Source organism: Chiloscyllium plagiosum, unplaced genomic scaffold (assembly GCF_037043375.1).
Source record: "Chiloscyllium plagiosum isolate Xiang-an unplaced genomic scaffold, Cpla_swu_hap1 HiC_scaffold_23, whole genome shotgun sequence".
Lineage (NCBI taxonomy): Eukaryota > Metazoa > Chordata > Chondrichthyes > Orectolobiformes > Hemiscylliidae > Chiloscyllium > Chiloscyllium plagiosum.
Window position 1 is genome coordinate 16,020,572 of NW_028270161.1, and position 880,051 is coordinate 16,900,622.

General features: G+C 40.8%; 2 protein-coding genes across 3 annotated transcripts; one reads left to right on the forward strand and one right to left on the reverse strand.

Moving 5' to 3' along the window:
• Window positions 1–3,838: 3,838 nt before the first annotated feature.
• On the reverse strand, window positions 3,839–235,515 carry chchd3a (coiled-coil-helix-coiled-coil-helix domain containing 3a). 2 transcript variants are annotated; one of them, XM_043714036.2, is made up of 9 exons: window positions 235,298–235,515; window positions 226,846–226,969; window positions 186,663–186,744; window positions 157,906–158,050; window positions 79,217–79,300; window positions 51,441–51,511; window positions 11,235–11,370; window positions 10,596–10,661; window positions 3,839–4,223 (listed from the first exon to the last, which is right to left on the reverse strand). In XM_043714036.2, exons 1-8 carry the CDS (start codon window positions 235,376–235,378, stop codon window positions 10,602–10,604), a joined length of 783 nt encoding a protein of 260 aa, XP_043569971.2. In that variant the 5' UTR covers window positions 235,379–235,515; the 3' UTR covers window positions 3,839–4,223; window positions 10,596–10,601. The 2 variants fall into 2 exon arrangements, with proteins under 2 accessions (XP_043569971.2, XP_043569972.2); XM_043714037.2 differs by lacking the exon at window positions 10,596–10,661 and having other exon boundaries at window positions 235,298–235,513.
• Window positions 235,516–236,067: 552 nt separating this feature from the next.
• On the forward strand, window positions 236,068–840,114 carry exoc4 (exocyst complex component 4). The gene is made up of 17 exons (XM_043714034.2): window positions 236,068–236,196; window positions 246,966–247,350; window positions 270,813–270,997; window positions 291,833–291,942; window positions 327,569–327,812; window positions 332,573–332,750; window positions 361,595–361,740; window positions 364,254–364,342; window positions 468,801–468,897; window positions 599,587–599,806; window positions 703,694–703,830; window positions 747,541–747,696; window positions 766,143–766,321; window positions 790,167–790,308; window positions 796,087–796,265; window positions 799,968–800,127; window positions 838,383–840,114. Exons 1-17 carry the CDS (start codon window positions 236,117–236,119, stop codon window positions 838,618–838,620), a joined length of 2,925 nt encoding a protein of 974 aa, XP_043569969.2. The 5' UTR covers window positions 236,068–236,116; the 3' UTR covers window positions 838,621–840,114.
• Window positions 840,115–880,051: the final 39,937 nt, after the last annotated feature.

Sequence of the window (880,051 nt, forward strand, 5' to 3'; positions counted from 1 at the left end):
ATTCCCATTTTGAATGGGTGCTTTTTTTTGTTATCCATTCACAGGATGAGGGCATCACTGGCTAGGCCAGCATTTATTACCTATCATTAATTGCCCAGAGGGTAATTAAAGAGTCAACCACATTGCTGTGGTCTGGAGTCACATGTAGGCCAGACGAGGTAAGGAAGGCAGTTTCCTTCCCTAAAGGGCATTAGTGAACCAGATGTGTTTCTCTGACAATCAACAATGGATTCATAGTCACCATCAGACTTAATTTCTGATTTTTATTGAATTCAAATTCTACCATCTGCTGTGGCAGGATTTGAACCTGCATCCTCAGAACATTACCACTCGGCCATACCCTTAGTTCCTGTGCTCACAAATTCATATGTTAAAATGCTGTTTAAATTATTTGCAGCTTAGGTCAAATAAATTAACATGATTGTGATAAATACATAGTTTTAGCATGAAGTGATTGGACAGGTACTGAAGATTAAACAGCAGGACATTAGAACAATTAAAATCACCTAAACTGACCATCCTATTGCGAGGAAGTGACCATCCTATTGAATTGGATGCTTCACCAGAAATGTTGAACATAGGGCGATGTAAAAAGAGGGTCAACAACAGACAATAGATAAAAGCTCAGGGATTGGATATGTTCACAACTTTTTGGAAGATTGAAATTCTAAGAGGCACCAAGAATGCAGTTGAGGAAATTGAATCTTCATCACTTAAAGAATATAACCAATAAAGAATTAAATGGGCCTGTTTGTCTCCTGGTGTAAATTAGGTCCAGAGTTTTACAATCTTGAATTGATCTGCCAGAATTAAAAGTCATTAAATATCATGGATCAGCCCATTTGCACACTTATTTACAGACTGGTGAAAGGTAGTGTTCATATGACATCTGGGAGCAGACATGAGAGCAGAACTGGAAGCAAAAATGGTGAAGTGATGTGAGCATTAAAATCAAGTGTCAAAAAGAATAATAGGACCAGTAGAACCCTTTGGAAAGCACAAAATTCATTTCAATGCATTAGCAGCCTCTGCACAGGAAAAAAAATGCTAGAATCTTAAGAAATGAGACAAAACAATAAACGGAAAGAAACTTGATAGCTGCAGGCAACTTTAAGTTGCCCAGCATTAAATCTCCTGTTCAGTAGTAAAGCAACTGCAGGCTGCTAGATATTTTCAAATCAACCTTTTCAGAAATGTTATTACATGCCTTTGGAGTAAATGGGATGAGAGCTCAGGCCTCCTGGTTCAGCGTCACAAACACTACCATTGCACCACAGAAGCCATACCTGAGGTTGATGATGATTTTGGTTTGCTATTTGATGTTGTGACAGTACTATGCCTTTGAGAGGGGCTTGTTCTGCATTATTTCCCTTGAAGAGAGGTGTTGCCAGTGGTGATCGGATATCTGACTCAGATGCAATGGGTAAACATTTTTGAGCTACCGGACAGACCCAGGATTTTAATTTTGCTTTCAGGTGAAGTTCGGATTTTGGAGTTGAATATCGTAGTACAGGTCAGCAGCAAAAAGCTTGAGTTCACTCTCCGCTGCTAGATTGTTTTTTTTTCAGTGCTCCTTTCTTCTGGACTAGAGGAGATAGCAAGGTAGAAAACCTGTTTTACTGAATTTGCCTTTGCCAAGAGTGTGTTTACAGGATGTTGTTATATTGGAACAGTTGGTGATTAAAAGTTAATTAATTAAGTATTTGTTAAATAAAACTGCCAACTAAGAGCTATTCATTCTCCCGGGCTGATCATTATCCACTCCTTTGTCTGTCCAACTGTTCTTCTCTCTAGTTGGGCTCCATCTCAACCTATCATTCACTCCTTACCCCATCCTCTCCCACCCTATCTTCTGCATAAAAATCAACTTTTCCGAGTTCCTGTCGGTTCTGAGGAAGGGTCAGTGAACTTGAAATATTGACTCTGATGGCTCTCCACAGACTCTGCCAGACTTGCTAAGCCTTTCCAGCAATGTGTTTTTTTTACTTCTTTTGTTTGTACTTTATCTGTGTTGTAAGAATAAAGTATGTTTTGCTTATAAACTAATAGTGGACCACTCGAATCATTGCTGGAACATGGCACCTTACACTTGCCTTTAAATAAGAAAAAAAAAATTAGGATTGAGGCGATCTCTGATATACTTTGAGGAGTTTTGGTCTGGTCTAAAACAGCACCATAGCATAAATGATTATTACATCGTCTTAAAAGGACTTTGGAACACACTTGATACTGCAATTGCCTTGGTATACCAACTACCTTGCTGACTCTATTGTGCATGCTTGCCCTAAGAAGTAGTTTACCATTAAGTGTGAAAGAGCCTCCCATTATCAGGTAGCTGGGACAATGTTTGAAAAGTCAGGCAGAAGTGAAAGGGAATGCAGTGATGAGCAATCACTATGCGTTTATTCATTCAGCACGATGAAGAACAGGTATACTGGTTGCTTGCAACATCAAATAGTTACGTACTGAGCTCATCGTGTCTACACTATAATCAATCACAGAGCTGCACACAATCATGCTCACTGGTGTGCAGATGAAGGTAGCTGCACACGGGGCTGCTCAAGTTGTCTGCCATTCCTCTCCACATACATGGATCCCCATTGCAGAGAATGTTACCATCGAGGGAGAAATACAAACAAATGAAGACTGCTGGCTCAAAGGCTCATGGGAACAGAAGCAGCAGCAGTAAACAAAAAGGCAAGTGATCACAAATGATTCTTGAATGACTCTACTTTCCAGCTGCTCTGTTCATGCACTTAATATGGGTAGCTTTTCAGAATAACAAAGGTCAGGGAGAAATGAAAGCCATGCTATAATTTCACACTAACATGTTTGCACATTAGAATATTTCAGTGAATAACTCTCCTCTCCCTAGGAATCAATTATCATGCACAAACAGGGTAGAGACTCAGATATGCTGGACTTTGATTTTTTCCAATCTATTAAGCACCATGCAGTGTCAACTGTGGTTTAAGGAGTACTCTGAGTCAGAAGGTTATCAAATTGACAGTTAACACCCTGTTATTGCAATTGTGGTAAATGATCACTCCTCAAGAGCCTTCAAAATAGCAGAGTGAAGCAAGAGGAAGCAGAGTCCTTCTACTCCAATAACCTTCAGCAATGATTCTCAATTTACGAAAAAATTTCATGTAAGAATGAAGCCAAAACAGCTCTGTATTGATTAAAGGATGATCAAACATCCTTTGTGGTACTCTGGAGCAGGTAATTGGTTTCTTTCTTTGTCACTGGACCCATTCTACACACAGTACACAGAATTGAATAGCATGTATTTAGAGCAGCTCAGACACAGCCCAAGATTTAACAGACTTAATGGCCTTTTGGAGACTTAATGCACAAGCATGGCAGTACCACCACCTGATCAGAAGCTCTGGGTTTGAGCCCCATGCAGGAGCCTGTTGGGCATACAAAGTGCATTTGTAACATGGCCAAACAGGTTGATTATCAGCATGTAAACCCTTCCAATGTGCCTGATGGCAGTTGGCAGGAGCGGGAGAGTCTCCTCGTCAGCCTTTCCACAGAAGGTAATGGCAAACCACTGCTGTACTTTGCCTGTAAGTGTGGACCAATCCATAAGTTTACGGCCCAACTCTCAGAAATGAGGACAGAAGAAAAGACAATAGACAGAGTAGACTTTTTCTACTTCACTTCTGTAAAATCACAGGATCCAAAGATTGTTTGGCATGTTGATTGACAAGATTAAAAGAAAAGCCACTGAATTGGACTAGGAAATACATACAAAATAACTCAAGGCACTTTGTATAGCCAATGCCCAGATACACTTAGCAGAATCACAAAATTAAGGACAAGCATGCAGCACTTTGATCTTTTAAAGATAGATTTAATTGCATTATTGTTAGAACATTTTAAAGGCCTCATACGAAACAAAACAAAGAGATTCCACTTAATGTCATGGGTCAGATCAATTACAGAAAAGCTGAACATTTTCCTGGTAGGACTATAAGCATGACAGGTTGTTAAGACATTCACAACCCTGCTAAACATATCCCCACTGATTAAATTAGGGTGCTTGCTGCTGCTGTTGCCGTGGTGACAATGGCCTTTTGTTTCCTCTTTCCCATATTGTCCCGATGCTTTGCTGAGCTTCTTTGAGTGCTCCTGAAAGATGTTCTGTTATTGAAATTGACGATGAGGGCTTTTTGATGTGATGGTGGGTTGTTTTAACCTCCTTTGCTCAGCAGGCTCTAAAAGTGCAGAAAGACAAGATATTAAAACAGCAAAAGAATAAGCTATCAAAGATTTTGATGTAGTTTTGAATCAATTGTTTGGTTTTTCAGGAATATATTCACTTGCAGCTTATTGTTCTCTTTATGCTTCCATTAAGATAATAGATCTTAATCAATACATTCACTATTATGCCAATCAACGTAATAAGAACCAATACAAACCGTACTCCTTCAAAAGGAGAGTGTACTTCCTTGTGTGCTTTACAATGTGATGCAAAACCATAAAGCATTAGTGGAATATGGTGAAATTAAATTTAAAATAAATTTGTGTGCTATAATCACTGAGATGTCTTCAAGCATGGAAATGAAAATGGAATGATAAATTTTATGGACCAACTAACTTTTTTTTAAACTCAGATTTTCTTCTGCTTGTTGCATGAAGGCAACAGAGCAGGAGGTCTGGTGGCAAGAGAGAAAAATGACAACTACCTCTAGGCTGGTATGAGCTACTGTTAGATATCGAGCACTATTAACCACACAATTACTTCCCATTTTTCTGGACTTTAAATGCCTGTAGACTGAGACAGTCAGGGGAGACTGCAATTGGTCTGCACAAGCTGCAGGTTTCCTGGGTAGAATTTCTCATTTCCTGCTTTTTTTCTGTCCTTATACTTTATGTTGGAAATGTTTTATAATGTGAGGAAACTTCAAATGAAATTACTACAAAATATAAATCAACCAAGGGTGTGCTATTTGTCATCTTTCAGGAACCATCTTACACCCTGATTCCAATACTCTGTAATAGCATTCAGGGAGAAAGTCACACCATACACACAGCATGTCCACGATTTGGAAAGAGGTGAGTTTTGAGAAGATTTGTAGCTCAGGTTGAGGTTTTGGATGGAGGTTTGCTCACTGAGCTGAAAGGTTCATTTCCAGATGTTTCGTTATCTTACTCGGTAACATCTTCAGTGGACCTCATGCGAAGCAATGCTGAAAATTCCTGCTTTCTATTTATACGTTTGGGTTGGTGATGTCATTTCCTGTGGTGATGTTATTTCCTGGAAATTGCAAAGAGGTGTAATGCTGTGCCGAATGCCTAAAATAACAGGAATATTAAACAAAACAGAATGGATTATCTTCTTCCATTTTGGAAGCTCCACTTACAGAAAGGTATGGTTTTTGCCAAATCCTAGTGATGATTCATCAGTGTGATCCCATGGATGTTGGGATAATAACCCTTGTTATATCTGAGTAACATTTATTTCCGATGAGGAGATTAAGGAGTAATCTAATTCAGATATTTAAAATTAAGGCAACTAAAAAGGTATACCAGGAATAAATCTCAGTTCTCGATAAGCATGAATTAATTATGAATAAGGGAATAAGGTGGTTAAAAGAAACTTCAAGATATTGTTGTGGTTCTGTTCACCGAGCTGGGAATTTGTGTTGCAGATGTTTCGTCCCCTGTCTAGGTGACATCCTCAGTGCTTGGGAGCCTCCTGTGAAGTGCTTCTGTGATCTTTGCTCCGGCATTTGTATCTGCCGCTTCCAGTTGTCAGTTCCAGCTGTCCGTTGCAGTGGTTGGTATATTGGATCCAAGTCGATGTGCTTATTGATTGAATCTGTGGATGAGTGCCATGCCTCTAGGAATTTGCCTCAAGCCAAACAGAGAACAGCCAGGGAATTCCTAGAGGCATGGCACTCATCCACAGATTCAATCAATAAGCACATCGACCTGGACCCAATATACCAGCCACTGCAACGGACAGCTGGAACTGACAACCGGAAGTGGCAGATTCAAACCACTACAAATGCCGGAGCAAAGATCACAGAAGCACTTCACAGGAGGCTCCCAAGCACTGAGGATGTCACCTAGACAGGGGACGAAACGTCTGCAACACAAATTCCCAGCTCGGCGAACAGAACCACAACAACGAGCACCCGAGCTACAAATCTTCTCACAAACTTTGAACTTCAAGATATCCTTGTCTGGGTGAGTGTAGCTCCAGCAACATTCAACTAGCTAGACACCATCCAAGGTGAAGGCAGCAACTTTATTGGAATCAAAGTTCACTCCCTGACCACAAGCATACAGTTACTTTTATGCATTCTTGGGATGTTGACAGGGCTGGTTTAGTGAGCATTTATTGACCACTTCGAATTGCCCAGAGGGCAGTTAAGAGTCAACTGCATCGCTGTGGGTCTGGGGTCACATGTTGGCCAGAAGACGAAAGGATGACACTTTCCTTCCCTCAAGCAGATGGGTTTTTCCTTACAATCAACATCACTTATTCTTATTTCCACATTTTCTTTATATTGAATTCAAATGCCACCATCTGCTTTAGCAGGATCTGAGCATTATCTCAATCTCTGGATGAATAGTCTAATGATGATACCACTAAGATATCGCTTCCTCACTGTATACCATCTACTGTAGCAATTCTCAAATGGCCCCTTCCACAGCATTCTACACCTTGGAAGGACAAGGGGATTAAGTGCATGGCAGCACCATTGTCAGCATTTTTCCCTTCAAATTACACCATCCTAAATATGAACTATATGTTGTTCCTTTACTAATGCTGATCAAAACCTTGGGAGCTCCCATTTCAGCAATATTGTGGGTGTACCCACAGCATAACGGCAGCAGCAATTCAAGATGAAGGCTTGTCACCACCTTCTCAAAGGCAATTAAGTTGAAGCAGTAAATGCTGATGTTGCCAGGGATGCTTGTATTTCATGATGAATACAAAACAAAAGGTTGTAGAAATATCTAACATGCTGCCCAGGTAGCAAATGGGTTTACTGAAATGCTTAAAAGGTAAGTAAATAGAGTCATAGAGATGTACAACACGGAAGCAGACCCTTCGGTCCAACTCGACCATGCTGACCAGATATCCTAATCGAATCTAGCCCCATTTGCCAGCATTTGGCCCATATCCCTCTGAATACTTCCTATTCACGTACCCATCCAGATGTATTTTAAATGTTGTAATTGTACCAACCTCCACTGCTACCTCTGGCAGCTCATTCCATAGATGCACCACACTTTGCGTGAAAAAGTTGCCCCTAAGTCCCTTTTAACACTTTCCCCTCTCACCCTAAACGTATGCCTTCTAGTTTTGGACTCCCCTAACCCAGGGTAAAGATCTTGTCTATTTATCCGATCCATGCCTCTCACGATTTTATAAACCTCTACAAGGTCACCCCTTAGCCTCAAGGCTCCTTAGGAATAATAAAAAATGTTAGTGACTTGCTCTTACTCATGTCTTCCCAAACTACTTTAAGTCAATGTTCTTACAAGTAGTCACTGCTGCAGTACAGACACAAAACTGAGTAGACAGTCGAGTACTCAGCTTAGCATCTTATCTGAAAGTTAAGGTAGAAAGAGAAGAGAAAAAAGGGATTGAGCTAAACAGAGAGACAGCTACCATGACAACAAAGTGATAGAGTGATCTGCTGTACTAAATGACTTAAACAACATATTTTCAAGAGTAAGATTCATTGTTCCTTTCAGGAATAATTCTATTTATGCTCTTTCTCAAATGTATTGCTGCATTTAACCTGACGTATGCAGCCAGATATTCCACAGACCACCCTGTTTTGAATTTTTAAACATTTCACTGTCAGAAATAACATACAGACTGGGACAAAGCCAAATATAGTAACTGCCTGGATCTTGTGATCAACAGCAAATGAATGGCACCAGCTACTTTCTGTGGGCTTTTGCACTAGAACCTGCTGTTACAGTATTTGGGTTTGAGAACAGCAAGATTCCTGTACAAGAGCTGGTGACCCTCTTGCTCAAAGCATTGAATGATGCACCTCCTTAAGTCATGAGACTGAATAATCCTTCCTGAGACAGAGGGAAAGCAAGAGAGCACGAGCACCTCACTGTAATTTTTACTGCAAGATCTGGGCCAACAATAAATTTAATTATAATTTGTTCTCCTTTCACTTTCAGTTTTTGAAAAAAAAAATTGCCCAAAAGAAAAGCAGCATCTCTGACTGAAAAATGGCACAGATCCTTTACAGTTAACGACTAATGCACTCTACATTTCTGACTTACTGCTTTTGAGTAGTGAATGCCTTTTTTTCACTATGAATGGCTTCTCTAGTCTCTGACAGCAATTACATGTTGGCACATTCAGTTACTCAGGTCACCAGCAGTTCATTACTATACTTATACCTTTCCAGTGGCACTATACTCAATGCAATGAGTGATGTTGAATAGTTCTAAAATAATAGTCATAGAGATATACAGCACAGCAACAAACACTTTGGTCCAACACATCCATGCTGACCAGAAATCCTAAATAAATCTAATCCAGTTTGCCAGCATGTGGCCCATATCCCTCTAAACCCTTCGTATTCATTTGGACATCCAGATGCCTTTTAAATGCTGTATTTGTACCAGTCTCCACCGCTTCCTCTGGCAGCTCATTCCACATGCACACCACCCTTGTCATGCAAAAAGTTGCCCCTTAGATCACTTCTAAATTTTTCCACTCTCATCTTAAGTCTATGCCCTCTAGTTTTGGACTCTCACACCCCAGTGAAAAGACGCTGTCTCTGCCCCTCGTGATTTTATAAGCCTCTATAACGTTACCCCCCAGCCTCCAACGCTCTGGGGAAAATAGCTTCAGCTATTCAGCTTCTTCTTGTAGCTCAGATCCTCCAACCCTGGCAACATCCTTGTAAATGTTTTCTGAACCTTTTCAAGTTTCACAACATCCTTCCTACAACAGAGAGGCCAGAATTGAATGCAGTATTCCAATAGTGACCTAACCAATGTTCTGTACAGTCACATGACCTCCCAACGCCTAAACTCAATGCATTGACCACTAAAGGCAAGCATACCAAACGCCTTCTTCACTATCCTATTTACCTGTAACTCCACTTTCAAGGAACCATGAACCTGCGTTTCAAGGTGTCTTTGTGCAGCAACACTCTCTAGGGCCATACCATTAAGAGTTTAAGTCCTGCTAAGATTTGCCTTTCCAAAATGGAGCACCTCACATTTATCGAAATTAAACTCCATATGCTACTCCTTGGTCCATTGCCCCAACTGATCAAGTTCCTGTGTACTTTGTTGCTGTCCACTACATCTCCAATTTTGGTATCATATGCGAACTTAGTAACCGTACCTCCTATATTCTCATCCAAATCATTTGATGATCCAAATCACACCAATCCTTGAGGCACACCACTGGTCACAGGCCTCCAATGTGAAAAGCAACCCTCCAACGCCACCCTCTGTCTACTACCTTTGAGCCAGTTCTGTATCCAAATAGCTAGATCTCCCTCTATTCCAGGAGATCTAACCTTGCTAACCAGTCTACTATGAGGAACTCCTTACTGAAGTCCATATAGATCACATCTACCACTCTGCCTTCATCAATCCTCTTTGTTACTTCTTTAAAAAATTCATACAATAATGTTAATAAAAACTAGTTGAATGCAGTAATTGTCCTTCCTCAGCGTAGTGTTTTAGGCCTAACAATCTTCAGGTATTTCATCAATGCACTTCTACCATTATAAGGTCAGAAATGGGGATGTTCTCTGAAGATTATATAGTGTTCAGCACCATTTGTGACTCGCCTGAAGCAGTTGTTGTTCAAAACCTGGCAAACATCCAGGCTTGGGCTGATAAGTAATATGCATGTTGCTTTGCCAGGCTATAACCATCTCAGAAGAAAGGCACAATCTAATCATCTTGCCTTTCCCTTCAGTGGCATTATCATCACTGATTCCTCCACTATTAATATTGTGGGGGTTACCTTTGATCAGAAATTGAAATAGATGGGCTATATAAATACACAAGGGGTCAGAGGCTAGGATTTCTGCAGCAAATAACCCCCTCCTGACTCCCAAAGATTGCCCATCATCCACAATGTAAAAGCCAGGAGTGAAAGAATTCCTTCAACCTAAAACCTCAACATCATCCAATAAAAAGCTACCTATTTGATTGGCAATCCATCTCCCAGGTTCAACGTTCACCACTAATGCAGAGAGGCAGCAGTGTGCACCATCTACAATATTCCCTGTACTAACTCACCAACCCCTACAACCTGGAAAGAAAAGGGTAGAAGATGCAAAGAAGCACCGCCAGTTGCAAGCTCACCTCCAAGCCATGCACCATCCTTACTTGGAACTGTTCCTTCATCACCACTGGGTCAAAATCGTGGAGCTCCTTTCATAACAGCACGATGGGTATACAAACACCCCAATGTTTGCTGGGGTTTAAGAAGGTCGCTTGCCATCACCTTCTCAAGGGCAATAAATGCTGGCCTCGTCAGTAAAGCCCAGATTGCACAAATTAATTCAAACAAAATTATACATCATTGTCCTGCAAGCGTCCACAAAGGGGAGTGCATCTGTTCAACATACCTCTTATCACATTGAAATCACTGTTAAATATACTGGCACCAGTGCTGGGAGAGGAAGGTACTGCATCTGGACAAAGGAATAGCAGGACATACTTCTGGGGTTAGAGGAAATAAAGTAGGAAGCATATTCTAGGAATCACAAATACCAGCACAGACAAGTTGGACCAAATGGCCTGGTAATGAGCTGTAAATTATGTATAACAATATTTTTTTTATTTTCGGTCACAAAGACACTGATTCTTCCTCATTAAGAATCAGAATCCTCTGCTGCTCTTTTCATGAGGTTATTCTTCAAAGACAGAGTGAGCATCGGCAAAGCTACACCTTACCATCAAAAGTGGTACAGCCACACCAGATCTTATTCTGTAAATTTACACAGCAGGTCATCGGGGAAAACTCGCATGCTGACCTTTTTTTTTGTGTAAATTCAGGCTTATACAAAAGAATTTAAAAAAAAAGAGTGTTTTGAAGGTGAAGCAATAAAGCTAAAAGCTCTCGAGCCTTAAAGATAAATGAATATTTTTAAAAACTCAGAAAACTGAAGCTCAGTTCATTGAGCCTTAAATACCAGCCCTCCCCTCCACTGGTCCAATTCGTTCATGCCTGTGTGCAGTTTTGTGACTGACATTACAGCACTTACTTGTTTAGCATAGTTAATACAGTGAATGTACTGCTTGGCCAATGCAGAACAGCTGAGAGTCTGCTCTGGGTTCTTCTGATAGCAGCGGAGGACTTCCCCTTGGAGTTCAGCACAAATGGGTTGTGACTTGTACTTTCTGGGGAAAGAAATGAATGAAGGAGAGGTTAAAGCAAACAAAAGAATTAACACGTGTTTGAATGCCAGATCATGCAGAGGTTTCAAAATGAGTTGACATCTGTAAAGGCATGATATTCACTAAATGGAGTCTGGTATCAACCAATAAAGTGTACACTTGTCTAACTTTGCATTTGGGCACTGATTATTGTAAATAGCTAATGCCAGTTTAAAATTCAACACCTTGATAACGTGCTCCTGTGATCACAGTTAGGCACAGCGTTGCAGCGGTCTTCTCATGAGGATAAAATCTTAAAGCCAGGATGTGACATTTCTCTTTTTGTCCAGGCTTTTGAGCAAGCAATTATCACCTGATTAACATTTCTACTGTAAATAGCAGATTTGATCACGAGGCTGTTCTAAATGAGGAGGAAATCTCAAATTGTGATAAAAGGTAGGGATGATACAATTGATTTAGGCAGGGCCAGGAAAGAACACACCAGGGAAACAAAAATCAATCATTCCTCAAGCTCTTGATTCCAATAAGTAAGGCCCACACATGTATTTACTTATTTAACATGGTCTGACATCCTGCACTGATGTATAGTTCAATGGTCTCTTAGTCGAAAACAAAGGTCAGCAACAAACTATTGAAGTTGGTTTTATTATTTCATTGAAATCATGGATAGCAATTAATCTGTACATGAAATCATGTGAACTCATTGAGCAAGTTCTACTTTGTGATCTCTTTCATGCATAGAAAATAGGTGCAAATGGCCTTTTGAGCTGGCACCACCACTCAATATGATCATGCCATCTCAGTATTCCATTCCTGCTTTCTCTCCATATCTCTTGATCTCTTTAGCAATTTCCAGTTCTCTTCTGAATATACCTAATGAACTGGCCCCAATAGCTTCATGTGGTAGAGAATTCCACACATTCATAACACTGAGTGAAGAACTTCTTCCTAATCTCAGTCCTGAATGGCTTACCCTTTATTCTTAGACTGTGACCCCTAGTTATGGATTTCCCCAACATCAGGGAACATTGTTCCAACATCTGGCCTGTCCAGTCCCATCAGGATTTTCTGTTTCCATGAGATCCCCTTCATTATGCTAAATTCCATGGAGTATAAGCCCTGTCGATCCAGTCTTCCCTCATATGTCAGTCTTGCCAACCCTGGAATAGGTCTACTGAATTTTCACTGGACTCCCTCAATAGCAAGAGCTTCCGTCCTCAGACCAGAAGACCAAAACTGCACACAATACTCCAGGTATGGCCTCACCAAGGTATAAAAGCAACAAAACATCCTTACTCCAATACTCAAATCCTCTCGCTATGAAGGCCAGTATGCCATTAGATTTCCTCAGTGCCTGTTGTACCTGCATGATCTTCAGCAACTATTCCACCATGACACCCGGTCTCGTTACACCTCACCTTTTCCTAAACTGCCAACATTCAGCTATTAATCTGCCTTTTTGTGACCAAAATGGATAACCTCAGATTTATTCACACTATTTTGCATTTGAGAAGTATTTGCCAACTCAGCCAGTCTGTCCAAGTCACCCTGCAGCTTCTTGGCATTCTTCTCACAGCACATAGTATCCTTAACTTCAGTACAAACAACAGACAAACATCTCTCTCTCGTTTATAGTGATATCTGCAAATCAGAATTGGGCATTTCACCAGGCAATGCTAACTGTAATTAGTCCAATGCCAGTTGCCTGCTCTGCAGCCCCAAGAGAAAAAAAGAAAAGGTTGGAAAATTTAATCCAGGCAGAGAGAGTAGCATTCCCACTCTTCATACGTCTCTAGTTATTGCCATTAAGTTGCAATTTCAGCACAAATGTGAATTTACAGCTCCAGTTTAAATGCGGTATTAGGCACAAAATGCTTGAATTCCCACTGTGATGCTTAATGATAAATAGTTCCATCTGTTTGTCCACACGCGGAAACAAGTTCAATCCAGCAATGAGAACAAATGTCCAGAAACACCAAAATTGGAGTCAGTTCAGTCCCAGGTGGATGTGAACTACACGCATGCACGAGTCACTTATAGTTATCAGCTGTTTTCCAATATTCAAAAGTAGCAAGGCAATAAGCAAACAGACTCTGTCAATTCTCACTCATTAATCAACTGCTGCAAGAGTCAGCACTTCCAAAGCACTTTGAAAAGCAATATTTCTATAATGTCATCCTAAAAATAACCACTAGGGGACTTGACCAGTCGTATCCTTAAAACCTGTTGTATCATAATTCTTCATTTGGTGACTTCTGAAAAATTTAAACCTTGAATTTTACTTAATTTTTTTCTCCAGCTGTTGAAAACTGACTTGAAAAAAAAAGAGTTGAATGGGGAATAAAGATAAGATAAGATGGATTAATTTGATTTAAAGGAGAAAGAATGCAACACAACAAGCTGCAGCAGAATCCAGACAATAGTTTCAAAGGGAAGTGGATATGTATTTGGAAAGAAAAAGAGAAAAACTTGTTTTGAACTGCTCTGCAAGCCAGGTGTGGGTACCATGAATTTGTGGATGTTGCATGCTCTAAAACAGGCCTATGAGAGAATGCACAGCAAAGAAAGTGAAAACAATTGTCAGGGCATGAACAAAAATGAATTGGAGAAATGTGAGCCCTTGCTCAGAAGAAGACCCAAGAACATGCCTACCAAGGTGCAGGTTTAGATTATGGCAATCGGAGAAACCATGCTTTCGCCAGTTCGAAGTCTTAGCCACACTGGAAGAAAGCAGATAAAAATGGAGGGACAAATATCTTGTTTGAGAGATTAGACCTTTGGCTTTATCTCCATTTTTCCATATTCCTTGATTCCCTTAGATCAGAATTCTCTCCGTCTGAAAAATATTCAACGTCAAAACAACTCTACTTTCTGGTGTGAAGAGTTCCTACTCCTAACACTTTGGCTAAAGCAATTTCTCCTCATCCCAAATCTTAATTGTCGACATTATCAATTATCCTGAGACTGCGCCGTGTTTTAAATTTCTCAGCCAAGGGCAACTATTGTTGGACCCAGAACTCCAGCTATTTACAATCTATAGAGATTGTTAGAGAAACTCAGCAGATCTGTCAACATCCGTGGAGAGAAAGCAGAGTAAACATTTCAGGTCCAGTGACCCTTCTTCAGAACAGATAACTGGACTCGAAACATTAATTCTGCTTTCTTTCCACAGGTACTGTCAGACCTGCTAAGTGTTATCAGCAATTTCTGTTTTTGTTTCAGATCTTCACCATCTACAGCTCTTTTATTTACAATTCACATTGGCAATTTGGATGAAGAGAGAGAATTTGTTGACAGAGCACTTTTGGAGTTGTAATGGTTAATAAGACTGGCTCTCCTTTTAACTGCCCGGTATAGGGTCAGTTTACTCAGCATGTCATCATATAATAGCCCCTCATCACAAGGACTAATCAAATGAAGTTTTGCTGTACAGCTTCCAATTCAAGCCTCTCCTTCCTTAAATATGGAGAGCAAAACTGCATAAGCAGCATTATTTCTTGTGTAACTGCATGAAAAGAATTGTAGCAAGAATTCTTTATTTTTGCACCCCAGTCTATTTTTAATGAAGATAAATTTACTGTTTGCATTCCACATTGATTTGCTGTACCAGCATGCTAACTTTGTGCTATAGAAGTATAAAGGAGAAGGTGAGGACTGCAGATATTGGAGATCAGAGCTGAAAATGCACAGCAGGTCAGGCAGCATCCAAGGAGCAGGAGAATCGACGTTTCGGGCATGACCCTTTCTTCAGGAATGAGGAAGGTGTGACAAGCAGGCTAAGATAAAAGGTAGGGAGGAGGGACTTGGGGGAGGGGCGTTGGAAATGCGATAGGTGGAAGGAGGTAAACGTGAGAGTGATAGGCCGGAGTGGGGGCGGGGGCGGAGAGGTCAGGAAGAAGATTGCAGGTTAGGAAGGTGGTGCTGAGTTTGAGGGTTGGGACTGAGACAAGGTGGGGGGAGGGGAAATGAGGAAACTGGAGAAATCTGAGTTAATCCCTTGTGGTTGGAGGGTTCCTAGGCGGAAGATGAGGCGCTCTTCCTCCAGCCGTCGTGTTGCTATGGAGGAGTCCAAGGATCTGCATGTCCTTGGTGGAGTGGGAGGGGGAGTTGAAGTGTTGAGCCACGGGGCGGTTGGGTTGGTTGGTCCGGGTGTCCCAGAGGTGTTCTCTGAAAAGTTCCGCAAGTAGGCGGCCTGTCTCCCCAATATAGAGGAGGCCACATCGGGTGCAGCTGATGCAGTAAATGATGTGTGTGGAGGTGCAGGTGAATTTGTGGCAGATATGGAAGGATCCCTTGGGGCCTTGGAGGGAAGTAGCGGAGGGCATGAAAATTAAAAAGGGGGCATGAAAAAATAATGGCAGGTGAAATAGACAAAAATACTAAGTTATTACAAGTACAGCAGGGGATAATAAGGGAAATGTTAGACCCCGTTGAGGATTACAGTTGTAATTTGTGCAGAGAACGTAGGTAGGATTCTAAATGACTATCTTATGTTGGTGTTGACTCATGAGAGGAATGATATTGGTATAGGAATCAAGGATGAGTGCTATTGAGAGATATCTTTAAATCAACATGTTCAAAGATATTATTACACACCTCTGGAGCAGGTGGGACATGAAGCCAGGTCTCCTGGACAAGAGGTAGGGACATTACTACTGTATGGGATAAGATGCTTGTGACAGTAATTGGACATATAAATAGCAGAGGATGGATTGATCCATTGACCTCCAGATTATATGCTTAGCACACTGCTGTTGCCCCATGCTTGAAGAAATTAACTTACACAGAGAAGAGGTTTTGAGTGATCTGGTAGGCTTACAAGTAGGATTGGCTAAAATGTTACTGAGGCTGTAGAGTGAAGCAAGAGCAGAAATAGCAGGGATGCTTGCAATAATTGCCAGGGAACTGAAGAACAGCCAATGTGGTACCCATTATTCAAGAAACAACTCAGGAAACTACAGGCTAACCAGTCTAATCTCAGCAACTATTGGAAGCAATTCTGAGCGACCGAACTAATCTGTAATTAGCATGCTTTTGTTAAGGGGAGATCATGTCTGACCAACTTGACTCAATTTTTTGAAGAGGTGATCAAGTGAGAGAATACAGTCAGTTCTGCTATAACATGGTGGTTCCGTTCTCGTGCAATCCCGCTTTGTAAGAAAATTGCATAATACAGCACCATTTAAACTAATGGGGCTAGAACTGCATTGTAATCAATACGCGCTTTAAAACTGAGCGCTTTAGAAACAGTATCCCCAATTCGTCAATCATGTTATAACAAATTAATGTAAACAAAACATGCATTATAGCAGAATGACCTGTAGATAACAATAATACATTTGACATACTCCACTCAGATTTCAGCAAGGCTTTTGGTAAAGTCCCAGTTGGGAGACTGATAGTGATGGTAACAGCCCATTGGATCCAAAGAAATTTGTTAAATTGGATGCAGAATTGGCCAAGTGGCAGGAAGCAGGTGATGATGGTCAAGGGGAGTCTGTAGTATAAATAATGGATTTAGAGTTGAATGTAGGTGGTTTATCAATAAGTTTGTGGATGATATGAAAATTGGTGGTTCGGTATATGGTGAAGAGGATGTAGATGGGCAAATAGAATTCAATCCAAAGAAGTGTGAGGTGACGCACTTGAACAGGCAAAACAAGGCAAGGGAATGTATGATGAACAACAGGGCCCTGGGATGCAACAAGATTCAGAGGGACCTTAGTGTGCATGTCCACCTGCTCATTTAGGAAATGGGACAGGCAGGTAAAGTGGTTAAGGTATTTAGGACACTTGCTGTTTTTAGTTTAAGAGCAGGGAGATTATGCTGGAACTATCTAAAAAGTTAAGCACTGTATGCAGTTCTGGGATTCATGTTATAAGACAGCTGGTTCGAACTGCAGAGGGTGAAGAAAAAAGTTACCAGTATAATACCTGGGCTGGAAAATTTCAGCTGTGAAGACTTTTTTTTATTCATTCATGGGATGAGAGCAGTGCTGGCCAGGCCAGCATTTATTGCCCATCCCTAATTGCCCAGGGGCAGTTAAGAGTCAACCACACTGCTGAGGGTCTGGAGTCACATGATGGCAGTTTCCTTCCCTGCACGACATTAGTGTACCAGATGGTTTTTCCAACAATCGACAATGGATTCACTGTCAACATTAGACTCTTAATTCCAATTTTACTGAGCTCAAATTACACCATCTGCCATGGCGGGATTTCAATCCATGCCCCCAGAACATTACGTTGGTCTCTGGATTACCAGTCTAGCGATAATGCCTCTCGGCAGTTTGTTTTCTTTGGGGCTGAGGAGACATGTTTGAGAAGCATAATAATGAAGTGCAAATGCATAGACAAGAAGGTACTATTGCCCTTGATGGAGGGATCAATGACCAGGGGACATAGATTTAAGGTAAGATGCAGGAGGCTTAGAGAGGACATGAGGATTTTTTTCCCCACTCAGATGATGAGGAGTATCAGGAGGTTCCTGCCTGTAAGGCTGGCAGAGGTGGAAACCCTCACAACTTTTAAGTAGCATTTAGACTTACATTTGTGATGTCAAGGCAGACAAGGCTACAGGCCAAGTGCTGATAATGGAACTAGAATAATTAGGTTGCTTTTTCTGACTAATGAAAACCTGATTGGCTGATGGGCCTTTTTCTGTGCGATAGACTGCTATGACTCTATGAAGACACTGGCACTGTTGATTGTGAATTCTGGATCAGTGGTGCTGGAAGAGCACAGCAATTCAGGCAGCATCCGACGAGCAGCAAAATCGACATTTCGGGCAAAAGCCCTTCATCAGGAATAAAGGCAGAGAGAGAGGTTTTTACCTCTGTTGATGGTGAAGCCAAGATTGACAGTACAGGTAGACAATCCTTTATCTGAAATCTGAAGTTTTTTTCCCCTCTGTAACAAGTTTTTTTGGCATGCAAACAATTACCCCAACTCCACTCCCAATTGATCACTCAGGTTTGACATGGTGGCGTAGCCCAGCACTGGCAGGTGTTAATTCTGTCTCAGTACTTGTAGCAGTCACATGCATCTGCTGCTCGGTAACTTTTTTAAAATTTCACTGCAAAAACATCATTTATTCCAAAATCCGAAAACCAGCTAGCCCCATGGGTTTCGGATAAAGGATTGTCTAGCTGTATTTAGGATTAGTTCAATTTCAAGCTCCATTTTCCACTAAAGTGAAAAGGCATGCCTTTCCCCATCTCAGTGTTATCTTTTCCATTGTCCAATGTGTCAATGGCAGTTAAAAGATGCAGCAACGAATCTATTTCAATTCCCTTGGTTACTCTACAATGCCTTTCATCCTCCCATTAACCTAAATACTTGTGGGGAATTAGTGACTCCACATCCACTTCTTCCATGGCACACAGTCATGGTGAAGTGGTTAAAAAATACATTATCCCATTGTTCTTCCACCCTCATGTTACTACTCAATCTCCTGTGTTATCTAATTGGGCTCCAATGCATTACATCACCACCATGTTCAGCTTAATAACTGGCTTTTTCTTCTGAAATTCAATCTTGGATTCTCCCATCCCCAGCACTGCCCCAAGCTGATAAAATTAATTGCATTTATTTTGTTTCAGTAATTCAGAATTCATGGTGTAACTAATTTTTTTGTTTGTGCTGCTTATCAATTTACTTTTTTTTTACAAGAAAATGGGACTTCATATCAAAATGCATGTGTTAGGAATTAAAAACAATTACAATGAAATGCCAAGTCCAAGCATCAAAGGAAAATCCCGGAGGCTTAAATATTAGGCTGGACAGGATAATATCAATTGAAATGTTATATTCTGTAAATGAAGGGAATGAAGTGAAATCCCTCTTGAAAACAAAAGCAGAAAGAATTCCCCTAATATTTTTGATCATTTGCAATCAACATTACGGTGTGTTACTTTCCAATGAGTGATTTCACCCATAGATGTTGGTATTGCTGGCTGAGTGAGCATCTGTTGCTTATCCCCAGCCCTCGAAAAGCTGGTGGTGAGCTGACTTCTTGAATTACTGCTGCATGCTTACTATAGGTAGACCTACAATGCCATTAGGGAGGGAGTTCCAGGATTTTGACTCAATGACACTGAAGGAATAGTCAGTTCTGCTATAATGCAGTGATTCTGGTCTTGTGCAATCCTGTGGTATAAGGAAATTGTGTAATACAGCACCTTTTTAAGTAATGGAGCCAGAATCACGTTAACCAATACATGCTGTAAAACGTTGCACTTTAGAAAGTGCCTCCAATTCGTCAACTGTTATAGTTGATTCATGTTAATGAAACACACATTATAGCAGAACAACCTGTAGTAATATATTTATAAATCTGGATGGTAAATGACTTGGAGGGATTTTGCAGGCAGTGGTGTTCCTGAATATCTGCTTTCCTTTTCCTTTTAGATGAAAGTGACCATGTGTTTGCAAGGCACCGTCCAAGAAATCTTGGCATATTTCTGAAATGATCTTGTAAATGGTACACACTCTTCTACTGGTGATGGAGGAATGCATGTTTGTGGATATGTGCCAAACAATGAGGCTGCTTTGTCTTGAATGGTGTCAAGCTTCTTTAGTTGGTGGAGCTGCACCCATCCACGCAAGTATGGAGAGTGCCATCACACTCTTGACTTGTTCCTTGTCGATTGTGGACAGGCTTTGGGGAGTCAGGTGACTTGTTACGTGCTCAGGATTGCTAGAGTCTGACCTACTTTTGTAGCTACTGTATTTATATAGCGAGTCCAGTTGAATTTCTGGTCAATGAATTCCCCCTGTCAACATCCTGGGGGTTACAGTGACAGTTATACCATTGAAAATCAAGGGGCAGTGGTTAGATTATTTCTTATTGGAGGTGGTCATTTCCTGGCATTTGTGTAGAGCGACTGTTACTTGTCAGACCAAGCCTGAAAACTGTCCAAGTCTTGACATGGACTGCTTCAGTATCTGAGGAGTCTTTAGTGGTGCTGAACATTATGCTATTATTGACAAATATCCCCACTTCTGACCTAATGATGGAGGGAAGGTTGTTAATAAAGCAGCTAAAGATAAGTAGGCCGAGGACACTATCCCAAGGAACTTCTGCAGAGACATCCTGGAGCTCAGATGCCTGACTGCCAATAACCATGACCATCTTCCTTTGGTACAATGTCAACCAGCTGAGAGTTTACCTCTGATTCCCAATTACTCCAGTTTCACTGGACCTCTTGGTCAAATGCAGCATTGACGTCAAGGGCAGTCACTCTCAGCTCAGCTCTGGAGTTCAGCTATATTGTCCATGTTTGATTCAAGGCTGAATGAGGTCAAGAGCTGTGTGGCTCAGGATCACTTGACTAACCATAAGAACTTTGATTGCACTTTCATTAATTTAGAAGAATGAAAGACATTCCCCCCAAACTTGAATTAAGGATGTATTCAAGTCAGAATTGTTACAAAGGTCTTAGGGGTATTGTATCTTTAAGAGAGTTGAAGGACTTAGCAAGCACACAGAGTGCTGCAGAATTTACAATGTAACATTTGGTCGAGCCGCGAGCAGTACCTGGATTGCTGAGAAAAAAAATAAATTCAAATTCCGCCAGCTTAAATTCTGTCCCAATATACTAACCTCAAATCAAGTTTGAATTTAGTATTTTGACAATATTAAAACCAATGAAATAATGCAATGCTTTGGGGTATAAGACTGGGAAAAATTCTACAGTTGGAGAGCTGCCAAAAGACCAACAGATGTGGACTGCTAGTAAGAATTCTCTGAAAGGTACCTGTCTGGAGAAGGAGTTTGCACAGAGAAAAAAGATCGACACTGACCTGAGAGTGCAAATCTACAGAGGAAGATATCAAGAGAAGATTCGACAGCGGCTGGTTTTGAAATTTGAATTTTTCTGTAAAACTTAATCGGGGATTTTATTGGACTAGTATTGTAGAGGGGAAGGTAAAAGATAGGTTTAGATAAATGAGTTGTAAATAGTTGTTAGTTAATTATTCTGTTAGGCTTTAAAAAAAATAAAGTTGCTATAGTGACTTTTGGGATAGTTCTTTGCCTCTCGAATTTTAACAGATTACAGCATAGTTTTGTGTTGCAGGTTTAAATTAGAGGGGATGGGTTTACCCAGTGTTGTAAAGAATGGTGTGTAAAGCAATGGCAAAGAGGTGATTGCCCTCCCCTTTGGCAATTAGGTCTCAGCCTTTGTGTTAGATGCAGGAGTTACTATTGAAGTAATCTCACTGAGCTGTCACATCTCATTTTGTATACCTTGCAACTATTATATTCTGGTAATGGAGGGGTTGGATAAGAAACTGCTTTATATGCACAATGTTGAGCCTCAGTGTTATTGTGGCGGCACCCATCCAGACAAGGAGTGAGGTTCTCTCACATTCCTGACTCAAGGCCTTGTCAATGATGGGGAGGTTTTGAGGGGGGGGGGGGTCGAGGACAACCAGTGATCCCTGGGTATTTGATATCTGCCCCTGCTGTTGCAGGCAGTGTTCATATAGTTAATGCAGTTCAATGATAGGGTGAATCATTGTGGTGGTGCCACAGAATGTCAGTGGGTATTATGAGGACATTCTGCAGCTTGAAAATGACATTGTCTGCCCTTCATATGGTGGAAAAGATACTTCAGATATTCAAAATTGAATTCTATTCAATGCTGTTCTTTGGAATACTGTAGGTTAGATGGGCTTCAGATTGGTTTCACAGGTCGGTGCCACTTAGAGCTCAAAGGGCCTGTACCGCACTGTAATGTTCTATGTAGTGTTGTAGACTGGAATAAATTGTTTCATTAACTCAAGATGTGAATAGAGTTGAACATAATGAAATTATCAATGAACTGACTTGATAATGGAGGAATGTTGAAGAAGCAGATCAAAACGTTGGGCCAATAATGCGCTCCTCATGAACTCTGCTGTTAAATTCTGAGGCTTCAAAAACAGACTTCTCTTATGTCAGGACAGGATTACACGGAGTGAAGACTTTCCCCGAGATAGACATTTTCCACAGCTTTCCAGTGCAACTCAGAGTCATACTGTTGACTACCAGCCTCATATTAAGGCCAACTCTGAACCCCTCTCTATTGGTATTCAGCCCCTGATTCCATGTCTGGATCAAGGCTATGATGAGAAGTGGAGTCATGATCTTGTGTCTGAACTGCAGATTGGCAAGAAAACTGTTGCACATTGTCATTTGATGGTACAATTACTGCCACCTACCATTCCTTGGATATATTAGTTTGTTCTGTTTTTTTGCATAGGACGTACTTGGGTAAAATTTTAAAACTCTGGGTAAATGAGTGTTAAAGGAGTAAACCATCCAGTTGTTAACATCTTACCTACACCCAGTAAGAGCTGTCAGCATCTGGGTTCCTAGTTTGCAAAAGCTACAAAGGGTGATTGAATATCATTTGTTATTTGCTATCTCTACTCTTTTAAAGCATTTTTCCACCAATTCCACTCATGTCAATTGTCACTGTTGTTTTGCCTCTGTAACTTTCTACTGATGAGCCAAGTAAGTGGACTTCAATAGGCTATTTAACTGTTGTGGTCTTCACAACTGAGATGAATATTGACCTTGTTGGATGCCCACATAAGAACACTTTGAATAGACTTTGTTGAGATGTTGATCAAGAGTGGGCAAACCTTGACTAAGTTTCCATTGTCCTGACTGTACCACAGGAAGAAATCAATGAAGCAAACACTAACCAGAGATTGCAGATGGAATCTTGATAACGCTAGGCTCAGTTAGCGCTTGGATAACTTGCCGAAGCTCTGATGGGTGGGTGGGTGAAATGGGGAGGTTGAGGTGGGAGTGTGGGGGGCAGTGAGGAAGAGTTGGAAGTCTTCATTTAACTTCACTCATTATTTTAAGTGAAAGGATGTGATGCACTGTGCAGGAAAAGATGATGAATGGATTTTAGGCAAATCAGGAAATGGTGGCTGGGTGGCATCAAGTTTGGTTCAAAGATTGCAGGAGCAAGAGAAGTTTGAAATACTAATTCTTGTTCAACCGTCAGCAGAGATGTGCTTCAGCTCCTCAAATAGATTACATTTTCCTACTTCGTTATATAATGTTTTGCACAAGTTTGATTTCTTTTTCAGAAGGAACATTCTACTAACTAGCTAATTGTCAACTTCAGTTAATTTCTTTCAACTACATTCAGGATGTTCAATCACAGTGACACCAGAATAAATTCATGATATATTTCAGCTTGAAGCATTACAGTTTACCCCTCCCCCACTATCCATTCACAATCAATCTAAGCTATTCTCTATGAAGACCACCACCACCACCAGACTGTGATCACCACAGCCTTCCAAGTGAAGTTAACGTTCATAAAAAATGAAAAGTCTATTGGAATCAGACACTAACCAGAACTCAGGTCTGCAATAACAGGATTCGAGAAAATAGGAGTCACAATGTGCCATATATTCCCTTTGGACATGATTGACCCACTTATACTATGTGACCATAACCACGTTCCACTTTCAAACTCAAACCAATTATTGCTTAAAAAAAGTCAGTAAATAGTTCAATCTACACCTACTTCGAGCAAACTCCTCCATTATTCAGAAGAACGACACTAGGAAGACGAGGAGATATTGATCCCATCCACGTGCTATCCAAGTCCTAACGCGCAGGATAACTTGCAGCAAATTGGAAATGGATATTTCTGGTAAGAGCAATGTTTCAATAAACCGTCAGCACACTCTTATGCCTGGTTTTCTTCCAGAAAGGAATAGGAAAGGTTTGGAGGGATAGGCAGGCAGGTGGGACTAGATTAGTTTGGGATTATGCTCAACATTGACTGGTTAGACCAAGGGTCTGTTTTCATGCTGTATGACTCTATAAATGGAACTGATGCATTCCATTTTCAGTGCAAAGCAGCTCCAAATGTTTCAGTTTGCATGAATCATTAGACAGTACAAAGATCAGATCTGATTGCATTGGCAATCACTATACAGCATACACTGTACACCATTTGAAAGGCATTAACCTTTACTTCTGCATCAACAAAAACCATAAAGGAAAAGACACAGAATACAAAATAGGGATGTGGGATCCAGGACCATTTCAGATGCTGCAGTGCACATCGACAGACAGCTCTTAAAATTCCAGGATTCAAGGTTAAGTTATTTTTATTTACATGAGGTGCAGGTACATTCATGACAAATTCAATTTTAACAAGAGCAGTAAGAACGTGGACAACATACTGTAGATTACTTGTCAATCACTGAGACCAATCCTTTTAATTCAAAAGCTGTGTGGATATGGAAGGATATAATTGATGGTTTAGGAGTAAGTAACAAGGCTGTAATTTAATTAGGATATTCACATGATCTCAAAAATGGAAGGAATAATGCAGTAGTAGATTACAGCAGCATCTGAATGCAGCAATTGAATTATAGCCCTCATGTTCACTTACGGCCATCTGTGATTGAAACAATAAAGTAGATTTTTATCTGAGGGCTCCTATACTAGCAAGGAGAAAAGAGGAATTAGCTGCTCCTGAATAACATTAGCTAATAATAATCTCTAGTAATAATAATAATAGAAAGTCAATGCAATCAGACTCAGCTCTAATGCCTTTTGTGATTGAATGGTTACTTGCACATAGCATCAAGGCCCATGTGTAAACGACAGTCATTTGGGTGCGATACTAGAGCCAGTGAAGTGCAAGCAAAAACATAACATGAGCCAATCCTGAGAAGGGTGGGGTAGGCGTCAGAGGTGGAGAAGAGAATACAAAAAGAAAGTAATATACCCCTGGTTAAGTGTAAAAGACAGTTCAACATGATTTCATGTTTCGGATTTAGTACTTTAATATCTTAGCACAGAAGTCATTGTCATATCAACGCTACAACATGATTGTTACACGATTCACAGGATAATTCAGTTCTCAAAATTACTTTGCAGTCTCAAAAACTGTCAAGAAATGATGCATCTCAAACAGGATTTGCAATGATCTCCAGTTCTTGGCATGTTTGGTAGCACAAGTTTACAAGAAAAGAAAATCATGGCTGTCACAGCAGTATTAGTCGAAAATATGTGCAGAATGGCATTTTTTTCCCCTCAAGTCTCAATCTCAACCTAATTAGGTTCTGCTTTAATTTAGCTTCCTCCCCTCTCACATTGTCTCATCTGCATAACAATTGTGCATTTTGTGTACGCATCGCAGTCCAGACATCATTGATACAAAGCAATCTTCAAGAAAAAAAAGTATATAGGTGCTTTATCTCAAAGCCAAAAATTTACAAGCTACTTACTAACCTGTTGGATGTTAATTCCAATTACTTGGATTAACACAAACAACATTTAGTTTTAAAAAGCAGGATATATGAAAGAACTGTGATTGAAACCTCAGCTGCCTGTCAGTTGTTCTTCAATTGTTAAAGCAGGCAACTGACCTGCTTTTGAAACTCTCAAAGGGGTATTGCTGTGCTGCCATCTGAAAAAAATACCCACCATATCTTTTTCATTGAATTACAGAATTCCTACAATGTGGAAGCAGGCCATTTGGCCCAACAAGTTCACACCGACCCTCCAAAAAGCATCCCACCAAGACTCAGCCTATCCCTGTAACCCTGCATTTGCCATTGCTAATCCACCTAACCTACACGTCCCTGGATGCTATGGGCAATTTAGCACAGCCAGCTCACCGAACCTGCATATCTTTGGACTGTGGGAGGAAACCGAAGCACCTGGAGGAAACCCACGCAGACACAGAGTTGCCAGAGGCTGGAGTCAAACTCAGGAATTGAACCTGGGTCCCTGGCGCTGTGAGGCAGTGTTAACCACTGACCCTCTTGGTTTGAAAAGTATTATTTACTGAATTCTTCACTGGATTTGAGCTTGACTATCTTGTATTCATAGCACCCAGTTTTGGATTCATTAAGTGGAAATAACTTTTCTATATCCTCCCAGAGAAGCTGATATTGATAGATCCTAGACAGATCTCTTTGACAGATCTAGAAGCTCAGGTTCTTTTAAGTTACCTGCACTGCCTGAGAAATGGTGATGTTACATTAATCCTGTATGAACTTTGGTTATACAAAACATGGGAGTACCTGGCATACTTTTGGCTCCTATATTATAATAAAAATGAGGCACAAAAGGAGGTATAACAAATATTTCAAGGATGATACCGGAACTGAAATCTAGAAGAACAAGAGTGAGGAGTAAGCTAAATGATATCTTCAACATAGTTTTGGGAGCTTTTATTAGACTTGTTCATTGAATATGAGTGCAATGGCTAGGTCAGGAATGATTTCCCATCCCTAATTGTCCTTGAGAAGGTAAGCTACCTTCATGAACCACGACAGTCCATATGCAATGGTACACCCTCAGTCCTGTGAGGAAGGGAGGTCATTCCTTTTGACTTTGCAATGTTTGACACAACTGAGTGACTTTTCAAGCTTTTTCAGATGACATTTAAGTCAACCACAATGCTAAGAGTCTGGAGTCTCATGTAGACCAGCAGGGATATGGGTAGAGGATTTCCTCCTCGAAAGGGCATCAGTGACCAAATGGATTTTTATGACAATCACAATGATGGTTTCATGTTCACTATTATTGAGCCGAGCATTTAATTTCAGATTTATTCAACTTTTACTATTATTGCTCATAGGAGATAGACTTTGTGAGCTGTGCCATTCCTTTATTATGCTTGAACTAAGTAGGTTGTTAGGCCATTTTAGACAGCAGTTAAAACCACCACATTGTTGATGTCTGGAGTTACAAGTAAGCCAGACAAGGCAAGGTTTGCAGATTTCTTTCCCTCAAAGACATTTATGACAATTGATAGCGGTGGCATGGTTATAATTTAATGATGTTTTAATTCCAGATTTTTATTAAATTCAGATTTCAGCATCTGCCTTTGTGGGATTCAAACCTGTGTACCAGAACATGAACTTGGGAATACTAGTCCAGTGATATTACCCTGTGTCACTGTCTTCACTGAGGAAGATGTAGAAAAGGTATTTCCACTTGATGAAGAATCCAAAACTAGGTGCTATGAATACAAGATAATCAAGCTCAAACCCAAAAAGGAATTCAGAAAATCATTTTTTAAACTAAGGTCTTCATAATATGGAATTTACAATAACAGAGTGATTGAGAAGAATAATACGATGCTTTAAGGAAATCTAGGTCAACACCTGGGACAGGGAGAAAAAGCAAGATATATTGACTGGATTAAATGAACAATGATGGGGTAACGCTGGCAAGGAACATCAATATGGACATGTGTCAAATGGCATATTTCTATCTTGTTAATGCTAAGTAACACGATATAATAAATGCAAGCAACAGATGCTCGTGGAACTGCATCTCACCAGACATCACCCATAAAGGAGAAACCATAAAACATTGGAGCAGCAGGCTATTCAGCCCACTGACCCTGTTCCAACATTCAATGAGACCATGGTTGATCTGATAATCCTCAACTCCATTTTCCTGCCTTTTCTCAATAACCCTCTATTCCCTTATTAACCAGGAATCTATCTCAGCCTTAAATATACTTAATATCCCAGTCTCTGCAGAATTCTGCAATATAGAATGCCACCGATACCCCGAGAGAGAAGACTCTGTCATCCTTACCACTTGCTTCGCCACCTATCCTTGTGTCATCTCCAACATATTTGGCAACAGTACGTTTACTTTCCTCATGCAAGTCATTAATATTTTTGTAGATAACTATGGGCCAAAAGTGATCCCTGTGGCATTCCATTAGTTTACAGGCTGAAAATGTCCCCTTATCCCAATTCTCTAATTCCTATTAGTTAATCAATATTCTATCCATGTTAACATATTACCACAATACCATGGGCTCTTTTAAAGAAGCCGAACAAAGTCTTACTGCGTGGAAACAGACCCTTTGACTCAACTAATCTGCACAAGCTGGACATCCCAATCTGACTGAGTCCCATTTGCCAGCATTTGGCCCATACACTAATCTGTTCCTATTAGTGTACCCATTGAGATGTCTTTCAAATGGTACCTGCCTTACATGTGGAACCCTGTCAAATAAGGAGGCGAAGAAATTGGGATAGGAGGGGGAAAAAGAGAAAGGAGGTATTTGTGAGGAAGTTAAAACATAAGCAGGTTATTTTGACAAGGTTTTTATTTCTCTCAAATGTGGATTCTAATTATGGAGCTAACTCCTGTCGACTATACAATACAGGGCAACTTTTTTACGTTTCACTAGCACTTTCGGTTTTTATTTCAGATTTGCAGTACTTTGCATTTATTGAGCATTTTCCTGTATCCTATTCACGTCCGGAACACATTGTGAATCACCACACACAAAAAAAAAGGCACAAAGTTTCCCACGAGTTAACATAAATCACTTACATCAGCAGTTCAGGAAAGAAAACATGAAATCTAATCTGCATGACTCAGGTATTAGTATTTATAATGTTAAATAAATTAAATCATACAGGACAAAAATAGATAGCTTACAAAAAGATGCAAAAAAATCATTTGTCCTGCTAGTTTCTTAATAAGATTAGTGGGATTTACTGAACAGCATTAAGTGTTGCATTTAAAATGTAATGCTGTCTGTAGTTATTGATGTTGTGATGTATAATTTTACTACTGGTACTGGCTGATTGCGTGTCAGTTGACAGGCACAGTTTCACTTCCTTAGCAGAAAGAAAACATGTTTAAAAATAAAATCAAAATTATTCTAGCTTTCTGTATGGCTTGTGGATAAAACATTGCCTGGTGTTGAATTAAACATTATGGACCAGGAAAGTTAGAGGCTAATCAGACTGAACTGACAAATTAGGGGGCCTGAACTGGCCAGCGTTCAATAATTGGCCTTAGTTCCCCCAGGTTTGGTAGGATCAAGAATAAACAAGCCAGAATTCTTGCCACTGATTCCACCAAGTTCAACTGCTGGAATTGTGCTTACCAGTGGTAGCTGAATGGGTTGAGATTGGATTGGCTTCAACTCTGATGCTCTCCCATGATCATATAGATTACAGATATTTAGTAGCATAACACAATGTGAACACATGCTTCAACAAGCTACAAGCATGAGTGGGGAGTACCGACTTGTGCCCTGAAGAGTACAGTATGTGTGGGAAAGGTATACGTGTCAAGCTATTGGGAAGTAAGTTTCAAGATACAGTTAAAATGCAATGATATAGTTCTGAGACAGGAGTGTGGTGGGATGGGCAGCAGCTTGGAGGGGGAACTTGTAGGTTTGGTGCTCCCAAACATCTGCTGATCTCATCAGAGAGGTCACTGGTTTGCAAGGAGGCTTGATGAGCTGCTGCATATTACACACTGCAATGATGTAAGTGGTGGAGGGAGTGAATGGTAAAGGAATGGATTGGATGCAAATCAAGCATGCTGCCTTGACCTGAATGGTTTGGAATCAGTCACAGAATCATAGAGATGTACAGCACAGAAACAGACCCTTTGATCCAACTTGTCCATGCTGACCAGATATCCGAAACTAATCCAGTCCTATTTGCCAGTACTTGGCCCACATCCCTCTAAACCCTTCCTACTCATACACCCAAGCAAATGCCTTTTAAATACGATAATTGTACCATCACCACCACTTCTTCTGGCAGGTCATTCCATACACGTACCACCTTTGCGGGAAAAAGTTGCCCCTTAGGTCCCTTTTGAATCTTTCCCCTCTGAACCTATGCCCTCCACTTCTAGACTCCCCAAACCCAGGGTAAATACCTTGTTTATTTAACCTATTCATGCCCATCATGATTTTATAAATCTCTTTAAAGTCACCCCTCAGCCTCCAATGCTCCAGGGAAAACAGCCCCAGCCTATTCAGCGTCTCCCTATAGCTCAAACCCTCCAACCCTGGCAACATCCTTGTAAATCTTTGTTGAAGCCTTTCAAGTTTCACAACATCCTTTCTATAGGAGGGAGACCAGAATTGCACACAATATTCTAAAAGGGGCCTAACCAATGTCCTGTACAGCTACAACATTACCTTCCAACTCCTACACTCAATGCTCTGACCAATAAAGGAAAGCATACTAAATGCCTTCTTCACTATCACTCCACTTTCAAGGAACTATGAATCTGTACTCCAAGGTATCTGTTAGGCAACACCCCCCAGGATCTTACCACTAAGTGTACAAGTCCTGCCCTGATTTGCTTTTCCAAAATGCAGCACCTCACATTTATCTAAATGAAGCTCCATCTATTACTCCTCAGCCCATCTGATCAAGATCCTGTTGTTCTCTGATGTAACTTTCTTCACTGTCTACTACACCTCCAATTTTGGTGTCATCTGCAAACTTACTAACTATACCCCCTATGTTTACATGCAAATCATTTATATAAATGATAAATAGTAGTGGACCCAGCAGTGATCATTGTGGTACTCGACTGGTCACAGGCCTCCAGTCTAAAAAGCAACCCTCCACCATCATCCTCTATTTTCTACCTTTAAGCCAGTTTTGTATCCAAACGGCTAGTTCTCCCTGTATTCCATGTGATCTAACCTTGCTAACCAGTCTACCATGAGGAACCTTGTCGAATGCCTTACTGAAGTCCATACTGATGTCAACCGCTCTGCCCTCATTAATCCTCTTAGTTGCTTCTTCATAAAACTCAATCAAGTTAGTGAGACAAAACAGTGTTGACTATCCTTGATCAGTCCTTGCCTATCCAAATACATGTAAATCCTGTCCCTCAGGATTCCCTCCAACAATTTGCCCACCACTGATGTAAAGCTCACTGGTCTATAATTCCCAGGCATTTTCTTACCACCTTTCTTAAAATACTGGTACCACTTTAGCCAATCTCCAGTCTTCCAGCACCTCATCTGTGACTACCAAAGATTCAGTTATCTCAGTAAGAGGCCCAGCAATCACTTCCCTAGCTTCCCACAGAGTTCTTGGGTACATCTGATCAGGTCCTGGGGATTTATCCACCTTTATGCATTTCAAGACATCCAGCACTTCTTCCTCTGTAATCTGGACATTTTGCAAGACGTCACCATCTATTTCCCGACAGTCTATTTCTTCCATATCCTTTTCCACAGTAGATACTGATGCAAGATATTCATTTAGTATCTCCTCCATCTCCTGAGGTCCCACACATAGGCTGCCTTGCTAATCTTTGAGGGGTCCATTTCTCTCCCGAGTTACCCTTTTTGCTTAATATATTTATAAAATCCCTTGGGATTCTCCTTAATCCTATTTGCCAAAGCTGTCTCATGTCCCCTTTTTGCCCTCCAGATTTCCCTCATAAGTATACCCCTACTGCCTTTATACTCTAAGGATTCATTCGAATTCTGCTGTTTATAACCTGACATATTCTTCTTTCTTTACCTTGACGAAAACCCTCAATTTCTCTTATCATCCAGCATTCCCGACACCTACCAGCCTTGCCTTTCACCCTAACAGGAATATACTGTCTCTAGACTCATTTTTGAAGGCTTCCCATTTTCCAGCCATCCCTTTACCTGCGAATATCCGCATCCAATCAACTTTTGGAAGTTCTTGCCTAATACCGTCAAAATTGACCTTCCTCCAATTTAGAAATTAATCTTTTAGATCCTCTGTATCCTTTTCCATCACTATTTTAAAACTAATAGAATTATGGTCACTGTCCCCAAAGTGCTCCCCCCACTAACACATTAGTCACTTGCTCTGCCTTATTTCCCAAGAGTAGGTCAGGTTTCGCAGCTTCGCTCGTAGGTATATCGACATTCTGAATGTTTTCTTGTACACACTTAACGCTATGGCAGTCGCATTCTTTGTTTGGAAAGTTAAAATCCCCAACCATTACCACCCCATTATTCTTACAAATAACTGATATCCCCTGACAAATTTGTTTCTCAATTTCCCGCTGACTGACTGAGGGCAGGGTGAAGCTGGTGGTTTATAGTGCAATCCCAATAAGGTAATTATCCCTTTCTTATTTCTCAGTTCCACCCAAATAACTTCCCTGGATGTTTTCCCAGGAAAACCCTCCTTAAGTACAGCCATAATATTATCACTCATCAAAAATGCCACCCCTCCCCCCCACCCCCGTTTCCATCCTTCCTGTAGCATTTGTATCCTGGAACATTAAGCTGCCAGTCCTGTGCATCCCTGAACTAAGTCTCTGTAATTGCTATGACAGCCCAGTGCCATGTTCCTAACTATGCCTCGAGTTCATCTGTCTTCCCTATTAGGTTTATTCCATTCAAATAAATGCAATTTAATTTACTTCAGTCTCTGCTTTGTTCCTGCTGCCCAGTTTGACTTGTTCCCTTTCCCAAGTGTACCAGTCTCAGATTGATCTCTTTCTTCACTATTTCCCACCACTGGTTCCCACCACCCCCCCACTCTTATTAAGTTAAATGCTCCCAAATAGCTCAAGCAAATCTCCCTGCCACTGTATTAGGTGCAATTCAGGTGCAATCCATCCTTCTTATACAGGTCACTTTTACCTTGGAAGAGATTCCAATGATCCAAAAATGTGCACCTTTCTCCCCTGCATTAGCTCCTCTACCATTCAATCATCTGCTCTATCCTCCTATTACTAACCTCACTAGGGCGTAGCACTGGGAGTAATCCAGATATTACTACCCTTGAGGACCTCCTTTTTAAATTTCTGCCGAACTTCTAATATTCTCCCTTCAGAATCTCATCCTTTTTCCTTCCTATGTCATTAGTTCCAATATGTACAGTGACCTTGATGCTATTGCAGTTGTATTCACCTTGACAAGTTTCATTTCACTCGACCATTTGTGCTTGAAGGATGGTGGACAGACTTTGGAGAGTTGAGACATGAGCACTTATTCCTGAATTCCAAGCTTCTGACCTGTTCTGGTCAGTGTTCACACGGTTCGTCTATTTATGTTCCTACTCAACAGTAAACTGCATCATTTTGAGAATGAAGTTGCAGTCATGGTAATGCCTTTGAATATCAAAGTGGAACAGTTAAAATCTCAGAAATTGCTGAAGAAATACACCAGCTCTTTTGTCCGTACTTGAACAAAGGTTGTAGTGAGGTCAGGAGTTCAGTGGCCCTAGCAGAGTTCAGACCGGGCTTCAGTGAGCCATAATATTTTTTTTCCAAACTTGCATGGGATGAGCGTGTTTGCTGGCAAGATCAGGATTTGTTGCCCATCCCTAAATTCTCTTGGACTGAGGGAAATCAAGAGTCAACTGCATTTCTGTGTGTGTAGGTATGTGTATGCCTGACCAAGGATGATAGATTTCCTTCCCCACAAGCCTTTCGTGAACCAGATGAATTTTTACAAGAATTAACAACAGTTGCCATGGTCACCATGACTGAGATTAGCTTGCTGCTCATAATTCACTAGCCAAATTTAAACCTGCGTCTCAAAACCATTATGTTGAGCCTCTGAATTACTATCCCAGTGATATGACCCTTAAGTCAACCTCTTCTCCAATGAGATGGTACTGCAGATGCTGGAGATCAGAGTCAAGGTTAGAGTAGTACTGGAAAAGCACAGCAGGTCAGACAGCATCGAAGAGCAGGAAAAATAGACATTTCGGGCAAAAGCCCTTCAACAGGAAGGCCCTTCCGGATGAAGGGCTTTAGCCCAGAATGTCGATTTTCCCCGCTCCTTGGATGCTGCCTGACCTGCTGTGCTTTTCCAGCACCAATCTAATCTTGACTCTTCTCCAATGAAAAGGGAGAAGGGCCTGTGCCCGAAACGTCGAATCTCCTGTTCCCTGGATGCTGCCTGACCTGCTGTGCTGTTCCAGCAATAAAGTTTCAACTTTGATCTCCAGCATCTGCAGACCTCACTTTCTCCTCTTCTCCAATGAGTTGATGCTGGTGAGTCACTTTCTGACCATGTGCTATACGTACATACACATTGCTGATTGGGAAGGACTTCCAGGATTTTGACCCAGCGACAGTGAAAGAATGTTTGTGCTCTCATGTATCTGCTCCCTTTGTCCTTCTGGGTGGTTGAGATTGTGGTTTTGAAAAAGTGCTGGTGAAGGTGTCTTGAGCAGTCAAGAGGTGGCGGCATCAAGGTACAATTTAAACACAATTAATTACAATCTGGAATTTTAAAAAATTCTCACTGCGATTATTAAAACATGATTTCTGCAACATTGGGCAAATCTGGTTCCCTAATGTCCTTCAGAGGCAGAAATGTGCTATCTTTACCGGATCTGATTTACAGGTGATTCCCTTTTTGACCAATGTGGTTGGTTCACATCTGTTCTCTGAAGTGTTTTTCTCAGGGTAGGGGTGTCAAAACTAGATTGCATGGGTTTAAGGTGAGGGGAAAGATTTAAAACGGACCTCAGAGGCAATGTTTTCCACATAGAGGGGAGAGTGTGTATGAAATGAGTTACCAGAGGTGGTGATTGAGGCAGGTAAAATTGCAACATTTAAAAGGCATCTTGATGGTTACATGAATAGAAGGGTTTAGAGGGACATGGGCCAAATGCTGGCTCTTGGGACTAGATTAATTTCGCATATCTGGTCAGCATGGACAAGTTGGACCACTATGCAAAGCTGTTTCCATGCTGTGCATTGCTATGACTCTAAGTCAAGGGAATTGAATGGAATCACAACATGTTTGTGGACTTGCATAAGAATAAAGGCAGCCCTAAAAAAGTATAATTTACAAGTTTTACCTGATCGGCAAACATCATAGTAGTGATGGTTGTACTTTTATGAATGTGAACTTGCAAGATATTATACATCACATCTGGAAAAATCGAGAAAAGACCAATAGCAACTTTCATGGATTGTGATGGTTCATTAAAAACAGGAGAGCTCTTTAAAAGTGTTTGCTAATACCTGTCAAGCAGTAAAAGTCGGCTAAATTTCCTATGATTAGCCAACACTTCTTTGGGCTGTGAAAACATCAATAACATCCTCAGAGTTATGTTCTCAGAGTAGTTCAACAATCCCAAAGTGGCAGTGAAAGCGGTGGGAAGGGAGGAGAGATTAACATATTCACCTTTTCAAAATTCAAATATTAGCCAACTGTACATAACTTTTTTTAAGCATGCTCACATGTCTCTCTTGCACTCAATTCCAAATCCCTTAATCTACAATTTAATAGAACTTCAGAGTTCCCAGTATCTCGCTGAGGAATGCAATGTGAACATGTGATAAACATTAATATTATTGGCATCCCTCAGACCAATTGCCATAAAATGAAAAATCATTGGATTGGCTCATTGTTGCAGGCATTTTCTCGCGATCTCTGAAGACATAACACATCAATGGGGAGTCCAGAAGGAAGATGATTACGAACATGATGACAGTTATTACTTGATACTCTTATGGCTGTGTAATGTTTGTGGAAAACAGCAACAGGGCTAGCATGAAAATGTGCCATGGAGCAATCCTCTCAAATCATTGCTAAAACCAATATATAAGCATACTAATGCAGAATGTGACAGCAAAAAGTTAACACTGAACCTTGGTTATATCAATCTTCATAAGCTAGTTGTAATTTCATGGACATGTTTAACATTACAGCATGTTAGCCCCAAATGTACACAAAAAGTTGACCCTGGAGACTTGGTGTGGCTTTTTAAAATGGTCCGTTAAATGGATGGTATTATAACCAGTACAGGGAGGAAGGAATGACTGCAAACAGGGCTGCGTGTGCTAGCATTCTTTTGGTAGAGGATGAGGCCGAAATGAAAGTTAAATGGGAGCTGTAATGAATTTAAATCCAAGCTTCCTAATGCTTTGCAGCAGCTGTGTATGCACAATGGTGTGTAATGAGGTTCTGATGATGTACTGGCATCCTGTGTTGATCGCTTCATCATCTGTAGCTGTCTGCTGGGAAAACCTGGGGCTTGTGGAATGACCTTCTCCTAAAGGATTTGCTAATGTTTCGACACCAACTATTAAGATACTTAGTGGTTGGCTCCCCTCTTTTGTGAGGACATCTCAAAGTGAAGTCAAGTCAGTTATTATGATAAAGGCCCCTTTATTTCTTTTGCACTGTCCATTTGCCCTGTCTTGAAAGTCCTCAGGGGAAATCAGAGAGAACTGATTTATGTAGGATTTTTGTACTTTTTGTCACAAAGCTGGCTTGCAAAAGTATTGAATCTGAAGTGGCCCTGACAAGTTTATTGGTTATAGCCAGAAAAGAGCACTCCACACTTAGCTGGGTACGAGAAAAAAGGATCAATGCTATTTACTTAAATTTACACAGGATGATACCTTATTCAGGCTGTGTTTCTAGCTCTCAAAGAATTATATTGTTACATATAAACTATTAAGGGAGATTTCACCTTTTTAAGATTGAGAAAATAAAAGATGACTGATTTTTTTTGTCCTTGCTCAATAAAGCAAATCTATCTCAGTCAGGAATCACATAAAAACACCTAGATTTAGACTTGGACCAGACTTCTGTCTGTGACAAAAAAAGGAAAATTTTCAGCTTAGAGGAGGAAAGGAGGTTAACTTTGAGTTTCATGCCCCTGAAACTCAAGTGGTTTCCAGCATTATCATAGATATACCTCCCAGCAGATAAAGCTGATGGTGAACAGGTACTGAATTTCACAGGAACAGCTTAATTTCAGGGTTTCAACAAATTGATTTACCTGCATCCTGACTGTCTGTTATCAGTTCTAAAGTGTAAGCTAAATTTTGTCAGCAAATATTCTCTCACTGAAGTTATTTTATTCACTTCAGCAAATCTACCAAGCAGTTCTGACACCTGCTTGCAATGGTCTGAATAATGAAGTGCCAGGACAGGAGGAATTTATATCTCTTTACTGGCAGTTGCAGCGTTAGGTTTGTGCTACACCTATGCCACATGTTGTGCTATCCAATTCCAAAGACAAAAGAACTAAAACAAAGATCAGATCAGCCATGATCCATTGGCTGGAGAGTCAAGTTCTTATTTCTTACCTTATTAAACATGAAATAAGTATCCATGACTAACTCACTGGTTACTATCTAGCTTGATATTTATTATCTACAAAAACCTTACATCCGTATATTTTGCCTGCCAGTACTACCTAACTAGTCAGATATTTTGCTTCAATTTTTTGCCAAAGATTCCTCTGTAAACGTTTCTCATCATAATCATACCCCATCATCAGCCAGGATAAATCCTGTATATTCTAAATACGCATCAATTAAGATGTTGTCAAACAAGGATTGCAATAATTGACTTAAAAGGTGATGAAAATACTATACTCATGGCTCCTTTCAAAGCCATCATGGAATGGTCCTGCTATCACAGATCTGACAACTAACATGCTGTTAGATTAAAAAAGGCAGTATTCTGTCACATAAGGAATAATAGAAATCTCTGTATTTGATTAATCTTACCTGCTTTCTGAAGAGTTTGCCTGAGGAAAGCAAAGTTGCTGTGCACTCATTGTTCCTGCTTAACTACAATTATGTGTGGTAGCCATAGTGTCTGACAGTATTGGAGTTGCATTGGGCTTCTAGAACAGTAACTGAGTCAGTGGAGAATAGAACAAAGCCAAAGTACAAAGTACAAGAAATGCTTTGCAACATGTGTCAGGTTGCAAGGTGAACAATGACCCAATGACAAAACTGCATGGTAACACAAGTACTGAGACACCAAATTATGCTGTGTTTCAACGGTTCTGTAGCACAGACAGCAACTGTCAGTTATCTACTTGGTTCAAAGAACAACATGTTTACAACACAGACAGGAAGAGGTTCTACGGGCAACTGTATTATTTCTCAATTACTCTCCACACAGTCCCCGCAAATATCAGAATAATCAAGAGTGAATAATACTGCAAATCAAAAACAAATCTTAATATATCAACCATTAAATGATACCATACATTTGATAACTTTGATATCCATCAGTCTCCATTTCCTTAGCTCTGATCCTGGAACTTCTATTCTTCACTCTTCATAGACGCATTAGCTTTGTGACCCTATATAATATCTTTTCCCTTCTATGTTTTCTATTCCTATCAGCTTCCCATACAGATGTATGTGAACAGCTATTTTTGCCTTTCATTTCTCCAGATCACAGAATCATTCTTACTTCACTGCACAAGGATAGCAAACACGTTAACCTATCCAATCCCAATGAGACTCTTCAACAACTTACCACATGTGGACACATGTTGTTATACCAATTGAAACTAAGCATTCTGACCATAGCACACAAGTGTGGATCACAACTGAAACTGACACCTTGCTATATTCATGACTGAAACTACCATAATCTCTCTCTCCAGACCCTGAACAGCCGATTATAAAGAGAATCATGTATAATTTACTGTTTAGTCTATTGTAGCCATGCTTATTGCAAGCCAAAGAATGTAATTTGTTGTAAGGAATATTGTGCACAATGATACACCTTAATGGCAGCAGAATGTAATTTCACTCAGATAACCACAATCTTAATTGATAACAAAGCCTCAGTTCAAGCTTTTGGTAGTTTTCAACATATGAACACTTGCTGAACTTAATGTATTTGTAGCTCATAAGCTTTTCAGCCCCTTAGTCCTATCCCAGCAAACAAATAAAATCATGAATAACCTTCAACTTTCCAAATTGATTCTGTAACTCTCAAATACCTTGCCTTCGTGTGTCAGATAAAAGGGCCTGCTGCGCACACACAATGCCAATGAATGAACTTACTTACAAGCTTCATTGATCCCTGATGGTTGCAATGATCAATTTTTTGGTGCGGACGCATTAACTTGCAAAGCCTACTCTTCCTGCACCTGTTTGATACCGAAGACCATCTTGGCCATCATGTATTTCTCACAAACATGATGGCCTGAGCAAATACAATAAAGAAACATGGCATTAGTTGCCACATGCATGCTGATGATATTCAGTTCTGTTTCACTGCTGTCTCTCCTAACCTCTCTGCTGCCTCTCAAATTGTCAGGCTGCTGGTTCAACATCCAATACTGGGTGAGCAGACATTTCCTCTAAATAAATATTGAGAAAACTGAAGTCTTGGTTCCTGCCTAAAACCGTGCTCTCCCAGATACCAGACTCTTTCTCTCCTCTGCAACTATGAGGCTGAACTAGATGTTTTTGCATTTGTTTACTTGATCCCAAGATGAGCATCTGACCACACAGCCATGGCATCTTATAATTCAACCTATTTTCACCTCTAATAATATCACCTGACTCCACACTTAGAGGAGAAAGTGAGGTCTGCAGATGCTGGAGATCAGAGCTGGAAATGTGTTGCTGGAAAAGCGCAGCAGGTCAGGCAGCATCCAGGGAACAGGAGAATCGACGTTTCGGGCATAAGCTGAAGGGCTTATGCCCGAAACGTCGATTCTCCTGTTCCCTGGATGCTGCCTGACTTGCTGCGCTTTTCCAGCAACACATTTCCAGCTCTGACTCCACACTTACCTCACTTAATCTGTTGCTAAAACCTTCGTGTCAAATCAAAACATGACTCAATCTCCCACATTCTCCAATCTGTAAAATTCAAGCCATCCAACATGTACTGCCTGTCCTAACTCTCAATATATCTTTGTCACTATTAGCCTATGCTTTCTGATCTACACAGGTTCCTGTTTAAACAATGACTTTCTTTGTGCCTTTAGAGGAACTGTTAAACGCAGGTACAGTCATGACAGTTAAAAGTAATTTGGAGGAGTACATCAATAGGAAAGATTTGGAGAAATATGGACCAAACTTAGGCAAGTGGGACTAAGTTAGTTTGAAAACATGGTTGGTGTGGATCCATTGGACCAAATGGTGACTTATTTGAAACCTACCATTTTGATCAAGCTTTTGGCCATCTGGGCTAGTATGGCCATTGAGAATCAAGTTCTACTTTCCAATGTTGCTGTGAAGCAAGTTGAAACATTTCACTGTGTTAAAAGGTGCCACATGAACACAAGTGCTGTTAATGTTGAAAGTAGGTATGTGTGTGACAAGGGATTTCCCTTAACTTTACAATGCATTGCCAGAAGATTCATTAAATCAAAGGACAGGATTTCACTGGCCAATTCATTAAAAAGTGTGAAAAGTGCACTGCAAAGAAAAACTGAGCTAAACTAGTGGGAAAAATATAAATTGCCTAACATTTTACTGATACTGGTGTTGCTGTGTATTTACGCCATTTATTACTTCTATATCTGGTGCTTAGATTTACTATTTTCAATAAAAAGTGAGCCTGAATCTTGATAACATGTAGGTCATATGCCTCTAACTTATGATGGTGACTTTGTCTGAAGATGATGTTGACCGTCATCTGTCAACAGCAATATTATGCCATTCCTGTTAATGTTCGGGATCTTGCATATGATACACCAGGACTGGGAGGTGGCAGAAAAATTGGAATAGACCAGGTTTGTCCTTCATTCTGTCTTACTGCTACATCATGTAAATGTACCTCATAGGAACTCTAATCACATTTGTACCACCTCAGTTAGTTACCATGTATCTTCTGTGAAATCCTGAATGTGGACTTGTCTCAAATGTAACTGGCAATTCTGTACCTGCACTGTATCATGCACACTGGTCATCTTCTCTCGGAGTTTTACAAGCCACTTGAGTTTCAAAAACAGCAGTGAGACCATGAGTTGGTAAATTGCTAAGTACTGATCTGCCAAACAACAGCTATGCCAGTGAGGAAATCGTCGCATTGAGTTGCTACTCTTAAACGTAACAGACCGTTGAACCTGAGATAATGTGGAAAATCAGCAATTTGAATGTATCTTGAATAGTTTACAAATAAATTGAGGACCATTGTCTGTAATGATCTCTCTCGGGGCATTAAACTAATTAAAGATGGAGTTCAGAGTACATGCAACAGTTGTGCTTTATGTACTGTAAAATGATGTATGGTGGGGTACTTGGTAAACTGTCAAAGGTGATGATCCAGTTATTTCCATGGATACTGAGCCAGAGTCTTACAGCATGGGAAGAGTCCCGTCGGCCTGTTGTACCCACACTGGTCACTGAGCACCCATCTACTCTAGGCCTATCTTCCAGCACTTTGCCTGTTGACTTGAATTCTGTGTTTCAAATCATGAAATAATTCAGCAATTTTGCAACAGTTCTCATCTTTGTCACTCTTTCAGGCAATGAGTTCCAGATACCCAATCACTTTCTGGGTGAAAAGAAATCCCTTAAATCACCTCTAAATGTCCTGCCCTATACTTGCAATCTATACCCCCTACCCATGACCCCTCTACAAGGGGAAAGCTTTCTTCACTTAGACCATAAGACATAGGAGCAGAAATTTGGACATTCGGTCCATTGAGTTTGCTCCACTATTCAATCATGACTGATAACTTTCTCATCCCCGTTCTCCCACTTTCTCCCTGTAACCTTTGATCCCCTTGACAATCAAGAGGCTATCAATCTCAATCTTAAATATACTCAATGACCTAGCCTCCACAGCCTTCTGTGGCGATGAATTGCATGGAGTCACCACTCTCTGGCTGAAGGTGTTTCCCTCACCTCTGTTCTAAAGAGTCTCCTGTTTACTCTAAAGCAGTGCCCTCAGGTCCTGGTTTCTCCTGCTAATGGAAACATTTTCCCAACATCCACTCTGTCCAGACCATTCAGTACTTCCCCCCCACCCCATCCTTCTAAATTCCATTGAGTATAGACCCAGAGTCCTCAAACATTCCTCCAATGTTAAGCCTTTCATTCCAGTGATCATTCTCATGAACCTCCTCTGGACCTGCTCCAGGGCTACTTCTACTCTGTGCCTCTCATAATTTTGTACATTTTAATCAGATCACATCTCAGCATGCTCTGTTCTAGGGAAAGTAACCTGAGCCAAAATAATCTTTCTTCATAACTAAAATGCTCCAGCCAGGCAACATCCTGGTGAATCAGCTCTGCACCCTCTCTACTGACTACTGAGCAGTCTTTTACGTCTTCAAAGAAATCCTGCCTAATAAATCACCTGAAGAGGATTTGTTGAAACCTGCAACATTCGAATGGGACATGGAATGTGGTGAGTTCTTATTATTCACCGCAAAGTGTACTGATCAGTAACCACATTAACTAAGTGATTATTAAGGAAGTCACATGTCATTCAGGAGTAACAGTTTCTCAATCACTTTAAAAACAGTAACATTTTCATGTTTGGTATTTACGATTAAAGTCTATCTATGCATATAAACTTAATTTTATGAATATAATTGGAAGTAGTCATTACAAAGGCACAATATTGCAACAGTACAAAAAGTCAAATTTAAAAGAAGGTAAAAACTACATTACTTTATCATTTGTAAATAACAAGTATCACTCACAAATCATATTGACTATGATTGAACAAAGTTTGTTGCAACATTTAATTTAATGGGTGGTAGGGATCTTTTCAAAAGGCATCAGTAATTTAATTGTATCAAACAGATTCTTTCTGAAAAGCAATTATTAGAATGTTGCTAAGGTCTATGGTGCTACAAAAGCTTTAAATCAGCCTTCCTTTCTGGTAGCTGCCATTTCATCAATTACTCAAGGAAAAAAAAAGGTCAAGAACCTTGAATCTAATCAATCACTAAAAGCTGAAACGAGCACCAGCTCTGCCTTTCTTGTGCACCATTATGTTTTATCAAACACTGTGTGAACTTTCCAGTACATTTAGGAAATGTGACTATTTCAATCTAATACTTTTGCACTTAATCTAACTATGCAAATTTGATCATCATTACTACTGGATACCAAATAACAAGTTAATAAACATTAATGTTCAGAGATTAAAAAATAACCTTTTGGTTTACCATATAGTGGCTTAAACCAATTAAGTCTTTAAAGAATGGAAACATATAGACTATATAATGGAGTAGTCAAAAATGGTGGAATGCTTGATTTACCTCTCCCTCTGTTAAGTTATCAATCTTACAAAGTGCTAATCAAAGTGCTAATTAGGAACAGGAGGCTTTAACGCTGTAAACAATGTAACTGTGAAAAGCCCTGAAAGCTAATGGCCTTCCGAGCCCCATGGTTGCAAGAGGTCATGCACAAGCTGCACAAAGGTCTTACCAATGAAGAAAAGCAAGAAGCAAATTCAGCTAGAGGAAATGAAATTAGCTTTTTTTTAAAAAAATTCAGTGTAACAAGTTGTTAGAAAAAACAAATAACAGGCCAACAGAACGTGCATCTTGCAGTCATTTTTCTCAGAAACAACCTATTGGGACGAGTTCAGTTGGTCAGCTGTTAAAGGAGTGATGAGCTGAACCAAGCAGATTGTGGCACTGAGATTAGATGACAGGTCTGCTGATACAAATAAGCACAACGGAGGAATGGCACAACCAGTTAGGATTTCTGAGTCTGATTATTCCATTGCCGGATAGCCGAGAACAGAAACAGACAATTATCGTGTTACCACGATTGAATACACTTTTCAAAGCCTAAAGATAAAGATTAGCTTGGGATTGCCACCAACTGCATAGCTATCAGCAAGCCAACACTTTCAGTGGATAAGCATAAAATACTTGCCTCACAATTTGTCATTAATATATATTTGTTTTAAACATAAACCTTTCGACTTTAAACCTTCAAATAAACTTTCAGGTTACCACTGCCCATACTGAAGAAATTTGCTACCTTGTCCTTTTTTACTTACAATATCACTTTCATGCTTTACTGAATGCAATATTCTAAAGAGCTAAAGTAAGCTTAAAAACTGTACAAACTTAGTTGTAAACAAAAATAAAATTACAGTGAAAAAAATCCAGTGTCTGGATATTGAGAGATCCTTGCAAGTTGATAATGTAACATCACGGGCAGATACTTCTGAGGAGAAGCTCCATCTAGTTTTTGCACTGAGATGTAGTTCACTGCCTCACAATGACTCCCAGGTATTCACCATTCTGTATCTACTGGTTAATTCTGCTGCAGTTTAGGCAATGCTGATAATTATAATACACCTTAGCACTCCATCATTCATAGTGTATGAAACACAATGCACTTGACGATTTTATTCCCCTATAAAACAGAGCAATAAAGTGCAGGAAATGAAATCACAATGGCCTGTGTGCAGTAACAGCTCTCTCAGGATTCAAATGCCAGGATCCAGCACATTTTGCATCTACTCTCAGATTTGATGGCTTTTTTTGTTCATTAAGCTTCCTGCTGAAAGCTAGGGATTTTCACTGCAGTAGTGCATGGGGGTCATTGTTAAAAACCAATCCACAATTTCTATTGATCACAGCTCATTTTTAAATGGCCTCGGATCTTACAGACACATCAAATTTTAATAAACTGCACTAATAAATGATTGTAGAATACACTTAAGTTTTTCAGATACTCACCTGAACCCTTTCACAAAATAACCTGAAAACCTAGAGAAGAAAAACATCCCTTTGTTTCAATTAGCTTTGACTTATTAATTTAAGAAACAAATGCTGATACCAGAAGCATTGTTTCAGCAGTACTTGTAAGTTGAAGATATCTACTTTCCGTTAGTTGTGATTTTGACATCTGTGGAATGTCATTACCATTCGTGAGAAATTGTAATCAAACTAATAAGAAATCCACATTGCTTGTTCAAAATGGAGTGCATTAAAACCAGATAACTCTTGATGAAAATATTCAGGACCCTAAAATTGCTTTAATCACCATATGGAAGCTCAAATCTTCAGATAATTAGTTCAACTTTCACTATGTAAACCAAAATTATTTTAAAAAATCAGTTTTATATTAAGCTGATGCTTTTCAACTAATTGACTTCACAGGTATAGCATTTTATGTACAGGTAATCACAGTACCAAGAATGGCGTGATTACTCCAAATGCTGAAATGGCTCAAGTGATGTGGGCTGACCATGACAAGACAGAGGATGTCTTTGCATGCATTGCCACCATCATTGCACTCTGCGCATTCACAATAAACATAACCTTGAAACAATTGCAGCATTAAGCCAAAAGTATAAACTATACAGCCTTGTGCATACACAATTTTCTGACCACTTATTTTTATTCAAGGAAGAATAAGCAATGAATAGGAAGTTGAAAGCAACACACTTATCCATTATCTTTAAAAATATTTCCCTTCCATTATTTTAAATATGGAAACACTGAGTTCAATAAATAACTGATTTTTAATACCTGCATTATATTTGAGAGAAATAGTAGACAGTATGTTATATAATGTTAACTTACATTTAGTTGATCTCGTGACATTATTTTAAAATATCATTTATAAAATTGAATTGAATTGAATTGAATAGATCACGATGCTTGATGCCACTGACTGGGTTTGCTCACAATTTGACTCCATAATTGACTTGACTCAATGCAGGAGGAGTTACTATTTTATTTCTAACTTCAATCTTTGAATGGGTAGCGATTATTATAATTGGCATCAATTGTTTGCACATTGAAAGCTCGATGCATTCAAATTAAATTTATTCAAACTTCCAATTTCAGCTTCTGGCATGGTTGATCATGGTTACCTTCTGTATTTGTCATGGACTATGATTCTTGCATCTGATTGACAGCATCCTTTGCTAAATATGAAGTATTAAAAAAAAACTTTTTGTTTGAGGACAACTATTTTGCCAGAAATACTGAGGCAATATGCTTCCATTATTAATACTTCTTCTAAACCACAGGATTACGCAGCAATTCGGAGTGTCCATGCACATCAGTCAGCACACAAACGCATTAACTTCTAGTTCCTTAAGTCATTGCTGTGCCGGCTCTTGGGGGTCAACACAGCAGCGGGGAAAAATTAGAAGGAGCGTAGTCCATCATCTCATCCCCCATTCAATCTCCAGGAATTTCTGAAGCTGAAGACGTTTCTGAATGTTTCCTTTTTGATTTTGGAGAACACTTCTAAAAAGACCAAGGAAAAGACAGAAAAAATGCAAGACCATTCATGGCTGGAATCACGGGATCACTGTCCTGTGATCCAGTGGGAGTGGAGTCATACAGGATGAAATGAAGAAAAGTATTCATTCTTCACTAAGTGCTGATGTAACCAGCAGATCAAAATCTTTTGCTGTTGTCACGAGAGTACTCAGTTCCATTTACATATCCAGTGGATGCATCTGGCATTCAGACTAACTTTTACAGTTAATTTTCTGATTTTTATAGATATCATGAAGTATCTTCAAAATTAGGTGCCTAACCCACCCCTTCCACCTTCAAAACCAGCTGTTTTGCTTTGGAGTTGTAATAATTATACCTAAAACAAAGCTATGAGAATAGTTTGAGTTTTGCAAAAAATACAACAAGTAAAAACATGCAGATGTTCAATATCTGAAATAGAAAATGCTGAAAACACACAGGCCAAGCACTGCTGGCAGAGACAGCAGTCCGAACTCTTCAAAGATTTCTTTTTTGCTCGACTAGCTCTTCAATATTAGGAATCAGTATCTAGCTAGGGAATGCACAAATGACCCTTCAACATGTGTATGTCAGCTTCACCCTTTAAGTACCTGACCTTTACTCTGCAGATTAAATGGAAAGATGTACTCAACAGTGCACAGATAAGTACATTTAATACAAAATGATCTTTTCACAATTCAGTTTCACAAAACATTGCTGAAATGTACAACAATACATGCATTTATTTGAGATAGCTGCCATGTCCAATGTATTATTCTATACCGTTCCTCTGTATACTGTCTACTTCATAGAGCTATCATCCAGAGTTACATTTGGCAAAGACTGCTCTTTGTGAATTTTCAATGAAAACTGCTAGGATCACATCAGGAATATCTCTGGAAAGCCTAATAAATAACAAACATCAAAATTCCTAATGGTGCTTTTATTATTCAAAGAGTTGCAATGGTACATATTATCTCATAAAACAGAAGTCTAAATGGAATTAAAGAAGTTGGATTTACATTAAGGAGTTTACTTCAGACAGCTAGTCCAGACAGATAATTGACCTTTTATATAATGAAAATGTTTTCAGTGCACAAGAATGACCCACTTCGTTTCTGACTTCCGAAGATTGAAGTGCACATTATTGCTCGTGATAACTTACATTATATCAAATGCTGTCAATGTAGTCGTACTTAACTATTAAGTCCACTTCTCTGGACACATGATATAACCTTGATTTTTATATAAATATAATCACAGGCATTGTACATTTTACTCATTTCAGAGGAGGAAAAAGACAGAAGCACCATATTCAAGGAATATGAGAACATTGCTACTAATTGTGCGTTTTATAAATTTTCCTTGCTCTCTGGCTTCTCCTAAATTTCAAATACACCTCCTTACATGTTCTTGTTCCTCCTACTGGCTGATTATGTTAAAATCAAGATCCAATGCACTGGCTCTAACTCACTCTTTCTTTTTCTTGGACCTCAAGAAAGTGGAGCTCCGCATCTTTTTCAGTTTTTCCTTCCTCTTGCACTTCACAAGCTTTTGAAACCCAAACTGTTACCAGATTTAACTCATCTTCTCTCTTATATTTTTCAATCTTGCATGTGTCCTGCACTATAGACCTTGGTTCTTCAAGAGACTTAATACGGTAAGAATAAACACTGTGATTAGATTACTTAGATTAGATTAGATTACTTACAGTGTGGAAACAGACCCTTCGGCCCAACAGGTCCACACCGACCCTCCGAAGAGCAACCCAACCAGACCCATTCCCCTACATTTACCCCTTCACCGAACACTATGGGCAATTTAGCATGGCAAATTCACCTAACCTGCACACCTTTGGACTATGGGAGGAAACCGGAGCACCCGGAGGAAACCCACGCAGACATGGGGAGAATGTGCAAACTCCACACAGACAGTTGCCCGAGGCGGGAACTGAACCCGGGTGCTAACCACTGTGCCATCCCGTGCCACTGTGGCAGGTAGTTTGTAGTTCAATAGCTTAGTCTTGGGATCATGCTGACATTCACAAATGCTTCGGTTTTGCTCTCATAAATCAAGGTGCCATTAGAAGTCTTTGGCCTGTAAGATTCCCTATCCACATTTATTGTGTCCATATGTGCTTTCATTTTTCTCCCTTTCATCAGATAAAGTGCAAAGAGGTGCATGGCAGTTACTACTTTCTACTGTGCATCAACTGTGAGATGCATTTAAGATCAAGCCACATAAACAAATGAGGGAGAAAGGAATGGAAGAATATAGTGACAAGATGAAGGAGAAAGAGAGGTGCTCATATTCAGCATAAACACTAGCATGACTATTTGGGTTCAATTATGTTGTAGATTTTACAAGATAAGAACATTTTAAATTGTGTAGGATAGCCAACAGAGATGGTGGTGCACGGCACTAGTAATCCCTAACCCCTGACTCATGTTCTGGGAACATGTGAACTCCATTTTGGTGGATTGTGAAATCTGAATTTAATAAAATCTAGAATCAAAAACTTGTCTAATGGTGACCATCTAGTCACTGTTGATTGTCATAATAGCATTCCTGAAGGAAATCTGTCATTCTTACCTATTACACAAAAACACACAGAATTGATGGAGCAAGCCATTTGGTCCTTTCAGCTGACTCCACCATTCAATATGATCATGCTTGATCGTCTGACTCATAACCCTGTCCACACTTTCTCCACATACCCTTTGATCCCTTCAGCATTAAAAACTATATTCATCCCTTTCTTGAAAACATTCAATATTTTCACCCCAACCACTATCTGGTACAGACATCCAAAGACTTATCACTCTGTGGATGGAGAAATTTCTCATCTCAGTCCAAAATGGCCTACCTTGTATCCTTCAACTTTATTTTCTGGTTCTGGACTCCCCAGTCATTGGGTACACCCTTCCTACATTCACCTCGTCCTATTAGAATTGTGTGTGTTTCTGAGAGATTCTACTGCATTCTTCCACACCCCAGTAAATATAGTCTTAACCGATCCAGTCTCTTTTCACACATCTATCTTGACATTTTGGGTATCAGTCTGGTAAGTCATCATTTCATGCCCCTTCAATAACCTGAACATTCTTTCTCCGATAAAGAGACTAAAACTGGATGCAGTATTCTGGGTGGGGTCTCATTAAGTCCATATACATTTGCAGTAAGACATTACTGTTCCTGTTACTGAATCACTTTCCTATCATTAACTGCTGCACCTGCATGCTTACTTTCAGTGACTTGCATACATGGCCACCCATGTCTCATTGCAACTCCTTCCTTTACCAATCTATTGCCATTCAAATGATAACCCACCTTTGTTTTTGTACTTCATCTGCCATGTTTTTGCCTATTCACTCAACTTGTCCAAATTACCACAAAATACCTCTGTTCTCATACCTCAGTTGGCTACCCAGCTTTGTGACATCTGCAAACTTGAGACACATTACATTCAGTTCCCTCATTTAAATTAATACTACATTGTTGAGAAAAGCTACATCCCTTGCACCAATCCATGCTGTATTCCACTAGTCATTATCTACCACTCAGAAAAATACGTTTATTTCTACTCTTCGTTCCCTGCCACCCATTCTCTACCCATGTCAGTACACTATCCAAATCCAGTGAATTTTTAATTTTTCATGCTAATTTCTTACATGGTACCTCATCAAAGGCCTTCTGAAAGTCCAAGTAAACCACACTCACAAGCTCCCCTTTATCAACTCGACCAAGTACATCCTCAAAAATTCCAGTGGATTTCTTAAGCACGACTTTCCTGTCACAAATCCTGATTCTGCCTGATATTATGACTGCACTTGGAGTAATCTTTTACATCATTGTAGCATTTTTTTCAACTACTGATGTCAGGCTAACCGATCTATAATTCCCTTCTCTCAATCTCCTTGTTTAATTAGTGGGGTTGCATTAGTTCCCCTCCAATCTACACTGACTGTTCCAAAGTTCACAGCATCTTGAAAGATTATGACCAATGTAGGCACTATTTCTAGGGCCACTTTCTGAGGTACTCTGGGATATGGACTATTGAGCCTTGGGGATTTATGGTCCATTGATCCCATCAAGTTCCCCGACACTATTTCCTTGGCAATTCTGATTTCCTTCAGTTCTTCCCTCTCACTAGATACTGTGTTCCCAACATTCCTGGGATTTTGCAAAAACAGAACTAAAATATCATTTACTTGACCACCATCTATTTGTCACCAGTTCTAACTTCCTCGTTTCTGACTGTAATAGATCTATACGTCTTAACTAATCGTTTTATCTTCACAAAGCTACAGAAGCTTTCACAATCAGTTTGTATATTTCCTTCAAGCTTACACCTGTATTCTATTTTCAATCTCTTAATTAATCCCTTTGTCCTTTGCTGAAATTTAAAGTACTTCCAATCCTCATCTCTGCTGCCTTTCTTGGCAAATCTGTATACCACTTCATCAAATCAACTACTTTCTCTAATGTCCCTCATTGGCCATGCTTCGGTCACAATTCTTTGATTTTTGTGCTTGGCAAGAATGAACAAACAATTCTGGTCTGTATGCAAACCCAGACCCCTAGTATTTTGGGTGACACTTAACTGCTCTATGAAATGTCCAAAAAATCCACTTAGTTATATCAAACCGTGACAAGTCTATGACATTGACAGAATGTTATTTCTGAGAAGTAACACTCCAGTCAGTCAGCTTTAATCACCACTAGTTTTAGGCATAACTCAAAGTTGTTTCATCAATATATCACAACAGAATGACAAGGTTGTTTATTTGGATAAATTTCTCTAAAATATTAAGAGCAAAAGTGAATGCATGATGTTTAACATCAAAACAGACATTGCTGGAAACACACCAGACATCAGCCATGACACAAAAGATAGTAACGTCTTGGTGGGGTTGTGGAGGGGGAGGTGAGTGGGAGGATATTTCTGGGATTCATTCATAATGACTGCGATCATGCTCCTCACACTGAAGATGAATTCTCTCAGGCTGTTTAAGATGCTGAATGATCTGCAACATATTTCCAGCATTTCTGCTTTAACCTCAGAATTTTAAGTATCATTTTTCTGAATCATCACTGGAAAAGGAAATAAAATGATAGTGTGCTATTTAAGTTCTACCTCATTACCACCCCACGGTTCTACAGTGTGAGCAGCGAATCTCAGCAGCAGTGCACACTCCCATGCTGCTAACTGAGCTGCTTCATTTCAGATGAAAATGATCAATATAATGAGAAATGATGTAACTATCATGATATTTGTTGGATGAACTGAAATGCACAGATAACATTTAAAGGCACCATGAGATTGCTTCTGCTTTAAACAAAGAAGTGGTTCACCAAAAAAAAAGATAAATTACAATATGAGATCTTACTTGAACTTGGACTCCACTTCACTAACAGCTTTCTGATATTGCTCAGCAGTCAGCTTGTAGAATTGGGCACTCTAGGGGGAAAATGAAAACCATTAAAATGATAAAACTTATATTCAAATGAGCCTCTGTTCCCCACCCCCCTCCAACATAACAGCACAAAGTAGACTTAGGATGTCAATGATTGTCACTCCCAGGTTTGTGTTAATCACATCGATGGCAATGTGATTAAACAGGAGTGTAACTGGTTGGGGTGCATGGGTCATTGCGCAGGGTGATGAATGGCTCAAAACCAGTCTCACTGCCTGACGCACTGACGTACAGTAATCTCATTTGGGACCAGATTTATCTTTCTTTACTGAATCAATAAAGATGAACACAACAGTTGTAGGAATCAATAGCAATTTTTGATTGTTTCAGCTTGAAGGCTTATTTTTGTTTAGGCACGGTAGTTTGAGTAGTTTATTTTCTGTTTTGGTTGCTGTTCAACAGCTCAGTTGGGGTTTCAATATAAAGAAAGGCTTTTCTAATTTGATTGCAAGCCAACTTATCAAAAAGTCATTTGTCAGCAGAGATAGGATTCATCATTTGTTTTGTATATTCCTCTTCCACCATCATTTAGTCATTACACACTCAGCCCTGATGTTTGAAGACATTTATTACCACCTGCTTTTATTGTGATAGAAAAGGGAAATACAGAACGCGACACAGAGTCCCTCAGGCAGGCATGATCTTGCGTAAATTATCTGCTTCAAAAGAGCAAGCAACAGTGTTCAGAATCCATCATACTGGGCACAAACAATCATTTCAAAAGTGAATGCACTGTTCATTTTTTTCCAGCTATGCCTTATTACTAATGCAATCTAGCTTCACAGTATTTTGTAAATATATTTACAGTATGTATAGAATCAAACCATAATTCAGGATTTGGTTTAAAAAGGAAAAGAAACCTGTTGTAAATAATGCACAAAAAAGGTCACTAACTCCATTGAGGTTAGATCTTGGTTGTGTTGCACAAATTAGTAGCACAATTAAGAAATACTAACTGTTATGTTTATTCATCATATCTACCTCCACAATGTACCATTTTCCACTTCATGATAAGTTTCTGTCTTTGCATTTAGGAGCGACCAATTATATTAATGAAAATCATGACATTGAATATACAGGTGCGGATCAACCAATAGACAAAATGGTGTTGAATGAGGGCAGAATGGAGCTACTCATGGGCAGGTAGATAGGAAATGGCAAAGAGATATCTACAGGATGGGGTGAGAGGCAAGCTGAATGGGGTGATTGACAAGCTCTGGTTAGGTCACAACTGGAGTATTGTTTTCTAGTTGTCACATTTTAGGTAAGATGCTTGGATCCCTGAGAAGGTCAGGAGAAGAACCATTGTCAAATGGTTCCAGGGATGAGGGATTTTAAGTACAACGTTAGCTTGAAGAATCTGGGTTGTTCTCTTGACAGCAAAGGACATTGAAAAATGTGCACAAGATGATCACACATTTGATCAGGTAAATAAGGACCAAGTACTCTTGCTAGCTGACTGCACAAGGACTAGAAGACATAGATGTAACGTTCAATCAGGACATGTAATGGAGATTGGAGGAAGCATATTTTTAAACGCAACTGGTAATGATCTCAAACCTATTGCTCACAGGGTGATGGAAGCAAATATGAACAATTATTTCACAAGAAATCAAAATAGACACTTAGAAGAAATAAATTTGCACTGCAATAGGGATGGTAAGAAGAATAATGGAATAGAGGAACAGAACTGAACAATTTGCTGAACAGATAGCAAAATGAATTTGATGGGCTCAATGCCCTTCTTCTAAGTTGTAAATGACAAAAAGAGATACCAAATGTTAGTTACTGAAATGTGTTTCATTAGCACATGGAACAAATGACAAAGCAGTCCAATTGCATCAAAGTAGAATTATCCCATCAGTAAAGAGTCTTCTGCGTTGCCAACACTTTGAGACGTTATGAACAGATGTTAAGAAGAGATCATAAAATGGCATCTAATTCATATTGCTTTCTGAAAGATCTTGCTTCTGCTATTAAATTCTATGGAGTGGTTGCATAACTTTTATAGAAATGGATAGCATAAGTGTAAGCAGTTCTGTATTGCTCCTTTTGGTTACAGCAAAAGTGGATGGTAAATTATTTCAGACATGAGAATTTGCTGTGCTTTTAACTACTAATGGGGCAAGAGATGAAAAATATTAATTTTTTTCTGCTGGCTTGGATTTCCTTCCCCACACAAAACAAAGGATAGATACGTGGCCTCTTGGATTCACATCAGGGGACTAATCAAAGTCCAAAATTACAGGTCTGCAAATAATTGATTGTGGTTTTCTTTCAGAAGTCTCAGTAAATGGTGCTTCCCAAATGTTTTCTCCATAATTAAAGAATAGTTTTGATTTTTCGAGCCAAATAAGTTCTGTAGCAGATTCCTGAAATGAACATTTTAGAATATGTGCATCAATTGCGACATACTATCTGGTATTGAAGTAAACTAACTTGGATATCGCAGAGATACTACAATGGGAGGGAGGGGGTAAAATATCATAGTGGTGTGTATTTAGAATACACTATTTTTCAAAAAAGCAAAATTTTACGGCAGTCAAAGGTACAACCTCTGTTTCTTATAGACAAACCTATAAGGGAGGCTCAAATTAATGATGGAGCATATAATATATAAAGGCTTTATGTTCATCTGTATTTATCAAAACCAAAATAGCTATTCAGAAAATACTGGAATCATTAATGAAAGTGCACTCTTCAAATAAAGTAGATAGAAACCGAAGTTCTGAGGAGATCATCAACCAAGGTTTAAGCAGTGAGACAGATACAAGCGTGAAATTAGAAACATGCTTCATGGAAGCTTACAGCTGCAAGCTCTTTAACTGATGTTGCATCTTGGAGTACTTTCCATTCATTGAACAAGTATGTACATTGTTTTTTTATTTCTTCACTTTTTCAGCTTCTGTGCTTTCTTTATTTCTTCTCTTGTACAATCATGGAACAGTTCAGCACAAATGAAGTCCATTTAACTCATGACATCCCATTACTTCTTTCCAACAGCAATTCAGTTGGTCCCATTCTTCAACTCTTTCCGCACATCCCGACAATATTACCCCTGAGAGCTCCCACCCAAGCATTCATTCCATTCCCTTGAAGGCTATGGCTGAATTTACATTCACCAACCTATCAGGGCATGCATTTCAAATCTTGATCACTAAATGAGTGCTCACTAATTACCAACCATTCAGCCACTGGAAATGGGCACTCTTTATCTATTAAGTCCTTCCTGATTTTAAGCACCAAATCAAATTTCTGAAGTCCCGTCATTTTTCCAGGACTACAACTCACAGGTGCCAGAAACCTTCAAACACCTGCCCATATGGCCAGTTCTCAAAAACGAAAACAGAACATCCAAAGTCAAGATCAATCCTTTCCTCAGTAATATGTGCACTTTTAAAGGAGACTTCATACAAGGTTGTTACAGCAACAGAAACACCAAGAAACATCAACATGGCAAACCTGACAGAAGCCAGCCTGATACTGGCATTTGGTTGAGACAATAGAAATAATTTGCATCTTTGAAGCAATGGATAACCTCATTGGTCACGCATCACTCCTTCCCATCCTCACAACAATCTCCCATGCAGACAAACATCGATCTTTCAACAATATTATAAGACAATTGCATTGTTTCACAACCTTGAAACACTGCTGCAAAAGAACGCAACACTACTTCTTACTTTTTCTGTGGGAAATTACCAAGTAGCCCTAGGGTGCAGAGGTCCTTTAAATTTAAAAAAGATAGCAATCTTTACCTTCTGTCATTTATCAATTACATCCATTTCTAAAGCTTCTCTGGTCCAGTGATATTGGAGGATCACAAGTGAAATGAAGTGCATCTGTCACAATTTAGTCCCGAGCTGACAACATCCAAAGTGTTTTTCAAAAAAATACCTATTCTTGTGATCGGAGCTGCCTGAAAAACATGAACAACCCATATGCCTTTTGTTTGTTCAATGGGCGTATACGTCATCGGTAATGCCATTGTTTAATAATATCGCTCTTATCCAGGAGAGTAAAGAGTCAACCATATGGCTGTGGGTCTGGAGTCATATGCATGTTGGACTGGGTAAGGATGTCACACATTCTTCCCTGAAGTCAAACAGTACACCAGATGTTTATGATGGCAACTGGGTTGTTTCAGGGTTACCATTAGTGACATTAAAATCTTATTCCAGGTTTGCGACATAACTGGATTTAAATTCCTTAGCTGTTGTTTTGATACTTGAATTCACGTCTCTGGATTATCAGTTGTGGTCTGTGAAAATCAGCTGAATAATATAACTACACTGGCATTCTTCTTTGCAACTTAGTTTATATAGTATCGTTCAGGCAAAACAATTATCCAAAGACATTTTACAGTGGTGAGAAAGGAATTGAAGGATGAACTGTAGTGGGAAAGAATAAGGAGGCAGCAAGAAGCTTTGTTGAGAACATGGGCTTTATAAAGGTTTATGAAGGCAGAGAGAGAAATTGCTGAACTATTGAGACCAGGAGAATAGAGTCAGAGAGTAATGCTAAAGTGGCTAAAAGGTCCTCCACCAAAAATTGTTCAAAGTGAGGTCATGCTAATTACCACAGATCATCAAAGTCAGGATGATCTGTGGAAGGACTGCATGGTTGACGAGAAAGGCATAATTTCTGTGGGGTAAAATTAGAAAAGGTTTGAAGATAAGGAAAGCAATTTTCATTTTGTGTAATGGGGAGCTAGGTGTAAAGCAGGATACAGGACTGAAACAAAGGTAGTTTGAATTTTACATGTTAAGATCTGCTATAACAGGAACTGCTAATGTTGACACTACAACAACTTGGTGCATCAAAGGATACAAGTTCAAAGCTGAATTGAATGCTAATTTCTCAGATGGGTTGTGGAACATCACATTATAATATATTCTCGGTGCAAAACAAACAGCAATATTGGGGGCAAGGTGGTTTTTGGGAGATGGGACTGTGGGGGGGGGGGGAAAGAGAGGAAAGAAAAAATGAAATTTTAAAAACCTATTAAACTGGATCGACACAGCTGGAGTAGTCCAAAAAAACCTGCTTAATGCGATTAGGAATGAAGTCGGTTTACTCCATGTTGGTTCTCCACAGTTGAAACAGAATTTAATTTCTGGCAAATTGGATTTCTGTTAAATCCAAACATACAGTCATGCTAAAATCCAGTTTTCCACGGCAGGAATGTTGAATACAATAGCTTTACAGTCTAAAAAGCTTGCTTGTTGTCTGTGTTACAAATCATGCTTTCAACTTGTGATCTTGGCTCTTCCTTCCCAGGAGGGAAGAAAGTGGATTCACTACAATCTGTGCTTTAAATTATTAAAATATCATCTGACAGGAGATGTTTGTAATAATCTTTCTTCATAAAGAGCATATTGAGCTGCTACTAATCCAAAGTCAGTCAGTGACCTCAATACAAAGCTGATGTGTGTTTACTCAATCATCAAAAGATAGAACAGAAAATGAAAATCCTAACATTGAAGATACTGAAATAATCAGAAAGCCAATTAATCATACAGATGTCGGCCGACACGACTAAGGTCTGAGAAGAGATGGGAAGGGAAGGGAAAAGTGCCACCTACTATTGGTGACAATAGCAAATATTCACTTAATTTAGACAACTTCACAATTTACATGACACTATGATGCGTTTGATAAATTCCTTTAAATCAACAATTCCATTTATGTACATCAATGTTACAACTAATTCTGACTAACAGGGAACTAAAACATGCTTAGCAGAGGTAATATTTATTATTAACTCCATCACTGCTTTTCTAAGTCTTTAAAATTAGAACTCACATTAAAAAAGATGCACAAACACATTTCATTTTATGCATATTTAATCATTTACTGTATTTCAAAGTACAGCATATGCTTGGGAGGCTCAATTATCAAACATTCTTAATTGTATGCTATTCAATAACTCTCCTCCACCTGACAAGTCTAAGTGACTGGTGTTGAATCAGTTTCAAAACATGCCTAGCTCTGTCCTTTTTAAAAGAAATGCAAAAACAACTTATGTTCACCTGCAGACAGTGAAACATTCTATTTAATGAATGGGAAGATCATCATTTATGATCTAAAAGTTAAATGTTGGTATGGACAGAAGATTCTGTGCTCCTCTTCAAAACTTAATTTTAGATCATACCCATCAAAAGCAGGATAAGGCCATGGTTTAACAACTCATCTGATTGATTGTACCTCCAATGCAACACTACATTGAAGTATCAAGTTAAAAATCATACAACGCCAGGTTATAGTCCAACAAATTCACTTGGAAGCATGAGCTTTTGGAGCACTGCTCCTTCATCAGGTGGTTGTGGATTATAAGATCGTAAGACACAGAATTGAAAGCAAGCATTTAGTGTGATGTAAGTGAAATTATGTATTGAAAAAGAACTGATTGTTTGTTAAGTGTCTCATCTTAGAATGAACATGCTGGTTTCAAGAACTTTCATTCTAAAAGATGGGAGACTTAACATACAATCCAGGTCTTTTTCAACATATAATTTCAGTTACATCACACTGTCAAGTTTGGTGATAAATTCCCATGTCTTACGATCTTACACTCCACAACCACCTGATGAAGGCGCAGCACTCCGAAAGCTCCTGTTTCTAAATAAACCTGTTGCACTATAACCTGGTGTTGTGTAATTTTTTAAACTTTGCACACCTCAGTCCAACACTGGCATCTCCAAATCATTGAAGTATCAAGTTGCTCTAGTCCTAGAATGAGACTTGAAGCTACAATGTTCTGATGCAGATGCAAGTGTACTATCAATTGAACCAAACAGAAAGTTGAAGGATCATCAAGATCACAATAGTAAGTTAGACAAAAGAATTCCCAGGAATAACGGAGGCTGGTACAATTACAATATTTAAAAGGCATCTGAATGGGTGTAAGAATTGGAAGGGTTTAGAAAGATATGGACCAAGTGCTGGCAAATGGGACTAGATTAATTTAGGATATCTGATCAACGTGGACGAGTTGGACCGAACGGTCTGTTTCTGTGTTGTACATCTCTATGACTCTAACAAATCAGAATTTTGCCCAACAAACCTACAATGGTAATTTTAATATGCATGACATACTTCACACTCTCAGAAGTGATTCAAGATGGCAGTTGGCTGTGAACTTTGCAATGAAAATGAAAGGTAGGCAATAAATGCTGGCCTCAACAGTGGTATTAAACTTAAGGCAAACAAGTTTCGGGTCGACCTCTAATCAAGCAAGCACAGCATAACGTGACAGGAATAACTATATGCTATATGTGTAGGGCAAACCCATGTGTAAGTCCAATAATGCACTATGAAATGATAGATTGCTGTCACTGTGCACCATTTAGATCTTAAAAGCTTTGTAGTGGAGTGCAACTCGGTTCATCACTCATGTCAGAAGGATGAGTGATAAGGAGCAATTTGATCAACAAGCTTGGGAGAGAGTGGTCTAAAAGTAGGAACTTGGTAATCAGTATACATTTACAAGCAAGCAAATCTAAAAAAATATTTGCAAATATATTTCGACAGTTAAAAGAACATGTGCGAGGTTACGAAGTTAAGGTTTAGAATAGAAGTATCAATTTATGTAAAAGAAAATTAACAGTGAGAATGGTTTGCTAATAAATATAGTTCATTCAAGGACACTAGATTAGTTTTTGAAGCAGTTAGATGCTGCAATGGCAAGGTGATTAAGGTGGTCACTTCTACCAAACCTGTTGTGTAATCTTTTAGTCTTGCAAAATTATGGTCCAATAATAAGATGAAAACCCACTTCTTTGTTCAAATATGTTCTCTGATGCTGAAAAATCTCTGCCTATGTTCACTATTTTGTTTAGATTTCAACAAAGTCAAGAATGTTGTACTTACACCATTAATCTTATATCTTTAAATATGTGGTGTTTTGATCTTAAAAGGCATGGGAGAATTGGTAAAGATGAATTGGAATACAACCATCTGTGAATCAACTTTTTCATAAAAAGAAAGCATATTTGTTTCTTGAACATGCTCAGACAAATGTAAAACATAGATAATGATAAAATATCTCATTAGTTATCTATAGTTAGAACTAGCATAGACTCCTCTTGAAAATGTGAAGCTAATATTCAATTCAGACAGAATATGAAATTAACAGATAAATTAAATATAAACTTTCAATTAACCTTTATTTTGCTTACATAAATACACAAATACATTGTATTTAGACAGTGAGTCAAATTTAGAATAAAAAACCTGTGCTCTATTTTTCTAAATCAATCTAGAACATCGATCAAAACCAAATACAAACTATGGTTGATGAGGCAATTTGCTTTATGATACTTGTCAAAACCACTCTAATCTGCTGCCCATTTATTGTAATTTTTAAAAAATCAAAACATTTGCTACTCATTATGCTGCATGCCAAGCATTTTAAGAGTGCTGAGGCATTGTGGATTTAATTGATATATAGGGTCTGAAGATGCACCAAGCAACATTATAAGTAAGCCTCTAAATGGCAAGCAATTTGGCTCTGAGTAATCAACCACATGTTATCCATAGCATAGAACAAGATGGACCAAGGACCATTATGGAGTCAAGTGGACATTATTAATATGCAAATAACTGTTCTGAATTCAAGTTTAGGATTTATTAATTTGTAAAAAAAAGTGCTAAAATCTTGAATTCCACTGGTGTCAAACTGAAGGGGAAGTAAGTTGTCAGAGTCAAGAGGTAGGATTTCCAGAGTTCATAGGTTGTTGTTTGGAAGCCTCTCGAACTGCAGATGACTAATGATGGGGCACAAAGCAGCAAGTGAATCAAGGATTGTGATGCCATCATAAACTACCAAGATAAAATTATGAGCATACAATTTTGTGATGAGATGGTGCAGGTGGCATTTCAGTTCTGGTTTGGGAATATTGTATTAGCCCCATGAAATTTGCAAATTAAATCAATGTCACACAAAAAGATGTATCTAACCTAATCAAGTTTAAGATTGCAAAGCAATTAAAAAACAAACTGAAAATTTATTGGCAACAGCATACCTTATGATTTTTAATAGGAATTTCTCAGATTATTTTCAAAGAATAGACTCTGCTCTGGGAAACATTGATCTACATTTATGTTGGCACATTGACGAATATTCCATACCATTAATACAGTAATAACATCTCTATGTTGGAAATGAGTGTTAAACTAAAAGCCTATTATACCAAAGGATGTGTCACAGAAAAGGTATTTATGTGGGGTTCTACGGTATTCATTGAAATGTAAAACCTCATGTAAGATTTGGGGGCATTTTACACAAAGGCAACATGAAATGGAGTTTTATCAGTGTGATTGTGCATTTTAAGCAGTTTGTTTAAAAAAGCATATTTTTCGAGTAGCATACCAAACAGTGAGCGACCTGAGTGTGCCACAAAGCTCAAACACAAAGACTATAACATTTACAATTAAATTTTAGATACTATCTGTAATACATGGCTTAATCTCAACTGTCATTCAGAATATATGCAGTGCAGTGAATAAAGGGATCACTCAATGAAATACCTAACCAGAGACATTCCTGAATTCCTGGTTTATGCCAAATTATTTAGCTGAGATGGGGCAGTAGTTATAAGCTAGAATGATGTTAGTAACCCACCAATGTCTTTGCTACATGTGGATTGTGTGCACACTGTGGCAAACGAGGACAAGGCTAAGGTTAGGTACTGTTCATGGCCACACAACATTTAGATTCAATTGATCATCCACGAGGTACGACATGGCTTCTGGTACTTGAAAACTCAAATCTACAAATCTCAATAAGCATAAAGAGTGGAAAGAAATTTACTAACATTTAAGGGTCACCTCCAATTTGAGTCTGGATTGGTTGCGATTGCAGAAATATTTTTCTGCTCAGGCCTGTCTCTTCTGCAGCTATTATACAAGTGATCACAGTGAGACATCCATCATGTGAAAATGAACAAGGGTATTTTTTTGCGGTGCTTGTTCTTGAGATATTGAACCTCTTGTGTATATCAGCAATAGAATACACACTGATGAGCAGTGGTTTACAAAAAGATTCTGTTCATGACAAGGCTGTGAAAACTCAAGTGTGATTCAATATCGAGCTCAATGAGATACTTTTGTGAACTATGTTCACTGATATTGACTCTCTACGCCTTTGTACTCAGGAAGAGACAAAAGCGTGAACGTCTATCTCTCAGAAAGACTTACAGTTTCAAACAATGTAAAATTGATCATTTTAGTTGGATGAATTTCTTTTTTTAATATGACTAAATGGTATGTTTTATTTCTTTCCAGCATTTCAAACAAAATATTCATGGGCCATTAAACCCTTTGCTTCCAAAATTAATTGGCATATCTAACTCCTGTATTTTACTTGTTGTTCTGCTTTCCTCTTCTCACCTATTCAGCATGACGTATACACTTCTATATTTCATTTTCTAGTTCTGATGAAATAGTTCATTCCAAGTATTAACATTTCTTTGTAATTGGTGAGATTTACATTATATGCCTCGGAATTTGTATTTTTATTGCTGACTTTTGGCATATATGGCTTTTCCCTTTCACTAAGTTTAACACTTTTACAAATTATTTTATTACTGCTGCAACTTTTTTTTTTAAGTATTCTGACTTGCCAAAACATCAATGTTTTCCAAGAGAAATATCAGTAGTTAATTTAGTACAATAAAGCACTGATTCCTCATTCCAGAGTCTCCTGGAATTTTTTATGCTGAAAAAAGTGACTTTTGACCTAACATCTCAATAATGAAATGAAGCTCAATATGCTAACATACTGATTCCTGATGAAGGACTCTTGCTCCTTGGATTCTCCTGCTCCTCGAATGCTGCCTGACCTGCTATGCTTTTCCAGCACCACACTCTTGACTGATCTCCAACATCTGCAGTCCTCACTTTCGCCTCAATATGCTAACATCCAACATTGAACATCTGCAATGCTGCAGAATATTTCTTGGGCAATCAAAAACAAGAGTTCATTTACCAGAACCCTGCCTGTGGGGACTGCTTGAACCTGCATGTTTGAAAATTCTGGTCAACATTTTGCTGGATTTATCCAAAATCAGAACACCAGGACTCATGAATCTCAATCTCTTAAAATCAATGCAAAACTGTGGAAACATGAACTTAAGACATGATTTACGGTTCTTGTATTTCTGCAGCATGTTACACACTTACAGGGCATTTCAAAGTCCTTCACAGACAAAGCAATACGTTTGAAGTACATTTGCTACTGGTACTTAAATAACATCACCGAAATTGTACAAAGAAAAGTACCACAATGATGATTTTAATAACAAGCATGTTCTAGTTTGTTGATCGAGAAATGTATTTTAGCCAAGACATTGGGAGGACTCCTAGTATGCTGTTAAATAACCACAAGGAATCTTTAATACTCACCTGGTCAGGTAGAAAATTGATCTAACATACTCAGAAGACAGTATTCCCTTGGTACATTTAATTCGCTTTCTGGAATTTATATTCAAGTCCTTCAGTAAGGTGGGGTTCCATAAATGTAACATCCTATTAAGCTGTACGCATGCCTGACTGTGCAACAACCAGAAAACTACCTGGTAGGCCACTGATAAGCTATTTAATTTAAGACACTTGCCTGTGTGCAGCCAGACAAAAATAAAAGGCATTGTACTCTGAAATGAATAGGTTGTTCACAAAAAGATGAATGCATGCAGCTGCACAGTTTGCAAAGACAAAATAAAAACCTGCAACATAGCAATGCAGAGCTATACTTGACAGGACCTCTACCATAAAGCTACAAGGAGTGCTGGTTGTTAAGAACACTTAATCATGGAAGATGTTAGTAGCAGAGTGTAACTGCCACCAGAAAAAGAACCCAGGGGCCTCGGCTAATGCACTGGGACATGGGTTCAAATCCCACCACAGCAACTCAGGGCAGCTTAAGTTCAATTCATAAATCTGGAATTAAAATCTAATCTCAGTCATGAATTCCAATTGTCGTAGAAACCCAACTGGTTCACAGATGTCCTTCAGAGAAGGAAGTTTTGCCATCCTTCTCTGGTCTGTCCTGGACGTGATTTGAGGTTTATAGAAATGGGATTGGCTCTTAACTGCCTTCTAATGAAAGTGTCACTCACATCATTCTATTAAAGACTTGTTTTTAAATCGTATTTGTCCTCAACAAATCTCCCAGTGCAATTATAGTCATTGATGCCTTAGAAAATTACTACCATCAAGTAGTGGGATGGTTAGAAATATCGTTAGTTTTGGACTAATACACTTTGTAGTTTAAAGTATAGGATAGGCTTCACTTGAGCTGGTCTTGCATTGAAACCAATTCAGGTTGGGCAAAGAAAATACAAGTAGCTGTCATGCTGCCTTTCAGTTTACAATTGAACTTCTTTCCACAACCTTGTCAACTAATGTTTCTCATGAGAGTCTGCTGGTGGATTAGAATACACAATGTATCTTTATGGAAAGGACATCTTGCTTATCAATGATGAGCTGCAAAACAGTGTACCTCATGTTCTAAAACTAATAGAATACTTCACATAAATCACAGATTACAAAGTGAATCAATCAAAGTCACAGGCTCTCATTTTCTACTGGGTTGGAATATACTTCTTCAATAGGTCTTTTCTCATGAAATTGTCAGATATAAATAATTTTGGAATTATTACCCAAGGAAAACAAAATATTCCAAAAAGCGTAGCTTTTGCGAGTTAAACAGTCACTTTTATATCAGGAGGAAATTATACTTACATCATTCCAAAAGAACATTAATTCTTCAGAGTACGTCACAAGGGCAAAGGTGGATTATTAACAAGAAATGAAGGGGGAAGGTAAGAGATGCTGTGCCAAGGTTCAAAGCTTTTCCTTTTAATGGAGGATTTTAAAAGGAACAGAGAGCTGCAATAAGTAGAAGCTGAGGTCAGTATATTGTTATGTCAGGATATTTTCAAAGGACAGCTCTGATACTGGAGCCTACGGAGCATGAAGGTGTAATCCAGAGAGTGGACCAAAGGTACAAAAGCAGGGATAGTGTTGAAGACTATTTTCCACACAGGTTGGAGTGAGGCCACAGAATACAGGAAAACCGAGAAGAATTATATTCACTGTTGAACGTAGAGTTGCTGCGCTTGGGTAGATGGTTGAGCAATACAGAAGTTGCAGAGCTATGAATTGTTTGAGGTTTGTGATATATGGAAATAGGAAAAGCTGTAAGGCAAATATTTCAGTGGCTACACAAAACAATGGAAAAGAAGCAACAAGAGCTTGAGCAGCATTGACAGTCAAGTAACGAGTTTAGATTATATCAGATTCCCGACAGTGGGGAAACAGGCCCTTCGGCCCAACAAGTCCACACCGACCCTCCGAAGAGCAACCCACCCAGACCCATTCCCCTACACCTAACACTATGGTCAATTTAGCATGGTCAATTCACCTAACCTGCACATCTTTGGACTGTGGGAGGAAACCAGAGTATCCGGAGGAAACCCATGCAGACACGGGGAGAATGTGCAAACTCCACACAGACAGTTGCCCAAGGTGGGAATTGAACCCGGGTCCCTGGCACTGTGAGGCAGCAGTGCTAACCACTGAGCCACTGTGCTACCCTTGGTATTCTTGTCCATTTCAATGATAGAAGCCCAATGGAGGGAGGTTTTAATGCCTTCAGTACGTTGTATAAACCAGCAGCCAAGACCAGAGGTTATCAAGTCTCAAGCCCCAATAGTTATTGGAGGTCAGTCATCTCAGCTCCAGGACATCTCTGCTGGAGTTCCTTAACATAGGTATTTTTTAATCAACCTGTTCCAAGATGTTGTGACACCTCTGGAGCAGATGAGAATTGAATCCAGGTCTTCTAGTCCAGAGGTAGGGTCACCACCACTGTGCCATCTAGCCAAGACCAGTAGAAAATGGTTGATCAAGTCCCAAGCCCCAATGATATCCACATTCTACTGTAACCTAACTGGCTACTTCATTATCTGGGGCTGTGAATAGAGTTATACACTAATAATTAGCAGCCACAGCTCCACACTCAACTTTTGGTGAGTGGATGTAATTCAGAATTGAGCAGCTGAAGATGATTGAGTTGAGGAAACTTATGGCACCTTGCAGCGATAAACCAAGGGTACAATGACCACCTAACAAAGAACTGCATTTGCATCAAGTACAACTGCACTTACTGGACACTACCTTCACTCCAATTCATATTTGCCAATACTTCATTAACTTCCCCTACTTAAATACTGTCTTGCTGTCAAGGATACTTGCTACTCTTGCATTCCATTTGGTATACAACTCTTGGGTCCATATCTGCATCAAGACCAAGATTAGGCTGAAGCTAAGATGTTCTGTCAGAATTTGACTGTGCAGCTTAAGAGTTTAAAAGGATTATGTCTGCCATTGTGACACCACCTTCCAAACATGAACACAATCATGATGGTGGAAATCATGACCATTTCATCTGTGGTTCATCCATTGTTAAGAGAATTCATTCAAGCTCTTTCATGAGCAGTAAATAAACAACCACAAAAGGAGACCAAAAGTGTAAAGACTCTTTTGTCAAAACAAAAATCAGCAATATTAAATAGTTACAATTTCAGGAACGAAAGTGTAGGGTGTCCTAAATGGATTCTATTTGAGTACTGAACGAGGGAGATAGTTTGATAGATACATAAAACACCAAAAGCTCTTCTCCCAGCTCAACCCAAATCTTAGGACAAACCTGTTGGTCAAGAAAACATTGGACTGCAGAAGGTATGCAAAATAATTGAGACCACATGCCTCACATTTGACCAAAACAACGATATGCAGATCAAATTCTTTACTAGGATTAAATTCTAATTGTGTGGTCCAAGGTTCTATACCCTCAATTGCTTCTGCGCCAGGCTGGTCAGAGTATCCTTCAACTCCACAGTCCAAAAATGTGCAGGTTAGGTGAATTGGCCCATGCGAAATTGCCCGTAGTGTTAGGTGCAGGGGTAAATGTAGGGGAATGGGCCTGGGTGGGTTGAGCTTCAGCGGGTCGGTGTGGACTTGTTGGGTGGAAGGGCATGTTTCCACACTGTAAGTAATCTAAATCTAAATCCTGGGCCTACCAGGAACCAGGCTAAGGGTAGCAATTCCTGCAATCATTTGCGGGAAGGAGCCCAAGATGTTGGTGCCCTTTACACCAGCAGAAGTCAGGTTTTGCTCCAATGCTTGCCAATCAACTTTAATATTTGAGAACAAACTTCATATTCTTCAAAGTTTTGCTTTAATGTCAGGCAGTTTTTTTTGTTTTTCCCATTGGCAGAGCATGTTTAACCAACAACTTCAGTTTAAGGTCATATCTGAGTTTTGCATGTAATGAAAACTTGGGAGGAGTGTTGAAAGGCAACTGAGACTTGAAGAACTGGAATCCAGCAAACCTTTAGGAGATAAGGAGAAAAAAGGAAAGGAACTACTTTTTAGTTGCCAAGAGAAAGTTGAGAAAACAAAACTGGAGCAGTTAATTGCATCCCTTACCCTTTTGTGGTATAACAGCAACAGGTGTAATAATCCAAGTTCAAAATTTTTGAATGCATGCCAAATGAAATTTGAAATTGAATTGCAACTGTATGAGTAACATTGAATATACTGAATAGAGTAGCAGGAAAATAAATACTGGTTTAGTGACAAAAACAGGACCTGTTCAGGTAATTTTCATCTCTCGCATATCCAAACACCATTACCATTTGGCATTATTTCACTTTTGGTGGATTCTTTTAAATTTAGAAAAATAGCTGTCAACTTTCCTATTTTATTGATTGAGTTTGTTTTCATCAATAAGAGATATATATAAGAGAACTAAAATTTACATTTTAGACACTCACTAAGCACATCCAATCAGAAACAAGACTAGTGAAGCTCCTCTACTTCAGAAAATCTTGAGAGCTTCCTTGACTGCACTTGCATAGTGTTTTCACTTTACATATAGTGATCTCACTAATTATTTTATGCTGAACTGGAAGCAAATTATCACATGAACCTATTCCTACCAGAGATGGGTATCAACCTACAGATATTCACTTCAAGTGGATGCAGTAGAATAGTCATGTTCCAGGACGAGAGATGAGAACTAACATCACAACATGACAATTCAAACTCAGCTTTAGAAAATCTAGAAATTGTATCATGCAATTCTGTAACAGTTGTAATGAGTTTACGTATAATATTCTAGAGTAACTAGACCATTGTCAAATAATTTTGTTCAGCAAAATGAAAGTTAAGTTTCAGCTCATCTTGGAGTTGATGTAAGAGAAGCTGCCAAATAGTACTGCTTAAGACCAGCAGTGGGAGTGCAACTCTGTCATTGGCTTACATGTGGAAACTTGTTGTGGCAATGTTGTCATATTATGGGATACTTTGTGACATGTCAAACATTATTGTGAGAAGTGACGCTATCAACAAATTAGCCCATAAGGCATAGTGTCGTACAATTAGCCAATGTTTTCCTTTACTTTCTGGTTCTTCACTCACTCCTTTTCTAAAGGTTGTGAAATCGGCTAGGATACAATCTGAGGCAGGAGCAAGTTTGTTGGTATCTCACTGAATTGTTACATTGTATCAGACTGAAATTGGCATGTTTCATGATGCATGGCATTGGCATGATATCAGTATGCACATCATGAATGACCAATTAATTTAATGTTGACATAAAGGTTGCTGGATATCACTGACAAACAGAAATTGGTTAATATTTTCAATAATGCCAAAGGTGCAAGTGTTAATTTGTGATCCTCTCCTGTTCTGATTGAAATAAGCCCTCTCAGCTTTAGAAGTATTGAATCCATCACTAGTTTACCTGCATAGCTAAAGGCCGGGCCATCCAGTGAATAGTCACTTAGCTATCACAAGAGACTGAAGTTAATAAAGCCTTAAACGTGCAATCTGTGCTTGATTTTATTTCTATGCAATGAAATTCAGTATGAGATCATAAGATAATTAAATGTTTGAGATATCTGTGTTAGTTTACAAAATCTGCAAATAAAAAGTCGAACATTCAGCACTAAACATGGTGTACAATTAGCATTTGCTGTGTTCGTTAACTAAATTCTAAAAATACATGTGGAAATTTGAACCTACAATCTCTCATTTTGATCAATTATCCCCAAGGTATTTGCTTGGTTAGTTGATGAGTCACTCAACCAAATTTACTGAGAAATGTTGGTGGAAAGATATGCTGTTATCAGGAGCTAAGAAATCTGCAAGGGGATCCAGATCGGTTGAGTGAGTGAACAAAATCTTGGAAGATAGAGTTGAACAGTCACTGGAGGCAGTTCAAAAGACATTCAAAGGGCTGACTCCGAGGATGAAGGGATTGATCTATAAAGAATGATTGAACAAGTTATGCCTTTATTTGCGAGAGTTTACAGAATGAGGGGTGATCTCATTGAGATGTACAAGAATCAAAAGATGTTTCCTCAAGTTGGGGGGTCTTAAACTTGAGGACCTAGTTACAGAATCTAATTTCAAACCGAGATGGGAAAGAACTTTTTCTCCCAGAGGATAAAAAGTGTTGTGATGCTTTACCAGAGAGATGTGGAGGCAAAACAAGATATTTAAAAAGGTTAAGATTTTTGAAATATCGTGGAGTTAAGAGTTATGAGGAGCTGGCACCAAAAAGCATTTGAGCCTGGGGCAGATCAGCCATGATTTTGTTGAATGGTGGGCACGCTTGAGGAGCCAAATGGCCGATGTCTGCTCCTCTTTCCTGTATTCCTATGTTCACGCAGATTTGGGTCATCAAGGTTCCAGCCCCAAGACAGCACTTGGAGTACACACATTCTGGAGTGAAACATCTGTGCAGTGTGAAGGGAGCATTCATTAATATATGTGGACTTCTTGGGATGCAACTTACTTCAAAGCTTAATCCATCTTTATTTATTCGCTATTCAAAGTGAATTTGTCACATGAAATAAATATATATTTTTAGGACTAAATGTCCCAGCAATAATTTTGTGTCTTAATTCTAAATTAAGACTATGTAATCTAAAAAAAAATTCAGGTTGAGACAACTCATTTTCAGTACAAAAAACCCTTCAATTATTTACAGCAATCTGAATTTGATTGGTTCAGGTGGGTAGTTAGATTAGATTAGATTAGATTACTTACAGTGTGGAAACAGGCCCTTCGGCCAAACAAGTCCACACCGACCCGCCGAAGCGTAACCCACCCAGACCCATTCTCCTACATTTACCCCTTCATCTAACACTACGGGCAATTTAGCATGGCCAATTCACCTAACCTACACATTTTTGGATTGTGGGAGGAAACTGGAGAACCCGGATGAAACCCACGCAGACACGGGGAGAATGTGCAAACTCCACACAGAGAGTCGCCTGAGGCGGAAATTGAACCCGGGTCTCTGGCGCTGTGAGGCAGCAGTGCTAACCACTGCGCCACCGTGCCGCCCCAAAGTCTCATTAGAGTCTCATGATAATATCTGAAGCTGAGCAAAAGCTATCCCAGTTTCCTAGCCAGCATTCCTGCTTAAATCAACATCCTCAAATACAAATTACCTGGTCACTCCGCTCATTATTATTCGCGTTAATTGGTACGCCCAAAAAGACCGCTGCATAATCACTGAACTTGTTAAGTTAAAAACCAGTGTTAAAAGTCAAAATACAATAAAAAATATATGGGGTCATGATAGAAACAACAGGGCAGGTTCCAACGGTCTTTTCTTTTGGCAGAGCTGGATTTACACTATCAATAATTCTTGTAGATAATGGTCATGTTACAGATAAATATGTTCAGCAATGATCTCTAAGTTATGAAAAGATTGTCAGAAAACCTTGGAAGGTTTAGATATGCTCAAATTTAAAAGGACCAAACAAAAAATCCATTCAAGGATGATTTAAAACAAAGGTCTTTGTGATCCCGATCCCTGATGCTTCAATACTTGAATAGAATCGTGGCAATTTACTTAAAGCCAGCTCAAGAGACAAATCAAAACCAGGCTACCACAGGCCACTCAACCCAACATCCATTCTGAAAAGTTGCTCGAAGGAATCATAAGAGATGTCTTTTAGAAACAGGTGGGGCATGGAAGTGCACATTAGAAATTCACAGCATTTTCTGAAAATAAATTACGACAGCCAAATGAAAATTAACTCTTTTTTAATTGAAGCCATGAAGGCAATGGATAAGGGCAATCCAGGAAGCATTGGCTATATTGCTATTATCCTCATTGAGACCAGCAACATTTTGTTTTATTAAGTGACAGAGAAAACATCCCAGTTATTTACTGAAAGAATGAAGCCAGTATATTCCAGTTTAAAACAAATGAATTTTTACTGTGCAAGTGTCAAACAAAGCAAACATGAGATCCTATCCTAGTAACCAGGTTTACAACAAAACCAATAATTAACACATTTCAAATATGAACAGGCAAATTGCACTAATATAAATTATGCATTAAATGGCAGATAAAATGAGGGCAGGTCTTAGAAATTGGCTCGACAGACTATATAGCTTACGCATAATCAAAACCAATTATCAAGTCCTTCAAAGCTCATCTTCCTCACAAAGTGTTTCAACCCTTCTCTGAAAGGATTTAGCTGAATCCTGACAGCTGCACACAACTAACCAACTACTATGGTTACGGACTTTCCAAGTAAGGCACATTTTTACAAAACCTCATGAACTCTGCTGCTGTGGGCCAAGATGCATGAATGTTATCTTAAAGTAACAAACAACTGCAGCAAATATGTAATGGTCAATTCTCAGTTTGTGCGTCTTGACTGCCTCCTTCAGCATTTCTGTAATGTACCCCTGGGATTGTACAAGCTCTGATGGCTGTGTGTCCAAATATTTGGCATGAACCAGTTTCAGTTCCCAGAAATGCTGGTTTCCAAACTTGCTTCTTTTCTTGTTTTCCCTTTTCCATTAGTTGCGTCTTAAAAGTTCCAGTTTTGAAACCCTGGATTTTATTGTGACCTGCAATTCCAGAAAGCCACTGACAAAATACTTCACTTTAAGAGTCTTGAGTGAAATTTAGACAGGTTGAGTGAGTGGCCAAAAAATGACAGCTGCAGTATAACAAGTATGAAGTTGTCCACTTCAGTAAAAGAAATAGAATGGCAGAATATTACTTAGATGGTGATAGATTAGGCAAGGTTTAAGTAACAAGGAACCTGGATATTTTTATACACCAATAGGCAGATGCAGCAAGTGGTCTGGAAGGTGAAATAGAAATTTGGTCATCACTGCAAAAAGGTTTGAGTAAACTAACAACAAAGTCTTCCTGCAGCTGCACAAATCTTGATGAGACCACACCTGGAGTAATGTGTACAGTTTCTATATTTAAGTAAAGATTTTCTTGCTTTTGATACAGTGCACCTGTAAGGGACTAGGCCAGACCACTCAAAACATTATTGTTTCGGTAAATGTACAGTGAAAATTACCCGGAGTATGTTAGGTTGACTACCAGATTTTAAAACAGACAAAAATTTATTCACAAAATTACGGAATGAAACACAAAAAAAAAGAATATAGAACACCCACAGAATTCAGTCTATCCAGACTTAATTATGCTGTTTCAAAAATACACAACAGTTCCAATATGCAAACCCCTCAAACACAAAACAAGAAAAAAACAACAGGTCATTTCGATTTTCTTATGGAAGTTAATTCAATAATTCATCCAGATTTTTGACAATTTGCTCATTGTCGAATTTGATTTGAGTAATGTCCAATTCAGAATTCTCTGAACTTAGTTCTTCCTTCTGTGCTGTAATCATCAACACCTTCCCCTCTTACCTTCCTACCCTGTCAAAATACCTTTTGAGCATACTCACATGACACACTGAGATTTCTTCCTGTCTGGAGTCCCTATCAAGTAGTTCACCTCAGTCAATTTCTTTTTGATTTGATAAGGTCCACTAAACCTTGCTTTTAAAGGTTTATCTATTACTGGAACTAACACCAATGCCTTATCCACAATGGAAAAATTACAAATTTTTGATTTCTTATCCACTTCTTGTTATATTGCATGTGGTGATACTTTTAAACACTGTCTAGCCAACTCCCCAGCTCTATTTAGTTGTTCTGTAAAATTTGAGTCAAAAATTTTAGTCCAAATGGGTGATCTCTGAATTCTGACTTGCTAATTTCTGCTTAATCAATTTTAACAGTCCACTTACTTCATGCCCAGAAATTAATTCAAATGGACTAGACTTGGTCAATTCATTTGGTATATTCATTTTGAACTCCCTTACCCCAATCATATGAATAATCCTGACTATAAGCCCTCAACATGGTATGTGGTGTTTGATGCCACCTTGCTAGCGCTCCCTGCGATTCTGGATAGTACGCAGTAGATTTGAATTGTTTTATTCCCAAAGCTATCCATAACCTCCTTGAATAGCTTGGATGTGAAGTTTGACCCTTGATCTGATTGGATCTCGATTGGTAGCACGAATCTAGTACAAACTTTCAGTAATTCTTCGACAACCCTTTTAGCTGTGATATTATGTAATGAGATTGCCTCGGGAAATCGAGTCAATACTTCCATTATTGTCAATAAATAATGATTCTCACTTTTTGTTTGAGGTAGGGAACCTATGCAATCAATCAAGACTCTTGTGACAAGTTCCTCAAAGCTGGAATTGGTATTAAAGATGGAGGTTTTATTACTGCCTGTGGTTTTCCGAATAGCTGACATGTATCACATGTCTGGCAAAATTCAACCATCCTTGTCTTGTTTAGCCTGTGCTTTCCTCATTTCTAAATGACCTCCAAGTGGTAGCTCATGCGCCACTCGTAGCACCTCCTTTCTAAATGTTAGTGGCAAAACAATTTGATTAACTTATCCCCATTTCTCATGTGCTTGAATGTGTGATGGTCTCCGCTTCCTCATTAAGATATCATTTGTTAAGTAATAACACACAGGGATGCATTCACTCTCCTTTCATGTGTATGCCTTCTGATACAACTGGGAGAAAGTGAGGACTGCAGATGCTGGAGATCAGAGCTGAAAAATATGTTGCTGGAAAAATGTGTTTCTGCAAAAATGTGTTTCTGCTGCGCTTTTCTGATAGAACTGCTTAAAGTTCTCATCTTTCTGCTGTAACTCAATAAGCTTAGAAGAGCTATAGATACTTGCAGGTTTACCATTTTGATTCTTCTCTGTCCCACTTACCTGATCAAAAAAGTCTCAGAAAACGTTATGTCAGCTTTCTTATCTGTGCCTTTTCATCTCTCCTGCTTCAACTTGTGACTCTGTAATCTCATTTAGACACAATCTGGGAAGACTCCTGGATAAATATCCTGCATTTCTTTTGCCTGCATCTCCACTGGATTTTCAACTGGAGTAGGCATCATGCCACTTGTAATTCAGCTAAATCATTTGCAAGGACAAATTGTATTACTGGAGCTGAGAGTTTGCCCAGTGTTCCTACCACAAATTCTCCACTCTTCTCGGGACACTTTAGCCTCACTTTACATAATTAAGCGCTTTTTGACTCACCGTGAATTCCTGATACCAGTGTTTTTCTGGCAATAGTCCTTCAGGAGTACATATCTCCTCACCCTTCACCATCACAGACTGAGAGGATCCTGTGTCCCTTAATACTGTAACCTCTTTACCTGCTATTTCTGGACTGTGCGAATAAACTTTACCCTTGCATGTATATTTTTTAAGCAGATCAGGCAACCTCCGATCAACTTGTATACTCTGAGACAGTTGTCTAACTTCCCTTGTGCTTTTTATTACCAGTCCAACAAGACTTCCAAGCTTGTCCTGTTTTCTGACATCTGGCTTTCTCCTTGCCCACCAACACTGATTTCACATGGCCCACTTTATTACAATGAAAACACCAGAGTGGTTTTTACCTTTGTTCCCTTCAAGGGTTTCCTTTTTACCCTGTGGTAAGTTATCCTTATGATCTTCACTGAGATCTGACTTTCCCTTTCCACGTGAGGGTTTCTCTTTGCCCCAACTTCTATCCTTTATGGACTGAAATCGATTCTGGAAGCTAAACCGTATTTTATGGACCAGCTCATAAACGACCACTTCAACTGCTAACCTTGCCATTTTAACTTTCTGCTCTTCCATACTGGACATGCCTTCAACCTTCTTCTCCATCTATTTCTGCTGACTTCCCTTTATAAAAGTGTCAGTTTCTGAAGTTCAAACACGCTCTCTTATTCTTTCTCTTCCGCTAAAGCCCCTCATTCTTTCTCTTTCTCATCTGCTTCTAATCGTAACTCAAAATGTTTCATTTCTGCTGCCCTTACCTTCCCTCGCCTCTAAATCAAGCTGCTCCATTTGCAATTGAATTCTTGTGATCTCTGTAGAGCCTGATGGCGTTTCCAGCAAATTTAAATGCTGAGCTACTGCTGAAATTATCTCTCCTTTCCTCACAGAAGGAGGCAGCTCAGAATGCAGCTTGTCTGCTAACTCCTGCAGCTAGTTCTTATTCACCTCTGGTAAAACTTCCAAAGTCACCTCATCCACCTCCGGAAAACTCTTGGTGACTGAAAGAGCCATTGCTATCCCAAGCTTTGTCTACCCTACCAAACTAACACCCAAAACAAAGACATGAGCACCTACCACTTGCTGTTTAGACCCTGCAAAGAGCCATCAACCTGTTATGGACTTGGCCAGACCACTCAAAACGTTTTGAAGCTGGCAGCCCACACTGTAACTTTGCTATTTGTTTCGGTAAATGTACAGTTAAAAATTACCTGAACTAAGTTAGCTCGGGTGACTACCAGTTTTTAAAACAGAAAACTTTATTCATAACATTATGGAATCAAACACAAAGAACACAATAAAGAATACCCACGGAACTCTATACAAACTAGACTTAATTATGCTGTTTCGAAAATACACAACTCCCAATAAACAAAAATGATACAAAGGCTTACAGGTTGAAGTTAGAAGGACAGAAGGAGATAGAGTCCAGTAGCCTGTTTCCACACAGCCCACTGCTGAACTGACTAAAACAAGACTTCAGCTTTTAGGACTGACCACTCCGCTTTTATAATGCAGGTTACTTCTAAAACGTGAAAACTTTGGCCTAAAGTCTCATTTGTTTATGTATAAACAAAAAGGCCTCCCAATCACCCTTTTCATCTCCGTACCAAATCAGTCGATTCGGAGCCCGGATTGTTTTATGACTCCTCTGAGAAAAACCTAAGAGGCAACTTTTTCATGCAAGGGATGGTCCATGTTTGGAATGAGCTGCCAGAGTAAGTAGTGGAAACTGGTAGAATTACAACATTTAAAAGGCACCTGGATGGATTTATGAAGAGGGAAGGGTTTAGAGGGATATGGGCCAAGTGCTGGCAAATTGGATGAGATTAATTGAGGATATCTGGTTAGCACAGATGAGTTGGACTGAAAGGGTCTATTTCAGTGTTGTACATCTCTATGTCTCTATGACAGATCTTATGACTTGATGTATCGTAAGGGGCAAACTAATGGATCAGTCCATAGTTTAATTAAAGCAGCTGAATATTATCAATAACCTAAGTGACTTGTCTGAAAATGCCCACTCTCATCTGATCTTGGTAGCTAAGCACACTCAGGTTTGATTAGTATTTGGATGAGAAACCATCTGGGAATACATGGTGCAGTGGAACTTGGGTGCCGTCTTGTGACTCTGTGGTCATGTCTTGGTCCCGAGACAAAGATGCTCAGGTTCAAGTTCCACCTAGTAGAGAAATGTGTAATAACATCTCTGAACAGGTTGGTTAGAAAAATAGGTTCAATATTTCAAAAAATAGTGTTTAATCACAGGACTCTTGTGGCACAGTTGTATTATCCCTATCTCTGAGCCAGAAGAGTTGAAGTCTTATCTGCTCCCGAAGTGCGTAATAGCATTTCTGAACTGGTTGGTTAGTAAATAACTCTTGTGTAATCATTCATGAAAGGCAAGTTGTGAAGGGTCATCTGAATTGCTTTTGAATACATTTGACTAACATTGAAGATTGTGCTGCGCATCATAGATTTATTTGAGACTTAATAAAGTGTACGAGAAGTGATTTTTCCTTCTTGTAATTTGCTATTGTCAGTACATTTGAGAAAAGCATGGGAAACAAAGCCTGTTTTTTTTGCTACAGAGCACAAACTTTTCGTATTGTTTTGTTGTTATTCACCTTTGTATTTTAACTAATACCAATCTTCAGCAACAAACATATACAACATTATCTTCATTTATAAGGGGACAGCTTCAGCCTGACAATACTTGAGGCATCATTGACAAAACGGATAGTTGAGCTGTCCCTGGGCATATTGTAATGTTCATGACTTTTAGCATTGACTGTGCTGAGATTTTCTACCCCCACAGGTTGTGGCCAAGACACATTCAAGCTTGCATAATAACTGTTAAAAAACATGACAAACACTGCATGCTGATAAAAGAGAACAGTATGGAAGCAACGCACAAACATTAATATGCCTGGGAAAGGTGGAAATAGGGATTTAGGGACTGTCAATTGCAACACTTCAGTTATTCTTCTGGACTTTCATTGAAATGCTTATACCAAAATCCTGTAATTTGAAAAGCAATGCAAAACATGTCTGCAACACAGAGGCTTCACCTCCCAAAATGAAACTGAAATTCACTATGCACCACACTACTCTAGGAATCAACGTATAGATGGAAGTTCAAAATGCCTTGCCATGATGGATTGAGAACCCCTCGAGCCTAACTGCTCCAAAATGATTCACTAAGTTCGGGAGGGGAGCAGGCAAGGCAAGAGAAGTGGAAACAGTTAAAGGTTCTCTGTAAGGCATTCAAAAATCTTTATGGCCTTTTCTTTGAGCCATTTACAATTAGTACAGCTTAAACTTGTGATTGTAGCACATCGTAGATGAAAATAAGGTCAAGCCTTTTCAACAGGATTCACTTATATGAGATAATGAGCATGGCTCAATGCTCCTTGTTCTGTAAATACAAAACGTAGCAAGGGGAAAAAATGTACATACAATCAAGGCATGGTATTTTATACACCTTTTTAGGAGCAGGATACCCTAGCCATGTAATATGTTTGAGCACCTTGAGGCATCTTGATGAAAAGGCATTAAACAAATGCCAATTATTGATTGCATTCAGCTTTATGCAAATATTTTTTAAAAAATAAATGGCGATATGCAGATAAATCTGGGTATCCTTGCACATAAATCAAAACAGAAATTCAAGTACAGCATGTGTTTAGGAAAACAAATGGAACATCATCATTCATAACAATGTAATTATATAAGGCTTTGTAGAGGTAACATTTGGATAACAGAGTACATTTTTGATCATCTTACCTTAGGAATGAGACATTTTCCCAACAGAGAGTGGAGGAAAGTTCACTTGATTGATTTTTGGGATGGCGAAGGAGGAGCAAATGCCAAGGCACGAAAGATTGATTCGACTAGGCTTTTACTTTCCAGTTACGAAGAATAAAAGGTGCTTGTATTGAAGTGTCAAAAGTTCTTAAGCGGCTTGACAGGACTGCAAGGAGTATGTTTTGTCAGACTGTCATCTCAATCATTTAAGACTGAAACTAAGAGAAAGTTCTTCATTCAAAGGATTGATAACTTTTGGAATTTTCTACCTCCAGAGGCTGTGGATATTCAGTTACAAAGTACATTGAAGACTGAAATTTATAGATGTCAGCTCAGGAGTTGAATCAAAGGATACAGGGATAGTATGGGAAGCTAGAATTGAATAGGAAGATCACCATGCCATTAACGAATGGTGCAGCAGTTATGAATCGCCAACTCTTCGTATTTTTCATCACCTTAATTAATATTGCTATTTCGGAAAAAAAAATTAAGAGGCGACTGAAATCTCACTCCATCTCAAAAGGCAAGGTATGCCACCTGCACTTCACATGTGTGCATCCTGTGTGGTGCTCTCTATTGTTCCTTTAGCGCCTGATGAACAGAAATGAATGAAAAGTTTGGCCAAAATAGTATTTACCTTCCTGAAGTTTGTACAGAAAATGCAAATAGCAGAGTTTTTAAGTTGTCCACCAATAAAATAATTCAAGTCCTGGAATTATGCTATTTAAACATTCATTTCTGAACTATTTAGTGTAGTTATATTGAAGTATTCCCAGTTGTACTAAGTAGTTGTATGGTACCGAAGAACCAAGAGTGGAATTGCAGTCATACCACATCAAATGACTTTAAACACACTTTAACAAATGTAAGAATTTGAAAGACTAACAATTTGCTCGATTATTGGATAGTGTAATTTTACGATAATGTATCAAATGCTAATAGCTAACAGTATAATCCCAATGACAAAAGATTTGCGAATGCAAACATTTCCTTCAAAAATAAGCTGGTGTTCAAGTAGATAACAATTTAATGTCCTATGCATGTTTGGTATTGTTATCAAGTTTGTCCAAGAAAGAAAGTTGACTATCCATCAGCAGAGAGTGAGATTTGAAGAAGATAATATTCAATGCTATTTAGTCAGTGCTACTTTTGAAAATTGCTATTTTACATTCACCCCTCCACATTTCAATCAGTGAAAATGAGGTAGCTGGAAAGTTTACTTAGGTTAGATTTTAGGTAATCATGTGAATCATGAACAATTTATTCAAAAGGACAGAACTTAATAACATGCTTGGAGACAGCTTTTGACTGTTAGCATTAAGCTATATGGTTTGCTTTTCTTTCCCTCAACTTCAGTGAAAAAAGCATTTGTTAAAAACAATGTCCTTCTTACCCTATCTTCAAGTCTGGTCACTTGCTCCTTATAATAAGCATTGAGCTTTTGCAGTTCTTTTTCCTTTTCTTCCAACTGTTTTGTCTGAAAGTGGAAAGAAGATGGTTATTTGTAATTCAGCGAATAAACAAATTCATGCCTCTATTGTACAGTTAAAAAGCTTGGGTGCCTTTAAATTGCAGGAATAAAGTACGGTATATGCACATTTGTTGGTGGTGCAGATACACAAGGCTCACTGCAAAGTTTCACATTTACCACAATGAAGTTGATTGTTAATTTTCTGACACTCTCTCTTTTAAGGTTTGGATTTCACTGTCAGAGAACACAGTGAAGAGCTCTACTTTTCTGAGTAGAAAGTAGGAAACATTAACTCAATGCTATATGCCTGGACAAGTGTCACCCAGCACTTACATTCAAATTGAGTTATGAAAGGAAGATTACAGTCAGGACTCATTAAAATTATGCACAATGGAATGACAAATGAGAAACATTTTATGTTCAAGTGTCAAATTTGAAAGAATCTCTTTGCTCATCAAATAATGACAACACAGTTGGAGAAACAGACTGGACAAATGACTGAGCTTGATAGTGAAACACAAATGAGTTAACATCCACACAGATGCAGCCGGTAATCATTTAACTTACTTGTCGTTGAGCACAGTAACTTCTCCTAGTTAATTCTGACATTCACATAACATTCATATTTGATAAAACATGGCAAAATCAAAAATGATGGTAAGCACATCCCTCAAATACTGGACCCAAAACGGTTATTCTGATTTCTCTCCACAGATGCTGCCAGACCTGAGATTTTCCAGCAATTTGATTTTGTTTCCAAAAATAGGGCACTAATAAGAGCAATTCCATAGATCCCTTTGCAAAGAAATGGGTGAATAAATGACACAGGCAATGTTTAGGGAACAGCAAATTTCCAGTTACTTTCACCTCTTTTTGCCAGATCTCCATCAACTTTTCTTCATTCATCGAACGTGACTGTTGCTCACTGGGACAGTATTTATTGCCCATTCCAAATTGTCATTGAAAAAGCAATGATCATTTCTTGAACTGTTACAGTCCCTGGGGTGTAGGGAACCACAGAGCTTTCCAGTTGCTGTGACACTCAACCCCACATATCTTCTAGAACTAAAATACGAAACATAAATTGTTTCTGTTGGTACTGATGTCATACACAGACCTTGGGTATTTCTAGTATTCTCAGCTTTTCTGTTACATTAATAATAATGGCAGAAATTTGTCCTAAGGCTTTTGACCTTACTTTTTCACTATCTGACAGTGACACCAATGGACTGGCATTTAATCCAAGGATGGCAACACCTTGTAGCGCCTTCCTTTAAATGCTTATTCTGATGTACAACAAAGAGAATGGAATGAACAGGAAGAGAGTACAAAGCCCAACTCTGCACTCCGATGTACCTGATAGTTGATTAATTTTTCTTTGGATTACAATGAACAGGTCTTGTGCTTTCCATTTTTCTAGTCAGACATTTATGCAGCTAAGCTCAAATACTTCGCAAATGATAGTTTAAGAAATTCACCAAATGTAGATGACACTAGACAAAGTACATTTTTTGTCCACTTCAAATTGTCCTGAGGGAAAGATAAGATGGTTCTAAGATTTTAGAAGAATAACAGTGGATTTTATTGAAACACACAGGATTCTTAAGAGACTTGACAGGGTAATCTGAGAGGATGTTTCCACTCAGGGAAACATCTAGGGCTATAAAGCACAGGTTAAGGATAAGACTGCGACAAGGAGGAATTTCTTCTCAGAATTGAAAGTGTCTGAAACTTGCCAGAGACAGCTGTGGGGGCAATGCCTTAGTGTATATTTAAGGCTGAGATGGATAGATTCTTGATCAGTAGGGGAAATCAAGGGTTACAAGCAAAGAACAGGAAAATGGATGCAAAGAATATCGGATTCCGTCATTATCCTATCAAATGGCAGAGCACGCATGAGGAGCCAAATGGCTTCCTCCTGTTCTTATTTCTTTTGATCCTAAAGTCAACCACATATCACAAGAAAAGCGCAGTAGTTCAGCAGTTTTATGCTCTCAAATAATAAGCTGGCACTTATCTGACTTACTCAACTCTATTTCACAATGTGTCATGATGGGACTGGAACTTGGAACCACTGGGCTCCCAGCCTGTTGCCACAAAATTATCATATTATCCGACCTCAAATACTGGACATGAGGGGATGTAAAGCTGGAAGATTAAAGGGAGACATTGATGCAAACTAAAAGTAGTGATTAAAGTTGAGTGAGTGGGAAAATTCAAATCTAGTTTATAGATATACATGAAGTTGTAGAAACAGAGAAAAAGGAAATAAGAGAGTACTATTTAAAGGTTGATGAACAAAGAGACCTAGTCTGTCCTTGTGAATTAGTTATTGCAAGTATACATGCATTGCAGCAAGCAGTTCGGAAGGGAAAAAGAATGCTGGCCTTCATTGCAAGAGAATTTGAGTTCAAGATGTGTTGCTGGAAAAGCGCAGCAGGTCAGGCAGCATCCACGGAACAGGAGAATCGACGTTTCGGGCATAAGCCCTTCTTCAGGAATGGCTTTCCTGAAGAAGGGCTTATGCCCGAAACGTCGATTCTCCTGTTCCTTGGATGCTGCCTGACCTGCTGCGCTTTTCCAGCAACACATTTTCAGCTCTGATCTCCAGCATCTGCAGTCCTCACTTTCTCCCCAATTTGAGTTCAAGAGCAAGGATGTTGCAGTGCCGCTGTAGAGGGCTTTTGTGTGATCACATCTGCAGTATTATGTGCAGTTTTAGTCACCTTACCAATAAAAGGATGTACTTGAGAGAGAGTGAGTGCTGCAGAAGTTCACTGGACTTATTTCTGGGATGACAGATTTATTGTATAAGAGATAAGATTTGATCAACTGGATCTGTTTTAATTAGGGTTAAGAAGAGGAGGAGATCTCATTCTAACATGTGAGATTCTGACAGGCTGGACAGACTGGATGCTGTGATAAAGAGCGTCTGTGACATGATGATGTTTCCACTGGCCACAGGATGCACAACGATGGATGATGGTTCTGAATAAGTGATGGCCCATTTTGGATTGAGATGAGGAGCAATGTTTTCATACAGTGGTGAATTCATGGAATTCTCTACCACAGAAAAACTTGTGCAGGTTAAGTGAATGAATATGCTCACGAAAGAGATAGGCAGATTTCTCAAAGCTGAAGGTGACAAAGGTGTATGATAGAATGGGTGTGATGGGCCAAATGGCCTACCTTGGTCATGTTTTCTGTCTTTTTATCCTTATGCACAAAAAGGAGGGACAATCACCTTAACATTTTCTGAATGATCAGAAAAGGCAAAAAACTGTTTGAAGGTTTGGAATAAAACAAAGTAATGGAGAAGCTCATCAGAACTGACAGCATCTATCTCAACCACAGATGCAGCCCGATCTGCTGAATTTCTTCAGTACTTTGCTTCATTTCAGATTTCTAGCATCCTCAGTAATTTGTTTTTATTTAAATATCTGAAATTGTTTATAATGAACTTTTTCTAAATCTAGATCATCATTATGGGACAAAGACAAACCAAATAGTACAAAACCACTTAGCAAAGAGCAAAAACTTATTTAGTTCCTCATTTCTGTTATATTCCTGCTCTGAAAGCAACAATTGAGAGCCTGTCTTTTAAAAACAAAGTTTTGAGATGGAGCATATTAAGTAGGTCAAGATGGAAATTCAAAGCAAAGATGGAGTTTTCCAGTTCAGAGCTGAGAGCAATTTTATTATTCACTCACATGGCTACATTTCATCTGGTAACCGTTAAAGTGTGGCGTAAATTACAGTTAAACTTGAAGCTGTTCCCACCCGAGATTCACCTTTCCTAGCACCAGTCATTGGTTACTGATCAGAAATACAACTTGTATTTATTTGCCTCCCTAGCTTATGAAGCTCATTGAGATATTCCTCAAGACTTTGCTGGCTACCTCAGAATAATTTGGACCTTCTTTTGTTGAACAGCTCAGCATCATAGGTGGATCTACTCACCAAAATCAATTTTCCATCTCAATTTGAAGATAACAAATGCTGATCTTTAAAAAAAAGATACTGCAGTAGTTTTACTTCAGCATATAAAATCCAAATGTAAATGAAGCTCTTCAAGTGTTGACTTAATGAAAAGAATTCAAGCTTGATCACATTTTCCACAAATATAAACATGACTTCGAAAATAAATTAGCTAATACTGAGTGTTTAAATGATCTGAAACTGGCACTTCAGTTGTGAGCGTGAGTTTGCAATAAGAATTAAGTGCTACAGGATGAACCAACCAGAATTCAAGAAAATAATTTGTACTACCTTTTGTGAACTGGATGAATAAGCATGTTGAAAGCATAGCAAAGCTTGCAATCTGCCATTCCATTTACAGGGTGATTGTGTCTCAAAGCAACCAATTGGCCTAAATTACACTATTAAGCAAAAATGTTTTACTCAGCTACATGATGGGAAGCAAATCGATTTGAAGCACTGAAAGAAAAAGAAGTTTTATTATAAAGATAATACCATGTAATATCTTTATTCTTTAAATTTGTAGCGAATTCGTCAACCGCTTGTGCTCTATATTGCATTGAAGCAAGTATTCTTCAGTCTGGGAAATGTACTTGATATGGACCTGCTGATGAAGCTGGGAAAGAACAGTTCCATTTATACACTTATTGAACAGAATAGGTTCGTACAATTAATGTGACACAACATATATATTTTCAAACATGTATTTTCAGCATATGCTACCCCTGGGAAGTTCAGCAATTATTGCCCATTGCTAATTGCCCTGAAGTGACAGTGATGCTGGTTGTACAAAGCAAGTTAACGAATAGGACAGACTATTTTGTATATGTTGAGCATTGCATAGATTTATCTTAATTCAAAGTCCTGTTTAACTTAATGGAGTTAAAGAGTGATTTGAAAAACATTGTTCTGACATATCTTTCACACTTTTGCTTGTGAAGACCTTGGCTTGTTCCAGTATACTCAAAGCCCTACTGGAGTGTATGTTGTTGTTTATGAATTTGTGTTGAATTCCAACTGACTTTGGTCCATTTATGCAAAAAGCTCTTTTTTTCATTTTCTTCTTTGCTCTTCCTTATGGCCCGGTAATGTGCAACAATCTCATTTCGAAGGAGAACTGATAACTGCCAAATATCTGAAAACTCATTCTAAACTGAAAGGGAGGGAATTACTCTTGTTTTGGATTTTTCTTCCTTCTTTTCTATTTGCACTATTGCTTTGTAGCTGATCCTTTCTCTTGAAAATTCAAATAATTGGCAAGTTGTTTGCAACAGGATTTATTGTTAATACAAAAAATGCACAAAATGAAATAAGGGGTGAGAAAAATGACATTGATGGTTCATCTTAATTTTCATGACTTGTTTGACAAGGGATATTATTTACACTTGAAAAAAAAGACTTGCATTTATATCCCATCACTGATGACCACAGGATATACCAGTAGATTTCACAGTCAATTCCCCTTAATTGTTGTCCATATTTAGTCCAGTGGAAGTGAAAAGAGCTTCATTTTAGCTATACAGTAACAATCTCATTACTACTTAACACTGAAAATTGATGGCCAGATGAAATATTGACCAAAAACAATGATCAAATAAGGACATGATGCCTGGATCCTTTATGGCAATCAGTTATTTTCAATTTTTATATCTAGAATTCTTCAAGTGTTTGTGGGTTTCCTTGCGTAGCCCAAAGATGGGATGGGTTGGCTTGGCTAAATTGCCCTGTAGTGCCCCGGGTTGTTCAGATAAAGTGGATTAAGCATGCAAAATCCAAGATTACAGGGATGAGGTCGGGTAGGAGGTGGGCAGTGTGGACTCTATTAGCTGAATGGCCTGCTTCCACACTGTTGGGAGTCTATGAATGGTATTCGGAATAGGATACAGGTGGTAAAACACTCACGTCTCCCAAGGATTTATCCCTGTACCCTCTCATTTACATTTTGTCCGTCAGCAGAATTATCCAAAAGTAAAGTCTTAGTTTATACAGGTTTACTCACTATGCCTAATTCTACTTTACGACCATTTCTCGATTCCTCCACTCTTGCTAAATTATCAGACTACCTATCTGAGAGCTAGTATTGGAAATTTCCTCAAATTAATTATTTAAAAGGCAAAAGCCATTGTTTTGGTACCCACTTCAACTCCTATCCCTTGTAAACAAATCGCTCTCCCTAGCAATAATCTGTTTCCAGTCTGGCAATCATGTTGGATTCAGACAAAGTATTCCAACCTTACATATGCGCCATCACCATGACTCCCATTTCAGTCTATTAGCATTGGCACTTCAGTGACACATCAAGCATTATGTGTCACTGAAGTTCTGGGAAAATGTGGTTGCAGTGCAGCTGCAAAGACATTGCACACGAGGGCTTTACAAACAGACTGAACACTCAAAGAATTAAAACAAAAATCATTCTTAGCTGAGTACAGCAGAAGAATGTAATTCAGCAATCACTTTGCTTTGAAGCTCAAATGAGGGATATGATGCAAAGGCTTTGTACTGAAGAAATGACATCATTGCAAGATGGGATTTTTTTCAAGAAACCATGCCTCTAATTTTCCATCCATTATGTAGATTTAGTAGGCTCAGCATAAATTACTAGGAGAAAGTGAGGACTGCAGATGCTGGAGATCAGAACTGAAAATGTGTTGCTGGAAAAGCGCAGGTCAGGCAGCATCCAAGGAGCAGGAGAATCAACGTTTTGGGCATGATTCCTGAAGAAGGGCTCATGCCCGAAACGTCGATTCGCCTGCTCCTTGGATGCTGCCTGACCGGCTGCACTTTTCCAGCAACACATTTTCAGCTCCGCATGAATTACTGCTTGCTGTTACTAACTCAGAAGTTTGTTCTTCACAACTATCTGTTTGGTCCTTCCATTTTTACCTGCACATTTTAGCATTGTTGTGGGGAAAGCAGAGTTGAAACACTCAGAAGGCTGCAGTCACAATTCTACACTATGTATCACCCTATTGTCGCGATATGAATACAACTTTGACATTTCGTCTATGCAAATTAAGAAAAGCCAAATTAGGGTCATACATGATGAAAATAACTTAATCAATCTTAATTGATTTTCTCTCCAATGCATATATTCAGGAATGGTTATTTGGTTGAATAATTCTCCCACCTGTCACTGGTTCCTTCTGAAGCTTGTGATCTGTTCAAAAATGAAATGCTTTTCTGTTAGCACTAAGCTATACAGAAAGATGCTGGACTCCAATTTCCAGTCTGTGACAAGTTCACTCATGTCAGCAAGGGCACAGTAGTATAAGCATAATTGATCTGCCTCAGCTTGGGAGAGGAAAAAAAAACTACACGGTTTTGCTCCTTATTATTTACTGACACTGTTGGAAAAGAGCTGTTAGGTAAGAAGTTTGGACATAAGCTGTATGTCTCTTCTACATTCACTCTCCAGAATCACAAATAAAGAGTGGTCTCAAGCAAAGGTACCCAGAGGATTGCTAGAATTAATGAAATTCTACCCTAGCAAAAAAGAACAGCTATAAGAAAAAAAAGCAAATAATTCTTTCACTGACGACAAATGTTGAAAATTTAAATCTCTTTTTTTCAGTTAAATCAGGTCAAATTCAGTTGTTCAGATTACTCATGCTGTAGTATACATGTGCAAGTGTGTTATTGAAGGTTTGTTTAGTAATATCGACAAGGAAATAGCTTCCATTTCTTACTTTGCACATGTTTGATTCATCAAGACTACATCTCAAAGATGGTGCATATTGTATCTATTGCATACACAGAAGACAGAAAATATTTAAAACTGATTTTCTACCTCCAAGCTACATTATGACCTGTGTTTAAAAAAACGTATCAAAGTCGCGACAATTATGTAAAACTGAAACTGTATCAGTTTACTTGTCTTTTGCACAATATATTGTATTTTCATTTGCTTGATAACAAAATACAGTTTTGATGCATTTTACTATAAATTTGAGCTTTATGGTTAAGTCAGTGGAGTCCAAGACCCAGAGGTTTATTAATGTAGCTGAGCTCAGGAGTAGGAAGAATTACTTGCACAGGAATAATTGGCTGAATGCAGAAAGGCAGGCAATGTTTTCAATAGGCTATTTGTATTTTCTGGAAACTGAAGTCAAATTCTCACATCTTTGTTTTCGTGTTGCTTTGACATGCATTCTGATATTTCCCAATAGGTTTTGAGAATAATGGTGATGACTCATAGCATGACAATGTCATGCTTACATGAGATACTTGCTAATTACACACAGAAACAGGCTAGTTAGCCCACTCAGCCATTTTGAAGATTTGTAGCTCAGGTTGTAAGTTTGCTCGCTGAACTAGCAGATTTGTTCTCAGAAGTTTCGTCACCATGCCAGGTCAACATCCTGATGAAGGGTTTCTGCCCAAAACATCGATTTTCCTGCTCCTTAGATGCTGCCTGACCTGCTGTGCTTTTCCAGCACCCCACACTCAACCAACATCATCAACGAACCTCTAATGAAGTGCTGGTGTTCTGTCCCACTTGCTATTTATCTATCTTGATCTGTTGTTGATGATATCACGGCCAATTCTGAGAGGTTGGTAATACATCCATTTTGAGACACGAACGGGAATTCCTAGAGGTCTGGAACTTGATTAACAAACATATTGATTTGGACCCCATTTACCAACCCCTCAAAAATAGAACCGGAAGTGATATTACCCACCACAACAGACCAAGACAGATAAATGGCAAGCGGGACAAAACATCTGTGCTTCATTGCAGGCTTACTGATATATCTATATAACGAACTCCAATTTCTGATATACAGTAAAACAAATGGGATTCTCTTAAGTCATTCAATGTTACCACTCTATGGTAGGAAAGATCATGAGATGACTTCACATTCCCAAAAACACAGAATATAAACAAATGTTCTCATCAGCAGTGTAACACTCAAAATCCTGAGGACTCAGAATATTTATTTTTAAAAATGTAGAATATTTTGTAGACAATAAGGCTACTTTATGATTTTTATGAATGTAACACTATTTAAAGTAATAATAAAATAATAGTAAAATGATTTGTTACCCCAAATGCGAAAAAGCGCTTAATACAGCAAAATCCACAAAATAAATCTGCATTTTCTGGAAATTATGCACATCAATGCGTTGTATAGTAGTTGCAAAATGAATGAACTAAATGTTGGTCATTGATCATGAGTCTACTTTACAAGATGCCTGGTTTGAGGTTCTTGCTGTGTAAACCTCTTGCACCTGTATATAAGGATGTTAAGGAGAACAATCTTTGACCTAATAATTCTCCCAGTTGTACATGAGAGGACTGATACCTAAAAGATGCAAAAGCATATCACACAGATGTAGTACCTTACTTCAAAACAATGGTAACATTCACTTACAAAAATGAAAATCTCAGTGGATGCAGTAACCAACCAACTTAAAAACAAGATACTGCAGACATTGAAAATCCGAAATAAAAACAGTCGAAGTAAAAGTCTTCAATCTGAAACATTAACCCAGTTTTTGTTGCGACAAATGCTTCCCTGACTTGAGTATTTCCAGTTTTTTCCATTTCATATTAAACATCCTAATGCTGTAATCCTATGGTCCCAGGTACAAGTCCAGTCACCAATGAACATGTAGGAAATGTACCACATACCCAGATACTGTATTCATCATAGGACATAAACACGTACTAAAGGATGCACATAGGCAAAGTAACTTTGACACCTCAGGTGCTTGTCTATAATCACATGGCAGATTCCCAAAGCCGACATACCCATACCTTTCAACAATAAAGTCCAATTTGATGTACAATGTCATGCCTGCAGACAAAATGTGCATGGCACTCAAATTTATTGGAGAAACAAATTAAAAAAAAAAATTATATCCTGCTCATCTAGAACAACAAAATAGATAGACAGAGCCTTAATTTCATGTCTCATCTCAAGGATGAGACTTATCATTGTATATAAAGCACACTACTCTAAACATTTACACACCACTTATGCAACCAACTGATTTAGGAAGAGGATCACAACCACGAGTCATAAAAAAGGGAATCGAAAAAAAATCCATCAGAAATCCATGGGATGAGTAAGAACCAAATGATATGGAAAACATGGTTTATTCCACCACATACTAAAACTAAAGGCTGAATCCTGAAATTCCATTTTACTACACTTGCTTTTTCCTTCTAATCTGCTGTTAGCTGAACAATCTGATCAAATCTGGCAGCAAAAGCTGGCCTGTTTCACTCATGAAGGCAGTGAATTGTCAAACTGCCCATATTAAGGATCCCTGAACACTACAACAAAATCACTTTTTTTTAAAAAATGAGAGGCTGTCAATGTTTGTGAACTATAAGTACATTGTCAAGAGATTTAAAAAAAAAGAGTTCTATAGTTATTTGTCTCCAGCATGGTTTTATAATCACTATTTTACATTTATAAAGTTAAGAGTACCAATGGTCACCTTTTGGAATTCAATAGAATTATCCTAACGATGATCGCGGCAATTTCAGCAATAAAGGAACTCTTTCAGCCTTATTGCGTCTGTCAGTACAAGCTTAACAATGAATCGACTTCAATTTCAATATATTGCCATTTAACCATTATGAAGACAAAAAATTAAGTCCAATTTGCATAATAGCATGATGAGTGAATCAAAGAGCAAGATTGTTATCATGGGAGATAGAAAACATGAACAACAATTGAACTCAATGGGGGTGTGGGGGGGGAGAGAAAAGAGTCATTTAAACATGACGAACAACATTACCGCAAATATATTTTGCTTGTTTGATCATCCTTCCCTGTCTTTCATAAATTGTTAGATGCTATGTTTGAAGCATAGCTTCAAATTACTCGTTTGATCCTTACTTCATTCCCATTTGGCTCACTTTTCCCATCTCTCTTGATCTTCCAGATTACTACTTAGACTTGGCTAATTCCAGAAAACAGTTACGGATGGCAAGGCCAACATTTGTTGCTCATTTCCAATTGCTCTTGAGAAGGTGATTATGATCCACAACTGCTGGCCACACCTTCAACTGAAATCACCTACCTAAATCTTCTGGCCACTCTTCCTCTATTTCTGTTTTTGTTAGGAATTCACAGATTGAGGCTTAGCTCAAGGGACATGCGTTTATCCCATTATAGCAGACAGCAAAAAAAAATCCCCAAAAGATTGAAGATCATGGAAATCAGAAACAAAACAAATTGTTGGAGAAACCTGGCTGAGGAGCATCTGTAGAGAGAAAGTAGAGTTAATGTTTTGGGTGCAGTGATTCTTCCTCTGAATGGATTTTAGCGATGAAAATGTTGGCTGAAGATGGGATGGGGAGAGGAAAACAAATTGGTGGAGATGGACCTCAGAGAGAAAGAAAAACAATTGGGAAGACTGTTGGCAAGAAACAGGTGAAGATCAGCATGGAAGAATCAATAGCTACTAATGGGGACCATTATTGGCTGACAATAGGTTACAGTCCATATGATGCCAAGATCTTGTGATAGTGAAGTTGAATTCAAGGAATGAAACTGGAATTAAAAGCTAGTCTAATAGTAAAGACAAATCCATTGTCTACTGTTGGCAAACAAGACATGCAATTCACTAATGTCCCGTAGGCAAGGCAAATCTGTTCTCACTTTCTGGCTAGCATATAAATTCAGATTATAGCGAAATGGTTGGCTAATTGCTTTCTGAATGATCAAGCAAGCCTTCCAATTGCATCAGACTGCTAATCTAAGGATTGAAAGTACAATTTTCATTCATCTTTGGTGATCTAAGATTACGAAGACATCTTGATCAATTAGGTCAATCGGCTGAAGAGTGGCAGACGGAGTTTAATTTGGATAAATGTGAGACTTTGTATTTTAGCAAAATAAACAAGGGCAGAACTTATACAATTAAAATTAAAACCTTGGATAGCGCTGTCAAGAGGAGGGACGTAGTGGTTCAGGCACATAAATCTTTGACGTTTTGGTAACAAAGACAGGACAGTTATTAAAGCATTGCTTGCCTTCATTACTCAGACCTTTGAATCAAAGAGTTGGAACATCACGTTGAGGTTGCAGAGGACTTTGGAGAGGCTTTTTCTGGAGTACTGATGCAGTGAGAACTGCAGATGCTGGAGAGTCAGAGTGGATAAACAGTTGAGCTGGAATAAGCACAACAGGTCAAGCAGCATCAGAGGAAAAGGTGAGTTGACGTTTCATGTCATAAGCTTTCATCAGGAGTCCTCCTCTTCTCCTCTGATGCTGCTTGACTGCTGTGCTCTTTGCAGCTCAACGCTTTATCCACTCTGGAGTATTGTGTCCAGTTCAGGTTGTCCTATTATCGGAAGGAAATGACTAAACTGGAGAAGGTTCAGAAAAGATTCACTAGGATGTTGCTGAGAATGAAGGGTTTGAGTTATAAGGAAAGGCTGGGACTTCTTTCATTTGAGTGTAGGAGTTTGCAGGGTGATCTTACAGAGATGTATAAAATCATGATGGGCATAGATAAGGAGAATGGCAGGTGTCTTTATCCTAGGATGGGGGATTTCAAGACCAGGGGGCATATTTTTAAAGTGAGAGGAGAAAGATTTAAAAAAAGACATGGGGGCAACTGTTTTATTTAAAACAGAGTGGCTCATGCTTGGAATGAATGTCTCGAGGAAGTGGTGGATATGGGTACAGTTACAACGTTTAAAAGTCATTTGGATAACTACACAAATAAGATATACTTGCAGGGATATGGGCCAAGTACAGGCAGGTGGGACTAGTTTAATTTGGGGTTATGGTAGGAATGGAACGGTTGGATTGGAAGGTTCGTTACATGCTGTATGATTCTACGCTTTAGAAGATAGGTAATCTGGCACTGACCAACAAATTGGAAAGGTCAATGGTTAACACTGTCCTAGAACCCTGTAGAGTCGTCCATAGTTACACCTAAAAACTTGTGACAAAATTTGGAGTGTTGATTCACAGATCAGTCAAATAACAGGTGCAATTTCATGAGAATTACTATGGTTCAAGACACCATGTAAACCATCCCTTTAACAAGAGGACATACTGACCAGAGGTGTGGGCACGAGGGGAGACGTCAGGAGGCAGTTACTCTAGGAGTGCTCAACTCTACATCAGACCTCATGAAGTCACATCGACAAGGAATATTCTGCTTATGCTACTTGACCGAGCAGCAGTACAATTCACCATGCTGGTCAAGCCCTAAGAGGACATACCTGCTAGACTGAACATGCTGCACATTTTGAAGGACCCAAGATAATGAAAAAAAAATGTACTTTACCCTCTCCTTTCCATCTACCTGTTAAAAATGCAAGCATTCACAACAGTGCTTGGTGGAGTGACCACAGCACTGTTCTTGTGGAGATGAAGTTCCACTTTTGTACTGTGGATACCCTCCTTTTGAGGCACAAAACAGGCCAACAACAGCAGCAGAAATTTATTTAATCACAGTATGCAAACGTTTAGACCAGCATAAACCCCATTTTGCAATTACCACCAAGTTGGGGGATCAACACTGCAAGAACAGGAAGACATGGTAAGAGCAGCACCAGGCATAACTAACTGATAAAGCTGAAGCATTTGCAAACATCTTCAGTCAAACAAACCATTGAACTCAGCCTCCTTTCTAGGTGGCCAGCATTATATGTCAGCCTTCAGCCAATTCTATTCACTTTATGTGAAATGGCTGAAGGCATTGGACATATTAAAAGTCATCAGCCCTGACAACATTGTGACAATAGTACTTGGCTCTGGACCAAGCACACTCCCAGCTAAGTATTCCAAAACAGTATAACACAGACATCGAATCAACTATGTGCAAAACAGCTCATTGCTGTCATATATATAAATAGCAGAAAAAAATTCAACTGACAATAACTGCAACAAACTACCCTCAATCATCAAGGTGATGGGAAGCCTTGCTGGTGAAACTTTCAGGCAACACTTTGCCAACTTAATCTGTTCACTGGCATTCAGTTTGAATTACGCCAACCTCATGCAGCTGGACCTCATCACAGCCTGATCCAAACACAGATAAATGACCTGAACCAAAGAGGTGACATGAAGGAGCAAAACTGGAGTCAATGGGAAAAGGGGAAAACTCTCTGCTAAGTCACACAGAGAACAAAGGAAGATGGTTATGGTCAATAAAATCTAAAAGTGGAGAAACTCAGCAGATCTGGCAGCATCTGGGGTAAGACACAGCTCTGAAGGAGTCATCTCAGATTTGAAATATTGACTCTGTTCCTCTTCAGATCTATTGAGTTTCTCCAGCACTTGCTCCTTTCATGTTGCCAGCATCTGCGTTATTTTGTCTTTAAGATGATTACCATTGTTGGTGATCAATTATCTCAGCCCCATTAAGTCATCGTATTAGCTCCTCAGGATGGTATCCTAGGTTCAGCTAATTTCAGCTATTTCACCACTGATCGACCCTCCATGTCAGAAGTCTGGATGTTGTCGGATGATTCCATAATGACCACCTTAATTCGCAACTTCTAAACTATTGAAGCAATCTGTGCCCAAATGGCGTAGGAAGTGGACAATATTCAGGTTTGGGCTATTAATTAGCAAATAAATTTCATACTACACAAGGGGCAGGCAATGACCATCTTTAACAAAACAAAATCCACCAATCACTTGAGATTCAATGACATTATCATTGCTGAAATCCATACCATAAACACCCTGGGCTTTATCACTGTCCAGAAACTAGCACAGTCATATAAAGATGTGGATATCAGAAACTGGGAATTCTGTTGCGGCAATATGCACTGGAAGAGCTCACTAAGGTTCCTCAGTCAGCATCTTCCATCCCCCCTGAGCTTTATCATCTAGAAAGAGGAGCATAGCAGATGCATGGGAACATCACCATCTGCAAATATCTCAAGCTACACATCATCCTGATCAGAAACAATATGGCCATTCCTTGCAATCCTTACTTGACATAAACAGTACATAGACTGCATGAGTTCAAGAACGCAGCTCATTCCCTGGGGCAATGAAGGATGAACATTAAATGTCGGCCTCAGTAGTCACGTGCACATGCCAACGAATTTTATTTTTAAGAACTCCAAACTTTACTTCCAAATCCAAATGCAAGAAAGAGCGTCTCGTCAACCTTTTAGCACCATAACCAAAGCAGATTTTGTCCGAATAATATTCAGCATACTTTCCAAAAAGGATAACCAGATATGGATCAAGAGTGAGAAACTTGATTGATACTTGCCCATTATTATCCAAGACTGCTTGACGCAACTATAGACTCTATGAAGTGCATGAAGGCTGTGAAAAAAAGCGGAACCAAATTTGTCTTTCTTTCTCTGTACCACTCAGGACCGGTATCACACCAAATAATGGATCTGTCCAGCAAATCATCAGATTTCCTTCATAGAAATTAACATTTGAACAGGTACAAAATATAATCTTTGACTGACTGATAGTGAAATTCTTCCTGAGAGATCAACTAATGAGAAGTAATTTACTTTGGTACCAAGAATAGGAAATAGATTATGAGTAAATACTGCCAGAAACTGGTGACTGATCACTTTTATATTAAAAACATTCCCTGATGATTTCTGAGTTTATTACTTCTGTGTTAGAAGTAAAACGTAATTATAACAAGTTTGCTCACTGTTGGTCTAATATTTTGTATCTGCAAACAACCATTCTACACATAAAACAAGGCTTATTGAAATGGTTCACTGAGTGCTAACATAAGATACTTATTTACTTGCTATACTTCGACTCCAAATCATCACTTCATCATTTTTCTGAATGAACAAACGGAAAGGAAAGTATTTTAAAATATACATTATATGAATAAGTTCAGTTTTGACTTCAGTCAGAAATTGGAGGATTGAATCACACTGAGGAAATTGATTAGCCTAAGTGGAGCACGGAGTGATTTTTATTCAATGAAACATGAGATCTTAAACCTGATCAACCTGTACCAGTAGCATAAAGGACAAGTCATAATCCGATAATTGTATATAAACAGTGCTGTTACCTGTATTCCTCAGAGACCATTTCCCAAAAGAAACTGATAATTTCTATCACTAATACACAGAGCATCTTCCCACGTGCAAATTACTAATTTTTCCTCCCAAACAGTAGGCAATAATTCAAGACACAACATATGGAATTGCTTTGTGTTATTGGAGGGATAAAGCATGTGTGAAATGAAAGACAGCTTTTGTTAAATTATGAAGGACTGGTTATCAATCTTTTTTTTCCCAGAAGGCTCAGAGCATGCAAAGTTCCATTCTGACACTGAGGTCACCATGGCAAAAAGAGCCTATTTAAAAATCTGATATCGGCAGGTTCTCCTCAGTCTTTATCTGTGCTCAATGACCTCTGTGAATGTGTAGGTTTCAGCTGAGTACAACCTTCATGGTGGAGGTTTACTGCTGAGGTGTAGAGGAAAAACCATTTGTGGCAAGTACTGGAAAATATAAACAGCCTGCACATCTTGTGTGTACAGATGAGGAAAAGAGAGAATGAAGGTGGAGATGGGATAAAAGAGGTCTTTGAGAGAAATTTCCAACTATCAAGGTTCCCAAAGTTATTCTGCAACATATTATGAAATGACACAGTGAATAAGCTGATAATTTGACTAATTGTGCTTATGCTGGCTCTTTGGTCAAGTTGGCCAATTAATTCCATTAATTCTGCTGTTTCTCTACAACTCTATGGGTATTGAACCAATTCTCAACTGAATTGAAGTGATGAAATGATTTATACCAACTTCCAGCAATGCATTATAGGTTAGGTTTCTTCTTTGCTCATGCAAATCATCTTAAAGCTGTGTCCTCCAATTACCAATCTTTTACTAATGGAAGTAGTTTTTCCAAACTCTTTTGAAAACATTCATGCTTTGAACATTTCAATCCAATTTATCCTTAAGTATATCTGCTCTGAAAAGCACAACCCCAGCTTCTCCCTTCTTGCCACAAAAATAAAATTTCTTGCTCCAGGTCCCACTTAATGGGGAAATGGCATTATAACAGTAAAATCTGGACTCGTAATCCAGATGCCTTGTCTGGGGAATGAGTTCAAATCCCACAATGGTAGCTGAGGGGGATGAAATACAATCGTCAAATATGGATTTGAAATCTAAGCTCAGTGATGATAACTCAAAAGTCACCACAACATACAATACAATGGTTGACTCTTCACTGCCCTCTGAATTGTCCTAACAAGCCACTCAGTTCATGAGCAAATTATGGCTCAGTAAAGAACAAATACTTGCTAGCGATATCCACATCCCATGAAACCATGAAAAACAATACTAGCAATTATTTTATTCCAGTTACTCCAGTGCTTTGACAACTCTCAAATTACGATGTCCAGAAATGAGTGTAATACTCTAACTATGGCCAAAGGTTCAGTATCAACACTATTTTGTACTCTGTTCCTGTCTGAAATAAAACGGAGGATTCCCATAGCCAGCAGCCTTTAAATGTGTACACATATACCCCAGGTCTTTCTTTCCCTCTTTAAAAGCGTATCATTTCGTTCATGTGGCCTCTTCTAATCTTTCTTGCCACATCATATTTCCTTGCATCAAATGCAATCTGCCATCTGTCAGCCCATTTCACCAGCTTATGTCCTTCCAAAGTCTGTAATCATTCTCAGCACGATTGGCTACATTTTCATGTTCTTGTATTATCTACAAATTTTGTAATTCTTGTTATACTAGAAAGACAGAAAGCCAAATCAAATCAGTTTCCCTTATCCTTGCATTCACAATATAGTAAAATTAAAATTCTCAACGACCCTCAAAATTGTGCCAACGTTCCTAACCAGACATTTTAAATAATCAGCAGACTTTGTGAACAATTAAAACTGAACTTCAACTGGACTTGTTAAGCAGCGCTTAAACAAAAGAATGAACACTTTATTAATAATACAGCAACTTTGAAAAAGATAAAGAAGATCATTGAATTAATATAGATGACTTAAACCCTTGTCTTCTTGGATTTGAGCTCCCATTCACACAAAGACAGACAAGTTGTCACAGTTAAGGAATAACCAAAAGAAAAATTAAAGGAGCTGGAACTGGCCAGTTCACTTAAACAGTTTCCATTTTGTCATAGGCACATGGGATTGCACCTTGCTTGGTTTCCAAAGATAGCGGTGCATGCGTATAGCTTCTAGTAGGCTCGAAGGAATATTCATTTAATCCTTACAATCGAGATTCTATTCTCTGAATTTTCACTGAGTTGATATGAGAGGATAATCAAAGAGTAATCAAACCTTCTTCCTGGGATTTGTGTAACCACTATCCTTATGACAAAAAAGTACAAAAGCAGTGCAAAGTTTGGTTTTTCTTCCTGTTTTTTCAAACATTTTCTTTGCGAGATTGATTGGCACCCCCACGCTCTGTGGGGCTCCAATTAATATTCAAACATCTGCCACCTGTTTCAGTACAATGTATCTCCAGAACTGAAACATCTATAGAATACTTAGACTAAAAATCATCTTGCAATGAACGTCCAGACTGGGACTCAAACAAATATCAATTTATTTGTTCTCCTCTTTTAAAAAAATAACAAGCTGTTGCTCACAGCCCAAAGGTCATCTTCAGCTCTAACCAAAAAATGTTTGTAAAAAAAAAATCAGTAAGGGTTCTAACATTACAGCTATATACATTCCTGAGAACTCTTGCAGATGCACAGCTTATCAAATTAAGTTAAAATGCATAAAAGTATCAAAGATACATGATTTTTGCCCACTGATTTTTATTTTTATTCTTAATAATTAGACATGGTTTGATAACTTTGCGATTTCGTGGATACAAAGGATTTCCTATACATAAGTGACAAATCTCCTCAATAGACATTTTGGCTTCAATTTAAGTGTAAAATGACAAGGAACACAAATAAATATACAAGTGGAGTATGAAAGATCCCAATTATAATCATGTCAAGAGTACATAAATGGCTATATATTGGGTGTATGGCATCAGGCATACAACTCTAACAGGAGTTAAGAAAATAAAATGGTTAATGATGAAATTTTAGAGAAGAAAATCTACAGAAGCAGACAAAATGGAGTCAAGTCTGAAAACGTGCAAGTGGAATAGCTTCTCTAAGTTGAAGTTCATGAAGCATAACCTAAAGTAGCATTTTGACAACAAATACTTGTATCCTAGAACACAAATGTGCACAGGTTCTATTGCTACATAGTTAGGAACAATACAAGGCAGCTATAATTGAGAAAATAAGGAAAATCTGAGATTATAGCTGAGGCAAAGAAAGAAAATAAATTTGAGGTAAGATTCTATATTTGAGAGTTCGTTGCCAATGTCAGGGACTCTGTTTGACAGCTTCTATCAATTCTGAAGGATCATGAACATTCAAAGGATAATATCTTCGACAAACAAATGATTATGAATTCAGAAATAGGCAGAGAGAAATTCTTCCTCTGGGCCTACGACAGTAGACTTGAGACATGGAAACTTTTGATGTTCGATGGGTTGTGTGAACTGCAAATAAATTCAACTAAAATCTGAAAAAGATAAAATAATATTGATTACCCGCATGTCTTTTAATTTATTTAAAGTTGAACAACATGCGGCAAAGAGTGATAAATACATTTACATGTGCAAAAGAAAGATGGACAAGAATAAGAAAGTGGAACTAACAAGAGAAAGAAAATCAAACAACTTTTAGCCATTAATTCCAATATCAGGATATCCCAAAATGTTTCAGAGTGTGTGAAATGCACTTGAAGTGTGAGATTTCTGTTTATGAACAATACAAGAGCATGCCATGTATTGGAAGATATCATTGTTTTTGTGAAGTTCATCAATGACAGATGCTGTAGTTACTACAACACTGAAGAGTACAGCACAGGAACAAGCCCTTTGTTCCACCAAGTCTCACTGACGATGATGCCATTCTAAATTTATCCCATCTGTCTGCACATGGTCTGCATCTCTCTGTTCCCTGTCTGTTCATGTGTCTGTCCAAACACCTCTGAAACTTTCCAAATGTATCTGCTTCAACCACCTTCCCTGACAGCACGTTCTAGGCGACCACCACTCTCTGTAAAATAAAACTTGCCTCTCACATCTCCTTAAAAGCTTTCCTCCCCCTCAACTTAAAACAATGCCATCTCGTATTTGACATTTCCACCCTTTTAAAACTACCCACCCTATCCATGACTCTCAAAATTTAAGACTTCTGTTATGTTGCCCTCTTGGCTTCCAATGTTCTCGCAAAAACAATTAAAATTTTTCCAACTTCCCCTTACAGCTAATACACTCCAATCCTGGTAAACCTTTTCTTCACCATCTCCAAAGTCTCCACATCCTCCGTATACCGTGGCAACCAGAAGTGCACCTTTCTCCAAAACGTTGAGGAGTCTGAATAGTAGTTCTATTTCCAAATAAGCAATAGCAGCAATGCAGAGTCCTCTGGAAGTAACTTTATATAGCACTGCTCAGGTTTCCAACTTGTACCACTGTAGAAATTGGCATTCTGTTCAATAAATAAAATCAGTACCATAGCACTCCTTCTAATGCGATACCCACAGGACTGTTTTTTAAAGTTCTTTCAATACCGCCAATTAAAGAAAATAAACAATTAATGGTTGCTTGATGGATTTTGCACTCAAAAATTAAATCAGGTAAAAAGTCTCTTCATTCTACACAGCTTAATCTCTGAAACCCACTGGATTACTCTAAATATTTCCAATGTGCAAATGTATTTGACACAAACAGAAGATATTGAACTCAAGGAAATAAATATCTAAAACTGGTTTCAACTTTGATTTCTATGCATTAGTAATATGGACTAAATCTTTCTCAATATCATGTACATATAAAAATGCAGCTTTCAGCCAGTCAATTAAAGGCTATTAAAGATATTAAAACACTGACCATTGTGCAAGCTACCTGAATGAGCAAATACAAGTTGTCCAAAGGCTTGGTGTGTAGTTGCTGTTGTTACTTAAAAAGTACATCAGGGCAGGGGATCTCTCAGAGTTCTGCTGTTTTTATCAGGAAAGGAAATATAGTGTAGTAATAAAAATGCGGTTTCAAATTCATTGCACTTGGCAGGTATTCTAGATTTCATGTCAGCTGATAAGCCCCAACAAAATTACAATTTCAGGTTTCTGGTCAGGTCCCAGAGTTACTCTGTTGATGTCTATCAGAGGAGTGGCTCTACCGAAATGTCAGCATCAGTAGCAACCATTTTCATGTCAACTAAAGAAAAGTTACTGGATTATTACTTGGAACTCTACCAATAATCACAAGTGCTCAGTACAGCAGGCATCCTCATAAGACACAATGTGAGAAACTGTGATATGGTTCAAACTGAAAGAATACATTTTATTTGCCAAGGAATATTACAACCAATTTAGGGCTTCTGCATAATAGGAGAAAATGGGTAATGCATGTCATTTGATTTGTCTCTCTGCACTGGGCATGCTTGTCGTTCTGGAAGCCTCATTGCAATATGTGTGTATGGTAAATGGGCATTCAAAGAAAATCATAATTTCAAAAAACAAAATTTCCAACAGATCATGAACAAATTTACTGATTCTGTGAGTACTCACACAAGGTCACAATCATGCAATACCACAAATTAATCCATGGATATTATAAAAATACACTGTCCTTTATGTCCCCTTCAACAATCTGAAACACATCAGCAGAAAGCAGAGACACTAAAGATTTGGAAAAGGCTGAAATCTTATAATCTGTAATATCTCTCAAACACCTGCCTGTTTAAAGTAAGAAAACATCCCTTGTCAGGAATCCACTCAATTTGCAACAACCAGTCATCCAAATGCCACATGCAATGACAGAGATCTAAGGGAGATACACGACTGCAGTGAATTAATCCTGTTCCTATTATTTAAAAGGAAGAAGCTGAAATAGTGTGTGCGACGGTGGCGAAAGTGGCCTTTGATCTTCATTGTAACAGAAAAGCAATTTGACATGTTCAAATGAAAATCATTTATAATGGATGCAAGTGGCAGCTATGGTTCACCTTTTCTCGTGTGAATTACAGCAGCCAATGTATGGAGCTAATAGAATAAAGTAAGTCTGATAATGAAAAATACAAATGTAAGCCTCTTTCAGCTAGCCCTTCTGAGATTTTCTTCAGCCAACTGAAGTGATTTAAACCCAGATAATAATGGGGGGAAAATGAATACTTCAACTTCTGGGCAATAAATGTTTCACTGCATCCACTAAAATATTTGGCAGAAAGTTACAAATACCGAAGTTTATTTTGAAGAAAAATAGCAAAATAAACTTGTATGGAGTATTTTTCATTCGTATTATCAGAAATAAATCTGAAGAGACTTTGAAGAAAGTTACTACTGGTTCATGTTTTCAATGTAGTGCAATGGCCTGCATCAATGTACAACTCCTTGGCCACACTTCTTTACTTGAGTTGGATTCATTGTTGACTTTGAAAAAAATTAAATTCACAATGTAGGTGTCATTGGCTGGGCTAGCATTTATTGTCCATTCCTTTTAACTCTTGAAAAAGCCGAAATGAGCTGTGGTCCACATGACGTAGCTCGATGCAAAACATGGTTCGGAAGGGAGTTCCAGGAATTTCACCCAACGACACTGAAGGAATGGCAATGCATCTTCAACTCAGGTTGGTGAGTGGCTTGGAGGGAAATGAGTTGTCAACTTGGTATTTCCATTGGCAGCAAAATTTTACTGCTTAGTCAAATGAAAGAACTGTCATTGAGTGAAACACTATTTACATAAATAGAATATGGCTATTTTAAAGTTCACAGCACCTGAGACTTGCATCACAATCCAAACTGTAGGCATATGGAAAGGATAATATGAAGGGCAACAAATGTCTGGTCCTGTTTTGTATTTCACACAAAGATAACATTATCAATGGTTTTAAAAGAGCACAAGGGGTGGCATGGTGGTTCAGTGGTTAGCACTGCTGCTTCACAGCACCAGGGAACAGATTCGAATCCCGCCTTAGGCAACTGTGTGGAGTTTGCACATGGCTCCCATGTCTGCATGGGTTTCCTCCTGGTGCTCCGGTTTCCTCCCACAATCCAAAGAAATGTAGGTTAGGTGAATAGGCCATGCTAAATTGTTCATAGTGTTCAGGGACGTGTAGGTTGGGTGCTTTAGTCAGCGGTAAAAATGTAGAGTAATGGGGATTGGATTTGGGTGGGATACTCTTCGGAGGGTCGGTGTGACTTGTTATGTTCTATTTCCATACAGTAGGGATTCTAAGATTCTAAAAAATGCAAGGTTTATGTGAAATAAAAACAAAGTAGCTGTTTAAACTTACTAAGTCTGGCAGCATTGGTCAGAGGGAGATACAGACTAATATTTTGAGTTGGCTGTTCTTTGGAACTTACAAAAGAGATTATGATTGAGCAATAATCTAGTGAACTTAACTCTAGATACAATAAATTAAAGAATAAACGCGAAAAGTGCAAATTCAGCTCGAGATGGCTTTGGATTGGCCAACTCGACCATAATTATTACATCAGTCTAACATATATTTCAAAACTGAAGTTAATGATATAGAAGATGGTATTAGTAATAACATTAGCAAATTTGCTGATGATATTAAGCCGGATGGCAGGGTGAAATGTGAGGAGGATGTTAGGAGATTACAGGGTGACAGGTTAGGTGAGTGGTCAGATGCAGTTTAATGTGGATAAATGTATGGTTATCCACTTTAGTGGCAAGAACAGGAAGGCAGATTACTTCCTAAATGGAATCAATTTCGGTCAAGGGGCAGTACAAAGAGATCTGGGTGTTCTTGTGCACCAGTCAATGAAGGAAAGCATGCATGTACAGCAGGTAGTGAAGAAGGCTAATAGCATGCTGACCTTCATAACAAGAGGGATTGAGTATAGAAGCGAAGAAGTTCTTCTGCAGCTGTACAGGGCCCTGGTGAGACCACACCTGGAGCACTGTGTGCAGTTCTGGTCTCCAAATTTGAGGAAAGACATTCTGGCTATTGAGGGAGCGCAGCGCAGGCTCACGAGGTCAATTCCTGGAATGGCGGGACTACCTTATGATGAAAGACTGGAGCGACTGGGCTTGTATACCCTTGAGTTTCGAAGGCTGAGAGGGGATCTGATTGAGACATATAAGATTATTAAAGGATTGGACACTCTGGAGGCAGGAAACATGTTTCCGCTGATGGGTGAGTGCCGAACCAGAGGACACAGCTTAAAAATACGGGGTAGACCATTTAGGACAAAGATGAGGAGAAACTTCTTCACCCAGAGAGTGGTGGCTGTGTGGAATGCTCTGCCCCAGAGGGCAGTGGAGGCCCAGTCTCTGGATTCATTTAAGAAAGAGTTGGATAGAGCTCTCAAGGATAGTGGAATCAAGGGTTATGGAGATAAGGCAAGAACAGGATACTGATTAAGGATGATCAGCCATGATCATATTGAATGGTGGTTCAGGCTCGAAGGGCAGAATGGCCTACTCCTGCACCTATTGTCTACTTAAAATACCCTTCCGGGAAAACCAGTTTAAAACCCCAAATCTCCTTGTTGCTGGAAGCATTGCAGGCCTAAGACCCAATTCATAAAGTAAAGCCAGCACTAATTGAAACTTGTCTAATGAAATGAAATGTGTTTCCTTCACACAAAACTGGAAAGAACAGGGTCTCATTACTCGTGGACAAACAACTTGGATAAAGACTAATCTGTGGATTCTAAGAATTTTAGGACTCTCCTACTGCTCCTTTCTCCATTGGACTGAGATATTCCCCCCATGCCCTCCATCTCTTTTCAGTTTTGTACATTAGGGTAGATCAGATGTTATAACAGAGCTGGGAATTTATAACAATTTTTTATTGTGATCGCAGGATGTAAACAACTTTGGTGAGGACATATTTAAGATGCACTTCAGGTGCCTCTGATAGCATTCTAACAATGGCACTGGATAGAATTTTAAAGATTTTAAAGAATTCAAAGAATGAAACAGTAGTGATGTATGCCCAACTCATTGTGACTTATCATTTGGAGGTGGTGTTCCTGCCTTGTACATATTGCCCATATCCTTGGTTAGATGCTGTTGGTGAAGTAAGCTTGGCAACCATGCAGTCAGTGCTTAAGGGTGAAAAGGGTTAAGTACAAAGCAAGGAGTCAGATGAAAAAGACTCCTGAGCCTTGAACAGAGTTCAGGTTTGAATTGTTGTTGCAGCTTCACCCATCCAGGCAAGTGTTTCATATTTCATCATACTCGATAACAGCTGTCAATGTTGTTCTTTCAGAACAGTTCGAGTATGGAGAGAAACATAACTGTTAATCTTCTTCTGGATTACTTGCAGATGTGGTATTTATAGTAACAACAGATTTTCATTTGTTCACCACTTTTGACTTTTCAATTTCAAATAAGGAGATTTGGTTCATCTTGTATATTCAAACTATTGTTTAACTACATCTTAAAAGTGGTGTCACCAACAAAGAAACAACTGCTTGCAATGATATTTATCAAGTCACTGATGGCAAGAATGAATGCTGCCAAGCACAGATTCTTGAAGGGGATTTAATGAGCGTTTTGGGAAGTTGTAAAACATTAAAGCACTTGCAATCTTTGGATCGATCATTATCCAATGCGCAGCTTAACAAATACGCAGAAAAGGAACATGAATCAATGATATCCTGATTCTATTGAATGGCATAGCAGACTCTATTGGCTGAATAACCTACTTCTGTTCCTATGGCATATGGTCTTTCTCAGTTCATCTCAATTGGGTGCATTCTCACCCAAGTGAAGTCGACAATTTAAACTTCATTTCAGATGCCATCCTTTGGATATATCTTAAATTTGTGGTTCCACTCACTCATTCCAGTAGCTTAGATCCAGACTGAAGATTATGCAACACCATTTGAAGATTAGTAATTTATCTCAGTACTACGATTATTGTTCCTGGTTTAATCAATTTCAATTTAATAAAATTACTTGCACAACACCATGAGATATTTGTACCATTGATAGCCATGGTGAGGTGCCTGAAGACGGGAAGTTGACTAATGTGGTGCCATTGTTTAAGAAAGACTATAAGGAAAAGCCAGGGAACTACAGACCAGTGAGTCTTACATCAGTGGTGGTTAAGTTGTTGGAAGGGATAATGAGGGATGGGAATTATATGGATTTGAAAAGGCAAGGATTGATTAGGGCTAGTCATCATGGCTTTGTGCATGAGAAATCATGTCTCACGAACTTGCTTGAGTTTTTTGAAGACGAGACAAAAAAGCTCAATGAAGGCAGAGTGGTAGGCATTATCCATATGGACTTCAGTAAAGCATTCAGCAAGGTTGTGCGTGATAGACTGGTGAGTAGAGTTAGATTGCATGGTACCTGGGGGAGCTAGCCAATTGGGTATAAAATTGGCTTGAATGTAGAAGACAGAGATTGATGGTGGTGAAGAGTTTTTTTTGCCCTTAGATTGGAGGCCTGTGATCAGCAGTGTGCCACAAGGATCAGTGCTGGGTCCACTGCTTTTCATCATTTATATAAATGATTTGGATGTGAATAGACAATAGACAATAGGTGCAGGAGTAGGCCATTCTGCCCTTCGAGCCTGCACCACCATTCAATATGATCATGGCTGATCATCCTTAATCAGTATCCTGTTCCTGCCTTATCTCCATAACCCTTGATTCCACTATCCTTGAGAGCTCTATCCAACTCTTCCTTAAATGAATCCAGAGACTGGGCCTCCACTGCCCTCTGGGGCAGAGCATTCCACACAGCCACCACTCTCTGGGTGAAGACGTTTCTCCTCATCTCTGTCCTAAATGGTCTGCCCCGTATTTTTCAGCTGTGTCCTCTTGTTCGGCAGTTACCCATCAGTGGAAACAGGTTTCCTGTCTCCAGAGTGTCCAATCCTTTCATAATCTTATATGTCTCAATCAGATCCCCTCTCAGTCTTTGAAACTCAAGGGTATACAAGCCCAGTCGCTCCAGTCTTTCAGCGTAAGGTAGTCCTGCCATTCCAGGGATTGACCTCGTGAACCTACGCTGCGCTCCCTCAATAGCCAGAATATCTTTCCTCAAATTTGGAGACCAGAACTGCACACAATACTCCAGGTGTATAAGAGGTATGGTTAGTATGTTTTCAAATGACACCAGTTGAAACTTTATTGCTGGAACAGCACAGCAGGTCAGGCAGCATCCAGGGAACAGGAGATTCGACGTTTCGGGCACAGGCCCTTCTTCAGGAAGAAGGGCCTGTGCCCGAAACGTCGAATCTCCTGTTCCCTGGATGCTGCCTGACCTGCTGTGCTGTTCCAGCAATAAAGTTTCAACTTTGATCTCCAGCATCTGCAGACCTCACTTTCTCTTCAAATGACACCAATATATCTGGTGTAGTGATCAATGAAGAAAATGAATCTTCGAGTACGAAGGGATCTTGATCAGATGGGCCTATCAGCCGATGAGTGACAGATGAAGTTTAATTTAGCTAAATGTAAGGTGTTGCACTTTGGAAAGGCAAACCAGGGCAGGTCTTATACACTTAGTGGTAACATCCTGGAGAGTGTTGGTGAACAAAGAGTCCCAATGGTGCACAGTTCCTTGAAAGTGGAGTTGCAGGTACTGAGTGATGAATGTGGCATTTGGCACACTTGCCTTCATCTGTCATACATGGAGTGCAGGAGTTGGGATGTCACGTTGTGGCTGTACAGGACATTGGTGAGGCCACTTTTGGAATACGGTGTACATTTCTGGTTACTCTTCTATAGGAAGGATGTTGTTCAACTTGAGAGGATGCAGAAACCAATTTACAAGGATATTGCTGGGACTGGAGGATTTAATTTATACAGAGAGGGTGAATTGGCTGGGGCTACTTTCCCTCGAGCATTGGAAGCTCAGTGGGTGACCTTATAGAGGTTTATAAAATCATGAGGGGTACAGATAGGATGAATAACCGAGGTACTTTTTCTAGGGTGGGGGAGTCCAAAACTTGACAGCACAACTTTAAGCTGAATGAGGAAAAATTTAAAACGGATCTGAGGAGTAACTTTTTCATGCAGAGATTGGTGTGTGTCTGGAATGAGCTGCCAGAAGTAGTGATGGAGGTGAGTACAATTATAAAATTTAAAACACATCTGGATGGAAAGGACTTAGAGGGATATGGGCTTAATGCTGGAAAATGGGATGTCAGATTGGGATGCCTGGTCAACAGGGATGAGTGCGACCAAAGGGTGTGTTTCCATGCTGTATGGCACGATGACTCAATTTATGGGATCTTACTATGCATTAAAAGTGCACTGCATTTATTGACGAAAATTAATGGCACTTAATACTACTTTTGCACTTTTATAATGTCAAAGTGAAACTTACTTTGTGCATTACAGTTCTTAATACCTATTTAGGAATAAGAGTACAGTTGACATAAGAATGCAACAAAAGCCAGTGATAGTATGGATAGATATCACCTCAGGAAGGATAGCTGAAAATATCAATTACTGTACTACTTATAATTTGCTGGACTTTTGTTTTAATATCCCACAGATAGCCATGCCAAAGAAAGTCAAAACTGATGGAGAATTAAAATTGTATGATAATACAAGCCATATCATAACAATGTAGACCAAAAGGAACTTTTAAGGTTTGACAAATAGCCAAATGTCAAATGATAATGGCGGGGAAAAGATGAGGTGAGGAATTAACTCTATGAGTGAATGAACTGTGATATACTTAAATATTTTAATTTCTGCCCTGCCAAGTGTTTGTTTTTGTTATTACAAGAAACTATTTCAGCAAAAGAGATCTTAATGATATAAAGTAGTGTATAATTAATCAATATATCGATATCTGAAAGCTATGAATCCCATTCCACATCATCAGTGTTTTCTGTTTAACTACTGAAGACATTTGGTTTTGCTCATGTGTTTAACTGGAACTTGAGAGTACCTTCCTCAAATAAACAAATGCTGCCAAGCATGCGATTATAGGGAGACATCAAACCAAATTACATCCAATACCTACCTGAAAATCGTATCCATACGTATAGTAGGAGGCATGACAGTCAAGAACAAGAAACGTGGTCAATACTATTCCTGTTCTCAACTCCAGAAACAGAGACGTCAACTATGCACACAAATCCTGTCCCTGCTAAGGTCAGACAGCATGAACCCAACAGAAGACCTCTCATACATTAATGGATCACCTGGGGGTAATTACAGGAGCGACTGGAAAGTGCTGTCTAAGAAGCCTTGATGTGTTACTGCAGTGTACCTTGTAGGCAGTATACATTATCACTGCTGAGCATTGGTGGCCGAATGACTGCTTGAGGATGTGGCAACCTTCACACAAGTTGCTTTGCCCTGGATGGTGTCAAGTATTTTGAGTATTGTTAGAGTTGTACTCACCCAGGCAAATGGAGAGCATTCTATCATACTCCTAACTTGTGTCGTGTAGACGGCCGACAGGTTTTGGGGAGTCAGAAGGGGAGTTACTTGCTGCAGGATTCTTAGTGTCTGACCTGCTCTCATAGCCACATCATTTATATGGTTGGTCCAGTTCAGTTTCTAGAAATGGTAACTCCCAAGATATTGACTATGGAGGATCCAGTGATGATAATGCCATTGAATATCAAGAGGCGATGGTTAGTTCTCTCTTGTTCGAGACAAACACTGTCTGGCACGTGAGAAGTGAAAGTCACTTGCCAGCCCAAACCTGGATACTGTATTGGTCTTGCTGTATTTGGACTCAGACTCTTAGACTGCTTCAGTACCATATGAATGGTGCTGAACATGGCGCAATCAGCAAATATTCCCACTTATGGTCTTATGATTGGTGTCATGAGGTGAAGAGAGAGATAGCGCACCCGAAACCGAGCTCGCATAAGACGGAAAGTGTGTCATTGATGAAGCAATTGAAGCTAATTGGGCCAAGGATATTATTCGCAGGCATGTGTTGGAGTTAAGATAACTGATCTCCGACAACCACAGCCTACCTTCGTGTGAGGTACATTTCCAACCAGAGGTAAGCTTCCCAATTCCAGCTTTTCTCAGGCTCCTTCACACCACAGCCAAATGTTGGCATTATATCAAGGTCTGTCACTTGAACCAAGGCTGTAATGATACCAAGAGCTGAGAGGTCTTGGTGGAAACCAAATTTAGCATCAATGAACAGGTTATTGCTAAGCAAATGCTGCTTGATACTTACCATCACTTTACTGGTGGTTGCGAATATTGCCCTGGCAGATAGAGTATAATGAAGGAAAAGTGCAATTGTTCAGTTTGGCTGGAAGATGAAATACAGCAGAGAACTTAAATTCTGGCAAACGAGACTACATTAATTTAGAATATGTGCTCGGCATGGACAACTTGGACCAAAGAGTCCTTTTTGTGCTGTACAGTTCTATGACTTTGTGACTCTTTACTTGAATGCAAAGTGATCACAGAATTCTGAAGCGCACCAGGATATGGGAACTCTGGAACAAAAAGTGGGTAAGTATGCAGGCACTGCAAGTAATTAAGATAATTAACTGGATGCTATACTTCACTACAACAAAGTGAACAGAAAAATTAAATGACATTATGCTTATATTGTACTGTACAGTTCAAGTACAATAACAATACTGGCATCTACTCAACAATGTGGAAAATTGCCCAGGTCTGTTCTGCAGGACAGGACAAATCCAATCCAGCAAATTACTGCCTCATCATTCTATTCTCAAACATCAGTAAAGTGATAGAAGATGTCATCAACAGTGCTACCAAGCACCACCTGCTTACTGAAGACCAGTTTGGGTTCTGCCAGTGCGACTTAGCTCCTGACTTCATTACAGTCTTGGTTCAAACATGGACAAAAGAGCTGAAATACAAAGATGAGGGAAGTGTGACAGCTCCTGACATCAAGGTTGCATTCGACTGAGCATGGCATCAAGCAGCCCTAGCAAAACTGGAATCAATGGGAACCAGGGACAAAGAGTGGGCTGGATACAATCATACCTGGCACATTGGAACACATGGTTGTTGAAGGTCAGTCAGCTCCAGGACATCTCTGCACAAGTTGCTCAGGGTAGTGTCCCAGGTGCAACCATCTCCAGCTGATTCATACATGACCTTCCCTCCAACATAAAAGTAGAAATGGGGATGTTTTCTGATGATTGCACAATATTCAGCACCATTCGCGACTCCTCGATACTGAAGTAGTCAAAATGCAACAGAATCTGGACAATACCCAGACTTGGGCTGAGAAGTGGCAAGTAACATTCGCGCCACACAAATGCCAAGCAATGACCATCGCCAACAAGAGACATTCAAACCACGATATCTTGACATTCAATGTTGTTACCATCACCGAACCAAGAATATCAACTTCCTTGGGGTTACAGTTGACTAGGATCTGAACTGGACTCACCAGAAAAATACAGTTGCTATAAGAGCATGTTAGAAGCTAGGCGTACTCTAGCGAGTAACTCACCTCTTGACTCCCCACTTGCCTGAATGAGTGCAGTTCCAACAACACTCAAGAAGCTCGATACCATCCAGGATAAAGCAGCCTGCTTGATCGCCACTACATTTAGAAGAATTCATTCACTCCAAAACTCTCACACAGTAGTAGAAATGTATACTATCTACATGATCACTGCAGAAATTCACCAAGGCTCCGTAGACAGCACCTTCCAAACCCACAACGACTTCCATGTAGAAAAACAAGGGCAGCAGATACATGGGAACACCACCACCTGCAAGTTTGCTTCCAAGCTGACATGGAAATATATCGTTATTCCTTCACTACCACTGGGTCAAAATCTGGAATTCCCTCCCAAAAGACATTTTTGGTCAACCTATTGCATATGGACTGCAATGGTGTAAGAAGGCAATTCACCAACACCATCTCAAAGGCAACTCGGGAGAGCTCCATGCCCTATGAGTGAATAAAAACTGTTCTATGTTAGGTTATGCTTCATTCATAGTGCATTGATGAGACCACACGAAACAAAGCAAACAAAAATAAACAAATCAAGCTATTTAAATATTACATTTTGCAAGAGGGCAAATGAAAATCTGATCTATTACCCAATGTCATCACTTTACTGGTTAATCCAAATTCAAAAAGATTTCTTCCCTATTAAATCTGTATGTGTAATTTAATTGCTTATTCTCAGTTCCAGTCTGTGAGCAGTGAGGCCTTTTCTTGGGATTCGCCATACAACGGAGATCTCAGGCATTCTCAAAGTATTAATGAACTGCAGAGTTCAAAACAAACATGTCTGGTTTTGGAAGTTTCACAAACTGAACTCTTTCCCTGACAGCAATCATTTCCTTAATTAAGTTAACAAACTTCTTTTTTCTACAAGACCACATTTGAAACAGTCTCCGGTCAGCTTATCTTCAAAATGCTCCTGAAGCTTTTCTGAGCTCTGAGCTTATCTAAGTAGAATAGAATTGTAGAATAGTAATTTATTGTCTTGTACTTTTACAAAAAAATAGTGAAAAATGTTTAAGTTGCTATGCTCTGACACCTATGTTAAGAACACAAAGGCCAACCTCCCATCTATAGAATCTATCTACCAGGCCCGCTGTCAAGGAAAGGCCGCTAGCATTCTCAAAGAACCATCCCACCATGGTTTTTCTACAACCTCTACTATTGGGGAGAAGGTACAGAAGCCTGAACACATGAACCAGCCAGTTTCGTAACAGTTTCTATCCTACTGTTAGAATATTGAATTGACTTCAAATTCTTAACATTTCGCCTGTATCTGTGTTGTTGTTTTTGCTGCTGTTTACCTATTATTTACATATCTATGATACTTAACTCTGTGATCTGCCTGCATTGCTTGCAAGATAAAGCTTTTCACTGTGCCTCAGTACACGTGATAATAAATTCAATTCAATTCTATTCAACAGAAATCAAATATAAAATAAAACTAAGACAAAGTTCATCTTTGTTCAAATCATGACTCATGGGTTCCCAAGGTTGACAAAAAGGCAGGAATCACATTCTCCATAGCTGCAGAAAACTAACATCGAAGCCACCGAGTCTCAGGCTGTTGGAATCCCGGGCTGACCACCATGCCACCAAAGATGGAACTCAGAAATTGGAGACCAATCTCACTGTTGAATGCGGATTACAAAATTCTGTCAAAGGTAATCGCCAACCGGGTTAGGTCTGCTCTGGGGTCGGTGATTCACCCTGACCAAACCTGTGCTGTACCGGGCAGGAAGATTGCTGAGAGTCTCGCACTCCTCAGGGATACGATCACCTACGTGCAGGACAGAGCGTTGGACACCTGCCTGATCAGCCTGGACCAGGAGAAAGTCTTTGACAGGATATCACACAGGTATATGAGAGATGTTCTCTCCAAAATGGGCTTTGGGGAGGGAATCTGCAATTGAATCAGACTGCTCTACACCAACATTGTCAGTGCAGTCTCAATCAATGAGTGGGAATCAGATCTGGAGTCAGGCAGGGCTGCCCTCTCTCTCCTGCCTTGTTTGTGCGCTGCATAGAGCCATTTGCCGAGTCCAGCAGGAAGGATGCAAGCCTGAGAGGGGTGACTATTCCTGGCAGCGGGGGCCTGCAGGTTAAGGCCTCCCTGTACATGGATGACGTCGCCGTTTTCTGCTCCGATCCACTGTGCGCAGACTGATGTGCATATGTGACCAGTTCGAACGGGCCTCGGGGGCCAAGATAAACAGGGGCAAGAGCGAAGTCATGCTCTTCGGGAACTGGGCCGACCAATACTCGATCCCCTTCACCGTCAGGAACGACCACCTGAAGGTGCTGGATATTTGGTTCGGGGGTGGGGTGGCGGCTGGGGCGTGCACCAAGTCTTGGGAGGAGCGTATCAGCAAAGTGAGGCAGAAACTGGGCAGATGGAAGCTACGGTCGCTCTCCATCGTGGGAAAAAACCTGGTCATCAGGTGTGAGGCACTGTCATTGCTGTTATACGTGGCACAGGTCTGGCCTATTCCCAGAACCTGTGCCGCTGCAGTCACCCGGCCATCTTCCAATTGAGATGGAGGTCAAAGATAGACCGAGTCCGAAGGGATTCTATGTATAAAGATCTGGGCAAAGGGGGGAAAAATTACACCCAATGCCACCCTCACCCTGATGGCCACCTTTGTGTGGGGCTGCATCAAGCTGTGCGTGGATCCCCGGTAGTACACAAACACCAAGTGTCACTACGTACTGAGGTTCCACCTGTCCCCGGTGTTGCGAAGGATGGGCCTGGCCTCGCTGCCGCGGAACGCTCCGAGTAGTTAGACCGTTCCGTATCACCTGTCCTTCGTGGAGAAGTTTATGAAGAAAAACACCTTTGACCACAAGCCCATCAGGAAGTGGTCAGCACGTAGTGTCCTTGAGACCCTTCGGGAAAAGGAGAGGGCGGATCCTATCGAGCGGTTCCCTGAGCAGACTGTCAAAACCATTTGGCAGAATGCCTCATCGCCAGAACTTTCCAACAAGCACCAAGACATGGCTTGACTGGTGGTGAGAAGGGCTCTGCCTGCAAGATCCTTTATGCATGCCGGACTCTCAGCTGCACCGCACGCTGCCCGCGAAGCGACTGCGGGGGGGGGACGAGACTGTCACACACCTCCTTCTGGAATGTGCCTATGCAGAAGAAGTCTGGAGAGGAATGCAGTGGTGTTTGTCGAGGTTTGTCCCGAGGAGCGCCGTGACGCGGGACTCTGTGCTCTACGGTCTGTTCCCCAGGACGTACACCGAGATGAACATCAACTGTGCCTGGAGGATCATCAACTCGGTGAAGGACACTCTCTGCGTGGTCCGAAACCTGTCGATCTTCCAGCTGAAGGAGTTGACCCCGACGGAGTGTTGCAGACTGGCACATTCCAAGGTCCAGGACTACGTGTTGAGGGACGCGCTGAAGCTTGGGGCAGCTGCCGCCAAGGGGTGGTGGGGAAAGACCACCGTGTAACGTCTGCCTGCCTAAGCACAGGGGGCCGGCGCAGTAAAGGGGCTCCACTGACCCCCCAGCTAAACATGTGGACAGTAATTGTACAGACCTGCATATATGAATGATTACTTTGTCGCTGTATGCAAAGAAAATGGAATGTTTACGGATGTACGGCATGACCAATTGTACAGATCATCAACATATTTATGAATAAAGTATATTTTGGAAATAAAAAAAGACCATGCCACCAAAGATGCTGCTGAAGCAGTCCACCGCAGCAGGCCATTGGAATCTGGGCCAACAGATGCCACAGATACTACGTTGAGGAATCCTGGACCACTGTAATCCCAGGCTGGGCCACCATGCTGCTGAAGACCACTATACCAGGCTGCTGGAATCATGGGCTGGACACACCAGGCTGGCAAAGTTGAGGGTTACGTTGGCACCTCATGGGTTCTTTGTTCACTTTAGGACTTTACGACTTAGTGAGGTAGACAACTGCACCTCAAGCTCTTCGAGAAATTTGTAGACTGGGAGTTTTTTTTAAGCTTGGGGAAACAACCATTTGTTCAGGGGGAAAGATTTTTGTTTCAATTTTACCTTGAGCAGGTTAGTTCGATGAAACTGTTGCAAGGAGTTGCATTATAAAGCTGTGCTCCTGAGAAGGGAGAATATAGTGAAACAAGATTACCTCAGACTAAGGTGTTATTGATAGTCCTAGTTTGGAAGTGTTGAGGCAAAGGCCTCAAGACGACTTGAGGCCTTTGCCTCAATTTGATGAAACTCAGGTAAATGGTGATTCCAGTAATAAGCAATCAGAGGACTTAGCTCTCGGAGCTGAGGTCACAGGTACCATAAACCAACAGTGTTTGAGAAAGGATCCTGGTGTGAACACTGTACAAGGATTGCTGTTGCATATGACACAAGGGTTATGGTGTTTTTTTAAAAAAGGGGGCATTTTAAGATTAAATTATTTACAATCCTCCTGTATATTTAAAACTCTGAAATTTTAATATAAATATTGTTTATTCCATATTATTATTTCCGATGCTTCATAAATTTGTTTTATTGCTAAAAAATCTGCAAAACTGCTTATGTTTCATTTTATTAAAATCCTATCAAAACAAAACGTGATCCATAAGTCAGATTTCAATCCACGATCTATCTTGACCAGTAACATTAATTTGGATTATAACAAAACTAAGTCCAATCTTCAATTATTCTAAATCCTGAAGACAATTAATGTGCTTCAATCTTTTCTCTCTCCTGTTGTAAACACCCAAAATATGAACAAATATTCATTAATGCTCTAGGAGGCGCTGCTGTAAGCAGCCAGGACTAGATCTTCTGGTGAATCTGCCACAAGCAGAACTGGGTGTATAAGGGAGACAAGTTGTAGTATCAACAGTTGAAGTTGGATTCAGAGTGTAGAAGAATTTTGAATCAATATTGCGGGTTAGCCAAGGCCATACACAGCAGTTTAGCTGTTGGGAATAAAAAAAATTCACAGGAAATCCCAGGTGCAATACAGTGCCACAAAGTTGAATATCCAATGGTGATATGTGATCACAGGGCTGAAAACCACCGGAGATCATAACAGGGAACCGTTTTAAGTTCTAATTTCTTTTTAAGCAGTGAGCATGGAGACAAAGGCAAAAAACAAAATGGCAACAAAGTTTGGGGATGTTGCTTAGAAGATCAGTCCACAGTGCTGCCTCGTGGCCACTTATTGGAACTACATTTCAATTGGGCACATCAAAAATGCAGTATTCCCATCTGTAAATGCTGTTTGGAGAATTTTACCTGGTTAAGGAGATCACACTTGCAAAATAGCTCAATTCTTTCAGCAATAACATCTGATGGGCAAACAGAAATATCACTTTTTAATGCTGTTTTTAATCCTGAGCACCGCTCTAAAAGAAAACTGAACAATGCCAAAAAAAACCAATGAAAATAGGAAATTAAAATCTGCAATCAAGACTGTGAAGGAACAAACTAACTAGAGCCTCAGATATTATCAGAGAATTAAAGCAATATTATCTTTCCAAAAACAAACAAAATTCACACTTTCATTTGTTTCCATCAATTTAGTCTTTCAAATCAAACAGCACTATGACAGAATTATGCTGAACAAAACTGCCATAAAATTTAACCCCAGAGTACTAGTAAGAATTCCACAATCAAAATTTAATAAAAATGGAACTTCTCATTTAATTCACTGTAAATCATTTGGTCTGATGTTATCCCCAACATGGCATAAACATTACTTTTGACTCACTGTGAGCAATGCTGTAGATTTACTCATTTAAAAAAAATGCTGGTTTGATTGGAAAGGCAGCAATTGAAGCACTATTTGAGGGCCCTACATATTCTTCCAATACTGTAATGTGCAAGAGTTAACATTTGATATTTTCAGAACAGAACCTGGCCTGCTATTCAGTATTACTTAAATTGGAATAATGTCAAAAACAAAATTGGATGTTATGTAAATATTTGTCAGACATTAAATACTACCACTTATGAATGAAAAGTGATGCCATGTCATGTTGAGAAATCAATACATGAGAATAAGAAAAGTGCACAAGAAATAAGGGAATGTAGCGATGTTACAAGGACGGGGTTTCCATGGCAACTGCAATGGCTTCAATTCATAAAGACAGTTTGATTCACTGAGTCAACTGATTAAGTGTGTACCAGGCCAATCTTTTTAATTCATATTCCTACTAACTTAAAGATAGATTTGGACCAAATTTAAAAAAAAAAGAACCTTTCTGGTATTTAAGCCTTAACACACAAAGCAGTTAGTCCATACTAATCTGGAGCAAGAATTTGCTGAAGAATGAACAGAGTCCACTGTAAATTCCCACTGGAATGCTTTAGCTTTCTGGATATGCATTTGGAAATTGCAGGTAATAATCTGGGTCCTGAAATTATCCTAATGTAGACTTGGAAACTAATAGCAAGAAAAGGATGAATAATTCCTGCAAGGCACATTAACAATTGTTTGATCAGTTTGTTTCTAGCCAGACAAAGAAAGCAGCACTCTGGGTCCAGTTCTGGTGAACCATGTAACGTTCACACCACAGAACTGCCAGGCAGTAACCTTCTCCAAAAAGTGACAATGTAATCAACGCCCCTTGACATCTTATGGTGTTACTATCACTAAATTCCCACTAACATGCTTGGGGTTACCATGGACCAGAAACTTGATTGGACTTGCCACGTTAACACAGTGGCAACACCAGATCAGATGCGAGGAAAAATGCAGCGAGTAACTCACCTCTTGACTTCCCAAAGCCTGTCCAACAACTACAAGGCATAAATCAGGAGCGTGATGGAATAGTCTCCGCTTACATGGATGGGTACAGCTCCAGCACCACTCAGGAAGCTTGACACCATTCAGGACAAAGCAGCCGCTTGATTGGACCACATCCACAAACATCTAGTTCCTCCACCACCTACCTCAGTAACAGCGGTATGTACTATCTACAGGATTCACCAAAGATCCTCAGACAGCACCTTCCAAATCCATGATTACTTCCATCCAAAAGGACAAGAACAGGATATACATGGGAACACCATGTGCAAATTCGCCTCAAAGCCACATGCCATCCTGACTTGGAAATATATCACCATTCCTTCACTGTTGCTGGGTTAAAATCCTTGAATTCTCTTCCCAAGCATTTTGTGAGCCAACCGACAGCACATGGACTGCAGTGGTTCCAGAAGGCAGTTCACCAACACCTTCTCGAGGGAAACTACAGATGTGCAATAAATGCTGGCCAGCCTGTGATGCCCATGTCCCACAAAGAAACCAAAGAAATAGGACAAATGGGATCACATTTTAGTGGCACAACATCTGTGAAATGGGATCTTCAGTTTAAAACAGTTATGGAAAAGGAAACTCAACCATGAAAATACTCAATAAAGGAGAGCTAAATCCAGCGAGTTGAAAAGGAATCTGGGTCCAGGTATAAATGGAATCACACAATTGGCAGGTAAAGAAGTAAATGAGCAATAAGAGGCCTTCAGTGAAGAAATAATTTCATTACAGACAGCATGCAATTCTTTAAGTGGGAAGAAAAGCACCCAAAGCTTGAATTGCCCAAAACATTGAAATTAAAATGAAACAGCAAGTGAAAAATTAGGCTTGTCATAAATAAGAGAGAGATCCAAGGTAAACAAAAATACTGAAGAGAATTTGTGTTCTGTTTCAGTATACTTTGCAAAGACATTGTCATGATATCACCATTTTAACATGGCATGTGAGCAGAGGGACGAGTGACTGCAGATCTTATACACTATCTGCTGGAAGCATGCTCCTCCATTGCAATCTAATAGCTTCATACTCACTCAGATATTTACATGGAGACAGTGAGGTCTGCAGATGCTGGAGATCAGAGTTGTGTGTGTGTTGCTGGAAAAGCACAGCAGGTCAGGTAGCATCGAGGTGCAGGAAAATAAATGTTTTGGGCCGCAGCCTCCAACAGGAATCCTGATGTGCTGTTCCAGATATTTACATGCCTGAGCATTACACTGTGTGCACTTAACAGCTATAACAAACATGTCTTGAATTCTTCACACCACAATATTCACTTCCAGTTCCTTCTGTTATAGGAGATAACACAAGCATTGTCACAACTGGCAATGTGGTGAAAACAAGTGGATGAGAATACATTACAGGGCAAGACAATTAAACCAACAATTCATTTATCGACGTACAAAAAGTTTGTAGTTAAGGTAAGGGTAAGATTAATTAGGGACCTAAAAAAAGACCTTTACTTGGGAAAAAAAAAGCATTTAAGGTCCTGGGTGAATACTTTGCATAAATCTTCACGGAAGAAGAGGATCTGCTAACGAAGTAAAAATCAAACTAAGAAGGAAATTAAAAGCAGCTAGACAGGAGCAACTCAAATATTTGGCAGTGCCAGCATGTTTCTCTACATAGAAAAGCCATTAGTCAGATGCAAGAATGGAAAGTGCAGAGGCTCTGGGCATGGCCTTTCAGTTCCATAAGTGTTGGCGGGAACTGAAGGAATGCAAATATTATACCCCTATTTTAAGAAACAGATAGGTAAATAGCCCACACAATCTTCGGGAGGGGAAACTTTCAGAGACAATAATCCACTTGGAAAACTACAAATCAATAAAATGAAATTCAGTATCATTTACTAAAGGTGTGAAAACATTACTAAGGCTTGAACTTCAAACAAAGAAAACAATGTACACTTTTTCAGTGGAACACAAGCAGCTGGATACATTGCTGTCAAAAATGTGTTTCCAGCACAAACTCGGGACAGAGTCAACAATCTACAAATGCGCAATGATATATTGCAAATCTTTTAAGTGAATGAGATTTTCACAGTAAAATCAATATGGAATGCCAGGGACAACATAATTCCATCAAAGTACAATTTCAGAATCAATTTTCCAAAATACAATTACAACTTTAATAACTGAAGTGGAACAACACTGACAAAAGTATTAGTGCTCTCAACTATTCAAGTTAATATAGAAATAAGCCCAGAACTGACAAAGACCAAAGTGTGATTTATTTACTTAGTTGTATTTCAAATGACTGTAGTTGCATTTACCCTGTTTTGCATCTTTATGAAACATTCAGCTATACATCTCACTGAAAAATGTGTTGCTGGAAAAGCGCAGCAGTCAGGCAGCATCCAAGGAGCAGAAGAATCGACGTTTCGGGAATCCTCCAACCACAAGGGATGAATGCAGATTTCTCCAGCTTCCTCATTTCCCCTCCCCCCACCTTATCTCAGTCCCAACTCTCGGACTCAGCACCACCTTCTTGACCTGCAATCTTCTTCCCGACCTCTCCGCACTCACCCCCTCTCCGGCCTATCACCCTGACCTTAACCTCCTTCCACCTATCCTATTCCCAACACCACTCCCCCAAGTCCCTCCTCCCTACCTTTTATCTTAGCCTGCTTGGCACACCTTCCTCATTCCTGAAGAAGGGCTTAAGCCCGAAACGTCGATTCTCCTGCTCCTTGGATGCTATGCGTTTCCAGCAACACATTTTTCAGCTCTGATCTCCAGCATCTGCAGTCCTCACTTTCTCCTAGAGATCTCACTGCAGAGTCTGGGTCTTTCTTGCACAAATTATTACTGTATTTCCTACAACAAGAATTATACTTCAAAACAATTTCTTTGACTGTAACATAATTTGGAATAACCCTCGGTTGTAAAAAACATTGTATGCATCCAAACATTTATTTCCTTGGACTACTCTCAGTGAAGATTTTATCAGTTGTGTACCTCATGATGCAACAAGACGACTAACAAACTCACAGCAGTTGGTGCCACAAGCAGACCTCAGCCTTTAAATATTTTATAATCAACCTTACACATCTCTGAACCCAGATCTTCTAGAACATAGAAAAATACAGCGCAGTGCAGGCCCTTTGGCCCTCGATGTTGCGCCGATCCAAGCCCACCTAACCTACACTAGCCCACTATCCTCCATATGCCTATCCAATGCCCGTTTAAATGCCCATAAAGAGGGAGAGTCCACCATTTCTACTGGCAGGCCATTCCATGAACTCACGACTCGCTGAGTAAAGAATCAACCCCTAACATCTGTCCTATACCTACCACCCCTTAATTTAAAGCTATGCCCCCTCGTAATAGCGGACTCCCTACGTGGAAAAAGGTTCTCATGGTCAACCCTATCTAAACCCCTAATCATCTTGTACACCTCTATCAAGTCACCCCTCAACCTTCTTTTCTCCAATGAAAACAGCCCCAAGCGCCTCAGCCTTTCCTCATACGATCTTCCTACCATACCAGGCAACATCCTGGTAAACCTCCTCTGCACCCGTTCCAGTGCCTCCACATCCTTCCTATAGTATGGCGACCAAAACTGCACACAATACTCCAGATGCGGCCGCACCAGAGTCTTATACAACTGCAACATGACCTCAGGGCTCCGGAACTCAATTCCTCTACCAATAAAAGCCAGTACGGCATATGCCTTCTTCACCGCACTACTTACCTGGTGGCAACTTTCAGAGATCTGTGTACATGGACACCAAGATCCCTCTGCTCATCCACACTACCAAGTATCCGACCATTAGCCCAGTACCCCATCTTTTTGTTACTCTTACCAAAGTGAATCATCTCACACTTACCTACATTGAACTGCATTTGCCACCTTTCTGCTCAGCTCTGCAACTTATCTATATCCCGCTGTAACCCGACACATCCTTCCTCACTGTCAGCAACTCCACTGACTTTCGTATCATCCACAAACTTGCTCACCCAACCTTCTAGCCCCTTCTCCAGGTCATTTATAAAAATGACAAACAGCAATGGTCCCAAAACAGATCCTTGCGGAACACTGCTCGTAACTGCACTCCAAGATGAACCTTTACCATCAACTACTAACCTCTGTCTTCTTCCAGCCAGCCAATTCCTAATCCAGACCTCCAACTCACCCTCAATGCTATACCTCCGTATTGTTTGCAGTAGCCTACCATGGGGAACATTATCAAACGCCTTACTAAAATCCATATACACCACATCTACCGCTTTACCCTCATCTCGCTCCTTAGTCACCTTCTCAAAGAATTCAATAAGGTTTGTGAGGCACAACCTGCCCTTCACAAAACCATGCTGACTATCCTTGATCACATTATTCCTATCCAGATGTTCATAAATCCTATCCCTTAAAATTCTCTCTAAGACTTTGCCCACAACAGAAGTGAGACTCACTGGCCTGTAGTTACTAGGGTTATCCCTACTCCCCTTCTTGAACAAGGGAACCACATTGCTATCCTCCAGTCTTCTGGCACTATTCCTGTAGACAACGAGGACATAAAAATCAAGGCCAATGGCTCTGCAATCTCCTCCCTTGCTTCCCAGAGAATCCTAGGATAAATGCCATCAGGCCCAGGGGACTTATCTATTTTCACCCTTTCCAGAACTTCCAACACCTCTTCCCTACATACCTCAAAGCCATCCATTCGAATTAATTGTGACTCAATATTCACATCAGCAACAATGTCCTGTTCCTGAGTGAATACTAACGAAAAGTGTTCATTCAGTGTCTCCCCAATCTCTTCAGCCTCCACATGCAACTTCCCACTACTATCCTTGACTGGACCTATTCCTACCCTAGTCATTCTTTTATTCCTGACATACCTATAGAAAGCCTTAGGGTTTCCCTAATCCTACCAACTAAGGACTTTTCATGTCCACTCCTTGCTGCTCTTAGCTCTCTCTTCAGATCCTTCCTGGCTACCTTATAACTCTCAATCGCCCCAACTGAACCTTCACGCCTCATCTTTACATAGGCCGTCCTCTTCCATTTAACAAGGGATTCCAATTCCTTATTAAATTCTGGTTCAGAGGTCGAAGCACTGCTACTGTGCCTCAAGAACCCTTAAATTGATGTCAATATTGTAACTTGACATTTCATTTGCTGCCTTGCTCTGCATAATTCTTGTTACACAGTTGAAGCCGGGCTTGCTGACTCGAGAGGTACGGACACTTCCACCACACCACAAGAGTCCTGAAAGCTTCATGAACCTGATGTGACTGAACACGCAACGTTTGATATGGAGTCTGACAGGCTACCATTGTGTCACAAGCCCTATTTCAGTCTTGCAGAGCACAGAGCAGGAGCATTTTACATTTGCTAACTAATAGGATGTCTCAGAGAGAATACCGACTCAATGTTTTAAAAAATCTGGCTTCTCCAGAATAGATGCAAAAATCAAAAAAGTGCTTGCCAAAATAAATAAGGATGAATTAGCACTTCAGCAGGTTACTGAGAATTGTTGATACCTTTTGTGTTTGGACAAATGACTATAGCTTGTGAAAAGTATTATTAAAAATTTGTGAAAACTATATAGTCAGTAGCTTGAGTGAAGGTTTGCAATGTCTGTGATCAACAATCTGTAAAGTTATCAAATTCCCATTCCTGCAAATATAACCAACTGCAGGAAATTATAAACTCGAGTTCCACAGGTTTCTGAAAAGTGACAATGCTGCCAAGTGCCATTGTGCATATAATATGCGTGTCAGAACTGTCATTCAGTACACTGACGCTTGCATGCTCTTCATATGCAAATATATGCAGCACAGAATTATAAATGTTATTTTTGATGCACATCAGGTGGTTGAACAAATCAGTGCCATTTGGCAGTATATATCTCGATAAATTTAAAACCTTCAACAATAAAACTGACAGAACTTTGACTTAATGAAATGATTTCCCAAACAAATAAGGAGAGAGAAAGACTAAGTGTCAATTTGGAGACGAGAGTCATTTAGTTGGGCCAATACAGAAGAACCTTGATTATCTGGCATTTGATTGTCCAAATATGAAATTATCCAGCAACATCACAAGGCTCGATGCTCAGCTAAACTACATTAAGTGGCATTCGATTAACCAAATGAAATACTTCCCGCCAGTGTCCTTTGGATAATCAAGGTTTTTCTGTACATAGATCTAAACTGGATGAACCAACACATTCGATTATATTTTCATCTTTCTGCTTTTTTAAAGAAGAATGTTGACGTGAATGGAGGACAAACCAGAGAAAGGAGTTTAAAGCTACTTCACCATCCCATTTTACCAACTTTAAATTGGGTTAGAATAATCCAAGGTAATAGATACGCTACCTTTAAATTAGTTGAATTGCTATTGTACAAGCTGTGGTTGAAAGTAGGAGCAACTTCAACCTCTTCAGTGGGCCTTTAAGTAACGACTGGAAGGATCAATTGGCTCAATAGTAATGGACTCAGAGTTATGGTGCAGTGAAGGAACGTAGCTATTCAGTTACAAAGAAACATGAAAAAAGGTTGAATATGGACAAAATTAAGTCTAAATGACAAAGGCAATGCTGATTTACACTTGAACAGATTGAAATTTAAAAGTGAGCAGATGTCTCACTTGTACAGAGCTTGGTAAGACCCAAGATGGAGGGTTGATTTTAGATTTTGGACTCCCAATCTCAAAGATACAACAACAGTGGAGGGGCAGAGGGTTGCTCAGATTAATTAGAATTAGATCAGAGCTTAAAGCTTTATTTTTAATTCACCCACAGACTGTGGATCTTGCTGGCTGGGCCAAAATTTATTGCCCATTCCTGGTTACCCTTGAGGTGGTGGTGGTAAACTGCCTTCTTGATTGCATTCCATTTTGTATAGGTAGACTCACAATGGTGTTCGGGAGAGAATTCTAGGATTTTGGCACACTGACACTGAAGGAACAGTGATATAGTTTCAAGTCAAAGTCAGGATGTTGAGCAGTTTGGAGAACTTTTAGAAGGTGGTACTCCCATGTATTTGCTGCCCTTGTAGGCAAGACATTAGAGATCATGGATTTGGAACATGCTGTCAGAAGAGCTTTGGTGATTTGCTGCAGTACATCTCGTAGATTTGTTGAACGTGATCATTGCTTGACACTTGTGTGGCACACGTGCTGCTGGCAACTGGTCAGCCCAAGCTGGATATTGTCCAGATCTGGCTGCGTTTGGACATGGACTGCTTCATGACTACAAGTAATTGTTTGTATTCCCGTGTTCAGAAAGCTTAAGGTAGACTTAATCAAAGGTTTGAAAATGACAAAAGGAATTGATAACAAACTAGATCCAGAATAATAGGGTGTAACATTCAAATGAGTTGTCCACAAGCATTTTTCAAGCGAAGCATGGTTGAAATTTCTAGACTTCTGTAGATAATGCTATTATAAAGTAAAGTATAGCACAGGAATAGGAGTTAATGAATGGATTAGTCATGACCGAACTGGATGGAAGAGGAGGCCGAAGTGACTGAATGATTTACTACCATGTCAAGATTGCTGATGCTCCAAAGCACCACATTAGATTCTGTTATCATGATAATTAACACCTCTAATTCATTGCCAACTTTAAGTTTGAGCTGCATCACAATGAAGGTGCATGAATAGCAGTCTTACTCTTCTTTACTGGAGGCAATTATATTAAAGGTAAAATTCTCACTGAGGCATTGGGATATTACCTTTGCATGACAAGACTCAATGTAATATTTATACACTGGCAAAGTTTTAAACCTTTTCTATACAAACCAATACTAAGCATTAAGGACTTGACAATCACATTCAGAATTGAACAAATCTGCAGAAGATGTTAAAAATGGGGTACACTAGCTGACTACATAAGTTTTTTTTAACAAACATACCTATGAACGCGTTTTAGTATGGCTCGCTCACTGATAATACTGTTAATACAATTTGGAAGAAAGCAAAGTGTTGCTTAAAATTTGAGGTTCTCACTCAAACTGGGACCATTCCAAAATCAAAGGTTAATCAAATCAAAATCAAAGGGTCTGAACAAGGGTTACTTTTTCTTTACTGATGCTGTCTGAAGTACTCAGTTTCGCCAGCAATTTCTCTTTCGGTTTGTATCAAAGGGTAAAAGTTTGATTAAGTTGAAAAATCAATGCCAATGCAATGACTTTCCCAAACTTTGCATTGAAATTAGCTTTGCAAGTGATACACAAGCTGTCAGAGTTTGTGTGTCATTTTGGTCCACCATACTCAAAGTGACATGAATAGCCTGGAGGGTGGTCGAGGCAGATTCAATTCCAGTTTTTTTTTTTAAAAAGAAACTTCAGTAAGCACCTGAAGGAAAAGAATGTGCAAGGCTGCCACAATCAGTAAACCTATCATATTCCTAACTTTGATGACTCAGACTCTAGATCATATAGCCTGCTTGAAATAGACTTAAGAAAGTAGACAACCTATTGCTAACATGGCCAGAGGTTCAGGTGATTTTTTACCATTTCTGTTCAGATGATAAATTAAATCAAAACTCTGGCAAGTTCTTAAAATACAAATGACAAGGAGAGGAATGTTTTCCCTACATTGCTGGATATGCAATAACTTGCCAAGTTTCACCTCCTATTGCATATGCATTTATCAAAACTCAATTTCATTAATTTCTCCCTGCCCCTTGACAGTGTCTGCAAGCTTGAAAATTAGTAAAAAGATGCAGAAAGAGAGAGTTTTCAAAAGCGGTTGTCAACAGCCACCATTTATCACCAATGATTTTTAACTTTTTGCTTCAGTAAATTGTGTGAAAAGTTGAAGTACTGATCATGTGCTCATACAATCAAAGAGGCATAGAGATGTACAGCACGGACATAGCCCCTTCAGTCCAACTCATCTATGCCAACCAGATATCCCAAATTAATCCAGTCCCACCGGCCAGCACTTGCCCCATATCCCTCTCAACCCCTTCCTATTCATATTACCATTCAGATGCCTTTTAAATGTTGTCATTACACCATCTCCACCACTTCCTCATTCCATAGACGTACCACCCTCTGCGTGAAAACATTGTCCCTTAGGTCTCTAATATATTTCCCCTCTCATCTCAACCTATGCCCTCTCGTTTTGGACCCCCCTTGGCTTTCTCCTTAACCCTATTAGCTAAAGCTATCTCATGTTGCCTTTTTGCCATCCTGATTTCCCTCAAGTGTTCTCCTACTGCCTTTATACTCCAAAGATTCACTTGATCTATTCTGTCTATACCTGACATATACTTCTTTTTCTTAACCAAACCCTTGATTTCTCTAGTTATCCAGCGTTCCCTACACCTACCAGCCCTTTCCTTTCACCCTAACAGGAATATACCGAAACTGACTTCAGACAACATACCTCATTACTCCAAGAAACAGCTCGAGATATGTCAGTGCGGAGACCAACAGGACAGAATAACCTATTTGACCAGGAAGAACAGAACCCTGACCAAACAAGCAGCTAAATCAGGCAGTATGAGGAAGTCTAATTTGCCTTTACCTGCTGAGGTGGCTTTGCATAATCCTTCGTGGAAGAGCAGAGTAGTCTGAAATGCTCTGATGGCTGTGCAGCAAAATTTCACTCCATCAGTTATTATCTTTGCCAAATACTTGTAGTTCCACTAACCTATCAGAAAAGCTTAGAGACAAACAGGAAAATCTTCTTTGTCAAAATGAAATTTACATCTGCCCTCTGAACAACTGAGTAAACTGCTCTATTGAAGCATGATTAGGGATGGGCAACAAAGGCTGCCATTTCCAGCAAGGGCCTGAAGAAGGGCTTATGCCCGAAACGTCGATTCTCCTGTTCCCTGGATGCTGCCTGACCTGCTGCGCTTTTCCAGCAACACATTTTCAGCTCTGATCTCCAGCATCTGCAGTCCTCACTTTCTCCTCAAAGATTTCCAGCAATGTCCTCATCCAAAGAATAAAAGGAACAAGGCCAACAGAAATTAAGGCCATGAAGTAAACTATAGTGTGCAATTCAAACATAAATGCATTCAACACTTGAAACAACCAGCAACACAATGGATGAACAGCATTTGATAATGGCTTTTGCTGAATATTTTCAAAGGAGACCCATGTATTTTAAGAGTTGATGCTTCACAAACTATTGGACAGTAATGGAATGTCCCTGCACTTGTAACAATTCAAGTGTCGTAGATTTGACTGAACTTCAAATTCTGACTGTTTTGTCACAAGAGCGGGAGGAGAAATGTGTTCACAAACAGAAGTGTGAAAAAGAATTTATTCCAGCATATGTTCAAGTTTCCTAATTTTATGGAACAAAAGCTTGTTCCATAACAGGCAAAGTCTCCTGGTCTCAGAGAATATTGTTAGTTAAAGCTGGGATTATATCCGTGTCCACTAAAATAAATGGAGTGATTTTTTTTTACAATTTGGTTTTGCAACACCACTCACCAACATTGACAACCTTCCCTCAAGCAGATACCACACCTCTTCCTTTGTTTACATGAAAAAGTGCAGGTCCCATTTTGATTGCTCGGTTCTACAACTTTCTGCTTGGAAACTCAAGTCTATAGGCTGGATTTATTGGCCTCGAGATTCAAGCTCTCAAGCAGCATGCATGTTTTTGCCGTGTAACTCTCTGTTGCATCACAGTTCAGGTGCAAGATTCGTAGCAACAGGAAAATAGTATGAAATGTGACTAAACAAGCAGAATGTTAGATAAACCCAAGTAGGACTGCCAGCATTTGTGGAGAGAAATAGAACTAATATGTCGAGTCTGATATGACTCTTCTTCAGAACTCATTCATATCAGACTTGAAACCTTAATTCTGTTTCTCTCTCTGTAGGTGTTGTCAGACTTACTAAGTTTATCCAGCATTCTTCATTTGTTTCAGATTTTCAGCTTTTGCAGGATTTTGCCTTTACTAAACTGGACCAAGTAGCATGCAGACAGTGCCCATTTAATAAATCACAACTGAAACCCATAATTTTGATCGTGATCAAAAATCTATTCAATTAGATAGTAAACTATTGGTCTTTATTTCATTAATATTTGAGAATCAACCTGAAAACAATAGCATCATTGCAATGTCACTGAAGGATCATAGCCATTTCAATATATAAATTTTAACTCTATATAACACCTAATCTTTGAGATCACCACTCGTAGGATGAAGTGGATACCCAAATTTGAAGAGGAGAATGTTGCTGCAAACTCCCATGCCAGTAAACACTGGCCAGAACCTCAGTGGTCTTTTTGATGATTAAATCATTTCTTAAATTCCTAAAATCTACATCATATTAAAACACTCCTGTTCAATACATTCCCTAACATAACCTCACAATGTGCAACAGTCAAGTCTATAGAAGATCCTTTTTTATGGTTGATACAAAAACAATTTCAGTGGGAATACTGCTTTGTGCAGTGTGGTAATTAATTACCACAACTTACTCTCTTTCAACAAAACAACCTTCGAGATACTGCATAACACCTTTAACAGAAAATTTTCAGCATTGCCCCATCACAAATAAAAATGCATCATCCTTTCATTCTCAAATTTTGCAATCATTTTTGTGGGTGTCTCATTGCCAACCATGAGCCAAATTCTCAATAATTTATTCAAAAGCCACACATTTTGATTCCAAGAGGACTGAAACCTGATCTCAATCACAACTGGTGTCCGTATTTCAAATGCACAAAATCATTTGTTGCTGATGACAATATATAGTAGTATAGCAAACACCATATGGCCTTTAAACATATTTCGTGTGTAGTCAGTACATTTTATACTAGATACTATTCATCATTGCAATGGAAATATCCTCATGTTTCATTTTTTGCACAATCAATGGAAAGCCAGCTATTTAGTGCTAAACGAATTACAATGTTGGACAAATTGGATTGTTGCTACCTTGCATATATTATTTTACATATTAGCCAAATTTATGAACATAATTTTCCACAAACACACCAATGCAATCAAGTTGTAACATTGCTACTAAGACTTTTTCAGTGAGTGGCAAATATTGCATTTATTTGCAAAGCATTAATTAACTTCAAACAGCAACTGCACAGTGCACAATTACTTTTGTGCTGCTGAATTATACTAGAAATAAATCTACAGTGGCAACATGAAGTGTTCTATTGCTTATCTGCACTAAATCAGCTGATTTCAGCAGCAGTGGATCAGATGGAAATAAACAGTCTTGGTATGCACTTTTTATTGGTTGGTTAGGAAAAGAAACAATGGGCCAGGGTACTTAATCCTGATCATTAACCCGTTATTCCAGCTGAGAAGTGAAGTGCAGGCATGAGAAGGAAGGAGGGTGGTACAGTGGCGAGCACAGCTGCCTCACAGTACCAGCGGCCCAGCTATGATTCCAGCCTCTGACAACTGTCTGTGTGGAGTTTGCACATTGTCCCTCTGTCTGCATAGGTTTCCTCCAGGTGCTCCAGTTTCTTCCCACAAACCAAAGATGTGCAGGTTAGGTGAACTGGCCATGCTAAATTGCCCATTGTATTGAGGGATGTGTAGATTAGGTGTAATAGTTGGGGTAAATTGAGGATAGCAGGGGTCGGGGAATTGGTCTGGGTGTTTTACTCTTCAGAGGGTTGGTGTGGACTTGTTGGGCCAAAAGGCCTGTTCCCACACTGTAGGGATTATATGATTTGGACTTGCTTTGAAAACTTACATGATCAAATTTGCTTGAAAATGATTAATGCTGAAAAATATCCAGAGTCCAGCAATAGGCTAATTTTTAGCACATCTGTTATGACTTCAGGTGGGACCATTGGATTTTAGGTGGAAATTTGACAGATTATTTCAGAGGAGACAGTAAGGGACTGTAGATGCTGGAGGTTCAGAGTCAAAAGGTGTGGCACTGGAAAAGCTCAGCAGGTCAGGCAGCATCTGAGGAGCAGGAGACGATGATGTTTCAGACAGAAGGCCTTCAGACACTTGAACATGGAAGACTGCCATTACATTTCAGTTTAACACTGAGGCAGTGATCCCTTTCAGATGAGACATTAAAGTGAGGCCTCATCTACTCCTTTGGTGATGCAAAGGATAAGGGGGTGATCCTAAGTCTCTTGGCCGATATGTTGTTCTCAAACAGCATAATTGAGAAAAACTATCATAAAATGCCCATTGCAGGAAACAGCTATATGCAAATTGGCAGTTTATGTTTTGTATATGACAGGTAACTACATTTTAATCCACTTTGTTGACTGTAAAGCGCTTTGGTCTTCCTGATATTGTGAAAGGAGCTACAAAAATCGGAGTCTTTTTTCTTCAGGGAGAACGCACAAGAATCAAAATTACAAATAGGAAAAAGAAATGAATCTTAATAAAACCAAGCTTCCATCCTTGATCATAATCTGTACTTTTCATTTCCTTGCAACTGAATCTTTGAAACAGTCCTCAAATTTAGTTTAAGTTTTCCTTTCTTCTCTTAACACAACAGTCCTCAAGTTCACAGCATCGAATTTGAAAAGGCAAATACTGGCAGCATAAATAATTCAAGAAGAATCTTTTAACGGTGTTCTAAAAGGCTTCCCTTTTTGAATGGTTTTAGCTTTTTATAAATTGCTTTTCCTGACTGGCTTGTATCTTGGGTTTCATAATTGGCCAAATTCACCTTCTAGTTCCAAAATAATTCCATTATTCCTCTGAGGTATAACTACATATCATTGAAAAATACATGTGCTGAACATGGGAACATTTTATTGTTGAATGAGAAGTAAGCATCCAGAAACAAATACATCTGTGGGTTGGAGAAAGAGTTTCAAATGGCATATGTCAGTAGCAACATCCTTCAATAGGAAATAATAGCTCCATTAATTTAAATGGACTCAACAGGCTTTTGTGTCAGTATGACCCTGCACATCAAGATACTGCCAGAAGTTTCCAGTTAGCATATCAGCTATGCCCAAAATCTTTTCGATTTTGTATGAGACAGTACATTTTAATTGGAGCATCAATTTCAGCAAAGTTTCCAAAAACTGGTCAGTTCACCTCAATGGAAAATGATGGACTCTTCTTTTGTTTGAAGAAGTTTTCCAGACATAAATAACTTGTCACATCAGTTCAGGAGAACTCCAAAACAGAACAAAATGTTTAAAAGTCATCATGTTGGCACATGACCATGATTTGACTGGAGAATTATCCAGCTCAGAGTCTAATTGAATGTCACACGAAGACCTGATTTCTGGAATAAACCCAGAGAAGATGAAGAAACAAGTTTGGAATCATCTGTGGAGAAAAATCGAGTCAACATTTTAAGTGTGTTATGACATTCCTTCAGAACACAGCATCTGCAATCTGAAGAATGAAGTGTTCTGAAGATCTATCACTCGAAACGTTAACACTCCACAGATGCTTCCAGACCTGCTGAGTTTCTTAAGCAGAATATTCTCTATTACAAGATGAACTGAATACCAAAATAGAGAGGTTATGCTTCAGTTTTAAGCGACATTGGTAAGACCACATCTGAAACACTGTTTATTCCAGAAAGGATGCAATGATATTTGATGCAATTCAGGGAAAGTTAAAATTGACTAATGCTGCAAATTGTGTGATGCCTGATAAGGAAAAAATGGGCTGAATGGCTTGTATCTATTGGTGATAAGACTGAGATATGACTTGATGAAAACACTGAAGATCCTGTGGTCTTCACAGGAAACCTGTTGAAAGGATACTTCTTGGAGGAGAATTTAACACTTGGCATTATTGTTTCAAAAAAAGGTTCACACTTGAAAGTAGACCAACTTCGAGGCTTAGAATTGATTGGTTTTGAAACTGTTTTCCACCAAAGGTGGTGGAAGGAGAGTTCTTCAATATTTTTAATGCAAAGGTATATGAATTCTTGTGAAGGGGTGAAAGGTTATTGGGGTCGGCAGCAATGTGATCAAAATGGACCAGCTTGAATAACAAAACATGCTCAAAAGGGTTGAGTGCTAAACCAGCCTCTTAAGTATCCATTTTACTCTAAATATGGCCAAAGTCAGATCCTATGTGAAAAGCAATGATTTAACAGACACCAGTGTCTTTTAATAAAGCAACTTTCTCATCACTGATGTTTGGCTATCTTTTCCCAAGGAATACATCACTATACGTTGTGCATATGTGACCAATTGGCAACAAGATTGTTTATAAGTAACCATACTATAACAAACACAATAGTCGACCGAATTGGTATCATCTTCTCATCCTTGATGTCACAGCCCTCCCAAACTGAATTGTTTCCACTTGTCCCAGTCATTCATTCAGGTAATATACAGACTAAGCTGCCCGAAATGTGGATGCTCACCAATTCTTCTGAGGACATTTTGATTTTAGAAAAAAAAACAAGGTAACCAATGCTGTTTTCAGAGCAAATTAATTGTGAAACTGCAAAATTAGTATTAATATTATAGATTTTTTATAATGTCAAATATAGTTAGATTGCATTACAATAATGTGGAACATAAAATTTGCACATAGTGCTATCTTATGCTGTCCCATTTATTTACTTCTCTGAACCAATTTAGTTCTTCATTCCCAACATGAGATTCAACAAACTGTACTGCTTATCTTCAATCAAGAAATGTAAATTAATGTATTCGAAGTTACCAACAGTCTTTGCTTTGAAGGTCAACTCTAAAGGGAACAGGCATGAACTATTAGCCGTTATTCTCAAGCTACCATCCCCTTCAAAAACCCAGAAAACTCTGTAAATATTGTAACTTGACTGGAATTGATTTTTGGGGAATTGAAGATTCCAAAAATCCCTTCATATTGATTCAATGATCCTCTTTCAATGCTTTCATTCTTGAAATTCCTGGTTTTGCTTTATGAATGCATCATTCCTTTTTATTTGCGACAACATTGATAATTACAAATCAAATCTTCAAAAGGCTTCATTGGCTAAAGTAGAAAACATTTCGTGAAACCTAGAATTAAGATTTAAAGATTAACTTACACAGCAAAACATGGATCTCTGTGATAATTATATGGCACCATCATGATCTGTGAAGAACTCAAAATAATTCTCAAGCATCTCAATACATTAAATCTTAAAATTGCTTCCATACATCTTGCTGCACAAGTTGTTTGAGTTTAGTTGAATTCTTTGCTTCACTTTGTAATGCAAGTTATACTGTTCCATTTATTTACTTCTCTGAACCAATTTAATTCTTCATTCCCAACATGAGATTCAACAAACTGTACTCCAAAAAGCAGCTGTAATATCTTGGAACAAACTCAGTTTTAGGTAAAAAGCAGAGCGCTTTAGGGAACATCTCTGGGACACCCACACCGATCAACCACACCGCCCTGTGGCCCAACATTTCAACTCCCCCTCCCACTCAGCCGAGGACATGGAGGTCCTGGGCCTCCTTCACTGCCGCTCCCTCACCACCTGACGCCTGGAGGAAGAACGTCTCATCTTCTGCCTCGGACCACTTCAACCCCAGGACATCAATGTGGACTTCACCAGTTTCCTCATTTCCCCTTCCCCCATCTCACCCCAGTTCCAAACTTCCAGCTCAGCACTGTCCCCATGACCTGTCCTACCTGCCTATCTTTTCCACCTGTCCACTCCACCCTCCCCCCTAACCTATCACCTTCTTCCCCCCCATCCACCCATTGTACTCTTTGCTACCTTCCCCCACCCTCCTCCCTGACCTATCACCTTCATCCCCAACCCCACTCACCTATTGTACTCTATGCTACTTTCTCCCCACCCCCAACCTCCTCTCATTTATCTCTCCACCCTGCAGGCATTCTGCCTGTATTCCTGATGAAGGGCTTTTGCCTGAAACGTAGATTTTCCTGCTCCTCGGATGCTGCCTGAACTGCTGTGCTTTTCCAGCACCACTCTACTCCACAAACTCTGTTTTGTCAAACAAAAAAGTCTGCATCACCAATTACAAATTCTTCAAAGATGATAGAATGATCAAATAATTCAGCTCAGGAGACGATCATTGTGCCAATGTCTCTTAGGTAGATTTTATTAAACCCAGAGCCTTAGTCTTTCAATAGCTCGGCAAATCTTCTCTTCAAAGATTTTTCCAAGTCTCCTTTGAATATTGCTACAAAATCTACTCCTACTATCCTTCATGCAGTCCTTTGATGATTACAATTTACTCCCACATAGTGTGTGTTGCTGAGAATTGAACACAATATTCTAGCTGAGAACTAAGTGCTTTATAAGGTCTGATGCAATATTTTCCAGTCGGTAATACATCTTTTTTCTATACTGCCACATTTCATTTGTCCAATGATTATTACCAATGCACTGAATGACCACTCACAAATTTGTTAGAGTTCTTTGATGAAGTGACTAGGAAGATTGACGAGGGCAGGGCAGTGGATGTAGTCCATATGGATTTCATTAAAGCCTTTGATTAGTTTTCACATGGTAGGTGGTTCTGGAAGATTAGATCACATGGAATTTAGGGGGAGCTGGCAAATTGGGTACAAAATTGGCTCGATGACAGGAAGCAAAGGGTAAAAGTGGAAGAATGCTTGTTGGAATGGAGACCTGTGACTAGTGGAGTGCCTCAGGGGGTTGGTGCTGGGCCTATTACTGTTTGTTATCCATATCAATGATTTGGATGAGAATATAGAAGGCATGATTAATAAGTTTGTTGATGACACTAAAATACACAGTATCGTGGACAGTGAACAAGGTTGTCAGAAATTGCAGCAGGACCTTGATCAGTTGGGGAAAGTGGGCCGAGAAATGGCAAATGGAGTTTCATATAGAAAAGTGTAAGTTATTGCATTTTGGAAAGTCAAATCAAGGTAGTTGTTTCATGTTGAATGTTCGGTCCTTATGGAGTGCAGTGGAACAGAGAGATCTTGAAATTCAAGCGCATGGTTCTCTGAACGTGCAGTCACAGGGAGGAGGGCAGCGAAAAAGGCTTGTGGCACACTAGCCTTCATCATTTAGGGCATTCAAGATAAAAGTTGGGAAGTTATATTGCAGTTGTACAGAACGTTGATGAGTCTGCACTTGGAGTATAGTGTTCGATTTTGGTCATCTTGCTCTAGCAAGCATGTTATTAAACTGGAAAGAATGCAGAAGAAATTTACAAGGATGTTGCCAGGACTCAATGGTCTGAGATTTAGGGAGAGGCTAGACAAGCTCGCATTTCTTTTTAAGCTCAGAGGAGACTCAGAGGGTATATGGAAGCGTATAAGATCAGAAGCATGGAAAGGGTGAGTGCACTCAGTCTTTTTCCCAGGGTTGGGGAAATCGCGGACCGGAGGACATCAGTTTTAAGTTAGAGGTGACAGAATAAAAGGGAACCTGAGGGGCAACTTTTTTTTAAAAACACAGAGGGTGGTACACATATGGAATGAGCTGCTGGCAGATGGTGTGGAGGTTGGTATGTGAACAACGTTACAAAGGCGTTTGGACAAATACATGGATAGGAAAGGTTTAGAAGGATATAGGCCAAGTGCAGGGAAATGGTGTTAGCGTAAGTGGACGTTTCAGTTGACATGCATCAGTTTGGGCCAAAGGGCCTGTCCATGTGCTGTAGGACTTTATGCCTCTCTATTAATTTATCATTATCTGAAATTAACAATTGTTTCCTTCCCTGGTCTCCAGTAATGCGCTTTTTACTGTGGTATAGTTCCATAGAAGATGTGATATTTTGCAGAAGTGACTCATCTTTATGATTGAGACAGGATAGTAAAAAGCACCAGGGTAATTACCCATGGCACGTCACAGGAAATCCAAATTTGGCCTCATCTGATTTCTTAATGGACAAAACCTGATATCCATTTGGACCACAAACTGTGGCTGATGACTGCTGTTCCCTATTTTTTGTTAAATCGTTCATGGGATGAGGGCATCACTGTCGAGGCCAGCATTTATTGCCCATCTCTAATTGTCCAGATGGCAGTTTAGAGTTAACCACATTGTGGAGGGTCTGGAATTACATGCAAGGCAGACCAGGGAAGGATGGCAGTTTCCTTTCCAAAAGTACACTCGTGAACTAGATTAGTTTTTCTGACAGTCAATTCATTATCATTAGACTCGTTATTCCAGATATTTTGTTGAATTCAAATTCCACCAGCTGCCATGACGTGAACCCAGGGATCCAAAACTTTACCTGGGTTTATGGATCAACAGTCCAGCAATAATACGACTGGGCATTTTCTCTACTTACGAAGATTGAGCTTGATGGTTTGGCTGAAATCAGATTAGATTCCCTACAGTATGGAAACAGGCCCTTCGGCCCAATAAGTCCACACTGACCCTCTGAAGAGTAACCCACCTCCCTCTGATTAATGCACAATTATGGATTAGGGTGGTGCTGGAAAAGCACAGCAGTTCAGGCAGCATCTGGGGAACAGGAAAATCGACGCTTCGGGCATAAGTCCTTCATCAGGAATAAAGGTAGAGTACCTGAAGGGTGGAGAGATAAATGCCCTTCAGGTACTCTGCCTGTATTCCTGATGAATGGCTTTTGCCCGAAACATCGATTTTCCTGCTCCTAGGATGCTGCCTGAACTGCTGTGCTTTTCCAGGACCAATCTCATCCAGAATCTGGTTTCCAGCATCTGCAGTCATTGTTTTTAACCTAATGCGCAATTATGGTCAATTTAGCACGTCCAATTCACCTGACCTGCACATCTTTGAAATGTGGGAGGAAACCGGAATATCCTGAGGAAGCCCATGCAGACACAGCGAGGTGGTCTGTGTGGAGTTTTCACAGTCGCCAAAAGCTGGAATCAAACCCCGGTCCCTGGCGCTGTGAGGCAGCAGTGCTAACCACTGAGCCACCATGCTGTCCCTGTGCCACCGTGCCGTAATCACATGGTATTTGAACTTTTATTGTTAAGGCTACAGAATACAAAAGCATTGGAGTGGACTCGACAAATCATTGGGCATACTTGAAGTTTAAGAGACTTTGAGGTCCAAAACCATGACCGCAAAACTCATTTTCTCATTTATGTTTAACCTAATAAAAGTATGAACAGTCAACATTTACAAATCGAGTAAAATTTATGATGCAAGATTTTATAAATACCTAATGAACAATACAGTCATTTCTTACCTTTCAAGACTCAGGATTCCTTGAACGTTACTCTATTCTCTTGTCTCTGAGGTAATGTTACTTTGAATTGTGTACGTAAACTATGGTAAAACTGTCCAACAAAAGACTCACTCACCAACTCTTTTCCCTCATTCAGAGTCTTATTCCTCATAAGCAAATGGTTGAAATTAACTGCTTGCATTGGTGAAAGATGCAGGTCATCAGGCATCACTCCATTTGATAACTGGCGAGTTATTGCTTCTCAGACCTAGGATATCTATTGGTGAAGTGCTGTCCCTACTACCTGCCATAAGAGTTCACTTGTGCTATTCTGACAGCAGTTTACATCCCAGCCGACACAAAGGAAGAGTACATTTGATGAAATATACACCACAACAACATAGCCTCAAGACAGAATACCTTCAATTCGTGACCCACAAACTGCAATCAGTAAGGCAAGGCGATAACACCTCTTCAACATTAAGTCTCAACAGCGGTGCCCCACAAGGCTCAGCATTCAGCCCATTATAATACTCCTTATACACTGATGACTGTGTGGCTAAATTCTGCTCCAACTCTATTTACAAATTTGCTGATGACACCAGTAGTGGGTCGGACCTTAAAAACAACAACGAGACAAGAGTACAGGCAGGAGATTCACAGTTTAAGTGGCATGGCATAAAGACAACAATCTTTCTCTCCATGGCAGGAAAACAAAGAAGCTGGTCATCGACTTCAGGAAATGGAGTGGAGTATATGCCCCTGTCTGTATCAATGGTGCTGAGGTGGAGATGGTCGAGAGCTTATACCAATGATCTGTCCTGGTCCATTCTAGTTGGTGTATTAAAAATGAACACCAACACCTCTACTTCTCAGAAAGTGAAGGAAATTTGGCATGTCCACAATGGCTCATCTTTTTTATCGATGCACCATCGAAACCTAACTCTCAGATGGTATGACACTTGCTCTGCCCAAGACCATAAGTACTTCCGGAGTTGTGAAAGCAGCCCAGTCAATCATGCAAACCGGCCATGCATCCACTGACAATCTATATTTTCCCCACCTCACAAAAGCAGGCAACATAATCAAAGACCCCTCCCACCCCACTTATACACTCTTCTGCCCTCTTCCATCATGACGATACAAAAGTTTGAAAGCACTCACCAACAGATTTAAGAATAGCATCTTCTGTTATCAGACTTTTGAATGGATCTCTCATATAATACACTTGATCTCTCTTTGTACCTTCTCTGTTGGTGTAAAATTATATTCTGCATTCTGTTCTATTACTTAAATAAGAATGATTTGCCTGGATAGCATACAAAACAATACTTTTCACTGTTTCTCAGTACATGCAACTATTAAATCAAAGCAAATCAATTCATACTAGAGTTTTGTAGGCTAAATGAATACTCATCTCTTACTCTCCAGGCCTCAGGAACTAATTTTTCAGCCTGTGAATCAATGATACCGTTTTAGATTCAAAGATACAGGAGAAGCTGTGCAGTAATGTGAATATAAAATGATCCACTTAACTTTCCCAGGATTGTGAAGAACATATATTTCCAGTGGAATATCGGGTGGTCCTTATTGAAATATAAATGTTTGGTCCCAACTTTGAATTGTCTCATTAGCAGAAATTCAAACCAAACTTCAAAAAGAGAGCCAAGGCAAAAATCATATTTTGAGAATAGTTCAAGCTAATTGTACGTACAAACTCTCTGACTCTTAGAAAACTGAAGAACATTATGCCTTCTGTTTGGTGTCCTTTAGGAGAAACCAGAAATATGACATGAGATTTAGGCTGGTGAGAATACAATGTAATGTTCCAGTTATCAAGATTGAAGGTTAAGAAAACCAGAATTCTTTTAAACGGAATAGCTTATAGAACCATGCAAAATTATTAGGTGTCTTGATAATGACAAATAATGTGACACTATGTTCAATAATGAGTTAATTTGTAAGGAGAAAACAAGCTTAAGAGTGACTAGAAGAGAAAAAGGAGAGGTAATCTGTTTTTATTCAGAGGATAGATTGAAAATGGAATTCCCAAATACAAACAATACTGTGAAGGAATCGTCAAAAGCTTTTAAAAAGAGAAGTGACTGAACATATTTGAAAAGTGAAATTGAAAAGAGGTTTTCATGAACAGCCAGGGAATGGGGCATCACGTGTAGCTCCTTAGGAAGCTGGCACAGGGAATAGTTGTAAACATTTTACAATTGTGAAATCAGACATGTATTTCGTTATGAATGAGTTAAGTATTTGATCAGCCATAATAATTTTGTTCTGTAGGTTTACCCAGTCAGTCAATGTGTAATGCGCACAGAATTCTTATCACAACATAATCAATAGTTTCCCCAGTTATCCATGTGTGACTGACAACTACCAAATAACCCTGCAGTCCCCTACCACAGACGTTATAACTGCTAAAGGCGCCAAATATTTTCTGTATAAAGATTTCTGTCAACCCAAACATGTTTAATCCAACATGTGAATTGGCATCGTGTCATTCACAGGGACAGAACTTGACAGCTCTTCATTCAGCTGAGCTGTGTTGTGTTGCTTAATCAAATATTAGTTCTGAAGGTCCAAAAGGACAAAAAGAATTCTCTGACTTGAGTTTCAAAGGATAAATTTTATTCAAAATTTTCTTTCTAATGACTACTGGACACTGATAGATCTGTCTGGTTTAATGTCCCATGTCCCTCAAGTAAAACCACTGACATATATACAAGCAAAGTGATGAATCTGGATACTGCTCGTGAAGGACAGATGTTGGCTATAAAATTTGTTCACAGCTTTTCGTCAGTGTACAACCAGTGTACTACAGATTCCATTTTTAGATTCAAGTGATGAAGAGCACATTTGAATAAGAACTACTAAGGAAATACATGTCATGAATTTAATCAAGTTGATATCCTCTGACCCTCTCTCTTCTACATCATTCATTTCCTTATAGTTGCTCCTTTGGCCTCTTAGTGTTTATGGCAGGGAATGGTTAGGTCATTTGGCAGCTAAGAATTTTCTGTAGGAAGAACAGTAGGCCATTTAACCCCTGAAAGCCATTCTGAGAGGTTGAATGAAGGCGATGTGTCAACTCAATCTAGTTGTGAATGCGGACAGATAATAATGAAATCCTGATCATTTTCCTCCCTTGGTCTTTGGTTAAAGGAGTACAATCACATCCAGTAAACAACAAGTTAATTACTTTCCAAAACTATCTTGCATATTTTTTCCAAGTCAATGCTCTATGTGCCTTTATCATGGAAGATTTGCTGAACAATGTTGACATCTTAATGCAAACTTCATTATGAAGGCTGTTCTATTACTTTTTAAGAACTTGCAGTTGGAAAAAAAACTGGTTCATTTGACAGAGGAAGTACAGACTCGACCAGTTTCTTGAAAGATCACCCCAAAAAAAGCACCTTTTTAAAGACTTAGTTAAAGCCACATGCCATAGATACAAACCTCCAATTAGGCCATTAAAAAGAGTAATGCATTGTACTTTGCAGAAGACTGAGGTCCAAATCTTGGAATTTGACTCACCTGCCTACTGCAACTCCAGAGTTATATTCAGACTGTTGGTAGCTTAAAGGTTAGGAGCTGGTTGCACATACCCTTGCTCGGGGAATCCTTCCATGATCAGGGTGAACCTGTTTTGCAAAACAGCTTCACTGAATTAAGGAGGCAGGCAAGATACTCTTGATCTTGTGTCATTGGAAATGTTTGTAATGCAGAGTGCTTATATTCTGGTCAATGAGAAACGATTAATGATCAGTAAGAAATGTATCAAAGTGCTTTTAATTTTTAAAAGATAATTGCCTTCCCTTAGAAATGCACCTAGTGATTGCAGTTGCAAACATGTCTTAGCAATGAAAGGTGGAGTCTGGCTATTGCATGTATGCCATGAGGTTACGTCACTCAGTGATGAATGCTTGGATCTAACTTCATTTCCTTAAAAGTGAAATTGCTTCTTAGAATAATTGCAAAACTTGATAGTCCCACAAAGTTCGACTTGATTGGTATACCTGCACTTGTGAAATCAACCAGCTGTTTTCATCATTCAAGTAATTCTACTCTCAAAATACAGCTGTGGGTTGGAATGTAATATAGCTAATTAGAATCGGGGACCAGTATTAACTCATATCGTACATCTTTGATGAGCAGGCTTTTTAAAAAAAAACCTACATGGAGGCCTGTAACTGGAAATTAACAATTTAACTCAACATAACGCAATGAGAAGCAGCAGCTTCAATTTTTCTCTTCACTTAGGTGTCTACAAAGACAGGCTGTGCACGAAATATCAAAGAAAAATCCACTCTTTGTTCTAATTAGATCAAGTTAAGGCATGAATAGTATTGCTCAGAAACGTCATCTTTGATCTGGTATGAATTAGCTCAATAGTCATGAGTTACAGAGAGTTGGGAGAAATTCAGGCTGAGCTCCCGCTCTTCGAATTTATTCGATAATGCCTGTATGGAATTCATGCTCAGCTCTGACAACGGCCACAATAAAAAAAGTTTGCAGATATTATCTGTCTTAAAATATTAAGAACGGATGTTGAGGGAACTGAGGGGAACGCACGAGACAGAGAGAGAGCGCGCGCGAGCACGAGCCCAATAAAACGGCATGAAAAGCTGTAGAACTGAGTTTAACATTGAACTCACTCAAAGCCAAAACATTTTGAGGATCTACATTGCAATGTTGACAATTAGTTCATCAAAAGGCTACATTTTCCAAATTAATAGTCTGATGGTCCGATTTCTTAATTGTCTAAACTGACTAGATTTTCAATCAGAATGATGGGCTAAATGACGTACATAACAAATAGGTTGTAAACACTTCTCCCTTGGTACAGGGACTTAGTTTTCCCATCTGATCATGCTGTCTGCTCTGTGGCACTATAATTAAGCCATACTTAAACCATCCAGTTAGAAGGGGCTGAATGCTGTACAATTACAAAACTCGATGAAGAATGGCTGATCTAATAAGACCATAAGACATAGGAGCGGAAGTAAGGCCATTCAGCCCATCAAGTCCACTCCGCCATTCAATCATGAGCAACAGCTTGGAAACATTGAACGATTAAGCCTGTAGTCTTTCCCAGGATTTATATTGGAGGTGCTGGTGTTGGACTGGGGTGAATAAAGTTAAAAATCACACAACACACTGTTGTGAGAATTTTAACTGTTATGCATTAAATATCCTTGTTAGCACTCATTCAACAAGAATTCACCTCTGTACCAAAAACACGGGCACCATACTGTTCAGTCAGCCTTCATCTGAAACTCCAGCTGCAGTGATTTACTCAATCTGAGTCAATGGTTGTGTTGAAATTATAAAAACTAACTCGAGAGCTTCGATGTTAAAAAAAACCCTAAAGGCTCTCATGCAACATCCTGCAAATCCCTGACCTCTATCACCTACTGAGGGGAGTCTGTTAAATCAGGTGGCTGGTTTGTGATGCAGTGACGCCAACATGTGTTCAATTCCCGTACTCACCAAGAGATCACCACGAAAGTCCAGCCATTTAACTTCACCTCTTGCCTGAGGCTTGGTGACCTGCAGCTTAAATCACCACTCGCTGTCTCTCTACTAATCGGAGATCAGCTGTATGGTCCTCTGGGATGATGGCAACTTTACCTTTTGCCACATACAAGGGCAAGGACAGTAGATAAATGAGATGACCACCACTACAAATTTCATTCAAGCCATACATTATCCTGACTTGGAACCATATCACTGTTGCTTCCATATTGCTGTTGAAAATATATTGTCTCCATAACAGCACTGCACAGGTATCTACAGTTCATGAAGTGTAAAGGTTTAAGACTACAACACTAATTTATCAAGGTCAATTAGGGATGTGTAAGAAATGCTGGCCCAGCCAATGATGCTCATATCCTGTAATGAGCAAGAAAGTATCATAGAGATGCATGAAAAAAGCTGTGGTATTTCAATTTTGGCTTGAATGAATTTAATCTGATTAATAATGGAGTCTTGTTTTTTTAATCACTATACATTCCGTACCGCCTCAACTGGTTGTAATATACTTGCATCTACAGAACCACATTCAAAGGGTTACTGTTTCAGTTCAAGATTGGAGAAAAAGAAAAGCAACATTATGATCTTTTATGAAAATGACTTAAGACATGCACATTATGAATCAGGAACATAATGATCAAAAGATAGTTTTAATGCATGCACAAGAAAATATTAAATGTCACATTTTCAAGGCTGTAGTTAGAAGGTGTTAGGCAGAAACAATCACTCTGCAACATTGCAACACTGCTACTAGAAATCACAGCACTCAGCAGTTCAAAGAACATGATTTGATCATGTGCGCATGTGATCTTGGGACATGGCTCAGAGTGTGTCCAGTCAAAATGGGCTGAGTAAAACGTACAAAACCAAGCAAATGGTTGAATGAATGTGGAAAGCTTGGCAAAGGTGAACCAGAATACTTGTGTGCATTCAAATAAACTTATGTTTCCTCAAGTAGACTGTTCGGAGGTTATACTTTAATTGCCACTTCGACCACCTTGTTTTCAGTAAAGAAATCAGAAATCCAGTTCTTTTCAAGCGTGATCTTAAAATTTAAATCTCAATTACTAAAGACCAGTACTTGCCACAAGTATTATTTGACTCATATAAACATGTTGGTTTCAGTGTGCATTTTTTTTTGCCTTTATTTGGTTTTCCACTTACATTTGGAATTACAGTATGCTGCTAACAACCAAGTATTTTTTATACTCCTTCACAGGAGTCCAGGACTGAATGACATCTGTCATAAAACAAATGCTGAAGGCATGCTGTATTATGAGTGACAGTTGGAATTGCTGAGATTGCCCACAGGTAAAATAACAAATTCAAATAATAAAACCTATAAATCTCAATATGGAAAGGGATGGGTGGGGACTTGCATCTTATATCCTAGGAAATGGCAGGCAATGTTGCATCGAACATCAATTGTAAGCTAAACAGAAATTTTAACTTTTAAGAATACCACAAATTGAATGAGACTCTGCGATATCTATGTGGATACACTGATGCAAAAGTCTGCTCTAGTGTATGATCCTAATGTAAAATAAAAGGTATAGTTCCATATGTAGCTCATTGCTATAAGATACAAGAAAATGGGAATCTTGCATTCAAAGTACTGATGGCATTAATTAGTTGGACTCACACCAATTTCAAAGTTAATCATTTTAAAAGGAATGTTAATGTTTCAGAATAATTTTATTCACTATTTGAAAATTATAACAATCATGTCTGTCAAAACAAAATAAAGCCTCATACGGCAGACTGAGTGATACAGTGGGCCTGACACTCATCTTTGGGTCTGGATTCAAATCAGATCATAGAATGAAAGCCTTCTCTGTCCATTAATTATTTGGCTGCAGTCTAACAAAGTTCATTCAGTGAAAACATTTTGCTCACAGTTTTCTCAATCAACCTCTGATATTAAACTTTGATTGGACAAATCTCAGGTTTTGATCGATGAGTCAACAAATGGAGCATGAATCAGCTAATCTGCAGCTTTGCACAACATCTCTACTGTATTATGAAGTCAGTGAATCAGTATTCAGGAAACACTCAAGAAAGCAAGCTGATTGTCTTGACGAGATTTTTAAACAAAATGTACTCCCTGAATTGATCAATGGGTAATTACCACAAACCAGCAGCGAGATCTAAAAATTGCTGCATCTACCAAGTACTCAAGGGTAGCTGCAACCCATTGATTCACAAAGACAGAGAGTGAGGAGCAAGAAAATATTAGCAATTCGCAGAATGTTAACATGGTGCAGTGCATAGCGGTCGGATATTGGCATTGGGCGTCTGTTCAGTCATGCTCAAGTCTTTTTGTCTGTATCGTCTGTGATCCATATTGCCTTATTTTCTCAATACAGAAACATAAAACTCTGTACAGAAAAAAAAAGTAACTATTGGCTCTTGGAGATGCTGTTATCATCTCCAAGCTTTGGCCAAATTAATTTCATGTTGATTGATGCAAGTGAGAGAAACTTGGAATTTTTCATTGCACAGATTTAAACACAAATTCAAGTAGCAATCTTAGCAAAATAAAGAAAAAATATTGACAAGTTTAAAAGTTAAATAAAACTGAATGGAACTGTCAACACAGAAAGACATAGCACATGGGGACAGAGAACATTTAATTTTTAAATTGCTAAACCAAAGAATGGATCAAGCGAATTTAATTCTCAGCATACTACAGTGTTGGTTATGCATTTCAGTATTGCCGGGTCAATTAATGTCACCCTTCTGTTTTCATATTATAGTATCCTTATGAACAGGCCGACAATGAAGACATATTCAATATGATACTGTGAAAGACATGAAATTGGGCACAGGCATTGAGTTTTACATTTTGTTCAATGATGCTCTTTCAACAATGTTTTTTGCAGCACCTGCTCTACCTCAAGCCACGGTACAATCTTTCTGCCTTGCACATGTTATCAGAAGGTAGCTTTCCTAATATTAATAAATGCCTTTCCAGCATTATAAAGAACAAAGAAAACTTACAGCCCAAGAACAAGCCCTTGGGCCCTCCTGAAGAAGGGCTCATGCCCGAAACGTCGTTTCTCCTGCTCCTTGGATGCTGCCTGACCTGCTGTGCTTTTCCAGCAACACATTTTCAGCTCTGATCTCCAGCATCTGCAGTCCTCACTTTCTCCTTCGGCCCTCCAAGCCTGAGTCGATCCAAAGGTACTGTCTAAACCTGTCGGTCAATTCCTAAGCATCTGTTTCCCTCTACTTCCCACCTACTCATGCATCTGTCCAGATGCATCTTAAATGAATCTACCGTGCCTGCCTCTCCCACCTCTGCTGGCAACGCGTTCCAAACGTTCACCACCCTCTGTGTTAAGTACTTGCCACATGTATCCCCCTTAAACTTTCCACCTCTCACCTTGAAAGCATGACCTCTTGTTATTAAATCCTTCACCCTGGGAAAAAGCTTGTCTCTATCCACCCTGTCTGTATCTTTCATGATTTTGTAAACCTCAATCACGTCCCCCCTCAATCTTCTTTTTTTCTAGTGAAAATAAACCTAACCTACTCAACCTCTCTTCATAGCTCGCACCTTTCATACCAGGCAACATCCTCGTAAACCTTCTCTGCACCGTCTCCAAAACATCCACATCCTTTTGGTAATGTGGCGACCAGAACTGTACACAGTATTCTAAATGCGACCAAACCAACGTCTTGTACATTTTTAACATGACTTGCCAGCTCTTCTATTCAATACCCTGTCCAATGAAGGCAAGCATACTATATGCCTTGTTGACCACTCTGTCCACCTGTGCAGCAAACTTCAGGGTACAATGGACCTGCACTCCCAGATCTCTCTGCCCATCAACTTTTCCCAAAGCTCTTCCATTCATTGTATAATTCGCTCTAGAATTATTCTTGCCCAAATGCATCACCTCACATTTGTCTGGATTGAAAGCCATCTGCCACTTTTCCGCCCAACTCTCCAGTCTATCTATATCCTCCTGTATTCTTTGACAGTCCCCTATGCTTTCTGCTACTCCACTAATCTTTATGTCATCTGCAAACTTACTGATCATGCCAACAGTGCCCTCTTCCAGATCATTTATGTATATTACAAACAACAGTGGCCCCAATACTGACCCCTGTGGAACACCACTGATCACCTTTCTCCATTTCGAGGAACTCCCTTCAACTGCTACTCTCTGTCTCCTGTTGCTCAACCAGCTCTTTATTCACCGAGCTAGAACACCCTTCACACTATATTACTTCACATTCTCCATTAGTCTACAATGGGGAACCTTATCAAACGCCTCACTAAAGTCCATGTATATGACATCTACAGCCCTTCCTTCATCTAACAACTTGGTCACTTTCTCAAAGAACTCTATTAAGTTGGTAAGGCATGATCTCCCCCACACAAAACCATGTTGCCTATCACTGATAAGCTTATTCTTTTTTAAATATAAACAGATCCTCTCAGTACCCTCTCTCGCAACTTCCCCACCATTATGAGCAATTTGACTTGATAACCATTCGGTTTTTTTCAATGTTCACAGAACTTCAGGACAAAAAAAGGACCATCCCTTCCTTTGTGCATTGCTGGTTCCTAGAAAGAGTTCTCCAATTAATCTTATTCTCCCACTTCTTCTGCAGATCCCTGCAATTCTTTATGTTTCAAATATACAAAATCTGCCATTTCATGTCGTTCTGTGATCCGTTCAGGCAGGACATTACAAATCACAACAAGTCACCACCTTAAATAAAAAGTACTGTAGATGCAAAGGTGTGGAGACCTGTTAAAGACCAAGAGTAAGCAACACAATCTGATTTTCCTAAGTGTACCAAATCATTGCAGCTGGAATTAGTTCAAGGATCACCCAGTTAGAGCATGCCAAGTATTTACATGGTCCCTGCACCTTTTTACCCTTTGGTTGGAACTCCATGGCAGCCATGGTTGCATCAGAGCTCATGATGCAAAATTTTCACCACTCCCGATCTTGGAAACACTCCTTCAGTTCATTTACATGATGAAAGTTTCTCATTCCATACATCATTTGGACTAACTCCATTGCTCCCTCTCTGCAAACCACAGGAGAGCGCGAGATAGAGACAGAGATCGTGAGAGAGAGCGAGCGAGATCGTGAGAGAGAGCGAGCGAGATCGTGAGAGAGAGCGAGCGAGATCGTGAGAGAGAGCGAGCGAGATCGTGAGAGAGACTGTGTGTGAGTGAGTGTGAGTGTGAGAGTGTGAGTGTGAGTGTGAGTGTGAGAGTGAGAGTGTGTGAGTGAGAGTGAGAGTGAGAGTGAGAGAGGAGCGCGAAAGAAAGAAAGAAAGAGTGCGTAAGAGAGCGAGAAAGAGAGTGCGAGTGAGAGAGTACAAGAGTGAGACAGTGACAGGAAGAGAGCACCGGCATGATTAATAAAGAGCAGATCCGAACAAGCACATGGATCTCAGTGCACCTTGTGGAAAGGGGCCATTGAATTGCCTTTGTAACGTACTTTGTTTTTAATCTTTGTATGTGGGTTTAATGAAAATTTACTTCTTCCAAATGCTGTTGATAAGTGTTGCAAAGATGGGGTTAGTGTTTTGACAGCTCGAGTTACATACCAGTAATTCCCTTATTTTAACCTGTAGCAAGAACCTATTTATTTGGAACAAACGGAAATGTCTTTAGTGAAGAAACCTTGTCAGGGCTTTCCCTCAATCTGGGTCTAAAATGCCTGGTAAATTGGGGAATTTTGAGTACTTGATGAAATCTTTAGATCTTGTGACAGCTCTTGGAATAACAGGGCTTCATTTCCACCACATGACCCAAGGGAAGGATGATACAGGTACAATTCAAGCTCAGGACTGCACTTCACATTTGATAGCTTTTTCTTAATTTGTTCTCAAAACAAGTCAGCTCAAAACTTTCGCAACTCAAAGGTATTTTCCAACTTGCAGAGGTTTATTTCAACAAAATGCAGGATCATTACACAAGATATTAAATCTAAATTTTGCATTTTCCAGAATTATGCGTATCTTTTCACTTCATTTATTGAGTCTCAAGTGATGTAATGATAAGACAAAATTGCTTCTAAAATGGTTCTGCATTTGCTCAGATTCATTTGCAAAAGTTCAACTTGGTTTGGAAAGGAATAATTTTCATGGGGCATTGAAAACTGAAAGATCGTTGTTCTTTCTTTCCTCCTTACTCCTTCTATTCTTAAATTCTATTCAGCACTTAGTGAGATGCCTCTCACCTGAAATCAGGCAATGATACTCAAGTGATTTTGAAGTAGTTGAAACTTTATTGCTGGAACAGCACAGCAGGTCAGGCAGCATCCAGGGAACAGGAGATTCGACGTTTCGGGCACAGGCCCTTCTTCAGGAATGTCTTCAGCCTGATTTTGAAGTAGAACAGGACTGTCACTGAATTCAACAAAACTTCTTAATCTTTTGAAAATTTAATCAGTTAAATAAAATCAAGTTAAACTTGACAATCTAACTGAGGCATGAGAGAACTGGAATTAATTAACCCCTGGTTTCCTTTTGGCATTTAAATATGAATTGTCTCAGTGAGTGGCATTATTTAAGCATTGATTTCTAAAGTATTTGCCCTTCTCTGTTTTAGTCTTTTCAAGCTTGCCAGATTTTTGACTTGTGTGGTTTGACCCTTCAGATACACTTAATGAAAAGAGGAGAAGAATTACACATAAAACAGCACAATTTCTCTTTGCTTTTAGGGAGAGTGCATTTTGGGTGTGCTGTGGCTAAATGCAGTAGCCACAAATCACTTCAGGAATGGATTTCTCCAGGTACTGGCAGATCAGACAAGTAAACATTACAACCTCAAGCTCCAAGATTGTTTCAGAGCTCTGAAGATGGAAAATGTAACTTTGATTTTATGTATGTCAAAGATCTAAAGAACTCAGTACTGAAAACAAAAGAAATACACACTACTTCCAAAAACACCAATTTACAACACTTTGGATCATGTACACATTTGATAAAAATTCTTGATGCATTCAAATAGTTGCGTGATTTTCAATTAATCTGTTTTTCTCCTGACAAGGTAAAACAAACTCCACTATTCCATGCAAGTCTCTGAAGGATACAACAGATCAGCTCTTCAAAGAAAAATCATCATCACTTGTTACTCTAGATGCTTGGGGGAAGTTGTTGGTATGAGAGTAGGAGGAACAAGGTGGGAAAAGTAAAAGGACAATTTATGGACAAGTTGTGTCCAATAAATTTAACAAAAGGACCAGCTCGTGCAGAAATGTAAGACGGCCCAAAAATCTATGCAGCTACTCCAATACTTAATAAGGAAACACTTCCTTCACAACTTAAATTAAAAGTGCACTTGAAAGACAATTTTGCAAAAGTTTAAGCTTTTTTTTTCCAATTCTTGTGGGAATTTAAAATTTTTTGTGGGAAATGGCTGGCCAGCACTAATTGCCCATCCCTCACAGTCCTTGAGAAGGTGGTGGTGAGCTGCCTTCTTGATCTACTGTAGTCCATTTGCTGTGGGTTGACCCACAATACAGTTAAGGATCGAAGTCCAGGATTCTTACCCAGCAATAGTGAAGGAATGGTGACATATTTCCATCTCAGGATGGTGAGTGGCTTGGAGAACTTGAAGGTGTTGGTGTTCCCATATATCTACAGCCCTTGTCCTTCAAGATGGAAGGGATCATGAGTTTGTAAGGTGCTGTCTGAGGATCTTTAGTGAATTTCTGCAGTTCATCTTGCAAATAGTATACACTGCAGCTACTGAGCATCGATAGAGGGAGTGGATGATTGTGAATGTAGTGCCAAATAAGCAGGCGCTTTGTCCTGGATGATGTCAAGCTTAAGAGTGTTGTTAGAACTGCATCCAGGAGGAGAAAGTGAGGTCTGCAGACGCTGGAGATCAAAGCTGAAACTTTATTGCTGGAACAGCACAGCAGGTCAGGCAGCATATAGGGAACAGAAGATTCGACGTTTCGGGCACATGCCCTTCTTCAGGAATGAGCAGAGAGTGTTCAGCAGGAGAAGATAAAAGATAGGGAGGAGGGACTTGGAGGAGGGGCGTTGGAAATGTGATAGGTGGAAAGAGGTCAAGGTGAGGGTGATAGGTCGGAGTAGGGTGGAGACGGAGAGGTCAAGAAGAAGACTGCAGGTCAGGAAGGCGGTGCCGGGCTGGAGGGATTCGGCTGAGACAAGGTGGGGGGAGGGGAGATGAAGAAACTGGTGAAGTCCAAGTTCATCCCCTGTGGTTGGAGGGTTCCCAGTCGGAAGATAAGACGCTCCTCCTCCGACCGTCGCGTTGTTGTGGTTTGGCGGTGGATGAGTCCAATGACCTGCATATCCTCGGTGGAGTGGGAGGGGGAGTTGAAATGCTGTGCTACAGGGTGATTGGGTTGGTTCGTCCGGGTGGCCCAGAGGTGCTCTCTGAATCGCTCCGCAAGTAGGCGGCCTGTCTCCCCAATATAGAGGAGGCCACACCGGCTGCAGCGGATGCAGTAGATAATGTGGGTGGAGGTGCAGGTGAATCTGTGGCGGATATGGAAGTTTCCTTTGGGGCCTTGGAGAGAAGTGAGGGGGGAGGTGTGGGCGCAAGTGTTGCACCTCCTGCGGTTGCAAGGGAAGGTGCCGGGAGTGGAGGTTGGGTTGGTGGGGGGTATGGATCTGACAAGGGAGTCGCGGAGGGAGTGGTCTCTACAGAAAGCTGATAGAGGAGGGGAGGGAAATATATCCTTGGTGGTGGGGTCCGTTTGGAGGTGGCGGAAGTGACGGCGGATGATGCGTTGTACATGGAGATTGGTGGGGTGGTAGGTGAGGACCAGTGGGGTTCTGTCCTGGTGGCGGTTGGAGGGGCGGGGCTCAAGGGCGGAGGAGCGGGAAGTGGAGGAGATGTGGTGGAGGGCATCGTCTATCACGTCGGGGGGGAAATTGCGGTCCTTGAAGAAGGAGGCCGTCTGTGTTGTGCGTATTTTGAACTGGTCCTCCTGGGAGCAGATGCGGCGGAGACGAAGGAATTGGGAGAATGGGATGGCGTTTTTACAGGGGGCGGGGTGGGAGGAGGTGTAGTCCAGGTAGCTGTGGGAGTCGGTCGGTTTGTAGTAGATGTCCGTGTTGATTCGGTCGTCTGAGATAGAAACAGAAAGGTCTAGGAAGGGGAGGGAGGAGTCCGAGACTGTCCAGGTGAATTTGAGGTCGGGGTGGAAGGTGTTAGTGTAGTGGATGAACTGTTCAACCTCCTCGTGGGAGCACGAGGTAGCGCCGATACAGTCATCAATGTAGCGGAGGAAAAGATGGGGGGTGGGGCCAGTGTAGTTGCGGAAGATGGATTGTTCCACATACCCTACGAAGAGGCAGGCATAGCTGGGGCCCATGCGGGTGCCCATGGCTACTCCTTTTGTTTGGAGAAAGTGGGAGGATTGGAAAGAAAAGTTGTTCAGGGTGAGGACCAGTTCAGTCAGTCGAAGGAGGGTGTCGGTGGAAGGGTACTGGGTGGTACGGCGGGAAAGGAAGAAGCGGAGTGCTTTGAGTCCTTCGTGATGGGGGATGGAGGTGTACAGGGACTGGATGTCCATGGTGAAGATGAGGCGTTGGGGACCGGGGAAGCGGAAATCCTGGAGGAGGTGGAGGGCGTGGGTGGTGTCACGGACATAGGTGGGGAGTTCTTGGACTAATGGGGACAGGACCGTGTCGAGGTAGGAGGAGATGAGTTCGGTGGGGCAGGAGCAGGCTGAGACGATGGGTCGTCCGGGGCAGTCAGGTTTGTGGATTTTGGGCAGGAGGTAGAAGCGGGCGGTGCGGGGTTGTGGGACTATGAGGTTGGAGGCGGTGGATGGGAGGTCCCCTGAGGTGATGAGGTTATGGACGGTCTGGGAGATGATGGTTTGGTGGTGGGGGGTGTGGTCATGGTCAAGGGGGCAGTAGGAGGAGGTATCTGCGAGCTGGCGTTTGGCCTCAGCGGTGTAGAGGTCGGTGCGCCAAACTACTACTGCGCCTCCCTTGTCAGCTGGTTTGATGGTGAGGTTGGGGTTGGAACGGAGGGAGTGGAGGGCTGCGCGTTCCGATGGGGAGAGGTTGGAGTGGGTGGGAGGGGTGTGGGAGTTCAGGTAGCGGTTAATATCGCGGCGGCAGTTTGCAATAAAGAGGTCGAGGGCAGGTAGGAGGCCAGCACGGGGTGTCCAGGTGGACGGGGTGTGTTGGAGGTTGGAGAAGGGGTCGTCAGAGGGTGGGTGAGGGTCTTTATTGAAAAAGAAGACACGGAGGCGAAGGCGGCGGAAGAATCGTTCAATGTCACTCCGTGTATTGTATTCATTGACCCGAGAACGTGTGGGAACGAAGGTGAGACCCCTCATGAGGACTGATCTCTCATCCTCAGAGAGGGGCAGGTCCGGAGGGATGGTGAACCACGGCAGGGCGGGGAGCTAGGACCTGGTGTGGGACTGGAGCTGGATGTGGGGGCGGGGTTAGGCCTGGGGGCGGGGACAGAGGTCGGCGGGGGGCGGGGTTAGGCGCGGTGACGGAACTGGGCCGGGGGGCGGGGTTAGGCGCGGTGACGGAACTGGGCCGGGGGGCGGGGTTAGGCGCGGTGACGGAACTGGGCCGGGGGGCGGGGTTAGGCGCGGTGACGGAACTGGGCCGGGGGGCGGGGTTAGGCGCGGTGACGGAACTCGGCTGCATCCATCCAGGGAAATGGGGAGTATTCTATCACACTCCTGCCTTGTGCCAGTGATGGTGGAGAGACTTCGATGGTTGGGATGGGGGGGATGGATTTTAACTTCATTGAATGTCAAGAGGCGGCAGTTCAATTGTCTCTTACTGGATATAGTCATAGCCTAGTTTTGTGCAGTGTGAATGTTACTTGCCACTCATTGGCCCAAGCCTTGATATTGTCCAGGTCTTGCTGCATTTGAACATGGACTGTTTCAGTATCTGAGGAGTCATGAATGGTACTTAACATTGTGCAATCATGATTTCTGAATTATGATGCAGGGAAGGTCATTGATGAAGTAGTTGAAGGTGATTAGACGGAGGACACTACCGCAAGAAACTGAGGCAAAGGCAGAGATGTTCTGGAGTGGAGATGACTGATGTCTAACAATTACAACCACCTTTATATGTTCCAGTTGTGACTCCAACCACCAGGGAGTTTGCCCCGTAACCAAATGTTTCCAGTTCTGCTAGAGATCCTAACACCACACTTGGTTTAATGCAGCCTTGATGTCAACGGCTGTCACTCTTACCCCTCTTCTGAAATTCAGCTCTTTTGTCTATGCTTGAATCAAGACTGAATTGAGATCAAGAGCTGAGGGTTCCTGATGGAACCCAAACAGGATGTCACTGAGCAGGTTATTGCTGAGCAGAAATACTGCTTGATAGCATTGTTGATGACATCTTCCATCACTTTATGATGATAGAGAGTCAGCTGTTGGGGTGGTGATTGTCAGATTGGATTTGTCTTGCATTGTGTGTCCAGGTCATAGCTGGGCAATTTTCCACATTGTTGGGTAGCTGCCAGCGCTCTAACTGGATTGGAACAGCTTGGCAAAGGGAGTGGCAAGTTCTGGAACACAATTCTTGTTGGAATGTTAACAGGTCGATTGGCTTTGCAGTATCCTGTGCCTCCAACCATTTTTTCTTATCACGTGGAGCAAACTGAATTGGCTGAAGACTGATATCTTGAACAATGAGGACCACAGGAGGAGGCTGAGATGAATCATTCAATTGGCACTTCTGCCTGAAGATCACTGAGAATACTCCAGCTTTACTTTTTGCACTGAGCTCTTCCATCATTGAGGATGGGGATATTTGTGGAGCTTCCTCCTCCAGTGAGTTGTTTAGATGTCCACCACCATTCTGGAGTAGATGTGGCAGGAGTTCAGGACCTAGATCTCATCCAATGGTTGTTGGATCTCTTAGCTTTGTCTATCACTTGTTACTTAAGTCGTCCTGTTTGGTGGTTTCAGTAAAGTACAGTGAAAATGCTTAGCTTATGAACAGTACAGGCAGATCATACTAAGCAAGGACATGCAGATCATACGGTGCTTATAAGAATGAGAAATGTAGTTTACCCTGCACAAGAGGTGCACAAAGCAAGATCAACATTATTTAGAGTCCATATATCAGTCGAATAATGGTCGGAAAAAGCTGTTCTTCAACTTGTTGGTCTCTGTTCAAGCTTGTGTATCTTTGACCTGAAGGAAGGTTGTTGGAGAGCACTACCGGGGTGGGAGGAGGGGGTTTGATGATGTTGGCAGCCTTTCAGCACTCTCCACTGCACCAGGATTGATGGCATTGAGTGGGGGGAAATGCCAAGCCGTGAGGTTGCAGATTGTGAGAGAGTACAATTCTGCTGCTGTTGATGGCCCACAGCATCTTATTGCTGTCCCATCTTGAGTCACTCGGTCTCTTTGAAGTCTGTCCAATTTAACATGGTGGTAATGCTCCACAAGTGCAGTGGTCACTCTTATCGATATTTTAATGGACAAATGCATCTGCAGCTGGCAGATTTTACCTCTTGTTGGTTCCCTCACCACCTATCGCACACCAAGTCCAGCAACTATGTCCTTTCAGACCTGACCAGCTCTACCACTAATATTGCTGCTGAGGCACTCTTGGCGGAGGACAGTGAAATCCCCCACCCAGAGGACATTTTGTGCCTTGGCCATCCTCAGTGCCTCCTCCAAATATTGTTTGAAATAGAGTAGTATTGATTAATCAGCTGAGGGAGGTTGGTATGCGGTAATCAGTTGGCAGTTTACTTGTCTATGTTAACATGAAGCCACAAGACTTCTTGAGGTCCAGGGCTCCCAGGGCAACTCCCTTCTGACTTTATACGACCGCGCTACCACCTCTGCTGTGTCTGACCTACCAGGGATGACGGTAAAGGTGTCTGGGACATTGTCTGTAAAGTCTATCTTAAAATCCCTAGAGTGTGAAAGCAGGCCATTCTGCTCATGAAGTCCACCCACCCCTCGGAAGAGCATCCATCCAGACCCACCCAATTCCTCTAACTCTGCATTTCCCAAGGGTAATCCATCAAGCCTGCACATCCTTGGATAACATTGGCAATTGAGTATTAGCAATCCACAGAACCTGCACATCTTTGGACTGGAGGAAACCAGAGCACCTGGAGGAAACCCATGCAAACATGGGGAGAATGTTTGTGTGGAGTTTGCATAGTCACCCGAATCTGGAATCGAACCCGGGTCCCTGGCAGAGAGAGGCAGCAATGCTAATCACTGAGCTACTATGCCGCCTTTTGATTCTATGAGTATGACTATGTCAGTGCATGACTAGTTTGTGAGACATCGCCCCCAATTTTGCCAGATGTTAGTGAGGAGGACTTCGTGGGGTTGATAGGGCTGTTTCTGCAGTTGTCTTTTCCAGTATCTAGGTCAATGCCAAGTGATTTGTCCGGTTTCATTTCTTTGAGACTCTGTAGTGATTGATACAACGGAATGATTTACTAGGTTTGTGAAGGGCAATTGAGAATCAACCACATTGATGAGGGTCTGGTGTCACATGTAGGCTTGACCAGCTGAGGATGGCAGATTTTCTTCCCTCAAGGACATTAGTGAACCAGATGAGTTTTTCCGATATTTAACAACGGTTTCATAATCACCTGTAGATTCTTAATTTCAGATTTCTTTTTATGAATTCAAATTACATCACCTGCCACTGTGGGATTCTAACTCTGGTCCCAAAACATGAACTGAGTTTCCGGATTAATAGTCTAGTGATAATAGCACTATGCCATCGTCTCTGTGATGGCTATAGCTTCTAAAGCAATTTTTACCAGTGATCAGTTGAATGTCTAGTTGGTACAATTAATGTTTCAACTTGGCTGTGTGTACACAATGTTGTGAAGAAGTTGGATGACTAGAAGACTGGGGAAATAGTAGCACAGTAACTAGTAGTGCACAACAGCTACGACAACTGATATTGGTACAATGTATTGAATGTAACAGAATGCCCCAAGACAGATTACAAGAGCATTATAAAATAAAATGAGACTCAGTAACATCAAGAGATATTATAAGTGAGAACCAAAATCTTGCTCTTAAGGGTACACCTCAAGTGTCTTAAAAAAGAAAAGAAAAGCAGACAGACAAAAAAAGGGCTTAGGGAGATAATTACAAAGTTTAAGGCAGAGGCAATTGATAATACGGCTAAGAACAGTTGTACACTTGAAATCAAAAATATTCAAGAGAATTAGGGGTGCACAAATATTTTGGAGATTTGTGGGATTGACCAATTCACTTGCATGTCAAATGGTAGAAGCAACATGCAATAAAGCCAAACTCTGTGGACCATCAGCAGCAGAATTACACTTTACACAATCTACAAACCTCATGCATGATGTAACTCTCATTCTTCTCTTAAAATCACACTGGGAAATCAAACTCTTGCATTAAATGTGTTAACAGCAGTTCCAATTTTACCAAAAAAAAAGGAGAAGCTAACCTGGTAAAGCTATAACACAGGATAACATGCATGCTCAACAAAGGATGGAGTGTGAGAGAGCTGAGCAACCCCAAAACCAATGGTCAGATCAAAGCTCCGTGGTCCTGTTCCAACCAAATGTGAACAGCAGTGGACAATATTATGAACACTGTTACTTCTACCCAACCAACATGAAGATGTTAGTTAATCTCGAAAGACACACAAAACTGCAAATCAACTATTATCCCAAGGGAGGAACGTGATAAGGACAGCATGTTTACCAACATGGATACAGCAGCAAACAATACTACATTATAACCAATACTGGCAGACACAATACAAGCTTGAATAATGATCATTATACCTATCAATGCACGAAGATGATTTTCTGGGGACTCAATGGAATAGACTTGTTAACATGGTTGACTCCTGTTAAACATTCTTGAATAAATTAAACATTAGACTATGAGCATTGACAATCATCAGATGAGAATCATAATTTCAAAACCAAAAGGTACATCAGTAAGCAAAGGTTATCATTTTACTTACAGCATGCTTGGCTTTCACACGTTCCTCTTCAGTCAGTGCTCTCTCTCGCAAAATAGCTTTGATAAGATTGTCGCTTGCTGCATCTCGCTCACGTTGAAGAACCTTACTAATCTCATCGTGAACATACGGTTTATCATGTTCAAGCCTGTAGTTCAAAAGAAAAAAATGTATGACAACTTATAAAACTATATAAATATGAAGGTTATCCTGAGTCCCATTGCAGTTTCAGCACTGACCAAAACAACTTATCTATTTCAGTGATTTGGATGTGAACATAGGAGGTATCATCAAGTAAGATTGCAGATGACACAAAAATTGGAGGTGTAGTGGACAGTGAAGGAGATTACCTCAGAGTACAATGGGATCTTGATCAGATAGCCCAGTGGGCCGAGGAGTGGTAGATGGAATTTAATTTAATTTTGAGGTGCTAATTTTGGAAAGGCAAATCAGGGCAGGTCTCATACACTTAATGGCAAGGTCCTGGGGAAAATTGCTGAATAAAGAGACCTTTGGTGTGCAGTTTCATAGATCCTTGAAAATAGAGTTGCAGGTAGATAACATAGTGAAGAAAGTATTTCGAATGGTTTCCTTTATTGGTCAGAACATTAAGTATAGGAGTTGGGAGGTCATGCTGCAGCTATACATGACATTGGTTAGGCCACTTTTGGAATATTGTGTGCAATTCTGATCTCCACCTGATAGGAAGGATGTTATGAAACTTGAAAGGATTCAGAAAAGATTTACAGGGATTTTGCTAGGGTTGGCGGGTTTGAGCTATTGTGAGAGGCTATATAGGCTGGGGCTACTTTCCCTAAAGCAGAGGCTGAGGGGTGACCTTATCGAGGTTTATAAAATCATGAGTGGCATGGATAAGGTAAATAGACAAGGTCTTTTCCCTGGGGGGAGTGGGGAGTCCAGAAGTAGAGTGCATAGGTTTAAGGTGAGTGGGGAAAGATTTAAAAGGGACCCAAGGGGCAACTTTTCACAGAGGATGTTACATGTACGGAATGAGCTGACAGAGGAAGTGGTGGAGGCTGGTACAATTACAACACTTCAGACGCATCTGGATGGCTCTATGAATAGGAAGGATACACAGGGATATGGACCAAGTGCTGGTAAATGAGACTAGATTAATTTGGGATATCTGGTTGGCATGAACGAGTTGGATTGAAGCTTCTGTTGTGTGCTGTATATCTCCACGACTCTAAATAGAGAAACATTTGTGACCAGTTTCTGGCAAACAAGTGGGTAATTCTACTTGGGCTCATCCTGAAGACATCACCAACAATAGGTGTTGGCGTCCTTTTCTTAGGCATGGGCCACATACTAGTATTGGTTATTTGAACTGGACACCAAATTGCAGGCCTTACAAGTGCTGAAATATTTCATTAAATCTATTTCAGTGTCACCATGACACAGCTATAAAGGGTCTTCGCCAATTTGTCCTTGTGGCAAATAAGGATAAACAATACATGAGGCTTTCATAGCATTACATCAAAAAAAACTTTCAATCTGGGAAGTTAGAAATATTCTCTCCAACGCATCCAAAAAGGTGATTTTTTTGAAAAAAACTGTGTGGTTGTCTATGTTTTCAGATCAGTATATCTGGTGTGACAAAGCACAGAGACAGTATTTCATTTCACTGGGAACTAGGTGATGATTCTGAAGTGGGAGCAACATAAAAACTAAATTTATTATTCAAAGCTATCAAAACTGTGCATTTCAATTGAAGGGAAAACGTTGGTTGAATATGAGCAGAATACTTGCTTAAAAGGGACCAGTTGCCTGTTCCATTCCCCAGAGACTGAAAATAACAAATTTGACAATTTTTTCAACTTAAGAACAACTTCCAAAAGTAATATCTTGTTTAAATGGCTAAAACTGGAAATGTGTTTCACACACTTTGTGCTGTACTGTTGTCCTCTCATTCTCCGTGGATAGCTGTTTTTCTCAAGGGGTGGTGAAGTTTATCCTGTGTGAAGCTCTGCACTCGACTCGATAAAGGTGTATACCTGTTCCATGTTTTCGTCAAATCAAATTCCTACTTTGGAAATAGAACCAGTCTGCCTCAAGATCGGGATACAGACAGACTCTAACATCACACCTTTAATGCATTGTCTGAGCTGAAATGTCCTTTTTAAAAAATAAAACTTGAAATTATCCTGAGAATGCGACTGGAAAGTAGTTCTGGGATTTATGTATATGAAACCTGCAACCTATCCTAAAACATGAAAGACTTAACAGCAATCTAGGTTTGTTCAATACATCGCATCATTTGCATGACACTCTTATCAACCTGCTCCACAGCTGCCTGATGAAGGAGCAGTGCTCCGAAAGCTTGCACTTCCAAATAAACTTGTTGGACTACAACCTGGTATTGTGTTATTTTTAACTTTGCCCAGCACAGTCCAACTCTTTGTCCTTGACAAAGCAATGATGGGTTGCTTTCTAGACTGGCTGTTAAGGAAGGAATTCCAGGATTTTGATTCAACAACAGTGAAGAAACGACAATATATTTTCAAGTCAGGGTGGTGGATGGCATGGAGGGGAACTTACAGATCATTGCGTTCCTATGGATCTACTGCACTTATTTTTTTCTAAATGGTAGCGGTCAAAAGTTTGTCAAGTGCTGCCTAAGGACCTTTGATTTTTTTGAATTTTGAATTCTAAATTGAACAGAACTTACGTGCAGAGACTTGATCCTGTGCAAGGGGAAGAATTGCCAGATGAAAAAGGTTCCCAATCAATAAAAAAACATTTAAAAATTGCTGGAATGAGTTAAAGCCTGTAGTCGCACTTCAGAACAAAGATGCTTGAAAACTAGTGCTCAGAAATTAGATAATTGCCTTTGTCTCAATTCCATACATCTGTTATTCCTGATGGTTGCTAAGTTACTCTTTGACTGCTTTTCTGCTATTATAAGACCCTAAGATATAGAAACGGAAACAAGCCATTCAGCTTGCTCCACCAGTAGATCATAGCTCACCCATTTCTCAATGGCATTCTACTGGTTCTCTCCATAATCCTTGATCCCCTTTTGAATTATAATTCTTATAGTGTGGAAACAGGCCCTTTGGCTCAATAAATCCACACTGACCCTGTGAACAGTAACCCACCCAGACCCGCTTCCCTATCACTCTGCATTTCCCCTGACTAATGCGCCTAACCTACACATCCCTAAACACAATGGGCAATTTAGCATGGTCAATTCACCTAACCTGCACATCTTTGGATAGTGAGAGAAAACTGGAGCATGAGGAGGAAACCCACGCAGACATGGGGAGGATGTGCAAACTCCACACGGACAGTCGCCAGAGGTAGAAATTGAACCGGGACCCTGGTGCGGTGAGGCAGCAGTGCTAACCATTGAGCCTCCGTGCTGCCTCTTACTAAAGTAGAAAGTATCTCATGTGTTTTAAATAACTTGCCACCACAGCCTTCTGCAGCCATTAGTTTGACAGATTGATGGCTGAATTACTTCTCATCTTAGTTTGAAAGGGTGGCCTCTTTACTCTGAACCGGTGCTTTTCTTGGAGTGGAAACATCTTGTTTACATCCACGTGATCCAGGTCTCCCAGTAGTTTTGAAGTTGAAATCAGAATACCACTACTCCCCATCCTTTTCCACTTTACAGGGTACAGATCCAGAATTCTCAACCAGTCCTCATATGACAAGTCCTTCATCCCTAGGATCATTCTTGTGAACCACCTCTGGCCTTCCTCCAAGCTCAGCACATCCTTCCTGTGATACAGGGCTCACGATTTTCCAAACATGCTCTGGACAGAGCCTTAGACAGCCTCAGCAATACATCTCTGTTCTTGTAACTTACAGGTTGTTCACAAGAAGATGAAAACACTGAGTATGTAAGGAGTAAACAGTTTGAGGAATGCAGGGTTCTGTACCCTTCTTCCTACCAAAGGCGATCAATTTATCCCATCGTAATCCATCTGCCACTTCTTTGCCCACTCTCCCAGTGCATCCAAGTCCTTGTGCAGCCTCCCCGCTTCCTCAATACTACCGGTCCTTCCACCTACAACATAGCAACAATGCCTTCAGTTCCTTCATCTGGATTCTTAATGTATAACACTAATAGTTGCGTTCCCAACATTAACTCCTGCTGAACTCTTCAAGTCACTGGCTACCATCTTAAAAAAGGCCCCTTTATTATGAGTCTCTGCCTTCAACCAGTTAGCCGATCCTTTATCCTTGATAATATCTTGCCATTAACACCAGGGCTCATATCTTATTTAGCCACCTATGTTAGACCTTGTCGATGGCCTTCTGGAAATCCATATAAATCATGTCCACAGGCTTGACTTTATCTCACTTACTCATTTTTTGGGGAGGTACGACCTTCTCTTGATAAAACAGGCACATCTGTCAGGCACGACCTTCTCTTGATAAAACAGTGTCGACTTGGCTCTATTTTATGATGTACTTCCAAGTACTCCACAATCTCAGTCTTAAATTTTACTCTGAAATTTTACCAACAGAGGTCAGGCTAATCAGCTTAGTTTCCAGTCTTCCACCTCTCTCCCTTCAATAGCAGGGCTACATTAGCCATTTTTCAGTCTTCTGAGATCCTCATGACTCCTGTCATTCCTCTAAGATCACCATCAATGCCTTTACAATCTCCTCAGTTATTTCCTTTAGAACTCTGGGGTGTAGCCCATCTGGTCCAGGTGATTTACCCACCCTCAGACCTTTCAGCTTCTCGATGGCCTTCTTGATGATGGCCCATACACTCATCTCTGTCCTGACTCTGTTTAAATTCTGGTTTGTTGGTGTCTTCCAATGTGAAAATTGATACAAATTACCTCTTCAATTCTTGTTACTTATTTTTTGCTCCAAATGACTACTTCACCAGCCTCATTTTCAGTGCTCCTCTCTTAAGGCCTCTTACTTTGGAGTTGAAAAAACTTTTGCATTTTTTTGTATTACTAATGTGCTTACTCACATATTTTCTCCCCCCTGAATATATATATTTTTTAAAGTTATCCTCTGCTGGTCTTTAATGGCTTTCCAATAATCTTCACCATATTGAGAGCTTTTTCTTTTATCTGTATGCTGCCCTTGACTTACCTTGTCAGCACCACTTGCCTTATCTTCCCTTCCTGCGTTTCTTCCTTGGCATGAATTTCTGCTTTGTCTCCCAAATTACCTGCATAAACTTCAGATATTGCTGTTCCATCGTCTTCCATGCTAGGTTTCCCAACTCTGGCCATCTCCTCCCTCGTGTCTTTTTGGTTACTGTAACTCAATTGTAATACCGTTTCAACTGATTCCAATTTCAAACTGCAGGGTGAATTCTGTCATATTACAATTATGGTCATTATCTAATAATCACAAAAAAACACACATTTACCAAATGGTCCAAGATTCTTTTTGTAACCAACACGAGAAAAACGGATTTATCTGGCCTTTCATCTGATTTGCTGATTGTTGTAGCTTGCTGCACACAACTGTCTGCACTGAAAAATAAGTCAATCACCGTTTCTGGGAAATATTACCAATAGTTATGCCACTTAAGCAGTTCAATTTAGTTTAGCAAATACCAATAAAACAGAACAGGGTGGAACCTTATAGGAGTTGGAGAGATTTGTGGCAGAATCAGACGAAAACGTCAGAGAGGACGATCTTGAAGTCAGGAGCACGTTGCTCCATCTTTTATGCTTTTAAGGCAATTTATACTTTAATGGAGAGAAATGTCAAAGTGTTACAATGCAGATGAATCTGGGCATCCTTGTGTGTGTATGAACCAAAGAAAACGAGTATGCAAGTACAGCAGCTAATAGGAATGCAAATGGAATTTTGGCAATAATGCTAAAGGAATAGAGAATAAAAGGAGGGAATTGTTACTGCAACTGTAAGGTATTAGCAGGTGGATGCTGGAACGAACTAAATTTAAGAAGCAGGTCGACATATCTTCAATTAGTACTGGGTTGGAGGATTATGGGACCAGGCAGGAAAATGGAGTTGAAGCAGAGATGAGATCAGCCATGATTCTATTGAATGGTATTGCAGGTGCAAAGGGCTGAAATGCCTACTCCTGTTCCTCTTCCTTTTGCTGTGAAGCAGCATGGCTAGTTTCACACAAGGAAATGGCAAGTCACCAATTAAGACTGATCTTTTCTTCTGTTAATGCCCTCAATATGCCAGCCTCAAACAACCGTCATGATACACTTACAAGACACTTCTGAATTACAATATTGCATTGTTTAATTGTTATGCTGCTGTGAAGCCACTTCTGTATTCAGGGACACATGTCCAGCTCACAGACTGGACCAGTCTGCATCCCCAGAACCTTGACAACATCCTTGCCTTGCTTTTTGCACTTTGTCCCTTCAGCCAGAGACACGGGTAACACATTATTTTTGTCTTGACTTGCTATTTAATGCAGACACAATGCTAGCAAGCTTACCATGGCCGTCAGCAGGCCTCTGTCAAGTCAATGGGGATACCCTTCTGTCAGAAGGATCTGGACAAATAAGTCAAAACGCAGCCTCCAATGTCAGTCCAGGGGCTCAATATGGTCAGTCAGTCAATCACTTGGTGTGACAGAGTCAGCATGAGCTTCACACGTAAGGGTGAAGAGCTCAATGTGAACCAGAAACCACTGATTCTTTTAATATAATTAGCAGATGCTTCACTCCTGGAATGAGACAGGCAGCTATAATATCCGAAGGTGAAAATAAGTGTTACTGTCACTGTTGGTGCAAGCAGAGAGATGTTCTGAATAGTGGGTGAGAGCAACTAAGGCAAGATGTTTAAGACAACAGTGAGAATAGGTGAGTACAAGCCTTGGCAGAAGGTGGGTATAGCAGCAGAGAAAGCCACAGGGGCTGCGTTGGTAGTTAATGTGGTGAATTTGGTAAAAAACTCATATGGCCAAGCAGGAGGACCCCCTAAAAAGAAAAAAATGACTTCAACACATCTCAGACTTGGAGAAAACAAAATGATTCAGTTCATGAACAAACTGAGGAAGCAGCTCCCCATGATTAGAATCAGGTCTATGAAGGCAATTTTCAGATTAAGATGAAATTAAAATTTTGTCACAAAACTCCAAGTATACACACATTTCCTTTATCTATGTAATATGAGACATTTAAGTTCCAAACTGTTCAAGGACTATTAATTTAGTTCACATTTTTCAGTTAACATAATAGGATTTCTGGTAAATACATTCATATAAAAATCAATGAATGTTAATATTTCAAAGAGCATGGTTTAAAAAAAGGTCAAGCCATATCGATTCAAGAAAAAAAATCTCATTTTTACAAGTGTCCCCTGAGGGGGTTTCCTTTCTTAATGAGACTCATTTATCCCTTTTTTTTCTTTCGATTAAAAATAATTGAACAGAATGAACATTTGCATGCATGAATGAGAACCTTGTGTTATATATTGCCGCTATTGGCTATGTATTTTCATTTCAGATACAATTTAACTAAGTTTGGAGGAAATAAGTGCTAATAACAGAATCTCAATTCTGCTAAGCTTTGTTGTTATTCAGGCCAACACAGCTGTGAGCTTACTGCAATACTCCTGTAACATATGCCATTCAGCAAAACGGGCCAGAATGTCCATGGGTGCTAATTTGCAATCACAGTTATTCAGTCCAAAGGAGCCCAAAACTGAAGACGTAGCACGAACCAGGTAAAACTGTTATTTAGTTTGACAGAAGTAAAGCTAAACCTAAGTTGTGATTACAATTTTGCACGTCTTTGTTGGAAAAATTAGGGCAATGACAAAAATCTAATTCCTTGACTGTAAAACATTTTTGATATGATTTGCATGAAACAAACAATGCCAATGCAGTCTAAATGATCAAGGTGAAGACGAGGATGCAGACAATCTATCCTTTGGTCAACACATTAAGTGGCAGTTATTATGCCTGCACTGATCTGATTGGCCACTTGATGCCTAGCCTCCATGGATCCAAACCATATTTTGCATTCAACCTGGCAATTCATCCTGGAGGAAAGAAACATCCTCAACAGTGCTTTCAACGTACAGATTCAAAATAAATGTTGATTACTTTTCCAGCAACAATGCACGCAACCTCAGAAAAGCATCATTAGTTAAACTTTTATAATGCCATGTACAGAAATATGATCAGTTTGTAATGTATGTATTTATGTATAATCAAAGTTGTATCATTGTCAAAGGGTACAAATGTACAACATAAGTAATTATTTCATTTCCAATAATTTAGAAAGCCCATCAAAATGGGTTTCAAAATAGTGACGATGAACCACAACTTTTAAAAAGGGGCAAACAATAAATGCTCAATTCAGAGACCTATGATCTTTGGATAAATCAAATCTCTATTGAAGCTTTGATTGGTGTGAGTAACTAAAGATACCTGATGTGGGAGATAACCAGCAAGTTGGCTTGTCAGTGGATTTCACTAAGAGTTCATTTCATTAAAATATAATATTCACTACTGCTCAAACCTGTTCAAGAAGCTCATTTGAAGCTTTTGTTTGAAAGCATGAAAATAACAGGTTTCAATTCTTCAAGTACATGAAGGCCTGAATTAATTTAGTTACATGCGAGATTATGGCTCTTGACGACCGAATGGTAAAGTGACATGATAAAGAATTGGTGGTGCTGGTTAGGATGTCGGAGGATACTCAATCCTACCAGAAACTATGTTATGGGCTCTGAAATTTGAATTAATCATTTAAACATGCCCAGCCCCGAACTGACCAATGGGACTATCAGATTGCAGATAGATGGGATATTTTGTCCCAAGAATGACTCTTCTTTAAGTGTGCAAGTCAGTCTTTCCTTGAACCACTCAGACACAGGCTGCCTTTGTTACACAAAGTCAGAGTTGGGGGCAGCGTGGTTTCCCTGACCTCTGGCTTTCTCTCATTTTCCTAAAAAGGAGGTAATGCAATTAAAGTCCATTTGTGCTATTCCCATCATCTCCTGGCAGCAGGTAGTTTTAAGGAATGGGCAGTCAGCAGACTGCTGTTAAAGTTAATTGGAGATTCCTTTTTTGGTAGATTCAGATGGACATCTAACCTGGTTTGCTCAAATCCCACTCAATACTGCAACACTGGCATATTGTTTCTTGGCTTACCTGAGAAGATAAGGTGTGTGTGTGTGTGTGTGTGTGTGTGTGTGTGTGTGTGTGTGTGCACACGTGCGGTGAGAAACTATGAGAAAAACAAACTGATACAGAAGTCATACGACAGATTGAGAGAACTGGGTGTTGACTATGATGTTTTGTGAAATCCAAGTGCATTAATTCATGTCAACAGCTGCATTTGTGATTATCAGAAGGATATGATATTTGCTGCAGTCAGTCCCACTTAATTTCTCATAAAGCTAATCCATTTGACTCTATCACATGAGTCCATGAAACATGTCGACATGAGACAGAAAGCTTCAAAACTTCAAGACAAAAAAAAGAACTTACAAACCTTGAATCATTTCTTCCAACAATCAACATGGTGTTGCTCTCTCCTTAAATTTTTAAACTCTTCTCTGGTGTATGAAGTCTGAAACTAATTTGCAGTTTTCATCAACACTGATTGCCACCATCATTTATCATCGTTCTGATGTTTATTATTATGAATATCAGTCAGGAGCATCTAGTTGTTATATAGTTGATCCTTTCTAAATTCTGTTCCAGCAATTGCATTTTCCCTTATCCAACACATTACCTAAGGTTTCAGCCTGAAGAAGTCTTTGACTGAAATTGTCACACATTCATTTTTCTGGCATATTGAAATTGTAGCTTTGCTCATTTAATTAAATTAACCATAGTATCAACACCCAGCCTAAAAAACTTGGAATTGAGTGAATTCTATAGTTGAGATTTTGGAAAGTAATGCCACACTAATTGAGTGCTTGAGTATTCCACCTTATATTGCAACTGTGCTGAATTGGTTCTGTAAGAAACAAGCAGAAATGGGTCATCTAGTGGGAAGAGTTGCTGTTTCTATCAGTACAATGGATACAAAAAAACGTATCAAGCATAAAATTCTGCAAATAAGCATGTACCTCAGATCTCCATTTTCTAGGTTACTGAGACCTATCTAAGCTGTTTTGTGAAGTCCAGCTCACAAATTCATAACTTACAGCATCTATTCACAACTTGGATTTCACAAAACATCATAGTCAACACCCAGTTCTCTCAATCTGTCTTATGACTTCTGTATCAGTTTGTTTTTCTCATAGTTTCTCACCGCACGTGCACACACACACACACATCACAGCTTAAGCTTCCAATGAAGCTTGCCTAATGACTGGAATGAATACCTGATTTCACAGACATGCACTAGTAATGTCCAGTTAATATCTTATCCACGTCAACCAACTTCATAAAAGCTCAGATATTCATATTGATGGGATTTGACAATCATCCCAGGTATGCATGAGCTTTCCTTTCAAATATAGTTAATAACTGTTGTAATATGTCTGAAGTTTCTAATCAGCAATGAGGGAAGCCACATTTGAATGAAACTGAGCTCTCTCTATTTATGTTAGTGGAGAATAAAACTTACACAAGACTTGAACAAAACAACTAAAAACTATTCAAATGGCAAAATAATAAGGTTTTTTTTTAAATCAAACATCTCAAAGAATTAAGTGTTGCTCTCAATAAAACCTCATGTTAAAGTCATATCATGCTTCTTACCTTTCAGAGTTGAAACTATAACATCTGTCAATTTTGCATTCAGTAGCATTATGTTTCTTGCAAGAGCTGCACTTTTTAAATTTTGTGTTCACAGGTACAATTAGTAATGCAGATTAAAGCTTAATTAGATCTATGATCTCACTGAACAATGGAATAAGCTTGATGGACCAAATGGCCTAAACTTGTTCCAATTTTTTAATGATCCTATGCATACAGCTGTTAACACCCAATTCAAATCAACACACTATTACAATGAACACAAAACCGCAATGTACGGTTTCTCAATTGCATATTACACAGCATCAAATGGTCACTGAAAGACTTTTTGCTGCACTTCTTTTCATATTCTGAAATCTTGAAGCAATTTATTTTTTCTGTTTGGATTTTCAAGCATTCGCATGTCGCATGTCGCATGTAACACTTCACTGAAATCCTACTGGTAATACAATAATTGCTGACACTTGTTTCCTCTGCATGATTTTTTACTTTGTATACTTTTTAAAAAAAAATCTAAACTCAATAACATTTGCAATAACAGCCAATTGACAACAGTAGTTACTCAGTAAGGTGCCCCAATAATTAAGCACTCAGAACACATACCATTTACATTCTGACCAAGTTAATAGGACAGTTTGTGAAATTACTATGTAACAGTGGTGCTGATGAAGCTGGCAGCACATTCATCTCTCTGCTTGGCTGTGAATCATACTATTGGGTTTTAATTTGGTTTGAGCATTTAAGTAGGCTGACAATGTCAATAATGAGAGGGCATAATTTCGGTGTGAAGGGTCAGGAGTTCAGACAGAGTTTGAAGAAACTTTTTTTGAAACCCAGAATGCCTTGTTAAGAGCAATACAAGCACTTGGAGGAATACTTGAAATGTCTGAACATTCAACTTTATGGGCCATATGCTGGAAAGGGGGTCACATAGCACAGAAAAGGCCGATCAAGTCTGAGTTAACCTGTGATCTTACAGTGTAAAATTGAAGTATCTACGATGCTACCTATTGGGCCAGCTGTTAAATTCAAATCCTATTTGCGTGAATACAAGACTCCATAACTCAGTGTGGAATAGTAATAAGCCTACATGTTGTCCTTGAAAACACAATCTTTCTCAACCAAAAGACGAAGATGAACTGGCCACTGATTGGTGCTGTGCTCTTAATTTGGTAACGTGAACCGACATATTAATGACCACAACAACTCTGAATTTGAAGCGCATGAGAATGTCAGCTACACTACCTTTGCACATTGACATGACAGCAACATTTAAGAGGCATTTAGACAGATACATGAATAGACAGAATAGAGGGATACAGACCACGTGACTAGTTAGGAACATATCATGCTTGGTATAGACATGGGGAATAGAAAGGTCCTGTGCTGTTTTATGTTCTATTTCTATGTTAATCTCACTGTTTAAGGTCAAGTTGCTGTAATTCTAGAGGCCACAGGACTGCTCTCCAATCTGAAGGGCCAAAGGGCTGTGTTTAATCTGAGAACCACCATGTTTCAGGCAAGGGCAGGTTCAAAGAGCAGAATCTTTGTCTAACCTCAGCCACTGCAGAACGTGAACCCACACTGTTGGTGTCACTCCGCATCGAAAACCAACCATCAAGATATCTTACTAATAATTGTTCTTGAAGTGCAAACAGATGCAGAGTCATGTTAGGCCTAACTTTGAGTAGAACGCTCGAGATTGGAGATTTCAGAGAAACAAATTTCCTTGAGTGGTTATTTTGTAATAATCCAACATCTGAAATAGGACTGCTTGACTCATTAGAATATAGCATCTGTCACAAAAAGCTGTACAGGTTTCAAATTAAGAGTCTTACCTGAGATCTATATTGAGAATATATTGATTTCTTTTTGAGTAATATTTTTTAAGATGACAGAATGTCTTAGAGTGTAGTTCAGGATACTTATTGAACGATGAGCCACAGTACAGATTTGTGCTAAACACTGGTTCCTTGTGCCAGAAGGGGAGAATCTGGAGAAATAATGGCGATGCAAGATGAGTAACAGAAAACACAAAGGGGAATAGTTGAAACAAATCCAGTTTGTAAAAAAGAGAAAATGAGAGAAGGGAAGAGATGGAACAACATGTTTCACTGCAGAGAGAGACAGAGGCAGAAAATAAACAAAGTCAACCTTACAATAAGATTGCCAAATATACAACAATCAGGACAAAACCAGTAAAAAGCATGGTGTGTGAGAGTGTTTTGACAATGTAATTCCTGGGATACAAGAGTTCTCTTGTACCACAGCTTAGGGACCTTCACCACATGGCTTTTCTGAAACAAATAACTCATGCTCTCTCAGAACATAAATGTGCTCTTGGCTACTGTGAAGCTCTTGCTGAATAGTGACACACTATTTAAAATCAGTAATTTTCAAGCTTATCTGAGAAAGGGCAACTTGCAAAAGTTGACATGTGAGGACTTTGTTCATGAAGCAGTGAAATGTTGCACAGAGAAAATTTTAAATTAGAATTTTCTAAGGGTAAGATCAAATGATTCTTCAAAGATATCCTCTCCTTACTCAAAATAAATGGTTACCATTAAACAGGAGGCAATGGCCAAGTGGTATTACCGCTAGACTATTAATCCAGAAACTCAGCCACTGTTCTGGGAACCTGGGTTCAAATCTAATGATGATCTGGAAACGATTGCAGATTGTTCGAAAAACCCATTTGGTTAACTAATGTTCTTCAAGGAAGAAGTCATTCATCCTGACCTGGTTTGGCCAACACGTGGCTACAGACCCACAGTAATATGGTTAACTCTTGGCTGCCCTCTGCGCATTTAGGGATGGGCAATAAATGCTGGCCGAGACAACAATGCCCAGATCCCATGACTGAATGAAAACAAATGCAGAAAAGGTAAACAGTCCAGGATGTTTGCATCACTTCTTGTGACTGAGTGTATCTGGTTCCAGGCAAATTTAAATAACTAACATCACATTGCCTGTGGTGTTACAGCCAGCCAGTCAGACCATCTCACACATCTACATCTTAGAAAAGATCCTTTGACAGCATTTTGCAAACCCATGACTTCTCCCATCTGGAAGGACAAAGACAGCAGGTACATGGGAACACACCCCTTGCAAATTTCCCTCCAAACCATTCAACATCCTGACTCAGCAAGATATTGGGATCCTTTGTTCGAGCGCCTCATCTTCCACCTAGGAACCCTCCAACCACAAGGGATGAACTCAGATTTCTCCAGTTTCCTCATTTCCCCTCCCCCCACCTTGTCTCAGTCAAATCCCTCGAACTCAGCACTGCCTTCCTAACCTGCAAACTTCTTCCTGATCTCTCCACCCCCACCCCCACTCCGTCCTAACACCCTCACCATGACCTCCTTCCACCTATCGCATTTCCAACGCCCCTCCCCCAAGTCCCTCCTCCCTACCTTTTATCTTAGCCTGCTGGACACACTTTCCTCAATCCTGAAGACGGCCTCATGTCTGAAACGTCGATTCTCCTGCTCCTTGGATGCTGCCTGACCTACTGCGCTTTTCCAGCAACGCATTTTCAGCTCAGCAAGATATTGCCATTACTTTACAGGTGCTGGGTGATAATCCTGGAATTCGCCCACTAAGGGCATTGTGGATCTATCTACAGGATGTGAGCTGCAGCGGTTCAAGAAAGCAGTTCAGCATCACTTTCTCATGGGCAACAAATGCTAGCCAGCCAGCCACTGATGCCCATGTCCTATGAATTAATTTTAAAAAAATGCTTGAACAACATACTGACTCAAATGTTATCTCAAGAATAGTTTGGAATTTCAGAAGAACCACCAAATTACAGGCAAAACACTAAATTTTGTTGAGCCACATCGAAAACACCAAGTGATCAAGTCCCTCTTGTTGTTACAAGTGCCACTCACGTGAAAAGCAACTCAACTGCATGCTTTCTACAACAACATGTTCCATGAGATACGTGCTGCTCTCCTGGACTAGACAAGAGAGTTCTTTAGCAGAAATCAGAGCAGCCACAGTATCACAACGTCCAATAGACTCATCCTTAAGTTCATGAGGCACAGCAGTATCTTCCGCTATTAGTGACCACCTCCTCACGACGAAGATGAATGCCGTCGATTACAAAGAATCATTTACTGACACATTGACAGAGCAATACGTCCCTGGAAAATTTAATCCCTTCAGTATGTGGCCTGTTTCTGTTAACTGGGTTGTTCATCAAGGCAACGGAGCCTCTTCAATTCAGTGACACCTTGATCCTGGTGATGCCGGGATCTGTAGAATCACTTTGTTTTCGACCAGTGTCAATAAAGCGGCATCATTTCCTCAAGGTGGTTAGAGAGAACTGTGTGGCATTAAAAGCACAAGCTCCGAACAACTGGCTGAAATTAACTGTACCATTGAGTTTTTATGGGTGACAAGAGCCAAACTAATTATCAATGGCAATTTAGCACAGCTGTGGGGAAAATGCCAAAATTACTTAATGTGAAATATAAAATTGACTCCTTCAACTCCACTTTCCTCCAGGTCAATACTTGCTTTGAGGTTTTTACAAAAATATACTGAGACATAACTCAAAAGTCGCAAACAGCATTTTTAGAATGAAAGCTTTATTAGAATAAAGTATACCCCTCTAGCACAAACTTCATTTTGCTAAATTATGGCACTCACAGTATAAGGACAATGTGAGTTTCCTCATTTTGATAAGCATAACATTTCATGACATGTTGGGTTGCCTTAAGAATATTCAGGAACTAAAACTAGAATGAAAATGCCAATAAAATATACAAAAAAAGAGTGTATCCCCAAGTAGCACAGAGTTAAAGCAATGTTGAAATGGGCATTAAGAATAATGTTCAATTTTCGACACTTAATTATGCTTGAATAGTTGACAGTAAATTTTTATGAGCATACAATTAAAGACAGCAACTAAGAAGGTTGCTGCTATAAAATCCTGATGGACCATTAAAAAAAATTCACCACCCAAGAAGGGCCAATAATTGAAATGACCACAATGTATATTTAAGCAGGAGATTACCAACCACTGAACAGGATGAACAGACCAATCTTTATCATAGCAGTACTTTGTAGATTTGTGCTGAGCATTTTTTCAGTCTCAAGGACATGCAGCACAGCAGTTGGTGGTCACTTAAATTGAACTCCCGATCATTTAATAAAAATACTCATAGAATTGTAGAATTCCTACAATGTGGAAACTGGCCATGAAACCCATTGAGTCCACACGACCCTTCCAAGAGCATCCCACCTAGACCACCCATCTCTGTAACCCTACATTTCCCATGGCTCGTCCGTCTAACGTGGATATTCCTGGACAGTGGCAATTTAGCCTGGCCAGTCCACCGAACCTGCACATCTTTGGACTGTGGGAGCAAACCGGAGCACCTGGAGGAAGTTAAGGCAGACGTGGGGACAATGCGCGAGAATGGAATCAAACCCATTTCCCTGACTCTGAGGCAGCAATGCTAACAATGTGCTGACAAACTATTTTGGGTGAGTGATTGGAATTCAAGAAACTATTTGATCAGTTTTAAGTTCATTATGCCAGATTAAAAGTTTAAGAAAGTAATTTACAAAGTTGGTTAAAAATTGACTTCTCATTTGACCAAAGATTCCAAACATAACAAACATGGTCATCTGCCCTCAACAAATGCACCGTCTGAAGTTGAGAAGCATCCTAGATGCCCCAAAAAAGGCAAAATCAGGCAAAAACAGAAGATAAAGGAGACATAAAGAAGAGCGATCAAAAGCTAAAGACACAATTTAGTGTTGGGGCAATGAGGATGGGTGACGTAAGATGCCATTCTGTAGCTCATGAAGGTCTGGATTGGTCAGAGATAACTAGCTTTGATATCATTAAGGGTTTAAAAAAATTCAACTTTTAGATTGCAAGTACAGGATTGATGGATGAACATGAAAATACTGGAATCTAATCTGAAGGTGACAAAGCCATGGGAATGGATTTTTGCACACGGGTGCAGCAAGAAGTGGATGCACATGCCAGTATTTAGCTGGAAAATGTCAGCCTTTGTGACAGAGAAGCAATGGACAGCAATTTCAATTCATGGAATAATAGGATGCCAAGGTTGGAATCAGTGTCTGTATTGCTGTGAAATTAAATAGATGAAAACTTGCTCATCCTACCCTTGTGTGAAGAAGGGATCAATGGAGATGCAAGGCACTTCACTAAGTTAGGAGATGGTTACGACACACCAAAATATGCCATTCAAAATAGGTAGTCATGTTGTTTTTGCTGATTTTCAGCAGAGGAGCAGTACAGTCAACTGCAGTTAGTTAAACCTTTCTTAGTCCATGAAATGGTAAGGAAGCGTGTCTGAATGTGCTATCAGACAATGCCACTGTGAGAATAGGATCAAGGTTTGCTTTGATCTTTTATTCCTCAGTTGATCAGCCGACTAACGGGTTCAAAATGGACATAAAAGGAAAAGAAAACCTCTCGTACTGCCACCTCAAAGCATGATTTTTCTTTCAAAATATGAAGTTGGAGAGTTTAATGAGCTAGCAACTTGTGAGTCTTTTGCATACCACTAAATAGGGATATGGATTACCAGCTTTCACCAACTTATACTTGAAGGCCTATTTGCAAATTTTATTTCAATGATGAAATGTTGAGAAAAAATGCAGACAAATGGTGTAAAATTAAGGATAGCAACCATGGAAGGAAGTATAGAAAAAGTTTTTGATAAAAATAGGAGTGTTGCTTTTAGTTTCACGTAAACATTACAGCAGTTTTGGTTAAGGAGCAGTTGTGCTTTGCCATTAGTTTTAGATTAGATTAGATTACAGTGTGGAAACAGCCCTTCAGCCCAACAAGTCCACACCGACCCGCCGAAGCGAAACCCACCCATACCCCTACATTTACCCCCTTACCTAACACTATGGGCAATTTAGTACGGCCAATTCACCTGACCCTGCACATCTTTGGACTGTGGGAGGAAACCAGAGCACCCGGAGGAAACCCACGCAGACACGGGGAGAACGTGCAAACTCCACACAGTCAGTCGCCTGAGGCGGGAATTGAACCCGGGTCTCTGGCGCTGTGAGGCAGCAGTGCTAACCACTGTGCCACCGTGCCGCCCACATAACATAACATGGAAACATAACATTTCTCTCCCGACCTCATCACTGAATTATCATCCCAGCCTATGGTACTACTTGATAGGTGGCATCTCAGAATGGCATCAGACTTGCAAGATCATATATTATTTTTATTCTAGTTAAGATGATAGTGTGCATAGAAACATATTGCCATAAGGGTGTAGAGTTTATCAACATAATTGTACTGCACAAAAGATGACAATAATCAACAATTAACCAAGCTATCTAATGTGCAACACAGTTTATAAGATCTTCAAAAATTCTGAAAACTCAAGTTTCATTTTGTTTTCCTACACAATCCATTGGAGAAACCCGTAAAAGATCCCAATGGTATTAATAATCAAATTCAACGTATGTGATATTCCTTAGTCCTTTCCTGTGAACAGTCAATCTTTGAGTACTCTGATCCCCAAAACACACGAATAGTTTTCGATGTTTGCATCCCTTGTTGTAAGCGCAACATTCAAATCACATGCTAAGGGTCCCTACTCTTGGATACAAACCGGAAATGGTCATGGTTCCTCTGGAGCAGTCTGGACTAATTTTTAAAAAAAACCTTTCAGGAAAATAACCAACTCGTATGGCACTATTTTAAAATCCACAATTTGACCATGATATTCACTCATGTAATTCTCACATCTTTCATGACAATTGTTATGGAGTGAATAGCATGAATTACATGCATCTATGCTATGCATCTATCCACGATCAGGACACTGGTGGACTTTTGCAGTCTGCCACTGGCACTTGAGTAGGATCAAAAGATTGAAAATCAACCTGTTTGGCCACATTTTGACACACTTTGTTGGCATCAAGTCCTGAGGTGAGATTTGAACTGGGAACACTGGGTTCTCTGGTAGGTATTGTATCATTGCAGGACAGGACCTATTTTATGTTCCCTTTAGCATTAATTGCTGGAGATGGCTGATCTTAACAGAAGGAGAAAGTGAGGTCTGCAGCTGCTGGAGATCAGAGCTGGAAATGTGTTGCTGGAAAAGCGCAGCAGGTCAGGCAGCATCCAAGGAACAGGAGAATCGACGTTTCGGGCATAAGCCCTTCTTCAGGAATGAGGAAAGTTTGTCCAGCAGGCTAAGATAAAAGGTAGGGAGGAGGGACTTGGGGGAGGGGCGTCGGAAATGTGATAGGTGGAAAGAGGTCAAGGTGAGGGTGAAAGGTCAGACTGGGGTGGGGGCGGAGAGGTCGGGAAGAAGATTGCAGGTTAGGAAGGCGGTGCTGAACTCGATGGATTTGACTGAGACAGGGTGGGGGGAGGGGAAATGAGGAAACTGGTGAAATCCGAGTTCATCCCTTGTGGTTGGAGTGTTCCTAGGCGGAAGATGAGGCGTTCTTCATCACACCGTCGTTTTGTTGTGGTCTGACGATGGAGGAGTCCAAAGACCTGCATATCCTTGGTGGAGTGGGAGGGGGAATTGAAATGTTGAGCTACAGGGTGGTTGGGTTGGTTGGTCCGGGTGTCCCAGAGGTGTTCCCTGAAACGCTCCGCAAGTAGCTGGCCTGTCTCCCCAATATAGAGGAGGCCACATTGGGTGCAGAGGATGCAATAGATGATGTGTGTGGAGGTGCAGGTGAATCTGTGGCGGATATGGAAGTTTCCTTTGGGGCCTTGGAGGGAGGTGAGGGGGAAGGTGTGGGCGCAAGTCTTGCACCTCCTGCGGTTGCAGGGAAAAGTGCCTGGAGTGGAGGTTGGGTTGGTGGGGGGTGTGGATCTGACGAGGGAGTCACGGAGGGAGTGGTCTTTACGGAATGCTGATAGGGGAGGGGAGGGAAATATATCCTTGGTGGTGGGGTCCGTTTGGAGGTGGCGGAAATGATGGCGGATGATGCGCTGTACATGGAGATTGGTGGGGTGGTAGGTGAGGACCAGTGGGGTTCTGTCCTGGTGGCGGTTGGAGGGGCGGGGCTCAAGGGCAGAGGAGCGGGAAGTGGAAGAGATGCGGTGGAGGGCATCGTCGACCACGTCGGGGGGGAAATTGCGGTCCTTGAAGAAGGAGGCCATCTGGGTTGTGCGTTTTTGGAACTGGTCCTCCTGGGAGCAGATGCGGCGGAGTCAAAGGAATTGGGAGAATGGGATGGCGTTTTTACAGGGGGCAGGATGGGAGGAGGTGTAGTCCAGGTAGCTGTGGGAGTCGGTCGGTTTGTAGTAGATGTCCGTGTTGATTCGGTCGCCGGAGATAGAAATAGAAAGGTCGAGGAAGGGGAGGGAGGAATCTGAGACTGTCCAGGTGAATTTGAGGTCGGGGTGGAAGGTGTTGGTGAAGTGGATGAACTGTTCAACTTCCTCGTGGGAGCACGAGGCGGTGCCGATACAGTCACCGATGTAGCGGAGGAAAAGGTGGGGGGTGGGGCCAGTGTAGTTGCGGAAGATGGATTGTTCCACATATCCTACGAAGAGGCAGGCATAGCTGGGGCCCATGCGGGTGCCCATGGCTACTCCTTTCGTTTGGAGGAAGTGGGAGGGTTGGAAAGAGAAGTTGTTCAGGGTGAGGACCAGTTCAGTCAGTCGAAGGAGGGTGTCAGTGGAAGGGTACTGGTCGGTACGGTGGGAAAGAAAGAAGCGGAGGGCTTTGAGTCCTTCGTGATGGGGGATGGAGATGGATAGGGACTGGATGTCCATGGTGAAAATAAGGCGTTGGGGACCGGGGAAGCGAAAATCATGGAGCAGGTGGAGGGCATGGGTGGTGTCCCGAACGTAGGTGGGGAGTTCTTGGACTAAGGGGGACAGGACGGTGTCAAGGTATGCGGAGATGAGTTCGGTGGGGCAGGAGCAGGCGGAGACAATGGGTCGGCCGGGGCAGTCAGGTATGTGGATTTTGGGCAGGAGGTAGAAGCGGGAGGTGCGGGGTTGTGGGACTATGAGTTTGGAGGCAGTGGATGGGAGATCCCCCGAGGTGATGAGGTTATGGATGGTCTGGGAGATGATGGTTTGGTGGTGGGGGGTGTGGTCATGGTCAAGGGGGCAGTAGGAGGAGGTATCTGCGAGCTGGCGTTTGGCCTCAGCGGTGTAAAGGTCGGTGTGCCAAACTACTACCGTGCCTCCCTTGTCTGCTGGTTTGATAGTGAGGTTGGGGTTGCAACGGAGTGAGTGGAGAGCTGCGCGTTCCGAGGGTGAGAGGTTGGAGTGGGTGAGAGGGGTGGGGGAGTTCAGGTGGCGGTTAATATCGCGGCGGCAGTTGGCTATGAAGAGGTCGAGGGCAGGTAGGAGGCCAGCACGGGGTGTCCAGGTGGATGGGGTGTGTTGGAGGCGGGAGAAGGGGTCGTCAGAGGGTGGGCGAGAGTCTTGGTTAAAGAAGTAGGCACGGAGGCGAAGGCGGCGGAAGAATTGTTCGATGTCACGCCGCGTGTTGAACTCATTAATCTGGGAGCGTAGGGGAACAGAAGTCATTTTTCCCTTTGGTCTCTTTGGCTCTTGATCCAATCTTGCCTTCACAATTGTTCTCTTGGGGTGCCTCATTTCATATTGATTTAACTACCTAATTTATATTTCCATGCCAACAAATGAATTTGCACAAGTTGGCCATTCAGCCCTTCAAGTCTGCTCTTCCATTGAATAAAATCATGGCTGAAAGGATTCCGGAATTTGGAACACAAACCAATCTATCCTTTAGAATCTTTGATACCCTTGTCTCAGAACAATGCCTCCACCTGAAAAATATTCATGATCCTCAACTCTGTCTTCTGAGGCTTTCTTTGTCCAAATGTTGTTAATTTCTTAAAATTATTCAATTTGATTTATTCAAAAAAAATTAAACTGGTGGTCTTATTCACTCATGTCCTCAACACCTGATTCACTTGCTCCCATATGGCACCTCAAACTTTCAGTAGCTTAGTGAGAACACAAAGTTTGAGTCAAAGGATTCTGTGGTGAGTTGAATGAAAAACTCCATTCTCACATTCAAAACAAAAAAAATCCAATCTAAGGGTCAGAGACAGAAATCCACAATCAACAAGATAAACATTGTTAGTTTGATGTTATTTGTATACAGTGATTACTTAATTGAAGTGAGGCACAATTACAGTGCTTCGCAAATACGAAATCATGAAAAGTCATGCAAGATATGTAAAGATGCACGATGAGTGAGTAAAAACAATTAATTGGTGCTGAGTATGGCCTGAAGACTGTAACACATGTGGGGAATGGTATCCTATCAGTTATGCAACCTTAAATAAGGTTTTAAACATGGGTTACATGAGGTGGTAACTATTTGCCAGATTAAGAGAAAAGCAACTCTGTCAGATAAAGTTAATATTTCTCTTCATTAAGTTACTTTGAATTGTTTGAAAAAACTAGGGTAAAAACCTAGGTTTCCAATTTTGTTCAGTCATCACATTCATCAACTTCATTGGTTCCTGACATTGCACATAAAGTACGATAATTAGCATATTTTCAGTTTACTCTGAGAATTTCAACATTAAAATAACTGTTTGTTTCCATTTGCCACTATTCACAATAGAATTTGCACAAGCTTAGTGAAGTGCTAAATCATTTCTATTTTAGATATAGATCCTATTTAAAACTACTTATGTGAAAAGGTGCCATTTTTCCTGCTTTGACACAAACCAGGCTACTTATCTTGATGAAATGAAACATACCTTCTCATGATCACCAATCATTTTATCGAATTCTATTGCTCTGATCAAATCTTCAGAACAACTTCTAAAATTTGTTCCATTAACTGTCTATTTTCGAATGAATAATTTGAAACTTCCAATTTTTCAGTGGTTAGAACATAGAATTGTACAGCATAGAAACAGGCCCTTTGGGCCACAACATTGTGCTGAACATGACGCCAAATTAAACTGACTCCTTCTGCCTGTCCTTGGTCCATATCCCTCCATTCCATACGTATTCATGTGCTTATCTAAAGGTCCCTTAAACATCCCTAACATCTCTCCCTCCACCACCACCCCCAACAATGCATTGCAGATTCCTACCACTCTGACTAAGAAACCTTACCCTTTGCATTTCCTTTGAACATTCCCCCTCTCAACTTAAATGCATGGCCACTAGTTTGAGACATTTCTGCTCTGGGGAAAAGGATTCTGATCGTTAACACAGCTATGCACCTCAACTTTATGAACTTCGATCAAGTCTTCCCTCAGCCTCCGCCACTCCAGAGAAAACAACCTGGCTTTTTTTATCCTTCAGTTATCATTCATACCCTCAAACCCAGGCAGTATCCTGATAAACCTTTCCTACACCCTCTCCAAAGCCTCAGCATCCTTCCTGTAATGTGCTGACCAGAATTGAACTCAATATTCTAACCAAAGTTTTATAAAGTTACGACATGACTCTTACTCTTATATTCGATTTTCCAATTGATAAAGGCAAGCATATATATGCCTTCTTTACTACCCTTTCGAATTGCGTGGCTGCTTTCAGCAAGCTATGGACTTGAGCCACAAGATGCCTTTGCACATCAATGCTGTTCAGGGTCATGCCATTAACTGAATACTTTTCCTAAACATTTGATCTCCCAAAGTGCAACATATAACACTTACCTGGATTAAACTCCATGTGCCATTTCCCCACCCATACCTGCAACTGATCTATGTCCCGCTGTATCCTTTGACAACCTTCTACATGATCCATAAATTGACTGGTTATTGGACTCAAAGTTGCCTCTGGCAGGTTTATCTTTGGTAGAACATGAGTTGGGGTCAATTCTTGGGCATATTCATTTCTGAGTTAACATGTCAGGGTTTCATCCACACAACTACATAAATTTAACCTCACATCCCAGAGTGGTACACAGAGAGGTTACCGTTCTTGGAGATAATACCCGAGAAGAGATATCTTATTCTGCCTGTGCAGATGAAAGCAAAAGACGAATTGGCATTCCATACAGGAAAACACTAAATTAGATAATCTGGATTTGTACATGCAACAAAAACTTCAGCTCATCAAATCTGTGGCCAATTTTTTCTCTCCAAAACTACCTAATCCAGTCAACACCTATTGTACAAGATGAATATTGGAGGGCAAACAACAATTACTTTCCAGGCTGTAAGTAATCTAATCTAATCAATCTAATACCCTTTAATGTAACAGACCACTTCTAACATGTAGTGTTAAGAACTGGATCAGCTTCAGGCCAAACAAGTGTTTTAAGAACATTTAGCCACAACTTCCTTTCATTAATACTCTGTGCTTATATTAATAAACCCAGGATACAGTAGGCCATTTTAGCCACTTACTCAACCTGCTTTGCTACTTGCACCAATTTGAGCATCCATATACCAATCTCCATCACTTCCTGTGCTCTGTGTAGCAGCTTAATATTTAACTTACATTACCTCTCTTTGTTCAAAAATATTGCTGCATTACAAATTGTATGAACGTGCTCTGTGCAAAATGGCTCTTGAACCAAATTAATCCATTGAATTAGTTTGAGGGATTCTAATTCAAGTGCAAGTCTTCCTTTTATTACTATTAGTGCTTGTCACAAACTATAACCTAGCAATCAGAGTTTAATACGACTGGTCCACAGCAAAGTATACATCATGTGGATAGAAACAGCAAAATTGTATTCATTGAATGCCCTTTATAATCTCAAAACGTCCCAAAGAATGTTCCAGCCAAGAAAGCACTTTTGATTTACAGTCAATAAAGCAGGCAGCTTTTGTTCCTGCTCCTCAGATGCTGCCTGAACTGCTGTGCTTTTCCAGCACCACTCTAATCCAGAATCTGGTTACCAGAACCTGCAGTCTTTGTTTTTATCTACAGCTATTCCAAACAACATCTGATAGTGATCGGATTATCTGCTTTGGTAGTCATTGATGATAACAGCCTACTGATGAAAGACCAAGATATACAACCTAAGGCTAACGTCATAATGTCCCAGTAGCAGTGTTCCCGAAGATCCAATGTGCCCTGGACATTCTACAGCAGGCACCTTGAAGTCTAAAAGCAGTACTACCAGCAGTGCTTTCACAATGTCTTAAAATGTAGTGCAAGAAAAGGTAGCCCAAATGCAGTGTGTTTCCCAAAAATGTGTTCCATGTCGAGATGCTAATCACTCAAAACTAGTTCTACTGGGTAGGATAGGTAGTTTGTATGTCAGACCCCAGGCATTTGAATCAACTGCCCAACTCCAAACCTGTGGCAGGAGACTCCCAGGAGGGCAACGAAAACATTTCTGGACCGTTTATGAAGCATCTCTGAAGAGGTCAAACTTCACAGTGGCTCGTGGGAAAATTGGTAATTTATGGAATACCATGAACAGAAAGAGAGACTTGGTCACACACTCACACAGGCAAAATTAAGATATCAGAGTGTGTGCACAAACCTCGGAAGTCATTTATCTGTACTGCCAAACACTACCTGAACTGAATGCGTCAGAGTCTACAGACTTGGCACTGGACTTAACAGCCATTTCAAATCAAACCGAATGGAAGCAAATCATCCTCAATTGAGAGGGACTACCTAAGGAGATAATATAATGTCCAATATTCTATCAGTGAAAAAGACAACAGTATCATGGATTCTTCTACGAACATGAGCGTGCACAGATGGGGCCTTGGTTTAACCGATTATCTGAAATACATCATTCCATCAGTAAAGCACTGGAGTGGCAGCCAAACGTTTTGAGCTCAAATTTAAATAATGGGATCTTAACCCTAACCTTCTGATTCAGAAACAATTGCACCACTGTTGACACTGCTAAAACTATAAGTCACCCGTGCAAAGGTAATCAGCATTTGTGTTCTTTTACTCTCAAGTTTTGGACACTACCAATAAAAGATTGCTCCTGTTGGTGACCCAATTAATATGTATGTTGCCTTAACTGGATGCTCCTCCCTGTAAAATGACTGTATAATTCCTTAAAGAAACTGCTGTTCCAGACAGAAGACAGAAAACTTATGTCTCTCTCCCTCCAGGGCCTGGAATAAAGATAGAAGAGGTAAAACTATACTGTGTCTCTGAGTATTTTGCTTCAATTTAAGGCAGAAAAGGGACGACACCACCACCCTATCCCTGTAACCTTGCATTTTCTTAATCCACCAAGCTTGTGCATAACTGTGGGAGAAAACTAGAGCACCATAGCACTCAGGCAGCAGTGCTAACCACTGAGCCACCATGTCACCACATTGTATTGCTTCCTTTATTGTATAGCACCAATAAATGACGACAGCAACTCCTACTTGCTTATCCATTTGATTCCATTGTGTTCGAAATGGATCAATAAAAGACACCCCAATATTACTTTAAAATACAACTGGAATGATTTTAGAAAACAGAAGTGTTTCTGAGATAATGATAAATAAAAACATAAGAACGAGGAGCAGGAACAGGCCATTTGGCCCTTAGAGTCTACTCTGCACTCTAAGTTCATAGCTGATCTTTTTGTGGACTTAGCACCACTTATCTATGCTCTCACCGTATTCCTTAATTCCTTTATTATTCAAAAAATATCTACCTTAGCTTTAAAAAATGTTTACTGAAGTAGCGTCAACTACTTCACTGGGCAAGGAATTCCATAGATTAACAACCCTCCAGTGAAGAAATTCTTTCTCAATGGAGTCCTAAATCTGCTCCCCCAATTCAGGATATGCCTCCTTGTCCTTATTTCACCTGCCAGTGGAAACATCCTCTCTCCTTCTGTCTTACCTATTCCATTTATATGTTTCTATACGATCCTACCTCATTGTAAATTCTAATGAATATAATCCCAGTCTGCACAGTATCTCCTCATAGGCTAACCCCCTCAACTCTGGAATCAACCTCATGACCCTCGTCTGCACCCCCTCTCCATCCTTTTTAAAGTAAGGAGACCAAAACTGCAGGCAGTATTCTAGGTGTGGCCTGACCAGCACTTTGTACAACATAACCTTCCTGCTTTTAAACTCAATCCCTTTAGCAATGAAGGACAAAATTCCAAATTGCATTCTTAATTACTGTTGTGCCTGCGGACCAACCCTACTTGATTCAAGCACAAAGACACCCAGGTCCCTCAGCATAGCAGCATGCTGCAATAGTTTCCATACAAGTAATAATCCTTTTTACTGTTACTCCGACCAAAATGGGTGACTTCACATTTATTAACATTGTATTCCATCTGCCAGACCTTTGCCCACTCACTCCAAGTACCTATGTTCCTCTGCAAAGTTTCACAGTGCTTTGCACACTTTGCTCTGCCACTCAGCTTAGTGTCATCTGCAAACGTTGACACACTACACGTGAGCCCCAACTTCAAATCATCGAAATATGACAATAGGTTAAAATGCTTCATTTCTTAAAGTTTCATAAAACAAGAACTTGCTTTTATAATACTCTAACAATTTCAATGACAAATACGATTGCTATTGTTCATTCTTCTATGAAATGAGTATCAAGAGTAACCTCATGAAGCAGGGATAGTGAGGTTGGAATTGAATAAACATTAAAGCAAGATGTGAGTTGCTACTCTCGAATACAATGTTTTACTATACAAATCCAGTAATATGATGTCAGTAGTCATTTATCCCATGTGACTCAATGACAAATTACCAATCAGATTTGCATTCTATCAATTGGTCATGGATTTGTTGTTGCAAATCTAACCTCCATCGCCCACTGTACACTTTAAAAGCGCAATCCAAGCAAGGTCCACAAAACAAAGCAAATATATATCAACTGGACATCTCAAAACTAAGTTGTTTTATTTTCTCCCTGAACTGAAAAACAGCACAAACCCCTGGAGAGGTCCGTCGAAGCAATGACTCAGATGCACTTCCTATGGATTTTGAATGACAAAACAATTTCATGATTGAGGAGAAAGTGAGGACTGCAGATGCTGGAGATCAGAGATGAAATTGTGTTGCTGGAAAAGCGCAGCAGGTCAGGCAGCATCCAAGGAACAGGAGAATCGACGTTTCGGGCATGAGCCTTTCTTCAGGAATGAGGAAAGTGTGTCTAGCAGGCTAAGATAAAAGGTAAGGAGGAGGGACTTGGGGGAGGGGCGTTGGGAATGCGATAGGTGGAAGGAGGTCAAGGTGAGGGTGATAGGCCGGAGTGGGGGTGGGGGCGGAGAGGTCAGGAAGAAGATTGCAGGTTAGGCAGGTGGTGCTGAGTTCGAGGGTTGGGACTGAGACAAAGTGGGGGGGAGGGGAAATGAGGAAACCGGAGAAATCAGAGTTCATCCCTTGTGGTTGGAGGGTTCCTAGGCAGATGATGAGGCGCTCTTCCTCCAGCTGTCGTGTTGCTATGGTCTGGCGATGGAGGAGTCCAAGGACCTGCATGTCCTTGGTGGAGTGGGAGGGGGAGTTGAAGTGTTGAGCCACGGGGTGGTTGGTCCGGGTGTCCCAGAGGTGTTCTCTGAAACGCCTACTTGCGGAACGTCTCAGAGAACACCTCTGGGACACCCGGACCAACCAACCCAACCACCCCGTGGCTTAACACTTCAACTCCCCCTCCCACTCCATCGAGGACATGCAGGTCCTTGGACTCCTCCATCGCCAGACCATAGCAACATGACGGCTGGAGGAAGAGCGCCTCATCTTCTGCCTAGGAACCCTCCAACCACAAGGGATGAATTCAGATTTCTCCAGTTTCCTCATTTCCCCTCCCCCCACCTTGTCTCAGTCCCAACCCTCGAACTCCGCACCACCTGCCTAACCTGCAATCTTCTTCCTGACCTCTCTGCCCCCACCCCCACTCCGGCCTATCACCCTCACTTTAACCTCCTTCCACCTATCGCCCCTCCCCAAGTCGTTCCTCCCTACCTTTTATCTTAGCCTGCTAGACACACTTTCCTCATTCCTGAAGAAGGGCTCATACCCGAAACGTTGATTCTCCTGCTCCTTGGATGCTGCCTGAACCTTCTGCGCTTTTCCAGCAAAACATTTTCAGCTCAATTTCATGACTGGCAAGGGTAGAGTTCACAGTGGGACCAAGTAGTCAATATCATCACGGTAGAAAACAGGGGAGTATGCTGGAATGAAGAAAGCTTAATAATCCACACGTGCACACACACACACACACGCTGACCTCTTTTGCAGTCTCAAATCTTGCTCGTTCCGTTCTTGTGCCGACTCTTTGGACATTCGTTTTCTGACTTCGTCATCAGTAACTGTTGAAAAGGAAAGCAACATTTAGAGAAGTACACATGCCGTGAAGCTAACCCCTGTGGATCTCTGCTTGTGTTGAATGCACAAGTCAACCCAGGTTCACAAAATGTGGCCAACATACACCAACTGGATGTCTTGAAAACTAAAACATGTGATTTAACTCATCAACTGAAAAACAGCACAAACTCCTTGCACTGGTTCCTCTCAGCAATGATGGAGGCGCACTTCATAGATTTTGATTATCAATTTCATGATTGCCAGTATTTCACCATTAAGAACCCATTGTCTTGTGGGCTGCAGTATTACATTACCAAATTGAACAAATGGGTATTCAGAGTGTTAAGAGGAGAACAGACAAAGTTAAAATATTCTTAAAAACACCATGCAACAGAGATAGAATAAAGCACCCTTCATTTGTTTTGTTATAATCCCAAACGAGGCCACCAGACTTGTTTTGGTTAGGCTAGGGCCCAATAACCGCTGTCTCTGAAAATAGACAAAGTATGATTTCAGAGTTTTAAAAAAATAAACTTTACTATTCTAAGTTATAAAAGCAATACAGTCATTTAACTAACCTACATACATAGTGAGATTGAACGAGAGATCTGCTGAGCTGTTTGGCATAAGACCACCTCAGTGAATAGCAAGAGGCCTTGTGTTTTTTTTCCAAACCAGCCTGAATGGGTGTGGCCAGCTCTCAGATCAGGATTTCTTTGTTTTGGTTTTTCAGTAGCATTAAGAGGCTGTTGGGGTCTCAGAGTTGGAAGCATCAGTAAATCCTTCCCAGCTGCTTCCTTCTTTGCATTTTCCTCTTAATGTATTTTTCCTCCTGAATTGAAGAACTGCTTATGAGAATGTCTCTGAATTTTCCTTTTCGCTAACAGGTGTGTTTATGAGATATTACTATATTGAAATAGTTAATTAGTAATAATTACTGTATCTATTATTCACTCCAGCAGAGTTAAATTATTCTGAATTCTTCTCTCTACTGTTTGTATTTCAACTACACAGTTTTTAAAGAAATTGTGCTTTGCTTAACATCGAGTAGTTTGGCTAGTCATATTGCGCCTGGCACATCACATCCACCTTCAACATAAGAAAAAGTTAATGTCCAGGCTGCTTCCTTAAAATATTTTGAGGGGGTGTGGTCTGGTTCATGATAAGGTAAACATGGATAACAGGCAAACTATGGTTGAACATCCTGGAGCACATTAAATAAAGTCAAGGCCAATCCCAGAGATTTCTCAGCAAACCCCAGCAGTTAATGACATCATGGGTTTCAAATGTCATTAAAAATTGACAAAGGTTTCAAATTTTTCCCAGATCAACGTGTCACCATTTCTCTATCCCCATATCAGTTGGAGCAAAACACTCAGAGACACAGTATGGTTTTACCTCCAGTTAATAGTTCCTTGGCATTTCTTTACCACCTTTGTTCAATAGTAGCATCATGTTAGCACCCTCCAGTCTTCCACCACCTCACCTATGACTCTGATACAAATATCTCAGCAAAGGGCCCAGCAGTCATTTCCCTAGTTTCTCAGAGTTCTGATCAGGTCCTGGGATTTATCCACTTTGATGCATTTTAAGACATCCAGCACCACCTCCTCTGTAATATGGACATTTTTCAAAATAGGACCATCTATTTCCCCACATTCTATATCTACCATGTCCTTCTCCACAGTAAAAACTGATGCAAAATACTCGTTTACTATCTTCTCCATCTCCTGCGGTTCCACACAAAGGCGGCCTTGCTGATCTTTGAAGGGCCCTATTCTCTCCCGAGTTAGCCTTTTGTCCTTAATGTATTCATAGAATCCCTCAGGATTTTCCTTCACCCTATTTGCCAAAGCTATCTCATGCCCCCTTTTTGCCATTCTGATTTCCCTCAAGTATACTCCTACTGCCTTTAAACACTAAGGATTCACTTGATCTATCCGGTCTGTGCCTGACATATACTTACTTCCTTTTTCTGAACCAAACCCTCAATTTCTCGGACCATCTGGCATTCCCCACAGCTACTGCCTTTCACCCTAAAAGGAAGATATTGCCTCTGCACTCTCATTACCTCATGTTTGAAGACTTCTCATTTTCCAGATGTCCCTTTATCTGCAGACATCCGCAATCAATTAACTTTTGCAAGTTCTTGCCTAAAGTCAAAATTGGCCTTTTTCCAATTTAGAACTTCAACTTTTGGATCCTGTATCTTTTTCCATCACTATTTTAAAACTAATAGAATTATGGTCACTGGCCCCAAAGTGCTCCCACACTGATACCTCAGTCACCTGCCCTGCCTTATTTCCCCAAGAGTAGGTCCAGTTTTGCACTCTCTGTGGAAGGTATATCCACATACTGAATCTGAATGTTTTCTTGTACACACTTAAATTTTTCTCCATCTGAACCCTTAAAACTACTAGCAGTCGCAGTCAATGGTTGGGAAGTTAAAATCCCCCACCAAAACCACCATATTATTCTTACAGATAAGTCAGATCTCTTTACAAATTTGTTCCTCGATTTCCCACTGACTATTGAGCATTTATAATACAATTCCAATCAGGTGATCACCCCTTCCTGTTTCTCAGATTCAATTAACTCCCCTGGATGTATTCCCAGGAATATTTTCCCCCCAAGTACAGCCGTAATGCTATCCCTTATCAAAAACGCTACTCTCCCTCCTCATCCTCACTATAGCATTTGTATCATGGAACATTCTGTTGCCAGTCCTGTGCATTTCTGAGCCACATCACCATAACTGCTATGGTATCTCAGTCCCATGTTCCTTCCCATTCCCTGAGTTCATCTGCCTTCCCTGTTAGGCCTCTTACATTTAAATAAATGCCATCTTATTTATATTCTGCCTTGTTCTCAGCTTTGTTCTTGCCTGCCCCGACGCTTCGACTCACCCCTTTTCCCAACTGTACCATTTCTCAGATTGATCTCTTTCCTCACAATTTCCCTGGGTACCCCCTCCACTTTACTAGTTTAAATCTTCCCGAGCAGCTCTCAAATCTCCCAGCCAGTATATTAGCCCCCTTCCAATTCAGGTGCAATCTGTCCTTCCTGTACAGGTCACTTCTATCCCAGAAGAGATTCCAATGATCCAAAAACATGAACCCTTGTCCCTGCACCAGCTCCTCAGCCACACATTCAGCTGCTCTGTCCTCCTATTCCTACCCTCACAAGCTCATCGCAACAGGAGAAAATTAGCTGTCATTTCCTTTCAATTCAAGAATTGAACTTTTCAGGCTGGGATGAATTTTTGAGGCACACTCCTGCCAATTTCAAAGTTTGTATTTGCCAGCTCTCATATGTTGGCCAAGAAGTTATGATGAAATGTTACACAATCTTTTTTTTTCTTTCCATTGTAGAAAGACTCTGCTCTGAATCACTGGTTGAAAGTAAAAATCCCACAAACATTCGGTTTTGTCAATTATCTGAGATTTAACCATCATGGACTTGGAGAAAGATTTGTAAAAGTATCCCATTTAAAATGCATTTGATGAAACTTATGCCATGGCAGAGACAATTCATTTTTATCAATCATTTCAGGCAGTGAAATAAAATTCAAAAGTAAGTTGACTTCTGGATTAAATACTAATTGCTTCAGTGCGATGAAATGATGGGCAGTTCCATGAAGGGTCCAGTGGAACGATTCAATACCTTCAAAAACAAACAGCTTTTCTCCCCCTCCAGAGAATGAAGGTATTTGTGTTTTTCAAAAGCACAAAGGCATAAAGACCATAGGTTATCAAGTACTGTTCAGTAGCTTACAGAAGTATTTTCACTTCTTCATTACAACCAAAAGAATCAGATTATCTTCTATGTGACCTTCATGCAACCTACTTTGAAGGGAAAAAGCTTCAAAACAATGCTTCAGAACTAACGAATTCATTGGTTACCAGTTTAGTGCCTTGTTGCATGTTACTTACCAGAAAAATCACTATTCTGTTGTAAAACAAAGTAATACATGGTTGCTGTGTTTAAAATCATAATGCTTCAAGAGTTTTCACAAAATAACTAACTGTAAAACCATTGATGTGAATATGGGCTTTGAATACTCTTCACAAATAACCACACAAAGGATGACAGCCTTTAAAAAACAAAAGCCTGTGAGATTAGAGGAACAGTGTCAGTACAGTATAAAATTGGCTTAGTGCTGTCAAGTTGAGGGTGGTAGTGAACCAGACTATGGGGTCCCCTGGATTTGGTTTTGAGATGTTTTTATATGTCAATGACTTGGACTTGATATAAAAGTGAAAAATTCAAAGTTTTCAGATGACAAGAGCACACTTAAACTACTGGATACAGTTCTGATCTCTCTACTAAAGACAGGATATTTTTGTTTTGGAAGGTAAAAAGAATGAATGTTTCTGTAGATTAGACCATGGGATGAAAGGCTTGCCCTAGGAGGATAAATTGGCAATAATTCTCTCGAATTAAAGTTGATCCCATTGATATGCAAGGAAGAAACTCAGACCCTGAGTAAATTAGTTCTATATTAGATAAAAATACTAATATTACATTAGATAAGACACTAGTGATTGTCTCTTAGCATTCTGGAAAGTCATAAGCAATTCTGAATAGCCAGGGACCTGATAGAGAATCACAGAATAGAGATAAAGGTCATAAAAATTAGTCTCCCAGTACTCAAATCACATCTCCAGGTGGTGTTGAAGATTTGGCCAGTGTAACCATTTATCGGAGGAACTACGTTGAAACATCCAAAAAATGACCTTGAGCTGGAAAATAGACAGGGAGGGAGGTAATCATGGCATCATGGATACCTGTCCTGTTTTCATTGGATAGAAGGGTTCTGTGACAATGCTATGGCTTTAAGAGGTATATTTTTCCTGATTTTGCTGTGAAGAGAGGTTGAGACAGAGGTTGCGAATGGTCTGGCTGGCCAACAAAGTAAACAGCTTGTGGGACCTTCAGACTTGTTTTGAAGTTGGAACAATAAATGCAGCCTGAATGTGTGGGGCCAAGCTCTCATTGAATCAAGATTATTAGTTTAGCTTTCTGCAGTTGTTGGGGGTCTTGAAGCTTGATGTGGAAGCTGTTTTCCCTCTCTCTGCCACAGCTAAAAGCTGGGGGTCTTTTCCTGTTGCTAGAATTGCAAGAGAGATAATTAATTTTACTGACTTTGCCTCTGCTAAGGGTGTGCTTATGGGATGTTACGATATTGGAATAATTAATGAGTAGGGAATTAAGTTAAGTATTTTGATAGAGTTACATTTAAGCCAATGTTTTTCTAATTTTATTTCTTCCGTAGTTTAACTCTCATATGCGAATAAAGTGTGTTTTGCTTCAAGCCTAGTAATGTGACCAATTGAATTGCCTTCTTCAGGTGGAGGACCAACCAGAACACGCGGAGGGAGGTCGACCAGAACACACCGGGCGGTGTCAACCAAAATATGCGGGGGGGGCGGGGGGGGGGGGGAGCGACGGCAGAGCAACCACAATAAATGGAAGCAGACCAAGAGAACAGTCCTCTAAGCATCCTGCTGTAGGGCTAGAATGTTAGTTACTGAGAAAAACACACTCCATCAAGCTTCTATTCTCTTTTGAGTGAATAGCACTAAGCTGTTACAAGTTGAACACTTATGTCAATTTAGCTTAATGCATGTATTGAAATTGTTACTTCTTCAGACACTTGAAATTATAGTTATCTGTGGTCACTGAATTCGAAATCTTAAGATTTAAGATTTGGAGAGGATGTTTCCTCTGGTAGGAGAGCCCAAAATTAAGTAGAGGGATCGGTTACTGCCAAAATTAGACTTGGCCAAAATAAAAACACACTTAAACAGTTATATTCAAGCAACCTGTTTTTCAGGCAATCTGTTCAGGTTGTGATACAATGACATATGAGGCCAGTGGGACTTGAACTCACCAAGTACATTAGTTCGCCTTGATTCAGAAACAACTCTGAAGTTTATTCATTTTCTTGGTCACTTGGAGTCACATAGCACGGAAACAGATCCTTTGGTCCAATCAGTCCAGGCTGACCATAATCCCAAACTAAACTAGGCCTACCTGTCTTGCTTGGCCCTCATTCCTCCACACATTTCTTATTCATGTACTGAATCAAATGTATTTTAAATGTTTTAACTGTACCGACATCCATCACTTCCTCTTCAAGTTCACTCCACACATGAACCACTTTCTGTATAACAAAACTACCCCAGATAGCTTGGTTAATTCTTTCTTCTCTCAGCTTAAAAAATGCCACCAGTTTTTAAATCTCCTATCTGAGGGAAAAGATACCTGCCATTCACCTCAACTTAACCCTTCGTGATTTTATAAACCTCTATAAGGGAGCCCCTCCACCTCCTACGCTTTAGGGAAAGAAGTTCCAGCCTATTTCGTGTAACTGAAACTCTCCATTTCCAGCAACACCTTGGCAAATCTCTTCTGAACTATCTTCAACTTAATAATATCCTTCACCTAACAGGGAGACCAGAACTGGATACAGCACTCCAGAACAGGCCACACCAGCATCCCTTACAACCTTAACATAATATCCCAAATCCTGTACTTAAACGTCTCAGCAACAAAGGTAGGCATGCTAAACCTCTACACAATTATTCTTTGCATGCTACAAAGGTAAAGTCCATTAGAACTCTCGAGTTCCCTTTCAGAGTCTTTTCAACTCAATTACACCAATACCAACATTCCTGGTATTTCCTTCCAACTGTACCATACTGTAGTTGATAAACAATTTAAATGCAGCCACAAAGACTGGCCTTGGAAGAGGCATCATAAATTATTGCTGCAAGCTTAAGCAAACTTAACAGTATTCCGCATTCCGTTACCTCTCTGTAAATACACTTGTAAATCAAAGATTAGTCAACAGGATGCTTAAAAGACAGAAGTTGTCAGCACAGCAAAATTCTCAGAGCAGTTATTGCATTTGTTTACCTTGCTGCAGTGAATTCCCACTAATGGATGGGATCAAATGATGGACTGCTTTACATTAAAGACTTCCCAGTTCAGTACAATGCAGATAGGAATATAGTTTGACCACGAGTCACACTTCTGTCAGCAAACTGCAATCTCAAACTGAAATTCCTTCTTTTCGTTTCTGGCCACTTGAATAACTCAGTTTGAATGCTGAAAATTGGTATCAATAAGGAATCTGATGGAGTTATTCTCCCTAACAGAGTGGGAAGTTGTAAAGACATTATAAATAGCAATAGCAGTACCACTAAAATAGTCTAGAGTTTAAAAGAAAATCCCATGATGTTTGTCAAATTCCCTCAAACTATCATGTTCAATCAGCTCTTGCCAGTCAATTTTCTAATTTTGCACTCGAAAGCTTGATACAAGGAATTAACAGAAAAAGGAGTATGAACAGATGGTCAGAATCAATAGTTGATTGATAAGACTCATTTACAACAGCGGGGGTAATGACAGGAATCTGTTTAAGAACTTGATTAAACTGAACTTTTCAAACTGATCTCAGGACTTGCAACATTTATAATGCCCATGCCCCAAGGCTGTATTAAAAACCTTAAACCGACACTGTGTTAGACAATTTTACAAATGGAGAAAACAAACAGCACAACAAATTAAAGCTTGGTTTCTTACTCGTGTGTATATGGAAAGACTGCTTGGCAGACACACCCCAGGTCAATCAGCAGCAAAGATCAATCAATCCTGAGTTTCCAGTTGTCAGTCATTGAGATTCTCCACCTCATTTCCACTCTGACCCCTCTTTGATCATTGTCCTGCATTATTCCAATGAGAAACAGCAGCTCACCTCTGGATGACACAGCTTTTTAGACTTAATTTCGAGTGCAGAAGAAGGGTAACACCCAAACACTGACTTCTCCACCTCCTGATGCTGCCTGACTTGCTGTGTTCTTCCAGCACCCTGCCTGTCTAATTCACATGGAGTTCGGCAATTTCAGATCAGAACCTCTTTCCCCACTTTACAGATGAGAGTTATCAGTGATTCTGCTATTCCGTTGCAGATAACCTCTGGAGGTATCCTTTTTACCCTTTGTTTGTCTCATTATCATTTCTTTTAATCTTGCAATGATTTTGCAATTTAGCCTCCCACGGTGTCTGCATTAATTTGAACTTGTTTAATCTCTAACTTTCATTGACCTGCAAAAGTGATTTTTTTTTCCCTCACGGCACAAAGGCTGCCTGACTTGCTGAGTACTTGTAGCATTTTCTGGTTTTATTTTGGATTTCCATCAACTGTAGAATTTTGGTTTGGTATTGTGATAAATACCAATATTGAAAAGTTGGAATGCAATCAGAAAAGGACAATAGGTGGAAAGTTCACAACAATTTCAAAGGGAAAAATCAAAGTCATTTTAATTTGACAACTTCAAAGAGTTCAAAAAATTCAACAACAAAATACTGAGAATAATGGACTTATAGAGTCATAGAGATGTATAGCATGGAAACAGATCCTTGGTCCAACCGTCCAGATATCCCAAACCAATCTAGTCCCACTTGCCAGCACCCGGCCCATATCCCTCCAAACCCTTCCTATTCATATAAATGCGAGATGCTGCATTTTGGGAAAGCAAATCTTAGCAACACTTGTACACTTAATGGTAAGGTCCTAGGAAGTGTTGCTGAACAAAGACACCTTGGAATGCAGGTTCATAGCCCCTTGAAAGTGTTAGATAGGATAGTGAAGGCGGCGTTTGGTATGCTTTCCTTTATTGGTCAGAGTATTGAGTACAGGAGTTGGGATGTCATGTTGCGGCTGTACAGGACGTTAGTTAGGCCACTGATGGAATATTGTGTGCAATTCTGGTCTCCTTCCTATAGGAAAGATGTTGTGAAACTTGAAAGGGTTCAGAAAAGATTTACAAGGATGTTGCCAGGGTTGGAGGATTTGAGCAATAAGGAGAGGCTGAACAGGCTGGGGCTGTTTTCCCTGGAGCATCGGAGGACGAGGGGTCACCTTATAGAGGTTAACAAAATTATGAGGGGCATGGATAGGGTAAATAGGCAAAGTTATCTTCCCTGGGGTGGGGGAGTCCAGATGTAGAGGGCATAGGTTTAGGGTGAGAGGGGAAAGATATAAAAGAGATCGAAGGGGCACCTTTTCCACACAGAGGGTGGTACGTGTATGGAATGAGCTGCCAGAGGAAGTGGTGGAGGCTGGTACAATTGCAACATTTAGAGTAACAAAGAGGATTGATGAGGGCAGAGCGGTAAATGTGATCTACATGGACTTCAGTAAGGCATTCGACAAGGTTCCCCATGAGAGACTGGTTAGCAGGGTTAGATCTCTCGGAATACAGGGAGAACCAACAATTTGGATCCAGAACTGGCTCAAAGGTAGAAGACAGAGGATGGTGGTGGAGGGTTGCTTTTCAGACTGGAGGCCTGTACTAGTGGAGTGCCACAAGGATCGGTGCATTTACATAAATTATTTGGATGCAAGCATAAGAGGTATAGTTAGTAAGTTTGCGTATGACACCAAAATTGGAGGTGTGGTGGACAGCGAAGAGGGTTACCTCAGATTACAACAGGATCTTGATCAGATGGGGCAATGGGCTGAGAAGTGGCAGATTCTGAAATAGAAGTGCTGAAAGAAAAACAGCATTTCGAAAAGTATCTGTCCACACAAACGCAGAGTTAATGTTGAGTCCAACATGACTCTTCAATACAACTCAATTTCCTCAAGCACACAATGATTCAGGGCAAGATGAGAAGGTGGTAAGTAGTGGTGGCTTATGGTCCACTCCTGTTCCTGAAAATCCTCATGTTTTCAGTGGTGACAATGCACGTCTACCACACAATTCCAGCAAAACGCAAGACACAGATCCAAAGGCAGAACAGATAAACAGCTCCAGTCTCCAAAGGATATTCTGGGTGCACAGTAAAAAGCTACTTTGCAGGAATAATCTACTTCTTCATTGGGCCTGTTGCTGACAAAAAAGGGAAATGAAAAGATAAAATTAGTGACAATAATCTATTCAGACATACCTCATAATTAGACTTTTTCAACTGTTTCCACTCAAGAGAACTGTTAATGTACATTTAAAAGTAGACAGAAGTCTTCAATGAGGCAACAAAATGAAGCTGTCCAAATGTATTTCAGATGTTATCTTAAGTAGCACTGACAATGAGGAAGCATTAAATTAAGTCACCTGTGGAAAGTGAGTCAACATCATCATATTTTAAAGTCGTAAATACAAGCTGGTCAATGCAATTTAAAAGAACGAATGGTATTGACAGAGTGGAAATAATTCACATGATTGATCTTGGATTTAAGTAGATTCAAGCTCCGTTAATAAATAAAACTTCATTTAAGCAGCATCCCAAATGCTGCTTAAAAGCACTGGTGTCCCTTAAATTAATTTTATTCTATTTAGTTGCCCTCAGCAAAATGCAGGTTTGCTGAGAAAATGTGCAACAATTAGTTTTCATTTAAGGTATTGAAATAAAGAAGTCAACTGAACGTAATTTACACCTGTTGCTTTTCTTGAGCAAATCAGAACATGGTAATATTCTACTTCCAACCATGCATGCGATTTTGCATCTCTTCGTTGGCTATTATTTAATTTTAGTGTCGCTTTTCCTTCCTGTCCTTAATCTGAAACAACTCAATTTAATCCACATCATGCCAGTTGTAGAAGCCCTTTGAAAGTAAGAGACCATCAGAATCTTGGGAAGTGTAATTCATCCTCAATTCTTACATAATAAAAGGTTTCGAATGACAACTTGCCAAGTATTTGGCATAATGTAGTCGTACATGGAAAACAATTTCACCCAATTAGGTCTGGACGTTACAAATTAATAGTAACAAAAAAGCCTATTGGTCACAGAGGAATCAATGCTCATAATTTGCTGATTGCTATTACTCAGTCTTATAATACTACCCTACTGCCATTTGTTGTGAATCTCACTTTTAAACAGCTTTTTTAAATTCACAATTAGCACTGAGAGTTGATCTCAGTCCAGGGTGTTTGTCGAGAAATACTTGGAATAATGGTAGCACAAGTGTTAATTGATCATCCTGCAAAGACAAGGCTTCAACAGGCTTTACATGATGGGACATTGAGGTAACTGTCAATTTTTCTCTTTCATATAAAAAAAATTGGGCTGTAATTATTTCAGATCATCTGTATAGTCAGTTTCAGACTATACAGATGACTAATAAAATGGACAGTATTGTACTTTCCCATGTAAACTCTCTCAGTCACCATAAACATTTAAATAAACTTTAGAACAACAGGGTTGATCATTGTTGCAATTAAACCTGATATGAACGAACAGCAGCACATGAAAGACACAATGCTGATACGACTTTCCATGTCAAACAAATTCTGAAATGCAGTCCTAATATGAGATATTAAAAAGTTAATTTGCTCCGTTGACCTGCAAGAAATTGAATGCCCCGGGGACAGGATGTGATGTCTCTGTTCCGCAGGTACAATGTAAGTGAATTTACATTCCATCCCTTGCCATTCAGAGCCATTTACATGGCCATCTCCTATTTTTCAGAGAAAACTTACATTTGCATCATCATCCTATTCAAAATCACTAAGAACATTACGTTGGAATTTTGACAGTCTGTGGTGAAAAAAGCAATTTGCAACAGAATTGAACATTAAGGGATGATTTAACGTTATATTGTTTCTGGAAATGATGAGGTCACTGCGTTGTGTCTTCAGTGGCATCTGACCGTGAGGGGGTGGCTGGGGGTTATCTTTGGGCATTACTGACTGTGATGTCAAGATTTCATAGAAAGGAAGGACTGTTCCCTTTGTTCAGAGAGACCTCTTGTCATGCTTCGCAAGCATGGCAAAGAGTGGTAAGAGTTTCTTCACAGTTTCTATTGTTTTAGCTTAATAAAATTTGGTTGTTGTTCACACAGGTTGGTGTATTGCAGTTGCATGAAGTGTGTAAGACTCAAAATAAATCTAACACTAATAGTATTAAATTTATACCTTACATCAACGATCTCTTGAAACAACTTCATACAGCAGTATTTATATGCATGTCTAAGTATGTGAAGACACATTTAGCACAACTTTCACAAGTCCAAGGTGCATTCAGGTTTTTTGGCATTTGTTAGGGTCTGGAACTACCGTGATAGTGACAGAAAAATGGACCATTCATTTTCAAATACCATCACCTACTTTTATTGCTGGAACACTAATGGACTAAAATGGTTATTATCAAGGAAAAGATAAGACTAGAAATGGCCAGAGCAATCAGGTGACCACAGAGGTCAGCCAAACTTTGTGTAACCTACATGGAATAAATTAATTTTAATCTTTCTCTCAAAAGATCCTTAAAACTAGTCCAACCAGTCAGGCGTGAATAAACCAGTATGACCGATTTTGACTTACACCTGCATGATAATGTTTCGCATATTGAAGATGACAGACATCGCCTAAAATGATCAAACCTGGAAACAAGAAACTAATATCTGGATATACAAATCAGATATAACACAAGGAGCTGTTTTTGGTAGTGCAGACGATTTGAGACTGCAATGCACTGGAGAAAAGTGCCCCCTTAGTCTCTCAAAAGTAACATGAACTGGTGACAGACCAGATAAAAACACAATCGGAACACCAAGAGCTCAAAAGGCACTGAAATATTTGCTTTTGCTGAGGATACAAGACAGTTTAAAAACAAGGTCTTCTCGTAGGTCAAAACCTCTATGCTTTAGTGCTATCTGAATGTTAAATTGAATCCTGCTTTCATTTTTAAGATTATATATTTGACTTCACATATTGATTATTTTCTTGGGGTTTGCAGATAATAAAACTTATCTCACAAAAACTATATTATTAGCTCTTTATTCTTTCAATTGAACTCTTTATCTTCCTTTAAGTTAATAGAGGTAAAGCCTCAAACTATAAAGAACAATTGTCAGAATCTGATGAGGGCCTGAAGGAGGTGGGCTGTGCTAAGAATTGTGGCAGGATTACATGTGAAGTGCAGTGAGGCCCACCTTGACAAGTGCCTAGCCGAGTTTTTCACTTAGCAGTACAAGTTGCTAATTAAGGGGGTTTATAGACTATCAAATATGTTAGTAATACTACAACTCATCCCTGAAAATCAGCTCAGTGTCTTTCCAAAGCTGCTAAATGTCGAGAATTCTCACCACAAACATCAGAGCAGGTGCTTGGGGACCTCCGCTCACTGTTGGCTGAGCGATACCTCCATGTTTGCTCACCACACAGCATCTTAATGATCTTAAGGACTCTAGCTGCATGCACCCCTCATCCACTGTCCTGATACACCAGTCAATCAAAGTATGCAGGCAGATGCCGCAAACAATTAGGAAAACAACTGGTACACTGGTTTTCATTGCAAGAGAATTAGAGTTCAGAAGTAGGGATGTCTTACCGCAGTTATACAAGGCTGTGATAAGATCACAGCTGGAATATTACATGCAGTTTTGGTCTCCCTACCTAAGAATGTACTTGCCAAAGAATGCATGCTGCGGAGTCTCACTAGGCTGACACAAGAAATGGCAGGACTGTCTTCTGAGGAGAGATTGGTTCAAATGGGCATGTATTTATGAGAACTTATGAGCTTAGAGGATGAGAGGAGATCTGAATCAAATGTCCAAACAGGGCTGGACAGAGAATGTGCAGGGTGGATGTTTTCCCTTGTTGGGAAATAAAGAACAAGGAGGTACAGTCTCAGGAGATGGAGTGGACCATTCAGTAATGAGAGGAGACATACTTCTTCACTCAAAGGGTAGTGAATCAGTGAAATTGATAACTTTTTTAGCTTTTTAAGGCATCACGGAGTACAGGAAGAAAACAGAAATATGACAGAGATAGAGGATCAGCCACAATCATAATGAATGTGAAGCATCTTGAAAATGCCAAGTTCCTCCTCTCATTCCCACTTTACGTTTCTACTTTTCCAACTAGAAACCAACCTATTTAAGCCTATTGTTTCCTGTTAGCTTGCCAAACCTCCATCCAAACCAATGTGACATTCTAGATTAATAATTTTTAATATTTGTTCCAACATTTCATATGGCACCTTATTAAAGGCCTTCTCTCAACCTAAGTACAGTACATTTGCTGGATCCCCTTTATTCACAGAACATCTTAGTTTCTTCAAAGACTCCAATTATTTTGTTAAACATCATTTCCTTTCCACAAACCATGTTGAATCTCTGATTAATTGAATTTCTCCAAATGCCCGGTTTTAAATGTTTAATTATAGCTCCTAACATTTTCTACGGTCGGCATTAAGGAAACTAGCTTGCAGTTTTCTGCTTTCTACATTCTTCTCAATTTGAGTGAAGGAGTTACACTCATTCCTTTCCAACAAATGGAATCTTCTTCGCATCTGAGAAATTTTGGAACATTAAAATCAATAGATCAACTGTAGTTCTAGCCACTTCTTTTAAAATCAGGACCATGGGACTCATGAGGCTACAATTTCTTCAGTACCATTATCTAAGTGTAATTTTTCAACCCTAGTTGATGAAGCCTATCCAATTGTACTATCAAATTTTAGGAAGGATGGCATGGCTATGTCGAGGATACAGAAGAGATTTATTCAAATTGTTATAGAGATCAAAGATTAGTCATGTGGATAGCACAAATACTGAGTGACCAAAGAATGTGTGTAACTGCAGAGGTAAAAGGAATCAATTACCAAAGTACCAACTATCCATAATATTCCAGTTGAGGTCCAAAAAACACAAGTTCAGCATCACTTCCTTGCTACTGTAGTCTATGCCTCGATTAATATAGTTTTCTCCATCTGTCTGACCATTTTAAGGTCTGTGTAAGTATACACCAAGATCCCTTTGTTCTGGCATCCTCTTTGGAACTGTACTCCCACTTTTTTATTGCTTGTCTGGGTACTCCCAACCAACGTGAATCACCTCATACATCCCTGCACTGAAGAACGTCATCTGCTACACATCCACCCACTCTAGCTAAGTTGGAGTTACACACTGCCTTGATCACATTTGAAAATTCTTCCAAGTTTAATATCGTTGGCAAACTTTGAAGTTGCCCACTCGACACCAAGACCTGGATCATTGATATATAGTATGTAAAGCAAGGGTCCCAATACTGTCTCTGGAAAAGTACAGCCTAAAAGTTACTGCTGTTCCTTATCACTCAGCCAATTTTGTACCCACATTACCACTGTCCATTTTGTACCATTACCTATAACTTGCCTTTCAAGCCGATTGCGAGGAAACATGTCAAACACCTTCTGGAAACCCATGCTTATCACACCTACAGCATTACCTTATTGAACCTTTGCTTCCTCATGAAAAATACCTCAAGTCAGTTAAATATGATTTCACTTTAGAAATCTGTGCTACCTCTTCTGAATCAACCTACCTGCATCTGTATGACTATTAATTTATTCCATACTAATGGTTTGTGGGAGTTACCCCACCATTGAAGGTAAATCAACTGCTCTATTATTGTTGGGATTACCCTTCCAGTCTTTCTTGAACAAAGATGTAATGTTTGCAATCCACCTTCCCCCAAGTCCAGGCAAGACTCAAAGATTATAGCCAGTGCCCCCACAATTTCTACCCTTACTTCTTTCAAAGTCCTTGGAAGCATCTCATTCAGTGCTCACCAGGAAGTGCAAACATATATCAAACAATCGAACCATCATTTAGAACAGCTTTCGTGACAGATTTTCTTCCTGTCACCATGGCCTGGGCAACATTCTCTTTTGTAAAGACAAATACAAAGATTTCATTTAATATCTCAGTTAAGCGCCTTACATAAATTTCCTTTCAGCTTTATGCTTCGAGTCACTAGAAGACATTAGGATTTCCTTCCAAGTTAGTTGTGAATGTTTCCTTACAGTTCCTCTTTGCTTTCTAACCTCCCCGCTAAACCTTTGTTTTTCTTGTTCACTTTCAATTCTATTTTATGTCTTACATCTGTCGTGGGCACACTTTTGCTTTTCAATGGTAATTTCTACCACGTATATCTCCAGGGAACTCTATTTACTCTACCTTTCCCATTAAAGATAAATATACCTTGACTGCTCTTTGAAGATATCCCAAGGTTCAGTTATTGTTCTTCCCACCAATGTCCTATTCTAAACAATCCTGCTCAGCTCTATTCTTGCTCCAATCAAATCAGCCTTGCAACAACTGATTTTTCTTATTCTGTACTGCTGCGTGACATTCTCCAAACCCATCCTGAACTTTAGGATACAATGACTGCCATTTCCTAAACGTTAACTCATTTGATCCACCTGGTCCATTTCATTTCCAAGAACCAAGTATAACAATGGGACGGACACATACGTGCTGCACGAAACTCTATTGAACACAATCTGTGAATATAGCCCCTCTCTGCACGTTACACTATTTGTCTGTATTTGGCTAACTGAATTCCCTAGGCAATTAACATCACCGAATTTCCCCACTACCAACATCTCAGGTTTGACCCTTGAGCAGAATCTAAACTGGACTAACCAGATCAATTCTGTAGCTTTAAAAGCAGATTGGACATTAGGAATCTTGTCGTAAGAACTCACCTTGTGACTCCCCAAGCTTATCCACCGTTTATAAAAAAAATAAGTCGCGACTATGATGGAACACTCCCCATTCACCTGGATGAGAGCAGCTCCACCACTCAAAAAGTTTGAATATTACTTGCTACTTACCAGACCAATCCTAGACAGCTAGGTTCCTGTGGTGCAGCGGTGGTGTCACTATCTCTGAATCAGGATCCTGTATTCAAATTCTTCCTGTTGCCAGACATATGTGAATAGGTTGATTTAAAATCGACATGTTGTCGAGATCGCTTCAACACCTTAAGAGTGGTACTGCCACTGTGGAATAATCAACCAAAATCCCAAATTCTGACTTGATGATGGAAGGAAGACCATTTATGAATTAGCTGAAGATAATTGGGCTTAAGACTATCCTGAGAAACTTCTGCAGTGATATGCTGAAACTCTGATCATTGACATTCAAAAACAACAATGATCTTTTGTGCTCGCTATGACTCCAACCAACCACAGATTCATAGAATTACACAGCATGTGGAGTTTTCCTCAATTTCCATTGACTCCAGTGAAAAAAGCTACCATTTCGACTGGGACAACACATCTATCCTGGGACAGGCGAAGCAAAGACATGCCAGAGAATTCCTAGAGGCCTGGCACTCCAACCACAACGCCATAAACAAACACAGATCTGGATACCATCTATCAACCCCTCAGAAAACGAACAGGAAATGACATCACCACAAACACCAGGAACCCCATCCAGGAGAAAGATATAAATAGAAAGCAGGAGACAACAGCTTCGCTTCACTTGGAGGTCGCCACTGATGATGTTATCCAGCCAGATAATGAAACATCTGGATATCAAACCTACAGCTCAGCGAGCAAACCTACACCCTCAACCTGAGCTACAAACCTTCACAAACCTTGCAGTATTGTATCTATTATTCGATTAAATTTTCCAATACAGTTAAGTTATTCTGAATGCTTTTCTCTGGTTATATTTTAACTGCAGTGTTTAAAGAAATAGTGATTTGCTTAACGTCGAGTAGATTGACCAGTTGCATTGCATCTGTAACAGGCACTTCACATTTGCCTTTTAAAAATAACAAACTTAGGTCCCAGGCTATCTTTTTGAAATATTTTGAAGGGGGTCTGGTCTGGTCTGGTCTGTAACAAAAGGCAACTTTAAGTTGCCATATTCCCAATGCTTCAATTGGTCCACAACTAGACTATAAGCACAACAGACTTTATTCTTAGACTAGTTACACCTCTAACAAAACAAAAGTCAGCACAACTTGAAGTAATATTGTTTTAAGTCTTTTGATAATCATCAACTGGTCCAATATACCAGCATCCCATAAATACACCTCGGGCAAAGGCAAATTCAGCAAAACAGATCTCACTTGCTATCTCCTCCAGTCCAGCAGAAAGAAACAATCTAGCAGCAAAAAAAGAACTCGAGCGTTCTGCTGCAGCAGAGAAGAGGTGTATCTATTACTTTCATCTCCAAAAACCACAACTTGGACTCAAAGCAAAATTAAAATCCTGGGTCTATTTGAGCCTGATTCTACCCACTCATGCTGGTTTTGTGTAATTTACAAACACTCTGAGCTCAAACTTGTTTACCAACTGCTTCTGAAGTAGTCATTCCAGCACCACTGACAACACCATGCTGCAAGAGAGCACAGAATAAATCCCTCTTAAAGGCACAGTACCGTCACAATACCAAGTACAGAATCACAGGCTTGCAATACCATCCTATGTATATTTCTCTTTAAATGCAGGATACTTACACAAGATTAAAATGCCCATCAAAAACCTCTCAACCATTACTGAAATGTGTGGGGTTGCATTTGTTCAATTCTAGTCATATCTATTCAGTAACAAGCAGAGAACTACTTGCAAGGCAGCAGTATTCTTCTGCAGGTACCTCTGAAATTCCAAATGACTTATTCCTTGCCTCTTATTTCTGTCAATTATATCCAAGTCCTTAGCAATATTTTCCAAAGATCTATCAGTTTTCACTCATAAGCTGTCATCACATAACTGTCCCGCACCACCTTCTGCACCCTTCTCATTATCTCTAAACTGTTGAATGGCTTCTGTATTACTTTGAATTGGATGCAAACATGTCCTTCACTTAAAATATTGCAAACACCAAAGCCAATGACTTGGATACCACAGTAGAGTGTGTGGTGCTGGAAAAGCACAGCAGGTCAGGCAGCATCCGAAGAGCCGGAGAATCAATATTCGGGCAAGAGCCCTTCATCAGATTCTGTTTTGATCAAGAGCCTGGATGAAGGGCTCTTGCCCAAAACATTGATTCTCCTGCTCTTCAGATGCTGCGTGACCTGCTGTGCTTTTCCAGCACCACACTCTCGACTCTGATCTCCAGCATCTGCAGTCATCACTTTATCTCACTTGGACACCACACCCCATCCTTGGAATAAATACCTCTAGACTCGATGATTCCAATATAATCCTGGCCAGCCTCCAATATTATACCCTTATTAACTTGAGGTTACCCAAACCTCTGCTACACGTGCCCTAACTTGCACCAAGTCCTGATCACTCATCACCATGCATTCTGGATAAGCAACATCTTGTTTATCAAATTTTCAGTTTTCAAATGCTTCTGTAGTCTCCGAGTTCTGCCTCAGTCGTCTTGCATACTCCTCCAACTCTAACCTTTTGAGCAATTCCAATTTCCACAGTAACCATGTCTTCAGCTGCCAAGGTCTTATAGCTCTGCAATTCTCACAAATTTCCTTGCTTCTTTCTTGAAAAGCACTTAAAACCTATCCCTTCATTTTACCTGAATATCTCATTATTTGACTGTCAAATTTTGCTTGAATACAGCCTTGTGGAATACCTTGGACACTTAATTGAATTAAAGATCCTTAATAAAGACAAGCAGTTATTAAATATCTCATTTATATTACCAAACTGAGTGCCAAAACCCGATACAGATAATTCAATCTCATGGTAGCCAACTTTCTGCATAGTTGTGCTTCTCTTGTCAATCAACCGTACATGAATCCAATGATTAACTGCTTTGGAGATGCATCTTCTGATCAGACCAAAATCAATAACAACTTCACATGAACACGTCACTTTGAAACAGAAGCACAGCACGTTTTGTTTCGTCTTCATTGGTGAGCGACCATCTTTGTAGCTGAAAATGTGTTGCTGGAAAAGCGCAGCAGGTCAGGCAGCATCCAAGGAACAGGAGAACCGACGTTTCGGGCATAAGCCCTTCTTCAGGAATGAGGAAAGTGTGTCCAGCAGGCTAAGATAAAAGGTAGGGAGGAGGGGCGTTGGAAATGCGATAGGTGGAGGAAGGTCAAGATGAGGGTGATAGGCCGGAGTGGGTTGGGGGCGGAGAGGTCAGGAAGATGATTCCAGGTTAGGAAGGCTGTGCTGAGTTCGAGGGATTTGACTGAGACAAGGTGGGGGAGGGGAAATGAGGAAACTGGAGAAATCTGAGTTCATCCCTTGTGGTTGGAGGGTTCCCAGGCGGAAGATGAGGCGCTCCTCCTCCAACCGTCGTGTTGCCATGGTCTGGCGATGGAGGAGTCCAAGGACCTGCATGTCCTTGGTGGAGTGGGAGGGGGAGTTGAAGTGTTGAGCCACAGGGTGGTTGGGTTGGTTGGTCTGGGTGTCCCAGAGGTGTGCTCTGAAACGTTCCACAAGTAGGTGTTCTTGTGGAACGTTTCAGAGAACACCTCTGGGACACCCGGACCAACCAACCCAACCACCCTGTGGCTCAACACTTCAACTCCCCCTCCCACTCCACCAAGGACATGCAGGTCCTTGGACTCCTCCATCGCCAGACCATGGCAACACGACGGTTGGAGGAGGAGCGCCTCATCTTCCGCCTGGGAACCCTCCAACCACAAGGGATGAACTCAGATTTCACCAGTTTCCTCATTTCCCCTCCCCCCACCTTGTCTCAGTCAAATCCCTCGAACTCAGCACCACCTTCCTAACCTGCAATCTTCTTCCTGACCTCTCCGTCCCCACCCCACTGTGGTCTATCACCCTCACCTTGACCTCTTTCCACCTATCGCATTTCCAACGCCCCTCCCCCAAGTCCCTCCTCCCTACCTTTTATCTTAGCCTGTTGGACACACTTTCCTCATTCCTGAAGAAGGGCTTATGCCCGAAACGTCAATTCTCCTGTTCCTTGGATGCTGCCTGACCTGCTGCGCTTTTCCGGCAACACATTTTCAGCTCTGATCTCCAACATCTGCAATTCTCACTTTCTCCTCGACCATTCTTTGTACCCCCATTTCAGGTTTCCTGTCCCAACAGGTCACTATCTACATCAAACTCATCTCCCAGCTCAGCTCATGTTCTTCATTGATCCAAATTCTTCTGAACACAATTAACCTTCTCTGTCGTCATCAGATGATCAAACAGAAACGCTAATCTTGGGTGATTTGTGTGTTAGCATGGGTGGCAAGGGATCTGTAACAATTCTGTAGTCACTACTCTCCAGATAAACTCTTGTTCATTAATCAGACCTTCTACTTGCTATTGTGAAGTGAGGTTCTAGTTGACTTAACAGATTTTGTCAATTCCAGAGTTTAAGAGTCTCAAATTCCTTCTACATTCATATCAAAATGCTGAGCATCCTCAATTTAAAGCTTCTATCCTATGGATTATTTTCGTTATCCATTTTCTCCTGGTTCTTGCCGAAGAGTAAAAACTATTTGAAGGGTACATCAGAAAATGGCCCTGCAAACACTAAATAGACAGCGCTTATGCCAGGGAGAGGTGCAATATCACAAAAAGGTATGACTTAAGAGTTAATTTGGTACTCCAAGTAGAAGTTGTGTCGGGTGCCTCAATCTGTTTAGTTCTGATGCCATGGATGCCACTTGACTTTTGGGCAACATGCAAGAAATGCTGTCAACTGGAGGAGCTTTATGACCAGATATCAGCACTTGTAGAGCAGCAGCAAGGCTGAGAAGTACATGGATGGCATGTCAAGGACTGTTCAGACAGCAACTCAAGAGTATGCAAGGAGAGAAAAAATGGATGACTATTACATGGAGGACTGAGCAAGTAGCACAGGAATACGAGATTTAATAATTTATGTAATGGGCATATGATTGAGGTCACCAGGCAGACATGTTGCCTTCCAGAATGTCACAGCACTTGCAGAAAATTCTGAGGAGTGAAAACCGAAAGCTTGAGGTCATGGTCCATATCATACCAATTATGTAGTTAGAGAGGGGTTAGGTGCAGTGGGCCAAGTTGAGAGAATGAGCAAAGAAATAAATAAGCAAATCCTCAAATACAATTGTCTTTGGATGACTTCTGCAAGTGCAATAGGAGGATAGCTCAGATAATGCATGATGGAGAAAGGGTGCAAGAGGGAAGCCTTGTAATTCCTGAAGCAAGAACAATGGTTCTGGGGAGGTGGAAGATGGACTGTTATGATAGTATATCCTTTAATGCAAGGAGTCGAATAAATAAGGCAGAATGAATGGTTGAAGGCACAAGGAGAGAATTTGAAGTTTTCTATAGAGAATTTTAAACATGGATTAAAAGGAACCTCAGTTTAACCTCAAATAAAAACAAAGAACTGCAGATGCTGTAATGAGAATCAAACAGAAGTTGCTGCAAAATCTCAGCAGGTCTGACAGCATCTGTGAAGTGAAATCAGAGTTCATGTTTCAGGTCCGGTGACCCCTGCTGTTCTGAGGAACCCAAAATGTTAACTCTGATTTCTCTTCACAGATTCTACCAGACCTCCTGTGTTTGTTTCAGTTGAACCTTTCCGGTGACAGGTTTTTCAGACAGGATGGTGGGGATAAAGGAGGGAAGCTCTCAATATTGGTTAAGGAAGCAATCAGAGTTGCGAGGAAGATGACATGCTGGAAAGATCACCAGCTGAGAAATTTGGGTTGAAGTGAAGAAGGACATGGGACAATCACACTATTGTACCTGACCCAAATTGATCACTCTCAAACTGAACACCCCATTCTATCGTGCAATGTTAACTACTGTCTTAGGGATCATTTATTCTAAGATAATTTATTAAACCTGCTCCATTACACATGACCAGATCTAAAATAGCCTGACCCCTGATAAGATTCACAGCATGTCCCTGGAATCTATCCTGAATGCACTATGAATTCTTCCTCATGACTACCACTATACAGATTTGGAAAATCAAATTGGCAAAGATTAAATTATCCAACCTTAATGTCCTGCCTTTTCACGATTTATTCTCCGCCCTCCCAAAAGCTACTGTCAAGGGACCGACAGACTACTTGCGAGTGGCTTCTCTCCCTTCTTAATTCTCAGCTTCACCCATTTGGTGCTTCTACCTCAACACTGCTGCCAATGCCATATCAACTGAAAGCCATTTTTCTGACACCAATCCTTAAGCCATGCATTTAACTCCTTTAATTACCCAATGCCACTTGGCATACCACTCAGGTTATAAGCTAATTAGGAGCAGAATTAGGCTGTTCTACTGCCTCCTTTTGTAACTTTGAATCCCTTTACTAATCAAAAATCTACCTTTCTCTTAAATACACTCAATGATTTGGCCTCCACAGTTTCCAACTTTATAATCGCTGCTCGTTGTCAAGAAATTAAATTAAATTGATAACAACTCGCTCCCCCCACTCCATCCAGCTGCCTGTCCTTTGATTGAATGCATAACCTCGGCTTAGTTAAAAATCACACAACACCAGGTTATAGTCCAACAGGTTTAATTGGAAGCACACTAGCTTTCAGAGCGACGCTCCTTCATCAGGTGATTGTGGAGGGCTCGTTCGTAACACAGAATTTATAGCAAAAATTTGCAGTGTGATGTAACTGAAATTATACATTGAAGAATTGATTGTCTGTGAAGCCTTTCATCTGTTAGAATACAGTGTTAGTTTCACTTCTTTCATGTGTAAATCACAAAACCCTTCTTTTAAAGTTGCATTCTCGGGTTAGCTGTTAACAATGGTGATAGCTGGACAATATATTGAAGGTGTTAGCCCCCTGTGTTCTCCATCTATGACCTGATGTTTAGATTGATTCTAATCTAAAATGTGAGATAGCAGAATTTTACATAAATTCATACAGTTTTTGAGCTAAGTGCAATGTAACTCTGCAAGTACAAATTCACCACACAAAATATATGTGTGCATGTGGGTCTTTGCCTGTCTGTGTGTGTGTCTGTCTGTCTGGGGTGGGGGTTGAGAGTGTGAGAGAGAGTGTGTGTGTGTGTGTGTGTGTGTGTGTGTGTGTGTGTGTGTGTGTGTGTGTGTGTGTGTGTGTCGTGAGTGCAGAGTGTCTTAAGTATGTGAGGGGGTACATGTGAGAGTGTGGGAGTGTGTGTGTGTCTATAAGTGCTGAAAATGTGTTGCTGGAAAAGCGCAGGTCAGGCAGCATCCAAGGAACAGGAGAATCGACGTTTCGGGCATAAGCCCTTCTTCAGGATTCCTGAAGAAGGGCTTATGCCCGAAACGTCGATTCTCCTGTTCCTTGGATGCTGCCTGATCTGCTGCGCTTTTCCAGCAACATATTTTCAGCTCTGAACTCCAGCATCTGCAGTCCTCACTTTCTCCTGAGTGTCTATAAGGGTATGTGTGGGTGTCTGTGTGTACCTGTGTCTGTGTCCGTGTCCAAGAATGAGACAGACAGTCGAGAGTAGTCCATGGTGAGTTTGATGGTGGGATGAAACTTGGTGCTGTCACTGTGTAGTTTTATCAGTGACTCCTCGCCATGGGTCCAGAGGAAGAAAATGTCATCAATGTACCTGGTGTACAATGTTGGTGTACACTGATGACATTTTCTTCCTCTGGACCCATGGTGAGGAGTCACTGATAAAACTACACAGTGACATCAACAAGTTTCATCCCACCATCAAACTCACCATGGACTACTCTCGATTGTGTCTCATTCTTGGACACGTGCGTCTCCATCAAGGATGGACACCTCAGCACCACACTCTACCGCAAAGACACAGACAACCTCACAATGCTACACTTCTCCAGCTTCCACCGAAAACATTAAAACAGCCTTCCCTACGGACAAGCCCTACGCATACACCGGATCTGCTCAGATGAGGAGGAACGTGACAGACACCTGGCAAGTACTCAAGGATGCCCTCACAAGAATGGGGTACGATGCTCAACTCATCGACCGCCAGTTCCGACGTGCCACAGCAAGGAACCGTAATGGCCTCCTCAGGTGACAGACACGTGCTGCAACTGACAGGGTATCCTTCATTGTTCAGTACTTCCCACAGGCTGAAACATTACGCCATGTTCTTCGTGACCTGCAACACATTATCAATGAGGATGAGCACCTCACCAAGACCTTCCCCACACCTCCACTACTTGCCTTTAAACAACCGCCAAACCTCAAACAGATCATTGTTCGTAGCAAACTGCCCGGCTCTCAGGACAACTCCATACAACCCTGTCATGGTGGACGCTGCAAGATGTGTCAGATTGTGGACATAGATACTACTATTACATGTGGGAACACCTCCCACCTTGTACATGGCAGGTACTCATGTGACTCAGCCAATGTTGTCTATCTTATATGTTGCAGGCAAGGATGCCCGGAGGCATGGTACATTGGGGAAACCGAGCAAAGGCTACGACAACAGATGAATGGGCACCGCACAACAATCAACAGACAGGGGGTTCCCTCCCAGTTGGGGAACGCTTCAGTGGTCCAGGACATTCAGCCTCGGACCTTCAGGTGACCATCCCCCAAGGCGGACTTCGGGACAGGCAGCAGAGGAAAGTGGCCGAGCAGAGGCTGATAGTTAAGTTCGGTACCCAGAGGGAGGGCCTCAACCGGGACCTTGGGTTCATGTCACATTACAAGTGATCACCATTGCACTATACACACACACACAGATATTCCTATACACACACACACACTCTCACATACACACGGACACAGGTACACACAGACGCGCACACAGACACCCACACACACCCTTATAGACACATACACTCCCACATGCACCCCCTCACAGACTTAAGACACTGCACTCACTACACACACACACACTTTCTCACACTCTCAAGCCCCACCCCAGACAGACAGACACACACAGACAGACAAAGACCCACATGCACACCTCTATTTTGTGTGGTGAATTTGTACTTGCAGAGTTACATTGCACTTTGCTCAAAAACTGCATACATTCATGTAGAACTCTGAGCTCAAAAACTGCATGAATATATGTAAAACTCCATTATCTCACTTTTTAGATTAGAATCAATCTAAACATCAGATCATAGACGGAGAACACAGGGGGCTAACACCTTCAACATATTGTCCAGCTATCACCATTGTTAACAGCTAACCCGAGAAGGCAACTTTTAAAAAAAGGGTTTTGTGATTTACACATGAAAGAAGTGAAACTAATCACTGTATTCTAACAGATGAAAGGCTTAACAATCAATTTTTCAATGTATAATTTCAGTTACGTCACACTGCAAACTTTTGCTATAAATTCTGTGTTACGATCGAGCCCTCCACAATCACCTGACAAAAGAGCGTTGCTCTGAAAGCTAGTGCGCTTCCAATTAAACTTGATGGACTCTTACCTGGTGTTGTGTGATTTTTAACTTTGTATACCCCAGTCCAACACCGGCATCTCCAAATCATAACCTCGGCTATTTCGTTTGCTGCCCAATCCCCTGATGCCCAAAACATTGTACCTTTTAGTGGTTTAACGTCCTTGTGAACCTCAATTTCTCACATTATTCAAAATGCTTCATGCACTAAGATACAAAGCCTATAGGTTTTTCTATTATCAAGTTGCCCTACACTTTTATGGTTTCTTGGTACCATGGAAAACACACACATCCTTTATTTTCTGGTATCAACCCAGCCACTTACCAGCCTTCTCTTCTACTTTTCATTTCATGATTTTCCACAAAATTGAACCAATTCCCCAATGATACAGTTTAAAGCCCTATCAATAGCCGTAGTTTAGCGACTTGACAGGACTCTGGTCCCAGCATGATTCGTGGACAAAAACAAAAACAAAACCACAAACTACTGGAGAAACTCAAGAGGTCTGCCAGAATCTGTGGAGAGAAATCAGAGCTATTGTTTTGGGTCCAGTAACCCTTCAGCTCAGAACCTCGCGAGCATCCACAATTCTTTTTGTTCAGTGATTCCAGTGGAGCCCATTCCATCAGAACAGCTCCCTCCGTCCCTAGTACTGCTGCCAGTGTCCCATGAATTCAACTCTCACTAATCTTTGAGCCACATATTTACTTCTATAAACTTGCTGATGGTTCAGCTGGTAGTCCAGAGGTTATTACCTTTTTTGTTCTGCTCTTAGCTGCTCATAGTCCACCAGCAGAACTTCTTTCCTTCTTTTACCTGCATCAACATGGACATGACAGCTGGTACCCCCTCCACTCCAAGTTCCTCTGCAGCCCAGATGAGGCATCCTGAACCCTGGCACACAGCAGGCAACAAAGCTTGAGGGATTTACGATCCTGGCCACAGAAAAAAAAGTGTCTATTCCCCTGACAACCCTGTCTTCAAATTACAACTACATTTGTTTTTTTTCCCCCCCAGCTCCATAATGCTCCAGTCAGTTTCAAGCCCTTTGGCACGTAAAAGATAGTCATGGTTGTTGCAGGTCAGTCATCGCAGCTCCAGGACATCTCAATCAGCAGTTCCTTAGGATAGTGCACTAGGTCGAAGAATCTTCATCTGCTTCAATAAACTTCCCTTGTCAGAAGTGAGGATGGTCACCGATGACTGCATCGTGTTCAGCACCATTCTCATCTCCTCATATAGTGAAGCAGTCCATATTCAAATGGAACAGATTCTGGACAAAATCCAGATTGACAAGTGGAAAATAACATTTGCAACACCAAATGACAGGCAATGAACAAGTTCATTAACAAACAAACAAACCTAATCACCACGGCTTGACACTGCATTAATCAATCCCCCATTTTCAACATCCTTGGGGTTACTATTGACCAGAAACTCAAATGGACTCACCACTTCAACTCTGAGTAAGAACAGGTCAGAGGCTATAAATACGGCAGTGTGCAACTCACCTTGCGCTCCTGATCCTGAGCTTCAATTTATTGTTCAAAAATACCTTACAAACGCCAAGCCAAAATAACAAACAAAAAGCATCTCTTCCCCTCGATCAAACTTCCATGCTGCCTCCAAAAGGACCAAGCGATAACTCACTCGTATGGAGTCTCACCCCAGATGTGTTCTCTCCTGCCTGACATGCAAAGCCTACTGAGATATCAAAGATACGGAGTACCACTTTAAATGATCTGCACTTGAATTTAAGATCTAAATTGTTTGAAACCTTTCATAATGTAAGTTGTTCCAGTCCTGTCCATGTCACTGGTACTGAAAAAGGATGACAACAACTGGATTCCTACCCTCTCTTTCCAAGTTCTTCTTCAATCATGCCTGCATACAAAATGTTTCTTTTGCCTGGAAATCTAATGAAGCTGCAGAGATTTGAATACATGGCACAACAGTCAGCATGTGCCTCTATTGCAATTTGTAGACAAGGTAACAGATCTATCATTTCTATAGTGGTAAACACAAAGACTGGTGGACTAAGTCATGTAAATTTGGGTTCACAGATTTTGAACCAGCAACAAAATTCTCAATTGAGCATCAGGGTGAAGTGACAAATGACAAACATGTGAGAACTTAAAAATTACACTTGTGTAAAGTAACAGAAAATCCATTCAACAATGACTTTTGTCAAAGAAAGTATAAATAATTAGAGATAAAGTCAATCCAAGTTGCAAACAGCATCAGCATGAACAGTACATGTTAAAATCTTCTTAGAATGGTTGTCAGCAGAAGCACATGTTAATCCACAGATTCAAAACCCAAAAATACTTCCAACATTATAGAACAGGAGGAACACCAATCAGCTCTATTTTTTGCTCCCAGATAAATGCATTGCAAACCGGTAGGAAAATATTCATTAAAGATGTAGCGTTAGAAAAACAATACTGCCGAGACATAACATCACACCATTCTGGAGAGATTTCACATTTAATGAAATGATTTACTTTAAGAGACGACATGGTAAATGCAAGAGCAAAGAAAAGTAAAGTACTGTACATGGTGGGATAGCTTTCATAATACAACATAGATATCGGACTATAAAGGCACACAGTCTTCCCAAGTGCTGGGCACGAGGAATGAATTGTCAAGCTCTCAAAGTGGCAGAAGGCACTGATGATGAAACACCAAGTTCTTTGCACCCAAATGTGTTGAATGAATTGGAACCAGATGGGAAGGACTTAAGAATTCAGGAAATACATGTTTTGCAATCGGTACATGCATCGCTGAGTTAGGTTCACTGGCCAAAGTAGGTTCACCACTTAGTTTATCGGCTAGCATAGTCAGATGATTGAGGGTGGACACAATAGTGGGGATAAGCAGACAAGTCAACAGCAAAATATTTTTTTAAAAAGGCTCAGTATCCCAAGTGAGGGACAATAATGGAGAGCGAAACATTAGCAGTGGGCGTACGTGAGTGGAGAACTAGAAAATGCAATTCCAGTATTGACTGAGGGGACATATTTCAGAGGAAAGAGTAATGTCGAAATGATTTCCTCGCAGCCATTCTATGAGTTATAGTACAGAGATCTTAACAAGAAAAACAAAGCTACCATCAGACATAGTAACAGGGTAGCATGGTGATGGACAGCTTCCTAGGACAACAGATAAAAATACAACTCCCATAAAGAGAGGTCTTTGCGCCTACTAGTAGAATGGACGATACTGTGATAAATGGACGGCACGGTGGCACAGTGGTGAGCACTGCTGCCTCACAGTGCCAGAGACCCGGGTTCAATTTCCACCTCAGGCGACTGACTGTGCGAACTCCACACATTCTCCCCGTTTCTGCGTGGGTTTCCTCCCACAGTCCAAAGATGTGCAGGTCAGGTGAATTGGCCATGCTAAATTACCCGACGTGTTAGGTGAAGGGGTAAATGTAGTGGTATGGGTGGGTTGCGCTTCAGCAGGAAGGTGTAGACTTGTTGGGCCGAAGGGCCTGTTTCCACACTAAGTAATCTAATCTAGTAATCTAATCTAAAAAACTGATTAGAAGAATAATCGATCAGAAAAACATCAGAAGGTATTCTGAAGTTGATGATTGAGGTTAACAGACTTGGTCACACAAATGGGTGGATGTAGAAATGGTTCTATTGAGAGAGACCAAAACGACTAAAGCAGGGCTGTGAGCTAGCTTTGAGCAATGCTTGTGGGAGAAATAGATTAAGGGAGACTTTCTTATGGCTGAGACGTAATTTTGAAAATCATTTTAACTATTTCAACAATCTTATTTTTCAAAGTATAATTTTATGAATATCAAAACAATGTATCAAGGTAACATGCTCTCACTAGAGAATACTTGTATAGCCCCCAAAAGGAAGTGCCAGGATCAGAGCTGAAAACTCGAGAAATTGCGCAAATGCATGAATGGGTGAAGTGATGCTTCATGTGTATGATATCTTTTCAGTAAAGGTGCTCACAATTCAAGGTAGACTCAATGTTCTCTTCACAGTGCATCTTTATGATACATGTCGACAACTTTTGTAGGGGTGAGGAGGGACTAATAACTTTGATAGGGAGATGATCATTTGAATGAGGAAGCATTAAGAATAGGCAAACAAATCTCTGGAGCATTCAAGTACATGGGTGTCAAAATTAAGCAATGAGTCAAATCTAAACATATACAAAGAGGCATTATTGAAAACTCTAAATCTCTTGCAGTTCGTCACACCAGACTGAGATAGAAAGATGACGTTTCTGTTAAGGATTAGATGGAACAGCTGAGGAAATCTGTTGGCCAACTTCACTGGTGAAATCCAGAGACCAGGTCAAACAAAATTTTGATGTGCTGCAACTTATTCTGATCATGAAAAATACCCAGGTAGATGACATTTTCAGAGTAAATCGATTCTAAACAATTAAATAAAATGTATGAAAAAGTTCCCAAATTTTGATAGTTTCATGAATATGACAAAAAGATGATGTTTCATGATGCTCACATAAATCTCGGTGATGGACTTTCCAGTGCTGGGGATTTGATATTTCTCATGGAAGAAAAGGGAAAAATTGCTTCTTGATATGGGAGATGAAGCAATTAAGACTGGTGAAGAACACATTTGCTGCTGAAACTCTGGCTATCAAGTAAAAACAGGCCTACTTGTCAAGAACACACATTGGTTTTCAATTACAGATATTCAAACAAAGTTGGTTGAATTTAACCACTTCAATTATCCACAATACAGAGCATTAATCAGTGCCTCCATAGGTCAGCTGGTCAGAATCAACATTACCTTTCATAAATCATATAAACAGTATATTTGACATGATTTCCATGACAGACTCAAGCTGCTAGGGAGAAATCTAAAACACCATTCAACTTCAAGAAAAATCTTTTAACAAGTGCTTTGGTAACTTAAAAAAAAACGTTGAAGCAAGATTCAACAAACCAAGTTTAAAGTTGCACAATGCCTTTTAAATATTCGTGGCAAGCACAATGAAAAATTGCATCGAGTCTTAAAACATTTTCCAATTTTTCTTGCACCATCATGTCGACTGTGGAATCACTTTAGAGAAAATAAGCTGAAGACACTGCAAAGTATTCATTCGTACTCAGTCAAGGAAACTACATATCTGAAGGATGCAATGCTCTTCCACAGCTTTGGAATAACCATTGTATCACAACACTTAAATCATATTACTCCATCAAAAAGCCAGTACAGTTATACTACAAATATTTTATAAAGCTGACAGCATCAAAAAAGTGACAATAGAGTTCCAGAAATAGGTAGAATACATAGAGCTATGCTGGATGATTTGCAACATTTCAATTCATTTTCTTCACTTCATACTAGGAAATTACAAGAAACTAAGAGATCACCATAACAACACACGTAGAGGTGTTTCAGCAGCCACTGAACACAGCTCTCAGGCACTAGTCGGAAATAACATGCACAGCAAAAGTTATCTGCAACCAATTTCTGCACAGAGCATTGTTTATTTGGAGAAGTTTTGAAAAAGTGATAAAAAGACAAATGCATCATAGATAAATGTACGAAGAGGCAAATACCTAATAATTGAATTAAATGAAACAAAAATAAGATGGAATTCTGAAATTAATTACTGCATAAATATAATAGGTCCAGCAGCATCTGTGTACAGAAAGCAGAATTCACTGTTCCGGTCCAGTTACCCTTCTTCAGAATTCATCAGAGCTAGCAAAAGATGGGCATCAATGCTCAAGACGGGATGGGGAGGGGAGGGGAGGAGAGGAGTCATTGATCGGTAGAGAGAGAGATACAGACAGACAAAGACTCAGAGATGCCAAATTTTGCCTGTCTCTGAGGTCTGGGAAGCATTCTTTGTTCCAGCTGTACTTGGCTCCCTACCCCACAATTCTTGCTCTGGTCCAATGATAACATCCCTCTCTCACCCAGAATTGGAAAAATTTATCAATTTAATTGAACATTTCTGCCCTACTCTCTCCTTCACCTGGTCCACCTTTGACTCCTCCTTTACATTCTTTGACATCTTTTTCCACTTTTGAGGGTAGGATGGCAACCTTTCTCCAACACAAACCCCCCAACTCCAACAGTAAACTACATGAAATATCTTAACACTCCACTGCCTGTAAAGACTATGCTATTTTTCCAATTTCTCTGTCTCCATCAGATCTGTTCCAAAAATGCCAGCTTCCACAAGAGGTCTTTGAAAAGTCCATTTTTACTTCAGCAAAGGAATCTCCGTCACTGTGGTCGACAGGGCCTTCAGCCTTGTTTGACCCATCTCCCACACTTCTGCCCTCACCCCTTCTCCTCCTTCCCAGAACACCTGTCGTGTTTACCCATTTTCACTTGCAAACTATCAGCATTCACACAGAAAGCATCATAATCTGCCATTTCTGCCACTACCAGACACACATTCCCCTTGTCAGTGTTCCACAGGCACTATTCCCTTCAGGACATCTTGGTCCATTCCTCCTCCACCTGCAATTCTACCCCATACCCCCCCATGGCACTTCCCATGCAATTGCAGAAGTGTAACACTTGCTCATTTACTTCCTCCCTTTTCACTATCCAAGAACCCAGACACAAATTCCAGGTGAAACAGCAATTTACATACATTTTGCTCAATCTGGTCTCCTCCACACTGGGGAGATGAAATGCAGACTGGGCAGCTACTTGCAGAAAATCTTTGACCTGTCCACAAAAATACCCCTGAGCTTTCTGCTGCAGTGCTCCAGCGAAGTTCAATAAAAACTGGAAGAAAAGGAATTTATTTTTGGCTTGTATTCCCTCTTGCCTTCTGGACTCAATACTGAATTCAATAATTTTAGGGCCTGAGCATCTTCTTTCAAGTTCTTACCCCAACTGCCACACATTAGGCCTTGTCATCACAGGGGCTGCTACCACAACAAACTGTTAGCTTCTAATGGTCCCCATTAGAGCCTATTGATTCTCCCAGGCTGACGATTACCCATTCCTTTGCTCTCTCCTGGGCTCTATCTCCAGGTATTATATCCTACTCCTTGCTTGTCCCACTCCATCTTCAGCAGATGTGACAACCTGACAATTCATTGTCAGGTTACTGGACCAGAAATGCTTTCTCACCACAGATGTTGCTAAGCTATCACTCTGAGGAAACATTGTTTCCTCACCCACCTGGTCAAAACCTCTTAGGATCTTCAATTAATCCATTTCTCTGAAGGCTACAGGTTTAGTCTATTTCGCTCACACAACTCCTTACTCACTTCAGGGGTTAGTCTAGTCAACTTTGTCTGAGCAGCTTCCAATGCATTAACATTTTTCCTTAAGTTCAGTGATCAGCATTTTACACACCTCTCCAGATGGAGTCTCACCAATGAAGAAAGTAACAGAGTTACTATTGAGTCCAGTATGAGCTTTCTTTACAAGTTATAAGTTCTGAAAAGTTACACCGGACTCCTCGCGATAGATGCTGTCAGACTCAGACTTTTTGCAGCATTCTGTTTGTTTCAGGTGGCCAACATCTGTATTATATTCCTTCCACCTATTCCAACTCTCTGCTTCCTGTTAGCCAGCCAATCTTCCATCTATGCCAATATATTACCCAAAACACCAGGAGTGTTTGTTTCGTGCAACTGTATTTGATGCGGCATGTTATCAAATACCTTCTGGAAACTGCAACAGAATACATCTGTTGATTTTCCTGTATCCACTGCTCAAGCTACTTCTTCAAAGAATCCCAAGCCATTTGTTGAACATGATTTCCCTTGGACAAAACCTTTGCCAGATTATCTTGAACATTTCCAAGTGTCCTGTTATAATGTTGTGAATAATAACTTTGAACAAGATTCCAATTCCAGATGGAAAGCTAACTGGCGAGTAGTTTGTTACTGTCCATCTCCTTCCCTTTTTGAATAAATAAGTTATATTAGCCATTTTCCAATCCAAAGAAATGTTCCCTGAAACTAATAATTTTTATTATATTAAATACATCAACTATGTTACTCACTACTTCTTTTGAAGACCAATTTCCCAAATTTTAGGCCCTTGCTAACAAATAAAAAATCATCACAGCCAGGCATACTATGTCATTTGTACATAGTGTCAAGTTCTGCCTCAAATGTATTTATTTGTGCCAATCTTATTAATTTATCCCACTGCTGTGCACATCCATCTTCTGCACATATTAAAAATGCTTGTTTATCAATGTAAAAGTTTATATTGCATTTATGGAAAGTTGAATCATTTAGTTCAACTGAGAAACTTGAATCAATAGCCCAGAACACCATTTCAATTCCACTTTGAAAGTCATAAGTAAATTATTAAGTGTGGGTACTGGACAGGGCAACAGACTACATTCTTGGTAATTGATATGTAAGCAATATACTGTAGTGCTTTGGACCTCACCTACCAACAGTGAACCAATATTTTTAAATGCGACCAAAAAACTACAGTATAGAGGGAGAACGTACAGCAAAATATCACTTCACCACAAATAAGCCAACACTAAAATTATAACTCTGTTTCAAAAAAAAAGACCATGTTTTTGTTTGTCATTCATAAGATGACAGTGTCACTTGCTGGGTTAGTTTTCACTTCCATATTCCAACTGCCCTCAAAAGGACAAAAGTGAGGAACCTTTTTGAGCCACTACAGCCCATGTTGTGTACACATACCCATAGTACCATCTGTAAGGGAGTTCCAGGATTTTGACCCAATAACAGTTAAGGAATAGCAATTACGTTTGCAATCAGGTTTGTGCGTGGCTCGGGGGAAACTTCCAATGCATCTTGAACTTCTTGCGTCTTGCCAGAGATGCAATAATCTAGCCAAGTTGGGAACACTGCATCACAGATAGTGGACACCCTTTGAAAAATCAGGTGGCAAGTTACTCATTGCAGAATTCATAGCCTTTGCCTTGCCCCTGAAGCCACAGTACTTATTTGGTCAGGTCAGAGGCTAGAAATTATGCAAGTTATACAAACCAGAGTTTTATTTTTCCATAAAAACTGTGTCTCAATAGTCCACATTAATATGACATACTAACGTACTTTATGTGGGCCATTTCAAGACAGTCAACATACTTCATGTATTCTGTACTCATTTAGCAAGGCAGCAGGACTTTTGCAAATCCTATGATACACAGCTATTATACCATATGAAACATCCACATGGCAGCTCGTGAGTTAACTGTGGATGTAGTGGAGTGCATTGCACATCGCAGAGATGGAAGCCGTTCAAGACAGAATATATTTTTTACTGCAAGTAACTGCAAAACACAAACTTGATGCAGGAATTACAAAAATCAAAACATAATAAAACAACAGGATGAAATATGACAACACTCTTATGCAAGGAAGCACTAGCAGGATGCAACTTCAAGAATGAAAAGTCTCCTAATTCCTAAATATGCCTATGACTCAAACCACAGGTGCTGAGTGGCGATACAAATACTGAAGGAAAATGCGGATTATTGCAAGCAAACAGTCTCACTAAGGATTCATAGGATGTTTAACTTATACGAGCAATTACAGTTTATGCGCTGCATGTAACCTCCAGAAAATTTAGTGAAGCATTCTTTTAAACCACTGGCAAATATAGAGTTGATGGCTTCAACCATCCTGCTTATATTTCACATTTCAAAGAACCTGAAATTCAAAATGACAGAACTGTGCTAATGTCAAAAAGAAAAGGTTGCATTGGAATCATTTTGTAACATCTTTGAAACCCAACCAAGGGAATGCGTTGTCTCTTCAAAGGGCTCATAGACATGTTGAATTGATTTCTCAAGGTCCAATCTAAGCTCAATCCAGCACCCTCACTTGCCAGTGGGAATTCAATTGATTTATTGATGCACAGCATTGAAGTTAATGCAAACTTTAAAGTTTGAAGTGCACACTTCTATTCTTTCCTTTCAAAACACTAAACTGAGCTAAAGCCAATGTGATGCACTTTTAAATAAAATCTAATTAGGTCTGATGTGTAAGAAACACATCGAAGACCTCTTCAAAAGCAGCATAAATCTCTAACCATTCAGCTTTTCTTTAGTGTTAAATATGTCTGCTTAATTTCACAATACAATGAAGAAGAATACTCTGTATACCAGGAACCATTTAATCTTCAAGATACATAGTTCTTAAGTATTTTAATTGGTTACTCAGATCTCAAATCCATTAATTCTTATGGAGAGCATCATGACACTTCATTAATGAAGACAGTCTTACTGCTCACAACTGACAGCTGCAAGAAACATCTTTTGTCACTGATGTGAACAGGAGCCAAGATGGGCTGAATGGTCTATGTGATGTATATTGCCAAGAAAGTGTATATCCTGGCAGTATCTGGAATCTAGCGTGACCATGTGTTTTGATGCAGTTTAACTTACTACTCTCACAATCGAAGCCTCTGAACAGCCCCTGTCTGAATCTGTCTTTCAAACACTGGAACACAAAGAACACAGAGTCATGAAGTTTGTTTTACCACTCAATTCAATCACAAGTTATTTTTGATTTCAAACTGTATTTGTAGTTATTTTAATTAATATGTTTTAATTTTGTTAAAATATACCTCTGGGTAAGTGTGATTTGAGCAGACATCTGGACAAGAAAGAAGGACACTGCACTACCAGAGCCTTTTAAATCAAGATTATGTTGTGAGCATCTCCTGTGGCTCACATTAAACTGTTGATAGTTTTAAAATCAACCTGTCTGGACATGAGATTAGATTAGATTAGATTAGATTAGATTAGATTACATTACAGTGTGGAAACAGGCCCTTCGGCCCAAGAAGTCCACACCGACCCACCGAAGCGCAACCCACCCATATCCCTACATTTACCCCTTACCTAACACTACGGGCAATTTAGTATGGCCACTTCACCTGACCTGCACATATTTGGACTGTGAGAGGAAACCGGAGCAACCCGGAGGAAACCCATGCAGACACGGGGAGAATGTGTAAACTCCACACAGTCAGTTGCCTGAGGCGGGAATTGAACCCGGGTCTCTGGCGCTGTGAGGCGCAGTGAGGCAGCAGTTTGACATGTTATGACAAACTTCTGAATCAGGTACGACTTGAACGCAGGTCTGCGAGCTCAGAGGTATGGATGCTAATAGGGCTTGGATATTTAATACAACGCCCAAATAATTTCAGTTCTGAATGTTTCAACTACTCTAGCTTTATTAAGAAGAATTCTAGATTCCCTTCATGTATACAAAGCTTGACTGAATCAATGACCTCAAATTTCATTTTTTGGACATCCTGCACCATAGGTTTTCTCTGCCCATCCCAATATAAGGTTTCCCCCCAAATTTCTGATTTCCTACTCTCTCTGACCTGTTCTCAATTTATTCTTGAATCAAAACTTAAATCACTTTGACCGAGTTTTGAACCGGTCTACACTGACTCGGTCTCCCAAATTAAACTCGTCTCGCTTGCCTGCATTTGGCCTACAGCTCTCAACTTTTACTATTCACGTACCTGCCCAAATGTCTTTTAAATGTTCTAGCTGTGCCTGCACCTACCACTTCCCTCGGCAGTTAATTCTATATACGGACCTCCGTGAAAAAGTTGCCTCTCAGATCCTTTTTAAATCTTTTCCTCTCTCAATCTAAACCTAATTGTGAGCTCCCAAACTCTAGGAAAAAGACTTGGCTATTCACTTTCTCTGTACCCCTCATGATTTTATAAACCTCAATAAGGTCACCCCTCAACCTCCTGTACTGTCAGGGAAATAGTCCCAGCCGGCCAAGACTCTTGTTATAACTCAAAACCTTCTATTCCTGGCAACAATCTTCAAAGTTTGTTCTGTACCCTTTCCAATTTAATAATAGCAGGGTGACCAGAACTGTGCACAGAACTCCAAAAATGGCCTCAATGTCCTGTACAGCCTCAGCATGACATTCTGACTCTTACACTCAGTGCTGACTAACAAGGGCGAGTATGCCAAATGCTTTCTTCACCACCTTGTCTACCGGTGATGACACTGTGCCCAGGTCTCTCTTGCTCAACAAGTGACTTTCAACAACTTGTGTGCCACTACAGCTGAAACAAAACATCAAGGATAGTGAATTTTTGCAGAATCGAGAGGTTGATTTGGAGGAAGTTTTTTTCACAAAAGATGAAGCAAAGCTGAGTTCTGCTGTGAACATGTTGAGTATTCAAACTCAAAACTGGAAAAATAGCACAATATGAACTGAGAGGTGGAGGTGCAGGAAGTTGTGGATATGCTACATCCTAAGGATTAAGAATTAAGCAGAGGCATCTGAAACCAATTTGTTAGAATAATAAAAGTTGGTCGTGGTTGATCAAGGGAAAGGTAATTAGTATGCAAGATGTGAACTGTAGAAAGCAAACAGAACCAATTGCTAAACCAATCAAGTTATTGGATGATAAATCCACCAATGTACATCAAGTGGAGGTAAAGATAGACAGAATAAACAAGATAACAGATTTACTGACAGCTGGAAACAGATATGGAAATTTTTGTAAAGAAAATAAAGAGCAAATTTAACCTTGTCACTGATTTTTTTAATCACTTGGTCACGCACAAATGCACACAAAAGTAGCATTGAATTACTTGAATCCAGATTTACTCCCCACTATCGTGTTGGACGGCTTCAGATTCATAAATTAACAGAAATATAGGATCATAGAGATGCACAGCCCAGAGACAGACCCTTCCGTCGAACTTGTCCTTGCCAACCAGATATCGTAAGGTAATCTAGTCCCATTTCCAGCACTTGGGTCCATATCCCTCTAAACCCTTCCTATTCATACACCCATCCAGATGCCTTTTAAAGGCTCTAATTGGACCAGCCTCAACCACGTCCTCTGGCAGCTCATTCCATACATGCACCACCCTCTGCATGAAAACGTTGCCCCATCGGTCTCTTTCTATCTTCCCCCTCTCACCCTAAAGCGAAACCCTCTAGTTCTGGACTCCCCAACCCACAGCAAAGACCATGTCTAATTATCCTATCCATGCCCCTCATAATTTTGTAAACCTCTACAAGGTCGCCCCTCAGCTTCTGATGCTCGAGGGAAAACCCAGCCGATTCAGCCTCTCCTTCAAGCTCAAACCCTCCATCCCTGGCAACATCCTTGTTAATCTTTTCTGAACCCTTCCAAGTTTCACAGCATCCTTCCGATAGGAAGGAGACTTGAATTGCATGCAATATTCCCCAAGTGGCCCAACTAATGTCCTGCACAGTCACAACATGACCTCCCAACTCCTATACTCACTGCTCTGGCAATAAAGGAAAGCACATTCAATGCCTTCCTCACTATCCTCATCTGCGACTCCACTTTCAAGGAACTAGAAATCTGCACTCCAAGGTCTCTTGGTTCAGCAACCCTCCCCAGGATCTGACAATTAAGTGTATAAGTCCTGCCCTAATTTGTCTTTCTAAAATGCAGCACCTCACATTTATTTAAATTAAACTCCAGCTGCCACTCCTCAGCCCATTGGCCCATCTGATCAAGATCCCATTGTAATCTGAGGTAATCTTCTTCCCTGTCCACAACACCTTGGTGCCATCAACAAACTTACTAACTATACTTCCTATACTCAGGAGGATATCATAACAATCCAATGATTGCACATGATGAGACATCGATCAGCTACTCTCCGAGGCATGAGTTTTGACAGGGAATTAGCTTCTCCTTCTCCATTGCTGCTTCTTATTTAATCTCTCAATTAATCATCCAACCATATATACTTGTAAGCTGAAGAGTCCACTATGTTCAGAGGCTTCCTTCTAATATTCTCTAAATATTCTCTAAGATGCTCTAAACATCTAATATTCTTTCAGAGGCACGACTGAATAACAGCATTTGATTTCCTTGTGCTTCAAAAGATTGCACAATACACTACCTTGATATTTTGCAGAGTCATAATTTGTTTTTTCACTTGTCTTCCAAATTCCACCAACAATTTTTACCATTTAATTGCTGGTTTGCCACTCAAGCTTTCTCCTTACCTCTTATTTCTCCTCCTCCATTTAAACATGCAGAAAGTCCATTTAACACAATTATGCAAAGATGCACAGAATGGATGGTAGTTTCAACACCTGAACCAGACTTAACAGCATCATTAGAAATGCAGCAAGATAATACCTATTGGTTGGACTGGAGAAGGCGGACAAGTTCCAGTAGATGACGATGGTCCTGCAGGTGACGACTGGGATTTTTCAGCCGGTGAAGAAGCATCCCGCATACGGCTAATGACACTGTCGGAGAGCTGTTTAGATAAAGTAGTGGAAATCTGTTCATATTAAGTTCCCAAATCCAAGTACCTATTATTCATTAAGAATAGCAATTTTTTAAAACTTGTTTTTAGCATAAACCATACTTCAGAAAACTTTTTAAAGCTGTACACTGTTCCCAGAGACTTACTTCATTTCAGAATAATTTTTGTTGCAGAAATCTCATTTCATTCCGCACACATGTTCTGTGAAGTGTGGAAGATATTTTTCACATCTCCACACTTGAGACTCCTAATATAAAATTTTACACAGAATTTATGTTTTCAACATGTGATTAATATCGCTCTTTGAGAGGCTGGTTTTATCACTTTTATATTTTCCAGTTAGCCCCCCTTGCAGAGATACACTGTTACATTTCAGTAATACCTACATGATATTCAGTTACTCATGCTAACTTGCCACAAATGCTTTTCCACCTCTTGATATCAAGTGAACATTCAAGAGAGAAAACTTAAGATTAACTCTCAAATTCTAAAGAGATACACAAACTGTGCCACGTGGTTTGTAAAACTGGGCAAACATTAACAAGCAAATTACTGAAACTCTTCCCATATTGATATAATGAAAAGAAATTCAAAACTTACTGAAGTCTTATATAGTGTGATGACATGGGGTAAACCCTTCTGCTAATTAAATCAAACACACAGAAAAGCTCATCTCACCTCGTAATCTGTTCAAGTACGAGTGAGAACTACCCAAATTCCACTATTTAAAAAAAACTCCAAAAGAGAACACTAAATAACAAGTATTTACAATTCTAAGGCTCCTTTCTCTTAAAAACTGGTTATCTACCTCCCACTTTATAACAATATACTGATCCAATAAAGCCCCTATTAAATTTACAGCAAACCAATTTTCACAACCAGACAGCGGTTTTGATCTCCCTCGGTCACCTTTGGTCTTCTGCTGCAAAGAATTTTAATTTGAAAGGTGCGTTTTAGAGAGTGTGTTTGCGGGCAATCTTTGATGACAGTAGGTGCTCTTTCTTTGGCTAACTGCCCAAAATACCTGCTTTAATACCCCAAAACATTGGATCATCTCATTGAATTTTACTGTTTTGACAGCATGAAACCAAATTCAATTGGATTTTAGTATCTTAGGGTATAATTTAGATTGACTGGCTTAATTTGAATTATTGTGAAAACAACTCATTATCTGAGTTACAGCTCAAATGTTACATCTTCAAATTGTCCTGTACACTTTGTGCCTGCAGTCAGTCACATGACAGGTGCTTGCCAGCTTTTCAACTTTCACTCTTTCAAAGGTACAGTACATGCCTTCAACTTCATAACAATACCATATTGGTATTTGTAAGACAGCTTTTAATGGAGATGACTTACATAAAATGTGATATTAAAATAATATTATTTTAAAATTGAAATTAGCTTCAAAAATCTAATATGGAGGATAGGTGATTCACAAATTTCACAAGGAGTAAATTCATATCGAATGGTGCTGTTCGCAATCAGACCGCTTTTTGTACTTCAAGTCCAATTTGCACTAAGGGGAACAATCTGGCAAAAATTACTGCGAAAAATTGAAAAGGCATCACTTCAAAACATGGGGGTCCTTTGCTTTCAACCTCATTACGACAGACACCAGAAGAGTGCATCATTACTTTCATCCATTATTCTATGGGTCACAAAAAATTAACATACTTTTTTTCTGATTATCAAGATGACCATATCATATTAAACAAGATTTATTAACTAAGTTTAATACAGTCTTTGATAAAAACCAATAACTTAGTCAATAAAAATGCAATAGTTAATTTTATCATGTGTATGTTAACCAAAAGATAAATGCTTTTCAATTCAAATATCCTTGAAATGAACACATGCTATTCTCAGGAAAGGATGAGGAAAAAAAATTCTCAGCAGAGACTGACTTTCTGAAAACCTAAACTTTGGCCAATGAATTCATCTTGAAGGCAAAGGATAAAGTTTAAAACATAATAGAATCCATTGCTCTGACATTCTGGCATGTGTGATTAAGTCAATAATGATACACCGTTGTCTCTGGTGTCTTGCAGGCACAGTTTGCTCAAGAAATACAATTTCTAGTTTTCTTTTAAAAAAAAAACTCAAAAGAACAAACAACTTTACCCTGAACTCAGCACGAAGACTTTTTTCCCCCCCAGAAATGAGATGGATCAGCTGGGTAGCTTGTTCTTGGCAAACTTTCCTCCAAGCAGTTTGCTCTGAGCAAGTGCTTCTCCAATGAAGCAGATATAAGAAGAATGTTTCCAAGGAATCAATTTATCAAAACAGCCCAAGCAATGCTTTGCAGCAAAGCAGACAGCACCAGTCATATGATTTACAAGAGGTCTGGTTGAAAAAATCTATGTAAATAGTGAACTTTCAAGACTTCCTCCAGGTATTTCCACAACATTTGAAGGAAATGAATGTCATCAAATCCTTCAAAATCTAACTTTCCAAGCAAAAATGAATATAAAACATCTTTGTAAAAACCTGAGCTTGGGGAATCTGCAATGCTGCTACTCCGATATAGTCAACTTTATAGCTTAGACTTACAAGGAAAACTGCATATTATGCAGGACAGCACCGGAAAAGGTGAACAGTTCAGTATCTTTTGTGGGCTTTTGTCACTGGCATTTAAGCAGTAATTCAAAAAGAAATCGACAAACAGAAATTAATTTTGCATCCAGCCTACAGAATTTTGATTGATACACTGGCACTCACCAGTGACTGCATCAGTAGGATGATACCCAGTGTGAAGGGATTGTCTTTTGAGACAATGTTAAATCTCTTCTGAGCCCTCTCCAGCTTAATCATATCCTTCCTTTAACAGGGAGACCAGAACTGGACGCAGTACTCTATAAAAGAGGCCTCACAAACATCCTGTCCAACCTCAACATAATGACCCAATCCTATACTCAAATATCAGAGCACTCTACTATTCAGAAAAGGCTTGTTATCATTTGCTGGGAAAATACTGGAATTTGTTCAGAAAAAAACTTCATAACACTTGGTAAATGAAAAGATGATCAGACAATGTTAATGTCGTTTTACATAAGGAAACTAATGTTCAACAAATACATTGATTTATTTTGAGAATGGGGTACGTAGAGAAAAGTAGCAGTTGGATTTACAAGGGCCCATGGAGTTGGGGGTAAAATATGAGTATGAATAGAGAATTGGTTAATGGACAGAAAGCAGACTTTAGCTAAATAGAGTATTTTCAAGTTAGCAGTTGTAATTAGTGGAGTGCTGTGATGGACCCTCAGGTACTTATGATTACAGTGATTACAGAGACAAGTGTCTTATCAAGTTTGAGAAGATTTGCAGCTCAGATTCAGGTTCCGGATGTAGGTTTGCTCACTGAGCTGCAAGGTTCATTTCCAGAAGTTTCGTCATCCTACTAGGTAACATCTTCAGTGGGCTTCCGGGCGAAGCACTACTGATAATTCCTGCTTTCAATTTATACATTCGGGTTTCTTTGGGTTGATGATAACATTTCCAGTTCTTTTTCTCAGGGGGTGGTAGATGGGGTCTAATTCGATGTGTTTTTTGATAGAGTTCTGGTTGGAATGCCATTCTTCTAGGGATTCTCGTGCGTGTCTCTGTTTCGCTTGTCCTATGATGGATGCGTTGCCCATGTCGAAGTGGTGTCTTTCCTTATCTGTACGTAAGGATATTAGTGAGAAGATCATGTCCTTTTGTGGCCAGTTGATGTTCATGTATCCTGGTGGCTAGTTTGCTGCCTGTTTGTCCAATGTAGTGTTTGTTACAGTTCTTGCAAGGTATTTTGTAAATGACATTAGTTTTGCTTGTTGTCTGTAAAAGGTCTTTCAAGTTCATGTCTTTTTAAAAATCTTTCTCCTCTCATCTCAACAAATATGCCTCAGTTTTGAACTCCACCATCCTGGGGAAAAGACCTTCGCTGGTCAACTTATCCACACCCTCATGATTTTATAACCTTCCATTCCCAGCAACATCCGGGTAAACATTTACTAAACCTTCTCCTATTTAAAAAAAAATCCTTCTTATAACAGGGCAACTTACACAAAGGTCCAGAAGAGGCTTCACCAACATCCTGTACAACCTCAACACAACTTCCCATCTCCAAGATTCAAACGGTCTTAACAATGAAGGTAGGGTGGAAAATCGCCTTCTTAACCACCCTGTCCAAGTGATGCTACTTTCACAGAATTATGTATTTGAACTCCTACATCTCTGTTCTACAACACTACCCAAGGCCCTACAATTGTACAAGTCCTACATTTGTTAGTTTTACCGAAATACAATACCTCGCATTTATCCAAATTAAAAATCAATCTGCCATCCCTCATTCTATTGATGCAATTTACCAAGATCTCATTGTAATCAGCAATTTTCTTGACTGTCCTCTATACCACCAAACTTGTTGTCATCCACAAACTAACTGACCATGTCTCCTAAAATTAGAACAGGTATTGCAGGTAAGTGAATTTTATGCATATTGCAGGTTAAATGAATTGAAGTAATATGGCAGATTGAATATAATGCACTATTTCTGTCAAGTTGTAGTGAGGCACTTTACTGATATGCAATCCTTTAATAGAGATCCTTGGGGCCACCTGTTTTTTGGATTTCAGAAGTTTTTGCATTTCAGAATAAATGACATTTTCACAGTGAAATAAAAAAGATCTTGCCGCAAATCCACATGTGACTAGTACAAGCGCTGAGACACAGTGGACGCTGGCCAGTGCTGGGCCACGCCAGCGCCACGTCACATATGAGTGACGTAGGTTGAGTGGGTGTGGAGTTGGGTAACCTGTTGGCACAACAAACAACCTTGTTATACAGAAAAAACACTTGGGTTTTTGGAATTCCAGATAAAGGATTGTGTACTTGTCCAAATATCTGAGCAAGGGGCCCAGCAGTCACTTCCCCAGCTTCCCACAGAGTTCTTGGGTACACCTGATCAGGTACTGGGGATTTATCCACCTTAATGTGTTTCAAGACATCCAGAACCACCTCCTCTGCAATATGGACATTTTTCAAGATGTCAGCATCTATTTCCCCGCATTCTATACCTCCCATGTCCTTCTGCACAGGAAACACTGATGCAAAATACTTGTTTAGTGTCTCCCCCATCTCCTGCAGCTCCACACAGACTGCCTTGCTGATCTTTGAGAGGCCCTATTCTCTCCCTAGTTACTCTTTTGCCCTAAAATGTACTTATAAAAATCCTCTGGGTTTTCCTTAAGCCTATTTGCCAAAGCTATTTCATGTCCCCTTTTTGCCTTCCTGATTTCCCTCCTAAGTATACGCCTACTGCCTTTATATTTTCAGGATTCACGTTATCTCCCGTGTATACCTGTCATATGCTTCCTTCTTTTTCTTAACCGAAACCTCAATTTCTCTAGTCCTCCAGCATTCCTTACACCTACTAGCCTTTGCTTTGATGCTAACAGGAATATACTGTCTCTGGCCTCTCGCTATCTCATTTTTGAAGGCTTCCCATTGTCCAGTCGTCCCTTTACTTGTGAACATCTGATCCCAATCACTTTTGAAATATCTTGCTTAATACCTTTGAAATTAGCCTTCCTCCAATTTAGAACTTCAACCTTTAGATCCAGTCTATTCTTGTCCACCGCTATTATAAAGCTAATAGAATTATGGCCATTGGCCCCAAAATGCTCCCCCAATGACACCTCAATCAGCCTTATTTTCCAAGAATATGTCACATTTTGCACCTTCTTTCGTAGGTACATCCACATATTCAGAAAATGTTCTTGTACACACGAGAGAGGCAACACACCATTCTGGTTTGTCGTTTCTAGCTGCAGAAATCTATGTATGTGCCTCTATGATTAGAGGGTCCCCTACCACAATCAATCACTTGAAACCTGACATACTCTTCATTTCATTACAGCTAGTCTTGATATCAGAAACTTGGCCATTCGTACTACATTCCCCTTCGAGTCCATCACCCCCTACATTTTCCAAAACAGCAGACTTGTTTGAGATGGGGATAGCCACAGAAGACTCCTGTACTATCTGCCTCTCCCCCACTTTTCTTGGAGTTAACCCATCTACCTGAGTGTATCTGCAGCTTTTCTCCCTTGCTATAACTGCCGCCCATCAGCCCCAGCTCTTGTAAAGTTCTCATTGCCTCTGACTGCTGCTTCAACTGTTTCATGCGATTCGACTGGATTTGCAACCAAACACAGTTACTGTAGGCATTATCATCAGTAACATGGAAACTCTACCTAAACTCCCACATCTGACAGAAATAGCATATCACTCTATTAAAGGCCAACTTTGCTCCTTCACAATCTCCAGACACAGAAAATAGCACCATCTTTTTACCCTGAAAAACAGTGTTCTCGGCTAACTTTGTACATAGGATTCATATTTTTAAAGTTTGATGAAGATACAGATTTCAATTAAATGCCTATTGGAAGGATGTTGTGAAACTTGAAAGGGTTCAGAAAGATTTACAAAGATGTTGCCACAGTTGGAGAATTTGAGCTATTGGAAGAGGTTGAATAAGCAAGGGCTGTTTTCCCTCAGAGGCTGAGGGGTGATCTTATAGAAGTCTATAAAATCTTGAGGGGCATGGATAAGATAAATAGGCAAAATCTTTTCCCTGGGGTGGGAGAGTCCAGAACTAGAGGGCATAGGTTTAGGGTGAGAGGGGAAAAGATACAAAAGGGACCTAGGGGGCAACTTTTTCACGCAGAGGGTGGTTTGTGTATGGAATGAGCTGCCAGAGGATGTGGTGGGGTTTAGTACGATTGTAGATTAGAGTGGTTCTGGAAAAGCACAGCAGTTCAGGCAGCATCTGAAGAGCAGTAAAATCAACGTTTCAAGCAAAAGCCCTTCATCAGGAATACAGGCAGAGTGCCTGAAGAGTGGAGAGATAAATGAGAGGAGGGTGGGGGTGGGGAGAAAGTAGCATAGAGTACAATAGGTGAGTGGGGGAGGGGATGAAGGTGATAGGTCGGGGGGGGGGCGGGGGGGAGAGAGAGGGTGGAGTGGATAGGTGGAAAAGAAGATAGGCAGGTAGGACAAGTCATGGGGACAGTGATGAGCTGGAAGTTTCCCCTTCCTCCACCTCACCCCAGTTCCAAACTTCCAACTCAGCACTGTCCCCATGACTTGTCCTACCTGCCTATCTTTTCCACCTATCCACTCCACCCCCCCGACCTATCACCTTCATCCCCACCCCCACTCACCTATTGTACTCTCTGCTACTTTCTCCCCACCCTCACCCTCCTCTCATGTATCTCTCCACCCTTCAGGTACTCTGCCTGTATTCTGCTGAAGGGCTTTTGCCCGAAACGTCGACTTTACTGCTCCTCGGATGCTGCCTGAACTGCTGTGCTTTTCCAGCACCCCACTAATCTAGAATCTGGTTTCCAGCATCTGCAGTCCTTGTTTTTACCTTTTATTTAGTACGATTGCAACATTTAAAAGAGATCTGGGATGGGTATACAAATCAGAAGGGTTTGGAGGGATACAAGCCAGATGCTGGCAGGTGGGACTAGATTAGGTTGGGATATCTGGTTGGCATGGACGAGTTGGACTGAAGGGTCTGCTTCCGTGCTGTACATCTCTTGGACTGTACATAATCAAGAAGAACCCACTCTGTTCAGTACTGTAGACTTAACAACAAAGTTACACATTAAAAACTATCAACTCCTCTGTTATTGTGCTGGTTCCTCCAAAGACAGCTGTGAATTTCACTGTTTGTTAAGTTTTGCTGGATGCAATCTGATGTCCAGGATACATGAACTCAAACAGCAAGGCAGTAACTGTGCAGATTCAGTGCTGTGCCAGTTAGTAATTTTCTTTCTCCCTTCTGACCATGTGGTTGTTTTCTTTGCCTGCTTTTCCTCCTTTTAAAAGTCAGAGTGTGAAATCAAACCCAGGTCCTTGAAGCTGTGGAGCAGCAGCGCTAACCACTGTGCCACCTATGTCTTATGGTTTAACAGTAATAAGAGCCTTATGAAAGTTTGAATTTTACTCAGTGAAAGCCAAACAAAAACTAATTTATTGTAAATATTACAGGTCTGTTCTCCAGAAGGACCCTAATAATGCCAAACTGAGTATTCTGCGCTCAAAAACAACGGGTTACAGAATGAGTTCACTGTCTTTAAAAACTTTTACGTCATGGAAAGGCCTCAACCTGAACACTAAAAAGCCAAATTAAGTTTTCAAATACTTGAGCATTGAGTTAGAATGTCAGTTTATTGAGAAGAACCTGGCTATTGTGAAATATAACCAAAGCAATTTGTTAACAGAAGTTATAAAGGTTGTATTTCTCCAGTCTGCCGACAGTGACCCACTCACCCTAATGCCCTTCACGACAGTAATCTGATCATTCTCATCTGCTTCGAAGGAGACGCGTTTTGTACTCCCGCTACCTCCCATGCCGTCAGCATTAACTAAGAAAAAAACAAAAAGGAAACAGGGAACAAGTTCGCTGCCGAGAAAACTTTCCAAAACGTTGCAGTGACAAGTGAGACCATGCAAACCAGTCACACTTCCCCAACGGCCCACTCCATCACACCTCTGAGCACCACCCACCTCCCAGTAACAGCCGGTGCGATTGGTCAACCGCCCCGCTAACGCTGCCATTCCAGCTTGGCTTACGATTGACGTCGAGCGCTGATTGGCTTGCAGACACCACTGTGACGGAGTGGGCCGATCGAGGGGATGGTAAATACTAATATACTTCACAGTCACCTGATGATGGAGCAGCGCTCAGAAATCTAGTGCTTCCACATCAACCTGTTGGACGAAACCTGATGTTGGGTGGTTTTTAACTTTGTCCACCCCAGTCCAACACCGACACCTCCACATCACAGTCACTGATCGATTTCAAATAAAGTTCCGTTTGTTGTCAACTCCCAAGCGAAGATGGGAATTGTAGTTCTTTATCGTGAGCTTGTCCAAATATAAAACAGAAACAACTGCTGACCTTACATATGAAACAGCAGATATCGTTACTCTTATGAAATATTGCCTTCTACCTTCAAGTTGTTATTGGTGTATTTCACCAAATTTAATCGAGGCCCCGCCCTTTCTTAGCGCCGAGTGGTTTGAAAGGCTGTCATCAAACCATCAGTCAGTGCACGCGCAACGTCGCGGTTTAGTGACAACAAAAAAATGGCGAGCGAGGCCGGAAAGTATAGGAGTGCCATCAGTAAAAGTAAAGATCCTTCAGGCTTACTTATTTCTGTCATAAGGTAAGCGCTGTAGGAAAATACATATCCCATCGCTATGACATTAAACAGTTGTTTTGGGCATGATCTTTGATTTCAATGCAAACCTCTAAGTATTGTACTACACGATATGGTAGCCCAACCCAAAGAAACATGTTGGGAAAGTAAAGAAATCGACTATTATTTATGCTTTATCTTGAAATTTGCTAATAGCACTGTATATTCGACAAATTCCACTGATTGTTAAACATTATAACCATCGCCGTTTCATATTTTCTTTGCATTTATGTCGGTCTGACAGCTATATAAGGGGGTATCAGCTTTAGCTCAGTTGATAATATCGGCTCAGAGTAAGAAAGTTGACATCGATGTTTGGTAGGTGACACTACAACTGAAGTATTGCTTGCAGTTTTGGTCTCCCTATCTAAGGTTATGGGGGAATAGTAGGAGATTGGCACTAGATAATAGACCCAGTGATGTCATGATGGGCTGAATAAAATTTTGAGTTATCATACTTCTGTGATTTTGTGAGGATATACTTAACTACAGAGGGAGAGCAAAGAGAGTTCACGAGGCTGATCTTGGCAATGGGAGCACTGACATATGAGGACAGATTGATTTAACTTGGTGTGTACACTATTCATTAGGTCAGAAATCACAGGACACCAGATTATAGTCCAACAGGTTTATGTAAAATCACAAGTTTTCATCAAGTGAAGGAGCAGCGCTCTGAAACCTTGTGAATGCAAATAGACCTTTGAATAATAACCTGGTGTCATGTGACTTAAGACTTTGTACACTCCAGTCCAACATTGGGACCTTTATATCATGTATTCATTCCAGTTTATAAGGACGAGAAATTAAAACATATAATATTCAGGGCTGAATAACCTAGATATAGGGAGGATGCTTTCCCTGGTTGGGGAGTCTGCAACCTGGGGCCATTTAGTTTTATGATATAGGTAGGGCCGTTTCAGCCTGAGATAAGGAAACATTTCTTCATGTAAAGGTAGCGAACCTGTGGAATTCACAACCACAGAAGGCAGTGGATGCCGGATTCCTGAATATATTCAAGAAAGATATTAGTAAATTGTTTGATATTAAAGCCGTCATTGAATATGGGCAAAAGTGGGAATATGGCATTAAGAGAGTGCATTAGACATCATTATTTGGATAGTGGAACGGACTCAAAAGGCCGAACAGCAGCATCCTGTTCTCAGTTTGTGTTTACATCTCAGCCAGGAACACAGTCTGTCACCACAGTTCATTACTGAGGGCAATGTCTGATTCAAGGGGAGATCTGAGATTTCAGTTGTGAAAAAGAGCAGACCTGTTATCCCCTTGGCCTAGAGTGTTATTTCCACTATTAGTGTCACATATTTTTTTCAAAACAAGGTGACTGTTTACCATGTTTTGTAGCAGTATACTGTGCATAAATTGGCTGCTGCAGTGATAATGATGTCGTAGTTGTGGGTACGTTCACTGAGCAAGGAAGTTGACCCCGTCCAAGTGACATTTTCAGTGCTTTGGATCCTCCTGTGCTGCCTTACTGTGTCTTTTGGAATTTACTTGATTCCATTCCTGCTGCTTCTGGTTGCTGGTTCTGGTTCTTCGTTGTAGTGGCCATTATATTGGGTTGAGGTCCATGTACTTGTTGATGGAGTCTGTGGCTGAGTGCCATGCACCTAAAAATTCTCTGGCTGTCCTATGTTTTAGCTTGTCCTATGATCGTTGTGTTGTCCCAATCAAATTTGTGGTCCTTGTCATGTATGTTTATGGTTACTTGGGACAGCTGGTCATGGTGTATAGTGGCTAGTTGCTGTACGTGGATGAAGACTGCTAGTTGTCTGTCTGTTTGCCCTATATTGTGTTTTGTGCAATCTTTGCATGGAGTCCTGTAAATTATCTCAGTCTTGCACATGATGGGATTAGGGTTTTTTGTCCTTTTGTGAGTTGTCTGAGCGTGGGCTGTCATGAATCTGTGATTGGAAAAGTCTGGCAGTCAATTCCGAAATGTTTTTTGTGGAAGAGAGCATGGTCAGTGAGTTAGCTCATGGCATGTCCTCGTTGCATTCTTTGTTTGTTAGGCATCTGTGGATGAAGTTGCAGGGATATCCGTTCTTGGCGAATATTCTGCCAAGGTGTTCTTTTTTCACCCATTTGATTGGGACAATGTAATGATCATAGAACAAGCTAAACATAGGACAGCCAGAGAATTTCTTGAAGCATGGCATTGAGCAACAGACTCCATCAACAAGCAAGTGAATCTTGACCCAAAATACTGGCCACTGCAAAGCACTGAAAATGTCACTTAGACATGGGCCGAAATGTCTGCAAATCAGTTTCCCAGCTCAACAAACATTTCCACAACTAAGACAACTGCTACGCAAGCTACAAATCTTTACACAAACCTTGAGAGATAATGCTCTTTGCAGTTGTCTGTAAAGCACTTTTGGAACATGTTTATACACAAACTTTCATAGTTTATTTTCCTTAACTAAAACCTGTCTACTTCTCTTTTATTTTGGAATGGTAAATATCACATATTCTGGAGCTCTAATCTTACCATGTAATTCCCCAAGTTCTACTGTAATGTCATGTATTTGGAAAGGCAATGACTGATTAGACATCGTCAACATGGCTGTGTGTGTGGGGAAATCATGTTGCATTAACTTGTTTGAGTTTTTTGAACAAGTAACAAAGAGAATTGATGAAGGCAGAACAGTGAACGTGGTCTGTATGAACTTCAGTCAAGTGTTCGACAAGGTCCTGCATGGTAAACTGTTTAGCAAGGTTAGATCATGTGGAATTCAGGGAGAACTAGCCATTTGGATACAGAACTAGCTCAAAGGTAGGAGGCAGGGTGGGGATTGAGGGTTGTTTGTCAGATTGGAAGCCTGTGATCTGTTTTGTGCTACAAGGATCAGTGCTGGGCCCACAGCATTTTGTCATTTTTTATCAATGATTTGGATGTGAACATAGGAGTTGTGGTTCGTAAGATAACACCAAAATTGGTGGTGTAGTGGACAGCAAAGAAGGTTATCTCAGAGTACAAGAGGATCTTGATCAGCTGGGATAATGGGGTGAGGAATGGCAGATGGAGTTTAATTTAGATAAAGGTGAGGTGCTGTGTTTTGGAAAAGCAAATCAGGGCAGGACTTGTACAGTTAATGGCAAGGTCCTCGGGAATATTGCTGAATCAAGAGACCTTGGAGTGCAGGTTCATAGTTCCTTGAAAGTGGGTCGCACGTAGATAGGACAGTGAAGAAGGCGTTTAGTATGCTTACGTTTATTGGTCAGAGCATAGAGTACAGGAGTCGTGATGTCATGTTGCGGCTGTACAGAACATTGGTGAGACCACATTTTGGACAGTTCTTGTCCCTCTGCTGTCGGAAGGATGTTGTGAAACTTGAAAGGGTTCTGAAAAGACTTCAGGTTCTTGCTGGTTCGGAGGGTTTGAGCTATGAAACTTCTTATTAGAAAAACACTCCCTGTATGTTTTCCGTATAGAGGTTTGCAAAATTATGAGGCGCATGGATAGGATAAATAGATAAAGTCTTTTCCCTGGGGTCGGGGAGTCCAGAACTAGAGGACATAGGTTTAGGGTGAGAGGGGAAAGATATAAAAGAGACCTAAGAGGCAACGTTTTCTCACAGAGAGTGGTACGTGTATGGAATGAGCTGCCAGAGGAAGTGGTGGAGGCTGGTACAATTGCAACATTGAAGAGGCATTTGGATGGGTATATGAATAGGAAGGGTTTGGAGGGATCTGGGCCGGGTGCTGGCAGGTGGGACTAGATTGGGTTGGGATATCTGGTCGACATGGACGGGCTGGACCGAAGGGTCTGTTTCCATGCTGTACATCTCTATGACTTGGGACCTCCGTGAACTTCTGCAGTGCATGTTGTAAACATAACTGTGCGTGAGCATCAAAGGGAGTCGATGCCTGTGGATGTAGTGCCATGTAGGCCTGTTTCTATGCTGTACATCTCAATGACTCTATAGGTAGTTAGGTTAATTTGAAAGCTTTTTTGATGTGTATTTCCTCAAATGTATTGGAAATACTGCAGGTCTGAGAAGTGGTAAAGAGTCATTGAGATGTATAGAAATGTGTTCTATAATTCGAAATTACATTTTTTAGTCCAATTGTTTAAGGGCAAGTGTTTAAGGCTATAAACATTCTCATGACCACCCAACTCCTGTACTCACTGCTCTGACCAATAAAGGAAAGGATCCCAAATACCCTACTTCACTATCCTATCGATCTGCGACTCCACTTTCAAGGAACTATGAACCTGCACAGCAAGTTCTTTTGTTCCGCAACACTCCTCAGAACCTCACCAATAGGTGTATAAGACCTGCCCTGATTTGCCTTTCCAAAACACAGCACCTCACCTTTATCTAAATTAAACTCCATCTGCCATTCCTCAGCCCATTGGCCCATCTGATCAAGATCCTGTTGTAATCTGAGGTAACCTTCTTTGCTGCCCACTACACCTCCAATTTTGGTGTCATCTGCAAACTTGCTAACTATACCTTCTACGTTGACATGCAAATCATTTATATAAATGACAAAAAGCACTGGGCCCAGCACCGATCCTTTTGGCACTCCACTCGTCACACTCCTCCAGTCTGAAAAGCATTCTTCCACCATCACCCCCTGTCTTCGACCACCGAGCTGTATCCCACAGGATCTAACCTTGCTAACCAATCTACCATGAGGAACCTTGTCATATGCCTTCCTGAAGTCTGCACAGGTCATGTCAACCACTGTACCCTCATCAATCCTCTTCGTTACTTATTCAAAAAAACTCAATCAAGTTAGTGTGACATTTCCTGCTCACAAACCCATGTTGACTATCCCTCATCAGTCCTTGCCTTTTCAAATACATGATTAGATTAGATTTTCTACAGTGTGGAAACAGGCCCTTCGGCCCAATAAGTCCACACTGCCCCTCCGAAGAGAAACCTACCCAAACCCACTCCCCTATATTTACCCCTGACTAACGCACGTAATACTGTGGGCAATTTAGCATGGCCAGTTCACCTGGCCTGCACATCTTTAGATTGTGGGAGGAAACCAGAGCACCCGGAGGAAACCCACGCAGTCCCGGACGACGTGCAAACTCCACACACAGGCAGGAATCGAACTCAGGATCCTGGTGCTGTGAGGCAACAGTGCTAACCACTGAGCCACCGTGCCGCCCATGTAAATCCTTTCTGACAGGATTCCCTCCAACAGCCTGGCCAACACTGGTGTCAGGCTCACCGGTCTATAGTTCACTGGCCTTTCCTTAGCATCTTTCTTAAATAGTGGTACCACGTTAGCCAACCTCCGGTCTTCTAGCACTTCATCTGTGACTATTGATGATACAAGTGTCTGAGTAAGGGACCCAGCAATCACTTCCCTAGCTTTCCACAGAGTTCTAGGGAACACCTGATCAGGTCCTGGGGATTTATCCACCTTTATGCGTTTCAAGACATCCAGCACCACCACCTCTGTAATATGGACATTTTGCAAGACATCACCATCTGTTTTTTCACATTGTGTATCTGTCATGTCCATCTCCACAGTAAACATTAGTGCAAGATACTCATTTTGTATTTCCTCCATCTTCTGCAGTTCCACAAATAGACCACCTTGCTGATCTTTGAGGGGTCCTATTCTCTCCTTAGTTACCCTTTTGTCCTTCATGTATGTGTAAAATTGCTTGGGATTTCCCTTGACCTTACTTTCCAAAGCTGTCTCATGTATGTTATGGACTAGGCCAGACCCCATCAAAACATTTCAAGAAAGTAGCCTGGACCCTAACTTTGCATGTTCTTTTAAGCATGTGTGTTGTGGGTTTTCCAGAAGTGATGCGCCTGGCCCATCCACTTAAATTTCCTTTTGTTCAAAAAGAATGTGCAAAATTACTGAATAAAACAGAAGATAACAGAATATAAAATTATTTAACCTATCTGAAAACCCAACAGATTATCCAGTTTAATGATGTTGTTCCAAATTCCTGCAACAGTCCCAATAAACACCCCTTGGGGGGGGGAGGGGGCGAGTGGCGGCGGTGGTGGTGTTGGTGGGGAATAAAGGTAAATACAGAGCCAGGAGAGATGTCAGAGACCGTGAGAGGATCAGAATGGCACTGCTTCTTGGACCAGCAGCCTCAAAAAAGGATGAGCAGCTCTGAAAAGCCAGACTGCCAAAACTCAAATGAAACCAAACCATAGAAAAGCTGAGCTGGGAGAATTGGCCACTCCCCCTTGATTGTCCAACTTTGTTTTAAACACAACCTTGTTAAAGCAGCTGCACCATCACATGTCCCCTTTTTGCTCTCCTGATTTCTCTCTTTAAGTATACTCCTACTGCCTTTATACACTTCTAGGGATTCATTCGATTCTGCTGTCTATACCTGACATATGCTTCTTTCTTTTTCTTGACCCAAACCTCAAATTCTCTCATCGTTGAACGTTTCCTACACCTACCAGCCTTGCCTTTCACCCTAACAGGAATATACTTGTGTATATTCCTGTTAGGGTGACTCTCTATCTCATTTTTTTAACGTTTCCCATTTTCCAGCTGTCCCTTTACCTGTGAACATCCGCCCCCATCAACTTTTGAAAGTTCTTGCCTAATACTGTCAAAATTGACTTTCTTCCAATTTAGAACTTCAACTTTTAGATCTGGTCTATCCCTTTCCATCACTGTTTTAAAACTAATAAAATTTTGGTCACTGGCCACTGACACCTCAGTCAACTGTCCTGCTTTATTTCCTAAGAGTAGGTCAAGTTTTGCACCTTCCCTGGAACATACTTGCACATGTTGAATCAGAAAATTTTCTCGGACACACTTAACAAATTCCTCTCCATCTAAACCCTTAACACTGGCAGTCCCAGTCTGTGTTTTGAAAGTTAAAATCCCCTACCATAACCACCCCATTATTCTTGGAGATAACAGATCTCCTTAGAAATTTGTTTCTCAATTTCCCATTGACTGTTGCAGGTTATGCTGTATATTTCCAATAAAGTGATCATCCCTTTCTTATTTCTCAGTTCCACCCAAATAACCTCACTGGATGTATTCCCAGGAATGTTCTCCAAGTACAGCTGTAATGTTATCCCTTATCAAAAACGATACTCCCCCTCCTCTCTTGCCCCACTTTTTCTATTGTTCCTATAGCATTTGTACGCTAGAACATTTAAGCTGCCAGTCCTGTTCATCCCTGAGCCGAGTGCTTTTAGTCATTATGATATCCAAATCTCATGTTCGAAACCCCATGCCCTGAGTTCATAGAATCATAGAATTCCTACAGTGTGGAAACAAGTCATTCAGCCCATCAAGTCCACTCTGACCCTCTGAAGAGTAACCCACCCAGACCCATTCCCTACCTTTATTACTCTACAATTACCCCTGACTATTGCACCCAACCTACACATCCTTGAACACTGGACAATTTTAGAATGGCTAATTCCCCTAACCTGCTCATCTTTGGATTGTGGGAGGAAACTGGAGCACTCGGAGGAAATCCATGCAGACATGAGGCGAATGTGCAAACTTCACACAGACAGGCACCTGAGGCTGGAATTGATCCCGGGTCCCTGATTATGTGAGACGGCAGTGCTAACCACTGAGCGACCGTGCCTTGCCTGTTAGGCCTCATGGATTGAAATAAATGCAGTTTAATTTGTCAGTCCTACCTCGTTCTCTGCTTTGTTCCTGCCTGCCCTAACTGTTTGATTTGCTCCTTTTCCCAACTGTACCATTCTCAGGCTGATCTGTCCTCACTACCTTCCTGCCACCAACATCCCCCACTCCCAGCCTTCCAACTCCATCCAAGCCCACCTTAATGGTTTAAATCCTTCTAAGTGGCTCTGGCAAATCCCCCTTCCAGTATATTAGTCCCCTTCCAATTCAGGTGCAATGTGTCCTTCCAATACACTTCACTCTTACCTCATAAGAGATTCTAATGATCCAAAAATGTCAATCCTTCTCCCATGTACCAGCTCCTAAGCTACACATTCATCTGCTCTAACCTCCTATTCTCACCCTCAATAGCTCGTAGCACCAGGAGTAATTCTGATCTTAAAATCCTTGAGGATGTCCTTTTCAACTTCCTGCCAAACTTCCTATATTCTCCGTTCAGAATTCTCTTTCTATGTTGTTAGTTCCAATGTGTCCAATGACTTCCTGCCAGTCCCACTCCCCTTTTGAGAGTGTTCTGAACTCTCTGAGATATCCTTGATTCTGGCACTAGGGAGGCAATACCATTCTGATTTCTTGGTCACTGCTGGCCTCTGATTAGAGAGACCCCTATCACAATCAATCACTTGAAACCTGACATACCCTTCATTTCATTATAGCCAGTCTTGGTACCAGAAACTTGGCTGTTCGTTCTTCATTCCCCTGAGAGTCTATCACCCTCTACATTTTGCAAAATGGCATACTTGTTTGAGATAGGGATAGCCATTGGAGACTCCTGCACTGCCTTCTTCCCTCGCCTAACTTTTCTGGACGTAACCCATCTGACTGTATCTGCGGTTTTAGTCCCTTCCTATAACTGCCATCCACCACACCTGCTGGCTCTTGTACATTTCTCATTACTTGCCACTGCTGCTCCACCTGATCTATGTGATCTGATACTATTCGCAACCAAATAGCGGCACGGTGGCACAGTGGTTAGCAGTGCTGCCTCACCGTGCCAGAGACTCTGGTTCAATTCATGTCTCGAGCAACAATCTGTGTGGAGCTTGCACATTCTCCCCATGTCTGCGTGGATTTCCTTCGGGTGCTCCGTTTTCCTCCCACAGTCCAAAAATGTGCAGGTTAGGTGAATTGGCCATGCCAAATTGCCCGTAGTGTTAGGTGAAGGAAAATGTAGGGGAATGGGTCTGGGTGGGTTGTTCTGAGGAGGGTCGGTGTGGACTTGTTGGGCCGAAGGACTTGTTTCCACACTGTAAGTAATCTAATCTATGTAAACACCTTTACTGTAGACATAATCATCAGTAACAATAGAATCTCCCACATCTGACAGAAATAGCACTTGACTCTAACAAAGGCTGTTTTTGCACCTTCACAATCTACAGACCCAGAAAATAGGTCTTAGTACTCCAAAAATCACTTCTCCAGGCTAACCTCGTACCTGTTTTATGTTTTTAAAATTGTCAAGAAGACACATCTCAATAAAACATGTAATCAATAAGTACTCAGTCTACTCACTATTGTAGATTTACAAAAAAGAACCGCAAGGTTACATTTGAAAACTATGCACTTATCTGCTCTCGTGCTGTGAATTCCCCCACACTGGTTCCTTCAAGGTTAGCTGTGATTTTCGCTGTTTGTTCATTTTTCTTAAATGTACTCCAATGTCCAAAGATATTTGAACTCAAACCGCAAAGGCAGTAGCTGTACAGATTCACTACGGTGTCAGACAGCAATGGAGGATTGTTTTGTCGTTTGATTCACTGATTATGTGGTCTCTGCCTTTTGTCTCTTTCCCTCCTTTTTAAAGTGCCGTTGTTTTGGTCTTTTTTTCCTCTCAAAGTTCCAAACAAAAAACCAACAGGTTATAAAACAGTAATCGTTCCTCCTGGAACTCAAAGATGTCAGCACCAACATGTAAAATACCTCAAAAAAAAGGAGCAGCTCTTCAAGCAAGATTTTTTTTACTGCACTATTCCGAGCCTCTGACCTACTCTTGTTGTCTCTATTTATATGACGAGTCCAATTGTGTTTCTGGTCGATAGTAACCACCACTATGTTGATATTGGGGGTTTCAGTGATGGTAACACCATTAAATGCCAAGGGTCAATAGTTAATTTGTTAAGAAACCAAGACCTACAAATAGAGAGGTGGGACATACCACTAGCGCTTCTCCAGAGACTCTCACTGATGATGCTAACTAGTATGGTCATGAAACGTCTGATAACAAACCTTCAAGTTCAGTGAGCTAACTTACATACTTTATCATCAATCTGAGCTACAAATCTTCTCCAAAATAGTTAATTTGTTTCTGGAATTTGTGTGGTGTGAATGTCACTTACCATTTATGTGATCACGGAGTTCAATTTCTAACAGTATTTGATCATTGGATATGGTAGTTGATTACTAGGCAAGAGTCATTCTTCACCCTCTGCATCCAGTGAATAAAACAAAATAAAGTATTACAGTCCACTTTTGGGAATGGTCGGTATGATTGTTTCATGTGATATGCCTTTTTTGGCACCAGAAAATTGTAATTTGTATCTGAGCATGAAGTGCAAAATACACTGGAAGGCCTGTTTGATTTTCTGTTCAATTCAGTTAAAATATTAAAATTCAAAAAGCCCCTGTGCAATGGCAATATAGGTTACGTTACAAGCAGTTAATCAGCACACCATGGCAATTTTCTTATGCCAAAATCCATTAACGTCAAAGCTCCTGGTGATGATCATGCAAGTATCTAATATGATATCATCCTCTACAGCAAATTGGGATTGCAGAAATGTTCATTTTCCCCTTTATGTAATTCTTCATGAGTCTTTTAGAAATGGTTCATGCAGTGCAGTATGTTTGTCCTGTGGGTATACAGAGAAATAAAACCTTTAAAATTCTTTTTTCTTAAATCTTTTACTAACACTGCTTATCAAAAATAATTACAAACAAGGTCAATAGCAAAATTCAGCGTTTTGCGTTACCTAAAATGAAAATGTCCATTTATTATTTTGAAAGACTTCAGTCAGATTCAAGTGATGTTGGCAAGTATATTTTGTCATTCAAGTGAAATATCCTCTTAATTCTACTTTACCTATGTCTTTTTGTAGAACTCTGTCTATGAGTGATGATGTTCATGATCGAGAAGCTGAGAAGGGCCGCCTTGAGGAAGCTTATGAGAAATGCGACCGTGACTTAGATGAATTGATTGTACAGCACTACACAGAACTTACCACAGCCATCAGGACATACCAAAGTATCACAGAACGTATCACCAGCTCACGCAACAAAATCAAGCAGGTGAAGGAGAATCTGCTTTCATGCAAAATGCTGCTCCACTGCAAAAGGGATGAGCTGCGCAAACTTTGGATTGAAGGTATTGAACACAAGCATGTCCTCAATCTGCTTGATGAAATTGAGAACATCAAACAGGTGCCACAAAAGCTGGAACGATGCATGGCAAGCAAACATTATCTTCATGCCACAGATATGCTGGTAGGTACTGGCCGAAATGTGAATGGAGGTTTGTTCAAGCTGCTTAGTAATCTGTGCAGATTGAATGCTAGATAATCAAGAATTCTATGGATTGCTAACTGTTTTACGGAAGCATATTTATAGTAGATAAGAAATGAGCAGGAGTAGACCCCAGGACTCTTGAACTTGCTTTGTTTATTTGATTGGAAACAATTACTAATAAAGGTTTTAAAAAATGTAGTTTTGAAACCAAGGTAATGTTTGGTTATAAATGCACGTCATGTTTCTAGGATTCAGATAGACTTTTTTTTAAGAGTTTTACAGAATTAATTCTGATTTCATTGCTACCTGGAGAAATTTGGCCAGGTTTTATTTATACTTTCGTACAAGTTCAATCTTTCTTTTTCCAGGTCATTTTTTTTCAACTGCAAAGACTGATGAGGATGGGATGAATTGTATCAATGCCACCTCTAGGTGGCGCATGGGTTGCGCACACCCAAACATAAAGCTAACTCCCTTTGTAAGCGATTTTAAAACACCTGTTCTATTTAGATTTTCTATGGAGCCAGCAATTAGGGCCTGAGACCAGCTCTATTATTTGTGTACAGCCAGCCATCCTTCCAGGATTGAAAAGTTGAAGTGACTGCATCCCTCGAACTACACTGATCATTTGCCAGTCTTGTTCGAAATGTTTGTCATGTTGGTGATTACACCAGTGGCACCTACATATTTAGAGCTGGCTGATGCCTCAGTCTGCATATGTGCTGGCAGCCATTTGGTGCTCACAGTAATCACTCAGATGTTGGATACAATCTTCAAGTCATGTTAAAGACTAACGCAGAGCAATATATGCATATCTAAAGTTTATCCCTATTGTAATGATACTGTGGCTGAAAGAGATGTTTTTTTTCATTTCTTTTATGAAGAAAGCTTGAGATATTTCCCAAGTGGTCTGCTCATTGTGAGTCTGCGAGCTTGTGAGGCCTAGGGTTTTTTTTCACAGCTGGAATAATAGAAGCAGCCTGAATGGGTGGGGTGTAGGATTTTTAGTTTTAGCTTTCTGCAGTTGCTGGGGTTTTGAAGCTGGATGTCGAAGGTCATCTTTCTCTCTGTTTCAACTAAAAGCTAGGGTTCTCTTCCTGCTGCTGGAATTGCATGAGACACAACCAGTTTTACTGACTTTGTCTTTGCTATGGATGTATTTATGGGATAGGACTGTATATTGAAATAGTCACTTAGTAGTTAATATTATTTTATTATTATTTCAAGAGTTACAGTTAAGCCAGTTCTTTTTTATTTTATGTATTTTAACTGTAATGTAAAAGTAAAGTGTTTTTACAATTTAGATACTAGCCTTAAACTTACCAAACAAGCAAGTTAAGATTTTCTTTTTGCATTGGAAAGAAAGAAAATAAAGACTGACATTATTTTAAAAATGTGAAGGAGGACTGTGATTAAACAGTTATGGCCTTAAACTCGCAGAGTTGACATGTTAATGCTGAATGCAATGTAGATAAGTCCGGCAGCTAGAGTCAATGGACTGTCAAGTCGTTTGCATTTTATTTTCAAAATAAGATCAGTGCATTGACTTTAGGAGTTGGGAGGTCATGTTGTGGTTGTACAGGACTTTGGTTGGCCATTTTTGGAATACTGTGTTCAATTCTAATTTTCTTGCTGTAACAAAGATGTTGTGAAACTTGAAAGGGTTCAAAAAAGATGGACAAGGATATTGCCAGGGTTGGAGGGTTTGAGCTATAGGGAGATGCTGAATATACTGGGGCTGTTTTCTCTGGAGCGTCAGAGGCTGAGGTGTTACATCTTGAAACACATGGATAGGGTGAATAGGCAAGGTATTATTCCCAGGGTAGGGGAGTCCAAAACTAGAGGGCATAGTAGATTTGAGGTGGAGAGGGGAAAGATTTAAAAGGGACCTGAGGGGCAACTTGTTCATGCAACGGATGGTGCATGTATGGAAGGAGTAGTCAGATGAGTTGATAGAGGTTGGTACAATGTCAACATTTCAAAGGCACCTGGATGGGTATATGAGTAGGAAGGGTTTAGAGGGATATGGGCCAAGTGCTGGCAAATGGGACTAGATTAATTTAGGATATCTGGTTGGCATAGATGAGTTGGATCGAAGGGTCTCTTCCATATTGTGCATCTGTGTCTGTGACTCGAGGTGGTGGAGCAAATAAATCTCTGGGTGCAGAAAAATACATCATGAAAATGACAAGTGCAATTCAAATAGAAGCCATAAAATGTGCAAGTCAAGCATTCTGAAAGAAATCAAATCAATCAACAGAAGTTCCATTCACACAATTCATGCAAAAAAACATATTTTGTTAGAGCTTTTCATCATGCACTCATCAGGATGATTTGCAAGAATATTAATATAAAGGGGAAAGCCAGCATTCATCCTCTGTGAGGAGAGTGCTGATTGGTACAGGTATTGCTTTGGAGCATATGCCAGTTCATCTCGAAGGACAAAGACAAAGATGCATGGGACCGTCACTTGAATGTTTCTCTCAAAGCAATACCATTGAGTTGGAACTATATCATCTTTCCTTCACTGCTGCTGAGTCTAAATCCTTCCAAATAGCATTTTGGGTGTGCCTATGCTCCAACAATTGTAGCAGTTCAAGAAAGCAGTGGAATATCGCACTCTAGAGGGAGATTAACATTGGGCCAGCATCTATTGTCTAGTCAGTGACATTGACATGCCACAAATGATGATTAGAAAAAAAAAGCTTCCACTTTTAATTTAGAATATGGACGATAGGCGATACAGTGCTGATACCAGAACTGAGAGTATCGTTATCAAAGCATGCTGAACTGGTTGGCGTTTCTTTGGTGCGCCAAAGTTTGTGGACATTAGAAAACATGGAAGTTTTTGTAAACTGAGAGATGTAGAACTTAGTGTAGAGCTTCGTTGACAAATTGGTGGAATGGGTGGTTCTGTGGTGGCAGATCAAATTCAACGTGGAGGAGTTTGAGGTGATCAATTTTGGTACAAAGAAATGGTACTGTTCCACAGAGTGTCAGGAGCAATGAGACCTGTATGAATATATGTTCAAGTCACTAAAGCTGGGAGGCATGTCAAGACAGGTGTTCAAAAAAAAAGATCATTTGTCAGTTTCTTCAGGGGTAAGACATGGACAAAAGCAGGGAAGTTACATTGAATTTGTACAGGACGTTTGATTATACCTCGGCTGAGTATTATATATGGCTCTGGAGCACAGAACATCAAGAAGGATTTGAATGCCTTCGGGAGTGTAAAAGTTGTTGTCAAGAATGCTGCGAGAAATGATATACTTCAGTTATGAAGAAAGACTGGATAAGTTGAGACAGTTTTCCTTGGGAAAACTTTTCCAGTTCAGTGAAGAGTTTATTGCTTTGAAATGCCACTCTGTTTCTCTGCCCACAGAGCTTACCTGCTGAGAATTTCCAGCATTTGGTTTTTATTTATGGGGCTGATGGCAAAGCCCGAAGTCTTGATCCCAATCTAATCAAATAATTAATCCGTTCTGTGATGTAATGCACAATGGCCATTGTAAAGTTATCACTATTTTACCGAGTCTGATCAGTCCATCAAAGAAAAACTAAAGTTTGAACTAGTTTTGAATTGTGTTTTAAACAGAAGGATTGTGCCTGAAGTATGACTGAAAAAATGACTGAAGTATGACTTGGTTAACCTTCCATTATCAACTTAACAGATTGTATTCTCTCAACTTGCACGAAATATTAAATGAATATTCCTCATAATGTACTGTGCCTTCAGAAAGTAAGCAAGATACAATCCCATGTGTCTGTGATATTACGGATCGTGGAGACAGCTTTCGTGAATTGGCCATTCACAGCTAATTTTTTTTTTCATTTTGATTTATACCTTAACTGTGTCCATTTGTCTGTCTTTGTGTGAGTTGAGGGGAGAGGTTCTAAGGAGGTTAGGGTTTAAATCCTTGTTACAAATACAGGGACTGGTGAGCTGATTTTGATTTGGGTGACTGTCTTTGTGTCATAACACTGTTTCACAAAGCATCTCAAAAATATCAAGTACTTGATTTTCAGTTTGAAGAGCTTTCTTGATTTTTCCAGCTATAAAAGTTCGCCTTCAAATTCAGTTTATAGTTCCAAAAGAAAAACTCTCTTGCAAGGTATTCTAAATTTTTTTAATTGCTCTCACTGCATCAAATGCAGAACCGATAAGCTGCAGATTTTGAATTATATATGAGACTCTACCTGCTGAAAACAAACTTTTTTTTTGTTGCTTGTGCTTTTAATTCATATGTTGTTTTGAAGCCCAGACAGGAGCAAACTTGAAATAACATATTTTTTGTGAAGGGCTTGCGTATTTTGCATGTCATTGTACTCCCAAATTTGCATACGCCACAGCTAAGGATGAAACTGGAAGAGTGGGTAGGAAATCTTGCCAGGTTTTTAATAAGGCAGTTACCTTTTAGCAAACCTTTCTTCCTACGTGTGAACTAAGTTTCATACAGCCTTAATAACATCACTACTTCATTGCACTGTGCTTTATTACATGGCGTTTTCCACAAAGGTTGCTCAGAAATGATGTCAGTTAAGTTGTATTGCAGGGTTTGCACTGTAAATGTTTTAAAATGTTCTCAAATTGAAACAGATGGGAAAACAAAAATTGTGTTTTGGTATTTTTTCATGAATTTATTTACTTTTGTGAACAGCAAACTTTTTCCATGCAAAAATTACCTTGCTGCTTAAAAGTATTCAAGTAATTTATGCAAGCACATGAAGATTGCATCCTCTGTTTAATTTCCTTTCTTTTTCCCACTTAAATTAATTGGAGTAATTTTACCAGTGAAGCATGCTTCACATTTTGAAATTGAAATTGTAATTCCCATATTGTCTTCATAACATTGCAGATAGAATTTTATGACTTACTTTGTGAACTCCAATTTCTAGTTAAAATTTGATGAAAAGACCAATAGTAAGATGGAATCCAGGATGACAGTTTTCTTCCTTGAACATGAAATTAACAAAACTGTGGATGCTGGAAATCAGAAACAAAAACAGAAATATCTGGGAAAACCCAACAGGTCTGGCAGCATGTGTGGAGAGAAAGTCAAGTAAATGTTTCAGATCCAGAGATGCTTCACCAAGGTCTTTATGGAATTAACATCTTCTTCGATGCAGAGTCAAGTTCCCTCATTTTGTTTTATCTTGTTCAGTTGGGCACCCCTAAGGAGGGCCAGCAAGGGTAAAATATAATTTTTTTTTTCTACTCTCAGTCTTGGTTTAATGCTTCATTTACAGGATGACTGCTTTCTGGATCTTCTGTCACACATGAGCTGTTCACTTTTAATTTGTTTTGCACCATTTTGGTCATTTGAAGTTATCAGCATGCTGGAACATTGATCAGAGTTATTTCAACTGTTGTAATGTTTGTTGTTTAAGTATGACAGAGACAATATCGTAGCAGTAGTATTCTTGCAGATGCCCAGGTAATATTCTGGGCACCCAGGTTCAAATGGGCAGAGTTTTGGAATCAGTTTAAAAAGAAACGGACCTAAGGGTCTGCCGATGACCATGAATCAGCAGATTGTTGGGGGGAAAGACCCATTCTGTTCACTCCTGTCCTTTCTGGGAGGAAACTGCTGTTGTTATCTCGTAGTTGACCCTTAAATATTCACTGGACAATTAAGTGTTGGCAATGAATGCTGGCCTGGCCAACACACCCACAATTGCATGAATGAATAAACAAAAACAGTGTATGACTTTGAACCACTGTACCAGAAGGAAGTAAATTTATTCCTTTGTATTAACTATGTAATGAACGTGCCCAGAAACTGACAGTTTTTGAAGTTAATTCACAGAATGTGGGGCATTCCTGATGTTTGTTGCTCTTGAGAAGGTGAGCTAATCTTGATTGATTTGTGTTTTCATAAATTGCGATGCATATGTTTTAATTCACTCAAATAAGATATGGATATTGCTTGTTATCCCAGCATTTTTTTTTTTACTGATTCCTGTTGCACTCTTTAACTACCATGTCTGTATCATTTCCTTTGGGGAACACAAGCAAAGTCTTCACTTAAAAATCATGCTCACTTTTTTGTAGACTCCATACACATTGCTTACCTCTCTGATCTTGAGGGATCCAATTCACTCCATGGTTATCCTTTAGCTCTTCATGGATTTGTAAAACATTTTTGGATTTTCTTTGACTGGAAACAAGCATTCAATTTTAAATACTTTTCACGGCTTTTCTTTGGCATTGCACTTTGGGAAGAATAACGGGAAGGCAGAGTACCAGGTCAATGGAAAGATTCTTGGTGGTGTGGATGTGCAGAGGGATCTTGGAGTCCCATGTACATAGATTCCTGAAAGTTGCCACTCAGGTTGATTTTAGTGGTGTTAAGAAGACATACGATGTGTTAGGTTTCATTCGTAGAGGGATTGAGTTCCGGAGCCGCAATATCATGCTGCAACTATACACAATGCTAGTGTGGCTAGTGTGGAATATTGTGTACAGTTCTGGTCGCCATATTTCAGGAAGGATGTGGAATCATTGGAAAGGTGCAGAGGAGATTTACCAGGATGTTGCCTGGTCTGGAGGGAAGGTCTTATGAGGAAAGGCTGATAGATTTGGGTCTGTTCTCATTGGAAAGAAGAATGCTAAGAGGGGATTTGATAGAGACAGACAAGATGATCAGAGGATTAGATAGGGTAGACAGGATAATGACGTCAGCTTGTACGAGGGGGCATAGCTACAAATTGAGGGGTGATAGATTTAAGACAGATGTCAGAGGCAGGTTCTTTACTCAGTGATAAGGGTGTGGAATGCCTTACCTGCCAAGTAGTTAACTCAGCTGCATTAGGGAGATTTAAATAATCCTTGGATAAGCATGTGGGTGATGATGGGATAGTGTAGGGGGATAAGGAGAATAGTTCACAGGTTGGCGCAACATAGGGGGCGAAAGGGCCTGTTCTGCGCTGTATTGTTCTATGTTCTGTTGTGATTTGCTTTTTAATCTATCTGTACTTCCTGACCTTCCCACACTTAAAAGGTGGGGAAACAACTCCACTTGAATTGAATTGAATTTATTATCACGTGTACTGAGGCACAGTGAAAAGCCTTGCGAGCAGTACAGGCTTCCATTTTAGACCTTGTAATTATTGTGAATGTGTGGCAGTTTAGATTTATCCAAAAATGATTCCACACTCCTGCTTAATCCCCACACACTACACCTCAATACAGAACAAGGCAAACAATGTGGACACTTTTTTTTTCTATTTCCCTTAGGATCCGTTTGTTAGTTTAAAAAACGATTGTCATCATTTGTGGTTTGTCAGTGTTTTTTTTGTGTGTGGCTGCATGCATGCTGCCTGTGCTGCTGTGTATGTTTCCAAGTGTTCATGTCCTCTTGACATAATCTGAGGTTTATTTCGCAGTCTGGAATAGAACCAGCTGCTTTACTCCTCTGTAAAAGCCAGTGTGGGTGTGCTGAGTTACTTGAGCTATTTCCCCAGCGAAAGCCATTTTATGATGATTGATGACAATTTTAAGATGAGTTTGGTGTGGAAATGGAGACTCTAATGGCCTTTCCTTCCTACCTGGTATCTGTTATTTTACTACGTGGACTTTATACAAAACGTCCATTGGTTGTAAAGATCATCAAAATTTATTATGTCTGGCACACAAATTGGCCATCCCTATTTTCATGCAATGCAAGGTTAGTGAAGAAATCCATGCTACAAATCCCTCCCTGATGTGCTCAAAGCTTTCCATGCTCAGTTTGAACAGAATGCTAGCGGCGTACTGTCAGCTCCCTTCGTCACTGCTGCACACGTCAGATCGGTCTTCCTAAGAATGAACCCAAGGAAAGGGACAGGCTCAGACAGAGTCCCTGGCCATGCACTTGGATCCTGTGTGGACCAATTGGCAGAGGTATTCACTGACATTTTCAACCTCTCCCTTCTACAATTGAAGTCCCCACATGCCTCAAGAAGACCAGCATCATCCAAGTACCAAAGAAAACACTTTCAAACTGCCTTACTGGCTACTGCCAGTGGCTCTGACTTCCAGAATCATGAAGTGCTTCGAGAGGCTGGTCATGGCCCACATTAACTTTAACCTCCCAGCCTGCCCAGATCCCCTGCAATTTGACAACTAACAAAACAGGTCAAGAGCGGATGCCATTTCCCTCACCCTAAACTCATTTGTGGAACATCTGGATAACAAGCATGCCGACTGTGGCTCCACCTGAAACACCATAATCCCTTCCAGACTAACGTCAAAACTCCTGAGATTTCAGAATTGGCTCTTCACTGTGCCAACTGGATCCTCTGCTTCCAGATTGCCATCAGTGAAGATAGACAACAGCATCTCCTCCACAGTAACCCTCTACACTGGCACATTGCAAGAATGTGTATTCAGCCCCTTACTGTTCTCCCTGTACAACCACCACTGTGTAGCCAAATTCTGTATGAGTGCCATCTGCAAGTTTACTGACAACACCACTGTGGTAAAATGAATCTCAAATAACCATGAGTCAGAATGCAGGAAGCAGGTGGGGGACTTTGTTATTGTTGCCCTATAACGCTATCTCTCTTGATGTTGGCAAAACAAAAGAACTTGACATTTCTTTCATGAAGAAAGGAGGATGGCATCAATGGAGCTGGGGTGGAGAGGGTTGAGAGTGTCAACTTCCCAGCAGTGATGATAACCAACAATCTTTCCTGGACTTGTCACATCAATGTGCTGGTCAAGAAGGGACAACAACACCTGTTCTTACTTAGGTGGTTTTGGAAATTCAGCAGGTCCATAAGGACCCTGATCAAGTTTTTAACAGATGTACCAGAGAAAGCATTCTAACCAGCTCTTGATGGCTTGGTATGGCAACTGTTCTGCTCAGGACCGTAAGAAACCACAGAAGGCTGTATGTACAATCCAGGTCATTTGGAAACCAACTTCCCATCCATGGACTCTATTTATACTAGTTGCCGTGGAAAGGCTGCCAACATCAAAGACACCTCCCACCCTGGTAATGCTCTTATAACCTCTGCTATCAGGTATAAGATACAAAAGCTTGAACACAAGCACCAATCGGGTCAAGAACAGCTTTTTTCCTGCCATTGTTAGACAGATGAATGGACTCTATAACTTCAAATAATGTGGCTCTTGCTTTGTGCACCTCCTCACCCTGTCTAAGCACCCTATGATCGATGTAATGTAATACTTGCATACTGAGTTTTTACTGTACTTGGGTACATTTGACTACAACAAATCAAATCCAACTTAGTTTGGAATTTTTGGTTGCATATAGATGAAAAGGAGACTGTTGAAATATAATTTTAAAAAAATCCTTTGTCTATAGCTTGTTGTATTTTGTGAGCGACACTGGTGTGTAGAAATTGCTAGATTCCCAAAGTGGGACTATCCAATATGAGGTTCGATTTTCTTTGTTTTTTTAACTGTGATTTGCGTTATTCTTGCAAAAAGAAGGAAAATACTTTTTGACTTACATGGTGATTTTTGCACCTTTAGGATTCCTCAAGTACATCATGGTTAGCAGGAGTTTCAGCACACTGTAAAAGTGTAATTCTCTTGGATTCAGTCCAAGATCATTGTTCACTTATACCATTCACAACTTTAAGCATTATTATACATGGTGCAGTTTGATCTTCATGTTTTCCTTTTCTTTTTGTGATTTGTTGAAGATTCGCTATTACAGACTGAGTCTTTGTTTTCATAATTTTTATACTGCATCTGTTCTGACACCTGAGCTTGCATCATGAACTTGTAAGACAAGTTTTAATAATAGGGGATAAGAAGAGAAGGCTTTTTTTTAATTGAAAAGTGATACACACTCTCGTAGTTTGATAATATTGCTTCATTTTTATATGATAATAGCATAACCTTCTAATTGCTTTGTTAAAATGTCTTCAAAATCTCAAAATATCCAGTGTGCAATCTCAACATGCTAAAGATTATATGCTTGTAATTGTGGCTTTTGATCGGTGATGTTTACTGGGAGGTAATTTCCACTTCAGACACTTGATCTACTCTATAGTCTTGATAGTAAATGAGGTGGCAATATTTTTGAATGCATCAAATTATTATTGCTTATTTTTGACTCCGTTTCCACCATCTGCACTTGACCTTAAACCTCCGTCTGTCTGAGAAATTGCATTGAGTCAGAACGGATATTTCAGGGGTAATACCATTAGACATAATAACGACAAGGATTTGTTTATTTTGATAGCTAATTGAAGATTAATATAAAATCTTTGAGATGGTTGTTGAGCAATGCAATTACACGCAACTACTGTATGCACTGAAAATATGCAAATATATCCGTTAGGAGCAGCAGTAGGTTACTTGGCCTTTTGAAATTGTTCCACCTATCGATAAGATCAAGGCTGATCTGATTTGGAACCTCAATTCCATGTTGCGACCTACTCCTGAAAAAAATACTTTTCACACCCTTGCTTACCAAGAATCAGTCTGTTTCTGCCATTTAAGTGTATTTGAAGACTGCCTCCATTGTCTTCTGAACACTTCAACCCCAGGGCATCAATGTGGATTTCAACAGCTTCCTCATTTCCCCTTCCCTCACCTCATCCTAGTTTCAAACTTCCAGCTCAGCACTGTCCCCATGACTTGTCCGGACTTATCCGACCTGCCTAGCTCCTTTTCCACCTATCCACTCCACCCTCTCCTCCCTGACCTATCACCTTCATCTCCTCCCCCACTCACCCATTGTACTCTATGCTACTCTCTCCCCACCCCCACCCTCCCCTAGCTTATCTCTTCACGCTTCAGGCTCACTGCCTTTATACCTGATGAAGGGCTTTTGCCCGAAACGTCGATTTCAAAGCTCCTTGGATGCTGCTGTGCTCTTCCAGCACCACTAATCCAGATTCTGAGAAAGGGAGTTAGATTCACGACTAACTGAGAGAACAAAACACATCATCTCTGACTTAAATAGGTGACCTTTTGCTTTCAAACAGTGATCCCTCATTCTAGATGTTCTCACAGTAGGAAATCTTCTCTCTCCATTTTCAAGTTATCAAACCTTCCTACCTTTTTAGTTTCTGCTGTTCTAGACAAGACAACACACACTCTTCTATCTCGTATTTCCTCATTGGGAGCAATCAAGAATCAAACAGAAATTAAGTTTTGGTTTAACTTAGAAAAATCTAGAGATTGAAAATTATCTTTTCAGGCAGTTTTCCAAGAGACCTCGTTGGGGCCTGAAGAAAAGCTATTTTTCTCCCAGGAAGGAGTGCAGGGCAGTGTTATGAGCAAGACAAAACCTTCTCAAAGCATATCAAGGAGATAGCTTGGACCCTAACTTTTGTTTAAAGGTAAGTGTAAGGTGCTGCAATCCAGATGTGATTTGATTAGTCACATTACTCGGCTTGAAGTAACATACACTTTATTTTTACCCCACTGTTAAATTGCAAACAAAACAAGGAATTGGCACAACTTTGTCACAATACTTAAACTAACATATGATTTAATTACTATTCATCAAATCTTCCAGTATAGCAGTATGTGTGTGAGAGCGCGAGCGAGAGAGAGCGTGAGCGAGTGAGAGAGAGAGAGAGAGAGAGAGAGAGAGAGAGAGGGATATCGAGCAGCTTCAACTCCAAAACGTCAACTGAAAGCACATTGAAAACTCTGGGTCGGTGTGAACCTGATGCCTTCCCATCGTCTACAGATTTGTCTTTTCTTATCCACCATATGATTCCTACTGTATCCTTTCCAAACTCCTTAATAATTCACTTAGGCATCTAAATTATGGATGGATGTGCCAAAGCAAGGAACTAAAATTGAGACCTGTTGCACTGTACTGGAGACAGCATTCCATCACAGAAGCAGCTTCCTCATCAGTCAATTTTGCTTCCAACTTGTCACTTGCTCTTGAATTCCCTGACCGTTTTGGTGACCAGTCAATTTTTCTTCAGTTTGACTAATGTAACCTTGTTTAATGATATTTCCTCCAACTACATCATTCTCCTAATTGCTACAATCGCTTCTTCTTGCTTACTATGAAACCATCTGGATTGGAACTCTGACCAGAATGTGAAGCTTTCATTCCTGTCCTCCTTTCAACCCTACTTCCGCAACAGCTGTAATACCAAACTTTCACTTAAGATCCCTCATACATATAGGCATTATTTATCAATACATTGGCTAAAATGCATATAGATTACGACAAGTGCAGCATCCTGCTTGCATCTTTGTATATCTTGTATTAACAAAATCATGTTAGTCAGATGTGATGTTCCCTTAATAAATCTGTGGTGACTCTGTTGGAGTGAAATTTTGAATAGGAGGCTTGAGTCCCGTGTTCAGCTGCACAATCTATCTTTGTTCGTAGTCCCTTACCTTGCAGCGTCAGAGTATTCTCTCGGACATTCTGCCTTTCCCAATAAAGTGCAGGATATTTATACACTTGTGCTTTATAATGATTACATACAACATTGACATCAGTGCTTGTCACCTCTCCTCTGACTGTTATGCTCTTCCCCATACCTTTAGCAGCTGCATCATAATGAGTGGATATTTTTTGGTACCTTACGAAGCTGTAATCATTTTCCCAAGGTCACAGTGACTAAGTAATGTTTGACAATTGTCCCCTTACAATGCTGTTTTCTGGAGTCCTTTCTCAAGCTTCTCTGTTTATATATCATTTCGTCCTTGGTATTTGGATGACTTGACCTTCGTTCCCCACTGCTAATGGGATGGAGGCTTCTCTTTCCAACTTGCAACCTTTTGTCTAAAAAAGTTCACCTAAATTCTTTACCTTTTTGTGGTTGAATTATACTTTCAGAATACCCCCATATGTAATGGCAATTAATTAAAAAAGCCTTTGTTGAAGGTGGGATTAGACTTTCTCTTCTACACTTGATTAAAAACAGTTTTTTTTCCCACAGAGATTTCAATGAGGCACTTCATTATCTTATCTTGCTGCAATGAGCATGAAGACTATGAGTCTGACTGGGAACTGCTGCCACAACTAACAGTTCTCTTGAGCCATTGGTAACTCCAGTACTGTCCTTGTCTTTGATTACTCAGTGTCCTCCTCAGTGAAGATTTATCCTGTTCCTCTGAAATGTTTTCAGTAATTTTTCTTTCTTTAAGTAAGGCTGGCTGATGTGTGCTGCTTTATTCTATCCCTTTCTTCCTTTGACATATTCGTCCAGATTTCTGGCACCGAGTCTGTATCCAGAGAGAAATAGCACGTGATGGTCACGGCATGTGCTTTTTCTTCTCTTGCCTTCCTTTAGTAATTCAAGATACATTTTACTTGTACTTGTATATTTATCAACTTTGGGAAGTGTTAATATCATTTTTAATTTCTTCTGTCACAGTGTCGACTTCATGGAATTTTGCATTGCTCCTCTTTCACTGCCATGGCTGAATCATCCCATTTCTTATGAAAACCTAGATCCCAAGTATTCCTTACAAATTATATCACTCCTTTTTCCCCCATCCTGGTAGTACTTTTGGCTTATCCTCTGTTGATTAAGTATTTGAAAAAAAACTTGGCAATATTTTTTCATGCTGTGTTATGCTTTTGTTTCTGTTTTGAATTTCATACCAACCATTTTTCATATTCTAGGGTTTTTGGGAGTATTGAGCCCTCATCCTTTATCATAAGATTTTTCTCCATCTTTCGACTTCCAGAGGGCTGTGGAATTTTTAGTCCCTTTTTATTGTTGAAATCACCCACTGTTAGACTGCTGTTTTTGTCTTCATTTTTATTCTTTTATCTCCCTCTGATGATTTTAGGGTCGACAGTACACTCCTATTCCCACACTTTTTTCTTCAGTTTGACTGATATGGCCTCATTTTATGAACTTTTCTCCAACTATATCGTTCCTCTTCACAACTATAATTGCTTCTTTGAGCAACCTTTGGATCTGATTTGTAACAGGAAGTATTTAGCTTCTATTCCTGTCCTCATTCAACCAGATTTCTGTAACTGCTATAACTTTGAACTTTCACTTCAGTAATCTTTTTGAGTGTGAATGTTTGAATTTATAGTGTCCTTATATGAGAATTTCAAGGTCATTGAAGAAGATAATGTTGAAAACTGAAGTGCTTGGCTGGAATCCAGATTTGGTTTTCAAAAAAGAATGTTCGAATAAGCCAAACAAGAACTACTAACTGCTAAACTGTACAAGGTATATTGCATTTGTTATGTGAGATTCTAGTTAGAATGCCTATACTAAGTAAGGTGTTGTTGTTGAGCATTTTTTTATGTTGCTGGGTTCTGACTCTGAGACCAAACAAATAGTAATTCTGAATAATTACTTAAAAAAGCATTCAATTAATTTGCTGCTTTTTGATGCTGTTGGTGCTGTTGGCAGCCTGAACCATTTAATCTGAGCAAAACGGTAATTGCTTGAACAAACACTTTATTACTTCACTTGCAAGACCAAGAATATGCAAGTTTTGTGTATTTGTTGTTTAAAAAAAACTGCTTTTATCAAATCAAAACATTTTTAAAAATGCACCTCATGCAATGAATTAGTTTGGATTGCAGTACAGTGTAATTGTTGCATAGATAAACATGACATCAATTCTGCACAAGTGAGATTTTGGCTTGGGAGTGGACAAAGTTCACTTGTATATGACTTTTACAATGCTTTGGAAGCCTAATTTGCGCTCTCTCTCCGCTTTTCCAAAATGAATTTAAACATAAAAGAAGATTGCAAGAGTTTGTTTTAGATATGAATAGATAAGAAAGTGGAAAGAGGAGATTGGACCGCTTGAAAATGAGGATGGAGAAGTAGTAATGGGGAACCAAGAAATGGCGGAGGAGCTGAAAAAGTACTTGGCATGCCAGAACTTTGAGAGTCAGGGGGCAGAGATGAGTGTAGTGACCATCATGAAGGAGAAGATAGATAAATGACTTGAATTAGATTACATCCCGGAGTGAGAGGAGATTCTGGAGGCATTGGTGGTGATCTTTCAGGAATTCAGTGGAGTCGGAGAGGGTCCCAGAACAGTAGAAAATGGCTACTGTGACAGCCCTGTTGAAGGAAAGAGTGAAGCAGAAGATGTGAAACCAATTAGCCTGATCTCAGTCACTGGTAAAATATTAGAGCCTATTATAAAGGATGACAGTGCGGAGTACTTAGTGCAGTTTTCTTTTAAAGAGCTGAGTCAGCATGCCTGACAAATCTGTTTTCAATTCTTTGAGGAGGGAGTGAGCAAGTTAGACAAAGGAGAGTCAATGGATATGATCTATTTTGGATTTCCAGAAAGCATTTGACAGGATTCTGCACAGGATCGGACAGCAGGAAGTTATGTCAGGTAAGAGCCTATGGTGTGAGAGGCAAGATGCTGTTATGGATAGACGATTGGCTGATAAGAGTCAGAATAAAGTGTTTTTTTTCATGTGGCAGCCGCTGGCTCGTGGAGTTCTGCAGGGGTCAGTTTTGGGACCACAACTATTTACGTTACATATGAACAATCTGGATGAAGCAACTGAAGGCATGGGATATCTCTGATATCTTGGACTTGGGAGTCCTAATTCCAGTTTCTCTGAAGGTTAATGTACAAGTTCAGTTGGCAGTTCGGAAAGCAGGTGGAATGTTAGCATTCATTTTGAGATTGCAAGGATACGAGCAGGCATGTACTACTGAGATGAGAGAAGGCTCTGCGCAGACCACATTTAGAAAAATTGTGATCAGTTTTAAACCCCATATCTAAGGATGGATGTGCTGGCCTTGGAGGCAGTCGAGGAGAGGTTGACAAAAATGATGCTGGAGATGAAGGGCTTGTTATGAGATGTAGCTGAGGACTCGGAGTCTGTAATTGATTGAATTTAGACAGATTGGTTGGGGTGGGGGGGGCTGGATTTGATTGAAAATTACAGAATACTGAGAGGCCGGGATAGAGTCGATACGGAGAAGGTGTAGACGGGTCTCTGATCCAAGGGCACAACCTCAGAGTCAAGCAAAGAACTTGTAGAACTGAGCTGAGGAGTAACGATGATTCTGCGAAACTCGTTGTCGCAGAAGATTGTGGAGGCCCATGTAATTGAGTGTATTTAACATAGAGGTTATTGATGAGTAAGGGCATCAATGGTTTCAGAGCGAAGGCAGAGATTGGGTGTGAAAACCATATCAGCCATGATCGAATGGTGGAACAGACTCCTAATTCTGCAACTTTTTCTTGTGGCCTGAAATTCTCTCCACACTAATTTGATTCGCCAACACACAGGTCCCAGATGAAGTCCATCCCAAACCGTTCCTTTCTTCCAATTCAAATACTGTTGCCCCATAAATTAAAACTCATTTCACCCACTCCTATTTTGAACCATGCAATTTACTACATTTACACAATGCCAATTGGTCAGTGGCTCGGGTAGCAATTCTGGCACTATTACCTTGGAGGTTCTGTTTTTTAACTTTAGCTCCTAATTTTTAAAAATTCTGTCAGCAGAACCTCCTTTCAAGCCCAATCAGTGCTGTTAGACCCAGTGCAGCCAGACATGTGGATACTTCCCATCCCTTTTTACTTCTAAAAGGCTAGAAATACTTAGCCAACTGACCAGTCAGATGCTTTCCCTGCACTTTCTTCACATTGTATTTTGTGATGTCCCTCCGTTATTCATCTCCATGCCACAAGGCCTCTTGATCCACATTTATCCTGCCCCACTTGCATTGCGACTTTCAGGGTTGACCGTAAACATCGACTTTCATCACCTCTGTACCAAATTCCCACTTTAAACCAAATTCTGGTCTAATCATTTGACTGTTGTTAGAATCCTCATGTTTTCATTACTTGCAACCAACAATTATGTAAAAATAATGAGCTGAGAGTTGAAAGTGACCTTTGGGGATCTGTGATCAGGTTAGTGTTTTGTTTTTGGAAGAAGGAACAAACAACCTGGTACTTGCCCTGGAAGTTAATTACAGGTTGATTGTCATTCAGAGAGCACTGAAAATATTTAGGTTTTGGGGATACAAACTTGAGTATAGTGCATGTTAAGAGGGGGCATCCCAGGGAAGCTAGTCTTGGAACTTTTTTTTTGTCAGAAGGATTGTGTCTTCCAAAGCTCCAGGATGGAGGTGTTGGCTGTCCGATTATCTTGAGCAATTTATTGGAAGCTTAGCAAATAGAATCTCAGTTGTAAGAATTAAACGAATATTTCTCCAAGCTGACTGGAAGGTATTTGCATTGACCAGTGTCTTCAGAAATCAAGCAAAACCCAATCCTATGTGTCCTGTGATGTTGTGCATCATGGAAACTGGTTAAATGAACTTTTATTTGAAATTTTTTTTTCTTCAACTTATCCCTTAACAGTGTGTGTTTATGTCTGTCTGTGCTGGTTTGATGCTTCCTTTACTTTCCAGCCTCCTGATTTCTGCTAAACTTTGGCATGTAAGGCAAATGGCACTGGGTAGGCTTTGCAGAATCATGAATTACTTCTTGATCAACGTGTAATGTGGCCTTGCCCCTATGGATAGTCCCTCGTCCTACCCAGCCATTTATTAATCGAGAAATGTTGAGTTGAACAAATTAAATCTTTGTCAACCAATGTTGCTCGATCAAGCTTGGGCCCAATCCTTTTATTACAGTCACTGGTAACTGAACCAACTGCTACTCATAAGAGGCGAGAACTGAAGTTGCACTCTTAAATCTGTCGGGGTTCCCTGACAGCCTGGCTGAGGTAAAGTATGAACCTAACAGTTGGAATCCAAAGTGAATTTTTGTGAAGACTGATACAGCTGCAATGGCAATGACCTCCATTATAGCTGGGTAACCTTTTAACCAGATGTTTATTTTGGTTCTGATTTGGATGTTGCTAAGAAATTTAGCCCCCCACCCCCACCCCTACCCCACCGACCAAAAACCAGCTGAAGTTGGATTTTGCAGAGTGCACACTCTCCTGGATAATAGCCTATAAGTTCTCGTAGTGAATTCAGGCTGAGGTGGGACTTTTGAGTCTGCATTTTGGCAGCAACTACAATGGCCTGCTGGCCCAGATCCTCGCAAATTTTAATCGCTAGGCTGAGGCTTGGCTTCGATTTGAGGTTTGGCTGTGGCCTGACTTAGGGTGCTTCTGTTTGGCATATGCCTTGCTGAGGGTGTCCACTTCTATCAGTATATCATGTAATTCTTAAGCTCCACATTCTGCATTTTCTAACAGCAATGTCAGTTGTAATGTCTGTTAGAAGTTGAGTTGAGCTTCCGATAGTAGGTGCCTTTGCATTTTCGCATCATTAATCCCACAGTGTCTCAGCATCTCACTTCGGGTTAAACCAAAATCATGTGCTTCTGCCAGTCGTCTTAACCTCGTCAAAAAAAACCCGACATGCACTCCCTTTGTTCTTGAACTGCTGAATAAAACTGATTGTGTCTCCGAGTTAGAGGAATTATGTAATATTTTATCTGTCAACTATTGAAAGGTTTCACTATCTGGTGCCTCTGGGAAAGTTAGGCTTCTAATAATTGTAAAAACTGTGAGTCCACATGCTGTTCGGATAATTATTCATGGCTTTTCATCTGGCCCAATGTCATTTTTCTGGGGAAAAAAAAACCTCATTCATTCCACATGCTGGGCCCATGTCTGGCAGGATCAGGTCAAGCTTCCCAAATAGCACCAGAATACCAGAAATGTTTACCTGAACTCAAAGATGACTGGCATGAAAGAGTGTCTTCAGGGCTGTGTTATTCTCTCTGCTACTGGAATGACTCTGCGGAAGCCAATATTCCATTACCAAGTCATCATTTAATTACTGGCTCTTTGAGCAGTACCCCAACACTTCTGTTTATATTTGTCAGCCAGGACTCTCTGATTGCATCAGATTAATACCCCCAATCAGGGAGCTCCTATTCTGAGATCCATCTGCCTGACCTCATTCCAATCTTTACATTCATCGTGAATGTAAAGCGCTCAAGCACAGTTTCAGAAACATTGTTATTTTGGCTCACTTACTGCCAATTTGCACCAACAGAGAATCTAATCACCTCTGTTTGCCCATTAAATGACATTACCATCACTGAGTCTGTCACTGTGTACATCTTCAAGGACACCGTTGACAAGAGACTTAGTGCTTATATGGTTTCAAGAGTAAGTCAGAAAGGCTGAGAATTGTGAAGCAGGTAATTTGCCTCAATGAATGAAGATCATATATAATTCACAAGTCAGGCGTGTGATGGAATACTCAGCACTTGCCTGGATTAATGCAGCTTCAACAACACTCAAACCTGAGAGTCCAGGACACTGTAGGCTGCTTAATCAATAGTCTATCTATCCCTTTGATATTTTGTCCTACTCCCACTAGTGGACAGTGGCCACCATTTGTCTCAAAACAGAGGATGCATTGCGGCAACTTACCAGGGTACATTTGCAAGCACCTTCTGAATCCACAACCTCAACCACCTGAAAGGAAAGGGTAGCAGAGAACATCAAAATTTGTAAGTTCCTGTTCAAGCCACACAATCAAGCCAGACTTCATGCTATGTTGGTATTTGTTCAATGTCACTAATATCGTGGAGTTCACTTTCAGGTAGTACTGGGTGTATCTGTAGTTGGTGATGAGCGACAGTTATTCCAGAAGGCTGTTTCATACCACTTCTAAAAGGGCAATTTTGTATGTACAGAAACTGCTGGTCTTACTAGGAAGACTCCGATCCCACAAAAAAAATCAGAAAGGTCTCTCATTTTAAGAGTGAAATCAATTCGACAGTTTTCTTGGTAATGCATCAAAAACAGTATGAGAGCAGTAGTAGACTGCTCAGTGTTAACTGAAATTGTATCTAATCTTGGACTATCAATTCCACTTAGTCCCCGGCTCCCCAAACACTTGGATTTCCTGAGAGTCTAAAATTTTAACCAGGCCTTAAATATATTCAGTGATAGAATATCAATAATTCTCTCATGTTGACAATTGAAGATTCACTACGTTTCCTCTTCTCATATCTAAATGTTTCTTTGTATGGGAGGATGTAGATTAATTTTTGAAAAATAAGTTATATAGGCTCTTTAAAGAATAAACTTGTTTGACGTGTACCAAGTCCAAGCATGAGACTATTTAGATTGCTCCACACAGAGTTGCAATGGACTGATAGCCCTTTGGTGCAACAGTGCAATGAATTACTCTTGTCTGAGTTGCAGTTTACTTGGCCTCCCAGCACTGGATAACTCTCTCTAATTTTCTTTCTCACCATCACCCCTCCATCAGCATATGCAGCCTTGAAGATGGGTACGAGGACTTGAAAAATTAACATTTTTTTCCACAGATGCTGCCGGATGTGTATCCAATACATTTCCATGTTAAAAAAAAAAGTCCGGGAAAATCCGGTCTACTAGTTCACCTTTATCTACCTAACTACTACATCCATACCAAACTCTCATTGTTTGTAGTTCTGAGGAGAGGTTGTTGAAATTGATTTACTTCTGTTTTGGGTGCAAAGATAAGTACATATGTCATATATACTTAAGTTACATCGTTAACCATTAGCCTTATCTTGGTCGATATACTATGTTAAAATGGGGATAATTATGGAAGTTATTAGCTTGCAGCTGTATTACTCCACCAGGTGAGTTCCAGATGAACTGTAGTGTTGAAGACTTTGCTTTTCTAGTGTTTTATTGAAAGATTAGGAATTCACAGAACCTGATCAGAACTGGTCTTTGAATAGTTAGTTGTCAAATCATATATTTATGAAAGAAATATCTGCTGAGCTTCTTTGATTTGGCAATCTGATCACTTTGGAAAGACATCATTCAGCTAAAAGCCAGGCAATAACCATCTCCAAGAGGAGACCATGTCTGTGCTGCCCCTTGACATGTAATGGCATTACCATTTGTGAATCCCAGATTTCCAACATCTTGGGGGTTACCATGGAGCAGAAACTCAACTGGGCTCACGATATGAATACAGCGGCTACAAGAGCAGGTCAGAGGCTAGGAATACTGTTGTGAGTAAGTCACTACTTGACTCCCAAAACCCTGTCCACCATCGACAAAGCACGAGTCAGACCTCTGATAGGATACTCCCCACTTGCCTGGATGAGTGCAGATCCAACAACACTCAAGAAGCTTGATACCATTCAGGACAAAGCAGGCCGTTTGATGCACATCACATCCAGAAGCATCCACTCCCTCCACAACCATTGTAACAATGTGTACTGTCTACAAGATGCATTGCAGAAAATTCCCAAAGATGCTCCCACTGCACCTTCCAAACTCATTACAACTTCCATCTAGAAGGGCAAGGGCAGTAGCTATAAGGGAACACCACCAACTGCAAGTTCTCCTTAAAGCCACTCACCATCCTGACTTGGAACGTATCGTTATTGCTTCACTGTTGGGTCAAAATCCTGGAGTTCCCTAATGTAATCATGGGTCCACCTGCAGCATATGGACTGCAATGGTCAAGAAGGTAGTTCACATTGGCTTTCTCCAGGGCACCGAGGGGCAGGGAATAAATGCCAGCAAAGCCCAGGTCCCATGGGAGAATTAAAAAGAAAACCAACTTCATAGACTCGAACAATCCATTCCTCTTGGAAATAATTTATTTGACTGTGCTGTCTGTCTTGTCGGCCAGCTATGTGTGTCATGGAATTTTTTTTTAGAAGTAGTCATTTTAAATCATCTGTTTGTTACATGTGGTTAATGATAGATTGCATTAAACTACCTTATTTGTTATGGCAGAGAGGAAGCATGTTCAACTATACAGCCTTGCTGTCACTGGATTAGCGAAACAATAATATTAAAGCACACAATAAGCCTTAAATTTGTTCAGTTGTTCCAAACCAGACTTTGCAAATATTCCTGACCAGACTTTGCAAATAACAGATCTTGGACACCAAATGTATAACTTAAACATAAATAAACAATTTATTATTAACAATATAACTTCATCAGAACACAGATAAATGACATGGCAATCTATTTAGATTTATGATCTTGGCCCAATCTTCTTTATGAGAGACTGTTGGATTATATTTAGAGACACAGTTGAAAGATAATTTAAAAAAAAACGTATCATTTACCAGTTTGATAAACCCGTTTCAACACTGAATACCAGGTCTTGGATAATGAGTTCTATTATAGATAGATATGATTGTTTACCTTCCGTGAAATCCAAAGTTAATGATCAAAGTAAACAGCTTCTGCAGACCTCTGAAGATTTGTGCTTTTTTTTTACAGATTGGCATTCCTTTCTCAGAACTTTAAACAAGTCAATGACTGCAGAATAATTGGAGAATGATAATCCCAGTCAAGAAGCTTCCAAAACAAAACTGCCTCTTGTTCAGAACAGTCAAACAGTTCAACCAAATTTTTCCTGTTCTTTTTTGCTTGCATCATTCTTTGTGGATGGCTGCCCAACATCAGTCCTCCCTTCATTTGACCGATTTGAAATCCAACTAACTGCCAGTCCCTGACAACATTTCTATGTCAAATCGTCTGCAGTGCCCTTAGATCATTAACTGGGAACTAACTTAGATGATCTTTCCAGGCCAGTTCCCAAGAAACAATTTCTGCTTTTGTTCTCTTTTGTTTCAATATAACAGCAGACTGGTCAAAGTTCAATTCTCAACTTAAACTCTCAGTTCCACAACTGAGAAAACTACAAGAAAAATAGTGATGGTCTCAACATGTTGCAGAGGTAGGAATGTGTCAGTTGAAATTCTCACAAAAAAAGCTAATCTGGAACCCTACTTTACACTTTTTTTCGACATGTCTGAAAAGTTCATTTGATGGTTGTGGGAACGTTGAATATTGCAGTGTTCAGAACCTTGAATGAATGAGATATTGAAACAGCCTTTGCCTGTGTTCAGAAAAACAAAGCATTTGGACTTTGGCTGATCTATATGTGAATATCACACTTTTTTTTAATGCCAGTGAAAGACCAACAAGAGAGAATCCCGTCATCTCCCCATGACAGTCAAGACCATATTATCACTGTTCTTCCATCCTCAAAATGCTGAGGCTTAGTATTGACCAGAAGCCTAACTGCTGTTTCAGTACGCTGCTTACAAAGAAAAGGTCAGAGATTGGGAATTCTGCAGTGCATAACGCTTTCTTAGCTCTAAAGTTTGTTCACCATGTCCACGGTAGAATTTAGGAGTATGAGGGAATCCTCTGCACTTGCCTAAATGTTTGTAGCTCCAACAACTCTCAAGAAGCGATTTCTTAATATTATGTTGAGTGATTCAAATTGTTTGAAGACCACTATCTGTGATGCTAGTTGAAATAGATTATTCACCTGGTAAATGTGAGCAGATGTTTATCTTGCCTTCCCGTACCCAATATGTCTGATCAAACAAGGGACTGCATAGATCTTAACGAACATCACTACTTTTTACATGATGGGGAATTGAGTCAAGGCGATTGTCCAAGGGGAAATCAGATTTTTGCACTGTGCCATGGTGGCCCAGAGCCTTGGAGTATTAATGATCTTAATAATGGAACATAGGAATCAAAAATCACAGTTGTTGTTTGTCCTCTTGTTTTCTGTCTCAGGTCTCCGCAGTAGATTCTTTGGAGGGGCAGCTGCTGCAGGTCGAAGGATTGAGTGATCTGCGTCTAGAGCTCCACAGCAAGAAATTGAACATGCATTTGGTCCTGATTGACGAATTACACCGCCACCTGTATATTAAGTCTACGAGTCGTGTGGGCAATAAAAGCCGGGACAAAAATAAAATTGGGTCAGTATGAAATGCACTTAGGAAGGAATGAAATAGAAATGGGAACAGAAAAAAAGTCAACTGCATGACTTTTTTAAAATAAAATCAGGAATTGTTGGAAATGCACAGCAGGTGCATTTTGCAGATATCGATTTGTAGTTTTAGCATAATGGGATCAAAGTTGAAAAAAATTTACTTTTTCTGTTTTGATGCTAATTGACCTTTGTGTGTTTTGAAGTTGTGTTTTGAGGAGTTGCTGTGAATCTGATTTTTGTTTCATTTTGAGGATAGAAAAGTTATTTGAAAGATTGTCAATGTTTCAGTCATGTTTTTTCAAGAAATTATGTTAGAGTAGTTACAAGTGGTAAGCAGAATCATTCGTAGCTGACAATCTTCTCATAAGAGAATATGCCATCAGATTAGATGATCAACTAGTTCAAAATACTAAATATGTTGAATGTCATTTACACAATGCTCTGTATCTGGGAGGACATTTATACTCTTGATGATTTAATGCATTTTTCTTATACCAGACCAGCATTTCTTTGGACCTGTGCAGATTGTTATTAGATATCAGCCAACTGTTGAAAGCTTGAGTTGATCTTGATCTTTTTTTTCTTGGGAATGGATGTGCAAGGAGCTCCTTATAAGTTGCACATATGTTTTCTTCCAGTGGCGTATTAATGATTGTGTACTGGGCTAGCAATCTGGAGGCCCAAGCTAATGCTTTAGTAACATGCAATGCCTTGACATGCCCATTCCCAATCGGGATTGTCTCTGGGCTCTGTGCTTCTTCCTGGAAAAGAAATGACCTGAACCATTCCCAACCTTCACCACCTTTCTCCACCTTGCCAAACATGTCCTTACTTTGAACAACTTCTCCTTTAATGCATTTTACTTTCATCAGCTTGAATGTGTGTGTCCATGGTGGCCCAGTTATGCCTGGTCTTTTTACCAGGTATGTGGAGCATTGCTTATTCCAGTCTAACCTGGGCCTCTACACACAATTGTTTCTCCGGTACATGGATTACATCATGTGATACTCCTCTCTCTTGTCTGGAGTTGGAAAAGTTTATTAATTTCTGTTCCAAATTCTACCCTGTCCTTCACCTTCACCTGGTCCATCTCTTGCTCCTTCCTTCTCTTCCTCAACATCACTGTTTCCCTCTCTGGGGGTAAGCTAGTAACCAGTACAAATCCATGAACTCTGAGCTATCTTGCCTCTGTCAAAGACTTGATTAACTCTCCCAGTTTCTGTGTCTCCATTGCATCTGTTCCAATGATGCCTACTTTTACAAGGGGGCCTCTGAAATGTCCACATTCTTCCTCAATCAAGGGTTTCCCACCACTGTGGTTAATAGGGCCCTCCATAATCTCTCTCCCATCTTTTTCTGTACTTCAGCCGTCATCCTTTCTGTTTGGTTCAACAATGGCGATAAGATCCCCTGGTCCTTAAAGTCCCACCAGCTTCCCTGTCCAAAGGATCATGAGCTGCAATTTCCATCCTGTCCAATGGGAGGCCACCACATATTTCCTTCCCATGTTAGCAATCTGCAAGGACTGTCCTCAGGGACACCTTGATCCACTCCCAACACCATCTCATACTCCTTGGCAACTTCCCAGGAAATCACAAAAAGTGTAACATTTACTTACTCCCTTCTCACTATCCAAGGGTCCAGACATATCTTCCACATGAACCAATGATTTATCTGCACTTTGCTCAATCTAATTTATGATATTTGCTGCTTGCAGTGTGGTCTGCTTTATACTGGGGGGATGAAATGCAGACTGGTCAACTGCTTTGCAAAACAACTGCTTTCTGTCCTCAAATGACTCTGAGCTGCTTATTGTCTGCCATTTCAAGACATTACTATGTTCTCTGGCCAACGTCTTGACTCCAGAGCTGCACAGTGCTCCAGTGAAGCTCAGTGCAGGCTGGAAGAACAGCATTTCGTTTTCCACTTGCGGACCTTGCAACCTTCCGGATTGAAAATTGAATTCAAAAATTTTAGGGCCTGGAGCACCTTCTCCCATGTCCTGACACCAACTGCCACACACCAAACCTGTTGTCACATGGGCTTCTGCCAGAAAGAACCCATTGTCAGCCACTTATCATTCCCATTTACAGCTCTTGACTCTCCCAGTTTGACCTTTTGAATGCCCAATTTATTTTTTCTCTTCCCTCTCTCTTTCTGTCTGGGCACCATCTCCGCTGAGCATTTACTCTATTTCGCCCACCAACCCCCCCACCCCCACTGCCCATCTCACAACTCCAGCATATATATGAACCTTTTCTGAGCTTTAAGCAGATTGAAGGGTCATTGGACCTGAAATGTTAACTTTTCTTTCTCTGCACAGATGCTGCCAGACCTGCTGAGTTTCTTCAGCAATTTCTGTTTTTTGTGATTTTGAGCATCTGCTGTTCTGTTCTTTTTGGTTGAGTACTTGCAGGAGTTTTCAAATCCCACGACAGCATTTAATAAAATTTCATTTAATGTAATTTTAGAATTCAAAGCAAATCTCAGTCATAATCATGGAGTTCAGTGATTATCATTGAATGACATTGGTGAATGCATGAGTTTTCAGTAAAGGAAATCTGCTATCCTTACCTGGCCTGGCTTACAGGCAGCTCCAATTCCAGAAAATGGGTTGAATCAACTGCCTTCTGAAATGGCCAAGCAAGCCACTCTATAAAGTGCGTTAAAGTTGGGCAATAAATGCTCGCTGTACCAGTGATGCTGAAGTCCCTGCAAAGAATAAAGAAAATAACTAAGGACACTTAGGCAGGCTATCGGCTTGTCAGGGAATCGGGGATTTTGGAAGGTGGCTGAGAAATGGAGTTAATGCCCAAAGATTAGCACTGATTATCTTAGCGGATGGAGTAGACTTCAAGGTCTGTATTGGGGAGGGATTTTTAAAGAGGAATTGGAGTCTCTTGTTCAGTAATGCAAGTCAGTTTTTATTTTGAGCTCCTCTGCCACACTTGGGAGAGGCCAGAGATTGCTCTGAAACTAGTTTTCATGTGGGGCCCATTTACCCTCTTAATTAGAGCTCAATTGGAGGCTCGTGACACTCTTTCTTTGCAAATAAGGTAATGGATATTTATAGATACTACATTACAATGGTTCCATTCAACATTGACATTAGTCCTTGCCACATCCCTTCTGACTTGCACATCCTGTCCTGTGAATATATGATTAATGATTGACAGCTTCATGGTCCACCTTGGTCCGCCCATCTTCTTGTGATGTTTACTACGTCCCTTATCACCTGTCTTTGGGCTCTTTGGATTATTGACCATAGCCTAATACCGATTGTTATGTTCCTTTCTAGACATTTGTCAGATGCATCGTATATTTGCTTGTCACAAATGACTTCTCAAATTCAGTCATGTAATTCATATCCCATGCTGATCTTAGTACAGAAGATTAGAAAGGCTGTTAATTTCTTCTAATTTTTATAATATTTGTAATATCAGCTCTAAGGTTAAGTTAGAAATAGTTAAACCTAATATTCTGATTCTGTGACAAGGCTAACAATTTAAGGAACAGCTTACCTCTTACGTTACTGGTGAAGTTGTAGTTGTTTATTCTCTTTGTCATGGTGACCCTGTTTTAAAACTGTTTCTGTCTTCCCTTTGCTTGGTTGTTTGTCTCTTTGTACTCTTGAGGTTGTTTTGTTGATACCTTTTTGTTGTTCTAATCTTCTTGCTGAAGGAGAAGTTTCTTCAGTGGTGTTTATCAAAACTAGTCTCCGCAGCCAAGGCGAGCTGCCTTCAAAACATAAATTCCTTCGCATCTAATAAATATAAACTTCTTGTATGAATATGTACTCTAACATGTAATTATAATTACTTAAAAAGCCTCATCTCAGGTACGCCAAGCTTTCCCTTTATATTTCATACAGAAATCAGTAATCTTAAATCAGATAGTTTTCATCTGACTTGTCTTATCAGAGCCTTACTGTTCGCATTCTAGTCCCATCTTTCGAAGACTTAGGCATTTTGTTGTCTGGCTGAAGGCCAGGATTTGAGCAATATGAAATGCAACATCATCTAAAATGTCATGTTTCTGTGTTAGTTAAATAGCTATTTTATCATATTCAACCACTGGCAATTACAACAGACTGTATGGTCTAATCCTGGTCTTTTCTCATAGTCTTAAGTGAAGCTTTGCAACCCTCTCAAAGTCTGAGATCATGGAAAACCAAGCATGTGTTTGACTAGCACCCCATTCACTCCTTCCTGTACTGTTTGGCAATGGCAGTAGTGTGTACATTGCAGCATACCCTGTCAGCAACGGCCAAGGCTCCTTGCAGTGGTACCTCCCTATTATGGACCAGGCCTGACTCCCTTAAAACATTTTTAAGCAGGTAGCACACACTGTAACTTTACTATTTGTCTCAGTTAAGTGTACAGTGGATATTCCTGGAGTGAATTAGCTGGTCCAACTGCCACGTTTTAAGCAAATAGAATTTATTTACAAAATTATGGAATGAAGTTAATTGTTGTTTTAAGTCTGTCCAAGAGAAAGGCTGCAGTAGTGAGTATAGTGGATTCTTTCTTGATTATATGTTTTTGGAGATAAGTCTCTTGATTAAACTTAAATTAATAGCTATGGCTTATATTTTAACCTGGGGCAGTGTTTGTAGAGGAATAAGACAGTGTGACTTTCTGGGTCTGTAGATTGTGAAGGAGCAAAAATGGCCTTTGCAGTGATATGTACTTCTTGTCAGATGTGGAAGTTTAAAGAGAGTTGAAGGCTTACTGCAGATTATATCTGCCATAAATGTTGTTGGATGCGAATCTTATCAGATCGAGTGGATCGGTTGGAGAAACAGATAGAAGCGATGAGGAATTTGCAACAGCAACAGTATGTGATGGATGGCAGTTACAGGAAGGGGGGAAAGTCTCAGATACAGTCATATAGATGGGGTTAACTCAGGGAAGGGTAAGAGAGGTAGGCAGCTAGTGCAGGAGTCTTTTGTAGATGTCCCCATTTCAAACAGGTATGCTGTTTTGGAAAATGTAGGGGGTTATGGATTCTCAGGGGAAAGTAGCACCAACAGCCAATATTGTGGTATTGAGACTGGCTCTAATGCAACGAGGGGTACGTCGGCTTCCAAGAGATCAATTGTGTTAGGGGATTCTGTAATCAGAGGTACAGACAGACGTTTCTGTGGCCAGGAGAGAAAAAGCAGAATGGTGTGTTGTTTCCCTGGTGCCAGGATCAAGGATGTCTCAGAGGGTGCAGAATGTTCTCACGGGGGAGAGGGGCCAGTAGGAGGTCATTATCCACATTGGAACCAACGACATCGGAAGGGAAAAGGTTGAGATTCTGAAGGGAGATTACAGCGAATTAGGCAGAAATTTAAAAAGGAGGTTCTCGAGGGTAGTAATATCTGGATTACCCCCAGTGCTACGAGCTAGTGAGGGCAGGAATAGGAGGATAGAGCAGATGAATGCATGGCTGATGAGCTGGTGTATGGGAGAAGGATTCACATTTTTGGGTCATTGGAATCTCTTTTGGGGTAAGCGTGACCTGTACAAGAAGGACGGATTGCACCTAAATTGGAAGGGGACTAATATACTGGCAGGGAAATTTGCTAGAACTGCTTGGGAGGATTTAAACTAGCAAGGTGGCCGGGGGTGGGGGAAGCGGGGGGTGGGACCCAGGGAGATAGTGAGGAAAGAGATCGATCTGAGATGGGTCCAGTTGAGAACAGAAGTGAGTCAAACAGTCAGGGCAGGCAGGGACAAGGTAGGACTAATAAATTAAACTGCATTTATTTCAATGCAAGGGGCCTAATAGGGAAGGCAGATGAACTCCGGGCATGGTTAGGAACATGGGAGTGGGATATCATAATAATTACAGAAACATGGCTCAGTGATGGGCAGGACTGGCAGCTTAATGTTCCAGGATACAAATGCTACAGGAAGGATAGAAAGGGAAGCAAGAGAAGAGGGGGAGTGGCATTTTTGATAAGGGATAGCATTACAGCTGTGCTGAGGGAGGATATTCCCAGAAATACCTCTAGGGAAGTTATTTGGGTGGAACTGCGAAGTAAGAAAGGGATGATCACCATTTTGGGATTGTATTATAGACCCCCCAATCATCAGAGGGAAATTGAGAAACAAGCTTGTAAGGAGATCTCAGCTATCTGTAAGAATAATAGGGTAGTTATGGTAGGGGATTTTAACTTTCCAAACATCGACTGGGACTGCCATAGTGTTAAAGGTTTAGATGGAGAGGAATTTAAGTGTGTACAAGACAATTTTCTGATTCAGTATGTGGATGTACCTATTAGAGAAGGTGCAAAACTTGACCTACTCTTGGGCAATAAGGCAGGGCAGGTGACTGAGGTGTCAGTGGGGGAGCACTTTGGGGCCAGCGACCATAATTCCATTCGTTTTAAAATGGATGTGGAAAAGGATAGCCCAGATCTAAAAGTTGAAGTTCTAAATTGGAGAAAGGCCAATTTTGATGGTATTAGGCAAGAACTTTTGAAAGCTGATTGGAGGCAGATGTTCGAAGGTTAAGGGACGGCTGGAAAATGGGAAGCCTTCAGAAATGAGATAACAAGAATCCAGAGAAAGTATATTCCTGTCAGGGTGAAAGGGAAGGCTGGATGACTAAAGAAATTGAGAGTTTGGTTAAGAAAAAGAAGGAAGCATATGTTAGGTACAGATAGGATAGATAGAGTGAATCCTTAGAGTATAAAGAAAGTAGGAGGAGACTTAAGAAGGAAATCAGAAGGGCAAAACAGGGACATGAGATAGCTTTGGCAAATTAGAATTAAGGAGAATCCAAAGGGTTTTTACAAATATATTAAGGACAAAAGGATAATTAGGGAGAGAATAGGGCCCCTCAAAGATCAGCAAGGCAGCCTTTGTGTGGAGCCACAGAAAATGGGGGAGATACTAAATGAATACTTTGCATCAGTATTTAATGTGGAAAAGGATATGAAAGATATAGACTGTAGGGAAATAGATGGTGACATCTTGCAAAATGTCCAGTTTACAGAGGAGGAAGTGCTGGATGTCTTGAAACGATGAAAGGTGGATAAATCCCCAGGGCCTGATCAGGTGAACCCGAAAACTCTGGGAAGCTGGAGAAGTGATAGCTGGGCCTCTTGCTGAGATATTTGTATCATCGATAGTCACAGGTGAAGTGCCGGAAGACTGGAGGTTGGCAAACGTGGTGCCACTGTTTAAGAAGGGCGGTAAAGACAAGCCATGGAACTATAGACCGGTGAGCCTGACCTCAGTGGTGGGCAAGTTGTTGGAGGGAATCCTGAGGGACAGGATATACATGTATTTGGAAAGGCAAGGACTTATTCGGGATAGTCAGCATGGCTTTGTGCGTGGGAAATCATGTCTCACAAACTTGATTGAGTTTTTTGAAGAAGTAACAAAGAAGATTGATGAGGGCAGAGCAGTAGATGTGATCTATATGGACTTCAGTAAGGCGTTCGGCAAGGTTCCCCATGGGAGACTAATTAGCAAGGTTAGATCTCATGGGTTTTGAAACTTTATTGCTGGAACAGCACAGCAGGTCAGGCAGCATCCAGGGAACAGAAGATTCGACGTTTCGGGCACAGTCCTGAGGAAGGGCCTGTGCCCGAAACGTCGAATCTCCTGTTCCCTGGATGCTGCCTGACCTGCTGTGCTGTTCCAGCAATAAAGTTTCAACTTTGATCTCCAGCAACTGCAGACCTCACTTTCTCCTCGTAGATCTCATGGGATACATGGAAATCTTGCTATTTGGATACAGAACTGGCTCAAAGGTAGAAGACAGAGGGTGGTGGTGGAGGGTTGTTTTTCAGACTAAAGGCCTGTGACCAGTGGAGTGCCACAAGGATTGGTGCTGGGCCCTCTACTTTTTGTCATTTACATAAATGATTTGGATATAAGCATAAGAGGTACAGTTAGTAAGTTTGCAGATTACACCAAAATTGGAGGTGTAGAGGACAGCCAAGAGGGTTATTTCAGCTTACAACGGGATCTTGACCAGATGGGCCAATGAGCTGAGAAGTGGCAGATGGAGTTTAATTCGGATAAATGCGAGGTGCTGCATTTTGGGAAAGCAAATTTTAGCAGGACTTATACACTTAATGGTAAGGTCCTAGGGAGTGTTGCTGAACAAAGAGACCATGGAGTGCAGGTTCATAGTTCCTTGAAAGTGGAGTCGCAGGTAGATAGGATAGTGAAGAAGGTGTTTGCTATGCTTTCCTTTATTGGTCAGAGTATTGAGTATAGGAGTTGGGAGGTCGTGTTGCGGCTGTACAGGACATTGGTTAGACCACTGTTGGAATATTGCGTATAATTCTGGTCTCCTTCCTATTGGAAAGATGTTGTGAAACTTGAAAGGGTTCAGAAAAGATTTACAAGGATGTTGCCAGGGTTGGAGGATCTGAGCTACAGGGAGAGGCTGAACAGGCTGGGGTTGTTTTTTCCTGGAGCGTCGAAGGCTGAGGGGTGACCTTACAGAGGTTTACAAAATTATGAGGGGCATGGATAGGATAAATAGGCCAAGTCTTTTCCCTGGGGTCGGGGAGTCCAGAACTAAAGGGCATAGGTTTAGGGTGAGAGGGGGAAGATATAAAAGAGACCTCAGGGGCAACGTTTTCACGCAGAGGGTGGTACATGTATGGAATGAGCTGTCAGAGGATGTGGTGGAGGCTGGTACAATTGCAACATTTAAGAGGCGTTTGGATGGGTATATGAATAGGAAGGGTTTGGAGGGATCTGGGCTGGGTGCTGACAGGTGGGACTAGATTGGGTTGGGATATCTGGTCGGCATGGCCTGGTTGGACCCAAGTGTCTGCTTCCATGCTGTACATCTCTATGTTTGTATGATTCTATAAAACACCATGAACCAAAAATAGAATACACAAATAACTTAGCCTGCCAGATTTTTGGATAGGATATCCCAACTTAGTGATGCTGTTCTAAAATACTTGCACCAATCCCAATAAATAGACCCTTAGCAAAGAGAGTAAAAATGACACAAAAAGCTTCCAGGTTACCAAGTCAGAAGGGCAGAAAGAGGGAGAGAGCTTCCAGTTTCAAATGTGACCCTGACTCCACTAACCCCTGAACTGAACTGACATGCACAGGTAGAGTGCTGGCCACACCCCCTTGATTATACCAGTTTATGTTTAGACATGAAAGCCTTCACCCAGAGGTATTATCTGTTAGGGGGAAACAAAAAGGACCCAAAGAAATCTTTGAAACGCATCCTAATTGGAGCCTGGCCAATTACCCCCTCTCTGAAAAACATTCCAGGGCACAGTAATCTTGTCAAAGGACCTGCTTCGTGACACCTCTCTCTCCTTGCCTTTTTCAAAAAAATGAACCATCAATACCCAAAGATGGCTTCATTTTTCAAAACATCAGAAAATAGTGGTTAGTTCCCTAAAACACATACAACATGTACTGACCATGAACATGCAAACATGCAGAGCGACATTTGGATTCAGTCTGTGGTTCTCCTGTCACCGAACGCCTCCGTTTCTCGGTCGAGTCTCTACAAGGCGTTGGCAAACATGTTTTCTCATCCTGCCACGTGCACAATTTTCAAGTGAATGGCAGTAACAACAAGCTCCATCTAAACAGTTTGGCATTTTTGTCCTTAACTTTCTCCACAAAGCTCAATAGTTTATGAACAGTGTATGTGATTGTTTCAGATACATTGCCAGTAATATATAAACACTGAAATTTTGTAATGCCAACACAAAGCTCAAAGTCTCTTTCTTGACTGTCGAATATCTCTGCTGATGAACGTTCAATTTCCTGGAGATGTACCCAAAATGTGTTTCTATTTTCCAGTCGACTTTCTGCAGGAGCACAGCACTGACACCCACATCTCTCGTATCAATAGTCACCTTGAAAGGCTTTGCATAGTCAGGTGTGGCTAACACAGGGACAGTGGTTAACATGGTTTTAAGACTGTCAAATGTCTTCTGACAGACTGCTGTCCACTGAAACGTCTTCATTTTTTTTTTAGCCATTCATTGAGTGGAGCAGCCATGCTACTAAAATTCAGTACAAACATTGGATAAAATCCACTCAATCCCATGAACCATAGTACTGCTCTTTTCCTCGACGGAATGGCAAATTCCCCAATTACTTTTTTCTCGCATCCCGTGGGGCCATTTGTCTGTGTCCACTAGCATGTTTAGGAACATGACTTGGGCTTTAGCACATTTGCTTTTAGCCAAGTTTATCACCAAGCCTGCCTTCTGAAGTTGATCAAAGGAGTCCGAGAAAATGTTGTAAATGCTCCTTCCATGAATGATTAAAAATCACCACCAGGTCATCGATGTACACCACACGGTTGAGTAATCCGGCAATGACCTTATTAGTTAGTCACTGAAATGTGGCCAGAGCGTTTTTCATACTACATGGCATGACGTTCAATTCATAGTCCATTTGGCATTATGAAAGCAGAAATTGCCTTTGCTCTCTCTGACAAAGGTACTTGCCTGTAGCCTCTGAGCCAACTTAGAAGTTGCTTGTCTCATCTTTTTAACACTATCTTCCAAGAGCGGAATTGGATGTGCATCAGTCTTTGGAATTGCATTGATTTTGCGATAGTCCACACAACTGTTGGGTACCATCTGGCTTGGGCATCATTTAGTGTAGGTGAGCTCCAGTCACTGTAATTCGCTTTGATTCTGTTGTCTTGGAGCATACGTTCAATCCCGTTCCGAACCTGTGCCAATTTTTGACGGTTGTGTCTACAAGGATGTTGCTTAATCTGAACAGCATCTCCTATATCTACATCATGCACAATTAGGTTAGTACTTCCCAGTTTATTTCCACGTATCTCCCCAAGTGAAAGTAGTAACTCTTCCAGGTCTTTTTGATTTTTGTTTTAACAAGTTAACTCGATATATCTCAATTTTTGACAACTTCTTCATTGTCCCATTTGATTTGAGGACTGTCCAATTCAGAATCCTCTGAACTTGGAGAAAGTACAGGTGTTGTAATCATTAGCGCCTTCTTCTCTTGCTTATCTTTCCTGTCAAAGTGCCTTTTGACCATATTCATAGGACATACTCTGAGATTTCTTCCTGTGTTGAGTACCTCAAGTAGTTTACTTCACTCACTTTCCTTTCGATTTTATAAGGTCCACTAAACCTTGCTTTTAAAGGCTCATCTATTACTGGAAGTAACACTAATACCTTATCCCTGATAACAAAATTGTGAATTTTTGATTTGTTGTCTGCTTCCGGTTTCATTGCATGCTGCAATACTTTTAAATGCTGTCAAGCCAACTCCTCAGCTCTATTTAATTGTTCTCTAAAATTTGACACATAGTCCAAATGCATGGTCTCTGAATTCAGACTTAGGAATTTCCCCTTAATCGATTTTAATGAAACTCTTGCTTCATGCCCAAAAACTAATTCAAATGGACTGAATTTGATTGATTCATTTGGTGCATCTCTGATCCAAAAATGTCAAACGGAATTCTCTTAGCTCAATCATCTGGCTAGTACTGTATAAGTCCTCAACATGGTCTTTAATGTCCGATGCCACCTCTGTAGTGCTCCCTGTGATTCTGAATGGTAGGCAGTAAACTTGAATTGTTTTATGCCTAAGCTGTCCATAGCTACCTTGACTAATTTTGATGTGAAGTTTGACCCTTGATCTGACTGTATCTGTATTGGTAGCCTGTATCAAGTAAAAAAAAATTGAGTAATTCCTCTACAATCCTGTTAGCTATAGTATTATGTAATGGGACGGCCTCTGGAAATCTATTTGTTACATCCATTATTGTTAAAAATACTGATTTCCCACGTTTTGTTTGAGGTAGGGCACCTATGCAATCAGTCACGACTCTTGTGAAAGGTTCCTCAAATGCTGGAACAGGTATTAAAAGTGCAGGTTTTATTACCGCCTGTGGTTTTCCAATTACCTGACAAATTTTGCCAGATGTGTAATATATAACCACATCCTTGTGCAGTCCAGGCCAGTAAAAATATCAGTATTTTAACCTGTGTTTTGCTCACTCCTAAGTGATCTCCAAGTGGTAGCTGATGTGCCACTCGTAAAACCTCCTTTCTATATCCCACTGGCAGTATGATTTGATCAAGTATTGCCCATTTCTCATCTTCATGACGATGTGATGGTCTTCATTTCCTCATTATGATATCATTTTTCAGGTAACAACCTCGGGGATACATTCATATTCCTTCTCTGGCAATGCCTTTTGATACAACTGCTTTAAATTTTCATCTTTCTGCTGTAACTCAATTAGTTTAGCTGAGCTAAAAATATTTTCATGACCACCATATGCCTCCTGTTTTGTCTCAACTATCTGACTGAACACAATCTCTGCGAATACTGCTTCAGCTTCCTTAGCTCTAACCTTCGATCTGTCCTGTTTCAACTGGTGATTTTGTGACCTCGTTACCACATAATCAGGAAGGATTCCAGAATTAGAGTCCTGCATTGCTTCAGTTACCTGCGTTTCCACTGGCATTTCAACCACTGTAGGCAGCATGCCTACTTGTAAATCAGCTATATTATTCGCAAAGACAAATTGGATTCCTGCAGCTGAGAGTTTGTCCAGTACTCCTGCCACAAATTCTCTGCTCTTTTCTAGACTCTCTAGCCTCACTTTAATTGAGCACTTTTTGTCTTACTGTGATTTCCCATTACCAGTACCTTTTCTGGCAATAGTCCCTCAGGATTATGTACCTCTGTGTCCTTCAGCATCACAGACTGAATGGATCCTGTGTCCCTTAATATTGTTACCCCTCTACCTGCTACTCCTGGCCTATGTGATTAAACTCTACCTTTGCAGGTATGTTTTCTAAGCAAATCTGGCACTTACTCTGATCATCTTGTACACTCTGATGCAGCTTTCTAGCTTCCTTTATGCTTTCTTTTACCATTCCAACAAAAATCCCAGGCTTAACCGGTTTTCCTACATCTGGCTTTTTCCAAGCCCACGAACACTGTGATTTCTTGTGACCTATCTTATCGCAATGAAAACACCGGAGCTTTTTTACTTTCTTTATCCCTTCAAGTGTTTTCTTTTTACCCTGTGGTAAATTATCCTTATGATCCTTATGAGATCTACCTTTCCCTTTTCATGTGAGGTTTTCTGTTTGTCCCAGTTTTTATCCGTCATGGACTGAAGTTGATTCTGGAAGCCAAACAGTGTTTTATGGACCAATTCATAACCATCAGCAGCTTCAGCTGCTAACCTTGCTGTTTTAAATCTGTGCTCTTCCACACTTAGCCTACATTCAACCTTCATCTCCATCCTTTTTAAGCTGACTTTCCTTTTTAAGTGTCATTTTCTGAAGTTCAAACTCTCTCTTTTCTTTCTCTTCTGCTTTTAATTATAACTCAAGCTGTTTCATTTCTGCTGCCCTTTCCTTCCCTCTCACCTCTAACTCAAGCTGCTTCATTTGCAATTGAATTTTTGCCATCTCTACAGATCCTGATGGTGTTTCCAGCAGATTTAAATGCTGAGCTCTTGCTGTAATCATCTCATCTTTCCTAACGATCGTAGGTAGCTTCAACTCCATCTTGTTTACTAATTCCTGTAGTTTGGCCTTACCTACTTGTTCTAAAACTTCCAAGGTCACTTCTTCCACCTCCAGAAAACTCTTGGTGACTGAACGAGCCATTGCTATTCCAAGCACTGGTTACCCAACCAAATCAAACCTGAAATAAAAAGCACCAACATCTATTGCTCGCTGTCGGAGTCCAAACAATTCGAATCCCAATTTCTAAGTATAAACAAATCCTGCAAAGAGTGAATCAGGTGGTCTGACTGCCAAGTTTTAAACAAACAGAATGCATTTACAAAATTACAGAATGAAACACGATGAACCGAAAATAGAATACCTGAATAACTTATCCTGTCCAAAAATCCAACAGACTATCCCAACTTCATGATGCTGTTGGAAAATACTGCACCAGTCCCTTAACACGAAGAGTAAAATTGACATAAAAAGCTTACAGCCTTCTACAGGGCAGAAGGAGGGAGACAGCTTCCAGTTTCAACTGTGACCCTGACTCAACTAACCTCTGAACTGAACTGACCTGCGCAGCTGGAGAACTGGCCACGCCCCTTCATTATACCAGTTTGCTTTAAGACATGAAAGTGTTCGGCCGAATGTATTATCTGTTAGGGGTAAATGAAAAGGGCCCCAATAAATCTTTCAAACCCAGCCTAGTTGGAGCCTGGCCAATGACCCCCTCTCTGAACAATACTCCAGGGCACACTAACTGTGCAAAAGGACCAACTTTGCCACACTTCCAAACCCATGATCTTTATCAACTAAGTGAGCAAACTAAACAATACATTAACTGCAGGCTCCCCATGAAACAGAATCATCCTGATCAGAAACTTGTTCTGTACCTTGTTGTTACTGTCACTGAATCAAAAATTCAATGATGAATGGGCTGCCTTTTGATGGACGCAGTCTGATTTTTGACACTGGGAGGAGTCCTTCAGTCACTGGAGAGGACGATGAAGGAGGATTTTTGCAATGGTCCACCCTGAGGTAGATAGAAGGGATATCTCTGCACTAGCACAAAAGGTCTTCCCTCTTTTCTTGAGGATAATGTCAGTCTTGAAAAGAGAGCACTTGTTGGTTTTGTTCCCTTTTGTGTCATAAACACGTGTTCTGCTTTTTAAAAAAAAGTCTGCCACCTTCGTGAATGTTTTATAACTCGCTATCATGTTAACTAACTAACCTAAAAAGACTAAACGGTCCAACTTTGACTGTGAGATCTGACTTGTCCAATAGTATGATCAGCTAGGAGCAGAACAATTTGTACCTTCCAGTTGACAGAGATGATAATCTTTTGAAGGTCAGTTAAAGACCGTATGTTGGAGGTTGCTGCTGTGATGTACTTTTCTTTAATGGATCCTTTCTTGTATATGTGATCTCATCTCTCTCATCTGGAAAGCAGAACAGATGCTTATTTCATGAAAGAAATTAAACAAACAGGTTCTCTCTTTTCTCCTGATCTTCCCCACTCTTCCCCGCTGTTGAGCAGGTGACACTTGTGTTGGTGCCCAAATTCAACATTTGAAACATTCACGGAAGCATATGAGAGAATGGGCCTTCTGTCAAACACCTAGAAGACAAAAAGAAAAGTTGCCTGCATGCTTAGACTGCAGTTATCACATTGTGCTGATTACATGGAACGTTACTTTGCCAAGGGCATGATGAATGTTATGCCTAGAACTTTCAGCGTTAACCAATGATTAATTTACAAAAATGCTGATGGAAGCAATGAGAATTGGAAACAAAGTTCAACCAAACATAGAACATAGAAGAATACAGCGCAGTACAGGCCCTTTGGCCCTCGATGTTGCGCCGATCCAAGCCCACCTAACCTACACTAGCCCACTATCCTCCATATGCCTGTACAATGCCCGCTTAAATGCCCATAATGAGGGAGAGTCCACCACTGCTACTGGCAGGGTATTCCATGAACTCACGACTCGCTGAGTAAAGAACCTACCCCTAACATCTGTACTATACCTACCCCCCCTTAATTTAAAGCTATGCCCCCTTGTAATAGCTGACTCCATACGTGGAAAAAGATTCTCACTGTCGACCCTATCTAAACCTGAGAATCTCTAATACCAATAATGGACAATTCATCTTTGAACAGCTTTGAGCAACAAAAGTTGTCTTTTCACTTAAATTAGATTTAAAACAATAACACTCAAACATTTAATGTAAAGATGAAATCATAAAGCAGGATAGATCCTGATGTATTTCATGGGGTATGGTGATATTAATAACTGTCGTGAAAGCACACGAGTCGATATCTCATTCAAGGTACTTGGATTTCTCTCATACTGAAGTGTTATGTTGTTGGATATTTATGGCTCAGTTGCCTGAAGAAGAGTACTTTCAATCATTACAGGCACAGTGGATTGCTTCAACAAAAACAAAACTTGTTGATGCAACTCAGTAGATGTGCCATCGTTTGTGTGAAGAAAGCAGAGTTAGCTTTTTAAATCTGGTGACTCTTCATCAGAACTGCAGCAACATGAGCCGCTTAAAATCCCTATGTGATTTGCTTCTTTTTTTTAATTGCATGGAAATCTGTCAATCTGCTTATCTACTATTTCTTTCAAGTTCTGCATAACTGTCAAATACACTACTTCCTGAATGGAGAAAGGAAAATGACCTCCCTTCTGAAATTTGCCAGTTCTGTTCCAAAGTGCCAATCAGAAAGCATGCTTGAGTAGGCCTGATGAATACTTTGAAAATCTGTGCTCCCTTAACTTTCCCTAATGGTAGTGGTAGTTTTCTATGTTAAGTTTAAAATATGATTTCAAATACTGGCATTTCTGGAAAGTATTAAGTTTCAATCTAAAATAACTTCACTAGACATCCTTTGTAATAACTCAAGCAGATGACTGAAAAGCTGAGTTGCAATGAAAATATTCACGTGCATGAAGTGTTTTGGTGTGATTATTATGACTGTAGCCGATTGCAAATCAATGAGTTCTGTGGTGACATCCTGAATAAGAGAGCCAACAACACTATCTTGCAGGATGTTGAAGGAACACTTAATGGTAAGGTCTGGGGAATGTTGCTGAACAAAGAGACTTTGGAAGGCAGGTTCATAGTTTCTTGAAAGGAAAGTTGCTGGTAGATAGGATAGTGAAGAAGGTGTTTGGTATGCTTTCCTTTGGCCATATTGAGTATAGGAGCTGGGAGGTCACGTTGTAGCTGTACAGGACATTGGTTAGGCCACTTTTGGAATATTTTGTGCTATTCTGGTCTCCTTCCTCATAGAAGAATGTTTGTGAAACTTGAAAGGGTTCAGAAAAGATTTGCAAGGACGTTGCCAGGTTTGGAGGATTTGACCGAAAGGGAGAGGCACGTCTGAGGGGTGACCTCAGAGGTTTATAAAATCATGAGGGGCATGGATATCATAAATGGATATGGTCTTTTCCCTCGGTTGGGGGAGTCCAGAACTAAGAGGCATAGGTTTAGAGTCAGAGGGGAAAGATATAAAAGGGACTTGAGGGGCAACATTTTCAGAGGGTGTTGCGTGTGTGGAATGAGCTGCCAGACCAAATGGTGGAGGCTGGTACAGTTAGAGCTTTTAAAAGGTATCTGGATGTGTATATGCGTAGGAAAGGTTTAGAGGGATATGGGTCAAGTGCTGGCAAATGGGACTACATTAAGTTAGGATATCTGGTCAGCATGGATGAGTTGGTTTGAAGGGTCTGTTTTTGTGCTGTACATTTCTATGTTCTATGACTCTGTGTGTAACATGAACACCTGACGCATTTTGTCAGCTTTCGAATCTTTGAACTGTGTGTTTCAGTTCTTGGATATGGGAGCAGAATTCTGTCTCTCTGTGATTCAAAATCAATAATGAGAGCGAGCAAAGATGGCTGCAAATCTATCTCTCCATGCAGCTTTCTGACCGCTGAGATTACAGAAGATATTCTATGGTCCAATTTTCGATCTTGAGCAAATACGTTCTTGGCAGAATCAATCCGCTGTTGCAAGGAATTATTTTGGCTCCTGTCACCAAGACTGCATGCTTTGTTCTTTTTCATTATCAAGTTATCAACTGTTGTTGATTTGAAGATCTTTTTCTGGGTAGCCACGTGAACTAACGTCAACTCAACTCGATCTGGACATTCTGTTTTCTTAGTGATGCTTGCTACAAAGTTAAAAGTGTTCATTTTCAAAAGAAGCAAATCTAAAATCAAAACTTTGAACACAAATGAAAATTTAGGGGATTTGAGCATAAGTTTGATTCAATGAAGTGAGGTAAGTTCTTGTTTGCTCACAGTTGCATTTTCTCACTTTTCCTCCCACTAAGCTGGTCAGTATCTTGTCTCACTTTTCCATTTGGTGGGATTGAAAGATTGCTCGACATTTTGTGTATGCAGCCATTTCCAGTACGTCTTTTGTTTAAAAAAAATTGAAGTTGAACACCAGTTCATGAAGACCAGTGGTCAACTGAAAATAATTTATTGAGTGCTTTATGAGCAAACAAGCTGCAAGCATTGGGTAATATGTTGATGTGGTTTTGATATAGAACTATGTGCTTTTCAGTTTTAAAAATCTGGCTATTTGGATACAGAATTGGCTGGCCCATAGAAAACAGAGGGTGGTGGTAGATGTCAGGTATTCAGCCTGGAACTTGGTGACCAGTAGTGTTCTGCAGGGATAGGTTATGGCACCTCTGCTATTTGTGATTTTTATAAATGACTTGGATGAGGAAGTGGAAGGGTGGGTAAGTAAGTTTGCTGATGACACGAAGGTTGGTGGAGTGGTGGATAGTAGATATTGTTGACAGAATGCAGAACTGGGCTGATAAATGGCAGATGGAGTTCAACCTGGGTAAGTGTGAAGTGATTCACTTTGAAAGGTGGAATTTAAATGAAGAATACAGGGTTAAAGGCAGGATTCTTGGCAGTGTGGAGGAACAGAGATCTTGGGATCCATGTCCATAGATCCCTCCGAAGTTGCCACCCAAGTTGATAGAGTTGTTCAGAAAACGTGTCGTGTGTTGGTTTTCATTAGCAGGAGGATTGCGTTTAAGAGCCATAAGGTTATGCTGCAGCTCTATCGAGCCCTGGATGGACTACACTTGGAATATTGTGTTCGGGTCTAGTCACGTCATTCTTTGGAAGAATGTGGAAACTTTAGAGAAGGTGTACAGAGGACATTTACCAAGGTACTACTTGGAATGGAGGGCATGTCTTATGAATAAAGCTTGAGGGAGCCAGGGCTTTTCTCATTGGAGTGAAGAAGGATGAGAGGTTACTTGATAGAAGTGTACAAGATGATGAGAGGCATAGATAAGGTGAATAGCCAGACACTTTTTCTCATGGTGGAAAGGTCAATCGCAAGGAGGGGGGGCACAATTTTAAGGTGATTAGGGGAAGGTTTTGGGGATATGTCAGAGATAGGATCTTTTACACAGAGTGACGTGGTTCTAGTGGGTGTGGAATGCACTACAAACAGTGGTGGAGTCAGATACATTAAGGACATGTAAGCTACTCCTGGATAGGCACATGGACGATAGTACAATGAAGGGTAGTAGGTCAGTCTGATCTTAGAGTAGGATAAAAGGTCAGCACAACATCGAGGGCTGAAGGGCCTGTACAGTGGGATGTAAGTTTGCTCGCTGAGCTGCAAGGTTCGTTTTCAGACATTGTCTGAAAATGAACCTTACAGCTCAGCAAACAAACTTAATCCAGAACGTCAACCTGAGCCACAAATCTTCTCAAAACTTGCTAAGCCCTGTACTGTGCTGTACTGTTCAATGTTCTATTTATCAAGTTTATACCATAGTCCTAGTACATATTTGTGGAAACAATGTAGTAACAGGGCCGTTGTGTCCAGTGATAGTTGTGAACAGACAGGAAATCATTTTTGCTTTCAGTTTTCGCCTTGTATCTTTTGCTGTAAAATTCCAAATATGTTTAATTTCGGGCATACTAATGATTGGAGCTTGTCACACATGAATATGTATTTCTGTTGTGATAAACGATCAGATTAGAATTGTTGAATCACTTGAATTAGCATGATTGAATAGATACAACACAACAGGGTACCATTTGACCTTCATTGCCTGTAATAGCATTCTAGAGCTGTACAGCGCGGAAACGGACCTTTTTGGTCCAACTTGTCCATGCCTACCAGGTACCTAAATAAAGCTACTCCCATTTGCCAACACGTGGCCCATATCCCTCTAAACCCTTCCTATTCATGTAACCATCGAGATGCCTTTTAAATGTTGCAATTTTATCAGCCTCCACCACTTCCTCTGACAGCTCATTCTATACATGCTCCACCCTCTGCATGAGATTGTTGCCCCTTAGGTCCCTTTTTAAATCATTCCCCTCTGACTTTACCAATTAGTTGTACCCCCTATTTCCTTGTTACATGGAGCAGTATTTTCTGCCTTTGTCATATTTATCAAATATCTATTCTGTGTATGCTTTTCATTTTTAAAGTTGTGTGAACCCTCGATTTTCTTGTAGAGCTAATTTGGCGCACTAAACATAAATCCACTCCTGCATGGATTTGCTGTGAAAACCTGAATGATATTGACCTGCGTCACCACAGTACAGGTACACAATCCTTTTTCTGAAATCCTTTGGACCAGTCGTTTTTCGGATTTCGGAATAAATGACACTTTCACAGTGAAATTTTTTAGAAATCCTAACGACAGACACACAAGTGAATAATATAGGCACTGAGGCACAATTGACTACTGCCAATGCTGGACCATGTCACCATGTCACATCTGAGTGATGTGGTTCTAGTGGTTGTGGAATTGAGTCACTTGTTCGCACGCCAAAATGGCACTCCACACTCTGGGGGGGGAAAAAAAAAAATCAGATTTCAGAGCTTTTCGGATTTCAGAATTTTGGATCAAGGATTATGTACCTGCATTTTGATTGTGACTTCTTAAGGCTGTAATATTGTCCTGTCAGCCACAGCCATAGTGACCAGATTAGCTTGATGTTGACTCTACACTGATGATTTTGATTTTACGGTTAAAGAGACATACAGATAAAGCATTGGTGCTTTTCATGTAATAACTGTACTGTTGAAGTCTGTAGTTTGTCGAAGTTAGAACAGATTTCCCTTGGTATTTCAAATATATTCTGTTGATAGAACAGTGAGCAGAAATGTAAACACTTTATTGGCCCTCCAGAAATGCTGCCTAACCTGTTAACTATTTCCACGATTTTATCAGCCTCTGAGCTTCCAAAATTTATCTAGCTTCCAAAATTTTCTTGCGTTTGACATTTAGTTGACTTGATACTAAGCTGTGACCATTTGTGGCCAAATATTGACAGGGATGTGTTTGTTTTTGTACAGCTTACTTGGCAAAGATGCATCTTCTGTTCCTATTATTGATGTTAACTTGGGATCTACTTCCCGGAAATTTATGGATAACTCTCAGTACAACAATTCAGTGAGCACTGCTGGTGAGTCCTTGATCTCTTTTGCAAATTCATGATGGCTGTAGTTGAAGTTTTGCTTGTTGGGTAAAGAAAAGGTGATCTCCCTATAGCCGTACAGTCTTGGAATGTCCTCTTCAGCTGTTTGTAGGAACGTCCCATTTTACAGTTTGAGTAAATCGTGTGAATGGGGAAAAGAATGCATGAAATGGTTTCCTGTTTCCACTCAGTGCATGAGGAAGACATTTTAACTTGAGCTGAGACTAGTGAATTGGTTCGCCTTTTCTCCAACCTCTCTTGATTGTTTGCAACAAAGATTCAACTTCTTTTTAGCTGGAAGCAAAACCTTCTTCTACTTTATTATAATGTTAACAAAATAACTGTTGTCAACAAGTAACCAATTGCAAGATTTGCTTGAGTTAAAGGAAGAGTAATTTTTTTTTTGAATCTGCGAATGCCAAGGAAAAATAATAAAGTAGTAACATCAGATATGTGTCAACATTAAGTTGGTATCCAATCCAAAAAGAAAATATAAGAAGAAAATCAAGAGTCCTTTGCGTGGGTTGGGGACTGCAGTGTTGGTTACCAAGAGTAGCATGGCATCATCACTGGCACATCTAACTGGTTAAGCCATAGTGGACATAGTGGCAAGATTGGGTCTGTGTAGCAGGTTTTAAGATAACTAACATGCGAGGAAAAAAAAGTACTTAACCTTAACCTTAACCTTATCCTCACGAATCTGCCTGCTGAATGCATCTGTTTATGATGTATTATTAGGAATGGCTATGGCACAGTCCTTATGAGGATGAAGTTCAATCTTCATCTGAGGTCATGATTGGTTAATTCTATATAGAATCCTACAATGTGGAAACAAGCCCTTTGGCCCAACAAGTCCACACTGACCCTCCAAGGAGTAACGCACCCAGACCCACTCCCCTACCCTATTGTCCTCTATTTCCCCCTGCCTAATGCACCTAACCTACACATCCCTGAACACTGTGGGCAATTTAGCACAGCCATTTCACCTAACCTGCACATGTTTGGATTGTGGGAGGAAACCAGAGCAGCTGGAGGAAGCCCACACAGACATGGGAAGCATGTACAAACTCCACACAGACTGTCGCCCATGGTGCGAATTGAACCCGGGTCCCTGCCGCTGTGAGACAGTAGTGCTGCCCCAGTTAGTAGTTTTTTTGGCCATCAGCAGTCGTGCGTGTTAGTTATCTTTAAAGTTCACTGCTGTACAATTAGCATTTTCACACTATACTTTTCTTGAGACAGTGAGTGAACCTTCTCTCCTTGGTTCAGGTCTACATTTGCAGTTCCAATCTTTTATCTACTGCCATTGGAGCATTCTTTTTTGAACTAATAGCTGGCTTGTATATTGTATCTGCTGAAATTGATGTCTTTTTGGGTTTGTGATTTGTAGGTGATGTTTTATTTCCAACATATGGAGCTTTTCAAAATGGTTTAAATCAAATGGATGAGGACCTTGAGAAGGGTATTTTGAGTAGCTGGTTTTGTTTCCCTTGTGTTATAATATGTGATAATCAGTTTTTGAATTTGATTTTCATTGAGAAAAAAAGAATAAAAACAGGTGAGTTTTGTTCCTTCCAGTGAAGGCAGTTGTTTTTCTTAAAATAACATGGATGGCGATGGTGTTAATGCTGTTCTGGTAATTGAGAAACCCAGGAAATGCTTGAAGGACCTGAATTTGAGTCCCATCACGGCAGATTGTAGAATCTGAATTGGAGATCTGGAATTAAAAGGAATCTTTGGTCTTGAAACCCATTTGGTTTGTGAATATCCTCAATGAGGATCTTTGGTGGTTGAGCCTAATGTGTTGATACACACAACAGTGCTTTGGCTTAACTGCACTCTGAAAGAATCAAAGCCTAAAAAAGGAACTAAACCCGATGGATCATGTAGCATCGACCTAAGCATCAGAATTGATACCGGCAAACACTGCCATGATGCTCCTGCAAAATCCTCCTTTTCATTAATGGCTGGAGGCTGAAATAAGATTAAAACAGAGGTGCCCAGGGAGTCCTCAACATGAACTATGGGCATAGTAAGTTTTATGGCATCAGATCAACCATGGCTAAGGAACCTTCAGTTGTTTGCCACATAATCCTAACCCTCTTGAATGAACCAGTGCTACTCGATATTCATCTGCCTTTGGAAAAAACACTTATGCGGCAGAATGTATTTGGGTTGGGGATTGCAGTGTTGGTTATGATGCGTAGCTTGGCATCATCACTGGCACACGTCGCTGGTTAAGCTGTAGTGGACATAGTGGCAAGATTGCATCTATACAGAAGGTGTTAAGATCACCAGCATGATGGGAAGAAAATCCTTAAACATCTTCATGAATCTGCCTGCTGAAAATGCATCTGTTTGTGATATATTATTAGGAGGCACTGTAGCACAGTCGTTATGGGGATGAAGATCATTATTCACAGAGACCATATTATCAATCATTTCACCAAATGGGGTAAGTTTTGAACAGGTCTCTCAACTCTGTATTCAGCATCCTTGAGATGTTACAGGCATTGGCAGCACAATTATAGTCGAAAACAATCTGCAACCTCACAGCCTGATGCAAGCCCCACTTTACCATTTATAGTTGAGCCAGAAGACCAACCCTGGTTTAATGAAGAGTGCATGAGGGCATGTCAAGTGCAGTGCCAGGTATACCTAAAAATGAGGTGTCTACCTTGTGAAGCAACAAGATGGGACAGCTTGCATGCCAAACAACATCAGCAGCAAGTAATGTCAGGAATAAGTAATTCTTCAACCACTGGATCAGATCTAAGCCCTGCAGTCCTGCCAATCTGGTCACGAATGGTGGAAGATAATTAAACAATTCACTTGAGGTGGAATGTCTACAAATAAACCCATCCTCAACGATGAGGGAGCCGAGCACTTCATTGCAAAAAATGAGGTTGAAGCATTTAAAACAATCTTCAACCAGAAGAGTCAAGTGGGTGATCCAACCTCAGCAGATCGAGATCATCACAGATGCCAGTCTTCAACAAATTTAATTAATTTCATGTGATATCGAGAAGGCACTGGATACTGCAAAGGCTGTGGGTCTTGTCAACATTCTGTCACGAGTACTGAAGACCTGTGCTTTAGAATGTAATGTACAGCTCGTCTAGCTATTTTGGTACAGTTCCAACTCTTGCTTGAGAGAGAGAGAGAGAGAAAGAAATCTACACTGCTGTTTGACACAGCAGTGAATCTGCACAGCTACTTGGCTTTGTATTTGAGTTCAAGTATTTCTGGACATCCAAGTATGTCTAAGAAAAGCTAACGAACAGTGCAATTCACAGCTGATGTTTTGGAGCAACGTGTGTGGGAGAGCTCACAGCACAGAAGCCGATAAGTGTATGGTTTGTTGTCTTTGTTTTAATAGTGAATAGACTGGGTTCTTTTTGGTCATATGTTTTATTGAGATCTATCTCTTGATTAAAATTAAAACATACAAAACGCAGGTACTAAGTTAGCTTGGAGCAGGGTTTTATTTTTGGAGCAGTAAGACTGCTGCTTTCTGGGTCTGTAGATTGTTAAACTGCAAACATGGCCTTTAGGAGAGTGAATCCTATCAGATCAAATGGATTGGTTGGAGCAGCAGTTAGAGGGAATGAGGAACTTACAGGAGTTAGCGGGTGTGATGGATTGCAGTTAGAGGAAGGGAGAAAAGCTGCAGATACAGTCAGGTAGATGGGTTAACTACAGGAAAAGTAGGAGAGGAAAGAAGGTAGTGTAGCAGTCTCCTCTGGCTATCCCCTTCTCAAACAAATCTGCTGTTTTGGAAAATGTAGAGGGTGATGGGACTCTCTGGGGAAAATAGTACAAACAGCCAAGTTTCTGGTATCGAGACTGGCTTTAATGTAATGAAGACTATGTTGGGGTTTCAAGGAGTAACAAGGTTTCAAGTGATTGATTGTGATAGGGAATTCTCTAGTCAGAGACACAGACAGACGTTTCTGCGGCCAACAGTGGCAAATCAGATTGGTGTGTTGTCTCCATAGTGCCAGGATCAAGGATATCTCAGAGTGCAGAATATTCTCAAAAGGGAGTAGTACCAGCAAGAGGCCATTGTACACATTGGAATTAATGACATAGGAAGGAAAAAGATGAGATTCTAAATGGAGTATATAGGAAATTCGGCAGAAATTTAAAAAGGAGGTCCTCGAGGGTCGTAATAGCCTGAGTGTTTTGAACTAGTGTGGGAAGGAATAGAAGGATAAAGCAGATGAGTGTGTGGCTGAGGAGCTGGTGCAGGAGGTGAGGGTGACATTTTGGGATCATTGGAATCTCTTCTGGGGTAGAAGTGACCTGTACAGGAAGGACACGTTGCACCAAAATTGGAAGGGGACGAATACATTGGCAGGGAGTTTTGGTTGAGCTGCTTGGAAGGATTTAAACTAGTAAGGTGGGGGACTGGGACTCTGGGTGGTAGTGAGCAGAGATCATTCTAATACTGGCACAATTGGGAAAAGAAGCAAGTCAAACAGTCAGGGCAAGCAGGAACAAAAGAGTACGAGTTAAATTAAACTGAATTTATTTCAATGCATGAGGCCTAACCAGGAAGGCAGATGAACTCAGGGCATGGTTAGCAATATGAGAGTGGGATATCATAGCAATTACAGAGACACAAAATATGGAGGCATGGGATTGAGGGTAGGGATTCAGCAGAAATGTTTGGAGCTTCCAAGCCAGAAGAATGCGTATACAAGTCTTCAAGTTAGTGGAACTGAGTAAATTTATGCATCGGAACTGTGAAAGGTTCTTGCAAGAAGATTTGGAAAGGAATCATTGAGAACAACTTTCTCTGCTGTCAAAGATAAACCAACTGGAAGTTGAGTATCTGCAAGGGTAGTGTTGGCAAGTAGGTAGAAATTTTGTTCTGATGTTTGTATTAAGATCTTTCCAACTGTCCTCATTTTATAGCTTTATCTTTCTTGTGCAATAAATAAATGTTCTCTCATTATATATAACATCTACAGCTCTGTGAATGTTTGTGATCAACCTTTTGTTTATGAATGCAAAGATTCATGTATGAAGTAGTTTTCACTTTAGGTTCTGACCTGTTCACTGCTCTAATCAAGAGGATCATAACACTTGGGTTAAATGTTTTAGCTTAGACTGTCTTTGATATAACTTGGGTAAGATTTATGCCGGGAAAACTAAATGGATGAGGTGATTCTTGTGGCTGTTTTAAGTCTCTGTTTTGGTCTCCCTTTATAACTCTTACAATCTATAAAAATCCCAGGTAATAGAATGACCAATGGAATGCTGAGATCAATATCTAGTGTCGCATTGTGCTAACAGGAAACATTAGCCCTCTTCCAGAAGGATCCTCAGCTGTAAGTGTCCTTCATGTTCTAACTGTTCCACCACAACTACCAAATCTTTGCATGCGACCATTGTTGTATTCCCTGAATATTGGACCCCTACCTTGCCCTGTCAGAATTCACAAGCAGATTGAGTTTATCATCCCCCGACCGTTCAAATTGTTCTGAAGCTGCTATAAGGGATAGCCACAGTGAGAAATTGACTACACTGATTCAGGTTGACTCAAAAAATAATACTTGGTAAGAGAATACTTGGATGTATGTGGTTACCTTTGGATGGTGAATTAACTGGTCATTTAAAATATCCGACTCCACTGAAATTGCTGTACTTAAGATCTTGTCAGTTTCACCCATTTTGGCATGAGCAGCAGACCTAGTGTAATTGAAAAAGCCTGATCAGGAGGACCAATGTAGTGCGATTATTGTTTTAAAATATGATGTCACTCTACTTCATCCCATTGAATGAGAAGCCATGCAACTGTGAGACTGTCAAGTTGCTGTCTTGGTCAGTCATTATGCACCACACAATTTGAAACAATGAGTGTGCTGTCTTTTTTCTCGTTGAAGTACATTATTGACTTTATTTTCATCTTGTTATGCATTTGCTGAGATTTGGCTGGGAAGCACAATGTGAGAGTGTACTCTGTTTTAAAAAAGTACTTTAGAAAGGAGCTTGGTAAATTCATGAACAGCGCACGGTATAGCTATATTGAATGCATCTTTCTGTCACCACATCACAGAACAGACTGAAGATGTACCAGAAAGGAGTTGTCAGATGTCAACAATTTGGGTTGTTGCTGTATTGTATAAATCAGCCCAAGTAGGTAAATATTCCATGTAACCATGAACAGTTCTAAGAATTAATTCAATTTGGAACCTCTCCAAAGTGACATTGTGCACAGTTGAGTTATCCTGTTTCTCCTGTGTATCAAGGGTCAAGTTAGATATCCGTATTCACTTTATTCTGCATGTACAAACATAAGATTAGGAAGTACACATTGTACTTGGATAGACTTTCTTAGATTATTATAGTCTACAACTGTATAAACATATGAAAATGTATTACCGTAACACTTTTTTTTCTGCTGTATTAGCTGGGTTTCAGTTGGTGCAAAATTGTGATGTTCAGAATCCATGGTTTATGATATGATTTCTTGAAAAGGTATTAATTGACTAGATTGGAAACCTATTCCTAGATAAAATATTATTGTTATAATATAATATTAGTCAAATATAACTTCCGACAAGGTTGTTTCTTGATTTTGTACAATTTCAACCTTTTTCAAGTTGTTGGTATTGGACCAAACATAAACTCAGGGCACGTTTTGCTGAACATCTCAGCTGGGCCCGCAGTGGCCCCTCTGACCTCCCCAGTCACCGCCCATTTTAATTCCCCTTCCCACTCCCTTTCTGACATGACCATCCTTGGCTGCCTCCATTGCCACAGCGAATCACACCGCAAATTGGAGGAATAAGACCCCATCTTCCACTTGGACAGCCTACAGACTGGAGAACTCAACATTTGAGTTCTCAGAGTTCAAATTACCTCCTCATCCCTGACTCTCTTCCCAGCCCCTCCCCTCTTCCTTCCATTCCTCTGATTGACCCTTCCTTCCATTGATGGGTCGTATCCTCTACCTGTGCTCACCTACCACACCACCCAGTGCCTCTCCCCACCCAAAAAGCTCCCTGAACTCTCACCCTCCCCCCCCCCCCCCCCCCCCCCCCTCCTTATCTGCAGCACCCCTGCCACCTGCCCCCAGTCTTTTTTAAAAAAAAAGTTACACACAAAACATCAACTTCTCCACCTCCTGATGCTGCTTGGCTTGCTGTGTTCTCCCAGCCTCTTGCTTGTCTACCTAGTACTGGAACTGAGCAGATCTCTCTGCAGCTTTATCAGCCTTCTACTGATGCTTGTGATGACATCTGGGAATATCTGTTGGTTTGCATTTGACCTCTTTTAAAATGTTTGTTTCTTAGGAAAACGACAAATCATTCTGGCATGTTCAACCTTGAATGTGTTTGTTTGCATTTTTGGGCAGTAAATATTCTTTGGCTCTGCATCTATTTAGTTTTTATTACATCTTTTTGTGTGGTGCATTGGGATTTTTGCTGACATAAATGGTATTGCATAAATGCAACTTCTTGTGTTTTATCTGAAGAGATCCCAGATGTTCTTTGTCACTCCAGGCAACATGACCATTTCAGTCAGTGACCTTTGCAGCAGGACTTTGAACGTTATTTTAAGCAATGAAAACAACAATTTTGTGTTACGCTTGTGTGTTCTTTGCAGTTTGCCAGAGTTTTGATTTGTTTCATTTTCCTAGAATTAGAGTTGTATTCTTCAAATGATCTTGCAAGCCATTATTGCTATTGTTTTGTTGGATGTAAATCAAATCTTTGGTTTTTTTTGAGAGTTTGGTGCAGCATTAGGCGTCGTATCCTTGTAGCTCTGAGTCCACCAATTTGCTTAAGGTTTGAGATGGCTCCAGGACCAAAATGTATTCCATTTCTGTGATTGGAAGACACAAATGTCAATCAAACACTGTGAGCACTGTACTTGTTCTTTTTGAATATTGAGATGTCCAAATGTACAGCACTGTAACAATTTTATTCTGTTTTACAATCTACTTTATTTCTATAGTACACAACCATTTTGGCCCATATCCCTCTAAACTCTTCCTATTCATGTACTAATTCAGGTGTCTCTTAAACATTGCACTTGTACCTGCCTCCACCACTTTCTCTGGCAGTTTATCCGTACACACACTACCCTGTGCATGAAAATGTTGCCCCTTGGGTCCTTTTTTAAAACTTGCCCCTCTGACTTTTAAACCTATGCCTTCTCATTTTGGACTCCTCCACAACAGGAAAAAGACCTTGGCTATTCACCCTATCCATGATTTTGTAAGCTTCTATAAGGTCATCTCTCAGTCTCTGATGCTCTAGGAAAACAAACCCAGCCTATTCAGCTTCTCCCTATAATGCAAACCGCCAGTCCCAGCAACATCGTTGTAAATCTCTTCTGCACCCTCTCAAGTTTAACAATTTCCTCCCTATTGAAGGGTGACCAGAATTGTATACAGTATTCCAAAAGTGGCTTCAGCAATGTACTGTACGGTTGCAACATGACTTCCTGACTCCTCTACTCCATGCACTGACCAATCAAGGCAAGTGTGTCAAACACCTTTTTCACCACTCTGTCTACCTGTGACCCCACTTTAAAGGAAATACACACCTGCACCCCAAATCTCTTTGTTCAGCAACACTGTACAGAGCTCTACCATTAAATGTTTAAGTCCTGCCCTGGTTTGCAAACCAAAATGCAGCACCTCACATGTATCTAAATTAAACTTTGTCTTCCAGTCCTTGGCTTGTTGGCCCATTTGATCAAGGTCCCTTTGTACGTTGAGATAAGCTTCACTTGCTATGACAACAGCTATTTTGGTGTCGTCTGCAAATTTAACCGTACCTCCTATGTTGATGTTAAATTCAGTTTTGAGACAGCCCAGGGAATCCCTTGTGGACTCAGACCTGTAAGCCTCTCACAGTTCGTCCCGGAGATCATACTCTTTGGGCGTCTGGAATAAAAACCTCTTACAGTTTAGTTTAATTTTAGTTATCCCCTTTATTTACCAATTGCATCACTATTACAACATAACACTGATAACCAATAAGCTGAACTAACTAGGTTCTAATAACCTAGGAGAGTAGGAGTGCCCAGCAGGCTACTCTGATTTACTGATACAAAGTGGCTTCCTTTATACAAAAGTTTACAAAAGCATTGCATGTTCTTAATTAGACAGATAACAGTGAAAGACAATAATTCGTAAGGAAGAGAAGTTAATTGACAGGTCTGTGTACGCTTGACTAATCACTCCTACATGCCCTTAGCCATTCGTCAGGTGGGAAAAAGATACCCAGCCAGGTTAAGTGCCTGCTAGTGAGAAGATAAATTCCTATCATAAAGAGGTATCCGTCTGAATTAATTGGAGAGTTCATAAGGTAACCTTGCACAACTGACAAATCAGATACAATTGCTTTACAAAATGGCTTCTTAGAAAAGAGGGCAAACTTTTGACCATAAAATGGCTTCCTGACACATTGTGCCAGAATCTCTTCAGTGTTAAACCGAGATTAATTTCTAAGCTAGGAGCAGACTCCTGCTTTTGAAGCACTCTATCATTCTGTACCTGAGGCTGAGATATTAACCTAAGGTTGCATTTAAACTGATTCATTCGTCTTCGAATAAAACATCCCTTTTTTTTTCAGGTTTGTGATTCAAATTCAAATAAGTCATAAGGTCTGATTAGTTAGAATTGACAGTGGGGCAGTCTGGAAGGTCTGTAGAGTGGGCTGCAAGGGCAGCAATTAAGTTAAATCTTCATCAATATTACCTTTTACAGAATTTGTGTTTAATAACCGGTAATGGCTACTCAATATTATAACATCTCAAAAATACAACTAAATTCAATCCATAGCAGGTAAGCGCTAAGAGTTAATTTTCTACTGGCTTCAGCAGCCTCTGCACTAAAATGGTCTCCCTCCCTCGAGTGTCCTTTTGAACTCAAGTCAGGGATTGTAACAGCAAAGATGTTTTTTCCCTCTGTTTCTGCCGAGCTTGACTTCTCAATAAGTCAAATGCCTCCTCTGACTAACCATCGTTTGGTGAAGCAGAGTTTAAAAGATACTGGATTTCAGTATGGAAGTTTGGGCATGGCGGTACAGGGGTCGACGAGCCAATTAATCAGATTCCTCTTTGGCTTAGGCAAAAAGCAATATACAGTCCATTTCACGCATAAGCGGACGACAATGTATATTTCTAGGATGAGACCAAGGATTATCAGTATATCCACACGATCCAGCCGCACAGCGACCATAGCCAGCAAGTAAAACTCCATCCACATGAATTGGATGATAGTGGGGCAGGTATCTTTCCTGTATCTTGACCCGTTTTATTGGTAACATCTGTGTTGACCAAAATGTCTTTTGAGAAATCCTGGATGTAGGTGCAACATTGCAGGCCAATGTTTGAACAAGTGCCTTCTTCAGCGAGGAGGAAATCTAGCTCGAGCTGATTCTGAAGCATCATCATTCAGGTCTCCTGTAACTCTTTGTTCATCAGTTTCAAAGCGTGGGCAGTTCAGTTGACAAGTTTGTTGATATCATACACAATGTAAATGACGAAAAGCAGTGCATCGAGCACTGATCTTTGTGTCATAGGTCTCCAGTCCAATAAGCAACTCTCCACCATCACCTTCTGTCTCCTACGTTCAAAGCAATATTGTATACAATTGCCTCACAGCCCCGGACCCCATGTGATCTAACTTGACTAACCCATCTACCATGTGGAACCTCGTCAAATGCTTTGAGGTCCATGTGAACATCATTCACGACTCTGTCTTCATCAATTTTCGTTGCCACCTCATCAAAAGAAAACTTCAGTCAAGGTAGTGAAGCATGATTTCCTATGGACAAAACCAAACTGTCTGTACCTAATTTGTCTTTGCCTTTCCAAGTGCATGTAAATCCTGTCCCTCAAAATCCCCTCCAGACAACTTAGCCACCACTGACATAAAGCACACCAGTCTGTAGTTCCCTGGCTTTTCTTTACAGCCTTTGTTAAATAATGACACCACATTAGCTACCCTCAGCCTTTTGGCACTTCACCTGTGGCTATGGATAAGACAAATATCTCAGCGAGAGGCCTGTCCAAATTCTGGGAAACACCTGATCAGGCTGCTGGGACTTAGCTACCTTTTGTACACTTTAAAACTCCAGCACCTCTTGTGTAATATGAACACTTTTCAAGATGTCACTATTTATTTCTCCAAGTTCCTTAGTATTCATTTCCTTTGCTACAGCAAAATATTTGATTGGTATCTCGCCGATCTCGTGTCGCTCTACACATCGAGTTTACGCTGATCTTTAAGGGGCCCTGTTGTCTTTCTTGTTATTCTTTCTTTTGTTCTTAATTTGCTTCGAAAGTCTTCTTGGATTCTTTGTGACTTGATTTGCCAAAGCAATCTTCTTTCCCCCTTTTGCCCTCCTGATTATTTACTTAAGTATACTCCTACTGTCCTTACACTCTTCTTGAGATTTGCTTCATCCCCGCTGTCTATACTCAATATATGCTTCCTACCTTTTCTTGACGAAAATCTCAATTTCTCTAGTCATCCAGCCTTCCCTACACCTAGCAGCCTTGCTTTTAATCCTAACCGGAACATACTCTTTAAGCTCTCATCTTATTCTTCAAAGTCTCCCGCTTCTCAACTGTCCGTTTACTTGTGAATAGCTTCCTTCAGACAACTTTTGCAAGTTCCAATCTAATACCATCAAAATTTGCTTTATTCCAGTTTAGAAATTTAACTTTTCGATCATAGCTATCCTGTTCTGATGCTGTTTGAAAACTAGTCGAATTATAGTCACTTTCCCCAATGTGCTCCCCCACTGACGCCTCCATCACTTACCCTGCCTTATTTCTCAACAGAAGGTCAAGAATTGCTCGTTCTTCAGCCAGCACATCCACATTGTATCAGAACGTTTTCTTGGACAAACTTAACACATTTTCTCTCTATCCAAGTCCTTAACACTATAGTAATCCCAGTGTATGTTTGGTAAGTTAAAATCCCCTACCATTGTCATTCTGTTTTTTTTTTGTTTTGCAGCTATTTGAGATCTTCCTGCATATTTGCTTCTTAATTTCCCGCTGACTATTGGGGAGCCTCTAATACAATCCCAACAAGGTGATCATCCCTTATTTACTTGTCTCTTGCACCCATATAATTTCATTGGACAATCTTCCAGGAATAGTCTCATCAAGTGTAGTTGTAATGTTATCTGTAACAAACAACTCCAATGCCCCTCCTCTCTTGCCCCCCCTCTTTCTATCCTTTCTATACCATCTGTATCCTGGAATATTAAGCTGCCAGTCCTGTCCATCCTTGAGCCATGTTTCTATCATAGCTATGATATCCCAGTCTGATGTTCCCAACCATGCCCTGGGTTCATCTGCCTTTTGAAATTTTGAATTGCTCCCCTTTATCTTTTTTTTCCAGCCTTTTCTCATTTCTCACTGTTGCTCTGCATCCCCCCCTTCCCCCACCCCCAACAATTTACCTCAACCTTTACTAGTTTAAAGGCTCTTGAGTAGCACCAGGAAATTTCCCCGCAAGGATATTTGTCCCCTTCCAATTCAGGTGGAAGCCATCCCTTCCTTTCAGGTTATTTCTACCCCCTTAAGAGATGTCCTCAGCCACTCACTCATCTCGTCGATTCCTTCTATTCCTACTCGTAAGAGTATGTGGCACCAGTTTTTGTTCAGATATTACTACTCTCTCGGATCTACTTTTCTGACCACCTGCCTAGTTTCCTATATTTTTTTCTTCAGAACCTCATCCCTTTCTCTCCCTCCAGTGCCAATGACCCCCTGCTAGTCACTCTCCCCGTACAAATTTTCTGCACTCTCCGTGACGTCTTTGACTGTAGCACCTGGGAGGTAACACACCATCCTGATGTCTTGCTGATGGCTGCAGAAGAGTCTGTCTGAGCCCCACACTAGATAGTCCGCTGTAACTAACAATCGCTTGGAACCTGGAATAGCCCTTGTTGCAGGAGAGCCAGTCACTGTACCAGAAACTTTGCTATCAATGCTATACTACCCTGCAAGCCCCCGCAACCCCTTGTAAACACTATTCTAAACCATGTACCTCTTTGAGATTGGCATAACCACAACAAACTCCTGCACTGCATAGCCACCTCTCGTACCATTCCTAGTGACCAGCCATCTACCTGACCGTATCTGCAGTGTCTCTGCCTTCCGGAAACGCATTGACCCCTTTGCTCTTGTAAACACGTCATTGCTCCTAACTGCCACCTGGAGTACTGTAAGCAGTTTTGTTCCCCTTATTTAAGAAATATTGTTATTTTATTGGAGGCAATCCAGAGAAAGTCAACAAAGATATGATTCCTTGTATGGAGGAGTTGCCTTTTCAGCCAAGTCGAAACTGTTTGGAGAGTTGGCACTCGACTCGTTGGAGTTTAGAAAAATGAGAGGTGAACAGATTGAAAAAATAAAGGATTATTAAGGGATGTGACAGGATGAATGCTGAAGAGATGTTTCCCTCATGGGGGAGTCTTGGACCAGATGCTTGATTTGGTGAGGGAATCTAGGGTTATGCACAAGGATGGAAAATTGGACATGAAGAATGGCAGATTACCCATTCCTATTGAATCGCGAATCTGGTTCAAGGAGCTGAATGGGCTGCATCTGTTCCTATTTCTCGTGATCTTAAACTGATAAAATACTAAAAAGACAAATCAGTACAAATGCCAGAAAGTTACTGCTGATGTTTTCGGAATACAAGAAACTGAGTAGACCATTTGAGATTGTGGGGAGTTTTTTTATGTTTCATCCAGAGAATGGTGAGTGCATGGAATCCTTTGTCACAGAAAATGGTTGAGGCCAAAACATTGTTTTCACGAAAGATGTAATTATTAGTTCTGAGAACTGGAAGGAATCCAAGGGTATGGGAGAACACCAGTCAAGGTCACTGAGTGGGATGATCAATTAAGATAAAATGGAATGGCAGAGCAGGCTTGAGGTCTGAAAGGCCTACTCCTACTTTTATTTTGCTGACTGTATTCTGTATTCATAATTGCTAATGCCCTGTTCACACTTCATCTGGACACATCTTTTGTCTTTTTTCTACTACCACTCCCTTTGATTTCGAAATGTGAAGCCTTCTGTCAGTTAACCTGTCCTGCCCTTCACCCGAGCATTCCCTTTGTTCACCATCCCCCATGCCCATGTTAACTCGGCTTAGCCATTTACCCATTCAGAGTCCACAGCAGAGAAAGAGTCCATCGAGTCAACTTGACTCGAGTGAGTGTACGTCAATCAAACTATTCACGGCCAAAAATTTCAGAAATTGACTTTTTCTTTACATAAAACGTATGGTATCTATTTTAAATTTGAGATAATTACAATGCGGGTTATTTGGTTGGTGAACAGCTCAATCTGTATTGTTCTTTTGACATGATTAGATCCACTTTTTAAAATTGCTATCTTACAGTCTATTGCTGTTAATCGCAAACTGTAAATATATAACTTGTATCTTGTAATATACGATTTTAACAATTGGCCCTCAGCTAATTTAATAAACATGGACACTGCAGAGTGTTACAACAGATTGTTGCTTAAAGGGTGTAACGAGGTGCAACCAATTAGTGAACTATATTGTTATTTTAAAACGATAGCATGTTATTGCATGTGACAATGTTTTCTCATTTGTTAAAACAATTATTCGCAGTACACTACATATTTAAAATGTTTTGTTACTTGAGTAGTTCAGTAATTATGACTGGAAAAGTTCTCAGAAAAAAAAGAGTTGTTAACTACTTTCTACAAAGTCAGAAAAGAAAAAAAACATAATTTTTTGCAAACTTATGTTCCTCCCAATGAATTGCCTGTTGAACTACACTGCATATTTTGGAGAAAGATAGATGCCGGTTTTAGCTGGTGTTGTGCAACAGTGTGTCTCAAACCTAAGTTAACTGTGATTAAAAATAAAATCAGAAATTGCTGGCTACACTCAGCATCTGTGGAGAAGAAGCAGCAGAAACGTTGAGTTGTGACCTTCTTCAGAATTGGACTTGAACCTTTTCACTCTGCTTTCTCTCCACAAATGTTGCCTGACCTACTGAGTTCCTCTCACAAGTTCTGCTTTTTTTTCTCAGATTTCTGGAATCCAAAATTCTTTGTTTAATTATACTTATGATTCAAACTCTGTTTGGACTGAAGAGGTGCAATTTACCATTGAACATGGCAAATATAATGTCTGGAAGATACAGTATTTGTTAGTAAAAAAAGAATTATATGGCACTGAGGTAGTGTAATAACAGCAACACAATTTTTGTTTTTTGTAAAAATTCTTTTGTTCATATTCGTGGTTGATTGTGCCAGATTTATTGCCCATTCTTAGGTACCCTTGAAGGTGATGTTGAGCTGCATTCTTGAATCACTGTGGTCCATTTGCTGTAGATAGGCCATGGGGAAGGGAGCTGCAGGACTTTCACTCACCAACACTGGAGTCAGAATGGCTTGCAACTTGGAGGGGAACTTGTAAATAGTGGAGTACCCATTTATCTGCTGCCCTTATCCTCCAGATGGTAGTGGATGTCGGTTTGGAAGGTGTTGTCAAAGGAGAATTAAGTGATAAATTTCTGTAGTCCATGTTGTAAATAGTACAGATTGCTGCTACTAAGCATCAGTATTGAAGATAGTAGGTGATTGTGGATGTGGTGCCAAGGAAGCGGGCTGTTTTGTCCTGGCTGGTATCAAGCTTCTTGAGTGTTGTTGGAACTACACTCATCCAGGTAAGCCTGGAGTGTCTCATTATGCTCCAGACATGTGCCTAGTAGATGATGAGCAAGCATTGGCAAGTGAGGGGATGAGGTACTTGCTGCAGGAATCACAGTCTCTGACTTGCTGTTGTAGTCGGTAGTCAGAATGCATGTATGGCTACTTTGTTCAAGTTCTGGTCAATGGTAACTCCCAGAATGTTGACACTGGGGAATGTTGATAGGCTACTGGGCATTGTATGAAGCCAGCATTCCTAAAAACTTTGCATAATTCATGTGTACCCAGATAGTTTGAATCAAAATATTAGTTGAGGATCTTTTCACCTCACAACTGAAGGTTTTTTTGCTGTCACATTTGAAATTCTCCGTTCCATGACTGCTGACCCCAAAGCAGCACCAACCTGATATATTAATTTTGTTTCTCTTCACAGAGCTGCCTGATTGCTGAACATTCTGTTTTTGATTGCAAACTGTTTTGAGTTCGTACAATATAGTACAAGTCAGCAGTTTATTTGGTGGGTTCCAAATACCAGTACCCACTGTCAAGATTTTTAATCTTGCCACAAGATTAAAGGGAAGACAAATGAGCATTGCATAAATTAATTAAATATCTTAATTAATTAATTAAGATCTTAATTAATTAAGATAGGTTCTTCCCACCTTGAGCCCTCATTGGAACAAAATGCGAATTATTTAAGAGAAATAGTAAAATAAAACATTCTAGAACATGACAATAAAACTGATTAAAATTGCAGGCCACTGCTTCAGATAAGAGTGACTTCAGTTTTCCATTACTTTTGTGTAATCTGTCAGGTCTTGGTCAGCATTGACATATCTTTCAGTTAATAACACTCTAAGTGATTTATGTCTATTGATTAAATGTCAAGACTTGGCAGGATCAGTCTATATTATGGTAGATCTCTGTCATGGAAAAATAAACACAAACTCGAGATAGAATTTAGACCTGTATTCTTTTGTGTTGAGCTCAGAAAAAGTGACATGTTACTCCTTTGTAATGTATTCTAGTGCCACTGAGAAACTAAATCTATTGGTTTTTACTGACTGCCTCAAATTGATACTGTCAGTCCAATGGAAGGTAAAATGTGATGGTAAGTCTTTTCATTATAACGCATCTGACATGACCAGATTGATCAGAATAGGAGACTGCGAATAGTGCAGTATGTTTCTGTGTAATATTTCAGGCCTTCAATATCGGTAGCATGAAACAGCAGGATTACCTTATACATTCAGGAAGCTGAGCATTATTTTTTCCTTAGTTATTAATGGGATGTGAGGGAAATTGTAAGCCAGCATCTGTGTCTGTATTCTTTGCACAGATGGTTGTGAGCTCCCTCCATGAATTACTGCAGTCCATGTGGGACAGGTACATCCACACTGCAGTTAGCAAGGCGGTTTTCGATATTTGACCCATAACAATTGTTCCATGTCGGGATTGTGTCGGACTTATTGGGGAACCTGCCAAAGGTGATTTTCCCATGGAATTACTGTCTTTGTCCTGCTGTGGTGAGGATTGTGAATTTTGCAAGGTGCTGTCTAAGCGGTCGTGATGAGTTGCTGCAGCACATTTCATATGTGAGACAGTGCTACAGTGGAGGTGCAACAGCATCTAACTTTTTTTTAAATTGAAGGACATTAATTGCCAAGAAATGAATAACTGCTTTCTTAGTCTTTTAATCAGAGCCCACACAAACTTTGTAACTTTTTACAAAAGTGTAGCCGTGTCTAATTCAGCTACTTTGAAATAGTTTCAAATTAACAGCCAACGAAGATGGTGTAATAATGTTGACATCTCAACTTGTTCCACTTAAATTGAGGAGAAGTTAACTGGTACTTATATCCAGGTATTGAAATGGAGAGATGTATGACCTATGTCTAAAATTGAATAAATATTATTTTGATACAGAAGCAATACTGGAAGTAATCTCTCCCTACTGGCTGGTTGGACAGAAATACTGAAGTAGATGATGAACAAATTAGCATTTTTAAATGATCAAGTGCTGCAGCTGCCTTTCAAGCATTGCCTGGTCTGTCACTTAAATGGCCCAGAAAAAGTTTTTTGGTGTATATTGCACCAGAGCACTGTTGTAATTGTGAAAACTTACCGATGAGGTATCTTTCATGACAGCATTTCAGTTATTTACTTTCTTAATCCAAGAGCTGAAGCTATTGTTGTTTAGATCAGCCATTTTTTCACATCCCCAAATAGCCTCACAAGGTGATGGCAAGATGCCTCATGGAAATGCAGGATGCTATGAGTGTAGGGACATCCACAGTACTATTGGAGAGGGATTTTGAATGAGCAACAATGAAAAAGGTCAGGATAGTGTGTGTGGGTTGATGGGGAACTTGCAGGTGGTGACATTCCCACACACCTGATGGCCTTATCTTTGTCGGTGGCAGAGGTCATGAGTTTGGAATGTGCTGGCAAAGCAATTTTGGTGAGTTACTGCTCAGGTTTCCGTTGAATAGTTTTATCTGGGAGAATTCTAGTTGGCTGTCAGAAAACTGAAACAGGTTTTTGGCTGTTTGAAATTTGCCTGCAGGTATATCCATGATTCTTTTAGTTGCGAAGGATTTATTTTTGTGCCATATGGAAATCAGGGCATGTAGTCACTTCCTGAAGATTACTTTGATTGCAAGGATAATCTTGACTTGTAAGAGTCAAGTTATAATAAGTCAAGGCTCGGGAAATACCATTAACATAAAACTGGTGTTTTACCTTTTGCATTTAATTCCCAGCTTTGTTAAATGGTTGCGTTCAGAGATATTAGAATACCTTCTGGCATTTTACAATGGATGCAAAACATTTGACTGCAGTTAACTTTTATAAAAATAAATGTGCTTCCGCAACATCTTGTGTACTGTCTTCAATTATTCAATGTGTACATCCCCACTGCTAATAGTAACATTATTGACTGGATGCAGAACAACATTCGAAAGTGTGGTGCTGGAAAAGCATCGCCAGTCAAGCAGCATCGGAGGAGCAGGAAAATTGAAGTTTTGGGCAAAAGCCCTTCCTCAGGAATGAGGCTGGGAGCCTTGGGGGTGGAGAGATCAATGGGAAGAGGTGGGGCTGGGGGGGAAGACAGCTGAGAGTGCAGTAGGTGGATGGAAGTCTAGGTAATAGGTCAGAGGGAGGATGGAGTGGATAGGTCGGAAGGAAGATGGACAGGTGGGACAGGTCATGAGGGCAGTGCTAATCTGCAAGGTTCAGAACTGGGACAAGGTGTGGGGAAGGAAAATGAGGAAACTGATGAAATCCACATTGATGCCATGAGGTTAGAAGGTCCCAAGGCAGAAGATGAGGCGTTCTTCCTTCAGGCATCGGGTGGTAAGGGAGTGGCGATAGAGGAGACCCAGGACCTGTATGTCCTCGGCAGAGTGGGAGGGGGAGTTGAAATGTTTGGCCACAGGGCAGTGGAATTGGTTGGTGTGGGTGTCCCAGAGATGTTCTTAGGGCGCCTACTCGCAGAGTGCTTCAATCTCCCCAATGTAGAGGAGACCGCATTGGGAGCAATGGATATAGTAAATGACGTGTGGAAGTGCATGTGAAACGTTAATGGATGTGGAAGGCTCCTTTGGGGCCTTGAACAGAGGTGAGGTGGCAGGAGAAGGTGCCCGGAGGCGGGGGTGGAGGGAGGAGGTGAGGGGGGATTGGGTGGTGCATGGACACAACTAGCTAGTCGTGGAGGGAATGGTCTTTGTGGAAAGCAGATAGGGGTGGGGAGGGAAATATATCTCTGGTGGTGGGGTCCGTTTGTAGGTGGCGGAAATGGCAGAGGATGATGCCATGTTCTCCCCGTGTCTGCGTGGGTTTCCTCCGGGTGCTCCGGTTTCCTCCCACAGTCCAAAGATGTGCAGGTCAGGTGAATTGGCCATGCTAAATTGCCCATAGCGTTAGGTAAGGGGTAAATGTAGGGGTATGGGTGGGTTGCGCGTCGGCGGTCAGTGTGGACTTGTTGGGCTGAAGGGCCTATTTCCACACTGTAATGTAATGTAATGTATTTGGAGGTTGGTGGGGTGGAAGGTGAGGACTGGGGGGGGTTCTGTCCTTGTTGCAGTTGGAGGGGTGGGGTTCGAGGGCTGAGGTGTGGGAAGTGGATGAATTGCGCAGGAGGGCATCATCAACCATGTGGATGGGGAAATAGCAGTCTTTCAAGAAGATATGTTCTGGGGTGAAACTGGTCCTCCTGGGAGTTGGTCCCCTTACCAGTACCCTTCCACTGGCACTCTAATTCATTTGGTTGAACTGGTCCTCACCCTCAACAATTTCTCCTCCGAATCCTCCCACTTCATGCAGACAAAAGGGGTAGCCATTGGCCCTAGCAATGCCTGTCTTTTTGCCGGCTGCGTGGAACAGTCTTATCTTCTGCAGTTGCACGGGCACCACTCAGCACCTTTTCCTCTCCGACATTGATGACTGCATCGGTGTCATCTCATGCTCCCACAAGGAGGTTGAACAGTTAACCAACTTCAGCAACACATTCTACCCTGACCTTAAGTTCACCTGGACCATCTCTGACACCTCTCTCCCCTTTCTCTCCCCTTCCTGGACCTCTCCATCTCCCATCAACGGTGACTGACTGACTCAACACTGACATTTTCTGTGCATGCACTGATTCCCACAGGTACCTGGATTACAGGTCGTCCCAACTTGCCTTCTGCGAAAATGCTATCCCTTATTCCCAATGTCTCTTCCTCCACCGCATCTTCTCCCAGGAGGACCAATTCCACCACAGAAAACACCAGATGGCCTCCTTTTTTAAAGACTGCAATTTCCCCTCCCACGTGGTTGATGATGCCCTCTAGCACATCTCATCCACTTCCTGCACCTCTACCCTCTAACCCCATTCGTCCAACCACAACAAGCGCAGAACCCCCCTACCTGACCTGACCTTCCACCCCACCAACCTCCAAATACATTGCATCATCCTCCGCCATTTGCACCACCTACAAACGGACCCCACCATCAGAGATATGTTTCCCTCCCCACCCCATACACTTTTTGTAAAGCCCATTCTCTCAGTGATTCCCTTATCAGGTCCACGCATCCCATGCAACTTCCCCTGCCACCGCAGGAATTGCAAAACCTGCACCCACACGTCCCCCCTTAACTCCATCCAAGGCCCCAAAGCAGCCTTCCACATCCATCAAAGTTTCACCTGCGGTTCCACATATATTATTTACTGTATCCGTTGCTCCCAATGCAGTCTCCTTTACATTTGGCTGAGTGCTTCAGAGAACATCATCTCTGGGACATGCAGGTCCTGGGCCTCCTCCATCGCCACTCCCTTATCACCCAATGTCTGGAGGAAGAATGCCTCATCTTCCGCTTCGAGATCCTCCAACCTCATGTTATCAATGTGGATTTCACCAGTTTTCTCATTTCCCCTTCCTCCACCTTATCCCAGTTCCAATCTTGCAGATCAGCACCACCCTCATGACCTGTACCACCTGTCCATCTTCCTTCCCACTTACCCGCTCTACCCTCCTCTGACCTACCACCATTACCCCCACCTCCATTCACCTCATGCACTCTCAGTTAATTTCCCCCAGCCCACCCCCCTCCCGTTTATATCTCCACCCCCAAGGCTCTCAGCTTCACTCCTGATGAAGGGCTTTTGCCTGAAACGTCGATTTTCCTGTTCCTCGAATGCTGCTTGACCTGTTGTGCTTTTCCAGCACCTCACACTCGACTCTCATCTCCAGCATCTGCAGTCCTCACTTTTGCTGAGACAGGACAATAGCCTATATGCAATCTGACCACCTTTTAAGTGTCTGACTTCGTGAAAGTGAAATGTTTGTGTTATTTCTCAGTAATACTTTTTTTTTTATCAGCACTAACTAACTGAATATTAAACTATTCACAAATGAGAGATGCATTTACAATAGTGTTTTCATCACTGCAAGATATTCCGAAGTATTTAAAGCTCTATATGTCCTTCTGAAATGTTGCTTCTTTCACAAATCGAAGTTGTTTTTATTTAGAAAACCAACAAATGCATTTTGATAGTCTAAGCTTTTAACAGCTGACAACAAAATTGCCACAATAAATAAGAGAAAATTGGAAGCCAAACCTCTTGACTTTCATATGTATTCTTCACCAATTATTGACACACATTTTCAATAGCACAGAGAGTCATAGTGTTCCCTGCAAGTCAACATGAGCCATCTGTTTCATGGAAGTCTTCAATAAAACTTGTGAACAGTCAGTTGGGAAAAGAAGCAAGTCAAACAGTCAGGGCAGGCACGAACAAAACTGAGAAGTAGAGAAGATTGATAAATTAAGATGCATTTATTCCTAACAGATACGGCACGGTTCCAACATGGCACTGGGATATCAAAGCGATTATCAGGATGGACAGGACTGCAAGCTTTATGTTCTCGGGTGGAGATGCGAAAGGAAGGATAGAAAGTGGGGCAAGAGATGAGTGGGAGTAGCATTCTTGGTTAGGGCTAACATTGTGGCTGTACTTGGCGAAGATACGACCATAAGACATTGGAGCAGAAATTAAGTAATTCAGCCCATCGAGTCTGCTCCATGATCCAATTATGGCTGATCAGTTTCTCAACCCCATTCTCCCGCTCTCTTCCCTTAACCCTTGATCCCTTTGACAATCAAGAACATATCTATTTCTGTCTTAAATATATTTTGTGGCAGCAAATTCCGTCGATTCACCATTCTCTGGCAGAGGTTTCTCCTTAACTCAATTCTAAAGGGTCTTCCCTTTACTCTGAGGCAATGCCCTCTGATTTGATCTCTTCTACCAATGGAAACATCTTCCCAACATCCACTCTGTCCAGGCCATTCAGGATTCAGTATGGTTCAGTTAGATCCCAGCTCATCCTTCTAAACTGCCTTGAGTATAGACCCGGAATCCTCAAACGTTCTTCATATGTTATGAGCGGCACGGTGGCACAGTGGTTAGCACTGCTGCCTCACAGCGCCAGAGACCTGGGTTCAATTCCCGCCTCAGGCGACTGACTGTGTGGAGTTTGCACGTTCTCCCCGTGTCTGCGTGGGTTTCCTCCGGGTGCTCCGGTTTCCTCCCACAGTCCAAAGATGTGCAGGTCTGGTGAATTGGCCATGCTAAATTGCCCGTAGTGTTAGGTAAGGGGTAAATGTAGAGGTATGGGTGGGTTGTGCTTCGGCGGGGCGGTGTGGACTTGTTGGGCCGAAGGGCCTGTCTCCACACTGTAAGTAATCTAAATCTAATCTAATCTAATCTTTCTTTCCTGGGACCATTTCTCATAAATCTCCTTTGAACACTCCATCCTTCCTGAGATATGGGGCCCAAAACTGCGCACAGTACTCCAAAAGTGGTCCAACCAGAGCCTTAGAGTTTTTGAAATACATTCCTGCTTTTGTATTCTAGTCCTTTCAAAATAAATACTAACATTGCATTTGCTGTCCTAACTACTGACTCAACCTGCAAGTTTACCCGGAGAGAATCCTGGACTCGAACTCCAAAGTCTCTTTGCACGTCAGACTTGTGAATTTCCTCCCAATTAAGAAAATACTTCATGCTTCTATTGTTGCTACCAAAGCGCATAACCTTATACTTTCCAACATTGTACTCCATCTGCCACTTCTTTGTCCACTCTTAACCCGTCAAAATCCTTCTGCCGCCTCCCCACTTTCTCAATACTACCTATCCCTCTACCTATGATTGTACCATCTGCAAACTTAGACTGCCCTCAGTTCCTTCAACCAGATCGTTATGTATAAAGTGAAAAGTTGTGGTACCAACACTGACCCTTGCGGAATGCCACTTGTCACCGGCTGCCATCCTGAGAGAGACCTTTTTATCCCCACTCTCTGCTTTCTGCCAGAAAGCCAATCTTATAATCATGCTAGCACTTTGCTATGGCACCATGGGCCCTTCTCTTATTCAGCAGTCTCCTGTGGCACCTTGTCAAAAGCCTTCTTAAAATCCAGGTTGATGACATCCATTGGCTCTCCTTCGTCTAACCTTTTCGTTACTTCCTCAAAGAATGCAAGCAAATTTGGAAGGCATGATCTCCCCTCGATGAGACCATGCTGACTTTGCTCTATTTTACTATACACTTTGATGTCTGCAGAAATCTCATCCTTCACAAAGATTCCAAAATCTTATCCATGACCAAGTGCCTGTTTGGCCTGTAATTTTCTATCTTTTGCCTTACTCATTTTTAAAATAGGGGTGTCATATTAGCAATTTAATAGTCCTCTGGGACCCTAACCCTAGACATTGCTGAAAGATCGCAACTAACTCCTCCACCACCTCTTCAGCTATTTCCTTTAGAACTCTGGAGTGTAGTCCATCTGATCCAGGTGATATATCCACCTTTGTGTTGTTCAGTTTTTTTGTCACCTTCTCCTTGGTGGTGGGCACCATATTTAGCTCTGCTCCCAATACTCTTGAATGTTTGGGATATTTCTCAGGTCTTCCATTGTGAAGACTGCAGATTAATTATTCAGTTCCCCACTACTATCTCTCCAGTGTAATTTTCCAGCTGTCCAATGTTCATTTTTGCCCTTTTCTTTCTCTAAAGAAACTCTCTTCTTGTCTTCCTTTTTATATTTCTGGCTAGCTTACCTTCATTTAATCTTCTCTCTCCTTATTTCTTTTTATTTTACCCTCTGCTGGTCTTTGTAAGCTTCCTAATCCTCTGGTTTCCCACTGCTCTTTGCCACATTGTATGCTTTCTGTTTTGCTTTTATGCTATCCCTGACTTCCTTAATCAGCCATGGTTGCCTCATCCTGTACCATGCTTCCTTTTCCTTGTGATGAATTTTTGCTGTCTCCCCTACTCCCAGAAACTCCTGCCATTCCTGTTCTACTGTCTTTCCTGCTTGGCTCCTCTCCCAGTCAGTTCTGACCATCTCCTCCCTCATGCCTCTGTAATTACCTTTTATTCTGCTGTAATACTATTACCTCTGATTCTATCTTCTAACTCTCAAACTGCAGAGTAACTTCAATTGTGTTATGATCACTGCCTCCAAAGGGTTTCTTTACCTTAAGCTCCCTTATCAAGTCTGCCTCATTGCCCAGCATGAAATCCAGTATTGCCTGTTCCCTAATGAGCTCCACCACAAGCTGCAACAAAAAGCCATCTCGTAGACATTCTACAAATTCCTTTTCCTGCAGTCCACTACCATTCTGATTTTCCCTGTCCATCTGCATATTGAAATCCCCCATGATCACTGTAACTTTGCCTTTCTTATACCAGGAGATTGAAAAGGTGTGTATCTTGCACCCTATTTGGAGGACTGTACATGACTCCAACTATGATTTCTTTACTTTTTTGTGGTTCATCAATTCTACCCACCCAGATTAGAAATAGAATTATCTGTACTATCTGACCCTATTTCGTTTCTTACTGTTGACTTAATTGCATTTCTGACTTAGAAGGAAACCCCTCTCCCTCTGTCCACTTGCCTATCTTTTCAGTAGGATGATATCCTCAGATATTCAGCTCCCAATCCTGATCCCTTTGCAGCCATGTCCCCATGTAGCCCATCATGTTATACCTGCCAATTTTGATCTGCTCCATGAGCTCATTCATGTTATCTCTTCTTCGTGCATTCAGATCTAACACCTTCAGTCCAGTCCTGCATTAACCATCCCTTTTCTCGGTGTCATTCATGTGTCCAGTGTGCTTGAAGTTTGATTGCTGACCCTTTCCATTTGTGTCTGTGCTGGACACTTGAATTACCTCTCCTGAGTTCTCCTTCCCTGTCATTTATTGAGTTGTAGAGATGTACAGCATGGAAACAGAACCTTCGGTCCAACTCATCCATACCAATCAGATATCCTGAATTAATCTCATTCCATTTGCCAACATTTGGTCCATATTCCTCGAAACCCTTCCTATTCATGTACCCATCCAGGTGCCTTTTAAATGTTGTAATTGTACCAGCCTTCACAACTTTCTCTGGCAGTTTATTCCATACAGTCTCACCACCCTCTGCATGACAAGTTGCCCCTTTGGTCCCTTTTAAATCTTTGCCCTCTCACTCTAAACCTATGCCATCTAGTTCTGGACTCCCCCACTCCAGAGAAAAGACCATGTCTATTGCCCCTATCCATGCTCCTCATAATTTTATAAACCTCAATAAGGTCACGCCTTAGCCTCTGCTCCAGGGAAAACAACCCTAGCCTATTCAGTTTCTCACTATAGTTCAAACCCTCCAATGCTGGCAACATCTTTATAATTTTTTTCTGAACCTTTTCAAGTTTCACAACATCTTTGCTATAGCAGGGAGACCACAATTACACACAATATTCTAAAAGTGGTCTATCGAATGTTCTGGAAAACTGCATGTTGACCTCTGAACTCCGATACTCAATGCTTTGATCAGTAAAGGCAAGCACACCAAATGCTGCTTTTACTATATTATCTACCAGGGATTCCACTTCAAAGGAACTATGAACCTGCACTCAAAGGTCTCTTTTAGTTCAGCAACACTTCTCGGAATCTTAACGTTACATGTACAAGTCCTGCCCCGATTTGCCTTTCCAAAATGCAGCATCTCACATTTATCTAAATTAAGCTCCATCTGCCACTCCTCGGCCCATCTGATCAAACTCCTGTTGTACCTTGAGGTAACCTCCTTCGTGTCTACTCCACCTCTGATTTTGGTGTCATCTGCAAACTTACTAACTATACCTCCTATGTTTACATGCAGATCATTTATATAAATGATGAAAAGCATTTGACCCAGCACTGATCCATTGGCACACCACTGATCACAGGCCTCAACTCTTAAAAGCAACCCTCCATCACCACTCTCTGTCTCCTACCTTTTCAGCCAGTTCTTTATCCAAAAGGCTAGTTCTCCCCGTATTCCACATGATCCAACCTTGCTAACCAGTTTACAACAAGGAACCTTGTCAAACTCCTTACTAAAGTCCATATAGATTACAGCTGTAAATTGGCTTGCTGAGCTGGGAGGTTTGTTTTCAGACATTTCGTCACCATACGAGTTAACATTATCAGTGAGCCTCCGGATGACGCACTGGTGGTCTGGGCTGCTTGCTATTTGTGTTTAGGTTTCCTTGGGTTGGTGATGTAATTTCCTGTTCTTTGTCTCAGGGGGTGGTAAATGGAATCCAAGTCGATTAGATTTCCTTCGGCCCAGTTAGTCCACAATGACCCTCTGAAGAGTAACCCATCCAGGTCCATTCCCAAGAAATAATTCTACGGGCAATTAAGCATGACCAATTCACCTAACCTGCACATCTTTGGACACATCGATGTGTTTGTTGATTGAGTTCCAGTTTGATTGCCAGGCTTCTAGGAATTCTTGTGCATGTCTCTGTTTTGGTTTGTCCTAGGATGGATATGTTGTCCCAGTCGAAGTGGTGTCCTTCCTCATGTGTATGTCAGGATACTAGTGAGAGTGGGTCATGTCTTTTTGTGGCTAGTTAATGTTCATGTACCCTGGTGGCTAGTTTTCTGCCCGTTTGTAGTGTTTGTTACAGTTCTTGCAAGCTGTTTTGTAAATGACATTAGTTTTGCTTGTTGTCTGCATAGGGTTTTTCAAATTCATTTAGTGAATTTGTTTTAGTGTGTTGGTGGGTTTGTGGGCTACCATGATGCCAAGAAGTCTGAATGATCTGGCAGTCATTTCGAGATGAGAAAGGACACCATTTTGACCAGGATGACGGATCCATCCTAGGACAAGCCAAACAGAGAGATGCACAAGAATTCCTAGAAGCATGGCATTCTAACCGGAACTCGATCAACAAACACATTGACTTGGATCCCATTTCCCACTCCCTGAGAAAAAGAAATGACATCACCAACCCAAGGAAACCGAAACACATAAATAGAAAGTGGGCCATACTACCAGTGCTTCTTCCGGAGGCTCACTGATGATGTTACCTAGTATGGTGACGAAATGTCTGAAAATGAACCTTCCAGCTCAGCACGAAAACCTACATCCAGAACCTCAACGTGAGCTACAAATTTTCTCAAAACTCACTACCACATAGATTGCATCCACCACTCTGCCCTCATCAGTCCGCTTCGTTACTACTTGAAAAAATCATAGTTTTCCACACAGTTGAATCACCCTCTACAGATGTTAACCTGCTGCTTTGTTTCACCCTTCCCCACTGCCCCCCATCCCTCAATTCCCTCCTCACTTTCTAGTTTAAAGTCTTGTTGACCAGCGTATTTACCACTTCCACCAGAAATTGGTCCCAGCTCGGTTCAGGTGGAGACCATCCTATTAATACTGATCACTCCTGTTCCGACATTGATATCAGTGCCCCATGAAAAGGAATCCGTCTTTCCCACACCACTCATTTATCCACGTGTTTACTTTCCTTATTGTTGTGTCCTAATGCCAGTTTGCACATGGCTTAGGCAACAATCCAGAAATTAAAACCCCAAACTTGAGGACCTGCTCGTTAAGTTGGTTCCGAGCTCCTGATAATGTCAGAATAAGTCCTCCTTTCCTGGTCTTGCCTGTGTTGTTTAGTCGAGCATGGACCACAACAACTGGGTCCTCTTTCTCCCTCTCCAATATTCTTTCAAGCCGCTCAGAGATGTCCCTTACTCTGATACCAGGCAGGCAGCACACCACGTGGGATGCTCGATCCTGCTTACAAAAGATACTATCTATTCCTTTATCTATAGAATCTCCTACAACTGCCACTTCTCTTTTTGCTTCCCCCTCTTGAATGGCCTCCTGTACTATGGTGCAGTGTTTAGTTGGCTCATCCAATCTGCAGCCCTTTCCTCTTCCACACAGAGAGCAAGTACCTCATACATGTTTGACAAGGTCAAGAGCTGAGGCTCCTCTGTCCCTCACAGCAGCATCAGATTACTTGCTTTGATTGCATGTAGATTAGATTACTTAGTGTGGAAACAGGCCCTTCGGCCCAACAAGCCCACACCGACCCGCCGAAGCGTAACCCACCCATACCCCTACATTTACCCCTTACCTAACACTACGGGCAATTTAGCACGGCCAATTCACTTGACCTGCACATCTTTTGGACTGTGGGAGGAAACCGGAGCACCCGGAGGAAACCCACGCAGACACGGGGAGAATGTGCAAACTCCACACAGTCAGTCGCCTGAGGCAGGAATTGAACCCGGGTCTCTGGCGCTGTGAGGCAGCAGTGCTAACCACTGTGCCACCGTGCCGCCCACATTCCTGATGAAGAGCTTATGCCCGAAATGTCAATTCTTCTGCTCCTCGGATGCTGCCTGACCTGCTGTGCTTTTCCAGCACCACACTCTCGACTCTGATCTCCAGTATCTGCAGTGCTCACTTTCTCTTATTCCTGGGAGTATATCCAGGGAAGTTATTTGGGTGGAACTGAGAAATAAGAAAGGGATGATAATCTTATTGGGATTGTACTATTGAACCCCCAATAGTCAGTGGGAAATTGAAAAAAAACCTTTTATGGAGATCTTGGTTATCTGAAAGAATAATAGGGGAGTAAAGATAGTGGATTTTAATTTTCCAAACATAGACTGGGACTGCCATTGTCTTAAGAGTTCAAATGGAGCGAAGTTTGTCAAGATACATTTCTGATTCAGTGTGTGGGTGGACCTACTACCGAAGGTACAAAACTGGACCTACTGGGTAATCCAAGATGGAGGACGGGAAAAGTTTCTGGCTGTAAGAGCTGCTCCTTTTTTTTTTTGAGGTATTTTTGGTGTTGCCGCCGATTTAACCTGTGGCAGTGTTTGTAGAGGAATAAGACAGTATTATTTTCTGGGTCTGTAGATTTTGAAGGAGCAAAAATGGCCTTTACAGTGATATGTACTTCTTGTCAGATGTGGGAGTATAAAGAGAGTTTAAGGGTTACTGTGGATTATATCTGCTATAAATGCTGTTGGATGCGAATCTTATCGGATCGGTTGGCGAGATGGATAGAAGTGATGAGGAATTTGCAACAATATGTGATGGATGGCAGTTATAGGAAGGGGGGAAAGTCTCAGATACAGTCACATAGATGGGGTTAACTCCAGGAAGGGTAAGAGAGGTAGGCAACTAGAGCAGGAGTCTTTTGTGGATATCCCCATTTCAAACAGGTATGCTGTTTTGGAAAATGTAGGGGGTTATGGATTTTCAGGGGAACGTAGCACAAACAGCCAAGTTTCTGGTATTGAGACTGGCTCTAATGCAAATAGGGGTTCGTCGGCTTCCAAGAGATTAATTGTGTGAGGGCATTCTGTAATCAGAGGTACAGACAGACGTTTCTGTGGCCAGGAGAGAAAAAGCAGAATGGTGTGTTGTTTCCCTGGTGCCAGGATCAAGGATGTCTCAGAGAGGGTGCAGAATGTTCTCACGGGGGAGAGGGGCCAGCAGGAGGTCATTGTCCACATTGGAACCAACGACATCAGAAGGGAAAAGGTTGAGATTCTGAAGGGAGATTACAGAGAATTAGGTAAAAATTTAAAAAGGAGGTTCTCAAGTGTAGTAATATCTGGATTACTCCCATTGCTACGAGCTAGTGAGGGCAGGAATAGGAGGATAGAGCAGATGAATGCATGGCTGAGGAGCTGGTGTATGGGAGAAGGATTCACATTTTTGGGTCATTGGAATCTCTTTTGGGGTAGAAGTGACCTGTACAAGAAGGACGGATTGAACCTAAATTGGAAGGGACTAATATACTGGCAGGGAAATTTGCTAGAACTGCTTGGGAGGATTTAAACTAGTAAGGTGGGGGGAAAGAGATCGATCTGAGACGGGTACAGTTGAGAACAGACGTGAGTCAAACAGTCAAGGCAGGCAGGGACAAGGTAGGACGACTAAATTAAACTGCATTTATTTAAATACAAGGGGCCTAACAGGGAAGGCAGATGAACTCCGGGCATGGTTAGGAACATGGGAGTGGGATATCATAGCAATTATGGAAACATGGCTCAGTGATGGGCAGGACTGGCAGCTTAATGTTCCAGGATACAAATGCTACAGGAAGGATAGAAAGGGAGGCAGAAGAGGAGGGGAAGTGGCATTTTTGATAAGGGATAGTGTTTCAGCTGTGCTAAGGGAGGATATTCCTGGAAATGCATCCAGGGAAGTTATTTGGGTGGAACTGAGAAATAAGAAAGGGATGATCACCTTATTGGGATTGTATTATAGACCCCCCTCAATAGTCAGAGAGAAATTGAGAAACAAACTTGTAAGGAGATCTCCGCTATCTGTAAGAATAATATGGTGGTTATGGTAGGGGATTTTAACTTTCCAAACATCGACTGGGACTGCCATAGTGTTAAAGGTTTAGATGGAGAGGAATTTGTTCAGTGTGTGCAAGACAATTTTCTGATTCAGTATGTGGATGTACCTACTAGAGAAGGTGCAAAACTTGACCTACTCTTGGGAAGTAAGGCAGGGCAGGTGACTGAGGTGTCAATGGGGGAGCACTTTGGGGCCAGCGACCATAATTCCATTCGTTTTAAAATAGTGATGGAAAAGGATAGCCCAGATCTAAAAGTTGAAGTTCTAAATTGGAGAAAGGCCAACTTTGACGGTATTCGGCAAGAATTTTTGAAAGCTGATTGGAGGCAGATGTTCGCAGGTAAAGGGACTACTGGAAAATGAGAAGCCTTCAGAAATGAGAGAGCAAGAATCCAGAGAAAGTATATTCCTGTCAGGGTGAAAGGGAAGGCTGGTAGGTATAGGGAAAGCTGGATGACTAAAGAAATGGAGGGTTTGGTTAAGAAAAAGAAGGAAGCATATGTCAGGTACAGACAGCATCGATCGAGTGAATCCTTAGAGTATAAAGAAAGTAGGAGTATACTTAAGAGGGAATTCAGGAGTGCAAAACGGGGACATGAAATAGTTTTGGCAAATAGAATTAAGGAGAATCCAAAGGGTTTTTACAAATATATTAACGACAAAAGGGTAACTCGGGAGAGAATAGGGCCCCTCAAAGATTAGCAAGGCAACCTTTGTGTGGAGCCACAGAAAATGGGGGAGATACTAAATGAATATTTTGCATCAGTATTTACTGTGCAAAAGGATATGGAAGATATAGACTGTAGGGAAATAGATGGTGACATCTTGCAAAATGTCCAGATTACAGAGGAGGAAGTGCTGGATGTCTTGAAACGCATGAAGGTGAATAAATCCTCAGGATCTCATCAGTTGCAACCTAGAACTCTGTGGGAAGCTCGAGAAGTGATTGCTGGGCCTCTTGCTGAGATATTTGTATCATTGATAGTCACAGATGAAGTGCCGGAAGACTGGAGGTTGGCAAACGTGTTGCCACTGTTTAAGAAGGGCGGTAAAGACAAGCCAGGGAACTATAGACCAGTGAGCCTGACCTCGGTGGTGGGCAAGTTGTTGGAGGGAATCCTGAGGGACAGGATGTACATGTATTTGGAAAGGCAAGGACTGATTAGGGATAGTCAACATGGCTTTGTGTGTGGGAAATCATGTCTCACTAACTTGATTGAGTTTTTGAAGAAGTAACAAAGAAGATTGATGAGGGCAGAGCAGTAGATGTGATCTATATGGACTTCAGTAAGGCATTCGACAAGGTTCCCCATGGGAGACTGATTAGCAAGGTTAGATCTCCTGGAATACAGGGAGAACTAGCCATTTGGATACAGAACTGGCTCAAAGGTAGAAGACAGAGGGTGGTGGTGGAGGGTTGTCTTTCAGAGTGGAGGCCTGTGATCAGTGGAGTGCCACAAGGATCGATGCTGGGCCCTCTACTTTTTATCATTTACATAAATGATTTGGATGCGAGCATAAGAGGTACAGTTAGTAAGTTTGCAGATGACACCAAAATTGGAGGTGCAGTGCACAGCGAAGAGGGTTCCCTCAGCTTACAACAGGATCTTGACCAGATGGGCCAATGGGCTGAGAAGTGGCAGATGGAGTTTAATTCAGCTAAATGTGAGGTGCTGCATTTTGGGAAAGCAAATCTTAGCAGGACTTATACACTTTATGGTAAGGTCCTAGGGAGTGATGCTGAACAAAGAGACCATGGAGTGCAGGTTCATAACTCCTTGAAAGTGGAGTCGCAGATAGATAGGATAGTGAAGAAGGTGTTTGGTATGCTTTCCTTTATTGGTCAGAGTATTGAGTATAGGAGTTGGGAGGTCATGTTGCGGCTATACAGGACATTGGTTAGGCCACTGTTGGAATATTGCGTGCAATTCTGGTCTCCTTCCTATCGGAAAGATGTTGTGAAACTTAAAAGGTTTCAGAAAAGATTCACAAGGATGTTGCCAGGGTTGGAGGATCTGAGCTACAGGGAGAAGCTGAACAGACCTTATAGAGGTTTTTAAAATTATGAGGGGCATGGATAGGATAAGTAGGCAAAGTCTTTTCCCTGGGGTTGGGGAATCCAGAGCTAGAGGGCATAGGTTTAGGGTGAGAGGGGAAAGATATAAAAGGGACCTAAGAGGCAACAATTGTAACATTTAAGAGGCGTTTGGATGGGTATATGAATAGGAAGGGTGTGGAGGGATATGGGCCGGGTGCTGGCAGGTGGGACTAGATTGGGTTGGGATATCTGGTCGGCATGGACGGGTTGGACCGAAGGGTCTGTTTCCATGCTGTACACCTCTATGACTCTATGACTCTACTGTTGGCAAATAAGGCAAGGCAGGTGACTGAGGTGTGAATGGGGGAGCACTTTGGGGCCAGCAGCAATAATTCTGTTAGTTTTAAAATAGTGATGGAAAAGGATAGACAGCATCAAAACGTTGAAGTTCTAAATTGGAGCAAGGCCAATTTTGACGGTATTAGGCAAGAACTTGCAAAAGATAATTCTGGGCAGATATTCACAGAGGGACTGCTGGAAAATGGGAAGCTTTAAAAAATGAGATAACAAGAGTCCAGAGGCAATATGTTCTTGTTAGGATGAAGGGCAAGGTTGATAGGAGGAGGGAATGCTGGATGACTAGAGAAATTGAGGTTTTCTTCAAGAAAAAGAAAGAAGCATATGGCATGTTTCGCCAGCAAGAATCTAGTGATTCCCCAGAAGTGTCCAAAGCAGTAGAAGTGCACAAAAGAGGGAAGTCGGGTGGGCTAGCTTTAACAAATGAAGTAGAATCCAGAGAGATTTTATCAATACATTAAGGACAAAAGAGTAACTCAGGAGAGAATAGAGCCCCTTAAAGATCAATATGACTGCCTATGTGATAAGTTGGAGAAGACAGCAGAGTTTTTTTGCATCAGTGTTTACAGCGGTGAATGATATGCAAGATGGTGAGCATTGGGAAATAAATAGCGACATTTTCAAGAATGTCCATATTACAGAGGAGGTCGCGCTGGAAGTCTCAAATTACAAAACGTTGGATAAATCCCCGGGGTCTGATTGGTTATACGCTAGCATTCTGGGAAGCTTCTGTACCAACATTGTTGAGCTATTTTCTATTAAAATGCTACCTTCCAGCTGTTAAAGTCCACAATAAATGGAACATCAAAATGCAGTAATGATTGATTTTGAAATTGATAACTATGGAAGTGGTTCATGAGTTGCCTCGTTTTGGCCAATTGAAGTGAAATTGATAGAAGTGTCATGGAGGTGAATAGTTTGGAGGAACTTTTGTTTTGGGAAGTAAAATAGATAGGATAAAATTTGATTCAGTTGTGTATCTCTTGTTGAAGGATGGCTCTTGATAGGCTAAGTGTTTTCACGTATGCTTTGATATCAGTTGTTTACTCTTTACAATGTATCTTACGGCATATATGATTCCATTTACTTGTCCAACAGTTTTGTTTTTCAGTTTCTGTTTTGCTCTTTGCATCTTTATTGCATTCAAATGTGGTAAGGATTTACTAGTGTATTGTAGAACCTAAGGAGCTCTATCATCTTGGATTTTGTGCAGGAATTTTGTTATGAATGTTAGGTTGAGTTCCAGTGAAGAACGTCATCATTACTGTGGAGTGAGTGGAACTGCCAACTTATAAAGTTTGTTCATGCTTAGTTAAATGAGAGAGTCCCGTAATTGCTGTTGGGTCAGCCCGTTTCTCCATGTGCTGTATTTTCACATTTTGTCTGTTACGGTGCAAAGGTGCTGTCATAAACCATTAGTTAGCCACGAAATGTGCCACGTGAGGCTTGGACTGTTGTTTTCTGCTGTAACTGAACTGTTGCTGGAAATGCCGTCATAATCGCTACCAAGCAGATTCCCTCTTGCCCTTAAATTAGAAATGTTTGGAGTCTGATTCTTTCAGAATTGAATTCATATTGGAGTTTTGAACTTGAACGTTTTTATAAAAGTCTTTTCACTTATGCCAATCCTTAGTTTCCGGTCTTTTTATTGAACAGATGAGAACCAATGACCATTTTCTCAGAGAATTTTTCCACCACAGAAAAGAATTTTGGTCATTGTAGACCCTATTGCTTCTCTACCTCGCTTCATTTCTCTCATGGTGACAACAGGTGTTTTCAAAGCATTTCTGAACCACTCAGTCAGCATCCATTGGGTTGCTAAGACCATCCAAGCGGCAGCTCTGGTGCTTCTCATCAATGACTTTGATCGTAATTCACTGACTAAACTTGAAGTTGTGCATAAATAATTTCATTTATCTGTGGACAAGACTATTGTTTGGCTCTGTAATTAAGTACACACTGGGGGAAAAAAATCTTTCAGTTTGCTGTACATAATTTTACGATGGATTAAATCTATTTCCTAGTATCAACTTTGATTTAGGCTCCATTAGCCCCAATGAGGATGTTTTGATTTCTAGATGAGCCACTGTCTTGCTTGCCCGACCTGTGCACTGGACAGGTACCATGGAGAGGGTGTTCTAAAAATGGTCAACCACAAATAACTACTGTTAAGCCTATGAATACTCTGAGCAGCATCGGTGATGGCAAACACTATTTATTCACACTGGACTGCTAAGTCCAGGGAAATAACGTTCCTCTAAAGAAGCTCCAAACTGAATGTTGCATTTTGTTTTATTTAATTGACTTGTTTTGTTTTAACAGTGAAAGAGGTAAACCTCCAAGATATAAAAGAGGACCCAGAATGTGATCCAGAGGAGAACAGCATACTTTTTATGGGCATTCTGATAAAAGCCCTGGCAAAGCTGAAAAAGATTCCTGAAACAATCAAAGGTATTAAAGAACGCTTCAATCAAGAACTGGAACAGATTGTGAAAAGGTCCACAACCCAGGTCGCAGATCATGCTTATCAACGAGGTGAAGTTGTCTCACAAGAGAATCAACCCAGGTAATAGTGCGATAACTGAGAGATGGGAAGGGGCACAGAAATTTTGGCAGTAATCATACTAATACTTTGTGAAATCAATACACATTAGTCTGTGAAAATTTGCGGTCACCTTTTCAGCATATTTTGCAAACCATTGCTCAAATTATTTGTTTTACGTTCTAATCTTACTTTAATAAAAAAAACTGGTAGGGATTATTATTTGTGACTGTTATTTCTTTGACACAGTGACATGTTTGATCACAGTGCCTTATCATTTAGTACTTAAGTCATGATTGATCAAAAAATTTCCTGCTGCCAGCAACCTTTCAGGAAATGTTCTCAAATACCATGACAGTGTCAGAAAATTGCATTTCAAGTTTGCTTTGTGCTGGGACAACTTCTTGCTGTACTAAATCTGGCTTTGATTGCTCCAACACAACCAAATTGTGCATGGATCTGAGTTTAATTGATTTCTCCAGTTTCACATCTTCATTTTGAAGAGTTTCATCATGTGACTGATAGTCTCCACTCCCTTGAAATCAATTCACGTTCTCTTCAAGCTCTGAATTCGGGGCTCTTGTGGTGCAATGTCCTTCTCTCTGAGCCAGAAAGGCAGGTTTCAAGACTCACCTGTTCCAGAGGTGTATCATAACAACATCTCTGAACAGATTGATTAAAAAATTTGCGAGACAGTGATTGGAGACAGACAACCACAAGCTACCAGGTCGGTGTTGATAATGTGATGTATGACATGGTTCTTCGTAAAGGCACTTGTGGTGTTTGTAGTGGCAATCCAATATCTGAGCCAGGAAGCCCAGTTTCAACTCCCAAATAATCCATAAGTGAGTAGGAAACGTTGATTAGGAAAATGTCTGAAGTCCTAAATTCTGGTCAAAATCAAAAGATTTTGAAGATTGAAGTCAAAAATTGCATCCAGTATTGGAACTGATGTTGCAATGGTTTGTATCAGATTTGAAATATCTGCGATGAACTCCTGTGGACCAGAGATGAATTAAGAAGGCTGAAATTCATATTTCTTAAGTTTTTCTAATGTGTCCTGGAAAAGTGTACTGATTGGATTTTGGGAAAAGATAATATTACATGGGCTCCTCATTGCCCAAACTGATAGATGGAGAAGAGATAATTGATGAAGAAGACATATGGTGTGTTGGCGTTTATTGTTCAGGGGGTTAAGTTTCAGAGCCACGAGGTCATGCTTCAGCTGTACAAGACACTAGTAAGGCAGCACCTGGAGTATTGTGTACAGTTCTGATCACTACATTACCAGAAGGATGTGAAAGCTTTGGAATGGGTTCAGAGGAGATTTATTAGGGTGTTGCCTGGTATGGAGGGAAGGTCTTAGGAGGAAAGACTGAGGGACTTGAGGCTGTTTTCTTTCGAGAGAAGAGGTTGAGAGGTGACTTAATCGAGACGTATAAGATAATCAGAGGGTTAGATGGCGTGGATAGTGAGAGCCTTTTCCCTCTGATGGTGAAGGCTAACACAAGGGGACGTCGCTTTAAATTGAGGAGTGATAGATTTAGGGCAGATATCAGGTAGTTTCTTATGAGTAGTAGGGTCATGGAACTGCCTGCCTGCAACAGCAGTAGATTCACTGACATTAAGGGCATTTAAATGGACATTGGACATATATATGGATAATAATGGAACGGCATAGATTAGATGGGCATCAGATTACTTTCGCAGTTCGGCGCAGCATCAAAGGCTGAAGGGCCTGTACTGTGCTGTTTTGTTCTATGCTCTATATTTCAGAGGGTGGGATATGAGACTGTTGGCAGTTGCTTACCTGTCACAGAATGACTGCAGAGCAATTTTTATGTTGGTCAAGGGTGAAACACCAGAGGTTGTGGTCCACATTAGTGCTAATGTCACAAGTAAAAAGAGAGATATGGTTGTTGTAGGATTTTTGGGTGCGAGCATGAGACTGGCAAGCAGGACATAAGGCATGGACGAGTTGGACCGAAGGGTCTGTTGTACACCTCTGATTCTGTGACTCTATAATGCAGCGATCGCGGGATATTTCCAATGCTGTGTACCCGTTAGCATATAACTTGGCAAAATGAGCACATGAACACATGGTTAAATACATGATGCAAGGGGCAGGGCTTTGGATTTGTAGAAACCGAGAATAGGTAGAACCTGTATAAGGAAGATGAGCAAGACAGGCAGGGAAGCTTGCTCATGTTGTTGTGGGATTTAAATGAACCCGCCAGAAAATGGGGAACCTGAGAGCAACTTTAGATCGAATAAAAATAAAGCTGGTTATGAAAAGGAGGAAGCTCAAGAAACAAGGTTAGTGATTTAACAAAAGCAAAATTAAGAGCAGTCTATCTGACAGCACACAGCATTCGGAACAAAATGGGTCATTTGCTGGCACTGGTAGATGTTAAAAAAAGGCATAATTGAGCAGGACATGATCTCTGAGTAAGAGGTCTCCCATTAAAGGCAGAGATGAGGAAAAACATTTCTCAGGATAGTGAAGCTGTGGAATTCTGTATTATAGAGGACTGTACAAATGGGTTGTTCAGCATTTTCAAAGCTGATGCACAGATCTTAATCGTTTAGAAAATCAAGGATAATGGGGAAAGGCAGGAGAATGGGGGTGAGGATCATCAGATCAAACAAGATTTGATGGGTGGAATGCCAACTTCGGCTTGAACATTATTTGGTCATAATTTCAGTTAACCATGTTTTGCACACCACTGATTACTAATTCCCTATGTTTATAGAACCAAATTGTCACTTAATTATCCATGAATGAATCAATATATCACCTGTTCAATTAGCCTTTTGGCATTCCTGCAGACCTTCGTTCATAATAAGTGTTGACTCTAGTTTTTTATCAGGCTCCTGGATGCCACACTTTGCCCTTAGCATCAAGGTAGCATTTGACAATAGCCTTCACCTCCTGTCTCAAATTTAACTTTTCTGCCCATATTTGGATCAAGGCTGCCACAAGGCCAGGAGTTCAGTGGCTCTGGTAGAACCCAAATTGAGTGTCATTGAGCAAATTATTCCTTGTCAAGTGCCTCTTGATAGTATTGTTGACAACCCTTTCTGTCATTTTGATGAGCAATCATAGACTGATAAGGAAGTAATTGTCCAGTTTTGATTTTTTGGTTTTTGAGCTCAGAATATTATTCAACCATTTTTAACCTTTTCTGGTAAATTCTAGCAGAGCCAGATTGGAGCATTGCTGAAATGTTCCTAGGGTCAATAAGATTACAATTTGCTAAGATATAAGTGGACAAATTAATGCTTCACAGTCTTAATAAAATAGCGGTAGTGAAGAGGATATAAAGAACTTCATTAGCCTATTGTTTGGAAACTTGATGAGCTTTACAAATAGAACTGATACTTTATGCATACCTATACCCCAAAATTTAAATGGGCAGTGAATGGCTATTTCAGCATTTGGGAAAAATATTTTTTCTTGACAGATTGGATTAGAAGTCTTTATCTGTTTGTGTTCTGTGTGGAAATCTACATAGCATATATATTGTTGAAGGAATACCATTTACCAGTGATGGGGAATAAAATATTTTATAGTAAAATCTGATGATGCTATGTTTAAAGTGACTGTGTAATAGTGTGAGGAATTTTGCAAGCGAAGAATATATTGAATTTGATAAGGAAAAAAGTTTTTGAATATAAATTTTGCGATAGGATCTCACTTTGAAGAAGTCGACTGAAGAAGTACCCAACCTCGATTTTTCTCACTGTTTCGTCCCCAGACTCTTAAGTCTTACTGTTCTGATATTATTACATACTTAAGATGTTACTTCACAGGTGCAGAATTTGCTGAGTTCACTTGTAAAATTGTTAGACCAAGTCAGAAATGTTTGTAAGCAGGTTTGCAGTATGGTATGATATGATACAGGAACAGGGCTTGATTTCACTATCAGCACTTCTGGAGCTAATAGGTTAACTCTTTTCTCTCTTGGTTTGTGACTTTATTCAGTTCAGTGGTAAATTCAATTGTCATTGGTGTTCTGTGTCATTGTTGGCAAAAAGATTCACGTAATTGCATTAGTCATTAACGACAATAGTTATGACTTGTAAAGTTCTGCAAGTTTTCCTTTATAACTATTGATTACATGAATCAGGTGAACCCTGTGAAATATTTTTTGTTTATTAATTACTAACCTTCTGTTTACCTGTAGTAAGGCTAAGTTAATCTGATACGTGTATTTTATGGAAAGTATACTGCATACAGCAGAATGAAGTGCTCTGGCTTGTTTGTAACTGATGAAATATTTTCTGCATTTGCTAAATGGAATCTGTCTAGCTTTTTCAGTTAGGTGTTGACAATGTGATTTCCGTCATTTTTCTTGGAAAACAACCTTAATCAGTTAACCACTTTACGCCAGCTGTATTAACACCCATACAATGATAGAAGGAGGTTTAAAATTAATTTTCTAATAAATGTTGAAAATGCATATTTGGAGAGCATACCCTTGATGGTGCGGACATTATCAGCTAAATGACCTCTTTTTATATTTGTGTCATTGAGAGTTCAAATAGTTGGTCTATTTTAACCCATTTATTGAAACTGCCCAATATCCATTCGGGAAGGATTTCTTGTTTTAATCACCACTCTTTCAGAAAATATACTCCTGCAGCATTCAGATTTTATAACTGTATTAATGATGTTTGTAGCAAAAATGACCTGGGTTGGATAATATGCAAATGGAAAGTGGCTATTCGTACTTTATTAACAGCTAGCTTATTTATTAATTTTACATTGATTTTGTTTCTAGGTTGTTGCTGGAACTTCTCGAGTTATTGTTTGAAAAATTCTATGCTGTAGCTGCTGCCCACAAAATTGTTCTTGGCTATCTTCACCAAATGGTTCTATCGCCTTTGAGTACAAATGTGAGTGAGATCAAACTGTACGACATGGCAGAAGTCTGGGCGAGGATCCAGAGTGTGCTCCAGGTAAATCTAGGGCCATTGTGGTTCTCCTATTAAAGATGTACCATTAATCATTTTGCTGCAGTTTTCTTGAATCTTGCTTGAATGCTTCTGCTGCAGTGCATTCAGATTCTCCATGCCCCCAGATTCTCCATGTAACTCAGTATGTTCTTCCTGTTTTAGATATTAGTGGAATACCCTTCTGAATGCCTTGATTGAATCTGCCTTCACTGCACTCCCTTGGGCAGTGCATCGAGATGTTCACACTGTTTGTAATTTTTCTCTTTTTCTTGTCTCATTTGTTTCTTTGGGCAATTACTTTAAATCAGTGCTGTCTCATTTTTGATCATGTCAAATCACATTTTTATTCTGCTCCCTTACACGTAGCATTGCACTACTTCGCAGAAACATTATTGATGGCTTTTAAGTGAACTATTTTTAAAGAGGAACTGTCAATTTAATATATCTTCTAGTTCCTTTGTTGAATATTGTCTCATGTATTTGTAGATTAAATAAGAGATGTTACTTGGCAAGTACAAAAACCACTGTATACCAAACCATTGACCATGTATGTTGCAATATGGGAGTGGATAGAGCTTGAGACAAGTGGTGTGAAAAAACTTCGAATACCTTTGAGTGAATGGATATATTTCTTATGAGTGTCCCTCTATTCAAGTGCTATAGACTTCTATGCTTAATTAGAGTAACTAAGACATTGCACAGTAGGTGATTTGTTCAAACAGTGGCTAGAAGTTGAATTTGATTTCAGTATTTGCTGGAAAGGTCACTGTTACCTGGAATATATTTGGAACAAATATGCCAGTGAATATTGCTAATTTTATCTCCTTAAGTAGTGGTGAAATCTCTTTGCTCCTTCAGTACTGCATATGAAATGGATGCTTCAAAAGCTTAAGTTTTTGAACATTTATGCTGGGTGTCTGTATCTCTTGTGTTTTAAGATTGTCAGACAAAGCAGTGTGTAAAGGTCAGTCTGGCACAATGAATAGCTGCTAATGGGGACCCATTCAAGATGGCAGCGGGGTAGTAGGTAGCATTTGGACTCCTGAGGCCAGGACTCGTCCACTTTTAGTCCTTGATCCTTTTCTTTGTTATTTTTTAATGAGCTTACCTTCTGATTAAGAACGGTGGCAATGTGGGTCAAGCACAAACCTGTGATGAGTTTTTGGATTCCTGGCATTGGAGCCAAACCTGAGCCCAGTCTGAGATCTAATACCATACTTTGCTGCATCAGCAAAGTCAGGCGGCAGCGTAGACTCGAGTCAGCTGTATTGGAATTGAATTTGGGCCCGGTGCAGACCACTGGCATCAGTGGTGGTGGCATTAGCGAGGTTAGCCCAGTAAGGACTCTTGGTAGGCTCATGATGCCGAAGAATGGTGACTCTGTTTCAGCAGCAGCGGTGTGGTGAAGGAACTCAAAGCTGGCTGACTGCTTTGTGTCTGTGTTGGTCTCAGCATCTGAGTTGGGGAGCGCCTAGATCCAGGACCGTGGGTGAGCTTTCGAGCTGAGTTGAACTTTGTTTATTTTCTGCCTTTACTTTCTATGCTTGGATTTATTTTCTGTGTTTGAAGATGGCGCCAGAGAGTGACGACACTATACAACACTTTCACTGTATTTGCAACAAAATACATGTGACAATAATACATTGTATCAAATCAGAAACATAAAAAATGTTACTGGAAAATCTCAGCAGGTCTGGCAGCATCTGTGAAGAGAAAAAAAAGTTAACATTTCGGGTCTAGTGAGCCTTCCTGAAATCAAATCAGGCTGTGTCTGAAAAATTCCTTTACATTTTTATTGAACAAAGGGAAATATTCAACTTCTAACCAACTCTCAAGTTCTCCAATATAGGATCAGACACTTCACGAATGTGTTAGAAACTGAAACAATGCTTTTGACTACATTGATCACTTCGTGGAATTTGCTATTGATGTACATGGTTCTGGAAACCTTTGATTTTTATCCAACACAAAGAATGACTTAGCCCTGATAAGACCATAAGACATGGGCGCAGAATTGAGGCCATCAAGTCTGCTCTGCCATTCGATCATGGTTACAAAGTTTCTCAACCCCATTTTCCCGCTTTCTTCCTGTCACCTTTCATCCCCTTAACAATCAAGAACCTATCTATCTCAGTCTCAAATATACTCAATGACCTGGCCTCCATATTTTTCTGTGGAAATGAATCCCATAGATTCACCACTGTCTGATGAGATTGGATGAGATTACCCACAATATGGAAACAGGCCCTTCAGCCCAACCAGTCCACACCGACCCTCCGAAGAGTAACCCACCCAGACCCATTCCCCGACCCTATATTTACCCCTGACTAATCCACCTAACACTATGGGCAATTTAGCATGGTCAATTCACCCAACCTGCACATCTTTGGACTGTGGGAGGAAACTGGAGCACCTAGAGGAAATCCATGCAGACACTGGGAGCATGTGCAAACTCCACACAGACAGTTACCCGAGGCTGGAACCGAACCTGGGTCCCTCGTGCTGTGAGACCTCTACTAACCACTGAGCCACTGTGCTGCCCACTCTGGCTGAAGAAATTTCTCTTCATCTTCGTTCTAAAGGGTCTTTCCTTTCGTCTAAGGCTGTACGCTCAGGACCTAGTCTCTCTTGCTAATGGAAACATTTCCTCAACATTCACTCTGTCCAGGCCTTTCAGTATTCTATAAGTTTCAATTAGATCCCCCTTGATCCTTCTAAACTGATGGATATAGACCCAGAGTCCTCATATGTTCAGCCTTTCTTTCCTGGGATCATTCTTGTGAACCTCTTCTGGACCTGTTCCAAGGCCAGTACATCCTTAGTGAGATATGGGGCTCAAAATTGCTCACAATACTCCAAATGTGGTCTGACTACAGCCTCTTCAAGCCTCAGAAGTACATCCCTGCTTTTATATTATAGCCTTCTTGAAGTAAATGCCAACAATAACGACCGACTCAACCTGCAAGTTTACTTGACGAGCATTCCCAAGGTCCTTGCACTTCAGATTGCTGAATTTTCACCATATTTAGAAAATAGTCCATGCTTCTATTCTATGTACTAAAATGCATGACCTCACATTTTCCACATTTTATTCCATCTGCCACTTTTTTGCTCATTTCCTTAACCTGTCTAAATCCTTCTGCAGCCTCCCTACTTCCTCAGTACGACCTGTCCCTCCATCTTATCTTTGTATCATTTGCAAACTGAGTTAGAATGCCCTCAGTTCCTTTATCCAGATTGTTAATGTATAAAGTGAAAGTTGTGGTTCCAAAACCGACCCTTGCAGAACACTACCAGTCACCAGCTGCCATACTGAGAAAGACCCTTTTATCCCCAATCTCCGGTGATCTGACAGAAAGCAATCTTCTATCCATGCGAGTTCCTTGCCTCTGACGCCATGGGCTCTTATCTTATTCAACAGCTTCCTGTGCAACACCTTGTCAAAGGCCTTAGAGAAACAGAGAAGATTGGAGCTGCAAGAGGCCATTCGGCTCTTCAAGCCTGCTTTGCCGTCCATCACGATCATGACTGATCGTCCAATCTAATCTTGCTTTTGCCCCATAACCTTTGATTCCATTCGCCCTACATGCTATATCTGGCTGCCTCTTGAATACATTCAATGTTTTGGCATCAGCAACCTCCTGTGGTAATGAATTCCACAGGCTCTCACTTTTTGGGTGAAGAAATGTCCCCTCGACTCTGTCTTAAATGGTCTACCCTGAATCCTCAGACTGTGACCCGTGGATCTGGATGCACCCATCATCCTCCTTTCATCAACCCTGTCTAGTCCTGTTATAACTGTAAAAGTCTCTATGCCATGTCCCCCTTCCTTCATCTGAACTCCAGTGAAAACAGTCCTAACCTAGTCCATCTCTCCTCGTACGTCAGTCCCGTCATCCCCAGAATCAACCATGGCCCTGTATAACTGTAACAACATGTTCCTGGTCCTGTAAGTCCGAGTAGATAACACATTGACTCTCCTTGGTCTAACCTACTCCTCCAAGCATTCTAACAAATGTGTCGCGTTGACCTCCCCTTGAAAAAACCACGCTGACTTTGCCCTATTTTACCGTAAACTTACAAGCACTCAGAAATCTCATCTTCACAGTGGACTCAAATCTTACCAACGGTTGAGGTCAGGCTAATTAGCCTGTAATTTCCCATCTGATATTATTCCATGTTTGATGTTTTGCCTTAGATGTTTAGCAGTCTAGGATGGAGTGTGCGCTCAGTGAATGAGCAATAGATATACTTTGAGAAACATTATGGAATTCCCTCTGATGACTGGCTCTTTATATCTCAGGCTCAGTCTACCCATCAGTGCTATGAGATTGTTAAATTCAGAACTTTAATAATATTTGATGGATTGGAGTATTTCCTGACATGGAATTAAAATCAATTTGCCGATTAACCATACCTCACCATTACTGGGAAAAGGAGGAGTCGAAACTATATAAAACTGCTTGATAGCTGGCTGCCTTGTGCCAACAGATCAAATGATTGCCCTGCAGAAGTAGTTCAACGGTTAATGACAGGACACACCTGTTTCAAATGAACAGCTAACACCAAATATCATATGGAACAGTGAAAGTACTCCTAATCAGAAAACGAGCTGCAGACCTGCTGACTGCAGGAGTGAAATCGTGTCATGGATGAACGGATCTAAAGGGTCGTTAATAATGACACACCACAAGCTTAACAAACAGAAAACCCTCTGAGAATAGAACTTCTGGATTCTTCGACAACAGAAATCCAGAGAACCGCACTGCACAAGAATTGAATTCTGGACACATCCAGAGGCCGTTGTTATCGGTTGGAATTGTTACTAAATTCCATTATTAACCGAGCAATACCCAAGTTAGTTTTTGAGGTTAACTTGTGTACTTGAGATGTCTTATTTTGATTGCAACATGCAAGAAAGTTTAAATAACTGTTTCGGTATTGGAGTGTCTGTGATGTTTCTTAATAAATAGCTGAATTCAAGGTAGCTTGTATTACATTTAAATGTGGAGAGTGTATATTTCATTTGTTTATAATAAACACAGTGCTGTACTAACTCAGCAAGTCTACCAGCATCTTAATTCTATTTCAAACTGAAAAGAGATAAATATTACAGTGCTTTAAGCTGTTGAGAAGGGTGGTGAAAAATAAATAATGGTCAGAACTAAGTTAGAGGGTAAGAGGCACAAATTGACAAAGACTTTTGTTTTGCTTTTATAAACAGCTAATATTTATTCTGTATAAGCACCTGCTGTGGACCAGTCTTTATTACTACCATGGCCACTTCTTTTGCCTTTTGTTCCCATGACATCTCTGACATGCAATGATAAAGTTTTATATTCAGTTTGAACGGGAGAAATGTGGGTCTAAGAAATCTATTCTAAACTTAAATAATAGTAATTATAATGATATGAAGACAAACCTAGCTGAAGTGACCTTGGAAATTAAGTACGGCATAGTGATGCAGTGGTCTGCTTTTAAAGAAATATTTAAAGGCTTACAGCAAAGACTTATTCAAATAAGAAAGAAAGATGAAGTGTTTTTAGCCATGGATGATGCACTCTTCTCAAAGCAGAAGTAAATGGTTGGTATCAGATCGTAGGAAAGACTGTACAAATCGAATTTCGACTCTTATTTAAACAGGAAAATAATTACCAGTGAATCTTTAGAGGAACTGATGATGGAGAACAAAGAAGTGGTTGTAATGTTTATGGTAAGCCTCCTGTCTTCTCTCTTACCCCCCCCCCCCCCCCCCACCCCACCGAGTCACGTTTAACAATAGCCTGAAAATCACATCGAGAATTTGATGGCTTTTCATGGTCCTCTGGGTTTTTTGTGACTGAAATTGATTTGCTGACATCCAGAAACTGATGAGATTTTCCAGTATGAAAGGGCCATAAACCTCCAACTCTTACCACCTCTGACTCTGACTCTGCCTCGACAATCCTAAAAGCTTTGCTCAACGTTTAGCCAGTTATTTGAATTTCTGTAACCAGCTGATGTTAGATCTTATTTCTAGTGAGAGTTCAAGTCACAGATCGTGTCAGCTAGTCTTTATTGCAGTTTTATTTTTCAGTATAGCTTTATTTCTCAGAACAATGAGGCACACAAAAAGCTTCAGAATGTCTTAACTTATACAGTTTAAACTTAGACTACACATGTTTACCCCCCCCCCTCAATTTACTATTGATCAGTGGCACCAAGTTAACCTTTTGTGACTGGTTCTATGGTACAGCACCCTATACATTTCAAACTTGCTTCAGTAATTTCAATGTATTCTCAAGTAAGCTAATCATATCATTGAAGGACAAAGAGGTGGACAGTCCTGTGGTCCACCCCGGTCCTTTGTGATGTTTCCCACACTCTCTTTTCACAATGAATGCTGTATTTAAGTAACACTTGCCAGCTCCATCATGTTAACACTTCAGGAGCTTTTAAATTCCTTATTATAGGAAATACAAAAGAATATTCGTTTTTGATCAGTTCCAACAAAATTGTGTAGTTACAACTAATGTTAGAAATCTTTAGCTAACAACTTGTGTCTTGATGTGTTCATTCAATTCACATTCCTTTATAATTTCTGTAACTATGATTCATTTTTCCCTGTAATGATATTGGGGGGGTGGGTGGGGGTTGCTATTACTGACTGAAACTGTATCTTTTTTTCTAGTACTTTTTGTTGTATACCGATGGATCAGATTACTTCAGAATCTACATGTATGATTATCTGAAGAATCTGAACTAAAACCTGCTATTAGTGTTGTAACAGATTCATTAAATAATTCCAGAGAAACAATTCATTGATGTGAAATATTCTTATCTATGTCTTATGCTAAAGGAACTCCAGCCGCCCATCAACCTTGAATCTACAGTGCTCCTATTGTTCTACTTGGGAAGACTATATTAAGAGAACCTGGGAAAATATTTGCTTAACTACTGTCAGCCATATTCTGCTGCATTAGTCATGGGCAGCTATTGGTCATTTTATGCTGCCCAGTCATGGGCAGTCCTAACAGCAGATAAACCAGTTTTCATTAAACTGTTGACTTCATTTCTAAAGAAACCAAATGGTTAAAAGCTATTTTTATTCAGAAAGTGTCCAAACAATTCCATATCTCCCAGTTTTTCATATAGTCCACATATATAAATGTGCATTTCCAACAATGGAAAGAATGGAAGAGTAATGCATTAGTTAAATAGACAGAGAATGCTGAAAACAGTAATGCAGAGGAATCCACAAGTCGTGAGAAAGGAACCACTAAAGTTTTCTCCAGGTAAAGCAGGTGATTAGAAGGTAATTGAATGCTGTTTATATTTGCAATTGCAATTCAGAATCATAGAGATATACAGCATGACATCTGACCCAGTGGGCCAGCTAGTCCATGCCAATCATATATCCGAGATTAATCTTGTTCCATTTGGCTGATATCCCTCTAAACCCTTTCTATTCATATTCAAAAGACATCCAGATGCCTTTTAAATATTATAATTGTACCAGCCTCCACCACCACCTCTGGCAGCTCATTCCATACATGCACCACCCTCTACACAAAAAGTTGTCCCTTAGGTCCCTTTTTAAATTTTCCCCTTTCACCTTAAACTTATGCCCTCTAGTTTTGGATTCCCTCCACCCCAGGAAAAATGCTTAGCCTCTTTACCCTATTTATGCAACTCCTGGTTTTATTCACTGTAAGCTAAGAAAGTTTTGCCACAGTTCTATATGGCAGTGGTGAGACCACATTTTGAGTGCTGTGTACAGTTTTGGCACACTATTTAAGAAAAGAGTTGATTGCATTGGGTGCAGTCCAGAAAAGGTAATTATGCCTCCTGTAACAAAGGGAAAATGCCTGGAGTAGAACAATCAATGGGTATCCCATCCCAACAAACCAAAAGGACCATTTCAGTAGACCCTGTGAACAGGGGCCATTGAGCTATTTAACACCTTTGGAGAAAGGAGAGCTGAAGATTTGGAAAAACATTGTCTGCTTAACAGGCAGTCTGCCTTATTTTTGTAGCCCAGAAATTAATACGAAGGGTTTTTATGCTTTCCTGGGATATGAGCATTGCTGGCTGTGCCAACATGTATTTTCCATTACTAGATACCCTGGGAAGGTATTGGTGAGCTGCCTTTTTGAACCATTGCGGTCCATTTGGTTTTGGTAAACCCACAGTGCCATTGTAGAGAGAGTTCCAGTATTGCAGTTCTGTATTAGCAGCTTATTATAAATAAGTTTATTGTCGGTAGCTACCCCATGTCATTCTGCTAGCTTCCAGGTCTATTGTTGCTGTGTTTGTACAGAGACCCAAGGAAAGGAGAGAGTCTGTGTGTAGCAATCGCCTTGCAGTTGTTCCACTGGTGGCGGAATTGCATCGTATATTGCAGGTGGACGTAGTCAGGTTGGCAAAGAATAGAAAAGTTAAGCATTGCATGTTGGATGGAAAACGAATGCAAGTGTGAACTAAATGGAAAGCTGTTGATGTATTTGGAGAAAGGGAGGATGTAACTCATTGGAAGTGAGTGATTGCTGAACACAACTGTAGTTTTAGAGATGTTAATGCAGGATGAGCAGTGAAATACATCTGATTTCAAATCCCAACATATGAAGTTATGAAACTGGTATCAGTAGGTCTAGTAATTTCTAAATCAATACAAAATACAAGTGCTTCATCTGCTGAAGGAGAGAAATCTGCCACCCTTGCCTGGCCTGTCTGACACACAACTTGAGTTCGCTGATAGGTACAAAATATCCCAAGACTGTTCAAAGTGGTGCAAAGAATTCTGATATCATGTCCAACAGACATCTCTCAACCAGCATCTAGGCCAAGTAAATGCTAAATATTGCAGATGGTGGAAATCTGAAACAAACATAGAGAATGCTGGAGAAACTCAGCTTGTCTGGCAGTATCTGTGGAGAGAGAAACAGTTCTTGTCTGGTGTGATTTCTTCAGAACTAACAACCTAAAGCAAGTCATCTCGTCAGTTATTTCACTGCCGTTGATAAGAGCTTGCTGTGTTTCTGACCTTAAAATCAACTACATTTCAAGAGTATCTCATGCATTAGAAAACCATTTGGAGCGCTCCAAGATCATATAATGCAATATATGGAGACAGATGCTTTTTTCTAATTGTTTTTACCTGAGACCCATCACATTTATATTGGGCCAACTGTATTCCTTTTGTGTTAAACTTTCTGTGGTTCAAAAAATATGCTAATTACAGTACAAACCAATCACAGGATGCCTTTGTAACACATGAATCTGCGTTTAACTTCAGCTAACCGCTTCACACTTCATTAGGAATGAGTAATCTTGAGATCAGGGTGTTGAATGGCATCTAAGGAATAGATTTGCAAGTTCAGTTTAAGATGGACAAAGGAAAAGACCATTGAGGAAGCTGAAGAATACATATGAAAGCAAGGAAATGAACCTTGCCAAAGTAGTTGTTTACCCCATTGCCAACATAGAATCATAGAGTCATAGAGATGTACAGCATGGAAACAGACCCTTCGGTCCAACCCGTCCATGCCAACCAGATATCACAACCCAATCTAGTCCCACCTGCCAGCACCAGGCCCATATCCCTCCAAACCTCTCCACCCTTCTCACCCACTCCAACCTCTCAACCTCGGAACGAGCAGCCCTCCACTCCCCTGTTCCAACCCCAACCTCACTATCAAACTGGCAGACAAGGGAGGCGTGGTAGTAGTTTGGCGCACCGATCTTTACACCGCTGAGGCTAAACGCCAGCTCACGGACACCTCCTCCTACTGCCCCCTTGACCATGATCCCACCTCCCACTCCCAGACCATCCATAACCTCATCTCCTCAGGGGATCTCCCATCCACCGCCTCCAACCTGTAGTCCCACAACCCTGCACCGCCCGTTTCTCCTTCCTGCCCAAAATCCTCAAACCTGACTGCCCCGACCGACCCATTGTCTCAGCCTGCTCCTGCCCCACTGAACTCCTCTCTGCATACCTCGACACGGTCCTGTCCCCCTTAGTCCAAGAACTCCCCACCTACGTTCGGGACACGACCCACGCCTTCGACCTCCTCCATTGGTTTTTGCTTCCCCGGTGCCCAACGCCTTATCTTCACCATGGACATCCAGTCCCTATACACCTCCATCCCCCATCACGAAGGACTCAAAGCCCTCCGCTTCTTCCTTTCCTGCCGTACCAACCAGTACCCTTCCACTGACCCCCTCCTTCGACTGACTGAACTGGTCCTCACTCTGAACAACTTCTCTTTCCAATCCTCCCACTTCCTCCAAACCAAAGGAGTAGCCATGGGCCCCAGCTATGCCTGCCTCTTCGTAGGATATGTGGAACAGTCCATCTTCCGCAGCTACAATGGCACTACCCTCCACCTTTTCCTCCGCTACATCGATGACTGTATCGGTGCTGCCTCGTGCTCCCACGAGGAGGTTGAACAGTTCATCCACTTTACTCACACCTTCCACCCCAACCTCAAATTTACCAGCACCGTCTCAGACTCCTCCCTCCCCTGTCCATTTCTCCATTTCTATCTTGGGCGACCGAATCAACACGGACATTTAATATAAACTGACCGACTCCCAGCAGCTACCTAGACTACACCTCCTCCCACCCTGCCCCCAGTAAAAACGCCATCCCATATTCCCAGTTCCTTCGTCTCCACTGCATCTGCTCCCAAGAGGACCAGTTCCAATACCAAACAACCTAGTTGGCCTCCTTCTTCAAAGACCGCAATTTCCTCCCAGACGTGGTCGACGATGCTCTCCACCGCATCTCCTCCACTTCCCGCTCCTCCGCCCTTGAGCCCCGCCCCTCCAATCGCCACCAGGATTGAACCCCATTGGTCCTCACCTACCACCCCGCCAACCTCCATATACATCGTATCATCTGTCGTCATTTCCGCCACCTCCAAACGGACCCCACCACCAGGGATATATTTCCCTCCCCTCCCCTATCAGCATTCCGAAAAGACCACTCCCTCGTCAGGTCCACACCCCCCACCAACCCAACCTCCACTCCCGGCACCTTCCCCTGCAACCGCAAGAAATGCAAAACTTGTGCCCACACCTCCCCCCTTATTTTCCTCCAAGGCCCCAAGGGATCCTTCCATATCCGCCACAAATTCATCTGCACCTCCACACACATCATTTACTGCATCCGCTGCACCCGATGTGGCCTCCTCTATATTGGGGAGACAGGCCGCCTACTTGCGGAACGTTTCAGAGAACACCTCTGGGGCACCCGCACCAACCAACCCAACCGCCCCATGGCTCAACACTTCAACTCCCCCTCCCACTCCATCGAGGACATGCAGGTCCTTGGACTCCTCCATCGCCAGACCATAGCAACACGACGGAGGAAGAGTGCCTCATCTTCCGCCTAGGAACCCTCCAACCACAAGGGATGAACTCAGATTTCTCCAGTTTCCTCATTTCCCCTCCCCCCACCTTGTCTCAGTCCCAACCCTCAAACTCAGCACCACCTTCCTAACCTGCAATCTTCTTCCTGACCTCTCCACCCACACCCCCACTCCAGCCTTATCACCTTCAGCCTTATCACCTTCAGCCTTATCACCTTCAGCCTTATCACCTTCAGCCTTATCACCTTCAGCCTTATCACCTTCAGCCTTATCACCCTCACCTTATCACCCTCACCTTATCACCCTCACCTTAACCTCCTTCCACCTATCGCATTTCCAACGCCCCTCCCCCAAGTCCCTCCTCCCTACCTTTTATCTTAGCCTGCTTGGCACACTTTCCTCATTCCTGAAGAAGGGCTCATGCCCAAAACGTCGATTCTCCTGCTCCTTGGATGCTGTCTGACCTGCTGCGCTTTTCCAACAACACGTTTTCAGCATATCCCTCCAAACCCTTCCTATCTATATACCCATCTAAATGCCTCTTAAATATTGCAATTGTACCAGCCACCACCACATCCTCTGGCAGCTCATTCCATACACGTACCACCCTCTGCGTGAAAAAGTTTCCTCTTAGTTCTCTTTTTTTATATCTTTCCCCTCTCACCCTAAACCTATGCCCTCTAGTTCTGGACTCCCCCACCCCAGCGAAAAGACTTTGTCTATTTATCCTATCCATGCCCCTCATAATTTTGTAAACCTCTATAAGGTCACCCCTCAGCCTCTGATGCTTCAGGGAAAACAGCCCCAGCCTGTTCAGCCTCTCCCTGTAGTTCAGATCCTCCAAACCTGGCAACATCCTTGTAAATCTTCTCTGAACCTTTTCAAGTTTCACAACATCTTTCCGATAGGAAGGAGACCAGAATTGCACGCAGTATTCCAACAGTGGCCTAACCAATGTCCTGTACAGACGCAACATGACCTCCCAACTCCTGCATTCAATACTCTGACTAATAAAGGAAAGCATACCAAATGCCGCCTTCACTATCCTATCTACCTGTGACTCCACTTTCAAGGAACTATGAACCTGCACTCCAAGGTCTCTTTGTTCAGCAACACTCCCTAGGACCTTATCATTAAGTGTATAAGTCCTGCTAAGATTTGCTTTCCCAAAATGCAGCACCTTGCATTTATCTGAATTAAACTCCATCTGCCAGTTCTCAGCCCAATGCTTCCTTGATTTTATCTTTTTTCAATTGCAAGTTGACATTTTTTTGCACTTAGGATATCTTGACAAACTGAGAACTTTCTGTATTTTTTTTAAAATTGACACTTTATGGTCAGGAAAGTTTTCAAAGGATCTTGGCAAGTTCTGATTATTCTGATCAGCCATATTTGTATCAATCTGTTGATTAGCACCAGGCAACTGTGAGACAAATTGACAGTCTCTCAGTAGTGTTCTGTGATAGCATGCATTATTATTTTTTAATCTGTTTAAGGTAGTATAAGAATTGAGTCAGTATCTGTGCAATGGTCACAGCTGGTATTTAAATGTACAAGTAATGACTCAGTGAAAAATCTGCTGTTTCATCATATAAGGTCCTTTACCAAGGTGTACTTTAAAATCCTGTTTTGAGAATTGGTTTGCATTGATGATTTTCGTTGTATTTTCTTTCATTCTGTATGTGGATAACATGTTGTGATTTTATCTGTCTGTGACTTGCTTTTCCATACCTTGTTATACTCTCCAGTGCTAGTCAGTTTGGACCATTCAGTGCCATTAATTAATTTTGGTAGGGCTGGATGAAACTTTGCTGCTGTTAATCAAGTTTTTTCTAAAGAGTGCAGCGTACTGCAAGTTCTTGGGAAGGTTCCTTTTATCATTTGGGAGTTTGGGATGATTATTTGCTTATTGCCAATTGCTAATTGCCCATCTCATTGAACTTGCTGTGTGATATTGTCTGGGGATTCTTCAGATATTTATTTTGAAGAATGTATTACTAAAAATATCAAATGTTATATCCATCTTTTGCTAACATTAATAAACAAGGTATGAACATAAGTCATCTAAGATATTTGATTTAGATTTGGAGAAAAATAGAGCTGAATAAATTGGATTAGTTGATTGCTCTGTAAATTCTGCCTGTGAAATCACATAGAGAATTTCGCAAATGCCTTATAACTGATGGATTTATCAAATAGAAGTCTTCAACTCTGGAATAGCAATGTCAGTGGAAGTTTACAGCTGACAATATTACTCAGTGCACTTTTCTCTGTGGAGTTAATGTTGGAGGCACAGTAAACTGGCTTCCAATGAACCAACCATGAAAATAAAATTTATAAATTGGTTTCTGCTTAAACAGCATAATCTCAACCTCCTATTTTGTTAATAAAACAAAATGCCTGAGTGAGTGGCAACACTAAATTGCTCTCGATCCACCACCCAAGCAATACAGCTGCTGATAGTTTAAAATTTTTAAATGTAGGATCATGTTAGTATTTCATTTAATATAGCATCTGTCGTCTTTGAGCCTCTTTTCGGCAACTTGCTTGTATCGAAGTGTGACTTGCAGGAAACAAAAATCCTTTCTTGGCCTGAAGATTTAAGATCAAGCAGACCTGAAGCAAATTTTGTTGACGAAATTCATCGGTGGATAATAACAAGACATGCGGAGATGTAAATTTCTGTAACATTGATTAAACGTTAGAGCCAAATACTGTCATAGAGATATACAACACAGAAACAGACTAACTCAACCAGGTCAACCAGATATCCTAAATCACTCGAGTCTCGTTTGCTAGCATTTGGCCCATATCCCTCTAAACCCTTCCTGTTGATATATCCATCCACTTGCCTTTTAAATGTTGTAATTGTACCAGCCTCCAACACTTTCTGTGGAATCTCATGCCATATACTCATCTCCCTCTCTGTGTAAAAGTTCCTCAAGTTAATTTCTATAAAATTTGTCCAAAGTCTAAGACTCTTCAGATTGCCTCATTTCTGCCCCCACTAATACTTTTGAAAGCATTGATCAAGTTACCCTTCAACTTCTTAATTTCAGTGCATTCTAAAGCATTCATCCTGGAATTGCTGATGCATCTGTTCACAATACTATTAATCGGAGTACCCTCTGCATGGTCATTGCAGAGATGAAGCCCTGTCTACACAGTGAAGACACCATCCATATTGTTTTGTGGCACTACCGGTCTGCTCAGTGAGGTAGACGTGGAACAGATCAAGCAACTTAAGACCGAGCATCAGTGAGGCACAATTGCATTTGATCATTATTTGCAACTTCATGCCTTAGCAAATTCTCCAGTCTACCATTATCATCAAGCCAGGAGAAAACCCTGGTTCAATGAAGGATGCAGGAGAACATGTCCTGAGCAGCATCAGGCATACCTAAAAATAATGTGTCAGCTTAGTGACGCAATAACACAGAAGCGACATGCAAAAGACTGGACTAAGAAATACTGCAACGAAAAGATCAGATCTAATTTGGGCAGTCCTGACACCTTCAGTCATGAGTGATAATGGGCAATTAAACGCTAACAGAAGGTGCAGGCTTCATAAATGGTCCCATTATTAATCATGGCGGAGCAAAAAATACCATGGCTATTTACCCTATCTATGCCTCCTATTGTTTTATAAACCAGTCTCCAATACCCCAGGGAGAAAAAAGCTTCAGAGTATTCCGCCTCTTCCTACAGCTCAAACTCTCTAATTCCAGCAAGGTTCTTGTAAATCTTTACTGAATCCTTCTAAATTTAACAACGACTTTGCTGTAGCAGGGAGACCAGAATTGAAGGCAGCATTCTAGAAATGGCCTCATCAGTGTCCTGTGCAGTCGCAACATGATGTGCCAACTCCTGCACTCAGTACACTGATCAGTGAAGGCAAGTGTGCCATGTGCCTTCTTCACCCTGTCTACCTTTGACTCCATATTCGACTTTCAAGGAATAATAAACCTGCACCCCTCAGTCTCTTTGTTTGGCAACACTCCCTGGGACCCTACCGTGAACTGTATACATCCTGCCTTGGTTTTCCTTACCAAAATGTGACACCTTTGATTTATCTCAATCAAATTCCATTTGCCACTCATCGTATCAAGAAATTGCTGAACTCATCTGCATGCTGCAAAGGCTATGAGCTCTGACGATATTACAGCAATTACTGAAGAGATGTACTATCAAACTAACATAGTCCGGCAGTCTTTAGCCTATTATCAGTGATGGGCAAGTTATTGGAAGCTGTTCCCGAGGAAAATCTAAGGCTTCATTTGGCTTAACCAATAAAAGAGATGTGTGGGTTTAAACAAGTCAGATCGTGTCTGCCACATTGGGAAGCATTTTCTAATGAAGTAACAAAGAGGTTAATTAAGGTATCACATTTAACATTGCACATGTAGACTGTGCACACAAGAAACTTCATTAGAAAATGAAATCCTGTGGAATTAAATGCAAGTCTTGATTTGAACTTGAAATTGACTGTCACAATGTGAAGGCTAGTAGTGGAGGGCAGGCATTCTCAGGCGAGGAACTGTTTTGCAGTTGTGCTCCCCAAGGGTCAGCTTTTGGGTGTATTCAATTTTATAAATAATCGAGTTAACTTATGAAGTTCCTAGGCAATACAAGACTTGGCATAGGCTTTAGGATGCTGAAATGGCAAAAGCATGGCAGATCATGTTGAATGTGAAAAAGTAAAGAATGGGAAACTATTATATTTATATTGAGGGGATTAGGGTGTCCTGGTAAATGCATCAAAGAAATTGTTCTGCAGGTACAGCAAGCAATTAGGGAAACAAATGTTAAATAGTCGTTTATCAAGAGTAAGTTGGAATATAATAGCAAGAACTCTTCTTGCAGTAGTATAGGGAAAAAACAAAATATTTAAAGATTGGTTCTTAGTATGTGCATGTCAATGGTAAGGATTAACATTTTATTGCTATTGAACAAGTAGTATTAAGCTATGTGTAGGTATATCCTGTGTGCAGATTGGTAGAGGGTTCCAGGATTTTGACTCAATGACAATGAATGAATGGCGATATAGTGCTAAGTCTGGATTGTATCTTATTTGGAGGGTTCTTGTAGGGAACAGTACTTCCATGCTTCTGCTGGATGGACAAATCAACAATGGAAAATGCTGAGAAATCTATATCGGTCTGTACGACTTGGTGGAAAGAGAAACCATGAACATCTCAAGTCCATGTGCAAACTCACACTAAGTTTACAGTCATGGATAAGTTGTAGTTGGACATATCCAAAGCTTCGTCAAACTGTCCCACTAACAGAAAGATTGTTACTGCACCCTCTCCAAATCCTTCACATGCTGTCTAAAATGTGATGCACAGAAGTGGGCACAGTTTTCGAGTTTAAGCTGAACCAGTGATTTTGTGAAGCTTTTTTGATAGCTTGTTTTGTACCTTATACATCCATTCTAACAGGTTACCCTGTTATAGGAAGGATATTGCTAAACTGGAGAGGGTTCAGAAAAGATTTACCAGGGTGTAGCTGGTGATGGAAGGTTTGAGATATTAAAAAAATCTTTGAAAGCCTAGAACTTTCCTCTGGAGCATAGGAGATTGAGGGATGACCTTATTGAGGTTTATAAAAATCATGAGGGGTATATTTAAGGTGAATGACAAGGGTCTTTTCCCTTGGATGGGGAATTCAAAACTAGCGGCATGTTTTTAAAGTGAGAAAAGAAAGATTCAAAAAGGACATGAGGGGCAATCTTTTTTACACAGTGGCTCGTGTGGGATGAACTGCCAGAAAAAATGATGGATGCATGTACAGTTACAATGTTTAAAAGATACCTGGATAAATACATGAATACGAAAAAGATATGGCCCAAGCACAAGTAGGTGGGACTAGTTTAATTTGGGATTGTTGTTGATGTGGACTGGTTGGACTGAAGGGTTTGTTTCCAGGAAGATCATATGACTGTTTGACTCCATAATGAAAAATAGATCTCAAAGCTAGATATTGACTATAGTGGTGGCAAGTTACTTTTAAATGAAATAATAGCTTTCTGCTTTTAGGATTTGACATTCAAAAAAAATTTATTTTAAATTAGTAGCGACCTGAGGGAATTTTCTAATCCTTGGAAAGAACTGTGCAGAATCTCAATAAACACGCACCTTAATTGGTTTGCCGTGCACTAAATGTCATTGTTATTTCTCTTTTCGGTGTTTCATCAATAAGCCATCATTTTTCTTTACTTTGGAAGTTATGACAAGTTTGACCTTAAAAAGTTAGTTGTGTCGGGTGTTAGTGACTGTGTATTGTTTTTTTAAATAAAATGTCATTATTTTAACCATTCAAATCTTGTGTTGACGCAAGACCTAACAATTTAATTTTATGACTGTTAATCACAAATAAGTGGAACAAAATTTTTGTTTAGACAATAAAGGAAATTATTGAGCAAGTAACCTGGTGAGCACTTGACAAATTGAATCAAGACAAGATTCTTGAAGTTCATGATCGAACAGACCCTTGGTACCCAGACCCAATTCTTGGATAAAGTTATCACTCATTTGAATTGCACTGTTGCAGTAGATAGGAAAGTGAACTCCGTTTCAACTTGTGAATGACTCTAATGTTTAGGAAACAACAATAAACTTCCTGTTTTGTCACTTCACTGTTAATATTTTAAATATTAACTGTGATCTGCGGTTCCTTTTGCTGTGCTCAAACATGTTGTATTAAAAACATTGCTGTGCCAGTGTTCTCCATTCTACTCATTCCATATAATTGCTTCAAAGGCAAGTTTCATAGATTGCTTCTACTTTTGCTGTAAAAAGCTTCCAGAAACTCCCTTTTCAATACTAACTTCAGTTTTTCTCTTGCTCTCATTTTATTTCTTATACCTTTTAATAATTTTCCACTTAGAAAAGAACCTTGGAATTTTTTTTTGTTAGGGGCACAGTGTCAGTGATTTGTTTTTGGCATCAGCGGTTCATGATAATTGCCCCAAAATTATTTTTTCTGTTTTTTGAGAGGCAACAGCTAATACTTGACTCCTTTCTGGCTCATTAGATTTTGGTTTGAAGCTGGCATTGCATTTAATTTATGTGCAGTATGTACATTTGTCATGGTCTTTATACTCTAATTGCAATGAAAGAAAGAATTAGGAATTTGCATTCACATAATGCAATAATCACTGGGCATCCTAAAGTACTTTGTGGTGGAAAGTGTTTTTTTAAAATGTATTCACAGTTGTGGTGCAGGAAGATCATATTTGAGAAACCGGATCTTAAACTGAAGACTCAAGTTCCAGTTTACCGGGTAATTACCATTCCTATGCTCCAATGTGCTTCAGAAACTTGGACTTCTACCACAAGCTCCTCAAAGCACTCAAGATACCACCTGCAATACCTTCTCAAATCCTCTGAACTTGGTGGCAAGAAACGTCAGTGTCCTTTCCCAAGCTAATTTTGGTCAGCATTGACTAATCGACTCAAACCAATGCTGTAGGCAGGCCATATCATTTGTATACTTGATAGCAGTCTCTTGAATCACCTGCTTTGCTTGGAATTCTGTTGTGACAGGAGAGTCCAATGAGCAAAGTGTAAATACTTGAAGATGTCCTCAAAACATTGCTGAAGAGGTCAAACATCCCTGCAGACTTTAGTCAATTCTGGCTTGTGACTGATAAAAATGGACAAGATTGTGTATTGATTCTTCATGAAAGTGCCCCTTTTTAGATTAGATTAGATTCTCTACAGTGTGGAAACAGGCCCTTCAGCCCAACCAGTCCACACCGACCTTCCGAAGAGTAACCCACCCAGACCCATTTCCCTCTGAATGATGCACCTAACACTATGGGCAATTTAGCATAGCCAATTCACCTGACCTGCACATCTTTGTGACTTTGGAAACTGGAGCACCCGGAGGAAACCCATGCAGACATAGGGAGAGTGTGCAAACACCACACAGATAGTCACCCGAGGCTGGAATCGAACCTGGGACCCTGGTACTGTGAGGCAGCAGCGTTAACCACTGAGTGACCGTGCCGCCCATCAGTGGGAACACTTTGTGGTAAAGACAAGGTGTGTGTGAGAATACACTAACATTGAGTATACTCGAATCTGCAAAATCATGCATTGTACTTCTCAACTATCTGAGAACCTAGTAAACTGCAGTTGATGTAAGCCATGTTTGATTCTTTTGATAAAGAAAATCCAGGGAATACGACTGCTAATAGCACACAGCAGGATTCCAAAAATAAAATGGTAATCATGATCCAGTTTATGTTGTTGATTTGAAGTAGTTCAGTGGGATTTGTATCATCTTGAGTCAGGTGAAAGGGATTTTCGTGCAGTACAATATACAAATTTCAAAAGTCTAGCACTCTTCAGCACTTTGAAGTTTGAATAATTGACTATTGAAGGCAAATTATATTCTGATACTCAAAAAATCTCTGTTTGGCGTAGTGCAAGAGGTATCCAATCTGTTTAACTGGTTCTGATCTTAACTTTAACACTGTCAGATATGTACTTGAAAACACTGTATACAGCAGGTTTTTCGAACAGTCAATATGCAAATCTTCAATCTGTGTTTTTTTCCCAGATATGCCCATAACTAAATTGCCCGTAGTGTTAGGTAAGGGGTAAATGTAGGGGTATGGGTGGGTTTCGCTTCGGCGGGTCGGTGTGGACTTGTTGGGCCGAAGGGCCTGTTTCCACACTGTAATCTAATCTAATCTAAAAAACATCAGGTTGTTTAGATAATGAGTATAATTTGCACCACTATTAATGTATTAAACATTCTTCTTTAGCCTGATAATTTTGAGAAGACAGGAAACAATCAAGATTTCAGTGATGCTCATAAATTTTGACAATCCCAAGATTTATGAAGCTCCTTTTGAAAAGTTTTCTGTTTTCATCATACCCTCAGCTTTTAACAAAAGGTAGCAACTAATATTTATCGTCTTAAATTGGGCGACTCAACTGTCAAAACAACTTTTATTTTTGGACTGTATACTATTGGGTTTGGGTGAAGCGATTGTTTTTAACCAAGGAAGCAGTGAAAAATGATCAAATTTAAAAAGGAGTTACTGAAAGTCATTGTGAGTTGTAGCTGAAATGTTGTCTTATTTGGGTAATGGGGGAGAAATGCAAGACATTTGATTTGATTTATTATTGTCACATGTACTGAGATACAGTGAGAAGTAGTGTATTGCATGCTAACTAGACAAATCTTATTTTACATCCATATAATAGAACAGAATGCAGAATATAATGTTCTGTCTGCAGTAAAGAGAAAGTCAAACTATCATATAGAGGATGTCTGTTCATAACTCCTGATAGCAGGGGGAAGAAGCTGTTCTTAAATCTGTTGGTACATGTTTTCAAAGTTTTGTATCTTCCGTCTGATGGAAAAATGTGGAAGAGAGTATAACTGGGGTGGGAGGAGTCTTTGATTATGTTGTCTGCTTTCTTCTGGCAGCAGGAAGAAAGACTGGTTTCCATGATTGACATCAGTTCCATGTGTGTGTTCTCAGTGCAGTTTTGCCGAGAGAGAATGCTTGAAAATGCTATATTATTCTATCACCCTCTGATAACTTGTAAAATCAATCCTTTCTTTATAAATAGGAAACAGAAAATTAACAATTAGTTGCAAGAAAATGCTAAGAACAAGATCTTGATGGGCAAGGAATTGCCTGGAAATTTGTCAGTTGAAGCTTTAATTGTGCACGTTCCTCACATGTAGACGAGTAAACATTATCCACGTTATATGCCATTATGTGTCGTTTCAGATGTGTTAGTCACAAAGTTTGGTGTCTATCTGTATTTTGAAAGTGAGCATCTTGAAAATTTGCATATTCAAGTGCTTAATATGAGGTCTCAGAGAAAATAATGAATTTTAAATGTTATTATAAAAGTGGTTTTTCATTCCATGGCAGTATATTGGTAATTTGCAAATTTACCAAATATTCTTGACTTTCTTTGTTTGTTAAATTTGTACAATTTTGAGGGAGGCCTCTGAGAAAAGTAAGATATCCCCCAGTGCTTTTAAGCCAATTAATGTATCATCACTTTGGTCCTGTTACCAGCATTAAAGTTTGATAGGATATCCCACCTGTAAAAGCTTCAACATCCACTCTGTCCAACAGCATGCTATTATGGTTAATTTCCACACCAGCTGAAGTTACCATCGTTCTCAACTCTCCCCTCCCCTGAAGCGTGGTGACCTTCAGGTTAAATCCATGCCAGTCCCTCTCTTTCTATAACTGATCAGCCATTTGACATGTTGGAGCATGGCAGCTTTAAAAGGGTAAGAACAGCAGAGACATGGGAACACTACTACCTGCAAATTTCCTTCAAACCATTTGTCATCCTGAGTCGAATCTATTTTGCCATTCCTTCTGTGTTGGATCAAAATCTGGAGCTCCTTTTCTATTAACACTTGTGAGCATTATACATACAAACAGCATGTTTGCAGTGGTTCAAGAAGGCAGCTCACGTCACCTTCTCTAAACAACAAATGCTCGCCTCTCCAATGGTGCTCACATGCCATGTTTGAATTAAAAACTAAATCACCCAGTGGAAGTTTAGCTGTTTTGTGCATTATGATACTAGGATAGGTGGGATACTAAAATCGATACTAAAATAAGAAATTTACAAACCGATTTGGATAATTTTGCTGAGTGGACCAAATTTTGGCTGATGAAGTTTAATTTAGATAGGTGTGAGGTTATCCATTTTGGCTGGAGGAATAAAAGACGATGTGTTAGGCAAATGGAGAGAAATTTCAGAGTGGCGCAGTCCAGCAGAATCTCTGTAACCTTATATGTAAATCTTGGAAAACTTGTATGAAAGTACAGCAGGTAATATGGAAGTGAATGGCATTTTGATATGTATTGCTAAAGAAATAGAGTATAAAAGTAGGCAAATGTTGCTGCAACTGTCCAAGGCATTTGTGAAACTGCACCTGGAGTATTGCACACAGTTTAGGTCCCCTCACTTGAGCAATGTAGTTAAATTGGAGGAAGTTCAGAGGAGGTTGTCTAGGTTGATTCCAGAGATGAAGGGTTTGTCTTATGAAGAGAGAGTGAGCAGTTTAGGCCTATACTTTCTCACGTTTAGAAGAATGAGAGGAGATCTAATTGACGTATGTAAGATGCTGAAGAAAATGACAAAACTGACAGAGAAAGAATGTTTGCTCATGTAGGGCAATCAAGAACATAAGGTCATAGTTTTCGGATAAAGGGTGGCAGGTTTATAACAGAGATGAGAAGACATTACACAAAGAGTCATGATTCTGTAGAATTCACTACCCCAGAGTGCAGTGGAAGCTGGGACATGGAGTCAATTTAAGAAGGCGATGGACCCAGTGTTTTAAATTAGCAGTGAGTTGAGAGTTGTGGAGAGCATGCAGGAAGTAGAGCTGAGGCCAAGACGAGATCAGCCGCAATCATATCAATTAGCGGAGCAAGCTCGAGGGTTTGAATTGCCTAATGCTCCTGGTTCTTAAGTTATGTCCTTATGATCCCATTCTAATGGAATGAAAGTATTGCTTTGTGAGAAAAGGAAATTGAGCACTGATGTCTGCATCTTTGAGTTGTTGAACAAGATTACTGCAGCCCATGGGAATCTTGGGTTAAATTGTGTCAGGTTGAAAGTCATTACGACGATCACATTCCTTGCCTTTAAATCATGGATATTACTTCATTATGCTGCATTGCAAACATGATTGCTTTGTCATCAATGAAAGATGTCTCTGTGCTCACCCACCTTGAAGAGCAAAGTCGCCCTGTTCCACCCACCTTGAAATTTACCTTGTGGGTAAACAGTTTTATATCACATGAAATTTGGCTGACAAATAATACATTCCTACTAAATTATTTTCTTTTGAATGCAGCTTGTTTGAAACTTGACTGCAAAAAGAGACACTGAAAACAAAAACTTTTGGCTAGAGCCTTATGAAATCATTGAGAAGATTACTCTGCTACCTGCATGAGACTCTAGCACAGTCAGCATTGCTAAAAGAATTAATGATGACGTCTAGACTTTTTTTGAATTTTGGAGTGTAGTTAATGAAATGAAATCAGTTAGATTTACTTGTGCAGTTTTATAGAAACTTTAGCTTGATTTTTAAAACAAAAAAGCAAAAAGAACTGAGAACATTTTTTGTTGTTGAATCAAATGAATGTTGGGATGCCTTAAATCTTGTTTTTGTATTAAATTCCTTGCTTTAATTTGATATTTCTATTTAAATTTATGTCCATGCTTTGTTTGTTTCAAAGCAGGTCTTGTGATTGCAAGTACTCAGGCCATATTTGTTGAGCGACTCCAGGGAGCTGCATAAGGGTGCTCAATGTTTCATGCCTTGTTTTGACTCTTGGGTTTATTTTTGTCCACTGAGAAGATGGGTTCCGTTTGACAGCTGAAAATTCCAAGCCTATACTTTACAATCAAATACGCTTTTACAAGGTGTGACAATACTATGGATTTTGAGAGGTGTATTATGTCCTTTCTTTATTGAAGAAAGGTTGAGACAGAGGTCCTAAGCGGTCTGCTCCGAGCCAATGAAGTAAATAGTTTGTGTGGCCTAGGTGTTTTGTTTCATTTGGAACAACAGAAGCAGCTGGATGGGTGGGATCAAGCTACCACACAGTCAAGATTTTTAGTTCTAGCTTTCTGCAGTTGTTGTGCTCTGGAAGCTGGATGTGGAATCTCTTAGTCCTCTCTCTGTTCCAGCTAAAGGCTGGGCTTCTCTTCCTGCTGCTAGAATTGCATGTAAGACAATCTTTCTTAATTTGCCTTCGCCAAAGGTGTGTTTATGGGATGTTACTATATTGAAACAGTAAATTGTTTGTGGTTAATATATATATATTATTTTAAGTGTTTTGATAGTGTTACAGTTCAGCCAATTCTTTTCTTTTTATTTCATCTGTGTTTTAACTGTAGTGTAAAATTAAAGCGTAAGTTGCTTCAAATCAAGTAGTTTGACCAATCACATTGCATCTGGAATGCAGCACCTTACACTTAGCCTGGAGCCTAACTTTTCCTTCCTTTAATGTTACCTTCAATATATTATAAGGGGGTTTGATCTGCTAAATAACAAAGGAAATTTGCTTACTTGCACAACAGTTCACTGTTTCTGTTAAAGCAATTAAGCATAAGTGGTTGTGTCAGTCCTCACTGCAGTTTAACTAAATGTAGAGTTACAAGTATGACAAGGTATTAGCAAGGGGTCATTACCTCTAAAGTATTCTGACTGCAAATTAATATACAGGTGAAGGTGAGGACAGCAATTACTCAAAGAATATGGAAGCTGATTACAGTTTTAGTTTGGGCCTTGTCCAAAATACACACATGAAAAATTGATAATAGAATGTGGTCACTTTGGAAACTTTGGTATTGGACTAATGCTTTCAAGTTTTACTGAGTAATTGCATTATCTTATTTTTGCACTGAACTACTGCAACTGAGGAAGATCTTTTAAAGGCCATGCAACATATATGTTAGTTGGTTTCCATTGACAAATGAGGCAGTGTCCCACATCAGACAGATGTTTGGCCAAAATCAATGGTTCTTTCTAAGGAGTATATGTTACCATTGAGCAATGTCAACATTGCATTCATCTATGATTCCTTCCATGATAGAATAGCTTACAAAGATTCATCTTGCTCAACTATTTATGGTGACGGTTTGGGTGCCAGTTGCCAGGAATGCACGAGTCTGTGCATTCAGAGGAATGGGAAACATTTCAGGCAAAGGTATTAAGAATTCCTTTTCATCTATGCAGAAGAAATAGGTTGTTTCTGTTTTTTTTCTCTCAAATCAAATCATACCATACCTAGATGCCTCCTGAATGGCAGAATCCATCATTATTATAAACATAAGACGCATCATGTGATGATCATATTCAGAATGGAGCAGAATAAGTAGATAAATAAAAGCTAAAGTTCCTCAACCATCAAGAGAAACTGCATAGGTTCAGGTTGTCTTCCCAAGAGCTGAGGGGGATTCTAATTGAGGTCCATAAAATTAGGTGGAGCATAGATTGGGTCGACAGGAATAAGCGTTTCCCATTATTAGAAGAGATCTGTAACATGGTGTAAAGATTTAAAGTAAGGGCCGGAGGTTTAAAGGGGATTTAAGGAGAAAGTTTTTCACACCGAGGGTGGTGTGTATCTGCAATTCATTGACTGAAAAGATGGTCGAGGCAGCCACAAGTATAATATTTAAGAAGCATTTTGATGGACACTTGAAATGCCATAACAGACAAAGTGGTGGGAAATGGGATTAGAATAGATGGTGCTTGATGACTGGCATGGATTTGATGGGCATAAGGGCTTATAATACTTAATGACAATAAATTTGTATTCTAGTTGATTTATTAACATGATAATTAGGGCTTAGTTGTAAAATATATCACAGGAGAACAGGAAATGGCCAAGTCCTTGACTTCAAACTTATTCTGTTAATACTTTTAAAGCATTGTCAAAATCATGTTCAAATGTATTGAAAGACATTTGATTCTCTTGAAGGATCTTGTTAATATTTACAATTTGATAACACACAACTATCACACCATGCGTTGCATTGATAATTAATATGCCACATAATATAAACTCTCACAGCAGTCGACATCTATATCCTATGGTACAGATTACTTTGGATTTGATCAGTATTCAGACTGGGTGTAGAAAGATAGTAACTTTTGCCTTAAAGATATTGATGATGGCCGCTTCTTCCAGGCAGTGTAAATGGTTCGAAAGTTATTGAAACTAAAACAGTGAAGGAAGTGTGTTACAGAGGGAATGGTCCCTGCAAAAGATGGACAAGGGAGAGGAGGGGAATATGTGTTCTGTTTACTTCCTCCCTCTTGAGTATCCAAAGGCCCAAACACAACTTCCAGGTGAAGCAGCACGTTACCTGCAATTTGTGGAATCGAGTCTATGCATTCGCTGCTGACAAGGTGGTCTCCTTTACATTGGGGAAACAAAGCGCAGACTGGGTGACCTCTTCACAGAACACCTACGTTCTGTCTGTGAAAAGGACCCTGAGCTTTCAATTACCTGCCACTTCAACTCATCACCTTGCTCCCTGGAAAACATCTCTGTCTCAGTGCTCCAGCAACACTCAGCACAAGCTGGAAGAGCAGTACTAATTTTCCACTTGGGGAACCCCACAGTTTTCTGGACTCTATCGACTTCAATAATTTTACGGCTTGAGTTTTCCCAAGTCATTCTCCCAACCCCCACACGTCAAGTCTTGTGAAAACATAGTCAGCCACGAACAGTTCCCATGAATACTGCTCACCCTCCTAACAATCCCCTCCTTTGTCTGCCCAACTGTTGTCCTCTGTCTTTGGGCTTTATCCCCACCTATTGTTTACTTCATTTCCCCCGTCACACCAACCCCTCCCCTAACTTCTGCACACAAACTAGCATTTTTCTAGCTACTATCAGTTCTGAGGAAGGGTCACTCAACCTGAAATGTTAACTCCGATTTCTGTCCACAGATGCTCCCAGATCTGCTGAGCTTTTCCAGCAATTTCTGTATTTGTTTCTGATTGATGTCCACAATTATTTCGATTTTTATTTTGTAAAGTTGCAGATCCTCAGTTTTCAGAAATAGCTAACCTGACAGTCATGCAAAATACTGTTTACACTTGGTCAAAATGTTTAAATTAGCACCTGAACTTGAGCCAAGAATTGTGTCCAAATGCTCAAGGAATTGATGGATCTGTAGACTAGTTATTGACTCCCAAAGGGGTCAACAAATATGTGATTGGTTCCCAGTCAGCTGAATGAAATAGCAAGAAGCATTGAGATATTTGTAGGCCTTGGAGCTTCTTTGTTCTCTGCAGTAAAAACAACTTTAAGCTTGAAGACAACTAGTTTTTCTTTCCAGCAACAGTTGTTGTAAGCTGTGACTTTTAATTAATAAACTAGAACCCTTTCTAAGTGTGAGCCAGTCGCCTTGTACATCCAGCCAACCAGTGAACACACCAACTGAAAGAAAATCAAGAAGCAGCTTTCTGATCAGCACAAGATTCACTTTAGCAAATTGTGTGAACAGAGACCACAGAACTGTTTTCCTACATCTCCCTCTATCTGTAAAACACCCTTTTTGAAAAAAATTCCCGAAAGAATTTTGCACGTATATCTCCCCTAAACTTGTCCCCTCTCACTTTGAACTTGTGACCCCGAGTAATTGAGACCTCCACTCTGGGGAAAAGTTTCTTGCTATCTACACCTTTTATGATTTTGTAGGCCTCAATCAGGTTCCCCTCTCCCCCACCCCCCCTCAACTGCCTTCTTCCAATGAATCTACAGAATCTCTCCTCATAGCTAGCACATTCCATACATGGCAGTATCCTGGTGAACCTCCTGTGCACCCACATCCTTTTGGTAATGTGACCAGAACTGTGCGCAATATTCCAAATGTGGCCGAAACAAAGTCTTGTACAATTATAACATGACCTGCCAACTTTTGTACTCAATACCCCGTCCGATTAAGGAAAGCATGCCATATGCCTTCTTGGCCACTCTACTGACCTGTATTGCCACCTTCAGGGAACAATAGACCTGAACACCCAGATCAATTTTTCCCAGGACTTCTCCATTTACTGTATAGTTCGCTCTGGAATTGCATCTTGCAAAATGCATCACCTCATGTTTGTCGGGATTGAACTCGATCTGCCATTTCTCTGCCCAACTCTACAGTCTATCTAAATTCTGCTGTATTCTCTGACAGTACCCTTCACTATTTGCTATTCCATCAATCTTAGTGTCTTTTTAACATTTTGAACACTTGTAACAACTCCAAGAAAAGCAGACTTGATTTGCAGCACGATACTCCAGTACGGTACAACAAAATTGCCGCCATTCTTGTGAGGCCTTCCACATTCTCTGTTGCTTCATTCCTTATCTGCTGTGAAACCTCTGAGAATAGTAAGGTGCACATTGTCATAGCACTGTATGCCTGGCAAGTCAGATCAGTGTTGGATATCAAGACACCACTATGTATTAACGCATCATTGAGATAAAAGAGGGAGAGAAACGTTGGACAGTTATGCCAAATACCTGCCCTTGAGTGATACAGAATGGGTATATGTTGTTGTGTATGAGATTCATCTTTATTCTTGGTGGAAGCTAATTTTGTGCAGGGGCATTCAAAAAGAAAAAGCAAGGGAGAAGTAAAAACTGAAATTGCTGGAAAAGCTCAGCAGGTCTGGCCTAATCTGTGGTGATAAATCAGAATTTATGTTTCGGGATGAGTGACCCTTCCTCAGGAAGATTCTGAGGAAGGGTCACTCGACCTGAAATATGAACTCTGTTTTCTGTCCAAGTGCTGTCAGACCTGTTGAGCTTTTTCAGCAAATTCTGTTTTTGTTTCTTATTTACTACATCCGCAATTCATTTGTTTTTCTATTTAGTTAGTTGAAAAGTGATAACTTGGTGCAGAAAGATTATGTTGGAAAGTTAACATCGTGTGCCAGTTAGTAGTTTTTCACTTTAATGTTTTACCATTTCAGATGCTGTTGACAGAGTACTTAGATGTGAAGAATACTCGAACTGCCTCTGAACCTTCATCACAGCTCAGCTATGCCAGCTCAGGAAGTGATTTTGCAGCATTCTTTGCCAAAAAGAGACCGCAGAGGCCAAAAATCTCTCTCTTTAAGTAAGAATCGTAGGGCCCCATTGTTACATTTTAGAAGATAAATGATATACTTTTGTAATACTCTTTCAATTTTAAACAACAAGAAACTTTTTTTTCAGTGAAAATTACCTTTATGTAACCTTTTGAAAATTAATGTTATTTTTATGTACTAGTGTAAGGCAATCCTGTTGAAGGACTTATGCCCGAAACGTCAATTCTCCTCCTCCTCCTCAGATGCTGCCTGAACTGCTGTGCTTTTCCAGCACCCCACACTCGACTATGGCAATCCAAGTCAGGCTAACCAATAGCTTGGAACTTCTCCCCCATTGACAAAGCTGGAAATAACATCAGTGACAGACACACAGAAACCTGTCACTGACACTCCTCATTAAAGGAACAAATGGGAAGAGAACCATGCAGGGACAAAAATTCATGAACATGAAATACCTAATAATTTTCTGACTGGTACATGTTTCACCTTCTACTCATCAATCAGAACTTAAAAAATGACTCAAAGTGTTCTAGTCCAGCAGTTTAGCTGTTATGGTGCTCATTTTATAGAATCTCATTTCATTTCTGGGAATATTTATTTTGAAATCTTGCCATTGTAGTTCGCTTTGTCAAGGTGGAGAATGCTTTTTATTCATTATTGGGATGTGAACATTATCAATGAGACCAGTATTTATTGACCATCGCCTAAATATCCTTGAACCATTGAAGTTCATGAGATGTTTATACATTGACAGTACAGTCAAAGAGGGCAGTATGTGTCCTGAAGAAGGGCTTATGCCCGAAACGTCGATTCTCCTGTTCCCTGGATGCTGCCTGACCTGCTGCGCTTTTCCAGCAACACATTTCCAGCTCTGATCTCCAGCATCTGCAGACCTCACTTTCTCCTTTTGAAATGAATAGTAGAACGTTGGTTTGGAGAAGGCACAGGTTTACTTTCGTGCAGTATATTCACTCTTCAGGATTGGTTCACAAAATTGTCTTGTTTGAATCTTGCCATTGGCAGTGGTGTTTCAGTGGCAAGGGATCATAATCATCGTATATTGCTCTAGGGATTACTGCAGCAAGGGAATTATGCTTAAAAATTACTTCAAAAGGCCATTGGGTGATGACTGAAACAGTAGTTATTATTCAGTTGATACTTAAAATAATTTTGCTAGTTTCTGAAAGCTTGCTTAAAATCAGAATGTTAGCTTTGTCATTTCTATGTGATTGATCAAACCAAAATTTAATTTTCAAATTCTGAGTACTGATAACAAAATGTTTTGGAGACTACATATGTTTTTTTAGAACATGTAACTATTTTGGTGTTGACAAAACCACTATCAGTTGGGGGGAAAAAAACACTACAAACTGAAAATGTGAAAAAAAAAGAAATGCAGACAACACACAACAGCCTTATCAATTTACAAAAGGAACAAAGACAGAATACTGTGACTGCTGCAAATCTGAATCGAAACAGAAGATGCTGGAGGGCGGAAAGCAGTGTTGGAGAGAGAAAGAGTGAATGTTTTAAATTGACATGGCCTTTCTTCAAAACTCAAAGCTAAAAATGAAACATTTTAAACAAATGCAGAGATGAAGGAAATAGCACGGGAAGGAAAGAACAATACTGACTGGATTGAAGTCAGGAGAGATTACAGTACACAGGATTGATATTACTAGGCAAAAAGGTGGTGGTAATAGGATATTAGTGAAAAGAAAAGATCAAGCTCAAGGAGCAGAAAATTAGAAAATCTGGATCATGATCAATGACAGTCTGAAAGAATAATGCACTGGTTATGATCTGAAATTGGTGAACTTACAGTCCGAAAGACTGTAAAGTAGTGAGGTTGACTGCCCTCTGGCACGAGGGATGGGTACTAAATGCTGATTCACACATACCATGACTGAATACAAAATTTGTGCTTAGCCAATAACTAATGTAATGATTGTCAAGCTTAGTACAGGGTATGAGGCCAAATGGAACTTTTTCCCTATCCATAAATGCGACCAGACTTTTTGACTTTCTTCATCACTTTTACCACTTTGACAAAGCAATTCAATGTCCACCTGTTTGTTTTACTATCTTCCCATGGGCCTGTCTTCCCCACTTTTTTACTTCAGATTTGATTTGCGCCTTCCATTTTTTTTGCTTACAAGGTGAAATGGTCTGTCCCCTGACAGCTACGTGTGGCAAAACATTCCCTGCTCCAGCAACTCTTTCACCTGATTTGTGCCTATAATTTCAAGTTAGTGAAATGATATTCTGTGTCTTGGTTCAATTAAAAACCTTGAATATAATTTTAAAAATTGTTTTCTTATCTTTGACTTCTCTGCCCTTGTGAAAATAGTGTAAATTTCACATGTCTCTTCTCACATTTTGGAGCTCCTAAAATAAGATAATATACAAGTTGCATTATATGAGCCTGAATTGCAACATTCCAATTTCAAAGGCATTTTAATGCTGATGGCTTAGTATTACATTAGAGAAATGATGCATAAATAATATTGATTATACTTCAATTACATTTGTCCATTTGCAGGTTTGAATCATCTTCACATGCCATCAGCATGAGTGCATACCTCCGTGAGCAAAGACGGGAGCTGTACAGCAAGAGTGGAGAACTACAAGGTAAATTAATTAGATGTTATTTACATTTTTCGAAAAGGAGGATATTATATTGTTGATTTTGGTGAAGAAGGATAAATTAACTCCCCTCTTTTTATTTACACCTTCAGTTGGATACAACAAAGATTTTTTTTTCTCCTTTTTTGGTATACAGCTATGTCACCCTTAAATTAAAACATAGTGCTAGTCAAAATTTAAGCCAGTTTCAAAGTTTTCTGAGGTGAAACGGATGAGTTTTATCACTAATGCTGAAAAAGTAATAAAACACATGAACAGCAAATAGACACCAAAGTGCAAATATCAAGTTTCAAGAGCTGAAAAGCTTCTTTTAAAACCATGTTCAAGATCATGGAGTTTGACAAGTCCTTGATGTCCTAGATTTAACCTGAGACAATGGTTGATTAATTTATGACTTGTCTCAGCAGTCATCAGATTTGTAGATATCTTTTGAATTTTCTGAAATTTTATTTCCACTGGCATTGTCTTCTGAGAAAAATAGAGTGCCTTCCAATTCTTCTGTTGCCTATCCATTTTCCTTCTCTCTTCTGACCCAAAAGCAGTTACCTGAAATAAAATTCACTTGTGTACTGTCACATCTCACTTGATCGTTTTTTAAAAACTGGATCATCTCCAGAGGACTTTCATCCCAATCTGTGAAATGACCAGAAGGGTGTGAATTATGTAATGGGTACAGACCTGAGTTTCAGTGCCTTTTTTGTAAGGATTATAATTTTTACAACAACTGGTGCTTGTTTATTCATGATCTAAATGAGCGTTTTTCTCTTTTTAAAAACATTTTACTCCATGAAAGATCCCTGATATTTAAATTACAGACAATCTAAGTCATGAATTGGTTGTCCATTTTTGTCATAGTCAAAAGTTTTCTCAGAGGTTCGGAATGGATCACGGTTGCTATATTTAAAATGGTCTTGTACTTACAGGAGTCACTGACACATATCATTAAATACAACCTAGGATTTATCCTGAAGAAAATATAGAATCAGCCGTTTGTTTTTATAGTTCCAAAAAACTAAAACGAAGTTTACACAAGTATTCAATTTGTCCCTTGACGCATCAAGTCTCAGACTGATTGCTCTGTCTTTCAGTGTCTTGAAATCTGGATTTTAGTTTGATTCTGAGTCATCAAAAGTAGTAATCTCTGGATTACTCCTAGTGCCATGTGCTACTGAGAGTAGGAATAGGAAAGTAGCACAGATGAATGCTGGCTGAGGAGCTGGTGCAGGGGGCAAGGGTTCACTGGGATGTCTTCTGGGAAAGGCATAACCTGTACGAGAGGGACGAGTTACATCTGAACTTAAGGAGAAGCATTATCCTGGCAGGGAGAATTGTTCGAGCTGTTTGGGAAGTTGAGAAAATGTTGAGGCTTTTTCAGAAGTTAAAACAGCAAGTTAAATAGACAAGACAGAAAAGAACACAGCAGAGAACGAGGGAAGACTGAAGAATTAAACTGCATTTATTTCAATGCAAGAGACCTGACGGGTAAGACAGATGAAGTGAAGGCATGGCTGGGAACATGCGACTGGGATATCGTAGCTATTACAGAAACGTGGCTGATGGAGGGACTGGACTGGCAACTTAATGTTCTGGGGTGTGGATGCTATACGAAGAACAGGGGGGAGGCAAGAGAGGAGGGAGGGTGATGTTTTTGATGAGGGAAAACATCACAGCAGTATTTTGAGAGGATATTCCTGGAGGATTGTCCAGTAAAGTTATTTGGGTGGAACTGAGAAATAAGAAGGGGATGATCACTTTGTTGGCCTCTACTAGTTAGTGGAAAATGGAGGAGCAAATGTGGAGGGAGATTGCAGATAACTTTAAGAGTAATTGTGTTGTAATAAAAGGGGATTTTATCTTCCCAACTGTAGACTGGGACTGCCAGTTAAGGGCATGGATTGTGGGGGGGGGGAATTCAAATGTGTTCAAGAAAACTTTCTCAATCAATATGTCGATGGTCCTATGACAGAAAGAGTAAAATTTGACTTTCTCTTGGGAAATAAACAAGGGTAAATGACCCGAGGTATTAGTCGGGGAGAACTTTGGGACCAATGACCATAATTCTATTTGAAGGAGTTGTGCAAAAGAATAGGCCTGGTCTACAAGTTAAAGTTCTAAATTAGGGCAAGACCAATTTTGATGGTATTAGACAAGACGTTTCAAAAGTTGATTGAGGAGGCTGTTCATAGGATGTCTGGCAAATGGGAAGGTTTCAAAAGTGAGAGCATGAGAATTTGGGGACAGCATGTTCCTGTCAGTGCAAAGCTGACTGGAGGAGGGAACACTGGATGACTAGAGACATTGAGGCTCTGGTCAAGAACAAGAAGGATGCATGTGTCAGCTATAGATGGCTGGGATAGAAAGGAGTGTGTATATGGAATGAGTTGCCAGAGGAAGTGGTATATGCAGGTATAGTTACAACCATTTTAAGAGACTTTTGGAAAGGGACGGAGATGGAAAAGGTATAGAGGGATATGGGCCAAGTGCAGGCAAATGGAACTAGTTCAATTTAGGAAACCTGGTTTGCATGGATAAGTTGGGCTAAAGGGTCTGTTTTTGTGCTGTATGACTCTGACTCTATATTGTCCATCAAATATTTTTCTGAGACAGATAAGATACTTGACTTGCATATTTGCATTTTTTGGGAGAATGCTGTCTGAGGTATGTGAGGTGGGTATTACTGATCCTTGGTCTGGATTCAACTCCGTATCATTTTGCATCATCATTAATTCCATTACTTCGTAAACTATGTTACTTCGTAAATCAAATGTTTGATGAAATTTGACAGCTAACGTAATGTATGCTTGAAGGAATAGATTTGAGTAAAACACGACAGTTCCTTCCCTGACATCAAACTCCTGAAATTATGTGTTGAATTCTTCTGCTGGCTTCTTAAGAGATGCACAAAGTTGTCTGGTTGGGACCATTTCTCATTGCATTTGATTTTGTTTTAGTAATTTCTTCAGACTCAATGTGTTCCATTGTTTTATTTTTCATTGGGACGAACACAGACTCAATTGCAGTTTGAATGCATTCACAGCATTAATCGTATGTTTAAGTTTTTGTCCTTTCCCTGCAGTTTACTGTTCAAATCATTCAGTTTTGACATTATATCTGTAAGAAACCCAAAGTTAAGCCACTATGCATTGTCTGACAACTCACTGCTCGCTTCATTCCTTGATTTCGGAAAACTGAAAGTTTTAGGCTTCAGCTCTAAAAGTCTTTGCAGTATGTTCCTCAAATTAAGGATCTGACATCAATGTGGAAGAATAGTTCACGAAAGGCAGCATTGAGATTGTTGAGTAAGGATTTAAAAAAGTGATGCTGAAGAGCCCCTCCTCCAATTGGATATAGAACATATAATATTACAGCGCAGTACAGGCCCTTTGGCACTTGATGTTGCACTGACCTGTGAAACCAATCTAAAGCCCATCTAACCTACATTATTGCATTTTCATCCATATGTCAATTAATGACCATGTTAAATGCCCTTAAAGTTGGCGAGTCTACTACTGTTGCAGACAGGCCGTTCCATGCCCCCACAACTCTTGAGTAAAGAAAGTATCTCTGACATCTGTCCTATGTCTATCACCCCTCAATTTAAAGCTATGTCCCCTCATGTTAACCATCACCATCTGAGGAAAAAGGCTCTCACTGTCCACCCTGTCTAATACCCTGATTATCTTATCTGTCTCAATTAAATCACCTCTGAACCTCCTTCTTCTCTCACGAAAACACCCTCAAGTCCTTCACCCTTTCCTCTTAAGACCTTCCCTCCATACCAGGCAATATCCTAGTAAATCTCCTCTGAACCCTTTCCAAAACGTTCACATCCTTCGTATAATGCGGTCACCAGAACTGTATGCAATTTTCCAAGTGCTGCCGCACTAGAGTTTTGTACAGCTGCAGCATGACCTCATGGCTCTGAAACTCAATTCCTCTTTTAATAAAAGCTAACACACCGTATGCCTTCTGAACAACCCTTCAACCTGGGTGGCAACATTTAGGGATCTCTGCTCATTTACACTACCAAGAATCTTACCATTAGCCCAGTTCTCTGCATTCCTGTTACTCCTTCCAAAGTGAATCACCTCATGCTTTTCCACATTAAACTCCATTTGCCACCTCTCATCCCAGCTCTGCAGCTTATCTATGTCCCTCTGTGACCTACAACATCCTTCGGTCCTATCCACAGCTCTACTGACCTTCGTGTCAACCGCAAATTCACTAATCTATCCTTATGTGCCCTCATCCAGGTCATTTATAAATATGACAAACAGCAGTGGCCCCAAAACAGATCCTTGTTGTACCCAACTAGTAACTGAACTCCAGAATGAACATTTCCCATCAACCACCACTCTGTCTTCTTTCAGCTAGCCAATTTCTTATCCAAACCAGTAAATCACCCTCAATCCCATGACTCCATATTTTGTGCAATAGCCTACCATGGGGAACTTTATCAAACATCTTACTGAAATCCATATAACCACATCAACTGCTTTATCTAATCCCCACCTGTTTTGTTGCCTTCTCAATGAACTTAGTAAAGATTATGAGGGACAACCTACCCTTCACAAAACCGTGTTGACCAGCCCTATTCAACTTATTCCTCTCGAGATATTATAAATCCTATTTCTAATAACCTTTTCCAACACTTTACCCATAATTGAAGTAAGGCTGACTGGTCTATAATTACCATGGTTGACTGTACACCCATTCTTGAACAAGGGAACAACATTTGCTCTCCTCCAGTCTTCCAGCACTATTCCTGTGGACAATGATGGCATAAAGATCTTTGTCTGCAATGTCTTCCCAGAGAATCCTAGGATAAATCCCATCCGGCTTAGGGGACTTATTTATTTCAGAATTGCTGACACCTCCTCCTTGCGAACCTCAATCCCATCTAGTCTAGTAGCTTATATCTCAGTATTCTCCTTGACAACGTTGCTTTTTTCTCATGTTAATACTGATGAAAAATATTCATTTAGTGCTTCCCCTGTCTTGTCTGACTCCACGCTCAACATTCCACTACTATCCTTGATTGGACCTAATCTTACTCTCCTCTTTCCTTTTATTCCTGATATACCTATAGAAAGCTTAGTGTTTTCCTTGATCCTATCCACCAACGACTTCTGGCTCTTCTTAGCTCTCTCTTTAGGTCTTTCCTGGCTAACTTTTAACTCTCAAGTGCCCGAACTGAGCCATTACATCTCTTCCTTACATAAGCCGCCTTCTTCCAATTGACAAGAGCTTCAACTCTTTTCGTAAACCCCAGCTCCCTCGATCATAACTTTCTCCCTGCCTGACAGGTTCATTCTTATCAAGGACACAAGACGCTGTTTCTTGAATAAGCTCCACATTTTAATTGTGCTGATCACCTCCAGTTTCCTTCCCCATCCTCTGCATTTTAAATCTTGCCAAATCACATCATCATTGCCATTCCCTCAGTAATAACTCTTGCCCTGCAGTATATATGTATCTCTTTCCATCGCTAAAGTAAACATAACCGAATAGTGGTCACTTTCATGAAAGTGCTCGCCTACCTCCAAACCTAGCACCTGGCCGGGTTCATTCCCCAATACCAAATCCTTTGTGGCTCCCCATTTGTTGGCCTGTCTACATACAGTGTAGGAAAACCCTGCTGCACACATTGGACAAAAACTGAAATACTCAAACTATAGCATTTCTTGTCAATGTTTGGAAAGTTTAAGTTCCCTATAACAACTATCCTGTCACTCTCATAAGTTTCAATGAGATTCCCTCTTCTGAACTCCAGTGAATACTGGCTCAATCGACTGCGGCCTTTTCATGTTCTCCTTGCTGCTCACAATCGCGTTTAGTTTGGAGATGAGCAAATTTAGAAATATTACATTTGGTAACCATCCAAATTATTAATATTTATTCTGAATATCAGTGGGACTGGATGTATTTCCATGTTTTGAATAGATTACTGCATGTAAGTGGTTCTTTTTGCTTTTAGGCTGAAAATTTGTCTTAGATATTTCCTACGTAGGTAGTTTCAAATCAACCTGTTCATTGATGCCATTTCACTCCTCCTAATCAGATGGGCTTGAACTTCAGCCCTCTGGTAAGGACATAGCTACTGTCCCACAAGAGCCCTAACTTTGCTTTTATATGATGGATGGCAGGCAATTAACTCTTTTGAGCAGTAAGGATTGTGGTCATTGTTATTTTATAAAAAAAGCAATGCAAGTATCATGAATTCAATATTTGGTGGAAATGCTTTGAAGTATTTTTGTGACGGTTAGTAACTCTAAATCTTATCTGAAATTTAAATTTACTGTTGACATCTCACACACTTGTGCTTGACTTTATGATGACTGATCTTCAACAAGGACAAGCAAATCATTAAGGAGCAATTTTACTTGACTGTATTCTTTCCAGAGTTTTGAAGAATAAGAGGTAATTTAATCTAAAAATTACAAAATACTGAAAAGGATAGACCGGGTAGGTGCAGATAAGATGTTTTCTGTGGTCAGGGAGCCTTGGACCAAAGACCACAATTGAAAAATAAGGAGGTTGCCATTTTGGTCCAAGATGAGTTTTCTTTAAACTCAGAGGGCTGTGATCCTTCAGAATTCTGTACCACAGAAGGCTTGTGGAAGTCGTGTCTCAATTGTTGTCAAAATAAATTAAGAAACATATTTTCTCATGCTGTGACCTTCGATTTTGCTGCTGTTTCCTTGTGTTTACTTCTAAACATAATAGAATGCCAGGATTCATTTTGGCCGTCTTCTGCTGTTGGAATAAACTATTGGATAATTTTCTGTGCACGTGACAAGAAGTAGAAAAATTGGGACTTTTAAAATATAGCTCGACGCAATATGACAACAAAACTGGCGATGCACTTCAATTGACTGAGTGGCCTTTTATCACCAGAATAAGGAGGTGGTGTCTGTTCAAGAATGTGCTTACACTGTCTGATAATAGTAAATGCTTTGCCAAATACTTTTCTGTGCTGATGGCATTTATATTTTCTTTACATATCACGAGTCTGATGCCATTGCGGTGTGCTTATCTGAATTGTCTTTAGAGCTGTCACTAAGCTTCGAAAACAACCCCAAAGACTCCTTTTTATTCTAGTTAAAGATGAGTGAAGTATCATACAGTAGTTAACTCAGTACTTAAGTATTGCGCAGATAGATAACATTCTTTGGCAAAAATAATGATGTTGTACATTGTAGCATTGTTGAACTGCTTAACTCGTCCTGAAGTGACCTGATGGTATATTTTATTGATTATATGTGCATGCATGTCATTAATGTAATTTTAAGATCCAACCCTGTGTTTGTGAAATGCATGGGAAAATGAACCATGACTTCATGCCATAACGTTTTGTGAACTCAATTATTTTTCTGCATGGAGTTTATTATCTTAACTGAATTATTATAAATTGGCATTAAGTGCAGGCCAGAATGGGTCTTCTGCCCATTTACTACTCAAAGGCATGAATGCAGATTTAATATTAATATAACTAATAGATGAAAAAAATTATTATGGTCCGGTAATTGGCTTTAATTTTTTTTAAAATTGAGAATATCTAATTGTATTGTATGAGCATTTCTCCTTTGTGTATCAGCCATAATAGTTTTCAAACTAGTGTACTGTTTAGTCGCTCAGCGTAAATGTCACACTGAATTTTGTTTCACAGTTCAGACCTTTTCTTTATAGTTAGCCATAGTAGCAAGGGGCAGTGATTTTTACCAATATATTTCATCCTGGTATGGTGGTCAACCCCTCTTCTTTTTGTGTTTCTCTTCAAGTACGCGATCATAGCGTCTCTGCAGTGCGGAAAGAGACCATTCGGCCCAACGAGTCTGCAGTGAGCTTCTGAAGAGCTTCCCACTGAGACTCACTTCCCTACCCTATCCCTATAACCTTGCACTTATCATAGCTAATCTATCGAGCCTCCATATTCCTGAACACTATCGACAATTTTAGCATGGCTAATCCCCCTAACCTGCATACCTTGGGATTGTGGGAAGAAACCAGAGCAACTAGTGGAAATCCATGCAAACATGCAAACTCCACACAGTCACCAAACACTGGAATCAAACCAGGTCCCTGGCATTGTAAGGCACCAATACTAACCTTTTGAGCCACCATTCATTGTTACCAACAAGGGAATATTTGCACTGAGCTATAAGTGACAGCAATCTTGTAAACAATGTTCCGGGCAAGATTTCTGATGTATTTTATCTACAATAACGTTTTGGCTGAATTTGACCAAAGACTCAGCTAAGTATCAACTTTGGGAGGGTTTTTCTGTCTCTGACTTCCAGCAAGTTATCTCATGCTGTTCGCTTTCAAACATATGCACCATGCTCTATCATACTGAGTCATTTTGAATGAATGGGCAGAGAAAATACTCACCATTTTCAGGATTTGTGCTGGTGCAGCATATTTCAAGTCTAGCTGTGCATCAGGTAAAATTTTGCCAGCCAGGATAAACTCTTTACTGTACGTTGTTGGAGGGCAGGGGGATCCTCTTCTGAGGATACACATTGAGGTGGCAAGGTGGCTGCTGCCTCACAACGTTAGGGACCCAGGTTCGATTCCACCCACGAGTGACTGTCTGTGTGGAGTTTGCACACTCCGTGTTTGTGTGGGTTTCCTCCAGGTTCTGTGGTTTCCTCCCACAGGCCAATTTAGGTGCAGTTTAGGTGGATTAGCCATGCTAAATTGCCCATAATGTTATGATGGCTAGGTGGATTTGCAAAGGAAATGCAAGGTTCCAGGGATAGAGTAGGTGGGTGGGATTCTCTTTGGAGGGTCGGTGTGGACTTATTTGGTCACATTGCCTGCTTCTGCACTCTCAGGATTCTTTGATTCTTTATGTTGCATGGGTGAGCCTTCATTGCAAATTGAAGCTCACGTTCATATTGTCAAGTCCATGACTGTTCTTCATTTTTCTCATTTTTGGCTTGGAACTGAGAGCTGAAGTTGAGAAATGAACTTTGAATTTTGAGCAGCAGTTTGTTTGTAAACAAAAAATTGCACAAATGACCTCATGTTTGTTTATGGGAATTAGCCTGGATCAAAAATTGCAAGTTAATTATTGACCAAAGAAGCATACAGACACTTTGGCATCAAGATGTTCTCAACTCAAAGCTGGAGACTGGATGGATGTTGAATGAATAAATCAAGGGTGGTTTGGGCTGGTCAGTCAACTACAGAGAATGTGGATAAAAGCAAAATCTTCAAATAATTTGGTTTGATTGGGTTTTTTTGGGCATAAGGCTGCTTCAAAACATTTGAAAACATTAACTTCTGTTGAACCTCAAAAAAAACTGTAGAAAAAAATAAACCGAAAAGGCAGCATTTGCTTCTGGGATAAGTGGGATGTTTGTCTTTGGAGGAACAAAAATCTAGTCAATGAATGATTACTTCACCCAGCTCCCATCTTTGGAACTGGGAGCCAGTTGCATCCTATCTGATTTGTTGCACGTGATGCTGCAAGATGATGTTCTTGTTGATTGAAGTTCTCATCCTCCACCTTTGAAAGCAACTGGCTTTTTCCCATCTCTTCAGCGTTCATTACATCCTGTCTTTGCCTGTCCAGATGTGCAGAACACAACATGACAGGATTATGCAACACACTAGACTGTTTTGCAAGGTTTCTCCGAATTGATCTTGACATTGGAAATCCATCTCTGCTCCATGATGGCTCAGATGAAAAAGTGAGCAGAATTTTATCTATGCTTTGCTTCACTGAATGGGTTGTACAATTTAGTTGCAGTACCATGGTTGTAGAGGGCAACCCTTGTCTGCCAGTAACCATTCTTTTAAAGCATTTGGGACTCAAAATAATGGCATAACATGAGAGTTCCCAAGGGTACAGGCATCTTTGCAATTTGCAGTGTATCTGGCTCAGACTTCAAGGATGTGATACCAGTGATGACAGCACTTTGATGAAATAGAAACTTTTCTGTTGAAAATTCATACTCTATATTGATGTGGCATACTTCACTCAATGTGTGTATTGTCAACAGAGCCCTGTACCTGGGGGAAACCAGCTATATCCAGGCTACAGTTTTGACTTTGTCATGTAGACATGATATGAAGTTGTCTGGTCTGTTGCAAATTGCATTAATAACATCCTTGATACATTTTTTTAGTTGAGAGTTATGTTATACAACACAGGTTCCCAACAAATCCTTGGAAGCAGTTAGTTGTGGACATATTTTGCATAGCTGTCACCCTGGCAGCCTCCAGGATAAGATGGCTCTCTACTCCTTTGGGTCACTAATACTACTCAATGGAAAAAACGTAGCTTTATAACCGTGTCCCGTGACACCCACAGTCTTCAGCAGGAATTTGCCTCACTCATCTGCGAGATATGACAAGGGTTGATTAACTCTGGGCTGCCTGTACCTCTGTTCAGCCTGAAGGGGCCTTCAGCTTCATATGGAGACATTTGCAGTTTGGGCTTGCTGACACGATCTGTTTGTCCTCAATTTCTGTATCTTTAATGATGCTGTGGCTGGATTCTATGAACCTATGTGGGGCATATCCGAAGCAAAACAGGTTCTTAGTGATATCAGTAGTCAGTGTTTGCATTGCGCACACTTTTCATTAATATACTTTAATCATGAAATATTTTGATGATCTGTACAATTGGTGGTGCCATTCGTAGGTGCACCTTGCATTTCTTTACACACAAAGATCGGAATTAATCATTCGTATGTACAGGTCTGTACATTTACCATCCATATATTTAGCTGAGGCTTCAGCGGAACCCACTTACTGAGTAGGCCCCCTGTTCTTCTTTGGCAGGCAGACGTTACACGGTGGTCTTTCCCCACCGCGCCTTGGCGGCAGCTGCCCCAAGCTTCAGCGTGTCCCTCAACACGTCGTCCTGGACCTTGGAATGTGCCAGTCCGCAACACTGAGTCGGGGTTAGCTCCTTCAGCTGGAAGATCAACAGGTTTCGGACAGACAAAGAGCATCTTTGATCGAGTTGACGATCCTCCAGGCACAGTTGATATTCGTCTCGGTGTGCGTCCCGGGGAACAGACCGTAGAGCACGGAGTCCCGCGTCACGGAGCTGCTTGGGACGAACCTCAACAAACACCACTGCATTCTACTCCTTACTTCCTTTGCGTAGGTTTGTGACAGTCTTGTCCCCTCCACAGCCACTTCGAGGGCAGCTTGCGGGCATGCATAAAGGATCTCACAGGCAGAGCCCTTCTCACCACCAGCCAAGCTTGATAGCTTAGTGTAGCCCATCACAGAGTGGAACACTGAAGACTGGCAAGAATGGCCATGAGATGCTTCACATGCACCTTTTGATATATTGGACCTTTATTTGGCTGAATGCAGCATAAGCCGTGCCACACAAATACAATATATTCTAAGTGCAAAAAGGCTATTGAAACATTGCCACCACACCCCATTCCCTAAGAAAGGCAGCATTGCAGTTTAGAGATTGGCTGTTGAGAGGTAATTCATATTCTGAAGCATCCTATGAGACCTTGCAGTGTTTTAGTGAATTGTGTCCTACCCGTGACATTTTTTAAATTGCTTGTGATTGCTTCAGCTTCAAAGCTGATTGAGAAATTGATCAGTTTTTACTTTCTCACGGTAACCACTGTCCTGAAATGCACTGTCGTCTCCCACCCTCATTAGCTGAGCTTCCCTGCTTAAACAATCCTATTTCTCCCCCCACCCGACATCCCAGCAATTTCCCTCTAATCCTCACATTGTTGACTTCCTAACTTCCTGCTACAGTGGTGCCCACTAATAATCCCTTTGTCTTGCAATGATAAGACCTTCAGAACTACACCCCTGGCTGAAAGAACAACCCTGCTGGTGAGTGACCATTTGCCGACTGATCTGTGCAGCATCTCAACTGACCGAGTGGTAATCCCGACACTGGTTGCACTGGACCTACAGGACTGGCCATGGCCCGCTCCACAGACTGTAGTGAAACTGAACTGTGACTTTGATTAACCTAAGCAGTTCACTGGATATGTCCATTCCCATGCACTGAGTTCTGACACTGCCCTTGAATGTGCTGACAACCCTGACTGATGACAATTTCCGTTGACTTGATCAAGGACCTGTCCTTTGACATGCACTGTCTTTCCTGTATAACGTGCAGGCAAATGCTATAGGTGTGATATTTATGTAACATGGTGCAAGACCCCTTGACTGCTGACAACAATGACAAGCTGCTTGGCTTTGTGATTGCACAATACGTTAAGAGAGGACAGGAGTACTGTGAGCCTTTAGGTTCTAAAGGATGTACCAAGACAAATGCTATGTTGAGAGGCAGGAAGCTGGAAGAACACAACAGGAAGAAGGGTAACACCCGATAAGTCAATTTCTCCATTTCCTGATGCTGCCTGGCTTGCTGTGATTTTCCAGCCTCCTGCCTGTCTACTTTGAATTCCAGCGTCTGCATTTTTTTTGTCTCTAAGACAGATGCTAGAATCCAAAGTAGATGCAACCACATGGATGTGAATTGAGTGTTTTCTCGGCATAGAAAATCTGTTTTTTCAAGTTTCGCTATATTTTCTCAACTGATAGACCAATGTGCATATTGTTCAAGGTCTGAGGAAATTCCACCCATTGTGACCTGTCATGATAGTGCACTTAACATGTTTTATAAATAATATTCGATTAAAAGATTTTATTTAGAATGCAACTAAAACATAAGGATCAGAGGAACTCTTGTTTTTCCCCATGCTCCTGGCAGCCTCAACCTGATTAAAACTTGGAGGCACCAGGTGTGCTTTACTGCTTCATGATTTTCTGGTAAGTACAGCTGCATCAGTTTCTCTGTCTTTTTGTTTCATTCACTAATGATGTCTTGTCATGATTGACATATGGCAATAATGCAGCAATCCACAAGGCAAAAGCATAATTTTACAGATCCTGGAAATATAACTTTACCACAGAATATATTGGAAATACTCAGCAGGTCTGGGAGAATCGATGACACAAGATATTGGCATCATTATTGATGAAAGAGAGTTAGAATTTGAGGTCATTGCTGAAGTTCTGTTGAAAAGTCAGTCAATATCCAATTTTCATGAACATCTACATCACTCTATTATTGTGATTGTTTGAAACTGAATGCCAGCTAATAACTGATGCATTATTAGTAAATTGGTGAGCAGTGAAACATAATTATATTACAATTCTGGCTAATGATTTTGTGTTCTGTTATCCATCCATCCGGTTTGTGCTGATTTACTCTTAAGCTCCCAGTAACAGCAAAAATGTTGCTAACTGATGACCCCACTAAGCTGAAAGTAGATTTTTTGAACAAATCTACCCAATCATTTCATTTTTTTATAAAATATCACCATTGATGAGTATGTATAAACATACCCTTCTTTGTGATATTAGCTTTTTCATCAATCTTTTTAATTGGATCTTGCTTCTGGGATTAAGCGAGTATTACACAAACCATCTGCTCCTGTCAATCTTTGTGGCATTGACACTGTTTTGATCACCATGTATCATTGAGGTCTTGCCTGACAACTTTTAAAATTTGTTATCAGACCTGTCAAGAGGAGGTGAGTTTCCTTTTCTATAAATATCATGCTGTACTGTGGTGCTTAAGTATTGTAGAGCTGATGAATTTCTCAAGGTTTTGCATAATCACAGACCCATCACTTGAATTTAAACTCAATTTTTGGTTTTATGTCCTAAATATATTTGCTTTTTAACCATGAGTGATGTTCTGATATCGCAGGATATTAAATTTGCATGCAATTGCAAATCATTTTTACCTGTCTCTATTGGCAGCTGCCTATCCTTGGCAATTCTCATTGGGACATGCCATCAACAAGCAACATAGAAAGATAGGGTGAAAATGTTGCCTTGCTTGTTGGTTCTTCATCTACTTAATGTTTTCTTTTGGGGCAAACTATTGTTGCAGTGTAGGATTATTTGTTTTGTTGAGATCCTCCTCTGCCTCCAACAGTGTCATTGTTCAGTCAGCTAATGTGCTTCTGTAATTAAAACTTGTAAATTGAGTACTTCCATTATTAACACAAGCATGTGTTTATGCCATGCTTTTCAGATTTTAAAATACCCAAAGCCCTTTGCAACTAATCAGAATGGAAATGGTGGTATGTGAGTTATTATGTAAACCTTTTCAGAAGTGAACATGCACACTTAGAAACTGTAATTTAGGTGATTTCATCGATCTTTTTCATGGTGTTACTTGAAGTCTGTGTGCTCCATTTGCAGAGTCAACTACATCTCAGAACAAAAATAAGTTTGTGACTGAATGTTTAGAAAATAAAACTGGTCTTTTTTAGGAGAAAATTTACTTATCATCTGTATGTCAAATATGTTATCCTACAATTTTGTTAGCTTACTCCTGTTTATACACCATAGTGGATACCAGGAAATAGTCTAGCTGCTATATTATTCTTTGTTATAATGCCTTTATTTGAGTAGTAGATTTCTTAATATCCATGTATCTCATTGGTGATTAAGCATGTCAGATCAGACAACTCAGTGCTGACTAAGATTTATGTAAGTGTGCTATTTCAGTGATATAATCAGTGTAAGAGTGTAAAAGTTGTAAATAAGTTTTTGGTAGTTCGGAACTTGAATATTACTAAAAACATTTGTCAAATCTTTTTGCCTTTCACCCATGAGGAAATTTTATAAATGCACCAATTTAAGTGGAAATATTTTTATGCTGTATAAGAGGAGAATGCTGATGAGCTGACAAGTGGATTTTGTCTGCCGAGGTAGAATGCACCACTCAAAAAATGGAATTTTGATAATAAAAACAATGACTTTACCAGTGTCAGCCCCTAAGTAATAGATTTTGTTGTGATGTGGAATGATTACTTGTACCTAATCACAGAATTAACTTCTTCAACAGTCAATGTGATTCTGCTTCTCCAGATTTGATTATGGCTACCTCATCTGTATTTTGAGAATGTCCTTACATATTTCCAGTTCCAAAATCAACTACTGTGGCAGAACCTTTGTTGTTGATATGTTGTAAAGGACATGTGATTGGAGGCAGAAATCAGTGGACCTTCACTTCTTACTGAAATTGGTGCATTTTTCATTTTCTCCCTTTGCATCATTGACAATTAGGTCAGTGCTCCCCAAATATTTTTCCAATGTGACCTAAATTTAATGCTTTGATGTAGCCTTGTGAAAACTATCAAGAAAATGCACAGTCTCGAGTTGGGTGCCTGGAGGAGTTGGTGAGTTGTTGAGTTGGTTTAGGATGGTGGAGTTCACCAGAATTACACAAACAGAAGTGTCAGATTAATCATTGTAATGATTAGGTTGAGTGACAGGAAGTGAAATGACATCGGTTATTTGGTGCATTTAATTATGAAACTGACCTTTTTTACATTAAAAGAAAAGCTTTCAGATGCTGCTTGTTTTCTGTCCTAACCGCTTTTAGAATTTTTTAACTCTTATTGTGTCACCATTGTAAGGTTCGATCAGGAAGTGAATTAAGCACGACCAAGTCCGCAATAATGGAGAAAAACACCCCATTTTCATGAATTCCTGCATCAGGCTTCTCCTTAATTACCTTATTTTCTTTCTCCTGTCCACTCCCTTAAGACCTACCCCTTCAATCAATGTTAAAAATCACACAACACCAGGTTATAGTCCAACAGGTTTAATTGGAAGCACACTAGCTTTTGGAGTATCTCCAAATCATCCCTTCGATCAAGGTTGTGGTTACCCGTCTAGATGGTCCAAATGTTTTAGTATAATGCCAATGAAACTAGCAATTTAGACTGTCTGTGCTCTGTGAAACTGACAGTGACTTTGGACACTTGCATGCATGCAATTAAATGTGGAAATCCAAAGGTAGTGTTCAATCATTGCCTCTTTTTTATTGAATATGCCATTGAAGACCTGGCAAAAATTATGGAAATCACATGATTTGTTGTAAACCTCTATCTTTGTGTCATCAGTCTCATTCTAAAATTCCTTCAAGTTATCCCCCATTGACTAACTGTTTATTCATGGAGTTCTAAGTTATAATGTTAACTTGACAACCTCTGGCCCTGAAAAGCAATTTATTTATTGGAGAATATCAAGCTTCTGCATTTTGATGATTCTTTTTGACATCTCCACTTCAAGCTTAAATGGTTGTGAATATTTCCACTCTCTAAAATAATCTGAATGAAGAATTTTTTTTTGATTACTTACAGTGTGGAAACAGGCCCTTCGGCCCAACAAGTCCACACCGATCTGCTGAAGCGCAACCCACCCAGACCCATTCCCCTACATTTACCCCTGCCCCTAACACTACGGGCAATTTAGCATGGTCAGTTCACCTGACCTGCACATTTTTGGACTGTACGAGGAAACCAGAGCACCCGGAGAAAACCCAAGCAGACACTGGGAGAACGTGCGAACTCCACAGTCAGTCGCCTGAGGCGGGAATTGAACCTGGGTCTCTGGAGCTGTGAGGCAGCAGTGCTAACCACTGTACCTTCTTCCTGTGGTATTATATAATCAGCTGCTTAGCAGTTTGACATTGCTGTTGTCAAATATTCTATGGCTGATGGAAAAACGAAATTAAAGTTGGACCTCCTGCAAAGGGCCATTACTAAATATTTGTGAGCGGCTGTCTTTGAAGTCCATGAAACCATTGTTTAACTGCTTGCTTTTAAATCTAAATACTTACATGGCTTCAGCACAAGATTCTGAAGCAGAATTAGGCCATTCAGCCCTTTGAGTCTGCTCCTTCATTCAATCATGCCTGACATGATTCACTACCAGATTCTCATGCCTTCTCTCATGCCAGTCAAAAACTTATCCATCTTTGTCTCAAATACACTCAATGGCTTAACTTCCACAGCCCTCTGTGGCATGAGATTCACAGATTTACCACCTTCTGACTGAAGAAATTGCTCCTCATCTCAGTTAGAGAGGGTCATCCTTTCACTGAGCTGTGCTTTCATGTCATCGTCTATCCTACTGGTGGAAGCATACATTCTCTCCAGACCTCTCGGTAAAATATAAATTTCAATGTCATTTCCCTTTCATCCTTCTAAATGGCCATCTTGTATAGACTCAAAGGTTCTCAACTGCCACTCATATGACATGCCCTTCATCCCCAGGATCATTCTTGTGAACCTTCTCTAAACCCCCTTCAAGGCCAGCACATTGTTCCTTGGATACAGAACCCAAAATCTCTTTCAATATTCCAAATGCAGTCTGACCAGAGTCTTATCCCGCCTCAGTGGTATGGCTCTGCTCTTCTATTCTAGGCTCTTGAAAGAATGCTAACATTGAACTTGCCTTCCAAACTGCCAACTGAACCTGCATGTTCACCTTAGGAGTATCATGAATGTGGACTCCCAACTCCCTTGTATTTCAGATTTCCACAGTCTTTCCCCATTTAAAAAATAGTCAATGCCTCTATTCGTCCTACACAAGTGCATAACCTCTCACTTTCCAAATTTTATTCCATTTGCCACTCTCCTAGCCTGTTCCAAGTCCTTCTGTAGCCTCCCTACTTCCTCAACCCTGTCCCTCCACCTATCTTTGTTGCTAAATTTGCAGGTGACACAATGCTAATCATTTCCTTCATCCAGAATGTTAATGACAAATGTGAATGGTTGTGGAGCCAACGCAGACCCTTCTCGAACTCGTGTAGTCATTGACCCTTTGTTCTGAGTCTGTGCTTCTACCAGTCAGCCAATCTTCTGTCTATGCCAGTACCTCACCCTTGACAGCATGGGGTCTTATCTTATTTAGTGGCCTCCTCAGCAGCACCTTGTCTAAGGCTTGGCATTATATTGTGTCTAGGGCTCCTGGGACACTGCAGAGAATTTTTTATTATTTTCAGGTAGTTTGTAAATATCCTTAAGGAATTAATATAGAAGTTGACCATTAGGCACTTTGAACCTTCTCTGCCATTCACTTAGAATTTTTGAATTCCACATTCTCATCTACCCCAATAAGCTTTTGCAATGTTATTTCACAAAATTCTATCTTCGTCTTAAAAATATTCAATGACTCTGCTTCCATTGCGTCCTGATGCAAAGAATTCCAAATTTTTCCTCTCAACGGGAAGCCTGTAATTTTATAACAGCGGCCTCGAGTCTATACTGACTCATGAAAGGAAAGACTGTTTGCACATCTATCTTGTTAAGGCCATTACACTTGAATGAAGTAATCTCTCACTCTTTTAAATAGCAGCTTCTGTTGTTTCCTTTAATATGTTTGCAGAGTTGAACTATGGAGATTTAGGTTTGGGGGGGGGGGAAGATACTTAGCTCATCTTGTCTTTTGTAACAAAAGGCATATGCATCCGTCCTTTACTTCAATCCAAGAAATCGTCAAAATTCACTCATTGGCTGGTGGCAGCAATACTGTCATGATTAATGTAATGAATATTGTCTTCTGTCTAATCTGTCCCAAACACCGAGATTGTGCTTTATTTATTTTCCATTATTTCTTTCAAGTAACTAGCTGACAACTGTTTCATTTTTTGGAAGTGAGAGGAAGCCATTTTAACATTTCTATAAAACCAGGGCTCACAGCCCCATTGAGATGTTTCTTCTTGTTGTAAATTTCTTGCTTCTCACCTATTGTACTGAAGGGTGTTCACTGTGTATATTAATACCCAATTGGTTGGCTGGATTCAGACCAAGATAAAAAAAATGTAAAGGCCATTTGGTGTGATTCAGTTATTTTAACCACACTGCTGCTGAGTTAATTAGAATTTTATTAAATACATATATTTCATTAAAAAATCCTTTTATGGAGACTTTCACAAAGATTCTCTTTTAAATATATTACTTCACATAACCTGAGAGTTGGGAATAATGCTCCAGATCAATCATATCAAAGCAGAACTAATTTTAAACCAAGGCCTGTAATAATTCTCTTTTAGTCCCAGCCTCAAGGGTTTGTGGATTTAGTCAGTTTTGAGGCTGTGGTGGTCATAATCAGATGTCAGTCAGGTTCTTGGGGCTGAAAGTGTTTCACTTTTGGTTCGTAGAAGGCAAATTCTGGCCACAAGAAACAAATTGATATCTAAATAGTACTGAAGTATTGACTTAATGAAAAAGAGTTGATATCTGCTCACTTCTGAAAGGAGAGCTGAGCGCAGACATCTGTTACTTTGTGTCTAAATTTTTGCATTAGTAAGTTGCTGAAATTGCTTGGTGTCAGGTTTTGGCTGGTAGAGTAGAATAGAGTAGAAAGCGACTTGTTTGGGATTGAATTCACCCTTATTCAACAACAACTAAGTCAGGCAGAAGTGCTTGTGATTTAGTAGTTTATTTCATTTTAATATTTGTTTTTATTTTTGGATACAGCAATAAGTCAAAAGATTGAAATAAAATCATATAAACCTCATCAAGCAAAATAAACTTTAAGATTGAAGGAACAAGGAAGAGCGTCATGGTGGTTCAGTGGTTAGCTCTGCTGCTTCACAGTGCCAGTGGCCCAGGTTCAATTCTCCCCATGTTTGTGTGGGTTTCATCCACGTGCACCAGTTTCCTCCCACAGTCTAAACATAGGCAGTTTAGGTGGATTGGCTAGGCTAAATTGCCGTTCCTGTCCAGGGATGTGTAGATTAGGGGGATAAGCCATGGGGAAGCCTGGGTGGGATGCTCTTCAGAGAGTTGGTGTGGACTTGTTGCGCCGAGTGGCCTGTTTCCACACTGGGAATTCGATGAAGTTTGTTCAATGGGATTTAGTTTTCAAGTACCTGCAGCCTTGGATCTAAATACTGAAATCTTTAGCATAGCAACAGTTAAATTTCAGAGTAAGATTACCCTGATTAAACCCACCCCCTTTTTGAATTTTGATGTTAAGTCCTGTTTAATTATTGGATAGATGTTCCCAAGGAATCAAAATTTTAACAGTGTTGTGAATATATACAGTTAGAGGGGAAAATAATTCAATAAATTTTAAGAACCCATTTCAATAAATTTGAAATTTAGTAGTACTTAAAAATTACTTAATTCTGTAAAATTATCTCCTTTCTTTGCAACTGTTAAAAAAGACCGTCTATGGAATTGAGCTTTAAGAGTAATATGAAAATTTTGAAGAAGTTAATCAACTGACTTTATAAATGAATACTTTTGCACTAAAATTAAATCAAAGTCTCATTTGTTTTCTGAAACTAATTTTATTATGTTAGGTTCAATTACATGTTATATTGCTTGGAATTTCTCATTATGTGGCCAATGAATTGAATGGCTAGAGTTCAAAGCGATTCAGTTTGAAAGATTTGATGGAAAACTTGTTAATTGCTATAAATGCAAGTCTTGTCTAAACATCATTGGTGCTTCAAGATGTGATGTGACCAAATTATACTGAGCTGGAAGATTATTTAAACTCATAAATAGGGTGAACAATTTACATCCTAAGAAATCACCAGGACAATGATGTACAATGTCCTGTAATATAATACAAAGTAGTATCAGTGAGTTTTTGTTCTGCAGGTCAGTAATTGTCAGCTTTGACTCAGTTGGTTTAACATTTTCCTCTGAATCAGAATGTTATGGATACAAGGTCAGTAATGGAGTTGTGAGCACAGCATATAATTGAATGTTCCTGTACAGAACTGGGGGGCTGCCTCAATGACACAGGTATTGTAGTGATTGGAACCAGGTGGACATTGTTGATTATGAGGCCCTTGTTTGGCCTTGTCCACCTGGGCAAATCAGGAAATCCTGGCCGACCAATATAAACTGAATTTCCTCAGTTTGGAGAACTGGCTCCAAGCTGGCTGGCCACAGTCAGTGTACTGTGCACAAGTAAATTAAGTGTGACTTGCTGACTGCCTGTTAGCCTCTGTGCATTTATTTCAGTTTCTGGATTAGTGGTGCTGGAAGAGCACAGCAGTTCAGGCAGCATCCGAGGAGCAGTAAAATCGACATTTCGGGCAAAAGCCCTTCGTCAGGAATAAAGGCAGAGAGCCTGAAGGGTGGAGAGATAAGCTAGAGGAGGGTGGGGGTGGGGAGAAAGTAGAGTAGAGTACAATAGGTGAGTGGAGGAGGGGATGAAGGTGATAGGTCAGGGAGGAGGGTGGAGTGGATAGGTGGAAAAGGAGGTAGGCAGGTAGGACAAGTCATGGGGACAGTGCTGAGCTGGAAGTTTGGAACTAGGGTGAGGTGGGGGAAGGGGAAATGAGGAAACTGTTGAAGTCCACATTGATGCCCTGGGGTTGAAGTGTTCCGAGGCGGAAGATGAGGCGTTCTTCCTCCAGGCGTCTGGCGGTGAGGGAGCGGCGGTGAAGGAGGCCCAGGACCTCCATGTCCTCGGCAGAGTGGGAGGGGGAGTTGAAATGTTGGGCCACAGGGCGGTGTGGTTGATGGGTGCGGGTGTCCCGGAAATGTTCCCTAAAGTGCTCCGCTGGGAGGCGTCCAGTTTCCCCAATGTAGAGGAGACCGCATCGGGAGCAACGGATACAATAAATGATATTGGTGGATGTGGAGGTAAAACTTTGGATGTGGAAGGCTCCTTTAGGGCCTTGGATGGAGGTGAGGGAGGAGGTGTGGGCGCAGGTTTTGCAATTCCTGCGATGGCAGGGGAAGGTGCCAGAATGGGAGGGTGGGTTGTGGGGGGGGGGGGGGCGTGGACCTGACCAGGTAGTCACGGAGGGAACCGTCTTTGCGGAAGGCAGAAAGGGGTGGGGAGGGAAATATATCCCTGGTGGTGGGGTCTTCAGGAATCGCCAGAATCAATCAGGGTGGGTCCCAGAGGACTGGAAAATTGCTAACATGACACCCCTGTTTCAAAAGGGAGTAAGGCAAAAGATGGAAAATTACAAACCGATTAGCCTAACCTTGGTCGTGGCTAAGATCCTGCAATCTATTGTGAAGGATGACATTTCTGAATACTTGGAAGTATATGTAAAATAGGGCAAACTCAGCATCGTTTCATCAAGGGGAGGTCAGATCTGACAAATCTGTTCAAAGTCTTTCAGGACGTAATGAGCAACATAGACCAAGGAGAGCCAATGGATATTATCTACCTGGACTTCAGGAAGACCTTTGACAAGGTGCTGCACAGGAGAACCATGGTGTCAGAGGCATGCTACTAGCATGGATAGACGCTTGGCTGTCTGCGAGAAGGAGAGTGGGGATAAAAGGATCCTTCTCAGGATGGCAGCCAGTGACAAATAGTGTTCTGCAAGACTCCGTGTTGGGACCACAACTTTTCACTTTATACATTAATGATCTGGATGAAGAAACAGAGGGCATTCTGGCTAAGTTTGCAGATGACACAAAGATATTTAGAGTGACAGATAATATTGAGGAAGTTGGGAGGCTGCAGAAGGATTTGGACAGGTTAGGAGAGTGGGCAAAAGAATGTCAGATGGAGTACAATGTGGGAAAGATTGAGGTCATGCACTTTGATCAGAAGAATAGAAGCATGGACTATTTTCTAAATGAAGAGAAAATTCACAAGTCTGAAGTGCAAAGAAACTGAGGAGTTCAAGTCCAGGATTCTCTCAAGCTAAACTTGCAAGTTAGTCAATAGTTAGAAAAACAAATGCAATGATGGCATTTATTTTAAGAGGACTGAAGGTAAAAGCAGGGATGTACTTCTGAGGCTGAAAGCTCTGGTCAGACCACATGTGGAGTATCGTGCACAGTTTTGGGCCCCATATCTCAATAAGGATGGACTAGTCTGGGATCATATTGAGAAGAGGTTCACGAGTAAAGTCCCAGGCATGCAAAGCTTAATATATGAGGAATATTTGAGGACTCTGGGTTTATACTCAATGGAGTATACAATGAAGGAGGATCTAATTGAAACTTGCAGAATACTGAATGGCCTGGGACAGAGTGGATGTTGGGAAGATGTTTCCATTGGTAGAAGAGACGAGGATCCGCATAGCCTAAGAGTTAAGGAAAGACCTTTTAGAATGGACTCGGTGAGACCAGATCATCATAGCGAACAGCATATTATAGAGAAGAAGAATGATTGTCCTGAAGAAAGGTCGCTGCCAGATATTGGCTGAAATCCACCAGGGTCATCTGGGGTGTCCAAAATGAAAATGTTTGTGAAAAATTATGTCTCGTGGCCAGGATTGGATACTGATAGAGCTGTGTTGGTGGGGTAGTGCCCAGTGAGCCATTAAGGACAAAAATTACTGCCAGCAGCTTCCCCACATTCGTGGGAGTGGCCAGGTAAACCTTGGACTCAGTTAGAAGTTGACTCTGCTGATCCTTTCATGGCCTCAATGTTCTTGGTCATTTATGGTGGATGCCCATTCAGAGTGGTTGGATGTGCATCAAACACAGGGATGAAGATTGAAAAATTGCCAGCATCATTTGCAATACATGGACTTCTGAAAGTGTTGGCCACAGACAATGGGCTATCGTTTACAAACTGAATTTGAGTTATTTCCTAAAGTCAAATGGCATGTGGCATGTCAGGACAGCTCAGTACCATCCATCGCCCAATCACCCAATGGTCTTGTGGAAAAAGCAGTCCAAACTTTGAAGGCAGGCTTAAAGAAATAGCCTACAGCTTCATATGATACCAAGCTGTCCCGGTTCCTGTTTCATTATAGGACCACACCTCATGCAACTACAGGTTGTTCTGTGTCATGCACATTTTGTTCATGCAAATTCACTGTAACACAATTGATGAATTGGGGGCACTGTTTCTGAAGTGTGAAAGTCTAAAATGTGTGTTGGCTATAATGCGATTGCGTCACCAACATTTTAAGCGCTGTTTCTGAAGTGCGATTTTTTCTTTTCTCTCTCTATACTGCAGGGTTACACAAGAACGCAACCATAGCATTACAGAAGAACTATCTGTACAGGGACAGTTCCAGCAGAGTTGCTAATGGGCAGAAGACTCCACACCAGTTTAAATCTGATTTCCTGGACCTGGGGTGGGAGGGCTAGGGCCAATGCTATCAGTCATGCCAGAGACATGACTCCTTAAAATTAGATTAGATTACATTGGGTGGCACAGTGGTTAGCACTGCTGCCTCACAGCGCCAGAGACCTGGGTTCAATTCCCGCCTCAGGCGACTCTCTGTGTGGAGTTTGCACATTCTCCCCGTGTCTGCGTGGGTTTCCTCCGGGTGCTCCGGTTTCCTCCCACAATCCAAAAATGTGCAGGTTAGGTGAATTGGCCATTCTAAATTGCCCATAGTGTTAGGTGAAGGGGTAAATGTAGGGGAATGGGTCTGGGTGGGTTGCGCTTCGGTGAGTCGGTGTGGACTTGTTGGGCCGAAGGGCCTGTTTCCACACTGTAAGTAATCTAATCTAATGACTCCTCTAAATGAGAGAGAGAATTTATTTCCGGGGATGAAGTTTGTTGTGGAAACCCTTGGAATGGCTAATATGAGATCAGGTCCCATGACATACAAAGTTTGAGTTGGAGAGGCAGTCCTGAGCAAGCAGATGGACCACATGAAAGCTGCAATCTTGCAAATAGTGCAGGGGTAAAACATACCTGGCCTGTCTGAATATCTGAAAGGCTGTCAGAATCTGTGTTTCGACACTATGTGAAGGAGAGAAACCACTCTCTGAGAACATGGCAGATGTCACAGCCTCAACGCTGTTCCTGCTTGAAGAAGATGAATTTCAGCCAAGGTGCACCGGGCTTATGATGTGGCCTTCGCTCTGGCAGAGTCAGAGGAACCCGCCCTGGTGCAAAAATGCCCAGGACAGGCTACAGGAAAGAGCCTATGTCCCCAGACTTAGGAGAGGGATGTAGTGATTGGAATGAGATCAGCCAGTAGATCACCAGAGAATATGCGTTCCTGTTAACCTGGTCCTATTCGGGAGTCCTGGCTGATAGAGAGTGTCAGGGCTTCCGCTCACTTAAGGGACCAGCTATGAGCTGGCTGCGTCAGTGTCATGTGCTATGCACATGCAAATAAAGGGTGATTTTGTGACGGGATACTGGCCTTCGTGGAGTTACTTAAAAATATAAATGAGAAAATAGTGATATCGGTCTTCATATATCTGGGTGGACTGGGCTTGGATCATTTTGTTTGTTATTAATCACAGTTTTGTTTTACTTCCTGAATCTTGCCATTTGGTTTTGCATTGCACATTATCTGTTGACCTTAAATATCCATGATCAGAATTCATTTCAGTTCTGTTCAATCATTGTCCTCTAATATTGTTCTTTAAATCTGTTTTTATGGTCCAACTAGCTCCCTTTGTTGATGTATTTCCAAAATTACTTCCAGTACCTTTTGTTATCACTCACAAGACTTCCTGACCTGGGAATCAAGGGTAACTGAAAATATCTTAATACGATATGTGATTCCCAAACTTCCCCACCTGATTCAAAATACTGTCTGAATACTTAGCTTAGATGACTCTTTACAATCACTCCCAAGTATGTGATGTTTTCTGTGTAAATCATTTGAGTTTCTTGTGTTGCTGCTTGAAACTTGCTCCCTGGTATCGATCATTGTTCATTTAATGGTTGTTAATCTGTGTAAGACTGGACCAAAATTTTAGTCATGAGGATATGTTCTGTTCATATCAGATATTTGTGGTGTATTTGATCTTTTCCTCTGAATCATATTTAAAAGCAATAAAATCTGGTGTTTTGGAAATGCCATCTGTGAAAAAGCATTATGGCTTTGCATTTGTGTGTTTTGGCAAAATGTAGCATTTTTGTTGTCGAAGTTTACATTATTGACTTGTGTCCTGCCACCATAGCTCCATCTCTGCACAAAAATCTTTCATTGATGTTCAAGTCCATATTTGAAACATGTGGGTCTGAACAAACCCACAACAATTTTCACCTCCAGCAAGCACTCAGTAACATGCTTGCAAATGAGAAAATGAGTTAATTGTGCATAGGTAGTAGCAGTGAAAGATTTATTATCCAAAGCAACTTTTCCAGAGGTAGGTGGCATAAGTGGGATGTTGAACACCCAACAGCGTAAGTCCCTCCAACCATTGGTTTAGCATTGAAAAATGGTCTAATGCATTGCAGGATTCTTTAAAATCTAGTGGATCTGACAGGGCTTACCTTTATAACCGAGGTCTTACAGTACGGTTGGTCATCTTTCAGTAATGATGCCAAAATTTTAGTGAAACAGTGACTTGTCCTAATGGAGCAAACCAATTCTGACTCCTGTAAACCTGGAGTTTAATACCTCTTCATGATTCATTGTCTGTTCTACAGATTATGCAAGATTTCTCATTCAAGGATATTCAATCAAGGGCCATTAAAGTCCGAGCGAGCTGTATTGGTGAATTAATCATTGGAGCATTTTCATGCTGAACATGAACTTTTTGATTATTCATAGCAAGCAAGGTTGCAATTAATATTGTAGTAAGCTTGAATCTCCAGTTGTTTTAATCAGAAAAATAGAGAGAATGATAATATCAGGCAGAGGTCAGATACTTGACAGCTGCAGAATTGTTTGAATGTAAAATAGATTTGTTACTTGATTTGCAGCATACTTTGCTATTAGGACAGGGACGAATTCACTGTTTGAGGCTTCAGGCTTCATTAGTGTCTCGCTTAATATGCAATACAGAGGTATTCATATGCTTTCAGTTAAAGAAGCAAGTGTGCCAAAGGAGTATGATTTTGACTGACACTTTATTTTGAGACATTTTGTCTCAGTTGGATCAGGGAACACAAAACATTAATTGCGAGGAAAATGTTAATTCCCTTTCACTTCAGCAGTTGCAGAAAATTATAACCAGAGCCAAATGTCAGGTCAGAATTAATGTCTGCATGAAGCCTATGTACAGTCTTCTCATTACTCTTGACATCGTATTACCCTGAAATTGCTTTGTGAGGTAGAAGAGGAAGGGAGAGAGAGAGTTTGGGGTAGAGAAAGTTGGGGGGAGATAGTGTGGGGATTTGAGAGGGAAAGTTGTGGGGTGAGAGAGATTGGGGACTGGTGAGCCTTACATCAGTGCTGGGTAAATGGTTTGAGGTGATTATGAGCAAGAGGATATACTTGCATGTGGAAAGGCAAGAACTGATTGTGGATAGTCAACAAGGCTTTGTGTGTGAGAAATTGTGTCTCACTAACTTGACAAAGAAGATTGATGAAGACAAAGCAAGGCATTCGATAAGATTCCGCATGGTAAACTGATTAGCAAGGTTTGTTCACATGGAATCCAAAGGGAGCTGGCCAATTGGATATAAAATTGGCTTGAAGGTAGGAGACAGACAGGTGGTAGTAGAGGTTTGTTTTTTCAGACTGGAGGCCTGTGACCAGCAGTGTCCCACAAGGATTGGTGCTGGATCCACTACTTTTCTACTGTTATATTAATGATTTGTATATGAATATATGTGGTATAGTTAGCAAGTTTGCACGTGACACCAAAATAGGTGGTCTGATGGGCCATTGAAGAAGGTTACCTCAGAGTACAACGAGACTTTGATCAGATGGGCTAAAGAACTGAGGAGTAGCAGCTGGAGTTTAATTTAGATAAATGTGAGGTATTGCATTAATGGTAGGGTGCTGGGGCATTTGGCCAAACAAAGAGACCTCAGGGTGCAAATGCATAATTCCTTGAAAGTGGAGTTGCATGTAGACAGGGTGGTGAAGAAGACGTTTGGCATGCTTCCCTTCATTGGTTAGTACATTGAGTATTGGAGTTGGGACATCATATTGTACAGGATGTTGGGGTGAGACCACTTTTAGAATACAGTTTTCAGCTCTGGTCGGAAAGATGTTGTTAAACTTGAAAGGGTTCAGAAAAGAAGGATGATGCTGGGTTTGGAATGTTTGAGCTATAGGAAGATCCATAGAATCATAGAGATTTACAGCACAAAAACAGACCCTTTGGTCCAACTCATCTGTCCCAACCAGCAATCCTGGATTAATCTAGTCCCATTTACCAGCACTTGGCCCTTATCCCTCTCAACCCTCCCTATTCATGTATCCATCCAGATGCCTTTTAAATGTTGTAATTGTACCAGCCTCCACCACTTCCTCTGGCAGTTCATTCCATACATGCACCTCCCTCTGTGTGAAAAAGTTGCCCCTTAGGTCCCTTTTATATCTTTCCCCTCTAACCCTAAACCTATGCCCTCTAGTTCTGGACCCCCCCACCCCAAGGAGGCTGAACACACTGGGTCTTGTCTTCCTGGAGGGTCAGAGGCTGAGGTGTGACCTTCAAGAGCTTTATTAAACCATGAGGCACACGGATAGGGTGAATAGCCAAGGTCTTTTCCCCCAGAACAGGGGAGCCCAAAACTAGAGGACGTAGGTTTAAGGTGAGAGGGGAATGACTTAAAAGGGACCAGAGGGGCAACTTCATGCACAACTTTTTCCAGGTTATGTGTGTATAGAAAAAACTGCCAGAGGAGATGCTGGAGCCTGGTACAATTACTCCATTTACAAGGCATCTGGATGGTTACACGAATAGGAAGGGTTGAGGAGGATATGAGCTAAATTCTGGCAAATGGGACCAGATCAGTTTAGGACATCTCGTCGGCACTGACAAATTGGACTGAAGAGTCTGTTCCCGTGCTGTATAACTCTGTGACTCTTTGAGCAGATGTCTCTACTATCACTCATGCTTGCTCATTTAAATTTAATTAAATAGATTTACTTACTGCACATGGGCAGTGAGTCCCAGCGCAGCCCATGGGCAGCGAGTCCTGGAGCAATTGAGTGCTGGTACGTAGCCATGTGGAGGCTTGGAGCTGAATGGGGACAGCTGTTGGACTGGGGTCTGGTACGAGTGGTCAGATCACCCAAACGAAGAGGAACATCAGTTCGACTGGGACAATGCATCTATCCTGGGACAGGCTGATCAAAGACATGCATGGGAATTCCTAGAGGTTTGATACTCAAACCGGAACTCCGTCAACAAACACATCGCTTTGGACCCCATTTCCCAATCTCTCAGAAAAAGAACTGGAAGCGTTATCACCTCTCGCAACAGACCAAGACACACAAGTAGCAAGCAGGACAGAACACCAGTGCTTCATCAGAGGCTCACTGATGATGTTACTTAGCATGGTGATAAAAAATCTGAGAACAAATCTACCAGCTTAGCAAGCAAACTTGCAACGAGAAAGAGACTAGGAAGTGAGAGAATAAAATATCCTTTGTACATAATGGTGACTGATTCAGCACAAGTTTTGTTTTAACTAATGATCTGTTTTGGAAATGGAACTGTACATGAATATATTCAAAAACAAATGGCAATTACGATGAGAAAGAATATCTATAGAAACCTGAGTTACAGTGGGCAGTTTTTGTTCACAAGCTCACTTGTTCTCTTTTACTTGTTTTCCCTGATGTCTCCTTGCCCAAATTGCCACATAATCACTTATCTAAGTGAGATCTCACCTTGGCTCTCTCCATCTACTTTGCTGAAACCTTTGTGCATTATTTCTCTTCTGTCTTTTTCACCTATTATTTGAAATCTATGTCATGCTCATGAACAAGTCACTATTTCCTTCAGCAGAACATTGATATAATTGAAATATAATTTTTGTCCCCCACTATAAATTCGTGCTTTCTACTGACTTCATCCCTCTTCCCAATCATATTCTCAAACTGATCTTGGTCATTTTCTATTTGAGTTTAGAGCAGAGTTTCAGTTATAATCTTTCAATATTGCTAAACACCTTTTGCTGAACACCTTTCTTCACCTCAAACGTACTGTTCAAAATCGATGTTCACATCAAAGCATTCTGTGAACCCTGTAACAATTTTCATCTGTTACTTCACCTCTATTGTCTCCCTCTCTCCCTCTCCCTCCCCCCCTAACCCCCTCCCCCCCCCCCCCCCCCCTTTTTCTCACTCTCTCGTTCTCTCTCCCCCCCCCCTACCTACTGTGAAGTGTTATGGAAAGTTCTATTAATGCTGAAGGTACTGAATAAATGCGCATTGTTTTCTATGAAAACACAATCAAAAGCAACATTGATGGAATTCCTTTTGTCTTAGTGGCATTCTGTTTAATTATATTAGAAGAAATAGCAAGTTAGTTCAATAAATAATTATTAGTACAGCAAAATTGTTAGCCAAAGGGAAGTGTACAGGAAAGTTAATTACTTCAGTGCTACTGCCAGGAGCATGAGATTTCAAAATATGTGGAGCTCAGAATTTAAGAAAGATGGTGTTGCACTGAGAGGAATTCTTGTCTGTAATTAAAATATGCTTGAGCATTTTGTTTTACTGGGATTTACAACAGATGTAAATGTTTTTCCAAGACCTCTGGTTGTCTTTGCACTATTTTCTTTTATCAAGATGGCAAGATTTTTGAGCAGCTTGGGTGATAGTGCCCTGTCAAGCTGCATTCACTTCAGCAAGTATCAATACACTTGATTGAATGTAGCCTAAAATAGTAGGAACCAGAGTGGCCAGGCTCACTTTAAAGAGAAACCCCTGCCAGTCTTCTGGCAGCCAGAAAATCTCACCAGATTAAATCAGAGGGCAGAAGAAGTTGATGTGGAATTCTTGATCTCCTGCAACTAGATGTCAGCCTGAATGAGCTGGTTGATACTTATTATCTTTGACCCCATTGCAACTTAGTGATGGCTTGAGAATTAAATCAAACCAACAAGGCTTTTCCACACCTCTAGGAGGTTTCTGACAGGTGCCTGTCATTGTCAGACGCTTATTACATGTTTAAGGGACCTAGCATTGGCCAATGGTGTGTATACTGAAAAACACCTTGATTCCTTTGCAGTGTTAGAAATCCAAGTTCTGTCAAGTCAACCAGAATAGCTTCAGAGTTGACTGAGAGCAGGTGATGCTCGGGACTTCAAATATAGGCTCGGTTCTATCTCTGTGGCTTTGTGGTAGTGTCTGTACCTCTGGGCTAGAAGCCCCAGGTTGAAGTCCTACCTGCTCCTGAGCTGTGTCATCACATCTAAAGAGATTGGTTGGAGGTAAAAAAAACACTGGATTCTTCTGCAGTGGGGTGCCTGCTTCAGATTTTTTCGATATGGCAAGTGCATCAATGTGCTTTTCAATTGCCATGCCATTGGCCAATGCCAAGTCCTTTGAACAGGATAAGCATCCAGAAGACTCCAGTGGAAACTCCTATTAGTATTAAACGATAGACTTAAAATAAATTCTTACGAATCTCTGAAAGTCTTTTGCTGCATTATTCAACAAACTGATATTGGTCTGTTAAATATGGCAGCAGAGGATTAATCTCAATCCCATCAGATGAGAAGATAAAGCTGAAGGGAAGAAGCAAAATTTCTGGTGACTTCTTAAGATAAAACACTAAGTCACACCATAGAATCAAGAAATAGATTTATCCATCTCTTTTTTGGAATTGGAACAATAGAAAGAGGTGGAGATGTGGATTCTGGTAATGTCTTCAACTAAGAAGAAGCAAGGTAAGGTTTGGCTTTATCCTAATCAAGGAGGAGTGAAAATGGGAATCAATTACTTTTGAAACTGGACATAACTGACCTGAATACTGAGAAGTGATTGTAGATTCTAAAATGACTTGTGCACAATGTTTTTAAAAGGCTGTTTTTTTTATGACCACAAGATGTGGTCAGTAATTGATTAATTTAAGATGGAAAATCTTAATTATCCATGGAAAAATATGCCATGGAGTTTGAAAAGTTATGAAAGTAAAGTAAAGAAATTCAATCTAAAATTCTGGATTTTGTGCTGATAATTGTGCAAAGATAGTTCAGTTTCACAGAGTAATATAATTTTAGTTTTGATGGGTGTTCTGTTTGGTGGTAATGACTCTGAACAAATGGCTGCTACTGTGAAGAAACAGTTAGGAAAACTGTTGTTTCCAGTTACCTTTGTTGGGAGTTCAGTGGTGATATAGAGAGTGGAAGATTTTGATTCCTGACTCTCAAAATCACAGGGGACATAATTACAAGAGCCTGAACAAGGATGAAATTACTGAAAGATGTTATGAGGGGAGTATTGTTGAGATTTTCAAATCAATGGAATTAGAAGATTGGGGTGATAGATGGCAATAAATGGATCACAGAATCGTTAGCAAAGAATTCATAGATATTGCCATGTGAGTCTAAATATCACTTTTTCAATTTATCTAAGAATCAGGACTCAAGTGTTTGAAGCACCTCGTGAAATAATGGTTCTGAGGATGAACAGCAAGAAAATATTGTGTTAGTGGCCAAAGACTTAAGTTGGCCTATGGGTGTCTTAGTCATTGACTACTTCAATGATGCTAGGAGAAAGTGAGGACTGCAGATGCTGGAGATCAGAGCTGAAAATATGTTGCTGGAAAGGTGCAGCAGGTCAGGCAGCATCCAAGGAGCAGGAAAAAGAAGGGCTCATGCCCGAAACACATATTCTCCTGCTCCTTGGATGCTGCCTGACCTGCTGCGCCTTTCCAGCAACAAATTTTCAGCTCCTTCAATTATGCCCACATATTCGTTAGCTCTGCCTCCAATAGTATGTGGCATCGATTGACTGAACCATTATTTGGAATCCTTGAATAAAACACACAAAAGCAGGTCAAAGAAGTCAAAAGCTCCACATGAAAGATCATTGAGTACCATGTTGTAAGAGTGAAATCTGCCTTGTGAAATTACAGGACTATGTAATTTTAAAAACACTGATATCACCCAGAGTGATATACCATTAGTATTGAGTAAACCTGCAATGATAAAAGCAAATATGCATTTTGGATATGGAAAATGATAAAGCATTTGTATTTGATGAAGTGATAAATTTGCAATTCATGGGATACAGAAGTTATCATCTTGTGGCAATCAAGAATTTCATGCAATAAGGTTAAGAAATATGTTTAACCTCTGCAAATAAGAGTCTAGCTGATAATAGGATCATATAGGAAGTTCTTAATATTTTGCTCATTCCTCGTCACAAATGTTGAAAGCAATGTTAAAGGATGCCACAGTTCTAATAAAACACATGAATTCCTTGTAGAACACATCTCATGGCAACGTGATATATTTATTAAATATTCAAAGTCAGAATTGCAAGTATTCATTAAATTCCGAATCTTAAGGAAATAACAGTCATTGTTGTGAAATATGGGACAAAGATCAGAATGTCAATCTCTTACACTTCGTACATGTGTCAACTGAGTTTAGTGCATCAACTGCAATCACTGATAGACTACAACGGACAAAGTCATGGATAGATGGGTCAATCACCAATGAAACTTTTAAGGATTATGGAAGTGGAAATCTTTTGCTGCTCACTTCGACATATAGAGATTGGTTTGTTAAGTATTGCTTCCTGTGACCTTCCCTTACCCTTGTACTGGAGTCCCTTGGAGATCCTGTGCCTCTGCTATCTTCATCACCAGCTGTTGGCACCAGCCCTCTATTGCCAAAATTGATTAGTTACTGATGTCTGATTGGCTGCCAGCTCTTGATAGGTGGAACTTCCTGAATCCAGTCAAGAAACAAGTTGGTACTTAAGTTCCTGAAGGGCATGTGAATCCTCCATATAACTAATGAAGGGCATTAGTTAGGGCCCTTCATGAATAAGGGCCGTTGTGATCAACCACATTGCTGTGGGTCTGGAATCACATGTAAGCCAGACCCGGGAAGGATGACAGATTTCCTTCCCTGGTGGACATTAGTGAAACGTGGTGGTTCCGACAATCGACAATGATTTCATGGTAATTAGGCTCTTAATTCCGGATTTTTTATTGAATTCAAATGCCACTATCTGTTGTGGTGTGATTTGAACCTAGTATAATGTGAGGGAATACCTGAAAGTTGAAACTGAATTATTTGAAATGTCAAATTTTAAATAAAAGTTTTATGTGGAATTGAGTTAACAACTTGAACATGCAAGAACATGATGCCATGATATGTATGACCTGACAAAGAGAATCTGGATGCACTCTAATCTCCCTTAGAATTTCTGGTGTATAAATTGGATATGTAAAACTAAAATATTTTATTGATATAACAGATGATCACATTAGACTGATTTGAAACACAATCAGACCATTACTACACCCAAAAAATGATGAGATCAGGTAAAATTGCTTTCGTTTGTTACTTTCCTCAAGAAAAATTGTTGCACTTTATTGTTGCACACATTGCTTTTCTGTCACTCAAGTAGGGAAATTGCATATTTAAGAAGCAAGACAATATTGAATCAATGAGTTTTATGTTCCAGTTTTTCTTAATCTTGCAATGATTTATTCTTGTTTACCAGATGTAAAATGGCCACACAAGTCCCATGCCTCTCAAATCACAATTGAAATTGTAGATTCTATGTTTGACACTATTTAGTCAGCAGCTGTCAAGCTGTTTGTCAAATAACAACTGTACTAAAACACTGGATAACTGGTTAGTGGATAAAAGCTTAATTTATTTTGATGTATCTATCAAAGCATAAAGGAAAGCCTGATGAAGGGGATCTTGATATCACTCTTAATTGTTGGATTTCAAAGTAGAAGCAGATGGGCCTTTGCTTCTTGTGTTAATACTTGTCTTTAAAAAGAGCACAAGGCTGGAGAGCACTCTGCAGCAGCACTTGGTCTGATAGCAAGTAACCCCAACCCCTTCTGGGGTAAATGGAAAGATGTTTATACTATTGAGCTTCTGACAGGTTGGGTGAACATGAAAGACCATTACTTTTGTTCTAATATCAGAAAAATATTTGGATTGAGCAAGTTTTTAATTCCGTTCAGAAGACACCACGATTAAGTTTAGTAACAAGTTTAGTTTCTTTGCTCGAAGAGTATTAGATCAACTCTCAGAATCGGTTACCTCAGCCAAAAGGGATAGTTTGTTAAATTTCCAACTGGAGAGTTTGATTAGAAATCCGCACATTGCAGAATTGAGGAAGTTAATTAATGTACAAGTTCATGTCAGCAAGGATTCGTTGAATTGAGTTGAAGTACAGAGCATAATTCTTTGAACACTAATCTCTGTCAGAGGTGGTGATGGGGAAACAAATTTGAGACTTATTATCTGCTTTCAGATCACAATAACAGTCTGTAATGTAGCTGTTCTTTTTTTAAAAAAAAATTGAGAAATCTACCATTTTTAAAGGAAGTCCGTAGCCTTGTGTGAAACTGTTTGTGTGTAACCTCCACCAATGAATGAAATATTAAAGAATTGTCTATCAAGCCAGGTTTCATTTTGGGATATGACTTATCCATGAGTCGTACCAGCTGGAATCAGTACAGAAGGAAGTAAGTACACAGGAAAATTGATCTGAAATTAATTGAAAAATACAGCTCCTCCATTTCAATGATGTTGTTAGACATACGCATTATCAAAATATGGATTTCTTTTTAACTGTGCATGTTATCTTGACAACATTCTGTGTCTACTTTGTACAACCTCACTGCTATCACTGCCCTCCTCTCTCATCCCCCTTCCTGAATCAGCTGTCTAATTCAGTTCTGCTTACATAGAATAGATGTTCAAATTTAAATGGGACATTTAGAGAATCTTGCAAGTACTTTGTCACAAGAATATTTTAAGCCCTTGTTGAAAATATGTATTGCTGCAAATATGTACTTTAGGTTTATAGAATATTCGGTCAAGTGATATGTAACTTTGAATTTCAATTGTTGTTTGTGACTAAATTGACCTGAACAATTTATAAAGCACTTTGAAGAAATGGAAATCATGACTTTGCCTTTCCTTACTCTGAGGAGAAAGTGAGGTCTGCAGATGCTGGAGATCAGAGCTGAAAATGCGTTGCTGGAGAAGCGCAGCAGGTCAGGCAGCATCCAAGGAACAGGAGAATCGACGTTTCGGGCATAAGCCCTTCTTCAGGAATGAGGAAAGTTTGTCCAGCAGGCTAAGGTAAAAGGTAGGGAGGAGGGACTTGGGGGAGGGGCGTCGGAAATGTGATAGGTGGAAAGAGGTCAAGGTGAGGGTGATAGGTCAGACTGGGGTGGGGGCGGAGAGGTCAGGAAGAAGATTGCAGGTTGGGAAGGCGGTGCTGAATTCGATGGATTTGACTGAGACAAGGTGGGGGGAGGGGAAATGAGGAAACTGGAGAAATCCGAGTTCATCCCTTGTGGTTGGAGGGTTCCTAGGCGGAAGATGAGGCGCTTTTCCTCCAACCGTCATTTTGTTGTGGTCTGGCGATGGAGGAGTCCAAAGACCTGCATATCCTTGGTGGAGTGGGAGGGGGAGTTGAAGTGTTGAACCACAGGGTGGTTGGGTTGGATGGTCCGGGTGTCCCAGAGGTGTTCTCTGAAACGCTCCGCAAGTAGGCGGCCTGTCTCCCCAATATAGAGGAGGCCACATCGGGTGCAGAGGATGCAATAGATGATGTGTGTGGAGGTGCAGGTGAATCTGTGGCGGATATGGAAGTTTCCTTTGGGGCCTTGGAGGGAGGTGAGGGGGTAGGTGTGGGCGCAAGTCTTGCACCTCCTGCGGTTGCAGGGGAACCGCCCACACCTCCCACAAGGGATGAACTCGGATTTCACCAGTTTCCTCATTTCCCCTCCCCCACCTTGTCTCAGTCAAATCCATCGAATTCAGCACCGCCTTCCTAACCTGCAATCTTCTTCCTGACCTCTCCGCCCTCACCCCAGTCTGACCTATCATCCTCACCTTGACCTCCTTCCACCTATCTCATTTCTGATGCCCCTCCCCCAAGTCCCTCCTCCCTACCTTTTATCTTAGTCTGCTGGACAAACTTTCCTCATTCCTGAAGAAGGACTTATGCCCGAAACGTCGATTCTCCTGTTCCTTGGATGCTGCCTGACCTGCTGCGCTTCTCCAGCAACACATTTTCAGCTTTGCTTACTCTTCCTTGTTTGATTACTTACTTGGGAAGACATGTTTCAATCTATGAATTACTTTTGAAATGCTCTTAGTATTTTATTATAATATAATATATCGGTAAAAGTAACAACATCTGATTGCGTGTCTCAAGACCACGCAAATGAAGGACAAACCAATTTACCAGATGGTCAGTTTTAACAGGGAAAGTGTCAGTTATGGGCTCTTTACCTCACAGAGCAGGGGCCTGACTACAATATATCCTCCAAAATACAGCACTTAAGACAGTGTGACAGTCCTTCAGGAAAATTATCCTTCTGGACTACATGTTTAAATCATTCGTATCACTGGAACCCATAGCCTCTAACTTGATGTGGGAGCCATTCTGATGCTTTAATGTTATATGTTGGCCACTGAAACATCACTGCTGCAATTTTTTGGATGCTGAAATTAACGTATAGAATTTTGTGGAGAAACTGATGGAATAGAAATGGGTAAGATCAATTATTGCCTTAAAATTTGTGCAACTGGGATTCATTTCTAAGAAGGTTATTCCTCTTCAGTCACCCCACATTAATGTTTCTGATATTACATCCCACCGATTACACGCAGGACCTACTATCCTGCTTAAAAGCTTTACAATTTACCATGTAACCGAGGAGCTTTTAGGAATAATTGAAATTCAATACATTATACAGTATTAATAACACTTTACACTGTATATTTACAGAATGAAAATGCTCCTAGTATTCAGAGTGTTTTGTACAAATTTCTCTTAAATAAGTCATTATTTCCAATTTCTCTCTTCCGTTTGGATAGTCTCCAACCTCGCCTGTTTCTCGCTGTATCTCAATCTCTATCTGACACCTGCTCCTAGTCTCTACATCTATACCTCACCTTCCTCAATCCAAAAGAACATAGAAAATAGAAGCATGAACAGGCGAAGCTGCTCCTTGACTTACTCCAGCACCATTCAAAAATGTTCATTGCTGATTTAATTTTAATGCCTTTACTGCCTTGTTAATCAAAAATTTGTCTAACTTGGTTTGAATATGTTCACTGCTCCATTACTTTCAAAGTAAATAGAACATAGAAAAGTACAGCACAGAACAGGCCCTTCGGCCCACGATGTTGTGCTGAGGATTATTTCTAATCTAAAATAAAATAACCTAACCTATGCACCCCTCAATTCACTGCTGCCGCTCAAATGTCCGTAGTGACTCTGCTTCCACCACCACCGCTGGCAATGCATTCCGTGCATTCACAACCCTCTGCGTAAAGAACCTATCTCTGACGTCTCCTCTATACCTTTCTCCTAATATCTTAAAACTATGACCCCTCATGCCAGTCAGTCCTGCCCTGGGGAAAAGTCTCTGGCTTATTGACTCTATCCATGCCTCTCATTACCTTGTATACCACAATCAGGTCACCTCTCTTCCTCCTTTCACTCCTGCGAGACAAGTCTGAGCTTAGTCACCCTCTCTTCATAAGACAAGCCCTCCAGTCCAGGCAGTATCCTGGCAAATCACCTTTACACCCTCCCTAAAGCCTCCGTATCTTTCCTATAATAGGGCAACCAAAGCTGGACACAATATTCCAAGTGTGGTCTCATCAGGGTCTTGTAGAGCTACAGCAAAACCTCACAGCTCTTAAATTTGATTCCCCATTAATGAAAGCCAAAACACCATATGCTTTCTTAACAACCCTATCCACTTGGGTGGTAACTTTGAGGAATCTGTACACTTGAAAACCAAGATCCCTCTGTTCCTCCACACTGCCAAGAATCCTGACTTTAATCCTATATTCAGCATTCAAGTTCGACCTTCCAAAACTGCATCACTTCTCATTTATCCAGGTTCAACTCCATCTGCCATTTCTCAGCCCAGCGCTGCATCCTGTCTGTCATGCTGCAGCCTGTAATACTCCTTGATACTATCAATGGCACCTCCAACCTTTATGTCATTGGCAAATTTACTAACCCACCCCATAACCTCCTCATCCAAGTCACTTATAAAAACTACAAAGAGCAGAGGCCCAAGAACACAGCCCTGTTAGACACCACTCAACACTGACCTCCAGGCAGAATACTTTCCATCTACAACCACTCTCTGCCTTCTGTCAGCCAACCAATTCTGAATCCAGACAAATCTGCCTGTATCCCATACCTCCTGACTTTATGAATGAGCCTACCATGGGGAACCTTATCAAATGCCTTGCTGAAGTCCATATACACCACATCCACTGCTTGACCTTTGTCGACCTGTCTCGTCACCTCCTCAAATAACTTAGTAAGATTTGTGAGGCATGACCTGCCCCACACAAAGCCATGCTGACTGTCTTTAGTCACGGTATGCTTTTCCAAATAGTCGTACATCCTATCCCTCAGAATTCTTTCCAAAACACAGATCACAGACATAAGACTGACTGGTCTGAAATTGCCAGGGATTTCCCTATTCCCTCCTTGAAAAGAGGAACAACATTTGCCTCCCTCGAATCCTCCGGTATGACTCCCGTGCAGAGTGAGGAAGCAAAGATCTTCAGCGGCTTAGCCAACCTCCTTTCTCACTTCCCGGAACAACCTAGGATAAATCTGGTCTGGCCCTGGGGCCTTATCAATCTTAATGTTTTCCAAAATTTCCAGCACATCAACTTCATCAATCTTGATCTGTTTATGGCTGTTTCCAGCTCCTCCAAGTTCTCATTCACAACAAGGTCCCTTTCATTAGTGAAAACCAAAGCAAAAAAACTCATTTAGGGCTTCCCCAATCTGCTCAGACTCCATGCACATGTTTCCTATGCTACCCCGACCGGCCCGACCTTCTCCCTTATCATTCTCTTACTCCTCACATATATGTAAAATGCCTTTGGATTGTCCCTAATCCTTCCTGCCAAGCCTTTCTCATGCCCCCTCCCGACTCTCCTCAGTCCATCTCTGAGCTCCTTTCTCGTAATCCTGTAATCCTCTAAAGCTGTGTTAGATCGTTACTATGGAATCTATTTCCATGCAACCGCTGAGATAGAGTCACACAACGCTTAGCCTGTATCCCTCCAGACATTTCCTGTTCATGAACTAATCCAAATGTCTTTTATACATTGTAACTGTACCCGCATCCGCTCTTCCTCTGGATATTCATTCCACAAATGAACCACTCTTGTGTTTAAAAAAAAAAATCCCCTCATGTCTTTTTTAAACCTTTCTCCAATCACCTTAAAACTCTATCCCCCACTGTTGAAATCCTCACCTCAGGGGCGAAAACACCTGCCATTCACCTGAACTTTCCCCTCATTATTTTATAAACCGCTATTAGGTCATCTCTCAACCTCCCATGCTCCGTGGGGAAAAAAAAATCCCAGTCTGTCCAGCCTGCCTTTTTATCTCAAGCCCTTTATTCCTGGCAACATCCGGGTAAATCTCTTCAGAACCCTCTCCTTAATAATATCCTTCCTATAACAGGCAACTAGAAGTGGACAGTACTGCAGAAGAGCAGAAAGTGAGGACTGCAGAAGCTGGAGATCAGAGTTGAGAGTGTGGTGTTGGAATAGCACTGCAAGTTAGGCAGCATCCGAGGAGCAGGAGAATCGATGTTTTGGGCATAAGCCCTTCATCAACGATTCCTTAATGTGGTAGTTCCGTTCTCCTGTAACCCCGTGTCTTAAGAAAATTGCATAATAACAGGACCATTTAAACTAATAGGGCCAAAATCACGTTATAATCACACGCTTTAAAAGTTTGCAATTCAGAAACAGTGTTCTTTGTGTTTTAGCAAATTTGCATTAACGAAACACTCATTATAGCAGAACAACCTGTAGAAGCCTTGTCTTTTTTGTTTTACCAAGATGTCATACCTCTAATTTATCCAAATTAAACTCCACTTGTCACTCTTCAGCCAATTTGTTCAATTGATCATGATCTGTTTGTAATCTTAGATAACCTTCTTCAGTGGAGAAAGTGAGGGCTGGAGATCAGAGCTAAAAATGTGTTGCTGGAAAAGCGCAGCAGGTCAGGCAGCATCCAAGGAACAGGAGAATCGACGTTTCGGGCATAAGGAATGAGGAAAGTGTGTCCAGCAGGTTAGGATAAAAGGTAGGGAGGAGGGACTTGGGGGAGGGGCGTTGGAAATGCGATAGGTGGAAGGAGGTCAAGGTGAGGGTGATAGGCCGGAGTGGGGTGGGGGTGGGGGAGAGGTCAGGAAGAAGATTGCAGGTTAGGAAGGCGGTGCTGAGTTTGAGGGATTTGACTGAGACAAGGTGGGGGGAGGGGAAATGAGGAAACTGGAGAAATCTGAGTTCATCCCTTGTGGTTGGAGGGTTCCTAGGCGGAAGATGAGGCACTCTTCCTCCAACCGTCGTGTTGCTATGGTCTGGCGATGGAGGAGTCCAAAGACCTGCATATCCTTGGTGGAGTGGGAGGGGGAATTGAAATGTTGAGCCACAGGGTGGTTGGGTTGGTTGGTTCGGGTGTCCCAGAGGTGTTCTCTGAAACGTTCCGCAAGTAGGCGGCCTGTCTCGCCAATATAGAGGAGGCCACATTGGGTGCAGCGGATGCAATAAATGATGTGTGTGGAGGTGCAGGTGAATTTGTGGCGGATATGGAAGTATCCCTTGGGGCCTTGGAGGGAAGTAACCTCCTCATGAACAGTTCATCCACTTCACCAACACCTTCCACTCCGACCTCAAATTCACCTGGACCGTCTCAGACTCCTCCCTCCCCTTCCTTGACCTTTCCATTTCTATCTCGGGCGACCGAATCAACACGGACATTTACTATAAACCGACCGACACCCACAGCTACCTAGACTACACCTCCTCCCACCCTGCCCCCTGTAAAAACGCCATCCCATATTCCCAATTCCTTCGTCTCTGCCGCATCTGCTCCCAGGAGGACCAGTTCCAATATCATACAACCCAGATGGCCTCCGTCTTCAAAGACCGCAATTTCCCCCCAGATGTGGTTGATGATGCCCTCTACCGCATCTCCTCCACTTCCCGCTCCTCCGCCCTTGAGCCCCGCTCCTCCAACCGCCACCAGGACAGAACCCCACTGGTCCTCACCTACCACCCACCAACCTCCATATACAGCGTATCATCCGTTGTCATTTCCGCTACCTCCAAACAGACCCCACCACCAGGGATATATTTCCCTCCCCTCCCCAATCAGCGTTCCGAAAAGACCACTCCCTCCGTGACTCCCTCGTCAGGTCCACACCCCCCACCAACCCAACCTCCACTCCTGGCACCTTCCCCTGCAACCACAAGAAATGCAAAACTTGCGCCCACACCTCCCCCCTTACTTCCCTCCAAGGTCCCAAGGGATACTTCCATATCCGCCACAAATTCACCTGCACCTCCACACACATCATTTATTGCATCCGCTGCACCCGATGTGGCCTCCTCTATATTGGGGAGACAGGTCGCCTACTTGCGGAACGTTTCAGAGAACACCTCTGGGACACACTGACCAACCAACCCAACCGCCCCGTGGCTCAACACTTCAACTCCCCCTCCCACTGCACCAAGGATATGCAGGTCCTTGGATTCCTCCATCGCCAGACCATAGCAACACGACGGTTGGAGGAAGAGCGCATCATCTTCCGCCTAGGAACCCTCCAACCACAAGGGATGAACTCAGATTTCTCCAGTTTCCTCATTTCCCCTCCCCCCACCTTGTCTCAGTCAAATCCCTCAAACTCAGCACCGCCTTCCTAACCTGCAATCTTCTTCCTGACCTCTCCGCCCCCACCCCACTCCGCCTATCGCCCTCACCTTGACCTCCTTCCACCTATCGCATTTCCAACGCCCCTCCCCCAAGTCCCTCCTCCCTATCTTTTATCCTAACCTGCTGGACACACTTTCCTCATTCCTGAAGAAGGGCTTATGCCCGAAATGTCGATTATCCTGTTCCTTGGATGCTGCCTGACCTGCTGCGCTTTTCCAGCAACACATTTTTAGCTCTAACCTCCTTCAGTGTCCACTGTACTACCAATTTTGGTGTCATCCGCAAACATGCTAAGCATGCTTTCTATATTCTCATCAAAATCATTCATATAAAGGGCAAACCGGTGAACCCAGCACCAATCCCTGTGGAGCACCATTGGTCATAGGCCTCCAATCTGCAAAATAACCCTCCACCGTCACTCTGTCTCCTATTGTTCAGCCAATTGTGTATCTAATTGGCAAGCTCATCATGAATCCCATGTGATCTAACTTTATTAATTAGTCTACCATGTGGAATCTTGTCTGGGTAAAGAATGTCTATTACTCTGCCTTCATCAATCTTCTTGGTTACTTCATCAAAATCTCAATCAAGTTTGTGAAACACTACTTCTCTCGCACACAACCATACTGACTATCCCTAATCATCCCTTGCCTCACCAAATGCGTATGAGTTGGAGATATCTTGTTTTGAAACTGTCCCACTCTTCCAAATACCCCAACAAGATGAAATCTCCTCTATCAAAGCCCTTCAAATTTTTGGTCCATTCAACCATTTAGGTTTTCTGTGTTTCAAAACAAAATTGAATTATTGAGCTACTTTATGTCCATATTCTGGTTTGGTTTATTTTGGGGCACAATCCGGTCTCAAAGTTTTATTTTTTGCGATCAGAAACACATTTCAAAAGAATGCATGCTGATCAATTTGTTGGTTTTGACAGTTGAACATCTTCATTTTAAAAATCAGTTTCAGCTGTGCTGATGACCAGAGTCAGTTCATGACATCATTAGAAAGTCTCAATTGCATTACTGCTTTTGTAATTCACTGCGAGGTATCCATTATCCTCAGTGTAATTTTATTTGCTAGCAAATAATGATTGTCACTGGCTTGCGTAATGGTACTGCCTTTTTCTTTGACTGAGGTCACTTGAAATTCCTTGGAATTTCATTAAAAAGTGCAGCTGATTTGTAGAGATTGCTGTTTGAGTTTGAAATTTTGCTGGGACATTTTTCAAACTAAAACCAGCCCATTTGTGCCTTCAGTGGGATTGGAATCTGTTAACTTGTTTTCTAAGTTTGTGAATAACTATCATTTTGAAAATAATTGAAAGATATGCTGGCAGTTTATGCCTGCCAGACCAGAATGTCAGCAAAACTGATTACCAGAAAGTCTATATGAGAGACCCAATCTGCTGACCTAGATCCTGTCTGTTTGATATTATAATTTTCTGAGTAATCTTCAGCCCCCAAGAAGAAAAACTATCATTTCACACATCAATGTCATATTTACCTTTAATTGGCATCCCTTGATTAGCTAAGTGGTTCAAAATCACTGCTCTTTCCACAGCCAAAGTCATTGCTCATCAAGTTAATCTTGATTGGACAGGACAGCTTAGTGTTGAGCTAATAAGCTGTTTTCCTTCCTGTTTTAACTCCTTTAGTGCTATGTGTATTTTCATTCTCGACAAAACAAATTCTTGTAACTACCATGCAACAAAATATGTTCTCTGAATCAATTTGGTATTGCAACTCTGTTCGTGAGAACTGCCAGAATTTATTTATTTTTAATATGTTGGAGATATGGGTGTGTTAAGTCAGCTGGCTGGACAGCTGGTTTGTAGTGGAGAGTAATGTTGTGATCTGGTGTTGTGTGAGAGTAATGTCAACAGCATGGGTTCAAATCCTGCATCAGTTGAGGTTACCATAAAGGACTGTCCTTCTCGACTTCACCCCTCAACTGAGGCATGGTGACTCTCAGGTTAGACCACCACCAGTCATTTCTTTCTAATAAGAGAGAAAGCACCCCTATGGTCCAGTAGGATAACAGTGACTTAACCTTTGCCATATCAGAGATTGCAGTTGGTACCTCTTTCCATGGCTTTGTTTAGTTCCAAAATTTTTAAATGAAACATTTCATAATTATGGCGTTATTATGGGAAAACTGGCTTTGAGGGATAATGAGTGAGGGACCTGAATTAACATTGTTCAGTCTCATTTTGCACCAAATAGCGATCTGTCAATTCTGTCCTGTTTTCTCCTGTCTGCTTTCATGTTTGCTCACGAAACCTATTACTGTATAGCAGTGAATTGTAATGAAGAGTGGATTAATTTTGTGGTGCACTATTTTGGCGTGCAGCAACAAAGATAGAGATGTCATCTTCTAACCATAGTTTCCTGAATTCTGCTTGTGTTAGTATCTTGATTTCCTTGAAAATACATTTAGCAGATATCATGTTGTATCACTAAAGAAAGCGTACATTGCTTTAACTGCTGTTTACATGAATTTTTTTGATTTGCTAAAAAAAACACCAAATCTGAATCTGATGAGCTCGAGCTGGTATCTTCTTTTCACTGACCCTTTTGCGTTCTGTGGATTGATTTGAATTAAAATGTAAGAGAAAGGTGATTTTATGGCTCCCTTTGAGCCCAAATGCTCTGTAGAGATTTAAGTTCCATCTGGAACCTAATTGTTATGAAGAACCCAGCCACCACTGCTGACAGGTCAGTGTGTATACTGGCAGATGTTGACAAAGACTGAATCTCCATTGGTGCTCGTGAAATTTTCTTGTCACCTGACATGCCGTATTGCTAGTCTGGTTAGGGTGTGTAAACAGCAGACAAAGGATTTGACTGTTGAAAAATAAAAACTGCCAAAACCAAAAATGATGCTTGATCATGAAGGGAGGTGAAGGAAGATCATCAATCAGCAGTGTGGTAATTCCCATGTAATAATTGAAAAAACTGAAAGAGAGCGGCACGGTAGCACAGTGGTTAGCACTGCTGCCTCACAGCGCCAGACACCTGGGTTCAATTCCCGACTCAGGCGACTGACTGTGTGGAGTTTGCACATTCTGCGTGGGTTTCCTCCGGATGCTCCGGTTTCCTCCCATAGTCCAAAGATGTGCAGGTCAGGTGAATTGGCCATGCTAAATTGCCCATAGTGTTAGGTAAAAAGGGGTACATGTAGGGGTATGGGTGGGTTGCGCTTCGGCGGGTCGGTGTGGACTTGTTGGGCCGAAGGGCCTGTTTCCACACTGTAAGTAATCTAATTTAATCTCAGAGATTTGCATTGAAACTGCAGCTTAAAATTGAGTTTTCTGTTCAATCACACTTTAAAGATTCAGAAGAAAAATGCCTAAATGTAAAATTGTAACCTTTTAATATTTATTTAATCCCTTTGAAATTGTTGATGGGTTTTCTCTTCTTGACCAAAATCATACATGGATACCTTTGGACTGTTTCAGACTTGGACAATGCAATATTGCAGTTCAGAAATGCAAACTGCTGCATAAGACCTTGGAGTGCAGGTTCATAGTTCCTTGAAAGTTGAGTCGCAGGTAGGTAGAATAGTGAAGAAGGCATTTGATATGCTTTCCTTTATTGGTCAGAGCATTGAGTATCAGAGTTGGGAGGTCATGTTGCAGCTGTACAGGACATTGGTTAGGCCACTTTTGGAATATTGCACACAATTCTGTCCTTCCTATCTGCATGATGTTGTGAAATGTTGAAAGGATTCAGAAAAGATTTACGAGCATGTTGATTGGGTTGGAAGATTTGAGCTATTGAGAGAGGCTGTATTCCCTGGCGCATCAGAAACTGTGGGGTGACCTTATAGAGGTATTTAAAATCATGAGGGGGATGAATAGGATAAACAGACAGTCTTTCTCCTGGAGTGGGGGAGTCCAGAACTAGAGAGTACAGGTTTCGGGTGAGAGGGGAAAGATATAAGAGGGACCTGAGGGCGACTTTTTCATGCAGAGAGTGGTGCATGTAGGAAATGAGGTGCCAGAGGAAGTGGTGGAGGCTGGTACAATTGCATAATTTAAAAGGCATCTGGATGGGTATATGAATAGGAAGGGTTTGGAGGGATATGGGCCAAGTGCTTCCAAGTGAGACTAGTTTGGAAAGGCGAAAGTGGGTACTGCAGATGCTGGAGGTTAGAGTCAAGATTAGAGTAGTGCTGGAAAAGCACAGCAGGTCAGGCAGCATCCGAGGAGCAGGAAAATCAACGTTTCTGGCAAAAGCCCTTAATCAAGAATCCTTGTAGAGAGAGGAGGAGAACTTCTTCAAAGTAGGCATCCTTGGAAGAGGATTCGTTGTAAGGTTCAAATCAGTTAGGCTGAAGAAGGGCTTTTGCCCGAAATGTCAATTTTTCCTGCTCCTCAGATGCTGCCTGACGTGCTGTGCTTTTCCACCACTACTCTAATCTAGACTAGTTAGGATATCGGGTCAGCATGGACGAGTTGGACTGAAGGGTCTGTTTCTGTGCTGTACATCATATGACTCTATGAATCTGTTTACCATATTGTCAATTGTGGGCGCCCATTTCAAACTGAGATGAAAAGGCATTTTTTCTCTTAACAGATTGTGACCCTTTGGAATTCCCTTCCTCAAAAGACTGGATACAGAATCTTTAAATGTTGTTAAGGCTAAATCTTGAAATATTTTCAATTATTGATACCAAGGGGATTAAAGGTTGTCAGGGACATGCAGTAATGTTGAGCTGAAGTTAAAATCAGGTCAAATTCTTGATCAGGTCTTATTGAATGGTGGAGCAGGCTTGAAGGTTCGAATGGCCTACTTCTTATTTCTTGTTCAAATGCCATCTATTTGAAGGAAATAATTTACGTTGTCCATCAGTCTCAAACGTCAAGAACATTAAAAGGGTAATTTAAAAGCACGTTTTGCTATTGAAACATTGGCATTAGTAGAAGCAATAGTTAAATGGGGTGTAATTGTCTAATGTTTTGAGGAAATCTTACAAGATATAATCTGAGGATAATTTATGTGGATAACAGTTCTCTTTTGAACAATGTTTATTCAATAAAGGGTATCACAGAATAAAAGGTTGATGTTGATATTGCTTCTGTGAACAAAATGTTGTAATGAGAAGACATTTCAAAAGTCAAATGGGTTGACTGATGTCACCACTTGTCAGGCTTTCACAGAGATAAGTGTTTACCTTTAAATGATTACATGCTTTTGAAGAAGGAAGTTTTGGTTTATGGTGAGAACGTGGAATGACTGTGTGAATGAATATGGATAACAAGTTTATTTTGCTTTCGTATTATTTCTGTGTGTGCAAATAAATTCAAAGAATGAGGTTTAGGGGTTCGCTGCTCGTTGGTTATTTTATAATATTTGACACAGTGGGGGAGAAATCATTTCATGAGTAGTTTTTGAAAGATTGTTATCAAAAGTTTGAATTTCAAGAAAATGTTGATGTCAACTTAATGGTATTTTTAAAGATTTGTTGATGTCTCTACTTAGTGTTGAGAGAAAGGGGTGTTGGTTATTAATTGTCTGAGCATATGAAAATAACAGCTGTGACATTGGGTGTTGGATGAGGAAATGAGACAGGAGATCAATTAGCTGGCTTCACAAAAGGTAGGATGTGTATGATAAAAATGACGAACTACAGATGTTTGCAATCTGAAGTAAAAGCAATTTGATAGGAAAACTGAATATGTCTCTCGGATCACCGGACTTGAAGCATTGGCCCTGTTTTTCTCTCTGAAGGTACCACCAAACCTGCTGAGTTCCTCCAGCAATTTGTTTTTACAAAAGATGTATATGACTTGGTTTTCAATTCCCATCAACTGGATCTGACTGTATTAATAATTGAGGCATCATTGTGTACTGTCATTCAGCAAGTATACTTCAGTTGAATTCTCCTTGCATATAGCTGGGCAATTATTATTTGCTTTTTCTCTGAGACCAGTACCACAGAAGTTCTTTTAACTGTACTTGACCCTGGATGAACTCCAGTTTAATATAGCAGCAGGCAATGTTGAGCACTTTAACTGATTTTGTCAAAACATTTGAAGAGGCAGGTATTATTTTGCATCAACAGAAAAACGCGAATCACTGACTGACATCACAACAAAATGCTAAGTTACTGCAGACGACAGGGGCCAAACTTTGTAAAATTGCTGTAATTTGATTTCTTCAATTGCCTGATTGTTTTGTTGCATCCTTACTTTATGTCAGGGGGAAAGATGTGAACTGTACAAGTGATTAAATGTACTGATGTCTTTGTTCGCATGTAATCATTTGGGCTCAAAACACTCGTTTAAAGCAAATTGTAGTAATTTATAAAAGGACAAGATGCTGTATAATATTAAAAAAAGTTTACAAATACTTCTGGCTTTTGAACTTTCATAGAGCAAAAGTTGAATATGTTTTACATTTATTTTGCAGTATGTATATCAGTGTGGAATACTAAAGAGTTTTGAACAGGAAATTTTTGATGTGTCTCAAGATTATGTGTGCAGATTTTAAGACAGGAATTTAGAAATTGAAGGTTTCAAACTTCTTGCCTCCTAAGGCCAAATTTCAAATTTTGAGCAAATTGCATTGGAGCATACAGGTATTTGAAGTTGATGATATGCTTACCAGTGTACTTATTTCTGCAGAATGCATTTATTCACGTGTACATAATCACAAAGCTAAGCAATAGCTTTTTCAGTGGCTTGGTGGAGCACTTCATGTCTGGCTTTAAATTCAGTTAATGGACATCTCAACAATGTGAGTTATTGTTCGGGCTGCGTCACAACTTTAACCTGGATAGTCATAGCAACTCCACTGACTTGGGTGAATACGCAGTGGCCTTTTCCAGTCCAGAAAGGGTGTTAAAGACGCCATTATAAGAAAATAAAGGCTGAGTGGACAATAAACAGGGCCTACAAAATGAAAATGGTTTCTGGTGGATTTCTGGATTCTGGACTTTATGCCTTAGGGCAGCAGCCATTACTCTTTAGCATGATGGATTTTCCATATGGAGAGGTATGAAGTGTGAGAGATGCATTGAAGGGGTAATTGAATATGCATGGTATTGTGTTGGAGATAACCTTCTCCAAGAACTTGCCTGTTGTACATACTCTCAATTTGGGGTGTGATGTTGGGGCAATGCTGCTCAGTACTGGGAGCCAGGGTAGGGGAATTGTTTGAAGACTGTATATGAGTATCAGTTATTTATGTGATCTATATCTCGAAAGATACAGTGCAAAGTGTTTTGTCCCATTTTCAGTAACAAAAGAATAAAAAGAAATTAGATACAGTTCATTTTCTGTACAAGGGGTCTTCAGACACTGCTCAAGGGCTTCTGTAAGATGTCCTCTGCCTCAGGGAGGCCCTGCTCCAAGTACAGCAATGGCGACACTGCCGAGGATCTACACTTGAGGCATACCGCAGCCAGGAATTCCTGTTTTGGGCATCACTGCAGCCAACGAACCACTGAGCATCATCACAGTCAATGATTTATCGAGTCCACACTTCACGCATACCACAGCCAGGCGACCCTGCTCCAGGTACCGTTACCGTCCTAGCCAAAGACCCACCAAGCACTGCTGAGTCAACAGTCCAGGCCTCCTTCAGCCAGGAGTCTTTGCTCTGGACATCCCAATCCCTGCAACCAATGCCCTGCTGACACCTCTCTGGCTTCCCCATGATGTCAAAAGTTGAAGAAAAGGAAAAAGAGAAAATTTTTTAAAAAAGGAGACAGAGAGAAGGATGCTGCCAGCCTGGAGTGAACAGGCTCAGGAGCCCGAACACTACCTACCATGCTGGTGCCGTCTTAATAAAGTGTTGTCTGTAGGCAAAGAACATAGAACAGTTCAGCACAATACAGGTCCTTCGGCCCTCGATGTTGTGCCGACCTTTTATCCTACTCTGAGATCAACTAACCTACATATCATCATTGTACTGCCTTCCATGTGCCTATCCAAGTGTTGCTTAAATGTCTCTAATGTATCTGACTCTACTACCACTGTTGGCAGTGCATTCCACACACCCACCACTCTATGTAAAGAACATTTCTCTGACATTTCCCCTAAACTTTCCTCCAGTTACGTTAAGGTAATGCCCCGATGTGATAGACATTTCCACCAGGGGGAATTGTCTCTGGTTATCCACCTTATCTATGCCTCTCATCATCTTGTACACCTCTGTCATGTCACCTCTCATCCTTCTTCGCTCCAATGAGAAAAGCCTAAGCACTCTCCACCATTTTTTTCATAAGATATGCCTTCCAGTCCAGACAGCATCCTGGTAAATCACCTCTGCATTTTCACTTCCACATTGTTCCTCTCATGAGGTGACCAGAACTGAACACAATATTCCAAGTGTGGTCTAACCAGGGCTCGATCGAGCTGCAGCATTACCACGTGGCTCTTAAACTCAATTCAACGAGCTAATGAAAACCAACACACCATACAACTTCTTTACAACCCTGTCAACTTGGGTGGTACCTCTGAGGGATCTATGGCCATGGACCCCAAGATCCCTCTGTTCCTCCACACTGCCAAGAATTCTGCCTTTAACCCTGCAATCTGCATTTAAATTCGACCTTGCAAAGTGAATTACTTCACACTTTTCCAGGTTGAACTCCATCTGCCACTTGTCAGCCCAGTTCTGCATCCTGTCAATGTCTTGTTGCAACCCACATTATCCACAACTCCACCACCCTCTGTGTCATCAGCAAACGTAATAACCCATCCTTATACTTCCTTATCCAAGTAATTTATAAAAATCACAGCAGGGATGCCCGAACCGCAACATTTAAAAGGCATTTCGATAGGTATATGAATAGGAAGGGTTTAGAAGGATATGGGCCAAGTGCTGGCAGATGGGACTCGATTGGGTTGGGATACCTGGTCGGCACAGGCGGGTTGGACTGAAGGTCGGTTTCTGTGCTGTACATCTCTTTGACACGATGACTCTATCCCTGCAGAACACCACTGGTCACCAAGCTCCAGGCTGAATACTTTCCAACGGCCACCACCCTCTGTTTTCTTAGAGCCAGCCAATTCTGTATCCAGACAGCCAGATTTCTCTGTATTCCATGCCGCCTTCCTTTCTGAATGAGCCTACCATGGGCAACCTTATCAAATGTCTTGCTAAAATCCATGTGTACCACATCCAATGCTCTACCTTCATCAATCTGTTTAGTGACATCCTCAAATAATTCAGTAAGATTTGTGAGGCATGACCTGCTTCTCACAAAACCATGCTGACCATCTTCAATCAAACTATAGTTTTCCAAGTAATCATAATCCTGTCTTTCAGAATTCTCTCCAATACTTTGCCTACCACAGATGTAAGACTGACAAGTCTGTAATTCCCAGGATTATCTCTATTCTCTTTCTTGAACAAGGGAATAACATTTGCCACCCTCCAATCATCTGGCACTATTCCAGCAAAGGTTTTGTCAAGCATGGGATCCGAATACACAGACTGGAGTTTATGTTGCAGATCATTTTGCAAGGGTTCAGAGCTCAAGGATTTTTCTTCTGTGTTGTTAAATGATTTTAATCTTGTATAAACCATCATAGAGAATTCCAAGGTATGGCAAAATTCCACACTTCTGTGTACATCCAGTTTGTTGTGAACTGGCACCTTGTGCACTTTGAAAACCTCTTATGCTACTTGACATTTGTTTTTCTCTGCAAGAATCCCTTTTGTGCTGAACTTTAACTATGAATACACACAATCTGTTTCTTACAGATTGAACGTTTTGATCCTGCTTCTGCTTATTCCTAATTTTGCGTCTTGTTGTAATTTTCTTGACTTCACTGTTTTTATGTAAGAACATAAGTCGGAGGAGGAGTAAGCCTTCCAGCCTTTCGAGCCTGCTCTGCATTCAATAAGATGATGATGGCTGATCTCCCTGCTGCATCAACCCCTCTTCTGTACCAGCTGGAATTATCACCCCTAATTAGAATTGTACTGTTTTATTGCTGGCATTTCTAATTTCCTGTTTAATGCTTTTCCATAATTTACTATTACAACTCCAAATTCCATATACAAATCGCACTGTCAGTTTCTGTACCTTTCTCGTGTTTCTAACCTCTACCCATTCAGATTTCAATTCTCGAGAACTAATACCCTTTCTGGGATAATAAGCCCTTTTTGGGATAACAATCCCAACCATATCATACCTGTTACTATGTATTTGCATGATAAAATTATCCACTTTATTGTGAATGTTCCATACAATAAGACTTAAGATCTTAAGGCTTCTCTTAATGCAAATAGGACTAATAATGTTTATTTTAGTTCTGAGATGCTGTTTGAGTCTTGCCCTTTAAATTTCTGTCTATCACTTCTTATTTCCTATTTGGTCTTTTATTTTGTCCTTATTTCCCTGTTCTCTCTCTCTATATAGGTTCCCAATCCTCTACTGTTTTGGTTTAAACCCTCCCCAAATGAAGCAGCAAATACTCCCTTTGGACATCAGTTCCAGTCCTGCCCAGGTTCAGCCTGTCCTGCTTCTACTGGTCCCATCTTCCCGAGAACGAGTCTTCATGCCCCAGGAATCTGAAACCTCCCCCTTGCACCATTTCTCCAGCGATGTGTTCATCTGATATATTCTGCTCTGTCTAGCATGTGTCACTTCTGGCAGTCCTGAAATAACTACCTTTTAAGATCCAACTTTTAAACTTGCATCATATCTCTTTCATTTTTATGACCTCAACCCTTCTTTTACTTGTGTCATTGGTACTGATGTGTACCGCAAGCACTGCCTGTTCACCCTCCCATTCCAGAATATGCTGTAGCTGCTCTGAGACATCATTGACTCCAGCACCTCGGGGGCAATGTACTGTCTTGGAGTCTCATTTATGTCCAAAGAAACATCTGTCTATACCCCATTGGACTGAATACCTGTTTTCTATAGCCTTTCCTCAGTTTATCCTCCTCTCCATGCAGTAGAGTCAACTGTGTTACACTGAATTTGGCTGTTGCCTTTGAGAAGCTATTCTCCCAACAGTATGCCAAGTGTATATCAGTTATTTTAAGGAATGGCCTCAGGGGATTCCTGCACTAGACTGCATTTTCTGCCTAGCGATCATTCATTCCCACCGTGCCTGTCGAGTTTTAGCCTACAGAGTGATCAGCACTCTATGTGCTATCCACCAGTATCCCTTATTGTTCTAAACTCTGGTGAACAAATGCCTTCCCTGTTTAGCCATTTCTGATAAGTCAACCTCTTCATCTCAGTCATCAGCCCACTGAATCTCTTTTGAACTGTCTCCAGTGCCAGTGGATCATTTCTTGAACCCATGGACCAAAATTGGGTACAGTACACAGATGACAAATAGAATGGCACCCAAAATTATTTGTTGCAACTGCATGCTAATGCTTTATATTTCATAGCTGAAAATGTGTTGCTGGAAAAGCGCAGCAGGTCAGGCAGCATCCAAGGAGCAGCAGAATCGACGTTTCAGGCATGAGCCCTTCTTCAGGATTCCTGAAGGAGGACTCATGCCCGAAACGTCGATTCTCCTGCTCCTTGGATGCTGCCTGACCTGCTGCGCTTTTCCAGCAACACATTTTCAGCTCTGATCTCCAGCATCTGCAGTCCTCACTTTCTCCTTTACATTTCGTACTCAAGAACAGTCAGATTGCTTCGTATTGCACTTTTTTTTTGAAGCCTCTCTCCATTTAAGTAATAGTCTGCCTCTGGTTCTTTCTGTGAAAAGCCTCTCACTTTCCTACACTAAATTCCATTGTGTCACAGTCTTTGCCCACTAACTTAACCTATCCGTATTCCTTCGGTCCTCTTCACATCATGCCCTTTTACCTATTTTGATACTATGAGTAAATTTAGCTGCTCCTCCTCTCAGTCATTAATACAGATGGTAACTCCACAACTTACGTCTTTTCAACCTGAAAAGACCTATTAATCTTAACTGTCTTTTGCATGTTAATTCATCTTCTTTCTTTGGGGAACATTTTCTAAAGTGCAAATCTGTGCAGTTGTTCTCTATTTATGTTTGTTGTATCATTCTGGAATAATTCTGCTTTATTACTATTGCATCTAAAAATCTTCCCTCTTTCATTATTGGACTGTATCTACCTATATTATCTGATGCTGGAATCAATGACATTATGTAATAAGACCATTAAAAATTAGGAGCAGACGTCGGGCATTCAGCCTTTCAAGTCTGCTCTGCCATTCAATGAAATCATGACGAGCCAGACAATCCTAAACTCCACTTTTCTGCCTTGTCCCCATAATCCTTAATTCCCTTATTGATTTAGAATAATAGAATCATAAAAGTCTGATTACCTGAACCTTGTATATACTTAATCCAGCATCAGCATCCCTCTGTGGTCAAAAATTCCACAGATCCATTACCCTTTGACAAAAGAAATTCCTCCTCATGTCTGCCTTAACTGTGCGACTCCTTCTTTGATTATGCTCACTGGTCCGAGACTCTCCCACAAGGCGAAACAGTTTGCATATACCCAGTCAAGTTCTCTGAAGATCTTGTATTTTCAATAAGGACATCTCTCATTGTTCAAAATTCCAATAAGTGCAAGGCTAAACTACTCAACTTCTCATAATACAGTACCTCCATACTTCATATCAGCCTAGTGAACCTTCTCTGGCCAGCCTCCAATGCCAGGCTTATCTTTCTTTAGATAAGAGACCCAAAGCTGTTCACAGTATTCCCGCTGTGATCTGATTTTTGTTTTGTGTAGTTTTACCAAATCCTCCCTATTTTTTATTTATTTCCCTTTGAAATACATGCCAACATTCTCATTGCCTTCATTATTACCTGCTGAACATGGATGCTAGCTGTTAATGACTTAAGGATGTGGACTCTCCCTATCCCTCAGGTCAGCAATTTTCTGCACTGTTTCTCAGTTTAAATAATATTCACATCTTCTGTTTGTTTTGCCAAGGTGCTTAACATTTTCCCACTTTACATTTCAACTGCCAAGTTTTCACCCACTCACTCAGTCTGTCTGTTACCCACTGCAGGCTCTGCATGTGATCTTCAACACTTACTTTTCCCTCTTGTTTTTGTGTAAGCCACAAGCCTGAATATGTACATTCACTTTCCTCATTCAAGCCATTAATATAATATTGTAACTAATTATGGGCCCAATGCTGACTACTGTTACTCCACTGGATTCATAGAATCCCTGCAGCATCGAAGCAAACCATTCAGCCCATCAAATCCACACTGACCCTCTGAAGATCATGCCTCCCATCCAGACCCACTTCCTACCCTACTCCTGTCATCCTGCATTTCCCATAGCTAACCCACCTAGTCTGCACATCCCTGAATGCTATGGGCAATTTAGCATGGCCAATCTACCTAAGCTGCACATCTTTGGACTGCAGGAGAAAACCAGAGTACCCAGAGGAAACCCACACAGGCACTGAGAGAATGTGCAAACTCCACACAGACAGTTGCCTGAGGATGGAATCGAACCAAGGTCCCTGGAGTTGTGAGACAGCAGTGCTAACCACTGAACACTATGCCACCCATTTGCAGACTGCCATCCTGAAAATGTGCCCCTGATCCCAAATCTATCTTTTATTAGTTAACTGATCCACTATCCCTGCTAATATATGATCTTTAATACCATGGGCTCTTTCCTTATTAAGTAATGTAACTTGCAGTACCTTAGCAAGTGCTTCTGAAAATCCAAATACCATTAATTCTCTTAAGCATCCTGCTTGTTATCATCTCAAAGAATTTTAGTAAATTTGTCAGACATGATTTCCCCTTCAAGAAACCGTGTTGTCTCTGCTTGATCATATTGTTTATTTCTAAATGCTCTGTAATGATGTTGCAGATAAATTCTTAGCCTGAATTCTCCTAAGAGGTAGAAATGTTAGTATGATTGTTCCATTCCAGTATCCACCTTTTTCATGGTCAGATTGATCTAAACTTGAAAGAATGATGACTTTTACAACCAGAAGTGAATAACTTCCTTTTTTGTTGGTACCTCAGAGGTGTAAGAATTGATAATGCACTGACTGGAAAATATGTCAAAGTGCCCAACATCTTTTCTCTGTGAACAATATAATTTATATTGAACAGTAAACCTGCAATTTCATGAGTCATCACAAACATGGGGATGAAACTCATATCAGTTCGGATAGATTTCGCAAATAAGATGCAATTAATCCTTTCTGCCAAGTAAAGGTTATAAATAAAAATATTAGCCATAACCATATCAAAGGTAGTACCAGGGTGCGTATATTTTAATCAACCTCCAGCTATTTGATAGTCTTGATGGGCTTGGTGAAATCTAATTTTTTCACGATCAATGACATACGCACATGAATCAAGGCAAAAAAGTGAATTTCTGCAGTGCCGAAGTAAAGGTTATTATAATGACTTGTTAACTTTACTAATTAAAAAGTACACCATAACGCAGGTGCACTTACAGAAACTGATGTCCAAGTTCTTTGCAATGCAGTAAGATGAATACCACTTCAATTACATGGCTGCTTCTAGTCAGAGGCTTTTTTTTTTACCCTTTTGAAGTCTGTAAATGTATGGTTAATAGTGGTACTACATTGTCCATGTTTGCCTTATTTTTCAACTAATTTAAACCTGCAATGCTTAGAGTAATCTTGGACTGAATTATATGCTTAATGTACAATCTGTGTAACAGACTGTGTTTCATTTATTTGACCATATGCTGTTATGCCCCAGTGAGGAGGGTGAATTGGCTTCCCTCTTTTGAACCCCTTGGTCACAACAAAGATTTTTAATACTTTTTACACACAACTGTATAACATATCACTGAAAGCATCCTGATTCACTTCTGAATAACTGTCACATTGGACTCAACAGTTTATGCAAATTGTGCTGCTCAAGTTGGCTTTTTGAACATGACATTTTATGAACTGCCTTATCATTGAAACACACTGAATGTTACAAGATTCTTCTACATGCATGGGAAATGCAAATTAAACTGGCCACAAAACTTGTTGACTTCATTGTAAAGGCTCTGTTGATAACCTAAGTGTACAAACTACTGCCAGTCTGCATCTCCAGATTTGCAATTTAATTATTATAATGTTTATAATAATTTTTATGCATGTTTACATTTTTAATAATTTTAAATATTTTAAAAATGTTATAGCAAAGCCTGACCCATTATATCCATCATTCTTAGACCTTTGAGTTTGTCCACACAAACCAAGTTATTGATTTAGAGGACAGAAATTGGAAAGCATTCTTACTGAGCAGTTAACCCAACAATGTGTCAGTGCTTTGTATTTTATGCACTATGCAATGTGATATAATTGAACTTGATTGTATTTCTGTATGAAATATTGAACTGGTCAATCTTTGGATTATTGGAAGATAGTTTCAAGAGTGACCAAAACAATGGCCCACATTTTGTTCTTAGAGTTACTGCTGATGCATGTATACTGGTCATCCCTATGCCACCCATGCACAAAAACAGAAAACAATTAACAATGATCAAATGTACTCCATATACATCGCACTACTTGACATTGTTTAGACAGACATGTTTGAGGAATTTAAATCCTTCCTTGTGCAACTGGACCCAATTATCCAACAGCAGCAGAACCTTGAAATTTAAGTCCTCAATTTAACTGAATCCGAGTCTAGGGGACTTCTGCAAATGTTTGCATATACGAGGTTGCACACTTTTTTTTTATTATTAACTGAAGAAGTTTGAAAAGTTAATACAGAATCTGCACCTCCCAAATGAGAAAAAAAAACTCAAGAGCATCATTGCCCTGTTTAAAGTTTTGGAATGTGGCCTGGTCATGCGATTCTGTTATCAGACAACATATGTTGGGCATTGAGAATGTCATCCTTTTGATCTTGAGTCCCATATTAAATTGTGATTAATCATCTCCCTCACAATTTACCTTAGATTATTGACTGATTTAGACTGATTATGCTGACATTGTATTGAATGTTTACACCCATTTATCTGAAGTTCTGATGTAGATAAATAACTTGGTGATTTCTCTGTTATTGATGTCTCTGTGTCTGTCACACACATGCTTCAGCCTCTGCCACTGCGAAGCTGTCATTGTAGGTTATGCAGTGATATCTATAGGTACTCCCCTGTTGATCACCTTTGCATCAAGGCACAGATTCCAACCTTTTATACAAATGTTCAGAAGCAGAATATTTTGATGAAATATTTCTGAAGACAGTTGTGACTCCTGAGCCATACAATGACAACTTAAATTTGTATTGCACTTTTAACACAGCAGAACATATCAGCATAGCAAAGCCTGACCCAATATATCCATCATATATATATATGAGGATAATCAAATAGAAAAATTACACTGTCTTGGCGATGCTGATAACAGGTCAAGCGATTGAAAGTGTTGCCGTCTAGGAGATGCTGATAACAGGTCAAGTGACTGAAAGCTTTTAAAGCATGATTTCATGGTTGAGAGGAAAGCAGGGGGTTTCACTGAGGACACTCCTGAGTGTAAGAATTAGGCAATTCTAGACAAAGACCACAAATTTAAAACGGAAAAAGTGGGAGATACACAAGAAAGCACAGTTGGAGAATGCAGGATCCTCTAACGTTTGAAGGGCTAGTACATTTTACAGATCAAGAGGGTAGGAAAGTCTATAGAGAATATTTTATAATTAGCAGTGCTTGGTGAAGAGTCAACAGTGATATAGCTATATACCTATTTCTGTATTGAAGTCGTCTTCAGACATTCAGAGAAGCTCTAAAATCAATATGCTAAAGTTATATTTCAAAAGATATTTAGTTTAGGGGTCCTGCTTGAGAATCTCCATCATAACAAACAATTAAGGTTTTCCTAAAAGATAACCTTTTATCTGCATGGACTGGAGAGAAATGAATTCAAGTTGAGATATTTCATCAGGATTATTGGCTGTACGCGATGCTTACTATAGGAAGCAGATCAAATGGGTCAAAGGGCTGAGAAATGGCAGGTAAAGTTCAATCTGGATAAATGTGAGTTATTGCATTTTGGTACAACAAACAAGGGCAGGGCTTACACCGTTAATGGTAGGGCCTTAGGTAGTGTTATAGAACCAAGGGACTAAGGGGTGCAGGTACATAATTCTTCAAAGTTTGTGTCACACATAGACCGGATGATTGCCTTCATTGCTCAGTCCTTTGAGTATAGAAGTTGGGACGTTATGTTGAGGTTGCCTAGGTCATTGGTGAGGCCATTTCTGGAATACTGTGTCCCAATCTGGTCACCCAGTTAAAGGAAAGATATTATCAAGTTGGAGTGTGTTCAGAAGAGATTTGCCAGGATGTTGCTGGGTATGGAAGGTTTGAGTTGTAAAGAAAGGCTGGATAGGCTATGACTTTTTTCACTGGAGCATAGGAGTTTGAGAGGTGACCTGATAGTAGTTTATAAAATAATGAGAGGTATAGATAGAGTTGATGGTAGTTGTGTTTTCCTTAAGATAGAGAATTTCAAGACTGGGGACACATGTTTAAGGTGAGAGAAGAGAGATTTAAAAAAGACATTAGAGGCAATTTTTTTACACAGAGTGGTTCGTGTGTGGAATGAACTTACTGAGGAAGTGACACAGGTACAATTACGACTTTTAAAAGACACTTAGAGATAAGGTTTGGAGGGAATATGGGTCAGGAGTAGGCAGGTGGGACTAGTTTAGTTGTGGATTATGTTTGGTGTGGACTGGTTGGACTAAAGGATCTGTTTCCATGCAGACTCTCTGATGAAACACCAGTGTTAAAACATCTGAGAAGTAAACATTGATCATGAAAATGTCAATGGCTTCCTGTTTCCAAATGCTGCTGTTTTTAAAAAGGTACTAATACTGTGTTTAGATAGGTGATAGAGAAAGATAAAATAAGTGTACAACAAAAATTATCCCTTGTCAACATTCTGCAGGTGCTGTCCCTTTGGGACATGCTGGAACTTTCCTCTCCATTCCCAACACTTGCACAGCACCTACCCATTTAGCTCTTCCCTCCTCGCTGTCCAGAGCCCCAGACACACTTCTGAATCTTCGGGGCTCTCCAACTTCATTGTGCTCGAAGTACAATGTACTTTGCCATTTTTAAAAATCATCTAAACGATAAACTTTGAATGACTAACAAATAATATAATTAGAATATCAAGTTAGCAATCAAGTGTCTGAAGTGACTGATGGAGGGTGTTTAGCTTATTCTAAAATTAGATCTACTGAAAAATTTGAGCAAGTACTATTGCATTATTGGAATGTAGAATATCCTAAAAATGGTGGTCCAGTCAATCTACAAATACTGGGATTTAATAAGAATTACATAGAAATGTTAAGGTGCCAACCTTAACAAAATAATTAATATTTAAGCTACTATTAAAGTAGAGGGAGAGTAGTAGTCCACAAATTCTTAACAATGAGGCTATTTTTGAGTCTGCTTTCATATATTTATTCTCAAATAATGAAAAAGAATTGCTCTTTGGAGACCCTTGTTGTTTGTTATCATTTTCCTTGGGAGTGCTATTTGTGCATGGTGTTTGTCACCATGGATTGATTTTGTGTTCCTTGAAAGTGATTCTCTTTCCTTCGCTGTGTGTGTCATTTCAATGTTGTTTCAATGGCCTGGTGTCTGGCTTAAGTTTTTATGTTGTGGCGAACTCTTGAAAAAGACAGTATATGCTTAACTTCAAAGTTATGTGTATGATTTGCTTGACGTAATTTTTTGTGCATTCTTACAATACAAAAGTGCAATAAACATGCACCTTTGAAAGAATGGAAGGATGATCCATTGAGCTGATTAAAAACATGTTTTGACATAGAGTTTGAACTTAACTGCAGACTTCCTGCCCGATTCCGCTCTATCTGTGAACTTGTGGCTTTTTTCCATGACGACATTCTATGGTTCTTTGGACTTTTTCAGTGACTTGAAGCGATATCTATGTCAGGATCTGGGAAAGACAACGGAGACTGGATAAAAAATAAATACCAATTCACGGCTGTAATTTTTTTTCATCTTCGAAAAGTTGAATATGCTTAACATGCACAACAGTTTATTTTATTACAAACTGGAGGCACTTCATATAATTCGTAATGAAATTCAGCACTGTTTTGAAACATTGGTAAATGCTAGTCCTGGAAGGGTTTATCAAGTTCTGACTGATCACAGCATGGCTTATTTCAGACATTCTGACTCTCTAATTTCTCTCCGTAACGAGTTTTGTTCTGTGTAATAAAATATTCATGCTGAAATGAGTTTTAGACTAATTATCTCCAGCCAACATTTGCATGTGCAGTAATTTTCTGTTAGCTGGTAAGTTGATTGCTCATTCAATGGTACAAGCAGTCCAGTCTGGCTCAGGACCTGCATGTCATCTGATATTTCGGATGACTGGCTACCCACATCCAGACTTAATTCTCATTACTGCTGAGACAGATTTGTGAAGAGAATGTAGCAGTAACTAAGCAGGCTGGAAAAAAAGTGCTGTTAGAAATTTCTACATAATGAGAACATTTCTAACTTTCCAAGTTTTCACTGCAGGGGAGCCCAAAGGAGCCAACAGGACATTTTTTTTACTGGAAATAAAATATTCGTTTAATGCATAATTATAAACTGTTATGGTAAGTTTTGTAGCTCCATGGTATAATTAGTGAAGATCATTTTGACTGCAACTAGAGGTATAATTCAGAGGACCTGTTTGAAGGACACTGATAAAAGTTTTCATCACTTCTTTCTCTTTTCTCCTTCAGTTTTCTGTCCTGACTTCTGACCTTTTCTTGTCAGAATTCACTGTCCAAGTGGGTTATGTGAGAAACAAAGCTCACACACACTTCAATAATTGCAGTCCGAGATAAAATCTGAATCAGTAGTGTCCTTTGTTTTTACACTTGCAAGTGGGTGCGATGTCCAGTGCCAAGCAAGGCAGAGGACATACACACACCAAATTCAACAAACTCTCGATATTTATATAATTTGGTTCTGACATTTTTTTTCTTATTTCATGTTTCTCCCCCTGTTTACATCCTCCATTTCCCAAAGACTGGTCCCACCACTCCTGCTTATCTCTTGTCTTATCCGGCCTTGTCTGTGACAAAATGCTTATTTCTGGCCTCACAAGGCCGTTTGACCTCATCCCACTGCAGGTCATTATTAGGCATATTCTTTCTTCATCAGTATCTACTCTTTCCATCTGGGCTTCTCCCGAAGCCACTCTGATCCCTATGACCTCTTTAATTAGGGTTTGTTCCTGTGTCTCTGTAAAAGTGGGAAACAGATGTTTGTACAGGTGTATCTGGCCTAACTTCATCCCCTCACAACATCTTATCTATTTGCCCATAATATCTACCATTGTTTTGCAATCACATTTCATGCTGGCATACAATTTTAGCTAATACAAAAACAATTATATATTTCCTCCACATAGTTTCCATTCTTGTTGACTCAGCTCTTGGCCAAAACAATTACACACTGATGTGAGTTCATTTACTTTGTATCAGAAATTATAATTGCAGAATTACAGAACTGCAGAAGAAACATTAATTTACCTATATCCCACAGTTAGAATACACGGGCATAGCAACCATTCGCCTGATCATATTTGGTATATGAGCCTTGGAAGTGAGCACAGCCAAACTATTTGGCTGCATGATAATTTGGGTTGTTCCGATGCAAAGCTCAGAGATTAGGATCTTTTTCATATTTTTTCTTATACACTCCAAATTTGTTTTACTCTCTTATTACAACTAATATTTGCTAACTCTGTTGATTTATATCCACTACCAAAATGAAATACTGAATTATAACATGCCCTAAAGATCAGTCTCACTCTAATTTTCAAAATTTTAATTTAGCCTGGGCTCACTTTTTATTCTCTCTTGTCCCGTAACCCTGATTCATCCTGAGGTATGAATACATAAGCAGTAATAGCCCATAGCAACTAAAGACTATTCAAAATGGTACATGATTTGGAGGTGCTGGTGTTGGACTGGAGTGTACAAAGTTAAAAATCGCACAACACCAGGTAATAGTCCAACAGGTTTAATTGGAAGCACTAGCTTTCGGAGTGCTGCTCTGAAAATGGGTCAGTCTGTTACCAGGTGGATGTGAGCAGTGAGCTTCATTGTATCATAATGTAAAAAACATACATATTGTGCTCTGCAGCAGACTCTGCGGATAGTAATCAGAATCCAGAAGCTTTGTCTGATATTCTCCTCCATAGCACAGAGGTATTCAAACCTCTGGTAGTGCCAACCATCAGCTGATTGATCAGGAGGTGCTTCGTTACTTATCTTGGGTGTGGCCAAGCACCAAACCATGTCAGATAATTATTTCAGTGATCCATTTAAGTGGGCAGCCCACTGGAATTTCATTTGGACCTCATACTACAGCTTTAAAATTATGCACTTTCACCCGTAGTACAAGAGATGGCTCCCTCTCCTGTATCTTCCGTGTGTAAACTTTTTTTCCGATTCCAGCTGAAGCTCTGTTTTACTGCAGTTGCAATATCAATTCCAATTTAACTGAAAAGAGACTCTGATAAGAATTACTTTTCTGCTGCCTCTCATCTTTTCATCATAAGACTGTGTAACATATTGTCTGGCTGCTGTACTAGCAAGAGACTGTCATTTTGGCAACGAAGTACTTTTATCGGGACTACACATTTCCAGTTCTATTAATTGATACCAGATTTGATACAAAGCCATAGATTGTTTTTAAATTAGCTGCTCTTGAGTGAGGTGAAGCAGAGCACTAACTTTCTCACGGTTTCAGTATAATCTGACTCCATTATCTTCCCAGGCAATACAAGCTTTCTTGCTATTTTAGTGCTTGCTTACAGAACTCGTTAGCCACTGATGTGGAGCAGTTTGCATTTCACATTGACACTCAACTAGTATTATAACCTTAGCTAGTGCAGGACTTAGATGAGGGTACTGCCACCTTAACTTTGCACCTCGCCTGAGGTTTGGTGACCCTCTGCTTTTATTCACAACCAGTCATCTTTCAGAGAGCAGCCCTGTTATCTTCTAGAACTATGGCAGCTTTACCTATTGTAAGTTGACCATCAAGATCTGGCCTGGCTAAAACCAAAGTTATTTAAGTTTGACTTTGCCTGGAGTTATGGTTCAGTGTCCTTTTCTTAGGCATTCCTACTTACACTAGAGTCTGAAGAGCTCTAAGATTTGATACATCTAATGTGTGAACTGCAGACTCACTTAAATACAAATCAAGTACAGCTTTGGAGGGTTGTGATTGTAAATTAGGAGAAAGTGAGGACTGCAGATGCTGGAGACCAGAGTTGAAAAATGTGGTGCTGGAAAAACACAGCAGGCCAGGCAGCATCCGAGGAGCAGGAGAATCGACGTTTCGGGCATAAGCCCTTCTTCTTATGCCCGAAACGTCGATTCTCCTGCTCCTCGGATGCTGTCTGGCCTGCTGTGTTTTTCCAGCACCACATTTTTCAACTGTGATTGTAAATTGTTTGGATGTTTGTACTCACTGATACCTTCTGTACCACTGATATGGGCGGCACGGTGGCCCAGTGGTTAGCACTGCTGCCTCACAGCGCCTGTAGACCCGGGTTCAATTCCCGACTCAGGCGACTGACTGTGTGGAGTTTGCACGTTCTCCCCGTGTCTGCGTGGGTTTCCTCCGGGTGCTCTGGTTTCCTCCCACAGTCCAAAGATGTGCGGGTCAGGTGAATTGGCCATGCTAAATTGCCCGTAGTGTTAGGTTTAAGGGGTAAATGTAGGGGTATGGGTGGGTTGCGCTTCGGCGGGTCGGTGTGGACTTGTTGGGCCGAAGGGCCTGTTTCCACACTGTAAGTAATCTAATCTAATCTAATCTAATCTAATCTAATCTTCCTTGACCTCTACACATTCTCGAGTCTATTTTGGTGAGTCACTGGCCAGTAACACCCTTGAGTCAGATTTGATCTCTTAATAGATGCTTGAGAACATTCTTACAACATGACATTTCCATTGTTCTCCTGAGAATCTCCTGCCACAGGAGAGCAATTGCTTTTGGAGTCTAGAGTCTGACAAACAAATTATATGACCTGAAACAAAAACAAACTGCTGAAGAAACTCAGAGGGTCTGGCAGCATATGTGGAGAGAAAAAGAGTTGAAGTTTTGAGTCCAGTGATCCTATGTCAGAACTAACATGACCAGCGAGCGGAGCTACTTTAGAATGATTAGCATCTCAATACTGGACAGTTTGGCTTGGGAAAGGTGCTGCTGTTGGACCACCTTCTTTGTGTGACATTGAAATACCTCTCTAATTTGTGTGTGCTTCTCTTCTGTTGCATCATTTGTACATGTCATCAGTTCTCGTACCTACTCTGATGACACCCAATTGTGATTCTCTGCTGTGCAGTTTGATGCCATGACTGATGTTGGATTGGTTGCCTGCCATTATGTCATGGATGAGTCTCCCACTTAGAGCCTTTTTTTTCAATCCCCACCATCAGCTCCTCCCCCAGGCCATTGATTTTGAGCTCAATTCCCAATGTTAGCTTAATTGTACTATACCAAACCCTGGCACTCTAAGAAACTAAGATCTGCGCTTTAAACGCTTCTAACCATAACCAATACCACTGAATGTTGCCTATGCAACTGTGTTCCACAATTTCCATTGTATTCTTGGGTTCCTACTGAAAGGTTTATCCATGTTTTTATCACCTCTGCACTGATATGTAAACCTTTCCCCCCACTTACTTCCCCATAAATTCTGATTTGTTCAAAACTTAATTACCTTTATTTTGTCTGACCTATGTTTATAATTCATATCTTTGAGTCTCGCTTTCTGCCAGTCTATAACATCTTGATTTAAAATCTTCAATTTATCTACATGTTCCTTCGCAAAATCACATCCATTGCATCAGCTCCCCTCTGTTTTGTGTCTTATTTCATAAAGATATTTTCCTTACTGGAGAGCAGTCACATAGCAGATGTTCTATGAAGAATAGTATCAATTTTCTAGATAACCTAGGTATATTGCAAATGAAAGGAGTCTATCAGATAGTATTTCTAATTATTGAGCTCGTTGCTGTCATTATAAAATGAGAACTGCGATTCTGCTGAAAAACTGGATAACTGAAAAATTGTGGATCCTCCTCCCCCTACCCCACACACTAGTTATCATTTATTTTTGGCTTTGGAAGCTAAGGATGTGAAGGTAAACACAAATAATAAATGGAAATGGTATGATATTAAAACAGGGTTCAAGAATTTGCCAGAGTATTGCAACATTGGATTCGAATCTTGCTCTCAGCCTTAGTAAATTGTCAGTGATACAATCTCTATTATGAATCTCCAGACTAGTCAAGCTAATAAACTGCATATGAAGTGACTGTGCTTAGTCATATCTAACTAATTGGGTTTTCTTAATCTTCCGCGACTGAAATTTTAGTATTTCATTTTTTATTATCTCACTCATTGCATTCTTCTTTGCACAATTACTTTTCACTGAGATGAAGTTTCCAAATTTATTTGGTAGATAGAAAGCTCATTACCTCTGAATAGTGTTTTAGCTTGAAAGATCAGAGCTACCCAAGTTATCAGCTTTTTAAAAGAAAGATCAACTTTCTACTTCTGTGTTAAGTTTTCACTACTGAAAGCTTTGAACTTGTTACTTAAATGGTTTATACCAGACATGGGAATTTGAACAAATGGAAGTGTGAAAGAATGGTGTTGAAACTGTACACTGTATATTTACGAGGTGGCTGTTAAAGTTTGTGATTTTGGCAAGGAGCACCAGCTATTTTTTGGAATGAGATTTTAGAACTCCTGTTGGAAACAGCCGTGTGGATACCTGGAAATTTGAGACATTGGCATAGTGCCCCTTTCCTGACCTAGCAATGGATATGGCCGTGTTCTCTTGGCTTTCTGACCATTCCATCAGGCACACTGGAAATCGTGCCGTGCTACTATCCGAGGCATCACAAAATTTCAAGATTTTACAAGTATACAAAATTCTCCAATTTACCTATCTTTTAGACCCAGGTTGATAGAATGCATAGACCAGGTTTCTGTTCTTTAAAAACTGCTATATATTATACTAAAAAAGATTCTAACTGCAGATAAACAATTATGAACCTTTGATTTGCAATTCTACTCATTAAAACTCTAACCCTGTTTTAACTGTACTCCCTCCCCATTTACACATACAGACACAAGTAAAATAGAATTCTCCTTTTTCTTGTCTCCCACATGTTTCACGAAATTCCAAAGTACCAATTGAACTTTTCTAGCTCTTGTATTCTACCCACGAGGCTAGTTGGCTTCCTTCATACAGCAGTATGGACCCACCATTCAAGAACTCCAATTCTGTCACGTCATGTGGTAATTTCAAAATTTGTTGAACTTTCAAATCTTTGAACTCATCTTGGCAGCCAAATATTCATCTATGCCTTGTTAAATGACGACTCTCAGTAATGTTTTTTACATCCAGTTGCTTCGACTTTTAATTCTTGCTTGAGACTTGCAATTTTATACTCTATTATCTTTTTATTCTTCTCACACAGATTCTCCATTGATGAGGTACTTCTCATCATAGATTTCACCATAAATGTTTCATTCTTCAAAATTTTAAGGGAAAGTGACACAGGAAACTGGTGATTACTTTAGGAAGGAAGCAATATATGCAAGAATTTTAACAAAACCAGTAAATTTCTTTTAACTATCCTTTATATTAGTTGCCTGAACATATTTCTTTTTTACTTGCAATGATAATTGCCAAATGAAAGTCTCGATGTAACTGTCTTATGTCTGGAACATGGCATTCAAGCATATTTAGTGTCATGGACTTTTTGTAGAAACTAATAGCACAGAAAACCTTTGGCTGTGTCTGTTGAGACACTGTTTGTCTTTTCTTAAAGAGGGAAAATTTTGTGACTTTTGTGTCATTCAAATTGACTTGAATGAAAATGATACTCCATTGTTAATATGTTAAATGGGATAGTCTGGTTTTAACCATGTAATACAAAAAGTGCAACCATAAATCTTTTAGTATATAGCAAAATTAGGAAAGTTGGTACTGGTAGAGTTGAGAAAAATGTCTTCTGTTTTTTAATGTTTGGAAGTCAACTTGTCAATATGACCCCGTTTTTTTAAAAAAATGCACCAATCCAATAAACAAAAAAGGCTGTTTGATATCAAAAGTACACAAGAATGACACAGTAGCAGAGAAAATGGGTGTCATAGGATGTGAATTATTCCTAACAATTTCCCATATGGTCAGTTCTAATCTTTGTGTTAAGAAGCAAGGCATTGAACAAAAGCAAGCACCAAAGATGTTGAGTCAGCCTGCACTTTCCTTGTAACCATGTAGTTGACAAGATATTGCTGACTTACTCTTGATTATAGGAGGGGTGCAGAAAATGTTTGAAGAGGAAACCTATTGGACCCAGAAATACAGTTTCTGTTATATAATTGCCTTTTCATAGAATTTTTAACGAAATTTAGAGTTGACCAACTTAATCTTTGGTCACATTGGATTAAATCCACTGATGTGAGTAAACAAATTTGTTTTAAAATTTGGTATTTCTAAATTGATAGTTTAACTAAGGCAATTCTGATATTTTTTCCTGGAAAATTCTTTGCTTTCCACATTCTTGGTTCTTGTTCTTAATCATTGCTATTGAAGGCAACGCGTGTGAAATTTCACAGTAGAATGCAGCGTCACACTTTTCTCGCCAGTCAATCTCATTCCTTACTTTGAAATAAGAAATAAGATATGCATTCATTTTGTACTTTGTTTTCAGATATCCTTCTGTACTTCTACAGTACAGTCACTATTATGACAGTAAATTCTGCAGCAGCTTTGTATGGAGTAGGCCCCACAAAGAGCAAATTAATAAATAGGAAATAAATCAAAATATTTGCATTTATATAATGCCTTTGATAACCTTTTAAACCATCAGAAATCACTTCACCGACAATAGTAAACAACATTTTGGACTGTAGTCACTGTTGTTGTGGTCCACATGGGTCAAATTAATGATGATATACATTTTGGTGATATTTGCTAAGGAATAAATGCTGAGAACTGGATAACTCTGCTGAGAAATTACCCTGTTGTTCAATGATAGAGATTTTTTTTCCATCCACCTTGATGGGCCCAATATTTGAAATAAAGAAATTCCAACCAGACCACAGGAGAGGGAACTGTTTTCAGTGCTAATCATGGAGGCCTGTCCCTTCAGGAGAGCCCAAGATATCTGCCACTACTTTGCTCACTTTACTAGGCTGTCCAACTCCTTCTGTAGCTTCCCCACTACCTCAACACTCCCTGTCCCTCCACCTATCCATATCATCTGCATATTTAACAGTAATACCCTCAATTCCTTGATTCAGCTCATTAATGTATTCTATGATTAGCTGTGGTCCCAACACTGACTCCTGTGGAACTCAACTGTCCACTCGCTGTCATCGTGAAAAAGACCCCTTTATTCACACACCCTGCCTTCTGCCGGTCAGTCAGTCCTCTGTTCATGCCAAATTTACTTCTCTCATACCTTTTTATGTCCCTAACACCATTGGCTTTTAATTAATTTATCAGCCTCCTGTGCAGGACCTTGTCATAGGCCTTCCGTAAATCCTAGTAGATCACACCCACTGGCTGTCCTTTGTCCAACTTGTTATTACCTCCTCAATATTCTTACAGATTTGTAAGGAATGACATAACTTGGAAGGAGCCCTATTTTACCATGCACCTTCAAGAGCTCCACAGTTTCACTCTTAATAATGCACACTAAAACCTAATTGGCCGACAATTTCCCATCTTCTGCTCCCCTCCCTTCATAAACAGGGGTGTTCCATTAGCCATTTTCCAATCCTCTGGGATCCTCTCAGACTCCAGAAAGGTTCCTGAAAGACCATCGCAATCTCCTCAGCGTTCTCCTTGAGAACACTGGTGTGTAGTCCATTTGGTCTGGATGATTTATCCACCTTCAGATCTTTTGGCTTCTCCAGCACCTTCTCCTCAGTGATGGTCGCTACACTCACCTCTGCCCCTGACTCTCTTGAAGTTCTGGTCTGCCACTGGTGTTTTACACTGTGAAGACTAATACAACGTACCTATTCAGTCCTGCTATTTCTTTTTTTCCCCATTACTATTTCTGCAGCCTCATTTTCCAGTAGTCCACTATCCACTCTTACTTCTCTCATACCTGTTTATGTACCTTTTTAAAAAAAAACTCTTGGAATTTTCTTTTATATTATTAGCTAGCATACCCTCATATCTCATCTTGTGTCTGCTGGTTTTCAAAGGTTTTCTAATCCTCTGGCTTCCTAGCCCCTCTCATTGGCCTTTATATGCTCAGAAATACATGTGCGATGGTGCTCCCTCGTAAATCTCATGCTCCAATTTCCAGTTGCCCTAGATCAAGAGTCAAAGTCCCTTTTGCCATACTTTGGGGAGCAAAAATGCATTCTAAGTAATGTAGTCCACCCTTACCTGCACTTCGTCTTGAACATGCATGGATCCACTAAAGGACAAGAGCTGTCAATAATGTTCAAAATACCTATGTCGTGATTGGAGTGAGGTCAGTCAGTGGTTCTCATAAAACAAGTTCCCTGATTGGGTCTCTGGATGTAGGTTTGCTCGCTGAGCTGGAAGGTTAATTTCCAGATGTTTCGTCACCCTACTAGGTAACATCTTCAGTGCGCCTCCAGGTGAAGCATTGCTGATAATTCCTGCTTTCTATTTATATGTTTTGGGTTTCTTTGGGTTAGTGATGTCATTTACGGTTCTTTTTCTTAGGGGGTGGTAGATGGAGTCTAACTCTGTGTTTGTTGATAGACTTCGGGTTGGAATGCCATTCTTCTACACGAATTCTCGTGCATGTCTCTGTTTGGCTTGTCCTAGGATGAATGTGTTGTCCCAATCGAAGTGGTGTCCTTCCTTATCTGTATATAAGAATGTTAGTGAGAGAGGATCATGTCGTATTGTGGCTAGTTGGTGTTCGTGCATCCTGGTGGCTAGTTTTCTGCCTGTTTGTCCAATGTAGTGTTTGTTACAGTTCTTGCACGGTATTTTGTAAATGACATTAGTTTTGCTTGTTGTCTGTATAGGACCCTGGAAATTTCAAGCATGATGACATCCATTGTGAGAAACGTCACTCCAGTCTATAGAATCAGTGAGGAGCAACTCCTCTGATTATAAGCTGTACCTCTTGCTGCTGATAAGTTCAGAAGTGAACCTGTCAGCAGTAAGGGCAGAAGACAAGCAGTGTGTTTTTGGAGGAGCAGCAAGTAGTTAAGATTGGAAGGACTTAAACTGAAAGACGATGAAGCCGCCTATCGCTGGGGTGCAGGAGCCATGATGATACAAACTTCTGCCAACCTATTTGGAGGCAGGGGGTTGGCTTGCAAGGTTTTGGTCAAGCAAATGGGGCTGCAAAGAAGATTGGAAGACTGGGGGTTTAGACAGGAGTGGTTGTAAGTGATTAGGTTTCTTGAATTGGTTGTAATTAATTCCTTGCAAAAAAATGTGCAATGTGTGGCTTAAGACTTCATGTATTCAGTTACTACAAACTAAGGGAAATGCAGTTTATGCTTTTAAAATTAACAGTTATGATTGTTAAATTTTATACCTGAGATGCAGTACCTATCCTGTTAATATCTTCCAGCTTTGTGCATATGTGATAGAAGCGAATTCACTCTGACCTCACCAGTGCATGGAAGGCATATTTAGGTTCATGACATTTTCTCCAGAAGCGAGTCATTTTGGGGGATAAAAAAACGTTGCTAACTTGTGACTATAGACTTTGCCAACTTAAATACTGTTGTATTGAGGATTTTGAAGCTTTCTTTGTGTGTTGTAGTTTTGAATTTAATTAAAGGGTGATGATTATTGAGGATTTGGATGAATTCTGCGAGTTCTTTTTCTGTAGGAGTCTAAATACTTATGAATACAAATACACAAGGTCATGTTGCGATGTGACTGCATAGCCTAATAGATGAGTTAGTGAATTTTGCTTTCCTATGTGGCCATTTGTCAGTGTGATTAACTGAACTTGTAATGAGAAAATATTTATCATGATGTTGCAAAATTGTTTTTTTTTTCGGTTTTCAAAGCCCACCTTTATGGACAGAGATGGTACATTTAATGCACATGAGCTGGTGCTACTTTACTGGAATGTCATTTACTTGTGAAGTTCTGAAGAAGGTTCACGTGACCCAAAACATTAACTCTGATTACTCTCCACAGATGCTGCCAGCCATGTTGAGTTTGTCCAGCAATTTACAATATAGTACATAGAACAATACAGTGCAGAACAGGCCATTCGGCCCTCGATCTTGCACCGACCTGTGAACTATTCTCAGCTCGTCCCCTACACTATCCCATCATCATCCATGTGCTTATCTAAGGATTGTTTAAATCTCCCAAGAACCTGCCTCTGACATTAAATCTATCACCCCTCAATTTGTAGTTATATCCCTCGTACAAGCTGACGTCATCATTCTTGGGAAAAGACTTTCACTGTCTACCCTATCTAATCCACTTGTCTGTCTCTATCAAATCCCTTTTTAGCCGCCTTTTCCAAAGAGAACAGACCCAAGTCTCTCAGCCTTCATCATAAGACGTTTTCTCCAGACCTGGCAACATCCTGGTAAATCTTCTCTGCATTTTTCCAATGCTTCCACATCCTTCCTGAAATATGGCGACCAGAACTGTACACAATATTCCAAGTGTGGCCACACTAACGTTTTGTATAGTTGCAGCATGATATTGCGGCTCCAGAACTCAATGCCTCTATGAATGAAAGCTAACACACACCTTATGCCTTCTTAACAGCACTATCAACCTGAGTGGCAACTTGCAGGGATCTATGTACACGGACTCCAAGATCCCTCTGTACATCCACACTACCAAGAATCTTTCCATTGACCCAGTACTCTGCCTTCCTGTTATCCTTCCCAAAGTGCATCACCTCACATTTAGCTGCATTGAACTCCATTTGCCACATCTCAGCCCAATTCTGCAGTTTATCTAAATCCCCTTGCAACCTGTAACATTTTTCCAAATTGTCCACTACTCTACTGACTTTTGTGTCGTCTGCAAATTTACTAATCCATCTGCCTATTATCGTGTCTAAGTCATTTAAAAAAATGACAAACAGTAGTGGTCCCAAAACAGATCCTTGTGGCACACCACTAGTGACCAGACTCCAGGCTGAATATTTTCCATCAACCACCACTCGCTGCCTTCTTTCAGAAAGCCAGTTTCTAATCCAAACTATAAATCACCCTCAATCCCATTCCTCTGCATTTTCTCCAACAGCCTACCATGTGGAACCTTATCAAAGGCTTTACCGAAGTCCATGTATGCCACGTCAACTGCCCTACCCTCATCCACATGCTTGGTCACCTTGTCAAAAAACTCCATGAGGTTTGTGAGACATAGCCTGCTCTACACGAAATCTGTTGTTGTTTTTGATTTACAAAATCCACAATTCTTTTGGTCTTTGTTAGGCAGTTGAACCCCACTTTGACTATTGTTCTTAATCCCCAATTCTCTGACCAGAAGCTTGGATATTACCCTTAACTCTCAGTAAGCAAATGTCAATTTATACGCTTTTCTTAATTAGGAAATGTAATGTAGTGAATTTGAAAGAAAGATTAGTGCTAATCTATCAGTGTTAAGGGTGAGTGATGAGTGTGCAAGTTGCAGCTTTTGTCGTCTTTATACACATGGATTTTCTTCTTGAAAGGTTTGCTGCAAAGAATTGAGTTGAGATGCTGGAATTTCAGAGAATGGGTTTGGTTTTTTATATTTGGCCTGAAAGTATGGGAAATGTCAATGTTTTAAGCCACAAACTTCACTGATGATGCACATTAATTTAGTCTCGATTTCAATGCGAAAATTTTCATTTATTTCTTACAGTTTTCATGTTTTTAACTAAGTCTTTCTTTTAGATCTGACAGAGAGATCCTATTCATAGCATGTCAGTCATTTGGGTAATTTTTATACCATCCCAATAACTCATTGGAGAAATAAGTCTGAAACAGTGAGATTGAGCTTTTTATTCCTCAGTTTGCATATATTTTATTGAGGATGTAAGTATTACCTTGAATCTTTTGATCTGCAAGGTTACACAACAGGAGGTTGGATTAAAATGAGCACCTGTGTTCTTTTTTGTAATTTGGTCTACGCAGGCACAATGGGCTAAATGGCCTCATTTTGTCTTGTATATAGAACATAGAACATTACAGCGCAGTACATGCCCTTCACCTCTCGATGTTGTGCCGAACTCTGAAACCAATCCGAAGCTCACCTTACCAACACTTGCATTTTCGTTCCAATGACCATTTAAATGCCCTTAAAGTTGGCGAGTCTACTACTGTTGCAGGCAGTGCATTCCATGCCCCTACTACTCTCTGAATAAAGAAATTACTTCTGACATCTGTCCTATATCTATCACCCCTCATTTTAACGCTATGTCCCCTCGTGCAATGTTCCATTCGACGAAAAAGCCTCTCACAGTCCAACCTATCTCACCCTCTGATTGTCTTATATGTCTCAATTAAGTCATTTCTCAACCTTCTTCTCTCCGATGAAAACAGCCTCAAGTCCCTTAGCCTTTCCTTGTAAAACCTTCCTTCCACCCCAGGCAATGTCCGAGTAAATCTCCTCTGAACCCATTCCAAAGCTTCCACATCTTTCCTATAATGTGGTGACCAGAACTGTACGCAATACTCCAAATATGGCCGCACCAGAGTTTTGTACAGTTATAGCATGATCTCATGGTTCCGAAAATTAACCCTTCTACCAATAAAAGCTAACACACTGTATGCCTTCTGAACAACCCTATCAATCTGGATGGCAACTTTTAGGGATCGATGTCCATGGACACTGAAAACTCTCTGCTCATTTACACTACCAAGAATGTTACCATTAACCCAGTTCTCTGCATTCCTGTTATTCCTTCCAAAGTGAATCAAGTCACACTTTTCTACATTAAACTCCACTTGCCACCTCTCATCCCAGCTCTACAGCTTATCTACATCCCTCTGTAACTTGCAACACCTTTTGGCACTATCCACAACTCTACGAACCTTGATTGTCATCTGCAAGTTTACTGACCCATCCTTCTATGCCCTCATCCAGGTCAATGGTAAAAAGCAACGGACCAAAACTGATACTTGCAGTACACCACTAGTAACTAAACTCCAGAATGCACATTTCCCATCAATCACCACTCTCTGCCTTCTTTGAGCTAGCCTATTTCTGATCCAAATCGACGTATCACCCTCAATCCCATGCCTCTGTACTTTGTGCAATAGCCTACCATGGGGAACCTTATCAAATGCCTTACTGAACTCCATATAGACCACATCAACCGCTTTACCTTGATGTACCTGTTTGGTCACCTTCTCAAAGAACTCAATAAAGTTTGAGAGACGCAACCTACCCTTCACAAAACTGTGTTGACGATGCTGAATCAACTTATTCCTTCTGAGATGATGATAAATCCTCCCTCTTAAAACCTTTTCCAACACTTTACCCACACCCCAAGTAGTTGCCAGAGTTGTCTCTACTCCCCTGCTTGTACAAGGGAACAACATTTGCTATCCTCCAGTCTTCTGGCACTGTTCCTGTAGACAATGATGACATAAAGACATAAAGATCAAAGCCAAAGCCTTGGCAATCTCCTCCCTGGCTTCCCAGAGAATCTTGGGATAAATCCCATCTGGCCTGGGAGCTTATCTATTTTCACCCTTTTTGCAGAATTGCTTCCACCACCTCATTGTGAACCTCAATCCCATCCAGTCTAGTAGCTTGTATCTCAGTATTCTCCTTGACAACATTGCCTTTTTCTAGTGTTAATACTGACAAAAAATATTCATTTAGTGCTTCCTCTATCTCCTCTGGTTCCATGCACAACTCCCCACTAGTATCTGTGATTGGCCCTAATCTTACTCTCATCATTCTTTTATTCCTGATATATGCATTGAAAGCCTTAGGGTTTTCCTTGATCCTATTGCCAATGACTTCTCATGTTCCCTCCTGGCTCTTCTTAGCTCTCTCTTTTGGTCTTTCCTGGCTAACTTGTAACTCTGAAGCACCCTAACTGAGCTTTCACATCTCATCCGAACATAAGCCTCCTTCTTTCTCTTGACAAGTGATTCAACTTTTAGTAAACGACAGCGCCCATGCCAACGTCCTCCCTGCCGAACCGCTACATACTTATCAAGGACACACAGTAGCTGTTCCTTGAATAAGCTCCACATTTCAGTTGTGCCTATCCCCTGCAGTTTCCTTCCCCATCTTATGCATCCTAAATCTTGCCTAACTGCATCATCATTGCCTTCCTCCAGCAATAACTCTTGCCCTGTGGTATATGCCTATCCCTTTCCATCGCTAAAGTAAACATAACTGAATCGTGGTTACTATCATCAAAGTGCTCACCTACCTCCAAATCTAACACCTGGCCAGTACCAAATCTAATGTGGCCTCGCTCCTTGTTGGCCTGTCTACATACAGTGTCAGGAAACTCTCCTGTATGCATTGGACAAAAACTGAACCATCTAAAGTACTGGGACCATAGTAAACCCAGTCAATATTTGGAAAGTTAAACTCACCATAACAATTGCCCAGCCACTCTCCCTCCTATTGAGAATCATCTTTGCTATCCTTTCCTCTACATCTCTGGAACTATTGAGATTCCTATAGAAAACTCCCAAGAGGGTGACCTCTCCTTTCCTGTTTCTAATCTCAGCCCATACTGCCTCAGTAGATGAGTCCTCAAAAGTCCTTTCTGCTACTGTAATCCTTGTCCCTGCTCTACCTATTTCTCTGAAATGGCCAAAACTTTGAAATCCCAGGTACCAACCCCGTGCTGCAAGTTCAGCCACCTTATTCCAAATGCTCCTGGCGTTGAAGTAGACACATTTCAAACCAACTCATTGTTTGCTGGTGCCCACTTGCGACCTTGAAACCCGACTTCTGACCTCACTACTCTGAATCTCCTGTATAGTCAAACTTCAATGTTGGTTCCCGTCCCTCTCCTGAATTAGGTTGAACTCACCCGAAGAGCATTAGCAAATTTCCCCCACAGGATATTGGTACCCCTCTGGTCCAGGTGAAGACCGTTATGTTTTTAGAGGTCCCTTCTACCCCAGAAAGAGCCCCAATTCTCCAGGAATCCAAAACCCTCCCTCCTGCACCATTCCTATACACGTGTTCAACTCCTCGCTATCCCCTATTTCTCACCTCGCTAGCCCTGGCACAGGCAACAAACCAGAGACAACAACTTTGTTTGTTCTAGCTCTAAGCCTCCACCTTAGCTCCCTGAATTTCTGCTAAATCCCCAACTATCTTCCTACCTATGTCATTGGTGCCTATGTGGACCACGTCTTGGGACTGCTTTCCTCCCCCACAAGGAACCTGAAAACACGATCAGAGACATCATGAACCCTAGCACCTGGAAGGCAACACAACAACTGCGAGTCTCTCTTGTTCCCACAGAACCTCTGATCTGTCCCCCTAACTATGGAGTACCCAATAACTAATACTCTGCATCTCTTCCCCCCTCTCTTCTGAGCAACAGGGACATACTTTGTGCGAGAGATCTGTGCCCCATTGCTTACCCCTGGTAAGTCCTGCCCCCACACCAGTATCCAGAATGGTATACAGAGGAACCTTGATTATCCGAACGAGATGGGTGGGCACTATTTCGTTCGGATAGTCAATTATTTGGTTAATCGATTAAATGCCTTTCCTCTGGGGCTCAGAGTTCTATAAAGTCTACTCCCCGTTCAGGAGACTGCGGTAGCACACAGCACACGGGACCCCGCCCCTGACCCTGTCCAACTCCATCCCCTGCCTCCAACCCCGTCCAACACCATCCCCGCCCTCAACGCCATGCAACACTCCCTCCGCCTCCAACCCCGTCCATCACCGCCCCCATGCAGCGCCCACCTCCCCCACCCTGTCCAGTACCGCCACTGCCCCTAACCTGTCCAGTACCGCCCCTGCCTACAACCTTGTCCAACACTGCCCCCCAACCCGATACACACCCGCCCCCTCTCCAGGGCAGCCGGAGTGGACACCAACAAGACTGCTGCAGCAGCAGTCTTTGTGGGGTAAGTCTCCAAATAGCGCGTGCACACAGCTACACACACAACTTTTTACTGCAACTTTTTGACAGGTTCCGCCTTTGCCTAGTACAGGACAATGTCGGAGAGATTATCTGGGGAAGGAGGGTTTAGGGTACACCCCTGTGTTGAACTCCAGGGTCAGTGTGGGGAGAGAGAGAGTGGGCAGTCAGTCATTTGGAGACAGTGCCTGTTTAATCACTGTTAACAAAAAACGTGATCACTGTTGGAAACACGTCTTTGATGTAATGTTTCCGTCGGGGCCTCGATCGCCTTCAGACAATCCGATTTTCGGATAATTGCTATTCGGATAATCGAGGTTTTTCTGTACTTGTTAGTGAGGGGAACGGCCATATGGCTTCCCTGCTCTGCCTGCTGGTTCCCTTTCTGCCCCCTGACAGTAACCCATCTACCTTCTTGTATCTGCAGTGTGACTACCTCCCTGTAACTCCTCTCAATAACCCTCCTGCCTCCCGAATCCTGCCAAAAAAAATTGGAGCTTTTCTAAAGTTCATTAGTTCTGGATTGGTCCCTGTTTCTGATTCATACTGTAAGTAATCTAATCTAAAAGATATCACATTAAAAGTTACTGCAGATGCAATTTCACTTGCAAGGTTCCAGACCAGGGGCTTTCCCAGCTGAACCAGCATAGCAACCAGAAGAATCCAAGAAGACCAGAGCAAGTGGAATGAGTTTTTTTTTATTCATTTGTGGGATCGTTGGCTGGCCAAGATTTTATTGCCGATTCCTGGTTGTCTGTGAGAAAGTGGTGGTGAGGTGCTTTCTTGAACCCCTGCAGTCCACCTGCTGTAGGTTGACCCACAATGCCATTAGGGAGGGAATTTCAGGATTTTGACCCAGTGACAATGAAGGAACGGCCATATATTTCCAAATCAGGATGGTGAGCGGATTGGAGAGAAACTTGAAGGTGGTGATTGTCCTGTATATCTGCTGCCCTTGTCCTTCTAGATGGAAGCGGCTTTGGGTTTTGAGATGCTGTCATAGGATCTTCGGTGAATTTCTGCTGTGCATCTTGGAGATAGTATGCACTGCTGCTACTGAGCATCAGTGGTGGAGGGAGTAGATGCTTGTGGGTGTTGTGGCAATCAAGTAGGCTGCTTTGTTCTGGATGGTGTCACCCTTCTTGAGTATTGTGGCTGCAGTCATCCAGGCAAGTCGGGAGTATTCCATCACATTCTAGACTTGTGCCTTGTAGGTGTGGACAGGCTTTGAGGAGTTGGGGTGAGTTACTCGCAGCATTATTCCTAACTTCTGACCTGCACTTGTAGCTCTGTGTTGATGTGGTGAGTCCAGATGAGCTTCTGGTCACTGACCGCCCCCAGGATGTTGGTAGTTGGGGATTCAGTGATGGTGACACCGTTCAACGTCAGAGGGTGGTGATTAGATTGTCTCTCATTCGTGATGGTCATAGCCTGGCATTTGTGAGGCCCGAATGTTACTTGTTTGAAACTCGAGTCCTTTTCAGCAGTAAGTGATTTAAAGGCTTTGAGAGAAGGCAGATGTAAGGTTGAGTGGAAATGCTAGGTGTCAGCTTGTCAGTTTGGAAGGTTTTGGGGTTCCCAAGTTGGTGAAGAAGTTTCCATTCCAGCTGGGTGAGAGGGACCAGATCCCAAAGGAGTGGCGGGAGGGTGCCATATAAGTGGATGAGCGTGCAAGGTAGGTTGAGGTGTCAAGTCAAAGTGAGCAGTTGGAGATCATCGCCATATGTTTGGTTAAGATGGGGTGAGGGTGGTGTATTGAACCTGGTGGGGTTGGGTTTGTTGGTGAATGGGCTATCAGGTCAGGGTGGAGCGAGGACAATATCAGATTGAGTGATTTGGAAGGATGTCAGGTGTCGGTGGGGCAGGTGATCAGCGGTGTGTCAGATCATTATCCAGGAGATTTTATTCATGTGACATTTCCTGTGTAACTATTGAGCTTAAGCTCATCAGATCCCTCTGAAGGTACTTATTAACTCTGACTTGTACATAGAGTTGACTTTGTCAGAGGGTTACAGATACCAGGTGATTCCCAATCAAAACTTTACACTTTCTGGGCAACTTGAGCAGAGTCAACAATGTTGGGACTTCCACATGGTCCTAATCTGCAACTTTAGTCTTTGCTGCAGCCATGACTCTTTTCCTGTCAGAAGACCTGGTCCATTGGATTTAAACAAGTAACCAGGCTGTAAAATGATTCTGGCTTTGGATCATCTGAAACTGAATTCCACTTGTATACCAGGTTAAACATCAGCATTAAAGTTGTATCTCATATTCTTGCGATATGAATGAACAAAACTTTTTTTTATGTGCTCAGCAGTGCTTAAATGTGAAAACTGACGGAACAGAACACCTCAATTTGGCAACTTGATACCCCTTTGAGTAAAACATTTCAATTTTTGTTTTACCAGAGATCTCCCCTTCAGGAATTACTTTTCATTTGTTTTTATGTGTGTAGTGTTGTATGGCTTCCACCTCTCCAGTGGGTCTCATCTGTGCATTTTTAGTTTTCTTCAAATGTGTAAGATGTTGTTTAGAAATCTCTTCTTTATTGCAGTGTTTAGCTCTCTGTTGCTCAGTGATATCTTTGGAGGATGGACAGGAATGGGAATAAAGAAAAATCTGAAATGCTGCTGGACATGGCAGATACATTTTAATCAATTTTAAACTCACATTCAGAATCTAAAAATGGAACAGTCTATTTCATTGGATTGATTATTCAAACTGCTGCTACTTATTGTGAGGTACTTTGGACTTTGAATCACACTTAGTCTTTGAATGGCAATCTATCAGTTGAATGTTACAGGTTAAATGTCAATTGAGAAGAGGTGTGATGCAGCACATATCTGGCTGAGACTGAGGCTTCAACCTGAGGGATTTGATGTGAAAAACATATGTGTTGATAAATGTGTCACAAAATTAAAGCTGAGCACAATTGTAGTCATTTCACATTTGCTGCACCTCAGCAATATTTTGTTTCAGTGCAGAGCATAAATGCTTATTTGATGAGGTGATGACAATTATGTATTCACATTTCAGCCAGTAGCGAAACTAATTGATGATTTTCCCTGATGGTTGTTGCCATCCAATTAGTTACCATTCTTTTTTATTGGCTTTTTCAAATTGGAATGCTTGTTGCTGGCACAACGGTGTAATTGCCATTTATATTTTGTAAAGTAGAAAAATCTGTTTTTTAAATGGATACACAATCCTAGTAAATGGGTCCCAGAAGTTACATGTCGAGTCAGTCATTCAGACTTGTGATGGGATTAGGCTGTTTTATCTCAGGAAGAGACCACAAGACCTTTTTGAAATTCACTGAATATTGATAAAGGTTCCACCAGAGGTGTGAATAGACTGTTCTTGCTCACTTCAATTTGACAATGCGAATGAACAAACTAATGGCTAAGGCAGTTAAAAGTCTGTTTGCATGTTGACATTTCTATGACTGTATAGAAGACAATAACAGAATAAGACCTGTAACCAAATATGAAAGCAGGATATTAGGGTATTGGGAGCAGCCATCTTAAGTTTTGATCTGCTTAAAAGAGATGTGAAGGCATCATTTTGATCAGAACTCCAAGAAAACCTCTGGGAGACACCATCATAGAAAGAGTTCTCAATATGGAGATGATAAAGGCAAAAAAACCCAAAAGGACTGTTTAAAATCCAGGCTGCCAAGGGCCACAATTTGCAAGGCTATAAAAGTGAAATACAGGACCCTCCCTTCCTGCTAGAATCTGTTGCTTCTTCAACCATTAGATCCAGTTTTTCAGGTATTAAACCTTAGAAGCCATCAAACCTGTTGACATCTGACTTCCAACTGTTCAACCTCTTTACTTTGGAAAGAGAGATCTTCATGCAAACTGGACCTCCAACTAACTGAGACTGAATTTGCTTTCAATTTTATATTTTACCCACTTTTATTTTATAGATTTTTTATTAGCGATTTAACATTTTTACAAGTTTACAAAAATAAATAAAACTCTCAAATACAAACATTGATATACAATTAAATCAAATATACAATAGCCAAAATTTAACAAAAGAAAAAAATACCGAAAAAAGAAGAAAAAAACAAAACTCAACTATCTACTAATCTAACCTACAACTAACCAGAGTGTATATTTAAGTCTCTTACATGCTCGGAATGTGTTAACATCAAATGTAATAAAACCCGTATTCGTGCGGGATTCCTCTCCTAAGGGCCCCCGGACCAGCCAGGTTTGTAATCTCAATTAAATAAAAGCCCTTGTTAGGATAGCCGAAATATCTGTATTTATGTAATTCAAGAAGGGCTGCCATATTTTATAAAATAATTCGGTCTTTCGGTGCACCATATTTGTAAGGAAGTCAAGGGGAATACATTCCATAATAAATCTGTGCCAATTTGAAAGTCCAGGGGGGCCCTCAGTCACCCAGTTCACCAAAATACTTTTCCTTGCTCAGAAAGAGAGAATAGAAAATAGTCTCTTCCCGTACATGTCCAGGGAGGGAAAGTTCGAAAAGCCCAAAAGGAGAGATACAGGGTCCACTTTAATTTCCGTTCCTAAAATTTCTGTCAGGGTACTTGCTACTTTAGTCCAATATCTACAGATCTTATGACAGGTCCATAGGCAATGTACAAGAGTGCCCACCTCTATTTTACATTTGGGACACGTTGGAGATGCTTCTGCCTTAAACTTTGCCAATCGAACCGGTGCTATATGGGCCCTATGAAGTATCTTCAGCTGGATAGCCTGGGTTCTGTTACAGATAGTAATTCTTGTAGCGTTTTCCCAAATATCATTCCACGTTTCTATAGAGCTTTCTAGTCCCAAATCCTGATCCCATGTTTTAAGCAGATTATCCATATCTCCCGATACTTCATCATGTAGTAAATGATAAATAGTACTGACGGAAGATACCCCCACTGGTCGTAGGACACTACATTCTCTATCTGATTTATAAAGACTATCTAATAACGTAGTCTTCTTCTGTATATAATCTTGAATTTGGAAGTATCGAAAGAGGTCTCCATTAGGTAATCCGAATTTCTGACGCAGCTGTTCAAAAGACATCAGGACCCCATCTTTAAATAGATCCCCTAAACATGAGATACCCCTGGATCTCCAGAGTTTAAAAGTGGCATCTGTAAACCCCGGTTGGAATCCCCATGCTCCCACTATCGGTGCATAGGGGGATGTTTTATGTGAGGTGCCCTCATTTTGCCGCATTATATTCCAAGCCTTAATTGTGTTTAGTATTATAGGGTTTTTACAGTAATCTGTAATGATTTTCCTCTTGTCTGAAAATAAAAGGTTAATAAGTGGGTATTTTACTTGAGAGGCCTCGATGTCCAACCAGATTGGGTCTTGTCTGATCCACAATCAATCAGCTATGTAACTTAATAGGGAACTTAACTGATATTTCCGAAAAACTGGAAAGTCCAATCCTCCCCTTGCCTGTGGAAGCTGTAGCTTCTTCAGCTTAATGAGGGGCCGTCTATGATTCCAGATAAAGGAACCCAGCCAGCCATATAATTTACGTAGAGCCAGCCTCGGCAGCATCACCGGAAGCATTCTCAAAGGATATAGGAGACGGGGCAGGACATTCATTTTGATTAGCGCTATTCTACCCAACCAGGAAATTGGAAGGTCTCCCCATCGCTGGAGGTCCTGCCTTATCCTTTCCAGTAAATGCACAAAATTAGCCTTATACAACTGACCAAATACTGGGGTAATAAAAATGCCTTAATATAAGAAGCCCTCCAGGGACCAACGAAAGGGAAAAAGGGATCCGTGTCATAGCAAGGCCACCCATTGGCATAGCCTCCGATTTTGAAAAATTAATTTTATAGCCTGAGAATGCGCTAAATGTATTAATAACTTGGATTAGGCGAGGTACGGACATCAGAGGATTACTGAGGAATAGAAGAACATCATCTGCATAAAGGGTAATTTTATGTTTACCTGTACCAATCCTCGGGGCCGTTATATTAGGATCAGCTCGTATAGCTTCTGCTAGTGGTTCAATTATTAGCGTAAATAACAATTGTGAGAGAGGACATCCCTGACGGCAGCCCCTACCCACATTGAAGCTATCCGAACCTAATCCATTGGTAACCACAACTGCTTTGGGATCACTATACAATGTTGAGACCCATTTGGTAAACACCTGTCCAACACCAAACCTTTCCAATGTGTAAAACAAATATGACCATTCAACCCTATCAAATGCCTTTTCCGCGTCTAATGAAACCACTACTCCTGGTATCTTTCCCTGATGACCGGCTTGAATCATATTCAAAACCCTTCTAATATTATTGGATGATCTATGGCCCTTAATAAACCCAGTCTGATCCTCCTTTATAATATGTGGCAGTACCCTTTCTAGTCTCAGTGCTAACGTTTTAGAAAGGATTTTAAAATCTACATTTAGTAAGGATATTGGTCTGTATGACGTACAATCTTCTGGATCCTTTCCTTTTTTAAGGATAAGAGAGATATTTGCCTCTTTCAGCGAAGGCGGGAGACAGCCCTGACTATATGCAGAGTTATACATGTCCATAAGTGGACCAGCCAATATTTCTGTAAATTCTTTACAGAATTCAGCTTGAAAACCATCTGGGTCCGGTGCCTTACCACTCTGAAGTTGCCTAATTGCATCAAGTATTTCTTGGACTGTTAGAGGAGCATTTAGGACCGATACCTGTTCCGGAGTTAGGCCCGGAAAGGTCAAATTTTTAAAAAATGACTGCATCCTCCCCAGTCCTGTCTTCACAATCCTGCGATTTATATAACTCAGAATAAAATTCTCTAAAGATCGCATTAATCTTTTTATGATCATGAGTCAAAATACCCGTACTTTCCTTGATAGACGTAATAGTCTGAGGGGCCTTTTTTTTCTTTGCAAGAAATGCCAAGTATCTACCCGGTTTGTCACCATATTCATATAACCTTTGTTTTGCAAATACTATTTCCCTCTTAGCCATTTGAGTAAGCGTAGTGTTTAGAGCTGTCCTAAGAGCCGTAATCCTTTGCAATTTAATAATAGAAGGTCTATCAGTGTATGCTGTTTCAGCTGCTTTTAAGCGAGCTTCAAGCAGACGCTGTTGTTCTCCCTTCAATTTCTTCTGGGTCGCTGAGTAGGAGATGATCAAACCTCGCACGTAAGCTTTGATGGTCTCCCACATCATTGATGGGTTGCTAGCCGTACCTGAATTAATTTCTAAAAAAGTTTTAAATTCTTGAGAGAAGTACTTTACAAATTTACTATCTTTCATTACGAAGGGGTCCATCTGCCAATGCCGAGGGGATGTCCCATTGTTCCTCGCCTTAGTTTCCATATACAGCAGCGTGGTCGGAAATTGCTATACTACCTATTTTACAGGATGGTACGGAATTTTAAAAAAATTGAGGGGACAAAAAACATATCAATTCTGGTATGACATTTATGTGGATTGGAGTAGAAAGAAAAATCTCTGCCCTGTGGATGAAGACATCTCCATATATCTACTAATCCTAATTCTTTGTTCAGATCTACCAATTGTCTAGATCTGGGAGATACTCCTGCAGTACTCTTGGGAATCCTATCTATTTCCAGATCCATAATACAATTAAAGTCTCCCCCTATAATTGTATGACGGGCACCAAAAGCCATCAATTTTGAAAAGGCTTCCGTTATAAATTTAAAGGGGTGTGCCGGGGGGCAGTACAAATTTAAAATCCCATATGCCTCTCCATTTATGAGGGCTTTAATCAAAATATATCGTCCAGATTCATCTTTTATCTGTTTTAGGATTTTGAAAGGGAAATTCTTCCGAACAAGAATAACAACTCCCCTGCTTTTTGAGCTAAAAGAAGAAAAAAAGGCCTGATCAAATCCACCCTGTCGTAGTTTCAAGTGTTCGTTATCCGACAGGTGTGTCTCCTGTAGGAGAGCTATATCGACTCTTTCCTTCTTAAGATTTGATAATATTTTCTTCCTTTTGACTGGCGAATTACTCCCCTTGACATTCCAGGTGCACCACTTAACCGACTGATCAGCCATAATCATCCAGGCAAAACCGAGACTCCTTGGGGGGGGTAGGAACCCTATCCAGAACATCCCGAGCATAGAGCATATAAAATTTACAAAAATAAAGGCTCTCTAATACACTCACAACAGTATAATAAAAAACTATTTCTAAATAATAAAAAAAATATAAAACATATTTAAGTGGAGATTTTCCCCCTTTGTTCCGGGGGGTGTCACTTCCTTTCCAAAAGTCCATCATATCCTCCCCCAACCAATGCCCATCCTTGACCCAGGCGCTCCTCAATAAAATGAGGAGAATTCAGATATAATACAAAGCTAGAGTTAACAGTGAGCACCCTACCCCCACCCATACCAAGACCTGGATATATTTGGTAATGTTAATACCATATATAAACATATAACTATAAAATTACAACCTCAACAAATAATAATTAAATATAATAATACAAAATAACAAGGGAAAAACAACCCCGCTCCTAAAGACAGAGGTAAAATAGAATAAGGTAACCACCTCCCCCCACCAATACTAACCAAATCCCCCGGCTTTTTTATATATATATACACACACACACACACATACTCTCATATATACGTAAAATAATTAAAAATACAACCCCAAGGGGGGGAGTAAATCAAATCCCTCTCCCCACCCCCCATGATAGTATTAAACAGTACGGTAAGAAAAAAGAAAAAAAAAGGGGGGAATATAAACCAAAGCGGGGGGAAAGGCAAACCAACATCCATTATCTCTTACAATTTATCTAAGAGAGTCCAAGAATTCCTTAGCCTTTTCTGGCGATCCGAAGTTATACACGGATCCTTCATGGTTAAGGCGTAGATTCGCTGGGTAGCGTAAGGAGTATTGAATATTTAAGTCCCTTAAACACTTCTTCGCCTCGTCGAATGCCTTCCTCTTTCGGACCAGAGCTGGGGAAAAGTCCTGAAATAACATGATCTTGGATCCTTTATAGATCATAGCTTGGGGGTCTTTTCCAAGATTTCAGAAGCTTCTAGGAGTATCTGCCTCTCCCTATAGCTCTGCAGCCGGAACAGGACCGGGCATGGGCACTGGTTCGAGCCGGGCCCGCGTATTGCGACCCGGTAGGCCCATTCCACCCTTACCTGGCCTGATCCGGCTTCCAGATTTAAAAGCTGTGGCAGCCACTGCTCCAGGAATGCTGTAAGCTGGCCTTCCTCTTCCCGTTTGGGAAGGCCCAGCAAACGAATATTTTTTCGACGACCTCGATTATCGAGGTCGTCAATGTAATTCTCTGAGGTCTGGACTCGCTGTTTGAGAGTCCGGACCTGATCCATGGCCGATTGCGCTGTAGTTTCGGAGGTCGCGGCCTTTAGCTCCGCCCCTCCAACTTGGTGCTCGATCTCCTTAATGTCTCGGTCATGCTTCTGCAGCGTGGCCGAGAGTGAGTCCCATCGATTTCGGGACTCCTCGATAAAAGCGTCGATCTTCGTATCCAGCTTGGAGATCATCTCCACGAGGCTTGTCACTGGAGGTATGTCCCCCCGGGGCGGCTGTGGACGCCTCAGCTGCAGCTGGAGAGGGTGGGGGAGGGGTTCCTGCTTGCTGAGAGCTGCGGGGTCCCTTCCCTTTGGTCATTTTTACTAAATATTAGACTGTTTAAATGTAATACTAAGCAACTAATTAAATTAAACAGCTATTATGAATGATTTGGTGTGTGTGGTGGGGGTGGGTGACCCACTTTACCCATGTCTTGGGAAGAGCACTATAGATTCAGACTTGCTGGGCCGCCGCCATCTTGGATCCCCCTTTACCCACTTTTAATATTTGTATCAACTTTAGCTGCCCAGATAGTTTGCATTTCAAAGCTTTATGGAATAACTTTGAGCAACAGATAGGAAAACATTAATTTTTGACGTTTAATGTTAGGTCTTTACTTTTGGGTACTTTTAAATTGGAACACCCAAAATAAAAAAATGTGATTAGCTAATACAAGCTGTATAAAAAAAAAAGGTAAAAAACTCAGCAGTTCTAGCAGCATCTGTAGGGGAGAAATCAGATTTCATGTTTCAAGTCTGGTGACACTTCATCAGAACTCAAGCTTTACAAATTTGTAATTCCCACACCAGCATGTTCTTGTGACATTTGCTATGGACTAGAGAATTCACTCAAATGGGAGGTTGCCTGCCATATTGTGTTGTGCGCTTCCTGTATATACATGAGTTACTTTAATAATTTGACTTGATTTCTGTTTGTCTGTCATGATTGAGATAGTCTTAAGGCTCAATACCAGTTGTAATCAGCTAATTTTCCTCAAAAAAAGGCATTGTTCTTGCATTCCATAGATTATTGGTAATGCTGACTCTGCATTTTGTTGTTTCTGATCTGTAATAAACTAAATTTAGTATTTCTGAAAAGAAGGCAAGTTAAATAGATTAGATTAGATTCCCTTCAGCGTGGAAACAGGCCTTTCAGCCCAACCAGTCCACACCGACCCTCCGAAGAGTAACCCACCCAGACCCATTCGCCTACCCTGTATTTACCCCTAACTAATGCACCTAACACTATGGGCATTGCTAGCATGGCCAGTTCTCCTGACCTGCGCATCTTGGAACTGTGGGGGGGAAACCGAAGCACCCGGAGGAAACCCACGCAGACACGGGGGGAATGTCAAACTCCACACAGACAGTCGCCCAAAGCTGGAATTGAACCTGAGTCCCTGGCGCTGTGAGGCAGCAGTGCTAGCCACTGTGCCACCATGCTGAGGTTTGTTCAATTATTACCAAACAAAGCTGTTCTAAACTTGAAAACTGTTGCAATTCATCATACACTTAAAGAACAATAGTGATGGAGCAAATGGTACATGGAACAGTCTATCTTCTGCAGCTACATTGGCACCATTCTGCATTTTTTCTTCCGCGCCACCTCATGCTCCCACAAGGAGGTTGAACAGTTCGTCAACTTCACAAACACCTTCCCCCTGATCTCGATTTCACCTGGGCCATCTTGGGTACCTCCTTCCCCTTCCTGGACCTCTTCATCTCCATTTCCAGTGACCAACTCAACATGGACATCTACTTCAAACCCACCAACTCTCACAGCTACCTAGAGTACACCTCCCCCCACCCTACCTTCTGTAAAAACGCTATCCCTTACTCCCAATTCCTCCACCTCCACCGCATTTGCTCCCAGGAGGACCAATTCCACCATAGAACATCCCAGATGGCCTCCTTCTTCAAGGACCGCAATTTCCCTTCCCAAGTCTTCGACGATGCCCTCCAGCGCATCTCCTCCACTTCCCACACCTCTGCCCTTGTACCCCACCACTCCAATCACTACAAGAACAACCTCCCTGGTCCTCACCTTCCACCCTACCAACCTCCAGACACAATACATCATCCTCTGCAATTTCCATCATTACAAACAGACCCCATCACCAGAGATATATTTCCCTCCCTATTCCTACCTGTGTTCAGCAGAAATCATTCCCTCCGTGAGTCCCTTGTTAGGTCCATGGCCCCCACCAACCCACTGTCCTCTCCCAGCATCTTCCCTTGCCACCGCAAGAAGTGTAAAACCTGTGCCCACACCTCCGCCCTTACTTCTATCTAAGGTCCCAAAGGATCCTTCCACATCAGGCAAAGATTTTCCTGCACCTCCACACATGTCATCTACTGTGTCAGTTGTTTCTGATGTGGTCTCCTCTACACTGGGGAGACAGGACGCCAACTTGCAGAACGGTTCAGAGAACATCTCTGGGGCACGCACGAAACATCCCCACCGCCCTGTGGCCGAACTCTTCAACTCCCCCTCCCCTCCTCCAAGGACATGCAAGTGCTGGGCCTCCTCCACTGCCAGCTTCTAGCCACCTGACACCTGGAGGAAGAGCGCTTTATCTTCCACTTTAAGCCCCTCCAACCACACGGGATTAATGTTGATTTCACCAGTTTCCTCATCTTCCATTTCCCAGATCCAACCCTACAACTCAGCACCACTGATCTGTCCTACCTGTCTATCTTCTTTCCCATCTATCCGCTCCACCCTCTGCTCTGATCTATCGCCATCACCCCCCATGTCCATCTGCCGATTGCATTCCCAGCTACCTTCCCCCAGCCTCACCTCTCTCCCATTTATCTCCTCGCCCCCTTGGGCCTCCCCTCACATTCCTGATGAAGAGTTTATGCTCGAAACATCGACTCTCCTGCACCTCTGATGCTGCTTGATCAGGTGTGCTTTTCCAATACCACACTTTTTGACTTTGATCTCTAGCATCTGCAGTCCTCAGTTTCTCCCAAATGATAGCTCAGTACTGTTTGCCAGAGGTCTTTGCTGGGCAGCCTAACATAATTGTTCATTTTCTCTGAAAACTTTGGACCATTCAAAAATACATCATAACTCAAATAAGTTTAAGTTTGCATTTCATTATTGGCATTTGATTTTACTTGCCTCTACAGAGCCTTTTTCACATGTTGACCTAGAGGCTGGAGCAATAAAGAATGCTGATTAAACAGGCATTGTTGGCCAGTCACACAGCAGTCATAGCTACAGAAATGATTACACTATGGTGCACAAATATTTCAAAAGATATAAAACCCAGGATTTGAGCTATCCTAATAGAATACCATTCTTATAACAAAGTATTGTTTAGATACATCAAGACAAATGCTATTCATGACTAATTTTGAAAATTATTCTTTGAACTGTTGCTATTATCTTTCCCAGGGCAGAAAAGCACCTTAATTTTATGTAATGTGGGTTTGTAGCTAGAGAACATCATCTTGGTAATTCACTATAGTAACTGTTTGACGAACCGAAGCACTTGCAGATTTGAATGTGATGACCGATTTCTTCTACAGACGAGTTTCTCTCTTGGGACTTCAGGAATGCTAGGGGCTATAAAACAATTTACATATAAACATGTGGAATTAATGGTTATAGTGACTCTGAATATTCATGATGTTCATTTTTGTTCAGGGAAACTTGATTCTATTTCTTGATAATGAATTCATTACAATAACTGCATACCTTTGATGCCTTGGGATATTTTCTAAGACAAATGCTTATAATAGGCAGTGATTAATCTCCACACAGTGGAACAACATTAAAATTCTTATTGCTAACTAACTGGTTCACAGTTCAAAACTGAAGATTTGTCCTCCATTCTTTTTGTAACAGATGTGAAAACTGATGGAAATTCTTCAGATGTTATTGCGTGCTCAGCTTCCCACCCTCCCTCAGCTTCTCAGATTCCTATTATAAATACCATGACAAATTAAGAACTGGCTTCAAGAATATGCAGAATGAATAAAAAAGCAAAATGCTTCAGATTTGGCAAATCTAAAATAAGTATGCAAAAAATGCTAAAAAGATTCAGCAGATACCTATCATTGGTCTCCACTTATAGGAAGGGATTGTACTGGACGGAGTGCAGAGGAAATTCACCTGGATGATGCTTCACATGGAGCATTTCAGCAATGAAGAGATCCTAAATAAGCTTTGATTGATTGTTTTCTTTGGAGCAGGGAAGATTGAGGAGTACCTGATCGAGGGTGTATAAGAATATTAGGAGCATGGATCGGAAGCAGCTGTTCCCCTTCGACAAAGGGTCCCTAACAAGGAGCTATGCTTTTCAAGTGAAAAGCTGAAGGTTTAAAGAGATTTGAGGAAAAATGTATTAACCCAGAGGCTGGTGGCATTCTGGAATGCACTGCTTGAGAGGCTATTTGAGGCGAGCAGCCTTATAATCATTAAAAAGTACTTGAATGAACACTATTTCTCTCCCACACAGAGGAGAGGAAAATATGTTAGAACTCGTTATTAAGGAAATGAGAAATAAGCACTTGGATAATCATCTTCTGATTAAACTGTAGTAAATATGGATTTGTGAACGGGCAGTCCTGTTTGATGAACTTCTTGGAGTTTTTGAGAATGTTACAAACAAAATTGAGGAAGGGAAGTCCATGGTCATAGCATTCTTGAATTTTGATTAAGCTTTTGATAAGGTCCTAGGATATTTGTTAACAAATTGAAGTGGGATAGGAGGTAATGTATTGGCATAGATTAAGGACTGACAAGAAAGCAGAAAACAAACATACATGCCATTCTTAGATTGGCAGGCAGCGGCTCATGAGATTCTCCATTCATAATACATGTCAATGATTTGGAGTTGGGGACCAAATGTCTCATTTACAGGTTGGCAAATGATACAAAGCTAAATGGGAATGGATGGTGTAAGAAAAATGTAAAGTGGTTTCTGCTTATACATTGGCCAAGACATAGCAGATGGAATATAATGTGTAAATTGTAACCATCCACTTTGATATTGGAACAGATGTGTGGAGTATGTCTTAAATTGTAAGAGGCTACAAAGTGTAGGCATACGAGGGACTTTGGTGTCCTTGACAAGTCGCTGAAGGCTTTATTACAAAAGGATTTGAATATAGAGTCGTGAAGTCTTGTGTCTGCTCTTGAGAAGCTTGGTTAGATCACACCTAGGGTACTGTTATACATGATTCACGATTTGCCTGTAACTTTACTTACCTGGTTAGGAGCATACTGGACCATTTTACTTTGGTTTGTAAGGTCAATAGAGATGAGACTGTGTGCAAAAATGGCACCATGTATCAAAGTTGATCAGTGCCATGAACAAAAGAAATTTTACAATTGACCAAAGTTTTCTGAAGTTGAATGAAAACCCAATGCTCTGTCACAGTTCTGAAAACAGCAAGCAACATGAGATGAGGAAAACAGTGAAGGATGGAATTCAGTCGTCATTATTCACCCTTCTGATCTTGAGTCTCATCTAAGCTAATATCCAACTGCTTTTTGTATTTTGTATCTTTGCTACTACTTCAGCTGTTAGGTTATTGTCAATAACTTTCCCAATTTCATTAAGATGGTCTTTGTCCATGGTATTTGCTGAGTTAATGTTTTTGACTTATGAATATCTGTTGCTTCTCCATCTTCCTCTTCCAGGTACTTTCACTTGTTTCTAGGATACACAGTAAGACTGTATGGTTCACACTTATATTTCTTGTAGAGTCATTGAGATGTAAAGCATGGAAACAGACCCTTCAGTCCAACTTGTCCGTGCTGACCAGATAGCCTAAATTAATCTTGTCTCATTTGCCAGCATTTGACCTATATCCTGCCAAACCCTTCCTCTTCATCTACCCATCCATATGCCTTTTAAATGTTGTACTTGTACGGGCCTCCACCACTTCTTCTGGCAGCTCATTCCATACACGCACCACCCTCAGCATGAAAATGTTGCCCCTGAGGTCCCTTTCATATGTCCCTGATTTATTGACTAAGATTCACAGCTTACAGAAACTGATAATAGGTGAGTTGATTGGCTTTCTTCAGCTTATTATATTTCTTATATTCACTAATGGGATGTAGGCATCACTGGCTGGGCCAGCATGCATTGCCCATCCCTTGTTGCCCTTGAGACTGTCATGATAAGCCCTTGGAATTTTTTTTAACGATAGAGAAATTACAGCTCCTTCCTTTCTCAGGCCCGATGGCTTCTGACCAAAAGACCACGTCCATGTGTTGTTCTGCTACCTGAGATCCAATCACATAGTTGTTTGCAGGTAGAAGGCCTTTGTCACTAATAACTGATCACCATTTTCCAGAAAATTTGCCATTTACTGTCAGCCGAATCTCCATTCATACACATCCCTTGGTCCAGCTTATTTGCATGAATATGTCCCCCACTTCTTAAACCAACAGCAATGTCAACAGAACTGATGTCAGGTATTATGGTTTTAAGAAGTGTAGCAATCTTTCCCATGATCCATGGTTTTAAAAAACAGTTGAAACTTTATTGCTGGAACAGCACAGCAGGTCAGGCAGCATCCAGGGAACAGGAGATTCGACGTTTCGGGCACAGGCCCTTCTTCAGGAATGAGCAGAGAGTGTTCAGCAGGAGAAGATAAAAGGTAGGGAGGAGGGACTTGGAGGAGGGGAGTTGGAAATGTGATAGGTGGAAAGAGGTCAAGGTGAGGGTGATAGGTCGGAGTAGGGTGGAGGCGGAGAGGTCAAGAAGAAGACTGCAGGTCAGGAAGGCGGTGCCGGGCTGGAAGGATCCGGCTGAGACAAGGTGGGGGGAGGGGGGATGAAGAAACTGGTGAAGTCCAAGTTCATCCCCTGCGGTTGGAGGGTTCCCAGTCGGAAGATAAGACGCTCCTCCTCCGACCGTCGGGTTGTCGCAGGGGATGAACTTGGACTTCACCAGTTTCTTCATCCCCCCTCCCCCCACCTTGTCTCAGCCGGATCCTTCCAGCCCGGCACCGCCTTCCTGACCTGCAGTCTTCTTCTTGACCTCTCCGCCTCCACCCTACTCCGACCTATCACCCTCACCTTGACCTCTTTCCACCTATCACATTTCCAACTCCCCTCCTCCAAGTCCCTCCTCCCTACCTTTTATCTTCTCCTGCTGAACACTCTCTGCTCATTCCTGAAGAAGGGCCTGTGCCCGAAACGTCGAATCTCCTGTTCCCTGGATGCTGCCTGACCTGCTGTGCTGTTCCAGCAATAAAGTTTCAACTTTGATCTCCAGCATCTGCAGACCTCACTTTCTCCTTTAAAAAACAGTCCATCATCAAAAATATGGAAACACAAAATTATATAGTCTTTGTGGGAAACCTGCAGATATTATGCTCTTAGATTTCCAAAATGCATTTGATAAGATGCTACATCCAAGGTTATTGCACAAAGTATGAACTTCTTGTAAGGAATAATATGTAAGCTAATCTATGGAATTTCCTTCCTCCGAAAACATTGGAGACTGGGTCATAGAATTTATTCAAGGCTGAGTTAGATCGTGTTTTGATAGGCGAGGGAGTCGTGGGTTCTTAGGGAAGACATGCAAGTGGAATTGAGATCATGGTCCTAACATCTCTGATCTCATTCACTGCAGAGTTGGTGGAAAGGGTTGAATGGACAGATCCTACAATGACCTATGTTGCTATGAATATCCAGTCATTTTGAAACTTTTCTTTGTTCTGGACATCATCTTCACAAGTACTTTAATGTAAATTTTTGTTGCCTGAATGAATGGTGCACCAGTATCTTCAAAGAAACTTGATATCATCCAGGGCAAAGCAACATTATTGCTCACCACTGTCTAAACATTTTGTCCTCCCTTCTCCGCTGTACAGTTGCAACAGTACTTCCCATCTCCTTGCCAATGGGAAGGCGATGGCCTAGTGGTATCATCACTAGGCTATTATGTAGCGTTTTGAGGACCCAGGTGTGAATTTGAATTCAACAAAAAAAAATCTGCAATTAAGAATCTACTGAAAACCATGAAGTGACTGTCATAATAAAAAGGGCTGGGTCACGGAAGAAGTCTGCCATCCTCACCTGGTCTGGCCTACATGTGACTTTCGAAGCACAGTAATGTGGTTGACTCACAGTTGCTCTTTGACATGGCTTAGCAAATCATTCAATTGTGCCAATTGCTACAAAGTCTCAGAGAAATGAAACCAGATGATTCATCTGGCATTGATCTAGGCATCGGAAAAGACAACAGAAGCAGCCCTGTGGACCCTGCAAAGTCCTCCTTACTGATATCTGGGGCCAGTGCCAAAATTGGGAGAGCTGTCTCACAGACTACATCCGAATGTAGTCATACCCGCGGAATCAAACCTGACAGACGATGTCCCTGACACTTTTATCACCATCCCTGGATATGTCCTGTCCCACTGGCAGGATAGACCTGCCTGAGGAAGTATCTCAGTGGTGTACAGTCGGGAGAGAATTGCCATGAGAGTCCTCAACATTGACTGCAGACCCCATGAAGTTTCATGGCTTCAGGTTAAACATGGGCGAGTAAACCTCCTGCTGATTACCATGTACCATCCTCCCTCAGCCGATGAATCAGTACTCCTCCATGTTGAACAACACTTGGAGGAAGCAGTGAGGATGGCAAGAGCACAACGTGTTCTGTTGGTTGGTGATTTCAATGTCCATCACCAAGATGGCTCGACAGCAGTACCACTGATCGAGCCAATTGGGTCCTAAAGAATGTAGCTGCTGGACTGGATCTGTGGCAGGTGGTGAGGGAACCAATAAGAGGGAAAACCATACTTGACCTCATTCTTGGCAGTCTGCCCTCTGCTGATGCATCTGTCCGTGACAGTATTGGTAAGAGCGGCCACTACACAGTCCTTGTGGTGACTAAGTCCTGCCTTCATGCAGAGAATAACCTCCATCATGTGTGATACTATCTCCATGCCAAATAGGACAGACTTTCAAGAGATCGAGCAATTCATCTGTGATTCCTCAACCTGAAAGCAGTCCATGTCCAAATGCAACAAAATCTAGACAATTTCCAGGCTTGAGCTTGCAAGTGGCAAATTACATTCACGCCACACAAGTGCCAGACTATGACTGTCACCAATAAGAGACAACTGCCCCTTGGTGTTCAATGGTGTTACCATCACTGAATCCCCTATTGTCATCGTCCTCGAGGGTTATCATTGTCCAGAAACTCAACTGGATTCACCACATAAACACAGTGGCGACAAGAGCAGGTCAGAGGCTCAGCATGCTGCAGCAAGTAACTCGCCTCCTGATTCCCTAAAACGCCTGTCCACCATCTACTAGGCACAAGTCAGGATTGTGATAGAATACTCCCCATTTCCCTCAATGGATGCAGCTCCAACAACACTGAAGGTTGATACTGTTCAGGACAAAGTAGCTGCTTGATTGCCACTATATCCAAAAGTATCCACTCCCTCTACCACCAACGCTCAGTAGCAGCAGTGTATACTGTCTACAAGATGCACTGCAGAAATTCATCAACGACCCTCAGACAGAACATTCCAAATGCACAACCACTTCCATCTAGAAGGACAAGGACAGCAGATATATGGGAATACCACCACCTTCACATTCCCCTCAAAGCCACTCACCATCTGACTTGGCAATTTATCATCACTGGATCAAAATCTTGGAATTTCCTCCGTAAGGGCATTGTAGGTGAACCCACAGCAGGTGGATTGCAGTGGTTCAAGAAGGCAGCTCAGGACCACCACCTCCAGGACAACTAGGAATGGACAATAAATGCTGGCCAGCCAGCGATGCCCACATTCCACAAATGAATAAGAGAAAGCATCTTTCAACAGGAGGTTCCATTTTGTCCACATTAGTCATAGGCGATAGAGGGTAGCGGTGAATGGATGTTTTTCAGAATGGAGGGTTGTGGTTAGTGGTGTTCCACAGGAATCAATGCTGGGACCTATGCTGTTTTTAGTCTACATAAATGATTTGGAGGAAAATATATCTAGTCTAATTAATAAGTTTGTGGACGATGCAAGCATTTGTGGTGTTGCGGACTCTCAGAGGATACAGCAGAATATGGATCAGTTGGAGGCATGGGCGGAAAAATGGCAAATAGAGTTTAATCCGGACAAATATGAAGTGAGGCATTTTGGAAGATTAAGTACAGTTGGAAATTATACATGGAATGGCAGAACCCTTGGGAGTATTGATATGCTGAGGGATCTATGTGTCCAGGTCCACAGATCACTGAAGGTGGCAGTGAAGTTAGATAAGGTTGTAAAAAAGACCAATGGCATGCTTGCCTTCACTGGAAGGGGCATTGAGTACAAGGATAGACAGGTTATGCTACAGCTTTGTAGAATGTTTGTATCATCAATCGTCACAGGTGAGGTGCCAGAAGACTTGGAGGTTGGCAAACGTGGTGCTACTGTTTAAGAAGGGTGGTAAGGACAAGCCAGGGAACTATAGACCAGTGAGCCTGACCTCGGTGTTGGGCAAGTTGTTGGAGGGAATCCTGAGGGACAGGATGTATATGTATTTGGAAAGGCAAGGACTGATTAGGAATAGTCAACATGGCTTTGTGCATGGGAAATCATGTCTCACAAACTTGATTGAATTTTTTGAATAAGTAACAAAGGGGATTGATGAGGGCAGAGTGGTAGGTGTGATCTATATGGACTTCAGTAAGGCGTTCGACAAGGTTCCCCATGGGAGACTGATTAGCAAGGTTAGATCTCACAGAATAAAGGGAGAACTAGCCATTTGGACACAATGATAGAAGACAGAGGGTGGTGGTGGAGGGTTGTTTTTCAGACTGTAGGCCTGTGACCAGTGGAGTTCCGCAAGGATCGGTACTGAGTCCCCTACTCTTTATCATTTACGTAAATGATTTGGATGCGAGCATAAGAGGTATAGTTAGTAAGTTTGCAGATGACACCAAAATTGGAGGTGTAGTGGACAGCGAAGAGGGTTACCTCAGATTACAACAGGATCTGGTCCAGATGGGCCAATGGGCTGAGAAGTGGCAGATGGAGTTTAATTCAGATAAATGCAAGGTGCTGCATTTTGGGAAAGCAAATCTTAGCAGGACTTATACACCTAATGGTAAGGTCCTAGGGAGTGTTTCTGAACAAAGAGACCTTGGAGTTCAGTTCATAGCTCCTTAAAAGTGGAGTTGCAGGCAGATAGGATAGTGAAGAAGGTGTTTGGTAAGCTTTCCTTTATTGGTCAGAGTATTGAGTACAGGAGTTGGGAGGTCATGTTGCAGCAGTACAGGACATTAGTTAGGCCACTGTTGGAATATTGTGTGCCATTCTGGTCTCCTTCCTATTGGAAAGATGTTGTAAAACTTGCAAGGGTTCAGAAAAGATAATCTAGGATGTTGCCATGGTTGGAGGATTTGAGCTATAGGGAGAGGCTGAACAGGCTGGGGCTGTTTTCCCTGGAGCGTTGAAGGCTGAGGGGTGACCTTATAATGGTTTACAAAATTATGAGGGACATGGATAGGGTAAATAGACAAAGTCTTTTCCCTGGGGTCGGTGAGTCCAGAACTAGAGGGCATAGGTTTAGGGTGAGAGGGGAAAGATGTAAGAGGGACCTAAGGGGCAATGTTTTCACGCAGAGGGTGGTACGTGTATGGAATGAGCTGCCAGAGGATGTGGTGGAGGCTGGTACAATTGCAACATTTAAGAGGCATTTGGATGGGTATATGAATAGAAAGGATTTGTAGGGATATGGGCCGGGTGCTGGCAGGTGGAACTAGATTGGGTTGGGATATCTGGTTGGCATGGACAGGTTGAACCGAAGGGTCTGTTTCCACGCTGTACATCTCTGACTCTAGGTAGCTCCCAATTGGAATATTGCGTACATTTCTGGTCACCACGCCACCAGAAGGATATGGATGCTTTGGAGAGGGTACAGAAAAGGTTTACCAGGATGTTGCCTGGTATGGGGGATTTTAGCTATGAAGAAAGGTTGGATAGACTGGGTTTGTTTTCACTAGAATGCAGGAGGTTAATGGGTGACCTGATGTAAGATTATGGATGGAGTGGAAAGTATGAAGATTTTTTCTGGCATGGAGGGATTAATTACTGGGGGACACAGGCTTAACGTGTAAGCTTTTTCCTGGGGTAGAAGGGTTAATTACCAGAGAACACTGGGTCAAGGTGCGAGGGCCGGGATGTTTAACAGATGTGCGAGTTAAGTTTTCACACAAAGGGTGTTGAGTGCCTGGAACATGCTGCTAGAGAAGCTGGTGGAAGCAAACATATTATCAGCATTCAAAAAGCGCCTTGACAAATACATTAATAGGAAGGAAATCGAGGGATATGGATCCTCTAAGTGAAGACCGTTTTAGTATGGAAGGGCACAATGTTTTCACGCAGGCTTGGAGGGCCTCAAGGCCTATTCCTGTGTTGCATTTTTGTTCTTTGAAGTAAATGGGCAGCAGCAAGGGGACGCCACCACCTGTATGTCTCTCTTCAAGCAACGTACCATCCTAATAAAATCTGAAAGAACTATGGATGCTGTAAATCAGAAACCAAAGCAGAAAATGCTGGAAAAACTTGGCAGGCCTGGCAGCATCTGTGAAGAGAAATCAGAGTTTATGTTTCGGGTCTGCACCTTTTTTTTCTGTCACAGCTGTATAAAACTTTAGTTAGGCCACATTTGTAATGTGTGCAGTTCTTGTTGCTGCACTGCCAGAAGAATGTGGACGCTTTGGAGAGAGTGCAGAGAAGGTTTACCAGAATGTTGCTTGGTTTGAAGGGTTTTGAGTGAGTGTCGAGTTTGGATAAAGTTGGATTGTTTCCACTGGAAAGATGGAGGCTGAGAACAACTTGAGAGAGGTCTACAAAATTGAGAGGCATAGATAGGGTTGGTAGAAGCTTTTTCCCAGATGGAAAGGTCAATGACAAGAGCTCATGAATTCAAGATGAATGGAGAAAAGCTTAGGGGAGAAGTGAGGGGAAGGTTTTTCACAGAGAGTGATGATTGCTTGGAACGCACTGCCAGTTGAGGTGGTGGACAGAGGCATGTGAGCAACCTTTAAGGTGTCTCTTGATAGACATATGGTTAGGAATCTGCACAGGCGTTTTGGGCCAAAGGGCCTGCTCCTGTATTATAATGTTCTTTGTTTTTAAGGATAATTGCCAGTTGGCAACAAATGTTGGCCTTATAAGCAGAGGCATGTTCAATAAAAAGATAGAGTATTTTGAGACATGCGAGTCACATCAGAAGGTACCATTTTTGAAAAGCTGACTGTTATCGACTTGTGTTTTTTAATTAAACCTGTGTTCTTGTTGCTTTGGAAATTGGTTTTATTAAGTATGGCATTAGGGTCATAGATGGCATGGATCATAGTATAGCAAGGCTATGCTGCAAGAATTGTAATTTACTGTTCTCCCTGCTTTGTTAACCTTCACAGTGCTCAATTACTCTGCTGCTTATTGGTTTCTATGTTCCTTGCATTCTCAGTACTCCATTCCGATATCAGGCATCCTCTCCAGACGTGAAACATTGTCAATTAAAAGCAGAATTACGCTGTAATAGAATTATTCTGAGAAGTATGATTTTGTCAAATTCTTTAAAGTAGAATATTTTTGCTGTGTAAAATATTCTTAATTGAAGAAATCACAAAAGAAAAGTGTTGCAACAGTCAACATAAAAAAGTACAAGTTGTGAACAATTATATGAAATTAAATACTGAGCTGAAAAATGTGTTGCTGGAAAAGCGCAGCAGGTCAGGCAGCATCCAAGGAGCAGAAGAATCGACGTTTCGGGCATGATCTCTGAAGAAAGGCTTATGCCCGAAACGTCGATTCTCCTGCTCCTTGGATGTTGCCTGACCTGCTGCGCTTTTCCAGCAACACATTTTTCAGCTCTGATCTCCAGCATCTGCAGTCCTCACTTTCTCCTATGAAATTAAACATATTTCCTTTTGACAACATTCTGCGGATTCTTCTCCAGTTAATAATTGTTTTATCTACTTATAGTCATGATGCTTTTAATTTGCCACAACCAAAGTACTGTCCATGGTTATATTGTTTTTGGGTGAAGTGCATTGCAATTTCTTTATGCAGAAATGATTTTTTGTGGTTCCTACTCCAATTCACCTTGGTGTGTCCTGGAGACCTAAGTGAATTTTTTTTGTATTTATGTTGTTGGCTTAAATGGTGCCAGAAATGTCCAAGCTAAATTGTGCTCATTGTTGAATGAGGTGCAAAATTATTGGGGTTTTAACAGCAGTGATGAAAGGCGTGTAATTTATTTAATTGTCCGATTTTTCAAGTCCATATTTTAAAAAGGTGGCGTAATGAGTAATGGTGACTTCTGTGAAGGGGTTAAGAAAAAGATCAGACAGCCCTACCAGCACAGTAGCCTAGTCCATGTTGTGTCATAGAGCAAGTGATTGTGAACTCCTGGAATGTTTGTGGAAACTTGTTTATACGAGAGTGGTTTATGACAGAGTAACGTGGCAGATTTTAACTTGTTTGCACTTTAGAATTATCAATTTTTTTTGTTGATAAACTCCAGATATTGCAAGTTTTTTGGGCAGTTAGGAAAAGACTTGACTGGCCTCAAAAGTATGGTCATTCTCCTGTTGCAGAGGCATTTTTTTTGGACTGTGGGTTTAAACTGGACGAAGATAGAGCTTTAAACTAAGAAAAATATGTAAAAAAAATTTGCAGTTTTAAAATAAGTTAATGGAGCGCATTGTTTACAATGTTGCCTTAATGGAGCAGTGAAGGACAACTCCAGACAAACTGGCACTCAACTGCGTGTGTGTATGTTTAGGTTTAGGGCAATTTTGCATGGATGCAGATTTGGCTTTTCAGTTGGTCCTAGCTGTGAGCTCAGAAGAGCAATAACACCCATGAAGCTTTGTATCTTCCAAAACAAAACAAATCACTTGATGGGCACCACATACACCTCTTGAAGTATACATTGAAAGTTGTCACAGTACTGTGGGCCATCTACATGCTGCATACTGCAACATACTGCAACAACTTACCAACGCTCCTTTTTCAGCTCCTCCAAACCATGAACTCTGTCATGAAGTGCAGGCTTGGCAGGGATCATGACATTATAGTTGGCCTTCCAAATCTAAAAGAATACCTGTATTTCTGGAGTGCTTTTAAACCAGAGATACATATTATTGAAGGAAATTTGACACTAAACCAAATAAGGGAGATAGGAAGACAAATGATGAAACACTCGGTTAAGGAGATATCTTTCAGGACTGTCCTAAAAGAGGAGAGAGAGACTGCTTATGAGGTAGAGAGGTTTTGTGAAGGAATTCTGATACTGTGGGTCCTGGCAATTGAAGGCCAACAATGTTTGACTGAGCAAATTTGGAATGTTGATGATACAGATTATAAATTCAGTTAGATTGTTGAGGTAGGCATGTTAAGAGTTATAAAGGTGCTAAGTCATGAAGGGATTTGAGACATGCATGAGAATTCTATTACCAGACAAGGAACTGATGTGGGTCATTGGGCGTGGGGATGATTGGTGAATGGGAAATAACCAGAGAGGAGAAACTGTGAAGAAAGAACCAGACCTAACATTTCTCTCTATAGATGCTGCCAGACTTGCTGAGTTTCTCGAGCATTTTATGATTTTATTTCAGATTTCCAGAATTTGCAGTTTTTGCTTTTATATAGGGAAAAAGGACTTGGTTTGAGTGAGGATTCGAGCAGCAAAATTTTGTATGCACTTTAGTTTGTGAAGGGTGTCAAATTGGAAGCCTGTTTGTTTGGAGCACTGAATGAAAGCCCAATATGTTCAAAAAATCTACATCCGAAAAGAAAACTGGCAATCGTTCAATTCAGGTTCCAGCTTCATCATTCTCAGGTTTTGAGCAACTTCTGATTTATGAAAATAGAGTGAGTGAATCAAACCAACGATGCACTTGTATGATACTGAGAGTTTCTTCATTATTAAATAGCTAATCTGAAGAGTTAATTAACAATTTTTTACAAATGGTAGCAGACCTAAAAATGCTACGCATTGAAGATTTTAAATCACTGCTATGTGAGCACTATACCATGTTCACCAAGTCTCTGGGTCATAAAGTCATAGGGTCATACAACATGGAAACAGATCCATCAGTACAAACAGTCTGTGCCAAGTGTAATCCCAAAAAAAACTAGTCCAACCTGCCTGCTCCGGGCCCATATCTCTCCAAACCTTTCCTATTAATGTCCCGAACCAAATGTCTTTTAAACGTTATAATTGTACCCGCATCCACCATTTCCTCAGGAAGTTCATTCCATACGTGAGCAACCCTCTGCACAAAAAGAAACATTGTTCTCCCATGTATTTTTTACATCTCTCTCCTCCCACCTTAAAAAATGTGCCCCCTCGTCTTGAAATCCCCTGTTCTTGGGAAACGACAACTACCATTAACTCTATCTGTGCCTCTTACTATTTTATAAATTTCTATCAGGTCATCTCTCAACCTCCTACGCTCCAGAAAAACAAAAGTCCCAGCCTGGCAACATCCTGGTGATCCTCTTCTGAACCCTCTCCAGCTTAATAATAGCCTTCCTATAACTAGGTAACCAGAACTGGACACAGTATTCCAGAAGAGGTCTCACCAATATCCTGTACAACCTCAACATGACCTCCCAACCTGTATTGAGAAATGTTTATGTAGTCCTATGTCACTTTAGCAATGTTATTCAGTTAAAAAACAGGGAACTTTAGCAGTCACACAACCATTTGGTTCACCATATCCCTTTGAAGTGAGGTCCCTTTGGGATCCAAATATTTGATTTGAGTATCTGAATTTGCATGTGTTGCTTTGCAGGAGGAGCTGATGACAATCTAATTGAAGGAGGAGGCACGAAGTTCGTTTGCAAACCTGGAGCTCGGAACATCACGGTTATCTTCCATCCGTTGTTAAGGTATCACGTTTGTCAAAAAGCGAGATATGGATATTTTTATTGCCTGAAACTCTTTTGGTGTACAAATTGCTTTCAATTGATGGCCTTTTGGTATTAGAGAGAATTTTTGTACTTGAAAATAATTTGATCCTATTCAAAATTTTAATAATCCCACGACAAGTAATCAAGAAATATAGAAATATTATTTGACAATGTAGAAGAGCAATATTTCTGATTCATCATAATGTCCTTTTCAAATTAAATTCAGCATTGCTGAACAAAGTTGCTTAGTTTTTGGAAGGCATAAAGTTTTACAAATTTATCCCCTTCTTATCGCTATCAAGATTTCTTCGGTATTGCTGTTAAGGTCAGGGACTTGATGTGCATTGAAAAATTGGAATCCTCTCAATTTGAGATGCAGCAAGTGATAACATGGGCAGAGCACACAATTACACTGCACAAACAAGCTGTCATCGTTTCTCAGTTTCTGTTTCATTACTATCTTTTTTAAAATTTAGACCTGAAGAAACTGTTATTTGAGTTTATTTGCAGACAACTGTTAGCAACGCCAACAATTCTCACATCGCGAATCAAATGGCCACCCACAGTACTTGCAGGGAAAGATGGATATCTATTCTCCATATCCCATTACATTGAATTTTCTCTCCTTTTTTTTAATCCTTTGGGCTTTCTGTGGGTGACAGCCAGTTAAGGCTGAATTAACGGTGCATTAAGACTGGCTTTGGAATCATGCTGATTCCAAACTCAATTAAAACTGCCAAAATTTATTTTGATTAGAACCTTTAGCAGCTGGTGGAGCAAGGAAATCTTGATGCCACCTGTTCTGCACAGAATTTCGGTGTAGGTTCCAGCAGTTTAAGATACGTTCCAGCACACTTACCTTTTGCACCCATTTAATTATTTTCAACAAAAGCAGAAGGAAATAAACTTGGATGTAGATTTTATGCCCATGTTTATGTTAATTCTCTTGGTTGCATTAAAACTGTGCTTTATCCCCATGCTTTCCTCCTTACTCAATTTAGTTGCTGAGATGTCTGCAGTCAATTGCACTTCGGGTGGATTTCAGATGCTTAATAACCTTCTCAAGAGCGATTATAAATGAGCAACAATTGTTGACTTTGCTCGTGATAATGTCACTCCAATAAGAATTTATAAAATCGGTGGCTCACTGCCACTTTCTCAAGGGCAGTTTGCAACTGGAAACACATGCTGGCCTAATCAATAATGCTGACATTTCATGAGAGAATATTAAACATTAGTCCAGGTGAGATGTGAATAGGCAGAATCAGTCTGAAATTCAATGATTTATTTTTCTGATGCTAAAACAAATATGGAAACAAATTTGAAAAGAATTATTCTCTTGTAATTATGCATGTCCAACATCCAGTTTTCATCAAAAAATATAATAATTGAATTATACTTAAACTGCAGACTTGGGGAAAAATAACATACAGAATGAGACTCAATTAGAACATAGAAGTTTCATCATAGTTAAGGTAGGAGCTTGGAGATGAGCTCCTGAATGTTGTACACCAGTTGCAAGATGTAATTGCAGTCCTACCAGTTTACAGCTGGCCACATTTATATTGATGAAATCTTATGATTTTGTGGGAATAAATGATCAAACTGTATTTCAGTGACAGTTGTTGATTTGAGGTAATATTCATGAAATGGTGTTTTTCTAATGATTGCAAATGCTGTAATCTCAGCATGTTATTGATAGAAGCTGTGTGCTCTTGGAGGTGCGTTTGAAGAGTTACTTGTTAAGGACCAGCCAACTCCAAATCATATCTTGAGTATTGACCATAAGCTGATATTCAATAAAAGAATAGAAAATAGTAGCTGACTTGCAATCAAGAGTGGTAATAAAATGGGTCTTTTCCACATGATAGGCAGTGACTAATGGGTATTGCAAGGAAAAATAAACAACCTGGACAAATGAACCAAATGCAACATTTCTAAGCTTGGTGGTGACGCAACTGAGTGTTATTGTGAGTGGTGATCAAGATGCAAGGAGGCTCCAAATTGAGTTTTAGATTAGAGTAGATTAGATTAGATTAGATTACTTACGGTGTGGAAACAGGCTGTTCGGCCCAACAAGTCCACGCCGAAGCGCAATCCACCCAGACCCATTCCCTTACATTTACCCCTTACCTAACACTATGGGCAATTTTGTATGGCCAATTCACCTAACCTGCACATTTTTGGATTGTGGGGGTAAACCGGAGCACCTGGAGGAAACCCACGCAGACACTGGGAGAATTACACACACACAGTCGCCTGAGGCGGGAATTGAACCCAGGTCTCTGGTGCTGTGAGGCAGCAGTGCTAACCACTGTGCCACCGTACCGCCCACTAATGGGCAATCACATGGCCCTCAGTGATGCAAAACTCTATTGTATTCATGTTAGTTCACATTTCATTGTTCAACTGTGGTCAATTTGTCTGCATAAACCGTTTTGAATATTAATGTGATAAATATTAAAAACTTTCCCCATGAACTGAGTGGTGGCTCAGTGATTAGCACTGCTGCCTCACAGCACCAGGGTCCCAGGTTCGATTCCAGCCTCGGGCGACTGCCTGTGTGGAATTTGCACATTCTCCCCTTGTCTGCATGGGTTTCCTCCCAGGTGCTCCGGTTTCCTCCCACAGTCCAAAGATGTGCAGGTCAGGTGAATTGGCCATGCTAAATTGCACATAGTGTTCGGTACATTCGTCAGAGGGAAATGGGTCTGGGTGGGTTACTCTTTGGAGGGTCGGTGTGGACTGGTTGGGCTGAAGGGCCTGTTTCCATACTGTAGAGAATCTAATCTAATTTAAAACTGAAGATTTTATTAATCATATTAAAAATATACTAAAGTTAATATTAATGTGGTTTTTGTTCAATGAGATAGAAAACATTACAAAGATCGAATTCCGAGACATCAATTCACGGAATGAAACATACTTTCACAATTTTTAGCATATTTTTAATTTTATTCATTGTGTGGTTGATTCCCACTCATCAAAGACTAATTTAATGAGACATCTGGCCAACTTAAAATTGCCTCTGGCAGTACCTTGTTTTTTTTCCTTTTCTGCCTCTGTGATTAATGAATTTGTATTGGCAATAAGGCCAGTTTTTACATTTTTTTTCTTCTGTGAAAAGAGATGGAAGACATAATATGCTCTCCTGTTGTTCTGGGAAAAGATGGAAGTAATTGAGTTGCTGACCCTTCTACTCTTAACATTCAGAAACTACATTATGAGTCGCACAAGTTCGACACAATACGTAATTTATTGACATGATTAATAAGAAAGGTATATGATCGGTAAACACAACAATGAGGTCAGAGATAATTCCCCTTTTGCCAAGTCCTGTCCAAAGAATCTCTTTTGAATGTCCAATCTGTTATGAGATTAATTTTGACACTGAAATTTTAGCAGTATTTGTGTGACCTGTTATTAGATTAAAGGCAGATGTACAGTGGGGTCTTACCATGGAATGTCTTGTCTCAAGGATTGCAAATTTTAAATTCAATACTTTAGGATGCATTGAAGTCAACGTAGATGTCTGATTTGTAAGCAATTGACGGCTCAGGAAATGAGTAGTTGTACTTTCACCAATTTTCAATTAGAGTTAGAGAGTCATAAAGATGTACAACACAGAAACAGACCATCCAACTTGTCCATTCTGACCAGATATCCTAACCCAGTCCAGTCCCATTTGCCAGTACTTGGTCCATTTTCCTCTAAACCCTTTCTATTCATATACCTATCCACATGCCTTTTAAATGCTGCAATTGTACCAACCTCTACCACTTTCTCTGGCACCTCATTTCATACATTCATCACTCTCTATGTGAAAAAGTTTCTCCTTAGGTCCCTCTAAAATCTTTCACCTCTCACCCTAAACCTGTGCAGTCTAGTTCTGGACTCCCCCACTCCAGGGAAAAGATCTTGTCTATTTATCCTACCAATGTAAATGCTGTCCCTCCGGATTCCCTCCAACTTGCCCACCACCAATGTGAGGCTCACTGGTCTATAGTTCCCTGACTTTTCCTTGCCATCTTTCTTAAGTAGTGGCACCATGTTAGCCAACCCTTCAGTCTTCCAGCACCTCACCTGTGACTATCGATAGTACAAAAATCAGGCCCAGCAATCACTTTCCTAGCTTCCCACAAAGTGGTAGGTTACGCCTGATCATGTCCTGGGATTTAAACACTTGCATGCATTTCAAGACATTCAGCATTCCCTCTTGTATAATATGGATATTTTTCAAGATGTCACCATCTATTTCCCCACATTCTAAATCTTCCATGTCCTTCTGCACAGTAAACACTGATGCAAAATACTTGTTTAGTATCTTCTCCCATCTCCTGTGGCTCCATAAAAGGTTGCTTTGCTTATCTTTGAGGAGTCCTATTCTCTCCCTAGTTATCCTTTTGTCCTTAATGTATTTACGAAGAACTGAGAACAGGGCAGTAGCAAGGAGGACAAAAGAGAAATAAAGTCTGCACTTGACATAACATATCCATATAGCTAATGGAAACGGAAGTTGGAGTGAAGCTGCATTGTATTGTGGAACTGATGTTGGGTGGAATGTTAGGTACTAAAGCGCAATATTTTATTGTAAGTACTCGGATGAGTGGTAGAGGGTTGAAACTTTGGCCAGAGAATATAATCAGTATCTGGGCTAATTGATGTTCATGTGGCTAAAACCTTTTTGAATCCATATTCAAGTGGTGATGGTGGAGAGATCCAGTTGGGTCTTGACTCCATACTGACAGCTGCAACCTGAGGGATATGCAGATTCGAGACTGGGATGATCTTCAAGGATGCAACACCTTGGAATTATTTTGCTCAGCCTCTCTACCTAGCTCATTTAAGACCCTTAATCATTGAAACCTCCCTGGGTGTTTACTAAGTTGGCTTAACAATTCAGAGGCAGCATGTGGTTGAGAGATAGTAGAGTAGTAGAGCTGAGCATTATTAGTATAGCTATAAAAGCTAACCAACAACTTCAGATGTGACCATAAGGCAAAATAGAAATGAATTCTCAGTGCTCAGGTTTGATTCTTTAGATAGAAGAGAAGTCACAGTGAGAAGGGAGGACATAATATGATGCCTGGAGATGTGCTCTCCACAACTGGATAGACAAAAGTGAAATCAAAAAAAGATGGGCCCACTGAGCTATAAAATGAAGTACTGCACTGGACTTAGTATGCCAAAGGCTCCAGCAGAGTTGAGAAGGATAAATTGTAAAATGGTTACAGCCAAAGAAATCAATAACTCCATTGTTGGATCTCTGCAAGAGCAGTTCCAGGATGGCAGAGGAGTAGGATTCCTCAGCAGGAGCTCTTTACCTCCGTCTGTTTCTTTTGTTTTTTTCCTGTTATGTGTTTTTTATTTCCTTGCCTCCTTCTCCATGATGTCCTGAACTCCTGACCCAGCATAGGTTTGGACCCCTGGCCTTGGCACAGACTCCCACTTCCAACCTCAGCTTTGACTCAGACTCTGAGCCTCAGCGCAATCTCTTGTCTTGGCGGCCTGGCATGACCTCAGTGCAGACTTCCAGCCTCAAGATAATTCCAGAGTGGGTCCCTGAGCTCGAGGTGAAGCCTAACATGGTCTGGAGTCAAGGCCGAGTGCAGACTAAAGACTAGATGCCACCGTGGTGTGGGTTGGAAGGACTGTTGTTTTATTTCTTTCTTTTTCTAATTTGCTTTCCCCCAGGAACTTGTAGTTAAGAATCTGTACCCAGGCACCTTTGTACCTAAGGTGGCATTGTAAGTGGTGACTTGTAAAATTTTCACCGTACTCACTTGAATGCACATGGCATTAAAGCTAATTCTAATTTTTAATTCATTGAGTACAGCTTTCCTACCATTTTCCATTGTATCCGCCAAGTTTGTTGTTCTTCACATAATTATCTGGACCTTTTTTTTTAAAATCCACAATTGAATCAATTTCAGTGATAAAAGAATGAAAATATTGCACCATGCTATGCCATGTCGGGCATGCCAGTAACGTAATATTCTTAATCTTGCCTCAGTCATAAGATGCATTGCAAGCTTGCAGAAATGGATGAACCACTGCCTTGAGTATCTATCATGTAGACATCAAAAGCTATAAAAGCAAGGAAGATCTTGTGTATATAAAGTTCATTTTCGTGTCTTCTCTGTAATTTAAATCTATTTTTGATTTGAACTGCTAATACTGCGCAAGCATAACTATTTTATGCACTGCAAGCTCGCACTCAGAATTACAGGAGAAAGTAAAGATCTCGATCCCAGGAGGTACCTCTCGCCTTCGCGACCAGTCAAAAGAATCAACAGGAATGCGGTCTGTATAAAGCAAGGTTACCAGTTTAATAAAATAAGGCAGCCTGGTGCAGTTTTGTCCAGCAGCACAGAGGTTAAAGCTTCCATGTTCCGTGGCGAAATTGTGTAATTATATTTGAAAAACCAATCAAATCTAATAAGGTGACATGATTGACAGGTTAATCCTGGGAAATAGTTCTTGTTTTACGTAGATCATCTCATGCTGGCAGTTCAAGGTTAGTTTGAGTGGTCAGTTAATGTCTTATGATTCATTTTTGGAAAACTCCATTGTCTGCTTTATCTTCTAATTCAGCTCACTCAGCAAAGCAATACTGCAGGTTCACAGTGTCAAATCATAACTTGAAGCCATTTTGTTGTGTTTATTTTAAATTGAAAAGCCATTTTATGGTTAATAAAAACTTACATATCTGACAACAGCCTAAATTCAAATTTTAAATCCTCATCTCCACCCCCCTTCCCCCCACCCCCCACACCTTTGGTCATTATATGGCCACACCCGTAAATGTGAAGACATGGATCAAATTAATCCAATTCAAAGGCAACCAAAGACTGCTATACTTCGTCTTCCTCCGGGGAGGGACCAGGGGCAGGCAATGGTGCTTCCTCATCTTCATCTAAGTGGAGAAGAAGCATTTTCTGGGTGGAATCAATGTTGTCAATAGAAGCTAATATCATAGCAATAATACACTTAACTATAGCAATACCAACAAAAAGACCAACTAAAACAATAGCAGCATACACAGCCATATGGATTAACCAGTTGTACCATGAGCCAAAACCCCAATCTCCCCATCCTGCACCTTCATTCATTTGACTGACAAAGGTACAGATGTTATCTATATGCCTAGTAATGTTTTCGATGAGGTCAGTGATGCCATGATGCATTTACCTTTAACTCTATCTTCCTTTGCAAGTATATAATCGAGGGCATATCTGTTTTGTTGGGTAAATAGACGCAATTATGAAAGCATGTCCCTAATTTCTGATAGAGCAGCAATCCTCTCATTATCCAAGAGGCTGAGACCACAATGAGATCGTTATGGTTTTGATGACTAACAACTTCTGAAGATCCTCCTATGGAAAAAAAACACTAAGAGCTGCATCTACCAAAGAGTGAGTTTTGCTATTTTGAAGAGCCTTTGGATTCTTCCATTCTGCGCAAAACTCAGGGGAGACTGAACATTTCTCAGGGGAATTCCAATTTCGTTGCCAGGTAATTGGATAGGGAACAGTAGTTGGAAAAACTGTTCCTACAGCTGCAGCACGAAGAGTACTTGCTTTATTCAAGACAGGGTAGTTAGATGCTTTTTTATGACTGAAAAAAATCCCAGGTTTAGTATAGATAATGGAGGGACTTTCTCAATAAGAAGTGGGCCTGTCTTTGTGAATTCCTGGAGTATGTGGATAGTCCATGATTAAATAGTTTGATCCCAGACGCGGAGGGTGAAAATCGTTCAGTCGAATGAGGTGCTTCTCTCGATCAGAGATGTGGTTATTATCCCAGAATGGTTTCACGCATCCCATAATTGGGAAGACATTGGTCCCATTAGGGGTTTCATAATGAAAGTAGATGTTATTACCCACCCTACAAAAGGTTTGAATATGCGAGGTCCTTCAGGGAAGCAGTGACGACTGGTACATTTGCTCATAGCACAGGGGATAGTCTTAGGCACTTTTACTTAAGTGTGCCCCCATCCCTTACCATTGTAGCAATTTGGATAGGTTATTCCGGATTTATTGGAAGAAGTCCATAAACAAGTAGCAGGTGGGGATAGATAATAATTCAAAGAAATATTACGTCCCGTAAATGCTTTAGAACCATTCCATGTTAGGATTTGGGAAGATAAAAGGGGTCAGGGAGTCTTTTGCTGAAGTCAGTGGGTAACAAACCATTTCATCCTTGTCAAATATTCTGTTATGGTTTTTGAGAATCAAATTGTTAGTAAAAGATAATATTTCCCCTTTTCCTCTTTTATGGCATGGTCTATTTGAATGGGGCAAGGCTTACCAGGGTTGCTCATAGTACAATTGAAATCAAACTGACACATAACACTTTGACAAGGTAAAGACCATTGAGGCTTGTTCTGTAAATGGATTGTTCGATCTTGTTGATGTAGTTGACTACTATGACAATCATCTTGGGTAACGTTCCACACATCGAAGAAGTCAGTCTCTTGGCATACAAGAAGATCATCCTGGCTTAGGTGGTATACAGTCTCTTGTTGTTCAGGATCACAAAGATAAGTGGTCCCTTCTTGTATACTAATGCTGGCCATGGTAAGTCCATATATCAGGGTGGAAGTGATTCTGTTCCTGGTAGTCATTTCTGTAGTAAAGATTAGGATATCAAAAACAGAAGAAAAATTACTATTCGAAAAGGCAGCTGTAACATAATAGTCTGGTTCAGATTCCTTTCTCAGTTCTCTTTCATTCTCATCATCGCCATCATCCCCTGCCCTTTAGGTGCATTTCCAATGAGTTTACAATGATGGATGTGAACCCAAGCAGAGCGCCCAGTGACTTTAACAGCAGTTGAGGTGATGAAGACCTGAAAATGTCCTTCCCATCGAGGTTGGAGGCCATTGCATGTCCAATTCTTGATGACGACAAAGGAGCCTGGCTCAGTAGTGTTAACTCCTTCAAGGGAGGGGAGGTTTTTGTGAGCAGCACATACTCGAGAATGGAGCCCTTGCAAAGTTTTAGTTAAGGGGAGGACATAGGAGGGCATGTCGTTTGCCATATGGTGAAAGTGGACAGGGGTATTTGTGTGAAAGCCTTGGTCATAAACTATTTCAGCAGGGGATAAATGGGTTCTACCAGCAGAAGTGCAGTGTAAGTGAAACAGAACCAGAGGCAACAGTTTAACCCAGGAAAGGTCTGTCTCAGAAGTTAATTTTGCGAGTTTAGTTTTCAGTGTCTGGTTACAGTGCTCTGCAAGACCTGCAGCCTGTGGGCGATAAGCACAATGGAGTTGACCACAGATGCCAAATTGAGAGGATAATTCCTCATTTATGTCACCAATAAAATGAGGACCATTGTCAGAAGATGGATAAAGGGGAATACCAAAGCAGGCAATAATCTCCTTAAGCAGGATACTTACAACAGTTTTGGTAATAGCTTTGAAAGTAGGATAAGCTTCAACCCATTTAGAGAAAACATCAACAATAACTAAAATATATTTATAGTTTTGACACTTTTCTAATTCAATGAAATCAAGTTGAAGAGTTTAAACAGGTCCCGCAGGGAGGGGTGTCTGTCATATAGGGCAAGGATTACCTTTTCCCGGATTGTGTTCTTGGCAGGTGAGGCATCCATCACTTACTTGTTGGACCATCTGCTGGAGGCATGGATGCCACCAAGTGTTCAGTAGCAGATCATACGTTGAGTGAGCACTGCAGTGTGTCGCATTAGGAAGACAATCAACTACCCAGAAAGCAAGTTCATCAGACATACAAATCTGTCCAGCTGGAGTGGTCCATAGTTTAGTAACAGGATTACAATAACGGCTGGCTTTGGACCACAACTGCCTTTCAGATTCAGATGCGTCCCTCTGTAATGTAACAATATCTTGAATCATTGCCATTAGTTTATCTGAGGTAGACCCACTCTTGTCAGAGCTTTCAGTCTGACTCATCATTTTGGGCACAATCAGAAGGTGGTTGCAAGCGGCTTGTTTTGCAGCCACATCAGCAGCATGGTTACCAATATCAACAGGGGATTGGCCAGTTCCATGGACAATACTTTGGATAACAAAAACCTGTTTTGGGAGTAGGAGTGCGGTCAAAAGGTCTGAAACAAGCAGGCAGTGAGAGATGGGAGTGCCAGATGATGTCAAAAATCCTCTGTTACTCCAGAGTTGTCCAAAACCATGTGCAATCCCGAAAGCATATCGGGAGTCAGTGTAAATGTTAGCACGGAGCCCTGTCCCTAGAATGCAAGAAGTGAGTGCAAAACGTTCAGCTTGCTGGGCTGAAAAAGGTGTGTCGAAGGTAGCAGATTCCAGGATAGAGCCATAGCCATCAACCAAACCATAGCCCGAAAGACGAACTCCTGTACAGTCAATTAAGGAACTACCATCAATGAACATATTGATATCAGGGTTTCAGATTGGAGTGTCAGAGAGATCTGACTAAACTTGGACGTCCTCATTAATGAGAAGAAAACAATCATGTTCTGGAGTGGACAGGGGTAAAGGAGGATGAGCTAAGAAATCGGCAGGGTTAATGTAGTACAGTGCTTAAAAATCAATCGAGGATTATTTCGAAGATCAAATCCCATAACGGTTTTGGCAGGCTGCAGTCAAATGTTGAGTTTGTAAATTCCCCGAGAAAGCACCTACTGAATGAGAAATGTAGATGACGATGTCCTGTTGTAGTGTAAGATTCTCTGCGGATTGTAAACTGAGATAATTGGCAGTTAAAATTTGGGTGCAGCAGGAATGTCCTAAAGCAACAGGGTCAAGTTTAGTGGAAAAATAGGCAACTGGGCAATGTTTATCTCCATGAAGTTGATTAAGTACTGAATAGGCACAGTCATTCAGAATGGTGCAGTACAATTGGAAATGTCTATCATAAAGAGGTCTTCCCAGAGCTGGAGTTTGTGACAAAGCTCGTATTAGTTCATCAAAGACTTGGTTTGCTTCTGAGGAGAGGGTAAATGTACCTTTGTAGGAGGAATATGGAGTCAACTTCTTAATGCGGAGAGCCACGTTGGGAATCCACTGTCTGCAGAAGTTGACCGCCCAGCCATTGGCACACTTGCTTTGTGGTGATTGGGGCTGGGAAGCTGATAGTAGGAGTGATGCGACTCTGTTCCAGAGAACTTGTCTCAGCAGATATAATAAAGCCTAGGAACTTGACTTGACTTAGTGCAACGGAAATTTTCTGTGGGGAGACTACATATCCCAAGTACTTCAAGTAGTTGAAGAGGAGAACAACACCAGGTATTGATTTAGACAATGCCAATCCAGCCAAATCAGGTTTTCTTAATTCTGAGAAGGTTCCCGATCTTCTCCCTACTTTTTTTTAAGTAGATCGCTATATCAAAAAAAGGTTGGAGGGTTCGAGGGTCGATGGGTTCAAAGGTTGGAATTCAACAACCCTGCTCTGGAGTTCAACTACTCTGGAAATCGTCCACCGTTAAAATAAAATATCCGGAGTTCAACAACTCCGGAAATCACCAACCATAAATATAAAAAGTTCCCAGGTCACAATGTAGGTTATTCTTCTCCCCGCCCCACCACTCTTCTTTTTATACAGGGTCCCCTGACCCTATCCTTGCTAAAACCGATCCTTTCGGGCTGGACTAGAAAATAGTCAACGAGGGGTCAGGTCGGACACTACTTGAATGAGAGGAAACCCGAACGTATATAAAATACTCACGTCTGACTGACCAAATTCCTCAACACTAAATAGTGAAAGACTCTAGGCTCTTACGCTGCTGTCCACGATCCGTCTGTGCTGAACTACGAGTCACAGCACCAAATGAAGATCTGGATCCCAGGAGGGACCTCTCAGTTTCCCGCTCGGTCAAAAGAATCAACAGGAATGTGGTCTGTATAAAGCAAGGTTACCAGTTTAATAAAATAATGTAGCCTGGCGCAGTTTTGTCCAGCAACGCTAGAGGTTCAAGCTTCTGTGTTCCGTGGCAAAATTGCGCAATTACATTTGAAAATTAAACATTATATTTAGGTTTTTTTAAGAGGTAGCACAGTCTTAATTACAAGAAAAGACCAATCAAATCTCATAAGGTGACATGATTGACAGCAGATTAATCCAATGATATTTCCTGGGAAATGGTTCTTGTTTTACGTCGATCATCATCTCATGCTGGCAGTTCAAGGTTAGTTCGAGTGGTCAGTTAATGTCTTATGATTCATTTTCAGAAAACTCCATTGTCTGCTTTATCTTCTAATTCAGCTCACTCAGCAAAGCAGTAATGCAGGTTCACAGTGCCAAATCATAACTTGAAGCCATTTTGTTGTTTTAAATTGAAAAGCCATTTTTATGGTTAATAAAAACCTACATATATTTGTTGCTTCTGACAACAGCCTAAATTCAAATTGTAAATCTTCAGAAGGATCAGATTTTCTGATTTTATGGCTCGGTAAAGAGATGCTGATCAAGATGACAGAAGAATTTCTGTTTTGCACACGCCATCAAATTTTTTGTTTCCATCTCAACCAATACCGTAAAAGGTTGCGGGATTTTGATTTGACTTTGCATCCAACCGTGGAACTTCTGTGTCACCTGAACTATCACCCTTAGGAGGCCTAAACCATCAGTTGTGACAAGTGGCAGTCCCCCAACTGACAACTAATACATATGGCTACACCAGCTGTGGTTAGAACTTGCTGTCATGATGACGTGGCTTCAGAAGCTCCAAAGCTAACGTCAATCTTGCAAACAACATACATCAGCAAAGATTATCTCTGACCACTGGCAAGGGATAACTTCATGCATGACAATTGATTTATCTTTGAAGAGTTGATTCATTCATGCATTAGAGGACTGCAGCAAACGATGTCATCTGACCTCACTAGTGTTGTGAGGCTGTATTCACATCAACTCACACGGATGAACGGATATCACCCAATCAACCTACATTGTGACCTCAATTTCTGATGACTGGAACCACAATGCAAGAGATAAGACTACTAAGTTGATGCATTCAGGATGTAATGGGGCCATGGTAAACGAGAGACCATGCCTTTCAGATCTGGACTCCTTAAGAGAGAGAAATATGCATGTGTACAGTAGTTGACCCAGTCAGAATTATCAATCTTTATAGGTAAGTGAACATTATTTTTGCTTCTAAGCAAATAAAGCTGGACACTAATTCAAATAAACCATGTTGAGTATGATTAGGAGGCTTGATTACTGATGCATAAATGGATGAACTGTGGCCTAACATTTGTAAGGAATTTTTGTTCAGATAGGTTACCCAGGCAAGTAGTATTTGCAGGTTACCCTGAAATTTGGAGGTATTTTTTCCTTAAATATTTGAAATATATTATTCATATTTGCAAATACATTTATGATAAATGCACAGTAATGGAATTTTATGCATATTATTTATAATTCTTCTTTATGTGTGATTATTTTTAATATTTGCATAATGACATTTGTATTCTTGAACACAACAGAATATAAAAGTGCTCATTTCATTCAGCCAGTTTTCCTGCCCTTTGCCAATTTAAGGGAGGAAGTTGCTCACCAAAAAAAGAGAATATTTATTCCAAGAGATTTCCATGAACAGATTCCATCACTTCGGGGCTTGTGCTGTTTGACTGCATAGTTTAATTGCTGGTGAAAATGCCAGTGATCTTAATACTGTTGAACACCATTTGGCTATCAGATATCAAAGCGCTGGAATCCTTCAGCATAAGTATCAGCTGCACTTGTTTGCAGTTTATGTGCAATTACAAAGTTGAAATATGTCACTTAATAAAAATAAATTAGACAGTACTAAGTGTTGAAAAAAATCAAGTAATTGTTTGCAAGGTGATCCACCAAGAATGTTTTTGTTCTTAAAAGTTTAACAAACTGACTTGAACTTGCTCGGTAACATGAAAGAGGACAACCCAGATCCCTGGTATCCATCTATTTGTTCCCTTCCTCCTCAAGCATTCTTATGCTGTCTTGGATTCCTTCCCACCTACCATCTATAAACTTGAGCTCATTGCAAATTCTGCTGATGTATTTTAACTCACATCGTGATTTTTTTGCCTGCTGGCCTAAATTTACACAATTATCAACAAATTGATTTTGACTTCTGATTGTTGTTCAGAGCTTTCCATGGACTCAGTCTTTCCTTAGATCTGTATATGACAAGAAATTGGAGCAGGAGTAAGCTATGTAGTCCCTTGAGTCTGTTCTACCATTCATTGACTTCAAAGCTAATCTCCCTCAACTCCACTTACCTGCCCAATCTCTGTTTCTGTTTATGGCCTTAGTATTTAAAAATAATTTCTTCTTGCCACATATTCATCTGAGAACTCAATTTCTGTCTGTTCACACCAAACTTCTTTTACCCAGCCATCGGACCTTCTAAACGCTAAGATCTTACATTTCTTCATGTAATCACTACCTATCATTATCTTGAAGGTGTTCCTTTTTAAATTAGTCATTTGACCAAACTTTTAGCCATTTTTGCAAGTATTTCCTTGGTATAATTTTATCAGGTTGTTTCCCAGTGAAGTGCTTTGGAATGTCGTATTGTAAAAAAGCACTACACCAATCAAAATTGTGCGGGGTTTGTTTGTGCATGATTTCAGACCCTGAAACATCAACATTCGATGGATTTGTATCAGAATTGCAACTCCGCATTCTTGAAAATAAATACTGTGGCAAGCTGAGCTAAAACATAAACCTGAGAACATGCTGTCCTGTCATGAGAAAACCACATGATGAACGCAGTCCAGTGATCATGGAATATTGTTAATTCTGGCCGAAAGCATCACTACACCAAAGAAGGAAAAGTTTTAATACAACTAATTTTAATACAGCGATGACTGTTCTTTCAAAACAATCAGTTAAGGTGCAAATAAATTTCAGTCTGTAATACAAATGTTGAATTCTCTAGCTCAGGAAACTGATTTTTCACTGAAGTATTTTCATTTGAGCTGGGTGAATTTTTCATGAGTAAGGGACATGAAATAGGATGGCAAAATGAAATTGATTTTGGAATTCAGCCATGAGCTTAGTGAATGGCGGCATAGACATCAGGAAATGTGCGGCCAATTCCTGTTTCAATTTGATTCGTACATGATGGCAACCCTAGATGCAATCCTAGTGAGACCACATTTGACTACTAGTTTTGCTTCCACATTGTTGACCTGGGGTGAAGTTCTGCACTTTGGGAGATCAAATGTTAAGGAAAAGTGTACAGTTAATCGCAGGAACCCTGAACAGCATTGATGAACAGAGGGATCTTGGAGTTCAAGTCCATACCTCCCTGAAAGTGGCCATGCAGTTGGGTAGGGTGGTAAAGAAGGTATATGGTATGTTTTAGATTTTGGTTTAGATATTTCTAATCAACATGTTATGACACAGCTCTGGAACAGGTGGAAATTGAAACCAAGCCTCCTGGCAAAGTGATGGCGATAGTACCACTGCACCACAAGTTCCTTCTCTAGTAAGTCCATCTTTCATTTGGATTCGCTGCTCTATCTATCCTGCTAGTGAGACAGAAAGTACGTGAGATTAGTAAGGGCAAAGTCTGGCACATAATTAAAAGATGTACTTTTTTTTTAAAACAGCTTGCATTAGGCTGTTGCTTGCAGAGTCTCTGGGCAGTCTTTCCCATCATGATCATGTCTTCTTTGGATTATTATGGGGTTAGCTGAACCGCGATTGCTTGCTTGTTGTGATCCAGTAGCTGAGGTATTGGTAATAAGCCCATCCATTATTTCTTTTGCTATCTTTAACAATAGTTGTTTAATAACTTAGCAAGTAGGATATCAAGAATCAGCCATCCATTAGATGAGTCAATGTTGAGTTAGCTTGTCAGGTAAGGTGCTGCATCACTTGGAATCTTGCTTCCACATGGTTGACTTGATACAATGAAACTTTGTGAAGTTCGGCATTAATATGAATGAAGCTGGGAGTCAGTGCTGCTGTTGACATGCAGCTAAGCAGAACAATCTTTACACTGCTGATTGAGTTATAGTTGGCAAAATTTGTTGGATTGCAGTCAATGAAATTGAGTAGAACTATGTTGCCAGATCTCCTTCTGCTGTGTGACCACTTTGTCAGTCATATGAAGTTAAATACAGTGCATTTCCAAAGAAATTTTGGGACTTCCAGTGCTTAATCTTTAAAATGTCACACACAGGTGCAAAAAATAATCAAGACAGCTCATGGAATGCTGGCCTTCATATTCTAGAGCACTGGAGTACAAGGCTCTGGAAGTCATGCTGCAGTTGAACAAAACCCTGGTACGTCTCCACTTGGAGTGAGCAGATCTGGGCACCAAACCTTAGGGAGGATTTGTTGGCCTTGGAGGTTAAAATGACAGTCTTATAGGAGTGATACCTGGACATCAGGGGTTAAGCCACAAGGAGAGATTATCCAAATTAGGCCTGTTTTGTCTAGAATTTAGATGGTTATGGGGTGAATTGATCCAAGTCTTTTTGACAGTAACAAGTAGTAAAGAGGGTTGAATAATGTTAACTGTTTCCACTAGTTAGGGATTCTAGAACTAGGGGAGTTAGTATAAAAATTAGGGACAGAACATTCAAGAGAGATGTTATGAAATACTTCTACACACAAAGGGTGGTTCATGTTGGGAATTCTCTCCCACAAATGGCAGTAAATCCAGCATCAGTTGCTAACATAAATTGATCTACCTCAAATTTATTGTTAAGCAAAGCCGTTATGGGATAAAGGCCAAAGGCAGATGTATGGAGTTTAACCACACATCAGCTATGATCTAATTGAATGATGGAACAAGTTCAAGGGGCTAAATGGCCTACTCCTATTTCCTATGTCACCCTGTGCCTTTTATTACACTCCTGTAATTAATGTTAGGTATGTCTTGAAAGAAATCTGGCAAGACACAGAACAGTTCTTCCATCCATTGTCTGAGTAATGCACTTACTGGGGAATTTTTCAAATGTGATTTGTTTAAATATTAGTGATGGGATTCATCGGAAGTTCCAGTTGCCATGGTAGCATGCTGGCTGGATTAGGCATGCATAACTGTGTCTCATAATTTAGCATAAAGGTCACCTGCTGCCAGTGCACATATGCCAGGTGGACAAGCAGAAGATTGGATGAACGGAGCAAGCCAGGCAACATCAGGAGATATAGACTTTCCACCTACTGTTGCTGCCTGGTTTGCTGTGTTCTTCCAGCCTTCTGCTTGTCTATCTTGGATTGCAGCATCTGTAGTTTTCTTGTCTCTCACTCGTGCATGTATGCCAGGCTGAGTAAAGGTGACAGGGTTCCTTCCATGAACTAGTTAGACTTTTGCAACAACTCTCATGTTTGTTTTTCTGAAACTCTCCGAAACATCACCAAATGGTCTTTCAGGCCTTTTCCTGGTGGGATTTGAACTCTTGTTGCTGGACCATTACTTAACCACTGAACTATCATATCCTATTTAATTTATACATTGATGGGATATGGGTGTCACTGGCTAGGCAGTTACCAGCAGAGTTACTCTGCATCCAGTAATCTAATATATAGTTATTTGTTATCTGAAAGTTAAAAATAGAACATATTAGATGTCTACCTAGTCTCCTGCGCCAAGTAAGAAGCTGTTGTTAGACTTATGATACCTTACCTTTTCACAGTTTGTAATAAGGGTGCAGACTTCAATTTAAAGAAAATCTGTTTGTCAAACTGACTATTTTGCAACTTGAAATTATGAAAATCTATTCATGTTCTTGGTATTGTCTAATGCAATTGCATTAATTGCTCAAAGAGTTTTTCATTCCACTGTAATGAAGCAAATTGAAAATGTGAAGAAACTGAATTATTCTCCTTAGACTAGAGATGGCCAAGGGAAATTTGACAGAGGAAATTAAAATCTGACAGGTTTTGAAAATGTAAGCAAGGAGAAACTATTTACAGTGATGTCAGTTACTTTGGTTCTTCAAATTCCTCACCCAACCCTTCAGCACTCTCGCCTGTTGGTAGCCCTGCCATTTTAGATTTGATTGCCATTTAAATCCACTTACTGCTTCTCTTTGTGCCTCAGCTTAACCTATTGACCACTAATTGCTACTTCCCTTTCAGCTGCAACTGCCCCAACTGAATCGCATAGTCCTTCCCATCTAGCATGCCCATGAAGGGCCACAATGTCCTATTTTCTTCCTATTCCATTGTATTAGTGGACTGTTTCAGTGGATAAACCATCACCATCATTCTCGACGTCTCATGTCTCAATGCTAATTCAGCTGTGAAAAGAATCCATGCCACCTTTGAGTTTATGTTAACTGATGAGAGAACTTTGCAGCCTTGATGGAAATCTAACAAAGCAGAAATGGTACCTTGCCATTAAATTACAAACGTGTCATCGACATATCTGACCCAGAGTTTGGGTTGAATTTGTGGTAGGACTGTTTGTTCTAACCTTTGCATAACTACCTCTGCTATGAGTCCCGAGATTGGTGATCCCATGTGTGTTCCGTTGATTTGTTCGTAAATCTGGTTGTTGAATGTGAAGTGTGTTGTGAGGCACAAGTCCAGTAGTTTAAGTATGCCGTCTTTGTTGATAGGTTCAGCGTCCTGTTTTCAGTCCTGTATGTCCAGTAGGTTGACTATTGTTTCTCTGGCTAGGGTTTTGTCAATCGAAGTGAACAGTGCCGTCACGTTGAATGATATCATGGTTTCTTCTTTGTCTATGTGTATATTTCTGATGATGTCCAAGAATTCCTGTGTTGATTGTATAGAGTGTTTGGATCCGCTGACCAGGTGTTTCAGTTTCTGTTGTAGTTCTTTGGCCAGTTTGTATGATGGTGTCCCTGGTAGTGATACTATGGGTCTGAGTGGGATGTCTGGTTTGTGTACTTTAGGTAATCCATAGAATCTGGGGGTGTTGTTGCTTTCCGGTTTCATTCTTTGTAGGTCAGCTCTGGTTATCTGTCCGTTTTTTTGTAGATTCCTTAGTGTGTTAATTATCCTATTGGTGAGTTGTGGGGTGGGGTCAAACTCCCTCTTTTGGTAGGTGTTGGTATCTTCAAGTTGGTATCTAGCCAGAGAAACAATAGCCAACCTACTGGACATACAGAACAGAAAACAGGACGCTGAACCTATCAACAAAGACGGCATACTTAAACTACTGGACTTGTGCCTCACAACACACTTCACATTCAACAACCAGATTTACGAACAAATCAACGGAACACCCATGGGATCACCAATCTGGGGACTCATAGCAGAGGCAGTCATGCAAAGGTTAGAACAAACAGTCCTACCACAAATTCAACCCAAACTCTGGGTCAGATATGTCGATGACACGTTTGTAATCATTAAAAACACGGAAATAGAAAAAACACACCGGATCATCAACCCCACACTCACAGGAATCCGATTCACGAGAGAAGAAGAAAAGGATAGACAACTCCCATTCCTAGACGTGATGGTACAGAGAACACCAGACGGAGAATTCACTACAAGAGTATACAGGAAAGCCACACACACAGACCAAGTCCTAAACTATGAAAGTAACCACCCCAACACACATAAACGAAGCTGCATCAGGACACTATTCAAAAGGGCCACAACACACTGCAGTACACCAGGACTGCAAAAAGAAGAAGAGGAACACCTATACAAGGTATTCGCCAAAAACGGATACCCGCGCAACTTCATCAGCAGATGCCTAAGAGAAAGACCACGGAACGAGGACACACCACAACCAAAAGGACTAGCCACACTACCATACATCAGGAGCATCTCGGAACTGACTGCCAGACTACTGCGACCCCTAGGACTCATAACGGCACACAAACCAACAGCCACGCTCAGACAACAACTCACCAGAACGAAGGACCCGATACCAAACATGAGCAAGACGAATGTAGTGTACAAAATACCATGCAAGGACTGCACTAAACACTATATAGGACAAACAGGAAGACAGTTAACAATCCGCATCCATGAACATCAACTAGCCACGAAACGACACGACCAGCTATCCTTAGTAGCCACACACGCAGACAACAAGTAACATGAATTCGACTGGGACAACACTACTATCATCGGGTAAGCCAGACAGAGAACAGCCAGGGAATTCCGAGAGGCATGGCATTCATCCACAAACTCCATCAACAAACACATCGACCTGGACCCAATATACCAACCACTACAGCGGACAGCTGAAACTGACAACCGGAAGCGGCAGGGACAGACCACTTTAAACACCGGAGGAAACAGCAAAGAAGCGCTTCGCAGGAGGCTCCCAAGCACTGATGATGTCGCCTAGCCAGGGGACGAAACGTTTGCAACAAAAACTTCCAGCTCGGCGAACAGAACCACAACATTTCTCTTTGAAAACTTGCATTCTAAAAAGGATGAATCATGTATAGTTTCAGGTTTGATTTGTATTTCTTCCACTGGGAGATGTAGTTTTAGTTGCATTTTTGAGCTGTCAGTGGTGTCCGGTTGTCTGGAAATTCATTTAAATGATGTCTTTAAAACTCTTGAGGTGAATTGTTCAATGTATTGGAAACAGGATAGAGCAGAACAAAAAATTGGACTGTTGCCGAGCAGCAAGGTGTATAATGACACTGAGAAAGGGTTAGAAACAGATCATTTAGAAAGGCAATATGCATTGTTTTCTGATAATTCTCAACACCATTTTCCAACATTAACAATAACCTTCCTTCCATTATAAAGCTAGAAGTGTGAATGTTGGTAAGACCGACCACTGCACAGTCCTTGAAGACACTAAGCCCTGTCTTCACATTGAGAATAACCTCATCACGTTGTGTGGAACTAGCACCGTGCTAAATGGGACAGACTTCGAATAGATCCAGTAACTGAAGACTGGGCATCTGTGAGTTCTGTGGGTCATCAACAGCAGTAGAATTGGACTGTAATCTGTAATGTCACAGCCCAGCATATCCAACTCAACCATTACCATCCAGTCAGGAAATCAATCCTGGTTTGGTGCAGAGTGCAGGAGGGCCTGCCAGGAGCAGCACCAGGCATGCCTGAAGATGAGGTGTCGACCTGGTGAAAGCACCAAACAGGACTGCTTGCACACCAAACAACATAAGCAGCAAGTAATAGACAGAGCTAAGCAATCCCACAACAAACAGATCAGATCTAAGCTCTACAGTCCTGCCACATCCAGTTGTGAATGACGGTGGAAGATTTATCAACTCACTGAAGGAAGAGGCTCCACAAATATCGCCATTCTCAATGATGAAAGAGCCCAGCAGATCAGTGCAAAACAGAAGACTGAAGCTTTCGCGGCAACCTTCAGCCGGGAGTGCCGAATGGATGATCCATCTTGGCCTCTTCCAGCGGTCCCCAGCATTACATGTAACTGTCTTCAGCCAATTTGATTCATTCTACATGATCTCAAGAAACAGTTAGAGGCACTGGATACTGCAAAAGCTATGGGGTCCGACAGCATTCTGGTAATAGTCCTGAAGACTTGTGCTCCAGAACTCGCTGCTGCCCTAGCCAAGCTATTCCAGTACAATTACAACTCTGGCATCTACTTGAAAACGTGGAAAATTGCCCTTTATATCCTGTATGTCAAAAGCAGGACAAATCCGACCAATTACCACCCGATCGACCATGTGTCAAGTGATTGAAGGTGTCATCAGTCGTGCTATCAAGAAGCACCTGCTCAGCCATAATCTACTCAATGATTCACAGTTTATGTTCCACCAGGGTCACTCAGCTCCTGACCTCAATACAGCCTTGGTTCAAACATGGACAAAAGAGCTGAGTTCCAGAGGTGAGGTGAGAGTGTCATCCCTTGACATTAAGGATGCATTAGACGGAGTGCGGCATCAAGGACCCCGAGCAAAACTGGAATCCATAGGTAACTGAGGCAAACTCTATGGTGGTTAGAGTCATACCTGTCACATAGCAAGATGGTCCTGCTTGTTGCAGGTCAATCATCTCAGCTCCAGGACATCTCTGCAAGAGTTCCTGCAGGTAATGTTCTAGATCCAGCCATCTTCAGCTGCTTCGCCAATGACTTTCCCTCCATCATAAGGTCATTCGTGGGAGTGTTTGCAGATGGTTGCACAATAATCAGCACCATTTGTGACTCATCAGCCACTGAATCCATCTGGGTCTGAATGCATCAAGATCTAGACAATATCCAAGCTTGGGCTAACAAGTGGCAAGCTGAAACTTTATTGCTGGAACAGCACAGCAGGTCAGGCAGCATCTAAGGAACAGAAGATTCGACGTTTCGGGCACATGCCCTTCTTCAGGAATCCTGAAGAATCTTCTGTTCCCTAGATGCTGCCTGACCTGCTGTGCTATTCCAGCAATAAAGTTTCAGCTTTGATCTCCAGCGTCTGCAGACCTCACTTTCTCCCCTAACAAGTGGCAAGTAACATTTGCACCACACAAGTGCTAGGCTGTGACCATCACCAATATGAGGAGAAAGTGAGGTCTGCAGATGCTGGAGATCAGAGCTGAAAATGTGTTGCTGGAAAAGCGCAGCAGGTCAGGCAGCATCCAGGGAACAGGGGAATCGACATTTCGAGCATAAGCCCTTCTTCAGGAATGAGGAAAGTTTGTCCAGCAGGCTAAGATAAAAGGTAGGGAGGAGGGACTTGGGGGAGGGGCGTCGGAAATGTGATAGGTGGAAAGAGGTCAAGGTGAGGGTGATAGGTCAGACTGGGGTGGGGGCGGAGAGGTCAGGAAGAAGATTGCAGGTTAGGAAGGCGGTGCTGAATTCGATGGATTTGACTGAGACAAGGTGGGGGGAGGGGAAATGAGGAAACTGGAGAAATCCGAGTTCATCCCTTGTGGTTGGAGGGTTCCTAGGCGGAAGATGAGGTGCTCTTCCTCCAACCGTCGTTTTGTTGTGGTCTGGCGATGGAGGAGTCCAAAGACCTGCATATCCTTGGTGGAGTGGGAGGGGGAGTTGAAGTGTTGAGCCACAGGGTGGTTGGGTTGGTTGATCCGGGTGTCCCAGAGGTGTTCTCTGAAACGCTCCGCAAGTAGCCGGCCTGTCTCGCCAATATAGAGGAGGCCACATCAGGTGCAGAGGATGCAATAGATGATGTGTGTGGAGGTGCAGGTGAATCTGTGGCGGATATGGAAGTTTCCTTTGGGGCCTTGGAGGGAGGTGAAGGAGGAGGTGTGGGCGCAAGTCTTGCACCTCCTGCGGTTGCAGGGGAAGGTGCCGGGAGTGGAGGTTGGGTTGGTGGGGGGTGTGGATCTGACGAGGGAGTCACGGAGGGAGTGGTCCTTACGGAATGCTGATAGGGGAGGGGAGGGAAATATATCCTTGGTGGTGGGGTCCGTTTGGAGGTGGCGGAAATGACGGCAGATGATGCGCTGTACATGGAGATTGGTAGGGTGGTAGGTGAGGACCAGTGGGGTTCTGTCTTGGTGGCAGTTGGAGGGGTGGGGCTCAAGGGCGGAGGAGCGGGAAGTGGAAGAGATGCGGTGGAGGGCATCGTCGACCACGTCGGGGGGGAAATTGCGGTCCTTGAAGAAGGAGGCCATCTGGGTTGTACGTTTTTGGAACTGGTCCTCCTGGGAGCAGATGCGGTGGAGTCGAAGGAATTGGGAGAATGGGATGGCGTTTTTACAGGGGGCAGGGTGGGAGGAGGTGTAGTCCAGGTAGCTGTGGGAGTTGGTCGGTTTGTAGTAGATGTCCGTGTTGATTCGGTCGCCTGAGATAGAAATAGAAAGGTCGAGGAAGGGGAGGGAGGAATCTGAGACTGTCCAGGTGAATTTGAGGTCGGGGTGGAAGGTGTTGGTGAAGTGGATGAACTGTTCAACCTCCTCGTGGGAGCACGAGGCGGCGCCGATACAGTCATCGATGTAGCGGAGGAAAAGGTGGGGTGTGGGGCCAGTGTAGTTGCGGAAGATGGACTGTTCCACATATCCTACGAAGAGGCAGGCATAGCTGGGGCCCATGCGGGTGCCCATGGCTACTCCTTTTGTTTGGAGGAAGTGGGAGGTTTGGAAAGAGAAGTTGTTCAGGGTGAGGACCAGTTCAGTCAGTCGAAGGAGGGTGTCAGTGGAAGGGTACTGGTCGGTACGGTGGGAAAGGAAGAAGCGGAGGGCTTTGAGTCCTTCGTGATGGGGGATGGAGGTGTACAGGGACTGGATGTCCATGGTGAAAATAAGGCACTGGGGACCAGGGAAGCGAAAATCATGGAGCAGGTGGAGGGCATGGGTGGTGTCCCGAACGTAGGTGGGGAGTTCTTGGACTAAGGGGGACAGGACGGTGTCAAGGTATGCGGAGATGAGTTCGGTGGGGCAGGAGCAGGCGGAGACAATGGGTCGGCTGGGGCAGTCAGGATTGTGGATTTTGGGCAGGAGGTAGAAGCGGGCGGTGCGGGGTTGTGGGACTATGAGGTTGGAGGCGGTGGATGGGAGATCCCCCGAGGTGATGAGGTTATGGATGGTCTGGGAGATGATGGTTTGGTGGTGGGGGGTGTGGTCATGGTCAAGGGGGCAGTAGGAGGAGGTATCTGCGATCACCAATATGAGGTAAACTAACCACCACCCCTTGACATTCAATGGTGTTACCCCCCACTGTCAATGTCCCGGGAGTTATCATTGATCAGAATTCAACTGGACTCACTGCATAAATGCAGTGGCTACAAGAGCAGGTCAGAGGCTCTGACTACTGTGGCGAGTATTCAGCCTATCTACCATGTACAAGGCACAAGACAGAAGTGTGAAATACTGCCCACTTGCGAGAGATGAGTGGATAGGTGGAGTTGGAGCCCAGAGGGCTGAAAGGTCAGCAGACGAGGGGATGATTGATAGTTGGCCAGGATGTGAAAAGCTGAATACGTTATGAGAACTGAGTAGGAGAGAATGGGTAAGCTATGCTGAAGCCAAAAATTGTAATTTGAAATACAGCTATGAGTGGGTGAGCAAAATAATGCAAATGCTGGAATCTGCACTGAAAACAACAAATATTGGTGATCACCGCAAGCCAGACAGCATCCATGGGAGAAAGCAAATTAAAGTTTCGAGTCTGGATGACTTTTCATCACTTCAGCTCGGATGAAGAGTCACCCAGACTTGAAATGTTAACTTGCTGTCATAGAATATTAACTAACAACTATTTCCAACTCCTTTCTCGAACCTATCTTTTACTTTCCCTTTTACGATACTGGTCTGATAAAATCTCCAATTAAGATTTGCCAAAAATTCAAATTTCAAAACCAGCCAGCTGTCGAATCTTCTCTTTGTATCTTTCTCTGTCTTCTTTTCTTCTTCGAGTTTCTGATTCACAGGTCATTGATAGATAAAGGTACCTTTTAAGAAGCTATTCTCTGGGCAGTCTGCATATGTTGGTGGCTTGGCAATTCTCCCCTAACTTTTCAATTTGTTTAATATTAATACACCAAAGCATTGGTTCATTTCATTGGTTTTAATATTGTCAAAATACCAAATTCAAACTTGATTAGAGTTTAGTATCTTGGGGCATAATTTAAACTGATTGACCAAATTTGCATTTGTTTTTGCCTCATTGCAATCTAGGTACTGCTAGCTAAGTCCTTGCTGGCTTTCAACTTTCTTAAAGGCATAGTACCCCTTCCACCTTCATAACAGTCCTATCAAATCCCGTGATAGAAAAGGAGATGCTGTTCTTTGAGTTTGCACTGTGACTCATTAGAATACTGCAGCAAGCCTCTAACAAAAAGGTTGGCATAAGAACACAGTGGTATGTTGAAATGGCGGGCAACTGGAAGCTCACGGTCATTTTTACAGACAAAATGTATAGATATAACTTTTTTTCTTCACCAAGCCAGCAAAAATAATGTAATTTCAAATAGTTTAGCTTTGTCTTTTAAGTTTTTAAATGCTAACCATTGCCAGATAATAACTTAGCCAAAAGGTTTTTTTTTAAATCTGTCATATTTAGCTCTGTGTGAAAAATGTCTCAAAATTAACTATTAAGTTGTTAGTTGTCTTTAATTCTCCTGACAGTATGGATGTTTGCACTTGATGCTGCTTGACAAATCTTAAAACCTTCAGATTAATGGTTTGCCTTTTGTTGACAGTAGATGAAATGCTTTAAAAAATACAGTAAGCATACATTAATTTGTAGTGGCGGGTGAGCATGAGATTAACTGTCACAACAGATTGCAGACCAGATCATTCAAGTCTATTTATTTTACTGAAATAGCTCTTGTGATTTGGAGGCCAGTGTGACTTTGACTTGAGGTCCTTCTGAAAACACTTTTAGACAATTAATGTACTACAACAAAATAACGCAGGGAAATATTTCGCAAAGTAAATGTTGATTTCCCTATTCATCTAATGGGTATTTTTAGTGTTGTTTGCAGGAGGGTAGCAATGGATGTTGTCTCCATTGTTTCCACATTTCTTCATTATGACATAGAATCCTGAACCATGCAGTTATCATACTGTTTCTGTTTGTCAGGTCATCAACAGATGCCATCTTGTGTGTATGTTTATTGGCTGTAAAATGGAACTGTCACTGTCACTACTGATTCCTCTAACTTTCCACATGGTTCCTTTTGTCAACAGAGGTAAATCAGAAGTAAAATCCATTAACTTTTTATTCTGGAGCATGGTTTTAGTTCTCTCAATAGTCAAAAGATTGTGGTTATGTCCCACTGATTCACTGGCACACACAAAAATGGTAAAAAATTTGGTACACTGTTGAGGGGTCCTGCATTGTCCTGCATTAGTTGTTTTAAGCAGACTATGTTGATAGAGCTCCAAGACATCAGTGTTGGTCAAACTCATTGTGTGGCATACCTACTCAGAAATCAATTGAAATTTCATTGTTTCATTGAATTTGGGACCCTCTCATCTGGTTATGATTGTGATTTATCTCACTAGTATGTATTGGATTTGCATCCAAGTCCAAAAAATTAAGGACGCAATGTTCTGCTTACCCATTTTTCTGACTGCAGAATATTAATTGTGTACATAGATTTAAAATATCAATGAGTGTGCCTATGTAATTTAAATGCACAGCAAAGCAGTCTTTAGACACTCTTGCTGGGAATCCACTTTTCTGGACCATTGAGCTTTATGACTCTGCATGCAAACTTCCTTATGCATATCCTATTGAGACTCCTGTTTGTTCCACTCTTTCATACTTCCTGATGGTGATTCAGCTTTTAATATGATCTGTTAGGATTGTGGTGAAATGTAGCATGTCATTTCTGAGATCCAAAGAAGTTCTTGTTTACGGTTAAATCTACGGCTAGCAGAATCTTTTTGTGATTATTTATTCCAATTTTAAATGACAGTTGACCATTCAAATACCTTTTTAAAGTTGTGCCTCAAAAATTGTAAGAAGTGCCTTTGGTTTATTTCATACACAGTTTACACATTATTTTGAGCCATAACGTAGACCAACAATATGGAGATAGTATTAGAACAAAATTGTGGCATAATTCATGGAGATGAAGCGTGCATCTCCAGTGATCCTGAGGGGAACAAAGAAACCACCTTCACCTAAAATTATATTCAGGTTTACTTTTGTTACAGTACCAGAGGACAGTGAATTTGTGGAATTCTTTACTTCAATGGGCTATTGAGATTAGGTCAAGTATATTGAAGGCTGAGATAGATCGATTTTTAATCAATAAAGGCATCAGGGTTTATGGAGAAAAGTCACTCAATGAAAACAAGAAAAACAGTCTTGTGGATACTGTAAATCTGACATAAAAAACCAACAGTGCTGAAAATACACAGCAACTCAGACAAAATCTGTGTTTTCAGATTGATAAACTATCATCAGAAGGACAAAAGTTTGAATTGAAGTAGTTAAAGCAAGTGTTGGAAAATGTGGAGAAAGAACTCAAAGGTAAGGTTTGTCACAGGGTTGAAAGAACTCAAAGGTAAGGTTTGTCACAGGGTTGAAATCCTGAAAAATACATTACAAAGCATTGGTAGTGTCAAGAACCAAATGTTGTGTTTCGAAGAAATATGAATGGCAGGTGAAAAGAAATTCTTGCTTCGTGCAAATTAAAAATATGCATTTTAGAATCTATTCTTATGATTTAAAGTTGGTTTTCATTGTTTTTAATGGCTCTAATAGCTGCTCATGAAGATTTGTATGTGTGTCCTCGAGGCATAAATGGAGAATTCTTGAAAATTAATGGATATGCATTTAGATTACTGGGGCACCTATGACTGGTTATGCCCACTGGTCATGGATCTAGCTTCCATTATATTAAGAAATGTCAGGTATCAAGATTGCTCAGAGCAATTGATAGCACAGTAAGTTGCTTTTGATCAGAAAAGCAAGTTGTAAAGGCACATTGATAAGTTAACTGCAAACCTGTCGCAGGAAGAGTTTAAAATAAACAAATGCCAAACAATTATATTTCTAAAACAAACGGGCAGCACACAACAAAGAACATTGTGTGGTACTTGTCAACTCTATTGCTGGTCATGTATTGACAATATTGAGAGAATAATGTTAAATGGCCATAGTTCTACCAGACCATAGGGTGTTCTCTTATTGAAATGATTGGTGGTAGTTTAACCCAAGGGTCACCACACTTCAGGCAAGGGCAGAGTTGGAGAAGGCAAGTCCTTCATGGTGAGTTCAGTCAGTGTGGGAATTGAACCTGCACTGTTGTCACTGCTTTGTAAAGCAGCCATTCAGCCAACTGAGCTAACCAACTTGAATCTTTCATAATAATTTGTTTTAATGTTAATTTAAACGAAAAAAAAATTAAAATACCTAATAAACAACAGTGCAGTACATTGTTGTAATCCTAGATGGAGGATGGGAAAAACTTGTGACTGTAAGAGTTGCTCCTTTTTTGAGGTACTTGAGGTGTTGGAGGTGATTTCCTCGAATTCAAAGAGCAGCAGTTACTGTTTTATAACCTGTTGCATTGTTTTGGAACTTTGGGGCAAAAAAGATCAAAGCAATGGCACTTCAAAAAGGAGGAAAACAGACAAAGACAGTGACCAATTGATCTAGAAAGAAACCTATGCTGCTGTCTGATACAGCACTGAATCAGCACAGTTAATGCATTTGCTCTTGACTTCAAGTATCTCTGGACATTGGAGTGCGTCTAAGACAAATTGACAAACAGTGAAATTCACAGCTGTTTTGGAGAGTGCTCAACACAGGAACAGATAACTGCATAGTTTTTAAGTGTAACCCTGCTGTAAATCTGCAATAATGAGTAGAGTGCAATCTTCCTTGATTGTTTTATTGAGATCTGTCTCTTGATTAAATTTTAAAAATATTAAACCATAAGTATTAAGTTAGCTTAGAGCATTGTTTTTTTTTTTGAGCAATAAGACATTGTTATTTTCTGGGTCTGTAAATTGTGAAGGAGCAAAGATGGCCTATAGTAGAGTGAATGTGCTCTTCCTGTCGCATGTGGGAGTTTATGGAGAGTTTCCAAATTACTGATGATTATGTCTGCAGGAAGTGTGTTTGTTGCGAATCTTATCAGATCGTATGCATCCGTTGGAGTTGCAGTTAGAGGCAATAAGGAATTTACAGGAGGTAGGGGTCTGATGGATGGCAGTTATAGGGAGAAAAGCCGCATTTACAGTCATGTAGCTGGGTTAACTTCAGGCAAGGTTAGAAGGAGCTGACAGTTAAAGTAGCAGTCTCTTATGGCTATCCCCGTCTCAGTCAAGTATGGTGTTTTGGCAAATGTAGGGGGTGATGGACTCTCAGAGGAATGTAGCACAAACAGCCAAGTTTCTGGTGTCAAGAATGGCTGTAATATACGGAGGAATACTTCAGGTTTCAAGCGATCGATTTATGATAGGGGACTCTCTGGTCAGAGGCACAGACAGACGTTTCTGTGGCCAGCAGCGAGAAATCAGAATGGTGTGTTGCCTTCCTTACGTCAGGATCAAGGATATCTCAGCAGATGCAGAATGCTCAAAGGGGAGAGGGACCAGCAGGAGGTTGTTGTGCACATTGGAACTAATAACATAGAAAGGGAAAAGGATGAGATTCTGAAGGGACAGTATAGGAAGATGGCAGGAATTTAAGAAGGAGGTCCTTGAGGGTAGTAATATCTGAATTACTCAGTGCCACAAAGTAGTGAGGGTAAGAATAGGAGGATTGAGCAGATGATTGTGTGGCTGAGGAGCTGGTGCAGTGGAGAAGGGTTCACATTCATGAATCATTGGAATCTCTTCTGGAGTAGACGTGACCAGTTCAAGACAGATGGATTCACCTGAATTGGAAGGGGACTAATATACCGGCAGGGAGATTTGCTAGAGCTGCTCAGGAGGAGTTAAGCTATTAAGATGGGGGATGGGACCCAGGGAAGTAGTGAGGAAAGCGGTCAGTCTGAAACTGGTGCAGTTGGGAAAAGGAGTGAGCCAAACAGTCAGGGCAGGCAGGAACAAAGTAGAAAACAAGGTAGGACTGATAAATTAAACTGCATTTATTTCAATGCTGGAGGATGAACAAGGAAGCAGATGAACTCAGGGCATTATTGGGAACACGGGGTTGGGATATCATAAATATTACAGAGAAATGGCTCAGGATGAACAGGAATGGCAGCTTAATATTCCAGGGTACAAATGCTATAGAAAGGATATAAAAGAGGGCAAGAGCGGAGGGGGAATGGCATTTTTGATAATGGATTGCATTAAGGCTGTACTTAGGGAGGATATTCCTGGGAATGCTGAGAAATTGGAAAAGGATGATCACCTTATTGGGATTGTATTATAGATCTCCCACACCGCCAAATAATCAGTGGGAAATTGAGACACAAATTTGTGAGGAGATCTCAGTTACCTGTAAGAATAACAGGGTGGTTATGGTAGGGAATTTTCATTTTACAAACATAGACTGGGACTGCCGTAGTGTTAGGGGTTTAGGTGGAGACAAATTTGTTAACTGTGTAAAAAAAAAAAAAAATTGGACTTATTATGTGGATGTACCTATTAGAGAAAATGCAAAACTTGACCTGCTCTTGGGAAATAAAGCAAGGCAGGTGACTTGTGTCAGTGGGGGAGCACTTTGGGGCCAGTGACCATAATTCTATTAGTTTTAAAATAGTGATTGAAACAAATAAACTAAGTCGAAGAGATGAAGTTCTAAATTGGAGTTCTAATTTTGATGGTATTAGGCTAGAACTTTCAAAAGTTGATTGTGGCAAGATGTTTGTGGGCAAAGGGATGGTTGTAAAATGGGAAGCCTTCAAAAATGAGATGATGAGTCCAGAGACAAGATATTCCTTTTAGGGTGAAAAGCAAGGCTGGTAGGTGTAGGGAACGCTGGCTGACTTAAGAAATTGAGGAAGTGAGGGCTGCAGATGCTGGAGATCAGAGCTGAAAAATGTGTTGCTGGAAAAGCGCAGCAGGTCAGGCAGCATCCAAGGAGCAGGACAATCGACGTTTCAGGAACCCTCCAACCACAAGGGATGAATGCAGATTTCTCCAGCTTCCTCATTTCCCCTCCCCCCACCTTATCTCAGTCCCAACCCTCGGACTCAGCACCGCCTTCTTGACCTGCAATCTTCTTCCCGACCTCTCCGCCCCCACCCCCTCTCCGGCCTATCGCCCTCACCTTAACCTCCTTCCACCTATCTCATTCCCAACGCCCCTCCCCCAAGTCCCTCCTCCCTACCTTATATCTTAGCCTGCTTGGCACACCTTCCTCATTCCTGAAGAAGGGCTTATGCCCGAAACATCGATTCTCCTGCTCCTTGGATGCTGCCTGACCTGCTGCGCTTTTCCAGCAACACATTTTTTAGCTCAAGAAATTGAGGTTTTGGTTAAGAAAAAGAAAGAAGCATATGTCAGATATAGACAGCAGAGATCGACTGAATCCTGCTGTCAGGATTGCTGCAGTCCAAAAGGTAGCAGGAGTACACTTAAGAAAATCAGGAGGGCAAAAAGGGAACATGAGATAACTTTGGCAAATAGGGTTGAGGAGAATCCAAAGATATTCCATAAATTTATTAAGATCAAAAGGGTAACTAGGAAGAGAAAAGGGCCCCTTAAAGATCAGCGAGGCAGCCTATGTGTGGAACTGCAGGAGATGGAGGCGAAACTAAATTATTAGTTTGCATCAATGTTTACTGTGGAGAAGGACATGGAAGATATAGAATGTGAGGAAAGAAATGGTGATATCTTGAAATCTGTCCATGTAACGGATGAGGAGGTACTAGATGTCTTAAAGTGGATAATTCCTCAGGATCTGATCAGGTGTAATGTCAATAGTGTGATGCTGGAAAAGCACAGCAGATCAGGCAGCATCTGAGGAGCAGGAGAATCGACATTTCGGCCATAAGCCCTTCATCAGGAATGAGGCTTGTGGGCTGGAGTGTTGAGATATAAATGGGAGGGAGGTAGCTGGGAATACAATGGGTGCATGAAATGAGGGAGAAGGTAATAGGTCGGAGAGGATGGTGGAGCGGATAGATGGGAATGACGATGGGCAGGTAAAGAGGGCTGTGCCGCGTTGGAGGCTTGGGACTGGGATAAGGTGGAGGGAGGGGAAATGAGGAAACTGGTGAAATCCATATAAATCCTGTGTGATTGCAGGGTCGCAAGGCGGAAGATGAGGTGTTCTTCCTCCAGGCGCCGGGTGGTTCGGGTTTGGCAATGGAGGAGGCCCAGGCCCTGCATGTCTTTAGTGGAATGGGAGGGGAAATTTGAAGTGTTCAGCCACAGGGCAGTGTGGTTGGTAGGTGCGGCTGTCCCAGGGATGTTCTCTGAAACGATCCACAAGTTGGCGTCCTGTCGCTCTGCTGTAGAGACCACATTGGGTGCAACAGATACAGTAGATGATATTGGAGGTACAAGTAAATTTCTGTCGGATGTGGAAGGATCCTTTTGGGGCCTTGCAAGGAGGTGAGGGGGGAGATGTGGAGGCGGGTTTTGCACTTCCTGCGGTGGCAGAGAAAGGTGCTGGGAGTGGGGTGTGGGTTGGTGGGCGACATAGCTCTGATATGGGAGTCACAGGCGGAATGGTTTCTCTGGAATGCTCATAGGGGTGAGGAGGGAAATCTATCCCTTGTGGTGGTCTCTGCTTGTAGGTGGCGGAGGATGATGCAACATGTGTGGAAGTTGGTGGGGTGGAAGGTGAGGACCGGTGGGGGGGGTTCTGTCCTTGTTGTGTTGGGAGGGATGGTGTTCAAGGGTGGAGGTGCAGGAAGTGGAGGAGATACACTGGAGAGTATCGCCGACCATGTGGGAGGGGAAATTGCAGCCTTTGAAGGAGGAGGCCATCTGGGATTTTCTATGGTGGAATTGGCCGTCGTGCGAACAGATGTGGAGGCGGAGAAATTGGGAATAAGGGATGGATGGCATCTTTCCAGGAGGCAGCGTGGGAGGACCCGACAAAGAGGCAGGCCTAGCTGGGGCCCATGCAGGTGGCCATGGATACCCATTTGGTTTGGAGGAAGCGGGAGGATTGAAAGGAGAGATTGTTATGGGTGAGGACCAATTCAGCAAGGTGGATATCGCCACTGCAGCCTTTTCTGCCCCTAGAAACATGACTCGCCAGAATACAGATTACTCCACCACCGATGTCACTTCTGCCATCCGTGACATCACTCACCAGAACTCAGCTGGCGACATCGCTGACGTCCTGCCTGATATCACTTCCGCCCCCGCGGGCAACGCCATAGGTCCCACTTCCGCCCCCATGGTGAGCATCACTTCCGTTGGTGATGTCACACCTGACCCCATAATCATGCCAACTCAGTGGCAGTCTCTGACCCAAGTTATAACAAGATAAAATTCATCGACTGCAATTATTACTGAAACCACAAATACCTCACTGGAACTAACAACAATTTTGTGATATGCATATTGCTGTAGCAGAAAAGAATGCCTGAGAATGGCCAGTCTACCTTGAAGAGTCAAGTTCAAATGTTCTAATCATTAAATATGCAGCAATGATGTAGTACCTTTGCACTACATTTTATGCAATGTAGTGTTGTTTTATACTAGGGAAGTCTGAGTGTGAAATAGAAACTGTGTTGTTGAAACTCAACGATCGAATGAAGAAAAATTGGTCGATACAAAAGTGCCTAAGGATATTTCAATAGAGAGTGGATTTTTTGGGCTTTTGATTTATTTTTATGTTGACTTTGCCTACTCTATTACTGCCAGCTTCTCTAACCTTTGCAGAACTTGACTTGTTCGATCAAAATGCAGAGAGAAGGAACTGTCAGTCCCACTTTCAAATGATCAAACGTTCACTTCAATACCTTTTCATTATTATTCGGAGATGCCGATGTTGGACTGGGGTGTACAAAGTTAAAAATCATACAACACCAGGTTATAGTTCAACAGGTTTAATTGGAAGCACACTAGCTTTCGGAGCTAGTGTGATGAAGGAGCGTCGCTCCGAAAGCTAGTGTGCTTCCAATTAAACCTGTTGGACTATAACCTGGTGTTGTGATTTTTAACTTTTTCATTATTGCTTTCTTATGTTAATTTTACTTCTTGAAGTGTTTTATTAAATTCAACACTGGTAGCTAATTTGGTTCAGTTGCTGAAATATAGACATCAGAAAGATTCCAACCTTGATATTTGTTCTTTGTTGGGTTAATAGATCTTATTTGTTGTTGTGATGGGTGACCAATGACTCTGTAGAAGGTCAAATTGTAGAGACTATAGTTATAATCCCAGCTGATGGTAATTCTTGACATGTCAGCTCCCAGACTGAAAGCTGGTTTAATAGATCACAAATTTTATTTTCCAGCTTGTTTTGCTACCAGGGTGATCACAGAACACATTCCAAGTGGCTTTGAATGTTCTTTTAACAAAGGGAGCATTTATTGTGAAAGTTTCTACAAGGTGTTGCAGTGCCCATGCGTGTAAAGGAACACAGATTTGTAGTGACACATTGTACAGCAAAGAAATAATAGCTCCCAGGAACCTCATCTGTGTTTTCTGCCTAAAGCTATTTTCTGGGATTTGCTGACCTAACACACTTGTAGAGTAGCTCCCTTTACTTAATCAAAACATCTCCAATTGTGGATCCAACAAAAAAAGTGACTGTCCACTGACAACTTGTGCACTGCACATGCTCCAATGACTGTAACAAATGATGGCTAAGTGGAGAACTACCCTCATCCATCTCTCTTCCCCACTCTCTCCTCCCACAATGGCCATGATGAGTGCCAACAATGCTTGTACAGAAACTGATGTCACCGAACAAGGAGCATAGTGATGTTAATAATGCATGCGTAGATGCTTCTTGCAGCCTGATGTAGTCAGCTAATGTCATTGCCTAGTTTGACACATAGACAGGTCCATTTTGGTAGTTACTTTGGCATTCACGGAAATCACTACATTTAATAAGGAATGCAAAAATCTTAACGTCTGGCCAGTGATCAGTTGTCTTTCTGTATTTGTTGTTCACTTTGTAAACGTTTCATCAATTAATTCTCCAGGTACCTTGCAAATCACTTTGATTTGATTTATTATTTTCACATATGCCAAGATACGCTGAAAAATATTGTTTTGCATGTTAACCAAACAAATCATACCTTACATAAGTATGTCAGGGTAACATAAGAGAATGCAAGTATAATGTTATAACTGTGGAGAAGGTGCAAAGAAAGATCAACTTTAATATGAGAGATCTGTTCATGAGTCTGATAACAGTAGGGAAGAAGCTGTTCTTAAATCCATTGGTACATCATCTCAAACTTTAGTATCTCTGCCCGATGAAAGAGAACATGACCAGGGTAGGCAGGTTCTTTGATTATGTTAGCTGCTTTCCTGAGGCAGCAGGAGTGTCGATGGAGTCAATGGAAGGAAGGCTGGTTTGTGTGATGGACTGGGTGACCGTTGCCATACCAAGCTATAATTCATTTGGATTGGATACTTCCTGTCGTGCATCTATAAAGATTGGTCAGAGTGGTTGTGGACATGCCGAATATCATAGAACATAGAACACTACAGCACAGTATCTCGGCCATCGATGTCAGACTAACTGACATACCTGTCATTGTACTGTCTTCTACGTACCGATCCGAGAGTCACTTAAATGTCCCTAATGTATCTGACTCTACTACCACTGCTGGCAGTGCATTCCATGCACCCACCACTCTCTCACTAAAGAACATACCTCTGACATCTCCCCTAAACCCTCCCCCAGTCGCATTAAAATTATGCCCCCTTATGATAGACATTTCCGCCATGGAAAAATGTCTCTGGCTATCCACCTTATCTATGTCACTCATCATCGTCTACACTTCTATCAAGTCACCTCTTATCCTTATTTGCTCCAATGAGAAAAGACATGGCTGCCTCAACCTTTCCTCATAAGACATGCCCTCCAGTCCAGGCAGTATTCTGGTAAATCTCCTCTGCATTCTCTCTAAAGCTTCCACATCTTTCCTATAATGAGGCGACTAGAACTGAATACAGTATTCCAAGTGTGGTCTAACCAGGGTTCTATAGAGCTCTCGCATAACCTTGTGGCTCTTAAAGTCAATCCCCCTGCTAATGAAAGCCAACACACTATGCACCTTCTTAACAGCTCTACCAACTTGGGTGACAACTTTGAGGGATCTCTGGATGTGGATCCCAAGATCCCTTTGTTCCTCCACACTGCCAAGAATCCTGCCTTTAACCCTGTATTCTGCATTCAAATTTGACCTTCTGAAGTGAACGACTTCACAGTTTTCCCAGTTAAAATCTATCTGCCACTTAGCAGCCCAGTTCTGCATAGTGTCACTGTCTCGCGACAACCTCCAGCAGCCCTCCATCCTATCCACAACTCTACCAACCTTTGTGTTATCAGCAAACTGACTAAACTTACTTTTCCACTTCCTCATCCAAGTCAATTATAAAACTCAAAGAGCAACGATCCCAGAATGATCCTTGCGGAGCACCACTGGTCACCGAGCTCCAGGCTGAATACCTTCCATCGACCACCACCCTCTGTCTTATGTGGGCCTGCCAAATCTGTGTTCAGACAGACAGGTTTCACTGTATCCCATGCCTCCTTCCTTTCTGAATGAGCCGACCGTGGGGAACCTTATCAAATGCCTTGCTCGAATCCATGTACACCACGTCCACTGCTCTACCTTCATCTATATGTTTTGTCACATCCTCAAAGAATTCAATAAGGTTTGTGAGGCATGACCTGTCCCTCACAAAGCCATGTTGACTATCTTTAATCGAACAATGGTTTTCCTTAGCCTTCTGCAGAACTAGAGGCATTCATGTGCATTTTTGACTGTAACATCAATGCAGGTGGCTCAAATCAGATCGTTAATGGTGTTTACTCCCAGGAACCTGAAGTCTTGACCATCTGCACCTCAGCACCATTGATACGCACAGAGCTGTCTCCTCCACTCTACTCCTTGAAGTTGATTACCAACTCCTTCATTTTGCTGATATTGATGGAGAGATTGTTGTCATTACACCATGCCACTAAGCTATGGATCCCTTTCCTATACTCTGTTCCCTCATTGCTTGAAATTCAACCCATCACAGTGACGTTATCGCAAATGTGTAAATTGGGTGAGCTAAATTTGGCCACACAGTCATGAGTGTGGAAAGAGTACAGTGTGGGGCACTAATGTTCAGAGTTTTTATGGAGGAGCTATTGTCATCTATCCTCATTGATTGAGGTCTGCAGGTCAGGAATTCAAGGATCCAGTTGCCGAGGTGGGACCAGAGTCTGAGGCTCGGAGTCTGGATGTGAGTTTGGTTGGAATTAGGATGTTGAAGATCGAGCTAAAGCCAGTAATAGGAGTCTGGCGTTGATGTCCTTGTTATCCAGATGTTCCAGGGATGAGGACTAGGGAGATGGCATCTGTCGTGAACCTATTGTGACAGTAGGCGAACTGAAGTGAATCAATGCAATCAGGGAGGTTGGAGTTGATGTGTGTCTTTATTAACCTCTCAAAGCACTTTGTAATGATGGATGTTCAAGTCACCAACTCGTAGTCATTAATACATTTCCTGATTTTTCTTTGGAACTGGGATGATAGTTGTCTTCATGAAGCAGATGGGAACCTCTCATCATAGTAAGAAGAGGTTAAACATGTCTGTGAATTGTCCCTCCAGCTGGTCCATGCAGGATCTGAGTGCATGGCCGGAGACTCCATCCGGATCAGTCAACACATGCTTTCTTGGAAATTATATTTTGAAATAACTGTCAAAAATGATTTTCTGACAACTCTTTAAGAAATGTCACCTCCACATAACTGAAGAGTAAAATCTATTTCCTCTATCTTCAATTCCAAATTCTCAAATAATAACAATATATTACAAACTTGCATCACAACGTGAACCAATGTTTGTATTTAAAACTCTCACACATCCAAACCTACAGCAAGACAACATCAATACATCTTATATTTTTACTTTGTCTTCAAGACACATAACCTTCCAGAGGTTTTTTACAGCAATGGTCAACCAGCATTTTCACACTGATCTACATTGAAAGAATATTAAAAAGAAGAGCAAAATCTTTGTCAATTTGATTTTATGTGTGTCTTAAAGGACAACAGGGGGTTGAGGGAAGGAATTGCAAAACTTATGAATTGCACAGGCAAAGGCAGAGCTGGCAAAGGGGGAGCATTTAATGTCAGGGAAGCAGAGAGTCAGAATTCAAGGTTGGTAGAGTTCTTGGAGGCTTGGTAGTGGAGATAAGAGATGGAGAGGACCAATGGAGCAATTTGGAAACAAATTGCTGGACTGAAAGAAAGTATATTTCTGAGCAGAGTGGGTGAATAGTTGATTAATGCGGCTTAATACAGATACCAGAGCTCAGGAGTGGGCTTAAGTTTATGAATGGTACAAGTCAGGAGGACAGTATGGTGAAGATTGGAGCACTCTAGTCTCATGTAGCAAGCCCAGAAAATTTCAACTGCCACTGATGTAAAACAGGGACATTAGAACAATTCCTTTATCTCTTTGGCCTTTTTCTAGACAAGAACAGTTTGGAAACAATAGGATTGAGAATTATGGTGATAAACTAACAGTCACATCACTGATGTTGTTGAATAATAGAGATAAATGGCCTGGTTGTCCCTGCCATCTCCTCCACCTCCTGATTCATACGTTCACATGTACCTTTGAAAAGAACCTTAAAACTTGAAACAGAAGTTTGTTCACCTTCTGAATTTTCCTCACATAATCTCTTGGTTTCATAATCTTTGTGTTGTTGAGTGCAAAATGCATTACTTATATAATACAATGTCATAAAAAATAGCATTAAATTGGTAACCAGTTCAGAAGTTGTGATTTTTACTGAACTGAAATTTGTACTTGATCTTTAACTTGGTTCTGCTGACAGTGGATAATCTGTCAACTGTTTGACTGGTGTTGTTCAAGATACAGAATTGTAAGATCCTATCTTGTTCTTCTGACAAATGAGTCCAACCCCAAACTGTGTTCGATCTCTCAAATCCACTTGGATTTATTAGTAGATACTCCTCGCTTGCTTTACTCATAATTGAAGAACAAATGAATTAGAAATTAAGGTCCTTCATTATTTGCGTTGATAAGTCATGCAGTCATTTCCAAGTACACTTCAATGTTTTATAGCAATGAAGAGAATAGTTCAGGATCTCATTCATGATGAGTTATTCACTGCTACTTAGATTGTTAGTTTGTTTGTTTGTCAACTGTATTTTAATGTAAGATAGCAGTGTGAAAAGTAAATAATCTCATTGTAATGTGTGGCTGATTGTTGGATCAAACTTCTTCGTTTAATTTTCTGTCAATGAAAGTAAAAGACAAAGTTTAAACAGAGGGAAGGCTGAAAGCCTTAGTTAATTAAAACTCCTTTATAAATGACCATGAAGATAATGCAGCAGCATCATCTTTTCTGAATTGAAGTTCAACCATTTGGTCACAATTTGTTTCAACCTGTTGAAATTTTACTGAAGACACGACAGGGAATGGAAAGTGGTTTGTTAGATACAAGAACAGAAATTGCTGGATAAGCCCCGTAGGTCCAGCAGCAACTGTGGAGAGAAATCATAGTTAACATTTCAGGTTCAATGACCCTTCTTCAGAACTGATGGTAGGTAGGAAAAATTTGGAATTCTGTCTTTCAGCTGTAACTCCACCTATCATTTACTCTTTTACCCCTTCCTGCTACCCAATCTTCTGCATAAAACCCAACTTCTTCCTAGCTATCAGCAGATCTGAAGAGGAGAAAATGGACCAGAAATATTAACTCTGATTTCTCTCCACAGATGCTGCCAGACCTGCTGAGCTTTTCCAGCAATTTCTGTTTTTGTGTCTGATTTCCAGTGTCCACAGCTCTTCTGGTTGTAATTTGTAAGATACTTATCTGTCACATTTACAACTTTGAGTTGGGCAAACATCAGATATCTGTAAATCGACAGATATTATAGTTAACATTCTGAGAGAAAAGTGTATCTTAACGTGACTTGTTTGAGGTCCTGAGTCAAAATAAAAATTAGAAACCAAGCTCAGTGTTGCACGGAATCTTCTGAAGCTGCTGGGAAAATGTAAAGAGCGATTCACTTTGTGCTTAAACTGCTGGCACAAATTAACTCCTATCCACTTGCCCAATTGAAATTTGAAACCCTGTTTTGACAATTCACAGTGCTGTAACAACCCGAAAAGGCCTGATTTATTGACACTACTTGGTTTGGAGAAATTGCAGTATATCCATCAACAATATTCTTACAATATTTGAATCTTCCTTTGACACACAACTTGGAATGCAGATTGACAAAATAATGATAAAAATGAATCTTCTGTTCACTAGCAATTAATGACACATACTCCAAAAAAAAAACAGACCCATAGGGCACGATGTCACTACAGTATTAAGATACCTTTGAAAATGCATGCTTTAGTGACAGATCTCTGTGGCTAAACACACAAAACCTCTGCTGTCAAGGGCCATCAGCATTTGGAGCTCTCAGCTCTGGGTGATATATCTGTCTTTCCTTTATCTCTGATTTGAAATTTTTTTCTTGCTCTTGACATGACAAGATTTGTGTTAGAATGCAGGCTTCTTCAAAGCATGGGGCATTACATCAGCAATGGCTGGCTTTCTTGTCTTTGTGTCAAGCAAGCTCACAACCCAAGTGTTTCAGTGGAATTAAAAATAACATGCTTGTCAGATGTGTCACTTTATTGGAACAAGCAACCCTGTTAGTAACGGATAGCGACGATTTTGTGTCTTTTGAGTACGTTAGCAGAAATAAAATCAACATGTGTGCACATATTAGATATGTCACATTTCTCACTCAGGAAAGGAGCTGTGCGTCAACTTTACTGGTCAAAGCTTCATATTTATATAAGTTAATGTCCAGGTTTTAAACCTAAAGAGAAAAGGATGTTCTCCCTCATGAATGTATATGCTGTAATATTTTCATAAATTGATTTTACTTGGTTACAATCATGAGGTTTATAAGAATTATGTTTTGGGATGATGTCTTTAAATTGAAGGCAAAAGGAAAAGGATTATGTGATCTGCTTTGAAATCTGCTTGACAGTAGTACTTGGATTGTTAAATTTCAAAAGAGAGGCCCAGCTAATGATTCTGGAGTGATGGTGTAAGGTGTTTGCTATTGAGTCCTTGGCAATAGCTCATAACTTCCCAGTGGATGTGTGCTGAGTTTTTCAAAAGTCCTAGCAAAGTATTAGAACAAAGGTATTCAAAGTATCAAGTTGTACTGCAAACTGACCACTCCTTTTCAAGATTAAAGTGAGTTGGCAACGAGGATAACTAATCAGCATTTCTTACTGGATGCAAGGTGAATGATAAACATGGAAAAGGTGGCATTTTTTTTGAGATCAGGCTATAGGTTTCCCAATAATTCATTGAATATCCCAGACGAGCAGTAGCTACAGTGTGTTTGGCTGTCATCTTGACTTTACAAGCTACCACAGCTGTATGTGGAGAGGGGATGGTCTCCATTTGGAGAGATGCATCCCACAGTCATCTAGGGATTCCAGGATATGTATCCTGCTGTGACCAAAGGGATAGAATCGTCTGGACAAGAGGGAACATATATTTCTGCAGTTTGAAGTATAAGTTGACTGCAAAAAGAAAATAAGGTTTTGTCAACAGTGATGTTTTTTGTCATTGTTTACAGTAAAATTTATAAACTCTGTAATCTTTTTGTGTTCTTTCAGCTATTAACTGGAAAGTCAGCTATTTTAAATTGTTGATCTCTATGGAGATCATAAAATAAAAGACTACATTTGCTTGATATCTTTAAATCTAATTTGATTTTTCAAAATACAGTCTTGTTATTAATTGGAAACACTTGGCACCCACCATTCTCCACTCAAAGATAATTGCTGAAAAAGTGAATTTGCTGCATCATGGATTGCACAAGCACCAAATGTGTTTGTGGTAATTTTTTCATGTTCATTTGCAATCCTGATTTAGTGCAGGGAGAACATCTGACTGAGTTCTCATCAACAAATTGAATTTGAAGTTATTAGTAAAGCACCAAAGGAATCATGTGGTTAACTGTGTTAAATGGATCAACATGCTTGCCCTACCTGGATGTTTTCCTGGGTAGATAGCATCATCTGAGGAAATATGTCAATGACTGTTTCACATTTTCAGCTGGTGGAAATATTTATCTGCAGTACATTATGCATCTATTAAAGAGAAGGTTTAAATAATATTATCAAATATGTGATAATAAGGTGCATTTGGTGAAACTAAAGGATACCTGTGGAGGAGATGGTTTATAAGAAGAGTATGAGAAGTTTTGCAAGTAGTAAGTTGGAAACGCAAAACACTTCCCAGTTTGACCAAAGAATCTCTCTTACATGACTTTCCAATGGCAGTCACAATTTTCCAAAAGCAGCAGAGAGATAAGTACTAGTTTATGTAGTTTTTGTTGTTTTGGCTAAAGCACAACAGAAATACTCCCAGCCCTTGTTCAAAAAGCGCTATTATATCTGTAAATGTTCATTGGATGAGAGTGTTCCTGGATAACTGGCCCATCCCAGAGGGCAGTTAAGAGTCAATCACATTGTTGTGGGTCTGGAGTCACATGTAGGCCAGACCAGGTAAGGACAGTAGTTTCCTTCTCTAAAGGACATTAGTGGACCAGATGGGTTTTTACAACAATCGACAATGGATTCTTGGTCATCATAGGCTCTTAATTACAGATCTTTTATTGAATTCAGATTCCATCACCTGCTGTGGTAGGATTCGAACCCGGGTCCCTTGAGCATTACCTTGGTCTCTGGGTTAAGAATCCAGTGATAATACCACAATGTGAAGTAAAACCGGACCTCAGTTTTGTAGATAGGATAATATATTAGTGCAGCATTCCTTGAAATACATCATGAAGTGTCAGTGCAGATTATATGCTTCAAGTCCAGGAATGGGGCTTGAACCTACAAATATCTGACTGAAAGGAGTGAGGATGCTGCCAACTGAACCCATTGAGCTTTATCATGATAACGGCTCCACAATCATTGCGAGAGCTTGACTGGACAACAGGGACTTAATGGCAATAATTATGTATTATTCTCAGTAACTTCTGTTAGCTAACTCTGACTGATGGAACACAATTGGGTTGGGAATGCTGCTGTTCACTGACCGAATAGCAAACTCTAAGTGTTTTCCAATTCTGTTCAAGGGGCTTTGGAGAGATGCATTCCCTGCCTTCTGAAAAGGATTTACCCTCTTGTGCTCTAAATGTTTTGAATGACCTTTGGTAAATGTAAGATGAAGAATCAGGAAGGAAAATTAACACCCTGAGCAATTAGTTCATTCTACAGTTCATAGTCCACAGCAGTCGATTTTCCAGCATTCTTCAGTTAATTAGCTATATCTTCACCTGACAAATCAAGCTGGCTTTTTAGTAGGTCACATTCAAGTTATATTAAACACTGTTGACAGGTAAATGTTGAAGGGAATAGTAGTCTTGCTTCTTCTCTATGTGCATGTTTGCTCTGAGTGTATTCGCGTGTTACAACTCAGAAAATAACTGAAAGCTGTTGAAAAGTTGAATACATGGCATATTAAAAACTATAGATTCCCATAACCTGGAGGTATTTCCTTTTTTTTAAGTTAAGTAAAGTAAAAGTTTTTGACAGAGGTGCATGAGGATTTTAAAAGCGGGTAGCAGTCAAATTTGAAATGTTGTCTTTCTTCAGAAATGCCTGAGGACCTGACAATTTGATAACAAATGCCATGTTGAAGAATTCAACAAAGAATCATGACAGCACTAATCCTTGCTCACTTGATCAACGTAATTTCTTCTTGCTGCTTATTGAGGAAGGCTGAGCAAAAATAATTGTTCTGTGATAAGCATTTCATGAAATAAATTCCAGCTAAGTAGAGAATAGGAAGCTTTTGGGTCATATGAATAATGAAGAGGTAACATTTGTGTTGCTGTAATTGTGACCCAGTGAAATAAACCTTTCAGGCCACCAGTATGTAGAAGCAACCTCCCCCCCCCCCCCCCCCCCCCCCGTTCAATGTCAAAAGTGCTTAAATTAATCCAACATCCTCTTACATTAGAAGTCACATGCCAATAAAAACTAGCTGAAGTCGGTCCCAAAGGCAATGAAGATAGACATATTTAGTTTTGTGCTGATAGACAATTTTGCAGCGCTGCCTAAAACAAAAAGCCCCACATGGAGAAGTAGTGTGAAGATAGATGCTTCATTGTATATACTTTGCCCCAGCTGGGTTTTACTATAAAATGCAACAGGGACAAATCCAAAATAATAGGCCATGTAGCCTCTTAACAAAAATTGAATGATATAAAATACAGCAGTATTGAACATAAATGCAGGGAAATCACCCATACAGCATGACCATCATTGGAAACATTGACACTCAGAGTGCCTTGTTACACTGTATGGCTCCTGGGCTCCATGGATGAACCTTTCACAACAAATAGCTACATATGTTTATAGACGCATGTAACAATAGGTCTGATTTTACTGAACAGAGATTGTAGCTTTTGGTTTAACTACTTTTCCCAGCAATAGTACTCCCCTGTAAATCATTTGAATGCCAATTGATTGTAGTTGTTTTGTTTTATGTTTACTTTTTAGAATCCCAACAGTATGGACACAGGCCATTTGGGCCAGCAAGGCCACACTGACTCTCTGAAGAGCATCCCACCCAGATTCACCCCCCTACCCTATATCTGTAACCCCTGCATTTCCCCTGACTAATCCACGTAGCCTACACATCTCTGAACACTATGGGAAACCTAGCACGGCCAATCCACCTATCCTGCACATCTTTAGACTGCAGAGCACCGGAGGAAACCATTCAGACATGGCGAGAATGTGCAAACTCCACATATTCAGTTGCCAAATTGAACCCAGGTCCCTGGCACTGTAGGCAGCAGTGCTAGCCACTGTGCTACTCCCATATTACTATGGAGTTAACAAAGTGACCTGCATATGAAACATGATGGATTACACAATTCCTCATACAGATAGCTGCTAGGTTGTGCTGGTTCTTTCTGCTACAACCTTTCAACCATGTCTTCATTTAAATGAGATTCTACTTCCCTGATTGTGCATTTGCTTTTTTTGAATAATTACTTTGCAGTTACTGGTAAAGAGCTACTACTCCTCAATTTCACTTTGTTTAAATGTTTGTTGTAATAGCAAAATGCATTGAATTTATTTCTCAAAAATGCAGTGTGGTGAATGGCTTTGACAAAAATAAGAGATTAAAAGCCAATGTGCATCCGAAAGTCAAGTGCTTCTGGTCTGTTGACTAGTTAGCTCTGAGTTTAAAATGTGTTTGGAATAGGTGCTAAAAATCTGCACCGCACTGTTTGGTTAAATAGCCTGATCTACTCTCACAGCCAGTTGCCATTTTGATTGCTTTGGAAGGTGAGATATGGGTTAGGTTTGAAAAGTAAGTATTTTCATTGTAAATGGAACTGATATAACCTAGGCCATGTACTCAATATTTCCACTCTTAGTGGAAAGAAATCTAGAAGCAGAAACTGCTACAAATAATTAATGCACAGAATACTGGAGTTGAACTCTGTAGTTTGAAAATTTAAATGATGATTTATTGATGAATGTTTTGTTCTGACAAGATTTTACCACACAATCGATAAGACCACTTACTTACACTGCCATAATATGAGTCTACCCTGCCATTCTCAGCTACTGAAAGCCTCATCCATGCCTAGACAACTATTCTACTGGCATTCCTGGCCACCTGACCATATTCTACCCTACTTGAGGCCATACAAAACTCTGCTGACCACTTAATGGGTTCCACTGAGATCGATTCATCTAATACCCACTAATAGTACATGGGCTTTCAGTGGTGTCAAGCCTAAATTTTAAAAGTCTCACCTTTTTTTCCCCAAGTTCTTTCATGGCCTTGGCCATCCCATTGAGTCCAGCAGCCCTTCAAATATCTGTACTTCAGGAATTCTTGCTTCTTGAGCATCCCTAATTTTAAAGACTTCATTATTAGATTAGATTAGATTAGATTACAGTGTGGAAACAGGCCCTTCGGCCCAACAAGTCCACACCGACCCGCCGAAGCGAAACCCACCTATACCCCTACATTTACCCCTTACCTAACACTATGGGCAATTTAGTATGGCCAATTCACCTGACCCTGCACATCTTTGGACTGTGGGAGGAAACCGGAGCACCCGGAGGAAACCCACGCAGACACGGGGAGAACGTGCAAACTCCACACAGTCAGTCGCCTGAGGCGGGAATTGAACCCGGGTCTCTGGCGCTGTGAGGCAGCAGTGCTAACCACTGTGCCACCGTGCCGCCCACCTTCTGAGAAGCCATACCTTCTGATAATTGGACCCACAGTATAGGAATTGTCCTTCTGACACTCTGTCTTTGTCTTTGTCTCTGTTTTGTCCTTTCGGATGCTTCTTGAAACAGACCTCTTTGACCAAGCTTTTACCAAGTTGAGGGTTGTCTGCTCTCATTTATATTTATTTGGCTCAACGTCATATTTTTTCTGCACAGCACTCCTGTGATGTACCTTCAAAAACTGTTTTGTTTAAAGTGCTGTATAACTGTAAGATTTTGCTCATTTTGTCATTGTGGTGGTTTTCAACCCGAAGTAGAAACCGGAAGAACGTATTGTAGAATGAGATTTTTGCAGTCACTCGAGTTTTAGTCATACAGATGCATAAAAGCTGTGCAAGTGATGTATTTATACCTAATTCATTGATGTGCCTTTATTTCCACCATTTTACTTCACAAATTATTATAACTCTGAACAATTCAATGCTTTAAAATATAGCTTTTGTTTGGCTGAAACAGATTCTCACAGTCAATTCACTTGAGAAGAAGCAATTGCTACCAATTTCAAATTTTCTGTTTGAAAGCAAAAATAATTTAAATTGTGTCAGGACTACGTTTTGTAATTTTATTGGCTCCCTCCTTGAACTCTGCTATTTGTGGTGAGAATTATGATGAGTACAAAGGAAAACCCATATAAAGATAAATGTTTCTTTTTAAATGATACTGTGAACGCAAACAATCAGTGCTTCACCTTGCTCTGCACTTAAGTGATGCTTCTATTAGGCTGTCTGATTGCTTGTGAATTAGCTGTGCCGGAAAACCTATTTCTGAGGAAGCTAGCCTGACATGGGACTCCTATTTGGGCCTGCTGCATTTCCAAAGAGTTGTGGAATGGGATTATTGTCAACCAAGCTCTTGGTCACATGCCCTAACAGCTCCTTACATGTTTCAGTGGCATGTTTTGTCTGACATTATCCTATGAAGCACATTAGGGTGTTTTATTCTGTGAAGGTTCTCTGTAAATTCAAGATGGTATTTCACTGTGGTGAGATGAAGAAATCCCCAGAACGGTGAGCATGAGAACATCTGAATTCTGGACCTCTGAGTTCCTGACCCAGAGGAGACATTTAATAACCGCAAAAAAAATGTTTTTGCTACCAGTTCTTTACATGCTTTAAACTATACCACTGATGAAGAATAAACAGAGTAATTGCTGCCAGAAATTGCAATGTAGAGGGACATAGTTGTTCTTGTGCATGAATCACCGAAGGTTGGTCTACAGGTACAATAGGTAATTAGAGAGACAAATGGAATTTTGTCCTCCTTTGCTAAATGGATTGAGTTTAAAAGCAGGGAGATTATGTTGCAGTATTATAGGATACTGGTGTACTGGAGTACTGCATGCAGTTTTGGCCCCCTTACTTGAGAAAGGATGTAGTGCCACTAAGACAGGGTGCAGAGGAGGTTCTCTAGGTTGGTTCCACAGTTAAGTCATTTATAAGGAGAGACTGACTAGTCTGTGATTATATTCATTGGAATTTAGAAGAATGAGGGGGAATCTTGTAGAAACATATAAATTCTCTTCATAATTTTATAAGATAGATGTAGAGAGGGTGTTTCCACCGGCATGTGAAATTAGGACAAGAGGGCATAGCCTCAAAATTGGGGGAGCAGATTTAGGATTGAATTAAGAAGGAATTTCTTCACCCAGAGGGTTGAATCTATGGAATTCTCTCCCTGGTGAAGTAGTTGACATTACTTCAGGAAATGTTTTTAAGGCTCAGATTGTTTTTGAACAAGAAAGGAATTAAGGGTTATTGGTGAGAGGATGGGTAAGGGGAGCTGAGGCCATGAAAAGATGAGCCATGATCTTATTGAATGGCGGAGCAGGCTCAAAGGGCCAGATGACCTACTCCTGCTCCCAGTTCTGATTTTCTTATGTACACCCAAAAACAGACAAAGCTGATCCAAGTTTCTGATGATTCCTGATGAAGGGCTTATGTCCAAAATCTTGATTCGCCTGCTCTTCGAATGCTGCCTGACCTGCTGTGCTTTTCCAGTACCACACTCTCGACTCTGATCCCAATTTCTACCCCAGTGCCTGAGTGCCCTGATGAGAATTCAGGTTCAGCATGTAAAATTAATTTGACTCCCTAAACTACACTGATATTCCACGAGATAATGAGGGTGGACTGTATTGTTGTCGGTATCATAAAATGTTAAAGCCTGTTCAGTAACTCATAGAGAGTACAGCATTTGCAGCACAGATATAGGATGGACAGAAAACATTGGAACCACTGAAGATTAAGACAGCATCTGCAGAGACATTTGGAGACAAATTAACATTCTCAGCTATGGACTTTTTCTCAATGGTATTTTTCAGTTTCAATGAGAATGAACAAAACAAGGGGAAGGGAACAAAAGTCACAAACGTGACAAAACTCTGGTATGTTGCCTTGATAGCAAACTGATTTGTTTTTTCCACTAGTCGCTTGATTATTGGCACTTGTTCTTCTTGCTCATTATTTCAGCAATTCTGAGTGAAGGAATTCTTCCGAACTTGCCTCCTCCATTCTCGTAGTGACTATTTTAAGTTACACATTATCAATTACTTGATTTGGTACCTCTTACAGCACACGCTGACTTTCTCGTTTTCTGGTTTTTGGTCTTGCAAATAGAAAACAACTTCATGTTCATTTTGACATAAGATGAACCCCATCAAAATGATTTTGGAGAAAAGTTACGAACTGCGTTGTATGGCAAATGCTCGCGTACAATATTGCTTGAACTGCTTGACTTTCAGCTATTGCCTTGAGCTGTACAAAAGCCATGAATTATTATTTAATGATGTTTAAGCCGTTTTTGTAATTAGCAACCATTTATATTGTGCCAACTGTCTGTCTTTCTTCAAGATCCTTTCATGATCATAGGTTGCCACTGAAGCTTTGACTTTAAGAATTCAAGCTTTTGGTGTATTGCACTTAAACCAAGTGAATATGTTGCTTTTTTTCTGTCTTATGAGGGACTGCTGCTTTTACTTGTTAACTCATTGTCAATCTTGCTGGTTTTGGATTTTGCAGATTTAATTTGATTGTGAAATTATTTCTTATTTCTGTCAGCAAACACAACATTCGATCATTGAATGTTTATGGCTCAGAATGAGTCTACTTGTCCTCTTTGCTAGCTCTCTACAAGAACAATTCAACTAGACCCACTCCCTTTCCCCCATGGTCCAGCAAATGTTCTCTCCTTAGACATTATTTGAAATTTTCAATGATATAGAATATAGATGTTTGACATTTCTCAAGATTATGCTTTATTTCTGTTAGATCAATGAAACTGTCTTTTGATTTGTGCATTCTTCCTTGTCTATTTCTATCTCAGGATACGTAAATGCAAAAACATCAGGCTACAATCATTATCCTGTCTTCTATCCTTTGCATAAATTTGGGATTTTCGAACAAGCGACCATTTCATCTCTCTGATTTTCCCAATAGTCTTATTTGAATTAGACTCAGTGAAACAAGTTGCTAGTGTCGTTGGCTTCTAATGTTGCAGACTCGCACTGCAATTAGAAACCAAAACTTTGTTGAATTTTGCAGCACCAGTGGACAAGAAGACCTTTTCCTTTCTTTAAAAAAAAACTTCTACCTTCAAATTGAAGATCTGAATGGCACTGTGAGTACAGGTCATAGAATTTAGGAAAAAAAAAACAATTTTCTAGTAGTGATTCGACTCTGGCACTGCGTTCAGGTCTTCATTCAGTGTTGAAACTTTGACTTGAACAATTGGTTGTAAATCTTTACCACAGAGTTCTGTTTAATCTGGATCCTTAAATATATTGAGGGTGAGATAGACAGATTTTTAATCGGTAAGGGAATCAAGGGCTGGTGGATCAAACAGAAAGTGGAGTTGAGGATTATCAGATCAGCCATAATTTCATTGAACAGCTGAACAGACCTAATTCTGCTGCTTTGTTATAGTCTAATTCTAGCTTTGTGTCCTGTCAACCACAAGTGTCTGAACCTAGTTTATGTCAGCAAAATGCAAATGAGCAAAAACTGAAAAGGATAAACAAAAGAAAAAAAATCAAATAAAATTCTTGAGTTTTTCGCTGCAAGATGGTACCAAACAAAAACAAATAATTATCGTCTAATCCTCCAGAAGCATCCTGTTTAGAGCTTTGCAGAGATACTTTGTGAAATCTCATGGGTTTTCTTTATAATGAGACCAAAACCTAAATTTCAAATTGTAAATTAACAAAATAGAAAATGCATACAATTTCCTCCTTGTGTGAACTGATCCAGTAAACTCTCCAGATGGTTTACTTGCTTCATGGCATGATTGGTACATGCTCTAAAATATTCTGCGCCCTCAATTTATGTGTCGTAATTATGGTAGAGGAAGTGAGTGGTGTCAGAGGTGAGTTGGATGTAAACTAAGTGCATACATAATTAGCACTGTGTGGTCCTTTAGAAGTCATGCCTGAAGTGATCTGCAGTAGTGGATGGTGAAACTACTGAACAGCTGCATTTTAATTGAGACATTATAACTGAAGCCAGAACAAAATGAATTAGTTGCAGTAGTAGATTAGATGATTGGGACTTGTCATGTTACGTATTTTAATTTCTCAGCCAAAACCATCACAGCTGAATGTAATTTGCACTTTGCCCTTTTACCCCTTTAAAGACAGATGAATTAGTACAGTATAGTAATGAGCTGGTTTAGTGAAAGCCCAGTGTGGAGCATTGACATACTTGCATTGGTTCCTGAATTGCAATGAGTTTTAGCCCCAAAAGTCTGTTCTTTTTCTTGATCAGGTCTTCTTCCCTTCGAAACTGAATGTGGTGTCTTTACACACAAATTGTTTTCACGGAAGTCCCAACTACATTACATGGAAGTCTGAACCTTTCATCCACACTGTACACAACCCAACCATTCCCCAACTTGCTGAATTTCAGACTTTTTTTATCATGGAGTAGGGTCTGATGAATCCTGTGGCATATATAGTCAAACATTTTATTTTTCAAATACTTAACTTTTTTTTTGAGAATTTTTTTCGCCTCTGTCTCAGCAGTCACTTGTGGTCCTTATTATATCAGCGCTCAGTGAAATTTTTTTTCACTACTTCCGCCATTCTTCTACAGGCCATTGGGTGATTTAAAATACATAATGTTACAGAACCCTCATAGTCGAATGTAATTTGCAATTATTGCTTGATACCCAGTGAAAACCATCCTTCCCCATTTACCCTCTAAAATTTACTCCAGTTGTTAAAATCTCTTGGATCCCTCTGCACTCCAGTAAGAACATTGAAATTTTACAAACTGTTCTTTGCAACAATAAACTCGTCCTGCGAGAATGAATTTTTTGAATTTTCAATGAACCCTTTCTAGTCAATAAAACTTCTTTTTAAGTAATTGATTATTCCCAACAGGTAAATGGTGAAAACATAGTTAAAAATCCTACAACACCACGTTATAGACCAACAGGGTTATTTGGAGATACTTCGGTTGGACTATAATGTGATTTTGTGTAATTTGTAACTTTATCAACCCCAGTGCAACATCGGTACCTCCACATCATGGAGAAAACATAGAAAAGCAACTGCACATAGCTCCATGCACATAGCTGTTGATGTTCCCCTGTAACTTTTGGATGTTCACATCTTTTATTTTCGAGGGTCGGCAGTTATCGCCCTAATGTAGTTGACATTAACATATTTATTTCATGCAGTGAAGAACTGGGTAGAAAAACAGATTGAAACTTTTGTATTTAGTCATGCCCAATTGGTATGTGTAAATACCAGTTGTTTGTTTGCTCTCTCCAGTATAATTTGATATCAGACAAGGTCTTGAGCGGATGTTCCACTTGAACACTGATGACTGGCTTGGATTTGATCCTTTCATTAATTATCAGGAAAACCAATAGTTTGGTCAGTTTTTTGAGGGCACAAGTCTTTCAGACTTTCTTGGACGCATTTAGCTAATTTGATGATCTCAACAAATAAAATGTATGGCTCTCTGATTTGAGTCTTCACTATAGCCGATCTTTTTCTGAACTTCAGTATTCAGTATATTTTGTTGAAAAAAACAGTTATCTCCCTAACACTGTCACTAATTAGACAGATAATGAGTATATGTTATGCATATTAGTCCACAGATAGCTATTCAGTGATGTTTCAGTACCTGACTGATGCAAGTTATGTGGTGTAAAAATAAGATTGATATCAAAAATAACTTAATAACTTAATACAGTGACATTGCACATCAGTGAGGCAGTTGTCAGAGCTGCCAAATACAAAAGTGTTTCATTAAAAGATTTTATCACAGAGTCCAGTTCAAAGCGTTAAAATTAATACTTAGTTGATGATGGGAGTTGGAAGGACTCTGGAGTTTAACTCAAAAGTTAGAGTGTTGACATTCAATTCTATCTTGTCAGGAATGCAGTGGCAATTTTTTTGATAGAGCTGTTGGTGCTTCCAAGATGCACTCTGTCAGTGGTGTTAATGGGGAGCTGAGGAAGACATTCTTTCATCACTATGCCACACAAGTCTTCAGATATTGGAATTCACCAAGATGTATTAATCAGATACTCTTACTCAGATGGTTTTGAAACTGGTAAAATGGCAAACTCACCCTTTCAACCCATAACACACTGATTCTGTTGCTGGTAGTAACGAGAACACTTTTATTTAGCTTCCACTGATTTACATTTCAGCCAAAATAAACTTGGTTTAATCACCAGTTTAAAGTAAAAATGACAGGTCTTCCCAAGTGTCAATGTTAGCAAATCTGGGAAGCTAGCTCATGGAATTATAGAAATGCACAGCTCAGCAAAACGCCATTCAGCCCATTGTTTCTGTAAATTTAATCCCATTCTCCAGCTCTTTGTTTGTAACCTTATTACTTGATGTGCAAAGGAAAACAGGTCCTTCCTATGAACTGCATTCAAACCCCTCTTAATTTCACACATACAATTAAGTATCCCCTTCTTCCCCAACTTCATCTACCTATCGCATTCCCAGCTATCTTCTCCCAGCCTTACCCCTCCCATTTATTTCTCAGCCCCCCAGCCCACAAGCTTCGTTCCTGATGAAGGGCTTATGCCCGAAATATCAATTGTCCTGCTTCTTGGATGCTGCCTGACCTGCTGTGCTTTTCCAGCACCACACACTCGACTCTGATCTCCAGCACCTGCAGCCCTCACATTTTCCAGCGTTGTCAGAAAGTACTTTGTTACCTTTGCTATTTCTTGCTTGAATGTAGAACGCTACACGAACTCTAAACGTGGTTTAACTGCGGTTATCTGCAGTCTTCGCATAGCCTGTGCCTTGGCCATGAAAGGAAAATGTCCAGAGTGTCATCTTAACCAATTTATCTGTGTGTTTTGCTGCCTTCAGGGATCTGTAAGCATGTAATCCCGAACCCACTTTTAAATATATTGCCATTTATTTCGTACAACCTTGTCTTGTTTGCCTTCCAAAATGATTAGCTTATACCTCACCAGATTATCGACTGTCAGTTTTCTCCCACCTCTAGCAGTCCATTAATACCTTCCAGCAGACTAAAATATTTTTCATCAAAAAGTGACAAACATCATAAGATCTACCGCTTCTCATCATTTTATGTAAATTGTTTGGATATGAACATTAGAGGTATGGTTAGTAAGTTTGCAGATGTCTGCAAATAAGGTTACCTCAGAGTACAACAGAATCTTGGTCAGATGGGCCAGTGGGCCGAGGAGTGACAAATGGAGTTTAATTTGGAGAAATGTGAGGTGCTGCATTTTGGAAAGGTAAATGACGAGTTTGCCATTTTGCGACTAGAAAAACAGTCCGAGTAAGAGTATCTGATTAATACATCTTGGTGAATTCCAATATTTTTAGACAGGGGGGCAGCACGGTGGCTCAGTGGTTAGCACTGCTGCCTCACAATACCAAGGACCCGACTTTGATTCCAGCCTTGAGTGACTGTGTGGAGTTTGCACTTTCTCACCGTTTCTGCATGGGTTTTCTCTGGTGCTCCAGTTTCCTCCCACAATCCAAAGATGTGCTGGTTAGGTGAATTGGCCATGCTAAATTGCCCATAGTGTTCAGGGATGTGAAAGTTGGGGTGCATTAGTTAGGGGTAAATTGAGGATAATAGGATAGCGGAATGGATTTGGGTACGTTACTCTTTTTGGAGGGTTGGTGTGGACTTGTTGAGCTGAAGGGCCTGTTTCCACACTCTAGGGATTCTAAGTTCACTTAACGATAGGGTCCTGGGGAATGTTGCTGAACAAAGAGACCTTCCTTGAAAGTGGATTCAAAGGTAGATAGGATAGTGAAGAAGACATTTGGTATGAGCAATGAGATAGGAGTTGGGAGGTCATGTTGTGGCTGTACAGGATATTGGTTAGGCCACAATTGGAATACTGTGCGCAATTCTGGTCTCCCTGCTATAGAAAGGATGTGGTGAAACTTGAAAGAGTTCAGAAAAGCTTACAAGGATGTTGCCACAGATGAAGGTTTGAACTAGAGGAAGAAGCTGAATAAACTGGGGCTATTTTCCCTGGAGCGTTGGAGGCTGAGGGGTGACCCCATAGAGTTTTATAAAATAATGAGTGTGATGGATAGGGTAAATAGCCAAGGTCTTTTCCCTGGAGTAGGTGAGTTTAAAATTAGACTGCATAGGTTGAAGGTGAGAGGGATAAGATAAAGAAGAGACCTAAGAGGCAACTGTTTCATGCAGAGGATGGTGCGTGCGTGGAATGAGCTGCCAGAGAAAGTGATGGAAGCTGGTACAATTACAACATTTAAAAGGCATCTGGATGGATATATGAATAGGAAGGGCTTAGAGGGATTTCAGCCAAACGCTGGGGAATGGGACTAGATTAATTTAGGATATCTGGTCAGCATGGACAAGTTGGACTGAAGGGTCTGTTTCCATACTGTATATCTCTATGACTCTCTAAGAAATATTACTGTATGTCAACAGTTACTGTTTGCCTCTTGCTACTGTGCCAATTTTGAATACAACTTGCTATTTCCTGAGATCCCATGAACATTAGTTTTCATGGTCAGTCTACCATGTCAGACTGTTTAAAGCCTTCCTGACATCCCTGTGCTCTTCAAATGTGCTACCCTCATCATCCCTTATTGTTATCTCCTCAAAATATTCTGTTATGTTAATTAGAAATGACTTCCCTTTAACAAAGCCATGGGGACTATCCTTGATTAATTGATGCGTTTTCAATACTGTAACTCAGAATTTTTTAATATCATTTTTCTGCTATCAAAGTTAGGCTTATTGGTCAATCCCTTGCACATTTTTTTTAAACAACCTTCATACCCACCAGCCTACTGGTACCAGGGGTTGGGGAGTGCAGAGCTAGAGGGCATAGGTTTAGGGTGAGAGGGGAAAGATATAAAAGAGACCTAAGGGGCAACTTTTTCACGCAGAGGGCGGTACGTGTATGGAATGAGCTGCCAGAGGATGTGGTGAAGGCTGGTACAATTGCAACATTTAAGAGGCATTTGGATGGAAAGAGTTTGGGGGTTGGGTCGTGAGGGCGGGGTCGTGGGTTGGGGGTGGGATCGTGAGGGCGGGGTCTGGGTTGGGGGTGGGATCGTGAGGGCGGGGTCTGGGTTGGGGGTGGGGTCCTGAGGGCGGGGTCGTGGGTTGGGGGTGGGGTCCTGAGATCACTGCCAAGATCACTGCCAAACTCTAATAGGAAGAGTTTGGAGGGATATTGGCAGGGTGCTGGCAGGTGGGACTAGATTGGGTTGGGATATCTGGTCGGTATGGATGGGTTGGACCGAAGGGTCTGTTTCCATGCTGTACATCTCTATGACTCTATGTCTTTGCCAAAGAAATATTGGAAAATAATGTAAAGTAGTACAAATGAATATGTGGGCGTTACTGCCTCAGCCAGCAATTATTGTCCATCCCTAATTGCTCTTTAGGTTGTAGGTTTGAAAGGTCCTGTCAAAAATATCTTGGTGATCTGCCACAGTATATCTTGAAATTGGTGCACATTGCTACCATTGTGCATTAGTGGTGAAGGAAGTGAATGTTGAATGTGGTGGGTAGAAAACCAATCAAACTGGTTGCACAGTCCTGGATGTTGTTGAGCTTCTTGCAGCTTCACTTAACGGGGTAAGTGGAGAGATTTCAATCGCACTCCTGACTTGTGCCTTGCAGATAGTGGATAAACTTTTTGGAGTCGGGAAGTGAATTTCTCACTTCAGAGTTCATGGCTTGTCCTGCTCATGTAGCTGGGGTATTATATTGCTGGTGCAGTTCGGTTTCTTGTCAGTAGTAATCCACAGGATGTTAATCGTGAAGGATTCAGCATGATACTGCCATTGAGTGTCAAGAGTGCTTACAATGCTAAGAAAGTATCTCTGTACATGTTTTTTGTACGAATCTAGTTTTGTTTGTTGTGTGCAATTAATATTTCTCTGAAATCTACAATTTTAATTTTGAAGTTGCCAGGCTTAAGAAATACAATTGAGATGAAATAATCAACTCAATCCAAAGAAAGCAAGTTGGCCAATGGGTTGTTCTTAAATCTAAAAGAATGAAGCATAAAATGTCCCAAAGGATGTTGCTCTGATGTTTTAGCATTTCTGGTCAAATCATTAATTATATAGAGATGTCTCTGGCATCTTGCTAACACAGCTTGCTCAAAAAATATAATCTTGAGATGTTCTTTCAAACACTTTCAAAAGTGCAAACAGGTTTCACCTTGAACTGATACAGAGGGTTTACTTTTGAGAAATGGGAGTAATTGGCTTGGGAGCTTTCCTCCAACTCAGTTTGTTCTCATTAGGCTTCTCCAACTGAACCAGATAAAACTGAATCCCCTTCAAACTTGTCATTGTTCAAAACAACCACAGCAGAGATCAAAACAAAACCAAGCAGTGATCATTAGTCATGTGGTTTAGACTCATAAATTCATAGAGTCATACAGCACGGAAACAGACCCTTCGGTCCAATTCATCCGTGCTGACCAGATATCCCAACCCAATCTAGTCCCATTTGCCAGCACTTGGCCCATAACCCTCTAAACCCTTGCTATTTACGTATCCATGCAGATGTCTTTTAAATGCTGTAATTGTACCAGCCTTCCTCACTTTCTCCGGCCAGTCATTCCATACACGCACCACCTTCTCCATGAAAATGTTGCTCCTTAGGTCCCTCTTTAAATCTTTCCTGTCTCACCCTAAACCAATGCCCTCTAGTTCTAGACTCCCCCATCCCAAGGAAAAGACCTTGTCTATTTATCCGATCAGTGCCCCTCATGATTTTATCAACCTCAGCCTTGGTTTAAAATAAACTCCAATGTCCACAATGCCCTTGCAATAACTTTTTTAGTCGTTCTACAAAACTTAAAATAAATTCCATTTTCCACAAGCCTTCCACTCTTTAGTCTTCCAGCAATATTTGATATAAAGCATTTTCGTAACAATGTATAGTGAGTTATGTGTCATCATTAAAAACAAATAAATGAAGTCCCTCGAAACACTGTTACTTAAATATCATGAAAGTGATTTACTTCAGATTATTTTTACTGAAATGTAATAACCATGCCATCTATATTAGTTCTGAAGAACCAGAGGATTGAGAGTTTGAAGCCAAATTTGAACACCCCTTTCCTGCTAATCACAGTGCAATGCTTAAATGCCTCATTTGATTTTTCAGACAGATTAATTTAAGTTGATTTATTATTGTCACATACTAAGATACAGTGAAAAGTATTGTTTTGCATGCTAACCAAACAAATTAGACCTTCCATAAGTATATCAGTAATAGAACAGATGGCAAAACATAATGTTACAGCTATAGAGAAGAGAAAGATCAACTGTAATACATGATAGGTCTGTTCATAAGTCTGATAATAGAGGGGAAGAAGCTGATCTTAAATCTGTTGGTATGTGTTTTCAAACTTTTGTATCTTTCGCCTGATGGAAGAAAGCACAACCAGGGTGGGAGGAACCTTTAGTCATGTTGGCTCCTTTCCTGAGGCAGCAGGAAGTGCAGACGGGGTCGATGGAAGGAAGGCAGGTTTTATGGTGGACCGGGGCTGCATTCTCAACTTTTTGTAATTCCTTACACGTAATGCAAAAATTATTTTAATTTTGTTTCTTGCGTCCAGGATGCCTTCATTGTGGTGAAATAATTCTGCATTTGTGCCACATTTCTGTAAGGTCATTAGACAGAAGTTTCAATTTTTCTTTACAAAATACAGATGTTCCTATTTTATGATTTGACATTCATACTAACTTCTGGTATTTTATGCTTTAAAAATTTTATTCATCTCAAATTGTTTTTTTTGCAATCAAAATTTTTTTAACACATTAAACTAATCCAGTATAAACACTGGAATAAGCAAATTGTATTCCATACAGCACACTGACATCAACTAATAATTAGCTCACTCAATAGGAAAAGCTTGCTAACAGTCCTATGGGAGATATATTGCAATATTACACTACTCTGGATAGCCTCTGCGATTCAGAATTTCATAATGAAATTTATGGAAACTTTTGTAATAGCTATTCAAATTGATGTTACGTGGGAATGATGGATTGAAATTCTATGAAGTTCTCAAATAACTTTCTACCTGCTTAACAGCTTGCACAGAATCTTGTGATGTACCCCAGCAATAAGTACACCTGATCACTATTTCATGTTCATGTATTTTAATCACTGCTACAAAGTGAAATCAAGTTACATCAGAGATGAAGTTGTCATGACGAAGGTAAACCGGACAGAACAACATGTGCAATGTATTTCTCAAAACATATTTTTTATTTGTAAATAAAATTGTATGTATTGCTGATTGCAGCTACAAGTTACCCAACTTATTCATGTTCAACAAAGAAAATCATTCATTCTTAAAACTGTGTTAATTCTTGTGCAGAGACTCATGAAAGTGTAACTGATGTGTTGCGTACATTATCTCTACATTGTGGAGATTATTTTCACGGTGTGCAAGCATCTGTTGATATGATTGATTGTTTGTCTGGTATCTATACAATCCTCCTCAAATGAATTGCCATAGTAAATATTACTGTAGATCCATTTCCTCTGTGGAGAATGGTGGACCTCCAAGACAGGTAGTTATTCTGTATTCTGTACGGATGGTGAAATCATATCTCTGATCAGCTGTCTGCAATGAAGGAACAGCTTCTGTGATTATACATCTGTAGACACAACAGTGCGTTTTTGATCATTCATGTTCAGTGCACATGGTTGAGTTGACAGTTCCTCCATAAAGGTTCTAAGTTGCCTTGTAGGCAAAGTCTTGTTGAGAGCATTGGACATTTACACTCTAGCTTTCCAGTGCTCAGCTTTGGCAATGCTTTGGCAATTTGACCAAGTAAAACTTGGCTTCTTGTTGTTTTACCTTGATTTTAGTCACTCACTCCTGTTCCATCCTCTGGCTTCAGTAGTTTGTTTCACTACTGGAAGAGTATTTTAGGTGCAAAGTGACATTTGTCTTTGAACTGCACTTTTCTTTTGGATTGCCTTGCCCATAAATTTCACTTGCCCACAACTATCATTTGCATGAGCGTAATAGAAACCCAATGCCTCAGCAAGTTGTGGCAAATTATTTCAGTGGTTGGTATTGGCTAATGAGATCTCTTCCAATCTTTATTGAGATCTTTTGGATCTATGCTGACTCTCACCTCTCCAGATTTCTTAATTTCTACCATTCTGTCATCCACTATGTAGGAGTTGTCACTTTCTCGATTATTCCCTTTGTTATGGACCAGGCCAGAACCTCTCAAAACACTTCAAGAAGGCAGCCTAGACCTTAACTTTTCTAGTTGTTTTAAGCAGTTAAGTGGATATTCCTGAGATGATGCAGCCGGCCTCACCGCTCAGTTTAAACAAAACAATTTATTTACAGACTACTGAATGAAACTCAAGCAAAAGAGAACCAAATTTAGAACAACAACCTATCTGAAAACCTAGTTGACTCTATCTCAACTTAATGATGTTGTTCCAAATACTTGCAACATCCCCATAAACATCCCCTTGGCACAAAAAGTTAAAATCAAGCACAGCTACATACAGGAGAGTTGTCAAAGAGAGAGAAAGGATCAGCATAAAACTGCTTCTTTGGGTCCATGCAGCTTCTCTGGATTCCCAGCTAAATTCATAGACAATTCCAGTAGCTGCAAACAAACAGTTTGCTCCAACCAAGCCAATCCCTGAAGTGGGAGAACTGGCCACATCCTTTTCATTGTGCAATGGTTTTGAAAAAAACACTTAAAAGCTTTTTCAAATCAATATTTCCAGACATATCGGAACATCTACCTTTACGATCCCTCTGAAAACAAAATCAAGGACAACACAACCTTGTTAAAGGAGCAGCATCATCACACCTTCCTTGTGCAAATCCACTACTTAGTCTTTCTGGCTCAGCTTGGCAACACCTAGAATTCCTCAGTAGATGCTGAGTTGGTCTCTGACTCATTATTTTGAAATGATAGTCACAGCGAAGATATTCAAACACGCAAAAACAATTTTTTCATCATCTCGGATCTGTTCAGCAGTCAGTGGTTTAGTGGATTTTGAAGTGCCATTGATCTCTTCTGGCGCGTGTAGAGTTACCAGTCCAAACTTCAGATTTGCTTCAGTTGATTTGTTTTGTTTATTGTCAATGATCTGAAACTCCAAATCTTCTTCCCATTGCATTGGATTCTCAACTACTTCTTGCAATGTGCATTGTTCCATCATATGGCCACGATCTTGCCTTCGAAGACTTCAGTTTTGAGACACCATCTTGAGCAGACCTGAGAAGCTCAACATTTTTAATAAAAGACCAGTACTATCTGATGCTTCACTTTCACGACTCTGTCCTTCTGCAGTCATCATCCGAACACTCAAAAATGTCTGATCATCTTCAGACTTGAGGTTGCCAATCTGAAACATGGGTAAAGTGATTTGTCTCAACCAGTGGCCGATATCTATCCACCAGCCATCTTTTAGGTTTGCTTTGCCTTGCTCCAGCTAAACATCTCTGTGTGCAAAGTAATTCAGTTTCTTGCCATTAGAGCTCAGCTTTCTTCAAGTTGGATATGCTTCATTTTGTTTTGTGCTTGTATTTTCTGTAATATTTATATGCTGCATTCTGACCTTGAGTTTTCTACTTGCCATTCTGCAAATATGTTTTATTTTCCAATATAATTGTTCTTGTTTAACCTGGGATGTCTATTGGCTTAATCCAAATTTCATCTGTTCTCACATTACTACAGCCTAGCTGATGACTGACCATGTCCAAAAACATTTCAAATACTTTCTTAAGAGTAAGCTTTTCAGCAGATACACTTTCATGATGGGATCTCTTATGTCAAGAAATCCTGTTACTGATTTGATCAGATATCCAAAATCATAGGTATTAGCTAGATATAACAGTGCCATGACACACTGCTTAAGAGTCTCCCTATTTTGACTGGGACAACACATCTATCCTGGGACAGGCTAAGCAAAGACATGCTAGAGAATTCCTAGAGGCCTGGCACTCCAATCACAACGCCATAAACAAACACATAGATCTAGATGCCATCTATCAACCCCTCAGAAAACGAACAGGAAATGACATCACCACAAACCCCAAGAACCCCATCCAGGAGAAAGATATAAATAGAAAGCAGGAGACAACAGCTTCGCTTCACTTGGTGGTCGCCACTGATGAAACGTCTGGAGATTATGACCCTTGAGGACCTGTGCTTCAATTTCCTGCCTAGTGCTTCGTAATGCCCAAACAGGTCCTCCACCCTCGTCTTGCCTATGTTGTTGGTACCAACGTGGACCACAACAACTGGATCCTCCCCCTCCCGCTCCAATATCCTTTCAAGCCGGTCGGAGATGTCTCGCACCCTGGCACCGGGCAGGCAACACACCATGCGAGACTCCCGATCCGGCTTGCAAAGGATACTATCTGTCCCCCTAATTATAGAATCCCCTATAACCACTACTTGTCTATTAGCTCCCCCCTCTTGAATGGCCTTCTGGACCATGGTGCCTTGGTCAGTTGGCTCATCCTGTCCAGAGCCCTTTTCCTCATCCGAACAGGGAGCAAGAATCTCATACCTGTTGGACAAGGTGAAGGGCTGAGGCTCCTCCACTCCTGAACTCCGGTTCCCCATACCTGCCTCACTTACAGTCACACTCTTTTGTGTCTGATCACTAGCTGAATGTGAATTACTTAATCTCCCAGGTGTGACTGCCTCCTGAAACAAAGCATCCAGGTAACTCTCCCCCTCCCGGATATGCCGCAGTGTTTGAAGCTCAGATTCCAGATCATCAACTCTGATCCGGAGTTCTTCCAGCAACCAACACTTGCTGCAGATGTGGTCACTGCCGTTCACAATGGGATCAGCCAGCTCCCACATCATACAGCAACAACACATCACCTGCCCAGCCATCTCTGCTTAGTTAGTTAATTAGTTACTTTGTACAAGTATGAATTAGAATACCTTCTGATACCTCTCTGCTATAGTTTTTTTTTACCCGAAATAAGGACTTGATGTATACACACACACAAAAAAAGTAAATTTTTAACTAGTCCCTGGTAAAGAAATAAAAATCCTTACCTTAAAAGAAAAAGCAGAGTAGTTAAGAAGGTTAGAGGAGGAGGGTGGGTGGGAGATACTACAGGTGTAGAATCTCGGGTTTAGCCGCCTTCCTGACTTATATACTCACTTTTCCTTCCCGGCTGCCCCTCTGCTTGCCGTCACTTCCTCTGCTGCTTCTTACATCAATCGCCCCTCAATTTGCAGCTATGCTCCCTCGTTCAAGCCAACATCATCATCCTAGGAAATAGACTCTCACTGTCCACCCTATCTAATCCTCTGATCATTTTGCATGTCTCTATTAAATCCCCTCTTCGCCACCTTCTCTCCAATGAGAACAGACCAAAATCCCTCAGCCTTTCCTCATAAGACCTTTGCTCCACACCAAGCAACATTCTGGTAAATCTCCTCTGCATCTTTTTCAATGCTTCCACAATCTTCCTGTGATGAGGTGACCAAAACTGTAAATGTTATTCCAAGTGCGGCCGCACAAGCGTTTTGTATAGTTGCAGCATGACATCACTGCTCCGGACCTCAATCCCTGTACCAATAAAACCAAACACACCGTGTGCCTTCTTAACAGCACTATCAACCTGGATGGCAACTTTCAGGGATCCATGTACATGGACACCAAGGACCCGCTGCACATCCACACTACCAAGAATCTTACCATGGAATCCTTCAGTCCTCTGGTACTAAACCTGTAGACACTGGCAACTTACGATCAAGGCCAAAGGCTCCGCCATCTCCTCTTTAGCTTCCCGCAGAATCCTCGGATAAATCCCATCCGGCCCATGGGGACTTAGCTACTTTCACACATTCTAGAATTAATAACATCTCCTCCTTACTAACCACAATCCTTTCAAGTCTAATAGCCCGTATCTCAGTCTTCTCCTCTGAAATATTCTCCTTTTCTTGAGTGAAAACAGATGAGAAATATTTGTTTAGCACCTCTCTGATTTCCATAGGTTCATACACAACTTCCCACTTCTGTTCTTGACTGGCCCTATTCCTGCCCTCATCATCCTTTTATTCATCACATACCAATAGAAAGCTTTAGGGTTCTCCTTTACTCTACCTGCAAAGAACTGCTCCTGTCTCCACCTTGCTCTTCTTAACTCTCTCTTTAAATCCTTCCTCGCTTATCGGTAACTCTTCATTGCCTCATCTGAACCATCTCGTCTCAACATCCCATAAGCCTCCCTCTTCCATGTAACAAAAGTGCAATTTTTCTAGTAAACCACAGTTCCCTTACCTTATCACTTCCTCCTTGCCAGACAGGGACATACCTATCAAGGACAAGCAATGTCTGTTCCTTAAACCAGCTCCACATTTTGATTGTCCCCATCCCCTGTATTTTGCTGCCCAATTCTATGGCTCCTAAGTCTTGCCTAATCACATTATAATTGCCCTTACCCCCTCTATAACTCTTGCCCTTGGCATGTACCTATCCCTTTCCATCGCTAAACTAAACAGAACTGAATTATGGTTACTCTCTCCAAAGTGCTAACGTACCATTAAATTAAACACTTTGTCTGGTTCATTACTGAGTACCAGATCTAATATGGTCTCCCCTTTTGACGGCCCTTCAACATATTGTGTCAGGAAACCCTCCTGCACACATTGGACAAAAACTGATCCATCTGATGTACAAGAATTATGGCTTTCCAATCAATGTTGGGGAAGTTAAAGTCCCCCAAAAGAACCACCCTGCTCCTTTCACTCCTGCCTAGCATCGCTTTGCCAATCCTCTCTTCCACGTCCCTGGAACCTTGCGGAGGCCTCTAAAAAAGTCTCCCAGCAGTGTGACCCCTCCTCTCCTGTTTCTAACCTCAGCCCATATCGCCTCAGTAGACGAGTCCTCGTCAAAAGTTCTTTCAGCTGCTGTTATACTGTCCTTGAGTAATAAAGCCACACCTCCCCCTCTTTTACCGTCTTCCCTGACCTTAATTAAGGATCTAAACTCTGGAACCTGCAACATCTATTCTTGACCCTGCTCTATCCCTGTTTCAGTAATGGCCTCAACATCAAAGTCCCAGGTACCTATCCGTGCTGGAAGCTCACCTACCTTACTCCGAGTACTCCTGGTGTTGAAGTAGACACACTTCAAACCAGCTTGCTGTCTGCCAGCACACTCCCTTGACTGTGAAATCCTGTCCATGTCCTCCCTACTCTCATCCACCTGTGTACTGTAACTACACCACAGGTTCCCCTCCCCCTGCTGAGCTAGTTTAAATAGCACTAGCAAATTTCCCAGGATATCAGTAACCCTCTGGTTCAAGTGAAGACCGTCATGTTTGTAGAGGTCACACCTTCCTCAGAATGAGCCCCAATTATCCATACCTGTTATAAGAGCTGCACTGACTTAGGCAGGTGGAGCTTATTTCTTCAGACTGCTGAATTGTGGTTTGGGGTGTGAAGATGTGAATTACTTGCCACATTAATCCCAGCCTCTGACCTACAGTTGCTGCTACTGTGTTTATGTGCTGAGTCCAGTTGAGTTTTTGGTCAGTGGTAATCCCAGAATTTTGATAGTGGGAGATTCAGTGATGGTAACACCATTGAATATCAAGGGTAATGGTTAGATTGTGTCTTATTGGAGATGGTCATTACCTGGTATTTGTGTGCCACAAATGTTACTTGCCATTTGTCAGTTGAAGCCTGGATATTCTCCAGATCTTGTTGTATTTGAACGTCGACTGCTTCGGTATCTGAGGAGTTGCAAACATTATGCAATTATTGGCAAACATTTCCACTGCTGACCTTGATAGAGGGAAGATGGTTAGGCCTAGGACACTACACTACACGTGCAGAGAAGTCTCAGGTTAAACACTACACAGGAGCAAATTACTGCAGATGCTGGAATCTGAATTGAAAACAAAACATACGATCAAAGCAGGTCAGGCAGCATCCATGGGGAGAAAGCAAGCCAACATTTTGAGTCTCGATGACCCTGGCAACCACAACCATCTTCCTATGTGCCAAGTATGACTCTAACCAATGGAGCATTTGGCCCCTGATATCCATAGATTCCAGTTTTGCTCGGGCTCCTTGATGGCACAGTCAAAGACTGTCACTATTGCTTCACCTCTGGAATTCAGCTCTTTTATCCATGTTTAAATTGCTATTAACTGGCTCTCACTCAACAAACACTTGCCCACGGATACACAGTTTGGTTCTGCTAGACTCTTTCAGCTCTTGACAACATTGCACCTTGCTCCAAATATAATAAGACAACTCAAGAGGCGAAATGAGGGTAACTGCTGTTGACATCAAGGAAACATTTGGCTGAGTATGGATCAAGGAGCCCTGAAAGAACTGCACTCAAATTGAAGGAAAATGACTCTACTGGTTGGAGTGATACTTAGCACAAAAGAAGATCATCGTGGTTGTTGGATGTTAATCATCTCAGCCAGAGAATGTTGTTGCAGGATTCTCTCAGGATCGTGTCCAAAGCCCAACGATCTGTCATCATTTCACCAATGATCATCTTTCGGTTGTAAGGTTAGAGGGTGGGGATGTTTGTGGATATTTGCACCGTCTGCAGCTGTTCAGTTTTGAAACAGTCTGTATCCATACGCAACAAACCTGAACAACATTGGGCTTGGGCTTCAAATCAGCAAGTGATGTTCTCGCCACACAAGTGTGAAGTAATGGATATCGAAAACAAGAGAGAATCTGAGCATCATCCGTTGACTTTCAATGATAGGGCCATAGCTAAAACCCCCACCATTGACAGTAAATTGAACTGGACTAACCTTATAAATATTGTGGCTACAAGAGCAGGTCAGAGGTTGGGAATTCTGTAGCAAGCAACCTCCTGACAACTGAAAACCTTTTCACGATCTACAAGGCACTCATCTGGAGTGTGATGGAATACTTTACATTTGCCTAGGTAAGTAGAGCTCCAACAACATTGAAGAAGCTCAACTATATCGGGGACAAAACAACCAGTTTGATTGTCACTCATAACAACTAGCAATGACAACATTTACTTCCTTTGCCACCAATTCACAGAGGCGGCAATATGTATCATCTATAAATACATTTAATAGCCCGCCAAGGCTGATTAGACAACACCTTACAAATCCGTGAGCTCCACCACTTAAGGCATCAGAAATGTGGAAAAACCTGGAAGTTCCCCTTGAAACTACAAAATATTCAGCGTTGTAACTATATATAGGTCAAAATACTGGAACACTCTCCTTAACAACGCTTGGCGTATATTGAGCACTTTGATTACAGGGATTCAACAAGGCACCTCCACATCATTGCATAAGGAATTGCTTTCTAATATCTCTGTTGAATTACCTGGCTCTCATCTTAAATCAGTGCAAATAAGTTATCTTCATTTACTTATTTTTCCCTGTTAAATCCAGAAGACCTTGATTAGATCATCCCTTAACCTTCTAAATTCTAGAAAATTAAGGCCTAATTTGTCTAATATCTCCTCAAAACTTAACCCCTGATGTCCAATTATCATTGCTGTATACCTGCTCTGAACGCTTAAGGTATGATGTCCAAATCTGCTCTCAGTGCTCTAAGTGGCGTCTAACTCGAGTTTTGTGTAATCATAGAATCTCTACAGTGTGGAAACAAGCCATTTGGTCCAACAAACCCATACTGACCCTCTGAAGAGTAACCCACCCAGACCTATTCCCTTACCATATTACTCACATTTAGGACCATTCGGCGCAGCCATTTTGGCAAGAGCGATTTGGCGCAGCCTGTTTTGTGCAGCCTATTTTGCCGCAGATCCATTTAGGTGCAGAACTATTTTGGTGCAGATATATGGTAGTCATCAACGAAAATCAACATAATAGTAGAATTATTAAATGGTAGTTTCCAGTAGTTTGTAGTTATTATTAAGATAATTAGTCATCAAAGTAAAACAACTGTAGAGGGAACTTTACAAGTGATTAACAAGTGCCTAGAAAATTTGTCGGAAGCTTGCCAAGGAACGATGCCTAACAACAGAGCGCTGAAGAAAATGGTTCGTAGGACAAGGAAAGGTATTGGTGCATTCCTGTAAATCCAAGAAATTTAGAAGAACTTGTAATTCCAGATAGCTTTACAACATATTCTGTTAATGAATATAATGAAGAACAACTTTTACTAGTAGACAGCAGTAGCACCACCTGCAGAATTCTTATATTTGGAAGAAAAAGGAATGCAGAGTTTCTGAAACAATCAAAAAAGTTATTTGTTGATGGAACATTCAAAATGCCCCCACCTCTATTTTCGCAAGTTTGTTATTTTAGGGGAAATACATAAAGGTGTGTTCCCACTGTTGTATGCTTTACTTAACGAACAACATACGATAAATTATTTGAAATCGGTCTGGAAATATAGCCTGAATGCCACCCTGACATTATCAACTGTGACTTTGAACTTGTACATCTCATAGCAGGGCACGACATTCAGTTGAAGTTAAAGAAATTCAGGGAATTGAATGGGTTATTTTTTTTTTAGAAATTTTGAGGAACCACAGTTAGGAGTGACTAATCACAGACTAAATGCAGTTTATACACAAATAACTACAAACTACTGGAAACTACCGATTAAATAATTCTACTATTATGTTGTTTTTCTTTGATGACCACCTTTGTCCTGTTTTCAAAAAGATTCTGAAATGTGTCTGGCATGACCTACCCTTCATGAATCTATGCATACTCTCCCTGATTAGCTGAAATTTTTTGAGATGATCACTTACTTGTTTTAATGTGCAATTCGCAGTTTGACTGTACCAACCTTGTGTACTTGGACTCGTAATCTTTGACACAAGCTTATGTTACTGGCAGGATCAACCAGGTTGCTGACTGGACAAAAACAAATATCCTTGATTATAATCACCAATATAGTCCCTACCGTAGTCGTTAGGCTAAGTGGCTGTAATTCTCTGGTTTCCATCTGTCACCTTTCTTAGAAGTGACATGAGCAAATTACCAATCCAGAGGTACAACTCCTGTATCCAGGGAACTCTGATAGGTTATTGTTAGGGCATCAGAAGTACATTCGCCTCCCTCATTTAATAGAAATGATAGAAATCATCGGATCCTGGGGATTTGTCAACTTTCAGTTCCATTAATTTGATTTGATTTATTATTGTCACGTGTATGGAGGTATAATGAAAAGTGTTGTCTTAAGTGTTTTACAGGCAGATTCATTATCGATGATTTCCCTATTACTGATGAATAATTCCCCGATTATTGATGATTTACTTAAGCTAATTTTATTTAGCCGCTGAACCTGATCCTCTGTTAATCTCTTTGGCTCTTCTAACACACTATCCTCCTTTTCTGCTATAAATGCCGAAGCAAAGTAACATTCAGCATGTCTGATATTTCCCCATTGTCATTAACAATAAAGTTACTGTCCGCTTCAATGGCCCAATAGTATTCTTAAACAGTTGTTTTCCTTTTGTAGAATCATACAATCTCTTATTGTCTTTTATGTCCCTTGCACGCTTTCTTTCATAATCCTTTTTAGCCGCATTTTTAAGCTACTTTGTGGCCCTATGTTAGTCTTTGTATTCATCCCATTCTATGGTATTTGAATTGTTCCCTTCCTTTTAATTTTATGCTGTCCCTTACCTCCTAAGAGGCTTTTTTATTTGTGAGTTGGAGCTTTTCCTTCTCATGAGTGCAAACTGCTTATGAACACCCTCCACTGCTCCTTGGTTGTTTTACCCATGAACAGAGTTTCTCAGTTTATTATGGACAGTCTCTGCCTCATTCTATTAAAGTCTACCTTAGTTTAATTCTAATGTGGAGATGCTGATGTTGGATTGGAGTGTATAAAGTTTAAAAATCACACAACACCGGGTTCTCGTCCAACAGGTCTATTTGAAACTACAAGCTGCAATCTTTGCTTATTTCTAACAAATGCTACATGAAACTTGATCATGTTATGGCCACTATTTGGCAAATGTTCATGAACAATTAGATCAGGCTGATTATTCATTACTGGATCCAATATCGCTCATCCTCCTTGTCATATCCAAGACATGTTACCAAAGGAAACAATCCTGGACGTGATCTATAAGTTCACAATCTTTCTGGCAGATATTTGGCTGTCTCCCCTGCTCTGCATTAAAATTAAAATCTTCCATTATAACTACACTACCTTTGCTGTATAGTCATCTAATTTCAGCATTTGTACAATCTAGCGCTTCTGACTTGCTACCAAGTGGTTAAGATATGACCCTCGTGTAGTTTTTAGTTCCTCAGTTCACCCATAAGGTCTCCACTGAATACTTTGCCCTCATTACATCCTCCCTCACAATAGAAATGATCCTGTTTTTACAACCCCCTCTGCCATTTTCTCTATCCCTCCTGTGAACCTTATAACCTGAAATGTCTAGATAACAGTCCCAACCACCCTGCAGCCAAGTTTTTTTTATTCACTCATGAGATGAGGGCAATGCTGGCTAGGCCAGCATTTATTGCCTATCCCAAATTGCCCAAAGGATAGTAAAGAGTCAACCAAGTTGATGTGGGTTTGGAGTCACATGTAGGCCAGACCAGGTAAGGATGGCAATTTTCTTCCCTAAAGGACATTAGTGAACCAGATGAGTTTCTCCTGACAATTGGCAATGGATTCATGATCATAATTAAACTCTTAATTCCAGGTTTTTATTGAATTCAAATTCTACCATCTGCCATTGATGGGATTAGAACCCAGGTCCCCAGAGCATTTCCTGGGTCTCTGGATTAACAGTCCAACAATAACGCCTGCCTTCCTTATCTTTTTTATTGTTTCTCTCCCCTGTCTTTTTCAATACACTATAGGCATGTCTTATTCATTAAATTGGCCTTGCTTCTTCATTCAACTAACCTGTAGCTTCTCCTCATTTGCTGACCTGATACTCCACTTCCATCCACCAGCCATTGCTGCTGCCACATTATTTTAAATCCTCCAGAATGCATACTGCCCACAGTGATATTCGTGTCCTTCCTGTTTAAATGCAACCCATTCTTTTTGTGTAGTTCCCATCTGTTCTGGGAGTGATCCCAATTATCCAGATATCTGAATCCCTCCCTTATACACTCAGTCTTCAGCCTTCTTATTTTTGCATCACTAGCTATCTATTATTTATCAAAATGTCCTACTGTATTGCAACTTTGTTCTCAGTCAGTGGGATGCAAGTTTTTCATTGGATTTGGTGACATAATATTGTCATAAATGCTGTTTCAAAGTTTATTTTTGATTGTGTACTGTGAATAAATGAGTTACTGCATGATCAAAACAAGGCTATTAAATAATCCCCCGTTCTTTCCTTTATTCTCATGTTCTATCTGGGATTATCTTTCTCACCCTGTATGAATCTTCTTGTCAGATTCTTTTTGACTCGAAAGTAAATCATTTGAAATGTCTGGTCATGTCCAAGCCAGGTAGATGCATTTATTTCTGACATTCAAGACTATCTTTGATTATCCAAGTGGAGTCATGATTGATCTAATGATAGATGCATTGTGTTAAAAGATAGTGAAAGATGCTAGATAGAAGATTTTAATACTTTATTGTCATATTTGCTTTACACAAAAATATTCAAAATTAGAGCAATTTTAAAGAATAAAAAGAAACTTAAGTTTGCTGAAATGTTAGTCTACTAATGGCTGCCAAATTGTAAAGAGCATGCATCAATGATCACGAATATTTGAGAATTACATCCATTAAAGGAGCTAAAAGCTAACATTGTTGGATAACTGATGGCCATTTTAATCAAAGGTATCAGCATGTATCTGAAGTGGGTGTATGCCAGTGAAACTAACAAAAAGGTTAAATTCACTTTTCAGAGGGTTAGTTATTAAATAAAGTTAACATTAAACTTGCCTCCATTTCAAAGATACCGTGAGTGAATAATCAATGGCAGTTTCACTGTTCTGTAGAATACTTGAATACGGGGAAACAAGCTGTTTAATCACTGGGGAGGGCCAGCACATTGTTCCTTCAGAAGGTTATTTGCCCCATCCTCCTCTTTGTCATTCAAATTCCCCTCAGTCATGTATGAAACCCTCATGTTAAGTATGGATTGTTTCTCCTAGTTAGTCCATTAATTAACCCATGATGGTTAATGCATCTTCTGGAGGTGAACTGCAAGCAGATCTTAAACAATTGTTTCAGTGGTGTACATCTCTTTGACTCTATAATTATTATAATGATAATAAAATCTGGTTGAACTTGGTTGCCTTTCTTGTGATTTTTATTATTCCATCAGAGGAAGTGATCAGTTCCAGCAAAGCCATTGTTTACTGACCATTCCTAATTGCCCTTTCAGAAGGTGCAGATGAGCTATTGTCTTCGAACACACTGCACCCCAAGTTCATCTGCCTTGCATTGTCTCCCTGCAGACAAGGTAAAGCACAAATTGTGATTTCTGGGTTGCATTCCTATTAGATGATTTTGTTTTGCATCTCATTATATTCAAAACAGATGAGTTCACAGTAAGGCAAATCTTATTTGCATGTAAAACCAGAGAGCATAAAATTAATCAAGAAATTGTATTTTCATAATATTTTGGATTTGCTCAGATAGCAGGAGAACCAGCAAAGGCATATTGTTCTGGAGATTGTCCTAAGCCACATATTCTGGACTCTTCTTCAAAATGTGACTCTTAATATAAATCAGAGTCCTGTGAGACATATACAGACATAGTGCACCACCCAAGTAAAATAGTTCATGTGAAAAATGAAAACTAGCATCAAAAATGTCAACAACAATTCCTAATTAAGCATCATTATGAACAAAGAGCAGTGTTTTCACAAAATATGATGAATTATGATTTTGTTTTGCAGGTTTATTACAAAACTACTTTTGTCCTTATTTGCTTCGGTGTTAAAATGGCATCATGGATGTTACGAATGACTTCCCATGGAAGTGCAAGAAGGCGCTCAAAAAGAGACAAACCTGTAGAAGTTGACTGTCGTTTAACTATTTGAGCGTGGGTTTTAAATCCATTCATAGCTGAGTTCAACTGTTTTATTTTAATTAATTCATGAAATCTGGGGTATCCTGCCATAGATAATTGCCTTTGCAATGATGATGGTCAGTTGTTTCTTGATCTCTAAATCATGTGGTGTAAGTGTAACCTGTTGCTATTAGGGAGGTACAGGATCTTGACGTAGTATCAGTGAAGGAACATAATATGTGACCTCGAGGGAAACCTTAAGATTTTTTTAAAAATCCTTCACAGGGCATCACTGGCTGGACCAGCATTTATTGCCTGTACCTAATTGTCCAAAGGGCAGCTCACAGTCAACCAGCTGGATTTATCCTGGCAATAGACAACAGTTTCATGATCATTATTAGACTCTTAATTCCAGGTGTTTTTATCTAGATTAGTAATACTACTAATAAATTGTTACTTGCAGATGATACACTGTTGCAATAGTGTCTGGTGGTGAAGGGAATAAATGCTTCAGAGCAATTTTATTGCCATGTGATTATTAATTAATTAACTAGAAAACTACTTTTTATACAGCCCTTTAACTCTCACAGCAAGTACTTAGGGTATGGAATCGACTGCCTGGAGGGGTAGTGAAGACAGGAACTCTGGTAGATTTTGGATGATTATTTGGATAGAAAGAATGTATGGTGAAAAAGCAGTAGCTGAGCAATAGGTAAGGGTTTGAAGAGACAGTACAGACATGATGAACTGAATGGCCTTCTTCTCAACACTGCTGTGATTCTAAGATTTGCTGAGGTACAACCTGCCTCCCCTAGCCTAGTTGCGGTAACTTTAGTAAAGTAGCTGGAAAATGCATTTGATCTTTTGTTACTTTACTAAAAGTTCTGTAAAGAATGTACAATTTCCATGTTCTCCTGTCACTGAATATTGCTGTAAAACGTAAATGTGTACAGTTTTATATTGAGAAATCATTTTAAGTCAGCATATAGAATATTTGTTTCTAAAAGTCATCTGCAGTTGGACTCGTATCATTAGCCTGGGCCTTGGATTTTGTATCCAGTTAGGTACCACTGTGACATTGTCTCCCCATCCCCTGATAATAGGAACTCAAATTTTCATTTTGTCAGTGTCGTGATTGTAATGAGTTCAGCCAGCTGGACCTCATCGAATATGGGTTCCCTGGTTGGGGTTGTGAACCTGATCCAATCAGGGAGCCCTGGTTGACAGATATAAACAGATTCACCGCAGATTGCGGTGGTTCACGGACTCCCAGCCCAACTGCTTGTTCTGTGGCGCTGTGGATTCCGTGGACCACGTATATATGGAGTGTGGCCGTTTGCACTCCCTTTTTGATTTCCTGAAAAACCTTCTCCTCTGTTTTTGGCTGCACTTCAGTCCCACGCTCCTGATCTTTGGGCACCCGGTACGGAGGAAGGAGGGCAGGTCTGAAGACCTCCTCGTGGGTCTACTCCTGGGCCTGGCCAAACTGGCCATCAACAGGTCCAGGCAGCGGGCCGTGGAGGGGGTCGTTAGGGCCGACTGCCTGCCCCTCTTCCGCGGTTATGTTAGAGCCCAGGTGTCCTTGGAGAAGGAGCACGCGGTGTCGACCAACACCCTGGAGTTGTTCAGGGAGAGGTGAGCGCCGCAGGGAGAGGAGTGCATCATTTCTCCCTCCAATTCTATTTTGATTTAGTCCCTATCCTCCCCTTCACTGTTTTGATCACACAGCACTGTCCCTTGATGTGAAGGGCAGTGCTTGTCACTGGCCACCCGGGTGTTTTCCTATCTTCCTGGTGGTGGAAATTGAATAAAGATTCGTGCACTTTGTCTTTCACTGTGTCTCACACCTGCACACACACACCATGGGTTCTGGGGATAAAATAAGCACTACCGCACTTAGGTGGTAGTGTGGGGGTTAAAATAAAAATAAAAAAAACAGGTGTGCTTGCCCTTTGAGGTGAAGGGCAGTGTTTGTCACTGGCCACTTGAGAAAAAAAAATGAACCAGAATGTTCACTGTAAAAAAAAAATAAACAGATTCACCGCAGATTGCGGTGGTTCACGGACTCCCAGCCCAACTGCTTGTTCTGTGGCGCTGTGGATTCCGTGGACCACGTATATATTGGGTGTGGGCGTTTGCACTCCCTTTTTGATTTTCTGAAAAACCTTCTCCTCTGTTTTTGGCTGCACTTCAGTCCCACGCTCCTGATCTTTGGGCACACGGTACGGAGGAAGGAGGGCAGGTCTGAAGACCTCCTCGTGGGTCTACTCCTGGGCCTGGCCAAACTGGCCATCAACAGGTCCAGGCAGCGGGCCGTGGAGGGGGTCGTTAGGGCCGACTGCCTGCCCCTCTTCCGCGGTTACGTGGATTGTGGACCAGAGTGGGCTAGTCAGTATGTGGGGCAACTGGGAGCTGGAGAGTCCATGACCGGCCTGGGCGAAAGCGGGCTGAGTGGGGATCTAGTAATGCGCAGGGTGGCTGGGGGCTAGGCAGCTGACAGCATGCTCTTAGGAAAGTGGTCAGGGGAGAGGCAGCCAGTACAGGGGCTGGCTGGGGGCCGGAGGGGTGCTGACTGGCCTGGAGGAGCCTCTCAGTATGCGGGGTGGGTGGGGCCAGGCAACCGATAGCGTCCTCGCACAAAAGCTAGTATAAGGCCAGACGGTCAGTATGCGGGGAGGCTGAGCCAGGCGGCCAACAGCAGCCCGTAGGAAGGCCAACCGGAGGAGGACCGGTTAGTACGCAGGGAGGATGGGAGCCGGACAGCCAATGTCTAGTCAGTAGGAACACTGGCCAAGAGAAAGGGTCAGTCAATACCCAGGGCAGCCAGGTACTGGATGGTTTGTTTAGTACGCGGGGTGACTGGGAGCCGGTGGCCCATGTCCTTTCCAGAGGAAAGTGGGCTGGGGAGGGTCAGTCAGTACGCAGGGCTGCTGGAGACCACAAGGCTAACAGTCAGCTCGTAGGAAACTGGCCCATGGTAGTCTGGTCAGTATGCAGGGCATCTGGGAGCTGGGTGGTCGACGACCAGTCTGGAGGAAAGCAGGCCTTGGGAGGGTCAGTCAGTACACAAGGCAGCCAGAGACCGGAAGGAAGGTTAGCCAAGGCTGGTCTGATTAGTATGTGGTGTGGATTGGTGTCAGATGTCTTTTTTTATAGCTATATTGGGTCTGTGTTTTATGCATTGTTTCTTATTTGATCGGGCTGGCTTGTCTGTGTTTTTTCCTGTTATCTTTGATGAAAGTGGGGTTTGAAGTTTGTCCTCGTTTCCCTGAAAACTGGTTGAGCAATGGCTTTGGAGTTTGTTTTTTCTGCCCCTTCCCCTGTATGTAGTGTTTTATTTTTTGTGAACTGTTATTTTCTGTTTGTTGTCAACTGTATTTTGTACTGTTTAAGAAAAGATTTTAAAAAACAGATTCAGACGATCTCCTCAGTCTAGGGACTGACTCTGAGCTGGATGGTCACAGCCCACGTACAGGGCAATGTAAATAAAGGGTGGCTTGGTGATGGGGTACCAGCGTCTGTGCAGTTATTTCAGTGGCAACGAGAGAAAATAGTACCTGGCTGAAGAGAATTCGCTCACAACAGTCATCTTGGAGTTGGGATAGGCATTTCTGGCATTATGCCTTCATTTGGGAAGCCTGACTCTTTCAATCCTGCCGACAAAGCCAGGGCCCAGTATGTAGAAGGAATACAATATTTTTTTTACGGGCAAAATGACATTGAAGCAGACGAAAAATAACGAGGAATCCTTTTGATTGCTTGCAGACGTGCAGCATTTTCAATTATGAGGAGTTTAACTTTCCCTGAAGCATACAACCCAAAACATCTCAGGCGCCTCTCTGTGTGGAGTTTGCACATTCTCCCCGTGTCTGCGTGGGTTTCCTCCAGGTGCTCCGGTTTCCTCCCACAATCCAAAAATGTGCAGGTTAGGTGAATTGGCCATACTAAATTGCCCGCAGTGTTCGGTGAAGGGGTAAATGTAGGCGAATGGGTCTGGGTGCGTTACGCTTCGGCGGGTCGGTGTGGACTTGTTGGGCCGAAGGGCCTGTTTCCACACTGTAATTAATCTAATCTAATCTAATCTTCTAATTCTGAAGCGCTTTTGGTTTTATTCAGCTATTCGAGAACTGGGGGAATTGGTATCAGGATTTTTGACAAGGTTAAGATGACTGGCAGAGGCATGTGATTTTGGCTAACCCTGAATGAGATGCTGAGAGATTAGATTAGATTACTTACAGTGTGGAAACAGGTCCTCCGGCCCAACAAGTCCACACCGAACCCACCCAGACCCATCCCCCCACATTGACCATTTCACCTAACACTATGGGCAATTTAGCAAGGCCAATTCACCTAATTTTTGGACTGTGGGAGGAAACTGGAGCACCCGGAGGAAACCCATGGGGAGAATGTGCAAACTCCACACAGTCGCCTGAGGTGGAAATTGAACCCGGGTCTCTGGCGCTATGAGGCAGCAGTGCTAACCACTGTGCCACCGTGCTGCCCACACGTGGGATTTAGTATGTGGGATTAATGACATAACCAAAAGCACTTACTAGCTGAAGCCCAACTAGTCTTCAAACAAGCAATACAACTTGCTTGGTAATTAAAAATGCAGCAAGTGGAACATGTGAGCTCTCCTGCATCCCAATGGAAGTGGACACCCTCACCTGTCTGATTGAGCTTTGAGAAGACCACTTGAGTATAGGCAATCGCAGAACTTTCTACACAGGATATCCTGAGCAGAGCTGACCTTGGGTTAGCCTACAGCAAAGTCAAGCCTTTGCCAAATGGCTAAAATATTCTTCAGTATCTGTGCCGGAAAGCCATTGTAGTAGCTGTTAGTATATGTGGGCTCAAGATAGCAAAGGAGTCGTACTAGGCCTGACTTGAGTAAGAATACTTGTAGCGCAGTACCCAGAAGACTGCACACACTGAAAAGTCCCCCTACGTGTGGGTTGGAACAGTTAAATTGTTTAGCAACGTCCAATTCGGAACCAATTGAAATAAATGCCTGGTTAAATAGTCACCTAGTTCTTATGGAAGTCAATATCAGTACAGCTGTATCAGTGTTTGCAGAACCAGTCTTTAACACCATTCACTTTGGGCACCTTAAGTTTGTGCAAGACCTCAGCCAAACTGAGAATGCATATTAGGGAGCCTTTATAGATTCTGGTCTTCTGTGAGAAGCAGCTGGTTCAGTTAACACTGATTGTAGTAAGAGGCTCAGGCCCAAGCCTACTGGGGCGGAATTGGTTGAGAAAGATTCACCTTGATTGGCTCAACATTTTTCAATTGGAAAATGGCTACCAGAGTGAAGTCCTAATTAAATACCCTGTTTCAGGAAGGGCTATGGACTATAAAAGGGGACAGGTGATTTTAAATGTTAACCAGGAAGCAATTCCATGATTTTGCAAGGCCTGCCCAGTGCTTCTGTCTTATGGCAAATCTGGAGGTTGGAGAGTGGAAGAATCATCAAATCAGAGCAGATTGCGGAATGGGTAGCAGTGGTCAAACCAATTGTGAAGCCTGATAGCTCAGTTTACGTTTATGGGGATTTTAAACAAATAGTAAACTGTTTCTCGCAGCTGGATAAATATCTAATCCCTCACATACAGGACTTAGACTCAAAACTGGAAGAGGTCTGCCCTTCACAAAGCTGATCATACCTACTTGCAATTGCAACTAGATGAGGAATCCCAGAAATATGCCACAATTAATACCCACAAGGGTTTCTACCAATATACAAGACTGCCATTTCCAGTATCATCAGCCTGTGCCCTTTCCAGCGGACAATGAAGAATATTGTACACGGGCTACCCCAAGTTGTCTCTTATCTGGATAATATACTAATAACCAGGAAGACCAATAAAGAACACTTGGAGAACTTGGACATTATGCTTACATGTTTCTCCCGGGGTGGTGGTGTGCCTTAGAGGGAAAAATTGTGTGTTCCACTCACCCCAAGTGACCTACTTGGGCTACAGAATCAACAAAACTGAGTTACACCCATTGGAAGGTAAAGAGAGCGCGATCAAAAGTGCCCTGGCTCACGCATCTATATCGGAGCTTTGATCTTTCCTTGGGCTGGTGTATCATTACGGGAAATTCATATGAGACATGGTTTCCATACTGGCACCCTTACATCTGCTGTTGAAAAAGGGTCAGCCTTGGAAATGGCCAGTTAGCTTAGAAGTAGCCTTTCGGCAGTGAAAAAGCAGCTATAATCATCGAAGGTATTGGCCCACTATGTCTCCAAGCGAGAGGTGGTGCTGGCATCCAAAGCTTCCCTGTATAATTGTTGTGGTTCTGTTCGCCGAATTTGTGTTGTAGACGTTTCGTCCCCTGTCTCGGTGACATACTCAGTGCTGTGTTGTAGACGTTTCGTCCCCTGTCTCGGTGACATACTCAGTGCTTGGGAGCCTCCAGTGAAGCGCTTCTGTGATCTTTGCTCCGCCATTTGTAGTGGTTTGAATCTGCCGCTTCTGGTTGTCAGTTCCAGCTGTCCGTTGCAGTGGTCAGTATATTGGGTCCATGTCGATGTGCTTATTAATTGAATCTGTGGATGAGTGCCATGCCTCTAGAAATTCCATGGCTGTTCTCTGGGCTACTTAAAGGAGACAAGCTGTGCTGCCATAGCTTCTGATAGAATTCAGCGGTGGGCCCTTCTTTTCAGTGTATACAATTTACAGTTGGAACACCATCCAGGAGGCCAAGTGGTAAATGCGGGTGCCTTGAGCCACCTCCCTTTGGCAGCTTTTAAACTTTCTAGACTCCCTTCCAGTCACCGCTGACATATACGACTGTGGACACAAAAAGAAATCCTATCCTGGAAAAACTAAAACAGCTGGAGATAACGCGGTAAATAGAAAAGCCATCACAGCCAGGATTGAAACCTTTCCGAACCCGACAAGACCAGATCACAATAGAGGACAGCATATTACTATGGAGAGCAAAAGTGATTGTCCCGAATCATTGCCACATTCTGGCTGAACTCCACCAGAGTCATCCAGGGGTTTCCAAAATGAAGATGTTGACAAGAAGTTATGTCTCGTGGCTAAGAGTGAATGCCAACATGTCTGCATTGGTGGAGCACTGTCCAGAGTTCCAAACATTACCGTCAGTAGTCCCATACATTCGTGGGAATGCCAGGTAAACCCTGGACTTGACTGCATGTTGACTATGCTGATCCTTTCATGAACTTAATTTTCTTGTCCGTTGTGGATGCCCATTCAAAGTGGTTGGATGTGCATAGAGTCCATTTGGCAAACTCTGGGATAATGATTGAAAAACTGCAAGCATCGTTTGCAAAGTACGGACTCCTCGAAGTATTGGTCATATACAATGAGACGTCATTTACCAGTGGGCAATTTGAGTATTTCCTGAAGTTGAATGGCATTTCGCATGTTTGGACAGCTCCATTCCTGATGAAGGGCTTTTGCCCGAAACGTCGATTTTGCTGCTCGTCGGATGCTGCCTGAATTGCTGTGCTCTTCCAGCACCACTGATCCAGAATCTGGTTTCCAGCATCTGCAGTCATTGTTTTTACCCCATACCATCCATTGTCTAGTAGTCTGGCAGAAAGTACAGTCCAAATGTTGAAGGCAGGCTTAAAGAAACAGCCAGATAAAAACAAGAACTGCAGAGACTGGAAACCAGAGTCTAGTTTAGAGTGGTGCTGGCAGCATTCGAGGAGCAGGAAAATCGACATTTCGGGCAAAAGCCCTTCATCAGGAATAGAGGCAGGGTGCTGGCAGGGTGGAGAGAAACAGCCTACAGTTTCACTCAGTACCAAATTGTGCTGTTTTGTGATCGATTATAGGACCACACTTCACGCAACAACAGGATAGGAGAAAGGGAGGACTGCAGATGCTGGAGATCAGAGTCAACAAGTGTAGCGCTGGAAAAGCACAGCCAGCCAGGCAGCGTTCGAGAAGCAGGAGAGTTGATGTTTCAGTCCTGATGAAGAGCTTATGCTCAACATTTTCTCTTCTGCTTCTCAGATGCTGCTTGACTGGCTGCGCTTTTCCAGACCATTACTTTTTTTGACAACTACAGGATAGATCCAACAGAGTTACTGATAAGAAGAGTCTGCTCCAGATCAAACCTGGTATTCTTGGACCAGGGCAGGGGCAAGTGGCAAAATGGCACGTGCCTCCTCTAAACCAGAGAATCAGTTTACTTAAGGGGACGAGTTTGGTACTAGAACCACTCAAATGATCTGGCATGGGAACGAGGCGAGATTGACCAAAGGTCAGGTCTCATGATATACAAAGTTAGGTTACGTGAGGCAATCCTGAACAAACGTGGATCACCTGCAAGCTGCTACCATGTAAACAGGGCAGGAGCAATTTATCCATGACCCCTCAGAACAGCCAGAAATACCGTCAGAAACTGTGGGTTCTCCTACTTCATTGAGCGTCAGTGAAATCTCAGGGTCCAAGATGGCTGCAGCTTCAATACTGTTACCAAAGGAAGAAGATGAGGAAACTCTCCTGAGGCAGTCAGAGCACAAAAGAGAGACCACAGTCCACCTGTTTTTGAGTCAGAGGAACTGGATCTCAGGCAAAAGTGTCCCAAGAGAAGTTACAAAAGAAAGAACACACCTACATGCTGGGACTTGGAGTGGGGTGGAAATGTAGCGATTGGAACTCTGGTCAGGTGGATCTCATTGACTGAGATTCTTGATTGATTGGCCCATGTTAACAGACCCAGGGAGTCCTGTTTGACAAAAATAAACAAGAAATTCAGAAGGTCTCCTCAGTGTATGAACTGATTGTGAGCTGGCTGGTCCCAGCCATTGTCCTTAGTGAAGTTGAAGACAGAGATCTTGTTTGACAACTGTGTGCTGCTGCTGCTGCTATCCATGATTCCACAAAAAAAACCCAGGAGATTCATGGGGACTCGCTTTAAACTGGCTAGTCACAACCCATGTATAATGCACATGTCAATAAAGAGTGACTTGGTGACGGGATACCAGCATCTCTGCAGTTATTTCAAAATCTTAAGCTTCTCAAGTTTTGCAAGAGAAAAGTGAAATCTCTACCTTAGTGTTAAGAATAATGTAATGTACAATTTGATTAGCATCAAGCCATTTGCATTTCTCATAACAATTATTTTCCATTCCTCATGTCTCCTGTCATATTGACTTCTGATATCCTCCTGGGCATATTTGTATGCGTCTGGTTTGCTTCCAACATTTCATCTGTGGCCATCAACCATGCTTGAACCTTGACTGGGAATTTGGTTTGTTGTTCCAAGGACACTTGTACTTAAGAACAACCAGCTGATGATGAGCTGCAAGCACTAGGCTACATCCCTTCTGATCTAGGGCACCAATGAACTCTAAAGTGCCTTTGGTACGACTACTGTTAAGATGAACAAACACTGCGCAGTCTGAGGATTGAACATGGGATACTTGCCTTCTTTTTGGATCAATGACAAGTGACTGCTCATATGAACCTGTGAATCTGTCCATTCCACAAATATGCTATTTTACCAGAGGAGAAGGCAGCTCATCAATGCTTTTTAACTGTGAGCAGCACAAGATAGATATTTACATAAAAGCTCCAGAAATAAATCCATTAAAACAATGTATTTTGTGAGCTTCTGGTAGAATTTAGAATTGAACAATTCAGAGTAAAGGTACCAATGTCACTTAATCTTAATTTTCCCAAACCTTTATCTCGATACTGTCAGTAGTTGTGTACTTTATTGTCAGGGAATGCTATATAGAGAGGAAATTGGTTTACATCCCTTTTATAGTTCACCCCGCTGTTGTAGTTATTTTTGACTCTTACATGATGCCTGAAGTTATATGTACACTACATATGGATGTGACATTTCTTTAAAAACCTCAGAAGCAATCTTAAGAAGAAATGTAGAGGCAATGGCTCATCAGACATTTAATTTCATTCCTTGTGGATTGATTGCAGTCTTTTCCATTAGCTGTGACAATGCAAGATGATCGCTGTACTTCAGAAATGTGTATTAGTGGGAAATGCATTATATCACGTTTTGCTATTGTAGTTGTCAACGTTGTTATTCCTGTCCTCAAGATGTAAAATGCAAGTCGAGAGAAAAAGGTTTGTCAACATAGAATGTGTGCATGTGGCAAAACTGATTGTTTTGAGAACTGCATCCTGGATGTTGGTGTACAATGTAGTCAAGAAACGCAATCAAAGTAGCAAATATATTAAGGTTATTTGACTCAAAAATCGATAATGAGAATTGAAGGTTTTACTGGCTGTTGTATCTTGCCACGTTAAATACTGCAAAGCTATCAAACACTAATTCAATTTTTTTTTACTGTAACTCCTCTCAGACACAGATGCAGCCACATTTCTCATAATACAAGGAATTACTTAGCAATAATCTGCAGATCATTTCTCAATAAATGTGCATAATGTTAATCCTTCTTAGCATTATCATGCATGAAGGACATAGAGCAATGACAGCACTGCTATTGTAAGAATTGAATTAAGATTAATTTATTTTTATTCATTTTTGGGGAATTAAGTGGTTCTGAAAACACTGAAATTTATTGTCCACTTCAAAGATGATAGTGTACCTTCTTCATTCATTACAGTCTCTGGTGGTCAGTGTTTGTTTGGGAATTCTGAATTCTCATCATATTGATGCTCATACAATTTGCTAGATATTAACGTTGGATAGTTTGTATGAACCTAAGTTGTTTATCAGAGAAACTGAAGGGGCAACATTAATTTCAAACTATGATTACCAAATAAATTCCTTGAATTGAACGACTTAAATTGGGAAGTACTAAAAGTGAATATGGTTCACAACATTGCTTTATGATGTGAAATCCTGTTAGTAATGAATTAAAAAACCTAATTGACGTTGAGAAGCTTCCCATTCACTTAACGTTTGAACACCTTTGTATTAGCTAGAATGAAACAAAGAACTGCGGATGCTGAATATCTGAAACAAAAATAGAAATTGTTGGCGAAATTCAGTGGTCTGGCAGCATCTGTGGGGAGAAAGTACAGTTAATATTCCAGGTCCAGTGATCCTTCTTCAGAACTGAGAATTGAAATGTTACCTTTGCTTTCTCTCAGATGCTGTTAGACTTGCTGAGTTTGCTCAATATAGATGTGGTTAGTTCAGGTAATGGGGACTCCATATGTTTAAGTTAAAACTGTGTCTGATTAAGAGAGGAATTTGGAGGTATGCTCACTTGCTCATTATATCCTTCTAAATGGTGGAAGTTTGGAAGTTTCCATATTGTTGTCGTATATACTGTCAATAGGACCTGTTGGGAACAGTGCAGTGGTTTTGAACGGATGAATGTTTTAACTTATTGGATATAAGGCTGATCAAGTGGATTACATTCTTAGGTTACTGTTGACCAGAAACTGAAATGTACTAGCCATGTAAATACTTTTTTTAAAAAAGAACAGGTTAGATACCAGAAATACTGCAGCAAATAACTCACCTCCTGACTCAGAATCATAGAGATGTACAGGATGGAAACAGACCCTTTGGTTCAACTAATTCATGCCAACCAGATATCTTAGATAAATTTAGTCCCATTTGCCAGCACTTGGCCCCATATCCCTCTAAACACTTCCTACTCCCATATCCATCCAGATGCTTTTTAAATGTTGTAATTGTACCAGCCTCCACCACTTTCTCTGGCAGCTCATTCCATACACACCCCACCCTCTGCGTGAACAAATTGTCCCTTGGATCCCTTTCAAATCTTACCCCTCTCAACTTAAAACTATGCCCTCTATTTTTAGACTCCTCCCAGGGAAAAGACTTTGTCAGGAAGGATGTACTGGTCCTGGAGTGTGTTCAGAGGTGGTTCATGACAATGGTCCCAGGAATGTTAAGCTTAATATATGTGAGGAATGTTTGAGGACTCTGTGTCTGTACTCAGTGAAGTTTAGAAGGATGATGGGGGATCTAATTAATACATACAGAATGCTGAATGGCCTGGACAGAGTAGAGGTTGGGAAGATGTTTGCATTGGTAAGAGAGACTATAACCCGAGGGCATTGGCTTAGAGCAAAGGGAAGACCTTTTAGAATGGAGATAAGGAGAAACTTCTTCAGCCAGAGAGTGGTGAGTCTATGGAATTCACTGCCACAGAATGCTGTGGAGGCCAGGTCATTGACTGTATTTAAAACTCAGATAGGTTCTTGAATATCAAGGGGATGAAGGGTTACAAGGAGAAAGCAGGAGAATGGGGTTGAGAAACTTAACAGCCACGATTGAATGGCAGAGCAGACTCTATGGGCTGAATGGCTTAATTTCTGCTCCTATGTCTTATGGTCTTACCCTATCCATACCCCTCATAATTTTATAAGCCTCACCTCAGACCATTCCTCAGCCTCTGACACTCCAAGAAAAATAGTCCCAGCCTATTCAGCCTTTCCGTATAGCTCAAACCCTCCTGGCAACATCCTTGTAAATCTTTTCTAAACCCTTTCAGGTTTCGCAACACCCTCCCTCGAAACAGGAAGGCCAGAATTGCACTCACTATTCCAAAAGTGGCCTAACCAATGTCCAATACAGCTGCAATATGATCTCCCAACTCCTTTTTTCAATGCACTGACCAATAGAGGCAAGCATACCAAACACCGCCTTCACTATCCTATCTGCCTGTGACTCTACTTTCAAGGAACTATCAACTTGCATCCTAAGGTCTTTTTGTTCAGCAACACTCCCCAGGACCTTGCCATTAAGTGTATAACTCCTGGCCTGATTTGCCTTTCCAAAATGCAGCACCTCGCATTTATCTAAATTAAACTCCATCTGTCACTCCTTGGCTATTTGATCAAGACCCTGTTGTATTCTGAGATGACTTTCTTCGCTGCCGCTACACTTCCCTAAAACTTGACCACCATCTAAAAGAACAAGTCAGGAGCACAATGGAATACTCCCTACTTACCTGAATGAACACCCCAACAACAGTCAGGAAGCTTGACGCTATCCAGATCATAGAAACCCACTGGATTGATACCACATCCTCTAGCAGGCGCATAGAAGCATCAGTATGGAATGTCCACAAGATGCACTAAATAAATTCACCAAGGCTCATTCACTTGCACTTTCCAGCCAATGGCTACTACTATGTCGAAGGACAAGAGTAGCAGATATGTCGGAACACGACCTCTTGCAAGTTTCCCTCCAAGCCACTCATTGTTCTAACTAAGAAATATATCACCATTCCTTCAGGGTCACTGAGTAAGAACACAGCTCACTACCACCTGCTCAAGAGCAGTAAGGGAGAGTCCAGTAATGTTGGCCCAGCTAACAAAACTCACGTTCAATTAACAAATAAAATAAATGAATAAAATTGTTCATCATGAAGAGCTTTAGCAAGTCAGGAAATGAACCACTCAATGCAGAATACTCAGCCATTGTGCTGCTGTACTACCCATGACGTTTATGTGGCTGGATCCTTCAGTTTCTGGTCAGTGCAAGCATCTCAGAATGTTGGCAATTGGGTTCTCAACCATTGAATGGCAAGAAGAGATTTCTTTTTGATGGCATGTGACACATCTGTTACTTTTCCCATATCAGCCTAAGCCTGAATGTTGGGCGGATCTTACTGTATGTGGCATGTTTCATCATAGGAGCTACAAATGGAGTTTAATGCTGAGAGAAAGTGGAGGTAACATTTCAGATTCAGTGACCTTTCTTCAGAACTGATTGTAGTTAGGAAAAATTTGGTATATATGCTAGAGAAGGGGTGAGAGAGGGGAAAGAGTAAACAATAGGTGGAGATGGAGCCTAGATAGAGAAAAAAACAATTGGGCAGACAAAGGAATAGGTCGAGGTTAGTTTGGGAGAATGAATAGCTGCTAATTGTGGCCATTAGTGACTGACGATCAGTTGTATCTAGTGGCAGTCCATGTGCTAACAGGGCCAGAGATGTGGGATTTGGGCTTAGGAGATGGGAGAAAGTGTTCAGGCTCTAAAATTATTGAACTCCATATTGAGTCCAGATGGTTGCAGAGTTTCCAAGCGGAAAATGGGATGGTGTTCTTCCAGCTTGAGCTTTGCTTTGCTGGAGCATTGTAGCAAGCCCAAGCCAGTGATGTTGGCCAGGGAACATTGTGGTGTGTTGAAATGACAGATAACCAGAAGCTCAGGGTTGTTTTTGCAGACAAAATGTGGGCGTTCTGCAAAGCAGTCACCCAGACTCAATTTCGTCTCCCCAGTGTAGAGGAGATCATGTTGTCAGCAGTGAAGAGAGTAGACTGGGTTGAGTGAAGCGCAAGTTTAGTGAGGTAGCGGAATTGGAAGCAATTCGTACTAATAAGGAAGTGCTTTTGGAGAGCTGGAAGCTGACCACTCCTTGGGACACGATGATCTTTGGCTTAGAATATTGAGAGATGCTGAATATATTTGTAATTATATTTCAAAATTATATTTATTCTGCAGATTAGAAGGTTTCAAATGTAGCCCTGTCTAAGAAAAGTGGAAGAGTTACTATGGGGAACTCCAGACCATTTTGCCTGACATCAGTAATAAGGAAAATTCAAGAATCTGCGATAAAGGGTATGATCACTTTTAGAAAACAATTGTCTGATTAGCCATTGTCAACATGGCTTTATTAAAAAGGTCATGTTTGAGAAACTTGGTAGGAGTTTTTGGAAGATTTTGTTTGAGGACTAGCTGAGTTAGTAAGGGGGAACGAGTTGATGTGGTGATATACATTAACAGTCTGGATGAAGGAACAGAGGGCATTGTTGCTAAGTTTGCCAATGGCACAAAGATAGATCGAGGACAGGAAGGAAGTGGGAGGCTGCAGAAGGAATTGGACAGGCTAGGAGAGTGGGCAGGAAAGTGGTAAATGGAATGCAATGTGGAGAATTCTGAGGTTATGCAATCTGATAGGAAGAATAAAGGCATAGATTAATTAGGGAAAGGCTTTGGAAATCTGAAGCATGAAGGGACTTTGGGGTCTTAATTCAGGATTCACTTAAAAAGCAGGTTCGGTTGGCAGTTTGGAAGGAAAATGCAGTGTAAGCACTCCTGTCAAGAGGGCTAAAATACAACTGCAGAAATGCTGAGGCCAAATAAGGCTCTGGTCAGATCACATTTGGAATAGTGTGAACAGTTTTGGGCCCCATATCTAATGAAGGATATGCTGGCATTGGCGGGGGTTAAAAGGAGGCTTACGAGAGTAACCCGAGGAATGAAGGGCTTGCCATATGAGGAATGGTTGAGCACTCTGGGTCTGTACTCAATTGAATTTATAAGGATGGGGAGATCTAATTGAAACTTTCAGAATACTGAGAGGTTTTGATAGAGTCGGGGTGGAGAAGATGTTTGCAGTAGTAGGAGAGACTAGGATGCGAGGGCACAGCCTCAAGGTGAAGGGACTAGTCTTTCGAACTCTGAGGAGAAATTTGTTCAGCCAAAGATTAGATTAGATTATATTACAGTGTGGAAACAGGCCCTCCGGCCCAACAAGTCCACACCGACCCGCAGAAGCGCAACCCACCCATACCTCTACATTTACCCCTATACCTAACACACGGGCAATTTAGCATGGCCAATTCACCTGACCTGCACATCTTTGGACTGTGGGAGGAAACCGGAGCACCCAGAGGAAACCCACGCAGACACGGGGAGAACGTGCAAACTCCACACAGTCAGACCCCTGAGGCAGGAATTGAACCCGGGTCTCTGGCGCTGTGAGGCAACAGTGCTAACCACTGTGCCGCCCACGGATGAATCTGTTTCAGGGATGAATCTGTGGAACTCATTGCTGCAGGGGACTGTGAAGGTCAAGTCACTGGGTGCATTTAAGACAGAGATAGATAAGTTCTTGATTAGTAAAGGGATCCAGCCATGATTGAACAAAGAAGCAACTTGATGGACCAAATGGCCTAATTCTGCTCGTATGTCTTATGGTCTTATTTGAATTTTCAGAATGCTTTGACTCAAAACCTATACAGGGGATTGATAAACAGCATTAAAGTACATGGGATTGGTCATTCTATACTAGCGTGGATTGAGGATTGGTTAACAGGCAGAAAGCAGAGAATGAATGATTCAATCTCAGGTTGCCAGGCTGTGACCAGTGGGGTACATGTCGGGTACTCCAATGCTTGGGCCCCAGCTGTTCAAAATCCATGTCAACAATTTAATTGTAATATTTCCACATTTGTCGAAGGTACGAAACATGGGAATGAGAGTTATTATGAGGATGTAAAGAGGCTTCAGGGGATTTAGACAGGCTGAGTGAGTGAGTAAAAGCATGGCAGATTGAATATTAAGTGAATGCGTATCAGATTATCCACTTTGGCATGAGAAACAAAGATCCAGAGTATTTGTTTAATGCTGAGAGTTTGAAAAGTGTTGAAGACCGAAGGGACCAAGCTGGCCTTGTTCATCCGTCACTGAAACCTACATTCTGGGGCAGCAGTTTGGTAGCTTTTATTGACCAAAGATCTGAGCGCAGGAGCAAGGAACTATTCTTCAGGTTCCATTTCCATGCTATTTGACTCTGATTCTTTTATTCTATAACTGTATAAAACGCTAGTGGGAATTGCACCTGGAGTTCTGGTCCCCTTGTTTAAGGAATGATATCCTTGTCATAGACGGAGTGCAGTTCAGATTAACCGGACTGGTTCCTGGCTTGGTGGGATGAACCGAAATAAGTGTGAGAATAAACTGAAAAGATCCTGTTGTATTCTCTGGAGTTTCGAAGATTTTGAGGCAATGTCATTGAAACTTAAAGATCTCTTGTCGGGATGGACAGAGTAAATGCAGAAAAGATTGTTTTCACTGTCTGTAGATTATAGAGGCAGGGGATTCTATCTTAGAATAAAGTAAAGCCATTTAGGACTGAAATGAGGAGAACCTCTATGCTTGGACAGTGGTGAATCTTTGGAATTCTCTACCCTGGAAGGTTGTAGAAATTCAGACATCAACTTCAACAGAGAATGATAGATGTCTAATTACTAAAGACATTGAGTGGACATGGCAACAGCATAGAAATATAGCATTGAGGAAGTGATCAGCATGATCTCAAATGATGGAGCGAGCTCCAAGGGCTTCATGACATTTTCCCATTCCAGTGTTCCTAAGTATGAGGTTGGGGTTAGCCAAGATTCTCCCTCAAGATCTAACAGCCTGCTAGAATTTATTATCTGGCTTATGTGTGATGATTGAAAAATGTAATGCAAGTTGATCTGGCCACTTGGAATTGATTCAGCTTTCAAGTAAAGAGGAGGCAATATTTGAATGAAATAAATAATTAAACCCACAGCAAACAAGCCTCTGAAATCTTAGGCATCAATTTGATTTGCATTACTGATGGAGAGGTGTTTTCTGGAGTTGTGTAGAAATTGCAGCAAAAAATTGCTATGAAGGTGCTGAAGAGCAAAAGACAATTGAGTCAGAGAGCAAAAGGAATAAGTTGGGTTTAAAAAAAAAGTTGAAAAACAGTTCTTCAGATATTGATTAAGGCTTAAGGAATTAAGACTGATCAGTGGAATTGGGATATTGATCAGCCAGGTGGACTCTCCCTCTTTATTGGCATTTAAACGGGCATTGGATAGGCATATGGAGGATAGTGGGCTAGTGTAGGTTAGGTGGGCTTGGATTGGCGCAACATTGAGGGCCAAAGGGCCTGTACTGAGCTCTATTTTTCTAGGTTCTAGGTTCTAATAGACCAATGCGACTGCATCTTGGGGTTGAATGGCCTGTCTCTATAGTTCCCATTTTGTAGAAGTCAGTAACCAATGCGTTAGATCTTATGTAAATGGATTTGGATTTGAAGCAAAGTTTATAGATTTCATTCATCTATGTAGCCCCCTGTGTGAAACTAAGTGGTGCAGTAGATATTGGGGCTAGATTAAACTTCATCTAAGGATCGAACAAGACCTTGAGAAATTAGACTATTATTTAATTTTATTTAGTTTCTATAACGCCAGCAAATCGAGGACTCAAGGTGGGACAGAGAAAATAACGAAAACTCACATTTTTGTTTACACTCTCTTTTAGAACAAGGCACATGGATTGTACTTGGATCAGTAATTTTTACAATTTGTAGTTATACTTGTTTATTTAGAGGCAGACATTCTGAAATGGACCATTGCACATTTCACCAGGCATATTGAGTGGAAGCACAAACAAAATGTATTGTTATTTTGACTGAGTTTATTTAGATTCCTAACTAGGAATGTTGTGTAAGGAATTTGTTTTGTGGAAGCATTATAAAAGGTATACATGTATTTGGAAAGACAGGGTTTGATTAGGAGTAGTCACCATGGCTTTGTGAGTGGGAGGTCATGCCTGTCAAATTTGTTCGAGTTCTTTGATGAAGTAACCAGGAAGGTTGACGAGGGCAGGGCGGTAACTGTAGCCTGTATGGATTTCAGTAACCTCTTTGATCAGGTTCGACATGGTGGGCTGCTCTTGAAGGTTAGATCACATGGAATCCAGGGCAAGCTGGCAAATGGGGTATAAAGTTGGCTTGATGATAGGAAGCATAGGGTAATAGTTGAAGGATACTTGTTCGACTGGAGGCCTGGGACTAGTGGAGTGCTTCAGGAGTCAGTGTTGGGCCCATTACTTTTGATCTATATCAATGATTATGATGAAAATGTACATGGCATGATTAGTAAGTTTGTTGATGACACTAAAATATGTAGTATCATGGACAGTGAAGAAGGTTATCAGAAATTGCAGCAGGACCTTGATTAGCTGGGGGAGTGGGCTAAGAAATGGCAAATGGAGTTTTATATAGCGAAGTGTGAGGTCTTGCATTTTAGAAAGTCAAATCAAGATAGGAGTTTCATGCTGAATGATATGGCCTGAAGGAAGGTAGTGAAACAGAGGGATCTTGGAGTTCAGGTTCACAGTTCTCTGCAAGTGGAGTCACCAGCAGACAGGGCAGTGAAGAAGGCTTTTGGCATACTGGCCTTTATCAGACGGGGCACTGAGTATAGAAGTTGGCCAGTTATGTTTCAGTTGTACAGGATGTTGGTGAGGCCGCACTTGGAGTGCTGTGTTCAGTTTTGGTCACCTTGTGAAAGGAAGGATGTTGGTAAACTGGAAAAGTGCCAAGGAAATTTACAAGGTTGATGCCAGGACTCAACGGTCTGAGTTATAGCAAGAGGCTGGACAAGCTAGGACTTTTTTTCATTAGAGTGTAGGAGATTGAGGGGGCATCTTATAGAAGGGTATAAGATCATGAGAGGCGATTCCACTCAGTCTTTTTCTCAAGGTTGGGGAATCATGGATTGGAGGACACCAGTTTCAGGTTCATGGGGAAAGAATAAAAGGAAATCGGAGGGGCAATGTTTTACACAGAGGGTGGTACACATTTGGAATGAACCTCCAGCAGAAGTGGTTGAGGTAGATACATTAACAATGTTTAAAAGGGATTGGACAAATACATGGATAGGAAAGGTTTAGAAGGATATGGGCCAAGTGCAGTGAAATGGGGTGAGTGTCGACGGACGTTTTGGTCGGCATGAACCAGTCTGTGTCTCTGTGCTGTAGGACTCTAAGACTCTAAATCAGAATTTTGCTTCAATTCATTCAATTTGCATTATTTTTAATTACTCCACTAGAAGTAATGGGGAATTTCTTGTATCTTAATTTCACCTGGCCATGGGCACAGCAGCATAGTGACAAGACCCAAGGTTTAAATCATACCACAAGTTATGAAACTGAATTTGGAATGTCTGGTTATTTGTAAGCTTGATTATTAACATAAATTGCAAGCTTGTTGCAAAAGGTCAGTTGACTAATTGATGTCCAATAGGATACTGAATTCCCCACCCACCTCCCACTCTGTCTGCAGTTGGAGTGATTTGACTCTTGATGCACTCTCAGTGACCTAGCAAGCCAATCAGTTCTAAAAGCAATTGCAACGAAGTGTGACAGATACCAATGCTGTCTTCTCGCGCCAATTTATTCATAATAAATACATAATAAATAGTGTAATATTAAGACGTGTAAAGGAAGTGAGGGTCTTTGAATTGAATGTTCACTAGTCCCAGACAGAGCAGAACAGGACAATAAGGTAGTTGAGAAGTTTTTTGGATGCCTTTATTAGCAAAGGAATAGACTCTAAGAGCAGGAAGATTTTTCCTGGAACTGCATAAATGATTTGTCAGACAATATCTTGAGTATTGAGTGCAGTGCTCATCAAACAGAAAGGGTGTTAGAAACGAAAATCGCTTCTCAATAATCGCTCTAGACAAATTCAGGAAAACAAAGTTTTATTAGCAAGTCTGCAGAGTTGGGCACCCTTCTGAGAAAAAGGTGCCCCGAGGCTAACAATGTTTCTGATTAAATACAGGACAAGTCCCTCCCCTCTATAACTCTAAAGAGTCACGAGGTTCACATTCTAAACCGTTCAGTATTTTTCCATTCTGCACCCTTATCACAAAGTCTGCAGCAGATGTCTCCCGAGTTGTTTTTCTACCCTGTAGTCTTATCAGTCAAGGACTTATTCTTCTCTGTCAGAGTTAGTGGTCTTATCAATCAAGGACTTGTTTTTCTATTCTGTTCTCGTCCTTTATTATAGAGAAGCATGTTTTACCCTACCCCTATGGCTCTATTCCCCTTAGACTTTGGGGTCATGCACATCTCAATTGTTTGTACCGAAATCGTCTCTCACAAAGGGTGTCTTTGCACAACAGAAGGAACAATGGAGATTTGCATAGATTTTGCCAGAACTTGAAAGATGCAGCTGTGAGGAAAGCTTGGAGAGGTTGGGATTGTTCTCTGTGGAACAGAGGAGAGTTTAGGGAGATTTGATTCAGGTGTACAGAATTATGAAGAAACTAAATAGAATGGATGGGAAGGGGTTATTTACCTCAGTGAGGTTTATGAATAGAGATGTAGATTTAAAATTATTGATAGCCACATGAGAAGAGAGATAAGAGAAAAGTTGTTTTCACTCACAGGGTTGGTAGCTCATTGCCTCAAGAGGTAGTAAAGACAAGGAATGTTTTTTAAAGGTTTCTGAACTTGAGTGCTGTAAACTGTTGAAATTTGACTGGTGCAGAAATGGTGAAACAAGTGCCCTTTTTTGTGCTACCAACTTGGGATTCAGAATGGTACAGAAAGTAAATGTGACATTATCAGAATTCCAAGATCAATATGTATGTACATTTTTTTTAAAACATGAAAAAGCAGAATATTGCATAATTGACAAATGCTGCAATTCATAGTTGTGATGCTCTCGCAGTCTTCAAACTTTTTAGCACTGCTGCCTCACAGCACCAGGGTCCCAGGTTCGATCCCAGCCTCTGGTGACTGTCTGTCTGTGTGGAGTTTGCACATTCTCCCCGTGTCTGCGTGGGTTTCCTCTGGGTGCACCGGTTTCCTCCCACAGTCACAAAGATGTGCAGGTTAGGTGAATTGGCCATGCTAAATTGCCCATAGTGTTAGGTTCATTAATCAGAGGGAGACGGGTCTGGGTGGGTTACTCTTCGGAGGGTCAGTGTGGACTTGTTGGGCCGAAGGGCCTGTATCCACACTGTAGGGAATCTAAAATGAAACTGGCCATCAGTATTGATTACATGTTTCTTTGCATATCTTGAACTCCACTCAATCCCCCTTTGAGTATACACTGCCTTCCCTGTTTTATTCACATTGGAATCTTTCGTTTGTAAAACCATAAGACATAGGAGCAGAGTTGGGCCATTTGGCCCATCAAGTCTGCTCTGCCATTCAATCATGGCTGATATGTTTCTCAACCTCAATCTCTTGCCTTCTCCCCATAATCATTGAACTCCTTATCAATTAAGAACCTGTCTATCTCTCCCTGAAATACACTCAATTACTTGGCATCCACAGACCTCTGTGGCAATTAATTCCATGGATGAAACACCCTCTGGCTGAACAAATTCTCCTTATCTCTATTCTAAAGAGTCACCCCTTCACTCTGAGATTGTGCCCTCAGATCCTAGTTTCTGCCACTAACAGGAATAGCTTCTTCACATCCACTGTATCAAGGCTTCTCAGGATTCACTAATTTTCAATCAGATTCCTCCTTCATGCTTCTAAACTGAATCAAATACAGACCCAGAGTCCTGAACCACTCATGTGACAAGCCTTTCATCCTCTGGATCATTCTGGTAAACCTCCTCTGGACTTCCCCTCCAGTGCCAGCACGTTTTCCTTTGATATGGGGCACAGAACTGCTCACACTATTCCAAATATGGTCTGGCCAGAGCATTGTACATCCTCAGCAGTATATTTCTGCTATTGTGTTCCAGTCTTCCTGAAATGAATGCCAACATTACATTTGCCTTCCTAACTAACAATTGAACCTGCATGTTAACCTTAAGAGAATTCTGAACTTGTATTCCTAAGTCCTTTTTGTGCTTCAGATTTCTGAACTTGTCACTGTTTCAAAATTAACATATGTTGCTACACTTTCCACCAAGATGCATTTTCATACTATTTCACTTCGTATTCTATCTGCCACTTCTTTTTCTACTTTCCTAGCTTGTCCAAGTCCTTGTGCAGCCTCCTGCTTCCTCAGCACTATCTGCCCCTCCACCTATCCTTATGTCATATACAAACTTAGCAACAGCGCCCTCAGTTCCTTCATTCAGATAGTCAGTATGTAATGTGGTCGCAACACTGACCCCTGTGGAACTCCATCGTCACTGGCTGCCATCCTGAAAAAGACACCTTTACCCCCAGCCTCTGCTTTTCACAATTTCAACAAAGCTTGGCCACAATAGAAGCACCAGGTGGAATAAACTTCAGTGTGGCAAATTAAAGTCATGCACCCTTTCTCAGTTTATACAAACACTAAATAAAGGTAGCTTGCCAGAATGCCTTTTGCCTCAAATGGTTTTATTTCCTTTATTGACTCAGCACAATGTATTCCACCTCAGTATTAACACAGTACTGGTAAGGCACGAGCATAATGCTTAACAATACCAGGTATTAGCTAGTGAAGGAATTATGAAATAAAATATCATACAGTTCAGCAGGGATATATCATAGTCTTCTGAGTTCATTGCTTTCTTTTCATTGTGTAATCTGTGCACTTAAATATTTTTGAGCCCTCCGTGCCTTGGAGCCGCTGAACACATCTGAAAATGAATCTATCCAAATGTTTTGATGGCAAGTTGATTTCCTTCATTGAGGTCCTTTAATTACTGGGACACATTGGTTCCATGTGAGCAAAATGACATTTATTAGCTTCGCTACGGTTATTATTTGTAATTACATTGCACTTCCAAATGCCCAAGTGATTTAATTAAATCATTTCTGTGCCTAGTTACTTAGCAGATGCTGTAAATTACTACAGAGTGCATATGTTAAGAGTATGCTGTTGTAATTAAAAGAACTTCAAATGAACAAGCGTGCCTCAAAAAAGCTAGAGAAATTCACTTGCTGGTCCACACCTGTCAACTTACCACTACAAGTGTCTTCATTGTGAGAATGTATCCCCGTTAAGAGTGCTTTATATTTGAAAAGGAAGAGGATATTCATCACATTATTGACGTCATTTGTTTAAAAAAAGCTTCTTTGGCACCAAGGAGTGAGTCAAATGAAGTTTCAAGCTAATTCAGCTATTGGACTTTTCAAAGTGTACAGGTGATTTTATGTATTTAATTTTCCAGTTATTCTTTTCCAATGATATTTTGAGTTTCTACAACTAGAGGGCAGAGGTTTCAGGTGAGAGGGTAAAAATTTAAAAGGGACCTAAGGGGCACTTTTCTCATGCAAAGGGTGGTGCATGTGTGGAATGAGCTGGCAGAGGAAGTGGTAGAGGCTGATACAATTACAAAGTTTAAAAGGCTCCTGGATCGATACATGAATAAACAAGGTTAAGGGAGGCATGGGCCAAATGCTGGCAAATGGGACTAGCTTAATTTAAGATATCTGGTTGGCATGGACAAGTCTATTTCCATGTTATCCATGACTCTGAGTGAGTAAACATCTTTAGACAGATAGGGGTATGGACACTATGGGCTATGAAGAGATTTGTGGTACCCACACGACTGCCCAACTTTGAGGAACCATTGCATTCACTGTTTGCTTACACGCTTCGCCCTTCCTCACTTTGTGCTTAGCTGTACCTTGGCATCATCCATGCCTTGTCTTGTTTTGCCATGCCAATGGGACATTATATTCAATGAGACAGTTTGCCTTGCTGATCGGCCATCCTCTTGAGGTGGGATGCGTCTCGCCGCATGGCAGTGTGCTCTGTGAATCTCATACCTGCACCATATGACAGGGCTTAAAATACAAGCAAGCAGCTATGAAAGTCTTTGGAAAATAGTCATGGAGGTTCCCATCATTCGGCGCCTGGCACAGTATGTCAAAGGTAGCCTCCAGGTATTGGCCACAGTTTGGATTCCAGATGAGATCTTCTTAGTCAGGGTCCTGCCATTGGGTTGGAATAAGTAGTTAATGAAACATTTGGTAAAGTATGGCAAGAAATCTGAGTCATAGTGAGAATCTGTCAAAAAAACTTGATACAACTTACATTTGGCCAAAAAAAAGATTCAACCCCTTGTAATAACTCTGTTAACTAACTAGAACAATATCCTCAGGTTCAGGAGGAATATGGTGAATATGTACAACTAATTACATTATCCACCAGGATACATGAACACCAGCGAGTCACAAAAAGACACTACCTTCTCTCCCTCGTAGCCCTACACACGGATGAAAAAAAAACCACCATTTCGACTGGGACAACACATCTATCCTGGGACAGGCTAAGCAAAGACATGCCAGAGAATTCCTTGAGGCCTGGCACTCCAACCACAACGCCATAAACAAACACATAGATCTGGATACCATCTATCAACCTCTCAGAAAATGAACAGGTAATGACATCACCACAAACCCCAGGAACCCCATCCAGGAGAAAGATATAAATAGAAAGCAGGAGACAACAGCTTCGCTTCACTTGGAGGTCGCCACTGATGATGTTACCTAGCCAGGTAATGAAACGTCTGGATATCAAACCTACAGCTCAGCGAGCAAACCTACACCCTAAACCTCAACCTGAGCTACAAACCTTCACAAACCTTTCAAAACTGCCTTGCTGTGAGTGGAATCCTATTTTAATTTGCTTATGATCTCAACAGTGGTGCACTGCTTTGAATCTGAATTGCTCAATATTGTCACGATCCACTTGGAAAAATGTGCTGATCCTTGAGCTCTATTACTTGTGGGGCGGTTGCTAAGTTAGAGATTTAATCAAGTTACTCCAAGTCCCCAACTTGCTGTCTGATGGGCTTGCATTAGAACAAAACATGGGCCAGGTTTCTGTGTTTAACAAGATTCACTCTTTATTACAAAGACATGAATTCAAACCACAGTCAAACAAAAATACAAATGATCAACATATGCCTCTACTAACTGAAGCTCGAACACCAACTTAAACCCCTAACACACATGCAAACAGATGGAGACAAACAAATAAACATGGATGTTATGAATGAAGGAAGATATATTGAGAAACATTCAATTGGACCAGAATCCAAGATTTGATGAAATGTCCTTTTTACTACTTTTATATCTCTCTGATCTCCAACCTTCATAACCAAGTCCTTTTACTACTTTGCTGAAGATAGTGGGAGTTGGCACAGTAATTGCTCAGTTTCTCAGTCACTGGTTAGAAGCAATAGCTTCTATCAAATAATGGGAAAGATTAGTTAGCTATATTTCAGGCTTTTGGTTATTTCACTGCAAAGAGAAAATAAATACTAACTTTTGCAATTTGAAGCCATTTAGAGAATTGTTGTCAAGCTGATGACCTCATAGAAATGAGCTCCCTGATAGGGGCTGTTAACCTCGTCCAATCAGGGAGCCCTGGCTAACTGATATAAACAGGAGTATCAGAGATTCTGTTCGCTCTGAGAGCTGGCTCTGAGGAAGCCAGATCAGTATCAAGTACTATGCATTTACAAATAGAGCGGCTTGGTACTGGAATTCTGGCCTCTGCGGCGTTATTTCAGCGATTGATTGGGAATTATTAGTGCTCAGCAAGATCCAAATATCCTTGTACACCAATCATGTAAACTTGTGATGCAGATACAGGATGTAATTTAAAAATCAATGGCTTTAATTGAAAGGAATCAGGAATACAAGAGTGAGCAAGTCTCACTCAGGTGCATAGATTCCTGGCGAGCCCAGGCTTGGAGTACTTTTTGTCTCCCTTCCTGAGGAAATTCCATTTGATTCAGAGGGAGTGGAACAAAAGTTAAATAATTCCTTGGGGTAAGGGGATTATCCTCTGAGGAAAGATTGAGTCGACTCTGCCTATATTGTACTATTTGTTGGCTGATCGAGCTGCAACATTGATACATTATAGAATCATACAGCATGGAAACAGACCCTTCGGTTCAACAAGTCCATGCCGAATATAATTCCAAACTAAACTAGTCGCACCTGCCTTCTCCTCGCCCACATCCCTCCAAAACTTTCCTATCTTTTAAACGTCGCAATTTTCCCCACATCCACCACTTTCTCAGGAAATTCATTCCACATGCGAACCACTCTGTGTAAAAAAAAAAAGTTGCCTTACATGTTTTATTTTTCAAATCTCTCTCCTCTCACTTAAAAATGTGCCACCTCATCTTGAAATTCCACATCCTGGGGAAAAGACAATACTATTACCTCCTATGTATACCTCTCATTCCTTTATAAACTTCTATCAGGTTACCCCTCCACTTCCTATGTCCCAGTGAAAAAAGTCCCACCTGATCCAGCCTTTCTTAATAACTCAAACCTTCCATACCTAGCAACATTCTGGTAAATCTATTTTGAACCCTCCAGCTTGATAATATCCTTCCTATAACTAGATGGTCAGAACTGGACACCATATTCCAGAATGTTTTCAAGTTATGGATGCAACAAAGGGGAAGCTAGATAATACACAGTGAAAAAGAAAAAGAAGAGTATATTGAAAGGGTGAGATAAAATAAAATAGGACACATGTCAGATTCAAGCCAGCTTCTTGTGCTCTAACTTCTGTAGTTCTGCTATCAGTAGAACTGTGGCTAAGGTAGACTTGTTTTAAAAAAAAAGCTTCTGAAAAACCCGGTAATGCCAGTTGTGTTCTAGCAGTTACAGTGACTGCAAACGTACAGCTATTCCATCATATTTTTATGACACAACGTAGTAGAGTGCAGTTATTGTTCTTCCAATCTCCCTTCCTTCTGAATTCTTTGTAGCTACTGAAAGGAATTGCTCCTTTCAGTTTCCAGAAATCAGCAACTTGGCACGGGAATTGTAAAAAGATAAACTTAATGGCTCTTTACTTGAATCCATGTGGCATTCTAAATAAAATAAATGAATTAACAACACAAATGGTTGGAAATGGATCTGATCTTATCAACATTACAGAGACAAGGATATCAAAGCTGATTAGTAAGTATTCAGGAATATGTGGCTTTTGGAAAGGACAGGCATAAAGGAAAGGGTGGTGGGGCTGCTTTGTTAGTACGGAATGGACTAAGTACAAGAGATAGAATTGATGTAGGATCAGAAGATGTCGAATCCATTTGGGTTGAAATGAAAAATAGCAATGCAAAAAATAGATAGGTAGGAGTAGTTTATCAATTCCCTAACAGGAGCTTAATAGTAAGAAAGGGAATAAATCAGGAGATAGTCAGGACATATAAAATGGTAGTATATTAATCAATGGTATGTTTAATTTTATGTCAATTGGGAAAGTCAGATTGACAGAGATAGCCGTAAGGAAAGGTTCAGAGAGGTATTCGGGACGGTATTTTAGAACATTATGTTATGGATCCATCCAGAGATCAGGCTATTTAGGATCTGGTGATATGTAATGAGGCAGGTTTAATAAATAACCTAAGGGTGAAATATCTCTTCAGGAATAATGATCATGACATGGTAGAATTTAGATTTCAGTTTGAGAAGGAGAACTTGGGTCAGAAACAACTGTAATAAACTTCTGGTATTTGGAAAGAAACATGGGCAGGTTTAGTTAAAGTGGACTAGGAAAGGAGTTGAGGAGCAATGGCAGATATTTAAGAAAGTATTTTGTGACTTGCAACAAAAATGTATGCCAGTGAGAAAGGAGGATTCTGAGGTGGAGGTAAGTCAACCATGTTTACCTGGTGAAGGGTAGCATCAAATGGAAAGAAAATATGTACAATGAAGCAAAGGTAAGTTACTGGCCAGAGGACTAGGATGTTTTAAAAACCAACATGGATTTCAGTAAAGCATTTGATAAGCTTCCCCACAGTAGGCTCATTCAGCAAGTTAGGAATTATGGGATACAGGGAAATTTGGCTGTCTGGATACAGAATTGGATGTCTGAAAGAAGACAGCGAGTGGCTATGGATGGAAAGTATTCTGCTTGGAGGACAGTGACCAGTGGTGTCCCGCAATCATCAGTTCTTGGGCCTCTGCTGTTTGTAGTTTTTATAAATGACTTGGATGAAGAAGTGGTTACTAAGATTACCGATGACACAAAGGTCGGTGTTGTAGATAGTGCTGAGGGCTGTTGCAGGCTACAACATGACATTGACAGGATACAGAATTGGACTGAGAAGTGCCAGACTGATTTCAGTCTGGATAAATGCGAAATGATTCGTTTTGGAAGGTCAACTTTGAATGCTGAATACAGGGTTAATGACAGGATTCTTGACTGTGTGGAGGAACAGTGGGATCTTGGGGTCCATATACATAGATCCTCAAAGTTGCCACCCAAGTTGATAGGGTTGTTTAGAAAGCGTTTGGTGTTTTGGCTTTCATTCATAAGGGATTGAGTTTAAGAGCCACAAGGTTTTACTGCAGCTCTAAAAACCATGGTTAGACCACACTTGGAATATTGTGACCAGTTCTGGTCACCTCATTATAGGAAGGATGAATGCTTTAGAGAGGGTGCAGCAGAGATTTGCCAGGATGTTGCGTGGATTGGAGGGCTTGTCTTATGAAGAGAGGTTGAGTGAGCTCGAGCCTTTCACACTAGAGAGAAGAAGGAAGAGAGGTGACTTGATCGAGGTGTACAAGGTAATGAGAGACATAGATACAGTAGATAGCCAGAACCTTTTCCCCTAAGGCAGAAATGACTCTCATGAGGGGGTCATAATTTTAAGGTGATTGGAGCAAGGTATAGGGAGATGTCAGAGGCGGGTTCTTTACCACTGGTGGCAGTGTATTCCATGCACTCACCACCCTATGTGTAGTAGATTCAGAAATATCAAGGACATTTAAGCGACTGCTAGACAAGCACATGGATGGCAGTAAATTGAGGTCTACGTAGGTAAGGTTGATCTTAGATTAAGATCAATGCTCCGCACAATATTGTGGGCCGAAATAACAGTACAGCACAGTACAGGCCTATGTTCTGTGTTGTATCAAAAAATTAATAAAGAGGGAGAAAATAAATTTTGATAGTTAATTTGCACATAAACATGGAGAGTAAGACATTCTTTAAATATTTTTAAAAATTTAACATTTAATTTTATACTTAAATATAACTCACCTAGGCCCCTTTGAAGATACGATTGGGGTTATAATAATGGGGAACCAGAAAATGGCAGAGGAGTTAAATGAATACCTTGCATAATTCTTCATTGTTGAAGACATTAATAGCATTCCAAAAATACTAAATAGCCAAGGTGCTGAAAGTGAAAATGAAATAAGTCCCATAAGTCCCATAACAATCACTGCTGAAAAAGTGCAAGGACAACTAATGGGTCTAAAGATAGCTCGGTCCCCTGGTCCTGTTGGAGTACATCTTGTAATATCCTGATCGAATTCAGCAAGTGTTTGTCAGATTGTTCATGTAGATAGCTGATCTGAATTAAATTCTGAGTTCATTCCCACTTTCAGGTGGGCTACAGAGCTGATTATGGTAATTGATATCATTTAAGGTCCACTGTGCAAGTTGAAGTCATCTAATGAGCTGGAAAGTATTATTTTACAAAATATAGAGGAGGTCAGTTGCAATATACATAACATGTACAGTACTGAAACAGACAATTATAGGCCAATTGTTTCATGCTGATATTTACATTAGACATGAACCTCCTCCCATCTATTTTCATCTGACTTGATCATCATCACAATTTTCCATTTCTCTTAAATCTAGCAATTCTGTTGAACTCAAGAACTCAATTGCTGGATAATCTCAGCAGGTCTTGCAACACCTGTGGAGAGAAAACACAGTTCATGTTTCGGGTCCAGTGACCTTTCTTCAGAACTGGACTCAAGTTCTGAAGAAGGGACACTGAACCTAAAACACTCGCTCTGCTTTCTCTCCACAGGTGCTGCCAGACCTGTTGAGTTTTTCCAATAATTTCTGTTTTTGTTTCTGATTTCCAGTATCCACAATTCTCTTGGTTTTTGATTAATGCTATTGAACTACTCCTTGTGGAGTGGGTTTTTTTTAGTTTAGTTGGTTGGACAGCTGGTTTGCAATGCATAGTGATGCCAACAGCATGGGTTCAATTCTAGTACGAGCTGAGGTCATTGTGAAGGTCCTGCCTTCTGAACCTTCCCCCTTGCTGGAGATATGGTGACTCTCACGTTTAACCAACCATAGTCATTGCTTTCTAAATGGGAAAGCAACCATATAGTTCTCTGGGACTGTGTCCAATTTGCCCCTTGTGGTAGTATTGTGCACCAGAACAAACCATCTCAAAATATAATAAGAAGGTAGACCTTAACTTTTTCTTAGTTTAAAGGTGTAAAGTGCTGTGTTCCAGATGGACTTTGATTCGTCAAATTATTGATTTTAAGCAAAGTACACTTTATTTTTACACTGCAGTTAAAATACAGACAAAATTAAAAGAAAAGAGTTGGCTAAACTGTAATTCTATGAAAATGCTTAAAATAATATATATTTTATTATCGAAACAAATCCTTTGGTCCAACTCATCCATGCAGACCAAGTTTCCCAAACTACTAATTAACTGCTCCAATGTAGTAACATCCCATAAACACATTCTTATCAAAGGCAAATTCAGTAAAATAGATTGTCTCGCATGCAATTCTAACAGAGGAAGAGAACTTTTAACTGTAACAGAGAGAGAAATAAGAGCTTCCACATCCAGCTTCCAGATCCCAGCAACTGCTATTGAAGGCTAAAACTGAAAATCCTGGTTCTGTGGGAGCTTGACCCATTCATTCAGACTGCTTCTATTGTTCAAACGTTTAAAAGAAAAACACCAAGGCCTCACAAGCTGTTTACTTCATTGGCTTTGGAGCAGACTACTGGGTACCTTTGTGTCAACATCTCTTCACTTAAGAAACCAGGACAAAATACACCTCTTAAAGCCACAGTGTCATCACAGTTGTCAGTTCCAAATTCTAACCAGTGCAACACTGTGCATTCAAAAGGGAATATTACTGTGTGTGAAAAGTTTGTTTTTCTGCATACTTGATGACCTGTTACTCCTGATATTTATCATTTTCTACCGTGAGGTATGCAAAGGCAAAAAAGAAAGCAAGAGAAAAGTCCAATTAAGACATATTGCTGTAACAGATAATTTGTTGTGCAGTCAGAAACATATTTCATGTACACTCCAGTTTCCACTAATTAAGAAATGGCATTTGCTCATAGCTGGAGGAGTTCATTAACCAGGGCTGCTCAGAGGATGTTTTCATATTTATTTATCTTCTTATTTTAATTTCTGGCCAATAAATGCAACTTCATAAAGCATCATCCATCACTTCCCTTCTAAACTATCTGGTGCCAAGGCACTTCCTAGAAATCTATCTTTTCACTGATCTAATCAAGATTTTGAGCATAGTGGCAGCTGATGGTTTTGGAAAATGTTTTGAGGATACAAAATACACATAGTCTCATGTTGAAGTATAGAGCAGAGCTACTGGACTCTATTATAATGTTAGCTGTGGCCCAAGATCACACCATGATTCAATTGCCAAGCCATATGGTTTCAAGAATCATTGGACAATGCATGCATAAGAGTGATAATAGACTTGGACAACATAGAAACAAACCCTTTGGTCCAACTCCATGCAGACCAAGTTTTCCAAACTAAAACTAGTCCCACTTGCCTGTAGTTGGCCCATATCCCTCTAAACATTTCTTCTTCATGTATCTATTCAAATATCTTTTAAATGTTCTAACTGTACCTGCAGCTACCACTTCCTCCAACAGCCCATTCCACATACAAATCACCCCTCTGTGTGAAAACGTTGCCCCTGAAATCCCTTTTAAATCTTTCTCCTATCTTAAAAATATGACCCCTAATTTTGAACTCCCCCATCCTCGGGAAAAGACCTTTTGCTGTTCACCTTATCTATGTCCCTCATAAACCTCTACAGGGTCACCCCTCAACCTTCCTTACCTTACACTGAAAAAAGTCCCAGCCTACCCTGCCTTTCCTTATAACTCAAACCCTCCACTCCCAGCAACATCCTTGTAAATCTTTTCTGAACCCCCTTCATTTTTATATTATTCTTCCTATAGCGGGGTGAACAGAACGTTACACAGTACTCCAAAAGTGGCCTCACCAATATCCTGTACAACCTCAACAAGGCATCCTAACTGTTATACTCAATGTTGTTGGAGTTATACTCATCCAGGCAAATGGGGAGTATAACACTTCTGACTTGTGCATTGTAGATGGTGGACAGGTTTTGAGGTGTCACGAGGTGGAATACTCTTTGCAGTATTTCTATCCTCTGATCTGCTCTTGTAGCCGCTGTATTTATAAGGCGAGTCCAGGAGAGTTCCTGGTCAATCGTAACCATCTGTATGTTGATAGTAGGGGATTCTGTGATTTTAACATCATTGAATGCCAAGGAGCAGTGATCAGACTGTTTCTTATTAGAGATGGTCATCACCTGGCATTTTTGTGTCACATATGCTGCTTACCACTCGTCAGCCCAAGCCTGGATATTGTCCACGCCATTTCTGCTGCTGTTTCAGCCCATCTACTGCAGAAAGCCTTTTTTTTTGTTATTTCTAGATTGGATTATTCAAAATCCCTCATGAACTGTCACATGTTTCGTTCTGAATATATTTGAGACATGGGTGACATGGTCATTCAAAACTCTAACTTGCACTGTCCAGTTTGTTTTCTTTTTTTTGTGCTTATTGACTTGCGTTATTAGCTCCTGATCCTAGTACTGAAGAGTTAAAATTCTTGTTCTAATGTTCAGATCAACTTGTCTCCTTGTCCCTCCCTCATAACCTCCATCAGGAAGGAAGCCCACCAAGATTTGTGTTCCTGCAATTTTGGCCTATTGTCCATGTCCAGTTCCTGAAAGGTCAAAGCAATTTTCAAGCCTTAAAATAGGGTCACAGTGGTTTGGAGTTTGAGATGCATTGCCAAAGCTCTGGATTTCTACCCCAAATCTTTCTACCTTTCTACTTTTCACATCATCTTTGATAAGCCTTTTTCATACTCATCTCTTGTCTCTGTGACCAACCTTTTAGCCACCTCACTTTTCGATCAGGGTTACCTTTATCTGGTTACACTCCTAGGAACACATGCCCGAAGAGCATTTTATACTTAAAAAGGCACGAAATGAATCCAAGTGTTGTTGTAATGACGTTGCCTCATGCTACAGCTGATCCTTGTATCTGATCATTACTGTTATTCTAATTGTCATGAGCATTCCTTTATGCAACTGTACTGCCTTAGTAATATTGCCTGAAAATAAATTTCTAATCACTTCAAACATTTCAATCAAAGTAAAAATAATAATACAGTAGACCGAGATACTGATTTTCATATTGATAGTTTTCTCAGGACTTCCTTCTGCACTGGTCAAAGTACCTGACATTTCATAAAGGAGTTCAAATTTCCCGCTACCATTTTGACTATTACTTTTTTTAAAAATAATAACCCAGTACTCCAAAAATTCCTTTCTGGATATTTGTTTAGATTCCCTACAGTATGGAAACAGGGCCTTCAGCCCAACATGTCCACACCGACCCTCTGAAGAGTAACTCATCCAGACCCATTCCCCTGCCCTATATTTACCCCTGACTAATGCACCTAACACAATGGGCAATTAAGCATGGTCAGTTCACCTAACCTGCACATCTTTTGGATTGTGGGAGGAAACCCATGTAGACATGGGGAGAATGTGCAAACTCCACACAGACGGTCACCTAAGGTTAGAATCTAACCACTGAGCCACCATGCTGCCTGTATTTGGTGTATCTTCAAGTACTATGTTTGTCATTTCAGAGTTGCATTTGGTCAGTGTTGGTCTAGCACTACTGCAGTGAAATGTAATGACATTTGGGATATGTATGAATTGTGTTTTCATGTTGGTCTATGACTTTACTTAAAGTAACCAGCCCAAAATGTTCATTTAATTTATTGAGCTCCTTACAAGCCCCTGAGTAGAATGATAGGTCTGAAAACCTTGCTTTTAATTGAGAAGGAAGGAGTTGTTTTTTTTTAAAAAGTTGAAGTTCCAAGTTAGCAATTATTTACAGGCGACTCTATTTATGAATTGTCGGCTTTGCACATTTTACCATCAGATCACAGGATGCTTTTGTTATTTTTTGTCAGAGATGATGTGGAAATTTTATTGAAAATTCAAATTGATTGATTTAGCCCAAATAGAGTTAACTGGAATACTGCTCAAATTTTTCCCGTTCAACTTTGTCTGTTTCCTTAAGGTAGTAGAATCAGACATTAGTTTCGATGAAGAAGGAGGCCAGTTAGCCCAATGCTTGTTCATGTGCATCGATAAAAGCAACTTTCTCAGTCTCCCTCTTTAACCTATTCCCCATTGCTTTACAATTTCTTTTCCTCTTCAGATAATCATTCAATTCTCTTTCCAAAGAGACACAATTGAATCTGCCTCACATTGTAAGGCAATGCATTCCAGATCCTGACCATTTCCAGTTGAATACCTTTTCCACATGTTACCATGGTTTCTTTAGTCAGTCGCCCTAAATCAGTACCCTCTCACATTTTCAACTTTATTCACCCTGGCCAGACCTTTACATGTTTCTGAAGACATTCCACCACTTAGTTACATCAAGTGGTGGAAAACAACTCTGAAAACTACACACACAAACTCACTTCATTGTCTATTTGCAAATGGTGACATGCAATTCTGGTTAACGTGTGGGTAGCGTGTTTCATAAGGTAAAATGTCTATCTTCCATAAATCAGTGGAAGCCTGGGAGAGTTGAGATGTTAAAATTCTTCCAAACAGTGCATTAACCACTTTTTTCAAGTTAGTGAAGTGACTTGGGCCCAATAAACAATAACTGTATGGTTTTCAAGCATGGAAAAACAAATTAGAAAATATAGCTGCATTAGTTGCCCAGTGGTGCAGAGCCAAGAGGAGAAAATGTCATGAGTTCTGATGTTCAATTTGTTGTTGAGTGGAAGAGCAATTTCGAGACTTCAGCCTCAAAAACTAAAATTTCACGTGTATTGAAGTCTTCCACCTATGCAAACCTCCTGTATATAAAACCTCACTTCATATTGGCATCATTTTCTTACACGTTTGTATCAATGACTGATTCTTTAAATTCCTAAGTAGACATTTATAATGAATAACACCAATGTGAAAACATCTACAATGGTAACACTGTAGCACCTCAGTTTTACATTTTTCTGCTTCAGGCTGTAGTGCTTGGAAATGGTGACTCCCCATTTCCCCAGCCTGTTGCTCCCCAGCCTGCCATTGCAAACGTGTACTTTCAAATAAACCGGTTGGACTACAACTTGGTGTTGTGATTTTTAACATTGAATATGAAGGGGAGGTAAGTGATTCGATTGTTGGAAATGGTCATTGTCAGGTACTTGCGTGGTATGTGCATTACTTACCATTTATCAGCTCAAGTCTGAATATTCTCCAAGATTTGCTGCTTATAGACACTGTTCAGAATCAGCTGTCAGGAATGGTGCTCAACATTGTACAGTCTTCAGTGAAAATCCCACCTTTGATGTTATGAGGGAAGGAAAGTCCTTGATGGAGTAGCTGGAGATAGGGTGAGGGAACTCCCCTGAGAAACTTGTGAAGCGATGTCCTGAGACTGAGATGATTGACCTCTGTAACTACAGTCATCTTCTTTGCACCAGGTGTGACTCCAACACACAGTTTTCACTCTTATTTTCATTGACTTCAGTTTTGTTGAGACTTTTTGATATCACTCTGAGAAAATTCCATTGAAAGTAGACCTAATAGCATAACTTGTTGTTCAGAAAAGCTTACTGTTAGTGGTGCTACTCATATTTGAAGAAGAAAGGGGATGATAGTCTCTATTTATAAATAGTATTAATAGTGAAACCTTGTTTTGAGATGTTTAATTTGAAAACAGCTGCTGTCAGTTTTGCTTACCATCTATTGTTCTTGGCTTTAGAAAAATTACATCACCTCTTAATCTCACTGTGCGCACAAGTAGCTCCATTTGTTTGAAGTTCTGAAGCCCTCTCGTTTTATCTGATGTTTTTAGGGAAGTTTTCATGGAAGTGCACCTCAAAATTTCAAAGTATCTCCTGACTTAAGTTCACAATTGTCAGCCTGCATGATTGACATTTCTTGGTATCTTAGAGCAGCACAATAATTTGGAATTAGAGTCGTAGCAGCACGGAAGCAAGTCATTTGGTCAATCAAATAAATAATGCTTTAAAGATTTATTAGTTTCCCTGACTATTCTGTCTTCTCCCAACCTAGGGTATAGTTTTCTATATCAATAAAATATTTGCATTTAAGAAATGACTTTCACAACATCAGGATGTTCGAAAGCATGTAACAGCCAATTAAGTACTTTTAAAGTACTTTTGAAGTGTAGTTACTGCTTTAATGTAAAGAAGCGTGCCAGATAATTTGTGCACACCAAGAATCTACAGTTTGATCACGACCAAATAATCTGTTTTGGTGATGTTGTTTAGGCCATAATTATGGGCTAGGACAATAGAAATCTTCTATCCCACACTGCTTCAGAATAAAGTTAAAAATCACACAAGGCCAGGTTATAGTCCAACAGGTTTAATTGGAACCACACTAGCTTTCGGAGCGACGCTCCTTCATTAGGTGATTGTGGAAGGCTCGATCGTAACACAGAATTTATAGCAAAAATTTGCAGTGTGATGTAACTGAAATTATACATTGAAGAATTGATTGTCTGTTAAGCCTTTCATCTGTTAGAATATAGTGATAGTTTCACTTCTTTCATGTGTAAATCACAAAACCCTTGATTCGGGGGCTCTGAAATTAATAGTGATGCTAGCTGAAGACATGGACAAGAGATTGAAATTGAGCCTTGTTTACTCCTTTGTTATGCTTGGTACATGAACTAATTTGTAAAAGTTTACTAGTTCTGTGGGGAAGTTTCAAATCATGAGCCCAGCTCCTACTGAAGAGTTCAATCTCTAGCAGTTATTAAACTTGATGTAATAAATAAAAAGAAACATCCATCATTGTTATGTGTAATCTTTAAGGAGCCATAATGGTTCAGGCATGTACATTTTATTAAAACATTCAAAAATATGATGCCTTATTTTTTTCAGCCTTGATAAGCTTCTAAACAGATTATTCCAGCCATAATTGCAAGTTTATTGCAGGAATTGTTTCAGGAAAATCATTACTAACTAACTTGCTGTTGTAGTCTTTAAGTTTTTTAATTTGCTTCCTGCATGGACTCCTGAGAAGATGTGAACGAATTGTTAACCTCTATAATGGGTGAGGGAAGAGGGAGAAATCCATTTGCTTCCCAATCTGTAAGGATTATTTCCCGTGAGAGATTATGCAAAAGTGACTGAAGGGAATTCAAAGGCACTGCAGCTGCTTATTCTCAATTTGTAATACTGTATACAACTGTATTATGTGACTGTCACAGAAACTGGAAGAAGCCATCCAGCCCATCAAGCATGTTGTGCCTTTTAACTTAATTATGGCTGACCTGCAACACCCCTCCTCATACTTGTTTCGATTCCATAACTTGGAACTTTATTATGCAAACTAATTGAATCAATCTGAAGTTTTAGAATTTTCAATTTTGCAAAATTTTGGGCAGTAATTATAAAGACATTGAAACTTGACTGTCTTCAGTCCAGCAAGAAGCAAGCAGTAATCTGGAGCCTAATAAATAAAGGGTATAAGTAGGGACAGAGATTAGCCATAGCACATTGAAATAGTCAGGTGCAATAGTTTTGCAGAGGGATGTGAAAGGAATTTTGAAAACCGTTCACTGTGGATAGACTGGAGCATAAATATGCAGAGGGTGTTAGCTGCGATGTTTTGAAGTAACTGAAATTTCTATGCAGTGATGAAGACCATTGATGAAAGTTCCTACAGATAATATGCACATTTGAGAAATTAATCCTTCAAGTACTAGAGCTTTGAAAAATATTGAGTGAAGCAGACAGTACCCCAGAGCTAAGTGATTGCAGTCTGACTGCAGATCACATGTCATTAATATACCAGCAAGTGAATAACAATAGGCCATTCAGTCCTTCTGTGCCATTGAAATCCAGCATGTGACCTGTCATTTTTAAGATTGAACTTAGATTTCCACTTTGCTTGGTTTGAAAACTTGCTTCGTGATTTTTTTGCCTTCACATCTCCATTCTAATTTTAAGACTGTCTTCCTTGTTTTGGATTCCTCCAGTTGTAGAATTTCTTCATGAATGGAAACGGTGTATAAATCTGATTAAATACCTTCATTTTAAACATCAAAACGAAAGCATTTCCAAACTTTGAACATTAAGCAAGTTTTTGCAAACATTTCTCTAATCCTGGTATGATTGAGAGGTAATTGTGGCATTCCTTTTGTGAGATTTGATCCCCAAAATTGAACTTAGTACTCCTGCTGAGGTCCCTCCAAGGCTCTCTGCAACTAAAATAGCTTTATCACTTTTTAAAATTGCAATCTATCTTTCTCTCTTACACTCTCTCTTTCCCCCATGCCCTATCCTTTAGTTCATATCATTATGTTGCAGGTGTAAGGTTGGTACTGGGTGGAATTTCATATTATGCTTGGAGGGAGAGAGAATCAGCGGGGTTATTGATATGCAGTAGAGGTTACTGCATTACATACACAGTTCGAGGAGAAGGCCTAATACAAAACAAATTGAGAAAAGAGAATTTTAAATAACTTGCACCTGTCAGAAGATTGTGTGTTCAAATCCCAAACTAGACACTTTATTGGAGGACTGGGCAAGTGTTGCACAAGTGGGGCAGCATGGTGGCTCAGTGGTTAGCACTGCTACCTCACAGCGCCAGGGACCAAGGTTCGAGTCCAGCCTCGGACAACTGTCAGTATGGAGTTTGCACATTCTCCCCGTGTCTGCATGGATTTCTCCGGGTAAATATAGGATAGGGGAATGGGTCTGGGTGGGTTACCCTTCGGGGGGGTCGGTTGGACTTGTTGGGCCAAAGGGCCTGTTTCCATACTGTAGGGAATCTATTCTAATCTAAAAGATGTCCATGTAACTAGGTAGATGGCATAAAAGGCCCCATGGTTTTATTTTGAAAATGAATTGTCGTGTCCTGCGTAATATTTTTGTCTCGGCTAAAATCCAAAATAAAGTAGATTGAGAAGACGTAGCTCAGGTTATGGATCGCTCGCTGAGCTGGTAGATTTGTTTTCAGATGTTTCCTTACCATGCTAGGCAACATCATCATTGAGCCTCCGGTGAAACATTAGTGTTCGGCCCTGCTTGCTATTTATCTGTCTGTTTGTTGTGGTAGGTGATATCCTTTCTGGTTCTGTTTCTGAGAGGTTGGTCAATGAAGTCCAAATCTCTCTGTTTGTTAATGGAGTTCCGTTTTGAATGCCAGGCCTGTAGGAATTTCTGTGTGTGTCTTTATTTCGCCTGTCCCAGGATGGATGCATGGACTTTTAGCGGATGTAGTTATGCAGAGGTTCGAACGAACAGCCCTTTTCACGATCCACCCCAAGCTTTGGGTCGGTAATGTGGATGATACCTTTGTCATCATGAAATGCAACAAATTGGAAGAAACCCACAAATACATAAACAACATCCTTATCGGTATCAAGTTCACCAAAGATGAAGAGAACAATAGCATACTCCCCTTCCTAGATGTCACAGTAGAACGCAAAGCCAATGGGGAGCTGCAGACTGGCGTTTACAGGAAAGCCATACATACTGACCAGCTACTCAACTACAGGAGCAACCATCCCAACACTCTCAAATGGAGTTGTTTCAGGACATTATTTAAATGAGTCACAACACACTGCAGCCCCAGGAACTAAGAGAAACTGAGAAAAAACACCTGTACAATGTAATCAGGAACAACAGGTACCCGATAAGCGCAGTCCGATGCTTCCTGCATTACAGACCTAAACAAGAAGTCACAACGCTCCTCAAGACTCTCGCCACCCTGCGATGTATCAAAGACATCTTGGAGATGCCAGCCAGACTACTCCGGCCCCTAGGCATCATGGTAGCCCACAAACCTACCACCACACTGAAACAACTCCTGATGAATTTAAAGGACCCCATACCAACAACCAGCAGAATAAACGTCATATACAAAATACCCTGCAAAGACTGCAACAAACATTACATTGAACAGACAGACAGGAAGCTCGCTGCCAGGATACATGAGCACTAACTAGCCACCAAAAGACATGACCAACTATCTCTAGTATCCATACATACAGACAGAGAGGGACACCAGTTCGACTGGGACAGGCTAAACCAAGTCATGCATGGTAATTCCTGGAGGCCTGGCATTCAAACTGGAACTCCGTTAACAAACATATTGAATTGGACCCCATTTAACAACCTCTGAGAAACAGAACCGGAAATCACCTACCACACCAGACCAAGATGGATAAATAGCAAGCGGGACAGAACACCACCGCTTCATCGGAGGCTCACAGATAATGTTACCTAGCATGGTGACGAAAAATCTGAGGACAAATCTACCAGCTGAGGGAGCAAATTTACAACCTGATAAAGTAGATTCTCTGATCAATAGCACATTGCTGATGTGGGAATTTATTGTGGCTGCTCCATCAACCACTTTCGAACAATGACTGCTCTTCAAAAGTACTTTATGAACTATAAGTGCATTGGGATGTCCTGAGATTGCAATTGTACTATATAATTGTAAGTACTCCTCATTTTGCACATCTGTCAATACTAGACAGGTCATTGCGAAATCATGGGAATGTCTATGATATGCTAAAATTGACCCTTTTTATTCATCATTCCTAATAAATAAGTGTAATTAATACTAGTAAAAGGCTACCAAAGAGTCTCAACTTTAAACAAAACTTCCAAGGACTTTGGCTCAGATGTATAATATAGCTGACTTTTTACAATATAGAATATCATGTTGTACCGTTTCATTTCAGCTCGCTAACAGACTTGAGAGAGATCTAATAAAGAATGCTTATACTTTGCACAAAATATACAATTTCATAATTTGAATACAATTTCTTTGAAAATTTGAATATTATTAAATTGTTTAATGGTTTGTCTGTGTCTATGTTCACAGTGGCTTGGAAACAAAGCACAGGGCCAGACAGCATTCCTATTTTGCCTTCTGATTGACCTATGCTAACCTTGTGGTACAATATTTCACGTGATTAGAGACAACCAAATTGTACAACAAATGCAGAAGACAATTGCGTACAAACATGGGAACAAGAAGTAGAAATAAGCCATTCGGCCTTCCGAACCGGTGCTGCCATTCAGTAACTGAGATAATGGCTGAAATGATTCCTACCTATTTCCAATAACCTTTCAGCCCCTTGCTTTGCTTTTACTTACTTTTTAGAATCTATGTACCTCTGCCTTGTTGCCAAACCAATCCTCTGTCTATGTCAACATGTTAATCCTGACAGCATAATCTTTTGTTTTCCTTAGCAACCTTTGATATGGCACCTTGTCAAATGTGTTCTGGAAATGTAAAAATAGCACATTCATTTGTTCCTCTTTATCTGTAAGATATGTTACTTCCTCAAAGAACTTAATTAAATTAGTTAAATACGATTTGCCTTTCACAAAGCTATATTTATTCAAAAACAGAAACTCGGCAAGTCTGGCAGCATCTGTGGACAGAAAGATGGAGTGATATTGTGAGTCTATGATGCTGCCAGATTTGCTGAGTTTCTCCACAAATTTCTGGCTTTGTTTCAGATTTCCATTGCCCAGTCATTTGTTTTTATTTTAGAGCCATTTTTACTCTGTCTGATGACCTCAAACTTTTCTAAGTGCTCTGTCGTAATGTATTCAATAATTGCTAACACCTCCCCAATGACAGACATTAAGCTAATTGATCTGTAGCTTCCTGCTTTCTAACCCCCTCTTTTTTTTAAATAAATTGTTTCAGTTCCACACCAAATCTGAACATTTGAGTAAATTGGAATAGCCTAACGATTTACAAAATTTAAACTGATACCTTAGCAAATTGAGATAAGTATACATATTGATCAAGATCTTCCATGGCACAGTAGTAGTGTCCCTGCCTCTGGACTAGCAAGTCTGTGTTTAAATCTCACCTGCCGTGAGGGTATAATAACAGGTTGACCTCAAAATACATTCCTGTTGATACCTTTTTTTTCTTATTCACTGTAGAATGTGTGCATTGCTGGCTGACCAGCATTTATTGCCCTTCCCTAGTTGCTCTTGAGAAGATAGTGGTGAGCTGCCTTCCTGAACTACTGCAATCTATGTGCTGTGGGTAGACCCACAATACCATTATGGAATTAATTCCAGGGTTTTGAACCCGCAGCAGTGAAGAAACATCAATATCTTCCCAAGTCAGGATAGTGAATAGCTTGGAGGGGAACTCTCTTGTGATGGCGTTTCTACTTAACTGTCACCCTTGTCCTTCGAGATGGAAGTAGTCATGGGTTTGGAAGGTGCTGTCTTAGGGTCTTTGTGAATTTCTGCAGTGCATCTTGCAGATAGTACACATGGCTGTGACTTAGTGTCAGTGATAGGAGTGGTTGCTTGTGGATGTGGTGCCAATCATGTGGGTTGCTAATTGAGAGGAAGCTGATAAGGTAGTTGATCGAGTTAGGTTTGTTTGTTATTTGTGTATAGGACTTACATGGGCAATTTTCCACATTATCAGGTAAATGCCAGTGTTCTAGCTGTACTGGAACAGCTTAGTTAGGGATGTGGCATGTTCTGGAGTACATTTCGTCAGTACTATTGCCAGATTGTTGTCAGGGCCCACAGCCTTTACGGTATCACGTGGAGTAATTTGAGTTGGATGAAGACCGGCCTCTGTGATGCTGGGGATCACTGGTGATCATGCACTCATCGTTTCTGGCTGAAGATTCATGAGAATACTTCAGCCTTATGTTTTGCACCAATATGTTGGGCTCTTCCATCATTGAGAATGGAGATATTTATGGAACTACCTTCTCTATTGAGTTGTTTGGCTGTCCACCACCATTCATGATTGGATATACTGGCACTGCAGAGCTTAGAATCTAATGTATTAGTTCCTGTAATGAGGTCAGCCAGGTGGACCACATTGAAAATGAGTTCCCTCTTTGGGGCTTTTCCAGTCAGGGAGTCCTGGCTGACAGATAAGAACAGGAGTATCCGACATCCTGTTTGCACTTGGTTGGTTCTGGGGGAGCTGGATCACTGTCGAGGATTCTCTACCTGTAAATAAGGGGTTACTGGGTGGTGGGATACCAGTATTTGTGGAGTTATTTCAGTTCATATTGAAAGTTGGACCATTCAAGGGACAGACTCATGTTAAAGTACTCGTTCTTCATTGAATGATGAATGACTGATTATTGTCACAGATATCTTGAAGATACAGTGAAAAGTGTTTTGTTGCTACAATCTGGTGCCATTTTGAGTTACAAAAAGGCTAAAAAGAGGTAGAATAATATTGATCCCTCTACCAACATTTCCCTGATTCTTTAGCAATCTTTTAACATATTCAGAATAGTTGACACCTTGCCTGTACACTACCATTATAGCTCTCTGCTCTCTGTCTTTGATGATTTCTTTGCAAATCTTGATGTCAATGCCATATTTCTTCAGAGGCAGATTTAAAACTTTGGCCTGGTTCCGATGATTCCTTGGCTCAATTCTCAACACATTAATTATTCTCTTTGCTGATTATTGTCACTCAGAAAAGGGCAAAACAATAATAAATTGCAACTGAAAGACAGACTTCTGGAGAATGTCAGCAGATCTAGCAGCTTATATATTCTACAAATGTATAAAATAAAAAAGACTGGCTAAGGTAAACACTGGTTCTTTAGTGGATGAGTAGGGGAACTTAATAATGGAAAATGAGGAAATAGCTGAGGCATTGAACAGGTATTTTGTGTCACTCTTCACAGTGGAGGACACTCAGAACATGCCAGAAATTGATGAGAAGATTAAGGTAGGTGAAGATCTGGAAACAATCATTATCACAAAAGAGGTAGTGTTGGGCAAGCTAATGGAGCTAAAGGTAGACAAGTCTCCTGGCCCTGATGGAATGCATCCCAGGGTACTAAAAGAGATGGCAGGAGAAATAACAAATGCGCTAGTGGTAATTTCCCAAAATTCGCAGAACTCTGGAGGTAGTTCGAGCAGAAAATGGAAAACAGCAAATACAATGCCACTGTTTAAAAAAGGAGGTAGACAAAAAAATGATGAATTTTAGGCCCGTTAGCTTAACTTCTGTTGTGGGGAAAATATCATCAAGGAAGAAATAGCAAGGCATCTGATAGACATTGTCCCATTGGGCAGACACAGCATGGGTTCCTGAAAGGCAGGTCATGTTTAACTAATTTACTGGAATTCTATGAAGACATTATGAGCACGGTGGACAATGAGGACCCAATAGATGTGGTGTATCTAGATTTCCAGAAGGCATTTGACAAGGCGCTGCATAAGATGAAGGTGCATGGCATTATGGGAAATGTATTAGCATGAATAGTGGATTGGTTAACTAACAGAAAGCAAAGAGTGGGTATAAATGAGTGCTTTTCTGGTTGACAATCAGTGACTCATGGTGTGCCTCAGAGATCAGCGTTGGAAGCTCAATTGTTTGCATTTTATGTTGAGGATTTGGAGTTGGGGATCATGTGTAGTGTGTCAAAGTTTGTGGATGACATTAAGATGAGTGGTCGAGCAAAGTGTGCAGAGGACTGTAAGTTTGCAGAAGGATTTAGCTAATTTAACTGAGTGGGCAAAGGTCTGGCAGATGGAGTACAATGTTGATAAATGTGAAGTTATCCATTTTGACAGGGATAACAGTTAAAATGGGCTTTATTTGAAAGGTAATATCTTGCAGCATGCTGCTGTGTAGAGGGATCTGGATGTCCTTGTGCGTGAATTACGAAAGGTTGGTTTCCAGGTGCAACACTTAGTCAAGAAGGCAAATGGAATTTTGTCCTTCATTGCGAGATGGATTGAGTTTGAAAGGAGAAAGGTTATGTGACAGCTGTGAAGGGTGCTGGTGAGGACATAGCGAGAGTACTGTGTGCAGTTTTGGTCTCCTGACTTGAGAAAGGATGTACTGGCTCTAGAAGGGGTCAGAGGAGATTCACTCAGTCTATTCCAGAATTGCGAGGATTGGCTTATGAGGAAAGACTGAGTAGACTTGGATTATATTCTTTGGAATGCAGAAGAATGAGGAGGGATCTTACAGAAACATGTAAAATTATGAAGGGAATAGATAAAGTAGAACTAGAGAGAATATTCCCACTGGTGGGTGAAAATTAGAGGGAGTAGATTTCGGATTGAATTGAGAAGGAACTTCTTCACCCAGAGAGCTGTGAATCTATGCAATTCTCTGCCCTGTGAAGCAGTTGAAGCTTCCTCATGGAATGTTTACAAAACTCAAACAATTTTTTGAACAGTAAAAGAATTAAGGGTTATGGTAAGAGGGTGGGTAAGTGGAGCTGAGGCCACAAAAAAATCAGCCATGATCTTATTGAGTGGCTGAGTGGGCTCAAAGGGCCAAATGGCCTTCTGCTGCTCCTGGTTCTTATGTTCTTAATACTTTCCAACTCCTTTTTTTGTAGATTTGTACAGCCTCACTCTCTTTGACTCTGTGGAACTGCAAATTTGTTTTCTCTCTTGCTTTCTGTTTCCGGGTGGTCAGATTGATGAGAGAATTCAGCATTTTCAAAAGTTGGGAACTTTTGTATTTGTCATTACAATTACTTTGTATTTGTAATCACGTGCAATACCAACAATATATTAAATGTACAGTTTACAGTTTCAGGAGTTGGAAATGATATCTAACAATTTTCAGCCCTGGACAAAGCTGAACTAATTATTTAATCATACTGTCATTAGCTCAGCAAGTAAAGATACAGCACATAAATAGTTAGTCAATCAGTTTTGCTAATTCTGAACAATTTAGACAGGGTTTTAGTTTATAAACTGATCCAAAATCTCAAATTATTTGTCCCAAAAGGGATCATAAATAAATTTCACATGATGATTGTATTTTGATCAGATCTTTGTCTAAATTTGTTGTGCTCATGCTCGAATTGAAATTCTTTAGCTAAACACTCATTCCAAATTTCTTAAGCTAATCTCAACCAATTCAACAGTTTGGTGCTACACCAGATATTGATACTCAATCGAGGAAGAACGAAGGTCAGCCACGGCACTTGCTGTAATTCAATGTCTATTGATTCTTGCTGGAAAGTGAATTAATGTTAGGTGGGAATAGGCTCAATTTAGGTCAATCAAATTCTTTCAACCATCAAAAGCTACCATTACCATTACAGATTCTGGATTAGTGGTGCTGGAAGAGCACAGCAGTTCAGGCAGCATCCAAAGAGCTTCGAACTCGACGTTTCGGGCAAAAGCCCTTCATCAGGAATAAAGGCAGTGAGCCTGAAGCGTGGAGAGATAAACTAGAGGAGGGTGGGGGTGGGGAGAAAGTGGGTGAGTGGGGGAGGGGATGAAGGTGATAGGTCAGGGAGGAGAGGGTGGAGTGGATAGGTGGAAAACGAGATAGGCAAGTAGGACAAGTCCGGACAAGTCATGGGGACAGTGCTGAGCTGGAAGTTTGGAACTAGGGTGAGATGGGGGAAGGGGAAATGAGGAAACTGTTGAAGTCCACATTGATGCCCTGGGGTTGAAGTGTTCCGAGGCAGAAGATGAGGCGTTCTTCCTCCAGGTGTCTGCTAGTGAGCGAGCGGCGGTGAAGGAGGCCCAGGACCTCCATGTCCTCGGCAGAGTGGGAGGGGGAGTTGAAATGTTGGGCCACAGGGCGGTGTGGTTGATTGATGCGGGTGTCCCAGAGATGTTCTCTAAAGCGCTCTGCTAGGAAGCGCCCAGTCTCCCCAATGTAGAGGAGACCACATCGGGAGCAACGGACACAATAAATGATATTAGTGGATGTGCAAGTAAAACTTTGAGGGATGTGGAAGGCTCCTTTAGGGCCTTGGATAGAGGTGAGGGAGGAGGTGTGGGCGCAGGTTTTACAGTTCCTGCGGTTGCAGGGGAAAGTGCCAGGATGGCAGGGTGGGTTGTAGGGGGGCGTGGACCTGACCAGGTAGTCACGGAGGGAACGGTCTTTGCGGAAGGCGGAAAGGGGTGGAGAGGGAAATATATCCCCGGTGGTGCGGTCTGTTTGGAGGTGGTGGAAATGTCGGCGGATGATTTGGTTTATGCGAAGGTTGGTAGGGTGGAAGGTGAGCACCAGGGTCGTTCTGTCCTTGTTACGGTTGGAGGGGTGGACTCTGAGGGCGGAGGTGCAGGATGTGGACGAGATGCGTTGGAGGGCATCTTTAACCACGTGGGAAGGGAAATTGCGGTGTCTAAAGAAGGAGGCCATCTGGTGTGTTCTGTGGTGGAACTGGTCTTTCTGGGAGCAGATACGGCAGAGGCGGAGGAATTGGGAATACGGAATGGCATTTTTGCAAGAGGTAGGGTGGGAAGAGGTGTAATCCAGGTAGCTGTGGGAGTCAGTGGGTTTGTAAAAAAATGTCAGTGTCAAGTCGGTCATCATTAATGGAGCTGGAGAGGTCCAGGAAGGGGAGGGAGGTGTCAGAGATGGTCCAGGTAAATTTAAGGTCTGGGTGGAATGTGTTGGTGAAGTTGATGAATTGCTCAACCTCATCGTGGGAGCACGAGGTGGCGCCAATGCAGTCATCAATGTAGCGGAGGAAGAGTTGGGGAGTGGCGCCGATGTAATTACGGAAGATCAACTGCTGTATGTAGCCAACAAAGAGACAGGCATAGCTGGGGCCCATACGTGTGCCCATGGCTACCCCTTTAGTCTGGAGGAAGTGGGAGGATTCAAAGGAGAAATTGTTAAGGGTGAGGACCAGTTCGGCCAAATGAATGAGAGTGTCGGTGGAAGGGTACTGTTGGGGACGTCTGGAGAGGAAAAAAACGGAGGGCTTGGAGGCCCTGGTCATGGCAGATGGAGGTGTCGAGGGATTGGATATCCATGGTGAAGATGAGGCCTTGGGGGCTGGGGAAACGGAAGTCTTGGAGGAGGTGGAGGGCGTGGGTGGTGTCTCGAACGTATGTGGGGAGTTCCTGGACTAGGGGGGATAGACCCTGTTGTTAAAATCTTGTTCATGGTTTGTCTTTTAGAGTATAATCTTCAGTTTCAGAAATATTATTTTTGGGATTAAAGTGTTAAATATAAGACAATTGGGCATCCGTTAAAAACAGTAGTGATGGAAATGTAACTCGATCAAACCTAGATTAATTCCTTAAAATGGAGCTTGTGTTTAATGTACAAGGTCAGAGGTGATAATGAAAAATTTTGAACATCGCATAATCCATCTCAAAAGGTGTTGTAGAATCAAGGACTCTGGAGAAATTGTCATAAAATTCCATTCGCAATGTCAATCATTACGATGCTTTGGAGGATCAGAGTTGAGCTAATGGTAAAATAATTTATTTATATTTCTCACACTATTCCAAAGCATGCCACATTGCAATAGAAATTGTGATTCAAGGTGGAGCTTGGTTAGAATGCACTTTGGCTTAATTTATATATGTGCTTGCTATCTGAATCTGTTTTTGAGACAAGCAGTTCGAAGATGTCTGTGGTGGTCTTCACAGTGACTTGTGAAAGAACTGGTCAACAGAGTTAAGATGAAATGCTATGATATGAAAATAGAGTATCTGCCAGCACCCTCAATAAGTGACTAAGACATCCACATTGGTGAGGTTCACAAAAACCAAAAAAAAACTCATTGGAGGATCCTGAATAATCTTTCCAATGAATTTGGGACACTGGGAAGAATTAAAGTGAATGTTGGTGGGTTGTGGCAAAGCTTTGGTTTGGTCACTGTTACAAAGTCGAAAGAGTATATAGTCACTTTAAGATAAAGTATTTTCTGAATTTAAGTACAGTCATAGCTGCCAGCATACAGTACAGATAAGGGATGGCCTCTTCCAAAATAGATGCATGTGACAATTGGCTGTTAATTGGATATCTGAGTTTTGGTTGCTGTTTTGACAACAATTCAAATTTAACCAATTAATTTATATTATGCCCAGGGATACCAAAACCCAATAGAGTTTGAGTTTATTGTATTGATAACTTCAGGCCAATGAAAGGGTAATGGTAAAATATAAGGGCATTTTGAAAATTGGTCAGAGCAACTGCCATTGAACTGGAGAGCAACTGCCATCCTCGGAAATAAACATCTTGCTCTCAAAGAAATCACAAAAGACACTATCTATCAAAAGTTACCTTTTCCTGTAAAAGCAGTAAAAAGTAAGAAGACAGCCCAGGGAGAAGACAGCTGAATCGGAAGGACAGAAGGATGTGTTGTGAGGTTTAAGGCATGTACTGTACTTTTAAGTGAGAAAAAATGCTATTCTGAACTGAGAGATTACAAGTACCTATGTATATGACTAGATGACAGTCCCAGAGTGTAATGGAAAATTGAAAATATTTAACATTTGGCTGTGAAATGGATACCTGAGTTTTAGTTGCTATTTTGGTTAAATTCTAATTGTTGTCAATCAATTTAAATTATGCCCCAAGATACTAAAGCCCAAATGAATTTGAATGTGTTGTTCTGCCAACATTGAACCAATGAGATGATCCAATGTTGAGGTAATATAAGAATGCGGACATTTTGAAAAATGACCAGAGAGTAACTGCCGTAGAGAAAGAAACTTCTGGAGAGCTAATTTCCCACCTAACATCTTGCTCTCAAAGAAATTAGAAAACATTCTCTATCAAAGGTACCTTTTCATGTGAAACATACTTGCAGTAAAAAGAAAGATGATGACCCATGGGGAGATCAGCAGCTGGGAGAGTGAAGACACAGAAGAAGACTGAGACTGTGTGATTTTGAAATTCAGTTGATGTATTTTTTAAAGTATTTTATTGGAACAACAAATTGGTGATAGAGTTGGAAGCTTAATTGCTCAAAGGTAAGCAATTAAGAGAAAGCGGGGGGGGGGGACTTCAATTTGTGAACCGTTTTTGTTTACTGATCGCATTTAGAGTTAGAAAATAAATTGGTATTATTTTCCTTAAATACCAGAATTTGAGCATTATGTCTCTTATATTGTAACAGATTGCGAGGCGAGCTTTTCTAGATGTTCGGTTTAATTAACAGAGGGGTTCACCTCCGTGTTGCAAGTTACAAGTTCTCTAGGGAGAGAATTGGGCCCCTCAAAGATCAGCAAGGCAGCCTTTGTGTGGAGCCACAGAAAATGGGGGAGATACTAAATGAATATTTTGCATCAGTATTTACTGTGGAAAAGAATATGGAAGATATAGACTGTAGGGAAATAGATGGTCAGATTACAGAAGAGGAAGTGCTGGATGTCTTGAAATGGTTAAAAGTGGATAAATCCCCAGGACCTGATCAGGTGTACCCGAGAACTCTGTGGGAAGCTAGAGTAGTGATTGCTGGGCCTCTTGCTTAGATATTTGTATCATCGATAGTTACAGGTGAGGTGCCGGAAGACTGGAGGTTGGCAAACGTGGTGCCACTGTTTAAGAAGGGCGGTCAAGACAAGCCTGGGAACTATAGACCGGTGAGCCTGGCCTCAGTGTTGGGCAAGTTGTTGGGGGGAATCCTGAGGGACAGGATGTACATGTATTTGGAAAGGCAAGGACTGATTCGGGATAGTCAGCATGGCTTTGTGTGTGGGAAATCATGTCTCACAAACTTGATTGAGTTTTTTGAAGAAGTAACAAAGAAGATTGATGAGGGCAGAGCAATAGATGTGATCTATATGGACTTCAGTAAGGCGTTTGACAAGATTCCCCATTGGAGACTGATTAGCAAGGTTCGATCTCATGGAATACAGGGAGAACTAGCCATTTGGATACAGAACTGGCTCAAAGGTAGAAGACAGAGGGTGGTGGTGGAGGGTTGTTTTTCAGACTGGAGGCCTGTGACCAGTGGAGTGCCACAAGGATCGGTGCAGGGTCCTCTACTTTTTGTCATTTACATAAATGATTTGGATGCGAGCATAAGAGGTACAGTTAGTAAGTTTGCAGATGACACCAAAATTGGAGATGTAGTGGACAGTGAAGAGGGTTACCTCAGATTACAACAGGATCTGGACCAGATGGGCCAATGGGCTGAGAAGTGGCAGATGGAGTTTAACTCAGATAAATGCGAGGTGCTGCATTTTGGGTCAGCAAATCTTAGCAGGACTTATACACCTTAATGGTAAGGTCCCAGGGAGTGTTGCTGAACAAAGAGACCTTGGAGTGCAGGTTCATAGCTCCTTGAAAGTGGAGTTGCAAGTAGATAGTGAAGAAGGCGTTTGGTATGCTTTCCTTTATTGGTCAGAGTATTGAGTACAGGAGTTGGGAGCTCATGTTGCGGCTGTACAGGACATTGGTTAGGCCACTGTTGGAATATTGCGTGCAATTCTGGTCTCCTTCCTATCGGAAAGATGTTGTGAAACTTGAAAGGGTTCAGAAAGGATTTACAAGGATGTTGCCAAGGTTGGAGGATTTGAGATATAGGGAGCGGCTGAACAGGCTGGGGCTGTTTTCCCTGGAGTGTCAGAAGCTGAGGGGTGATCTTATAGAGGTTTACAAAATTATGAGGGGCATGGATAAGATAAATAGGCAAAGTCTTTTCCCTGGGGTCAGGGTGTCCAGAACTAGAGGGCATAGGTTTAGGGTGAGAGGGGAAAGATATAAAAGAGACCTCGGGCAACTTTTGTACGCAGAGGGTGGTACGTTTATGGAATGAGCTGCCAGAGGATGTGGTGGAGGCTGGTACAATTGCAACATTTAAGAGGCAATTTGGATGTGTATATGAATAGGGAGGGTTTGGAGGGATATGGGCTGTGTGCTGGCAGATGGGACGAATTTGGGTTGGGATATCTGGTCAGTGTGGACAGTTTGGACCAAAGGGTCTGTTTCCATGCTGCACATCTCTATGACTCTGAGAAGTAACGGATTCGCAAGACTGGAAGGTCGTCAGCATTAGAGACTGTGGGGACTAATGTTTAATAATTGTGTTTGTTGGAGCAGCATTTTTATACGGTTGGGGCAAGACAGTAATTAGTAATTGGAGGGCTTGGATTTGTTCATAGTTTTTATTTAGTATTCACTGTTCGAGTTAGGAAAGTAAATTTTTATTTTTCATTAAATAGAAATTAAGAGTTCTTTTCATTTACTCACACTTTTAGCAGATTACGAGTTGAGGCAAGCTTTTCTGTGTTTAATTTTAATTAGCAGAGGGATTTGACCTCCGTGTCATAAGTCACTAAAGAAAATAATGCATTTTCAAGATTGTTGTTATGTATAAGGGAATTCTTTGGTCTGAGTAAAAATTGGAAAATAGTTCACAGCATAACTTAATAGTACATGCTTTGTTCAATTCTTTTTGATAAGCAACAAAGTTTGTTTTCATCAAAAAGAATGAAATCTTGTGATGTAATTGCAAGATTTCTTCTTGCAATATTAACAGTCCCTGACTGAATCAAAACAAAATTTCTTGTTCATTTAATTTGGCAGATCATCTTTGATCCATTTTCCAGTTCTTTCAGTCTAAACATACATGATTGGCCAGTTTGTTCAGGATGATGTCTGGTACCAAGGAACCAGCTCCCCAAAGTAGTGCAGCCTGTGAATTACTAAGATCAGTTAAAATCATTGAAAAAAAGCAAAGATTGAATAATTCATGACACCCAAGTTAAATAAAATAAGCCTGGGACAGTACAGGCTCTATTTATTGCCCATCATTTAAGACTGACTGACACGCTACCTTTTTAAAACTGAATGACTTCAGGAACTATTAATTGTCAATCTTGCAGTATGTATTAGAATCATGGACAGGTTAGAATTGGTAAGGGTTAGTGGGTTTCCTTACCTTTAGAAGCAATAAAAAAAAAGTGAACTCTTTCAGACTCCGTTGTTATTGTGCTTGATCTCAAATGCGATGACTTGCATAATTCAATTTTGAAACTTGCCAAGGTAGCATTTAAACTCCTCACCAAGTCCAGTATTAATTTCATTAACTGTTCAGTCTGACTTGACTGACTTTTTTTTTGTGAATGATGTTTTCACCAAAGGATAAGGTCATTATGCTCATCTGGACTCTGACATTGGATTGTTGAGTTTGAGGAGAAGAGAAAGGATGATATCCAATTTGATTTGGAGATTCAGTCAAATATTGGAAATCTGACAATGAGAAGTTGAGATTGTATTTTTGTCCTTAAGCCAAGGGTAAGGCAAGAGGATGTGGTCAGGAGAACAGAACATTTTATAAAGGTAGCCAGAGTGTTCCTATGCTTTTCTTAAATAAACAATGTCGTAACCAAACCAAAAATTTCTATTTCCAGAAATAAATCTTGAATATTTTTTGTTTATGTTAAATTTGATCATGATTTATTTATCCAGTACAGCTGTTATTCAGTTTATTTTAGATGAACCATTTTTGAACATTATTGTTGATGAAAGAAAATTTATCTAAGTCTGTATGATGGGCCTCGCTGCACACTTAAGTTGTCATCTACTTTCAATTATTGAAAGCTATCTTATTAGAAGAGATCTCAATGGAATGCAGACTGAGAATAGGTGTAAAAATATTTTACATTTTCCCTTGTTTTTACATCTGTATACGTTTTATATGCATCCACTTCACCATGTATTGATTGTACCACAACAGCTTGAGTGCTACAACTGATGTTAAAATAAGCTGTTGGCAATTAAACAAACTATTAGTAAATTGCACTTTCCTAAATTAACTGTCCAAATATAGCAACAGGTTTTTTGAACTGTGTCCAAGTTCAATTATAGCTTTAATTCTCCTTTTATAATCTAAGTGCTTGAGTCCAACCAGGGCAGGGGTTTTACTGGACCTGGTTTTGGGAAATGAGCCTAGCCAAGTGAGTGAAAGTTCAATGGGGGAGCATTTCAGGACTAGTGACCATAATACCGTAAGTTTTAAGATACTCATGGATTGGGATACCATCAGTCCTCGAGTGAAGGTGCTAAATTTGGGGAAGGCAAACTGCAACAAAATTAGGCAGGAACTGGAGAATTTTGATTGGACGTGACTATTTGACAGTAAATCTACATCGGACACTTGGGAGTATTTCAAGCAGCAGTTGATGAGAGTTCAGGAGCGGGAGTTCCTGGGAGTATAAAGGCGAGGTATGGCAAGTTACATGAATCTTGCATGACCAAGGATGTTATGACTTTGGTCAGAAAGAAGAAGGAAGCATATATAATGTCTCGGAGGTTGGGAACTGATGAAGCCTTTGAAGCATGTAAGGAAGGTCGGAAAGAACTTAAACAAGGAATTGGAAGAGTTAAAAGGGATCATGAAAAATCATTAGCAAACAGGATTAATGATAATCCCAAGGTTTTTTAAATGTATATGAAGAGCAAGAGCATAGCCAGATAATGATTTGGCCCACTCAAGAACAAATGAGGGAATTGATATGTGGAGCCAGAAGAGGTAGGTGAGGTCCTAAACAAATTCTTTGTGTCACTGTTCACCAAAGAGAAGGAATTGGTGGAAGATGATCTCGGGGAAGGGCATATCGAGTTTCTCAGTCAAGTTGCTATTAAAAATGAAGAGGTGTTGTGCGTCTTAAAGTATGAAATTAGTTAAGTCATTGACAGACATCTATGTATCCTCTTTGGCCACAGGTGAGGTCACAGAGGACTGCAGAATAGTCAATATTGTCCCACTGTTTAAGAAGGGTAGCAGGGATAATCCTGGAAATTACAGGCCAGTGAGTCTCACATCGGTCGTTGGGAAATTATTGGAAAAGATTCTCAGGGACAAGATCGATCCAAATTTAGAAGTAAATGCTATTATTAGCAATTGACAGCATGGTTTTGTGTGGGGAAGATCATGGCTCACTAACTTGATCGAGCTTTTTGAGGCGGTGACAAAGATCATTGAGGGAAAAATGGTTGATGTTGACTTTATGGACTTCCGTAAAGCCTTTGACAAGATCCCTTCATGGCAGACTGGTAGAAAAGGTGAAGTCACATCGTATCAGGAGTGAACTAGCAAGATCAATACAGAACTGGCTTAGTCATAGGAGACCGGGTAGCAGTGAAAGGATGTTTTTCCAGAATGGAGGGCGATACGAGTGGTGTTGTACAGGGATCAGTGCTGTTTGTGATCTACATAAATGTATTGGAGGAAAACATAGCTGGTAAATTTGCGGACAATACAAATATTGGTGGAGTTGCAGATAGTGAGGAGGATTGTCAGAGGATACAGCAGGATATAGATCAGTTGGAGGCATGGGCAGAAAAATGGCAGATGGAATTTAATCCAGACAAATGTGATGCATTTTGAAAGGTCAAGTACAGGTGGAAATTATACAGTGAATGGCAGAACCCTTAGGAGCATTGATATGCAGAGAGATCGGTGTGTGCACACATCACTGAAGGTGACAGTGCAAGTAGATAAGATTGTTAAGAAGGCCAGTGGCATGTTTTTCACTAGATGGGACATTGACTATAAGGATGGACAAGTTATGCAGCAGATTTATAGAGCTTTGGTTAGGCCACACTTGGAATCTTGTGTACAGTTCTGGTTACCACACCAGCAGAAGGATGTGGATGCTTTGGAGAGGGTACAGAAAAGACTTACCAGAATGTTCCCTGGTATTGTGGATTTTAGCTGTGAAGAAAGGTTGGATAGACAGGGTTTATTTTCACTGGAATGCAGAAGGTTGAGGGGTGACCTGATAGAAATTCATCAGATTGTGAATGGCATCGATAGTGTGGGAAGTATGAAGCTTTTTTCCAGGGTGGTGGGTTCAATTACTAGGGAATACCAGGTTCAAGATGCAAGGGGGGAGTTTTAAAAGAGATGTGCGAGGCAAGTCTTTTGCACAAATGGTAGTGAGTGCCTGGAACGCATTGCCGGAGGAGGTGGTGGAAGGCAGACATGATAGCATTCGAGAAGCACCTGTCCAAATACATGAATAGGAAGGGAATAGAGGGTTACGGATCCTATAAGTGAAGACCATTTCAATCTGGAAAAGTAAAATGTGCCAGAGCAGGCTTGGAGGGATTGTTGCATAATTCTTTGTTCTTGTTCTTTGATATTGTTTCCTGGATCTTTTTCTTACTGAATTCTTTAACAAAAATCTTTTTCATGGTAGTATTTTCTCTGCCCAGTCTTGCAATTTTTTTTAGGTTACTTACAGTGTGGAAACAGGCCCTTCAGCCCAACAAGTTCGCACCGACCCTCCGAAAAGCAACCCACCCAGACCCATTCCTTTACATTTACCCTTTCACCTAACACTACGGGTAATTAAGCATGGCCAATTCACCTAACCTGCACATCTTTGGATTGTGGGAGGAAACCGGAGCACCCGGAGGAAACCCACGCAGATACGGGGAGAATGTGCAAACTCCACACAGACAGTTCCCTGAGGCAGGAATTCAACCCGGGTCTCTGGCACTGTGAGGCAGCAGTGCTAATCACTGTGCCACCATGCTGTGTTTGAACTATGTTTTCTTCCTCTTAGATAATCTGTAAAGAATGTCATCACCTAACTTGGGTCTGTCACATAACGTTTTGTCAGTAAGGATGTTTTACATCACTAAATTCCATTATCTAAGTCAATAAAGCAGAATTCCTCAGTCTAAATTTGACAGAAGGCTCCCTGTTAGAAACATGCTTATTCACAGTCATTTATCAGTCATTGTTACTCACTATGCCTAGGTATATTCAAGGATTGGTTGTTTAAGTCAAGATACTGCAAGTATCCATTGATTTCTGTCCCAGAGAGGTAATTAAAGTATCCAAAAAAAGAATGGTGGGGAAAACATGTCAGAAAATTTAAAATGTAATAATGACCTTAGATGTAAATACATTTATCCAAAATTACTGATAGTTTTATGTTTTACTTGAAAACCAATTTATGGGCTCACCATCTTAATCTCTAAATACTGCTACTATAACCTGCCTTTATTCAACCTTTAGGTCAAATTGTAACTCAATTTCCGAGTCCTTTTGTGCTATAACTCATGAAAGGGGTCAAACCGTATATGGTAGCGAAGTGTGTCTGTCATGGAAAAGGAAGTATGATCATATTCTATGTATAAAGTGCAACATCTAAAAGTAACATGGGTTTGCTAGTTTTCTAAGAGTTGGAATCATAATGACAACTCAACCTGTCAATTCAAGAGTATATTTTGTACAATTTTAATTATTCCGCTTTTAAGACTGACTTTGTGAAAAATGGTCACATTCTGATAACTGTACATACAGTCCTCTCATGTAGTATCTTGTATTAAATACTCAAGAATTCCAAGACTATCTTTTCTTTCTTTTAGATTCATTCAGGAAATTGAAGTCGCCATGTGGGCTGGTTCTGGTAAACAGTGCCCATTGCGTGAGTTCCTCACCATGTACATCAAGAACTTCTTCTTAAATCAGGTGCATCTTGATGTCAACAAAGAAATCGAGGCTGCAACCAAAGTTGCAGATCCTTTGAAAGTGTTGGCTAGTGCTGATACCATGAAAGTCTTGGGTGTGCAACGACCCCTCCTTCAGGTAGGAATGTTGTTGCATGTTGCATTTCACATTTTGCATATGACAGAATTTCATAATGGCATTCATTATGTCATTTGAATTAGGCTATCAGGTATTTCATAAGCTATAAGACAAATGCAGGTACATCTTTTAGCAGATGGCAATATACTTGCAAGTTTTGTCTTGAGATCCAGCGTCTTAATGTGGACTACATATTAAAACTGATTTGTTCAGTAGTCATGACTGTGTGTCAGTGAGAGAACTCCTCGAATGGGTTTTCCTTTTACCTCAAGGACATGGCTGTGTAACAAAAAAACGGTTAGTGCCACTGGAAACTGGAGGAAAGGAGAAAGCCCTGTTCGTTTGGACATAAACTTGAAACAGAATGGACCTGGAGATACAGCTTAGGTGAAAACTTTTGTTGGACTTTTTAAACTACATGATTCAAACAAGCCTCATTAGTTTTCTTTGTCTCATCAACCATTACTCTCATAAAGTACAGAAGAGTATAATTTATACAAAATGCCTCATAATTGTTTGAGGGGTGCATTATGATATGTTTATGGCAGAATATTAAATTATATATTCATCCTCATGATGCAGTTATTATAGGCAAGGTTTACATTTTACTTTCCCCCTCCGTGATTAATCTTGATATGGTGTCTTTTTTCTTGAACTACTGTGGGCAACATGGTGAAAGTTGTGCCAACAGAAAGTGCTCTAAGACTTGGACCCAGTGATAATGAAGAAACAATGTGTTCAACAGTGACACAAGTCTAAGGTGGGAAAGGGGTGGTCATTTAAAAAGGTGTCCAACAACTAACAAAGTTTAATAATTATGGTGCTGATATTGCTCTACATCTCTTTATTCAATCTAATTGGATTGCAATGTGGAGCATTATCAGCATGATAGTCCTTTGGGCCAAACAGCTGGATTCTATATTATAAATATTATCTAATTTAAGATAAAGAGCATGAGAATTCTTTTAACACAAAAGGTTAAGGCTTTTGAATTTATTGTTAAAGTTCATATTTGAAACAGAGACGGACATTTAAGAATAGGTCAGTACAATCACAAGTTAAGCTGGTTTCACAGGCGAGGTGCCAGAAGACTGGAGGTTGGCTAACATGGTGCCACTGTGGTAAGGTTGGTAAGGACAAGCCAGGGAACTATAGACCAGTGAGCCTGATGGGCAAGTTGATGGAGGGAATCCTGAGGGACAGGATGTACATGTATTTGGAAAGGCAAGGACTGATTAGGGATAGTCAGCATGACTTTGTGTGTGGGAAATCATGACTCACAAACTTGATTGAGTTTTTTGAAGAAGTAACAAAGAGGATTGATGAGGGCAGAGCGGTAGATGTGACCTATGTTGACTTCAGTAAGGCGTTCGACAAGGTTCCCCATGGGAGAATGGTTAGAAAAGTTAGGTCTCACGGAATACAGGGAGAACTAGGTAGAAGACAGAGGGTGGTGTGGTGGTGGAGGGTTGTTTTTCAGACTGGCCTGTGACCAGTGGAGTGCCACAAGGATCAGTGCTGGGTTCTCTACTTTTCCTCGTTTATATAAATGATTTGGATGTGAGCATAAGAAGTATGGTTAGTAAGTTTGCAAAATTGGAGGTGTAGTGGTTACCTCAGATTACAACAGGATCTTGATCAGATGGGCAAATGGGCTGAGAAGTGGCAGATGGAGTATAATTTAGATAAATACAAGGTGCTGCATTTTGGGAAAGCAAATCTTAGCAGGACTTATACACTAAATGGTAAGGTCCTAGGGAGTGTAGCTGAACAAAGAGACCTTGGAGTGCAGGTTCATAGTTCCTTGAAAGTGGAGTCACAGGAATATAGGAAAGTGAAGAACGTGTTTGGTATGCTTCCTTTTATTGGTCAGAGAATTGAGCACAGGAGTTGGGAGGTTATGTTGCGGCTGTACAGGACATTGGTTAGGCCACTGTTGAAATATTGTGTGCAATTCTGGTCTCCTTCCTATCGGACAGATGTTGTGAAACTTGAAAAGGTTCAGAAAAGATTTACAGGGATGTTGGCAGGGTTGGAGGATTTGAGCTATAGGAGAGGCTGGGGCTGTTTTCCCTGGAGCATCGGAGGCTGAGGGATGACCTTATAGAGGTTGACAAAATTATGAGGAGCATGGATAGGATAAATAGGCAAAGTCTTTTCCCTGGGGTCAGGGAGTCCAGAACTAGAGGGCATAGGTTTAGGGTGAGAGGGGAAAGATATAAAAGAGACCTACGTGAAACTTTTTCACACAGAGGTGATATGTCTATGGAATGAGCTGCCAGAGGATGTGGTGGAGGCTGGTACAATTGCAACATTTAAGAGGCATTTGGAGGGTATATGAATAGGAAGGGTTTGGAGGGATATGGGCTGGGTGCTGGCAGGTGGGACTAGATTGGGTTGGGATATCTGGTCGGCGTGGACGGGTTGGACCGAAGGGTCTGTTTCCATGCTGTACATCTCTATGATTAAATAACTTCTTTCCGAACTATAAATGCTTCCTCTCTTTAAAGAGTGAACATTTCTCGATATTGGCCTTGAGATACCAAGAGTACTTCTGCACTTATACGGAGATGCTGTTATAAAGAAGCTTCCTGTTTTATTCTTCAATTAGGTCAGAGGAAATGTCTACTTCTGATTTGGCGCTCTGGAGTTGACAACTGTATTTCATATCTTGACAATACACTCACATTTAAGTTGCTTTTGTGTCGACATCGTGTCATGTCATACTTCTAACTCTTTATACAGGGTTAGCAGCAGTATCAAAATCAATGTGCCAGCTGTTAGTGCACACTTGCAGCATTAGAATTGAATGTAATGCTTTCTTGATTTTCTTCGTAAAATACAGCTGATGCTAGAAAGATAGAACAAAAAAGTAAATGGATTGGAGTTTGTAGTTCTCAACGAAGAACAGGTGCTCATGCTCTGACCTTAATGTAAGCCTTGTTTATTTAGCAATCTCTGACAAATGTTTCACTTCCATCAGCTTGCAGTGGTACTGTACCTCAGTACAACATTCACTATTGGCCATTCCTAGAATACAGCAGAAGGCCAGCCAACCATAGGAAAGAATTTTCACCAATTAATGTCAAAAAAGCAAAATTGCTTCTAAAAGTTTTTATACATTGCAAGTGAAAGATTAGGATACATCAGATACAAGTGAAAGGTAAAATATTCTGAAAAATCTTTAAAGGGAATTTAAAAATTCAACAAATTATTCATAACTCGACAGTTACAAATGCCACTAGGGGTTGTCAACACGAAAAGTTAGCATTGTACACCTGCCTGTAGATCTTAAAAATAGAGCAGTAGAGCACACAGCGTGGGAGCTGGCCTTTCAGCCCACAAAGTCTGTGCTGGCACACTGCGCCTTTCTAAACTTGAAAACCTTTTCCCTCCACATGATCTGTATCCTTGTATTCCCTGTCTGTTCATGTATCTGTCAAAATGCTCTTACATGTTTCTGTTGTATCTATTTCTACCACCTCCTCTGGCACTTCCAGGCACTTATCATCCTCTGTGTAAACAAAACTTGCTTCTCACATCTCCTTTAAACTTTCTCCGGTTGACCTTAAACCTATATCCTCTAGGAATTGATATTTCTACTGTGGGAGAAGAATTCCTCATCCTTTTTATCAGTGTCTCTCTCAATTTTGTAAATCTCTATCAGGTCACCTCACACCCTTTGACATGCAAGTGAGAACAAACAAAATGTGTCCAATCTCCCTTCATAGCTAATACCCTCCAAATCAGAACCCCCTTCAAAGCCTGCACATCCCTCTGTAGTGACTAGAACTATAATATTCCAAATGTGATCTAACTAAAATTTCATTCAGCAGAAACATGACTTGCCAATTTTTGTACTCAATCTGACCAATGAAGACAAGCCTGCCACATGTCGCCTTATCCACTTGCGTTGCAACTTTCAGGGACCTGTGGATCTGTGTGCCTAGATACCTCTGCATGTTGATGCTTCTAAGGGTTCTGCCATTTACTGTGTACTTCCCTCCTGCATTAGACCTTCACTTTTGTCTGGATTAAATTTCCTCTGCTATTTTTCTGCTCAGAGTCCCCAGCCTATTTATATCCTGCTTTATTCTCTGGCAATTCTCACTATCTGCAGTTTTCCCTAATCTTTGAGTCATTCGCCAACTTACTAATTAGATCACCGACATGCTCTTTGAAATCATTTTATATATGTTGTATAGATATTAAAAACAAACCGTAAGGGTCCCAGCACTGATCCCTGTGGGAATACCATTGGTCATAAATTTCCAGCAAGATAGCAGACGATGACACATCCCTCCCAGATTGTCTCAACGCTTTCTATGCTCACTTTGAGCAGAGTTTCGGCGGAGAGGTAACACTTATTCCAACAAGTCCTGACAGATCTCTCCCAACAGTCACTGCATCAGAAGTCAGATCATTTTTCCTTCATGTGAAAGCAATGGGACCAGACAGAGTACCAGGCCGTGCACTCAGAGCAAGCGCAGATCAACTGGCAGAGGTTTACTCGGACATCTTCAACCTCTGCCTGCAGCAGGCACTGTCACTGCCTGTTTCAAGGCAGCCAACATCATCCCTGTGCCTAAAAAGGCTCATGCAGCGTGTCTCAATGACTACCGCCCAGTGGCCCCAACTTCAGTGGTCATGAAGTGCTTTGAAAGACCGGTCATGGCATTATTCAACACTAGCCTGCCCACTACTCTTGAACCACTCCAATTTGCCTATCGAACCAATAGATGCCATATCACTTGCTCTTCCCTCTTCCCGAGAGTATCTTGACACCAAGAACAGCTACATAAGAATCCTACTCGTTGACTACAGTTCAGTCTTCAACACTATTAACCTTTCAAGACTGATTACTAAGCTTAGTGATCTCGGACTAAGCCCCACTCTCTGCAACTGGATCCACAGTTTCCTGACCCACAAGCTACAATCAGTAAAGATTGGGGACAATATTTCATCCTCACTAACATACAACACTGGAGTGTCCCCACCCCCATCCCCCCACTCCCCCCCACACCCCGGGCTGTGTATTCATCTCCCTTCTGTACTCACTGAATACCCATGACTGCGTCGCCAAGTACCAAACTAATGCCATTTTACAAGTTCGCTGATGACACCACCATTGTCGGTCAAATCTCCGATGCCAATGAAACAAACTACAGATGGGAGGTGGAAGACCTGGAAAAATGGTGCACTGAGAACAACCTAGCTCTCAATGCCAGCAAAACTAAGGTTTATTATTGGCTTTTGGTGGAAAGTTACTCATGCCCCCCGACTCGTTAACAGCACAGAGATGGAACGAGTGGAGAGTGTCACACTCCTGGGAGTGGCCATCCACTCCCAGCCTTCTTGGACCCCTCATGTGGATACACTGGTTACAAAGGCCCAACAACGTCTCTTCTTCCTCAGGCAGCTGAGGAAATTTGGCATGATGGAGAATACCCTTGCCTACTTTAATAGGTGCGCCATCGGGAGCATTCTGTCTGGATGTATCACTGCTTGGAATGACAACTGCACCATTCAAGATTGGAGACAGTTAGAAAGAGTAGTGAACTTGGCTTGCACAATCACAAAGGCCAACCGCTGTTTTTAAATTCATGTCACTGGACATCGGAGTGCATCTGGGAAAATTAACAAACAGTGAATTTCACAACTAATCTTGGAGGAAACGGTTTGGGCGAAGTTCACAACACAGAATACGATAAGTTAATTGTTGTTTTAAGTCTGTCCAAGAGAGAGGCTGTATTAGTGAGTACAGTGGGTTCTTTCTTGATTATATGTTTTTGGAGATAAGCCTCTTGATTAAACTTAAAATATAAGCCATAGCTATTAATTTAACCTGGTGCAGTGTTTTGTCGAGGAATAAGACGGTGTTATTTTCTGGGTCTGTAGATTGTGAAGGAGCAAAAATGGCCTTTAGTACAGTAATATGTACTTCTTGTCAGATGTGGGAGTTTAAAGAGAGTTTAAGAGTTACTGCAGATTATATCTGCCATAAATGCTGTTGGATGCGAATCTTATCAGATCGAGTGGATCAGTTGGAGAGACAGATAGAAGCAATGAGGAATTTGCAACAGTATGAGATGGATGGCAGTTATACGAGGGGGGGGGGGGAAGTCTCAGATACAGTCACATAGGTGGGGTAACTCCAGGAAGGGGAAGAGAGGTAGGCACCTAGGGCTGGAGTCTTTGTGGATATTTCAAACAGGTATGCTGTTTTGGAAAATGTATGGAGTGATGGATTCTCTGAGGAACATAGCACAGCAGCCAAGTTTCTGATATTGAGACTGGCTGTAATGCAACGAGGGATACATCGGCTTCCAAGAGATCAATTGTGTTAGGAAATTCTGTAGTCCAAGGTACAGACAGACGTTTCTGTGGCCAGCAGAGAAAAAGCAGAATGGTGTGTTGTTTCCCTGGTGCCAGGATCAAGGATGTCTCAAAGAAGGTGCAGAATGTTCTCACGGGGGAGAGGGGCCAGCAGGAGGTCATTGTCCACATTGGAACCAAAGATATAGGAAGTGAAAAGGTTGAGATTCTGAAGGGAGATTACAGAGTTAGGCAGAAATTTAAAAAGGAGGTCCTCAAGGGTAGTAATATCTGGATTACTCCCAGTGCTACGAGCTAGTGAGGGCAGGAATAGAAGGATAGAGCTGATGAATGCATGGCTGAGGAGCTGGTGTATGGGAGAAGGATTCACATTTTTGGATCATTGGAATCTCTTTTGGGGTAGAAGTGACCTGTACAATTTAGGATTGCACCTAAATTGGAAGGGGACTAATATACTGGCAGGGAAATTTGCTAGAACTGCTTGGGAGTAAGCTGTTGGGTAGAGGGAGGGAGGGTGGCGGGGCGGGTTGGGACCCAGGGAGAAAGTGAGGAAAGAGATCAATCTGAGACTGGTACAGTTGTGAACGGGAGTGACTCAAACAGTCAGTGCAGGGAGGGACAAGGTAGGACAACTAAATTAAACTGCATTTATTTCAATGCAAGGGGCCTACCATGGGAAAGCAGATGATCTCGGCATGGTTAGGAATATGGGACTGGGATATCATAGCAATTACAGAAACATGGCTCAGGGATGGGCAGGACTGGTTGCTTCATGTTCCAGGATACAAATGCTACAGGAAGGATAGAAAGGGAGGCAAAAGAGGAGGGGAAGTGCCATTTTTGATAAGGGATAGCATTGCAGCTGTGCTGAGTGAGGATATTCCCAGAAATACATCCAGGGAAGTTATTTGGGTGGTACTGAGAAATAAGAAAGGGATGATCACCTTATTGGGATTGTATTATAGACCCTCCCAATAGTCAGCGGGAAATTGAGAAACAAAATTGTAAGGAGATCTCAGCTATCTGTAAGAATAATAGGGTAGTTATGGTCGGGGATTTTAACTTTCCAAACATCGACTGGGACTGCTATAGTGTTAAAGGTTTAGATGGAGAGGAATTTCTTCAGTGTGGACAAGACAATTTTCTGATTCAGTATGTGGATGTACCTACCAGAGAAGCTGTAAAACTTGACCTACTCTTGGGAAATAAGGCAGGGCAGGTGACTGAGGTGTCAGTGGGGGAGCACTTTGGGGCCAGCGACCATAATTCTATTAGATTTAAAATAGTGATGGAAAAGGATAGATCAGATCTAAAAGTTGAAGTTCTAAATTGGAGAAAGGCCAATTTTGACAGTATTAGGCAAGAACTTTCGAAAGCTGACTGGGGGCAGATGTTTCGGAGGTAAAGGGACGGCTGGAAAATGGAAGCCTTCAGAAATGAGATAGCAAGAATCCAGAGAAAGTATATTCCTGTCAGGGTGAAAGGGAAGGCTGGTAGGTATAGGGAATGCTGGATGACTAAAGAAATTAAGGGTTTGGTTAAGAAAAATACGGAAGCATATGTCAGGTACAGACAGGATAGATCGAGAGAGTCCTTACAAGAGTATGAAGAAAATAGGAGTATACTTAAGAGGAAAATCAGGAGGGCAAAACGTGGACATGAGATAGTTTTGGCAAATAGAATTAAGGAGAATCCAAAGGGTTTTTACAAATATATTAAGGACAAAAGGGTAACTAGGGAGAGAATAAGACCCCTCAAAGATCAGCAAGGCGGCCTTTGTGTGGAGCCACAGAAAATGGGGGAGATGAATATTTTGCATCAGTATTTACTGTGGAAAAGGATATGGAAGATATAGACTGTAGGGAAATAGATGGTGACATCTTGCAAAATGTCCAGATTACAGAGGAGGAAGTGCTGGATGTCTTGAAATGTTTAAAGGTGGATAAATCCCCAGGACCTGATAGGTGTACCTGAGAATCCTGTGGGAAGCTAGAGAAGTGATTGCAGGCCCTTTTGCTGAGATATTTGTATCATCGATAGTAACAGATGAGGTGCCGGAAGACTGGAGGTTGGCAAACGTGGTGCCACTGTTTAAGAAGGGCGGTCAAGACAAGCCTGGGAACTATTGACCAGTGAGCCTGGCCTCAGTGTTGGGCAAGTTGTTGGAGGGAATCCTGAGGGACAGGATGTGCATGTATTTGGAAAGGCAAGGACTGATTAGCGATAGTCAACATGGCTTTGTGTGTGGGAAATCATGTCTCTCAAACTTGATTGAGTTTTTTGAAGAAGTTACAAAGAAGATTGATGAGGGCAGAGCAGTAGATGTGATCTATATGGACTTCAGTAAGGCATTCGACAAGGTTCCCCATGGGAGACTGATTAGCAAGGTTAGATCTCATGGAATACAGGGAGAACTAGCCATTTGGATACAGAACTGGCTCAAAGGTAGAGGACAGAGAATGGTGGTGGAGGGTTGTTTTTCAGACTGGAGGCTTGTGACCAGTGGAGTGCCACAAGGATCGGTGCTGGGTCCTCTACTTTTTGTCATTTACATAAATGATTTGGATGTGAGCATAAGAGGTATAGTTACTAAAATTGCAGATTACATCAAAATTGGAGGTGTAGTTGACAGCGATAGGGAGAGACTGAACAAGCTGGGGCTGTTTTCCCTGGAGCGTCGGAGGCTGAGAGGTGACCTTATAGAGGTTTACAAAATTATGAGGGGCATGGATAGGATAAATAGACAAAGTCTTTTCCCTGGGGTCAGGGAGTCCAGAACTAGAGGGCATAGGTTTAGATTGAGAGGGGAAAGATATAAAAGTGACATAAGGGGCAACTTGTTCACACAGAGGGTAGTACGTGTATGGAATGAGCTGCCAGAGGATGTGGTGGAGGCTGGTACAATTGCAACATTGAAGTAGCATTTGGATGGGTACATGAATAGGAAGAGCTTTGAGGGATATAAGCCGGATGCTGGCAGGTGGGACTAGATTGTTCGGCATGGACAGGTTAGACTGAAGGGTCTGTTTCCATGCTGTACATCTCTATGACTCTATTACGATAAAATCCATCTACCAGGCCCACCGTCAAAGAAAGGTCGCCAGCAGTCTCAAAGATCCATCCCACCCTGGCAATGTTTTTCTACAAACTCTACCATCGGGGAGAAGGTACAGAAGCCTGACCACATGCACTAGCCGGTTTCAAAACAGTTTATACTCTACTGTTGTTAGAATACTGATTGGACTCACAAGCTCTTAACATTCACCTGTACCTGTGTTTTTGTTTCTGCCAATGTTTACCTGTAATTTACTTATCTATGCTACTTAACTATGTGATCTGCCTGTATTGCTTACAAGATAAAGCTTTTCACTGTGCCTCGGTAGACATGACAATAAATTCAATTCAATTCAGTTCAGTTAGAAAAACAACCTTCTGCTGCTACTGTCTTCCATGGTCATACCAGTTCTGTATTCATCTTATCAACTCACTGTGAATCCCATGTATCTTCACCCTCTGCATCAGTCTGCCCTGAGAAACTTTATCAAAGGCCTTGCTAAAGATGATCGAATCTCAGGTGGTAGTGGCTATGTACCTCCCTCCGCTTCACCTGACAAAGGAGCAGCACTCTGAAAGTTGTGATTTTCTGGATGTCGGTTTGCTCGCTGAGCTGGAAGGTTCATTTTCAGATGTTTTGTCACTATACTAGGTAACATCTTCAGTGAGTCTCCGGACGAAGCATTGCTGATGATTCCTACTTTCTATTTATATGTTTGGGTTTCTTTGGGTTGGTGATGTCATTTCCATTGGTGATGTCATTTCATGTGATGATGTCATTTCCTGTCCTTTTCAGGAGGTGGTAAATCTGGTTCAAGTAAATGTGTTTGTTGATAGAGTTCAGATTGGAATGTCATGCTTCTAGGATGGCTTGTTTGGCTTGTCCTAGTGTTGTTCCAGTCGAAGTGGTGTCCTTCCTCATCTGTATGTAAGGATATTAGTGAGGGAGGGTCATGTCGTTTTGTGGCTAATTGGTGTTCATGTATCCTGGTGGCTAGTTTTCTGCGTGTTTGTCCAATGAAGTTTGTTACAGTTCTTGCACGGTATTTTGTAAATGACATTAGTTTTCTTTGTTGTCTGTATAGGGTCTTTCAAGTTCATTAGCTGCTGTTTTAGTGTGTTGGTGAGTTTGTGGGCTACCATGATGCCAAGGAGTCTGAGTAGTCTGGCAGTCATTTCCGAGATGTCTTTGATGTAGGGGAGAGTGGGGAGAGTTGCCAGGGTGTCTGGACGTGTTTTGTCTGCTTGTTTGGGTTTGTTGCTGAGAAATCTGCGGACTGTGTTCATTGGGTACCCATTCTTTTTGAATACACTGTGTAGGTGATTTTCCTCTGCTCTGCATAGTTCCTCTGTGCTGCAGTGTGTGTTGGCTCGTTGGAATAATGTTCTGATGCAGCTTCATTTGTGGATGTCGGAATGTTTGCTTCTGTAGTTCAATATTTGGTCCGTATGTGTTGTTTTCCTGTCGACACTGGTTTGAAATCCCCTTACTGGCATAAAATTCACTAAAGAGGAGGAAAATAACAACAAACTGCCATTCCTAAATGTCTCAGCAGAGCAAACAGCTAATGGGGAACTTCAAGCCAGCGTCTACAGGAAAACAACACATATGGATTAAATATTGAACCTCCTCTGCACAAAACCACACTGCCTATTGCTAATAAGTTCACATTTTTCCAAATGTGTGTAAATCATGTCCTTCAGAGTTTCCTCCCATAATTTCCCTACCTCTGCCATAAGGCTCACTCGCCTTTAATTTCGCAGATTATCCCTGTTGGCTTAATTAAAGGAACAACGTTGACGATTCTCCAGTCTTCGTCAGACAACACTAGTCCTCAGTGTATCAAACAATTTTTTTTGTATTTCTTCTTTTCTAGCACCTGCAATATTTTGTACCTCTGCCAGCTCCCAGAATCTGAATTAAATGAGGTCAGTCTAAAAGTAACTTGTAAGAGGACATGTTCAGTGCTTAATTCTAATAGTTACCAAAAGTTATTTGCAATAGGCCAGTTAAATAAATTATGGACTGTTTTGTAGTTCATTAAATTTCCCGTTGAACCAACCATTCTTTCTACCGATCAATTAAATGAATGACAAAGTGCTACAATTGATGCTGTATTGAGCTATGTTGGATTATGCGTTGCATTCAGATCTCATTAGTCTTTTTTTGAACGGTTAGCTGTCAATCTCCTATTGATCTATTGCGTTACTTTTCAGTAAAGTAACCTGTTGGGTCATATATTCCAAAGCAGCTTCCACATTCTATTTTAGTTTGAATTCTCAGATATTAGCAGCTGTGCATAAGTTTGTGATTTAGCCTGATAAATCAAATGTGTATTGTGGAAGTGGGATTCTGAACCTACAAAAGGCAGAACGAACAGTTCTGAACTGGGAAGAATGATAGAGCTGGATCTCACTTTGTAAATATGGGAGACAGGCTAATGGGCTCCCAAAACCAGAACTGAATGAGATGTCATTGTTAAAAACGGTCTCAGGTCACCTCTAATAAAACTTTTTGACAAGTGATTCTCATGTATCACAGCAACACCAATACTGTACCTAGAATACTATTTATTTATCTTCAGGTACTGCATGATTTTTTTTGGCTCCTGAGAATAGTGGTATTTTCAAAAGAACTTTATATTGGAAAGTACTAACGACACTCAAGAAACTTGACACCATCCAAAACAAAGCAGCCAATTTAATTGGCAGTACATCCACAGCCATCTACGCCCTTTGCTCACTCAGTCATGTTTACAACGTGCACTGCAGAAGTTCACTGGAGGTCCTGAGTCATAGACTCATAGAGATGTACAGCATGGAAACAAACCCTTCGGTCCAGCCCGTCCATGCCGACCAGATATCCCAACTCAATCTAGTCCCACCTGCCAGCACCCGGCCCATTTCCCTCTAAACCCTTCCTATTCATATACCCATCCAAATGCCTCTTAAATGTTGCAATTGTACCAGCCTCCACCACTTCCTCTGGCAGATCATTCCATTCACGTACCGCCCTCTGCGTGAAAAGGTTGCCCCTTAGATCTCTTTTATATCTTTCCCCTCTCACCCTAAACCTATGCCCTCTAGTTCTGGACTTCCCGACCCCAGGGAAAGGACTTTACCTATTTATCCTATCCATACCCCTCATAATTTTGTAAACTTCTATAAGGTCAGCTCCTTCCAAATCCACAACCACTATGATTGAGAAGGGCAAAGCAACAAATGTATGGGAAAATCATTACTTGCAAATTCCCATCCAAGGCACCATATGTCTTTGAAAAATGTATCACAATTCCTGGGTCACAATCCTGGAATGTCCTCCCCAAAGGCGTTGTGGGTCAATTTATAGAATGTGGACAGCAGCAGTTCAAGAAGGCAACTCAGGACACCTTCTCAAGGGCAACTAGGGGCAGCCAATAAATGAGAATAAGTAATTACCTGCCACAAAATTAAGTCATATTTCCTGCTCTAATTTTTTTCACACTGCTGGCTGGGCGACCCAAAGATTACTGCAGTATGTGCACCCACATCCTTTTAGGAGGGATACATTAGACAGCATCATATACACATTGACAGCTAATGAGCCATCCTGGAAAAATTGCTCATCACTCTCAAAAATTGAAGCATTCAAGCTGAAATAATTATGATGTTGTATTTAATTCACATTTGCAGCAAAATCTGTTAAAACAGTCCTTTCGGTTCAGGTAGGTAAGTGTAGCTGCTGCTTAACATGTGATTATGTTTTGCTACAATACGTTGCAGATAGCAGTGAGGTATGCAGGATTAATCAATTCAGCAACTGCTAGACCAGTAAAAGTGCTAACATTGACCTGTAAGTTGTCTGCAGGCTTTGTTCTGCTGATATCTGTTGACACAGAACAGTTGACGCTTCTCATCCATATCCACCTCCCCTCCAGCTTTCTGATTGATTATTTTAATTAGAATTGTGGTTCTGACAGGCTGCCTGAGCAAGATATAGATTGAAAGCATAAATCTTCATTTTTGTTCTATCACTGAATCTGCATGCTTGCTCTCAGGGTCAAGAGGAGAATGCTTCTGTCATCATTGTCTGCAGCATTGTTGTCCATTCGACCTACACAATTTCTTGAAAGGTTGAATGATGCAGTGTAAAATACATGGTTATGCTACAACAAACTAATTTTTTTTAATTTAGTTTGCAGAGTTGGAGCTGGAGGGGCAGAGTAAAGACAGTTGTCTTTTCATTCAAAGTTTGAATATGCTGACTTTACATGTCCTGTCCTGGAAAATGTTTGTGTGTAGTTATTGAAAATTGAGAAATAAACCAGAAATAATTATTCTCTTTCAAAATTGTTCTAGCATTCAGTACTTTATCCAATTTGCACTTTTGGTTGGGTTGACAGAGCACATGGGAAAGGTACATCACAATTGAGCAAGATCTTTATTTCAGACAACAAATGTGCAAGTGCAGTTTATAGTAGGAGTCACTGGTGGCAGCCATCAGCAGTGAGTTCAAAATGACTTTTTCTGCTCCCCAGCTTGTTCATGGAAGTCACTTGTAGTGTCTCGGCTGTTGCTTTGGGCTATAGCTGTCAGCTGCAAGACTTTATTGTATCCCAAGTGTTACAATAACCATGGGTCATTGAGGAAGCTGCCAAGAGATTGTGTATCTTGCAGTGAGAGAATTCGTGACATTCTATAAAATGGAACGTTTGCAATGCTGCAACATTCATGGCATGCTCCGCTTCATTACGAAAGGCATGGAGCTGGGATTGAAACAATATGAATTGCCAAATTTTATAAGGTACTTTGGCATACTCAAATGGCCACCTTCTCTTAACAGTCAGACACATTGGAATTGGGTACTACCTGTTTCCCTATTCCCATTTTTGTAGATAAAAATTGTTTCGTTGCTTCATTTAATGCCTCAACCCAGCAATATGTGTAGTTTACCCAGATCTACAAATGTACCACTAGGATATAGGTTCACATCCCCTAAATTTTGTCCTATGGGGCACCATATGGTTTGTGAATTTTCATAAGTCGAACTAAACAAGGACCAGCGTAAAAGTATCTAATCATTTCTCCATAGTCAAGCCAGCCTGGTTCGGTAATGGATACGTAAATATAAAATTAAGTGTTGTAAACATAGGATAGCATTTTAAAAAGTTACAAAGTAATTAGCACAGAAACAAGTCTTTCAACCCAGCAATTGTTTACCTATTTCCTCCCGCCTTTCTGCATATAATCATCAACGTGTTTCAATTCCTGTCTCCCTCAAGCATTTATCTACATTCTTTTAAATAGACTTATACCAAAGTATAATTAAATGTCGTAAAAATTAAAAATGTGACATCTATCTTAAGTGTATGCACATCAGGAGGTCAAACTTGACTTTCATGTGTCTGTTACAAACAAACTAAAAAGTAAGAGCACACTGAAAAGGTCAGACTCAATGTACTTATCTGGCCATTTATAATAATCACTGTTCTAAGAGGCTTGATTTTATCTAATGAGGGAAGTATTCAAAGGTCTCTTCACATGATAATGTAATCAGATGCTTTTATATCACTTCAGTACTTTTGCTCCTGTGGTGGGTGACGAATTCTCTTTCCTCCACTATCCTTTGTAGCCATTAGTAGAAGTTCCATTAGAAAGGGCATGCTGTGCTCATTTAATGCATGCTACTAGGGCATGTATTCGATAGCAGTTAAACATAAAAATATCTCCGAATGTAGGACTCTTCCAGGCATTGTGATGAGCTTTAACATTCTTAACTGCATCTGAACAGCCCCAATCGGAATCTATTCAACAGCTTCTGAAGACTTTCCATTTTGGATTTGGATTGACACGTTGTGAGCTAACTCATGTACAACAGATCTAAAACTTTGAAATACAATGGGGGAGTTTGATGTTCGTATTCTGTTCAGTACAGACTTTTAAATCATTGTGATCAGTGGGACATTGGAGAGTGGAGACTGGAGATGGTGCAGTATGTGGTATATGGGTCTGGAAGGAGCTGAAAGGGCTAATAATTGTGTCAAAAAGTGTGACGCTGGAAAAGCACAATAGGTCGGGCAGCATCTGAGGAGCAGGAGAATCGACGTTTCCGGCATAAGCCCTTCATCAGAAATCGCCCTTTTCGATTCTGACTCTCCACCATCACTTTCTCTTAATATTTGATTGTTTAATAAGCACCACCCACTGTGTTGATATCATGAGTCGGGTGGCAAGAAAAGTCAGATTTTGTCAGAAACAGTCCTCAGGCGAGGTCCTTCCAACAGCCAATTCCTGTAACTTAGAAATAGTTGCATTTTGCTTATTCTGCAAGATCCTCCTCATTAGACCAGAGCATGACTACTCTCACACTAGCCATTAAGAACCCCATAGAATTAGAAAATACAGATACCAGCATGGTGGCAGCAGGTGGGGATCTGAGAATTTTGGATTTTCCATTTTGGATTTGGATTGACACGTTGTGAGCTAACTCATGCACAACAGATCTAAAACTTTGAAATACAATGGAAGCATCATTCCTAAAGAGGTTAACATGCTGGTAACCCTGAAGACTTAAAAGAAACCAAATGGTGTTGATCTTTAAGTTCAGCAATTTATCCCAATTTACCTTTTGGTAACACTGAATACTAAAGAATACTTCAAAAATGACAGAATGCACTTCATACCTGATTTGTTATAATAGCAAAAATCTGCAGCTCCAAGGCAGAGATACAAGTTAAATTTCAAGGTGGTGATATGTGGGAGCGATCCCGAATCTGTGTTTGGCTGGTTAGCAAACAGATATTGGAGATTGCGAGTGTCAAAACTGCTGCAAAGGGGAATTTTTAATTGGTACTGTAACTTAGGCTGAAGGGGCAAACATTTGCTTAGCTGTTACAGCTCAGATCCAGCATTGTTGCTGGTGTGTAGGAAAATGGAAATACAGGGCTGAGAGAGAAACTTCCATATTCCAAGATTGGAGAACAGTGGAAATTATAAGCCCTGTCATATAAAACAGATAAGCATTGGGCAGTTTCAGTTAAGTAAGTTAATCTCGCCCCACCTGCATATTTATTGGGAGACTCAATCATAGTCACAGAAATCCTCTTTACTACTGAAAAGAACAAGAAAACATCCCAGAACAGCAGCAACGTATGGGAGACTTGGCATTCCTTCAAAGAAACAAAACTCTTCGAAGAACATAGGAGGAGCAGAAGTAGGTCATTTCGATGCTTAAGCCTGTCCAGGCTGATCTGCTCCAGGCTTCAAATGCTCTTTCGTACCAACTCCTCATCACCTTGAACACCTTAATATTTCAAAACTCTATCTACTGTTTCTATAAATACTCAGTAATCTAACCTCTAGTAGTAAGAGTAGAGAATTCCAGATATTCACTATCTTAAGAAAGAAGAAATTCTTTCACATAGGAGTTTTAAAAGTAACTGTCCCCAAGTTTGAGATTCCCTAGGAGTGGAAACATTACCTCAACATCTATGCCATCAAATATCCTCAGAATCTTTTATGTTTCAATAATATCACCACGCATTCTTCTGAACTCTAATGAATATAAAGGCCCAAACTATTTACCTATTCTTGGTCAACCCATTAATTTCAGGAATCAGCCTGGAGAATCTCTTTTAAGCTGACAATGCCACCGTATCCTTCCTTCAATATGGAGACAAAAACTGCACATGGTACTTCAGGTGCAAACTCACCAACTTTCTTTGCAGTTGGAACAAGACTTCCCTATTTTTTAACTCCATCCCAAAATAATAAAAACCTGAAATCTGACAGCAATAATTTAAAGCTCAAAACTAATGACATCCTAGAAGGAGAAAGATTAGATATAACCATACAGCATCCGGAGGAATTCATAGATGATTTCTCTGATTTGTACACACTACTGAAAAGATATGGGGATTTAAAATCAGAATTCATACAAAATGGAATTATTTTTGATAATGCTGATGAGTCTTTGGCCCATTCAAGGGAGGCCGCACGAGAAGAAGCCATTCAGACAGTGAGTAAAGAAGAGATTTTGAAGCAGCATAGATCAGGCAAAGAGAAGATCAAACTTAACAGAGGAGATCTTTCGAATACATTCATTTCTCAAGGCACAGAACCACAGTAGACATATTCGATAAGCTATTGCAGTATATGGGACAGATTCCAGATATTGTAAGTCCTTGTCGATTGTTAGAACCCTCACCTACTTTTTCCTTGTTTTTGCTTGATTCTTTTATCGATTTTGTTTTGGAGCTGTGAAATATGAGCTGTAAGTGACTTTTCGAAAGTGGGCAACAGCTCACATTAAGGAAGAGCACCAAACAAACTGTTGTTCATTTGTAAGACCAGAAGTTAATTGCAGGTTGTTTCTTGATCCAAGTGTTTGTACAGACTCTTCAGCACTGGAGGTCTCAGCTATTTGGCCATTAACGAGGTCAGTACCTGGGGCTTTGTGCCAGCAAATTTGGGAGGGTACATGATGGTCAATTGGAAGGTTTGGAATGTTTGAACTGGTTTTTGAGCTGTATTTCTGAAAGGAGTTTTAGCTGCAGCATGAAGATTTAAAAGCTCTCCGTCTAATCTCTCATTATCAGCTTTTGGAAGTATTCAAAATAGACACAAAGTTACAAGTTAGTGAAGCTTCCTCAGCATAAACTCAGTGTGGTACTGATAGACATTTTCAGAAAACCAACCCACAATCTCTTATGACTATGGAGCAATGAGCCATGAAAGCCACTTAAGTACTACTTGGCCAGTTTTGGTGTTCTCTTTTTTTTCTCACTTATCCTTTAACTGTGTTTGTTACTCTGTCTTTTCGATTATTTTGTTGTTTAATTATGCTCAGCAAGAGTGACTTCTGTTCGTAAATTACTCAGTCTTTAGTTTAAGCCACAACGCTGGTGCCGGGATTCAATTATTCACAAAGTTTGGGATTGGTTAAGAACCATTGGAGTCAGTTTTGAGGGTCTTTGAAATGTGTTACGAATACAGAGGTTGGGAGACTGATTTGATTCCGCTATCTGTATCGTTGCACAATGCTGTGGAGCAAAAAAACCTCCCATCTGCAGACAGTGTCCAAATGTTAAAACCAAGTGCTTTATTATAAAATTAGAGATTATTTTCTGAAAAACGTAACACCAAAGAACTGCCTGCACAAAGAAGTAGTACAGTCACAAGCAGAAGACACACATGAAGTTTGCCATGGAGAAATACATTGCATGAAATTCCATGGTGAGCCAGGGCAGACATCTTGGCAGGATGACATTTATCTCTCAAATTTCAAGTTAGATGCAGGAGCAAGTGTTACAATATCATCAGATAGCAAGCTTTGGTTGACAGAAAACTGCTTACACTTGGCAGAAGTTCAATTAAGTGACCCGGGGGGCATTGCACTTAAATTTAAATGTATTCTGCAAATATCAAGTATTCGAGAACTTGTGTGTACTTTCAAATGAGAATTTTGCACTCCTATTAGAAATGAATGTATTAACCTCAATCTCATTCAAAAGCAGGGAAAGGTTAAACAACAACAGATCACAGCACAGCCAGTCAAGGAACATTTGGTAGGTGATTTCATTGGATTCCGTACGCTCATGATGAAACCTAAGCGAAAAGCAGAATTCCCTGAAGTTAGTTATGTTGGAATAAGAAATTTGTTTCATAAAGTTAATGAGATAAAAAACCATGATTATACTGGTTTGGCAGAAGTGATTTTACTGTTGTCAAACTATAGAGTACACCTTCCAAGTACCAACAAAATCTGAAAAGGAATGCAAAGAGGCAATAACAGTCTACTCCATTTGAAACAATTGAACTATCTCCAACTGAATTGAGTCAGATTGCAACAGATCACAGTGAATAACTTGTTCCAAGGATGAATCACACTAGACTCAATGTTAACCCTATTTCTCTCTCCACAGATGTTACTAGAACTGCTGAGTTTCTTCAGCATTCTCTGTTTCAGCTTTTCAGCATTTGGTCTATTTTGCTTTTATTATTGTGAACAACTAGTTATGATAAATTCAAGTCACACATTAGGTGCTGAGATGACTAAGAGGGTTCAAGTTCACGTAGAATATCTGACCACCTGAACTTCGAAAGAAGAATGTTCAACAATCATTATGATTAACACTTTTTTAAATTCATTGATGGGATGTGGGTATCATTGACTGTGTCACTATTTATTGTCCATCCCTAATTGCCCAGAGAGAAGTTAAAAATCAATTACTTTTCTGAGAGACTGGGGTCACATGTAGATAAGGCCACTTAAGATCAACAGTTTCCTACCCTAAAGGGCATTAGTGAACCAAATGAGATTTTATGACAATTAACAAGCTTTCATGGTCATCTTTAGATTCTTCCTTCCAGATTTTTTTATAACTCAGATTTCACCATCTGCCATGGCAGGATTCAAACTCAGGTGCCTGGAACATTACCTTGGTCTCTGGAGTAATAGTCTAGCAATAATACCACTCGGCCATCCCATCCTAAAATATATGCTGCAAGAAGAAATCTTCAATTGTGGAAGTAAACCAGTTGATTTCATAAATTGCTATGGGAGAATAAACCATTCCAAACTGATCAACAAGTCGAAGTTAAAAAGCCTATTTACTTCAGCAGAGATCTATTGATGGATTGACAACATAAATCCATTGATCGAAATTGAAAATGTAGTGCATACAACACCACTGTGTGTCGCAATTGAAGATACTGCTGAGAAAGAAAGTGCCTGTTCAAGCAAGAAAAATCTTCTCTGTGAAGAATATGCAAGAAATTAAAGGTCTTCCAGTATAAGAAAAGAACCTCAGACCATCAGGGCCTAACCTTCTCCCCAAAATCAACAAACCACCATTCTTTCATGTCAATAGAACAAACATACAGGGAGAATAAGGAAACCTAGAAGTCATCTGAATTTCTGTACTCAAAGACTTGGGGGAGAGATGGGGTCGTTATAAATGTGACTTACAAACAACTGGATAACAATAATATCCATCCCTCCCAAGTTTTTTTTCTGATGGATATAGATCTAGAAGAATCTGAAAGGGTTTATACTTTTTATTCACCAGTGAAACATAGGTTTTGTTGACTGGCCAGCATTTATCGCCTGTCCCGAGTTGCCCTGGAGAACGTGGTTGTCGTGAGGTACATTCCTGAACTGCTACTGTCCATGTGCTGTACTTGATTGAGTGCAACCAGTGTCACCCATTGTTATGATGCCATGAGGCTTTGCAAGGCAGGGTAAGGAGGTCTGATTTTATGGTTGCTACTAATAAAGTAGAGTTTATGGAAAACAAACCTCAGGCTCGGCCATCCCAGTGGTTTTTGGAGTATTGTAGAGCCTATTTTTACCACTTATAAATTGCTGCAGAAATTTGCACGTAATGTTATCTTCGTTACTCTATAAAACTCCGTGTCAGACTCATTGTATACACTTTCTGGATTAGTGGTGCTGGAAGAGCACAGCAGTTCAGGCAGCATCCAAGGAGCAGTAAAATCAACGTTTCGGGCAAAAGCCCTTCATCAGGAATACAGGCAGAGAGCCTGAAGGCTGGAGAGATAAGTGAGAGGAAGGTGGGGGTGGGGAAAAAGTAGCATAGAGTACAATAGGTGAGTGGGGGAGGGGATGAAGGTGATAGGTCTGGGAGAGAGGGAGGGTGGAGTGGATAGGTGGAAAAGAAGATAGGCAGGTAGGACAAGTCATGGGGACAGTGCTGAGCTGGAAGTTGGGAACTAGGGTGAGGTGGGGGAAGGGGAAATGAGGAAACTGTTGAAGTCCACATTGATGCCCTGGGGTTGAAGTGTTCCGAGGCGGAAGATGAGGCGTTCTTCTTCAAGGCGTCTGGTGGTGAGGGAGTGGCGGTGGAGGAGGCCCAGGACTTCCATGTCTTGGGCAGAGTGGGAGGGAGAGTTGAAATGTTGGGCCACAGGGCAGTGTGGTTTCCAGCATCTGCAGTCATTGTTTTTACCTCATTGTACACACTAAACAGCATAAGCACCTAAACAACCCACAGACGTAGAAGATGCATTTGGCAGCAGAGAGAATCCCTAAGTGTATTTTCATGCTACATCTTGAAACCAAAATCACCAGGTTTCAAAAAACTCAAGCAGTCAATTCTGTATACCTTTCCATCTTGTGAAATGTACACTCAAACCACTTGAGTAGATTTATTATTTCGTGCATCATTTTCCTGCCAGAATATGCACTATGTATTCATCAGGTCTCAATTTAGATTGCACTCTCGAGCCAGCGGTTTTGTGACTGATATTGTTGTGGTACTGCCTCAAAGATGCAAGCCAGGTATGTTAATGTACTGTGCAACAGGACATCCATTTTGGCCATTTTTTTTAGACGTTTAAAGATTAAGTTGTGGGTGCAACATACATCTCGACAGGTTATGTTGAGGTAAGTCAGGAAAGGGACATGTACCGAAATGGGTGGAGGGTTCAGCCACCCATCATCCTGACATAATTTTTTGAAGGACATTTGCAATTATCCTCGTAAATTCTAGAGATTAATGTAATTTTCTCCATTTTTCAGGTTCATGGAAACCAAATAGCCCAACCTCAGAATTTATTCTCTTTTTTAAAAAATGCTAAATGTGTTGAGGTAGTTTCATGGGGAGATATTGCCTTCTGGGGTGTCAAATTGTCTATTACTCATTTGTGAGTAAACATTGGCAGATTATTACAACTGTGCAGGAACACAAATGAGCCTGATCTTGCTCTCACCAGAGGTTCTCACATGTGCACTTAGCAGCAAGGTGATTCAATTGCAATTGCAGGCAAGGAGCGTGGCTTATTTTTCTTTTCCCATAGCCAGAGCTCCTTTTGCTGTATTTTAACACCTGCTGACCCTATTTAAATCAACAGAATCTGCAAAGGCACCAAGCTTGAAAAGTTCTGTCTTCCACAGCTCAATTTCACACAGAGTGGTACATTTCTTCAGATACCATTCTGAGGACCTGAATTTGTCTTACCAACGCAGTAGCAAATCTTTGGATATGTTCCTGAAAGTTAAAGTGTAGTACATGTTCAATTGCAGGACTGAACAGTATCTAGCAGTGATGAATGACTTCAATCCTGATCAAGTGGCTATATATCAGAATAAATGTGTACTTCATTGATTGATGGAGCTAAGCTTAATAGCATCCTCAGTTCAATCAACCCTTCACTTCAGGGAGCAGAACCTTCAGCTAAGATTTCTGTGTCTCATTGTTTTGTATTGACCCTTATTGGACCTTGGGTGAGGAACCAGTTATATGAATCTCTTCATATTTGTATAATATGCTAACATTGACCTTCTAGACTGTCACAAGAAAAGTAGCCACTTGTCAAGCAATTGGGCAGTTGTCTGTATATGTAGACTTCTTACTCATCAAAAATCAGAATGTGTAAAAGAGTGCAAGTTAGAGAATGTGGCTCACAGCTCATGTCAGAGTAGACCAGTCAAAGGCACATGAAGGTCACAATTCCTAATCTCTCCTGAATTTTCTCACCTTAGCGAGGGTGCATGGGGAGGGAGAGGAGATAATAGAGCTTCTATTTGCCTTACCGCAGATAGAAAAATCAGCTATTGAATAACAGCAAAATAAAGGGTAATACTTAGTATAATTTGATTTATTTTACTTTAAATGTTTAAAGTTGAAGTGCCAGACAGTATTTGACAGATATAGAATTATACCCAGTAATAAAGTTGAGGTTTCAGCATGATGTTTGCTTTGTGAGCAGCGTTTGGCACAGTTGATGTGAGGTTCTGCTAAGTCAGAGTTTGTACAGGCTGGAGTATGATAGGCTCATGGAAAACATTGGAAAGTTGCATCTGGAGATGAGGAAGATATGGATAACAGTTTCTGCATGAGTATCTGAACCCATAGGAAGCATTGACATGGTGAAGGATTACCTTTTCAAAGATAATGTAAATTGAAACACATGTCCTACCTGTTTGTATTTGTATTTCTTGTGTGGACATCTCGGGCTGTGGAATTTGATAGTTCTGGTATTCTGCAGAATTTTTAGCATTGACCAGTCAGGTTTGTACTGTACTGTGAGATTCTCTGAAGAACAGGCCTCTCACTCAATATTAAAACAATTAAGTTGAAGAATTAAAAACCATATTTTGTGAAATGACATTAGGCTGCATCTTGGCCTCTGACTTGACTTGCTGTCCTTATCATCTTACATTCTATCATGTGCCCAACAAAGCATAGCTGTACTGCTCTGCATCGGTGCTTCCTATTGGAAATTTGTCTGCTTTGCTTCAGCACTGTCAGGTCAGTTTGAAGAGTCAGAGGTGGAAGTGATTTATTATGTGACCTCCACCCTATGCATATCAACGCAACCAATAGTGAGGAACATTTTCACTATTCTAGTCCTTTCTACCTATTGAAGCTTTCAGGAAAATACCAGTGCCATGTAATATAATTTAAACTAAAATGGAACAATTTTCAAGAGGTTGCAGGGACAGTTACACCTGTAGTACACATCTTGTTTACACAAAGCTATGAAAGTGGCAGAACAAGTTGATAAGACTGTTCATTTAAACATATGTGATATTTTATAAATGGAGTCATTAAGTAAGTAAGTGAAGTTACTGTGGTGCCAAAGGACCAGAGAGCTACTTCTCATTAGAGAGAGAAATAACTAGTGGTGAGTTTAAGCTGAGGGCCACCAAAGCATTGGTGAATGGCAATGTCTTGAAGCAGGACCTTCATGGTGATCTCAGCTGGTATGGAAATTGACCCTGTGCAATTGACATCACTCTGCATCACAAACAGCCATCCAACCAACTGAGTTAACACCCCTCCCCACCCAGACAAAAAGTACAAAAGCGAGGAAGTTGTATGAAACTTTTATAAGCCATTGGTTTAATCAATTAGACTATTCTGAGCATTACACTGTCAGAGGGTTGGATAGGTTGATAGGGAAAACTATTTTACATTGCCAGGTGGCCAGCAACCAAAGGAGACAGATGTAAAGTCATTGCAAAAGAGCAAGAGATAAGACAAGCAAATATTTTTTTATGTGGGGCAAGGTGTGAAATGCTTGGCCTGAAAGGATGTAGGAGGCAGATTCAAAAGTAACTATTTGGGTTTGGAAAAGTACTTGTAGCGAAAATTTGCAGTGCTATGAAAGATGAATGAGGAGTGGATCTAATTAGTTGATCTTTTGAAGATCTAATGCAGGCAGAATGTCCATATTTCCCATTCTACAATGTTGTGTTGAAAAGGGAAGCATATATCCTGTGTCTTAAGAGAGGTATTTGTCTTGAGTTCTTCCATTTAAAATGTTCAACAGTTAACAGTTTTAATGATTCACACCTTTGTGTGGTTCCTGTTGATTTACTTCTGATGGAGAATGCTATTGTACAGCTTCTGTTAAAATCAGGGCACAGACACAGACCACTGCTCTGAGGGAGCATGGTTGAAAGAAACACCACTCAAAAGGACAAAATAATTGATATACTTGGCATTAATAATTTGCAGCTTAGTTATGAGAGAAGACAAAAATAACTCAAATCTCTTAACTTTGAGGAAGATAAGTAAATGAGGAACTTGTGCATCTATAAAAATATTAATCAGAAATTAAAAGTTAAATTTACAAAACTTCTTGAAATTGAACCTCGGCTTCAAAAAAAAGGGTGCAAACGTAGTATACTGGTGTGTGAAAACTGGTTTGTTACCCAGAGTGATTAATATCTGACAGTATATTTTAATAAGGCCAGAGAGGCAAACAGTCTAAAATCAAGAGGAATTTATTTGCTGTAATTTGAAGTTACAGGTTTCCAGAATATGATGAACTAGATAAGGAAAATTGCTTCTCTTAACTCTATAGATCTTTGTGTCTTATCTGATATTAATTCCACTATTCCCATTTTCTGTACTCACTAAGAACAAGTGTTCCAGCTCCAGGAAATGGCTGCATCAGTGCAGATTTCTCACAACATGAACAGCTGAATCGTGTTTGGTTAGTTATACACCGACGTAGTGCACAGTACTTATTATTTTCACAGTACAACAGGCATTCTGTGTTTTGTACATTCTTTGTTAATCCTGCATCTACTAAGGATTCTGAATTTTTTTTCTAATTTGATTTATAGGAATATCTCAAAAATAAAAATAAATGGTGCTACTGCTTACCCACTGATGTCCTTGTGCAAATGGGGGCTGCTTAATTTTGGTCTTAGTCCTCTTTCTTCCCACTGGAAAAAGTTATGTCCAGTAACTGAAGCTCCAGTGACTGAAATGATTCAGGTCTTTTGTATATAGCTTTTCAAATAGCATAAATAAAATATCTTGGATGCTGTGGCAACTGCCTGGAGAAGGCACAGGCAAAATTACTTTTGTCAACTCCGATTGCCTACTTGCGTTGTTTTTGCAAGATATATCAGTCCTTCAGTGTCATTATTACAATGTTTTCCTTTTTTTAGAAAAACAAAAAAGCCAATTAGTGCATAATAAAAGAACTCGCCAGTTCTTCTTTCTGTTATTGCATGAGAGATGAATAGTCCTTTGAGATTTTTAGTATCCAGCGAAGGCAATTAGTTTAACTTTTATTTGAAAGATGGTGCCTCCTAAAAGTACAAACAGCATTCACTTGGTCTGGCATTAGCATGTCAACGACAGTTTTGGAATTAAGCTTATTGAAGCCATAACCCTTCTGACTGACGGAATATTGTTTGGTGAACCCAGCTGACATATTGGCATTTTTAACACTGGGGCAGAGCCAGCAGCTGTGCTCATGTGGATAAGGGGCCGTAGCACCCTGGCAATAGAGCACAGGGTTGATTTTAGGTCCCATTAAGGATGGTAACAGGCAGCAATAGTGATGCCAGCTTGGCATGCTGGTTTCCCGACGGTGTTTCCTGCATCAGCCATGGCGATCTATTAAATTCAAAGCATACTCTCTCAGCCACAATCTATCATGCACAACTATATTACCTTGCATTTTGTGGATCTTTTCTGAATAGTCGACCCTTTTTCATTTTGGATTTCCATGGATAGCTAAACATTAGGAATGTGATGGGCTACTCAAGAAATTAAGCTGTATTTTCACAAAAATAAAGTCAAGAACAAAAACAAATTGCCAGAGAAACTCAGCAGGTCTGATAGCATCTTTGGAGAGAAAGCAGAGTCCATGTAATGGGTACAGTGATGCTTCATCAGTTTTAATTATCCCAGAGTATTTCGCACTGAGTGTGTTCATTTGTTTATAAATTGTATGAAGTTCTTAAGTGCCATTCACTATTAGAGGGGCAAATGCAAGTCAGAAAATTATCTTACCAACTTGCCGTAAACATTGGTGAATAAAACTCCGTGAACAGTTATAGATAATTATTCTGCAAGGATAACTGAAAGGAGTTTGAAAGGAGTAACAACGGAAGTGCCACCATGTTGACTTTCTTAACGAAGTGGAGGTGCCAGTGTTGGACTGGGAATAATGTCATATCCATGTTGACGCTAACACAAATTGCATTGGTTGCCATGACAGGACTGCATGGTGGTGTGGTTCATGTTGTCCTGAAGGCTGAGTAGTTTGCTGCAAACAATGGTCTTTTTTTTTGTATACTAATAAAACCTTAAGTTATCTCAGGGCTGTGACTTGAAAGAAATTCTGTGATTTGCATAATAATCGAGATCTGCATCCTCATTCTAAGTGATTAAAGACTTAACGGCAATCTAGGTTTGTTCAATACATCACATCAGTTGTATGACACATTGATCTTTTAGTATAAATTATGTGTCCTACGATCCTGCCCCACGAGCTACCCAACGAAGGAGCAATGCTCTAAACACTTGTACTTTCAAATAAACCTGTTGGACTATAAACTGGCGTTGTGTGATATTTAACGTTCTTAATGAAGCATCAAGATAATTTAGAGTCATAGTCATAGAGATGTACAGCATGGAATTCAATTAAATATTCCACCACTCCAGCCTCTTGTTTTTTCTCTTGAATATACAAGTATCAGATATATTCTTCACAAGAAATATTGGTCGCACTTTATTTTAAATTACTTGTCAGAACATTTAAAGAAGAAGAATCTGTTGGGTTTTGATAAATAAAGTGTCGAGTATGTGTTCCTAGCTAGTAGTTTTAAGGAATTTTTTTTCATATTTCCTTTCAGTGTGATGCCCTATAATTAACATATTTAATGAGAATGTCAGTGGATTTCCACAGTGAGAGTGATTGGTGTTGATCTGTTTTTGTTGGCCAGTGGTGAGTAGTTAAAAAGGTATTATCCTTAGTTTTGCATTTCTGTCAAAGCTTGGAAATGCCAAGTATAAACAAATTGGAATATCAAACCAAATAAAAGAGAAACTGCAGTAAGCATGAAATTTGGGTTAAAGCTGGAAGAGGAAAAGAATATTCCTGGCAATCAATCCATATTGGTTATTAAATTGGCTGGTGACTCAGGTCAGTTGAACACATCTGAATGATAATATTCCGACCTTAAATTTCTTCTAATTTTTGTTCCCAGTGTTGACATTATCCACTGACAACCAGAGTGATGCTTGTGACTGCCCCACTCCCCCATGTGCCAATTTTGATATTTTTCAGTCATGTACTGTTTCTAGGGATGGTGAGGAGAGAAGAGAAAATAAAGAAATTTCATGGAGAAATTTCATTTAAGATATGCATCCATTTGTTTGATAGTGCAGCTTGCTCTCATTATTAAATTGGAATTACATTAAAATGATGTGATTTCTGCAAGCCCTTTGTTACCTTTACACTTAATTATTTCAGTACATTACTGGTTGGCCTTCCACATACTACCTCTGTAAACTCAAGATCATCCAAATCTCTTCTGCCTGTGTTCTAATTTGCACTAAGCTCCATTCATCTATACCAGTGCACTCAGTGACTAAACCAGCTTTCATTCAACAACAACTCAGTTTTAAAATTCTGATCCTGCTTACAAATCCCTTCATGGTCTTGCTACTCTCTATAATCTCTTCCAGCCCAAAACCTACCACAATCCTCTGTCTTTTTTTATTTTTGTGCATTTTAAAATTGTGAATTGAAATGAGATGGACCTGTTTTAAAACTAGTGTTTAAAAGGATTCTGCGTGGTTTGAAAAGCAACTAACTTGACACTTACAGCAATCCTTGTGTAAGCAGCTGCTTGAAATACAGTGACTTAAATTTGAGTTGCAGATGAACAGAGCCAACAGTTATGTACAGATATAGCTGAGTGGCAACAAGAAGTTGACTGGTCTGTGGATAGTGACCAACTATCGATGATAAAAGCCTTTTGCCTGGCAGCAAGTGTGTGATTAGTTTTTAAGTGACTGAACATCTTGAGGCCAGGAACAAGATGGTGAGAACTGTTTGATCTCCATCAGCTCAGGAGCTTTTTCTCTGTTCTCTGCAGTCAAAACCCATTTTAAATCTGGAGAAAACAAGTTAATCATTCCTTCAGTTGTTGTAAGTTGTGACTTTATAAGAGAGAAGCCATTTTCTAAGGGAACCAGCCAGCTCGTGTCTCTTGCAAACCAGTGGAAGAATCCAGGGAAAGACAACTAAAAAGCAATGATCTGACCAGCAATCTGTGAATAAGAACCATTGACTGCATTCCAGCTTTCTTTTGCCCATATCCTGTTTTCCCTGTCCAGTTTGTCTGTCTTCATTCAGATGAAGTTCATAAAAGGATTAGAGTTTCAGTTTGTAACAGACCGATGGTTTATTACTGTTTACCTACAGCTAAAGTATAATTACTTGTAATAAATATTGAATCATGTTAAGCACAGACCATGCTTTCTATCAATCTGGGACTGAAAGTCTTGTAAATTAGGGAATTTTGCCTACTTAGGTTAAAATATTTAATTTTGTAAAGACTTCAGGAATAGCAGGGCTTCGTTTCCAGTGCACTATTTCAGTGAGTCATGACACCACCCATTCTGGGCTCTTTGGTATCCTCACTTATAACTGTCCACCATCAAGAGGCAAAACTTCAGTTGCAAGGCCTGATGTTCTGGAATTCTTTCTTAAACTCTTCTGTACCTCTTTGTTCCTTTAAAACAGTTGTTTAAAGCCTACATTGTTGACCGATGCTTTTGGTCACCTACTCTGATCTTGTCTATGTGCTTTGTCAGTTTTCTTTTGATAGCGCTCCATCTTGGGATGTCTTACTACATTAAAGGAGTAACAAAGGAAAGTTGTGTTCGTGGTTGGAATTGGATACTTGAGTGAATTTATCAGTGTGCCGATCCTTATTTATTGATCTTTCTTTAAAATATTTGGCTTGCAAGTGTGTAGTATGTTCTTTCTCTATTCTTTTCCTATTCATACTTCCCTTTTCATTTGAAAGCAAATGTATCATATCTCAAATGTTCCTTTTGGTTTTGAATTATATTAGAAATTGATTTTAGTGATACAAGCTGTTCATTTGAAATTGCTTGTTCCTGCTGTGTCTCAGTGAAAACAAAGCAGCACCCAATCATCAGCTTAAGCTGCAGTGTGGTCATCTTTGCAGATAACTATCAGCAATCTCTTGATTCCTGTAGCATTTTAAATCTGAGGAATCAGCAGTTTGGTTGCACTGAAGAAGCATGATTGAGGCCACAAAATTGAGAGAAAATGCATTGACTGAATTATTTATTTGTTGCCACTTGTATTTTATCGTGAAATAATACAGTAAAATACAATGAAGAGCTTCAATAGTTGCCAAAATTCAGCACTATTTTGAGTAGTTTAAGAACAAAAAGAGCTGGCTCACCAATGACATCTGTGCCACTATCCCCCTTCCACCGCCTTGCAGCCACCTGCGCTGGATCCACCAATGTAGGAGTTGCCACTTGTTCGGTGCCATATCTTCGCTGGTGGGCCCACCTCAACAATGCCTGTGCTGGTGCTTGGTCCCATGCTGAAATCACATTGACCCTGCAAACAGGAGTCCCCGGCCCCGCTACCACCTCGATAACACTAGGAATCTTAGCTTCATACTGCCATCACTTCAACTGCTGACCCACTCTGGGTCCATTGCAACCAGACCAAGCTGCCACCATCCCACTACGAGACATTCTCTGGCTGCCTTCCTCGGAGATGTCACTTTGCTGGTGCCACCATCTTGAAAGTTCACTGCTGATGTTGACGCCACCTCTGATTGCCGGAGGAGCCTTGCCCCAGCTGTTGCTACCAGTTCCGAACACTGGGAGGATGTGTCTGCTGCCACTGCCCTCAGTCATTGTGAGGAGGCATGTCTGCTGCTGCAGCCTCCAACTACCAGGAGGAGTTGCCAGTCCGCGCACAACACGCTGTGGCTGCTATGCTGATTTGGCCAACTAATCCGCCACAAAAGGCTCCAAAGAAAAATGGAAGGAAAAAAGCAGAAATAAGAAGAAAGAAAAATAAGAAATAAAGCATACAAGAGCGGTTGAGCCCAGACAGGAGCCCACATGCAGCACTATTGCTCTACTGCCATCTTGAATTGCATTTGTTGTAATATTCTTTTTTTTTCATTTTCTGATTGTTAGCATGCAGTCTTCACAAGACTGAACTGCTCAACTCAATCACCCCATTATCAGAAGACATCTGAAAAATATGCCCAACAGCTGAGCACTCCACCCAGCTAACAGTCCATGTCTGTGCAGTGATTACAGTATTATTCCTTGGTTGAACCATATACTGTCTTGTTTCTATGTTTTCCCTCTCCTGAATATGCTGTTTTCCCTTGTCTTGCAATTCAGTAAACACCCATAATCTGCCTTTATTGATTTATGACCCCCAATAGCTGGCTGTTAGTTGTGGTGAAGCATCACACAAGTATGACAACAAAGTAATTGAGGAGCAGAAATCATGGCTGATTTTACTATCATCCAGTTACACGATAAACAATGATTGTATCCTTAATAATGCCTGGGCACAGAAATTATTTTAGCCCTGGGGCATTTTTGGTCCATGAAGCACAGTGTTATATTGGCTGTAACTGCAGGTATTTGTCTGATCAATGAAAGTAAGCATTCTGTTGCCCTGATTTGTGTTTCCCCAAGTTTTATTTTCTGAGCCAAAGATTCACATTTGATTTGAGAAGTCAAGATGTTCCCTCATTTTAACCATGATAAAATTACCCTATTAAATACTCATCCCAGAGTTGAATGTCAGTCTTCTATTGACAATTTAATTATTCCTTGGCAGCTATTGGCTCTCCATCCATGATATCACTGTAATATCTGAGAATCACGAAGAAAACTGGGTAACTGTCAGAAGGGGGAAGAAGCAGTCTGTGCAGGGATCCCCTGTGGTCGCTACCCTGAAAAACAAGTGGACCATTTTGGATACTGTTGGTGGGAGCCGGGTTGGGGGGTGGGGGGGTGACTTCCTAGGGGCATGCACTGGCGTCTGTCCCTGTTGCACAGAAGGGAAGAGGGTTAAAGGAGGAGATTGTTAGTCATTGACGACTCAACAGTAAGAGGGTCAGATAGAAGGTATGTTGGGAACGAAAGAGCCTCACATTTGGCGTGTTGCCTCCCAGGTGCCAGGGTCCATGATGTCTCTGATCGTGTCTTTGGAGTCCTGAAGGGAGAGGGTGACCAGCCCCAAGTTGTGGTCCACATAAGTACCAACGACATAGAGAGAAAGAGGGATTGGGGTGTAAGGCAGGGAGCTAGGATGGAAGCTAAGAGCAAGAACAAAGAGTTGTTATCTCTGGATTGTTACCCGTGTCACATGATAGTTAGGTGAAGAACAGGGAGAGACATCAGCTGAACACGTGGCTGTAGGAATGATGCAGGAGGGAGGGTTTCAGGTTTATGGATAATCGGGGCTCATTCTGGGGAAGGTGGGGCCTCTACAAACAGGTTCTTCACTTGAACCAGAGGGGCACTAATATCCTGGGTGGGAAATTTGCTAGTGCGATTCAAGTGGATTTAAACTAGCTCAAAGTTGGGGGGGGGGACCTGTGTTCTAGTTCCAGTGCACAGGAGGATGAGGTAAGGAAGACATGGACAGGATTTCACGGTCACAGGAGTGTGCTGGCAGACAGCAAGCTGGTTTGAAGTATGTCTGCTTCAATGCCAGGTGTATCTGGAGTAAGATAGGTGAGCTTGCAGCATGGAAAGGTACCTAGGACTTCGATATTGTGGCCATTACTGAGACTAAGAATAGAGCAAGGTCAGGAATGGATGTTGCAGGATCCAGGGTCATTAAGGTCAGGGAAGGTGGTAAAAGAGGGGGAGGCGTGGCTTTGTTAGTCAAGTATGGTATAACAGTGGCTGAAAGAACATTTTAAAAATAGAATCTCTACAGTGTGGAAACAGGCCCTTCGGCACAACAAGTCTGCACCGAACTCTGAAGAGTTTCTCACCCAAACCCATTCCCCTACCCTATTACATTACATTTACCCCTGACTAATGCACCTAACCTACACATGCCTAGACACTATGGGCAATTTAGTATGGCCAATTCACCTAACTTGCATATTTTTGGATTGTGGGAGGCAACCAGAGCACCCGGAGGAAATCCACGCAGACACTGGGAGAATGTGCAAACTCCATACAGATAGTCGCCCTAGGCTGGAATTGAACCTGGGTCCCTGGTGCTGAGGCAGTAGTCCTAACCACTGATCCACTAGCTCAATGGGGGGTGGGAACCTGTGTTCTAGTTCCAAGGACTCATCGACTGAGGTGGTATGGGCTGAGGTTAGAAACAAGTGAGGAGAGTCACACTCTAGGGAGTTTCTTATAGGCCTCTGCAAAGTTCCAGGGATGTGGAGGAGAGAATTGGCAAATCGATTCTGGGCAGGAGTGAAAGGAAAGGGCTGGTCATTATGGGGAAACTTTAACTTCTCCAACATTGACTGGAAATGCCATAACTCTGTCGGATGGATCAGTTTTGTCCAATGTGTACAGGAGGGTTTCCTGACACAGCATGTTGAAGGGCCAACAGAGGGAGGCCACACTGGATCTGGTACTCCGTAATGAACAGGCCAGGTGTTTGATTTCGTGATAGGTGAGCACTTTGGAGAGAGTGATCATAATTTGGTTATGTTTAGTTTAGCGAAGGAAAGGGATAGATACATGCCACAGGGCAAGAGTTCTAGATAGGGGAAGGGCAATTATAATGCAATTAGGCAAGACTTAGGAGGCATAAAATGGGGTAGCAAAATGCAGGGGATGGGGACAAATGAAATGTGGAGCTGGTTTAAGGAACAGATATTGCATGTCCTTGATAGGTATGCCCCTGTCAGCCAAGAAACAAGTGATAAGGTAAGGGAACCATGGTTTACTAAAGAAATTGTATCTCTTGTTAAGTGGAAGAGGGAGGCTTATGTGACGTTGAGACGAGATGGTTCAGATGCGCCGATGGAAAGTTAGAGTAGCTAGGAAGGTTTAAAAAGAGAGTTAAGAAGAGCAAGATGGGCATATGAACAGTCTTTAGTAGGTAGAATAAAGGAGAGCCCTAAATCTTTCTATAGGTATGCCAAGAATAAAAGGATGACTGAGGTAGAAATAGGGCCAGTCAAAGACAGAAGTGGGAAGATGTGTGTGGACCCTATGGAAATCAGAGAGGTGCTAAATGAATATGTCTCCTATTCAAAAGGAAAATATTGTAGAAGAGAAGACTGAAATACGGGCTATTAGACTGGCAAGGATTGAGGTTAGTCAGGAGGCGGTATTACCAATTCTTGAAAGTGTGAAAGTAGATAAGTCCCCTGGGATTTTTCCAAGAATTCTCTGAGAAGCTCGGGAGGAGATGGTGGAGCCTTTGGCCTTGATCTTTTGAGTCATCATTGTCTGCTGGTTTAGTACCAGAGACTGGAGGATTGCAAATGTTGTGCCCTTGTTCAAGAAGGGCAGTAGAGATAACCCAGGTAATTATTGACCAGTGAGTCTTAGGTGGGTTGTAGGAAAAGTTTTGGAAAGGATTATAAGAAATAGGATTTATAATCATCTAGCAAGCAACAATTTGATTGGAAGTAGTCAACATAGATTCATCAAGGGCAGGTTGTGTCTCACAAACCTCATTGAGGTTTTTTGAGAAAGTGACCAAGCATGTGAATGAGGGGAGGGCAGTTTAGATTAGATTAGATTAGATTAGATTACTTACAGTGTGGAAACAGGCCCTTCGGCCCAACAAGTCCACACCGACCCGCCGAAGCGTAACCCACCCATACCCCTACATTTACCCCTTTACCTAACACTACGGGCAATTTAGCATGGCCAATTCACCTGACTTGCACATCTTTGGACTGTGGGAGGAAACCGGAGCCCCCGGAGGAAACCCACGCAGACACGGGGAGAACGTGCAAACTCCACACAGTCAGTCGCCTGAGTCGGGAATTGAACCCGGGTCTCTGGCGCTGCGAGGCAGCAGTGCTAACCACTGTGCCACCGTGCCGCCCACCAAGTTGCCTTGGTGTACATGGACTTCAGTAAAGCCTTTGATAACGTTCCACAGGGTAGGCCTTTGGAGAAAATGAAGAGGCATGGGATTGAAGGTGATTTAGCAGTTTGGATTATAGAACATAGAAGAATACAGCGCAGTACAGGCCCTTTGGCCCTCGATGTTGCACCGATCCAAGCCCACCTAACCTACACTATCCCACCATCCTCCATATGCCTATCCAATGCCTGCTTAAATGCCCATAAAGAGGGAGAGTCCACCACTGCTACTGGCAGGGCATTCCATGAACTCACGACGCTGAGTAAAGAATCTATCCCTAACATCTGTCCTATACCTACCACCCCTTAATTTAAAGCTATGTCCCCTCGTAATAGCTGACTCCATACGTGGAAAAAGGTTTTTATGGTCAACCCTAGCTAAACCCCTAATCATCTTGTACACCTCTATCAAGTCACTCCTAAACCTTCTTTTCTCCAATGAAAACAACCCCAGGTGCCTCAGCCTTTCCTCATACGATCTTCCTACCATACCAGGCAACATCCTGGTAAACCTGGTAAAATTAGCTTTCTGTAAGAAGGCAACGAGTGGTAGTTGATGGAAAATATTCAGCCTATAGTCCGGTAACTAATAGTGTGCCACAAGGATCTGTTTTAGGACCATTACTGTTTATTATTTTTTTTAAACGACTTGGACGCAGGTATAAGTGGATGGGTTAGTAAGTTTGCGGATGATTCTAAAGTCGGTGGAATGGTGGACAGTGTGGAAGAATGTTGCAGGTTGCAGGGAGACTTTGATAAACTGCAGAACTGGGCTGAGAGGTGGCAAATAAGAGTTCAATGTAGATAAATGTGATTCACTTTGGAAAGAATAACAGGAAGGCAGAATACTTGGTCATGGAAAGATTCTTGGTCGTGTGGATGTGCAGAGAGATCTTGGTGTCCATGTCCTGAAAGTTGCCATCCAGGTTGATAGTGCTGTTAAGAAGAGGCATACAGTGTGTTAGGTTTTATTGGTAGAGGGATTGAGTGCTAGAGCTGTGATGTCGTGCTGCAACTGTCCAAAACACTCTTCATAATTCTAATGGTTTTAAAAAGGACGCTTTTTGAAGTTGGACAGCTTTCCACCCTTGTGGAATGCACTTCTATTGAATGCTGTTTCTTGAATTCTCTTCACCTATTTGTGTGCTCCACCCACTCTTCACAACATGCTCATGACTGACTGTACCCATCACCAATCTCTCACCCAGAATGCACATTCCATAGCTTTCTTGTTGCTTCTAATAATTCATGCGACTAGTAAGTGAATATCATAGAATTGGAAGAAATTTGAGTACAGATGTGGAAACTAGGAATGAGAATTCTCTTCCCTTTTAAGGGTCACAAAGTCTTACTTTTTAACAAAAAAACAATGCAATAATATGAACATCCTTCCCAATTCAAAGCAATTCAAAGTGCTTCAAAACTATGATTAGTGATCATTTATATAAACTAGTAATTATCACATAGATGTAATGCAATGATCAGTTCATGAATCTTTTTGTCAGTGCTCATGGGACAGCATTGAAGGGTGAGTCGGTCATTCATGTTCTTGACACTAGACTCCTGAAACAACTGTTCTACTTGGGACTCAGTCACGGCATGAGTCAAACTCATGGGAGTCCTTGGCACATGACAACCACAATGGGGAAAGTTAATTCCCAAAGACACTGAACTAAATCAGATATTTTATTTAGAACACATACAGGAGAAATCTCGATGTTTAAGAGAACCCATAAGCCTCCAGACAACTCATTAGACAGTAAGACATGGGAGCAGAAATTAGGCCATTCATCCCATCGAGTCTGCTCCACCATTCAATCGTGACTGATAAGTTTCTCAACCCCATTTTCCCACTTTCTCCCCGTAACCCTTGATCCCCTTGATACTCAAGGACTCATCTACCCAACCTAATAAGCATCACTTACTCTGCATTAGACAGATTGTGTATATCACACATTGAACTTGTCAGCTATCTCAGTACTCATGAACTGAGTAGAAGCAAGTCATCTTCAGTCAAAGAAGAGTATTATAAAGAACTGCATGTTCTTTAAAAAGTGCCATCTTTAATCACCAAGTGAACCATTTCAGTAGACAGGTTTGACCTCTGTTTGTTATCTAATCTGAAGGACAGCATGTCAGCAATGCAACCAAGTGCTGTTCATCACAAAAACTGGCAAATTAAAGAATTAAAGTCAACTCTCATTTTCTTCAATTAGCAGAACTGGCAATGGTGTGTAATAACCAATAATTTTTCCTCCCTGGCAAACTCACCCTTTCTCCCTCCCAAAGCCAGCCATTTGGCATTTGCACAAATACTTCCCAAAGCCTGCCCCCAATTATTGCTAACCTGATCCCAGAAGAACCAAATGAATCAGTATGAATTCAGACTGGTGAATCAAAAATCCATCAACTGCAGCGTTACGGGGGTGGAATGCTCTTCGGAGAGTCGGTGTGGACTCAATGGGCCAAAATGCTAGCTTCCACACTTTGGGATTCTATGATTCCACGAGGCCATCATGCTTATGCCATTGGACAGCCTCTCCACCCTCAACTCTACTTGTTGAGTTTCATTTTGATGGAGGTTAACAAAGCAAATACTGCTCCTTTAGCAAGGATGACTTCACTAACAAAATGCCTGTGTGGAAAATTTAAACCACACCTCAAGTGGTTACAAGATGTTTTAGCAAAACATACCACAGTGTAGCAGCTCACTATTTACTTAGTGCTGGTATATCAGCAAATTATTTACTTTGTCAGAAGGCACAGATAGAAAGTGACATGCTTCCTTTTAATGGAACCAAACACAATAGTAATGTTTGTTTCTATAAATGCACAGATGTTTTCCTTGCATTACCTGTTCAACATTTTGTTTTCAACACACTTGGAGTGGAATTTAATTTAAACTACAGGAAATGAATTTATTCAGTGTCACCTTCCAGCCAGCTGTCGATCTATCTAATGACAAGTATTGTCTTGTCATCTTATTAATTTAATACTTATTTTGACTGAAAGGAATCAAATTTTGGAAGTGACATTCTGATTAGCCCCTGGGTTCCATTTATTCAAAATTATTGCATGATCTTTGACCATTTTTTGAATATGTTCTGTCATTCATAAATAATGTATTCCTTAAACATATTTTTAAAGCTTAGGATTTTCATTCACTTCTGCAGTTATTTAAAAACAAAGGCAGGTTTATATCTTGCTTGCTGTTGTGGTTTTGCGTTGGAATGCATCTACATAGAAGTATGAACAATAAGTGTTTCTATTACTGCAACATCTCTGCTCAACTTCCTTTTGTCAAAGGCAGTATCTGATACCATGCATAATTGGAATAATTCCAACCTATGTGTAAGTACCTTGACTAATGTTCAGGTTAGAAAATTATCATTAGTGAGCTGTTGGTTTCTTATCTGTGGAGAGGAGAGATGACTGCGAGATTCGCAAACTAGACTTTTCCCCAGGGCAGGATTGACTGGCATGAGGGGTCATAGTTTTAACATATTAGGAGAAGGGTGTAGAGGGGACGTCAAAGGAAGGTTCTTTACGCAGAGCTGGGCTGCGATGCAGAGCTGGACTGAGAAATGGCAAATGGCATTCAACCTGGATAAATGCAAAGTGATGCATTTTGGAAGGTCGAACTTGAATGCTGAATATAGGATGAAAGATAGGATTCTTGGCAGTGTGGAGGAACAGAAGGATCTTGACTTTCAAGTACATAGATCCCTCAAAGTTGCCATCCAAGTCTTAAGAAAGCATATGGTGTTTTGGCTTTCATTAACAGGGGGATTGCATTTAAGAGCCGCGAGGTTTTGCTACAGCTCCACAAGTCCCTGTGAGGCTTCACTTGGAATATTCTGTGCAGTTCTGGTCACCCTACTATAGGAAAGATATAGAGGCTTTGGAAAGGGTGCAAAGAAGATTTACCAGGATGCTGCCTGGACTGGAGGGCTTTCCTTATGAAGAGTGGTTGACTAAGCTCGGAGTTTTCTCTCTGGAGAGGAGGAGGAAGTGAGGTGACCTGATCGAGGTATACAAGATAATGAGAGGAATGGAATAGAGTCAATAGCCAGAGACTTTTCCCCAGGACAGGATTGACTGGCATGAGGGGTCATAGTTTTAAGATATTAGAAAAAAGGTACAGAGGGAGCATTGGAGGAAGGTTCTTTATGCAGAGAGTTGGGAATGCATGGAATGTGTTGCCAGCAGTGGCGGTGGAAGCAGAGTCATTAGGGACATTTAAGTGACTGCTGGACATGCACATGGGTAGCAGTGAATTGAGGGGTGCGTAAGTTGGTATTTTATTTCACATAAGGATTAATGCTCAGCACAACATCGTAGGCCAAAGGGCCTGTTCTGTGCTGTACTTTTCTATGTTCTACGTTGCCTCATCCATTACATTTCTCATATCTATATTCATTGGGCATTCCAGTATGAAGGTCAAGTTTCTCAGAAAAGTTCACAGGTACATACTGCAACAACTATCAATCCCATTACTTGATATGAGAAGGTCTGTTATCACGTACATGAACATGCAGCATTCTCCACTCAACTGCCTGAATCGGGGAATTTTATTTCCTTAACAAGCTCCTCTAGGATCATGTTTCTATCGTAGTAGACCACCCTGTAAGTCAAAGCTTGGTGTATGTTTGTGTATAAAGTTAGGAAAGTTTCCTGCCTGACCTTGGAAATTTAGGACTAAATAGAATTATTGCAATCAAATTATACTTTCCATCAGCATTACAAAGCAAAGTAGTTTGACACTGTAGAGTTTCCATTTGTACAGGAATCAAAAACTATGGTTGATGAATATGAGATAATCACTAAAAAGCCCAGTAAATAATTGAGGAAAAACTTCTTTTCTCAATGATTGCATTGGATAACACAAAATAGTGAGGGCAAGATTCTTGATCAGTAGGGGAATCAAGGGTTACAGTGAAAACCAAGGAGTGTGCACATGAAGAATGTAGGATCAGCCATGATCCTGCTGAATGGCAGAATAGGATCAGAATAATGGCTTAAGGGGCCGAATGGCCTTATCCTTTTCCTATTTACATGGTCTTGTGGCAAAAACTTTAAACGCATTTACGAGGAAGCCTGAGGAGTAATGAAGAAAGAAAAGTAAAGGAGGATTAATTGATAGCTCTGATTAATTGATGAAGAATAATGGAAAGCATCTCGTGTTTAGCATAAACAGAAACATGGGACCTAAAGCTAAATATTCTTTTCCAGTGTTGTCAAAACTTTGTGATGTGAGACAAACTGCATGCTTGATTTCAGTATGTAATCTTGTCTGGTATTTCAGTTCATGGGGTACACTACATTGTTTGCTGCAATTTTCAAGTGCAGTATTATGGCCAAAATTAATCTTTCAACCAATGAAAACCAGTTAAAATCAACCAATTGATTAGTTGTTCAAATAGTTTTGCAGTTTTTCGGACCACAGACTATTGGGTGTGAAGGAATACCCAAGATTGTGAAAGCTACTAATATCCTGGAGCAGCTTTGAAACAACACTATTTATAATCAGTATAAAAATTCTACTTAATAATACTGGTGATAAATCTTATACTTATGCAACCTCAATATTTAATGTAACTTGATTTCAGTGCTGCTGTGGACAATTCAGTCTTAATTATGCAATAGGTTTTCTAAAATCACTCAAATTACAAGTGCATTGTAGAAGTCTGTTGAGCATCATTTTGCATCATGTCACGTCCTTATTTAGGAGTAGAATGGACGGTATTGGGAAAGTAGTGAAATGATGGTTCAAGGGAGAAAAAGCAGAGACCCAGCACTGTCTCACCAAGCAATAAAGTAAGTTCAAAGAATCATCCAGAACAATTTCAAACTGGGGAGGTATTCAGAGATGGAATATGACAAGCATGCTTTAACTTCAATTTACTGTTTTACATTGGCTAAATTTCAGTGGCTGATGAAAAATAAAGTGCTCGTGTTACGAAGTAGCAAGTGTTATAGTCGCTTTAAGAGAGAAGGGGCTTTTCTGAGCTGAGAGCACATGTGTCTGCAACTAGCTCAAAGGTGCAGAGAATGCTGAGAATTGATAGTATGTAACAATCAGCTTGGGATTGTGTTTTGATGTTAAGACAACCGGATTTAAATTTAACCAATTAATTTAAAATGTGCACAGGTTACCAGAAACCAATTTAATTTGATTGGTCCGATGTTGTCAATACACTGAGAGGGTACAAGTCTTGAGGGATATAAAAAGGAAAGGCATTTTGAAAATTAGTCAGAGCTTACTGCCCATCGAACATGAGAACACATGTCATTTGAAAGGGCTGTCAATTTTTCTCAAAGAAATCTCTCAGAAGGCCCCATCTATTAAAGGTACCAAGGAATTTTACACAAAGGTACTCGCAGTAAAAAATATCATAGAAGACAGCCCAGGGAGACAACAGCAGAATCGAAAGGACGGAAGGGAACAGCAGATTTGGAAGAACAGAAGGAAGCAGCAAATTTGGAAGACTGGAAGGAAGACAGCATCAAAGGCTGTATGGACCTTGAGGGATTAACTTAATGTTTAATAATAGTGTTATGGGGCAGCACTTCAATATGGGGTCAGATAAGAAAAGGGAGCTCAATTTTGTAAGAGTTTTTGTTTGGTGTTCATTGTTACAGTTAGAGAAAATAAACTACTACATTTTCTTTAAACTGTAGAAATCAGGGCTTTTCTTTCACTTACTCACATTTTTAACAGATTACCTGACAAGGTGAGTTTATCTGGATATTGTAATTAGCACAGGGGTTCAACCTCCATGTCGTAACACTAAAGCATCCTGTTTACATGTTAACATGAGCAACAAAGTTTAACAACTACAAAGGAGTGAAAGGGGTTATTCATCTTTTGCACAAGTGGGCAAACAGACTGAAAGCTTAAATGCAATTTGTTTTGTTTAACTTGTTGTTTGACTGTAAGTTTTGCTGGCAAGACCTTGCAAAGATGGTGGTGAGCCACCATCATTAACCTGCAGTCCATATGTAGGTAAATCTGTTCAAAAGACAATTCCTAGAGTATGATCCAGCAACAATGAAGAAACAACAATGCAGTTTCCCAACAGTTTCTACCCTACTGTTGTTAGAATACTGAATGGACTCTCAAACCCTGAACATTCACCTGCACCTGTGTTTTTGCTTTTGCCGCTGTTTACCTATTATTTACTTTCTATTCGACTTAACTCTGTGATCTGCCTGTATTGCTCACAAGACAAAGCTTTCCACTGTGTCTCTATACACGTGACAATAAATTCAATTCAATTCAATTCAATACAGTTTCAAGTCAGGATGCTGTGTGTCTTGAAGGTGTTCTTGTCTCATTAAAGAGATAGCAGTTCAATGGAAAAGTGAAGGGGGGCATGGGCATTTAGAGCCAAAGTTTATTTAAATTGAATGTACATTCCATAGGCAAGAGTTCAATTTTGCAGCCCTAATGTGTTTCTCATCAAAACTGGAAAACTCCATACACTGACTGTGTGGAAGTTATCCATTTTATGTCCGTATGTGGAATAAAAGCAGAAAATGCTGGAAATTCTCAGCAGACATGGCTGCATCTGTGGAAAGCAGAACCTAGTTAGCCTTTCAGGTCAGAGATAATAACAAAGAGACAAAAGCAATATCATTAGCAACAGCGGTCCTCTTAAAAACAAGCAAAAAAGGAAGCAGAGGATATATGGTCTGAAATTGTTGAACAGCATTGTGTTCAGAAGACTGTAAAGGCTTCATGGAATCATGAGCTGCTGTTTGTAAAATACTGAGCTTCATTGGAATAAATTAAGACATCAAGATTAGAGTGGGCGGTGGAATGGTGAATTGAGTGACAGGCAACTGGAAGCTCAGGATCATGTTTGTGAACTGACAGTTTCTTTTTCAAAGCAATCATTCAATTTGCGTTTAGCCTTCCTGATGTAAAGAAGCTGAAAATGTGTTGCTGGAAAAGTGCAGCAGGTCAGGCAGCATCCAAGGAACAGGAGAATCGACGTTTCGAGCATAAGCCCTTCTTCACACCGACCCTCTGAAGAGCATCCCACCCAGACAAAGCCCGTATCACCCTGCTGTAAAGAAGGCCACATTACGAGCATCAAGTACAGTATGCCTAATTAGAAGTACAAGCAGTTGCACTTTTTCACCAGGATGGAATGTTTGAGGCCTTAAATCAGGTGCAGCATTTCTTGTGCTTAGGTGGAAATGTATCATATGAACAGGATGGTGGGCAGGAGCTGAAATAGGATTGTACAAGGGTGATACTGGAGGGCGAGAAGGCATAAATGCAGCGGTGCTTGAAGGCTGGAACAAAGAATTATCCACTGCTCCAACAAAAAGGCATTTAGTTGGCCCATTCAGAATCCCATAGCAGCACCTTTTTAGGAGGTAACTGGAATTAAAGGTTGCTGCAAAAGGACTTTGAACAAGATGTGTCCAAAGATGTGCAAATTAAGTGGATTGCCGTGCTTACATCACCCATAGTGCTCAGGTGCATTAGCCATGGGAAATGCAGGGTGATACGGGCTTTGTCTGGGTGGGATGCTTTTCAGAGGGTCGGTGTGAACCTGTTGGGCCGAATGGCCTGTTGCCACACTCTGGGATTTCCATATTAAAAACAATCTTTGGACTCAGCCTGTTTCTCTCTCCACTGATGCAACCTATCCTGCTGAGTTTCTTCAGCACTTTGTTTTTACTTCAGATATCCAGTTGTTTCACTATTTTGCTTTCCCTGAAGTTGTCCACTATGAGAACACGTTCACAGGAGGAGGAGGATATGATAGATAGGGCCTCATTGGATTTCCTATTTAAAGAAGACAGGGAGACCTGAAACCATTCTTTGTGAGATGTAGGAAGTATCAGCATTGAGAAATTACACTGGAATCTTGTGTGATTTACTCAGCACTCTATCTAGAGGCTGTTTCCTTTCCCTAATTTAGTTACTGACACACTGGTTCAATGATATTAGATTAAATTAGATTCCCTATAGTGTGGAAAGAGGCCCTTCGACCCAGCCAGTCCACACCGATCCCCCGAAGAGTAACCCACCCAGACCCATTTCCCTCTGACTAATTGACTTAACACTATGGGGCAATTTAGCATGGCCAATTCACCTGATCTGCACATCTTTGGATTGTGGGACGAAACCCGAGCACCTGGAGGAAACCCACGCAGAGACAGGGAGAATGTGCAAACTCCACACAGACAGTCACCCAAGGCTGGAATCGAACCAGGTACCCTCGTGCTGTGAGGCAGCAATGCTAACCACTGAACCATTGTGCCTGTTGTGACTCCCGTAGAAACCAATAACATTTTTATAAAGAAAGGAATTCCCAAGATACCCGTGAAATGTGATGTGACAACCAAACCCAAAGTCTAAATAAATTAAACATGAATTAACAAACAAATTACAACTATAAGTTACAAGTTAAATGGTATATATAACTAAGACAGATCTTACAAATTTCCTGAGCAGACCACTCAGCGCAGACATCATCAATCTCCGTCAAAAAATCCTTCAAAATTCTGAGGAATTCAAATGTTGACATCGGAGTGCATCTGGAAAATTAACAAACAGTGAAATTCACAACTAATCTTGGAGGAAGTGTTCGAGTCATAGAGATGTACAGCATGGAAACAGACCCTTCGATCCAACCCGTCCATGCCGACTAGATATCCCAACCCAATCTAATTCCACCTGCCAGCACCCGGCCCATATCCCTCCAAACCCTTCCTATTCGTATACACATCCAAATGCCTCTCAAATGTTGCAATTGTACCAGTCTCCACCACATCCTCTGGCAGCCCATTCCATACAGGTACCACCCTCTGTGTGAAAACGTTGCCCCTTAGATCTCTTTATATCTTTCCCCTTTCACCCTAAACCTATGCCCTCTAGTTCTGGACTCCCCGACCCCAGGGAAAAGGCTTTGTCTATTTATCCTATCCATGCCTCTCATAATTTTGTAAACCTCTATAACCCTCTTCAGCAAAGAGGGTTACCTCAGATTACAACAGGATCTGGACCAGATGAGCCAATGGGCTGAGAAGTGACAGATGGAGTTTAATTCAGATAAATGCGAGGTGCTGCATTTTTGGAAAGCAAATCTTAGCAGGACTTATACACCTTAATGGTAAGGTCCTAGGGAGTGTTGCTAAACAAAGAGACCTTGGAGTGCAGCTTCACAGCTCCTTGAAAGTGGGGTCGCAGGTAGATAGGACAGTGAAGAAGGCATTTGGTATGCTTTCCTTTATTGGTCAGAGTATTGAGTACAGGAGTTAGGAGGTTATGTTGCGGCTGTACAGGACATTGGTTGGGCCACTGTTGGAATATTGTGTGCAATTCTGGTCTCCTTCCTATCGGAAAGATGTTGTGAAACTTGAAAGGGTTCAGAAAAGATCACAAGGATGTTGCCAGGGTTGGAGGATCTGAGCTACAGGGAGAGGCTGAATAGGCTGGGGTTGTTTTCCCTGGAAAGTCGGAGGCTGAGGGGTGACCTTGTAGAGGTTTACAAAATTATGAGGGGCATGGATAGGATAAATAGACAAAGTCTTTTCCCTGGGGTCAGGGAGTCCAGAACTAGAAGGCATAGGTTTAGGGTGAGAGGACAAAGATATAAAAGAGACCTAAGGGGCAACGTTTTCACGCAGAAGGTAGTACATGTATGGAATGAGCTGTCAGAGGATGTGGTGGAGGCTGGTACAATTGTAACATTTAAGAGGCATTTGGATGGGTATATGAATAGAAAGTGTTTGGAGGGATATGGGCCAGGTGCTGGCAGGTGGGACTAGATTGGGTTGGGATATCTGGTCGGCATGGACGGGTTGGATCGAAGGGTCTGTTTCCATGCTGTACATCTCTATGACTCTCTGACTCTAAATGAGTAATTACTGTAAATTTGCATTGCGTTCTTTCTACTCTTCAATTATCCAGTTGCTATTTGTTGAATTTGTTTGGCAGTTTATAGCCAAAGGCTCATGTTCTTTCAGCTTTCTTGAGTGGAAGCTTGCATGTGGTTCAGTGGTTAGCACTGCTGCCTCACAGCACCAGGGTCCCAGGTTCGATTCTGGCCTCTGGCAACTGTCTGTGTGGAGTTTGCACATTCTCCCCGTGTTTGTGTGGGTTTCCTCCGGGTGCTCCGGTTTCCTCCCACAGTCCAAAGATGTGCAGGTTAGGTGAATTGACCATGCTAAATTGCCCATAGTGCCAGGTGCATTAGTCAGAGGGGAATGGGACTGGATGGATTACTCTTAGGAGGGTCGGTGTAGACTAGTTGGGCCGAAGGGCCTGTATCTGCACTGTAGGGAATCTAATCTAATAACAGAAAGTTGCAGTTTTGACTTGATGGGTTTTCTATTTGATTTTTGAGTTTGCTGCAAACAATCCTGAAATTGGATTGTTGAAGACACTTCGAAGTCAAAGAACAAATCTCCGCCCCCCCCCCCCAACCCCAAAGAAATAAAGTCTAGTTCCTCCACTATTGGTACGTATTCATCTGCTCTGCTCCTATGTTTTAGAAATTGCTGTCTGATTCTGACTGCCATTTCAACAATGCCCCAACCTTTAAACTCTGTGAACGGTAGAGGTAAAGGTTTAAGGCACTGAGTCATACGAGGAGTAGGTGGTGAGTTATGGCAAGATTTGGGCAGGGCACTGGCACAACATTGAGTGGCATGCCTTTCGAACTTCTTGGAAAACGTGTGGCAAGTTTTGGGTAGGGAATGCCTGATGTTGAATTGTCATTTTTAAAAATTGTATTGCGGTTACTTGATGTATACAGAGGGGGCAGAGGACTACAGTAATAGAGTAATTTCAACACTGATGGGATGTAGCTTGTAAATGTATTGGGGGTGTGTGGCTCTTCTGCTGCAATGGTATTGTCCCTGTCTCTAAGCCAGGAGGCCTTAATTCAAGCCCGACATTCTCTGGAGATGTGTGACACTCTCTCTGAACTGGTTGATTTGAAAATATCTATAAGGGTATCTGGTGTACTATTAATCTGTCTCCAGAAATATGTTTTTTTAAAGCAGTTCAACAAATGCACTGCATGTTATTTACTGTATATCATATTGTATAATTGGGCGGCACGGTGGCTCAGTGGTTAGCACTGCTGCCTCACAGCACCAGGGACCCAGATTCAATTCCACCTCGGGCAACTCTCTGTGTGGAGTTTGCATATTCTCCCTGTGTCTGCGTGGGTTTCCTCTGGGTGCTCCAGTTTCCTCCCACAATACAAAGATGTACAGGTTAGGTGAATTGGTCACAATAAATTGCGCATAGTGTTAGGTACATTAGTCAAGGGTAAATGTAGGCTAAGGGAATGGGTCTGGGTGAGTTACTTTTCAGAGGGTCGGTGTGGCTTTGTTGGGCCAAATGGCCTGTTTCCATACTTCAGGAAATCTTATCTAATCAAATAATCCACTGTTCAAAATATTTTTCTCATGTTTTGATATAAACAGAACAGTCTATATTGTCAGCAGAGTTCACCATGTTGTGAGCTACATTATTTTGTCAACTTGTCTTTGTCCTTTGTCTTACTTCTGTCATCCAAACCACATTCTGTCCTGGTTATAACTTATTAAATTGCAATCTAATATAGGCTTCTACTGTCAGGGACAATCTCAGAAATCATGGGCCCCAGTGTTCTCCTGGCCTGTAACTGGTTTCCTTCCCAGCCTCTGCTCCTGAGCACAATGGTCCCATCCAAAACATGAGCAAACCATGCCCTTGAGAGTGCCGACCCCACTTATTGGTCCTGCTGTACCACCACGTCCTGAGCTTTGTCACTACCCTCTACTTCAGGTGAAATTTACGGCAAGAGTGTAAAGTCTGTTTTGCAATGTTTTTGCAATGAATGCTCTGACATTGTCACTTCTTTATGAATCAGTCCTAAACGTGATCCCTTCAATCAAACCTACATTTGCTAGGTAGGTTTTGGGAGGAATTTCTGCGTTATTTGTATAACTTGACCTGTGTTTTTAACCTCCAGAAGGATGAGGTTGATGGGCACAATTGTAATATCACAATATGTAGACAAACTGTCTGGATGATCTACAAGTTATTTTCCATTTTCTTTTAATCATAGAAACACTTATGTAATTAAAGTAACAGTTATGATGTTGATTGTACATGGTGAAAGATCCCAGGAGCATAATTAATATCATTGGTGGCCAAAGAAGGAAGTCTCTCCTCTCTTTGTTTCGTATCATTCCCCTTGCCAGCATCAAATCTGTACATTCCAAATCAAATTAATAACCAGCTGCTTAAAAGGATGTAGAGCAGGAAAGAGAATCCAAATATCGTTAGTATATAGCAGCTGGACATTGGCAGAATCTTGATCAGTATTGCTCCTTTCTCCTGTTCTCAAATGACACGCCATTGCTTCAATGGAGAACCCGTTGATGGACAGCTAATTTACAGTCTATTTCAAAGTTGGCAGCTTATGAAAATCTGGCTGCTCGTAGCAAACTGTGAATGTGTTGCTGGGAACAAACAAAAATTAGCCAGAGGCAATGGTATTCTAAACATTAACCAGTCAGTCAAATTATTGCTGGATCCAAACCGCCTGAGAAAGTAATTGCCATTTGGGACTGACTTACAGCCTGAAACAAAAACATTTTGTAATTTCATTAAAATTACATAAAGGTTTCAGTCACTGACTTTAAGGGAGAGATTTAATCTATTAACCCTATGGGTGTTTTCTTTTAATCATTCAGATGGAATCTATTTTGCTCACCAACTTGTTACTTTTCAGAACTAAATTTAAATTTAGCCTAGGTCCTGAGCTGAAGATATCTTTTTAACTGTTAGTTGTATGGATTTTCTGTGAAATTTAGTTTAGGATCTATGTTGTCAACTCTGGTTGGAGTATTCCTCGAGGTTTTCATCACATAATTAACTACATTCGCATCCCTGCCTGGTCAAACACCCACTATGCTCCCCTTTTCAGTAATATGATTGTGAGGAAATTGAGGCATTCAAAGACTTTTTTTAAATCTGGTTTGTTTTGATGTGTTTTCTCCTGGGTTTTCTGCTTGCATTAGGTTCCAGAGAAATAGCTTCTAATTTCTGGAGACTGCAGGACAATCATGGAGGGTTGGCAAACCAGTTTGGGGCAAAAAGGTTTCTATTGGTCTTATATCGACAACAATGGACTACTTGGTCACAGATTGTAATTTAAAGTGGCCCTCCAGGGTAACTGGTGTTGAAAATTGACTGGAGAGAAGGGAGCTTTATTTCCTACTATCCAGCAACCTGATGGCTTGATGCCATGGCCCACTTCCAGATCTGTCATCCCCCCCCTTAATGAACACAAGAAAAAGTAAAACTTAAAGCAAACATTATCCATAAATTTGAAGCCTGTGAGAACAGTACATTTGCAAGACAGATTGTTAGTGTTTCGCTTTCAAACGTAAATTCATTTCATGTTCAGGGCTGTTCATACATTGCTCAGGAAATGAAAACATCCGGTGTACATTGGATTAAAGGAGGGCGAAAGGTGAACTGTTTCATGTGCAGATCAGGCTATTTATTGTACAATGTATATCTCTCATTATTAGGTAATGTTCCACGTGAGGTGATCAACGCAGAACTTATTTATTTTCAATCTTCAAATCATAGCAAGGCAACAGATGCAGTTTACCATTTTATGACCTTGTCTTTCACCTAAAACAACCAACTTCTCAGGCATCATTCTGCGATTTGGAGATGCCGGAGTAGGACTGGGGTGTACAAAGTTAAAAATCACACAACACCAGGTTATAGTCCAACAGGTTTAATTGGAAGCACACTAGCTTTCGGAGCGACGCTCCTTCATCAGGTGGAACGAGCGGCGCTCCGAAAGCTAGTGCTTTCATTTAAACCTGTTGGACTATAACCTGGTGTTGTGATTTTTTACATCATTCTGCAAGTACGCAAAGTTCACTCCCTAACTGTTTTTCATGAGCCCAGTAAATGAGTTTTTTGTTTTGCCCACCATTGATGGCCTGGTCTTCTGCTGAGGCTCCAAGTTGGAAATCGATCCTTAAACATCTCCACCTGTCCGTCCTTTAAGATGCTGAGTAAAATATGACTTTTTCTTTCTTGCTCAAGCCTTTGACACCACTCTTAATAGCTCTTTTTCTGTTTCTGCTGTATGTTCTGTGAAAAGTTTTTAACTGTTTTACTATATTGAAAGCATTACATAAAATAAGGGTCAGAGTTTTAAAGACCCCTACCTGTTTTTATAAAAAGAATGTCAGAGCTTTCCAGCTCCTTCCTGCCTGCCTCCAACAGGTCACAAATTTATTGTGAATGGGCAAAGCCTATGGTGGCTTGTCTGCCCCTGTCCCAATTATTATTAAGTGGCCAATTATTGGCACCTTAAGAGCTGCTTGCCACTCTGCTTCATTTTAGGGCTGGCAGACCAATATCAGGGGTGAGGAAGTCCAGTAGGTCACACTATTTGGGCCTTAGATGGGATGGGCTGTCATCCCACTTACAGATGCCTAGCTAAGAAGCCTAGTTCTTCCCTGGCCTCCATCAAGGACTCTGTCAAACAACAAGTTTCACTCTTCTCCCTACCTTTTGATCCCCAGTAGCCCCCCAACCCCCCATCCCGTCCCGTTCCCCCCCCCCCCCCCCCCCCCCCCCACCCCCAGCCCCACTGTTACCTGGTCCTAGATTCCAGAACATAAAGTCTGGGGGCACAATGTAGTTCCACTTGTTGTCTTGGCCATTTGTCAATGGCATTGCTGAAAGTACCGAACTGCAGCCAGTCAGTGGTGGGGGTGGGATGAAAATGCCATCTTCAACCAATTAACAGTCTTCAAATTGTTAATTTGCTGCAGACCTATCAAAATTAGGGGATATGTCTTCCCTGCAACCAAAGCGTTAGTAACAAAAAAAAATTTCTAACATTGCAACTATGTTGACCAAGGCTGATCTTGTCAACATATAAGAGTTCAACACAGGAGCACTTTGCAGGAGGAGATCAATACATAGCAAAAAGGATCTGGAATCAGAGTTGGCTGCCGAACCTTTCTTATTGGCCTTGTCTTCATAGTACAGAATTTTAAAGGCCAAATGTGGCATTACTTAATCTCTGCTTCCAGATGTGCCTTGTATTCTTTTAAACTGCTGTGACATCTTATTCATGTCTGTTCTGTTTGCCTCGCATGCCTAATTTGAAGAAAGATCTCATGAATTGAGAGCCATAGTCTGCATTGAGATTGGATGCCATTCGGCCAGTCTGTGAAGTGATGTGGTGTTTGCTAGCTACTGAGCGGAATAAGCATATTTTGCAGAACTGTAGACTGTGACATAATTGATGTTTGAATCTGTCAAACAGTATCAGTTGGTATACTCCAAATGATAACTCTATTTAAACAGAATTCAAGTCAACACTTTTTTGTGATGTTTTTCTTTCAGCTAGTCTCAGTCCATGAAAGTCACCCCACTGATTACTTTTCTTTCTATCCAGAAATGTTCTTACACACAACTGAATGTTTTGTTTTCCATCACCAAATCACTTACCATATTTTTGCAGACCACTAAAGGTGAGGAAGGGGCCTAAATCACAATGAACTTGGAAGGGGAGATAAAGCAGTAAAATCGACATTCTGGGCAAAAGCCCTTCATCAGGACTGAAGGGCTTTTGCCCGAAACATCGATTTTACTGCTCCTTGGATGCTGCCTGAACTGCTGTGCTTTTCCAGCACCACTAATCCAGAATCTGGTTTCCAGCATCTGCAGTCCTTATTTTTACCTAGGGGAGATAAAGCACATTATCTGCTGCAGTATCCACCCATTTCTAAAGACATCGAGACCATTGGTGGACACTACGTGCTCCATCTCCAAGGACACTCCAGCACGAATGTGGAAGAGGGGCAGTCAGCAACTGTGAACTCCTCCCCTTCCAACTTGAGCTGTTTATGACCAATTTGACCAGGCCCAGGAGCAGACACACAAGAAAGCCCTCTGACCTGGCCACATCCCTCCGCACAGATGCCTAAAGCTTAGAAATGACCCTAATGGTTACTAGCTGCCATATTCATACAAACAAATTCAAACCCAATTCACTCTTAACTAACATATCCATCACCTGTTCTCACGTTCAATAAGATTTTAGGTATTTCTTCAGAGCATATTAGATAACAGACTCCCCTATTTCTCTGAAGTTAAGTCAATCTAAAATAACAAAAAGAAATAAAAAATATAAATGACTATTTTGTCTTTGCAGATTAAAATTACAGTCATACTTTATCCACTATGTCTGCAGTTTTTTTTTAGAGCTTGCTACTTTCTTTGTAAAACAGTTAGATAGCTGACAGCTGCTATCCACCCATTTCAATTTGGAGACCTCTCCACACTCTACCATCTGTTTTCGAACTGCAATATCAATCCTTAGTCTTAATTCATTCTTACATATGATTGAGTGTATGTTATCCCATAGTAGCTTAATATCAGTGTAGCATTCAATGGGCATTGCTGCTGAATCCCTATTAGAATTTCTTCCAATATTTTTGCTAAGAAAAATGCCATATCTACCATCTCAGCAAAAGCAAGCATCTCCATCACTAATGTATTTTTTACGAATTTTCTGATATTTTTAGTTTCCTCAGCTAAAGAGCAACATCTATTTTCCTTTCATTCAAGAAAAAATGTATACCTTCCTTTACTCAAGCACCCATTACATAAGAGACATCATTAAAAACAAGACGTTTCATGTTCCTGGCATCTCACAACAATTAAAATTTCAAACATCATGTCCCATTTTAAAAATTTTTCAATGTTTAGTTGCCCTAATATTTTCCAGTTTGGGATTTTTCACAGGTATCCACAACTCTCTTACTTCAAAACTGGTATCTGGTTTTGTTTGGGTGCTCAGCCAATTCGGTTATCCAATGAGACTTATCGGTTCTGAAAGCTGCTGCATCTTTTTGTGAAGCCCTGCTTTAAGTAATATCAATTGGACTAACACTTTCCAAATAGGGTTGCTGGTATAAATTGATACTTGATCCTTTTTGTCTGATTTCTGTTGAACAAACCCAGAAGCCTGACTTCCAATTTTTAATCCCTTTTTTTGAGAATATTTTCAAATCCAATGCTTTCACTCCACAAAAATCATCTACAGTATATGCACCATAAAGAGGCCTGAAAGCTGCCCCCACCATGGTGCCAATAAAGCTTTGCAAAGATTGTTTTTAACTGAAGACATCTCAATTTTAATATGACAGACCTTGCTGAGATGTACCAACCTCTAGAAGCATAATTTTGGTCATATGCTAATTTATTTAGCTTCCAGAGTGCATTTGCTGCCTCTTTAGGAGGTTTAAGAAACATTTCCCTCTCAAGCTGATCTTCCTGTGGAAATGAAGCTTGAATATGAATTGAACTGCATGCCCAAGCACTAACAAGCCAAAAAATTTAAAAATTGCTTTTCCTGCCATTCATGAATCTTGCTTTATATCTTGATCCACCAGTTTTTTTTTCATAACTTTGTGCCACAAGCCTTGCTTTATTCTTATCAGTCCTGTCTGAGGGTATCTTTCAAGTGCATGTCCATCGATTTGCTAAGACTGCCTGTCCCTTATCTCACACTTCTGTGTACACCCAAATTCTCTCCAGCTTTGTAGTTCTTGTTTAGCATCATGTATAACTTGTCTTCTAGTTTCCTTGCGGCCACTACGACTTCCCGATTACATGCACTTTCACTTCTGGTGCTATTCTTGTACCGTATTTCTTGCCCTTCTTTAACTACTCCCTCCATCTTGCCTTCAACCTTTTTTTCTAGTTTACTGTTCACCTCCCCTTCTATTTGTAGGATTTATTTCAAAACTTTGTCATCTCTTTTTCAGAGCCTGTTTGCTCTCAGACCTACCGACTGAGCTTACACTGTTCTCTTTCCTTCCACCTTCCCAGTCCATGGACGTAATCTCTTGCCTCGCATCCTGTACCTTCATCTAGTTTATATTTTCCAGTGCCGCCTTGTTATACTTATGATAGTTATATCTTTCACTGACTGGCCTCTTACTGGAGCAAATATTTGACTTTGTGACATACTTTTCACAGTTCTTTGGGCCTCATTAATCATCAGAAGTATTCTGTCCATCATCTATCAAACCTTTCAATTGTAATAATCTGATTCTCATAGCCGTGCAATATGTGAAGGACCTGGCTTCTCATAATTTTCCTTAACTCCTTCAGAATCAGTAATTTGTAATCCATGCCAAACAATCTTGAAGAGTGCCCCCAAACAGTCTGATTCCCATAGTGTACAGTTATTCTCTTTTTCAGTCTTTACCAATTATCTTCCCTGGGCTCAATATTCCTTAACCCCTTCTCTCTTATAATAAATTCTATCTCCCAGATTGAAACTAGTTTGTGATAGTCTTGTCTTGTATCTTAAGGCTCACCAAATTCTTTCCAAGTCTTTGGGTATAGTGAAAATCTTTCTGCCTGTATACAGTGCATTCAAATGTCCTCAAAAGGTTGCACCAATCGTGACCTTACCTGGGGCTTATACCATCCCTTATTATTGATGGAACTTCAGGATTCCTACCAAAAACTAACAGCAGTATACCTACCCATCATCTGCAAAAAGTTCTTACCATATACACATTAGTGCACACCATAATTTACTTTGCTACTAATCTTTCAAAATATTATGAACAATTGCCTGGATGGGAGTTTTTGCATTGGAGTTCCACTTATATAGGTAAAAGGGATTTCTGCCATCTTAGTCATAATTGTGATGTTCAAATATGCACATGTATCTCCAAATCCATAATTAACAATTTCTGCCCATCACCACCAATCATTGAGAACCTTTGTTGGCCATCTAAATCAAGTTCCTGTGCATGCTTCCATGACTGTATTCACAATTATTTTCTTATCTTTACTATGAATCATGATTGACTTACAAAATTAGTTTGGCAAATCTGAAAAATGAAAAAAAACATTTATTTTTCTTTATCCCATAACCTTAAATCCATGGCAATAATCTCAATGAAAATCTTGCTAAAAACAGACTTACTGTTGAACATGACCCTTTGAGTCTTACATGTCTATCACATGTCTCTCCTGTGAGCTTATTGTACTCCCCATCCTTTATACCTGCATCCTTTACGAAAAGGTTTGATTTTCAAGAAGATTGCAATTAGCAAATTGCCTTAATCATTTTAACACAATTGACATTTTGTCTTCTAAATTTCTATGACCAGATGTCACTCCTACTTCTTTAATATCTTTAGTGCAGATGTTATGTTCCATTACAGGAATAAATTACTGTTCCAGTTGTGTAAATGGCAATTTCACAGATTGTTGTCAATATTTTTCCATATCCAGTTTCATCTGTGCTCTCTTTATCAATGGCCTATTGAATAACAAGGGTACATCACTGGATGATACATCTGTGCTAATAACAATTGATACTGGAAATCTTACACTCCTTTCAAAGATTTTAATGTTGTAATCCCCAAATCTGAAATTTGTAGAACACTCAAATTTCTTAACTTTGTCTTGATTCTTTTTACTGAGAAATTATTTTTGCATTTGAGCCAGCCTTTTCCACCATAAGGGAATACTGTCCAGCACATGATCATCGAAAGACTTTGCTGCTGCTGGGTTGCGCCTTCTTGTGATCAATATAATGTCCTCTCTTTGATCTGCAGATCCTGCAGTTTGAATATTTTATTCAACTGTTTGGGACAATGCATGGCACAATGGTACTTTGAATCGCAGCTGCAACATCAATTGTCTACACTTTGGGCTTTTTTGGAATTCATTTGCTTATTGTAAATCCCAATTTCTATTTCACTATCAAAATGATCAATAGCAATCTCCATGTTTGAATGTAGAAAAAGAAGGGGCAGCACGGTGGCTCAGTGGTTAGCACTGCTGCCTCACAGTGCCAGGGACCCGGGTTCAATTCCCACCTCGGGTGACAGTCTGTGTAGAGTTTGCGTGGGTTTCCTCCTGCAATCCAAAAATGTGCAGGTTAGGCGAATTGACCATACTAAATTGCCCATAGTGTTTAGGGATGTGTAGGCTAGGTGAATTCGTCGGGTGTAAATATAGGATAGGGGAATGGTTTGGGTGGGTTACTTTTTGGAGGGTTGGTGTGGAGTTGTTGGGCGGAAGGGTCTGTTTCCACACAGTAAGGATTCAATTTCTAATTCTAATCCTAATCTCTATTCTCAATTCTATTAGTTTCGGTTCTTCTTTTGTACTGTCACCTGTGACCTGTCTCTCATTGCATCCTCTGTTTTCTGATGTGCCACCAGTTGCCCACTTTGTGCAACGAATGTTACTGCGAAGGAATGCTTTGTGGGTTTTCTTTAGTGCTTCTGATATTTGTTCGTGTCGTGTATGTGTACCTGAAAATTTGACTCCAGAAGTCTGTCTATGCTTAGTACTTTGGCTCAATCCTATAACTTTACCAGTACAGATTGAATAATTTCCAAATGAAATTTCTGCAGTATTGCACAGAACCTACTGAATTCCATTGTGTACTCTTCCCGAATAATGCTCTTAGATTTTTAAATTTTTCCAAACTTGGCCATGTCAAAAAAGCAGGCAATAGATTTATTTTCAATCAATGTAAAGGAATGATCTCCATAGAGTATAGCCAATGTTATATTCCAAAAGAAAATTGTATTTAAATAGAATTCAAGTCTACACTCCCAACTCCACTTTTCTGTCTTATCCTCATAACCCTTGATTCTTTTGCTGATTTTACCAATGTCTGTGAGGTTAGCAGTCTGTTGGAACCTTTATTCATGTTCAAATAATCAGGCTCCATTTCTGTAAAGGCCTTGCTTCTTATCTTGTTTCTGTACGCTGATGGAACTGCTAAGGCAGTGCTTGGGTTCTGTGCAAAAGAGAAGCAAGGTCCACATTGTAACTTCATTCTCCCACTGGTCATAAGGCTTATTTTTAATTAAGAGGGTGGGTAATCATACCCTGAAACTTTATATTTTGGCTCAACTGTAATCTGCTACCAAGTTACACTCTGAAAGATAACTGTATATTTAAATAGAATTCAAGTCTGCACCTCAACTCCACTTTCCTGCCTTATCCTCATAACCCTTGATTCTCTGATCATCAAAAGAAGTCCATTCAGCCTTGAATAATGTCCAAGATTTCAAAAGCTCTTTGCCGTAAAGAATTGAACAGATGACTGCCTTCTGATTTTTTTTTAAAAAGCAGCCTCATAATTGGCTTAAATGGTGACCACTTACTCCGGGATCGTTCCCTTTTATCCTTGACTCTTTGACATGGGAAAACAACTTCTCTGCATCTTCACTGTCAAGCCACCTAATAATCTGATATTTTTCAAGACAGTCTCCCCACATTCCTCTGAACACCAATGTGTAAAAGCCCAACCTCCTGAACATCTCCTCAATAGTAAATCCTTCCAAAATCAGTCAACCTAGTGAACATTTCTGGACTGTGTCCATTGTTTTAATATGCCCTTCCTTCAATAAGGGGGCTGAACCTTTCCTGTTTTAATCCTCCACACGCTTTGAAATAAAAGCAAGCAGTTCATTTGCCTTTGCTATCATCTGCTGAATTTGGATGCTAGCTTTTTGCAATTCGTGCATGACCCCAAATTCCTCTGTGCTGCAGCTTTCTGCAGTCTTTCACTGTTAAATAGCTGGGAATGTAAATAATCTATATGACAAATATAAGTGTGTGCCCTGTTGCTGATTGTTTTCAAATTATTCCTCTCATATGCATGTGGATGTTGGCCTAGATGGCCTTTGGAGTGAACTGAGTGGCCCTCTGTAATGGGCTACAGTCTTACCCTCTTCACTCCTGGGCAAGCTGAGGTAGTTAACGTTTCACGGAAAAAAAAGGCTTATATGATTTAAACATTACTTGTTTGATTCCAATACTTTTACAATTTCTCTGATTGACGTACCTCATATTCCAGTACTGTGTGAAGTTTGTACTTTCTCTCCATACCTGCATGGGTTTCCTGTGGGTATTCCAGTTTCCTCCCACAGTCCAAAGATGTACAGATTAGGAGGATTGGCCTGCTAAATTGCCCATCGAGACCAGAGATGCGTAAACTCGATGGATTAGCCGTGGTAAATGCAGGGTTAGAGGAATAGGGTGGGGGCAGCAATCTGGGTGGGATGTTCTTCAGAGGGTCGCGGTGTGGACTTGATGGGCCAAATAGAACCCTGCAGTGTGGAAGCAGGCTATCATTCTATAAGCATGTCAGAACAAGATCTCCATTTGATTATACAAAGTAGATAATTGTTATTTGAGCTCAGATAAATTGCAGCGCTGTAGCAGAAATGCATTTCAAGCACTTGAAAGCACTGAACCTTTCCATGCTACATTAATCATTGTCATTGCAGAATGTAAACCCAAAATTTAATTTATTATTAAGGCTTTGAGCAGCCAAGATGGAAAATGTACCAAGTCTAAATAGAACTAGGTTGAAATTGTGGCTGCCAGAGATCTATAACCACAGGAAATGTTGACTTGACAGCAGTTGTTTACCGTGAACTGTTTTTATTTTATTGAGAAGGTTAAAGGGTATGTTGCAAACACTTAAGAGGAAGAAGTTTGACAGAGCAGGAAGGTAAATGGTGAAATTAGAATTGACTGACATTCAGTTGGAGTCTTAATAATATTGAAGATTGGAAGAGGAGATTTTACAACAATGGTTTTGGGAGGACAGAGCAGCACCCCCCTCCACATAGCTTTATCGCATTTCTGTTTTTTTCCTGATGGGCCTTGTAAATTGGGCATCAAGCAGAAAATCAGCAAATTCAGCAGCAGATGTTAAGATAATTCAATAGTTTCTCGGTGCCACTTGAATACCGCGAAGGAAGTAGTTTGTACTTCTGTCGTCCTGAGTAGAAGAGGCCTGTGATTTGCCATTAAATGTAATTATTAAACATATCAGCTCCTTGAAGAAGAAAGCAAGGCTTGCATTTTTAAGATCCTAACAAAAAACGAGTAAAAAATGGTATTGCAAGTTAGGTGAGGAAATTGTAACTTCTTAAAAATGCAACAACTTAACAACGATACCAATTGAATTTAATTAGTATGTTTTCTCTCATTTTGTTTTCTTTAAAATACCTGCATTTAGGACTATTGCCAAAGATAACAGGAAGGAGGAAATGACTCAAAATTGAGTAGTATTTACATACATACCTGAAATTGACATGTTTCCTGGGCCACTTCAGGTACCATTGCACTACTCGTTATTTTTCAAATCGAAAGCAATCTTTTTATTCCAATTTTTGAATAAAGCATTCATTTCCTCAAGTGCCATTTCTCTCCCACCCCTCCATATCATCCTGGCACCACTGACCCACCATTCATTGCACTGATCTCCTATTACTGAGGGAATCTGCAACAACTGCCTCAAACTCTCACCAGCTGATGTCGAATTGTAGAAATCACATGTTGCTCATTCTGAATGAAAGTTCACTCAGTTTAGTTTAAAATATTATCTCACATTGTTGAGTCTCACTTTGCTTATACAACGTTTCTTTATTTTCCCAATGTTAGTCCCACATACCAAAGCTGTGTTCTTTCTGCAGTGATCATAAAGAGAGAGTTTGTCAGTGCATGCATTCAGATTCGCTCAATAAATACTGATCAGTCTCATCAAGAGAACTGATTCATGGAGATAATTAAAATATACATTATTTGCTGCAACTACACCTTAGGTAGTCAATGGTCTGACAACAACTACCTACGGTGTTGTGCTGACCTAGACTTGCTCAGTGAGAAAGAAGGAAAGAACTTAGCCCTCCATTGTCAACTAGGTTATCATGGGTAGAGAAAACTGGCTACAGAGAAATCCCTTCTGAATTCTATGACCCCAAAATGGTTGACCATAAACACCAGAGTGATGGTCAAATTTTATGTAGCAGAGGATCCAGCTTTAGACAAGATCTCAATATTGGGTTGAGTTTTCTTTTGGCTCAAATATAAGGAATGGGAAAGGCCAGAGTCTAAGGTTTGCCTTCTATAGTGCACCAAGAAACGAGAAATAGTGTAGAACCCCTCCATTTAAATGCTTGACTTAGAATGAGTGTGATGCTAACATGTATTATAATTGTATTGAGGCATCTCAGAATGTACCATACGTTGTGGAAAAAGAGTTAAATTTATTGCACTTTCTGGATCATCCAATTTAAATATTTTGGAATGTACTTCTCTAACTTGTATATTTTTGGGGATGGAGGTGAGGAAGAAGTTTTTCATAGCCTCAAAAGAAAGTTCCCTATCATAAATACAAACATTGAATTGTATGCTTACATATTCTGAAAAGTAGATCTGGTAACTTGGAAATTTTATGTAACTTAAGGATCTTCAAAGAATGGGAAAAAAAATCATTAAATGAACAGATCTAAAACAGATAAAATATTTGGCTGTTTTGAAGAATTTTCATATTTTTTATTCACAGTTTATTTAAATTGAAAAGTGATAAACATTCAACTTAGACTCCATAAAGGGAGATAGCTGTGCAGTAATGTGACGAGACTAGTAATCAAGAGACGCAGGTAATTACTATGAAAATATGGGATTAAATTTCATCACTGCAGTAGAAATTAATTCCAATTAATAAAATCTGGAATTGAGGCTAGTCTCAGAAATTAATTCTGTTTTAGGGTGACTGAGAAACTATCATTGTCAGAAAACTCCATTCAGTTCATTAATTCCCTTTTCAGGATGGAAATCTGTCATCCTTTCCTTGCCATTCTACATGAAATGTCTGATCTACGGTAATGTGGTTGACTTAACTCTCCTCTAAAATGCTGAGGCAAGCCAGTGACTGGAAGGAAAATTATAGATGGTGGTCAAATGCTGGCCTTGCCTTCACATCATATCCTATGAAAGATAGATTTTTAAAATTCAGTAGATATTAATGCATCTGCCTCTTCATTGCAAAATTCTACTTGTTAAGTACATAGTATCTGAGAATGTAGTGTGAGTTGATCTGATATTCAGGAGTGAACTGTAGGGCTTTATTCAGGTCTTTCAATAACTGTATTGCTCAACCATTGGAAAATTACTTGTGCACTTTTCATTCTAAATGGCACGACTTTGCGTTGATAAAGCCGGACTTACACAAACCGATATTTCTCTGGCTGTATCAGTCAATGGAACTTAACAAATTTTTAGCAAGTCTATTTTTGTGGTGAAGTGTGCATCCCAATTCTTTAAATGCATTTTCCTATTACCAAACACATATGGCATCACTGACAAAATGTAACTGTCTTTATGGAATCCTGGACAGTGAAACTATTTTAATATTTTAGCCTGTGTTTTCCTAATAAGAAGTGCTATTGGGCTTTGAATCTGACTTCAATTGGTCCCCTTTGACCTGAACCCAAAAGCTTTTCAGTCTCTGGACATTCTGCAAACTAAAATCAATCCTTTATTGTTCTAAACCACAATGATATCCAGGATGGTAGGACTGACATATGAAGAAAGTCTGGATTGACTTGGTTTGTCCTGCTGGAATTTAGAAGAATGAGGGAGCATTTCATTGAAACGTATAAAATCCTGAAGGGACTGGACAGGCTAGATGTGGGAAAGATGTTCACAATGTTGGGGAAGTCCAGAACCAAGGGTCACACTATAAGAATAAGGGGTAAGCAATTCGGGACAAAGATGAGGAAGAATTCTTCATTCAAAGTTGTGAACCTGTGGAATTCTCTCCCACCAGAAGTTGTTTGGGCAAGTTCATTAGACATATTCAAGGATCATTGTCCTTGCAGCTAAAGGGATCAAGGGTATGGAGAGAATGTGGGAATGGAATACAGAGATTGCATGTTCAACCATGATCTTATTGAGTGGTGCTGCAGGCTGGGAGAGCTGAATGGCCTACGCCTGCACCTATTTTCTATGTTTCTAAATCAAAAGCAAGCTAACGTCTTTCACAGTTTATGATAGAAGACAGTAACCATTCATAATATAAACTAACTTCAGTTACCACTTCAGAACGTAGATACTGGTTTAAGGTAATGGTTCCAGAGAGATTGACTTAGTTAAATTTTAAATTCTTTCCAAAACAAGCCAACATGCATTCGAGCTAATTTCAAATCCAAACTTTGTTCAAAAACATTTAACACATCAGTTATCACAATGTTATTGGCCCAGATTTTGCAGTCACCATTGAAGTGATGGCAGTCACTTCTGACCTCCCAGAAATTTTCCTAAAAAAAAAACAAAGATCTGTAACATGAATTTTCCCCTTTGCTGGCATGAATTTCATCTGAGCCTCAGCTATCAGGATCTCCAGTGCAATCTGTTGATAAACAACTACCCTCTGAAGTTCTACATTAACTTTATTGGTACAACCCCAATAAGTTGCTGTCAGTTGCAAAGTATAATTTTGGCAAATGCAGACTGACTATCATCACAACCACCATGTCTGGGCCATCATGATGTTAAATATTATGGCATGTAATGATATCCTATTGGCGTAAAAGTGTAACAAGTGGTAGACACTGCAGGTGAGTTCTTGATGGAACTGCTTATCTCATGGCATGTACTGATAAATGGAATTGTGCTACACATTTCATTCATAAAATATTTGTTTCACTTGCTGGAAGTGTAAACTGATAATGTTTAGGCTATCGGAGCATCTGGGCCTCCAGTTAACAATGGGACCATCAATAAAAGTCAAGTAATTAAATCTTATTAAAAATCATCGGTGTAGCTCCTTAACCAATGACAATTAAAGATTGAGGGGAAAGAAAAACAGAATGGTAAAGACCAGGATTATATTAAAGTCAAGTCAGACATAGAAACAGAAATAGAGAAGAAAAGGAAAACTGGACTGAGAGAGAAATTGAATCAAAGGAAAATTAGAAACAACATTTAAGCTGACCTTTTTAAAATTGATTGGAACTATGTACAAAGAAAAAACTAAAATATTGATCCGTTTAAACTAATATTTCTGAACAGGGGGAACTAATCAGCATGCCTGTAATGATTAACATGTCATTAAAAAGATACTTATGTTCTTAATTGTTCAACAAATTTCTGTCGTTTGTGCAAAAGGACAATTAATCCGAAAATTCTGAATTATAATTGTGAGGCAAAGAAAATGATACTGCTTGCACGACGCCAATGATGGAACATTTAAATTACTCATCAAATCTGTCATGTCTCTTAATCTCCAAGTTGGCTGGCCAATATGCACATGATATCAGCTCGTGTTGCTAACATGCCTTTATTTTTGCAGCAAGCTCCATGTAAAAATATTTTTGTCGTACTCATCCACTTGAAGAAATAGTTCTACAATTTTGGTCCGCCACCGCTGTGCTGCAGAATAACTCAATTTTGTTACCCATGTAAGTTAACTGAGACAGCCAACCCCAAACTATTGCTGATATTGCTCCATGGTTGACTGTGACAACATTTGTGAAAATCCTTCTCCAGCACTGTAGAAACTGATTATGAACAATGTTCTTATCAAGTAAGCTGTACCACTATACACTTTTCACACTTTTTCTCTTCGCCTCAATAGCAGCCTTCGTTTCCAGCTGCTTTACCATGACACTTGCCAACGTGTCTACTGTTTTTGATCTTCTCAGTACCCAAAAGGATCAGATATCGAGACACACAGAGCTTCAGCATTCTCTAATAGATTGTCAATAAGGAGACAAATAGTCTGAGAGTCTTCTTGGTTACATTTACTGTACATTTTGTGCTTTCTAATTATAAATGGACAGCATCAGTGTTGAATTACAAAGGGGTAAAGGAATGTATTGAGTGAATTTGGATGGTTTCAATCCTATTCCTAGAAGAAGTGGGACAGTTCCTCACAACTGCCACTGCACAAGACCGAATATTAATTTTCACTCTGCAAAACTTAGCCTTCTTCAGGAATGAAAAAGTCACAATCAAGCAGTGACATAGGTCCTTCTGAAACTGAAATTGAGAGTAGGTATTGGGATGTAGCAACGGGGAGTTTACCCTTTACCAAATCATATTAGATTTGATTTGTAAATGCGCTATTATGATATTGTGTGATAAAAATTTAAAACATTTCATTGCACAGTAGTAGTTAAGTGTAGACACCTGATCTGAGCATGAAATATTCTTTCATTCCCAGATTTGCTCTGTTGCTCAGTAAACTACATAAGCCCAGTGCCAAATTTCATCGGGAGACAGCAACATATTTAGAAATATAATCACTGTATCAAAGGCATTTAATTTATTTCTGCCATTTCTGTTTGTGCCGAATTGTTGAATGACTGATATCCATTGACCTCAATGAAAGATTACTCAGCTGACTGATTTTTAAAAATCAGCCGTTTCTAGACACTTTGAACTCAAATCAAAAACTGTCATCTTTATCTGGCTTCCATGTGTTTGAATTCCAAAGAACAGAGCCACCTGAAATCTTAGACACTTGCTGACTCATGGCTCACTAAAGATCGGTGTCATTCGTGTAGCACTGAATCATAATGGCATAGGAAAACCCATGCTTGGCTGTCTTTTCTGTGTTGAATGTATTGACCATATCTGCCTTTGAAGTGCTACACTTAGCTGATCTAATTGCAGATCTTTTAGTGGGGGAAGTTGAAAGCAACCAGGATCCCTTTGCCTATTTTACTATTTCACATGCATTTCAGAATGAATGAGGGAATGAAGACTTGTATATAAAGTCACCATAGTTCCAACAGACCATAACACTGTTCTCTCATTAGAGAGAAATGCTTAGTCATGGTTTAACTTGAGAGTCACCATTGCCTTAGGAGAGTGAGAGATTGAGAAGGTGAGTCCTTCAAAGTAATCTCAGCTGGTGCGGGAATTGAACCCCACTACTGGTATCACTCCGTATCACAAACTAGCCATCCAGCCAACTGAGATAAAAGGTCATAGAGGAAGCAGTAAATTGTATGGATAGGAAAAGATTGCACAGGGACATAGTTCTGTTGATTCATTTAGTTTAAGCAGATGGAGTTCAGTATGGGGAAAGCATTATGATATTTATTTTGGATCTGAGACAGATTAATTAATGGTAAGGAACTGGGAGCAGGAGAGGAGCAATGGAGCTTAGGTGTTCATATTTCGTTAAAAGAAAAACTAATGCACAGATACAAAAGGCTAAAATATTATGCTTTTAGTTCATGGGTTTTGAAGTTCATGGTGACAACACGATGTTTCGGTTATAGAGCCTTTGTCAGACCTAATATGGGGTAATGTATTCAATATTAGATGTAGAAGCTTTGGAAAGATACATTGCCATGCAAGTAATGCAGCATAGATTTGTCAGAGTGATACCAGGACTAAATGAATTAAGTTCCAAACACAGGTTGCAAAAACTTATTTTTAATTCTGAGTTTAAAAGTTGACTGGTTTTCTAGTTGTGGCACTTAAAAATGATCAGAAGTTTCAGGAGAATCATGACAGAGAAACTATTTTCCTTGGAATGTGGGACCGTAAGTTAGAAGTAAACCATTTATAAGTGAAATCAAGAAGCAGTTATTCCCAACAAGCAAATTTGGAAATTTCTCCTCATAGATCTGTGGGTGTTGGACAGTTTAAAAGAAAAAGTAAGGATATTGAGGGATAGAGCAAAGTTGGGAAGTGGAGCTGAGCGGGGCAGGTGGTGCTGAGGTGTTCATCAGTGATGATCTCACTGAATGCAGAACTGGCTTAAAGACACCAGTTCCTACGCACCATGCCCTCCAGTTGTTTACAGACAAACGGTCATGCATCACTCCATGCTGACTATCCTCCATTAGCTCTTGATCCACTAAAACATAAATTTTGAGATGTTCATTCTTCTTTCAAATGCATATGTGGCCTCATCTCACTCCATCTGTGAATAACGTCACTCCTCTGAGACCTACCCACTCATTTAATTTTGAACTCCTCAACATCCTTCATTTTAATCAATCCACCATTGAGAGTTGTGTCTTCAACTCACCTGACCCTGAGCTCTAGAATTCCCTTCCTATACATCTCCAACTCATTCTTCTCTTGTGATATTTCTGAAACTGTACCACTTTGAACACGATTTTGACCTCTTGCCATAATATCATTAGACAGCGTTCAGTTTTTGTTTGAAGCACTTCTGTCTTAAGATATTTCAGTATGTTAAAGTTGCTATATAAATGCATGTTGGTGTCATTGACTTGTGCATGCTTATTCCATAATAAAGAACAGTTAGTAATATTTTGTTCTCATGGTGATTTGTCATTCTCTAGCACAATTTGGGATCATGTTTGGATAAAATGGCACAAGGATGCAGTTGGTTTTTCTCTCTTATTAATCAAAACTCACTTCAAAACAATTTATTGTGTATCATTTTATTTTATTAAACTAGGATGTCTGAGCACAAAAATATCTTTGCTTTATTTTCACAGATGGTGCCTAACACTTGAGCATTGTGGCACTCCTACTTCTTTGACTCACCTGTAAGGTTAGGAATTAATGTTGATGCAGTCCTAAGACTCCGGAGAAGCTAAACTTCACATTGCAGTTCACATTGGGGCAAATTCATCATAATCTGCATATCAATGAACTTCCATCCATTTTACCTTAATTCACAAAACAGTTTGAATCAGTACTTAATTAGTCTGGAATGTTCAATTTGCAATAACAACTTTCCATTTATATTCATTCATGGGATGAGGAGATCACTGGCCAAGCCAGCACTAATTGCCTGCCTCTAACAGTCCAGAGGGCAGTTAAGAGCCATCAGCATTGCTGTGGGTCTGGAGTCACATGCAGGCCAGAGCAAGTAAAGATAGCTGTTGCCTTCCCTAAAGGATGTTAGTAATTAAATAGCCCCTTCAACATATTAAAGCTTACAAAGGGTTTCACAGGAGCATAATGAGTTTGATACTGAGTTTGGGAATCGAAGGGCAGCTAACCTTATGCAAAGAGTGAGGTTTTAAGGAGCAGTTTATAGTGGCAATGGTAGGTAAAGAGACTTAAGGGAAGAACTCCAAAATTGATAGCATTTGAAGGCTCAGCTGCCGATGATGAACCAAAGAAAATCTGAGATACACAAAAGATATATATGTGTTGATCTGAAAGGTTTGTTGAGACCGTGGAAAGACTTAAATGTGAGAATAGTCATTTTAAATAAGGTATTGTTTTCCATTTGGCAGTCAGATCAGTGAGCGCAAAGAGGATGCATGAATAGGATTTGGGATGCTTTAGGATATACTCTTGAATGAACTCAGATTATGGAAGGTAATTGGTGGGAGGCTGCCCAAGAGAGTATTGAAACTGATAAATCATGGAAAAGACACAGTTGATGGTTTTCAGCAGCAAATCAGCTGTGTTGCATCAATTCATTTTATTTGATCGTGATAAGGACATCACTAGCTGGAGGTAGATCTTAATCTGGTGTTTCCTGTGTAACTGGCAAATGAGAGGGTGAATCTATAGTTCAGTTAAAGGAACTCATTGCAAGTAGTTTCTCACCTGTTCTTTTGTTTAGGGAAGAGTGAGATGCTGTCAAATAAGGATCAATAAAGTCAAGATTTGCTTTAACACACTACCTTATCACATCATCCAATATTCTTGAAGTACCTCACATAATGCTTTCTTAATCTACCACAGGTTCAAAGTTTGTGAAAAGATTTGTAGCTCGGGTGCTCGTTGTTGTGGTTCTGTTCGTCAAGCTGGGAATTTGTGTTGCAGCCGTTTCGTCCCCTGTCTAAGTGACATCCTCAGTGCTTGGGAGCCTCCTGTGAAGCGCTTCTGTGATCTTTCCTCCGGCATTTGTAGTGGTTTGAATCTGCTGCTTCCGGTTGTCACTGCAACGGACAGCCGGAATTGACAACCGGAAGCGGCAGATTCAAACCACTACAAATGCAGGAGGAAAGATCACAGAAGCGCTTCACAGGAGGCTCCCAAGCACTGAGGATGTCACCTAGACAGGGGACGAAACATCTGCAACACAAATTCCCAGCTCGGCGAACAGAACCACAACAATCTACCACAGTGTTTGGTATGTGAGAATATCCTCAGTGCTATTGGGAAAGGAGTTCTAGAATTTTGACACAGCAGGAATGATATGAGAGAGCAATTTAGTTCCAAGTGAGGTTGGTGTATGAATTGGAGGAAAACTAGCAAGCATGGCATCCTTATCCATCTTTGCCATTGTCCAGTAGGTCATGGGTTTGGAATGTCCTCTCAAAAAAGCCTTGGTGAGTCACTGCATTGTATTTTATGGATGGTGCATACCAGTGCCTTTCTGCATTGATGGTGAGGTGATGGATGAGGTGCAAGTCAAGAGGGCTGTTTTGTCCTGGATGGTGTCAAGCTTCCAGGACGTTACTGGAGCTGCACCCATCCAAGCAAGTGGAATGAATTCTAGCACACTCTTGACTTGTTTCTCGTAGATAATGGACAGATATTGGGGAGACAGAAGGTGAGTTATTTGCTGCAGAATTCTCAGCCTTGAACTGCTCTTGTAGCCACAGTATATTTAAGGAGAAAGTGAGGATTGCAGATGCTGGAGATCAGAGTCTAAATGTGTGGTGCTGGAAAAGCATAGCTGGCCAGGCAGCCTCCAAGGAGCAGGAGAGTCAACATTTTGAGCATAAGCTCTTCATCAGGACCAGTTGTGCTTTTCCAGCACCACGCTTTTTGACACAGTATTTTTAATGCTGGTCTAGTACAGTTTCTGATCAATGGTAACCCTCAGGATTTCATTCTGGGGAGCTTAAGCAATGGTAATGTTATTGAATGTCAAGGAGTAATGGTTAGAGTTTCTCTCTTACCTGACATCTTGTCAATGCTACTTGCCCCATAACACCTAAATGTTGTCCAGATCTTGCTGCAAGTCTACATTAATTGCTTCAGTATCTCAGGAGTTGCAAATGGTAGTGTATGCAGTGATCAACAAATGAAAGGGAGAAGATAATTGATGAAAGATTGGTGATGTTGGAAATATTTTTAACAAAATTGTTTAACCTTTCTGAGCCATGTGACATGTCCAACTTAAGGTGATATTTGACCAGTGAGCCAGTTGTCATTTCCCTGCCACACTGATACTAATCTGAATAACCCTATGTCCAATTTTCCCTCCATATTATAGAAGAGTTGGCTTTCAACTTAAAAATGTTTTCTATGGCGGACCTGAGATTGGAAACTCAGCATGTGTAAAGGGGTGTGGAATGCTGCAATCTATCAATGATATGTTAAGTAAAATCACGCATTATTTGACCATATTATGACATTATTAATTGAAACATTTTATATGTAAACATTTATGAAGAAATGGTGGTAATTTACAGTGCAGATACAAGCTTTGAAAATTCAAAACCATTAACTGTCCAAGTAAGATGGCAAATGTCGTTTAATTTGTTGAATACTTGGACTTTGTATCTAAAAGGCAAAATTAATTATTAAATGAAGATGGAACTCATTTTTCATGATGAGCTCTACGGAATGCATGTGCAATGCACAGTGCATCTCTTTATTCATTTTCTGAACTGTGTGTATTCCTTTTTGGTCTTCATTTTGAAAATCTAACTCTGATACTAATGCCTTTGCAGACCTTTAAACATGTTTTGAATGATGATGTCAGTAATAATTGAGTGCTGGTTACAGGCCATCTCACATTAGGGGTAAACTCAATTTCTGGAATACCAATCATGATTGAACATGACTGTCAAATTTAAATGATCACCTGAAGCAAACAAAAGTTTTTTTTATCACGAGTGCAATTTTTGGTACAAGTTCACTAACACAATCTAAAAGTCATAATATGATGTATGGTTGGCTGCAAATGTTTCCCAAATTGTCTGATCCAGAAGAATCCTCTAAAGTATAATATGTTCCCCAGCTTTTCACAATGGATATATCTGTTATTGAGTATTGAAATACAAAAAGTGTGTGCAGTGTTTGTTTGCCGAATTCTCTTTCCAGCATTATGCAGTAAATGTCATTTTTCTGATTTGCACGTTGAAAGAGGCTTTGCGTTAACTTTTGCTTTGAAGAGATGCCAGTTTGCTCATTTGCCAGACTCTGAGAGAATAGCCAGGAGAGAAAAGAAAAGTTAATTGTCTTCTGTCACCTTGTATGTAAATAATTTTCAGCTGTGTGTTAATTTCTGGCCAACACAGTTACTGTTTGCATAATGCACACCCATACATTTTTCTGCATGGTTCCTGTTGATAAGGTCTTTAATTAAAAAGAAAAACATCAGTTTCTGTCCCCTATTTTCAATTGCTGCTACAGCACCATGTATGAGGTAGGTCTACTCTGTCAGGTGGACATAAAAGCTCACATAGAATTGTTTTGGAGCAGAGCAGGGGAATTCTCTCTGTGACCTGGCCAAATTTTCTTCATCAACCAATACAAATAAAGTAGATGTTCTAGTCATTATCATCATTCTCTTGGCAGGACATTATTGTGTACCTTACAATACAGAAACTGCACTTCAATTAAGTATTGGACTTTAGTCATGGAAAGCACTATATAAATGATATTTTGTTTTTCATAAGTAGGGCAGATATTAATCTGGTTTTTCCTGTGTAACCGGCACATGACAGGGTGAATCTATAGGTGAATTAACAGAAGTGAGTGAAGTAGCTTCCCACCTGTTCTTTTATTTGGAGAAGCTCTAAAATAAGGACCAGTAAAATCAAGATTGCTTTAGTATACCACCTTATTACATCATCCAATCTTCTTGAAGTACCTCACACAATGAACTATCTCTGATGTAGCGATTGTTATGGAGTCAAATATTTGAAAGGGCCAGGAGATGGGAGAACGACCATGACATTAGAGGATGCAGTGCCGTTCATAGAGTCAGAGATGTACAGCATGGAAACAGACCCTTCGGTCCAACCCGTCCATGCCGACCAGATATCCCAACCCAATCTAGTCCCACCTGCCAGCACCCGGCCCATATCCCTCCAAACCCTTCCTATTCATATACCCATCCAAATGCCTCTTAAATGTTGCATTTGTACCAGCCTCCACCACATCCTCAGGCAGCTCATTCCATGCACGCACCCTCTGCATGAAAAAGTTGCTCCTTAGTTCTCTTTATCTTTCCCCCCCTCACCCTAAACCTATGCCCTCTAGTTCTGGACTCCCCAACCCCAGGGAAAAGACTTTGCCTATTTATCCTATCCATGCCCCTCATAATTTTGTAAACCTCTATAAAGTCACCCGTCAGCCTCTGACGCTCCAAGGAAAACAGCCCCAGCCTGTTCAGCCTCTCCCTACATCTCAAATCCTCCAACCCTGGCAACATGCTTGTAAATCTTTTCTGAACCCTTTCAAGTTTCATAACATCTTACCGATAGGAAGGAGACCAGAATTGCATGCAATATTCCAACAGTGGCCTAACCAATGGCCTGTACAGCCGCAACATGACCTCCCAACTCCTGTACTCAATACTCTGACCAATAAAGGAAAGCATACCAAACGCCGCCTTCACTATCCTATCTACCTGCGACTCCACTTTCAAGGAGCTATGAACCTGCACTCCAAGGTCTCTTTGTTCAGCAACACTCCCTCGGACCTTACCATTAAGTGTATACATCCCGCTAATATTTGCTTTCCCAAAATGCAGCACCTTGCATTTATCTGAATTAAACTCCATCTGCCACTTCTCAGCTCATTGGCCCATCTGGTCCAGATCCTGTTGTAATCTGAGGTAACCCTCTTCGCTGTTCACAACACCTCCAATTTTGGTGTCATCTGCAAACTTACTAACTGTACCTCTTATGCTCGCATCCAAATCACTTATGTAAATGACAAAAAGTAGAGGACCCAGCACCAATCCTTGAGGCACTCCACTGGTCACAGGCCTCCAGTCTGAAAAACAACCCTTCACCACCACCCTCTGCCTTCTACCTTTGAGCCAGTTCTGTATCCAAATGGCTAGTTCTCCCTGTATTCCATGAGATCTAACCTTTCTAATCAGTCTCCCATGGGGAACCTTGTCGAACGCCTTACTGAAGTCCATATAGATCACATCTACTGCTCTGCCCTCATCAATCTTCTTTGTTACTTCTTCAAAAAACTCAATCAAGTTTGTGAGACATGATTTCCCACGCACAAAGCCATGTTGACTATCCCTAATCAGTCCTTGCCTTTCCAAATATATGTATATCCTGTCCCTCAGGATTCCCTCCAACAATTTGCCCACCACCGAGGTCAGGCTCACTGGTCTATAGTTCCATGGCTTGTCTTTACCGCCCTTCTTAAACAGTAGCATCACGTTTGCCAACCTTCAGTCTCCCAGCACCTCACCTATTAATGATACAAATATCTCAGCAAGAGGCCCAGCAATCACTTCTCTAGCTTCCCACAGGGTTCTCGGGTACACCTGATCAGGTCCTGGGGATTTATCCACCTTTAACCGTTTCAAGACATCCAGCCCTTCCTCCTCTGTAATCTGGACAATTTGCAAGATGTCACCATCTATTTCCCTACAGTCTATATCTTCCATATCCTTTTCCACAGTAAATACTGATGCAAAATATTCATTTAGTATCTCCTCCATTTTCTGTGGCTCCACACAAAGGCTGCCGTGCTGATCTTTGAGGGGCCCTATTCTCTCCCAAGTTACCCTTTTGTCCTTAACATATTTGTAAAAACCCTTTGGATTCTCCTTAATTCTATTTGCCAAAGTTATCTCATGTCCCCAGTTTTCCCTCCTGATTTCCTTCTTAAGTATACTCCTACTTTCTTTATACTCTAAGGATTCACTCGATCTATCCTGTCTGTACCTGACATATGCGTCCTTCTTTTTCTTAACCAAACCCTCAATTTTTTTAGTCATCCAGCATTCCCTATATCTACCAGCCATCCCTTTCACCCTGACAGGAATATACTTTCTCTGGATTCTTGTTATCTCATTTCTGAAGGCTTCCCATTTTCCAGCCATCCCTTTACCTGCGAACATCTGCCTCCAATTAGCTTTCGAAAGTTTTTGCCTAATAACGTCAAAATTGGCCTTTCTCCAATTTAGGACTTCAACTTGGATCTGGTCTATCCTTTTCCATCACTATTTTAAAACGAATCAGGAAATTTTCTTGTTCACACTGAAGAAATTCCTCTCCATCTAAACCTTTAACACTATGGCAGTCCCAATTGATGTTTGGAAAGTTAAAATCCTCTACCATAACTACCCTATTATTCTTACAGATAGCTGAGATCTCCTTACAAGTTTGTTTCTTAATTTCCCTCTGACTATTGGGGGGGGGTCTATAATACAATCCCAATAAGGTGATCATCCCTTTCTTATTTCTCAGTTCCACCCAAATAACTTCCCAGGATGTATTTCCGGGAATATCTTCCCTCAGCACAGCTGTAATGCTATCCCTTATCAAAAATGCCACTCCCCTCCTCTCTTGCCTCCCTTTCTATCCTTCCTGTCGCATTTGTATCCTGGAAGATTAAGCTGCCAGTCCTGCCCATCCCTGAGCCATGTTTCAGTAATTGCTATGATATCCCAGTTCCATGTTCCTAACCATGCCCTGAGTTCATCTGCCTTCCCTGTTAGGCCCCTTGCATTGAAATAAATGCAGTTTACTTTATTAGTCCTACCTTGTCCCTGCCTGCCCTGACTGTTTGACTCACTTCTGTTCTGAACTGTACCCGTCTCAGACCGATCTCTTTCCTCATTATCTCCCTGGGTCCCACACCAACCCCCACCTTACTAGTTTAAATCCTCCCAAGCAGTTCGAGCAAATTCTCCTGCCAGTATATTAGTCCCCTTCCAATTTAGGTGCAATCAGTCCTTCTTGTACAGGTCACCAGTTCTTCAGCCATGCATTCATCTGCTGTATCTTCCTATTCCTGGGAGTAGAAAATGTGTTGCTGGAAAAGCGCAGCAGGTCAGGCAGCATCCAAGGAGCACGAGAATCGACGTTTCGGGCATGAGCCCTTCGCCGAAACGTCGATTCTCCTGCTCCTTCGATGCTGCCTGACCTGCTGCGCTTTTCCAGCAACACATTTTCAGCTCTGATCTCCTGCATCTGCAGTCCTCACTTTCTCCTCAAAGATTTATTCCTGGGAGTAATCCAGATATTACTACCCTTGAGGACCTCCTTTTTAAATTTCTGCCTAACTCTCTGTAATCTCCCTTCAGAGTCTCAACATTTTCCCTTCCAATGTAATTGGTTCCAATGTGGACAATGACCTCCTGCTAGCCCCTCTCCCCCATGAGAACATTCTGCACCCTCTCTGAGACATCCTTGATCCTGGCACCAGGGAAACAACACACCATTCTGCTTTTTCTCTGCTGGCCACAGAAACGTCTGTCTGTACCTCTGACTACAGAATTCCCTAACACAATTGATCTCTTGGAAGCTGACATACCTCTCGTTGCATTCGAGCCAGTCTCAATATCAGAAACTTGGCTGTTTGTGCTACATTCCCCTGAGAATCCATCACCCCCTACATTTTCCAAAACAGCATACCGGTTTGAAATGGGTATATCCACAAAAGACTCCTGCCCTTGGTGCCGACCTCTCTCACCTTTCCTGGAGTTAATCCATCTATGTGACTGTATCTGAGACTTTCCCCCTTCCTATAACTGCCATCCATCGCATGCTGTTGCTATTGCAAACTCCTCACCGCTTCTATCTGTCTCTCCAACCGATCCACTCGATCTGATAAGATTCGCATCCAACAGCATTTATGGCAGATATAATCCACAGTAACACTTAAACTCTCTTTAAACTCCCACATCTGACAAGAAGTACATATCACTGCGAAGGCCATTTTTGCTTCTTCACAATCTACAGACCCAGAAAATAACACCATCTTATTCCTCCTCAAACACTGCCCCAGGTTAAATTAATAGCTATGGCTTATATTTTAAGTTTAATCAAGAGACTTATCTCCAAAAACATATAATCAAGAAAGAATTCACTATACTCACTACTGCAGCCTTTCTCTTGGACAGACTTAAAACAACAATTAACTTATCGGATTCTGTGCTGTGAACTTCGCCCAACAGTTCCTCCAAGATTAGTTGTGAATTTCAGTGTTTGTTAATTTTCCCAGATGCACTCCGATGTCCAGCGATACACGAATTCAAACAGCAAAGGCGGTAACTGTGCAGGTTGTCTCTCTCTCCTGCACCGTCCTCACCATGTGCTTCCTTTGTCTGCTCTTCTCCCTTTTAAACTGCTGTTGTTTTGACTTTTTTTTTCCCAAAGTTCCAAAACTGCAAAAACGTATAAAACAGTAATTGCTGCTCCTGGAATTCGAGGAAATCACCTCCAACACCTAAAATACCTCAAAAAAAGGAGCAGCTCTTACAGCCAGAGATTTTTCCAGTCCTCCATCTTGGATTACCCAGAATGGATTGAAAGGGACTTGTCTTTTTGATTAGCAGGTAGGTGAAACCTGAGTCAATATTCGTGAAAATATGCCACTACAAAGAAAGGAATCACAATGAGAATTAATACAACCAGGACACTATGAAAAATTCAATGAATTACTCCCAACAAATTGTGGAATGTGTGTAGCTGTGAAAGGGTGAATGCAGGCTTCTGATGATTTTCAATGATCCTGTATTAATATGTTATGGATCACTAGAAAGGGAATAACAAATTCATATTTCTTGTATAGAGTAGTTTCTTGTCACAGCATGGGGTCCTGGTAGAGGCCATGTGTATTCAGTCATAGAAGTCTGTGAATAATAGAAGTTTGAGCAGTGTAGCAGAAATCAGTGTCTGTGGATTTTACTGCAAGCTGAAACATAGGATAATAGAACCATTAGAATATGTTTCAGATGCATCATCTGAAAGTCACAAGGGAGGAACCGGAGTAGGATACACTGGGTCAAAAAAAGTGAAAGGAGTGGGAAAAAGAGCAAAGAAAGGATAATTACAAGAATAAACCACATGATTCGTGTAACTGAAATGTGTATGCTGTAGAAGTTACTGCAGTGAGATCCAGTTCTGTGTTCAAGTGTGGTGATTGAAATTCCCATTTGAATAAAATAATATTTAGACTGGTTTAAGAAATTGAAGAAGACTGAGTTCAACAAAAGTAGGTTGGTTAGACATTTTGGGAAATTGCAAGATTTTTTTGTATATGCAATGAGGTGAGGAAGGCTAATGGCAAAGCCAAAATTTCAGATTTCTTAATGGACAATCGTGACAGTTTTTTTAATTTAATCATTTATGGGATATCTCGCTGGCTGGCCAGCATTTTATTGCCCATCATAATTGTCCTTGAGAAAGTGTGGTGAGCTGCCTTCTTGAACAACTGCAGTCTACCTACTGTGGGTTGACCCACAGTGCCTTTGGGGAGGAAATTCCAGGATCTTGACCCAGTGACAGTGAAGGAATGCTGGTATATTTCTAAGTCAGGATAAGTGACTTGGAAGGGAATTTGAAGGTGGTGATTGACCCATGTATCTGCTCCCCTTGTCCTTCTGGATGGAAATGGTCATAGATTTGCAAGGTTGCCACCAAAGTGCCCTTAATAGGTTATCCTCTTCATCTCTCTTACACTCCATCTGATTCCTCAGCTGGAGTGGACAGTGCTCACTTAGCAGGGGAGCCTATTGGACATGGAGATTTGGTAGAGCAACCCAGGACCCATTGTACCTGAATGGACTAGACATGCCGAGAATGTTCTTGCCAGAGACAAGTTGATCTTGCTTATTGTGAACTTCTAAGGGTTGGGGCGTGAAAGGCCAGGTCAGCTCTGGAATGTTTTCAGTGGAAACTCCTAAATGGGCTGTGTGTGGTTCTTCCACAGGCTGGATGACTCATGATACAACTGTATGTCCTTGTGAAGAAAGGGGTACTTGGATTTACACACCAGGTTCCTCATCCTCCAGTCACCATACCTTTGGTCCTGAGGACCAGTGGCTGGATGTTGGCATGCAGGTTTATGCATCTCTTTAGCAGATTCTGAGGGTGCTGGATTGGTAACAAACCTGGAGACAGACAGTCATATGGTATGCTACATGGCTGCAGATTTGGGTCAGTGAAAACCATTATGTCCCATATATATCAGCTACTCCTTTTCATCCTTTTGCATGTGGATGAAGTACTTGATTGCTCACACCTCAGGGTCTCCTGTCTGGGGCTAAGCAGGATCTGGACTTTAGCAGGCCTCTTGAGTGCCAGCCGCCTGGGTCATTTGTTCCTTAGCCAACTGCTAAGCTGTTACAGTGAGGTGCTTACGAGATTCGTGGGGGAGAAGTGAGTGCAGTAGCATAGAGAGAGTGAAATTGACCTGGCAGAAAAGGGTATGGCACTCAACCTGGCATAGTGGAGAAAGTCATTGACTGGCACTGGCCCAAGTGCTAATCTCAGAGCAGGATGCCAGGATCTGGTGCACTACTTCCTTGTTACCACACTCTTACCAAGACCTATTGGAGAATTGTCGTGCCTTTTTCCAACATGTTCACAAATTGTCCTTGATCAAGCAGAGCAGGTTTAGAAGTTCCATTTGCCTTACCATCGAAGATATTATGGCATAACTCAAAGAACAACACAAGTTCTTCTCATTTTCTCAACAATAGTTATCCTCAATCAAAGCAAATTATTTGGTTATTTCGTCTTGTTGCGGTTTATGGAACCTTACTGTATGCAATTTGGTTAGTTCATGTTCTAATAACATAGCAGAGATGATGCTGATGAGGTAATTCATTGGTTGTTAGGCAGTTTGAGACATCCAGGGATCCTGTTTTTGGGACGATGGGAGTGGAATCCTATAACATAGTCTTGTTTCTGGGCGATGGTCAAATATTTCTTTCAAGCTTGTTAGCTCAAGAACTGTCATCTCAGTGTATTTCAACCATTGCATTGAACCAGTTCAAATAAGCTGCATCCTTCACATTATACTTCTGAAAGAAAAGATATTTTTATTCAAAAATGCTACAATTACATTAGATTTTTCAACAAAAAATGTCAGTTGCAAAGATCCAAGGAAGGATTCCTCCCTCCAGGCGTGACTTCCTAGTTGAGATTCAGTTTTTTAATGTCAAAACGGTAGACACAATTTGTAGCTATTCCATAAATAATTCAAAGCCTGCTTAAGAACTTGAGATGTCTTTCCACATTACGCTGGAATATTTTGTCTTGTTAAAGCATGCAACAACTGACTACTATTGAAAATGTTATTCTTTTTACCGTACATTTTGCAGAGAAACCTTTTATGAGCTATCAATGTCATGTTGTAACAAGTGAATTCTGCAGAAATAAGGTGTGTTTCAACCAGCTCTTTAGATTTATATCCAAGACATTAGATCATACCACTAAGATGTTCCTGCACTTCATAGGGTGAGGAGAAAAAAAATGCCACTAATAATTGGCTCAGAATTGACCATGTATTACACCTGAAAATGAACTAGTCCTTTCAAAATCCTTGTTTCAGGATTGAAATCCCCATTATAATCTAAATCACAACCTCTCTGCAACATCTAGTCAATGTATGGCTGTTCAGGTGTGTTTCTATTGAGGATGAAGAATAAAGCTCTTCATTCATATTTTGGGGTGAAACATCAAAACAGAAAATAGGAACAGGAGAAGGCCATTCAACCCTTCAAGCCTTCCCTGACATTTATTATGATCTTGGCTGATTATCTGTCTCAGTCCCCTGTTCCTGCTTTCACCCAATACCCTTTGACTCCTTTAGCCTGAAGAACCATATCAATCTTCTTCTTGAAAACATTCAACTTTTTGGTCTCAATCATCTTCTGTAGCAGAGAATTCCACAGGGTCACTGCAAGAAGGAGGTAGATGGAGGAGGGGTGGTGGTCCAGTGGTATTATCATTGGACTGTTAATCCAGTGATTTACATAATGTTCAGGAGACCCAGGTTTGAAACCCACCATGGCAGATGATGCAATGTGAATTCAGTTTAAAAAAAACAGGAATTAAGAGTCTTAACTGTCCTCTGGGCAATTAGGGATGGGCAATAAATGCTGGCCTCGCTAGAGGCCCCCTCACCCCGTGAATGGATTGGGCATGAGGGATTACCGTTTTATAGATTGACCAACGAGGTTTCTTTTCCTTAGAGCAAATAAAGTGAAGAGGAGTTTTGAAAGTAATGTTTAAAATTATGAAGAATTTAGGTTGAATAAATAAAAATAAACTTTTTTCAGTGGCAGGACTTGTATAATTAATGGTTGGGTCTTAGGTATTGTTGTAGAACAGGACCTAGGGGTTCAGGTACATAGTTCTGTGCATTTTACATCACATCTCGATAAGGTTTTTAAAAAGGCATTTAGCACACTTGCCTTCATTGTTCAGTCTTTTGAGTAAAAGGATTGGGAAGCCATGTTGAGGTTGCACAGGAATTGGTGAGGCTTCTTCTTGAGTACTGTGTCCAGTTTGTGTCACCCAGTTATTGGAAGGATATTGTTTAGCTGGAGTCAGTTCAGAAGAGTTTGACCAGGATATTGCCAGGTATGGAAGGTTTGAATTATAAAGAAACCCTGGATAGTCTTTTTCACTGGAGCATAGAAGGTTAGGAGGCGCATTATAGAAGTTTATAAAATCATAAGAAGTATAGATAGGATTAATGGTAAGTGCCTTTTTCCTAGGATGGGGATTTCAAAACGTGCAGATACATTTTTAAGTTGATAAGAGAGAGATTTAAAAAAGACATGGCATTTTTTGTTTTGTACACAGAGGGTGGTTTGTGTGAAATGAACTTTCTAAGTAAGTGGTGGATGTGGGCACAATTACAACTCTTAAAAGGCATTTGAATAAGTACTTGAATTGGAAAGGTTTGGAGGGAATATGGGCATGGAGCAGGCAGGTAGGACTAGTTTCGTTTGGGATTATGTTCAGCATGGACTGGTTGGGCCAAAGGGTTTATTTCCATACTGTATGACTCTTTGGCTTAAAGATCAGTCACCAGAGTGCCCAGATTTAACATAATTGACAAAAGAACTAGAGTCATGGAGAAAAGTCTTGTTACATTTCAAGAGGTGAGGATGCTGAATGCATCATCTGGTCAGATGGTGGATATAAATTAAATTGTAGACTTTAAAAGAAATTAGATAATTGTTTTAAGAAAAAGCTTGCAGGATTTGGTAAAATGGCAGGGAAATGAAACGAACAATATTGCTCCTGGAAAGAGTTGGCTTAGATTCAATGGGCTGAATTATTTTCTTTTGGTGGGCTTCTTTGATGTGAAACCTTATGATTCTAAGCAGCTGTTGCGTTTTACGTCCTTTTTAACTTTCTTTTTATACCTTCTGAGGTGAATGTCTCACACAGATTATGATTCTGTACACATTGAGAAGCTTTCACCTAAATTGGTGTTTTTCATGTGTGAGCTGAAGCATTATGCGTTGGCAGAACATTTAACTGTGGCAAAGACACCATAGTGGAACCTGATGCTTCTTTTCACCAAAACTAATCCGAAAGGCAGTTACCAAAAACAGTAAATACTGGAGACCATAGCAAGTCAGACAGCATCCATGGAGAAAAAGCAAACTAACGTTTCAAGTCTAGATGACTCCTCTTCAGAGCGCATTTAGACCAAAACATTTTCTTGCTATCTCTCCATGGATGCTGTCTGACCGGCCATGATCTTCAGCATTTGTTGTTTTCCGTACAGATTCCACCATCTGCAGTAATTTGCTCCTAAAGGCAGTTACTCTGACTTCAGCATGAGTCAAGTCATTTGGAAAAGTAATAATGCATTTAAAACTCATGTGAAGGATTATTCTGTAGCTTGTGTCACTAAGTTTCGTTCTTCACATCAATTACCATTGGGTTTGACTAGGTCAAGTAGTTTATTATCAGAAACTAGCATTTACTGCATCAACTACTACACATGGTAAGTATAGAAACATAACAGATTAAGTTACTTGCACATACTATTAACACTGATGTAAACAGAAATTGGAGAACTAAGGGATCTGATGTGGGAATATGCACTGACATCTGCCAATATACTCATGTCAGAAAGATTTTTAAAAGTTCAGTGATTATTTTTTTCCATGATGAGCATTTTGTGATTCATACTCAAATCCATTTCATTGCTCAAAGACCTTGCCCTGATCAAACACTAACATTACCTAGACATCATGGGAATCAATTCATGCATGTACAAGAGGCACTTTATTAATAAGCTAAGGGATAAGATTGAAACAAAATGGATTATAAAGATTAAAGTAATTCCACTAACGTGAAGTTTAATTTTATTCAGAGTTCAGCTAATTCCTGAACAATGCGCTATAACCTTTTTTTATAAATTTGATACGAGTTTGTTGTTTACTTACACATTTTCTTCCCTTCTGGTTTTGTGGTCTGTCCTCCTCGTGTATCTCATCATTGGGTAAATTGGAACGGAAAGGCAACTTATTCTTGGGGTTCTTTTTCGAGTTGTTCAATGACTTTGTGTCGTTGAGACTAAAGGTTGTTTAAACATACAATGTTGGATATACGCAGCTGACCGTCAGCATCTCTAAAGAGAAAGAATGAGTTAATAGTTCAGGAGGAGACCATTTGTCAGGAAGGGGCATCTCTCAAGCTGAATTTGTCTCGATTTTCTCTGGAGAAGTGGCTGATGCACCCTTACAGCTCCACATAATGACATCTCTGACATCGGCTTCTCACAATGAAGAGAATTAGCATTCGTCCATGCTGTGGCACAGTCTGTCGATGTTTCAACACTAGACCATTATGTTATTTTCTGATTCAGGGAGTGGTTGATTCTTGTTCTTTTTACCACATTTAGGTGTTGCTTTCCCTTAGCAAAATGAAAAGTCACGAACAGTTTCTGAGGGAGAAGAGAAGGCAGAAAGATATACAGTCAGATGACAGCTCAGTCAGATCCTCAAGCCAGTTCAAGCCTTTCGTTGACCAGCAAAAGATCATTGTGATTTGAAGTTTTCAATTGACCTCCCTTTTCCCCCTTCCATCCAGCCTCAAATGCATTTTGGAAAGAGAGTTGAAGATAACTGTCATAATTCTGTTTCATGTAGGTATGCACTATTTATTGAAAAGGTTATTGAGTCTTGATACGTGAGTTCTTCAGTTCACCTGCTAATGAGTCACAACTAACTTTGATTTGGGGGTCGTCTACTGACATGGAAAGAGAAGTGGTTTGCAGACAAGAATCAGAGTCTTTTTCCAAGTGACAGCCTGTGAGCAGTGGGGTATTGTGGGAATTAGTGCTTGGAACCCAGTAGTTCACAACATATATTAATTATATAGATCAGGGAACTAAATGTAATATCTCCCCAAGTTTGCAGGTGAGACAAAGCTGGTTAGAAGATAAACTGAGAGGAGAATGGAGAAATGTTTTGTTGTGATTCAGACAAATTGAGTGAATGGTCACCTGTATGGTAGATAAAGCATAAAGTGATTAAATGTGATGTTTTCCACTTAAAATCAAAATTAGGAAGACAGATGATTATCTGAATGGCAATAAGTTGCAAAAAGCGAAGATGCAATAAAACCTCTGTCATTGTAGATCAGTTGCTGAAAGTTACCATGCAGGTGCAGGAGGCAATCAAGCAGTGATATGTTAGCCTTCATAGTGAGGGGACTTGAGTATAGGAGCAGGGATGTTTTTCTGCAGTTTTGCAGGAATTGCTAAGGTAACACCTATTCTGGGCTGTTTTAGTCTCCTTATCTGAGGAACAATATTCTTGCTGTGGAGAGAATGCAACAATAGTTTACCAGACTGATTTCTGGATGGCAGGACTCACATATGAAGACAGAGTGGATTGTTTAGGACTATATTACCGGAGTTCAAAAGAATGAGGGGCAATCTTATAGAACCGGGAACATGGTGCAAGAAAAGCACAGCAAGTCAAGCAGCACCCGAGGAGCACGAGAATCGACGTTTCCGGCCCCATTCCTGATGATGGGGTTATGCCCGAAATGTTGATTCTTCTGCTCCTCCAATGCTGCCTGACCTGCTGTGTGCTTTTCCAGCACCACACTCTCAAACCTGATCTCCAGCATCTGCAGTCCTCACTTTATTCTAGGAATCTTATAGAAACCAAAACAATTCTGCTTTGGAGATGTGACATTGTTCCTCCTATTCTAATAATTTTTTGGCAGTAAAATATTTTAGTTAAACAGCATAGCTCAGTAAATTTAAGCTTTGAGATGTTGGGGGCTGAACTTGATATGGTGTCCAGCTTGATCTGTGCAATTTTCAGGGGATACTATTTTCACAAATCGGTATGCAGTAATAGTCCCTTTTAATTTGTGATTGACTTTCAGATATCCTTTTTGTGACATTCTTTGCAGATGGTTTTACTGTGCATAATGCATCATCAATTTAATTCATAATTATAGAACAAGAAACTGTCAGTCACTGAGATCAGTTCGTGCATATTGCCAAAGGTAGCAGCAGAGCTCATTTGCATGTCTCAAAAGTGCAAGCCAACTGGGGCACAGTTCTACTCATAAGAACTATGACAATATGAAACAATGTTTATATATGCTTTGGTCAGGAGCAGGTTCACTTGCATTTTTATTGTAAACTTACAGAAGTGTTGACAGAAGAAAATTTAATTTGTTAAAGACAATAAGATAGTAACAAGATATCATCTGTGCTCTCTACACAATTCCTTCCATATCATATACCCTTAGAGCAATGCTGCCCACATTTAAGCTCTTTCCTTGGTGTCTCCAAAACTATGTACTCACCATGGCTTCTTGTAGTATGCTGTGTCCTTTCAGTGGTACTTCACAGATGCTGCGCCCTCTCTGGACTATCTCCCACGAACAAATAAAAATCAGAAACCTGTCAAACATCTCCAAAAAAAATGTGGAAATGCAAAATACCTAGATCATATCCAGAGAGAAAGGCAAACAAATAAGACAAAATATATAGATATTTGTGAGATGTGAGCATCAGTGGCTAGGCCAGCTTTGCCGCTCCTTATTTAACCAAAGGGCGGTTATGAGTTATCCATATTCCTGTGGATCTGGAGTCACTTGTAGGCCAGAGCAGGTAAAGGACAAGAGGAAACCAGGTGGATTTTTATGACAGTTGAAGTTGTTACATGATCATCACTGGCCTCGTTTTTTTTTGTTCCAGATTTGTTTCATTGACTTGAAATTTCATCATCTGCCATCTGGTGGGATTTAAATTCATGTCCTTCATACATTTGCCTGGAGTTCTACATAACTAGTCCTGTGGAATTACTACAATGCCACCATCTTCTTTTGATCCATGTTGTATTGGATTTCAAAATATTTATTAATCTGGTGAAAATATAGTTTATTTTCCCTTGGAAAACCAAAACAAATCTGCAAAAAAATGCAATGAGATTGTAATTGGATGTGAACCTTGCTATAAACTCTCTATCAGCATTCCAATAGGTGCATAATGGGTGCAAAACACAACTTCGTGTAAATGAATACTGACCAGATTTCCAGCTTTTTCAACTCCTCCGCCATTCATACTGTCAATGTTATCCGTTAAAAAAGCTCTTCTGACCATGCCTGACTTCTTGACATACCTAGATTCATCTGCATGATGGAATTTGCTATGTGACATCAAAGTATTTTAAAATAGCACACATTGAGTGGATGAGAGTGGTGCTGGAAAAGCACAGCAGGTCAGGCAGCATCCGAGGAGCAGGAAAATCGATGTTTCGGGCAAAAGCCCTTCATGAGGAAATCAGCACACATTGACTGTCCATTCCATCAATTGAGCATTTGTTTCATTAGAATTATGGATTTCTCCATTGATCCATGGTCAGTGTCATAGACAAGGGATGGCACTCTGGGAATGGGATAAAGTTAAGACATCAAATGATAATCACTGAAAAATTGTCAATGGTGTGTTGTAAAATCATAGATATGTACAGCATGGAAACAGACCCTTCGGTTCAACTCGTCCATGCTGACCAGATATCCTAAACAACTCTAATCCTATTTGCCAGCATTTGGCCCACATCCCTGTAAAACCTTCCTATTCATTTACCCATCCAGAGGCGTTATATATGCTGTAATTATACCAGCCTTCTCCACTTCCTCTGGCAGCTCATTCCACACACGCACCACTCTCTGCGTGAAACTGTTGCTCCTTAGGTCCCTTTTTAATCTTTCACATCTCAGATTAAACGTATGCCCTCTAATTTTGGACTCCCGCAGCCCAGGAAAAGTCCTTGCCTATTTGCTTTATCCATGCCCCTCATGATTTTATAAATGATTTTATAAACCTCAGCCTCCACAGCTCCAGGGAAAATAGCCCAGCCTATTCAATCTCTCCCAGTAGTTCAAACCCACTAACCCTGGCAACATCATTGTAAATCTTTTCTGAGCTTTTTCAAGTTTCACAACATTCTTCCTATAGCAGGGAGACCAGAACTATATGCAGTATTTCAAAAGTGGCCTAACCAATGTCCTTCATTATCCTGTCTACCTGGCACTCCACTTTCAAGAAACTATGAACCTGCACTCCAAGGTCCCTTTGTTCTGCAACACATCCCAGATCTTACCATTAAGTGTAGAAGTCCTACCCAAATTTGCCTTTAGAAAATGCAGCACCTCACATTTTTCTAAATTAAACTCCATCTGCTACTCCTTCTTCTGTTGGCCCATTTAATCACGCTCCTGTTGTACTGTGAGGTAGTCTTTTTCGCTGTCCACTTCACCTCCAATTTTGGTTCATCAACAAACATATTAACTGTACCTCCTATATTTACATCCAAATCATTTATGTAAATGACGAAGAGTAGTGGACCCAGCACCGATCTTTGTGGCACATCACTGGTTACAAAAAGTAATCCTCCATCACCACCCTCTGTCTCCTACCTTTGAGCTGGTTCTATATTCAAATGGCTAGTGCTCTGTATTCCATGTGATCTAACCTTGCTAGCCAGCCTACCATGAAGAAACTTGTTGAATGCCTTATTGAAGTCCATGTAGATATTGTCCACCATTCTGCCATCATCAATCCTCTTTGTTACTACTTCAAAATACTCAATCAAGTTAGTGAGACATGATTTCCCACGCACAAAGCCATATTGACTATCCTTAATTAGCCCTTACCATTCCAAATACATGTAAATCCTGTCCCTTAGGATTCCCTCCAACAACTTGCCCACCACTGATATCAGTGTCATTGGTCTATAGTTCCCTAGCTTTTCCTTACCACCTTTCTTAAGTAATGCCACCACATTAGCCAACCTGTAGTCTTCCAGGACCTCACGTATGTCTGTCAATGATACGGGTATCTCAGCAAGGGGCCCAGAAGTCACTTCATTAGCTTCCCACTGCGTTCTAGGGTATACCTGTGGATTTATCAACCTTTATGGTTTTAAGATGTCCAGCACCACCACATCTAATATCGACATATTTCAAGATGTCACTATATTTCCCCATGTTTTCTATCTTCCGTATCCTTCTCCACAGAAAATACTGACACAAAATACTGATTTAGTATCTCCCCCATCTCCTGCATTTCCACATACAGGCTGCCTTGCTGATCTTTTAGGGGTTGTACTCTCTCCCTAGTTACGCTTTTGTCAATGTATTTGTAGAATCCCTTTGGATTCTCCTTGATTTGCTGAAGCAGAGTGCTCTTTACACTCTCTTTATTTGCCTCCTTGATATATACCTCCATGCAATTCCTCCTATTAGAGTTAGTCATAGAGATGTACAGCACGGAAATAGACCCTTTGGTCCAACTCATCCATGCTGACCAGATATTCCAACCCAATCTTGTCCCACCTGCCAGCACCCAGCCCTTATCCATCCAAACCCTTCCTATTCATATAGCCATCTAGATGCCTTTTAAATGTTGCAATTATACTAGTCTCCACCACTTCCTCTGGCAGCTCATTCCACACTTACCACCCTATACATGAAAACGTTGCCCCTTAGGTCTCTTTGATATCTTCCCCCTCTCATCCTAAACCTGTGTCGTCTAGTTCTGGACTCCCCCACCCCAGGGAAAACACCTTGTCTATTTATCTTATCCATGCCCCTCATTAATTTATAAACCTCTATAAGGTTACCCCTCAGCCTCTGACGCTCCAGGGAAAACAGCCCCAGCCTATTCAACCTTTCCCTATAGCTCAAATCCTCAAACCCTGGCAACATCCTTGTAAATCTTTTCTGAACCCTTTCAAGTTTCACTGCATCCTTCTGATAGAAAGGAGACCAGAATTGCATGCAATGTTCCAAAAATGGCCGAACCAATATCCTGTACAACTGCAACATGACCTCCCAACTCCTGTACTCAGTGCTCTTACCAGTACAGGAAAGCATTACAAACACCTTCACTATCCTATCTACTTGCGCCTCCACTTTCAAGCAGCCATGAACCTGCACTGCAACGTCTCTTTGTTCAGCAACATTCCCTCGGACCTTACCATTAAGTGTATAAGTCCTGCACTAATTTACTCTTCCAAAATGCAGTACCTCGCATTTATCTAAATTAAACTCCATCTGCCACATCTCAGCCCATTGGCCCATCTGATAGGATCCCTTTGTAATCTGCGGTAACCTTCTTTGCTGTCCACTACATCTTCAGTTTTGATGTCATCTGCAAACTTACTAATTATACCTCTTATGCTCACATCCAAATCATTTATATATACTGTTTATTTATTCTGTGTGCCATCTTGGTGCAGTTTCCCTGACATATGCTTTCCCCTCAACCCTTTGGATCAAACTATCCAAATATACTGCAAGCTGTGTTTGCTGTATTTTCATTTCCGTCCCCCACCAGTACCTCTTCCACTGCAGTCTTTCTGCTGTATCTTCCAAATTGAATACCTTTTCTGTGATTCTCCTGAACAAAATATCAATTTTTATTTTTCTAACTGCTGTATTTCTTCACACAAGGAAGTTGATTGGAAAGGACTTTTCAAAATCCAACTTGAGCACATTACTAAAGTTTTTTCTTTGTCATATTGCATTGCAACTTGCCAAAGCTTTTTGTTTGGAAGGTAAAACAAGTAATGATTAAGGAGTTTGGACAATACACACAAAAGACGTTCTTATAACTTTGTCCTGTCATGTTTGGGTTATTTGAAAGTTCTCCTGCACCTCAAAGAAAAGTATATTTTGAATAGAATTCTTTATATAGATGCTTCTATAATTTCATTTTTTAACCAGGAAAATATTTCCATGTTAAATCTCGGAAGAAGTGTTTATGAAAGGCAGATTCTCCACTGTATGAGTTCAGAATAACTGGTTTCTAGTTTCAAAAGTCATATTTATGTCACAGGCTAACACGGGCTTGAAGAACACGTAATAGTTTCAGGTATTGTACTTGAGGATGATGTTAGTTTCATCAGTGGTTTAGTTGTTAATATATTCTGAAAAATATAAAAGGAAAATGCAGAGAGAAGAATTACAAAAGATATCAGAAAATCTTGACCTCCATCTTGGCAAGTCTAAAATCATGAGGCAAATCAAAAGTAGAGTTTTGTTAGTAATGATAAAAAAAATCAAAACATTTATGGGAGTTTGAAGAATGAAGATAGTACATTGTATTTGAGCAGTATATATCTGTCAATTGACATCGAGGTTCCATTCCAGCCCAGGCAGCTGTAATGTAATGGTCTGAGTGCCTGAGATTTTGAAAGTTTTAACTAATATGTTGATGACAATGAATGCATAAAATAATCCTGGTTGTACGTTAGGAATAATTGATGTAAATCAGCACGCTTGCTCAGTGTGGAAATTGGAAATGTCATGTCATCTGCATTGCTAGTGACTGCATTTTCAAATAATTAATTGAAATGCATGGGAATATCCTGAGATTTGTGGCAAGATGTAGTGTAAACATGAGCTCAGTCCTCCTTTGGGAACTTTTTTAGTGGAGTTGAAGTTCATATTTGTTCGACAGAGTGGGAAGAACTTTAATCCAGTTACATCTGTTGCCTAACCTGGACATTGCTGACATTGGATGATTAGATATTGAAAGTGTTAGACATTCCATTATCCAGGTATTAACTCTTCCACTTCCCAACAACACATGCACCCATCTTCATTCTTTTCTCTCTCTCTCTCAAGTTCAGGTCAAACAGACGTTCACACACTCCCTTTATACATTCTCATTTAAGGATGTGTTTTCACTGATTTCAGAGGGTTAGAATGTAGTTAGCAAGAGGATAGGGAAACTTAGAAATCTAACAAAACTGCCATGAGCGAAAATGAAGATTCACCACCATGTGGCTTTTTGCACAATGGAAGCAATGTAGGTTAAAATAAAATCTTTGATGCTGGACTATGCTCCATGGTAAATTCAAAGATGCACAACTAAAAGCCTACAAAGAGGAGAAAGTGCAATAAAATTAGTATAAGTATATATAATGTATACATGGTAAACTTGAAAAAATATCATAAACTTCAGGACAAGGTGGTGACATACTGAAAATATAAAAGTAAAGATCAAGACTTACAAGTCCATAGGTTACTACTCCTTATAAAAGAGAGACAGCTGGTGGTGGTTTATCCTGAGGGTCATTACACCTCTGGCAAGAGGAGTGGTTGAGTACAAGAATCTCATGGTAACCTCAGCCATTGCAGGGGTTGAACCCATGATGTTGGCATCACTCTGCATTGCAAGCAAGCCAGCTATCCAGCCAAATGAGCTAAACCAACCCCACTGTACTAGTAATCCAGAGGCCCAGGATAATCCTGTGAATACAGGGATTTGATTCTCATCATGTCATCTGGTGGAATTTAAATCGGAAAGAGGCAATTATGTGAAATTGTGACCATAATTAAGTCAGCCATTCAGTGATCTTACTGAACGGCAAAGAGGGCATACTCCTAGTTTTTATGTTCATCGGGATTTCTGCATCTTTGGAAAACTTCCCTTTTGAGTGAACTATTATCCCAGGCCCCATCCACTTCTGTGGTGCCACTTGAAGAAGTCGGTTATCCTTTTTTCAGGCAACATTCTTCATCCAAACAATATCACAATAATAGATTAACTGGTATTTAATTTCATTGTTGTTGCTGCTTTCTCTTCCTTCATTTACTTTCCTCTCGATCATAACCTGAATGCATCTTTAGGTTTTATCTCACAACATAATGTTCTACTCAGCGTGTCATTGCTTGATACTGGGGAGATCAGATATTTGAGGAGAAAGATAGGTGGTCTTTCAAAACTACGTTGGACAGCTTATACTGGTTTATAGGTCGTCACCTACTGTTGGGAATCCAAGAAACATTGAATATTTGTATAAGGAGTCTTGCTGTTTTGTGACATCATCTCACTCTTAGCTGGGAAAACTAAACTATATTTTGTCAACAGTAACCCATTAGTCCATTTGTAATCAAGTAATGAAGAAGGATTGGTATCAGTCACATGGTGATGGAGGAGAATACTCTGGCATTATCACAGCCTCTGCTAGTATACTTCAAGTAAATCTGTACAAGTGCTAGGTTCTGAGAGCTGGAAGAGGTTAAGCATTTTCACCTGCTCCTTTCAGCTAAAATTCCAGTCAATGAGAATTAATGGAAAAGCATTTGACCCATTTCATTAGCTCCTGTGAACCTGAAATCTCATCCTATCCTTACAATTTTTGCGACATGACATCAATCATCAGTTTCTTACAATTTTTTGTCATAGCATGGTGCCTTTCTTGTTCATGAGGCGTCCAATAAATCATTAAAAATATGCCCACAACTAAACAAAATTGGCCTTACAAGTATTACCAAAGCAGTCCATTCGTAAAAACAAATCTTAACCCCTTTTCTGAAGTTGCACGAATTCATTATTTTTCGTGGAATGTGACTATTTCTCATTGGTTTTTACATGGAATGTTTTGAAAATATTGAAGTTGAGTGATCCTTTTCTTACCTGACATTATTTGAATGAACTCTTCAGTGGCAGTTACTCGGTAATGGACAAAAGGAAACTTTTGTGCTGTGCATTTTCTTTCATTCAACTTTGCAGCTCAGGGATGCTGTGACCAACTATGCTACACCAACTGGAATTTCAATTGTGGTTGGATCTGTATTGTACTGAATGGTGATTTGCAGAGTTGTATCTTCGAATAACTTAAGAATCTTCTTTTGTTTTCAGTTTCATTGGAGGTATTCTTAAAATAATATGCACAGGCCTCCTATTGCCAGTAACAAGCTTTGTGCAAACTTTCAAATAGTTATCCTGAAAAATTCAGGTATTGCAGTTTCTACTGTGAATTTCTATTTTACTCAATGGTTTGTATTGTTCATTGATATTAATGAATCTCATCTTCATTGCCTTTTTCTTTACCTTTTAAAATAATTAATTCAGCATGTTTTTTTTATTCTTTCTTCTCCCATAAATTATATATGCTCGGGACCTTTAACCACCCTTGTCTGCCTCCTCTTGTGAATATGAATGATCTGATGGCACATTTGTGAAAGTGTAGTAGTTGTACCTCATCAATCACTCCATCCAATTTACTCACTTCTCTTTTGAAGCAGCTGACTTTGGAGTTCAGGCTTCACTGATGATGAAAGGTGAAGTTATTCCTCGAGAGAAATATCTTGTTGATGCTTGTGTTTGGATGGAAATTTTTATTGGCTATCTGGGTGCAAGTTTAAATTTTGTTTCTATTCTTTGGGGTAGGAGAGAAAAGGGCATGTTGTGGGTCATTCATTCAATGTCTCCAACTTCTGAGCAGTGTGGAGCAATGTAGTTGAGCTGGTCTGGATGTTCTATTGTGGATAGCAAATTATATCTAATTGCCATTATACTACCTGCTTCACTGTAGAAAATTGCATTTCAGCTCTGCTGCTGAAACCTCTAAGGCAACAATGTCATGATATCCATGGTATACCATGTTCTGAAGTAACTTAGAGAAACTACAGATTTTAGTATCCATACAATGTATACATCACAAGAGACTACCTTACTTTCTTTAATTAGATTGTTCTTTCGAAGTGGTGAAACTGAAGAGCAGTCTTTCTAATCAGTTTATTATCAATTTTTAATAAACTAAAATAGTCAAGGAAATAGACAGTCCCATGTGGTGCAAAGTCTGTCTCCAGCCAGATATCAGATGCTATTTGTCTGAGTCAGGCCATTGCAAATTGCAGGAAAACCAAATGCTCCACAGTGGGAGAGGGCAGTATGAAACAAGATGTGCCAAAGTACTGGAGGATAATATTAAACAAGAACCACTATGGTAGGCAAGGGCAGTGTGAAGACATCAACGTGAAGGAACAGAGTGGCAAATCCAAGGAAACAATTGGTGGGAGACATAACCAGCTTCAGCTCAGTCATGCTATTGAATGAGACTCGGAAGTTGGGGTCCAACTTTCCTTCATGTCCATCATGATTTCCACAGTAAAAAGAAATAAAGTGTGCATTTGAAAACAATTTATTTACAGCACAGCTTACAGTCACATGGCGACTTTAATGTAAGAAAATATTTTTTTAATGTGTCTCTTTACTGATTAGCCAAGGATTATTATTAATGGCTATCCATCAGGTTTTGTGCTATCATATTATCAAAGGATTTACCACATTTTAGGTACAAGGAGATTTTTTTTTTTAGCTTTTTTTGCTTGACTTCTGTCGGACTGTGCAGTAGTATTTTCTCATTAATGTTCTTACGTCCAGTCCTCTTGTAAAACAAAGGCTACCATTTCAGTGGGAAAACATCAACACAGATTTATTGAGCCAAGTTACCTGCTAATGTGCTGCATGTTCCACGCACTTGGCTACATAGTAAGATAACAGCCTATGGTGTATGGGGTAGTGTATTTGCATAGATAGAGGATTGGTTAACTAATAGAAGACTGAGAGTTGAGGTGATGGGGTCATTTTCAAAGGTGTAACTAGTGGAGTGTCTGAGGAATCAGTGCTGGAGCCACAATTGTTTACATAATGTACGTTAAGAACTTGGATGAGGAAGATCAAAATACTGTAGCTGTGTTTGGGCATGACACAAAAACAGATGGGAAGGCAAGGATGATGGTAACACACAGATTCTGCAAAAGTTAATTGAGTGAGCAAAAACTTGACAAATGGAATATAATGTGGGAAATATATCAGGTTTGTCAGGAAGAATAAAGGAGATGAATATTATTTGAATGGAAGAAGACTTTTTGAACAAAAGCTACAGAAACTCTAATGGTGGATTTGCGAGTCCTTGTCCATTAATCACAAAAAGCTATCCCAAGTTTAACCGATTTAGTGGGGAAGGCAAATGGAATTTTGGCTTTTATTTCAAAGGGAATAGCATAAAAAAAGTAGGGAGGTTTGCTGAGACTATACAAGGCATCAGTCAGTCCACAGCTGGAATACTGTGAACAGCTTTTGATCCCCTTCTCTGAGGAAAGCTATGCTGGCATTGGTGGCAGTCCAGAGAAGGTTCACTAGGCTGTTACCAGGTATGGAGGAACAGTCTTAAGAGAAGAGGTTGAGTTGATTATTATGTACTCATTGTAATATAGAAGAATGAGAGGCAATCTTATTGAAACATAGAGGATTCTTAATGGATTCAACAGGGTAGCTGCAGAAAGGTGGATCCTCCTTGTGGGAGAGTCTAGAATTGGAGGACATAATTTCAGAATAAGGGGTGCCCATTTAAAACAGAGATGAGGAGGAATTTCTTCTTTGTGGTTTGTGAATCAGTAGAATTCTTTACCGCAGGGGGCTGTTAAGGCTGGGTCATTTAATATATACAAGGCTGAAATTGATTTTTATTCTATAAGGGAATCATGGACCATGTGGCAAAAACAGGAAAGTGAAGTGGAAGGTTATCAGGTCAGTCATGATTTCACTGAATGGTGAAGCTAACTCGATGGGCTGAATGGCCTACTTCTACTCTTATTGCTTTCTCTGCAGTGTTGTGACTTTATGCCTGCATGCCACTGCACAGCATGTGTTTAACACGTATTGTGCTTAAAAAGAAACAAATTAAGACCAGGTGTTTATCAAAGAAAAGAAGATGGTTTAGTCAGGGAAATAGACATTGTACTCTATGGCCAGGATTCAGTAGAGTGATGTCAGCCTGATGTCCCAGTTAGGAAATTTCATCTGGCTGTAGAGGAATTTGAGTAGGAGGGGAAAGTTCCAGTAGTTGTGGTCCATGTAGGTACCAATGTTACAAGTAGCAAGAGGAAAGTTATTCTGCTGAGGGAAAATGTGTACTTAACACTAACTTAAAAAACAGAACCAAAAAGGTTAGGATCTCCAGATACTGTCTGAACGATGAGTTAATTGGCACGTGGTCAACAAGATTGAAGAGGTAAATGCATGAGGAAAGATTGATGAAGAACTGAGTTAAAAGTTATGGGATATTATCACAGTACTGGGGTAAGATGGGCCGGGCCCCACCTGAATCATGCTGGGACCAGAGTCCTATGTCGGCAAACAGGAGGTTGGAAGAACACAGCACGCCAGGCATCCTGGCAAATTACGTAACTGGGGCTATCAATAGGGCTTTAAACTGAATTGTGTGTGTATCGGGGTTCAGTTGGATGGAAAAGTGTAGCAAAAGTCACAGTGGGAGAGGGCTCAGGAGAGGTAATTGATGTTTCCAGCATGAGGAATCGGGCAGAGAGTATGGAAAGGGTCAGGAATCTAGCTTTCATATAGCAGATAAGGTGACAACTATGAGAAAGGGGACAGCCAATATAGTAATGTAAAAGAAGATTGCAAGAGTTTTTATTTTGCATCTTAAAGGTAAGAAACAGGCATTGGTGAACATTGAACTGCTGGAAATGAGACTAGAAAAGTAGCACTGAGGAAAAAAGAAATTGCAGAGGAATTGAAAAGGTATTTACATCAATCTTCATGTTGGAAGTCAGTAGCATACCAAAACTTCAAGAAATTCAGGAGCTTTGTGGCCATCACAAAGGATAATATGCTGGGGAAGCTGACAGGTCTGCAGGTGGGTAAATCACCCAGACTAGATGGACTAACCCCAGGGGTCTCAAGGCGATAGCGGAGGATATTGTGGAGGTACAGGTGGTGATCTAGTCGGAATCATCGGAGTCGGGGAGGGCCCAAAGGAATGGAAAACTGCCGATGTAACATCTCTACTTAAAAAGGGAGGGAGGCAGAAGACAGGAAACTGTGGGCCGGTTAGCCTGACCTCGGCCATGGATAAAATTTTAGAGTTTGTTATTCAGAATGACATTGTGGAGTACTTGGAGGTGCGTGGCAAAATAAGTCTGAGTCAGAACGGATTTGTCAAAGGGAGTTCATGCCTGAGGGATGTGTCAGAATTCTTTGAGGGTATTGCGAGCAAGTTAGACAAAGGAGAGCCAGTGCACGTAATCTGTTTGGATTTCCAGAAGGCCTTTGACAAGGTGCTGCAAAGGAGGCTGCTAAATAAGGTAAGAGCCCATGGTGTTAGGGGCAGGTACTGGTATAGATGGAGGATTGTCTGACAGCAGAAGGCAGAGACTGGGAATAAGGGAGTCTTTTTCAGTATAGCGGCCGGTAACTAGTGAAGTTTCACAGAGGTCAGTGTGGGGACCACAACTATGTCCTACCAATTCAAGTTTAACCCATTATTCCTACTCTCTGCCTCCAACCAAGTCCTTGAATTTCAACTTGATCAAATAGTACTATATTTATTAATTGCCTTCTGGCAGGTCTATTTGCATAACATCCATGCCATTCACCTGTCCACTACTTCAATCACCTCTCCAAAAATTCAATCAGATTCCTCAGACATGACTGACTCTTCACAAATCCATGCTGACTTCCTTGGTTCAGCTAAAAAAAAAAATCCAGTGTTCAGTCACTTTTTCCTTAATTATAGACTTTAGAAATTTCTGACAAAAGATATTAAGTCAACTAGTCTATCGTTTCTTCTCTTATTTTTCTTAACCAGTGGAATGGAACTGATTTGCTGATTCATAAAAGGAACATACTACTGCTTCTGTGCAGCACATTATTGAGTCAACTTTTTCTGTAATTAATTTTCTACCTGCTTAGCCTACTGAAATATGAATATAAAATAAGCCCCTTTGCACTGAGATACCAAGCAAAGGAGCTGCAGCAATTTCTGGCTGAATTTTAATCCAGCTTGAGTTCATAAAATAGCTCAGAAGGAGACCATTCAGCCCATCATGCCTGTATTGATTCCCTGAACAAGCTAATAATTTGTCCTTTTCTCATGCTGTCATCCCATCATTCAGAAAAAAATATTTTTATGCCAAATCCAATTTCCTTTTGAAAATTACTATTAAATCTGCTTCCACCACTCTGAATCAGGTTGGTTGCAATCTCATGTTTCAGTGGAAACTATAAATTGAGTTGTCTTTTGTTCAAGAGGCACAGTAGGAGAGAAAGATCTCCTTTGCATTGAGTAATACAAAAATATTATCCATAACAAAACCAGTTGTCATTTCGCTTAAGTACCTCATTGCCTGCTTTTGGCATTGGCATGACAGAAATGGTTGTGCAGAGTACCTTATTGTCAGTAAAAGACCAATTGCAGCAGAGCTTTGGTGGAACAATAGAAAGGACTGTATTTAAGATGTCAGCATGGATACGCTGCATGAAAAAATCCAATTCCTCTGAGAATAGGTATGCCACTTGTATAAAGCAAAAGTTAAAAAGCGCCAAGTCCTTTAAGTTAAAATAAAACATGCCTTGTCATTGAATTCCAAAATTTGTAATTCCCTGTGTGCAGTGCAAGTCACCCTTTGCTGCTTTCACAAACCTATTAATTAACTTGAAAGCAAACCTCTTTGTTCATTTGCATTAGCAGAAATCATTCTGCTGGAATCCTAGTTAGCTCGAAAGCACCATGAGGCACAATGAGTTCCATCTCTACTAATCAATGTATCCAAGAAAAAGATTGCAAGTAAAACCAAACTCTCGATATCAATCTGATGAAGGTTTTTGACACAGTCAGTTGGGAAGCTATCTAGAAGATTGCAGGCTTTGCCAGCTGCCTATAGGTTGTGAGGCATCTCCATGATGAAATTAATGCAGCAGTTCCTCATTGATTTAGAATTTGATGCCTTTCCTGTCAAACCCGGTGTCCAGCATGGATGTGTCCTTGCACCAGGCTTTTTTCTTTATTGTCCTCATGGCCTTCTTTGACATGTCGTCTCGCACACAGGACCCAGATTGAGTACAGGTTGGACAGGACAATTTTTGACTTCCAAAGATTAAAAGTAAAGTCCACAGTCTTATGCATGAACCTGATAGACCTCTAGTATATGGATGACTGTATTACTCTGCTACACACTGAAAAGCTACAGGTCACTCTTCATTTGTTTAAACGCATTCAGTTTTCCCTACAGCTGCACCTAAATGCCAGTAAAATGAAATTATGCCTCTAGACTAAACCAGGACTTGTACCAAGCACCTACCCCACCAATACAGCTGCAGGATGCCACCTGGAGGCAGTCAATTACTACTATTTTAGTAGCAACATCTCTGTTTGGGATCATTGTATTGCCAATACCTGAGTAAGCACAAGACCTAGTAACAATTCTACCTCTGGAAGATTTAACACCTCACCTCGATGGCCCATCACACAAACAGGAGCATCATGCACAAAGCGTGTGTCCAGAGCTAAGCACAATCTACTCCCATCTCACAACTGGTCACAGATCACATGATGGCCAATGGAAGTATCTCAAAGATACCCTGAAAGCTTACTTGAAGAAGACTGACTTTGAACTGGAAAGAGGGTTCACTGGACTACCTATGAAGGTGTAACTGGTTTTGAAGCAAGGCTATGGTGGGGGAAACAATGCTGTAGTGGTATTATCGGTAGACCATTAATCCAGAGATCCAGGTAATAATTTGTTTTTTTTTATACTCATTTACGGCATGAGGGAGTCACTGGCTAAGCCAGCATTTATTGCCTATCCCTAATTGTCCAGAGGGCAGTTAAGTGTCAACCACATTGCTATGGGTCTGAAGTCACATGTACGCCAGAATGGTAAGGATGGCAGATTTCTTCCCTAAAGGATATTAGTGCACCAGATCGGTAACCCAGCTTCAAACCTTCCTGAAGAAGGGCCTGTGCCCGAAACGTCGAATCTCCTGTTCCCTGGATGCTGCCTGACCTGCTGTGCTGTTCCAGCAATAAAGTTTCAACCAGGTTCAAACCTTGCCATGGTCGGTTGTGCAATTTAGATTCAGTTTTTTAAAAAGATTTCTGTGATTAAGAATCTAATGATAATCATGAAAGCTTTGTTGATTGTCAGAATAACCCATCTGGTTCACTAATACCCTGAGGGAAGGAAACTGCCATCTTTTCCTTTTCTGGTCGACTCCAGACCCACACTGATATGGATGACTTTTGGTTGTCCTCTGCGCAATTAAGTATCAGCGATAAATGCACATTCCATGAATGATTTTTAAGTGCAAGAGCAACGAGGAAGATCAAGCGTGCAATCCCCTCATCAACCATGGACAATCTGCTGTTACGCAATCTGTATTTTGTACTTTTTCTAAAAAAATTCTCCCAGAACTTTTATTTGCCTTTTTCCACCACTCATACTTTCACTGACATCTCACCTATTTCCTACTGCCTCTCTCATCCTTTCAGTCCCTTTCCATCTCTTTTTCTTCTGGAACTCCATTGCAAGCATCCACCTCACTTCAAGGGGCTGCCAAGACAGTGATAGAAAAGCGTTCCTAGTCTGCTGAATAACTGAGTCATACGCTTATCAACTTTTCTCCAAGTCAAATCTTCACAGTTAATTTCTGAGTTGTTACAAGATTTTGACTGACTCATTGACTGTTTGTGCCCCCTGCTGTTTCCAGCCGATCTAGAATCGATATTTGACTCTGTATCTCTCTGCAGATTATGATGGTTGGGATAGAGGGTAGTCACTGCTAAGGAAGTGTATCCCATTGAGTACTGGGAGCATTTAGGATCCTGTCAGTGTAATTGATTATTGCAGTGTACAATACTGCAGACAGGTGAGACTTCATGATGTGGAACAAATCAGTACCAATTGCAGTTCCCCTCAGAGATGCTGCTTGGATTTAGGCTTCCTTTCCTGACATATTGATTTATATATTTGTGACCAGACCTTAATGAATAATGCCCATCATGGGTCAGTGGGTGCCCCTGCTGAATAAGCCTTGTCAGAACAAGGCGGAAAATGAACAATGCTTTAAAAATCTAAGCTGTAAACTTAATAGAATGTGGAGGGCAAAAAGGGGAAGGTCAGTTACCACCAGTGTAGTTAAGACTAAGCAAATATTTGATCCCACCTATCTGCCAGCAAGTGAGCTAAAAAAAAGTTGTTGAACAAGAATTCAGATGAAAATGTTTATTTATTCTGCATCATTAAAATATGCAAGCCCCTTTCCTCACTGTGAACCATTAAGTTAGTTGGTAAATGCCTCAGAAGCTGCATTGTATATGAGTAATACGTTTGACAACATCATGGAATCTGTATCTGATGGTACTTAAAGCAGAGACTCAATTATGTTTTGCCATCATGAGATAGGAATTTTATTTCCACCACCTCCAGAGCTCTGAAGGATCCAAATAACTTTCCACCATTGTTTAGGCTGGTGCTTCTGGATTGAGTATTCAGTTACATAGGTTTTAGCATAGAAATTCACCCAAAATGTGATCGTGGTATCGAATTCTATTTTCAACCTTTTGGCGTCAATCTCTTAAAAGCAATGTGACTGAAATGTGGTCCAGCAATTCAGTTGAATCCTCATCTTGAGGGGAAAAGCAATAATATTGTTTATTTCTCTTTTATTTCATCAAGTTGAACAGCCACGAACTGCTTGCTGCATGCCATGGATGTACCAAAACAAAAATAGGCTTAGAATTTACAGCACAGAAACAGTCCCTTTGCCCCACTGGTCTATACCCCACATGAACTTTCTCCATGCTACTTCTTTTGATCTTATCAACATATTCTTCTGTTCACTTCTTCCTGATGTAATTAACCAGTTTCCCCTGAAATTCCTCAGTGTTATTCATCTCAGCTATTCCCTGTGCTAATATCTACATTCTAATTACTCTCTGGATAAAGAAGTTTCTGTTGGATTTCCCATTGGATTTAGCAAACATTTTCATAATTTAAGCCATTTGAAAATAAAGGATAATTAGCTTGTGAAATACACTTGTGTCCTCCTCATTCTTCTCTATTTTCTAATTCATTTATGGGATGTGAGCTCGACTGGGCCATTGTTTGTTTGCTCATCCCTAGATGTCCTTGCGCAGGTGGTAGTAACCTGCCGTCTTGAATCACTGCAGTTCATTTGGTGTAGTTTGACCCACACTGAGGAAGCTCCAGGATTTTATTCAAATAATACTGAAGGAATAGTGATATATTTCCAAGTCAGGATAGCAAGTGGCCTGGAGGGGAACTTGCAAGTGATGTTCACATGTATCTGCTACCCTTGTCCTAGGTAGTAGCTGTTTTGGGTTTAGAAGGTGCTGTCTAAGCAATCTGTGAATTTCTGCAGTAGATCTTGTAGATGGTAGACAGATATTTCTCACTGCTCAGAAGTTAAGGAGGTGGTCTTATTGCAGGTTTGCTTTTGAATTCATTGATAAGTGTGTGATAGCAATGCAGGATGACTTGGCATACTCTCTCTTTCTGGAGACGAGACTCATCTCCCCTCCACATCACTCTGTGATAGGCCATGATAGTCAAGCTCACTAATTGATCTGTATTTTTCTATGCCAACTATTATCGTCCCCTATCTGTCATAATCTTCATATTTTTTCTTGAACAGACTAAATTCACTTGAGAGTTCGTAGTAGAATGGTTCTAAATTCAAGAATCATCATGTAGCACCTCTGCCAAGCAGCCCATGCTAATTTGTACCAAGTACACTAGTTCAAACACCAGATTTAGCAAGCACTGGGTGTTAGAATTAATGCAATGAAAGAAGAGCATTAGACTTTCCTGACCTAACAAAAGTAGGTTATATTATGCCCAAGTAGTTTCCAAAAGAATTATGAAGTAGAAGGACATAAAATGGTGCATGAAAATATTGATTGTACTGCTTTGGTTTATATGAATATGTTTATTGAAAATCAATACACTCAATATATTATTTTGTACACTAATGTGTCTCTATTAAGGAACTTAGAGTGTAGGCATCATCTCAAAACTGCATATGTGGTCATGCTGCCACAGTAATTAGACATTGAACAATTGCTTCCCCACAATAGGAAGATAACGAAGATTTGGGGTGGGAGAATGTGAGACTGAGTAGCCACCTCCTAACCACACTTGTTTCTCTTCAAGTTGAAATGGACTGATGCTGATGAGGTTTAGCGGCAGGATTCTTGTTCCTGTGAGCACAATAACTATATAGACTGAGAAGAAAACAGAACGATTTCTTGCACTTGGGGCACTAACATCATGATGCATTGTGCACTAGTTGACCAAGGAAGCACATGCTTAAACAAGTTAGAAGCAACTTGAGGCCTGATTTATCAAAGGTATTCCTCATAAAAGTGAAAGTATTAGCATAAATTTCCAAATAAGATAGAGGAAACTACAGAATTGTAATTCGTTCCTCAGGGTAGTGTCCTAAGCCCAAAGATCTTTAGCTGCATCATCAATGACACACTGAGACACACAGAGAGAGATACATACAGAAGCTAAAGCAGTCCCTCAGGAAATGCGAAAAGACTTGAAAAGATCCGAGGTTTGGGCTGACAGGTGGCAAGTAACTCATGTCACATAAATAGCAGGCAATGACCAATAAGAGACAATCTAATCAACGCCCCTTCACATACAATGATGTTACCATCACTGAAACCCCACTATCAATATCCTGAGGGTTTCCATTGACCAGAAATTCAGCTATGTTTGCTATATAAGCACAGTGGATACAAGAGCGGATCAGGGATTAGGAATACTGCAGTGAGTAACTCACCACCTGACTCTCCAAAGCCTGTCCACCATCCACAAGGCACATATCAGGGGAATGTGATAATATAGGCCTCACTTGTCTGGATGAGTGCAGCTCCAACAACAGTCAAAAAGCTTGACACCATCTAGGAGAAATCAGCCCATTTGATTGGCATCACATCTACTCCCTCCACTGCTGACTTTCAGGAGCAGTAGTCTGTACTATCTACAAGATGCATTGCAAAAATTCATCCAAGATCCTGAGACAACACCTTCCAAACCCATAACCACAAAGGCAGCAGATACATGGGAACACCATCGCCACTGCCATACCCCTCCAAGCCACTCACCATCCTGATATAATTGCAGTTCCTTCAGTCGCTGGTCAGAATCTTCAAATTTTCTCCCTAACAGCATTGTGGGTCAACCTGCAGTACATGGACTATAGTGATGCAAGCTCACCACTTTCTTCAAGGCAATGGGGTATGGGCAATAAATGCTGGCCAGTCAGCGGGGCCCATGTCCCATGACTGAATAAAAAAATTTAAGGACTAATTATATCGGGAATTGCAAGCATTCTTACATGTCTAAGCTAAGAGACATTTCTCTGTGTTATATGAATCTTAATAATGAGAAGTCCTTCTACAGTTGAAGAATTCATCCATCGTATAAGAAGTAGGACAATAATAATCACTTCACTGCATTTCCTTCCTATTTTGTACCTTCCTCAAATACATTTTCTTGGAAAAAGGTTATTATCAAGGAACTCATGTCAAAATGAATATAACTAACAAATAATTACTGAATGAAATTCGTGATCCATCAAAAACTTTTTAAATCGATTACAAGTGCTGCAATATCTTTAACAATAGCTTCTAATATATTCACTATCACAAATGCAAAGCCAACTTTTAATTCGCTTCCAAAGTTCCATCTTCCTCCCTTTCTCTGTTTTCCTATCTAATGGAACCGTACCAAAATCTAGGGAATCCTGAAAATTAAACCTAATGCAGAGCAATCTCACTAACTACAACTTGTAAGACATCAGGATGAGGTCCATCAGGACCAGGGAACTTTTCAACATGCAGCTCCAGCAATTTGCTCACCTCCTTGGTGTTTGCAGTTATCCCAACTCACTTCCTCTAGTACCTACTTTATTATCTCTCTTCCTTTTTAAATGTTTATAGACTTCTAACGAGCTGTTTGTATATTTCTAGCTAGCTTTCTCTCATAATCTAGTTTTTCCTTCCTGTTACTCTTCTAATAATCTTTTTATTGTTCTTTATATACTGACCAATCTCATGACCTGCCTCATATCTTTGAAACAATACACTTTTTCATTAAGTTTGAGACTGTCTTTGGCTTTTTTAAGTTCAATATAGATGGTGGGTCCTACCGTGAAATTTTTTTTTCTCATTCAAATATGCCAAATTTCTATATTCTCATATATCCCCTTAAATGTCACCTCATCTCTATTGACCTATCCTTTTACATTATTAGCCAGTTCACTTATGTTAGCTCTCCTTTTGAGTCATCGTAATTGCCTTTGTTTAAATTTGAAATAGTACTCTTGGACCCACTCTTGTCTCTCTCAAACTCAATGGAAAGTCGCTACTATATAAGAGTACATTCATTTTGAGTTCATTAATTAATCCTATCTTATGCACAGTGCCAGATCTAGCGTAGCCTTCTTTTTGATTGGCTTCAGAATGTACTTTCCAAGTCCATATAACTTTCCTTATCCATGAATGTATGTAGTTTGGTGTCCAGCTTATAAGATCTAAAGCAGCTTGACCTGCAAATACTTCGAGCAGACATGTTGCCCTTTCTCTCAATGATATTGTGGAATCCCAGATGCTGCAGCTATGACACATACCTGTCCTGCTATCCTTAATGTACTTTAATGAGCTACTGAATCAAATTATTTATTTATATCTTTACTTTTTTTAGATATTTTATTGCCTTGCCACCAGTTCCAATACTATTTTTGAACTTTATGAATAGAATGGACCTTAATCACTGACCAGGTACTCACTAAACAATTAGCATCTTTCCTTATAGTACAGTAACCAATTCCTAGAGGTGAATAATTTTAGAACAACCAAAGGAGTTTCTCCTTCCACTATTCACTGTCTCCTTTACTCACCCAACTCCTAAGCACTCTGTTCAAAGTCACACTTTTACTTGATCATTGAATATCATTGTCTATCTGAGAATATCCATGCAGTGAGCTCCCATTCTTAATCTGTTACTATGAAGAATTGGCAATTGGTGGCTGAGACAAGAAGGAACAGACATGTCACCCTCTTTACACACTGGGCTTTCCACCAGTATTAACCGACCAGAAGTGTAAGAAGTAACAGCAGTACAAGCATCTGGGAAATGGATAGCTGTATAAGTATTTGACTCAATGATAAAATACTATATGATGTATTGCACTGTTCCCTTTGATGTTTGGCTGGTGTTAAGATGTTGCTTTTTTTTCTCCCTACAGAGCACCGTTGTAGTGGAGAAGTCAATGCAGGACCTGGTGAACCTAATGCACGATCTGAGCGCTTACTCTGATCAGTTCTTGAATATGGTGTGTGTGAAGCTCCAGGAGTACAAGGACACATGTACAATTGCCTACAGGTAGCAGCCAATTATGAAAGACTGACTAATATTATTCCTGTAGTTAATGTTGTTCACTGTGCGTCATTAGTAACATACATTTCTTGCTTTTCATCTTTAACTCCATTGATTAAAACACCCTTGGGTAGCCAAGACACCTTACTCATTCTTACAGGTGTCAAACGTCACTAAACAGATGTGTTTCAAGGGTAGGGGAATGTTTTTGTACTTTCCCTTTCCTTTGTATTACATTACATGTCAAACATATAGGTATGTCATTGGTCTCTGTTTCAACTGCAATTTCTGTTTAAAGAAATTCCATCTAAGTTACTTACTGGATCTGTTTATGACCAACTTATTTCTGCCCTTCTATTCTGCAATCTCAGAACTGGCGGGAACAGTTTCTCCACAATTACTCCCATCGGTCCTCAAAATAATTTTAAAATTTTGATGACAATCTTGTTTGCCTTTAGGAAGGAAGAAGTATTCCAATGTCTTCAATCTTGCTTTAGTGTAAGGGTGTGAGGACAAGAGGGGGAGAAAAGGGGGACGATAAATTAAAATGCTTTTGAGATAATGAAAGCATAATTGAAGTAACCACTCTTTCAGGTTTGTGAATGATGGTAAGTAAATATTGAAACATAAATGGAGCAGAGTACATAGGAATCGAGGACTAAATTTCAGCCAGAATAAATGAAAGGTATTTATGGTGAACTGGGACAAAATTAGACTATGATGCAAAATGAAATGAGGAAGTTCAGGGATTTAGAAACAAAGGTAAGAGTCTTTAGGTGTTGAGGCTTTTAAGACTACATCCTCTTATTGTTTCATTGAGTTGCAACTTCTAATATAGAAGTAGAAAAGTCCATTAGAGAAGCAATGAAGAAACTGAATCTCAAAATGACCTGCACTTAAGTTACAAAAAGCTTGTGTTACTTAGCTTATTTTCATTTCATAAACAAGGCCTGATTGCCCTCAAAAGATCACTACGTTGTAAATGACAGTGTAATATTTAGAATCTCTCATAAGGCTTAACACAATTTGATTATTCCATTATTGTTAAGCACTGGTTTCAAGCTCAGGTTTATACTCCAGGGCTCTTATTAAACCGTTGGATTTTCCATATCAAAATCTCTTTGGCTATGAAAGCCATATTGATACTATATTCAGTTTTTTCAGTCATATTGATACTATATTCAGTCTAGGCTGGCAGATATGGTAGAGCTGCATCAAAGGTAAAACCATATATGAATAGCTTTATTCGCACATATTATTAAATAATGTGAAAAATGTGAATTTAAAATGCTGCACAAATTTTACTGAGAACAGTGTACAGCAAAGCTTTTACTCAGGGAACCAGTTTGTCGTAGGAGTCCAATTCTTTATTCCGAAAGTCTCTCAATCCTAACCATATCAGTTTGAGGTAATATCAAACAGAGGCTACAAGTTCAACTGTGGGTTGGATGCAGCATGGGGACAGCTCTTAATAGCCAATTGTGCCTGCTTCTGGGAGCATTGTTTTGAGAACAAGATTGTCAGAGGCCTGGAAGCTGGTCAACTACCCACAAGCTCAGGCACAGACAGTATACACGTCTGAAGGCCAGACTCTCGGTTCACAAATAAATGTATGGGGACAAAATTCTGCGGTTGAGGTAATATTTCAGGACAACATTCACTCAAAGAGGAAAAAGAAAACTCAAATAAACAAACTAGATTGTGTCATTTTTTGTTATTGCAGAATGTGTGGACTGTCACATTCCTTGTAGTTTCAGAACTGTTTTTGAAACAGAACTGTGTGTTATTTTGCACGCTTGACAGTTCCTAAATTAAGCTGTAGAAGGTTATAATCCACTGTTATGATTTTCAATTATTATTCTAACCTTTTGTGGCTGATTTAGGTGTTCTCAAGTCTCATCCAATAATGCATCAAGATCTGACAAAATTAGGTTTAATTTGATTATTTTCTAATTGAATTGGTTTGCTATATTTAAAACTCATAAATAGAGCAAGTAATTTGCTGCAATTACTTGTTATCACTTGATCCACTGAAAAAACCATAACTTTCACAGCCTGCAATGGAATTTTTGTACTCTTAGTGCAAATTGTATTGCACAGCTAACTAGGAATTTACCATGTGTGCAGAGTGGCATAGCTCAACTACACAGTGAAAGTGAGACTTACAGATGCTGGAGATTAAAGTTGAGAGTGTGGTGCTGGAAAAGTACAACAGGTCAGGCAGCATCTGAAGAGCAGGAGAATCAACATTTCAGACAAAAGCCCTTCATCAGGAATTATGCTGTGAGCTGAGGGGGGTGGTGAGATAAATGGGAGGGGGTGGGGCTGGTGGGAAGGTAGCTGAGAGTGCAGTCGGTAGATGGATTGGGGGTAGGTCAAAGGAGGGTGGAGCAGATGGGTGGGAAGGAAGATGGACAGGTCATGAGTGCGGTGCCAAGCTGGAATAAGGTTGGGGAGAGGGGAAATGAGGAAACTGATGAAATCTGAATTAATGCCATGGGGTTGGAGGGTCCCGAGGCGGAATATGAGGCATTCTTCCTCCAGGCGTCTGGTGGTTAGGCACTAGCGATGGAGGAAGCCCAAGACCTGCATGTCCTTGGCAGAATGGGAGAGGGAATTGAAGTGTTTGGCCACAGGGCGGTGGGGTTGGTTGGAACATGTGAACCGGAGATGTTCTCTGAAGTGCTGTGCCAGTAATGTCCTGACTCCCACTGTAGAGGAGACTGCATTGGGAGCAATGGGTACAGTAAATGACATGTGGAAGTGCAGGTAAAACTTTGATGGATGTGGAAGGCTCCTTTGGGGCCTTGGTGAGGGGTAGGTGTGGGCGCAGGTTTTGCAATTCCTGCTGTGGGAGGGGAAGGTGCTGGGAGGGAAGGGTGAGTTGGTGGGCTGCATGGACCTGACAAGGGAGTCACGCAGGAATAGTCTTTATGGAAAGTGGACAGGAGTGGGAGTGGGCTCAGCACTTCCAGCTCCAGTCGTACATCAGGTCCTAGCTCCCAGCCCCTGCCGAGTCTTCATAATCCCTCCAGATCTTCCCTTCACTGAGTATGACCGAGCAGTCCTCAGCAAAGGCCTTACCTTCATCCCCCTGTACTCCCAGATCAACAAATTCAATGCGTATTATGACATTGAACACTTCTGCCTCCGCCTCTAGGCTTACTTTTCCACCAAGACTCACTCCTACCTTCCAAAGACCCCTTCTCCCACCTCCAACACACCCCATCCATCTGGACGCCCCATGCCAGTCTCACCCCCCTCACCCCCTCCAATCTCTCACCCTCGCAAAGTGCAGCCCTCTGCTCTCTCCGCTCCAACCCAAATCTCATCATCAAACCAGTGGACAGGGAGACGGGGTAGCAGGGGGTGCAGTGGTAGTTTGGCGCACTGACCTCCACATCACTGAGGCCAGGTGCCAACTTGAAAACGTCCTCCTATTGCCCCCTTAACCACAACCTCACCTCCCATCGCCAAACCATCATCTCCCAGACTGTACACAATCTCATCACCTCAGGGGATCTTCCATCCACAGTTTCCAACCTCATAGTTCGGGAACCCCATACCTCCTACCCAAGATCCCGGCCGACCCATCGTCTCGGCCTGCTCCTGCCCCACTGAACTCATCTCCACGTACCTTGATATGTCCTATCCCTCCTAGTTCAGGAACTCTCCACATATGGTCGGGACACCAGCGACGTCCTCCACCTCCTCCAAGACTTTTGTTTCCCGGGCCCCCAATGCCTCATCTTCAGCATGGACATCCAATTCCTATACCCCTCCATCCACCATGACGAGGGCCTCCAAGCCCTCCATTTCTTCCTTTCCTGACATCCCCACCAGTCTCCTTCCACTGACGCTTCCATTCGTTTGGTTGAACTGGTCATCACCCTCAATAATTTCTCCTTTGAATCCTTCCACTTCCTCCAAACAAAAGGGGTAGCCATGGACACTTGCATAGGCCCCAGCTATGCCTATCTCTTTGTCAGTTACGTGGAACAGCCCATCTTCCACAGTTACACTGGCACCATTCCCCACCTTTTCCTCCGCTACATTAATGCCTGTATCAGCGCCACCTCATGGTCCCACAAAGAGATTAAACAGTTCATCAACCTCACCAACACGTTCCAACCCATCCTTAACTTCATCTGGACCATATCAAACATCTCCCTCCCCTTCCTGGACCTCTCCATCTCCATCAACAGTGACCGACTCAACACTGACATCTTCTACAAACCCACCGACTCCCAAGCAACTGGACTACACCTCCTCCCACCCTGCCTCCTGTAAAAATGCTATCCCTTATCCCAATTCTTCCGCCTCCACCACATCTGCTCCCAGAAGGACCAGTTCCACCACAGAACACATCAGATGGCCTCCTTCTTTAAAGACAGCAATTTCCCCTCCTACGTGGTTGACGATGCCCTCCAACGCATCTCGTCCATTTCTTGCACCTCTACCCTCAAATCCCACCCCTCCAACCACAACAAGGACAGATTCCCCCGATCCTCACCTTTCTCCCCACCACCCTCCATATACATTGCATCATCCTCCGCCACTTCTGTCACCTACAAACGGGCCCCACCACCAGAGATATATTTCCCTCCCCACTCCTACCCAGTTTCCGAAAAGACCATTCCCTCCGCAATTCCCTCGATGGATCCACGCACCTCACTTGCCACTGCAGGAATTGCAAAACCTGCACCCACAGCTCCCCCCTCAACTCTGTCCAAGGTCCCAAAGGAGCCTTCCACATCCATCAAGGTTTCACCTGCACTTCCACACGTGGTCATTTACTGTATCTGTTGCTCCCGATGCAGTCTCCTCTACATGACACCTCATGACCTGTTCTATCTGTCCATCTTCTTTCCCACCTATCTGCTCCACCCTCTCCAACCTATCACCATTACCTCACCTCCATCCACCTATCACACTCTCAGCTGTCTTCCCCCCCCCCACCCCAGCCCCACCCTCCCACCCTCCCATTTATCTCACTACCCCCTTGGCTCATAGCCTCATTCCTGATGAAGGGCTTTTGCCCGAAATGTTGATTCTCCTGCTCCTTGGATGCTGCCTGACCTGCTATGCTTTTCCAGCACCACACTCATAGCTCAATAATACGTCTGGTGTATTTCATAGAATTAAAGCTGTTGAACACTTTCACCAAAGACATCCAAGTTCCATTATGTGAATTCACTGGTAGGGCACAATCCCATGGTTCCCTTATTCAGAGCTTTTGAACAAAGAACAGTACACAGAACAACATAAATTTTTCAGATTTAGTACACCCAATAAAAGTTGTGTCCCTATGATAAAGCCAGTTTGTAATACAACAATCTTGTGTTTGAGCAGCATTTAGACCCTGAATGGTTCCAAAGTCTGGAATTGGAGATCTTGGGAATAATGTAGCCATGTCACATGAGCAGGACAAACAGACACTTTTTGTAGGGAGCAAGCAATGATGGACCAGCACAGCTTTTAAAGTAGGACAGGAGGAAACATAATGCATGTTGGGTCAGGAAACAGAATGAAATTACCTTTTTATTATCTTTTTGGGGAATGAGGTTGCAGGGTGGCTTTGAATATTGGTGTTAATTTGACTGTCAAACTCCTCAAGAACCCTTCTAATGCCTTAGATCTTGCTGTACAATTTGACCTTCCTTTCCCAAGGAACAGAAAAGAAATTCTGCCTAGGAACACTTTAATGATTATGTCTGGAACAGCATCCCATTAAACTAAATACTGAAATCACACGCTCTCAGTCTATCATCCTTACCAAATCACTGAACAGCATGGAATCCTAGATTTGCTAGAGGTGTCTCGTTAAGCCTCTGGAACATTCCGACAAAGCCACCTGAAGTTCATCGTGAGAAATCATTAACATCACCAAATCACAAATAATGACATCGTTCATTGTGCTGGGTGCAACAGCAAGGAGATTCCTCCCATCTCTCTGGGAGGGGAACACTGCAGCTGACTGACATTTGCAATAGCAAGGATTAAAATCTGATTCAGTATGCTTAGAGGACCAGCAACAGGAAACTTACAACATGCTCACAGGATTCCCAAAGGTAATGTAGCTGCAGATGTTTTCCCAGACATTATCAACAAGTGTTAATGTGGGAAAATATTGAATTATGCACTGTAGTAGTGAGATTAAAAGAACTGAATATTATTTAAATGGAGAAAGCTGCAGCACATAGATTCGGAAGCAGCATTGCCCCTTTATTTTATTTTCAGCCTGACAGACTTCTAAGGTACATGCACAGAAAAGACTTATTGGTCTGTAAGTCAATGCTTTAATCTATGTTGGCACACCAATAGCCATACTGTTTAGAAGGAACATCGTTTGGGAACCTGTACCAAAAATAAAAAGTGCTGGTGATCACAGTGGGTCGGGCAGCATCCATGGAGAGAAAGTAAGTTAGCGTTTTGAGTCTAGATGACTGTTCATCAGAGATACATGCACATTCCAGCATCTGCAGTAATTTGCTCCTACATTGTTCTCGTGCACAAATCACAAAAAGCTGTTGTGCAAGCTTAGCAGGTAATGGAGAAGGCAGACAGAATGATGCCCTTTATTTCAAAGGGAAAGGGGTATAAAAATAAGACAGTCTTGCTAAAACTATACACCTGAAAGACTATACACCTCACGCCTGAAAAACTGTGAACAGTTTTGATCCCCTCTTCTAAGGAAATATGTACTGTCGTTGGAGGCAGTCCAAAGAACATTCCCAAGGTTGATCCTGGGCATGGAGGATTCGCTGATGAGGCAGGATTGTGTAGGTTGAGCCTGTACTCATTGAACAGTGAGAGACAACCTTATTGAAACACATACAATTCTTAGGCTGCATGACATGTCACATGTAGAGAGCTTGTTTCCCCTTGTGGGTGAGTCTCGCACCAGAAGCATCATATCCGAATGAGGAGCGCCCCCCCCCCCCCCATTTTAAACATAAGTGAGGAGGAATTTCTTCTTTGAGGACAGTGAATTTATGGAATTGTTTATCATAGTGTCTGGGTCATTAAATGTATTCAAGACTGAGATAGATTTTTAATGCATTAGGAAGTTAAACGTCTTCAGGTAAAGGCAGGAAAGTGGAGTTGAGGATGAATCAGGTCAGCCATAATCTCATTCATTGTTGGGGCAGACTCAATATGTTGAGTGGCTTACTTCTGTTCCTACATCTTATGGGCATACCATCTTATGGATATCCAGTTCTGTAGATACCCATCCAGATCTCACATCAGATTCTGCAGTCATGAGAAGTCATGCAGAAGACACAGTAGTCATTTACAGTTGGGACATATTAATACAGATTAACCTGTGACCATTATTCACTACGCATTGACAATATAAGGTACTTCAATTTACATAGTGCCTTTTGTAGCCCCAGGACTTGCAAAGCACTTCCCAAAGAGGCCATGAGAAAGATTCCCCACAAGACCTTGGAGCCCTGAGAATGAGGCCATCTCTCTCCCAAGGGCTGTTCAGCTGTCTGCTTCTCAGATCTCAGGTGGCTTTCAGACCAAATGTAAGAATAGTTCAGAGAAAAAAAGGTGCTTGGTTACAAGGAATGTGGTTAAAGAAGGCAGCAGGTGATGTTTGTGTAAATAGCATGAAGAAATCGAGATATACAGCCTCAAGGAGTACTTGGTGTTTTGTTTCCTTCAGAACAGTTGTGAACAGGTTCTTACTTTTGAAATGTAGCCATTTTTGTAACGTTAAAAACACTGCAGCATCTCCACTAAACTATACTATTAATCTGATCAAATAATCTTTTGCTTCTAACGTTGTTGGTTGAGGGATATTAACCATGCACAAATCAGTCACAAGAACCGTAGGGTGTTAATGTGATATGAATAGACTCATATTAGGAATATACTGTGCAGAGATAAGAGGAAGGCTGTTACTGATACTCAGGGTTTCTCATTAGTGAGTAAATAGATGTTATTACACACACTTGTTGAAGGGAAATTAACCAGATTTTGAATGTATTGTTAGAATTGTATTATTGCTAGGAGGATGTAATTAAAAAGAAACAAACACTGGTGTTGCTTGGGGACTTTGTTAATCTTGTATTCCTAAGGATAGCTTAAGCCGTCAGAAATACCCACTTATGACTTATTGAGGAGGCACTACCATATGAATTAAATGTTGCACTTGATACTTATAACCCATTACATGCAGATATATTTATTTACCCATACTTTATAGACATCTATAAGGGAATGATGCTTGTTAAACATTATGTCGTGTATCCACAAACATTACCTGGGCATTTGAGCAACAAACAGAAGACAGTGTTGAGGTAAGGGGAGGGTCATTTACAGGATGGCAACCTGTAACTAGTGGTGTGCCACAAGGATCAGTGCTGAGGCTGAAAATCTTTACAGTACATGCATTAAGGACTTGGATGAGGTATTTAATTGATGTCGAAGGTTTAATAATGAGGGGCCATAATTTAGAGCAGGAAATTTAGAGAAGATTTGAGGAAAGATATTTTCACCCAGAGGATAGTGAGAACCTGGAATGCACTGCCTGGAGTAGAAGCACAAAACCTCATAGCCTTTAAAAGGTACATGAATGAACACTTGAAAACTCAAAACATTCAAGGCTATGGGCCAAGTGCGGGCAAATAGGATTGGTGTGGATAGATCAATGCAGACTCAATGGGCCAAAGAGCCTTTTCTCTCCTGCTCTGAAATAATCAGGAGCCTCTCAGAACCCATTCTCAACTGTCCTCAAGGTAACAAAACACCAAGTATTCCTTGACACTCTATATCTAGTGATTTCTTCAAGCTATTTACACAAACATGACCTGCTGCCTCCTTTAACCACACTCCTTGTGACCAGGCACTTTTTTTCTCAAAACTAATCTTACATTTAGTATGAAAGCCACCTGAGAGCTGAGAAGCAGACAGCTGAACCACCCTTGGGATAGAGATGGCCTCATTCTCAGGGCTCCAAAGTATTGTGGAGAATCTTTCTCGTGGGCTCTTTGGCAACCTGAGTCCACAACATCGAATGTTTCCACAGAGAGATAACTGAAGAGCTCTTTTGTGCAGAAAAAAGTCTTATTGTGCACGTACACCCAATGTTTCACAGATATTAAGAGCACAAATTGACTGGATCATTCATAAGGCAGTGAGTAGGTTTGCAGATGTTCTTACAGCTGTCAACTTTTCCCAGGCTGCGGTGCAATGATGTTGAGTACCCCTCAAACTTGACACAAAATAAGACTGTGGTCTTCATAGCTGTCTCAGAAATCTGCTACACATGCTCACAGGCTTTGCAAAATCTGTAAGCGTGTTTTATCCACTGCTGACATCCCTCATCTCCTGGCAGAATCCCTGAAGTCATCATTGGTGATCTGTACTTGGGCAATGATACTTCATGGCTTCCATTCAATTACATTCGGCTCCACTTATGCATCTTTACACTCTAGTTTGTTTGTACTCTATTTGCCATGTGCTAATTCCTCACCTGACTATCTGCAATCCTCCCCTACCTAATGCAGCTTTTATCTCTGAATGATTGGAAGGAATAAATGATGTTGGACTTCGCCAGTACCTCCAGATGTTGAGGAGACTGTAGCTGCTTGAATATCATCATCCTGTTCTAAGCTTTGGCTTGCAATCTCAGTCAGAAAGGACAATTCTATTGCCTTGAGCCTACATGAGCATTATTCTTGCTTGAACAAATGCTTTGTGGATTCTTCTGAGGAATGTAGTTGCTGGTGGATATAACAGATATAATCACAATAGAAAGTATACAAATTCACTGGAGGCACATTGATTCCCATATCTTTATATCAGGCCAGATTTGATTCCAGTGATTCAGTGTTTCATTTTCCTGCTGAGTTTGTGTGCAGATGTCTGTTGATCCTTGCCCAGTTGCCCTCCCATTTCATTTCCTGACATTATGTACCATCTCCTCCTGTTGCAGTGTTGAATAACATTAATTGGTTGCATGATATCCAGATCCCACAGACGCAATCTGCCCTGTTTCTTGGAGAGAATGGTAATAATGGGAAGTGGAAAAGAACAGGGACACAAGATGTGAGACTTGCAAGTGCTCATGTGCATCAAAGAAGATACATGAGACGAGTCAGATAAAACCATTTCTAAATTTTCTAGGCCAAGGAACATTGTACCAAATGATCACACCAAATGAATAGGGTTATGCTTCATTGTATTACTTTCCTGTTATTCAGTTAATGAAGCATGTACATTTGAGGCCATTAAACCTCTCTTGACGTTGTAAGGCAATCCTTGGACCATCGAGGTTCCTACTGCAATCACAACCACCTCCTTGCACATGGTCAGCATACAGCTTTTAATGCTTTCTTTCCAGGGGTTCTAACAATACAATTACTTCGCTCTCTGACTTCTGTCAGCAGAACCTTAACATCAGCCACAAAAGCATTTTGAGGCTCACTTTTCTCAATGAGTGAAAGTTTCAGTCCACTGCCAGTGCAAAGGAGAATCAGGTATTTACAGGGAGAAATGCCTGATTTTGAAATCAACAGCCATTTCCAGTGTGTTCTTCAGTGTTGAATTCATAATTGGACTAAGTGTAGGTTGGCTCAGTTGGCTGGGCACCCAGTTTGCGATGTAATACCAACAGCACGAGTTCAATTCCCATACTGATTGAGATTAACATGAAGGTCCCACCTTCCCACCCTTGCCCTTTGCATAAAATGTGTTGACCCTCAGGTTAAGCTCACCAGGTTGACCCTCAAGTTAAGTCTGTCTCTCTAATGAGAGAACAGACTATGGTTCTCTGAGACTAGTGAATAATTGAATAGTGCATGACTTATCGAAGCAAAGCAAATCTTATAACAATTCTCAGTTCCACACCTTAGTCTGGTTTTGGACTTAATCAAAGATGACAATACAGTAACACTCAGCTCATACTCAACTACTTGTTGTTGTACTTACATGTACATAGGTGTATTTGGTATGATGTTCACTCTTGGAGAAAGTGAGGACTGCAGATGCTGGAGATCAGAGTCAAGGATGTGTTGCTGGAAAAGCTGACCTGCTGATGATGTTCACTGTGCCATCTTAACAATTATGAAGCTGAAGGAACTTTGTTTTACTTATTTTTATACCTCATCTGTCTGCACTGTGTTCAAAATGAGAACTCCAAAGTGGTAAAACTGTCCTGAAACTCTGTAGCTCCTCTCCATTTGCATCACAAGCTGTGTTGCAACTCTGTGAACCACATTTCAAAAGCAATTCCTACAAATTGGTCTTTTTAATTATAATCAATCTGCCTTTTCATCTATCTCGAAGTAGTAAGTTAAATGTTATTTTAGTTCTAATGTGATAGAGCATTTCTTCTATTGACTAACTTTTTCAACAAGCTTTAAATTGCTCACTGCTCAATATCCACGACTGAGAGAATTTGACCCAAATTTACAAAATGTAATGATATAAAAGTATCCTAGCACCTTACTTAATTTCACTAATAACATTAAATTTGTACATCTGATTAGAAGTTATTCACTGTATTTTAATATCTATCCCAAATATCTGTCTATTTTCTGCACTGTGAAATCCTGACAGGAGAAAGTGAGGACTGCAGATGTTGGAGTGATCCTTGTGGAGGGAACAGGAGAGCTGCTTCAAGGAAGGCATCCTTGCAAAATGATTCGCAGGAATTTTCATTCCTGAAGAAGGGCTTATGCCCGAAACGTCGATTCTCCTGTTCCTTTGATGCTGCCTGACCTGCTGCGCTTTTAAACCCTGACAGGTTTGTTGAGCAACTTCAACTGCATAGGTGGGAGCCAAGAAAGGACATGTCAAAGCAAAACTTCCAGCTTCAACAGGACGTCTTGACAGTGGTGTGTAATATGTATGAGAATGGTCCTCACCAAGGGAGTGGTAGGTTTGACTGAGTGAAGGACAAGACCACGGGTGGTTTCCTTCAGTTGTCTAATCTCTGCTCCATTTGCAGCTGCAGTCGATATACAGACACATTGCTACTGTTTGATTAAACCTTCAAAGTTGAAGAAACAAATTCTATTGATAACTCAAGAAGTCCTGTTTACGTTTACAAATTACAAACAAGATTTGGTTCTCAGCTGCAACTATTTTAACATGGCATTCTTGGGTTATAGTAAAAATATGGACTGCAGATGCTGGAGATCAGAGTCAAGATTAGAGTGGTGCTCGAAAAGCGCAACAGGTCAGGCAGCATTCGAGGAGGAGGAAAATCAATGTTTCGGGCAGGAGCCCTTCATTAGGAATTCTGTCAATTGTAATGAATTAGTTTAGATTAGATTACATTACAGTGTGGAAACAGGCCCTTTGGCCCAGCAAGTCCACACCGACCCGCCGAAGCGCAACCCACCCATACCCCTACATTTACCCCTTACCTAACACTACGGGCAATTTAGTATGGCCAATTCACCTAACCTGCACATCTTTGGACTGTGGGAGGAAACCGGAGCACCCGGAGGAAACCCACACAGACACTGGGAGAACGTGCAAACTCCACACAGTCAGTCGCCTGAGGCGGGAATTGAACCCGGGTCTCTGGCGCTGTGAGGCAGCAGTGCTAACCACTGTACCACCGTGCCGCCCACAATTCTCTCAAAGTTGAACAGATGGTCGACATGTAGCTTGTTTGAGAATACAGGAGGAGAAAGTGAGGACTGCAGATGCTGGAGATCAGAGCTGAAAATGTGTTGCTGGAAAAGCGCAGCAGGTCAGGCAGCATCCAAGGAACAGGAGAATCGACGTTTCGGGCATAAGCCCTTCTTCAGGAATACAGCCAAGTTGTAAATAATAATTTGAATAAACACAAGAAAGCAAACTTTAATACTGTCACTCTAATCCATTATGTGCCATTGAGGATATTACCATTTGAAGTGATATTCTCCTCAGATTGATATACTTTCAATCTCCTACCGTAACCCCAATTGAAAGAATTCAACCACTTTCCATGTACAAAGTTTTAACACCTATGTTGTCCCACTCTCTTCCACCTTGAATCATGCTCTGCATTGACCTTGTTTTCTTTTATTTAAAAAAAGTCTGCTGAATTTTAGTTAAGTCATTAACATTAAAGCTTCTGCTTCACTGATATTCCCTGGCATTACTTAAGTTTGGGATTTAATTGTAGGAAATAGATTTGTTTAACATCGCACCAGCATGTTAAAACAAGACTAAAACCAAGGGCCATAATTACAATAATCCAATAGCTGTGATGGGTATGAGTAAGATTGAATGTAGATCTCTGCTGGTCTCTAAAATGGCTGATGTTTTCTCCAACCAATCTAAGTCACTTGGAATCAACCGGCATGTTGTTTTGATTTTAAGTAGATCTTCCAAGACTGATGAAAGTATGTCCATATAAATGTGGGCGGCACGGTGGCACAGTGGTTAGCATCTCTGCCTCACAGCGCCAGAGACCCGGGTTCAATTCCCGCCTCAGGCGACTCTCTGTGTGGAGTTTGCACATTCTCCCTGTGTCTGCGTAGGTTTCCTCCGGATGCTCCGGTTTCCTCCCACAGTCCAAAAATGTGCAAGTTAGGTGAATTGGCCATGCTAAATTGCCCATAGTGTTAGGTGAAGGGGTAAATGTAGGAGAATGGGTCTGTGTGGGTTATGCTTCGGCGGGTCGGTGTGGACTTGTTGGGCCGAAGGGCCTGTTTCCACACTGTAAGTAATCTAATCTAATCTAAATCTGAAGCACCAAGTGAATTGTTTAGAATTGTTTGTTTCTGTGTAGGAGTGTGATTGATGGGAGCGGCTCCAAAAACACTGAAGAGACTTGACACCATCACACACTAAGTAGCCCATTTGAGCAATGCGTCATAGCATTCCCTCCCTCAATGACCAATGCATAGTGGCAAGCTCTTTCAAGACCACCGTGTCTCCTTTACCATCTCAAGGCAGCAGATGCATGGGAATACTGCAACGTGCAGGCTCACTTCGAAACTACACATCACTGTGACTTTGGAATACATCTCCGTTACTCAATAGTTATTGGGTGAAATCCTGCGACTCCTTTCCTTAACAGCATTCTGGGAGATCCAACATGCAAATGGACAAGGTGGCAGGCTGTGCACTCTGATACTTCCAAGTATGCCATCCGTTTGTAGAAAACCAATTGATTGACTAGTTGGCTTGGTCTGAACAAGCTGAGGTATATACAGTGAGATTTGTGGTGTTCCTTATATAAAATAGTCTGGCTACATTCCTGTTGCTGTTTTCACATGATTAAAGGCTATTGGGTGAGATAGTGAAGACTGCCAGTACTCATTGCTCCATCATTAGCCCCCATCCTTAGGAGGTAATTCAGGGGTAAAGAATTAAGGTTTAGGTAAAATATCCCCAGTTACTATTTTTGTCAAGTTTATCAAGTCCAATTCTTTCCTTTACACTGTGCAATGCCAGCATGCTGTATTTTAATAAATTAATTATGTTTTACCTTTGCAGCAGCTGATGAAGAACGAAAAAAGAATGATTGTAGTTAAGGGTTAAGTCAACTGACACTCAATTCCAAAATATTCCAAATGCAGAGCCGAGGACATTTTCTGTTTCAAAAACCTCTGATCTGGCATTGTTGACTGAATGGGATTTGATTTGTATTCCCTTCTTGGCAAACTGTGTTCTCCTGTTGTAACTGTCATCAAGGCTCAGTGTAGACATCTGAGTTTCCTTCATTCTTAGCCTAGCTGCCAAATTGTGTATTCGCCAGGACCCATGTCCCGGGACTGTCAGCAGATCTTTTGGCTGACTAAATAAATGGGAAATCATATGAAATCATGCTCCACCAGTGGCAGGTGTTACATGAATAAAAAGCACTGAACCGCTTCAGTCTGGGCTCTTTCCCATTGATATTATGTCACCTGATCAGGTGCCATAGTTAGTTTTACCCCCCTGGAGACAAAGGGTAAATAGCTGAACAGATGGTTTCATCTGTGGGCTTCTGGGCACAAGGCCGAGCAGAGAAGAAGGATGTAGGTTTTCAGTTAATAATTCACTTAATTTATTCTCTGAAATTGAACTAGAAGTCATAACATCCTTCAGAGGGAGAGGGGAAGCAAATTCAGTATTTCATGCATGTGAAGGTCCCTGTAATGTTATACAGGACTGTGAATATCTATCCACTGTATAAAATAATAAGTGTGAATAAACCACAATAGAAAATAAATTAATACAGCTTAATGCCAAAAGAATTCAAGAATATTTTCTGACAACAAAATTTTGAAAATGTTTGAATTCTTGAAACCATATGGGCAATTTGGAAAAAATACACTTATGTAAAGTTGAAACCTATGAGTGGAGAGACATTAAGACTGGACTAAAATTTGAACTGCAGTGTCACAGATTGAGGATTATGCATCCAATGTTGTAGGAATGGGGAAAGAGAGTTCTGGGAGTACATGGAATTTAAATTTTGAAGATTTTACAGGAGACTTGGGGGAGTGTGAAACTTAGGTGAAGAATATAGCAGAAGAGGAGATGGAGGGGAGAGTTTGCCCTTGATAAAGAATTGAGAGAGAAAGTATGTGGGAGAATGTTAAACAGGACACTGGAGATCCAGAAGTAAGGACAGAAACGCATTATGGAATTAGATTTATGAATTTGGTGGCAAAATTTATTAAATGTAATTAATTGAATAATATTTGAAATCTTGAAATACTATAGATTGCTTTTCTAATTTGCAAACTCAGACATTCATACCCTTTACTTATATAACATTACATAGTGCACAGTACTATGCCAATGTCAGGAGCTTTGTATAGTACTCGCAGTAAAATTATATTTCAACAGTCCACTGCCACCAAGGAGTAATAGTTTTTGATGTCTTGTAAAAACAAGTTTTAACATGCTGACAAATCCTACAGTGATGAGGTGCCAGTGTTGGACTGGGGTGGACAAAGTTAAAAATCACACAACACCAGATTATAGTCCAACAGGTTTATTTGGAGTACTAGCTTTCGAAGCACAGCTACTTTGTCAGGTAGCTAGTGGGGCAGGATCGTAAGACACAGAATTTATAGCTTAGGACCATAGCTTCATGCAACTGATATGATATATTGAACAAACCTAGATTGCTGTTAAGTCTTTCATCTTTTAGAATAGGTTGCAGTTTTCGATTCATTAATATGTAAATTCAAGAACTACTTTCAAGTCACGTTCCCAAGATAACTTAAGGTTTTATTTAAAAAAGGTGACATTTCAGCTCAGACGATGTATTAAAGGTGTGAGGTTAGAATCTACCTATACTCCAGTCTTGAATTAGATGTGTCCTGCTTCCAAAATAGGATTTTATTAAATATCTCATGGATTGACTGTCTGCAGGTTGTGTGCTTTTTGAACAAAATTGAATGTATCTGCAAATACAATTCTGCAAATCCAAATTCACCCCATTGACTTGTCTTTAAAAGGTGAAAGACTTAACAGTAATCTATGTTTGTTCAGTATATCATTTCAGTCACATGAAACTACGATCTTGTGCTATAAATTCTGTCTTATGATCTTGCCCCACTAGTTATCTGATGAAGGAGCAGTGCTCTGAAAGCTGGTAGTTCCAAATAAACTTGTTGGTCTATAACCTGGTGTTGTAAAATCCTACAGTGAGCTTGTAAGTTGATGTTTGAACCAACGTCAGTAGCTTATTACTTCTCTGCCAATAGCATACAGAATTAGTCCTTGCCAACAAATGCATTGATATTTTGGCTATATCGGTTTGACTGTACTACATTTAACTGTTTCAGTTATCAAAAGGAATGTTAATAATCCTGAAAAAAACACAGAATGCTGGAGGAACTCAGCAGGTGTGGCAGCATTTGTGGAGAAACAGAGTTAATGTTTTGAGTCCAGTGTGAGCTGCAATTCACAAAATCTGAAGAAGAGTCATAATGGACTTGAAACATTAACTCTGTTTCTCTCTCCACAGATTTTGCCAGAACTATGGAGTTTCCCCAGCATTCTCTGCTCGTTTCAGATTCCAGCACCTGCTATATTTTGCTTTTATTCGAGCTGATAATTCTGATCTACTCTGTTGCTTTTTATCCTCTACTATATAACATAAATTCCATTCACTCAGTGGTCAGATCCTCTGCCCCAGCAGCTCAGTATTTCAAGTCTGAATTAGATTTCTCTTCTCACAGTGAGTGATAACTGTGTTGGGATTGTCATTCTATTTAATGATGGAGACCTGTTTTAGGATGAGTACATTAGTACACTTAAGTTACATTTCATTATGTTCAGCAACAACAATCAACTATGATCTGACCAGAACAGAATGCTCATTTCTTCCATCATATGTAAGGCTAGGTGAAAGTGAGGACTGCAGATGCTGGAGTTCGGAGCTGAAAATGTGTTGCTGGAAAAGCGCAGCAGGTCAGGCAGCATCCAAGGAGCAGGAGAATCGACGTTTCTCCTGCTCCTTGGATGCTGCCTGACCTGCTGCGCTTTTCCAGCAACACATTTTCAGATCATATGTAAGGCAACCACTTGTTAATCTACTGAAATAGAAAATAATTCATTGGCAGATAAATATTATAATAAATGTAATGTTGGAAGTAGTATGGTTATCACTGGATACTGATGAAAGAGTTTCAAACTTTTTTTTTGCTCATCATTTCTTTCCCACAACACATCCTTTCTTGGCTGGGTAGAACTTTACTGCTGGAGATATCCTGTGCCACTTTCCCCATGTCATGAATAGCGTGTGTGTGCCTGGACTTTGATTTTTAGCAGGTTATTTATACAAAATAGATATTGATGTCAATACATTCACACTTTGGATAAGTAATCAGTGGATAGTTTTCAGAGATGAGAGATGATTTTGCTCTATCTGACCAATGCTGATTAATGCACCGATCACCAGTAATGTGGGTGGTTAAATTGAACCTTTCAATGTCCTATTCTCCAACTTAATTATTAAGTTATGAGATGAACTGCTTAGGAATTGAATAACAATTACTGTTTGAAAACTTTCTGCCAAGTTGATGTTGGTACACTACCTGTGGGAACAAATATAAAGGCATTTCTACTCCCACACAGGTTTCAGCTAATTTTCCTGATCTTTCCTCTTAAAGAGCCATATGGTATTTCCAAGTAAAATTAACAGAGTTTCCAGAACAATGTTCACTGTAAATCAGAGAATATGTTTCTTTGGTAACAACAAATCTTTTTGCAGAGATACATTGTTTGTTTATTATGTAATGTTATTTCCCCATGAGGATTTTCACAGGTAAAGATGAGAAAAACAATGGTTTCTCCTCTTCTATTTAACTGTTTGTTTATTCATCTCACACTCTGATTCTTTGTTTTCTCTTCTTTACCTTTGTCCTTGACTTTTCTGTCTCAGTCTCTCTGTGACACCCACACATTTTTTTATTGTCTCTGTACCTTTGGGCATAGCCAATTTACGTTCCCAGTTTTTCTTTATGTAGCAACACAACTAAGTCCATCACTTAAAGAGGGACAAGTGATGATCACTGTGGCTGAGGTTCAACTGCCTCAAAACTCAAGCGAAAACCTGGTGCTAAACTGTAGTTCTATGATGAAAGGCTTCATTATATTTTCACAGTATAGGGGTCTCATGTTCATTACTGGCTGTTAATAAAAATGTGCATTGGCTTTATAAATAGAAGCCTAAAATGCAAAAGCAAGATTATACTAAACCTTTACAAATCCTTGTTTCGGCCTCCAGTGCAATTGTTGTGGAATACGGTTCTGGGCATTGCACTTTAGGGAGGCTGTCAAGGTCTTGCAGGGAAATTTAGTACAGTCATGAAAGGAATGAGGAGGCTTAGTTATGTGGACAGATCAGAACAACCATAACTATTTTCCTTGGAACATAAACAAGAAATAAAAGATTTCCATTCATATGTGGCTTTTCACTATTACCAGATATCCCAAGTACTTTACAATTAAATAATTTGAAGCATAGTCACACTGGTAATGTAGGATTTGTGACAGACAGCTTTCAAACAGCAGGCTCCGAAAGGAGCAAACTGCTAATGACCAAATATTCTGTGTTTGTTTTGTTTTTTGTGGCTTGAACACTGAGGATACAAAGCCTCAGTTAAATGTCTAATCTGGAAGACAGTATCAACCCAGATTGGTGTACTTATGTTCTGAAATAATGTTTGAGATCTCAACTTTCTAACTTGAAAGCAACTGAGCCATGTCTGTCAAATGTAGAGTAAGAGGAGATCCATAAAGGTGTTAGTAATTGTGAGGAACTCTCACTGGAATGAGAATAAGTAATCAGCGGACAAAATTAGGCAATTCGCAAAAAAAGAGGAGGAACTGGAGGGGTGGAAGGTATTGCTAGAAATAGTGTTTGGAGTAGATGCAGTTGATGTTATGTTTGAAAAGCAAATATGTGTGGTGCTTTGGAAAAAGATCTAGGGAGAGGGAATAATTGCATACACTTTGAAGAAGCTGACACAGGCCTCTTTCTCTACTGTTTATTTCCATTAAACAAAGAAAATAGGAGCAGAAAGAATCCATTCCACTTCAAACATGCTCCACCATTCAATATGATCATGGCTGATCATCCAACTCAGTACCCTGCTCCCACTTTCTGCTTGTACTAACTATATCTAAGCTGAAAAATGTGTTGCTGGAAAAGCGCAGCAGGTCAGGAGGCATCCAAGGAGCAAGGGAATCGACGTTTCGTGCATAAGCCCTTCTTCAGGAATGAGGAGGGTGTGCCAAGCAGGCTAAGATAAAAGGTAGGGAGGAGGGACTTGGGAGAGGAGCGTTGGGAATGCGATAGGTGGAAGGAGATTAAGGTGAGGGTGATAGGCCGGAGAGGGGGTGGGGGCGGAGAGGTCGGGAAGAAGATTGCAGGTCAAGAAGGCGGTGCTGAGTCCGAGGGTTGGGACTGAGATAAGGTGCGGGGGAGGGGAATGAGGAAGCTGGAGAAATCAGCATTCATCCCTCGTGGTTGGAGGGTTCCTAGGCGGAAGATGAGGCGCTCTTCCTCCAGGCGTCATTTTGCCATGGTCTGGCGATGGAGGAGTCCAAGGACCTGCATGTCCTTGGCGGAGTGGGAGGGGGAGTTAAAGTTTTCAGCCATGGGGTGGTTGGGTTGGTTTGTGCGGGTGTCCCAGAGGTGTTTTCTGAAACGTTCCGCAAGTAGGCGGCCTGTCTCCTCAATGTAGAGGAGGCCACATCGGGTGCAGCGGATGCAGTAAATGATGTGTGTGGAGGTGCAAGTGAATTTGTGACGGATATGGAAGGATCCCTTGGGGCCTTCGAGGGAAGTGAGGGGGGAGGTGTGGGTGCAAGTTTTGCATTTCTTGCGGTTGCAGGGGAAGGTGCCGGGAGTGGAGGTTGGGTTGGTGGGGGGGTGTGGACCTGTCCAGGGAGTCGCGGAGGGAGTGGTCTTTCCGGAACGCTGATAGGGGAGGAGAGAAAAATATATCCTTGGTGGTGGGGTCTGTTTGGAGGTGGCGGAAATGACGAAGGATAATATGATGTATCTGGAGGTTGGTGGGGTTCTGTCCTGGTGGCGATTGGAGGGGCGGGGTTCAAGGGCAGAGGAGTGGGAAGTGGAGGAGATGCGGTGGAGAGCATCGTCAACCACGTCTGAGGGGAAATTGCAGTCTTTGAAGAAGGAGGCTATCTGGGTTGTCCGGTATTGGAATTGGTCTTCCTGGGAGCAGATGCGGCGGAGGCGAAGGAATTAGGAATATGGGCTGGCGTTTTTACAGGGGGAAGGGTGGGAAGAGGGGTAATCTCGGTAGCTGTGGGAGTCGGTCGCTTTATAGTAAATGTCCGTGTTGAGTCGGTCGCATGAGATAGAAATGGAGAGGTCAAGGAAGGGGAGGGAGGAGTCTGAGACGGTCCAGGTAAATTTGAGGTCGGGGTGGAAGGTGTTAGTAAAGTGGATGAACTGTTCAACCTCCTCGTGGGAGCATGAGGTAGCGGCGATACAGTCATCGATGTAGCGGAGGAAAAGGTGGGAGTGGTGCCAGTGTAGTTGCGGAAGATGGACTGTTCCACATATCCGACGAAGAGGCAGGCATAGCTGGGGCCCTTGCGGTTGCCCATGGCTACTCCTTTGGTTTGGAGGAAGTGGGAGGATTGGAAAGAGAAGTTGTTCAGAGTGGTGACATAGAACAGAGAAAAATACAGCGCAGTACAGGCCCTTTGGCCCTCGATGTTGCGCCGATCCAAGCTCACCTAACCTACACTAGCCCACTATCCTCCATATGCCTATCCAATGCCCGTTTAAATGCCCATAAAGAGGGAGAGTCCACCACTGCTACTGGCAGGTTATTCCATGAACTCACGACGCTGAGTAAAGAATCTACCCCTAACATCTGTCCTATACCTACTACCCCTTAATTTAAAGCTATGCCCCCTCGTAATAGCTGACTCCATACGTGGAAAAAGGTTCTCATGGTCAACCCTATCTAAACCCCTAATCATCTTGTACACCTTTATCAAGTCACCCCTAAACCTTCTTTTCTCCAATGAAAACAGGCCCAAGTGCCTCAGCCTTTCCTCATACGATCTTCCTACCATACCAGGCAACATCCTGGTAAACCTCCTCTGCACCTGTTCCAGTGCCTCCACATCCTTCCTATAGTATGGCGACCAAAACTGCACACAATACTCCAGATGCAGCCGCACCAGAGTCTTATACAACTGCAACATGACCTCAGGGCTCCAGAACTCAATTCCTCTACCAATAAAAGCCAGTACACCATATGCCTTCTTCACCGCACTATTTACCTGGTTGGAAACTTTTAGAGATGTGTGTACATGGACACCAAGATCCCTCTGCTCATCCACACTACCAAGTATCCGACCATTAGCCCAGTACCCCATCTTTTTGTTACTCTTACCAAAGTGAATCACCTCACACTTACCTACATTGAACTCCATTTGCCACCTTTCTGCCCAGCTCTGCAACTTATCTATATCCCACTGTAACCTGACACATCCTTCCTCACTGTCAACAACTCCACCGACTTTTGTATCATCCGCAAACATGCTCACCCAACCTTCTAGCCCCTCCTCCAGGTCATTTATAAAAATGACAAACAGCAATGGTCCCAAAACAGATCCTTGCGGAACACCGCTAGTAACTGCACTCCAAGATGAACCTTTACCATCAACTACTACCCTCTGTCTTCTTCCAGCCAGCCAATTCCTAATCCAAACCTCCAACTCACCCTCAATGCCTTACCTCCGTATTTTTTGCAGTAGCCTACCATGGGGAACCTTATCAAACGCCTTACTAAAATCCATATACACCACATCTACCGCTTTACCCTCGTCTACCTCCTTAGTCACCTTCTCAAAGAATTCAATAAGGTTTGTGAGGCATGACCTGCCCTTCACAAAACCATGCTGACTATCCTTGATCACATTATTCCCATCCAGATGTTCATAAATCCTATCCCTTAAAATTCTCTCTAAGACTTTGCCCACAACAGAAGTGAGACTCACCGGTCTATAGTTACTAGGGTTATCCCTACTCCCCTTCTTGAACAAGGGAACCACATTTGCTATCCTCCAGTCTTCTGGCACTATTCCTGTAGACAACGAGGACATAAACATCAAGGCCAATGGCTCTGCAATCTCCTCCCTAGCTTCCTAGCGAATCCTGGGATAAATGCCATCAGGCCCAGGGGACTTATCTATTTTCACCCTTTCCAGAATTTCCAACACCTCTTCTCTACATACCTCAAAGCCGTCCATTCTAATTAATTGTGACTCAGTATTCACATCGGCAACAATGTCCTGTTCCTGAGTGAATACTGACGAAAAGTATTCATTCAGTGTCTCCCCAATCTCCTCAGCCTCCACACGCAACTTCCCACTACTATCCTTGACTGGACCTATTTCTACCCTCGTCATTCTTTTACTCCAGACATACCTATAGAAAGCCTTTGGGTTTTCCCTAATCCTACCAACTAAGGACTTTTCATGTCCCCTCCTTGCTGCTCTTAGCTCTCTCTTCAGATCCTTCCTGGCTACCTTATAACTCTCATTCGCCCCAATTGAACCTTCACGCCTCATCTTTACATAGGCCGCCCTCTTCCCTTTAACAAGGGATTCCAATTCCTTATTAAACCACAGCTCCCTCACACGACCCTTTCCTCCCTGCCTGACAGGTACATACTTATCAAGGACACTCAATAGTTGCTCCTTGAACAAGCTCCACATATCAATTGCGCCCTTCTCTTGAAGCCTACTTTTCCAAGCCACGCATCCTAAGTCGTGCCTCACCGCATCATAATTTCCCTGCCCCAGCTATAACTCTTGCCCTGCAGTACATGCTTATCCCTCTCCATCACTAGAGTAAAACTCACCGAATTGTGGTCACTGTCCCCAAAGTGCTCACCTACCTCCAATTCTAACACCTGGCCTGGTTCGTTACCCAGAACCAAATCCAGTATGGCCTCACCTCTTGTTGGCCTGTCTACATATTGTGTCAGGAAACCCTCCTGCACACATTGGCCAAACACCGACCCATCTAACGAACTCAAGCTATAGCTTTCCCAGTCAATATCTGGAAAGTTAAAGTCCCCCATAACAACCACTCTATTACTTTCACTCTTCTCCTGAATCATCCTCGCAATCCTTTCTTCTACGTCTCTCGGACTATTAGGAGGCCTGTAGAAAACCCCTAACAGGGTGACCTCACCTTTGCTATTCCTAACCTCAGCCCAAACTACCTCAGATGGCGAGTCTTCATCCATCGTCCTTTCCACCGCTGTAATGCTATCTTTGACAAGCAATGCCACACCTCCCCCTCTTTTACCCCCACCTCTGACCCTACTAAAACACTTAAACCCTGGAACCTGCAACAGCCAATCCTGTCCCTGTCCTACCCATGTCTCCGTAATAGCCACAACATCGAAATCCCAGGTACCAACCCACGCTGCAAGTTCACCTACCTTATTTCGTATACTTCTTGCATTGAAGTAAACACACTTCAAGCCACTTTCCTGTTTACAGGACACCCTCCTTTGAGATTGATGCCATGTTCCTAACCTCCCTACACTCCAGGTCCTGCACCCTAAAGCTACAGTCTAGGTTCCCATGCCCCTGCAGAGTTAGTTTAAACCCCCCCCAAAGAGCACTAGCAAACCTCCCCCCAAGGATACTGGTACCCCTCAGGTTCAGGTGTGGACCATCCTGTTTATAGAGGTCCCACCTTCCCCAGAAAGAACCCCAGTTATCCACATACCGGAATCCCTCCCTCCTGCACCATCCCTGTAGCCACGCATTTAACTGTTCTCTCTCCCTATTCCTCGACTCTCTATCACGTGGCACAGGTAACAAACCAGAGACAACAACTCTGTTTGTTCTAACTCTGAGCTTCCAACCTAGCTCCCTGTAAGCCTGTCTAACATCCTCAGCCCTCTTCCTACCTATGTCGTTGGTGCCAATGTGGACCACGACTTCGGGCTGCTCCCCCTCCCCCTTAAGGACCCGAAAACAAGATCAGAGACGTCATGTACCCTTGCACCTGGGAGGCAACATACCAAACGTGAGTCTCTTTCACCCCCACAAAACCGCCTATCTGTGCCCCGAACTATCGAGTCCCCAATAACTATTGCTCTGCTCTTCTCCACCCTTCCCTTCTGAGCAACGGGGACAGGCTCCGTGCCAGAGGCCTGAACCCCATTGCTTACACCTGGTAAGTTCTCCCCCCCCCCCCCACACACATATATCCAAAACAGTATACTTGTTCTTGAGGGGAATGGCCGCAAGGGGGTCCCTGCACTGGCTGCTTCCTCCCAGTCCCCCTCACTGTCACCAATCTGTCTGCAATCTTTGGCGTTACTACTTCCCTAAAGCTCTTATCTATGAACCCCTCTGCCTCCCGAATGATCCTAAGTTCATCCAACTCCAGCTCCAGTTCCCTAACACGGTCTTGGAGGAGCTAGAGATGGGTGTACTTCCTGCAAGTGTAATCAGCAGGGACGACCATGGCATCCCTCACCTCAAACATGTTGCAAGAGGAACATTGCACTGCCTTCACTGCCATCCCTCTAAAAGTAACCTTTTTAAAAAAAACTAGGTCTAAAGAATAGAACAAGCAAAATGCAGCACTTGTCTACTTACCACAACGGGCCTTATTATTAGGTTAGAGGAGGAGGGCGGGTGGGAGACACTACCTCAGTAGTGCATTGGGTTCCTCTCCTGCGCGCTTTTATACTCACTGCTTTCCTTCCCGGCTGCCCCTCTGGTCCTCGTCACTTCCCCCACTGCTCCCGCTCCTTCTGTGAAAGGGAAAACACCGCTGTCTACTACTGGTAAGTAATATTTTTTTAAAAACTGCCTTACCTTAGCTGCACTGTTCCGCTGCAGTTCAGTCAGTCGAAGGAGGGTGTCAGTGGAAGGGTACTGGTTGGTTCGGCGGGAAAAGAAGAAGCGGAGGGCTTTGAGTCCTTCGTGGTTGGGGGATGGAGATGGATAGGGACTGGATGTCCATGGTAAAGATAAGATGTTGGGGGCCGGGGAAGCGAAAATCATGAAGGAGGTGGAGGGCGTGGGTGGTGTCCCGAACGTAGGTGGGGAGTTCTTGGACTAAGGGGGACAGGACCGTGTCGAGGTATGCAGAGATGAGTTCAGTGGGGCAGGAGCAGGCTGAGACAATGGATCGGCCGGGGCAGCTAGGTTTGTGGATTTTGGGCAGGAGGTAGAAACTGGTGGTGTGGGTTTGTGGGACTATGAGGTTGGAGGCGGTGGATGGGAGATCCCCTGAGGTGATGAGGTTATGGATGGTCTGGGAGATGATGGTTTGGTGGTGGGAGGTGGGGTCATGGTCAAGGGGGCAGCAGGAGGAGGTGTCCGTGAGCTGGCGTTTAGCCTCAGCAATGTAAAGATCGGTGCGCCAAACTACCACTGCGCCTTCCTTGTCTGCCGGTTTGATAGTGAGGTTGGGGTTGGAGCGGAGGGAGTGGAGTGCTGCACATTGCGAGGGTGAGAGGTCGGAGTGGGTGAGAGGGGTGGACAGGTTGAGGCGGTCAATGTCGCGGCAGCAGTTGGCTATGAAGAGATCGAGGGCGGGTAAGAGGCCAGCACGAGGTGTCCAGGTGGATGGGGTGTGTGGGAGGCGGGAGAAGGGGTCGTCAGAGGGTGGGCGAGAATCCTGGTTGAAGAAATAGGCGCGGAGGCAAAGGCGGCAGAAGAATTGTTCGATGTCTCGCCGCGTGTTGAACACGTTAATCCGAGAGCGTAGGGGGATGAAGGTAAGGCCTCTGCTGAGGACTGATGTTTCATTCTAAGAGAGGGGGAGGTCTGGAGGGATGGTGAAAATACGGCAGGGCTGGGAGCTAGGATCTGGAATGGTGAAAATACAGCAGGGCTGGGAGCTAGGACCTGGGATGGTGAAAATACGGCAGGGCTGGGAGCTCGGACCTGGGATGGTGAAAATACGGCAGGGCTGGGAGCTAGGAACTGGGATGGTGAAAATACGGCAGGGCTGGGAGCTAGGACTTGGGATGGTGAAAATACGGCAGGGCTGGGTGCTAGGACCTGGGATGGTGAAAATACGGCAGGGCTGGGAACTTGGACCTTTTTTCTTTTTTCTACCTATATCTAGCTCCTTTTTGAAAGCATCTAGTGTTCTGGCCTCAGCTACCTTCTGTAACAGAAAATTCTTCAGGCTTGCTACTCTTTGGGTGAAGACACTTCTTCTGATGTCAGTCATAATTAGCTATGAGTTCTCGTTAAAATCACACAGTATCAGGCTATAGTCCAACAGGTTTATTTGAAAGTACAAGCTTTTGGAGCACTGTTCCTTCGTCAGGTAGCTACCTGGTGAAGGAGCAGTGCTCCAAAAGCTTGTACTTTCAAATAAATCTGTTGATCTAAGCTCGTACTTTAAATAAACCTGTTGCACTATAACCTGGTGTATTATGATTTTTAACTTTGTCCACCCCAGTCCAACACCAGCATCTCTCACACAGTGAGTCCTAGTTCTGGACTACCCAGTCATCAAGGACATCCTTCCTGCTTTTTCTTTGTCTCATCCATGGGGATAGTCCAAATAGAGGAGGGGTTATATTGGACCATGTATTGGCTAATGAGCCTGCCTAGTTTGACTGACCTCTCAGTGGGAGAACATTTTGGAAACAATGATCACAACTCCTTAAGTTTTATGATAGCTATGAATAAGGATCATCAGGACTTTGGGGGAAATTACTAAATTGGGAGAGGGCAAATTATATCAGTATTAGGCAGGAGCTGAAGAGTGTTAATAGGGCGGAACTGTTATCAGGTAAATTCGTATTTGACATGTGGGAATTGTTTGAAGACCTGTTGATAGTTTAGGACTGGCATTTTCCAGTTAGGTGGAAGGACAAGGATGGCAAGGTAAGAGACCCTTGGATAATGAGGGAGGTTGTGAATTTCATCAAAAAGAAAAAAGCATATGTAATGATTAGGAAGCTGAAATTGAAAGGGCCCATGAGGAATATAAATAAAGCAGGAAAGAACTCGAGCAGGGTATCAGGAGAGTAAGTAGGGGCCATAAAAATGACCTTGGCAAGTAGGTTTAAAGAGAATTCCAAGGCATTCTATACATACATTAGAAACAAGAGGATAACTTTGGGAGAAGGAAGGACCACTCCAGGATAAAGGAGGGAACTTGTATTTGGAAGCAGAGGATGTGGGCAAGATCTGAAATGAGTATTTTGCATCGGTATTCACGCAGGAGGATGTGGAGGACAGTGAAATTTGTGTGGAGCAAGGGCATTTTGAGATCAGGAAAGAAGTGATGTTGGGCCTCTGGAAGAGCACTAAGGTGGATAGGTCCCCAGAACCCAACTGTATCTACCTCGTTATTGAGAGAGGCAAGAGAGAGAAGATTGCTGGAGCCTTGACCAAGATCTTTGTATCCTCGTTAGCTGCTGGAGATGTCCCGGAGGCCTGGCGTGTAACTAATGTTGTTCCTCTGTCCGAGAAGGAAAATAGGGATAATCCAGAAAATGATATACCATTCTCACATCGATTGGAGAAAAGCCTTAGGGAGAGGATTTACGCACATTTGGAAAAGCATGAACTAATTGGGGACAGTCAGCATAGCTTTGTGCATGGTAAGTCATGTCTTATGAACTTGACTGAATTTTTCGAAGAGGTAACAAAGGTGATCAATGAAGGTAGAGCAATTGTCTGCATTGATTTTAGTAAAGCTTTCAACAGGATCCCGCATGGTAGGCTTCTTCAGAAGATTAGGGTGGATGGGATCCATGGTGGCTTGCCCATATAAGGTAGAGGGTAGAAGTAGAAGGGTGTTTTTCTGGAGGTTTGTGACTAATGGTGTTCCACAGCGATCCAGACTGGGGCCTCTGCTGTTGGCAATATATATAAATGGCTTGGATGAAAATGGACTTGGGTGGGTTAATAAGTTTGCAGACAATACAAAGATCAGTGGAGTTGTAGATAGTGTAGAAGGTTGTCAAAAGACTAGCAGAACATAGATCAGTTGCAGGTACAGGCAGAGAAATGGCAGATGGAGTTTAATCTAGGTAAGTGTGAGGTGCTTCATTTTGGGAAATCAAATGTTAAGGAAAAGTACTCAGTTAATAGCAGGACCCTGAACTGCACTGATGTACAGAGCGATCTTGGGGTTCAAGTCCATAGTTCCCTTGAAGTGGCCATACAAGTAGATAGGATAGTAAAGAAGGCATTTGGTGTGCTTGCTTTTATTGGCTGGGGAATCTAGTTAAAGAGCCAGGATGTCACGTTGCAGCTTTATAAGAATTTGGTTCGGCCACACTGAGAGTATTGCATTCAATTCCGGTCACCACATTACAGGAAGGATGTGGAAGCTTCACTGAGGGTGCAGAAGAGGTTTTCCAGGATGCTGCATGAATTAGAAGGTTTGAGCTATAAGGAGAGGCTAGAAAAATTTGGTTGTCTTCTCTGGAGAGGTGGAGGCTGAGGAGAAACTTGATAGAAATCTACAAAGTTATGGGATGCTTAGATCGGGCTGACAGTCAAAAATCTTTTTCCCAGAGCTGAAATGTCTAAAACTAGAAGGCATGCATTTAAGGTGAGAGGGGGAAAGTTCAAAGGAGATATGAGGGGCAAGTATTTTTCATAGTGGTAGGAGTCTGGAACATCCTGCCAGGTGTGGTGGTGGAGGCAGATACAATTTAAGGGACTTTTAGATAAGTGCTTCAATATGCAAGGAATTTAGTGATATGGACCAAGGGCAGGCAGAAAAGATTAGTTCGGTTTGGTGTCATGTTCGGCACAGCATTGTGGACAGCAGGTCCCATTCCTGTACTGTTCTGTTTCCTGTTGAAATTTCATAGGTTTCTGTGAGATGCCCCTCATTTGTCAAAACTTCAATAAACATAGCCCTAACCAATTCAGTGTCTCATCATTGGCCAGTCCTGCCATCCCAGGAATTAGTCTGGTAAACATTTGTTACACTCCCTCAGCCAAAACATTGAGGTTCTCCTCATCTGAGAAACAATCAATAATCAAAGTAGCAATTCTAGCAAGACATACCTGCTTCTCTTCTCAAATCCTTCTGCTGTGAATGCCAACATACATTTGTCTTCTGTACCACTGCTGCATGCTTAGTTTCAGCAACTAATGTACAAGGGCAGCCAGGTCTCATTGCACCTCCCTTTTCCCAATTGAAAGGCATTACTTAAAATTAATAAGAGACCGCATTTTTCTTTTTCGAGCTGGGGACAGGGAACTGTATGCGTGTGTGAGAGTATCAGATGTAGATTTTTTTCAAAAACTACTGACACCTATAATTTTTTAAAACTGCCTGGAATTGCTTAGTCCTGAAGATGGTGGATTATATCAGAGCTGGCTGATTGCAATCTGGTATGAAGACCAGTTCCCCTCAAGCACACAGTAACTTGTCACTGCTGCTAACAGTTCAGACAATGTGCCAAATGGAGCAAGAAAACACATTAAGATTTTAAAAGGTGTAAACGGCTTCAAGGCACTCAAAACAGTGAACATGTTAAACAGAATAAATGAAATAAGAATTGGAAAAAGGCTAACATTCCCAATCTCCTATCACCTCGAAAATGTTTTGAAGGGGAATAATTTGGAAATCTGAGCTGAAATAATACCATGAAATGCATCTTTTAACAGTTGCAATAGACATTGCTAGACAATCTCTGCTATTTTAAAATGATTATTTTAAGCAAGAACCAAAATCAGAAATTTCTGGAAAAACTCAGCAAGTTTGGCAACATTTATGGAGAGAAAGCAGTTAACATTTCGGGTCCAATGATCTTTCTTCGTATCTTAAGCAAGAATCCGGTTTGTATTTTGTCAAAAGTCTCAAGGACATCTCAATGTTCAGACTCTTTTTGACTCCATATTCTTATTTATTGGGAACTGACATGCCAAAATCAACATTACACTAATGAAAAATACTTTCCAAAATATTGATAAATGCATTTGTCAACGTGAACCAGCACACCTGGATGACAAATGAGGTATCACAATTATCTTTATTGCTTGCGTGGGAGAACGAAAACATTGGTGAGGATAACCATCTGTGACGGTTGTTCAGGCTTTCCTGCTGCAACTACATGTGTATATACTTCAGGATGAGGTATAACCAGGCGTGGCTACAACGTTCCAAATGGCAATAAGCAGCTTATTGTCTACATTCACATGTAATTCATGCTAATCTGTTCAGAACTCCAAAGCTTTATCTTTGCTTTCCTTTTCTCTAATAGAATTGTTCTTTTGTGGGGTCCTCTGCATAGGTCAAAATATTTTTTCTTTGAGGGCTCTTTGTGAGACTTTTTCATTTTCCAGAGCTATATTGTTATTTTCACTAAATTTGTTGTTGAGATAATGCAGTCGCATTGTAACAATAACTAATGCAGTTGAATTTTTGGGTAACTCCTTAAAAAGGTAAGATAGCACAAACACCATAGATTGATCATAAAGTAATTTAATTATTACATTTTATAACTTGGAATATGTAAATAAAATGTCAATTTATGATAAGTAAATGTCACATTCTCTCTTTACAAATTGGATCATACAAAGTGATCAGTCCCTTTTCTCCAATCTGTATGATGACCGCACCATGTTCCAGGACAGTTGGTTGATCTTTTGTAGAAATATCACCAATATTCAGAAGCTCCTTTAGTTTGGATCAGCACTTTTTTTTTGAACAATTGAATCCAAGTATGTTTTTGAGGGTTCTTTGAATAAGTTCCCTTGATGGTTCATTAATGAATGCCTTTGAGGCATTTGGTAAGCTTTTCATTTGAGTCCCTGTATTGTACCATCAATAGCATTATCCAGTGCTGTGAAACCATCATTTTGAACGAATTTGAATTCTTCTTCGCCTAAGTTAAATATAGAGTTCAATATTTAAAACTCAATTGATGGCTTGGCCCCTTATAACAACTGTCAAAGGCATGTCCAAGGTGTTTGCGATTTAAAAAAAATCTTTACAGGTCCTTTTATCAAGAGCAACATATCTCCCAATTTTGATCAGCCCCTCTTCTCCTATTTGGTTGATGCTGAGGCCCTGTTACCCATACAACATGAGCTACACACTAACTGTTTTAAAATCAAAAATGTAACAATATATCTTGATGGCACACCATGCATTTCAATATGACTGACAGTGCAAATTAATTATATGATCTCCAAGGTATGATAAAGAATGGTGCTATAGAATTGTAGAATCCCTACAGCTTGAAAAGAGGCCATTTGGCCCATCCAGTCTGTACCTACTCTCTGACCCAGACCCACTCTATCCCTGTAACCCCGCATTTAGCATGATTAACCCACATAACCTGCACATCCCTCTTATTTACTATGGCCAATCTACCTAATCTGCACACCTTTGGACTATGGGAGGAAACCAGAGCAGACAGGGGAGAATGTGCAAACTCCATGCATACAGTCACCCAAGGCTGGAATTGAACCTGTGTCCCTGACTTTGAGGCAGCAATGCGAACGACTAAGCCATTGTGTGACCCTATAAAATAGGATTTTGACAGCAGATGCAGATTACACTACATATGAGTAACAACTTCTATTTCCTATGAACACGTTTGGGCTCTCATTTGGGCTTTCAACCCCATTGCTAACAATGAGGCCCTGCTGCCATCTAACTTACACCCCAATCAGTTCCCTGCCTGTCTGATACTGGGTCCAGCTTCAAAGGGTATTCAGTACTTGGCTATCAGAATAGCCAAATCTCCTGGTGGATCCAAACTGGCTAAGTAACTCCTGAAGCTCATCCAGTCACAGGCTTTTTTTCTTTCCAAGTGCTTTTCTTTCAAATTCTTGAGAAATATGAGTGGGAGAGAGGAAATCCCTGATTGGATGAGTTAGAACAGCCTGCATGGGAGAGACAGAAACTCTCTTTGGAGGAGCAGCACCTCAGAGATTCTGGCATTGGTTGCCCCATGAGAGACTTTTTAGAGACAACGAGGGTTTCGGGAGAATTCAGCAACACTCCTTATTGTTTGAATACTTCTTCATTGTTATTTAATCTTTGGGCCGACACAAACAGTATAGTTGTTGTTACTGTTTACTTTCCTTTGTCAGTTTCTCTCACGTTTTCTCTTCTGGTCTTCTGTCATGATTTCCATCTTTCCTTTTCTTGTTTTGTGTATTCTTTTGTTTTCTCATCCCTCCACCTCCACATCCCTACAAGCTGTGTAAACACTCCATTATAGTATTTTTCTTATTGTGGACTAAAATAGGAAAGGCATTGTTTTAACACTGAGGGCTGTTGAATGATTTATTGAACTTTTCAAAACAAGTTAATTATTGTGAGTTGTGTTTACACTTTTGCTTTGCAAGCAATGGAGGGGGAGAGATAAGATACCATGCTACCAGGATATGTTTGCAGAGTAGAATTTGTACAGCAACAGATTACTGATTGGTATGTGTAGTTGGTACCGGCTGCAGATGCCAGAAGTTATCAATCTGAATGAGAACTCCCTGATTGGCTCCTGAGCAGGTGAAAAGCTTGGCTCTTGACTGCAGTGGGAGAGGAGTCTCTGGACTACTGAGAAAGCAAGTTCTGTGGCTCCATCTCTCTGCAGTAAAACTAAATGAAGGTGAAGAAAGCCAGTTATTTCCTCCGACCAGATGTTGTAACAGGTAACCGATTAGTGAACCAATCACCCAATGCTCCTGGAAAGAAGTGTAAGAAATTGGAGGAAGAGATTGAAGAACAAATGATCTTAGGAAACAAAAGAAATATCTCATTTGTCCTATGCTCTGGTGCTATTGAACTGTGTATCCCCAGTTTTTTTTCTATCCTCCACCCTTAACTCCAGTGTTTTTTTTTAGATTTGCCTGTGCCTGTCTGTTTGTGTGTGTAGGAGTCAAAAGGGCGAGAACTTACTTATTTCTAATCAATATTTTCTAATAAATTCTTGTTACTTACAGGAACCTGATCAGTGTTTTCTTATTCCATTAGACTAGTGTTATGAAGTTGAAAGCGTGTACTATACCTTTGAGTAAGTGAATGCTGTTTTGCACTGAAAGCTTACAAGAGCAGTCTCATTGAACTGGAAAGTTGAAATTATGTAACATTAGGCTGCGAAATAGAGACCTGAATTTTGGTTGCTGTTTTGATGACAATTCAAATTTACCCAATCAGTTTAAATTATGCCCGAGGATGCTAAAACCCAATCGAGTTTGAAGTTATTGTTTTGCCAACATTAAACCAATGAGACAGTCTGATGTAGGGGATATAAAAAAAAAGGCAGGCATTTTGAAAACCAGACACCAACTGCCATGAGCGAGATACCCAAGACATTGAAGCACTCTGAATCAAAGATACCTTTTCATATGAAACATCATCTCAGTTAAAAGAAAGAAGGCAACCCAGGGAGACCTTCAGCCAGAAGAAGTCAGACACCAAGACGACAGCCCCTGTATGATTTTGAAATTAAGTTGATGTAATTTTAATATGTGTTTTATTGGAACAGGATATTGTTATAGAGTTGGAGGCAGGGAATAGCAGTTAAGAGAAAGGGGGGCTTAGAGTTGTGAATAATTGTTGTTTAATGTTCACTTTTAGAGTTAAAGAATAAATTGATATTATTTTCTTTAAATAGTAGAACTTGGGAGTTCTCTGTCACTCATATTTTAACAGATTACAGTGCAAGGTGAGCTTTTATTGTGTGTTTGGTTTAATTAGCAGAAGGGTTCATCGCCGTGTTGTAACAGTTTGGGGGCTTGGGTCTGAGATTTGAACAGATTTGAGGGTACAAAAGATCCCAGCAGATTTAAACTCTTGCCGATTAATGTCCTTGATCTTCAACTAAAACCCTAGGTGAGACCAGTTGTTTAATTTCGGTTACTTGTGGTTGGTTAAATTAAAAGTGAGAGAAATGGCTCTTAACATTGCTAAAGAGGTTCTGGGGTTTGAAGATACTTCCCAAATTTGCGAAGAAAGTTTAAAAAGATAGAGGAAGGACATACTTTTAGAATTAGCAAATAGATTAGAATTGCATTTAACCAGGGACAAAAGGAAACCTGAAATTGTAATGGAGTTGGTCAAGCACTTCGATAGATTAGAGAAACAGACAAGTGCAGTAGAGTTAGAGAAACTTAAATTGCAATGGAGGCAAATGGAGTTAGAAGATAAAGAAAAGGAAAGAAAGAGCCCTGTTAGAGGAAAAAGGGAGAGAAGATTCTTAGCTGAGCAAAGAGAGAGAAAGAGTCAGAAAAAAAGAGAAAGGGAGAGAGAATTTCAACTTCAGAGTTTGCCAATTAGGAAAGTCAAGTTAACAGGATGGAGATGAAGAGAGAAGGTAGTGATGTATACAAATATGTCAAAATATTGCCACATTTTGATGAGAAGCCTTCTTTATTTCATTTGAGAATTTGGCTAGGCAGATGGAGTGGTCAGAGAACTTGTGGGTAATGCGAGTTCAGACTAGGCTGTAAGGCAGAGTTAGTGAGGTATTTGCAGAGCTGACAGATGAAGGGTCAAGAGATTATGCAGATGTTAAACAGGCGACTTTGAGTGTTTATGAATTGATACCAGAAGCAAATAGACAGCGGTTCAAAAACATAAAGAAGGAACCAGGTCAGACTTACGTTGAGTTCAAAAGAATTAAACATAGTAATTTTGATAGATGGGTGTGGGCCTTAAAGATAGATAAAACCTATGAGGCTCGAAGAGAGACTATTCTGCTGGAGGAGTTTAAAAACTCACTTCCCTAGGCAGGGGCTGGGTATGGAGTTAGTGATCTCTATGAAGAATTTGCATTTGTGGGTAAAGTTTACTCAGGAAGAACAGGGGGAGAAGGGAAAGAAGTTATAACTTTATAACTTTGAGAGATTCGGGATATAATCAGACTCTAATAGTAAAAATGAATGTTTTTACACTGATCTGTTACCAGAGAGAGTGGTAATTTGTGGAATAGATGGATAGAAATTTAGCGTTCCCCTGTATAAGATCAGGTTGGAGTGCCAACTCGAGACTGGGGAAGTAACAGTGGGAGTGATTGACAGTGTCATTCCCAGGAATACTGTCTGTTTTTGGGAACAATTTAGCAGTGTTCAAGGGGGGAGTGACACCCCTTGTGGAGAAGCCAAAGGAAGACCAGGGCACTGAGGTGTTTAAAAAAAAAATACCCTGGAATTTTTCCAGATTATGTCGTAACAAGATCCCACTATCATAAGTCAGAGCAAGAAGCAAAAAATAAAGAGAAAGACGAAGGAGTTGAGTTCACTTAGTGGATACTGTGTTTGATGTAATGGTGCATGAAAAACCTGAACAGGCAGAGGGCCAGGAAGTTGTGTTTAGTCCTGAAAGGCTAATGGACTTACAACAGAAAGATGAGAGATAAATATATATATTGATGCATACTCGGAAATGGAATCCCAATGTATTTCTGAGGTTTATTACTTTAAAGGTAGAATTCTGAGGTGAAAATGGAGACAATGGCAAGTTAGTGCAGAGGAGAAATGGGCGAAATGTATGCTACCAGATTGTGTTGCCAGTAGCATACAGACAAGAATTGTTACGGGTAGTATATGAATTACCAGTTGGAAGTCACCTAGGTATGAGGAAGACTCAGGCTAATGTATAAAAGCTCTTCCATTGGCCTGGACTGCACAAGGATGTGGTTAAATTTTGCCTTACTTCTCAAACGTGCCAACTGATAGGTAAGCCACAAGCAGCAATAAAACCAGCACCTTTGTTGCCAATGCCTGCATTCAAAGAACCTTTCACATGGGTTATGTTTGATAGTGTGGGTCCCCTCCCAAATACGAAAAGTGGGAACCAGTACAGAGGATCCTCAATTATCCTAATGAGATGGGCGGGCACTATTTCATCCTGACAATTGATTATTCGGATAATCGATTTTAGCTTGAACGGGGAAGCCATACTGATCTCATGCTGTGCTCGACCAGAGAATTTGTTCAAATGTATAACTTTAATGAGTCTGCCATTTAAGCAAACTAATCTTAGCAGTCGGCAAAATACAGGTTAAAATGAGAAGAACTAAACCCTTACTGTGAAACCCCAGCATTAAACAAGGTCCCAAACAACTTCTACGATCACAAGACCATTTACACTATCACTTTCCAGGAGCTCAATCTCGCGATAGAAAGACCGAAGCCCCGCCTCGCGGATGCGTTTACGTTCTCGGCCATTTTTTTTAAATGAACAGCCCGCTAAAATGCTGGGAATACTGTAAAACACTTACTTTTGCAAAGGGCTGCATACCAATCCTTACCTAAAAAAATATCCACTTACCTCTTTGATGGATCATTTTTGTGGGACTTTGAAATCATCTTCGGATAATCCGATATTTGGATAATCGAAGTTCCTCTGTACTTGCTAACCATAATGGATGTGTATACCAGATTTCCGGAGGCAATCCCATTACGAGTGTTAAGGTAAAAAGGGTGATGGAGAAGTTAGTAGCTTTTTTCAAGTGGTATGCGTTACCCAGAGAGATTCAGTCAGACCAAGGATCTTATTTTACTGCTAGGCTGTTTAGGGAAGTCATGGATGGCTTAGACATGAAGCAAGTTAAATCAAGTATATACCATCCTGATTCTTAGGGAGCTTTGGTAAAGTGGCATCAGACCCTGAAGACCATGTTAAGAGCATACTGTCAGGATTACCTGAATGATTGCGACAAAAGCATCCCATTCGTATTGTTTGCCATTGGCGATGCCCCAAAAAAATCTACTCCGTTTACTCCCTTTGAGTTAATATTTGGACATGAAGTGAGAGGGCTTTTGAAATTAATTAAAGAAAAATTGACAGGACAAAAGTCAGAGAACTCATACTTGGACGTATCTGAGGTGAGGGAGAGATTAAATTGGGTAGGTGAGTTAGCTAAAAATCACCTCAAATGGGCACAGAATAGATTGAAGCAAGTGGCAGATAAAAACTCAAATTCAGACGTTTCCCGTGGAGATGATGTATTAGTATTGTTACCAGTGGTAGGAGATCCCTTCAAAACCAAGTTTAGTGGTCCCTATCAAATTGAGAAAAAGTTAAGGTTAGATTAGATTCCCTACAGTGTGGAAACAGGCCCTTTGGCCCAACTAGTCCACACCGACCCTCCAAAGAGTAACCTACACAGATCCATTTCCCTCTGACTAATGCACTATGAACAATTTAGCATGGCCAATTCACCTGTCCTACACATCTTTGGACAGTGGGAGGAAACCGGTGTACCTGGAGGAAACCCACACAGACACTGGGAGAATGTGCAAACTCCAACCGACAGTCGCCCGAGGCTGGAATCTAACCTGGGACCCTGGTGCTGTGAGGCAGCAGTGCTAACCACTGAGCCACAGTGCCGTCAGGTAAACCAACTGGTAAAGATGCCAGATAGAAAAAAAACTCTATTGGGTATGTCATGTGAATATGTTGAAACCTTACTATAATAGACAGACAACTGAAGAAACAGGTGTTAGTTACTGCCCTACAGAGTGAGGAATCACATCCAGATGTCGTGGAGTTTGATGACCCTCAACATATGTTAAATAATGAGGAAATCCTTGAGGAGTGAGATAGGTTAGTGAACTATTGTTTCAGGAGCAAAGAACCTAGTTGAAAGGTTTGTTGCAGCAGTATGAGGACATGTGCAGGAATAAGATGGGAGGACGAATACTACTGTGCCTGAGGTGGAAGTGGGGAATGCTGTTCTGATAAAACAACACACCTGCAGACATAACCCTTTCAAAGCCACACAGGTCCAGAAGGAAGTTGAAGCGATGCTCAGTGAAGATATCATCAACTGTAGAAAAGCACAGCCGATCAGGCAGCATATGAGGAGCAGGAGAATCAAGACTTCAAGCATAAGCTCTTCATCAGGAATGATTTTGTGTGAACTATCAGAATGTCAATGCTGTAACAAAATCTGATTCATACCCAATACCAAGATTGGAGGACTGTACAGAGAAAGTTGGACAAGCCAGTTACATCGCAAAGGTGGACTAGCTGTGTGGTTATTGGCAGATAGCTTTTATCAGAGAAAGTGAAAGAAGTTTCTGCATTAATAACCCCAAATGGGCTATATCAATTCTAAGTGATGTTGTTTGGAATGAAAAACGCATCAGCCTCATTCCAAAAACTCATAAACAGAGTTGCGGCTGGGTAACAACCTATGCAGTTTATCTGGATGATGTAGTGATCTTTAGTGAGTCATGGAAAGATCACATGGTACAATGGCAGAGCTCTTCGAACAATTACGAGAAGCAAAACCGGTAATAAACTTAAAGAAAACTGAATTTGCAAAGGCAGAGGTGGTGTTCTTGGGACATAACATCGGTCATGGAAGGTTGACCCTAAGGAACGCAAAGATGGAGGCTATTGAGGAATTTCCATGAACTTCCTGAAAGAAAGAGGTGTTTCGATTTTTGGGACTAAGCGGATTCTACCAGAAGTTTATTCCAAACTTCAGCAGCATGGTGCCAACGTTAATAGATTTACTAAAGCAGAACACACAATTTTGGTGGACAGAACAATGCCAGGAGGCATTTGAGAATTTAAAAGCAGTATTAACCACCGCATTGGTTTTAGCTACACCAAATTTTTTGAAACCCTTCAAAGATGCAATCGATGCTAGCGATATAGGAGTTGGAGCTGTACTGCTACAGGAAGATGAGGATGGATTTGAACGGCCAATTGACTACTTTTCAAAAGAAACTCAACACCTACCAGAGAAACTTCTCTACCATCAAAAAAGAATTACTGAGTTTGGAACTGGCCTTACAGCATTTTAATATTTGTGATGAACTATGTGCTGGAGACAGTTGTGTACATGGACCATAATCCTCTTTCATTCTTGGAACGATTTAAAGACAGAAGTATGATACTATTTTATTGAAGTCTCATGTTACAGACTTTTAATTTGCAAATTGTACATGTTGCGGGTCGTAAAAATGTGACAGCAGATATATTATTGCAGATTTAACGGAAAGAGTATTGATAAGATTGGACATATTCCATATGTATGTATGTGGAGATGTGCAGAAATTAATATGAACTTAGATTAATGACCTATGTATTTCATTAGAATGGGATTAAGAATTAGAAAAAAAAGGTTCATTTTTTTTTAAGGGAGGAGGTGTTATGAAGTTGAAAGCGTGTACTATACCTTTCAGAGACCGAACGCTTTTGGCCCTGAGAGCTTACAACAGCAGTCTCTGTGTGTGCTGGAAAATTGAAAATATGTAATATTTGGCTGTTGAATAGATACCTGAGTTGGTTGCTGTTTTGACAATAATTCAAATTTAACCAGTCAGTTTAAATTATGTCCGAGGATACTAAAACCATGAATTTATTGTTTTGCCAACATTGAACCGATGAGACAATCCAATTTTGGGGATATAAAAAAGGCAGGCATTTTGAAAATCAGACAGAGCAACTGCCATTGAGAGAGAGAGACCCAAGACATTGAAACACTCTCTGTTAAAGGTACTTTTTCATATGAAACATCTTCACAGTAAAAAGAAAGAAGACAACCCAGGGAGATCTACAGCCAGAAAAAGAAAGACACCAAAGACGAAAACTGCTATATGGTTTTGAAATTAAGTTGATGTAATTTTAATAAGTGTTTCATGAGAACAGTATATTGTTATAGAATTGGAGGCAGGTAATAAGCAGTTAAGAGAAAGGGAGACTTAGAATTGTGAATAATTGCTGAAAATGTGTTGCTGGAAAAACGCAGCAGGTCAGGCAGCATCCAGGGAACAGGAGAATCGACGTTTCGGGCATAAGCCCTTCTTCAGGATTGTGAATTGTGAATAATTGTTGTTTAATGTTCACTTTTAAAGTAGAAACTGATATTATTTTCTTTAAATAGTGGAGTTTGGAAGTTCTCTGTCACTCATATTTTAACAGATTACAAGGCGAGGTGAGCTTTTCTGGATGTTTGGTTTAATTTACGGAAGGATTCACTTCCATGATGTAACACAAGTTATTTGGGGACTTTGCATACTTTGATTAAATTGTTAACTTTTGTTGTGGCACCAAGAGTCATGGAGCTTTGATATTCAGCGCACTTTCCCAATTGGCTGCCACAACTATCTGCATTGCTCTAATTCTGGCCTCTTGACCATCTCTGATTTTAATTGGCCCACCGCTGCTGGCTGTGCGAACAGTTGCCTAAATTCTAAGCTTGGGCATATCCTTTTTACATTGCTTTACTTCTCCACTTGGCTTTTCATCTTGAAGACATTCTGTAAAGCCATCTTTGACCAAACCTTTGGTCATTCGACATGATATTTCGATCTGTGATGGGCTGTTATGATTTGTTTTATGTTCTCTTTTAAGCTTCTTTGAATGTTCTATTGAGACCATAAGACATAGGAGTGGAAGTAAGGCCATTCGGCCCATTGAGTCCACTCCACCGTTTAATCATGACTGAAGGGCATTTCAACTCCATTTACCCGCACTCTCCCCGATGCCCTTAAATTCTTGATCTCACAAGGAATTATCAATCTTTGCCTTGAAGACATGCAATGTCCTGGTCTCCACTGCGCTCCATGGCAATGAATTCCACAGGCCCACCACTCTCTGGCTGAAGAAATGTTCCTCATTTTATTCTAAATTGTCCCCCTCTCATTATAAGGCTGTGCCCATGGGTCCTTGTCTCCCTGTCTAATGGAAGCAACTTCCCATCAAAGGTGCTTTGTAAATTTGAGGTATTATTGTATTTTTGTCTCATCTGTCTATTTTCTTCTTTTTCTGAGTGGAAATCATGATTGATCCTTTTGGACAGGAATAGATGTGTCACAGTGCGAAAAGCAGTGAATCCTGATGATGGTTGGGTGGAGAAAGCTTCTGCCGAGTGATATTGGTTGTTGGGTTGCAGGGTGGGGAAAGGACAAGTGCAGTCCATGAGCTCATTCACCACGCATAGTCCCAGCTGGTGAGCTCCCACAAGGTGAGCTGTTGATAAGAAGTGGTTGGGGAAAAGGGAAAATACAAGAGATCAGGTTGGGAGATCAGAGGATGGGTGCTGGGTATCAAGTTATGGGAGAGAAAAAGTAACACAAAGTGTGGACATACTGCATGAAGGCAAAGATGTAAGCTAGTTTTGATTGATAGTATGGGAAAGCATGAGCCTTAGGGCAAACATAGATGGAATGAATGAGAGTTTGGGAACAGCTACTCTGTTCAAGAGAGAATGCTATTATGTAAAGGCCCTGTTCTCAGGCAACAAGTGTGCCAATGTCCAAGGCAAGTCTTTGAGAAATAATTACTTGCTGCTAATAAAACTGTAGCTGGTAAACTGCATGGGGATTGGTGCAGGCTAAAGTTGAAGCTGGTACTGTTGCTTGGGAGGCCTTAAAATGAATATTGAAAAGTGACAATAGTGTCTGGTGACAAGGCAACACAAGTGACCCAGGCCCATAACAAAGACAGAAATGAATACACCAAAAGATTTGAAGATTAACCAAAAGAGAAGAGAGATTTTGGGAGATATAGGCCAAGTGAAGCAAGACACCAAATTTGAATACTTCACAATGAGGGGTGTAACAGTGAGCCAGAGGCTGGCATGTGGACAATCTTTTAAAAAAGAAATTGTGGTCCTTTTTAGCTATTTAGAAATAGTGAACATGAGGGACCAAGTTAGAGGGAGGTAAATCGCTCCCACCTAGTGTGTGGAGGCCTGCATTTAATACATACAGACTTAATTTCATATATAGAGTAAAAGATTTTTAAGTCAAGGTCATTGTATTGCAGTAAAAAGAGAGAATGGAGTCAGAAATGCAGCTTCAGAAGAGGAATGATAGTATTTCACAGTAGCCTTACTCATTATTTTGAGCACTTATAGTTTTCTCCTAACTCTACTAATCATCCTGGATCTGAAGCACCCTTGAAATGCTCATTTCTGTTCATTTCTATCAAATAGTGCCCCATTTCCCAATAGAAGGAAAGGATCTAACACCTTCATCAGGTATCATGATAGTTATTTAGTCATTTATAACTTGAAAGTTGCTGAAAAAGGCATGCTTGGTTGAAGCTTTTCTTACGCTTATCAGGGCATACAGAAGGATACTATTATAAAGGGGATTATATACTGTATAGGAAGAGACTGGCTGGCAAGTATACTCTTGTTTGACATTGCCATGAAAACTGTACCATTTGCTGAATAATTCTAAGTCTGTTAAGAATTATACAGACTACCAATTTAAGATTGTCAGTTCTGCAAACATTGCACCCATTTCAACTTGACAGAACAGGTGACAGCTATCCTCTAGTTCATTCCTCAGGCAATGCCTTGATCAATCACTATAAAACTACCTGGTTTAAATTTAAGCAACACTTAATATTTAACTGTGAACCATCACCTAAATGGTATATTTTCCATGACAATGCCTCTACCAATCAGGGTCCATTGTTGGTCTTTGCATTGGTATCTCTTGCAGTTGTCCTGATCAGCGTAAGCTGAAGAGCTTTGGCAAACTGCCTTTTATCATAAATACCACAAAATACTTTTAAAACATGTTATTTTTGAGGTACATCTGCTGTTATAGAGTTTGTTGGTACTTGTTCAGTCCCGCAAGTAGTGAATGCAGTGTATGCTCTGTTAACATAGTTTGCAAGAAGGAACTTTAAGCTTATGCAGAATGCTTACATTACATTACATTACAAACTTGCAAACTATGTTCAGTCCCGCAAGTAGCGAATGCAGTGTATGCTCTGCTAACATAGTTTGCAAGAAAGGAACTTTAAGCTTATGCAGAATGCTGACTTCCCTTCAAATATTCCATGTAATATTTTCCTTTCAACTGAGCAATCAAACAGAATTTTGGTTTAATATTTTATTTGAAAGGCTGTCTGACTTACGGCTCTACTTTTAATATCTGTTTCTTTAATACATTTACAAGCATTTTATTTTTAAAAGAGGTGTGATTTGCTAATTCATCTTTAACCTTAACTTCGTTTTTGTATTTTGTATAATATGTTTATCCTTGGGGAAACTATCCAGATTGAAAGAGAATCCTGCTTCAGTCAATAAAAATAACATGCGGTTTTACATTCAAAACAACTTGAAGTCTTTGACTTTGGAAGTCTCTTCCTAAAAGGTGATGAGAGCAGAGTCTTTGAAGAGGGTAGACATTCTTGTTAACTTTTCAGCCCTTGCTTATCAGGGGTGAGCAAGAATATAGATTTGAGGTTATCAATATGATCACCCTTAATCTTATTGAATGGCCTGCTCCTGCTTTTTGTTCAAATACTTGAAGCATGCTGGAAACAATTGGTCTACATTTAATTCAATTTCTCTTCCAATGCAGGAGCATAGTTCAGTCAGAAGAGAAGCTCATCATAAGTGCATCATGGGCCAAGGACGAGGACATAAGTCGACTGTTGACCTCCCTCCCAAACTGGACGAACATGGCTCAGCCCAAACAAATGCGACCGAAACGGGAAGATGAGGAGGACTTCACAAGGTATGTGTGAAGTTTATCATTGAATCCTAGGTTACGATACCCTCCTTTTACCTATCTTGAACCAAGGACCCTAAATTATTTTCAAACACAATTACGTTGATGTTTAAAGATGTCAGAGAAGGATTTTACATCATCTTGGAAACATGCAAATGTCAAGTTAACAAAAGATAAATTATATTTTGAAACAAACATTGCAATTGTCTAAAAGTGCATCCTTGGTGAAAACTGCAGTCGGAATTAAATTCTCAACTGGCAGCTTCGAGGTATACAAATTCCAGCCATTCAAGGTGTGTAATCACAAATGCTTGAGACAAAGGTTTCTTGAAACAGCCTAGCTTTCTTACACAGTTTATAGGTTAAAAAAAAAGCAGGAGAATCGAATTAGGCAAAGGCTTACTAAAATGGTGAGGTCGTTGGAATGCCTGTATTTTCACATTGAGGACAGTTGTGTGAAATAAGCTATGGCAGTCATATGTATAAATAAATAGAGCAAGAAATGAGTATGAAAATGCCATTCTGCCCTTCAAGCCTAGGTCTACATTCCCCCATAAGAGAAAAACATAAATATAAAGGAGTAGGACAATTTGGCCGTTTGAGCTTGCTCTGCAACGCAGTATGATCAAGGCTGATTATCCAACTCAGTACCGTGTTTCTGTTTTCTCTCCATATCCTGTGATCCCTTCGGCCCTAGGAACTGCATCTAACTCCTGGAAAACATACAATGTTTTAGTCTCAACCATTTTCTGTGGCAGCAAATTCCATAGGCTCGCCATTCTCTGAGTGAAGAAATTTCTCCTTCTCTCAGTCTTAAAAGGCCTACCCAAGACCTTTGGACATGACCCATGGTTCTAGACTCACTGCTCACTCTTCATTCATTTACCATGAAAACGTTCTCTCAGAATCCTTCATGTTTCGTTAAGATCATCATTCATTCTTCTAAAGTTCAATGTGTACGTGCCTAACTTGTGCAACCTTCTTTAACCAGTCAGTCTTTCATCCCAGGAATCAAGCTGGTGAGTCTAAAGAAAATCTCACCTTAAGCAAGGAGATTATATGCAGTAATCTTGGTGCTCTGTACAGTTATAGCAAGACAAGTAAATTGGGGAATTTTATGTACTCTTTAAACATTTTGTTCCAAGTTTAAGATAAAGATTAAAACAGAAAACATTCCTCCTGTTCTCACCCCCTCGATCTCCACACCCCATCCATGTCAACATATGTTTGTTCTCTCTCCCATGAACCCCTTATGTTGTTGCATTTCCCTCACCTTCTCCTTAGCATGTTGCTATTTTCTACATATCCATCCATCCATCCACCTTCCACGGCATTCATGTTCCATACCTTTCTTCCACCCCACCTCATCAACCCTATATAGTCCCTACACCAACACAATGCAGACTTGTAGAACCCACCAACTAGGCTATGCCCTGTCCTCACTATGCCAACCCACATTATTATCCAACATGAATCATTAATCGTAGAAATTAAAACTACAGTTCATTAAGGATGTCACAGATGAACATGCACTTTCTCATTGCAACAAGACAAACAGCCAGTACATTTAAATTGCTTTAATTAATCCCTCATAGAAGCAAACATTTCACTTAAGTGCTCAATGGCTTAAATCAATTGACATCTCAATCCCATGTTAACAAACTTTTCTGTTCAACAAGCAGATTGGATTCCATTCCATTCAACAGCAGGAACCATTGTGAAGATTATAGTTTTGGAAATAAGGCGTGATATGAAATTGTATAATAGTGAATAGGGACTGTGAATTTGTTTTGTTTTTAAATGCAACATTTCTGTTTCAGATATAACTTTGCTAGTCCCGATGAGGTAATGCATCTTTTACACAAACACACATCTTTTCACAATCCCAAAGGTTGCTTTACCTCCACCAAAGGTGTTCCAGACGAGATCCAGCAGAATATCTTATTCCCCTGCTCTTCACAAGCCAACCATTATTAACTTCTGTTCTCATTACCTTCTGCTCTCTACTTTTCCCTCTCTGCCTATTCCAACTTCCACCCATCATCCCCCAATACTTCACAAGCTTGCTCATCAAGCACCCAGAAGAAACCATATATTGAAAATATATAGATCTTTTACTCATAGTTCGATATTGCAGACCAGACTCGATTGGAAAAAAAAAACACTCACTCAAAAATACATTCGGTTTTGATCTAATGCGATAGTTCTGTTCTCACGTTATAAGAAAATTATGCAATAGCCACGCCATTTAAACTAATGGGGCTGGAATCACATTATAGCCAATACAGGCATGGAAAGTTTGCATTCTACAAATGAGTGTCTAAATTCATCAATCACGTTAAAGCCAATTTGCATTGAAGAAACACGTGTTCTAGCAGAACCAACGGTATATATTTTGACACCTGTTCACACGTGCTAACACATTGAGCAGTTCCAAAGCGCATATGCACCTTTTGAGCACAGTCTACAGTTAACAGTCCCATACAGCAATCCCTGCACAAAAATTAAAGTGCCAGACCCCCTCCCACCCCATAAGGATATCACTGGCACTAGATAACTCCCTTCTACCCTCTACTGAAATGATTCCTGACTCCTGGTCCCTCAGGCCATAGCTGCAAACGTATTTCCGTTCTCCAGAAGGATATCCTGGCTGTCCAAAGAAATGCATTGAGAACAGACCTGCTGTTATCTGGTCTAATCTCCACACACCAGATTCCAGACAGCAGGAACTTCAAAATCTGATTTCAGTTAACACAATTTATCACTGAAATAGCCAGTTGCCTCTGGGATCAGTGCGGATGTGATCCTGACCCTTAAAATTGGAGATGCAGGTTTAGGGTCAGAACTCTCAATTCCCAACATCTTCTAGCATTTTCACTATAGCAGGGAGTTCTCCGTCATAGCGCTGATTGAAACAATGCTGTTAATGACTTGCTTATGGTGTCTACCCTGATGGTAATTGACAATTTGGATTCAAAACTCACGTGAAAAGTATTTGACATTTGTCAGGGATTTAGTTAGCAAATGACACCCTGAGGTTAGGAGTGGTCAGCATCTTTTGATTCAGGTTGTTAAATAAGAAGCAAAAACTACTTAATGTATATTATTACTGAGCGTTCATAACAAATAATAATAGTCTGGCAAATTTGAAGCCCAAAGTGGTGGGTTCAAGGGTATTCAAACAAAAGAAATTATCAGTATAATTTCTTTTATAGAGAGCAATTGTTTTGGCAACTGAGTAGGAGTATTTTAGTCTGAAATGTTGTTTGGAGGAGAGCTTTCTTTGATCATAGCTCCAAAATGCTAGTTGTGCTCATTGTGGTTAAAGTTTTGGTTATTGCATTCTGTCCCATTGATACATGAAGCTATTAATCTATATTTCGCTCCTAAAATGATTAGTTTAGCATCATCATTTTCGTAATAAAAATATCATTTGTGTCAATATCAATTTAGTTTAAGTCAGTTTATCCTAATTTCGTGATTGGTTTAGGATACTCTCAATATAATCTGCCACAATAAAGTCGCGTTCCACAACAAATGCAAAGTAACTATTTCAGCCTTATGCCAAATACTCAAAATGAAACCATATAAAAACTAAAACAGCAAGTTTAAACACTTAGCTGATGTAGCTATTAGTATTTGAAAAAAAAATTCAAATTAAAAATTTAAATAGGTTTAAGTTCTAGACTGGTTTAAGCTCCCGATTCCTTGAGCTTTTGACTCAATTTATATAGTTGAAACTTTATTGCTGGAACAGCACAGCAGGTCAGGCAGCATCCAGGGAACAGGAGATTCGACGTTTCGGGCACAGGCCCTTCTTCAGGAATGTGCTGTTCCAGCAATAAAGTTTCAACTTTGATCTCCAGCATCTGCAGACCTCACTTTCTCCTCAATTTATATACAATCTCAATCAGAGCACAGGCCAACAATGCTCCAGAAAAATGTGGACTAGTATAGTTCATATTTTTTGCACATGAGGCCCCATTTTCATCTTTTTCACTCAAGGAGCTGATAGGTAAATTTCAGAAAAATAAGATTTGGCACAACATTAAACACATGCGATAAGAAAACAAAGAATTTGCTCAGGAAAATTACCTCAAAGGAATTAATTTTTTTTTAAATCAGTAATTAATAAAGATTTTTAAAAGTACCAAGTAAAAGCATTAACGTTTTTTCTTCTTAAGTAGAAGAGCTGGCAAGAGATCATACTCGCTTCAAGTCAAACAGTGGACCTAGCACTGAGCTCTGCAGAGCACTGCTGGTCACAAGCCTCCAGTCCAGAAAAGAAAACCTTCACCTACACCCTCTGTCTATTATCATTAAGCCAATTTGTATCCAATTGGCAAGTTTTCCCTGAATACAGTGTGATCTAACTTTACTAACCAGTCTGCCATGCAGAACCTTGTCAAAGGCTTTGCTAATGTCCATGTAGATAATCAACATCAACATGGACATTTACTATAAACCGACCGACTCCCACAGCTATCGAGACTACACCTCCTCCCACCCTGTCCCCTGTAAAAACGCCATCCCATATTCCCAATTCCTTCAACTCCGCTGCATCTGCTCCCAGGAGGACCAGTTCCAATACCATACAACCCAGATGGCCTCCTTCTTCAAAGACCGCAATTTCCCCCCAGACGTGATCGATGATGCTCTCCACCGCATCTCCTCCACTTCCCGCTCCTCCGCCCTTGAGCCCCGCCCCTCCAATCGCCACCAGGACAGAACCCCACTGGTCCTCACCTACCGCCCCACCAACCTCCATATACAACATGATTAAGGACCATCTGTAATTGTCATCACCTTCTCAAGGTTTGCAATAAGGATGATGCGAGACATGCTAATCCTTCATGCTTATTTTGATGACACAGATAGATGTAGCTCTTTTAGCCGTGATACTCTTGTTAAAAGATCATTAATGAATTGTTCCTTAACTCCTGCTGGTGTGATTAAACTAAGCTGAATGATATCACTTGGGATCATCCATCGTCATTTCCGCCACCTCCAAACGGACCCCACCACCAGGGATATATTTCCCTCCCCTCCCCTATCAGCGTTCCGAAAAGCCCACTCCCTCCGTGACTCCCTCGTCAGGTCCACACCCCCCACCAACCCAACCTCCACTCCCAGCACCTTCCCCTGCAACCGCAAGAAATGCAAAACTTGCGCCACCCCTCCCCCCCTTACTTCCCTCCAAGGCCCCAAGGGATCCTTCCATATCCGCCACAAATTCACCTGCACCTCCACACACATCATTTACTGCATCCGTTGCACCTGATGTGGCCTCCTCTATATTGGGGAGACAAGCCTCCTACTTGCGGAACATTTCAGAGAACACCTCTGGGACACCCGGACCAACCAACCCAACCACCCCGTGGCTCAACACTTCAACTTTCCCTCACACTCCACCAAGGACATGCAAGTCCTTGGACTCCTCCATCGCCAGACCATAGCAACACGACAGCTAGAGGAAGAGCGCCTCATCTTCCATCTAGAAACACTTCAACCACAAGGGATGAACTCAGATTTCTCCAGTTTCCTCATTTCCCCTCCCCCCACACCTTGTCTCAGTCCCAACTCTGAAACTCAGCACCACCTTCCTGACCTGCAATCTTCTTCCTGACCTCTCCGCCCCCACCCCCACTCCGGCCTATCACCCTCATCTTAACCTCCTTCCACCTATCGCATTTCCAACGCCCCTCCCCCAAGTCCCTCCTCCCTACCTTTTATCTTAGCCTGCTTAGCACACTTTCCTCATTCCTGAAGAAGGGCTCATGCCCGAAACGTCGATTCTCCTGCTCTTTGGATGCTGCCTGACCTGCTGCGCTTTTCCAGCAACACATTTTCAGCTCCATGTAGATAATGTCTACTGCGCTGTCATCATGCATCTTCTTGGTCACATCCTCAGTAAAACTCAATCAAGTTTGTGAGATACAATTTCCCATGCACAAAGCCATGCTGGCTATTCCGAATCAGTCCTTGCCTTTTCAAATGCATGTAAATACTTTCTCTCAGAATTACCCACCATTGACATCAGACTCACCAGTCTATGGTTCCCAGGCTTCTCCTTGCAACCTTTCTCAAATAAAGGTACAACATTAGCCATCCTCCAGTCTTCCAGCACCTCACCCATGGCTGTAGAGGTTATAAATATCTCTGCTAGGGGCTGCGCAATTTCACATAACTAGCTTTCCACAATATCCTGGGATGCACTTGATCAGGTCCCAGAGATTTATCCACCTTTATCTTTTTTAAGACCTCCAGCACCACCTCTTCTGTAATGAAGACTGTTTTCAAGAGATCATTGTGTCTCCCTGAGTTCCCTAATGTCCATGCCTTTCTCCACAATAAATACTGATGCAAAATATTAATTTAATATCTCTCCCATCTCCTGTGGTTCCATACATAGACAACCTTGCTGATCTTTAAGGGGCCCTTTTCTCTCCCTAGTTATTCTTTTGCTCTTAATGTACTTGTAGCATCTCTGGAAAGTGTGAATTATAAGAGGTTGAGATGTTTATAGATGTTTATAAAATCATGAGGGACATAGATAAGGTGAATAGCAAAGGTATTTTCTCTGTGGTAGGGGAGTTCATAACTCAAGGGTATAGGTTTACGATGAGAGGGGAAAGATTTAAAAGGGACCTGAGAGGCAACGTTTTCACACAGATGGTTGTTTTTAATGTGGAATGAACTGCCAGAGGAAGTGGGAGATGCAGCTACAGTTAGAACATTTAAAAGACATTTGGGCAGATACATGAGTAGGAAAGATTTAGAAGGATATGAGCCAAACACAAGCAAGTGGCACTAGTTTAGTTTGTGAAGCTTGGTTAGCATGGACGAGTAGGACTGAAGGGTCTGTTTCCGTTCTGTATTTTTCTTTGATTCACCAAGGGCAAAGGATCAGAGCTGAACTAAAAAGTAAGTTTATCTAACTTGTAGTGACCTAATTTGCCAGGGAGAGAAGTCTGTTGCCTTTCAGCTTGGTTTTTATTCTCTTTGTCATATGGATAGGTCTTGAAGGAAAGCAGGTGTGTCCAGCTCACATTCATTCTCAGGGGTTTATTCTCACTGCAATACTACTATCTTACACTGTCACTCCACCTCACTCACTCACATTCTCTTTTATACCCACATTCTTTCTTTAACCAATTTTTATTCCGTTCCAGCATAACCTCCCTGCTTTTAAACATAATGCTTCGGTTAATAAAGGCAAGTATCCCCCATATGAAGTTTTAACCACTTTATCTACCTGTCCTACTACCTTAATGAACTAATGAATATGCACACAAAGGTCCCTCTGATTCTCAATGCTTTCCAGGGTCCTATCATTTATTATATTCTGTTGCTTGTTCTGCACAAGTGTATCACCTCACACTGATCTGGATTGAGATAGTTTTCAACTCTGTTACTAAGGTTCTAAATATCTTGGAATACGACAAAAAGGTGTTGAAAATTCATTAATTAGACAATTGTGTTAAAATATGTACGAGTTGTCCTTGGAGATGGAGACTGTCCAACAACACACTCAAAACATTTAGATGCTCCTGCGAGAAGGAGTGCTTGTGCATGACATTCTACACTAATGATGCTTCAATTTGATCATATAGATTTTTTCTTTATTTACAGTGTCCTAATGGGTTGTTTGTTTTCCATTTGTTAACGTTTTACAAAAGAATCATAAATTCTAAGTGGGTTCTGTGGCACAGTGATAAGATCCCAAACTCTGGTTCAGAAGGTTTGGGTCAAAGTCCCACCTGCTGTGTTGGTGTGACATAACACCATGTCCTATCAGATTGATTAGAAATTATATTAAAACATATATAAAGAGGAGCCAGCCAGAGGAGGCGAGCATGTATTTGAATAGAGAAGCAAAGTATGTGAAGAAAATAGAAGTTCTACCAAAGATTTTTGGTTTCAGTATGTGCTTCACTAATAGGCTGGGAATCTCACTATCACTTCCCCACACATGCATATAATACTTCCTGACGTAAGATATTCTATCCCCCCACCCCGTATCTCACTCTCCCTCAATCATACTTCCTCTCTCCCTCTCTCTCAAACATTCTCCCTCTCTCTAACTCCATCACAAACGCTGTCTGTTCTCACTCCCTGACACACAGTTTCCTTTTCTCTCACTGCCTCACACACTTACCCTCTCTCTCCTTCTGGCACACATCATAAGGTTCTATATCTTAGTACTTGTACCGAAGATAGCGCCTAGTGTGGCAACGTTATACACTTTTCACTATGCCCCTGTACTTTTGTATAGGTTTCACATGACAATAAATTCAAATCAAAAATCCAATGCTTTCCCTCCATCTTACCTCTTCACGTCCATTATCCCTGTCTTCTGTCTCTCTCATTTCCTCATGCCCACTCTCCCTCTGTTATACTTCCTCATACTCTTCATGTCTCTCACTACCTCACACATTGTCTCCCTTGCTTTCACTCCCTTACACATGCACGTAATTTCTCTTACTCCCTCTCACATACTCTTCCTCACAGGTAAGGCCCTTATCCTTCTCACCCCTTTAAAGCTTCTTCTCCAGAACTAACACCACCACGAACAGAGTCTTTTCCTTAATAGCTACCTAGGAAAGTAGAGTCTTTGTCTGCATACCTGAGAACACGGAGTCTTTCTCTCTCACCCAGCAACGTAGCCTCTCACTTGAATTCTCTGCCCAACTCCCACTTCTCGCTGCCATTACTCCAGTTTCCTGGCCTTGGGCTAAATGAAGCCACACACCTTTACACAGCTCCTCCAATCACAACGTTTCTCTCCTGTATTTGCCACTGAGAAGCTCACGAGTGAAATATTAGCAGCAAACAGAAGAGAGAATACGCTTATGATTGGAGAAGCAGCTCCTTGCAGATCTGTCACTTTCATTTCAAGTATTATGAGCAAGACTAGGGGCTGGTGGAAGTTAAGGTGGACTGGATTCTGACCCACGGGACATATATTGGGCAAGCTAGGTACAAAGAATTGCTTGGGCAGGAAAAACTGCATGCCCTTACAGTCCTGATTTTACATCCACTGAAATGATAGGAATAGATAATCAGCTAAAATTGCAAAAGAATATGCAATCCTCCCTTGGTGTAGTCCCTAAGAGATGCTTTACACCAATTTCAGTAATAGTTCCTATATATTTTTCTTTTTGACTGCATCTTGTCAACCTTGTTGTTAATATCTGCATATTGTAGATATCCACAAATCGTGTATCACATTGCCTATTTGAAGACTGATATCCCAAGTGATATCATTCAGCTTAGTTTAATCACACCAGCAGGAGTTAAGGAACAATTCATTAATGATCTTTTAACAAGAGTATCACGGCTATAAGAGCTACATCTATCTGTGTCATCAAAATAAGCATGAAGGATTAGCATGTCTCGCATCATCCTTATTGCAAACCTTGAGAAGGTGATGACAATTACAGATGGTCCTTAATCATGTTGTATTTTACAAGGTTAAATGCGTGGGATGAGTTTTGGTCACATAGCACTTAAACAACTGACATCAGTGACTTCCATTTCTCCTTCCCTGGTTTGGTCCATCTTTCCATTTATCAATCTGTCAGAATCCTGGAATGGAAATATCTTTTGTGTGTCTGGAAAGATGCAGGGTAGAAGTGATTAATTGTACTTGCTGACATGTTGCAATTTCTATCTTACTGAGGGGATGGGACAATTGGCAAGGAGGTGGGAAAGTAAAGGTTAAATGCTTAAAGTGGCTCTGGTCAAGTGTTGCTGTATATCAACTCCCCATTGTTATAAATTTGTAAGCATTTTTTCTCTAATATGATTGAAAGCTGCAGATAGCCAGGAATGTGCTAATTGATGAGCAGCATTCTGTTTGCTGTCCTCATCAGTTATTTATCTTGGCTTTTAGGTCTCTAAGCAACTGATATGTTCACCATTTCAAAAAGGTTACTCTTCATAATGATAAGCATCTTGCAGTCGAACAACAACTGAACAGAATTCATTAGTTTGAGACTCAAGACCCTGTAAATATGTCTCAACAAATCTTTAAAGCTGCAATATATGAAGGAGGAGTACAGTGGCAATTTTTCAAACCAATGACCTTGTCAAAAAGAAAACATAAAAGATATATGGTGCTGAAGGAGGCCATTCGGCCTAAAGTCTACATTCTGGATAAAAAGAGTTCTGTTAATCTTTTTATTGACTACCGAGAAAACATCATTGGATTTAACCATCCTTGCATTGCGAAGGCAAAAGGTTTAGATTAGATTAGATTACATTACATTACAGTGTGGAAACAGGCCCTTCGGCCCAACAAGTCCACACCGACCCGCCGAAGCGAAACCCACCCATACCCCCTTACCTAACACTACAGGCAATTTAGTATGGCCAATTCACCTGACCCTGCACATCTTTATGAGTCTGAGTCTGCTCAGGGTCCAACCTGATAGGATCCACCCTCTTTTTTTGTTCCACCAGGTCTTGATGGTACATGGTGAGCACTTCCTAATCATCAAAGGTGTTTTTATTTGCATATTTCTTCATGAAGGACAGGTTTTATGGAATAATCCAACTACTTGGACTATTACATAGCCGAGGCCAGTGCCATCCTTCGCAACACCAGGTATAGGTAGAACCTCAGTACCTCAATATTGACAAGGGTCTGTGCACAACTTGTGCTGCCACACACAAAGCTGGCCATCAGGATGAGGAAGCATTGGACATGTCCTTTCCACCCCTTATTTAGAGCTTTGTACATGGTGTCCCTGTGGACACAGTCCATCTTAGATCTCCAGATAAAGTGCAAGATGGCTCAGGTGATTGCAGTGGTGCAGGTTCTGGGAAGGGGCCAGACCTGTGCCATGTACAGCAACAGAGAGAGTGCCTCACACTTATAAGTAAGTTTTAATCCACAATGAAGACAGAGCAATGTTCCCATCTTCCCAGTTTCTACCTCACCTTAGCGATACACTCCTCCTAAGTTTTTGCACATACCCCAGCCCCACCAAACCATATTCCAGCACCTTCAGCTAATCCAACCTGACAGTGAAGGGGATAAAGGATCAGTCGGTTTAGTTCCCAAATAACATGGCCTCCCAAAGATCGTTGCCTTGATTTACCTTGCTCCCAAGGCCTGTTCAAAGTGCTCACAGATACTCATGATTCTGCAGTCTGACAAACCAGATCCATGCAGAAAACGGCGATGTTATCCATATATAAGAAGGCTTTGACATTCATGCCTCTGCTGCCTGGAACATCACCCTCTCAGGCACCACCTCTTCCTGATGGACCCGGCAAAATGCTCTTATGCAAATACACAAGGCAGGAGGAGAGAGTGAGCAGCCCTGCCTGACTCCGAATCTAATTAGGAAGCTTTCTGATTCCCTCCCCAAAGCCCAGGTGTGCAATATTCTTTCAAAGGAGAAAGTGAGGTCTGCAGATGCTGGAGATCAGAGCTGAAAATGTGTTGCTGGAAAAGCGCAGCAGGTCAGGCAGTGTCCAGGGAACAGGAGAATCGACGTTTCGGGCATAAGCCCTTCTTTCAAAGGCTTTCTACTGGTCCAAGCTGATGAGGCAGGCATCCACCTCCCTGTCCTGCACGTAAGCAATTGTATCCCTCAAGAACATGAGGTTGTCAGAGATCCTCCTGCATGGTACTGACATTTTTGATCAGTGTAGATCACCTGATCCCAGAACAGACCTGACCTGGTTGGTGATGACCTTGACGGGATTTTGCAATCTGCATTCAGAAGTGAAATTGGTCACCAATTTCTAATGTCTTCCCTCTTCCCCCTTCCGCTTGTGGATGTGAGTGATGATACCTTTCCTCTTGGACTCACACATGCTACCTACCAGAAGCATACTGTCATGCCCAGTGTTATGGAGCTGCTTGGAACCTGCAGCAATCCAGGAGAATACTCCGCATGAAAAATGCCTGATTGGCCAGTGTATCTTCCTTCACCTTCTCCACAGTCTGACTGCGTTCTAGACATCCTGCCCTAAGGTTTGGGCACTTCCAGTGTCATATTCTGGTTGTCTGTACACTGAATTGGTGTTAGGCCAAAGCCTGCATAAAGATCCACCAATAACAGCTCAGCTCAACTGACAATCCTCTGGCATCCACTCATGATCCAGCGATGATCTTGAGATCCTGTCATGATGGGCAACTCAGAACTTCTACTTGGTATTAGCCAAAAGGCCAAGAAACGATTGGACCAACAAAAAGTTATCCATTCTAATCCCACTTTCCAGCTGTGACTCATGGCTATAAGTTATAGCATCAGTGGAGGTTTTCGTCTCTACCATCCTTTCAGGCAGTGAGTTCCACATCCCACCATCCTCTGGGTGAAATAAGTACCCACACATACCCCTCTAATCCTTTTATTAGTTAATTTATTCTATAAATTTACACTATTAATTGTTTTAAGGTGCAATTATATGTTGCCAATAATTTGCGCTCTCAGTCATTGGCATTGTAATTTGAAATTTTTACTTCGATCAATTTTTTTTTGAGGATGACAGCCTGGTGGAAGCAACCAGCAAACGATTTGGAAATTCCACTCTAAGATCCTGAACTGACTGCTTTGGGGGAATGGAAATGGCACCAAGGTTACTTTTGCACATTTGCTTACTCCAAAAGCTGTGCAAAATGAATGGTCCTCAATGACAGCTAAAAAGAAAAAGCTGCTGATGGAAATCTGAACAAAATCAACAAATGTTAGTCATGTATAATGCTTTGATGAACACCTAGGAGGGCACAAATTAACGTTCCAATTTGGATATATCATCAGAGCTTTCCTTGCAGTGTGATTTGGAACTGAATGGGACAGATACTTAGTTCAAAAAGAAATGGTCTCCCCTTAACGTCAGCACCAGAACTGATCTGCAGCTTCTTCCTATTCTCTTTCTCTGGCCCTCACGAAACCCTTTTTTATTCCTGATTAAACTACCTTCTCCCTTGAGCCCCAACCTCACCCAATCTTTGATCATTCCTTCACCATTACCAACCCTTCAGATAGTTGTCACTGTTCATTTTCAGCACCACCCATTCCCCAGAGCACTCCAGCTCACCCACCTCAACACAAACACCATTCCTGTCCCCTTCAAAACCTAAGCTAAACACCCCTACTAAAACAGGCACATTCAACCAATCTTTTTTTTTAATTGACATTCCTAATATCCCTTTTCTCAGTTGCAACCTCAAACTCATAATTATTACCCAGCTTCATACTCATCTCTCTTGAAATTCTTTGTTTAAAATCCTCCAATCCAGCTTCCAATCGCATGAGTTTTGAGAATGTCTGGCTGAAGTCATAATAGACAATTGTGATTGTGATGTGAATCAAAATCACAAAACAGCAGAATAGGATCAGGAAATATTAGTCCTGGGTAAATTGATCTAAAGCAATCCAGAGAAAGGAGGTGACATTATCCAAAAATGAAATATAGAATTAGTCTGCAATTCATTATATTGTACAAAAGTGCTGTGCAGTCTTCAAAAGGTTTGCTATTACATTGCTTCTGACAGAGCATCCCTTAAAGTATACAGGTATTCTTTATTTTTAACCCTTTGAACATTAATATTTTCACCCTACTTGATCACTACCCTTAAGACAAAGATATAGGTCTGTCCCTGCTTAGATGATCTCAGTGACACTGACATGGATTCATATTCATGAGATTCTCGCAACTGACTGAAGCTGATGTTCTCAGTGGTACAGTGTAGGAGGCAATGAATTAATCTGAACATCTCTATCCTCAGAATGACAATAATGTGAAACTCATTATCATGAGATGAATAGCATTGAGTTATTACAGCAAGGAAGAACCCCATTGAGGCCATCATGTCCATGCATCCTCTGAAGAGCAACGCAGTCAGTACCGCTCCCTCACCCTATTCCCCAATTACCAATCAATTTTCTTTTGAAATTATTGATCATCTCTGCTTTCATCAACCTCAAGTAGTGAATTCCAGGTTATAAATGCATTTAAATCTAATCATAGATGAAAAACATGATGAAGAATGGAATAAACAGTTATGTAGATCGGGTAAATTGAAGTCAAGTGGTAGAAGGACTATGTGCAACTAGTTGTGCCGATAGGCTTGTTTCTGTGTAACTGCCCCCTCTGTAAAAGGTTTAGACATTGCCTATTTGAATGATGTGTGATTGAAGTGGGTGCTTGATTGTGTTTCAGCTTCATCAAAATTTAAGCTTTTGCCAGAAAAAGAGGTCAACCATTGTACCTGCCAACAAATTCATTTGTCATCTGATTCCCTTCTAGCATTGGGGAAAATAAATCATAGCTTTTGTGTTGTTTCTACAATGGAAGAGTTTGTCCACCACAAATTTGATTATGTAGGCCACTGGTTTGCATGTACAAATGATTGGAAAACATTTTGTATGAACTGGTTTATTAGAATAGGAAATCATGTCCTGGCACAGTATCAGGAAGCTGGTGAGGAGTATGCATAAAATGCATCTGATCTGTTCATAGAAAGATTGGTCTCACCAATAATCTTGAGGACGGTTTATGAGAATAAATTCTTAATGCTTCCTGTGCATAGCAGCTCAGGAAAAACAATTAGTGGTAAATGACTACATGAATTCTATGACAGCCTTTAGAAAGGTTTAAAATGGGCTTGAGACAGTTTGTTAAGACTGCTTGGCACTACTGTTGGAAGTAACGTATTGTGATAAATGATCAAGACACAGCACCTGACTCCATTTGATAGATGAGTGTGCTGTTGCCCTGTCAGATGGGTGTGTGTCAGTTGCTTTGTTTGGTGGTCTTGGAGAGTACAGAAAGGAGACATGGTTGGTGGCAGGTGGCATAACCTGCACCATTCCTACAAGCACTACCTGAGAGCATATGCAGGAATATACAACACACTTAAGGAATTTAGCAATGAAGGATTGCCCACGACTGCTCCATATCAAACAGCTAGCCTCTGACTGCATGCTCAAAATGTTGCCTGCCACCCAGTTGCACATTTATCGCTCAACAGTAATTCTTCACTCATCTTTACAGCTCTTTAAATGTATTTTCCTCAGCAGGACATATAATCAAGCTACAACTTACTGCTGAAAAACTGACCAAATTTTCCAAGTACTTAAAAAATGAAATTCATTGTAATACACTCTAACTATATGATGCATCATTTATGAACCCAGAGTGGCCTACCATATATCAAAACTATTTTTCTGCCTGAATATCAAAATTCCATTTAGTATAAAAGATAGTACATAGAATGTGCATTTCAGAAATACTCAATCCAGCCCTGCTGATCTGAGTTGATATTCATGCTTCACATTATTTTTCTCCTATCCTATTTCACCTAACCCCATTTGTTATGCTTTCCTTTATTGGTCAAAGTATTGGGTATTGGAGTTGAGAGGTCATGTTGTGGCTGTAAAGGACATTGATTAGGCCACTTTTGGAATATATCGTGCAATTCTGGTCTCCTTCCTGTTGTGAAACGTGAAAGGATTCAGAGAAAGTTTACAAGAATGTTGACAGGGTTAGAGGATTTAAGCTAAAAGGAGAGGCTGAATAGGCTGCCGCTGTTTTCCCTGGAGCGTCGGAGGCTGAGGTTGAAAGGACAACATAACCTTTTTAAAGTGAAAGCATCATCACATCAGTGCTAGAAAAACATTTTCATAATATCCAAGTTATTTATGCATATTAGAAAATAGAATAAAAGGTCAAAATTTGTAAATGATACTGAACTTGGAGATAATGATGATGATACCATCTCAAATTGGGTAGCCCCAGTAGCATATGGAACTAACATGAAGTGTAAGGTGACATATTTTGTCAGAATAGGGAGGGGCAATAGTAAGTAAATTGAACTGTTCTAAATAGTGCACAGGGACAGAAGAATGTTAGGTTCATGTGGCAGGGCATATTGAGTGAAAATGTGAGTTTTTGGACTTTAAATATAGAGATATTGAATTTTTTTAAAAATCAGGGAAATTATGCTGAACTTTTATAAAGCTCTGATTAGAATACAACCAAAATGTTGCATCTAATTTAGTTCTGCTTCTCAATAGGAAGGGTATGAGTAAATTAAGAGGTCGCAGACAATATTTACCAAATCATTCCAAAGCTTGAAGAATTTTTGCGACCAAGTTTAAGTTGGAGAAGCTAGAATTGTGCTCCTTGGAACAGACGAGCTAAAGGAAAGATTTGTCAAAGGTGTGCAAGATTCTTGTAGCTTTGTGCAAATTAGACAGAGAAAAGTACTCTCCATCAGCTGATGTACAATGTCGAGGAGGCCACAGATTCAAGATTTTGAAAAGAGATGTGAGGTGGGCGGTGTGAGAAAGATATTTTTATGTAACAAGTAGTAATGAATTTGAACTCACCTGTGAGAATGGTGGAAGTGAAGATTATCAACAATAAAAAGAACTTGAGGGAAATAAACTTAGAGCAACCGTAATAGAATGGATGAGTGGGGCTCATTGGATTGCTCAACAGAGCCATCATGGACTCAATGGGATGATGGACTCCTCCTTTGCTGCAATGACTCTGTGACTTTAGCAAACAAGAGAATGGCTGAGAACTATTCAAGTTGTTACATTGGTTGCAGTCCACTCCTTCAGGTTTTACCAGTTTGACAGAAATATTTGTATTTTGGCAATTCTATCAAAAGAGCATCTTATAAGAAGCAAAATTTCAGGTTCTGTGGTGTATTTTTTATTCACTGATATCTGGGTGTGCAACACCAGAGTTCTAAGACCAGCGGGTGTTGTTAGGTGATCATTAACATAGGCACTGTCCTTTCAAAGCCATGTTTTCTTCAGTAATTGAAGAGATAAACATTTCTTATCTCCTTGCTTTACATAGCTGCTTCTCCAAATTTATGACTTGAATAATTTACAGATCATTGCCCACATATTGCTGAACACGATTCCAAGAAATCACATGATCTTTTTTAGTCCAGAAAATATCCAAATAATTCCATCTCTTCCAGCACCCTTCGCATGGTCCTTTAATGTAGATGTGTATTCCCAACTATACGTTTAGAAGTATTGTAAATTATGAGGAGACTCCTGATTAAGAGGGTGGAGCAAGGTGGTGGATAGGTGGTAGAGATGTTTGAAAACAATTACTTTGGGAGGAAGAATGAGGAGAAGCAATGAAATAAAGGGTTCTTTTCTCACAGGAGTGCAAGAGAGAGGGATTTGGGCTATACCTATATATATCAGTGAAGGAAAGGTTGAGAAACTAATCAAGAAAGGATACAGGATCCTGAATGGTGTCCAATTCTGGGTTCCACACACTGTAAAGAATTAGAAGATCTCAGAGGATGCAGAAAAGATTGATGAGAATGCTTTCAGGGATGAGGGACATCAGTGATGTGGAAAGGTTGGGGAAGCTGAGGCTGTTCTTCTTGGAAAAGATAACATTAAGAAGATAGTGATGTTCAAAACCATAGTTCCCTGCATAAACAGAAGGATCAAGAACTAAAAGTCACTAATTTAAAGTGATTGGCAAAAGTAGCACCAGCAACACCAGGAAAAGCATTTTGTGCAGTGAGTGCCAATGAGCTGGAATGTATTGCTTGGGAGTATGCTGAAGGCACTTCAGTCAAAGTCTTCTAAAGAAAATTTTCTAAAGCAAAAATATTTCCAGAGCTGGTATAAGGGCTGGAAGGCTTGGTTAGTTGCTTTTTCAGAGAGCTAGCATAGACATAAATGGTGTCCATCTATACGATGTAGCCATTCTGTGATTCGAAAGCATTCACAATTCTTTTTCATTTTTAGGCTTTTCAGCATTCTAAAAGAATATTTGGCCCATCATACCTCTGCTGGCTGTATGAAAGTGTTATCCATTAGTCCTACTTCCCCAGAGTCCAACTACATTTCTTCTTTTCGACAATATGTTCCAATTCACTTGTAAAAGTTACTATTGAATCTGCCTCTCTTATTATTTTCTGACATTGCATCCTAGACCATTTGCTTTGTTTAAGAATATACTTCTTCATTTCCTCTCTGGTTCTTTTGCCAATTATCTTAAATCTGCCCTCTATTGCTGAATCTCCTGCCTGTGGAAACAGATTGTCCTTTTTTACTCTGTCAGGAGCTTTCATAATTTTGAACACCTATTAAATCTGCTGTAACCTTCAGTACTGTGCAGTGATGTTTTTATCCTGTGGAGTCTTGTAAATAAATCGCTTACCGCCTTCACTGTGACTGAACGGTAAAAGTGAACAATCTTTTCAAGATTTTTAAAAACACATTATAATGACAAAGTAAAATCTGAATGTATGATTATAGCTTAATTACCTTGTAACCAAAAGTGAACATTAGATGTGTACTACATTATAAACCAATGGTAACAGCACTGACAATATCTTTTAAAAAATTGTAGTCATGCTGGTCACATTAGGTTTATTATTCATGAATCCTTGATTTCCCTCTGGAGCTGTTTTTAAGTGCATTATTATTATTACTTTAATACAGAGCTGCCAATGCAAAAGAATCTGAAGTGTTGACTGGCAACTTGGGAGACAAGCTTATCCCACAGAATGAAATCCTAAGAGATGTCAGTGATCTAAAGGCCTTGGCAAATCTACACGAGAGTCTGGAATGGTTATCAGCTCGACTGAAGGGATTTTTTTCTAGTCTGCCTACAGCTCAATGTAAGTATCTAGCTCCATTGATAAAGATTTTGTTGACCTTGATTTTGCTTGATACACTGAATTAATTATGGAACAGATAAACCACTATCCATTAAATATGCTCCAAATTTGCTTTAATTGCAAAAGGCAGTTCATATTCTCTTTCTCTGCCTTGTTCCGTGTGTCCCTTGCACTCTCATTCCATCCCACTGCCCGCTGTCAAACTGATGTAGTGCTAAACAAAATTGAAAATGACATCCATTGTGCCTGTAACTGTGATGCCTTATGTCTCAAGTGTCCCCTCAGTGTCTTTGCAGCCTTTAACACAATCGATTACCCCACCTTCCTGTAATTTCTCCCAATTGTCCAACTTAATGGGGCTACCCTCATTTTGTTCCACCCTTACCTAACAGATTTTTGCCAGTGTACTGACATTAATTTCTTCTCTTCCATTCCTGCCCCATTACCATAACAGCTCCCTAAGGATCTATCTTTTCCAGGAACTTTTTAAAGAAGGTGAGAGATAGACACCAGTGAAATTGAAGGAGGGAATCCCAGAATTTATGGCCTCTGCAAATGAAATAATAAGAGGCCAGAATTGGAGGTGCATGCATATCCCAGTTGAATGGTGAGGAGGTGGCAGAGATAGGGAGTGGTAAACCACAAAGAGGATTGAAAACCAAGATGTGAACTTCAAAATGTAGACTTATTTTTAACTGGGAGTCACTGTAGGTCGGCAATCAATGATTCAGATTTGGTATAAGTAATAAGCAATATTAGATGCCCAAAAGTTTATAAATGATGTCCAGTTTCCTCTGTCTTAACACTAAGGATGTAAAGTCTTCAGCTACTTGTCACTTTTTAAAATGATTCCATCATTCTTCCCAGTATTGAACCAGACTGTAACCTTGGATTTCCTTTCAACTTTGAGCTGATCTTCTGACCTGACCTCATATCCTTTCTATCACAACAACCTCCAAGTTCCTCTCCTACCCTAACCCAATTACTGCAAAAAACTCTCAACTGTGTTCTTATACCCTCAGACTTGGTTATTCCCATGCTAATCATTCTTCCATCCTCCATAAACTTAAATTCATCCAAATCTGTGCAATCATTTTACACTCATCCATCACTTTGTTCTCACTAGCAATTGACTACTTGTTATCTAAAACCTCCATTTAAAATTCTCATCCATGCAATTAAATTCTGTCATGGCTTCACCCTGTCCTTCCCTAATAATTTACTGCAACTTTACAATCTCCTACCACTACCAAGGCTTGTTTGTCAGACTGTCTCCTCTTGTTCAACTGTTTCTTCCCCCAGCTCCTCCTTCTTTGATATTACCTTCAGCCATCTCAAACTTAAGATTTGGATTCCTTGATAAGCCCAACCCCCCCCCACTACTCAAACTCTGTTTCCTCCTTTAACACCCTCCTTTAAATTGACCTCTGACATTCTCATTAAATTGCTTTCTTTGGCTTAATGCCTGTTTTTTCTTTAAGCTTCTGCAAAACCCTGGACATTATTCCACTGTTAAAGGCACTTGGTCATGATTCAGCTATTTCATGTGCAATCATGGCAGCCAGTTTGTACATAACAAGCCCTTGCAAACTCTATTGAGGTAACTGACCAATTGCTTTGTTTCTGAAGATGTTGATTTTAGGATAAATTGTAGGTCACAAGTCTGGCTTTTGTTACATAGTGGTGGTGTCCCTATCTGTGGGCCAAAGATCAAACCCCACCTTTCCCAGAAGAGTGTCATAACTTGTTTGAACAGATTGTTTAAAATAAATAGATCAGGAGACTGAGACATTTGCCATGCTCATCAAATACTGTACATCTGAGAGAACAGGGCTGGCTGAGGTGTGATGTCACAGTTCAAAGACAGCATGTCTAATAATGAAGTAGTACCTCAGCACTACATTAAAGTGTCAGCCTGGCTAAAGACCTGAAGTAGGCCTTGAAATCATTATCGCAGACTCAGTGCTACCACTAGTGAGGATCTGTTTCAATTTTCGCTGATTCCGAGTGTTGAAAGCAACAGGGTCAGTGAACTGAGGAGGGGGTGGGGGAACAGGAGTTTGCTCACCAGCTAGTGACTTCTCCATTTATTTTTGTTGGCGTTTTGCTCAAGCACATTCATTTTTGAGGACCACAATATATTTCATGGCACCATCAACAGTTAGTTCAGTTCCAAATTTAGTGGCATTATCCTGCCATGAGCACGAATCTGATTCTTTGAGTTTCATCACAATATTGTCTCCACAGTCTAATTAGTTCCTTTGTCTTGGAATTCTTGTTCCTTTGCCAAATCATTTGCTAGGCTGATTTGATCAATTGAATACTTCTCGGGCCACCCATTGGCCACTGCTTAACACCCAAAGCTTTATTTAGGGTGGCAGAAAGTTTTCAAAAGGCTTTGGATTTTTCCAGAAACTTCTCACATATTTTTATTAACAGTGAAGATGGACCTTCGTCTTATCTATGTGATTACCCATCTTCGAACAAACTTACTTTTCTCACAGAACATTTTAAGTGACAATTTAAATGCCAATCCAATCGAATCGAACTTCCTCAGCTCAGAGGTTCAACACTCTCTCTGGCTTGGTTCTCAGATCCGTTTCTCAAGTCTATCGTAGAGTCATAGAGCACGGAAACAGACCCTTGGGTCCAACCCACCCATGCCGACCAAATATCCCAACCCAATCTAGCACCTGGCCCATATCCCTCCAAACCCTTTCTATTCATTTACCCATTGAAATGCCTTTTAAATGTTGCAATTGTACTAGCCTCCACCACTTCCTCTGGCAGCTCATTCCATACATGTACCACCTTTTGCGTGAAAAAGTTGCCCCTTAGGTCTCTTTTATATCTTTCCCCTCTCACCCTAAACCTATGCTGTCTAGTTCTGGACTTCCCCACCCCAGGGAAAAGACTTTGTCTATTTACCCTTTCCATGCCCCTCAAAATTTTGTAAATCTCTGTAAGGTCATCCCTCAGCATCCAACACTCCAGGGAAAACAGCCCCAGCCTGTTCAGCCTCTCCCTATATCTCAAATCCTCCAACCCTGGCAACATCCTTGTAAATCTTTTCTGAACCCTTTCAAGTTTCACAACATCTTTCCGATAGGAAGGAGACCAGAATTGCACGCAATAGTCCAACAGTGGCCTAACCAACGTCCTGTACAGACGCAACATGACCTCCCAACCCCTGTACTCGATACTCTGACCGATAAAGGAAAGCATACCAAACGCCTTCTTCACTATCCTATCTACCTGCGACTCCACTTTCAAGGAGCTATGAACCTGCACTCCAAGGTCTCTTTGTTCAGCAACACTCCCTCGGACCTTACCATTAAGTGTATACATCCTGCTAAGATTTGCTTTCCCAAAATACAGCACCTCGCATTTATATGTATTAAACTCCTTCTGCCACTTCTCAGTCCATTAGCCCGTCTGATCAAGATCCTGTTGTGATCTGAGGTAGCCTTCTTCGCTGTCCACTACACCTCCAATTTTGATGCCATCTGCAAACTTACTAACTATACCTCTTATGCTCATATCCAAATCATTCATATAAATTACAAAACGTAGAGGACCCAGCACCGATCCTTGTGGCACTTCACTGGTCACAGGTATCCAGTCAGAAAAATAAGCCTCCACCACCACCTTTGAGCCAGTTCTGTATCCAAATGGCTAATTCTCCCTGTATTCCGTGAGATCCAACCTTGCTAACCGGTCTCCCATGGGGAACCTTGTCGAACGCCTTACTGAAGTCCATATAGATCATATCTACCACTCTGCCCTCATCAATCCTCTTTGTTACTTCTTCAAAAAACTCAACCAAATTTGTGAGACATGATTTCCCACGCACAAAACCATGTTGACTATTAGTCTTTGCCTTTCCAAATACATGTACATCGTCCCTCAGGATTCCTTCCAACAATTTTCGCACCACCAACGTCAGGCTCACTGGTCTATAGTTCCCTGGCTTGTCCTTACCCTTCTTAAACAGTGGCGCCAAGTTAGCAAACCTACAGTCTTCCGGCACCTCACCAGTGACTGTCGATGATACAAATATCTCCGCAAGAGACCCAGCAATCAGTTCCCTAGCTTCCCACAGCGTTCTAGGGTACACCTGATCAAGTCCTGGGTTTTTTGTGTAGATAATATCTTTCTTTTTTGTCTATAAAATCTCTCTCTCCTTTTTTGTGGAGTTCTCAACTCCATACCTTTTTTATCTCTCTCTCTCTCAATCTCTCTCTCTGTCGCCCCACCCACCCCTTGCCAAAACCAAATGGTTATAAAATACTCATGTCTGGCCGGCCGAATTCTTTCAACACTTAATAGTGAAGGACTCAAGGCTCTTACACCACTGTCCAAGATACATCCGTGCCGGATCAAGAGTCACGGCACCAAATGAAGATCTAGACCCCTCCAAAGGGGCCTCTTGGTTTGAAATCGGTCAGAAGAATCACTAGAAGTACGGTCTGTACAAAGCAAGGTTGCTAGTTTAATAAAGTAAGGCAGCCTGATGCAATTCTGTCTAGCAACAGAGGTTAAAGCTTCTGTGCTCCGTGGCAAAATTGTGCAATTACATTCAAAAATTACACATTATTTATATGTTTTTTAAGAGACAGCGCACCCTCAATGACAGGAAAAGACCAATCAAATGTAATAAGGTGACATGACTGACAGCAGATTAATCCAATGATATTTCCTGAGAAACAGACCGTTCTGCGCACAAACCCATCCCATGCTTGCTAGTTTGAGGTTAGTTCGAATACCAAATCACTGTCTTATGATTCATATTATGAATACTCAATTGTTTTCTCTTATCTGTAACCAACTCAGCAAAAGCATCAGTTCAAGTTCACAGTGTCAAAGAAAAATCTAAAGCCATTTTGTTATGTTATTTTAAATTGAAAAGCCATTTTGTGGTTAATAAAAATCTGCTATACTTATTACTTCTGAAAACAGCCTAAATTCAAATTTTAGATCCTCACTAGGACAGGCTTCACTCTGACTCCCTGTGCCAGGCTTCTGGCTCTATAGAAGCTGAATTTTCAGTGCTTTCGATTTCAGCTGAAAAGTCAAGTACACATACAAAAACTTCACTTACCCTTACCAGTGGACAATACAGAGTAGGCAATGTGATTTAGGTGTGCTGGCCCTGTGATGTTCTTCAGAGACATCAGTTTCCAACAGGTGCCTGTGGTTTAACAGTATCTAGGAAGGACCATCCGAAGTCAAATCTCTTGTACTGAAACCTACGTTTAAGTAATTTTTTTTAAGAAAGGAAGATGGCATTTTGTTGGCATGTTTACCATTAGTGCTCTTCATACAGATAAAAACTCAATAATCCATTACTGTATGTGTGTTATAATTAACATTAATATAAAAACAGGATGGCTAATAGGAGTGCTTTATCATAGATGGCAGTCACCTCACTGTTCATTATTACTGTTTGCTGAGCTGATGGAAGTTGTATAGCTGTCGTCTTATCTTGAGTCATTTGAAATTGGATTTCATTTTATTAGCCTATTCAGGAAGGAGAAATGGTTCTTTTTTTATTAATACAAATAATTTTCCTCTTCGCATAATGTGAAATGTAATAAATTAAAGCTTAGAGTAACCCTTTGAGTGTTAAATTCTTCCCAGGACTATGTTATATTAGTTAATATTCTCCATCAAAAAGAAGTTTCATCATGTCGGATATATTTTCACCCGTCTGTCAATGCTCTTGGGATGTGTCTTAGTAAAGTAAATTGGGTATTAAATGAGAATGACAATCATTTTATTTCATAAGGTAGATCCATCAAAACAGGAAACTAATTCTCATTCTCTGTCAGAGTGTGAGAGTTGATGGCAAGATCAGTTTTTATTTCCCTTAAGGAAATAATAGTGGCCTGTTTTTCAAACACTGTAGCCATGTGATGCCAGGTGCTGCTAAATAAGTCCCAGAATTTTGACCAAGTCATGAAAATGATAAAGAAATCACTGATAAGGTGCAGGATACTGCGTATATTAGAATGGAATTGCAAAGTGATGGTGTTCCTTTCACCTTCAGGCCATGCCTTGTAGGTGGCAGAGGGTACATGTTGAGGAAGTACTACTGAAGAGGTCATAGAGTCATAGAGATGTATGGCATGGAAACAGACCCTTCAGTGCAATCTGTCCATATGACCAGATATCCCAACCCAATCTAGTCCCATTGCCAGCACTTGGCCCACATCCCTCTAGACCCTTCCTAATCATGTACCCATCCATACATCTTTTAAATGTTGCAATTGTACCAGCCTCCACCACTTCCTCTGGCAGCTCATTCCATACACGCACAACCCTCTGTGTGAAAAAGTTGCCCCTTAGGTCCCTTATATATCTTTCCCCCTCACCCGAAACCTATGACCTCTAGTTCTGGACTCCCCCCACCCCAAGGAAAAAACTTTCTCTATTTATCCTATCCACGCCCCCCATAATTTTGTAAACCTCTACAAGGTCACCCCTCAGCTATCAACACTCCAGGGAAAACAGCCCCAGCCTATTCAGCCTCTCCCTATATCTCAAATCCTTTAACCCTGGCAGCATCCTTATAAATCTTTTCTAAACCCTTTCAAGTTTCACAACGACCTTCCAATAGGAATGAGATCAGAATTGCATGCAATATTCCAAAAGTGGCCTGACCAATGTCCTGTACAGCTACAACATGACCTCCCAACTCCTATACTGAATACAGTGGAAACTCGATTATCCGAATGTGATGGGCGGGCACAATTTTGTTCAGATAATCAATTATTCGAAAATTGATGAAATGCCTTTCCTCTGGGACTCGGATTTATTGAAGTCTGCTCCCGGTTCAGGAGACTGCAGCAGCACTCAGCGCACGAGTCCCTGCATCCCAACCCAGTGCAACTCTGCCACCCCCTCGATCCTAACCCGGTCCAACCCCACCCCCAGCACAAAGCGTGTGATACCCCGCCCCCAACACAGCCCCCTCACTGCCACCCGTCCACCCCCGGCCCCTCTCCGGGGCAGCTGGACTGTACACCAACCACAAGACTGTTGCTGCTGCTGCTGCTGCTGCCGCTGCCTTTGTGGGGTAAGTCTCCAAATAGTGCGCACAGCCCCACATACACAACTTTTTGCTGAAATTTTTTGACAGGTTCCATGTTTGACCTGTACAGGACAATATTAGAGAGAGTATTCCTGGGAAGTGGAAGGGAGGGGGAGGGGGTTAGGGTACACCCCTCTGTAGAACTCCAGGGAAAGTGTGGGGAGAGAGGGTGGGAGGTTAGTCATTTAGAGACTGTACCTGTTTAATCACTGTAAGCAAAAGACACGATCACTGTTGGAAACACGTCTTTGATGTAAAGTTTCTATGGGGACCTCGAGATCTCCTTCGGAAAATCCGATTTTCGGATAATTGGTATTCAGATAATCGAGTTTCCTCTGCATTCTGACCAATAAAGGAAAGCATACCAAACGCCGCCTTCACTATCCTATCTACCTGCGAATCTACTTTCAAGGAGCTATAAACCTGCATTCTAACATCCCTTTGTTTAGCAACACTCCCCAGGACTTTACCATTAAGTGTATAGGTCCTGCTCTGCTTTGCCTTTCCAAAATGCAGTACCTTGTATTTATCTAACTTAAATTCCATCTGCCACTCTTCAGCCCATTGGCCCATCTGATCAAGATCCTGTTGTAATGTGAGGTAACCTTCTTCGCTGACCACTACACCTCCAATTTTGGTGTCACCTGCAAACTTACTATCATTTATATAAATAATGAAAAGTGGTGGACCCAGCACTGATCCTTGTGGCATTCCACTGGTCACCAGCCTCCAGTCTGAAAAGCAACCCTCCACCACCACCCTGTCTTCTACCTTCGAGCCAGTTCTGTATCCAAATGGCTTGTTCTTCTTGTATTCCATGAGGTCTAATCTTGCTAAACAGTCTTCCAGGGGGATCCTTATCGAACACCTTACTGAAGTCCAACTAAAGCATGTCCACCGTTCGGCCCTCATCGGTTCTCTTTGTTACTTCTTCTAAGATTTGTTGCAGTGCATCATTTATGTATGGAAGACCTGTAAAAGGATCTGCTGGCATTGTAAATAAAAAATCACCTGTGTGATGCTCAGACATATCAGGTGGTGCCAGTGAAAGCTTTGTTAGAGGGGATGCATTTGTGAACACGCCTGTTGCACGGCAATAAAATGTCGTCATAGCTGAAGTAGCCAATCATGATTACAATCCGTAAAGAGTTTATTCATTGAAGTTGGACGAAAGTTGAAGTGGATCAGCTATGAGCCCATCCACCGTTTAATAGCTTGCAGACACTCATTTGTCAATCTCTGTCCATAAGAATGAACAGTTTCTGTGGGAGTGAACATGTACCATTCGCACATTCAGAGCAGTCAGGGTGATAACAAAAATCCACTAACATCAATGTGATCAATACTCAGGACCAACAGCTCTATTAAAGGAGGTTAGCAAGAACAACCTACCATTGAGAACAGATTTAACCAGAATGTTTGAACATAATTTCCTTCAACTTTTGCCCTGTAATTTTAACTGTGTGGTTCTATATTCTTCAGTTTTGTTTTGGCAGCTATGGTTTTGGTTAGCTATAGCCATATTCAAGAATGTCATCTCCAAACATCCCCTTCTTCCTCCTTCTTTAAAACTTTATTAGTAAAACACAATTCTCTGATCCAGCTATTAGTCATAAACCCTCCTTCAACCTGTAATGTCATTTTTGGCTTAACATCCAATTTTATCTGATTCCAGCCAGCAGTTAACGAGGTGACACAGGTCTTTCCCATGGCTGGTAAACCAACGAAAACCAGCATTATCTCCTTTGGGGAAAGTCCACTGTAATATGTGCCAATTAAGTATTTTAAATGCAGAATACGTTTCCCTGGATAAAGGACCCAAGGATGGAAATCCTGCGGCCCTGAGAGCTGCCCGCTCATCAGGCAGATGTCCATTATAGGCAGCTCCGAATAACTGGAGACCCACAATCAATGAGGACCCAGGTGAATGAGGGAGAAACAGGGGTGTTGTAGACCAGGAGTTGTGGAAATTGAGAAAGTGGATTAGTGGCAATGGCCCCTGTATTAAGCACGGAGTATGCCAGAAAACAAGGGACTTGCCCACCATTTACTCCCATCCCCATCCTCCACACGAATCCATAGGAAACTGCAGAGATGCCTGTTTTTCAGGCTTACATATTGTTATGATCCTAGTTGATGTTAATACCGGACAAGTCAAATCCCAGAATGAAACTTGCATGGAGGTTAAATAATGAGCACATTTACAAGAGTTTGCCAGTGTACTTTAAAAAAAAATTATTCAAAAGAAAAGCATTAACAAAAATGTTGCAAAGATGTCATTACTAGTAAAGAATTTCAAACCACATTATTCCTGTCATCCCAGCAATATAATATTCTTTGCAAATAACAATATCCTAGTTAAGACTTACCACCATCTCCGTACCAAACCATTTTGCTCAGAAAAGAATAGCGGCAACCAGTTCTCTTGCAGTCAATATCTTTCTCCTCAAAGAGACTGCAAACTAAACTCACTATTACTTTCTCAAATATTCAGTTTCCAGCTGTCATACAATTTATTTCGGGAGAATTTAATATTTCTGCCTCCTGAGCACAAAATGACTGACACCCTTCTTTATTTTTCTGTTTCTTTGTGTTTCCTGAACTCGTGTCACTTGGCATCAGCACAGTTGTTTCCTGTTTTTCGCAATAATGTACCAATTCCATCTACTGTTGTAAAACCTTATTCAAAATGCATATATACAAATTGCCTTCCAGAATTCACAGCATCAAGCTCACAAGCGCAACACTAAAAATGAGATTAAAACCATGTCTCCCCTTTCTTCATAGTACAAAATGTAATTTAAGTTTAAATCTATACATTGTACCGAGTACTATGGTGAATTTTCCACCTGATGCCAGTTGAATAACAACTGCGACAGGAAGACGCCCTGAAATCAGCATTAATTGTACCACCCATTAACCTTCCCTCCCCAGAGCAAAGATAAAGATGGGAACGTGGCAGAGTCCCCAGCCTTGTACTTGCTTCAAATCTATTTTGGGATGTAGGCACTTGGGCCAATCTGGACTCGTCTTCATCCTGCTATTAGTGAGAAATTTGCAACCAGCACCTGCCTGTTATATTAAGAAAGTGTCGAAAATGGTGTATTAGCGGAATGAGTGAATGGTGGATATACTTGTTGTTATGTGATGTCATATATGTTCATTTAGTGAATATTTCTGTGATAGTGTTCAAAATTAGTGAGAAGATTTGTAGCTCGGGTGCTCATTGTTGTGGTTCTGTTCGCCAAGCTGGGAATTTGTGTTGCAGACGTTTCGTCCCCTGTCTAGGTGACATCCTCAGTGCTTGGGAGCCTCCCGTGAAGAGCTTCTGTGATGTTTCCTCCGGCATTTATAGCGGTTTGTCTCTGCCGCTTCCGGTTGTCAGTTCCAGCTGTCCGCTGCAGTGGCTGGTATGTTGGATCCAGGTCGATGTGTTTGTTGATAGAATCTGTGGATGAGTGCCATGCCTCTAGGAATTCCTCCGGCATTTATAGCGGTTTGTCTCTGCCGCTTCCGGTTGTCAGTTCCAGCTGTCCGCTGCAGTGGCTGGTATGTTGGATCCAGGTCGATGTGTTTGTTGATAGAATCTGTGGATGAGTGCCATGCCTCTAGGAATTCCTAGAGGCATGGCACTCATCCACAGATTCTATCAACAAATACATCGACCTGGATCCAACATACCAGCCACTGCAGCGGACAGCTGGAACTGACAACCGGAAGCGGCAGAGACACACCGCTATAAATGCCGGAGGAAACATCACAGAAGCTCTTCACGGGAGGCTCCCAAGCACAGAGGATGTCACCTAGACAGGGGACGAAACGTCTGCAACACAAATTCCCAGCTCGCCGAACAGAACCACAATTGTGATAGTGTGCTACTGATTTGGTTGGCAGGGGTACTAACTGAAGGTCAAGATGTTTGTTCCATAGCCGTATGTCAGCCTATAATTTACATGGAAAGAAAAAATTCAAAATCCTGGTTTTCCTTTGAAATCAGGAGCAGAACAGAAGAAATTTACTTAGAAGAAAGAGCAAGAAAATAGGTTTAAAGCAGACAGGACCTAACAGGAACACAATTCTACAAACTGCCCCTTGTTCTCCAACCCCTCTGATTCCATGATTTCTACACAGGGAAGAAACATCAGGATCTGTTTTTCATGTAGGTTTCCTTTATAGCCCAGTGGTAAACTAAAGTTTGGCGTGCAGGGAGCAGAACACCTGATTGGACCCTCAAACAAACCAAGAGGAGCTAAAGAGAAATTGCAGCAGGAGGGGGTATAGAATTTTGTAATATTTGTCAGACTAATAGATTGAATTCATGAGATCAAGCAAGAGTTTTTTTTCCCTCCTGTTTCCTCAACATTTTTTTCCATTCCGTTTCTTTTTCTGCTGCTTACCCGAGCATTCTGACTGTATGCCAACAGATGGATCCATAACCCTGTGGTGAACTTCCCAAAGGGCCTTGCATTGTCAGTGAGCTTGAGTATAAATTTTATCAGGCTTTCAACAGGATCCTGTGTGTCTCCAATAGGGGTCACAGAATGTTGAATAGTAGCTAGAAACTTGGATGAATTTGCACTGAAGCCACAAGTATTGGAATTTCAGGGTTAAAGTGACTTTAACGCTTTAGTAGGTTTGTGATCAAGCTTCAATGTAGGAACAAATTATCCACATCAAGGAGCTGTTGGCATCTGTCAGAGAGTGCAAAATTCTACATCGAAAATTGATTGTCTAACTTTACTTGCACACTTCATGTGGTCTTGTATTTTAAAGATGAATATTATAGTTAACCTCCAATTAACCTTCTCTGTGAAGGGTTTAATAGTCCTGTGATTCAGTGTTGCAAGGAAGCATGTATTGTATATATGGCTTCACTGCATTATTCCCCACTGCAAGAAAGGATTTTTTTAAAATGTTATTCCATTCAAAAGCTATAAACCTCATTTTGATTTTGGTGTGGTGGGGTAAATATGTACACGTTTGCTGGTAGTTGCCATTGTGTGCATTCATAATAGTTGCACGCTGTAACATCTTTAGTGATAGACAAGTTAAATAGGAATCTCACAGCCTCCCCCAACAACAAGATAAAAAAAATGAACTAGAATCAGGGTTCCCTGTTTACCCTGTGGATAATTGATCTTTGATTTGCGATACACAGACCAGAAAAGTGAATTTGTGTTTAGCTAACTAATTGCACTACACTTGCAGAACCATCACTACAGTTGCTTTGGTGCCCTGGGCTTTGGAAGGTAAAAGCAATATTCAACTCTAAGGATCAAATTTAGTGCTCCCTTTCTGATGGAGTTGCACGTTAAATCCAACAGTGTCCTCCTGCCAGCTACCCACTCTCATCTGTCCCCACCGCAGTGGTATCAGCAATGAATGACAGCTGATAGGAAACATAGGAACATAAATGGGTCATTCAGACTCTCAAGCCTGCCCTACCATTCCATAAGATCATGGCTGATTTGTGGTCTAACTCCATATGCCTGCTTTGGGCCCATATCCCTTGATACCTCTATTTAATAAAAATTTGACTTGATTTGATGACTTGCAACCAACCTGCCATTGGATTAATTGAGACCCTTATGTGTGCAATTAATTTGGCATTAAACCAATGGCAGGAGAGATCTATGTTAAGGAACCAGCCCAGTGGGTTTCCTGCGAGGTGCACATTTTCATTTTGGTCAGCAGCTCTCTGAGGTGAGATTTCCTGTGACTGGGTAACAGAAATCCAACTTCCAGGTATGAAAATGGCTGTAAAATAGCTATATCTGGGGGTGGGCACTGCCCTATCCACAAATAGCCCCTACTTGGTGAATGGATCCCATCCTATTCCATATAATCCAGGCTGAATCACTTTCTCAGAACTCTGCTAAGTGAAAATGGGAATGGATTTGTTCTCATTAAGGGAAGGCGAGGGCATCAGAGAGGATTAGAAACCAGCCCAACTCATCCTCAGTCAAACTCTACAAGCATGCAGCTTCTGGCAAGAGTTACTGGATAAAGGAGAAGAGGGAGGTCTGGTTGATTTTTTTTTTCCTTCCCCTCCAATTGTCCATATTTGAGATGAAGTAAATAAGCATGAATTAAGCCTTTAATCTGTGGGTTTTTGCTGTAAATGGCTGTATCACAATCTGACATTTAACACAAGAAAATCTGACATTTAAAATTTTTAAAAATGATTTAAGCATTGCAGTGGAATGCAAAAGATGTAACCATATAGGTACTGAGCTCTCTGAAGTCTGTGATTAGGATTTTCTTGATAATTGAGTTGAATTTATGTGTTGTTACAACAGAGTACCATTCTTTTACATTGTTTAAATGTGACAATTCATTAAACGGTAGCAGTGCGCAAACCTTTGGCAACATTAATTCATGAAAACAACATCCTAACTGTATTTAGCTAACACTTTATCATAGATGACAGTCACTGTGCTGTTCATTATGATTGTTTACTGAACTGATGGGAGGCACAGGGCTGTCGTCTTATCTCCAGCTGTTTGAAATTGCTTTTCATTTTATTGAAATCTCCAGAGTTCATGTAGGTTTTCAAAAACAAATTCCAGAAGGAAACATTTTCCTGAAAGAATTTTATACAATCTTGGTAAAAAGAAAAGTATTTAATTTTCTATATTTGTATCATTGCCATCTCAACATGCATTGGACCACAACTTAACAGTCATATTTTGTGGAAACTGAGTGTGAACTGGATACCAGGGACTCAATGACCACTTATGATGAGTTAGATGTCTCCTCTATCTAACCACCCAAGTTGATCCCCAGATTCTTCCATTCCCCCATCGATGAGATTGGTGTGGGAGTGAGGAGAAAAAGACAGTCACCAGCCTGGCCTCCTGCCAATGGTTTTCATGCACAGCAGCCAGGCAACCAGCCTGTCATTGAGCAGCATACGAAGGAGAAAAATTATATTGAGGTTCTGCAGTTAAGTAACCACGTCATGTTGTTTTATTTGCCTCATAGTCTATCCTTCCCATAGAAATCAAGCCCAGGGAGTTGAGGTGAAAATCCACTTTTTCCTTCCTTGCTTTGTTGTTTCCTGATGTAGAATTGAACGTTGGTTACTCAAGTTACTAAAGTTACTGCAGATTTTTTATCAGCAGCAATGCAAGACTCAGAACTCCAAATCCAAGTTCAGTTATTCACTGGGTGTACTGAAGAATTGCATTGGTACCACACTTGAATAGTCTGAACTATCAGCACCAACTTTTGTCATTATTTGCTTTATTCATAATCCATGGTATGACTTCACAATGCCTGACCTCAGTACTGAGTTGCGATTCAGAAAGATTCCTGTTAGATTTGTATTTCCACAGAGAAACTAAGTGTGCATGTCAGTTTTATAAGTTAATACTGCCCTGAAGTGAAAGAAAGTGAAAGATTTGCATTTATATTTCACTACACTGAGGAAGATATTTTTCAGAAACAATGTAATTCATTGAGTCAAGACTGACATTATGTGAACTAACATAGTAACCTTTTACTCTTTCCTCCTCTGATTTTCATAAATAATTTTATTTAAGCCGTGAGATTGCCTATGCAGTGCCTGGCTGACGTGTATAGATCGGTAAAAGCCCCTTTGTTAGGTTTTGTTAAGATAGCCTCAGTTGCAATCATGAAGATAGAGTAACATAAAATTTCTGCAGCATCGCTGGCTTCAGGCAATGGGAGAATTGACTTAGACTTTGGCTTCTAGTTGGAACCCCGAGACTACTGATTTAAGTGTAAACACAAGGTGACCACAAAGTCGTTTGGTTCTGGCACCAGAAATCCATTGAATATTGTTGTGGTTCTGTTCGTCGAGCTGGGAATTTGTGTTGCAGACGTTTCGTCCCCTGTCTAGGTGACATCCTCAGTGCTTGGGAGCCGTCTGTGAAGCGCTTTTGTGATGTTTCCTCCGGCATTTGTAGTGGTTTGAATCTGCCGCTTCCGGTTGTCAGTTCCAGCTGTCCGCTGCAGTGGCCAGTATATTGGGTCCAGGTCGATGTGCTTATTGATTGAATCTGTGGATGAGTGCCATGCCGCTAGGAATTCCCTGGCTGTTCTCTGTTTGGCTTGTCCTATAATAGTAGTGTTGTCCCAGTCGAATTCATGTTGCTTGTCATCTGCGTGTGTGGCTACTAAGGATAGCTGGTCGCGTTGTCTCGTGGTTAGTTGGTGTTCATGGATGCGGATCGTTAGCTGTCTTCCTGTTTGTCCTATGTAGTGTTTTGTGTAGTCCTTGCATGGGATTTTGTACACTACATTGGTTTTGCTCATGCTGGGTATCGGCCACTACAACGGACAGCTGGAACTGACAACCGGAAGCGGCAGATTCAAACCATTACAAGTGCCGGAGGAAAGATCACAGAAGCGCTTCACAGGAGGCTCCCAAGCACTGAGGATGTCACCGAGACAGGGGACGAAACGTCTGCAACACAAATTCCCAGCTCGGCGAACAGAACCGCAACAATGAGCACCCGAACTACAAATCTTCCCACAAACTTTGAATCCATTGAATATCTTAATAGCATACTCAGTGTGGGGCGCATATGAAGAACAACTACTTGCAAACAGCACCCCAGAAAACCATTATTGCCTTCAGAGAAAGTAAGGAGCTGGTTGAGAAATTATAGCCTTGTGGAAAAACTTCAGAAGCTGGAATTGTTCTCCTTAAACCAAAGAGTTTGAATCCGTAATTCAGGGATAGTGATATCATTAAGGATATCCTTTCTCTCACAAGATGGTCAGTAAGCAGAGGGGACAGTTTAATATAATTGGCAAAAGAACCAAGAAGAGATGATGAGAATCTTTTGTTTGTACAAGAATATATGTTTGTATGGTGCCTTGCCTTTAATGTAATGAAATGTCTCAAAGTCTTCCACAGGAACCTTGTAAAATGAAGTGTGAGACCACATAATGAAATGTTAGATGAGTTGACTTAAACCTGGTTAAAGGAAGAAATGAGGTAGAGAATAAGGTGTAGGGAGGGACTTTCGGAACTTGTGGCTTAAGGAACTGAAGGCACAGCCACCAATCATAATGATTGTAATTCAGAATGCACAAGGTCCAGAAATTGAGTGCAAATAGCTGGAAGGTTTGTGAAACTGAAGGAGACTATAGAGGTGGGAAAGAGCAAGGTTAAAGAAGGATTTGAAAACAAAGTTGAGCATTTTAAAGTCAAAGTGTTACTAGTGCGCACATGCAGTGGAATCGCAATGAGAGTTGATAAAATACCGCAGAGTTTTGGATGGTGACAGTTTACTGGAAAAAATAACGTGGACGACTTTGGAGTAATTGAGTCTAAAGGTTACCAAGGTATGAGTGGGTATTTCAGCAGTCAGTGAACTCACATGAGTGAAGATGGATAATGTTATGAAGATTGGAAACATTCTGTTTTGATGACGGCAAGATTAAATATGACACCTAAAGGAAATTAGATAAATACGTTAAAGGAAATATTTCTTGGCCTATGAAAAAGTAGAAGATGTGCAACAAACAGAATGGAACTTTCAAGGAGTTGGCACAGGAATTGTAACCAGCTATCTTTTTCTATGATTCTTTAGAGGGAAAGGACCTAATGAAACTATGGTGAAATTATCTTTTCTCAGAGGCACTGAGTGGAATGTACTTCCCTGTCGCCTTTCTCCCCATGCCCCATTCCCCAACCCTGCTGCAGGAAGGCTCATGGATGGCCTCACCCAGTCCAGATGCTCCCTAAGACTTTTAGTTTGCCAATTAAAGGCTTCATTCTATCAATATTCATATGCAATTGGAAGGGGACTTGCCATGCGGGCTTGTGTGACATCTAGTATTGATGGCAATGGTGTTCTCAAGTTCAAAGACACTTTCTATCGAAAAACTCCTGGCATTGAATAGGGATTATCTCGCTAGAAGCCATCCACTGATTTTTCTTCTGCACTTCCCAGCCAACAGCCTTCTTCCCATGATAACCTTGTAGTTCTGTTGCCTGGACCACTTTGCATTGCTAGTCCTTTCTCTGAGTTCTTTACTGGCAGTTGCCTCAGAATGTAGCAGATGCTGGGAGATTCAGTCAATTTAAAGAGACGATAATCAGACTTTTAATTAGTAATGGGTTGAAGGGTTATGAAGAGAGGGCAGAGAAGTGGAGCTGAGGTTGAGATGAGATCAGCCACGATCATGTTAAATAGTGGAGCAGGCTTGAGGGCTGAATTTCTTACTCCTACTTCTTATGTTCTGAAGTTCTAACAGCCACTGCTCCTAGTGGCACTAATGATGATGGAGAACTGCTGCCCTCTGGTTTCCCAGCACTCTGAGGGCAGAATATCTTCTCTAGTCACAGAGGGAACCTCACACTGCTGCTTTTTTTCTGTCAGACTTCCACAGCAGAGATGCCACAGGACTTACATTGTCAATTTTTGCATGACTGCGCAAGACTTCGGTAAATTCTTAGATGGTTATTGGCATAATGTCTCAGGTCTTTGCATTTAAATAAATAAAAATATCACACTCCAAAACAGGAACCCTGTAATCCTTCATTAGATAATTGCATTGTTGAGCTGCCATTTAGTATCATCATGGCTGATCATCCAATTGGAGGTGGAGCAGCAGCACTGGCAGCAATTGGTCTCAGTGCGAATCGGATTAAAAAGGAAGATAGAAAAGGAAAATCTCAAGGGACGTGATCCACATAGAGATGATATTCCGCATTCCAAAGCCCAACCTACCCCACCAGGTGCTTCTATTCCCGTGGCCTCTCCAGCTTTTCAGTGATCAGTCCTGGAAGCTTCCCATGTGTGGAAAGACAGAATTGGGCTTTAATCACCTCCATTATCGACACTTGCTGTCCAGATTCAGATGAAGAACAGAATGTTTCGGGAGACAGGAGGTTAACACATGGCATCTGCAGAACTGTAGGCAAGCCTGGCTGCACCTCAGCCCAACAGGGCCTCAGTCCAGTCAAACACCAGTGCGAGCTCCACTGGTCTGTAGCCTAAACTTTTCAAAAGATTCTTTTTCTGTCACTTATTATGTTAGAAACTGCTGAGACTGGAGCCAGCACTTAGGTGAAGGATTGTTTCTTGTAAATCTCTGTAGCTCTGAATTAAAGGGGGAGAAATGGACCTTTTCTTTTCCAGGAGCCCATGTAAGCAATGACACTCTGAAAGGCTTTTTGTCCTATGTCATCAATGCTCCTACTGACTCAAAACTTATATTAAACGTAGACATGGATGATTTAATAGGATTTCAAAGAAAATCAATTTTTCTTAGCTGCAGCAGCTGTGGCAAAAAAGATTCAGAGTTGGTCACTGCAGTGTTTTGAGTTGTGTGAGGAACCGACCAATGACAAACTGTCAAACGTCTATAGGTCAAGCAACTGACTTTCTCTGACAAGAACTGAAGGTCTCTCACTGTGCAGAATCCCCTCAAGGATGGCTCCAGCTCACCACAGTTAATATCAAAACTTTAAAATGTTTTTTTCCAAAAGCAAGAGGAAAGCATGGAGTATATGAATCCTGAGGCAGCTACGAATGTAGAGGAAGATCTTGAAAGTTTTTTTAAAATATATAGGTTGCCTGAACACAATTTGAATTAATGTCCTGATTTAATGCTGTGAGAAACGTGAGTAAACCTTGAGAATTCAGGCAGGGACTTTAGTTATTTTATTGTAAGGCCATTGCAGAAGCCTGCCCATCATGCACTGATATCCTGATATGTGCTTCTGTTACATGATGCTCAGCTGGAAACTGCTTCAGAAATTGCACACTTTGAATTCATGAGCATCGGCACTGGGTCACCTGATAAAAAAATTAAATTACTAAAATTAATTTGAACTAGCCTCAACATTCCTCTATGTTTCCTTGAAATCAATTTTTATTCTTAAAATCCCCCTTTATAAAGCAGCTGATTCATGTGGGCGAACAGTTTCATAGCCTCAACCACAGTTTTGATAGCTCTTACATTCTTCATATTCAGGCTATAAGCCAACAGGTTAATTGACTATTTGGGATATAGGGATGGATGCAGGGGTACAGTCAAACCCAACTCCACTCCTGGTCTCAGCATCCCACTGTTGGCCCTCAATCACGGGGCATAATTTCATAGTTCTCCACTGGTGGCTGAGGGGCCCCATCAAATTTCTTAGGTGGCCTTTCTACCAACTGACTGAATGGACAGTGCCTCCTCATGGAGTGGAATTCCTCATTCCAAAGGTTATCCTACCCCATCAGGTGCTTCTACCCTTGCTGCCTCTCCATCAAGGTCTCCACCACCCTCTCCTCACCTCCCCAGTCCTCATCTTCCCTACGATACTACAGTGATTGGCAGGGATGTGTTTCCTGCAAACCACTATCCAAGAAAAACCTGTTGACACTGTAGTCACTCAATTCTTAATTATAGTAGATACTCTGACTAATATTTTCTTCCTTCCAACACGTAGGTTGGGCTTTGGAATGCGGAATATCATCTCTATGTGGATCACGTCCCTTGAGATTTTCCTTTTCTATCTTCCTTTTTAATCCGATTCGCACTGAGACCAACTGCTGCCAGTGCTGCTGCTCCACCTCCAATTGGATGATCAGCCATGATGATACTAAATGGCAGCTCAGACCGGAAAAGCCAAATGGCCTGCTCCTCCTCTTTCGAAATGCTAAACACAATCTAGGCTGCTAGTGCAGCCCAGTACTGATACAATGTTGCACTGCTTGGAGGTGGTATCTTTTGCTTGAAACAAGACACATCCTAATTGGCAGTGTATGAAGAAGAGTAAAAAGTTTTCCAACTATCATGTTCCATAGTCAACATGACTAAAACATTTTATCTGGTCATTAATCTCATGTATTATTGTACTGTACACAAATTGGGTGTTGCAGTTAACCAGTTAATAATGTAAAAGCATTTTTGGCTATGCAGTGGATTCGGACATGCTTTTTGCTGACCTTGTGCAGGAGACAGTCAGATGTTTACAAGAGACCTCCTTGCCCCTGGCCTGGAATGGAAAAAAAAAGCCAGAATTTTCAATCCACCTGATAATCCACTGACATTAGTTGAAATGTTTAGTTTTGTGTCTAGTCTAAATTTGCACCTAAAAAATAGATACTGCTCTTGTTATAATCACAACCTTTAATAATGCCAGAATGAAACTTAATGGATCATGTGTTTTGTTTTTGTAGTTGGTCTGTATAGTGGTTAGCAAAATATATTCCCACCAGACTGCAGATGATCTTCAACAACAGAACAGAAGTTTATTACATAACAGAAGAAAATAAACAAAGCTTAACAGTTAGAAAAATCTTTACGCAGATATAAGTACAAAGTTGCAACCTCTTTCCCAACACAATTCATTGCAGAGACTCAATCCGAGAGAAATATCAATTGTATCTTTTTTTTTAAACAATTATTTGAATCTTCTGGCATGAGCCTTTCAATTCTGATAGCCTGAACCTTTTCAGTCTAACAACTTGAAGCCTTAGATCCAAGCTTTCCTAGCTTGGAAGCTCCACACCTCGAATTCATTTTTCCTGAACTGGCTTGATTCTCCTGTTTGGAGAAAAATTCTTCTCTTCTCAACTGGAGAGGGTACAAAAAACATTGATCAGGATGTTGCCTGGTTTGGAGGGTATTAGCTTTGGATAAACTTGGTTTGTTTTCACTTGTATGTCAGAGGCTGAGGGGGTGACCTGATAGAACTTTAGGAAATTATGAGAGGCATGGATAGAAAGAATAGTCAGAACTTTTTATCCAGGATAGAAATGTCAGTTACTAAAGCACACAGGTTTAAGGTAAAAGGAGGAAAGGTTAAAGAAGGTGTGAGGGAAGTGCCTAGAATGCACTGCCAGAGCAGGTGGTAGAAGCAGATATAATAGCAGCGTTTAAGAGGCATCAACAGTCAAAGAGTAGAGGGATACAGACATGTAGAGGCAGAAGGTGTTTAGTTGAGAAAAGGTGTCATGTGTCAGCACAGATTTGGTGGGCCAAAAGGCCTCCTCTTGTGCTGAACTACTCTTTGTTCTTAGAACCCCAAGTCCCTCTGAACTAAAACATTTGAACCTTCTGTTCTGAAGTCAAAACTAAACTTATTGCCTTAATATGATAATTCTGCCTATCATAACCCAGCATTATGAACACTGTATTCGTTAATACTGCATAGGTTTTCCCAGGCACTCTACTGCAGTCAAATGATTTCTTGGAATTGATGTAATTCAATCATTGGTTCAATTGGCTTCCTATCCTTTTAAAAATAACTCACAGAAGTGACCCACATCCAACTGCCTCTGTTTTAAAATCTAAATATACGATATATTCTACATTCTGCACCTTTCATCACATGTTTTCATGAAAGGAAGGAAATAAATTATAAACTAAATGGAATGGAACATTTTGTAAAATCAATGCAAGCATCATCTCCTTCCTAACTTCTCTCGTGTATTTTCTACAAATTATAATTATCTAAACCCAAACATACATTTTAAAATAGGTATTGTAACCTCAATTAAGTGACTTGGTCTTTAAATAAAAATTAAATACTGTGGATGCTAGGAATCTGAAATAAAAACAAATCCTGGAAAAGTCCTGTACATTTGGCAAGTTCTGTGGAGAGAGAAACAGTTCACATTTCAGGTCCAATATTATTATTCTTCAGGCTTCTCTTTACTTTCATTCTTGTCTCTTATTGTACTTCATCACATTTCAGAGAATTGATTTGAAAGAAAAGGCTGCCCTACACCACAGTGCATGTGATGTAGTATGTTTACAATCGTGAACAGGAACATAAGACTTACTGTTTCCAGAAAAACCTCCAGAGTAGTCCAAATGTGCAGCACACCATTGCACTCACTAGTGGGCATTGACAAAGTAAATTAAATAGATAAATGAAACCAAAAATGTGAAATAAAAATAGAAATAGAAATTTGCAACAGGTTAATGGGTATCAATGTCATGAAAAGACTAGTTATGATTTCAGATACAAATTCAGTACCTGAACTTTTACAGAACATCGGGAATGCAGATGGAACCCAGAAAAAGAAAAAACTGCAAACACAGACAACATTAGCCAAATGTCATGTTTAGTTGCTGTAAATTTAAAAGAAAATTGAACATCTGACCAAATACAGTGGAATTGTTCTATTTTAAATATCAAAAGTATCTTTATATTTGTAATGTTTTAGTTAGTGATATGTATCCTTTACAGTGTCATCAGTTCACTGCATGCTGATCTTGCCAACAGCGCCCTGTTGTAAACCAAGTAAATTGAGCTGTTCTCTCTAGCAATTTAAATAGATTGAAAGTGTCTCATTTGCATTTTGCACTAAACAAAATTGCCCTGGGTAACATAAAATCAGGCACGTACACAAGCATTATAAAATTATTTTCTTATTAAACACCGTGTTTTTCTTTTCACTTTTTAAAAAAAAGTCTTCTGGTTGTTGTTACTCATTGAAATTATGCTTTGTTGTAAAGAATGATGCAGATAGAATAAGAAAGGATTTGATCTCTTATATTTTAACCAGTCTCGGTCAGATCAATTGTAAATCATTTAAAAGGAGAAGAATCATGCCAAAATAGTGGCAAAGAGCACAAGAAAAATGCCCATGTCATAATATAGTGTCTGCTTTCCTATCTCATTCTTGCCCCACTGCCACATTCCATTCACCCACTTCCCCTATATATCATTTCAACTATGTTCTCTCTCTATCTCTCTGTATCTGTCTTCACTCCACCCCCCAGCTGTTACACAAAAGCTTCTAACACTGGCACACATCCATCTCATATTGTTTCCTCCTTATGAGTGAAAAAAAGGATGAAGAGGATACAGCGATCATCGAGTCATGCAGTTTTACAGCGTGTAAAGAGATCCTTCATGTCCATCCCAGTCATCAAGTACCTCATACCCTCATTTTTCAGCTCTTGTTTGCAATAGGGTTAAATGTTGTAATGCTACCTGCCTCTACCACACTTTTTCAGGCAGTGAATTTCAGATACATCCCAGCCTTTAAGTGAAATCATTTTGTCTCAAATTCCCTCTAAACCACCTGCCCCTTATCTTGAGTCCTGCCAACAGTCCCTGATTGCCACTTATTGCTCTTAAAGAAAAACATATTAGAGAAGAGTATGCTGATTCTACCAGAACAGTTGCTTAGAAGGGGCTGTTGATGCAAATGGAAGGTGAATGGTGAATTTTCTTGCACAGTTAGAGTATGAGTAATTCTGATTAATAACCTTAAGTCTAATTGGATTAGTAATGCAAATGTCTTGATTAATGATCCTAAGAGACAAGTTCAAATCCTATCACAGTATCTGAAAAATGTAAATTCAATTATCCAAAATTAAGAAAATCTGGAATGTAAATGTTTTATCGATAACAATAGCAAAGAAACACTGAGTTGTCATAAAAACCTCTAGGGAAGGAAATCAACAATCCTACCCGGATCTGGCCTACATGTGACTCCAGACATACAGCTGTATGGTTGGCTCTTTATTGCTTTTTAAAATGGCCCAGCAAACTACTACTTGTGTTTAGGATCGTGGCTCACACCACCTCCTTGAAGATAATTAGACACAGGAAATAAATGTTGACCGAATCAGCAATGTCCAGGTTCCTTGGATAAACAAAAACGAACTTTAAACAGTGAAATTCGATGAGTCTTGCATTTACCATCTTGAGCAACTTTTGTTTTAGCAAATTCGAACATACGTGCTTATTACAAGGAATATCATTTGACTTTGCTCAGAGTGTGCTGATTATTTCTGTGATCTTTTCCTGTTTCACAGCATTTTCTCCAGGACAAGAAGTTCATGTAAATATGGATATTCCTCCAGTGTCTGAGCAAATAATGGAAACTCTCAATGATCTTGCAAAGTTATTTCAGGAAATGGCTGATCGGTGCCTGCTGGTGCTTCACTTAGAAGTCAGGTACAGTATCCCAACATAAGTGAGCATAGGAGTGTACAAAAAGGTTATTCACCCATCAAAGGTGTCCTATTATGTTGGACCAACATTCTTGTTGTAACTGGCAGTTTATTTCGTTTTCCAAAAAAAATTAATGTCTGAGCCTATTTTTCACAAATATAAGTTATCACTGCACATCAAAAATAATTCCTTCTGTGAAGCTTTCAAAATGTATTTCAGTGTGAAGAGGCACTACATTAATGCAAATATTACCGTTGTTAATGCTACATGCCTTAGTCATGCTTCCTGATAATTAATGCTACAAGTCTCAGATTGTTTGAATGAATAAGTTCTGGTTGAATTAATTTGTTAAGCCTAGCATTTCTATCCTTTTCCCCATCTCTAATCTCCCTCCTCTTTTCCACTCTATTTCATTTCTGCTACCTCGAGTTCAGACACTGAATTCATCAATACATTCTGTTAAGCCAATTTTTAAACAAATACTTATTGAATTAAAGCGTCAAATGAAAAATTAAATCGGTAAGAAATGATTATAGCTGGAAGGTATTTTAAAAATGTAAATCTCACAGAGAAGCTCGCAAGGTGGCATGAACTGGAAGACCATTCTATTTGCCCTCTTGATCCCTTGGAAAGTGAATATTTTTATTGGAGACGGTCCCACCTATGAATGTGTTTTAAATGAAACATGTTTTAAAACAGGAGTGAGAAGCGTAGAGTTGGTTTATTGATGACGAGAACAGACCAGTTAAAATTTCAGATGTGACTTTTCTTAAACCTGGAAGCAGTTGAAGATGAACGATAACAGATATTGCTAGAAGGGTTCAGCAGGTCAGGCAGCATATGTGAAAAGAAATCAGAGTTCTCAGAAGGGTCACTGGACCTGAAACATTAACTCTCTTCATGGATGCTACCAGTCCTGCTGAGAATTTCCAGCAATTTCTGTCTTTCTGATTTACAGCATCTGCAGTTCTTTCAATTTTTATGAAGATGAACAATGTTTGACGGAGCAGTAACCACAAGATACTGGGAAGGAAAATTATCAGTCTTTTCATAACAAACTGCCTTTTCTTAGGAAAAGTTATTCCAGCTCCAATGAAATATGGCAAGGTCTGAATAACAAGGTGCTCAATGAAAGAAAAAGAAGTCCAGTTTTCCATCGAAGATTTGAACAGCGAGACTATCTCGCTTGTGAACAGCAAGAAACCTATTTGCATGGATTGATATCTCATTATTACCTGTTCTCACCCCATTTATGTGCAATTTGCTATTCTCCCAAGTGATGGAAATAAACTAGATGGTGATAATTCCCAACATGAAATTCAGAGCAAGTAACTGGTGGTTCCAACTTGCCACTTGCTCCTCGGGACCTCTATCTTGTTCAACAGTCCCCCAACATCTTGGGCTTTGCTCATTAGACAGTGACAATCTGCACTCCCCATCCATCAAGCTTGGTGTTAGATGCACATCAGTCTTACTACATTACCATAGTACATATCTGATTCACTTAAAACGTGGTCATGCACTTCAGTTCTACACTTTGGATTGCACTAACACCCTGCATCATTATGCAGCTGCCAGGCCATTTTGCACACAGAAACAAACTAATTCATGGAATGGAGCAAGGTGCATTTCATAGTTATTCTTTTGCTGTCTTAGCACTCACTCACCCCTAATCAGATACTCATAGCATTTCCTCCCCACCTTGTCTTGCCTTGCCTTTTTGCACTTTTCCATCTCATTCAAAATTCATGGGCCCACAGTATTTCTGTCCTTCCTTGCCTTTTAGCACAGTCGCAAAGCTAGGCTGCTTGTCATGCTTACCAGCAATTGACAGTCATGGAGGCAGACAATGGCATTGTGGCATGTCAGTGTCACACCTACTGCTTGGGCAGCTGCTGATTTAGCAAACACACAGAATATGCTTTAATCAAACAGCTATGCCTCAAAGTCTAAGTGGAGTGGTCCCTTGTTAAGTCCACAGGGATTGTCTTCAGTCATGGGCTACCAACTCAATAAATCAAGAGTTTCATCTGATCTCATTCCAGGGGCTTGGACACAGTCAAGCGTTCCAGTGGTCAGCTTCAGAGGTTCTGTATATTGCAGTCTAGGGAGTGGTCAGTCCTGCAGGTCCATTACAAACAATCCATGGATTATCAGTAAATCAGTTAGGGGTCTGGACATTCATATACCAGGATTATCTTATGAGTTTAGTCAGGGGTATGCCACAGTCAATTCTAAGGTCTCTTTACTGAGAACAGAGAACATTACAGTGCAGTACAGGCCCTTTGGCCCTCGGTGTTGTGCCGACTAGTGGAACCAGTCTGAAGCCCATCTAACCGACACATTCCATTTTCATCTATATGTTTATCCAATGACTATTTAAATGTCCTAAAGTTGGCAAGTCTACTACTTTTGCAGGCGGGCTGTTCCATGTCCCTACTACTCTGAGTAAAGAAAATACCTCTGACATCTGTCCTATATCTATCACCCCTCAATTTAAAGCTATGTCCCCTCGTGCTAGCCAAGACCATCCAAGGAAAAAGGCTCTCAATGTCCACCCTATCTAACCCTCTGGTTATCTTATATGTCCCAATTAATAACCTCGCAACCTTTTTCTCTCTAACGAAAACAGCCTTAAGTCACTCAGCCTTTCCTCATAAGACTTCCCTCTACACCAGGCAACATCCTAGTAAATCTCCTTTGAATGCTTTCCAAAGCTTCCACAGCCTTCCTACAATGCAGTGACCAGAATGGTATGCAGATCTCCAAGTGTAGCCACATCAGAGTTTTGTACAGCTGCAACAGGACGTTATGGCTCCGAATCCCAATCCCTGTCCCAATAAAAGCTAACACACCATATAGCTTCTTAACAGCCCTTTCAACCTGGGTGGCAACTTTCAGGGATCTATGTACGTGGGTACCGAGATTTCTCTGCTCATCTACACTACCAGAAATCTTGCCATTATCCCAGTACTCCTTATTCCTGTTGCTTCTTCCAAAGTGAGTCACCTCTCACTTTTCTGCAGTAAACTCCATTTGCCACCTCTCAGCCCAGCTCTGCAGCTTATCTATGTCCCTCTGTAACCTGCAACATCCTTTGGCACTATCCACAACTCCACCGACCTTAGTGTCATCTGCAAATTTACTAACCCAACCTTCTATGCCTTCATCTTGGTCATTTATAAAAATGACAAACAGCAGGGGACCCAAAACAGATCCTTATGGTACCCCACTAGTAACTGAACTCCAGGATGAATATTTCCCACCAACCACCACCACCTGTCATCTTTCAGCTAGCCAATTTCTGATCCAAACTGCTAAATCACCCTCAATCCTATGCCTCCATAATTTGTGCAGTAGCCTACCATGGAGAACTTTATCAAACACCTTACTGAAATCCATATATACCTTATCAACCGCTTTACCCTCATCCACCTGCTTGGTCACCTTCTCAAAGAACTCAATAAGATTTGTGAGGCATGACCTACCCTTCACAAAAACTGTGTTGACTATCCCTAATCAACTTATTTCTTTCTAGGTGATTATAAGTCCTATCTCTTATACCTCTTCCAACACTTTACCCACAATTTAAGTAAGGCTCACTGGTCTATAATTACCAGAGTTGTCTCTACTCTCCTTCTTGAACAAGGGGACAACATTTGCTATCCTTCAGTCTTCTGGCACTGTTCCTGTAGACGATGACAAAATAAAGATCAAAGTCAAAGGCTCGGCAATCTCCTCCCTGGCTTCCCAGAGAATCCTAAGATAAATCCCATCTGGCCCAGCAGACTTATTTATTTTCACATTTTCCAGAATTGCTAACATCTCCTCCTTGTGAGCTTCAGTCCTGTCTTGTCTAGTAGCCTGTAACTCTCTATTCTCCTCAACAATTTTCTTCTTCCATTGTGAATACTGACGAAAAATATTCATTTAGTGCTTCTCCTATCTCTTCGGACTACACGCACAACTTCCCACTACTGCTCTTGATCGGCTTTAATCTTACTCTCTTCGTTGTTTTATTCCTGATAGACCTATAGAAATCCTTAGGGTTTTCCTTGATCCTATCTGCCAACGACTTCTCGTGTCCCCCCCTGGCTCCTCTTAGCTTTCACTTTAGGTCTTTCCTGGCTAATTTGTAACTCTGAAGCACCCTTCATGTCTCATCCTAACATAAGCCACCTCCTTCCTCTTGACAAGAGATTCAATTTTTTTAATAAACCATGGCTCCCTCACTCGACTACTTGCCTGACAGGCTCATACTTATCAAGGACATGCAGTAGCTGTTCCTTGAGTAAGCTTCACATTTCAATTGCGCTCATCCCCTGCAGTTTCCTTCCCCATCCTATGCATCCTGAATCTTGCCTAATCACATCATAATTGCCTTTCTGTTATCTATAACTCTTGCCCTGTGGTTTACACCTATCCCTTTCCATTGCTAAAATTAACATAACCGAATAGTGGTCACGATCACCAAAGTGCTCACCTCCCTCTAAATCTAACACCTGGCCGAGTTCATTACCAGTACCAAATCCAGTGTGCCTCGCCCCTTCTTGGCCTGTCTACATACTGTGTCAGGAAACCCTTGGGTTATCAGGAGCCAGTGCTGCTGTCAGCATGTCAATTGTGGGGATCAGAGGCAGCATTGCTCTTAAATAATGGATCCACAACCCGATCAGTCATGGAACCTTAAGATCGCTGAGATAAATTCTTTTGTGTAGAGACAAAAACAGAAATTGCTGGAAAATCTGAACAGGTCTGGCAATACTTGTGGAGAAAAATCAGAGTTATCATTTTGGGCCCAGCTACCCTGCTTCAAAACCCTTCTCTCAGGCCTTTGGTGTAGTGTGTCATTAGCATGACACAGCTCTCTGAGTATGTATGATAAAGAGAATGGGGCATTTTGATATTGTGGGGTGAATGGAGACTCTGAGGTCATGCTGTTGACAATCCTTTTTCTTTCTCTTCAGCCATTTCTAAAGACACTTTTCCATCTTTAGATTGCCCAAAGTAATGTAGTTTGAGGGTTTGAAGTGAATTTACTTCTGTGATGAAGAAAGCAGTTTGTTTGGACCAGCAAAACTATATTCATTTGTTATAGTTGAAGGCTAAATATTGGTGGAGGTAGGAGCAGGTAGTAATATGCTACCTCTGAAATCACCTCAGTCCTGGTGCAGATATTGCCTACATATTGGTGTTAAGCAGAAAATTCCAAAACATTGACAACTCACTCACCCACAGTCAAAAAAAAATTTGTGGAATGGGAATCAACGCTGATACTACAAGAGATTAGATGGAAGTAACTGGACTTTTTCTCATTGGAGATAGTCACTGCCTGCCCTGTATGTGATACAAATATTCACGGCAAATATATATATCACTAACAGTCTTTGTGAGATTCTTTCACAAATGTAACATTATATAATCCATTTGAAATTAAGCAGTCCTGAGTTTTTTTTAAAATAGTTTTTTGATTGGATTGGTTGATCGCCATACATGTTACTGGAGTACAGTTAAGATATCTCCTTATGCAGAATAGCCAGCCCCAGTGGCAATAATTAACAACTTATTACTGCTGATGAATTAGTTACAAATACTAATTAATCTGGGGACAAACATTTTTTTTCATTAGATCAAGGCTGAATGATGGTAATGGAAGCCAAAGGCCTTGAAAAGCTCATTATTCTTTGCACGTAATTCTTGAATAATAGCTTTTCTCGCAAGCAGTCATTTGCTTGATTCTTCCAGTTATTGAAACTTCACTATTTTCTCTTGTTTCCTCAGAGTTCACTGTTTTCACTATTTAATCCCACTGGCCAAGCAAGGCAACTATGCCATTGTTGCAAATGCAGAGAGCATGGATTATGACCCCTTGGTGGTGCGACTGAACAAAGACATCAGTGCCATTGAGGAAGCGATGAGTAGCAGTCTGCAGCAACACAAGTTCCAATACATTTTTGAAGGTAAAAAGTTGAATCTGAATCAATATAGCCAGATGTGATTGCATGAAAATTGCTTTATGATCATTGACTTTCAGCCATTAATGCACCAAAAAATCGATTGCTGAAATTACTGTTGGATTCAGAAGAGACATATTGACACGAGCTGACAAATGATACCTCCATTACTGAATTACATTTATGTAATAGACAAACAGATAGGCATATCTAAGAACTAAATTGGTGCAATGCCTCCCAGTCGGCTGCATGTATAACAGTACATTTGCAATGTGTCTCTTCCTTAAATTAGATGTTTCCTTTAATGACAAATTCAAGAACTGTTGCATTGTGAAGCGTATATCTGGATACAAAATGGGCATAATCAACTAATGTTTGTTTAAAAAGGAGATAATTCATTTTGTGCAACATGATAGTTCATGTGTTATTGTGGAAGGAATGTTACACATGATTAGCAGCCAGCTAGGGTTAAACAGTGAATATGTACTGTAAAGAAAAATATTTCACTTCCTTGGGATATCCCAGAGTGCTTTACAGCCAACTAATGTTTTTGAAGTGCAGTTGCTGTTGGAGGCAAACATGGTTGACACTTTGAGACAAAAGCGCAGATGCTCAACTTTTTGGTGATGATAGTTACCTTCTCCCTCACCCCATTATTTATATTAAGGGCCATCTCCCGATTAGATTTTCCTCCATACTAGATTCTGCAGTTTGTCCATTCAGATTAGTCAGCCATTCCCTTTCAGGCAGCATTCACACTGCTGCAAATGATACCTTGAAATCCCGCACAGGATTATATCTGGCGACAAAGTTTCTAACCTATTGCTTTTAGAATAGGAGTGAAAATTAAAGTCAAGGAAGTATAAAATAAAATGGTTTATATATTGTGCAGTTACATTCACACTGTAATATTGGACATTCTCATTTATTTGCCTTTGTCATTGATGAAGGGCCACAGCTACAGCTCATCCTGTTACCAGTTTTATCATTGCAAATTCCTCCATTTACTTTACAAAGCTGCTGGATTGTCACACAGCGATTCATTACCAGCTGACAGAGCCCTGAAGGGAAAACATAAGGAGCATTAGGATGAGTTTAGTGAAAAACAGCAAGAATGAGTTCAAGACTTAGATCAGTAAATTATGAGAACCACATTAAGAGTTTGTACTTTTTAGAAAATAAATGGCAATGTTATGGGTGACAGAGAAGTGGGACGTAATTTATTCTTTATAATTTATAAATTTATAAAGGGATCATTGAGTTAAAATTGGTAGCAAATCAAGCAAAAAGAAGCACAAACCTGATTTTAAAAATTTCAGAAACCTTAAGTAAAATTTCAGTCATTTATTTAGTTCATATTTGAGTTATAGCCTTGCAAGCTGTCGCATGCCAGCCAGATGATCCCTGAAATAACTCCAGAGAGGCCAGTATCCCATCATCAAGTCACCCTTTATTTACACATGGAGAGTCCTTGATACTGATTCGACTTCCTCAGAGCCAGCTGTCACAGTGAACAGGAGCACTCCTGCTCTTATCTAATGCCAGGGCTCCCTAATTGGACCAGATTAACAGCCTCAGTCAGGGAACTCGTATTCTAGGAGGTCCATCTGGCTGACCTCATTACAATCATTCCCCTCTGAGTCCAAAGACATAGGCCAGTTTTTTTTTGTAGCTTCTCCTGGGGTGTCTTCGTACCAGATCAGGTTCCTCCAACTCTGTCTCTGATACAGATGGTGTGTAATGTATAGTAGCTTGCCTCTGGCACCCAGAGCATCTCAGAAGAAATGACATCCACAGATTCTGAGGTATCTTCACCGTTTGAGGAGAGGGAGAATCCACAGTTCTGGAACAGTTGGAAAGGCTAATGAGGAGCCACGTTTTGCTCCTGCACCATTTGTGAGTTTTCAGCTTTCAAATGGTGCATGTGCTTGTTCAGGATGTCACACCTACCCGAAAGTGACCTCATATCAACCATGTCCCTTTCCTATGCAGGGCCATTCCATGGTTCCTGCACCAAACTTCATACTCTGAAGCAAACTGTGTCTCTCGCTTAGTGCAGTTTTGTGTCTGCCATTGGCATGCTGTTTCACCCTCCTCCTCAGGTCCTGGAAGGTCAGATTTAACTTGGTGCAGTGTCTTCTTCCCATGAGCAACTCTACTAGAGCTAATTCTAGTTGCATGAGGTGTGGCCTTCTACTCAAATAGGAACTGGATCACTTTGGCATCCTGTGAAGCTGTAGGCTGTTTCTTTAAGTGCACCTTCAAAGTTTGGATTGCACTTTCTACCCGACCATTGGGTGTTGGATGATATGGAGCTATTCTTACATGTCAAATACCATTCGACTTTAGGAAATACTCAAATTCTCCTCTTGTAATTGATGGCTTGCTATCCGTGACCAACACTTCCAGGATTCGTTGTATTGCAAAAGATACGCACCATTTTTCTGTCATGCTTGACAAATGAACTCTATGCATGTCCAGTGACTTTGAGTGGGTGTCCTCAATAACTAACAACATTGAGCCCATGAAAGGACCCACACAGTCGATGTGTAACGGGGTCCAGGGTGATTTTGTTTAAGACTAGTTCTGCAATCACTGAAATGACCGCACCAGTATCAATCTCTATTAATACCAGGTGACCAGATGTTTATCTTGATTCTATTTGAATGTTGCTCAGTAATTAAGTTGTTCCAAACCCGATGTAGGTGGACATACAGGGTGTGCACTCTCCTGGATACTCTGCTCTGAGTTCTGTTACTCCGTTTAGATCTCGTGGGACTCGTTTGCTCTCAGGTCCATCTACCAGCAACAACTACAATGGCTTGCTATCCCAGATCCTGAAAAGAATTTTAACCGTCTAGTGAAGGCTTTGCTATTGGCCGACTCAGAGTCCCTTTCACTCAGATGGTGCTCCCCAAGCTCAGTTAGACTGGCGAGTCTGTCAACTTCCATCAGAATACCCTGTAACTTATATGCTCCACCTGCCACATCGTTCAATGATAAAGCCAGTTGTAGTACCTGTTTGAAATCCAGTTGGACTTCAGCTGGTAGGCACTTTTGCATGTTTACATCTTTAATCTCACTCTTGTCGCTACTGAAATAACTCCACAAAGGCCAATAGCCCATCACCAAGTCACCCTTTATTTACACATGGAGAGTTCTTGACGCTGATCCATCTCCTTCAGAGCCAGGTCTCAGAGTGAACAGGATGTCTAACACACGTTCTTATCTGTCAGCCAGGACTCCCCAATTGGGGCCATTAATTCGATCAAGTCATGGAACTCATTTTCTGAGTTTCACTTGGCTGACCTTGTTACAATCTCTACAGTCCTAGGTATGATTCCCTGTGAAGAGTATGGGGAACGTAGCTGCAATTGATCTGTGTATTCTGAAGCTAGATAAATGAAAAGAAAGCTGCTTGTATTCGTTATGAAAATGAAAATTTAATCATGGTAGGGGAGGGTGTTATGCAGGCATGGAAGCAGCTTGGAGCAGCAATTTAGCTTAAGGGGTCAGGTCTGCTCCCAATGTTACCTCCCAATGAGTATGGATAGTGAATAATAATAGACACAGATTTGGATATTGATCCACATTCAATAACTTTGGCTTTAGTTCTGTTCAAGTTGGAACTAAGTAACTGACTTTAATTCTGAGAGGCTTTTAATTGTTTTTATTCCTACCTTCTCTGTTCCTGCATCACAAATCTAGGTCTGGGCCACCTGATTTCCTGCATTTTGATCAATGGTGCACAGTATTTCAAGCGGATCAGTGAATCAGGAATCAAGAAGATGTGTCGGAACATATTTGTACTGCAGCAGAACCTGACCAACATTACCATGTCTCGGGAGGCGGACCTAGACTTTGCAAGGTTAGTATGTGAAACCAGTTGTTTTAGGAAAAACCAAGTCTGACAATCATAATTGCTAGTCCCTGGCTTTCTCTTCCAGACAATTATTTGTTGTAGGAAAATATAGTAAGGATGTAATTTCCTTGTGGCCAGGAGTAGTTGCTACAGATTACAAAGGGTAATAGAGCACTGTGGTTAGTCGGGTCCTAAAAATAATGGGTGAGAGCTGTTGGAGATGATGCTTTCACAAATCACATTTCTACTACTTTAAAAGGCATTATGCTGGAACCTCACCCCCACCTAAGTAACTGACCACGCCTCACACACAAATAATCAATATGTGAGTCACCAACAATTACATCTGTTTGAGATCAAAGAGGAGGTTTTTAAAATAGTTTTTTTTCAGCAAAGCCATTAACAGACACCTCTTCAAAGCTTTTAACATTAAAAAATATTGAATATTCTAAGAAACTGACGAGTGTATACCAAAACTAGTAAATAATATTTTATAAAGTTATTTTCAGTTATTTATATTAGGTTGCTCACTGGATACTTGCAAAGATACATTTTTTGATAAACACAGTTTTATAAACATCAATGAAGCTACATTAAATCACCACTCTGAAATATTGCATAGAAATTTTATTTACGAGGTAAGGAAATACCCCTTTGTTCTAACTGCTGCGCAATAGTATTGCTTCATGAAAGCTTCTGCATTTGTGACTATGGAAAAGAATTTGAGCTGAAACCTGAGTCATAACTTGACTTTGAAACAAACAGAATTTTGCACTTTGTGACCATATTGACAATCAGTGCCAAACCTGGAAACCTTAACCCTCAATCTGGATCTCTCCCTCCCTAACTCCACCTGGTTTTCTAGCATTGCCATGGCAATAGTGAAACAAAATGAGGCCTGAGGACCTTGTTCACGTGTTATCATGTCATTTGAACATACATGCTCAAGTTTGGATGATGGAGCCCATTGCTGTCTTCAGCTTTGGCAAAAAGTTCTCCAAAACCAGAAGGAAAATTTAGACCAGTGCATTTGGCTGCTGAGATTGCAATACTTTGCTATTGTACTTGGGCAATTCTCAGTACTGTCAAATACAAGTGAACCTACTCATAAAGTGAATCTCAGACTTGTCTTCGGACCCATGGTTTGATTGGGACAGGAATTCAATTAATTTAAATTCAGAGCCAGATAATAAAGATGTTTAAACCTCTCATTGCATCACCTTCAAGCTTTGAGTTACATCTTTGTTCAAGGGATAGTCAACATGGCTTGGTGTGTGGGAAATCATGTGTCACAAACTTGATTGAGTTTTTTGAAGAAATAACAAAGAGGATTGATGAGGGCAGAGCGGAAGAAGCGATCTATATGGACTTCAGTAAGGCATTTGACGAGGTTCCCCATGGGAGACTGGTTAGCAAGGTTAGATCTCACCGAATACAGGGAGAACTTGCCATTTGGATACAGAACTGGCTCAAAGGTAGAAGACAGAGGGTGGTGGTGGCGGGTTGTTTTTCAGACTGGAGGCCTGTGACCAGTGGAGTGCCACAAGGATCGGTGCTGGGTCCACAACTTTTCATCATTTATATAAATGACTTGGATGTGCGCATAAGAGGTATAGTTAGTAAGTTTGCAGATGACACCTAAATTGGAGGTGTAGTGGACAGCGAAGAAGGTTATCTCAGATTACAATGTGATCTTGATCAGGTGGGCCAATGGGCTGAGAAGTGGCAGATGGAGTTTAATTTAGATAAATGCAAGGTGCTGCATTTTGGGAAAGCAAGTTTTAGTAGGTCTTACATACCTTAATGGTAAGGTCCTAGGGAGTGTTGCTGAACAAAGAGACCTTGGAGTGCAGGTTCATAGCTCCTTGAAAGTTGAGTCGCAGGTATATAGGATAGTGAAGAAGGCGTTTGGTATGCTTTCCTTTATTGGTCAGAGTATTGATTACAAAGGTTGGGAGGTTATGTTGCGGCTGTACAGGACATTGGTTGGGCCACTGTTGGAATATTGTGTGCAATTTTGGTCTCCATCCTATCGGAAAGATGTTGTGAAACTTGAAAGGATTCAGAAAAGATTTACAAGGATGTTGCCAGGGTTGGAGGATTTGAGCTATAGGGGCTGTTTTCCCTAGAGCGTCTGAGGCTGAGGGGTGACCTTATAGAGGTTTACAAAATTATGAGGGGCATGAATAGGATAAATAGACAAAATCTTTTCCCTGGGGTCGGGGAGTCCAGAACTGAGGGCATTGGGTTAGGTTGAGAGGGGCAAGATATAAAAGAGACCTGAGGGGCAACTGTTTCACACAGAGGGTGGTACGTGTATGGAATGAGCTGCCAGAGGAAGTGGTGGAGGCTAGTACAATTGCAACATTTAATACGCATCTGAATGTGTATATGATTAGGAAGGGTTTTGAGGTATATGGGCCGGGTGCTGGCAGGTGGGATATCTGATCAGTATAGACAAGTTGGACCGAAGAGTCTGTTTCCCCGTGCTGTACATCTCTATGACTCTATAAATGGTTAGAGCTATTTCTACTTACTAAACTTTCACTTTTTAGTTTGGAAGTTTAATGTATAGTCTGTGAAGTGCATTTGACTGATAGTGCCCTGTGGCTATCATAGGCCAAGCAGAAAGCAATTTGTGACTCTGCAATAGTATAGACACCAAAAAGCATTATTATATGGATAAATTGTAGTCTACACCAGTTGTGTCTAAAAATTGCTTACAATAGGTTCCCCCTAAGGGTAACAAACAATGCAGTAAAGACCTATAAATAACATAAGATGTTTTCAGATGAAGAAAACCATTGAAACTGGTGGTTCCCATTCTTTCACGTGAACAAACCTATCATCTTTCCATTACAATGTCCTCAACATTTCTTGCTGTTTAGTTATTCCAGCTGGAGGCTATGCCTCTGAAATGAAGTACATCTGATGTCTGTCTTAAATTTCTCCTTTACAACCCTCAACCCCAGTGGGTCTAACAGGTACACAGACAAGCACAGATACAAGTATAAACAACTGCATTATGTCTGGTCTGTATTTTATTAGCCACCTCCAAAACCCCAGCTGTGTCGTGTTTGTGTTTTGTTTATTTTGTACTTAATAGAAAGGACCAATTCTTTCCCTTTCACACCTTAATTTCCATTCATCTTATATCTCTCTTTTTCTCTGCTGTCAACACCAGGACTCTAACCCATCCGCCCTTTTGCTCTCCTTCTGCTTCTTTGTCACATACATTAAGAAAAACTACTTTCCAAGACATTTCAATTCTGAAGACGAGTCAATCTGGACTGGACATGTTAACTGTTCCTCTCTCCACAGATGGTGCCAAACCTGCTGAGTTTAGTCAGTATTCTTGGTGTTTCTCATGAATGACGTATCTTCAGTGGCTTTATAAATAATACTCTTACAATGTGGCAATTTTATATTAAAAAAATGTTTCCTTGCAAGATTAATATTAAATAACATTTCAAGTGACAAAACCTATTTCTTGGACTAGGATTGAAATCTGTCTGTTGGTATGGACTTGGTGAGCCAGGAGTAGTATTTTGATGACTCTCTCCTGGCTTCCAACATTTACAAGTTCCTGAAGACAGAGCAATGCAAACACACAACAAAATTCACCTTTCTACACAGTAGCCAGTTCCTTTCCAGGTTGTCCATGCAGTGCCTTCAATTGTTCTGCCACACAATTTTCCAGAAATGTGTCCGTTTGGGGTCATCTTCATGCACAAGAAACATTCGAACCAATACAGTCCTGATGTGTCAATTTGGAACATGCAAGTCTATGGTATAAATTTGTACATTATTCACCAAGCTTTCAGCTGCAAGATGGGTCCTGCAGTAATGTTCCTCAAAGAGTCAGGCACCCAAATGGTCTCTGGCAATTTTTAAGAACCCTGCAATTGCGAAGTTTCTGAGAGTATTGTGATGTGTTGTTGGAGATGATATGCTCAGTTACTATATACTCACAGGGCTGACATAGGGGCATGTGACATGTGCACACAATGGCTGTAGAATATGCCAAGTCTCCTGTACATCGCATGTTATAGTAGAATTTACAGAGAGTAAAAGCTCTATCTGATGCCCATTCAAAAGTTGGAGATAAATTACTCCTTCCCCCTTGACATGACAAGAGGCTGTTGGTAGGTCAGCCAATCCACGCAGCATCTAAGTCTGTTCTTCATTTGTCTTATAGTGTTACAGATCTCTGACTTCTTCATCCACTGAATTGGCAAAACATCCATTAGTAAAATCCTCTATTTGTACGCTTTTTTTTGTACTGAATAAGCCAGCAAACCATGACAGAAGTATTTATGGAAGAGGCAATTCCAAGAATTGTTAGGTGGCAATATAAATTCAACTCACCAATAGGGGAGGGGGTTATTACAAGGTTTTCAGTAGTTAATCTAGACAGTTCTGGGGTCACTGAAGAGTATTTCAAAGGTTGTGTGCTGTTGGTAAAATCAGTGAGTATGTAAGGGCAGAACAGATTTTTTTTTTATAGGTATTTTTATTAGAAATTTAACATTTTTACAAGTTTACAAAAACAGACAAAACTCAAATATAAACATTGATATACAATTAAATCAAATATACAATAGCCAAAATTTAACAAAAGAATTTAAAAAACCGAAGAAGAAAAAACAAACAAAACTCAACTATCTACTAATCTAACCTACAACTAACCAGAGTGTATATTTAAGTCTCTTACATGCTCGGAATGTGTTAACATCAAATGTAATAAAACCCGTATTTGTGCGGGATTCCTCTCCTTCGGGGCCCCGGACCAGCCAGGTTTGTAATCTCAATTAAATAAAAGCCCTTGTTAGGATAGCCGAAATATCTGTATTTATGTAATTCAAGAAGGGCTGCCATATTTTATAAAATAATTCGGTCTTTCGGTGCATCATATTTGTAAGGAAGTCAAGGGGAATACATTCCATAATTAATCTGTGCCAATTTGAAAGTCCAGGGGGACCCTCAGCCACCCAGTTCACCAAAATATTTTTCCTTGCACAGAAAGAAAGAATAGAAAATAGTCTCTTCCCGTACATGTCCAGGGAGGGAAAGTTCGAAAAGCCCAAAAGGAGAGATACAGGGTCCACTTTAATTTCCGTTCCTAAAATTTCTGTCAGGGTACTTGTTACTTTAGTCCAATATCTACGGATCTTATGACAGGTCCATAGCCAATGTACAAGAGTGCCCACCTCTATTTTGCACTTGGGACACATTGGAGATGCTCCTGCCTTAAAGTTTGCCAGTCAAACCGGTGCTATATAGGCCCTATGAAGTATCTTCAGCTGGATAGCCTGGGTTCTGTTACAGATAATAATTCTTCTAGCGTTTTCCCAAATATCATTCCATGTTTCTATAGAGATTTCTAGTCCCAAATCCTGATCCCATGTTTTAAGCAGATTATCCATATCTCCCGATACTTCATCATGTAGTAAATGATAAATAGTACTGACGGAAGATACCCCCACTGTTCATAGGACACTACATTTTCTATCTGATTTATAAAGACTATCTAATAACGTAGTCTTCTTCTGTATATAATCTCGAATTTGGAAACATCGAAAGAGGTCTCCATTAGGTAATCCGAATTTCTGACGCAACTGTTCAGAAGACATCAGGACCCCAGGACCCCATCCTTAAATAGGTCCCCTAAACATGAGATACCCCTGCATCTCCAGAGTTTAAAAGTGACATCTGTTAACCCCGGTTGGAATCCCCATGCTCCCACTATCGGTGCATAGGGGGATGTTTTATGTGAGTTGCCCTCATTTTGCCGCATTATATTCCAAGCCTTAATTGTGTTTAGTATTATAGGATTTTTACAGTGATCTGTAATGATTTTCCTCTTGTCTGAAAATAAAAGGTTAATAAGTGGGTATTTTACTTGAGAGGCCTCGATGTCCAACCAGATTGATTGTGGATCAGACAAGACCCAATCAGCTATGTAACTTAATAGGGAACTTAACTGATATTTCCTAAAATCTGGGAAGTCCAATCCTCCCCTTGTCTGTGGAAGCTGTAGCTTCTTCAGCTTAATGAGGGACCGTCTATGATTCCAGATAAAGGAACCCAGCCAGCCATATAATTTACGTAGAGCCGTCCTCGGCAGCATCACCGGAAGCATTCTCAAAGGATATAGGAGACGGGGCAGGACATTCATTTTGATTAGCGCTATTCTACCCATCCAGGAAATTGGAAGGTCTCCCCATCGCTGGAGGTCCTGCCTTATCCTTTCCAGTAAATGCACAAAATTAACCTTATACAACTGACCAAATACTGGAGTAATAAAAATGCCTAAATATAAGAAGCCCTCCAGGGACCAACAAAAGGGATCCGTCCACTAAGTGGGGTGTCATAGCAAGGCCGCCCATTGGCATAGCCTCCGATATTGAAAAATTAATTTTATAGCCTGAGAATGCGCTAAATGTATAAATAACTTGGATTAGGCGAGGTACGGACATCAGAGGATTACTGAGAAATAGAAGAACATCATCTGCATAAAGGGTAATTTTATGTTTACCTGTACCAATCCTCGGGGCCGTTATATTAGGATCAGCTCGTATAGCTTCTGCTAGTGGTTCAATTATTAGCGTAAATAACAATGGCGAGAGGGGACGGCAGCCCCTACCCACATTGAAGCTATCCGAACCTAATCCATTGGTAACCACAACTGCTTTGGGATCACTATACAATGTTGAGACCCATTTGGTAAACACCTGTCCAACGCCAAACCTTTCCAATGTGTAAAACAAATATGACCATTCAACCCTATCAAATGCCTTTTCCGCGTCTAATGAAACTACTACTCCTGGTATTTTTCCCTAATGACAGGCTTGAATCATATTCAAAACCCTTCTAATATTATTGGATGATCTACGGCCTTTAATAAACCCCGTCTGATCCTCCTTTATAATATGTGGCAGTACCCTTTCTCGTCTCAGTGCTAACGTTTTAGAAAGGATTTTAAAATCTACATTTAGCAAGGATATTGGTCTGTATGACGTACAATCTTCTGGATCCTTTCCTTTTTTAAGGATAAGAGAAATATTTGCCTCTTTCAGCGAAGGCGGGAGACAGCCCTGACTATATGCATAGTTATACATGTCCATAAGTGGACCAGCCAATATTTCTGTAAATTCTTTATAGAATTCAGCTTGAAAACCATCTGGGCCCGGTGCCTTACCACTCTGAAGTTGCCTAATTGCATCAAGTATTTCTTGGACTGTTAGAGGAGCATTTAGGGCCGATACCTGTTACGGAGTTAGGCCTGGAAAGGTCAAATTTTAAAAAAATGACTGCATCCTCTTAGTCCTGTCTTCACAATCCTGCGATTTATATAACTCGGAATAAAATTCTCTAAAGATCGCATTAATCTTTTTATGATCATGAGTCAAAATACCCGTACTTTCCTTGATAGACGTAATAGTCTGAGGGACCTTTTTTTTCTTTGCAAGAAATGCTAAGTATCTACCCGGTTTGTCGCCATATTCATATAACCTTTGTTTTGCAAATAATATTTCCCTCTTAGCCGTTTGAGTAAGCGTAGTGTTTAGAGCTGTCCTAAGAGCCGTAATCCTTTGCAATTTAATAATAGAAGGTCCATCAGTGTATGCTGTTTCAGCCGCTTTTAAACGAGCTTCAAGCAGACGCTGTTGTTCTCCCTTCAATTTCTTCTGGGTCGCTGAGTAGGAGATGATCAAACCTCGCGTGTAATCTTTGATGGTCTCCCACATCATTGATGGGTTGCTAGCTGTATCTGAATTAATTTCTAAAAAAGTTTTAAATTCTTGAGAGACGTACTTTACAAATTTACTATCTTTCATTAGGAAGGGGTCCATACGCCAATGCCGAGGGGATGTCCCATTGTTCCTCTCCTTAGTTTCCATATATACAGCAGCATGGTCGGAAATTGCTATACTATCTATTTTACAGGATGATATGGAATTTTAAAAAATCGAGGAGGCAAAAAACATATCAATTCTGGTATGACATTTATGTGGATTGGAGTAGAAAGAAAAATCTCTGCCCTGTGGATGAAGACATCTCCATACATCTACTAATCCTAATTCTTTGTTCAGATCCATCAATTGTCTAGATCTGGGAGATACTCCTGCAGTACTCTTGGGAATCCTATCTATTTCCGGATCCATAATACAATTAAAGTCTCCCCCTATGATTGTATGACGGGCACCAAAAGCCATCAATTTTGAAAAGGCTTCCGTTATAAATTTAAAGGGGTGTGCCAGGGGGCAGTACAAATTTAAAATCCCATATTCCTCTCCATTTATGAGGGCTTTAATCAAAATATATCGTCCAGATTCGTCTTTTATCTGCTTTAGGATTTTGAAAGGGAAATTCTTCCGAACAAGAATAACAACTCCCCTGCTTTTTGAGCTAAAAGAAGAAAAAAAGGCCTGATCAAATCCACCCTGTCGTAATTTCAAGTGTTCTTTATCTGACAGGTGTGTCTCCTGTAGGAGAGCTATATCAACTCCTTCTTTCCTTAAGATTTGATAATATTTTCTTCCTTTTGACTGGCGAATTACTCCCCCTGACATTCCAGGTGCACCACTTAACCGACTGATCAACCATAATCATCTGGGCAAATCCAAGACCCCTCGGGAGGGGAAACCCTATCCAGAACATCCCGAGCGTAGAGCATATAAAATTTACAAAAATAAAGCCTCTCTAATACACTCACAACAATACAATAAAAAACTATTTCTAAATAAAAAAAAAATAAAACATATTTAAGTGGAGATTTTCCCCCTTGTTCCCAGGGGGTGTCACTTCCTCTCCAAAAGTCCATCATATCCTCTCCCAACCAATGCCCCACCCTTGACCCAGGCGCTCCTCAATAAAATGAGGAGAATTCAGATATAATACAAAGCTAGAGTTAACAGTGAGCACCCTCCCCCCACCCATACCAACACCTGGATATATTTGGTAATGTTAATACCATATATAAACATATAACTATAAAATTACAACTCAACAAATAATAATTAAATATAAATATAGTAATACAAAATAACAAGGGAGAAACAACCCCGCTCCTAAAGACAGAGGTAAAATTGAATAAGGTAACCACCTCCCCCCACCAACATTAACCAAAGCCCCCAGCTTTTATATATATATATATATATATATATATATACACACACAAATACATACATCCCACATATATACATAAAATAATAAAAGAAAACAACCCCAAGGGGGGGGGGGGGAGAAAATCAAATCCCTCTCCCCACCCCCTTGGGGGTGAGATAAGATAAGAGGAAAAAAAAGGGAGGAAATAAACCAAAGCGGGTGGAAAGGCAAACCAACATCCATTATGTCTTACAGTTATCTAAGAGAGTCCAAGAATTCCTTAGCCTTTTCTGGCGATCTGAAGTTATATACGGATCCTTCATGGTTAAAGCGTAGCGTCGCTGGGTAGCATAAGGAGTACTGAATATTTAAGTCCCTTAAACACTTCTTCGCCTCGTCGAATACCTTCCTCTTTCGGACCAGAGCTGGGGAAAAGTCCTGGAATAACATGATCTTGGATCCTTTGAAGATCATAGCTTGGGGGTCTTTTCCAAGATTTCTAGAGGTTTCGAGGAGTATCTGCCTCTCCTTGTAGCTCTGCAGCCGGAACAGGACCGGGCGTGGCGCTGGTTCGAGCCGGGCCCGCGTATTGCGACCCGGTAGGCCCATTCTACCCTTACCTGGCCTGATCCAGCTTCCAGATTTAAAAGCTGTGGCAGCCACTTCTCAAGGAACGCTGTAAGCTGGCCTTCCTCTTCCCGTTCGGGAAGGCCCAGCAAACTAATATTTTTTCGGCGACCTCGATTATCGAGGTCGTCAGTGTGATTCTCTAAGGTCCGGACTCGCTGTTCGAGAGTCCGGACCTGGTCCACGGCCGATTGAGCTGTAGTTTCGGAGGTCGCGGCCTTTAACTCCACCCCTCCAACTCGGCGTCGATTTCTTGGATGTCTCGGTCGTGCTTCTGCAGCGCGGCCGAGAGTGAGTCCCATCGATTTCGGGATTCTTCAATGAAATCGTCGATCTTCGCGCCCAGTTTGGAGATCATCTCCACGAGGCTTGTCACCGTAGGTAAGTCCCCCCGGGGCGGCTGTGGACGCCTCAGCTGCATCTGGAGAGGTTGGGGGAGGGGTTCCTGCTTGTTGAGAGCTGCGGGCTCCCTTCCCTTTAGTCATTTTTACTAAAGATTAGATTGTTTAAATTTGATATTAAACAACTAATTAAATTAAACATCTATTATAAATGATTTGGTAAGTGTGATGGGGGTGGGTGACCCACTTTACCCAAGTCTTGGGAGGAGCACTGTAGACTCAGACTTGCTGGGTCACCGCCATCTTGGATCTCCGGCAGAACAGATGTTAACCATATCAAATGTGCTGCAGGTGAAAGAGTGGGATGAGAAAGAGAGTGAGAGTATGCGTCTGTGTCTGTGAGAGAGCAAGTGTGTGTGCACGCACAAAGTGAGAGAGGTTAGTGTGCGAGAGTTTGTGCACGCGCGCATGACGGGTGAGAGAGAGTGCGTGCACAAGCATGAGAGGTGAGTGTGTGCGCACACGTGAGAGAAAGAGACACTGAGAGTCTATATGAGTGTTTGTGCATGGGAGAGGGTCTGTGAAAGTGTGCAAGTGTGTGTGAGAGTCTGTGTTGGAGTATATAGTGTAGTGGAGTTATCTGTAGTGTCTCATGAACTCAAGATTACAGCTAAAACTGTCCTCATGGTATGTGGAATTTATCTATCAGCCTCTACTCAACAATTTTGCTTTGTTGCATACTCAAAGTCTGCAATGGAGGACACTCACCTGAAGATCGTAGGCTGAATATCCAGAACCTCTGAAGTGTTCCCCCAAAGTCCCAATTTTTGGGTGAGCCTCCTTCAAGGTGGACTTCGAGATATGCAACAACGCAAAATCTCTGAGCAGAGGGTTATAGCTCAGTTCCATATTCAAGTTCAATTGTGATCTTGGGTCATGTCACACTACTGGTACCACCACCACACTATATACTCCCACACACAGACACACACATACTCGTACACTTACACAGACCTTCTCCCACACACAAACGCTCACATCCACACCCACACTTATGTATGCACGCACACACTCCCAAATGCACGTGCACACACGCACATACACACTCTCTATCTCTCTTTCTCTCTCACACACTCTTTCACTCTCACTCTCTCTTGCGCACTCTCTCTCGCGCGCCCACACTCGCGCGCACACACTCTCTCTCACTCTCTCTCACTCTCTCACACACACACTCTCATTCTCTCTCACACACACACACACACACACACACACTCTCTCTCTCTCTCTCTCTCTCTCTCTCTCTCATTCTTTCTCTCATACTCTCACAGATACATATATTCATATACACACACTATTTCATTCAAGTTCTTTTTCTGTCAAAAAAATAAAACTGGACCTCAGCTTAAATCTTTGACTGACTCAAAGCAGGACCTCACACCTAAAGTCCATTGTCCAGCTGAGATATTACCACTTATATATTGATAAAACCTTTAATTATCTAGAGACAAAGACTTGAAAGGAATCTGGATTTTGCATTTTAATCAGCAGTCTACCTCCTCACTGATTAAAGGATTCAAAAGGACAGCTCGCTTTAAAGTTAACTTTTTGCTTATAAATCCTGTGTCTTGTACCTCCCTGTCATACCACACCTGAGGAAGGAGCAGATCTCCAAAAGCTTGCAATTTCAAATAAGCATTTTGGACTGGTGTTGTTTGATTTTTGACCTTGTCCACCCCAGTCAAACTTTGGCATCTCCATATCATACATAGATTCTGTTTAGGGTCTCAGAGGAATCAAGAGCAGCTAGATGGCTTGTACTGCTGGAACTCAGGAAAAAGTTCTGGGAATTAGTACAAATTCATTTTTGGAGTCAGGACTCTGAACGACTTGATCGAACATAACAGGAGCAATCATTGAAGCAGTTTATTGTGGAACCATTCTTGAGAGACAGTTTCAAGAACAGATGTGTAAAAGTATAGAATTATAATCCTTTATAAAATTTAATAAGATTTGATGACCCACATCTGGGAGAATTGCTGAGAAGTTTGTGGAATTGCCTATTTGATGTGTACTGTCAGGTGTTCCATCACAGTCAGTGGTACTGGAAGAGCACAGCAGTTCAGGCAGCATCCAACGAGCAGCGAAATCGACGTTTCGGGCAAAAGCCCTTCATCAGGAATAAAGGCAGTGAGTCTGAAGCGTGGAGAGATAAGCTAGGGGAGGGTGGGGGTGGGGAGAGAGTAGCATAGAGTACAATGGGTGAGTGGGGGAGGAGATGAAGGTGATAGGTCAGGGAGGAGAGGGTGGAGTGGATAGGTGGAAAAGGAGCTCGGCAGGTTGGACAAGTCATGGGGACAGTGCTGAGCTGGAAGTTTGAAACTAGGATGAGGTGGGGGAAGGGGAAATGAGGAAATTGTTGAAGTCCACATTGATGCCCTGGGGTTGAAGTGTTCCAAGGCGGAAGATGAGGCGTTCTTCCTCCAGGCGTCTGGTGGTGAAGGAGCGGCGGTGAAGGAGGCCCAGGACCTCCATGTTCTCGGCAGAGTGGGAGGGGGGGTTGAAATGTTGGGCCACGGGGCGGTGTGGTTGATTGGTGCTGGTGTCTCGGAGATGTTCCCTAAAGCGCTCTGCTAGGAGGTGCCCAGTCTCTCCAATGTAGAGGAGACCGCATCGGGAGCAACAGATACAATAAATGATATTAGTGGATGTGCAGGTAAAACTTTGATGGATGTGGAAGGCTCCTTTAGGGCCTTGGATAGTGGTGAGGGAGGTGGTGTGGGCACAGGTTTTACAGTTCCTGCGGTGGCAGGGGAAAGTGCCAGGATGGGAGGGTGGGTCGTAGGGAGGCGTGGACCTGACCAGGTAGTCACGGAGGGAACGGTCTTTGCAGAAGGCGGAAAGGGGTGATTAGATTAGATTAGATTACTTACAGTGTGGAAACAGGCCCTTCGGCCCAACAAGTCCACACCGACCCGCCGAAGCGTAACCCACCCATACCCCTACATCTACCCCTTACCTAACACTACTGGCAATTTAGCATGGCCAATTCACCTGACCTGCACATCTTTGGAGTGTGGGAGGAAACCGGAGGAAACCCACGCAGACACGGGGAGAATGTGCAAACTCCACACAGTCAGTCGCCTGAGGCGGGAATTGAACCCGGGTCTCTGGCGCTGTGAGGCAGCAGTGCTAACCACTGTGCCACCGTGCCGCCCACTATGGGGTGAGGAGGGGAGGGAAATATATCCTTGGTGGTGGGGTCTTTTTGGAGGTGGCGGAAATGTTGGCGGATGATTTGGTTTATGTGAAGATTTGTAGGGTGGAAGGTGAGCACCAGGGGCGTTCTGACCTTGTTATGGTTGGAGGGGTGCGGTCTGAGGGTGGAGGTGCGGGATGTGGACAAGATGCGTTGGAGGGCATCTTTAATCACTTGGGAAGGGAAATTGCGATCTCTAAAGAAGGAGGCCATCTGGTGTGTTCTCTGGTGGAACTGGTCCTCCTGGGAGCAGATACGGCAGAGGAATTAGGAATACGGGATGGCATTTTTGCAAGAGATAGGGTGGGAAAAGGTGTAATCCAGGTAGCTGTGGGAGTCGGTGGGTTTGTAAAAAATGTCAGTGTCAAGTCGGTCGTCACTAATGGAGATGGAGAGGTCCAGGAAGGGGAGGGAGGTGTCAGAGATAGTCCAGGTAAATTTAAGGTCAGGGTGGAATGCTTTGGTGAAGTTAATGAATTGCTCAATCTCCTAGCGGGAGGTGGCGCCAATGCAGTCATCAGTGTAGCGGAGGAAGAGGTGGGGAGTGGTGCCGGTGTAATTACGGAAGATCAACTGTTCTACGTAGCCAACAAAGAGACATGCATAGCTGGGGCGGCACGGTGGCACAGTGGTTAGCACTGCTGCCTCACAGCGCCTGAGACCCGGGTTCAATTCCCGCCTCAGGCGACTGACTGTGTGGAGTTTGCACGTTCTCCCCGTGTCTGCGTGGGTTTCCTCCGGGTGCTCCGGTTTCCTCCCACAGTCCAAAGATGTGCAGGGCCAGGTGAATTGGCCATACTAAATTGCCCGTAGTGTTAGGTAAGGGGTCAATGTAGGGGTATGGGTGGGTTGCGCTTCGGCGGGTCGGTGTGGACTTGTTGGGCCGAAGGGCCTGTTTCCACACTGTAATCTAATCTAATCTAAAATCTAATCTAAAATCTAATCTAATCTAATCTATGTGTGCCCATGGCTACCCCTTTGGTCTGGAGGAAGTGGGAGGATTCAAAGAAGAAATTGTTCAGGGTGAGGACCAGTTCGGCCAAACGAATGAGAGAGTCGGTGGAAGGGTACTGTTGGGGACGTCTGGAGAGGAAAAAATGGATGGCTTGGAGGCCCTGGTCATGGCGGATGGAGGTGTAGAGGGATTGGATATCCATGATGAAGATGAGGCGTTGGGGGCTGGGGAAACGGAAGTCTTGGAGGAGGTGGAGGGCGTGGGTGGTGTCTCGAATGTATGTGGGGAGTTTCTGGACTAGGGGGGATAGGACAGTGTCGAGGTAGGTAGAGATGAGTTCAGTGGGGCAGTACGGTCTGTTATTCATATTTACTATTTATTAATTATAATCATTAGAAGTCAGATGTACATGTATTGTAGACTGTGTTACTGTTGACCATGGAATTTTGTGGTTTTATTATCTTAATAAGCCTCTTGGCTCTCTTATATTATCTACTTTAAAAATAAAACATACTGGTTCCTATCCAGATTATAACATAACTTTGGTGTCTCGTCTGGATGTGAGATCGTAATAGTAATTCTTTACCTGACTACAGCCCATTCACACCTGGTTATTCACCATGCATTGATCCCAACTCTACTTACCTCAAAGGTATATGAGGTGCCAGTACCTGAGTTGGTAACTCAGAGGGTCAGAACAAGTCCTCTGTAGGTGCTGTGGTGTGTGCTCTCTCTTCTTCCCTAGAGTTACTGTGGTGAGGCAGGCAGAAGTTCTTGGTGGTGCTTGAGTGTATAAAAGCAGTAAATTAGAAGCATAAAATCGAGATAAGAAAATGGGTAGGAGGTAGAATCGAGCGGTGCGGTGTTCCCAAACTATGAGGTTGGAAGCTGTGGATGGGAGATCATCTGAGGTTGCGGATGGTCTGGGAGATGAATTTGTCACCCACATTGGTAGTGGCAACAGAAACCCTCAACTCATTTAAAGTGAATTTGCATTTGCATCTGAAGCCTGCATGTAATTTTCTTTCCCTTTGACAAACCAGTTTGTCTCATGCTGCAGCCTGGCTCATCTTCGTCTATTCATATTTAAGTAATTGCTTCCTGCTAATTTCCACATCATTTTCCATTTCACAACATTTTGAAATCAACATTCATTGCACTTTTGCATGCCATAACTAATACTTTGTCAGCACCTCAGAACTCCTAAGTTCCTTACCCTCACTTCGCCTTACAATCTTGGAGCTTGTAAATGACCAACCTGGAATTGTTAGTGGATTAGTGGTGCTGGAAAAGCACAGCAGTTCAGGCAGCATCTGAGGAGCAGTAGATTTTACTGCTCCTTGGATGCTGCCTGAACTGCTGTGCTTTTCCAGCACCACCAGTCCAGAATCTGGTTTCTAGCATCTGCAGTCATTGTTTTTACCTTGGAATTGTTAGTACCTAAGTTACCTATCCTTCTCTCCATTCTGTTTAATCTTGGTGTCCTACACGGAAGGCATTTGTCTTTTTCTTGAAATTCAGAGCAAAGACCAGATTGATATGGTAAATTTTGCATGTGTGCTTTCTCACTTACTCTCACTGCATGCAAAAGCACTCTGAGGAACAACACACTCAACTGAAATACACGTAGCTGGAGAAGATTTAAGTAACTTCCTGAAGTAGCTGATTACATTTTATCATGGGGCAGCAGTTACACCTTCAGATAACTTGATATTACAGTGTAGAGAAACTTTTCATATTTCTTTGCCTTGAACAGCATAGGACAAATATCTTCATACATATTTTCTCTCTCTTTATTTTTATGTGCATACTTCCTTTCCAAAGTTTGTATTGTGAAGAACTTTAGTTCTTGCACTGTGTATGTCACAACTTTTGTACGCTTACATATCTACTGAGTACTGTAATGCCTTTTGGATGAAGCAAGAGTGGTTCTTATCAACCGAATTGTACTTGCAGAAGATACCATGTGAAATAATTAAAACTTAATTTCTTCCCATAGGCTTTCTGCTGATTAGTAGAGTCATAGAGATGTACAGCACGGGAACAGACCCTTCGGTCCAACCTGTCCACGCCGACCAGATATCCCAACCCAATCTAGTCCCACCTGCCAGCACCCGGCCCATATCCCACCAAACCCTTCCTGTTCATATACCCATCGAAATGCCTCTTAAATGTTGCAATTGTACCAGCCTCCACCACATCCTCTGGCAGCTCATTTCATACACATACCACCCTCTGCGTGAAAATTTTGCCCCTTAGGTCTCTTTTATATCTTTCCCCTCTCACCCTAAACTTATGCCGTCTAGTTCTGGACTTCCCGATCCCAGGGAAAAGACTTTGTCTATTTATCCTATCCATGCCTCTCATAATTTTGTAAACCTCTATAAGGTCACCCCTCAGTGTCCGACGCTACAGGGAAAACAGCCCAAGCCTGTTCAGCCTCTCCCTACATCTCAAATCCTCCAACCCTGGCAACATCCTTGTAAATCTTTTCTGAACCCTTTCAAGTTTCACAACATCTTTCCGATAGGAAGGAGACCAGAATTGCACGCAATATTCCAACAGTGGCCTAACCAATGTCCTGTACAGCCGCAACATGACCTCCCAACTCCTGTACTCGATACTCTGATCAATAAAGGAAAGCATACCAAACGCCTTCTTCACTATCCTATATACCTGCGACTCCACTTTCAAGGAGCTATGAACCTGCACTCCAAGGTCTCATTGTTCAGCAACACTCCCTAGGACCTTACCATTAAGTGTATAAGTCCTGCTAAGATTTGCTTTCCCAAAATGCAGCACCTCGCATTTATCTAAATTAAACTCCATCTGCCACTTCTCAGCCCATTAGCCCATCTGATCAAGATCCTGTTGTAATCTGAGGTAGCCTTCTTCGCTGTCCACTACACCTCCAATTTTGGTGTCATCTGCAAACTTACTAACTGTACTTCTTATGATCGCATCCAAATCATTTATGTAAATGACAAAAGGTAGAGGACCCAGCACTTATCCTTGTGGCACTCCACTGGTCACAGGCCTCCAGTCTGAAAGACAGCTCTCCGCCACCACCCTCTGTCTTCTACCTTTGAGCCAGTTCTGTATCAAAATGGCTAGTTCTCCCTTTGTTCCATGAGATCTAACCTTGATAATCAGTCTCCCATGGGGAACCATGTCAAACGCCTTACTGAAGTCCATATACATCACATCTATTGCTCTGCCCTCATCAATCCTCTTTGTTTATTCTTCAAAAAACTCAATCAAGTTTGTGAGACATGATTTCCCAGGCACAAAGCCATGTTGTCTATCCTGAATCAGTCCTTGCCTTTCCAAATACATGTACATCCTGTCCCTCAGGATTCCCTCCAACAACTTGCCCACCACTGAGGTCAGGCTCACAGTTCCCTGGCTTGTCCTTACCACCTTTCTTAAACAGTGGCACCACGTTTGCCAAACTCCAGTCTTCCAGCACCTCACCTGTGACGTTCAATGATACAAATATCTCAGCAAAGAGGACCAGCAATCACTTCTGTAGCTTCCCACAGAGCTCTCTGGTATACCTGATCAGGTCCTGTGTTTTTGTTGCAATAATTTGTATATCTGTACAAAAAAAAGTAACTTTAGCTCATGGCCTTGTTATTTTTACAAAGCAGATGGCCTCTCAGACCAAGAGCAATGATAATTATAATTTAATGATAATTGTCAGATCTATTAATTAAGAGAAGAAAGCAAAAAGTCAAGGAGGTTAGGCAAATATCTTTTTCCTTTTATAAGATGAATTAAAATTAAGCAGTCAAGGTAAAGGATATTGCCACATCCTATTATTTGGGTGAAATAAGCACAGGTTGGGCCGTAAAACAGCTTAGTGATAGTGATTTTGAAAAGAAAGCCTTCAACCTCCAACTGCATAACTGGTCATGCATTGGACTTGTGCTAGTGTATGTGGAGTCTTGATTTGAAGGTGACTCCCACCTCACCCACATCTCCTCCAAAACAATCCCAGCATTGAATTCTGATACCTGGCTTTTCTTTCTGTCGCAAAGGAGGAAATATAAGATTATTAGACCAACCACCTCCCTGAGGACACTTCACACAGATCACATTTGTATATAAATATGTGAATGGTTCAGAGGATTATGGGAACGTTCCAATAACAATAAATTCCATCTATAACTTTGGATGACAAACAGGTCATATATTTGAAATTCAAGCCAGCTCACTATGGAAGCTCTCCTCCATCAGCTACAAAGATTTAAACCTGAGTCTGCCCTTTTCCTTGGGTTGACGAGGAGGAGGCTGGAAGAACACAGCAAGCCAAGACATTGACTTCTCCATCTCCGGATGCTGCCTGGCTTGCTATGTTCTTCCAGCCTCCTGCTTGACCAACTTGGATTCCTGCATCTGCAGTTTTTTTTGTATCTTTTTCTTGGGTTGGCAATGGAGTGTTGAAGGTGCAAGATTTATGTTTAAAACAGACAGAAAATGAGTCTGTAACCTTTAAAAGTTAGCCAACAAAGAAATTAAGACAGGCTTGCAATCCAGCCTCCTTATATTTGCAAGAAGCTACATAAATTAATGCACAAAACTATAAAACATAAAAGCAGAACTTGGCCATTCAGCCCATTATATGTGCTCTGCCATTCAATCATGACTGTTGTGTTCTCAACCCCATTCTCCTGCCTTCCCATACCCTGGATCCCCTAACCAGGCAAGGACCTCTGTCTCTCTCAAATACACTAATGACTTGGTTTCCAAAGATCTGTGCCACAGAGTCACCACCCTCTGTCTGAATAAATTCCTCCTCATCTCCATTCTAAAGGGTTGTCACTTCATTCTGAAGCTGTTCCTTTGGGTCCTAGTCTCTCCTACTCATAGAAAAATCTTCTCCACATCCACACTATCCAGGCATCTTAGTATTCTGTAAGTTTCAGTGAGAACTCCCCTCATCCTGCTAAACTGCATCAAGTACAGACCCATGGTCCTCAACTGCTCCTCATATGACAAGCTCTTCATCTGAGGAATCATTCTTGTGTACCTCCTCTGAAACCCTCCAAGACCAGTACATCCTTCCTTAGACACTGGGCCTAAACCTGCTCGCAATATTCAAACGAGGTCGAACCAGAACCTTTTACAGCCTCAGCAGTACATTTCTGCTTTTGTACACTTGAGCTGTACTCTGCAGGAAGAAGAAATATGTCCAGGCATTGTGCGTTTGTAAAATTGAAATTAAGCATAAGGAACAGTAGCTCCCTGGTGCGTTCTCCCTGACAATGCGTCAACTTATCAGAGCTGACTTGCCAATCGTTGAGCACCCTTTTCTCTGGCAGGATAAGTTGTTGCTCCTTTCGAAATTTGGAATTCTTACGGTTGTCCTGATGAGTGCAAGTTGAAAAACTATGTTGGTATGACTCGACTTTCAGTAATTCTTCGTAAAGTTTACCATAATGATTTTGAGATACATTTGCAGTTGTTTAATCTTAATATGTTTTAACCAGTGAAATTAGGGTACGTCCCAAATTTTTGTCAGCTGCTAAGCTTCTTGTTGAGTGACTTTTATCTGATAAATATAGCAAGCCAGTCTTCCTGGAACCTATGATTCAGAAATGTAAATTCTTCTTCACCCCACAAGAATAGAGATGGTGAACACACTTTGATTATTGATGTTAAATTATTTTTAATTGACTGATGTGCTCATAATAATACAGTACCAGAGTTGATTTATGTGTGCTTGATCAGTCAATGGCTGCTCTTTATTATGCCTCCCTGATTTGTGATGAGTTGAATTATACAGGGAATTCCTGTATAACTAAGTCAGTGAGTGAGAATCAGAGCTGTAAGATCTCCCTCTGCCAGATTCTTGTTAAGTTGTAATTGATCCATTTTGGTTTACTGTATCTTGCTTTCTCTTCAGTTAAAAGTGCTAAGCTCTGCCCACAACCTAACTCCTCGCAGATAACATAGTAGAAATCAAAAATATGTATGATGAGCCATAGCATGAATTATATTCTTAATAAAGGTTAGGGGAATTCTTACCCATGCCCCAGAACATTAATGTGGGTCTCCAACCCTAACACAGTTCAGTGGCAATACCATTGTCATTGCTTCCCCAATCTGTGAAGTTACAACCTAAATGGATCTGAAGTATCGGGTATTGTAGGAATTCTTAAAACTTTGTGAAGAATTGTTTACTGAGAAAGCAGACATCCCTCCAAAACATACAGATTCGCTTCCAAGCGAGAAGCTCTACATACTTTTGGTAGCAGATATACCCAGAGTTCACTGTCATAGATTCATAGAGATGTTCAACACGGAAACAGACCCTTCGGTCCAACCCGTTCATGCCGACCAGATTTCCCAACCCAATCTAGTCACACCTGCTAGCACCCGGCCCATATCCCTTCAAACTCTTCCTACTCATATACCCATCCAGATGCCTTTTAAATGTTGCAATTGTACTAGCTTCCTCTGTCAGCTCATTCCAAACATGTACCACCCTCTGCGTGAAAAGGTTGCCCCTTAGGTCTTTTTTATCTAGGTCTCTTGTTTATCTTTCCCCTCTCACCTAAATCTATGCCCTCTAGTCCTGGACTCCCCCACCCCAGGGAAAAGATTTTGTCTATTATGTTATCAATGCTTCTCATGCTTTTATAAACCTCTATAGGGTCACCCCTCGGCCTCAGACGCTCCAGAGAAAACAGCCCCAGCCTATTTAGCCTCTCCCGATAGCTCAAATCCTCCAACCCTGGCAACATCCTTGTAAATTTTTTCTGAACCCTTTCAAGTTTCACAACATCTTTCTGATAGGAAGGAGACCAGAATTGCATGCAATATTCCAAAAGTGGCCTAACCAATGTCCTGTACAGCCACAACATGACCTCCCAATTCCTGTACTCAATATTCTAGCCAATGAAGACGAGCATACCAAATGCCGCCTTCACTTTCAAGAAGCTATGAACCTGCACTCCAAGGTCTCTTTGTTCATAACCACTCCCTAGGACCTTACCATTAAGTGTATAAGTCCTGCTAAGATTTGCTTTCCCAGAATGCAGCATCTCACATTTATCTAAATTAAACTCCATCTGTCACTTCTCAGTCCATTGGCCCATCTGATCAAGATCCCATTGTAATCTGAGGTAACTGTCTTCGCTGTCCATTGCACCCCCATTCTTGGAGTCATCTGCAAACTTACTAACTATACCTCTTATGCTCACATCCAGGCCATTTATGTAAATGATGAAAAATAGTGGACCCAGCACCGATCCTTGTGGCACTCCACTAGTCATAGGACTACAGTCTGAAAGACAACCCTCACCACCACCCTCTGTCTTCTACCTTTGAGCCAATATGCGATCTAACCTTGCTAACCAGTCTCCCATGAGAACCATGTCAAACGCCTTACTGAAGTCCATATAGACCACGTCTACCGCTCTGCCCTCATCATTCCTCTTTGGTACTTCTTCAAAAAACTCAAATCAAACTTGTGAGACATGATTTCCCAGCACAAAGCCATGTTGACTATCCTGAATCAGTCCTTGCCTTTCCAAATATTTGTACATCCTGTCCCTCAGGATTCCCTCCAACAACTTGCCCACCACTGAGGTCAGGCTCACAGTTCCCTGGCTTGTCCTTACCACCTTTCTTAAACAGTGGCACCACGTTTGCCAAACTCCAGTCTTCCAGCACCTCACCTGTGACGTTCAATGATACAAATATCTCAGCAAAGAGGACCAGCAATCACTTCTGTAGCTTCCCACAGAGCTCTCTGGTATACCTGATCAGGTCCTGTGTTTTTGTTGCAATAATTTGTATATCTGTACAAAAAAAAGTAACTTTAGCTCATGGCCTTGTTATTTTTACAAAGCAGATGGCCTCTCAGACCAAGAGCAATGATAATTATAATTTAATGATAATTGTCAGATCTATTAATTAAGAGAAGAAAGCAAAAAGTCAAGGAGGTTAGGCAAATATCTTTTTCCTTTTATAAGATGAATTAAAATTAAGCAGTCAAGGTAAAGGATATTGCCACATCCTATTATTTGGGTGAAATAAGCACAGGTTGGGCCGTAAAACAGCTTAGTGATAGTGATTTTGAAAAGAAAGCCTTCAACCTCCAACTGCATAACTGGTCATGCATTAGACTTGTGCTAGTGTATGTGGAGTCTTGGTTTGAAGGTGAATCCCACCTCACCCACATCTCCTCCGAAACAATCCTAGCATTGAATTCTGATACCTGGCTTTACCTCCTGTCGCAAAGGAGGAAATATAAGATTATTAGACCAACCACCTCCCTGAGGACACTTCACACAGATCACATTTGTATATAAATATGTGAATGGTTCAGAGGATTATGGGAACGTTCCAATAACAATAAATTCCATCTATAACTTTGGATGACAAACAGGTCATATATTTGAAATTCGAGCCAGCTCACTATGGAAGCTCTCCTCCATCAGCTACAAAGATTTAAACCTGAGTCTGCCCTTTTCCTTGGGTTGACGAGGAGGAGGCTGGAAGAACACAGCAAGCCAAGACATTGACTTCTCCATCTCCGGATGCTGCCTGGCTTGCTATGTTCTTCCAGCCTCCTGCTTGACCAACTTGGATTCCTGCATCTGCAGTTTTTTTTTGCCTTTCCAAATACATGTACATCCTGTCCCTCAGGATTCCCTCCAACAACTTGCCCACCATTGACGTCAGGCTCACTGGTCTATAGTTCCCTAGCTTGTCCTTACCACCTTTCTTAAACAGTGGCACCACATTTGCCAACCTCCAGTCTTCCTTACCTTCCAACCTCCTTTCTTACCTATGACTATCGATGATACAAATATCTCAGCAAGAGGCCCAGCAATCACTTCCCTAGCTTCCCACAGAGTTCTAAGGTACACCTGATCACGTCCTGGGGTCTAAGGTACACCTGATCAAATCCACTTCTATGCATTTCTAGACATCCAGCACTTCCTCCTCTACGATATGGACATTTTTCAAGCTGTCACCACCTATTTCTCTACATTCTGTATCTTCCATGTCGTTTTCCACAATAAATACTGATGCAAAATACTCATTTATTATCTCCCCCATTTTCTGTGGCTCCACACACAGGCCACCGTGCTGATCTTTGAGGGGCCCTATTTTCTCCCTCGTTACCCTTTTGTCTTTAATGTATTTGTAAAAACCATTTGGATTCTCCTTTACGCTATTTGCCAAAGCTATCCCATGTCCCCTTTTTGGCCTCCTGATTTCCCTCAAGTATACTCCTACTGCCTTTATACTCTTGTAAGGATTCACTCGATCTATCCTGTCTATACCTGACATATGCTTCCTTCTTTTTCTTAACCAAACCCTCAATTTCTTTAGTCATCCAGTATTCCCTATACCTACCAGCCTTCCCTTTCACCCTAGCAGGAATATCCTGTCTCTTGACTCTCATTATCTCACTTCTGAAGGCTTCCCATTTTCCAGTCATCCCTTTACCTGCCAACATCTGCCCCCAGTCAGCTTTTGAAAGTTCTTGCCTAATACCATCAAAATCGGCCTTTCTCCAATTTAGAACTTCAATTTTTAGATCGGGTCTATCCTTTTCCATCACTATTTTAAAACTAATAGAATTTGGGGTGTCTGGCCCCAAAGTGCTCCTCCACTGACACCTCAGTCACCTGCCTTGCCTGATTTCCCAAGAGTAGGTCAAGTTTTACACCTTTTGTAGGTACATCCACATGCTGAATCAGGAAATTTTCTTGTACACACTTAACAAATTACTCTCTATCTAAACCCTTAACACTATGGTAGTCCCTATCTATGTTTGGAAAGTTAAAATCCCCTACCATAACCATGCTATTATTCTTACAGATAGCTGAGACCTCCTTACAAATTTGTTTCTCAATTTCCCTCAGACTCGCTTTATCTTTCTGTCTCAGTGACAGTCCGATCAGTACATTCCAATAAGAATGTGCTGTTGCACATTGCAGCCAGTAGATCAGTGATCATTCATCTCAGTGTTATTTTCTAGCTTATTTTCATGGTTTTCATGAATAAAGAACTACAAAATATTTAGCCATTTTGTACACAGCTAAGTCTCAGAGACAAAAATGAAATCAATGAACTTGTTTGTTGTGGTGGGAGTGGGGGTGGAGGGATATGTTGGCCAGGATATTACAAAAACCTTATCTTCCTCATTGAATAGCAACACTGAAGTGCTAATTCTGATTGTGTTCTCAACATCTGGCACAGGGCTGCACCTTCTCAAGGGACAAAGTTTACACACCTCGTCATAATAACATCTGTAAGATCAAATGTCACTATAGCATTTGTGAGGGAATGGTACAAGGAGGCAATGTAATGAGCTGCTTATGTCTTTTTGCTTTTTCTCTGTTAACTATAAACAAAATGGGAACAGATTTTACTGTTGCTGCCTGATTCTTTGCATTAGTGAAATAAACACAATTCTGCAGAGGGTATGATTTTGCCTTCTGCAGAAAGTGAACTATAGTTTGCTGCCCTGAAAAATGTGCATCTTAATTTTATGCTTGCCAAAGAAAACTTTGTTTCTCTGTAGAGAAAAAGCAGGGAAATGGGACTAATTGGATAGCTCTTTCAAAGAACCACACAAACACAATGGTCAGAATGTGCTCCTTCTATTTTGTAAGATTCCTTAATTAAAATGTAAATGATAAACCTGCATGATCGTACTGATCATGCTATTCATGCATTGTGTTTAATAGTAAATTCATGTTTGGGTGACCTTATATGTTAATAGTCAATGTAGATGTTGCGACTGATGCTGTTTTTCTCTCCATCATTGGAACTATAATTTAGTTATGACCATAATATGTGTTTGAAGCTGCAAAGTATAGACAGCCCTTGAGAGATAGATCCATTAGATAGCATGGAAAACATTGATTAGTGATATTTTACAATGTTAAACATTGGCGATCCAGGCTTATTTGCATGTGAAACTATGAACAGTAATATATGCTTAGAATTCTGGGCACAGACAGTGAAATGGAATATTCTGACATTGAAAGGAAATTAAAATAAATTAAAGCAAATTTACTGGGTTATTTCGCAAATATGTTCAGCTCAGATGAATAAAATATTTCAGGGCTAGCTTGAAGCATTTGCTAAATGCAAATTTCACATTTAAACATCAACATAATGCATTTAAACCAAGGACAGCAACACACCATCAAAATAAGCTATCACAATGAATAATTAAAATTGCCATTCTGTCTGTTTTTGTGTTGGGTAGTGGGTGGGAGGAGGTGTAAACAGAGGAAGAAAACAGATTTAATGCTCCATCTTTGCAAAGCTGATTCATTTGGCTGGTAAATCAGAAGAAATAAACATCCAAGTGGATTAAATCAATAAGGAAATGTGATTGTCATTCAGACCCTTGTCAACAGTCTACCAGTGCCAGAATCAATTATATTAATTTTTCAAATTATCTCTGTAGTCATAAAGACACCACAACACTCAATATTATTTATGTGCAAATCAAACAACAACCTCAGGTGAGTGGAAACAAACAAAATTCTGGAATTTGTTCTCTTGGAAGTACGCTCCTCTGTAAACTGTGCAAAAATGGCATCTCACTGTTAAACTCCCCAATCAAATGCTTACAGGTCAAAATAAGATCAAAATTAGTCACAGACAAGGTGTCTCCTTCTGAATGTTGTGTTAAGTCTTAATTGCTGGGAAACAATCACAGCGGCATTGAAAATTAAATTTCACGTTACTTAAGATTTTACTTACGCTTGAGATTTGAAAACAAAATCATTTTTTTCTGTCTTTTCTCTCTCTCTCTCACAATCCCATCTTCCTTTCTCTATTTGCTCCTGATTTGAAAATGAGTTTACAATTCCTAAGTCAGCCTCTATACTGTTCACAGACAATTCTTCAATCTTGGAACAACTCACTGCTCACCGGATATCTGTTGAAAGGCCGGCATCAGTTGTGCCTACACCATCTTTAAAAAACTTTGCGTACCTGGACAAGTGTTACTAATCCAGAGCTGCCCTGAATGGTTCCTGATATTGATCCAGACATGGCAGAAGCGGGAAAATTGGCACCTTGCATTGCAGGCAGGGAACTGGAAATCCTCCTAGACATGAAGGTGTAGAAGTAGGTCATCCTTTTCCTCCAATACTGGCAGTGAAAGCCAGGACTTCAAACCATACCAGGCTGATCAGAGGTTGCCCTCCAACCTGGTTTGAAGCAGTGTCAGCTACCTGAAGGAATGCACAGCAGACCTTCTCCACTCCACAAGGCTAAGTGTCACAATAATCACTCCAATACCTCGTTAGTGTACCACTTCTTACTAAGGCTCATGCCCTCCCATTCTCACTGTTGCTTGAAACATCTTCCCTCATTTGCTGTCACCACCTTAACCCAGACCTGCTGAGCTTTTCCAGCAATTTCTATTTTTATTGTTATGACTAACTGACTATGTCCAAACTGCTGCATTGATATCGGGGGCTGTGTTGTCTTATTGTGCCACAGTCCCCTGACTGAACACTGTCTCCCTTCACTTAAGTACTGTGGATAACCACAGAAAGCTTCCTAGCTGTATGCCTATTCTATTTGGCAGGACAGAAGTAATATGAAATTGAAAGAACTGTGGAGGCTGGAAATCAGAACGCAAAACATAAATTGTTGGAAAGTCGCAGCAGGTCTGGCAGCATCTGTGGAGAGAAGTCAGAGTTAACATTTTGAGTCCAGTGACCTTTCTTCAGAACACATGCTTCGTGCTGTCTCCTGCTTTCCAAGTGTGTCAGAACTACATCTCAACTGAGTCTGGCAATACTCCGATGTCCTGTACCACTTGCATGAAACAATCTAGCTGCTATTCCCTGTATTACACATTTGAGGAGTGATAGAAAAGATAGAGCAGATGCAAACTAAAACAAACTAATTCCTGTAGTGGGGAAAATCCAAACAACTGGGGTAAATCCTAAAATTAAAATGAAACCATTTTCCACAAAGGAGATAATGCAAATCTGAACTCAAAATGTTGTGGATTCTGGACAGGAAGCTTCCAAGACTGAGACCAATAGATAGATGTTTGTTAGGCCAGGGTGTCAAAGGATATGAAGCTAGGGCAGACACAATGGGATAGATACATAAATTAGTCATGATCTAACTAAGTGGTAGAATAGTGTCTCCAAAAAATGTCTCGGTGCTGATCTCTGTGTCTGCTTTACTTATTTAGTTGTTTTCTTTTAAGAATTACACTGGGATTACGAAGAAATTTCTGAAAGCCTCCACAAAAACAAAGTAAATAATTTTCTCCAAGCTCCACGCACTACTTTCGGTTGTAATTCACATGAATGTGACTTGAGCCCCATTATGATTGTGTTGAGCCTCTGGAGTTTAGCGTCAATAGTCTGGTATCTGAAAATAGCCTGTAGTTAGATTCAAGGACAGTGAACTTCTGCTCCACATGAAGCACAGATTGGCCTTTTTGGTGTCACTAAAGCCCTCATTAATCCTCTTCATTACTTCTTCAAAAAACTCAATCAAGTTAGTGAGAGACAATTTTCCACACACAAGCCGTGTTGACTATTCCTAATGAGTCCATACCTGTCCCTCAGGATCCCCTCCAACAACTTGCCTACCACTTCAGACTCAGCAGTCTACAGTTCCCTGGCTTTTCCTTACCACCTTTCTTAAATAGTAGCACCACATTAGCCAACCGTCAGTTTTCTAGTGCCTCACCTCTGGATTTCAATGATACCAATATCTCAGCAAGCGGCCCAACAATCACTTTCCTAGCTTTCTTGGGTACACTTGATCAGGTCCCGGGAATTTGTCCACCTTTATGCATTTTAAGATGTCCACCACCACCTCCTGTGTAATATGGGCATTTTTCAAGATGTCACTATTTATTTCCCCAAGTTCTCTAGCTTCCATATCCTTCTCACCGATGCAAAATACTCTTATAGAGTCTCCTGCAGTTCAACACATAGGCTGCCTTGCTGATCATTAAGGGGCCTGATTCTCTCCCTAGTAACTCCTTTGTCCTTAATCTATGTGTAGAATTCCTTTGGATTCTCCTTAACTCTACTTGCCAGCGCTATCTCATGTCCCCTTTTTGCTCTCCTGATTTCCCTCTTAAGTATACTTCTACTGGCTTTATACTCTTCAAGGGATTCACTCAACTGTAACAAATGCATCCTTTTTCTTGACCAAAACCTCAATCTCTTTACTCATTCCCCACAGCTAACGGGAACATACCGTCTCTGGACTCTCATTACCATATTTCTGAAGGCTATCCATTTACCAGCCGTCCTTTTATCAGGGAATATCTATCACCAACCTCTTGCTTAATACTGTCAAAATTGGCCTTCCTCCAATTTAGAACTTTATCTTTTAGATCTGGTCTATTCTTTTCCATCACTATTTTAAAACTAATAGAATTATGGTCGCTGGCCCCAAAGTGCTCCCTCACTGACACCTCAGTCACTTGCCCTGCCTTATTTCCAACAGTAGGTCAAGTTGTGCTCCTCCTCCAGAAGATAAATCCACACATTGAATCAGAAAGTTTTCTTGGACACACTTAACAAATTCCTCTCCATGCAAGCCCTTAACATTATAGCAGTCCCAGGCTATGTTTGGAAATGTAAAATCCCTACTATTACCACCCTATTATTCTTACAGCCAACTGAGATCTCCTTACAAATTGACTTCTCAATTTCCCACTGACTATTGTGGGGGCTTTAATACAATCCCAGTAAGGTGATCATTCCTTTCTTATTTCTCAGGTCCACCCAAATAACTTCCTTGGACATATTCACAGGATATTTTCCCTAAATACAGCTGTAATGTTATCCCTAATCAAAAACGCCCACTCCCCCTCCTCTCTTGCCCCCTTCCAATAGCATCTGTACTCTGAAACATTAAGCTGCCAGTCCTGTCCATCCTTGACCATGTCTCTTTAATCGCTATGGTATCCCAGTCCCATATTCCCAACTGTGCCTGAGTTCATCTGCCTTACCTGTTAGACCTCTTGCATTGAAATAAATGCAATTTAGTTTATCAGTCTTACCTCATTCTCTGCTTTGTTCCTGTCTCCCCTGACTTTTTGATTTGCTCCTTTTCCCAACTACATCAGTCTCAGACTGATCTCTTTTCACACTGTCTCCCTGGTTCGTCCCCCACTTACGAGTTTAAATCTTCCTGAGCAGCTGTAGCAAATCTCTCGGCAAGCATATTCAATCCCTTCGAATTCAGGTACAATCCATCCATTCCAATGATGCAAAAATGTGAATCCTTCTCCCCTGTGCCAGCTCCTCAGCCATGCATTCATCTGCTCTATCTATCTATTCCAACTCTCACTAGCTCGTGGCACCAGAGTAATCCAGATATTACTACCCTCAAACCTACTTTTGAAATTCCTGCCTAATTTCCTATATTGTCTCCTCAGAACCTCGTCCTTTTCTCTTCCTATGTCAATAGTTCCAATGTGTGCAATGATCTCCTGCTGGTCCCACTCCCCTTTGAGAATATTCTGCACCCTCTCTGCGGTATCCTTCATGCTGGCACCAAGAAGGCAACACACTATTTTGATATCTCATTGTTGTCCGCAGAAACGTCTGTGTCTGTCTCTGTCTCTGACTAATTAGACCCCTACCCTTCATTACTTTAAAGCCAGTGTCAGTCTCAGAAACCTGGCTGGCAGTGCAACATCCTCCTAAGAATTCATTACCCCCTACATTTTCCAAAACAGATTTGCTTGGGTCAGGAGAGTCCTGCACTACCTGCCTACCTCTCCTACCTTTCCAGGAGGTAACCCATCGACCTGACTGTATCTGCGGTTTTTCTACCTTCCTGAAACTGCCATCCATCAGCCCCCAGCTCTGTAAATTCCTTATCGCCTCTAACTGTTGCTCCAACTGATCCAGGCAATCCGATAGAATTTGCAACCAAACACATTTCCAAGATCACTGTAATTCTCCCTATCTTCTACATCCCACAAATCAACAAAGGCCACCTTACATCTTAACAGTCTACACACCCAGAAAATAGCACAGTCTTACTGCTCTAAAATCACTGCTCCAGGATAGCTTCATACCTATGTTTTATATTTTTAAAGTTTAATCAAGAGACAGATCTAAATTTAAAAAACACTTAACTGTTCCTCTGCTGTGAACTCTCCAATACAGGTTTCATTCAAGTTCAGTTGTGAATTTCACTGCTTGTTTATTTTTCTTAGAAGGAACTCCAATGTCTGGAGATACTTGAAACTAACAGGAGAGGCAGTCAGCTATGAAGGTTCACTGCCTGATCAGACAGCTGTTTAGGTTCACTGGTTCTTTTTTATACCTCCCACGTGGTACCCGCTTTCTCCCTCTTCTTCCTTTTTTAAAGTGCTGTTGTTTTGATCCTTTTTGTTCCAAACAGATAAAAATCGTCCTAATTTTTGCCCTAAAAGGGTAAACCCTAATTTTAAAACATTGCCCCCTAATTCTGAACTCATCTTTCCACATCCATCTAATAAAGACCATTTAGGATTTTATACACTTCAATCAAGTAACCCTCATTCTTCTAAATTCCAGTGGAAACAAGCCCAATCTGTCCAACCTATCTTAAGATAACTCAGTCATTTCATCTCCTAATCTAGTAAACCTCCTCAGAACCACCTCCAAAGCATAAATAAGGAGACCAAAGCTATACACAATATTCAAGATGTGGTCTAACCTGTGTCCCTCATGACACCCTTTTATGTTCCATTCCTCTCATAATGAAGGATAGTATTCCATTAGCCTTCTTGATTACCTTTTGTACCAAAGACTAACTTCTTGTGATTTATGCACTAAAATACACAAATCCCTCTCCCTCTCTGAACTCTGCATATTATCTGTTTAAATACCACTATGTTTATTCATACTTCCTGCCAAAGTGGATAATTCAATATTTCCCTCATTATGCTTTATCTGCTGGATTTTTGTCCGCTCGCTCAACTTTCTGTTTGTTTGCAAACTCCTTCTGTCTTCTCCACATCATACTTTCCTGCCTGTTTTGTGATGTCTGCGAGTTTAGCTATCCTGCCTTAATTCCCCTCACCTAAGTCAGTAATGTAAGTTATAAACAGTTGAGGCCCCAGCACAGACCTCTGCTGGACTTCACCCATCACCCCCTGCCACTTAGATGAAGACCCGTTTTGCATATAACTTCATTGCCTGCCAGCTAGCCGATTTCCTATCCATGCTAATATTTGAGTACCATACCACACCATCATGTGATATATACTGTGAGCTTTTATTTTTTGCAATAACAGCACATTAAGAAATGCTGGGAATTTTGGAATGTTATTTAAAAGTAAAGTCCAGGAACTTAAAACTGTGGGCTAACCATGAGTAACACACTACATGAACCCTATGCCAACTAACTGGGTAATCTTGAGATTTGTTAAAATTTACTTATTAAAATGTCAGGTCTGAAGTGGTTAAATTCTACATTTGCTTTGTGCGAGTACAGTAGGGCCGTAGAGATTTCCTTCACAAAGTTATGACTAATTTTGAAATCTATACTGCTCTTGATCATGAACTCTGCAAAAATGAGTATCAACTCAACAATTTTCAGTTAATTTTTCATTCTTTTCTTTGAGGTTGTTCATAAATATTCATGATAGGTCATGCTGTCTTGTACATGCACAAGAAAAAATAACATCTGTTTAAAATTTGAGGATGATTCCTGTGATCATGTCACCAGATGGAATATGTAAGAGTGAATATAATTGCCTAGGAGAAAGTGAGGACTGCGGATGCTGGAGATCAGAGTCAAAGAGTTTGGTGCTGAAAAAGCACAGCTTGATGAAGAGCTTATGACTGAACTGTCAATTCTCCTGCTCCTCAGATGCTGCCTGACCCACCTCTGAATACAATTGCCCTCTCTTCCCTAAGATTTCCTATTTAAACTTCATACCCCATCATAATTATCCAAACAGCCCTATTTTCATCAAATGTTGGCTCCAAAGTATAAAGGATTTTATTTTAGGCAGAGTCTATAATCACTAAGAAAACTAGAATTCTTAAGGTATCAGGATAAGACTTTATAAGCTGACTGCATTAATTTAGATTAGATTAGATTACTTACAGTGTGGAAACAGGCCCTTCGGCCCAACAAGTCCACACCGACCCGCCGAAGCGCAACCCACCCATACCCCTACATTTACCCCTTACCTAACACTACGGGCAATTTAGCATGGCCAATTCACCTGACCTGCACATCTTTGGACTGTGGGAGGGAACTGGAGCACCCGGAGAAAACCCATGCAGACACGGGGAGAACGTGCAAACTCCACACAGTCAGTCGCCTGAGGCGGGAGTTGAACCCGGGTCTCTGGCGCTGTGAGGCAGCAGTGCTAGCCACCGTGCCGCCCACATTTGATACTTTCTCTGGAAAGGGAAGACTTGCATTTATAAAGCGCTTCACCACATCTCTCAAACTTTCAAAAGTGATATAACCTGGTGGATTCAGTACACCAGATACTGAACTACTTCATCAATTTATCATTGTGGCTACAAGAGTAGGCCTGGGCGAAGAATTCTGCAGGAAGTAATTGAACCTCATGTCTCACTAATGCTTGTCCACCATCTACAAGGCACAACCTCTGAGTGTGACGGAGTCCTCTCCACTTGCCAAGAAGCTTGACACCATTTAGAATAAATCAACTGACTTGATCGGTAGGCGAAAATGAGGACTGCTGATGCTAGAGATTAGAGTCGTGAGTGTGGTGATGGAAAAACACAGCAGGTCAGGCAGCATCCAAGGAACAGGAAAATTGACGTATTGTGCAAAAGCCCTTCATCAGGAATGAGGCTGGGTGCCTTGGGAGTGGAGAAATAAATGGGAGAGGGGTGAGGCTGGGGTGAGGGTAGCTGAGAATGTGATAGGTGAATGGAGATGGGGGTAATGGTGATAGAACAGAGGGGAGGATAGAGTGGATAGGTGGGAAGGAAGATGGAGAGGTCAGACAAGTCATGAGGGCGGTGCTGGGCTGGAAGGTTGGAACTGGGATAAGGTGGGGGGAGGGGCAATGAGGAAAATGGTGCAATCCACATTGATGTCAAGGAGTTGGAGGGTCCCGAGACGGAAGATTAGACATTCTTCCTCCAGGCATTGGGTGGTAAGGGAGTGGGGATGGAGAGTGCCCAGGACCTACATGTCCTCAGTGGATTGGGAAGGGGAGTTGAAGTGTTCGGGGACGGGGCTGTGGAGTTGGTTGGTGTGGGAGTCCCAGAGATGTTCTCTGAAGTGCTCTGCTAGTAGGTGTCCTGTCTCCCCAGTGTAGAGGAGACCGCAATGGATACAGTAAATAACGTGTGGAACTGCAGGTGAAACTTTGATGGATATGGAGGACTCCTTTGGGGCCTTGGACAGAGATGAGAGGGGAGGAGTGGATGCAGGTTTTGCAATTCATGCAGTGGCAGGGCAAGGTGCCGGGAGGGGAGGGTGGGTTGTTAGGGGGCGTGGACCTGACAAGGCGGTCTCAGAGGGAATGGTCTTTACGGAAAGCAAGTAGGGGTGGAGAGAGAAATATATCTCCGGTGGTGGGGTCTGTTTGTAGGAGGCGGAAATGGTGGAGAATGATGTGATCTATACAGAGGTTGGTGGGATGGAAGGTGAGAACCGGAAGATTCTGTCCTTGTAGCAGTTGGAGAGGTGGTGTTCAAGGGTGGAGGTGTGGGAAGTGGATGAGATGCGCTGGAGGGAGGGGAAATTGTGGTCTTTAAAGAAGAAGGCCATCTGGTGTGTTCTGTAGTGGAACTGGTCCTCCTGGGAGCAGATGCGGCAGAGGAATTGGGAATAAGCGATAGCATTTTTACAAGAGGCAGGATGGGAGGGGGTGTAATCCAGGTAGCTGTGGGAGTCGATGGGTTTGTAGAAGATGTCAGTGTTGAGTCGGTCATTGTTGATGGAGATGGATCGGTACTCCATCCACTACCATCAACATGCATTCCCTTCACCACTGATGCACAATGACAGTAGTGTGTACCAGCTACAAGCCTTAATACATAGTTCATCCAGCCCCCTCTTTTTCTGCCCCCACCCCACCCCCACCCAACAACACTTTCCAAACCCACAACTCTACCATCTCGAAGGACAAGGGCAGCAGATGGACGGCAAAGCCACCACCTCCAAACCATCTTGACTTGGAACTATATCATTGTTCTTTTACTGTCACTTAATCAAAATCCTGGAACTCCCTTCCTCATGACACTGTGAATGCCTGTATACCTGAGTGATTGTAGTATTTCAAGAAGGTAGCTCATCACCACTTTCTCAAGCACAGGTAGGAATGGCTGATCTATATTGGCCTTAATGGTGGTGCTCTCATCCCATTAATTATTTTTTAAATGGGAGGAGGAAATGACAAACAGGAAGCAACTATGTGGGAGGGGCAATTGCAGACAACCAGATATAGTCCATATGCGTGATGCCCACAGCATCAGAATTAGACTGTATCATTCAATTTCCCTGTAGCAATTTAAGCTGGAAGAGGCAATTAAAAAAGTGATAAGCCCATAAAAATTAAAATGCTGCTTACTGCATTTTGCTGGATGCATTCCTAATATTCATTGCAAACCCATAGCTACTTTGACAACTTGTTCTCTGCTTCCTGTAAGAATTCAGTTCCAACTTCCAATTTCTCTTTCTCTGTTACATCTGTTAATGCTGCTACCTTGCACAATGAGACTTCCATCATGTCTTTCTTTTTCCTCCCCATTGGCCCTAACCTTCCCCACACATCTATGATTCCTAAACCACAAAAGGAACACTCCTTAACCTTGTTTTCCACAACACCAGCCTCTATATTCATAGCATTATCCTCTGCCACTTCTATGAAATCTAACATTATGCCACCTCCAATCCATCTTCCTTTCCCTCCCATCCCCTGACAGCATTCCAAAGGAACCATTGCCTCAACAACAGCCTGGACCACTCATCTATCACCTCAACAGCTCACTCCCCTCTCATGGCACCTTGCAATGCAATCACAAGAGGTGCAGCATTACCCTTTTACCTCAGCCTTCCTCATTGTGCAATACCCAAACACATCTTCCAGATGTTTGTATTTCTCTTCAATGTATACACTGCTCATGTTGCAATCTGCTCTATCTTGGTTACAACAGTTACACATTGGATTACATTTTGTTCTATAACATCTTTTATCTCTAATCTCTCTCTCAAATCTTTCCCTGATCTTCCCTTTTGTTCCAATTGCGCCTCCACCCTTCCTCGACAGCATAAAACCCATCACAGTACTGGAGTGGTGCAACATTGGCATCAGTACAGGGGAAGGGAGAGCTGTTTTGATGGGACGGGCTCTACCTGAATCATGCTGGGGACCAGAGTTCTGGTGAATGACACAACGAGGGCTTTAAACTAAATGGAGGTTGGTGCAAGGAAAGTTATAAAATCAAAGATAAAGGAGAAAGTAGAATTGCTGGGTACTGCTAGGGTTGACTCTTATCAGAAAGTGTGAATGTCACATTGTACCAAATAAAAGTGTAAGGAAACTCGAGTAGATTAAATGTAAAGGCTTTGTATCTTAATGCACAATATGTTTGGAATAAGGCAGATAAAGTGATGATGCAATTCGAGATAGATTGAGATCATGAGGACTTTGGCGGGGATGGAGGGATTGGAGACAGGCTCAGGAGAGATTATTGAAGTTTCCAGAACATATAATAGGATAGAGAGTGTGGAAAGGGTTAGGAATCTAACATCAAGCACAGTAGATAAGGGGATGACAATGAAAAAGGGGTGTTCCATGCAAGACTGAGCGTGTTGTATTTAAATACTTATAGCAAATGAAAATAAGTAAATGAACTTGCAGCACAGCTTGAAATTAGCGAGTATGATGCAGTGGCCATCATTGCAAGAGCATTATTCTGGGAAATAAGAATAAGTGTTCTGTCAAAGAAAACGTTTGATGGGCAGAGAGGTCTGGCTTACCTTGTGAGTAAGAAATGAAATTAAAGCGTTAGCAAGAAGTGAAAGAGGGTCAGAAGGGATGGAACCTGCATGGGTAGACTAACTATAAAGGAAAAACTCCCTAAAGGGAATTATGTGCAGGCCTTCTTGCAGTAGTCAGGATGTTGGGCAGAAAATAAATCAGGAGATGGAAAGGCATGTCAGAAAGGCACCATTCCAATGACTTTGGGGAATTTCAATATGGACTGGGAAAATCAAGTTGGTAGTGGATCCCAAGATAATAAATTTTTGGAACATCGATGAGATGGTTTTTTATTGGAGCAGCTTGTGGTAGAGCCCATGAGGGAACAGGTGGTTCTTGATTTGGTGATGTGTAATGAAGCAGACATGATTAGGGAGCTTAAGGTGAAGGAACCCTAGGGGACAGCGCCCATAATATGATAGAATTCACCCGAGGATTTGAAAAGAGAATCTGGAATCAGATGTGATGATATTGCAATTGAGTAAATGTAAATAGAAAAGTACAGGTAAGGAGCTTGCCAGAGTAGATAGGAAGGGAAATCTAATAGGAAAAGTGGTGGAGCAGAAATGGTAAGAGTTTCTAGGGATAATTCAGGAGGCACAGCAGACATTCATCCCAAGGAAGAAGAAGAAAAATACTAATGGGAGGAGAAGGCGATCATGGCTGACGGGAATTCAGGGACAACATTAAAGCAAAAGGAAAAACACAATGTGATGAAGATTAATGGGAAAACCAGAGGACTGGGAAACCTTTAAAAACCAGCAGTGGACAACCATAAAAAGCAATAAGGGGGAAGAAGATGAAATATGAGAATATACTAGCTAGAAATATAAAAGAATACTGCAAAGTTTCTTTTAGATGCATAAAAGGTAAGAGAGAGGCAAGATTGGACTTTGGATTACTGCAAAATGAGGCTGAAGAATTATTAATGGGGAACAAAGAAATGGCAGAGGAGCTGAATAAGTACTTTGCGTCGTTTTTTATGGTGGAAAACACCAGCAGCATATCAGAACTTCACGAATGTCAATGGGCAGAGGTGAGTATGGTGGCCATCTGGTGAAGCTGAAAGGTCTGAAGGTGAATAAATCGCCCAGACTGGGTGAAGTACACCCCAGGGTTCTGAAAGAGTTGGCTAAGGAGATTGTGGAGGCATTGGTGCTGATCTTTCAGGAACAACTGGAGTTAGGGAGAGTCCCAGAGGTTTGGAAAATGATTATTGTAACACCACTGCTTATGAACACAGGGAGGTGGAAGACAGGAAATTATAGGGCAATTAGCCTGGTCTCAAATATTGGTACAGTTTTAAAGTCTGTTATTAAGGATGAGATTATAGAATACAGCAAAATTTGTTTGAACTGGCACTCTCGATAAACTGGCAAAAATTATGTGCCTCAAATGCTGCCAAGTTTATGTATTATTCTGTCCAGTTATTATCACTTTCTAATCTATTTGCATCAATATAAATATACTTGTTCAATTAAATCACCACATGAAACATTAATAGTTGATTCAGTTTCTAGTCAATTTCTCCTCATATACTCCGATCTACCACAATGTCTGAGTAGTCAGTTGAGGATGCAATTGAGAAGGCTGTCTGCCAGTAAATTTTATTTAAGGCAAAATTGCGTAATTATTATTTCAGTGATTAATACTGTAAATAAACCAAACAATGATGTTTATTCTCCCTGCATTCCATTTCTATTACTTAGTGTGATTATTATGTGGATCTTTTGATTATCTGGGATATTTGATCAACCGGCGCATCACTGGCTAATGTGGGAAAGTATGAGGTAGGAAGAATAGAGGTGTCGACTGTTTTCTAAATGGGAACAGGCTTTGGTAACCTGAGCGCAAAAGAACTGAGAATCCTGAGCTAAATCTTCGAAGGTTAACATGCAGGTTCTGTTGGGAAAGCATATGCGTTGTTAGCATTCATACCTCGAGCTTTTAAAATATGGCATGTGAAGTTATTGGCAGTGTACTTGGGTTAACCTTCATTTCTGTTTTGCTACACAGGCAGTACTATGAGATGCTGTACAATAATCCAGATGAGCTGCTCAACCTGGTGGTGGACCAAGGGGTAAAGTACACAGAGTTGGAGTACATCAATGCCTTAAGCCTCCTCCATCGCAGCCAAACTGGAGTTGGAGATCAGACCACTCAGAACATGCGACTGCAGCGGCTGAAAGAGATCATCTGTGAGCAGGCTGCTATAAAACAGGCAACCAAGGACAAGAAGATCACCACAGTGTAGATGCTCAGCCTCAAAGTAGGGACTCAGTACAGTACAACACCATCTTACTTAGAATTATGGCTAAGCTGAAAGGCAACTTGCCATCATATTCAGTGAGTGTTTGATTGTTTCAATCTTTTAGCAGTGAAACATGTACATAGGTTATAAAGTTTAAGTGGCATTATTGTAGCTTGTTGCTTTCTGTGAAATACCAAGGGTATTTCTTTGCAGGATGCAATTTTGTTCTTGTAGGTCTGTTTTCCCTTTTACTAGCCAATTGAAACTTAAGCACAAAGTTAGCAGGAAACAATACCCTCTTCATTTCTCCTTCGCATTCCTCCTTCTTTAGACAACTTGGTTGCTTTTCACTATTTCCTTGTGTTTTTTTCACCATCAGTGCCAATGATTAACTGACTTCTAGCAGCTCCTAGCTTTATTCACCTACAGGCAGTGCAGCTGATGCACAACAGTACAGTACACCTTAACTAATAGTTGGTAAATTCATCTGTCCAACGGTCACAACCTAAAGTCAGTCAATAGATTTTGTTGCACTCCCTCCCCCAAGCCACTAAATTGACTTTATTATCTGGTTGAAGTTTCATTTGGTTATCATAAAAGGGATTAGCTGCAAAAAAAAGAACAAAAGGGTGCATTTCCGCAGCAAAAATGAACTATTTATGGCATTAGCACATTTAATAAATACTGTTTCATCCTACTAAATATTTCAAATTAGCACACATTGCTACAAAATTTGCACAATTTTGATCTAATGTTCAACAACTAAAGCTTAGCTTTCACAGCCTGAAGGGGTTTCTGGTTTTTGCTAAACTTGATAATCCCACTTGGATCTTAAGGGTAAAAATACAGTAAAACCTGGCACAATAAGGCACATTTAATGATGGTGAATGAGCTGGTGAGGGTTTGGCTTTGTTTTGGTGTATCATAGACACCAGAATCCAAGCCATGTGATTACAAGGCCTTTGGATCAAGCATATCAGATTATCAACTTGATATAAACTGAAGTGTATTTATAAAAGGATGAAAATAAATAGTGCAAAGTTTATTGAGACTTATCATTTTTTGTATCTGATCTATGTAGGCCTATTATAAAGGATTCTCCTCACTTTGTTGTGCTGATCACCTTTTTAATTTGTATGTATAAAGTATCTGTATCCAAGTGAAACATGCTATGACACACATACCCCCTACACTCCATATTATGTATTTTGTCAATAGCTAGGAACTATGTCAATGCAAGTAAAACTAACCCTAAATCAGGACTGGTCAGTTGAAAAGAGAAATAGGTTTGCGTCAGACTATTATTATAACATCTGTTCTGTTCTTATTTAGATTCACAAAACATTGAATGTTTTTCCTATCCCAAATTCCTTTATATATATGCCCTTAACTGCATAATCTGTACTATTTATTATTGCACTGCATGAATCAGAAACCATCTTATCTTTTAATGTGTACACAAAATGTTCTGCAATAAAGTTGGAAAAAGAAATTCTCGATCAGAATTCTTGTACTTGTTTTCTTTTTAACCTTTTTCGATATGAGAGTCAAGTTTCCCACATTGAAATGCCGACATGTGACATTGAATGATCCAAGCTGCTAGTTCAAACTCGCTATAGAAATTTTCCAAAACGCCCCTACAGCACTGTTGGAAAAGCATCATTCAGAGAAATTCACTTCAAGAGCCTAATGGGCTTCATTTAAATGGTCCATGTCAAGTTTAAGTTACAATGCTAAAACAAGCCCCTTTTCCGTTCTCAGAGACTCATACAGCATGGAAACAGATATTGCAGTCAAACTCGTCTATGCCTACCAAGTTTCTCAAACTAAACTTATCTTACTTATCTGTGTTTGACCCATATCCCTCTAAACCTTTCCTATTCATGTACCTGTCCAAATGTCTTTTAAATGGTGTAACTGTACCTGCAATCACCACTTTCTCTGGCAATACGAACCTCCCTCTGTGTGAAAAGGATACCCTTCAGTTCCATTTTAAATCTTTCTGCTCTCACCTTAAAAATATGCCCCTTAGTTTTTAAGTCCCCCATCCTTGGAAAAAGACCTTAACTAGGTGCTGCATGATTTTGTAAACCTCTTATTAGGGCACCACTCAACTTCCTAAACTCCAGTGAAAAATGTAGCCTATTCGTACAACTCAAACTTCCAGTCCCAACAACTTCCTATTAAATCTTTTCTGAACCTTCTCCAATTTCATATTATCCTTCTGATAGCCGAGCAACCGCAAATGTACACAGCATTCCAAAAGTGGTCTCACCAACGTCCTGGACAACCTCAACATGACTTCCCAACTCCTTTACTCAGTGGCCTGAGCAATGAAGGCAAGCATACCAAACACCTTCTTAACCACCCTGTCTACCTGTAATGCAACTCTCAAATAACTATATATTTGAATCCTAGATCTCTGTTCAACAACACTACCCAGGAACCTGTAACTTTGTGGGCAGGATACACAGAAATAATTAAGATAAAAAGAGAATGATGAATTACAAGAAAAAGAAAGTATGAATAAATAAAAGTAATTTAGTGCCTCATCGAAGTATCCTTTCTTGGCTACTGACTGTTTAATACCAGATATGGAGCCAGGGAGGGTCCCAAAGGGCTGAAAATGTGTCAACTCTGATTAAGAAGGGAGACAAGTCAGGAAACTGTTGGTTAGATTGATGTCAGTTGTTGGTAAGATTTAAGTCCATTATTAAGAATGAGTAGTTGCAGAGTACTTGGAAGTGCATGGTTAAAAGGGCTAAGTCAGCACGACTTCATGCCTGACAAATTTGTTTGAGATCTTTGAGGACCTAAAGATCAAATTAGAAAAAGCAGAGCCAGTGATACGATCTATTTGGATTTCCAGAAGGCCTTCCACAAGGTCCCACAGAGGAAGCTGCTAAAGAAGAACCTATGGTGTTCAGGGAAAGTACTGGCATAGACAGAGGATTGGCTGATTGTCAGAAAGCAGAGAGTAGGGATAAAGGGATCTTTTTTAGGATGGCAGCCAATGACTAACGGAATTCCACAGTGGTCGGTGCTGGGACTGCAACTATTCACGTTCTACAGTAAAGATTTGGATGAAGGAACTGAGGATATTGTTGCTAAGTTTGTAGATGATACAATGATAGTTGGAAGGAAAGGCAGTTTTGAGGAAGCAGGGACGCTGCAAAAGGACCTTGGCAGGCTAGGCAAGTGGGCAAAGAATTGGGAAAATGTGAGGTTCTACACTTTGGTAGGAAGAATACAGATGAAAACTATTTTCTAAGCAGGAAAAAGCTTCGGAAATCTGAAGCACAAAGGGACTTGGGAATCCGAGTTCAGATTTCTCATATCATTATTGTGCAGTTTCAGTTGGCAGGTCGGAAGGCAAATGTAGACATTAGCATTGATTCCAAGAGGGCTAGAATACGAGAGCAGAAATGTACTGCTGAAGCTGTATAAGGCTCTGGTCAGACTGTATTTGGGGAGTTTTGAGTCCTGTATCTAAGGAAGGATGTGCTGGCCTTGGAGGGGGTCCAGATGAGGTTTACAAAAATAATCCTGGGAATCAAGGGCTTGCCATATGGGAAACGGTTGAGGACTCTGTCTATACTCGATGGAGAATGGTCCCAGGAGTGAAAAGCTTAACATATGAGGAACGTTTGAGGACTCTGTGTCTATCCTCGATAGAGTTTAGAAGGAATGGGGAGGGGTAATCTAATTGAAACTTACAGAATACCGAATGGCCTTGACAGAGTGGATGTTGGGAAGATGTTTCCATTGGTAGGAGAGACTAGGGCATGAGGGCCTTAGAGTAAAGGGGAGACCTTTTAGAATGGAGATAAAGAGAGTGGGGAATCTATGGAATTCATTGTCACAGAAGGCTGTAGAGGCCAAGTCATTGAGTGTATTTAATACTGAGGTAGAAAGGCTCTTGATTGGCAAGGGGATCAAGGGTTATGGGCGCAAGGGATAGAATGGGGTTGAGAAACTTATCAGCCATGATTCAATGGCAGAGCAGATTCTGCTCAGTTCATTCAGACCAGCTCATTCACCATCATTAAGTATGCCTTATTGTGCCAGGTTTTACTGTATTTTACCCAAAAGATCCAAGTGGGATTATCAAGTTTATCAAAAACAAGAAACCCCTTCAGGTTGAATGGCCTAACTTCTACTCCTGTCTTGTAGTCTAATACTCAATGGGATTTAGAAGGATGAGGGGGGGATCTGACTGAAACGTAAAGTATACTGAGATGCCTGGATAGAGTGGACATGGAGAAGATGTTTCTTCTAGTAGGAGAGACTAGGGCACACTGTCAGAGTGAAGGGATGACTGTTTAGCACTGAGATCAGGTGGAATTTCTTCAGCAGAATTGTAGTGAATCTGTGAAACTCATTGGTGGAGACGGCTGTGTAGGTCAAGCCATTAAGTGTGTTTAAGAGAGAGAGAGAGGTTCTTGATTTGGAAGGGGATCAAGGGTTACTGGGAAAAGGCAGGAGAATTGGGTTTAGAAAGATCAAATGGTGGACAGGCAGGAGACTGGAAGAACACAGCAAGCCAGGCAGCATCAGGAGGTGGAGAAGGCAATGTTTCGTGTTTAACACTTCTTCAGGACTGGGGGTGGGTGAAGGTGGAGCTGCAGATAAAGGGAGTGGCGGGGGCATGGTCACCCGGATAGGCTATGCCTGCCTCTTTGTCAGCTATATCGAACTGTCCCTCTTCAGTACCTACACAGGCACTATGCCCCAACTCTTCCGCCATTACATCAATGACTGCATCAGCACAGCATTTTGCACCCAGGCTGAACTGGAGTAGTTCACCAACTTTGCCCATAATTCCACCCACCTTCAAATTAACTTGGTCCATCTCAGACACTTCCCTTCCCTTTCTCGACCTCTCCATTTCCAGTCTCCAACAGATATTTACTACAAACCCACAGATTCTCACAACTGCCTGGACTCCTCCCACCCAGTATCCTGCAAGAACTTCATCCCATTCTCCAAGTTCCTCTACCTCCACCGCATTTGCTTGGATGAGCAGACATTCCATCCCAAATGTCCACCTATTTCAAACAACGTGCTTTTCCTCCCTCTGTCATCCAAACAGCCCTCCACCATACCACCTCCATTCCCTGTTCTACTGCTCTAAACCACTCCACCCTCCAAACGCAATAAAGACAAGAGTCCACCTTGTCCTCACCTACCACCTCACCAGTCTCCACATCTAACACATCATCCTTAAACACTTCTGCCAACTCCAACTAGACCCCACCACCAAGAACATCTTGCCCTCCCCAACCCTCTCTGCTTTCCCCAAGGATTGTTCCCTTCAACAGTCATATCTTGCTTATGCTTATTAATCTTATAATGATGACTGTTGGCTCTTCTGGTTCTGCACTTAGAACAACTTCCATAGTTCTGCTTCATTCATTCCCTGGATAATTTTAAATATTTGCAATATTTCTTCCACACTTTCACAATTAATTTTCTCATATAATTTGAGCCGGCAAAGCTTTTTACAGTTCAATTTTGCAAACCTTTTTATTGTAAAAATAAGCTTTATTCATTAAAAATTATCTTTACGTACATACTCAGGTACTAAAGCAGTTCTGTACGGTCTTTGCATTATAAAGAAAAACAAACATTGGACTTTGACATTCCCTGCAGTTACAAAACCAAAGGCATTCCCTACTCATGCAGAACATTATTTACAGTACATACATTTTGAGGCAAACAGAGGGTCTGATAACTGAATGGACCCTCATTATACTTTGGCAGAAAGATCTTTATGGCACTCATTCTCCAGAATTTTTTTTAATTTCAAAAATATACTTTATTCATTTAAAAAATTTTTAATACATACACAGGTGCTAGAGCAATTCTATACACTCTTTGCATGTCAAAGAAGACGAACTGGATGTGACATTACCTGTGGTTGTAAAAGTTAAATGCATTTATTACTCATGCAGGATACTATATGCTGACAATTGAATGGACTCCCATTGTACTTGGGCAGAAAGAACTTAGACAATGGTCTTTCCTCACTGCTCCCATCTGCCCCGTTTCTGCATTACCTTGATTTTGGTACTCACCCAAGTCCCTCTGAACCATATTCCCAGCACCCTCAGCGAATCTGACCTGGCAGTGAAGGGGATAAAGGATCAGTAAGCCCAATTCCCAAAAAAACATGGCCTCACTCTTGCCTCGATTTACCTTGGTTTCTGAGGCCAGTTTAAACTGGTCACAAATGCTCATGAGTTTGTGCACTAACAGCAGATCTGAGCAGTAACTGGCATCATCATCCAAAGGGAAGCTTTGAACTTCAGGCTCCGCTGCCTGGAATAGTCATCCCTTTCAGGCTCATATCCTGATTGCTTCAGCGAAAGACTCTAGAAAAGGAGTAAAACTAGGCCTTTTTAGCAATAAGGCAGGGCAGGTGACTGAAGTAAAAGTGGGGGAACACTTTGAGTCCAGCAATCGTAATTCTATTAGTTTCAAAATGGTTATGGAAAAGGAGAAACCTTCCATAAAAGTTAAGGTTTTTAATTAGAGTAAGGCAAATTTTAATGGTGCGAGACAAGAACTTTCAAAAGTTGATTGGAGTAGACTGTTTACAGATAAAAGGACATCTGACAAGTGGGAGGCATTCAAGCATGTGAGATGAGGAGAGTTCAGAGGCATTTTGTTCCTGTTAGAGGGAAGGGTAAAGCTGGTAAGATTAAGGAACAATGGGATGAATAATGATATTGAGTTTCCAGTCAAGAATAAAAGAGGATCTAATTTTAGATATATACAACTTGGTTCAATTGAATCTCTTAATCAATATAAAGAGTGTAGGAACACTCTTAAGAGAGAAATCAGGAAGGCATGGAGGGGATATGAGATAGCATTGGCAGATAAGGTTAAGGATAATCTACAAATACATTAAGAGCGAGAGGGTAATTCGAGAGAGGGCATGGCCTCTTAAAGATCAAATAGGTCATCTTGGTGTTGAACTCTAGGAGATGGGAGAAATACTAAATGAATATTTTGTGTCAGTTTTTACTGTGGAGTAAGAAATGAAGTCTAGAGAATGCAAAGAAATAGACATTGATGTCTTAAAAATAGTCCACATTACAGAACAAAACGTTCGGGAGGTCTTACAGAATATAAAGGTGGATAAATCTCTGGGACCTGATCTAATGTATCCCTGAACATTGAGGGAAGTAAAGGATGAAATTACAAGATGCTTTGCAGAAATATTTGCATCTATAACTACAGGTGAGATGCCTGATGACTGGAGAGTGGCTAATGTTATACCTCTTTTAAAGAAAGGTTGAAAGGAGAAACTGGGGAACTATAGATCTGTGAGTCAGACTTTGGTTGTGGGAAAATTGTTGGAGAGGATTGTAAAGGATTTAGGAACATTTAGAGAGGCAAAAATAAATTAGGGATAGTCAGCATGGTTTTGTGCAAGAAAAATCATGTCTCACAAACTTGATTGAGTTTTGAGGAAGTTACCAAGAAGGTTGATGATGGCAGAGCAACAGACGTTGTTTATTTGGATTTTAGTAAAGCCTTTGACAAGGTTTCACATGGTAGACTAATTAGTAAAGTACGATCACATTGATTCAGGATAAGCTTGCCAATTGGATACATAATTGGCTTAATTGCAGGAGACAGAGAGTAATGGTGGACGGTTGCGTTTTGGACTGGTTGCCTGTAACCAGTGGTGTTCCACAGGGATCGGTTCTGGGTCCTCTTTTGTTTGTCATTTATATAAATGATTTGGATAAGAATATAGAAGGCATGGTTGATGAGTTTGTAGATGACGCCAAATTGGTAGCATAGCAGACAGTGAAGAAGGTTTTCTAAGATTACAAAAGGATCTTGATCAAATGAGTCGTTGGGCTGAAAAATGGCAGATTGAGTTCAATCTGGATAAATGTGAAGTATTGTAATTTGATACAACAAACTAGAGTAGGGCATATACAATTAATGATAGGGCCTTGGGTAGTGTTGTAGAACAGAGGGACCTAGGGGTGCATAATTCTTTAAATTTTGCATCACATACAAACAGGGTGGTTAAAAAGGTATTTGGCACACTTGCCTTCATTGCTCAGTCCTTTGAGAATAGGAGTTGGGACGTTATGTTGAGGTTGTACAAGACATAAATGAGGCCTCTTCTGGAATACTGTGTCCAGTTCTGGTTGCCCAGTTATAAGAAGGATATTATCAAGCTGGAGAGAGTTTCGAGGAGATTTACAAGGACGTTGCTGGGTATAGAAGGAGTGAGATATAAAGAAAGGCTAGATAGGCTGGAGCGTAGGAGGTTGAGCAGTGACCTGATAAAAATTCATAAAATAATGAGAGTTATTGATAAAGCTGATGGTAGTTGTCTTTTCCCTAAGATGGGGAAGTTCAAGACTAGGGGGTAAATTTTTAAGGTGAGAGGAGAGAAATGTTAAAAAGACATAAAAGATAAATGTTTTACACAGAAGGTGGTTCACGTGTGGAATGAACTTCCTGACTAAGTGGTGGATCTGGGTACAATTACAATGTTTAAAAGATGTTTGGATGGACACATGAATAGGAAAGGTTTGAAGGGATATTGGCCAGGACCAGGCAGGTGGCACTCATTTAGTTTGGGATTATGTTCAGCAAGGACTGGTTAGACCAAAGGATCTGTTTCCAAGTTGTACGACTCTATGATTCAATGACAATGCACAAACAAGATAGTAGGGAGTAGGCAGCCTTGCCTGACTCTGGATCTGTTCAGGAAGCTTTCTGATTCCTACCGAGTGATTGAGACTACAGTACTGATGTGGGTGTCGGCCTCTCCTAGTCCAGGTATCCTCCCCCGTGTCTTGCACATAGGCGATCGTGTCCCTGCGGAGCACAAGGGTCTCAGAGACTTCCTGCCGAGCACAGAATAGATTTGGTCAGGGTGAATCACTGGTACAATAGCAAGTCTGACCAGGTTGGCAATGACCTCAGACAGGTAAGCTACAATCAACAATGAAATTGGTCGCCAATTTCTAATTTCCTCCCTTTCCCCCTTCCACTTGTACATGAGGGTGACAATATGTTTTCTCATGGTTTCACACATGCTACCTACTGGAAGCATACTGTTGTACACCTCCTGCAAGACTGGCCCATCAAATCCTGCAGAGCTGAATACAACTCAGCTGGTAAGCTATCGCTTCTGGGAGTTTTATTCTTTTCAAAGGACTTGCGGGCATTGGTTAGCTCATCTAGACATAACAGCTGGTCCGGTCTTTCCCGCATGCTGTTGTCTAATACATCTGTGATACAGGACAGGAACGTCTGGGAGACTGTACTATCTGTGGGCTTTGTGCCATACAATCTTGGATAAAAGGATTTGCTGATCCTCAGGATGTTAGACTGAGATGACGTTACTGAACCACCTTCTTCTTTCAGGCTGTTTTTCACAGAGCTCTCCCTGTGGCACCTCCAGGAGAAGAAACATGAGCATGTCTCATGCTGCTCCTCAGTGCAGATTCTGGATCAGAAGATTATCTTGCAGGCTTCGAGGAAAAACAGTGAGACTTCCTGGCTCTGTTCACCCACTTCCACTGAATGTGGGGACTGCTGTGGCTGGCACATAGTAGCGTAATTTAGGACAGTTCAGCAATGAAGAGAGAGGGTAAACACCTTCTTAAGTACTGCACTGGAGGCCCAGATAATTGAGAAGAGTATGATGTCTCTCGTCCTAGTGGTACTGCACTGGCGTGGCCTCATTATCCTTCCAGAAAAAGGGCAATCCCTAGCAAGATGCCTATAACCAAGACCTGTTCCTGCTGGAGTGACTCCTATAGGATAGTGCATCACAACTTTTTAGGTGGTCTTCAGAAAATTTCCTGGCTAACCTTTGACTAAGCATTAGTTAACTTTTGACAAAGTGTCCCAATGTGTTTCAGAGATAATGTTCACAGCTCCAGCAGTGATGAACATGAAATAATGGAGATTTTATGGAACCTGTAGGAGTGAGAAATATGGTGGGCAGGGTGGCTTAATTAGGCAGGAAATTTAATTTTTCCATGGGAGGTGAAAATTTAGAGATTAAATCAGTTTGTGATAGGTGGGATCTCATGCTGTCACTCAGCAAATTCCAACCTTTCATATATTTGCTTGTATGATGTCACGTGTACATATTTTAACATCCTTAAACTTGAAATAGTAGCATTTGATTTTCCTTGTGTGAAGAAATTTAATGATCAACTTATAAATATTTCTGTTGCTATTGTGATTTCCTTTTTAACGAGTGAGAAAGAGCTATTAGATGCTAGTGTTTTTTTTTTCTCACACTGGAAGAGTTTTACATACAAACAGAACAAACAGTGATGTGCATTAATCTTGAGTTTAAAAATATTCTAAGATGTTTTTTGACTTATGGTCAACATTCATAGCTTGAAGAAAACCTTTTTGGTTTGAGTAGTTTTGCAGAAGTTTTGGCTGAAGCTGGATGTCAAGAACAGTTGCTCTTAAAGAAGGAAAGTAGTTTGAAACTGATGAAATAAATTACCTCTATGTAAGGAATTTATTTCTAAAGTTCCAAACCAGAAGTGTTTGGTTAATACCATGAAGGGATTATTTGAAGCTGACAAAGTCTAAGCTCAGTTTTATGAAGAGGCAATCAATTTCTCACGACAAAGAATTGATACCACAATTAACATAAATCCTATGGCTGTGTCCTTGATTCAACCATCTTCAGCTACTTCATTAGTGATCTTCCCTCCATTATAAGGTCAGAATTGGGTGTATATTCTCATAGAATTCCTACGTATGGAAACAGGTCATTTGACCCAACAAGTCCGCACAGACCCTCCAAAGAGTAACCCACCCAGACCTACTCCCTTAACTAATGCACCTAATCTACACATCCCTGAACACTATGTACAATTTAATATGGCAAATTCACCTAACCTGCACATCTTTGGACGGTGGGTGGAAATCGAAGCACCCAGGGGAATCCCACACAGACACGGGGAGAATGTGCAAACTCCACACAGGCAGTCACCCGAGGTTGGAATTGAACCCAGGATCCTGGTGCTGTGAGGCAGCAGTGCTAATTACTGAGCCACTGTGCCACCTCAAATGACTTACAACCCCTCAGGTACTGAAGCAGTGCATGCCCAAAGACAATAAGATCTGGGCAATATCCAGACTTGGACTTACAAGTATCAGGCAAGGATCATTTTCAATTAGAGAAAATCTAACCATTGCCCCTACATGTTCAATGACATAACTATTACTGAATCCCCCACTATCAATATCCTGGGCATTACCATTAACCAGAAACTGAACTAGACTAGTTACATCAATACTGTGGCTACAAGATTTTAGGAATCTTGTAATAAATGACTCACCTCCTGACTCCCCAAAGTTTGTCCACCATCTACAAGGCACAAGTTAGAAGTATGATGGAGTACTCCTCACTCACCTGGATTCTACTCACTTGCCTGGATTGGTGTAGCTCCAATAACACTCAAGATGCTTGAATGGTCAGCAGCAGTACTGTATACTATCTACAAGATATACTGCAGAAATTCACCAAAGACGCTTAGATAGCACCTTTCAAGCCCACAACCATTTCTATTTAAAAAGGCCAAGGGCAGTAGTTACATGGCAACACTCCTACCTGCAACTTTCCCTCCAAGCCACTCACTATTCTGACTTGGAAATATATCACCATTCCTTCAGAATTGTTGAGTCAAAATCCTGGAATTCCCTCCCTCCATCGTTATGAAGTGTTCAAGGGGTTAGTAATGGGACACATTAATTCCAACCTTCCAAACTGCCTTGATCTGCTACTATTCACCTATCATCCCAATAGGTCCATGGCAGCCACCATTTCCCTGGTGCTACATTCATCCCTGGGACACCTGGATAACAAGGACACCTATATCAGATTCCTACCTATTGACTTTAGCTCCGCATTCAACAGCATAATTCCAACATAACTCATCTCCAAATGCCGAGACCTAGGACTCTGCTCCCCCCTCGGCAATATGAAACTCAACTTCCTAACTTGCAGATGCAATCAGAAAGGATGGGCAACAACACCTCCACAATAATCCTCAACACTGATGTCCTGCAAGGCTGTGTATTCAGCTCCTTCCTATAGTCCTTATACACTCATGACTGTGTGGCCAAATTCAGCTCTAACTCCATTTACAAATTTGTTGATGACACCACTGTAATAGATCAGATTTCACACACCAACGAAACAGAATATAGGAAAGAGGTAGACATCTTAGTGGCATGGGATAAAAACAAAAATCTCTCCCTGAATGTCAGCAAAATGAAGGAGCTGGTCATTAACTATAGGAAGCAGAATGGAGGACATGCCCCATGTGTATCAATGGTGCTAAGGTAGAGCTGGAGGTGGTTCGAGTTCCTAGGAGTAAGTATCACCAACAATCTATCCTGGTCCATCTATATCGACCCTATAGTCCAGAAAGTAAATCAACACCTCTACTTCCTCAGAGGCTAAGGAAATTCAGCATGTCCATAATGACTCTTAACAATTTTTCTTGTTGCACCACAGAAAGCATCCTATCTGGATGCATCACAGCTTGGTATGGAAACTGCTTTGCCCAAGACCGTAAGAAATTGCAGAGAATTGTACACATAGCCCAGTTCATCACAAAAACCAGCCTTCCTTCCACAACCTCTATCTACACTTCCACTGCCATGGGAAAACAGCCAACATATTCAAAGACCCCTCCCACCCCAGTTATACTCTCTTCCACCCTTTTCCATTGGGCAGAAGATACAAAAGTTTGAAAACACATACCAACAGATTTAAGAACAGCTTCTTCCACACTGTTATCAGACTTACGAATGGACCTGTCATATCAGAGTTGATCTTTCTCTGTACTTTCTCTGTAGTTATAACACTATATTCTGCATTCTGTTCTATTACTGTGAGGTACTAGGGTAAAATATGATTTGTCTGGTTAGCATGGAAAACAATACTTTTCACTGTATCTTGGTACATGTGACAATAATAAATCAAATCAAATCCAATCCGATCCAATCCAATCAAACTCTAACTGCATTGTGGGTCTACCTACACCAAATGAACTGCAGCACTTCAAGAAGGTATCTCACTACCACCTCCTCAAGGGCAACTAAAGATGGGCAATGAATGATGGCCTGGCCAGTGATGCTCACATCACATGAGTGAATATAACAAAGACGTACAACAAAATTACACCACAGAACATCACTAAGGATATTCATAATATCCAGTGTCTTGAATCAACATTAACCAGTCTTTGTGACAGTAAGTTATCATTATAGAATCATTTAAGAAATCATTAATGTGGGATTCAACTAATTTTGTCATTTAATGTCAATAAAAGTAAAACTTCTGTTCCTGCAATGTTTAAATCTAAACCATCAGCTTTTTCCCCCAAATCCATAACTTCACAAGACAAAATTAAATTAGCAAAGAAAAATCATTGCTTTTAGTTCCTATTCTTCACTTTAGTGCTGGAACTATTCGAACGTAAGTCACATCACATTGCCTTTCACAACTTCTGAACTTCCCAAAGCTCCTTACGTTTAAAGAAGTACTTTTGAAGTGTAATCACTGTTGCAATATGCATAAACTGAACCAGTTTACACAGTGTAATGCCCCACAAACAGTTGGAAAATGAGAGTGGGTCAGACAAGCAGGGGCTAGATCCAGGAGTATTTGTGGGGGCAGAGGTGCACTCTTTCAGGATGTCTGTGGGCTACAGGTGGCCCAATCAGGGCAACCCTGCATCCCCCTCCCTCCAAACGCATGGAGAAACCTTTAGATTATACCTGGAAACCTCCCAACCCCCTCCAGCTTCCTCATCCCTTCACCAACTAGGGAGAATCAGGAAGGTGTGAGTCCCTGCTACTCTCCCTCCTGATTCCAATGCCCTTTGCCAATCCCAACCCCTACCCCCAAGCACCCAGACAGGGGGGGGGGGGGGGGGGGTGAATGAAAGGAAATTTAATTCAGCATTTTTTGAGATTGCATGTAAACTGATGTCCTGCTCAGATTAGAGTCACCATACATTCCTGTGTTTTAGGATCAATCCACACAAGTTACTGAATCCACTGTGCAAAACCTGAAAACAATGTCCATGGAATAAATTGTGCTCCATGATTAATTTACAAATGAAGATTCTAACTATTATCAACTCGCTTCAAATCAGCAGCCTGAATAGCTCAGGGACAAGAAAGAGGGCAGGCCTGTGTGATTCCAAACAAAAGTAGAATTTGCTGCAAAAACTCAGCAGATCTGGCAGCATCTATGGAGAGAAATCAGAGTTAACATTTCAGGTCCAGCAACCCTTATTCAGAACTGTGAGATTCCAATCTATGGGAAGAATATCAATCTTCTGATCCCAGCATCAGGCTTACTGAGGTAATAAATTTACAGTCACATTACACATGCTCCATCTCCCAAAACCCCCTCGACTACTGAATGTGTTTTGGGCAATGTTCTTGTAAGATTCGATTGGAAAAGAAAACTACCCCAAATCAACCTGTCTGAGGAATGATGGGAACTGGACCGACATGTGGGTGATTTGACCCAGGCAATGTGAATGATATTTGTAAAGAAAATGCGGTGATCCAAGTTAACAGCCAGACTCCAATGGGAAGCTGAGGGACAGCACTTTGTTTCATCAAAAGGTGCACTAGGACTATCTATTGGGAATCAGAGGGTATTACCACTTTTGTTCATGATGAAGGATCCAAATAGACTGTAGCATGGGGAAATTGTCACATCAGTTGCTGGAATGCCAATATTTAGAGTATAAACTTTGAATGACAATGTCTAAAACTGAAACTACAAACTAACATATGCAAAAACATTGATGCATAGTGTAAAACACAAGTAATCAGAATTTCACCCCAACAGGCTAATTTTAATGTCTGTTACGCTACATTTCCACTTAAGGATCTCAAGACTGGGTATCCAAGAGGGATATAAGTTGTGGTGGATGGATCACATTTGAGGGAATAAGTGTGAGCATCAAGCATTGCAGAACATTTACAGTGCAGTCAGATGCAAAATAAAATTTCCTCTATTCTCTCACTACTATCTGACTCAGTCACAGCCCTATACAAACAGCCCACCTAACCTAATATTTTAAAGGCATCTGACTTGTTGCAGCTGACTTGCAGTGCTTGATGCTGACAAATCAGTTCCAGGAATATGATCCATTCGCCACCACTAACATTCCTCATTTTGATGAGCACTCTGTCATGCTGGGTGACCCCAATAACATTCACTCCTGTTATGGCATAGTATTTTGTACTGTAATGCGGTGGTTATGTTACTGAATCAATAACCCAGATGACTGAATTATGATTTATAAAGTATGCGTTTAAATCTCATTTCAACAGCCAGGGTTTAAATATAGTTAATCAGACATATTGTTAATAAAATAATTGGCATTGGAAACTGTGATTATTGAATAATACAACTACTAAAAGCCCATCTGGTCCATTGTTGTCTTTGAGGGAAGGAATTTTTTCCACTGTTCCCCAATCTGGTTTACATATCACTCTGGAGCCACAAAAATGTGATTGTCTCTTAAGTGAAATGGCCTAATAAGCCATTCTTAGGCATGGGCCACCAATGCTCACACTTTGCTGAACAAATTTTTAAGAAGTTGAAAAAGGATGAATAAGCCAGATTAATAATGCAGAGAATGTGATATCAAATCTCACCATGGCAATGATGAAAGAATGAAGGATTATTTCTATCTGGTTGGCTGAAATCATGGGTTTGGGAGGCCCTGTCAAAGAGGTTTTGACAAGTTGCCATAGTGCATCTTATAGGTATGTTACACTGCAACCCAGCCCACCAGTAAGTGAGGGAGTCATTCTTCAGGTTGGTGAATAAGGAGTCTATTGAGCGTCTACATAGTCTTGAATGGTGTGGGCTTCTTGAGTGTTGTGGCAGCTGCACTCATCCAGATAAGAGGACAGCATTCCAATACACTCATGACTTGAAACTTGTAAGTGGTGGAAAGCTTTTGGGGGTAAGGTAATTTGTAGAATATCCAGCCTCTGGCCTGCTTGTGGCCACAGTATACATGTAGCTGATCTGCTTAAGGTGATGATAGTTGCTCTCCTATTGACATATCTAGCTGAATATCCTAAAATTGTTACAACAACGGAGGACATTTGGCCCATCATCTGTGCCAGCTCTCCCAATGAGCAATTCACTTTGTGTCTTTCTCCTACCTTCTCACAGTGCCCTACACATTCTACTTTTCAGACAATTATCCCATTTCCTCTTGAATTATTGAATTTGCTTCCACCACACTCTCAGAACCTTAACCACCCACAACCGAACAAGCTTTCCTTGTAGCTTTTGCTTCTTTCACCAGTTACACAATCCTGTGCCCTCCTGATTTGAAGATGCCGGTGTTGGACTGGGGTGTACAAAGTTAAAAATCACACAACACCAGGTTATAGTCCAACAGGTTTAATTGGAAGCACACTAGCTTTCGAAGCGACGCTCCTTCATCAGGTGATAGTCCTATTCTGGTGCCCTCCTATTCTGGATCTTTTCACAAGAAGGAAGTTTCCCTTTAATTACTCTATCCTGATCACACTTGATTTTCAAAACCTCAATCAAACCTCCAATCAAACAGCCCTAGCTTCTCCAATCTATTGTCATAACTTAAGTTTGTCATCCCTGGAACTATTCTCAATAATTCCTTCTTTCCAATGCTTTTCTTTCTTCAAGTGTGGTGATCAGATCGAGGCTGAAACACTGAGCTGAGGTTGAACCACTGACTTACACAAGTTCAATGTAAACCCGTTTCACTTGCATACATTTCAGCCCTTTCAGTTCACTCATGCTGGGTTCTGCTATCTTTGGGGATGGAAATATTCAAGGACTTAATTATTGAATTGTCCACCATCATTCATGTGCAACAGGTCTGCAGAGCTTTCATTTATAGTTTCTGGATCACTTATCTCTGTCTAAAGCGTATAGTCCAGTGATGTAGCCTGGAACTGTTCTTGGATTTCTCCTGCCAGGTGTGACGATGCTGCCCCTTTAACATGACGATTTTGTCCTTGGTTTTTTTTAAAGAGAGGTCGTAAAGGCAGAGGTGCCAAAATATCTGGGGGGAGCCAAGTTTTAACAATGGCAGGGGAGTGGCCAGTTCTCCCAGTTCAAGTTTTCTCTAGTTTCTTTTAGTTGTAGCTGAGAAGCTGCCAGTAGCAGGCAGTGAGAAGCTGCTGCAGTATGGAGAAAGGTTCCGAGTTTCAACAGTTGATTCTTGACTGACTTCTCTCTCTGAAATTTCTCCTGCTGTAAGAACCTGTATTTGAATTTCACTTTTGCCAAGGGGTGTATTTATAGGATGTTACGGGATTTGGAGCAACTCCTTAGTTAAGTTGCTATATCGGGTTGGTTGGGTTTTCCAATAGTTAAGTTATTCAAATTTCTGTTTCCTTTTGTTCGTGTATCAACTGTAGTGTTTAAATAAATTTTGTTTTGCTTAAAGCCAAGTGGTTCGACCAACTGCCTCACTCCTGGAATATCTACTTTACATCTGCCTTTGAAATAAGGAAATGTTAGGGTCTGGGTTACCTTCTTAAAATATTTTGAGGGGGTCAGGCCTGGTACATAACACAGGAAATATTACAAATTGACTTGAACTACAATTCTGGTGCTTATAATGGTCCACAGCTCCTCACGAATAACCATTTTTTTTACCTGATATGTCTACATCCATCTATGTCATTTAACCCAGTGGTCATACATGATAAACAAGTGTGAAGATGGAGTTTATCATGAAATTTGTTGTGTGGGCATCACTTCAACCAATACTGTAATGGACAGATACATCTATAACAAAGTGAAAATAAGCACTACCGCTGTTAGGTGATAATAGAACATAGAACATAGAACAATACAGCACAGAACAGGCCCTTTGGCCCACGATGTTGTGCCGAACATTTGTCCTAGCTTAAGCACCCATCCATGTACCTATCCAACTGCCGCTTAAAGGTCACCAAAGATTCTGACTCTACCACTCCCACAGGCAGCGCATTCCATGCCCCCACCACTCTCTGGGTAAAGAACCCACCCCTGACATCTCCCCTATACCTTCCACCCTTCACCTTAAATTTATGTCCCCTTGTAACACTCTGTTGTACCCAGGGAAAAGGTTTCTGACTGTCTACTCTATCTATTCCTCTGATCATCTTATAAACCTCTATCAAGTCACCCCTCATCCTTCGCCGTTCCAATGAGAAAAGGCCTAGCACTCTCAACCTATTCTCGTACGACCTATTCTCCATTCCAGGCAACATCCTGGTAAATCTTCTCTGCACCCTCTCCAAAGCTTCCACATCTTTCCTAAAGTGAGGCGACCAGAACTGCACACAGTACTCCAAATGTGGCCTAACCAAAGTCCTGTACAGTTGCAACATCACTTCACGACTCTTGAATTCAATCCCTCTGCTAATGAACGCTAATACACCACAGGCCTTCTTACAAGCTCTGTCCACCTGAGTGGCAACTTTCAAAGACCTATGAACATAGACCCCAAGATCCCTCTATTCCTCCACCTCACTAAGAACCCTACCGTTAACCCTGTATTCTGCATTCTTATTTGTCTTTCCAAAATGGACAACCTCACACTTGGCAGGGTTGAACTCCGTCTGCCACTCCCCAGCCCAGCTCTGCATCATATCCAAATCCCTTTGCAGCCGACAAGAGCCCTCCTCACTATCCACAACTCCACCAATCTTCGTATCATCTGCAAATTTACTGACCCACCCTTCGACTTCCTCATCCAAGTCATTAATAAAAATTACGAACAGCAAGGACCCAGAACTGATCCCTGCGGAACTCCACTTGTAACTGGGCTCCAGGCTGAATATTTACCATCTACCACCACTCTCTGACTTCAACCGGTTAGCCAGCTTTCTATCCAAATTGGCCAAATTTCTCTCTATCCCATGCCTCCTGACTTTCCGCATAATATGTGGAAAAAGAAAGAGTGAAGGCAATATTGGCCAATAAAACTCATTTGCTGCTACTTGAACTATGCTGTGGGATCTTTAATGACCCCGGATATCCTGACAGGGTATCAAAATAATAATAACCGCACCTCAGGAAGTAATTCAAAGGATGTAAAATGCTTCGGAAAATACAATAATTTCTAGATATTTTAATACAATAATTTCTAGATATTTTAATATAATTCTTTTGTTTTGGGAATGTCTTTTGAATGGTTTTCTGGGTGGTCCTCTTGATCAATTACAACATCCACAGATCTTCTGCCAAAGTTAAAACAGACCCTGTAATCATTCACTGGATAGGTTCCTCCATTAGTTAACTGCTAGTTATGTCAACTAGTCCCAGGGGAAGGATTAGATCGAACTAATGCTTTGAATACTGATGCTGCTATTTTGTGCTGAATTAATGTGTTAATTAACTTTTACTCATGTAAGAAACAGCTGATTATTCTGTGACTAGTATCAGTGATTGCCCTGGGGTATAGATCAGTTTCATTTTAAACACTTCAAAATTAATGCTCAGCTTGTCTTAATCTTTCGATAACTTGGGCTTGAAGATGCTTTCACAATTCCTAAATATACTGAAATAATTTGTCACCTGATGTTCCTTTTGTTCTCCTTTCTATCTTTCCGCTGTTATTTCTCACTTTTTCTTCCCATTTTTTTCCAGGAAATGTACTGTTTTCTCATTTAAAGGTCAGAACTTCTCCCAGAATTGACAAAGGTTTAGACGAACTGCAGGAATATGATGATTTTTAATGATCCTCCATTTTTGTTTTAAAATTCAGAACTGAGTCTTGGTCACCTCTCCAGTCCTCTTGAGTTAACTTGTCTTCTCTCCTATTCTTGTTTAACCTCCAGGATACTGTCACATGTCTATTTCACTTGTTACAAACTGAGATGCTCAGTTCTGGCTAATATTGCCTCCTCAATAAATCACTGAAATTGATTACCTGGTTATTATGGATGGAGCTTCCTTTGTGCAAACTGACTGCTGAAATCCCTAAAGAATAACTGACTACATTTCAAAAGTACTTCATTGATTATGATACACTTTGCCATGTTCCAGAATGAGAAAAGATGCGAAATAGTGCAATTTTGTTTTTTTTTGTTTTACCTGCAGACCATCTGATTTCCACATATCCATTTTCTCTTGCTCTCTCTCAGGAAACATTAGTTAATTAATCTCAATGTTAGCTGTTTTATTCCCTCTAACCTGATGCAGAGGTAATTGAAATCCCCTTCACTGAGATCACCAACTGCTGATGTCAAGAATCAGTGCCTCCAGTGCAATGTGCAGCTAGTTGACATCTGATATATGGCTTCCAAGCAGCTCCTGAAAAAACACACCTTTCAAACATTGGGTGAATGAGTTTTCAGAGAACTGTCCCTCCAGTATGCTTTTAATACAAAAGTATGAAAAACAAAGATTATTGGCTCATTTCAAATGGTTGTCCATCGTATGCTTTAGCTAGAAAAATGACACCTTGTGTTATTTGCCACTATTCAATTGTGTGGGTCAGGAGTATTAATCAATAATGCATCACATTCATTCTGACCTTGGTTGACCTTGTTTGAAACATTCACACAAAAAGATGCATTCTGACGTAAAAACTGTTATATTTCTGTTTTTTGATTGTGGACTAAAATGGGAAAAGGACTAATTTTAAAACCAAGGTTATGGAAGGGATTGCTGCACTGTTTAGAAACAAGTCACTGAAACTCATTATAAGTGGTGTTTACACTGCAGCTTTGTTTGACCTATGGGGGAGGTTGCTGTAGACACGTTGGCATCAGCATGTGTGTACAAAGTGAAATTCCGCCAAAGTGAAATAGCTGACTGGTTTCCAGAGGTCTGACCAGCTGGGGATGGCAAAGACCATCTGCCTGCCAAAAGCTATGTGATTGGCTCCTGGGTAACTGAACAGCCTATGAATGTGAATGATTGTAGGGTGCAGATTCGTATGTCGTTGAAGGTGAAGTCACCAGTGGACAGGATATTGAAGAAGCTGTTTGGTACACTTGCCTTTATTGGTCAATGCACTGAGTACAGTATAGGAGTTGGGTGGTCATGTTGCAGCTGTACAGGACATTGAGTTAGGCCACTTTTGGAATACTGCATTCAATTCTGGTCTCCCTATTATAAGAAATATGTTGTTAAACTTGAAAGGGTACACAAAAGATTTAAAAGGATGTTGCCAGGGTTGGAGGATTTGAGCTATTGGGAGAGGCTGAATAGACTGCCACTATTTTCGCTGGAGCGTCAGGTGCTGAGGAGTGACCTTATAAAGATTTATAAAATCATGGGGGGGAATGGATAGGATAGTGGATTTTAAAATGAGAGGGCAAAGGTTTAAGGTGAGAAGTAAAAGATATAAAAGTGACCTCGGGGGCAACTATTTCACACAGACAGTGGTCTCTATATGAAGCTGCCAGAGGAAGTGGCAGAAGCTGGAACAATTACAACATTTTAAAGGCGTCTGGATGGGTACATGAACAGGAAGGGTTTGGACGGAAAAGGGCTAAATGCTGACAAATGGGACTAAATTAATTTAGGATAGCTGGTCAGCATGGACGAGTTGGCCCGAAGGGTCTGTTTCCATGCTGCACAATTCTATGACTCTATAATCCTTTGGACTTCTGGAAAAGTTAGTTGTGCAATAACAAACGCCCAAAGCCTGAAGAAAGCCAGTTTATTTTCCCTTACCAGTTGTCATAAGCTGTTGCTTTTAACCATTAAATCAAACCTTACAATTAGTGAACCAGTTACTCTATGCCTCTTGCAAGGAAGTGAAAAGAGAGAGCGAAGATCAGAAAATGCTTACTAATGTCATTGAACTGCTTTCTCCAGTATTTTCCCTCCACTCATAACACTAAACCTATTTGTCCATCTGTGACTATCAATGTGTATGTGTCAGGAAGTTTTAAAATGGGATAACAGATTTAACCAAAAGAGTTATATATCAGCTATTCGTGGTTGTTTACCTATGGCTAGATTCTATTTATTTATAATAAATAGTAGTTCTTGTGAAGGGCAGAAACCTGGTCCATGCTTTCTGTTCACCTAGGTCTAAACAAACCAGTAATTTTAGGGGAATTTTACGTACTTTGATAAAAGATTTAACTTTGTGATGACTTTCGAAATAGTGAGGCTTGTTTTCCAGTGCACTACCCCAGTGAGGTGTAACACTGTTCAGCTGCAATATTCAGAACCTGATGGACTGGCACTCCATGATCCTTACTGGATGAAACATATATGATCCTAAGGGGGCTTGATGGGTGGATGGTGAAAGGATGCTTTCTCTTGTGGGAGAATCTGGAATTGGGGTCATAGTTTAAAAAAAAAGAGCGCACTCACTGAAGACAAAGATGAGGAAATAATTTTTCTCTTGCAGAATGAGGGTCTTTGGGATTCCCTTCCCCAAAAAGCAGTCGATGCAGTATCTTTAAATATTTTTAAGGCTGAGGTAAATAGATTCTTGATTACAAAGGGGATAAAAAATTATTGGGATATGCAGGAATGGAGAGGTGTGATTAAAATCAGATCAGATCTTAGTTTATGGCAGAGCAGGCTTGAATGGTTGAGTGGCCGAAACTTGTTCCTTGTTTGTATGTATGATATGCTAAAATTACAACAAGTAGATTTTTCTTAATCCATCCCCCGTGGGATGTGAGTGTCATTGGCTGGGCCAATATTTATTGCCTATCCCAAATTGACCTGGAGAAGGTGGTAGTGACCTGTCTTCCTGAACCACTGTACTCCTTAAGGACCCCCACAGTGCTGTTGGAAAGAGAGTTTTCAGGATCTTAAGCAGTCAAACAGTGAAAAAAAAAACAGTGATTTAGTTCCAAGTGTATGGTTTGGAAGGGAATTTGCAGGTGGATGTTTTTAACCAAACAACCATTGCCTTTGTCTTCTAGTGGTAGAGTTGCAGGTTTGGAAGCTGCTTTCAGAGTATCCTTGGTAAGTTATTGCAGTACATCTTGATGTTTCTGTGCATCAATGGTGATAGGAGTGAATATTCAAGCTGTGGGATGGGATGCCAAACACGCAAGTTGCTTTGTCCTGTATACTGTCTGCTTTTTCCTTGAAGGTTTCAAGCTTCTTTTGTGTTGTTGCAGCTGCACCAGCCCAGGAAAGTGAAGAATACTACATCACACTCCTGACTTATGCCTTGTGGATGTTGGATAAGCTCTGAGGAGTCAGGAGGTGAATATTCCTAACCTGACTTGCTCTTGTAGCTACAGTATTTATATGGCTGGTTCATAAGAACTAGCAGCAAGAATAGGCCATCCGGCCTTTCAAGCTTACTCCGCCTTTCAATAGGGTCATGGCTGATCTTTTCATGGCCTCTACTCCACTTATCTGCCCTCTCACCATAACCCTTAATTCATTTACTGTTCAAAAAAAAGTCTATCTTAGCTTTAAAAACATTTACTGAGGAAGCCTCAACCACTTCACAACCCTCTGGGTGAAGACATTCCTTCTCAATTCAGTCCTAAATCTGCTCCCTCTAAATTTGAGGCTATGCTCTCTTGTCCTAGTTTCACCCACCAGTGGAAACATCCTCTCTGCGTCTATCTTATCTATTCTCTTCATACTTTTATATGATTCTATAAGATCCCTCCTCATTCTTCTAAATTCCAATGAATATAATTCCAGTCTACTCAGTCTCTCCTTATGAACCAACTCCCTCAACTCTGGAATCAACCTGGTGAACCTCCTCTTCAACCCTTCTAATGTCAGTACATCCTTTCTTAAGTAAGTAGACCAAAACTGCAGGCAGTAATCCAGATATGGCCTCACCAGCACTCTTTACAGCTGCAGCATAGACTCTCTGGTTTTAAACTCAATTTCTTTAACAATGAAGGACAACATTCCATTTGCCTTCCTCATGACCTGTTGCACCTGCAGACCAACCTTCTGTAATTCATGCACGAAGACACCCAAGAACTAAAAGAAGCTGAGGAAAAATACCAATACAACGTATTCAGGAACAACGGGTACCTGATAAGTGCAGTCTGCTGACTCCTGCACCACAGACCTAAACAAGGAGACACAACATGCCCAGAAACTCTAACCACCATGACATACATCAAAGACATCTCGGAGATGAAACCAGATTACTCTGGCCCCTAGTCATCATGGTAGCCCACAAACCTACCACCACGCTGCAACAGCCCCTGATGAATTTAAAGGACCCCATACCATCAACCAGCAGAACAACGGTCATATACAAAATATCCTGCATGGACTGCAACAAACATTACATTGCAAAACAGGCAGGAAGCTAGCCACCAGGATACTTGAGCATCGACTAGCCACCAAATGACATGACTAACTATCACTGGTATCCATACAACACAGACGAAGAGGGACACCAGTTTGACTGGGACAATACATCCATCCTGGGACAGACTAAACAAAGACATGCACGGGAATTCCTAGAGGCCTGGCAATCAAACCAGAATCCCATTAACAAATATATAGATTTGGACCCCATTTACCAAGCTACCATAAACACAACTGGAAGTGATATCACCTAACACAACAAACTGTGACTGATAAGTAGCAAGCAGGACAGAACATCAAGACTTCACCGGAGGCTCACTGATGATGTTACCTAGCATGGTGACGAAACATCTGAGAACAAATCTACCAGCTCTGCAAGCAAACTTACAACTTGATCTACAAATCTCCAAATTCTCAAATATATACACAGGTGTTTGTAAGCTCTCAGTTCAGACAGCATTCACTCTCTTTTAAATGTACAATACATGCCTTCAACTTCATAACAATAGTACTCATTTATTCCCACTCTTTGCTTCCAGTTGGTTAACCAATTCTCTATCCATGCTCATACATTGCCTATAATGCCTTGCATCTTTACCTTATGCAGCAGCCTTGTCGAATGCCTTTTGGAAATCTAGATACATCAGATCTACTGGGTGCCTGTTGTCCACTGTATTCGTCATGCTTTCATAGAATTCCAAAAGATTAATTAAGCATAACCTGCCCTTCATGGATCCCAGCTGTACATGCCCAATGGGACGATTTCTGTCAGATGCCATGCTATTTCTTCCTTGATAATACAATGAAGTATTTCCCCCACTACAGAAGTTAAGCTAATTGGCCTATAATTCCCCATTTTTGTCTACCTCACTTTTTAAACAGTGGCATCACATTTGCTGTTTCCCAATCTGCTGGAATAGCCCCAGAATCTGGGGAATTTTGGAAAGATTACCACAAGTACATCGCTATTTATCCTGCCATCCCTTTTAGCACCCTGGGATGCATTCCATCAGGGCCAGGAAACTTATCTATCCTTAGTTCCATTAGTTTGCCCCAACACTATCTCTTTCATGATAAAGGATTGTATCCACGTCCTCACCTACCATTGGCTCTTTGCCAAATACTGGCATGTTATTCATGTCCTCCACTGTGAAGACTGACACAAAATTCCTATTCAATGCCTTGGCCATTTCCTCATATCCCATTACTAAATTCCTCTTCTCAACGTCTAAAAGACTAATGTTTACTTGAGCCACTCTGTTTTTAGTTTCATATGTTTATAGAAACTTTTACTATTTTGTCTTTATACTCTGACCTAGTTTTTTTTTTCTCAAAATCTACCTTACTGTTCTTTATAGCTCTTTTTGTGGTTTTCTGTTGACCTTTAAAGCTTGCCCAATATTCTAATTTCCCACTGATCTTGGCCACTTTGTATGCCATCTCTTTCAATTTGATAGCCTCCCTTATTTCCTTAGACGCTCATGGTAGAGTAGCCTTTTCCTCCAGTCCTTCCTTTTCACTGGTATATACTTTTGCTGAGCACTTTGAAAACGTTTCTGGTCAATGGTAACTTCAAGCTCTTCATAATGGGGTATTAAGTAATAGCAATGCCATTGAATATCAAAGGGGTGGTTAGATTTTCTCTTGTTGTCATTGCCTGGCACTTGTATGGTGCAAATATTAATTGCCACTTTTGAGCCCAAGACTGAATGTTGTCCAGAGCTTGCTGCATTTGGATACAGACTGCTTAAGTATCTGAAGGGCCAAGAATGGTGGCTGAACATTGTTTAACCATCAGCAACAACCCTACTTCTGACCTTCTTGAAACAACTCAAGATAGTGGAGCTTCAAACACTACTCTGAGGAACTCTTTCAGTGATGTCCTAGAACTGCAATTAGTCAATTGTAATAGACATGGTCTTGGTGTTCTTGATGCAGTGCTGATGCACATATACAAGGAGGCACATTAATCAATAAAAGAATGTATCCTCTCTGGCTGTAGTGCGGGTATTCATTTTGATGTGTCTAGATTAGAGTGGTGTTGGAAAAGCACAGCAGGTCAGGCAGCATCCGAGGAGCAGGAAAATCATGAAGGGCTTTTGCCCGAACCGTCGATTTTCCTGCTCCTCAGATGCTGCCTGACCTGCTGTGCTTTTCCAGCAACACCCAAATCTAGACTCTGCAATACTCACTTTTGCTGAGTTCATTTTGATGTGCACATGTGTCATGTGCAAGTGGATAAATCATTGAAGAGATCAAATTCACTGCAGGCCTTGTTCTGTGGCTGCTTTGTAAATAGCTGCAAAGAAGAGAAGACAATTGAGACTTTCAAGTTGAATGAACTGATTCCTTTGCATTCATCAAAATTCACCCGAGGCTCCCTGCATGTCTCATTTGCATGAGAATTTCAGCAACAAGAAATCAAACTTTGAGAGGCATACGATAAAAAAAGTGTCTTAGCTAACATTATCCAGCTGGAGAAGCCTGAAATAGTGTGGTGTAGCAGGGGAAGGACAAGCCAGCAAAATCAAGAAACACATTTGTAATATGTGGGTGAAATCATCAGGTTGCTGAAGTACTAGTAGTTTTGTGGCAGCTCAGGAGAATATGAAATGAGGAAAGATGTTAACAGACATTACATATGTGAAAGAGTGCTTTATCAATGTCTCAGAGCAGCTATACAATGATTTTAAAACAAAATGAAATGATTCAAAAACATTGAAGAGTGCCTGTTTCTGCAAAACCTACCAGGAATAGAACAATGAAATGATCACAGGTATGACCAGTCAGCAGATTGGGGATATAAATTCTGGTGTGAGCAAGGCTTTCACATGTAATTTTCACCAAAGGCACGTTAAAAAGCCAACTGAAAAAAAGTGTCCTGTTCTGCTTGAAAATTAAAAAGACTACTGTCCACATTTCAAATTGCTCCCCCAAAAAAATCCAAAGCCGAAATTGTAATAAGAGTATTTATCATTTCAGGAAAGATTTGATGCTAATTAAATTGCTTGTTTCATTGTTTTAAACTTTTATTGAAATTATACTAATGAGAAAGCATCATGCAACTCATGACTTCTAGTCAAAATCTTTCAAGTGTCCTCTTCCATTGATACTAATGTATCATTAAAATTAACATTGTGTAGAAATGCTTCACGGTGACACTGTTTTGTTTCACATTTTTATTGACAAATACATTGCAGCTCTTAAGTTTATAAGTCATTTTGTTGGGAATGTGCAAAGGCATCGCAGGCAGTACACAATCCTCCAAACCTGCATACCCAACCCTTCAGGCAGCACCTGCTCCACTACATGGTAGAGTCTATAGATCGCACACTGGACTCATTAGCCATCCATTGGACCATACTGGAATCAAATCATCAAGGAATTGGCCAAGAGGAAGAGGAAGAAGCTTGTGCACAGGATTCCAGAACTCTCTTCCCCACCCCATTTAGCCCCAAACCCATAGCCTGCAATGTTTACAATCGCATTGTTTTTGCCAGACATTCAGATGATATACTAGAAGCATTTAAATTTTAAAATAAAGCCTTTGACAGCAATGGCATGCCATGTGTTTTGCGAATAAATGGATTGGCATTGGTATGCCTGCAAATTTAGTGATGAGATTCTGAATTGTGATTATTAGAATTGGCAATCCAGGTATAACTAGAGCCAAACAAAAAAAAATCATCTAGTAGCTGTTCAATGTGATGAAATACACAGTGTGATGATACTTCTGTTAAGGTTCTGTTCCTTAGAATAAGATGCATACAAACTTCTCTGTGTTATAGTACAATTAGTCAAACTGTGTCAGGGAATTTGCTGTTTTCTCAGTATTGACCAATGATGCCATGCATAATACTGAGAACCATAAAATCTTGATGAACAGAAGGAAGCAACTCAACCTATTGTGTTTGTGTCAATTCTCTGAAAGCTCCACAAATTACTCCCATTCCTCTAATTCTACCCCTCCCCTTAAAATTTCCTTTCATAGTCATACTCATAGAGATGTACAGCATGGAAACAGACCATTCGGTCCAACCTATCCATGCCGACCAGATATCCCAAACTAACCTAGTCCCACCTGCCAGCACCCGGCCCATACCCCTCCAAACACTTCCTATTCATAAACCCATCCAAATGCGTTTTAAATGTTGCAATTGCACCAGCCGCCACCACTTCCTCTGGCAGCTCATTCCATATACGTACCACCCTCTGTGTGAAAAAGTTGCCCCATAGGTCTCTTTTATATCTTTCCCCTCTCACCCTAAACTTGTGCCCTCTAGTTCTGGACTCCCCAACCCCAGGGAAAAGGCTTTGCCTATTTATCCTATCCATGCCCCTCATAATTTTGTAAACCTCTATAAGGTCACCTCTCAGCCTCCGATGCTCCAGGGAAAACAGCCCCAGCCTGTTCAGCCTCTCCTTATATCTCAAATCCTCCAACCACAGCAAAATCCTTGTAAATCTTTTCTGAGCCCTTTCAAGTTTCACAACATCTTTCCAAAAGGAAGGAGACCAGAATTGCACACGATATTCCAAAAGTCCCTGGTGTCCCAGGTGAACACTACCTAGTGGTCTAGTGGTTAGGATTCGGCGCTTTCACCGCCGCGGCCCGGGTTCGATCCCCGGTCTGGGAACGGGTGCGTTTACTTAAGGGGCGGCACAGTGGCTCAGTGGTTAGCACTGCTGCCTCACAGTGTCAAGGACCCAGGTTCGGTTCTTGCCTTGGGCGACTGCACGTTCTCCCCGTGTCTGCGTGGGTTTCCTCTGGGTGCTCCGGTTTCCTCCCATAATCCAAAGATGTGCAGGTCAGGTGAATTGGCCATGCTAAATTGCCCGTAATGTTAGGTGCATTAGTCAGAGGGAAATGGATCTGGGTGGGTTACTCTTCGGAGGGCCGGTGTGGACTTGTTGCACCGAAGGGCCTGTTTCCATACTGTAGGGAATCTAATCAGTGGCCTAATCAATGTCCTGTACAGCCGCAACATGACCGCCCAACTCCTGTACTCAGTACTCTGACCGATAAAGGAAAGCATACCAAACGCCTTCTTCACTATCCTATATACCTGTGACTTCACTTTCAAGGAACTATGGATCTGCACTCCAAGGTCTCTTTATTTGCAACACTCCCTAGGATCTTACCATTAAGTGTATAAGTCCTGCTAAGATTTGCTTTCCCAAAATGCAGCACCTCGCATTTATCTGAATTCAACTCCATCTGCCACTTCTCAGCCCATTGGCCCATCTGGTCAAGATCCTGTTGTAATCTGAGGTAACCCTCTTCGCTGTCCACTACATCTCCAATTTTGGTGTCATCTGCAAACTTACTAACTGTGCCTCTTATGCTCGCATCCAAATCATTTATGTAAATGAGAAAAAGTAGAAGATCCAGCACCGATCCTTGTGGCACTCCACTGGTCACAGACCTCCAGTCTGAAAAACAACCCTACACCACCACCACCCTCTGTCTTCTACCTTTGAGCTAGTTCTGTATCTAAATAGCTTGTTTTCCCTGTATCCTGTTAGATCTAACCTTGCTCATCAGTCTCCCATGGGGATCCTTGTCGAACGCCTTACTGAAGTCCATATGGATCACATCTACTGCTCTGCCCTCATCAATCCTCTTTGTTACTTCTTCAAAAAACTCAATCAAGTTTGTGAGACATAATTTCCCATGCACAAAGCCATGTTGACTATCCCTAATCAGTCCTTGCCTTTCCAAATACATGTACATCCCATTTCTCAGGATTCCCTCCAACAACCTGCCCACCACCGAGGTCAGGCTCACTGGTCTAGTGTTCGCTGGCTTGTCCTTACCACCCTTCTTAAACAGTGGCACCACGTTAGCCAACCTCCAGTCTTCTAGCTCTTCAACTGTGACTATTGATGATACAAATATCTCAGCAAGAGGCCCAGCAATCACTTCTCTGGCTTCCCACAGAGTTCTCAGGTACACCTGATCAGGTCCTGGGGATTTATCCACCTTTACCCGTTTCAAGACATCCAGCACTTTCTCCTCTGTAATATGGACATTTTGCAAGATTGATTTCCCTTTGAAAGTTATTCCTCAGTCTATTTCCCCCAAATCTCAGGCAGTGCATTTCTGATCACAACAACTCGCTGCTATGAAATGTATAGGGAAGTGTAGGTTAGGTGCATTCGCCAAGGGAAATGCAGAGACAATGTAGGGGGATGGGTCTGGGTAGGATACCCTTCAGAGGATTGGTGTGGACTTGTTGGGCCAAATGGCTGTGGGGATTCTATATACAAAAAATAATAATTCTCATCTTTTCTTGATTCTTTTGGCAAAGTCTTATATTGTTTAGTCCTTTAATTATGAATCTTTCTACCTCGGGAAACTTATTCTTTTTTTATTCACTTTATCAAAACACCTTTGCAAATTTTAACATCCTTTTGACATCAACAAAACAAATAGTAAGTTACTGTTTCTCTTTCCTACTACAAAACATATTTTCCCTGCATAATTCAAACATGATTTATCACCACTTGCTATCTTTCCTTGCACTGGTAGGATGTGCATCTCAATAAAATATCAAGGGCATTTTTAAAAACATGCCAGAGTAAATGCCTTCTAAGGATGTTTTTTAATTATGTTGCTGACTTGTTAGAAAGGGACCTAAGGGGCTGTGCGTGTATGGAATGAGCTGCTAGAGGAAGTGGTGGAGGCTGGTACAATTACAACATTTAAAAGGCATCTGGATGGGTACATGAATAGGAAGGGTTTGGAGAGATATGGGCCAAGTGCTGGCAAATGGGACTAGATTAGGTTGGGATATCTGGCCGGCATGGAAGAGTTGGACTGAAGGGTCTGTTTCCGTGCTGTACATCTCTGTGCCTCTATAACATCTGAAGTGTGATGAACCCTTCGTAGATAAACACTTAGGTCTGAGTGCTGTTGTTGAGGGTAAGTCAAATGCTTTGCATTTTATATGAAATGATCAGTGGGGAATGTTTGAATCAGCTTCTAAGTTAGATGAAATCAAGTCACAAAGTTTAATTTTTGTTAAGAAACTACTGGAAGGAGGTAGACTTTAATTGCCTTTGAACCCGAATTCTCAAATCTTCAGTGTTCTTTCAGTCTCCTATTTCTGGTGATAGACAGTGTCAACGACTGCCATTGTTTTTAAGGATCTTGGTCAAGTCATCGGGATGTTACAGCAAATGTGGCTCTTATTTTGAGAAAACAAGCAATTCTATCTTTTTGATGGACAGAACTGCACATTACATATGTCATTTTAAAATATTAAGAACACAGAGAAAGATAAAACTATTTATGAAGCGACAGTTGGTCAAACGCCATCTGGAATATTTGCACAGTTCTGATCATCTAATTACTGCTTTTGACAAGTTACAGATGAACCAAGATGAGGCAATTTAATTTATGAAGGAAGGTTAAGGAAATCAAATTTGAAAAAGGGAAGACTTTGACACTTCTGTCTAAGGATTTCCACGTAATGAAAAGCAGTGACAAATTTATCAAGACAAATTGTTCACATGGGGTCACAAATTGAGATTAAGAAAGGAACTTGGATCAAATTTGATTTACACAAATAAAAAAACCTTGCATTTATATAGTGCCTTTCAACTTCTCAAGACTGCTGAAAGCACACAGAATGATGTGTAGCCATTGTTCTACTGTGGCAAATGTACAGCCAAATTTTGCACAACGAGGTTCCACAAACTGTATTGAAATAATTTGTTTATGATGTTCAGGTAATAGATTGATGGCATACATTATCAAGGGAAGTAGACAGTAAGGGCTGGATTCTGTCAACAGCATGCATTCCTGACATTGTAAATGGAACTGTTCGTCAATTCCACTTTCTCTCCTTATTTGCTTCTTCCCACACAATCGCAATTAAAATTCTATGTGCCAGCAGTGTGTATGCAGAACTTTTTTAATTTAACAGTTGGGAAAGCTTTTCATTGATAAAAAAAAACTCCTGTTAACTGATTACTGTGTTCACAGACAGCTTATTAAAGAGTTATCTGGTCAAGCAGGGAGACTTTGCATTTGTGGCCACAACTTTCCTTCTAATTTCATTGCAAGTAACATAAGACCCAATTGCACAAAGGAGACACTGCTATTTTTCAAAGGTAAATTTCACATATAGGTATTCACATGTATTCACGTGAACTAAGATGAGGAAATTTATGAAGGAAGGTTAAGGAAATTGGGACTTCACCTTATTCCTTTGTGCATCATTGTTATTTGTTCAAAATGGCTTAGTCAGAGAACTAAATGCACTGGCATGCCTTGGTTGGCATGTATTGATGGTTACATGAGAGTTGGACAATTTCTTTGTTGTGCAAGAAACAATGTTGTGTTTTTGCACTAATTCTTTATTGAATGTTCAAATTAGTGTTGTACTTGTCACAATGGTGTTCAATCTCAGCTGGGCCTCCATTCTCTGCATTGTAAAAGAAATTGTCTGAGAACAATGTCAGCAGGAATCTCAGTAAGTCAAATGTTGTAGGTGAACTCAAACCTCTGTAAAGACTCTGCCAGCTAATAGTCCAAGGTGGACACATTTTAGAACAGTACTGACACTACCTTTTAAATTTATAATTTTATCATCATCTTGATTGACTGTGCCCACCACAGTATATCCTCCTCACTTCAGTCCTTCATTTTTCCAACCCACCTGCATCCTCCAATCAATCCCTCTTCTCCATGCCCCATGTGATATTTTTCTAGATGTTCACTGCTGGCAACTTGTGGTAATATGTATAGGTTAAAAATCACACAACGCCAGGTTATAGTCCAATAGGTTTAATTGGAAGCACACTAGCTTTCGGATCGACGCTCCTTCATCAGGTGATAGTGGAGCGCTCAATCCTAACACACAGAATTTATAGCAAAAATTTACAGTGTGATGTAACTGAAATTATACATTGAAAAATTGATTGTTTGTTAAGCCTTTCATCTGTTAGGATACAGTGATAGTTTCACTTCTTTCATGTGTAAATCACAAAACTTTTTTTTTAAAAGTTGCATTCTCGGGTTAGCTGTTAACAATGGTGATAGCTAGACACCATTGATTGATTCTAATCTAAAAAGTGAGATAATGGAGTTTTACATAAATTCGTGCAGTTTTTGAGCAAAGTACAATGTAACCCTGCATATGTACAGGTTGTTTGAGATAGTTCACTGCCACCAATGCACTTTTGATGTTGCTCTGTCTTCGACCCATCTAGTGATTAGTGGCAGAGGAAACACCATACTATCTACAATAGCAATAAGTACAGCTACATTTGGTCAGGTATAATTGCTAAGACCTTAAGGAACTGGTATGAATGCATTGATTCCCACAAAAGCTAGAGTGGAAATTCTTGCCTCCATCCACAGACTTTTGCAAGTTCAATAGAATAGGTGGATCTGATGTAATATGGAGATAAACTCCATCAGAATCATTACCTTGCACAATAACACCTCCAAGCAATTTTCCCATTATACAATTATGTAGATAACTGCATTACATTTACTGCTACCTCATCTCACCCCAGATCTCTGACATCACAAGTGCAGTGTTTCACACTTTTCTCAGAACACATTCTTTAGACATGGGAGAATAGTAGATCTCTTCCTTGAGAACTATTGATCCTGACCAGTCGGTCTTTTCTCAGTTGAACGATCATTTCTCTCTCAGATGTTGTTCACTGAGGTCTTGGAAGTGCCAAATTAAATCTACTTGTTGCCCCTTGATTGGTTGGATGATAACTGTTTGCTTCTACATCATTTGGTTTCTAGGATAAAGTTATGTTTCTGTTCTTCTAAGGATATGCATGTGGGTTCAAAAGTGAAGTTGATTGATTGCAAACAATACACACATTTTCAATTCTCTTCTATGCATTATGTTGCAGTGTAACTTGTAGCATTCCAATGTTAATGACAGTTATTCCAGATACGCTACATAGTATTCTATCTGTGGAATGTACCATGGTAACTTGTCTGATAAGATAGTGACTTGTATCTTTATATTTAACTTATATTTATATTAACTTTATATTTATTGTTAACATAAACAAATTCTGTGAAGCTTGAGTTAATGAGATCACAAATTTCCCCTTCGATTTCATTGGTTATCTGTTTGAAAGGAGAATGGAATTTAAAAGTAGGGAATTGTAAACAGGGCATTGATGAGAACATGATCTGAGTATTATCAGAAGAAGGTATCATCGCAGCAGTAATGTTAATGGGCTACTGATCAACCCCAGGAAAATGTTCTTATGATACAGGTTCGAGTCCTACCATGGCAGATTGTGAAATTTTAACTCAATCAAATCTGTAAGTAAGAGCATACCTAATGGCACCCATGCAAAACGCTATCTGGTTCACTATTGTCCTTCAGGGAAATCTGTCATACTGGGTCTGGTCTAATTTGACTGGATCACCATAACTTTTAACAACCTTCTCAAATGGCCTAGAGAGTCAAGCAATTCAAGGGAAACAAACGCTGGTCTTGCCAGCAATGGCTACATGCCATACAAGGACATATTTTAAAAATTATGGAACATTTTGGGCTCAGGTGTTCCAATTGGAAGTTAGTCATTGCTGCATTGCATCCTGCAACCATAAGCTACAGGACCCTTTGGAAGTTCTGATGCACTGACTACCCAGGAATTGTCTGGAAGTTTAAACTTCCAATCGATGTTTGGAATACTCTGAAAACTTTAATTAGATTCACAGACTGTGTAGGGTTCATCTCACCTTCCCACAAAAAATATGCAACCTCAACCTCAAACCAACAACCTCAAATCGCACCCCCCCCCCCTCACCACCACCAACCTGATGTGACCTCACCAATCTGACCTGCAAACCTCTCTGACATGATGTAGAACTCCCTGTGATCTGACTGTCCCATGACAGACATCCTGTCTGAACTCCCACTGCCCCAAACTCTCCATCAAAAACCCCAGACTCAACCTCCCCATGGAGCTTTATGACAGGATAAGAAACAAGGAGCAGAATGACAATCTGATTGTGATTGCCACTCCTCAGAAGATTCAATTTTTGCTCTCCTTATTTATAAAGGACATCATTGCATTTCAAACGGTTCAGGGAAGACTCACTCAACTGATTCCTGAGTTGTAAGGAAATGGTGAACTGATTCAAGTGATGATTAGAGTGCTGCTGGAAATGCACAGCTGGTCAGGCAGCATCCGAGGAGCAGGGAGATCGGATCCAAATTGTGCTGGTTTGAACATAGTCTGGAGTCCATGTGGGATCAGTTGGTTGCAGAGGCAAGCACGGAGGAAGCAGATGTGGCTGTGGTAGCGAGTCTATTTCAGGACATTAGATTAGATTCCCTACAGTGTGGAAACAGGCCCTTTGGCCCAACAAGCCCACCCCGACCCTCCGAAGAGTAACCCACCATTCCCCTCTGACTAATACACCTAACATATGGGCAATTTAGAATGGCTAATTCACCCTGACCCGCACATCTTTTGACTGTGGGAGGAAACCGGAGCACCCGGAGGAAACCCACGCAGACATGGGGAGAATGTGCAAACTCCAGTCACCCGAGGCTGGAATCAAACCTGGGATCCTGGTGCTGTGAGGCAGCAGTGCTAACCACTGAGCCACTGTGCTGCCCCATGGTTGAAGAGCTTCATGGTAGAGGAGGTGACCAGGGGGTTGCAGTGAGAGAGAGACTCACTGAGATCTTTGTAGAGAGAGGAGGAGAACTTCTTCAAGGTAGGCGGCCTTGCAAGAGGATTTGCAGTAAGGTTAAAATCAACTAGGCGAAAGTGAGGACTGAAGATGCTGGGGCTCAGAATCAAGATTAGAGTGGTGCTGGAAAAGCAAAGCAGGTCAGACAGCATCTGAGGAGCAGGATCAACAGGATTTTGGAAGAAAGGTAGATGATCTTATTGAAACACATAAGATCCTGAAGGCACTTGACAGGATGGATGCTCAAAGGATGCTTCTGTTAAGGGAGAGAATAGAACTTGAACATAATTTTAAAAATAAAGGGAATCCCATTTAAGAGATTAAGAAGAATTTGTTTTCTCTCAGAATTGGAAATCTCTTCCGAGAGGCTGCTAAAGACAAAGTCTTTGAAAACGTCTTTATATGGGTTCTTGACTAACAAGTGAGTCAAAGGGTACGGGGCTAGGTAGGAAAATGTTACTTTTAAATCTGCAAATGGCAGGGCAGGCTCAAGGGGCCGAAGAGCCCCCTCATGCTCTTAATTTATATGTTTGTTTTCTTTTATTGAGTGGACTTTTGTAGTTGCTAAAAAAACTTTCCCTAATGGGCGGCACGGTGGCTCAGTGGTTAGTACTGCTGCCTCACAGCGCCAGGGACTCTGGTTCGATTCCCACTTTGGGCAACTGTCTGTGTCTTTGCACATCCTTCCCGTGTCTACGTGGGTTTCCTCCGGGTGCTCTGGTTTCCTCCCATAATCCAAAAGATGTGCATGTCAGGTGAATTGGCCATGCTAAATTGCCACTTTAGGGGTAAATATTGGGTAGAGGAATGGGTCTGGGTGGGTTACTCTTCGGAGGGTCGGTGGGGACTTGTTGGGCTGAAGGGCCTGTTTCCACACTGTAGGGAATCTAATCTAATATGAAGTAATTTATCCCCCACAATGAACTCAATCGCTTTCCAGTTTTAGTGGAGTTATTGTTATAATTTTGGTTTTCTGTGCTGTTGAATGGGGCTCTGTGATATTCTCCCTTCAATCATTATTTGTTGTTCTTGCATGAATATTGATGACCTCTTGAGAGGATGTTTTGGGTCACAGATTCCTTAACAGCTGCTATCAATTGTTCCAACCATGAGAGGCAGCTGGGATAATTCAAGTATGATAAGACAAGACAGAGCCTTGAATTGTGTTCTATCTGTGGCATTTCATCAAGCAGCTCGGTGCAGCTCTAAGAAAACTCATCCAACTGAGTCAAGGCAACTTGAAGTGACTGGTAGTCCCCAGACGCCAATTCACAGCCTTCTGGTTGATAGTCAAATACTCATCTGAATCACACTACTTCAACATGCTGAATTTACTTCCATTACTGGTTGGATGAGTTGCTTGTTCCCAGTAACCTGACAGTGGGGATTATTGTGATGTAGCTCTGAAGGAGAATGGCTGTATAATCGTGGAGACAGATTGGCACCTATGCTGAACCACAGGATTAATGTTTGTGAAATACAAGTGTCAGGCATTGACCAACTTGAGAGAATTTAACATTTCCCCTAGACATTCAACTATAACTATCATTGCTGAATCCTCCTCTTTGCTGGGGTTTTCATTATACAGAAACTGAACTGGATCCACAACATAAATATTGTGATTACAAGAGACCAAGAATTTTATGTTGGATAATTCACCTCCTGTCTCCCCAAATTCTGCCCACCATCCACAAGTTACAAGTCAGGAGTATGATGGTTGAGTGAAGTTCCAACAACATTCAAGCTCAACACCATCCATTACAAAGCAAGTTGCTTGATTGGCATCCTATTCACCACCTTCAATATTAACTTCCTCTATCACTGATGCACTTTGGTAGCAGTGTGCACCATGCTCAAAATCCAACTGAGCCACTCACCAAGCATCCTTCAACAGCATCCTCCAAACCCACAATCTTCAAGGTCAAAGGCATTAGACATGTGGGAACAGCACCTCACAAATTCTTCTTCAAGCGATATACCTGCCTTGGAACAATATTACAATTTCCTCTCTGCCACTGGGTCAAAATCCTGGAACTCTCTTTCTGACAACCCTACACTTCAAGGACTACAATGGTATAAGAAGCTGGCTTCCGACCATCTTCTGACAGACAATTTGGGATGGGCAATAAATCCTGGCCTAACAACAATCTCATCCTCTGAAAAGTAATGGAAAATAACCTGCCGCCTGTCTGGTCTTTAAGCAAAAATAAATTGTCAGCAATAAACACACTTAATGGGTATCACTGGCCGTATCCATTGGCTATGAGATGTTCAAGACTAATAGCTCTTATTAAATACTCATGACTTGAATTTAAAAGGAAATAAAATTATAAATGTAAAACCAGATGGAGTCCCTTTAAGTACCCTTGCACAAAGTTAAGATCTATCCCATTAAATGCAATTCTAGTTATTCTGACTTTAGAAATATTGGGAAGATTCACAACAAAGGCAAAGGGATAATTACAGGATTAAGAATACACACATTACTATAAAAATCACAGAGGGAAGAATTTTATTGCGATCTCAGTAATGTGAACAATGGTGACATGTGTGACAGAACTTGATGATAGTTTTAGACTAAAGGTCTGAATGAAAGAGTTTATGAAATTTGATGAGTCTTCAATTCATTGCACACCTTAGGCCTGAATGGATTTGAGACATTTTACAAACTTCTGTCTGAAAGCAGCAATAAATATCAGATATCCATCCATCTTAAAAATGAAATCTTTGGGTGACTGGAAGAAATTCTCAAATTTTCATATCTTAATTGCTTTCAATTAATATTGACAAAGTAAATATGACAGAACTAATGAGGAGCTCTGGGATTTAATTTGCATTGCACAAGTGGGCTTAGTTAATGAGCCAGGTGCCATAAGGATCAGTACTGGATGTTCAAACATTTGTAATCTATAATAATGGAGGTACTGAGAGTAACATATCCAAGTTGGCTGATAGCACTAACCTGTTGTGACAGTAAATTGCAAGGGGCGCACAAAGAGGCTCCTAAAAAAACTCCAGAGGCCGATGTCCAGTCACCAAATCACCCTTTATTTACCCGTGGAGAGTCCTTGACACTGATCCAGGTCTCCCAGAGCCAGTTGTCAGAATGAACAGAACCTTTGACACTCCTGTTTATATCTGTCAGCCAGGGCTCTCAAATTGGACCAGATTAGCAGCCCCAGGGAACTCATTCTGTGAGGTCCACCTGGCTGGCCTTGTTACAATCAGTACAGCTTCAAAGAGATATGAACTGAAGCAATGGCCGGGGGGTGGGGGGGGGGGGGGTGCAAATGGAATGTAACATGGAGAAAGGCAAATTGCAACTCCTTTTCACATCAATCATGTGCCCTATTCTGAAATGTAAAGGTCCAGAATCAGAGACAGCCATAGTGACAACTGCTGTCAAATGGTAATCAAATAAGGTAAGCGTAGTTTACTGTGCTGATGTTACAGAGCATAAGATGGGGAGGGTGCAAAGGTGTCAGTAAATAGTGTTCCAGCTGGGGAGAAAAGGGTGCCCGGTTAATAGGGTGTCAGGTGGATAGGGTCCCAGCTAAGTAGAGTAGTGGCTGAGGAGAGGTATGGTACCAGGGGCAGGGTACCAGATGAGTAGGTAGTAGGGTGCCAGGTAAGTACTGGACCAGCTGGTTAGGGAGTATGATGCAAAGTGGATAGGTTGTCAAGTGGGAAAGGATGAGGTGCAAAGTAAGTAGCTTGGCAGGTGGCAATGTAAGTGATGCAGTGTTTAAGGTAGTCAGGATGGGGAGAAAGGGCGGGTATCAGCACTGAGGGATTTGAGTCCAGTGACAGGTGGGGAAAATTCAGTCGGGTCGGGTTGAGTCCAACAGTGGGGTGGGGGTGTTAGACAATGGAGTCCAGGTTGGATCTGTTGGCAGTCAGGGAGGTGAGAAGATGAGAGGGATGGTAAGGTATGTGTTGGGTTGGGTTCACCCACACCGGTTCCAGCCTAGTTTATCCAATCAGGTTCAGTGAAGTGGGTCTGTGGGGGTGTTGTTGATTTAGGATTTGGGGTTTGCAAGTGGTTTGGTAATAGTGTAGTTGGGGATGTGTGAGAAAAAATATGTAGTCAGTTTATAGTTACTGAGGAGTTAAGCTGTATTTAATAGTCTGAGTTTTCCTGAGTAACTATTTTATAGGAAGTTGGGGACATCTGGTTTGCACTACAGAGCGATGCCAACAACACGGTTTCAACTCCTGCACCAGCTGAGGTTACCATGAAGGTCCTGCTTTCTCAAATTCTTTCCTTGCCTGAGGCAAGTAACCCTTGGTTAAATCACCATGGGTCATCTCTCCTTAAACAGGGAGCAGCCCTATGGTCTGGTCAGACTTTACCAAATTAAAAGATACCACCATGCCCTGTTGTAAGTGTTCCTTTAGCCCAGGAAGATATGGATCTTAAGACAGGGGGTAACGTTAAAATATTACAATTTGTACATATAGTGACCAGATTTAGTATATCTATAGTATTAAACAATAAGGACAGACAGACTATAGTTGGCAAAGTCATTGAAAAGGGGGTCAGCACAGGCCTTGGGTCACCAACAAAATTCTCAACAGATAATGGAAGTGAACTTGCAAATGACAGATTTCTGCATATGTGAGAACTTAAAGATTAAAATGATGCATACAGCTGCAGAAAGTTTGTTGAGCAATAGCTTGTGCAAAATAAACCACGTAATAGTCTTGAAATATTGCATAAAATACTGGATCATCTGAATGGTAGGTTTAAAATGGCATTGACGTGGATAATATATGCAAAGAAATTCCTTACAGACAGTTGAGGTACAGCCAATATAGAGTCATAGAGATGTACAGCATAGAAACAGACCCTTCGGTCCAACCCGTCCATGCCAACCAGATATCCCAACCCAATCTAGTCCCACCTGCCAGCACCTGGCCCATATCCCTCCAAACCCTTCCTATTCATATACCCATCCAAATGCCTCTTAAATGTTGCAATTGTACCAGCCTCCACCACATCCTCTGGCAGCTCATTCCATACACGTACCACCCTCTGCGTGAAAAAGTTGCCCCATAGGTCTCTTTTATATCTTTCCCCTCTCACCCTAAATCTATGCCCTCTAGTTCTGAACTCCCCGACCCCGGGGAAAAGACTTTGCCTATTTATCCTATCCATGCCCCTCATAATTTTGTAAACCTCTATAAGGTCACCCCTCAGCCTCAAACGCTCCAGGGAAAACAGCCCCAGCCTGTTCAGCCTCTCCCTGTAGCTCAGATCCTCCAACCCTGGCAACATCCTTGTAAATCTTTTCTGAACCCTTTCAAGTTTCACAACATCTTCCCGATAGAAAGGAGACCAGAATTACATGCAATATTCCAACAGTGGCCTAACCAATGTCCTGTACAGCTGCAACATGACCTCCCAACTCCTGTACTCA

What these genes read in the sequence shown, in the direction of transcription:
- chchd3a (XM_043714036.2), bottom strand. Translation starts at nt 235,378, where the DNA reads ATGGGAGGTAGCGGGAGTACAAAACGCGTCTCCTTCGAAGCAGATGAG. An exon ending in TTCTCCAGTCCAACCAATAG is followed by an intron (nt 186,745 to 226,845) that starts GTATTATCTTGC and finishes CCTTTTCAACAG; the next exon opens with TTACTGATGACGAAGTCAGA. An exon ending in GTGTGAAAGCCAAGCATGCT is followed by an intron (nt 79,301 to 157,905) that starts GTAAGTAAAATG and finishes TTCCACTTTCAG; the next exon opens with ACAAAACAGTTGGAAGAAAA.
- exoc4 (XM_043714034.2), top strand. Translation starts at nt 236,117, where the DNA reads ATGGCGAGCGAGGCCGGAAAGTATAGGAGTGCCATCAGTAAAAGTAAA. An exon ending in GGATCCAGAGTGTGCTCCAG is followed by an intron (nt 332,751 to 361,594) that starts GTAAATCTAGGG and finishes TTACCATTTCAG; the next exon opens with ATGCTGTTGACAGAGTACTT. An exon ending in GTTCCAATACATTTTTGAAG is followed by an intron (nt 796,266 to 799,967) that starts GTAAAAAGTTGA and finishes TCACAAATCTAG; the next exon opens with GTCTGGGCCACCTGATTTCC.